The 1,043,339-nt window shown below is 37.6% G+C and overlaps 6 protein-coding genes and 4 non-coding genes across 10 annotated transcripts; 5 read left to right on the plus strand and 5 right to left on the minus strand.

The window, feature by feature from the left end:
• Nucleotides 1-2,764: 2,764 nt before the first annotated feature.
• On the plus strand, nt 2,765-2,836 carry Trnat-ggu (transfer RNA threonine (anticodon GGU)). Its single transcript has one exon. It is a non-coding gene; the product is annotated as a tRNA-Thr (tRNA).
• Nucleotides 2,837-165,680: 162,844 nt separating this feature from the next.
• LOC134746521 (uncharacterized) lies at nt 165,681-865,435 on the minus strand. The gene is made up of 10 exons (XM_063680935.1): nt 864,963-865,435; nt 801,142-801,581; nt 605,686-605,731; nt 176,441-176,643; nt 174,694-174,866; nt 168,810-168,970; nt 167,973-168,568; nt 166,361-167,888; nt 166,102-166,210; nt 165,681-165,842 (listed from the first exon to the last, which is right to left on the minus strand). Exons 2-10 carry the CDS (start codon nt 801,556-801,558, stop codon nt 165,716-165,718), a joined length of 3,360 nt encoding a protein of 1,119 aa, XP_063537005.1. The 5' UTR covers nt 801,559-801,581; nt 864,963-865,435; the 3' UTR covers nt 165,681-165,715.
• Nucleotides 231,936-232,007, plus strand: Trnas-cga (transfer RNA serine (anticodon CGA)). The gene has a single exon. It is a non-coding gene; the product is annotated as a tRNA-Ser (tRNA).
• Nucleotides 351,109-351,181, minus strand: Trnas-cga (transfer RNA serine (anticodon CGA)). The gene has a single exon. It is a non-coding gene; the product is annotated as a tRNA-Ser (tRNA).
• On the minus strand, nt 399,462-399,534 carry Trnad-auc (transfer RNA aspartic acid (anticodon AUC)). Its single transcript has one exon. It is a non-coding gene; the product is annotated as a tRNA-Asp (tRNA).
• A 31,500-nt stretch (nt 865,436-896,935) lies between the features above and the next one.
• On the minus strand, nt 896,936-897,630 carry LOC134746418 (calexcitin-2-like). The gene has a single exon (XM_063680784.1). It carries the CDS (start codon nt 897,597-897,599, stop codon nt 897,048-897,050), a length of 552 nt encoding a protein of 183 aa, XP_063536854.1. The 5' UTR covers nt 897,600-897,630; the 3' UTR covers nt 896,936-897,047.
• A 14,720-nt stretch (nt 897,631-912,350) lies between these two features.
• On the plus strand, nt 912,351-921,718 carry LOC134746878 (uncharacterized). The gene is made up of 11 exons (XM_063681453.1): nt 912,351-912,750; nt 913,545-913,578; nt 914,618-914,832; nt 916,160-916,264; nt 917,055-917,159; nt 918,096-918,233; nt 918,836-918,993; nt 919,661-919,739; nt 919,886-919,937; nt 920,512-920,711; nt 921,539-921,718. The coding sequence occupies exons 1-11, from the start codon at nt 912,643-912,645 to the stop codon at nt 921,701-921,703; spliced, it is 1,359 nt and encodes a 452-aa protein (XP_063537523.1). The 5' UTR covers nt 912,351-912,642; the 3' UTR covers nt 921,704-921,718.
• Nucleotides 921,719-922,564: 846 nt separating this feature from the next.
• Nucleotides 922,565-926,993, plus strand: LOC134746419 (zinc finger protein 660-like). The gene is made up of 3 exons (XM_063680786.1): nt 922,565-922,839; nt 924,551-925,178; nt 925,536-926,993. The coding sequence occupies exons 2-3, from the start codon at nt 924,572-924,574 to the stop codon at nt 926,579-926,581; spliced, it is 1,653 nt and encodes a 550-aa protein (XP_063536856.1). The 5' UTR covers nt 922,565-922,839; nt 924,551-924,571; the 3' UTR covers nt 926,582-926,993.
• Nucleotides 926,994-927,264: 271 nt separating this feature from the next.
• On the minus strand, nt 927,265-934,215 carry LOC134746469 (zinc finger protein 502-like). The gene is made up of 4 exons (XM_063680867.1): nt 933,936-934,215; nt 933,536-933,676; nt 932,344-932,517; nt 927,265-930,161 (listed from the first exon to the last, which is right to left on the minus strand). The coding sequence occupies exons 1-4, from the start codon at nt 934,057-934,059 to the stop codon at nt 928,312-928,314; spliced, it is 2,289 nt and encodes a 762-aa protein (XP_063536937.1). The 5' UTR covers nt 934,060-934,215; the 3' UTR covers nt 927,265-928,311.
• Nucleotides 934,216-934,995: 780 nt separating this feature from the next.
• LOC134746945 (protein phosphatase inhibitor 2-like) lies at nt 934,996-937,978 on the plus strand. Its single transcript, XM_063681517.1, has 2 exons — nt 934,996-935,528; nt 936,055-937,978. Exons 1-2 carry the CDS (start codon nt 935,124-935,126, stop codon nt 936,121-936,123), a joined length of 474 nt encoding a protein of 157 aa, XP_063537587.1. The 5' UTR covers nt 934,996-935,123; the 3' UTR covers nt 936,124-937,978.
• Nucleotides 937,979-1,043,339: the final 105,361 nt, after the last annotated feature.

The following is a 1,043,339-nucleotide window of genomic DNA, read 5'->3' on the forward strand; positions in this document are numbered from 1 at the left end:
AATGAATGAGATTTGGATCAGACTATTGATCTGATCTGTCAGTGTCAAAAGTGACATTTCTTTAACCAAAAACGTAACTTTTGACACTGACAGATCAGATCCATATTTAATCCAGCTGTAATTCTAAACCTATTAGCTGTCACATACAATATATACAAGTCAGATTGAAATGATCGCGCGATTAACAGCTAACTGTAATATAAACTGTCAACTGTATAACATGTAGGTAAAGTAATTGTGTGTAAGCAAGTACATTATTCAGATAATTACTCATCATGACATTGCTTCTAAAAATGCAGACGCAATACAAGCTTCGTATTTAAATGGCATTTGTAATAAATCAGCATCCCGGCAACGGCAACGAGGCGGATAATGTTCGAGTCAACTCGGAGGGGAACGCTGCTTTACAATGACGGGTTGTCGGGTGCCCACATATTTACGAGTAGGTGTCATAGAACCACATACATATACATACATACACATAAACGTATAGGTACATATTTACGGGTAGGTAGCGTAGAAAGCTTATGTACAAAACTGGCACATTTTGTATAGAAAGTTAATACAAACGTACCGCCTCTGGGGGCCACTCAAAATGACAATAGTTGATAAACGCCAATCGCAACAATACATGTATGAGAATAATCACGTGACTTTTCGCAGCAGCTGTCATCCCGATACATGTATTGGATGGTATGGTACTATGGATGGTATAGAAAGGATCGCAATCTCTTATGGCAGAATTGTTGCAAAAGTGAGCGCTTTCAGCTTTAAATAATAGTTCCTAATCTCTCCGGTGGCGCTAGTTAGGCTCTGGGACATGAGTATAACATGAACCATATAAGGCAACAAATAACCCGACCAAATTACGTAGGTTGGTTTTGGTAGTATTTCGGTGTATGGTGGCGCCGCCTAATTACTGTTTTTTGATGGACACTTTTCATACATAGAGATTTGGCTCCTTTATATAGTCTCCATGATGTATTCTATTCGTTTGGCGTTTGCCGATGTACTATTGTTATCTTGGTTCGGCACCTTAGTAGTCCTCCGCCTGTCCAAGTGACAATCCATTTAGGGAACAAATCAAATTATTTTGTGAATTATTTTTCATAAAATAATTTGATTTCATTCACACTCCGTGATTACTTAAAAAAAACAAATCAAAAAACCGGCCAAGTGCGAGTCGGACTCGCGCACCGAGGGTTCCGTACTTTTTAGTATTTGTTGTTATAGCGGCAACAGAAATACATCATCTGTGAAAATTTCAACTATCTAGCTATCACGGTTCATGAGATACAGCCTGGTGACTAGGAAATGCAAACCGGTTTTTATATGCACGAAATTTCGGTTAATAACCTGTTATTAACCGGTTTTCACGTACAATTAAAAACCGGTTTTCATTCCCTACTGGTGACAGACAGACGGACAAACGGACAGACGGACAGCGGAGTCTTGATATCTAATAGGGTCCCGTTTTTACCTTTTGGGTACGGAACCCTAAAAATAGCGTATAGGGAGTGGCGGATCTCCGTGAGGTCGGCGTCGGCGAAAGCTGGCGTGATATCGCTCTGGACCGGGCAAAGTGCTCTTGTGTTTGACGCCAAGACTCATTTTGGGTCATCGCGCCGGCCAAGTAAGTAGTAGTAAGTAAGTAGTAAGTAGTCACTATATATAAATTATAAACTGAAATAGATATCATACACTAAAGAAAAAGTGACCATGTCCACCGCAGGGACCGGACAACCCTTTCCGCGATAAAACCCTTTCAATGGGCGACACTTAAACACGGCTAACACATTGAAAGACTTTCCCTTTTGAACTGCAAGCCCATTCATACCCTTACCTTTGACTAACCCTTACCGAAAAGCTAACCAAAAATAAGGCTAGCTCTTAATAAGGGTTACCCTTATCTTTAAGCGCTTTTTATAAAGGTTTCCCTTTGCGTGAATGAGACAGGATTAGTATATATCTACGGTAGTGTATGAAAAGGAAAGAAAATACGTGCCTAGTCAAAGAACGCCGCCGTCGCCACCGACGATCGCTCGGGTTCGAAGTAATGTGTGCTTTATGAACAAGGTAGACGACTTAAATTAGCACGCTTATATGCTAAAAGGGAAGCCCTTTATAAGGCTAACCCTTATAAGCAATATGCAAGGTGTCGGTGAGCGGATGATAAGGGTTTTGTAAGGGTATTTGGGCTACCGATTACTCAAATGTGGTAGCTTTATATAAGGGTTTTTAAAACCAAAACAAAGGGTTTCGTCTGGCAAAGGGTATGGTGAGTTAAGCCTTATGCAATACCCTTATAAAACCCCGATAAGGGATAGCGGGCCGGTCCCTGGTCCACCGGTGACCGAGGCGGGAATCGGACCACTCGGCCACGGCGGTACCCATCCCAAATTCTCTGGCGTATGCTATCTTTGAAAGGCTAGGCGGCTTTGACCAACTCTAAGGACGAGCAGTGTGTGCTTTCACCTCTTATTAGAATCCTTTACTGGATTACGGTATAGCGAGAGAGATGATGCTGCCATCTATCCAACTACTTCTTTAGTGGATGATATCTATTTCACTCTAAGAACAAATTAAATTATTTTCTATGAAAATATTTTAATTTGTGTTTTTTTAAGTAGACACACTACTATTTAAACTATAAACTGAAATAAATGTCATATACGAAGGAAAAAAACCAACACAAGCCTTCAAGCCTATTCCTAAGCCTTCGGGAAATTGTCATATACTTGGAAATTTCGACCCATGCCACCGTGACCGGATAGCCGAGCGGTTCAGGCATCTGTCCGGTAAACAGGGGACGCTGGTTCGATTCCAGCTCTGGACACTGGAGGCTTTGGTCATTTTTTCCTTCGTATATGACATTTATTTCAGTTGATATCTATTTCAGTTTACAAGTGGCAATCATTAATAGAAAACGCCATTCGCAACTGAAATAATATGTGTAAATGATCTCGTGACTTCTCATCACGGCGTTTGTTGATAAACGTGTCCCTTTTGGCTACTTGGGTTAAAATTTGCATAACAATTAAATTTATATAAATCATTTCTTTTGATTCAGACATCAATCAAAAATTCACCATCACCACAAAAAATACTAAATCTATTCTCACCCCAAAAAATCTAAATTCAAGTGTTGTTCAAGTGCTACATTACAATTAGTCATACTCGGCTGTCGTTTAGTCACTGTCAGCGGTCTGTGGGGGTCGGAGGGGGGAGGTTAGCAAAAACCGTAAGTTTGCCGAGTGTCAGCGACGTCGTTTCATAAATCTCACGCAGATGCGTCGGCGGCATAAATTCGGCGCCGCGGCGCAAGGGGTCGAGCGGAAGCGTGAACTTTAAAAAGTCGGTTTATGTCATCAATCTCTACTTATATTATAAATGCGACAGTAACTCTGTCTTTCTGTCTGTCTGTGTGAGACCTCTTCACGTCTAAACCACTGACCCACCCGTTATTGGCCGAATTCAGCATGGAGATATGTAGAGGCCGAGAAAGGACATGAAAAAGATAAAATAAGGAATAGAAAAGAAAGGAAAGGAAAAGAAAAAGAAAGTTAAAGGAGAAAAAAAAGAATAAACGAAAAGAAAGGTCGCAGCGGTTGGGCTAGCAAATGTATATAAACGTACCAAGTTTGAATTGGAACGTACGTAAATAAAAAACAATATGGTCCAAAAAAAAATCTCCTTACTAGTTATTAAATTTGTCAAAAATTTTAAAATTACGTATCTGAAGATATATATGAAAAAGTAAAACAACATTTTCGTCAATCCCTTTTCCGTGCAAGTAAACATTATTTAAAAGACCACTTTTCCTTTTTCTCGATCCATATGTTACCATCATAAAAGTGTCGCTTGCGCCGCGTCGAGGGAGACGGCGAACGCCGAATAAAAGATAACGATTGAAAGATCCGGCACGTGCTCGGAACGTGTTCATTGGCTCGGATGTAAACTACACTTGGAATAGTTTTTGATAAGGACCGAGGTACGATTTGGGGATCTGGCGCCATGGATAAGCAAAGGGAGAAGAACTAGGATTCAATATTAGGGTTGTCCGTTGCCTTGTATTGGAAAGAGAAAATTCATTAAATTTAATCTTAAAAGGATTGTTTCTAGATACATTCCGTGTTACTTTCTTACTACAGTTGAGTAAACTTCACTTTGAATAGTTTTTGATAAGGATCAACTTATGGTGTAGGGGTCAGAGCCATGGATTAGGAAAGGTCGGACAACTGGTTGGATTAAATCTAATAAGGATAGTTTACAAGGGGCATTAGAAGGAGGGCCTCTTTTTACACGCCGTGGGCGTTTGTCGGAGAAGCGCCTTTATGACGAATCTTCACATTCTTAACTAAATACCTATAGTAGCATAATAACCTAAAACAGCGTGAAGTGCCAGACACTTCAGTAAGCAATAGTTTTTGCCACCTGGGAACGCAGATGGGTAAACCTCGACCCTCGGCGAGTAGTGGCATTAGTTATGAGCTGCGAGTGACAGGACTGTGAGGGCCGAGACAGATATCATGTTCCTTTATATTTAAGAAAGAAAACTAGCGAAATACATACGGATTCATAATATTGTCTCTTGGTTACCGCGATAGTTAGCCTTAAAGTTTATAGTTTATTATGGTTCATTATTTTTGTGTGGAGTACTTTTGCACATTGTAGTTTTCAGTCACCCGAACACTATTAAGGGGTCGAGACGTAGCGATGTATTATAAATCCGATTTCGTAGTTGTATTACATACGGATACTTAAATAAATACAGACGCCGGAAGATTTTTTTCACACAATATCAGAACCAGATGTTAAAGTACCTATCTATCAATATAGAAGTTAAATAAATAAAGCCATCAATTTCAATCTCAATTCAGAAACTGGCTCTATTGCCAGCCGCAGCATCTAAAATTAAATCACTAAACCGAAGGGCCAAGAAGGTTCGATCAATAGACGAGCCCTGTTATCAGATCGACAACGAGAGCCCTAATCTCGTGGGTCGTGGTACATCCGACCTACCTACGTCAATACTGTAGTACCTTGTAACTCAATCAAGCCAACCACAAAAATCCACTGCTGGTGCAAAAAGCAACCCAAACGGCATAACTATAAAGTTATGTTGATCGCATACAGATTTCAGAAAGTCCACTACCAGCAAACTTAAAATTTAAACTTTCAACCCGTATTGAACTTTATTACCAGTAATCTAAGGGTGGTGTTAAATGCATCGTGTGTCACAAAGGTGGTATCACACCTGCGACCGACCATTCGTCAGGCGATAAAACAAAGTGTCGGACGCGGTTTCCCGAATGGGACGCGGCTAAAGTCATCATTGAAAGCATTTTCGCGTCGCCTCTGAAATACGGGCTCGGGACAACTATGCAGCCTTTATGTAGGCTGTATCTGTTTTGGACTGAGAATTGTATATAATTCGATAAGTAGAAAGTACCTTAGGGAGATTAGGTTGAGGTATCTGAAATACGGACCCGAGACGCCTATTCATCGCCTATGTTCTTTATGTATCTTTGTTTTGTTAGAAAAATATTTGTTTATGATTTAGTAAAAGTAGAAGTACTCGTACCTAAGGGAGATTTAGTTGAGATACGTGTCCCATAGTTACTAGGGCTTACTGACAGATATGAGGCAAATAGTGCAGAACTTACTCGTATTTCTTATAATACGTTCTTTTTTCGTATTTCGTACGTACAGTAAATAAGCATTATTTTAGTTTCTGCGCTAGTATAATAAACACATGTTTAAGTATGTGGGTAGAAAAATGAATCAATGTGAAAATCCTGTTACGCAAATTGTCTTCTTTTAAATTTTTAATAGGTATGATGTATATTAATATAATAGAATATCTTACCCTAATCCGTAATCGAATCTTCAAAGTTCCTACTCCCATCACAAAATCCGCATTCGCGAGGCGTTTGCCTAACTCCCTGCATCCTTATATTTACAATACAGTAGTAAAGGCCTGCAACATATCTAAAAAGTCTCCTCTTGAAGCAAAATTCGTAATTAAGAACTGGTTGAAAGGTCTTAACTATAGTCAAACTGAAATGCTGCTGAAGGTCGTCACCTAATCACTTACGTATGCTAACAATCTCTGTAGCCTTAATACATGCGCAACCCAACACACACTCACACACATACACACACACACACACTTACACACACACACACACACACAGAGACAAAGTTTTTCTTTAATTTTCTTTCTTTAAATTACTTAATTTCTTTAATTATTACTTCTATTAATGTCACCTAGTTTTTTACTTAACCTTTGGTTGTTTAATGCGAACCCGGCTACCACGTGACAGGCATTGCCTAGTGTGGGGCCACTGGATATTGTCGAATATTATTAAGGTTTTTTCTTTTAAATAAATATATTCTTATTCTTATTCTTATTATATTTTGATTATGAACATTTACATCATATAACTGTCACAGTCTCATATATGTAATAATATATCAGAAGAGAAAGCTGTTTTGTCTAATGATTACGGTAGATATACTTATACAAGTATTTTGTGAATATGTATGAAACAGCCATTACAAACTGATTAAATTCCACAGCTCCTACTAAGCCACGGTTATTGAAATCCTTCACAACCAGCGTCTTATTAAGGATACCCTTAATTGGTGCAGACGATTCCATTACCTTCAAGATGAATGTAAAATTAGACCAGCATACGACAAATTAACAACCTATCTTCACGCGATATTGCACTCTCAACTATCCACTTAAAGACTACATTTACGAAACTATCTTTATAATAACCGTTATAGTATATCATACCGTTGCCAATGTAACAAGAACTGTACTCCTTTTGTTTTAAGGTTAGTTTTAGCGTAAAGTTTGTTTAGTGTGGGGACAAGGGTCCATAAGCCAGGGGTCTAACGGTCCCGTGACATAAATACACCTGCGACGACCAATTATTTCCGGACAGAATTTACTGAGGTTGAGTAATTGGCGGAGTCAGTTGTTTTATGAAAGATGCTGCAGCTGGCTTTGTGTAGAAAATATGGTTTGGTTTTCCACTGTACTTGTCTCATGAAAGCTAATGAACACGTACACTGTTAGAACTTTTTATTTTCAAGTGAAAATTATAACTTTTAGAAAAGATGAGTGTCCGTGAGTTAACCCCAAATTAGAATGCCATAAGACGCATTACTCGATAGGCACTGCCGTGATCAAATTTCAAAGCTGTCAGTCCGTTTAGTTATGTACCGATTTTGACGTGACAAAGATGTGGTGGCAATAAAAACGTCATATTTTCATAGAAAATTGATGTTAATAGGGAGACTTTTAAACACTATTGATATAGTGTTTAAAAGTCTTTGTTTTGCAATGATTTGCAAAATACAAATGTTTGTACAGATAGCTTAGTCCGACCACGGAACTGCATTGAATTTTGAGGTTGTAACACTTAAGACCAATAAAAACGGATCTTTTGGAAATGTATTGAATATTTTCGTTGCCTTTATTTAACTTGAAAAGGTATTATTTCAGTAAGGACCCGTGATGTTTTTTTGATGACTGTCTAAATGTTCTCCCTGAATTCTTTGAGCATTTCGCGCTTCGGCTGTCAGCGACAGTATACAACTCTAATTGGACGGCAAACTGTTTGATCAGGCCTTTACACAGAAAACTTACACAACAGTACACCCTAAACTCAATTCTAAATACACAGCTTAAGGTATATATTTTGGTGTGCTGATTTATTTAATGTGGTTCTAATCCTGTAGTATTTCAGCGCAGTATTCGATATGCTCTGCAAATAGTGAGGGATAATGTATATTGCTGGTTGCAGTAAACATTTGCTATTGTTTTGAATACAGTTGTTACTCGGTGCTTTGTTAAAGGCTGTTTGTTTAGTAGTTATTTAGTTATAAAATGATTGAAGAAGACTTGTATTTGGTTATTAAATAAATAAGAAAAAATAGGTTGTAATCAGAAAACTTATAGATATTAAAGGAGTAGAAATATGCATAATATAAAATACGGATATACATCAGAAATTGACAGTGGAATTGCGAGATTTTTGTTCTATGTAAAAAGAGCAATGGCGAACATCGATATTAAAGGATGGCCCAAAAATACATTCACAATTATTTCTGGTGCAGCACATTGTTGATAATGACATTTTGTAAAAGACGTGTAAGTTAGAAACATATTCTTAAAAATTCTTAGTCAGCGTATTTTTGGGCCATTCTAAAGAATCTACTTATTTTGAGTTAGTTGAGTGACAGATAGGCAGATAGACAATTATCATATTTTGATGTTTGCGGTAGCCAGACACTAGTGTCTCTGCCATGCCAATCATGAAATAGAATATGCATTCAATTATAAATGAGGCTCGTAGGTGGTAATATAAAAAAAAAACATTTTCCCCTCACTAGCTCGGAAAGCCGTCTATTATCCTTTAAAACAAGCGGGGGAAAACGCATTTTATCCATTAGTGGGGAAAGTAATTTGACCTTGGATGGAGCGTGTTTAAGTAGCTTGACAGATAACAAAACGTAAAACGCTCATGATAATGGTTCGTTCGATATTAATTATCATTAAATAAATGGTTTGAGAATCTAATAAAAAATACCAAATTTAGTTTTATTTAATAATTTTTAGTCATAAACCTTAAAATTCCATAAGAAACGTTAGATTTTTTGTAATGATGTTAAATATAATTCTGAACGCACAAGTTAAGTCGATGCAATTTCAAAACGCATCGTTGACATTTCATACGTCAGAACAGAAATGTCAACATTGTCAACAACATTTTTACTGTTCTTCTCACCGACTCACGTAAAAATCAGAATTTCTAGTGTTTTCTGTTATAATATCGTAAAAAAATGAGTGATTCCAGTGATGAAGATGATCTAACGCCTGTGGATGTTGCACTTTCCTCGCTATAGTGAGAGGAAAAGTTTTGTGTTACATACGGGTGCAAATATATTTTACTTCTCGTGTGTTGAAACACTTGCTACGCTCAGGATTCTATTTTAGAACCACTCGCTTCGCTCGTGGTTCAACTATAGAATCCTTTCGCTTGCTCGTGTTTCAATTCCACACTCGAGGGTAAAATACAACTTTGCACCCTTGTATAACAAATAACTATTATAATATATTCTTACAAAAATATTAAACACATTTTATTGTATGTTTAACTTTTTCGTGTCTTTTCTGTAAACATCACCAAGTTTCAAGAATCCAAATATTTTCTTTAAGTGACCTTTTTTTTAAATATGTTAGAAAGTTATAACATAAGATTCCTTTTCATACATTCTTGGATTTCAAGACAGTGAAAAAAAAACACTTATATTAGCGCACACAGTTATTAACATTATCAACAATAAGAAAGTTCCTTACATTAAAGACAGATGTATGCATACTGAGATATTTTAAAAGGCAAGTGTAAAGGGGCCCACTGACTATCAGTCCACCGGACGATATCGGCCTGTCAGTTGTTCGGAACTGTCCAATTTTTGTTCTAACTGACAGGCCGATATCGTCCGGCGAACTGATAGTCAGTGGGCCCCTTAAGGAATCTCTTTAAGGTATGTATTATTTGGATCTCATCCCACGCTTACAAGTCTTAGTATAGAGCAGGATGGTTGTGGTTCCGCTGTTATTACGTAGTTCGCGGAAATTAAAATTATTCCGCAATCTTCAGACGGCGGTCTGGCATGCGACTGATCACTTACGTACCTACTAGATGGATCATACAGCCCCATTTACGTCGGTAAATAAAGGTAAAGCCTGACCAGTAATATATGATCATTGGCAAGAGGGCGCTGTTATTCTCATGCAAAGATAGATATAACTCCGTAATATATGGATACAGTCTAAGGAAAAAACGTGCCTTGAAAATCCACGAAAATTTGATTCTCGATCAGATGGCGCCACTAGCTTTGGCCTAGTCTCGTATAGAGGGCGTTGACTGTTTCGTTTGTTATTTATAATTTTAACGCATACCAGTGAAAGAACATGGGTCAAAATCATATAAAAATAATTAATGCAAATAAAAAAATCATTTATCCATATTTAAATACATTTTAACGTAATATTGTCTTCGGTTACCGCGATAGTTACTCATGAAATAAAACTATGAAAACGGATTATATCGCGTATATTGAATTTATAATACATCCCGACGTTTCGAACTCTTTACAGCGTTCGTGGTCAACGGGTGACTGAGGAAAAATTACAAAATGCAAAAATACCCACATACTAAAATAATGAACAATCATAGACTACAAACTTTAAGGCTGGTTGTACATGCAAAATCGGTTCATAAGGCTAGTTATACACTATAATTATTTTTCAAGTAAAGATATATATATATACGCGATAAAAATAAACTATGCCGGCTCCAACCCTACACCACGGACCCGAGAAGATTTAATTCCCTCCTAAATTGTAGGAGGGTATCCCAATATGGGACCGGCAACAAACTCGGCGGGACACATCTTTGATATGTCCAGAGGATATGTGATGACCAGCATCTGGCCGCGGAGCTCCAGCATGCCAGGCGCGCGCTCCAGGCAAACGAGCTCAGGATACCGCGGGTCAACCAGAGGTCCCACATTAAGATCCCCACAGTCGAGCGCAGGCCTGCCATTCTGCCTTTTGTCAGGGGGGTCACGGACAGGATCAGCCACATCTTGAAGCGTGCTTCTATAAAAACATATTTCAAGCCAATGAAGAAGATGTCACAATTTCTGAGGCCTGTAAAATGCAATACCCCTCTACAGACTGCAGGAGTGTACAGGCTGGACTGTGAGTGTGGCCTATCATATGTCGGGCAGACGAAACGGAGCATTTCCACTCGGGTGAAGGAACACATAGCTGATGTCAAGCACCGTCGACCTAGGTCTGCTGTCTGTGAGCATGTCATGGATAAAGCCAATCACTCAATAAAGTTTGATAAGCCTCTGGTTCTTGCCAAGGAGAAGCGTTACATACCCAGAATGCTGCGCGAGGCCATTGAGATTAAGAAATATCCAAACTTTAATAGGGAAGATGGCTTTTCTCTACCACCAGCTTGGGATCCTGTAGTCCACCTGATAAAGGAGCAAGCGAGACATAGACTGTGAGACCGTAGTGTTGGATGATGCTGGACATTCTGATGTTTTGAAAAGATGTGTCCCGCCGAGTTTGTTGCCGGTCCCATATTGGGATACCCTCCTACAATTTAGGAGGGAATTAAATCTTCTCGGGTCCGTGGTGTAGGGTTGGAGCCGGCATAGTTTATTTTTATCGCGTATATATATATATCTTTACTTGAAAAATAATTATAGTGTATAACTAGCCTTATGAACCGATTTTGCATGTACAACCAGCCTTAAAGTTTGTAGTCTATGATTGTTCATTATTTTAGTATGTGGGTATTTTTGCATTTTGTAATTTTTCCTCAGTCACCCGTTGACCACGAACGCTGTAAAGAGTTCGAAACGTCGGGATGTATTATAAATTCAATATACGCGATATAATCCGTTTTCATAGTTTTATTTACATTTTAACGTATTTTTATAAATCTTCATTTTTAGTTTTAAAGTATGTCGATAGATGGCAGTGAATTTACAGTGGTTACAAAATTTACTATGACAGTACCGCTCTATCTTATTATATCCTCATTGTTCTCATGTATAGGGTGACAGTTTAGTATAGTATGAAAAAATTAGTTCCAGTGAAATTCCGCAACAGGGCGCGTGATCATATATTCCTGGTCAGGCTTTAACGTAATAAATTCGCGAAAGACCCGATTGTAAATGTGATTTAATACCCATTTATATGGTTAAAGAAGTTGTATGCAATAATCTATACATTACTAACTACAGTTACTACAGAGACGGTACAATGAATTCGACCAAATACCGCAAAATAACGAAAATCGCATGGAAGTTCTTGAACCGTCTAATTGAGGCTTACATGGGGATTCTCGGTCTTCATACAGTGCAATTGGGGCTCCAATACTAATTTACTACTGAGTTATAACAGCGACAAGAAAGCTACTATCATTCTGCTTAAAAATAATTTCTCTGATATAATTGTATAACATAAAATACAAGATATTTTGAAAGAAAAGAAAATACATTTACAGATATCGATGTAGGAGTGCTATTTTACCGCGTAGAAGTCCAAGTAGATATGTTATTTCAGTCGTTTATGCATTTACATGTTAATTACAAATATGACCATACAATTTGTTCCAAAGAGATGGACTATAGTATAAAATGGTGTAGAATACAACCAAGTGGAGCAGCATGCAATGTTATTATTATTATAATGGTTGGTGACTTTACGTTCTTTGTAAACATTTTATAAAACGGAGTCTATGAGCGAAAGTCTATGTGGACATTCCCGACTAGACCGCTCGTTAAAACTTGTTACATGCAGCTGAAATTTAGTGTCGGATGAACGTCGTTGTTATATTTTAAGTCTTCCAGTTTAGACTTTAAAGACGCTTTTTAATGTAGGTGTGTTTTGCTTGAGGTCAGCTATCTTTGAAAAATTGCTTAGGGCCTGTTTCACAATGTCCAAGTAAAGTCCTGAATAAGCTACTTGCCACTTATCTGACGAATAAAGTCATCGTTGGCGTTTCACAATCTCCAAATAAGCTTTATCTGCTGGATAAAGTGCTTTTTTTGTAGGAAATTTTATGTGACAGTTAATTTATTTGTTAATTAGCTATCCAATACTTTACTTGGACATTGTGAAACAGGCCCTTAGCAATCTTCTAAGAAATGACGTTTTGATCTTAAGCGCGTTTTCACATTGTGCGATCCGATATCGGATATCGGAAGGAAGTAATATGTAAGATATACGTGTTCCTCTGTATTTATTTATGAATTTTATAAATAATTATTACTAAAAAACGATAAATAACGCAAAAAAGGCGGACTTGCCAATAATGCCAATAGCATTCTCTTGCAGCTGTTTTTGTCATCGGCGCCTTCCGACATTCGATATCGGAAAGGCGCTTCCGATAAATTCAGCCATGTCGTAGCCCCCCGTCAGCTGTCGGACCGATAATAATAATTAGCTAAAGATAATATATATGTATAGTATGCGGTCTATCTACTGAGCTCGTTCACTTACCTGTACTGACAATGGCATTCTGTTAAACAAAAGCCATTATTTCTTTTGTGCCTGAGCGCGTGGCCTTTGTGCCTGATCGCGTGGCTATTGTGTGGGAGCCTCAGGCACAAAGGCCACGCGCTCAGGCACAAAAGACATAATGGCTTTTGTTTAACATAATGCCATTGTTAGTACGTAAGTGAACGAGCTCAGTGGAGATAGCGTTAACTATACATATTATTCACCATTCATAAGTGCTTGTTGGTAGGCCTATATGAATAAAGTATATTTGAACTTAAACTTAATTAAATTCAATACAAAACTACAATTTTGCTTTAACAGACAATCTATAGACCTTGTATCATAGCAATAAAGCTTTAAACAAGGCAGTTAACAAAGCGCATGACGCCGTCGGCTCCTCGCCAATTACAAACAAACATTTTTCAATCTCCAACTTCATACATTGAACATTATTCTTGTTTGAGTAGCAACATTGCAAAGCGATGCCGACGCAGTCCTCGAGGGGATTTAAGCGTTTCAAATCAGAACTGGGATATAAATAGTTATTGGTTAGTATTAACCAGAGACTAAGGAAATATTCACGACAAACAACCTTTTACCTTGATTATTATTTATTATCTTGAAGGCGTTTGCGGAGAGGTTTGACTGCCAGTACCTGAATCACTGGCATTTGATTACACTGTTTGTTGACATCTCTTCTCCACTCCGCTGGATTACAACCAATCCTATTGGTTGTTTTATCTCATCTCCGCTGCGCTTCTGCCAGCGGAGTAGAAAAGAGATATCAATGACATCCGGCTCGTCTCCGCCTTAGTGGAAAGGCAGCCTTACAATTGTAGCGCTAGTTTTAGGACATTAAAGTGTTCCCCGTCTTTTCTTTAAACCCCTCGACTAATAATGTTGCACACGCCTTCGTCACGAACTGAATAGAGGATAGAGGTCCATGTTTACAACCTCACTCATTATGCGAAGTGGCATCTCCCCCCCCCCTCCTACCCGGCGCGTAAAGATAAAGCCGTTTTAATTACCGGATCCGGTTTTATTCAGGAAATACATTTGTATGACAAACGCCGTTTAGCGTGCGTTTGGGGCCTGGTGGCGCGGTAAAGGGTAACTGTCGGTTAACTGACGGAAGGAACTACGAAAACCTTTGAAAAGGCTAACCTGACTACTATTACTTTCGTAAAATGACGTCACGATGATGAGTGTCGTCATGTGTTTCATTGTCGGTTAAGAATGTAGCTTCTGTCACCCGCGACATAAAAATCATATTTTTTTTTATAAAAAGCACAACAATATATGTTTTTAAATAATATAATCTATTTGAAAAAATCTGTAAAATCTTAAATCTATAAATGTAAAATCTTATTAGCGTACGTATGTGATCTTGATTAACGTCCTAAAATCCTTAGATTTTATTAGCTGTTTACTCCCATCGGCTAATAAAACGCGTAGGTACCCAAAGTCGATAATTCAAGATAATATTTGATGTGTTTTGACGTATGTACTAAATCTCTGGCATCATTACCATAAATAGGTGACGGGCTCTTAGCCTAAATGAGGTCACAATTCGATCGCAGTGCTCGTAAAGGCTCTTCGTAAAAATACACTCCTGTCGTAAAAAAACTCGTAAAAGTAGTAAGTAGGTGCCACGGATGCACTACTGAATGGATCACGCGAGAGTGCCAAGGATCGACGATCTGTTCAAATAGTGGGACATCTTTCGATGAGAGCGGTATAAGCCGCCAGTCCGCCGGACGATATCGGCCTGTCAGTTGTTCGGAACCGTCAATTTTTTGTTCTAACAGACAGGCTGATATCGTCCGGCGGACTGATAATCAGTGAGCCCCTGTGAAAGATTCAGGTCAGGTCTAAATCTGACAGTGAATTTTTCTTAGCTGATAATATGACGCTAATCACAAACGCACTTAATTTGAGTGTAAGATATCTGACTGTATTTCACACTGCGCACAATATCCGATTTAATGTAACTTAATATTTTTTATTAAAAAAAGTCTGGTTTGAGGAACTTGATTAATAAGAAAAACACCTTACTATTTGCGCATCTATTAGGTCCAAATTTCAGTCAATTCGAAAATGAATTAAAAATGTGTAAAGATGAAAATTATTTAAAGAAAACGCCCATGACTTCATTCTATCACTTAAGGACCTCTAATTTTACATGTATTTATATCTTAAATATTAGTATCTACTGATTGTACTTACAAATCGCAGGCATATGCGATGTCTATATAACATAGGTCTGTTTTCAGCTCTTATGGAGTATGTGTCAAGAAGTTAGACCTAAGTAAGTAATATCGTATCGAGAGTCAGAAAGTTTAGCCCGAACAGCGTTAGAAAGAAAACTAATAAATGTTTGAGGCTACTGAATCATAAGCGTGATGTTTATACATTAATACTTTTTGGAAATTGCAAGGTCAAGTTACGTTCCAAGTTATTAGGGTTCTTTTATTGGCGTTGTAAAGGTCAACTCTTCTAAATGTCAAATTTTGTCAGTAAATACTTACAATAAAATTGTCACTTTTAATCGGAATGACGAAACGAAAATAATGCCAATAAAAAGTGAACAATTTGACTTCTAAATTTCTATTTTATTTGCAATATTTTACCTGTAATAAAAATCCGTTATTATTTTTGTAGAAACTTCCTTAAAACCCTCCATCTCAAAACATTATTTTCATATATAAGCAAGGTATAATTAAATTACCCGCAGTTTAAAACCCCGGTGCAACCGGCCGCGCAGTCCTTACGCGGCGAATGAATTTTAATGCTTTTCGCTAATGGCTCCTCGACAAACGACACGACAGACGACAGACGACAGAACGACGGACGATAGACATACGGACTAGTGCTCTGCTAACAGCTTGAAGCTTGAGGCTTGAGACTGAGAGTAACTATTTTATAAGGAGAATTCCTACACCATTCCATCCATCCATCCATTGGGTCCATTTCGTGATCCACACTTGATGATTTCTTCTTTTCTTGCTGTTGTTGTCTGTACATGTTCGTACTTGTGTTGTCATCGTCACGAATAAAATATCTTTTATCTTATCTTATCTACTTAAGAATCTGGTATGAAAAACACGAGTATTGGGAAAAGGGACTGAATTGCAAAAAGGTACATAGCTAAGAATTGTAATGGGGTGTTAATTGAATGAATTTTACAAGTACTAGTAGTAGTTCAAGTATTGATTACATTATTACGGTTTATGGTTTAAGAACTTTATTCTCAAAAATATTTACAAAATTCGCTTTTATACTATTCCTATAAAAATCTTAGGACTAACCTGCATTATTCAGTTTTTATTTCAGTTATATACTTATACTCATTTATTATTAATATTGTTACATATTATACGTCAAAAATTTAATTTAATTACATTTAATTACATGAGATAGATTACATTATTTTAAAGTTTTGGGTTGTGTATATTATGCTATTTTTATTACTTCCTGCCTCGCACAGCTAAACTGTCAAATGAACTTCAATTAGAGAGTGTATTACCAACTTAAATGCAGGCCACGCACTTGTAACTCTTCTGTAGTATTGCCAGTCTCCATGGCCGACGGTATTGGCTTACTCGGCGACTCTTTTGCCTCTGATACCATTAAAAAATGTCAAATATACCTGTTTTACTTACCGGTGTTCCAAGTAAGCCCAACATTTATTCACCGCTCGTCATTTATTTCCAATTCACTCCTCAAAACCGTGAACGAAACAAAGAATAAAATTAAACAACTCAAGTAAACCGGCATACAAGAAGTATTGACTCCGTAAACGGGGAGGAGTGTACCTGAGTTTGTTTAGGCTGTTTGAGTGTAAGCTTCGCCGCGTTTCGTTTTTGCATTATGCTTTCGTTTGCTTACTTGCGATGATAGGCGAGTCAATAAGAAATGATATTACCTATATTTACGTGAGTATTCGCTTGAAACCGTAAGGCGTAGCAGGTATGAGGAAATGGTTTTTTGATATTTTGAAAGATATTTCGGTTTTAATATATTACATAATTTCATGACTACTAAGAATAGTAATGTATATGGTAATAGGACTTGGTCCTCATACGTGCCAAAAGCTCTAAACAGCTTTCCCAGAGATGTAATTGAAAATATAAATAAGAAACCTAGTAATATTAAGGCTATTGTTAAAAAGCGCTGATAGACATAAATGTATAAAGACTCACTAGCATGTAAAATATTTAATTAAAATTTAATAATGTAAGCAGGGGTTGCATCCCCATATCCCTTAGCCCATATATTCTTAAAAATATAAGATAGACCTAAGAATATTGTAATTCTTGTTCCTTATGAAAAATAAACAGTTTAAATTTTAATTTTTTTTTTACCTATACCCTTTACAAAGTTAATATTATTGTTCAAAAAAATTGTTTGATAACGTTTTTTTATGTTAATAAATTTAAAAGGTATGATTGAATGTGATTCGAGTGCATGATATTGAAGATGAAATAAAAGTAGCATATCATTCTCAGTCGTAACTTTTCACATAATAGGTAACCAGTTTAAGTAAAGTGTAATATAAACAAGTTTGGGAACAAATCAAATTATTTTATTAAATATTTTGATGTGTCTTTTAAAGACGCCTAGTCTTACTAAGATGGCATATAGTCGAGAAATTCGGACGGGCACCGCCGTGGCGGGGTGGCCTAGGGGTTCATGGCGTTAGCCGCGATAGCTAAAGACGCCGGTTCGAATCCGGCCTTCACCATTGGAGAGCTTCGTCACTTTTTATATATGACATCTATTACAGTTTTTTTAAAGTGTAATATATTAATTTATATTCCATTCTAATCATCCTATACCGGCACGATATACAAAATTTCTAAACTAAATTTGCTCTGAGAAATTAGTCAAATTACCAGCAAAGTAAACATAATATATATTCCCGTGCATAAAATATTAGTTCAACATCGTTACTAGCGCAGTGAATTCATTACTTAATAGTTTATGCTCCATTTGAATTTTACACTGGTCGCCATATCGAATTTTGCAAATCCGGGAAAAAATCGTGAATATTGATGTAAATCCTGCTGTGAGGCGTTTTTGAAGCGTAAATATTTCTGTAAAAATTTGCTAAACTAGAATTTTGCCTACCTAATCATCATCTCTAGTATGTGTGACATGTAGGTAGTCCTAATACCCAGGTAGCATTTATACGTCATTATGACGTCCGTTACGTCATTATGACCTGTAAATGACGTCACTTGTACGTCGCTGACGTCACTTTGCTACCTGGGTAGGTATATACCTCTTCTTATTTATATCAAGAGGATTTGGGCTAATATAAAAGACATTTGAACATTTTTCGTGTGGTTTTATCACATATGTTTGATCTTGAGTTACAGATGTTTTTTAAAATTGTTCCTTAAAATTTATTTATTTATATTTATACCCGACATCGACGAAGCCCAAAGGAAGGGTTATTATGGACTTTATAATATATATAGTCCCACATTTCCCAAACTAACGTCAAACTTATTAATAATTTAAACAAGGCTTTGCTTCGACGCTTCACTGATCCCAAATATGTTTATGTCAGTCCGTATACATATGTAAAATAAAGTCCGTACATGTACATACAAGCGCCAGACACAAAGCTCCCGAACAAGGTTAGCACGATCCAATCTTTGTCACCTGAGAGTCTCCGAGATTGCACCTTATTGGCCCGACTATCTTGCCACAGGATAACCACTCCTGTCACTTCGATATAAAGCTGAATATCGTATGGGTTGAGGAGATTGCTGTCCAGTGAAAGTACCGTATTAGATGGCCGTCTGTTAGGCCGAGGATTTAACAGTGCCATCAAAGTCGGCCATTTTATTATGTGTCCAGGACACAGGATGGTTCTCTACGAGATAGATGAAAGATTTTTGTGGGTTTTAAGACTTTTAAGACGAAAATGGACAACCACCCCGAAACTGCCTTTCTAATGTGGTCCCCATTTTCCTCTCTGGATCTTAACATTTTCAAAAATATTTGGATGCAATTTGATGACAATTTCGGGTGTCAGTTTTGTGACGGTCCATACAAAATGTATGTGAAAATGTTAATAATGCGAATTTAAAATTGCCTTTTCCATACACAGTCGCTGTGGATCGGTCAGGAGCATTATCAATTCAATCCAATTCAATTGAATTCAATTGAATTCAATTGATTTCAATTATTTATTTCGAATCATTTCCATCCATATAGTGTTAGTGTTATTATCATCATCATGTGAAAATGCGTCACAAAACTGACATTTTTTGCGGACATTTTTTTTTTAATCGATAGTCCTCGTGATTCTGACTAGAAATAATGCAAAAGTTTTTGGTTTTCCGAAAAAAAGTACGTTTAACTGAAAATGCCCAGTTATACCTATAATTCCACAGTGCACCTGTGTAGGTATCTGCGCATTGTTACCCTACACTTTTACCCTCGCCCTTACATTAGTAAAATTCTCGTAAAACATGACTGGGGTAAATTATTCATATCCATATCTGATGAATCACGGTGCATAATGTCACCCTTTGGGAATTTTAAAAAGGCATTCCGATGTTAAAGGGAACGGTTGCATGGAATGTGCGTAATGCGTATACATTTACGTAAATATCTGCCCTCTCGTAGGTGCAAGGGGGAAAATCAATTTGGTTCTATTAATTCAGTCTCAATTTACATTTCGTACGCGTATAAATATAAAAATATTTAGATCACAACGGTTATACTTACTAGTATCCGAAACATGTACATGTGTGTCCGAAACATAATTATAGCCAAAAGCGACTAAAAATACTACTGAGTGTAACCGTAGTGATCTAAATATTTTGAAATATGTCTCACGATAGTTTAATTTCGTATAAGTATCAATTATAATAAAATAGTACATTATTGTCGAGGCTCGGAAGTAGCTACTTGCTGGCTGAGGATTCGTTTTAAACGGACGACCTTGGGAGTCCGTTTAATTGAATCCGAAGCCAGCAAGTAGTCTTCCAGCCGAGTCATATATAGTGCTTTTCTCAAAAATGGCGCAATAAATACAAATATAATAGAAATATTTTACAGAAGCACCGTTCTTATGTATATAATTTCACAGAAAGATTTGCTTTGCCGCCGTTTTATTCTTTTAATTAAAAATAAAAGTGTATTTTTCTGCCGAAAATACGCCAACCTATTCAAGACACGCGACAACCTATGCGGTACCAACATTATAATAATAAGTACTGATCATCTGTTTGGCTGTTTAATGGACCTATGCCTGCATTTGATATAGCCACTTCAACTTTTAAAAAGTTTGGAACTCGACAAATAATGGAATTTGTATGCAACATTGCAGTCCCGAAATCGAGACTGCAATGTTTTTAACTTTTTAATTTTTTGACTGACCATAAACAACGCACTTCGCGACCTACTTTTTAACCGGCAACGTCGACTTTGCCGTCCATTTTTGAGAAAAAAACATTTTACAGTTCGCTTTGTAGTTCGTATCTGTTACAGACTAATTGTTTTACATATAGGTACATAGAAACATATCTATTTTTGTTATGTTAGGTTTTGTTTTGTTTTGATAAGAAAGAATGATTTTTTTCTAATTTACACAAAAAACTAGAACCCAAGAAGAATTTCTAAAAATACAACAGATTACAAATCCAAATTATATTTATAAATGTTATAAAGACATAGTCGAGGCCTTTAAATGTACACATTTTTCACCTTCATTAATTAAATTAAGGTAAAAATTCGCATACATATTTATGACATTTTACATCAACCAAGCGCCTACCGGATATTACTCCCGCAAGTCCCGCACTTACCCAACTAAAACAGCTACTACTTTCCTTTACACTTAGGACTCTACGTCTAACAGCTTAAAGTTTAAAATTCATTGGCACATTTAGATGCTTTTACTCTCTATACTTAGACTCTTAAATCTATAAGCTTAAGGTTACAAGTCGTCTAGCAGGTTGAGATGTGTAAATTAGTCTTTGTTTCGTGTCTAATGTGCCGGAGGTGCATTAAGACGATTGTTCTCTTGTGGGAGCCTAAGTTTGAATACAATGATGCAATGGGATATAGTGCCGTATGTATATTGTATTGTTTTTAGCTTTGAAGACTAGTTTTGCTGAGACTTAGCGGCCCAATGGGCTAACGAAAGGACAACACTTTGACCGTTTTTAGGCATTTCTGTATAATTTGTTTTTCTAATTACACAAAATTTTATTTCTTATTAAATTATTACACTGTTATCATTCGCTCGCGGTAATACATTCCATGTAAATTTTACGAATAAGTACGAATAAAACGCACGCGCGAATGATAACCAAATTAAGTCATCAATTGGATATCAAAATGTATGATCCAGGCCAATTAACCGTGACATTCAGTTATCGTTTTGATGTCAGGTATCAAAACGGTATCTGAATATCACTTTAGTTATCATTTGTGCGTTCAATTCGTAATTGTCCGTACATGAATTGTCGCGAGTGAGACGCACGGGCGAATGAAGACTAACTGGCATCATGCACATGCGATATCGTTATTGATTTCAAATATAGGTACATTTGAATTGGCCTCATACGGCCCGGTTCAAACTTTAAGGTACCTCAAATCTAATATTACGTCAAGATACGTTATGGATAAGATATTTCAGTGTGAAAAGTGACGTTTTAGTCACAAGGAATAATTTTTTGCTGCTCCGCGACAGCTACGCCAGCCTCGTAGACACGTTACGAGTGTTACGACTACTTTCACCCACGGACTTAGTGCTTACAAGTAATTGATTCAGAACGAGTTATTACTCCAGCATTAACCCTGATGTGCTGAATTTACTCAAATGCCACACAAGGCGAAATAAGCCTTGCTTTCTTAATTTAAAGCCGATTTTTGAATGGATAAGTCGTTCTAAAGTTAGATTGAAACATTTTACATTGCCCTAAAACAGTATTAACTTTCTAAATGCAAATAGAAAGCACATTTTACAGTCAGATTTTGGTTCAAGTTAATTTATTTGCTACAAAATTACTAGTGAGTGGTTGGAATAATGTGATTAAAGAACAATGTAAATATTGAATGTTTTTTATGAATTCAACAAAGATTAATTAAGAGCATAAGTCTTTTATGTTTTTTTTTTTAACTGTAAATAACTCTACGAACATCAGTTACAAGAACTCTCCAAGTATTCGAATTTAAACTGTTGTGAGATATCCATACTAAAATTATAAATGCGAAAGTCTGTCTGTCTTTCTGTCTGTGTGTTCCCTCTTTACGCTTAAACCGCTGAATCGATTTAGATGAAATTTGGCATAGAGATAGGTTGAGTCCCTGAGAAGGACATAGGATAGTTTTTATCCCGAAAATCATCCCTTAAGAAAGTAAAAAGCGGGGTGGAATTGGGATAATTAATGAAGTGCCTGCTAATTTGTGTGCATAATATGCTCAAATTGAATGATTGCTATGAGAATTTTTCCAGGCGCTATACTTACTTTAGCTGCTGTTACTAAGTCCACGCAGACGAAGTCGAGGGCAAAAGCTAGCACTAACATAGCACGAGTACCGCGAGTGACTAAAACATGTGAGTCTAAACCGTAAAATTACTTTTATCAAAAATGGACGGCAAAGTCGACGTTGCTTCTGTAAAATATTTCTATTATATTTGTATTTATTGCGCCATTTTTGAGAAAAGCACTACATATGACTCGGCTGGAAGGCTACTTGCTGGCTTCGGATTCAATTAAACGGACTCCCAAGGTCGTCCGTTTAAAACGAATCCTCAGCCAGCAAGTAGCTATTTCCGAGCCTCGACAATAATGTACTATAACGTGTTTATAGTTAGATTTATCACCCCTCACACAATCTCAATGGGGCTCCTCTCCACCAGTGCAACGGCGACAAATGCGTCAGTGAGTCAGTGAGTTGTGAGTGTATGGCACTTGACCGTGATGGCTCAAAATGCACTTGTTTTTGTGCGGCAGAATGTATGGTAAATAGTCGTAGTCGGCTAATATAAGTAGGGTAGACCGAGGCGCATCGGATAACAGGTCGAATCGAATCAACATAAGAGATCCGATTATATTCGTAATATTGCATTGATATGAGCACATTAAAATGATTTTTTAATTTAAAGGTCCCTTTTTATAGTTTTTCGTAAATAATTCTTAAACGGTGGCCCGTATTATTATTTTATTATTATTTTATTACAAGGAGATAAAACAGAAGCATACAAGTGAAGAACAATATAGACAGAATATACATAACTATTATAGATTATGTTGTTTTCTTAAGCATATCTCACCGAGAACATAAGTGGTATTAGAATGTAAACCTAGCAACATGCAACACTTAACTATTTTAACTACAACAACTACATTAAATTCATATTTATGATTTATGAATGTTATGATCTAAAACTACTTATCTATTTTTTATATAATTTTGTGACAGCAGCCTTGAATGAGGCACGGGAGCATGAGAATAAATCTACATTACAAAGTAGCTGGTTGTGGTGGTCGCAAATTCTATGTAAAGGAGCCCGTTTGCCTGCGTTAGAACGCGTAAGCGGTAAACTAAATAAGTGTTTGGACCTGGTCAACTTCTGCGGAGTGCGAAACTGTAGGGCCGCGAGAAGCTGCGGGCAGTCTATATCGGCTACGCAGATATTGCGCAGCATCACTGCGTCAGCAACGGCTCGTCGGTTCTCCAGAGACAGCATGTTAAACTTGATCAAAAGATCAGCGTATGAACAACGCGGACTCTTTATTTTAAAATTCAGAAAGCGAAGAAATTTCTTACCCGTAGCAAAAACTGTCCTTTTTCTAAAAAAAAGGTTCAGTAGGTACATCGCAACTACCCGTTCAAAGTTGTAAGTACTTTCCTGCTAACCAAAGTTAAGGTTGTCTGGAAGAGATCGCTTTTTAGCGATAACACCGTCTGGTTGTTACCTAGTCTTAAGCTTGTATTTCGCTTTCTGTGTATTTTTTAACTTTATGGTGCAGTATAAAAAAAATACTTTAAACTTTCAGAAAATGAAAATGGAATCGTATCAACGAGAATTCGAACCAATTTCTTTTGGTATCTTAGTTTCGATTGGATTATTATTTAAAAATCTCAGTAAAAACTACAAATTAATAATCTTAAATCAAAATCCGAGAAGTTAAATAAAGGCTGCTTCTTTTAATCCTTCTCTGAATAAAACATCGCATCTTAATTTATTTCGGTCCTGGGGCACTTATCGAGTTTTTGTGCCGGTCATAGTAACCCCTTGGCACAGTAGCGAAATGTTTTCTTCCTCGCGTTACTAAATATTAATAGTTGGAAATTGTATAAATTAGCAGGAGATTCCAAGTTCAAAACCAGAAGGTTCTGGAGCTCAGGCGAGTCAGGAGGCTAAACATCGCCATAAATTATTTGAATTCCACTCACTCTAAATGAGTACATGAAACAGGCTTTTTGAATTTACGAAAAGCGCATCTAACCCTTAACTGTAACCCTTTTATACAGCTCCCTAGAGAATAGTACCACTCTTGTACCACAACGGTAAAATGTATTTTATGGGGTATCTATTCTCTCCGTGTCACCCTTAGTGGTCACGTGAGCAGACATTTATCTAAGTAGAACACCCAAATGCGGACACTTTACGCTCAAACGATTTGTAGTCTAATTAAATTACAATGTTTAGTAAAGGCAACTTAATATGAACATTTAACAACATTAAAATGAGGACATGAACAATAAAAAAATATCTATCATATTTTTTGGCGCTTGTCTGCAAGATACAGGTGACAACTAATTCTGGTTTAAGTAGTATTTTCAGTGATTTATGAAGACCGGGTAGGTCTATGAGACGTCTATTTATTGCAAGTCTGTAGTCACGGCTTCCTGCACTGTTTCCCCACTGTTCCTCATTCAACTGCCTGTTTCCTGAAGTAATTAATAGAGCCCTTCGATAAAGGGTTGATCGGAAAAAGTTCCGACCCGAAATTAAAGGTTGCTCGGTTAGGTTGTTTATTGCTTATTTTTTGGGTCTTGCACAGCTGCCGGGGTACATTTTTAATTTTCAGGCTTGATAAGCCTATTTTTTAAATGAAGGTTTTGGTGGTCTATTTCGAAATTTGTGTTTTAATTTAAATTGCTTTTTTACAAACTTAGTTAAGTAAAATATTGAGTTTATCAGGCGGTCAACCGGATTGCTACAAACCGGTTGATTTGCAAATTGTTTATTAATCTTGTTAAAAAAAAAATAATTGTAAATGGCATGAAAGCGATTGTGTGACGAACTTTTTAATTATAATAATATTTTATTAAAATAATATTTTTTCAAAATAACGAATTTACTCGTAATAAGATATAGCTTCCCCAAAATCAAGTAATAAATTATATATTTATTTTTGTACCACTTGTCGCAGATTGTTGTATCTCTCCAGCTTTTAATTGCAAAACCTCAAAGCGTTTCGTTGTGTAATTAAATTCGAGGGAACTTTTAAATCTCTTTAAATACTAAAAAGCAAAAGAATCCAGCTAATCGGATTAAACTGCACCAGTTGAGTGTCATCGTCGTTTTACTACCCTCTTATTTATTCCTATTATATTATAATGTTCTTATTTCGTAGTTGAAGGGGATTTTATGAAGAATTTTATACCCGAACTTAATAAAATTCTTCTTAGTCGCCCTCAAACCCTGTTAACAATCTCGCAGTTTGTTGAAATCAGGGTTGGCAAAAATATTTAACCTAAATTCGCTTTTTGTACATAGCTTCGCCTAAATTAGCATTAAATCATAATTCCACTAAAATTTGTATCATGGGAGTTTAGTAATTCAACATTTAGGAATACGTTTTAGTATAACTATCGGTGATATTAGAATTTTTATTTTTCTCTGCCTGCGTGGGTTCCACGTTCCATTTATAAAGGTTATTCAAAGTATTTAAGTAATTAGAAATAGTGGCATCCCCGTCAAATAGACAATTTTTAATTTAACAACTACTACTTAGCACATTACCTTTTTTATTTACATAACCACCGTTTATCTGATCCCGCATGCCATGCATACATTTATTCCCAACATCATATCGTTTAACAGGAATTCCAATTAAATCACATCAACCATTGTAAGAGCCATCGCAACTTCACAATACAATTTTCCATAAACGACTTATTCTTTGTTACGTCATTGTCCTCCCTGATTCCAAAAGACTTATCTTAAGAAACTTATAAACTCGTATCTTAAACAAATTTTGCTTTCATATAAGCAACCTTCATCTCAAGGAATAAAGTTGATATTGGTTTGGAAGTTAATGATAGTGTGGAGCTTGGAATAGTGATTCGTTATCTGTCTTGCGGGGTCTTTGTGGGAATTTGACATGTCGAAGCGTTTTGAAGTCTTGCATCGAATAAAGGATTGTACGGTTCGGAGAGAGGGGTGTTATACGAAAGGCATGGGTAGTTTAAATTAGCAAATCTATTTGTCTTTATTATTCTTGAAGTGTGCCTTGTACATCACAAAAACTTACGTCTTCAGCTTTCGTATGCGCATGTGTTAGGTCTGTAATAATTGTAAAACATAGAAACAATGTAATATAATATTAAATAAGTAATTAGCTGAGATTGATATGGTTGATGTACTTATTCTTTGACGACTAGAATGAATAAAGGCTTATTTATTTATTTATTTATTTTTATTTAATTGTAAAACTATAACATAAAGAGAACGATAAATTTGTTTTTTCAACTTCAGCATTTTTATTTGTAGATTAAATGACTGCCAGTGAGATCGAAATCAACTTAATTCATAAGAAGTGTGGCGCGCGGGGCCCCGGCGCAGTGTTTTAGGAATATTCATACAATATTATGCAACTGTTGTTACTTTGATTTTATTTATAAATTTTGGTATTTGCTGCTATCCTAGTAAAAATACTGTTTACAAAACGAAAACAAAACGGAAATAATTAGGTCTTAAAATTCTAGGGCCTGTCTTTACAAAACTTAACTTCATTTCGTTTTGTATCTTTGGCCCTTGAATTTTAAGAACCCTTATTATGTACTTGTAGCACAAAATACTATTAAATAATCGTGAATTACAGAAGAAAACTGCTTTAAAATTTGGATTCATAATAATGACTCCAAATACTTACAAAAAGTGTTTGGTTTCCTATGAAGCTTTTTAATTTTTAAATCGAAATCATTGTTCATAGAAAAAAAGTTGACATGGGTACCTAGGTAGGTATCCTTATACGAGGCGCAATCTACAATAAGACTATAACTAAGTTAAATGGTAAACAATTTGTTAATTTAAAACAACCCGTGGCTCCATTATTGGAGGGTGCGGTCGGCAATGTGCTTACTTTTGTACTTCTGACGGCGAACTTCTTTGATAAATATGTGGGCAATAGGTATGATAAGTTTTGTGCGATTGTGGATTTACTTACTGTGCGCGACAGCCGTCATAGCCTCTTGTTCGTAGTGATAGGGACAGTTCCCTACTGAGACATTGGTCCTTTTTACATGTAAGTACGAATATAGTCCACCCAGAATATTAATAAAATTTTATACTTTTTTACTGTCAAGTTCTTTGGAAGAAATCAAAATAGTACTACTACTACTATTACTAACTCAACATTCTATAATGTTACGAAGACGAATTATAGTTTTACACTGTGCTTTTTAAATCAAAGCCACAAAATATGGCCCAACAACAATATGGCACAAAATATGGTTGACCGGTAGAGAATGACTTTAGGCATTAAGTTTTTTGTAGTTCGTGCAAAAAAGATTTAATTTTTTTATTTATTTAAACTGTTTATATAAAGATATTAAATAAATAATTAAAATATCTGGTTACTGATAACTGTTTATTAAATAAATAATTAAAATATCTTGAAACTAATCATTGTCTAGCATATTTGGGAATTATTTTCCGTTTCGTTCGTAACTCTGGTGGAAGGCTTCACACGAAAGCTCGCGGCGTCCAGCGACAGCAATCTCCGGTCGGAAATCTTTGTCTTTGAGCCGCAACGACGCTGGTGTAGTACCATGCCGATATGTCGGCGGTGTAGTAAATGCCGATATGACGAAGTAGACAAAAATGTTACTCTTACACTCGTAGTGCTTGATTTTTTTTATTGCATTTGCAGCACCTGACATGAACATTAATTAATTAATTGAGTTGTTGCATTCATTGTATTGAAACAATCTCAAACACGTTTAGAGGTATGCCCTCGATATGAGAAAACTAAAAAATTATAATTGTGCTACGCAAATAGAAAGCAAAGTGCAATATTACGCAGTAAGGACTGTTGAAATAATAACTGTTCTCGTAGTCGGGACCTATCTTGAATGATGAAAGTATTACTTTTGTTAAAATTATAATATGACTATGATTTCATAATTAGGTACAAGATTTAAGCACGTATATATGTACATTAGAGATGCATGGTACCTATTGCTTATTGATGTCTGTAACACCCATTAGAGAAACATTAGATTGAAATTCGTTACAAATTTTTATTATAAAGAGATACACCTTTACTAAACTATTCTGACAATACCAGACATGTGACATGTGTCTTTAATAATCATGTAATATGTACTGTCTTTCACCGAGTTTGTTACCGGTCCCATATTGGGATACGAATTAAATCTTCTCGGGTTCGAGGTGTAGGGTTGGTGCCGGCGTAGTTTTTTTATCGCGTATATATATATATATTTCTTTACTTGAAAATAATTGTAGTGTATAACTAGCCTTATGAACCGATTTATAGTCTATGATGGTTCATTATTTTTAGTATGTGGGTATTTTTGCACTTTGTAGTTTTTCCTCAGTCACCCTTGACCACGAACGCTGTAAAGAGTTCGAAACGTCGGGATGTATTATAAATTCAATATACGCGATATAATCCGTTTTCATAGTTTTATTTCATGAGTAACTATCGCGGTAACCGAAGACAATATTATGTACTGTCTTGTTCAAAAGAATATTAAGCTTTAAAATATTGTAATTGTAGAGAACCATCGACATGGCAGACCCCTGTTTGACATAGGTTAATAGTGGGCCATATTAATAACACCTACGTATATACGCGTTATACGTACATACGACGCTTAATATCGCGGTGGTGGTATTACGGACGGCGCCATATTGACAGACACTCAATAAGCACTGTGACCTTTTTTCTAATAAGTCTTTGTCGTTTCAAACTAAATATAGGGCGGATGGATTAACCTCTTGTCTGTGTATGATAAGGATCCTGGCCGAATTTTTAGTCATTTTAATCGAGAACGATTTTTTTTGCTAAATTCAGCACAACCGAGGTTTGAACCCACGAGTTTTGATCACCACACGCGTATGAAAGGTTAAAAAGGAAATGCTAATATAATAATAATTATTATTATTAGGAGCCTATAATGTCCCACTGCTGGGCAAAGACCTCCCCCCACTTTTTCCAGTCTTCCCGATCTTGTGCAGTCTCCGGCCATTCCTTTAAAAAGGAGTCTTAACTTGTCTTGCCTTCGCCGACGTGGTCTGCGTAATCCTCGTTTTGAGCTGGGCTGCCACTCTGTGGCGATTTTGGCCCACAGCTCGCTCGGCATTCGGCATTTAATTTAATGTTTCATGAAATTAAAAATAGCATGTACAATTGTACAAATGATAGAAAATAATTTTAACCGAATTTTAAAAGCCTAAGTATTTCAGGCCGTGAAATTCTGAAACAAAGTTATTACTGCGGCCTTACCAATGAGGACAATTTAATGGATAACAAATTGTATTGTCCTAGACTGGATTATAATTCAATTTGTCTCTTGGAACCTAATATCTAATGGCGTTATTTATAAACGCGTTACTAGCCTGAATAAGCCTTTTATGAATAAGAGGGTAAGTCTCCACAAATTACGTTTTGAATTAAATCTGTTTTTATTATAAATAAAATGTAAATAAATGTCGAAAATGGCCTGAATGGCTTCGAGAAAAGGATCGTACAGCCGTGCCTATTTGTTTTGCTCGACTCGGCGGGGGCACTGCCGTGCCTCCTGATTTTTAGCTCTGCTCTGAAATTGATCTTGTAGATATTGTAGTTATATATAAATAAAGGCTACTTTTTACACTATATATTTTTGACAATCGACACGTAATTCCATAGTTGCTGTTAAACTTTTTATCACTTGCCTCTTCAGTTAAAACTACCTTTGCCTCACTATCTGGCGCAGTCGTTAGCGTATCAAACTTAAATCTTTAAAACAATTTCTATTATATAGGGGCCCACCCATTACCAGTCCACCGGACGATATCGGCCTGTCAGTTAGAACAAAAATTTGACAGTTCCGAACAACATTCCTTTATATAATAAATAAGACCAACTCACTATTGTAAGATTATTGATTAGGTATACCCACTTAGTATAGTCATACGTACGTATATACCATGACGACAACTCAGTAAAGTAATTAGCGGTGCTATTTCCGACTTGCAAGTCAGAGTCCAAGTCCAAGACTCGCGTAATACATACGCGACTTGTCTTCGCGCTTCGTCCGTATTCTGCTAGATGCGTTGAAGCCTTTGTATTCATACCTATCCTGTTTGGTAGGAAGCCGGATCTAGCCTCTTAAAGTTTGGAACATAAGAGCGCTAACCAGTGCCAGTACAAGCTTTACCATGAGCGCGTTTTTAATGTCTGACCATTATATCCGTGCCTGTCTATGGTGCTCTGTAAATAGTGCCAAATCTGTTTAATACAGGTTGTCCAGTGATCTCTTCGATTTCAAATAATTTTTAAACGCAAAGTGCGAGGGAGACGCGGCGGAGGGAAATCATAAATCTGCCGCCTAATATCCTATATTTACAATTTAATATTGCTATTATGTAGCAGCCAAAAATTGCCGGTTGCTGATAAAGAAATGGCATTAAAAATTACAACCTTCACAGCTTTTTCATTTGGCTACTTACATTCGCTGGTTCTATCTTGATATTAAGCGAGTATGTAAGTGAATATTTTTCATCATATCATAGAGTAACTTATACTAGAGCGGTACTGTCATAGTAAATTTTGTAACCCCAGTAAATTCACTGCCATCTGTCGACACACTTTTAAACTAAAAATGAAGATTTATAAAAATACGATAGAATGTATTTAAATATAGATAAATAATTTTTTTTATTTGCATTAATTATTTTTATGATTTTGACCCATGTTCTTTCACTGATATGCGTTAAAATTGTTAAATAACAAACGAAACCGTCAACGCCATCTATACGACTGTAGGCCAAAACTAGTAGCGCCCTCTAAACGAGAATCAAATTTTCTTGATTTTCGAGGCACGTTTTTTCCTTAGACTGTATCTATCTATCTATCTTTGATCATATCCAGTAGTTTTGTTACGTGAATATAGACTATCTAAAAGATCGCTCTCTTTATCAATTCAATTTAACTCTATCTTAAAAATTAAGTATTAATAAAATATTATCTAAACACTTGATTGTACACGATAAGCCGACCTTGTATAAAGAGTAATTTGTAAAACAAGCAGATATTTAATTAATGTTCGTCCCTTTATTATTTAAGGGCACGCCAGCCTCCAAAAACGCTGCAACTATGTCACATTAACTCGCCGCTACATTCACTTAGTATCCTACGGTAGTGTTGGGAAAACTCAAGTTATGATTTTAAGTTTGAAGAATTGGAGGCCGAATCCAACTTATCAATTAACTAGCGACCCGTCCCGGCTTCGCACAGGTGCAATGCTGATGTATTATACATATAAACCTTCTACTTGAATCACTCTATCTATTAAAATCGACATCAAAATCCGTTGGGAAGTTTTAAAGATCTAAGCATACAAAGGGACAGACAGACAGCAGGAAGCGACTTTGTTTTATACTATGAAGTGATGTCAATTTCATATAATTTCGTCATCGTTCGACGTTGCGCTCGTATTGGTGCGAGTGCGATGCGCTGCTTTAACCTGATATTCTTATTAATAACAGTGTTTTGAGGTTCAAATGTCGGTCTTTAAATTGACTAAAATGCAATGGAGTGGAGTTAATTTATTGCAGAAATAATTTAAGTAGGTACCGACGTCAAGAGTACTTATAGTAAAATCGCAGTCATTAATTTTGATGATTTCATGTGAAGAGGGTAGAACGTTTTCACAGCTTAAAGATAAGCTTAAAATAGCTTAAAATAAACCGTATATTATTGTCATAAAATTTTGAGTATTCTTAATGAGGGTGTAGAATAAGTATTTTTTTCGAATCTTAAGTCACTGGCTAAGATCCAATCCAAACTAATGAGAGTCATAAAGCTGAGGACTCGAAACATGCCCGTTTTCGCAACACTATCGTAAACGGTATCAAAGCGACAAGGTGCTCGCAAACGTCTCAAGTCTGTTTTCGTTATGGTGAGCTTAATTGAGAGCCGCGGGCGGGCGGCTCGACCACCAACTTAACCGTAACTTTCTTTAAACTAAAATAAACTCTAAGTTCTATGGTAATAAGGAGACGAGACACGTAATGGTAAGTTGGGCATGTAGCTGGTTTTATTAAGCAACATCCTTGTAAGGAAGAGGCTGTTTATGTCGACGATGCAATAACTGTGGCCATACTTTGTAAGGCACGAGACATGTCGTGTTGGTTCGACAGCCGAGCGGAGGATTTGTATGTTGTATTTAGTACCGTAAAATGGGGTGAGTAGGGTTCGCGGGGAGAGTTGGGTTATGAATGGGGGAGAAGGGATGAAAGGGGGGTGAGATGGGTTTTTAAAGCTACTGCTACAGAAATAATGTATTCCAATTTAAAATGGAGCTACAGCAATACTCAAAAAAAAAACAAAACATCCAACAATCTTCCAAAATCACCTTTGTATGAAAACCCATCTCACCCCAATTACGAGGGACTACTGGGTGAGGTGGGGTTTCCTGTTTTACGTCAAAGTTATGAAATGGAACTACCCAAAATAAAATAAAAACTAAAATACAAACTTCCGGAACACTTATTATATACACCATTCAGTTTGCATATGTAAAAATAAAATGTCAGTTTTGCTCCTATTTACCCCATTTTACGGTACCTATTCGGTTTTAAGTATATTCCGTTTCAAAAATCATAAAGCATGTAGGGACATGTTTTACTTGTCTTTTATTTTACATCAAGTTAAAATAGATGAAGGAAATATTACTTTCGGTTTCAAAAACCAGAGGCTGAAAAAGAACTTAAATATTCTAAGTATAAACAGGATTAACGACTTTTACAATGTTTGGTATTTCATGGTCTCGAAATAACCTTGGTGTAAGAAGCCTTGTGCTAGAATAGATAAAATAGAAAATTATTAAAATTTTGGATTTTCTGATTTGCTTAATTTGACTAGTTACATATTTTCAAGTACTTTATGAATTTGTTCACCTTTCGTAAGCACAACTGAAAATAAAATATAGACGCAAGACGCCATCAACTTTTTGTTGGCAGTCATTCTATTTCAAATGATTTTAGTCAATATATTATTAACAAAGAAAATTCTAAAGAATGGAAAAAAATAATTTAAATTTCAACATCAACATTTTGTCCTTTTTCCATATGTAAGTAATTTTATAAAATAACTTATAATACTTATAATTCTGTATGGTAAAAATATAATAAGGCGGCCGTGTTGCATAATAAAATACAACTAATATTACAAGCGGAACTCCTTTTCTAATAAGTGGAATTAGAAAAGGAGTTCCGCTTATTATTATTTGTAGTTCTGATTGTAATAACAGGCTATGAATTTAATCTGAACTTGTTATGGATATGATCTGTCAGTGTCAAAAGTGTCGTTAATGGTTAATCAAAATTACATCCATAACAAATCCAGATCCAATCCATAACCTGTTATTACAATCTGAATATGCCTCCTAAATACTTAAGCACGTATCACAGAGTTCCTCGGCCGGGATTAGACGCGCCGCGACATCCTGAAACTACCCTGAGATGCGATAAATAATTCCCTGTGTGTCGACCTTCTGCATAATGCAGGCGATAGAAATAGAATACAGTTTATGCTTACAGTAATTGGTCTGTTAAGATCGCTATGTTTTAGAAAGAGAGGGGTAAAGTAATTAATTGGGATTCCCCCTTATATTGTCTGTTGGAGCAATCGCATTATTTAAGTGTATATGTTAACAGCCTTTACGTTGGTTAACCTGTCTTAGGCAAATTGAAATACGCATGCCTGTGAAGTTTTGCTTGAAGCTGTTGTGATCCAAGTTATTAAGTTAAGAAGATTATTATGCAATGCATTGGATTAATCGCTAACACATTTCTGAAAAAATAAAATAAAGATACTGCTACATCACATCCACAAAAGCACATGCAAGTACACAGCTACACACACAACATGAGCATCATTATACCTAAGTTAAGATTAGTTAAGATTTATAAGAATTGAGCGTTGTACAGTCTCTTCATTTTTGTAAGGTCCTGGCAGAATATCAGCGATGTGGCTTGCCGCATCATCATGCTGAGCCAGCGCCTATTCTCTGCCACGACACATGGTTTTGTATTTTGTATTGTTTTCTTTTACTTATTTCAAGAATTGTAAACTAGTTTTTAAGTGTAATTCTAAGCTGCACCATGCTATGTACCATGTATGTTGTGGAAATGAATAAAGTTTTTATCTATCTATCTATCTATCAAAATATAAATATATTATTGCATGGTATCATAAAATTGTATGTACAAATTATACTGATTAGGTACTTACTTAGACTACTTAGTCTTCTAATCTTATTTTAAAGTCTATTCATTAAAGTGTCTCCCACGATACACAAAATCATAGTAATTTTACAATTTGGTGCCCGTGATCAGGATGACTTACATAATATATTCTCAATGTCTTTTTTTCCTTCTGGGTAAAGTTATCGTGGGAACTTTATATCTTTTCGGTTAGGTTAAAACTGTATCTTTTCTAGTTAAAACGGGTGATAATAGTGGCGTAATTGCACTACCCGAAGCATTTTTAAGCTAATGATCTGTAAATTCAGCTCAATTCTGTTGCCGTTGTAGCTTGTCGCCCGTTGCTCGTCAGTCGCCGGCAGCATCGCAGTAATTGTTCTTCAAAAAAGGAGTGTACAGGTTTTTAAAGGGTCGGCAACGCGCATGTAATATCTCTGGTGTTGCAGGCGTCTATAGGCTACGGTGACTGCTTACCATCAGGCGGGCTATCCTTGTTTGCCACCGTCGTGGTATTAAAAAAAATGTGCTTAATGCTCAACGAGGACACGACAAGACAAATATGCAGCGATGTAGGTTAATGTTTTCTACGGTTTGTAGTAACGTTATTTTAATGGTTTTTTAATAGCTACCTAATATTCATAGCCTGATCTTTCGGAGACAAAAACGTACAAGTGCTAGTGATTAATTAAATATCGACTCAAATGTTATAAATTTCGATAGCAAATGTGACTTAAATCCCAGGGGTTCCTAATCTTTTCCAACCCGCCGCGCAATTGCAAGTTTAACATTTCGGCGGCGGCACCCTAGGCTATTCGAAATATATAGTGTTACATAGTGAGGAGGATTGTCTCACGGCGCCCCTCTATACTTTCTACGGCGAACTAGGGCACCGTGGCGCACAGTTTGGGAACCCCTGACTTATCCTAATATAGCAAATGTGAAAAGTTTATTTTAATTTATAAGTAATTTGTATGTTTGATTGTTACTCTAGTTTAAATTTTATATCATGTCCGAATTAAACAACTTCTATATTGCAGATGTGAATAAAATTCTAATAAGTTCCTTTATTATATATTTGCACCCCTTCTTCATTTATTCTTATTGCAATTGTAAGTATCTGACATCTGATACTGACTCTACTTTCTAACAATAATTAAAATTACATATTCAGTTAATTTTATTTTAAAGGCGCCTTCGATGAACTCTAAAAGGCGAACAGGCGAACGCGTGTCCACGCTTGCACCTCCCATACGAATCCCTTACGGCATTACGGTATAGCGAGAGATATGCTAAGAGTTGCAGTGCTAAAGCCAAATCCTCGATAAAACAAGTCGGATTCTATCTCTCCTTTCAAGACTTCTACCTCCACTTTGAAGGAAGACAATACTAGACAGAAAGAGTTTCGTCGCGTCGCCGTCGCTTTGTAAAGGGTACAGTCGCTAATTAGCGCAGTCGAAGGTTTGTTCAGTTCGGTAATTGCTGTCATCGCCGAGCGCTGCCAGCTTCCACAAATAGTAGCTTAGCTAGCAACAGAAATTTCACTAGAACACAGTTGTTATAATTGGGCCGATTTTTATTTTATTGTCGAATTTATTTTCATCACACTTCGATAAAATTTGGTGAATAGAATAGTTTCCTATTCTGTAAAATATAAGTTTAATATCAGCGTATGTCCTAAATAATCTTCATCTGAGTTACGATAACGTGTGGTATTTTTGTAACAATGGAAAATCACATACACTTGATTTCGTATTTTGCCCAGAATGAGAAGCTCTTTAAACCAGCAACATTTCAACAAAATCGAAATTGGAAAAATTGAAAGAAAACTAAAAATCAGCCCTAATTCATTTAAAAAAACATATTAAATTAAATAAAATTAAAAAAATAAATACCTACTTTTTTTTTTTTTGGATTTCATACAACATAAAAAAAAGAAATTGGTGAGGGGTGCTCACACACACAGGTGCAATTGTAGTTGAAATAAAGTTACAAAACTTGGTGTATTTTATCAGCATAATTCGTGTAACAATATCAGGGGGTTTAGGGGGTGCCCCGTAGGAAAATAATAAAAAAGGTTTTTGAACCACCCTAATACTAATTAGATTTTTTATTTATTTCACGTATTTGCTTTAAAAGAAAAATCAAAAGTAAAGCAATCTCATTTTGTTTCTGTTTTGCGATGAGTTTTCTTTGAGCTAATTTAATGTCAGACAAAAAAAAGTAGACCTTTTTAATTTTCAGCGCTATACCATGTTCAAGTGTCGAGTTGGCATTGCGACACACAACATGCTGTAGGCACAAGCTGCATTTAAAACTGCTTTTCACCATCCTTACTACCTTAACTTAAGGTTCAAATTCGCGCTCAATTTATCCCAAAATTTAGCTTAAACTTCGCCTTTACCACCTGCGAAATAAGGTTGATAATGGTGGTATGTAAAAGTGAATATAGTGTTTTATAGAGGCCTACGGCGCTCCAAAGAGCCTGTTTACTGGATCGAGGCTGTAGTGGAAAAGTGGAGTTTCCAGGCCGCCCGTTACTGGGATGGCTTTTAACTATGTCTTATGGAGATTTTGTGCATTTTGCCGGGGATTTTCAACAGATTTTCTACGTCGCAATTTGCGTAATGAATTAATGGTTTTAATTACTTACAGTTGTATAGTCAGTTAGATAAGTTTTGTGCCCCAGTTAACTGCTTTTGCTTGAGCGTAGTTAGTAATGACATTAGGACAGAACTGATGAGGTGGCACATTGGGGAATGTAATGAATAAACAAATTCAATTCGGATACCAGAATACAGTCGTAATTGGAAAAACTATACCTACTTTAAATTGACTGCTGTGGTCGGTGAATACTAACCCTATCAGCAAGAGATTGATGCTCAGTTGTTTGAGAAAAACGATGTTGTTTTGTTTAATTAAAATTGTTGCGACGGCGAAAATCGCGTGACGATATAGACGAACCCGAGCGGTTAAGTCTCCGAGATTCGATTCAGTTCACAAACATATATTATTTACAAGCCAACGTTGCAAAAATATATTAACAGCGACACCGACAATTAGTTCGTGTATACTTTTGGAACGTTGGTTTAAAAAGAGTGTGAACTCGACCGTACATAAGATAGAATATCGTATGCGTATATTTTTTTTTCTTTTTTCTTTATTCATTTATGTAAGGTAGCACTTTCCCCATCTATACCCGATTTATATATGAATGTATAGTTTGTCAAAGGACTCTCTCATTTCAAACATAGACAGAGAGAGTCATATTATCTTTGTCTTACACTAGTACTCGCACCCAAAAAAAAGATGTATAGTTTTTTTTGTTCTTATTTACTAATTTGGTTTGACCAACTATATTATAAAACACAACTTGGCGCCACTTTGACTTGTTCTCTGACCGTGTCAGTCATCTGTCAACACGTCGCCGCCTCATTAGAGGGTTAAACTCCCTTGTGGTTGGTTACGTGACAAAGCAATGGTGCGGGAAGGGTTAACGTTTAACGTAATTGTGTACTACAATCGATTATAACGCTGGCAAGGACTATATTCATATTGCTGATGCAATCTTGCTTAAAATTTTCATTAATGACAGGATTTAAGTTAATAACAGAACCAATAAGGAGTATAGCAAGATTCTCTTTGTTTTGTGCAATAAAGTGCTTTACTACCACCACTACTTATGTTCACTCATGCGTGCAATTATGCGATGGATAACACAAACGCGATTCTTCCTATTTGTAATTCCCATACAATATGGATTCCACACAACTGCAGTTTACTACATTCGTAATTCTACACAGTCTATATTTAGACGCAATCGGGATTCTTCCTATTCGCGATTCTACACAAAATTAGTTTATCGCAACTGCAGTTTACTCCATTCGTAATTCTACACAGTCGATATTTTAACGCTCGGGATTCTTCCTATTCGTAGTTCTGTACAGTATGGGTTCAACGCAACTGCAGTTTACAGTCGAAGCAGTACGGATTTTCTTAATCTAAAATTAACTCGACATGTGGACGTGCGACTGCGTGTCCGAAGTCCATTAGAAGCGAGTCTTGCCAAGCTCTGTCTTGAATGTGGTGAAGCTATTCTAAAATGTATGTTCGTGACCAACTTTACTTGCACACTTAAATGCAGGCTGACATTTTTGTGTCTGTTGATAATTAAGACAAAAATATTCTCTCTATACTCTGAATGATGAATCATACTTTTAAATACAAGGCCCGCTACAAAAATTTCTAAGCATGACCTACATGTTATAGTATGGTCAGACATTATCACAGTTGACCAAAAGCAACCTATTTTTTTGAAGTAAAAATCTTTAAAGATTAGTGCTCGTTAAAAGTTTCCTATCTAAAGCTTTAATTTGGTAATTATCTTTCGCAAACTCCCAAAATGGACGTTCCCAATTCGTCGCCATTTAGGGGCTGCCAGAGGCTAGTAAATAGAGAAAACATACAATCGTCATTGTTGTAGATAAATTAATTTTGTATTAAGCAGAAACGTCTGCAAATACAAATAAATAGAAATATTCGCTGTCCTCTAGTTTAGTCTTGGTAGCTCAGTTGGCAAAGCATAGGCTACGGATCCAGTGTCGCAAGTTCGAGTCGTATCTACCAACTGTCACATTTGTAACATCTAAATTTAATTTCCTGACCGCTGTCATAGGCACAAACGTTTATAGGTACAATGAAAACGTGATAAAAGCATTTTAGGCACATTCGGCGTTATTCTATATTCTATACGTTTGTAACCTAGTTTTTCTATGCTTAGTCATCACATAAATTTGCATTTCTCGTCACAAATTCCCTAACCCTTTTTCCAACCCCCCATTTCATATCTGTCCATCCATAGTCGATGACAGGTGACGTGGGTTGCTGTCGTGCTGTCAAACTGTTTGTCGTCACGATAAGCGATTATTTTTAGATGACTGTCACTCTTGTTACTAAGGCACAAGTATAATAAAACGGTCAACAGTATAAGCACGTAAAAAGGCGAGATGTTTTTTTTTTTAAACTGATCGGCGATTGGCCCTAGTCACACCTGATGGAAAGTCTAAGATGGAACTCACCGGTTCAGTAACAGCCTATTCACTCTTGTTTTAAAGAGACCGAGGTCATATTGATCAGGGAATACAGATGGCGGGAGCGCATTCCATTCCTTAGCCGTCCGTACTAAAAAGGAGGAGGCAAAACGTTTCGTCCGAACGTATGGAATGTGGACCACGAACGGGTGCATTCGCTCCCCGCGCCTGGATGTCCGATGATGGAAAGGAGAAGGTGGGATCAGGTCGTGTAGTTCCTGTGCGCACTCCCCGAAATGCTTAAAAATAACATACATACATGCACGTTGTCTTAGACTTACTTAGAGATAAGTTTATATTAAGGTCATTAACACAATGACAGTGCACTGTCAATATATTTATCAGAATATTCTGTATGTACATAAAAACATAGAGTAACTTATACTAGAGCGGTACTGTCATAGTAAATTTTGTAACCCCAGTACATTCACTGCCATCTGTCGACACACTTTAAAACTAAAATTGAAGATTTGTAAAAATACGATAAAATGTATTTAAATATAGATAAATGATTTTTTTTATTTGCATTAATTATTTTGATGATTTTGACCCATGTTCTTTCACTGATATGCGTTAAAATTGTTAAATAACAAACGAAACCGTCAACGCCATCTATACGACTGTAGGCCAAAACTAGTAGCGCCCTCTGAACGAGAATCAAATTTTCTTGATTTTCGAGGCACGTTTTTTCCTTAGACTGTATCCATCTATTACGGAGTTATATCTATCTTTGATAAAAACAATGGTACAATGCCTCTAGGGCATATTTTAGATTTAAACCAGTTATTAATTTAGTTTATTAGTACCACTGTAAGTTAATTAAAATAAATGAAGTATTTTTAACAAATATGATATTAATACCTACTAGAAATTAGCACAAACTCGCAGTGCCCTTCACTCAGCTCAATAAAATAAAAATAAAAAACATGATAGGGTAATTGTGTAAGATATTATCATAAACTTTCAAATAACATTACTGGCTGTTAATAATTTAAAAATAGGTATAGCCTGAAATCAATAATTTGAAATTTGAAAAATTATGTAAAGCAAAAACTTATTTTTAAAGCTTATTACACCACACAAAACTACATGAATGATAAAACACCGTGGGATTAAGTATTAACTTATTACTTGAAATGATTAATTATTTATTCATGAAATAAAACTATGAAAACGGATTATATCGCGTATATTGGATTTATAATACATCCCGACGTTTCGAACCCTTTACAGCGTTCGTGGTCAACGGGTGACTGAACCACCCGACCGACTCAGTCACCCGTTGACCACGAACGCTGTAAAGGGTTCGAAACGTTGGGATGTATTATAAATTCAATATACGCGATATAATCCGTTTTCATAGTTTTATTTCATGAGTAACTATCGCGGTAACCGAAGACAATATTAATTATTTATTATTATTTGAATAATGCTGAATTTGATATTCCAATGAATACCTTGTATGTACCTCTACCTACGTGTAATATGTAATTACTTCAACCCCCAAAGTAAAACAAAATGCTAAAATATAAAGAAACAATTTCCAAAATCGCCTCAAGGCTGTGTAGAATGCCAGGAGACAACGATCATCCTAAATAAACAACGGGAACGTTGAATGAACAAGAATCACCAAAGGGGTTGTTACGGTGAAAATAGCTGGCACAGTAGATGTTTAGTTAACAGTAAGTCATATTACAGCCATAATACGTCTGCTGCCAACAGGACCAATCCTAGCCTTTAAGGATCAAATAATAATAGGGTATTATTCGCACATTTCAAGCGTCTGAATTTTGTGCATATTTTTGACGAATCGACTGAATTTTTTTATAAAATTTCATGTTGTTTTGTACAAAAAGGAATTGTAAATAGCTGGCTATCATTATCAAGCGATAAAATAATGTCAATACGATAAAGTTGCCAATAAATATTAGATATAGTTGGTTATAGATATTTTTGGCTGCTTTTTATATTTCCTTGTTTTGATCACACATTGACAATAATGTTGTTTACTTTAACTCGGTGTAATTGTTTTGGTGATACAATACAAGATATATATAGGCGCCTTATACCTACTTATTTATAGGTAACTTTTGTTATGAGAGCAACCCTGAAATCGCAAAAAATCAGGTGTTCCATACGACAATAATTGTATGAAGACCAGAATTTTTTGTTGTGATTTTAAAGTTGCTTCTGTAGTAAAAGTTGATAAAAAAAAACTTTCTTTATAACACATTATTAATGAACTGTATACTGTGGCACGTAAGGTCTTTACGACCGGCTGTCTTGGCCTGTGTGACCATTAAAATTCATTTTTAGGCCCAAGGCGGTTAGGGAGCGTCAACGCCGTCAACCATACAGCCATATTACACCCACTGTTATACTTAAATACTTAAGGTTCAGATTGCTTTGACAAGGAGATGGAGACAGCTATGGGAGCATTTGTGTGTAATTACAGAATGTGAACTAGTGTATAATTAACTAGGGTTTCGTCTGGCAGTGATGAAACTGTTTGCTGGAGAGGGAGAGATAGTTTCCAATTCCCTTCTTCTAGCCCTTTGTCAGATATCGAACACTGAAAGTGTGGAGTAAAATGAATATGGCAATGTTGAAAGGCAAAGGGTTAAATAAAACAACACAACGTATTTTTTTCTCCATAATTCATTCTATTATAGACATTCGTTGACTGCTATTTCCAAGCAGCGAATTGCTGTTATTGCGGGAGCAAAAGACTGTTAACCCTCTTTGCATTTATTTCTTCAACAGAACCATTCAGACAATTAAGCGTCAGGAGGTCTTGAACTTATTACCATAGCAATTGTATACGCTTAAGGGTGCCTTTCTACTGAGAAAGAGATGAGCGGAAATCAGAGAAGACGTGCGGGAATCAACCAATAACATTGGTTGCCAGCGGAGCGAAGAAGAGATATGGATTACAACTAATGCTATGCTATGGTTGATTCCTGCACGTCTTCTCTGATTTCCGTTCATCTCTGCCTCAGTGCAAAAGCAGTCTTAGCCAATTGGCCGAGTGACTAACTTAATCTGTTGAGAGAGCTGCGAAAATTCTCATTTTTACTATGACGAACGGATACCAGAATCAGATGATATGACTATTAGATGGGTGTACAGTATTTAACCAACCATTAAAAAGAAAATGCAACAACAAAACATTGCACATTATTTACTCTACGCCTCAAGCTTCAATTCAAACGGACTCGACTTGCAAATTGAGCATAATTACTGCGCCAAAACGAGAATTGCAATCCTGAAGTTTAATGGATCCGAAAACGAGCGTAATTGTCTTAATTCCGAGCCCACTCTGTCCACTGCCCACGCCCAGATAATCAGACGTCGCCTGGGGCGGATATTTGCATCTACTACAGACTATTGCAGCCATCTCACTGTAGGAAGGTAAACAATCTTATTATTGGCTGTGCCCACTGTCTACAAGCCTTATTGAGCTTACTCTGGGACTAGGTCGATCTGTGTAAAACTGTCCTATAACATTTATTTATTAGTTATTTATTTACCCTTGGCACACAATCATATTGCTACAACAATTATTGACACATTCTAATCTCTAATGAACTTGTAGTAACTTTATTCAATATTAACTACTGGCCAAGTCGGCCAAGCTCACCCACATCATGGGGCCCGCCGTCTATAACAAGCTGCCCGACAGCATCACCAGCGCCCAGAGCTTGGGCAGTTTTAAGTGTCGCCTCAAACGCTGGCTTGTTGAGCATCCGTTTTATGACTATGACGAGTACCTAAATTTCCACAAAAGGGATGTTAACTAGCTAATTCTTTTATTTCTATATTATTACGAATAATGTGATTTATGTGATGTTATGTTTATTTCAAATTGATTTTGTGTATTTGTTAACGGCATATGTAAATATGTTCCATTTTTACAACGTGTAAAAATGACTAAATGACTTATGACTTATGACTTATGACTAACAATCCCTAATGCTAAACATACTTAAAGGTTTATCTAAAAGCTGGGCAACCAAGCAACCATCATGACCGCAAACGGGAAGACGTTGCAAATGTTACAGAATTTTAGACGATTTAGACGCAGGGAATTTGGAAGCCTAACGGGTTTGTATCCCGCCTCGTACCAATGAATGTTTTGGGACGTACGTATGAATATCATTTGGTACCAATCGCTTTTAGGAGAATAAAAATATCACGAGGAAACCGCCGGCCCAATCCCAATAAGTCTAGTTTCCTCTCTGTAGCTTTTAGTTAGTTATTAAACGTAAACGGTCGTACACCATGCAGTTTTAACAGGGATTTCCTCCCGCGGACGCTACGAATGTCGAATAAGCTGCCGAGTTTTTCTCGATGGACTAAATACAGTATATATAGGGTTCTTCAAAAAAGGAGTGTACGGGTAAAGAGTCGGCAACGCGCATGTAAAACCACCTCTGGAGTGGTGGTAAGGTGGTGGGGTCCATATACTACGGTGGCCGCTTGTCATCAGGCGAGCCGTATGCTTGTTTGCCAACGACGTGGTGTAAAAAAGAACGGATCACTATTATTTTTTTATACCTTATTTATATCAGTAGGTTCTAAAAAGACTCACATAAGCCAAGTTTTACAAATTGCCACGATCAACAATTTTCTTAAAGCATTTGAACGTTGTTATAATTTCCGTATTGTGGCTATAATTACGTGTGTTTAGTAGATTTGCGAAACGTATCTCGGGTAATCGCTCCGTCGATGTTGGTATGGCATTGTGTTGTAGGGTAAAGTAATTGTTTTAGCGCTAACTGCGTGTATTACACACAATTACTCGTATACATTTGTACGCCCATCTTATTGTGTAATTACTTTGATAATTATCAAAGCGAGTTTCACGCGAATTAAACGTTTATTGTGTTTATTAAATGATTACGTAAACATATTAACGAACGTTTATTTATCGTTACATTTTTAAAAGTATGTATACAATTATTTTAATAAGTAAACCCATTTTGACATTTTAATGTTCATTGTGTTACTAAAACGAGGTCAAACCTTTTTAGAAAAATAATTTTAGGTGGATATAAGAAAAGCTACAAAGAGAATTTATAATAATTATAATCAAAATATGTACCATAAACGGGTCCAAAACTCATACAATCTCTGTTCAAATCTTATCAAAGTGCACAAACTACAGAGCCTTAAAAACCAATCCATAGTCGATAGTTAAAAACCGATTTCATCATCATTTCATTACCACCGATAGCTTCAATGAGAGCTCGTTTGGCTCGACTTGGCCCGACTGGCCCGGCTTGGCTCGAGCTCAGGCACATTTTAAATCGAGATCCACAGACCACACATTGAACTAGACGCAGCAAATGCTAGTATTTTCAGTGTCATTTTTAATTTACAATGCACCGTACGTACCGGTTAGTCATATTCAATTCGTTCTAACCGTCAGATAATAATATTTGTTTTTACAATAAAAAATGCTCGGTTGTCTCATGATTGTACGAATTCAAAGTATTCAAGCGAATTAAATAAAACTATGTAAACGGACGTGGCAGGCCCAGACGGAGATGGCGGGACGACTTAGACACCTTCATCAGTAACTGGCCGGAAAAAGCACAACAGCGGGAGTTGTGGAGATCAAGGGGAGAGGCCTTTGCCCAGCAGTGGGACACTTTAACGGGCTAATATTAAAAACGGATTATATCGCGTTATGAATTTGAAATAGGTACTTACTGTACATCCCGATGTTTCGGACCCTTGACTGGATTCGTAGCTAACGGGAGACTCGCTGTAGAGTTCCAAACGTCGGGATGTATATATCAAAAGGTGTTTTTAGGGTTCCTTACGAAAGGGTAAAAACGGGACCCTATTACTAAGACTCTGCTGTCCGTTTGTACGTCTGTCCATCTGTCCGTCTGTCCGTCACCAGGCTGTATCTCATGAACCGTGATAGCTAGACAGTTGAACTTTCACAGATGATGTATTTCTGTTGCCGCTATAACAAAAAATAATAAAAACAGAATAATATAAATATTTAAATGGGGCTCCCATACAACAAACGTGATTTTTTTGCTGTTTTTTTCCGTATCAGTACGGAACCCTTCGTGCGCGTGTCCGACTCGAACTTGGCCGGTTTTTTAATTTAATTTTGAAGGTGCTTTCTATGTTGTACATCTAGTTCGATCATTGGTCTGTGCCTCGCACGCTCCAGTAGCAGTCGAGTTGACATTTATTTCTCGGACGCGGGACTCGGTTTGAATATCTGCTGAATCGCAGCAGTCGGTAATGACAGTTCGAGTTGATAAGTTTGTTACGGTGATGGTACTGATGGTAGTGAACTGAGTCACTTTTAATTTGAGCTTGTAGAAAGTTTTCAGCCGTATATCTGTGGCAATAACATTTGTATATTTTGTACTTGAAAATAAGAGTACATGTCATTTTATATCTTATTTGTATCTGCTTTTGAAAACAGACCGACCATAAAGGATGACTCACGTTAGACCGGGCCGTGTCCGGGCCGGAGCTTCCGGCGCTTACTTTTCTATGACATGACAGGTGATCACGTGATGCTTTCTATAGAAAACGAAGTGCCGGAAGCTCCGGCCCGGACACGGGCTAACGTGAGTCATGCTTAACAGTTTCAAAACAAAAAAGTTAAATAAGAAATGGGCTTCTGATAACGCAAACTTTTTTTTTTCAATAAAATGGTACAAGTTTTCCACTTAAACAAGTCTCTGGGACTCCCCCTACCGTTAATAGTTGTAAATTAATGTCAAGATCAAGTTTGAGAACAAATACAATTTTTTTTTATTTTTAATGTCATTACAGTTTTTAATGTCAAGATTTTATCCATTTAAACTTAAAAATTTTTTTTTACAAATGAGCAAAATTCAAGTTTCTGCAGTCCCTTCCTTCCAATAATTTGTCTAATGTATAGAACTAGTGTTACTGTTGTGAGCCGCTTGATAAAATCTCTCATTTTTACTTACGATAATGCTAAATTAAATACCTAGGTATGTATAAATATGGCCGATCATGCAAGACAGCTCGTTATGTTACCAGACGTCAGACCGTCAACATCTCCAACATCTCACCGTCTTGAATTTTTTACTTTTGGTGATAGTTTGTTATATTTATTACCGTATTTTTTTTTCGTGGTGGGAAGGTTTTTACATAAATTGCATGCAAAAAGTACGCAAATCTTATTGTACCTATTATTGTTTTTTTGTCACTGCGACAATAAATGACTTTTTATTTATTTATTTAAATCGGCAAGTTATATTTTTGGTTTAATTATAATATCATTCTGTATACCCTCATTACCATCCCTCGTTCATCGCCGTCGCAGGTGTAGCACCGCACCAACAAATCAATCTCGTGCGAAGATTACAAGACGCAGTTGTTACTCAATGAAATATCGTGGAATGATGACTTTCCTTCATTATTGCTGATTCACAGACAATTTAAGAGGAAAGGGGACGGCCGCTTCTCCATACAAACGTAGTCCTCATTTTCCTCTCTGGATATTGATATTATGTTTTCTTTTTTTATAAAATAGCTATTCCCCTACGTTTGACTTTTTTAGATTTTTTGTTTATTGTAAAAAATAGGAGCGAAAAACAGATTTTATACAATTTTTTAAATGCTACTAACTCTTATAATCATCATCATCATCATCATGTCAGCCGATAGATGTCCACTGCTGTGTCGCTCGCAACCACCGAATTCCCGCGACCTTCACCAGGTCGTCGCTCCATCTCGTTGGAGGCCTACCGGCAGTTCGTCTTCCGGTACGCGGACGCCACTCCAGAACCTTCCGGCCCCACTGGCCATCAGTTCTGCGAGCAATGTGCCCCGCCCACTGCCACTTAAGGTTTGCAATTCTGCGAGCTATGTCGGTGACCCTAGTTCTACTGCGGATATCATCATTTCTGACTCTATCACGCACTCCTATAATAATAATTAACATATTTTTAAACGCTGCCCACTCCACTCATACCCTGGGCCTGCTGAGGATCTGAGCACCGTGACACATGAGTTGGTTGCTTGGCTTGGCAACCTAAAGGCTACACTCTGATTGCCCTCCATGTATATATGCCATACGATTAAATAATAATAAATAATAATAAAAAATTAAGTAATTAATAAATAAAGCAAATGTAGGGGCATAGCTGTGGTTGATGTACAACCAATTGTGTCAAAATATTTTCAATAATGTTCATATTCAGAGAGGAAAATGAGGCCCATGTTTGTATGAAAAGGCGATTTCGCGCGGGTCCTCCACTTTCGTCGTAATTCAAGCACAACTTTCATTTATTGTGTTCATACCCAAACCACACCACCAAACCAAGCCAAACCATAACCAAAACACCAACCATAACCAAATTTCAAATTGAATGGTCTAGTCGTTTTGGAGAACATGGTCTGTGTCAGACGGACAGATAGACAGACACACGAAAGATCCTATAACGGTTCCGTTTTTTTCGCGACAGCGAAATACCGAAATTTATAAGAGTTAAAGAGAAAAAGGATTATGCTGCCATACATTAACCTGTCAATACATGAATATGTCTTTCTCTTACCCCTGGTTGCTCGGTTTCATGTCTATAACTACTATACTATGTCTATGGTTCTTATCAAAATTACACGCTGTATTCCTCCCTCGTCATCGTCGCAGGTGTAGGACCGACAACAAATCAATCCAAAAGACAGTTGTTACAATGGAATGTTGCGCAATGATTACTTTTCTTCATTATTTCTGAACGCTGATGAAAATGGCTCCTTTATTCTTGGGAGTTTGATATTGAAGGTTTCTGGGTCTATTGTTGTGGAGAAAGATTAAAAGATCGTTTTTGTAATAAAAGTAATCAGATTTCTGCGTTATAATAATATAATATAATATTTGCCGTAACTATCAAATATTAGACTTTCAATAAGAATATTGGACTTAGTTCTGAAATTTAGAACCAACCCACACTAAATGTTCATATAAACTTTTACTCCAATATTTTATTAATACTATTAATTTTATTTCAAAAACAGAAAATGTACTTCTGTTGTTTGTGTATTTTTTATTATTTTTTGTTGTGTAATTTGACATTTATATTTATGTAGGTGTTTTTTGTAAGTTTGGTTAATTTTATTGTTTGTAAAAATTGACATCTAAAAGTGCCCCTGTGGCCTATTTGCAGAAGAAATGTTTGATGTTTGAAAACTACGTCCTGGCAGATGTAATTTTTTTTTATTTTTTTTTGTTTTTTTAACGGAGCATTAAACAATATTAATAATAATGTGAAAATAATCCCCGAGAATATAAATATCGTATCGAGTTGCATGAGGTAGGATGTGAAAAATTTCGACTTCAGGAGAGCCAAAACAAAAGTTACATTTTTTTGTTAATGTCATCATAAACTATGTGAGCTAGTTAGATCATTCTTGTTTGAAAAGTAAGGTCTTCGTGCCTTTTATTGTGGATAAGCGAAATAGGTAATGATTGCGTAAGAGAACATGGTAATTTTACAAGCATGACAGTTGTGACATTTGTGGCAATCATTCAGAAGCACCGAAGGCTCCACTCTCTTTCAAATAGACTTTGTTTGACGAAAACGATGGTGATGGTGGTGGTGGTGGTGATGGTGGTGGTGGATGGTGGTATGGATGTGGATGGTTTGGTAAACATGTCGCCAAAAGCGACTATAAATAATAGTGAGTGAAACCGTATTGATCTAAATATTTTGAAATAATTATGTCTTAAATACGATAGATTTCGATTAAAACGATGATGATAATTAAAACACCGTTCAATATTACTATTCCCAGCTGGTACGCAATCCGTTATTATTCGTTATTTCACGTCACTTTTATAATTTATTATTACCATGAGTTTTCCTTAACCAGTCTTATTTGTTTTACCGAAGAAATGCTCGATTAAGCGCTGTTTAAGCAATCCTCGCCAAATCGTGGGCTTTCTAAACTACCATTTACTGCGGTTTAGAGTGTAGTTTGTGTGAATAAATTATTAGTTTTATTTATAAAATGTCTGAACTCGAGTTACTTGATACACTTACTACTTAATTAAACATGGACTGCGAGTGCGGGTCCCTGCCTCAAGACCATTATAGGTAGATAACGCAAAACTGACGTTGTTAAAACTCACCTCATGTTTTAGTTTACCTCGGTCTCCCCTACTTTCCTTTATATGTAACAATAATAATATCCTATATTCCTTACGCAATAAGGCCCAAGCATCAGAAAACTTTCCCGTCTTCGGCTATATTTTTGTGTCTCCGCTAAGGCTTCCCTTAATCCGGGCTCGGCATCTTAAGTGATTCCGGTTACCTGCTGGTCATTTAATTAATCTACTTTATTCAGAGTGTGTGGGTTATTGGCTAGGAAGGAAGACGGATTTAGTGATAGGAATTTTTTGTTAAGTAATTTTGTTATTTATCCTTCATAATGATAGTTATTACTGTACTGTTTTCTACCTTTTAAAGACATGTTCAGACTAAGAAATCAATGTATACAACCAACGTAACGTGCAAGGCGTTTTTCGAAGTGTTTTAAATAACTTAGTTTTTTTTAAGCTAATGCGTTCTTGCGAAGCGATGTATTTTATTTTATTCCCAGTGTATTTTATTTTATTAACATTTGTATTTTTGATTTTTTATTTTTTTTTATTTTTGACATTTGTATATATAACCATATTGTGTGTTGTGTATTTTTAATTTTATTTGTATTGCAATTTTTGACATGTGTTTTTGACATTAAAGATTGATTGATTGATTGATGCGTTCAGAAACTAAAGCACCTATATTCTCGAATTATCCAATAATAAATATTAAATGCAAAAACCATCTTATTTGTTTAAAATTATTAAAGAATTGTTTGTACGTTTGGTAGTTTCATTAATGTTTTACAAATTAATACGATATTTTAATAAAATTGGCATTTAGAACTAGATAAAAACTTTAAAAAAAGTTACGTTTGGAACGTGATTGTTTTGGACGATTTTGATGTAAAGTTTCGATTTGAGTGATGCTTGATGCTTAAATATTGATTATTTTACCTTATTTCCTCGCATGTTTGGAGAAAAGCACTATATATGCTTCGGCAGGAATAGCGATTCGTGGATTCGTCTTCTTTTTCGGACTCCGCTTCGCGTCGTCCGACAAAATCGAAACTCATCCACGAACTACCCTTTCCCGGCCTCTGCAATAATGTACTATTTATCATTTCTTTATTCGTTACTGTCACAAACAAAATTCTTAGTATAAGCGGTTTAACAAAGATTGCATTTAAGAAACGTTTCAGTCTTCATGTAGAATTGTAGGGTGCTGTCACCGAGACACGACAGGGCATAAATCAGCGTTTTGTCGCTCTTCGTCACCCTTAGACTCTATTCCAATGATAATAAGACTTAAAATACGACAACTCGTACGCTCTAGAAATCCTCCTCCTGAATCCATTGTAGTCATATGTCTGTGTAAGATTGGAACGAAATTTAAACTTTATTAGACGCACGATAAGATTGCTTTTACAACGCTATGTGCAATTATAATAGGAGGTTGTAAAAGTAATTAGATGATAATGTGTGCTTGTTTCGCGAATTCTGACAAAAATCCTTTATACATAAAGTCCAAGATGGCGAGGCTGGAAGAGCTATAACGGATTACGTCATAATTTCTTCGAGGCACACATTTTCTTCTGTGTTTCGACAAAACGGAAGCCAATTCTGTTTTAGCAAATAGATACAATTTTGAACTTATTTCGATACGACCGTGAGTCATACCATCAGGAGGCCTATTCAGATATTTTTCAACCAGAATTGTGATTATTGACAGCTAACAGATCATATCCATAATCGATAACAAGAAATTACCTCCAGTCATCTGATACGGACCAATAAGTGCGAGCAAGATGCCTTATAGACGACTCCTGATTGTATTTTAGTGAGTAATGCCTTGATCACGCTTACCGAGTACAGTGGCGAGAGAGTAACCTCGGCCGGGTGTTCGGTTGAAGTGTACTTTGTGGCTAGTACTCGGCCCATCAAAATTACGAGCGAGTCACTCGGACCTTGTTTTGTTTACTAGGCCGAGTGCCCACCCCTGCATTCCTCTGAGCATACTCGATAGGTATGAACGCGACCACTAGCCACTCGCCAGTAGCGAGAGGCGGCGTGTTCAAAATTGTCTTTTTGCTATTCATGTTGACGCACTGATGAATCTCTCGAAAGTAAACTGACTCGTCAGGAAAAGTAAAATGCGTCTAAACACCTGCTCACCCACCATACTCTCAAGGACGAGTAATTTTGCGACACCAATTTGCGGTGTTGCTGCTGCACTCGGCACGTGTAATCAAGGCAAAAGCGTTAGCGGCTCACAAGGTCGTATCAAAATTTGATTAAAAGCAAATCATCTTGTGAAACAGAATCGGCTTCACAGTTAGACTGCGAATATTTTATGAGCCAAGGGAGGTTAACTATTATATGAGGGAAAGTTTCTCGTTAAGTGGTTCCAAGTTTTGGCCCTCGGCAAGTTTCTTGGCGCTTTTTGGCTTTAAATCTCGTCCAATACATTAAACGTAAATGATTGACGTAAACGAGGGTTAACTTATGGCTGATAATAAATACACACAAGGTGCTGGTTTGGGATATGACGTGTGTAGACACACTAGCTCCGTCACGTCACCGAACCTCTGTAAGGGCAGCGGCAGTGGCAGAGGCAGCGGAAAACGCCGACGTAGGAAAATACAGAGGATTTGGCGCTAAGTACATATAATTTTATTCCATTCGGCGTTGAGACCCTTGGTCCATGGGGCCCTGACGCTCTGAGTCTCTTCAAAGACCCAGTGAAGAGGGAATAATAATAGGCACTTAAACATATAAATAAATATTATAAATAAATATTAAATAAATATTATAGGACATTCTTACACAGATTGACTAAGTCCCACGGTAAGCCCAAGGAGGCTTGTGTTGTGGGTACTCAGACAACGATATATATAATATATAAATACTTAAAAATTCACAGGCAGGGTCACTACACACTAGGCCAGACCGGTCGTCGAATAAATACGTACGTATAGATTTTTTTTTATGAAATAGGAGGCAAACGAGCAGACGGATCACCTGACGTATAGATATATATACTGGGCGTATAGATAGCTACTTTATTTATACACAGAAAACATCTATTACTCAGGAACTTTAATTGTACAATAAAATACGTAAAATATAGTGTTTTAATGAAATTTGAAACTTTTTTATTAATTATTTATTAAGAATTCATACTCGTGGTGTTTTGAAACGATGCGTTCTGACTTATTTTGGGGGTCTATTATAAATGGGCAATATACCGTTGAATGACGTTTGAACTTTTTTTTGTCTCTTTCTTTTTGCTAATGACGTGTAAGGGACAGAGGGAATAGAATCCAAGTACATATTTCAAACTTATGTTAGCGCTCCCCGAAATAACATTCGAATATAAAAATCAATTGAATGTCGTTTTGTCTGGCAATATGCGATTTTGCTCACGGTTTTTAAGTAGCAAAGTACCCTTGTTCGTGTTGCTGAGGTAAAAATGCTATTGCCGGGATTAGAGTTAAAACTACCAGCTAGATAGATAGACGCGAAAGAGTCACAATAATCCCAGTATTATACAGAGGGTAAACTGCCAACACCCTTTAGCAAACATTCATTAAACACACATCGTCGCAATCACGCACAATTTTATTCCACCAGCTGTAATAACCCTTTGATTGCAATATTTTTGTTTCCCACAGAAAACAAACAAAACAACGTGACGAAACACTCATAACTTGTCAAGCATTATATTATTCCCAACCCAACGCAAATACTGTTTAAAACCATCTTAAGCTTGACCTTGGGTTATGTAAGAACCTTGCACACTAGGAGATCATACTTGGTTCGATTTGAATTTTTGTCCAAATGTTTTTTCGTCAGTGTTTAATAAAATTTGGTTCCCTATTGTGTACAAGTCCTCTAAAAAAAATTACGCGCAATAAATACGAATTTCTTATTTCGTATTTATTGCGCCTAGAATGAAGAGCTATTCAAAGCAGCCTTTTTTAAATTATATAGGACTCTAGGATTGATCCAAATCTAAGAAAAAGTTGACAACAAAATAACACCAGTCCCACTTATATTAGTCTGGCAGAGGCAGCTACAAGCCTACTGACGAGCAGAACTCATGGCATCATAACCTGCCACTTACCACCCTCGATACACCAAATAAAGGGTTCTTTTGTGAGGGATTACGGGAACTATGTGTTTGCACTTACGTGCCTATCTCCATTTGTCACATAAAACTCTTTTACCGTGTTATTCAACGACGGTGAACAATGGTGTCGTTCTTTATGTGTACCTATATTTTGAACAACATTTTTTCCCCTGTACGTATGTATGATTAATTTGTTTCAATCTAATAATTGATGTGTATGACTGAATATTTCATAATCACTTGCGTATCTGCGTGAACCTCTTATTCACTCTACCACACTTTAGCACTCAAGATATATACAGTGGTACTACGTAAACGAAATTAATAACTAGCTTAAATCTAAAATAGGCCCTTGAGGCATTGTACCAAGGATGCTGGCGGCATTTCCCCGCTGTATCGCAATGCTCGACGACAACAACGTACAAGGTGCAAAGTGCTAAAAGGTTCGAACTACGTCAGCTGTAGCATAATGATCTAGAAGTCGAAACCTATCGCCTGGTATAAGAATTTTCTTAAAATGTCACTTAGTATAGATTTTTAAATGACGCATACAGTGCTATCTGAGTCGAAAATCTGTATACTAACACGAACACCATTCCAAGTGCCACATCGAATCGTACGCGATGAATGCCATCTCACTCACTCGCGCGTACGGAGCGCTATTTACCACATCGCACTCAGTTCGCGGCGGACCAGCTAGTCAACGGTTGTGAATGCTTCGATCGTTTTCTAGAGAATATTAACATGTTATTACGTTAATTTTGTCCTAATTTTGAGTTTTTGTAAGAATTTTGTTGAATTCATTCGATCGATCAATTTACTACAAATATAAAGTTTGTTAATCATGACGGAGAAACGTGCGAGATGGTTGGAATCATTAAAATCAGGAGCAAAAAGATCGGGTACGGATTACATCAAAACAGAACTAAATAAATCGACCACAATAAAATGGAGGTATGTAATATTTATTTACATTTTCTTTATATTTTTATGTTTATACGTTTAAAAATGTGTAAAGTGTTCGATGTGACATATAGAACTACATACGCGAAAAGTATTATTTAAGAGAACTACGCACGCAGGACTATCTGCCACTTAGAACTGTTTACGCCATTTAATCAGTCACTTAGAACTATTTACCTTTTTTTATTTGTTTTTGAACACACTCAAAATAGTCATATCTTTCATTGCAAGTGCTAATTTAAATAATAAAAAGCTTAAGCGTAATATTATGTTATAATGCTATGCTATGTGTAATAAAATAACTATCCTAGATGAAGATTTTATACGGGCAGTTTTGTTATACCTATAGCTAATCCTTATTTTGATCACTGTTTACATTGCACCACTAATATAGCTTTACGTAGGTATGAATATATGCACATAATGTTAAAGCTTAATCTATGTTGCTTTTAATATGCATGGTAGGTATTTGACTTTCAGAGTCACCACTAAGGATGGACGAAGCATCATGCGAGGAATTATATTTAAAAAAACAAAAAACATTGTCACCCCAGTTAGCAAATACAGTTCCAGACAGGCAAGACAACCAAAACTTTGATTGTATGAATAATTTCGAAAATATTAGAGATCCTTCTTTGAATGTCACGAATTATGTATTGTGGCTTGGCCGTTTCGCTACCGTCACATGGACGGAAGGTGAAAAATTTATTCATTATTTATTATTATACAATAGTTCTTGTAGTAACGAAACGAAAAATTTGACTAAGATGTAGAGCCCTAACTACAAGTAGGTCTACCCACAAGTAGTTAGAAGCTTGGCTCTACGAGAGATCTGATATTAAGTTTTTGACAGTGCGAGCCTAATGGTTTCTTTCATCTTGGCAACATTTTACATGAAAATTTTTGGTGGGATTTCACTTTGGATTTGTAAGTTGCGTATGACAATTTTCCATCCCCTAATTTAAAGGATTGGGAGTAATTTACTATTAAAAATCCTGAAATACGTATTTGAAGGCATATTTTCCACAATCTGCTTTTTAGTGATTCCCCATACAAACTTCAGCCCCCTTTTAACCCTTAACGCTCTTTTCCACCCCCTTACGGGGTGATTTGAGGGTTGAAAACTATTACTACAAAATGCTACCCCCCTTTTCACCCCCTTAGGGGCTCAAAATTTCGTTTTTGAATTTTTCTGTTGTTTGTGTACTAAGACTATGTTATATACCAAATTTCAGCTTCCTAGGATTTCGGGAAGGACCCTAAATGATTTGATGATCATCAGTGAGTGAGTGAGTGACGAAATTGTGTTTTTTTTTTTAGATATGAATAAAATCTATAGTAAATAAGTGTTATGTAATTGAAAGTGTTTATGCTTACTAAGTCTACTAATGACATCATATGCCGAGAATTTTGTTTATCTGGTATAATCTAAACCCAGTAATGAGGGTTCAAAAAAACGACAAAGCGCTTCGAGAAAAGGTAGGTAGTGCGCTTCGCTTTGCTCGTCTTGGCGGGGGCACCGTGCCCCCAGGTTCTTCGCGAAAATATCTTGATCCTGACGTTTGTTTTTATTTTTATTGTAAGACATTATTCATTTGATTGAATTATGTCTCACAATTGATTGATTCAAAGACTTGTTTGAATACGTAATTTTATCAGAAAGACTGATAACTCACGTGATATTAAAGAAGATTTATCAATGTGATAGTAAACCCTAAGGTAAATAAGTAAGAACAATGTTTAAAGGTGCTCCTTTTTTCCTGACTAATTCCGTGATGTAGACTGATATGTAAGGTGTTAGTAACAGGTTTACATTTTTATTACATAATATTGAATAAACAACACATCTAATAAATTTTAATAACAACTAATAAACTTTTACTTTTATTAAGTACTTTCTACATAATTATTAAGTTATAAAACTAATGTCGAATATGATTCTATCTGCAAAATGTGTCAAAATTATAATTATTCAGATTTATATAAAGTAATTATGCAACCAAAAATAAAATAAAAAATAGTGCGTTAAAACTATGTTATAAAATTTAAAAAAATAATCGAAACGACTTAAATTTGATGACTTACTTCACACATAGAATCTTTTACAGTGAGTCGGACACTTTTTTTACCAAGTATAATATTCTAAGTCCCAGATAGACCTACATACGAAGATTTGATAGAAAATTACAACCAAGTATAATGTTCTAAGTCCCAGATAGACCTGCTTACGTAGTTGTTAAAGAAAATTGAAACCAAGTATAATATTCTAAGTGGTAGATAGAACGGTATACACAACGGTGAGCAAATCGTTATAACTTAATCTAGTGGGCTATCTGCATTTTCTCGAAAAATACCATTAAATTGAGTTATATGAAAATAAAATAAGCAATACAATAAAATTATAATCATGTGTGCCAAATTTCAGTTTATTATCTTTAACACAAAAAAAATTATAAGGATTCTACTTCTGATTTGCTCTCCTGTAAAGTTGTCATTTTTCAATTAGAATCATATACGTTGTTGTCGTCGTGCTGATACGTTGTGCGAGGAAGCCGCCAGCTCTTCGGTCACCAGTTACGTCAACCAGACGCTTCGCGATTTCTGCAAACAACTTGTGCGCGCTGGGACCCCATGGACCTAGAGTTTCAACTCCAAATGGACCGAAATGATACTCTCTACCGAGGCTCTTATATTTATTACGTTTTAAAAAAGTTTTACGTTTTAGCACTTCAGTTCAAAATGTTATACCTACTCCATAATTTATCGAAAAATAATCCAATACATTTATTAATCCAGGCTACTCTTAAACCTTGAAATAAAGTTGTATTTTACTGGAACATGCAGAGGTGAGACCGTTTCGTGGCACTTTTTCTTTTTTATGTTTCTCTGTTTTGTATAATTTTCTATTTGTGTGTGCTAACGAATAAATTATTTCTATTCTATTCTATTCTACTATATCAGGTAATCAAACATTTTATACAAACGTTTTATACAACTTTCAATGTTACCACTAGGTACTTAAATTCAAATTAATTATTATATTATTCGTCAGTAATTGACCTTTCAATTTATTCCATCAAGCTTTCAAACTTCTCGTAATTCTCGTAAACCAACAGCGTTTACTCGCAAAAAGCCTAAAAGTATTTCATCAAGCAATTACTGCCATCGAAGATAACCACGTAATTAATAGTTCCCTCCTCCCCTTACCCCTTCACCTCTCCCACCGTGACGAGATTACCGGCTTTTCATTAACGCAAGAAAATTAAAGAGCACCCTTAAATATTACGGATACGCGGATATTAAAACGGTATTTTGTTAATTTTGGGCTAAATTGAAATTGTGGTGTGAGCTGCCTTTATTGCTGCGTCGTGCTGCTAAGATATTAGTTTTGGAAACTATCTTATCGTATTCATCATCGTCATCATAATTTTATTGTAGCCTCCTGTCATCCACTGCTAAGAATAGGCTTCTCTTCGTGTACCCCACTTATCATCATCAGAATAAACGAAGATAGCTATACAAAAAGTGCTCCTCGTGTAAGAAATAAATGTTTAGCCTTGCAAAGAGCCCGTTATGAAATAAATTATTGCAATTAGTTACCTACATAAAGCTTGTTTTCTCCCAGATATAATTATATATAATCTTTCATATTCGTCTCGTATGTCTAACTGAAACGCACGATATAACAAGCAAAACAAAAAAGACACGGTAATGATATATTATGGTAATGACGTGAGATAATCAGAAGAAAGAGTGTTGTGCCGGCGACACACACACCTGTCGCAGGTACGATTTGGGGATTTGGCCTTTACTCGGTTATCACTAGTGTTAGACTGAAGTTTCGGTTCTAATCCTTTTGGTTCACAACAACGCAGTTGCTCAATACGGGAATCAGTACTCGTATTTCAAATGGATGCATTATTAAATCGCAATCCATCAGTGCGGAACTGTGGAATCTTTTACGAAACTATTATAATATTGGAATGGCTTCCCCAGTTGTTCATTACATTAGACTGCGTGCGTTCCCGTTGCTGCCCGAGAGTGCGTTTAACAACTGCTACTTTAACGTAACCTTCAGATCGTCAACCAGGACCGAGAGACCGACTCAAACCCGATGCTGGTGCTTTGGAGTACAGTTCCATCGCTTGCCTGGGACGCTATTAGACACTCTGGCGCCATGCCATATTCCAAGCAACAAAGCTGGTGTTGGCGCGGCCGCATCCTCACCCGAAAGCCTCAAACGTCGCAATCCCGTATCACCCTCAGTAGTAGCTACATATTTGCGGCGTTTGGGGTTCCGGGGCCGTGGGGTCCTAGTGCGCGTCGCCTCTATAAGGAGCTTACCCCTTCTCTGCTCTACCCCTGCGAGTACCCCCAGCAGGCTTCAAGGAACCCCGCCGGGTGTGGTCCGCTCTTAACCGCCTAAGAACAGGAGTTAGCAACTGCGGTCACCACTGGTACAAATGGGGCTGGAGCTCCTCTCCTGCCTGTAACTACGGGCACCCGCAACCACAATCAACCACATCATTCTGGAATGCCCTCTTACTAGATACACAGGCCATGTAGACGATTTTAAGATCCTGTCAGATGAAGCAGTCGCGTACCTGGGAAGGGCGAAATAAATAAATAATAAATATTATAAATAAATATTATAGGACATTCTTATACAGATTGACTAAGTCCCACGATAAGCCCAAGGAGGCTTGTGTTATGGGTACTCAGACAACGATACATATAATATATAAATACTTAAATACATAGAAAACATCCATGACTCAGAAACAAATATCTGTGCTCATCACACAAATAAATGCCCTTACCGGGATTCGAACCCAGGACCATCGGCTTCACAGGCATGGTCACTACCCACTAGGCCAGACCGGTCGTCAAAATGTTAACTAACCATAAGTTTTTGTTTTTAAATACATTGTAATCCAGTGACATGTACATATGCCATACGGATGAAGGTAAAAACCGGCCATATCTTCCATCGCAAGTTTCACGCAGCGCGCCACCACTATTTTCTGTTTCCTTAATTTCCTGGCTTTGCGATCCCTCTTAAATTCGCCCACGCTCGGTAAATCAATTAGAATATCATCTCAGGGACAGAGCGACTCATATTCGCGCGAAATGCACCCGACTGAACTGAACACCCCGGAACGGCACGAAATATTAAATTATGGGGTTCAACAAGACGTCTTCCGAATTCCGATTCTAATTGCCTATGTAGTTTTATTTATATTAATTTAACGGAGTTGAGTTTCACCACTAATTTTTCAGTCAAATATTTTTAAACTGTAGAATAAATTACCAAGATTAAAGGTAAAGGTGAAAAGCTCTCAGGTTAGCTGGAAGAGATCCCTGATATGGACAAGTTCGAGCTTGTACGTTGGCTGTTATGAATCCTCGTTTAGTACAACAAAGTGTTTTTCATATAATTACGTAAAAATTCTTAATAAAACAGATTTCGTAGTTAGGTAATTTATACTCTTATTTATGTATGTAGATTTCGCTAATAATACTCTTACTCCTACCTAAAAAATAATACCTTGTCATTGCTTTGTTTTTAGGGTTCCGTACCCAAAGCGTAAAAACGGGACCCTATTACTAAAACTCCGCTGTCCGTCTGTCCGTCTGTCTGTCTGTCTGTCACCAGGCTGTATCTCATGAACCGTGATAGCTAGACAGTTAAAATTTTCACAGATGATGTATTTCTGTTGCCGCTATAACAACACTAAAAACAGAATAATATAAATATTTAAACGGGCTCCCATACAACAAACGTGATTTTTTTGCTGTTTTTTTTCCGTAATGGTACGGAACCCTTCGTGCGCGAGTCCGACTCGCACTTGGCCGGTTTTTTCTTACCATGATACTTTATTTCTTTTCCCCTCTCATTCACTTTATCTCCGCTATATTAACTTTCTCTCATCAAGGCTGTTATTTTCTCAATTAGTAGGTTATTTATTATGTACGCACACGTGTCAGGGACTCAGGGATGTGCTGTATGAGTATTTAATAGGGGTTCCTTAATGGCATAGCGATGGCAGGGACCGGTCTTACTTAGGTAAGATCCGTGAGTAATTTTCATAAAATTATTCATAATGAATTGCATAATATTGTGCCTTGCTAAAAGTAATAAAGGATAGTAATAATAAACAATAAACCCGAGGGAGCAGCTTGTTGTGGCGAGCTGACGGTGAGTGAGGACACCGCGGACCCCTATTTCAGTGGGCACTTTCAGCAGGTCTTCGCCTCTGTGCTTGCCATCACAGGCTGGCCAGAGTGGAGTCGTAAGAGCTGGACCTATGCTCCAAGTTGGAAGTGTAAAATGTCATAAGGCTGGCGGCCCGCGGCCTGCTGAACGGATTACCGGGATCTGGCTACCGCAGATTCACGGACTCGCTCTCAGTATTAGTCTCACTAGCCCTCAACACCTCACAGCCGCTCTGAAGTGTTGCCCTATTGTCGCACTGAGCGGGCGGTGTGGCCGTTGTGGGGCCCACTAAATGAGTTGGCGAGCACTACCTGTCTTACACAATTTTGAGACTGATTGTCACGGCAGGTGTCTGCTAGTCTCCTTCCATAGCCTATTATCCAGTCCATATAACAAATTAAATAGTCTTTGCACCTGGCGGGGACCATCTCCAAATGTATCATATTGAGCGCTCGGGGATGGGATCCGCCACGTGTATTTTCTTTATTTATTTTTCTTTATTTATTCTTAACAATAATTATTGTGTCGAACATAGTTTCTTAATAATTAAAATTATGTACATTGTACCTATTAAAAATTAAATATGTATCCCTTGCATTAAGATTAAATTGATTAAAAAGGGCCTCTGCTTCGGCCCTAGTACGCTCACCTTCCAAAGGTCCGGGACCCCATGGTCCCCAGATATGGAAAAGACATACAAATAATAATAATTCAGCCTATATACGTCCCACTGCTGGGCACAGGCCTCCTCTCATGCGCGAGAGGGCTTGGGCTATATTTAGTCCCCACGCTAGCCCAATGCGGATTGGGGTCTTCACATACAAAAATAAAAGAAGAAGTGTCATATGCATGTTGGAGTCCTTTAAAAATTACACTTCCTTCCTTTAGATTCTTGGTTATTTTACACTTAATAACAGCAAAGGCGGTAAATATTGTCATTATTTCAAGATACGCCATTGTCCTTGTTTTGTATTCTTGGTCTAAGTCATTTCAATTATAAATATAATAAATAAATCATTTATTTCAGACCGAGCTGATCCATAGTTTGTTAGTTACAGACAGAGTATCTTAATGTTATATGTTAGTGGCACAATACAAAAACAACAATAATTAAAATTGAACAATACAAATATAAAAACTACATATATTATTAAAACACCTTTTTATCTATGCTTCTTTTATTCTGATGTTTTTTTTACAAAAAAGTTGCTGTCCTAATTCCCTTTCATTTCTTCTTATTTAAAAAAGTAGTAGTTCAGTTACAAATCCTGGTGCTCACTTAACCGGCAAACTTTTAACCTAAAAATTTAAACAATCACGGTTTTCAGCCTACTCTTGTTTCCTCTTAATTGCGGCTGCATTTCAGGGATGAAAGAAACGCTTTACGTAACCAAAAACAAAAGAAACCGGGCCAGGCGCAATGCTGGGGGATTTTTTTACCTGATTGCAAAGGTAAAAGAAACGCGTATGATTTTAGCTGTATAATTGTAGTGTCATAACTACTACCAGGCTCTGTTTCACCACATATGAAATTTCTCAGTGCATGTGTAGGATATAGTCAGTAAAACTCCAAAAAATGCAGAACAAACTTATATTTATACTCAGATATAATAATAAACATTTAAAACAAACAATTAGGTATGTCCGCTCCACAATCTTCCGCTGATCCTCTTTTGTTTTTTCCTCGATAACCTTTTTTCTACTTAATTTTTTTTAATTTTCAAGTTTCCCGCCAGTGGGCAACGACCCGCCAATTTTCGAACCTACAGCCAACGCTGATATTAAATTTGTTCCTAATTGTCAAGTCGTTTAGACATTATTAAATAAATGAGTGTTTTGTATTTTAACCCTTTACCTACGGGTGTCAACCAGAGTTGCCAGTAAGGCAACACCGCTGCAGTACGGGTGTCAACAATAGTTGATCGAAGATATGTTCATGTTCAATATTTTTTTAAATCTAAACGAGACCTTGTGTCTTGGTAATAGCGGTCACATTATGCATTGGGATTAATATAGGTGCAAAGAAAAAAATATCATAATGTTTCGGTAGATGGCTCTGACATAAACATATTTTTAAAATTACCGCTTTTTTGCTGTCAACTGGGGTTGACACCCATACTGCAGAAGCGCAAATACTTGAACTCAATATGGCGGTCCTAGTGTTGTTTTATATTTCATCGACTTGTTGTAGGAGTGAGACGTGTGGGTGTTTTGAATGTTATTTTTAGTTTTTGGACTTTCCTTTATCCAAATAGTTACAATTTTCCCGTACTTACAGAAATATCGACAGTTGTATCGATATGAGCACATCACTATTTTTCGTCAGTAGCAGAGATTTGTTTCTATGCAACATTTTAAGTAATTGATTTTTTGCAATATTTCAATAATTATCATCATTTAAGTATTTAGTTGTGTTACAAAATAATAAACTAACACAAAGTGTTAGTCTTGAGAAATTCGCTAATAGTAACTTGAAATTCTTCAATTTCTTAGTGATTAATATTAAGCGTGAAATAAGAAATATTAGTGAATATAAATACACCAAGTGATTAGTTATTAACAAAACATATTATACTTAATGTGTGTGTGAAATTTCAAGCACGAAGCTGTAGTACATCAAAAGTTACAAGTAAGTGAAATTATGTCAAACCGCTGACTCTCGCCAATACATGCCCGTATTGAGCGAGACTGCGTGTTCAAAGTCCCCGTAGGTAAAGGGTTAAATAAATTACATATGAAACGTATATATGTAAATAAAGTGAACATACATGTGATAACAATTTTGGAACCTTACACATGTATAATGTAACATTTAACTTCGTCTGAATCAAATAAGTTATCAAATAAGGGAACTCATAATTATAAAATGGACGTCCTACTACATGTATGTATATCTATTTTTGTAAAATAATAAACTGGCTACTAATAGGTAACCGGCTGACGATAAATGGAGGCAAACTGCACATATCATCATATCATATCATATATTTTATCATCATTTCCGCCATTTTTGACAGAAGGCATATTTAACTCGAAAGAACATTTTGATCAATCATATCTTTAAGTATCATTGGTGCGTGTATTTCATTTGTACCTGACTAGACATGTACGAGTGTAAGCGTAAGCGAGACCCATGGACGAACAATAACAAAATTAAGTACAAATACAAAAATACAAAAAATACAAAAATCTTTATTTGTTTTAAACACAAATTGCCATGATTTAGGTGATGGAGCCGCCCGGTAAGCAAAAAATAGCCTGTACATCATTCTGATGTCAAAATGTCAATTTGAATATGCCTCTTATGGCATTTGAATGAGAACATACAAAACACACAACCTCTTGGGATTCAATGTGCGTATTAGCACATTTGTTGTATTAGTACAAATTACCTGCAATGAAATTTAATCGTTCGGTTTTGAAACAAAACAAATTCAGCCCTATTTTCTCATACTATTGATTCAAATTCAATTGCCAATTTTCTTTGTATGGTGGGCCACTAGAGGATAAACCTACCACCAATACCAAGATATTGCAGTTTTGTTTTGTTAGACTAGTTAGTACCTAACAAGTATTTGAAAATACCTTACCATCTCTATATTAAGTAGGTACTACCTACCTACCTACCTACCTACCTACCTACCTACTATTGCTACTAGGTAGCTACTTAACATTAAGGCCGTTCCATCGGTTTGACATAGGTTTGACGCTATCACTATCACATTTCCCAAGAAAGAACGGGAAAGACCAAACCCACAAGCGGTATTGAACCTTTAAGTCTAAGGAGAGACTTTGCCTCCTTGTGTGTATTCTACCGCCTGTACAATGGGCTGTGCTCTGAAGAATTGTTTGGCATGATGCCAACGGCCGCTTTCTACCACCGCACCGCTCGCCATCGGCAGTTCGTTCATCCTCACACCCTAGCACCTAAATGGTCGCGTACTGTGCGGTTTAAGAGGAATTTCCTCCCGCGTACGCTTCGGCTGTGGAATGAGCTCCCTGCCGAGGTTTTCCCGAGGGGCTACAGTATGGGGTTCTTCAAAAAAGGAGTGTACAGGTTTTTAAAGGCTCGGCAACGCGCATGTAATATCTCTGGTGTTGCAGGCGTCCATAGGCTACGGTGACTGCTTACCATCAGGCGGGCCGTATGCTTGTTTGCCACCGTCGTTGTATAAAAAAAAAAGAAAAATATGATCATATAAGGAGATTTTTCGCCTTCTGGCTCAGGGAACCGCCTTAACAGCCGCCGGGTCGTATTAAGTATGATATTTGGTTAAAACTTTAACATTGACAATCACAGCCGCGAACGAAGCCAAAGCTAACTCACACCAAACAAATTTTGTCAAGCATCACAACATGCAATTATGCACCCTACTCCCCAGACATACGGTTTAATCGCAAAACAGCGTCTTAGCTCGGGAGTTAGCAAGTCAAATAATAAGGCTGTGCACATACGCTAAGCCTCCGAGGGATTGTGAACGCGAGTTTAGGAGTATGCGGTAAGGCTCTTAAACCTACTCACGGTGCTTGCAGACCTGTAAGAAAAGGAGGCAGCTTTATGCTAGAGTAAGAAAGTAATATAAACTTAGTAAAATTACAGTTAGATTGCCTTATATACGTATATCTTGCTTCGTTCGGCCCTAATTTCACCACGGTGACAGGTGCGACAATTGTAAAACATCAATGTTGCTGACGTCACAGGCATCCATGGGCTACGGTTACCGCTTACCATTGGGCGGGCTGTATTCCTGTTTGCCACCATCATTGTAATATTTAAAAAAACTTTATTATATCGGCAAAAAACAGGTACGTTTATGACGATGATGATGACAATTGTCACAAGATTTATAAGAATTTTCGGTAATTCCTGACAGGAAATAAGTTCTGTGTCGGAATTTTGCGACAATTGTAGTGTTTTTTGTGACAATTATCATTAGCATCGCAAAATAAGTACTTATTTATTGGCGTTATAATGGAGTTTTTTTTTATTAAAATGTTGGTGGCAAACAAGCACACATTACGTTCAATGGTAAGCGGTTACCGTAGCCTATGGAGGCATGTGACGTCAGTAATAGTGATTTCGACAATTGTCGCACCTGCCACCGTGGTGAAATTGGGGCCTGAATTTATATAATATTATAGGTTAACACAATAATTATTTATAAACCCTCTTTTCGGCCATTAGCACCATATTTTACTCTAAGCAGATACGTCACTTTTGGCGCTGATAGGTACAGTCGAACGCAACAATATCGATCCAGACAAATAGTTCAAAAATATGTGAACACGACTTTATTGTCTAAGGTGTAAGAGCGTACACATATTTTTGAAACTTTGGGAATGTATATATATTTATGCCATTGACTGTACATCATAAAAAATCAAGATCAAATTCATAACGCGCTATTACAATCAGAATTCGTCTCCTTGTCCCACAGTAGCTCAATGAGGCATGTGTTGTGATTTGTGCAGCAATATCCAATGTAATCATAGGTAGTTGCATTCCTCATTAAAAAAATTGAAATTACGAGCTATAAATGTCACAGCTGTACAATTCCGACTGAATACTCCAGCGCGCCGTCAGAGCATTCAGCGCTCGATGAGAAACAAATTACTTCCATTATTCCGGCAATGCTCGGCAATTTTAATTGAAACTCTTTAATCAATGGTCTTGGCCGGAGGATGGGGCGGGGCGGAAGCGGACAGCGGGAGCGAGTAGCGGGAGCGGTTTAAAGAAACAAAAGGTCACATATTAACCATATTACCCCGGGGTTTTGGTTGCGAAAATGATCGTGTATTTATAAGTTTGTTTATTGGAAATTAGTAAGCAAACTATAAATTAAAAATAGATGATAGGTATAGTAAGATTCAAATGTGCTTAGAAATGTTAAAACAGTTTCTGTTTTTTACAGTATTTACTCTTACCTATTTATTTGGCTAGTGTAAAAAACCCACGTACCTAAAACCCCGGGCTATGCATATAACCACTCTCTAAAATCATCATCATCAGAGTTGAAGAGTATTTCGAAAAAAGTGTGTACACTAATGAGGTATTATTAAAATTGTCAACAACTTCCTATTTGCTATCATTTTATTGTCATTTCTAATATAATTATAAGGTTATTTGCAGTAATGAGAACATTTAAAACGATTAACAAAACATAAATTATCAAAATTATTAATAAAACGTTGCCTTTCTAATTTGGCAAACAAGAAAAAAAAACATGCTAGGAATATTTAAAAAAATTAAAAATACTCAAAAACAAAGTTAAATCAACATAATTGAAATTAAGTTTTTGTATGAAATGCCATTCGCCATTTTGATACGAAAAAGACGTTTAAATCGCATAATAAGTAAAATAGGGGAAGCATTAGGGGAGAGAGGCGGCCGAAGTAATTGATTTTTATTTTTTTTTCAATAAGATAAGTTTTGCGCGAAGACTTTTGTATGCTCATATAGCTCATGTCGTGCGACTGAATAGTCTCGAAAGTTGAAAGCGCACTTAACAAATGAAACGAGTAACTAAATGCCCTGACCATTAAAACAAATCACACCTTAAAGTACCGTTCGGATTCAGGGTACACCAGCATTACTGTTGCAAAATTGCAGTTTGACTGGCGACTGCATTGCTGCTGCAACTTTCAGTACCTAATGTCACGCTGCATTACTGCTAGTATAATGCTGATGTAGTCTGAATCCGATCTTCTTCTTCTTCCCTTGTCCCAACTTCATTTGGGGTCGGGCCTTCTTGTGCGTCTGCGCCAGGTCGTTCTGTCCTGGGTTGTCAACGATGAGATATCTTGGTTTCGCAAGTCTCTATTGATAGTGGACCACCAAGAGGCTGGCGGTCTGCCCCCTGTTTTTGTAGTCTGAATCCGATCGGTACCTTTATCGTGCTCTCAACTTCAACTTTATCTAAGTTTCTTTGTTATCGCGGCATTCAAGAAGTGCCCTTATCCAGAGGTTGCGATTTGTTCATAAAGAATAATTTGACTTAGATTAATTGCTAGGTGGCTACAACAATCAGCACCAACTTTTCCTATAAAGTCTTGCGGAAATTCGACTTTGTATTCGTCTCTTTCAATCTAAATGTTTCGTTGAGTTCAGAAATCTGAGTCTCGTTAAGATAACGATTTTGCATGAATTGACAGTTTGACTTGATTTTGCTCCAGGCCCCAAAAATGTTGGTAAATATCTACAAATACTATGACCGATGATTACATTTTGTTTATAAGCACACAGCCAACACAGTGAAGTCCGCGAGTGGAATTTATGGCGTTCAAAACGTCGCAGGTAATTTTGAAGTTTGTTTTTAATAATAAATAAATTATTACGACGACAACAAAATAGTAACAGCGTCACAGTAAGCTCAATAAGATTTGTGTCGTGGGTATTAGACGGCGATATTTAAAATGGATAGAAAACTCAGGAAGAAATCTTTATGATAAACACACAAACATTTGTTTCCTAGTACCTAAGTCCTCATGAATTAGCGTTCCATAATCCATCGGGGACCGTCACTCTCCGCTTTTTCCTTTGATGCGTCTACTAAGGCGAGGGGCCTTAATAGCCTTGAAATGAAGGGTCCCTAATGAGACTGGGTGGACTCAGTTGGTAAGTAGTTTATCGATTAACAAAATTGGAAATGATACGTTTTAGAAGTAGAACCAAATATCTATAGTGTTAATAATAAGAATGAACGAAAATGAAGTATAAGAACTTAGTTACTGAATAGCTATAGTTGAAAACTTTTGAGGTGTTTTTTTTCGACACAAACCCTAATCTGTTAAACCAAAGTCAATTGCCTCACGAGTAAAAAAGCGAGCCCGTTTGAAAAACAATTTTATACAGTTCTACTTATATGGTTCAAATTCATGTAAAATTAAAATTTCTCGAAAAATTAGCCTTCACCACCATTTAACGTCGGTTTCCTTTTTGCGATCTGCTCTCAAGAAACCTTTCTTCCACAACGCCATTGCTTCTAGAAAGCAATGGGCTCCGCTCCTTGTCGCTCTTTCCCTGTGTGGCGACCTTGGTTCTCTTTCAAATATTCTCCATTCTTCTTCAATCTTCCAGAGAATTGTTTAACATTAAGAACACCGGTAACCGTTTAAGAAGTGCTCTTACGTTAGATGACTCTATGCGCCTCCCTTAGGCGCATATAAGTGAGGCGCAGAATGATGGGCTAGTGATCCAGCTTCGCGAATTTGAGTCTCACCCGGGACAGTGGATTTTCCACTTTTCATTTACATATTTCTAAGCTTTCTTCTTGTTTTTTCTTTTAAGAATGTCATAATGATGGACAGACGTTTTTGAATAACGCCATTGACGATAGAAAACAATGCCAACAATGTTATTACTGTCTAACAATAGTGATGAAGTTATTTTTTCGTTACTAAATAAGTTTGTCGGTTCATCTATCTTCTCTTGGCAGTGCAGAACCCAAATGTCATCGAGTGTAAGAGCGTGTCGTGTTAAAAGTGACGGATCCTTTGTAGTCGTTAGTCGCCTTACGCGACAGACTCGCGTCATTAGTGATTGTCGCCACACAGTGGCGTCGCGCCTGACAAGCATCTCAAGATATCATGTAGCGCGTCATCTTGTCGTGCGATAAACGTCAGTCAAAGTGACGGATCCTTTGTAGGCATTAAGATATCTCCACCCCTCCCCCCCCGATCTCGTCTATATTTTTATTATGTGACCCTACAAATACAGATAAGCGCATTTTCATGCAGCCGTTAAGGACAACGTTTATATCAATTTAACTGAAAATATTTTTATAATTCTAAATTGATTGAAATATACATTTCCAAAATAAAATAAAAATGTTAGTAACTAGTAACTACGTTACCAGCCCCAATTTCAAGATCCAACGTAGAGAACTCTACGCTCTACCCAGCGATATTCATCGAATATCTTTACCCTATAGGTGGAGTTGAGTTGCTGCTAACTCATACATGATTGCATACAATTACTTACTTACTTCTGCGACGTGAGAACCTAAAGTGGATCTTGGCCTACGACATCAAAGACCGCCAATACCGCCATGCTTCTCTGTCCAATCGACGCTACAAGTTGGCTAAGGTCTAAGGCCAATCTTTTAGTACAAATTTGAACCAACACAAAAAGGAACCGAAAGATCTACCGTAAAATACTGGGACTCACACGTAGAGAGGATGGAACCTGGTGACTCTGGCAATAGGAAATTGAAGATGATTCTATATTATGCTAAAACTAGTCTCCGTTGCTTTGCTACCCAGGCTTCCCAGCTGTATGTCCACAAACCAGCTGACTCACTCATCGACAAGCGTGTCACTTCTTTCCTCGTAATTATCTGTGGCGTCATTGTGAGCCTTATCGGACGGGGCAGCCATCTTTTGTTTACGAGGGAGAGGGTGATTGGGCAGATTATTATAATCGATGGCGCTTAATGACTCTATTGGAAGCTTTTTAGGCATTCATGTCGGGCATGCATTGGAGACAAAGTGACAGTTAAGTAGACAGAGCAAATTACTTGTACTTAACTCAGACGATTGATGACGCTGAGATAGTTGGGCAGAAGTTTTTTTAGGAGAAGGTAATTTTCAATAACAAAAGCTTAAGGTAGCTTAGTTTAGAGATATCTATAATACTATAATATAAACTATTATATAATACTAATCACTCAAACGCAGCTAATTTTTCAATCAAACCATAATCAACCACAATAACTTCTTATCAATCATCGAAGTTAGGAAGAAATGTTTGGGTTCGACTCAGAAAAAAGGCATGGTTGGCTGGTATTCGTCTACGAAGTTCCAGGAAAATAGTTTCATTTAACAATGCTGGTCTTTAAAATACCTGCCTGATGTTTACGTTGGCCATAATTATTACGATAAAAGCGAAGCATCTGTCCACGCTAATCCTCAAATAATTGAATTGTCCTGTTTACATTCATTCAATTCAATTACTTCTGCAAGGGATTAGCGCATCGTACTTGCAGATACAATTACTAGTATGCAGTGCCGGGCGGGGCGTCCGTACTCGTAAATCTGGCACGCAACGAGCTACGCCTCCTACATGTAAGCGGAATCAAATTCAATGGAAAAGACGCAAAATCTTACCATCAGACATATTTTACTTTCCGGAAAATTTCTGTTCGAAATAAATGTCTTTCAAGGGGTTATAAGTCGTAAGGCTACCTTTTCTCTGAGGCGGAGATGAGTGGAGATGCGGGACGTGCTGGAATTAACCATTGGTTCTAATCCACATCTCGTCTCCGCTCCACTGAATAACAATGCTTCTGATTGATTCTCATATCCGCCCTATCGGAAAGACAGCACGCAGCTGAGATTCTGTTCGAATTCTGGTATTTGCATTTTTTTTGTGGTAAACGGTTGTATGTTTCTAGTTTACTGATGTTTTTGTATTTATTTATCTTCCAAAGAATTTTGATTAATCTCCTAATCATCCGCAAAATCTTCTTTACGATTCGCGGACAGATGACAAGGAATGTGTGTAATAACGTAAGTAGCATTAATAAATTATAAATAGTTAAAGGAAAACTCTCAAGGATTTGCCACAACTTCAAAGGTTGCTGTCAATGTTGTTCATACATAATGCGGGTTTGACCTGGCCGCCCGCAGAACGCATCCAGTGTGGCAAATCCTTCAAAGTCTCTTCTAGTACCCATAGAGCAAGACGTTGCCCGTACATAACGCCAGCGCTGTCTTCCCGCAACAACATAACAACTGGAATAAATTATCGACTTCCTCGTTGTCTGGCTGGAGGCCGAGAAAAACTGAGACCTCCAGCCGCTCTGCAAAAACATGGCTACAACTTAATAAATAATTGCAAGTTTTTAGGAACACAAGCGGAAACAGAGTCGAGTCGAGACGTATATACTCGTTCGTACTTACATACATTATACAGTACTTTGGTGTATTTTTAGCTACATAAGTAGAAACGTGTAACTAGTTGGAGCCCGACTTGTTACTGATACGTGTTAAAATTGTTAAATATCAAACGGTCAACGCCATCTAGCCGAGCATAGGATAAAGGTGTGACGCCATCTATCTGAGAACTACTTTTTCTTGATTTCCGAGGCACGTCCTTTCCTTAGCCTTTATTCATCTTATACGAAGTTACATATATATATATATATATATGTCTTTGTATAATAATAAGTGTTTACTTAAGAGTCAAACGTTGCATAAACACTTACGTAACGTAAGTATATAAATACCTCTATGAATTATGGTTTTAGCTTAAAATTGTTATACTTTACTACTACTACTGCTGCTACTACTAAACCTAGTTGAGTACATCTGGGACGAGCTACAAAGAAGAATCCGGGCCAGAAATCCCACCCTTGAAACCTTTTTGGAGCTTAGAAATGCGATCGAAGAAGAATGGGCGAATATCCCTCAAGATACTGTGAAAACATTAATAAGGTAGTCATCGACGGCCGGTCGATACTAAGAGAAGGCAATATACGATATTAAAGTGGTGAAAATTGTTTTAATTTTTTATTAATTTTCTTACAAACAGGTTGCCTAATAGGCATAAATTTTACTCCAGTAACTACGCATTTTTAGGGCGCTAACGTTTGAATGTTGCCTTCAATCTGAAAGTATATGCAGCAAATTTTTGATAAGTACACGAATAAAAAAAAAATAGCCTACCTTTCATAAGGTGTATAATATGTTACGGTCACGTTTACAGTTTTTACAGAAATTGATTTAAAAAAAATGCTTTGGTGGACCGATTTCTTTCGAACACACACAAAAGACCCTCGTCTGCCAACAAACCACTGTGTAGTTTGGCAGAAGAAAATATGTACTTAGTTGTAAGTAAGATTTTCTTGAATAAACGTTTTATTTTTTTGCACCCGAGTGTCAGTGTGAGACATATTATGTAGATATATTTACTTAGATATATTTCAGAGTACAATTCTATTGCATGGCATTGCATCTTCTTAAAATATTGAAGTCTATATAATAATGTTATAAATGAATAAAATAACTTCAGATATTTATTTAAAAAAAGACGTTTCCGTCGTCGACCTCTAGACAAATCTTGAGATCTAAATGAAAGCTTTTTCTGTAGGTAGATAATCAAATTAACAGACATCTTAGGACAAATTGATTTGTAAATCTTCTTGATGCATTTTGAAAGTTTCAATTTTTGTATCTTTATTTTGATTAAAGAAATGTCACTTACACGAGAACTTAATTAATAAGGTTACTTAAGAATCTTGAAATATTAAATAGTTTGCTTTTTTTATGTGATGCCGTCCTGTTGGTTATCCTGAATATCGTTGGGCGGATATAGTGGAGGCAGATTTTCGTGAGCTCGGCGTCGGCGAAAGCTGGTGTGATACCGCTCTGAGGGCCTACCGCGAACCACGTTCGACTTGTTGCCTCCCTGTCACACTTACGTACGAATTTACAAGTGCGGCAGAGAGGCAACACGTCGAACGTGGTTCGCGGTAGGCCCTCTGGACCGAGCAAAGTGGCGTGCTCTCGTGTTGGAGACCAAACTCATTCTGGGTCATCGCGCCAGCCAAGTACGTAAGTACTTACTTATGTGATAGTCAGCGAACAAGCAGACGAGCCGCCTGATGGGAAGCGGTCACCGTCGCTCATGGACATAAGGCAACATCGGAGGACAGTGTTGCCAACCCTTGAGAAACCCTCTTCTTGAAGGACTCTAAGTATGTCGTAACGCAAAGTATCCTTTGCTTTGAGGTATCCCTCAGGAGGTAACTCATTCCACATTCTGCAGTTCTGGGAAGAAACGAGTGAGGATATCTAAGAAGTGGGAAATGAGCATAAATAAATAAAAGCGAGACGATATGGCACAGATTAAAAAAGTTATTCAGAGCATTCCCTATTGTAATAGATACATTAATTGACATTCTTTATTTGCACGCGAGATGCACTGCAAGTCGTGTTAAGTTCGTATCATATCAATAACAAATCAAGTTGACATTTATAATCCCAATAGGCTTCCTTCTTTTCTTTAGTATTTTATAAAATGAACCCCTGAGTGGAACCTACCATGTTGAACTTCCTATAAGAAGATTACCTATCGGTCTCCAACCAAACTTTAAAGCACACGCGAATCGCAAACTTAGCTCCACTATTTTAAGGTCTATTTTCGCTTATCATTTATTTTCATGTTTCAAGTCATCTAAGGCAATCAATAAAGAACTTTATAAATTGAGGTGAAGGTCCAATTTACTTTGTGGTGGTAAATCGGGGTGCCGGAAAGTTCAGAAACAAATGACTACATTTTCATAATCCTGCAACTTAGCCTGTTTTATTATAATTTTTAGGAAGGAATTAATGATGCTTCTTATGCTGTGATTAAAATTTATCAACGGATTTTTTTGTACTTAGGCTTAGTATTTTAGGTCAATGTGGAAAAGGCCGGCCGGTGGGAAATATAAAATACTAGCTTTTGCCCGCGACTTCGTCTGCGTGGACTTAGTAACCCCAGCAAGAGTAAGAATAGCGCCTGGAGAAAGTCTTATAGCAATTATTCAATTTGAGCATATTATGCACACAAATTAGCAGACACTTCATTAATTATCTCAATTCCACCCCGCTTTTTACTTTCTTAAGGGATGATTTTCGGGATAAAAACTATCCTATGTCCTTCTCAGGGACTCAACCTATCTCTATGCCAAATTTCATCTAAATCGATTCAGCGGTTTAAGCGTGAAGAGGGAACACACAGACAGACAGACAGACAGACTTTCGCATTTATAATAATAGTATGGATATGGATATTGCTGGATTGTCTGCATCATTGGACAAGAGCTTTCGTAATTGTAGCTCGTACATCGCACAGACTTATTTAGAAAGAAAGAGCTTCATTCCTGCTCTACCGGCATCGCCATTTTGTACGTGGAGTATTGTACTTACTTACAAGTACAAACGCAAGAGTTGAAAGCGACGAAAGAGCTTGTAGACGGCCTTCTCTTATAGACGGTCTTATCCACATTGACCTAATTGATAGATGTTGTAGTGTTTTTTGCTAAATAAACACAAACGCTAAATATCTCATTTGCTTGAATTTGGAGGAGCGTAAATAAGGAATTACTTAAAAGAACATAGTTGCGACTTTCACTGTACTTAAATACCTTCAAGAAAACCTTCAAGAAAAGAGCGTATTCCCATCTTAAAGGCCGGCAACGCATTTACAACCCCTCTGGTGTTGCGGGTGTCCATGGGCGGCGGTAATCGCTTACCATCAGGTGATCCGTCTGCTCGTTTGCCTCCTATTTCATATTAAAAAAAAATAGTAGATATTGTTTTCTGTTGATTGTAAGTAAAGCTCTGAAACGTTGAGGTTGAAAGAGTTCATAAGATAATTTTCGCTCACCATTACCCGCTAGTTGTGGAATACCACCGTCAAGGTTAAAAATTAAGATTTCGACTAATAATCTCGCAATTTTAACACAATAATTTTTACAAGCTCTGACTAGCAACCTATTTCTTGCATACGCTGTACGACACAACAGAATAGCAAATAAGCACAGAATAACTAATAGTACTACCGTACAGAAAATTCACGCCTTCACAAAAGCCAGATTTAGGCATAAAATTATACCTACGCTCACCGCCTGCAAGCAAAATTGAAACTTATAACCGCGCACGAACCGTGAATCTTCTTTGCGCGCCGCAGTTTTATGACCGAGCTGCGAGTGTCGGCACGGGGTTGTCGCTTGACAAGTTTTTGTACCTATACCTACTAATTTATTATTTTTAAGATAAATATGTATGAATTACAAATGTTGATTCTGTAAACATAAAATTTTTAGCCGGAGATCGTAGTCTGATTCTCACGGAAGTAGGTATGCCACAGAAGTACTAATTCCTTTGAAAATATGTCGGTCAATATAGTCCGGAATTAAAAAAAAATGTTTTTTCTGCTTCCTTGTTCTTCCGTTTATTCAGACATCCGTAAACAGAACATTATCTTTTATACAGATTAGATCGCGATTTAGGTTTCGAAGCCATTGCGTATTTACAATTTTGCGCGAGCGCCACGTGACACGAGTATCGTGCGAGCCGAGCGGCAGCCCACTGCCATACACCTTCCCGGGCGGTGCGCCGGCCAAATATACCTAAACTGCGCAGTGACACCCCCTGAAATAAGCTTACAGCTGTTAATAGGTACTTTCCAATGAGTAGATGATAATAATAACCTCTTATCGTTAACATTGACCTGTAGGGCTAAGATGGTCGGCTCTTTATCATTTGTTACCATGCTGTCACGTTCTAACAAATATTTAAGTGCGAAAGTGACGCATGGCATGACAGGTGATAAAAATGCGACCATGATACCGCTGTTGATGCTAAAATTCGGAATGTCTTTGCAAGTGTCAGGGGCAAACGCGAATCTGTCTTGTCCGCTAAAAAACGGACAAGTCAAATAAAACTTTAGATTTGTCCGCTAACCGGCTTGCATATTTGAAAAAGGATTTTGTATCGAAACTGACAAGCGATGGATCTAGACTTGTCAACTTCGAATTAGCTTCGAATCCTTGGCAATGCGCGTGTCTACTGGAACTACTTCATGATGTGAAGAAACTTGGCGTGTGTGACTATAAGTACGTGTTGGATGGAGAGAAACTTTTATGTCTTGCTCACGAGCAGAAGGAGTGCAACAGACCAAGCGATGATGATGTGTTGCTGTCTGTGGAACTGGAAAACGATTATGTAACTTGAACGAAACCACGATCCAGTTTGCGCTTAAATGAGTCTTTAATTAAATTTACAATTGAATGTTCACCATTCCTTTCTTTTACAGTCTATTCAAACATATCTATTTCATAGGCACCAATAAATATAATAAATAATACAGTATTAACAACAGGACTTATCGCCAAGCAGTGATCTCTTCCTGATAAACTTTAGATAGAGAAACGGCGAACAGTGTAAAGTTAACGTTTGAGTATTTCTACTTTTTACGAAAGAAATCACGCGCGCACGATTTAGAAACTACTCTGTCCGCGACCTCGTCTGCATGTGTGTATGATGATTGATAAAATCTATTCTATGCCCTTTCCCGAGCTCAAACTATCTTCCATACCAAATTTCACTTAAAGCAAGTCTGCGGTTTAAGCGTAAAGAGGTAGCAGACAAACAGGTAGTCATGAGTTGCTTTCACATTTATAATATTAGAAGATACTTTATCAACAAAAACTACCGCGACACTGAGAAATCACCCCTAAGCACCGACTTATCGGCCGCAGACCGGGAGAAACTTTGAATCCTATTCGAGAGTACGGCTTATGGAGTTCGAGACTTTTACCCCAGTCAGTGTTCGTGTAGGCGTCGCCTGATAATATCAGTAAGATAGAAAACTTGCTGTAGGTAGATTATACAAGCTTTTATAACTTTTCAACAGGCAACTATACTCATCGAGATAATTCTAACAAACCCAAACACAATAAGGTTGCGTTGTTTTATCACAGAGTTCCTATGGCCACCTGAGTCCATCATCAGGTGATTGCGTCCCATACTCTCACTAGTGGCTCCAAGAAGCTGTTATGCATGCAGCGGCCACACCCCGGTAAACCGCGTCGGTTCGCGGGCTAAACTAGTGAGGGGACCCTGCCTCTGGTAGGTTAACAGTGGAACCCTCTCCCTTCTAATGCATAAAGTTTATCCCGGAGGGGAAGGCAACTCAACGCAGATATGTATTCGAGCTTGGCGGACCCGTCGGGATAACAATGGAATGCGGATGGCCTAGGGCGATGATAGAGGGCATATAGATATCATCGGCCAGACACATCATCTGATCTCATCTCTCGTCGTATCGGTTCTCCGTTCCACTGGGTCAAGATGGGTGAGGACTAGTAAGTGCACCTGAGTTTGCGCGTACGAATGTGCACTGGAATATCTCCTGCGCACCTGACTGCTTCCGAATTTGTCGTCAACGTGTCCGAATCGGCCGTGGGAGTTATTATTATTATTATTATTATGTACATATGTGAAGTTACAGCTCAATTAAATAATGGGAATTTAGCTTGCAAGATTTGATCCCAACACATACAAACGTTGTAAGTTAAACAAAATCTTGTAAAAAGACGAGAAAACTTACCAGTATCTCTGATGAATTTCGGACACGTGAACTCTCTAAAAGATATTACACTAGTAAGGTAAGGTAGTACTATTAGTTATTCTGTGGTGAAGCCAACTATATAGAAAAGATATGATAATTCACAAAAATCATCTCATACATCATCACAAAAAGATACAAGCCGTAATCCATAATCCGGGCCATTCCATCCTCTAGCCATTAATATCGTGTTTACTCCCATGAATGCGACGATATCAGCGCCATAAAACCTCTTGGCAAGCTCGCGGGCACACAGTTCAAGTAGGAAAGACAGTAAGAGGAATTATTTGGACAAATACACAAATATTATAAGGAGACCCGTTAGTGCTCCGGGGAAATATTGCGGATTAATCCCTGCCACTTCTTTCCACCATCGCTCTACACAACAACATTTACATCTTCCCCACTTAAATATTTGGCAATCTTTAACTGTGCTTTTCTACAGAAACTTCCTGCCTCGCACAGCTAAGCTGCGGAATGAAAAGAGCGTACTCCCATCTTTAAGCCCGCAACGCGCTTGTAACCCCTTGTTGCGGGTGTCTATGGGCGACGGTATCGCTTACCTGATCGTTTGCCTTCAATAATCTAAAACATAAAACAATCGCAAATAACCTTTATTATCTAATACCAGTGCGGCTAGCATGAGTGCGTGTCAGAAAAATCACGCGAGAGAGGAATTCTCTTACCATAATTATTTTCCTTCATATTTTTACGGAAACGTATGAACGTGTCTTGCTATTTCAGTCAGTCTCGGTACAAAAAGTACTGAGTTTGACTGAAGTAGCATGACAAATACGAACGTTTCCGAGATAATACGAAGGAAAACAATTATGCACTACACCTATACGTACAGTACCTACTAATAAGAAAGGGGCGAGTGGTCTATTTGCTCACCACTTGACAGGCGTATCGTCCTCTCTGTGATTCGAAAATCTTATTACAAAGACAAAGAGGCATATTCTGATTGTAATAAATATTATGAATTTGATCTGGATTTGTAATGGTTTTTAATCAAAAACGTCACTTTTCACACTGACAGATCATATCCATAACAAATCCAGATCAAATTCATAAATTTATAATAAAATCAGCGACGACATTAAATTGCAGACATCAGAAACGCTATTCAATAAGCAGTTAAAGGACTTTTTAATTAATAAGTGTTGTTATAGGCTTAAAGATTTTTTGGAAGATGAAATGTAATTCTTTTGTAGTTTAGTGTATTTATTGGACATGTCTCACTTTACAATTTTTAATTTAAGCTTGAAATTGACAATATATAGGTATCGATATTTTTGACATAAACTTACAATCGTTTTAATTTTTATTATTATTGTATATTTAATTTTATAAATTTTGGTAAAATAAAATCAGTTATTGACTAGAAATAACTATATATTATATAATACAACTATGAAATTATTAAAAGTTAAATAAGACACTGTCAAATATAAAGTACATATATGAATTAATCTTTAGATTTAAGATAATTGCCTTGCCCTACCAGGGCCCATGTGAAACTATTATACATGTAACACCTGTGTACCATGGATGCAATAAATAAATATGAAATATAACCTTTTATAACAATCAGAATACGCCGCAAAGTCCATCACCAAGTCCACCACCTACATAATCCAGCCACGTACACACTTATTGGCCGACGGTTAAAATACTGCTTAATCCCACTGTGCGCCGCGAGGCACATAAATTATGAGGTTCCACTCACTTGCGCGCGATTATTCGTCACTCGGATGTTTTCGACGAGTTGGGCAGTGACCGGATTAAATCCATGTGACCATGTTTTTTGACCTTATGAGGATTAGATATAAAGAAAATCTTAAAAAATAATAATATTTAGTTACATGTAAAAAATCCGCAACGCAGGCTTCGTCAGGTGGCTACAAATGCAAATCAGCAACATGCTTCGTCCCAAAAATACCAATGATGATATCCGCAACAGGCTTCGTCACTTTTTTTTTTGTTTTAATAAAATAACCGTCACGAATCGCACCTGGTTCAAATGTCCCCATTACGCTGGCGGCGTTACCGCGCTGAATGGCCAACGAGATCTGTTGGACCAGGTACGATCCGGACCGAGGGTCGCACCCCCTGTCCCTCAGCCGCCGACCCAAATCCCTCACAAAGATTAAGGATTAGATACAATTATACTGAAATCAATCTTATGACATATAAATGCGTGTCCTGACTGACTGGTTCATCACCGCAGAGCCGAAACGAAAGATTGAAAGTAGACATTTGCACACCAAGTTGCATTTATAAAGTGTACGAGAGATACGAAGCGGTTTTGAGAAATTCAATCTCAAAGAGGGTAAAAAGGGGATGAAGGTTTGTATGGAAATTAAACGTTTTTGTGAGTACGGGACTTGAATCTTTGTATAAAAGCATATTATTAGAATACAAGAAAAGTAATTTCAACGTATATATTCTTCCCCTAAAAGGGTTAAAAAGGGGTTGAAAGTTTGAATCCATTACAAATGCTTTAAAACTTCTTAGAAAGGCATAATATAAGATTACAAAAAAGATATTTCAGCGTTCTTGATAGTTCAACCCCTAAGGGGGTTAAACAGGGGATAGAAGTTAAAATAGACGAAAACTGATATCACCGTTTTAGAAAATTAATTCCAAAAGTTAGTGAAAAAAGGGTTCAAAATTTGCATCGGTGACGAAAATCTTTATAAATAGTGAACTTGAAATGTCGTAAAAAGACAAAATCCTTGTTTCCACAAGAAAAGTAATTGCAGCGGTGCGCGGCCCGGCCGGCAGTACGAGTATGACAGATGCAACACACAATACTAACTGTTTTAACTATTAAAATTTGATTAATATGAGTATCAACTGAAATAAATGTCATATACGAATGAAAAAATGACCAAAGCCTCCAGTGTCCAGAGCTGGAATCGAACCAGCGTACCCCGTTTACCGGACAGGTGCCTGAACCGCTCGGCTATCCGGTCACGGTGGCATGGGTCGAAATTTCCAAGTATATGACAATTCCCGAAGGCTTGTGGCGCCCCCTGGCCATCATCTGGTCATTTATTTCAGTTTATAGTTTAAATAGTAGTGTGTCTACTTGAAAAACCACAAATTAAAATATTTTCATAGAAAATAATTTAATTTGTTCTTAGAATATGAGTATCTTTTTTTTTTTCTCGCAAGTGTGTTGAAAAACGTCGTATGAAACGCGTGTGCATTGGTCATTACACACATCGGCTTTCTTATTGCGCGCTCGCTTACACATCGCGCGCACAATATCGCCTCGTGTGTAATGACCAACTTAGCACACTTGTATCATAAGTAAATAAATAAATAAATAAATATTATAGGACATTCTTACACAGATTGACTAAGTCCCACGGTAAGCCCAAGGAAGCTTGTGTTATGGGTACTCAGACAACGATATATATAATAAATGTATTTAAATGTACCGCTGTATGCGCGCAACCTGGACCTCATGTATACTCAATCTGCAAATTCCCATTTTTGTGTGCAAAATAAATATATTTTTCATTTTTTTTCATTTTCATTTTTCATATAAATACTTAAATACATAGAAAACAGCCATGACTCAGGAACTCACACACAAATAAAAGCCCTTACCGGGATTCGAACCCAGGACCATTGGCTTCACAGGCAGAGTCACTACCCACTAGACCAGACCGGTCGTCAAAATGTACTCATAATGTACTATTAAAAATATTATCTCATTGAGTATAATGGTTTTCGCAAAGTAACGTCTCTTTGAATTAGGTAATAACTTTGTGATGAGATGAAAACACTGAAATTCAATATTATAATGCCTATAAAATATAATTTGACGAGTTCCCTCAATTTTTTACGGATTATTAAAAATAGAACAGACTTAAAATGAGACTAACCTGAAAGAAAATTATTTCAAACAAAAAAAAAAATTGGAGAGCTTACAAACGAATACCAAATTTTGAGCCTCCTTTTTTGAAGTTTGCGTAGTACTAGAAATAGATTTACCTATGTACAATCTGTAAAAACATTACACCTTTCTTTCTCTTGGGTAGAAAGAGCAAATAGTCGGTGCAATCAAGTTCCCTAATAACAAAGAAAATCTCCAGTAGCCCTACACACCCTATAACGATATTAAGGAATCAAACCCTTTCCTTAATAACATGACGTGTATTGTACTATAAGCGAGCAATATCATCGCGGGTTGCTGATATTTTCTGTAATAACCACAACGTACCTACCTATATTTAATGGTAATCCATACTAATATTATGAATGTGAAAGTCTGTCTGTCTGTCTGTCTGTCTGTCTATCTGTGTGTTCCCTCTTCACGCTTAAACCGCTGAATCGATTTAGATGAAATTTGACATAGAGATAGGTTGATCGAGTCCCTGAGAAGGACATAGGATAGTTTTTATCCCGAAAATCATCCCTTAAGAAAGTAAAAAGCGGGGTGGAATTGAGATAACTAATGAAGTGCCTGCTAATTTGTGTGCATAATATGCTCAAATTGAATAATTGCTATGAGAATTTTTCCAGGCGCTATACTTACTTTGCTGCTGTTACTAAGTCCACGCAGACGAAGTCGCGGGCAAAAGCTAGTGTACAAATAAGATGAGATGTAAGTAGGGCGTAGGGACGAGAAGGTATGTTTAAGAAGGATTATAATTTTCGGTGACAAAGTCTTCAAAAGTGTATCTAGTGACAATCTTAATTTTTATTAAAAGTTCCGAATGAGTTGTTTCCCTCTAAAACTTAATTGTATCTTTGTGTGTGGTAAAATACGCGCTTGGTTTTCGGTAAAGAGAAACTTCGTGAGGAAACCTCTATACAGTTGCGAAGAAATATAAAGATGTATATATAAATTTAAAAAAATTGGGCTTGTATACTTTTTTACAAATTGCAATAAACTGGCCTCAGCACGTGACTTCGCCTGCCTAGAATTAGTACTTTCATTCCTTATTCCTCTTCCATAGTAATTTCCAAAACTACCTTCTTATGTAATGATTTCCGTAAGGAATCCCAATTTCGCTAAGTTTTTTAATCATCACTAAGCAGAAACCAGAGTACTGGACGTTTGGCCAAAATAGGTGTCACATGCGGATAGATCTTCGTCAAAATCATAAATCCGGATCGAAAGTACGTGTTAAGGTTATGCGATTTTCCTGTGGGCATCATAGAATAAATGTATTTTAAAGCCTAATGTTGGATCTTTATCCTGATCCAAAAATTTTAGCCAAATGGATAACTATTGTAATGCCCACAGAAAAGACGAAAAAGATGGCTTCATGTATCAAAATAAGTAAGTACATTTTGATATTCGTAGAAATTCTAAGCTACGACATTTTATCTTTAATTACATTGATGGCGGAATTCTCTTTTCACCTCAGCAGCTCGAACAAGTCTACTTGCGTCACTCCCTGGAGTGAGGAAAGTGCGACTTTCCTCACTCCAGGGAGTGAAACAATGTAACTTTTTAATTTAGTGAAGATTTAACTTAGTTTAAGTACGGTACGGTACGGTACGGTCCGGTCCGGTCCGGTCCGGTCCGGTCCGGTCCGGTCCGGTCCGGTCCGGTCCGGTCTCGTCTCGTATCGTATCGTATCGTATCTTATCGTATCGTACATATTATAATACTTTTTATTTCTGTTTATTCTGTGTAATTCGAAATACATTTTAACCTTTAATATGTTCTCACTACTGAGGTGAAAAATTATGTGTGCAACACGAGTGCAAAGTTATTTTACATCTCGTGTTTTTGAGTCCCTCGCTACGCTCAAGATTCTACCTTAGATTCACTCGCTTCGCTCGTGATTCAATTATAGCATCTTTCGCTTTCTCGGGACTCAAAATAAACACTCGCAAGAAAAACCAACTTTCCTCTCTTGTTGCACAAATAACTATAGGCCGTCGTTGTGCTAATGGCATTGCAAATTAAATGCCAGAGGAATAACTATTAAATTTGCATGTAATTTTGAGAAAAATTGTTCACTTCAAAATTTGCAGCATGTCAGTGTAGAATCTGATCCCCTAAAGGATGACTCACGTTAGACCGGGCCGTGTCCGGGCCGGAGCTTCCGGCGCTTACTTTTCTATGACATGACAGGTGATCACGTGATGCTTTCCATAGAAAACGAAGCGCCGGAAGCTCCGGCCCGGACACAGCCCGGTCTAACGTGAGTCATCCTTTATTCATAAAGTTTATAATGCTTAATTATTTCATTTATGTTCGTTCCCTTTTAAACTATACAGATATCAAAATGTCAAACTAAGACTTGATTCTTGTCACGCCAAATTTAAGGATATAAATATAGACAAATAAAAGTATCATGTTATTAAACGGTTTTGCTTATCCTTATTAGTCTTTTCACACTCAACAGGCAATCTCTATTTGTCGGCCTTTGTAGTAACGAACTATAGAATTTGTAGCATTTCGTGGGCCCGATAATCGAAAACGAACTTACTTAACCTACTACTAAGGATGACTCACGTTAGACCGGGCCGTGTCCGGGCCGGAGCTTTCCGGCGCTTCGTTTTCTATGGAAAGCACCACGTGATCACCTGTCATGTCATAGAAAAGTAAGCGCCGAAAGCTCCGGTCCGGATACGGCCCGGTCTAACGTGAGTCATCCTCTAACCTATTAGGTTAAGTTTTGTGTCTCTTGTCTCACTAGTAAATCACTGTAAATTTTCACTTCATAAAGGAAACTTTCTTAAGTGTGGGAAACAAGCCCGTAAGCGTAAAGCCACCGTATAAAATGTACACAAGCATAGCTTACTTTGAGTTTTAGCAAAAGTTATTTCCATCCCATCACTTCCCAAGTTAGCAAACACATCAGGCCTGTCTTTCGCCAACATGTTTTCTTGAACGCGTCTCCATGCATTCTCAAACAGCGTAACTGCATATGCGGCATGCACGCGTACACCTTTGTCGCATGTCGCATATGCATCCTTAAATTGAGAGAGCGTAAACAAAGTGGTGAAACGGCGGGATAGCAATATGCAATTTAAAGTGTATTTTACGTTATTACGAAATTCTTTGTGGGTTTTGTGGAAACGTAGTGTAAGTGCTGAAGCGACAGATATATTAAGCGCCTTCCAGACAATAGGTACATCTTCTCTTGCGGATTTATTTGGTAAATTTTTAGATTGTATAGAGATTTGTAGGCATGATAAAGCGTTAGGGACGTCACAAACATCTTGGAATTTCTTCGCAAATACAGGTTTTCATAGGCATTTCTTTTTTACTGAACTTGTAAGCATTAAATCCAGAAAAAGTGCCGAAAATTGCTGACGCAATAACAACGTTCGATTCATCGTTTATCTTATCAAATAAATATACAGGATAGCCGAAAAAGACGTGGACAATTTTTTTTAATGATGACATTGTTGATATTTTTTTAACAAACGTTTTTGTTTGTGTATCAAAGCCAAAGGAGTATTATTTCGAAGTAACTACGTTTTGTTTTAGTAAAATGACTGTAGTTATAATTTTTAAATGATATTTCATTAAATATGTAAAAGAAGAATATTCCTACAGGGGCCCACTGACTATCAGTCCGCCGGACGATATCGGCCTGTCAGTTAGAATAAAAATTTGACAGTTCCGAACAACTGACAGGCCGATATCGACCGGCGGACTGATAGTCAGTGGGCCCCTTAACGCTTTACCAATATAATTTCACTTTGTACTTTTAAAACCTATCGCATTGCAGCAGTAACTTTGCAACAGTATCGCTGCTGTGATCTCCATCCAAATTATAATCCATTTAAATCCAATTTGTATGTAATATTTGAAATATTTTATTTATTCGCTCAAAAACTTACATATTTCAAGTGACAGAAATAACAATTTCATTAGCACGTCGCGACGCGACGGCCCAAGAGACCGCGACACGACAGTCGACACGAGTAATTAAAGGCAAAATGTCGCTACATCTGGAATATTCAGGGGTACAGTCGACGCCAAAGATATTTTTACAGTTTTGTACCTTTCTACTTTGTAATACGGCGAAAAATGTAAATATATCTGACTGTGACTGAACAAATATAATGTTTTAAAATATAGGTACTTAGGTCGTAGTCAAAGTCGTCAAAGACAGTGGAGGATGGATTACAATATTTGCTTTGAAAAAATACCAAAAAACAACCAGAACACAGCTTCCTACCAACTTACAGAATTACTTAGGCACTTATTGTAGGTAATATAAATGTAATAAGTACAACGGAAACAAAATTTCTTTCCCAAATGATAATATTACTTCACCTTCAAAATATCACCATTGAGATATAAAAATTTCAACCAAATCCTAAAATCGCATTGAAGTGTAAGAGAGTAAGGGAATAAAAATATTCGTCTGTCTTATAATGATTTGGGTTGAAATATTCATGGCAAGGGGTGTTTCCCCGCCCCCTTACCCGCCTTCCCCGCGCCCCTCCGTCGCCCGTACAATGGTGCACTCTGATACGATTGAAAAGTAAAGTTTTTGTTACTGTCGAGATAGAGGGCTGAGTTCATTGTGTCACGGCCGATTCGTCAGTTTATATACGTTGGGTAAAACGTACCCATCCTGGTTTGTAATTATAATTCCCAAAATATAATTTTTAATTTTATAAGTAATACCTACCTAAAAACTGTAATAGATGTCATATATTTAAAAAAAAACATCAAAATATTTAATAAAATAATTTGATTTGTTCCCAAACTTGTTAATACCTACCTGTTAATTAACCAGTTTATAGTAATAGGTAATGATAATTTAAAACGATTATAGAAAGTTATTGTAAAGCCTATGATCCTAGGTTCGAATCCCGGTAAGGGCATTTATTTGTGTAAGAATGTCCTATAATATTTATTTCTATTTTTACTATAGTAAAGATATATAATATATACTCACTTACCTGCGCAACACGACATCTTTAAATAATTTTAGATTTTTAATAGGTATTGGTACTTTTTTCTTAATTGTTTTTTTATTTCGACATCTAGAGACTGTCTGTTAAAGGGCCCACTGACTATCAGTCCGCCGGACGATATCGGCCTGTCAGTTGTTCGGAACTGTCAAATTTTTGTTCTAACTGACAGGCCGATATCGTCCGGCGGACTGATAGTCAGTGGGCTCCTTAAGTAATTATCTAATCTTTCTTTGATTTGATATTTGTAATTGTCGTATAATTTTTGGTGGCTTATTTTTAATTCTTCTTTATATGTAAAAGTACATACCCCTATAACCTAATTCGCTAAATAATTAATGTCTGAATTTGACAGAACGACCAATCGGGATAATGTCCATCGGCAACCACCCTGTCTGCAGCCGCCGCAAAATTGAAAAATTACGACGCCCCGCGCAGATTATACCGATTCCCTCAATCGGCATCGACATTTATGGACCTTTTACTTATACCCCCTGTATAGGGGTGACGGACGCTTCATTTTAATAAACGTAAGTAAGATGTAGTATAATGGGGTACATTTTAGTTGATTTGCAGTTGCTACAATTTGCTCTTGTATGTTTCTTTTGTACATGGTTTGGGCGGAGGTTACCAAATTCGGAATAGGTTCAATCCTAACTTTTCCAGTTTCTTATTCGGTCAGCTTCTGGGTAGATCATGTTTTTATTAGGTTGTATTCGGAGTGAGTCAGTTTCTAAACATATCTCACTCTATATTCAGCAAATTTTTATTTAGTCTTTTTCTGGGGAGGTCGGATTCTGAGTAGGTTAGGGAGTTTTTTCGTAGTAGGTCAGATTAGAACAAGGACTAATTCAAATGAGAAACGTTTCTTTAGAAATCAAATTCTAACTAAGTATGTTTCCTTATTATGACTGAATCTAATTAGAGGGAATTCTTAATAAGTTTGTGTCTCAATTAGTTATTTTCTATATTAGATGGCTTCTGTGTAGGTCAAGTACAGTTGGCTAGAAAGTAAGATAACACTTGATATCAATACTATTTATTAATGACTTAATCGTAAGTGTTCTGGCCATTTGTAAACAAATCTATGATAAAACAATCTCTACCTCTGTCAATGTCAAATTTAGTTCCTAACTAATTTGCAATGGAAAAGAAAATAAAAGTAATAAATACGGCAAAAACCCAACCATGTATTCTCCTCGGAGACTTCAAATATTGCTTTCAATTACAGAACAAAAATGAAACGCTGTACTTTAGATGCAGCAACAGGAATAGTAAGTGCACAGCATCTATAACAACCAATTCTCAAATGACAAAGGTAATACGAGAAAGTGAGCATACATGTCTACCGGATCCTGACAAAAATAAAGTGGAATTAGTCATGTATTCCTGCAAACAAAAAGTTGCGGAATCATTCGAACCCATACAGCCGTTGTTTGAAGACTCGCTGCAAGAACTGAAAGGTATGCACCACTCGATTCTTCTGCCCACCTTTTCTTCAAAGAAAGATTCTCTTTACGCACATAGAAAACGCGTTTTAGGCACAGAAACACTCAAATTTGAAAGTCCAAAAGATGTGAAGATCCCAAAAATAATCAGCGATAATTTCTTAGTGTGTCAAAGTGGAGACGAGGACCGAATACTAATTTTCTGCTCCAATTTAGCAAAAAGGATAATAAAAAAAACACATATATTTCTCGCGGATGGCACATTTAAGATAGTGCCAAAACCATTCTTACAGCTTTACACCGTACATGCTGTTTTAAATAATGAGTCTGAAAGTAGCCGTACTATAGTACCAATAATATATGCACTTTTACCCAACAAGCTGGAATCCACTTACATACGGCTTTTTGAAGAATTGAAAACCACCTTAGCTGTGAATATGAGCCATTTTAAAGCAGACTTGGTGTTTGGGCGGAGGTTACCAAAATTAATTTATCAAATTTCCGGCAGGATTTGAACCCGCAACCTCCGCAATCCGTGCGTTGCTCTTAACCAATTGAGCTACGGAAGCCTACCAGAACCTTGCAAATCTTTCCATCCAAATCCTGCCAAATCCTGGAGGTGTAACTTTTTCCATTTTTTCCTTTAATATAAAATTTAAAGTTAATAGTTAAAATAAATAGAATACCTAATGGTAGTCAAAATAAATATGTAAGTTTATTTATTTATTTAACTCTTTGGGAAACAAACAGGCAAAAATAACGCACATAGTAAATCAGATAACGAATTCACAAGCCACAGTTTTCAATAATGAATGATAACAGTTATGTTGCTCAGAAACGAACATTAATACAATTTAAACTTAATTTCACATATTAATGTTAAATTAAGTTGAAATTGTATTAACAATAAAATTTATTAGATTATCTTAAACCGGGTCACTCACGTATTATTAAGTCGAATAGCTGTACAGTACACGCCGCGCCCTCGACCAGTGAAGACGTGTCGTGTCTCCGTGAAGACGGTCCTCGTAAATTGGACCGAAACATGTCGAGCTATTCGACTTAATAATACGTGAGTGACCCGGTTTAAAATAATCTAATATGTTTGAGTCTCACGGGAGTTTTATAGTTAAAACAATAAAATTTATAACATGCAAAACTCAGTACCTCACTCGAATTGTTGAAAACAGCTTTTAAACGTTGGCAAGTACGATGATTTATTTCTTTGTTTATTTGTTTATTAGGATCACCAACAGAAGATACAATTTACATACTAGTATTAACTTACAAAAAGGGCACATTTTTTATTGATCCCCCACTTACAGGCAATCACAGCATGCATTATTATATAAACTTAAACATTAAGTCAACAGTAACACCTAGAAAAAGACTTAGTATACATTACAATAATTTAGAATAAATATATAATACTAATTAACATGATCGATGATAATATAATTACTATTAATTATTATTATTTTTGACCGTGTCTGCACAGATGCAGTTGTTTTATTTTCAATAAATGTGACGTTTTCAACCAAAAGGTACGACATTGTCGCTTGTCGATAAGGTTGATTTCTAATTGAAGCCATATGGAAATAGCGCCTTACTGACAAACGACAATAAGTACCCATTAGGTTGAAAATGGCACAAATAATACCAACACCCTTAAATTACAATATTTTCATAACAGCCTGTAACGACAAATCATTTTCGATCCCCCACAACTAATCCCTTCTATAAAATATCGAGCTGTGTCACGATTGTCAACTATTTATTCACAGAGTAAATCTCACCCCCAGAGTAGCATCGACTCAAGTCAGTGAGAGTTATTGTGACTTGTCACGTTCCGTGCCTAAATAATGGGGGAGCACATTTATTTAATGTTTCATTACGTCGATCGAATCGCCCCAAATTTGATTATGAACCATTTGGGTTCAAATGGGATTATATTTATTTGTTCCGAATCGAAATCGTAGGATGCATTAGGATAATAAACTGTTAACGCAAATAATAACGTTTTATTTTGACGACCGGCCTGGCCTAGTCGAATCCCGCGCGGAATAGTTATTTTCGATACAAGTGCGGAAAAGAGGAAACTCGACACGAGTGGCGATAAATTAAAACACGACCGTAGGGAGTGTTTAAAATCGACACGAGTTGCGAATTACCTATTCGCACGTGTATCGAACAACGTTTTACAGTACATATGACCCTTTAAACTTTCGACATATGCACGAAAAGTGCACTTTACGCACTAGTGCGAGAAAGTAGCACCATATGTACTGTAAAGGGCATTTATTTGTAGTGATGAGCTCAGATATTTGTTCCTGAGCCATGGGTCTTTTATATGTAAATATTTAAGTATTTTTATATTATATATATAATCGATGTCTGAGTACCCAAATTACAATCCTTCTTGTGAGCTTATTGTGGGGCTTGTCAATTTGTGTAAAGATATTTTTTTTGTTATTATTTTACCTACATATGGTAAAATAAAGTTACAAAATAAATTACTCTTTATTTAAAATATACCGGTTACTCACACTATGTCATATTCCTCGGCAAAAGAACAGCCAGCCGGATGGCAAGCGGTTACCACAGCCTATGGACTGCAAACTCGAAAGGTATCTGCGCGTTGCCGACATTTCTCTACACATACTTTTATTTATTGTACACGCTGCGAAAGATGTTTAAAACTACAACGCGTGTTAAAAAAATAGAAATACACATTATATTTTTTTATAGGCGTATTATAATATTATATTTCATCTTTTTTAATAATAAATTACGTTTTCTTGTTGCTCCCACTAAGTTAACTGCATATTATATTTGTTCTTATTCTAGCAAAATACAATAAGTAACTATTTTCACGTTTTTTTTTAAATCACTAATTGTAATTATGTCCTTCTGGAAAAAAGTGGAATTGAGTTCACACTTTCTAACAATTCCTCCTCTTTGAAATGAAAACATGACACGCCATTTCACGCTGTGACCACCCGAGCCCCGCACCCCTCGCGTCACAATGACACTCGTACTGCCCGCAGGCTAACTAAAACCATATCATAGTACATTTTTACCACAGTAAGTAAAATGTTTGTTTTCCGCCTACCTTGTAATTAAAAAGCACATTCACATGCAGAATAAAAATCATTTTTCGGTTTAGCCATATTCTTCACGACCTTCTGGCACGACCTTCATAAAATAGTTCAAGATTTATAATTGTAACGTCTGTATACTTATAGTAAAGTTTAAATTTAAGTTTGCCTATTTTAATGCAATATACTTCTAGCTTTTCCTTACTTACTTACTGCTGTGGCGCGGCGACCCGAAGTGGATCTTGGCCTCCGACACCAAAGACCGCCATGCTACTCTGTCCAAAGCCGTTTCTGTCCAGTCGACGGCGCCGAGTTCGCTGAGGTCTTCCTTGCTTACATAAATCTCACGCTACAATGATTATCCAATCGTGTTACTTTTATGAAATTATATAACTTTTAAATCAATTTTTCTTTCAGTCCTTCACAATCAGCCTGCAAACCGTAATACAATCAAATAAAAACTGTGTTTGTAGCCCTTTCGATGTTCCCAGTTACAAAGGCAGCCGTTTCTTTGGAAATAAAATATAAATTGCGGGCGTAATGACGACGCTGATCACGCGCCGCGAATGCGAGATGAGTATGAAAATGGTGAAAATATTTGTGTGTTCAGTAGGCTTACCAGATTGTCGAGAATACGAGATGAGTATGAAATTGAGTGTTTAGTACCTATCTAATCTAACCTCTTTAAAAACCAAAAGCTATGTTAACTTTGGTCTCACAGTCTATGTCTTGCTTTTTCCTTTATTAGATGGACTGGTTCCCAAGCTCTAGTAGTAGAGAAAAGCCATCCTCCCTATTAAGTTTGGATATTACTTAATCTCAATGGCCTCGCGCAACATTTTGGGAATAAATCGCTTTCTTTCTTATTCTTTTTTTGCTCCTTGTTGGTATACATTTTAAATTCATTATACGCGATATAATCCATGCTTTATTATATAAAAAAAGATTTTTCATAATAAAAATGGAAACCGCCCTTAAACATCGCTGTCAAACCAATTTCAAATTGGTTGGGTCGCAACTGATTTTGAAGCACTTATCGATTCAAGTCTGGCTCGAGCCCTCTGGACGAGGGTTCCACGGCTTTGGAGGTTTAGATAGTGAGACGGATAAATACGGGCCTCATTTCAATTTACTGTAAATCAAAGTGGGATTCCACTTTAAAAATATTTACAAGGGGACGGTGGGTTTAGTTGAGGATTTATTCTTATCTAATGCAAACAATTCTACTTACAGTTATAGTAGTGTTTTTATTTGTGTATTGTATATATGATGTAGTTTATCATTTTTAAACCTAAAATTTAGTCAAAAAATCGCTAAAAGTTGTGCCAACTGGAAAAAGTAAAAAAAAAACTGTGTAGCGTTTCTTTTTTGTATTGTGTGTCAAGCTTGGACACTGGGACCACTTCGGTGCCTACCCGCTTGTCACAGATATTTTTCTGTTTCTATATCCTGACAATATTTTATTTGACCTTCGACATGTTGCGGATTTAGTACTAACTACTTAATTTTACTGACAAGGATATACATACTTTGACAATATTTGGTCAAAAAACTGTTTAGCGTTTCTCTTTTGTGTTGTGTGTCAAGCTTGTATAGTCGTTGCATGCTCGCCATGTTGCGGATTTTCAGTAGTACTACTTAATTTTACTGACAAGGATATACTTTGACAATAAATGTTCAAAATCATCAAATGTCACCGATGCAAAGAAGAAAGATTTCGAAATTATAAATTACTACAAAAATCATCTTGAATACAATAAAATATGTACATTACAAAAGGAAGAGAAGAGAAGAAAAAGGATTGCGAATTATTAAAATAACTAAGTTTTAAAATTAATGGTTGACATGACCGTTTTTATCGCCCACACTGTTGACTGTCCATCGGTAGATCTTATTACAAAAGGTCCATCCTATGGACAGTTTAGAGTGTTGCTGTTTGTACCTGACATACATACATATATACATTACTTATTACCATTTGTAAGCTGCTTGCTGCAACACCATCTCAAGGTCAAATAACAACAAAATAACTTTATTTCAAAACATTCAAAACAAGGGTTCCACGGAAGATCAGCGTCGAGATCCTTAACTGGTATCTTGACATTAAGCTGAGTGGAGACCCTTTCAGTGACGCTTATTAATAATAAATTGTTCTGTTGTCTATGTAATACCTAAAAGCGGTTTCTGAATAAATCTCTTCTATTCTATTCAAAATACCATACGATATTGTTAGTACCATCGCTATAGCTATGTGTTAGTAAATACATATAAAAAAACCGGCCAAGTGCGAGTCGGACTCGCGCACCTAGGGTTCCGTACTTTTTAGTATTTGTTATAGCGGCAACAGAAATACATCATCTGTGAAAATTTCAACTCTCTAGCTATCACGGTTAATGAGATATAGCCTGATGACAGACGGACAGACGGCAAGACGGACAGACGGACGGATAGGCGGACAGCGGAGTCTTAGTAATAGGGTCCCGTTTTTACCCTTTGGGTACGGAACCCTAAAAATAAAAAACCTTTCAACAATGAAATCGTGTAAGCTTTCGCACGGCCCTGCGTCGTTTTCCAATATGGCCACATCAAAAGATGTTTCATGAATTTTATAATTATTTCCGCACTCAAATCGAGCGATTTCGCAACCGTACAGCGGCACTCAAAACCGATAGCCCTTTCAAAAACAAACAAATTCAATTCTAAACTTCACCCGAAGCCTTCACCCTCTTGTCAAATAAATCCGGACCCGTTCACGCGTTATTCTTGTTGCTTTGCTGACCATTGCCAGCCACCAGCATGCGTTGTCGCCAGCAACATGCTGAGGTGAGACCATTTCGTGAGACCGTTTCTCTGTTTTGTATAATTTTCTATTTGTGTGTGCTAACGAATAAATTATTTCTATTCTATTCTATTCTATTCATTGTCTACAATATCAATAAACGAATGGCATTGAAACTTTGCAAATAGTTTTTTTCGATACAACAAACTAGGTTAACTACAGAAGTCTGACTAGAAGCGAGAGACACAACTCAAGTATTGTAATGCGACGAAAGAATCTATAAAGGGGTCCACTGATTATCAGTCCGCCGGACTATCAGTCTGTCAGCTAGACCAAAAATTTGACAGTTCCGAACAACTGACAGGCCGATATCGTCCAGCGGACTGGTAATCAGTGGGCCCCTTAAGTATACATTTTTATTTTAGCAAATCACAACGTTTAGTGATTGCTAACAACTTTTTTTAATAGCGGGTAATTGTTTATTGGGAAGATGGTTGGGCACCTGTTACGACACGACGAATTCATAAAAAATATTGTGGAAGGGAAAGTAGAAGGAAGGCGGAAGAGAGGGAGACCAAGAAGAACATACATGGACCAACTAAAGGAAAAGATAAACGTCGTGCGGTCAAACGAAAGGCTCAGGATAGAGATACATGGAAATTGCTCCACCGACAAGAGCTAGGCTCTTAAATTAAAAAAATAAATAAATTGTGTATTGGTTATATATAGGTAGTATTGGGTATAAAATTTTGTTAATGATACGAATAAAAATCTTTACATATAACTATTTTGACTTCCAGATTGTGTTTACATATTAATATTATGCTTTGAAACAGATATTCGTAGTCGATTGATATTGCAAAACCATTAAGGCTAAAAAAAAACAATAAAATAAATTTGGACAAAACATGTTTCCAACAAAAAAAGCCTCTTTTCCAATTCATTACAATCATATGAATTATTACTGTCCTAAAAGTTATTAGAGTTACTTGGGTTAGTTGAGTCATATGCTCTGTAGCCAATCAGAATACCAGTTTATCCCGGTTCGAACCGGATTTATGCAACTGTCCGGGATTATACGACAGCAACATACGGGCCAAAGGATTATAGCCTCTCGGCCCACGGGCATAAAGTCCTCGATGGATGCTTTATTGTTCTTACTTATAGTAACTCAAAGAAAACATGGCGATGAAATTGGATTGGGTTTTGTTTTTGGTATTCATGGTTTAGCCAGCTTTGAAAAATGGTGCTTTATTTTTTATTTCGTATGTTTTTGCTGATATTTTAATAGGTATACATATAATGCTAGTTAAAATCTTTGAAAACGATCAGTCAGCAACACTCATTATATTGTCAAAAGCGTATTGGTTCTTATGTTTAAACTTTTAACCGCCTTTCGTTTTATAAAAATAATATTACCTATACCTAAGGTTCTTTAAAATCCCTACTTAGTTGGTTATTGATATATAGGTAACGAACTTGACACGATTAGCAGTGCATAATTTAACTCACGATTAATAATGCATTACCATAAACGAAATAAATATCATATACAAAGGAAAAAATTACCAAGGCCTCCAGTGCCCGGGTTGCCGAGCGGTTGAGGCATCTGTCGAGTAAACGGAGGACGCTGGTTCGATTCCAGCCCCAGGCACTGAAGGCCTTGATCATTTTTTCCTTTGTATATGATATTTATTTCGTTTATAGTTTAAATAGTAGTGTGACTAATTGTAAAAATACAAATTTGTTCTTAGAATGCATTACCATCATTCAAATCAGAATGCCGTTCTTACTTTTAAAAATCTCTTTAAATAAATGCCAAGAAAATCTTAGAAAATTAGAATTAATACTATTTCTATCACCTCATAAAAATGAACACTGACAAGCAAACTCAACCCTATAAGTCCCATTGGCGGCCATACATCAGGCTCCCGCTGTAAGTGTTTATTCAAATGCGATGGGCGAGCGCAAATTGACCACGTTTTGTGTGCCATGCCACAGTATGCACAGTGGGTAAGGGAAATCAGTTGTAAATAAAACAGAATTGGTTTCTTTCATACACCTCATAAAAGGGAATTTTTAACCTTTTTAAATTAAAGGAAAAATGGGAAAATTCACCGCTTCGTAAAAAACAAAAAAAAGGAAGTTGATTAAGAGCGGTTGAACCGGTGTTCCAAAAGGTCGCAAGTTCAATTATTGCCCAAGCAGTGAATTTTCGCATTTTTCCTTTATTTTCAGACGTTTCTGCTCAATAAAAAAATAGTGAACTTTCACGTACTCACAGCCCTACATAATCGTAGCATTGGCGCGCCATACATATCAGGCTCGCGCTGTGTTTATTCAAATGCAATGGCCGCGCGCAAATTGACCACGTTATGCCATAGTGCACACTGGGTTAGGGAAATCAGTTTTTTCAGACGCAACGAAGTAGACGAATTGATTGATGGTAAGCAATAAACAACCATTTGTAATGAGTTAGTTGTAAAAAAAACAGAAAGTATTTATTAGAACTAGTCAATAAGGCTTCAGAAACCTCTATACCCGTACCATGAGTCACTGTGTCAAAACTGACGCTAACGTCTACGTAATTTACTTTCTATACATCTCGCTCGCACTAATGTGCGAGTACGAGCGAGATGCATAGAAAGTAAGTAACGTTCTCGATTGCGTTTATTTTCGTGCCAAACTAGTGGTACGACTCCGTACGCATAGGGTAAAAAATTGAGTCCTTTTACTAAGTGAGCACTGTTCATCTGTTAGTCTAGAGTGGAGGGCTAGTCAAGATGACAGTAATCGTTGATAGAAAAAGCTACTCAAAACTTTAATAACGTATGAAAATAGTGACGTGACTTTTCCTAGCATCTTTCATCCCAATACATTATTATTTTCGTTTGGAGTCCCTTTTCGCCTTTCGGTCAGCGAGTTGAACCCGACGTATCAACTAAGAGTATAGATAGTTAAAATGCTCTCAGTGTGTATTTCTAATACCCCTACATGTATGTGTACAGATATTTGAAATACATTAAGAAACTAAGTAAGAGAGGCTTGTACAAGTAAGTACATAAACAAAATTATACTATGGATGTAGGTCACCCTGAAAGTATATAACCTAGTCCTTCACAAAGGCACCTATTACCAAAAATACTCTTTTCATTCAGACCTTAAACTAATAAAATTCACAATATTTCAATAAAACATTATTACCCAAAAAAGTCCGTATTATATCAACACCCAATTGAGTCATAGCAATTTGTTCGACCATTTTTCTTTTTTACCGTTTTATTGCTTGTAATGCTGACGGCCGGTTTATGTGTATCATTAGTTATCATTACTTCATGATCGAAATTCGATATGGAGTTTTTACGTACATGATTCAATTTCTACATGAAATGAGTATGAATAGTGTTTTGTTGTTACATTATAGGGGTGGAACGAGACGCAACTTGTTTATTTACAGTTTAACTGATGATCATATAACAATTTTTTTTTTTAATAGGATATATTTATTTATAACATAATCAATATAAAATACAATACAAAAGGTATTAATAATAAATAACAATAATTACAGTTGAATGTGTTATGAAAATATTTTTATTGAAATAAATGTAAACAAAAATGAAGTAAACATTTTCTAAAATGGCGGACTATAGCATTATCTTACCAGTAACACCACCTAGGTAAATATGGTTATAATAAAATAGTAGTAATTCTTTTAAATTAACAAAATATTATGTGCCTTTTTACATAATACCTAATAATATACAGTTACATACACTGCTTTATCTACACGCATATTATTTAGCTCTCTATAATGTGCTCAGGAACCGCATGCTATGACCGTCATTACGGCAGTTGATGGCACCCTCAATAAAACATCATCTCGTCTGATACTAGAAATTAGGTTAAATCGAATTCCTTTGTTTTTCAGAGATGTTCGAAATTTGTTATTAACAAAACATTTTCACAGATAAGAAATTTGTGTTTAAAAAACAGTTTATCTTTATGCTGGCCGTAATTTGCGGTTTCCGAACGCATCATACGGGGTTTAGGGTGCGTTACGACCAGAGATGTGCTATGCTATGTTTTCATATATTTGAAACGTAGCTGTAGCTGAAGCTACGTTTAAAATGTATGATTAATATGTGTGTAGATATAAAGATTTAGGGAACCGAATGGATTAAGCAACCTGCCGATTCAGCATGTTTAGCGATGGAAAGCTCGATCTCAAATTAGAATATTTTATGCACGAAATTAAGATTGAAATCGTAAGCAATGGTTTTAATTCCAAAATTGACCTTTGGACCTTGGCCCATAAACGCAGACCCAAAAGGACTCTAAAACTAGATAACTCGATTCTTTAAAATGTAAAATTTTATAACAGTAGGGTGACTGCTATATTTATTGGCCACTATGTAGTAATATAGTTATTGGCCACTACGTAGTAATTTTAATAACAAAATATCCGTGAGACACAGACATACACCAAAGGCCAAAAGTATGGAAACAACGTTGAATAGAATAGAATAGAATAGACATAGACAATATCTATAGACATGTTAACAGCTGTTGGATCTCCGAATAATAATAAATAAATAAAATAAATAAATAAATAAAATAATATCTCATGTTTCTATCTTTGTTGTATATGTAAATAATAAAATAAAATAAAATTGGCTTAATTTGTTAGGAGTGGCCAATGACTATGAAGTGGCCAATAACTATAGCATCGAACACTTTGTAGCATAGCATTCAATGGATATCATTTAATTGCAAGAATACTTAATTATAGTTACAGGGATTTCTTGTAGCTCATAACATTGTCCAGAATTAGGTATATCGTATTTAAACGATGCGCAAATATTATAGAAAAAAAGCTCATATGTTAGACTGTAAATAATTTTATTGTTGATTTCATTTTTTAAAGTAGGTACAACATTAACACGTAACATGAACGCTAAGATTTTTTTTAAATATCACGCATTGGAGTTTGTTAGTAATTTTAATTGAGTTAAATAAATAAATCCTTTATAAAGACAATGGAATCAATAAATATAGGCGCTAAGGTTACTGTTCATAAATACTAACTGTGTCAGGGGTCAGCGTTGAAGGCGGCAGTAATGTGGATAATTTATCGGCACCAACGCCTGAACTAGCATCAACATACAAAATTGACCATTCATATTCCTTATCTCTTCGCTTATAAGGTTCACATTAGACCTGCTAACTTTGCTAATGCTTCTACTGACAGCAACATGCATAGCTGACCAGAAATACACTTTAAGTCGTTGCAGTAAGGGTCAAGATTGGACAATTAATGCCACACAGTTTAAAGGGCTCCCTCGCGAGTTATCGCGGTCATATTTTAAAGTCAAAGTCAAAGTCAAAGTGGTTATTTGCAGAACAGCTTATTTTATTATTATTTATCTCCACGGGACTTAATCGCGTAAAATAGTTTTAAAATGTACCTCCGACGTTTCGAGGACGGCGTTGTCCCCGTGGTCTCGGAGAAGACTGGCTAAAGTTGACATCAACATCTTCTAGGCGCGCGAGTTCATCGAACTACCCGCACTTGGTCTTGTTAATAACTTGAACGTTTTGCGCACTAGGGATGTTACCGGGTCGACACACAACACTCACAATATTCCATTTTTCAACTTTCGATATTTGGTTTCGCTTACACTTACTAATGACTGGGTTCCATGTGGATGAGATCTTAAAACCTTCGTCTCGATTGAAATTTCTATGTTTCTTGATTTCAATGGCTTCACGGATTTTTCTACTATAAAACCCACGATCTGTAATAGAAAGTATTCTAGGGTTGTGAAGCTCAATCCAGTGGTTTGGCCCTGACTCTAGTAAATGCTCAGCAACGGCAGACTTGTTCACCTGACGGTTCTTGACAGCTGCGATATGTTCCTTAACTCGCTCCGCAATGGTACGTTTCGTTTCCCCGATGTAGGAACTACCACAACTGCAATCGATCTTATAAACGCCAGGTGACTGGAACGGGATAACGTCCTTCGGTGACCTCAGGTTTCCTGCAATTTTGGATAAAGGAGTGTATACCGTCCTTATAGAGTACCTCTCAAGTACTGTGCCAACCTTATCCGTTACTCCTTTCACATAAGGTAAAAATGCCGGTTGCCTGGAGGAGATATCAGGACGCTTCACTCTTGCTTTTCGTCTGGGTTGCCACTTTCTCACCTTATACCCGTTCCACCTAAGTACCTCCTAATAATAATGAGTAAAAATCGTGAAAGTTTAAATCAGAGCTTATTTTATGTTCTAGAATTTAAGAAATTTCTTAGTTGTGAGTTGTTGCTGGTCATATTTTTAAGACAAAGTACCTACTTCAATAAAAAAAGAAACCGGCTTCACAAAATGCTGAACTGGTTTAGTTAAATTGTATAACCAAACAAAATCATCATAATCTAAATTTATTTATGATTGGAGGAGTAATCTCGTAGCAAACATACATAGTAAAATAATAGTATTTAGTTAAATTGATAACCGCCTGCTTTTTATTTTTTGCTTAAAACTGTGGAGCGGGAAGTAGTGCAGCACGTAAACAACACGAGTATTGCGTAAATACTGACATTTATTCAAAAAAGCGTTAGAAACTTGAACAAAATATAGCTCTTCATAAAATATTCCATACAAAGTCACTTGTTTTGATTTCTTTTGAGTGTAAAATATGTCAAAACTTTCATGATAAACTTCACAGTCACAAACATAATTGAAGCTGAGTCCTCCATTATTTTCAAAACAGCAGCACATTACTAAGCGTTTCATCTTAAAAACTCGAAATAAGTAATGTATGAGTAACACAAAAATAACTTGTATCTACAGTGACATAAAGACTCGAGTCAGGCTTTGTGAAATTCGATCTAATTAGATGACGAAGCACAAAGTCGTGCGCTTTCTTTGTAAGACGAGGCGACACACTCCGACTGTAGGCTGGGGTCCGATTGCGTAATTTGGAATGTTATTAGACGAAATAAATATATTTTATGGAATTTGACAGGCATACCTACACTAAAACGGAGAGAATGAGACAGGTCTAAAGGATCTAGCTATTCACTCTTCTATTTTATACTCTTTAGACCCGTCTACAATTTTATTGCACTACAAAAGTAATGTCAAATCGATATTAAACTAACATGACAATAATATAGGGACTGGCATAAGCCGTAACGAGTAGTGGTAAATAGGAAGTAGAGATGGGTTAATCCGGACTTCAAGATTTAAATCATTCGATTCCACCAGCGGATCCGATTTCTTTATTGATTCCATCCAAATCTTATCGAGTCCAAGCAGTTATTAACTATGACTCGACTATCGGTAGTATCGGTACAAACTGTATGGAGAACAGCGGCCCGAGTGAACCCGAAATGAATAATCGGTTTAGTTCGGTGTCGTTAAGAGCAATTTGTCTCAAGTCGTTAAAATTTTTCGATTTTCTCTTGAATTAACTAGTCCGGAGTGACTTGGTTTAAAGGATTCAAAGGAGTTAGGAGTCAAAGAGTCGATAAGCGGAGTCGTTACCGAACGCGGACCTGAATTTAGTGATTCGAATCCGTACGCGGAGTCGAGATTACCCATATCTAATGGAAAGGTATTTGACCTGTAGTAGCTGGAAACAATAATAAAAAAAACGCAATTGAAACTAACACTTGTTAGTCAAGTGAATACTGGGTAAAGAATATTTACATATCTCAACTTACTAGACTTTTGTAGGTAATGTTGTTTATTGCCCTAATTTTTGTATCTCGTTGACAAAGTCGCGCGACAAGGTCGCGGGAATTCGGTGGATGCGAGCGGCACAGGATCGGTCGGAGTGGAGGCCTATGTCCAGCAGTGGACGTCTATCGGCTGACATGATGATGATGATGATGACAAAGTCTAGTCTAAAGTGATAGATTTTGGATATATGTTCTTGAAACATTTGTATCTTATGTTGATAGGAGTCAGGATATTAGAACACCTAATACGGCAAGACAGATTTTTTTTAAACATTCTGGAAGGCAGGGTTAAAGAGACGAGAAGCAGAGGAAAGCCTTACTTACTTACTTACTTCACTGGCTCAGTGACCCAAAAAGGATCTTGGCCTCCGACACAAGAGAGCGCCACTCTGCCCTATTCTGCGCCACATCACGCCAGTTGGGTATTCCGAGGGCGGACAGGTCTTTTAGGGCTTCGTCACTCCAGCGGTATCTGGGACGCCCAGACGGACGCATTCCGCCCGGGCGCTCCACATACGCTCTTCTCACAGCACGATCCTCTCCCATCCTCTCCAGGTGACCAAGCCAGCGGAGTCGTGTGGCTTTGATTTCGCCAATTATATTAGGCACCGCAACCAGCTCCTCTAGCTCCCTATTATTCCTGCGCCTCCAAGTTCCATCTTCTCTGAAAGCCTAGAATTACATATCTCGGCCAAGTGAAAAATAATGCGTCGTATGATGAAATCAAAAGACTGGCTCATGAAAGAGATGATTGGCGGTTACTCCACCAACAAGACCATACATCTCAAGTTATGTTGACCATTAATATGTTGATAAGTAGTAATTTTTTTCAAAATACGCATTTGGACTCAGGCCTATAATTCATAATGCCATTGTTCCGAAGTGGCGTGCCGTCAGTCATGTTCATCGACTGTTTGCTTGAAATCCAGAATAAGTGTAACCTGCATTACAGGCAGTTGTTATAGATGTCAAGGTTAAAATAAGCTAGTTAGTTCTAGTCATGTAAAAGTTAGTAATACAGAAACAGACGTATTGTGTTTCTTGTTTGTTTTAATGTCGCCTTTTAGGTAATGTAACTCAGCAGCCAGCAATGATACTTAGCGTCTTTTAAGAATACCATTGCTGGAGTTTTAGTGTTTTTGACGTGTTTTTATTATCACTTTACTCGACATAACGGCCTTAGTCATCGTTTCAGGGGGCCTAGCCAAAAGCATACGGCCCGCCTGATGTTAAGCAGTCTCCGTAGCCTATGTACGCCTGCAACTCCAGAGGAGTTACATGCGCGTTGCCGACCCTAACACTCCTCTCCCTCGAGCTCTGGTAACCTTACTCACCGGCAGGACCACAACACTATTAGTAGGGTCTAGTGTTATTTGACTGCCGTTTTCTGTAAGGTGGAGGTACCTCCCCAGTTGGGCTCTGCTCTAGATCTAGAATGACATCCGCTGTCCTGTGCCCTACCACACAAAGCGAGATGTCATTCACAGTGCCCATACCTCTCTTTTGGACGTAGTTTAAGGACATACCCGGGTAAATAATGTATGGAAATAGTCACGTGACTTTTCGGAGCATCTGTCATCCATTTATTTTATTCGTCTGGCTACTGACGATGTATGATTGGCATCTTGGCTAGGTCCATTGCTATCTCAATATATGTAGGTAAGCAAACTCCAACCACCAACTTGACAAAGTGTGACAACGACACTATAAACATCATACTTTCATAGGAATTTTACATCTTTGGTAGCGCTAAATTACACACTCTGTTGATGTACCCAAAAATCGTAAGTTTCTATTATTTAAGTGATCCAATTCTTCTATGATTGATGCTATATTGATAACACTTCCTGGAACACCAATCAACATGTATAAAACACATAAAACTATGATTTTAATGCCAGTACATTATTGTGAATGTGATACTGACCGTTCAATTCGAACAACGTAATAATTACTGGTTACGAGAACAATACGAGATCTAATAGATACGTTATAGTTTAGTTCTCAAGTAGTTATCTTGCAGTTCGATTCGAGAAACCAATTGTCATTTCACGCTACAATTATTGTGCTGTTTTGAGATATCCATTAAATATCCATTGGATATCTAAGTAATATCTTAAGTAAATCTTAAAGAGATCGTTCAATAGGACATTCGGAATCGCGGAAATGTCAAATTTGACATGACTTTCTGAACTATCTCGTTATCATTTCTGTTTCATATCTAGTGGATATCTAGATCATTGTTCGAATTGGCCCGTGAGACTCGTATAGGACAGGACATAAACGGTCAATACATTTTCAATTTAGCTTTACGCATTTGTTGTCAAGCCTGCGCGAAAATATCGGAATAAATATAAATCGCGTTCTGTCCCCGATTTTCGCCGAGTGCCGCCCATCATACGTGGCCGGAATACTTAGATTGCTACATCACAACCACAGTAGGCCAGACACTGATTTAAACTTTCACGATTTTTACACATTTACGAAAACCGAGTGACATCCCTAATGTGCAAAACATTCAAGTTGATAAACAAGACCAACTGCGGGTCGTTCGTAAAACGTGTTGATGTCAACTTTAGCCAGTCTTTCTTCGAGACGGGGATAATGCCATCCCCAATACGTCGAAGGTATTTTGGAAACTTAATTATAGATATAGGCGTTTAAGTCCCATTTCCGTAAATAATAATACAGTGGGCCAGGGTTGTGTACCTAATAACCAAAACCCAAATTAACAATTACAACCCCCACTAATTTACAACACCCTATCGTACTACTTAACCTTTATTAGGTACATCAAATCCAAAAAAATGTGCAAATAATGTACCTAAAAGTGCCCTGTTTTAGTTTTAGATTATTAGCGTGCTAAAAGAGCCTACTTTAGAACTTTTTAAATAAAAGGAGAAAATAACAAATAAACGCCGGCTGTGACTATGTCCACCATGTCAACGCCTCCCAAACAAGACAAACAAACACCCGTACATTCCACGACTTATTTCGAACACGGAAACAACCGCCGAGTCTTAAGTAGCACATACACAGTGCTTCTTCTGGTTTCCTAGGAGAGCGGTGTCGAATGGCGGCCGTCTCCATAAAAAATACTACTCCATCAATATTTAGCCGTAATATACACATACATACGTATGGAGACAATTATGACGGCACCGCTATCTTAGGAAAACAGAGCTTAACCGAAATGTTGACATTTTCATTCTGTTTATCGCTATCTTATTATTAGGAAAACAGAGCTTAACCGAAATGTTGACATTTTCATTCTGTTTATCGCTATCTTATTATTAGGAAAACAGAGCTTAACCGAAATGTTGACATTTTCATTCTGTTTATCGCTATCTTATTATTAGGAAAACAGAGCTTAACCGAAATGTTGACATTTTCATTCTGTTTATCGCTATCTTAGGAAAATAGAGCTTAACCGAAATGTTGACATTTTCATTCTGTTTATCGCTATCTTAGGAAAACAGAGCTTAACAGAAATGTTGACATTTTCATTCTGTTTATCGCTATCTTAGGAAACAGAGCTTAACCGAAATGTTGACATTTTCATTCTGTTTATCGCTATCTTAGGAAAACAGAGCTTAACCGAAATGTTGACATTTTCATTCTGTTTATTGCTATCTTAGGAAAACAGAGCTTAACCGAAATGTTGACATTTTCATTCTGTTTATCGCTATCTTAGGAAAACAGAGCTTAACCGAAATGTTGACATTTTCATTCTGTTTATCGCTATCTTGGGAAAACAGAGCTTAACCGAAATGTTGACATTTTCATTCTGTTTATCGCTATCTTAGGAAAACAGAGCTTAACCGAAATGTTGACTTTTTCATTCTGTTTATCGCTATCTTAGGAAAACAGAGCTTAACCGAAATGTTGACATTTTCATTCTGTTTATTATTTTTCATCACAACAGCTGGTAAAGGCTCTCAAAAACTGTCAAAATAAGAAAGTTGCATTTTATTCACAAGTGAGGCAAAGTAATCAAATGCATGAGTTGTTTTTTTAGTAACATTAATTTTGAATCGATTTACTATGATTTTGTTTTATATTTTACAGTTAACACTAGTACACTGTATACATAGATAATTCAGTTAGGTAACTAGATCTGTTTCGTGGAATGCTACATTCCTAGGATTCCGAACACTACATGTAAATCAAGTGTATGTACAGTCTTGATGTTCACAACGAGATAGCGATTCACAACACGAATGATATCATTTAAATCCTCTTCATTGCACAACCTCGAAATAAATGGACAAAGAAACACATAGTACATTAAAGACAGAGGTAACCACAGGCAACTTTATCGCTCTTTAGCGATCGATCGATCGAGAGAGAGATCGATCTTTATTGATCTCTTCTTGACAACTTTTAGGTAGTGAAGAAATTTAAATCTTATACCTTTAAAAGATCAATTCTTGTTTATATATATATTTATATATTTCGGGGATTTCGATGAAATTTGCTGTATCGGGGGTTATCGGCGGCGAAAAAAAGATCTAGCTAGGTATTATCTCTGGGAAAACGCGGATTTTTGAGTTTCTGTTTTCCGAGCAAGGCTCGGTCTCCCAGATATTATTAATTAAACTAAGTAGGAGGTTGAAAAAGTTTTAATTGGAAACTAAATAGTAGTAAAGAAAATGCCTTAAAAATTAAATTACCAACAATACGACAATACATAGAATACATACTACTAACATTATTATATAACATACATATTACGCATATATAAACATATACACAATACTAGATAAGTATAATTGTTGCCAAAAGTGATAACCACTAGGTAACACGAGCAGAGACACAAATGAAGGACACGAATATTGTGTTATGACCATACTTCGGGGTTTTTGGTTCGGGAATGTTTACACTAGCGAAAAGATAGGTACCTAAAAACAGTTTTTACTTAGTAACCGAAACTATTTTAACATTTCTAAGCACATTCGGAGATCACTACCTATTTTTAATTCATAGTTTGGTAATTATTTTACAAAAAACAAAGTTATACGAAATCATTCCCGCACCGAAAACCCCAATGTAATGGTTATGACGATCTACTTGGAGTAGTCGGTGACCCTGTCTGTGAAGCTGATGGTCCTGAGTTCGAATCCCGGTAAGGGTAACCGGGATTCGAACATATATATCGATATCCTGCTAGTTCCATATTCTAAACGGGTATACTCACGTACCTAAGTTTATAATTTATCGCTCCACACATATCATGAATTACGTGAGTAACTCGTTTAAAAACTTAATAAATAAGCACTTTCAACTAAACCTATTGGAAATCATAGTGCGAAATATTCTAGTGAGGTATTCAGTCATGTATAAAGTATTTGTGAATTACACAAGTACCTATTTGGGCTAGTGTTGCGCTGTCTTTGATTTGATACTGGATATTGCGTTCAGTACCGGTTCATATTCTATTCCCACAGGCCAATTCGAATGTGCACCTGACATCAAACCGATATTTTTGATTCGTATTAGAATCATTATCAGTTAGCTGTTATTCGCGCGTTCATTTCGCTCTGACTTGTCCGTACCTATATTCGCTCGCACTTATACATGTGTATTAGTGCGAGCGATTAAATCTGCTTGTATTTTTTAAATACACATCTAGGCAACTTATTATAGGAAGTGTAAGCCAGTGACGCCAATCTTTCCGTAAAAAAACACAACGGGTTTTTTTATAAATTCATACGATGCCGCATTTTCTAGAACTAATCATGGATAGCTTTTCTAGCAATAAATTTCCCATTTTACGGACATTTTTTGGCCTAACTAAGCCATAGATTAATCGGAAAATTTACCGTCCAGGGGCAAAGGCGGCTCATTCCGTCGATAATATTACAGAAAAAGTAAATAACGGTAAACAACGGTAATTTACGATCGTTTTTATAACGCCCGTAAAGTCAGTGGGCCACTGTCGGCAAATAGCGAGCGAAGCGATATGGCGATTATTTATTTTATTTGAAATTAATTTGTAGTCAAGCTTATAATGTGTGTTGTAGGAAGTATTTGCAGCATTATCCCAAAGCGACATACAAACTTTTTTTTTTGATATACACGGTGGCTAAAAAATAAGTGCATTCCCGTTGCCAGAGTGGTTTTGGGATTATACTGAGCAACTTTTACTATGGGACCAACCCCGAAATCGAGAAAAAATATTTGGCTGTTTCATACATTTTGACTGGTCCATTTTCTATGGGAGGGTACTTTTTTCGCGATTTTTATTTTTTTATTTTATTTTATGTTAAGGTTCACCAACAGTTATTACATTGAGGATTACATCTATACAAACATTAATAACATGCTAAATGTATAACTAATTACTGGTAAACACCACATGCGAGTAATTAAAAAGGCAAAGTTAACAACAAAGCCGACACATTTGAACACCTTATTATTGTAGAATAAGGAGCAAAGCACAACTATGATGTCGACTGGTTAAGTATATAACTAAATATGGAATTAAAACTAAATATACTAACTACTTACTAGTGAATAAATTTCTAATTTTGGACAAAGAGTCAAAGTGAATATCGAACTTGTCACTACATTAATTTATTAAAATGCTCAAGCGTGGATTTCGTGGTTGTCCCATAGTAATAGTTGCTCAGTATAATCCCAAACCTCCCTGGCAACGGGAATGCACTTATTTTTTAGCCGTCCTGTAGATGAATAACGAGTAGACGTATCGCCTGATGGTAAGAGATTACCATTGTCCATGGACACCCGTAACACCAGAGGGGTTGCAAAAACATTACGAGTACGCTCTTTTCTTAAAGGTTTGAAGGTCATATCAGTCCGGAAATATCGCGGGCTAGTTCATTCCACAGTTTAGCTATGCAAGACAGGAAGATTCTGGAGAAACGCACAGTTAAGGACTGCCATTGCCAACCATCTAAGTAAAGGTACCTAAGTAGGTAGGTAAGGATATCGCTCGCTCAATAATTATTATCGTCTATCTAGCACTGTACTAATACCTAACACGGAAATTTATCGTAGCGTTTTTGCGCAAAATATGGCGCTAACTCGGCAAATAGGCCTTTGAAGGGAGTTGGTAGTTTTAATCACGACTGCAATTCACTAACTCGACCCCCACTTTGCCTACTAAAGCTTAATGTAAGCATGAACTCCTTTTACTAACAATTGTTAGGAAATACGAGGTCAAATTATAATAGATTATAGAGAATAGAAGAAGGAAAAGTGTTGTGAATAAATGCAGCGCACCTTTGAGGTGCAAAATGCGTTATTGCCAAATTAAAACGCCTTTATCCGAAGAAACTTGCGATAATAACGTTGGGAAATTATGATAGCGGCAAAATTTCGGTTCAATTTTGTAAATAGATTGAGTTTTGTCTAGTTATGTTGTAATTAGACTGCAAAGTGGACTGTTTCATAATTTCGTTCCATTTTATAAAATAACTGTATAAAAGCTGAATATTTTAATATGTTATGCATATTAAATATATTAATAACGGGGTCACTCATGTATCATATATGGGTCATGTATGTAAGTATGTATGTAGTCGAAAAACGCTCGACACGTTTAACTCCGTACCGAGGAGTATAATCAGGAGCTTGCGTTGACGGTGACGGACCGGCGCAGCGGGACGCAGCCCTCCGCGCCCGATGACTCGGGGAGGCGGGGGAGGGCGCGGGAGCTCCTGATGACACTCCTCGGTACGGAGTGAAACATGTCGAGCGTTTTCGACTTAAAATACATGAGTGACTCGCGGAAGTTTTGGTTTTAAAATGTTATGCACGTATAGCAACTGCAGATATAACTGATTTTACTGTCAACTAACGGAACAAAAATAAAATCACATCAACCATTCACAAATCACATCATCATAAGGAAAAGGTGGATGGACTGTGTGAGAGGTGATATGAAACGAATGCGAGTGAATGATGAGATGACGGGCGAGAGAGAGGTATGGAAGAAAAAGACATGCTGCGCCGACCCCAAATGAATGGGATAAGGGCAAGCGAATGATGATGACGACATACCTACAAACCGGACAAGTAAATCTAACTTTCTCCCTAACCAATCACCACTGTAAGTCCAAGAAAACTTGTCTATTACCCTTTATTTCTCTAAGAGAAGTTAACTTTCAATAAAACAAGTCGCCTCAGGACACAAAGAATGGCTCTGTATTCTTAATGTCATCTCAAGCCGCGTGCGAGGCGCGTAAAAAAGTACCAGTTTACCGTGACCTTGAGATAGTTGAGATCGGTGAGCGAGGTTACCGATGAGACTAGTACAGCTACCACCAGTGTTTGACACTGACATTCGCTAGCGTGTGCGTAACTTAATTTCTATGCATCTCGCTCGTATTCGCATATTAGTGCGAGCGAGATGTATATCAGTTTGACGGTAAGGCAGGCAGGCAAGGCTACAGGAGGTTGATTCTGACTAGTACAGCTACCACCAGTGTGACACTGTCATTCGCTAACGTGTGCGTAACTTACTTTCTATGCATCTCGCTCGTACTCGCATATTAGTGCGAGCGAGATGTATATCAGTTTGACGGTAAGGCAGGCAGGCAAGGCTACAGGAGGTTGATTCTGACTAGTACAGCTACCACCAGTGTGACACTGACATTCGCTAGCGTGTGCGTAACTTACTTTTTATGCATCTCGCTCGTACTCGCATATTAGTGCGAGCGAGATGTATATCAGTTTGACGGTAAGGCAGGCAGGCAAGGCTACAGGAGGTTGATTCTGACTAGTACAGCTACCACCAGTGTGACACTGTCATTCGCTAGCGTGTGCGTAACTTACTTTCTATGCATCTCGCTCGTACTCGCATTTATTAGTGCGAGCGAGATGTATATCAGTTTGACGGTAAGGCAGGCAGGCAAGGCTACAGGAGGTTGATTCTGACTAGTACAGCTACCACCAGTGTATGACACTGACATTCGCTAGCGTGTGCGTAACTTACTTTCTATGCATCTCGCTCGTACTCGCATTTATTAGTGCGAGCGAGATGTATATCAGTTTGACGGTAAGGCAGGCAGGCAAGGCTACAGGAGGTTGATTCTGACTAGTACAGCTACCACCAGTGTATGACACTGACATATTCGCTAGCGTGTGCGTAACTTACTTTTTATGCATCTCGCTCGTACTCGCATATTAGTGCGAGCGAGATGTATATCAGTTTGACGGTAAGGCAGTCGTAGTAAGGCTACAGGAGGTTGATTCTAAATTAACAATTTGTTATGGTTTTGATAAAAACTTGACGATCGTCTAAATGATTGGCGCGCATCACACGCACGACTTACACTTCATTTTGCATGCACCAATCAGCGCGAGCTATCTTCAAAGTCGTATTAAAATCAGATCAAAACCGTGTTGTCTGAATCGGGTTCTAAGTCGCCAGCTCTCGAGACTCTTATGCATAATTATGTTCATTATTATTCATACCGACGGGACCTAATCGCGTGACATAAGTTTTAAAGTTTCGAGGACGGCGTTGTCCCTGTGGTGTCGAAGTGGTAGTGGTAGTGGTGGTGGTGGTCGTGGTCGTGGTCGTGGTCGTAATCGGAGGTAAATTTAAAACTTATGTTACGCGATTAAGTCCCGTCGGTGTGAATAATTATGTTATCGGAGAGCAAGACTTATAACTTATAATGGTCATTTTCATCCTTTGACTCGCCCCTGCAAGAAGTATTTCAACATATCTGTGTTCAAGCTAGACTGTTTAAAGTTAAGCGTGGTCAATCCGGCCCCTATGTTTTTAACTTGTTAACTTTCTGTTTGAGTTTTTTATCTTTAGACTTTACCCTATCCAGTCGTACTTTTGAAACGAACTTAAGATTTCTTTTGTACTTTATCAAGTGTGTAAAACTTACCGGTCAATTCGAACGTGATTACTAGATACGAGAACAATACGAGATCTAATAGATACTTTATAGTTTAGTTCTCAACTAGTTATCTTTTGCAGTTCGATTCGAGAAACCAATTGTCATTTCACGCTACAATTATTTTGACGTTTTGGGATATCCATTAGATATCCATTGGATGTCTAAGTAATATCCTTAAAGTGATCGTTCGATTCGATTCGGAATCGTGGAAATGTCAAATTTGACATGACTTTCTTAAATATCTCGTTATCGTTTCTGTTTCATATCTAGTGGATATCTAGTTGATATCTATATCATTGTTCGAATTGGCCCGTTATTTTTGACTTGATTTACAAATGAATTTCCGACTTAAGCCTTACTTTTCTAGTGCGCGTGACTTAGTGATTTTATATAGGACGAACAAATAATTTCTTTCGTGGATGTAATGTCAGACATTGATCCCTGTATAGTTCGACAATAACGACCATTTGCACCAACCACAATTGACATGGCATGTTTAGTGAAATAGGTCACTTTCTGTTAAAAGTTATTTCGTATTGGTAATTCTCAAATCAGTCACATAAAATCGTAAACCATAAACCGCGCGGATAAAAAAAAGACAAAGGGTCCAGTAAAACGTCATAGTAATGACGTTTTCCTCGCCAGGAATGACAAATTGTGCTCGGAAGTCACATTGATCGCTAATCCTGGATCGATATTGATCGACTACGTTACTTTCTAGTAAGATGAACACCTAGCAACGCAAATAGTCACTTAAAATGACGTCTCGTATATAAATTTAAAATAAAATATATCTGAAGATTATATCTTATGTCTCATGCTTTGAGGCTGCTAGACAAGTTATAGACAACGCATGAACCGCAGTATTACTTCGCGGAGACCGCAGCCCGGGCCACTTTGTTGCGCCGCTGGGGGCGCTGGGTGCCCGAGCCAACATGACATCTGTCAACTCGTGAAAATATTTATTTACATTTTGTATTAAAGATGTGCGTGATATACCTACCGATTATCATCAAACATTTCTTCTTTCCTGTTCGTCGACTGTAATAGTCTACCCATGAAATAGTGCCAGTAAAAGTGTGTGTTCACTGAAATTGTGATATACGTGACTATCCCCTATTTGTTTATATCTCATTAATTTCTCGTTTTATAAGTAGTTTTAGTTTATATAACTATATGTTATTTTGTAATCGTGCGTATGACCTAAGATCTTTGTTTTTTATACTTAGGTTTATTAAGTAATATATATGTCCTCTCAACCCTGCCTTAACCCACCGGAGCTGCTGTGTTGCCCCATTTGCGGAGACAATAAACAATACAAAGGTCGGCGGGGGCTTGCGATCCATACTGCTTATAAGCATGGCACCCGTATGGCTGTCAACCCCCCGCTGCCCAGCGCTTCTCAACCTGCGCCATCATCCCCCGCCAGGGGCTACACAGCTTCTTCACCACCACTAGCGGATAGGCTAGGCTCATTAAAAGCTAACGTTCCAGTTGTAAAGAGAATACCCCGTGGCGCGCGCTTCTGTGTTGCACGCTGCCTCGCCGAGTGCGTAGCCAAAGTTGTTGCCGAGAATTCCACTCAAGCATGGGAGCGTTTTCTCACCTTCCCTTTCATAGTCCTCCATGCCGATAAATCTAGTAAAGCTACACTTACGTCCCAAATTAAAAATAATACATCATTTTTCTCTAATCCCCTAGCTATTTACCCTGCTTACCCATCCCGAGAAAATTATACTCGTTTACCTCATAATTCACTCAGTACCAAGATAAGATCAGTTGAAAATAAATTTTCGGAAGGGGATGTAAGTGGAGCTGCCCGTCTTTTATTCTCCCACGACGACTTGGCTGCGCACTCTGCTGAGACCTACGCCGTCTTGATTGAAAAACACCCCGCCCCTGCCGCCTCCTTGACGCTGCCAGTTCTACCCGCCTCTGACGACCCTACGATACATGTATGCGAGGACGCAGTGTTGCAAGCCATATCATCGTTTCCCAACGGATCTGCTGGCGGATTAGATGGTTTGTCTCCACAGCACCTAAAGGACCTGACCACGAAGTCTCTAGGCGAAGCAAGAGCAGAGTTACTAAAGGAACTCACAGCGTTAATAAACCTAATGCTATCGGGCCGCGTACACCCCGAGATCGTCCCGCTGCTGTACGGTGCTAATCTCGTGGCCCTATCCAAAAAAGATGGCGGGATTCGCCCGATCGCCGTGGGTTGCACCATCAGACGATTGGCTTCAAAGCTCTGCTGCAGAAAGCTCAATAAAAAACTGACAAACGCCTTCAAACCTCGACAGCTGGGTTTTGGAATCAAGGGCGGCTGCGAGGCAGCGGTACACGCTGCGCGCACTTTTTTGAATCGTCCGGACTTTGAAGTTTTTCTAAAATTAGACGTTAAAAATGCCTTTAATTCGGTTGACCGCGGTGCTCTGCTAGCAGAAGTAAAAAAAGAACTGCCAGACATTTATAATTATGTATGGCAATGCTACGGAGCACCATTAAAATTATTATTTGGAGACAAAACTATTTTATCAAGCATGGGCTGTCAACAAGGAGACCCGCTTGGGCCCGCCATTTTTAGCTTAGTCATTCATCCAATCATCACTAAACTACATTCAAAATTCAACCTCTGGTATTTAGATGATGGATCCCTTGGTGGTGATGCCATAAATGTTCTACAAGACGTTCAATACATAATAAATCAATTTTCCAAAATCGGACTTGCGTTAAACTTTACCAAATGTGAGATTTTCCTACCAGATCACCTTTCACCGGAAAGAAAAATTGAAATTTTAACTAACTTTAACACGGTCCTGCCAAATATTTCTGTTCACTCTAAATCGTCCCTCACCCTTTTAGGCTCTCCAATTTTCGATGAATCAGTCACCCCTGTAATTAATTGCAAACTAAATTTATTCAATAGTACATCGGATATCTTGTTTAAAATAAATCCTCATATGGCGCTTTCTATCATTCGTTTCTGTTTGTTCACCCCAAAATTTATGTACTTACTCCGCAGCTGCCAAATTTGGAAATTCCCATCTATCCTTTCATCGATTGACTCCTCCCTTCAGACAACTTTATCCAAAATCCTCAACATTGATTTTGAAACTAGGCCCTGGACCCAAGCGGTTCTCCCAATAAGATTTGGGGGGCTGGGTGTTCGCACATCCGCGAGCATAGCTCTACCTGCTTTCCTGTCCTCTGTGTACGGCTCGCTTTCTCTCGTCGGTATTATTTTAAACCGTTCCTCGATACCAGACGATGAGATAGTGAACCTGAAGGAGGCCAGGGAGGCCTGGTGTGAGTCGTGCCCGAGTGCGGACATCCCAGTTGCCCGTCATTGTCAGCGGGATTGGGACTCCCCACTTCTAAAGATAGCCCATGCCTCACTCATGGAACACAGCCCGGACGATTTGGAACGTGCGCGCATTCTGGCAGTTTCCGCCCGCGAGTCGGGCCACTGGTTAAAAGCTCTCCCATCAAGACAGATCGGCACTATTCTGGACCCAAGTAGCTTAAGGATAGCAATATGCTTGAGGCTTGGGTCCAGAATATGTGTTCCTCATACTTGCGTCTGCGGCAAGGATGTGGACCAGTTGGGCCGCCATGGCCTCTCATGCTCAAGAAGCGCCGGCCGAATATTCCGCCACGGCACCATTAACGATTTGGTACGTCGCGCGCTTGCCACCGTGTCTGTGCCTGCGGTTTTAGAACCTGTGGGCATGGCAAGGGACGACGGCAAGCGTCCTGGCGGAGCCACGTTGGTGCCGTGGAAATTAGGAAGGGCCCTGGTGTGGGACGCAACTTGTGTCGACACCTTTGCACAGTCCCACATTCAGGGGACCCGCATTCGGGCCGGCGCTGCGGCAGACCAGGCCCAAGTACTCAAGCGCCGCAAATACTCAGCGTTGCTTAACGACTATGAGTTTGCGGCGCTCGCGGTTGAGACTTTGGGTCCCTGGTCAGCCGACATGAAAATATTCATGGGAGCACTGTCGGCGCGGCTGGTCGACACCTCAGGGGACCCCAGGGCTGGCGCGTACCTCTTTCAACGTATTTCCCTTGCAATACAGAGAGGTAACGCCGCCAGTGTCATGGGGTCCATGCCGCAGTCCGACTTATTAGAAGGGGTATTTTCTTTGTAATTGCGTTCGTTTTTTGTAGGTAAGTATATTTTATAGCTTGTGTGTTTTATTTTATTTCTAGGCTTAACTTTACCTAAATGTTGTTAGTGCTTGTTGCTAGGCCTATTTGACTTTCTAGTTAATATGGCTTCTAAGTGTGTCATGGATATTTATGGTACAAACTAATGTGAAACGACCAGTTAAGTCTAAATATTATTGTTAAGTTAAGCTGTAAGTGAGTTTTATTCTTAAAGTTCCCTAGGATGTAATTACCTTTTAATTATACGTGCAAATAACACCTTTAACGATCTCCTTAGTCGTACAAGATACAAGACATTTATTGGTAAAAGTTAATGTTTTACAGGTCGGTAAAATAGGTAGGTACATATTAGGTACAACATGTCTAGAGTAAGTATTTATGTCACTTAAACTTAATTATTATTAAATAAAACATATTTTAAGCAAAGCAGGTTCGTAAACAGTAGACAATAGGGTCGCATATGGCTTAACAAGTCGTCATTTTAATTTATAAGGTATAAATTTGCTTATACATATTAATTAGGAGATAAATTACTTAGGGTTAGTACACGTTTCAACAAATTCGTCGACGCTGTAGCATGCTAAGTCAGTTAACAGAGTGGTCGTGGTCATGTCACGGTCGGTTTCTGCGCCAAGGCAGCTCTTGTGATCCGTTGCCATGTGGCTCTGTTTTTGGTGGAGTGGGAGAAATCGTTGATTGTATTTCCTGTGATGGACTTAATGAATCTGAATCTGCCCATCGTGCTGAGGAGCTGTCACAAGATCTTTTGCCCTCGACTTTCCCTTGCACCACCAAGCGTTCCATGGAGTCCTCGTTGCGAGTTGCTTTAACGATAAAATGAGTGTCAACCTCCTTTTTTCGAGTCAGCAATCGGGCGGCACAGAAACTTATTCCTTAACTGTACGCAAGTCACATAAAATCTATCGGCATAAAACCCCAGATAAAAAAGGCCGGTAATGACAGCATGGTAATGACGTCTTCGCAGACGGGAATGACAAATGGTACGCGGAAGTGATATTGATCGCTCATTCTTGATTGATATTGATCACGGTTACGGATGTGACGTGATTTTGTAACGGATTTGTTTTTAAGGAAGATTTTGTAGACTTTTATTTTATTTAAAACGAATGAGTGTGTAAATAAGTAAATGTATTGGGACAATCTAATACGAATCAACGTACTTATTCAGTCCCAGTTGCTTTATTTTGTGTGACTTTCCATACTTCATAAAACAGTAATCAAATAGCGTTACACGAATAGTATCTAATAAATCAACTCCTTAAAGGGAATTCTGATGTTTTTGTTATTTCTCGCAACAACGGAGTAAAACACATCGGGCTGCTTTACATATCAAAGCGGAGCGGTACGAAGCACGTACCGAGTGGAAATAAACCAAGACTGTCTTCGAGTTGGACTATTTCTAGGCTGTTGATTATTTTAGTAGTTACGGAAACTTCGACATTATCCCTTTGTGGATCCCCGTGCGGAGTCCTTGTCAGCGACGCATCGTGGGATAAAGAGTAAGCTGAAAGTAATTTACTGAGTCAAGTGTTATTTTGTGGAAATCGAATAATCGAACGAAAAAGTGTATGTGAGACAAATCTAGTGCTCACAAACGTACTTGGTTACCCTACCTATGTTTTGACTTAGATTTAGGCGCTCCTATTCACGAAGCGTTTTCAATTTAAAAATTCACGCTAAACCGAGATATGATACCGAAGACGTGAGGTATGAGAAAACTTTTAAAATATAAAGTGTTTTCAAATTGAATATTAGAATACTTTTATTCTGAATAGGTAATTTAATCCATTAAAAATACACAAAATATGGCACTAAAACTATTATTAGCTTTACAAAGTGGTGTAATATGATGACATTATTATTTATTATTTATTTATGTGCATAAGCGACAGTGACTGCTTCCCATCAGGCGGCTCGTCTGCTCGTTTGCTCTCTTACTTTTATTCCGATCCGATCATATACTGCAGAAGATATAAATATTAAAACGCACTTACTAAATGTATCTTTTTTGAGAATTTGTTACGTACTAAAGTTCGTTTTTGTAAAGAAAATTCATTCCGTTCTTAATCTTTTTATAAATGGACGACCGTTTGTGTAGGTATGTTTTTTTTAACTACGAGTAGCTTGCTCATTACATTACCAAATCCTCCCTCATTACCACACCAAGAAACGGTAATGATAACTAAAACAAACATTCTGACATCGCACATTTGCATAAAAACTCCACACGAAAGTCACCGACCGTATCTTCATTGTTCTTGTAAGCGCCCGTCCTATGCCGACCCCCAGTTTCTATACCACACATAAAAAGAGAAGGTTCTCAATAATTTGGTTATGCATACGTGCAAAACGCATGAGCAAACGAAGTCTCAAGAGCCGGAAGATCAACAAAAAGCGTCTCATTAGACTGTGCGATTTTATTCAGTTTCACTACGAAATTGTGTTTAGCTAGTGTCTCGTCTGTTAGTGTGTAGTGTCTGTAGTTTGACTTTTAACTTCTATAACACTTGGGTAACAAGTACCTATAATAGGTTCTTAGGAAAGAAATAAACCCAATTAAAAAAAGTTGGCCCTTTGTTGTAATTGTAGATATAAGGTTATTCTGCCGTCTCAAGGAAAAAAACCATAACTGACAAAAAGTAAGTTTCGAGAAAAAGCCAAAAAACTTTGCGCTCCTGTTCAAATAGGTTAAATTCTAAGTACAAAGTTGAAACTTTTGTTAATGAACAAAGAAATAGTGTAGAATTTTTATGCATTATAAATTATTCGATTATCTATTTATTTAAATAAGTTATTTAGAAAAAATAGTTACTACCTCGTAAAACAAATAGAATAAAAATATCTTTACTAAGATTAAATGACATAATGCGTACTTATGTTTTTTGTGTTAGTTTTGCACTATGATGTCTAAGAAATAAAAGCACAAGTACACAGTTGTGCTTATGTTACTAATCGATCTAGAAGCTGAAAAAGCACAATTGGGTACTTTGTGGTTTTTTTGCTTAGTTAAAGTAATCAAATTATGATTTATCTCGTTAAAGGAATTCATAAAAATACGATGAGGAATCAAAATTATTTATTAAAAGAAAACAAATAAGATACTTTTAGAAATCTTTGAGTAATAATGTAACACAAAACTAAAATTAACCACAATTTGATTGCACTAAGTAATTACTAATTCTTTGAGATACCCTTAATAATAGCAATAATGTAATACAAAACTCAAATTTATTACAATTAGATTCCACTAAGTACATATGCTTTTAGAGATCTTTAGGTAATAATGTAATGAAAATGAGGTACAATCTAAAGATCGATAATGTCACTACTAGAGGAATTTAAAATAAAAATTGCAAGTGGTAATACAATAATTAAAAAAGGATACATTATCGCAACTCATAAAACAATTACGATCATCGCCAGGCTCAAATCAGAATATCGTCGACTTACGAAAATTGCTTCCAGAATAAGAAAAAAACAAAAACATTAAGATGTCTCACCAGTCATGCTCCGTATTACGAGTTTAGAAAAAAATTGTGGTGGAAATTGGAGGAGTTACGATGAACAACTGAATTGTTATAATTACAAGTTATTACATGACATTTCGGAAGAAAAAAAGGTCTCTCTCTTGATAACAAAATTAAATAGTAACATTTATGACACATTGCCATTAGGTGCTACAAATATACCCAACCCAAATTTCGTATTCTAGACAAGCTAAATATAATAGGCTTGAACAAATGTGCCAATTTTCATATGTGCAGGTTATATAAAGGTTTCAAGTTATGAAGGGGTCAAAAGTAGCTCGAAATGGTTTGTGTAATATTACACACGGTTGCTACTTTTTCTTTTAACTTGGCTGGACACGCTGCCGCATGTCTAGATGTTCCAACTAAACAGCTAGGCGTATCTAGAGAAAATAAAAAAGCGCTCTTTTTTATTTGAACCAAGCTGGGGTAGTTTTAAAAAGGCAAATATAACCCTGAAACTGAAACCAAATGCCAAGCCAAAATTTTTACCTGCAAAAATGTCCTTTTGTATTAAAATCTAAGGTTGAAACAGAATGCGGTACACCAATACACGTTAACACTTCTCATGTTTTTCAAAATAGGCAGGAGTATTACGTGCGTACTGCGTCGTACTCGCAACCTCTTCCAAAGGAAAAAAACCGATCAAGCCGCGCGCGCCAAGTGAACCGCCCGAAATCTGTCTTTGAGGAGACCGGAGGGGGACTACCTACTAGCCTGATAAAGCATAACTGACAACAATGTTTAAGAAATAAACCACAAGTTCACTGTTTTTGAAACCGACACTAAGCAGAAAAAGCATAAGGAAGAGTCATACGAGACAGAAAAAACATAATGTGCAACTTATGTTTTTTTAGGTTCCAAGAGTTATGACTAATAATATTTTTTTACTAACAAAAATGAACATTTTTGTCAACTAAAGGGTTTTTTACATAGAAATTTTATGTAATACTAAACTATGGTTTTTTTTCTTATGAAATAGATGTTGGGCTTAAATTCAACACAAAAGGGAAAAAAAACACAAGTCGTCACTTTAGTACTTTTCTGTCTATGAATATAAACTTATGCTTTTTCTTTCTCAAAAAGGAACTAACTTTACCAAAATGGCGTGTAGTTATGCTTGTCTAAATCTTGACCTGTTAGAGATAAAGAAATAACTGCTAGATAGAAAAATCACATTTTTCTTCCTGATTTCGAGGGTGTCAATAACTCAATTTCGCAAAAATTGTCACTTATGGTTTTTCTCCTTAAGGCGGCAGTATTCTTGTCTGTGTATGATAGGATCCTGACCGAATTTTTTTCTGTTCTACGCGTATACAGCACAATCAAGGTTTAAAGGTACTGAAGGCACTGAAGACTGAAGCTACTATTTTATATAAAGCTTTTCTATTACAAAATGAGAGAGAAAAATGAGAGAATGAGTTGGCAGAGCGCTGGAGTATCGATCCAGAGGCCGTGAGTTCAAGTCTCACCCAAGGCAGTAATTTTTCCACTTTTAAATTTATTCTAAGCTTAAAATGAGAGAGAATCGAAAACTCAAAAGCTGCTAAGCAATTGCATTTCTAGTACAATATTTATAGCTTGATGAGAAGTATAAAATAATAAAAAGTAATAAAAGTTGAACGAAGAAAAAAAAACCCACTTATTCTACCATCATTTTGTTTTCTTCTTCTTCTCCCATAAGATAAGACGTCGTTAGTATAAAATTTCATTTAATCCGGTTTATCTTTCCGAGACAATCTTTTATTGACTGCTCTGAAACACCTTGTCGAGTATTCCCATAGCTCAGCGAGCTCAAGACACACAGGCGTATTCTAATTTTAATTATGGGATATGGATTTGATGTGGATTAGATATGGATCGGATCGGAACATACATAGAGGTCGCGCAAATTAGTTAGCGTTAAACGAACTCGCACTTGATCGGTTTTTTTTATGACAGCAAGCAAACGAGCGGACGAATCACGTGATGGTAAGCAATCACCGTCGCCCATGGACACCCACAACACTAAAGGAATTGTAATAAAGTGCTTTGCCCGCATTCAACATGGGAGTACGGGAGTAGTTTTTTATGGTTCCGTACCCAAAGGGTAAAATCGGGACACTATTACCAAAGAGGATATAATATTATAGAGCGGTACTGTCATAGCAAATTTTGTAACCACAGTAAATTCACTGCCATCTATCGACACACTTTAAAACTAAAAATAAAGATTTATAAAAATACGATAAAAGGTATTTAAATATGGATATATGTTTTTTTTTGCATCAATTATTTTTATGATTTTGACCCATGTTCTTTCACTGATGTGAGTTAAAATTGTTAAATAACAAACGAAACCGTCAACGCCCTCTATACGAGAGTAGGCCAAAGGTACTGGCGCCCTCTGATCGAGTCAAATTTTCGTGATTTTCGAGGCCCGTTTTTTCCTTAGACTGTATCCATCTATTACGGAGTTATATCTATCTTTGCTATTACTAAGACTCCGCTGTCCGTCTGTCTGTCTGTCTGTCACCAGGCTGTATCTCATGAACCGTGATAGCTAGACAGTTGAAAATTTCACAGATGATGTATTTCTGTTGCCGCTATAACAACAAATACTAAAAAGTACGGAACCCTCGGTGCGCGAGTCCGACTCGCACTTGGCCGGTTTTTTTCTTAATGTTAATATTTAAATGCTTTGACTAAGCGTTTGATGAACTGCGGCTTGGTTAGCGATTGGAACTACACATCTTGTCCCTCAGCAGTCCTACGATAGGGGTCCATAGCCATTAGAACAAGATTACGGCACCGAGCTGCGGCTTCGACGCATAGATTCCTTCTAAATACGCTCTAAAGGGGCGAAACTGAGCGACTGTCATACACTTGGCTTGAGTTTATTAGTTGCATTCAACTTTCGTAATGTTCGCTTTTGCTGCACTATTCGTCATTTCTCTAACTCTCTTTGAAGAATGATTAAATTTAGTACCAAGAATAATTTACAGTTTTGAATGATTCACAGTTTCACTAGACTTATATTGACCGGGATATAGACCATGATTACTTTTTGTATTGTTTTTGAGCTCCCGATATTTCGACGCAATTACATGCATCTCATCATCATACAAAAGGTAATCACGGTCTAATATCCAGGTCAATATGTCTACGAATAATTTAGGTACTTACTTTATTCCTGATCTCGCGATCGTATTATATCCTATAAAACATCTACTAAAAATCTATTTGATTTGTTAATGTTTTTGTTATTATTTTAACATCCCTGAAAGCGCTAATCTTGAGATGATAAGTGATGTCAAAATAAAATTTCTTAATCCGCTGCAGTGTTCTCATTTTTCTATATCAAACCTGGCTTTGTTTTCTATGCAATCCACGTATTTTACCATTTTTAAAACTTATAAAACCTAATTGTGTGAGACATCGGCTTAGAGCCGTAAGCCGGGTCGTTGACCTGCGAATGGCGCAGATGAGACGGCCTGCAGTGATTCTGGTGTTGCTTACTGCTTATTTTCATAGGTATTTGCGTTATCATTGCGTCTTGGCCCGAAATTCTTAACCCCATTTTATGAATACGTAGTATCTTAACGATCTCCTAGCTTAAAGGTAATGAACCTGTCTACGAAGACAAGACCAAATTAAATCACGTGCCTAAAAATCTACTGCAATAAAATTTAGCTGCACTTTATTTTAAAATGTTGCAACATGTATATTTTTTTCTAAACACACGAAACGAATATTATACCAAAAAATAATTTCCAAAGCAGAGATTAAAGTTAACATCCAGCAACATAAGCACAAACAGTCTAATTCGAAAATTTTAATTGCAAAACTTTAAAACTGCCGCACGACTGTCGCCGACGAGTTTTTAAAATTGCAGCAAAACTAAAACAGAGTAGTTAAACAGTTGCCCATTGCAATTAGGGAATTGCACCCGGCTCGAAATACTAGTTCATTTGCAAACATAATTATGAAGGAAACATGTGGGTCAACGGTCAACATTTTATTTTACAGTAATATTTGATGCAGTTTTCAACCCCAACGGCAGACGAATGAACTCATAGTGGACTCTAACTTATTTAGTAAAAGCCGTGTTCCCTGGTAATTTTTGCATATTTTTGATAGCTCAAAAATAAAAACAAAAAACAATAAACGATCATTATCATAACGGAATCAGGAAAAAACCGTTGACTGCTTGACAAAAGTTCTATAAAGGATCTCGACAACCTCCATTTTGTATGCTGGGTTACATTCAATATTTACTGATTACGTTTTTCATTGTGATTTTACTAATTTAAGTTTGTGTGACAAAATAATGTGTTGAGAAGAAATCGTCAAAGAAAAAAATCGTATTTAGAATAAATTGTGTACCTATTTACAAAAGTGAATGACGACGACAATTTTTTTTAAATTACAATCTAGGAATTAGTTGTACTATGTACCTTCAAACCAACAAATTAAATAATATTTCTTTAGTTATTTCATCAAAATAAAAAATAGATAACTAAAACCAACTAGTTCAAATTTTGATTTTGTTATTTATTTATTTAAGAAACAAACAGTCGTTTACAAACAAGTTTACAAATATTTCTTAAATTAAGACCTGGAGTTTCATTATTGTATATAAATTGCAGTCTATAAAACAATAAAAACATAATGTAGGTAGGTACTAGGTAGTAATAGTTTGAAGGTATAGGTAAAACTCACGAGAGCCGGCGGAAGATTTATACTGAACTGTCAAAATTATATCAAAAAGAAAATCCTCGCCAATTTTCGTGAATCGACCCATAGGTAAAAACATTAGTACATGAGTAGGTAGGTAGGCATTTTGTAATAGATTTCAAATTGAATACGTATTTTTAAATAACAGGACATTTTTAAGTATTTTTTGTGTACCAGCTCTGTTATATACAATACAATTTATACACCAGCACCCCTTAATTGAAGGCAATAAACAATTTCCATGAAACACGCTCCTAAACTCATTCCAATAACAATTAACCTTTTACAGTTATAAATTATCCATTCTTTCCTAAGCGAAGTACCCGAATCAATCACCGATTTCAACTTCGATCACATCCAGCTCAAAATACATTTAAAGCTGGGTATCCGGCATCATCCGCCCGACACGGTTACTCAATTAGGCTGGGTATTTAGCGAGTAATGGAAAAACCAGCGTTGTTAAAAATGCAGGAGTTTTGGGTATTTATAGGTACGTGCGGTGAGACGAACGTGCGGACTAAACAGTAAAACTAGATACAAGACTTTAGATCCATCGTGGTATCTCATTCCATTAGTAGCTCGATCTACTCCCTAAGCTAGTTTGTTCCACGTGCAAAAGTCCCAATCGAATTTCTCCCGTTTACTTTCAGTGTATGTACACTGACAAAGCTGCTTAGTATGTACTAAGTTTTACATGTGTAATTATGTGGGAAGAAAGACGAAAGGCTAATCGCTCAGCAATTAGGAGTCTATCATTAGCAAACTAAAACCTGGATCAAAATTTTAGTCAATAGGGAATTAGGAGAAGAGCTTGCTCATAGAAAAGCACATTGTGAGCACTGCCCTCACATTCCTATTTTTTGATTCGCTCTCTCTCCCGACAAATTATTAAATCAGTTTTTATAGACTTTATTGCACAAGTAAAGAAAAAAGTACAAATGGCGGACTTAATGCCAAAAGGCATTCTCTACCAGTCAACCATTAGGTCAAACAGAGACATAAATGTTGGTGCAGGATAGATTTATAAATTATAACGAGAAATAGAACCAAAAAAAGTCAAATATTGCTAGTTATGTTGTGCTCATAAACGTCTCAAATATCGGAGTTGAAACTGATCTACCTAATTGTTCGACTCATTCCTCTTCGAGACGCGATTGGAATAAATGGACTGGTCTTACAGCGATTGCGGTATTGCGAAGTGCGAAGTTCGGTCGAGATCTATCCGATCGGTTAGGTGACCTGCGAACCGAGTTTTAATTTTTATTTAGGTTCTGTGAAACCGATTTTTGCCATAATCAAATTCAAACTGTCATATTAACATTACAGACGTAGTGTAATATTTGCCATCGTATTTTCGTGGAAACATTCGTATTTGTCATGCTACTTCTGTCAACCTCAGTACTGATTGTACTGAGTCTGACTGAAATAGTGACGTTTCTTCTATTTAGTTGGCAGAGAACCGGACGAGTTGGAGATTGCTCCACCGATAAGAACAGCTCTTAAATATAAAGACGAAGAAGAAAAATATCCGCTACCCACAACACAAGTCTTATTAGGTTTAATGTGGGATTTAGTCAATTTGTGTAATAATCTCCTATAATATTTATTTATTTATTTATATTAATTGATTATTATTTATTACATATGTAAATTAATACATCAAGCATTAAGGCGCATTTTCGCATGCTTTGTTGAGTGAAGTGCTTTATTTGCCGGTTGCTAATCGCAAAGCGCGGTGGTGCTCAAAAATTAATGGCTCGAAAGCTTTTTAGGACAACGCGTCTGTGACATGTCAGTTCCGATTCTTTTTCCTTTCGGCTGCGGAGTTTGAAAACAGGAGCAGGTGCTACCTGTTATAAAGGCACGGCTTTTGGTAAGAATTTTAAGGGGGAAATCTTTTTTACAAACAAGACCATCACTGCCTCAAGTGACTCTTTAGATAAGGCGTGTCAAACTATAAAGGGGCCCACTCATTACCAGTCCGCCAGATGATATCGGCCTGTCAGTTGTTCGGAAATGTCAAATTTTTGTTCTTACTGACAGGCTGATATCGTCCGCCGAACTAATAATCTGTGGGCCCCTTAAGGAATATGACGAACGGATAATCTTTGGTAGCTCAATCGTTGGACGATTTCGAACCTCGCCCGAGGCGTTACTTTTTCCATTGTTTCTAAAGAAACCCCAAAAAATTTAACTTAACTTTCAGACTCCTCAAAACTTGTACCTTTTTAAATTCACTCACGCTATGATCCAAAAATAAATTTATCTTTAAAAATTCCCCGACCAAGTTTGAATTTGTTTTGCAACTTTATAAGAGACACCTGCCAACGAACGGAGCCGAAGTTCCCGAAATAAGACAGATTTCCACCTCGAATATCAGTCCCTCGCCGACAAACCTATTTCCACAAAAACATCTCGGGGAAAATATCTGTATGAGGAGATTGAGGATTGACTATCTCCCATAGACTTTGCATGCCATGCTAAGGATATAATTATAAACAAACTAAAGTCAATGTGGAGAAGACCAGCATATACCTACATTTTTGGTGAAGAGGTGGTCTTCTTAATCAAAAAGGTCAAGAACTCTCGTAAATTTTTCATGTGTACTCCGCTCTGACACATTCAGAAAGGAAGAGCTTCGCTTTTTCTGATCTACCGACCTTCTGTAAGTCGAGTATGCAAGAGTATGTCCAAATGCAAGCGTTAGATGCGACGAAAGACCTTGAAGCCGGTCTTACCTTCCAATGTGGGAAAGGTAAGACCGGTTTTATGAGGGTTTAAAAAAAAATTGATGTTTAGGCAACAATTAGGTCACTGCCAGCCACACTACCTACTTGTTTCTTTTTAGAAGCATTTCCCACAAAAGTCAACTTTGTCACGTGATGCGTAGGTATCTTAAGGTATGGTAAGGTAGCTTAATAACCTACATTAATCCGTATTATACCGTTGAATTTAAAATTAATTTATCAAACGTTATCATGCCAAATATCGGCTTCTTAGCTCTTGTCAGAAATGTAAAAATTAGAATCACGTACACACCGACACCTTTTCTGGAGTGCCCCTTTAACCAGAGCGCCAATACGAACACGAATGGTCTAATGCTTTATCTAGTGATCGTGATCAGTGATGAAGATCGACTCGTTAAATCAGATTCGGGAATCCAGAGCACGCCATCTGGTGATGGAATTAAGTCCCGATATAATACCATTTGCTTAGGAAATAAATAGAAGTAGGATCTCATCGGCGTTAGGACGTGGGCCGAGTGGTATAGAGCATAAACGGTAGCGGGAGCAGAAGTGGTACAATCATAGTAGATTGTGTCACAAGGGAGCAAAATGACATATTTACGGCGAGGGCGTATAATTGAATCTTAAACGAAGCGAAGGATTATATAATAGAATCCTGAGCGTAGCGAGGGATTCTAACATAGAACCCTGAGCGTAGTGAGGGATTCAAGTGTTAACGCCCAAGGTGAAAATAATTTTGCTACCATGTGACACATACTGCTTTTCACATCACCTATGAGGAAATTACATACAATATATTAGGTTTCAAAACATTATTATTTTAAGCAAAGATCGATACGGACAAAATATGTATACACGACCTTAGGTATAGGTATAGGTATACATACTTCTGGCACTTTGTCCGTATCGATATTCTCAGACGTGACTGTACTGACAAATTAAAAGTACCTACAACTCATAATTATGTACCTAATATATTTTCAAAGACAGCAGCAAACACCTAAAATGATACAATGAAAATCAAGTACATTATTTTTGTAGATTTTTCTGGTAACAAATTAGCTCTTACCCCTTTGAACCAAATCTTCGGAAGAACACTATGAAGACTGATATAACTTATATTTATTATTATAAAGTTATTGATTTAAACTAAGTATTTACAAATTTATACACAATACAGAACCGCATAATTATGCTTTGTGAAATATTTGTACAAAACTTTTATGATATAAACTTTTTAAATTGCATAGACAAGTATGGCTGCGTTTAAGGAGACCTAAAATGTCAAAATAAAAATTAAATTATTAAACTAATTTTTTTTACGTTTCTTTTTAAATATTACGCTAATTAATTAATTTACCTAATTTAAATATGCTATTAATTAATTTAAAATACGCTAATTACATTTATTGTTTACAATTACAACAAAATATTATTAAAGTTAGAAAAATTGTATGCACGTAATCGAGTATAAAGAAATTGTAATCGATTATATGCATACTAATTTCATATGTCTTTGTGTCAATATTTCATACTGGCAACAAAATGTCCTTGAACAGAAAAGTGCCACTTTGATCCCTCCTAGCAGGGAAGAAAAATCCAGTTTCCGAATAGGTGATGTGAAAAGAAATTTTATCTGTCATGTTAATGTCACGACAGACACCTACTTTATTTCGTGTCATTCATACATACGGAGAAGAGAATAAGAAAAAGAAGAGTATATGTTATGTAGATTTAACTATTTGCTTAGGAAATAAATATAAATCTCATCGGTGTTGGGATGTAGGGCAAGTTTAGTAGCGCGGGCGGCGGGACAAAAGCGATAATGCAAGGATACACGAAATAACATCGCTTAGATCTTAATCTAAAAGAGATGAAATTGGTGAGGAGCCAGATTACCGAACAAACGAGATGCACTAATGGAACTTTCAGTAGGAGTAGCAGAGAAAGCGCTATTATCGCTTGTCCTTGTCATAGTCTCACTTTCTTTATTCCCTACCGTAAAAGAATGGTTTATGGTGGGTAACGAATAACCCGACCAAATTAAGTAGGTTGTTTTTGGTATGTTGTCAGAAATGTTAAAACGTGTTTTTAATTTGGTCGCATTGAGTATGTTCTGTCCCTCACGGGCGCACGCGTATAGCCCTATAGGATCCTACCATCTATGACGCACACGCGTCCGGTATACACCGAACTTGAAGGTAAGCCGAGCATTTCAATCGTTTAATAAAGGATTTTGACAATGGGCTTGTGACGTCGCTTGAGTTGCATACGTCCACGTTAGCTTGTTTACGATGTGGTCCTCGCTCTCATCTCATAACTTGCACCATCCTAGCGAGAAATATGAAGCAAGGGTAAAATAACGAGTTTCGAGAACAAAGATATTCGGACCTCACCGTGATGATCGAGGCGGGATGTAAAAAGATCCAGTTTCCGAGCGGTGTTTTCTAAAAAGGAATATTTAACATGAAAATATGAACGTTTTAAAGTGTACGTGAATTTTTTAATATTATAGGAATTGTTTTCTAATCTAAAAAATGTTCTTGCGTCGATCGGGCAGATGAAAATTTTGTAAAAAATCGGGCAAGAGATAACGATATTTTCTATCGAGGAGAAATAAACAATCGAGAAAAAAAGAAGAAATTGTAATAAAAAGAAGAAATAATTAAAGTAAGGTCACTTTAAAAATACAAGAAATAAGTCTAGCTGGAGCTGGAAGCTTTGGAATGGCTCTAGCTCTAGACTCACTTCTTGTATTTTTAGAGTAGGTAGGTGCATTTGCCCTGGCTAACCTTACCTAATTCTTATAAAAATGTAAAAATATATATTCGGGTAAAATAAAACAAGAATTAATCGCATTATTTATTTGTTTAAACTTTATTGCACAAAATACAAAAACAGCACAAATGGCGGACTTAATGCGTAAAGGCATTCTCTACCTGTCAACGATAGGGCTAAACAGAGATTTAATAAAAATGGATCAAGAAGAAAAGTAAGTGAATTAAATTTGGAACAATTGTAAACAACTTAAAAATATAATAAACTACATTATACAATACACAAATAAAAATAAAAATATTAAAATATATATAATTAATATACTACTACATACTTCACACATACATAATTAATAAATTAATAGCGGTTTAGCGGTTAGCACTATGAGCAGTTTCTTGTAGAAGACGAAATCTTTAATTAACCTGGAAATGGTCGGGCTACCCCTATACCCCCCCTTACCTACGTAAGTATTCAGATGTTTTAATTGAGTTTTTATTATTATTATGAGACTCTCTCTCTTGGACTGAGGAGAACATGGAACCAATCGTCTTCCTAAAAAAGACGTGACAAGAGCATGTGGTATAGCATACATGAACTTGATAAGTAACTATCACATATTTTGTAGTTTTTCTAAAATTAATAGTATCCAGTCTTTTGAGCCTTAACTTTTTATATATATATCATAACTCGCTTCCGAGAATTTTGCAAGAAATCCGTACAAATATTATAAACCAAATTTAAACTGTTGTGAGACATACTAACATTAAATCATTTTAAAAACAAGTGAGTCTAAACCGTAAAATGATTTAATGTTTAAATATTATAAATGCGAAAGTCTGTCTGTCTGTCTTTCTGTCTGTGTGTTCTCTCTTCACGCTTAAACCGCTGAATATATTTAGGTGAAATTTGGCATAGAGATAGGTTGAGTCCCTGAGAAGGACATAGGATAGTTTTTATCCCGAAAGTCATCCCTTAAGAAAGTAAAAAGCGGGGTGGAATTGAGATAATTAAAGAAGTGCCTGCTAATTTGTGTGCATAATATGCTCAAATTGATTGATTGCTAAGAGAATTTTTCCAGGCGCTATACTTACTTTAGCTGCTGTTACTAAGTCCATGCAAACGAAGTCGCGGGCAAAAGCTAGTACTAATATAATCCTTACATTTTATGAATACATAATTTTATTGAATACATAATAAACCTATGCATTTCAGTAATTTAGCACCCTCGTAACGGGATAACATGGTAACCACACCCTATACACGTTTCGTAATTCGATTTGGATCACCCTATCAAATGTAAATGCAGTAACCAACCCTCAGATAACACTCATCATTCTACCACAACTAGGTACTTATGCTGTACTCCCTATTTGGCGAAAATTGTATTGCCGAATTTCACTTGGCAACCAACTTTTCGCCAAAGTTTCATTTGTCAAAGCAATCGTTACCAAATAATTATTTCGCAACCATTTCATTTCCGAACCCCATAGTTGGGAAATGAAAATGACGTACTAGGTTGGGTTAGCTTAGGTTGGATTATGTAAAGTTGCGAAATGAAATTCGGCCAAATGAAAGTTTGGCGAAAAGTTGGTTGCCAAGTGAAATTCTGCAATACAATTTTCGGCGAAAAGGCAGAGAACCGGTACTAATACCTATGCCAGAAAATCGAAAAATCGCTATGAGTGAATGAGCGATTTAGATTAAACAACTTATTACGGTTTTATTCTTATTTTGATACGACCTTGAATACCTACAGTAGGTACAGGGCCAAAAAAACATGCTTGGATTTTAAAACGCCAATATTTTGAAAAATACACATTATTTCACAAAAAATTTTCAGTGAAAGTTGCGCCTGAAAGAGAAGATTCCGAAAACCCAAAAACATTTATTGAAAATTTTGGAGATACTTGGTTTCTGCTTAGGGCAGCCGTACTGCTCACGCTGATTGGTGCATGCAAAATGAAGTGAATGTCGTGCGTGAGATCCGCGCCAATCACCAAGACTATCGTCATTGTCGTATCAAAATCAGTTCAAAATCATAACAAATTGTTAAATTAGAATCGACATTGGTCTCCAGATTAAAAGTGCACATAAAAATTAAATCTGAGACAGAGCTCCATGACCGGTTACGACAAGACGAGCTAAGTAACGCTACGAACTACGAAACGCTACGGGCTACGAACGTCTACGCCTTGAGTAGTTCGTCGTGAGACAGATCCGGACTCCTAAATGAAATAACTTGCCCCTATCGTCCTCTTAGTTCAAGTGTGGTATAAGTCACAAGGGTGGCGCAAGACCGGTCATTGTGGCACTCTTTGAGGGAGGCCTATGTCCAGCAGTTGGACGTCCTCTGGCTGATATGATGATGATCATGATAAGTCACAAGATAATGCTTCGAGCAATGTAAATATCACCACTACTACAGAAGACGTCTGAAGAACAAGACTATTCCTTTAGCTGTTTGTTGCTGAAAGATAGAGAACCACAATTTAGTAAAACAGTGCTATGTAATATGAAAGATAGTTATAATGTACATATATTTTAAAAGCCTTATACTTATTTAGCATTTAATAAAAAAAATGTTTTTTTTTGTCGTCCTACGTGCCTAAAACAGTGCTAACACACACCTGTTGCTACCGCTACAGTTTATCTCTAGCCATATAGAAAATAGCCAAAATATAAAATAATCTAAATAACCGGAAATAACCGGTTTTATACCAGACTTATAGAGAAATGTCGAAAACATTTAATCATTTCAACAAATCGCTATCGCCTATGAATCCGCGCTCGCTCCCTCCTCTAACTTACACCACACTTAACGTAGTTAAGGAAATGGCCGGTTATACCCGACTGATAGAGAAATGCCTTAAAGGACGGCGCCCGAATTAATTTTATTAACAACTTCTTTGAACTCCAGAAATAAGAGTTTTCTCTCACGCCCGTTTTGTTTTGCCTTTGAACCTTTTTTGGGTAATTTTGTATATATTATAAACAGAACAGTTGGTCCAGGGATTTTTTATAAAGGGAATGGCTGCTCTCAATTTGTTTCAATGAAATTGGGTCACGCTTTAAAATGCTTTAATCAGCTTAGAAAATGTGAGTTATTTTGGTGATAACATGATCGATTTTATCAATTACCAGTAGGCGATACAAAGTATATAAAACATTAAAAAATATTATTATTATTTGTATGTCTTTTCCATATCACGGGACCGTGGGGTAACGGGTCTGATGATTATTTACAACGACGGGACTTAATCGCGTAAAATAAGTATTAAACCCACCTCCGACGTTTCGAGGACGGCGTTGTCCCCGTGGTCTCGGAGAAGACAACGCCGTCCTCGAAACGTCGGAGGTGGGTTTAATACTTATTTTACGCGATTAAGTCCCGTCGTTGTAAATAATAACGGGTCTGATGATTTGCGAATTTCTTCTTTTTGTGCATTGACGTGGTATAAAGAAATTCCAAGCGCATTTTACTACGAAACTCGTTTCTTTTCTTTGCTCCAGCTCACAGCAACACTCGACCCCGCAACCTGCACGCGTTCAACTTCCCAACTCGGATATTAAACGCTTCGGCTAAATCAAAATTAATCTTTAGCCTACTATCATACTCTGCCACGGAACATTAGTCTGTAATACAAGGGAATATAGTTTAAAATAAGTTTTTTGTTTAAACGCCTTAGGGCATATTATATGAGTTGTTTGATAAGACGTAGTTTTGGTACAATTAATTTGTGCGTTATTTTTGATGGAAATGTGATGTATATATTTAATGTCCTTGGAGACTAATTTAACTACATATCGCGTGTAAACATTTTTTGAAAGTTTAGTCCTACCTACTTTACATTATTTAGAAATGTACCTAAATAATAAAAATACGGTAAAAACAAGGGCCTCTGACACTCTTTGATAGAGAAAGATAGTCTTATTGCGATTCCTATAAGAGGAAAGAGAAAATAGTGCCATGCTTTGTCCTTATCACCGACCGGGTTTTTTTTCATGGTCGGGTTATGGCAGCATAGGTAGGAGGCAATGGCGAAATACCGAAATTTATAAGAGTGAAAGAGAAAAAGGACTATGCTGCCATACATTAACCTGTCAATACATGAATATGTCTTTCTCTTACCCCTGGTCGCTCGGTTTCATGTCTATAACTACTATACTATGTCTATAGGTAAAACATATTTCTTCCATATTTTTTTTAATTAAGCCCAATTAACCAAGGGAGGCTTGAGGGAACTGTCATAGGGAACATTCGAGATATAAAATAGATAACAATACACTTCTTTTCCTCAATTGTGGTTATATTTTGCTTACCATTCACCTAGATTTTGTAATGCAATTTATGCAGCCTCGGTGGACGCAATCAGCGCCGGCAACGATGCAACGGACTATAATACTGCAGTAAGCATTTTTTTAATCTTTCGTTTAGGTACTAAATATAATTATACCTAATTGCCATTAACTGACTTACTATAAATATTGAATTTAAAACTTTGAATTATTATAACTTTTATTAGGAAAGGTCGTGTAGCATATAATTTTAGTAACTATAGCTAGTCATGGTGCAATATTATATCACTAAAGTAAAATTCTATATAAATTAAAAACTGTTATAGATGTTCATATATTAAAGAAAAAGTGACGAAGCCCTCCAGTGGTGAAGGCTGGATTCGAACCGGCGTCTTTAGCTATCGCGGCTAACGCCATGAACCCCTAGGCCACCCCGCCCCAGGCCCGCAGGTGGCGGGTGGCCTAGGGGTTCATGGCGTTAGCCGCGATAGCTAAAGACGCCGGTTCGAATCCAGCCTTCACCACTGGAGGGCTTCGTCACTTTTTCTTTAATATATGAACATCTATTACAGTTTTTAATTTATATATAGTAGTTTGACACATAAAAAAAAAACAAATCAAAATATTTAATAAAATAATTTGATTTGTTCCCAAACTTGTTTAAAATTCTATAATTAAGTCAAACCTATTGCGCGGCGTTACAAAATTTAACGTAGTCAACATGTGCGCGTGCGCAGTACAATTTGGGCCGTTCGCGGCAAAATTCCAGTAGGGTAATTTTTTAGCTCTAACTACTTAGTCAGACTTCTGTAGCTATTCTTGTTAGTCAACTCCATATCTAGACATTCTAGACGGACATTTCGGCAAAGTAATAAATTATTTTAATTCATTTCGCTCGCCATTTCCAGTTCAATTTTCGTCCAAGTTCACATTCCAGCGATTTATCGCCTTTAGATGTAATAATTGTAAAGTTTTTACCATAAATCTGAAAATAACAAACGACCTATCACGCTGAGTGAATTCGAGTTTTATTAGACTTATGCAATCCCTACTAATATCATAAATGCGAGTGTCTGTCTGTTCTCTTCATCTATAAATCCCTGTATGAAAAAGAACCGATTTACGAGTAGATCATATTTGGTATGGAGATAGTTTGAGGCCCGGGAAAGCACATAGAGTTTTTATTAATTTATCATTATCTTCCTCGCGGTATCCCGGCATTTTGCCACGGCTCATGGGAGCCTGGGGTCCGCTTGACAATTAATCCTAAGAATTGACGTAGGCACTAGTTTTTACGAAAGCGACTGCCATCTGAACTTCCAACCCAGTGGGGAAACAGGGGGAGGGTTTTTATTATAAGCGTTTCGACGCATAGTACCAAATGCGCATTATGCCAACGTATGTGAAAGTTTGATGCACGCTTGCACTTATTTGTGCACGCAAGATGTAATGCGAATCGTGTAAAAGTTATAAACATAATATCACACAATTTTTTTAATTAGAACACTGTGCCTACATACTTGTTTACATATTCATCATTATCAAAAGAAAGGTACCTGTATAGATTTGATAAAGTGTTTTCACCTCAGCAGCTCGAACAAGCCTACTTTCGTCACTCCCTGAAGTGAGGAAGGTGCGACTTTCCTCACTCCAGGGAGTGAAACAAAGTATCTTTTTAATTTAGTGAAAGCCATGAACTGCCACTTCATACTTTTAGTACAATTTTTTTTCTCTGTATTTATTATGTGTAATTTGAATTACATTTTAACCTTTAACCTTCTCACTACTGAAGTGAAAAATTATGTGTGCAACACGAGAGCAAAGTTACTTTACATCTCGTGTTTTTATATAAACACTCGCAAGAAAAACCAACTTTCCACTCTTGTTGCACAAATAACTATTTCACTCTCACTGAATTTATATCTCAACTGAAATTAAAATAAATAAGTAGGAGGCTATGGAGCATGGAGACTGTATTAAGGAGCCAAATCTCTATGTATGAAAAGTGTCCATCAAAGAACAGTAATTAGGCGGCGCCACCATACACCGAAATACTACCAAAAACAACCTACGTAATTTGGTCGGGTTATTTGTTGCCTTATATGGTTCATGTTATACTCATGTCCCAGAGCCTAACTAGCGCCACCGGAGAGATTAGGAACTATTATTTAAAGCTTAACGCGGTCACTTTTACAACAATTCTGCCATAAGAGATTGCGATCCTTTTTATACCATCCATACTATGGAGTTTGTCTGAGTATTTCGGCGACTTAGAGAGAGGGGTTGCGATTCTCGCTACAGATCGCACTTAGTCCAACAGATTTTAAAACTCATGAGGCCGTTTGGGCTGGCCACGGTCCGGGGTGGCACCTCAACTTGACAAAGCTGGTTGCGTATTATTTGTTGGTGGGTGACGTAGCTTGATTTTTATTTGTGTCCACTTGACGAACCCGGTGTCACTGATCACAAACAATGCAATAATGATATTTAATAAAACTAAATCATAATTGTATCTCCGTTCACTCGGAAAATCCTATTATCATCATCCTTATTTAAATATGATTTAAATTGATGGAAAATACAGGTTTTGACAGAACATTTAAACTTTTCGCTGAACTAACATTTATCTGTCGGCACTTACATTTTATTTACTCAAATGAATATTACTAAAATATTTTTACATTCAGCTTACTCTGAAACTGTGTAGCATACATTTTTAACGAATTCACAATTAAGGCGAAATAGATTCAGAAAATCTACCCCTTGGAACCCTATACATGAATTCTAATGTTAACCCTATACATGAGTAATTTGCAATGAGCAAATGCATTTAGTTATTTGCAATGTGTGTCGTTGGCATACGTGAGATTCAAAGATTCAAAGATTTATTTGTTCAACATAGGTAAGTTACAAGATGTTAAATACATATTTCAGTATCACTATGTCGTGCCTATTGGCATACAAATTCAATAAAAATACACGCTAATCATAATATCACAGAGAAACAATAATAGTCAAAACAGGGTTATGTCATGCAGTAAATCTTAATTAGGTAATTCAGTCAAAAATTCTATAATAGAGTAATATGCTTTCTCGGTAAGAAAAGCTTTTAGGTTTTTTTTTTAAACATTATTCTTGTCTTTACGTGCAATTATATTCGCCGGTAACTTGTTATATATTTTGTGAGCCATTCCAAGTATGCTTTTTTGTAAAAGTGCCGTTTTATTTGGTACTTTTTGCATAGACTTTAGTTTGTTTTGAAGGCGAACGCTTTTAAACTTACTAAATAGGCTGTGGTTTGTATTTACAAAATTGGCCATTTCGTATATATACGAACATGGCAATGTAAGAATTTTGAGACTTGAAAAATGGTTTACATGGCTCACTTTCTTGGACACCGCAAATTGTTCGTATGCATTTCTTCTGAGCCTTAAATACAAATTCTTTATTGGTGGAGTTTCCCCAAAAAAGGATACCATATCTTAAATTAGATGTGACATAAGCATGATAGGCGGTTAAAAGTGTCGATTCGTTTGCGATTTTTTTCAAATTGTACAACGCGTATGAATATTTACTTAATTTATTACATATATTGTCAGTTTGTGTTTTCCATGTCAACTTATTATCTATACTTAATCCTAGAAATTTCGTTACGTTTTCGTACGTACGTAAATTTCGTACGTGTCACCATAATTTTTTTAGATTAAGCCAGGTCCCCACAGAAAACCAGCGCCACGGTTTGCCGCGGCACTATGCTGTGAGAGAGGGGATCCTTTTTGGTGTCCAAATGTTTTTTGTCTGCATGCTTTTCTTTTTTATGTACTATGTTGTGGCGTCAAATAAATGTATTTTCTTTCTTTCTTTCTTCAATAATTAAATGCAAGAATAATAAAATATTTATAACATTTTTTACTTGGTCTTTAAGCTACTACAACATTAAACGAAAAACGCGCGGTGAAAATGTCATTTAGAATTTCAATACTTAAATAAATAATCATTTACATAAAATGAACCGATTTCCAAAGAGTATGCCATTATTTTATTGTCTTCATCAGCTGCTTTCCAATTATAAAATACATACTATTATATAGCTATCGTAAAGACATTTGAATATGACTGTGCCTTTTTCTACATTTTTACGGTTCCGTACCCAAAGGGTAAAAACGGACCCTATTACTAAGACTCCGCTGTCCGTCTGTCCGTCTGTCTGTCTGTCACCAGGCTGTATCTCATGAACCGTGATAGCTAGACAGTTGAAATTTTCACAGGTGATGTATTTCTGTTGCCGCTATAACGACAAATACTAGAAAGTACGGAACCCTCGGTGCGCGAGTCCGACTTGCACTTGGCTGGTTTTTTTCCTTGATATCACCACTTCAGTCCTGTCTGTGAGAAAATGGACAAAAAACTGCCGACTAAAAATAGTTGAAGTGAATTTCGCCTTAAATGAGAACCCGTGAAAATGAAATGTGAACGAGGTTAGAGAGCAATTCGTCGGTTTTACAGAAATTATCATTTCATACAACTAAGGGCTTCATAATTACTTTATACGGTACCTATACATAAGAGTTATATAAAGCAAATATATACTGTCGTAACTTGTAGATGAAATAAATGCAATGTAATTTATATTTATTTAATCAGTGTGAAACAATCCCGTAAAAGGTTCATACTTGTATTTTCTTATTGTAAATTGCATTTATTTTGTGTTTTGTATAAAAATGAGTTTGTTACTACTAATACCGAGTAAATTCTGTTTTGTACCTTTTTTCAAAAAGAAAAACTATGTTTTGGAGTTTCATGCTTCTTTTGCAATATTCAAATGAAGCCTGTATCAGATTAAACAACTTGTTACTAGCTTAATTACGTAAATACATAAAATAAATAAACAGTTAAATAAATAAAAAAACATTATATGATAAACCCCGTCATGGTTTTTAATTTAAAACATTTTTATTTGACTACTGCTAGGCACTATAGTCACTTTACAAAACCTATCATTTCACATTTAGTTATCTTCACTGCAAGTTAAATTACGAATAAATAAATCCAATTGGAAATTAAAATCGCATTAAAAAACACTGAATGCTTGCAAAAATAAACGCATTCAGTTAACCGGATATAACTAGATATAACTGAATGTAACTGAATATTACTAAATACTAAGGGTGGTAACACACGGCGAGTTTTAGCTGCGATTTAGTAGCGATACAGTCGCAAAAAGACCACTATGACAGTAACGATTCTGTCGCTGCCTACTTGAATGAAGAATATATTGCATTTGACTTGATTTTGACTTTGCTGGCCATGTTATACGGTACACGTAAACACGATCCACGATTTTGCGTCGTTATTATCGAGATACCAAGTCGCCATAATCGTATAGCATCGATACAGCCGCAATTCAGTATCAATACAGTCACAATGTGGAATACATTCAGACGTGGTCCCAGTGGCAGATTTGCTGTCTTGGCCGCCCTAGTATAGTAACGTATTAGGCTTGGTAGTAACTACTAGCCGTCCCATTATCAGCACTCATCTTGGTTGCTGCCGCCCCTACTTGGCCTTAGGACAACCGCCACTGCGTGGTCCCCCCTTTCACTCTTTCTACAAACCGCCGCGCGTTAGTAGCAATGCTAAATCAATATAAACAAACCTTAAAATTGCCCTGAAAATAAGCGAGTGTATAGACCATTTTAAACATCTCACACGTTGAGTTACTTCTAGTGCTGAGTAGGTATGCCTACTGTGAGAATTTGGGGTTAGGCGGTCTTCACTGGCGCCGCACAGAATCACTTGCGCACTTTTGCACCGATGCAGAGCACAAGCGATTCTGAATTAAAACAGCGCAACTGGGTCGCGACAGTCGCGCATGTGTATCGCGATTCTGTCGCGGGTTGTAAGTGCGACAAAGGGCCGCATGTCGCGCGTTCACGAAACGCACAACTGAAACGCTACAAAATTCGCCGTGTGCTAGCTCCCTTATTAGATAAACTGGAGCGGGATAATTTCTGCATTCAAGCGGCGGAGCGCGGTAATGTCTCTTAAACTCAATTTAAATATCAACTGCTTACTTTTAAAACCTCACATAACTACTATAAACTTAACTGAAATTTAATATTTAGGGCTCTGTTGTTAAGGTTGATTTTGTAAGTCGTTGTTGGAATAGATAAGAGGAAAAGGGAATAGTTAACGTTACTGTGCTGCATTTGATGATTGCGTTTAGGTGAACTGTGTTGTATACTATTTGATTTAATAGTTCATTAGTTGGAAATTTAATTAAAGTATGTTTTAAAAGATAATGATCTTTTTTTTTCATACAGACATGTAGGTTATTAAATGAAACGTTACATTTAAGGTACAGTCAAGTGTAAAAATATGGATCTACGAGTATATAACTTACTCATAAATGTGACCCAATTCTTAATTCGCACATATAAGAGCTATGGGACATATTTTTGAGAATGATGAGTGCACCCATATTTTTACACTTAATCAAAATATTTAGTGTATTATGTGTTACTGATATTACATTCATAGTTCTGCTTTTGGGGCAGAATGTACGCATGTCGCATAATATTGGTAGCAAATAGAACCAGTGAATTAACAAGTAAAATATTGCAAACGAGAGTCTATAGACTATCCTATAGAATTAAAGAAAAAAATGAATTAAAGATGCAAGGCCGCATCTAGGTGCGAATCAGGAGCATGGCTTCATGCGTCGCCTTCCCCTCAGTTAGGCACGTTACTAGATAACGATTCTTTGAGGATTGCGGTTGCCTTACGATTGGGTTCGAAGGTGTGCGAGGTACATAGGTGTATATGTGGAGCCATGGTTCAGGAGGACGGTCACCATGGCTTTAGTTGTCAGAGGTGCGCTGGGCGTTTTTCGCGTCACCATGCGATAAATGAGGTAGTTCGCAGGGCTTTGGTCTCAGCCAATGTTCCCTGTGTCCTGGAGCCTCCGGGATTGTGCCGGGCTGATGGCAAAAGGCCAGATGGTCTTACATTGGTTCCTTGGCAGAAGGGTCGGTGCCTCTTATGGGACGCAACGTGTGTTAGCACCTTTGCCCCGTCCCATCTGAATCACACCATCGGTGCTGCTGGTTCAGCTGCGGAGTATGCGGCTAAACAGAAGCATACGAAGTACTCTGCCTTGGAACCAATGTATGATTTTATACCAGTTGCGGTGGAGACTGCAGGACCTTGGGGTGCGGAGGCTAAGGAGTTTGTGTGGGAATTGGGTCGGCGACTGAGAGATAGGGGTTGCGATCCTCGCTCCGGATTAAAGATTCGAGTTTGCAATATTCTTACCACCGGAGTTACACACAATGTTTTTTATTACAATTGCGAAGAAAAAACTAAATTTCAAGCGAAGTATGGCATTTTCATCTTTAACTCACTTTAAAGCGCGACTTCAGTCGTGTCTCAGTAAAGCGAGGTTTACATTGCTGACTACTAAGGTAAACTGCATTCAAAAGTTTGATCAGATACCGCAATGTAATGAAAATTGCATGCAAGTTCCTGTTAGTCGAAACCTCGCTTAACGACTGAACCGTCACATTCCTGACAAAATGCCCGTACATTTTGTCAGGAATGTGACGGTTCAGTCGTTTTACATTGAGCGTCAGTTTTGTGACTTTTGCTAACCGGCCGTTAATGGGACACAGTTAAGTGAAAATGCCCTTAAATACGGTGATATTTCATACATTCGTCCGCCATGTTGACATTTTTTGACATGTTAGGCATCGAAGGCACAGAGCCATCCAGCATTCAGATACTTTTTTTAATCAGTTTTTGAAGTTCAACCCCTGGTTAACATAGATTTAAAGTTCTTCTTTAAAGGTTTCTACGCAAACGTATTCACGAGTCCACAGACTGATTATAAAATAACTTTATTATAACCATAATGTTCACATGAAACTATGTTTAAATAATATTTTATTAAAGCAGTCATTGTAACACTCCCAAAAGACTCCATCAAACGCTCGGCTACGCAGTTAATTTAATTACAAATATTAATTAGCCCAAAACACTAACTTTTGGGTAATCCGATAAATTATAAAGCTTTGTGAAACCGCAACGAATAGGCACGCGATAACTTTCATATTGGTATAATATAAACTAATTAAATAATTGTTTGTGTAAGATATGATACATATTAAAATCATATTTGCTAGACAATTATATAACTAATTAAGTACCTACTTAGTTATTATTTTGTGTAACTACCCATAAGTAAGTGTTATTATTTAAACCAAAAACATACATTTCCAACACAGACTGTTAAATAATTAATAGAACTGTAGAAGATAGAACTGTAGAAGGACGATATATACCTCTATACTTATCTTGTTGTCTAAGTTTGTTGAAGCAAAGAGTCAACAAAAACTTCCAAAGGGCTGTTAATTTATCAGTAATCTCAGTGATACACTTTTAGTACACAGTCAAATATTGACATACGAGTTTCAAAGTAGGTTATATAGACATAGACATAGACATAATTTATTGGTAATAAGGTATTACAGGTCACAATTTATTAGTTAGTTAGGTTTAAATTTATTAGTATGTAAAATTCACTTACTTGTGCAAGAATTTGTATTCATCGTTAAAATCTAACTTGTTTTTAAATATTATTAGAAACTTCAATACTTCGCTAATTTAAACCACAACTATTTATTTACTTTCCTATTCTTTTAAATACGTTTTCTATTGTGAACGTACTTGAAACATCGGCAGCATAAAATAATCATCTAAAATATTACAGATTCACCAAGTAAATATTTGAATGTAGATATTTGTTGTTTGCTATTCGCTACAAATACTTATCTTACTATTTGCGCATAACTTCAAAAATCACACTTTTCCAAGACAAATGCTCATGTCATGAAGTAATAACAAATCGTTTCCAGCAAAACCCATAAGTCAAAACAAACACGAAACAAATTGTCACCTCTACAATAAAAATACCGCGCAAACAAAACCAACAAAAATGGATTGATTTATCGAGTTACTAGCTTGTCCCCCCTTAGGCCCCTAGGGGCCTAAAGGCCCCGCAATGCCAATCGGGCTTCTAAAGAATTTACATATCGTAGCGATCAATATGATCAGGTGAATTGGGGAAAAAGGAAATAGGGCTTATCGAGGGTTTGGCTTGTGCGCGGTTCGGTTTGGAGTATGGCTATGTATTGTGGGGCAAATGAGGTACATATTAAAGGCACTAAAGATTAGTTTATAAGTAGTTTTTGTAAGCCAACTCCACGGCAGTTAAATTATGAAGGTTCATTGTTAGTGTATTTCCTTTTCGTTTCTATATTTATATCTACGGATATAGTTTAATTTATTTGTTAATTTTAACTACATAATTAGGTAATTATGTGTAATACTAAGTTTATATTTTTAGTACTAGGCAAATTTAATGTTACAGGTCTATGGGTCTAGGTTGAGACAGATATTTAAATGTTAGCCATTACCTAGTATGAAAATAAAACTAAATTATTAAAAATTTATTTCATGTACAATTGTTAGCGCAAATCTAAAACGAAATAGACGATGATGTTCATTCATTCATTTATTCATTTATAAAACATAGTTTTACATGTTTCATGTACAAGTTTGGGAACAAATCAAATTATTTTATTAAATATTTCATAAAATCATCATGTAATTAAACAAAGAAAAGTTATTACCGAATTTGTAGAATATCTAAAAAGAAAGGATAATTTCAATTCTCGAAGCAAATCCAATCCAAGATAATTATTGAGTTAAACGAATAAAATAACAATTCTGTTACAGTCAGACTTTAAATCAAATAAATAGAAAAGGCTAAATATATCACTTAGTTCTAGTTCTGAAAAAGTGCTTTGCCAACTTTTCAGAGCAACGAACTCATGGCACAATATAAGTAGAATTCAATTAAGCAGTACAGTCGCCATCAGATATATCGGAGCGCCCGAGGTGCTCAAAATATCTGAACACGCACTCTAACGCCTTGACAATAGAAGCGTGTTCAGATATTTGTGAGCACCTCGGGCGCTCCGATATATCTGATGGCGACTGTACCATGCCCTAGCTAAAAATTACTCATAGCCTTTTAGCATTTACGTATGTATTTTTTTGAAAGCTTCAAGTTACCACCTTTATATATTTTATTATAATTAAAATAAATAATAATAGACTGAATGACGATATAATAATAAGTACCTAGGATATATGATTGTAATATTTGTAATCAACAATCAATATACATAATAATATGTACCTATAATACCCGTACCCGTAGTACCAATGGAATAAATAAATAAATATTATTTTTGGCTTTGCCGAACGCCTAGTTCATGTGCACTTTTGATTATATACCCGTGGTACCCGTGGTGCCCGTCTGGCAAATATTTATGCCACATTAATGACTAAATTTCCTTTTTTACCACTATGAGCGCTATCATCTAATACAGTTTCACTTTGCACATAGCCGTTACAGTCGATTTGAGTCTGTTGATCTTAATAATTAGGTATAATATTATAAAACTCCGGTCAAGGAATTTGATTGTCAATTTGAGTTCGTAGTTCGTACCCTGTAACTGTTACCTAACGACGGCACACATTTTTTTTACCGTACGTAGGTACATACAATGTACTGATTAGTTACACTGTGTGCGCTCGCGATGATTAATGGAGGTTTCTAGTAACTAATGAAAACTGAATACATTTCTGTTTGTAAATTAAGTGCTATTGTAATAAATTACACTTCTGTCGTACCAAGTTTTCTTAGAATTGTGTGAAACTTTATTGTCAGTCATGAGTATATGAGTAATTCAATAAATTATGTTTTCGTCTAAAATTATGAAAGTGTGCCTGTGGTAGGTGCAATTTTTTTTATTCAAAGGGTTTTTTTATTATAGTTGATGTTTAAATCCTCGTGCTAATAATATTGATATCCGAGCAAGCGACACATTCTAATATTGACCTACGAGCGTAACGAGTGGTTCCGAGGTTATCGAGGCACGAGGGTTAAGCTTACTTCGATGATTCAACGGTAGGTGTAACCAAAATTTTAACGAAATTAAAAAAAAAAAAAAAAAACTGTTTATTAAATAAGAGGTTAGGTACAAACATTCGTCTTAACCCATTCGTCATTTGTACCCTTCCGTACGCTTACATACAATCTACAGTCTGCAGTTAGACGTATGTCAGTCTGCAGTTAGATGTATGTTGACGTGGGCCAAGGGGACTAGAAAACGAAGCGAAACGCTACTGTCCATCTATTTCATATAGCGTTTCGTTTCATTTCTCCGCGAACGATTCTTAGCATGGCTAGGCCTCCAGCACCGGTATCATGGTCGTGTCATATCGTGCGTCACTTTTGCACTTACTTTCGCATTTACGTACTTGTTAGAGCGGGACAGGTATGGTGACAAATAATAGACAGCCGTCCATCTTAGCCCCGCAGGATAGTGTGAAAAATTATCTACCACATTTTTACGGTAAAATGGGTTCTGTCACCAGAATTTCTGAAAGATCGTTGCGCTTTTTAATTCAGATCATAATACGGTTTCATAAAAATATGGATAGCAATCTTGAGTCCTTTTTCTAATAATCGATTCGAGACCTGAGTAAACAAGTTTTGGTCTTTTTTTTCCATTTATTGATAAAATTGTACAAATTTTCCACGTCAATTCAGCCATACTATAATATACCATGTCAATGTTAATGTAATAAATTTATACTACATTACAATATACAATTTGTGTTCGTAGTTCTATTGATAAAGTTCATTATTACAGTTATTATATCTATATCTCAGTTTTTTATCTAATGTCAGGGCTTATTACACTTCCTTAAAATAAATTCATTCACACTGTAGCAACACAGGTCAAGCAACATACTCATACTCATACTCATAATCTTTATTGCATATCACATTGTATCTTAACCTATACTTAACATAGAATTGTGTACAACATGACACCGTGTAGGGCACAGCAAACAGTTTATTCAAGAGGACATTTTTTTAATGTTATTGTGAAATATTTTATCGCTCGCCGAGGTAATTATGTCACTAGGTAGGGTGTAGATCTTGACACCTAGGACAGCGAGTGACTTTTGTACCAGGATAGCTAACCTTAACATTAACTTCTTACAACCTAATTATAATTATAACAAGTTCTCACTTCAAGACCGAGTTTATTTCTGAGTCTTCAGGTTTACTGACGCCATTTTCTTTTATTTCTTTTCCGTTTAAGCAGTGTTAATAATAATCGCTTAAAGAGCTCTAGCGATGGAAAGCATTGTGAATTTTAATATTGTGCACAGTTTTAGTATTCAATTTTTACACGTATTGATAAGAAATAAATATTAGGGGACAGATCAACCTAGCCCCAAACTAAGCAAAGCTAACAACCACCGAGCTGGAGGCAAATCAAGCTCCTTTACAAGAACAACATCTCCAACCATTGGTTCAGGTACAACCACTTATATCTTTGCATGAAACGTGTAAGATATTCTTGCGACCAACGCCGCCAGAAGTCTTGTAACATTCGCTATGGGTGCTAGGCGACATATAGATACTTATATAGATAAATACATACATAGAAAATACCCACAAATATTTGTGTTCATCACACAAATAAATGCCCTTACCGGGATTCGAACATTGGTTCTATTGGTGGCTATGAAAAAAATCATACGAAAACTAGACTATATTTTTTATGTTTTCAGTTCTAGGTATATCATTATCCTGGATACCAAAGCAAAAAAATTTAGTGTAAAATAGCTAAGAGATATAGCCGAAGGATCTGACGAACAAAATTTTAAACAGGAGTATATTTTCAAAGTAATTGAGATAAAAGTTATAAACCCGCGCGATAGCTATATCTGCCGTCGCAAGTCTCACGAGGTATGCCTTATCGTTTGTGTACTTCTAATTTCCTGGCTTTTCGAATTTTCTAATGAAAACTCACCCACGGCTCGCGCGCTAATCGGGAATCTACAGGTTCCGTATCCTAAGGTGAACGGCCGGTCTCATTAATTTTGACTACAATGCCACTTTCGGCTTTAAAGATTATCTTAGCACCTATTGGATATGAGCAAAAATGTAGCTCCGATGTCTTTATTGCTTGTTTGTTTATTAAGTTGTGTTGATTCTATTTTATACTTAGCAGTTAGTGCATGCGTCAGCATAACGCTGGAGTGATTAAAATTAGGTGAGTTAAACCGTAAAATTTGTTTTATACTGGAGTTATATCTTTAGAATGCCACCCCTTCTATTTTTGTGAATTTACTCTAAATATATGTGTACTTAATGACAAGGGCGTACAAAATATACTAACATCTTCATAGATACTTAAGGGGCCCACTGACTATCAGTCCGCCGGACAATATCGGAATGTCAGTTGTTGGGAACTGTCAATTTTTTGTTCTAACTGACAGGCCGATATCGTCCGGCGGACTGATAGTCAGTGGGCCCCTTTAGCTTAATGTTTTTAAGCGTCGCATTATATGGACAGATTGACGGACGGGCTGGCGACACTAAAAACGACATTTTAGGGAGCAATGTACCCCTAAAACGTACCATTTTTTCCATGCTTCGGAAGAGGAAAAAATACTCGTCTCAGACCATTAGTGAGGAAAATCTTTATATCTGGCATTGTCGCGGTAAATAATACATTTCCGCTAAGTGCAGATAGAATCGAGGATCCATTAATCAGCGTCGCATGGTCGAGTCGTGGAGATACTGTACTGGAACAGTCAGTCAAGTAAAACTGTAACATGACTTCACGTATACCATGGCCACAGGGCGGACATGCCATACATCAAAAATCATTTGCGTTTCTATGTGTGAACGGCACGTCTGTATACGCGTCATGTGTCATTGTGTGAGTGAGTTGCTTAAAAACCGAACTGAACGTTCGTCAAAAGGTCGTCAATCTGCGGGCGCAGCACGGTTCCATTTTTGTCGTCTATCACTATGCCCGTCACTTTCGCACTTACATACTTGTTAGAACGTGACTGGCATGGGGAGAAGCGATAAAAATGCGACCGTGCTACACCCGCTGCTGTCGCGGGGCGAGGTAATTCGAATCGGGGCGGGGCGGTGCGTGGCCGTTCTGTATGATAATACTATTACTTATTCTGTGTCATGGCTCTGCCGTTAAAAAAATTAAAACCTATCATATAAATCTGTATATTTTGGTAGTCTTCAGCTATGTGTTTCTCCAAAAACTTCGTGCCACGTAGCTAAAGTGTGGAATTAACTGTCGTTTGCATTATACCGTGTCCCTCAATCCTTCACGAAAAGAGCATACTCTTATCTTAAAGGCCGGCAATGGCTTTGTAATCCCTCTGGTGTTTCAGAATTCCATCAGGCGATATGCTCGTTTACATCCTATAATATTATTATAAAAAAATACCACTTCTCACTTCTGTATGCCCGCGACAAAAACTCTGCGACCATAATTCTAAACCTAGTAACCGAAAGATTTGTGCGATCTCTTACAGTGTCATTACACAAGTATCACTATATTATGTTTGTGAGAGAATTATATGGATAATTCCGTCGTTCATCGCCGTTCGTCTATTAATAAAGATATAGCTGAAAAACTTGATTAGGTGAGATGTTTAAAATAATCTGATCATAACTTTATAGTGCTATTCAAAAAAAAATCAGATTCAAAATATATTTATTGCAAGAAATTAGCATTCCAAGAGAAGTAGTAGTGATCTTAGAGAATTATCGAAATTTATAATTATATATTATTAATTATAATTTATAATTAAATTATAATTATTATACTCTTTCTTAAAATAGTAAATATTTTTAAGAAAGATTGTCTAAAAAGTATTTGAACGAAATTTCCACGACAAGAATAGCATTCTATAATAAGGCGCATGGATACGAACAAAAAATGTAAGAATTAGGTTAAACCCTTCAAATTAAAACCAAAATCCACCCTTACCCATCCAATTTGTTCCACATACGAATATCACACTGAATCTTTCGGCCACAATACCCAATTTATCCTTAGCCAACGAAATTTCAAACAAAAATGCGTCCCTCCATCCCCAAGGAATTACCACGTAATGTGACATTTGGCAAAAATGAATTTTAATGCCTTCCACCACACAGGGATCTAATGCCCAGAAGGCGTTTACAAAAATTTCTAACCAGCTACCAACAATAATCCTCAAGCGCCATACATTGCTTCTCTACAACTACCACATCTAACTTGTACACCTACAAAATTCGCAATGGAACGATAAGTGTTAATTTTATCGTAAAATATGTAGTGAGATTGGTGGTTGTGGTAAGAGTAATAGGGTACGCTGCCCAATGTCCGACCCAGTCGTTTTGAATTGCTGATTGCCTTCAAATATGCCCCGAGAGCTACTTGTTGCTTAGTAAAATCGACTTTTTAATGGAAATTGTTGACTGTAGAGGGTTTAAATGAATAATGGAGATTTTATTTACCTTACTTTCGATGAGTTTATATTAAAGGTAATAGGTAAAGTTTAGTGTGACGAAGGTGTACTACAGTTTGAATTTAATAGTTATTCAAATTCTAGGATAGCTTTGTAGAATTTTTAGTACAAATTCAATCCTCCTTTTTTTCTATAATCGTATCGTTTAGCTGATTGTTCTTATTAACTATAAATAAATCACAAATCAGCATTCACCCGCATACGCAAGCATGAGAGAACTACAAAGCGAACTTATTTACTTCTTTTTCCTGGGTTTCTTTTCTATCCTCATTCCTTTTACAAGTTGCCAAGTAAATTCTAGTTTTATATAAACTTAACTTAGGTCTCCGTAGCTGCAATCTTTGTCCAAACTAAGTTTAATTTAAACGCGAACTGCTTGAGAAGCTTGGAGATCTCTTCTCGTCTATTTTATGCAGCCTATTGGAACTATAAATTAATCGTAATTTAATTTTAATAACAAAACTTCCGTGAGGCACTGACATATTAAATATATTAAACCGGGTCACTCACGTTTATAAAGTTGATGATTGCTCGACATGTTTCGCTCCATAACGAGGAGCATTTTCATAGAGCGCTCGCGTTACCTATGTAAATATGTTACTTGAATCTTCATGTCAAATTTCATGTTATTACAAAATGTCATTTAAAAAATGAGATCGTACCTTTGATTGTATCGATGTGGCTAGGTACGTGTGGCTCTTAACCATTTTTTCAACCGAACTGTACGAAGCAGCAGCTATCACATTTATTACATCTCGTAAATTACGTAATATTTCACTTATTTAAATTTTAAATACGTATTTCCCGGCCGGTGTAATTTCTGCTTGCTCGTTACTTCAACGGTTTACGACTTCATTTTCGGGAATTTACTCAATAATCAAAGACGAGTTTAAGGAAATAGACATCACATCACTAACATCATCACACATCACTAACATCACTAGAACTTTTGATCATTATTGAAAATGTTAGCACTTGGCGAGAACTTATTCTTAAACAAATACGCAAAAACGCCGCCGCCGCGGCATTATGTTGAGTGGCGTCCTATTTTAGCGTCGAATGTTTTTTTGTCTGTATGTTTCCTTTTTCATATATATAATCTGTTGTAGCGTTAAATAAAAGTATTTTCTTTCTTTCAAAAAAAGAAATGTTCTTACCATTTCTTCGAGCTCAGTCCAAAAGTAAAAATACATGGCGTTGGAAAATGCAAGCAGAAGTATTACAAAAATCTCGTTGAAATGACGCTATAATTTATAAAGCTTCCAAAAAGTTAGCACATAATTGTTCATCGCGTATATGTTCTCTGGCGATTTACATTATCTGAAATTGGCGAGCACTATTGATCGCTTCAGGAAAAATGTATTCTAATCTATATAATGTTTTGAACCTCTAATTGGGGCATTTTCTATGAAAAGGGACCTTATTGTCGATGGCGCTTACGCCGCACAGCGTCGCGCGGCATTGTATTTATAACGGAGCATCGTTTATAATGGCGTAAGCGCCATCGACAATAAGGTCCCTTTTTATAGAAAATAACACAATTAGGTTCGTTACTATATATAGAATGAGAAAGCAACGCACTTTTTTGGACATTTTACTAGTGAATGCTTACGAAAGACGCGGTCATGGAGACTATATAAAGGAGCCAAATCTCTATGTATGAAAAGTGTCCATCAAAAAACAGTAATTAGGCGGCGCCACCATACACCGAGATACTACCAAAAACAACCTACGTAATTTGGTCGGGTTATTTGTTGCCTTATATGGTTCATGTTATACTCATGTCCCAGAGCCTAACTAGCGCCACCGGAGAGATTAGGAACTATTATTTAAAGCTGAAAGCGCTCACTTTTGCAACAATTCTGCCATAAGAGATTGCGATCCTTTCTATACCATCCATAGACGCGGTTTTGTGGAAATTGACAGTCGTTATTCTGCATTTGTCTATGACTTAAACATAAAGGCTGATGGACCTGCAGAACCTAAACCTTTATGAGTTGGTTGCACAGCAATTGGTATTTTCATGTAAGTCTTTTAAGTATTCATAGAGGGTTTATTATTTTAGACAAACGGTAATGGTTACTAAACTCAGGACAAAATAAATTATATTTGCAGGTGTAAATTAAGTTACTAAAACACGGAGAGACTTGGATGCGCCATCGAGTTGCATAATATTATTAAATTATTTTACACATACAACCGTACATTTTTTTCCGTAGGAAATCACAAGCACACGTTGTAAATTGAGAACTTCGTGAAGTTAGTGATCTAATACCTTTAAACGTGCAATTCTTGTATATATCTATCTATATAATTATATTATCTGTTATTATTATAATTATAGATTTTAATTTATTAAAATTTAATAATTATCAAATAATAATTTGATTTATTTTTATTATAATACCTTTATCTAAATAAATGAAATAAATAATAAAAATATATTTCGGGGATCTCGGAAACGTCTCTAACGATTTTGACGAAATTTGCTATAATATAGCATATTATGGGGGTTTTCGGGGGCGAAAAATCGATCTAGCTAGGTATATGTCTTAGAAAACGCGCAATTTTGAGTTTTTATATGTTTTCCGAGCAAAGCTCAGTCTCCCAGAGATTATAAAAATAAATTAAGAACAAAATAATTAAAACTTCACCCATTGGCACATGTCAAAGAGTGAGAGAGTGAGAGTGAGAAATTTATTGATAACATTATTAAAATATTTTACACGTCACACAGCATACACATAATTATCACAATAATACATAATAGAGTAGATTATCGCAATATTAAATTATTCAGTTATTTTACATTGTTTTAATTTATTTTTGAAATTACATCAGTTTGGGACATCAGCAGTTCTGAATATAAATTCGTTTATTGTGTAACAAGCTAAACACATTAGCATTTTCTTAAGTTTGCTTACAAATATTGTCTCACTAGCTGAGTCAATGACCTCTTTGGGAAGGGTGTTACAAAGTCAACTTATTGACAAAAAAACTGTTATATGATTTATATTTGTTGCCTGCGGTTATTTAATGCATCTGCCTTGGTATCTCTGGTTTATATTACTGTGAATTTTCTCTAAAAACGTCAAGCATCAAGCACAAATATTACAAGATATAAACCAAAAAAATTTAAAGCACACAATAATTTTAATTTTAATTGCATTTCAGAACCCGCAATTTCAATTGCATCGCACAGCATAGCGTAATAAATCAAAGAATGCAAATCGCTGAAAGCTACCGGAGTAGAGCACAAAGGGTAGTCGGAAGTCGGTCGTATATTCTTGCCACCGAGTCAAACGCTTCGGTGGACCAGACTTATTACGACCACCCAGGAGCTAGGTCATACCACAGGTCTAGTCTTATTATGAGAATCAATGTTCATTACAATGCACATATTCGTTGCAATCTAATTCCAACCTTTCTTGAACCAAATAATGTAGCGTTTCTTTGGTTTCATAGCTTTTACAAACAAATGAAATTCAACATTGAAACTCGCGTTTTGAACACATATTAAATCACATTTACAATCGGGTAAACCCGATTGTAAATGTGATTTAATAAATGAAATTCATCCCAATTTACTTATACAAGGGTCAAATTAATTGTCAAATTTTTATTTATAACATAATCAATACAAAATACAATACAAAAGGTATTAATAATAAATAACAATAATTAAAACTAATAATAAACTAAACGTCTAATATGCGCCTCCACCCTGCATCGTACCCGGCTCAAAAGTTCCCATGATGCCTGCAGCATTCTCTCGCTGCACTGCAATTGAGATCTGTTGAACCAGGTACGATCCAGAGCGGGGGTCGCAGCCCCTCTCCCGTAGACGCCTCCCCAGTTCACCAATCAGACGCCGAGCCTCAGAGCCCCAGGGTCAAATTAAAAATAGGAAAAATCTTGTACGGTGGGCCTTACGAGGTTAGAATTTATAAGATTACCTGTAAAATATCAAAAGTGCGACCAAAATCGAAATGATGTCAAGTGTCATTGTAAGTATTGAACTCAGAAATAATTTGCGATTGCGTGTTTTTTTTTTGTAACAGTATATTCCAAAATAAAATCGCCCACCATATCTTCTCAATTCAGCTTTTCGTTATTCCAGGTTTTGATACACACAAGCGGCCGTTAGCGGCCGCTATAAAAAAAATCAAATTCGCTCAAATTTGGTTACGTTTCTCATTTTAATTATAATAATAATAATAATATATTCTTTATTGTGCATAATTAAAACAAATTTAGATACATTATAATTAACATAGCGAACTAAGCAACAACAGGCGGTCTTATCGCTAAAAAGCGATCTCTCATTTTAATTATATTTGTATTGTGCATCTTTTGCACTCATAAAATGTTCAAACATGTGATGGCTCCCGTTTTGTACTCTTCAATTATTACTAACCTTATAAATTTAATTTCATTTCATTAATTATAGACCAATGGACCCAGAGCAAGCCATATAATGTTAATATAAGTAGGGTAAACTCGCATTGGTGACACGCCTAATTCGGTGATACAAGTTATGAAGCATGACACCCAGGAAGGCTAGTGAATTAGGGCCTTTTAAATGGGACCTCACGGCTTTACGGCTTCGGTGGCTTCGCCGTGAGGCCCATTTAAAAGGCCCTAATTCGCTATAGCTTTCCTCGGTGTCATGCTTCAAACCTTGTATCACTGAATTAGGCGTGTCACCAAATAATCCGAGTTTACCCTACCTATATTTTTTGCTCGAGAGTGCTCGACTGCGCTCGCCAAACAATTGTAATATCAGCTCGAATTCATTAACATTACAATTCTTGTGGACAAAGCGGTTTTAAATTACGGATTTAAAGTTTATTTCAATGCATTTTTTGAATTAATTCATTTTTTATACAAAAAAATTGCAAAATTGGTAATGCGTTGGACCGGCAAACAAAGATGTGGGTTCGAGTCCCACGGTAGCCAGAGTTGATCATCGCTGATTTTTATTACTAAGACTCCGCTGTCCGTCCGTCTGTCCGTCTGCCCGTCTGTCACCAGGCTGTATCTCATGAACCGTGATAGATAGATAATTGAAATTTTCACAGATAATGTATTTCTATTGCCGCTATAACATTAAATACTAAAAACAGAATAAAATAAATATTTAAGTGGAGCTCCCATACAACAAACTTGATTTTTTTGCCGTTTTTTGCGTAATGGTACGGACCCCTTAGTGCGCGAGTCTGACAAGCACTTGGCCGGTTTTTTTCATTGTGATTGATGTCTGTGTATACAATTTATACATTTTTATACAATAGTTACTTGTGATAGTAAAGAAGAAAATGATTTCTTTTGTAGGCTTTCTTAATGCAATATGTACACTGTGCAGTCAGCATTCTGCAATATCTTTATGTAGAAGAAACTAGATCGTGAGAAATACTTTTAGGCTTAGAACGCACTGCGTTTTTTCTTGCGGTTTCAGTCTTTTAAGTGCGTGCGCTTATAAAGCATGCCGCACGTTACATTTTCTGCGGTTGCCGAATCGCTTATGAAAAAACCGCAGTGCGTTCTAAGCCTTAAACGGGAACTGTAGAGATAAATCTCTGTTTGGAGAAATATTCCAAAGTGGCAGTTACTTTTGGTACGTTGTTTCATCCGAGACTATAGCTGACTGTACCTAAGTAATACTTGCTTGTTTTGTTTATTTTAGTAAAGTAGGTGTGTCAGAAAGAAAGGGGGGGGGGGCGCTCCGAGTTCGTTACTGATGCTAAGGCTGTCCATGATAGTCCAGCGTGAAAATGCTGCACCTTCGCACCTTCGCACCAGGAACGGCAGGGAGGGTTTTGTTTTTATAAATTTATTATTTAAAATTTAATTTGTAATTTGTATCCTTTATTGTGTATATATGTAGAAATAGAAACTATATTATATATTTATAATAAAATAAAATGAAAACATTTAAAACCAGTAGGAAGACGAGGTAACAAAAACCGCCTTATCGTGTTAACACTTGGCACCGAGGGTGAAACCGACACGCAAACACCGAGATCGAATTACTATCGATTCCCGTAACAAGATTGTACGCGGTTTGCTAATTAATCGCATTGCCCGCGGGTTTGCTTGCGTGCTAGTAAGAGGGTGTCACTTTAACTCGGTATTGCACGCGTAGAGGCGTATTTTATTTTAAATGATATCATGTCTGCCTGTACACGGGATAATAGGGTTTCGGATATTTGGGACATCAAATTTTAGAATAGAATAGAATAGAAATAATTTATTCGTTATCACACACAAATAGGAAATTATACAAAACAGAGACATAAAAAAGACAAAGTGCCACGAAATGCTGAGGGGAGACCTTTTCAGTGACGTTTATGTAAATAAAAAAAGAAGAAAAAACAATCTTAACTTAAATAATAATTTCATAGCTTTCGAATTTCGATATTATAGGGTAACGTTTTTGAAATAAATAAAAATCAACAAAATTCGATCAAAATTGACACTTGGCACGTATGTTCTTTCCCGTTCTTTCTTGCGAAATGTGACAAAGACAGCGGCAAACCGATGGAACGGCCTTAATAAAAGTGTATTACATTTAAGCAATACTGTAAGCGTCCTGAATAAATTTATTTTCTTTCTTTCTTTCTTTCTTTCTAAATGGTCTCACCTCAGCATGTTGCTGGCGACTTCGAGCGCTGATCTTCCGGTAATACAATCACGACAGGTAACAAGAAAAAACAACAATATTAATATATAACATACAAAAGACAAAGACAGAAATAAGTCATGTCAAATCTTCTTGGTGTAGAGTTAGAGCCGGTGTAGCTTTATTTGAGGTTAGTATTATAGGCATTATAACACGCCTACTGGATTTTTTTTATTTATTTTTTATTTTTTATTTATTTAATAAATCTTACAGTTTCCTAATAGTGTAGACAGGATAAAAAATAAAAATAAAAATAAAAAAGCCCTTTATTCGATGTAAAAACGGTTACATATAAATTTGAAAAAATAAAACAAACTTAAAATTAGTGTTTAATTACATGAATCCCTAGTGGGTAAAGGCCTCCTCCAGTGCTGCCCATTTGTCCCTGTCCTGTGCTAATGACATCCAGTCTGTGCCGGCTGTTCCTTTTATGTCATCTTCCCAACGTGTAAGTGGTCTGCCTTGGCCCCTTCTGCCAAGTGGGCCTCTCCATTTAGTGACTTTCGATGTCCATCTCTTATCTGTTAGTCTTGCTGTATGGCCTGCCCACTTCCACTTAAGTTTCTTCCACTTAAGACAGGATATTAACATTAAAAAAAATATAAATTACTACTATAACTAAGAATAACACAACACGAACAATGCAACTTTTACAAATTCACTCTCGGGACAATAAAATACGTCAGTTCGATTGGCAACTTGGTTAAGGCCGTTCCATCGGTTTGCCGCTGTCTCTGTCACATTTCGCAAGAAAGAACGGGAAAGAACATGCGCGCCAAGTGTCATTTTTGATCGAATTTTGTTGATTTTTATTTATTTCAAAAACGTTACCCTACAATATCGAAATTCGAAAGCTATGAAATTATTATTTAAGTTAAGATTGTTTTTTCTTCTTTTTTTATTTATAGTATCACATAATAAATAACCGAGTAAAGTTTTATTAAAAGTCCGAGTTAGAGGTTACTTTGGGAATTAATTGTATCGAGCGAAGTGTCATAATTCGTGTATCGGAAGCTATAATATTAAAGATAATATAGTCAAGAACTACATATATTTTTTCCACGTCTACGAATATCAACGCCTCTTAGGAAAACAGGATCATATAAGGAGATTTTTCGCCTTCTGGCTCAGGGAACCGCCTTAAATGTGCGCAGGGCTCTCGTCCAAGGGGCCGTGCGCATCACTATCTTTATCTTTACATGAGAAAGTAACTGTATGTTTGTCTGTTACCTCTTGACGCGCTAAAATCGGTGAAGCAATTTTTTTTTTTTAATTTATTTATTCACTTTAAATATTCATACAACTTTTGCCAGCATGCCACTATTGTAAACCTCAATTGTTTATGTAATAGTTGGCGAGATCGCGCGGTCCGATCCGCGTTTGCTTAATACTATTAGGTATATAATTATTATACTATTATATCTATATAAAATTAATTCAAAGTCCAAGGGTCATTCCACGCAGACGAAGTCGCGGGCAGAAGCTAGTTCATATTATAATCGTACAATAGCGAGTGCAAGTGGAATTTTCTAAAAATGTGAAACTTCTTTGGTCTAAAACTTGTAGTCTTCCTTGAAAATAAGAAATTAGGCCAATTAAGCGCGACACACACACTGTCGGCAGGCGATAGCGCGAGCACGAGAAAGGCGGGGCGCATGCATTTGTACTAGATGAGGCCTTATATTCCCAAAGCTTTGGGAGAGAGTCTCAAGTCAGGCGGGTATAGTGATCGATTCACCACTTAGATATTTGAAAACCGTTAACTAGCGTTTTTTCAGAAAATTCCTTTCTTACACAGCTAAACCTGTGGAATGAACTGTCGTCTGTGATATTTCCGGACCAATACAACCTTCAAGAAAAAGAGTGTAAAGGCCGGCAACGCACTTGCGATGTTGCAGGTGTTCATGTACGACGGTAATAAATAAAAAACCGGACAAGTGCCAGTCGGACTCGCCCATCGATGGGTGGCTTTTTAGTATGTATTTGTTGTTATAGCGGCAACAGATACATCATCTGTGAAAATATCAAAATATCACGGTTCATGAGATACAGCCTGGTGACAGACAGACGGACAGACGGACAGACGGACAGACGGACAAGGGACAGACGGACAGTGGAGTCTTAGTAATAAGGTCCCTTTTTTAACCTTTGGGTACGGAATAGCGCTTTCACCGATCCAAAATAAATACGATCTCCAAATTCGCATAATTAGCTGTAAAGGACCTTAGGATCACGATGGAACTAGTTTTCTTGAGGCGAAAAGATCGGTATACATTGAGAAGCCTTACTGGATTCACAGCGAATAGAGACAGGTTTGTCACTGTAAAGGAAGAGCTTAGAATCCAATGCTCGCTATAAGTAGCGTCGGTTTCGCCGCTATACTTACTCAACCTCATATCTGCAACAATCATTTGATGGAAATGTCGCTTTTCTTTCATTCGGAATACGGGTGCTTTTGTCATCAAATAAGGTGTTGCAGATACGACGTTGAGTAAGTATAGCGGCGGTTTGCTTCGGACTCTCTTGTAGAATTTATGTCCTCCTAATTGAATCATGGAGCAACTAATAAACTCTTTGTTAGAAGTAAAATTACGAGGGATTCTGTAATTCTAAAGCTAGTGCGGCGCTTTCTTTCCAAAATTAAATAATGTGTCTTGATCACTGATGATTATTCCGTCAATTGAGATCCTTCCGATTTTGGCCGCTTTTGATATTTGACAGGATTTTTTTATTGTAGATTTTGAGTTTCCAAAATGTCCCACTTAGCGCTGTTCAAAATCCCATACAACAACATACACGGTCGCAGGTCAACCAGGCCACTTTGACTTTAACCATTAATAAACAAAAAAAAAATTACCCAATCGTTTTATTGTCTCCAGAGAGGCTCATATTTCCATTTTTGCTTATGAATAAAATATACAATATCATTAGCAGATGTTTCTACTGAAAATTTTGTAAATTGTGTCACTTGAGATCAAAAGTTTGTCTTCAAGGTGTCAGTTAGAAAATATAATAATGTTGACGAACTTGTTAAAGAAAATTATGCTTCTTAGCGATATTTTTTTAGTCAAAAATAAAATAGCTTTTTTACTTGCAATAATAATAGGTATCAAAACTTCCGTGAGACACAGACATATTTAACATATTAATAACGGGTCACTCACGCATTTAGGTCACTCACTCGGTACGGATTGAAACATGTCGAGCGTTTTCGACTTAAAATACGTAAGTGACCCGTTATTAATATGTTTAATAATAGGTATGTTTAAAGTGAAACAAAAATACTAATAATCCTTCAAACATATATTCAGCTTCTGGTTGGACAAAAGTAAGGTAAATTCAGTGACGAAAAAAAAGTGTTAAGTAAATTTATGTTTTATAATATTGACCTGTATTTCATTTTATTTTAATTTGACGATCATTATGTTACATGCTTAGCCGTATTGACATTCTTTTTTTATTTTATTTTATTTGACATTGTTGAAAATTTAGTTAATCAATCAATTGCTTATAATGATTTTAAAATGTGTATTGCTTGGTATTTGATTTGTATAATTATAATCAATTGTTATTTTCCTACTTGACGATCGTAAGACACTCATAATCTGGACCCGCTGCACGTGTTATTTTTATGTTCTTCTTTAATACCAAACCAAAAGATAACCAAAGATAGGTACTATCACAGCTATAAACTTGCCAAACCAGCTCATAAATCCACCTAAATGATCCTAAATCGGGTCAATTAATAAACTTCACTCGCAGATAACCAGCGGTCCTCACAGTAATCGACGATTCGAATTCCATAATCAAACGGCTGCTAATAAGCGTAATCGAGAACTATGAACAGTAAACTATTGACATAGTATAACGGAAAACAGTAACCTAAGAGAGGTATGGGCACAGGTATGGGCACCTTTTAAGAGAGGTATGGGCACTGTGAATGACATCTCGCTTTGTGTGGTAGGGCACAGGACAGCGGATGTCATTCCAGATCTAGAGCAGAGCCCAACTGGGGAGGACCTCCACCTTACAGAAAACCGCAGCCAAATAACACTAGACCCTACTAATAGTGTTGTGTTCCTGCCGGTGAGTAAGGTTGCCAGAGCTCGAGGGAGAGGAGTGTTAGGGTCGGCAACGCGCATGTAACTCCTCTGGAGTTGCAGGCGTACATAGGCTACGGAGACTGCTCAACATCAGGCGGGCCGTATGCTTGTTTGCCACCGACGTATTATAAAAAAAAAACCTAAGTCCAACCCGTCTTAGGCCGCGGACTGGACGCCTACGACCGGCGGCGAGGCGAGAGACAATCAAGGCCGTTCATACATATATGTTCGTATCCGTCGTCCTAGTTCCATTCTTATAGAGCGATGCTAAATGTCTGCTTACTGTGAGGCGCAACTGCTCATCTTAGGCCTAAACCATGTATGATGAGGTTGGTTAGTATGGAAAATGAAGCATTTCATTCTTGGGAGTCATACTTCTAGCGTCTATAGTTTGCGAGATATGGACGCTATGTTAACTTACCTTTGTGTTAACCTACCTCGGTCTCCTCTACTTACTTATTTTGCGCATCGACCCAAAGTGTGTGCCTCCAACACGACTGCTCGCCACCGATCCCCGTCTTCTGCAGTTTCTCGCCCGTCTTCAGATGGACTACTTTATATAAATGTAGCACAACTCTGTAACTGCGAGGAGAACGCTCGGAGAGAACCGAGAACATTAGAGAGCTCTCGAAGCTAATTGATACTTGGTTACAGCGAGGATTGGGGATGAATTGAATGAGCCCTTTGCTCTTTAAACTTATCTTGTTTTTGCTTAACATGAGGTAGTAGGTAGGTAATAAAAGATCAGTTGGTTGAATTGACTTAGAGAGTTTGGGTTAAGGGGATTTTAATAATAAAATAAAAGTCCAGTGAACAAAGAGGACAGTTTAGAGAAAAACCGGGTACTTTAGCCTATGGACGCCTGCAATTCCAGAAGTGTCGCGCGCGCGTTATTGACCATTTAGAAAGCTGTATTACACTTCTTTCACATACATGATCAACATATCTTTTATATTGGATTCGTTTATTATTGTAGAGGTCATCAAAATCGTCGCATCGCATCGCAACCCAGTTTTGTAATTTGCTGACTATACACATTAGTGAGGTAACTGTCGTTCACAGCACTATCCTTTGATCTGTGACATCATCCAATAATAAGAGGGATCAGTAAATAATAAAGACTATAAATACTTACTTACTTACTTATCAATACTAATAAATGTTGCGTTTACTGTTTTGTTGTGGACATCGTCACGCGCAACTTATCAACGTCGCAGATCCATGGTTCGACATTTTTTTAATCCGGTTTTAACAATTAGGTAACAAAATTATTTGGAAGTTTTGGAACTCAAAAGAAGGATGCAGTAAGTTTAATATAAATAACACTCATACTCCAACCGTTGCTACTAGCAGTTTGTGTACTAATCGGAAATAGTTATGCAAAATATTCCAATTCAGAAATGTCTGTCATTAATATAAACTCTTGTCCAAAATTACAATCTACTTCTTTCTCCTCTCACCCCACTTTTAGGTAAAGTAGTCTAATCATATCCTAGTGGAAAACTCGACACACAGACAAACATACACATACTTTATTCTGGTAAAAAAACATTGCATATTGTAGGCAAAAACTAAAATACCTACTAATTTTATTTGTGCCCTAGGTGAATGGAGACTGTCTGTAGATGTTTTTATTATAAAGTAGTAATAAATATGCTAATATTGTTACTATTAGTTAACCCCAGCTAACGTTAGATGTCTGTTAGCTCAACTCATTGTTTATTAGCCTGACTCGCATCCAATTAAGTCTAGATCCGACGTGTTCAGACTACCTAGATATGTCCCTAGGGTCCTTACATGGTTTGGGTGTAAGGTTAGGACTGATTAAGGTCTAACTTTGAATCTGAGTTTTTGACAAGCTCAATGACTGAATAATATAATTATCATCATCATCATCATTTTAGCCTTCAGTCGCCCACTGCTGAAGTTTGAGTTTGAGAAATATATTACGTATTATTTCTAGATAGTTCAAAAGAGGATTTCAGCTAAGTATAAAATTGGTTTCAGGATATTTTTAGACATAAAATAAGAAATAGAATTGTCGAGTTTACTTGTATTCTTTAAAATGACGTTATTTTATTTCCATATTCATAGAATAGAATAGAATAGAAAAGAATTTCTTTATTTGCCAGAATACGTGTATAAGATGACAACAGAAAAGGTTTACATGTATCAGTATTCAGTCGAGGACACGACATGCAAATAATTGACAATTTAATAATTTTAACATAAAATAAAAGTACTATGTAGAAAATATAGCTTTCAACTTATTGGAAGCGTTGGTAACAAAGCGGCTTTCAAATCGAATGTAGCGATTTCCAGTCCCGCCTGGAATCAATTTATCTTGGAACGTATGTAAGGACAATGTGGAGAAGACCGTATATAGGAAAATATCGTCTAAAAGCATTGAGTTATTATTACTAGAAACGACGTACAACCTGTCACAACCTGTACCACGCGACCAAAACGTCCTAAGCGCAGTAAAATTCATGGCGCTTACGCGTTTAGGTCGCGAGATTCACGCTCCGCTTCTATGGTTTGATGCCAAAATCGCAGCAACTCATGGAAAAATACTGGTTCTCTGTGCCGTTTGTATACGTTAGTAATAATAGTTCACTGTCTAAAAGCTTTTTTGTCACTTTTAATTCGTGCGTTTGTACACATATTCCACTAGCATTAAATGTGACATTTTCACCCATAAGGTACCACATTGTCGCTAGTCAATAAGGATGATTTCAAATTGAAGCTATATGGTAATAGCGCCTTATTGACAACCGACAATAAGTACCCTTTTGATTGAGAATGGCACAAATATGGTCGGTAGAAGAAATGAACTTCTGTGTGTGTGTGCGGCGTACACACATACTACGTAACCAAATACGAAAGTTCTTGCCCTAGGCTGTCTTTCTAGCTCACGCCAATCAGAAGACTGACGTGTAAAAATGTACTTGCATGGTATGGAGACCTTATTGACCTTACGAAATAACTATATTCAAGATGAATGTGCTCATGTTTGAGTAAATAAAATGCGGTTGTACAAATCTCTATAATAGTTTATTATGTATAGATAGGTATACATAGAGGATACAGTACCGGTAGGTATATGAACTAGCGAATGTACTACTGAAAGTAAATAGGTATAAAATGTAGGTACTATTACTATGTTTGATATTGCACTTATCGTCCCTTGCCTTTAAAATGCCATTGAGCAAAATTAGTCTGATTGATTATGTTGATTTATTCCATCAAAAGCATCCAGAAAAAAAAGCCCTTAATAAATTGCATATACTTGAGAATATTTGACCCATGCGCCGCCGTGGTCGAGTGGTCTAGGCATCTGCCTCGAATGCAGAGGACGCTTTTTTATTTCCAGCCGGGCACTGGAACTACTGAAAGCCACTCTTTTTCAGCAATTTGATTATTGTGCCATTTTGTACCTTGATGATGATGATGATGATGATGATGATAACTTTAGTTCCGTAGTGGCTTTTATATTGATTGTCACTGTGACAAGGTACGAAGTGGCATGGAAATCGAAAAGTGTAGTCACAGGAGCCGATGTAGAGTTAGACCAAGATAAGTCTGCAACGATTTTGATAGCGTACGCAGTGCAAGTGTCATTATACATAATAATTTCATAGAAGTTTGACATTTGAAATAACACTTGCAATGCGTGTGTTATCAAAATCGTTGCAGACATAACTATCTTGGTCCAACTCTAGCTAAGTGGACCAGATTTAAAAAAGAATCGGAATGAAATAAATCCAAAGTCAGCCAAGTAAATTTGTGAAATACCCAGAAGGAATTTACCTCCATAAATGGCAAATATTAAATAACTATTTTATCTCTCTGAATACTTTCGATGCTAGATGTGATAATGTTTTACAAAAAAGATCATAATAATTATTGAAACTAAGAGTTATGGGTAAATTTAGACTTACCATAATCATTTCATAAATCTCAAAACTTCTTTCGATGTCAATAATTATTACATACTTTTTCATAATAAAGGACACAAATAACTATAGGTATATCAGTAGGACTACGATGAGTACTATAATTTGCGAAGAATATATTTTACAAGGATAAATATTGTAAGAAAATTGTCGTATAAAATGTATTTTTACATCTACCACTACTCGTACTGCCGGTAATCGTTGTTTATAATAATACCCTATTTTTACATCTATACAACCATCTATTACTAAAATTAATATATCATACAATCTCTGACTAGATTCGTGTCTGAAATAAACTAACATAAATGTAAAAATGTTTAATAAAAATCAGTCTTCTGTGTTCAATAAATTGCAAACATAACATGAGCTATTTCTTAATCCAGATTTCTAATTCTTTGTTATTATTTCATGGTACAATAACATGGTCTGATAATTCGTCCGTTTCATAAAATAATACTAATAATACCGAATTGTTGTGAATGTAATCTAGCTTAGTGACTACGTTTACCTTTCCAATATATTTATTTATTTTATTAAATATATCTGTTTCTTTAATTTTTACATCTCTCTCGATCAAATTTAATCGTCTGACTAGACACTTTACTGGATGTTAATATAAAACTACAAATCAACAAAAACTACGGCACAAATAAACGAGATCCATCAAAACATGATCCTATTGCGTATTATAATAAATTAAAGATTTTCCGACAGTCACAGCAAAATAAATGTGTTGTTAATGTAAATATTGTTCGCCAGTGCTAACGTGAAAGTCATTGTACAACTAATCGCATGGAATCGAATCGTTGCACAATTCTCCGTCTGTCAGAAGATCTTTCTATTTAATTTATTAAACCTTGGTAACAATTCCACAAAAAATAAACAACGAAAATGAGCGTCAGTTTATAAAACTGATTTTTGCTTTCTAACTCCTGTTCAATTTCTTCTTTCTTATTCTAGGGTAAGTTAGTGTAGTTGGACAGTTCCTTGCCGCTCTTGTACATGGAGGTGATGATGGGGTCCAGGTTGTGGTATTCCTTGCCGGAGCGTGGTCGGAGTGTTGTTGTAGGCTGCCGAGCCAACCTGCGTAAACATAAAATTATGATTGGACATCGGTATTTACAAAAAAAATATGTAAACATTTTGGAATACGAGTAACATCAGCATTTTTATAAGGAGGGTTTTCGGGGAACACTATCGTCGAAGAAATATCACAAATCTTTCACGCTCATACTATCGAAACGAAATGAAATGCGAATATGTTGGCACCTACTTCACTTTTGTTCCGTACCTACTATTGACTATTAATGTAATTTTTTTTATGTATTCCTGGTATTCCTACCTCAAGTTTGGGTTATCTGAAGATGAATGCGACGACGTAAGTGAAAGTGTTTCGATATAATCTGACATGTCAGATGTTCCACTCGATGTGCTGTGTGTGTCCATAACTCCTGAAAATAATATAATATAATTAGCATGATATCGCCCAAGACTACCATCAAGTAATGGGGTTTGTTGCATACAAAAAGAAAACCTACCCGTATATCTAATAAATTCTTGCAAGAATATACACAAAACTCGTATATGGGAGTCAAACGTACCTTTAAATTGTTTCGGAGGAAGCACCGGCACTTCTGCTTCTGCCGAAGAAGATTTAGCCGGCACAATAGCTTTATGTATCTGCATTGTCATATCTCTTAGCGGATCTGATGACTTTGACTTCCTGGGCAAAGAGGAATGTATGCAGCCAGGAGCATTCCCTCTCATTCTCCTCTGCGCCATGTACTGATATCTAGAATGCCCTGACGTCAGTGGCATCTCAAATTCATTGAATTCAGGTCCATGTTTCATTGAGCAACTTGAGACTCCTGAATCATTTGAACTGGATGAGTCCCTGTTACCTCCGGACTTGCAGGGAACGCTTGAAGATCTTTTAATTTGGGCATTGTCCATATGTTTGTTCCTCAAATGAGGCACATCTTTAGAACTGCCCTCTGAGGTTTTGTTTTCAGAATCAGATGACTTGCAACAGTCATGATCACAGCAGTCTCTCTCGTTGTCGCAAGGAGATAATGTTCTTCTATTTTCAATTGCTAAGTTCCTTAAAGTTTCTAAAGAAGAAGATGTTGCGTGACTGCCGATACTACTATCGAATTCCTTAAGGTCTTCTAGTAGTCTCGCTGAGTCTACTGAACTAGATCGTTTTTGTATTGCTTCCTCATTGTTATTACTCAATGTTGTATCAAAACTCTGTGCCCTAATCGCACCACCGTTTAGCGTTGGTATACTCAAAGATTTTTCAATTTCAACTCTGTTCAGTTTCTGCAGTGGATATCTTAGGCTTTGAGACCAATTAGGATTTGGTGACATTGGGGTGTAACCTGGGTTTGGTCCTGTTGTTCGACATAAGTCTCGCTTGATATCTTTGGGAGGTTCCATTAGTAAATATTCGTCGCTTTTATTATTTTTCATAGTTTGGTGTTTTGCTGAGTGGCCACATTTTGCACAATGTTTTGGTTTAGGCGGAAGCGCGACTTCTGCAAAATCAACATTAGCACTTAACGCGTCTAATTCCTTTTGTGTCACACCAGCTTTCTTCAACAAATCTTTAGCATTTTCGTAATATTCTAATGATAACGCGAATTCAAGATTTTCATAGTTGGCGTACGGATCTTCAAATTCTTCTCCTTTTGGCCCTAAGTTTTCGTAGTTCATTAATGGTGTTTCGTAACAATCATGTACGCTATCTTTGTCGGCTATTGAACTTTGTCTATTAGTTTTACGTGACACATCAACAGTAGCATAAAGGGCCATTTCCTCTGATTTCTGTTTAGTGAGAATTTCTGTATTAACTTTATCATAAGTCTCACTTCTTTTACAATAAGGAAGACTTATTAAGTTATTTGCCCAGTTGGTGACTTTTTGACAGGGACATTCAACTGGCTGGATGTTTTCATCACATTCAACTATAACCGGTTTCTTTTTGGATCCGAATTTTAAAATGCATCCGCAATTTTTCTTTAGCACTAAATTTCCGGGCACAGAATTCTTGGTGACCTGAAAAAGATCATCAGCAAGAGCTTTCTTTATCCTTTTTGGTGTATCGTAATACTCATTTGTATGTTCCACCTGTAACAAATGATATGTAATGAGTATTACATTTTTTAAACTGATTTCAACTTCATTACTCGTATTTGGATACTCTATACTTACCTCAACATGAGTAGCTTTGGGAACGTCATAGTTTTCATAAGGTCCAACTTTTGGATTATTAACAATGGCTGTTGTAGTTCTGTCACTAGCACAGGTGCACGCTGTGACTGGCAAAGGAGCTGGTGCTTTTATTTCTTCCAGCCTCGCAGGCTTCGGTGGCCTTTGTGGAGCCCACTCTTTGTTCTGACTTGATTCTAGGCTCTTCCTTATTGCTCGTGGAGTCAAATATTCTGTGCTATTTGAAGAATTGTCAGAGCTGCTTCCTGGTACTGCTTCCATCGTCCACGCTGGATTGAATTGAGTGCCAGGTGTAAGTGCAACAGTTGAAGATCGAGTCATTGTGCCTAGCTTAGTCACACAATTGCTGCATCTTTCCAAGGTAACATGATCAGCTCCGCTCCACGGAGGCCTTGCATTTTCTTCGCATCCTTTGCAGTCATGGTCATCGGATCCTCGCCTTTCGTCCGAAGGCCAAAAGGGTGAAACTCCCCCGCAGTCCTCTCCGAAGAAATTTTCTTCATACAGACCCGTGTCTGGTAATGATTGGTCTGCGTTCATATCTGACAGTCGGGTGTCGGGACGATTCCTGTCAGCGCCTGAGAAAATAAATTTAGTCGTTAATGTTGTAATAGGAGCATCTCGTTTTACTACTTCATTTAACGCTGTTTCAAAATATTATTCGCTGGGTCATGACGAATGGAATTATGCAAATAGTGGTACGATTTTTTTTTTGTTGTCGTTTTTATTGCTATAAAGTTAAAAAAAAATAAGGTTGCTAATAATTCCCAAGTTTTTGATTTGCTAGCTTTTAGAAAATAAATGCTTTCTTGCCTCCACTTTTCCTAGACGCTGGTCCTTTCGGGTTACCATGGGCTGCAACATCAAAGCCGTCGGTTATGTCCTGAGCTTGGTCCGTGATGAGGACATGCAAGCCTTCACCTTTGCCGCAGTGAGAACCGCCTTCGAAACAAAACCGCCCCTCCACTACTCCGTAGCGTCTGGGAAATGAAAATTATGTTAAAATTAAATCTAATATCATTTATTTTGAGGCAACTAAGGCCTACAAACACGATAAGGTGCATATCTTATAAACTAACGTACATACAATAACAAAAATATTAAAAGCTAAAAATCATTTGGCGACACCGAGATAATGCTGCCAGTATCTTTGCCACTAAGCCCCAGATATAGATTTAGATATAGATTTTTAGTTTTTAATTAGGTTAAGTTTGTATTGAATTTTATTTACATTTATAAAATTTATTAAATAAAATACATAAACACAAAGTGCGTTCGCTTTTGGCGCAAATAAAACACTAATTCAAACAAAATTTCACCTTAAAAATCATTTACACCGCAACGTCGACCTAGGACCCAACTCTTTTATAATTGTTTATATTTTCCCCAGCTGTCCGATTAGATTGGATTTTCGACGGAAAATCTCGTTGTGTTCTCCACGTGTGATGACTTTGTGATGAGCTTAACTGACACGTTGGAATTAGGACCGGAAGTAGGTAAGTGGTTGAAAGATTTCTTGTTTTGGGTTAAACATTTAACCCAAAAACAGGGACCAACCTTCGAGTGAGTGATAATACACTGGAAACTAGTAAAATTATGCCACGCATGTCACAGAAAATATCAAATCTGGGGCGGAGGTTATTCCAGGTCAAATATCACAAACATGGTTTTTGTTTTTGCAAATACATATCTATGTAGGGTTTTATAGCTCCAATGATATTAACTGTGATATGAATTAACAGCTGTATATAACTGTGATTTCTAGATAAATATTTATTTACAATAACACATCTCACTATAACTTTCTTTTACAAATTGTTCGGATGGTTACCTACATATTTTTATTATGCGTGACGCACCGAAAACTCGATTAAGCAGACTTCTTTTCTTTTTCGATCCCTTTTCGTAATTATTTTCATTTCCATCGCTAGATTTCCTCTACAATCGCTGGCAGGATTTCCCATTATTTTGTTTTTTTTCTCTGCATGAACATGCTTAATTGACATGTTGCGATTTGGGCTGGTTGCGGCAAATAACGGTACAATTGATTGGTTGCAAAAATGTAGTGCAGTGTTTTTTTAGAATAAAATATGACATGCTAAAGGGACACATGTTTTATACTGGAAACTTACTAGACTAGTATACCGTAAAATGGGGTAAGTAGGGTTCGCGGGGAGAGTTGGGTTATCAATGGGGACAGAAGGTATGAAAGGGGGTGAGATGGGTTTTTAGGGCTACTGCTACAAAAATAATGTATTCCAGTTTAAAATGGAGCTATAGTAATACTCATAATAAAAAAAAACGATCCAACAATCTTCCAAATACACCTTTGTATGAAAACCCATCTCACCCCTATTACGAGGGACTACGGGGTGAGGTGGTTTTTCCTGTTTATCGTCAAAGTTATGACATGGAACTACCCAAAATAAAATAAAAACTAAAATACAAACCGGACGTTTGTATAGTAACACTTATTATATACACCATTCAGTTTGCATATGTAAAAATATAATGTTATCGAGGTTTGAATGTCAGTTTTGCTCCAACTCACCCCATTTTACGGTATTGATACTTTTTTTAGTGTCTGACAATTTTACAGTGAAATTCTTATTCTTAAATTTGGAATCTTTATAATAATTAAACTTATTGGTGAATAACAATAATTGCATCAATAAATCGCTCTGAGAATTAGAGTGAGATGATATTTGTAGGTATATGGCGATTTAAAAGTGCGTGTTGCGTAGGTACTAGAATAAAGAGTAAGTATTTTGACTTGAATATGGAAAACGCAGCTTGGAATACTTTATACTTTATGGTCAAATTCGCAATAACTATACCGTTATATGAGAGCAGCCGAGCGTACGTCGGTCGTTGTGGAGATCCCTTGGGGAGGCATTAGTCCATCGTTAAAAGCAGCTATTAAGGTAGGTTTGAATGATTATATTATTATAATGTAAAATACAAATGTTAAGCATATAGCATATTATTATAATGGGATGGACCAACGACCAAATGTACGTCGAAGAGAGAATGATGTAGGATGCGGGATCTATGGCGAGAGACTCAGAGCTAGTGTCAGCATGGGCACACATGCCTCAATTTTCCAGGCAGAAGTCTTCGCCATCAACAAAGTTGCGAAAAATAACCTGGATAGAAACCTAAGACACCAACATATCTACATCGGCTCAGACAGCCAAGCCGCTCTGCTGGCACTAGAATCCATTGAGGCAAACTCAAAACTAGTCCAGAACTGTAAAACAAACCTAAATGCATTGGCTAGCTCCAACAAAGTAACACTAAAGATGGGTACCAGGGCACTCCGACATTAACGGAAACGAAGAAGCAGACAATCTTGCTAGAAAGGGCGCAGACACACCCCTGGTCGGCCCAGAACCGTTCTGTCGAATCACAAAACTGGATGCATATTTTCTGATCAGCAACTTGGAAAATACGAGAGCAATCGATTGGTGGAAATTCGTCAAAGGACAAGAACACTCGAAAGCTCTAATCAAAGGATTCAACAGCAAAACTGCTAAGGAGGTTCTAGGGCTCAAAAGACACAAAACCTGCACGGTGACTAGAATATTATTTGGACACTGTAAGTTGAACATACACACGTTTCAAATTAGGAAGAAACAAGATGCGACATGCAGGTTCTGCCAAGAGTCAGAGGAGACTGAATGCACATTGCCTGTTCCTGTGGGCCACTAATGTCAAAAAGAAGTACCTACTTAGGGCGGCACGTATTGCAACCCTATGAGGTACTGAGCATTACGGTCCAAAGAATCTGGAATTTCCTGGATTCAACGGGCATTAGTAATTAACTTTAAAGGGCCGTCGCAATAAATCACTGTTTGGTCGACGTGGCACTCAAAGGTCGACAATATCCCCAATAATAATATAGCATATACATTATCTACCGTTACCTATTTGGTGAAACAGTAACTTAATTATTAAGTGATGTGTTGGTTCAGGTTTGTTTTCACATTCAGTTTTACAATTTGATCATACTAACTGCACGCATTATTGTGATTACTAACCACTGTTTTATGAGTACCTAAGCAGTGAGGAAGGGAATCAAGTTGACCGACAACTAAAAGCGTCCCGTGAATATACGAGAATAATAAAAGATCTTTGCGACTACAAACCCGTCCACCGTATAGTAATCTAATGGAAAATCGTGGTGGTGGTGGAGAACTTTTTACCGGACTACGGGAGACTTCAAAAATGTTTGACTATTTATTATTATTGACTATATTTAAAAAAAACCGGCCAAGTGAGAGTCGGACTCGCGCACCGAGGGTTCCGTACATTACACAATTTAAACAATGTATTTTTATGTGAAACGTGAGTGAAAGGTAAATTGCGGTTTACGATTTAAGACGTATTTAAAAAAATCTACTTACTAGATCTCGTTCAAACCAATCTTCGGTGGAAGTTTGCATGGTAATGTACATCATATATTTTTTTTAGTTTTATCATTCTCTTATTTTAGAAGTTAGAGGGCCGGGCACACATTTTACCATTTTGGAAGTGTCTCTCGCGCAAACTATTGAGTTTAGAAAAAAATGATATTAGAAACCTCAATATCATTTTTGAAGACCTATCCATAGATACCCCACACGTATGGGTTTGATGAAAAAAATTTTTTTGAGTTTCAGTTCTAAGTATGGGGAGCCCCCAAAATGTATTGTTTTTTTCTATTTTTGAGTAAAAATCTTAATGTGGTTCATAGAATACATCTACTTACCAAGTTTCAACATTACGGTTCTTATAGTTTCGGAAAAAAATGGCTGTGACATACGGACGGACAGACAGAGAGACAGACAGACAGACATGACGAATCCATAAGGGTTCCGTTTTTTGCCATTTGGCTACGGAACCTTAAAAATGGACGCATTGATGCATTCACACAATAAACAACACATATAAGATTGCATGTAAGTATTTCCCTAAATCCAAGTACCTATAAATCAGCGAGGGTTCATCGTGGACACAGTTTCCTGTAGGTTAAGTGTGTATTTTTGTAAATCTTTGCCAACCAGGTCGCGCCTAGTTTACAACCTCCTCTGGCGCATGGCGCATCGCTAATGGCCGCGCTTCCGGCGCCGCCGCCATCTTGTCGCGGCCGCCATCTTGAGCTTAATATTAATGCGATGTAGCCACAGTTTTATTGATTTAATCTTGGTCGTAAATTAGTTTACCCTAGTGCTGTGATTAAGAAAATATTTATTGCGGAAAACGCAGCATGTTGGATGAAACTTATTTAAGCATTTTACTCAAGTTAAATTAGGCGCTGGTGGCCTAGCAGTGAAGGAAAACATCGTGAGGAAACCGGACTAATCCCTACAAGGCCTAGTTTCCCCTCTGGGTTGGAAGGTGCCGTCGCTTTCGGCAAAACTAGTGCCTACGCCAATTCTTGGAATTAGTTGCCAAGCGGACCCCTGGCTCCCATGAGCCGTGGCAAAATGCCGGGACAACGCGAAGAAGATGATGACTTAAGTTAAATTAAATAAGTACCTAGATACAATTCCAAAATTTTCTCCCCTGTTTTTTTAAAAATATTTATTTCTAAACAAAAAAGCCAATTCGAACGTGCACCTGACATCAAACCGATATTTGAATAATATTGGATTCATAATCATTCGAAAGTATCAATCTACGAATACCTGTAAGTTATTTTCCTCTGGGATCTATATAATAGGAACATTACTTATTGTTTTAGCAGCAATGAAACGACGTCTGTAATCTCAAATTATTTACCGCGCAAGTACATCAAAGCTAATTTATTCGTACCACAAAATGGAAACCCAGCATTTTAAACCATCATAACTCTTTTTCTCATTTGAAAACCAAATTTACCCACAAACGCTATTGTAATGCATATGCTTGTATCACATGTCATAGAAAATAAAATTTCCATTTGAAAATGTTTATCTCGACGCATTTGCATAAAACAATTTATAATCCAAACGACCAAATGCTTTCACAGTTAGAGCGATGCATATGAGTTGAAAACCGCAAGAGTGAGGCAGATGGGGGATACAAGTTGCGGTGGGTGGGAGAGGGAGAGATGCAAAGTTGTAACCGCATAATAAAGTACGGTGGCAGAAGCTGCGAATTTTATTGGCGTAAATGTTACTTCGTGACAAATTTGGCTCTAAGTTGACTCGTATAGATTTAGTTCAGTTTGTAGTTTTTAAAATTTGTGGCGTGTAAAAATATTTGGTTTTGGTTTGAAATTCTCTTCACGTTTGAACAAGTTTTTTAAAGAGGGATAAAAATGTTTGTGGATGTTTTCACATTAAAAAGTTAGGTCTTAAAGAATATTGCCGATAAAAGTAGAACAGACAAGTTTCGTTGTCGGAGTTTTATTTTCCAACGTTGAATAAACTGTAATGAATCCTTAATGTAAATTTTTATTTAAAGAGAACCAATATCGAACAGAACGTGCAAAATAAAAAGAGTTTACGTTTTCTGTTTTAGTTAATAGAACCTAACTTACTAATAAACTAACGTATTGGTAACTATTAGCTTGCTGAATTTAATACAAAGCTTTATGTTTGCCAACCAGTGGTAATTTCTTAATGTTTATATAATTATGTGCATATAAAAATGCCTTAAGAATGAACTAACTTAACAACCCCATTGACACTTCTACCCGATTTCACCTTGCTAATCGGGTTTATATTGGTGTACTAACCTCAAATGCGCCAATTCCCAAAGACCCAGCAGACGTGGAGGAACCCCGCTAGCCAGGGCGAACCGTCTGCCCTGGAGATGCAACCTCGCCGGGCCTGCTGGGAGCTTACGAGAGCCTCCTCCAATCATCACGAGCCATTCTTTGGATGAGCCCAGCTGACTGCCCACTTTCACCTGGAAAGGGGGCAGGATAAATGATATATTACAAAGATTGTCTTGTTAATTTTTATGGATTTCATTTCATTGTTATATAATTTGAATTTTATTTAATTTAGTTTTTTTTTTTGACATTTGTATATATAACTATATTGTGTGTTATGTATTTTTAACATTAAATAATTTTTGTTTGACATTAAAGATTGATTGATTGATTGATATTTATTATACATGTAATTCAATTGTATATGGACATGGTCTGATTAAAGAATATTCATTCATTCATTCATTCATTCATTGTAGAGTACCTGAATAAATGGCTGTAAGTTGAAACTTGAGATGTTTATTTATTTATTTTAAAAAATGTTTTCTTTCTTTAAATTAAGAATGGATGTACTTGAAAAAATTGTGCATTTCTCCAAAAATAATTTGAAAGACATAGAAGAAAAACAAGCTCGTAATAAGCAATAACAAATCCGTTTTCAGGGTTCAAGAAAGTCTGTATTGCCAGATAGTACGAAATTAATGAATCCCGCATTGATATGCGGAATAATTTACTAGAGAAACCTTTCATGACTAATGCGCTAAAGGCGAAGAAAGATTAGGTTTCTCTAGTGAAAGTAATACTGATTAAATTTAGTAGTTTTATTGGTTTACTGGAGGGACGAAGTGCAGAAAGACCTCAGCGAACTCGGTGCCGTCGACTGGACAGAAACGGCTTTGGACAGAGTAGAATGGCGGTCTTTGGTGTCGCACGCCAAGATCCACTGCGGGTCGTCGTGCCACAGCAGTAAGTAAGTCTCTCTGTGGTCGCTCCCTCATGACTGAGGATCGTGGTCATCAGTGGATGTGGATGCTCCACACCTGGTTCTTGTAATCTGCCTCCATCGGTGCCTGTCCATCGCGTCTCTGACGACCGAGCAAAAGCTGGTTGAGGATGGGGCCCCTTTTACTTGATCGCTCCATCTAGTTGGAGACCGTCCCCGGCCTCGTCTGCCCTCCGTGTTTCCAACAATGATCAGCTTTTCAAGGCTTCCATCTCCCCTCCTCATTATGTGGCCGAAGTAGAACAATATGCTAGCTATATATATAATATAGGTTTTCGAGTGCCTCGTAGAACAGAACGTGGTTGTCGGAGCAAAATGCTGTTCAGTGTTGGGACATGTCGCACTAAATATTCACAGCAATCATATATTAAACGCGCATGCAGGTTGTATAATGAAAAGTGTATGAACGCGGATATATTTGGCAGTTCGTTATGGTTATTTAAGAAGAAAGTTTATTCTCTATTAAATTAGTATTAAAGCTAGGTTAAGTTATCTCATTATTTGTTAATTTCACTGTTGTCTCAGATAGCATTTCATAGTATTAAGTTTTATTAATAATTTACATACAGGAAACTATAGGTCTACATTGTAATAAATTCTAGCTGTCAGCTTATTCACCTACATGTTTTATAAGACTGTTTGTTTCTAAATAAATTAAAAAAAAAAAAAAAATATGCGCTGCTGGTAGACTGTGGATAGGCGAGTTTGGACACGAAGCTGTGAAAGGAAAGTAAGTACTGGTTTATACTGAATTTGAATAGTTACCTGCCAAGCAATAAGTCGTTCCCTGGTCTCAAACGCCAACACCACGATGACGTCCTGGCAGATAATGGCGATGGTGTTAGACTCCTTGTCGAGAGTGAAGCCCGACTCAAAGCCCAGGAACTGCTGCAGCGACAGCGAAGCCTTTGTTTGGCCTTTCTTGAATCGATCTTTTGGGTCGCGGTATAGTTGCAGGTGGAGACAGTCTGAAACAAAAAAACGTGAAATTAGGGACGTTTTCAAGAGGATTAACCCTTTTAGCGTACAAAATGGCAAAAATTACCATAGTATAAGACCATATTTTTGTATTTTTTTTATTAAAACGATTTTTTGGACTATGAAGTGGCAATCAGGTTTGAACTGTAGATTTTTAAGTCTGGCCCGTTAAAGAGTTATGGTAGCTTTTCAGAAATATGAAAAATTTCGTAATTGCGAATTTATGATCCTAGAAACGTAATAATCCCAAATGTTATCGTTATCGAGAACTTTACCAACTAGACAGAAACTGACACATGTGCACATTTAGTACAGTATATAAAATTATTGTAATAAATTGGTTTGACGTGTTCAAAACTATAAAATAATTAACAACGTCTTTTCATAAGTATTAAATATATTAATTACAGGTCACTCACGTATTTTAAGTCTGCGCTGGTCCTACACCGTCAACGCAAGCTCCCGATGATACTACTCGATACGGAGTGAAACATATCGAGCGTTTTTGGACTTAAAATACGTAAGTAAGCCGTTATTAATATATTTAATATGTCTATGTCTCACGGAAGTTTAAAGATAAAGATAAAAGATATTTATTCGTGACGATCACAACACAAGTACGAACATGTACAGACAACAACAGCAAGAAAAGAAGAAATCATCAAGTGTGCATCACGAAATGGACCCAACTCAACACATCAGTTTGTTATTAAAACGTCTTTTCAACTCGGTATTTCTTCCAAAATAAAACTTTGACCTTTTTGAGCACAATTGGCAGTGCTTGAAAGCAGGATTTATAAATTGTCGTGATGCATTATTAATTATTCTTTATATGGACCGTATTCGATCTTTGAATCAGAATTGTATAAGTTTGTCTAAATTAAAAAACCGGCCAAGTGCGAGTCGGACTCGCGCACTGAGGGTTCCGTACTTTTTAGTATTTGTTGTTATAGCGGCAACAGAAATACATCATCTGTGAAAATTTCAACTGTCTAGCTATCACGGTTCATGAGATGCCTGGTGACAGACAGACAGACGGACAGCGGAGTCTTAGTAATAGGGTCCTGTTTTTACCCTTTGGGTACGGAACCCTAAAAAGTATGACCTTTTAAGCAAGGCATGGCTGAATTTGTATAACAGTTACTTAAATCCCCCATCCGTTAACATAAAAAATGCGTCCACACAAGATTCGGGCAACCTGTTCCAATTTTGTTTTATTCAACGCCTCCCACTCACCCACCACCCAAAAAGCCAAATCTATACAAGAAATCCCAACAACTTACGTCGTTTAATCATTGCAGTTACTCGAATCACGCAAAAAGCGTAAAGAGCGTATGATAAAAGGTTGTTTCATGTTGTTAAGTCGTTTTCGAATTGGGGAATAAAGACGCTTGACCTCTGAAATATCGCCGATGTGGACGTGTGCAATGAAGGAAACCCAATTACTGTGGCTCTATTTGATTCGATTAGCTGGACAGGAAAACGAGGCGCCAATCGTGGCGGGAAACGATATGAAGAAATTTTCACGATTGTGATTAGAAACATCAGATACACGCTGTATAATGGAACACCTAAAATTGTATACACCGTGTAAGTGTATAGGGTAATTAAATTGCTTGTTAGGGCATTGTCAGACTCATATAACAGAAAATATGGATCCCTATTCAGATTTAACAATTTTAATAGAATATGTAGAATAGAAGATGTTTTAATGTTTTAAATATAATATGTAATATGTATGTATGTATATGTATGGATATTCAAAAAAACCGGCCAAGTGCGAGTCGGACTCGCGCACCGAGGGTTCCGTAATTTTTAGTATTTGTTGTTATAGCGGCAACAGAAATACATCATCTGTGAAAATTACAACTGTCTAGCTATCACGGTTCATGAGATACAGCCTGATGACAGACATACAGACGGACAGACGGACAGACGGACAGACGGACAGACGGACAGACAGACAGACGGACAGACGGACAGACGGACAGACGGACAGACGGACAGACGGACAGACGGACAGACGGATAGACGGACAGACGGACAGACTGACAGACGGACAGACGGACAGCGGAGTCTTAATATTATCCCCCTTTTACCCTTTGGGTACGCAACTGGTCTTCCGTGGAAACCCTTCCTTGAGAACGCACCTACACGCTTAAGTACAAATATACAAAAAGTAAATTTAATAAGCCTACATTATCCAATTTAGTTTTTAACTACGATAACAGTAATTGTGATGATTTACGGTTAGTACAACAATACAAAAGGTAATCACGGTCCATATCCCGGTCATTAAAAGTCTAGCTAAATTACCATACCTAAATAGTAATTAATGTATCACAAGGTGTAATAAATTATATGGGTGGCGTTCATTCAAGCAGGAATGGCACAGGAGTAAACACTGTAATACACCATTTTTATAATTTTTGTAAATTTAAAATGTTTTTTTTATACGGTTTTAATCTTATTTTGATACGACCGCGATTGATGCATGCGAATTGAAGTTTAGTGTAAGTCGTGCGTGAGATGCGCGCCAATCATCAAGACGATAGTCAAAGTCGTATCAAAACCAGTTCAAAACTTTTCCAAATTGTTAAATTAGAATCGCCACCCAGGTGCGTATTAGAATTATTTATTTACTTCAAAATGTTCCAGCATTTACTTATACTCAAATTTTCATGTTTGCTTTCACTCATAAAATGAAGTCCTAACCCTTTTTACCTAAATTACATCCAAAAGCCAAAGCTTGAATAACTAAAACCGAATCAGAGTTCGGAGTCGCACTAATGGAACTATTTTCAGCTGAAATCAAAAAGCTTTGGCCTCGGGCATTTGAACGAAGTTAGGGTTCGATTGGCAAACTAATGCCTACACCATTGTTCAGTTCAAGAAGGTGGTATGTGTAGTTGGTACTTCAAAACATACAGGTTGATATTAGGAAGGTATTCACAAATCTGTTTTTTTTTACCAAATAATCGATGGTACCCAAAGTGTAAAAACGGGACCCTATTACTGAGACCTCGCTGTCCGTCCGTCTGTCCGTCTGTCACCAGGATGTATCTCATGAACCGTGATAGCTAGACAGTTGAAATTTTGACAGATGATGTATTTCTGTTGACGCTATAATAACAAATACTAAAAATAGAATAAAATAAATATTTAACTAAATATCCCATACAACAAACGTGATTTTTTGCCGTTTTTTTGCGTAACGGCACGGAACCCTTCGTGCGCGAGTCCGACTCGCACTTGGCCGGTTTTTTTAACTTAGACCATTATAATTACGTACCTATCTAATATTGAAAATTATTGAGCCAAAATGTGTGCACCAACGAACATGTGCAAACGCCTTTTGTGCACCAACGAACTGGCCCACTTCATAGTGCCCGTAAGGCCAAAATTCCAAAATATTACTTCGCGAAGTATCTTCAATTTTTTAGCATTTATTTATCATAAATAAATCATAATATATACAACGTCAAGCCTTGCGGTTGCATCAGCAACTTTTTTAAAATAAATATTAAATAAAAATACCTACGTGTATTTAAAATACATAATCTTGTCATACATACTGCATGACCAGCGAAATAACGTCGCAGGGGGTAATAAAGTATTTTTTATTTGTATTGTTTTTAATATATATATTTAAAATATATATCCAAGATGACATACATTGACATACGCCAAACGAAACGGAAAAAATAATCGGGATGACAGGCACAGATTATTAACTAGTTATGATGACAGGTGCTGCATCAAGTCACGTGAGCATTAAATATTTCCTACATTAAGAATTAAGTTGACAATAAATAAATAAATAATCTTATTTTATTGATTGGTGTTTTAACTACCTACTATTTACGATTTATTTTTAATGTCTGTACAAGTCATTTTGCTTCTTGTAACAAATCTGTTCCACTCTGTAGTTCAAACTACATGCATAAGTGCGGATTAGTTGGACGAACTAAACGTGGGGTTAATGAGCTGGCTTTTAATTGGAACTAGTTTTAGTAGTTTAAGTGGTTTAGTTGAAAAGCATAGTGGTAAGAGTCTGTATGCTTTGAGTGAGTAGGTTTTTGAGTAAGTAGTTATATGTATTTAAATGTTATTAATATATGTTACAACAGTAAAATGCAACTGAATAATTATATTTTCATGTTCACTCGATGCAGCGTCTTAATCTTATCATACTGATCTTTTTCCAACAGGCATCTTTAGCTACTAAAAGAAGCCTGCAGTCAGGCTAAGAAGATTAGTTTTGAAGTGACTTTCTAAACGATTACAGCAGGCGGTATTAGTTTTTAAATTAATTAGATACTAAGTGAACATTATTATTCACAACGACCGGACTTAATCGCGTAAAATAAGTTTTAAATTTACCTCCGACGTTTCGAGGACGGCGTTGTCCCCGCGGTCTCGCAGAAGACTGGCTAAAGTTGACATCAACATCTTCTAGGCGCGCGAGTTTTTCTAACTCCGCACTTGGTCTTGTTTATCTCGCTACTCTCGGGATTCTATTATAGAATCCTTCGCTTCGTTTAGGGTTCAATTGTACCCCCTTGCCGTAAATATGTCATTTTTCTCCCTTGTGACACAATCTACTATTACGCGATTAAGTCCCGTCGTTGTGAATAATAATGAGTAAAAATCGTGAATGTTTAAAGGGGCCCACAGACTATCAGTTCGCCGGACGATATCGGCCTGTCATTTGTTCGGAACTGTCAAATTTTTGTTCTACGTGACAGGCCGATATCGTCCGGCGGACTGATAGTCAGTGGGCCCTTTAAATCTTCATGACGTTATGTATAGAGTAATCGAAGATTTTAAAAAACTGACGTCTTAGAATGTGCTATTATTAATTTATCATAGTTAAATGACTAAATATTTGTAAATCTTATTGCAACGACATACAGTCTTCAAATCGTCATTAGGTAAGTGTATTTCTATTTGTAAATATTTATATAGTACTAGAAGTGAGACGACGTAGCCAGGAACACATTTCTATTTAACCTACATCCTAGCTCTTTCACTGAGTAATTTTGCGACATTCGTAAAGGTCTTTTCACATGAGTTGACTACCGCGCAATTTGACGCAGTTATGTGCCGTCTGAAAGCACCTTTAGCTCGCTGGAGTATTACTCGATTAATTTTAAAGTCACGAATGTGGTTGGCTTTGATATTTCTTTGGATATCTTTCAATTCGAAAATGTAGTATGGTTTTGGTTATAATAACGAGTGTATTGATTTTATTGCTGTAGGCAAAGATAGATATAACTCGGTAATAGATGGATACAGTCTAAGGAAAAAACGTGCCTCGAAAATGACGAAAATTTGATTTTCGATCAGATGGCGCCACTAGTTTTGGCCTACACTCGTATAGAGGGCGTTGACTGTTTCGTTTGTTATTTATAATTTTAACGCATACCAGTGAAAGAACATGGGTCAAAATCATATAAAAATAATTAATGCAAATAAAAAAATCATTTATCCATATTTAAATACATTTTAACGTATTTTTATAAATCTTCATTTTTAGTTTTAAAGTATGTCGACAGATGGCAGTGAATTTACTATGACAGTACCGCTCTAGTATAAGTTACTCTATGCTGTAGGTATATTCGCTTAGTAAATTATAATTTATTATTTTATACTGTCTGCAGGCAAAACTATTTTTTCTTATTTTTTAATTAGCAGTATCTATCTAGTATACAATATGTATCAATAAACATACCATTTTCTATTTTCGCTGACAAATATCTAGGCCTCACAAGGCAAAAAATGTTATTATAGAACAAGAAAATGTATTTTTCTTTCTGGTGAATTCAAGAAAATTATTTAATTGTTTTTTAATAAAATTAATCAGTTATTTCGTGAAAACGGGTGCATAACTATAGGTATTATAATTGACATGATTTTACTTAGCTTCATTGCAGTGCATGATTTAATTTTTACAGGTTATTCCTTTGTGCAGTGTGATTTCAAGGTAAGCCCTATAATCCAAGAAGCACAAACAAAATTCTTAAACAACATCTATTACTCGACAATCCCCATTCATTCCAACCCATCTATATTCACCACACATTAATCTATTTACTAATCCACCCGAATAATTATCCCAAATCCCTCCCTAATCTGAAGACAAAACTTGTTTCTATTAGACCTTTTTCCTTTGAGACCTCAACCCGATGAGTTGACTCCAACTTTGAGAATACATTAGCCGAGCGGTGACAAATTCGAGGCGTGTTTTGTTAATTCCAACCAGCGACACAACGCTGGTTGTGTTGTTCATTAACTCTTTAACAAAGGCGTATGGCTCAGTTACGCTTGTTTTAGCGTCAGTGTGTGTTGAACGGCAGTTTGCGCCGCTAAGCCTTTGATATCGAGGTAAAGGTTCAGTTGCTTTGATACAAAACTCCTCGAAGGCCCGTAATTGTGGATCGCGACAAATTAAAGAGAAGGAATGTTTTATTGCTTTTTTGTCAGCGAAACAAAGGCTGATTAATAGTGGTTTCGCATAAAGTTTTTGATACGCGGTTTTGTGAAACTTTAGATTTTACAACACCATAAATAATGGTCTAGGATTTCGGTGCAAAAATGTAACTATAACTTATAGGTAGGTTGTACTACTTTTGTGCTGAGGTTCCTTTTAAGAAAGAAAGAAAGAAAGAAAGAAAGAAAGAAAGAAAGAAAGAAAGAAAGAAAGAAAGAAAATACATTTATTTGACGCCACAACATAGTACATAAAAAAGAAAAGCATGCAGACAAAAAAACATTTGGACGCCAAAAAGGATCCCCACTCAGCATAGTGCCGCGGCAAACCGTGGCGCTGGTTTTCTGTGGGGACCTGGCTTAATCTAAAAATAATGGCGACACGTACGCCAACGACACACAAATAAAATTTACATTTACATAAAAATACAAACATTGTTAAACGATGTTATTCAACATTTTTGTAGGTATTTAAACGTGTTCAAAGAGGTATTAACTGGCGCATATTTTATATGCGAATTTTTTACATTTCAGTACAAAATTCGCGTCAGCTCTTATTATTATTTTATTTTTTATTTAGGCAACAAACAGTCATATACAAAAATAAAATAATAAGCAACGTGTTAATAGACCTTGAGTGCCCGACCTTAATAAAATAATTTCTAATCTAAAGTAAGTGTAGGAGCAGTAAGCGGAAAACAAAGTTATCATTAAGTAACAAAGTTATCAGTAACTTGAGTGCATCTATATTCATTCATCCATGTACCTATATGTATGCACGGGCAGGTTGCTTACTCGTACATACATCTACACTGGGTACACAAATAATGTTATAAATGAAATAAAACTATGAAAACGGATTATATCGCGTATATTGAATTTATAATACATCCCGACGTTTCGAACCCTTTACAGCGTTCGTGGTCAACGGGTGGTGACGGGTGTCACCCGTTGACCACGAACGCTGTAAAGGGTTCGAAACGTCGGGATGTATTATAAATTCAATATACGCGATATAATCCGTTTTCATAGTTTTATTTCATGAGTAGCTATCGCGGTAACCGAAGACAATATAATGTTATAAATGATTTATACATAAGTTTATACCTACAAAATGTCAAATTATACTATTTTATACTCTTATGTATGAATTACCCTATACCTTCAAACTTCAACATAACTCCTTTCCTAAACAAACAATATATCAACTTAATGACTGTAATGAAGAACACTAAAGTGCAGTAAGTAGGTACAGTCGAAGGCAAAAATATCGATCCAGACAAATGGCTCAAAAATATGTGAACACGACTTTATTGTCTAAGGTGTAAGAGCGTACACGTATTTTTGAAACTTTGGGAATGTATATTTATTTCAGCGGGTCAGCGGGTGTCACCATGATGGACAAGATAAAAAACGTTTATATCCGGGGTAGTTTCAAAGTAGCGCCAATAACAGAAAAGCTGACGGAAAAACGTCTGAGGTGGTACGGTCATGTACAGAGGCGTCCAGTACACTACATGGTTAAGGTAGCGCTCGATATTCCAACGACGAAGCGAGGAAGTGGAAGACCACCTACCACCTGGCTGTCGTCGGTTCAGCGAGACCTGAAAGAGCTTAATATAGACGCAGACATTGCACTCAATCGTGCAGAATGGAGGAAAAGAACAGGGAAGGCCGACCCCAAGTAAATGGGAACAAGGCCTAGCAGGATGATGATGGGAATGTATATATATTTATGCCCTTGGCTGTACTAGCTGGAATTAGTCCGTACTCATATAAAAAGTTTACCTTTATACGCGATAACTGAAGCGATTAATGTCAATATCATCTACGTACATTAAAGAGTATTAGAACACACTATTACATTATACCCATACTCATACTCATAATCATACTCATACTCATACTCATACTCATACTCATACTCATACTCATACTCATACTCAAACTCATACTCATACTCATACTCATACTCATACTCATACTCATACTCATTTGTTAATACTATTATTACATATTACACGTCAAAAATGTAATTACAATAAGATATGTTGGCTTGAAGAGGATAATAAATAATTAAAATATAAATTACATCACTCCACATAATTATTAGCCACAATTTAATTTAACACCTCTCTGAAATCAAACCGGATAAACACCCATAATTTATTTATTTAAATATTTGACGAGCTCTGTTTGCCTTATTGTGTAAAATTTGAACAAGTCCGTACATTTGCATAGCAAATTAAATAATAAATGCGACCCATCCCCGCTGTGTGCCGGGCCGTGATGATACGGCTTTTTATTTTATTCGGCTTGAGACGCCTTTTCTGCGGAATGGGTAATCAGGATGATAAGATCGTAACGTATTATTGAAATATTCTGTTTCATTTGGAAATAGGATAAGAGATGTCGCTAAATGTACGCTAGACTATTGTTTAGGTTGTTATTTCCTGTGTTTTTAAGAATTCAAGAAGTACAGATAATCCTCGTTTTTACTCTATTATATATTAAGTATATTCTAAGAACAAATTAAATTACTTTCTATTTAAAAAAAATGTGTTTTTTCAAGTAGACACACTACTATTTAAACCAAAATAATGTCATATACGAAGGAAACAATGACCAAAGTGTCCAGAGCTGAAATCGAACCAGCGTCCCCAGTTTACCGGACAGGAGCCTAAACCACTCGGCTATCCGGTCACGGTGGCATGGGATGGGATGGTGGAGGCTTTGGTAATTTTTAGGGTTCCGTACCCAAAGGGTAAAAACGGGACCCTATTACTAAGACTCCGCTGTCCGTCTGTCTGTCACCAGACCTATCTCATGAACCGTGATAGCTAGACAGTTGAAATTTTCACAGATGATGTATTTCTGTTGCCGCTACGACAACAAATACTAAAAAGTACGGAACCCTCGGTGGGCGAGTCCGACTCGCACTTGTCCGGTTTTTTTTCCGTCGTATAAGACATTTATTTCGATTTATATTTAGTATAGGTATGTAAATAGTATATTTGATATTATTTATCCTCTCACATCTTTTAAAGTACATATCATCACACAGCAATGTTTACCAAGGGGCATCTTGCTTACTGTTGTTACAGTGGAATGTGTTTATAGTTTAGTAGATATTGCCAATATTGCCATTTTCAAAGTTACACCGCTTTTGGAGCAACCCCAATTTACCTACCTTATTTTGATTTCTGCTATTCTGCTTGAAAGATAAAAGAAAACGGCCAAGTGCGAGTCGGACTCGCCCACCGAGGGTTCCGTACTTTTTAGTATTTGTCGTTATAGCGGCAACAGAAATACATCATCTGTCAAATTTCAACTGTCTAGCTATCACGATTCATGAGCTACAGCCTGGTGACAGACAGACGGACAGCGGAGTCTTAGTAATAGGGTCCCGTTTTTACCCTTTGGGTACGGAACCCTAAAAATTAAGTCTTGTAAATAGGTAATCTTTAATGAACATTCAGATAAACCCTTTTTATGTGCAAATAAATGATTATGATTATGATTATGATGATAAGTTCTAATTTGCGCTACGATTCAAAACACGTACTATCCCTATACCATTGATCGTTCACAGCTCACACTCTAAAAAAGAAGGCAATAGACCCGTTTCAGTGACCGAATGAAAGCCAAAGCCGAACGAATGGATTGAATGGCAACAATAGCTTTCGACAACGGATAGATGAGAGGCTGGCGTTTGAGATAGGGTGTTAGGAAATGCGGGGTTTTGAGTCAGTTCATTCGTATATGTAGAAATCATTCTGATTCAGTGGTTCATTAGTCTAAAGATGATGTTTCAATAATGGCAGAAAGCATGAAATTTTGTAAGTAACTGGGTTATGTTATTTAAAGTTGTACTTTTTTGGTATTTCGATCCTAATGGAAGAAAAAACTGTCCCGATGTTTCAATTCTATTGCCGTCATAGAAATTCGTTTGAGTAAAAATAGCTAAATAAAAATAAAAGTGTAGTGTACGACTTTAAATAAAATAGCCTAATTAAATATGTGCTCGGACACCAGATCTTCAATCTCCTGGTTCTTGCGAAGTCTCCAGGTTCCATCCTCTCGACGTGTGGGTCCCAATATCTTGCGGTAGATCTTCCGCTCGGCTACCAGCAGCGCGCGCTCCTCTTTTTGCGTTAGACCGTCTGGACGCCCTAGGTACCGCTGGAGATACGAAGTGCAGAAAGACCTCAGCGAACTCGGCGCCGTCGACTGGACAGAAACGGCTTTGGACAGAGTAGCATGGCGGTCTTTGGTGTCGGAGGCCAAGATCCACTTCGGGTCGTCGCGCCACAGCAGTAAGTAAGTAAGTAATTAAATATGTGGCTTATGCTTATAAAACAGTGTTTCTTGTTAAACCATGTGCCAGTTGTGTTTTTAAGATGTTAGATGATAGTGGGTAAGTACTTAGGTATTCATTTAACATGGTCTATCTACCTAAAGGGATAGGTTCGATTTAATATTAGATAGTAATAATATTAATTTATATATTTATTGTATCTTACGAGTATCAAAGATAGATGTAACTCCGTAATAGATGGATACAGTCTAAGGAAAAAACGTGCCTCGAAAATCACGAAAATTTGACTCTCGATCAGATGGCGCCACTAGTTTTGGCCTACACTCGTATAGAGGGCGTTGACTGTTTCGTTTGTTATTTATAATTTTAACGCATACCAGTGAAAGAACATGGGTCAAAATCATATAAAAATTATTAATGCAAATAAAAAAAAAAATATCCATATTTAAATACATTTTAACGTATTTTTTTAAATCTTCATTTTTAGTTTTAAAGTATGTCGATAGATGGCAGTGAATTTACAGTGGTTACAAAATTTATTATGACAGTACCGCTCTATCTTATTATATCCTCATTGCGAGTATTAAAAACGACGGAATGGTATGTGGACTGTATTAATGAAAGGGGAGAATTATACCTTCGATATAACATTTAATTAAGTATTAATATTTACAATGAACTAGGAAAATCACAGCGTTGACATCCAATCAATATAAAAAACCTGAAGGAATGGAAATGAAAAATTAGAATTAGAATTTATTTATAAATAATAGACAAAAAAGAAAACTAAAACTGATGCTGCAAAGAGTCTGCAACAAGTATGTTTGTATTTAGGTATTTATATTTAATACAACATGCCAATACTTCAAATTCAACAATATAAATTGTTGTTACTAGTAATTAAATAATAATTATTAAACTATTAAACCAAGTCCGTTTCAAACCATTTTTTCTATTTACAATCAACAGTTTACAGAATAACATTACATTTCTCCACTACTAATAAAAAAGCGGCTAACTGCGAGTCGGACTCGTGCTCGAAGGGTTCCGTATCATTACGCAAAAAAACCGGCCAAGTGCGAGTCGGACTCGCCCACCGAGGGTTTCGTACTTTTTAGTATTTGTTGTTATAGCGGCAACAAAAATACATCATCTGTGAAAATTTCAACTGTCTAGCTATCACGGTTCATGAGATACAGCCTTGAGACAGACGGACAGACAGACGGACGGACGGACAGCGGAGTCTTAGTAATAGGGTCCCGTTTTGACCATTTGGGTACGGAACCCTAAAAACAAAACAAACGGCTTCTACATCGACCTTAAAACTAACCATCATTTTCCAGAGATCGTAAACCTAAACATGACTAGCGGGCTTAACAATGAAGTTATCCAGCAGGTTGGCAACACCTGCCGCTGACAGCTGACAGCCGGGATTATACAACATTACGCGAATTTAGGAATTGTAGCAACATGCTGACACGTACCTGTGGGGGAATGTTATTTATTAGTGGGCTAGGATTAGGTAATCCTAGCTTCTAATAAATAACATTCTCTATGTAGGTCATAGGTAGAGGTAACTAGTTATAAAAACCGGCCAAGTGCGAGTCGTGCGTGAAGGGTTCCGTACCATTACGGAAAAAAACAGCAAAAAAAATCACGTTTGTTGTATGGGAGCCCCATTTAAATATTTATATTATTCTGTTTTTAATGTTTGTTTTTATAGCGGCAACAGAAATACATCATCTGTGGAAATTTCAACTGTCTAGCTATCACGGTTCATGAGATACAGCCTGGTGACAGACAGACAGACGGACAGACGGACGGACAGACGGACAGACGGACAGCGGGGTCTTAGTAATAGGGTCCCGTTTTTACCCTTTGGGTACGGAACCCTAAAAAATACTAATTCATCTTTATTTCCTTAAACCAGGTGCAAAGTTACACATTTCCATTTATTTAATTGAACATTTAAAGTTGACGTCGATTAGAACTTGTGAACAATGTAAAGTTGTAAACAAACCGTTTTACTCCCATTACTTCGTAATCTCGCTCTTTAAAAGGAAAACTATGACCTTATCAACAGTATATATACTTAAATATTTTATTTATATAATTTTTTTGTTAAATTAAATGTTAATTATTAATATTTCAGCGAAAATAACCTTCGTAAATATGTTAGGTTATGTGTCAAACGCTAACAAAATCTGTCATATTTGTTTAAATTGTTTGCAAGTTCTATTGACGAAGACTTTAATTATTTTCATGTTTTGACTTGTAAATGAATTGCTTAAATACACACCATAAGTTACCAGAAACTGAATTATTAAACAAATAATCAAAGAAACAATAACAAATAGCTTTCAACTCAATCAACGAAATGTTCGTGACCAAAGGCAATTGGGCAATCCATTATTTTAAACCGAAATCAAAAGTCAAGCCAATTTAAAATCAAAATTACAACCCTATCGTTCTTAGTTTGTCTTTTATGTTCGTGCTGTATCGTGGAGATCGTGTTCTTTGTATCAGCGACAAGGTTGTAACAAATGATTAGGGTAACAATTAGTTATTTTGCAGGCGCGCCTCTGACAAGATGGATTGATGTCTGGTACAGGGTACAGGGTTAAATATTGACGAATAGTTTGCTGCTTTGATTAATCAAGAATGGGGTTTGGTGGTTCATTTGATTTTGGAAACAATAGGCAAATGGTATTAATATTATATGTACGCAGAGCGTGCTGTAATGTTCTATTAATCGTTTAGGTACATACCTGGGCGTGAAAACTGAAATGGTTATTTATCTTTTCAGTTTGTATCAGTATCGTCATTATTTAACAGGCCCTAGGTTGCCGCGGCAATATGCCTAAATAGAATTAGAAATCTTTCGTGTAACTTGCTTGTTTTTTTAGGGTTCCGTGCCCAAAAGGCAAAAACGGGACCCTATTACTACTCCGCCGTCCGTCCGTCTGCCTGTCCGTCTGTCACCAGGCTGTATCTCATGAACCGTGATAGCTAGACAGTTGATATTTTCACAGATGATGTATTTCCGTTGCCGCTATAACAAAATAAATATTTAAGTGATACAGCAAACGTGATTTTTTTGCCGTTTTTTGCGTAATGGTGTAATGGTACGATTGGTACGGAACCCTTCGTGCGGGAGTCCGACTCGCACGGCTGGTTTTTTAATATGTAATTGTAAAAGGTTATGTATATGTTCTTTATGTTAGACACTATTCTTAAGTCATACAAATTCGTAACATTAGATAGAAATCACTACGCTTGGCGCTTCGTTACAGCGAGTTCATATCTAACGCAGCGTCTTACGTAGGCGAACAACACGCGAACGCGAAGCGAAGCGATGCGGCGCGGGGTGAATCAATCCTTTGATACCTATAGAAGTGTCCTACGCGGGCGATCTCGTTGCGAACGCGAACGCCGTGGGGGCGCGCCGCGCGGCTTCGCTTCGCGTTCGCGAGTTGTTCGCTTACGTAAGACGCTGCGTGAGAAGAGTTTATAAGAAATATATCAAAACCACAGTTTATTACAGTTTTTAATTTTGGAACTAAGGAATATGTACATATATTTACCATATATTCAATAGGGTATTTGACTGTATTGAAATAGTTATTTGTGCAACAAGAGAGGAAAGTTGGTTTTTCTTGCGAGTGTTTATTTTGAGTCCCGAGAAAGCGAAAGATTCTAAGATAGAATCTTGAGCGTAGCGAGGGACTCAAAAACACGAGATGTAAAATAACTGCTCTCGTGTTGCACACATAATTTTTCACCTCAGTAGTGAGAACATATTAAAGGTTAAAATGTATTTCGAATTACACAGAATAAACAGAAAAAAAAAGTATTATAATATGTTCGATACGATAAGATACGATACGATACGATACGATACGATACGAGACGAGACGAGACGAGACGAGACGGGACGGGACGGGACGGGACGGTACCGTACCGTACCGTACCGTACCGTACCGTACCGTAGTATGTGTTCATGGCCTTCACTAAATTAAAAAGCTACATTGTTTCACTCCCTGGAAGAATAGTGTCTAACATAAAGAACATTACATAACCTTTTACAATTACATATTAAAAAACCAGCCGTGCGAGTCGGACTACCGCACGAAGGGTTCCGTACCATTACGCAAAAAACGGCAAAAAAATCACGTTTGCTGTAGGGAGCCCCACTTAAATATTTATTTTGTTATAGCGGCAACGGAAATACATCATCTGTGAAAATATCAACTGTCTAGCTATCACGGTTCATGAGATACAGCCTGGTGACAGACAGACAGACGGACATACGGTCAGCGAAGTCTTAATAATAGGGTCCCGTTTTTACCCTTTGGGTACGGAACCCTAAAAAGAAACTGATTTGACTAGTAGTCATGTATTATATTTTGTTACCCAACATTTTATCGTAATATTCGTAATCGAGAAAGTGGCAATAAAGGCCTCTCGACATGTAAACATCGCAGGGTAAGAGGCGTGATCGTGGAGAGCCTTTCTTGTAATGGCTGACCTTTTCCTCATAAGAAGATTGTTTTTTTGTGAAGAAATAATGCTGTTTTTGTTGTTTCTTTTCAGAGAAAGCCTGTGTAGGTTTCAACAACAAGTGTATTTCTCAGGAAAAGCTGAGATAACAGTAAAAAAAAAACTTCACCAAAAAGAATAAAATATTTCTTACAAAGCGTTACTTGGAAGAAATCGCACTTAATGATATGACTTCTTGGTATTATCGTTATATTAAAAATGTTTATTTTTGGCGCATTTTGTAGAATATTAATGATAGTAAACCAATTTTTTAACATGCAGATACGTCTGCGAGCGATACTCGAGGTTCTGGTGGGCTTCCGTAGCTCAATAAAATTGGTTAAGAGCAACGCACGGATTGCGGAGGTTGCGGGTTCAAATCCTGCCGGAAGCGAAACTTTTTCCATTTTTTCCTTTAAAAATATATGCATATAATTGACATAATGCAATATTTATAAAAGGAAATGAAAATCACTGATTTAAATTTTCACGATTTTTACTCATTATTATTCACAACGACGGGGCTTAATTGAGTAAAATAAGTTTTAAATTTACCTCCGACGTTTCGAGGACGGAGTTGTCCCCGTGATCTCGGAGTGGTCGTGGTCGGAGGTAAATTTAAAACTTATTTTACGCGATTAAGTCCCGTCGTTAGGAATAAAAATGGGGAAATGTTACGTACACATAACATATTCAAATGAAGAGAAAACATGTTCCGATATTGGATATTTATACATTATCAATTCATAAGAGACTTGTACGCGGAACAGGGTGCGACCATTAACCATTACACACTGCGAATTAGAAATAGGTTCCTCTTAAATAAAGCACATTATGTAAATTTTGATAAAAGCTTAAATAATACTGCCATAAGAGTATACAATTTATTGACTAACGAAATTAAAAGTATAGTAGATTTTAAAACTTTTGACAAAGCAGTTAAAGAATATTTCTTGAGCCGTCCTTTTTATTCCATAAATGAATACTATGATAAGTTTTTTGACCAATGTACCTGACATCTCTTTTATTACTAATCTAACGCATTTTGCTCTTCTATAATAATTTGATATTTGATTTGACATTATTTTATTTTACATAGTTTTTATTATTTGTGATCCTTGTATTAATGTTTTATTCTTTAAACTTACCTGTCTAATTTTAAGATGTGTGTGTGTATTATTATTTCTAATATGTATTGTTGTGATCTGTTTTTCTTTAAATTGTATTTGCATGCATTTTTATGTGTTTGACGCAAATAAATAAATGAAATGAAAATGAAATGAAATAACATTATCATAACAAACATAATAAATACATAATATATTAAATCACATTTACAAACGGGTCTATCGCGAATTTATTTTGTTAACTTTATTTACCGACGTTTCGACACAGTTTTCACTGGTCGTGGTCGCGGCTAACTGACGTCCCAGCAAAATGTCAAAACAGAGATTTGTGTGACTACCCCATGAAAAGTGCATTTAAAGTTTGAGGTAGACATCACATTTTCAAACCACCCACTACACATAAATGTTAATTACCCGATAGACCCGTTTGTAAATGTGATTTAATATGTGTTCAAACCGCGAAAGTTTAAAATGTTATAATAAATACAATATCATCTTCGATATTCAATAACAATAATTTGAAAGTACAGCAGTATATTGAATAAAATAAACATTAGGTTGAAATCACAAAACCAATATTACATCTACAAATAAATCGACAACTTAAGGCTGGCGTCGTGAGAAAACTACGTGAGAAATATTTCTTAAGAGAAATAAGAAAATTCTAGCTTCTGTTATTGGCTTGTAACTTTCATTTTACGGTTATTTCATTTTGTAATCCATTGACAATATTTAATTGCGAAGAAAATAGAAGCTTATAACTCAGTTCTGGCACAATTTATTATATAAAGTACATTCGGGTAACTTCGAAAGGTGAGTCATTTTGAAAATGGCAAATATCTAAAACAAAAAGCACTTTATACTTTAGCAACACTTACGCAGCGTACTACGTAGGCGAACAACACGCGGACGCGAAGCGAAGCGATGCGGCGCGGGGTGAATAAATACTTTGATACCTATAGAAGTGTCCTACGTGGGCAATAGCTGCGAACTATTTCACATCTAGTGAATCTCTAATTCATTTCCCGAATCGCGCCGTATGTCTTCTCAAATATGATCCGAGCTACCGCTACAATAATATGAGGTACTTAAGTTACTTTAAGTACTTAAGTAAAATTATTGCTTTAATTAACTTACTTTCACAACCGTTATCAGCGTGTGAACAATTAATTACACCACAAAATGGCGCTTAAACTTAAATACCTATTTCAACATCAACATATTTGAAAACATCAAACAGATAAAATCGAATCACTAGCCACAAACAATTTAAAACCTGCAAATTTGAACCCTTTTCACTTAGTCATAAGGCTTTTTATGGTATTAGTTTACGTTAAGTAACATCTACTTTAGGATCGCGCAAATTTGAACCTTTTTACTAAGTACGTAAGGTGTTTGTAAAGGTATAATATATGTTGGTTTGAAACGATATAAGCCCACATGTTCTGCTCGACAGCGCGTATGATTGCTTCGACTAATCAATTCAAACAAGCAACTTTCGGCAAATAGCCGCTGCGGTGATTTGCAGTTTCGGTGCTTGGATGGTATGACGGAGGAATGTATTATCATCATCATCATCATGTCAGCCGATAGACGTCCACTGCTGGACATAGGCCTCCCCCAAGGCTCGCCACTCCGACCGATCCTGTGCCGCTCGCAACCACCGAATTCCCGCGACCTTCACCAGGTCGTCGCTCCACCTCGTTGGAGGCCTACCGGCAGTTCGTTTTCCGGTACGCGGACGCCACTCCAGAACCTTCCGGCCCCACCGGCCATCAGTTCCGCGAGCAATGGGCCCCGCCCACTGCCACTTAAGGTTTGCAATTCTGCGAGCTATGTCGGTGACCCTAGTTCTACTGCGGATATCATCATTTCTGACTCTATCACGCAGAGAAACCCCGAGCATAGCTCTCTCCATTGCCCTTTGCGTGACCTTGAGCCTTCTTATGAGGCCCATTGTTAGCGCCCACGTCTCAGATCCGTATGTCATCACTGGCAACACACACTGGTCAAAGACTTTTGACTTAAGACTTAAGACACATTATACAGTTTATATATATTGTATTGTTGTTGTTGTTGTATTGTTGTTGTTGTAGTGTAATATGAACGAATAGTTATATCGGTGATTCTTTTTAAACATCCCAGTGTTTAACATTGTTGTTGAAATTAATGATATTATAGCAATGTTCCTTGATATCTGCACCAAACTAACTGTCTCTGTTTAGCCCAATGGTTGACTGGTAGAGAATGCCTCAAGGCGTTAAGTCCGCCGTTTGTACTCTTTTTGTGTAAATTTGTGCAATAAAGTTTAAATAAATAAATAAACAAATGAGTCTCCAAAATTACAAAAACAAAACAACTTATGAACAAAGTAACTTAACACTACATAATAAAACTAAACAAAAACACTAAAACTAACTAGAAAATACACATTATCTATACTAAACATAAACCCCATTCCGACCCCCACCCTGTCCAAACGTGCCAAATATACTTGCGGCATTGCCGCGCTGGATAGCAAGCGATATTTGTTGGACCAAGTAGGAGCCTGAACGGGGATCGCAACCTCTATCACGCAAACGCCGCCCCAAGTCCCTTACCAACTTTTTCGCTTCCAAACACCACGGCCCAGCCGTCTCCACCGCGACCGGAACAAAGTCGTACGCCGGTTCCAGATTGGCGTATTTGGAGTGCTTTAGCCTCGCGGCATTTTCAGCGGCCGCGCCTGCTAGCCTACTGGCGGGAGCTAGGTGAGTAGGTGCAAATGTACTCACGCACGTAGCGTCCCACAGCAGGCAGCGGCCTCTGGCCCATGGAACCAGCGTCAAGCCGTCTGGGCGCTTGCCGTCTGTACGACTTAAGCCTTGAGGCTCCAGAATGCAAGGCACGTTCGCCGAGACCATGTTACGACGTATTAACTCATTAATCGCATGGTGTCTCGGGAACCGCACCGCAGGTATAAATAAATAAATATCTCAAGTTTTTCTGCAACGTACTTATTTCCTAATAGGGAGCCATGCCTAATAGGGAGAAAAATGTATAGGTACAATTTAGTTTGTCAAAGGACTGTCTCATTTCAAACATAGACAGAGAGAATCATACTATCTTTGTCTTACACTAGTACTAGCACCCAAAAGAAAAGAATGAGTATAGTTTTTTCTTTGTTCTTATTTACTGGCAATTTGGTTTGACCAACTATAAAATGTAGTAGTAGTAGTAAATCACTTTATTGTACAAAAAAATTGTTAACATTAAATTCATATAAATTTAGATACAAAGACGAACTTATGCCTATAAGGGATCTCTTCCAGTTCTTTGGTGTCGACCGTACTTTGTCATTTGCGTATTATTACGCGCAGCAATGTCATAGCAAGTTACTATTGCCATTTTATTGGTAAGTATTTGTTCAAAGAAATACTTACCAATAAAAAAAATCTAAAAAACACACTCAAGTGTAGGGAAATTTTAGATTTACTTTTCATTATATTGTTTGTAAGTATCTTTATTAGAACACGTTACCATTATAGTATTTATTAATAAATGTATACATGATTCTAACTTTAGTAACGTAATAAGTAGTAAAAGTAAATAATTAATAGCCAATTGGAAGTAAATAGTTAATTAGGAATTAGTTTATCGATGGCGGTTTCATAATTAGATATTTATTGATCTTCTTATTCATAAAACTTCACTAGCCTCAATTAGTTAATTTATGTTTTATCCCTTTTGCTATTTTCACTTTTTCTTTGCTTAGATGGTCAGGTGGAGTTACAAGAATAGATAAGATACGAAACGAACTTATCAGAGGCAGCTTCAAAGTCACTCCCATCTCCGAAAAACTTACGGAAACGCGGCCATGTTATGCGGAGAGACGACGGCCATGTCGTGCAAAAAGCTCTAGCTCTGCCAGAAGGCAAAACAGATAGAGGAAGGCCCCCTCTGACGTGGTGGACGAGTATGGCCAAACTATTGGAAAAAGCCCAACTACCCAACCAGACAACTCAAGACAGATCGTCTTGGCGCCGAAGGATAAGGAGAGCCGATCCCACCTAATGTGGGATAAGGCAAAGGAAAATAAGAGACTTTTTCTTTGAGCGCTATTTGATTGTATAGCTATTAACAGCTAATGCAGGCTTGTAGTGCGTTTATGAATAACGCCATAAAACTTAAACAGTAGGTAAATACTATATCAACAAGTATTTGAATATGTAAATAATCTATGAAAATAAAACGCTACATCCAAAATAATCCACACCAACCCCATTGCGGCGCACCGTATGCAAATAGTTTATCGATAGCGGTTTAGTTTAGTTACATGCTGGCATCATACCGCTGGATAAAACGATGTTTTAATTGATTTGGTATGAACATAGGAGTTTTACTATTACCTTTATCACAAGGGGTCTCTTTGTTTGACATAATTATTGAAAGTCATAATGTAATGATTGTCATATTATCATTAGTCATAATTTGGTTTTTCTCAGAAACGCGTATCTTTTCAGGATTGCCATAAAACAAACCTCATCATCATCATCATCATCATCATGTCAGCCGATAGACGTCCACTGCTGGACATAGGCCTCCCCCAAGGCTCGCCACTCCGACCGATCCTGTGCCGCTCGCAACCACCGAATTCCCGCGACCTTCACCAGGTCGTCGCTCCATCTCGTTGGAGGCCTACCGGCAGTTCGTCTTCCGGTACGCGGACGCCACTCCAGAACCTTCCGGCCCCACCGGCCATCAGTTCTGCGAGCAATGTGCCCCGCCCACTGCCACTTAAGGTTTGCAATTCTGCGAGCTATGTCGGTGACCCTAGTTCTACTGCGGATATCATCATTTCTGACTCTATCACGCAGAGAAACCCCGAGCATAGCTCTCTCCATTGCCCTTTGCTCGAAAACAAACCTAACCTAACCTAACCTATCTATAGGATAACCCGAGGAAAATCCTGAAAAGTTAAAGGTTTCGGAATTATGACTAATGATAATATGACAAACATTACATTATGACTTTCAATAATTATGTCAAACAAAGGGACCCCTTATCACAAGGTATACTATGTCATTTTATGTCACAATTTTATAATTTGAAGCATACCTAAGGCTACGTGAGTCTTCGGGTGACCCTAGGCTGGCTCATTCCTAGGCCAAAGGATGAGCATCGCGGGAATGAAGCCAGCCTCATGGACACTCTTCCGCAGAGGACAGACCTGCGGGACTTTTCATAGTTGGGTATTTTTATATTTTCTTATATATAATTTAGTAAAATTTTAATTGTATTGAACTTTAAAATTGAAATTATTAATTTAAATTACGGTATAAGTACTGTTAAATAAACAGACAATTGCTGTACGGAGCTTTTTTTGTTAAATAGAAGCTGTCAATATAATATACAAAGTCAATAATTCGGAAAGAATGTTAAATATTAAAAACACTGTAAGACTTAATTTACCGACATTTCATGTCAATAATACTAAATATATCGCGTAGATCCAAGTTACTATACAAAGAGTTTGTCAATTACAAATCATGAAATAAAACTATGAAAATGTATTATATCGCGTATATTGAATTTAAAATACATCCCGACGTTTCGAACCCTTTACACATGCGCAAATAAACGCGATATAATCCGTTTTCATAGTTTTATTTCATGAGTAACTATCGCGGTAATCGAAGACAATATTATTTACAAATCAGTAAAAAATAACCTAATCCATTAACCTACAATAGATATGTTTTAACCCAACAAAATTGCCCAACTCAGTAATTCCCAAAATCACCAACGAAAAATTGTAACCTCTTTTTATTGACATATCAGCAGAGCGCTGTCACGGTACCATTACGCTGTTACCCTGATTGATGGATCGGCATTGTTCGGCGGTGCATGTGACGTGGCATTATCACGCCAAAAATATCTACACAACTTTGAACCTTACTCCCTAGACATACACCTTTGAAGACACAATTAATAATGTGATACGAAGCGAGCGAATGACAGCGATACGGGTAGTGTAAAAAACAAAAGAATTCGGCAAGTGAGCTATCATTATTCGGTGATAAAATAGGACAGAAATAGATAGTTGTTTAAAAACCAAAGTGGGAATACTGTTCCATCTTTGTTCAGTAAGATAGTGTAAATTCGATACGGGCGAATATTTAAACGCTGGTAAGCATAGAAAATTTTGCTTAGAAATTACAATGAAAATATTAACCCTTAAACAGGCCTGACGCATTTTTTACTTTTGATTACTTATTCGGTTAGATAATAAATAACGTTAAAATAAATTAATTCAATAAAAAAACTGTGGTTTTTATATGCCTACTGCCCGTTACCAATGGTGCTACGTGACCTGGTACATATATGGCCACTGCCTTGGTAGTATACAGAGTAGTTTTATGGGTAAGTCACGTAACGTCACATTTACACTTGCGTCATAGAATGCACTAACTGCCAGCACTTGCTTGGCTCGCGCGGATGTCGTGGTTCGTAAATGATTAACCGTTAAATATATATTTAATTTAAAAACCAAAGGAATTAGATACTTTTGTACTATGAGTGTTCATTCATAGTAATACATTTTACCCTTAAATGTTATGTAAACTCCCTGCAGGGCAGTCGCCACTTAGAAATCACTTGAACGTGCCCCAAACGGGCAAAGGGTTCATACGAACCACAAACTTTTAGAGCGAATATTTTATCGCGCAATCGGTTGCGTCGTTCAAGGAGAGGTTAAAGAGCTATGGTTATCTGATTGATTAATGTGCCTGTATTAGTATTGTATGTTGCTGTATATTTTTCTACTTCTTTCCAATTTTTTGTGTATTTTCCCCATTCCTTTTTGTGTAATATATTATATGTTTATCCTATAAATTTTGTATGTATCTATATACTTTGTCTTTCTGGTACCTTGTTGTACATTTGATTCTCGATCAGATGGCGCCACTACCTTTGGCCTACTCTCGTATAGAGGGCGTTGACGGTTTCGTTTGTTACTTAACAATTTTAACGCATGTCAGTGAAAGAACATGGGTCAAAATCATAAAAATAATTAATGCAAATAAAAATAAAAACATGTAACCATATTTAGATACAATTTATCGTATTTTTATAAATCTTAATTTTTAGTTTTAAAGTGTGTCGATAGATGGCAGTGAATTTACTGTGGTTACAAAATTTACTATGACAGTACCGCTCTATCATATTATATCCTCTTTGCCTAAACCCTAGACGTCGTTGTTTTAGCTAGTTGCAAGCCAAAAGTCCTATAAATACGTTACAGCTTTTGAACTACAAATCCAACGCGTCATCTCATCTCATCTAAAATTGAAAACGTTTTTTGGCGATTGTATTTTACGTATTTTACTTTATCTGCCACCCGGATTATTTGCTGCAGTTGTTTGGTTGGCTGGTAAAAAAACCTTTTTCGTTTTAAACCGATTTGCTCGCACTAACGCCATATTTTGTCCGCATTTAAAAGCTTGTCTAGGCGTCCGCCCCTTATTATTTACGTGCTTAGCAGGAAGATATATTGAGGATACGATGCGCAACACAATTATTAGAAAATAGTAAGAAAAGTTGGTTGGTTGGTTGGTAAGAAAAACAAGTTGAAAGTACATTGAGTTAGCAATAAGGATTTATTAAAAACGAGATCTTGGGTTGAAAAGTGAATTTTCTTATTGACCGGTTGGTTCGGGCAAGCGAAGATCTCAGTTTCATTTCAGTTTAGGCAAAAACGCTTTCGTAATTATGTTGGGTCGTCCGTCTGTCTGGGTGTTCGATTCGCGTAGGTTTTTTGAGCAGGTTCGATAATTATATTGCTTAGTTTGTCAATTCAGATTTTGTAAATTTTACAAAATGGCAGAGCCGGGATTTAGGTATTCAGCTCACGGAGCTAAAAGTAAATAAATATACTCATATAGGATTGACAAACGTTCTAAAGTACACACACTAAAGTAGATTACGATGTTTTCTCCTCTGGAATGACAAGCATAGGTACATAATGAACATAACGATATTCACTTTTATCTCGCGGAGCTAAAAGATAAGATAAGATAAAATATATTTATTCGTGACGATCACAACACAAGTACGAACATGTACAGACAACAACAGCAAGAAAAGATGAAATCATCAAGTGTGCATCACGAAATGGACCCAACTCAGCATAATGCTAGCTATAAAGCCAGCGCTGGTCTTCCGTAGGGCCCATTCGGTGATGCCACGACAGATAACACACAAATATACATATTAAAATATTACAAACATATTAACCAAACCAAAAAAAAATACATTAAAAAAACGCTTGTTCTGTTACGGATTTTAAGTATTTTAACCAAACATAGAATTATAATAAATTATTATTAATAATAATAGATAGAGAAGCTATTTTTGCTACTTTTGCTCGGATTAGAAGTGAAAATAAAAGGATTGAATTTGAGATATCCACTTTATCCTGTACTTTTATTGGATGAATCGCATAATATTTTATGGTCTGATTGTAGATTCTGTTGATCTTCTATTAATAGTCAGATAGTGATACTTGTTTAGTGAAAAATGTAAGCAAACAGCTAAGCTCTTCAATTACTCTCATCTCTCATGTAGGTAGTTCTGAATGTTCACGAATGCGAATACTTGAACAAAACATGGCATTGGCCGAGCACTAGAAACTTTACTATTGTTCGAGCAAGCTCTCCAGTACACGCCACGGATGTATTGTGAGTAGAAGGTGCAGTTTGCATCTATTTTTATAATCTTCTTCTTCTAAGTCGGTTCCTCACTGCTGAGGATCGTGACTCCGCTTGCTAATTTTTCCTATGGCAGCTCTCCACTTCTCCCTGTCGGTTGCTTTGTGGAAAGCGTTGCTTAGTGTGATGTCCATCTGGGAGGATATTTGGTCACACCATCTCGTTGGACTTGGTCCTCTAGGCCATCTGCCGTCCACCTTTCCTATCACCACAAGTCTCTCCAAGTTGTCGTTGAAGACAGATGGTGGATAATCTAGGTTCCTTTTCCAATTTTTATAATAAATTATTATATTTTTATCTGGGCGTTTATTTCAGTTGATCATTAAAGCTACTATTTTGGAGTGACCTCTTTCCAACTTTTTCTCCTTCACTCTTTAGTGAGACTATTGCATTTTTATAATTACATAGCGTACTTTGTACGTATAATAAATATCTAGGAGATGTCTTTGTGTTGTGTTGATTTTACTAGTCACTGCAAATTACATACCTACTTAAATGGTGCAATCGGTAGGGTAGGTACGACATATAAACAATTACTTAAGCACAAACAAAATAGGATTCATTAAAATTGATAAACAATACCAACTTGAAGAAGTTCGTAAGTGGCGCAGTCAGTAGGATGCAAAACTTTAACAATAATTACAAGAAAGTCTTTTATGCATTAACAAATTTTAAAAAGTGACAAATCTACAAATTGGTAGTCTAGTCAGGTTAAAGAGACTTCAGATGATCACGATTTTAAAACATAAAGAAATGACTAAGGTCGGGTTGCACCAAACCGTCTGTCACCGTTTTAGCGATCGCTAAATTTTATTGTATGGGAAGTTTCAGTTCTCTGCTGCATGACGTTGATCAGTCTGTTAACTGTGGTTGGTGCAACTGGCCCTAAATATACTAATAACTATCTACTTGCGTAGGTTTGTCGTTACAAGCGAGGCACCGTTTCATAAATAAATTTACTTTGTCATTACCATAACTTTAGGTTCAAGCGCCACATAACGACCGTCGTTACCATTAATCCGACATCCACGGCATGAACTCAGCCGTGAAGAAAACGAGCCAAGTTGCGGCTGGCGAGAAAATAGAAATAATCGACAATCATGATGTGTGTTCGCTGGGAGAGCGCCAAACTTGGATGGATGGGGGTGTCTGCCGTGCATAAACAATGTAGAATCAAAGTGTAAGAGAGATTATGGTGAAGCGAATGGTTTTGTAAGAATGGAAGTCGTTACGACTTTCAGCCAGGACAGTCGCAACTAATAGGCGCATTTAACTATTCTAAAAATTCAAGAAGTCTGAAGGAGACACTTGTATTCAATTTAAAGGCGAAACAGAAATGGCGAAAGTGATATTGTGTCCGATTGTGACCACTAAGAAGTTTAATTTTAATTTAATCTACGAGAACGTCCAGAACCTACGATATTGGAGTATCAATATCCATTATTAAGAGATTGTAACTTTAAGAACCCAATTATTTATACGGTTTGAAAATGTTTATAATATTGGGACCATAATATATTATGGCGATATATTCTACCGAGTCACGTGATTAAAATATTTCGCTTAATTCAAGCATCTTCCAGTATTCTACTACCGGCCATATTTTTAAGAACACGAGTCACACATGAAACGTCACCATAACTACCCTAAATAGATATTAACCCATCTAGAGGGTATCCTTATGAAAAAATAAACGTATCCTCCTCCCACATACCATCCCTCACAGATCACGATAATCGGCTCAGAATGGGATATTATTTGCCTAAGATAAACGATCCGGCATTATATACCCTAATCCCATTATATCCGCTGCTGGATTCAATAGTTTCGATATGGTAATTTCGAATCGATCATGGTGGGAGTGTGTATTGTCGATATAAATGGCTTGGCGTTTATGATTTAAGGTGCCACTGACTGTGCGCCGGACGATATCGGCCTGTCAGTTAGAACAAAAATTTGACAGTTCCGAACAACTGACAGGCCGATATCTTTCGACGGACTGATAGTCAGTGTGTCGCGAATATCGCGAATCGGCTAATAGCTGCCAACGTCATGGAGTAGATGGCGCTCGTAGTCACGTTTAAGTGAAATAACCGCTTCTAGGTTGTTGTGATTTTTAAGGGTAAAACAAGAGGGTATACGCGCGAACGACAGTAAGAAAAGGAGGTTGTGTGCGAACAAAGCTACGGCAAGAGTGATATTTGCTTTAGGATCTATTCAAGGAGTTTCTAATGGTGTTATTAGAATAATGAGGTGTCTATTGTAGATTGTGACTAACATTCATTGTGATATCAGTATTCAGAGTGTCAACAGTGATCCGAGGGAATTGTTCATGGCTAATGTAAGTGAAGTTCAATCATAATTATACGAAGGGTTTCGTCCCAAGATATTAGTAATTTAGAATTATAGAACACATTGTAGTTACGAGAAAGTGTAACCACTCATCATATGAACTTAAGGTAAACTTAGTGTGCGGAAAGGGGTCGCTATAAGGGGAGGTTGGAGGCGACTATGAAGCCCAAGTAACCAGATGGATAATCAGGTTTAACTCATGTTATACGTAGGTAACAAAGTCGGACACCAGCAATGAATTATCGTCATCTCACTAACGTCCAGGCCTCGTATAGGTATGCAGTATGTTTACATATCGTTTTTCCAGTATCAGTAAAGGCATCAGCTCATTCAGTAAAGGCATCAGCTCATTCGATAGGTTAATAAGTATAGTGAGCTTGACGACATGGTGGAGCATGCTGGGATTTTTTATGCACTCACTGTTATCATCATCAAATGTAACGTATGTTTCTCTCTAACAGATGAAAAGTCAATTTTCTTACGCATGCACAGTCAACAATACTATTAGCTTAGCACCTTTGCATACAAATTTCTATGCAGGGGGTAGTTTTTCTCTGCAGCTGACTGTAGAATTAAAGTGCTAAATTTTTTGGCTTGTTCAGTTCAATTTAATGTTTTATTTCAGGCATGAAGCCCATAATATTTATGTAATCCTTTTCTTGCAAAAAGGCGTTAAGCAGGCGATAATGTTAGTAGTTAACCGGAACACATAGGCAATTAAGTACCTACATTTTATTAAACATTCTTGCTCTTTGATCTTTGGTATACAAGAGATTGCAAATGTCAGTAGGTATAAAAAAATATAGTTTTTAAAAAGTAAGTACCTAACAAAATACAAACACTTTCTTGGTATATTATTTAAATGCAAAATACAGTGAAACCTGGAAAACTGAGATTTCAAGGGATCTGCGAATTAGTCTCACTTTAACAGGTATTCCACTTACACAGTTTTCTCAGATATCCAGGTTGAAGAAAAAAATGTGTCTCATTTAAAGATGGTCTCAAAAATACAGGTTGGTTCAGTAATACCTGGAGGTGAGATAATTAAATGAAACAACCGTTTTTTGTAAATATTAAACAAACAGATGTAATCTTTAGATATAGGTAATCACAAAAAGGTAACAAATCAACAAAAATAATCAAGTTTCCGTTTGTTGTACACAGAAGCGAATCACTCAAAGAAATCTGTCATTTTAGTTTGTCTTTGGGAACCATCAGCACTAAGATGTTTTCAATGCAATAAATTATATCAAATATATACTTATTTCATCGCGTGGCTAGCCACTCAAAATCGGATATTGACTGTTGTATTTCACGTATTGATGAAGGCTTAAGGCTTCGTTTCGGCATATTACAAATATGTACTCATCTCATTATGCACAATAAGCCAAAGTCCGAAATTTGCGAGTAGACTGAGAACGAAACGGAAATTTATTTTCGTCCTACATAAGTCTCAGTAAAAGAGGTTAAAACCACTCACTGTCTCAGTTATAGAGGTAATTTTGACGAAAAAATCGACAGGACCGCCCAGGTCCCACTTATTCCGGTTTCACGTAGTTTCAAAAATTCTATTTGAAATACAAAATACTAAAATGCTATCTTTAATCTTTGAAAACAATACTAATCAATCAGTTCTATAGAGTGCAAATTTGAAGTTGATTCCTCGTGGTAAGCAGTAGGATAGAATTTCAAGTTATGGTTTTGAAGTTATAAACTTTTAAAAGCATTAATTTATATTTTTAACGTTTTACAGCCAGTATTTGTTACTGGTTGATTTGATAAAAATGTTTGTTTCACCAGGGCAGCAGTTTGTTCTTAACTCACGTGCCTTGAAACCCTAGCAGCGCTCAGGATTCCACTTATTCAACCACTTGTTACGCTCGTGGTCATGTGCGACATTATTATGCAGATTCAACATTTCTATGTTATAAGAATGAGAGTGGCAAAGATTGTCACATCAGAAAAGATCATCTACATACCTACTAAAAGGTATCAGGAAGCATTCGTAATTAGACATGGTGAACGACCCTGTTATGGGCGTGGCATCAGGTTTGGTATGTTTACCATGAATCCTGTAAGACAGGTGTACATCATCAGTTTTTAAGCAATAACTTGGTAATATTTCACCTTCAACACGAGCCATGGAACAGCTCAAATCTCACATTTCATTATGTTGAAACCAGTTACTATTAAAGCAGTAGAAACTTTACACTTAATCAGCAATAATTCAATATAAACGGAAATATCAAAGAAAAAGTGAAGAAGCCCTCCAATGGCAATATTTGATAAAAACAACTTGATTTTTCCCAAAGTTGTGAATAATCAAATTTTTCTCATATGATTGGCACCGCGCGTTACCATACCTGCTAATATTACCTAACAAATTTAAGTTGAAAAGGAAGAAATTTAGGTGTTTATTATGGTCATGTTCACACGAACATGGTTTAATTTTCATATTTATGATTGATTATGTAATTGACAAGTTTCTTTGCTTGTTTAGATTTCTTTGACAAAATCCTGCACTAAATGTTTATTATTTACGACTTTTGAATTAAAATTTGCTGGTCGATTTGTGAACCAGCATGAATCCTTTCAAACAGCGACTTTATCACCTGAGCTACAAGATTCAAATTATGCAGTTGATCAACAATTTAACCTTACTAATTACATCTGTTTAGAAATAGGGTTCCTAGTGACAATTATGACTTCTATGACCTTGCAACTTTATTTGTGACGTTGCAGGAATTAAGATCTTCATATTAAAATAATAAGAATCACTATCTCACATTCATTGTTCTGTGTAGCCAAATAGTTAATAGTATCCAATTTAAAGTTTATTTATCATGCGGGTAGTTGATATTATGACTTGGCAACTGTTGTTGCTTAGCTGGCAAACCAGTTTAGGTCTGACCTCAGATCTGGTATATTTTCTATTACTTCGGGATCTAGTTAAATTGGTGATATACAATATTTTGTGAATTAGATCGCCTAATCATGATGTTCTGTGCCAAGTTCATTCTTACCGGATTGCATGCTTTTCTATAACATGCATTGCTTGCATAATACCCGCTTCATCCAAATTATCAGCTCAGCCCTGATTTAACTAGTCGTGCGCGCAAGTGTGGTGAATTCAAAAACAAAATAAATATATTGCGCGTCTTTATATGAGACGAACGTATCATGTTTAATGTGTTAGGTATAGGAACTAGATTCAACAATATATCGTTCCTTATACTTATATGATCCGTACCTACATATTCTTTTAGAAAGAAACAAAATTTGTTTTATGTACAAATATTTATGTTTAAAACAATACAGTACAAATAAACTTCATTAAACTATGGTACACAACAGGCGGTCTTATCGTTAAAGAGCGATATCTTCCAGACAAACAAACCGGGCTATTATAATTGTATCTTTTGCGCATCCATATTTTCACTGAGCTAAACTCAGAACCATTTAGTTTAATTCGAAATTCGAATTTTACCCTTTCACCTCGTTTGAAGGACTAGAACAACTCATATCATAAGAGATGTTAATATGGAATTTCATGCCTCGATGTTGTTTGTTGTTACAGTTGTAATTGTACCTAACGAGTTGGTTTCTTAGAAGTTGGTATCATTTAGTTGTAGTAACCTGTAATGTGCCTGAGTAAAAATGCAGAAGCCAATTGAAATCAGATTACAATTTGATGTCATATGTACAATGCACATGGCTACCCAAACTCAAAGGACCAGAACCATCACTGGGACTCAATCAGAATCGCGCAGCCATTCCGACTAATGGCACCAGCAAACTGCCAAAAATGGATTTAACAGTAGTAACATAGGTACTCAATTGGCATGCATGATATTTCTGCTCTGAAAGAATAAATGGTTAAAGCATGACGCACTAATTATTTTTAAATAATATTCACTTTATGGATTGCGTTTAATCAGCGTTACATTAAGGTTCCAAAAGGTTTTCTCTTGATGTAGCACAGCACAGTATCTCGATTTATTCCCAATTAACATTCCAATCTAGAGATTGTTATAAGAGAATCAGTAATATCAACTTGGATAAAACAGTAAATGACAAAGGCAAATCTGTGGTATAAATAAGCGACCGCTAATATGTTTGCAGCGAAGCAATACACTTTACCCTAAGGTATAATGACTTCCCATTATTATTGAACCATTGATTCTTGATTCTTAGTATGGAAAGTCCATAGATTAGCGATTAGATAAAGATTAACTAAACTTCTGAATTGTGTAAAATGGAAATGAAAATATTTATTGATAACAATTGTTACATGTTGTTGTTGTTGTTGTATGTACCTATGTACATGCGATGACCCAAACGTAAAGGGTTAAAAATGCTAAACTAAATAATTATTGAGAAGGTTTCAAATGGAAGGCATACTGATTGAATGGGCTAGTGATTTCTATATTATCTGCTAAATGATTTAGATACTTCTAAGTACACAATACATACTTTAATCTAATTTAAGGTGGTAGATATTTGTTAAATGAATTGCGAGTAATACATAAATGAATTAATGTCGCCTACCCAATCGAGTATACTTGTCGTAGATGTACATAGGAGTATACGAACCTATATAGGTATTCATAATAATTAAAGAGACGGTAGCAAGACCATGGTGGAAAAGTTTCTGAATTAGAGAGGAAATTCTCAAGTATTCGGTTATTTTAATAAACGGGATAACAGAAGGAATTCAGATAGTATTTATTTAATCGTATGGCATGTTATACATTGAGGCCAATCACAGTGTAGCCTTGAGGGTGCCAAGCCAAGCAACCAAGTCAGGTGTCAGGGTGTTCAGGTCCTCAGCAGGCTCAAGGCTCAGGCTGATTCTCAGCCTGTTCAGGCGGCGTCAGATTTTCCATGGAAGCTCAAACCCTTATGGTTTTTTAGTCGGGTCAGATATATGACTTTGCCGAAGCAGACCATTCCGCTTTCCACCTATCCGAAATGTTAAAGCTGCTCAGGCTCTCAGCTGCAGCACAGGTTCAGATAGTACCTATGTTGTATAATATTATGTTTGGAAACATTAAAAAGGACCTTTAGTGAAATTAATCTAACTAAGTAAATATTATACATTATTATTAATTATTTTACTATGCAAAAGTCTCAGACCATTAAACCTATAAAAGTATTATGATGGTACCTACCACATTGCAAACTAATTAATATGATAACGTATTTTTAACAATGATAGTAATTATTGTCTCAGTCCGTGCAAGTAGTTCTGAAATTAAATAATGGCCTAATGACAAAGATACAAGAGTAATGTTTCAGAGTATTTACCTATGTCTTACGAAAAGGAACACTAGGTATTCGATGCATGTAAAGCGAATGGTGGGGGAAGCCGAAACGATCGCAGCGCTTGATGTGGCCAAAAATGACAAGTTTGCAAGCAGTGTCAATTCCCATACTTTTCAGTTAATTTGTTCACGTTTTTTGCTTAAAAATCATATTTACGATAAAAATGGGTCACGATAGCTGTTGTGTAGTAAACTGCAATAATACTAGAGCTAGACGAAACAGTAACAGTATATTTTCAACACTGAGCTAGAAATTAGCATTTATTTATTTATATGCACTGATACAGTTTGGGGATGTTACAATACATTTGTTTTACAGTTCATGTATTTAGCTTGCATGCAAGCGTGCAAATTTAATATCAATAAAGTTACACACAATAAATCTAAATTAATATAAAATGTCAAATAGAAATACTTAATTGAAAAAGTTAACATAATGGGCATATCACAATACAATTGTATTACAATTATATAACTACTTATGACTAATTTGAATACTGCTGGTATTCGAGATACGACTGCCCATCCCAGCCATCTGCAGCTTTGGCCATCTGAGCTCTTCTGGCCATGCTTTGGTCGCAGGCGCCATCGTCGCTTATTTAAAATCCCAAGTAAACCAACCTCAATTATCCTCAAGCCTCAAGAATAAAATAAAATTCTGGATCGACATTCATCAACTTCGTCTTATTTCTATTGATCCTAGGGTATGGATCTGGTCTGAATCCTGAGTATGGACTAATTACTGACATGCTTAATTTTTGAAGCAGAACCGCAAGTTATTTTCCACAGACACTTAACCTAATATAGTCATGTCATCTGCAAAACGGAGGTTATTGGTTAGCTGACCACCAACTCAGACATAGACACCACCCTCACAGCCTTCCTACTCATTATGTACACACCGATGTTAGTGAACAGTTGATCAACTATAAAAAGATAACGTGAGGTGGTCTCCTCATTTCGCTCATAACCCTGAACATTTTACTCCAGTTAAGGAAATCAAAAGCCTTTGCGAAGTCAATAAAGCACATGTCCATAAAGAGTATACAGACGCTGCGCCAAAATTGCCACACGTTGAGTATTTGCTACCGAGTTGTGATGTGATCAGTTTGATAGACACAGCAGTTAAAATACCGTAGTACGGGAAGTTGGCGATTATTACACTTAATTTAAGATCTGATCGATTACATCAATTAAGGAATAGGCATGTAAAGTCGTAATTAATAGGCACCTCGGATGTACAGTATATGTATTACTATTGCTATGCTGTTTCTACGGTCCTTAGCATGACTGATTATGTACACGGGGATGTAACGCAGTAAAAAAGAGTTGTTTACAGGTTTTGTAATTAATTAAAAATAATGTAGGTACTTAGTTTAAATTATTTGAGTGTAGCTTAGGTTAAATGCATTGATGGCTTTTAGACCTAATAGAGGCTGACGATTTGACTGTACCAACTTATTTAAACCAGATTATCTCACACCAGGCGAAAAATAAAAGCACCAGAAAATGATTAGAGAAATGAAAACCGCAGTTATTTTGGCCACAATAAATCAGAATGAACTGACATCACATCACTTGTTTTGGATTTGACAGTCCGAAATAACAGCCTGATTTGGCAAGTCGGTTGATAATCCTTAGCTTAGCTTAATAAAAAAAAAAAAAAAAGAATGTGGCTCTTGTGAGTTGTAGATAGGTTCTATTTTACATTCTGATTTGTGATCATATGAGAATAGCGTGTTTCTTCCTTGGATTGGGAGGGCTACCGGATATTAAGTAGGTACACCCAGAGATGGATATGTCAATTACTTAGGTATAATAGATAAGCGAATAGATTAAAATACTTGACATAGTAGATTACTGCCAGTAGTATTCAGTAAAGAGAAGTGGGAACTTAGGTTACATACACTTCCCGGTCGGATAAGACGGTCGCATTTGTCTGTGTAATAACTATCAGTGCTTATAAAAACGTGGGTTCAGTTCGATCACGCGGTTGACGCGGTGTTTAATAAAGTTGCAGTTGTTTAATTATACACGCAAATTATGCTGGTCATTATGTTTACGTCTGCTGTAGTAAAAGTTGTGACACTTGAAGTAGTGAAATAAGATGTTAACGATATCATAAGAGCAAAGCAGCATATTACATCACAGATGGTAGTCATAGATAAAATATATCGCGAACGGAGTTCTCACAGTCTAACAACACCGATGATTGATATCAAATTGCGTGGCCACTCTCTGACATATTAGGTCGCATGACGCTGTATCTTTCTCGTGAACTAGATTGTAACTAAGGACTGCTCGAAGCAATCTGGAACAGAACGCGCTAGAGTGTGAGTAATACCATTGGTCATAGGTAGACCAGTAACGGATCAGAGATGACAAACCGCAGCCGTGATCCTACTCAGCTCAACTCAGACATCAATAAACGCTCACACCAATCTCAGAATTCTGCTTTCAATCAGTTTAACACTATTAATGAATGCTCAAACCAGTCCCAGGATCATATTATTAATCAGCTCAGCACAAAACATTGATGAATGCTCAGACCAGTCCCAGTATCCTGTTATTAATCAGCTCAGCACAAACATTGATGAATGCTCAGACCAGTCTCAGGGATTCTTTATCAGCTCAGCAAAAATACAGATGAACAATCAGATCAGTCTCAGAAACGGCGTGCCTCAGCGCATTTCTACAACGTCATCAGAAATTATACGAAATCTCAGGCCATACCAATTCACAGCGCAAAAGCCGAGAGAGGCAGTTCGAGATTGAACGGCTAAAATACATTATAATTCACATTAGTGTTCTTATCATCAACTCAATCTTATTGGTGTTTCAATTATCATCTAATTGTTGATTTATTTACATGTTTGCCTATTGGCATCTAACTTCAATTAAAAGAGTAGCTTTTTCCTGCGGGGCGCGAGTGTCGCGAATATCGCGAATCGGCTAATAGCTGCCAACGTCATGGAGTAGATGGCGCTCGTAGTCACGTTTAAGTGAAATAACCGCTTCTAGGTTGTTGTGATTTTTAAGGGTAAAACAAGAGGGTATACGCGCGAACGACAGTAAGAAAAGGAGGTTGTGTGCGAACAAAGCTACGGCAAGAGTGATATTTGCTTTAGGATCTATTCAAGGAGTTTCTAATGGTGTTATTAGAATAATGAGGTGTCTATTGTAGATTGTGACTAACATTCATTGTGATATCAGTATTCAGAGTGTCAACAGTGATCCGAGGGAATTGTTCATGGCTAATGTAAGTGAAGTTCAATCATAATTATACGAAGGGTTTCGTCCCAAGATATTAGTAATTTAGAATTATAGAACACATTGTAGTTACGAGAAAGTGTAACCACTCATCATATGAACTTAAGGTAAACTTAGTGTGCGGAAAGGGGTCGCTATAAGGGGAGGTTGGAGGCGACTATGAAGCCCAAGTAACCAGATGGATAATCAGGTTTAACTCATGTTATACGTAGGTAACAAAGTCGGACACCAGCAATGAATTATCGTCATCTCACTAACGTCCAGGCCTCGTATAGGTATGCAGTATGTTTACATATCGTTTTTCCAGTATCAGTAAAGGCATCAGCTCATTCAGTAAAGGCATCAGCTCATTCGATAGGTTAATAAGTATAGTGAGCTTGACGACACAGTGGGCCCCTTTGATATTTGAAGAACGTAACGCTACAAGAGTTGATTCGGATTAAGTTTAGGTATTAATGTTGAGATTAAAATTTTACACAGCGGATAAAATTTATTAACAGTATTGATACACTGTGACATGTTATTGATAATTTTTACAAACTTTTGCGTTGGTGTCTGAAAGCTATAGAATACTTTTATGAAAATAACACGTATAAAAAAAACACCCTTTTGTCAAACTAAGGCGCCATGCTCGTCCATTCGTATTACCAGGATCTGTATATTAATTGACCTACTGTCTCCCTAATTGCTAAACAAACATTATCACTACCGAGGCGCATAATCCGGTTGGTATCACTAACCTAATGCTCTAATTATGCACTATGATAATGATTGATGTATATCCTCTATTGAGCTGGAAATTTAAACCCCATCTCATTTTATAGTCGCATTACAGAAATGTGCTTTTTTAATTTAGATCCATTGCGGATTTTGTACATTATTTTATAGACCTTTTCATCCATCCGCTTTCGCTATTTAGTGAAGTTTCGTATTCCGAAAACTTCCATGAAGTATTGAAGTGTTTACTACTAAACTTAAGGTTTTCTACAGCTTCAAACTCATTTGTTTTACAATTTATAATATTTTCTATTTCAATATGACTGTCTCTATCGTCTAACATAACATTCCAAATAGCTTTGACATTCAGAACTGCAGTTCCGGAAGTACACGCCATCACCTGCATTCAACACAACGCTATCAATTCCCCGACAGACAGACAGACAAATAAACAAATAAACTTCCCTCAAGAAACCCAGACGACAACACCAATTTACATCATACCGTCCAACAACACTCTATGACAATGGAGTAAGGCGGAAATTCGTCCGAATCACCTGTAGGATGACTTTGCGAATTACACTCGCGGTCAAACAAGGAGACGGACAAATAAAAATAAAATCACTTCGTTAAAGCAAATTTACATTTCAATTGCTTTCGCTAGCGCTGAAACCCAATTCCTATTTATTGTAATTTAAACTTTAACTGAATGTAATAAATATTGAATTATAATTGATTAGTTGTGTTGGTTGAGACTTTTGGATAGTAATCAATTGTCTTTTATTTCATTGTTAGTAGCGTTTCGCGTTCGGAGTTCGTTAAACAAGCTTATATTTTGAGTGATCTAATATTGCGTTTTTACAAAGGCTCGAAACCATTAATAATTGACAAAATATTCTAATTAATTGGACCTTTTTCAAAGGCTATCCTAGTGTGAAAATTTAATGGGAATACTTTGAAAGTTTCTGCGTTCGCGAAGTTGCTAAAGTCTAATTGACAGACTTAAAACCCTTAGGTAAATTTAAGACAAAGCAGAAAAGTTTTCAGTTAGCATCGGCGTTTTTATCTTTTAATTTGCTAAGAAATTTATAAAACTTTTGGCCTTCTTTAAGACTTTGTTTTTGTGTACATTATCTGTAATTTTGTACTTAAAGAACTGTTGTTAAAAGCCGTGTTACAGATTTTGCTTGTATATTATTGATATCTCTAGATTTTGCCCAGTTCTGTTATTATTCGAGAATGAATTATGACTACTAAATCTCTAAAAATTTGATAAATATTTGATGTGTTTTTTTTTTTTTTTTTAATTTATTTATTCACTTTAAATATTCATACAACTTTTGCCAGTATGCCACTATTGTAAACCTCTTTGGTTTATGTAATAGTTGGCGAGTTCGCGCGGTCCGATCCGCGTTTGCTTAATACTATTAGGTATATAATTGTATTATACTATTATATATATATATAAAACTAATCTATACACATCAAATCTCTGCATCTATTTTATACATTACTCTAGACTTAGGTAGTATTTTTTTAGTCTTGGCATACATCTGCCGTGGTTTTCAACAATGTTAATGAGATCATAGTTTGACTACACAACCAATATATGTATACATTGACATCTCTTTTTTTGTGACATTTGTTTTATTTATTTATTTTATATTATATTATTTGATTTCTGTTCTAATGTTAAGTTGACGATCTTTTAAAGCCTTTGTTTTATCCATTTTTGTAAAATACTGTGCCTTTTTCTTTAATACATCTAATCTAATCTATAATAATATATGAAACAGAGCAATATTATGTATATTAGTTTTAGTTACAATCCATTACGGTTGTGTAATTACCTCATCGATGGACAACAAACATATTGCTCGCCCACATTTATTTTGTCCTAGCTTATGGACGCTTGTAACTCCAAAGGTACCCTTCAAAAAATATTCACTCTACGTCATATCCTGCTACTCGTAAATTACGAGTAGCAGGGGTCGGAAACCGGTATTTGCTCCATACAAAAATACCGGTATTATTACGTTCTTTTTCGTTCTTTTGTTTATAATTTCATTTTTAATGGGACGTTTTAATAATGCAAAATTGTTTCCTAAATACATGATTCAGTCCTACGTAATGAGCATAAAAAAATTCAAAATATTGGGCTATTTCGGGGTTTTTAAAAAATACCGGTTCCGAGCCCTGCTCGTAATTTCCAATTTGGCAACTCATTAACACTAAATTAATTTCACTGATCGTGAACAATCGTATATGTACGACAATCCGCGCTTAGCGTCCCAATGCGGGATTAGGAGCGTCAATTACTAAGCGCTGTATGCAAGCGAGCTGTCGCCGGCTGATTAACATATTATTACACATTACACATTATTACACATTACATAATATGCAAGCACATTATGTAATATGATATGTGAATTATTCTTCACGTTTTTCGCAAACGAAGTGCGAGTAGAAGCTAGTACTCGCACTGCATTTGCGGAGGACGTGAAAAATACGTTACATAGATAAATTTGAGAAGAATCTTCAGGAAATAACGAACCCGGTGAAATCTTCGCCAATCTGTGCTTTTCATCTGATCTAATGCGGTATTAATACCTACCGATTGAAACTAAAATGATGTCGGTTTCATTTTGACATCATTGGTGCAACAAATATTTTAATTGTAAAAGCTTGTATATATATAATATTTCGATATTTGGACGTTTGTATAACTTCATCATGCAAATATGCCAAAATATGTTGATAATGAGCTGAAATAAGATTCCTATTTTCATAATAATGTACACGTGATCAGAAATACTTAAAGCACGCATCAGGCCTTACAGACTACAACAGACCTCCAGTCACAGTCCTCACTTTCTAAAAACTTTTAGTGTGCCCCACGTATAATAGACAAGTTTAGTCTTGAAGTCATACCCTCAAATGGCAGGGTCCGTTAGACTACATCTACGCCCACAGGCTTGTATGTGTATAACATAATTGTTTTACAAATTGTCTATAAATTAAGGCAGGTATTCGTGTGCATCACTTCAGAGGGTCCCGTAACCCGAGTAATATTTTGGCCCCATTCTGCCCATTTCACTGCATAATCGTCTCTATTAACGTAGGGTTGATGAAGATATAACACTATTATTTTATATAAAGTAGCAGTTAAATAGGGATAGTAGGGATAGTAGTTACTTTTTTTTTATACCACGTCGGTGGCAATCAAGCATACAGCCCGCCTGATGGTAAGCAGTTACCAGCCTATGGACGCCTGCAACACAGGAGATATTACACGCGCGTTGCCGACCCTAACACTCCTCTCCCTCGTTGAGCTCTGGCAACCTTACTTACCGGCAGGAACACAACACTATGAGTAGGGTCTAGTGTTATTTGGCTGCGGTTTTCTGTAAGGTGGAGGTACTTCCCCAGTTGGGCTCTGCTCTAGATCTGGAATGACATCCGCTGTCCTGTGCCCTACCACACAAAGCGAGATGTCATTCACAGTGCCCATACCTCTCTTTTGGACGTAGTTTAGGGACATATCCGGGTCCGGACGCAGTTTAAGGACATACCCGGGCCCAAAACTACTGGTTATTGGTACTTAACTGCTTTTACTTAGTATAATATCCATTTAATTTTATATTAATATAACTTGGACGAGTATTCCAGGCTAAGATTCAAGCCTACAATTAATATTTTGGCGTAAAAACATTTGCAAAAATTTTCACGCTTATTTTCTTGTATCTAACCTCGATGGAATGGAAATAGTAAATACCTTAAGATTTTATGGCGAGAGCTGTTTGTTTGCGTGCTTGTGCATACAAGTCAAGGTTCTCATACTTAATATTCGCAACGGATTGGCTGATATATTTTTTTTAAAGGGATCAATGACAGTCCAGCGATCTATAAACCATAGCGCAGTTCTATTGTATCGAGGGTTTTAAAATTTTAAAATTTTAAAATTAGTATTATTGTTCTATAGAGAAACTGCCTGACAATGGACCGTAGTTATGCAGAAAACGACAAAAGCCACTGAGTTATGGTGTAAGTCACTTTGACAAAAATAAAAACTTGGTCGCTTTCTACATAACTACGGATTGACTGTTACACTAACGGTGGGAGTGAATCTTAGTTTGAAGATACTAGATTACATCCTTTTTAACTAAAAACTCCCGTGAGACTCAAACATATTAAAATTTTAATAACAAAACTTCCGTGAACAGACATATTAAACATATTAATAACGGGTCACTCACGTATTTAACATGTCGAGAGTTTTCGACTTAAAATACGTGAATGCCCCGTTCTTAATATGTTTAACATATTGAAATTATTATAAAACGGGTCACTCACGTATTATTACGAGCTATTCGACTTAATAACACGTGAGTGACTCGTTTTAAAATAATTTTAATTACCACTTTTTATTGGCGGTAACCCTGCTGAGGTCAGGTAAGCCAGGATAAGGCGGTATAGTGCGCCCCAGCAATTATGAAAGGAACTTTAATTGAGATCTTGAGCTACCGTTCGCTGGCGCAAGTCTTCGACGATGACGTACCTGGAACAAGTACAAGAAGTTTTAAGACAAAATGTAAAAACAATTTTATTTGAAACGATAAAATTGTAAACAACCGAAACCATAGCTTAGCTTACAATTATTCTTTGCCAATGAGTTTCTTAAAGCTCACAGTCGGACGTCAAATGAAGGGTACACGGAAAGAACATGTCTAGTCACTTTAGTAACATTTTGACTAATTGCGGTTTTAAAATTTCGAACCATGTCAAAATGGTAATTCCATGACCTGGTCTTTTTAACAAAAAAAAAAGTTGTGTTACATACATTTTAGTGGTAGCAAAAAATACAACTAATAGTTCATTAAGAGCTCTACATTTTGAAATGAAAATCTCATTTTCCGAAAAAAGTGACGACATATTCTTTCCGTGTACCCTTCAAATGCTGCTGCATTACTGTTGCAACAATGCTGCAAGAGTATTTTTTTAGGTGATTATTGCCTAGTCTCCTTCGCTCGCTAGCTCTTTCCACTGCGTCCATTCGCCTGTCTAGGTCTTTTGTACTTGTAGCGAAAACGCTCATTTAGGCAAACAGCCCCCAGCCAGCGGGCAAATAGCTCATACCGTGTACTCGTCACAGATTACTTGATCTAAGTAAAGCGTTTTTAGGGTTCCGTACTCAAAGGGTAAAAACGGGACCCTAGACCCTTTAGTAATCTAAGACTCTGCTGTCCGTCTGTCCATCCGTCTGTCTGTCGCCAGGCTGTATCTCATGAACCGCGATAGCTAGACAGTTGAAATTTTCACAGATGATGTATTTCTGTTGCCGCTATAACAACAAATACTAAAAAGTACAGAACACTCGGTGCGCGAGTCCGACTCGCACTTGGCCGGTTTTTTTATGGTATATCATCATCACTGGCCTTTCACATCAATTAAATGATGGTTTAAGAGGCTAGAATTTACAAGATTACCTGTAAAATATCAAAAGTGCGATTAAAATCGAAATGATGTCAAGTGTCATTGTAAGTATTGAATTCAGAAATTTGTGATTGCGTGGTTTTTAGGGTTGCGTACCCAAAGGGTAAAAACGGGACCCTATTACTAAGACTCCGCTGTCCGTCCGTCTGTCTGTCTGTCTGCCTGTCCGTCTGTCACCAGGCTATATCTCATGAACCGTGATAGCTAGACAGTTGAAATTTTCACATATTATGTATTTCTATTGCCGCTATATGAAAGAAATACTAAAAACTTAATAAAATAAAAATTTTAGTGGGGCAAACGTGATTTTTTGCCGTTTTTTGCGTAATGGTACGAAACCCTTCGTTCGCGAGTCCGACTCGCACTTGGCCGGTTTTTTATTTTGTTATTTTATTAAGCGCTCGTATACATTACCTATACTAGTGAAACATGTTGTGAACACAAGTGTTTATAAATGCTTTACAATGCGTAGTCTACGACAGGTAGTCTTTGACTCGTAGCTTTACGAGGAAACTTGAGTGTGATGAACAATATGAACATTATGTGAAAATTATGTTTATTTTATAAAATTGCGCTATAAAAGGGTTTAGGGGAACATACAGGTACTAAGCTTAACCAAATAATTGTTATATAGTTTATTTTACAATTATCATTAAGAGATAAGTTCGCCTCTTCAACTCAAAGTCTTGAGTTCAACGGAAAACTCTTAAAGGGCCCACTGACTATCAGTCCGCCGGACAATATAGGCCTGTCAGTTGTTCGGAACTGTCAAATTTTTATTCTAACTGACAGGCCGATATCGTCCGGCGGACTGATAGTCAGTGGGCCCCTTTACGTTACCTATACGGCCTGATTCGAACTACTGATACGTCAAAATTTGCTAAAGATGATACGACAACATGAATCAGATATGTCAGTGTCAAAAGTGATGTTTCTTAAAACAAAAACGTTAATTTTTGATGTATCTTAAAGTTAGAATCAGGCCGAAAGAACAAAAATAAAGTACCTAATAGTCGTGACAACAAAAACTCCTGAAACGATTTAAATTTGATTAGTGTTCAAAACACAAAAAAACACGTTATATAATAGCCGGTTTAACAAAAAATAAATCAGCATTAAAAAGACTAAAGTCGTAAAAGTAACTTGTCCCAAACTAAGAGCTTACAAGTCTCAGCCCCAAACCGGATTAAGTAGTCCGGAGCCGGACCGGGCCGTTCGTAAATCTCGCCGCGTTTATTACGGGGATTTTTATCATATGGACTGAGGAAAATCTGCTGCATATTTCGTCGATGCCTAGAAAATGCTACTATTGTGAAACCAGAAAAATAAATAAAAGTGTTGGTAAATCATCTCAATGTTGCGTCAGAAACTCTTTGGTACCTTATGATGAGGCTAGACTGTATTCCATTTGTGAAAACCTATAGTCTTGGTTCCATTGTCATTAATCAATCCGCAATATTCACGAAACTAAATCATCTCCCGCGTCTTTCTCGCACTTCACTTTCGAAAATTATTTGAATTTGGAAATCTGCCGCTGGACACACTGTATTTTACTGGGGACACCGTACCACCCAACAACATTAGAATGTAACACACATGGAACTCAAATGATCAATTTATTTAGAACGTACACTGACACCAGAATGACATCTAACTGATATCATTCAGTTATCCTTATCGTGCATTTCGATTGTACTTCTCCGTATATGATTATTAAATTAACTAAATGATATCATTGCAATACTACACATCATAATGATTACGTTCGAATTGGCCTGTCTGTACCTTGATAATTTCAGACGAAAACTTCGCCTCAACTTAAACACATCTTTTAATTAGATTTAAGTATATAGTAGAATATACTATTAATTTGTATAACTTTGTAATGAATATTTGAACAAACATAATGGGTAATCGGAATTGTCTGTTCAAAACATTTCCAAACGGTATTAATTATACACCGTGTGCCAAACTTAAATAAACCCAGATAACTGCGCTAACTACGTTATCGGCTGTTTGTCTAATAATTTGTGTGCCGGCTAAATGAGTAGTTTGAGCAATCATATTTTCTGTTTAACGTTGAGAAATACGTTTTAATAAATAGAAAATTATTGGCACTGGTGTTTCAAACCTGTGATAAAATTATAAAGTAAACGTATCGTCAGGTGATAACTAAAATTCACTAATTATTAAAAAATTATTAAACAAAAATCAACCTTATTTTGATAATAATACGGTCTACTATGGCTATAAGCTTGTGATGGTAATTAGTGAGTTTTGGTTGTCAGTTGACGGTATTTAAATCGTACTATAAATAAACATTGAAGATTGAAAAAAATGTAATAATATATATCACCAAAAAATTTATATAACGTAAAACTCGCTGTGCAAATTATACTGATGTTTGCTGAAACGAAATTAGTTGATTTTTTTTTATTTAATTTCAAATACCTATTATCTATATTAAATTATTTTAAACCGGGTCACTCACGTATTATTAAGTCGAATAGCTCGACATGTTTCGGTCCAATTTACGAGGAGGAGAAGGAGGAGGAGGAGGAGGAGGAAATAGTTTAATATGTTTGAGTCTTACGGGAGTTTTATACCTATTTATAGTAAGATTATATTATTTTAATACAAAGTTTCTCGTGGTTACGATACCCACGCAGGCCACGCATACCAAACCCTAATTATTTTATAATAAATAAGCGGTTATATTAATAATACAAAATATATATTTTTAATAGTCAAATTATAAAGATTACTCAAACGAAGAATAATAAACCTCTTTCAACGGTTAATAATACCAGTCAACCAACCAACAATAATCGTCGGTGAAACATTAATAATTGGAAACGACCGGGCGGAAAAATAAATTTAAACAGTATCGCAACGGTAATTAGGGCTTTTTAGAGACTTGAAGATGAAGTGAAAAAATGGTCAAGACAGAACCTTGCAAAAAATCTGTAAAAAGGTTCTGTGTAAGAACGAATTTTAAAAGTGTTCAGAACCTTAATCTATCCTGATTTTTTAAATATATTAATAACGGGTCACTCACGTGTTTTAAGTCGAAAACGCTCGACATGTTTCACTCCGTACCGAGGAGCGTCATCAGGAGCTTGCGTCGAGGGTGACGGACCGGCACAGACGCTATCCTGATTTTTACCATATTTATTTATAATTATATTGGAAATTTTGGGAGCAATTCAAATAAACTGTGGACAAATTAAACTCAATCAAAACCTTAAATAAATAAAAAATGGAATTGGGTAAATTTGAATTTAAATTAATAATTTCGAGGGCCCTTGAGTTAAGATATTTCTTGCATGACCTTAATACAATTTATAATGTAAAATATAAAATGCAATATGATTTTAACACCTCGAATCCTTACTAACTATGCCTACTAAATAATTTTCTTTTTAAGAATTTAAATTCCATATTATTGATATTATACGCTGATACCTAATACATTTGCCGTGTTTTAGCTAGGTACTTAATAATACCAAAGATAGATAACTCCGTAATAGATGGATACAGTCTAAGGAAAAAACGTGCCTCGAAAATCAAGAAAATTTGATTCTCGTTCAGAGGGCGCTACTAGCTTTGGCCTGCTGTCGTATAGATGGCGTTGACGGTTTCGTTTGTTATTTAACAATTTTAACGCATATCAGTGAAAGAACATGGGTCAAAATCATAAATTATTATTACATTTTATCGTATTTTTATAAATCTTCATTTTTAGTTTTAAAGTGTTTCTACAGATGGCAGTGAATTTACTGGGGTTACAAAATTTACTATAACAGTACCGCTCTTGTATAAGTTGTTCTATGATAATACATATATAGAAGCCAATTTAAATCTTCGATCCTTTGTAATTGTTGTAACATGTACAGTCCTACAACGGTTCAGTCATTTTGTATTTTAAGGAACCCTAAAAACCGTCGGGGAATTAATTACCGAGTTTATTAGAGTTTAGATAGATCGCTCTTGAGACTGTCGAGTAGTCTGAAGTGACACTTTTTACTATTCAAATTTTAGAAGACTAATATTAATTATGATGGTTATAACTGAAGAGCGGTTGTTACGCCAAAGAACGAGTTTCTCTTAATTGTTTAACTAGCGACCCGCTTATACCTAAACCTTCCTCAAGAATCACTCTATTGATCAGTGACAACCGCATGAAAATCCGTTCAGTAGTTTTTGAGTTTATCGCTAACACACATACATACAAACAGACAGATGCGGCGATGGACTTTGTTTTATAAGATGTAGTGATAAAGAACATTTGTGTATTGTCATAACAAAAAACTATGTGAGCTAATTAAATCTAGTACCACTGTATTGGGATGTATTTTAAATTAATTACAGCGTTCGTAGTCAACGGGAGTGTTATTTTATGGGTAACCATTGCGGTAAGCGAAGACAATAAAATAAAATATTTTATGAATCCGTATTCCCGATTACACACGGCTGTCCGTAAAACCAACCCTTCCCGATCTATTCCAAACACATTACCACCCCCGGCATAAAAAGAAAGAACCCTAACCAGCCACAATAAATCGCGACCAAACAATGTTTCTGAACGATATTAATGGCTCTGTGATATCATCTCCACTTCACCATCACAACAACTCATCTCCAACACAAAACCATATAAATATACATCTTATATCCCACAACATAAGCTTGCTTATTCAATGACTATAAAAGGAGATAGGACATTGGGTAATAAGCAGTCAATCTTTGTCACTCCTTGACGGAATCTTTCATGGTTTTTTGGATTAAAGGGTCAGGAATTTTCAAGATTTGCTTTTTGATTGCGAGAGATTTATGACGGATGCAGAAATAAAGGTCATTTGGTAATAAATAAAAAGGGCTCACGGATTTTTTCTTCCGGAGAAATTTGCTGAACTTGTTGTTGGTTAGTTTTCAAAGTTGCCTTTTTCTCGTAGGTGGATTTTGCTTCTTGTTACTGTAATGTTTTAAGCACTTTCAATCCGGTTGCGGGTTAAATCCTTTTCGAAACTTATGTACGGAATATCATTAAATATTGACCACTATTTTGTCGGTGAAGGAAAACATCGTGAGGAAGCTTGCATACATCTGCGAAGACCTTCAAAAGGTGTATGGGAAGTCCCCAATCCGCATTGGGCTAGCGTGCGGAGTATAGCCCAAGCCCTCTCACGCATAAGAAGGGGCTTGTGCCCAGCAGTGGGACGTATACTCATACTCATACTCATACTCATACTCATACTCATACTCATTTATTTATAATAATGTTTCGTATTACACGTCATAATTGGATTTACATAATATATAGGCTGAATAATTATTATTAAGAAGAAAAGTCAGGTTTGCAACGTCTAACACTGAATACCCCTTCAAAACACTCTTTACCAATCGGATTGCATCATAATATCGCCAGTCACCACAGATGATAAAAATAAATACTTAAAAAAAAAATCTTATTTATTTATTTCATTAAACTTCTTTGCACAATACATGAAGAGTACAAATGGCAGATTTAATGCCAGAAGGCATTCTCTACCAGTCAATGTCAATCAATCTTTTATTTTCTTTTGATTAAAATCTCTCCTTTTATAATCATCTGCAATAACTTTAGATTTTCAAGATTTGCAATGCATTTTTCTACCAACTTCTAAGCGCTACTTGCACCATCCCACTAACCCGGGGGATTAACCCAGTATCAAATTGTACTGGTAACCATGGTAGCTCCAGGTTTAACTGGTTAACCCCGGGTTAGTGAATGGTGCAAATATCCCTAAGTTGTATTATCCCTTTGTCCATTACTGAAAACCTCCAGCCTTATCCACAAACCAATCCCAGCCCAACGCTTAAAGATTCATCCCACATAAAAAGGTCATTTTAAATTAAGGGTCCATTAAAACGTCTGCGATCGGGCCCAGGAGGCTCGTTCGGATTCAGATGTGATTAGAATACATCTTGTACAAGTAGCCCGATTCTGGTTCAACAACTTGTAACGGTTTTGATCTTATTTTGATCACACTGAGCCCACTGAGCGCGCCAATTACCAGTACGATAGTCAAGGTCGTATCAAAACCTTAACCCCGTAACAATTTGGTAAATGTGAATCGGGCTCCCGGTCTGTTAATGAGAGTATTGTTTTGTTTGTTAAATATTTTTTTTACAGTCCTAAAATTATTTGTTAATTCGTTCACGAAACTGTTGAGCATGTTTAAAGGCTAAAAGCGTTTTGAAATAAGAACTCTAATTCGGTTAATGCCATTGAATTTTTGAAGTAAGATAATTTAAATCTCATTAGGATAAAGCACTGAAATAATACTCAACAATTTGCTGAATTACAAATTTAACTGTAAAGATTGCTTAAAACTGCCTAGGTTTAAAATATAAGTTCGGTTAGTACAGATTCAGAATTTATTATAGAAAAGTTTTGCTATTCGAAGTTATATACTCATGGACATATTTAGAGGAACACAAAAAAAAGGTTTAATTACTGGCCAGCACCTAAAGTAATTTCAAAATTAGTAATTAAACCATTTTTTTTTTGCGTTCCTCTGTCAATGAGTGTACTGTGTTAAGGTTAATTTAGACGTATTAAAAGCTTCGTAATTTAAAAAGTCGAATAATAAGTAGCTTAAGATAATTAGATAAGCATCTCACGCAAACTTATATATATAAATGCATTCCATACACACAGCACAAACCCGGTGCTAGTATGCAAAGTTATGCCAAATCAAGTTGATATCTTACAATTACCAACTTTTGAATATACCAAATTGTCCTTACTAAAGTTTTATTACTGCCCATAATAGTGCTTCCAGAAAATTAAACATGGTTTGCGGATCATTGCTTTGAATGAACAACCTTGAACTAAAACTTAGATAACGAAACTTCAATTCCAGCCAACTTCCAACTGAGTGATTAAGTAAAACGCTGACATCGCCAGAAATTGAGTTCACAAACATTATTATAATTGGAGATAATTTAGGACAGTATTTTAAATAAACTTCTTAAGATCTGAGTTATTGACCATGTTAAGTACTTCATCATCATCATCATCATCAGCCTACTCTCGTCCACTGCTGGACATAAGCCTCTCCTATTGCACGCCATTGAACACGATTTGCGGCAACTCTGATCCAGCTCTTACCAGCCACCTTGCGAAGGTCATCGCTCCATCTAGTTTGAAGGCGTCCTACGCTACGTTTGTCAATACTAAGTTCTTCATTTACACCAAATTGTGGTCAAAAAGATTTCCGACTCAGCACATACAACCTTGGCACATCGACGTGCCCTCGACAAGAACTGTGTTTCTCTTCGCTAGTAAAGTCATAATACGGTCACTTCTAGACAATAGCCTCTCTGGAGAATCCTCATGGTAAACGGTTTTGCGCTGCTCTCAACCAAAAGGGTCATTAAACTGTCTTTCACTATTGCTGAATGCTGCCGCCGCAGCCGCCGCTCTCGTCGCTCTCGTCGCTGACAGCGAACCCTGTCACGGGCATAATGGAACACCAGATAATGCGCCCACCAACAGCGAAGTGCAGATACAAACCAAGTAAAAACTACACACTGATCTTGGGCTCAAGGGACCCCAGACATGACGCAAAGAATGTAATCAAAGCCTACAGATATTACCAATTTCTGTGCCTCGCTTACAGGTATTAAGCCTGACAACAGAACTATCACTCAATCTATCAATGCAATCAAGTTAGGCAGCCTTAGAGGCGATCAAAATGTTAGCGTCTCCACCAAAATATCTGCGTAGAGCCTCAATATCTTGCAAAGCTAATTGTATCATTAAAAATTTTTGACAACAAACAAATAAACATGTTTCTCCAAACTTGTATTAGCACTTACTTCAAAGGGCTAACATAAATATCCGCCAAACAAAGTAATCCAATAAGGGAGCCTTAAGTGGGACACAGATGGGATTTACAGGAATATACAAACGTTTGATGAGGCCTTCAGGTGACATTGACTTTGATATTATGCTGAATTTTAACGTTTTTCATTTTCCTGGTAAAATAAATTAGGTAATTTTTATGTAAGGAAACATTACGAATAAACTTTCGGACCCGGGTATGTCCTTAAACTGCGTCCGGACCCGGATATGTCCTTAAACTACGTCCAAAAGAGAGGTATGGGCACTGTGAATGACATCTCGCTTGGTGTGGTAGGGCACAGGACAGCGGATGTCATTCCAGATCTAGAGCAGAGCCCAACTGGGGAAGTACCTCCACCTTACAGAAAACCGCAGCCAAATAACACTACCTATAGACCCTACTCATAGTGTTGTGTTTCTGCCGGTAAGTAAGGTTGCCAGAGCTCAACGAGGGTGTGTTAGGGTCGGCAACGCGCGTGTAATATCTCCGGTGCTGCAGGCGTCCATAGGCTACGGTAACTGCTTACCATCAGGCGGGCCGTATGCTTGATTGCCACCGACGTGGTATAAAAAAAAACTGGAGTTTTGATGATGTCTAGTGGAAAAAAAGACTGACCTTAAAATCGTTTGGATGCACTGTCAATGTCACTTATGTTACTCCATCTCAAATCCGGCTCGAAGGACAACTTTGTCAAGTTGTTACGTTACCAAACATTTATTCTCATACTTGATTATTTCCTTTATAGATTCTATGATGAACTAGCGTTACCTAGTTTGCGTCTGGAACAGCGCCATCTTTTAAGAAATTTGGACATCAAACTAAACAATTAGAATTGTCACGTAAGTTGTGTTAGATAAAAGTTAAGTAATTTAATAAGCAATAATGTGTCAACCCACATCAATTTTGCAATAAGATGTCAACTCAAAAAATTGACGTTTGACGGTTGACATTTTATTGAAAAATAAGTGCGGGTTGACACATTTTTGCTAAACAGCATCCACTGTTGTATTGTTAAAACTAAAGGTATGTATGAATGTATGTATGTAGTAAATTTCAGGCACGCGGCGCTCAATGAGCTGATCCGCAGAGCTCTCGGTACAGTTAACATACCGGCAACCCTCGAACCAGCTGGCTTGTCAGCGGCGGATGGGAAAAGACCCGACGGATGCTCGCTTGTGCCTTGGTTTTTGGGGCGATCCTTGGCGTGGGATGTGACCTGTGTGGATACTTTGGCTCCGTCCCACGTCCAGCGCTCGGCCCGGAAACCGGGGACGGCTGCAGAAGACGCCCAATTTAACAAGCGCCGCAAATATGCATTTTTAAAAGAGAATTACATATTTGCGGCGCTTGCAGTCGAAACCTTTGGGCCATGGTCATCAGACACCAGACAAGTTGTGAAAGAAATTTCAAATAAACTTGTCTGGGTGTCTGGCGATTTTCGAGCGGGCGAATATTTCGCTCAGCGGCTAAGTCTGGCAATACAGCGGGGAAACGCAGCAAGCGTCCTGGGGACGATGCCCCATGCAACTTTAGGTGTTTAATATCTGTATTATGAAATTTGTATTGTAAATGTTTGTTGTGAAATAAAGACTCAACACTGTATGTAAACACTTTATTGTACATAAGACAGACTAAAGGTATGTATGAATGTATGTATGTATGTAAACACTTTATTGTACATAAGACAGATTACAAACACAATAAAAGAACATAAATATATACAATGTACAAAGGCGGACTTATCCCTATGAGGGATCTCTTCCAGTCAACCTTTGAGCAATTAAGGTAACATTAAATATACCATAAAACTTAGGATTAGATATTCAATCTAAAATAGATAATAAGGGAAAAAATCTACTACTTCCACGAATGATCGTCAACTAACAAAAGATACAACAGAGATAAACATAAAATAAAAATAATAAACTTGAAAAAATGTAATAAAGTGGTTTTATAAAAACAAGCAGATATTCCGAAAAAAAGGCATTTCACAATTCCGTAACTTTTTGTACCCTCTGACTACAAATATACATCTGCATAATAAAACAGTAAGCAGAACGCTGTAGCAGAGTAAATATATATCCACGAGTAGTCTATCTTAAAAAAACCAATCGGCAGGTGCTGACAAAATACAATAAGGGAACATCCGTTGGATGAACCTAGATGATTAAGAAACGTGTAGTTGTTTCGTCTAGTTGAAAGTTGAATATAATGTTTTTATCATCAGCACTTTGTCAAAGTTAAAAAAACGTGGCCAGCTTCAGTCTCATTATTTTATTTGTCATTAAATTACAAAATGAATGATATTACAATGAAAAATATGACTGTTATAATAAATAACATAGTAAAAACATTGTTTTCCTCAAGTTTTCGATACATTATAATAAAACGATCTTAAATATCAATAAACAGTCACAATATAGGAGTATATCACGCAAACTTGAAATTTGGGGAATCGCTGCATTCTATAAAATAGATTACTGTATTATTTCTTCTACTATGGTTGTAGGACACCCGTCTCGTCCACTTATCTTGCAAAATATGTCAGCAGCAAGCTCAATTTGCAGCTCTTGAGGTAAAAAGTGACATTCGCAGCGAAAATAAGCAGGCTTGTATCTAATGTATATTTTTGTTGACGTGACACTGTCTTACAAATATAAGGAACGCACTCTGTAATCAACTAGGTTGATCCTACTTATTATGTTTCCTTTGTTGACCCAATTTTACGATGATTTGTATCATTTGTATGCTATATATTATTATACATATAGGTACCTATCACAGAAATAAATATACCATAGAAGACGCAAATGCATCTACTTCGCGTGTCCGAACCCCGACCAAGCGTCGAGGTTAACCGTCGCTCTTTACAGTCCACGCGCGTCAGTTGTTGCAGCCGGACGTCCGTGAAAACTTAAAAAATGCTTCATTTCATGATAATAAACTGCAACAGCCCAAAAATTGCAAGCACCCAAAGGCAAGAACATATTTCCTATCACAGATAAGTAATTTTAAAATTATATTATGCGTAAATTTTGTATGAAAAAGTCGGCACGCTTGGTTTCAATACAAATCGTGGTATTTGCGTCATCTAGCGTATATATTAAATCTGTGGTACCTATCTCTCTTATCAGGCCTGTGGTAGACCATGTCGGTCTCGCATCGGTCTATTCAGCCACCAAAAACGGTGTCTCTCCGGTGTTACACCATAAATCGTCTGCAATAGACGCAAAGGCCAATGATGATGATGATGATGGTACCTATAAATACTATACAGTCACGTTTTTAACTAAAAATTTTTGTTACCTACTTAGTGACATCGGATTGACGAAATCGAATTCCGTTACAATTAATTATAATTACCTATAATTTTACTTACGTACAGTTGAGGACTGCCAACCATCTAAGTGGTGAACTATTCGTTGATATTGAATTTCAATAGTGGAAACCAATCCACAGTTACCCTGATTAGGATAACGTGATTAACTATCATAGAAAACTATCAATTCTAAATATTCCAAGCGGTAAATCAACCAATTGGTATATAATTTCAGTATTTTGCGAGATCAAACATCTAAACCGGATTGAAACACAAAACACTTTGATCATCCGCAACCTTCATCCGAAAACTTAATTGAATCATTTAACTAAATACCGGTGGCGTCATGCGTGAATACGAGTCCGAAGCACAGCTAGAGAGGCATTCGAGCTATAAGTATAATATTGATTTATTGATGATATGTTATTACTCGCAGTGCATCTCGCTTGCACCAATATACAACCTGCTCAGACGGAAACAGAGGTGTTTATGTGTAAAAGTTGGTTTTTGATCACATTAAGAGACCAAAATATCGTAGGTTTTCTGGAATTGCTCTAGTTACAGAGATAATGCCATTTTTATCGTGATTCAGTGCAATAAGACATACCTATATATGTAATCTTAACAACTTTATGGAATATTAAACTAATAAGAAATACTGTGCAAAAGTAAATGTTAATACGTACTCTTTATAGAGCACACTTAGATTTTATATGGCAACAATGACCACACTTTTTTTATGCAGAATTTTTAGGAGTACAACCGCCGCGGACACTCGTGCCTGAGAAAGGATTCCCGACGAATCCGAAACATGTCGCCTAAAGCGACTAAAAATAATAGTGAGTGAAACCGTACTGATCTAAATACTTTAAATTTGTAGGACTTTTAAAATGAGATGAGGCTTGAATCATATATTTTTTTAATCTTGACCGCAACAGGGTAAAAGTAAAACCTTTTAAAAACTTTAAAAAATATGTTTATTATCTTGACAAAACCAACAACCAAACTTGCTTTTTTTGGCGTCAAATATGCGTGGTTAACATTCATTTGTTTCCTTACGAGCACTTTGTATCTATAAACACGGGGGATAACGCGTCTAAATTATAGCAAAATGAGATAAAACTGATATATCTAATGTAAATAAGTTCGAATGAGCCTCCTAGCGTGTGCTCAGGTGAGGTAAGCAGCGCTTCAACGTGATTGGTTAATCGGTTCCCAATACATGTTTACTTTACTGTGGCTTTCACCGAATAGGTCAAGCTTGAAAACTACGCAGTCCGATTTTGAATTCAAATTGCTACGATTTCAATAGAATGTATCTAATTAGGGTCAAAAACGTTTCGGAAAATGAGCTTGTTTTTCTTGGACAATATTTATCGATTGGGTACATTTTACGAATACTTTTATTATAATAGATACTTTTGGCAAGTAAAACGTTTAAATAATTTTGCTTTAGGGCTTCAGCAAGCAAATAAGGCTTTAAATAAACAAGTTTGGGAACAAATCAAATTATTTTATTAAATATTTTGATTTGTGTTTGATGACAGCATCAGTCTCTCTCGCTATAACGTAATTCCGTAAGGAATTCGTTTAGGAGGTGCAAGCGCGCACTGCTTGCCCTTAGAGCTGGTCAAAGACGCCTAGTCTTACTAAGATGGCATATAGTCGAGAAATTGAGACGGGTACCGCCGTGGCGAGGTGGCCTAGGGGTCATGGCGTTAGCCGCGATAGCTAAAGACGCCGGTTCGAATCCGGCCTTCACCACTGGAGGGCTTCGTCACTTTTTCTTTAATATATGACATCTATTACAGTTTTTAAGGCTTTAAATAGTTTAAATTTCTACTTATTGCAGCGTAACTGCTAAATTATCGACTACGTGAAACTTAATATGTCTGACATATAAAGACGAAAGTGGAAGACCGCGTGAAATCGCCTTTTCAACAAACGTAGTATCCTCATTTTCCATTTCATATCATTTAATTTTTCATTTTTTTCTTATTTTATTAACATAATTGAAAATATTTTAACACAGTTTGTTGTATATCCCAGGTATGCCCCTACGATTGTTTTTTTTCGAACTTTTAATTATTATAAGCGTTAGGAAAATTTTAAAATTTGTATAACATCTGTTTTCGCTCCTAATTTTTAACATAATCAAAAATTCTAAAAATGTCAAACGTCGGGCCTAGCCATGGTTAATATACATCCAATTATGTAAAAATATTTTCCATAATGTCAATATCCAGAGAGGAAAATGGGTACTACGTTTGTAAGGAGAAACGGCCGTCCCCTTTCCTCTTAATAAGAACGTATTCAAAATGATATTTTTACATACAATATTATACTAATTGTTAATTAATTATTTTTATACAAGATATATACAGTGGTACTACGTAAACGAAATTAATAACTACCTTAAATCCAAAATAGGCCCTTGAGGCATTGTACCAAGGATGCTGGCGGCATTTCCTCGCTGTATCGCAATGCTGATACGTTGTGCGAGGAAGCCGCCAGCTCTTCGGTCACCAGTTACGTCAACCAGACGCTTTGCGATTTCTGCAAACAACTTGTGCGCGCTGGGACCCCATGGACCTAGAGTTACAACTCCAAAATTAATTACTTTCAATGATTTTTGCATCTGTGTAAGTGATAATCTGTGTGTGTAAATGATAATAAAAATAAAAACATTAAATAACTTCGCACTAGAACTAAATAGATGAACGAACAGACACAGAAACAGAATAAATAATAATGTACTTTCTGCATTGTTAAAACAGACGCAAACAAGGAAAAGCGCTTTACGTTTTTATAACATTCTTAAGAAATGTTTTGTTCACTACAGTTTTAAGAATCTTTTGAACTACCGACCTTCGGACATTTTAAAGAACCAAGTTCCTTCTTTATGCTTCGGCTTCCGATAGCTATAAAAAAGTTAGTCGGCTCTCGTAACAGGGACCCGACTTTTTCAACATCCCAAAGCGGTTTATCTTAAGTTTTGGTGCTTAATCTTTAAAAAAAAATGCCATAATTTAGTTTTGTAAGTGGTTGGGAAGATCCGCTTACGTTTGGTGACCTATTTTTATAAGTTAAATAAAGTAAACTTGTCTTAGAATAAATTTTGTGTGTGCAAAATCTATGAATTATGAATAAATGTTTGCATCAACTATTGTTAAATAGTTAAGGGTAAAAATTATTTGGATACAAAAAATAGTTTGGATATTTTGACATTTTAATTATTTCTCCTTGACAATTATACACTTGCACGTGAAACTTATAAGACGTACGATTCGAATTATGAAATCTTATATTCTTATACTTCCCGACTTTCAATGAAGTTGAAAATTATATAATTAAATAAGTAAGTCGGATGACAATGCAATATTATGGTACCATTGAGCTTATCTGAAAATGGAGACAGGTGGTGGCCAGGGGAACCCTGTGACAAAACAACGCAAACTAATTGTGATTGGAGTTGTAAGAACTGAAACCGTGGAATGAACTGTCGCTTGCGGTATTTCCGGACCGATACGACCTTCAAACCTTCAAGAAAAGAGCGTAATCCCATCTTAAAGGCCGGAAACGCACTTAAATCCCCTCTAGTGTTGCGGGTATCCATGGGCGGCGGTGATCGCTTACCATCAGGTGATCCGTCTGCTCGTTTGCCTCCTATATCATTAAAAAAAAAGATTTGTCTCGATGAGTATTAGTTGCCTGTGGAAAGAAAAGTACATTCGGCGATGAAAGCTTGTATGTAAAATATTTTTTTTTGCCAAAAACTTATTAATATTTTTAATTACCTATATGTTTACCCACACTTTCTCAAGCATTGAATATGATCTTTCTTTGCCCATTCCATTGTGATTGTAAAAATAATCTTCGTCAAAAGATCACTTAAAATCACTTGTCTTAATATTTATGTATGTAAACACTTTATTGTACACAAGACAGATTACAAACACAATAAAAGAACATAAATATATACAATGTACAAAGGCGGACTTATCCCTATAAGGGATCTCTTCCAGTCAACCTTTATCTCGAAAATTTTAAAATTCCATGAAGGATATCCCCAACATTTGTAAACTTGCACTAAGCCATCGTCCGAAAGACGAAAACTTAGACAATGCTTAAAAGATGAATAATTTACACTCTTGAGTCGGACTTACCCCATTTATTATGAACTAGGACTTTTAGTTCTGAAAGGATCTCGAGATGTGACTCAGGGATGTTTGTTTGAAAAGATGAGAAGGCAGAATTGAAAAGTTTTGAGTCGTGATAAACTTTAAACTTTAAACTTCACATTACTTGATAAAAAAACCGATTCGAATTTACTGATAATATAAATTGTGTAATTTACTGGATAAAATTAAAGCGGGAATTGAAATGTTTGGTAAATTTTATTTTAAAATATCGATCATAACAGACACTATTAAGTATGAACCGTCTTTGTCCGAGGAGAAAACAAGGAAAATTTTATAAGATCAAAAACTTCTTGCGTATTAGTTTTGAATGATTCACGGTTAGTTTCACTAGACTTATATTGACCGGGATATAGACCGTGATAATACAAATGGTAATCACGGTATATATCCCGGTCAATATAAGGTCTTGCGTATTATTGTGAAATCAATTAATTTACCAAATGTTGCGACACCTACAAAGGATTCTTAAAATACCTATGTACTAGGATATGTTACAAATACGTAAGACATTATAACGCCATCTTACAACCTAGTTGAAATGCCAGTTCTCAAATCCAAGGTTCCTATAAACTTGATAATTATTAATTTACATACAAAATATATCGATTCTACAACTGGCAGGTGGCCATTAGCATGATGAACTAAATAAAATAAGGAACTAAAACAATTGTCAAAAATCGAATTTAAAGTATCGTGAGATATATTAACTTAACTAACTTAGCGGTTTCACTCACGTATTTTAGTCACTCGCGCGACATGTTTCGGAGAGCCTAGGTCTCCATCTTCAAGCACAGTGCCTGAGTGAGTAGCGGTCACGACGGGTGGGCGTCACATACTTGAAAATGGAGATCTAGGCTCTCCGAAACATGTCGCGCGAGTGACTAAAAATACGTGAGTGAAACCGCTAAGTTAGTTAAATTGTCAAAAAGCAACAAATATTACCTACACATATCAGCTGACATGAAGGGAGGTTACATATCTCATGAATTAAAACCTCCCTCTACCAAAGTTTCCTTGTAAACTCCACATGACTTCGCAGGTAATAGGCCGACAATAGCACGGAACTTGAATAGGCAACTAATTTAATCAAACAAACATTTTCGCTTAAGCCGAGTTACCATAACTTCGCGTAATTCGGCGCGGAATCTTCAAAGTGCACTTCCCACTACAAAGGGGCGAAATTAGGGGTTGCTTTGGGGGGGGGGGGAGCAATTAATCCTTTGGCCGCGCAGTTAGTGGGGTCAAAGGTTTTTGGTAGGCCCGGTAGTGCGGTAAATTGTAGGGGAAAAAGGCGACCTCCGACCCAGGGAATTGTAATAGTCATGGCACTTACTCATAGTAAAGGAATGTGAATGTGATGAAATTTCTTCCAGTATCTTAAAAAGTTTAATTGAAATTTTATAATTTGAAAATAGTTTTGGATACTTCGGAGTCAACTCATCGCTTTTGCAAAAATTTACACCTTCCTTTTTCGTCTCGTGCCACATGAACAGTTATGTCATTGGACTCATTAGTCACAGATTTATACCTAAAGGGTAAGTTCAACGGTTGTATGTAGCATAATTTCTAAAATCAAATATCCTATGTACAAAATTCCTAAAGACAGAACATCGAAAATCAAAATGTCTAATGTACGAAATTCCTAAAGATGCATGTCCAACGTTAATCAAAAAATTTTTTAATGTACTTAACCAATTTAACGTGCCTAATGTATCGATGGGCCCAACCATTATGGCATTGTAGATGCTTATCAGCCGATTGCAGCGGGAAGTTATAGAATAAGACTTATAAAGTACAGCTTTCCGGTATCATAGTTACCGGAGAACCCGTGTCCAAGTCAAAAGTTATAGTATTTTATACCTACACTGATATTCCTGACATAATAAAGCTAATTTATATAAAATTAAGCCAGTTTTGGCTTTGTCCGAAAAGCGGAACAAAGCCGGATCGGTTTTTAAATAAAATGTAATTTATCTATAATTTGTGTTTCAACATTTTTCTTTACGACATTTCTTTTCCTTGAAATTTAGTACCTATTTGAGGCCTCAAGATAATGAAGGGATCAACCCTCAATACCTTCACATGAAATATTACACTGCTAGTTACATTACAAAGCACAAATTGTACAGTTTTCATTTTATGATGGTAAATTAATTAGTTATGATTTTTGTGTATGCATAATATAATAATAATAAGTATAAAAGGGCAGCTTGTGGCGAGCTGTTGGGGAGTGGCGACCCCACGGACCCGAGTGCTCCAGAGAGTCGGTCAGGGTCTCCGTCTCCGGCGTGTCTTCGTCGGTCGGAGTGGACTCCAAGGGAACCCGCAGGACTCTCAGCTCTGGCTTGCCTTCATTGGCCGTCCAGAGGGGAGTCGTAAGAGCTATATGCTCCAGGGGTGGAAGTGAAAGATGCATAAGACGCGAGTTGGCACAGTGGCTGTTAACAGTCACTGGGTAGAAAGCGGCGCACACCTCTCGACACCCCTGAGCCGCTCACACCGGTGTTGCTCCTGGTCTTCTTCACGACGGCAGTTTCAGGGGCCCATCTAGTCAGCGGCAAGTCACCACCTGCCTCGATAACGTGTATTAACATTGTTATGGTAGGTGTCCGGAGTTCTTTACAATAGCCCAGTCTCATTGTCCACCCAAACTTCAATCCATAGACCGGTATACTGTTCACTTTTTCTGCAATAGTCCCAATGCCTGCTGCGACCGGTTCATGGGTGTCTAGTGTTGCGCCTGTGAACGGGTTCCAGCAGGCGTTCTACATGACATTAAAGCTCTCCAAGGGGCCTCTACGTGTTGGATTTATATCCCCACGCAAGCCTATCAAAAGACCGGGATGCATAGGCCCGTGATATCCGAGGAGATACAAATAAGTATGACTGTACTCGTAAAAAAAGGACAAGTACAAACTTTTATTTTATACATTGCATTTTTCTTTCCCCAACAAAAAATCTCATCTTCCCGCGAACCATTAAAGAGAAGTGTAAAAATAACTTTAAATCCCGTAGATTTTTCAAGAAACTATCCAGATACAACTATTTATTAAGAAAATGTTGTTACGAAAAGTTGGACGTCGAAAATGTTCCAGTTTCTCGGTTGTTGCTCTTTATTGAAATAAGTTGAATTTTAATAACAGTTCTAGTTTGGTGCGAGCCGGGAGTTTTTTTGGAAAGTGGGACGAGTCTGTAAGATGGTACTTTAAAAATTACTACTTCTACACTGTTCATTGTCCTTTTAATTTATGTTATTTGTTTATTAGGATCACCAACAGAAGATACAATTTACACACTAGTATTAATTTACAAAAAGGGCACATTTTTTATTGATCCCCCACTTACAGGCAATCACAGCATGCATTATTATATTAATTTAAACATTAAGTCAACAGTAACACCTAGAAAAAGACTTAGTATACATTACAAAAATCTAGAATAGATATATAATACCAATTAACAAGACACCTAATAGTTGATATTAACAATAACTAAGGTAAGTTAGCCGAGCTAGCTGAGGTTGTCAACAGACAATAATTTGTTTTTAAATAAGACTTCACTATCGTGAAACACATCCAAAGAAGGAACATTATTAGCATGCTTGTTGTATAGGCGAGCCAGACGAGGCAAAGGGAAATGAGCTAATAGGTTAGTTCGAATAATATCGTTCAATAAATAATTCATTTTATTTACTAAGTAACTGTATGCATGTAGTGTACATAGCCCGGTTTTTTGATGAGAAAACGTACCGACGGGGCAAATACCTTAACGAAATTTGAATGACTACCGTAACTAAGACAACAGGAAAATAATAATGAGTAATAAACTAGAATTTGCATAGTATTATCAATTAAAAAGTTATCTTATCAAATACAAATTTTGAGTTCTTTCTTCATGTTGGCTGGTGGAACGGACTTAGAAGTAATAATTTCGAATGATGAATATTTAATAGCGTAGTATAGTAGTTAATTTTTTCATCAAGTTTTTGTGGTAAAAAATTGTTCGTTGCACTCGGTAGCAAAATTTGCTAGACCCTCATGCCTTGAAACCCTCGCAACGCTAATGAACTTTAAGAACCACTCGCTAAGCTCGTGGTTAAATTTTGAAATCTTTTGCTTGTTCGGGTACCAATATTAGTACAAGCAGCTAAAAAACAACAAGGGGGTAACACCTTGTAAAAAAAATAACTATTTCTACCCTAATATTTGTCTTTAACAAACTCAGTTAGAAAAAGGTTAATTCCCAGCCAAAGGATCGAAACGTATCTCCTCACTCCAAATAGCAAAACAGGCTTAGAGAAATTGACTCCCGGATTACTTGGATAGACAATGTGTGTGGTGTTACAGCGGCCAGTAAATAGCGCATTGTTGGCCCATATTGGCACATACGTCTTGGGCGATAAGCCGATACACGTACCTAGTGTCGGAATCGAGTCTTTTAAGTATAAATTTGAAGAAATCTACTCGTTTTTAGGAGATTCTGCACTTACTCCGTGTCTTTTACGTGTCAAGTCGAGTCGTTTATTCTCTTTTTTAAGTACAACTCAAGGCCTCGCAATAAAGACTCGAAAGTTTTTTTAGGTTGTATCTAAATAACACTAAAGAAAATAGGCTACTTTGTATGATTTGTGTACCTAATAATCCATGATATTACGTAAAGACAAAGCATTTTGTAGTTTTTGTAAAAAAATGTGTTTTCTAAAGAAGTCTACAAAAGACTCGGGTCTCTAAACTCTCTAACAAGTTAAAGAAACTCGAGTTTCAACTTAAGAGTCTAAAAAACTGAGTCGAGTCTTACAGCAATGTACTCAAAGGACTCGATTTAACCAACACTAGACATGTAAGGTGCGGTGGAGACGTTGTTGCATCAACAGATGATAGTGATGATATATGCGGTCACGCTTGAATTATGCATTTTGGTGTTCCGGTATTAAATCAGGTCAGGTTTACTGTATTTAAATTTTAAACTTTGAGGAATGAAATGGCATGACTGGAATTGAAAAAAAAATGTTACCGAAGTTTACAATGCATGGCAAGCTATCCGTACTCGGCTAATCATTCGACCAATATAGAAGACACAGGCCAATTCGAGCTTTAGTTATTCGATCAGTCAGTTTCAAAAGTAACGTTTTTGGTTGAAGAAATGTCATTTTTGACCACAGATTTAATATATACGCTAGATGACGCCTATGTATTGAAACCAAGCGTGCCGACTTTTTCATACAAAATTTACGCATAATGCATATTTTAAAATTACTTATCTGTGATAGGAAATATGTTCTTGCCTTTGGGTGCTCGCAATTTTTGGGCTGTTGCAGTTAATTGTCATGCAACGAAGCATTTATTAAGTTTTCACGGACGTCCGGCTGCAACAACTGACGCGCGTGGACTGTCAAGAGCGACGGTCAACCTCGACGCTTGGTCGGGGTTGGGACACGCGAAGTAGATGCATTTGCGTCTTCTATGGTATATTTATTTCTGTGCTTTTGACACTGACAGATCAGTATCAGTATCAAATGTGGCTGCGGGTTAAGTGTGACTAACTTTACACTATGCGTTATATATTTGATAATAATTGCATAACAAGAAAAACAGTAAAACGTATCGTATATATAATTTCCGTCTCCTTCCTAAATGCTTATCCACTGCCTTTACACAATTCCCGATTTTGTGCTTCTTCCGGTCAGTTGAAAAGGTAGATGACGAAGCCGTCTGGACATTTTGGCCTGCCTTCCCCGCCCATGGTTGTAATATTTTATTTTATTAAAAAGACGTCATCATACCTACTTTAGAAATACCACCCGTTGACCACCGCCGTCGGGATGTATTATAAATTCAATATACGCGATATAATCCGTTTTCATAGTTTTATTTCATGAGTAACTATCGCGGTAACCGAAGACAATATTACTTTAGAAATATACACTAACATCTAACTTCATAATATTCTAATCCCGCCTCATTTCTAGTGTTTAAACAGCTACTTAGCCGTAAGAAGCAAGCTGAGAGCTTGGAATAACTAAAACTGCACTCAAGTAGCTCATTAACTTGCAAATGGCCTGTCTTGGACGGAACAATGTAGTTGCTTTAAAAAACATTTACATGGTGCGGTCTTATGTTGAACCCACGATTTCATTAGTGTAGTCTGTTCGGAAAGAAAAGAGTCGTGAAATGTATGGGGCCAAATACTCATACCCATACACATACTCATTTATTTGTATTACATATTACACGTCACAATTTGATTTACATAATACCTATATATTAATGTCATTACAATAATCATTATATTTCTCAAGCTTCATTCTTCAGATATAAAAACCAGGTAGTCCTTTAACCTACTAGGCAACTCATCGCATGTTTAAAGTAGGTAGCAAAAACTTTAACTCAAACAGGTCTATCCCTACTTTTCACCTAGTCTTGATGGGGCGCGCGGCTTGCCGCCATTGCTCATTCTTTATTCTTGCGAGGCAACGAACGCACGTAAAATCATAATTTTGTTTCAAAGTCGTTTAAAATGCCTATACGTAGTGCACTTAGTGCAGTCATTATACGATTTATACGAGATGTAAGCTGTGGGATTATTCGTTTCGTATTCGTTGTGCAATATAAAATATATTTGTTATTAAAATTGTTCATCATCCTGGAGGTTAGTCGAGAACTAACACGAAGGAATAAATCATGAATGTGATGAAGGAACACATGTCAAATATCAAATAAATACATTTCACGACTCTTTTTTCGAACAGACTCTAACATAAGGAAAAATAATATAATCACAGTAGTTTATATATGACTGATACATAATAAAAGGTAAGGTAAGGTAATAGTGTTGTGTTCCTGCCGGTGAGTAAGGTTGCCAGAGCTCGAGGGAGAGGAGTGTTAGGGTCGGCAACGCGCATGTAACTCCTCTGGAGTTGCAGGCGTACATAGGCTACGGAGACTGCTTAACATCAGGCGGGCCGTATGCTTGTTTGCCACCGACGTAGTATAAAAAAAAAGGTATTAAAGTTTATGAAACCAGCTAAAAGCGAGTTTCATAGAGACATCACAAGTAAAACACACACATGTGTACATACACTACTTTATCTAAACATTATTAGCTTTCTATAATGTGTACAGAAACTGCATGTTACGACCGCAATTGCGGCATTGAGTACATGATCAATAAAACATCTCGATCGATACTATAAGTAGAAATGAGGTTAAATTAAATTCCTTAATTTTTCAGAGAAATTCGAATTACGTATAAGAAGCTTCGTACCATATAAATGCACCTTTATTTCTGCTAGTACCGGACTAGTAGTGGGAAGGATCATCATCATCATCATCATGTCAGCCGATAGACGTCCACTGCTGGACATAAGCCTCCCCCAAGGCTCGCCACTCCGACCGATCCTGTGCCGCTCGCAACCACCGAATTCCCGCGACTTTCACCAGGTCGTCGCTCCATCTCGTTGGAGGCCTACCGGCAGTTCGTCTTCCGGTACGCGGACGCCACTCCAGAACCTTCCGGCCCCACCGGCCATCAGTTCTGCGAGCAATGTGCCCCGCCCACTGCCACTTAAGGTTTGCAATTCTGCGAGCTATATCGGTGACCCTAGTTCTACTGCGGATATCATCATTTCTGACTCTATCACGCAGAGAAACCCCGAGCATAGCTCTCTCCATTGCCCTTTGCGTGACCTTGAGCCTTCTTATGAGGCCCATCGTTAGCGCCCGTCGTTAGTGGGAAGGATATGGAACTAATTTTAAAACTGCCTTAAAATAGCCAACATCGCAAAACTACCCAACTAATAGTCCAGTAGGTACTACAAGTTTACTATGGTTCACAACTTGGTGTAACATTGGTAAGAAAACATTGCAAATATTTCCCATTTTGTTCTATAGGGCTTAAATTTCTAAGCGACAAAGGTAAGGTATTTTACAGTAACAGTAACAGGTAAATGAGAAGATTCTATTATGTAATCATAAGAAAAAGCTAACTGATGCGTACGAAAATACTGAACAAGAAATAATACTACTACTACTAGGAGCCAGGCAAAGGCCTCCCCCTTTTTTTTCCACTCGTCTTGAAATGCTAAACATCTAAAATCCTCTCAAGGCTCTTTCTTCTACTATTTCCATAAACAAGAACGCACCTGTTTCAAACAAAAACAGTTTATATTCATGAAAACTAAATATTTTATCATGCTAAAAATAAACGGTTAACAACACTCCAATAAAATAAAATGAGAGCCGCAAAATCTATTCCAATGTTAGTTGTTGGAATAAAAAATGAAACAAAAAGCTATCCCCGAACAACTGTGCCTGGCTAGAACTTGGTACGTGGACGTGATAAATTGTCGAACAGATTTTGTGTGCATGCAGTGTGGTTGTGGTCAAATTTTGAGTCAAAGAAGACAAAGTTTGAGAATTTGTTGAAAATTTATGGCTTACATTTATTTAGTCTACTTTGTGTAAACTTGTTTATGTGCAATAAAGTGACATACATACATAAATTTTTCGTAGAGTAAAATTGACAAAAAAAAATGATGAAAAAAACCATATTATTTTGGTACTCGTACTATTTAACTCTGCATCCAGGAAACAAGTCAAATTATTTTATTAAATATTTATTTTATTTTTGTTTTAAGTTTTTTTTATTTAATCGTATGGCATTATGTTAATATATACAGATACAGAGAAATCATAAATCTAACTCCAGAGAATTAATCCACTTGATTGCTTCGTCGTTCAGTTTTATCAGGTCTTCCGGGGGGCCTCCAGTATATCGAGTAAATGGGCACTTTTGGAAAATATGTCGGATACTCTGTTCGTCAGCACCACAGTGACATGCATGAGACTCCACCCACCCGCAACGATATTTATATAGGGCATAGCGACCGTGGCCGTTCCGCAATCTATTAAGGTTACACCATGTCCTCCTCGGCAGCTCGAATCCATCTATTTTCTTACCCGGAACAATCCCCGATCCAAACTTTCCAGCCATTGCAGTAGTCCATTGTTGCGTCCACTCCCTGTTAGCGTTGTAGTCTCCCTGTGAAAGAGTTGACGCAATACTGTAGGGAGGGTTCCTGGACTTCAGGCGACTATTTACAGAGTGCGTGAATTCGCTGTGTATTGGTAGGTTTGGGTTTTCCCTAATTTTGCGAGACTCTTTCACAAGCGCATCCTTCCTTCGCAAATCAGGCGGCAGGATCCCACAAAGAACCGGGAGCCAGTGGCATGGGGTAGATCGCAGTGTGCCAGATATGAGCCGCATAGTTTTGTTTAGCTCCGTATCGACTTTGTTAGTGTGAACACTGCCCAGCCAGACCGGCGCGCAATACTCAGCTGAGGAATACACCAGCGATAAGGCAGATGTATGCGTATGTACGCGTGTTGGCATTTGCTCCCCAGGATGTTCCAGTTAATTTGTGAATGATGTTGTTGCACGTTTGCAGTTTACGTCCAGTACAAGTGAGATGTTCTTTGAAGGTTAGAGAGCGGTCAAGGATGACGTATTTTGGAGTAGAATTGTGTCTCAGGGTCGAGCCGTTAAGAGAAACTTTGAGCTCGCGGTTTGCCAGTTGGTTGTGTAGGTGGAAACAGCATGTTTCGGTCTTACTTGTGCTAGGTGTGAGGCGCCAAGCTCTGAAATGCTTGCTTTGTTTTAAGTAGTCACACTATATATAAATTCTATGATTAAAATACATCAAATTGTGTAAAAATATTTTCCATAATGTCAGTATCCAGGGAGGAAAATGAGGACTATGTTTGCATGGAGAATCAATCGTCCCCGATCCTCTAAATTGTAACAATATTTTACAGGTCACACAGGTACATTTGAAATACGACAGTTATATACAATTAAATATGATAGATAAAATACATTGGTCAAAGTTTACAATTTCTTAAAAAATGATCGTGCTATAGTTGTCAATAAAATAATATTTTAAATAATCTCTTTCATAAAATCATCAACAGAGTAACATGCTTGGTCTAGGAGTAGACATTTAAGTTTTTTAGTAAATATCGAATCGCTTTCTGTAAATTTAATGTCATTAGGAATTTTGTTATATATTTTTGGCCCGATAATACTGAGAGACTTTCGGGCCTTCGCGAGTCGTTGAGTAGGAGCGATTAGCATGGGCATTCTGCGGCTGTCTGCGTCGCGGGTACAGGTTTTTTTGTATGCATCATTTACTTGGTTTTTGTACAATACAACCATGAAATTGCAGCAATCCGGTTGTAACCAATTTTCGTATTATTTTGAATGAAAAACAAGTGAGGGTTAGGCAATAAATCGGTGTGGAATCAATTTTAATACCGGACAATACGAGTAGTGGATGCAACGTAGGTATTCGTTTCGTATGCGAGTCTGGTTTAGTAGAATTTAGAAAATTTTAGAGCTGTGGTGTTCTTTTGTTGATTGTTGATTTTACTCTAACCTGTATTACTTACACACAAATGTGATTGGTAAAATTTAGCAAAATAAAAATTAAGGCCCTGTTTGTTGAAACTAGATTTTTCTTATTTAATTTATTTTTTAGGGTTCCGTACCTAAAGGGTAAAAACGGGACCCCTATTACTAAGACTCTGCTGTCCGTCCGTCCGTTTTTCTGTCTGTCTGTCCGTAATGTTCTCTGTACCGCATGGGGTTGCAATACGTGCCTCTCTATTTAGGGTACTCCTTTTGAAGTTAGTGGTCCGCAGGAACGGAGTATGTGCATTGCTGTCTTATCTGTTTCGTGACAGAACCTGCATGTCACGTTTTGGTTCTTTCCTGATTGAAACATGTGTTTGTTCGAATTATATCCTGTCAGTATTCTAGTCACCAAGCAGGTTTTGTGTTTTTTGCCCTAGAACCTCCTTAGCAATCAATCAATCAATCAATCAATCAATCAATCAATCAATCAATCAATCAATCAATCAATCAATCAATCAATCAATCAATCAATCAATCAATCAATCAATCAATCAATCAATCAATCAATCAAACTTTTGGTAAAATAGAAGTATTTTATATGTCAACACATTATTATTATCTTATATATAGAGCAATAGTCTTAAACCCGCTATAGCTTTTAACTTCGCACCTTGTGAAGCCCACGCAGTACAAATGGACATAAATTATGCCCGTTCATTACCGACGTAGGTACGAAAAAGTCGGCCTTTGACAACATAATGTGATTGCTAGCTAACTACCCCTCTTTGACACGAACATCGCCTCTACGCCCCTCGGGTTTTCGGTTATTTTCGCATGAAAAGGGAAAAGAGGGTTGCTTCAAATAGATGCTAATTGTTCTGACGTAGCAATTGGGATGCGTTGTTTTATCGTTTCTTTATAAAAATTTAATGTTACAAGTCGTATTAATGATGTCTTATTCTTGATTTTAAGTTGTTACTGATAAGATTTAAATTGGATTGAAAGAACTTGGGACTTGTGGCGTTTTGATGTTTGTATTGGGGTAAAAGGTTTTTCTTTCGTAATTTGTGATTGGAAGTTTTGTTGCAATTAGCGTGTTATGAATATTCATGCGATTGTTTTAGATGTATGGGGAGAATAAAAATTAAATGTTTAAAGATGAATGTTGATTAGTCAATAAGAAAGAATATAATCTTATACTCACCAGCAATTTACAAACCTTGTATTTAAATAATCCCTAATGAGGTAGTAAAAAAGTCGTAAATAAATATACTAGCAAGAAAGCTTTTTATTAGTCCCAAAAATGTCAAAATATCGTAAAATAATATTTAAAGGAATTCAAATAATTTTAATTCTGATAAATAAAAATATGAAGCTACTGATTAACATGTTCTTTTACAGCATATGTTCAGCACATTGGCTTTAGTGTCAATGCTGTTGAAAATGTAGTATTAAATAAATGATTACCACAAGTAACTTAAATTTTACTCCTATACACCTAGCTGCAAGAGTTCATGACCACTTTAAGAATGAATTCCATTCATAATGTGTCCATGCATATTAGCAGTCTGTACATACCGTTAAAGTCAGGTAACTACAAAACAAACTTAAATATAAAGCGAAAGTTTCTCCAAACATAAAGCTAGCAAGTACGGACTGTTTGCGTATCGGCTCCGGCCAGAACGCTGACGCCGAGTTTTATGAAGCAAACGATAGTTTCCGATTTGGGGTTACCTTTAATACAGCGGCAATTTACAGAGGAGTGCCTCGGGGTACTGTATTAGGTTCAACTTTCTACATTATTTACAAATTGATTTCACACTTTGTGAGTACATTTAGAATAAAGAGCCCCGTACATTTTTTATTTGCGGATGACTTACATCTTCCAGCCTAGCTGAAGCTGAGCTACCCGGGACAGTACATAGGATAGTTTTTTATCCTAAGCTGATGTGAAAAATTGTAGTGCTATGGAATTAATTGACTACCTGTATATCTAGCTTCAATTTTCGGAAAAAACTTATTGCAATTAATTTAGTCTAATATACCTAAAAGTATTTTCAGCCTAGGCTTAATAAATTGTGCGACTCTAATATTTGGGGCTCGACGGGGCAGACATCAGTATTCCGGGATCGCGGCGCTAAAGGTTAGGAGTTATTGGGATGCAAATTTTTCCGATATTTAAATGGCGTTACGCTTTAGTGTGGGTGTTGGATAAGGTAACAAGATCAAGCGGTTTTAGAACTACGATACGCAAGAAGAGAAAGAGAAAAGATCTTGTAGAGTTTAATAACATGAACTTAACAGGAACATTTCACAACTCATAAGTCCGTGACACACACATGATATTAGTATAGGTATGGGCTATCGATTTTAGGAAGTAAGAAATACTAGTTGTTTTAAGCACATAGAGCATTTTAATATAAAACATAAGTGCGAACACTGAATACCTTATAACTGTGTGCAAGTTGCGGAACGTTTACGAACAGTTGCAAAATTTTTAACGAATCGTAGGAATTTCATAAAAAAATTAAGGAAGTTCTTCAGATTTATGAGAACTTTTTCAAGTTATTGGAAATTTTCCTCAATTTCTACACCTGTAGTAATGATCGATTCCAAAAGATTTCAATTTTAACATTCGAGCTAACATAAGGTTAGATTAGGTTAGATTAGGTTAGGCGGGGTTCCCCCCCGCGGGTTGCTCACCTTGTCGTGGTGGAGGGGCTTAGTAACCGTGGCTTGGTCACCCACGGTGAAGCGAAGAGGCAACCAGGGCCGGCCTGTTTGGGTCGCGGGCTGGCCCGAGGAGGACGCTCCAAGTGGGCTGGTTAAGCCCGCTTGTGATGCGCCGAAGGTGGACCGTCGAGGAAGAGGAGTGTCGGCATTGCGGTAAGCCGTTCTCCCTATCTTCGGCGGCCGAGGTTGGATCGCAGGGGAAGAGGAGTGATGGTATTTCGATGCGCCACTCTCCCTATCCCCTGCGAACTTGGCGGGGCCGTTCCGCTGTAGCGGCGTTGGTGGGGCTGCAGAGGAAGAGGAGTGTCGGTGTTACGTTGTGCCGTTCTCCCTGTCCTCGGCAGCCGAGTTGTGATTTTGCGGCAGAACCATAGACCTGATCTGTCGCCGGGCGCCGGGGAAATTCCTGGCGCCCGTGGCTTCCTTGTGGCGGGCTCGGGGGGGTCCGCTACAATACAGAATGGAAGCCGAGGAGGAAGGCGCGTCTTACCATCTGGCGCGCCTAGCGTGAAGGGCCTTCGGGCATCCGCGAAGGAGCCGCGCTCGTGGGCGGCTGCCGCCGGTAAGGTCGCAGATGACAAGCGCAAGCGTTCCTGTAACCCCACCAATAGGGCGGCGAGGCGGCATATGGGGGGTTTTTTAGTGGGTACACCGTGGGCCTCATTAGCCTAGACGGGAGTCCCACATAACCACTCGGGTCACCCCCCGCACCCGGGTGGTATGCGTAATGCATTTTTCCCTCCTAACAAAAAAAAAAAAAAAAAGGTTAGGCGGGGTTGCGAACTGCATCGCAGCCATAATTGGGTGGTTTTAGTTTTTAGTTTTAAGATATATTTCATATTATTATGTATGCTAGTTTTAAGGTTTTAATTTATCTATGGGCCAATAGTTGCCTGAAAATAAAGAATTTCATTTCGTAACCCACCGAAATCCTGTCACCAAACTATCGAGTCACTTAAAAAAATTACATACGAAGTTCATCCCCACTGCCCTAAAGTAATTTATATTTACTTATATGACAAGGGTTTCACTAGTTTCCCTACAAAACATCGTGTTAGTAAGTATATTTGACAGATGAACTGCGATATTGTCGCAAAACTCTCAAACTACCTATGCCTTGGCACATAAAAAAAATACTTTTCCAATGCACGACGCCGTCCCTTGATAACAGACCTCGGGCAAATCCCCACAAACAAACATACCTCTCTGATTCCGTCACACAAAAATGGGAACTACGTGATTAGGATACTGAAGTTATGGGTGATGGGCGTAGCATAATAAGATAGGATAAGATAAGATACAATTTATTTAAGAGAAAAATATACAAAAATCAAAACAATCATAATACGCTTAAATACTATAAAACAAACATGGTTTAGAAAAGTAAACATACTCGTAAGATCTTGCAAGTCAAAAACATAATGATAATGATCATCGCTTGAAAGTTAAACCTAAGGAATAAACATGAAGTCTGCATACATGAATTAATGTTAAATAATAAATTAAAATATTTAAAATAATATGTGGAGGGACAAACTTCTGCCACTACAACATTCAAATATGTATCCAGCGACGAAAATTATTGGCTAGGCTATAGCTAATTACCTTGGTGCCTACTTGTTTGTTAGTAATTTCGATACGGGTTAAAAATCTGATTTGGGTAAAATCATTTTACCCGTCTGAGGAAACACTTTTGTTCTTCAGGAATTAAATATTTTTTTTTATTAAAAATCACGACTGACTTAAAATTGCTTCATTATACAATATACTATTACATTATACTATTATTTAATTCTAATTTTAATTTTAATTTTAATTTTAATTTTAATTTTAATTTTAATATTTGATATGTAAAATTGTATATGGATTCCGAATTGTCCGAAATAAATGTTTTTTTTTTTTTTTTGTTTTTTATACGACTCCAGAGTACAACTCATTTTATTATATCCCTATAAGAAACTAGCACTAAACGCACTAAAATCCAATCAATCTCAACAACTGACTTTACCGGACAATCCCACTTAGTGCGAGTCCGGATCACGGTCCGGACGCCGGACACCCGGATTAAAGTAGCCGAGTGCCGGCAATTGACTCCGGAATGAACAGGCTGATTGCTGAAATGACCAGGTTTCTCCGCTTATTGTGTTTATTGCGAAAAGGGTTGGAAGGAGCATATTACTTTATTCAGTTTATCTTTTTCTGTTCATTGAATTCATTAAAATTTAATTTATGTTTTAGTAAAACGATCATAAAATAAAACTATGAAAACGGATTATATCGCGTATATTGAATTTATAATACATCCCGACGTTTCGAACCCTTTACAGCGTTAAATTCAATATACGCGATATAATCCGTTTTCATAGTTTTATTTCATGAGTAACTATCGCAGTAACCGAAGACGATCATAATTTTAAAATTCTATGTAAATTCTAAGCCCTCTAAAAATCACTTATTTTCAAAATATTTATAGTTGTGTGATTATTAGCTGGGATAACTTGGACTTGAAGGTATAAATTTGAACAAGGGTCATTTATTTAGGTATTTCTTAAAATCTTGGCATCTTTAACTACAGTCATTCTTTCAGCAGTTACTAATATTAGTGGCCCGAAAATATGTTGACAAACAATTTTTAGAATTTTTTTTCTTACACATCTTTTGCAAAATGTCATTAACAATTACAACCCAAATCCACGCTTGATAGATATAATTTGCCATCAAGTAAGAAAACTAAAAAACCTGACAAGTGCGAGCCGGATTCGCCCACCGAGGATTCCATACAAAATCAATTTTTAGTATTTGTTATTATAGCGGCAACAGAAATATATCATCTGTGAAAATTTCAACTGTGATAGCTAGAGATTCATGAGATATAATTATGGTGACAGACAGATGGAAAGAGGAGTCTTAGTAATAGGGTCCCGTTTTTACTCTGAGTACGAAACCCTAAAAAGGTACGGATTTGTAAAACCTCCAGCTGTTAAAGTATTCAAAGGACTAAAAGCGGTGCTGGAATATTTAAACCGCGGAAACTGAATATTTCAGCACTAACAAACGATACCTTGTCTGCTTCTTACAGGTCGATTCGAACGTGAACTGACATCAAACCGATATTAGAATGATATTGGAATCAAATCAGTTAGATGTCTTTCGCACAGGCGTCTTATTCGCACTTCATACTTGTGCGGACAAGTCTGAGCTAAATGAACGTGAGAATGATAGCAGATTCTAATATAATCCATACTAATATTCTGTCTGTGTGTTCCCTCTTCACGCTTAAACCACTGAATCGATTTAGATGAAATTTGGCATAGAGATAGGTTGAGTCCCTAAGAAGGACGTAGGATAGTTTTTATCCCGAAAATCATCCCTTAAGAAAGTAAAAAGCGGGGTGGAATTGAGATAATTAATGAAGTGCCTGCTAATTTGTGTGCATTATATGCTCAAATTGAATGATTGCTATAAGAATTTTTCCAGGCGCTATACTTACTTTAGCTGCTGCTGTTACTAAGCCCACGCAGACGAAGTCGCGGGAAAAAGCTAGTTTTAATATAGATTGATGTCAGGTGCACGTTCGAATTGGCCTGCTCGTCTGCTTCTTACGCGATTTGAATATCCCGTCGCATCAAGTAATCGAATAGAGTTGCAATCGATATGACTGCAATCGAATCGAGACCATAAACGAATTGTTATTATCGAACTTGTAAAAGATACCTTATATCAGTTGGTTAAAGGCTAAAATTAAGTTTTCATGGTGGGTGTTTGTCAGGTCTAAGATTGATAAATGGTTTCGTTTTACATGTTCGATTTTTGGACAGAATAAATTCTTTCAACTCTTATTGTACAAGATGTATTGTTATCTTCTATCTTTTTATAATATTTACTAGGTTATGTTATGTACAAGATCGTCTTTATTACTTATTTAATAAATAAAGAAAATGTCCCGTCCATGATACACAAAACTGAATATAATTTAGTTTAGTATTGGTTACAAATTCGTTTACTAAAAGACACTGCACCTACTTAATATTTCTGGTTCCCATTGGTTGACTGGTAGTGAATGCCTTAAGGTATTAAGTCCGCCATTTGTACCTTAATGTATTGTGCAATAAAGATTAAATAAATAAAACTGACAGCAAGTTTTTTTGGAAAGAGAGGGAGAGAAACGGCCAAGCCACATATTTTGGCTAAGGTATAGAGCTTGTGAAGTTAGGGCCTGTAGAGTTAGAAGCTTGGTTCGTCTCGTCAGGTTTCGGCTTGGCAACATTTTACATGAAAATGTTTTGGTGGGATATTATATTATCAAACAGTTAGTATACTTGCAAGTTTTTTGACAAATCTACTGCACCATCCGAAAAGGATCAAAGATGGTCTTTCATGAGATAGAATGGATGAAGTTTCAGTATTACAAAGTGTATTTTTTAATAATTTTATGAGGTTATTCATGAAATAATTTACAGTTTAAATTGAATTAATTAAAAATATTAACACACAAAATACGCAAAAAGGTTAATCAAACTCATTATAAACACTCGTAATTTAACTTTAGAAAAGTTAATGTAATGAATGTAGATTAAAATAAACTCGAAACGCACTCAAACAGAAATGATCTTAAAAAGAAAAACTTTCCAAGTGATGAATAAGATAAAACGTTAGGTAATTCTGGGCCGCGATTAGATGCCCTTAATTTAATTAAAAAAAAGTTGGACGGGCGGATGGGGAATCAATTTGGAAGTTTGACGAGACTTTTAAGTATAAAAAATATATTGGCATGCTGACTAAATGCGAAGACCCACTTACATATTTATTTTATTCTGTTTTTAGTATTTGTTGTTATAGCGGCAACAGATCATTTGTGAAAATTTCAACTGTCTAGCTATCACGGTTCATGAGATACAGCCTGGTGACAGACGGACAGAGAGACAGACAGACAGCGGAGTCTTAGTAATAGGGTCCCATTTTTACCCTTTGGGTACGGAACCCTAAAAAAGCACTACACTACGCTCCAGAACAGGCATAGCTGACGTAGGGGAGAAGACCGCTAGGCTGAAGTGGGACTGGGCAGGTCACGTCTGCCGCATGCATCCGGATAGGTGGGCTAGTATAGCCACCAAGTGGATGCCGCAAAAGAAGCGCGGACGTGGCAGGCCCAGGCGGAGATGGCGGGACGACTTAGACACCTTCACTAATAACTGGCCGGAAACAGCTCAACAACGGGAGTCATGGAAATCAAAGGGAGAGACCTTTGCCCAGCAGTGGGACACTACAGGCTATTTAAAAAAAAAATTAGGAAGTCAGTTTAGCTGGGTCTTTCATGAAAAGTTTGCCCTTTCTACAGGATATGACTTCGCTTTAACTGAAGCCTGAACACGAGGCTCCAAAATTTTGAAAATTTTGCGACCTTCATTAGGTATCAATCCACCTAATTTTACGGAAAATCCTACGCAAATAGATTTGGTGCCGAACTAATTACTTTTAATTATTTCAGACAATTTTAACTCAACGATACGACCTATAAAGTCCTTAAAAAGTACTATTTTGTTTTTTTTTTTATTCAGCAAATAGGCCACAGGGGCACTTTTACATGTCAATTTTTACAAGCAAAATTTACAAAAAACAATTACAAACATTTAATCAATGAAATATTAGATACTTTGTTAGAGATGTATCCAGTCTAAATGTTGAATTACACAAAAAAAAACTAATAAAAAATATACAAACAACAGACAATTACTAAAATTGTTTAGAGATGTAAAAGTCTCTAGGTGTCAGAGATAAAATATATATAATAAAATAAAATAAATCATCAATCATCAAATTATCCTTAGAGGTGTAAAGGGTCTCCAAGACATTAAATCAGACAGACAAGAACCGAATGAAGTGTCTCACGTTAATGCCACTCAAAAGTAAAGTTACATAGGACGTAACATGAAGCCCGTGTAAACTTAAACAGACCATTAACTAGATTACTTCTACTCTTTTTAGTCATACAAAAGCATGCAAAGGAGCATTCCACAAAAAAGTCAATCAATCAATCTTTAGGTAGTATGGCTCCATCGATACTGTCGATGATTTCGCCAACGTCAAAGTGGGATCCACATGGGATCGAATTAATATTCCAGCCAGTGTACGGTAAATAATAAAATAATTTCGGTCCGATGTATTTAACCAGACACGGTTAGAGGTAGAAATACCAAATGCTCTTAGAGCACGACGTTGTTCGGTAGTTATTATTTGTAGTTGACTCGTAAAACCGATAGCTGGATTTTACGAGAAGCACGTGGACTACCGGCCGTTGACTCCAAAATGGTGGTTAAACACGCTTTGAGATTAATTCTCCATTCACTGCACACTACTACATTAGATTACTGTATAATAAAGCTATCGATATTACACTTTAAACAATATTAATGAGCAAAAAACAAAGTAATTAATCACGAGGCTACTATCAAGATGGCGTTCGAACCGGAAGTCCTCCACAAAAAAGTCTAGGAGTCTAAGTTTTTCGGGGACGTGACGTGTATGCCAGCTACCTTAGCTGTATAAGCTTCAGAAATCTGTATTATATACTTACCTTTGAATTCAAAATTATTAAACTTTATCACACCAAATATAAATTTCTTAATTTTATCAGAATTGTTAAAATAATAGCGTCACGTACCCCAAATCTTTTTAGAATGCCTTAAAATGAAGACGCATTTAAACCAGGAATCGTATCCATACGACCGCATCGCATCCCAAACAGTCGCGGTGATAAATGAAAGCGGTAAGCCGTAATCGATAGCACAATGACTTGGTCACAAATTCACAATCGACTCCAGAACTCGATATCGAGATCCCTTTGTCCGGACTCGTTAGGTGAGCCGATCCCGATCTCCCTTTTTTGTGAAAGTGAAGTTTTGATTGACAGTAAGTCCGCTACATATGTATGGGATCCGTATCATTCCTAATCCTATGTCACTTAGGCTTATTTGTGAACGTCAGCGTATTACTTGCATGTGCTTACGCAAAAAGGTCTTAAGTGGCGATGTTAATAAGGTAAAATTTGGTATGAGGGGATTTGGAAATCACACAGCGTGTCGTTATTCAGATTGGTTAGCGGTGAAATGGGTAAGGAGCGTGTAACATTTGACTGCTTAGACTTGCAAGTTGGGATGGTAAATGAAGGAAGGGATTTAGTGGATAAGGGCAATTTTTGAGCTACAAATATTAAGCATATAAATACCTACCAGAACTCACGATTGTGGTGCGTGGGTATTCTAAAACTGATCTATCTTCGATTTGATTTTTGAAAATATCCATGTTGTCATTACCTGTAACAAAAATTATTTTTTTTTTTACCTCCACTCACCAAAAAAATGTCCATGGGTGTCCAACAACAGAGGGAAGTTTTGTTTTAAGTGTATTTTCTTGAGATTCTTAAAATTAGCTAAATAATATATTTATGTACGAAATGGGTTGGGTTAGGTTAGCAGCAGTCAGAATATACCATCCGTTTCAGAAAATATGGAATTCCGAACTCTAATCAAATATAAACAACAATATGTAAAAGAACATTTTACCTTAATCTGACATTAACTGATAATAAATAAAAGAGAGAAAAGATTTTTCTATTTAAATGCATAATTAATACAGTAAATACACACTGTAATAATGTGAAGCGGAAAGGTAAAATGAATAACATATTAATTTGCATGCATCGTACGAGCAAATCAAAAGACTGGCTCAGGAAAGAAAGGATTGGCAATTACTCCACCGACAAGAGCAAAGCTCTTAAGTTATGATGATGATTAATTTGCATAATGTATGTAGTAGACAAATTATAGAAACTAATTATTTATCAACTCATGGCGTTATTCATAGACGCGATACTGGGCTGAATTAGCTTTGAATTTTTATCTTTATCTGACATTTTGAATTATGTATTTGTAAGAAAGGAATAAAACATAATTTAACTAAATCAAGCTCGTTAAGTTTTATAAATAAGGGGTAAATATATATGCACACGGGTTACTAGATAGTGGGTTTAACTAAGAACTTATACTTAGACTACGGAATGTCTAAAATTGTGTGTCATAATTTAAAACATTTACTTTAAATCTCTTGGGACACGAGATAATTGAAATTAACATTCAGTCACGTAAAAGGGCTTTAGAGAAAAATTACCGCCTGACCACTATTTGAAGATAATTTTGGCTGAAATTCCTCGGACCGTGGCTTAATCTGCTGGCTGAATGACCACCTGCGCTAAACGACTAAATACAAAAGCAAAGGGCTGTTAAGGAAGGGTGACACTGTGCGACAGTTTGTCAATGGCATAAGAACATGAATCATTTTATTAAATCACATTTAGAAACGGGTCTATCGCGAATTTATTTTGTTACCTTTATTTACCGACGTTTCGACACAGGTTTCACTGGTCGTGGTCGCGGCTAACTGACGTCCCAGCAAAATGTCAAAACAGAGATTTGTGTGACTACCCCTCGAAAAGTGCATTTCATGAATAATTTTACTGAAAATTTATAATTTCTTTGGTACATGTTCCCCGGTTTTTTGAAGATATTTGACATGGCGTGGACCGGTTTTCTTCGTGTTTTAATCTTTACTGTTGGTCACATATTTTGGAGAAATCCAGAGAATTCACTCTTTAACTAGTATAGTCGCTCTCTGCAATGATTTGTGTAATATCTTTTAAAGAAACATTTATGAAATGTAACTTGCTGATAAAGACAATTAAATTATGGCAAATTGTTTTCTGACGTCTGTATTTTTTTCTAAAAGTTATATTTTATATACATTATGGAAATAATAATGGCATTCTCTACCGACTGGTAGTTAACTAACCATCCTTTTAGTCGGACAAGAAATTGCAGAAATTAAAAAGTGGCAATACTGTCGCGTCGTCCGTTTTCGTTTTCTTAGATTGATTGGAAAGGGACGATACTACAACATTGCCACTTTTTAATTTCTACAATTTCTTGTCAGGCTGTATATCAATATCCCTACTTATTTTGGGATGCGGCTCTGTGGCACGTCATACCCGCGCCTTATTCAGACCTTTAGGTCCACATCGCCCTCGGGCCTCACCACAAAGGGTCCACATTAAAAAGGACCAGAAATGTTATCCCGACCCGAGCAGAATTATTAAATATTCTCCGAGTATTTTTAATATTACTTTACCCAGGAACCTCTTCTTTGATATAGCTTTTATAAATGGAAATTATATATTTCAAGTTAATAATATGTGATATAAAGGGTAGTTTTTATTGTCTGTAAAATGAGTTATGATTTTCAACAATATTTGCAATAGTAAATTTATACGTTGATGTCTGTAATTTGATATCAATTTTTCCAGAAAGTCAAAGATTGTCGAGTCGCAAATACTTATGACATAAAAGCGTGTTATTATTTATTATCGCATGTAGTTAATTATACGGTACAAGTAGGTTAGTAGGATAATATTGTAAGTCATAATGACGCGCACATTTTTGATACCCAGTGGTTTGGATATACTTATGATTTAAGTGGTTACCCTTTTCATTATCGCTTTAATAATTTAAAAAAAATGGCCCAGACGTCAAAAACTAAATTTAGTGCTAGACGCCCAGTGTAAAATACGATCAATCAATCAAATATTTATTTGCTTTAAGCACAGTTGCATGCATGCAAATACAGTTAAATTCACTTATAATAAATTATAAGATAACGCAGATTATAATACACATAATTACACTATACAATTTAAATATGGACGTAAACATGCTCATTCCGCACACAATAACGGCAGTTTTTAATTGTCTCATAGATTGCACATTAAAGCTGATCTCGCGTTTTTTTTTCTAAAGGGGCCCACTGACTATCAGTCTGGGACGATATCGGCCGGTCAGTTTGAACAAAAATTTGACAGTTCCGAACAACTGACAGGCCGATATCGTCCGGCGGACTGATAGTCAGTGGGCCCCTTAAGGCGGCACGAGGCTAAACATCCACATTATTGAAATAAAACTATTAAACCCTTCGTGCGCGAGTCAGATTCGCACTTGACCGGTTTTCTTAGCATAAGAAAGAAGGCAAGCGGTCTTAACGTGTCTTTATAAAAAAATACTTTTTTTAAATAAGACACAGCAAATATATGTAACAATTATAAATCAGATACGAGTATTTACATTCTTTTGCTTTCATAAATAATATAAACTAATTTTTAAAAAGCGTTTTTCCATTATTTACAATAAAAAAACACGTTAAGATTGTTTACCTTTTTTCTAATGAGAAAAAATACGAACTTTAAGACCTAAGAACTTTATCCACTTACTACGATAGCTAGAACTATTGAAAAGGTCATCACGAACTGTAATGATAGTCATGATTTTATTTATTCCACCTCATTGTCTCATTCTGAACGCACAAATTGAGGTACTTCTCGACCATTGTTGAACTAGGTTTTACTATTCCGATCACATTGCAATCAATTGACCATAAAACCAGTGTAATCAATTACATTAACTACATATTCTTAGAATGCTGTCATGGGTCAAGTTATGCTAGAAACTAGACATTGTGAATTAGGTAACAGTACGATAACGAGGGGCCTTGTCCTCCGCAATTTGCCGATGAAACCCGCGGTTCAAGCTTTTTGTTTGTCAGAGAATGTCAGGGGAGTTGTTTTACAGTTGCAGTTACGGATTGTTGAACTAAAGAACTACGCTTGGGAGTTGAAAGTTCACTTGTATTGTGATGTTGGTTGCAGTATTTTTAGAGTTCCTTACCTCAAAAGGAAAAAAACGGAACCCTTATAGGATCACTTTATTGTCCGTTCGTCCGTCTGTCTGTCAAGACCCTTTATCTCGTTAACGCGTGGACGTATCGAGTTGAAATTAAAACTATATACAGTATATCACTGATTTAAACTTTCACAATTTTTACTCATTATTATTTACAACCAGCCAGTCTTCTCCGAGACCACGGGGACAACGCCGTCCTCGAAACGTCGGAGGTAAATTTAAAACTTATTTTACGCGATTAAGTCCCGTCGTTGTAAATAATAATATATACAGTATATAGTTTTAATTTCAAGTATATAATATACTCAGGTCTACAGTCCCTTGAAGCTGTGAAAATATCAGACTTCTAAGTTAAAAAAAGATACGGCAGTCTATGACGCAAAAAACGTATATTTTGAGTCTCAAGGGAATCAAAATTCATAAGGAACTACGAAATTTGGCAAGTAATATTTTTTTAGGGAAAAATCTCAACACTACAAATTTATAAAAAAAATAAGTTAAATTTTTTCGGTACCCTCGGTTTGCGAGTCCGACTCGCACTTGTCCGGTTTTTTTTAAATTGCTTCATTTTGAAACAGTAAATAGGGAAATTAGATGAGAAGTCATGTTATTATACTAGACTTATATCGACCGTGATGACGTGAATACCTTTTGTATTATTTTCGAGCTTCCAATATTTCGACGCAGTTACATGCATCTTGTTCACGGGTAACTAAAGATAGCCGGTGGGTGTCAAAGTTGTGTTGACCGCATGCTATTATATGCGCTGTAGAGCTTTAGTTAATGATTTATTTTATTTTTATTTTATTTTATTTATTAAGGTCTACCAACAGTTATTACATCTGACATTTAATTTACGTTAAACCATAAGAAACATTCAGTGATGCATAACTAATTAGAGGTAAACACAGCATTTAAAAAAAAGGAAACAGTAAACTTAAAGTAACAGTTAATGGTTAAATATGAATAAACATACTATTTTTTATGTTAATATTTAATAATTTTCGGAACCTGGGCAATGAGTCAGAATGAACCTCACAGCAGTGGCCGTGCTTGTTTAACAATCTACACAGTCGTGGAATGGGTGAATTGGCGCCTAGGACGGTTTTCCTAAATACCGGAGAGAGAAGGTCTATTTTGTTTCTAGGATATCTATCTTATATGGCACTCTAAATCTTATTTTGCGCAAAAGTTGTGGACAATCTATGTAGTTATTTAAAAGTTTATATAGAAATTGGAGATCTCTTCTTTTATCAAGAGTATTGATTTGGAAGTGTCGTAGTCTCTCTGAATAAGATATGTATTTGCTAGCTAGTTGTGTGTGGCTAGATATATGCCAAAGAAATCTCTTCTGCACTGTCTCTATGATATAATATAATACTTATAATAGTAATCATGAAGAAAATAATAAAATACCAAAATTAATGAAAATAGTATACCTACACTAATCCTTATTAGCAAGGTGTCAAGTCGGTGGAGGGAGCTAGCTGGCGCTGATTGTCACAAACACGCGCAATCTTATGGAATGCCCTACACTGATGCCAGAGGCAAAAGTTTGAACTAATTTTTTTACTGTTTAAGATTTAACGTAGATGCACCGGTCGTGCATCTAGCGAATGGCAACAAAAATCGTTTCAAAAATTAAGTATAAGAAAATTGCTTAATCAACCAAACAAAAAGTGAAAAAAACTTGATCAAATTTTGTATCCGACATCAAAAATGAGCGACGCCTTTTCCTCTCTCATCAGAGATAAATTGTCGTGAAAATGAAAATTCCCCGTCCATTACAGAGGTCAGAACAGCTGGTAAATTTCGTAAAATAAAGTATCTCCAAATAAGGGGATATTCTTCAGAAATTCCCGGGTAAACCGAAAATCCCGCGATTATCGCGCAGGTATTAAGGTTTCAACGGAATCACGGATTTGGTAAATAGAGGCATTTACCGGACTTCCGCTGACGGCGGGTAGTTTCTGATTTTTCATGAGGAATACGGTTTGTTATTGACTTTTTACGTGACCTTTGCGTGTAATGAGGGAAGTTTTGGGACCATTTTTTGCCAGGAAACGTGGCAAATTGAATTAGAAATGAGGTTGCGGTCAGATTAATGTTTGTTTTGAAAACATATTGCGTGCCAGTGGGATAGTTTAAATGATTTTCATTTGTTTTAATATTACACAATGCCATTTAAGCTTCGTCAATCGGATGATACTTCCACATGCATGCTTTAACTTATTGGTCCAAGATTCATCAAGAATCTGTTGTCAGATCAGGTGGCAAGCGCTTTCATAAAAATTAGCACCAACCAGTTCATGATATGAGCCTCTTAGCTGTACTCATTTTTAGGGTTCCGTACCCAAAGGGTAAAAACGGGACCCTATTACTAAGACTGCGCTGTCCGTCTGTCTGTCTGTCACCAGGCTGTATCTCATGAACTGTGATAGCTAGACAGTTGAAATTTTCACAGATGATGTATTTCTGTTGCCGCTATAACAACAAATACTAAAAACAGAATAATATAAATATTTAAATGGGGCTCCCATACAACAAACGTGATTTTTTTCGCTGTTTTTTTTTTCGTAATGGTACGGAACCCTTCGTGCGCGAGTCCGGCTCGCACTTGGCCGGTTTTTAATAATATTAAAACTATACCTGTATTATAGTGATAGGAGAAAGCCCGGACAACGCATTTAAAGGATGACTCACGTTAGACCGGGCCGTGATCGGGCCGGAGCTTCCGGCGCTTACTTTTCTATGACATGACAGGTGATCACGTGATGCTTTCCATAGAAATCGGAGAGCCGGAAGCTCCGGGCCGGTCACGGCCCGGTCTAACGTGAGTCATCCTTAATACCAAATTATTCCCTAAATGAAACAGATTGGTAAAAGTGGTATAATATAAAATAAAAAATTGACCGTTGAAATGGGCGTCGCTGCACAGCCACGAGTATAGGTATAATGCAGAAGTCATGGTTCCTAAACCTCGATATTTGTCAATTACTACTAAACATAGCTCTGCTGTCAGAATCAGGAAAATAATACGTGTTTGACTTTTATTTTACATCTGTTCATACTACAATACTCTTTGTCTTTAACATAGTGTGACTACAACGCCTTTACGTGTGCATCGGAACTACCGCCAACTGAATAGCATAGAAGGCTACAAAGCTATTCTTCGTACAAATTGGCATGCTCGGATTGCTCGGTCCATCAACTGTTCTGCTACTGCGCCAGGCCGCGAGCGCCACACCATGCCATCCGAACACTAACCTCCTATTTTATTCACTGACTGCTATAGGCTTGAGGCACGTATAAGGCATAAGCGGTCACTTTCATTTATCATACAAGCTTTTATCGCTGACTGTTCTTTTCTTTCAACAGCCGGGCTAGCACATGATAAGTGTCTCGTCGCGACATAGAAAACCCATAATTAATTCATACAGTTAGTTAAAGACGGGTAGTCTATCTCGCGGCGAGATAATGTCGCGTCAATCATGTGCTCGGCATACAGGCAACTAATACTTATCGAGACAATTCTAATAAACCCGAAAGCAATTAGTTTGCGTTGTTATCTCCGACTTCCTATGGCCACATTGGCCACCTCCTGTGTACATCATCAGATCAGCTCGATGCTATCATAAGTACATATTGTATCTGAAAAGCTAATCTGGATAACTTTACTTGGCATTGTGCTGTGCCCAGTCACAAGATTTCCAAGAAAATATACTTGAGAATTTGGGGCCGCTGGAGCACTTGGAGGGCTTCGGTCACTTTTTCTTTAGTATAGGACATCTATTTGAGTATATTATAATTTATAAATTATTATAATTCTTCTACTTTGCATCCGCTATCACTCTTGACTTTACACCCTCTATAACGAAGCTCCAAAACGCAGCGTCAGCGTCGACATATTTTTGTTGTTCGCCGTGCAGTTTAGTCCCCGAACGATTTCATTTTTTCATATTTCCATGCCACGTTTTTAGGTTTCCGGGCCGTGTAATTTCAGAATTTCAGTGGCACACGATTTTTCAGAATCCTGACAAAGTTTCCGACCAAAGAGCTCGTTGGAAACAATCTGAACGCGAAGTGTAACGGTTCGCTTTATGACTTTTTCGGTTCATTTGATCCGTCTACAGTTTTTCCTGGATTGTCTTTCGGTAAATGATGTTCTATAATAAAAACTGTTAGAAAAAAAGAGAGTAAAAAAAAAGAAAAAGAAAAAGTTATATGAGTCAAGTAAAGGAGCAGGGGCCGCGTCGTACCAGGATACTAAAGGGCTGGCTTCGGATCGACCAAGGTGGAGACAATTTCATCACGCTGCACCGACAAGAGCCCACAACTCTTAAATTGAATGATGATGAATAAAAACTGACGAGAAAGTTGTATTGTATCCACCTGAGTGGAAAAGTAATGATGCAAATTACGATTTTTTCCTCATTTTGGCTGGTGTAATTGACTTAAGTGATTTTGAATGATAAATATTTTATAGCGTTCATTTGGATTTGATTTGTAATGTTTTAAATTATGTATATTCCTCGCGTTTGGTGTGTTAAAAAATATTGTATTCATCTCGGTGGCCAAGTTTATCTAACCCTCGTACTAATAATGATACCCGAGCAATCAAAAGATTGAAACAACAACCTTATAAAACAAATAACTATTTTATTTGTTAAGTTCCATATGCTCCTATAGCAATAAATAAATAAATAAAAATGTTATTTATTTAGGTATCAACCCATTATATTTATACATTCTAATCTATATTAAATTTTACTATTCTAAACTAAACTAATTATTACCTAATCTAACACTAATTAAATATTTGCAGCGGATATTATAATATTTATATTTTGAAGTAAAACTTCTTTAGGCGCGACTAGAGGGTAACTCGGTTTTTTTTTCTTACGGAAGTAACGCTCAGTAATAGTGACACACGCACAATATGACACACGTCAAAGTGCGAACATAGCGATAAACGTCATCGTCAAAGAAGTTTTACTTCAATCGCGCGTAAATATTACACGCACACACTTTTTATTTTATAAATACATTGATAAAACTTTTGTTACAAAGAAAATGTACTTACAAAAAGTGTCAGCTCTCCACATTAGTAACAAAACTGTCGAGTAATCGAACGGGAGATTAATGTGACAGCGTGGAAAGTGTTGAAAGTTACTCGATGTCCAAGCAGTTAATGGCATTTGTTGAAGTAAAAGTGGAAGTAAAACTTGATGTCTTACTATAGAGCCCGATTTCAGATACAATAACCTTCCAAGCTTTTGATCTTATTTTGATACGACCTGGCCCCTATTTCACCATGGTGACAGGTGCGACAATTGTCGACATCACTGTTACTGACGTCACAGACTCCATAGGCTACGGTAAACGCTAACCATCGGACGAGCGGTGAGCTTGTTTGCCACCAACATTTTAATTAGAAAAAACTCCATTAAATAAGCACTTATTTTGCGAAGCTAACGACAATTGTCACTAGAAATACGACAATTGTCACAAAATTTCGATACAGAACTCATTTCCTGAGAAAAATTACCGAAAATTCTTTTAAATCTTGTGACAATTGTCATTATCAATATCAATCAATATATCAATTTTTTTAACATGCAGATACGTCTGCGAGCGATACTCCAAATTTATATTAAAGGAAAAAATGGAAAAGTTACACTTCTCGGAGGTTGCGGGTTCAAATCCTGCCGGAAGTGTAACTTTTTCCATTTTTTCCTTTAATATAAATTTAGCGCACCATGGATAAAGTAATGAATTCAGTGTGCTCTTACTTTAATGGCAATAAAACTATTTAACAATTTAAAACACCAGCCGTCAATGGCCGTTAATGAAACAGTTACAAAACCACACTGTTAACATAACTGATCGTTACAGACTGCAATTCCACACTTCACGACCAAAACGTCACATGTCTCTTTAAAACTCCTAGACAGTACGATCTTTTGACTTCAGCAGGTTAGAACTGTTCACGAATTATGGTGACACTGCAATTTCGATCGTATCTGTTTAAGATAAAGTGCAAATTTCAGTGGCATGTGTATGCAGGTGAGCTTTGGTTGGGCTAATTTAAGAGAGGTGAGGTTTAGCGGTGACATTTAAACTGCGATATACTTTAACCCTTACACCTGAAATGTGTTTATAGTTAGTATATTTATTAAACTCGATTCCTATTAAGTAGATTGCAAATCTAAACAGATGGAAGGAAAGGTAAAAATTATGTTGAGGAAGGAAGTTGGTTTTAGATGCCATACAAACGATCAGAACAAAACTTTAACCAAATATTGCCGTGCAAAAACTCAAGTTAAATTTTTGAAGGCGGGAATATTGTGCTGGAACTGCTGGGGCCGGCAGACTAATATACCTTCATCAAGAAAATTCTTAAATTTTATTCGATATTTTGGTTGATCTTATAGTAATAAATGCTCGGTCCTATAAATTTACGAAATATGGCTAAGGCAAAACACACTGAGCAAATAATAGTACATTATTGTCGAGGCTTGGAAGTAGCTACTTGCTGGCTGAGGATTCGTTTCCGAATCCGAATCCAGCAAGTAGCCTTCCAGCTGAGTCATTATATAGTGCTTTTATCAAAAATGTCGAAATAAATGCAAATATCATAGAAATATTTTACAGAAGCAACATTCTTATGTATATATTTTCACAGAAAAAAGTAAAAAGAGGAAGTGTATTTTTCTGCTGAAAATACGCCAACCTATTTGAGACACTTAAATAGTCGCGGTACCAACATTATAATAATAAGTACTGATCATCTGTTTGGCTGTTTAATGGAACTATGCCTTCATTTGATATGGCCACTTCATCTTTTAAAAAGTTTGGAACTCGACAAATAATGGAATTTGTATGCAACATGGCAGTCCCGAAATCGAGACTGCAATGCTTTTAACTTTTTAATTTTTTGACTGACCATAAACTACGCACTTCGCGACCTACTTTTTAACCGGCAACGTCGACTTTGCCGTCCATTTTTGAGAAAAGATTGTTTCCGCCATATCTTTGGATGTAGACCACCAGTCTAGGCAAAGCTGGCGCTAAATTGCCGGCGCAGGATTAGGCCACCGTGCCGGCTCTTGTCCGATAGCGTCTGCTTTTTGAAGGCGGGAATATTGTGTTAGAACTGGAAGCGTATTCTGATATTGATGATGATGACGATATAACAAAACCAGATCAAACCTGTATAAATGTAAACCTGTGTTGTGTACAATAAACTGATTACTACTACCTGGTCAAATCATATGTTAAACTGCAGGGTTTAGTAATTATTAAAGGCTGTTTCCGCCATATCCTTGAATGCTTGAATCTAGACCCCAGTCCAGGCAAAGCTGGCATTAAATTGGCGGCGCACAGGATTAGGTCATCGTGCCTGCTGTTTGAAGGCGGGAATATTGATCTAGGACCGGCCGTCGAAGAGGAAAATAGAAGTTAAAACTATTTGGAGTGTCGGCCTTTTTTGTGTATTAGCATTGCGCAGCTGGTATGCCATTAAACACATATGCCTTATAATTATTGTCCCATTATTATTTGTCTGTATTATCGTAAAAATCTCTTTCATTTCAATTTCACACTTTTCGTTTCAGCCGCAAAACTAAACTGTGGAATGAACTGTCACCCACGGTATTTCTGGACCGATACGACCATCAAATCTTACAGAAAAGCTTACTCCCACCTTATAGGCCGGCATAGCACTTGCAACATCTCTGGTGTTGCAAGTGTCAATGGGCGACGGTAATTGCTTACTATAAGGCAATTCGTTACCTCTTTTGCTTCCTTTATCATGAATATACAGGGTGGAAAAATATAATAGTCCCTGGAGGGAAAGTACCTTAAAACCTTAAGTTAGCTCATTTTACTTAAAGGAAACATTCTTTTATTTAATAAAAAAATAAAAATAAACTGCATTCAGATTTAATTTTTTTTTCAATTTCGCTTGTCTAAAAATATAAAGTATATATTCGATTTTATGGATATTTTATACGACAGACGAGTGTAAGATGAGTTCTAATGTTTCTTGGATAAATGTTATTATTAACATTAACTGTATCGACTAGTAGAATAAAATAGCTAGTGTTTATTTTTTGGAATTTTTAGTAGCGAGTATTTATTCCCGGGCGAAACAAGTGAATTAAAAAAAATCTTTATGTTTCTTTTTAAATATAAAAGAATATTTCCTTCAAAGTAAAATGTTTTAAGGCACTTTCCCTCCAGGGCCCATTAATTTTCCCTCCAGGGCTCCAAAATATGGTGGTGTTTTGGAGTGATATTTCATCATTCCCAAATTTAATTTAGGCTATCCCGTCCTGAGTAGTGACTACCTCAATATCCTAAGCATATTCAGAGCCAAATATTTGCCTTCGAAAAATATTTTTCAAAATCATTTAGGCTATCCCTTCTTGCCAAGTCGCCAGACGGCCTAAAGCGGACGGGAAATTGCCGGCTAGGATTACACCGTGTATGCACTTTGCAGGCTTTAAGGGAAATATTGTTCAAAATTCGTGTTGCTAAAGTGCAGACAGTTTAGTTTTAATAAAAAATGTATCTATTTTTAAAGCTATAAACCCTGAAGGATGATTCAAATTTAACAACTTGTTATGAAGCTGTATTGTGATTTTAATAGCAGGTTATGTATTAAATCTGCATTAGTTATGTATACATATGATCAGTCAGTGTGAAAAGTGACATTTTTCAACTAAAAACGTATTTGTTTCGAACTGATTCTGATACGACCTTGACGACCGTCTTGGTAATTTTTTCGATTTTTTATTAATTATTACATAAGCTAGGAGCGAAAAAAATGCGGACAAATTTTTGGAAGCTTAACATCGCCTAATAAAAATAACAATCGTTTATTTCCGGTAAATATTCACTTGGATACAGATTTTGCTGACACACTAGGCAATATCTGTCCCGTGAAGGAGAGATTGAAAATATCAAGTAATTCTAAATTCTTGAATAGCTAAAAACGATTAACAAGTTTGAATGAAATATTATTACAGAAAGTAATATTAGAGAGGCGGTTCCCCGAGCCAGAAGGCGAAAAATCTCCTTATATGATCCTGTTTTTCTAAGAGGCGTTGATATTCGTAGACGTGGAAGAAATATATGTAGTTCTTGACTATATTATCTTTAATATCATAGCTTCCGATACACGAATTATGACACTTCGCTCGATACAATTAATTCCCAAAGTAACCTCTAACTCGGACTTTTAATCCAACTTTACTCGGTTATTTATTATGTGATACTATAAACAAAAAAAGAAGAAAAAACAATCTTAACTTAAGTAGTAATTTCATAGCTTTCGAATTTCGATATTGTAGGGTAACGTTTTTAAAATAAATAAAAATCGACAAAACTCGATCAAAATTAACACTTGGCGCGCATGATCTTTCCCGTTCTTTCTTGCGAAATGTGACAGAGACAGCGGCAAACCGATGGAACGGCCTTAACAAAAATAATCGAGATTAGACATAAAACTAGGTATAATTGAACTTTGGATTTATGTACTTAAAATTGAACATTCATATCAATTTATAGATATCTAACAAATCGTACAGTTCGACAAATCTGAAATCGCAATCACCCTTACCCGCCATTAGACCCGTGACAAATCCGGACCCCTGGGGTCCACAATGGGGCCCGTTTAGGGGTCTGTTGGACCGTTAATGAGACAAATGGAGCGTGAAGATAATTACGCGGGGTGACTGGAGACGGGTAATTATGATTTAGTGTTCATTATTGGTGCACACGGGTGGGTAATGGTTTTTGGGTGTAAGGAATGTTACTTAGCTGCTTAGATTTGATTTAAGTACCTAAAATTTAATGTTGTTAGAGTTGATGTGTTTGTTGAAAGCACAAGAAGGCCCGACCCCAAATAAAGTTGGGATTAAGGGCAGGAAGAAGAAGGAGGAGTTGATGTATTTATTTCTCTCTTACATTAAAATTAATTCGCGTATTTTTAGTCACCCGCGCGACATATTTCGGAGAGCCTAAGTGCCCCTGTCGTGACCGCTGCTTACGCATAGTAGATGGATACAGTCTAAGGAAAATACGTGCCTCAAAAATCACGAAAATTTGATTCTCGATCAGATGGCGCCACTAGTTTTGGCCTACTCTCGTATAGAGGGCGTTAACTGTTTCGTTTGTTATTTATAATTTTAACGCATACCAGAGAAAGAACATGGGTCAAAATCATATAAAAATAATTAATGCAAATAAAAAAATACATTTATCCATATTTAAATACATTTTAACGTATTTTTATAAATCTTCATTTTTAGTTTTAAAGTATGTCGATAGATGGCAGTGAATTTATCATCATATACTTAAGAGTAAGTCTCTTGTCGGTGGAGCAATTTCCATGTTTCGCGGTCCTCTGCCTTCTCTATGACAGTACCGCTCTATCTTATTATATCCTCATTGTGCATAGTTAGTGCTTAAAAATGGAACCTAGGCTTATTTTATATTCCTTATAACACAGTCAAGCTACACATGTTAAAAGGAGTGACATTATATTAAAAATGAGAAATTACTCAACATACATAGCTAAAATGCGAAGATGTATACGGCATGGTTAGACCACCTGCCGTCAGCTAAAGCTCCCGTCACTCTCCGATGTCTGGCGGTAAATCTCTGGGACTTAACAGCACCCACCGACCGCACTGAATTATGGAATATTATGGGTATAACTTAATAAGTTAAGGGTTGAAGCCTCCGTGACTGGAGGGCTTAGTCAGTTTTTCTTTAGTGACTGACATCTATCTCAGTTTATGATTTGGTAAGTTAATGTTTAAGTTGATGCTATGGTAGCCTTGGGGTCGGCGCAGCATGTCTTTTTCTTCCATACCTCTCTGTCACCCGTCATCTCATCATTCACTTGCGTTCGTTTCATATCATCTCTCACACAGTCCATCCACCTTTTCCTCGGTTTTCCTCTCCTTGTACCTCCCTCCACATTCATTCTTAATACCTTTCTCGTCACATGACTTTCATCCCTTCATGGTATAACACGGTAGCCTTAAATAGTCATAGTTATGCGACTACATTATATGTCTATAAGATAAGATAAGATAAGATAAGATAAGATAAGATAAGATAAGATAAGATAAGATAAGATAAGATAAGATAAGATAAGATACGATAAGATAAGATAAGATAAGATAAGATAAGATAAGATACGATAAGATAAGATACTACATTATATTTCTATGATAGTTTGACAAATAAGCTAATAAGCTGAGGGTGAGCGGTTACAATGGTGTCTATGGATGGACGCTTGCTAGCTGAGGAGCATCACAAACATGTTGACCTCAAGTTCCGGAAATTACGGAACCAGCGCCAAAGAATTTAAAATTTTATCATAATCTAAAATGTTGACTACAAGAGTGACGTGACTACACAAAGAAAAGAAAAAAAAAACTTTTATTCGAGACAAAGTCCATAGTAACATACATAAATTAAGATTAAAAGTTAAAATTACGATAAGGTACAAATAAAATAAAATAAAAATGTAATTATAAATGAAAATACAAATTATTTGTAGCTATTATTTAAAATTGATTATTTCTACAAAGTAAAAAAATGATAAAAAAATCGTCTTCACTCCCTAACTAACCCTAACTCCTTTGCTATATATTTAATCATCTTCAAAGATCAGGTCAATTTCATTTCGTAAGAAAATCGGCTTTACGCTTACGGCAGAAGTAATACTTACGTAATAACAGCTTTAACTGAAAAGTATTAGGGGTAGGCATCAGACACAGATGAATATTTAGACTCTTAATCTTCATACAAGTACATCGTCATGTGGCAACCAGAACTTTATTGTAAGTTTAGAATTAATTTTGTTATATTAAACTTTACTTATTATGTACTTAAGCTTAGAATAAATTTAAGAAGAAGTGTAACACTACGTTAGATGACGTTTAAGAAGTGTAACACTCTTACGGTAGATGTCGCTAGGGTCCCCTAGACCCATATAGTGGGAATATTTGCTGACTATGGATGAGGTCTTGGTGGCTCAGTTGGCAGAGCGCTGGAGTATCGATCCAGAGGCCGTGAGTTCAAGTCTCACCCAATACAGTAATTTATCGACTTTTAAATTTATTCTAAGCTTAATAGCATCGATCGCAGACGTTTCTGCTTGTTAAAAATTAATTTATTATGTACTTATCAAACTTTCAAAGATATAGTGAACCGTATGTGACCGTAGTATCATAACTTAGTGAGTTTTTGGTTATCAACTCTGATGACAAACAAAAAGCCCAAATTCAATAAAAAGTCTGATGAAGTGCTATGTGGGTGGCGACCTGAAACCTTGGGTTCCACCTTGGTCGTCGTATGGAGCCGAAAACTTTGCATTTTTTAGGGTTCCGTACCCAAAGGGTAAAAACGGGACCCTATTACTAAGACTCCGCTGTCCGTCTATCCGCCTGTCCGTCTGTCCGCCTGTCCGTCTGTCCGTCTGTCCGCCTGTCACCAGGCTGTATCTCATGAACTGTCATAGCTAGACAGTTGAAATTTTCACAGATGATGTATTTCTGTTGCCGCTATAACAACAAATACTAAAAAGCGGAACCCTCGGTGCGCGAGTCCGACTCGCACTTGGCCGGTTTTTTAAATCATGTGATACACTGCCAGTCTTTATCATTCATATGTCTCTGTTAGTATTGAGCTAGTGTAAATGTATTTGTAGGGATTTCTATGCTTCAATTAAGTATATTGTACTTCTGAGGATTTAGTATTGAAAGGTAGGATCGAAGAGGATTTATCCCACATATATCGAGAAGTTTTCCTTTTCTGGCCAAGTAAGCCTTATACAAGCAATTATAGAAGACGGAAATCCTACAAGATTCCTATATTCTTTGTAACATTAGGGTTTTGTCAGGTATTGAAAAAAAAAATGTAATGTAATGACCCTGCCTGTGAAGCCGATGGTCCCGGGTTCGTATCCCGGTAAGGGCATTTATTTGTGTGATGAACACAGTTATTTGTTCCTGAGTTATGGGTGTTTTCTATGTATATAAGTATGTATATCGTCGCCTAGTATCCATAGTATAAGCTTTTCTTAGTTTGGGGCTTGGTCGATCTGTGTAAGATTGTCCACAAATTTTTATTTACTTATTTTATTTATTTAATCGTAAGGATTTTTTTTATTCTGGTTAATTATTTAAAAAAGCATACTAATTTTATAAATTTATATAAACTGAAATAGTTACCTACCGTTACATAGGCTCTCCGAAACATGTCGCGCGAATGACTAAAATCACGTGAGAAACCGCAAAATTTTGTTATGTACTAAAAAAAACGAAAACCGGCTAAGTGCGCGTCAGACTCGCGTACCAAGGGTATGTATGTATGTATGTAAACACTTTATTCTACATAAGACAGATAAGAGGGTTCCGTACTTTTTAGTATTTGTTGTTATAGCGGCAACAGAAATACAGCATCTGTGAAAATTTAAACTAACTGTCACGGTTCATGAGATATAGTCTCGTGGCAGACGGACAGACAGACAGACGGACGGAAAGCGGAGTCTTAGTAATAGGGTCCCGTTTTACCCTTTGGGTACGGAACCCCAAAAAGGAACCCGGGAATGAACCAGCGACTTCAGCTTACGCGGCTAACGCCCTGGACCTCTATGCCACTCGGTCACGGAGCCGTCCCGTTTCTCAAGTAGGTACATTACATGTGTGCAAGCTTTGAAAGATTAGACGTCTTTGACCAACACTAGAGGCGAGCTGTACGTGCTTGCACCTCCTATACGAATCCCTTACCCGGATTACAGACTTACAGTATAGCGAGAGAGATAGAGATCTGATATGACAATTTTTTTACTTTATAAGTACCTAGTTAGTGTAGCTAATATCTACTTAAAAAACACAAACCAATATATTAATAAAACTTTGTTTTTATTTTCCCAGTTGTTCAAAGTGATTTACCAATATAACTTACCATTATTAAATGGAAAGAATAGGTAATAAGCTTATGATCACAAAAAAGCTAAACAGGCTTCATGATTTTATTTGTACATTTTACGAGCCAAATAAAAGTGATCGATGATATATTATGCCGTCCTTGGCGGATACGCAACAAAAAGACACAATAAAAAGACAATAACTTCCTCAAACGAAAGTACGAAACTAGTGATGTGACTGATGTGTCATAGAAATATTTTCCGGTGTGCTTTTCCCAAGAATGGTACCTACATACAGGTAAACAGCTAAGCCGGCGGTAAGGAAGACGAGCTGCCTGTTGGCCTCCAACAAGATGGAGCGACGACCTGGTGAAGGTCGCGGGAATTCGGTGGATGCGAGCGGCACAGGATCGGTCGGAGTAGCGAGCCTTGGGGGAGGCCTATGTCCAGCAGTGGACGTCTATCGGCTGACATGATGATGATGATGATGAAACAGCTAAGCGCGAAAAGACACACTGTATACCGTAGCTGAACTGTGGAATGAACAGTCGCCCGTAGTAGTTTCGGAGCGATAGACCTTCAGACCTTCAAGTAAAGAGCGTACTCCCATCTTGAAGGCTGGCAATGCACCTTCGACCCCTCTGGTGTTGCAGGTGTTCATGGGCTACAGTAATTTCTTACCATCGGGTGATTCGTTTGCTTATTTTCCTCCTATATAATAAGAAATTTCTAGTCGAAATTAAACTTTTGTGAGACATATTTTAAAATATTTAGACTACAACGATTACTCTTGAATTTTTTTGTCGCTATTGGCGACATGTTTTGTGCCCGTCGGTGGTCCTTCCTCAGGCACAAGTGCTCGCGGCGGCTGCACTCCGTGCACTGCGCGCGCCGCCCAAATTTCAATCGGGAAGGAGGCTCGATGTTGCCACCTGCATGTTAGCTTATAATACCTATGCCCTGTTTATCAAAAGCTTGTAGCTTGTAATACAAGCGGAACTCACTTTTTGACAGCTTTTGTTAGAAAGGGGCTTCCACTTGTATTACAAGCTACAAGCTTTTGATAAACAGGGCACTAGAGTCAAGCGGTAAATGCGGTGTGACGATTGCGGCGTCGTTGCCCCGCTGTATCTGTCAATTTTCTTGATGAGTGAGGTTATTATCATCATAATCGCGGCAGTAATGCGGCGGCGGATGTCACTCATTTTAACAAGACAGATACATCGACGGCAATAACGACACCGTGACAGTAATGCAGCTGCAGTTGACATTCAAGCGGCAAGCGTCACCTTTAGAAGTGACACAAATTGATACACTTAGGAATCTCGCACTCGACACAATCACAACACTACCGAAAACCTCGGATTTTTGCAACTGCTCCCATTATTTCTTTCCCTGGATTTATTTAGTTTCCGCGAACAAATCAAATATGGCCGGAGAAATCAAAGAGAAACGAAAACGTATTTATTGTGCTCTTGTTCGCCATTTTATTGGGATATAACGGGGTTTTATTAAAATGTGTTGTGTTTTGTGAGGATTTTGGAGACAGAAAAGAAATCGTGTAAGTAATTGTGTAGTGCGAAGTCGATAGAAGTAGATACAACACAAATTGGAAAGAATAATTTGGACATAGTTTTTCAATATAAACTGAGTGCACGGTATATAATTTACAGTTGTAAATAATAAAACCGGACAAGTGCGAGTCGGACTCGCCCACCGAGGGTTCCGTACTTTTTAGTATTTGTTGTTATAGCGGCAACAGAAATACATCATCTGTGAAAATTTCAGCTGTCTAGCTATCACGGTTGAGATACAGCCTGGTGACAGACAGGCGGACAGACGGACAGACGGACGGACAGACGGACAGAGGAGTCTTAGTAATAGGGCCCCGTTTTTACTCTTTGGGTACGGAACCCTAAAAACGGACTATGAAAAGCCACGTGACTATTTCCATACCTACATTACAATTAAGTTCCGAATGGCGTTTCTATCAGCGATTATCAAGTTGTAGAGCAATTAGGCAATTAGTTTAATTAAGTAGGCAAATTTTTGTACTTTTTATTCATTATTTTAAGCAGTTAAATGATAATTTAATAACGGAAATGCATTTGTAAAATGATATAACGGTAACAAACATCCGAATAAAAAATATTTCGTTCAAATATAAACTTCATGCATGAGGCTAATTATTAAAGACTAATTGCGACTTCGGGAATGGCTATACAGTAAAACGTTTTTAATATTAAATATAAATATTATTTAACTCTATAATATTATTGCGATCAAGGTTCTCTTACTGACAAATCCAAACAATATAAAAAATTTGAATGCCGGCAAGATGGCGACTACTCCACTAATGAAACAGGAATCACTTAAATCGTGGACGGGGTAATTTCAGGTCACAATTGCACCGCTGTGCGAACAACAGCCCTGAGCAGGCAGCAGCTTCAAAGTTAAATCTTTAACTAGTGGTTGTTTGAGTTGTAGTTCTCACGAACCCGCATGGTTCCGCCTTAGGTACAAATGTGCAAGCTGCGGAAAGTCTCCAAAGAGTTGAGAAAGTCGTCAAAAATTTCGGAAAAATTTTACAGAAACACAGGAAACTATGGATTACTGTTTACAGGCTGATAGATCATAACTATCCATAACAGTTTCATAACCAGAAATTAAAATCTAAATCCAGGTGCCGGTGTATTTGCGTTACGCAATCATAAGGGGACCCGAGGGGGATTGAGACCCGGGTATGTCCTTAAACTACGTTCAGGACCCGGTTATATAACTTACATCCAAAAAAGAGGTATGCATGGGCACCACTGTGAATGCCATCTCGCTTTGTGTGGTAGGGCACAGCACAGCGGATGTCACTCCAGATCTAGAGCAGAGCCCAACCTGGGGAAGTACCTCTTACAGAAAAAAAGCAGCCAAATAATAGTGTGTAGTGTTGTGTTCCTGCCGGTGAGTAAGGTTGCCAGAGTTCAACGAGGGTGCGGTGTTAGGGTCGGTAACGCGCATGTAACTCCTCTGGAGTTGCAGGCGTACATAGGCTACGGAGACTGCTTACCATCAGGAGGGACGTATGCTTGTTTGCCACCGACGTTTGTATGAAAAAATACAGTTTTGTGAATTTCGGGACCGATACGACCTTGCAAGCTCTTTGTTGTGTTGCAGATGTCCATTGGCGACGGTAATTGCTTACCATCAGGTGATCCATCTGCTCGTATGTCTTCTTTATCATAAAATAAAAGTTGTTCTACTCAAACATGCCAGCGGTGTGCGGATTTGTATCCAATGTGAAATCCGCCATGTTATAAAAGTGAATCATCTGCTATCATCGGCTGTCCAGGATCCTATCCAATTGAATCATGTCGCAAAGAATTCTCGAGGTAGGTATTAATGTATTCAGACGGCAGATCTGGCAGGGTTTTATTGAACGCTATTTGCCTATGGAAATGATGGATTGGAATACTTTAATAGTGGGAAGTATTAAAGAATTAGGTACTTGATAGGTATCAAATAGAAAAAGTTTTTTGTGGCGTACCAGTTCTGATCGCGTTTTTAATAACGTATGTATTAAATAAAATGTAATTTTAATTAGTCCAGTAGTTTATACATGATATTAGGTTTATTATATGTAGGCCTGTTAACCATAGAGACTAAATATCTGTTATATTGTATTTGTTTTAAGATTATTATAATGCACTTAATGTTTACCTAGGTAACTAGGTATTGGATGTTATATTTATAAAAGTTGCTATGTTTTATTTTTTCATGTCACTATATGATCTCACTATAAAAAATAAAATAAGGGAATAATACAAAGAAACTAAGTTTGTTTTGTATGTAAAAATTCTACTCGCTCTAATTTCTTTGTATTAACAACTATTACTGCAATGTTCTGCCACCAGAGTGCAGCACTAGGCGGTTTAGTAAACCATAGAGTAACTTATACATACTGTGCCTTTAACAGTTTTTTGACAAGTTTTCAGAGATAATATTTATAAAGTTTTAATAAATAAATAAATAAATTTAATAAATAAGTTTTAATAAATTAATATAAAGTTTTCAGAGAAATAAATATGACATTGATGCACCAAGGCGGTTTGTTTACAAAGAACCTACCGGGAAACGCGAATCGGAAATTTCGCTATCTGCCTCTTTATCGCTCGAAAATGCAAGAGTGACAGAGATGTTAGATAACGAAATTTCGATTTTCTTGTTTTGCGATAGACCCTCAGATTGTGGTAGTGGCGCCCCCTGCGCAGAGTTTCGCGTAATATTCCCTATTTAGGCAGACGCCCGAAAACGTCTGATTACTTTCTAATCCTAACCACAATCCTTAATTATAAATACTATAGATTATTAGATATCGTAGAGCTTCTCATCGGAAGATGTCCACAATAATACACCTGTAACCTAAATACAGATGTACATAATACCAGACTATTGTGCTCGCAACGAGCACCATTCATGGACAAAACATTTCATGTTCGTGCGACATCTCATTCCGTCTGGCCCAGTCACCTTTTCAAACCGACCTATAGACGTCGCGGCATCTCGGGAACGATACTCGTCCAGTCATAATATTCTTGACAGTATTTTGAGGTTTTTATAGGGTTCCGTACCTCAAAAGGAAAAAACGGAACCCTTATAGGATCACTCGTGCGTCTGTCTGTCCGTCTGTCACAGCCTATTTTCTTCGAAACTACTGGACCAATTATGTTGAAATTTGGTACACATATGTAAATTTGTGACCCAAAGACGGACATGAAACGTAAATAAATTAATTTTAAACATGGGGCCACTTTTAGGGGCTAAATGAGAAAATTAAAAAATAAAGTTTTTTAAACTATATCGTGTTACATATCAAATTAAAGAGCTCATTATGAGAATCTCAAATATATTTTTTCTGTAATTTTTAAATAAGTACTTAGTTTAGAAGTTATTTAAGAAAATAGCCAAAAAATGACCATTCCCCCTCCCATATATTATATGAACTGGCTGGCAGGGGTAACTGGGGGAAATAAAGAGGGTGTTGTTAAGTTTAAGGGTCTATTTAAAATTAAAACAAACACACCGTCTTGTTTGGATTTGGAATAAGCAAATTTTAAGGACTTCATTGGCCTGTTTAAGATAGCAGCCGTCGATGCGCTGTGGAGTTTCGTTTCACGACGTGTTTATTCGATATTCCGATTTATTTTCCTAGCAAAGTTATATCAATCGGAACAACATACCCCGGTAACTTCTAGCCCCGATCTCCCCTAAGTAGATAAGAGTAGAGTAGGTAAGTTTACAATAAAACATCATTTTAATTTTAATAATATATCTTATTTAAATTGTATTATTTTAGCGTTTTGCTTAACTCCGGGACTTGACAGCTTAAAGTCTGTAATTACTATTTTGACATCTATATATATATGTCGGGGATAATTGGGGGTGCGTGTATAGCGGTGGCGGTAGTGGGCGTAGTACATCGATGTATGCCTACACAGCTAAATAGTATGCTACCACTGCTACCAGTGTATGAAATAAACTAACGGACTCATCAACCTAGTGCCTACTATACTTTCGTACTAAATAATAAAAATAACTAGTCACGCTTGCAATGAGACAATTTAATTTGAAATAACAAAATCACTTGTAACGTTCAAATCTTTATTCAAGTAGGTAGGCATATTACAATGCGATTATGAACGTCAAACAAAGCTATTCCGGTTCTAACCGTACACCTCTTGACCCGAGAAGATTTAACCCTATATGGGACCGGCAACAAACTCGGCGGGACATATCTTTTCAAAACAACACTTATTTTCTAATTTTTACAATAGTAAACCTCTAATGACTCATAAGAAATCAGATTAACACTCGGGATAAAACACTTATTTAAATGATTAAATAATGTTGGAATCTATAAGCTTTCAAAATAATCCTTCAGGTATAAGCCTTCAGGAACGTAGTGAGTTTAGGCACGAGGTTGGTTAACGTCCGATATCTAGCACGGTCCGATCGAGAATCCTTGAAAGAATGTCGCGGAGCGGCAGAGCCTAATCGCTCCCACCAAAATGAATGTAGGCCAACTAGCTTGACCAGTTACCAACAAAACTGCCAACTCGTACCTAACTTCACGCAAGCTAAACCACTTGTCGTTCCGAAGCCTGTACCTAATCTTATTTCAACAAGAATGCCAATAGATGGCGTTACTCTCTACATAACTCGATAAATTACATTATCAACTAAGTAATACATAGCAAAACTTTGCTAATCGATTGTATACAGGCGTCTAAAAAGGAAATGTAACGCTGCAATGTGTCCTTCTGGAGTCACGCTCCGACACGGCCATCCTGCGGTACACACGTCCTCGTGTGTGGGTGTATGCATTTGATTCTGAAACAAAACACACAGCAGAGTATCTCAATCGCTCGGTCATTCCTGACCCATAATTTCGGTCTCATATCATCAAAAAAAATCAAGCTGTGACTCTACATATGACTCTACATATGACTCTACATATGACTCTACATATGACTCTACATATGACTCTACATATGACTCTACATATGACTACATATGACTCTACATATGACTCTACATATGACTCTACATATGACTCTACATATGACTCTACATATGACTCTACATATGACTCTACATATGACTCTACATATGACTCTACATATGACTACGGATGATGCGCCAGTCCATCGGCTTGCTACAATCTAACAACTCATCAGAAGTTAACCATCTCAGCCGCGTAAGTGCTACTCCTCGCAAAGAGTATACTGCACATAAAAAGCAGACCACTTGCACCTCTTACATGCTCCGGAACTTCTGATGCATTACTAGACAATGCCCAGTCCATCGAGCATGCCTTCAGTTCATCGAAAGCAAAACAGTAAGTGAGTACCCAGTCCATCGGGCTGCCTTCAGTCCATCGAAAGCAAAACAACAGTAGTGCCCAGTCCATCGGGCTGCCTTCAGTCCATCGAAAGCAAAACAGTAAGTGAGTACCCAGTCCATCGGGCTGCCTTCAGTCCATCGAAAGCAAAACAGTAAGTGAGTACCCAGTCCATCGGGCTGCCTTCAGTCCATCGAAAGCAAAACAACAGTAGTGCCCAGTCCATCGGGCTGCCTTCAGTCCATCGAAAGCAAAACAACAGTGCCCAGTCCATCGGGCGTACTCTCAGTCCTTCGAAAGTACAAGCTTTCAGTCCGTAGAAAGCAAAATAACATGTTAACAGTGAATCACAAAAAAAAAAGGAAATAATAAAAACAAGCGTTACAATAATGTTACTCAGAATCACTAGTACTATCAGCGTCATTAATATCCAACTCATAGCAACCTGTACCTGTTGCTCAGGCATTTTTCTATTTCGATAATGCGGGTATTTTAAATTCAAATCGGTGTCAGTATATTTTTGATCTACTAACCGACTTTAATTGAACATTATTGATTAAAATCACATGATCGCTTTTTACTTTAACTTTAACAAAAGGTGAACATGAGTTCTCAACAGAAGTAAAACTTCTCAAAATAAACCCAACGAAATGGGAACTGCTCACCAGCTTAATACAGTAGGTATGATGCACACGTCCAACTCAAAGGTCCAATCACGAAGGCAGATGCTCTCCGCCTTGCAGTTGCCGTTGCTGCGGCAGATGGCGAGATACACGATGTGGTTTTTCATAGCTGGCTGTTACTGAAATCATCATTAGCACGGTATCAGGTTTATCGTGTATGCAGGTTAAACTCCAAGGTTTGTGAAATGCTCTAGTAGCGGAAACAATAGACAAGTTACTAATGGATACGGGACTTTATATGTCAGATTAAAATTTAAACTTCAATGAATGTGTTTTATTAACAAACACGCATTCCAAAATGAGTAAAACGGCTTTAAAAAGAATACTAATTCGAACAGAGACAGCTAATTAGTCAAGGTCAACTGTTATGCTTAGCCATTAAACTCAAAATAAAATCCACCAATAAAGAATAGGAACGAAACCTGTCCTTTTATTTCCAATGCTCCAGCACAGAAGATACTGCACAGCAGCTTCAGCCATGTGTTACAGGCGTGATGGCGTCTGTAAGTTGTCTCTGCTCAGGCTGCACCACACTGTAACATTAATTTTCAAACGCGTAGCTCATGTTTTCATAATCTACACGATTTGTGTCTATCACGGCACTACGGGCAATAATTAGTTCCAATTTATTAACTACAAAACGTTACAGAACTAGAATGTCATAATTTTATGCATTGGCGAATCGGCCGGATTATTTTCTATCGACACAATTTTATTTTTATGAAAATTAAAATTAGAGGGTAGATTTACAATAATCACAATTGAGCGAAGAAATAATATCATGTCGTGATAGTTGATGCTTGATTGTAATTAAACGTAATGATATTACAACAAAATAACACGTGATCGCTCTAATTTTAACGGATTACAAATCAACAACAAAGAAACGTAGTGATATCAGAGATAGGGTCACGTTACGACGGCTCTGGTCGACTGCCTTAACCATAATTCACAATAATTCACACCAAATAACAATGAACTTCACTCACCTTTCAATGTAGGTCAGACACGTGAGCTTACCATTACCACGTGTCCAGATTAGGCATGTATGTCCCCGAATACAACCCGGACATACGAGTACACCACGATCCCACGTGGCTGTGCAAGCAATACATGATGCTCTTTTATCCCACGCTCTGATGTCGGGGATAATTGGGGGTGCGTGTATAGCGGTGGCGGTAGTGGGCGTAGTACATCGATGTATGCCTACACAGCTAAATAGTATGCTACCACTGCTACCAGTGTATGAAATAAACTAACGGACTCATCAACCTAGTGCCTACTATACTTTCGTACTAAATAATAAAAATAACTAGTCACGCTTGCAATGAGACAATTTAATTTGAAATAACAAAATCACTTGTAACGTTCAAATCTTTATTCAAGTAGGTAGGCATATTACAATGCGATTATGAACGTCAAACAAAGCTATTCCGGTTCTAACCGTACACCTCTTGACCCGAGAAGATTTAACCCTATATGGGACCGGCAACAAACTCGGCGGGACATATCTTTTCAAAACAACACTTATTTTCTAATTTTTACAATAGTAAACCTCTAATGACTCATAAGAAATCAGATTAACACTCGGGATAAAACACTTATTTAAATGATTAAATAATGTTGGAATCTATAAGCTTTCAAAATAATCCTTCAGGTATAAGCCTTCAGGAACGTAGTGAGTTTAGGCACGAGGTTGGTTAACGTCCGATATCTAGCACGGTCCGATCGAGAATCCTTGAAAGAATGTCGCGGAGCGGCAGAGCCTAATCGCTCCCACCAAAATGAATGTAGGCCAACTAGCTTGACCAGTTACCAACAAAACTGCCAACTCGTACCTAACTTCACGCAAGCTAAACCACTTGTCGTTCCGAAGCCTGTACCTAATCTTATTTCAACAAGAATGCCAATAGATGGCGTTACTCTCTACATAACTCGATAAATTACATTATCAACTAAGTAATACATAGCAAAACTTTGCTAATCGATTGTATACAGGCGTCTAAAAAGGAAATGTAACGCTGCAATGTGTCCTTCTGGAGTCACGCTCCGACATATATATATATATAGATATATAAGTACAATTAATTTAAGCAATCGAATTTATTTCTTAATTATTGGTAATGTATTATTTCTAAATCTCTTTTTGTTTGTTTTTGTTACTATTTTTTAGATTTCTATTGTTGACTTTGATGTGTAATTAGGTATTTATGTGATATTTTATTATTGTATTTGCTTGGCTTTTGTCTGTATTATTAGCAAATAAAGAACTGAATACTAAAGTGTACATGAAGCACGATTCAAAAACGACTTGTTACAGCCCGCCGCCGCTTTAAAAACAATAAAGCCCGATTCAGACTAAACAATTTGTTGTGCTTTTGACCTGGTTTTGATACGACTTTGATGATCGTCTTCGTCTAGTTGATTGACAAGTATGTCACGCACAACTTACTCTTAATTTTGCATGCTCTAATAAGCGTGAGCGATCTTTTAGGTCAAAATGAAGTCCCTGAGCGTTTATAATACTTAAGATACTGCCACTAAAACCCCAATTGCGATATCGATAGCAATTATTCAGAGCACAATGGGTGTGTACGGATTGGTAATCGAACTGCGGGGACGGGGATTGTGGTATTGTCAGGGTTTTAAGATGGTGGCTTTCAGATACTCTTTTTTTTATTTGGCGATTTCTATTGGTTATTTTACGGTGAGTGGAGGTGTTTGTTTTGATTTGGGTTGTTTATAAAGGCGGAGAGCTGCCAAAGGCAATGCTAAAATAAATTAGATTTTCAAGTCTTTGGTAGTATTATAAAGTAATTTTACTTTAGTAATGGTATTAGTTTTATTATTCCATGGTTTGATAGTTGTAGAACCTAGTAAGTACTTTCGGTTCCTTTAATTAATCATATGTTATAGATGAAACTAGCTATTTATGCAACAAGTGCGAAAATCATCTTTACGCACGTTTTACTATGCATTGTGCGAGTAAATAAAAAAACATATCATGGCAAATAAGTTTAATTATTAAATGGAGTGTTTTAAATCGACACGAGTTGCAAATTACCTATTCGCACGTGTATCGTACAACGTTTTACAGTACATATGGCCCTTTAAACTTTTGACATATGCACGAAAAGTGCTCTTTTCCGCACTAGTACTTTCCGCGTGATATGGCTCCGTAGGAAACGCACTTTTCGAGCACATGCATTGTAAAAGATATTAACATAATATTTAATACAAAAAATTAAATATATGGAATTATGAATGTTGTACAGAATGTAGGAATTGATTATATAAAATAAAAAATTCTTATAAGAACATGTTGACGATTGATACACATTAAAAATGTTTGGGTCACATTTTAGAAAAAGGTCACTTCTGTGAACAATACAATAAAAGTTATCAACTCGGATACATGTAGGATATCCGTTTCTTTTATTTGAGTCTCAGGGGGTTCCGCCGGACGATAGAACAAAAATTTGACAGTTCTGAACAACTGACAGGCCAATATCGTCCGGCAGACTGTTAGTCAGTGGGCCCCTTAAAGTACATACTGAAAAAATGTATCCCGCGTGCAACGTAAAAATAATCTTTATCGTAATTTGTAATGTCTAGGTAACTATAGGAAAAAAATGAATAAGTAAATATTAAAGTTTGTTGTTTGTTCAGTTTAAAAAAATGTTTATTAAAGGCGTGTACTAACACTGAAATTGTTGTTATTATTAACTCCGAGCAATTGTTACTTTGTTACTTCGGTCCCCCTTTAGGCTTAGAACAAAGCCTTTGTTACTTCGGTCCCCCTTTCACGAAACATTTAGCCCAATATTATATTAAGCGAATACCAAGACAAGAACAATATTTAAATTACTTTGACAAGAATCAGCTCGCGCACGACGAAGCCCGAGAGAGTTTGCTTCAAATTGGGAATTGATAAAATGAATCTAAAGGGGACCACTGACTATCAGTCCGCCGGACGATATCGACCTGTCAGTTAGAACAAAAATTGCCGCCGGGCAGGCCGATATCTTTCGGCGGACTGATAGACAAAAGCTAATCACATTGTTGCAATAAGCAACTTAAGTTTCTAAGCGGGCGAGGTGATGAAAAAAACCTGAAAACGAACTTTTCACTTCACCAGATCGCTAAGGCTTTTTGTTGAAAAACTGATGAGAACGTGTTGCAACTGTTGCATATTATCCACAAAAGTGGCCAAGTAAATCAAAATGCCAATGTTGAGTTATTTCCTCGTATTGGCTGATATAATTTACATATTTTGATCATTTCTTATGATTTTTTGAAAACATTTTTGGTACCTATTTGTCGCAAATTTTATGCTCTACAACTCTTTCTTACATGTAAGTAACATCGGAGCTATAGAAATTTTGATATCCGCGAAAAACCGATTTGTATGACATTTGACCTTGAATAACTTCTGACAGGACGAGTTTCCAGCTTATTATCTCTCATTCCGAGGTGAAACCCTTAATTTAACTGGGCCAATTTGGTATACCCGGTTTTGGACAAGGCATGGCATGAAACCGGACAAAAAGAGATTTAAAAGTTGATTGTTTTTTCCACGTGTGATACTGTGTAGCGATCTCACTGATTAAATATGTACTTAGTTAATTAATTCAGTTAAGCAGAGACTAGTAAATTTCGCAGATTTTTCTACAAATATGTTTTATATTCAACATTTCCCTTAGCGTTCCGGTTCTACCCCACTTTACCCTACCTACATGTAATTTGTCTCAAACTTATCTTAAGCCATCAAACTCTCTCAATGTCCTCTCTGGCGAGCAGTTTGTTATGAAACTTTAAATTCTGTCCAGAGATGAAATTCCGGGAATCCAATAAGAAAATTAGCAAAGTTTGTAAATTGTTTCCGGCTCGCCGCCACGTTTATCTTATTTGTGATGCTGCAGTGTAACACACAATACTCGTACAGTTATTTTCTATTATTTATAAATTATGTCCTTTACTTCGTTTATTTTAGCATTAGAAAAAAGGTCAACAATTTTGACTTGCCTTTTTATTGAAAAACGCTCAGAAAAAATATTACTTATGAAACCAAAAGAATGTAAATGATCATAATGTACGTACATATACTTATATGCTTTATAATTGTTGTATTGTATTGTATTGTATTTATTTATTGCATTTCACATGTATATTACAGGTTTTACAAGTACTTAAGAGTATAGGTAGGTACACAAATGACACATGAAACCCTGATGGGCGCAGCAATGTAAGTAGATAGCTAAACAATATTAAGGCTGTTCCATCGGTTTGCCGCTGTCTTTGTCACATTTCGCAAGAGAGAACGGGAAAGAACATACGCGCCAAGTGTCAATTTTGATCGAATTTTGTCGGTTTTTATTTATTTTAAAAACGTTACCTTACAATATCGAAATTCTAAAGCTATGAAATTACTATTTATGTTAAGATTGTTTTTTCTTCTTTTTTTGTTTATAGTATCACATAATAAATAACCCAGTAAAGTAGGATTAAAAGTCCGAGTTAGAGGTTACTTTGGGAATTAATTGTATCGAGCGAAGTGTCATAATTCGTGTTTCGGAAACTATGTTGATAAAGATAATATAGTCAAGAACTACATATATTTTTTCCACGTCTACGAATATCAAAGCCGCTTAGAAAAACATGATCATATAAGGAGATTTTTCGCCTTCTGGCTCAGGGAACCGCCTTAATCGTTTCATTATACAATTAGGTACATTGTTATTATCGCACCGATGTGCAAATGTTACATATTTAGTGTTTCTTATTTTTAAAAAGTGCTTTTTTTTATAAAATGACACGTGTATGACATGTATTTTTATAGTACAAAAATAAACGAAGTACAACTAATATTTTAAATCTAATGCGCTAATTGTAATTGAAGACCAGTAAATCGTATAGCTGACGGCCTGCTTCAGTAATACCAGAATAAGAATAAAGAATAAAGATCATTTATTTCAGCAAAAGGTTACAGACATTCCAGGGGTCTCCGCACTAGGCAGTGCCTGTATCGCGGGGAACCAATTATAATTTAAATATCAGACTTTGTTACAATTACAACTACAAACTAAGGCTTAATCTAGACACAATATTAAAACTAAATTTTGTTAAATATGGCTTCTGTCTCGGCATAATTTTGTGAGTGCAGCAGTTTGAAAAGCAGTTTTTTTCGCTTCCATTTGTGTGCAATCCCTGAGGTTACATAGTTTATTTATAGCATTGTATGTAGACGCCCTGCTGCGTTCCCCAAAACGTTTTCCAAAAGCTGAATTTACTCTTGGAACGGGTAAATTGAAGACGCGTTTTTGTGATAATATATTATACTCCTTTGATACTTTAGACGATTTATGTGTTTGTAAGCAAATTTTGTGTATAAACAGTTGACGAACAGATAGAACTTTAGCCTGAGCAAAGAGATCAGCAGTTGGAAAACGAAAAGGTTTTTTGAACATTACTTTCAAGACTGAACGCTGCGCTCTTTCAATTTCTAACATGGTAGTCTTTGCTGCACTGCCCCACACTGCAATGCAGTAACAGATTATTGACTGGCACAGTGCGACGTAGACCAGTTTCAGCAAAGATTCATCTGCAGAATGACGAAGTTTCTTAAATATATAAATAGATTTTCTAATTCTACCAGAGAGTTTGTGAATGTGATGTTTAAAATTTAAGTTTTCATCAACAAACAGGCCAAGGTATTTTATAATGTCAGCGCGCTGGATACTATCACAGTTACAGTTACCGAGATTATCCGGAAACTCAGTACATGAGTGAATCTTTATGGTGGGCTCGAAAAATGGTTTTGTCAAGGCAGTTTTATGAAAACATACAAATTTAGTTTTGTCACTGTTAATGGTCAGAAGGTTGGCACGAAACCAGTGCGATGCCATTTGCATACCTCTTTCAGTGACAGCAACTAAATTCTCCCAATTCGTATCGTTGAACAGTATGACAGTGTCATCAGCGTAACATATAATCTCAGAATTTGGGATTTTAAGATTAAGAATATCGTTAATATAGATTGTAAAAAGTGTCGGGCCGAGAATGCTACCCTGAGGAACCCCGAACCCAATGTGCTCATAGTCACTGTTAAAAGAACCCACTTTAACGAACTGCCTTCTCCCAGATAGGTAACTTGTGAACCAGGCCAGTGGCACTCCTCGTATGCCTATATTATGTAGTTTCCGGAGCAGAATCGTAGAGGACACCGTATCGAAGGCTTTAGCTAGGTCTAAAAAGACCCCAATACATTTTAATTTTTTATCCAAATACGACGATATGAGGTTTGTAAGAACTAAAGTGGCATCTTCCGTGGAACGGTTCCTCCTAAACCCGAATTGTCGGTCAGACAAGAGATCAAAGTTATCTAAGTATTTCACTAATCGCCTGTTAACAAGCTTTTCTAAAATTTTTGAAAAGGTGCTGAGCAAAGATATGGGCCTATAGTTGCCGGGAATATCTTTCGGTCCTGCTTTATGTATGGGAGTAACCGAAGCAATTTTCCACAGATCCGGAAAACAGCCCAAGCTGAGGCTAAGATTATAGATGTGGGTTAAAGGTTCAATGATAGCATTTCTAATACTCTTTAGGAGCTTGTTACTGATCCCGTCCGGCCCAGGTGCACTGTCATCTTTTAGTTGTAATATTATGCTTTCAATTTCCTTTTGATCCGTTGGCTGCATAAAGAAGCTATGACCCAGCTGCAGCTGGAGTTTACTGGCAAGCATTTCCTCCGACTCACCAGAGTTTGATATAATGCTGCCAGCCAACTCTTGGCCCACGGATGTAAAAAATCTGTTGCAATTGTTAAGAGAGTCTACAGGATTAGTCGTTGAAATAAGTTCTGTGGGTTGAGATTTTTTCTTACTTATATTACATATATTTTTAATGGCATTCCACAGTTTCTTTGTGTTATGGTTATTGGCAGCCAGTTCTTGTTTCTCATACTGTCCTTTGAGTTTTTTCAACAGATTATTACAGAAGTTTTTATATCGATTGTAGGTTAACTGCAGTACGGCGTCATTTGGAAACTGTTTCGACCTTAAATGCAATCTGTCACGATGTCTGGCACAACGCAGGAGTCCGGGTGTCATCCATGGCTTCAGAGTGAATCTGGACCGGGGGATCTTTGTTTGTTTCGAATTTGCAGCTATCGTACTCCTAATTATAGTCATAAAGGCTTCAGTTGCAGTGTTTACATCAGGTTCAGCTAGGATTCCATACCAGTTAGTTGATGACAACTGTAAAGCGACACCTTCGAAATTAATAGTAGTTTTGGTTCTATTACGCTTTGGATAAGACAGCGAGTGGTAAGCGATCTCAATGGCGGAGGCCTTGTGATCCGTCACACTGAACTCGCACACCAAGCCCGTCACCAGGCGATTACTTCTAATAAAAATGTGATCCAGGCAAGCCCCTTCCCGGGTAGGTAAGGTGATTGCTGGTGCAAGTCCATGTTCAGCAAGAAGTGATAGGTATTCAGACACATTGGCTCGATTTGTGTTAGCGAGGATGTCTATGTTAATGTCGCCTGCTATGATTAATTGCTTCGCTTGGCCGAGCATGTTCAGTGTGATATCAAGGTCATCGAGAAAGTTTGTGGTGTTTTTGAAAGACGGGGACCTGTAACAACCAAGAATTGTGACCTGATTCGGAATATCTACCATGAGGCAGCATGCTTCGTTGAAACGGGGTTCTGATACGTCCACATTCCAGTGATCTCTGACATATACCACAACCCCACCATTCTGATTTATATTATTTTTGGTGCAATAAGAAGAATATCCTGGTATTTGGTCTATCGATAAGGTATCCTGTAACCTACATTCTGTCAGAACCAACACATCAAACTCAACTTGGGTACGGAGTAAGTTTAGGAGAAATAAGTCAAAATTTTTATTTATACTGCGAATGTTGAAAGTTAAAAGTTTAAAATTCTTATTTTGTTTGAAAATGGAATTGCAGGCATCTGAGCAGGGAACCTCATGACAAGCTATTTTCAGAGTAGTATCAATGTCGTCCGATACCTCAACACTGTCCATTTAAGTAAAAGAAAAGAAAAATATGTCAGAGTTAAAAGCAAAGCGTTCAGTGTTTTTAATATGAAAAAATAGTAAGCGCCACAGATATAGCAGGTGCCTGACATATCTAGGGAAAGGCAGCTTGTCCGAGTTCCTGCCAACAGTGTAACTATGAGCATGAGCACCCAATTGCCATATAGGACTATACAATAAGTACAAATTAACTTTACCTTGGAATGTTGTTGCGCCATATACATAAGTTCTAGCGATGGCATTTAAGGTAACCACATAATTTAATATTAAATTTAGACTAATAGTCTTAATCAATGCTGCAGACAGAATGTGATAAGATATTGCACGAGACAGATTATAATACTTATAATGAGATCCATAGAGCGACAGGTTTACAGTTAAATAAACATCTAAAATAAAATATAATATGACAAGCCCAAACATTGGTAACACAAATAAAGTAATAATACAACCACATTTAATTGGAGATATCATGAAAGGACTTAGACTGACTTTTAGGTGCAGACTCTTTAAGAAGTTTGTCCAACACCATCTCCGAGGCAACCCGGACCACTGAACTGGTTTCTGACCGACGCATATAGATTGTGCCGTTTGACGCCCAGACGAATTTGAACTTCAGTTGTGCCCCAGCGGCTCGAGCTTTACTAAATAGAATCCGATTTGATTTGGTAAGGTGCTCATTTATGTACACCCTACGAGTGTTGCCCGGAATCTCCAGCTGGGCCGTAGTGAGTCCACGACGCACCCTCGCGGCGCGCAGGATATCGTCGCGCGGGGCGCGCCGCGTCAGCGTTAGTACCACAGGTCGCGGCCGGTCAACACCTCCCACGCCACCGCTGCGCTGGCCGACACGCCGCACGTCCTCCACATCCCGGGGGTCAAGTTGTACACCCAGCTTAGTACAGACTGTGTTAACCACCTGTTGCAGGTTTTCACCGTTGCTTTCCGTCAAACCCGTGATTTCGATATTTTTAAGTAGGTGCCGTTGTTCTTTAGTTTCGAGTTCTTGACGCAGCTCGGCGACCTCCGCACGTAGGGTCTTCACCTCAGATTTGTAGAAGTCGAGCTCTTTCAGCTGGGTTTTCATTTCTGTAATGTCGGCACGAAACTCCGAGACATCTGCTGATGTGTGGTTGAGCGACGTAGTGAACTCTTTCATCTCGAGTTTCAAGTTATTGAAAACGCGCTGCATTTGCTGAAGAGTGTTTGTGAACGAGGCAATCACTTCGTTTGGGATGGCCATCTTAGCCAGTTCTTTTGCTGAGTTCAGAAACTCGGCTGCGGCCGAGTCTTCATCCTTGGCCTCGACATGGTCCGGCTCAGTCCGCTTTGTTGAAGGGCCGGAGCGAACAGGTGTGACGTCGGTCCTTAAAGCTGATTTGGTTGCCTTGCAGCTTGGGCACACATAATAATTCTTCAATCTAATTGATTTGTTTTCTTCGCGAGTTAAATCTAAGCAACCAGAATGGTATTTTTTTGGGCACTTCGAGCATGTAATGAAATCACCACCTTCACTGTCCGTTTTGTGTTTTAGGGGTCGATCGCAACAGCCGCACAGCATTTTGACAGCTCGTAGTTATTGGCAGATGTCAAAACATATAAGTTAAGCACAACAGATGGCGCTGGTATTCGATCGGATCGATCGATGTCAAATTGCAGGGACAGGAATGGTTTGCTTAATTTATTTTAGGTTATGTTTGAGTACGAGTTTATGTTTAGTTATTATTGTTTTTCCAACACTGTCCGTGAGATTTATTCGCACTAGCACTTTACCGAAACGTTTTACAACAAATAAAGTTGAGGTAAACACTTAAGGACACCTTTGTCTTTGTTGAAGTCGTTGCCGGTTTTCTCAAGTTTTGTCAATAATTTTACGCAATAACAGTACAATAACACTTGTGCACAGTATTTGTGATCCGAAAAAGCACAGGAGACAAGCGTTTTTCACCAAGGCATCGTAAAACTTCACAAACATTAAATAAATATGGGACGTAACTTTAGTAGATGATGGCGCTAAGAGCGCCACCTGGCGAAAAAAAAGTGACCAATGAGGATATAATAAGATAGAGCGGTACTGTCATAGTAAATTTTGTAACCACTGTAAATTCACTGCCATCTATCGACATACTTTAAAACTAAAAATGAAGATTTAAAAAAATACGTTAAAATGTATTTAAATATGGATAAATTATTTTTTTATTTGCATTAATTATTTTTATATGATTTTGACCCATGTTCTTTCACTGGTATGCGTTAAAATTATAAATAACAAACGAAACAGTCAACGCCCTCTATACGAGTGTAGGCCAAAACTAGTGGCGCCATCTGATCGAGAGTCAAATTTTCGTGATTTTCGAGGCACGTTTTTTCCTTAGACTGTATCTGTAGTTATATCTATCTTTGGTAATACTATGTAGTCATAGGTTGGGTTTATCAAGAACGATAGGAAATAAGAAGAATTAACTTAATAGGTAGGTACCTTTTAAGTTAATTCTTCTAATTTCCTCTTTATTCTTGCGCCGAATGTAAGTTCTCAACTTTCTTGACATAATTTTAAAGTATAACTAAAATCGTAATTTCTCTAAGTGAAGTCTATAAACTCTCAATGTTCTAATTTCAAAAAAAGATACGATTGGATCAGTTCACGACAGTAGTAATGAAGCAGTTGTAAGTTTAACTGTAACAAAATGCAATTTTACAAAAAATACGGAAAAAAATATCTCTTTTATGCAAACTATAAGTACGCACTAGGGTTGGAAGAAAAACAGTTAGAATGTGTAATAGCCGTCACTTCCTAGTTCGCCGGAAAACGGTGATTACCACGACAGCGGCCGGTAATCATAATCACCCTTCGGATCATTTGCAGCCTGCAAACACTGCTGAAGTTCATGAAGATACTGAAAAAGTACAGGTTTTAATTACACTTCTTGTTTGCAGAAATCGCGAAGCGTCTGGTTGACGTAACTGGTGACCGAAGAGCTGGCGTCTTCCTCGCACAACGTATCAGCATCAAGGGCCTATTTTAGATTTAAGCTTTCGTTTACGTAGTACCACTGTATATATCTTGTATGTAAATACCAAACCAACCAACCAATGTATCCAACTGCCAAAAAAAAATACTTCTGCATAATAATTGTAGTATCTTAGTTTTTTTAGTATTTAGTATTAATGATTTTAATAATTTTAGTTTTAATTTTTAGTTAAGAACTTACTAATAATGCTATGGACCTATGAGTTGTCTGAAAATAAACGAATTTTATTTATTTATTATTATAATCATTGCGTAGCAGGTTTTAAAGAAAAGGTTCTTCATTCGTCCTAACTAGCTTTTTTCATAACGCGTTTAAACACGACATATCAAGATAAGTTGAGAGCCCCCCTCCCACCCTGATAACATTAATAAAATTCGCTAAGTATTATTTATATTTGAAAGTATGTAGTGCTTGTATTTAATATACACCAGTGCTTACAAATTCTAATATTAACTTGCTATGGAATACATATAAAAAGCGATTTGACAGGATTTGGATTTAGTTAATTAATTATTAAACAAATTTAATATACATATTAGATAAGAATCGAATTAATAACCTAACAGATAGAATGATTACCGAAACATAATAAACTAAAATCTACTTAACTATATACTATAAACCTACGATTAGTATTATAACACAGTGTAACTCAATTAATTACTAAGTACCTAACCCTTTTCTAATCCTCAAAGGGCTGTAATTATCTCTGGACAAAGATTATTCGGTTAGGTCCCGTTAAAGACTTCGCTTAATAGTTTACATTGAAAAGGCTTAGGCCGTAATTAAACTGTAATAGTTTGTAAAACTGAATGACAGATTGCGCTTAATATCGCTGCTTATCTAAAATAACGTAGTATTTCAAAAAACGTATTTTTTCAGGAGAGCGGTTTGAAAAATAAACAAAATGTATCAAGCCATAACTTTTATTGTAATAAACTAAAATCAAAAATTATTTCTGTTTCCTTTTTGTTTTTTAATAAAGTACAAGGTAAATCAATAATAATGTTAAAAAAAAACAAAAACTATAGTTCAAAATCAAAAATATTTGAACATACTTAGCATTGTGACGTGCAATTTTTAAGGTATGATCTAGCTTCTTTGAGCAATATGGACACAACACAAAATAGTTCTACAAAATGGTTTATTTTTATGTCGAATATCGGCATATTCGTCTTTACCAATAAAAGTAACTATAAGTTTATCTGTAATACCGTAGTATTACGTTTTATATAAAAAAAATGTTGTCGCCTTATCAACTATAATGACTTTTCAGTGCTTGCGTCATAAGAATGAATCTCCTTAATCACGAATCTAAATAGTATTTAAAGGAATATTTTGTTTTCTAAACATTATTACAAACATAACCGTAATATTTTTTATGTTATTTCTCTCTCTCTTCCTAGCTATCTATCCCACATGCATGGGGTCAGCTTTCCTGCTTAACCTTCTCCACTTCGCCCTGTCCACGATATCGTTCTCGGATAACTTGCACTCACTCATGTCCTTTAGCACTACTACTATCTTGTTCTGGTTGTCTTGTTATATGTGGGTGTTATATATCTTATAAATTAATGCAAAAAATAATCCCAAACAGTAAACAAAATTTAAAAACAATCGAAAAAAAAAACAGTAACTACTTAAACATAATTATATTGTATTCATCATCATCCACTGCTGGACATAGGCCTCCCCCAAGGCTCGCCACTCCGACCGATCCTGTGCCGCTCGCAACCACCGAATTGTATTGTATTGTGTTGTCTTAATTGTATTGTATTGTAATTCGGGCGATTTTCCGCATAGACGACTGGCGCCTATTTTGCGTGACAGGGGGGGGGGGGGGGGGGGGCTAGTCCTGCCAGCCCAGCTCGTCGAGGAATCCTATCAAACCCTTCATGTTGACCTCGGGGTAGTCTCTCGGGGATACGAGATATTTTGCCCTGTATGGGCCACTCCGCTGCATTCAAGCACCACGTGAGAGGCTGTCTCTTCTGTCTCCATGCATTCTCGGCATAGGGGACTGTCTGTAAAACCTGTTATAAGATGTTTGTTAAATAGTCCATGACTTGTTATGACACTGGTTAGTGGTTACCATATACTCAGTAAAACAATACCCAATATGGCCTTACCTAGTTGAAGGAGCGCCCTTGTGAGTTTTTCGTTAATGCCAGGCATGGCTTATTGTTTGGCCTGTCTGCATCCAGTCTGGTTTAGCCAGTGTTCTGTGTGTAGTTTCCCTGTACGTGCTAGCAGCATTGAGCGTACCTTGCTAAACGGTATCGGGAGAATCGGTGCCGGACCAATCGCCCCCGCACTCGACCCTTACCTGGAGAGCTCGTTCGCAGCATCGTTAGCCTGGGATCTACTGTGTTCCTTGATACATTGTAGGGTGATCTTGTTATTATGACATACCTCCGTTAGTCGTTCGGGGCATTCGTGTATAAGTTTTGATGTAACAATATGGCTTTTTAGAGCCTTTAAGACTGCTCTACTGTCGGAGAGTATGCGGATCGAGGATCCTACTACCTTCCTTGCAGTGATGGCAGCCGCCGCATTTATGATGCCCATTGCACTCAGCTTGGAATACTGAGTTATGGGCTCCTAGCGGAGTACTAACATGTTCAGGTCTTCCGAGAACATGAACATAATTATTATAGTACCTACTGTGTTCTTATGAGCCCTAATCATTAGTTACTTCTACTTAGTGCCCATATTAAACGAGAGCGAGACATACACTAGAAAGAGGGGTCGGTAAAATTTTCAAAGCTGTTTCTGTGGCATCTAATGCCATTCTGAGTGCCATCATGAACATGTTATTTTCGTTTTCAGTTTCCACTATAACTGTATTTGGGCTGTGCCTGTTTACAAATTCCATGACGTTTAATTTTGTGAAGGTGTAGGTTTGTCATCATGCGTGTTTACAAATTCCAAATTCTTTTATTACAAATATTCAGGTTGATATGAAGATTTTGAAACATCTTGCCTGTTTGCGTGTTCATGTCTGAAAAACAAACGACTTTAATGTTTTGTACACTGAAATAACGTATTGTACCTACACGTAATGCTCCAAACGTGTACCTATAATACGTTCAGAGCTGATCCTGCCCGCCATACATTTAGGCCGCGGACGGACGCAAGCGGCGCGCGGTCTCACACATTTGATAGTAGGATCGGCGTCAGCGTTTTTAAGCGCGCATGCTCAGAGAATACATCTTGTGGTCGAGTGACATAATTGGAACACAAACACTCCCGGTTACACCCACAAATAGGCACAAACAAAAAAAATTGAAGTTACAAACGTGCGAGACTAGATAAAAATACTGACACGCAGTGTACAAAGAAGAATACATAGGCATGAATACAAAATTATGTTATCAAAGCTTCCATTTAATGCAAAAAGACATAAACTAATAGAGACGTTTATGTTTCCGTCAACCTTCAGCTATGTGTAGATAATAAACAAGCCCCACAGCTAAGTTAAAAGTAGTATTATTCATGCATGCATCAGGCAACTGAATGTGATTTTATGAATAACAGTGAACTATTTCATATTAAATAACAATACTTAATTATATTTATCAAGTAAAGGGGATTATTTTGCTATGGCGACCGTGCCTATCTGTATGATTTTAGTAAATACAAGTTCATTTGTTTTTACTGCAAAATAGTTGTACTTACTTGTAATTGAATAGTGTCCTATCCACAAATGATACACTGTTGCACAAATTTTCTTTACTATTCCGCCAAACGATTTGTGAATACTACACTGTTGCACAAAAAAATTAATAACCACTCGTGTATTATTTCGTGTTGAGCCGTTATTCGCCAAACAAACGCAGGAACGACGCGGACAGCCGTGGCACAACCTGGTCAGAGGCCGGTCTCGCTCATAAGATGGCGTCACAATCAGACCAATGTCATAACGGCACAAAGCTGCCATCTGGTCATTTTATAACGTAACTCCACGGGAGTTTTATTCACGATAAACTTTGGCGTATTGCGCGTCTAGCTGTATGCTTAGTTGCAAAATGAACTATTTCGCGATAGAGCGTTCTTTTAGATAAGCAGCGATATGTAGCAGAAACAATTATGTTTCTTTATAAAGCTGGCTCTATTCATAATAACAAATAATAATATAATAAAAATAATTATGATCAAAACTAATAATAAAAGGCATGACTAAATTAATCTAAAATAATACTATAATAAATCCTGTGGAAGACGATGACAGCATTATGTGCAGCAGCTGCCAGCTCTTTGGTCTCATGTGGCCTCTCTGAATTAAATTGTATTACATGTGTTTCTGAACAGGTAACGCTATTGAGCATAGTATAGCTCCTGTGGAAGACGATGACAGCATTATGTGCAGCAGCTGCCAGCTCTTTGGTCTCACGTGGCCTCTCTGAATTAAATTGTATTACATGTGTTTCTGAACAGGTAACGCTATTGAGCATAGTATAGCTTCTGTGGAAGACGATGACAGCATTATGTGAAGCAGCTGCCAGCTCTTTGGTCTCATGTGGCCTCTCTGAATTAAATTGTATTACATGTGTTTCTGAACAGGTAACGCTATTGAGCATAGTATAGCTCCTGTGGAAGACGATGACAGCATTATGTGCAGCAGCTGCCAGCTCTTTGGTCTCACGTGGCCTCTCTGAATTAAATTGTATTACATGTGTTTCTGAACAGGTAACGCTATTGAGCATAGTATAGCTCCTGTGGAAGACGATGACAGCATTATGTGCAGCAGTTGCCAGCTCTTTGGTCTCATGTGGCCTCTCTGAATTAAATTGTATTACATGTGTTTCTGAACAGGTAACGCTATTGAGCATAGTATAGCTCCTGTGGAAGACGATGACAGCATTATGTGCAGCAGCTGCCAGCTCTTTAGTCTCATGTGGCCTCTCTGAATTAAATTGTATTACATGTGTTTCTGAACAGGTAACGCTATTGAGCATAGTATAGCTCCTGTGGAAGACGATGACAGCATTATGTGCAGCAGCTGCCAGCTCTTTAGTCTCATGTGGCCTCTCTGAATTAAATTGTATTACATGTGTTTCTGAACAGGTAACGCTATTGAGCATAGTATAGCTCCTGTGGAAGACGATGACAGCATTATGTGCAGCAGCTGCCAGCTCTTTAGTCTCATGTGGCCTCTCTGAATTAAATTGTATTACATGTGTTTCTGAACAGGTAACGCTATTGAGCATAGTATAGCTGCTGCTCCTGTGGAAGACGATGACAGCATTATGTGCAGCAGCTGCCAGCTCTTTGGTCTCATGTGGCCTCTCTGAATTAAATTGTATTACTGTGTTTCTGAACAGGTAACGCTATTGAGCATGGAAAAAAACTTAACAGCGAGTTAGTTTAGAAATAACTTTCTAGAGTTTTTGTACTGACATTTTTCACCAAATCTTGATTTTCAATAAATACTATAAACGAAATTATTTTAAGGTATACATAATTTATTTTATTTAATTCACAGCAGTCAGCTACAATCTCTGAATACATTGAATTTATTTATAATTAAAAACTCCCCATATTATATATCTACAGTCGAAGGCAAAAATATCGAACCAGACAAATGGCTCACAAATATGTGAACATGACTTCATTGCCTAAGGTGTAAGAGCGTACACATATTTTGGAAACTTTGGGAAGTATATATATTTATGCCCTTGACTGTACATTTCGCAGACTAATAAACCAAGTATCTATCGCATGCGCTCCACCATAAAAACCGGTGACGTAGACCGCCGGAAATGAGTTCCCCCCACCCCCCCACTTCCGCCTCCGCTAATATATTTGAAATAGCTATTTCTGTTTGTGTTGGCACACTTGGAACGGAAATTTGAAGGGCCCCAGATGGCTTAATTAGGTTTCATATTCATAATCATAGGTATATTGAAGGTTTGTATATTAAAAGATTACTAATATGAATAAATTACTGGAGGCAAGTTAGACTGGCCATGATGGTAATTGTCGAAGTGAGGTTATTTCAATCTGAAGTGACTGAATGGAATTTTAATGACGGATATCCGAAAGAATGGAAGAATGTAAATTTTACGTAGGTACATATTACACACACACATACACAACACACAAAATACACACACATACATACATACATGTAACAATACACATGAAACAATATTATACATGAAACAATATATTCCTAAACAATGTATTCAATGTATTAATAATGTTTACTTTAAAAAGTGACTGTATTTTGTTTACTTAAATCTTAACTAAGCTGTCGCCGGCGGTATTTTCGGACGGATACGACCTTTAAAACCCTCTAAGAAAAGAGCGAACTCGCATCTTAAAAGCCGGCAATGCACTTGCAACCACTCTGGTGTTGCAGGTGTCCATGGGCCACGGTGATTGCTTACCATCAGGCGATTAATCTGCTCGTTTACCTACTATATCATAAAACATTCTGAAAACGCTTCAATCTAAAACCTGACACAACAAAGTTTGTAAACGTTAATATTGTAGTTTTCCTTTTTAGGGTTCCGTACCCAAAGGGTAAAAACGGGACCCTATTACTAAGACTCCGATGTCCATCTGTCCGTCTGTCGGTCTGTCCGTCTGTCGGTCTGTCCGTCTGTCGGTCTGTCCGTCTGTCGGTCTGTCCGTCTGTCGGTCTGTCCGTCTGTCGGTCTGTCCGTCTGTCCGTCTGTCCGTCTGTCCGTCTGTCTGTCTGTCCGTCTGTCTGTCACCAGGCTGTATCTCATGAACCGTTATAGCTAGACAATTGGAATTTTCACAGATGATGTATTTCTGTTGCCGCTATAACAACAAATACTAAAAAGTACGGAACCCTCGGCGCGCGAGCCCGACTCGCACTTGGCCGGTTTTTAAATATTATTGTACGTTTCGTAAGTTTGTCTATCTAATTCGAATTTTCCACTCATTTACTCTAAGGTTAGCTGGAAGAGATCCCTTATAGGGATTAGCTCGCCCTTGTACCTAAATTTATATGAATTTCATGTTAACAATTTTTTTTTCGTACAATAAAGTGATTTATTACTGCTACTATTACAACGCTGGGCAACGACAAAGGTTGGTGTAATCTTTAGTTCTTCCATAAATTGAAATTGTAATTGTTTTTAATCCGGCAATGACGAACACTTGACAAATTACAATCGCAACAAATCCCTCGCCCGGTAAAGGATTAATCCAAGGATCCCGGCTCCGGGATTCCGGGCTCCGGGATTCTTTGATTTAATACCGCGAGGATTTATTAAAAGCTGGGACTTTGACGGTAATAGGAGAATCGAGTGGACGGCGGTATTTATGGCATACGTTAGGTTGGATAATATTGTATTTATATATATTATGTATTAATTCTTTATGTCGCAAACGAAAAAGACTTAAAACTATATGGGAAAAAGTCGTGTAACAATAGAGACCCACCTATTGATACACTACCAGCGGGCGCAGCATGTTTCCATTATTATCGCCTGTCACAATGCCCGTCACCATAGAGTAACTTATACTAGAGCGGTACTGTCATAGTAAATTTTGTAGCCCCAGTAAATTCACTGCCATCTGTCGACACACTTTAAAACTAAAAATAAATATTTATAAAAATACGATAAAATGTATTTAAATATGGATAAATGATTTTTTTATTTGCATTAATTATTTTTATATGATTTTGACCCATGTTCTTTCACTGGTATGCGTTAAAATTATAAATAACAAACGAAACAGTCAACGCCCTCTATACGAGTGTAGGCCAAAACTACTGGCGCCATCTGATCGAGAATCAAATTTTCGTGATTTTCGAGGCACGTTTTTTCCTTAGACTGTATCCATCTATTACGGAGATATATCTATCTTTGCCGTCACTTTCGCACTTACATATTTGTTAGAACGTGACAGGCATGGTGACAAGCGATAAAAATGCGACCGTGCTGCGCCCGCTGACCTGGTTAAGTTTAAAGAATAAAAAAACCGGCCAAGTGCGAGTCGGACTCGCGCACGAAGGGTTCCGTACCATTACACAAAAAGCGGCAAAAAATCACGTTTGTTGTATGGGAGCCCCCTAAACTATTTATTTTATTCTGTTTTTAGTATTTGTTGTTATAGCGGCAACAGAAATACATCATCTGTGAAAATTTCAACTGTCTAGCTATCACGGTTCATGAGATACAGCCTGGTGACAGACGGATAGACAGACAGCGAAGTCTTAGTAATAGGGTCCCGTTTTTACCCTTTGGGTACGGAACCCTAAAAAGGGCGTAGTAACAGGATATATTTTATTTTAACCCACTTAAAATCCATCCTGTAAAGTACAAACAAAAAAATATGAATTAATATTCTGCCGTCACGGATGACAAATAGAGTTGATTACTGTAGTAAATAAATTTACTAATTGAAAATTTTTTAAAACGTGCTAGTTCGTCCAACTGTTAATCAAATAAAAAAAACTCGTTCATTCAAGCATTTATTCGCAACTATAAAGCCCTGTTTTTGACTCCAATGGAACCAATTCTCAGTCAGCTTTCACAATCTCGTATCATGCTACTTCTTTTTTCAGTAAATTCGACTCTGCAGCTCTACGCTTATGGTTCAAATCTGATTGTGTTTTAAAGGAATGATAAGCTAGTGTGATGTTTTACTAGTGGATGTCGTGACGAGAGCTCTTGTCGACTGTTCCTGATCAATTAGCTGAAGCATTATTCCAAGCGCCGCTTCAAGCGCTTGGTCTAACCAATGTATCCTGATCTCGAGTCCTTCAGCAGTTATATATCTTCGGAAGACTTAGTTACATTGGTTGGTCGGATTTGTCCGGTTTGCTTGCGCTAGGAAAGCGTTTGGATTAGTGGAACAGAACGCAACGAGTTTCCATTGGCTCTTCAATGCGTTCCATTTTCAAACTTTTCAAAAATTCCATCGTTAGTTCGTTAAGTTCTGATTATACTCGGAGTTTGATTTTCAATTATTTAACGGTTTTGTGATGTTGTGCTTTTGTATTAACTTATTGCGGTAATACCTAGTAAAATAAATTGTAACTCGTAAATACAAAGTTTTTTTTAGTACAATGGTTTGAAAATTACAATGGTATTCATAAATCTAGTTATGTTTGCGTATTTGTACCTGTTGATTTGGCTAAAATAATGTTATCAAATAGAATACAGCTTACCAATGCACCTGGCAACACTTAATAACGGGTTTACGCGGAAGCGGGAATAACGCTAAAATAACGCGACGAATAACATGATAAATAACGTAACGCGTATCGGCTTAACGCTTCGTGCGGCTCGCTTGGTGTATTTCATTTTCGTTGCATTTTTTTGATGGATGTCTTTATGCTGTAATGAAAAAATAACATAAATTTTAAATACTGCAAAGGTTCGGGAGCCATTTTGCATAATTTTGGTTTTAATAACAAAGAGTGCATTGAACCGATTGCAGAAAAACATATTATAGGTATAGGTATTTTTATTTAATTTAATATATTGTGTGTATTTAACAATGTGTTTTACATATTGTGGAACTTGGGCGATAAGATTATAAGTACGAGTAAATTATAAAATTATTATAAAATTATACTCACTAAATGGCTGAAACAACTAAGTTATGATGATACAGAGTCATTATTGTACCGCATAAATTATTAACTATACATAAATATATTGGCTGAACACATACGCAAATCCACACACGCGTGCACTCGCACACACACACACACACACACACACACACACACACACACACACACACACACACACACACACACACACACACACACTTTTATTAGGCTTTATTTTTTCAATTTAATTAGGCTAGAACATTAATTAATACCATAAATACCTAAACTATAAGTTAAAATTATAAGTAGTTTATAAATAACATCATCATCATGTATACCAATAATATTTCCTAAATAAAAAAGACTGTTATATTTATAGAAGAGCGGGGCATCCTGATACAGGTACATTCACCTAAAAGGAAGTCCCAACCACTGATGGCAATTTGTAGACTAAGCTTACAAGGAAATAAAACAATTTTCATTTTCATTTTCATTTTCATTATAAACTTATTATTTTTGCGTACTTATGTGTCCTAATATCCCTAAATTACGTAAGATTTGCTTTAGACGAATCAATTTCAATATACCCCTACCTAAAAGCTTATCTACGAATGAAACCCAACCCTAAATAAACAAATCACTTAAACACCAAAACGTCTTATTACTAACAATACAACAATGCCAACATATCGGTCCATCACACCGACGAGCCAATGGCGTATGAAGATAATAGTAACGGTATATCGCGGACTCATCCGACGACTGATCGCGCAATTTACCTAATATTAATGCGGAGAGACGTAGAATGCGTAGATGCTGCAATGTTTTAACTATAAAACTCCCGTGAGACTCAAACATATTAGATTATGTCGATTATCTGTTTTATTATGTCGAGCTATTCGACTTAACAATACGTGAGTGACCCGGTTTAAAATAATCTAATATGCTGCAATGTGTCGAGAAAAAAGAATTACTACATAATTTTATTTTCCGAATGGTATTGAATAAATTGATCACGCAAATATCTTTTCGTTTCTTTTGCTCTTTTTTTTTATTGACAGGGAACATAACAATGGTACCTAAGAATGGCACAATTCATAAGCAAATGCGCGTGTTTTTGTCTAACGATACAACAAAGCATGAATAAAAAAATAACTCGCTGTACCAAAATGTGATACCTATACCTAATGGCGAACACCTAATCCAAAAATCAATAGTATGTTCAGTCGCTGAATTTAATTGTCAAGTCATTTACGACTAAGATTTTCTCTACACATAACGTTAAATATTTTTAAAGGTAAGGTTAGGCATGTACGCTTAATCCAAATTAGTTCAGCGGCGGTATCATGGTCGCATTTTTATCACACTTGTGCGTAACTTTCGCACTTACATATGTCAGAACGTGACAGGCATAATGACAGATGATAAAAAACCGACCACCTTAGCCCTACAGGTGATTTATTGTATCAGACATCCAAATATGAATACATAAAATCAAATGTTGCACGGTCATATTCGTATCTACAATTTCAAAGTCTGTGGATGGCATAGTGAACTCATCGCCCGACTGGGGTAGAAATCGGGCCGTTACGATAAGGGTGCGATTGATATTTAGCTGATGAGTCGAGCCGAATATTTCGAGTAATCGCAGGGGTGCCGATTTGTGGCATACTTTATTGGGATGAGAGGACATTTAATAAAATTGATTTTTTGCCTTATTCCCCATTCGTGAAACGTTAAAACTCTTTTTACGAAATGATACATGAACGTGACGTCACATTTATGTAGCAGCCGTCATTATGTATGGGAAAACAAGAAATACTCGTATGCTATACATACTGGCTAATGTTGCATGTATGAACATTAGTGCATGTATGAATCAGCGCTGACTTTCGGGTTAGCATTATGCTGAGGGACCTGTTCGTGGTAAACTATTTTTTTTATGTTTATATTTCTTTGTTGTTTTATACTTTTGTATGTTATACTTTATCACGAATAAATGCGATGATTTCTGATTTCTGTACATAGTTTACACTAGAACCGAATTTACATTTTAACGCAAACTTATATTGTTTTAATTTTTAAGCAAAAATCATGAGTCACGTTTTACTCTATTTTATAAGGATTTAATTCGGATATAACATTATAATATTAATATGACGATTTTAATGTATTAGTTATAACCTGATACTACCAATTTGGCACTGACATAAACGATATCGAGAACGTAACTTACTTTGTATGCATCTCGCTCGTACTCGTATATTAGTGCGAGCGAGATATATAGAAAGTAAAGTAGACGTTAGCTTATATGTCAGTTTTGACACTGTCAGTGAATCATGACATGGGTACTAATCATTAATGTAATGGGTCACTCACGTAATAATACTCGAATTACGTGAGTGACTCGATTAAAATATTGTAGTAAATTTGAGTCCCTGAAGTTTTATACTCTAGAACAAGTTTAAAGCTCAATTAGACAAATACTCTAAAGTGATTACCTAGTTAGCCCTATTTTAATAAAATAAAGTTTCCGGTCCTTATAATATTCAATTAAAAAGTGAAGTTTACAGAAAAGTTTGTATCCAACCCGAAATGTACCCGTAAACTTGACTGGGGATCAAATAAAGGGCCCGCCGGGGCAAAGCTGCGAGTGATTGAATTTGTGGAATACTCCGCAAATGTTTTCTTTGTCTTCGAGTTATTTCTAAATATACATTTCCTGGTCCATTTTCATATTGTGAATGTAAGACTGATATACGTAGTCTATCAATTTTATGTATGTCACTAGTAAATATTGTTATTACAAAACAACTATTTTACCTTATAAACGCCACAATAATACCTAAAGTGGTCGCTATACTTTGCCCACCGCGCCATGGACAACTTATATTACTTATATTTGTTTTATATGGATATGTATTGTATATATATATATGTTTATTTTATATTCTAGATTACAGGTTTTAATTATTTACGTTTGTAATAATTGAACCATAATTTACTTTCTTTTCATAGTGTTCGTTTGTCTATCTTTATCTGTTTATTGTTTCATTCTCAATTGCTCAAAGGTTGACTGGAAGAGATCCCTTATAGGGATAAGTCCGCCTTTGTACATTGTATATATTTTTGTTCTTTTATTGTGTTTGTAATCTGTCTTATGTACAATAAAGTGTTTACATACATACATACATACTACTACAGGTGACGTACGCTGTCAAAGTAACCTTCACACTTTCAAGTAAGGTTTACATTACAATTACAAAACTTCCGTGAGACACAGACATATTAAATATATTAATAACGGACGGACGGATTGGTACGGAGTTGAACATGTCGAGCGTTTTTTAGACTTAAAATACGTGAGTGACCCGTTATTAATATATTTAATAAGATTTACATTAGCTCGCTTGTGCCCGGGACCTTGGCGTGTGACGTTTTTATTTATAAAGTAAAGCATTCAAAGGGTTCAAAAGAGGTAAATTTATACTATTCACTATGTAAATATACTTGTTTTTGCGAGTTTCTGGATATTTTGCAAGTGACCTGGAAGCCAATTTGAACTTACGTTTTTATGTCAAAATGATATTTTAATGATGTCATCAATGTCGTTATAATATCATTCGTGCGTGCATTCCGCTTTTACTTGCTTATACATGTACCTATTAGTGCGGATTAAACTGACGGGCGATTGATAACAAAATGACGTCACTTAGATATCATTTTGACATCAAAATGTAAGTTCGAATTAGCCTCATTGAGTAACTTGTTTCTAATAGTTTTTATTGTGTGATTAACTGATTACCATGTTAACTTGAATTCTAATATTTTTTGTCATTTATACATTTCTAGGATATAAGTTTTTTAGCTGTAATTTTGAGAAACTTTTTATTAATAGCCTATCTTGTTTCATCCCGCCATCTCTTTACAACACAAACACACTTTTTGACAAACTTAAGGTTATTTAAATAATTTTAGGAAATCCGGAGGTTAATCTGCAAAATTCTACTTTCCAAGCCGACCCGTTGCAAAGGATGAATAAGTAGAACAGAGGGATGAATAAGGAGAAATTTAAACCGCAACCTATCTTCCGCGGTCACACGCACGCTGCGCTGAAACATGGCGCTATTGTCCCTCTTCTTTATCGCTATGCACGAGGAACAGTTTTAATATCGAGGACATTGTTGGCTCCAAATTGCTTTTAGAAAACTAAGGTAAGGTTTAGCGTAATTTCCTTGCAGATGTAATATATTATTTATTATGTCATTTATTTTAATCAGCAGGAGTCCATTTTTGTGGCTTAAATATGTTAAGTAATATACATTGTATCAACTTGGATTTTATTTAATTTAGAAAAACGATAATCATTCAATAAATGAAGATAGATAAAAATCTTGTTTGATTCAGTAAAAAGTATTTGAAATTTAAAATTTCCTTTAATTCATCAGTGGCTTTACTTTTTCCAAAGCCTATCTGATGTAAAATCTTGTTAAATTTTCTGATATAAAAATTCGATAATGTTAAATTGAATATTGAATTCACTTTTTGGTTTACTTTGGTGACCAAATGTAAAATCATTTTCGAGAATTTTCACGATCTTTCAGGCATAAAGGATTTATTATATTAAACTGCTCTGCACCATGGAATGCATATGTATTATATGAAACACGTTTATCCCACCCGCATGCACTTTACCCAAAGAGGAGAACAAACAATACGTAAACTGCATTATGTTATTATCACAATAGCGTTATGACAACAAAGTGGTTGTTTTGTGCAAGCAAATTAGGTTAATAGTCAATATCTAGCCATCTAATCCTTAGTATTCTGGTTATGTAATAAATATGATGAATTTAAATATTAATGACATAATTCTAAAAATCTATATAATTATATTCATATAATTATTTTTAAAAATGTTGGTACACTGTTACTAACGGTCACTCAACTGGTGTTAACTTACCTTTCAACATGTCGAGCTAAATTACGTGAGTGACTCTTTGATTGTTCTAATATGCCATTAATTTTTCGAATGGAATAAAATGGAATATAATGTTTTATTCGTAAACACACAGACAAAAATATTATATAAAATCACATTTAAAATCGGTTCTATCGCGAATTTATTTTCACTTTTCGTCGGGTAGTCACACAAATCTCTGTTTTGACATTTTGCTGGGACATCAGTTAGCCGCGACCACGACCAGTGAAACCTGTGTCGAAGCGTCGGTAAATAAAGGTAACAAAATAAATTCGCGATAGACCCGATTTTAAATGTGATTTAATATGTGTTCAAAACGCGAAAGTTTTAAGATACTATATTTCACAATTTAAAAAAATAAAATAACGGGCAAATTTTTTTTTATTTATTTAATAAATAAAAACTAAATAGGACGTTTGAACAAGCAATAAATTTCATATTTTCTCTACATAAAACCACGGTTATTAAAGAGTGATACAGGAGACGAAATGTTAACAAGTGACAAGAAATTTGATCAACCCAAATGTTATATTCACAGATAATATGTCTGTTCGTAAGCGAAATTACTGTCATCTCAAATGTGACGCGACGCTCGTGTATGTACAAAATGACAGTTATTACATTCTGCCAGCGCACGAATTTTGTAGCAATTCGATTTGCTTTGCCTCATGGACAATTTTGTGACATCTTGGTACTAAAGTGACTTATTTACCCAATACCGAGTTTGGAAGAACGATTATATTGTATATATAATAGAGATTTCTTCCAGCTAACCTTTGAGAAAATTAAAGAGGAACAAACATTAAACTATATGTTTTTGCTTTACCAATTGTTTCCTTTGGTTCACTGAAATTATATGTTAATGGAAGTCTATTCGCATAAAACAAATTATATTTTTTAATATTTTAGGGACAAACTAACAGCTTTTAGCTTTTTAGCTAAATAAATCACTCTCAAATATATATTTTTTGTTAGTCCCCTTGTATAATTATAATTATGCCATATGATATTGGATTTACCCACATTTAAGAGAAACAAACATGCAAGGAAGAAATTATTTTCATTTTCCATTAAAAAGTCTAATACATTTGTCGGTGGCATAATGTTCATTCCATGTTCACTGCAGTTAAGGCAGTTCCCTGAGCCAGAAGGTGAAAAATCTCCTTATATGATCATATTTTTCTAAGAGGCGTTGATATTCGTAGACGTGGAAAAAATATGTAGTTCTTGACTATATTATCTTTAATAACATAGCTCCGATACACGAATTATGACACTTCGCTCGATACAATTAATTCCCAAAGTATCCTCTAACTCGGACTTTTAATCAAACTTTACTCGGTTATTTATTATGTTATACTATAAACAAAAAAAGAATAAAAAACAATATTAACTTAAATAGTAATTTCATAGCTTTCGAATTTCGATATTGTAAGGTAACGTTTTTAAAATAAATAAAAATCGACAAAATTCGATCAAAATGGATACTTGGCGCGCATAATCTTTCCCGTTCTATCTTGCGAAATGTGACAGTGACAGCGGCAAACCGATGGAACCGGCCTTAAAGCAGAGCAGACAGATACCTTTAGGTATAGGAAAGTCTGTCAATATCCCGCAATGTCAAGGATAAAAACAGTAACGAAACGAATTTCATCGTAACTAAGTGCAGCTATCGACAGCCATTGTTGCGTGGTCTGAGCGCTCGCTGGGCCAATTAGCGGGCAATTAGGAGCGGGCAAACACGCGCGGCAGAACACTGCCGAACTGTGCAAGGGACACGTTGTAGCGGATTTTAAGCCTAATAAGAGGAATTAAGTATCTGTCTGACAAGTCGAAGAATATCTATATATAAGTATTATATGTATATATTATGAGTATATATATTATTTAATCTATATTTATGTATTAATGTCATATGTATTAAATAATTATATGATATAATTATGTAAATATGTGTGTACATTGTATGTTGTACGTTTTCTATTGGTTTTCAAATGCACCGCCTACAATCTTTTCTGCTTTGCCTTAAGGTTGACTGGTAGAGAATGCCTCACGGCATTAAGTTCGCCTTTCGTACATTTAGTTGTTCTTTTGTGCAATAAAGTTAAAAAAAAAGTTTTTTGTTAAGAAAAACATTTTTAATAATTGTCTTCGGTTACCACGATAGTTACTTATGAAATAAAACTATGAAAATGGATTATCGCGTATATTCAATTTCAATTTGAATTTGAATTTATTTATTTACATTTATAAGCATTACAGTTTAACCAAATCGCTTATAAACTAGCTATTACAAACTACGGTAGCATTACAAAAACAAATACACACATTGAAACACAATTAATTATTTACAAAAATAGTACATACATATAGGGTTATTAAATAAATTAAATTAATTACATTAAAATCATCATTATTATCATTAATTATTTACATATATCATCATTATAGCAAAATAGTAGTCAAACATTATTTCGTCAGGTATTGACTCAGGAATACTGAGAGCTCTCTACCAAAACTATAAACACTATCCGCGAATATGTCGATCTGTGGGGCACGGATGGACAAGACATTAAGAAGCTCCAGTGCCCGAGCCGTGGGCGAATTAGCGGCGCGGCGGGTGCGCGCGGGGCACCCCGCGAAGAGGCGCGCCGGGCGCCGCGCGGGCAGCGCGCTCAGGCCCGGGGGACAGGGACGCCACACCGGGACGAACAGGCCGAGTCTCTCCAGTACACTCGGATTATTTACTGTGTTGTTTATTACACCATAGTAGTGCATTAACAACAACAGTTTCCGCCTTAGCTCCAGTGTGTGAAGCCCCACCATACCCGAGACGAAAAGCGAGGGATACAGGAGAGGGTAATATCCATACTGCCTCTTGTACAGGTGTCGGGCGAATCGTCTTATCGGCGAATTTATAATACATCCCGACGTTTCGAACCCTTTACAGCGTTCATGGTCAACGGGTGTATGAGGAAAAGCTACAAAGTGCAAAAATACCCACATACGAAAATTATGACCCATCATAGACTATAAACTTTAAGGCTGGTTGTACATGCAAAATCGGTTCATAAGGCTAGTTATACAATACAACTATTTTTAAGTAAAGATATACGATGTAAAGGGTTCGAAACGTCGTGATGTAGTATAAATTCAATAATCGCGATATAATCCGTTTTCATAGTTTTATTTAATGAAAAATAAATTTTATACAAACTTTTATCGCTGACTGCACTTTTCTTTCAACGGGCAAACAACAATTCTAAAAAACCCAGATACAATTAAGTTGCCTAATTTTATCTCTCTTTTCGAAATTTCGGCAGCTGCACGTCCTTTTCTCACCGGGGGAAATATCCCATCTTTAACATTAATTAGAAAGTAAATGACCATTTGTAAGCTTTAATTTTTAATGTAATTATAAAAACGACATGTAATATGAATTATTATGAATATACGAATATAAATATGAATATAAAAATGTAAAAAATACCTATATATTGAAATATACAAATACAAATAGTTTATTTCCAGAAATATTAGAGCATTTACAATTTATACTGACCCCCACACTAGGCAAAGCCTGTCCCGTGACGGAAAAGTATAATAGTAAGTATATACTTACAACGAGTCACTCACGTATTTTAGAACGACTTAATTTTCGTGAGTGACTCGCAATCAATATAATTATTATTCTGAGTATTGTGGCAAAAAACCTATTGTTTTTGATTTAGTAATGCTTGAGATGATAAATTGATTTTGGACTATTTACTCTGATAGTCAGTCTAGCTGTTAGTAGTATAAAAACAAAAATCATTACAGTTATTAATCTCTTCTTACTTTGACCACTGCCTAGGTTTTGTTGACTACACCACTCGGCGCAGGATGCAATGCTATATTACAATACACATCACAACCTCGTATTTCACTCAACCACGCATTTCCAAACCTAACTTTATAGCAAACACACTAAGGTTCAAATTTGTTTGCGATATGAGTGAGAAATCGAGTTTTATAAGATAATTTCAGATTACATATCGTAAAAATGTTCGAGCTCTCTGCGCGAGTGTGGTGATTAATAAGGATTGTTTTATTTGCATGTGTGTGTTACACGTGCAGGTCTCGAGAGGGATGCGGGTGTGTGCGTGATTATTACGGAGAAAAACAAAAGAAACTCTTAACGCGCTGATTCCTAAGGGCATTGGGTTCGGTGACGCGTGAGCATTCGGTTTCAGATATTTGGGGTTGCGAGTCTTATTAAGAAAATAAGTGTATATACCAGTTTTTAGTGAAAATGTGTTTTCCAAGTTAAAACCAGTTTTCCGTAAGTTGAAAATTTGTTTTAAGTTTTCAGTCCAAACTAGTTTTCACAAAGTGCCTTGATATCGTTACAATTAAGTAAGTAAAGCCTAAAATCTTTGAAAATATTGTGAAGTAATTAAATAAAATATATTTTATTCATTCGTTCATTAAATAGAAAACAGGCTTAAGCTTAATGCGATTTGTATTTAAAGTACCTAAAACAATATTATGACTTAACTAACAGTTTCCAAACAACTATAAAAAAAATGTAGTAGGTATAAAATTAACGGCGCGATTCAGAAAATGAATTAGAGATTCACTAGATGTGAAATAGTAAAGATATGTGACGTTCCACGGCAAAAGGTACCCTATGCCATTTATTGCGGCGCTATGCGACGTAAGCGCCATCCAATATTAATTGGAGCGGCGATAATAATAGCGTAAGCACCAACCGCCATAAGGTACTTTTACCCTTGGGATGTCACATATCTTTTCTATTTCATATCTAGTGAATCTCTAATTCATTTCCCGAACCGCGCCGTATGACAGTTCCATAATTTGAAAAAAAAAACGTATACATATAAAATGAAGGGTACACGGAAAGAACATGTCCAGTCACTTTTTTCGGAAAATAAGATTTTCATTTCAAAATGTAGAGATGTTAATGAACTATTAGTTATATCTTTTGCTACCACTGTATAATATATGTGACACAACTTTTTTTAAGTTAAAAAATACCTGGTCACGGAATTACCATACATTTTGACATGGATCCAAATTTTAAAAGTACCCTTCAAATGTTGTTGCTTAAAAAAAAATTGACTTAAGATAAACAGGTTTGCTCGGTGTTCCAGCGACGTGAAGTTGACGCTGTTCAAAGCCTACTGCACGTCGCTGTACACGTGCAGCCTGTGGGCTAACTTCACGCAGAAAGCATACAATGCACTTCGCGTCCAATACAACAACGCGTTCCGGGCAGTGATGGGGCTGCCTCGCTACTGCAGCGCCTCGGGAATGTTCGCGGCAGCGCACACGGCGTGTTTTCATACCACTATGGGACTGCGCGCCGCGTCCTTGGTCCAGCGGGTGCGAGCCAGCCCCAACACAGTCCTAGCGATGATCGCGGACAGAGTGGACTGTCCTTACATCATGCACTGCTGTGACAGGCATGTTATTAAGACTGGCATAGGATAGGGACTTAGTGTGTGCTTTAAATTTATTTTATTGTTTTATTAATAAGTACCAATTGTTCGATTTCAATTTTAATTTTATATTTGTTTTTATTATTTTTATGACATGTGTAAAAACTGATTATGAGCCTTGCAGCTTGAAATAAATGAATTTTTTTTTTTATTTTTTTTTTTTTTTATAAACATCATTTGCAAAAAAGAAATATATTCCAAATCTGTGGTCAAAGCTGTGACAGCTGTTACCAAATAAACATCGTTTTATATATTTCAATCGCTATTAAATAACGTGGAAAGCATTATGAGTGCTAGTACCGCGGTCTGAGGTTTTCGGTTTTATGCGTCATCATTACTTCAACCGCGACTATAAACTAATTTAAATAATGTATGCTTTATTTTGAAATGAAGATTATCTTTTTTTCCTTGTTTATTCTGGTGTCCCAATGCTGGGCAAAAGCAATTGTTAATTACGAAAATATTTTGTTTTGTTTCCGTGCTGAAATTATGACTTTTATTTAAAGACATGCGTTCTGCAGCCGTCATTAAACATCCAATAATAAATAGAATAAAATAAAAAAATAAAATAAATTATTATTTTAAACATCCAATATTGATTTTAAAATAATTTTCTAGATTTTTTCGCCACTTAGTATTGTGAGACTTACATATCTCTGTCGCTCGCTTTCACTCGCCAAATGAAGACATAATTTTAGAGATACATTGGTAAACCTGATAACAAAATAATGATACCTAAACTGAAAGAGTCCAGTTTAGCTTAAAACATTAACGGCGCGATTCGGGAAATCCACCCTACACCCACCACCCGGGCATGATTCACCCTAGACTGCATCGGCACTTACCATCAGGTGAGATTGCGGTCAAATGCTTGCCTTTTTTTAATAAAAAAGAAAAAAAAAATTAGAGATTCACTAGATATGAAATGTAACGTCCCACGGGTAAATGTACCTTATGGCGGTTGGCGCTTACGCTATTATTAACGTCGGTCCAATTAATATTGGATAGCGCTTACGTCGCATAGCACCGCTATGCGGCGTAAGCGCCAGCCGCCATAAGGTACCTTTTGCCGTGGAACGTCACATACCTTTACTATTTCATATCTTGAATCTCTAATTCATTTCCCGAATCGCGCCGTAGGTGAGTGTTCCGAAAAACGTGCCTTCCTAGTTCCTACGCTCGGCTGCTACGTGCTGCACCTTGCTACGTAGCTATGTGCTACGCGTAGCTCCGTGCAGCTACGAGCTATGCAGCGAAGAGGCCGAGCGGCATTTCAAAAATTCAACGCCTCAATAGCTCGGCGCCGCGCGGATTACTCGCTAGGGTTGCCACGTGTGGTATTTTAATGTTGGGTGAATAAACGGTTGTACCTCTTAATTTCGTTTAGAATTTTGACTAAACATCTACCCTTTGATATTTGTTTTGATATTAGTGGTTGTTTAAAAGTGGTATCTGACTAATTTAAAATAACCACCAGAAATCTCACTAAAATGTCAAAATACTAATCCTAATCAATGAGTATAATTTTAAAAATATTTTTTTATATAGTCAAATTTATCTTATTTTAAAGATAGGAACATAAGCTTATAGCAAAAATATTCCAAAATAACATGTGACCAATACAATACCAAACTTGTACAGACAGTACTACAAGAAAAATTAATTAATAATCAGCTAGTAAACAGGCCATTTATTTTGATCAGAAGCGAGAATATATTAAACTATAATCTTGCAGTACAACAATTGCCTTTTATATTACCAGTATTTAAATTCGCACACTGGCTGAAATCCGACTTTATACACTTCGTCATATCCACTATGTTATAAAGGCGTCAAAACTTCCCTTCACACTTCACACTTCCCTGTCTAGTCTTAGAATGAAACTTAAACTTAAATTGTTTTCAATTGTTTGTTTTGTTCAAGTATTGAAAATAAATATAAATAACTAAATGTATACATGTAACTTTCCGGTTGTCCTACCTACCTAGGTAGGTATGACTCATATTTTTCTTTGATCTTCTTTTTATCTACTGTTAGTATGTATGTTAACATTATGTACTTAATAATAAACCTCCAGGTTGAATTGGATATTTGTATATGTGACTATTAGTGTTCTAAAAAAACAAAAAAAAAAACTTTAGCAAGCTTATTATCCATATAGTTTAAAGTGCCAACCCTGCCCGCACTATGTCCACTAGCCGCTTGCCTGCTGTCGATGCTTCCAATATTCAGGCCTACAATACACCTACAACCAACCTCCCGATACACTCACAAACAACATAACCTAACCAATCTAAACTCTATGGCTTAGACTATAAGGCTGCTTGATTAGTACACAACGGCAAAGTTAGATTGGTTGTTGTGTAGAAACAGAATTTACAGGCAATAAACATGTTGCATAGCTCAGGGCGGTGCGAATGATATCGAAGGCGTTTTTAGAAGCGTTTTGGGAGCAAGTTTGCGGTCGTTAATAATTTTCTACACGAACTTGGTTGCTTAACTCTTCATGTATTTGTCGAAAATTTATATTGAAACATTTTATGATTTACATTAATTAAAAAAAATGTGGGAGTGTCCTATCGGGTCTTTCCCACGGATAAGTTATTGCATTTTGTTTTTTGTTCGACTACCATAAGTAGATTTGTATTATTGGGATTATAAGAATGAAGAAACTATTTAAATAAATAAATCAAAAAATAAATAACTGGACAATCGTGCACAGCAAGCTCTAATAAGGTTTGTGTTGTGGGAACTACATCGAACTGACCGACGCCGATTTGAACTCAAAAAATGTTTTACCACTAACATAACTAAAACCACCAAAACTACTTTGCAAACCACTCGTCCCTTAAACGTCGCACGAGCCCTAATATTTTGCCCCAACTACTTATCGATATGCCCCAACTATGCCCCAACTACTAACTAACCCGGTGGCACGTCCGCGAGTGTTTGCAGTTCCCTTGAACGGCGCGCCGGGAAATAATAATGACCTCACCTTATGATATTTGACGCTTAGTAAGTGTTGGCCGATCTGAGGGGCGAGATTGGAAAAAGTATAGTGCGCCTAGTAATGTACAAATTTTGTGGTTTTTCTGCAATGTTGTTGCAGATTAGCTCGATATAATGTGATGATATCGAAAAAAACACCGGCCAAGTGCGAGTCGGACTCGCGCACCGAGGGTTCCGTACTTTTTAGTATTTGTTATTATAGCGGCAATAGAAATGCATCATCTGTGAAAATTTTAACTGTCTAGCTATCACGGTTCATGAGATACAGCCTGGTGATGTACAGACGGACAGACGGCCAGACGGACAGACGGACAGCGGAGTCTTAGTAATAGGGTGCCGTTTTTACCCTTTGGGTACGGAACCCTAAAAAGTATAGTGCGCCTAGTAATGTACACATTTTGTGGTTTTTCTGTAATGTTGTTGCAAATTAGCTCGATATGATGTGATGTGGATCCTGCCGTTTTCCCAAAAAGAATTTGGTCAAATTTCATTACCCAAACAAATTTTAGCAAATGTTTTATTTGTCAATGCTATCTTTGGCAAGTTTACAATACGCATATTTTCATTTGGTCAAATTTTCTTTAAGCAGAATATTACTACGAAAATTAACATTTAAGCATTTGGTCATTTGCTAAATGTTTTATTAAGGCAGAAAAAAATTACACAATAAACATTTAGTCAAATTACTTGTTATGACCCCACAGAAAACGAACAGCTTTTAAAGTAGGTTTAGGTTAGGTTAAAACTCCGACCCTACAAGAAACGAACGGCTTTTAAAGTAGGTTTAGGTTAGGTTAGAACTGCGACCCCACAGAAAACGAACGGCTTTTAAAGTAGGTTTAGGTTAGGTTAGAACTGCGACCCCACAGAAAACGAACGGCTTTTAAAGTAGGTTTAGGTTAGGTTAGAACTGTGACCCCACACAAAACGAACGGCTTTTAAAGTAGGTTTAGGTTAGGTTAGAACTGCGACCCCACACAAAACGAACTGCTTTTAAAGTAGGTTTAGGTTAGGTTAGAATATGAATGAATATGTTTTGCCAACTGAAACATTTTACTTAATGTAAATTGGTGAAAACATTACTTGGTAAGTGATTCATTGCCTTAACATTCTTAAACTAAATAAAACGTTTGCGTAACATTTTTTTGGGAAAAATAATATTGGCAAATCTTTATTTGGCAAATGAAATTTTGGGAAACATTTTTTGGGATCTGAAATTTTGGCAATTTCTTTTTGGTAAATCATTAGTAACCCGATGTGATGATATCGAAAAAAATGAATTATTTGACCTTAATATAGGTATGTAAGTTATGTGTATTTTCATACCTTGATTTTAGGTAAAGACAATCGTGGTATTTACATGTAATAATTTAAATTTCTACTAGAACATTTTAAGGGGTTCCGTACCCAAAGGGTAAAAACGGGACCCTATTACTAAGACTCCGCTGTCCGTCTGTCTATCACCAGGCTGTATCGCATGAACCGTGATAGCTAGACAGTTGTAATTTTCACAGATGATGTATTTCTGTTGCCGCTATAACAACAAATACTAAAAAGTACGGAACCCTCGGTGCGCTAGTCCGACTCGCACTTGGCCGGTTTTTTTTTTTTCATATTAGTATAGTGTTGTTTCTGGCAGTAATAATATATACTATGACTGTTCTTCCCGATGAACAAAATGTTATGTCTACTCGTAAAAAACAGACCCAGTTTCATCAAAAGGAAAAAAATCTGCATCGTTAATACGAGTAAGACCATCCATGAAAAAAAAAAAACTAAAATCCTTTCCCGTAGCTCCAAATAGGAGCCTCGCCAAACTCCTGAAGTGCCATCGTGTGGAGCGCCCTCGCATGCGTTATATATTTGTTCTAATCCTAAGCGAACTGTTTGCTAGCTGCAGATTTAAAAAGGCTTCTAGTACTATCTGTATTTGATTTTACTTTAGGACTCCACCTGTAACTTAAAGTGCTGATAAATATGAAAAATGGGAAGTAATTTTAGTTCTGCAACTGTTTTAATTAACTTCCTTGCGTTGCGACATTTTTAAAACACGGAGTGTAACGCTTTAAGTGATACAAGATAAACACATACACGACTGTATGTATTACTGTAGGCAACTTTTGTTATGAGAGCGAACCTGAAATCGCGAAAAAAAAATTAGGTATTTCGTACTAAACTTCAATTGTAATTGGAGACCAGGTCCCAATTTCACCACGGTGACAATTGTCGAAATCACTATTACTGACGTCACATGCCTCCATAGGCTACGGTAACCGCTTACCATCGAACGGGCTGTGTGCTTGTTTGCCACCAACATTTTAATAATAAAAAAAACTCCATTATATCGCCAATAAATAAGTACTTATTTTGCGATGCTAATGACAATTGTCACAAGAAACACGACAATTGTCGCAAAATTCCGACACAGAACTTATTTCCTGTCAAGAATTACCGAAAATTCTTATAAATCTTGTGACAATAAAATTGTCATCATCATCGTCATAAACGTACCTGTTTTTTGCCGATATAATAAAGTTTTTTTAAATATTACAATGATGGTGGCAAACAGGAATACAGCCCGCCCGATGGTAAGCGGTAACCATAGCCCATGGATGCCTGTGAGGTCAGCAACATTGATGTTTTACAATTGTCGCACCTGTCACCGTGGTGAAGTTGGGGCCTGAAAATTATTATTTTTAGAAGTATTAGAACAAATTAAATTATTTACACTTGGTCACTTTTTCTGTGTATATGACATTTACTTCAATTTAAGAATCATTTTATTTATTTATTTTTATTTTAGAGCTTTTACTAGAGTAAAAGTTTATCGTAGCAATTATTGTTTATTTATTAGTAAATTCGCGTATAAATATATATGATATTGATTTGTCTAAAATATTACAACCAGTATATTTTATTTATAACGAGTCATCAAATATAACGTTTCGCGAACATGTCCAGGCCGTGGTCAAGACTGCATACAAAAGACTAGGTTTCGTTATGCGCAATTCCGCGCCCCTGACTGTGGAAGCCACACGCGTGTTGTATGCGGCACTCGTGCGCAGCATTCTCGAAACGAATGCAGTGGTGTGGAGTCCGCATGAGAGTAAATATATACTTATGCTAGAGCAAGTCCAAAAGTCGTATCTTAGGGCTATATACAAAAAAATACACACTTATTATCCGTATATGTACCCTACTCTGTTTCTGCAGGGACATCTAGGGTACGACTCGCTCCAGTTGCGGAGGTTGCTCTCTTTGGCGAAATTCACGATCGGTGTTATTAGAAACACAATAGATAGCGTAGCCCTTGTCGAGGCCTTCATGCGATTATTTGTGCCTAACCAGTACATTCGCGCGCGGCGTCACCCGCTGCTGGCGGAGAGCACCGCGCGCACGCGGGCGCACGCGCAGGCGCCGGTCGCGCGCGCGCACGCTCTGCTCAACTCCGTGCTCGAGGCACACCCGGAGTGTGATTTATTTGTGAGTGCAATCGGACGACTGATGATTGAGTGTAAGAGAGTGATAGAGCGAGAGATGCCTGTAAGTAGTATTATACTTATATAAATTAATATTGTTTTGAAAATACTTTTGTACCCAATGTATAAATACTGTCTCCCAATTTGTGCCGCTGTGGCTCTAGCTGTTAAGGTACAATTGTCAACTTAAATAATAAATAATAAATAAATAATAATAATAATAATCACTTAATTTAGTTGAAAATTGTTCGACAATTGTGGTAAAACTCCCTGTAGTCGACTCTGTTCACCCAGCTCAAATTTTCGCCCGACATGTTCTACCAAACTTACAGCAGTAACCGGTTGCAAATAATTATGTCTACAATTGTTATTTAATAAATATTTTTATAAAAATGTATTAGTATAATTGCGAAACTTAATTCTTAATCAGTAGAATGTTCAATATGCGGAATGTTATGATAAAGTATTATCTGCGATACTTTAAATTTAAATATTTGTATGGCATGCTTTTGCAATTTGCTGGCATACTCGTTTGAGCGTAATTAAGTATTGTTCTCGGGTTAAAGCTTGGCTGTTATGAAAATTAAAAAGTGATAGCAATTTTTTTTCTTCGTAAAATCAAAATGGTATTAAAAAACCGGCCAAGTGCGAGTCGGACTCGCGCACGAAGGGTTCCGTACCATTACGGAAAAAAATAGAAAAAAAATCACGTTTGTTGTATGGGAGCCCCAGTAAAATATTTATATTATTCTGTTTTTAGTATTTGTTATTATAGCGGCAACAGAAATACATCATCTGTGACAATTTCAACTGTCTAGCTATCACGGTTCATGAGATACAGCCTGGTGACAGACAGACAGACAGACGGACAGACGGACAGCGGAGTCTTAGTAATAGGGTCCCGTTTTTACCCTTTGGGTACGAAACCCTAATAATAAACGATACACAGTCTAACAAACAGTCTGAAATAGATGAAGATGTACAGTTAGCATGAAACAGATAATGACAGCGGAAGTGGCCAAATATACACATAGAAATAAGATAATAATTATGTGGTATTTTCTATAAAAAGGGACCATATTGTCGATGGCGCTTACGCCATTATTAACGATGCTCCGATATAAAAAGGATATAATTATTATGTTAGTAGCTCTGATCATTTCAGCTTTTCTCGAATAATTATCGCCTCAACGGTCAGCTACAGATTTCCTCCAACTTAAAGTTTACTACATGGACGAGCTGGCACAATGTTAAGCTTGTTAAGGCGGTTCCCTGAGCCAGAAGGCGAAAAATCTCCTTATATGATCCTGTTTTTCTAAGAGGCGTTGATATTTGTAAACGTGGAAAAAATATATGTAGTTCTTGACTATATTATCTTTAACAACATAGCTTCCGATACACGAATTATGACACTTCGCTCGATACAATTAATTCCCAAAGTAACCTCTAACTCGGACTTTTAATCCTACTTTACTCGGTTATTTATTATGTGATATTATTAACAAAAAAAAAGAATAAAAAACAATCTTAACATAAATAGTAATTTCATAGCTTTAGAATTTCGATATTGTAAGGTAACGTTTTTAAAATAAATAACCGACAAAATTCAATCATAATTGACACTTGGCGCGTATGTTCTTTCCCGTTCTTTCTTGCGAAATGTGACAAAGACAGCGGCAAACCGATGGAACGGCCTTAAACTCAAATCTGGCTAGGTATTCATGTTGCGCATATTGTGTGGAGCTCTTCAGGCGTCCGTTGGATAGTAAATATTATGTAATAAGTATAAGCTTGAGTAAAATTGCATGCATCTCTAGAGAGCCTAAATATTATAAAGGAATTTAGAAGTGTGGCTGCTCACAAAAAACTTTTATACTGTTAATGAAATAATCATAATCATAATCATTTATTTAACTCCAGACAACAATGGTCCACAATAATACAAATTAAAAATTACAATTAAATTAAAATAGGTTATAAATTAAATTACAACAGGAATCAATAATGGAACTGCCAATGACTACAACGGGTGACCACGAACGCTGTAAAGAGTTCGAAACGTCGGGATGTATTATAAATTCAATATACGCGATATAATCCGTTTTCATAGTTTTATTTCATGAGTAACTATCGCGGTAACCGAAGACAATATTATATGTATAAACTTTTTTTGTAATTTATTATATTCTATTAATTATGAATTGATGACAATACAATGTTGTGTATATTTTCTGTCAAAATACTCTGTAATTCTATTAATTATGAATTGATGACATTACAATGTTGTGTATATTTTCTGTCAAAATACTCTGTAATTGTGTCATCTCTGTTTATTGTACAAAATTGTATTTGACGTGTACCTGTATTGTACCAATAAAGATTATCTTACCTTATCTTATCTTATCTTATCTTATCTTATCATATCTTATCTTATCTTATCTTATCTTATCTTATCTTATCTTATCTTATCTTATCTTATCTTATCTTATCTTATCTTATCTTATCTTATCTTATCTTATCTTATCTTATCTTATCTTATCTTATCTTATCTTATCTTATCTTATCTTATCTTATCTTATCTATTCTTTAAGCTTGAGTTAAATTTTGGCAAAACTAACAATTAACATGTACAGTTACATTGCCAGTGAGATATGGTGTTGCGTCGATAAAGTGTGAAACATATATGTTTTTACACATTATTTTGTAATGTTAATATTATTTTGTACACACACATTATAGAATCTCTTCACGAATAACAGGCCAATTCGAATTCGCTGACATTAAATTGATATTAGAATGATATTTGTGTCGAACTTGTTACACAATAAACGAATTTACACGAATTTTATTTTAACTGCTGATGTCCCAAACTGATGTAATTTCAAAAATAAATTAAAACAATGTAAAATAACTGAATAATTTAATATTGTGATAATTAACTTGTATAATTAACTATATTATGTATTATTGTGATAATGATGTGTATGCTGTGTGACGTGTAAAATTATTCATAATTTTATCAATAAATATCTCATTCTCATTCTCTCATTCATTTGAATCATATCAGTTAGCTGTCATTCGCGCGTTCATTTCGCTCAGACTTGTCCGCAATGACGTGTGCGAGCGAGACACCAGTGCGAATGATCGAATTGACCTGTATGTCCCTCAGTTTTTGAAGGTCTACTATCAGGTGTATTCTGATTTTAATAACATGCCACGAATAAGAGGTGGATCAGATACGGATTTGAACTGTCTGTGTCAAAAGTGACGTTTTTTGTTGAAGAAATTGTCACTTGTGACAGATCAGTATCATATCGGAAACAGATCGAATAACTAAAACTCGAATTGGCCTACATCTCTTTGTTCGTCATATTGCTCTACAAGTCGACATCTCCGCTCAGCTAAAGATTATTCATAATTTCACCCTCAAATCCCTTAACGATGGTAGTCAACCTTGAAGGGAAGTCCCGTATAAAAAGCTCGAAAACTATTCTATTACATCGCTAACGATGCCGGGGAGAAAAACAAACACATCAGCCAACATTAAAATCTCGTCAGGGTAATACCAGCTATCCTGATTCAAAGGTCTTAAGCGACGTGTTTTTACTAACATTTTATGACATTTTACCCAAGCAGGAGCTATCCTGATTCAAAGGTCTTAAGCGACGTGTTTTTACAAAGATTTTATGACGTTCTGCCCGAGCAGGTCGGATCGCGATGTATCGTTTACTTGAAAACGCGAACTGGGAGAAATCACTGGGAAAATTACAAGGATTACTTTGAGAACTCGAAGCGAATTTAAAGTTGTCGATTTGTCACTAAACTTCCCAGGTTGCAAAGAGACGTCAGCGACGTCATAATGACGTAATTATGACGTCACAATGACGTATAAATGCTACCTGGGTTGTTAATAGAAGTTTATCATACGAAAAACAAAGGAAGAACAGAACCCCAGTGTACCATTCGATAGCGTGAAGAGCGTTCGCGTTTACGTTATATCTAGTTTTGTATGGATTTTGAACAGCGCGCCAAGCGGGACGTATTGGAAACTCAAAATCCCATACAAAATGACACTTAACGCAAAATATTGTCTTCGGTTACCGCGATAGTTACTCATGAAATAAAACTATGAAAACGGATTATATCGCGTATATTGAATTTATAATACATCCCGACGTTTCGAACTCTTTACAGCGTTCGTGGTCAACGGGTGACCGAGGAAAAATTACAAAGTGCAAAAATACCCACATACTAAAATAATGAACAATCATAGACTACAAACTTTAAGGCTGGTTGTACATGCAAAATCGGTTCATAAGGCTAGTTATACACTATAATTATTTTTCAAGTAAAGATATATCACTCAATCAAGTTTGATAAGCCTCTGGTTCTTGCCAAGGAGAAGCGTTACATACCCAGAATGCTGCGCGAGGCCATTGAGATTAAGAAATATCCAAACTTTAATAGGGAAGATGGCTTTTCTATACCACCAGCTTGGGATCCTGTAGTCCATCTGATAAAGGAGCAAGCGAGACATAGACTGTGAGACCTTAGTGTTGGATGATGCTGGACATTCTGATGTTTTGAAAAGATGTGTCCCGCCGAGTTTGTTGCCGGTCCCATATTGGGATACCCTCCTACAATTTAGGAGGGAATTAAATCTTCTCGGGTCCGTGGTGTAGGGTTGGAGCCGGCATAGTTTTTATCGCGTATATATATATATCTTTACTTGAAAAATAATTATAGTGTATAACTAGCCTTATGAACCGATTTTGCATGTACAACCAGCCTTAAAATTTGTAGTCTATGATTGTTCATTATTTTAGTATGTGGGTATTTTTGCACTTTGTAATTTTTCCTCAGTCACCCGTTGACCACGAACGCTGTAAAGAGTTCGAAACGTCGGGATGTATTATAAATTCAATATACGCGATATAATCCGTTTTCATAGTTTTATTTCACTTAACGCAAACTTAGGTACGTCACGTCGCGGTATCGAATAAAATTTACACTAGGGATACAACAGTATTATAACATTCAAGTATTTATTTATTTATCGTATGGCTTCGTTATATGTCACTGGATACAAAAAAAATTAATAACAATAATGCCGTAAACGAGGGTAGTTTCTCGCCCCCCCTGCCGCCACCGGCGCCCGCGCCGAGTCATCGGGCGCAGAGGGCTGCGGCCCGCAGTCTGCGCCGGTCCGTCACCGTCGACGCAAGCTCCTGATGACGCTCCTCGGTACGGAGTGAAACATGTCGAGCGTTTTCGACTTAAAACACGTGAGTGACCCGTTATTAATATATTTAATATACTGGATACAAAACTTTAGAGAATACTTATATTATACTAACAACTTTCGCCCTACTCAGGTAAGCAGCCGCTTCTTCAGCCAGAATATTGAAGTCTTTCACATGGCCATGAACATTCAAATGATCATAGAAGAATAGGGAAAGCGGTTCGAAAGAGCATCTAATCCAATATTTTAATAACAAAACTTCCGTGAGACACAGACATATTAAACATATTAATAACGGGTCACTCACGTATTTTAAGTCGAAAAACGCTCGACAAGTTTCACTCCGTACCGAGAAGCGTCATCAGGAGCTTGCGTTGACGGTGACGGACCGGCGCAGACTGACAATCCAATCCAAGAACTATAACTACCAGTTGAAGCAGGAATCAAAACTCAATTTACGTACAAGCGCGCTTAGGATCGCGAGATAGGGTTTTCGGCACACATAATTATAATTGCATATTATAAGTTAGTGTTGTTAGATAGTTAGAATATGATAATGAGATGCATGCCATGCATGCCGCGAGCGTGAAATAAGCTGTAGCAAACGGCAACGGATTACTTCGACTGGGATATCTTAGTAAAGGCGTATTTATTAGTTAGTAGAAACTGGGTTAAGCAACATTGCATTTGGTATTTGGTAGAATTAATATTTTTTGATACATAATTAATTTAATTTGTTACAAATAACGTTGTGAGTTTGAGATACCAAATTTTGAATCTTAAAGCCACAGTTTTTGTTTATCATTTACAAGCTATTTGTAAAATAGTGAGAATTTGCCGAGTCTTCACTCCTCGAGCCTTTTTTTCATAAATCTATTTAATAAAAGGGTTTTATCATATTTGATGATGGCACCCCCATTGTTACAAATCAAAATCACAAATTTACCTTCGCTTAATTTCTAAATTAACTAATTTATATAAATCTTTATCTGTTTTAGACAAAGGGTGTGCTAAAATATCATGTACTCACATTCTTCGAGGCTTTGAGGCACCATATTAGCAGAGTTCTAGTTTACAAGTTCAGAAAAAAAATACCACGAAAAATATTAATTTAATTATCTTCTCTTCTTTATATTTAAGAGCTGTGCTCTTGTCGGTGGAGCAATCTCCAACTCGTCCGGTCCTCTGCGAACTCCTTAACCTTCTGTTATGACACGATCTGAACCTTTTCTTTTAATAAAAAAAAAAAATTATATGAAAAAAAAAAAATTCAACCTAAGGCATCACAACTACCAAACTTCAAAGTTTGTAAGTATGCGACTCGATTGAGGTGTGATTGAGCTACTGTCGTTAAAACTAAATAACAAAATAACAACCTATTTTCTATAGTTTCAGTTAGAAAAATAAGTTTTAAGTAATTTTAATAACAAAACTTCCGTGAGACACAGACATAATAAACATATTAATAACGGGTCACTCACGTATTTTAAGCCGAAAACGTACGTGAGTGACCCGTTATTAATATGTTTAATAAGTTTTAAGTATTACAATTGAAAGCGTTTCAAATATGGGAGGGTCCCTTGCTTTAAACAGCTAGGTACGGGTTGGCTGTCTTTGACAATATATATGACTTTGGCTATAAAATGCTCATTGTTAAATACTTGAGAAACAAATTGATATAGCAAAGATGTGGCATAGATGTGGCAAATATACATAGTAATTTGCCGTTCCTTTCTTCACAATCGCGCCCTTGGGCCGAGTTTTCCGTGAGCTTATACCATTAGTACCACGCCCTTAGTAATCGGCACGACAAATAGCAACTTTATTTAAATCAGCCTTATCCCGACCAGAGCCAGGCGCCAAACGAAGCGTCGAATCCATTAATTCCCGTTTCTTCCATTCTTTCTTTGTTTTGAGATATTTCTGGCTTCTAATTTATTTTGGTGCAATTTTGGCTTATTGCTGGGCGTGATCGTGTATAATTTTGCGCAGCAAATGTTGATGATTAGGCAGGGGAAACAAGCCTGCAAGCTGCCTGATGTTAATAGCAGGGATGCTTACATTATAGCTAAAATAATTCTACATTGTGATGTGAGCTTTTGCACAAAATTTCGCAATACATAAATATCATAGGACATTTTTAATTAAGTACACAAATTGATTAAGCACACAGTAAGCTCAATTAGGCTTGTGTTGTGGGTAGATATATATAATATACATTTATTAATACTTAAATACGTAGAAAACATCCATAACTCCGGAAAGGAATATCCGTGCTCATTACACAAACATTATGCCCTTAGCGAGATTTGAATCTAGGTCACTACTAACTAGACTAGACAGGTTCCCAAATACGTAAGACGCTAATGTCTATTTTTTTATGAGCTTTTGTCTATTTGTTTTAAGCTTGTGGGTACAGGACGGATCCTGTACCCACAAGCTTAAAAATCCCCACGCCCGAAAATCGCAAAATGTAAAACTAAATAAGTGGCTTTACAAGTTTAGAACTGTGCAAATGGTGTTGTTTATTGCAGTTTTTCATAGAATAACTTTACTATTACATGAAAATATAAAAAAAACCCTACGCTGTACAAAAACAATGCCCAAAAATGCCTTAAGTACATCATTTGGAAACGAGCTGATACTTTTCAAACTGCGGATCGATTTCAAACATAGCTAAGAACCACCGTGGCAAAATGGCGAGGAAGAAGAAGATAGCTAAAAACCACCGCAAGAAAACTCGCTTTCACGTAAAAACAACCGCATCGAAATCGGTATATCCGTTGCAGAGCTACGATGCCACAGACAGACATTGGCGTGAAACATATAACACCTCTCATTTTGCGTTGGGGTTTAAAAAAGATGACGTTAAAGACGTAGGACAGCGATATTTCACTTAAATAGTTATTAAATATATTAATAACGGGTCACTCACGTATTTTAAGTCGAAAAACGCTCGACATGTTTCACTCCGTATCGAGTAGTGTCATCAGAACCTTGCGTTGACGGTGACGGACCAGCGCAGTTATTTATTTTAAGCACCCACTTATTTTAAAATTAAGTATGGATATACGACGAGTCTGGAACAAATAACATCAACACTTTGTCACATTTTAAAATCAGACAAGTTGAGAAAATTACTACTATAAATATTCCTGCTGATAACAACAAAAATCAATAATGTTGTGTTTCCTTTTAGATTACTACCAAGTTATTTAGAAAGTAAACTAACTAAATAACATACTTGCTAAACAAACCTACTCTCTGACAAAAGGTGAGGGTTTATTCAAAACAAATAAACTTTTGACAGTTTCGTTATGCCATTACTATAATTTCAAACTAACTTTTCCACTAACTCAGTAGATAAAGGACAAATGTACAGAAGACATATCATTTTACAAATAAAGTGACACTGAAGCTTTTGAATAATTTATTGTTTAAGTTATAATTAGAGTTGACACTATGACTGTCAATTATTTTGTTTTGGTTTTAGATTTGAAATTCATGAGAAAAATAACGTGCAAAAACTTAATATAATCTTGCTACCATTTTATTACATTTATAGTAATGGCACTAATTGATCGGGGATTATTTTTACAAATTGTTATAATTAATAATAATAACCACTGAAAATTATTTGACGAAGCTTAATGATGGTGATATAAAATAAGTATAATATTCTTTTTGTATCTTAATACGATTTCAATTTGATGTTATGCATAATCAATCAATCAATCAATCAATCAATCAATCAAATATTTATATGCTATAAGCACAGTTGCATCATTGCATGCATGCAAATACAGTACAATTCACTTAAATTACAAAATAACACAGATAAAAACAAACAGAACACAAATTACAGTAGACATAAAATTTAAATATGGATGGGGACATGTCAAATTAATTTAATACATTAGCAAAGTATTCGTCGAAAAGAAAATTAAGAATTATTAAAAAAAAATAAAGTTTTATATAAACTGGATGAAAAATAAATTGAATATAGAAAAAAGAAATAGTTGCAGAATCTTGAAAACAGAATAAGTGACACAGTTCTTCAATATAAACACTAGCAACGCCCTCTCTTAGCACGAGACTTACAATAAAACTTAGTAACCGCACTCCCTCAGTTCCCTCACTGCCAAATAGCATCCGTCCGAAACTCCCGCACAAAGCAATTTTCACGAAACTACAGAGATGGCGCCCTTTGTCCGCGCGGTGAATTTGCAAACAACGCCATCTGTCGGTGTTTTCCAGGACTTCAGGCAAGGAGAGTATATTTTACGAAGTGTAGTGCTTATGTATTATAAGATACGCTACTTGTGAACAGGTGGCGCTGGTAAAATGTGAACAGCATATTTAGTAAGAAAGTAGTTCGTTTCAAAAAGAATTGAAACAGAATATGTTCGTTGTGCTACTAGGGCAAGCAACAAGTAGGTACAGAGGAGATATTTACCTATATTTGATGGTATCAAGCGATCAGGTTTATTTTTAGGATCAAATGTCTATATATGGGACCCATTCCATTAAAGCAATACAGGAGTCAGAAATGATAGTCAATGTCCGACAGTCGTACTTCACTCGCGAAATGCTCCTAACAAAACGATAAGTGAACGTGACGTCAAGGTCACCGAGAGCCCATCTTGAATGTATGGACAAAATAAGAAAATTGCGTTTTTGTCGCTGAAATATTGCGTTTATGTATATAGTTGCTGTACAATCTTTTTTTGGATAAAATGTAAGGAATCGAATGGTACCCGTACTTTTTTCCTTTTTGGAAATTGAAAAATTACTTAAATTTTGAAACTTTCATGTCCTATATTTTTGTATTATTTCCATATATTATTTTAATATCTACATCATTCCTGTCATCATCTCTATTGCCTTAAAACCGCTTCACTTTACAGCTTTAATAAATTGGCTCAAATACTTTGTTTGTTTTTCTTTTTGTATGAAGCCACAAATACGCAATGTCCAAAATCATTTTATTATGTGATGGTACTACTATTATTGTACATTCTCGTTTAGTTTATAAAATCACTAACTTTTGCCCGCGACTTCGTCTGCGTGGAATCAGTAATAGCGGCTAGTTGTTTAGCGCCTGGATAAAGTGTAATAGCAATCATTCAATTTGAGCATAGCTTAATTGATTGACATTAATTATCAGGCAAGTCATTAAATTTCTCTTTCTCTCTCTCACTCTCTTTAGGGATGATTTCCGACATAAAATCTATCCTATGTTCTTCCCCGGGACAAACTATTGCTATGTCAAATTTCAACTAAATCGGTTCAGCGGTTTAAGCGTGAAGAGGTAACACACAGACAGACAGACAAACAGGCAGACTTTCGAATTTATAATATCTGTTGTGGGTAGAACTACAAAATCAAATCAGTTGCCATCCAACTTGAAGTTGATATAATTTTTATTTGACGCAAAAACGGTATGCTACAACTTAAAGAAACGCCGTAGTAGGTAATTCTTCAGTTCACTTAATAAGCTTCGAATTCCGGTGAACAATTCCATGTGGACTTTAGTTCCGACAAAGTTTCCAAGAATATGCTGCTTAAGTCAAAAGTAATAATTACAACTGAACGGCAAAGTTCGCAAGTGGCCAGAGGACCGAGTTTCCATCCACTAAGTTTTCTCAATTGGTATCCACTAAGGAATAGCTCCAAGTCCAAGTTTCTTTCTGGAGATCAATTTAATTAAATTCACTGTTAAACTCGTAGAATAACTTTTGTACTGTAATTAAGTAACAGAATTGACCTTCGGGCACTTTTCGAACACTTCTTACTTAATTATTTTGTTAACGCTTTTACTTTACTGCCATCTGTTACAGAACAGTCTACAATGTTTGCACTTATTGTCGGGCACAGTTACTCCATCTAGATGGAAAACACTGAAGTTGACTATATTAAAGCTAGATGAGATGTGTTTGGAAGTGGTTCGGGAAACATTCACTAGATGGCGCTTCAACTTTGAGTTTTGCTTCCGGAAAAGTCCGAAAGATGGCGCTAGCATGACTGAAATAAACTTGTTTCGTATAAAGACAGGTTTATTGTTTCTGTAAATTCTGCTTTTTTGATAATATTACATAAGTTATATCATTTACATTTACACTGTTATAAATGAACGGGGTTTTACGAAAAGGATCTATCCTGTAAAATTTATCATTAAATGAAATGAACTTTTCTTTTTACCAGAAAACTTTTTTACACGACTGCCCAAAAAAAGGAGTGTATTGTTTTCAGCGTTCATGTTTGTATGTATGTGAGTTTCTTTATTCCACCATAACTTCTGAATGCCTTAACCGATTTAGATGTATGATATATCATTAGAATCCTTTGGCTTGTGCAAGTGTGCAAGTGTTAATTATACGTCATAAATTCATAGAAATTTCCCATTTAAAATAATACTTGCACAGTCTGGACAATCAAAATCGCTGCATACTTATCTTTGTCTAACTCTATCAACCTGCTATTTTGCCGAAGGCCATGCGTGGGCCGTACCAAAGTCGCGTCAAAGCGGTCAAAGATAATTTAATAAAAATCTTTTTTAAGTAAAAATTAAATTTATGAGACTATGAGTCTTTCCTGATCCTGAGCCTCTAACATTCAAAACTACTACTACTTCTTAAAAGCTGTACTTATGTAAAGATAAAGACGTGAAATGTCTCAAACCGTGAACATATTGCCCACAGAAAAGATGACCGTATATATTTCGATTCCGGAACATTGAGCTAATTAAAAGGTCACATTTAATATCCACATTTAAAAATTGCCTGGACCTTGATGTAGTGCATTTTCCCATTCAAAAGGTCCCCCGAGTGCAATCGAAATAAAATACACAGGGACAGTCACGTCATAAATGTGCATAAACCTTTGTATTAACTATAAATGACCGTAAGTGTACATTTATATTCCAATTTAAATTTATAAAGTTATGTAAGTAACATCAAAATTATTTTTAGCTTTTCAGTTCACTTAAAATTACGCAGTCGTGTTTTTAATTTTTTAATTAATTTTTCAGAAGTATTTAATTTCGTACGCCAAAAGGCACATCATAGTTTCTTAGAATACTAAGTTACCACGTATTTATGTACCTTTGATGAATGAATAAAGAATTGATTGATTGGTACCAGGCATAGATTTATGTTACTTTAAATGCATGCCAAGTTTAATGTAACGGCAGAATGTCGTTTTAAAATGAGATTAATTTCGATTGTATTGTAGCGGCTTTTTGGCGACAGCTTAGTGTGGCTCTTTGAAACTTCAAAAACGTATCAAAAAAATCTGAATTCAGCAACGATGATTGTTTGAAACATCTAAATAAAAACTTATTGCGCTATTTATTACATATATTGTTTTTCTAAAAAGAATTAAAATCAAAATTACAAACTAAATTAAAAACTAAAATTAAAAAAAAAATTAGTATGAGTATGAGTATGAGTAAAAACTAAAAACTAAACTATAAATAGAAAATTTATCTGACTAAATAAATTTGTTGCTAAATAAAAATCAATTATGCACCAACCAATCACATCTTTTTTCTAACCGGATGTTTGACATGACAAGTAGAGATCCGTATTCTGACTAATTTTCTAACAAAAAGAGAATAAATCATAATTTTTTTCGGTTACTTTAGTTACTGTGATTCGATTTGTTTGGACATTTTAATTCTAACAAAGCTGATTATAATTATATATTCTCAGTCTCTCGTTGATGACGAACAGGGTTCGAAGCATCATAATGTATTTGCTATACGCGATATAATCCGTTAACATATTTTAAATAATTCTGGTCATCTTATAACATCTTGTCAAAACTGAACTAGATATAATAAAATGTAAGAGTAGAACTGTGCTCAGCGTTATAACCAAGATTTCGAGCCGCAAATTACCTGAAACAAAGAAAAAAATTAAAATTATTATACGCATAAATCGCTTAATCCGTCACGTAATTTGGTTTGATGGAATTTATTCAATTACTTTGTAGGTTTTTGAATAAGTGTGGATTACTTTGAAAGATGTGTATGCTCTGAGGATTTTTATATTTTCTAATTTATAATACACACTTCGAAAATGTACATACTAGGGAAAGTGAGTATGTTGTTTTCTATAAAATAAGTGCGACATGAGCCCATATAGTGTAAGGCAAATATGGCTGTGATACAACGCTTCTGTTATATATATATATATATTTTTTAATTTTGCGTCTTAATATTGCGTCTTTGTCAATACAGTTTCCCAAACTACAAGTCCATATCGCAAGAGAGAATTTACGTAGCCATTATAAGCGAATAGCGCTGCTTGGGTCGAAACAGTTTGGCTAATTCGTCTTAGTGCAAAAATAAAACTATTGAGTTTGGATCGCACATTAGCAGCATGCTCCGTCCAAGTATTTACTTTTGGCCGAAACTAGAAACATATTTTTCTGTTACGGCATATTCACTTTACGGTTGCTGTGTCTGTATGAATTGATAGTTTACTGTAAATATTAATTCCTAGTCAAGCTTGAATACATCATCTAAGCACGGAACCTCCACAAACCTTCCACATTTGTCTTCCACACCTCAGCATTCATACAATTCTGAGTCTTATCGCAACTACATACGTTCTTAAATTCTATTGAATGTTAGATGTTAGGCCACGCTTTCCCTCCGGACGTTTTCATTAGGACTGCCATTGTCTGAGCGCACAGAAATGGCGACTGCCAGTTGGAAAGTTTCTATGCCTGAATCATGTGCAAAGTGTTACTTTGCTTACATACGAGACCTAACATTCAGGTTGGAACCCTCAAGTGTAGTTAATTTTTACCACTACCTACTACTAATACTACTAATAGGTATTAAGATCTATCCCACTGCAACATCCCATTTTTGCGGGTACGGTTTTCTGCAGGACCCTGTTTAATAGTATACGTGCTAATATAGTAACGTTCACACGTGCATTATGGTTGCAGTATCCGGCAAAAAATCGATCCGTTCGAATTTTTGCGGAATTCTGTAAAAAAACCGTTCTCGCAAAACTGGAACGCGGAGAAGAACCGTAAGGCCGACAGGATTTTCCATTACGAGTATTATTTCCTTATATTATAAAGAGCAATAACGTAAAAACATTAAACTGACCTCCCACGCCCACTCCCGATTGAAATTTAACAACTTGTTACAGTTTTGATATTATTTTGATACGATCTTGCACTTAGCAGCATGCGAAATGAAGTGTCATTTTTTTCTGGTAGGCCTCCGTGGCTTAGTTGGCAAAGCAATTGGACCGGTTTTCAAATGGTCGCAGGTTCGAGTCCTGCCGGAGGTGTAAATTTTTCCATTTTTCCTTTAATTTAGAAATTTGAAGTGGAAGTCGTGCGTGAAATGTGCGATCACCAAGAAGATCGTCAAGGTTGTATCAAAACCAGCTCCAAATCGTTACAAATGTTAAAATAGAATCAACCTCCAGCTCGTCTATTTTATATTTACCTCTACCTATATATTTAAAAGTAGGTAAATTTTATATTTTCGATCTGGATCTCTTGCTTCTCGAAGCGGCGATTTTTCCATTATCACATCAAAGTCATCTAATTCGCAGATATTGCTGTATGAATTCTTTTTCCAATCGTCTTGTAAAAAATGAGTGTACTTACTGAATATTAAAATATCGTAGTAACAATTAATGTACCATTTAATACTGTTATTGTTTGAGTTTCTAGAAAGGAACAAAAAATAAAGCTTAATTATTGAGGTGACTAAATTTAATAGTTTTTCTCATCTGATAGGTCAGCTTGTCTGTTTTACAATATAATTCAACATAAAAAACCGGCCAAGTGCGAGTCGGACTCGAGCACCGAGGGTTCCGTACTTTTTAGTATTTGTTGTTATAGCGGCATCAGAAATACATCATCAGCTGTGAAAATTTGATCTGTCTAGCTATCACGGTTCATGAGATACAGCCTGGTGACAGATAGACGGACAGACGGACAGCGGAGTCATAGTAATAGGGTCCCGTTTTTACCCTTTGGGTACGGAACCCTAAAAACGGTAGTACGTGACGCCCACCCGTCGTGACCGATACTCATTCAGGCACTGTTAGTGCTTGAAAATGGAGACCCAGGCTCTCCGAAACATGTCGCGCGAGTGGCTAAAAATACGTGAGTGAAACCGCTAAGTTAGTTAAGTTAATATGTCTAACGATAGTTTAAATTCGAATCAAAAAACGGGTTATATTTGTAACAAAGAATACTATGGCGTATAATACCCATATCAGTTTCCTAATCGTTCCCGTTTCAATTATCCACCGGGGCGGCGGGTCGTCGCTAGTGGTCTCCGGAGACCAGACACTGAAGTAGATGTAGTTATTCTACGTGATGGTGAGATGGTGGAGGAATAATTTTAAGACACTTAAGATTGGAATATAAAGGCTTTAAAGGTTTTGCTTCTGAAGGATTACCTTCAGAATATGTACATGTATGTATGTATATTTTAAATGTAAATGTAATTTTATATGGAATTTTTATTCTGAAATAAATTAATTGAATCGAATATGTATGTATGTATGTATGGTTGTTTGTAGGGATAGATATTAATCTATCCCTAGAGCGGCAGCAGGCATTTGATTTTAAAGATTATAAATTGATTTATTTTATTGTTATAATTCGAATTGAATACTACTCGCAGTGTGTCGCAGTTTACGTATAACACTAACCGAACGAGCTATTCTTTTTATCAGAAAATCATAATAAAGTGTATTTTAAATGACAGACTACATAAAGATTTTGTAACTTTTGACAAAATGCCACTTCTTATTCATTCCGTGACAAATACACCTACTGTAAATAAAGTTGTTAATAAATTAATCGCCTGTCATTTATCTCTGTATTTTTGTATTATTTGTGTTTCCATGTACGTACATTTTATTCTGAGGTTGTGCAATAAAGAGGATTGTATTGTAATAAGTTTATTAATTAAGTATAATGTCTACGAATCTATAAAAAAAACCCACTGATTCAAACCTTGCACCAAAATGTATAGTGAACCTGAATAAATTAATAATATTGTATTTCTCACCACAGTTTACAAGTTATCTTTTCCCTAAAGTACCTCTGAAGCTGCATAATATTTTCACCATAATACGGTTAAATATTCTTTTGGAGTGATCGTTACGTATATAATGTCCAACTCATTCATATTTCACGTTAAATCTTGTTAAACACGATTCTACCCGTAAAGAGGGGCGATATTTTAAACCATTGGCTCTACTGAGCGACTACCTGGATAATCGAACACAGCGTGTAAAAATTGAAAACTACATAAGCGAAAGCAGTAATGTGTCTTTTGGCGTCCCACAAGGTAGTGTCCTCGGACCTACCTTGTTTTTAATTTATATCAATGATTTAACTACTATGAATATTACAGATGGCAGAGTTTTTTCATATGCGGACGACACAGTTATTGTTTTTACCGGAAAGTCGTGGAGCAATGTATTTAAAAATGCTGAAAATGGTCTCCTAGGTGTTAATAAATGGCTCACGAGTAATCTACTTACGTTGAATACTGCAAAAACGAACTATATGTGTTTTACTAAAAATATCAGTAGTCAACCATCCAATAATTTCTGTCTAAAAATACACACCTGCATACCAAACAACTCCTCGCCTTGCCACTGTTCCCATATTGATAAAGTGTCATCCACTAAATATCTCGGCATCATGATAGACCAACGCCTCTCATGGTATTCACACATAGAGTATGTCAATAATAGAATCCGCAAACTTATCTGGATATTCAAACAATTACGCCACATCGCTTCTAAAACGTTATTAAAGCAGCTTTACACTTCTCTGGCTCAATCAGTCATGTGCTACTGCATTACTGCTTGGGGTGGAGCAGCGAAAACCAAATTCATAGAGGTAGAAAGGGGTCAAAGGAGCCTGATTAAGGTCATGTACTTTAAACCGTACTTATACCCAACAACCGAACTTTATAAAACTTCCGAACTTCTATCTATGCGAAAACTTTTTATCTTATTAACCACTCTTAAAGTACATAAGTCCCTACCATATAACACTCAATCATTAAACGGAAGGCGTAATTATAACGTTGCTCCTGTCACTCGCAGTCAATCTCGGTTTGCTATGTACCAATTCAGCAAACTATCACCACATTTGTATAATAGAATAAATAAAAAAATTAACATATATGCTTTACAACAATATAAGTGCAAGAAAGTAGTATCTGAATGGATAAGAACCTTAAATTACAATGACGTAGAAGGACTCCTTCATTCAATATAACTCCACACACACACGCACGCCCGCACGCACACGCACGCACACACACACACACACACACACACACACACACACACACACACAAACACACACACACACACACAAACACACACACACACACACACACACACACTTAAGTATGTACTTACACAAAATCATGCAATTTCCCTTTTGTTATTTTTAAGCTTCTAATCTTACTTAATATAAGTACTTTTTGTTCATTTATTTTTATTATATAGGTAACTACTCGTAACATAACGGATGAGCAGGATCTCCTGCCACAGGTATTGTATACCTACTAGGAGATCTTTACCATTGTAAAATAACCTGTATGTTTTAAAAGAAATAAACATTTTTCTATTTCTATTTCTATTTTCTATTTTGTAAGGAATTTTGCTTGTGAAAGTTAAAATTTAATACGTTTTATATCTCTTAGGAGAGCCTCGGGCCATACCTACTAATTACCCCAAAACTCGGAGTTATAAATTATTACTGGATGAGATGAAGAGGTTTTTTGCAGATCATTCAGTAAATATTGCTTATTATTTTTAATATTTCGTTCTTTACGAGATAAGTAATCGCTCCTCGGAAACTTTAATAATCCAGTTACTTTAGACATGCGTTTGCATCAAATCCGAAAGTTCTGATATTTATCAGACTTTTTTATGATGTTGGCTATTAAGCCAACAATAAGCAATTTGTTGGTTATTAATAATCCAAGTTTGTGACTTCGACACCAAACGCAACTTGCACCACGTTACAAAAGTTAACAAAGTTACTGGATTATAAGTATTTTTGCTTGTGACTGTGTTGCAACATAATAAAAGTAGGAATTTTAATTTAGCTGTGGAGACTTACAAAAACCCAGTTTTTCAGATTAAAAGTCGTTGTTTATATTTGACCATTAAAAAATAGGTAGGTTATTGTGCAACACAATTTGTCTTTTACTACAATAAATTATTTCACAGTATCACAGTATAACGCAACATATTTCGGAGCATTTTCTAGCACTAACAGTGCATGATCAACTAGTGATTAAATTTAGTGAGTTATACCGTAAAATGAGCTTAATGTTAGTATGTCTCACGACAGTTTAAATTTGATAAAAAATAAATTCTCTGACATTATTTTCGACCAGATCATTTTACCAGTCTGTCTGTCTGTCTGATTGACACATTTTCACTTTTACCCCTAGCTTTCCCTCGCGGTTACATCCAGCAGCTAACACGCACCATCGGGTAAACAATTCGCAAGAATGTTCGAGCACGAGTTTTATTGATAGCAGATGTTTGCCAGTTTTATTCCTTCCCCCTTCGAGTTGCGGAATTTGGAGCACTTAACTATGTCAGGACAGAATTAAATACAACTTCGATCCGAAAAATAGGTGTAGGTACATCAAATTTTAGGATAGTATAAAAGATAGTAACAACAATATGGGATTTTTCAGAAAAGTAGTGCACAGGTTTTCATAGGGGAGCAACACCCTTGGAGTTGCAGGTGTCCAAAGGCTACTGTAATCGCTTACCATCAGGCTGTATGCGTTTTTTCCACCGTCGTGGTATAAAAAAATATGTTTTTTCTTTATAAATTAAACATACCGGGCTATACCTATGTACCTATGTTGTAGAGGACAAAGTAATCATAACTTGAATTTTACACAGACATGCAAACAGAAAAATACCGGCCAAGTGCGAGTCGGACTCGCGTTCCAAGGGTTCCGTACATTACACAATTTAAACAATGTATTTTTTATGTGAAACGTGAGTGAAATGTCTTTAAAAACCCGTAGGGGTCGGATCAAAAACTAAATAATTAAGTCCGACTCACGCTTGACTGCACATTTCTAATAGGTTTTCCTGTGATCTATAGATAAAGAACTATTTTGTGTATTTTTTTCAAAATTTTAGACAGTAGTTTCGGAGATAAAGGGGGAATGGTAATTTTTTGTCTATTTTCTTGAATAACTTCTAAACTATTTATCCTAAAATTATAAAAAAATATATCAAATGATATTTGATTTCATAATGAGCTCTTTCATTTGATATGTAACACAATATAGTTTAAAAAACTTTATTTTGTAATTTTCTCATTTACCCCCCAAAAGTGGCCCCCATGTTTAAAATTCATTTGTTTACGTTACATGTCCGTCTTTAGGTTACAAACTTACATATGTATACCAAATTTCAACTTAATAGGTCCAGTAGTTTCGGAGAAAATAGGCAGTGACAGACGGACAGACAGACAGACAGACGCACGAGTGATCCTATAAGGGTTCCGTTTTTTCCTTTTGAGGTACGGAACCCTAAAAATAATTAGAATAACGCGGGTTAAATTCATTCTTTCATTATTACTATTCTACTATTTTGTTATTACAGTACCTTTGTTAAGGGGTAGGGTAGGTGTAGGTATGTCCTTTGCGTCTATCCATGAAAGGCGACAATATTAAAATTAAATTCCAACACCATTCGGAATTAGAATTATCACAGAAACTGCCCCAGAAGCATCCCATATCCCTTATCATTCTAAGTCATATAATTTAACCCGCCCCCTGCGTCACGATGAAATTAAAAACCCTGATAACGCTCGGGGCACGCGGACAGGCGAAGGGTTAATAGATAACCCGTGGAGGGTTAGAATAGCTTTGGGATTCTACGATTTCTCGGTTACGAGTATCCATAGCATATTACTAACTAATATAAATAGTTATACAAGTATGTATATACCTACGTTACTTTACAGAGCAATGAAGGATTAAATTATTTACTGATGGCTACTAGTAGGTTTTTCTGGTTCAAGTTACGATTTAATACACCATATTTGAGCAAAGATTTGGTATATATATTACGTTTAGTTTACAACATGGCAGTTGGAGAATCCGAAAAAATGCCGAAATAGAACATCTAATAGCCGAGCCGAATATAATAGGTGAGACCAAAGCGCATCGTCTCCGCTGGCTTGGCCACCTCGAAAGGATGGGTGAAGACCGGGCAGCCAAAAGGGCCTACTTGGGTCGACCAACTGGACGCCGTCCTGTTGGTCATCCTAAATATGGTTGAGCAGATAGATTGGAGGCAGATCTCCGTGAGCTCCGCGTCGGCGAAATGGCGTGATACCGCTCTGGACCGGGCAAAGTGGCGTGCTCTTGTATGACCAAGACTTATTTTGGGTCATCGCGCCAGCCAAGTAAGATGTAAGTAAGTATTCATAGTATACATATAAGGAATTTGATATATTTTTAGAGCAATATTTATAGCTGGTAGATTAGTGAAATTGTTATGACATCTGTAAGACAAAAGATAATCTGAATGGACACAACAAATAAAAATGTTAACATGCTAAGCCTAGAGTCAAAACATGGTATTAGTTTCTTCTTCGTCCTCTTTCGTCGTTACCTCTATGCTGAGGATCGTGATATCAAGTCCTTCTTTTGAAGACCAGTTTTCTCCATAGGCTCCTTCTTCGCCAAGCGCAAAGGTTTACTTTATATTATTATGTGTGTGATTTTCCCAAAACATGATGCCTTACTAAAGATCTAAATGAGCATAGCCATAATACATCTAAATCCATAACTCAATAAAGCCAATCAGAAAAACAATTATAAAATTCCATATACCCACTGTCAACGCGTCCATCAATCCGCAGTTTACCGCATTTCCCTAAAACGAGGAAAGTTTCGCCGACTTTTTCTGACGAAGGGTACAAGTGGAGGTGACGGCCTAGTTATAAGAGTTAAAGCGTGGACCGCTTTTATGTAGTAAAGAGCTGGATTTCTTTTTATAGCTGAGAAATTTCGTTTGAAAAGTGTATAAATACAGACTTGCTTACTCCTAACTGAAAGGATTAAGAATACATAGTTATGGATTAATTATTTTTACTAACACAGTTTTCCACAAGATAATTATATTATGTCGTGTAAAATTAAAAATATGTTTATAAGTGACTTTCCGGTCAATTCGAACGTGATAATTACTAGATACGAGAACAATACGAGATCTAATAGATACGTTATAGTTTAGTTCTCAACTAGTTATCTTTTGCAGTTCAATTCGAGAAACCAATTGTAATTTCACTCTACAATTATTGTGACGTTTTGGGATATCCATTAGATATCCATTGGATCTCTTAAAGAGATCGTTCAAGAGGATATTCGGAATTGCGTAAATGTCAAATTTGACATGACTTTCTTAAATATCTCGTTATCGTTTCTGGTTCATATCTAGTGGATATCTAGTTGATATCTAGATCATTGTTCGAATTGGGCCGTAATATATATATATTATGTCGTCTAAAATTCGAAATATATTTATGTGACTTTATTAAAAAACATTTATCGAAATACATAGTATGGCTACGAGTTCTGTTCGTAGCCTACGTCATCTACGACGTAGCACAGTAGCACATACGTTACGCGTTGCTACGATAGCAAGAAGGTTGTACGGCCCAATCCAAACAATGCTTATAAGATGTCACACCGATACGATACTGATCTTTCAATGTCAAAAGTGACATTTCACCAAACACGTCACTTTTGCCACTGACAGGTCGGTATCGTATCGATGTGATATCTTATAAACATTGTTCAAATTGGGCCGATAGTCCAATTTATACGAATATAATACCAAACTAGACCAGAGTGCCTCAGTTAGGTTAGACCGCCGTAGCCACCTTACCTTCCCTCCTTTTTTGAGAGGTAGCTAAGGGTTTATTTAATCAGCTTAGTATGATCCAAGGAACAATCGTGCGAAGCGTCATCGCGAAAAGTGTATCACTGCGCACTTCTGCATGTGTGTGTATATTGTTATATGTTTTGATGTGTGACACCATTAGTTTGTGGTATTTTCAGTCTTCCAGGTTTACATTCAGACTGCAAAATAAAGGGAATTTTATAAGTTCACTAGAAATAGCCTTGTCAAAGCTAAGAGAGTTTTTGGCATATATTAATCTCTTACAAGCCGGATGCTACCGCCATAAATCGTGGACCAATTCAACCGTTGAACCCCATGTAAAATGCATGCGACGATGTCCCAGCATCTCCACCACTTTACACTTGAATCAAACTACATTGAACCTTAAAACTATTACATTAAGGTCAAGGTTACTGCAATAAAAAGTTAAGTATTTCATGCGTTGCAATTGTCATCTGCGGCTGAGTTGAGGGAATTTGAGGCTTATTGTAATGGAGTAAAGTTTGTGATGAATGTACGGTTATTTTTGGATTTTCAAAGCATTTGGTAAGTTGGTCTAGACTTTTTGACGCTGTTTGTCATATTCTGAAGATGTTCATGCTGTTTTCATGCTATTTGATTATATTCTTTTTGAGTTTCAAAGCGATGATTTCTATAAAAGAATGACAATGAAGTTCTCTCGGTAGTCAAAATATATGACATATTGTTATGTTATTAATGGTCACAGTCTACGACGTAAAGCTTAAAATATTGATTATCCTTAAACCTATTACTAATAACGTGCTCTCTGTATCTATCAAAGTTTTATGAAACTACATCAAGATAACACGAGACGCGAAAAAAAAACAATAAATATTTCCATATCATGAAGGTCACGTCTCAGAATAGGTACAGTCGCCATCAGCGGCCAAGGCGCTCACAAATATCTGAACGCGCTAGAGTGCGTGTTCAGATATTTTTGAGCACCTCGGGCGTATATATATCTGATGGCGACTGTACTAAGAGCTTCAAACAATTCAATGCACGTTACCTATCCAACGGTGCTTCATACAGAAACAACTTAACGAAAGGCGCAAAAAGCTCAAAAATATTTGTCTATCCCTACTAAGTATATAAATAACATCATCATCATCCTCGCGTTATCCCGGCATTTTGCCACGGCTCATGGGAGCCTGGGGTCCGCTTGACAACTAATCCTAAGAATTGACGTAGGCACTAGTTTTTACGAAAGCGATTGCCATCTGACCTTCCAACCCAGAGGGGAAACTAGGCCTTGTTAGGATTAGTCCGGTTTCCTCACGATGTTTTCCTTCACCGAAAAGCGACTGGTATAAATATCAAATGATATTTCGTACATAAGTTCCGAAAAACTCATTGGTACGAGCCGGGGGTTTTGATCCCGCGACCTCCGGATTGAAAGTCGCACGCTCTTACCGCTAGGCCACCAGCGCTTCTTATATAAATAACATCATAAATGCGAAAGTTTCTCTGTCTGTAACCACTATACGCTAGACTTTTACATCTCTAAACAATGTTAGTACTTCTGTTGTTTGTATATTTTTTTATTAGCTTTTTTGTGTAATTTGACATTTATATTTATGTAATTGTTTTTTTTTTGTAATATTGGGTTAATTTTATTGCTTGTAAAAATTGACATGTAAAAGTGCCCCTGTGGCTTATTTGCTGAATAAATGTTTGATGTTGATGTTGATGTTGAAACAGAGATGACATTTTGTTAAGGAGATAGTTTAACCCGTGGGCATACGATAGTATTTATCATCCATCATCATTCAACTCATCACTATTCGACGCAGACGCAGATACTAGTGGGTTTTTATAAGTTTGTGTTCAAAATATTTAGATCAGTACGGTTTCATTCACTATTATTTTTAGTCGCTTTTGGTGACATGTTTCAAATCCAAACAAAATGTGTTTCATGTTTCAAATAATCCGAAACATGTCGCCAAAAGCGACTAAAAATAATAGTGAGTGAAACCGTACTGATCTAAATATTTTGAAATATGTCTCACGACAGTTTAATTACGATTATTTTGTGCTAGCTTGATCATCATCATTCGCTTGCCCTTATCCCATTCATTTGGGGTCGACGCAGCATGTCTTTATCTTCCATGCCTCTCTCTTGCCCGTCATCTCATTATTCACTAGCGTTCGTTTTTAACTTATTTTAGCTTGTTGTTAACCCTTAAGTTAAGTTAACCTTTCAGCAGCCAAACGTAATTTTTTAGGTTCTAAAATTACAATTCATGTTTCTTTTGTTGATTGATCTATAAGTACCACTAAGGAACAAAGCCTAACAGACGAAAGGTTAAAGAGCGTTAAATTGTAGAACATCAAGTTAACACGGAACACATTTATCCCATAAATATTCCCGCGTATCCCGTAGGTCGCGTTTCAGACTGGAAGAGCGTTACGGCCGATCCGCGCAGTCATCTCGGACGTGTTCCCCATGCCGATAGGGTAGCCAGGCTTTGGAAAAGCCTTTTCTAATATTTCACGAAGATTTTTTATACCAAAAAACTTACTTTTACACTGATCACTAAACTACTATTATTATTTACTATTGATTGTATATGTTCTTTTATTGTGTTTGCAATCTGTCTTATGTACAATAAAGTGTTTACATAGATACATACATACATACATCACTGATTTTTTATACTGGTCTTCTCCGAGACCACGGGGACAACGCCGTCCTCGAAACCCCGGAGGTAAATTTAAAACTTATTATACGCGATTAAGTCCCGTCGTTGTGAATAATAAAGAAAAAATATGTAAAGACTTCTTTTACTTTTGTAGAAAAAAGTTTATGCTTAAAGGAAATAATTTAAATCTTAGAACATACTGAATTATGCCATTCGAAAATAGCAAGACTATAAAACAAAAGCAACTCGCCTGAACTTTGCAACTAGTTTTTCACGATTTCTACTAAATAACTACGTTTATTAAGTCTTATCAGTGTCAAACTGCACTGGTATTCCCTATCGTCCTGTATAGAGTGGAAACTTTGACTATCGTGGCCAGAGAGAGAAAAAGGATTGATACATTTGAGTTGTGGTGCTGGAGACGAATGTTACGAATACCTTGGACTGCAAACTCATCTATCCACCATATGCCAACAACGTATACTCTCATATTACGGACACACATTAAAAGTATCAATGCGTTTACAATTGCACACAACTGTCCTTCATAATACAATTTTTTATCAACCCTACAGTATATGCATTGCACATATTGCATATAAACAGCGTTGAGACGGTGCAGCGCCCAGACGGCGCCGTCTTGAAAAATTACATCCAGTCAATTCCGAGCGCAGTTGAGTACCCGGTTTGAGATTACCGACTTTCGTTTGATGGCCTGCCTTTAATACTGAAAACTGCAGTCAAGTGGCATTTTTAAGTAGTGTCTATAGTACAAGTACAGATATAAATTTCATATAATAGTGGTCGTCTGTTATGCATACAGCGACGGAATATAATAATAAAATAATGTCCTCCTCGCCGTGTCCGACGACGGCGACTCCAACCGTTTTTAATGGGAATCATGGAACGCTCTAATGTGGCTTGCGAAGCCAAACTTGGTTTTGAAGATGCGATTGCATGGTACGCAATGGAGCTGGCCGGCTGTGTTGTAGGTGTAGGTGTACGAAGGCTTCGGGCGCGTCTTACGGAGATGGCGCTTAGCATCCAAGTCTTCTAAGCGCCGCTGCTCGTATTGCTCTACACTTTTATGAACAGTTGCGCGCCATGCCGTTCTACACATCGCGCTTTCCTCCCAGGAATCGCTCGGTATACCGCAAGTGGATAGGTGACGCTTGAGGACGTCTTTATGGCGCAAGTACTGACCCCCCTGTTTCCTTACGAATGACGGAATATACAGTGTTTTGCACATGGTTGGACAAATGAAAACAGCGAAGAGAGGATCATATGCTACTTGTTTAGCCCTATAAAACTGGCCTATCAATCAATCAATCAATCAATCAATCAATCAATCAATCAATCAATCAATCAATCAATCAATCAATCAATCAATCAATCAATCAATCAATCAATCAATCAATCAATCAATCAATCAATCAATCAATCAATCAATCAATCAATCAATCAATCAATCAATCAATCAATCAATCAATCGATCGATCGATCGATCAATCAATCAATCAATCTATCAATCAATCAATCATTTATTTGCACATAAAACATAGTATATAATGCATGCAAATACATTTATAAGACACATTACTCACCTGGGCCTAAAGGTGTAGGTTTTTTTTGTGTATTTAAAAATAATGCCAAAATTCATCACTTAAACTTAAATAACATATCAAAATACGGATAAAACCATAAGAATGTTTTATTGTTCTTATCTTGAGTGTTGTTTAGTTGTGCTAAAGTTAACATTTGGAGTACATGATTGTAAACAAAATAACTACGACCCTTTAAAGTTTGTGAAAGAGGTAAAAAAATAATCTTTTTTTTTTTTTTATTAAAAAAAGGCAAGCATTTGACCGCAATCTCACCTGATGGTAAGTGCCGATGCAGTCTAGGATGGATCATGCATACCTAAAAGATGTCTATTCACTCTTGATTTAAAAAGATCCAAGTTATAGTGGACTGGGAATATATTTGCAGGAAGTGAATTTCCACTCCTTAGCCGTTCGCATGATAAAGCTGGATGCATAGCGCTTAGTACGAATCAGTGGCAGAGTAACGACGTAAGGGTGAAACGCAAGTCCGCGTCTAGTCCCACGGTGGCAGAATGGAGATGGGGGGATTAAATTATGTAATCCCATCGCACACTCCCCGAAATGTATCCTGTATCTAACATTCAACTTTGAATTGTATTAGAAAAAACTGAAAGAGATCGAGAAGGAATTCCAGGAAAACATCCCCAGATTATGCCCTTGCCTTAATATGTTACATGCATACATTTTTATTCAATGAGTAGATTTATTTGCTAACTTTGTCTGTCCGAACACACGCAAAAACCCCAAAGTAACCTATTAAAGTAAATCAATTTTATTTTCCGTTGACCCAAAGCAGGTAAATTTTTTTTCACTCGGCCTGATTTATGTAGCTAAGTTAGTAAGTAAGTAGCATATGGCCCCACCTTTTCGCTAAGTCAATATAATCTTTATTCAAATAGGCCTAGCAACAAGCACTTTTAAATTGTCAAGTTTTAAATATTACCTTAATCTAAATATCAGAGCAATTTATTGATGCAGTTATTATTATTCTTAAAAACATTGAATTATTATAGATATGTCAAACTTAATAATAAGAATTCACAAAAGGATCGTCAAACACCTTTTTTTTGTTTTGCTATTTTCGTTTGTCCAACCATGTGGCAAACAACCTGTATACAGACGAAGCTCTTAGTACATTCTTCGTCATAAAATAGTTCACACGACTCCACTTATCTGATATGTATTACTGAAAGTTATTCCTTCTCCATAAATATATTCCGCTCGCAGCTTTGAATATTACCCAACACACAATTTCCCGCTATTAAAAAAATGAGATTGGTCACTAAAAGTTTTGATTGACTAAAATAAAATGTCAAACCTCTCGCACGTTAAGAGATAGATAGATAGATAGCGTTTATTCGTGGCAAAAAAGAGGAAAACACGTACATAGGGAACACAACATAATAATATAAGCCACGAAATGGTCCCGACTCAGCATGGTGCTAGCCTGGCTGGGCTAGCGCTGATCTTCCGAGCGCAGTACAGTAGTCGCTTGCGGCACAATACACGTGGGGACACTTTTAAGCTCTAGACAGACTTCTATTCTATAATTAGTGTAATTCGTACATGCATCACTCTCGCACTCATAGACATTACACTTTTTAGAAAGTGACGGTAAGAGACAATAAAACCTCGATCATGAAAAACTTTCCAAATTTTTTGTATTAACAATGTTCACCTTGTTTAACATCAAAAGTATCCCCATACCACCTGGGAAGGCATCTCATCTAACTCCACACAACCTAACAATTTCCATGAAAAAATACTTGAAAGTTCGCCCCGAAAAGTTTACAAATTTTTAACAGTCAGAAGTCTCTCCCGGCGACACAAGTTGTATTAGATGGCGGAGTTTATGCCAAGGGATTGTGGTCCTGACAGTTTTGGGTCACTCGTTCATTTGAAGGAATGAAATGAAAATATTGGGACTTGTTAGGCGTACAAATTTCACTCTGATTAGAGAATCCATGGCACGATCGTTCTTAAAATCGTGTTGGATTAGACAGATTTCAGTTCCGTAAAACCGAGTATAGTCCAAAATTTCACAACTATGACGCAGCGTCTTACGTAGGCGGTGGACCTTATGCTTTTTATAATAAGGTCCACCGCCTACGTAAGACGTTGCGTCATAGTTGTGAAATTTTGGGTCACTCGTTCATTCGAAGGAATGAAATGAAAATATTGGACTTGTTAGGCGTTAAAATCTTTTACTCTGATTAGTGAGTCCATGGCAGGATCGTTTTTAAAATCGTGTTGGATTAGACAGATTTCAGTTCCGTAAAACCACCCGACTACCGTCCAAAATTTCACAAATATGACGCAGCGTCTTACGTAGGCGGTGGACCTTATGCCTTTTGTAATAAGGTCCACCGCCTACGTAAGACGTTGCGTCATAGTTGTGAATTTTTGGGTCACTCGTTCATTCGAAGGAATGAAATGAAAATATTGGGACTTGTTAGGCGTACAAATCTTTCACTCTGATTATTGAATCCATGACACGATCGTTCTTAAAATCGTGTTGGATTAGATTTCAGTTCCGTAAAACCACCCGGCTAGTCCAAAATAAAGAATAAAAAGAACTACGAACAATAAATTAAGTTGGACTTTATATTAAGAGAGATTCAACGCAATCGTACCCGATTCCTTTTAAAATGAACAGAATTAAGCAACTACGCACAATCCCTAAAGTCAATTTCCCTCGTCAAATGGACATAATCCTTTCCGTAACGCTAGACAAATCACAGTATTTTAGATCCCAAATCCACGGGATAAAGTTCAAATTCGTATAAACATTAATGGGTGACCGTACGTGCCGTCTGGCGTGCGGTTACGACGCGTTTTTAATCGGACCAATTTGACGTGCGATTGGAGTCAGGGTTGCCAAATGTAAAGATGAATATTTCATAAAATTTTCGCGTACCACCGACATGTAAGAAACTAAAATAAAATACTTGTTATCGGTTAATAAATTTAAAAAATATGTAAAACGTAAGCTTATCTCTAAAGCCTATTATAGCACACAATACTACATGAATGATGACACACCGTGGGATTGTGATTGAAAATAATTAATTATTTATTATTATGTTAATAATGATGAAATTGATTATTCAATGAATACCTTATATTAGGTAATCCGTACTTTTTTACATTTAGATTTTTATTCTAGAAAGTTTCTAGACTAGTATTTTTTATACAATTTTGGTGTTTGACGATCCTTTTGTGAAATTATTATTATTAAGTTTGACATATCTATAATAATTCAATGTTTTTAAGAATAATAATAACTGCATCAATAAATTGCTCTGAAATTTAGATTAAGGCAATATTTGTAAAACTTGACAATTTAAAAGTGCTTTTTGCTAGGCCTATTTGAATAAACTCTTGATACCATTAATTATTAATGCGAAAGTAACTTCTGCCTGTCCATCTGTTACGTATAAAGCGATTTATACGAAATTTGATACGGAGGTAGTTTGAGTTCCTGAAACGTAGTTAATTCTCGTATACTAAAATGTCCACATCATTCAACACTTCTGTGACTGTGGCCTCACAGTCCTGTCTTAACTTGTTATTTAACATATAGACTAGGTACCTACTCGTACTCGACCCCAAGCTGATAGAGAAAAGCCAACTTTCTTATTAAAGTTTCGATAAATATTTTATCTGAATGGCATCACGCAACATTCTGGGAATACATCGCTTATCCTTGGGGAGAACCAGAGGCTAATCCAATTTTATTAAATGATTTGCTTTGGACATGCCTCCAAGACTGCAGACTAGTTAAAATAAAAATATATAAATATTTAGGGGCAATCTTACACAGATAGACTTAGCCCCAAACTAAGCAAAGCTTGTACTATGTAGACTCAGGAACAAATATCTATGTTCATCAGACAAATAAATGCTCTTACCGGGATACGATCCCTTCATAGGCAGAGTCACTAGGCCAAACCGGTGGTTGATAGCTCATCAGCTATGTGTTCTTTCTCCCCCCTGTTATATGTGTTGCTGTATTTATGTCAAGAATTCTAAACATCGGGATTTATATTAAATTCATTACACGCGATGTAATCCGTTAAGATAGTTTTATTTAGGTAATGAGCTAATGAGTCATTTTTATATCGCGATATTTGAATACAATATTTATTAAATGAGTATTAAAAAAAGTGTGTGCGTGTAATCTTTACGCGCGATTGAAGTAAAACTTTTTTGACGATGACGTTTATCGCTATATTGGCACTTTGACGTGAGTCTTATTGTGCGTGTGTCGCTAGTGTCACTACTGAGCGTTACTTCCGTCAGAAAAAAAGCTGAGTTACCCTCTAGTCGCGCCTAAAGAAGTTTTACTTCAAAAATATTCGCTCTTTTAAGGGGTTTATGAAGTAGACTTGTTTAAATAAAACAATTTTAAAGCATAATATTATATGTAATCCTGACGCCATAGCGTAAACTAAATAACAACAACAATACAATTATTTGACAAATTGTTTTTAACTCCACGCATGACTAACACAAACTTCAAATTAAACGAAGTGATTACAACTATACTACTTTATATTAGTTTATTCATATATTATAAAATAAAGGTATTTACCAATTAGCAGTCAGACTTACTACGCATTTATGAATAACGCCATTAACAGTTATTTATAAATGCGCTATAAACCTCAATTAGCTAGTAATCGCGTGTCTTAATCTATCATTTTGAATTAGGTACAAAGATGTGTTCATTTTCATTTCGAACGCATCTTCATTTCTGCCATGTGGTGTGTGTGAAAATAACTAATTAAAATTGCCATTCAGCGGGGGAATGTAGCCAGCATTATGGGCACCCTTCCGCAGGGATCAGATCTGGGGGACTTTTTTAGTTAGTTCTTGTAATGTACTGTATTTACCTCAGTATATCATACGATGTAATGTATTTCCAACGATTCGCCAACACAAACATCACGCGGTACGTCCGGCTTTGCTCACGGTATAATATCGACTGACCCTAACTGTCAGTGACGTCACCATGACGTAAGCGCTCGAAGCGTCAATACACTACAGTTCTAATTTAGTTGTAATTTATTTTATAAGGTTTTAGTTTTATTTTAATTTAAGATTAGTTTTGTGTTTTAAATGTAATTTGTATGTGATGTAATTGTTATTGTGGAAATTAAATCTTCTTATTAAAATTTAATTTCATTGTAGATAACTTAGATCCAGTTGCATAAATATTATACCTACAGACTAATGTTTATATCTATGTATAATAATACTAACCTACCATAATAGTAATAAGTCTATCTACATTTAGTCAAAATCAGCTAACAATTCAATGGATAGTGCTGAAGCAAATAGTGCAGTCGACTGTTATCTTAATAATAATGTCAAAGATGACGGTGAAAAGGAAGTTAAACTAAATGATGCCAAATATCTGAACGATGGTTATAAGATAGGTGGTGCAGAGGCCGACGAAAGCCAGTATGAAAAAGCCGTCGAGAGACCACACGTTGTACACGGTCACTCTGAAGGGGCGATGATCCAAATATTCAATAGCTAGCTGCATCTCCGATTGTAGTTCATTATCTGTGTATAAACATGAATACAATTCATCATATAATGTACATTAAGCATTGTTTACAATTTGGATGATCCATGTCAAAAAGATAATACCTATGTAGGGGAAAAAATTACACACGTCTCTCTCAATCCATCTAATATTCAATCCAGTCATTAAGAAGACATTTTAAAATATTTCCAAAATCATCACGTTAATGAAAAACCGTTAAAATAAGGCATGATACCTTCGCAAAGAAGTAGCAAGTCGACAAGGGCAGTTTTTAGTTTGTCGACTTCCCGGTGAGCTAGCTCGGAGAACACCGCTGGCAGACAAGAGGGTACGGCAGACATAACATACCAAATTATGGTGTATGCAGAATCAACTATCACATATTTTCTCTGTAGGAACAAATAAATTATTACTCGTAAATCCAGTAGCAACTAAAAAGCGGATCAAGTTTTAATGACATGACGCCGTTGTTATAATTTAATTTCTAAAATTGATATTGCTCTTAAAAACTGTAATAGATATTGTCATATATTAAAGAAAAAATGACGAAGCCCGTGAAGACGAAGAAGTGGTGAAGGCCGGATTCGAACCGGCGTCTTTAGCTATCGAGGCTAACGCCATGAACCCCTAGGCCACCTCGCCACGGCGGTACCCGTCCCAATTTCTCGACTATATGCCACCTTAGTAAGACTAGGCGTCTTTGACCAGCTCTAAGGGCAAGCAGTACGCGCTTGTTGATATTGCTCTTCTCAAAAAATTTACTTCCTTTCGTTATTATGATCACCGGCTTCGAAAATTACTACTTTTACTTTACGCTTTTTTCATTGATGTTACGTGTTACTCCAACTAAGATGGTTATCTATACTCACATCTTTAGAATATTTCATTCTTAAGGAAACATAATAACCGTTTATTATGAATGAAAAGAAACAGCAACACGTGCTAATAGTTATCTGAAAACATAATATAAATTAGTAATGCCATAATTTTATTTTAAATCTGATTTCAAAAGATATACATAAAAAACATTGTTTTTTTTTATAACGGATCCTTTCATCATAAACCCCATTATTTTCATCGTAAACTTCTCCTATATCAGCTAGTAAAAAAACTTTGTTTTTTTTTATAATGGATCCCTTCATCATCAACCTCATTATTTTCTTCGCAAACTCTTATCCTTCTCCAAAAAAAGAAATGAGAATTCTTTGCGTAATCAGTTCAGTCTTGATCGGCCTTAATGACACAAATAAAGAAAAAACAGTTCTCACCTGCAGTTTAGTCCAGTTGAATTCACTGTTAAAATAGTCTATCATCTTCTTGTATAATCTTAAGCTATCCCAGAGTATTTTTATTTTGTCCTCTGTATTATTTATCGATAGGCTTAAGTTACTTGTCAAGGTTTGGCGAAGCAACCGTATTCGGACACGTAGCAAACCGAGAGGCAAGGATGACATTAAGCAATTCAGAGCCGATGCTACCGTCATTATCGCCGTTGACGATGAAAAATAAATCCCATGTCCTTTAATAACAACAGTCACAAACCATACCAAAGTCTTTACTAATAGTATTATTGAAAATATATATCCCGTTGCTGGCATTATTAAAGGTAGGTGATCAAAGGCCATTTCGCTATCTATCAGTTGGACACCTTTTAGGAATTTAAAAAAATGTGTTTGTTCCGATAGTAACGATAGAAGAGCATTAGCACAGTATTCTATCATTAATGATAGTACAGGGAGAATTGGAGCCCCGTGGTCAGCCTGATATTTTGTGGTATAAATGCAAAGTAAGTGAGGGAGTAAAAGGCTGTAGAGCCAAGTGAAGAGACGCAGCGTGGCGCGGTCGCTGACGGGGCAGTAGAGGCCAAGGAGAGACCGAATGCGAAGTAAAGTTGCTAATGATAAACGCCCGCTGGAGATCTTAGCGTCCGATAGTTTGTACATTTTCACTGAAACATACAGATGCCATGCAGAATTAGGTTGGTCAGACTCTAGCAGGGCCAAAATAAATGATTTACTTAATTAGAAACAATCTAATGAACATCAATTCAAGTGTTGTAATTTAGCCGCCATGAGTATGATTCAAAAGAACTTATAAAGCGTGATGAAGTTCTGTTTTTTTGGTAAATTGTTAGGGCTAATTAGGACAATATAGTAAGTAAATAAGTAAATACTATTTTTTTTACAACGAATAGCAAGCATCTAAAACTTAACTGCCTACTTACGATACAAAAAAAAACTGCACTTGTCTTAATATCTGAAAACGTAGTAACAATTTAATTTTAATCAGCAGTCGGGAGACTTGTGTTAGCAAATAATCTTTGTTAAAGTGTATTTGCCTTACTAAACTTACACATATCAGAAAACCAGAACTAATTATATCATGCTATGCATTTACCATTGACTGCTTACCTAACTCTAAATACCGCCGCTCTGTACAGACAATTTTTTTATCACTGGTTAATAACTGTGATGTGACTCCTTCTGAATAATTATATAAATGAATTTTAATGTTAATATATTTCATTTTTTTTATTGTGGGACGTACCACATTATTACAATCTATAAATTGTATATACAGATGTCAATCACAATGAAAAAAATCAAACGAGTGGGATGTGGGTTCGAGTCCCACGTTGACCAGAGTTGATCATCGTTTGATTTTTTCATTGTGATTTGACATCTGTATATACAATTTATAAATGAATTTTAATTTAATGTGCACTGTACTCCTACTGTAGTCGGTGATGTGCGGCTAAATAATGATCACCTCACCTCTATGCAATTGACATTAGATTTCTATTTGAAGATTACATTAAAATAATGTCATGTTATGTTGATTAAACTTTAATTTAATGTTTACATAGCATAATGACTTTTGATGCCATGGTGATAGACTAAAAGTAACCAACGATCCAAATGATTATTGAAACAAATAGTGCAGTCAAATAAGGTTAGCTAAATAATGATGTCAATGATGACGGTGATAATGACGTTGAACTAAATGATGCCAAATATCTGAACGATGGTGATAAGATAGGTGGTGCAGAGGCCGACGAAAGCCAGTATGAAAGAGCCGTCGAGAGACCACACGTTGTAGGCGGTCACTCTGAAGGGACGATGATCCAAATATTCAATCGCTAGCTGCAGCTCCGATTGTAGCTCATCATCTGTGCATAAAAATCTTTTTTTTTTATTATATCATGTATGTTACGGGTAATGCTGTATATTTCTTGCACCTATTACTGCTTGTTCTCTATTTGGCACGAGGGTTAACTGGTATATAGTGAATGCCTTCTGGTATTAAATTCGCCTCTTATTCAATTTTTACTGTGCTATAAAGTTTAAATAAGTAAATACTAGAAGGTTAAGTAAACTACTTAATTAAACTATTCGGCGTTTACCCGTACACATCTAGGTTTACCTCACACTGGCTGGGAAATGCAAGGTGTTACATCATCACTTCTGACACTACCCAGGCAGTGTTGGTTAGACCTAGATATATATAGGTAAACGTCGAAGTTGATTGAATTTTAAGCCTTGACTCATTTTATTCGATCCAGTCGAGTGACTGGTCTACATTAAGAAATTTTATAATCCTTCCTAAATCATCACAATAACTGGGAAAGCGTTAAAATAAGGAATGATACCTTCGCAAAGAAGTAGCATGTCACCAACGGCAGTTTTAAGTTTGTCGACTTCCCGGCGAGCTAGCTCGCAGAACACCGCTGGCAGACAAGAGGGTACCGCAGACAAAACAAACCGAAATATGCTGAATGCAGACTCATTTATCGCATATTCTCTCTGTAGGAACAAATAAAAAATATTACAATTATTCGTATATCCAGCGATAACTGGAACAAAATTAAAGGAATAAATAAAGGCAATAGTTACAATTTATTTTCTGTAATTGATATTGCTCTTCACAAAAGAAATATCATTCTTTGGTATTATGTTGGTCAGCCTCGAATATCGCAGTATACTTTGAGCTATTTTCGTTGATATTACGCGTTAGTTCGATTATACTCTGTTACTTTGTATATTCGATTTTACTATTAATTTATACTCACATCTTCGGCATATTTCATTCTTAAAGAAGCCAAATAACCGTTTATAATGAACGAAAAGAAACAGCAGCAAGTGCTAATAGTTATCTGAAACCAAAATATAAATAAGGAAGACCATCATTTTATTTTAAATCTAATTGCAAAAGATGCATAACAAATATTTCTGTTAGTAAAAAACTTTGTTTTTCATGTTACTTTCTTTTAACGCCAATCTCATTATTTTCTTTGCAAAACTGTCGTCCTTCTCTGACACAAAAATGTTATTGTAATTCTTTGCGTAGTCTCAGTCTTGATAGGCCTAAATGATATAAATAAACAAAAAACTGTTCTTACCTGCAGTTCAGTCCAGTTGAATTCACTGGTAAAATTGTCTATCATCTTCTTGTACAATCTTAAGCTAACCCAGAGTATTTTTATTTTCTCCTCTGTATTATTTATCGATAGGCCCAAGTTACTTGCCAAGGTTTGGCGAAGCAATCGTATACGGTGACGTAGCAAATCGAGTGGCAAGGATGACAATAAGCAATTAAGAGCCGACGCGACCGTCATTATCGCCGTAGACGATAAAAAAATAATCCCAGTGCCAAAAATAAAAACAGATACAAACCATACCAATGTCTTTTCAAATAGTATTATTGAAAATATATATACCGTTGCTGGCGTTATTAAAGGTAGGTGATCAAAGCCCATTTCGCTATCTACTAGCTCGACTTTTTTGAGGAATTTGAAAAAATATTCTTGCTCCGATAGTAATGATAGAAGAGAATTAGCACAGTATTCCATCATTAATGTTACTACATAAAGGACTGTTAACCCGTGGCTAGTTACATATTCTGTAGTATAAATGCAAAGTAAGTGAGGTATTAAAAGGCAGTAAAGCCAAGAGAAGATGCGTAACGTAACGCGGGGGCTGACGGGGCAATAGTGGCCCAGGAGAACACGGATGCGAAGAAACGTTGCCAACGACACACGCCCGCTGGAGATCTTAGCGTAAGCAAGTTTATACATTTTTACTGAAACATAAAAACCTTTTAGCATTAACTTATGAGCTAATCGGTAACAATCTTTTTAATTTAGCCACCATAAGTATGATTGAAGCGTGGGTGCGCTATTCTAAAAATCAGCATAGAAAACATTAAAGGTTAAAATCGTCTTCCTCGCGTTGTCCCGCCTTTTGCCACGGCTTATGGGAGCCTGGGGTCCGCAACTAAAATAAAATTAACATACTAACATACATACTGACTTTATTATTAAATTAAAGGTACATAATATATTTTGCCAATTTCTTTCTTTTTAATCAATAAAATATATATTCAGCAGTGTTTTAGGTTGGTACTTTGCAGTTAGCTTAGGAGACTCGTTGTAAAATAGCCTTTACTACTTGCCTGACTATATCTAAAAAATAAAAAATAGAACTACATCTAATTGTGATTACCACAACTTATTTTCTGACTGCTTCCCGGGCAAAACTATTCACCACTTTTTGATTAAACTCTGAAATTAGTGCTTTTTCTGGATTATTCTACAATTGAATTTAAATGTTGACTACACCGTGCTCTGTTGCCGGTGCCGTATGACTGGTTATTGATCGATTTACGCAATTAACAATATATTTCTATTTGTAGCTTCATTACTAGATGCATTATAACGACCTAATGATTTAAAAAACCGGCCAAGTGCGCATTTGTTGTATGGGAGCCCCACTTTTATTCTGTTTTTAGAATTTGTTGTTATAGCGGCAACAGAAATACATTATCTATGAAAATTTCAACTGTCTAGCTACCACGGTTCATGAGATACAGCCTGGTGAGAGATGGATGGACGGCCGGACGGACAGCGGGGGCTTAGTAATAGGGTCCCGTTTTTACCCTTTGGGTACGGAACCCTAAAAAGACTATAAACCATGGTATCTTGTTATTTATTTCAGACAACATGGGGCAAATTTAACATTAAGTCTACATTTTCTTATTCACATTAAGAAAAATAAGTTTCTAGTATGTTTTTACGAGAAAAAATCAAATCAAATACCATTCATTTTGCGTTATAAAAAATAATCATATCAATTCATATAATTTATATTTTAAGCGACAACCCCTAAATACAGTCAGGCAAAAAAGAGTAGAAATTTAAAATTGAAAACACTGTAGTGTCATCCCTTTCAAACCAATCTAAGAAAAACGGGACGACACTGCCACTTTTTAATTTCTACTCTTTTTTGCCAGGCTGTACCTTACAGTTAATTTAATAGTTATTTGTTATACAGGGGTACAAAGTTGTGTTTTACCCGCGAGTGTTTCAGCACACGAGAAGTAAAATACATTTGCACCCGTGTGCAACACAAAACTTTTCCCCTCACTATAGCGAGGAAAGTGCAACATCCACAGGCGTTAGATCATCTTCATCACTGGAATCACTTATTTTTTACGATATTATAACAGAAAACACTGGAAATTCTGATTTTTACGAGAGTCGGTGAGAAGTGTTTATATATGGTTTATATAAGTAAAAATTTTGTTGACAATGTTGACATTTCTGTTCTGACGTATGAAATGTCAACGATGCGTTTTGAAATAAAACTATGAAAACGGATTATATCGCGTATATTGAATTTATAATACATCCCGACGTTTCGAACTCTTTACAGCGTTCGTGGTCAACGGGTGACTCCCCGTCACCCGGTCCGGGAGTCACCCGTTGACCACGAACGCTGTAAAGAGTTCGAAACGTCGGGATGTATTATAAATTCAATATACGCGATATAATCCGTTTTCATAGTATTATTTCATGAGTAACTATCGCGGTAACCGAAGACAATATTATGCGTTTTGAAATTGCATCGACTCAACTTGTGCGTTCATAATTATATTTAACATCATTATAAAAAATCTGACGTTTCTTATGGAATTTTAAGGTTTATGACTTAAAATGATTAAATAAAGCTAAATTTGGTATTTTTTATTAGATTCTCAAACCATTTATTTAATGATAATTAATATCGAACGAACCATTATTATGAGCGTTTAACGTTTTGTTATCTGTCAAGCTACTTAAACACGCTCCATCCAAGGTGAAATTCCTTCCCCACTAGTGGATAAAATGCGTTTTTCCCCGCTTGTTTTAAAGGATACAAGACGGCTTTCCGAGCTAGTGAGGGGAAAAATATATTATAAAATTAAATACACCACTCTAAGTACTCGTACCATGCCTTGCCTTGCCATATTCAATTCCATTTTATTCACGAAAAGTGCACATCAACCTAAATGGAATTTGTCTTTCAAATGTCTCTCACTTCAACCGTCGTGCGATATGTGCAATATTCAAATTTGGAAATTGAGGATAGGATAGGAGACAGAAAGTAATTAAAAACGTTGAGAAGCGCTGGACACATTTTGTGTCGAGTGATTGTTATTTCGAAACATATTTTTCAATTACCAATAATTTACCGAGCTCTTACATCTGTGACTTTTCTTATTTTGAGTATTTTTAAAACATCAATAAGCAGATCTTAAATTAGAGCAAGAAAAAATATTTAGTCAATATTTAATGAATAAGGTTTTGTTAAATTGTATGAAAATGTGTCAATAATTGTCCCAGTTTACATACACATACGATTATACATTCCTATTTAAGGGTCTCAAGATTAATATAAAAAAGTAGTATAATTCATGTTTTATTATAATCCGGAGCTACTAATAAAACTAATCCTACCTTGACTGCGCCAGTAAAATATTTTATCTACGCACGTAATCATTAGTGCTCTAAAATACGTTCAGAAGCCATAGGAAATTACCAGCATTTTTACAACCAATTTTGCTATGAGAACTTTCTTGTCTGTGGTAGTAGGTAAAATCTGTACTTTAATGTTTTTACAGTATCGATTTTTGTAAGGTTATGAGTTTAAATTTGGAATAGCTGTTAAAACTCAATTTGATCTCTATTCTACTATCCATAGATATTCAAATAGTTATCGATACGAAACGTCAATTCAGTATGTTTTTTTTAATATAAACCGCAATACATTAAATTTGATTTTGAGTGACATAATGAGAATATAGAAACACCATTCGTTTGTCTAAGAATAAAATAAACTACGGATGCGTAACATGCGTGAAAAAAGTTTTCATTTACCGCCATTTGACGTACAGTTTTTCTTTTAATTTGTTTTAAGTACAAAAATAATTTTGTTTTGTTGCTTTTAAACAAACTTAAAGCAAAAGTTTCGTGTAAAATGAACGATAAAGATATTTCGGAGATGCCGCCTCTCAAATCTGAGAGTTCCGCCAGAGAGCAACGATGCCCCATATTAGCTGAGATTAGTAAATATATCATAGAAAGTTTATAATATGTGTGTTGATAAAGCAGTGTATGTAACTGTACATAATTAGGCATTATGTAGCAGTCACATAAACTACCATATAGATAATTTTGTAAAACATATATATTGGGCCATTATGATTTTATTATACAAAATACATATAACTTGGTATAAGCATTGACAAATCAAATCAAAGGAAATCAAAATTTCCACTTAGTCCATCAAAACTCCGAAGGGCTCCAAAACTTTACTATTTTTCAACTTTGCTTTCAACAGACCGAACGATTTTCATTTAGTTAAGTGAAAATAGCCCTGGTTTACGTACTTACCCGAAAACTTTAATATAGACCTAATTTACAACACATTAAGTTCATAATTGCTTGTAATATGTTTTTGGTATTTATTACGAGTCTGGACGTAGAAAGTAATTAGCTTTTTATTGCGATGGAATTATTTTGAGGTTTAGGGAAGGATTTCTGTTTTTAGTGTTTTTCGTTGTTGTTACTACTTTACTCTTAATTAGTTTTCTTTAAACCTGTCAAGTCATAACATTTAAAGTTAATCATTTTTGAAGTATAAATGAGAACAATAGATTATTAACCAATTTGTCATCATTTCACCCGAGATGTTTTGACGATCGATCGAAATGAGAGCAGCAACAGTTCGAAGGAAAAATAAGTGCTCTCACCAGTTGAAAATATACTTTACAGTACATATGGTGCTACTTTCTCGCACTCGTGCGTAAAGAGCACTTTTCGTGCATTGTCGAAAGTTTAAAAGGTCACATGTACTGTAAAACGTTGTACGATACACGTGGGAATAGGTAATTCGCAACTCGTGTCGATTTCAAACACTCCCTGCGGTCGTGTTTTAATTTATCGCCACCCGTTTCGACTTCCTCTTTTCCGCACTTGTATAGTAAATAACTATTTCGCTGTGACTATGAGTGTGAGGTTATAAAGCATGAAATTAGTGAAGTATTTAAGTAATTAGTAAGTTACCCTTATAATTCTACCCGTCAAACAATTTAAGCGTAAAAACAAACACACCGGGAACAAAATCACCTTAACAACATCAAAGCAAATTTAACTGCAGACTTTGGTTTATATTTCACTAACAAACCCATTCTATTTTAAACACAGCCTCAGTCATTATCCTCCTTATTGCCTTTCACATAATATCGATTTTTGACCTAAAATTTATTTCACAGCTGCAAATTTAAGTGGTTCGCATCGATACGCTTATACGTTAAATTTTGCACATCAAAAACCATACACGCATGCTTACGCCTTTGAAAATAAAGGCGATTTTTGATTGATATTATATTATCCAAACGCAAAATATAGAGGATATTGCTAAGTGTCCATAACGGTTTGTGTTAAGGATGATATTGGTATGGCGTCACATAGCAGGGCTGCTTACCTGTCAAGGAGCGGCGAGGCTTGAAGATAGGCCCCTGTTTATACAAAAGGGCGGATCTGTAGGGGAAGTACTATTACTTAAACGTCGCGACTCCGGCTTTTTGGTTTAACCAGAGTAAAATGACTTCTAACATAATACGAACTACTCGTAATCCTAGACCAAATGTATATGAAATTAGATTCGCCAGTGTTTGGTGAGCATTTGGATAGAAGCCACTTGTAAGTTGAGCCCTTTTTGATGTATGTGCAATAGTATCAGTGCTAGTCATCGGAGCTGTTTACAATGTGTGACAAAAACTTGAGATATGGTGAGTTTGGGATTGTTTGGCATGAGAGAAGGATATTTGAGGTAGCTGAATGTTTGATAACTTTAGAGCGTGTCAAAAGTAGTATGAACTTTCGCTATCAGCATTCGCTTTCTGTTTGACATAAACTGTAGAAATAACATAATGATGGGTCTGTAATATCAGTGCAACTTGTGAATAAGCCTTGTTAAAGCCTAGCTCTTAAATCAAATATAATAAACTCGGACCCGGGTATGTCCTTAAACTGCGTTGGGATCCGGATATGTCATTAAACTACGTCCAAAAGAGAGGTATGGGCACTGTGAATGACATCTCGCTTTGTGTGGTAGGGCACAGGACAGCGGATGTCATTCCAGATCTAGAGCAGAGCCCAACTGGGGAAGTACCTCCACCTTACAGAAAACCGCAGCCAAATAACACTAGACCCTAATCATAGTGTTGTGTTCCTGCCGGTAAGTAAGGTTGCCAGAGGTCAACGAGGGAGAAGAGTGTTAGGGTCGGCAACGCGCGTGTAATATCTCCGGTGTTGCAGGCGTCCTTAGGCTACGGTAACTGCTTACCATCAGGCGGACCGTATGCTTGATTGCCACCGACGTGGTATTAAAAAAAAACTGAAATATATGTCATATAATAAAGAAAAAGTGACTAAGCCTGTCAGTGGTTGAGGCCGGAATCAAACCGGCGTCTGTAACATACGCTGGCATCAAAGATTGCATATAATATACTCGAGAATTTTAGACGGGTGCCGCCGTGTTCGGTGGCCTAGTGGTAGTAGTTAGATGCGTAAGCTGAAGACTACGCACATTTATTTAAATATAATTGAACAAGATTTTGTTTATACATTCTAAGTAGCTAAAGATTTCGCACCCTATATAACTGAAAATGTCGTACCGTTTCCGTGCCGTCCCATCAAAATCTTCCCAACGTCAAACCTCATTAATTTCATTAAGGAACTATATCCCCCGGCAGACGACAAGTCATTCATGTCAACTGAGACACACGTTATCTTTTCGTGAATTTGATTTTGAGTATTTGAAGAGGGGGACGCTGCTAATGGAGGTTTGAAGAGGTGGAAGTTGGCGAAGATGCGCAGATAATATTATGAAAGATGATGTGCATACCTTCTGGGTGAGTATAATTATTAATCTCTATATTTATTCATTTTCTTATGTTAGGTTTTTTGTAATATGGATATAAAAGTAAAATATAAAAACACTTACAAAACAATACAAAATACATATAAACAAATTATAAAAAACCTAACCTAGGGTGCCGCCAGCAGCGGGGCAGGGCCCAAGCTGCCGGTGGTCAGGGCCGCATATTAAATTATTAATATTATTATTTTTTGTATCTCCTTCTGGATTTCACGGGCCTATAAATCTCGGTCTTTTGATAGGCTTGCGTGGGGATATAGATCCAACACGTAGAGGCCCCTTGGAGAGCTTTAATGTTATGTAGAATTATTATTTTTATTATTATTTTATTATTTTTATTCATTACATTTCACAGCATAACAGTGATCCAAAGCACTGTGAAACCAATAGACATTTCATACACATAGTACACAAATCAAAATTAACATATAACAGAAGAAGGCCGTTCATTCCTCGTCTCGCAGAACCTCAAGCATTCATAACACACGTCCAATTATATAAAGTTTGTCAGTTTCCTACGATCTTCAGTGAGGAACCTCATTTTTTTTTCAAGCAAACGAATTAGGAATTAGTTGGTACGCGAAACTAATTCCACCGCAAACTTAATAAGGCTCTTGTTGTAAATACTGAACGACGAACGAAGTAAATAATATTTTTTTAAGAAATATAAGGTTTCAATATACCTGTTAGATTCAAGCGAAAAGAAAAATATGCATTAACATTAATTTATTTTATGATGCTCACAGGGACGACTTTGCTTCATACTAAAAAGTTTTTGATCAAAATACTTTATTTCATAAAACCATAATTTATTATAGACAAAGACCGCGTTTTATTATAGTACGAAAAACACATCGTTTGCAACTATAAATTAATTAATTTATGTGAGTTATATTAACTAAATAGACAAAACATTTTCATTTATTTCGCACACCTCGCAGTAGTGAAAAAGCAAACAACTGTTACAACTGAAAATCGTCACCTGAATGAACGCGCGCACTGATTGAACAAACTGTTTCAAAATCGAGCAATAACCAAACCTTTTTCTTCCCATTTAAAGTCTAAAATCAAAACAATGACTATAAAACTGAGTAACGAGAATGCTTCCATAAAAGGCAAGCAATTATAAACTCTATACTGTTGACTTTAAGGTTGATGATAGTGTTGTGCGTTGAACCATTGCGTTTAGTTAGCGCGCTTTGTCGCGCGTGTTTTGTTTAGGCTTTGACCGTTTGTGCAGTATTGTAAGGTTCAATCGTTACTCGCTCCATTTCGGAATATATGTTCACAATATCCCATTTGAAATCAGACTGTAAAACGGTACGTTTAAGGTTGATTTTCAAGGATAAAATAAAATAAAAGTAAAGGTTGGTTTGTAAAAGTCCTCATTGACTGTTTCATTGACTTCATTGCCTTTCAGGCGACAAATAATGGTTCCGTGTACTAGTTAAAAAGTGGAGTATTTTTCTTTTTTAATAGGTTACTGTTATGGAGTTCGAACTGCACGCAGAAAATCTAGGGATATAGATAGATAGATAAAAAGTTTATTGCAAAACATTATCGTGACAAAAAAATAATGAACTTATAATAAAACTAAAACATATGTCTAAGTACTATACTAAACTAATTACTCTGCAAAACATGTTTAACATGTTACTTTTATTTAAGTAGGGCGTAATATGAGAACGTGGAGGTACAGGGAAACAAAATCTCAAACAGGCGTTTTGTACACTGTAAAATTCTTGCGTTGATATGCAACAATAATTGAACTTCGAAAGAATCAGTGAGTCACAGAGGCGAATACGCAGGTTAATGTCCAGATATTGGCGGATCTTGCACAAAAGTTTCAACCTATAAAAGCTACGTGCAAGTTCTGCGACATGATTTTGTAACTACAAAGTATGGTCCATCAGAACGCCGAGATTTCGGGCCTCCTGTACCATTTCAACCTCATTCCCCTGTATGTCTATTTTCAGAGAATACCTATACTCTTCGATCTTTTCTACTTGTCGCCTTGACCCAAGGATCAAACCTTTTTCTTAAGTGGATTTAATACAAGGGAGTTCACAGATGACCAGCTAGCAACCATATCCAGATCTTCATTAAGATGCCTAACCGCTTCATTAGTATCGGCAGGTTTAAAAGAAATATACACCTGCAGGTTATACGTACAAATATGTCTGCCATGAATTTGGACATAGGCACTAGTTTTAAGAAAGTCACTGCCTTCCGACCATCCGACCGATATCCTTCACCGAAAAGCGATTGATAGATATTAAATGATATATTTTACATAACTTAGAATACTTAGTTAAGAGTAGGTATGAATAAAAAAACCGAAGCAAGATTAACGAAACAGATACTGTTATAAATGTTGTCCGCCATGAGGTTTTCAGGTACGAAACCCAGAAATTATAGGCCTTTTGAGAATAAATTTATCTACAAAAAACTCGTCAAACAAAAAGCAAACCCTAACACGTAGAGGCTCTAAACAGGCCCACTTGTTAGATATTATAGTCATAAATAAGGGGGGTTAGCATTCCGGTCACGTAGGGGGATCCGATCGGTTCTGTAAGTTTGGGGGTGGGTAGGTCGCACTTATTTACAGCTTTTTTGGGGTTGTTTTGATACTTGCTGGAAGTTTGGCCTTGAAACATAAAATATTAATATGAAAATGGAAGTAGCTGTTTACGAGATATATTTAAATTAGTCGTATCATAATTAGGTACATTATTACAAGTTTTAGTCTTGTTTGAAATTATCAGATGAGTAAAAAGGTAAAAAAAAAGTAAAAATCATTTATTGTACACAAAGATTTAGGCAGAAACAAAAATTAACTGGTCTTAAAACTAAGAGACAATTAGGTACATTTATGCATTTACAAATTAAGGCTGTTGTAGTCACTGATTACTTGTAAAATACGACACACTGCGACTGATTCGACTTTCATTCGTTGCAATACTATAAATTTGATAGTAACTTTGTTGATCTATCTATTTACCTCTTCACGTTCAAACCTCTAAATAGATTTGCACGAAATATGCATAGTACCTAGATAGTTTGAGTCTGGTTTGTTAGGACATAATTCAGCTTTTATCACGAATCTTTCTACGCAGATAATGTTGCGAGAAGGCTAGTTAATTTACAATATACCTAATGTCAATCGCTATTCTCATCTCATCTGGAAAAAACCTGCCATTCCTGTGAAACTTATGGTAACGTCAAATCTACAAATCAAACCTAGACACGAAGCATGTGCGTTAACTGCCGAAATTCGAGCATCAGGAAAAATCATCGTACATATGCGGAGCGCGTTCGAAAAAACGCGCATTTCAAATGGCGATGCCTGTGTTGAATGCCGACGGGTCGGATAGTAGTTTCAGTCTTAACGGGCATACTATAGCAAACTGTTTGTACAGACAGCATAAAAAGTAGTGGAAAAGTGGTGGACTACGAGTCAAAAGTATCTATCTATCTTATCTTATCTTATAGTTTCGGGGGCCCTTTCGGATACACTTCGACCCATAGGGATCTTTTGTGCAGTTACCCCCTAGAAAAGATCCGTCCGCTACTCAAGAGCCTTCCCCACCATCTCCATATGCCGGATGATGGACCTTATGGGTAGCTTTTTGAATTCCTTTGGTACCAGGTAGCCTGTTCCAAAGTCCTTCATTCTTTGTCTGGCGAGGGCGTGACATTCACACATAAGGTGTTCTATTGTCTCTTCCTCTTCGCCACACATACGACAATCGGTGTTGTCAGCGTGCCCCATCTTGGCCAGGATTCCCTTGACCCCGTAATGGCCAGTAAACACCCCCGTTATTATTTGGAGTTGCCGTTTGCTAAGTTTCCAAAGCTTTTTGCTCCAACCAGAGTCTACCCCTTGTATAAAGAGCTTTGAGTGCTTTAGACCCGTCAGACTGTCCCATTCTTCCTGGTGTTTGGTCTTAGTAAGGTCTTTGATAGCCGTTGTGATGGTTCCCTGTGAGAGCCCCACGAATGGTTCCGGACCTATAAGGTTGTTTGCAGATCCGGCTCTGGCAAGTTCATCTGCATTTTCATTGCCCATGAATCCCTCGTGCCCTGGGATCCACACCAGTTGCACTTTGTTTTGCCTTCCAAGCTTGTTCAGAGCTTGGATGCCATTGTATACCAGTCTAGAGTCCACTCTAGGCGCCTTAAGCGCTTTGAGTGCAGCTTGGCTGTCGCTGAGAATATAGATATTCTTCCCTTGGGTTTGCCTAACTATATTCTCATGTGCACAGGCAATTATAGCGTATGTCTCGGCTTGGAAGACAGTGGCGTAATTGCCCATGCTTATGCTACTACTAAAATCATTTGCATAAATGCCTGCCCCAGTACCAGAATCTGTCTTGGACCCGTCTGTGTACCATATGATGTCATTTTCATCAGACATTGGTGCTTCAAGACCTTCGGTCCATTCAGCCCTTGTTGGAACTTTAACATTAAAATTCTTACGGAACACAGTATCTATCTAAGTATCATTCTTAAAAACTTAACAAAGAGTCATAATATTAGGTGGACCAAAAAGTTGACGGATTTAGAATAGAATAGTTTTTATAAACACACAGACAATAGACATACATTAAAAGAACATAGTGAAAGTAAAGTGAGTGTGTATTTGTGGCCGCTTTCGGATGAAAGAAGCGCCTGGCGTCCGTTGGCTCGTTGGGTGGATGACATGCGAAAAATCGCAGGGCACTTTTGGATGAGACTAGCTCAGGACCGGGATAAGTGGCGTACACGAAGAGAACCCATGCTCAGCAGTGAGCGACTCTAATGAAGGCTGATGATAATGATATATATAACAATTTGACTGTTACAGATATCTTTTGGAAAAGTATTCCAAGTGGCAGATATATTTGGCGCAATATTTCATCTGCTACTGTTGATGCAGACTGTATCTATTATTATAGTTTGTACAGTTTGTGTAGATATAGGTTGTATTCAAAAATACATGTATCTGAGAACTTGTATACCCATAGATAGCAAATTTTAAACGGTTGTTAGCACTAGATATAGCACTAGCATTTTTTTCCCCTGGTTTAGTGTCGCACTGCTGGGCAAAGCCTCCCCCCGCTTCCTCCACTCGACCCTGTCGTTTAAAGTTTCCCGCCAGTCCGGATAAAATGCGTCCAAGTAGTCCCGCCATCTCCTTTTCGGCCTGCCTGTACCCCGGCCACCACCATCTATGGTGTTACGTGGGTCCCATTAGATAATATTTTATTTTTATTACGACGTATTCCTCTATTGTCATGCTGTCTTTTTTCATACCTCAAAGCCAATTACATACAATTGCCGAAAACCCGTACGCAAATAGCATTCTTCTGCAAGCCGGAAGGCAATCAAGTGGCTTAATGGGTGCCCGCTTCAGGCCACCTGTAACCGACTTTATAAGAACGTATATCATTGAGAACGTAGTGTAGTTACGCTCTTATTGTCTAGGCTACATTCAAACCCTATTCTGAAACTTAAGCTATCACATGACACCGATAGTAAAGCTAGAAACAGACTAGCAACAGTTACATACACTTACATAAATTAAAACCTTTAGTGAAACTTAACGAGGTTAGGTAATACCTATATTATGTAGGCCAGTCCTGAATGAGTTTTTCTTTGGGACTAGTATCGAAATGCTAAGAAAAACCTCTTAAAAACGTAGAGTTTTAATTGGTATTAATGCTTGGAGATATATTTTTTTAACCAGGCGCAGACTAACACAAAAAAACTGAAAACTTTTTTAGATACCACACCTTCTTTTTCCTTCAAGACAGCTGGCTTTTCTTGCAACTTATGTCATACTTTTTAATACTTTTATTTATAATCAGCATTTAAGCGTCCTATCGCTTACTAATGAGTACTGAGCATACGCCTTTCTTCGTGTATGCCACTTATCCCGGTACTGGGCTACTCTCCTGTGCCCCTCGATCTTCCGAATATCGTCCACCCAACGAGCTAACGGACGCCAGGTACTTCTGCCATCCGAGAGTGCCCAATTCGTTAACATTTTTGTCCACCTGCCACCACTCTGCCTGTGCCTGGCCACATGTCCCGCCCAATTCCATTTGAGCTTGGTAATGACGTCACCTATGTCACACACCATAGTGCAACGTCGGATCTCGACGTTTGTTACTTGCTCTTGAAGTTTAATGCCGAGCATCGCGTGTTCCATAACTCTATGATTGGCTAAGTTATAGAAACTTTAATGTATGTTATGGCATTAAGTTCTAAGTAAATAAATAAACAAATTAAATGTACATATTGCAACAGGCACAATGCATTGGTCGTACGAACGTGTATATCCAGCTTAATGCCCTAAATTGCATCGTTTGCAACCGTAGAATAATAGTCGGCACAAATGGAGATGCCCAGGATGCTGTGTTTGGTTCTTGCTAGGGTACCCATAATTTAGATCTAGCATACGATAAAATAGAAAACAATCAATCATTAATTTATTTTAATGTAAAGTATCCGGATTAATATACCTACTTAAAAATTGGACAAGAAAATTCCTGTGTATAAATAATAAATATCACAACAATGAAATATGATTTGGATAACTAATTAGATAATTGGTATTAAATAGTCAACTACGAGTGAGCAAATTTAATTTAAATTAATAGCATGTTTAGTGCGTTTTGTAAAAAAATGAAAACTCAATAAGTATTTTCCAGAAGTAACAGAAAAAAATGTCTTTACATTTACATTTTAAAATGTATTTTAAAATGTAGCTTTATCAATAAATTTATGAATTATTATGAATTATAAGTAAATCCTAACTATGCAGATTTTAAAATAAATTTTATTAGTCATTACTATAAAGCAAATGAGATGTAAAGTACATCTGGTATGATTGTTTAAATCTAATGGTTTTTAATCAATTTGGATTTAAATAATCTGCACGTAAACATATTTGTTATTTAATTTGTTTAACAATACTGACCTTATACTACTTAAGTATTTACTTATCCCGACTTTTTCTCAGAAATTAAGCTACTACATAGTTACTCTAGTGAGTGATTGGTTCAGGCCAATTCGGTGGTGTGACCTGTTTGGTCCGGGTGTCAAAGCGTTTGCGTCCAAAGCGTTTCCGTCTCTGTAGTCCTTTCCTATTTATATGTTGTTAGTGCCTTCAGACGTTGACCGATTTTTTACCTCGAATTATGCCTCGAGGTGTGAATTGATGATACTAGAATTTCTAAAATGAGGTGAAGATAAAATGTCTTCCTTAACTGTAGTTCTTGGGAGCCCGATTCTGATTACAAAAATTTAACGGTTTTGATCTTATTTCATACGAACTTGAAGATCACTCACGTTGATACCAATTAGCACGCAAAATTAAGTGAAAGTCGTGCGTAAGATGCACGCCAATCACCAAGATGATCAAAGTCGCAACAAAATCAATTGAAAACCATAACAAATCATAAAATCATAAATTTAAGTGTCCGATTAAAATAATATTACTTATATAATATACTTTATCAAGTTCCTAATCACAGAATAAGTAATAGTATTATCATACAGAACGGCCACGCACCGCCCCGCCCCGACTCGAATTACCTCGCCCCGCGGCAGCAGATTGACGGCCGTTTGCCGGCCGCTCAGTACTGTTTTTAAGCAAGTTACTCACACAATGACGCATAACGCGTGTACAGACGATCCGTTCACACATAAAAGCGCAAGTGATTATTGATGTATGGCGTGTCCGCCCTGTGGCACAATATCTTGCAACTACAAAATTAGACCAATCAAGCCAGGAAATCTCATTTACAAACTAACACAACAAATAACTAATTTAAATAAATACCCATGAAAATAAAAGAAATAAAGGCAGTGGATAACGAGCCAGACGAAAATGAAGGGAACGAGCATTAATATTTATAAGGAATTCAAATGCGATGCGAGGGTAACCCCTTAACCGGCGATTTGCGATAGAAATGGCAAGTGTGAGACATTTGCAGCAGATCGAGGTGGAGCTAAATTTAGAACCGGTAAGAACCACTAAACAATCACATTATCTAAGAGGTTTAATACATGAAAAACGTAGCCATCATATATAAATTATAAAAATCGATGTTTAATATTGATAATTTTTTCTTAGCCTTAGTAACAGACTTTTTAAAACAGATTAGGTAGACTGACATACACAAGTTGTACGCTAACGAACATTAGGTATGTATTTCACCATAGTCAATGTTTTATACGGAATGGCCAGCGGCAGATTTTCGATTCAAAATTTATTTTATGAAAATAATATGAATGCGGATATGCCGCTGGATACCCTGTATAAGTTTGTATCTAATATAATAATTCATGATTTTTTTGAAACATAAATATAAGAACTTTATATTACTTATTCTATGGGTTACCTAATGTTGTTATACTGTTATTGTTAATTATTACCAAAGATAGATATAACTCCGCAATAGATAGATACAGTCTAAGGAAAAAACGTGCCTCGAAAATCAAGAAAATTTGATTCTCATTCAGAGGGCATTTTGGCCTACAGTCGTATAGATGGCGTTGACGGTTTCGTTTGTTATTTGACAATTTTAACGCATATCAGTGAAAGAACATGGGTCAAAATCATAAAAATAATTAATGCAAATAAAAAAAAATATTTATCTATATTTAAATACATTCTGTCGTATTTTTATAAATCTTAATTTTTAGTTTTAAAGTGTGCCGACAGATGGCAGTGAATTTACTGGGGTTACAAAATTTACTATGACAGTAGTACCGCTCTAGTATAAGTTACTCTATGATATTACATTTAAAACTTACTTTTTTTCAAAATAGTCGATTCCAATTTTGGTGGACATTTAATTTTAATTGTCATACCTGAAACATAAACATATAAATTTAATCAATTATATAAATTAGATTTCACAAAAAAACATATGTATAAGTATGTAGAAACCTTTGGATTTTACTTTTCTCAACACTACCAAGAAACGTCGAGGTACTTTAAAATAATGTTCATATTCCTTTCTATTATAACAGAAGTCTATACGAAACTGGCATCAGTATTACACTTAAAGAGCGAGAAGCGGACGTTTAATATTTGCAATTATTTACATTATTCTAATAGGCGGTGAATATGATTTACAAAACAAAAGGCCCTTATTGGATAGGCACGCCAAATTATATGGTTAACATTAAACTGGAGCTTTTAGAATAGAATAGAATACTTAGAATAGAATACTTTATTCGTAAACACACACAGACAATAGACATACATTAAAAGAACATGAAAATAAAGTGTCACGAAATGGCCCCATCTCAGCATGCTGCTGGCGACTTCCAGCGCTGATCTTCCGATGAGACCATCAGGTGAGAATCACGGAAGGTAACAGACAAAAAGAAAGCAACATAAAAGAAAGAGACATAAAATATGGCGAAAAATAAAATTACACATCGTTTACACAAACTAATACAAAAAGAGATAAAATATGACGACATAAGAACATAACATAAGTACATAACATTAAGTTACACAGTTTTAGGAGTATACGTTCATTTGTATACTGTTAAAAACAGTTTGCCGTTCCAAATAAAGACAGTTTATTGCGAAAAATACTGTTATTTTCCTTCTCAAAGAACAAAAATATTGTGCTACAATCAGAGCTAGAAAAATTTCCGTTTTGTTTGTTTTTTTTTGACAATGTAAGTGGTAATAATTCATAATTCATAATTTATTCATTGCATCCATGGTTTACATTTGGTGGTACATACATAGTGGGTTTCACAACCCTGGTAGGGCACAGCAATAGTCTTAAATCTAAAGTATGCTAGGTATTAGTATTAATGTAATCATTATATAAACTCGGTCTTATGACAATGGTTAAGAGATTGTAATTTAAAATTATATTGCAACAAATTTATTAATGTCTTGGAGATATTATTAACAATTAAATTTAACATTGAAAATGTAGGGTATATGTATAATATTTGTTTATTTAATAGTTATGTCAAGAATGTCAAGATTAAGGATTTGTATGTCATGCAATGTTTAATAAGAATTGGTAAAAAATAAATCGAATAAAAATAATAATGTGAGTAATAATTAAAACTATTTATATTATTATTCTCTTTATTTATTATTTTTCTTACGTTAGGTTTTTTATAATATGCATATAAAAGTAAAATATAAAAACACTTACAAAACAATACAAAATACATATAAACAAATTATAAAAAACCTAACCTAGGGTGCCGCCAGCAGCGGGGCAGGGCCCAAGCTGCCGGTGGTCAGGGCCGCAGAGAGAGGAACCGGCGGACTATCCGCGCCGTGTCCAAGATCACCGCCTTCTGCATCTGACCCTTGATCCAACCACCTAGCGAGAGTCTCTCAAGGTGTTGGTCGAGACTCTTCGCTATGAGACCGTTCGCTGAAACGACTATCGGGACAATGATCGTCGAATCAACATCCCACATGGCGGTTATCTCGTGAGCCAAGTCTAGGTACTTACTGGACTTGTCCTTCTCGGCTTTCACGAGATTCTCATCATGGGGGATGGTGATGTCGACGAGCACGGCCCGGCGCTGCGATCGATCTATTATCACAATGTCAGGCTTATTGGCTACAATAGTCCTGTCAGTGATAATATTATTATTATTATTATTTTCTCTAGTAATATCTGCAATCAATCAGACTATAAGCAGATTGTTTGAAAGCTTTGTAACATGAAGAGCGAGTCCTCCAGCGTGGACTTCTACTCGTTTAGCATTGACAAGGGAATATGTCTTTTCTGTTTAGTCTTTTTTCATATCCCTTGTCTGTTAGTTTTGCTGCCAGATCATTTGGGTGGTGTCTTAATCTATGGTGGTATTATGATAATGAATGACTTTGTAGAAACATGCTACTAATCATTTTGTAGAAACTAACAAGCTGCGGAAAGTCATAATACTATTTAATACATAGGTTAAAAGGGTCATTATACTATTTATTACCTTCCTTCCTTATTAGACAAGGAATATAACCTAACCCAGTTAAAAGAAAACCTAAATTGTATTTGCTTTCATGTAAGAAAAAAAAAGATAAAATAACTACCCTAAGGTTGTCTGGAAGAGGTCGCTTACATAGATAAGACCGCCTGTTGCTACCTTTATTTACATTATAACTGTTTTAATTTTTTTGTTTGTGTGTGGTGCAATAAAGAATATTTATTATTATTATTAATAGCAGACAGAAAAATCTCAATATCGTTTGTCCTTTGACAATGTAAGTGGTACCTAAGTGACCGCCAAGGGTCTACAAAGCGGGTAACGAAGCGCGAGGGACGCCGCGGCGTCGCTTACGGCGCGCCGTAATGGTGCAGGTGTACTTGACTTTGATGTCGGATGACAAAATTATGCGGGTTTTAGGTGCATTTGAGTTTGACAAAGGTTTTCAGGAAGAAATCCAAGAAAAACAAGACCGCTAGTTGACCATTACGTTTCTCAATTTTTTTTGTTGGTTTTTATTTGTATTTCTGTTAACAATAAAAAATATTACATTGTAATATTGCAAGTGTTATAACAATGAATGTTTCTAAATACATTAATTTAAAAATAAATTATTCAAAGAAACATCCCCTATTCTTACTCAAACTAAGCGCACTTGAATGGTATTATGCGCAACAAGACAGGCTGGATAATGCGTCGAAATTTCCCCGCTTCACCCGTCATTCAGGCTAAATAAAATCTCGCGCATAACGCCCTCCGTCTGCACCGGATGAGAATCGTCCAGTGTGATACCTAGTATTTCAATACTAGATATTTACTGATTAAAATGTCAAATAATTTAAACTAATATAGTTACCTATAGTTTCATTTGTTTATGATATAGGAGACAAACGAGCAGACTAACAGCTCTATGATAAGAAAATATTATTTAAAAAAAAACCGGCCAAGTGCGAGTCGGGCTCGCGTTCCAAGGGTTCCGTACATTACACAATTTAAACAATGTATTTTTTATGCGAAACGTGAGTGAAATGTCTTTAAAAAACCCGTAGGGATCAAAAACTAAGTAATAAAGTCCGACTCACGCTTGACTGCAATTTCAAATAGGTTTTCCTGTAATCTATAGGTAAAGATCTATTTTGTGTATCACTAGACTTATATTGACCGGGATATAGACCAAAACAAAACAAAACAAAATAATACAAAAGGTAATCACGGTAAGGTTTTGTGTATAATACAAAAGGTAATCACGGTAAGGTTTTGTGTATAATACAAAAGGTAATCACGGTAAGGTTTTGTGTATAATATAAAAGGTAATCACGGTCTATATCCCGGTCAATATAAGTCTAGTGAAACTAACCGTAAATCATTCAAAACTCTATTTTGTGTATTTTTTTCAAAATTTTATACCTGTTAGTTTCAGAGATTAAGGGGGGGATGGTCATTTTTTGCCTTTTTTCTTGAATAACTTCCAAATTGTTTATCATAAAATTATAAAAAAAATATATTAGATATTCTCACAATGAGCTCTTTCATTTCATATATAACACGATATAGTTTGAAAAACTTTATTTTTAAATTTTCTCATTTACCCCCCAAAAGTGGACCCCATGTTTAAAATTCATATATGTTTACGTTACATTTCCGTCTTTGGGTCACAAACTTACATATGTATACCAAATTTCAACTTAATTGGTCCTGTAGTTTCGGTGAAGCTGTGACAGACGGACAGACAGACAGACAGACGCACGAGTGATCCTATAGGGGTTCCGTTTTTTCCTTTTGAGGTACGGAACCCTAAAAATATATAAAGACGTTAGGAGAATTAGAGAAAATAAAGACAAAATTAGCTTTAAACCTGAAACCTTAAAAAGTGAATATTTCGCTTGCTTGGGATCCAAACTCAGCACTCATTAAAAATATATTTTGCTCTATAGTTTGCGAACACAAGTAATTAAAAATTACTTATATTATAAATTATGTCAAAAAAATGAAAACATTAATTATTTTAGCGCGTTTTTTAAATATTGTGGCTTAATTTTAATGAAAATCATTAAAATAAACTGGTGTTTTCGCGAACAATAATTCTATAAAAACCAGTTATACGAATATTTCATAACAAGTATTCCACGCCCACAAGATACCCGTTCCGTAATCACGTGCGTCCGGAAGTGCACTCAGAGCGCATCCTCACCAAAGTGCATTCGGCAAGTCGAGTGCATTAGCCCTGCAAGCTGCATACTGCATAGTGCATACTCAAACAGTGCAAAATGCTTTGCGACTTTGTCATGAACACTTTTTGCTAAGGGTTTTTCGTCTAAGACAAGCCTTTAGTGCTTTGAACGGGTATTATACTTATAGTCGCATTTGTCACAACAAATTAAATAACCGGACAAGTACGAGTCGGACTCGCCCACCGAGGGTTCCGTACTTTTTAGTATTTGTTGTTAACAGAAATACATCATCTGCGAAAATGTCAACTGTCTAGCTATCACGGTTCATGAGATACAGCCTGGTGACAGACAGACGGACAGTGGAGTCTTAGTAATAGGGCCCCGTTTTTACCCTTTGGGTATGAAACCCTAAAAAAGAATCCTTCTTCTTCACGTGCCAGTAACGTACAGTACAGTGGAAATAGATTACATAAATAAAAAAAAACAAATAGAGTTAGACCAAGAAAAGTCTGCAGAGATTTTGACAGCACACGCAGTGCCAGTGTTATTTATACGTCATAATTTCATAGAAGTTTGACGTTTAAAATAACACCTGCACTGCGTGTGCTGCTGTCAAAATCTCTGCAGTTTTCTTCGTCTAACTCTACCTATAGAGTTTATGCGGAAAGGGAAGAGTCGCAGAATGTATTGGTTTCCATATTTAATATTTAATATTTTTTGAATTTTTAGTCGGTTCGATTCCCGGACGTGGGAAGCGAATTAAAAGAAATCTTTAAATGCAGTTTTGTTTCTTTTTAAAAATAAAAGAATGTTCTCTTTAAGTAAAATGAGTTAACTTAAGCTTTGAAGGTACTTTCCCTCCAGGGCCCATTTTTTCCACATTGTATATCTATGTCTAGTTTGACATGCAAAACTTCTACTCGCTCTATTTTCTTTGTATAACATTATTTATTTAATATTCATTTATATTATAATACTTATTTCCTTTCAGTAAATTATTTTGTATGTGTATACCAACAACCACATAATCCAAGACCTCCGATTTAAATTTACCATTTTCAAGACAATTTCCCAACACGATTCCCACAAAATCCCAGACACGCCGAAACAACTTCACAGTACGCACGTTTCAATTACATGTAACACTTTCCCTCGCAACTGTACTCTTCATGCACAAAACAGCCTAAGCGACATACCTTTCTACGCACATAAGACCTATCGTTAAACGAAAAACGTGTACGAAATTCTGCAGGTGCTATACTGAACATCAGCCCCAAGGGCTTACACTTTGTCATTCGAAAATAACTCTTACTACTTTAGGATAAGAACAAAGTTGCGCGTGGATTGGAAGGGATAACTTTTTAGTTAAGGATATTGTCAAAAAACTAAAAAGGATTGGAAGAACAGGCTTCTTAGCGTGTGGGGAGAAATGGAATTGGATGTAGGGCCAGTTTTGAGTAGTGCCGTGTGTACGACAATTTGTTCGATACAGCACCAGTAGCACATTTGTAATAAGAATTGCAAAAAATAAATATTTTTATAAATATTGGTATGCTAACTATAATAATAACAAATAATGACGTAACATAGGTATAAACAAATATAACTTATAAATATAAAGGGACAATCTTACACGAATCAACCTAGTCCCACAGTAAGCTCAATAAGGCATGTGTTGTGGGTACAAGTCGACGATATACATATACGACCTTAAAGACCAATTAGATATAGAAAGGGAGCGCAGGGCACTGGCAGTCCGATGCAACATGCTAATAAGGAGGTTTGCACGATGTAGCCAACAGGTAAAAGTAACGTTATTTAAAGCCTATTGTCAGGTGTTCTACACGTGCAGCCTCTGGACTATTTATACGCAGAAGACCATCAGTTCCCTGCGCGTCCAATATAATAATGGTTTCAGGATGTTGTTGGGGCTGTCCCGTTTCTGCAGCGCATCGGGCATGTTTGCGCAAGCTCACACGGATGACTACTATGCCATAATACTCAAGAGAATTGCCTTGTTGCTCTGCAGAGTGTGGGCCAGCTCCAACCCCATCCTGACCGATACGACTCACCTATAATGCGGCATTTTGAATGTGTCATAACCGCTATTAGGTGAGTTGTAAGAATTTTATTGCTGACTGTTTTTGTTTTGTCGTTTTCTGTTTTTTGTGTTCCACTAACACTTAGTTTTTAACCTTAATTGTTACTAACCGTTATGGGCCAGTGTTGTCTTAAATAAATAAATTGAATTAATTATACTCATACTCATACCCATACTCATACTTTATTGGTAATATAAATTACAGGTCAAGATTTATGTACATACATAGAAAACACCCCTAACTCAGGAACACATATTTGTGATAAACAAATAAATGCCCTTACCAGGATTAGAACCCAGGACCCCCTACTTGATGCAGGGTCACTACAGACTAAGGCTAGGAGGCCGTCAGTTTATATAAAAAAATAAATAAACGTTTATTCAAAGATCTTACTTACAACTAAATACATATTTTCTTCTGCCAAACCACACAGTGGTTTGTTGGCAGACGAGGCTCCTTTGCGTTTGTGTTAGCGGTTGATATGTAACTTAACTTTATCTTAAACCTAAACTTACCTACTTAACCCTTTACTGCATGCGCAGCCTTATATGGTTGTTATGTTTTTAGCTATTAAAGTTTACTTTTAACCAAATACTTATTTTATTTTTGACATGAAGTAAGGGGTTAACTTTCTAATCTGAGCGTACAGTTTACAAATGTAATGTATTATAAGGGTTATGTATTGTAATGTATTTGACCCTTTATTTTATTTAATAAAAAGTAACTTAATTTATTTTTAAATTAAAATTAATTAATTTATTAATTTTTTTATTTATAAATTGATACTTTCCATAACTTTCCTTTTTCGATCTAACAATATTAAACAACTTCGCAGATATATTTTTTAATTATAACATTTAAGACTTTCCCGTTTTGAACACATATTAAGTCACAATAAATATTAATATTATAATTTCGCGATAGACCCGATTGTAAATGTATTTTTTAATTGTCCACCGTAAAAACTGAATTGCTTCCAGCCTTTTAGGCATTAACTACTGAAGTGTGAAGTAAATTCTTCATTTTTAAACAGATTTGTCTCTTTCAGGACATTGTTGAAATTTTAAATGGAATTTAAGGCATGCGTCGTCACTAATGGCTTTTAAAAAGGATTGCAATTTTGAACGAAAAGACAGAAATATAATTGGAGACCATTTTATATCAATTTTAGTTAAGAAACTTTTTGTACACAATTTTTTGTACACAGTTGCCGCTTAAAAGCGTCTTACACGAAGAGTTGATAGCCCTGTAAACAACATTTCTTATTTTAAAAGAAGCACTACCGAACTTGGTGCTTTGAGATTGGTTGAGTGTCAAACAATAAAATGAAATTAAAAGTGTAGCATTATCGGACTCTTAAGGGGCCCACTGACTATCAGTTCTCCAAACGATATCGGCCTGTCAGTTGTTCGGAACTGTCAAATTTTTGTGTTAACTGACAGGCCGATATCGTCCGGTGGACTGATAGTCAGTGGGGCCCTGTAGTTCAAGTACGATTATACCATCTAATGTCACATTTCTGAGCAGCGGCGTGAAATACTTATTTGTGCAACAAGAGAGGAAAGTTGGTTTTTCTTGCGAGTGTTGATTTTGAGTCCCGAGTAAGCAAAAGACTCAAAAACACGAGATGCATAATAACTTTGCTCTCGTGTGACACATATAATTATTTACCTCAGTAGCGACAACATATTAAAGGTTAAAATGTATTTCGAATTTGTAATAGACCCCGAAGTATGAAGTGGCAGTTCATGGCCTTCACTAAATTAAAAAGCTACTTTGTTTCACTCCCTGGAGTGACGAAAGTAGGCTTATTCGAGCTGCTGAGGTGAAAAATCAATTTTTATACTCCGTAAACCGGAACAATGGTAACTTTTCTTCATATCCCGGTTACCTCACATCCTCATACACTAGTAGAGGCGCTAACTCATCGCGATCGCTCCCCAGACGGAGGTTATTCAGCGTAATTATGGAGGAACAACGGCGTCCCGTCGCAGGCTCATTTGTTTATGCTATAAATACGTTTCTTAGGTTATTTATTATTTTATCAGGCTACTAGAGCGGCGTTGAAGTTAAAATGTTTGATTTCTATTTGATATAGAATTAATGTAACATTCAGTGCAAATCGCTTACATACATACATATTGTATATGGCTTTCCATCAGAGAAGGGTATTTATGCTCCATTTAGGTATGGAACGCCACGTATTATGTACCACATGCACATGTAACCGGAATCAAAACAATAAATCAATATTTATTAGAAAGTTAGGTTTTTAAAGTTCCAATGTAAATCTAACAGATTTTGTATCTCTAATTTTCAGATAACCAGATAATCATCAATCATAAGCACATCATAAATTCATGGTGTCAGTCAAAGAAGTTCAACAAAATCAGTCTTGAATTAAGAGGGGGCTCAGTTTTTATATTGAATCTCAAGTCTTGGAGACCCTTTACATCTCTAAGGATAATTTGATGATTGTTCTCTTATTATACAATGTGTGGCCTGTAATAGGACCAAAAAATTAAATTGCTATACCAACTGACCAACATTTATTTGTTCAGCGACTTTTAAAAATAATGAAGACTTTAGACTTCGTATTTTTCATACAAAATAAATATTATCTTCAATGTACGCCATTATCATTGTGATTGACGTTGCCTGTCACACCTTAAACATAACAAAATTCGCAATACATTGCGTCTTGGAAAAAACTTTAAAGTGTGTTAAAAATCAAAACACAAGTTATTTTTAAAAGTCGCTGAACAAATGTTGGTCGGTATGAGGAGTACAGCCTACAGTTTATTGTTTTGCTCCTATTACAGGCCACACATTGTATATATATATATTTATATATTATCTCTGACACCTAGAGACTTTTATACCTCTAAACAATTTTAGTACATGTCTGTTGTTTGTTTATTTTTTATTATACTTAGATTTTTTTGTGTAATTCGACATTTAGAGACTAGATACATCTCTAACAAAGTCTAATTTTTGGTTATTTTTATTGATTGTAAAAAATTTACATGTCCCTGTGGCCTATTTGATGAATAAATATTTGATGTTTGAATTATTACACATTTTTATAAAGGCTATGAAAAACTCACACGGAAACTAGATTATATTTGAAAGGGCAGACTCCAACCACACAACAAGCACAACCAAAACCGAAGTTAAAATTAGCTCTATAGAAAAGAAACACGGAAATATGTCTAATTTTCATTTATAATCAGTTGTATATTGTTACTATAAGTACATGCCATAGCAGGATAATGTTAGTATAAAATAACTAGTGATATAACCGAGGAAGAGATGTTTGCAATCAAACACATTATCTCGCATAAAATTTTTCGCATTTTGCTAAGCTTATAATATAAAATAAAAAAGCACTGCACGAAAGCAAGCACTTATTTAATAAACAAGTAAAACATCTTGTTTAGCTGGAGCGCGGCACAAAACGCTTATTTTACGACTCCACGGGGACCTTTCTTTTTCAGACTTTAATGGAGTCACATTTAAATTGCGACATTTGGGAAAGGGAAGTGGTTTAGAATTGGTCGAGGAAATCCTAAAATGGTTAACTAAATTAGGTATTAGGCAATAGAGAATTACAAAATACTTTTTCGCCGCACCAGCTCGTAAAAGCTCTGTTTATTATTCAAAAACTGATGAGAAAGTTGCATAATATTGTCTTCGGTTACCGAGATAGTTACTCATGAGAAAGTTGCATTTTATCCACAGGAGTGGCAAAATATATTCGTATTCTTATCAGTATAAGTTGAAAAAAAGAGTCTTTACGAGCTGTTGTGGTGAAAGATGTATTTCAGTTTATCGTTTTATATAATAAATACGTAGTTTTCCAGATTCAATTTACCTAAATTAAAAAAAAATTATACATGTTTGCTTTATCACCTTTTACACTTAAACACAAACCTATTTTCAAAAAACACTCAACATCAATGAAAACGGGTCACCTACTAAGGAACATTCTACATGACTCGTTTCATTGCTTGTGAGTATAGTTTAGAACTCATGTGTAATATCCCGGAACGGACGCAGGTGGCTGTGCCATGCCTCTAAATGTATGTTGAAGTCCTGACTTCGTACTTGGCTAGTTCTGGACAAAACAAACGCCAGGAAGTGTTCTAAACTTAATGCCTCTTTATCCTATACAGACAAAACTGACCAATGAGATGCGCGCCAGTCACCAAGACGATGGAACAGGTCCAATCAAAGCCAATTAAAATTTATAACAAGTTGTAAAATCTGAATCAACATTCTCTTTCTATCATCATATGAGACGATCATTATCTTTGTATAGACATGACCCTGATATGATGATTATAAACTGGAAATAGATATCATATAGGTACTATAGAAAAAGTACGAAAGAGAGTGCGAAAGAAAAGATAAATTTTAGATATTATAAAAATCCGGAAATTACATAATTTTGGTCATGTACTGCGAAACGAGAAACAACACCTCCAGTTGATAATACAAGGAATAATTCAAGGCAACCAAAAACCTTGTTGCTCAAAAACCTCAGGTGCCCGTTCAAGGCGAGCACCAGATCGCGGTTTCGAGTTGCAGCGTCAAAAGTAAAAAAAGCCTTATGATAGCATTGATAGGCAACCTCTGGCAGGAGAAAAAGTGACCAAGCCCTATGATGATGATGAATCTTCTGTTGGATTATTGTAGACTTTAACAATTTGATCCAACCAAACAATTCGCCGTCACAATAAACTCGACTCGTTAACAGAACAAAGCTGGACCAGAAACATGTAGAAAATAAAGACACACGATCTGACAGTTAGTTTAATCGTCGAGAGTAGCTTAGTTGATTAAGAGCGATGCACGGATTGCAGAGGTCGCGGGTTTAAGTCATTCTGGAAGCGTATTTTTTTTTAATTTTTCCTTTATAAATTTGTAGTATCGCTTGCAGACGTATTTGGTTGATAAAAAATTGGTTTAGTTTAACAGTCCTGACGCGAACACTTATTTCATATTATTTCATAGGCTTGGAGAGCTGTTACGACTCCAAATCTTATTAGTTCCTATTAGTATTTTTTCTAATATCGGAGATCTTCTACATCCCCAAATAAAATGTATTAAGAGAGAGATTATAATACATCTCTGTTTTATCGTAGTAATTACTAATTTTAAAATTATTACAATGTAATGATTAATTTAAGGTATTGACAGTTGTATTTATAAATGTTGCTATGTATTTTTTAATATCACTATGATGTCGCTAGTATCATCGCCGTACATGTTGTATTGCCCTTAATTACAGAATATATTTTTTATTTCGAAATTTTTGTTCTTTATTTTTTTCAAAGGAGTATGATTTTATAGCTTGACCTTAAAATGTAAATCAAAATTAACAGAAACGAGTTATTTTTTTGATATAAAGAGTCTTGAAGAATGGCATGCGTATTTTACATTTTGATTACTTATTATACTCGTTCTTGTAATAAAATAAATAAATACATGATCTCGCACTGCGCCAATATGAGCGCTGTTGGCCTAGCGACTTTCAATCCGGAGGTCGCGGGTTCAGACCCCGGATCGTACCAATGAGTTTTTCGGAACTTAGGTACGAAATATCATTTGATATTTACCAGTCGCTTTTCGGTGAAGGAAAACATCGTGAGGAAACCGGACTAATCCTAATAAAGCCTAGTTTCCCCTCTGAGTTGGAAGGTCAAATGGGAGACGCTTTTGTAAAAAGTAGTGCCCACGTAAATTCTTGGGATTAGTTGTCAAGCGGACCCCAGGCTCCCATGAGCCGTGGCAAAATGCCGGGATAACGCGAGGAAGATGATGATGATGAGTGCGCCAATATAATAAATATAAATGAAATGTATCGCGAGCAACGTCAATATAAGGTTAATGAAGTTAGGTTCGGCTATATGATACAGATACCAATCGAGGATCTACACTTATAGTAAAATAAGTTAAATTTAGATTTGTATCATTAGAAAACCACGAAAACATTGCAGCGGATTTGTAAATGTTGGAGGATGGAGAGACTTGATATGGATGAGATAAAAACTTTAACTTCACTTTCTTACTGCATTTATTATTTTTAATTGAAAATTCTTACATTTTTGATGTGATCGCTAAGAATGGCGGCTAGGAAGAGAGAGAACAGTGTTGCCACACGCAGGAGGCGATTTAAGCTATAAAGTAGGTTCTACACCACTGGACACTTACTTAGGTGTGTTTCACACAGGATTCACTTAAAGTGACACTGGTTAGCGGTATTATTAACAATGATGTCTGACTTTGAAGGAAGATTGATAGTTTTTACTATTAGCTCGTCTTTCGCTGAACCAATATAATTTGGCCACGGTAGTTGCATTGCCGATTGAATGTTTGTGTGACAAATGGGTTGCAGTGTTTTAGGAACAATACTGATAATAACTAGGTTGGAATGTTGGCAATAAAATTGTAATTATATTCGCCTACAAAAAAAACGGGGGCCTATTCTAAATTGTCAATTTAATCCGATTTTGATCTTGTTATGATATGACTTTGACGCGAACTTATTGCTGCGAGTGAAATAGATGCACTGCGAGTCAAGGTCGTATTAAAAAGAATAATTACACGCTTTCTTGAAGAAAAAGCAACTTTAACTCATGTCATAAATTTTCCTTCGCAGACCATTAAAAAACCGTCAAAGTTAAAAATAAACCTTAATTTTACCTTCGGACCGTTAAAACAAAGCTGCTAACTGCTCAACAAAACATTAACAGCACCGCAGCGTCAAATAACTGGTAATGTTGCCAGTTATAACCAGTTGTATAATAGTCTAAGAGCTCGCTCCGGAAAAGGTGTACAATTTATAGATATTGGGGACTTTTTATTACATCTCTGTTGTATACACATATAACTACGATTTATTTTTAAAATTATTATAATGTAATATTTGCCCAAGTACCGGCTGTTATATTTGAACTGATGTCACTATAAACTTTGTATTAGCTTATGAAAGGGCGCTTAAAGCCGACTTACATGTTTTTTTTTGAGAACAGAAACATCTCTAGTGTCTAACCAAGCTACATTACATTACGTTATGACAGTGTGTGGGAGTCCCGTTAAGGTATAAATATCAAATTCCTGTGAAAATATAGCGTTTGAAGTGGCGCTCCATACTTTTTCTGTACAAAGTCGGCTTAGACTTAGCTTAGATGGGCTAGATAAGGAGCCACTTTTCTTAAATTACGTGATCGGACCGCTGACAGCTGTTCATCGGTGTAGGTCTAGATAGGGAGCCAGTAAAAAAATTGTAAAGTAAATTGAAGGTGTGTAATTTCTAACCGGATTCGGCAATAGCTAAAAGGCAGAGTTATGATTTTAGGAGTGTTCGTAGCGTAGTGCCAAAACTATTTAATACAGTCAGCGACATGACGTTATTGTTAAGAGAATAAGAGCGTGTCAAGATCATTTTGAATCACTCGCCCGCTTAGTAACTTCTGCTGCTGACTGAACCTTTGTTCCAAGGCAAGCTCTCGGCCTATACCCACTTACGGAAGGGAGATAAAGAAACATAAATAATGACGGCGTTTGACGGCCAAAGTTGGGTGTAATCGTTGAGGCCCGAAATGTGACTCCAGCAATCTTTTGCTGTCAGAAATGGGTTTGGATACGGAAGAAGAGTTAGCGGTTACAAAAATAGTGTGTTGATAGCTATTCTGATTCTGTCAAAAGAAACGAATTAGAAAGTGACGAAAAATAGTCAACGATTACCGAGTAGTTAACAAGAGATAACGTAGAAATATTGACATAATAAATAAGTAAGTAATGTGAAAATTTTAATAACAAAACTTCCGTGAGACACAGACATAATAAACATTTTATTAACGGGATTATAAGTATATTAAATATGTATATTTATATACGTGAGTGAACCGTTATTAATATGTTTAATGTTAAAATCATAAAAATGGCAGTCTCAAAACGGTTTGGCTATTTGGGACTATTTTATGACTTGATTATGGGCATGATAAAAATATTGGATTAGTGCAAATATAGGTCAATAGTTGCTGAATTTCATTTGAGTAGGTACCTATATAAATTTTCATGAACAATTTAAGCTTTAAAAGAAGATTTTTGGCTTTTAAATCCATACTAATATTATAAATGCGAAAGTCTGTCTGTCTGTCTTTCTGTCTGTGTGTTCCCTCTTCACGCTTAAACCGCTGAATCGATTTTGATGAAATTTGGCATAGAGATAGGTTGAATCATATGGACATAGGACAGTTTTTACCCCGAAAATCATACTTAAGAAAGTAAAAAGCGGGGTGGAATTGAGAAAATTAATGAAGTGCCTGCTAATTTGTGTGCTCATGCTCAAATTGAATGATTGCTATGAGAATTTTCCAGGCGCTATATTTACTTTAGCTGCTGTTACTAAGTCCACGCAGACGAAGTTGCGGGCAAAAGCTAGTAATCTATAAGCTGACGCACCACTATCCGCTCACTACCCTGTCCTCAACCTAACCAGCCATGAAACTGAAGCAAGGCAGGTGCCCAGAATTAACAAAGTTTAATTTGTAACGTCTGCGGTAGCCTTAAAGAATGGTTCTATGAAAGTATCGGGGAAATATTGAACGGTAATTTTCGAAGAAAGTTTGTAAGGGATTGTTCTTTAAAAAGTTTTTCTATTGCGGTGTCTTATGCTGGCTGCTATGATTTACATTTATATTGAGTTTGGCTCCTGTGCGACCAAAGATATTTAAAAGATACGTAGATGACACTTTTACTATACTTCCGAAAAGTAGTGTTTCAACTTTCTTAGATCACCTAAATTCCATCCATAGCAAAATAAAATTTACTATGGAGTTGGAAAATGACTGTTCTCTCCCCTTCTTGGATGTATTGGTAAAAATAAATCCTGATAACACCCTAGGTCGCACTGTGTATAGGAAACCTACTCATACTGATAGGTACTTAAATGGCAAATCGCATCACCATCCCAGTCAACTTGTTACAGTAGGCAAATCTTTGTTTCAGAGAGCCCAGAGGATATGTGATGACCAGCATCTGGCCGCGGAGCTCCAGCATGCCAGGCGCGCGCTCCAGGCAAACGAGCTCAGGATACCGCGGGTCAACCAGAGGTCCTACATTAAGATCCTCACAGTCGAGCGCAGGCCTGCCATTCTGCCTTTTGTCAGGGGGGTCACGGACAGGATCAGCCACATCTTGAAGCGTGCTTCTATAAAAACATATTTCAAGCCAATGAAGAAGATGTCACAATTCCTGAGGCCTGTAAAATGCAATACCCCTTTACAGATTGCAAGAGTGTACAGGCTGGACTGAGAGTGTGGCCTATCATATGTCGGGCAGACGAAACGGAGCATTTCCACTCGGGTGAAGGAACACATAGCTGATGTCAAGCACCGTCGACCTAGGTCTGCAGTCTGTGAGCATGTCATGGATAAAGCCAATCACTCAATCAAGTTTGATAAGCCTCTGGTTCTTGCCAAGGAGAAGCGTTACTTACCCAGAATGCTGCGCGTGGCCATTGAGATTAAGAAATATCCAAACTTTAATAGGGAAGATGGCTTTTCTCTACCACCAGCTTGGGATCCTGTAGTCCATCTGATAAAGGAGCAAGCGAGACATAGACTGTGAGACCTTAGTGTTGGATGATGTTGCACATTCTGAGCATAATATGTTTTGAAAACATGTGTTCCACCGAGTTTGTTGCCGGTCCCATATTGGGATACCCTCCTACAATTTAGGAATTAAATCTTCTCGGGTCCGTGGTGTAGGGTTGGAGCCGGCGTAGTTTTTATCGCGTATATATATATATATATATATCTTTACTTGAAAATAATTGTAGTGTATAACTAGCCTTATGAACCGATTTTGCATGTACAACCAGCCTTAAAGTTTATAGTCTATGATTGTTCATTATTTTAGTATGTGGGTATTTTTGCACTTTGTAATTTTTCCTTAGTCACCCGTTGACCACGAACGCTGTAAAGGGTTCGAAACGTCGGAATGTATTATAGATTCAATATACGCGATATAATCCGTTTTCATAGTTTTATTTCATGAGTAACTGTCGCGGTAACCGAAGACAATATTTTATATTGAGTTTGATGAAATGTTTTGTCCAGGTGTTAATTTTCATAATATTCCATGGGGTTTGATTGCTGAGCGGACTCTAGGCTACCCAAGTGATGGGGCAAATCGAACGTGCACTGACATCAAATCGATATTAGAATGATATTGTAATCATATCAGTTAGCTGTCATTCGCGCGAATCGCGCGGGCGCCTCGCTTACACAAAACTTGTGCGGACAAGTCTGAGCGAAATGAACGCGCGAATGGCAGATAACTGATATGATTCAAATATCATTCTAATATCGATTTGGTGTCAGTGTTCGTTCGAATTGGCCTGCAAGTGGCAAAATGCCAGGTTAATTTCAGAAAGATGATGATGAATTGCATGTGAAAACACACATAGTAAATGAAAGTCAAACAAACAACACATCCACCATTAATTTAAAACACTACAAAACAATTAAAACGGACGAAGTATTAAAATCTCCGGAATAACGCCCGAGCGGTGCCCACGAACATAGATGACGTCCCACTAGATTCCCAGAAACAAGCAACACCTTTATAGTAAAAATTGTACTCATAACATAAAACAGCCAATTGTAATGTGTAATCTTTGAAACTCATTTTCTCAGTTTTAATCAGTGTCGCTGAACGATTGCATAACGCAATAAAAATGTCAATAAAGGATTAGCTATTGTAGCCAACGTTCTCCATAAAATTTTTCCACGTGTGATAGCGCGTAAAAGAAAGTTTATTTAAGTTACTAAAAGAATAAACACTGGTTTCTTGGAGAATGTATATAAGTATTTATCGGAATGCATAGTGGTGAATTTTGAACTTTATGCGTTGGCATGTATGTAGTCCAGTATGTAGGTATATATAATTATGTAGACTAGTCTCTGCACCAAGTTTCGGACTTCGATTCTAATTTTACAATTTCACACGGTTTTGATTTTGTTTTGACACTACCTGAAGATCGGTCCTTGAAAACTTGTAAATTGAATTAAAAGATCTGGCCATCACTGTCATTGTTTCAATAACTAATTTTCGGCAGCTATAATCATGCCTACAGTATGGGGTTCTTCAAAAAAGGAGTGTACAGGTTTTTAAAGGGTCGGCAACGCGCATGTAATATCTCTGGTGTTGCAGGCGTCCATAGGCTACGGTAATTGCTTATCATCAGGCGGGCCGTATGCTTGTTTGCCACCGACGTGGTATAAAAAAATGCCTCATCTAGTAGTTAATAGTGATCTGTCCCGCGAATACACTCACGAAATCAATTTTCATCACAAAAGGTGTTAACTGTTCGCACCGATGAACAGGATACACTGAATTATTGAACTCGAATAAACAACGGAATATCTCGTATTTTTTAAACGATAACAAACGATGCTAGGCTTGTTAGATGTTGACTGTAGCCATAGAGTAACTTATACTAGAGCGGTACTGTCATAGTAAATTTTGTAACCCCAGTCAATTCACTGCCATCTGTCGACACACTTTAAAACTAAAAATAAATATTTATAAAAATACGATAAAAATATGTATTTAAATATGGATAAATGATTTTTTTATTTGCATTAATTATTTTTATGATTTTGACCCATGTTCTTTCACTGATATGCGTTAAAATTGTTAAATAACAAACGAAACCGTTAACGCCATCTATACGACAGTAGGCCAAAGCTAGTAGCGCCCTCTGAACGAGAGTCAAATTTTCTTGATTTTCGAGGCACGTTTTTTCCTTAGACTGTATCCATCTATTACGGAGTTATATCTATATTTGCTGTAGCCAATCGTTTGGTGAGATTTTTAATCGGTTGCTTATAATTGGTAGTTGAAAATCGACTAGCTGTGCATAATCTGGCCACTTTACAGAATTTCAAACGTTATTAGTATTAATAACTATCAAAGATAGATATAACTCCGTAATAGATGGATACAGTCTAAGGAAAAAACGTGCCTCGAAAATCAAGAAAATTTGATTCTCGTTCAGAGGGCGCTACTAGTTTTGGTCTACAGTCGTATAGATGGCGTTGACGGTTTCGTTTGTTATTTATCAATTTTAACGCATATCAGTGAAAGAACATGGGTCAAAATCATCAAGATAATTAATGCAAATAAAAAAAATCATTTATCTTTATTTAAATACATTTTATCGTATTTTTACAAATCTTCAATTTTAGTTTTAAAGTGTGTCGACAGATGGCAGCGAATTTACTGGGGTTACAAAATTTACTATGACAATACCGCTCTAGTATAAGTTACTCTATGTAACTATTAAATAAAAAAAATTAAAAGATTCCCTACGTCATCATTTTGGAAAAGACCTGATACTCTTCAAACTGCTGGATCGATTTCTATGAAACATAACTGTTATGTTTCATAGAAATTGATCCAGCAGTTTGAAGAATATCAGCTCTTTTCCAACACATAGCTGTTATGTTTCATAGAAATCGATCCAGCAGTTTGAAGAGTATCAGCTGTTTTCCAATACATAGCTATTATATTACATAGAAATCGATCCAGCAGTTTGAAGAGTATCAGCTCTTTTCCAAAATGATGAACGTAGGGGTTTTTTTTAAAGATCCATCGCAAGCAAACTCGCTTTCACGGTAAAAAAACCGCATTACAATCGGTCCATCCTTTTGAGAGCTACGATGCCACAGACAGACAGACATTGGCCTCAAACATTTAACACCCCTCGTTTTATAAAATACCTAATAAGTGTTCCGTGACCAAAGTTTCGTACGGAACACTAAAAATGAATTATAATTTTTACGTTTAGGACCATCGTAGCAGGGGCCCACTGACTATCAGTATCAGGCCTGTCAGTTAGAACAAAAATTTGACAGTTCCGAACAACAGAACTGACAGGCCGTTATCGTCCGGAGGACTGATAGTCAGTGGACCCCTTTACAAGTAATGCTGGCAATTTTATATATTTTTTAATAAAACATTTTTGATGCAATTGTTTAGTTCTTAAGCAATTAAACCATGGATACTATATAAAGGAGCCAAATCTCTATGTATGAAAAGTGTCCATCAAAAAACAGTAATTAGGCGGCGCCACCATACACCGAAATACTACCAAAAACAACCTACGTAATTTGGTCGGGTTATTTGTTGCCTTATATGGTTCATGTTATATGTACTCATGTCCCAGAGCCTAACTAGCGCCACCGGAGAGATTAGGAACTATTATTTAAAGCTGAAAGCGGTCACTTTTGCAACAATTCTGCCATAAGAGATTGGCATCCTTTCTATACCATCCATAAATTAAACTATCAATAAACTGATGAGATGAGGCCATATTTGAATCAATACTTAATGAAAAGTACGACAAACCAGGTGAAGGTTATTCCGATCTAAAAATTGTATGTAAAATACTAACATGTTTCGGTGACATTATAAATATTGTATGCAAGTAGAAAACGCTAAAAAGTAATAAATAAAATACCATTATTACATTTTTATTCAATAAAATGCAAGGCAATGCACGCCGTAATATTGCGAGGAAGCAGTGATATACAAGTGGACATTAAAAGGCAGGACAATGGTGCTATGGCGCGTGGTACATTTAACTCTGAATTTACGACGTCTTTAGACGTCACCAGGATAGGTAGACTTGGAAATTACTAAATTGTAGACTAGTTTAAAGATAGTGTGTTGTTATCTGAATAGTGAAATCTCAGGTTTAGAAAACAATATAGAGTTAAAACTGAGGTAACTACCATACATTAATTATCTGGGAGAGTTATATTTGCAATATATTCCAAAAATGGCACAAGCACTAGTTTTTACAAAAGCTGCCACCTCTTTCTTAAAAGAGCTTGATATTTAAAAATAACTTAAAATATTTTAATAACAACTGCCAGGCATAAAACTTATATTTTTAGTAAGTCCAAAGATAGATATAACTCCGTAATAGATGGATAGTCTAAGGAAAAAACTTGCCTCGAAAATCAAGAAAATTTGATTCTCGTTCAGAGGGCGCTACTAGTTTTGGCCTACAGTCGTGTAGATGGCGATGACGGTTTCGTTTACATTATTACATTTACATATTATTATTACATTTTTATTCAATAAAATGCAAGGCAATGCACGCCGTAATATTGCGAGGAAGCAGTGATATACAAGTGGACATTAAAAGGCAGGACAATGGTGCTATGGCGCGTGGTACATTTAACTCTGAATTTACGACGTCTTTAGACGTCACCAGGATAGGTAGACTTGGAAATTACTAAATTGTAGACTAGTTTAAAGATAGTGTGTTGTTATCTGAATAGTGAAATCTCAGGTTTAGAAAACAATATAGAGTTAAAACTGAGGTAACTACCATACATTAATTATCTAGGAGAGTTATATTTGCAATATATTCCAAAAATGGCACAAGCACTAGTTTTTACAAAAGCTGCCACCTCTTTCTTAAAAGAGCTCGATATTTAAAAATAACTTAAAATATTTTAATAACAACTGCCAGGCATAAAACTTATATTTTTAGTAAGTCCAAAGATAGATATAACTCCGTAATAGATGGATAGTCTAAGGAAAAAACTTGCCTCGAAAATCAAGAAAATTTGATTCTCGTTCAGAGGGCGCTACTAGTTTTGGCCTACAGTCGTGTAGATGGCGATGACGGTTTCGTTTGCTATTTAACAATTTTAACGCATATCAGTGAAAGAACATGGGTCAAAATCATAAAAATAATTAATGCAAATAAAAAAAATCATTTATCTATATTTAAATACATTCTATCGTATTTTTATAAATCTTCATTTTTAGTTTTAAAGTGTGTCGACAGATGGCAGTGAATTTACTGGGGTTACAAAATTTACTATGACAGTACCGCTCTAGTATCAGTTACTCTATGGTAAGTCTCTTAATTTTCATAATGTAATTTGTAACACATTTGAAATGGCGTCCCCACCCTATAATTACCGCGGCCGTTGTCAACGCAAAACCGGAATACATAAAAACACTTGAACATTAATTCAACAACTATTCGCATTATGCGCGTGTCACTGCCATTAAATTTATACAGTTTACTTATATAGCGGTAATTTATTTCGTCGTTATAGTATGGCAAAACAAGGCGCCACCACCACCAGTTAGCTGCGACCACGACCAGTGAAACCTATGTCACAGAATAAGTAATATTATCATACAGAACGGCCACGCACCGCCCCGCCCCGACTAATTTACCTCGCCCCGCGACAGAAATCTGGCGGACTTCTGGCGTACTACCACAGATTATATAATACTGCTGTACTACTCTCAGTACTATTTTTAAGCAACTTACTCACACTATGACGCATGACGCGTGTACAGACGTGCCGTTCATACATAGAAACGCAAGTCATTTTTGATGTATAGCGTGTCCGCCCTGTGCCTATGTCGAAACGTCGGTAACATGGAGACTATATAAAGGAGCCAAATCTCTATGTATGAAAAGTGTCCATCAAAAAACAGTAATTAGGCGGCGCCACCATACACCGAAATACTACCAAAAACAACCAACGTAATTTGGTCGGGTTATTTGTTGGTTCATTTCATGTTATACTCGTGTCCCAGAGCCTAACTAGCGCCACCGGAGAGATTAGAAACTATTATTTAAAGCTGAAAGCGGTCACTTTTGCCATAAGAGATTGGCATCCTTTCTATACCATCCATAGTCGGTAAATTAAAGGTGACAAAATAAATTCGCGATAGACCCGATTGTAAATGTGATTTAATATGAAAAAAGGCGAGTAACTCGAGTTTTAACTTACATAAATACAGGTATTATGTTTTTTTATTTATTTATGTACTGTATTTATCAAATAGGTATAAAAGCAAAAGTAAGATATATTTAGCTCTCTGTTTTATAAAAATATACCTATCTTTATCTTGTAATCAGCTTTTAATTCAATTACAATTGTCATTACAATCTTATATTTTTTAATTAGTACAAATTACGCACAAATAAACCGCTTAGGTTGTTAAAATAATCAAAAATTAATTGCATTTTGAAGTCATTATAAATACAAAATGATTACGTATTCGTTCAAAAATTTATTACCCGAATTATTAGTTATTATAATTACTTTGCCTTTTATTGTACCCAACCCAATGCCTAAAGCAGCAGTCCACATGTAAATTTACGATACAAGTGCGAAAGATAGGAATTACACGAATTACCTATTCGCAAGTGTATCGTACAACATCGTAAATTTTCGACGTAGTTACGTAATGTGTTTATTATAGCACCTGGTGTTGTAATGTAGCACCAGATGTAATGTAATAGATATAATATATTGGAACACATCCCTTTTTAGGGTTCCGTACCCAAAGGGTAAAAACGGGACCCTATTACTAAGACTCCGCTGTCCGTCTGTCCGTCTGTCACCAGGCTGTATCTCATGAACCGTGACAGCTAGACAGTTGAAATTTTCACAGATGATGTATTTCTGTTCCCGCTATAACAACAAATACTAAAAACAGAATAATATAAATATTTAAATGGGGCTCCCATACAATAAACGTGATTTTTTTGCTGTTTTTTTCCGTAATGGTACGGAACCCTTCGTGCGCGAGTCCGACTAGCACTTGGCCGGTTTTTCTATGGTAACGAAGGTGTGTTACAATATATTTGGCCACTTTGGCCGTTACTATCTATATAATTGAAGCTGACTGTACAAACAGCAACACTTAACTGTCCATCGATGGACTTTATTACTTTTGTAATAAGATCCACCAATGGACAATTGAACAGTTGGGCGATGGTACAGTCGCCATCAGATATATCGGAGCGGCCGAAGTGCTCAAAAATATCTGAACACGCACCTAGCGCCTTGACAATAGAGGCGTGTGTTATTTGTGAGCACATTGGCCGCTCCGATATATCTGATGGCGACTGTACTATGTTTTTAAATCACAGCTTTGAGCCGCGGCCCTTATGTCGTAGTATAAAGTATAATTACGGCCGCCGTAGGATGACAAATGGTAATTATACGTGCTGATTATACTATAATTACCGTGGGTTGTAATTGTTTGTTTTGTTTCACGATATTAACGAGTTGCCTGAACAGTGCAGATAAGTATAATATATAACATTTAAAACTTTCGCGGTTTAAACACATATTAAATCACATTTACAGTGAAACCTGTGTCGAAACGTCGGTAAATAAAGGTAACAAAATAAATTCGCGATAGACCCGTTTCTAAATGTGATTTAATAAGTATAATATAATTGTAAAACCACAGGACAGGATATGGTCTTAGGATATTAACTGGTTGTTTTTCGGTGAAATTACCTACACATTTACTCGTTCATCTGTGAAGAAAGTCAAAGGCCTGTTTACAATTGGTAAAAAGTAAGTAAGCAAAAATCTTGCGAAACTTTTTTTCATCGAAAGACCTCGTGAGTTGTAGGACCAACATAAAAATGCGCGAATATTTTTTTTTTTAATAAAATGGTGCTTAAGTGATATAGAGTAACCGTTTAATCTTTTTAATACGAAATGGATAAAGTATAAATATCTTTTACCGGCTAAACAAAATATAATTGTAAGTATTGGTATAGGTATTATTTTTTAAGTTGATTCAAATTAAGTTTGAATTTACTTCTGTTACTGACGTTGCTGTTTTCTTTCTGTATTTTTTATTGAAAGAAAGAAAGAAATACATCTATTTAACATCATAAACATTGGACAATACTTTGAAATAACACACACAACACAAACTAGATGCTAAACTCAGCATAATGCCGCGGCAAGCCATGACGCTAATTTTCAGTGGGTACTGACTAAAACTAAGCTACAACTAAACTAAACTATACGAGTGGTAACACACACGTCAAACACAGATAACAGAATACCGACACAATGAAGAGGGAAACTACAAAATAAAATAAACTGAAATTAGGCGGTAGATGTTGTTCAACGTTGCGGACCGTTAGCTTGCATACTAAAAAGCTGTGCAATAAAGAGTATTTGTATTGTATTGTATACTTGAACAATTAAAATGTTAGTCGAAATCCGACTTACAACCTTCCCAAATACCATTGGGTCGGTGGTCGGTGTAAGCGAAGCTGACTTGCAAAAACGACTAATGGAGCCTTCATCCAGTCTAGTAATGGCGACGCTTTTTGCGGGACTCCAAATGAAAGGATATCTCGCAAAAAATTAGCTTTTAGGATGAATGTCTTCGGAATTTACAAAGTAAAATTGGCATAGTTGAAAATTTTGGGCTTTGATGAGATATGTATGAATTTATAGCCCTTCTACCTAATTCAATTGGTTGGTAAGGTAGTTGTATGCTGATTGCTTAAGCTTAAATTTGGATTAAATAATAATACAATAATAAGCATAATATTAAATGGTTACTGAGTGGGACCCACGGAGCACCATAGACGGTGCAGGCCGGGGTTCAGGCAGACCAAAAAGGAGATGGCGGGACGACTTGGACGCATTCTACCCCAAATGGTGGGAAAATGCCGATGACAGGGTCGAGTGGAGAAAACGAGGGGAGGCCTTTGCCCAGCAGTGGGACACCAAAGCAGGCTAAAAAAAGCATAATATTTACATTCAGTCACGTAGCCAAATCATAAACGACCTATGTCAATAACTTCTCACCAATAGTTTAGGTTAATAGTAATCAGTATATAGTGTGGTTAAGACTCGAGGCCTTTGAGTCCACTGCTTTTATACTCAACTCAGTTTATCAGACTGAATCTCGAGTTGTTTACAATTTGTTAGAGACCTCTTATCCAGTTACTCTGTAAAATGTATGGGTAAGTTATACCATACAGTAACGCTTAAATGACTCGGAACTTTGATTTGGAAGTTTTTTGTAGCTCAGTCTCATAAAAACGAGTCGAGTCCTTAGAATTTATACTCAAAACACGAGCTCCTACCAACACTAGCAGTAGCATTCCACGGGCTGTGAGTTGTCTCGTACAAACCCATTATATTTCCTGTGTTGCGACTTTTTTATCGGCGTTGATTAATACGGAGCGGCGGAGGAGATGATTGTTTTTCTGTTCATATTTTTGACCATTTGTCACAGAAAAGAAAACTTTTATACCTGCAAATCCTGAGAAAATTCGCGTTCGTACGGGGCAACGGTAGACAATTTCGTGGAATGCTTCTAGAGCAGTAGGGTTTACTAACGAGCTATCGAATCTGAAAAAGCGCCATCTATATTTAATCAGACTTACTTACTTACTTACTGCTGTGGCGCAACGACCCGAAGTGGATCTTGGCCTCCGACACCAAAGACCGCCATGCTACTCTGTCCAAAGCTGTTTCTTTAATCAGCCTTGAATTTTATTAACTGCGGCAGAATGCTTACAACATATCAATTGCCTGTTAAAATAACAATACTTACATAAATTGTATTGGGGTTGAACTGGAAGATCCTGTGGTACCTATTTAAGTTAATTTCTTGTCCCTTAACGTGTCATAAGTCATAACTATAAATCCCGTCTCAAATTTTAACTATAAAAGCCTTCTGAAACACATTTTCAGCCGCAACGATAAAAATTAACGCCCAAACTTCAATGCCCAAAAGACCGGCGATCATCAGAAGGGCCGGAAGACCCGTTCGAGGATATTTACAATCTGCTCAGTGGCCCTTTAGGCCTGGCGCTTTATTATTACCTCTCGCCGAGCGCTTGTCTTACACAAACCAGGATAAGTTAAGTATTTTTAAACTTTACGAAGTCAAAGGGACTGGCATTAAATTTAAATATCACGAAAATTACAAAAAGGTAATTTTTATCAGCAAGTAGATATAGATAGACTTCACATTTCCTGCACTCATGCAGTCAGCACTCGGCAGCATCACTACAGCAATATCGCAGCGCTACAACATTACTGCCGACTGCATTGCTGCTGCAATAGTACATTGTGCAACGAGGGCGGTAAGTGAAATATTGCAAATGGAGTGAATTGTCTTTAATTCAGTAGTAGTATGCAATATTCTTACACCCTGAGTTACATACAATGTTTTTCATCACACTTGCAAAAAAGTGAAACAATTCTTAAATATGGTAACTTTTCAGACATTCACCCATACGGCATTCAGCCCCTATTTGTAAATTATGTAAAAATATTTTAAACCGCTATTTAATTTAATAAGTCAAATTGAAAACTGTAATAGATGTCATATATTAAAGAAAAAGTGACGAAGCCCTCCAGTGGTGAAGGCCGGATTCGAACCGGCGTTTTTAGCTATCACGGCTAACGCCATGAACCCCTAGGCCACCCCGCCACGGCGGTGCCCGTCCGAATTTCTCAAGTCAAATTGAACAAAAAAATATATAAACGTCAGCATTTTAATAATAAAACTCTTTATTCCTTGACTTGGTTCGTATGAATAATTGACATATAAATAATAAAAAGCTACAGCTTTTTTTCTCAAAATCCTTAACTCCCGCAGGAACAGTTAAAGGCCTTTATTGTCCTGCAGTACACCCGCATGAAATAAGATCTTTTTCGAGAGTAAGTGTGATGAAAAAGTCGAAATTTGCAGCAGCAATGCAGTCGACAGCAATGTCGCGTCGTAATGTTGTCGCAATCTGAATTCGAACGATTTCTTTATTCGCAAACGTCATGGAACCTATAGGAAACTTGAGTCGATAGCTCGAGAGCAATAGGAATCCATGGACAGGCGTTTTAGGCCTGATTTGCATACTTTTGCCTACAACATTGGAATAATGGCGTACGTTTTGCTCAACTTGGGAATGGTTTGCAAAATCGACGAATTTAGTGATGGAGATTCTGTGATTTACATTAAATAAAATACTATTCAAGGAAAGTCTAATCTTTATCTGTTTATGTAAGAAGTTAAGATATATATGTATTATACATACATACAGTCAGTTCCAAATATAAATATATGTCTACAGTTCGCATTCTAGGGTGTCTGTCACAGTCGAATTGTTCTACATACAGGGACTTAGATATTTTTAAAAGACTATTAGAGAATGAATCCAAACAAATAATAAGTACATAAATAAAGATGCACGTTTATTAAGTGTGCAATTATTAATTTACTAGATATCTTTTCATATACAAATTAAATGACAGACATAAAACATTACACATCAATTCTTTACTTAAAGTTGGACATAAGAGATTTAAAATTAATTATTGCTCAAACTAGTTTTTCCCAAAACTATTCTCAATTTTCTGTAGCCTATTAAACATATTAGTAACGGGTTACTCACGTATTTTAAGTCGAAAACGCTCGACATTCGATTCGACGTTTTCGACTTAAAATATGTGAGTGACCCGTTACTAATATGTTTAATATGTCTGTGTCTCACGGAAGTTTTGTTATTAAAATTTCTGTAGCCTATTCGAAAAGAAATTGTTCCCCTAAAATTACATTCACCGTCTCAGGTAGGTTATATATATACTTACTTACTTACTTCACTGGCTCAGTGACCCAAAAAGGATCTCATCAAGAGAGCGCCACTCTGCCCTAATCTGCGCCACTTCTCGCCAGTTGGGTATTCCGAGGGCAGACAGTTCTTTTAGGGCTTCGTCACTCCAGCGGTATCTGAGACGCCCAGACGGACGCTTTCCGCTCGGATGCCCCACAGCTCTTCTATATACTAAATACTAAATAATGGATATAAGCATATTCAACGTCATCCTGAACTTACTGTATTTTCTAAATTCACGCTATATCGAACCCTATTCGCTTAACATATGATCGACGCTCAAACACGTGTATATAAGCGAATTTATCCGACCGTATTCGGCTCAGTTTGTACCTATGTAGTACCTAGTACTAACACATGCCTAGTTCTTGGCTCCGTTTAAATATTTATTCTTTGATCAGTTCAAATGCCAGCTAGTTTTGTTAGTTTAAATGTGGTTTGTTCAATAAGTTTTAGGAGATTGCTTACTATTGAAAAGAAAAACGAACTAAAGTATTGATTTGAAATGAAATGAAAGCACTTATTTCGCACACAAATACATCCAAATTATGCTAGTAATAACATATCTATAGGTACATACATAGTTTCATTTTTAGGGTTCCGTATCCAAAGGGTAAAAACGGGACCCTATTACTAAGACTCCGCTGTCCGTCTGTCTGTCTGTCACCAGGCTGTATCTCATGAACCGTGATAGCTAGACAGTTGAAATTTTCACAGACGATGTATTTCTGTTGCCGCTATAACAACAAATACAAAAAGTACGGAACCCTCAGTGCGCGAGTCCGACTCGAACTTGGCCGGTTTTTTTTTTCGTTTGAGCAATTTAAGTAGATAAATTATTTTTTTAACAAGCAGAAACGTCTGAGCTCGATGCTATTAAGCTTAGAATAAATTTAAAAGTAGAAAAATTACTGCCTTGGGTGAGACTTGAACTCACGGCCTCTGGATCGATACTCCAGCGCTCTGCCAACTGAGCCACCAAGACCTCATCCATCTGGAGTATCGATCCAGAGGCCGTGAGTTCAAGTCTCACCCAAGGCAGTAATTTTTCTACTTTTAAATTTATTCTAAGCTTAATAGCATCGATCGCAGACGTTTCTGCTTGTTAAAAAATTAATTTAGAATGGGTAGCACATCGTAACTGGTGAATTTCCAATATGACTTGGAACTCCGGTGGCCGTTTAAGAAGTGTAACGCTCTTACGGTAGATGTCGCTAGGGTCCCCTAGACCCATATAGTGGGAAGATTTGCTGACTATGGATGAGGTCTTGGTGGCTCAGTTGGCAGAGCGCTGGAGTATCGATCCAGAGGCCGTGAGTTCAAGTCTCACCCAAGGCAGTAATTTTTCCACTTTTAAATTTATTCTAAGCTTAATTAGATAAATATCTGACATAAAGTTAAACATTACCATATATCCTACAATTTTTTTGTACAAACTTCAAGAACATATATCTTCCAGCTATTTATAAAAACATACGTTATATTTATTTTAGTAAAAAAAAATACTTCATAATCATAACCTTCTTCAATTCAGTTTTATATATTTTTTTCAAAACCAAACCATAACTTTTTCACAACCCCGTCCATCCACCATAATTAATAAGCCGATCGTGCTGAAATACAAAGACCTTCTTTGCTCATTGAAATTCGTCAAACAACTGGCCCTAGGGAGGAAAAAGATCGGAACAATGAAATAGTTTCCGACTTTGTCGCCCTTCTAGCTGCGTTCCACGCTGCACCAATGCATTTCACCCTTTTTTTAGTCGGCTTTTTATACTTAAGCCAAAATTTTGCTAATTTATATAGGTACTTAAAAAATACAAAAATCATGCTATATCTAGATATCAGACTCTGTCGATCATTAATTGTAGTGAAACAAGAAGTCTAAGAAGTCTTTTGAGTTTGCTGTCTTTCCTATCCATTTAAATTCGACTAACAAGATCGGAAAAAAAGATGATGAATAGATGGCCGTGGCTAAGCCCTTCGGTGGCCGAGGCTAGACTTGAACCGGCTTCTTCCGCTCACGCGGCTAACGTCCTGACCTATCCACTAGACCATCCGGCCACCCGCCGGTACCCGTCTCACCCGGTACCCATCCTCGTCGCCAATGAGGTATTTTGGATAATTTAAACCACGAGAGTACGTTAACACAGCTGATGCTTTATTCCGACTGGCGGTATGCATACATTATTATAGGTACCCACATATCTATACATAACAATCTTCTCGATATGCAAAAACCGGACGAAGTGCAAGTCGGACTCGCCCACCGAGGGTTCCGTACTTTTTAGTATTTTTTGTTGTAGCGGCAACAGAAATACATCATCTGTGAAAATTTCAACTGTCTAGCTATCACGGACATCACGGTTCATGAGATACAGCCTGGGGTCAGACAGACGGACAGACGGACAGACTTACAGCGGAGTCACTTAGTAATAGGGTCCCGTTTTCACCCTTTGGGTATGGAACCCTAAAAATCCAAAAATACACACAAATCAAATACTTACCTAATACCAATAAAATAATTGGATTTTTCCCTTGCTGTGAAGAAGATGAGGAAGAGGCTGCAAAGTTGGGGAACTTTTACAAAGCTTTGTTCTGCGCTACCCAGCTTTCGGGCCTACCTTCTTCGTGTCCTAAATGAAACTATAACTATCAGGTATTGGTTGGTATGATGTGCGGCATGAGAACTGTGCTAGCTGGCGCTGAATTCTTACCTGCAACAATAAAAAAATCCAATAAACACAGTGCCCTAAAAAAACATTTTAGCTGAACTCATAAAGTACCTAATTAAAAAAATAACTGAACATCAAACATCAAATATCAAACATTTATTCAGCAAATAAGGCCACAGGGGCACTTTTACATGTAAATTTTTACAAGCAATAAAATTAACCAAAAATTACAAAAAACAATTACAACTACATCTAATACTCGTTCATGATAACTATATATCTTTATGATTACTGGATACAGGCCATATCAGTTGCCATAACTGCCTGCCTGCTTATTAAATAATAAATATGGAATCAATAAAATATAAATAAAAGTCTTAATGTCACATAAGTAGTACAGAAATAACTCAGAGAGGGCAGACTCCGATGGTACGGTCATGTGATGAGACGGGACGACAACTATTCCGTAAAAACCGTGCTTAATATCACCACCAAGCAAAGAGCATCGGGTAGACCTCCGGCTTCCTGGTGGTCCACTGTCAAAAGAGACCTGAAGACGCAAAACATCCCACCACTGACAACACGGGACAGATTGTCCTGGCGCAGATGCACAAGAAGGCCCGACCCCAAATGAAGTTGGGAAAAGGGCAGGATGATGATGATGATGATGAAGTAGTACAGAAATAAATTTTGAACAATTGGCGTAACAAACCGACCTGTCGGCCTCAGTAACACATAGTTCGCGAGTCCCAACTTTTGTGTAAGCTGTAAAAAATGTCACTGTTGCAAACATTTCTTTCAGTGTGCGTTCAGGGGTGCGAAACTCCTCGCTTGGGGCAAACTCGGCTCCGTTCGGCTCAGCATTGCTCCAAGCAATTATAAAGGGGCCCACTAACTATCAGTCCGCCGGACGATATCGGCCTGTCAGTTAGAACAAATATTTGACAGTTCCGAACAACTGACAGGCCGATATCGTCCGGCGGACTGATAGTCAGTGGGCCCCTTTAGGGTTAGCACAACTTGACGTCCCTTTGCGTGCACGCCCACAGATAAGATAATGACTCGAATTTTGACAACCCTAAATAACCGAAAGGGAAAATGCCATATATTAGAAAGGGACAGCATGATTCGACCCTGAACCGCTGTCAAACTTCAGTTTTGTAGAAAGTTTCCTTTCTGTACGGTAGTACTATTTATTCTGTGGTTCAGTGTGGAACAAGCCAGCAAGAGACAGATTACCATAAATCAAAAAAGTTCCGTTTGCAGCAAAACTACACTTGGATCCGGAAGAGTTTGGGATTTATCAATTCATGCAAGTTTTGTATGACACGGCTTTCGCACCCTCGAGGGTACTCGCTCGGCACTTCTCAATATTGACTGTTGATAACTTGTTAGACATCAGGTTTTATATTGTTTAAAGAAAGGAAGGATTTAGGTCGAAACGGGTAAGTGTGGCTGCGTGATAAGTGTAACTGGGGCTGGGGGTAATTGAAACGCTATCATTTCCATACATTATGTACGTGTATCTTGGCATTTGCAAACGAATGTCATCAGCGTTTGGCTAGGTCCCATAACCTTGATACAACGGCTAAGTGTTAAGTTCGCAAATTGCGGGAATTTTTCTCTGTCACTCTAATTACGCCTTCATTGGAGTAAAAGAGGAAGATCCCCGCAATTTGCCAATTTCGGTTTTCTCGGTAGCCCCTCCTCTGGGCCTGTGAACTCGCAATGAACATTAATCAATGTGTAAACAGGCTCTTATGATTTCTAAAATATACCAACAAGCGGCATCTATAACTAGATGATTGTGGTGTCAAATGTTTGCTGTTAGGTACTAGTTATTCAAAATCTGATACAGATACTTTTCACTGAACTTCGGAAGAATGATACTGTTTAACCAATTAATGTTTTGTGTTTGAACTTTTTTAATAATAAATGATTAAATGGCTTAAATTTTTGCACGCCGAATAACTCTGTCAAACCGAATAACAAAACAAACTTTTTATCATCAAAATCTCGCTGTGATCGGCCTAATCCTACGCATTTCAAAGAGTTCAGAGCAGTTCAAACATTATCCACAAACACACAAACATGTTAAAATACAGTTACACAAACAACCGCCAAATAAATAACAACTCTAATAGCAAACACATACAGTCCAAAAGCAAATAAAGCTTAAAACGGTACGCGAGCGAAATCCGAATTCACAGTTTAAGAGATAGAATTCAAAATTCGAATTTCAATGTTTGACGTACAGCCTCAAAATTTAAATCAATTTAAACCTTGTAGTAGAGAAAATAAAGTACATAATTAGGTGTTGGGATATTTGTACATGCGAAAACATGCGAGATTAACTTTTCAACTGACAAACAAAAATATGCCATCGACAATTCGAAGGCAAAGTCGTTTCCATTTGTAAAACAAGCGGATGAATCGTGAATATTTAATGACGTGTCAAGCGATTTGTGACCTTATTGTGTGGGTGTTTGGATCGTTTTTGTGTTGTACAGGCTAGGGAAAAGCTAGGCCTGTTGCGGAGGTAATAAAGAAGTCTGTTTTGTGAAAATAATCGACTTTAAACCCATGCATAATGATGTTAAGCTACCATTTTTATGTTTTTATAAAACAACGAATATCAATGAAATTACTGACAAAGTTTCATATTAAAGGAAAAAATTAAAAATTCTACTCTTCAGGCAAGACTCGAACTTACAACCTTTCGAAACATCAGTCTGATGCCTCTTAACCAATTTCAAAAAACATTCTATATTGTGTTAGGTTTTTAAGTGAATAAAGAATAATAATTAATGTTGTATAAATATAAATATAATTATTATTAATTAGTTATTTTAGAAGATAATTGTTGTTTGCTATGCGCATCCCCCAGACGTGTAAAAGAAGAAAGGAATAATAATATTCAAATGCCCGTAGTGAGCGTCGGTAGCTCACTTGGTTAAGATTAAGAGCGATCGGACCCGTGTTCCGAAAGGTCGCTAGTTCGAATCTTGATCAGTTGAAGCAGTGAATTTTTTCCATTTTTCCTTAAACATATAAATTCTTAAAAACCCTCGCAGACGTAGGGTAAGTTTAAGAGCACGCATCCGATAAGAGTACGCTACACCAAAATCCACGAAGCTGGGATACGCACTTAACTTATGTCGTATTTTGAAGTGAACGGCGGTTAAAAGTTATATAAGTTTAAGAAGTATTTGTGAGACAAGACTGTAATTATTTTGTAAAAATAAAGTATACAGTTAAATCTCCAAGGACTTTGCCTACCGTGTTACACGAGAGCAGTTCTGGTCAGAGTTAATAGATGGTGTTGCCATCCGCACGTTTACGATATGGCAGCTGTGTGCAAGAGTACGCGCGTACTCTTAAACGCCAATGGCTGATTTATCGCAGAATCTACCGTTGGTAAAAGAATATCGAGAATGAGAGATAGCTCAAGCTACAAAATATGCCTTGGATTTAGTTTCCGATGACATACAAATTTTCCAATCAGCTAATGATGACCGACAAAATTTACCTACGGAAAGATCTCACGAACTACAAATTGCACAGTCGGCTGACAAACAGTACAGTAATTGAGGAACATATTTTCCAGGCAGCTGCTGACTTGGTACAAAATATAGACGTCACCGTCTCACGAACGACAGACACTTCGCAGACCTTTAATGTCTGATCAGTTGCTAGTGTTGACAAAGAGAGCGCGTATCACCTGCTTGTCTCCAAATTCAAAACGTTGAGTCACCTTTTAAACCGCTCGGAGATATTGTCCCTCTACCATGCGCTGGATTTATTTCTACGCACCTAGGTCGCGCGCCTTACATGCTGGCAAGGGGGCTTTTACCTCAGAAAAAGAGCTACATGCATGAAATGCCAAAAATAGTTTCCAAAGCCCCTCTTCAAAGGACCTAAGGCTTGCAAAAGCTGTGAGGGTCAAAGAGTGTTTTGTGACCTCTGCAAGTAAAATAATGTAGTTTTTGACCCACGGACATACTGACAGACGCACGAGTGATCCGATAAGGGTTCCGTTTTTTCCTTTTAAGGTACGGAACCCTAAAAATAACTTTATTCAACCACTTAACATCTTTATTTCAGTTTTATTACAATAACCCCCCAATCCTTTTCACAAACTATGAAAAGGAAATAAGGTTACTTCGTGCCCCATTTCACAGCATATTGTGTGACACTAGAAAGGGCACAATAAAAATGGTAACGGTCATCTGAGAGGCTTTTGAACTGTAAGAATGAATGATGACGAGTCGTAAAGGGTGCAGAATCTTTAGAGGGTACGGAAAATATCGTTACGGTGTCGTATCGTGACAATAGGCTTGGCCTTATGTTTTAGTTTCCGCTGAAAATTCTAACCTAATCGTAATAATATTGGATCCCATAACTATAACCATAATAGTTTTAGTTGAATGTATTTATTAAGCTTTTGTTTCACGATTTTTTTTCATATTTTTTGGACCCGTGGTTCAACACTTAGAGGGGGGGGGACATTTTTTTTTTCGGAGCGATTATTTACGAAAATAATTAACTATATCAAAAAATGGTTTGTGAAAACCCGTTTTAAGAGCTATCCAACGATACCCCACACTACTAGGACAAAGCAAAGAAATAAAATAAAAAAAACAACATTTTTGTATGGGAGTACCCTAAACATTTTTTTTATAGTTTTTATTTTTCTATTCTGTCGCAATGCATGATTATGTATCCATGCTAATTTGCAGCTTTCTAGGACTGACGATCACGGAGCAAAGCCTCGGACAGACAGGCAAAAAGACAGACATGGCGAAACTATTAGGGTTTCTAGGTGACTATGAAACTAAAAAGGAACTAAATAGTTTGCGTTTCGTATTGTAAAAGATAATTTTCGTAGTCGTAATCGTGACGTATGAAGGAACCTACTATGCTTTATAAAGTCATCTGGTGAGAGGGTTTCTGTGTTCCGAACACAGCAGAAAGATTGCCAGCTAATGTCTACTGATTTATAATCGGAGCCGGTTTATTCGGATTAAATATATAATTATGTTATTCAAAAATATCAAAAATGAAATAAAAAAGTCTCTGACTTACTATGGCCAATAGATATATTGAAAAGGACAAGGTCCGCAAACATATTTTAACATGAAATGGAAATAAAACTTTTTTAAATGTCATTCTGATAATCATATATGAAAAAGTATTTAAAAAAAACCTAGGATTGTGCCTAAAAAAACTCATCTTCCAATAGTTCCAATGTTCATCCTTCTCCACAGATATCATGAACTGGGAACGTAACCAAATGGCAATCATTTATCGAATGATACTGATCTATCCGGGATGTTAGTTACGACGAAAAGTCGCGTTATAATTTCAAAATTTTAAGTTTCAATTCATGTTTCCTATAAACGATAATTAAATTTATTTAAGATTTTCTTAAATTTCGAATTGACCTCCAAGTCTTGTACTGAATGGTTCCCGGTTTTCAGCGCGTAATGGCTCTAAATGAGCGTGATATTGTCATTTTCCAACAAATTCTTGAATTTTCTAGCTCAAGGCGGATAGATGGAGAGCTGGCCCTGGAAAAATACATCAAAAAGTTTTACATACAAAACTTTTACTCCTTTTCTTATTATAACGATTTTTGCAAAAAATACTCGTACCAGACATAGTTAATGTTCATGCCAAGTTAAAGCCTGACCAGGAATATATGATCACGCGCCAAACTATTTTTTTCATACTATACTGAACTGTCAGGTTTACTAATGTATTGCCAAAAATCGTTTCCCAAAGTATTACTTCCCAAACTATTTTACGCAAATTATCATTTGGCAAAATTTCATTTCGCAAATTTTCATAATCCAACATAACCTAACCCAACCTAGTACATCATTTTCATATCGAAATATGGGGTTGGGAAATGAAATGGTTGCGAATTAAAAAACTTGCTAAAATTTCACTTGGGAAATGAAAATGATGCCATAAGTTTGTTGGGAAGTGAAATTTGGCGAAAAATATTTTGGCTAAACGGCGGTATCCCGAACTGTCACCCTATACATGAGAATAACAGCGCCCTCTTGACAATGATCATATATTTCTGGTCAGGCTTTACATGTAGTTTAAGTTTTTTTTTTTTAAAGAGAGCGTAATTTCGATTGCTTGGGCGGCTTTTTGGCAGCAGGTTCGCGAGATTCTAAAGGCACAATTTTAAAAAGGGTGAAAAATAACATCATGCGGCCTATGTCACGATCATGTTTTGTTATAGATCTGAGGTGTCACACATGAAAGATTTAATAATGGACAGTCGCCATCAGATATATCGGAGCGGCCGAGGAGCTCACAAATATGTGAACACGCCTTTACTGTCAAGGCGTTAGAGTGCGTGTTCAGATATTTTGGAGCACATTGGCCGCTCCGATATATCTGATGGCGAATGTACAGGTATTATTTTTAAAAATTAAAATACCATAATCCCAATTGAGCGCGGAAAACATTTCAGCGGCAACAACATCATGCGGCTCATTCATGTCACGTTCATGTTTTGTTAGGCTAGCTCTTGGTCTACCAGCATTTTCCAGTTGAAGGCGAATAGTTGGAGTCTAGCCAAGACCACTGGATCAGGATTGATACGAATACCGCTTGTTTAATCTCGGTTTAAATTGCGCCAGTTAAGTTGACGTTAGGGCTTTCGTATTGGAAGGGATTTAATGCTAAATAAACTAGCACCAACGGCGAAGTTAGGGTTCCGTACAGTAGATACTTTTAGCAACCTTTGTTTTCAGTGAATGGCAATATTGATAACAGGGTTTGATATCTAAGCCGGTGGTCGATCTTAAAATCCGCCCGATCGTAAATTTCTTGCGTAACGTTTTGACGGTAGTAACATTAAACCAATAGATAGGTAGGATAGGTTCGTTAGGTTGCTTCAGATGCCCGAAGGGCAAACGGTCCAGATATAGGAGCCCCGCATAGCGGGGCTCCGTCGACTCAGGGAACGAGACAATGATTCACACGTTTCACGATATGCCTAGGAATTTTATGATCTGGCGGATATTACGATCGGCCGCTGACATCTACGCTGAGAACTAATGATGCATTACGCATTCGGGTATAAATGAAACTCAAAAACAGAAATCAAACGTAGTATTATTTCGGAACAAAAATAACTAAATTATTTTGGTGTCCTATTGACTCTTAAAGCTTCATGGTATCTCGTAACGCTGACCTGCATTTTGTTTAATAAAATTTACCTTCTTTACCAGCAAAAAAATGAATATTTCCAATGACTTGATTAAAATACAAACGCCCACGACCCTTGTTGGAAACTGAAAATATCATATCCGGAAGGTCGGAATAAACAAGAGTGGAAATTTATCCGGAATCCCTTGAGACTGCGCCAGTTTTCTTATAAAAATATCCCAAATCTATATTTTTTGAACATATTTATTTTAAAGTTTGCGATATCTTGGGGAGACATCAAAGGCATCGCTGGATTGATGTTTTTATTGACAATAAATTTTTGTAGATATTGTAAAATGTTGAGTGACGTTCATATCTTCTAACCCTTTGTTTTTTTTAATGTGATAGTCAGGAAACGAGCAGACGAGTAGCCTGATGGGAAGCGGTCACCGTCGCCCATGGATATAAGCACCATTAGATGAGCCAGAGTTGCCGACTTTGGGACCCCTAAATATATTATCTGCTTGTTGAAAAATCCCATGTCGTAGCACAAACGAAATATGGGGTGATTCATTCCAAAATTCTGCACTTTCTGAGGAAAAAGGTTTCAAAATGATCTTAACACAGCTTTACTGAAAAACGATCTTTAAGACATTTTGGTACGCTGCTTACTGTTATATGGGGTTTATAAAGCTAATTCCAATAATAATAGGGAGGGCCCCTGGTAACTATATTTTGTAAAACTGTTTGAGTAATAAACTATTCTATTCTATTCAAATTAGCTAATAATAAGTAATTTCTTACAAATAAGAAAGATTATACGAGTTTTTGTTGCTCATAATAACTATTAAGCACGGTATTAAGAATACGATAATATTATCAATAATTTTAAGAATATTTTTAAGTACGCATGTTTCTAAAGTTCAAGGAAGCATAATAACTAATTTCATTGACAGTAAGTCTCTATTAAATACCTTTGGTGCGTCCCTTTGAATAATTGATCGGCAAAAAGTATCTACCTTTATAAACGAACGCTAAAATTAATTACTTAAATAATTTAAGCGCTTCTTTAAAATGAACATGATGCCCTTACAGATCTAGATTATCACAACTCATAAGCCCACTTTTAAATAAAAATACACCTTACAAGCCAGTAATTAAAGTCTATATTTTAAGCACAAGATCTTTAAAGAACGAGTTTTTAAAAGTAACTTCTTAATTTTTCTTAAGCAAGCGCTACAGCACGGGCTATTAGTAATTTTTGAACCATCCTATCTCACATAACAAAATAGCCCCAAACGCAACCTTATTCCGTTATATTTAAAGTTTAATTTGCATTAACATATCTGATAGAAATAGAGTTGCCAAGAATGTTTTTCTTAAGCAACGTAGATACAAAACGGTACATTTTCATTAGCTAATTGAGTTGCGTCCCTTCCGGCGGATAAACAAGGTAGGGTTGACACTTATGTGTAGTTATTTTTTAATTTCACGCTGAAGGTGTTAGCGAGAAAGCTGTATTTAATGGAGTAAAATTGAGATTATATTCCATTATTACAGTTAATTTAATGAGCTTTTGTGTTTTTCGAAATAGGTACAACAAGATATTTCAATATTAACAATATTGAAAATATTTTGACACAATTTGTTGTACACCAACCACAGCTAGGGCCATTTTTTTCGATTTTTTAATTATAAATAGATGTTTGTGTAGATGCTAATTATTATAAGAGTTAGAAGCATTTAAAAATTTGTATAAATTTTTTTTTTAGCTTATAATTTTGATAATAACCAAAAATCGAAAAGAGTCAAACGTAGGGACAAATAATACCTAAACCAGAAGAAATACATTATAAGTTAACTATACGTAGGAAGTCAGGTAGATTTGCCCAGGGTTTACCCACTAGATTAAAAAAATTTACCACAATCAAAATATTATTTACTAATTTGCCTACATGTGTCATGCCCAAACCGTTACCTAAATGCGGCAATAAAAATATTGTGACACTTTTTTTTTAATTTTGCAATTAAAACCTAAAAAAATACAGTGACAACCCTGACCGTAAATACCGTTATGAAGGGAGTCTTTTATCGCCTTTACAGTGCTTTATGCTAATCCCTGATTTTCGGATGCTGTTGACGGCTCCAGAGCTTGACGCCTATTCTGAATTAACAACTTATTTGTTAAAAATTTAAAAAAATTCTCCGCTTCCGGCAAGACTCGAACTTGCGACCTTTTGGAACACCGGTTCGATCGCTCACTAACAGCCACAAAAGCTTACCAGAAGCGTGCGAATTTTTCAATTTATTCCTTTTCGTCCACACGTCTTATCATATAGATATGTCAGTGGCAAAGTGACGTTTTTGTTTGAAGAAACGTCACTTTTGACAATGACATATCTTATCTAGACGTAATGTTTGAAGTATCTAAAAGTTCGAATAGGACCGACTGATTGGACAAGAGTCGACATTATGTCATATCTTCTTCTTCTTTTTCCTCGCGTTATCCCGGCATTTTGCCATGGCTCATGGGAGCCTGGGGTCTGCTTGACAACTAATATCATATATTATATCATATCATATCATATCGTATCATATCATATCATATTATATCATATCAAATCACATCATATCATATCATATTATGTCATATCATCATCAATAAACCATTGACGACCGGCTTCTTACTCTTAGTAGGTACATAACCCCATTTAAATACCAATTAAGTTATGACTCATTGTTAATAAACAGAGCTTACTTTAAACTGGCAAATTTTGACACGTAGTCGTCAGGAGGATAACGTGATTACATCAGAATCGGCCTCCTTGTGCTGATTGCAAACTGCCGAAACGTACCGTTTTTTGTGTAACGCCTTTTAGTTTGCTAGGTACGTTAAATGTCGGCATTTTAAGAGTGCGCTTTGGAGCGGTTAATAAATAGAGGTAGCAGTATTTATGACTGTTGTAAATATTGTTTTCGTTATCCCCATTTTATACACGGTAGCTAAAAAATAAGTGCATTCCCTTTGCCAGGGAGGTTTTGGGATTATACTGAGCAACTTTTACTATAGGACCAAGCCCGAAATCGTAAAAAAAATTTGGCTGCTTCATATATTTTGGCTAGTCCATTTTCTATGGGAGGGTAATATTTTTTTCGAGATTTCGTGGTTGGTCCCATAGTAAAAGTTGTTCAGTATAATCCCAAAACCTCCCTGGGAACGGGAATGCACTTATTCTTTAGCCACCCTGCATACATATCGGCGGCCGAACGTAAAATCAAGCACTTCATGAAATTTCTAGGCATTTCGTGAATCGTCAAAATCATTGTCTAATTCCCTGAGTCGATGCGGGGCTCCTATTTCTGGACAACTTTCCTCTAAAGAAACCTAGCCAACCTATCGTAGATACCTATTTATTTATTTATTTTAAACTTTATTGCACAGTAAGAATATACAGTGACAAAAGGCGGACTTAATGCTACACGGCATTCTCTACCAGTCAACCTTTAGTCAATCTTCAATCTTCTTCTTTTCGTGTCGTGGCTCCACCCCTACTTCTATACGATGGAAGCCCAGTAGGCAGCGGTGTTGACAGCCCTGGCTGTCGCGTCCCTCAGATCCAGTTCCGAGCAGTGGTGTGGGCATGAGGGGCACACTAGTAGATGTGCCATTGTTTGCGTTGCTGTGTCGCAGGTACACTGAGTCGAGGGGCTACGGAGCAGTCCCCATCTGGCCATGTTTTGCTTACCGACGACCAACTTGGGACCTGAGATTGTTCAATGTTACACGGGACCTTTACGATCGGCCTGATTTTACGATCGGTCGCCGACATACACTAATGACTTGGCTTCATTTCAAAACAAACAATTAAGATGCTACGATAAAACAATCGCTTGTTGGTCAAAACTTTTGATCGGAAAAACAGAGTTTTTTTATCACTAAACAAACTTCATCTTAAGATTCTTAAGCTTTTACAAGTTTGTATTGTTGTCCGTCCAAATTTGTTTTTAAAACTTGAAACAGCGAAACTGTTAAACTGTAGCAATTTGTTAAACAAAGTGCTTGATGAGTTGAAAATGATTAAAGGGTTTAAAAGAAACAAAGTATATGAAGATAATGACTAAAAATTAAGGATTTAATTATGCGCTTATATATTTATTTTCTATTAAAACAATAAATAAAGCTATAACATAATAACCTTAACTAAAAAATTTACGCATAAAAAATCTGACCTAGGTCTCGGTCGTGTGGTAGGGTACCCAGAAGGCTGGCTGCATTTCCACGCTGTATAGCTATGCTGATGCGCTGCGCGAAATAGTGACCAGCCCTCTGGTCACCGAAAGCCTCAATAAGACGCGCTGGATGCTGATAACTAGAAATCTTAAATTTAAATACCTAAGTAAATTAGGTGTTAAAGCATGATACTAAATTTTTTTTTATATTTTTTTTAAAGCAGCTGAGAGCGGTTGTAAGTGCGTTGCGGGATTCAAGATGAGTAGTTAGTTTGTGCCGGTTCTAGCCCCTCCTCCTCCTCCCGTTCTAGACCAAAACTTTTCCGCTAGGGGGCGCCACTAGTTAGTTTGGCAAAGATCCGTCAGATGGCGCCACTAGTTAGTTTGGCAAAGATCCGCTAGATGGCGCCACTTGCTAGTTCCATAAAAGTCCGCCAGAGGCGCCACTAGTTAGTTCTAAAAATATCCGCTATGAAATGTATAGATGGCGCCACTTGTTAGTTCCGCAATGATCCCCGCTAGATGGCGCCACTGTGTATGTGTAAGAGCGCCTGTTGTTATTTTCATAGCAAATCCGTTAGATGGCACCACTTGTGAGTTCCATAAAAATCCGCCAGAGGCGCCACTAGTTAGTTTGGCAAAGATCCGTCAGATGGCGCCACTTGTTAGTTCCGCAATGATCACCGCTAGATGGCGCCACTTTGTATGCGAGTTATCGATTCGCTTAATGGTTCTCGATGAAATGTATAGATGTCGCTAGAGTCAGTGGACGTGGAAGTTTTAGTTCCAAAAACATCCGCTACAAAAAGGTATAGATGAGCTGCCGTCCGAGTAGTTCTATAAAAGTCCGCAGTTAGTTACGCAAAGATCCGTTAGAGGAACCTACGTTTCAAAAGTGCGCTAAGAAATGTATAGATGGCGCTAGCAGCACTGAGTACACTTTGTAAGCTAAGTTTATAAAGGAAAAAAAAAAACAAAAAAGTGTCGGGGTGACGCGCTAGTTCCATAAAAATCCGCCAGAGGCGCCACTTGTTAGTTCTAAAAATATCCGCTATGAAATGTATAGATGGCGCCACTGTGTATGTGTAAGAGCGCCTGTTGTTATTTTCATAGCAAATCCGTTAGATGGCGCCACTTGTGAGTTCCATAAAAATCCGCCGAGGCGCCACTAGTTAGTTTGGCAAAGATCCGTCAGATGGCGCCACTTGTTAGTTCCGCAATGATCACCGCTAGATGGCGCCACTTTGTATGCGAGTTATCGATTCGCTTAATGGTTCTCGATGAAATGTATAGATGTCGCTAGAGTCAGAGGACGTGGCTAGTTAGTTCCAAAAACATCCGCTACAAAAAGGTATAGATGAGCTGCCGTCCGAGTAGTTCTAAAAAAGTCCGCAGAATTAGAGAGGGGTCACGGTAAGTTAGTTATCGATTCGCTTAAAAGTTCTCTATTAAATATATAGATGCCGCCTCGTCAGTGGACGCTGCTAGTTAGCTCAAAAACATCCGCTATGAAATGTATAGTGTAGTATAGATACCGCTAATGCCTCGTCAGTGGATACGTGCATCTACAGCGTAGCCTATGAATGACGTCATATGGCCCAGAACTGTCACTACAAAGTACGGAATTCTCAGTGCGCGAGTCCGACTCGCACTTGTCCGTTTTTTTTATACCACGTCACTTGTTAGTTAGGCAAAGATCCGTTAGAGGGCGCTACGTTTAAAAATGTATAGATGGCGCTAGCAGCACCGAGTACACTTTGTAAGCTAAGTTTGTAATGAAAAAAAAAAAAAACAAAAAAGTGACGGGGTGGCACATCCATGCACAGCACAGTGGCTAAGGTCGGATTCGAACCGGCGCTATTCTTTAGCTAACCGGGCTGACGTCTCTGATGCATGATGATGATGATGAACCTCTAGGCCGCCTCGTCACTGTGTAACAGGTTCGAATTTCGAGACTATATGTGAGCAGCAGCAGAATCATAGTGAGACTAGGTGTTGTGTGAAATTCGCGGCGAGTCCGACTCGCACTTGTCCGGTTTTTTTTATACCACGTTAGTGGCAAACGAGCAGACGGCTCCCCGCCTGATGGTAAGAAGTTACCGTAGCCTATGAATGGTGTCATATGGTCCACAACTGTCACTAAAAAGTATGGAATCCTCGGTGGGCGAATCCGACTCGCACTTGTCCGGTTTTTTTTTTTAATACCACGTCAGTGGCAAACGAGCATACAGCCCGCCTGATGGTAAGCAGTCACCGTAGCGTATGAACGCCTTGTCCGGTTACTCCGGTTCCTCTAACAAAAAGTATGGAATTCTCGGTGCGCGAGTCCGACTCACGCTTGCCCGTTTTTTTTTATACCACGTTATTCTTTGCAGTTGGTTTTGTCGCTTTTGCTTATCAAATGTATGGAGTTTGTAGTTTACCAACCGCAAAAAGGTACAACAAGTTTGTTTTCTTATAGCACGTTAGTGGCAAACGAGCAGACGGCCCCCGCCTGAAGGTAAGCAGTCACCGTAGCCTATGAACACCTTGTACTTACGGTTTTTTAATACCACGTTAGTGGCAAACAAGCAGACGGCCCGCCTGATGGTGAGCAGTCACCGTAGCCTATGAACGCCTTGTCAGCTTTTTTTAATACCACGTTAGTGGCAAACAAGCATACGACCCCGCCTGATGGTAAACAGTCACCGTAACCTATGAACGCCTTGTCCGGTTCCTCTGACTAAAAAGTACGGAACTCTCGGTGGGCTAGTCCGACTCGAACTTGTCCAGTTTTTAAATATGCCGTTATTTCCGCCTCAGTTTAGGTATTTATCTGCCGCCGGCCGACCGTCGCGACATTGACGTGACCTAAGCGTGTAAGCGCCGAATTTCGCGGCGCTTTTGACCTTTAGTGTGGATATACGTACGAAGTCACCAGCGCATTGCCGAAAGTTATATGTATATATTTTTTTTAATTATTACCTGTACCACATCAGTGGCAATCAATCATACGCCCCGCCTGATGGTAAGCAGTGTCACCGTAGCCTATGGACGCCTGCAACTTCATAGTTGCTACATGCGCGTTGCCAGACCCTTTAAACACCTACTTACTCCTTTTGAATTGGGAATGGGGAATTGCGCAATAATTTGGGTGTGTTGATATAGTTGGTTAAACCAAATTGTCAGTAAATATGAACAATAAAAACTGTACTCGTCCTTTTCTTTTGGGTGCTAGTACTAGTATAAGACAAAGGTAGTATGATTCTTTCTATAAGTTTTGAATGATTCACGGAGTTTTGAACAATTCAAAAGGTAATCACGGTCTATATCCCGGTCAATATAAGTCTAATGATTCTTTCTGTCTATGCTTGAAATGAGACAGTCCTTTGGCAAACTATAGGTAGGTTTTACTGAAATAAAAAAAGTTTAAAAGTGAATGAGTAATTATTTATTTACCAATCATTTAGTTATTTTATAATGTCCTCATACAAGGGTTTTAAAATTAATCTCAGATTACCACAGAAAATTTTCTCTTTTAATTTGGGTGTACATATTGTGCTTATCACTAATCAAATTGGACATGTTATCATAGATAGTTTTACTCAAGTCTAAACAGGTAGGTAATAGTATTTATTAAAATTTGACTGACAACAGTTAGTAGCGGCGTTAACATCTTTCAACGTATTCTAAAAGTTAATAAATATGACGTCACCCAATTTCTAGTCGACTATATATGCTAAATTTGCGTCTATCGACGGGCAAACAAGCAGACAGGTCGCCTGCAAATACTATTGTATGATTGTACTGGCGCACTTTTCTTTGCAGTTGGACTTTTGTCGCTTGTGGTTATCAAATGTATGGAGTTTGTAGTTTGCCAACAAATAAACAAACAATCAGACAGCCCGCCTGATGGTAAGCTGTCATCGTAGCCTATGGACACCTGCAACTTCAGAGTTGTTACATGTGCATTGCCGACCATGTATTTAAGTACTTGAAGACCAACTATAAAACAAGTTACATATTTGAATTACTTATACTGTTCCAATTCTCATCTTTTTTTAAAGCATGCAAAATGTTGTGTAATTCGTGTATATCTGGATTCGGGGTTTATTTATTGAATCTTTACTGCTCCATGTGCTTGAAAGTGAATTTGGCCTGCGCTTGTCTGATAGAGTAATTGGGAGAACGTTCAAAAGTCTGATTGGATATTGGTCGGACAACACAAGCCTTCTTGAGCTTACCGTGGGACTTAGCCAATTTGTGTAAGAATGTCCCTATCAAATTTATTTATTTATTGGTCATGAAACCTATGCGATGCTAGTGGAGTTGTTAGCTCATTAATTTGCGTATATTGGAGTTGACCTACTCTTCAATTTTTAGGGTTCCGCACCCAAAGGGTAAAAACGGGGCGCTATTACTAAGACTCCGCTGTCTGACTGTCTGTCTGTCCTAATACAAGTTATATCAACTTAAACGGATGATTCGACACACCGGTAATCCGCTGCATGTTATACAAATAAATAATTTTGAATTTTTGAATTTCTGTTACCACTATAAAAACAATTACTGAAAACAGAATAAAATAAGTATTTAAGTTGGGCTCCCATACAACAAACGTGATCTTTTTGCCGTTTTTTGCTTAATGGTACGGGACCCTTCGTGCACGTGTCCGACTCGCACTTGGCCGGTTTTTAATATTGAACCTAGCATTTAATATAGATAGACGTGGCGTTCGCGTGCACCCGTGGTCATGCAATGTGGCGAAATTAAAAACACGTTTTAAGATTCATGACAACATACCAAACATAACTTTACATGATTTGGTCGGGTTCTTTGTTACCCACCATAAACCATACTAAATTAATTGTGGTGAATAAAAAAATGTGAGACTGTGACAAGGACAGGCAATAATAACGCTTTCTCTGCTACTCCTACTGAAAGATACATAAGACTATCCCGTTTGGTCATGTATAGGTTATGTTCCAATTAGGCTATCATAAATGAGACCACAATACCGGCAACCTGCAGCTGGCGCATACGCATTCTACAATTAATTTAAAAAATAAAAAAATAACAATGGAGTACGTCATTGAACTCGTTGTGAGGCTGTGGTTCAGTAACAAGGGGTTGGGGTACAATTATAAATGCGGAGATAACGACGAAACAAATATTGCATTCATCTCAGCAATCGAGGCGCTAGCACCTGACGTGGACATTTACAAGTGGGAAGCGGCCCGGAGCGATCTCAAGAAGCTAATCAAAGAACTTCTGGAGCAGAGGTCCATCCTCCAGTTACACTCGGGATACCATGCGGAGGGGCTTTTGCTGGAGGTGCTAAGAAAACACAACATTAGATCATTCCTCTCAGTGCCTCTTAAACAGAAAACTTTAATCTGGAAAGACGCGGGGGTGTGGTTCGTGGAGGTGATTAACCCGAAAATCATAAAAATAATGTATGTGTTTTTTGACTGCGAATAAGTCTGTGTACCGAAATAAAAAAAAAGTTTAAAGGCGAATGACTGTTTATTTATTTACCAATTATTTAGGTATTTTATAATATCCTCATGCAAGTATGGGGAGCGGGTTTGATATCGATTTGTTAACTGCATAAAAACGCAAAATTCGTTGTTAAGGGGCTCCCTGGCATCTAATACCTTTGATTAGTTTTCTAATGTTTTTGGATCTAATCATATTAACAGCAACGGCTTTAAGCAATATAGTATGCCATATTTATTTCAAAGTTCATTGTCGATGAGATATTTGGCATCAAAGTTGAAAAATTTTAGGCCAAAAGACAAGAACTGAGTTGATCATGACTTGTGCTCTCACCCTCCAATATTCGTGTTAGTTACCTATTATCGATCCACTTAATTTTATGTAAATCGATGACATCATTAAAAAAATGCTATGCCATGATTAGTAAAATCAAATTTATCAGTTCAACTGGAACAGGAAACGAGTAAATACCCGCTAAATTAGTTGTTCCTAATTATATCGGCAACGGCGACCCTAGCTCTGATATGGCTTGCAAAACCAAACTTACTCTTTAAAACTCTGTCGCTGGGTGTGGGGCAGTAAGCTAAAGTTGACCAGAATCATTGTAGGTAGGAGGGTTTCGGCCGCGATTTACGTATCTCACGTATCGCATCAAGGTCAATGAGATGAGCGTCTTCAAAATTTTAACACGAGAACGCCATTCTTACCGCAGAGAAGCATATATTATACATTTGTTGGAAGATTGAGGCCTGTCTGCCCATGCATTATTGCATTGCCTTTCTTGGAACTCTTCTACGTACATTTGTCTCTATTAGAAGGTATTTCTGGCCTGTGTACAGTTTGGTAAAATGACATTCGGTGTACGCGTCACGTCATGTGTTCAGTGGGCATGCTAAGGGCAAAAACCCAGGCCTTGAGTTTAGTTAATGCTTGCAGAGAGCGCCATGTGCATTTGGCGTTGCAGGCTGCTTAAAGTTTCTATTGCCGTCTTTTGGCTGGTTTTGTTACACCAAACTGCGGAGGCGTAGGTGATAATGGGCCTCGATTTTGGGCCTTATGTCTGGATCTTCGCGAAATGTAGCAGGAAATTATTTACGAGGTACGGGCGTGCCACGTGGCGGTCATGCCATGTGCGTGCATCTGCGGGGCGCGGCGGGTCGGGGGGGGGGGGGGGGGGGGGGGGGTCTCACCGTCTAGACAGCAGCCCACGCATTCCACAAGCATGACGTCGTGCGCAGGTGTTCAAGTCGGCTATTATGATTATTATTTTTAATTGTGATTATTGCATCATCAATCAAAGACAAGACTGCATATTTTTAAGTATACTTTGGAGGTGGTGACGATGGGGAATAGAGATAAGGGTTTATGTTAAAACAAAAAATTGGTTTATTTTCATCAAACTTATTCAATGAAAAATATAGGTATTACACAAAATATCGGCGGCATAACACTTGATTTCAGAGTCGATAATATCGCGCTTAAAATTACAAATATGCCGCATTGTTCTGTTTTGGAGTGCAAAAACTCCAGCCGGACAAGAAATATCACACATGGAGGGATTTCATATCATAGCTTACATAGCTTATTTCATTATGCAACGCTAGATGTGTCTATCTTCAAAAATAAAAATCGTAGATGCAATTTCGACATAATTTCCTCTACTGTAAAGTTTAAATTATTGTAATGGGCGTGCCGAGGAGAAGGCCCAGGGGTTCCTGTTAAACGAGCAGTGCGTTGCAGGCTTATATTGCCGTCTTTTGGTTGGTTGGTTTTGTTACACCAGACCAGACTGTGGAGGCGTAGGTGATAATGGGCTTCGATTTTGGGTCTTATGCCCCATCTTGCTCCTGCCATTCGATTATATAATATATAACAGCGACCCGCCCGGGCTTGCATAACGACATGCATACCTACTTATGTAGATATATACATACTTATATAGATATATACATACTTATATACATAGATATTTCACAGGTGAGGGTTCCAAGTTAACTTTTGGTAGAAAGTGACTCCCTAGGTACATTATCTAGTCTGAGAACGGTATTATTTATCCATCAAGTCTTGGTTCTGTAAGCTTTTCGAGCTTTCGTTTCTTTGTGAATGGTACCATCACAGATCACAGTCTTGCTCGGATTAAAGGACAAGTCGGTTTTCTGTACACTAATTGAATATTGTGTTTAGAGCTCCTTGTCTAAGGTTGGAATATCATGTGTCGGCAGGGGCCTTTGATAATAGAGTCTATTGTATTGAGGGCCAGACATAGGGCGGTTTGCTTGTCCTCTAAGGGTTTCTGCGCCTTGTTAACCAGGTCGAGTGCAGACAGAATAGAACAGGTCACAACACTCACAACAAAACAGGCCACAACAGATCACAACAGAACAGATCACAACCAAACAGGTTAGAACAGAACAATTAAAACCGACCATACGGGCGATTGAATATGCTACAATCACTCGACCTCGCCGAATGAGTATGGTATGTGTATCGTAGAGCACAAGTCTCAACAACAACGTCTATCTGTATGTCTGTATGTATGTTCGTGATAAACTCAAAAGTAATGAAAGGATTTACATGCGGTTTTCACCTATGAATAAAGTGATTCTTGAGGAAGGTTTAGTTGTCTAATGTGTGTGTGAATTGGTTCAACTACCCATGCGAAGCCCGGGCGGGTCGCTGTTATATATTATATAATCGAATGGCAGGAGCAAGATGGGGCATAAGACCCAAAATCGAAGCCCATTATCACCTACGCCTCCACAGTCTGGTCTGGTGTAACAAAACCAACCAACCAAAAGACGGCAATATAAGCCTGCAACGCACTGCTCGTTTAACAGGAACCCCTGGGCCTTCTCCTCGGCACGCCCATTACAATAATTTAAACTTTACAGTAGAGGAAATTATGTCGAAATTGCATCTACGATTTTTATTTTTGAAGATAGACACATCTAGCGTTGCATAATGAAATAAGCTATGTAAGCTATGATATGAAATCCCTCCATGTGTGATATTTCTTGTCCGGCTGGAGTTTTTGCACTCCAAAACAGAACAATGCGGCATATTTGTAATTTTAAGCGCGATATTATCGACTCTGAAATCAAGTGTTATGCCGCCGATATTTTGTGTAATACCTATATTTTTCATTGAATAAGTTTGATGAAAATAAACCAATTTTTTGTTTTAACATAAACCCTTATCTCTATTCCCCATCGTCACCACCTCCAAAGTATACTTAAAAATATGCAGTCTTGTCTTTGATTGATGATGCAATAATCACAATTAAAAATAATAATCATAATAGCCGACTTGAACACCTGCGCACGACGTCATGCTTGTGGAATGCGTGGGCTGCTGTCTAGACGGTGAGACCCCCCCCCCCCCCGACCCGCCGCGCCCCGCAGATGCACGCACATGGCATGACCGCCACGTGGCACGCCCGTACCTCGTAAATAATTTCCTGCTACATTTCGCGAAGATCCAGACATAAGGCCCAAAATCGAGGCCCATTATCACCTACGCCTCCGCAGTTTGGTGTAACAAAACCAGCCAAAAGACGGCAATAGAAACTTTAAGCAGCCTGCAACGCCAAATGCACATGGCGCTCTCTGCAAGCATTAACTAAACTCAAGGCCTGGGTTTTTGCCCTTAGCATGCCCACTGAACACATGACGTGACGCGTACACCGAATGTCATTTTACCAAACTGTACACAGGCCAGAAATACCTTCTAATAGAGACAAATGTACGTAGAAGAGTTCCAAGAAAGGCAATGCAATAATGCATGGGCAGACAGGCCTCAATCTTCCAACAAATGTATAATATATGCTTCTCTGCGGTAAGAATGGCGTTCTCGTGTTAAAATTTTGAAGACGCTCATCTCATTGACCTTGATGCGATACGTGAGATACGTAAATCGCGGCCGAAACCCTCCTACCTACAATGATTCTGGTCAACTTTAGCTTACTGCCCCACACCCAGCGACAGAGTTTTAAAGAGTAAGTTTGGTTTTGCAAGCCATATCAGAGCTAGGGTCGCCGTTGCCGATATAATTAGGAACAACTAATTTAGCGGGTATTTACTCGTTTCCTGTTCCAGTTGAACTGATAAATTTGATTTTACTAATCATGGCATAGCATTTTTTTAATGATGTCATCGATTTACATAAAATTAAGTGGATCGATAATAGGTAACTAACACGAATATTGGAGGGTGAGAGCACAAGTCATGATCAACTCAGTTCTTGTCTTTTGGCCTAAAATTTTTCAACTTTGATGCCAAATATCTCATCGACAATGAACTTTGAAATAAATATGGCATACTATATTGCTTAAAGCCGTTGCTGTTAATATGATTAGATCCAAAAACATTAGAAAACTAATCAAAGGTATTAGATGCCAGGGAGCCCCTTAACAACGAATTTTGCGTTTTTATGCAGTTAACAAATCGATATCAAACCCGCTCCCCATACTTGCATGAGGATATTATAAAATACCTAAATAATTGGTAAATAAATAAACAGTCATTCGCCTTTAAACTTTTTTTTTATTTCGGTACACAGACTTATTCGCAGTCAAAAAACACATACATTATTTTTATGATTTTCGGGTTAATCACCTCCACGAACCACACCCCCGCGTCTTTCCAGATTAAAGTTTTCTGTTTAAGAGGCACTGAGAGGAATGATCTAATGTTGTGTTTTCTTAGCACCTCCAGCAAAAGCCCCTCCGCATGGTATCCCGAGTGTAACTGGAGGATGGACCTCTGCTCCAGAAGTTCTTTGATTAGCTTCTTGAGATCGCTCCGGGCCGCTTCCCACTTGTAAATGTCCACGTCAGGTGCTAGCGCCTCGATTGCTGAGATGAATGCAATATTTGTTTCGTCGTTATCTCCGCATTTATAATTGTACCCCAACCCCTTGTTACTGAACCACAGCCTCACAACGAGTTCAATGACGTACTCCATTGTTATTTTTTTATTTTTTAAATTAATTGTAGAATGCGTATGCGCCAGCTGCAGGTTGCCGGTATTGTGGTCTCATTTATGATAGCCTAATTGGAACATAACCTATACATGACCAAACGGGATAGTCTTATGTATCTTTCAGTAGGAGTAGCAGAGAAAGCGTTATTATTGCCTGTCCTTGTCACAGTCTCACATTTTTTTATTCACCACAATTAATTTAGTATGGTTTATGGTGGGTAACAAAGAACCCGACCAAATCATGTAAAGTTATGTTTGGTATGTTGTCATGAATCTTAAAACGTGTTTTTAATTTCGCCACATTGCATGACCACGGGTGCACGCGAACGCCACGTCTATCTATATTAAATGCTAGGTTCAATATTAAAAACCGGCCAAGTGCGAGTCGGACACGTGCACGAAGGGTCCCGTACCATTAAGCAAAAAACGGCAAAAAGATCACGTTTGTTGTATGGGAGCCCAACTTAAATACTTATTTTATTCTGTTTTCAGTAATTGTTTTTATAGTGGTAACAGAAATTCAAAAATTCAAAATTATTTATTTGTATAACATGCAGCGGATTACCGGTGTGTCGAATCATCCGTTTAAGTTGATATAACTTGTATTAGGACAGACAGACAGTCAGACAGCGGAGTCTTAGTAATAGCGCCCCGTTTTTACCCTTTGGGTGCGGAACCCTAAAAATTGAAGAGTAGGTCAACTCCAATATACGCAAATTAATGAGCTAACAACTCCACTAGCATCGCATAGGTTTCATGACCAATAAATAAATAAATTTGATAGGGACATTCTTACACAAATTGGCTAAGTCCCACGGTAAGCTCAAGAAGGCTTGTGTTGTCCGACCAATATCCAATCAGACTTTTGAACGTTCTCCCAATTACTCTATCAGACAAGCGCAGGCCAAATTCACTTTCAAGCACATGGAGCAGTAAAGATTCAATAAATAAACCCCGAATCCAGATATACACGAATTACACAACATTTTGCATGCTTTAAAAAAAGATGAGAATTGGAACAGTATAAGTAATTCAAATATGTAACTTGTTTTATAGTTGGTCTTCAAGTACTTAAATACATGGTCGGCAATGCACATGTAACAACTCTGAAGTTGCAGGTGTCCATAGGCTACGATGACAGCTTACCATCAGGCGGGCTGTCTGATTGTTTGTTTATTTGTTGGCAAACTACAAACTCCATACATTTGATAACCACAAGCGACAAAAGTCCAACTGCAAAGAAAAGTGCGCCAGTACAATCATACAATAGTATTTGCAGGCGACCTGTCTGCTTGTTTGCCCGTCGATAGACGCAAATTTAGCATATATAGTCGACTAGAAATTGGGTGACGTCATATTTATTAACTTTTAGAATACGTTGAAAGATGTTAACGCCGCTACTAACTGTTGTCAGTCAAATTTTAATAAATACTATTACCTACCTGTTTAGACTTGAGTAAAACTATCTATGATAACATGTCCAATTTGATTAGTGATAAGCACAATATGTACACCCAAATTAAAAGAGAAAATTTTCTGTGGTAATCTGAGATTAATTTTAAAACCCTTGTATGAGGACATTATAAAATAACTAAATGATTGGTAAATAAATAATTACTCATTCACTTTTAAACTTTTTTTATTTCAGTAAAACCTACCTATAGTTTGCCAAAGGACTGTCTCATTTCAAGCATAGACAGAAAGAATCATTAGACTTATATTGACCGGGATATAGACCGTGATTACCTTTTGAATTGTTCAAAACTCCGTGAATCATTCAAAACTTATAGAAAGAATCATACTACCTTTGTCTTATACTAGTACTAGCACCCAAAAGAAAAGGACGAGTACAGTTTTTATTGTTCATATTTACTGACAATTTGGTTTAACCAACTATATCAACACACCCAAATTATTGCGCAATTCCCCATTCCCAATTCAAAAGGAGTAAGTAGGTGTTTAAAGGGTCTGGCAACGCGCATGTAGCAACTATGAAGTTGCAGGCGTCCATAGGCTACGGTGACACTGCTTACCATCAGGCGGGGCGTATGATTGATTGCCACTGATGTGGTACAGGTAATAATTAAAAAAAATATATACATATAACTTTCGGCAATGCGCTGGTGACTTCGTACGTATATCCACACTAAAGGTCAAAAGCGCCGCGAAATTCGGCGCTTACACGCTTAGGTCACGTCAATGTCGCGACGGTCGGCCGGCGGCAGATAAATACCTAAACTGAGGCGGAAATAACGGCATATTTAAAAACTGGACAAGTTCGAGTCGGACTAGCCCACCGAGAGTTCCGTACTTTTTAGTCAGAGGAACCGGACAAGGCGTTCATAGGTTACGGTGACTGTTTACCATCAGGCGGGGTCGTATGCTTGTTTGCCACTAACGTGGTATTAAAAAAAGCTGACAAGGCGTTCATAGGCTACGGTGACTGCTCACCATCAGGCGGGCCGTCTGCTTGTTTGCCACTAACGTGGTATTAAAAAACCGTAAGTACAAGGTGTTCATAGGCTACGGTGACTGCTTACCTTCAGGCGGGGGCCGTCTGCTCGTTTGCCACTAACGTGCTATAAGAAAACAAACTTGTTGTACCTTTTTGCGGTTGGTAAACTACAAACTCCATACATTTGATAAGCAAAAGCGACAAAACCAACTGCAAAGAATAACGTGGTATAAAAAAAAACGGGCAAGCGTGAGTCGGACTCGCGCACCGAGAATTCCATACTTTTTGTTAGAGGAACCGGAGTAACCGGACAAGGCGTTCATACGCTACGGTGACTGCTTACCATCAGGCGGGCTGTATGCTCGTTTGCCACTGACGTGGTATTAAAAAAAAAAACCGGACAAGTGCGAGTCGGATTCGCCCACCGAGGATTCCATACTTTTTAGTGACAGTTGTGGACCATATGACACCATTCATAGGCTACGGTAACTTCTTACCATCAGGCGGGGAGCCGTCTGCTCGTTTGCCACTAACGTGGTATAAAAAAAACCGGACAAGTGCGAGTCGGATTCGCCGCGAATTTCACACAACACCTAGTCTCACTATGATTCTGCTGCTGCTCACATATAGTCTCGAAATTCGAACCTGTTACACAGTGACGAGGCGGCCTAGAGGTTCATCATCATCATCATGCATCAGAGACGTCAGCCCGGTTAGCTAAAGAATAGCGCCGGTTCGAATCCGACCTTAGCCACTGTGCTGTGCATGGATGTGCCACCCCGTCACTTTTTTGTTTTTTTTTTTTTTCATTACAAACTTAGCTTACAAAGTGTACTCGGTGCTGCTAGCGCCATCTATACATTTTTAAACGTAGCGCCCTCTAACGGATCTTTGCCTAACTAACAAGTGACGTGGTATAAAAAAAACGGACAAGTGCGAGTCGGACTCGCGCACTGAGAATTCCGTACTTTGTAGTGACAGTTCTGGGCCATATGACGTCATTCATAGGCTACGCTGTAGATGCACGTATCCACTGACGAGGCATTAGCGGTATCTATACTACACTATACATTTCATAGCGGATGTTTTTGAGCTAACTAGCAGCGTCCACTGACGAGGCGGCATCTATATATTTAATAGAGAACTTTTAAGCGAATCGATAACTAACTTACCGTGACCCCTCTCTAATTCTGCGGACTTTTTTAGAACTACTCGGACGGCAGCTCATCTATACCTTTTTGTAGCGGATGTTTTTGGAACTAACTAGCCACGTCCTCTGACTCTAGCGACATCTATACATTTCATCGAGAACCATTAAGCGAATCGATAACTCGCATACAAAGTGGCGCCATCTAGCGGTGATCATTGCGGAACTAACAAGTGGCGCCATCTGACGGATCTTTGCCAAACTAACTAGTGGCGCCTCGGCGGATTTTTATGGAACTCACAAGTGGCGCCATCTAACGGATTTGTTATGAAAATAACAACAGGCGCTCTTACACATACACAGTGGCGCCATCTATACATTTCATAGCGGATATTTTTAGAACTAACAAGTGGCGCCTCTGGCGGATTTTTATGGAACTAGCGCGTCACCCCGTCACTTTTTTGTTTTTTTTTTTCCTTTATAAACTTAGCTTACAAAGTGTACTCAGTGCTGCTAGCGCCATCTATACATTTCTTAGCGCACTTTTGAAACGTAGGTTCCTCTAACGGATCTTTGCGTAACTAACTGCGGACTTTTATAGAACTACTCGGACGGCAGCTCATCTATACCTTTTTGTAGCGGATGTTTTTGGAACTAAAACTTCCACGTCCACTGACTCTAGCGACATCTATACATTTCATCGAGAACCATTAAGCGAATCGATAACTCGCATACAAAGTGGCGCCATCTAGCGGTGATCATTGCGGAACTAACAAGTGGCGCCATCTGACGGATCTTTGCCAAACTAACTAGTGGCGCCTCTGGCGGATTTTTATGGAACTCACAAGTGGTGCCATCTAACGGATTTGCTATGAAAATAACAACAGGCGCTCTTACACATACACAGTGGCGCCATCTAGCGGGGATCATTGCGGAACTAACAAGTGGCGCCATCTATACATTTCATAGCGGATATTTTTAGAACTAACTAGTGGCGCCTCTGGCGGACTTTTATGGAACTAGCAAGTGGCGCCATCTAGCGGATCTTTGCCAAACTAACTAGTGGCGCCATCTGACGGATCTTTGCCAAACTAACTAGTGGCGCCCCCTAGCGGAAAAGTTTTGGTCTAGAACGGGAGGAGGAGGAGGGGCTAGAACCGGCACAAACTAACTACTAAGATGGGAGTACGTTCTTTTCTCGTATGTGGAATAATTGAGATAAAGAAGTTCAACGCTGAGTATCAGACTATCCAAAACCATAATACTCGTAGTTACAATATTGACATCGACAATGAGATTTTTTAAAGATATTTACAAAGATTTTGAATTATTTTTTAGAAATATTGATATATTATTTTATGAATCTGTAGTATGTGTATTCTCCTATTTGCGTAATTTATTTGTGTGACGGTAAGGGGTGGTAAGGGCATTTATTTATGTGACGAACACAAATATTTGTTCCTGAGTCATGAGTGTTCTCTATGTATATAAGTGTGTATTTATCTATATAAGTAAATGTATATAGTCGCCTAGCACCCATAGTATGTACAAGCTTTGCTTAGTTTAAGGCTAGGTTGATCTGTGTTCGATGTCCCTAATATTTATTTATTTATTTTATCACACATCACCGATCAGACAGGTTAAAAACGGAACAACACGTTTATCAGATGAGTAGGGTGTCCACACCTGCAGTGCCGTAACAATAAAACACCCGGGACAGTCCCGATAACTCACGCGGAAGAGAAATATCTACCGGGGTGACCACACTATGTGTACTGGTTTACGGGCCAGGAAATATGCGATATTTGGTAAGTCAATTGAAAAATATTTAGGTACCTTCATTTGTAAGCGTACTTAAGTACCTAGTTTCGGTGACTACAATCATATCAGTTAGCTGTCATTCGCGATTCCTTTCTTTCTTAAAGAATAGAATAGAATAGAATAAGATTTCATTCGTAAGCACAAACAAACAAGACATTACATAATATAAAAGCGTATCTTGATTTGAATTTGATCTAGATTTGCTATAGACATGATGATGTTAGTATCTAAAAAAGATTCTGGTTGTAGAAATGTCAGTTTTGACACAGATCAAATCCATACCGAATCAGGATCAAATTCATAACCTATTATTACAATATCGATACGCCTCCTTGTTTTCGCGGAAAAGAAGACAAATGAAAAGAGAAATAACAAGCTGGAAACATAACTATTTTCCTATAAAAACATCGCTAATTTAGTGGCCCCACAGACCCAAATTCATAACCTATTATTAAAATATCGATACGTCTCCTTGTCTATGCGGAAAAGAATAGACAAATTAAAAGAGAAATAACAAGCTGGAAACATAACTATTTTCCTATAAAAACATCGCTAATTTAGTGGCCCTACAGACCGGTTGAGTCACCATATTTATCTCAGACACAGGCCCCGACGCCATTGCATGCGTCGTCTATCTTCAACAGAGTACCCTAAGGGAATATAAACCTTAACCTTTAGCGATAGGCATGAATTTTGTTTGCTCTCAATGTCTAGCCAATGCTTATAAGATAAAATACTCGTATATGAGAAATGAAATTAGAATTTTAAATTGAATTTTAGATCTGGTCGATATAAATAATATATTTAATAAATATATTCAATAAATATCTGATAGGACAGAAAGTTTTGAGTATCAGCTACAAGAAAATGCAAAAGTGGAAAGCTTTTCAACAGGAAGAAAGGTAAAATTCGTGTAGTACCGGGGGATGATATTTAATTGTTTATTTACATTATTTTAAGATGCTTAATATGCATAAGATCCATTATATTATGGGATATACTAAAGTAATAATAATAGTGATTAGTATGCGTTCCGCTTCAACGAATCTGCGTTCAAAAGATAGTCGGCATAAGTTTACGATACCACCCTAACACCGAATTAAAACCTTCCTCACTCTATTTGAATGTAAAAGGAAAATGTGTGTATTTTTAAATTCAAATTTCTATAGGCACGCATCTCGGTATTTTATTCAATACCAAAAGGGCATATTCCTTATTATATTTATAGGGTTTTTCTGCTCTTTTCAAAGGGTTTAAACATTGTAAGAGTGCCTCTTAAAGAGATTCCATACGGAAATGCTAACTTTGTACGAACATTCTAAAGAAGCTTTGTACAGGATGATGTAACTAACTTTTGTAATGTTATTGGGGTTATTATACGAGTATTTTTATGGGAGCAAGAATTTGGTTTCATTTAAATTCATAACTGCAATATTCATATAAATCTTTTTTTAGATATTAAGACGAAAGGGGACGACCGGCTTGAAACCGCCTTTCCATACAAACTTAGTCCCCATTTTCCTTTCTGGATATTAAAATTATTGAAAATATGTATACATTTTTAGTCATAGCTATGCCCGACCGTTTGATTTATTGGATTTTTTCATTAATATAAGAGTTAGGAAATTTGTATGAAACTTGTTTTCGCTACTAACTTTTATAATGATTTAAAAAAACGAAGAAATCAAACGGTTGGGCATAGCTATGACTAAATTACATAAAATTCTGAAAAAAATATTTTTCATAATTTCAATATCCAGGGAGGAAAATGAGGAGTACGATTGTACCTTCTTGTAATTTGGACCTTCCATTTCAGAGCAGTAGTTTTATATCGATGCTTCAATGTATTTCTCTATTTATGTTGCTTCTTACAAATACTTATAGTGCCCTGGCCTTTCTTCCATTATTCAACCAGAAATGTGACTTTTGAGACTGACAGATCATATCCACAACAAATCCAGATCGAATTCATAACTTGTTATTACAATCAGACTACGCCCCCAGAAAGACTGTTCACTGTGTCCATTAGAAGACTATACACCACTACAATGTGAGACTGGTGAATGAATGAATGGAGAGAAAGTTCTCCGATTGACACTGAATGATGTGTACTGAAGTAAAGCGTCAACCGAAGACCATAGCCTTTGAAAAGTCCTGATACTCGTTCATGTATGGAAAACTGAAGGAACAAAATGTGAACAAAACCCGTTTTGTTCACGTTTTGTATCCCGATGAATCGCAACAGCCTGTATGCATTGTGCCTCAATTCAGATGCAAATGTAGCTGCATGCAGCTTAACGCCGAGACGGCCCGTGTGCAAGTTATGCGGTTCCGTTTTTAGGGTTCCTTACAACTGATAGATTTTCGAACCAGAATCTTTTCTATGAGCTTTGTTTTAAGAAGCAGCTTAGCCTGCTCAACTTAGCGCTTTTCTAATAGCAGCCTTAAGATACCCCGGGATCTCAGTCGATGTAACGTTTTTGCTAATTTTGAGTCCTTCTGGTTAAAACTCTAAATCAAAGACTTCCGTATTTCCTGAATAGTCTAGTCGAGAACATTCAGCTTGAGCCAAATAAGAAGTTTAAAACACATTAAAACTGCAAGCACTTAAGTAGCAAATGAAGCATGTGTTTAGATTAAATATAAAAAACTTACTTAACATTTAAATAATAGATTAGATTAGATATATTTACTTCTTAAAGAAAAAGATCGTCAACTTAACATTAGAACAGAAATCAAATAATAGAATATATTAAAATAAATAAATAAATAAAACTAATGTCACAAAAAAATGTATGTTAAGACTTTTACCGCAAGCAAACTGTAAATATAGTTTTGCAGGGATCTGTTAAAAAACTTAACTTGTATTTTTTTCGTCAATTATCATGTAAAACTGTCGAATAACCTAAGATAACTTAAGGAAGTGCACCCTTTACAAAAACATTAGAACTCCAATAATCTATTCCTTTTATCCGAAGACTCCAGGACACCATAAACATGTCTGCATGGCTTATCGGCCATTTTTATTTAAATTACCTCCGAGGGTTGTCCAGTGAGGGAGCGTAATATATTCATGTCTTCTATTTCGGTGTGTTTAAAATGGTATCGTGTCTGACTGACAACGCATTGACAAAATTTACATATTTATATGATGATGGCTGGGCATGTAGTCCGGATGGGGGAAGATCGCGCAGTCTGGAAGGCGTTTTCTGTAGTACCAAGTGGCCGAAGACCGTCTGAACGCTCTAGAGGTACCGCTGGAGAGACGAAGTGCAGAAAGACCTCAGCAAACTTAGCGCCGTCGACTGGACAGAAACGGCTGTGGACAGAGTAGCATGATGGCGGTCTTTGGTGTCGGAGGCCAAGATCCACTTTGGGTCGTTGTTGCGCCACATCAGTAAGTAAGTAAGTATGATATTTTTATTAATCATCATGAAACAGATATTTTTCTACAAAGTAGTACCTAATTAATTTTACGATTGCTTGGATTATTGGCTTAGATCACACATGCCTTTTGTCTGCTTAAAGTAATTCTCAGTTTCGCTACACAACCGATAAATCTAAAGTCTAGACTACACCAGACGCTACACCGAACGTTTTCAATTTTTACAAAACCCCGAGAATCGCAAACAAGCTTTGTGCGAATCGAATTGCTTTTGGAGCTTTAGAAGAGACGGGGACGCACATACATCGATGCGGAGGCCGATTGTGTTTTAACGATTTGTTTTTTTTTTATTACTTTTGTACGGCCTTGAGTAGTGTTATCAGTGTTATCACAGACGCAACAATAAGTGCGAGCGAGATTTTTTGTGTATTTATTTACAGCATATGCCAATACATCCTTGTAATTAAACTAATTACAAGTCTATACGAATACAAATTATATAATATAATATAAAGTAAAATAAAAATGGTTACCAAAAATCAAATGCAAGTGCTGGAAAGCCTATTATCCATCATCTCCCAAAACCTCAGACACTCGCGGCATACATTCGCCCATCACCACGCAAACAAGTCACTCTGGTGCTGATGTCAAGAGTGCATTGAGTAGCGATAATGCGCGGGGGAGTGGCGAGGTCTTTGTGCGATACTGTGCGCGCCGCCGGCACGGCCAATATGGACGCGTTCGCGGCCTCAAGCAGACCCTTGGTCCGTAGACTCGAGGAATATCCTGGACGTAGGGGATGCGCTAGCGGCTCACGCTAATTGGTCCCCACGAAATGCAATCACGAGTTGTCTTAGGAAGTATATCGGTCACGTATTGGAGCGCGTGTGATGCCTGATGACAAGACCCAAGGTCGTACCAAAACAAATGAAAACCATTTCAAATTTATAAAACAGATTAGGCTTCACAAAGACTTACATACATAGATACGGATCAAATGAGATATTCACGTTTGAAAATTCGTGGGTGCGTTATTGGCATTGGCACTTATTGGGTTAGAATATATTGACATACATGCAAATACGGAAAGGTGCTTTATGGGGCAAATTGACTTAACTGTCGAATAAAAGTATTGTGTTGAACCTTATTTCAAGGCGATAGTGGTGAAAATTCTGCGAAAACTGAAGTTGCGTGATTTTTTTATTTTATTACGTATGCCAATCAACGGGTGTTTTATTTTATCTAACAGTACAATCAATAACTAAATATGTTTTTTTTTGTTATGACATAAGAGGCAAACGAATCGCCTGATGGTAAGCGATTACCGTCGCCAATGGACACCTGCGACACCTTACCGGCTATTTATTGAAGGTTGCATCGGTCCGGAAATACAGCGGGCGACAGTTCAATTCAATAAAAAAAAATATGCATAAATAAGCGTACAAACAGGTGGTATATAAAGTTTTCATTATCATTCCTTATTTTACCATAATATGGCGTACAAATATTTATAGCGCGTTATTCCATAGTATACCAGGTAAACTATGGAACTATGGAGCGTTATAGTCTACCAGGTAAACTATGGAATAACACGCTATAAATATTTTTTAACCTGCACCAGGCAGATTCTGGAGAAACGCACAGTTGAGGACTCTCAATTTATTGATAATGGAGGATTTAATACTCACTATTCTAAATTACCTTATATAGAATACGGCATTTATATATTGAGAATGTTCATGTACTAATTACGAGTATAATAAATAATCACCTCAAAGTGTTTTATCTTACTAATTACCTAGGTAATTTTAGAGTTCAGAGACATGTTATAAAACAAGTAAATTTTCTCTAGCATCAATCAAACACACAGATAGATAGATAGAAAAGATAGACAAATAATTTATTGCCACAACAAGGGTTTTTTACAATTATTTTTACACACTTATGCAATACTTAACCTAGACAGTATATACACAAACACAGTAGACATAGGTATACACAATAATTATGTATTTATATTTAAAAAAAAACTATTAAAGTATAGAACAAATGTCAGCCCAGGTAACTGCATATTTTATAAAAGTTCCTTCTTGCGAAAATGATTTATTCCTCGACACTGCTACAATATGCGAGGCTCATTTTACACCATAAAAATTAAAATTTCTAACTACTGTAATAAAATTGGGAAGTGAAATTTATTCGTGCAGTTTTTCATTTTTTTATTTACGTAGCACGTGCATTTTTTTGCAAGCTCCTTTGTCTACTTATTATGTTGAAATTATTTTGCCATACGAATTTTTACTGCGCATTTCACTTACTTAGATTTTTAGGATTTTTGTGGATTATTTTTTGGTAGGGTAAGGTGGTCTAGGAGTACGCACTTAAACTAAAAGCAAATTTTCAGTTTCATAGGAAACCGGGAAGTGGGTCAAATTTAACTATTTTGTATGTCTTATATATATTTCCACGGCGGTTAAAAGGATAAGTTAGTCAAGAAAAGTTTCGTTATAAAAGGTATTTAAATTATACATATGTCGCAACTGCCGAAAAACCAAGATAATATTTATTAAGCGCAAAAACCGGGAACCGGCTTCTTACTTTATTTTTGCGATCCCAGCCCAGAGGTTTAATTTTAAGGCAATTTACCTTTATTAATATTCGTGACGTCACGCCTTGCAAATAATTCGTCCCCCAAACCTTTTTCAAAATGGCGGCTAACAGTAGGAAATTCTACAGAGTTATGGCCATTTGTTATTTAGGTGCCCAGTGTGCACCCTTATGTAGAAACGTGGACAGTGGTCTAACGTATAGGCAATACGTGACGAGGAGGGACGTAATTTGGGTTTTTATGAATAGAGGTGCATCGTCCTCAGCGTGGTGGTCGTATATTAATATGCTAGTCACATGGCAATTATTATGTTCTGGATTATATAATATATATATAAGTACAGTCGAGTTCAGCCAATAACATCTCTCCAAGTCAACGTTGCAAAAATATGTTTCCACGCCTCTCATTGTCATGTTGGCTGTGTAAACAGAAAAAAATTCAAAATTATAAAGTAAAACCGGCGTCCGTTATTTTTCACTCAAAATTTACATGTCTAAATAATTCATCTTAAATTGCAACCGTGTGTTTTTGTATAAAATGAGTTATTGTGATTAATTTTTTTAATGTACTTATCGATAATCGTAACTTTTTTTATTAACCTACTTTGGTGTCTCACTGCTGAGCAAAGGCCTCCCCTCGTTTTCAGGGTTCCGTACCCAAAGGGTAAAAACGACTCCGCTACTCTACTATGACTCCGCTGTCCATCTGTCCGTCTGTCTGTCACCAGGCTGTATCTCATGATCCGTGATAGCTAGACAGTTGAAATTTTCACAGATGATCTGTTGCCGCTATAACAACAAATACTAAAAACAGAATAAAATAAATATTTAAGTGGCTCGTCGCATTTAGTAAGCATGCCAATTTATTTTTCATTGTTATAAGGCTCGTCAAACTTCCAAATTGATTCCCCATCCACCCGTCCAACTTTTTTTTAATTAAATTAAGGGCATCTAATCGCGAGCCAGAATTACCTAACGTTTTATCTTATTCATCACTAATTGGAAAGTTTTTCTTTTTAACTAGACAGTTGAAATTTTCACAGATGATGTATTTCTGTTGCCGCTATAACAACAAATACTAAAAAGTACGGAACCCTCGGTGGGCGAGTCCGACTCGCACTTGGCCGGTTTTTTTTTATTAGCCTAATACTTTGATGTCCCACTGCTGGCCTCCCCTCGTTATTTCCACTCGACCCTGTCATCGGCATTTTCCTACCATTATAAAAGTGTACTGACAATATTAATAAAAGGGATTTCAAAATTGGTCATCATTCCAATTCTCAGTAACTAGCTCAAGCATCTCATTCACACTTTACCAAACAGAGATCACAATCCAACTTCAAAAGAATAATGAATTCCTAGTATACGCCTAAACTGAATTAGCATAACCGGCGTTTTGCATAATCCGCGGCTGCAGGAAAATGCAGCTTCCTGCTTTACCCCCTTTTGCCGCTTGGGAACTGTCATTTGGCATTGAATTAATTAAAATTGTTAATGAATTTCATTATAGTACGTAGGGGTGCTTTTGTTATTTGTGATACATTTTAATTTTAATAACTATTGTCTTTTGAAGTGTAGAAAATGAAATAAAAACAATTATACTTATAAAATGTTTTTTAGAATTCTATACCCAAAGGGTAAAAACGGGACCATATTACTAAGACTCCGCTGTCCGTCTGTCCGTCTGTCTGTCACCAGGCTTTATCTCATGAACCGTGGTAGCTAGACAGTTGAAATTTTCACAGATGATGTATTTCTGTTGCCGCTATAACAACAAATACTAAAAAGTACGGCACCCTCGGTGGGCGAGTCCGACTTGCACTTGGTCGGTTTTTTATATTTAAAAACTATTATTATGGACAAAAAGTTATATGGGGTCTGTTTATTTTTAATTTGACCCGATTTTAAGATAGATTGCCCCGCTAGTACAGTCGCCATCAGATATATCGGAGCGGCCGAGGTGTTCAAAAATATCTGAACACGCACTTAACGCGCGCCTTGACAATAGAGGCGTGTTCAGATATTTGTGAGCAACTCGGCCGCTCCGATATATCTGATGGCGACTGTACACAAATGTTTTTGCACATTTATTTTCCTATCCATACAATACCAGAGTTGCAACTGTTGCAAGTGCGTTGCCAACCTTTAAGATGGGAGAATGCTCTTTTCTTAAAGGTTTGAGGGACGTATCCATTCTGAAATACTGTGAGTGACACTGACAGTTCATTGGACAGTTTTGCTTGGACTACTGGATCCCCATGTCTAATAAGACTCATTAATGTGAGTTTCGGGTTCCCCTCATCTGGCAGAATATCATTTGTCAGAAATACACTTCGCATAACACGTATCGCAGAAAACTTTTAGTCGAATGATACTTTCGCATAACTATATACTTGCCATAATTGTCATTTCGCATAATATTCTTTTGGCAGAATTTTCTAAGTGGGTTAGGTTAGGGTTTTCTGCCAAATAATATTATGCAAAAATAAATTCTGCAAAATAATATTATGCGAAAGGTAATTCTGCCAAACGACATTTCTGCCAAGTAACATTATGCAATACAAAAATATGTCAAAAAACTTTTTGCAACACAAATGAGTTTCACATGAGTGTCACATGGCATAGTTGTATGCGAGTGTCAGCCGCGATTTCTAGTCAGCGCGTAAAGTCAGACCTGCCTCTCTGTCGCACTTGTACATTTTTACGTAAGTGTGACAGGGAGGCAACACGTCTAACGGGGTTCGCGGTAGGCCCTCTGAACGTAACATAGTAATGTAATAAATTGAAAGAAAATTCTAGCGTAATGGTTTTCAGCCATTTATAAAGAGAATGGCAGCGGATAATATAAGCGCAGATAGTAATCGTGGACATAGACTGATCACTTGCACCCCTATTTTAAGTGCCGTATTAACCTTTTGGATGCCAAGAGCCACTAAATAGGTCGTGTGCTGTCGTGCCTGCTACGCCAGCGACCACTGAAGTGTTCATGGCGGACGCTGTCAAAGCAATTGTTATGCTGTCAGATAAGGTTTATATTCGTTATTTACATGGCAGTAGTAGTTATAGACATGAAACCGAGCGACCAGGGGTAAGAGAAAGACATATTCATGTAATGACAGGTTAATGTATGACAGCATAATCCTTTTTCTCTTTCACTCTTATAAATTTCGGTATTTCGCCATCGCCTCCTACCTATGCTGCCATAACCCGACCATGAAAAACACCCGGTCGGTGATAAGGACAAAGCATGGCACTGTTTTCTCTTTCCTCTTATAGGAATCGCAATAAGACTATCTTTCTCTATCAAAGAGTGTCAGGCCCTTGTTATTCACTAGTCGAGATATTGGCAAGTAGGCCACGTGTTGACGCTTGAGGAAAAGCTTTCAAAAGGTTAATGGCATTACTGGCTGGGTGTACCAAATAACGAAGTGCCGGATTATCGAGATACTGTATTATGTTATGAATTATTTATTATTGCGACAGTTTGTTAATGTGAGTGGAATATACCTCGCGTACGGAGACGCGTAGTTGACGGCGCCCTCTACCGCGAACACAGGAAATTAGATGACGCCGCACTCGATAGGGACGGGGCATTATCGATAAATTTAACATTTTACATTTACCTACCATTGACATTATTACTTCGTTATAGTTGTAGTGTCCTTAATCAACACATCGTCAGAAAAAAAATGGTGTTAGCACCGCATCGTTTCAATAAAAATATATGTTTCGACAAATTTTAATTACTGTTGAAATAAACTTGTTTGTAACAGACAAGGAAATAAAAATTTATTTTGGTTTAAAAGCCTAATCTTTAACAGGTTGACTTTCTTTAATATTTTTAAGTTAATCTATAAATACAATAATAAGACTTATAAACTATTATTAAAACTAATTATAAACTAAGTAAATTAAAAATAATAAAATAAATAAATAAATAAAACTTACCCACCTATCTTAAGTCCCCTAAATCTGCCCCCTGCGGAAGGGTGCCCATAAGGCTGGCTACATTCCCACGCTGAATAGCTATGCCTATTCTTTGGCCTAGGAATGAGCCAGCCCTAGGGCCACCCGTAGTTTCAATTAGTCTTTTAACTATTTTCTTAATTACACAAACCACTACTCATGTATAATTTCATTGGAAAGTATTCAACAAGCAACTAGTCGCAATAATTTGACTCATCTAACTGAAATGAAACTAAGATTTTAAAATAAATTGAAAAATCTAAACACTTTTCTAATAATACGATTTTAATAACAAAACTTTCGTGAGACACAGACGTATTAAACATATTAATAACGGCCGCCGCGCCATCACCATCAACCACCAACATCATCATCATCATCATCTGCGCCGGTCCGTCACCGTCAACGCAAGCTCCTGATGACGCTACTCGGTACGGAGTGAAACATGTCGAGCGGTTTTCGACTTAAAATACGTGAGTGACCCGTTATAATATGTTTAATAATACGATTATTATTTTATTTTAAAACCGTTACCTATCTGAAACTTATAAATACACTACTACATAATAGTTATACCTTGTCTATCCCTTTTCAAGTCCAAAAAAACCTTGACACAAATATAAATGAGTTTTATTGACATCCCATCCCTAGGGCCCGGCGGGGCAGAACACAAGTCAGCAATTTCCAACGAGCGGTGATTTATTCCATAACTCTTGCGTCACTGTGTCTCACCTGCCGGAGCCGCGACAAATCGATATTTTGATGAACAACACTAAAAAACCGGCCAAGTGCGAGTCGGACTCGCGTTCCAAGGGTTCCGTAAAACTAAGTAATTAAGTCCGACTCACGCTTGACTGCACATTTCTAATAGGTTTTCCGGTGATCTATAGGTAAAGATCTATTTTGTGTATTTTTTTCAAAATTTTTGACCCAGTAGTTTCAGAGATAAAGGGGGGAATGGTCATTTTCTGCCTATTTTCTTGAATAAATTCTAAACTATTTACTTTAAAATTATAAAAAAAATATATTTGAGATTCTCACAAAGAGCTCTTTCATTTGATATGTAACACGATATAGTTTGACAGACTTTATTTTTTAATTTTCCCATTTACCCCCCAAAAGTGGCCCCCATATTTAAAATTAATATGTTTACGTTACATGTCGATCTTTGGTTCACAAACTTACATATGTGTACCAAATTTCAACTTAATTGGTCTCGTAGTTTCGGAGAAAATAGGCTGTGACAGACGGACAGACAGACGGACAGACAGACAGACAGACGGACAGACAGACAGACAGACGGACAGACAGACAGACAGACAGACAGACGCATGAGTGATCCTATAAGGGTTCCGTTTTTCCTTTTGAGGTACGGAACTCTAAAAACAATACAGGGATTGCATTTTCTGTAAGGCGCTATTTCCATATAGCTTCAATTAGAAATCAACCTTATCGACAAGCGACAATGTGGTACCTTTTGGTTGAAAACGTCACATATTGCAACCGATTTTTTAGAGTAGAGATGTTTGTCGAGAATCCCTGGGCCTACTGTCCCTACTGATATTATAAACTATTGATATAATAACTGGTGGCCTTCAATCCGGAGGTCGCGGGTTCAAACCCCGGCTCGTACCAATGAGTTTTTCGGAACTTATGTACGAAATATCATTTGATATTTACCAGTCGCTTTTCGGTGAAGGAAAAACATCGTGAGGAAACCGGAGTAATCCAAACACGGCCTAGTTCCCCCTCTGGGTTGGAACGCCAGATGGAAGTCGCTTTCGTAAAAACTAGTGCCTACGTCAATTCTTAGGATTAGTTGTCAAGCGGACCCCAGGCTCCCATCAGGAGCCATGGCAAAATGCCGGGATAACGCGAGGAAGAAGTATTAGTTCTTCTGTCTGTCTGTCTATCTGTCTGTTACCTCTTCACGCTTATAACCGCTAAACCGATTTAGAAGAAATTTTGTATAGAGCTTTGAGGCCCGACGAAAGACAGAACTAATATTTTTATTAGTCATCATCATCATCACCGCGCCGTCTTAAAAGCTAGTTTAATGTACAGTCAAAGGCAAAAATATCTATCCAGACAAATGAAAACAAACAGAGAAACTTTGGGAATGTATATATATTTATGACCTTGACTGTAGGTAATAAAAAATCTCTCATATTATTTAGTTAAGTATTTTTTTCGTTGTTTAAAATTTATTGCACATTAAAGACTCTTTTTTGAACTAATGGCTCAGCCATTGGTTGATCTGAATACTCCATACACACACACACACATGAAGGGTTTTCGCTATATTTTTCACCTATACATACAACTTATTATTATTCACAACGGCGGGACTTAATCGCGTAAAAAAATAAATCGGATCGGTCGGAGGTAAATTTTAAAACTTATTTTACGCGATTAAGTCCCACCGTTGTGAATAATAATAAGTACGAATCGTGAAAGTTTAAATCATAAAACATAGATTAGATTAGATTAGATGATTTATTTCATGAAAGACAATTTACATAATAAGTTTGCATTAATGTCAAAAATATAACAATTTCTATCATGATCGTCAAATTAAAAATAAAGATGAAAATAATAACAACACTAATGAAAATAAAATTATAGCTCCAATAAGGATTGTCAACATAATTACAATAAGAGTAAGTAGATAAATACTTACAAATCCAAAATATAAGTAAATTTACAATGTCAAAACTTACACTAAACAATAAAAACACAACACACAAGAACAATAAAAGTAGAAACAATAAATAAATAAATAAATAAATAATACAACGGTTGACACGCTCTGTTATTCACTATTCTAAAATGTAGAAAATTATGAAATAAAACTATGAAAACGGATTATATCGCGTATATTGAATTTATAATACATCCCGACGTTTCGAACTCTTTACAGCGTTCGTGACGTCGGGATGTATTATAAATTCAATATACGCGATATAATCCGTTTTCATAGTTTTATTTTCATGAGTAACTATCGCGGTAACCGAAGACAATATTATGTAGAAAATTAATCTTATGCGGTAGGTAAGTATCGTTACAATAAATTTGCAATAACTTCAAAATTTGCATCTCCACCCGACTTTGGAAACGAATTTCGAGCAAATCCAGTCAATGTGCAAGTGATTTCGCCGTGAAATCCACTCGTAGTGTCACAAGTTCCACATTATTCAGGAAATTGGAGATGTATTCATTCATATGTGTACGTACGATTGCATTTGCATTATTGTTGAACTGGTAGATTGAAGCGTCATTTAGTTAGACTCAATTTTAAGCTGTGTACCTATAAGCTTTAGTACCTATAAGAATTCCTTAACAAAATGCACCATTATTTTTGTAACCAACTACCTTAATCAAACGTATCGTAATTTTTTTATGTATGTTATCTTTAAGTTTCTAGGTACAACTAAGCCATTAGCTTAGCACCTCTGCGTATATAATTATTTTGTATAAACAAAAGCTAAGTTAAGGTAATAATTTTGCTGACTGTACATTATATTTTTCTGACGAAAAAACGGGAATATAACATACATGGCTGGGTCCGTGGTTATCCATCAATGTATGTGATTCACTGGCTTTATGTAAGATAATGTTTCATATAAAACATATCATAATGTAGTGAAACTTGGTTAAGTAGGACCTGGATAAGTAGGACTCATGGTACGGTCCCGGCACTGAATTACTTCTGTTAGTGAGACAAAATAAACCTCTATAACTAGGTTAGTTTTTTCGATTGAATAGTCACATTTACCTCTATAATTCAGACAAAGTGTATAGTGTCTCTTTTACTGAGACTATATTTTGAGGATACTCTTGCTGAATTGTTTTTTTAGGAATTGACCTCTGTATCTGAGATAACGTCAATCTAACCTCTCTAACTCGGACTTTATTGCAGAAATTATTCAATTTTTTACTAATTCTTAATCTACCCACAATTTGCGCATTTGATTAATTGTGTATAAATATCTTCAAGTTTTATTTAGTTAGTTTAAGTAGTTTAAACTACCGAAATGAAAGTTAAAATCTTGATAAGTAACACGAAAACAAAAAAAAATAATTTCCTATTATGAAAGTGGTAAGACGCAATAAACTTTGTATCAAGAAATAAAACTATGAAAACGGATTATATCGCGTATATTGAATTTATAATACATCCCGACGTTTCGAACTCTTTACAGCGTTCGTGGTCAACGGGTGACTGAGGAAAAATTACAAAATGCAAAAATACCCACATACTAAAATAATGAACAATCATAGACTACAAACTTTAAGGCTGGTTGTACATGCAAAATCGGTTCATAAGGCTAGTTATACACTATAATTATTTTTCAAGTAAAGATATATATATATACGCGATAAAAATAAACTATGCCGGCTCCAACCCTACACCACGGACCCGAGAAGATTTAATTCCCTCCTAAATTGTAGGAGGGTATCCCAATATGGGACCGGCAACAAACTCGGCGGGACACATCTTTTCAAAACATCAGAATGTCCAGCATCATCCAACACTACGGTCTCACAGTCTATGTCTCGCTTGCTCCTTTATCAGGTGGACTACAGGATCCCAAGCTGGTGGTAGAGAAAAGCCATCTTCCCTATTAAAGTTTGGATATTTCTTAATCTCAATGGCCTCGCGCAGCATTCTGGGTATGTAACGCTTCTCCTTGGCAAGAACCAGAGGCTTATCAAACTTGATTGAGTGATTGGCTTTATCCATGACATGCTCACAGACAGCAGACCTAGGTCGACGGTGCTTGACATCAGCTATGTGTTCCTTCACCCGAGTGGAAATGCTCCGTTTCGTCTGCCCGACATATGATAGGCCACACTCACAGTCCAGCCTGTACACTCCTGCAGTCTGTAGAGGGGTATTGCATTTTACAGGCCTCAGGAATTGTGACATCTTCTTCATTGGCTTGAAATATGTTTTTATAGAAGCACGCTTCAAGATGTGGCTGATCCTGTCCGTGACCCCCCTGACAAAAGGCAGAATGGCAGGCCTGCGCTCGACTGTGGGGATCTTAATGTGGGACCTCTGGTTGACCCGCGGTATCCTGAGCTCGTTTGCCTGGAGCGCGCGCCTGGCATGCTGGAGCTCCGCGGCCAGATGCTGGTCATCACATATCCTCTGGGCTCTCTGAAACAAAGATTTGCCTACTGTAACAAGTTGACTGGGATGGTGATGCGATTTGCCATTTAAGTACCTATCAGTATGAGTAGGTTTCCTATACACAGTGCGACCTAGGGTGTTATCAGGATTTCTTTTTACCAATACATCTAAGAAGGGGAGAGAACAGTCTTTTTCCAACTCCATAGTAAATTTTATTTTGCTATGGATGGAATTTAGGTGATCCAAGAAAGTTGAAACACTACTTTTTGGAAGTATAGTAAAAGTGTCATCTACGTATCTTTTAAATATCTTCGGTCGCACAGGAGCCAATGAGAGTGCCCTCTCCTCGAAGTCCTCCATAAAGATGTCAGCGACTACTGGAGACACCGGAGACCCCATGGCCACGCCGTCGACTTGAAGATAGAATTCACCATTCCATAGCAAGTAGCCAGATGTAAGGCAATGTTCCAACAGCTTAGCATATTCCTCTGACATGTTCTGCTCACATAACCTCTTCTTTTTCTTTTTTTTTTTTTTTACTGCAGGAGTGTACAGGCTGGACTGTGAGTGTGGCCTATCATATGTCGGGCAGACGAAACGGAGCATTTCCACTCGGGTGAAGGAACACATAGCTGATGTCAAGCACCGTCGACCTAGGTCTGCTGTCTGTGAGCATGTCATGGATAAAGCCAATCACTCAATCAAGTTTGATAAGCCTCTGGTTCTTGCCAAGGAGAAGCGTTACATACCCAGAATGCTGCGCGAGGCCATTGAGATTAAGAAATATCCAAACTTTAATAGGGAAGATGGCTTTTCTCTACCACCAGCTTGGGATCCTGTAGTCCACCTGATAAAGGAGCAAGCGAGACATAGACTGTGAGACCGTAGTGTTGGATGATGCTGGACATTCTGATGTTTTGAAAAGATGTGTCCCGCCGAGTTTGTTGCCGGTCCCATATTGGGATACCCTCCTACAATTTAGGAGGGAATTAAATCTTCTCGGGTCCGTGGTGTAGGGTTGGAGCCGGCATAGTTTATTTTTATCGCGTATATATATATATCTTTACTTGAAAAATAATTATAGTGTATAACTAGCCTTATGAACCGATTTTGCATGTACAACCAGCCTTAAAGTTTGTAGTCTATGATTGTTCATTATTTTAGTATGTGGGTATTTTTGCATTTTGTAATTTTTCCTCAGTCACCCGTTGACCACGAACGCTGTAAAGAGTTCGAAACGTCGGGATGTATTATAAATTCAATATACGCGATATAATCCGTTTTCATAGTTTTATTTCATGAGTAACTATCGCGGTAACCGAAGACAATATTAAACTTTGTATCAAATTAAATGTACCAAAAACTATCCATTGTAGAATTATTCGAAATATAATAAAAAAAGAATATTATTAAACAAAATAAAAAAAAATACTCAATGTTATGAAGAAAGAAGAAAGTTTTTACATTTTTTTATTGTCAAAGATTACAACTCATTCTTAACTTTTGCAAAATACTTTATTAACCACCTCTATAACTGCAAGTGGAATACTTCTTTAAGTTAGACTTTGCTCCTCCCTCGATGTCCCACTTATCCAGGTTTCACTGTAGTTCTTATCAGTTTCCAGGAGAGCTAACACAACTGTCGGCGAGATTTCTTTTACACGATAAAATGTGTATTTGGAAAGTAAATTTTGGTTCAGTTTTTATCACCAAAATCATACCGTTCTCTTACAGTTTCTGATTTTTCCATACTGAAATTGAAAATTATATCAGTAAAATTCAGATATCGATATTGTAGTGTATAGTAGATATAGTTATGTATGTAGCTCATAGGATATATATAAGGACCATTTACTTATGTTTGGATGGCAGTAATAAAGCATCGTTTAAGCTGAACACTCGTTTCTACTCAACTCCGAATCCTCACCTTACATGGCGACCCTGCCATATACGGTGTCGCGCATGCAGTCAGTCACCGAGTGATATTGAGAGCTCGATTATTACAATGTAAAAACACAGCTCAAGTGGACAGTTATAGACTCCGAATCCTCACCTTACAATATGATCATAGGCATCAAGTAGGTATAAACAAGATATTAAATAAAAAATAGGTAGGTACCAACAAACGCTAAATGGTATTTAAAACCTTTCGTGGTTGTTTCTTGTAAGCATTAATACATCTGAATCAGGATACATTTTATGGCAAAGAGCAAGTTTTTAATTTAACGAGACTTGTATTTTCTTTGATAGCATTTAAGCGCATCGATTTATTGAAGTTCTCTAGTTCGGAACTCATAAAGAAACAATCCAGTGCCGCTAAGTTTCCTGGCTGTCAGAACTTGGACTTGTCCGCGTTTTATCTCTTGGGGAAGAGTGGATGTGGATAGTTATCTTAGTTTGACAGTTATTAAGTAAGTCTATTGAGCTTTTGTGACCGCGTTTTATAAAGCCTTATTTTTATAAGCATAATATACGGCTTTTATAAAATACGAATGTCGAATCCAACGCCGCACCATAGAGTAACTTATACTAGAGCGGTACTGTCATAGTAAATTTTGTAACCCCAGTAAATTCACTGCCATCTGTCGACACACTTTAAAACTAAAAATGAATATTTATAAAAATACGATAAAATGTATTTAAATATGGATAAATGATTTTTTTTATTTGCATTAATTATATTTATGATTTTGACCCATGTTCTTTCACTGATATGCGTTAAAATTATTAAATAACAAACGAAACCGTCAACGCCATCTATACGACTGTAGGCCAAAGCTAGTAGCGCGCTAGTAGTTTTTTCCTTAGACTGTATCCATCTATTACGGAGTTATATCTATCTTTGGTCTGAGTGTCTGTGGTTAATTTATTTCTAAGCCGCGTTTTTTTATGATACCATAGCTATAGGAGGCATACGATCGGATCGCCTGATGTAAGCGATTACCGCCGCCCATGGACACCCGCAACACCAGAGGGGTTGTAAGTGTGTTGCTGGCCTTTAAGATGGGGGTACGCTCTTTTCCTGAAGATTTGAGGGTCGTATCAGTCTCTGTAATTTCTGGCATCAGTCGGGCTTTCTTAAAAGTCAAAAGTCAAAAGTATTTATTTGTTTAACATAGGTATATGTACATAAGTACAGGTCTGACATACATTATCATTGTATCACTATGTTGTGCCGTAAGGCATACAATTTTCCATTTATGGACTGTAACTGCATGCTGCGCACAGTTACCATTACTTAACAAAAATTCATTTACAGTATAATAATAATAATTGGGCAGGGCAGCTTGTGGCGAGCTGTTGGGGAGTGACGACCCCACGGACCCGAGTGCTCCAGAGAGTCGGTCAGGGTCTCCGTCTCCGGTGTGTCTTCGTCGGTCGGAGTGGACCCCAAGGGGACCCGCAGGACTCTCAGCTCTGGCTTGCCTTCATTGGCCGTCCAGAGGGGAGTCGTAAGAGCTATATGCTCCAGGGGTGGAAGTGAAAGATGCATAAGACGCGAGTTGGCACAGTGGCTGTTAACAGTCACTGGGTAGAAAGCGGCGCACACCTCTCGACACCCCTGAGCCGCTCACACCGGTGTTGCTCCTGGTCGTCTTCACGACGGCAGTTTCAGGGGCCCATCTAGTCAGCGGCAAGTCACCACCTGCCTCGATAACGTGTTTTAACATTGTTATGGCAGGTGTCCGGAGTTCTTTACAATAGCCCAGTCTCATTGTCCACCCAAACTTCAATCCATAGACCGGTATACTGTTCACTTTTTCTGCAATAGTCCCAATGCCTGCTGCGACCGGTTCATGGGTGTCTATTGTTGCGCCTGTGAACGGGTTCCAGCAGGCGTTCTACATGACATTAAAGCTCTCCAAGGGGCCTCTACGTGTTGGATCTATATCCCCACGCAAGCCTATCAAAAGACCGGGATTTATAGGCCCGTGATGTCGTAGGAGATACAAATAATAATAATAATAATAATATTCTTTATTGTGCACAATGAAACATGATTAAATACAGCAAATTAACATAAAAAACTAAGCAGCAACAGGCGGTCTTATCGCTTAAAAGCGATCTCTTCCAGACAACCTTCAGGTAGTAGAAATTAGCGCAATATATATAATATATAGTATATTTAATATGCTTTGTCAATTAAAATTTTAAATAACATTACTTTTAAAACTAATCATGTCATCTGTATTGTATTGTAATTATGAAATAAAACTATGAAAACGGATTATATCGCGTATATTGAATTTATAATACATCCCGACGTTTCGAACTCTTTACAGCGTTCGTGGTCAACGGGTGACTGAGGAAAAATTACAAAATGCAAAAATACCCACATACTAAAATAATGAACAATCATAGACTACAAACTTTAAGGCTGGTTGTACATGCAAAATCGGTTCATAAGGCTAGTTATACACTATAATTATTTTTCAAGTAAAGATATATATATATACGCGATAAAAATAAACTATGCCGGCTCCAACCCTACACCACGGACCCGAGAAGATTTAATTCCCTCCTAAATTGTAGGAGGGTATCCCAATATGGGACCGGCAACAAACTCGGCGGGACACATCTTTTCAAAACATCAGAATGTCCAGCATCATCCAACACTACGGTCTCACAGTCTATGTCTCGCTTGCTCCTTTATCAGGTGGACTACAGCAGAATCAATCAGAATGGCAGGCCTCCAAACTTTAATAGGGAAGATGGCTTTTCTCTACCACCAGCTTGGGATCCTGTAGTCCACCTGATAAAGGAGCAAGCGAGACATAGACTGTGAGACCGTAGTGTTGGATGATGCTGGACATTCTGATGTTTTGAAAAGATGTGTCCCGCCGAGTTTGTTGCCGGTCCCATATTGGGATACCCTCCTACAATTTAGGAGGGAATTAAATCTTCTCGGGTCCGTGGTGTAGGGTTGGAGCCGGCATAGTTTATTTTTATCGCGTATATATATTATAAATTCAATATACGCGATATAATCCGTTTTCATAGTTTTATTTCATGAGTAACTATCGCGGTAACCGAAGACAATATTATGTATTGTAATTCTTAAAAATATTCCACAAAATGCTTACCATCTTAGCACGGGGCCCAGTTGTTTGGAACTGTCAAATTTCTGTTCTAACTGACAGGTCGATATCGTTCGGCGGACTGATAGTCAGTGAGCCCCTTTATTTTAGCGTAATCTGCTTTTATCGTTAAACACCTTATTTTATAAACAAGACATCCAACCAGCAGTGACCGCGAACATTATCCCAAGGTTCTACTCTTTTATTTTAAACCCCCGAGTTTCCGCAAGTCCGAAGTTCGCGGAAAACGCGTTTTTTATTACGGACAGCTAAACTGGGGAGTTTTTAATTACCTCGCTGGTTCCTGAGCGACGCCGTAACCGTAAAACGAGAGAGCCGCATATCATTATGGGAATAACGTTATGTCTTCTTTTTACGATAATTACCCACTGTTTTCATTTCTGTCGTAATATTTTCTATATTGTACTTTTATTTTATGTTAAAATTATTAAATCGTCAATTATTTGCATGTCGTGTCCTCGACTGAATACTGATACATGTAAACCTTTTCTGTTGTCATCTTATACACGTATTCTGGCAAATAACGAAATTCTATTCTATTCTATTCTATTCTATTCTATTCTATTCTATTCTATTCTATTCCATTCTATGCTATTCTATTCTATTCTATTCTATTCTATTCTATTCTATTCTATTCTATTCTATTCTATTCTATTCTATTCTATTCTATTCTATTCTATTCTATTCTATTCTATTCTATTCTATTCTATTCTATTCTATTCTATTCTATTCTATTCTATTCTATTCTATTCTATTCTATTCTATTCTATTCTATTCTATTCTATTCTATTCTATTCTATTCTATTCTATTCTATTCTATTCTATTCTATTCTATTCTATTCTATTCTATTCTATTCTATTCTATTCTATTCTATTCTATTCTATTCTATTCTATTCTATTCTATTCTATTCTATTCTATTCTATTCTATTCTATTCTATTCTATTCTATTCTATTCTATTCTATTCTATTCTATTCTATTCTATTCTATTCTATTCTATTCTATTCTATTCTATTCTATTCTATTCTATTCTATTCTATTCTATTCTATTCTATTCTATTCTATTCTATTCTATTCTATTCTATTCTATTCTATTCTATTCTATTCTATTCTATTCTATTCTATTCTATTCTATTCTATTATATTCTATTCTATTCTATTCTATTCTATTCTATTCTATTCTATTCTATTCTATTCTATTCTATTCTATTCTATTCTATTCTATTCTATTCTATTCTATTCTATTCTATTCTATTCTATTCTATTCTATTCTATTCTATTCTATTCTATTCTATTCTATTCTATTCTATTCTATTCTATTGTATTCTATTCTATTCTATTCTATTCTTCTATTCTATTCTATGACCGATTCGTTGTGTACTGACCATTTACTTATAGGTATATTGGCATGTTATGTTTTGAAAAATCAAAGTAAAAAAGTAACTTGACTTAACTTTGGCTTGTATATAATATGTGGGACGTGTATAGAACTCGTTTTCTATTTTTAGCGAATAAGACTTAAGATTTTAGAAAAAAAACAATTGGCGAGACGTAGCGCTGGACCAAGAAAAGTAGCGTTGTCTCATTTAGTCACTAAGTCAACAAAGTATTGTTTACTAATTAAGTCATCTTCCTTGCGTTGTTCCGGCATTTTGCCACGGCTCATGGGAGCATGGTGGGGTCCGCTTGACAACTAATCCCAAGAATTGGCGTAGAACTAGTTTTTACGAAAGCGACTGCCATCTTACCTTCCAACCCGTAAACTAATCCTTATTGGGTAATCCCAGGTAAGCGAGTATATTTTACTAAATGATGGAGCGCTTGACCTTGGCCACGCTTGATACCGTTCCCCATCGTGCAATCCCCTAATGGCCTGCACGTTCCGAAGCCTCAGGATCATGATGAAAGGAGCTTTGCTCCATTTCTGCTCCGCCAGTCACTCGATATTACACCGAGTCTTAAGCTGCCATTTGACATGTATTTATTGCCTGAAGAATCAACTTGCTGGGTGAGTGTGCGCTCAATGTAACATATATTTCTGCGCAAAAAAATGTACAAATTCACAGTCCGGTTTCACGATATTTTCTTTCACCGAAAAGCGACTGGTAAATATTAAATGATGAGGTTAGTAATTAATTAGCTAAGTAATAATGCCTCATGGTATTCCCACCTCCAGAAGCCTAATCGCACTAACGCTGATGTCGCTAAGCGCTAATTTTAACGTGATTAGCGATACCTCACACGTGTAACGTGTTATAAATGTATTTACTTTGGCTGCTGAATTTTAAGTTCACTGCTTTGTGTTATGTATATATGTATATACTTTATTGTACATAAAAAATAACAAAACGAAAAACACAGTCACAGAAAAAATGAAACACATCAAGGCGAACTTATCCCTGTATGGGATCTCTTCCAGTGTTAGTGATAAAATATGTAGATAACTGTTTTTTGTGTTCTGGTTTCTATACCTTAATAATTAAATGTTTATCTAACTCATGTCAAGAAATAATACTTATACGTAACTATATAGTGGTAATCTGCTTTTGGATAAAATAACATAATGCTTGTGATATTACATGAAATCTAAATTATATTTACATACCCCAATTTAAATCATTATTTTAAATTATGGACTAGTGCCGCTTACCTGGAACAAGAAAAAACCATAAATTATTTAGTATCATATTGTATATTAACACTAACCCTTACAAACACTTTCTGAGCAACCGAGTAGTAAGGGCTTGGAACAAACTCCCGGAAGACGTAGTTTCAGCACAAAATGTGAACCAGTTTAAAAATAAATTAGACAACACTACATCTAATACTCGTTCATGATATATATCTTTATGGTTACTGGATACAGGCCATATCAGTTGTCATAACTGCCTGCCTGCTTATTAAATATATTAGTTTAGTCGCTGGAGAGACGAAGTGCAGAAAGACCTCAGCGAACTCGGCGCCGTCGACTGGACAGAAACGGCTTTGGACAGAGTAGCATGGCGGTCTTTGGTGTCGGACGCCAAGATCCACTTCGGGTCGTCGCGCCACAGCAGTAAGTCAGTAAGTATCATATTCATTTACTAAACAAAATGTATACAGGTACTAGTATAAAATATACAGTCTTTGAGACAATTGAATCCTCAATCTGAAGTCTATAATTACCCATCCATGCTTCTCAGAGCATACTGCTGATCGATGTGCTGAACTGAGCCGATCTGGCTGCATCTACACGGGTTCGCACTCAAGATTACCGTCTGATTGAATGCTTGCTCGATAATCTCACGGCTTTGGGATGGCAAGAGGCGCATTATGTTACCGTTATGAGCGAAAAGGGGTATGAAAAGGCTGCATTTTTTATAGAATTTTTAGCGTGATTAATGGAGATTTACTATTTTATTTCCTTTTTTTTCAAGTCACAGTTTCAACGTATTTATTTATTTTAAACTTTATTGCACAGTAAAAATAAGTACAACTGCCAAACTAAATACTATTCTATAGTTAGATCATATGAACATAATATATTCTAAAGAAAAAACCTCCAGTTCCCGAGACCGGATTTAAATTGACGCTGTTAGCGTGTGCGGTTGACGCTATTTGATGCTTTTGTGTATTTCACTTTTGGGCAGGGGTCGGAAACCGGTATTTGCTCCATACAAAAATACTGATATTATTACGTTCTGTTTCGTTCTTTTGTTTATAATTTCATTTTTAATGGGACGTTTTAATAATGCAAAATTGTTTCCTAAATACATGATTCAGTCCTACGTAATGAGCATAAAAAAATTCAAAATATTGGGCTATTTCGGGGTTTTTAAAAATACCGGTTCCGAGCCCTGCTTTTGGGTATTTTATTTTACTATTTTTTATTTTTTTTAAGATTCAAAGAATTTATTTGCACAGAATACACATACATACTCAACTCATACTTAACTCTAGTTTATTCGATTAGTGGCCAGATTTCATCCACAATAAATATATCTAATAACCCATTTCTGAACCTTTTACACGGTGTTTCCTGTAACAGGAACATTAATTATACTTATTTTCTGTGATTATTTAATTAAATTAAGCTGTAGGCTATACGCCTAAAACTGACCAACATTTGTTCAGCAACTTTTTAAAATTATCAAATTTTTAGATTATATCTTTTTCATACTAATTAAATATTATTTTCAATGTACGCTGCCATCTGTGTGTTTGACGTTGCTTGTCACCCTTTAAACATAACAAATTTTGCAATAAATTGCGTCTTAAAATAAACTTTAAAGTGTAATGAAAATTACACAAGTTATTTTTAAAAGTTGCTGAACAAATGTTGGTCAGTTTGAGGAGTGCAGCCTACAGCTTAATTTAATGCTCCTGTTACAGGAAACACCCGGTAGATACCTTTCACGGCCCTAGGAAAATTAAATTTCGTTATTTGCATTCTCTCTATTGCTCAAACCTCAAATATGCAAGAGTAATAGAGAGGCAAATAATGAAATTTTGAATTCGTGTTGCAAGGCAGGCCCTCACACAATAGTGTCCGGTTATCCTAGTTGTCCATCGATCAATTACCGCGACGGGTCCACTTTGCCGGCCGTAATGAAAGTGGATGAGCCTCCGATCCCGAGAGAAATGTAAAATGACCGCGCAATGATTTATCTGGAGGGATGTATAGTGTGTCTCGTTGCGAATCATTTTAATGTATGTATATTAAATCATTTTACGGTTTAGACTCACTTGTTTTAGTCACTCGCGCGACATGTTTCGGAGAGCCTAGGTCTCCTTTCTCAAGCACTAATAGTGCGAGCAGCGTTCACGACGACCGTGTGTTGCGTACTGCTCGCACTATTAGTGCTTGAGAAAGGAGACCTAGGCTCTCCGAAACATGTCGCGCGAGTGACTAAAACAAGTGAGTCTAAACCGTAAAATGATTTAATATTAGTATGTCTCACAACAGTTTAAATTCAATGTATGTATAGTTACACTTTCTATACACTTTCACTTTTGCCTCTTACTTTTAAAATTTGAAGCTAAATTGATAGCAATCTAAATACTCAAATAAAAAAGATAGTAGAAAAGGAGACTGTCGATTTTGTTGCAATAACAAACAAACTTCGTATTTGAATCAAATTAACGTTTTATTAATCGTTATAATCTCTTGATTATTCATGGTAAAAACAGAATCACGAAATAAAACGGGAGTATTTAGAAATTTTAAACACACATGCATATACTATTCAAACTATTTCGTAAAATAAGCGCTGTTTTTTTTAAAATTTTTAGTGTTCCGTGCAAAACTTTGTTTTGACAAACCCTATGGTTACCCTATGGTTATGGTCTAGTATAAGTTACTCTATAGTAACTTATACTAGAGCGGTACTGTCATAGTAAATTTTGTAACCACAGTAAATTCACTGCCATCTATCGACACACTTTAAAACTAAAAATGAAGATTTATAAAAATACGATAAATGTATTTAAATATGGATAAATGATTTTTTTTATTTGCATTAATTATTTTTATGATTTTGACCCATGTTCTTTCACTGATATGGGTAAAAATTGTTAAATAACAAACGAAACCGTCAACGTCATCTATACGACAGTAGGCCAAAGCTAGTAGCGCCCTCTGATCGAGAGTCAAATTTTCTTGATTTTCGAGGCACGTTTTTCACGTGTATCCATCTATTACGGAGTTATATCTATCTTTGGACAAACGGAACACTTATGGGATCACTTCGGTCTTGCAAATCAGTTAAATGCGTTTTTTTATTTGATTTTCTTATATATTATGTTTCTTTGTTTCTAGTTTATTATTTTCTGAATCAGACTGTTCACTCTCATTGCCAACTGACTAGTAACACTTTTTTTTTAATGTAATTAGTGTAGTGTACAACTTTAAATAAAATAGCCCCATTAAATTAAGAAGCAGTTGCATTAAACGATCGGTAAGCGCTAAAACTTTCACTATATTTTATTGTATGGGAAGTTTCATAGCTCTCTGCTGACTGACGTCCGTCCGTCAACTCTCATGTGCTTGGCACAACACTGCAGCAGTGCACTGGCCTTTGAATTCATTGTAGCTGAATAATATATCATGCCAATGTGTTTATTTGTCCTAAATGCCAAACAATGTAGTCCCAAAATGCCTAAATTGTTTGCTTCTTAAAATGGCCGCATGTCATTATGACATATAGGTATATTCATATCGCCGATGTTCCAAAATATATAAAACGATGTTAATATGAATTATTTTGCACTCATCATTGTAAATAATTTGAGATTTAGGTTTTATGAAAATGTTGTAGTTTGAAAAAAAATAAGCATTCTGGGCTTCACGAATTTTGACTCAATTCCGTTTTGAAATCTAAAACTTTTGGTTAATGGGTAAAATTTAATCAAGGTGCATTGCCTTAAGTACTAACATAGAGTAACTTATACTAGAGCGGTACTGTCATAGTAAATTTTGTAACCCCAGTAAATTCACTGCCATCTGTCGACACACTTTAAAACTAAAAATAAATATTTATAAAAATACGATAAAATGTATTTAAATATAGATAAATGTTTTTTTTATTTTCATTAATTATTTTTATGATTTTGAGCCATGTTCTTTCACTGATATGCGTTAAAATTGTTAAATAACAAACGAAACCGCCAACTCCATCTATACGACAGTTGGCCAAAGCTAGTAGCGCCCTCTGAACGAGAATCAAATTTTCTTGATTTTCGAGGCACGTTTTTTCCTTAGACTGTATCCATCTATTACGGAGTTATCTTTGGTACTAAGTATGTAATCGTTGTATAAGACCGAGACTTTGATAGGTTAGATAGGTTAGAATATAATACAGGCACAATAAATTATTTCATTCCATTTCCATTTTCTTTTACCTTACTCGAGTTGCCGCAAAAGGAAGTCATGCACTGCACAGTGCACAGTCATGCAGTACATTTCTAAATTGCATCGCATAATGTATTCAAATACTAGAATGTCCGTTTCAAGTTAACTTATGCAGAAAAGTTACTATAGTACCTCTATAGTAATATCGTTATCGTTGTTATGGTTTATAAGATTATTTGCTTAAAATTTTCCACTTGAAAATACCAGCAGTTTGTTATGCGACAATTAAGAAACAAATAACGTTTTAAGTTTATAATTATCAAGACTGTAAAGCCGTGTTCACACGCAATTATGAGGTAATAAAAAAGGAAGATGAATACGAAGCCCGAAGTGAGATTGTGGGAGCGTAAGCGTTAGTTTGACGCACACAGTCACGGTGACGGTAAGGAAGCGGGGCATACTGGGGATCATATTTTTATCTCAATGAAAACACCGAATATATGACTTATAGTTTTTACGTTCATCGCAAAAATAAACCTTGTTTTGATAAGCAATTATTAAATAATATTGCATAAAATATATATCCCTGTCATCGGCATTTTCCCACCATATGGGGTAGAATGCGTCCAAGTCGTCCCGCCATCTCCTTTTTGGCCTGCCTGAACCCCGTCCTGCACCGTCGAGTGGAAAAACGAGGGGAGCCTTTGCCCAGCAGTGGGACAACAAAGTAGGCTAATAAAAAATATATATATATTAAATATTATCTACTTAATATAATATGCTATCCTACCGACTGCGCCAATTCAATTATTTAATAAATTACAGATTGAGTTGAAATCTATAGTAGACTGTCGTATTTTCAATGCAAGGCTTAAAGCGTTTCTTCTAAGGAAGTCTTATTATTCTGTCCAGGGCTTTATTAATGATAATAATCTTTATTAACTAAACCTATAATAAAATAAAACTACGAAAACGGATTATTAGGCAATTACCTACCGACGTATATGGAGACCTGCAACACTAGAGGGCAAACAAGTGCGTTGCCGGCGTTTAAGATGGAATGGTAATACGCTATTTTCTTGAAGTTTTGAACATCTTATCGGTCCTGAAATGTCATGGGCGATAGTTCATGCATCGCACAGACAAGAATCTTATTAAAACCTACTAATAGTAAATCTTCTTAACTGAATTAGTTGCCCTAATCTCTTTGCTATAAGGTACAAATTGCTAAGTAAACGATGGTAGGGCTGAAAGGATGCTCATGACTTTTTACAATGCATTACATTCTAAAATCACTCACTGAAAAGCCTGCCAACTTGTATTATTTGAGGAAACTTTAAAATTAAAATTTGCATTCTTTAAATTACAATTAAAATGAATTAAAATTAAATTAATTAGATTGTCAGTATAACAAAAAAAAATACAATAACAACTTAAGACTAAACTTAAGCCTAGTCAAAAAGTCCCTCCCGATATGTCCCTGGCGCAAAGGTGCCCATCACACTAGCGTTACCACGTTGAATTGCGATGGACAACCTTTGCACCAGGTACGAAACCGCGCGGGCGTCAGACCCCCTCTCCCTAATACGACGTCCCACTTCCCTAATGAAGGCAATAGCCTCTGACCCCCAGCACCCAGTAGTCTCAAACCCAGCAGCCAGTAGTCTCAAACCCAGCACTCAGTAGTCTCAAAGGAGGAATTTGAGAAAATATAATTTTCAAATCTCACGAATAGCGAATTAGTGCAAATTACATTTCGTCAACTATTCTTCCTACCCACCTCTACTATATCTCAGCCTGTTAACCTATTTCCCCGCGTCCGGTGCGCCGCTCGCCTTAGAGCTCGTTCCCACTATGTCGGATGTCGGCGCCGACTTTTAATCGGGTGTCGGCGCCTCTGTTCACACTAGTCGGCTGTCGGGACGATTTTTAATCGGGTGTCGGTGCCTTAGTTCACACTAGTCGGCTGTCGGCCACGACCGCAGCTGGTGTCATTTGAGGTTCTCATTTGACGCGTGGGAGGCACAGGGGGTGCGGCGCGGGCGGGGTCGGTCCGACATCCGACATCATGTGAACAGCGCCGCCGACACGATTTTTTTTGGACGGAGGGCTGACAAAACGCACGATAATTTATGTCGGATCCGACACAAAATAGTTGTCGTTCGTGTGTGAACAGCTTCATATAAAATGTTCTGCCGCTACGACACCCGATTAAAAATCGGACCGACATCCGACATAGTGGGAACGAGCTCTTAGCACAAAACACGCGAGCATTTCCTGAAGCCTCGAGCCGCTTCCGCTTCCGGTTGTAAAAAGACCCGCGGATACGATATTAGGGGCCCTGGATGTTTGATCGCTGAATGTGGCTGTCATTGGGTTTAGGTTGTAGATTTCCGGTTGGAAAGGTGACGGTTTAGGTACTTGTATCAAATAATAAAACCGCCCAAGTGCGAGTCGGACTCGGCCACCGAGGGTTCCGTACTTTTTAGTATTTGTTGTTGTAGCGGCAAAAGAAATACATCATCCGTGAAAATTTCAACTGTCTAGCTATCACGGTTCATGACTTTCATAAGATACAGCCTGGTGACAGACAGACGGACAGACAGAGAAACGGACAAACGGACAGACGGACAATGGAGTCTTAGTAATAGGGTCCCGTTTTTACCCTTTGGGTACGGGGCCTTAAAAAAAACTAACATGCCTCGTGTGTTTTTGAGCGACTGGCCAGATGTAGTTCAAAACCGGGAGGAGTGGAAGAAGAGGGGGGAGGCCTTTGCCCAGCAGTGGGACACAATAGGCTCGTAATAATAATAAAATATTAATGGGATCATAATATTCATTACAATAATTAACGCTTTGTTTACATTTAACTAACGCTTTTATCATAATAGAATTTAAACTCTCGTGAGTGATACTAACAATTAAACTAATTTTACGGTTCGATGCTTTATCATACATTTATTTTTATCTACTTCCATGTCATAACTTCCCTGTACTATTTTCATAAGCGATAAGCTAATGGACTATATTAATAACAAACCATCAACTGTGATTAAATCGTATTTTTTACTTTACGTTATCGATAACCGATATTTTAATTACATTCAAATTTAGAATATCTGAGTAACAAATAAATTTGACTTGGCCTCTATTCGAATATCAGTCGAGATGACGTTTTATTCCAAATAAAGTGTCAGTTGCCAAGGGCCTGACACTCTTTGACAGAGAAAGATAGTCTTATTGCGATTCCTATAAGAGGAAAGAGAAAATAGTGCCATGCTTTGTCCTTATCACCGACCGGGTTTTTTTTTTCATGGTCGGGTTATGACAGCATAGGTAGGAGGCGATGGCGAAATACCGAAATTTATAAGAGTGAAAGATAAAAAGGATTATGTTGCCATACATTAACTTGTCAATACATGAATATGTCTTTCTCTTACCCCTGGTCGCTCGGTTTCATGTCTATAACTACTATACTATGTCTATGGTCAGTTGCAAATAATTTTGACAAATCTCCCATGTTTTTTGATATCGAATGATTTGGCAGTCGGCCCCAACTCTGGTTTGTCTTTGAATAAAAAAAAACTTCGGATGCGTGCCATGCGTGAAAAAGTTTTCATTTGCCGCGATTTGACGTTTAGTAGATTTGTAAGTATAAAAATAGTTTGTGTTGTTGAAGCTTTTATGATATGGATGTAGATAAAGCAGTGTATGTAACTGTACATAATTAGGCATTAAAATACTCGCGTGATCCTTTTATGAAACTCACTTCATTCGTTTCATAAACCCACGCTCGTATTTTAATGCCTTTCATTCAGGGGTCGGAAACCGGTATTTGCTCCATACAAAAATACCGGTATTATTACGTTCTTTTTCGTTCTTTTGTTTATAATTTCATTTTTAATGGGACGTTTTAATAATGCAAAATTGTTTCCTAAATACATGATTCAGTCCTACGTAATGAGCATAAAATAATTCAAAATATTGGGCTATTTCGGGGTTTTTTTAAAATACCGGTTCCGAGCCCTGCTTTCATTATGTAGCAGTCACATAAACTACTATTAAGAAGTAAGGGGCCCATCCAATACTAGTCCGCCGGACGATATGGGCCTGTCAGTTACACGACAGGCCGATATCGTCCGGCGAACTCATAGTCAGTGGGCCCCTTAAGACCAAAGCCATCCACATTTTAACTAAACTTAATAAAACTCCTGCAAAGTTTATGACATTTCCAGTAACTTAAGGACCCCAAATACGTTAAGGGGAGGTACGATAGTCGACAATTTATATCCCATTAGCGCCTTTGTATTTCCCACATCCGATAACACGACTGACAAGTCGAAATCACCTTTATCCCAAAGACATAAAGTCCATATCTATTGACAACTTCGATAAATCAAACTTAAGCTGTCATTGCATTTTGGAGTGTATGACTTAGATGTTACAGCTGAATTTGGATGACAAAACGTGGGGCCAGTTGAAGGAAACCGTAATGATAGATTTAAAAAGAAATGTGTGGTGTTAAGAGCCTTTGAGTAACTTGCAAAGGTACGGATTGGTACAAATTGTGAGGTCGTTTCTTTAATCTTAAGGTAATTTGTGGGAAAAAAATGTGTGATTTTTTCGCATAATTTTTGATCCTAATATCGACGAGAAATAGTTTCCTTTTTATACCACTTGATGGTTAGCAGTAACTATAGCCTGTACACCCTATAGGTACTGCAGAATTTTTAAGAACCCTATAGGTAGTGTACCCTCGGGAAAACAGTCGCGGCAAGGAGCCCATTCCACAGCTGGACCGCCCGCGAGAGGAATAAACCATTTTGTCGAGCTGCGAAATATGACCTTGAATAACTTCTTTTTTTTGCAGTGTATAAATGGGGCATTTTCTATGAAAAGGGACCTTATTGTCGATGGCGCTTACGACGCACAGCGTCGCGCGGCATTGTATTTATTTCGGAGCATCGTTTATAATGACGTAAGCGCCATCGACAATAAGGTCCCTTTTTATAGAAAATACCACAAATATCCCGTGAAAGTAAATGCTACTTAGGTCTGCTGCTAATATCAAGAATCATCCTTAAAAAAGTTGCAAAACGAGTGGGAAGTCACTTAAACACAAACGTGCTCAAATGGAGAACAGCCAGCTAATAAAAAAAAAACTTTGGTTTTTGCTCCCACAAGTTAGGGGCAAACATGAATTATACGGCAAGACTTACTTAAGCTAAGCGACAACGCAGCCCATTGGGTGAAGAACCTAACTATTAATTTGTAAATCTGTAAAGCGACCATGAATTGTAATATGCCATACGACTAAATAAATAAACGGCAAGAGTCAAGAATTTGACCCACAAAAATTAAAAAAATTGTATATCAAAACCCCTCAACCACAATCTTTGACGCCTACAGATGTGCAAGTTGCGGAAAGTTTCCAAAGAGTTGGAAATGTTCTCGGAAATTTCGTGAAAATTTCACAGGAAACAAAGGAAACTATCATTTTGGAAATGAAAAAATTGGATTGCGAATTTTTCCATGTGGAAATTTCGTAAAAAGTAATTTTCCAATGGTACATCAGAAGCACGCCTATAAAATAGGACCAAGCTAAATAGACAAAATGTGGCAACATAAAGTATTTTTTCTATGATAATATGGCGTTTAACTAAAATGACACTTCCTCACTTTGCTCTATTCAAGTCCGTGCCAAGTTAGCTCAGGCGGACTCTAACTATCAGTCTGATGTAAACTTTAAGATACGTCAAGCTAAAGATACGTTAGATTCTTTAAAATAAAACGTCACTTAACACTGACTTAGTCAATCCATATCGTATCTTTCAAAATTTTAAACGTATCTTAAAGTTCGAATCAGTCCGTATACCCATAATTAGCTATCTTGTTAAAATAAATAATACACCCGCTCCCTACTTCAGACCCTGCATGTGTAATTGCTCTACAAAACTAACATATATTAAGCGCAAATAGTTGTGCGGCTGTATGCAGTGTTGGCCGTAATTGTTAATTTTAATTAACCATTGATCAATTTTATTAACCATTAGTTCCGCCATTAACCAATTGCATTAAAGTTAATTCGGATTAAAGTTAATTCGGATTAAATTTTTGAGACGTTAATGGCCATTGAAGTTAATTCGGATTAACTTTAATTCGGATTAACTTCAATGGCCATTAAAGTTTCAAAAAATTAATTAGAATTACTCTCAATTGCATTAACGTCTAATAAAATTACATTCGTGATATTTTAAAATGAGACAGCAAAATGACCCTGACTGAACCCTGGCAGTAGTAGCAGTACCTACCTACTACCTAGTAGAATTCTGGTTTGGTGCAACACAGACATACGCGGTTTTGGTCATTTAAATCGTCTTGATGAGCACTTCGGAGAGCCGTACCCATGATAGAGCTGATGCTGAACCCTGGCAGTACCTAATGGATCTAAGGTTTGGTGCAACATAGGCACACGCTGTTTTAGTCATCCGACTCGTCTTGATGAGCACTTCGGAGAGCCATACCCATGATAGAGCTGATGCTGAACCCTGGCAGTACCTAATGGATCTAAGGTTTGGTGCAACATAGGCACACGCTGTTTTAGTCATCCGACTCGTCTTGATGAGCACTTAGGAGAGCAGTACCCATGATAGAGCTGATGCTGAACCCTGGCAGTACCTAGTGGATCTAAGGTTTGGTGCAACATAGGCACACGCTGTTTTAGTCACCCGACTCGTCTTGATGAGCACTTAGGAGAGCAGTACCCATAATGGAGCTGATGCTGAACCCTGGCAGTACCTAGCGGATCTAAGGTTTGGTGCAACATAGGCACACGCTGTTTTAGTCACCCGACTCGTCTTGATGAGCACTTAGGAGCAGTACCCATAATGGAGCTGATGCTGAACCCTGGCAGTACCTAGTGGATCTAAGGTTTGGTGCAACATAGGCACACGCTGTTTTAGTCACCCGACTCGTCTTGATGAGCAACCAACCAAACCAGAATTCTACTAGGTAGTAGGTAGGTACTGCTACTACTGCCAGGGTTCAGTCAGGGTCATTTTGCTGTCTCATTTTAAAATATCACGAATGTAATTTTATTAGACGTTAATGCAATTGAGAGTAATTCTAATTAATTTTTTGAAACTTTAATGGCCATTGAAGTTAATCCGAATTAAAGTTAATCCGAATTAACTTCAATGGCCATTAACGTCTCAAAAATTTAATCCGAATTAACTTTAATCCGAATTAAATGGCTAATGGTTAATGGCCATTAACCTTTTTAATTGTTAATTTTTAATGGTTAATGGCATTAGCGTTCGGCCAACACTGGCTGTATGTCAGTCTGAAGCGCCCTCTGTCCGCCATTATTGTTATTACACGCGCAACTTTACTGTACTGTGTCCAGGAATCCGGCCGGAGTGAGACGATTCCTGTTTTGCTTCAAAACAAAGACGTAAGCACCCGAATTGTTAATGTATACACACCGGCCAATTAGAACGAACACTGATATCAGAATTATACTTAAAATAAATAAATATTAGGGGACATCTCACACTGATCAACCTAGCCCCAAACTAAGCAAAACTAGGGTGCTAGGCGACTATATACATACTTATATACATAGAAAACACCCATGATTCATAGTACTATTAGTTATTCTGTGACTCAGGAACAAATATTTGTGTTCATCACACAAATAAATGCCCTTAACGGGATTCGAACCCAGAACCATCGGCTTCACAGGCGGAATCACTAACCCACTAGGCCAGACCGGTCGTCGTCAGCTGAAAGATGTCATATCGTGCGTCTCGCTCGCACCAATACATTTTTTTATTCTACGCCCGAAATTGTCCGATTAAAACATTTACTACAGTCCGTCTAAGCTAAGTTAAGCATCATACTTTCATAGAAATTTGAGATGCAAGTCATTGCAAATGCCATAAAGAGTTATCTTGGTTCGACTCTATATCCCAAAGATTTCCCTGAACGTTGTCACCCCACACAACTAGTTGACTCCGTGATGCCAAGCAACCGGCAAGTTATTTAATTTCCTCGCAGTAACCGAGTACTTTGACAAGTTGACTGACGTGCCACCGTGCACCGGGCCCGTCTCTACAAGGCCCGATGTATGGAAAACTTGTATTTGAAATTGTATTTTAAGTAAAGTCTATCTGGGAAAGATAAGCCTATACAATTTTTGTTCCGGAAGACCGTCACAGGGCAGGAATTTGGGCATTTTCACTTAAAAGTGTACTATTTACTTTTTCAAAATATTTATCAGTACGGTTTTTACTCACTATTATTTTTAGTCGCTTTTTACTGATACTGATAAATATTTTGAAATATGTCTCACGATAGTTTAAGTGCGATTATTTACTTTTTTTCGAAAATCCATCAACTTTTGGGTTATTTACTCAAAATCACGAATACTATCGATTTAAAAAAAAATAGTAATGTGTCCCCAAAAAAAATACAGTTTATGCATTTTTACATTTTCATTTTATATGGACCGTTACAAAACTGACATCCAAAATTTGTATGAAAAAATAGTCGAGAAATTGGGACGGGTACCGCCGTGGCGAGGTGGCCTAGGGGTTCATGGCGTTAGCCGCGATAGCTAAAGACGCCGGTTCGAATCCGGCCTTCACCACTGGAGGGCTTTGTCACTTTTTTCTTTAATATCTACATCATCATCATCATCTACAGTTTATAATTTAACTAGCTTTAAACGTCCATTATATATCATTATAATCTGGCGAACACAAACGGTTAAAATGGTTTTGAAAATTACTCTTATCATCTCGTCTGTCGTATTTTTATGACTAATCCTTACAATAAATAAAAGCAAGTAATACCTTACATTTTCTCATGTCGGTATATACATTCTGCAGTCTTGTTATCCTGTGTCATCAGGTGGCAAATGACAGGTTACATCTTTTATAAGGTGATAGCATATGAGTACGTGAGGATATTACAACATAAACGGAAAATTTGCTTGCGAAATGTGTATGGTTTGTAATTGGGTTAGTAAAAATATTGTTATTATTTATTAAAAGCAGGTTTTTCTAAAATTAAGAAAGTAAAAATTAGCTTTTACTTTCTTACCTTTAGACGGATATTCATTTAGATATTGAGTACAGAACTTATGTTAAAAACCCCCAAAAACTTAGTGGATATGAGACAAATTGGACGTAGTAAATGATCAAATTCACAAAACTCTGAAATAAAACTATGAAAACGGATTATATCGCGTATATTTAATTTATAATACATCCCGACGTTTCGAACTCTTTACAGCGTTCGTGGTCAACGGGTGACTGAGGAAAACTTACAAAGTGCAAAAATAGCCACATACTAAAAGTTTAGTTTTATTTCATGAGTAACTATCGCGGTAACCGAAGACAATATCACAAAACTCTGTCAATAAAATAAGTTTTTTGTCAAAATTTACATTTTTGATACAATATTTTATCGGCTGACTTTACTTTTCTTTCAAAATGTTACTAATGCTCAGCGAGACAATTGTAACAAACCCAAACACAATTAGGTTACGTTGTTTTATCACAGTAATATAGGAATATTACATTGTAATCCAACTTACATTATGTATATGATGCCTACATGTGTACCTAAGTGATGTTTCAGCGAATATTAGAAACAAACATTGCAAGTTAAACAAAATATTGTATTTAATTAAAAATTTCTGTCGATCTTCTGAGGATAAATGCTTTTCGCTGAACAACGGCCAATTATTATTGAAACTGTGTGATCTACCTATATTTGTTGGTTTTCTTCTTCCTCCTCGTTTTCTCATGACTAAGGGTCGGTCGCGACCACATGAGGTCGTTTTTTGTGCACCAATTTGTTAGTCTTAGTAAATCATAAAATTGTGAAAAAAACACAACATGAAATAAAACTATGAAAACGGATTACATCTAGTTTTATTTCATGAGTATATAACTATCACGGTAACCGAAGACAATATTAAAAAAAAACGGCCAAGTGCGAGTCGGACTCGCCCACCGAGGGTTCCGTACTTTTTAGTATTTGTTGTTATAGCTGCAACAGAAATACATCGTCTGTGAAAATTTCAACTCTCTAGCTATCACGGTGCATGAGATACAGCCTGGTGACAGACAGACAGACGGACAGACGGACAGGCGGACAGACGGACAGCGGAGTCTTAGTAATAGGGTCCCGTTTTTACCTTTTGGGTACGGAACCCTAAAAAAATAACAGTTTTCAAATACATACTACGGAACGATGTGCCTAGTAGATAATCTGTAGCTATAAGTTACTGGTTCATTAGACCCAGATCGCTCCAGGATTCTAGAGGAGTTAAATTAGCATATTGACGAGTTTAACTGCCTCGTGGTCTTGAGTTAACACTTGGACAAGTTAAACCAGTTTTACTAAGCTATGATACTTGGCGTCAGTTATATTTATAGTGATTATCAGCAAACCCCGTTCTGAATGATATGATTTATTTATCTCACAATATACAACTGCACTCAAAATTACACATGGTAAATTCTTAGAAATGTTGAAATTCATTAAAAATTCATTTTACGTTTTGGCACGGCACTGTATTGTCAATATTATGTGTAATATTTTTCAATGTCACTTTTCTGTAATGACTGTTTGTGCCAAAATAAAGACAAAAAAAAATGGTTGACAAAAGTATCTACCGCTAACTTCGCCGATGGTGTCCATTTTCGCCCAATGAAAATATAAATTAATACCAACAAATGAAATATACATTGTATTTTAAATAAGTAGTGTTTAAATAATCAAATATACGAAAATACCCTTACTTCGCCTAAACTATATGAAAATCATAGGAAAACTTCATCCAAATCATAAAATTTAATGTTGAATCAATAAATAACAACGCCCATGTTACAAGTTGTTGTGGAATATTGGTTTAATGCTAGTTAAGGCGAAGTTATGCACTAAAGGCAAATTTGGGGTCTGAATTTTTGTCAACAGTAGGGTTCCGTACCCAAAGGGTAAAAACGGGACCCTATTACTAAGACTCCGCTGTCCGTCTGTCCGTCTGTTTTTAGGGTTCCGTACGCAAAGGGTAAAAACAGGACCCTATTACTAAGACTACGCTGTCCTTTTGTCCGTCTGTCTGTGTGTCTGTCAGCAGGCTGTATCTCATCAACCGTGATAGCTAGACAGTTGAAATTTTCACAGATGATGTATTTCTGTTGCCGCTATAACAACAAATACTAAGCAAATTATTATAATAAGCACCTACATGATATTGATCCTTTTCACACTTCCCTGTCTAGTCTTAGAATGAAACTTAGACCTAAATTGTTTAAATATTTCAAGTATTGAATTTAAATAAGTAAATGTATAAATGTAACTTTCCGGTTGTCCAACCTACCTAGGTAGGTATGGCTCATGTTTTTCTTTGTTTTTCTTTGCTCTTCTTTTTATCTCTGTTGTTTTAGTGTGTATGTTAACATTATGTACTTAATAATGAACCTCCAGGTCTGTTTCTTAAGTATGTTAAGTACATTTGTATTTCAAATCCATTTGTATATGTGACTGTTTGTGTTCTAAATAAACAAAAAAAAAATACTAAAAAGTACGGAACCCTTGGTGGGCGAGTCCGACTCGCACTTGGCCGGTTTTTTTACCAAAATATGTATATGTATGACCCATTATCGTCTGAATAAAGACGTTTAACAAAACCTACCACAGCGCGAGCCGACATTCCCATAACTTACGTTCCTCATTAAGAGCAGAGCTGAACTTAATGGCGTCAGATTAGCATATTGACTTGTGTAACTGCCTGCCCGATCCCACTTTACTGCCTGCTGAAACTTACCCGCCATTTTGTTCAGTGCATTCCAAAAGGAATCTTGAACGTTGTAAAGGTTTCAATGTACGAGGGTTTTTTAATATTTATTATTCAAAATCATCACTTAAAAATGTATTCTGCCTGCTAATATGATTAGATTTTAGATTTTAAATTTTTATTTGTACAAATAGTTTGCTTTAACCTAGGGAAGAGCGGTGCCTCCCGACACAGGCAATTTTTTGCTTACCGGGCGGCTCCATCACCTAAATCATGGCAATTTGTGTTTAAAACAAATAAAGATTTTTGTATTTGTATTTTTGTATTTTTGTATGAGTAAACACCTCAAAACTTGTATCAAATTACATTGCCAATCTTTGGGTTAAAATAGTGTTTTCACATCACCAATTTGAAAAAGAGCTTTTTCTTGCCTGCTAGGAGGGATCAGTGTCACTTTTCTTTCCTGCTAGTAGGGATCAAAGTAACACTTTTCTGTTCTAGGACACTATTTTTACATTTTTTTGCGCATTATTTTTTTAGTTAAAATAATATTTTTAAACATTATAATTACCTCATAGGTGATGTGAAAAGCAATATGTGTCACATGGTAGCAAAATTATTTCCATCTTGGGCGTAACACACTTCTATCTTCACACGATACCGATCGACCGATTTAAGAAAATGTCACTTTTGACACAGACATATCAGTATCGTATCTGTGTGACATTTATAAGCATTGTTCGAATTGGGCCGTGCGCTGACCACTGTTAATCACGCAGATAAAGTCAAACAGTCATTCTAATTCCCGGTGCATCCTACGCACATCGTTATCCCCCTAACGCATATCTCAATCAACACTGCACGATACACAGGGTGACTTGGAATATAGTTCAAAATATAGTTCTCTTGCCACCATCAATGTACCCGCTCTTCTTGAGCCGACTGGCATTATCAGAGATGATGGCAAGAGGCCCGATGGGATGTACTTGGTTCCTTGGAGCTTGGGACGGATGTTGGTGTGGGATGCTACCTGCGTAGACACACTGGCACCGTCCCACCTCCAACGGACTAATGTAAAAACGGGCGGCGCGGCGGAAAGCGCCGAAATTTTAAAACGTAATAAATATAAGAGCCTCGGTAGAGAGTATCATTTCATTCCATTTGGAGTTGAAACTCTAGGTCCATGGGGTCCCAGCGCGCATAAGTTGTTTGCAGAAATCGCGAAGCGTCTGGTTGACGTAACTGGTGACCGAAGAGCTGGCGGCTTTCTCGCACAACGTATCAGCATTGCGATACAGCGGGGAAATGCCACCAGCGTCCTTGGTACAATGCCTCAAGGGCCTATTTTAGATTTAAGCTAGTTATTAATTTCGTTTACGTAGTACCACTGTATATATCTTGTATGTAAATGAATAAAGTTCAAAATTATCTTATAGCAATAACTCGTTTTTGACAATTGGTATAATTTGATACTTATTTATAGTCGTAGACACATGTTTATTTGATTTGATAAATACATTATTTAATCTAAAAACAATGTAATTTTTATAAACTGAAATACATAACATACACTAAAGAAAAAGTGACCAAGTGGCCGGGTGGTCTAGTGGTCAGGACGTTAGCCGCGTAAGTTGAAGACGTGGGTTCGATTTCCGCCTCGGCCACCGGTGGACTTGGTCAATTTTTCTTTAGTGTATGTTAACTATTACAGTTTAAAATTAATATATAGTAGTGTGACTACTTAGAAAACACAAATCAAAAAAATATTTCATAAAATTATTTGATTTGTTCCCTATTTGAATGCGGATTTTTATTTTACCTGCTGCCAAGTTTTATTACAAATTTATGTAATATTTTTAAAAGGGCCCCCAATGCCTGTACATCCACTCATTACTAGTTTTATAAACAATTTTTAATATTTTTATATTTAATACTCTCCGAAACTAAATTTGCTCTTAATGAAATATTTAATTTCTCACTTTAAATCCAATATATATCGATCTCATTATTTTACTCATTTAAACGTATTTAATCACATCTCCTCGCTCAACCTGTATAGCAGTAGATCTCAACTAACCGTTTACTGCACGAGACTCACAATGCGTGAGTTGCATAATGTCGACCAAACTAATGAACTTCTAGCAATTTAGACTCTAACACTATTAAAATAAGGCTTAGAAGTCGTGATCTGCTAAATTCTGGAGTAGTTTATCCATATTCATTAATCTTTTTACCGTGATATACTAGATACACATAATTCTCGTGATAAAAGTGATATCCACTGTTTTATTTGTATATAATAATAGTTTACAGTACATAGAATAGAATAGAATAGTTTATTTCATATGGCGCTACATTACCGCACAAGTGCGATAATTTGAACATTACATGACTATGTCGAAGATTTAAAAGGTCATATGTACTGTAAAACGTTGTACGATACATGTGCGAATATTTAATTTCCTATTTTTCACACTTGTATCGTAATGTGAATACTTCATAAATAAAGGTATTAAAATAACAAGTGTTTTAATACCTTATATATAGTTAGATACACTGTTTTATTAACATACATATTATAGGCTTACTATGATGTATTCAGGGACCACATATTACGACCGAATTATATGAAGAATTGAATTTAAATATATTGATTTAGATACAATTTGCGCTTACACGTAATTTTTTTTTAATTAGATGTACAAATTGTACAAAATACAAATACAAAATACAAAAATCTTTATTTGTTTTAAACACAAATTGGCATGATTTAGGTGATGGAGCCGCCCGGTAAGCAAAAAATTGCCTGTGTCGGGAGGCACCGCTCTTCCCTAGGTTAAAGCAAACTATTTGTACAAACGTGACCATTTAACTTACACTAAATTTTAACAAACTTATGATATTGTAACTTAAATAATTTATTTTTTTAGTATTCTGATATTAGTAGTTTTTCCGTTTCTTCGTATGATTTTGTTTTTAGCCACGCAGTAAGGAGTGTTTTTCAATCACGGTGTGACTTTGAGTGAATGTCTAATTCTTTATTTACTTTATTATATAAATAGGCAGACTGAGTTAAATTGCGACCTTGCAAAGTGCGATCTTGTACGTACAAGACAGTGGAGAAAAGCAAGTAGGAAAGCGGACCCTGGCAAAGGCCGGGATAAAGCTGGCTAGAAGAAGGAGATGAAGATGTACGAGACAAATCCTGAACTAAATCCCATAATGTAAAAGCTTTATACTTTAGTGCGTGTTGAATAGAGGTTCCGGTTAATGTCAATGCTTTCAATTTGCCTACAAGCATGGCGGATACGATGAGCAGAATTAATGGCCAAGGGTGTCTGCGATCGGAACCCAAAGATTATGACGTGGACGAGGGCAGTTTTCCGGTTTGTACCTAACACCTTAGACATTGTTGGTTGGGTTGGACAGAGCAGTGTGACGGTTTGTACCTTGTGTGAATTTTTCTACTTTTCATTTCATTTGCACGCTTCTGGTAAGCTTAAGCTCAGTTGGTTACGAGCGATTGGACCGGTTCCTTATGCCATCTAGTCTTGGTCCAAATTTTCATCATTTCCACACTAAGACTTATTTGATCTCTATAGTGGAGCTTTTTGTATGGAGTTAAATTTAGTTATTTAATTTTTCTCTCAACTTTTTTTCATTTATTTGATAAAAGACAAAAATAGAAGCGTAGCGTTGCCGTAGATTTTAAGTACCTAGTATTAAGACAATAATGACATGTAAAAATATTTTTTATCAATAAATGGTCGTATCGTATCGTGACAGTAGTGGTCAGAAACAAGAAAACAAAAAAAAAATTGACCCATCTACGCTTGTCAAAAATTTATGTACACCATTCATAGTCTGCCATTTATTTGTATATATTTTTTAAATAATTAAGTTTATTAAGCCTTTCAAGTAGCATATGTCTTTCAGAGTTGAAGGAATTTTGATTTTATTTTCATTAATAAAATTCCAAATTTAAATGACTTAAATTGTCCGCGAGGCGGTTCCTGCTGCTTCAATGGCAACTTTCTGCTACTCCTACTACTTCAGTACGAGAGTGCAAAATTGTGCATATTCGAAAGCAAATAAGTCTAGTTTGTCAACAAAAATTAAACATGGAAATAGCTGACTATATAAATCAAAATATTCTTCTTAAAAAAAGGAGCAGCATAATCTTTGCCAAAACCAAATAAGTAGAGGACAGAAAGGGGTAAAAAAGAGTTATCACCTCGCCCGTCGGCGTTGTCGGCATTATGATGACTTATGCGCATAAGCCGGGCACACAGGATCAGCCGCTAATGATTTAATACCGAATTTATTGCCTTTTTACATTTCTATTGTTTGATATGTTAGCACCCTTGAATTTTAGTACCTACGTGTTGATGAACAGTGTATGCGTTCGTTAGTTTCTTATCATCTTTTAACTTACTGAATTCTTATGAGATATCAGAATGGAATAAGTAGGTACATTTTAGCCGGTGCTGATGTCTTTAATCGTCTAGAGCTGCCTGCCATCAACCATATGTGTGTAATAAAGAATATTTGTATTGCATTGTAAATGTAGGTCGCAAGTACAAACTTATCGAAGAAGCATAAAACAAAGTTAGTAGATATTCTATTGTAAATATATCAGATAGTATACCCTCGTGAGTCTAAATGTACATTAAAATGTACATATTCATTGCAATCTAATTTGAACCTTTTGATGAAACAAATAGAGTAGATTTCTTTTTTTTCATTGCGTTGTAAAACAAACGAAATTCGTTCCAATTTACTTATAGAAAAAGGTTCAAATTATAAATTGAAAAACTTTATATGGTGGGTCTTACGAGGATACAGTAAATTATTCAGTAAATTTTTCACATTTACAAGTAAATATGCACGTTAAACACATCACCCATGCAGATTTTCAAAATGAGTAGTAATTTGAATAGAACGCTCTCATAAATTTCTAAAAACGAAGTGCTCATTACGTAAATATACTTACGCCTTCCATTTCTACTTAAATTTTAACAACCCCGTCAAAATGTCCGTAATTTCCAACTTACGTACGAGCCCGGATTCTCAACTCCGAAACACAAATACCGACACTAATTAAGTTGGGAGATGTTCATTTTTAATCCAGACTTTCTTGAAGATATTTCGCTGAAACTCCAGGTGGTCTGAAGCGAGGCTGCGTGACTAAAAACAGGGCTTAGTTCACACCGAAACAAATAGAAAGGAAATTCCTCTTATGCAAATTTTTAATGTCTCATTATAATATAGGTACAGGCTTCTCATAAAAATAAAACATATGTATTAATAATAATTCGTATTACATGTCACAATATTATTTAAAAGAAATTAATTACAAAATATGATTTGTAAGATGTAATAATATAAAATTGAAATTGAAACAGTATTACAAAAATATTTGGTGTGAAGTAGTGTATACGGCTACATAAGGCTACCAAGGACTATATTTTACATCATAATACCTCTAATGCCTAACCAGCAATGACAAACCTTTAAGCTTTTGGACGCCAATGACCGACATGCACGCACCGTAGGTTCAACGCCAAAGACCGATTAATCGGCCATAGACCACAGAGCAACATAGACCTACATGCATATGCATAAAGTTCAATTTCAATTTTGACACTTCGGTGATGTGGCGTCTGGATGACAGCTTTTGTGTTTGACACGGCGTCGAAAAGGTTAACACGCGTGTGATGTGCGTCTTTCGAGCACGGCTCATCGCTTAGTGCATTACGGTGTCATTGGCTCAAACATTTCGAACACTTTTGAGTGAGAAGAGCCTTATCCGAGAAACACTAAACGCACGCTTCAAACGTGGCCGATGCTGTAGGTATGGATAGAAGCGTGTTTACGTTTGCGGGTATATAATATGTTGTATTTTCTATAAAAAAGGACGTCATGTCGATGGCGCTTAGATCATTATAAACGATGCTCCGATATAAATACAATGCCGCGCGACGCTGTGCGGCATAAGCGCCATCGGCAATAGAAAATAGAAAATGCCCCATATATGACCTGCGACAGCATCGCGATTGTATCGCAGCCATTTTGCGACTGCATCGCTACTGAACCGCTGCAAAAATCCTTCGCACGCACGCAACGGTGTGATGTGCAACTTCCGAGCACGGCTCGTCGCTAAGTGCATTACGGTGTCATTAGCCTCCCAAGGACCGTATTGAAGCCTCATAACTTGGCTCAAACAACGCCAAAACCTGTCCTTAACGTCAAACATTGAGAGCTTTTTTGTTTGAAGATATTAGGCGTAGGTTGTCTGAACTTTTGAGAAATGGTTTTTAGAAGCTCTATTCCAAGTTTTTTTATGATTGCTCGTGCAATGGTCTTAAAATAGCTAAGGTCTTATTTACCTACCTATAAAGCCAAGTGGGCAAGACATCATCTTCCTCCCGTTATACTTGTTTATCTAAGTGACTCGTATAAAGTGTTAAAAATTTGACGACCGGTCTGGCCTAGTGGGTAGTGACCCTGCCTGTGAAGCCGATGGTCCTGGGTTCGAATCCCGGTAAGGGCATTTATTTGTGTGATGAGCACAGATATTTGTTCCTGAGTCATGGGTGTTTTCTATGTATTTAAGTATTTATATATTATATATATCGTTGTCTGAGTACCCATAACACAAGCCTCCTTGGGTTTACCGTAGGACTTACTCAATCTGTGTAAGAATGTCATATAATATGTATTTATTTATTTTATTTATTATTTAAAAATAAAAGCAAAAATAAAATATTTGAATTTCACAACGAAGTTTCATGGTTAACGATTCAAAATCCTTTAAAAGTAAAAAAAAGGGTACGACTGAAGGAATCCTATGAACGTCATAGTTATATTTATTTTCTAATAAATTAATTCCCACACCATTTAACCGCTCACCATATTAAAAACAATATTATCAAGCAAATTCTTATCAAGCATACAAACGATTAAACAGAATAGCCACATACAAAGCCCCCTATCTTTAAAAAACCACCAAAACGGCGCGTGCCGGCGCCGTAAATAAAATTAGGGCTCCATCGAGGACCGTGGCCGATGCACTTAGCACCCTTGTACTTAATGTGCATCATGCACCCTCTGTTTTGTCTGTTATTGACGGCTTGTCTTTAAACTATGAGAAGTCAAAAATGTCATGGATGATGAGATGAAATATTTTGTGGAATTTTTTGGGAATACTCGGATGCATTTTGCTAAGATAATACAACTTATAAAATGTAAGTGGAGAGGTCAGTATGTAAAATAGTTGCAAGTTCCTTTTTCCATGAAACGGGGGCTATTAAAAATGACAATTATTGTTATAAAAAGCAAAACGAAACTTAAGAGCCCGTTATCGATTTTAGTCGCAAAAATGTAAAATTGATAGATTTAGTCGCTGAAATTGTACACCTCTTGATACGTTATAGAAATAACACATACTGGTTTCTATTAGCACGTCTTCTCATCTTGTCGTTTTATTGATCAATTTTGTTGAAAACAGACTCACTAAAATTAGTAATGATTTTTTTTCTGATGGACGTTTAGGTAAACTTGCGTAAAGCACAGATTTAGTCGCTCTTATTTGTAAATTTCGTAAAGTTTGGACGACTAAAAATGGTAATTTTGTACTACACATATCCTGTACTCGACCTAGACTACATTTTTATTATTATGACTGAAGTAGTGTAAATGAAAGTTAGACGAAATCAAATTTTCTCCAGGAATTACTTTAAAACAAGTGACAATTTCTCTGAGAATCGACTTAATTTCAACATAATTTTGATACTTAAACAATCTACAACATGTGCTGAACCTATTCTTATACCCCAATTTGTATAATTTAACACCATAATTTTTTGATGAATTTTTAGGATTTTTAGGATTACGACGAGCATGTACAAATAAAAGAACACTATATTTGAAGTATAGACAAGAAATATTCAATAAGTCTAAGAATAAACTTAAATACACCAGATATACTATACTTTTGAGAAAATGTATTAATAGAGTGAAACAGTTACATAATATGAGAGCGATCGCACAGGCCAAAAATAAATCGAGAGCTACTTGGCAAATCATTAATGGTCCAACTCACACACAACCTAACACCATAAATAGTATTACTACTGATCAAACCACATACTCTGATCCCACCACAATAGCTACACTTTTTAACGACTTCTACATAAACCTAACAAAACAAACTAATGATACTCAAATAGGCAACCATTCATTAGTACCCTTTAATCCAAAAACGATATTTCTTAATCCGTGTAATGAAAAAGAAATTTTTAAACTTGTTATGTCCTTAAAAAATAGTCATGCAGTGGGTGTGGACGGGATAAGTACTAAAGTCATAAAACTCTGTGCAAAATATATCAGCAAACCTTTGGCACATATAATAAATCTATCCTTTAAACAAGGCATTTTTCCTAAAGATCTTAAATTATCAATAGTTAAACCGATATACAAAAAAGATGATAAAACACAGATGAATAACTATCGGCCCATCACCTTAACGCCGATTCTCTCCAAAGTTATAGAGAAAGCCATGCATAGTCGCTTATCATCTTTTCTAAACTGCGTTTTAAACATAAATCAATATGGCTTTCGTAAGGGTAGCTCAACAACGCTAGCATGCTTTAACCTTATAAAACTAGTGACAGATTCAATAAATTGCAAAATGCCCGTAGCAGCTATATTCCTAGATTTAAGCAAGGCATTTGATTTTGTCCATCATTCGATCCTTTTAAAAAAATTAGAGAGCTATGGCATTAGAGGGAATGCCTACAGTTGGATTAATAGCTACCTTTCAGATCGCAAGCAATGTACAGAAATACAAACTATTGAAAATGGAGAACTTATAACTAAGCGATCACAGTACAGCCACAACAGCTGTGGCGTACCCCAGGGGAGTATTTTAGGGCCCTTATTCTTTATTTTGTATATTAACGACTTGCCACTGCATATAAAACAAAATTGCATAATGTATGCTGATGACACTACTCTAATAATAAAATCAGATAACATAAATAATTTTAACAATGACATTAATAAAACTCTTGAAGATATAATTGACTGGCTACATATCAATAAATTAAAAATAAACATTGACAAGACAAACGTTATGCAATTTAGGACATATAAAAATACTGACATTGATCTGAATGTAAATTATAATAATTACCAATTAGAAGAAGTAGAAACAACCAGATTTCTCGGTATAATTATTGACAAATTTTGCAGCTGGAAAGCTCATATTGCCTATGTATGTGAAAGGCTGGACAAGTTTGTTTTTGCACTAAGAAAATTAAGCAGAACCTCATCTAGAGACTTGGCACTAACTGCTTATCATGGTTATGTGTCATCTCTACTTAGCTACGGTTTGATTATTTGGGGGAACTCCGTAGATATCAATGACGCTTTTCTGGTACAAAAGAAATGTGTACGAGCCGTGTGCAACACTCACTACTTAGAACCATGTAGGCCCTTATTTAAGGAAATAAAAGTTTTGCCACTTCCATGCTTGTACATTAAACAAATGTGCATGTTTGTAAGAGAACACCCTGAATTTTTTGAAAAACAGAGTACCTTCTATCCAATATCCACTAGAAATAAAGACAAATTATTCTTGCCAAGATCTAGAGTCAGGTTTCACAAAAACAACTCGTTCTGTATGGCTATCCAAATTTATAACCAGCTGCCTAAATGTATCCTGGAATGTCCTACACATCGCTTCAAGAAAACACTTACGGAATGGCTACTAGACAGATGCTTTTACTCAGTTAAGGACTATTTAGCAAATAACCCTAATATCTAGTTGCTAAGATTCCAACTAACTTTAATTTCTGACATAAGTTACTCTGATTTAATACTATAAAAATGTTAGATACAGTTTTGACCATGTTTTGACTATGAAATTTATTTATTGTGTAATATTTTGACATTATATTTCTGTGATATTTTGGTGGTAGTGTATACATTATTAGTCTCTAATTGTATTTGTAAATAAATATTGTAAATATTGCATGCCTTCTGTTTGGTAGAACATAAGACACGCTTCTTTTAAATGTTTATCTACTTATGTAATACTATGTTCTTGCAATAAATAATTGATTGATTGATTGATTGATTGATATAAACTGCCCCTTCTCTTCATATATTACCGGTGACGCACGCTCACGTCCTCATTATTAAAAGGCAAGATGAGAAGACGTGCTAATAGAAACCAATTCTTGTCATTTAGATATTACGTAACAAAAGGTGTATATAATTTCAACGACTAAATCTATCAATTTTACATTTTTGCTCCAAAATCAAAATTACGTGACTATTCGTAGCATCTGTCATTCCGACACATTTTTTCTTCTCATTTGACGTTTGTCGACGACCCATTGTCTAGGCTCCCAGTACTTGTAACATTGTATTGAGTGTTATTGGCATGATCGTAGGCAGCTCTAAGCCGTAACGAGTTAACGATATAAACAGGAGAGGCCGTGTACATTTCCTATGAAAATTTCATTACGCGGTGCGCCCGTATTACAACGTTGATGCGTATTCGCGTTCATGCTATCGTATTTGGTGCTGCTACTGGGAGGCGTATATCGATTGCAATAACAGGTTATGAATTCGATCTGTATTTGTTATGGATATGATCTGTCAGTGCTACTCATTTGGTTTCGAGTTTTAACAAACGACCACCGCACGGGCAATGCCATGTGCCCTAACTTAAGTTCGCACGTCGCCATACTAATTGTATAGAAAAGTGGATACTTATGTTAGAGCACCAACTGTACAGTAAGCAAAAGCTTATTAGCTTAGCACAGGTTCTGGGAAACTCCTTTACCATGTGACCTTGCCTGTAATTTCGTTTAATCGTATCATTATTTGCGCGACATGGAAGGAAATATAGTACAAAGTTACACTGTTGTTGTTACACTGTTCTACTGTTCTACTGTTATACTGTTGTACTGCTCCATCTACCGCGCAAATAATGATACGATTAACTTACAGGCAAGGTGGCAGACAAAGAAAGGAAGGTGAAGGTACTAGTTCAAGAAGTTTGCCGGCATCTCTAGCAGAGATAAGTACTAATCTAAGCTAATAATAGCTTTTCTGTGTAAAATTGGCTACGTCTGCCAGCCGAAGAAATTCAAAAGCTACACTTAAATTTTTCAGTGACTATACAGGGCCAATTAGAATAGAATAGAATAGAAATCATTTATTCAGACAACACATCAATACAACACATATATAGCAAATACAAGACAAAGATAAACGAAACAGTAGAAATAGAGATGTGAAGCCGAAATGGTCTCCACTCAGCAATGCACTTACAATCAGCAATGCCACTTAAATTTTTCAAAACTTTGTTGAAACAAATTGACGAACAGTCTCGGTTCATGTAAAAAGAATCTTCCACTGCTTAATTCTCTTACATCTACACTATATTAGTGTGTACTTGAAAAAAAAAAACTTCTCACTTTACACATGAGATGTGCCATATTTTTATTTCAGGTGACCTTTAGAGATAAGATATATGTCCTTCTACGACCAAACGTAGCAAAGATAAACTAATGGCTACACTAAGCAAGGAATAAATGGTTTAACATGATGTCATTACCGTGAGTGCGCTTGCGTTCTTCAAACTAGTAGGTACAGTACAATACAAACACTCTTTTATTAAAGCGTTGAACTTGATGTCATCACCGCGAGTGTGTTTGCGTCGTCCAAATGTACACGGGGATAAATTAGTCTGCGCTCCGCGATTTGCATCCGATCTGCGCGTAATGCCCGGTCGAGGACAACGGTATTAGTACTTACAATGTACTAGTAGGTACAATGCAATACAAATTTTATTTATTAAAGTGTTGGACACAAAGTTGTCACCGCGAGTGTGCCTGCGTCGGCCAAATGTACACAGGGATAAATTAGTCTGTGCTACGCGATTTGCATCCAATCTGCGCGTAATGCCCGGTCGGGGACAACGGTATTAGTACTTACAATGTACTAGTAGGTACAATGCAATACAAATTCTATTTATTAAAGTGTTGAACACAAAGTCGTCACCGCGAGTGTGCCTGCGTCGTCCAAATGTACACGGGGATAAATTAGTCTGTGCTACGCGATTTGCATCCGATCTGCGCGTAATGCCCGGTCGAGGACAACGGTATTAGTACTTACATTGTACTATTTGAAACATTGTATGTACAAAGGTTAATACAATACAATGCTAGTTGCATCTCTCTCTCTTTAATAGCACACCTCAGTACAGAAAACGAGACAAAGAATTTAGAAACTCGAGGACAAACAGAAAGTTCAGGGATTTTACTAGGGGGGGGGGGGGGTTAACTACCTGTAACTAACATTTTTTTAATACACATGAGATGTAATGTTGAATAATATTATCGTTATCGGTAACCTTCAAGAAAAGAGCGTACTCCCATCTTAAAGGCCGGCAACGCACTTACAACCCCTCTGGTGTTGCAGGTGTCCGTGGGCGGCGGTAATCGCTTACCATCAGGTGATCCGTCTGCTCGTTTGCCTACTAATGTACCTATATATACATTTACATACTTATATAGATAGATACTTACTCATATACATAGAAAACACCCATGACTCAATAAATAGCGCAGACAATTATGATTTAATGCATAGATAATATTTAATTATTTTTATCATATCATAAATGTAACTAATTAAAATAGAGACGAATTCAATTTATCAAACCTCGAGCATTTCTTATCTTCCACGCAAAATAAAAACTATAAAAAACACCCCTTTATACGCAACAGTAATTAGTCCCCAACTAACCCGGGTCTCCCCTAATTGTTATAATATGTAAATGCCATCGCTATTACCTTCCGAATGGAATAAATTGTTTTGCTTTAATCGTTACAATACAAAACTTCTACAATTAAAAGAACTTAAGCGACAACCAATTTCATACAAAGATACGTCATTTTTAGTATAAGGGAAGTATATTTATCTTGGAACCAAAAAGACGTAAGTGCCAATGAGTTGCATACATTTATACGACTTTTTAATATTTATTGGTCAAAAAGGAGTGTTAGTTAGAGATGATTCCGGGGTCGTTGACATTTACAATTGTTTTTATGGTTTATTTTGTCACGTTAATTTACATAACAATTAACAATAAAGTTTTGTTTTTTGACATTCGGTATTCCGCTTTGTGTATTTCAAAAGGCTTTGTTTATTTTAAAGGTAAAGCTTGCTATATTGTGAAATTAAATGATTTACGGCATTAAGTAAATACATTTATAAATTAATAAATATTATAGGACATTCTTACACAGATTGACTAAAGTCCCACGGTAAGCACAAGGAGGCTTGTGTTATGGGTACTCAGACAACGATATATATAATATATAAATACTTAAATACATAGAAAACACCCATGACTCAGGAACAAATATCTGTGCTCATCACACAAATAAATGCCCTTACCGGGATTCGAACCCAGGACCATCGGCTTCACAGGCAGGGTCACTACCCACTAGGCCAGACCGGTCGTCAACATTTACCTCTAATATACCTTTTTAAAGTCTAATTATGTATATATTATCTGGTTCTGGTTCTGCTCCTGCCCAGTAGGGCTAAGATGGTCGGTTTTTTATCATCTGTCATCATGTTTGTCACGTTCTAACAAGTATGTAAGTGCGAAAGTGACGCATGACATGACAAGTGATAAAATTGCGACCATGATACCGTCCCTGCACACAATGCAATAGTCAAACTTTTTTTTGATTCACAGATGTATAAAATAAACACAAAAAAAACCGGCCAAGTGCGAGTCGGACTCGCGCACCGAGGGTTCCGTACTTTTTAGTGTTTGTTGTTACAGCGGCAACAAAAATACATCATCTGTAAAAAATTCAACTGCCTAGCTATCACGGTTCATGAGATACAGCCTGGTGACAGACAGACGGAAAGCGGAGTCTTAGTAATAGGGTCCCGATTTTACCCTTTGGGTACGGAACCCTAAACATCCCAGCGTCGTTCTCAATATAATCAATATCGAACTGTTAATTAAAACCCAATATGTCCATTCATGGCTTTTAAGCAAAAAGGCATAAATACTTTATCCACTAGAGGGGTGTCGCTTTTCGAATGCAAGCTACTCCAACGCAGTATTTCATACAGAATGGTCTTCTGCTTCGCACAGCTAAACTGTGGAATGAATTGTCGCCCGCGATATTTCCGGACCGTTACGACCATCAAACCACCAAGAAAAGAGCGTATTTTCATTTTAAATACTGGCAGCACACTTGCAAACCCTCTGGGGCCCGTTTATCAAAAGCTAATAGCTCATTTTAATAACAAAACTTCCGTGAGACACAGACATATTAAACATATTAACAACGGGTCACTCACGTACTTTAAGTCGAAAACGCTCGACATGTTTCACTCCGTACCGAGGAGCGTCATCAGGAGCTTGCGTCGACGGTGACGGATCGGCGGCAGACGTGAGTGACCCGTTATTAATATGTTTAATAAGCTAATAGCTCATCATCATCATCATCACTCATCATCTTATACTCGTCTGTCGTACAAAATATTTATTAAATCGCATATACCTATAGTATTTTTTGAATTTTTAGTCGGTTCGATTCCCGGACGCGGGAAGATAATTTAAAAAATCTTTGAATGCAGTTTTGTTTCTTAAAAAAAATAAAAGAATGTTCCCTTTAAGTAAAATGAGCTAACTAAAGGTTTTAAGGTACTTTCCCTCCAGAGCCCATAATTTTTTTCCACACTGTGTATTATGGGTTGTTCAGTCTCTGGTTCGACTCAAAAGCAATGGGAACCAGTGCCTATCGCAAAGGACAGACGGCCCAATGCTATTAGTGCCAAAAATCGCCAATACAAACAAAAATGCCCCAGCCTCCCCCCAAAAAGACCGACGGGACACAAATATCCATTAGTGCTTGAACTTGTTGGGCCAATGTTTGACCAAGAGTTGGTGGAGGTAGGGAATAGAAAACCATAATAAGAAAGATTATAAGTGATAAGATTGCCTGTTTCGTTTAAGTGTAGTTAGGTATTTTGTATAAATTCTCTTGTCTGATGTCTCCTAAATTTTTGATGTGTGCAATATGGAGTTTTTGTTTTGTTTTGCATGAGGTTCCTCTTTAACGATTTTAGTGATATTAGAATTAAAAAAATAACTAAAACGTATTTTTCTTGACACATCGAATTTTGAAACTAACTGATTTAATGAAAAAAAAACCGCCATTTTATTTCTCTCGAAACATACTCGATTTTATATTTTGCTAGAAACTGATTGATAAACCAATAATCACTTTCCAATTTTAATACCATCATCAATTTTACCAGCATTCTTTAAACGTCGAACATCTCAACATTGGCCCAATCGCCCAATATTGGCCAAACAATTGCCATCATTCCATCACGTCGATAACAGCCATTTCCTAGAGCCTTTTAAAAGAGTAAAGAGAAAGGATATTTCCAATTACTTGGACAAGGTCGTGTTTCTATCAGATTAGCTCATTCATGTAATTGAAACTTTGTCTTTAAAAGGGGTTTTTTTAATAGTTAAGGAGACAGTAGAACAGTTAACCCTCACCTCACATAACATTACTTTGGTTTTGGTAAGTTTTGACTGGTATGCTTAATGATTAAATATGTTCATGATCTTGTAGCAAAGTTTGTAAAAACACAGTTGACCATTGACCAAGTAACATTTGTCTACAAACCAAAGCCTACATTGTCCTTATTTACACGCAACAGTAAAAGAACTAATAGCCATTACCGTAAGCAGGCCCGCAAAGTTTTTATTACTTCCGCCGGTTGTAACCGGTTATATCCGGATTTTACCGGCCCCAACTAGTTGGTTGTAAGGACAATTCGCCGGAAGGAAGTGACAAATAAACAGAAAGGAGACGGAAGGTGCAAAGTTTGTTTGAGTTTTTGTTTTAAATTTTAGAACTTCTAATAATGTCCTTTAATATTTGAATATCCTAAGATGCTTTAAAGTATTTTTGTAATCTGAATAGTTTCATAAAAGGCCAACAACTAGGATATCAGAAGCACTTCATACATTTTTTTTTATACCACGTCGGTGGCAATCAAGCATACGGCCCGCCTGATGGTAAGCAGTTACCGTAGCCTATGGACGCCTGCAACACCGGAGATATTACACGCGCGTTGCCGACCCTAACACTCCTCTCCCTCGTTAAGCTCTGGCAACCTTTCTTACCGGCAGAAACACAACACTATGAGTAGGGTCTAGTATTATTTGGCTGCGGTTTTCCGTAAGGTGGAGGTACTTCCCCAGTTGGGCTCTGCTCTAGATCTGGAATGACATCCGCTGTCCTGTGCCCTACCACACAACGCGAGATGTCATTCACAGTGCCCATACCTCTCTTTTGGACGTAGTTTAAGGACATATCCGGGTCCGGACGCAGTTTAAGGACATACCCGGGTCCATACTTAAGCAACACTAACGTTACTTGCTGGCGGAAAATGCTAGGCATATTTTGGACCGAACACCGGACCAATGCCTCAATACTGAAGGAGCTCGGAGTAACCACCAGGCTTCCAACCACATGTCTCCGGAGAGTACTTGATTTCTTCGGTCACATAGCCAGGAAGACTGGAGAAAACCTGGAAAAGCTCATAATGGCTAGTTCGATGGAAGGAAAGAGTGTGAACGCGGTGGTCCGACCGGGTTAGCAAATCGCTATCCATCAAGGTCCATGATGCCTTAGAAGACGTAAGAGATCGGAATGCCCGGAAATCTGCTATCCGGAATCATATGCTCCACGTAGGAGGTCACGACCCTCAGCACTTAGGAGAAAGAAGCAAGGAGGACGTTACTGCAATGTTTACAAAGGCATCTCTTACCGTTGCTACGGTAGGAATTAATTCTAATTTTGTAGTAATTGGCAGTTACATTTAGATAAAATTGAATTAGCTTAAGTTTTCTTTCTGCTTTTGTTAAACTAAAAATTACTTGTTGCTACGGAGGAGCGGGGCTTCCTGATACAGGTATAATATACTTAAAAGGAAGTCCCAACCTACTACCTTGTAATGTAACATTTTATTAATGAAATAAAATATTTTCATTTTCATTTTCATTTTCATTTTCATTTTCATTTTCATTTTCACTTTCATGTTCACATTTGAATCGGTTAAAAATCGAACAAAACAAAACAAAAGTAACTCGAAAAGAGTTATAATTTGTCAAGTATGCCAGTATTAGGATCACGGGATGCTAGAAGTTAAAGGAAACTAATACAAAATCACGTCGAAAGTTATACGACAAAATATGACCACGCAAAAGTCACAAAACTACTGCCCCAGATTTATCCCTCCTAATTTGTTGGTTGGTACTCCAAGTGACCGAAAAACTTAGTTATGGTAGAACTTGCTAAAGCGATTTGCGGCTGTTTTGCTGTGTTGAACTACTTCATATAATTTGGCAAAAACTCTTAGTTTTGTCCGTAATGTTTTGTAACTCTCTTTCTACTTAATGTAGTGTATATTTTTATGGATAAATATTAAATAGTTAGCCGTATGTTATCGGGAAAGTAAACTGAGTCGCTAAGAAGACATATCAATACCTTAGCCTATTTTTATAAAGTTAAATTTTGCCCAATACTGTAATCTCAGATATTTTAATCAAAGTATAATTTTTGAGGGATGTCAATATTAGTCCTTATGTCTTTAATTATACTGTACTGTACTGAATAAGACGCATGTTTTGAAATGTAACAAAATAGCAACAACCCGTTAACATTATTACCGAATATTACCATTTGACTGTATATTATTACCCCATCTATACATATAATAAAGCGGAAGAGGGTCGAAAGTTTTTACATGGAAAATATTCGAAAAAAAATTGGCTGGGGCTACTTAGAATCGATAACAGAACACTTCCTAACAAACCTTTCTAACTAACAGAAAATTTCAAATTGGGTCAAACAATTCTCAACTGTTGACAAACGTGTATAAATAATGTCATTAGATTTTAATACCTTAAAGTTTTGATGCCGTTCTAATATGAATGCTGATTATTGATTTTTAATATCATTTTAACCCTTCGATTGAACAGATACAGCTCCACTCCATCATATCATTATCAAAAACATGAAATCTGTTTTACCCCAAACTATGAACCCATAAGTTAAGCGGGGGCGAACATATCCGAGATATCATAATAAAATTGAATATCTAGGGATGAAGTTGAAATTTATTAGTTGGGGGATGATAATGCTCGATCCATCATTTAACTTTGATGGTTTAGGGGAGGTTTGATTTCGAAAGTTGGTTTGAAAATGCAAGTAATATGGTGTCGATTTCCGAATAACAAATGCATAATTTTTACCGTCGTATTTTCACGGAAAGGTACGAACGTATCATGCTATTTTAGTCACTCTCAGTACAAAAAGTACTGAGGTTGACTGAAGTAGCATGACAAATACGAAGATCGGAACGTCGGAGGTAAACTTAAAACTTATTTTACGCGATTAAGTCCCGTCGTTGTGAATAATAATGAAATCGAACATTTCTATCTATCTCATGTAATTAAATGTAATTAAATTAAATTTTTGACGTGTAATATGTAACAATATTATTAATAAATGAGTATGAGTATGAGTAATATCAAAATACGATGGTAAACAATTATGTACTACATCTGTACATAAATCAAAAACTCTTAATGTTTATTAGATATTATATTTATTAGATAGTACAAAGTTTTAATTTTTAACTTTAATCATGAATTGTTTTTTTTGACTTTTCAGTGCAATAAAAAGCATTAATGAATATAGGACTCGTTAGAAAGAAAACGGCCACGCAAACAAAAATAGTAATTATGTCGTGTATAAACATGAAATATTATTTAAATAAACTATGTATAACAATATTTGTAAAAACGTTGATATTTGGCGAATATGTACATTCGTATTAGTTGCATCACTAATTTTAACTATAAAGTTATTTATAATCAATCAAATTAAAAAATAAACTTTGCAAATTTAGAAAATCTGATAATCTTGTTTCACCTAGTCCATTTTGTTTTATTTCTGTTAATGAGAACATTCAAAATTTGGAATACAATATCAGTTTTAATTTGTGGAGCTAACCCGCCCTGTTAAGTTAGTGTCGGTTAATTCTTGGAAACTACTTCCCCATTTCCGATTAAGCTAAAATTTTGCATACATATGTAAGGCAAATCTCGGGCAAACTACTCGTAAATGCTGATTGCTTAACTTACCAGTATTTCCTTAATATTAAATTTAGATTTTAGATAGATACCTAACCGGAATGTAAACGAGCGACAATGGCGGCAGATAAACCGTACGCGGTTTTCGTTCGCTGTTTCCAATATTTGTACATAGTATTTTAAGATTGTTTTGGATTAAAAAAAAAAAAAAAAAAAAAAAAAAAAAAAAAAAAAAAAAAAAAAAAAAAAAAAAAAAAAAAAAAGTCGGATGACAATGCCATATTATGATATGAAGCTGCGTGCTTATCTGATGATGGAGACAGGAGGTAGCCATGGGAACTCTGATAGAACAACGCAAACTAATTGTGTTTGGGATTGTTAGAATTGTCTTGATGAGTATTAGTTGCCTGTGGAAAGAAAAGTACAGTCATCGATAAAAGCTACTATCAAAAATATATTTTTTTACCAAAAACTTATTTACAAATAAGATAATAAAGTTATGAACATCAATTTTACTAACCGTCCTCCAATCTCATATAAGCACTAGCCAAAAAAATCCCAACGGCGAACAAAAACAACAAAAAAAACTGAACGAACGAAAACCATTCACCATTCATTCGTTCACTCAACTACGTGCCGCTCCCAAATGTCCAACTTTTGAGGTTCGGTTTTTAGTTTTATTCGATATTGGCTCATTTAAAACTTCATCTGTGCTATGCGGCTTGCTTTTTAACTGTAATTAATAGAAGCTATTAATGAATAAAAAACCGGACAAGTACGAGTCGGACTCGCCCACCGAGGGTTTCGTTCGTTTTAGTATATGTTCTGATAGCGGCAACAGAAATACATCATTATGTGAAAATTTTAACTGTGATAGCTAGCACGGTTCATGAGATACAGCCTGGTGACAGACAGACGGACAGACAGACAGACAGACGGACAGTGGAGTCCCAGGGTCCCGTTTTTACCCTTTGGGTGCTGAACCCTAAAAATCCGTCAGCCGGTTGTATCGCGGTGCCTTCGTACAAAGTTTCATGATTTTGATACCACTATCACAATGAGGTACGGCACGTATTTTTTACATGTTTATTTGACCAGCTGACCGTCTTTCCACCGCGATACAACCGGCTGACGATTTTTTAAATTCACAATAGCATCTAAACTAATCATCTGACAAAGTATCAAACGGGAGGCGATGAGTAATTTTTTTTACGTGTTTCGGTGGCTGCCATTCCTCAACCCATCAACGAAGCGGCAGCTGACGTCCAAGAGGGTCCATTATACATAGTCGTTAACCACTATATTTGGTCATTGGTCATGAAAATCTGTTCCTGGCTCGCGGCCTAAATTCTTCTAAAAGATCACTGCGGTACGATACCTCAATTTTTTTGTCTTTGATTGGGATTTTGTATTTATTTTATTCCACCCAGAATGAGCAGTTCTTTAAACCTGACGCACCTGACTAAATCCAAATCTAATCTTTCTCAGAGATGTAATTGAAAATATAAATAAAAAACCTAGTAATATTAAGGCTATTGTTAAAAAAGCGCTGATAGACATAAATGTATTAAGACTCACTAGCATGTAAAAATATTTAATTAAAATGTAATAATGTAAGCAGGGGTTGCATCCCCATATTCCTTAGCCCATATAATCTTAAAAATATAAGATTAGAGCTAAGAATATTGTAATTCTTGTTCCTTATGAAAAATAAACAGTTTAATCATTTATATTTTTTTTAATGAAAAATTTCAAAATAATAGACAATAATTTTACCTATCCAATTGATTGTAACAGTAGAAAATATTGTCAATTTAAATATACATTTTGCGGAATAATATATGTATACAGAACGGTATAAAAATATTATGAAGATGAGAATTCTAATTTTAAAATGAGAAGATTTTTTTACGGATCTTCACAAACCAAAATAAAGATAAAACAATTTTTGCTCAAGGCTAGACGGAATTCTAAAAAAGTTTAAAAACCCCGACACCACAGTTCGTATCTGGCACAACTTTACAAGTTGAGCCCCGACCAAACACGTGCTACGGGATTACGTAGCGTGCGCTACAAGCGCTACGACTACAGTGCTACATTGTAAACTTGTCCTCATTGAAAAGTGTAAAAACCGGCTAAGTGCGAATCGGACACGCGCACGAAGTGTTTCGTACCATAACGGCAAAAAAATGGTTTGTTTTATGGCCCCACTTAAATTTTTATTTTATATTTTTTTATTGTAAAATAAAAACAATTCTATTCTATTTTATTCCAAACAATTAGTCCATAACTCAACCGTTCGCCACTCGTGTTATACCCGGCTAAGCCGGTGAAAATCCGGGTATCCCGGTTATTACACCTGTTGGCGGTGGATTATACGGGTTAGGTTATTCGCATTCCGCTAAGCTCTGCAATCTAGTTTTTGTGTATGTTTCAACTAGTTTTGTGTGTGCCTTAGTTGTGTACTTTGTCCGCAAGCACTTTTGGCGCATTCCCATTTTATTAATAGTGGTATAATTTTTAGGGTTCCGTACCCAAAGGGTAAAAACGGGACCCTATTTCCGTCTGTCTGTCACCAGGCTGTATCTCATAAACCGTGATAGCTAGACAGTTGAAATTTTGATGATGTATTTCTGTTGCCACTACATCAACAAATACTAAAAAGTATGAAACCCTCGGTGGGCGAGTCCGACTCGCACTTGTCCGGTTTTTTATTTATATTTTAATTACAAGGACATCAAAATGATATCATTTTGTTATCATCCGCCCGTGCTTTTCATTCACTCCTATGCGAACTAGTACAAGCGAACTGCCCGCGCTTGATAACTAAATGTCATCATTTAGCTAGATTGTTGCGAACGCAACCTTTTATGTGTATAATGCAGTAGCAAAACGCAGCCGTCGGGCTCGCTTACTATGCGGAGGCTTATTTAAATGCACCAATAGGAGCGCTCCACATAACCTGTATCTCGGCCAATTAGAGGCACCTAAATTTAGACTACCATTTTTACATTCAAAATTAGCTTAATCACTTTCGCATCAGCCTCCATACTATTACCACCACTTCTACACTTTTAACCGTTTACGTCAACTGTACCTTGTAAAGCAACCAGCACCTATATGATTACACGTTTACTTCAAATCGAAGTCTTTTTATTTGTCGTCGAGACCTGCACGGCGGCTACAAGATACTTATCTAAATGACAGTCAAGTGTAAAAATACTTATCTAAATGTACAGTCAAGTGTAAAAATATGGCTGCGTACAACTTCTCAAAAATATGTCCCATAGTTCTGTTCCTATAGTTAGAGGAAGGAAGACCGAGAAGAGCGTACATGCATCAAATAAAGGAAAAATTTAACGTCGTGTCGTATCAGGCTGTCAAAGAGAAGGCAGGGGACCGCGAAACATGGAAATTGCTCCACCGGCAAGAGACTTACTAAATATATGATGATGATGTTCTTTATTCGCCGACATTAGTGAGTTACGAATACTAACATAGTTTTTAGGTTTTAATTTGTAGAATACTAACAAAATGGAACTTGTTATCTAAATAAATAAACGTTTTATTATTTTTATAAGAGCTACGAGACATATTTTTGAGTAAGATGTGTGCATCAATTTTTTACACTTGACTGTACATTCGAATTGGCCTTCCGTTATAATTTCTCTAAAATGTTTTAAGTTATGTGTGTGTTATGTTGTTAAATATTAATTAACGCCCACTTCCATATATCGTCAGAAACTGACGTTAACATTAAGGACTACAGTCGCATAATGTCGCTTGAGATAATATCTCATTATATAATCTAAAAAACAAAAAAAAATAATACTGATTTAAACTTTCACGATTTATACTCATTATTATTTACAACGACGGGACTCTATAAAGACGGTATACACTCCTTTATCCAAAATTGCAGGAAACCTGAGGTCACCGAAGGACGTTATCCCGTTCCAGTCACCTGGCGTTTATAAGATCGATTGCAGTTGTGGTAGTTCCTACATCGGGGAAACGAAACGTACCATTGCGGAGCGAGTTAAGGAACATATCGCAGCTGTCAAGAACCGTCAGGTGAACAAGTCTGCTGTTGCTGAGCATTTACTAGAGTCAGGGCCAAACCACTGGATTGAGCTTCACAACCCTAGAATACTTTCTACAGATCGTGGGTTTTATAGTAGAAAAATCCGTGAAGCCATTGAAATCAAGAAACATAGAAATTTCAATCGAGACGAAGGTTTTAAGATCTCATCCACATGGAACCCAGTCATTAGTAAGTGTAAGCGAAACCAAATATCGAAAGTTGAAAAATCGAATATTGTGAGTGTTGTGTCGACCCGGTAACATCCCTAGTGCGCAAAACGTTCAAGTTAATAAACAAGACCAAGTGCGGGTAGTTCGAAAAACTCGCGCGCCTAGAAGATGTTGATGTCAAATTTATCCAGTCTTCTCCGAGACCACGGGGACAACGCCGTCCTCGAAACGTCGGAGGTGGGTTTAATACTTATTTTACGCGATTAAGTCCCGTCGTTGTAAATAATAATAAAAAAAAAATAACAATATTATTAAAATTGTTTTCCTAATTATTTTTCACACTGCACCCACATTCGAGAATTTCTGTTTTGCCCTATGGTTGACAGGTAGACAATTTTGTAAGTATTTTAATTGTGCAATAAAGTTTCTAATAAATAAATATCTAGAAAATCCTTGAAATATTGTACCAGTTTTCATTGCATCTCATGCATAGACTATTTACATGAAGTATACCAAAACCAAGCTGTTGACGAAGTCGCTGAGACTGAAATCGTCGCTAACGAGAGAAGAGACTACACGAATAAAACAAAAATATTATTTATAACAAGGAAAATTATCTTACACAAGCAAAAATCACAGTTCGTTAACTTTCCTTTATAGACGCTCTATTGCACCAAAATGCAGCAACGAATCAAACAAAAGTATTATTTTATCTACAATTTCTACAATCTCACCCCTGTGCTGTTTGACCAACTTTGAAATGCACCTAGTTAGTATCAGAGTCTATATAATATAAAAGCAGACTTAACTTGGTAAACTCGCGACGTTAAACAAATCCTACTCGACGGTAATTGGCAAATATTTAAACAAAATAATTAGTCGCCAAGATAATCAAATTTTGACCTTCTGTATACGATATTAAGGCTCATTTCAGGTAGAATGGCGGGGCAACTCGTTAACTTGTACTAATATTGAATCGCTGCAGTGAGCCGAATTATTGACGGTTCGTGTTTGGACAAAAATCGACGTTTTTTTGTCCGTTTTATAGAATTGCCCAGTGGGCTAAAAAGTCGTAGATTGCAATACTTTTGTCATAAAAATTTAAACATTTTTAAGAATCACATATTATGGAAACAACTTTTACTTTAAAAAACCAGAAAATATATCGGTGTAAGAAATTAATTAAACGTAGTTATTTAAAATAGTAGTACATAAGCTCATAACTTGTAATCGTACAGTCAAGTGTAAAAATATGGGTGCACACATCTTACAAAAAAATATGTCCCGTAGCTCTTATGTCGGCGAATTAAGAACTATGGGACATATTTTTGAGAAGTTGTATGCAACCTTATTCTTACACTTGGCTGTAGCATTCAATAGGAAAAACGACGAATCCTCACCAAAATATTCAAAAAGATTTTATACTTCAAAAGCACTCGATAGGATCCCGGTTTTAATGATTCACTAATGAGGCTCTTCAATTGTAACGTCGTAATGATAAAAATAATGATAGAAATGTTGGTTAAGAGGAACAATGATAACGAAGAGACAATCTTTGATCGACATGTTCTAATGGGTGTAAAATTTTAAAGATGCCTATCAAGGATTTTATTTATGTCACAAAAAGTTTTGTCTATCAGACAAATCCAAAATATTTTCTTGTACGTTTTACAAAGCATTGAAGACAAATGTCAGTCGCTGAACACTGACAGTAAAAAAGATACAATTAAACCTAATAAAATTAACTTATATACTTACCCTAAAATAATCCCTACTCCATCGTACCTGGCTCAAACCTTTGAGCCAGGTACGATGAAAATGCTGAACTGCTAAGCGGCCCGATTCTAAGACTTTAACTTAAGATAACTTTAAGATACATACGTCAAATATTACTGCTAGTAATGATATGGATTACATATGTAAGTGTCAAACGAGACGTTTCTTCAAGCAAAACCGTCACTTTTGACACTGCCATATCCATAATCCATATCGTATCTAAAAGTAATATTTGACGTATCTTAAAGTTCGAATCCGGCAGAAACTATGCTATTTAAAAGTTTAATTTCAACTTAAGTATATTTTAGCGTCTCCTAAATTGCAAGGGTTTAAATTACTAGCCGGCAACTATATCAATTAAAGGACCCGGTTAAAAATTAACATAGTAGCCGGTTAATCCAATTTGGGTAGAATTAACTATTAACTACGGCGTAAATGCCGGGACCCTTTTAATCGGTGGTGTGACCGCGGCTTTATAACGAGAGCGTATTTGTTCCGGGAAAGGGTTTGATGTCAGTTGCGGCGAAATGGTTCGTTTCATTAAAGGATTTTCGTTACAAAATTATATTGGGCTCAGGCACTATTTGACACTTTTTAATCGACGACTAACAAGACTAGATTTAATTAGATTTATTTAATATATTTATTTCGGATAACAAGATTCATACATTGCAATAATTAACAATTAATTATTAAATTCCACTGTTATTGTTTAAGAAAGGGGCAAGTAGGTAATTTTGGAAAATATTTGTCAGATCGTCAAGACAGCACCACTAACCTTTCCGGGAGATGGGATCCGCAGACAGGACTCGGGCAGGGCACAATTCTTCAGGTAGGTATCCGAATTCACGAGGTTCACAAGGAGCACCACACCGGCGGCCAGGTGCATGTCTATTTTACGTCTGTCATAGGTCGTGTCAACTAATTAGATGGCCGCGCGGGCGGGGTGTGTAGCGAGGGGGGGGAGGGGACAAATCTGCATACATAGATAGTATTTTGAACATACCCCCGCCCTAAACATCACCATGTTTACGAGAGAAGAAAAGATATATACATATGGAATTTGTTGCATTCTGGAATGGATTAATTGACAGGTTTATCAACGGGTAAACGAATAATCCTATTGGTGGGCCTGGTCAGTACGCCGGTAGCCGTCCGGACTTGTACCACGCGCACAACGCCGTCCTTCCCAGGACGGATTGATATGATGCGACCGCGTCGCCATTCTAACGGAGGAACATTCTCTTCTCTAAGGAGTACTAAGTCCCCAACGACGGGGGGCTCTGTATGTGATGCCCATTTAGGTCTTGTCTGCAAGGTACATAGATATTCTGTTTGCCATCGTGACCAGAAATGTTGAAACATCTGTTGCACCAGCTGAAATCGGGTGAGCTTATTGGTTTTAATATCCTGTAGCGGATATTCAGGAATGGCAGTAAGGGGTTCTCCAATAATAAGGTGTCCTGGTGTCAGAATCTGAAGATCGTTAGGGTCCGGCGATAGGGGGCACAAAGGCCGAGAATTAAGGGCCCCTTCAATTTTTGTGAAAACCGTCGTAATTTCTTCATACGTGAGGGGGGTATCTCCGACTACTCGTTTTAAGTGGGCCTTTGCTGATTTTACGGCCGCTTCGAATAGGCCGCCCCAGTGAGGGGTGGTCGGGGGATCAAAAATCCAGGTAATGTTTCGTTTTGCCATCTCTGAGCCTATTGTATATTTGTTAAGGTTTAGGAAATTGTGAACTTCAATAAGATGATTGTCCGCGCCTACATAATTTCGTCCACAGTCTGAACGTATAAGGGAGGGTGAACCGCGTCGGGAGGCAAAACGTGTGAGTGCTGCGAGGAAGGCTTCGGTAGTCAGGTCCGAGACTACCTCGAGATGGACCGCTTTAGTCGCAAGACACACGAAGATACACAGATAGGTTTTTACGAGTCTCCGGTTACGTACAGCTTGTACTTTCGTATAAAACGGGCCAGCAAAATCTGTACCGACTCCCTTAAATGCACGTGCGACCGTTACACGGTCTTTTGGGAGATCACCCATGAAAGGTTGTTTCGCGATTGCATTTAAACGATAACAAGGCAAGCATTTAAATACTGTATTATTTATTAGTCGTCGAACTGACAGGATCCAAAATTCACGGGCTAATATACTATGTAACGCGCCAGGTGGGGCATGTGAGTTTTCTATGTGGTAGTGCAGGATTAGAATTTTCACGAAATTACCAGTTTTTGGGAGAAGCAAAGGATGACGTGCATCGAATGGTAAATCAGAGTGCCGTATGCGGCCACCTACTCTGATTAAACCAGTTGTATCAAGAAAGGGATTTAACTTTTGAATAGGGGAACGAACTGTTAGTCCACGTTTTAAAAGATCAATTTCTGTGGTGAAAGAGGTAGTTTGTACAAGCCTGATGAGGAAGACAAGGGCATTTTTTCTTTCAGTTGCAGTCAGGAAGGGGGAGGTATCCCGGTGGTTAGGTGATCGAGCATTTTTATTAAACCTAAGAATAAAACCGGTTACGCCAATTAGTTTCTGGAATGAGCTGAAGCGTTCTAGGAGAAAGTCAGGACTTGGAATGCAACTTGCACTGGTGACTAAGAGACAACGTAGTCCAGGAAGTTGTGCGATCGGGCACAATTTGTCAGATGGCCAACTAGATGGTGGCTCTAGCAACCACTTCGGACACCACCAGAGTGGGTGATTTAGGAGCGCACGAGGGGATAAACCCCGGGAGGCGCAGTCGGCAGGGTTAAGACTGCCGGGAACATGTCTCCATATTGATGGGATTTCAGCATTTTTAATCTGAGATACGCGATTAGCTTCGAAAGTTTGAAGTTCATGTGGTGAAGTATTAAGCCAGGCAAGAGTAATTTGACTATCCGTCCAAGTATAGATGGCGTCTAACACTATTGACTTCTGCAGACAGGAGACAACGTGTTGGACTAATTTTGAAAGGAGCGCAGCTCCCTGCAATTCCAATTTTGGAATTGTGAGACGGGTCCGAACTGGGGAGACCTTTGTCTTGGACATTAACAAATGAACGGAGGAATTATTTTGCTGATCTACAGCGCGAAGATAGATTACGGCAGCGAATCCGGCCTCTGAGGCGTCACTAAAACCATGTAAAGTATAAGTCTGAGGTTTCGGGGGGAAAATACATCTAGGTATTGAAATCTGTTGTATGGTACTCATCAGTTCCTCAGTAAATGTTAACCATTCGGTCGTTAGCTCTGGAGTAAGTGGGGCATCCCAATCAAGGCCCGAAAGCCATAGCCGCTGTATAAAAACCTTGGCTTTAAACACGATGGGTGAAATCCAACCGCTGGGGTCAAAGGTACGAGCTATCAGAGATAGCACCTTTCGTTTAGTAGGGCATTTATCACAGTCTACGCGCGTCGTATATGTGAATGCGTCAGTCACGGGATTGAACTGGACTCCAAGGACCGCTACTGTTTGGGGGTTTTCAACATCTTGGATTGTATGAAGGGGTTGGAGGTAATCAGGGGGGAGGTCATTTAACAATTCTGGCTTGTTTGAAAGCCATTTCCGCAGTTCATAACCGCCGGCACGCATTACAGATTGTAATTCAATTTTAAGGTCACGAGCTTCTTCAAGAGTTGAGGCTCCTGTCAGGCAATCGTCAACATACACGTCGGATTCAATTACCGCAGCTGCGCGAGGGTACTTGGAGCGTTCTTGTTCCGCCAGTTCAAGAAGTACGCGAATCGCAATATAGGGACTTGATCGCAAGCCATAGGTATTAGTATTAAGTTCATAGGTAAGGAGAGGTTCCGAAGGGGACTCGCGCCATAAAATTAACTGAAACCGCCTGTCCTCGGGATGTATCCACGACATTCGAAACATCATACGGATATCAGTAACAAATACAATTGCATGCCTACGAAAATTTAGAAGTATGTGGGTAATATCTCGCTGTAACTTGGGACCTGTGTGTAAACACTCATTAAGAGATATTCCGTTCGAGCTTTTACTGCTGCCATCAAAAACTACGCGGAGCTTTTCACTGTCAGAAGCTTTAAATACTCCGTGGTGGGGTACATAATAATGTTCTACTGAACGCAAATCTACGGAGGATACTGACATGTGATTTAAACTCTGATATTCGCGCATGAATTCAATATATTTTGATTTTAGCCGTGGGTTCATTTGTAACCGCTTCTCTAAGTTAAGGAATCTTTTTTCAGCTATGCCGCGGGTCTCACCGAGGGAGGGACGATCACTTAAGAAGGGCAATCTGGTTACGAAGGTACCGTCAGAGTTTCTAGTAGTGGTGGTCTTAAAAAGTGTCTCACATTCAATATCTAAAGGGTTGGGTTGAGGTGGTTCAGGGGGTTCCTCTATTTTCCAGAATCGCTCAACGACTTGAGTTAAAGAGAGGGCAGTCATAGGGGGCTTTGAGGTAGGGAAATTCGTAACTGGCCCAGATAGGATGTAACCAAAATTTGTTGATATAGCTGTTAGACCACAGGGTTGTAGTTGAATTACGTCGGATTGTAAAAGAGATCCAAAAACATCGGCTCCTAATAAAACATCTATTTGTCCGGGTTTATAAAATAAAGGATCGGCGAGGTGCAGTGATCGTGTTGCCGATCGGACAGATAGGGGCAGTTCCACATCCGGGTGGATACCGGCAATGGTATCTACAACCATAGTTGAGGTGACCGTAGTAAGTGGTGAGGAGGAGTGAACAGGCTTGAACGTGACAGGGATACAATCGCGTATTGACAAGGCGGGAATATTTCCAATGCCATAAAGTACCATTGGCGACGAGGGGGGAGGGGTTAAATGCACATTGAGCCGGGTTACGGCTAAGTTACAAGTAATCATACAACCTTGGGCACCATTATCAATCAGAGCCCGTGCTTCAACGTAATATCCGTTAGATGTTTTCATATGAATAACAGCAGTAGCGAGTACGACCAGATCCGGGTTTATAATTATTGAAGCACGAGAAGGGAGTGGGGGAGGGGGGCTGTCTAGTTAATGTTGACTCTCGCGGTGAGAGCCCTTATAAATTTCATGCCGAGAAGGGCGTGGAGACGCTGCACGCCTATCTCTACTAGTGGTAGGGGTAGGGGAACGCACATCACGACGAAAAGGTGGTGAAGAATACCGGGTAGGGGAGTGGTTTGGAGAGCGGTGCCATGTCCTAGAAGGAGATGGAGGGGGGGATGCACGGGGTGAGGTCGGTGAAGTAGGACGGGGTGAAGAACGGTTCATGACGTAATAGCGAGCACCCCCGCCCGTGCGAGGGTGGGGGGAGCTAGGTCTGGCTGGTTCAGGAGAGCGACGAAAGGCAACCGACCTATTCTGCGGGTTTCCACGAGGGTATACCGGGTTTCGCGGGTCATTAAAGCACAAAAGCGTGTGATGGGTAGGACGGCGGCAAGTACTGCAACGATAATCACGCGTACACGATGCGATTGAGTGTTTATCTAAACATCTATAACACAGGCCATTTGATTTTACGAAATTCGAGCGGTCGCGGGGATTCATATCCAGAAAGTCTCGGCACTCACGCAAGTAATGAGTTTGGCTCGAACACATAGGACACTTCGATGAACGCTCGTTAGATTCAACGACCAACGCATGACGTGAGTCACGTGACTCACGTGGGGCTCTCGGCACCGTACCGGTTTTGGAGTAGGAAGGCGCGGCATCCACCAGAGAGGTATTTCCGACGTTATCGTGGTGCCGGCATTCTTCTTCTAGAAAATCTATAAGCTTATCAAAGGTGGGTAGATCCCTTTGGCCGTCCCCGTGGCGGCGTTCAAAACGTGACCTCAAGTCCGCGGGAAGTTTTCCAAAACAAATGTGAACAAGAATATATGACCAATGTTTCACAGGTAATTCGAGTCGCTCTAAACAACGATAGGCAGTAAGTAAAGGATTGAGGAAACTGGCGCGTAGCCCAGTCAACCGAGGACTAATTTCGGGCAGGGATATTATTTGGGAAATGTAGGTATCGGCAAGGACGCGTGTATTATGGTATCTTCTTTTAAGAAGGTCACGGGCTACACAATAATTACCGGCTTCGACTTTCAAATGTTGTACCAAACGTTTTGGTTCGTCAGATAAGGCACTCATTAAATAATGCATTTTATGGGTAGGTAATAAATCACTTCGAGTGTCAACGACGCTGTCAAATTGATCAATAAAGCTAATCCAGGCGTCCGATCGCCCACTAAACCGTGGGATTGGGAGATCAGGTAGTTTTTGGGGACGCGGCGGGAGGTCATAATCAGCGGCGACAATAGTGGCCCTATCGGGCACCGAACGCATTGGAGTACTCGCGGAGATAGGGGCGACTATTTCGTTACGTTTCACTTTAATATCGACAACTTGCTCGCGCACTGTCCTAACGAGGCCTTCAACATAGGTATATTCCTCCACATCTATGGCCTGATCTAATCCGCCGAGGAGCTGGGCACTAGCTTCCCGAAACTCCTTATATTGTTCTTCAAGGTCATTTACATAAACTATAAGTCGAGCGCGGTCTGCGGTATTAAGTTGTGAGTGTGCATTCGAAATCCACTGACTAGTTAATCTTAAAGTCCCGATTGACTGTCTATAATCTGGAGTTTCCGTGAATAATGTTGATCTAATTGTATCGTTTTCTCCACCCATTTTAACTCAAGCGATAAACAGCAGTTAGCAACAGGGAAATTAAATATTAATCGTAGGACACTTTAAATTGAAACTTATTCACTTGCAGATAAGGTCGAATTGGGGAGCGCAGTGGTTTGCCTAACATAAATAATTATAATTACGTAAAAAGTGAACAATTCTATTTTGCAGTCAAAATACTAAGGGGTTTTAAAGAACACTAGTTAAACGAATTACTTTTAAGGAAAACGATCATATACCTATAGCATTGATTTAATTGAAGGTAAATTTCAATTCCACGTGGTAACTACTAAAACTTACAGGCAATATTGAGCCGTCGGCCCTTGAAATAAGGTACTAATTACCATACGGCGGTCGGGTTAATCTAAAGATGAATGGATTGCAGGATACCGTTATAACATTCCAGAATGCAATTTTACGATATAAAACTATGGATAATTATGGTTAAACGGGGGAATACAATTAAGAAAAGGGGGGTATAAATGACTTGATGAGGGGATAAAACCACGCTCTGCTACCAAAAATGTTTAAGAAAGGGGCAAGTAGGTAATTTTGGAAAATATTTGTCAGATCGTCAAGACAGCACCACTAACCTTTCCGGGAGATGGGATCCGCAGACAGGACTCGGGCAGGGCACAATTCTTCAGGTAGGTATCCGAATTCACGAGGTTCACAAGGAGCACCACACCGGCGGCCAGGTGCATGTCTATTTTACGTCTGTCATAGGTCGTGTCAACTAATTAGATGGCCGCGCGGGCGGGGTGTGTAGCGAGGGGGGGGAGGGGACAAATCTGCATACATAGATAGTATTTTGAACAGTTATTAATAGCTAATTAATTTAAAGCATTGTCAAATCATAACATAAAAATCATACATGACTAATAAGAACAAAATAAAAATGAAATAAAGCTAGATAAAATATGTGTGTGTGTAAAATGTGTGTTGTAAATTTTAGTCTTACCTGATCCTTTTTTTGTTTGGGAAATACCGTATTCTTCGTTTTTCGTTATGAATTTTATGTACGTACCTGATATAGAAAAATAAGTAAGTTAACTTAATGAAGAAAGAACGATGGTGTTTTGAATACGTGTAACAAGTTTTTACAGCTGATTCTGTAGATCAACATATGAAAAACTAATTATAACATCGGTAACATACATACAATTTTTAATTTGACTTGTTTATATTTAAAAAATAAAAAAAAATAAAAAAATAAAAAATCTTTATTGCCACACCTTAGGAAAAAATCTACAATTTATGAAAGGATAGCTTAAAAATACAATATAAATTAAACTTAAACTTAAATATCAACTTAACATAACATAATAACTATTAACTTAAATCTATGGTGAGGCAAAGGGTCCCAATCTCAGCATGTGCGGTGCCAGAGGGCTCCGCGCTGATTTTCAGACTGATCCTGGGACGGTTGGGGTCGGTCGCTACTATCATCATAATGTACCCTTTATTTATTACTCTTTCTAAAAATATATACAAAATTGGGGCATTTTCTATGAAAAGGAACCTTATTGTCGATGGCGCTTACGCCGCATAGCGTCGCGCGGCATTGTATTTATATCGAAGCATCGTTTATAATGGCGTAAGCACCATCGACAATAAGGTCCCTTTTATAGAAAATACTACAATTTAAAAGTAAAGTGAAACGTGAAAACAAAACACGTTCTTATTAGTAAAAGTTCTTCTTGTATTTTAATTATTCCATCAAAATAAAGAATAACTTTAAAAGAGGTAACAATTGCCATAATTTAATACGCCATTAGCCTATTACTTGCACCACACGTCACGCGACCAGAAAGGACATATAACACCGCCCTTATTAGACCAACTATTGATAAACGGATATCGCATGGTTACATGTGTACCCGGATAACCCGGGTAATCCATATCAAATAACCGTCTTTGATGCGATGAATACATAGAATAGTATACAATTTAATATAATAGAATAGAATAATTTATTCGCAAGAATATATATGTACAAAGGTGTCCTTATAAATAGTGAGTAACAATATTCATCAGCCATTTGGCATGAAAATTTTGGGAACATCAATCGCATAAGAATTAAAATTATTTACATGTAAGCATTTTTGTTAATGGTACGCGGCTATCGTAGCGTATGGACACTTGTAAGTGCTTGTAACGACCGGCCTGGCCTAGTGGGTAGTGACCCTGCCTGTGAAGCCGATGGTCCTGGGTTCGAATCCCGGTAAGGGCATTTATTTGTGTGATGAGCACAGATATTTGCTCCTGAGTCATGGGTGTTTTCTATGTATTTAAGTATTTATATATTATATATATCGTTGTCTGAGTGCCCATAACACAAGCCTCCTTGGGCTTACCGTGGGACTTAGTCAATCTGTGTAAGAATGTCCTATAATATTTAAAAAAAAAAAAAAAAACTGTAGTAGTAAATCATGCGCGTTGCTGAACTTTCAACCTGTATGCTAAACCTTACATTACATTTTTTTTACTTTCATGAGGTAAGAATGATGTAGAAATAAAATAATAAAAAAATATTATAGGACATTCTTACACAGATTGACTAAGTCCCACGGTAAGTTCAAGGAGGCTTATGTTGTGGGTACTCAGACAACGATATATATATCCATACTAATATTATAAATGCGAAAGTCTGTCTGTCTGTCTGTGTGTTCCCTCTTCACGCTTAAACCGCTGAACTGATTTAGATGAAATTTGGCATAGAGATAGGTTGAGTCCCTGAGAAGGACATAGGATAGTTTTTATCCTGAAAATCATCCCTTAAGAAAGTAAAAAGCGGGGTGGAATTGAGATAATTAATGAAGTGTCTGCTAATTTGTGTGCATAATATGCTCAAATTGAATAATTGCTATTAGACTTTCTCCAGGCGCTATTCTTACTCTAGCTGGGGTTACTAAGTCCACGCAGACGAAGTCGCGGGCAAAAGCTAGTAATATATAAATACTTAAATACATAGAAAACACCCATGACCCAAGAACAATTATCTGTGCTCATCATACAAATAAATGCCCTTACCGGGATTCGAAACCGGGACCATCGGCTTCACAGGCAGGGTCACTACCAACTAGGCCAAACCGATCGTCAAAAATAATTGTTTATCAAAGAATAGAAATGAATAACTATGTAGAAAATGAACAGTTTTAATGTATAGGTAGATTAAAATCGATCATTATTATTTACAACGACGGGACTTAATCGCGTAAAATAAGTTTTAAATTTACCTCTGACGTTTCGAGGACGCCGTTGTCCCCGTGGTCTCGGAGAAGACCGCGGGGACAACACCGTCCTCGAAACGTCGGAGATAAATTTAAAACTTATTTTACGCGATTAAGTCCCGTCGTTGTAAATAATAATGAGTAAAAATCATGAGTTTAAATCAGTGTTTTAAAATCGATCAGCCTCAAAGTACATCACTGACATAATTATGTGGTTTCCTTAGATTTTAAGGAGATGGCAGAACAAAGAGTAAAGTTTCCTTTTATTGAGCTGTGCAATAAAGAGTATTGCACTATGAACTTGACTTTAATTGATTTTGTAAAGCCATGTTATAAAAGATAGTGTTATATCACCACTATCTTCTCGCCACTAAATACACTTAACGACCCGGGCAATCCTCGGCATTATAACCGGCAGCATACCCGGATATGATGCAGGAGATTGCCATATTTACGCCGTCATTAAAGCGTACGTTGAGGGTGTCATTTTTGTAAGTGGATGAAAATATCACATAGTTTCAAAATTGAAAATTGTAAATTGTAAATGGTGTGTACGTTGTATACAAAAAAACCGATCAAGTGCGAGTCGGACTCGCCCACCGAGGGTTCCGTACTTTTTAGTATTTGTTGTTATAGCGGCAACAGAAATACATCATCTGTCTAGCTATCACGGTTCATGAGATACAGCCTGGTGACAGACAGACGCACAGACAGACAGACGGACAGTGGAGTCTTAGTAATAGGGTCCCGTTTTTACCCTTTGGGTGCGGAACTCTAAAAATGGAATAGAGCGCACAGAAGAATGGGACAAATGGGAATACACCTGTTCCAGTTGGACATCAATACTTTAAAGGGCTGAATTGTTATTATGCTTTAATTACAATCAAGTTCTATGTTTACAATTACAATAATACTATGCCAGCACCGCTGAATCATTGCAAACACAGAGCGTGTATAAAAATGTACTAGTTTTCATCTGTACCTGTATATAACCGAATATAACATCATCTGGCGGTCTAGCATAAGTTGCGTTCTCGCGCGCGACTCCATACATTTAGCATGACTTCAAGTATGGACTCGCGCGCGAGAACGCAACTTATGATAGACCGCCTGTACATAACTCGACACTCTTACATACTTTTGAAGAATCCCGTGAACAGACGTTCAGTTAAAATAGTCTTGTTATTATAAGAGATTCCATTATTCACCTGCACCGCACGGTTTTTAAACTTCCCTCTAACACCCTGCAACTTATGTCATTTTGAACCTACTACTATTACATAGCGGTTAAAGTGAAATATCTTCACTAAGTATAAAATGTATGTGACTTATGTCGTACCGGTTTTAAGGTGGTATTTATTTAGCATATAAGCATGCATGGTTCCGTACGTGTTCGCTCGCGAGGAAATGTCACGTATCGAAGGATGTTTAACTGAAGGTCTTGGAAATCGAACGGTAACGAGTTGTTATATCGGAGCAGTGTTTGATATAATACCTAAGTGTGGAAATATGTATATACCTAGATTACCTAGGTATCTAAATATTTGACGGCATAGCTCCTACCCTAATCGGTAGTATATATAGAAAAGAATAAAAATAAAAATCACTTATTTCGGACGACACAATCCATATTTTGTTAGTTACAAATATACCTAATGAAATTACTATGTTAGTAAAATTTTACTATTTTGTAAACTAAGATATTGGGAGGTCATTGCCTAATTAATGCACTGTCCCATCTCCATGCGACGACGGCCAGGAGACTGTGGCGGAGAATAATATTCTTTAATACAAAATTTAAAATTCTGAACCTAAATAAAATAAACCAAAGATTAAAGGGAGATGCTGGTGTAGTGCACCAATATACATACTTAAACAGATTTTCATTTGAATTAAACCTTAGAGGGTGAAAATTCTGTTGAGTTTTTATTTCTACGCGAATGCAGGCTAGTTTTTGTAGAACCGGGCAAAGGTAGGAAAAACCGGCCAAGTGCGAGTCGGACTCGCGCACCGAGGGTTCCTTACTTTTTACACGACTGCCCGAAAAAAGGAGTGTATTGTTTTTAGTATTTGTTGTTATAGCGGCAACAGAAATACATCATCTATGAAAATTTTAACTGACTAGCTATCACGGTTTATGAGATACAGCCTGGTGACAGACAGACAGACGGACAGACGGGCAGACGGACAGACGGACAGACGGACAGAAGGACAGAAGGACAGAAGGACAGAAGGACAGACGGACAGACGGACAGACGGACAACGGAGTCTTAGTAATAGGGTCCCGTTTTTACCCTTTGGGTACGGAACCCTAAAAATGATAAAATTATAATTAAAATATGTTACAGTGAGTTCAAGCCTCGCCTTGTGAGCTTAGTACAGAAAGCTCAAAGAAAAATAATACAAAAAGAGGGTGTACTGTTACTTGTAACGTTGAAAACGAGAAAGCAAATTTCACAGTGTCATATAATATACATATAATCACGCCTATTTCCCGGAGGGGTAGGCAGAGACCACGGATTTCCACTTGCTACGATCCTGACATACCTCTTTCGCTTCCTTCACATTCATAACATTCCTCATACACGCGCGCCGCTTTAGGGTGCTCTTGACCTGGCCTTTCTTCAGGATTTCCCCGATCTGATCAGAGAAAGTCCGTCGAGGTCTGCCCCTTCCAACTCCCGTCATCTAATATAATTCTCTATCTAATTGTTTATTATAAATTATGTATATTTTAACAATTACCAATTAACAATTTTAATATATAACCTAAAAAAATACATATTGTATAATATATACTATATACCTTATATCTGTAATAATGGGTCAGTATAAATTTAAGTCCTGATTTTATTATAAGGTTAAGTTTATCTTATTTTAGTTCTTCTAGTACGTCCTAAGTGTTTTGAGTAATTATTCTTTGTCATTGAGTCTACTATATACAAGAAATTACTTTCAGAGTACACTCTTTTATCTTACAAAAAATACTAGCTAACTTAATATAAAATTTATTTTTTAATTTACCCAAGAGCCCGTTTGAAAACATTAACATAAATGTACGTGAACCCGCTTATGCAAATTAATTTCGAATTTTATGAACTACGACATACCGGTATAATGAAAACCATAACATGATATTTTTAATAAAAGCAAAGGAAAACTTAATGGAAGCGGGAACGGAACGACGAAAAATAATTGAAAAACTGAGTGAATAAACTTCTTTGCATTTCCTATTAGGTTGTTGGCGTACCTGTTAAAGATAAAAAATGGGAATAGTTTTGTCGGGAAATAAGGTAGTAAGGGCTTCCGTACGGATTTGTCCGTCGGACATGTCTGATAGTTGTGCCCGGCGGACAGAGATCCGTCAATGTGTGGCAAGAAATTGAGACAGATTTGTCCGCCGGATGTCTGTCCGCTGTCCGTGCTGAAAACCAACGGATCGGACACGGAGCAGACAGATGTGTGTGTGCGTACTAACGGATGTGTCCGTCGGATCGCACCTCAGTTGCGCTCCGCTACGGCACGGCACGGCAGTACGCACGCGCTTATTTATAATGGTTTTTACTGACAGCACAGTGTTTTGGACAAATTTATAGAGCTTGATAGGTCTTTACCATATTTATAGAAGCTCAAGGACAAGAAATTGTACCTAAGCAAGGATCTTAAACAACAAGCTTACGATCAATTGGTCGAAAATTGATCGTAAGCATGTTTCCTTCTTCGAGACATATAAAACAGGCACATATCACAGCCAGTTTTTGTTGAGACAGGGACATTGTTGTAGACAACCGAGCTAAATCCGGATTACAACTGATGTCCGTCGCCGTGTGTGGCGAAGTCGCGGATCAGGTCCGAGACATGTCCGGCGGACAGATCCGTGCGTGTATACGGCTAGCTAATCCGTCGCACGCGTCCGCGCCAGCTAGCGTTGCTCATACTATTTTTCGTTAACCCTAACCCTGACACTGACAGATCAGAGGACAAACCGCGAAGCAAGTTAGACGTGTTGCCTCTCTGTCGCACTTGTAAATTCGTATGTAAGTGTGACAGGGAGGCAACACGTCAATCAATCAATCAATCATTTATTTACACATAAAACATACGAAACGTGGTTCGCGGTAGGCCCTCAGCCCTCATATCGGAAACAAATCGAATAACTAAAATTCGAATACGTCTGTAGAAAAATGTAATATTTTTAAACAAAAATAAATTTATTCCCAACAATTAACAAAACATATTTGTTTACAAACAAACTAGATAAACTAATCCCGTACCCCAAATCTTATTACACACCGCAAAAGGGCCTAACAAATAGGCCCGGGTGAAAACAAGTTAGTTAAACAAGCAAATTAATTATACCCTTTAACAATGTAGTAAATAGTTTCACTGATCCGACGTTTTCGTTGTTATGCTCTTTTAGGTGCGAGATTTGCTTAGCAACTTTGGTTTAATTTGACTTTTGTTTTTCATCGTAGAGCTTATTTTTTTAACTATTTCATGCCTCTTTGGTTAATTTGGAAGTCTTCTTATAGTTGCATATGCTTTATAAGCTCGATGGATTCCTAACGCAGCGTCTTACGTAAGCGAACAACTCGTGAACGCGAAGCGAAGCGGCGCGGCGGGCCCACGGCGTTCGCGTTCGCAACAAGATCGCCCACGTAGGACATTTCTATAGGTATCAAAGGATTGATTCACCCCGCGCCGAATCGCTTCGCTTCGCATTCGCGTGTTGTTTGCCTGCGTAGTACGCTGCGTTAGGATTATGTCGGTCCACCTAGCGTATTAATTTAAATAATATTCTTTAACACCTCAATACAGAGAACAACATGTAGAATACAGCAGGTCAATAAGAAACAAACAACAGGCGGTCTTATCCCTAAAAAGTGATCTCTTTCAGACAAGCTTTCGGTAGCGATAATTTACAAAATTATGTTTTATTTAATTTACTGTAAAATTTTATCCAAAAAAGTCGTACACCGTAGAAGCATGTACTAATGTCCTGTTTTAAACCACAGTTTAAATATGGGCTTGTACCTATTCCATTATACCGATCAATATATCGATCGCTCTGAGCATATTACACAATTATCTCACCAATAACGAACCTTATGGTAAAGTAATACGGCTTACCAATAGACAATCAAGTGCGTTGTTGTTGGTTCTAAATTAATTTTCAATGAAATAACAATGGCCGTTATGGCTCCTGGCTCATGCAGCCGTACTGAAACGCCTATTTCTTTATTCACAGATAGACCAATAAGACAGCAATGGTCATTTTTATTTTTTATTTTTATTTATTAAGTACATCCACATTGTATGTATTACATATGTTGCATTAAAATTGTGTCAAGGTACTTCACCTGATACAGTACGACAATTAAGGAGTACATAGCGTTGACTGTGTATAATAGGACTGGGAACGAGATCTTAAACTATACATAAAAAGAAACATTAAATTTTTAAAACAATTAACAATTAATTAATATATACATTATTTACAATTTTACGGCAATCCTTAAACAAATTAATAAATACTAATACTAATGGTTTACTTGTTTACTACTTGGTCATAAGGTAACATGAATGCGATAGGAATATTTGTTATTTAAATATTTATAAGTGGGTAACTATAATTAATCATTTTGTTTACTATCAATTCACAAAATGCGATGACTAAATATTACGTGTTTGAATGGTTGCCGTTTCTGCACTCACCAACGGAGCGACAGCTGACGTCCCGAGGGTTCATGACACATCACCCTTAACCACTTCATGAGTTTTCGCTGGGAATGCTATTGTGGTCAATGGAAATCTGGTCCTGGCCCGCGGTCTACAATGATTACTAGTATTTAGAGGTGGCTGACGTCTCATATTCCTGGTCTTTCTTGTATAGCCTCCTAAGTCCTGCGGTACCAAATTTTGTACATAATAAAAGTCATCCTTCAGTCCCAGCATTAAGTAAATTACGATAGTAATAAACACCGATAGAAAATATTTCGGTACAAAATGTTTAGATGCCCCCCGCTTTCAAATTTGAATGCTCGCGCGGAGTATTCTGACAGTCCATAGAGTTCAGGACTGACAGTAAATATTTATTATGTGCAAAAAAAAAACAAGAGGCCTCTAGGACTATGACGTTTAAAAAAACTGGGACAGAGATAATACTATTTCTATATCATCATACTGCCGCAAATATTGTCTGCGCCAACTGTCTTAGCCAGCGGACCACGGGGCTAAAATTGACGAGCGCAATCTCCGCGCGGCTCGGCTCGACCGCAACAGATGAGTCGGTTGTGTTAAGAGATAGTTCGGACGGTTGTTATACTCTCAAGAGCCATGAAAACGGGTCTATTTGTCATGTAACATTTTTCATAAACAGAGCAATTTTCTTCGGTCTTTTCCTGTTTGTCAAACAAACATTTCAAAGTTGAAGTGATATTTCTAATGTGCATAATTTGTTCTCCATTGTATTTTCTCGGAAACTTTCGTATTTTTCATGCTACTTCAGTTAACCTCAGTAGTTTTTGTACAGAGACTGACTGAAATATAACTATAACTTGGATCTTTTTAAATCAAGAGTGAATAGACATCTTTTAGGTAAGCATGATCCACCCTAGACTGCATCGGCACTTACCATCAGGTGAGATGTGAGATTGCGGTCAAATGCTTGCCTTTTTGTACTAAAAAAAATTATAAAAAAAAACGTTCGTACGTTTCCGTGAACATATTACGATGGAAAATAATTATGCACTACATCAGAGATAGAATTTATTCGTGTTTTAGCAATTTCATCTTGTGTCTTGTTTCGTCGTGCCTCTTTCTACTTTGACGAAGGTATTAGATATTAAGTAATGGTTAATGTGGCGCGCAAGCAAAATGTATTATTATTGTCTTTTTTATAGCCTATCTTGTTTCTCACTGCTCAGGCCTCCCCTTTCTCCCGCCAGTCGCTGCAAAAAGCCTCGAGGTCATCCCGCCATCTCTTTTTTGGTCTGCCTCTGCCCCTATTTTTAACGTGTCTATTTTTATGCTGTGCTTAAATTTATAGTACCGTGATTTCACATATTCCTAAATGAACTTATTATCAATGGCTACCAGATTACGGGACTACAGACTCAAGTAATCTCGTCGGCTCGACCGCAACTGATGAGACTGTGTTGTTAAGAGATAGTTTGGACGGTTCCATTATGAGCGGGTCCGTCTACGGATTGATGCTCGGTTTGAGTAAGGAAATTCAGTGTGGCAACCACCAGTTTGGTACTGACATAAACGCTATCAAGAACGTAACTTACTTTCTATGCATCTCACTCGTACTCGCATATTAGTGCGAGCAAGAGTTTTGACACTGTCAGTGACTGATGGTACGGATACTGATGGAACTGTGCACTGCCAAGTAAGCAGTTGTTAGCAAGCATTTAAAGCAATAATATGTAGTAGTCTACATACAGTAAAATAAAAAAACAATAAAAATCGAAATGTAACATAAAATAATTTAGTTTGTTCCCTAGATGAACCAATGCTTTAAAAGACGAGCGAAATCTCGTCGGTCCGACCGCAACTGATGAGTCTGGGTGTTAGAGATAGTTCGGACGGTTCCATTATGAGCGGGCCCGACTTCGGATTGATGCTGGCGGTTCGGGCAAGGAAATTCGGATGGCATCACTAGCTAGCACTGCACAGTAAGCAGTTGTCGGTCGGCCATTTTTGAAATATGTCTGCGTTAGGTGTGATTACAACGACTTAAAAACTGACAGGCCAATTGATTGATGAGCAGGTATTGGCGTGGGGGAGACGCACGATAGCTAAATAACATGATTCAAATATCAATCCCATGTCAGTACATGTTCGAAATGGCCTGTAGGTTTTAACCTTTTGGATGCCAATGACGGATATATCGGCACCGCAGGTCCAACGCCAAAGACCGATTAATCCGTCACAACGTGCATGCGCATAAAGTTCAATTTCAGTTTTGACACTTTGGTGACGTGTCGAAAAGGTTAATAGCGAACACCAGTATATGGTGCCTCCATGACATTCGTAATCTCACCTCATGTAGAACAGGGTGCCTAGCCAAGATGTCAATCTTTTGTTCTACGATCACGGAACGCTATCTGTCTCTCTCTCGCACTAACAAGAGTGAGAGCGACAGAAAGCATTTCGTTATCGTAGCGCAAACGATTAGCACATTGGCTAGGCACCAGGAAATTCCATTTGTCGCTCAACTTGCTGTCGCAGATAACTCCTCATTCCCATGCAAAACAAACGCATCGGAGGTTATTGCAAGAGTTCCTCGCTGACACCGGTCACGTTGTTTAAACGGCACAGGCACAGTAGGGTAGGTATTTTAGAAAAAAAAAGTTTGAATATAAAATTATAATTATATTTTCAATCTAGCTCAATCACTGCGACTTACAATCTAGAGCGCTGCAGCTGTTTTCTGTCTCAGCACGCATAAAAACTGTAGTAATCATTGGAGTACTCAATTAGCTACATGTATAATTGAATTTAAACTGTTGTGAGACATACTAATATTAAATCATTTTACGGTTTAGACTCACTTGTTTTAGTCACTCGCGCGACACGTTTCGGAGAGCCTAGGTCTCCTTTCTCAAGCACTAATAGTGCGAGCAGCGTTCACGACGACCGTGTGTTGCGTACTGCCGCTGCCGCGCACCGAAAAAACGGTCGTCGTGAACGCTGCTCGCACTATTAGTGCTTGAGAAAGGAGACCTAGGCTCTCCGAAACATGTCGCGCGAGTGACTAAAACAAGTGAGTCTAAACCGTAAAATGATTTAATAATACATGTATAATTTTTTGGAAGATGTAAATAAATAAAATGACGAAGCCTGTTGCGAGTATCAATATTGGTGTTTTAGGGACGAAGCATGTTGCGAGTATCAATATTGGTGTTTTAGGGACGAAGCATTTTGCTGATTTGCATTTGTAGCCACCAGACGAAGCCTTCGTTGCGGATTTCTTACATGTAAGTAGATTATCTTAAAAATGAAAATAGGTACTAAAAATAAATAAATATTAGGGTACATCTTACACAGATCAACTTAGCCCCAAACTAAGCAAAGCTTGTACTATGGGTGCTAAGCGACGACATACTTATATAGATAAATACATACTTATGTACATAGAAAACACCCATGACTCAGGAACAAATATCTGTGCTCATCACACAAATAAATGCCCTTACCGAGATTCGAACCCAGGACCATCGACTTCACAGGCAGGGTCACTACCCACTAGGTCTGATCGGTCGTCGAAATGATTTCTACTTCCCCTGATACTCAAATTTTTCTAATAAACCTGCTATCGATTATACCCTAGAAACTTATAAATTGCGAAAATATACTGCGAGTAAAACCGCCCCATAAAAAAAGCGAGCAGCGTTTGAAGTCACAGGTCACTGCATCGCTTACGTCATCATTTAAATGTAGGTGTTACCTCTGCATTTTTGATGTATTCTGTATGTTAGCAAGCCTACTGTACCTATCACCACTACGTACAAATGCGGATATTGAAAATATTTCCCGGATAATCCGGATTGCGAGCTGCCACAAGTTGCAACTTTGCAACGAAAAAAACTACTCCAATACTCCGCGAATAGAAAATGTGGAAGAATAAGAAATTGTTTATATGAAATTCAATAAAGTACGTCTAGGTCAGACTCAAATGCAAATGTGTTAAATATAGCCGCGTCACCAATTGTCCCTTAATTGTTTTTGATACGGTAAACAATGCCAAAAAATCTTAATTAGAATAGAATAATAGAATAGAATAGAATAGAATTCATTTATTCATGGTATACTACATTTCATACAAACGTATTAAAAAGAAAAAGTATTGTCTTAGGTTACTGCGATAGTTACTCATGAAATAAAACTATGAAAACGGATTATATCGCGTATATTGAATTTATAATACATCCCGACGTTTCGAACTCTTTACAGCGTTCGTGGTCAACGGGTGACTGAGGAAAAATTACAAAGTGCAAAAATACCCACATACTAAAATAATGAACAATCATAGACTACAAACTTTAAGGCTGGTTGTACATGCAAAATCGGTTCATAAGGCTAGTTATACACTACAATTATTTTCAAGTAAAGATACGCGATAAAAAACTATGCCGGCTCCAACCCTACACCACGGACCCGAGAAGATTTAATTCCCTCCTAAATTGTAGGAGGGTATCCCAATATGGGACCGGCAACAAACTCGGCGGGACACATCTTTTCAAAACATCAGAATGTCCAGCATCATCCAACACTAAGGTTTTTTTTTATCGCGTATATATATCTTTACTTGAAAATAATTGTAGTGTATAACTAGCCTTATGAACCGATTTTGCATGTACAACCAGCCTTAAAGTTTGTAGTCTATGATTGTTCATTATTTTAGTATGTGGGTATTTTTGCACTTTGTAATTTTTCCTCAGTCACCCGTTGACCACGAACGCTGTAAAGAGTTCGAAACGTCGGGATGTATTATAAATTCAATATACGCGATATAATCCGTTTTCATAGTTTTATTTCAAGAAAAAGTATATTTAAAACAAAAAAGTATATACCTAGTTTACCACAGAATGGTCCCACCTAGAGTTGTGCCGTTGCCGGTAACATTCCTCATACAAAATGGGGAATGTTACCGGGAACGGCACAACTGTAGTCCCACCCCAGCATAATGCTAACCCTAAAGACAGCGCTGGTCTTCCGGCGAGACCATTTGTGGGCCACGAACGCAACCGTACAACACGGCCCTATCTTTCACCGAACGCATCCACTATGCGGTGACGTCAGCGCCATCTAACATGCCTAGTGAAACTAAAACTAGTGGTTCCGTGAGCTGTAGACCTTGTGAAAAAGGGTAAAAATAAAAAATAGAGTGAACTCACGAGTCGCGCCATAAACACCTAATAAGGCCTTTAAAGCCGATACTCGCAATTTTGAATATTTTCCAAAAGACGAAACAGCAAAAATCCATGTATCTTTTAATAAACACATTTCATTACTAAAAGGTTGAAAAACATGAAAAAACCGGGTAAGTGCGAATCCGACTCGCGCACGAAGGGTTCCGTACAAATGAATACGCATTAATTTGGCAAAAAAATCACGTTTGTTGTATGGGAGCCCCACTTAAATATTTATTTTATTCTGTTTTTAGTATTTGTTGAAAAGCACGGGAGGATGATAACAAAATGATATCATTTTGATGTCCCTGTAATTTAAATATAAATAAAAAACCGGACAAGTGCGAGTCGGACTCGCCCACCGAGGGTTCCATACTTTTTAGTATTTGTTGATGTAGCGGCAACAGAAATACATCATCTGTGAAAATTTCAACTGTCTAGCTATCACGGTTCATGAGATACAGCCTTGTGACAGACAGACAGACGGACAGTGGAGTCTTAGTAATAGGATCCCGTTTTTACCCTTTGGCTACGGAACCCTAAAAAGCTGTGATTATTTAACTTAAACATGATCGTGAACCATTCGTCATAAAAATATCCGTTTTTAGAGCTCCGCACAAAATTGTTCGGAGCTCTTATGAGATCACTTCGGTCTTGCAAATCGTTTAAATGCGTTTTTCTAAAAGACCGTTTGATGTAGGTACAGTCAAGGGCATAAATATATATACATTGCCAAAGTTTCAAAACTACACCTTATGCTCATGCCTAATGCCTCATGCTTATGCTTATGTTGTATGCTCTTACACCTTAGACAATAAAGTCGTGCACATATTTTTGAGCCATTTGTCTGGATCGATATTTTTGCCTTCGACTGTACCTAAAATTTAGAACAGTTATAGGAAGTACCATCACTAACACTGTGAATAAGTCAAAACCTCCTTTTTAGGGTTGCGTACCCAAAGGGTAAAAACGGGACCCTATTACTAAGATTCCGCTGTCCGTCTGTCCGTCTGTCCGTCTGTCCGTCTGTCCGTCTGTCCGTCTGTCCGTCTGTCCGTCTGTCCGTCTGTCCGTCTGTCCGTCTGTCCGTCTGTCCGTCTGTCTGTCACCAGGCTGTATCTCATGAACCGTGATAGCTAGACATTAAATCATTTTACGGTTTAGACTCACTTGTTTTAGTCACTCGCGCGACATGTTTCGGAGAGCCTAGGTCTCCGCGAGTGACTAAAACAAGTGAGTTTCTCAAGCACTAATAGTGCGAGCAGCGTTCACGACGACCGTGTATTGCGTACTGCCGCTGCCGCGCGCCGAGAAAACCGGTTGGGGGAGGTCTTGCGCTATCGTTGTAGGCGGGCACAGTGGTGTGTTTGGGTTTGGGTCACCTAACACTTGTAGCGCCACACAGCACGAACTCACTATGTCCACTACACTGTCACAACACTCACCGGCATTCTGCTGAGGAATCACAGGCTTCCATGCTGGCGGCACAGCCCTGCCCAGCCGCTATCCCGATTCGTCGTTCGATCGTATCCCGATTGAAACATGTCGCGCGAGTGACTAAAACAAGTGAGTCTAAACCGTAAAATGATTTAATGTTAGTATGTCTCACAACAGTTTAAATTCGATGATAGTTGACACTACTAGACGACTAGACAGTTGAAATTTTCACAGATGATGTATTTCTGTTGCCGCTATAACAACAAATACTAAAAAGTACGGAACCCTCGGTGCGCGAGTTCGACTCGCACTTGGTCGGTTTTTCTGATTTTATTTTTATGATATTTTTTTTTTTTTTATTACAAAAAGGCAAGCACTTGACCACAATCTCACTTGATGGTAAGTGCCGATGCAGTCTAGGATGGATCATGCTTACCTAAAAGATGTCTATTCACTCTTGATTTAAAAAGATCCAAGTTATAGTGGACTGGGAATATATTTGCAGGAAGTGAATTCCACTCCTTAGCCGTTCGCATGATAAAGCTGGATGCATAGCGCTTAGTACGAATCAGTGGCAGAGTAACGACGTAAGGGTGAAACGCAAGTCCGCGTCTAGTCCCACGGTGACAGAATGGAGATATATACGATAAAATACGAACGATAAGATTAAATGAATTTAACTGTGTAGTGTTGGTAGGTCACATCTCGTAAATCGCCCTGTAGTTATTTTAAAGCAAACACCATCCTAGCGACAGTATGAAACACAGTTGCCAACGAGATAGCAGCGTGCCAACCGCCAACTGCTCCTGCCAACGCCACGAATTATTCCAATGGCCTTTGTAACCCTTTCACCGCCAAAGACGTCAACTGACGCGCGACTACAGCCCAATATCAACCTTCATGCATTACGATAAGGTTCACGATAGCTCACCGCGCACGGTAAATGGTTAATTGTGAACTGTTGTTTTACTTTATAACTCCCGTGAGATTAAAATATTTCAAAATATTTAAAACGGGTAATCTTGAATATAAACGCCGGCCGTTGGCGTTGGTGGCCGGGTGGTCCTAGTAGTCAGAACGTTAGCCGTGTAAGCTGAAAACGCGGGTTCGATTCCCGCCTCGGCCACCGGTGAACTTGGTCACTTTTTCTTTTAGTGATATCTATTTCAGTTTGGTTGATATTTGTTTCATGATGAATTTTACGTTGATATTTATCTAAACCGCTAGCCTTTTAAGGTTATTAGGTTAGCATCAATACCTATAGTCATACTCATACTCATTTATTCATAAAGGTAATTTACATGTCAAAATAAAAATAATAATACATGAGCGACCTGTTATAATTTGATTCTTAAAATTGTATTTTTATTTTGTCATCACATTTAAAACTTAGTTGTGAAGAATTTAACTATTTTTAAAACGTTTCCTCCTGTCTTTACAACCTTCGCAAAAATGCACAGTGCTTCTGACCTTTACAAAAACGCACAGTCACTGGTTCTGTACCCTGTGTAAAAATGCAGCGCGCAGTGGTCCCGCGCGCCAGCCGGACAACGTACGGCAATGCAAAGATTTACGTGTATTGGAACGGAATGTTGGTAACATGAAATATTTTCCACTAGATCTCGCATCAGTAAAGCATGGACCCGGGTATGTCCTTAAACTACGTCCAAAAGAGAGGTATGGGCACTGTGAATGACCTCTCGCTTTGTGTGGTAGGGCACAGGACAGCGGATGTCATTCCAGATCTAGAGCAGAGCCCAACTGGGGATGTACCTCCACCTTACAGAAAACCGCAGCCAAATAACACTAAACCCTACTCATAGCGTTGTGTTCCTGCCGGTGAGTATGGTTGCCAGAGCTCAACGAGGGAGAGGAGTGTTAGGGTCGGCAACGCGCATGTAACACCTCTGGAGTTGCAGGCGTACATAGGCTACGGAGACTGCTTGATATCAGGCGGGCCGTATGCTTGTTTGCCGCCGACGTGGTATAAAAAAAAGCATATCCCACCAAAAAGATTTTCATATAAAATGTTGCCAAGACGAGACCAAAAAGCATTGTCAAAAAGTTATCAGTACGGCTACCATCAGTTCGGCACTGACATAAATGCTAGAGTGAACTTAACTTACTTTCTATGTATCTCGCTCGTACTGACATATTAGTGCGAGCGAGATGTATAGAAAGTAAATTACGTAGACGTTAGAGTATATGTCAGTTTTAACACTGTCAGTGACTCGTGGTACGGGTATAGGTCTGTTGTAGAGCCAAGCTTCTCATTCTACACGCCCTAACTCTACTACTAACTTCACAAACTCTACACTTTAGTCAAAATATGTGGCGAGGCCGTTTCGCTACCGTCACATGGTGTGGACGTAAGGTAAATTTACTAGTCATTACTTTTATGTTACGCAATAGTCCTTTTAACAAAATTGATCCTGCCGAACATCCAATTTTTGGAAAAGTATAGGTATTTGTATTCCACAATTTACGGAATCCGCTTACCGTCAAATAGACCAATTACAACGCCCACACTATGCTCATCGTGCTGCAGTGCTCCTCGCCGGCCACATACCCGGCCCTACGCTCCATCCTGCTACTGTCATGGTACTTGAATTAGAATGACCGTAAGCGCGATACTCCATCTAGTCTACGGTATCTACGATCAGTAGACATGAAAAGATGTTAAATATGTCGCATTGGTCGAAACGCCGGCACTTTTGCCGTATTTGGGTATTTAAACGACGAATAAGTTGTGTGGGACGGTTTTATGGGACCTAGTTTAGTTTTATGTGTGCTTAAAGCACAGTACGCTTGTGTTTTACCAAGGTTTTTTGCTTGTCAAGTTTCGAGTTATCGAGGTTACACTGTATTCACGTTCTTACTTTGTAGCTGTAAAGGGCCCTCCACACTCGTGCGCGAATCGCGGCTTCGCGCCTCGTAGTCTGGAGCAGGCTTTCGGTGGCATCGATTTTCGAATAACAATAGGACGTAATAATTGTTCAATGAAAACGTAATCTCGGAATTAATTTTTATAACGCCGATTTCGTCCAATCGCTTATAATTTATCTTCGGGTTCGATAATAAAATAGGTTCATTTATTATGAATATAAAACAAATAGTATTTGTTTAAGAAATGTTTGAGTAACTTGTATTTGAAGGTCATTGACGTTCAATAATAACTCTCTCTGAGCATTTTTATTTACTCCTAAGAATGAACTAATCATAACACTAATTATTAACGGGGTTATTTACCGTATTCTCAAGAGATATTCCGTAAAAGTAACTACTAAATAATTACACCGATATTAAAACTAAACTCCCAAGCTTCACAAATAATTCAATTAGAATATTACTTCGAACAGATGTAGCTACAAAAAGCCTCGACTTAAAAGACTTCTTAAAAGCTGCTCAGAAATCACCCCCGCTTCAAGAACCTAGTTTATTAGAGTAACTAGCAAAAGCGGGCGAAAAAACTGTCAAAGAGAGCAAGAGAAAATCTGAAAACACTTTCTTGAACGAAATAATATGAAGGAGTTTCAACACGGAGTGATATTTTTATTTGTCGCTGAAGTTTGAAAATTTTTTTTTTTTGTCCGTCGCCGTGCGGATGGAGCACTGTGCAACTAGTTTTAAACTGAGATGAACTGTTTGTGTTTTGTTTGTTTGTTCAGATCGGCGCGTTGTGGTGTGTGTGGGATTATTGATTTGTTTTGACTGTGACGCTGACGTGTCAATAACGAGAAAATTCAAAGGAGAAAGAAATGGATTGGATTTTAAGATGGGAATACACTCTTTTCTAAAACTTAAAAAAAAACTTGCGTTTGCAGAAAGGGAATAGTATTAATAAATTAAAAAAAGCATCACATCGTCTTAATTTCATTACTCGCTTTGCGTTTCGGCTAAAATTTTGCGCGAAAGATCTATGTAATTGGTAGTCGTAAATAGTAACTTCATTATTTCAAAATCGGTAAATAGGATATTTGACGGGACTGGTTTCGGTACGGTGATAGCAGAGCTGTCATCACACATATAGAATATACTCTTTAACTGAAAATTTTATTAAGATGACAGCTATCACAGCCGGGCTAGCACATGATTGGCGCGAGAATATCTCGCCGCGACATAGACGACCCGTCCCTCTTTAATTCATACAATTAGTAAAAGACGGGTAGTCTATCTCGCGGCGAGATACTGTCGCGCCAATCATGTGCTCGGCGTCCTGTACATAAAAGCTATGTGAAAAATACCCTATATTATGTGATATAAGTAAACTTTTGTTTCGGTTCAACGTCCGACCAAAATAAGGTCACTTTCTTCCCTATTCTTTAAATAAATAAACACCAGGAACCAAACTAAAGTACGCACCATATCATTTTCATGTCTAACCACCCCAATTTAGAATAATTTATCGATACCGAGAAACTAGACGCATGAATTTATTAGGACATAACCAGTCGATCGAAAATGACACTAATGGTCATAGTAATAAAGTATAAAATGCATCGATCGTTATTTGATTTAATTTAAAGAAAATAATATTTAATTGTATAACTTTACGTTAGAAAAATCGTGTAACTGACAAATTGATCCCCATTTTAAATAATAAGCAGGTAATTATGACTGGTGCTTTCAATATAATTAGCAAGGAGACAATTTTCTATACAATTTAATTTAAACTACAGGTTTTCGACCTAAATTTGACTATACATGATTATATTTATGATCGATTTCCGTCTGACCGTTCGTTAATTTCCCTGCTTGTACAATAAGCCAATTAATTAGGGTAAAAAATATATATCAACCGGCATACTAAATAAACTCTTGCTGAAAACTAATTTAAGTATGAATGATAACGAGTCAATTTAATGAAAATATCAATACGAAGTGATTCGTTTTCGATGCTTTTGGGTATATAAGAATCAGACAAAAACCAGATCGAACGAATTAATTTCGTATGATGTAGAAATGTGGTGCTGGCGGCGGATGGAGAAGATTAGTTGGACCGAGAGAAAATCTAACGAGGAAGTTCCCAACGCAGGAGAGGTCCCTGTTGCAAATCATTAAGAGCAGAAGAGGGAAGATGGTTGGGCACCTGTTACGAATTCATAAAAAATATTGTGGAAGGGAAAGTAGGAGGAAGGCGGAAGAGAGGGAGACCAAGAAGAACATACATGGACCAACTTAAGGACAAGATAAACGTCGTGTCGTATCAGGCGGTCAAACGAAAGGCTCAGGAAAGTGATACATGGAAATTGCTCCACCGACAAGAGCCTAGGCTCTTAAGTTAATGATGATGATAATGAGAAACTTCTGCATTGTAGTGCAGACACAGTTACAGCGTTAGTTACAGAGTACAGCTTAGAAATAAATGAAAAATGGAAAAATTACTGCCTCGGGCGAGACTAGAACTGGCTCTGGTTCACTAGCCCCTTGTTCTGCCAACTGAGCTACTGAGACATTACTCGGTGACAGCGAATATTTTCACCATACCACTGATATGCGCCTTAGCAAAGATAGATATAACTCCGTAATAGATGGATACAGTCTAAGGAAAAAACGTGCCTCCAAAATCAAGAAAATTTGATTCTCGATCAGAGGGCGCTACTAGTACTACTTTTAATGCATATCAGTGAAAGAACATGGGTCAAAATTATAAAAATAATTAATGCAAATAAAAAAAATCATTTATCCATATTTAAATACATTTTATCGTATTTTTATAAATGTTCATTTTTAGTTTTAAAGTGTGTCGACAGATGGCAGTCAATTTACTGTGTTTACAAAATTAACTATGACAGTACTCTACCGCTCTAGTATAAGTTACTCTATGGCCAGGGAAGCGCCTAGTGACATCTGTCGTAAGAGCATTATACTTCTTAAATAGCTACTGGAGTGTAAAGTCCGCGGCCCGATTCGAACTTTGTCAAATATTACGATTAGAACGTTTCTTCTGTCACTTTTGGCACTGACATCTAATCCATATCGTATCTAGACCAAAAGGATGATTGTTGCAGCATCGGGTAAAATCAGGTGTTGCGGGGAGGTTGGCTGCAACGTCTGCGATAACTGAACAGACTAATACCAGAGCGGCATCTGTGTAAAATATGTGTACAGAAATACACTTTTTAGCAAAAAATACTCTTGATGAGTATTTTATGAAAAACAGATGTCTAAACGAAATTACAATTTAGCGATAATCACCATGTTGGTACCTTTAAACCGAGACAGCCTTCACTAATTACCGACACCGTGTTCCTCTAATTACAATACCTGCTTAGCACGTGCGTGTTCTCACGGTTCTGTATTCAAATACAACCTGTGAGCTATACAGGGTGTGGGTAGAAAAAGTAAATTATAAATAAATGTTATAAGGCACTTACACAGATCGATCTAATCTAGGGTTGCCACCCGTATCATATTTTAGTCAATTGTACTATATATTATACAAAAATAATATAATACGAAAAATACTACAGTTTCATCACTCAAGAAAGGGGTATAGAAATGTCACCGATATCGCATCGTATGCGACGGATTTTTAATTCGCCTCAAATCGACGTCCTATTTTTTTTGCAGTTAACTATATTTTTTTCAATATTTTGACAAAAATACTATGTTTGTATAGAAAAAAGGTGGCAACCCTAATCTAATCCCACAGTAAGCTCAATAAGACTTGTATTGTGGGTCCTAGGCGATGATGTAATTATATAATATAGTTATATATAATATTTGTGATAAACGAGAAATAAATGCCCTTATTGCTTAGGTAGGGTCACTACAGAAGCGACTAGGCTAAATGGACTAAAAGGCTAAAAATACCTATACTCTTACCCCCTTATTCATATTTTATATTTATATTCACAAGAACGGTTTACACCAATTAAACTTGCTACTATGCTAATTACTTTGCTACTATGCTAATCAATTGCTACATTAGCAAAATGTAATTAAGTATGTCTAGATAATTATATCACATTTTGTTAATACATTATCGGTTACCCCATTATCGGTTACATTCATAAAACTTTACGGGCCTGATTTAGTAAAATTAAGTTTTATCCCTTTCTTACAAATGCATAAGTCAAAATGACAGTTAAAAAACTTTATCAAACTATATCCGCATACAAACATTACTAATGAATACAGTTTTAAATTATTTAAGTCTAAAAACAAACTCATTCCCACCGCCCTTTAATTACATTTCCCACCGTAAGACATTATCATTAACGACAACAAGTCGCAATCTTACTTATAAAGGGTTAGCAAACAATTAAATTAGCATTTCTACATCTCAGCCTGTACTTGAGCAAAAAATAACTTTATTGCTTTGTTAGAAAGGTTCAAATTGCTGGGTTTGGGTAAAGTTTGTAAAAGAAATGTGATACTTATGCTAAGTACACATCTTAAGAAAAGGAAAATTAAAAAACAATAATAACATTATACAGATGTAGTGCATAATTGTTTGCCATTGTATTTTCACGGAAACACACGATCGTGTTATGCTATTTCAGTCAGTCTCAGTACAATAAGTACTGAGGTGACAATATAGCATAACACGTTCGTGTGTTTCCGTTAAAATACGATGGCAAACAATTATGCACGAATGTGTCATGCTACTTCTGTCAACCTCAGTACTTATTGTACTGAGACTGACTGAAATAGCATAACACGTTCGTGTGTTTCCGTTAAAATACGATGGCAAACAATTATGCACGAATGTGTCATGCTACTTCTGTCAACCTCAGTACTTATTGTACTGAGACTGACTGAAATAGCATAACATGTTCGTGTGTTTCCGTGAAAATACGATGGCAAACAATTATGCACGAATGTGTCATGCTACTTCTGTCAACCTCAGTACTTATTGTACTGAGACTGACTGAAATAGCATATCACGTTCGTGCGTTTCCGTGAAAATACGATGGCAAACAATTATGCACGAATGTGTCATGCTACTTCGGTCAACCTCAGTACTTATCGTACTGAGACTGACTGAAATAGCAGTTATGCTACGGAAACGCACGAACGTGTTGTTCGTGCGTTTCCATGAAAAAACGATGGCAAACAATTATGCACTCTATACCAGTACCAGTAGGTAAAATGCATTTTTTGACGATTATTTTGATACCTTCTTTGTGTTTACTGTTTACTAAAAAAGTTATCAGTGATATTATGAGTTAAATGCATGAATAAATAAAGGTCTTATCGTAAGAAAGCTATCTTCCAGACAACCGCGAAAAAAAAGAAGAAAGTTGCACTTACTAAATAAAATCACGGCTACAAATTTTCAGACTGCTTTTAATATGTGGCATTTTCTATAAAAAGGGACCTTATTGTCGATGGCGCTTACGCCATTATTAACGATGCTCCGTTATAAATACAATGCCGCGCGACGCTGTGCGGCGTAAGCGCCATCGACAATAAGGTCCCTTTTAAAAATGCCCCATATTATCAACCAGATCTAAATGAGTGAAGCCAGGGATACACTAGGCGACAAAATGTCCCGTGAAATTTGTCGTTGTGTTAGGTGTCGTGATGTTGCCGGACGTCGCACGACATGTCTGGCAACAGCGAATGACACATGTCGCCACTGTGGGTCATAAGTCGCTCGACGTCGCCAGTTATGTTAAGTGAAATCATTCGACTATCGCGAGATTTGTCGCCGACACATGTCGCGGGATATTTTGTCCCCTTTTTTTTTTTTTTTTTTTATTTATTTATCACAAAGTACAATACAACAATTTTCTTATAATTATATTCCTCGCCAAACTGCGATTGCAGTTTGTTAGCGAGATAGCGCTCATTTTTATATCCCTGGCTTTAAGAACACTTTAACACTAACACTAACTTTAGTTAGGTAATACTAAACTATCCGCTTTCCCCACTTTAAAGCCCTAACCACCGTTAAAACGTCTATTTATTACCCCTACCCTACCGCTTCCATTCCAGACTCACGTTTCCTAACAGCATTCCTAACCACTGGACAATGTCGTTGCATTTTTACACAGAGCACCAAACTTAGGTAACTATACATTAGGTAAGTATAGTATTAAATATATTAAGACTAGCTTTAACCCTCTAAGAACAAACTAAATTATTTTCTATGAAAATATTTTAATTTGTGTTTTTTCAAGTAGACACACTACTATCATAGAGTAACTTATACTAGAGCGGTACTGTCATAGTAAATTTTGTAACCCCAGTAAATTCACTGCCATCTGTCGACACACTTTAAAACTAAAAATAAATATTTATAAAAATACGATAAAATGTATTTAAATATGGATAAATGATTTTTTTATTTGCATTAATTATTTTTATATGATTTTGACACATGTTCTTTCACTGGTATGCGTTAAAATTATAAATAACAAACGAAACAGTCAACGCCCTCTATATGAGTGTAGGCCAAAACTAGTGGCGCCCTCTGAACGAGAATCAAATTTTCGTGATTTTCGAGGCACGTTTTTTCCTTAGACTGTATCCATCTATTACGGAGTTATATCTATCTTTGCTACTATTTAAACTATAAACTGAAATAAATGTCATATACGAAGGAAAAAAAAATTACCAAAGCCTCCAGTGTCCAGAGCTGGAATCGAACCAGTACCCCGTTTACCGGACAGATGGCGAGTTGATTCAGTTAGAAGGTCGAACCATACTGTTCTACCTTAGAGATGGCCAGGGGGCGCCACAAGCCTTCGGGAATTGTCATATACTTGGAAATTTCGACCCATGCCACCGTGACCGGATAGCCGAGCCGTTCAGGCACCTGTCCGGTAAACGGGGTACGCTGGTTCGATTCCAGCTCTGGACACTGGAGGCTTTGGTCATTTTTTCCTTCGTATATGAAATTTATTTCAGTTTATAGCTTTAACCCTTTTTGTAATTGTGGACTAATGATGATGATTAATAAAAAGTATCTGCTTCTTTGAGCCTTAAACAATCTCAATTTCCCGCAATTAAAAAAAATTATAATTCACTAAAAGTTTAGTTGAGCTAAAAAAAAATCTATACCTCTGTCAAACATCTTGCGCAGCATTACAATAATATTATTATTAATAATAATATTATTATAATAATATTATGTTGAAGCATATTAAGCAATTCATATATGGTAAACAATTAATTGTCAATATTATTTGTACATTGTCAAGCTTCGTGCACTACAGTTTTAGTCGCTCGCGGTACAATACACGTGAAGTGGACTACTAAAGGTAATCTAGTTCATTTTATAGAACAGATAAAACAGAATCTATCGATGGTAATCGTATTTTTTCCATCTTTCACCGTTTCGCAACCACTACAACTATTCAAGCGCCCGCGACCATAATTCTGCTAGTTCAAACCAGTCTTACTCAATCTACAATGACTATTAATTCTAACAAATTCAGAGATCATACTTTATACCGGTTTTCATTTATCGAGCTCTCACTGCGCTGTGCTCCTTACGTGCCAAGGGGATAATTCTTCATGCAAAAACAGCTTAAGTGCCATATATTTCTTATACTTTTAGTACGTTTTATCTCGACGTTAACGTAGAACGCTTGCAATGCGACGCCGCACTGCGTATCGTGTTTGCGGCCAGTATTTATAAAAGCTAGTTTAATTAAAATGAATTCTAAACCTATTAGCATAAAGTCCAATTTTCATTAAAGCTTAAGGGTCGAGTTTTAGTATCAGGATGGCCGAGTTTCATTTTATTCGAGGTGTCTTATGCACTTGCGATAAAGTTGAAAGTCGATTGGCATTTCCGTGATAGTTTTAAACTAATCTGTATACAAATGGACTTTATAGGTATGGATTTAAGGTGTATTTTCTTTTGTAGGACATGTGCGCCGATGCGGTGATTGCGTATTGTTATGCTTTGATTGTGTTTTGATTAAGCCGGTGTGTTGTAGTGCTTTCTTGGAATTATTGTTATGGAGGCAATTTCGTGATTCGTTGTGACACACATCCTCTGACCAGATCAGACGTTGAAGAAATGTCAAAAGTGACATTTCTTCAACCAAAACCGTCACTTTTGACACTGACAGATCAGTATCATGTTGGAAAGAGATCAAATAACTAAAATTCGAATTGGGCTTTAATTCTATAAATATAAGGTGTAGGTGTAAACGCAGCTTAAAGAGCTCACATAAAGCCTAAAATACACTTAGTGTATTTTAGGCTTTATGTGAGCTCTTTAACTTACAAGTCTTGTAAGTTTTACTTACGTCAGTAGGGACAAAAGCTATTTGTTAGAATGAGATAATAATATTCATCTCTTATTCTGTAGTATAGCTCTGTGTCCTTACTTAGGCCAGGATTACACTAGTAAGTTTTACTTATGTAAGTAGGGACAAAGCTATTTGCTAGAATGAGATAACGATATTCATATCTCATTCTGTAGTATAGCTGTGTCCCTACTTACGTAAGTAAAACTTACAAGTGTAATCCTGGCCTTACGTAAGTAGAATTTACAAGTGTATCTTAAAGGCCTTACAGCAATCTTTCGTAGCGTGCTACGAAACCGTACGCTACGCCGTAGCACTCCAAAGGTTGATTGGCTACGTAGCGCGCCCACGTAGTACTACTCGTAACGTGGATACGTGAAACCGTTTATACTGATTAAAAGGAGCCTTATTCGGGAACGAAACTTTGATACCACTATAATTTCAATTGAATGAGGCTAATTTAGATCTTTAAAACACTAAAGGGGCCCACTGACTATCAGTCTGCTGGACGATATCGGCCTGTCAGTTAGACCTAAAATTTGACAGTTTTGAACAACTGACAGGCCGATATCGTCCGGCGGACGGATGATCAGTGGGCCCCTTAAAGGTTCACTTTAACCAAAGAGGATATAATAGGATAGAGCGGTACTCTGTCATAGTAAATTTTGTAACCACAGTAAATTCACTGTCACCTATCGACACACTTTAAAACTAAAAATGAAAATTTATAAAAATACGATAAAATGTCGTTAAATATGGAAATTTTTTATTTATTTGCATTAATTATTTTTAAATGATTTAGACCCATGTTCCTTCACTGATATGCGTTAAAATTGTTAAATAACAAACGGAACCGTCAACGCCCTCTATAGGAGAGTAGGCCAAAGGTAGTGGCGCCATCTGATCGAGAATCAAATTTTCGTGATTTGGGCACTGTGATCGAGGCACGTTTTTTCCTTAGACTATATCCATCCATAACGGAGTTATATCTATCTTTGCTTTGACTTATAAATGTCAATCTAATTTCGATATCATCACTCACACGTGAGGCCAATTCGAACATCGATTCCGAGAATTTCGACATCAAAGTGAAGCGAATTGTTATCATTCTCGTGTACGTTTCGCTCGTACTTGTTCGTACCTACATGTATTGACGAGAGCGAGACGCACTGGTAAATGATAATAAAATGGCATCAGTTTGGTATCGGAATGTAAGTCCGAATTGGCCACAGTGCATCTCAATAAAATAAAAATATTTAAGTACCTATTAATAAAATAACAATGGACTCAAAGATCCTCCCGATTTCACCGTCAATATGACTCATTGAAATAAAATATAAAAATAATATCGACAAACAGTTTCCTCATCGTGCAAACACCATGTCATCACTCATGCGTAGACATCGGGCCAATTCGAACAATGATCTAGATATCAACTAGATATCCACTAGATATGAAACAGAAACGATAACGAGATTTTTAAGAAAGTCATGTCAAATTTGTCATTTCCCCGATTCTAAATGTCCTCTTGAACGATTTCTTTAGGATTTGCTTATGATACTTAGACATCCAATGGATATCTAATGGATATACCAAAACGTCACAATAATTGTAGCGTGAAATGACAATTGGTTTTTCGAATCGAACTGCAAAAGATAACTAGTTGAGAACTAAACTATAACGTATCTATTAGATCTCGTATTGTTCTCGTATCTAGTAATTATCACGTTGTTCGAATTGACCGTATTCACTCAGCATATGCGCAGATATGTTTACTAAGATCGCACCCACGTTGAGGCTCAAGTGAGCTGACGCAAGTCTCGACTCAAGCGGCGCCGCCACGGCGTGTGATGGTGGGCCATTAAACATTTACTTGAGATTGTCTTAAAATTTGGCCTTCACGCAAAATGTTTCCTTTTATATAATCTTCTTCTTCTTCCCAGACCTTATCCCATTTACTTGGGGTCGGCCCTCCCTGTCCTCTTCTTCCATTCTGCACGGTTTAGTGCCAGGTGTGCGTCCTTTATTCCTTGCTCTCTCAGGCTTTTCTCCACCGTCGTCAACCAAGGGGCTGGTGGTCTCCCGCGTCCTCGCGTCGTCGTAGGCATCGCTAAGGCTACATTGATCATATGTTCGGGAGGTCGTCTCTGAATATGCCCGTACCACCGTAGGCGTTACTCAACAAGTTTATCAGTTATCGGTGCGACTTTGAAACTGCCCCTGATGTACTGGTTTCTAATCTTCTAACAGAGTGACGCCAGCAGACCCGTTTCCTTTTATATAATGTTCTTTTATGTTCTTTCTTACTTTGGTATGTTAAGAAATATGTTTTCTGTGTCTCTTTTACAACAAAATTGTAACTTGGGCTTGTTTACTTCATAGCTCGTATTTAGCCGTACCCAAAGAGTAAAAACGCGACCCTATTACTAAGACTCCGTTGTCCGTCTATCCGTCTGTCCGTCCGTCTGTCTGTCACCAGGCTGTATCTCATGAACCGCGATAGCTAGACAGTTGAAATTTTCACAGATGATGTATTTCTGTTGCCGCTATAACAACAAAAAAACTAAAAAGTACGGAACCCTCGGTGCGCGAGTCCGACTCGCACTTGGCCGGTTCTTTTTCATAACACGACAATAACCTTCCGGTAGCTTAAGATATAATTTGATATTTTTCCGCTCATTTTATGGCCCCTGAGTGACACATAATAGTGTCGCTATAAATTATGAATAAACATTATTGTTACGAGCGCCATCATCGTGGGGGGATCTTACTCATCCTGGAAGCCAATCCGGATAATAAAAATCTTAACTTGAAAATATTTAGATCAGTACGGTTTTTGGTGGGCGGTCTTTGGTGTCGGAGGCCAAGATCCACTTCGGGTCGTCGCGCCACAGCAGTAAGTAAGTAAGTACGGTTTCACTCACTATTACTTTTAGTCGCTTTTGGCGACATGTTTCGGATTCTTTGGGAATCCTTCCTCAGGCACGAGTGTCCGCGCCGCCCGCCTCGTCGCTCGTGCGTCGCTCGTGGCTCGTATAAACCGTACTGATCTATATATTTTGAAATATGTCTCACGATAGTTTACTTAACTTGATTTGATTTTGATATATTATGATAAGTACTCAACTCGCATCTCGTACACACTGTATTTTTTTTTAAGTACTAAAATTACTTTAATTCACATTTATTATTTACAATTACAATTTCAATTATTAAATTACAAGACAAAAAAAAACAGAACATAAAAAAGCACAACACTGCAATGTTAATTGACAATTATTTCAAAGATAGGTATAAGATGTACCGGTGTTTAGTTTTGTTGTTAGTATCATAAGAAGGTAATTCCGAAAGTTTCTGGATTTAACAATATCAATATGCCGCTGTCTCTGTCACATTTCGCAAGAAAGAACGGGAAAAATCATGCGCGCCAAGTGTCAATTTTGATCGAATTTTGTCGATTTTAATTTATTTTAAAAACGTTACCCTACAATATCGAAATTCGAAAGCTATGAAATTATTATTTAAGTTAAGATTGTTTTTTCTTCTTTTTTTTATTTATAGTACCACATAATAAATAACCGAGTAAAGATGGATTAAAAGTCCGAGTTAGAGGTTACTTTGGGAATTAATTGTATCGAGCGAAGTGTCATAATTCGTGTATCGGAAGCTATGATATTAAAGATAATATAGTCAAGAACTACATATATTTTTTCCACGTCTACGAATATCAACGCCTCTTAGAAAAACAGGATCATATAAGGAGATTTTTCGCCTTCTGGCTCAGGGAACCGCCTTAAAACTATAACTCTTCGTTTATACAATTAATTTTATTGTCATTTTAGGAACGCTGATTCCATATATATATTTTATACATACCTTGATATTTTTTAACCTGAGAAATGTTTAGTGTTACGGTTTTAAGACTGCGAATGCTCAGTAAATGCTGAGTACAATTGGTAGTTTAAGAAATGATTTAAATTATAGTTTGACATGCGTGAAAGAATATAATGTAATTTAATAATATGATTTGTTTTTTGAGAGTGTATAAGGGAGAGGTAGAAACGGGAGTTGGAAGGGGCAGACCTCGGCGGACTTTCTGTGATCAGATCGGGGAAATCCTGAAGAAAGGCCAGGTCAAGAGCACCCTAAACCGGCGAGCGTGTATGAGGAATGTTATGAAAGTGAAGGAAGCAAGAGATATGTCAGGATCGTAGCAAGTGGAAATCCGTGGTCTCTGCCTACCCCTCCGGGAAATAGGCGTGATGATATGTTATATGTATGATTTGTTTTAGAGCCTCAAGGGCCTATTTTAGATTTAAATAATAAATAATAAATAAATAAAATCATTTATTTCGACCAACTTAGGATCATATCACATTACATTGGGACATTACATTAAATAATAAAATTTACATTAAAATTAAATTAATTAATAAAATCATAAATCATAAATTTAAGCTAGTTATTAATTTCGTTTACGTGGTACCACTGTATATATCTTGTATGTAATTAAAAAGCTGGATATATTTGTTTTAGAACTGTGCTTTGGTTTAAAACTGTAAACTTGCATATTTGGAAATAAAATAAAATAAATAAATCCAAATTCCAAGAGCTAAAGCTGCTTTCTTTATACCATAAGTATACTTCATCGAGTTACGATTTTCACTTCGAATAGGCCTACTCAAGTAGGCAGAGTTTTCTATTTCAGCTCTAATACAGCTTTTACACAGCTCGCTGGTTTTATGGCGGAACTTTAAGTGCACTTAGAGGGAGTAATTGAAATACAACTGTAATCGAAATTTTTATGGTTGGTAAGTTTGGATTGGATTTTAGAGTAGGTAATCATTTTCTTTTATGGCAGTCGAATACTTTTCTTTTAGACAATGTAAAAACAGCAACACTTAACTGTATTTAGTGGGCCTTATGCCTTGTGTAATAAGTTCCACCGATCGACAGTTAACAGTGTAGGCGATGGTACTGTCCACCCTTTTGTAAAGAAGTGTATATGTATGTAAAAAAATAAACGATATCGTTTACTTTTTTAATGTGGCCATACTTTGCTATGACCTGTCACTTTTGTCAGTGTCACACGTGATACGTCAAAATTGTGAAGTGGGGTTATGTACGTAGATTGCAATGCCGCTTTAAATTATCGCCGTTATAATTTTGTGATTTGTTATTGAGAAAGGAGTGACTGAAGCAGGAATAAACTTTAAATGTCGTTTCTTTGTTTACAGGTCGGTATTGTTAGTATTAGTACATACAGTGTGGGTTCAAATTTAACCGTGTATTATAAAATAATAAATATTTGTTTACAGAGCAACACATGAAGTTATTCTTTGTTCCAATCCATATCAACAAGTGAAATCATCTTATAAAACGACATTGTTACTAGATAAAGATAAAAAAAAGATAAAATATATTTATTCGTGACGATCACAACACAAGTACGAACATGTACAGACAACAACAGCGAGAAAAGAAGAAATCATCAAGTGTGCATAACGAAATGGAACCAACTCAGCATAATGCTAACTATAAAGCCAGCGCTGGTCTTCCGTAGGGCCCATTTACAAAAATACACACAAGGTATAATTACAAACATATTAACCAAACCAAAAAAAACATACATTATGAGCACAAACAAAAATAAAAACAAGTAAATCCATAGACAATCAATAACTACTCGTAGTTAACCCTAATATTTGTAATTACCCTTTACTTGAAGTAATCCTTGTTTCAACGTCTTAAGAGCTGTATTTCTATACCGAATCGACGTGGGCAATGTTGGCAAAAACTTGAGGTAACTTTACCTATCATCAAAATTACCAAATAATCTTAGGGAAGCTTGCAAATCAGAAAATAGGGTTTCTTTTGGATGCAACAGGGAAATTGAGAGTATGAGAAGGAGAATTACCGGTCAATTCGAACAACGTGATAATTACTGGATACGAGAATAATACGAGATCTAATAGATACGTTATAGTTAGTTCTCAATTAGTTATCTTTTGCAGTTCGATTCGAGAAACCAATTGTCATTTCACGCTACAATTATTGTGAGGTTTTGGGATATCCATTAGATATCCATTGGATGTCTAAAGGGGTCCACTGACTATCAATCCGCCGGACGATATCGGCCTGTCAGTTGTTCGGAACTGTCAAATTTTTGTTCTAACTGACAGGCCGATATCGTCCGGCGGACTGATAGTCAGTGGGCCCCTTTAGTAATATCTTAAGCCAATCTTAAAGAGATCGTTCAAGAGGACATTCGAAATCGCGGAAATGTCAAATTTGACATGATTTTCTTAAATATCTCCTTATCGTTTCTGTTTCATATCTTGTGGATATCTAGTTGACATCTATATCATTGTTCGAATTGGCCCGTTAGTCATGTAATTTGCGTATGTGCCGTACGGACGCTATACTGCGGAAATCGTTCGACAGGCCAATTCGAACGTACACTGACATCAGAATGATATTCAAATTATGTTATTTAATTACGCGGCATGATTTTCGAATCATATTATTTTCGCTCGTACTTGTCCGTGTGTATTGGAGCGGGCGAAAAGCACGACAACTAGATAACATGATTCAATTATCGTTCTGATATCAGTGTTATGTGCGAATTGATTTGTGTGTATCTGTGTGAGCACGTCATGTCTGCTGTATATGTATCAATGTATGTGTAAGCTCCTTAAAGCAGTCAGTTAATGAAAAACCGGTCAGTGCGAGTCGGACTCGCGCACAAAGGGTTCCGTCATGTTTGTTGTATGGGAGCCCCCCTTAAATATTTATTTTATTCTGTTTTTAGTATTTTTTGTTATAGCGGCAACAGAAATACATTATCTGTGAAAATTTCAACTGTCTACAGCCTGGTGACAGACGGACAGACAGACAGACAGACAGACAGACAGCGGAGTCTTAGTAATAGGGTCCCGTTTTTACCCTTTGAGTACGGAACCTGTGTTATGGAGTAACCATTTCAAAGTGGCAACAAGAAAAATGACAAAGACCCACATTCGCACAAAATACCTACTAATATCATACTCGTTGTCCTAAGGGAAAATTAAACGTTATAATTTTTACAGAAGCCCCAGCACGCGTGCTAAACGCATTATTTATGTAACCGCGGGGAGACCGGGGAGCGGGGTGACCGGGGTACGAGGGATATTAAATCGTAAATATTAAAATATAATTAAATGGTTAGCGTATGGGTTTCCGTTTTATTGTTTGTTCTTAGGATTTATGTGATTTCATAACAGACATAAGTTTTTATCATTAAGTGCATGAAAAGTTGTATTTAAATGCATTTGCTAATACATTTGAAGGTTAAATTGGTTTCATCGATATAAACACATGTTCAAATATAAAGGCTTAAAAAAACAAATACAAAAATTAAGAAAATTTTACAAAAAAAATACATTAAACGACAAATTTTGAATTCATCATCATCAATGACCCGGTTCTTTCGTCTAATGTGGACGATTTTTAGTGTAAAGGGGCCCACTGACTATCAGTCCGCCGGACGATATCGGCCTGTCAGTTAGAACAAAAATTTGACAGTTCCGAACAACTGACAGGCCGATATCGTCCGGCGGACTGTTAGTCAGTGGGCCCCTTAACACCAGACAAAACTTTTTTAGTCGCTGAAATAAAGCCCAAAGCCAAGTTAGATGACTAGAATACCTATTAAGTCATGTTACCTAAAAACTTAGTTGCCTATTATTATATATCGATAAAAACAAAAACCAACACGGATAAAAAAGAGAAATAAACCACACAAAATGTAACAAGCTTTACTCTAAAACTCGCAGTAAAGAGAAATAATCTAACATTCATTTTAAAACCAGCTCTGAACGAGTTTTTGCAACACACCCATAAAACTACGTTTTCAAAGTAACTCCGCCTGTATACCGATGCCGTAGATTACGTAAAATAGATTCCGTATTGGGAAGTTTAAAATAAACTCGCGCGCAACTGGATAATTTGCATTTTTACGGTACCTACACAGCAGGCCGCGCTATAGTTAATGCTAATTAAATTTAAATTTATTGTGTTGCAATAAAGTGTATTTACTTAACTTACTTATTATTTTATGCTAAAACAGGCATATAGCAAAATTATGAAATTTATTTTGGTAGATATTTACATAATAATAATATAATTTATAGTGTATTAAAAATTTATATTACCATAATATAATAGAGATATCCCAAGACTATGCGACATGAAGGTAAAGTACCTTAAATATCGTAGATAGAATATTTCGCTGAAAGAAAACTTTATGTTATTTTTAAAAGTTAGTAACACTAACATGATTTTCTAATAATTACTTGCTTCGTCTGGGAATCGAACCGACATAAATGTAAAAAAAAACACGCATATTTTTATGATGCCAATCGAGAGAAATGGGCCAAAAATAATACTTACTTAAGTAACATGGTATTTTAAAAGAAAGGAATAACGTAAAATGTTTGATTCAAATTTCAAGAATAATTGTACATTCGAAGGCAAAAATTGTCTAAGGTGTAAGAGCGTAAACATATTTTTGAAACTTTGGAAATGTATATATATTTATGCCCTTGACTGTACATGCTCAATCTATTATAGAGTAATCTGCGACCAATACGTATAAATCCCCGTTTAGCACCGCCAGTGTAAGGTGTATAAATTCTCATCTCGCCAGTGTAGTGAAGCGTCACACTCGTCCCGGGGGAACGGGACTTTGTTGACGGTTAAAAATTGATTCTATTTTTGAAAAATTGTTGGCGATTCGAAGTTTAGAAGAAGTATAGTTTTTTTAAACTTAGAATTAATTTAAAAGTGGTAAAATTACTGCCTTGGGTGAGACTTGAACACACGGCCTCTGGATCGATACTCCAGCGCTCTACCGAGCCACCAAGACCACATCCATAGTCAGGAAATCTTGCCACTATATAATGACGCGTAATAGGGGATATTACTGCAATGTTCTGCCACCAGAGTGTAGCACTGGCCTTTTTAGTAAACCATAGAGTAACTTATACATACTGTACCTTTAACAGGTTTTTGACAAGTTTTCAGAGATAACAAAATATGACATGATGCATCAAGGTGGTTTGTTTACAGAGGACCTACCGGGAAACGCGAATCCGAAATTTCTCTCGCTCTCTCTCTTTCTCTTTATCGCTCGAATATGCAAGTGACAGAGATGTTACATAACGAAATTTCGATTTTCTTGTTTCGCGATAGACCCTCAGATTGTGGTAGTGCCACCTACGCAGAGTTTCGCGTAATATTCCCTATTACCGATTCAGGATTTCTGATTCTGACTAACATTTTCCACATCTTCGCCACGGTATCAGGAATAACCGACATAACCGTAAATGTGGTGCAGGCGGTGCAGCACTAAAATTGTATAGGATTTGATGTCGATTTCTTCAAACACCGAAAAATGTGACGTTTTCAACCAAAAGGTACCACATTGTCGCTTGTTGATAAGGTTGATTTCTAATTGAAGCTATATGGAAATAGCGCCTTACTGACAAGCGACAATAAGTACCCTTTTGAATATATAAATAACGGGTCACTCACGTATTTTAAGTCGAGAACGCTCGACATGTTTCACTCCGTACCGAGGAGCGTCATCAGGAGCTTGCGTCGACGGTGACGGACCGGCGCAGACTGCGGGCCGCAGCCCTGACGTCGGGCGTCGACGCAAGCTCCTGATGACGCTCCTCGGTACGGAGTGAAACATGTCGAGCGTTTTCGACTTAAAATACGTGAGTGACCCGTTATTAATATATTTAATATGTCTGTGTCTGACGGAAGTTTTGTTATTAAAAGTACCCTTTTCGTTGAAAATGGCACAAATATAGTACGACAGTGCTACAAGAAAGTACAGTCAACATCAAATAGACGTACAGGCTAATTCGAACGTGTATCTGACATCAAAACGATATTAGAATGATGTTAGAATCATATCAGCTGTCGGTTTGATGTGACGGCGAAAGTGGCCTAATGTAATATTATCGTAACACACCTTTGTTACTTACCATAGAAATAATCATAATCATAATCATAATCATTTTATTGGTAAAGCTAATTTACATGTCAGTCTGGGTACAACTTAAAAAAATTACTGGAAATAAATAATCCTTACATAGTAAGCGCAATCACATTACATATCAGTTTAAACAAAAAGATACAAGGTAATAATTTAATTATATAAATCTTACTTAATTATAAAAGTCAACACTTAATAGAAAGGATATGTTCTGATATATTTGGCCACTTAAGCCGTCGCTATTTATTTGATGCTAACTTTAGGCTAACCTACAAACCAGAAAGCAAGAAAAAGTACCTGATGTTAGTAGGTATGAATCGCGACACTTTAAATTCAAGAAAGCATGGTTAGAGCATTTGCTCTAATGTAATGTTTGTCAACATCATATACTTAAGAGTAAGTCTCTTGTCGGTGGAGCAATTTCCATGTTTCGCGGTCCTCTGCCTTCTCTTTGACAGCCTGATACGACACGACGTTGAGTTTTGCATCAAATAAAGGAAAAACTCAACGTCGTGTCGTATCAGGCTGTAATGTTTGTAACCAGGTATATTGTAATTTATTACTTAAATATGTAAAATAAAGACTTATTGGTCAACAAGAAAAAAAAAACAATTTGTAAAAAAAATACGTACTTATTTACATACGTCACTTGAATTTGAAGTATTAATTTCTCGAAATACTTACTCCAAAAAAGGAATGTTAATGGTTTGATAACGACCCTATGACAGCCACGGTTTCACATGTCCATAAGATACGATAACCGCTTACTATTAGTCTTGCTGCTTATTTGTCACCGACGTAAAATAAAAAAACATTTTTGACGTATCATCAGACTAGCGGCACAATTGGAACAATGCTTATAATATGTCACAGTGATACGATATCTGTCAGTGTCAAGTGACGTTTTTGATTAAAGAATTGTCGGTTTACTAATGTATTGCCAAAAATCGTTTCCCAAAGTATTACTTCCCAAACTATTTTACGCAAATTATCATTTGGCAAAATTTCATTTCGCAAATTTTCATAATCCAACCTAACCTAACCCAACCTAGTACGTCATTTTCATTTCGCAAGTATGGGGTTGGGAAATGAAATGGTTGCGAAGTAAAAAATTTGCTAAAATTTCATTTGGGAAATGAAACTGATGCCATAAGTTTGTTGGGAAGTGAAAGGCGAAAAATATTTTGGCTAAACGGCGGTATCCCAGAATTGTCATGTTGTTCGAATTGGGCCATATCTATTCTGTATTTCATATTAGAATCATGTCATACACCGAAGAGTTTCATCTAGTCATCTCAACACATTTACAAGTACCATTGGCGCCTTAATTACGCTTCAATCAATCGACTTAATCGTCATTCTTAATATAAACCCTATGTATTTAAAAATACGATCCATTTCCAACTAACAATATGCAAATCGCATACACAATTATTACCCACGAATTACAACTTAAAAACTATCCTTTCACGGTTCAAAATCTATTGAAGCTTTCATTCACAACAGTCAAAGAGTTACTTTAAGACACAGTCAAAATTGAATTCTAAAACTTAAGAAATAAGGTTGGAAATAGCTTGTGTATTGTTATTGGATCAGTTGGCATAGCTGAAATGCCTCCTGACGGCCTTATTGTAGATCGGAACGCAACACTTGGAGCCTTGAGTTTTGATTTTACGTTATTGGGTTCAATCGAGCTGGAATGGTTAGGTTTTGAGTAGAGATGTTACAGTCATGTCCTCATGTCCGCCGTGAAATTGGAAAATTATTCGAAAAGGTATGAAGAAGATCTTAAGCAGTGGTGGCTGAGTAAAAGCACCCGCTAGGTGGCGCGAGTGCACGGAGCGGGTGAGCGGATTAACGAAAAATAGTATGACCAACGCTGACGCGGACGAGTGCGCGGTGGATTTTACGTATAATCTGCATCTTCTCAAATGATTTTTACGCCTAAGACGGTAATCTGTTAAACAAAAGTCATTGTCCTTTTTTGCTAGCGGTCAGCCATTGTTGGCCATTGTGTCTGATAATGGCACGCGACGTAGCACGCGCTTAGACTCAATGGCACACAATGGCCGACCGCTCGCAAAAAAGGGACAACGGCTTTTGTTTAACAGATTACCGTCTAGGCGTAAAAATTATTTGAGAAGATACGGACTATACAATGGCACCCGCGCGTGTGCGCTCGCTCCGTGCACCCGCGCCAGCTAGCGGACGCCCTAAATAGCGACGGACGTCAGACTTTCAATCTGGAGGTCGAGGGTTCAAATCCTGGCTCGTATGTATGAGTTTTTCGGAACTTATGTACGTAATATTTGTGTGCTGAATTTTAAAGTAAAAACTTAGTGGCAATTTTTCGGAAGGCAAACATCGTAAGGAAACCTGAATACATCCGCAAGGAAATCCAAAGTTGTATTCCCCAACCCGGATTGGGCCAGCATGGAGAAACGTTTTCATTCTAAACTGACACACCGTACTAACTTTTTACTGTCTTATGAAATGATTTTTAGGATAAAAAGTATCCACTAAACCTGTTCAGACGTTTTTGCGCACTATATACAAGCACCTACCATTCAATCTATAGACCAAACAAGCAGTTATTATAATGTCTAAGGGCCTGTTTCACAATGTCCAATTTGATAGCTAATTAACAAATAACTGCCAGATAAAACTACCTTCAGTTTTAAAGGTATTTATCTACCAGTTAAGCTTATTTGAAGTTTGTTAAACGCCAACGATGACTTTATTCGTCAGATAAGTGGCAAGTAGCTTATTCAGGACTTTACTTGGACATTGTGAAACAGGCCCTTAGTAGGCGAGACCCTCGATTGGTAGTAATCCATGATTTAGAGCAATTCCGAAACACTAAATCAGACACAGCCGTGAGCCATAACTTTAAGTGACGATAAACGCCGCTGGCTGTAATGTCATGCTTAAGCTAAATGACGGTGCTCATAGGTAAATATATGCCGGTTAGAATCTTTTGGCATGTGGAGGTCGTAATGTTAGACATTTGACAACAGATGGCGTGCTTTAATAGTGACTATCTATTATATATTGATGACAACTCTGACTTGAAGACAGGACCTTGAAATTTAAAGAAAATTTTCTTCAAATGTTACGAAAGAAAGGTAAGTAAGTAAGTAAGTAAATATTCTTTATTGCACCAAAATTATACATTTTACATACATGTAAAACTACAAAGAAATATTTAAAGAAAAAATAGAACCAGGTAACAACAGGCGGTCTTATCGCTAAAAAGCGATCTCTTCCAGACAACCTTTGGGTAGCAGGAAATGTAGAACTCATACAAAAGTCAACAGGTAGTGCAAAGAGCTAAATATGGAGACTTAAGGTTTGTTTTAATTTGACATATAAGGGGGTAAAAATGGGGTTAAAAAAATACGTAACTTCAGTTACATCCTTAGCATGGCCGGCCTATATTAAACGTGGAGTCAGCTCAAATAGGCCGCGATTACCTGCCAGAAATGTATCAATCTTTCAAGACTTATTTCTCTAATACAAGAATATAACAAAAGATTAGATATACTTCTATATGGCAGAATTCAATTTTGTTTTTAAATGTAAAATACTGCGTACTTAATTGGCACAGTCAATAGGATAGACATCTAAATTATGAAAGTGACTGCGATATGATATGACAAAAGAACCGGCCGGTCTGGCCTAGTGGGTAGTGACCCTGCCTGCGAAGGCGATGGTCCTGGGTTCGAATCCCGGTAAGGGCATTTATTTGTGTGATGAGCACAGATATTTGTTCCTGAGTCATGGGTGTTTTCTATGTATTTATTTATTTATATATTATATATATCGTTGTCTGAGTACCCAGTATAGCTTCCTTGGGCTTACCGTGGGACTTAGTCAATCTGTGTAAGAATGTCCTATAATATTTATTTATTTATTAAAGAAACGTTAAGAGCGCGTATCATACAGTAATTTCCCTATATAGGATTTTAAATTCATATATTATTACATACTTCTATAATCATAAGGCCTAATGCTTCCACAGAATCCAATACCTTACTCATGAAACAGAAGCCATAATCTCACGCACTAACTACCAATAAACGCTCAAATCCTCGCCAGCGGCTATCAACAAAATCCCATCAAAATTCGACCTTATTCTAAAGCCATAAGGTCCACAAATTATCACTTCGTTGATAGAAAACGATACAGATAATAGACCTTAACTCGTAACAGTAAGGTTTAGAATCCAAGTGTAATAATGTTGTCGCTAAACAACAGATGGCGTCCATCAATTAATGACATTAAACTGTGTTATGCGCTGCCCTCTCGTCGAGAGCGCGTGCGAGTCAAATTATCAAACAATCCAGAGTAACTTGACCTCGCTGTAAGTAACAACTATACGTGATTGGAGTTTTTTATACTGGTCTTAGATTTACCCGTGTTTGGTAGGCAATTGCAATTATATCACAATTGCCCACACTACCGCAGTATACAGTCATTAATATTCAATAAGTTAATAAACCTACTGCTTAGGTAAGACACGATTTCATACAGCTTTTTTTGTGAGCTCGTCATATTAAACATATGGTGAAATGGTTGGGTCCGCGGAATCGTCCCCCAACTTCGTAAAAACGAGTACTTTTGTAGACTACTTAGAAGAAAACAAATATTCTGAGTCATCTGTTTAACTAAGAAAGGTATACACGTTAGACGAAGAAACAGTTTTTTACGGCGATATAATAGATCCGTGTAAATATAACTGACAATACTGCATAAAAAAAGATAGATATTGAGCATAGTAACATTGCTGGCCCTGTCAGTCAAAAATAAAATTCTCTCTAATATTATTATTATTCAGCGCCCACTACGTTAAACGAAATGCCACTGCTGGGCAAATGCCTCCCCCCTTTTTTTCCACTCGTCTCTGTTTAATGCTATATCTGGCCAGCCTTAAAATTCTCTCAATTCTTTTAAAGATAATAAAAGGTAGACGACAGAAAATTTACAACGGGTATACGGGTACGGGTACGGGTATCGCTGCCATATCGCAAAATTAGCCATATAACGAGATTTATTAAAACATCCCTAATATTGCCCCAAACTGCCCGAGGCTCGGCCACAGAATATATCAATACCCAATAAGCTTATGTACTGCTTAAGCAACTGATTACTTATGCTTAATCCCGGTAAGGGCATTTTTTTGTGTGATGAGCACAGATATTTGTTCCTGAGTCATGGGTGTTTTCTATGTATTTAAATATTTATATATTATATATATCGTTGTCTGAGTACCCATAACACAAGCCTCCTTGGGCTTACCGTGGGACTTACTCAATCTGTGTAAGAATGTCATATAATATTTATTTATTTATTATTGTTTATTTATTTATTTAATCTGTGGTAATTCACTTACGCTGCGTCTTACGTAAGCGAACAACTCGCGAACGCGAAGCGAAGCGGCGCGGCGCGGTTCGCGTTCGCAACGAGATCGCCCACGTAGGACACTTCTATAGTTATCAAAGGATTGATTCACCCGGCGCCGCATCGCTTGGCATAATTGACATATATTTCCATATTATGTTATGATCATTAGTACTGTAATGAGTTGATATTTGATCATGTAATTAATTAGATGACATGATATTAAGCAAACAGTGCTGTATTTGTATTCATAAAAGTTAGCTGTTTGATGATTGTTTTGCTTTTGGGTTGTATTGTAGTTACTAAATGTTATTAAACTGATTAAAGAAATTTGAGGAAATATTTAAATAATTTATTCACATGAAAGATACCTATATTTAGGTACAGTGGTTCTATTAAACTAAATTAATCACTAGCTTAAATCTAAAATAGGCCCTTGAGGCATTACCGAGGTCGCTGGCGGCATTTCCTCGCTGTACCGCAATGCTGATACGTTGCGCGAGGAAGCCGCCAGCTCTTCGGTCACCAGTTACGTCAACCAGACGCTTCGCGATTTCTGCCCGCCCGTTAATATTATTTTAAATTGTAATATTTGTATAATATTGTATAGGTATAAACCATAATTATGCCAATCGCAAATTAGAGCAAGTTATCACGTTAGGTAATATTTACATAGGTTTCACTAATTGGCTAACCCCGTTGTTGACTAATGGGCTACCAATGTTATGATTTAGGTTGATCTGCTGGTTAACTAACTCGTAACGTACACAAATCAAGCGTGTGATCCTTAAAGTATAGTATAAAATTAAACACTTTATTCTATACTCATTATTATTCACGACTACGGGACTTAATCGAGTAAAATAAGTCTTCTCCGAGACCACGGGGACAACGCCGTCCTTGAAACGTCGGAGGTAAATTTAAAACTTATTTTACGCGATCAAGTCCCGTAGTTGTGAATAATAATGAGTAAAAATCGTGAAAGTTTAAATCAGTGTTTTATACTTCGTTTTTTTAGCATTAGAAAGAACTTCGCAGAAGTAATCTTGAAGTTCCGAATCGAGCCCTTTTTGTTGTAAAATTTTAAAGTAATTTATAGGTACCGAACTATATTAGATAATTCCATTATTATTAACAATTAAAGAGCCTGATAAAAACTGCAGGATTACTTCTGTGAAGTTATTTATTTTTAATGCTAAAAAAAGTATTTTTTACGAGTAGATAGATAAGACTATGAGTATAACAAGACAAAACAACATTTTATTAAGTATTTAGATATTCATGTTTTTTTTTACATGTACAAAATGCACCATACATTCAGTTACATACAGTGCTGATAATACTATTACTTATTCTGTAACAGTGCTATTTGTTCGGGCATTGTAATGTTTTTAATATGAGGGTATGCCGTTTCGGAGCAAATTCGAAGGTAGATTCAGCACCTCTGACTATCAATGACTTCGGCTCGGGCGCGGCCTTCAACGCATGCTCCTCTGTGTGTTTATATTTCCAAAATTCGGTATTAGTTAGTTAGTTAGTTAGTTTTTATTGTATATAAGAATCAGGTTACATTGCAGGTCGAATACAGGGACCGGCCCGCTATCCCTTATCGGGGTTTTATAAGGGTATTGCATAAGGCTTAACTCACCATACCCATTATCAGACGAAACCCTTTGTTTTGGTTTTAAAAACCCTTATATAAAGCTACCACATTTGAGTAATCTGTAGCCCAAATACCCTTACAAAACCCTTATCATCCGCTCACCAACACCTTGCATATTGCTTATAAGGGTTAGCCTTATAAAGGGCTTCCCTTTTAGCATATAAGCGTGCTAATTTAAGTCGTCTACCTTGTTCATAAAGCACACATTACTTCAAATCCGAGCGATCGTCGGCGGCGACGGCGGCGTTCTTTGACTAGGCACGTATTTTCTTTCCTTTTCATACACTACCGTAGATATATACTAATCCTGTCTCTTTCACGCAAAGGGAAACCTTTATAAAAAGCGCTTAAAGATAAGGGTAACCCTTATTAAGAGCTAGCCTTATTTTTGGTTAGCTTTTCGGTAAGGGTTAGTCAAAGGTAAGGGTATAAATGGGCTTGCAGTTCAAAAGGGAAAGTCTTTCAATGTGTTAGCCGTGTTTAAGTGTCGCCCATTGAAAGGGTTTTATCGCGGAAAGGGTTGTCCGGTCCCTGGTCGAATATACAATTACACGTTCAGTTACACTGAGAATTTACCTTTTCTCTTATTTCGGTGGTGTTTGCGAACAATCAGTTTACAAGGCGTGTGTGACGACCTCTCAAGGCCCTGGAAGTTCTAGCTAGCTGAAGAAGGACCAGGATCCCCGAAAATCATCGGCGTGTGCTCAAGGTTAGTGGCTATCCCATATTGGTTGACTGCAATGCCTGTCCAAAGTTTATAATACTCTAGGGAACCTAGGACCAGCTGAGTTATTGAAGGGTTCATAAATACATGAACACTATTGGAAACCTTGAAGGAGCACTGACTATCAGTCCGACGACAAAAATTTAACAGTTCCGAACAACTGACAGGCCGATATCGTCCGGTGGACTGATAGTTAGTGGGCCCCTTTAAAGGTCTGTTTCAAAACTAAACACTGCCAACTACCAGTATCTAACAGTTACAAAAGCGCCATGAAACAATACAGAGAGTTCAATCGATACGCATACAAATTTCATTAGAGCACACAAATCGGCCCGTATGCCGGCATTGTGGAGTGCGCCCTCTGTTTGCTTGCTCTGTTAGTTTGTGCCATATGGTTGCGAAATGTGGAGTTTGTGTACTATAATCAGGGGTAAGAGGAACTAACGGCAATACTCCTAAAGGCTTAGGGTTTATTTATGACACGCTTTTTAACCTTCGTGCAACACCGGCTTCCGACACGTCGGAAGAGAGCAGCCCAAGCGATATCTTAACGTACAAATCATTCTGCCATTTTTTGCGGGAGGGAAACGTGCACCGCGCACTTCTCACTCACGACATACAAAATCCAATGTGTAATGACGACACAAATACATAGAAAATACACGTCAAAGACATATCTTGCACACCTCGATATTTTCTGTGTACGGACGAGTTGTGCCTATGCTTCGGCAGAGGGGAAATAGTACGAATGTCGTCTCCCTTCCCGGTGTTTCTCGAAGTATTTAACCATTGAATGCCACACGTCATACTCAATAAGTTCACTTTAGTTCAATGTGGAAAATACCATCTACGTATGACCGTCTACAAGCTCTTTTTTCACTTCTGATTCTTGAGTTTGTACACATACTCCACTTCAGTGTCGATAGAGCGGAAGGAGCGAAGCTGCTCTTTCTGACTGTGTTTGAGGGAAGTACGTATTCAAATAACGAGAATTCTTGCCCTATGACGGTCTTTCCAACCAAACATATTATATGCTGGTCTTCTCCACATTAATCTTATACGCATGGATATTTATTATTTGTGTAAAGAGTGGAAATAAAAAAACATGCTAATGAGAAATGAAATTGTGTAGCACCAAAGTAAATTTATTAGAATAACTTAATAGGGGAATTAATTAGAAACAAATAGGTACCCATTGAAGGGACCGAAGCCATTTTCAAAAGATTGTGTATACAAAGTTGGTATATAAAAAGCTCACAAGACTTTTCACAAATTAAAACATTCTGTAAAAAGGTGCCATCGTAACGGCGAAAACCTCTTACGTAACAAATTCGATGCGACGAGGAAAAATGTTAAAAATAATCCAGTATTCATCGTAAAGGAGATAAATAGGCGGGGAGACGAATCTCGCGTCTAGGAATTATTTGGAGACGACAATTATGTAGTATATGCAAGAGATTCAGATGATCTTTCTTATCCTAAAATAATAATAAAAATTCAATCTGTTGGATACGTCCTGCTGCTGAGCACATGCATCCTCTCATGCGAAAGAGTTTGGAAGTTTTTTGCAATTGTAATAAAACTAGTGATGACTTATTTGATGGAATAATTGTTATTTGTCTTTATTTGAGTAGGAGAAAGTAGTAGACTTTGTATGCAGGTTATTCAAATATGCCAATCTTTCACGGAAAAATAGTGTGATGAAATTTCTACTTCCTAGGAAACATTGATAACACATAGGCACCTACTTTGTCAATCAAATAAAAATAAAATAAATAAATAAAAGTTTATTTAAAGATTTTACTTACAACTAAATACATATTTTCTTCTGCCAAACCACACAGTGGTTTGTTGGCAGACGAGGCTCCTTTGCGTTTGTGTTAGCGGTTGATATGTAACTTAACTTTATCTTAAACCTAAACTTACCTACTTAACCCTTTACTGCATGCGCAGCCTTATATGGTTGTTATGTTTTTAGCTATTAAAGTTTACTTTTAACCAAATACTTATTTTATTTTTGACATGAAGTAAGGGGTTAACTTTCTAATCTGAGCGTACAGTTTACAAATGTAATGTATTATAAGGGTTATGTATTGTAATGTATTTGACCCTTTATTTTATTTAATAAAAAGTAACTTAATTTCTTTTTAAATGAATAATATCTATGAATGAATAATAGAAATAAATCAACTTTGATACATCTAATACGCAACTCAAGCACATTCATGTAGTCTTTCTCAATATACTATTTCGTGTAGTATAATATATAATGATGCAGGGATGGCTTACAACTCGTAATACGCGGAATGATTATGACCCCGCATCTGGGGCGAGTAGCTATACGTACTATACTGCGTACGTGTACATACGCGTATGAGGAAAGGCACTTGGAAAAATAGACTTGAGTTTTCTTACAGATATTATTATAACATGCGTAGAGCCTTTTTAAGTAGCAAGCATAAAAAACGGGTCACTTCCTTTCCTACCAATCCATACTATAATATTATAAAATTTTGTTCTAATAAAAAAAATATCGTCTTCCGGTACGCGGACGCCACTCCAGAACCTTCCGGCCCCACCGGCCATCAGTTCTGCGAGCAATGTGCCCCGCCCACTGCCACTTAAGGTTTGCAATTCTGCGAGATATGTCGGTGACCCTAGTTCTACTGCGGATATCTGCGGTACCGGAAGACGAACTGCCGGTAGGCCTCCAACGAGATGGAGCGACGACCTGGTGAAGGTCGCGGGAATTCGGTGGTTGCGAGCGGCACAAGATCGGTCGGAGTGGCGAGCCTTGGGGGAGGCCTATGTCCAGCAGTGGACGTCTATCGGCTGACATGATGATGATGATGATGATGAAAAAAAATATTAACGTTAGAGCATAACTGAGAAGTAACCCTACGTGGGATTTCTGGGTTTGTCCAACACAACACAAGCCTTCTTGAGGTTACTTTCGGGCTAAGTCAATTTGTGTAAGAATGTATTTATTTATTTATTTTATTTGCATTAAGGGGCCCACTGACTATCAGTCCGCCGGACGATATTGGCCTGTCTGTTAGAACAAAAATTTGACAGTTCCGAACAACTGACAGGCCGATATCGGCGATTCGGCGGACTGATAGTCAGTGGGCCCCTTTAAACGTTAAACAACAGTATGTATCGATATTTTTTTTAAATGTTTTGGGCCATGACTGGAGAAAATTATCAGCCAGTTTTTGTGAATTCAATATTTTTAATAATTCCTCTTTTCTAAAATGAAGATGGCACGGTGCAATTAAGTGTTCTGCTGATAAGTGTCTTTCCTCAGAATATTACTTACCTGAAACAAGACAAAAAATATTTTTAGTAAAATTGTTTAATTAAAGAATTTAAAGTCAAATAATGGTAGGTATATTTTTACATATTTCTAGAAAAGCTTGTTTACTCTTAAAAAAAAACCGGACAAGTGCGAGTCGGACTCGCCCACCGAGGGTTCCGTACTTTTTAGTATTTGTTGTTATAGCGGCAACAGAAATACATCATCTGTGAAAATTTCAACGGTCTAGCTATAACGGTTCATGTGATATGTAGCCTGGTGACAGACAGACAGACAGACGGACAGACGGACAGACGGACAGCGGAGTCTTAGTAATAGGGTCCCGTTTTTACCCTTTGGGTACGGGCTCAAAAAACACACAAACTATTGAAAGCAGCACAAATCATCCCCTCGCCAGTGTACAGCTATACAGAAAAATGAGAGCAAACTCCTTATCAAAGTTAGTTTAAAATGCACTTTTTTATGCCCGCCAGTGTAACGCGTACGTTATGGCCCGTGAAACGAGCTAGCGGAAAACTTTCAGTGTACACTTCGGGCCAATAGAAGTGGTTTATTGTTTCGAGAAAGTTTAACCGGTGGAATGTTTTTTGTTTGTTTTTAAATTACATTGTTGAATAACGGTTCGGGGTGGGTGTGAAAATTTTCAGAACTGTGTTCGGGCATGCTGTGGGATTTTATGGTTGTGGAATAAATATTGTTCGTTCTGACATGTGAGTAAATTTGGGGTAAATGATGAAATATGATTTATTCTAACTCGTCATTCTGTTTAGCCGCACAAGTTTTGAGATTTTTTAATGTGTCAGCAATATCACAGTGTGTACTAAAAACTTAGTATTACTGTTAATTTATTTCGTAAATATTTAATTATATGATAAGTATTATATGCACATGTACCTTTGATTTCATTTACAGCGGTGAGGCGAGAACTCAAAATTATATCCTATATTTATTATTATTTATTTGTATATAATCCTGTATTCCGTGGTCTCTGCCTACCCCTCCGGGAAATAGGCGTGATTATATGTATGTGTATGTATGTATTTTGATTTTTTTTATAAAATAGGAGGCAAATGAACAGACGAATCGCCTGATGTTAAGTAATTACCGTCGCCCATGGACACCTGCAATACCTGGGGGGTTGCAAGCGGCCTTTAACCTCCTAAGGCCCAAGGTCCTACCTATAGTACCTCTACAGTTCGTTAAAATTTAAATCATATTCAATTGGAACACAGTCGCTTTTGCTTTGTTTCGTTCAATTTTCAAGCAACGCAAAATCAACTATTTCCTACACTATAGGTTCAAATTTCAGTGGCAAATTTTGGAATTTTTATTTCTGTGGCTGGGCCTTAGGAGGTTAAATGGATGTACGCTCTTTTCATAATATATTTTATTGTTTTATTTGCTTTTACTTATAAGAATTTTAAGTTTCTTAGAACGCTGATACCAAAGTTACAACAAATGACATAGATGTTTAATGATAACCCTAATTACTAATTATAACTTTACACTGATCCGGAAGAGGTGGTGCTTCCTGCCGTCATACAGTTCTTACTAGTACGGAGGAATCGTTTCCTGTTCTTATGAACAACATGATGTAATTAATTTTTAACAAGCAGAAACGTCCGCGATCGATGCTATTAAGCTTAGAATAAATTTAAAAGTGGAAAAAATTACTGCCTTGGGTGAGACTTGAACTCTTGATCCAGAGGCCGTGAGTTCAAGTCTCACCCAAGGCAGTAATTTTTCCACTTTTAAATTTATTCTAAGCTTAATAACATGATGTAATGTTAACAAACAAACAAACAAACAAATTATTTATTCGTCGATCATAGGTGTACACAACATGATATTGCATATGATGGTAAAAAAGAAAAATTGTTCCACTATGTCGTACCCAAGGGCATACGAAATTCAGTATTGTTTGCTAATAGCAATTAGCATGCACCATGCACTAAATTAATAATTTAATATTTACGATCAGTGTGTATGTCAAACAAGCAAGTTAAAATTAGCTTTGTAACTAGTATTATTGTTATTACCTACTGATTAGAACTTCTTTAAATTTAAGTATAGTGTCTTATTGGCATTTCGCACAAATCATGTCACTGATATTTCGTGTCTGGATTGGTTACCTACGTGACAGTGACAGGCCACGCCTAGTGTAGGAACCGGTACAACCGTCATTGTAAATGCATAAATGTACATAAATTGTCCCTTAGTTTTAAGACCAGTTAATTTTGTTTCTGCCTAATTCTTTGTGTACTATAAATGATTTTTACTTTACTTTACTTTATTTAAAGGAAATAAATAAACCTTAAACCAACCTTATCGACAAGCGACAATGTGGTTGAAATCGTCACAAATTGAAACTTTACAATGAACATTGTCCCGCAGTGCACGGCGCGCCGCGCTCGCGCCTTGATGCATTGTTATCGCTGCTGGAAATGGCAGTGGATGCATGGTAATAATATATTTAAATATAAAAGAATTTCACATAAATTCTCACTCCTATGTGTCTCTGGGGCCGGTCTTAGTAATTTATGAAAGATGATTTTCATTTGCTAAAATACTAATATTTATATTTTATATTTTTATGGAATTTTATGGTTAGGCGTATGATTTTAAACTGGGATTGTGGGATCGAAGAGTTCCGTAACCCAAAAGGTAAAAATGACAGCCTTTGTCCGTCTGTCTGTCTGTCTGTCACCAGGCTGTATCTCATGAACCGTGCTAGCTAGACTGTTGAAATTTTCACAGATGTTGTATTTCTGTTGCCGCTATAACAACAAATACTAAAACGATCTTTTTGTAAATGTGTGATATTTTTAAGTGAAAATAGCATGTAATTTCCAATTATAAATAAATATATCTATCTATCTAAAAGTACGGAACCGGTTTTTTTTCTTTTATGACGATAGACAGAGCTCCTCAGAAGTTGAAATAACATAAACGAAATATTCAAATTTAAATATTTTAATAGAAAGCAATTTAATTTTTTCTTCGAGTATAAAATTTCTCAAATTGGAAAAAAGTGTTGTCTGTTAACTTTAACACATTCACTGCCAGCGACCGAGCGAGCGAGCGAGGCGAGTTCTCTGTTCGTAGGCGCTTTTCTTTTTCTTCTCAGGTTTTTCTTCTCAAATAAAATGGCATAACCAATAATGCAAATCTAAATATTTAAAACTAAAATCCTACTACGCTCTGCTAATATCAACATAACCCATAAACGAATGTTCAATTTAATATCATAATCATCACAAAACATCAACATAGTAGCTATCTGTTACGCATTATGGCCCTTATTACCACCGCATAAGACACTAATTTATAATCTTATTATAGTAAAATCAAACACTCGCTGCACACGAATACGTAGTGTTCTCTCTGTCACACTTACCTATGGCCGGTAGGTGTGACAGAGAGCACACTACGTATTCGTGTTTGATTTTACTATAACTGCAATAATTTCAGACCTTTGTCATACGGTAGTTATAACACTATTTGGTGTTTGTTTGATTTTGAGCTCTATAGCTTGGTGATAAGGTTCAATTTGGAGTTGATAAAGTATGGATGGTATTTAAATTCGTGCATGGTTGTTGGTTAGTGAATTTGACACCGCGACCGCCGTTTGCAATGCGTTTATGGTGTAGGCTAGGAGCTAGATGCTAATTATTTCGCTAATTTTGGAATAACATTCAAATATTTTTGTCATTGTGCTCCCACACTGCCAGTAATATAATATAACATTATGTAACATCGTTTGACAGGGACAACATGATCGTATTGATGGTCCATATTTTATATTAAAGGAAAAAATGGAAAAAAGTTACACTTCCGTTATAAAGATGTAATCGTTTTTCGGTAGAGGTCGCTTTACGCCACCCCAAAGGCGTGTATCAATGAGGATATAATAAGATAGAGCGGTACTGTCATAGTAAATTTTGTAACCACTGTAAATTCACTGACATCTATCGACATACGTTAAAACTAAAAATGAAGATTTATAAAAATACGTTCAAATGTATTTAAATATGGATAAATGATTTTTTTATTTGCATTAATTATTTTTATATGATTTTGACCCATGTTCTTTCTCTGGTATGCGTTAAAATTATAAATAACAAACGAAACAGTCAACGCCCTCTATACGAGAGTAGGCCAAAACTAGTGGCGCCATCTGATCGAGAATCAAATTTTCGTGATTTTCGAGGCACGTTTTTTCCTTAGACTGTATCCATCTATTAGGGAGTTATATTTATCTTTGCGTGTATACATAAGGGAAGGAATGGAAAGATTTGCAAGGTTCTGGTAGGTTTCCGTAGCTCAATTGGTTAAGAGCAACGCACGGATTGCGGAGGTTGCGGGTTCAAATCTTGCCGGAAGTGTAACTTTTTCCATTTTTTCCTTTAATATAAAATTTGAAGTATCGCTCGCAGACGTATCTGCATGTTAAAATTTTTATTAAGTATTGATGGTGTTATATTATGTTGTCCATTTCACACAAATTAGTATGAACAGTATCAAAGCCAAGTAGGATCTTAGATATTTTTTTCGCAGAGAGAGATGTACTTGTCATGCTTAAGATAAAACTGAATTTTTTGACAAAAAAAACCTTCCAATAAAAACTGCTAGATTAGAGCATTCAAATATAATAAAGGAGCCCTTGGGGCATACTCGCAACATACATTTTTTTACTTTGTAATTATAATTTTAAGATTAATATAACATTTTTGATATTAAAATTATGATATAAATCATCCACGTACTGCGTAATAAATACTGCCAGTGCAAAATCTTCAAGCTATGAATCGAAATCTAATTTAATTCCTTTCGTGTCGCGTTTGGTTCTTGACAAGTGTGTCAAGGGGCCGCTAACGACGTCGACTGAGCAAAGAATTATACAAAATATGTATTTTATATTCGCATTGCGTAAATTTAAATCGAGCAGTGTAGGTGGCGATTATTACAACATTAACATTTAAGAAAATGATGAAAGCTTGGCTGTTTGGGAAATGTTTCTACAGTGTGGGCGAGTTCGGGTTAAAGATATTTGTCTCAAAAGAAATATTACATTTTACTTAATGAGATAGGTCGATTCAAGCAAAAAATATGTTGGCTACTGAGCGTTAACAGTAATGCAATAGTTATTTGTGCAACAAGAGAGGAAAGTTGGTTTTTCTTGCGAGTGTTTATTTTGAGTCCCGAGAAAGCGAAAGATTCTATAATTGAATCACGAGCGAAGCGAGTGATTCTAAGGTAGAATCTTGAGCGTAGCGAGGGACTCAAAAACACGAGATGTAAAATAACTTTGCTCTCGTGTTGCACACATAATTTTTCACCTCAGTAGTGAGAACATATTAAAGGTTAAAATGTATTTCGAATTACACAGAATAAACAGAAAAAAAAGTATTATAATATGTACGATACGATAAGATACGATACGATGACGAGATGAGACGAGACCGGACCGGACCGGACCGGACCGGACCGTACCGTACCGTACCGTACCGTACCGTACCGTAGTATGAAGTTCATGGCCTTCACTAAATTAAAAAGCTACATTGTTTCACTCCCTGGAGTGAGGAAAGTCGCACTTTCCTCACTCCAGGGAGTGACGAAAGTAAGCTTGTTCGAGCTGCTGAGGTGAAAAATACATATTATGTTGAAGAGGTCCTTAATAGATAAGTAAATAAATATAATATGCATGGACTTAGGCTAGTTTAATTAAATTTGTATGCCAGTTAGTAGGCACAATGTGGAGATCCTAAGTAATTACATATTGTAAATAGTTTTAAGGCCTCTTTGTAACCCATATTGACAAATAAATTATCAATCAATCAATTATTAAGGTCTTTGTATCTTACATTTTCGACGCCTAAACCCATAGTAAAAATAAAATGGATGGAAATTTTAACATCAAAATAAGATGAAGACTATCAATGTAAAATCTGGAAGTAAATTTTCCTATGTAGTGTGAATTGATTCTGCTTACGCGATCCGTAAATTTAGGATTTACGGACCGCATCGCCTACGTGTAAAAACAACTTTTACAAGCAAGTGTGATGATAAAAATAATAAGCCGTACTCATTGAGTAACTGATCATCATCATCATCATCATATCAGCCCTTTATCGCCCACTGCTGAGAATAGGCCTCTGAACATAAGTATAAGTATGAGAATAAGAAGTATAAGTATAAGAAATAAATATACCAACCGGCCTGTTGTCTGACTGAACACACAGTTTGCAATCCCAATTATTGTGTAAATAATAACAAAAGATTTCGTTACTGTTATGCAAACATTTCCTTCAATGTGATGAGGAATTTGAGTCGTAGCTCTTCTTCTTCTTGTCCTAAGCCTTATCCCATCATCTGGGGTCGGCTCTCCTTGTCTGCATTTTCCACTGTTCCCGATTTTGGGCTACGGTGGTGTGGATAGCTCTTGGGCTATGTTCCACGGAACGCCCGAAAACTGATGTTTAGCGCGATTATTACGTGCGGCGGCTAATTCCCAATTACCGTCCATTATGCCACCGGCCCGTGTCTACTGATAACGCGTAGGTATAGACCTATTACTGATGATAAAACCATCAAAATATAATGAAGCCATTATCAGTAGACATAAACACGCCGCGGGCTGCTATTTATCTTTTGGTAGAAACGTATCGAATTAAAAGAGGAAGGAAACAAAACTGCTTATATTAGATACGTTTTTCGTCAAAAATTACATTTTTAGGGTTCCGTACCCAAAGGGTAAAAACGGGACCCTATTACTAAGACTCCAATGTCCGTCTGTCCGTCTGTCTGTTTGTCACCAGGCTGTATCTCATGTGATAGCTAGACAGTTGAAATTTTCACAGATGATGTAACTGTTGCCGCTATAACAACAAATACTAAAAAGTACGGAACCCTCGGTGGGCGAGTCCGACTCGCACTTGGCCGGTTTTTTTTATACAAGCTTTTATCGCTGACTGTACTTTTCTTTCCACAGGCAACTAACTCATAGAGACAATTTTATAAACCGCAAACACAATTAGGTTGCGTTGTTTTATCACAGAGTTCCTATGGCCACCTGTCTCCATCATCAGATCAGCTCGATGGTACCATAATATTGCATTGTCACCCGACTTACACAAAGTATACAAATTTTTAGATTCATTGTAGAGAGATTAGAAGTCTGGAAGTAGGTCAAATTTAACAAGATTTGACCCGTACAAACATACATACATACACTGCAAGTGAATAAAAACCTCCCACCCACCGAGGGTTCCGAACTTTTAGTATTTGTTGTTGTAGCGGCAACAGAAATACATCATCTGTGAAAATTTCAACTGTCTAGCTATCACGGTTCATGAAATACAGCCTGGTGACAGACAGACAGACAGACGGACAAAGGCTGTCATTTTTACCTTTTGGGTTACGGAACTCTTCGATCCCATTTTTCTCCTTCACAATTATCAGAGGCACCACGTAAAACCTAACACTGCAAAGCGTTTTAAAACAAACTATTCCTTCTTTAAATATTTATGAACCGTGTCACCACACTCCCCTCAACCTACAACTAAGAAACTGTGAAACTGTCAGCTGCCATCCACAACCGCACAACTAAAACGACGTAACCGCAATATAAATACCAACCACTTCTGTCCTACCTCTTCTATGGAATAAACAACGCTTTAGAACCAAACAATCTTAAGTCATGTTTGAATGCAGAGCACTTTCGTCCAACTGGTACTGGGGAAGCAGAACTATGTAAATACAAATCTGCTTAGCGTTGTTTACGTTGCGTACTTTGCTGGTTTGTTTGTTAAGCTACTTTATAGGAAAAGAGCGTTTGCACGGTTAACGTAAAATATAAGTTGTGTCTTATTACAATGGAGTAAGATACAAATGTGTAGACATAATAATAATAATAATATCGGGTTCCAGCAGGCGTTCTACATGACATTAAAGCTCTCCAAGGGGCCTCTACGTGTTGGATCTATATCCCCACGCAAGCCTATCTAAAGACCGGGATGCATAGGCCCGTGATATCCAAGGAGATACAAATAATAATAATAATAATAATAACCTGCCTCGATAACGTGTACAGACATTGTTATGGCAGGTGTATTATATAACAGCAAACTTCTCCAAAGGGCCTCTACGTGTTGGATCTGTATCCCCACGCACGCCTATCAAATGACCGGGATGTATATACCCGTGAGTTTATACGAGATACAAATAATAATAAAATGCTTTATTGTGCACACTACATGAAAAAAGATACAGACATTGAGAAAATATATAAATTGGTAGGTAACAACAGGCGGACTTATCGCTAAACAGCGACCTCTTCCAGACAACCTAACATAATTAACCTGACATAATTGAAGACCTACTGATGATATTTTGCAACTTTGTTTGTTTCGTGTGTAACTGTTTTTGACGCGCTGTTTTAGAAGTGTTTGGTCAAATAACAAAAAGAGGAGCTGAAATACTTAGGTACATAGCAAAATAAATATATTGACCACTGATATGTTGTTTTGTATAGGCCCACAGGTATATATCATCATCATGTCAGCCGATAGACGTCCACTGCTGGACATAGGCCTCCCCCAAGGCTCGCCACTCCGACCGATCCTGTGCCGCTCGCATCGACCGAATTCCCGCGACCTTCACCAGGTCGTCGCTCCACCTCGTTGGAGGCCTATGTAGGCCTATATACAGGTACATCATCATCTTCCTCGCGTTATCCCGGCATTTTGCCACGGCTCATGGGAGCCTCGGGTCCGCTTGACAACTAATCCTAAGAATTGGCGTAGGCACTAGTTTTTACGAAAGCGATTGCCTTCTGACCTTCCAACCCAGAGGGGGAAACTAGGCCTTGTTAGGATTAGTCCGGTTTCCTCACGATGTTTTCCTTCACTGAAAAGCGACTGGTATAAATATCAATTGATATTCCGTACATAAGTTCCGAAAAACTCATTGGTACGAGCCGGGGGTTTGAGCCCGCGACCTCCGGATTGAAAGTCGCACGCTCTTACCGCTAGGCCACCAGCGCTTCCTATATATAGGTACTTTAAAATATCTCAGCAGAAGACCATCAAAATCGTGATTTCATATCACAAAGTTTTAATTTGCTTTAACATAGTTTACAGTACAAAATTATAACCAGCAAGCAAAACTACCCAACTTACATAATAAACTGAGTTGTCAAAAAGCTGTCTCTGAAAAAATCCTTGCATGTAAAATGTAAAAATCCTTCGTTCCATTGTGAGCGTAATCCGGGCATTAAAAGTTTTAACGCAGTCCTGAACACTCGATTATGCTTCTGTTTTAATGAAAAATGTGAACGTTCGCGGATTTTCGGACTAGCCTGATTCTGATTCAACAATTTGTTACGGTTTTAATCTCGTTTTGATACGACCTTGAAAATTGCCCACGCTGATTGATGTATGCGAAAGGAAGATAAAGTCGTGTACCTATAAGAAGCACGCTAATCACAGTAATCACCAAGACTATCATCAAGGTCATATCAAAACGAGGTCATAACTCATAATCATAACAAATTGTTAAATTTGAATTAAACTCTAGGACTGGATAAGGAAATTAGGGCAACAAAAATTCTTCAAAGCGCATCTTGATTTTTTGTAATGTAGCAACTTTTCTATAATTTCGTACTTGTTTTTTTGACTTCAAAAACAAAAATTGTTTAACATTCAATATGATTTCGCCTCGCTCAAGCCGCTTGTAGGCAGTCATATTATCTCGATACATATCAATGTTTTATTGCACAACAAGCACAAAAAATATTTCGCACAAACTTATTTAATATTATATAGAATAGAATAGAATAGAATAGAATAGAATAGAATAGAATAGAATAGAATAGAATAGAATAGAATAGAATAGAATAGAATAGAACATTTTTATTCAACATCACATGAAATGGCAGAGTAGATATACATGTTCCATTTAATAAAATTATGGGCGTTTTTCTCATAATGTGTGATGGTTATGGACACCATATCTGGTTTAGTTTTATTTGTTATTTTTTTTGAAAAATGTCATTCTATATATCCTAAAATGGAACACATTGATTAGCGACAGTAGGTGGTAGTTTTTCGAATATTTTTGACGTTTATAAAAAGCCAGTTGAAGGTAGATCGACTTGATGGCGTCTCATTGTCGTATGCGCAAGCTCCTTCGTCGTGATAAACCCAAAATGTGTTAAAACTCTCGATTTGTGTCCTCAAAACCCTCGCCGCAGACACTACAGCATCAGCTCGCCGTTGGAGTGTCGGTACCGACCAGCCGTTCGACATGCAGACACGGGGTGAGTTGGCTTTCGATTGATTCGCTTTCACTGGCAGTAGATAGTTAAATTTTTCTCGAAATACAATTGTCTTACTCGAGGGCGATTGTACAATGTGTGTGGTGGCTAAAAATTGTGAAATTTCAAACCTCGGTTGTGCTGTACCTATATATACAGAGCAGAAAAATACGTTCTCGTAAAACATGCAAAAAGATTACCAAAAATTTGGTCAGGTCAGGATCCATATCATATACAGAAAAGAGGTGAAAAGTATTTGATTTTAGGTAAAGAAATTTAATCCGTGGTACAGAATTTATGCCAACAAAATAATTAAAATATATTAATCATAAATTAATACCCGCAAAAACATTAACCCACAACTCCTTAATTACAATAGATCTGTTCCAAGGTCGACGGGGCTGTCGCCTAATTTCATTTTAATAACCCTCTCCAAATGAAGACGGATTGCGATTCGAGAAATACTAAACAAAGTAATTACCCGTCGGGATAATTCGATATACGTCAGCGGTTATCTGTGCTGATGAAAAACAGCCTAATACTGAAGCCCTTAAGGTGGAAAGTTCGATGAGATTGATCTGAAAGTTGTAAAAGAGAACGTGTATCGAATAAGGGTGGTTATGACACAGTTAAAACATACAAGTAAGTCACAGAAAGAAAATATGCTTCTAAATCTAATTTTGTTAGGGGAGTTTAAGAAACTACTTAATTTTGGTGACTAAACATAACATGCAGAAGAAAATACTAATCAATTCGTTACGTTTGAATTTACAAGTTAGCCCAAATTGGTCTGGTTCACTTTTCTTAGATTTTTTCGCGGATAGTTTGCAAGATTATTCAGATTTTTTTATTAAATTTTATTACTTTTATTACTGTGTTAACCAAATATCATACTAATTGATTTAATAATCTGTAATTATTGTAAAATGAACTGTTTACAACTAATTAATAAAAAAAATCATCTTTCCAATATCATACTTACATCCCTTTCCTTCCCTTAAGGTCCCTTTTCGTAAATAACTAGTAAAGGGTAGCCCATAGCAAAAAATAGTCTGTTACTTAAATAATATATATAACCTATCTACCGTCTGTCACGTAGTCTAACCCGTTAAGCGCGCGGTTGTTTTATGCGAAAAACGCATGCGATCAACGGAATGTAGGAAACATTTTACATTAGATAATCTAATGACACTATATTGTTTTACACTGATTTAAACTTTCACGATTTTTACTTATCATCACCAAGACCAAGACCAAGACCAAGACCAAGTGCGGGTAGTTCGAAAAACTCGCGCGCCTAGAAGATGTTGATGTCAACTTTAGCCAGTCTTCTCCGAGACCACGGGGACAACGCAACGCTCGAAACGTCGGAGGTAAATTTAAAACTTATTTTTCGCGATTAAGTCCCGTCGTTGTGAATAATAATGACTATATATTTTGTTTTATGCAGTAAACGCAACGATAAGCGCATCGTCATTTTTTATACATTTCGTTAACAATGCGTTCAACGCTGCGTTTGTCGCATAAAACAACCACTCACTTTATTTTTGATGCTTACAGGCCCCAATTTCACCACGGTGACAGGCGCGACAATTGTCGAAATCACTATTACTGACGTCACATGCCTCCATACGCTACGGCTACGGTAACCGCTTACCATCGAACGGGCTGTGTGCTTGTTCGCCACCAACATTTTAATTAAAAAAAACTCCATTATATCGCCAGTAAATAAGTACTTGTTTTGCGATGCTAATGACAATTGTCACAAGAAATACGACAATTGTCGCAAAATCCCGACACAGAACTTATTTCCTGTCAAGAATTACCGAAAATTCTTATAAATCTTGTGACAATTGTCATCCTCATCGTCATAAAAGTACCTGTTTTTTGCCGATATAATAAAGTTTTTTTAAATATTAAAATGATGGTGGCAAACAGGAATACAGCCAGCCCGATGGTAAGCGGTAACCGTAGCCCATGGATGCCTGTGACGTCAGCAACATTGATGTTTTACAATTGTCGCACCTGTCACCGTGGTGAAATTGGGGCCTGGACGTAGTTGCATTAGTACATATTTGTGTCATATCGGACTACTTTTCTGGTTTCACTGTGTCTACTCGTAATGTCAGGTAGAAAACGTATAAATTTGTGAGTGGGTTTTACTCGGCTGGTTTATATTTCAAACGGTATATTTGTCAGTATTTAATGTGTGCTTACTTTGTAAATAAACATTTTAGACGTTGTTTTTATTATTCCTGATTATTAGAAAGGAATTCGGATTTGTTATTTTTTACTCTATTTTCCTAAAATCTAGTCAAATTTAGTAACAACTTACATTAAATTAACTTAGCCGCTGATCGAAGTTACTCATCTTAAACTGACATTCCGAAATTATTAATGGATCTTATTCCTTTGTGTAATTTTCAGCAACGCTACCGATTTGACCCCCAAGTATACACGGCGAAATTAGTGGCTTGGACCCTTTATGAAAGTTTCAACTGCGGTTCCCTGAGCCAGAAGGCGAAAAATCTCCTTATATGATATAAATATATGTAGTTCTTGACTATATTATCTTTAATATCATAGCTTCCGATACACGAATTATGACACTTTGCTCGATACAATTAATTCCCAAAGTAACCTCTAACTGGGACTTTTAATCCAACTTTACTCGGTTATTTATTATGTGATACTATAAACAAAAAAGGAGGAAAAAACAATTATAACTTAAATAGTAATCTCATAGCTTTCGAATTTCGATATTGTAAGGTAACGTTTTTAAAATAAATAAAAATCGACAAAATTCGATCAAAATTGACACTTGGCGCGCATAATCTTTCCCGTTATTTCTTGCGAAATGTGACAGTGACAGCGGCAAACCGATGGAACGGCCTTAACGTGTCAGATTCTTGAGATATAGTCCATTTTGAGAGGCAAGACTGACAGACGAATATCGAAGGAATATTAATCACTATTTGGGTACGGATCCTGAACGGTCTGTCGTCTTCGTCTGCCTTATTCGGTTGTCTGTCGTGAACTTGTTTGATTTTTGTCATGTGATTGTCATGTCGAATTTTGAATTGAAATGTCGGTCGTTCTCGTTCCAAATATGTATGTCATACAGCCAGTCAGTCATTCGGTCCACGTCAGGTCCCCGAAGCCCCGACAGATCCCTAAAAATAACGCGTCAAACGCGAAACATTGCTTTTAAAAAGAGAAAACCTCAGATTTTCTGCTGTTCAAGCTGTCAACTGCAAAACTTTTTAAAAGTCCACTCTGGAATATTAATGAGATCTGATGTTTTGTGGCTAAGCAGTGAAGTAATCACTAAACAGCATTTGGTATTTTAGCCAAATAAAAAAAATAGAAAATAGATTAATTAATTAATTAATTAATTAAGTGCACGACGTACAACCGCCGCGGACACTCGTGCCTGAGGATGGATTCCCAAAGAATCCGAAACATGTCGCCAAAAGCGACTAAAAATAATAGTGAGTAAAAACCGTATTGATAAAGATTAATTCATGTTGAAGTATATTTTTATGAAAAAGAAGTTTTTTGTAATAAGTACAAATATATTATATGCTCTTACGGGAATTCGATCCCAGTGCTTGCAGTTTCGTAGGCAGAAAAGCTTATTCTGATTGTAATTATAGATTGATTATGGTTTTGTTATGAATTAATAATCTGTAAGCTACCAAAAGTGATATTTCGTCAGGTGACAATCAAAACTCACTAATTACTGAAAGATTATTAAACAAAAATCAACCTTATTTGGATAGTAATACGATTCACTATGGCTTTGAACTTGGGGTGTTACTTAATGACTTTTGCTTGTCACCCGACGATTTCTGGTTAAGGGGATCCCATGCCCCAAGTACCTTCGATTTGAATCCCTTAGTTTTCTAATGTTTTTTTGTAGCTTATCATATTAACAGCAACGGATTTTAGCAATATAGTATCCCATATTTACTTCAAAGTTCATTGTTTTCGAAATATTTGGCAACAAAGTTGAACAATTTTAGGCCAAAAAACTGGTCTTCTGTTCATAACTTTTGTGTTAATTAAAACCTTAGACAAATTTTTAGAGACGTCTAAGACGAACCTAAATATGTAGATTTCGTATAAGTAATATCTTTCACAGCAATCGAGATACGAAAAAAGTGTTTTTTTAGACAATGTTTAAAACAATCATAAATAAATAAGTATTCATTTTTTTCACAATCCGGTAGACAAAAATGGAGATAAAAGATTGAAGAACCGATAGCCGCTTGTCTTATAATTCTATATGTAGTGCAAAAGTAGGAGACACGATTCAAAACTTGTCAAAAATCGATGAAAATCTCAGGTAGCCCCTTAAAGAAAACGCCACTGTTACCAGCTAATAGATCATTTCCAGATCAAATTAAAAACCTGTTGTTACAATCAGCGAATCAAGCCAGTATTTATTTTAGACTAGGCCAGAAGGCCATTATAAGTAATGACCACCAACCTAATAGCCATCGCGAAACCGATTAAACTATTTAATGGAAATTAAAACTTGCTAATTTTTGTCGGGTCGGAGGATTAGCGCCGGATATTACAAGTTTAACTGTGGTAATTAACGATGTAGAAGTTTATTATGGTAGGTATTTATAACGACGGCCTCCTAGCCTAACCGGTAGTGACCTTGCCTCTTTCTACGAAACAGGAGGTCCCAGGTTCGAATCCAAGGGCATTTATGTGTGTGTTAACACAAGTAATTGTTCCTGAATCATGAATGTTTTGTTTGAATATAAGTATTAATCGGGTCAATTCAGATTACGGAGCCGCTAGCTGTAACTTATTGAATTATATAGTTTTGAAAATTAAACTTAGTGTTTTCACAGAAAAAATAATAGTATTATCATACAGAACGGCCACGCACCGCCCCGCCCCAACTCGAATTACCTCGCCCCGCGACAGCAGATTGACGGCCGTTTGCCGGCCGCTCAGTACTATTTTTAAGCAACACTCACACTAATGATGCATGATGCGTGTACAGACGTGCCGTTTACACAAAGGTGATTTTTGATGTATAGCGTGTTCGCCCTGTGGTGTTTTATCGGGATTTGTGAATTGTTAAAGCAAAAATTTAAATTAAGAAAATAATTCCATATGCTTGTACAGTGTTAAACGATTTATTCACTAAATAAGTATTTTATTAGAACATTAATCACTTTAATGTTTGGTTAAAATGTAGGGAGATACCTATATGATCAAATATTATAAATAACATGAAATGAACAAGTGCAAATGACCACATATATTTTAATAAAAATATTTCGAAATATTTAGTCAATACGGTTTCACTCATGATTATTTCTAGTCGCTTTTGCCGACATGTTTCGGATTCGTCGGGAATCCTTCCTCAGGCACGAGTGTCCGCGGAGGCTGTACTTCGTGCCGCCTGCCTCGTCGCTTGTTGCGCGCGCGAATAGTGAGTGAAACCGTGATCTAAATATTTTCAAATATGTCTCACGATAGTTTAATTTCGAAAAATATTTAGAAAAACACAAAAAATTACCTATTTAACATTTTAACCTGAATTGCATTTATATTTCCATCACCCTAGTAAAAAAATTACAATCTCCACAGCTGCGTTACAATTTGAAAGAACAAATCTCATAACACGGCATTTTTATAGTATTAGTTCCATAAAAAAACTTATGAATTTTAAATCATTTCCTCCCCTTCACAACATCTACATACGTAGATGTTTATGGACATTTAACCTATCCTGACAGCTGGGGTGACCAAGGATTATAGCTTATTGCTGGGTAACGGGCAGTTATGGAGATTTTTCTCAAAAGATGTTTTTACTGATGACATTTTGGGCCTCACCCTCGTGTTTTGATGTTAAAGGGGCATAAAATTGCAGTCAAGTTTGATGCGTTTTACTTTTTTGAAATACATTTACGCTCGTATATTTGCTTCAGACTAAGAATACCATAAAGTGTTTAATTTTGATGATAACCTGTTCTTATGTCTATAAATAGATGGCGCTGCTAGCTATTATTACCATTACAATTATGGATGGTATAGAAAGGATGCTAATCTCTTATGGCAGAATTGTTGCATAAGTGACCGCTTTCAGCTTTAAATAATAGTTCCTAATCTCTCCGGCGGCGCTAGTTAGGGCCTGGGACATGAGTATAACATGAACCATATAAGGCAACAAATAACCCGACCAAATTACGTAGGTTGTTTTTGGTAGTATTTCGGTGTATGGTGGCGCCGCCTAATTACTGTTTTTTGATGGACACTTTTCATACATAGAGATTTGGCTCCTTTATATAGTCTCCATGATTACAATAAACAACAATTAAGCTACTATCAATAGGGGATATTACTGCAATTTTCCGCCACTAGAGTGCATCACTAGCCTTTTTTAGTAAACCATAGAGTAACTTATACATACTGTACCTTTAACAGGTTTTTGACAAGTTTTCAGAGATAATAAAATATGACATTGATGGATCAAGGCGGTTTGTTTACAGAGGACTTACCGGGAAGCGCGAATCCGAAAATGAGGCAGATAGCGGAGTTTCACGTCTATTTTCCTGTCAGCGTTACATTTTAAAAATAACAAGAACTCAACATTTACCTGCCCCGTATATCCCTATTTTAAAAGAAACTCAAGCGATAAAAATCTACCCTTATTTACTGCTAACCCACCCCTGTTTGTCTTCGTAACCTAGGTTAGGTTCTAGGTTAGATCAGTGTGGTGCAACGTAATGCCCTAAGCTGTATGCACTAGATTGAGGCTTTAAAACTGTCCTTTATAACGTCGTGAGAAATTGTGAGTTGCTGGAGATAAGCCCTCCATAAGTTACATTGAAAGTCAACAGAGCTGGGAAGATGGTGGGCCACGAAACTAACTAGAATATTATATGTCTAATGGTCTATTTTTATTTTTATAGTTTTTATTTGTTTGGTCATAAATATTTTGATAACATTGGGCAATTTTGCAGAGCATAGGAAGATTTTGTAAGACACAGTAAACATGCGAGGGTAGGCATAGAAACACGAGTACACATCAGCTGATAAAACTTTTATTTAAATTATTAAAAAGTAAATATTTTGGCCTTAAATCAAAATTAAATTAATGTTTAGTTGATACTTTTTACCTACCAGCAGTTCTCTTTGCTAATTTCACTTTTAATAAGGTTGACACTGTTTACTGTGTTAAGTCACTTTCACTGCACTTTAAACTGACAATGAAGTCCATCAAGCAGTCCGTGGAGGAGATGTCTGTGAGCTTCAACACAAGGATGGCGGAGTTCCAGGCACAAATAGATATGGCTACTCCGGGGAGTCCCACCGTCTCTTCTGTTGCTGCGCAGTTTGAGGCTTTCCGATCATTTATAATTAAAGCCTTGGAGACACTTCAGCAACAAGTGGAGTTCCTCAGCCATCAAGTTGACAGCCTGGAGATGCGGTCGAGGCGCAAGATTCTCCTCTTTCATGGTGTTGCTGAGGAAGATGGTGAGGATACTTCGGCAAGAGTCGTGGGATTGCTGAGGACCCATTTGAAGAGCGAGCTCACAACTGATGACATATCCCGGAGTCACCGTATGGGGCGTCCTCGTAAAAACCAGACCAGATGCGTGTTAGTGAAGTTTCGCGACATTTCTCATCGCAACGATGTGTGGTATAGCAAAACCGCCTTGAAAGGAACGGGCGTGATTGTGTCAGAGTTTTTGACTAAACCCCGGCACGACGTCTTCATGGCTGCCCGTGAACGTCTCGGTGTTCGTAACTGTTTTACGCGGGACGGCAGTGTCTACGTTCAAGTTAAGGAAGGGGAACGCCGCTGCGTGTCGTCACTCGCTGATCTCGACTCCATCAAGCCGGCGCCGGAGTCCCAACCCGCCGTTAGTACAGCGGCGGTACCAGGCCCGGCTGCTAACAAGCCAGACAAAAGGGTGAAGCGTCAGGGAGCTATCAAGCCCCGTGTTTGAGGAATAGTGTTATTATTGTGTTGTTAGTTGTCGAGTAAGTTTCCTGTTTCTACATTTCAATTTGACTCTTGTTTTTGGCCGTGTAATATCTTGTGCGAATTTCTCTTTTACCCTCTTCTTACGTTATTATTTTTTACAACTTTACACTTCTGTCGGTTAATATTTCACCTATCGTTATAAATTTCTTGTTCGCTTGGCACTGACAGTAGTGATAAATGTCACAAGTGACACTTGACATGTATCAGTGTTGCCACTTACTAAATTGCGTTTTGTTGTTACTTTAAAATTTGTATCATATAATATTCAGTTACTGCTGGCGGGTCGTTGGAAATAATTTTAGTGCATTTGTTAGTCTTAGTTATTTTTTATATTTATTATTTTATAATACTTATTTATTTTTATATATATTTATCCATAAATGGCAAACTTTAACGATTCTAGCGAAAATAGTGACTTTGTTTCTGCTTCCTCTGATTGTGATGATAGCTTTCATAGCCTCCCTCCCTCTCTTCATGACTTACTTGACCAACAACTTTCTGACGTTCCCAAAAACTTTAATGTCGTGCATATAAATGCCCAAAGTATTCCCGCCCACTTTAATGATTTTTTATTAACTTTTGAACTAAGTCGTATTGACGCCATTTTGATCTCCGAGTCTTGGCTCAAGCCTTGCCTCTCGTCTACCTCTTATTCGCTGCCCGGTTTTTGTTTAATCCGTAATGATCGCTCTGGCAGAGGAGGTGGGGGTGTTGCTATTTATCTCCGATCCCATATCCCGTATTCCATTTTAAGTATGTCTGCTCAATCCCCTTCTGTCACCGCGGAGTATTTATTTCTAGAGTTGAGCCTATCTCACTCTAAAGTTCTTTTAGGTGTTTTTTATTCTCCCTCCCTTCAAGTTAATTACTTTGCGTCTTTTGAAAAGCTTCTTGAGGATTTAATGCCATCATATACCCATCATATTATTATGGGGGATTTTAATACATGTATTCTAAAAAATGACTCTCGCTCCAAGTCTCTTAAATCCCTTGCTGAAGCCTGCAATATGTTCATTCTGCCTTCCGGTCCCACACATTTTTTTCCTAACTGTTCTCCGTCGCTTCTCGACCTTACCTTTGTCTCTTCTGTAGATCATGTTGCAAGGTATGACCAATTCTCTGCGGACGCCTTTTCATATCATCATCTGCTCTTTTTGTCTTATAAAATCCGTCCCCCTAAGGCCAAACCTAAAATACTCTTTCAGCGCAATTTTAGTCGGATGTGTGTTGAAAAGCTTCGTGAGGATGCCTCGAAGTTCGACTGGAGTGGGGTGTTGGAGGCTGCTTCAGTAGATGAGAAGGTATCGCTCTTTAACTCTGCTCTAACTCATCTCTACGATGTTCACGCCCCTATACGCCCGGTAAAAATTAAGCACCTTCCTGCTCCCTGGCTTACTGAGGACATTAGGTTACTAATAGCAAAAAAGAATTTGGCTAAATCTAGATTCAGGGGATACCCTACAGACAAAAATAAGGCTAAGTACCATGCTTTACGGAATCGTTGCAGTACAATGTGCCGAGATGCTCAGAGGCGACACATTCACAATTCCGTAGAAAATGGGAACCCCGCCAAAGTTTGGAAGTTCTTAAAGTCACTTGGAGTTGGGAAGCAACCTCAAAACTCAATCAGTGATAGCGTTGACCTCGACCAGCTTAACCTGCATTTTTCTTCTTCTGCCACTTTTTCTGGGTCAGTTAAGTTGGACACCCTTAACTTTCTTTCAAATATCCCAACTCCTGACTATCCCCCTTTCTCTCTTGCTCAATTTACTGACAGTGACGTTAAGAAGAACGTAATAGCCATCTCGTCTAATGCCGTTGGAGTCGATAATCTGAGCCGAAACATGATCCTTCCCCTCATTGACCTCATAGCTCCTATTATCACCTGTATCCTCAATAGCTCCATTTCTTCTAATGTTTTCCCGTCGCTTTGGAAAGATGCCGACGTCATTCCTTTGCCTAAAAAATCCAGTCCTTCCGCCTTCTCAGACTACCGTCCTATTTCCATTCTTCCTTTCCTCTCTAAAGTTCTAGAGCGTCTAGTACATCAGCAACTTACTTCTTTTTTGAACAGACACGCGCTCATGAACCCATACCAATCCGGATTCCGTACAGGCCACAGCACAACTACTGCTCTTGTAAAAATTACTGACGATATCCGGGCCGGTATGGATAATCGTAAGATCACGGTATTATCGCTTCTGGATTTCAGTAATGCTTTCAACACGGTTGACTTCGACATCTTGTTAGGCATATTGCGTTCACTTAATGTATCTCCTGCGGTAGTTGACTGGTTTCACAGTTACTTAGTAGGGCGTCGGCAGCGTATAAAGGCGGATTCCTATCGATCTTCGTGGTGCAACACGCTTGCTGGTGTCCCACAGGGCGGCGTGTTGTCTCCTCTTCTTTTTTCTATCTTCATAAACTCTATCACTTCCAATATTTTGTCCTCCTACCACCTTTACGCTGACGACCTTCAAATCTACTCTCAGGGCTCTGTTACCGATCTATCACAGACTATCTGCGCCATGAACACTGACTTGGAGAGTATTTTAAATTGGAGTAAACGTTACGGTCTCAAGGTTAACCCTACTAAAACTCAGGTTATAGTCATAGGTAGCTCAAAGCTCACTGCCCGGATTGATTTAGGTTCTCTACCTGCCATTGTGTTTGACGGTATTCAGATTCCCTACTCTCTCCAGGTAAAGAATCTCGGTGTCATGATGGACCAGAGTCTCTCTTGGGTACCTCAGGTGAATGAGGTTAGCAGGAAAATGTTTGCTGCAACTGCATCACTCCGCAGACTCCGTAATTTCTTGCCTTACGCCACTAAGATTGCGCTAGCTCAATCCCTCTTATTGCCCATATTAGATTATGCCGACATTTGCTATCTGGACCTTACGGAGGACCAGCTGAATAAGCTCGAGCGCCTCCAGAATCTCGGTATAAGGTTTATATTTGGTCTGCGCAAATTTGACCATGTGTCACAGTTCCGTTCTCAGCTCAAGTGGCTTCCTATTCGTCTTCGCCGTGATTCTCATGTTCTCGCCCTTCTCTATGGCATTCTCTTTAACCCCGCTACACCACCTTATCTCAAAGAGCGTTTCAAGTATCTCTCTTCTATCAGATGTTCTCAGACTCATATTCTTGCTTCTCCCTCATCTACTTCTAAATTTTATAATAGCTCTTTTACCTTCCGGGCTGTTCGGCTGTGGAATGCTTTACCAGTAGAATTAAGATTAGCTAAATCTCTCCCCATATTCAAAAATCAGCTAAAACTATACTTTCTATCTCTGCCTTAAGTTGCCATTTTATATATTGTATATATGCTTGTATAAATATATATTATATATATATATATATTGTATTGTATATTTATTTGTGTGTTAGGTTTCGTTTTAATACTTATATGTATAAGTAGTAATTGTAGTATGTGTGTTTGTGTTTAATAGTCTCCATATTTAGCTCTTTGCACTACCTGTTGACTTTTGTATGAGTTCTACATTTCCTGCTACCCAAAGGTTGTCTGGAAGAGATCGCTTTTTAGCGATAAGACCGCCTGTTGTTACCTGGTTCTATTTTTTCTTTAAATATTTCTTTGTAGTTTTACATGTATGTAAAATGTATAATTTTGGTGCAATAAAGAATATTTACTTACTTACTTACTTACTTACTTACATGCGCTTATATTGCTCAGAATAGGGAAAAAATCAAAATAGGAATCGGCCCCTATGCTAATTTTGCACCGACAAACAAAATAAAGTTGCGCTCTTTATCGCCGATGTACGTTTTCAGTTCAATCGTTGATGGAACTATTACTACCCGTTACAAACGCCCATTCCGCGCGTTCAATGGCCCCATCGTATCTCTTGTCAAGTCTGTTGCGCTCTTTATCGCCGCGGTACTAAGTTCTCAGCTCAATCGTCGAAACTATTATCAGTATCCGCTACAAGCGCCCATTCCGCTCGTTTTGTGGCCCATCGTATCTCTGGCCAACGGCGCGATTCGGGAAGTAAATTAGAGATTTACTAGATATGAAATAGTAGATATATTATGTGACGTTTCACGGAAAAAGGTACCTTGTGGCAGCTGGCGCTATGCGACGTAAACGGCATGAAATATTAATTTGAGCGGCGTTAATAATAGCGTAAGCGCCAACCGCCATAAGGTACCTTTACCCGTGGGACGTCACATATCATTACTATTTCATAGCTAGTGAATCTCTAATTCATTTCCCGAATCGCGCCGCAAGTCTCAATAGACTTAGACGCAAGTGTCAATACACAGCCGTTTTTATCACCGCTGTACGTTTTCAGCTCAATCGTCGATGGAACTGTTATCATCCGCTACAAGCGCTCAGCCCGCTTGTTCCGTGGCCCGTCGTATCTCTAGCCAAGTCTGTTGACACAGTCGCTCTTTATCGCGGCGGTACAAATTCGTTTGCGCGGCGATTGTCATGGTAATATCTAAAACGTTGTATTAATACGGGGCGATAAAATGTTATCGAGAACGTAGTGTGAATAATGTAACTTAAATAATTTATATTCTGTTTGAAAAGTGAAATATGATGCAGAGAGCAGCGTAAAATTAATATTTTCCACGGTCAAGAAAATAAGTTTTTTTTCATTATTCCTATCTTCTTATTAAAGGATATCATAAAATTTATAATCGTACTTTTCACTTCGAAAACTTAACGATTAACGTTATTTATTTTATTTTATTTATAATAATATTATTATTTTGTAAGCGACTTTAGAATTTGTTGAAATTTTTATAAATTATGTAGATTTCAGATTATTTAAATTTAAATAAATAACAATGAGAAAAACAATAAAACAAGGATGAAAACCCTCGATTATAGACAACCGTTTACAAATAAAATTCACGCTAAGTTGATAATTTTTCTTATTTTGTGTATATTACTCATTAGCCTACCTCTTAGGAGGGTTCTGGAGTAATTTTTCAATATAGAACAATTAGGCTTAAATTTTAGATTAAGTTTTATTGCCCAGAAAAAAAAGGCTTTTTTATCTTTATTTATATTACTCATTTTTTACTTTTCATTTCATTTATTACTCATTTTATTTTAAACAACCTTTCCCCTTATATATATATATTTACCAGTTCTTTTTCAACAAACGCAATCTTCATAAACACCCCAACTATACAGGATAAACAAAAATAACCGAGTGCAGTATTACACATTTATGCGCCCGAGGGGCCGGTGCACAATGCTTTTTGAATTCGCCTATAGTATACTGTTTATACAGAGTGGCTAGGTGAACAAAACAAAATAATTTAAAAAAGCAAAATCCTAAAAAAAATTGGCGGTTAGATCATAACTCTATCTCTATGATCTAAATATCTAACGATTTTCTAAAGCTGGCACGTGAGAAGTATTTTAACACAGTCACTGCCAGCAACCTGCCAGGTGGGTTCTCTGTTTGTAGGCGCTTTTCGCTACATACGGTTTTCCCATGTTATCGGCTATCGCGCTGGCACTGAACTGAATGTATGAAAATACAGTATAAATAATAAAAAACTCACTCATAATCAAATATTTATGTATAATTTTTATTGCCGTAGTTTTTTACTTCTTGGTATTCAAAGATCAGAGTATGGCGTATATTTTATTAACTATGGTGTAGGTCTACAAAATTTACTACAGTTTATCTATACATCGCTAGCTTAAAACCTATATATATATATTTCTCCTTCTAAGATGGTTTGACCCATTCTACCTACCTAAAATATAAAGGGGCCCACTGATTATCAGTCCGCCGGACGATATCAGCCTGTCAGTTAGAACAAAAATTTGACAGTTCCGAACAAGTAACAGGGCAAAATCGTCCGGCGGACTGGTAATCAGTCGGCTCTTTAAAATTTGTGAAATCGTAAAAGAAACTCAAAATTTAATAGGCTAGCCTTCAACAATTTATAAAAATTAAAAAAGCTAAATATCCAGGTACAATCAAACAATATACTGAATGGCAAAATTACAGAATAGGGTGGTCACCCTGTATGAGTAACCCACGAGGAAGGTGTATCAATCACCGGCCCTCGCCTCACTTGCTCTGGGCTAAAAGCATGATTCCATTATTGCACCGTGTACCGTACTTGTACATGTACCTCAAAGTAAGTGTGTCTATTTTCACGTGGTCAATTTATATTTGAAAGTTTGGCTTGTAAGTAAATTAACAGGTTCTTATGAAAAGTTTTATAATTATAATATTTGTAATTTATAAGTATGTCCTCTGAAACTACCACGCCAAAAACGCGTCTTAAGCGAGAGAATCGTATTTTAACCGTAAATAAATGGATAAAATAAGTTCCAGGGACCAATTTAAATAAATACGGGAATCTAATTAAGCCGTTTTTGAAATGTATATTGTGATAAGTAACAAACGAAACAGTAAAATCCGCGATATCGACAACCTCCATTTTGAACCTGAATTACCAAATCCGCGCATCAGAACTAGTGTTAATTTCCTCAAAACACTTGTACCTCGAAACACACCAAAAGAATATTACATTTGAAACAACCAACAATCGACTCTCTGTCAACGGCATAAAAGCGTCAACAAATGTTTTATATTCTTTGTTATTTACTCATAAAATATCACATGTTAATCCAATCAAACGCCCCTTGATTGACAGTTTGCTAACGAATTCAATTAGCACGATTTGGTGTTTTAATTATTCAGTCGTAGGGTTCATATTTGTTTGCTTTTGGGGCGTTTTCATGTTCTGAGGTAGGGGTCATATAAAATTTATTAAATTCTGTTTGATTTTCCAAGGAAAGTAGGCAGGGTACATTAATATTTATTAATTCTCTAAAAGTAAAGAAGCCAAGGAATTTGCCAGAACTTGGGTCCAAACTAAGTGGATTAATTTCAGGACTGTTCTATAAATTTCGAAATTTGTCCTAGTTTGATTGTGCTAATTCACAAAAAAAGTGTTTGTTTCAACGGTTTCAAAGTATGCGATAAATGGTGAAAAATTAGCTTGACACCACAGCCACAGGCGCCGAACCCCACTCACGTCTGAGGCTGCTCAGATATTGATGAGACAACGCGTGCTGCATGTAACACGCGGGGCCGACAACCCGGCAGATTAATTGATACCCGATGCATTATTTAACGTATCGAATAGATTAAAAAGCGATGTAAGAAAAGTAGATGCAAGTTTTGTGGATTGAATGCTCTGGTGATGGTTATTTTATTATTAACAGATTTCAAACAAAGGAGGTTATCAATTCGACCTTATTTTTTTGGATGTATGTGACCAGAAAAGAAGCTCGTAAAGGCTCTATTTACTCTTTAAAAACCAAAGATAGATATATCCGTAATAGATGGATACAGTCTAAGGAAAAAACGTGCCTCGAAAATCAAGAAAATTTGATTCTCGTTCAGAGGGCGCTACTAGCTTTGGCCTACTGTCGTATAGATGGCGTTGACGGTTTCATTTGTTATTTAACAATTTAAACGCATATCAGTGAAAGAACATGGGTCAAAATCATAAAAATAATTAATGCAAATAAAAAAAATCATTTATCCATATTTAAATACATTTTATCGTATTTTTATAAATCTTAATTTTTAGTTTTAAAGTGTGTCGACAGATGGCAGTGAATTTACTGGGGTTACAACATTTACTATGACAGTACTGCTCTAGTATAAGTTACTCTATGTTAAAAACTAATGAGAAAGTTGCAATTTATCGATGTTGAATTGTTTCCTCGTGGTAATCCTACCAGCCAGGTAGGATTGACTTTTAAGTGATGATTTCAAATGATAACTATATATAGCTGGTATAGCTTTCATTTTGGATTTGATTTGTAATGATTTACAGTTAGCATTTTCCTTTTTTTTTATGTGATATTCAGCAAACGAGCAGACGAGCCGCCTGATGGGAAGCAGTCATCGTCGCCCATGGACGTAAGCAACATCACAGGAGCCACTTAAGCATTGCCGACCCTTGAGAACCCTAAATACCCACCAACCAAACCAAAGTTTGAGTTTAGTACCAGCAGTAGGTAATAAAACTTAAAGAAGCGCTGGTGGCCTAGCGGTAAGAGCGTGCGACTTGCAATCCGGAGGTCGCGGGTTCAAACCCCGGCTCGTACCAATGAGTTTTTCGGAACTTATGTACGAAATATCATTTGATATTTACCACTCGCTTTTCGGTGAAGGAAAACATCGTGAGGAAACCGTAATAATCCCAACAAGGCCTAGTTTCCCCTCTGGGTTGGAAGGTCAGATGGCAGTCGCTTTCGTAAAAAATAGTGCCTAGGCCAATTCTTGGGATTAGTTGCCAAGCGGATCCCAGGCTCCCATGAGCCGTGGCAAAAATGCCGGGACAACGCGAGGAAGATGATGAGTAGGTAATAAAACTTGTAGTCAAAGATTTAAGGGACATTTTTACTTTTAGTATTTTTACAAAATCATGCTTTCATTGCATCATAGTTCCTCTGCACTACGCCATCAAGAGCCTGCTCAAATCCTCTCACCGTACAAAGGGGGTAAGCTAGATATGGGAGCCTTATCTCACCTTTGAGCTGGTTTTCCGCTTGCAACACTTTCCGCTGGCAAGCTTTACTTTTAACGTTTTACTCTGTGCTAGTTCGCCGTTTTGTTACCAAAAGTGTTCAATAATTATAACAATGGGGTTGGCCGGTCGTACCGTAAAATGGGGTGAGTAGGGTTCGCGGGGACAGTAGGGTTACGAATGATGGGATTTTATGGCTACTGCTACAAAAATAATATATTCCAATTTAAAATGGAGCTATAGTAATACTCATAATAAAAAAACACGATCCAACAAACTTCCAAAATCACCTTTGTATGAAAACCCATCTCACCCCAATTATGAGGGACTATGGGGTGAGGTGGGATTTCCTGTTTATCGTCAAAGTTATAAAATGTAACTACCCAAAGTAAAATAAAAACTATAATACAAACGTCTGGAACACTTATAATGTACACCATTCAGTTTTCATATGTAAAAATAAAATGTTATCGAAGTTTGAATGTCAATTTTGTTCCTACTCACCCCATTTTACGGTACCAGCATAGAAGTCGATCCTTCAAATAATGTCAAATTAAATTTAGCCAAATCTCATAGACAAAAAAAACCGGACAAGTGCGAGTCGGACTCGCCTACCGAGGGTTCCATACTTTTTACTATTTGTTGTTGTAGCGGCAACAGAAATACATCATCTGTGAAAATTTCAACTGTCTAGCTATCACGGTTCATGAGATACAGCCTGACAGACAGACGGATAGACGGACAGCGGAGTCTTAGTAATAGGGTCCCGTTTTTACCCTTTGGGTACGGAACCCTAAAAACGAAAAACAGGCAAAATCTATGCTATAAAAACCTTTGATAGTTGCCATACCCTTTTTTGTAGATTTTGTGTTGATTATGCTACGGGCAAAAGTGCAGGCCTTCGAAGAGCAGAGACGAGTGGAACTCGACGCGAAGCGTGACGAGTTAAAGGCCCGACCACCTGCGGTCATCAGCTACAATTTTGTCGGAAGGTGGCTGATCTGCGGTGAGTGTGGCCGTACATTCACTGTAAAAATAGGCTACTTCAGCCACCTGAGAGCTCACGATCGTCGCTCTCACTAGCCAGTACAAACCCAGTCGACGTGGCCGAAACCGGCTAGAACAGGATGATGATGCTACGGGAAGTTTCCATATTGCGACTCTTTCCAGATGGAGAGATCTTAGATATTTATCAACCTTTTCTATCAAATCCTTAATAAAACTGTTTTTCATTATGACAGTTCCATTTTCTTAGCTGTATCCTCTAGGATATTGCATGGAAACTATCTATGAACCCCGTAATTAATTGACCTGTCAGCTCGAAACGGACCTAAATGGACTTGTCACGGAACAACGTTGCCAATATCAACCTTAACTTTATTAGCATAAGTTGCAACTGAAGTTTCATAATACCTATAGATGAGGTAAATGTCCCTGTTAGGTGGACGTCTTTAGTGGCATTTCGTGGACAATTAGCACGGAGAGTCGCCAAATAATTTGATTGATGCCCTTCCCCTAGCGCATACCCAATAAAGCCGTAAAGGTGTATTCGAATTGTAATAACAGGTTATGAATTTATAATAATATGAAGGCCTTAAAAAAACCTTCAAAACATATCGGGCAAAATGTGACCTCAATAAATAAATATAACCGTTTGTTATTTATTTTAAGACTCAATTTTATTTAATATATGAATAAATTGATAATAAAATAATCCAATAATTAACACAACAAATCTCCTTTGTAATCCGCCAAAATCCGTCACAAGAAATTTCGCACAAAGTACGATGATGTCCCCAAAATTTAAGATAATAAATTGCTTCCAAAATAACAGGATTGGCATCGAGATAATTCCAATTGTCGGGAGACTGCTTCATAAACCAATTTGCCAAGTTTTTCGCATTCCTATATCGGCGTGAATTTCTCCATCTTTACGAATACTGTAATTCAAAAGGAAATAAAAGCAAACCTTTATCAAATGACATACGTCTTTTTAAAATCTTTATAATATTGTGAATCTATAAGGAAATAAAAGCAAACTTTTGTCTATCCGTGTCATTTTGGCTGAAGAGCGGGAAAATAAGCTATCTATTTGAAAACGTAATATATATTATTTATAAGTGTTTGTCAATCTATAATTTGTTGTGGCTTTTTTATGTTTTGTAATGGTTTCTGGTTATCCACTTTTTTCCAATGTCCAATAAATAAAAATGTTGAACACTAAACTTATTTTGTGCAGATAAGTAAGATCTAAATAAAATAATATTTAATTTTAAGAAATATTGTTGTTTTCCAATAAAATACAATGATCAAATATCTAAAGCAATACCTGCAGTTTTAGGTACAATAAATTCAATAGATTTTAGCGAATACAATTCATTTGGATGTTTATATTTCGAGTCTTCTTAATTTTAATAAAAAAGACACGGTAAAATTGTACCTGAAAATACGTTTATTAAGTATTAACCAAAAACACACATTCCCAAGCAAATATTTAAACAAGAATATCATTGGCACTTAAAATTCCGCGCTGAACCTGTTCTAACCGGCGGAAAGCGGTTTAACCCGGTTAGTTATAGCGCAATATTCGCGTCTCGTCCGGATGGTTATCTAGATTTGTTGCTGCGTGTTTATAAATTTGGTGTTTTTTTACGCTTTGTTCATTTCTAAATAATGTTCACGACTTTGCACCTTATTTCCTTGGTGATAGGGCGATAAATGTATACATGTTTTTGAAAAGTGAAGTGCCTTTTGTGAAGAATTCTGGTCTGTAAGCTTTTGTTAAGTTTAACTAATCTTTTGTGGGATGGGGGCGTGTTTTTGTAGTTTCGTGAAATAGTGGTAATTGTTTGGTTGAATCAAACTGAGATCATCTTTATAACAATGTGCTAAACATAATTAAATACTGTAAAATAAGTCTTACCGAATTCCTCTTTTCGGGCCTAAGACCGGGATTTGGAGTTTAAAATGTGGAGGCTACTTACATTTTGACATCAAAATGATAATAAATGATGTCATTTTATCATTTACCTGTGCGTCCCGACAGCATCAATACATGTACGGACAAGTACGAGCGAAGTTTTAAAATTACCTCCGAATTGTGTCAAAGTCGTAAAAGTTTAAACCAGTGTTTCAAAACCTGGACCTATTAATAGCTAATATTTTTTTATTGTAAGAACTATTCTATGTATTAAAATAATCATTTGATAATTGCAAAAGCTTACAATTTTCTATGCAGTCTTGAAATATGTTAAAACTTCGCAGAAACCAATAATATTGTTTGCCTCAACTTGGTCCGTAATATAAAAGAAAAGCAGAACTTTCTCCAATGCATTTTGCATTGAATAAATTACTTTCCAAATATGTTTTAAATTGAATATCACAAATATACTTTCCCATCATTTTTTACTTGGTTGTTTGCTTATCTTAGGTGTTTACCTATTCAATTTGTGATCAGAGATTTAGTATATCAAGAACTTTTTCAAAAACGTTATTCTAACTTTACCTATTTATTGATTTATAATACCACACCATATTTAAAAAAAATATTCTTCAAACAGTACGTACACATTACACATAGTCCTACCAACTGAAGTAAGTTCTAAATACATATAATTAATCAGTGATCAAGGCCTTTTTTATTAATAAAATAAATTAGTTATGTTCTCTAATTCTATAATACTAATAATACCTGAGAAAAATCATTATATTATTAGCAAAACAATTTATTTTTTGTTTTAATTCATAAACAAAATTCCTTATCACGCATTCGAATCGGCAGAATAGTTCCCAAATCTACCATTTGAAATTTTCCTAAGGACTTGACGCTAAAAAGCAGTAAATTGCAAGTTGGATTATAAGTCGGGCCCGCGCCAAATGCATTTAGTGCAGAACCCAGGCTCAGGCTCAGGCTCAGGCTTCATTCCCGACGGTAGGGTTATTAGGTTAGTATTCGCATATGACCAGCGTTAGTTCGATCTGCGGATATGCAAAGTGGTTACATATACAAGGAGGCCAATTCGAACGTACATTTTGATATCTAAATGATGTAATTAACCTAAAACTACCTACAAAACTAAAAACTAACACCTAAAAAAACTAAAACCTATATCTAAACGTTAGTTTATTGCATAATGAGGTATCAATATTAAACTATAAACATCGTCAAGTAATGGGCTAAGAAAAAAAAATTCTCGAGACGGCTTCGCCATTTTGAAGTTCAATCGGAAATCCCCCCACTGACATGTGTGACTACTACGAGTACTCAATGCAATGCATCTTAGTATTTACATAAAAAATAATTGTATGTGCTCTTAACTGCTTAATTAAGGCCGTTCCATCGGTTTGCCGCTGTCACTGTCACATTTCGCAAGAAAAAACGGGAAAGATCATGCGCGCCAAGTGTCAATTTTGATCAAATTTTGTCGATTTTTATTTATTTTAAAAACGTTACCTTACAATAATGAAATTCGAAAGCTATGAAATTACTAATTAAGTTAAGATTGTTTTTTCTTCTTGTTGTGTTTATAGTATTACATAATAAATAACCAAGTAAAGTTGGATTAAAAGTCCGAGTTAGAGGTTACTTTGGAAATTAATTGTATCGAGTGAAGTGTACTATGATATTAAAGATAATATAGTCAAGAACTACATATATTTTTTCCACGTCTACGAATATCAGCGCCTCTTAGAAAAACATGATCATATAAGGAGATTTTTCGCCTTCTGGCTCAGGGAACCGCCAAACTATTTTTTTATGAACGTTCGCCTGCGCTATGGTAAGCGTGGGGAATACAGGGTGAGACAAAAATCGAGCCATAAAACGCAGGAGCCGTAATTTGCATGAACTAAACACGGCAGGATAGTTCTCGAGGGGAATCGGAGTTTTTATAAAACGAATGCTCAAATTGTATTTTGTGTAGGTTTATGTAGTGTATTATTGTTGCTTAAATAATATATGTAGTTTATTTTTCATTGTTTGTAGTTTATACTTAGGTATTTGATTTGTAAACTTTACACCTTTGTTTTTTTGCACTGCCCATTAACTTATTTCTAGCCACTGAATCGCTATCTGAAGGTTGTCTGGAAGAGATCGCTTTTTAGCGATAAGTCCGCCTGTTGTTACCTACTCACTTATGTCCTGTCTTTGTTTGTAACATGTATTTTTCATTGTAGTGCACAATAAAGTATTTTATTATTATTATTGTATTCGTAGTGGACGATTTTTTTATATTTTAAAGAAATTTTATCAATAAAATGAGCTTTCCTGAGAGCTCACTAACGCCGCTGTCATTAATCAGTACAACATTACAGTCGCCGTGGTCGAACTCGGCCAGGACAGTACCTGTTTTTTTTTAAATTAATATATCAGACATAGGGTTTGAGTAATGAGTTATAGCGTTCAATTTTTACGAGGCCGTGCCATACAGCTGCGATCGTGGCCCACAAATGGACTCGCCGGAAGATCAGCGCCGACACTTGGGTCGGCATTATGCTGAGGCGAGCCCATTTCGTGGTAAACACTGCAAATATATTTATTTAATTTTCCTTGTAATGCTAGTATGTAAGTTTATCACGAAATAAATGATTTATGATTTAGTACCCATGCTGGCCCAATGCGGATTAGGGACTTCACATACACCTTTGAATTTCTCCGCAAATGTATGCAAGTTTCCCCACGTTTTTGTTAATCGAAAAGCTAGTTTCGAGAAACTCATTTGTACGAGCCAGGATTTCAACCCGCGACCTCCGGATTGAAAATCAAACGTCAAATCCCCTCGGCCATCACCGTTTTGTCAATATCTAATGCCCCGAATAAAAATCAACCTCAAACTACACTTAAAATCCGCAGCAGCAAAATAAACCAACACTTACCAGTCTTTACACACTTAACTCTCAAGTTTCATATAACATTGTTACCTCGTTGTCGTCCCGTTTCGCCCCGACTTTAATATTGTTCGGTTAGCTTGAGGCTAATTCTGTTAAAACTGTTTCATGAAGTTTTATCTTATTTTGATACGCCCGCGCTGTTTGGTCGCAGTTAACCTAACACGCTCCTTTTCGCTTCGCTCGTCGTCGCACCTATCTTGACTCTGTCACATATCTATACGTATCATATTAACACATATTTAACCAATTGAATGATTAGGCGAAAGAAATGTATTCAAAAAGCATCATGTCATAATAATAAATTCTACCAAACAAAACGTTATCATAGTAAATATTTGCCGAATGCTGATTGCCAAAGTACTTAAATCATCTTTGAAAAGTCTGTTAGCAAGTGAAATTCGGACAATAAAACTTCGGCGAAAAGGCAGAGCAGCGTTTTTTTGCGCTAATTGGTGCGCGCGAAATGCAATAACAGTCGTTTTCTTAGGCACGGTACCTCACTCGCACATCGCACGCGCCACGGATTGTACGGTTTTGATAGGACCTTTACAATAGCTTACGATTAGTCCGAACACGAGCGCGTTTTTACTACGTTTCTCTCACACATTCTGGTGCGCATAAGTTACACTGCGAACAGAGACAAGGTCATATCATATCAAAATCAAGACTATAACAATTTTTTAATCAGAATTGGCTTCCTTAGGTTACGTAAGTACTCAATCTGAGCTAGTTACGGGGTGTATGCGGCGACGCTGTTTTAATATTGGTTTAAGTTTGCTGTTGATAGGTACAATAGAAGTTGCGTGTTTAAAGCTTTAGCACGATAGTTAAAGTTAGTGCTTGTAAACGATAGTAGAATAACTGGAATGCTTATGTTTTTTTTATAATAGTGCAAGCGAATAAGTTTACTATTAGCTTATACAAGCCTGTCGTGCAAAGACGTGAAACTGTTAGAGCGTTTTTATTTCTAGTCTCATACTTTTTTTACCTACAAATATTTTTAATTCAACTCATTCACAATTCGTTCTAATCGCCTTTGCAATAATCAAATATTTCAATTTCAAGAACTTTTAACAATTAGAATTGATAACAATAATAACCTATAATTATGAAAATTAAAAATATCGCCTTTATTTGAAAAAAAAAATCTATTATATATTTTTTTTTAATTTCACCCCGAAAATTACAAATTATTTTTACATCTCAAACAGGTATCTTTTATATCCTCTAGAAGTGTATACTTAAGGCTTGTACAGTATAATATGTGCCATTTTCAATCAAAAGGGTACTTATTGTCGGTTGTCAATGAGGCGCTATTTCCATACAGCTTCAATTTGAAATCATCCTTATTGACAAGCGACAATGGTACCTTTTGGTTGAAAATGTCACATATTGTCTTCGGTTACCGCGATAGTTACTCATGTAATAAAACTATGAAAACGGATTATATCGCGTTTATTGAATTTATAATACATCCCGACGTTTCGAACCCTTTACAGCGTTAGTGGTCAACGGGTGACAGGAAAAACTACAAAGTGCAAAAATACAGTATGTACAGTATGTTAGTTTTGTAAACAGTACCGCAAAAATAAACAACGCGTTAGAAACAGGCGTTGCTTGTCAGCGGTCTCGACGCCAACTAGTGTAAGAACCGATAAATACGTGCTCAGACTTGGCACAGTATGTGCTCCTTCAAGCTCGAGCTTTAAAAAACGAGTACAATATTGTAAACGTCGAGTCGACTACATTTTTTAACCGACTTAAAAAAAGGAAGCGGGTTAATTATCATGTCGACCGTATTTTTTTGTATGTTAAAAAACTCCGTGTTTTCGGAACCGATTTGAAAACCTTATTCACCGACTTTAAACATGTCAGTTGCTGAAATGAATAATATTTTATTTTATACCAATGTAACCTATGGCCATACACTCAAAAGGTACTTATTCGGCTCGGTAGTTTTACTGAACTGGGTAAAAAAGAAAAAAAATATCAAATTGTTTGAACACATGTAAAGAACAATAAATAAACCCTGTCTCAAAAAAAATCTTAAAATACTTTTCATAGAAATAGATAATATCATTTATTTCATCCGACTACGATTTTATACCCGGAACAAGAATTAGTTTCTATTAAAAGATATCCCCCCCCTCTCTTTCCGTGGGTGTCGTAAGAGGCGACTGAAGGAAATCCGGTGGATGGGCAGCAGCGTCCTCCGAGAACTACCTCTATCAAACTGCGGTCGCCAACCCGCCTGCCAAGCGTGGCGACTACGGCAATCCCCCCCAAGGGATAAAAACAAAAAACAAAATAATGCAGACACAAATAAAACCCAGACCCCTAGTCCCCGGCAGCCCCGCTATTCCTGGCTCCGGTAGCGGCCAGGGTAATGGCGGGGCAGGGGGTGCTACAGTGAATCACCGGCAGAGGCCCGGCTACCATAACCGACGACCCTTGGCCCTGGCAACATACAACTGCCGTACGCTGCGGTCCGACGAAAAGTTATTAGAACTGGAGGAAGAATTAAGCAGGTTACGTTGGGGAATCATAGGGTTATCGGAAGTCCGTAGAGAGGGGGAGGACATGATAACTCTGAATTCCGGCAACTTGCTTTATTTCCGGGAGGGCGAACAACGGTCCCAGGGAGGTGTCGGGTTTATCGTCCACAAGTCCCTCGTAAACAACGTGGTGAAGATCGAGAGTGTGTCGAACAGGGTAGCGTGCCTTGTACTCAGAATGACCCAACGTTATTCGTTGAAGGTCATACAAGTCTACGCACCGACCTCGACACACTCCGACGATGAGGTGGAGGCTATGTATGAGGATATCTCCAGAGCCATGCATAGCTCCAAAACTCACTTCACAGTTGTTATGGGGGACTTCAACGCTAAGCTGGGCAAACGAGACGGTGAAGAGCTGAGAGTGGGGCAATTTGGAGTGGGGCGTAGGAATCACCGGGGCCACCTACTGGCTGGTTTCATGGAGAAGGAAGGACTCTATATGATGAACTCCTTCTTCAGGAAACGTGAGCACAGGAAGTGGACCTGGGTGAGCCCTGACGGTGCAACAAGGAATGAGATCGACTTTATCATGTCGACGAAGAAGCAAATATTCAGTGATGTTTCTGTGATCAATTCGGTCAAAACCGGGAGCGATCACCGTATGGTAAGAGGCACACTGAATATTCAATTTAGGCTTGAGAGATCTCGACTGATAAAGTCTACGCTCCGCCCGGCACCGGCCCAGCTCCAAAACCCCGAGAGCTTTCAGCTCGAACTTCAAAACCGGTTCGAATGCCTAGCTAGCGACCTGGACGATTACAACGACGGGTTTGTGGAAGCTGTTCATACGGTCGGGTTCAAGTTCTTCAAGACTCGTCGTACAAGAACCAAGAAACTCTCGGACTCCACTCTCAAGCTCATGGAGGTGAGGCGTGAGATGATTCTGCAGTCGTCAGGTGACGTTTGTCGTTATAGGCAGCTCAACAGACGGATCTCGAAGTCTCTGAAGCGAGATATACGCCGATTCAATACTAACAGTATTGAAGAGGCTATCAAGCGCAACAGAGGCTCGAAGGTGTTTGCCAGAGATCTGTCTATTGGCCAAAGCCAACTGACAAAACTGAAGACCGACGACGGCAGGATCATCTCATCCAAACCTGAGCTCTTGGGAGAAGTCGAGAAGTTCTATGGACAGTTATACACAACAACCCGAGCACCCGTCGTGGATCTAGCTAGAGACCCTAGAGCTAGACTAACTCGACACTATACCGAAGATATCCCGGACGTCAGCCTGTACGAGATTAGTATGGCTCTCAAACAACTTAAGAATGGCAAAGCCCCAGGTGATGACGGAATTACGGCCGAACTCCTGAAGGCGGGTGGTAAACCAGTCCTTAAGGCCCTTCAGACGCTGTTTAGTTCCGTCATGCGCGAAGGAAAAACGCCGCAAGCGTGGAACAGAAGTGTGGTGGTGCTCTTCTTCAAAAAAGGTGATAACACCTTGCTGAAGAATTATAGACCCATCTCACTTCTGAGCCATGTCTACAAGCTGTTTTCGAGAGTCATCACGAACCGTCTCGCACGCAGGTTTGACGACTTCCAGCCTCCCGAACAAGCAGGTTTCCGTAAAGGCTATAGTACCGTAGACCACATACATGCGTTGCGGCAGGTTATACAGAAGACTGAGGAATATAACCTCCCCCTTTGCCTTGCATTTGTGGACTACGAGAAAGCCTTCGATTCGATCGAGACTTGGGCTGTGCTGCAGTCTCTCCAAAGGTGCCAAATTGACTACCGGTATATCGAAGTGCTGAAGTGTCTGTACGAAAACGCCACCATGTCCGTCCGACTACAGGGCCAGAGCTCGAAGCCTATTCCATTGCAGCGGGGAGTCAGACAAGGAGATGTAATCTCCCCAAAGCTGTTCACCGCTGCATTGGAGGATGCCTTTAAGGTTCTGGACTGGAAAGGACGAGGCATCAATGTAAATGGCGAGTACATCACTCACCTTCGGTTTGCCGATGATATCGTAGTCATGGCTGAGACCATGGAGGACCTCAGTGCGATGCTCGCTGATCTCAGCAGAGTATCTGAACGAGTTGGTCTGAAAATGAACATGGACAAGACGAAGATCATGTCTAACGTCCATGTTGTGCCAACTCCCGTATTAATCGGAGGCTCTGCGCTCGAAGTTGTTGACGATTATGTATACCTAGGACAAACAGTCCAGTTAGGTAGGTCCAACTTCGAGAAAGAGGTCACTCGTCGAATCCGACTCGGTTGGGCAGCGTTCGGGAAGCTCCACAGTATCTTTTCGTCCAAATTGCCGCAGTGTCTTAAGTCAAAAGTCTTTGACCAGTGTGTGTTGCCAGTGATGACATACGGATCTGAGACGTGGGCGCTAACGATGGGCCTCATAAGAAGGCTCAAGGTCACGCAAAGGGCAATGGAGAGAGCTATGCTCGGGGTTTCTCTGCGTGATAGAGTCAGAAATGATGATATCCGCAGTAGAACTAGGGTCACCGATATAGCTCGCAGAATTGCAAACCTTAAGTGGCAGTGGGCGGGGCACATTGCTCGCAGAACTGATGGCCGGTGGGGCCGGAAGGTTCTGGAGTGGCGTCCGCGTACCGGAAGACGAACTGCCGGTAGGCCTCCAACGAGATGGAGCGACGACCTGGTGAAGGTCGCGGGAATTCGGTGGTTGCGAGCGGCACAGGATCGGTCGGAGTGGCGAGCCTTGGGGGAGGCCTATGTCCAGCAGTGGACGTCTATCGGCTGACATGATGATGATGATGATGATGAAAAGATATCAAAATGTAGAAAGTAATAGAAATAAAACAATTGTTCATTTTTAAACAACAATTCCTACTGTTATTATCTATGTGCCAGCAATCCGCACCGGAGTCGTAACTCACCAACAGCTACCTAGATTAAACTTTTGTTCGCTTATTCTAGCTTATTCTGGTGAAATTTTAATTAGCCGGCCTTTGAGCGTGCTAAGAATACTAGGGACACTACAATATTGAGCTTACTGCGGGTGAAGATTAGTAGACAGTCAGTTTTAGATAGTAACTCGCTCGTGTAAATGCGCCGTGCAAGGAATGTAATTTTTTTAATGATACATACGAGTACAACGGCCTACGCGTGCAATATAATAACGCGTTATCCGAACGTCAATTAATTATGGCTAATTAAGGACTGTACATAAAAATACTTATTGTAATAACAGCTGTAAACCAACCCTTATTATAGCAAAATAAATTGATTGATTGATTGTCACCTCGTCGTCTGTTAAGCGTTTGCCTGTTACAACGCTTACATATTTGACTTGTCAAATCATAGCATGGTCATACATCTAATTAAATGTAAAACGAGAAAAACCATACAGATATCGCCAGACAGATTACGTCACAGTTGTCAGAGAACAATTTTAACACTTAGTAATGGAAACACTTCAATTTCAAAATATGTAAATCAATAAGAGTTTTGAATGATTCACGGTTAGTTTCACTAGACCTCTATTGACCGGGATATAAACCGTGATTACCTTTTATATTGTTTATGAGCTCCCGATATTTCGACGCAGTTACATGCATCTTACATTGCATTGCATTGCATTGCATGCATTTAGATCAGTACGGTTTCACTCACTATTATTTTTAATCGCTTTTGGGGACATGTTTTGGATTCGTGGGAATACAACCGCCGCAGACAGTCGTGCCTGAGGAAGGATTCCCTGCGAATGCGAAACACGTCGCCTAAAGCGATTAAAAATAATAGTGAGTGAAAAGGAACCGGACTGATCGAAATATTTTGAAATACATCTCACAATAATTTAATTTCGAATACTTATTTCAAGTTAAGTTGCTAAATTACTAAGTCGTTCTAAACGCGGCATGAGCTTAGTATAGTTGTAAGCCAGTACAGTGCGAGGAGTTAATTTGGTAACTTTTGGTTATTTAGACGCAAAATGGAAAGGAGCTATTAAAAAGTCTGTTGCAAAGTAATTTAAATATTATCTTTATGACAACGTACCTGCTTGATAGAGTCAAACCAAGATAAGTCTGCAGAGATTTTGACAGCACACGCGGTGCAGGTGTTATTTTAAACGTCAAACTTCTATGAAATTATGACGTATAAATAACACTGGCACTGCGTGTGCTGTCAAAATCTCTGCAGACATCTCTTGGTCTAGCTCTAAAAATAATAAACCAAACTATTTAATAGTAAACTGAAATAAATGTCATATACTAAGAAAAAGCTACCAAGGCCTCCAGTGTCCAAGGCTTTTTTTCTTTTTCTTTTTCAAGTTTTTTCTTTTTTTCTAGGTTTTTTTCTTAGTATGTGACATTTATTTAAGTTTATAATTTGTATAGTGTTTCTATTTGAAATAAAAGCAAATTAAAATATTTTTTTGTAAGTATAGGTACATTAATTTGTTCTAATACTTCTAATGGTAATTATTAATTAATAGTACCTAGTCTATTAAATTACTACATAGTCCAATAAGATTAGCTCGGCTGGCTTATTAAGGTAAAAAATCCGGCCAACTGCGAGTCGGATTCGCGCACCGAGGGTTCCGTACTTTTTAGTATTTGTTGTTATAGCGGCAACAGAAATACATCATCTGTGAAAATGTCAACTGTCTAGCTATCCACGGTTCATGAGATTCAGCCTGGTGACAGACAGACAGACGGACAGACGGACAGCGGAGTCTTAGTAATAGGGTCCCGTTTTTACCCTTTGGGTACGGAACCCTAAAAATGCTGCGCCGAATTGAGGTATCAGTGGAGTGACACTGACTAAAATGATTATGTTACACATACAGTTTGAATGCATTAAATATGTAAATGTAAAAACAGTGTTACTTAAGTAAACTCACTAAATGTTTAGCTACCATGTTCAAAATGTTTGTGGGTAAAACAACTATTTAAATTTGTTGTTCTTGTGGTTTGTTGTATATAATACAACTATGCTCTTGCAAAAAAATATTGATTGATTGATTTATTGATCGATTGATCGATCGATTGATCTATTGATTGATTGATTGATTGATTTATTGATCGATCGATTGATCTATTGATTGATTGATTGATTGATTGATTGATTGATTGATTGATTGATTGATTGATTGACTGATTGATTGATTGATCGATCGATCGATCGATCGATCGATTGATTGATTGATTGATTGATTGATTGTAATACAGACTGTCCCGTCAGCCAGGCGACAAAGTAGCAGTTTGTTAGAAGAACTCTTGTACCACGTCATAATTTATTATCGTTCTTCTAGACGGCCCATTGTGAAAAGGATTTATATAACTAACTACTTCAAAAATATCTGTTGATTCATTTAAATTCCATAAAACAAGGATTTTAGCAGTGAGTGGGCGTAATTATGGCAACGAGTGTCAAGAAAATGTTTATTTATTTATAAATAGAAACACATTGAATTGACTAGAGACAGACCTTATCTCTTGACAATAAGGTACACGATAGATCAATTAACAGTCAACTAATATCTACTTCAAGCTCGGGTCACCCAGCCGCAGCCAGGCCTAAGATAACGATGCTATCAAAGTCGGGAGGATGTCAGCCATAAATCCTCCCAATGAGATGTGGAAACTTTTAACCAGAGCAGGCGGGGTAGGGTGACCAAGCCATCTATTTATGGTTTTAAACTATAGTACATTGTGCAATATGGGGCGTAAGTTAAATATTGCAAACGAGAGTATAGTTAAATCGCGACGGCTTGCCGGAGCGGATTTATAGACTCGAGTTTGCTATATTACGCCCCGAGTTACACACAATGTTTTTCATCACACTTGCGACACAAAAATGAAGTATAAAGACAAAAAACTGTTAATTATAATAATGTTAATAATAACTCCCTAGGGAAAACGCTTTTTCTATAGTTCCCGCTAAGCCTGCGCGCAATTCCACATTTACTGAGAAAGTGTGATGAAAAGTAAATAGGATTGTAGTCGTAATTCGGATGACGTCAAAAAGTCACTATGCACAAATAAATGCAAGTGAGTTTTATTAATAACAATAATGTGGTTTTAGTCACACAAAGCCGTCTAATAAATTTGCATAAAATTTTGCACAGATCCCGTGCATTTTGGTTTACCCCAGTTAATATTTTGACATGATTACATTAATTACTGGCAGCTTCCTCGCCTAACGCTTGAGCATAGCAATCCAGCGAGGATATGCTGCCAGCATCCTCGGCACCATGCCACAGGGGCCCATTTTAGATTTAGATTTTTAGTTTTATAGTAGTTTTGGACCCGGGTATGTCCTTAAACTACGTCCAAAAGAGAGGTATGGGCACTGTGAATGACATCTTGCTTTGTGTGGTAGGGCACAGGACAGCGGATGTCATTCCAGATCTAGAACAGAGCCCAACTTGGGAGGTACCTCCACCTTACAGAAAACCGCAGCCAAATAACACTAGACGGGGTTTTTCGGCGGGTAGGCATACAAAGTAATACATGACACTTCTGTTTATAAAATAGAATTTATGTTATTTAAATAGTTAAAAAGTTATTTTTTGTTGAAATTATATACAATATTAGGATTAACATTGCATATTGTATGGGGAAATATTTTCCATGACAATAAGGTAAAATATCAGCACTGACCTGCCTGTCGACCTTTGCACCTTGGAACTGCACTGTCACTTGTCACTTTTTACAAACAAACACCAGAATCAGCTGATCATGGATGGGCTAAATGGCATCAGAGAGGCTCAGAAGGAGCTGGAGTCTACATTTTCAAAGCGGTTTATGGAGCTGGAGGCAGCACTGAAGACAGCGTCTCCGCTTACACATCCCACTATCGCTAGTCTGTCCAAAGAAGTGAGCACTTTTAAGACACAGATGTCATCCATGCTGCATCTTCTGAAGAAGCAAATTGAAGAAATCAGCAGTACAGTGGACTCTATTGAAATGCGGCATCGGAAGAAATTTTTACTTTTTAATGGCATCCCGGAGGTGGCCGGCGAGGACATTGTTAGCAGGGTAACCAATGTATGCCAAAATAACCTCTCCCTGCACTCTGTGTCTCAAGAATCCATCTTGGTCTGTTATAGGCTTGGTATACAATTAGCCTCGGCAAGCAGTAGCCACTCAAGGCCAGTTCTTGTCCGATTTAATGACCACAGATTGCGTAACTCTGTCTGGACAAACAAAAAAGCTCTGAAGGGCACATCAATTGTTCTCACTGAGTTCCTCACTAAGCAGCGTCAGTCATTATTCATAGATGCAAGGAAGCATTTTGGCACTCGCATGGTGTGGACAACAGATGGCAACATCTTTATAAAATTGCCTGATGGAAAGAAGCTGCGGCTGTCTAGTGAGAATCAACTTGAGGTATTGAAGTCCCAGCACGACCCCGTAGTCTTGCCAAGGCCTGCGCGGTCCAAAGCTTCGAAGGACGCATCAACTGCCGCAGCCTCTGCGGGTTCTGCCGATGCTGAGGCGCCGTCCGAGGGACCTGCGCCTGCGTCGCAGGCAAAGGAAACAGATTCAGATTCGACCACCGTTTCAAGCAAGAGGAGAAGATAAGTAACGTGAAATGTGTACAACGTAGCTCTTGGTTATATTTTGTTCTGGTTTTTTTTTCCGATACTGCATTAATTCTCTAGTGGACGTGACGAAAACTTAGTCATGAAATTTATATGAACTACTTAAGATTACCGTCACTTGTTTTTTTTTTTCTTTCGTATAGATTTTATATAATTTAAACGATCTACCGTCTTTAACATTTATATTTTTAATTTTAATTTGATCGATTGTTTTGTTTTGATAGATCTTTCACAAGTTTCACAACTGTCAAGTGTCAATGTCAACGGTTGCGTTTTGTAACTGCTCATATTAAGTTTTTGTTTTCTATTAATCTTTCTGTACATGCTTTATACATCCCTTATATTTTAGTTACTTTCTGTTCTTAAATATCGGTTAACTATGTGCATTTGTACTGAATTATTTCGTTTTAAGTATGTGTGTGTAAAAGGTCGACTGGCGGGGTAAACAGAACCAACTAGGTTTGGAATTGCTTTGCAATTTTTATCAGTGCTATTTTGCACTTCGTACGTTATATTTATGTGTATTTATTTTATTTATGTACCCACTAGTGTAAATTATTATTATGACCGACGATGACGATGACGATGAATCTTACCATTCAGCTTGCGACATGTCTTTATCTTTCCATTCTATCGATAGTACTTTATCGGAACCGGACACATTAGGCGACTGCATTAAACGAACTTTTCCTAGCCAACATAAATTGCTTAACATTTGTCACATAAATGCGCAGAGTATACCCAGTCATTATAGCGACCTACTAGACACTTTCACTTCTTGCAATGTTCATGCCATCCTCATTTCAGAATCCTGGCTCAAACCTAGTCTTCCCTCCACTTCTTACGGCCTTCCCGGATACGTGTTACTGCGGAATGACCGTACAGGCAAAGGTGGCGGTGGTGTTGCCATCTACCTCCGCAGTGACATTCCCTGTAAAATTATTTCGTCATCCCCGTCTCATTATTCAGGTTCCTTAGAACATCTGTTCTTGGAAGTAAATGTCGGGGGTACTAAGGCAGCTCTCGGAGTTGTCTATTGTCCCCCTACCATTGATTACTTTGATGCCCTAGATACTGTTTTCTCTTCACTCAGCACTGAGTATACACATCAAATAATTATGGGCGACTTTAACACCGACCTTTTGAAGGACAACCGTAGGACACGTAGATTAAACTTGGTTTTGGAGGCGGCTGATCTAAAAGTGCTTCCTCTCAAACCAACTCATCACAATGTTGACGCGTCAGACTCCTGGCTGGATCTTATCTGTACCTCATCTGTTGAACATGTCAAACAATGCGGTCAATTACTGGCTCCGGGTTTTTCACGTCACGATCTAATCTTTTTGGGCTACCAGATCAAGCCTCAGAAACCACCTTGCACTTTTTTAAAACTTCGCAGCTTTGCGAGGCTTGACATGGAAGCTTTACGGGAAAGTGCGCGTGGAGAAGATTGGTCGGCGGTGCTGTCGGCACAGTCAGTGGACGAGGCGGTACTGTCTTTAAATAATAGTATCCTTAAATTATACGATGCTCATGCGCCCGTTCGTTCAGTAAGACTGAAGCGCCCACCCGCACCTTGGATTACGAATGGGGTTCGCATGGCCATGACTAAGCGGGATAGGGCATTCCGAAAATATAAGCGGGATCGTTCTGAAGAAAATTGGCACCTGTTTAAGATTGCAAGGAATCGGTGTAATCAGATGGTGAGAGCAGCTAAACGCAAACATATTTTCAATAACATCGTTCCATCATCGCCTAAGGAAACTTGGAAATTTTTGAATTCAATCGGTATTGGTAAAAAACAGAGTCCGAGCATGTCCTTCTCCACTTTCTCTTTAAATGACCTGAACTCTCACTTTTCTAAATCGACCATTTTAGATACTGTCACTAAATCTCATAGTCTCTCTCTCATTTCCGCCCTGCCCTGCCCCTCTAGTACAACTTTCTCATTTACGTTGCCCACTGATGATGAGGTTGCTAAGGTTATTAGGTCTATTAAGTCTAATGCTGTTGGCCACGACGAGGTTAGTAGACTTATGTTAATATGCATCTTGGAATGCATACTCCCAATTATAACCCATGTTATAAACTTCTCACTTTCAACTGGGATTTTTCCGTCGTTGTGGCGTAAAGCACATGTCATTCCTTTACCAAAAGTTTCTAACCCCAGTACACTAAAAGATTTCCGTCCCATCTCTATTCTCCCTTTTTTGTCAAAAGTCTTGGAAGCTATTGTACACAAACAATTATCTGCTCATATCTACTCCAACCTTGTTCTCACTCCATTTCAATCAGGTTTTCGTCCAGGCCACAGCACTACCACGGCATTGCTTAAGATCGTTGAGGATGTGAGACTAGCTATGGAATCAACGCAGCTGACGGTTTTGGTGTTGATTGACTTTTCAAACGCATTCAATGCAGTCAATCATGAACTCTTGTTAGCTGCATTGAACCACTTAAATATAACGTCATCAACGGCTAAATGGTTCGCCTCATATCTTCAAGATCGACGTCAGATGGTTCGTGTGGACAGTTCCTCTTTTTCCGACTGGTGTGACCTCACTTCCGGTGTTCCGCAGGGCGGCATACTCTCTCCACTTCTTTTTTCCGTTTTTATTAACTTAATTGCTTCTCACTTAGCATGCTCTTTCCATCTTTACGCCGATGACCTGCAATTGTACACCCACAGTAGCATTAGTGATCTGGATTGTGCCATAGCGAAGATTAACGAGGACTTGAATCGCATCTCTGTTTGGTCGCGTTGCTTCGGCATTTCTGTTAATCCGTCCAAATGCCAGGCTATTGTACTGGGAAGCCCCCGTTTACTCTCCGTAGCTGACCTTACTCACTTGTCTCCTATCGTGTACGAAGATATACCTGTGCCGCTGGCATCGCAAGTGAGAAACCTTGGGTTGATTCTTGACAATGGCCTGACTTGGGAACCGCAGGTATCTGACGTATGTCGCCGGGTCACTAACACACTAAGAGCCCTATACCGGCTTAAACATTTCCTTCCGACTGGCACTAAAGTTCTCCTTGTTCAAGCTCTTGTATTACCTATTGTAGACTATGCTGATGTGTGTTACACGAATATCACAGAAGTCTCTCTGAGCAAACTAGATCGGCTTCTTAATAACAGCATCAGATTTATTTTCGGACTCCGTAAATATGACCACATATCTGCATATCGCCGCCGACTTAACGGGCTCCCTATTCGAGAACGGAGGTCCTTGCGTATTCTGTGCACACTATACTCTATTTTATTTGATCGGAAAGCGCCCGGCTATCTTAGTTCGAAATTTAATTTTATAACCGCCCGATCAGGTTGCACCCTCCGTGAGTCCCGTAGGCTCAAGCTTACTGTTCCTTCTCATCGCACCGGTTTTGTCTCTAACTCCTTCACCCTTCACGCGATCCGGCTTTGGAATGATCTCCCACTCAACATCAGACAGGCTCCAACCAAGCTCTCGTTTAAGCGCATGTTACGCAAGCATTTTTTCGACAAGCTCACTGGTTAGTTGTCCATCGTAGGCATAGTATTATTTGCACTGGGTACACAAAATGAAGTAATATATATGTAAGTTTATTTAATTATAGTATGTATAGTATGTATAGGTATATGTAAGTTTATTTTCGGTAGTGTGTATTATTTATCGCTATATTTTTTGTTTTAAGTTACCTATTCTGCTTTTTTTTTGTTCAATGCCTGCACCTATCACTGTTTCTGTTTAGCCTGGTGGTTGACTGGTAGAGAATGCCTTTAGGCATTAAGTCCGCCATTTGTACTTTATTTGTTATATTGTGCAATAAAGTTTAAAATAAAAATAAATAAAATAGACCCTACTAATAGTGTTGTGTTCCTGCCGGTGAGTATGGTTGCCAGAGCTCGAGGGAGAGGAGTGTTAGGGTCGGCAACGCGCATGTAACTCCTCTGGAGTTGCAGGCGTACATAGGCTACGGAGACTGCTTAACATCAGGCGGGCCGTATGCTTGTTTGCCACCGACGTAGTATAAAAAAAAGTTTTGTTTAGTTAATTGTACTTTATTTGTATAATTAGAATTATTGTAATTGTATATCCTATTAATTACTTGAATATGTCTTACTTAATTATAAGGCATAAGTTACAACAAAAATTTACTCATAAAAGGGTAGGGGTAACATAAACAGCACCAGCTGCTCCTGATACTAAAATACACAACACAATTATAACACAACACAAGTTATCAAAATACAGAAGTAAGTTTTAACATCCCAACTTATCAGACGTCATATTCCTAGTGCAGCGAAGCACATAAAACTGCAAGTGCAAATAAAACTAGTTTTCCTATTTGGTGGTCACCCCAGCTCGTAACAGAGAGGTCGATAGCGTCTCGTTTCACGGTAGATAAATCAGTTCGTCGCGTAAAAATGCACTCCTACTTGTACTTACCTCCCCTTCAACGTTACCGCAACCAATATCTTGCTATATATTGTTTCTTTTGTATATCTTGTAGTAGTGTTCATTAGCCATAATTTATTTATAGTCAATAGTCAATATATTCTTTATTCAAATAGTAGCTACAAGCACTTTTAAATTGTCAAGTTTTAAATATTACTTTAATTTAAATATCAGAGCAATTTATTGATGTAGTTATTATTATTCATAAAAACATTGAATTCATTTGTTATGATAAACCTATGCATGTGCTTATGTACTTTAGAAGTGTTAAATGTCATTATTGTTAACTTTAAGTGTAAGTATATAGTGTATGTCTGTGTATTTAGTTCCGATCACAATGCTATCCTAAAACTACTGTCGGACCTCCTAGTGGGAATTGTCTTAGGATGTAGGCTATTAAATTAAATTAAATAAATATTAATACTAATTACAAATTTATTTACATACAAGATATATACAGTGGTACTACGTAAACGAAATTAATAACTAGCTTAAATCTAAAATAGGCCCTTGAGGCATTGTACCAAGGATGCTGGCGGCATTTCCCCGCTGTATCGCAATGCTGATACGTTGTGCGAGAAAGCCGCCAGCTCTTCGGTCACCAGTTACGTCAACCAGACGCTTCGCGATTTCTGCAAACAACTTATGCGCGCTGGGACCCCATGGACCTAGAGTTTCAAATAATTATTTATTTCAGAAATTCAATTTCTATAATGGCTATATGTACTGTTATAACTTTGCTTCTAAATCTTATTGGCCTGTATCTGTTTTTTTCCCCAATAAAGAAAATAAAAATAAAATAAAATAAAATGGGTAAAGTATTTATAGTAGTTTCACAGGCATAGATAGTTTGAGAACACCCATGAGCGTACTTCGCCCGATACGAACTATATATAAGATACCTCAAATATAACGTCTATATACGATATGGACTAGATATGCCAGAGTCAAAAGTGACGTTTTTGTTTGAAGTAACGTCACTTGATAATATTAGACACCTTAAATCTCGAATCGGGCCGTATGGACGTAGAACGAATTCAAACAATCCACCAAAAACCTACTTGCATACTAGCCCAAAAGGTCCATCTCTTAACAAAGGTACATGCACGGACCGCGCAGATTAAAACAGAAATTACTCATACAAAACATACTTAGGGTCGTTAAACTTATATTGACCGGGATATAGACCGTTGAAAGTGAACGCAGCCGACGCGCAAGAATGAGGGTAGACAGAGCGCTGTCTACACAACTTTGACACCCACCCGCTATCTTCAGTCACCCGTGAACATGATGCATGTAACTGCGTCGAAATATCGGGAGCTCACAAATAATACAAAAGGTAATCACGGTCTATATCCCGGTCAATATAAGTCTAGTGAAACTAACCGTGAATCATTCAAACTCTAATACTTAGGGTCGGTTGCACCAAACCATAGACCAAACCATCTGTCACCGTTTTACCGTTCGCTAAATTTAATAGTATGGTAAGTTTCATAGTTCTTTGCTGCTTGACGTTAATCAGTCTGTTAATTGTGGTCTGCAACTGACCCTTAGTTTAGTAATTAACAAGCAGTCGGTATATTCGAAATTTAAACGTCGAATACGGACTAAAATATTTGGAAGCGGTCTTTAAACTTAATACTGCTTAAACTATTCGATACATTTTTCATAAAGTAGATCGATATGTTGATTTCTTATATTTAAGGAAGTGATCTTCAATCAAGTGGGCCTAGCTTCTAGCCTTACCTTAGAAAAACGATAATCGAAATTTAAATAATATATGAGAGCGATGACATGACTCTTAGTTGTATGTACAGTCAGCTGCAGAGAGAAGGCACCTACCCTGTATAGAAGTTTGTATGCAAAAGTGCTAAGCTAATATTATTGCAATAAGAGTTTCAAATGGTTTGAGTCTTGAGTATTGCAAGTCTGCAATAGACAATGAAATATACAGTCGTACAGTGAAAGATTTTAATTTCGGACCCATTTTGTACCTTGTCACAGTGACAATAGTATGAGGTCTCTAGCTACTTTCATATTAATTGTCACTGACAAGGTACGAAAACTACGAAATGGGTCATAAATTAAAATCCGTACATCCGGATACATTTTTACTTTTAGTTTCAGTTTTAAGTTGAGCAAAGCTCAGTTGAGTTGAGTTGTTGTGCTCGATATATACGCATCAGCTCCAAGAGCTGCTAGTGTATCAAATAAATATTAATAATAAAGAACCTTCGCGTAGTGCATGTCCGCCTTAATCGCTGGAACCGTTTTATTACAATAGGTAGGGAAAGTGTAGGTATTAGATTGGTAACATGTGAGGCCGAGCGAGGCCGAGCGAGGCCGAGGAACTATTGTTATCTTGTCCTCAGGAAACCAACATTTTCTAACCATCAAAACGGTACAATTTCTTAGCCTCGCAGCACCGACTCGCTCCATTCGACTGAATCGTTTGATGTCTCACGTGAATGGGAGCCTTAGCTCTAAAGCGCCGTCCGTTCATGCTTCGGTTGCAACGCGAATGGCATGCCTTTAAGCTACATTACAGATTTCACAACATCACAAAATGCTGAAAGGAATCTTTGAGCTTTCAAAATGAGAAACAAGCTTGACATTTTTACGGCATTAAAAATGGGGCAAATAATACAATTGATTTTGATAGTTTACTATTGTAAAATTAAGTTAAATTAATGCATGTCACGTTTGTGGTTTCAAATTCGCATTGTTTAGTTCTTTAGCACTAGATCTAGAGATAGTTTAATTTAATTGTACAAACAAGTCTTGTCTGAGCAACCATAATTATCTAATTTCAGTAGTGGAAACTGTTTTGGCTTATGTATGTATTTAAGTGTATATATCTATACGTGTCATTTTTCGCTGTTTGTTTCCCATTATCAATAAATAAAATAAAAAATATATATTTTTTAAAATTCACCAATAGAATAAATCTGATTTTTACACTAGAATTGTTTTGGTAAACGGATAGTTAGTTTTTACTGTGCAAAGCTAAAGAAAAACCTAGCGTTAGTTGTAATCTTGCGGAGCGGAGACTAGAACCAATTGATTCCCGAACATTTCCTCTCATCTCCGCTCATCTATGCCACGGTGGAAAGGCAGCCTAAATCGCTTTAGTGTGTGTGTGTGTGTGTGTGTGTGTGTGTGTGTGTGTGTGTGTGTGTGTGTGTGTGTGTGTGTGTGTGTGTGTGTGTGTGTGTGTGTGTGTGTGTGTGTGTGTGTGTGTGTGTGGTAGACCACAATCACTTAAGCCCGCAACACGTCAGTAAAGGTACTCTGCGAAGATGGCATGTGGATCAGCGCCGAAATGACGGGAACTCACCAAAACAACGAATATAGTTACGTGGTAAATACCCGTATTCATTAGCCTTTAGCTGTGCCATCTCGCAACTTTTCGTTGCAAACCCATTTAGAAATGAGAACAATTTTCACAATTTCTGAACGTCAAGTTATTCTTAATTGAATTTGAACGGCCGAATAGGTCATTAGGGGTTATTTTCAAATAATTATGTACCCTTTCCGAGCGAATGGCCCGCTAAGAGCCTTTAAATTCATTATCTCCCACCTTGCCTTCTTTCCGTTAAATTAAAAAAACGTTAAATTTTCGTTAACGAGGAAGTTTCTTTTTTTAATGTTAACTCTTTAATGGTCTTGTTTTTGGTAATATTTAATAATTTTATATATTTGATAGGTACTTTGTCAGATAGGGTTACATTGTCTGTATTTATTTAAAATCTATGTTAGTATTTAATTACATAATTTTTATAAACCCGTAATATTAAAATAAACAAACTTAAAGTTATCTACATAAATAGTTATTACTAAATTTTAAAAGAGCTAAGGTAGTGACAATTATTTTCAAAATATATTATTGTATGCGGTAACTTTCTGCAGCTAGGTATACCTACTTATAAATAACCAAAGAGGGTTTGAATTGAAATGTTACAGAAAATTATGCAAATTTTGCAACTAAGCATCAACAGCTACACAATTGCAAATTCAGAAAACGAAAAGAACGGAAGCAAAACAGATAAAAAACAACAAAAGTATCACCAAAACACAAAAATGCCATCAAATCTCAAGTCCCTTTTTAAGTCTCAAGAAAATAAAACATAAGTTCAGTTCACGAATGCAATCGGCAACAAAATAAAGCGCGACGCACACTGACATTAAACAGATTTCGCGCTCGTAAAATCTGTAATTTGAATTCCTTAAGACCGAGGGGTTGTCTCGTCTATTACTCATAACTAGGGCCGTTGCGTAGTGTGAGCGAGAATATGCGAAGCGGTAAAGTTTTGATAGTGTGGCACTGACAATTTCCTGTACCTACACTGCTGCGTCAGTAAGGAACGGCGGTACATGGCGTCAATATTGACTTGTTGGACCAGTAATGTACAGAAAGTGTCAATGTCAGTCGACATAATGTCAGCGTGGTGAAACAGGGGCCTGATAATGTTTCAGCATTTTAATTGTAAGTGTGGATATAATTGAATTAATTGGGCAAAAGATTTATCTTAGGCCGCGGCTGACGGAGCGTCGAGCAGCAAATCAAGGCACTTCATAAACTTGGTCGAGCGCAGTAAATAATTTCACGGTTTAGACTCACTTGTTTTAGTCACTCGCGCGACATGTTTCGGAGAGCCTAGGTCTCCCTTCTCAAGCACTAATAGTGCGAGCAGCGTTCACGACGACCGTGTATTGCGTACTGCCGCGCGCCGCGTCGCTAGCACAAGTGAGTCTAAACCGTGAAATTATTTAATATTAGTATGTCTCACAACAGTTTAAATTCGATTGGTCGAGCGCAATGTAAGAATGGCGTTGATTTGCCGCTCGCCGCTCCGCCAGCCGCGTGCATCTAGGCCACAGCTTTACGCTTAGTAGACAAATTATAGCTTCAACAGTGGACAGCCGCCCTCCTCGTAACCCTGCATAATCCCGGGGGCGATAGTAAGGATATGGCCAGGGAATTTTATTTATTACGACGTCAAAGGCGTCCGTTGGAAGTAATGCTCTACATAAAACTCGTTTACCCGCGCCGTTCTTGGTTCGATTCAATTATAGCATTTTTATATGATTTAATACATTTTTAAAAGATTTTAAAACTTTATCGCTTTTTGATATGGCGGATCGGTTGCAATCATAATCGACGAAAGTAACTTATAACAGTTAAGAAACACATTCAATTCGATACTAATGTTTTTGAGGCCAATTAACAATTAATAATTTTTTGTTTTGTTTTTTTTCTGTTTTTGTTTTTGCTATTATTTTTATATTCCCTTTTTTAAACATCTTTGTTCTTTCATTGTATTGTCCTGTGTATGTGTGCTTTATGGAATAAATGTCTTTCTTTCAATTCGAACGTACCGACATTTTGACATCAATTTGATATCTGAGGGCTGTCATTTAGTTATCAACTTATTCGTCTCTGCCGATTATAAGAAGTCCGGTGTTTAAGCGCTGGATTTCTGTTCAGATGGATCAGAACAAAAAAGGACTGCCTTCAACATATGCAATCCTAATAATATTATTGTTTAATTTTAACTTAAGTTTAATATCAGTGGCACCCCTTTACAGTGTTAATTCAGTTTTTAATTTACAAATACAAAATTCTTTATTTAATAAAAAAAATTAAAATAAAACTATGAAAACGGATTATATCGCGTATATTGAATTTATAATACATCCCGACGTTTCGAACTCTTTACAGCGTTCGTGGTCAACGGGTGACTGAGGAAAAATTACAAAATGCAAAAATACCCACATACTAAAATAATGAACAATCATAGACTATTTTAGTATGTGGGTATTTTTGCATTTTGTAATTTTTCCTCAGTCACCCGTTGACCACGAACGCTGTAAAGAGTTCGAAACGTCGGGATGTATTATAAATTCAATATACGCGATATAATCCGTTTTCATAGTTTTATTTCATGAGTAACTATCGCGGTAACCGAAGACAATATTAAAAAAAATTAAATTTAGTAGTAATTTACTTGCTTTTGTATGCACTAAACCTATTAGCGTGCTCAGATATTTGTGAGCACCTTGTTCACTCCGATATATCTGATGGCGACTATACATGCGCGTCCAAGACAATTTTTTAAAATCTGTTTCTGGCTCCTGATTTACGTGGCTTATAACTTAAATTCGTTTGATTTGATAGAAATGTTTTACTCTCTGTGTCAGACTGTAGTTACTTTAAGTTTATTGCTAAGTTAACAATTATTTACTAAAACAATGTATCCAGTAAAAATAAAAATAAAAGTATCAATATAACAAAACTTAAACGAACTAACAAGATCAGACAAATGCAACATTTGTTATTCGTTAAATCATTTTACGGTTTAGACTCACTTGTTTTAGTCACTCGCGCGACATGTTTCGGAGAGCCTAGGTCTCCTTTCTCAAGCAATAACAGTGCGAGCAGCGTTCACGACGACCGTGTATTGTGTATTGGGTACGCAATACACGGTCGTCGTGAACGCTGCTCGCACTATTAGTGCTTGAGAAAGGAAACCTAGGCTCTCCGAAACATGTCGCGCGAGTGACTAAAACAAGTGAGTCTAAACCGTAAAATGATTTAATGTTAGTATGTCTCACAGTTTAAATTCGATTATTTGTTATTCGTTTTTATATTTGGTTATAATTTCAAAAATTAAATTCGTCTACTTTGTGAAATTATACGCAGAGTCGCACTGCAGTCCCTATAAATTATAGTGATCACCCAGCCTTTAATTGTAACACAATATGTATAGATGTAATTGCAGCCAGACACATTTCTCAAGCATAACAAGGTAATGTTTAATTCAGGGGGAGCTCGGGCTATAAATAACGGGAACAAATTAAAAAGTCCGAGCGACGGGGGGGATCCCCGCGGCGTTCGTACGGGAATAGTTTTGATAATATTTAGAATCCTATTATAAAAGTTGTGTACATGATTTAATACTTATTATAATGTCGCCATAATAATGAAATACATTTTACACCTGAAACAATTTTTCTAAATTTTGCAAAACACAAGGAGTTTGACCGATTCTCGAAAGAAAGGTAGATTCAGACGTATATTTGATCCAATATTTAAAGAATCTTAAATAAAGTAAATAAATAAAATATCTACTATAAGTTAATTTTACACATAGCATCGACCTAGTCCCACAGTAAACTTAGTACAGTCGCCATCAGATATATCGGAGCGGCCGAGGGACTCAAAAATATCTGAACACGCACCTAGCGCCTTGACAGTAGAGGCGTGTTCAGATATTTGTGAGCACCTCGGCCGCTCCGATATATCTGATGGCGACTGTACCTAAGAGCTCTAAATTCTTGCCCACTGACGTCCAGTTTTTTGCGGCATACGGTTTTCTGCAGAATTCCGTTTTAGTATCATACGTGCTAATATAGTAACGTTCACACGAGCATTCTGTTTGCGGTATACTGCACTCATACTACAGAAAACTGGATCCTGCAGAAAACCGTACCCGCAAAAACTGGACGTTAGTGGGATAGCGGCCTAAGGCTTGTGTTTTGGATACTAGACAACGAATGAATATATATAATAATATACATAGTTATATTACTAGTATTGAAACCCGGGCCACAGGGCGGACACGCTATACATCAAAAATCACTTGCATTTCTATGTGTGTGAACGGCACGTCTGTACACGCGTCAGGCGTCATAGTGTGAGTAAGTTGCTTAAAAACAGTACTGAGCGGCCGGCAAACGGCCGTCAATCTGCTTTCGCGGGGCGAGGTAATTCGAGTCGGGGCGGGGCGGTGCGTGGCCGTTCTGTATGATACTATTACTTATTTTGTGCCCGGGCTCTTGTTCGTCGTAGGCAGGATCACTAGGCTACGAGGCCGTTAATAATCCGAATAAAAGGCGTATTAACATTTCCCTTTCCTTCAAAAATTAAACAGTCGTTAAAACACGATCTCAGTTAAACTGTCGACTCGATTAGCCAAGACCTTATCACTCCGGAAACTGTTAACAGACGTACAGAACTAACTCACGTTAACAAAACGTTAACAACGACATTCAAAAACTGGGATTGAAAATACACACAGGTTCTGTCTGAGTGACAAGATTAAGCGACAATAAAGATGAAAAATCGAATATCGTGAGTGTCGTGTGTCGATCCGGTGACATCCCTAGTGCGAAAAACGTTCAAGTTAATAAACAAGACCAAGTGCGGGTAGTTCGATAAACTCGCGCGCCTATATAGAAGATGTTGATGTCAACTTTAGCCAGTCTTCTCCGAGACCACGGGGACAACGCCGTCCTTGGAACGTCGGAGGTAAATTTAAAACTTATTTTACGCGATTATGTCCCGTCGTTGAATAATAATGACAATAAAGTTGTCCAAGAGCCCTTTCCTACGGCAATTTCCGTTTTTTTTACAGATACAGTTTTCTACAGGATCCTATTTAGCCTTATATGTGTATATATACTGCCGTTAACAAAAGCAGTATAACTTTGTTTGCAGTGTCCGGCATAAAACCGATCCGTTAGTTTGCTGTTCAGTTTTGCCACTACAAACTTAAACACATTGTACTGTAAAAATTAGCATCGAGTTTAATTACTTACATTTAATACAAGTATTCCCAGATTTCTGCTTCTAGCATTTGTCCACACTGCTCCTCTCATTCATTGCTCTACAAAAACAGGATGCATAAGTACACGCTGGCTACTTATTGTACGAAAGCATGCGTGATGTCTCAGATGGCGTTTCTTGGATAATTCGAACAATTCTAGGTGAGAAACCTGGGATGGCTTCATTATTTTAAAAAAAATACGCGAGAAGCCAAGGCGCATATACCTAATTGTATTAAAAATAATAAACCGCTTCAGCTCCTAGTATGTTCCACACCCCACAACATGGCATATCTACCCCCAATCTACGGCTGACACTTAATGCTAAATGCTGAACTGCGCACGGAAATTGGGCAAATATGGACGCAATCAAAAAGCTCGTTTAAGTCGTCATGTTTGTTAAAGCTTTGTTTTATAATCGGAACAGATTAGACTGATAAGGTTCTAACGTTTGTCAACCTTTTACATTGGTCAATTTAACCCTTTATAGGTATTGTACCTGTCAAAGTCAAAATATTCTTTATTCAAATAGGCCTAGCAACAAGCACTTTTAAATTGTCAAGTTTTAAATATTACCTTAATCAGAGCAATTTAATGATGCAGTTATGATGTAATGATGAGTTTTTAGTGATTCTTAAAGACATTGACATTGACAAGAGAGGTATGGGCACTGTGAATGACATCTCGCTTTGTGTGGTAGGGCACAGGACAGCGGATGTCATTCCAGATCTAGAGCAAAGCCCAACTGGGGAGGTACCTCCGCCTTACAGAAAACCGCAGCCAAATAACACTAGACCCTACTAATAGTGTTGTATTCGTAAGGTGTCGCTACTAGTAAGGTTGCCAGAGCTCGAGGGAGAGGAGTGTTAGGGTCGGCAACGCGCATGTAACTCCTCTGGAGTTGCAGGCGTACATAGGCTACGGAGACTGCTTAACATCAGGCGGGCCGTATGCTTGTTTGCCACCGACTAAGTATAAAAAAATTTGAATTATTATGGATATGTCAAACTTAATAATAAGACCAATCCTGTACCAAAGAAGCGTAGCTATTTTTATTATTATGTATTTAAAATTTTTGCATTTTGAACACATATTACATCACATTTACGATTGTAAATTGAGATCCGATTGGTCTATCGCGAATTTATTGTGTTACCTTTATTTACCGACGTTTTGACTAGGGATGAAAATTCCGGAAAAAATCAAATGTTTTTTTTCGGGAATTTTACAAAATTTCGTTCTTTTCGGTTTTTTTCCAGTTCAATTCAGAAAAATTTTATACGTCACACACAATGCCACTGATGAGTGATGACAGTGTCAATGCCATAAACAAACACATTAGACATGCAGACCTGTTTAAATTCCTAATTAAGTATATTGAAAAATACAGAAGTTTTGAAAAAAAACTTGGTTTTTTCAGCTTTATTCTTTTTTTCGGAAGTATTGTAACTGAAATTTGCATTGTGCTTTTCGAAAGAAACTTGAAATAATCGAGACGTTTTGAAATTTTCCCGGTTTTCTCCAACGCTAGTTTCGACACAGGTTTCACTGTGGTCGTGGCCGCGTATCCGTAATTGTATAACTTTTACAGAGCTACCTTAATAACTACTTAACCATCCATATCCATATCCATATTTGTAGTCCATCTGATAAAGGAGCAAGCGAGACATAGACTGTGAGACCTTAGTGTTGGATGATGCTGGACATTCTGATGTTTTGAAAAGATGTGTCCCGCCGAGTTTGTTGCCGGTCCCATATTGGGATACCCTCCTACAATTTAGGAGGGAATTAAATCTTCTCGGGTCCGTGGTGTAGGGTTGGAGCCGGCGTAGTTTTTATCGCGTATATATATATCTTTACTTGAAAATAATTGTAGTGTACTAGCCTTATGAACCGATTTTGCATGTACAACCAGCCTTAAAGTTTGTAGTCTATGATTGTTCATTATTTTAATATGTGGGTATTTTTGCACTTTGTAATTTTTCCTCAGTCACCCGTTGACCACGAACGCTGTAAAGGGTTCGAAACGTCGGGATGTATTATAAATTCAATATACGCGATATAATCCGTTTTCATAGTTTTATTTCATGAACTACTTAACAATTAGGCAAAATATAAGTAAATCCGACTGTGGTCGTGCGACATTATTTATATCCGATGTTATCGCTATAATTGCCTCGTGAATGACTCGCTTATTTTTACCTTTTTTGTACTGTTCACTGAAGTTTGAGGTTTTATTAATTTACAGTTAGGAAGTTGATCCATTAATTAACTGGCTTTTCATTTATGAGTTTTTGAAATGAAAATATTGCCTTGTTTATTTGCGACGAAAAATGAGGGCTTATTTTCGAGGGTTTATTGCCACGAATAATGAGTCCTTTTTGTAAATAGTTTGAAAGCAAAAAAATATCATTCAGCATAAGCTTTTACCTGTTACATTTGGAGATAATTAGTTTTAGCTTCTATAAAATTATTAACTAGCATTTTTCTACTATTTTAATTACAGCATTAAATAAGGTTTACTTCATTACTTTTTTACAACATTAATAATTACATGTATTTTAAAACTAAAACTTACCTGCGGCTGGTGAAAGTTTCGTCACAACGCCCCATCTTGATTTCCACTGCAACAAATGAACAATGAATTAATATAATATAACCATTCAAACAAATTTTATTGGTTGATTGTTTGTGTTTATTGGTAATAAGTAATATTTTACATGTCAACAGTTCATTTCAACTAGAAAAAAATATATTATTAGATGTACCTAGCCCCAAACTAAGCAAAGTTTGTACTATGGGTACTAGGCGACGATATATAGGTACATACGTATATAGATAAATACATACTTATATACATAGAAAACATCCAAAAACAGTGATTAAATTTATGACACAGACTTTAAAAACATCCATGACTCAGGAACAAATATCTGTGTTCATCACACAAATAAATGCCCTTACCGGGATTCGAACCCGGGACCACATAAAAATAGTATTATCATACAGAACGGCCACGCACCGCCCCGCGACAGAAATCTGGCGGACTTCTGGCGTGCTCTCAGTACTATTTTTAAGCAACTTACTCACACTATGACGCATGCCGCGTGTACAGATACAGACGTTTCGTTCATACATAGAAACGCGAGTGATTTTTGATGTATAGCGTGTCCGCCCTGTGCCCGGGACTATCGGCTTCATAGGCAGGGTCACTAGTAACTACCCACTAGGCTAGACCGGTTGATTCTTGATGCTGACTAAATAGTAGTAGTACCTAAGCACTTTTTTGAACACGATATAAGTATGTTTATATTACAACAGTCATAAAACATGTAGGTACAAAGGCAAACTCATTATTAAGGGACATCTTCCAGCAAAAATCGCACTTAAACTATCGTGAGACATATTTCAAAATATTTATCAATACGGTTTTTACTCACTATTATTTTTTAGCAACCGCCGCGGACACTCGTGCCTGAGGATGGATTCCCAAAGAATCCGAAACATGTCGCCAAAAGCGACTAAAATAATAGTGAGTAAAAACCGTATTGATAAATATCTTCCAGCAAACTTCAAAGTTAACCTTAGCTTAGGTACCATGTTCAATAAAGAATTAAGAACTTTGTTTCACCACAGATATATCTTAAAATAGAATACGTGTCTAAGTGTAGTGTCTAAAACAGAGAATGATCGTGTAAAGACACGATGTTATTAGATAACACTTGGTATTATTGAAACCACCTAGCAGGTACACCAGTATAAGTTTGTCTCTGGCTCAAGATCAAGAATATCAATTAGAAAATGTTTTTAGCAAACTTCTTACAATGTTTAAATGTTCGAGATGCAGGAATCAAACGGTATTAAAAATTAAATTTTTAGTTCGTAATTTAAATTTCGTTATCTGCCTCTATACCACTAGAGCAAGAGCGATAAAAAGGCAAATAACGAAATTTTGATTATCTGGTTTCAGTTGAGACTGGAGCTTCGAACATTTGTGATTAGCCAAGATGGCGGCGATAGCGGGCGCGTGTTCGGGAGCGGTAAAATGCACGGTTTTATTGCACTGCGCCTGTCGGCGATTTGTCTGTGCCGACTAGGTAACAAAGTACCTAAATAAATTTTTAAATTAACTAGCTTTCATAATTCATAATAAAGGCAGTTTAATTTATTAAACTTGTAAAACCAACTGTTTAATTTATCGAAACTTTTCATGTGACTGGACTGCATATTTGATCATTGTTTATTATTATTTAAGTTGACAATTGTACCTTAACAGCTAGAGCCACAGCAGCACAAATTGGGAGACAGTAATACTTATACATTGAGTACAAAAGTATTTTCATAACAATATTAATTATACTTATATAATACTACTTACAGGCATCTCTCGCTCTATCACTCTCTTACACTCAATCATCAGTCGTCCGATTGCACTCACAAACAAATCACACTCCGGGTGTGCCTCGAGCACGGAGTTGAGCAGAGCGTGCGCGCGCGCGACCGGCGCCTGCGCGTGCGCCCGCGTGCGCGCGGTGCCCTCCGCCAGCAGCGGGTCATATCATATAAGTACCTAGACCCCAGTACGAATATGCATTTGACATCAAAGTTATATCTAAATGATGTTTTTTAGTTATCATTCGCGCGTGCTTTCTCTCGTACTTGTACGGGCGAATGTACTCGTAATTAAATTGACCCATATTATTACAGGAAATTCTGTCTAGAGTTAGACCAAAAAAAGTCTACAACGATTTTGATAGCACACGCGGTGAAAGTGTTATTTATACGTCATAATTTCATAGAAGTTTGACGTTTAAAATAACACTTGCGCTGCGTGTGCTATCAAAATCGTTGCAGACGTTTCTTGGTCTAACTATAATTGTTATAACTCTGACAACAAAACAATCAGGAACCTTTTTAGTGAAGCGTGAACTTGGGTCGAGTGTCCCGATTAAAAAACCCCTCTGTCCAGGACAGCAGGGATCAAAGAACGTCGGTGCAACGATGTCTAAAGAAAAAAGAAGTAAAAAATACCCAGGAAATTATCTTTATAATAATGGTATTGACCATGATGTCGGTTCTAACTTAACAATTTGTTATGGGTTTGAATTGGTTTTGATATGACCATGACGATAGTCTTGGTGATTAGCGCGCATCTCACGCACGCCGCACGCTTTTCACTTCATTTCGCATGAACAATAACGTGAGCGATCTTCATTTCGCAGGCACAATAGTGTGAGCGATTTTCATTTCGCATGCACAATAGTGTGAGCAACTTTCATTTCGCATGCTCAATACCGTGAGCGATCTTCATTTCGCATGCACAATAACGTGAGCGATCTTCATTTCGCATGCACAATAACGTGAGCGATCTTCATTTCGCATGCACAATACCGTGAGCAATCTTCATTTCACATGCACAATAGCGTGATCGATCTTCGCATGCACCAATCAGCGTGAGCGATCTTCAAGGTCGTGTCAAAGTAAGAACAAAGCAATAACAAGTTGTTAAATCTGAATGTTAACAAAAATTCAGAAAAACCAAAACTAGAAATATCTTAACAGTTTTTTTTATGAACCTTTTAATCTTTTGATGGTCCCAAATTTTAAAATTCTATAATGCTATTGGCGCTTTATAGCCATAAAAATTGCATAAGACTATCAGGCGTATTAAAATTTTAGTTATTTAATCTGTTTCTGATACCTATAATACTGATCTGTGAGTGTCAAAAAATACAACCAATAACGTCACTTTTGAGACTGACAGATCAGTATCGGAAACAGATCAAATAACTAAAATTCGAATACGCCCGTATCTTAAGATGTAGATGGTGACCTATTTCAAGATTTGATTTTATTCGACATCACAAGAATAGTTTTATGCTAATTTCAATATTTATAAGTACATTAATCAGTATAGGCATAAAATTATCTCAAAATGATGACTAAGGGTTCCCCCACATAATTATGTCGACGCGGAATCGGCAAAATCCGATATGAAAAAGCTTTATGTGTGAAAAAGTCGTCGTTCGGCTCGGCTCGCATCGGCCGGCGTCTGCCGACGCGTCGACGGCTTTTTCACTCATATTTCACGGACATAAAGCTTTTTCCTATCGGCTTTTGCCGAATGCGCATCGCTATATCTGGGGAGACCCTTAATCACCCTTTTTAGGGTTCCGTACCCAAACGGTAAAAACGGGACCCTATTACTAAGACTTCGCTGTCCGTCTGTCCGTCCGTCTGTCCGTCTGTCTGTCTGTCACCAGGCTGTATCTCGTGAACCGTGATAGCTAGACAGTTGAAATTTTCACAGATGATGTATTTCTGTTGCCGCTATAACAACAAATACTAAAAAGTACGGAACCCTCGGTGCGCGAGTCCGACTCGCACTTGGCCGGTTTTTCATTGTTGTTAAAAGTATTTCTGCGATATCACTAACTTTATCATATACCGAGCTATCTACAAGCAAACCCACGCTTACTGCAATTTTGTACAAAGTACCATAGTTTCAAACCTGCGCCGTAACTTATCCCTGCAGCAAAACTTCTTAAAACACCACCAAGTAAAACCATTAAAATCACAGCCAAGTCTTACTTAATCTCAGTTGGCACAACAAACAGTCTCAAAAACATTACCCACCCTTCTGAGGCAGTCGGGTAATTAAAGGCAAACATGAGCTAAGTGGCTGAGATGTTATGTTGCCAACGGTTATACATACTATGTAGTTTTCGTAGTATACAGGGTAACATTTTTTATCGATTCTAAAGTTCAATTCCAGGTTTAGTCAAGATTTACAATACAATGCAATAATTGTAGTAATAGTAGTAAAACACTTTATTGTACAAAAATAAAAACAAAACAGGAAAAATAACATTTGTCATTAGTACAAAGTTCATTGTATTGTTTTTATGTGGTACGTTTCACAATAAAAAAAGAAAATGCAATATGTTTGTTAAAACGTATTGATATATTAACAATGCAATCCTTTTTATTTCACACTTCAATAAAAGAAAATCAATACAAAACACAAACTTAAAAGTTAAAACGTAACGCAAGCATAAATTTATCATGTCTCTTTGTTACTTGAACAAAACTATTTATTTAATTTGACTCGAGCAAAGTTAACATGTAGAATCCCTCGAATAAATAGATAGATTAGATAATTGGATGTGTGCCATTGAACTGCCACTGCATAAACTATTTATTGTTTACAAAAAAAAAGTGTACGTTTATGTTATTTGCTCTAATATGACATGCGTATTACACTGTCACAGTTTCATTTTTTTACAAACAAACAGCTTTACCTACCCAATATTTCGTTAGTTATACAAATTATTACTAAACCAATATTCAAAATTGTTCTAGTAATAAATTTATAGGTAGGTACAATTCGAAGTTTATTATCCTATTAAATGTATTATGCTCGAGTAAAAATTAAGATTAAGAGTCAATTTTAGAAAATGGGTTTATTTTACAAAAATAAAAAACTTATTAAGACTACTCTGATACCCACATCATCCTGTATTAATGTGTAAGTAATCTATTTATTGAGTCGTTGTGAACTAGTGACTTGTTGAAACGATACTACCCTATCGGTGTTTCTTAAAAGTTTTCTCAATGGCTGTTGCTCTTATGAAGAAAACATTTTACGATATTCCTTTCTTTTAAGATACTGTGTTACTTAAGAATTAAAAAATGGAGATATAAAAGTGGGGGGAGGGAGGGAAACAATAACTTCTGGGCGTGTTTTTACTTCTATTGGATGCCAAGTTTCGTGCTTTCTGCCGGATGGGACCATACCTCCATACTTAATCGAGCTAAGGAGCCACACTATTAGTCCCACTACAAGGGCTAGTTGGCAATCTAAGTAAATTACCTAAAATTACAAGATCGTGCTCAATGCACTTTTATCCCATAGTGCGAATACTATAGATTGACTATTTCCTCACAAACTATAAATAAACACGACAACATAATAAATTGATACCTTACTTCACACTTCACTGGAAGGGGTAACAAGCAGTCATTTCAATACAAACCTTATCTTGAATCAACAGGGTTCATTCTAGCTTGTTCCATTTTGTTTTGTTCATCGCGTCATGCTAGTACAATATATTGTATACAGTTCATTAGGTCTCTATATTGTGGTTTAGATGAAGGTTTAAAAATGGAGTTGGTAGGCAAATCTTTTGTAAATTCTGATTTTATAGGGGGCTATTTGTGTAATAAATCGTATGTGTAAAAAAAATTAGTAAGGGCATTTTGTGTTTGTGTAAAGATTTTTGATGCAGTTGTGGATTTCGGAAGTACCTGTATGACTAAATGTTTTGATGGGTATGGATAAATTTCCCTGGAACATCATAATGAATTATGGATCAAGGAGCTCGTTCCCACTATGTCGGATGTCGGCGCCGACTTTTAATCGGGTGTCGGCGCCTCTGTTCACACTAGTCGGCTGTCGGCCACGACCGCAGCTGGTGCCATTTGAGGTTCTCATTTGACGCGCGGGAGGCACAGGGGGTGCGGCGCGGGCGGGGTCGATCCGACATCCGATATCATGTGAACAGCGCCGCCGACAAAGCCCTACTTACTGTTACTGTTGGTTCTGCAATTGTGAACATGTAAATAAAAAATATGCAACACTTAAGTTATAAATTATATCAACTTAGTTATAAGATATTGACGTGTAAACTGTATTTAATGTATGTTTATAAATAAATAATCTGAATCTGAATCTGACACGATTTTTTTCCGGACGGACGGCGGACAAAACGCACGATAATTTATGTCGGATCCGACACAAAATCGTTGTCGTTCGTGTGTGAACAGCTTCATATAAAATGTTCTGCCGCTACGACACCCGATTAAAAATCGGACCGACATCCGACATAGTGGGAACGAGCTCTTAACGTAGGTTATTGTTTACGCAGCGGCAAACATGTCACACGCACGCTTAAGGTTTGGAGCAGTTAGTTCAGGTCCTTCTCTGAACTGAAGGCGGCTGGCTGAGCACTGAGCGGACGGCCGCGCGCGCCAGGGATCGCGAATATCATTTTTATTGATATCTTTCTTGTTACCATTTTTTTATCGTTATCTGCAGTTATTTTAAACAAAAAAAAGATAATGAGTTCGATCAAAAACAACATTAGGGATTTGTAGAACCAATTTTAGTGTTAATATATTTTGTGCAAAAATTGTTACACATTTTTAAGGATGCGTTTCACACGTACCAATATTCGTGTTTTTTTTAATCGAGCGAAATTTGGTTGAATCATTTTATATCGATAAATTGCTATTCATATTTTCGTCAATCGTAATATGATTTAAGCGTCATATTCATATGATTAATATGATGATTTTCCAGAAATTCAGCAGAGTTTTTGGAAAAGCAGCCAGTAGGCTGAACCTACTTGCACCTGAAATTCCTAAAACGTCTACAAAAATCATTAACTTTTCATTACAAACATATTATCCCATGTTAGTACAGAAAATACGTGGGAGTTTTAATAGCATACAATTTATGATCGCATAAATATAGCGACGTGAGAGCGGATATTGCATTTCCACGTCGAGGATAAATAAATGTGCCCATAAGTAAGAAAAAACATGCTTTTTATACCCCTTTTAATAAATATTTTTTGATTCCCTGAGAGTGTCGAAATATACGATTTTTGTGGCATAAACTTAGAAGTTTGATTTTTTCACAGTTTTAACCTTGTAATGCCTACCATACAAAGTTCCCTATTTTTAATTTGAACCTTATTGTATAGAAGATTAGGTTGACTTTCGTTTGTTTTAGAAAACAATGAAACACAAGAAATGCTTATTAATTCAGTTAGTGTGAGGTTCAAATTAGATTGAAACAGAGTGTACATTGTAATGCACATTGGGCCTTACGAGGTTAAGAGACTGTAGTAGATGCGAGTAGGGCTTTAATTTCAACTCGATACCGCCACGCGTTCCGAAGATAAAGAGTCTTGACAGACAAATAGACAGATGGATGGACGGACGGACAACAAAGTGATCCTATAATAAGGGTTCGGTGTTTTTCCTTTTGAGGTGCGGAAAACTCGATTATTCTGTTTTTTTATTCCGTAGACTAAAATGACATTTCATGTGGTACTAAGAAATGTCAATCACATACACATGAAACGTCATTTTAGTCTACGGAATAAAAAAACAGGCCCAAACTTTTTCATATGTACGTACAAGTAAATTAATTACAGTAACCTACCATTTCGTACCTTGTCCCAGTGATAATAATATGAGGCCCCTAGCGACTTTTATATTGATTGTCATTATGACAAGGTAGAAATCGTACTGAAATTAATTTAGTTCTGTACTTAATGATTTTTACTTGAACTTTTTTTCGTCGATAATGATGCATGTTGGAACCCTCGCGTCGAAAACAAATAAAAACAAAGAAAAAAACTTACTAAAACTTGAACAAACTATAAACTTGAACAATTTTGGGAACAAATCAAATTATTATTATTATTGGGTTAGAATCCGGCCTTCACCTGGAGGGCTTCGTCACTTTCTCTTTAATATATGACATCTATTACAGTTTTTAATTTATATATAGTAGTGTGACTACTTAAAAAAACACAAATCAAAATATTTAATAAAATAATTTGATTTGTTCCCAAACTTGTTCATAGATGGCAGCACCAGTCTCTCTCGCTATAACGTAATTCCGTATTAAAATATTACAATTTTTTAACTTACTTAAGTCATAAGACTATGAAAGTAGGAAACAAAAACATTTATCTACAAATTTAATATTTCTCAGTAAAAAGTATCAACACAGTGCTTGATAACCATTACAAAAATGCTCAAAACAACCACCCCACAACAAAGGAGTTCTCAAAGTTTCCAACAATGACCGCCATCATTATTCAGTGGCTGTCAAAAAAAGGCGACTGTCAAAAATCACAATAGGATGCTGTTGACACCGCAGATAGCGCAAACAACGAACCCGCATCGAAGATGCCGTGTTTGATCCATTTGAGAATCTGCGGCGCAGATTCTGCGCGGTATACATGGGATTATAAAGCTATCTAAGTTTAGAGGTTTATATCAAATATGAAATGTATGAATAGTTCAACATTACTATTTATAAAATAAAAACCGGCCAAGTGCGAGTCGGACTCGCGCACCGAGGGTTCCGTACTTTTTAGTATTTGTCGTTATGCGGCAACATAAATTTCAACTGTCTAGCTATCACGGTTCATGAGATACAGCCTGGTGACAGACAGACAGACAGACGGACAGACGGATAGCGGAGTCTTAGTAATAGGGTCCCGTTTTTATCCTTTAGGTACGGAACCCTAGAAAGTAGAATAGTGAGTGGAGGGATTTTTATTTTTTTGTCAAATTGTTTTTTTCTTTAGATTTGGATAAAAATTTGAAGTGTTTTTCATTCCGCGCGGAATAAATATTAATTCAAAACTTGTCCCGAAAAATAGGTATGTAGATATGAAATTTTCCTTTACCTAGTTTTCGAAAATGCGTTAATATATATTATGAAAATGTAACGAAAAAAAAATTAAACAACAAAATAAAAATCGCCAAAGTAATTGAAGGGTTTCCTCATATTTACAAACAGTATTCGTGGTTTATTTTATATTTTGGGGACGAGTCTTTTACTCTTAGGAGCGTTTAAGTTACCGATTTACCTGTAAGAATTACGTGCTATTCAAGCACTTTTGTTGCACGTCAGCAAGTTTAATCATATGACAGAAAAAAAACCGGCCAAGTGCGAGTCGGACTCGCCCACCGAGGGTTCCGTACTTTTTAGTATTTGTTGTTATAGCGGCAACAGAAATACATCATCTGTGAAAATTTCAACTGTCTAGCTATTACAGTTCGTGAGATACAGCCTGGTGACAGACAGACGGACAGCGGAGTCTTAGAAATAGGGTCCCGTTTTTACCCTTTGGGTACGGAACCCTAAAAATCAAGGACGATTGAAACGAAGTATTAGTTTAACAGTGCGCGAGCCGAAGCGAAGTTAAATAAAATATATTTATTAAGAACCTAAATTACTACATTTAACAGTTTTACAGCACTCTCACTGATGTTCCCGTAACAAAGTACCGACAATTCTGTTCATAAATCGTAGACCACCTTTACCTTCTGTTTTCATTCCCTCTTTTTTTTTTTTTTTTTATGATGAATAGGCAGGCGTTTGACCACGATCCCACCAGATGGTAAGTGATGATGTGGTCTACGGTGGAGCACGCTTACCTATGAGATACCTATTAACTCTTGCCTTGAAGAGCTCCAAATTGTACTCATGCGGAAACACAGACTCGGGCAGGGCGTTCCACTCCTTGGCAGTTCGCATAAGAAATGTGGAAGCAAAACGCTTGTTTGCTGCCGTTGCTGCAACGTTATTTTATCGTTAATTGTTTTTTACCAGTTGTTATAATTGAATGCTTAATAAGCTTAATTATTTTATGGTCGCGGTGTATTAGTTCTCTTCATTTGATTATTTGCGTGCATTGCAGCATAATGCTATCTATGAAAATTCATATATTTCTAACCAAGTTTGATTTGCTCATAAAATTACTTAATGCAATTTGATTCAATATTAAGTACATAGGTACATATGATGATAATTAAAGGTAGAAATATACATAATAAAGAACATAGAAAGTATAAGAGGAAGTACTAATTGGACATCTGCTACGACAGGACCTGTTCCTTAAGAACATTATAGAAGGAAAAATAGAGGGCAAGAGAAGAACAGGAAGACCGAGAAAAATATTTTATTTTAAAATTTAATTTCGGCAACATGCCCCATATTACATATACCTTTTTTTTTTTTTTTTTTTAATGAATTTATTCATATAATACAGTTACACAGTTACACACATACTATAAATGCGCCAAACTGGAGTAACCAGTTTGTTGGCGCGCCGCGCTCAATTCTTACTTAATTAAATGTTTACATTTGTGACTTATTCTATTGTTAGTAGAAGAGAAGGAAAAGAAAGCAGTTAGAATAATTTTACATTTTATGTACGTTTGTTGTTAATATATTTTAATACGCACATGTTAGGTTTGTACACTGATCTTATACATTTTTAGGTAAGTATGTTTCCAACATCTCGATTTTTAATACCTACCTTATAGACTAACCTTACATATAAATTACATAAACTTAAAAACAACAGCGCTGGTGGCCTAGCTGTAAGAGCGTGCGACTTTCAATCCGGAGGTCGCGGGTTCAAACCCCGGCTCGTACCAATGAGTTTTTCGGAACTTATGTACGAAATATCATTTGATATTTACCAGTCGCTTTTCGGTGAAGGAAAACATCGTGAGGAAACCGGACTAATCCTAACAGGGCCTAGTTCCCCCTCTGGGTTGGATTGGAAGGTCAGATGGCAGTCGCTTTCGTAAAAACTAGTGCCTACATCAATTCTTAGGATTAGTTGTCAAGCGGACCCTAGGCTCCCATGAGCCGTGGAAAAATGCCGGGATAACGCGGGGAAGAAGAAGAAGAAACTTAAAAATAAAACTATTTTGTTATTTTGATATGAGTAGGTACCTAAATACTTGGTCAGAAATTACAAAGTAAAATTTTCTTCATAGATTGCATTATGCCAAAAGAATAATCATAATGATACTGCAATCTGTTGCAGTGAATTATAAAAGTGATGATTAGTTGTAATACTTTAATTTAACAATGTTGACCTATTCTATGAAGCCCAACAATGTGTCGACAACTTTGGCCCTTTTTAATTCAAATTCACTCGGAACACTGTAACATCGCCTAAATTGAATACCCTCGTAGTCTCAAATGTCAAATATAACGTAGCAAACTTTTTGTTCCATCGTTAACACACTTAACCTTTTCAACTCAACGCTGACATGTCAACTGCATCCGTTCATCACGCAAACTTTTTGCGCAAAAACAGTCCTTATTCGCTTGAAACAAGGTCCTGGTTAATCCCGGGTAATTTGGGATGTACATGCAAAAAGAGCCTTTATTTTGTAGGCTACAAGGTTGTTGTATGCAGTGAGTAAAAGGTGCGGCGTCACGATGGTGTGATGAGTGTTGTTGAAAGTTGAAGCTGAAATGATGACAAGTCTTGGTTGATAATAATGAGTGTTCATATAGTAAAAAGTCAGTGAGGCTTTAGATATAAAATTAAACATTTGTTCTCCTACAGTAACTCGATTTTTAATGACTCGTTAACACTTCGAACTATTTGGCTGTCGAACGGTCTTTAGATATTAAAGTGCGTGCAAAAACTCTTCAAAGTTTTAAAAATCTGCTGAGCCCGTACCATGAGTCACTGACAGTGTCAAAATCAAAACTGAAATATTATACGCTAACGTCTACGAATTGACTTTCTAAACATCTCGCTCGTATGCGTCGCCTAATATGCGAGTACGAGCGAGATGTATAGAAAGTAAATTACGTTCTCGATAGCGTTTATGTCAGTGCCAAACTGGTGGTAGCCACACTTGACATCACAAAAGAAAACAGTTGAATGCTAGCAAATTGCTGACTGTTCTAAAAACCGCGTCAAACCGTTGCGGACTTTTTCAAGTAAAGGGTATCGGATAAAGGCTTTAAATTAAATAAACACGTCTGACCAACCATCTGCGGCAGTCGTACCCTCAGTCGCACCCTCAATCCCTCCCAAGGGTAAGGGCTCAGTTAATATTTTATCAGGGCCTTCTTACCGGCAACTGACGGAGGATCGTTTCGCGTAACGTGGAGATAGAGATGTAGACGGGGCGATGGTAACAGGAAATATTTTAGGTACTGAGGGGCTACCGCGAAAACCGAAATTCACAAATTGCGGGGATCTTTCTCTTTTAGTCCGATGAAGGCGTAATTAGAGTGACAGAGAAAAATTCCCGCAATTTGCGAACTTCGATTTTCGCGGTTATAGCCCTTCATAGACTTCAGAGAAAGAATGGGAACGAATTTTGAATGAATACCTATACACTTATACTTATCGATATGTTTAAGCGAAGTAATTAAATGACATTATGATATTTTGGTCAGCATAAAAATCAGATAATCAGCGAGGGTTAGGAGATTTGGATAGACTTTTGCTGACAAATAGATTTTTCTGCTGACCAAAACATTCAGTTTTAGGAGACCAATTAATTTATATCCCATGTTTAATAGGTACGACAAAATAAATGTTTTAAAAGTAATGCCACATCAATATTAATTCAAGAACAGGCTTTTGAAGCTCAAAACTCCGACTTTATTGAGGTTTTTAGGTTATTTTATGAAATGGGCATTTTCTTCGCATTTTATTTATTAAATTCATTAAAAACGTGATTTATTTCCTAGTAAAATACGCATTGTCTTAGTTATTTTTACTATGCTTGCCATCTAATCACTCGAAAGTTTTTTTGTCACTGAAGGTCACATACTTAAAAAATCTGATTAAATGCCAGTTCCATTTCCTCCCACAATAACGGCACGTACCTATACGATACGATTCCATCGACAATGCGTTAATCCTCGCAAGTGCCCGTTTAATTGAAGGCTGGGCAGATTAGGACCCTTAGTTATACTGTACATGTCAATTAAATGGACTTACGTTTGCCCGCTTTTGCATAATGGAGTTGTGCTAAGAAACCACGCATGATAAATTTTTGCTCCCAAAAATATATAATGAAATAAAATGGTTAAGAGGAGAAAATAAATATAGCATATTGGAAGCAAAGATAGATATAACTCCGTAATAGATGGATACAGTCTAAGGAAAAAACGTGCCTCGAAAATCACGAAAATTTGATTCTCGATCAGATGGCGCCACTAGTTTTGGCCTACACTCGTATAGAGGGCGTTGACTGTTTCGTTTGTTATTTATAATTTTAACGCATACCAGTAAAAGAACATGGGTCAAAATCATATAAAAATAATTAATGCAAATAAAAAAATCATTTATCCATATTTAAATACATTTTATCGTATTTTTATAAATATTTATTTTTAGTTTTAAAGTGTGTCGACAGATGGCAGTGAATTTACTGGGGTTACAAAATTTACTATGACAGTACCGCTCTAGTATAAGTTACTCTATGTTGGAAGTAAAGAACAAATTAAAAGAACACTTCTAGATAACTTATCTTGACCTAAGCAACCGTGTATTATTATTAATATTATATTTGTTATTTTAGCATAGTGTATTCTTTAGGTAGAAACATTAATTTATAAAAGGATACTTTATTATATAGGTATATTTTTTGTAAGACTAACTTTAATGTCAAACTTAGGGTAAGCTTAGTAAGATAGCAACTAAAGTAGGTGCATAAAATTGTAAAAAAGAGCGCTTTCTCGCCAACAAACTCTATAAGCTGTTTCGCGAGTTACTTTAAAATTGATCATGTATTTGCTTTGAAAAAAAAAATGAAAAAAAAATGAGTATGTTTGTGCAAATAGGATGCTAGGGAACTTGTCTTTTCAATATTTTTTTACAAAATGTCAGTTTACATTGTTGTCGATGGTAAATTATTTTAGTGCATTGTTCTAGATATTAGTTCTAGAGTTCCGTACCCAACGGGTAAAAACTGGACCCTATTACTAAGACTCCGCTGTCTGTCTGTCCGTCTGTCTGTTACCAGGTCTGCCTGGTGGTAAGCAATTACCGTTGCTCCAAGAACACCAAAGCGCGTGCGTTGCCGGCCTTTAATATATACGGTATTATTTATTGAAAGTTGTTAGTTTGTAAGTTTTTCTTTTTGAAGTTTATAGTCACTCTAAACACACGATAAATATACAATGATATGATTGTAAAGATACTATGATTCATACTAGCTAGACCATATCACAAAACAACCAGAAAAGGGTATTTTTATGCGATTATTCAGTCGCACCAATCGCTTCATTACTATTTCCACATTATTGACGAACTGCGTCTAAATGGTGAAGTCATATTCGGTTATCTTGTAGCACTGCCGTGCTTCTGCTATTCTTGTCACAATGATCCTGTTTGCTTTAAAACGGCCAATAATATGGGGATGGTAATGAATATTCAAAAAGCAGTACAAAATCGTATAGAAACACCCAAAAACAAACAGTCCCTAAATATCCTTACCTATAACCTAGCATAAATAGCCATTATATGCCCTCATTTTTCAGTCCACCAATAATTTTGCTTAACATCTTCAACAAACAAGAACTAGGCAAGTTTTCGACCCCCACAACCTTAATAAATCGGGAACGAAACCCTCGAGGCAGAATAAAACTTGTCACCTGTATGAACCCCGGGATTTATTACGGACCCCTAATACAACTTGTAGATGAAGAACTTTCGGAAATTCCATGTTTGAATTATGGATTTTGGGGTTTTTATGGAAGTTCTTGTCATTTGTTTTTCTAAATTTCTTCAAAATTGGATTTCCGAAGCTTATTTAAGTTGCACTAAGAACAAATTAAATTATTTTCTATGAAAATATTTTAATTTGTGGTTTTTCAAGTAGACACACTACTATTTAAACTATAAACTGAAATAAATATCATATACGAAGGAAAAAATGACCAAAGCCTCCAGTGTCCAGAGCTGGAATCGAACCAGCGTACCCCGTTTACCGGACAGGTGCCTGAACCTGAGCTTATTTAAGTTGTTTTTATTTGCAGACTAAATATTTATGCCTGGTGACAATGCAATGCTATTGGAGCATTCCATGAAATTGTATACCGTTGTCCCGTACAAACGCGAATTTTCTGAAGATTTGTAGGTTTGGGAGTTTCTGTTTCTGTGACAAATGTTCAGAAACATGCACATAAAAATAACCGTCGGCTTTAAACGCCGATTAAAAAGATGTAATGAAATAAAATGTGTTTGTACGGGACTACCCGTGGAATGATACTAAGATGCCATCGAGCTGATGACAAAGTATGATAGACATCGGTCCTGGACATAGAAACTTTATGAAAAACAATGCAACTTCATTCAGTTAGACCACAAGTTTTGGTATGAATATAGATTATATGAGGCTAGGGAAAGATAATATATGCCGACTGCCGAAACATCCAAAATATAAGGAATCTCAGCCACCGATACTAATAGGATTTGAAACAGCTTTCTAGCCTACAACCCCAAGGTCTACGTCAGTTATTATATTAGGCCATCTACCTCAACTCCACTATCCAAAGACACATGACTTACTCCGACCGATCCATTAGACAGGTGACAGTATCGTAGACTCGGAATTTGACTTTACACCTGACTATAGATGTGTAGGTGTGTCAAGTGCCTAAGGCGGGCGGACTGGGATTCACTGATCTTATTACGGCGCAGACTGCAGTGCTTCTAGCTTCACCTCTGAACATACCCTGTTTATGTATAGCATAATTTCTCAGGAAAAGTACCAATTTATCTTAAATGTTATTTGAACAACCTAAGGACTGGCCTGTCTTTGTGGACATACTTTATAGATAATGAAAAAAAGTGACATTTCCTGATCAAAGTTAAGGAAACATTCTCAAACGCTTCAAGTGGCAACGAAATCCAGAATTCTTTGCCCCAACAAATACGTAGAATTAAGATGGGGAGTGATTTGGTCGATAATAGCTTTATGTGCGTACACACGGAGATAAGAGGTGCGGGCGTAATCCTGCCACCGGGAATTGTATAGAGCAGACAAATAGAAAAACTATTTTCTAGATTTTGAACTACGCGACTGAGACTTGGACCTTGAAAAAGGCGGACCGAAAGCGCATAGATGCTTTCGAGATGTGGTGCTGGAGGAAGATGCTGCAGATACCCTGGACTGCTTTTCGCACAAATAGGTCAATCTTACGCGAACTCATTATCAAAACCAGACTCTCAACCATCTGTTTACGCAGGATACTGGAGTTTTTAGGTCACATACCCAGGAAAGAAGGTCATAAAGGTTACTGGCAAGGTTGATGGCAAACGACCTAGAGGCCGGAGCCCAACAAGGGGGTGAGATCAAGTCCGTTCTACCCTGGACACCCAACTGCACGTCGCGCTTCACGATGCCAAAAACAGACACAGATGGCGGAACACCGTCAAAGAGAAGCTTATTCCACGGGGATTTCACGACCCTCAGCAATGAGGAACACGACGTGATGAGGAAGAGAATTTGAAGGCAACCTTTCCATCTTCACTACATAGATAGTTGACAGTCCTCAAATGTGTGTTTCTTCAGAAACTTGTCTTGCACAGCTTTACTATAACAAATTGTTAAATCTAAATAGAGTTAATGTGTTCTTAAGTTGAGAATGTTGAGATTACCAAACGGGTGTGCATCTGTTTTCAAATTCATGCAGATATTAGGTTTTTGAAGATTTGGATGTACAGGAAGAACCGACGTGCCTTTTCAATGGATGAGGGATGAGCTGTCGACTGCGAAAAGAAATGTCGCCCGCGTCATTTCGGGAATATTCCGGACCGATACGACCTTCAAACCTTCAAGAAAATAGCATACCTACTCCCATCTTAAAGGCCAGCAACGCACTTCCAACCCCTCTAGTGTTGTAGGTGTCCACAGGCGATGTTAATCGCTTACCATCTGGTTACGTCTGGTCGTTAAACTAAAACATAAAAACAAAGATGTCAAAGTGAGAATATAAATTGTTTTTCAACACACTTGCTCAAAACGACGTTTTTATTCCACCGATTTTTTGGCTCATAATCCTAGATATTAAACACGCGTGCTCTTTCAGTGTATTTTTCCACTCGTGCTTTTTCATTATATTATCGGACTGAGTTAAGAAGCTAACTGATTGCTAATAATATGCATGGAAAGGGAGCCTTCTTTAATTGGTCGGACTGGCGGGCACGGGCGCGCCCGACCGCCTGCGCGGTGCGCGGCGCGCGGCCCGCCCGCCGCGCCGCCCGCGGCCGGGGCGAGCGAGGGCCGGCCGGCAGTACGAGTATGACAGATGAGATGAAACACACAATACTAACTGTTTTAACTATTAAAATTTGATTAATATGAAAGTTTCTTTTTTTTCTCGCAAGTGTGTTGAAAAACGTCGTATGAAACGCGTGTGCATTGGTCATTACACACATCGGCTTTCTTATTGCGCGCTCGCTTACAGCTCGCGCGCACAATATCGCCTCGTGTGTAATGACCAACTTAGCACACTTGTATCATAATGTACTATTAAACTTAAATATTGTTGTATCTACTCCATTTACATCTCCACTTCAGAAGGGCCGGTAAGATCTGAAGGAATCTTAAGACCCTTTTGGGGAATAAGACGGACGAGTCCAATAAATTGGAGGGCGAGTCCACTTTCGGGGAGGCCGGCGCTAAATTACTACATCGATGGGCTCACTTCGACATTTTACACGTGACATCACTTTATTATAGTCTTATAACAATGGTGATGTAATTTTGTTCAAATTGTAATGCTTAGGCTTCAAACTATGTGTGTACTTCAGGGAAACCTAATATTTCGTGTAGTAGGTATCTGTAAGCAACAAAGTCTTCTTCTTCTTCCTCGCGTTGTCCCGGCATTTTGCCACGGCTCCATGGGAGCCTGGGGTCCGCTTGGCAACTAATCCCAAGAATTGGCGTAGGCACTAGTTTTTACGAAAGCGACTGCCATCTGACCGTCCAACCCAGAGGGGAAACTAGGCCTTGTCGGGTGAGTCCGGTTTCCTCACGATGTTTTCCTTCACCGAAAAGCGACTGGTAAATATCAAATGATATTTCGTACATAAGTTCCGAAAAACTCATTGGTACGAGCCGGGGTTTGAACCCGCGACCTCCGGATTGCAAGTCGCACGCTCTTACCGCTAGGCCACCACCAGAGCAACAAAGTAATGAATAAAACTATTATTCTGGTCTGGACTTGCGTTTGTAGTTTGTATTTCATATTTACAAAAATCAGTTCTCTTTAAAAACTTAAATGACCATACACGCATATCAGTATAAGGTACTTTTTATAATAGTTATAAAAGCCACTTTAATAATTGGTAATACAACAAAAATGCAGATATCATAAATCAATACGTATATTGTATTAGTACAGTCGCCATCAGATATATCGGAGCGGCCGAGGTGCTCAAAATATCTGAACACGCACTCTAACGCCTTGACAATAGGGGCGTGTTCAGATATTTGTGAGCGCATTGGCCGCTCCGACATATCTGATGGCGACTGTACCAGCGCGGTAGAAAAATAGTGTATTTTTAACAAAACCAGCAAATTAAGTAAACTGCTTTGTATTAAATGGCTGAATCAACTATATTTCTGGTTAAAAATTTACCAAAGTCAAATAGTACAAGAAATTGATTCACTAATTGATAAAGGGTGGATTATTATTACTTTCTTACTCGTACGAGTAGATACTCGTAAAACAATTAATTTGACAGATCGCCCTCGTAATTGCTTTGCCATCAGCTTCTCATATGGCAAGGCGTCATTAAAACGACACGAATAACTCCCTTACAATTGCAGACCACGGATCTAGATGCACTTTATGACCAAGGTGTAAGGGTCATTATGGCATGATCTGGTCCTCAAGAGCCGTGTAATTTATTTTATGATACGCCGGGATTTCGTGTCTGGTCTTTATTGCTTGTGTGATTGTGCAGGTAACGTATACAATTGCATTTAGCGGCTGAAACTGGAATCTTGTATTCAAATTCAAAAATGTATTCTGTAAGTATACTTCAAGGGCTTTTGTACTAGAATGTTAATAAATATTTTGAGCTTTTGAAATTTGTAAATGAACGAGTATTAAAATCTGTTTAATGTTATATTTCACAGCTTTATATAATGAAGACTAAGTTTATATTAATTGTAGCAATACGTCGTAAAGCTAAATAAGTTAAATACGAATCCATTTATTCATAAAACATAGCATCCTTTGTTAAATTGTATATATTTCTAACAAACACGAATTTCTTAATAACGGACAGGGTTTGATATGGCATGATATAAACGTGTATTAAAAACAGCATTTCAGGCTAAAATTGTGGTAACTAATTATTTAAAAAAAAAGATTATTTTCGTAAGAAGACTAGATTCCGAGCAAACCAACTCTGAAAAGGCTTTGTAATAACAAAGTGTGGAAGTGTAACCCTAAACACATGGAGACTGTATAAAGGAGCCAAATCTCTATGTATGAAAAGTGTCCATCAAAAAACAGTAATTAGGCGGCGCCACCATACACCGAAATACTACCAAAAACAACCTACGTAATTTGGTCGGGTTATTTGTTGCCTTATATGGTTCATGTTATACTCATGTCCCAGAGCCTAACTAGCGCCACCGGAGAGATTAGGAACTATTATTTAAAGCTTAACGCGGTCACTTTTACAACAACTCTGCCATAAGAGATTGCGATCCTTTCTATACCATCCATACCTAAACATCAAATTTCTGTGAATATATGACATTTATTTGTCACGACAAAGTCAGTGAAACGAGACTTTATACTCTAAGAACAAATTAAATTATTTTCTATGAAAATATTTTAATTTGTGGTTTTTCAAGTAGTGGTATTTAAACTATAAACTGAAATAAATGTCATATACGAAGGAAAAAAATGACCAAAGCCTCCAGTGTCCAGAGCTGGAATCGAACCAGCGTACCCCGTTTACCGGACAGGTGCCTGAACCGCTCGGCTATCCGGTCACGATGGCATGGGTCGAAATTTCCAAGTATATGACAATTCCCGAAGGCTTTTTTCAGGAAGGTCATTTTTTTCCTTCGTATATGACATTTATTTCAGTTTTGAGACTTTATACCTCTTGCGATATTTTATTCAAGCACACTATAGTAATAAACTTTAAGCCACAAAGCTTATCTCTAGAGCAAACTTGTCGCAATATCTCTAAATCTAGCGTACAAGAGTTTTGAACAGCTTACCAATATTCTGCCGAAATTATGTCGGCATATTGCTACCGCTTATTTAGCTTCAACACATGTTTTGGCAACAAGTAAAAAGATCGCATTAAATTTAACATTAGTTAGACATTGAGTGCACTTTGAAGTAAGAAGATTAAGAGTTTTGTTTTTAGAGTTGTATTACATTGTATAAAAAGAATAACTTATGCTCCCTAACCCTCTGTACTCTATAAGTGACTTCATGGAATTGAATTTGTAAGATATATATAATTTTATTTATGATTCAAATGATTTATTGTATTTTAAAAATGACATTTACTTCTTTTGTGATATTTTATTTTGTTTGACATTTAATGATAATTCTAAATTGCTAAGATTGACATTTTTGACATGTTTTTGTTTATACATGCTTATATGACGATCCTAATTGGGAGAGAAAATTATTTTAATTTATTTTGTATTTTTTAGTATGTAATGTTTGACGATCATGATAAGAAGATAACCATAATTTTGACATTGATGCAAATTTATAGTGTAATTTTTATCCTGAAATAAATAAATCTAATCTATCTATCTAATCTTTAGAATTTCAGAAGTAAAATTTCGTGTACCCCAAAAAATCCACCCTACCTACATTAGGTGAGCTTTCTATGTCTAAAAATCACGGACGGCCTTCTAGCCTAGTCGGCAGTGACTTTGCCTACAAAGCAGGAGGCTTGGGTTCGAATCTTAGTAGGTACAGTCACGCTCCGTGATTATTAGGGTTCTAGCTAAATTGGACTTTCAATAGCGCAAGTATTAACAACCAGCTTAGCTAGAACCCTAGATGGCTCAACAATCGCGGAGCGTGGTGGTACCTAAAGGCATTTATTTGTGTGGTTATCACAAATATTTGTTTCTGAGTTACGGATGTTTTCTATTTTTATTAGTATTTACCTACACAACACAAGCCTTATTGATCTTACTGTGGGACTAGATCGATCGGTGTAAAATTGCCCTATAAGTAATATTTATTTATTTAACGTCACAATATGCGCCAAACGGCTGCCATTCCATTAACGGTCCACACATGGGCGGAGCGACTGTCGCCGCGCGTGAGGAATGTGCCCGCGACGCGCCCACGACATGTCCCGTCATGAATACTAAGACTGCCTATTGTGTCTGACTGATTGAAATGTTAAAACAGTGGTTGGTTTCTAGGTTAAGGGTCGGACCAGGGATTATTCAACCTCTTTTATTATTTATTTGTTTTATTATTTAACGTCACAATACGCGCCAAACGGCTGACTCCATTAACCGTCCACACATGGGCGGAGCGGCTGTCGCGCGTGAGGAATGTGCCCGCGACGCGCCCACGACATGTCCCGTCATGAATACTAAGACGGCCTATTGTGTCTGACTGATTGAAATGTTAAAACAGTGGTTGGTTTCTAGGTTAAGAGTCGGACCAGGGATTATTCAACATCGTTTATTATTTATTTGTTTTATTATTTAACGTCACAATACGCGCCAAACGGCTGACTCCATTAACCGTCCACACATGGGCGGAGCGGCTGTCGCGCGTGAGGAATGTGCCCGCGACGCGCCCACGACATGTCCCGTCATGAATATTAAGACGAGGTAATAACATCGTAAAATTACGTTACACTCAAAGCAATGTAGAATCAAACGATTTCAATAAAAATATCACAATTATTTAACAAAACATTATTTAAAACTATGAAAACGGATTATATCGCGTATATTGAATTTATAATTCATCCCGACGTTTCGAACTCTTTACAGCGTTCGTGGTCAACGTGTCACCCGTTGACCACGAACGCTGTAAAGAGTTCGAAACGTCGGGATGAATTATAAATTCAATATACGCGATATAATCCGTTTTCATAGTTTTATTTCATGAGTAACTATCGCGGTAACCGAAGACAATATTATAAAACATTATTTGTAAAATTATCCGCCCAAATTACGTACGTAGGTAGGAGTCTGAGGTCAGCCATTTTTAAACTTCTTCTTAATTTAGCTGCATAACAATCATGTTAGGGATACCAGATGAAAATATCATAATTTTATGGGTAATTTTGACCTCGAAGTTTTTTCGTACTTCTAATTCCAAAAAATAAATAAACAAATGTTGTGAAGATTAAATGTGGTGTACATTAATTGGTGTGATTGCGATTTGTGATTTCTTTAAATTAAAACCCATAATACATTTTATTTTACGTTTTATTTACTAAACATGTTTAGTTTTGTACCACCTGCGCGAATTATAGGAGGTATTTCATTGTTTATACGCCTAAAAAGAACGGCCCATTGACATTTTATTTAACAATTTTTTAATACCGTCAAACAAGCTAACTTTGCCTCCAGGGTAATCGCCCCAACGTGATATCAAATATTGGGGTAATTTTTACCAATATGGTATCCCCACGTTTATGACGTCATCTATGTCTATCCCTTACGGGCGCACGCGTATAGCTGGTCTATGTAATGCTAGGTCTATGTGTAAATATGACGATAACATTAGTAACATTATGAACTTTGAAATTCCAAAATATCACAAGAGAATTCCCGCGCAGCTAGAAGATGTTGATACAAGTGCTGCCTGGCACCACGAACATTCACACATTGGAAACATCAGACGAAATAATAAAAATAAGCACGCGATTAAGTCTCAAGCAAGTTAATTTAAATAATGTGTGAGTGAAAATCGTGTGTTAAATTCTACTAACTCCGAAAAACCTTTGCACAATTGCCGGTCCTAAATTTCTGCAGGAAATGTTGAGATATTCGTAGATTATGCAACGCCAGGCAAATATTATTGTTTGCTTCAGACATGAACGCACCCGAGTTATATCGGAGCGGCCAAAGTGCTCACAAATATCTGAACACGCCTCTATTGTCAAGGCGTTAGGGTGCGTGTTCAGATATTGTGGACACCTTTACCGCTCCGATATATCTGATGGCGACTGTACAGACAGCAACACTCTTAACTGTTCATCGTTGGACCTTATGTCTTTTGTAGTAAGGTTTAAATCTGTCAGTTAACAGTGAGTGTGGGCGATGGTACAGAGCTCTGCTCTGCGCTGAATTACTGCAAAATGAATTCGGGCTACTGTAGGCGCTTGAGGTTGTCTTTTCTTCTAAGGACTTTAAAAAAATTATTCAAGTTTGAAAACAAACAGGAGAAGTAGCAAAGTGGGTGAGATGTTCAATATTATATGTTTACACTTTTGTACCTTACTCCTTTAAAATAAGGCGCAAATTATAAACATAATTGACGTTGACTGTACATAAGCTCTTAAGTTGCGTTCAGATATTTTTGAATATCTTACTCTTTGAACTACTTTCGCTACTCACTGTTCAAAGCCAATACAAATTATATAAGCCTGACTGTACTTTTCTTTGCATAGGCAACTGATTAATATCAAGTCAATTCTAACAAACCCAAACACAATTAATTTGCGTTGTTTTATCACAGAGTTTCCATGGCCACCTCCTATTTCCATCATAAAATCAGCTCAATTTTATCATACTATTGCAATGTCATCCGATTTACATATGTATGCAAAATTTCAGCTCAATTGGAAATCAGGAAATGGGTCAAATTTAGCTTCAAAGATTTGACCCACACTAACATACTAACAAGGCAAGACCCCACACTACCATACTAAAAGCTTGTAAAAACGAGAAATATTTCAACAATGAACGCGTAAAAATGAAATCATACACACCGTACAATATAAAAAAGCAGATCAATGTATGAATGGAGGAAATTAGCTGCTGATTCCACGCTTATTACCGGTACAAAGAAGCCTCGGACAAGCCACAGTATACGGTAAGAACAGAAGGCAATGATCTTTTTTTTTTTTTTTCAATTTATTTTCAAAAAAGCATAACACATTTTAAACTTATACAAGTATCGCCAAACTTGCGTTTAACGGCGAAATGGTGCACTCATTTTCAATGTTAGTACCTTAATCTAAATTTAATGATTAACTTATATTACTAAGGTTAATACTTTTATATTACATTAACAAAGTGTAAGTTGTAGGTATATATGTTGCTATTCTTTAAGAATTTATTTGTAGTTTCTCAAAGTATTCAGGACAAAATGGAAAGATAAAATCCTGTTTGTTCGCTTAGAAGTTGTTAAAGACTTCCAACATTTTTACAAGTTCCTACTTATAACCGGGTCTATCGCGAAATTATTTTGTTTCCTTTAATCCGACATGGTTATACATAATATATGTTTTAATGTGTTCAAAACGTGTCTAATTTTTAATTCCAAAATCCTACGTTCAACGTTTTGGGTTGTGCATTATCTCTCAGTATAACAAACAAATTTGGCCACTTTTCTGAATAGCAAAATAACAAAAGCAAAAGCAAAAAAAAAATGACCAAAGCAGAAGCAAAAGTAATGACCAAATGTTCGGAAAAAATGTAGCCAATTAAAGTTAAACATTTTGAAAATATAAAAAATATCATGGTACTGCTCCCTTTGACAGCCATAACTCATTAAGGTATTTTGACGAATTATATTCATTCTTATAAAGTACATAAAGTAGCGTTTTATTACCGAGTTCCTGTAGCAACAACCATTCTCCATCCTACCGTCCATCCATCCGTTGTAGCCTTGTAGTAATATTATATTTGATTGTCGCGAAAGTTATGCAGGTAAGCTGAATTCCAAGATAAATATTGCTTCAAAAATTGACCCAATCAAAGTAGCAAATATTTTAGGTCCAATAAAAGTAGTAAAAATATCAGTTTTTAGGGTTCCGTACCCAAAGGGTAAAAACGGGACCCTATTACTGAGACTCCGCTGTCCGTTTGTCCTTCTATCCGTCTGCCTGTCCGTCTGTCTGTCAGCAGGCTGTATTTCATGAACCGTGATAGACAGTTGAAATTTTCACAGATGATGTATTTCTGTTGCCGCTATAACAACAAATACTAAAAAGTAAGGAACTCTCGGTGGGCGAGTCTGACTCGCACTTGGCCGATTTTATTTTTTTCATAGTTACACTACTGTTTTTCTCTACATTGCGCTTGTCATTCGCACGATATTTCTCTCCTATAATTCAGTGGGTCGTTTGCAGGATTGTTCCCTTATTAGCGTCCTACCCGACTGCGCCAGGGAGGGTGATGTTTTAACGGAGACGTCAGCAGAGCATACGCCGTTAGAAACAGACGTGTAATGTCGCGGAATAATGCGTTGAGAGGAAAAACATTAATAATCTGTTAACGCATAAAATGTAAATTTGATTATGGTTAAAGGCATTTTTTATATCGAGCGAGGCCTGCCTTGTAGTAGGAAAAAAATTACTCTCTTTAGAATATTTGCTTTTATTTAGGATGGCTTAATGTTTTTCTTTTTCGTTACGCGCCTACACGCGCTTCCAGAAACGAGCTTATACGCACATTTAAAATTTAACACGCAAATCATTTTTTGGGTTCCGTACCCTAAGGCGGGACCATTTCGTGGTAAACTAGGTATATACTTTTCTGTTTTAAATATACTTTTTCTTTGTAATACGTTTGTATAAAATGTAGTTTACCATAAATAAATTAATTTTATTCTATTCTATTCTATTCAAAGGGTCGCTACCCTAAAAACGGGACCCTATTAGTAAGACTTCGCTGTCCGTCCGTCTGTCTGTATGTCTGTCTGTCTGTCCGTCTGTCCATCTGTCACCAGGCTGTATCTCATGAACCGTGATTGACAGTTGAAATTTTTACAGATGATGTATTTCTGTTGCCGCTATAACAACAAATACTAAAAACAGAATAAAATAAATATTTAAGTGGGGCTCTCATACAACAAACGTGATTTTTCTGCCGCTTTTTGCGTAATAGCTCGACTCGCACTTGGCCGGTTTTTTTTTATTTTCTTAGTTTACATTAAATATAGGTCGTAAGCAGTAATTGTTTTAATAACCTCCGTGTAGTAGACAAGTACAAAAATAAAATGGTAATCATATCATCATAATGTCACAATTGCATTAATTTCTTACACAATTTTCGCATCTACTTATTTAAGTAGCCACCCGTATTTTAATCCTGAACTTTGCAGTTTAAAACACAAAAGTCCCAACAATAAACCAGTCAAAAGAACTCGAATCAAGCTTAACCCCAAATTCAAAGGAACAATCAATAATCTTAAACAAAACTCGATACAACCTTATTACAAACGCAATACGTCATTAAATCCCTTGACAGATTTACTTGGGGTAAAAACAAATGAAACACTCGACCACACATTCGAATCTCACGTAACTCTTTGTTACAAAAGTGACCTTAGGCAGTACACTATAAAGTTTACTTTTCAATGAGCGGATTTGTAATGCTAGGGTGATACAGGCGTTTCGATGTGGGAATAATCCGTAGGCTCCAGTGGCGCTTGGACTTCATAGATAAAGGTTTATTTGCCACTTAATGTCTGGATTTCCGAATCTTGGGGATTTCGATGTGGACAGGAATGTAATTTTGGAAATTATTTTGGTTTTATTGGTAGGTACATCTAGACAGGTGTAAGTGTATTGTACCTTCCGTGATTCTCACCTGATGGTCTCATCGGAAGATCAGCGCTGGAAGTCGCCAGCAGCATGCTGAGATGGGGCCATTTCGTGACACTTTATTTTCATTATGTTCTTTAAATGTATGTCTATTGTCTGTGTGTTTACGAATAAAAAATATTCTGTTCTGTTCTATTCTATTCTATTCTATTGTATTTTCCTCGTTGGAATTACGATCCTATTCCATCGCCTAAAGTCCACACAAGCAAACAATCTACGTACGTTCATTTATTTGCACGAAGGTTTATCTTGGATTTTTCTTCCGTCATCTACCTATATCTTATACCTTCAAACGAGCAATTCTTGTATATATGTATATATATTTATATATTTCAGGGATCTCGGAAACTATGGGCGTTTTTGGGGACGAAAAATCGATCTAGCTAGGTCTCATCTCTGGAAAAACGCGCATTTATATGAGTTTTTATGTTTTCCGGGCAAAGCTCGGTCTCCCAGATTAAGTATTATTATTTCTTTGATTTCCTTGATAAAGTGAGTAATATATTTTGGCCTTGTACGAGAATTTCGTATTAGCAAAGAGAATAGATGACGAGATGGAGCGACGACCTGGTGAAGGTCGCGGGAATTCGGTGATTGCGAGCGGCACAGGATCGGTCGGAGTGGCGAGCCTTGGGGGAGGCCTATGTCCAGCAGTGGACGTCTATCGGCTGACATGATGATGATGATGAAGAGAATAGAGTGTATAGAGGCTTATTATCATAGTAAATTTTGCAGTCACAGTAAATTTACTACCATGACACATAATTAATTTAAAGCTAAAGAAAGTTATATAAATGTTTTAATTTTTTATTATTTTTAGAACGCCATATGACTTTGACCCATGTTATTTCACTGATGTGTGTTAAAATTGTTAAATATCAAACGGTGTCGCCATCTACACGAGTATAGGCCAAAGGTATGGCACCATCTATTCGAGCATATTTTATTCTTGATTTTTCCGAGGTACTATTCTAAGTTTTTCATAGACTACTTATCTTATATGGAGTTACATATATCTTTGGTATTAGTAAGGTAAGATAAATATGTAGATAACTAGTTACTAAGTGATAGAAATAGACAAATTAGTCTTTCTTTACCCTCTACCCTCTCAGAAGCCTGGGTTTATTACCCATCTATTGCATTCAAACTTAAACTTTTTTCAACAAAACATCCCAAAATAAACCCGTCATCCCTAGTGCGCAAAACGTTCAAGTTAATAAACAAGACCAAGTGCAGGTAGTTCGAAAAACTCGCGCGCCTAGAAGATGTTGTTGTCAACTTGAGCCAGTCTTCTCCGAGACCACGGGGACAACGCCGTCCTCGAAACGTCGGGGGTAAATTTAAAACTTATTTTACGCGATTAAGTCCCGTCGTTTGTGAATAATAATGAGTAAAAATCGTGAAACTTTAAATCAGTGTGATACCAAAATAAAAGTGCTAAGATTTAGTTTGTGGGCAGAAGTTTTTACTATACTTTATACAAGCTATACCGGGTGTTTCCTGTAATAGGAGCATTAAATTAAATTGGAGGCTGTACGCCTAAAACTGAACAACATTTGTTCAGCAACTTTTTAAAATTGTGAAATTTTTAGATTATACCTTTTTCATACTAATTAAATATTATTTTCAATGTACGCTGCCATCTGTGTGTTTGACGTTGCTTGTCATCCTTTAAACTGTTATACATTGCGTATTAGAATAAACTTTAAAGTGTAATGAAAATCAAAACACAAGTTTTTTTTAAACTTGCCGATCAAAATGTTGGTCAGTTTGAAGAGAACAGCCTCCAGTTAAATTTAATGCTCCTGTTACAGGAAACACCCGGTATACGCGCTACAAATGACGACAATGTGTGGTTTTTTCTTTGTAAATCATTGCCCAATCACTACATAGTATAAAACAAAGTCGCTTTCCGCTGTCTGTATGTCTGTCCCTATGTATGCTTAGATCTTTAAAACTACGCAACGGTTTTTGATGCGGTTTTTTAGATAGAGTGTATCAAGAGGAAGGTTGATATGTATAATTTGTAAAGGTTTTGTGTAAATTAGTTGAACTACACGTGCGAAGTCGGGGCGGGTCACTATACATATAAATAAACGATCACGTATATAGTTAATCGCTTTGCATCCGTATTTACCCTTCAGCTAAGCTAAGTTAGTACTAAGTTGATAATTAATTAGTCCAAGTTGAACAGCAAGCTGTGGACAGCCGGCTTATAGCCGCTCAGGGGATTACTGCGAGTCATGTGAACTAACTTATGTATGGTATCATGGTATCAACATGGCAAAGAGATATAATAGGATAGAGCTGTACTGTTATAGTAAATTTTGTAACCACAGTCAATTCATTGCCATCTATCGACACACTTTAAAACTAAAAATGAAGATTTATAAAAATACGATAATAGTACATTTCGATGCTAGTGCGGAAAGTATGTCATTACTTCACGAGTACCGAGATATCTTGCCACGAGCGGAAATTAGACGGACGGATTTTTTTCAATCGGGACGGAGGCTGGATGTTGCCACCTGCATGGAAGCCTATAATACCTAGGGTCAAGCGGCAAGTGTGTTGTGACGATCGCGGGGACATAGTGAGTGCAGTGTGCTTGACTTCGTTCGATACAGCCGCCTGCCAGACCTTCACTTGACGACTCCATCTGCGGACTGCCCCGCGCCCCCCGCCCCCGCCCCATCAGCGCGTGCGCAACGAGCGACGAGGCGGGCGGCGCGGGCAGTGCACGACGTACAATCGCCCCGGACACTCGTGCCTGAGGATGGATTCCCAAAGAATCCGAAACATGTCGCCAAAAGCGACTAAAAATAATTGTGAGTAAAAACCGTACTGATAAATATTTTAAATAAGAATTATAGGATTTTTTCATAATTAAGTATAAATAGTTACTGATGGGGTCCAACATGTAAAAACATTATTTATTTCTTGTGCAATTTTGTACATCTGTACAAATATCTATAGCTATGTTGTATACAACTGTGCAACTAACCTTTTTAATTTGAAACTATTAATGCAAAATTGATCTAAATTCGAACTTAACAACTGAAATGTTAATACTTTTCCTTTTGTATTGTGGGATGTACCACATTACAATTACAATCATTGGCACAGGGCGGACACGCTATACATCAAAAATCACTCGCGTTTCTATGTGTGAACGGCACGTCTGTACACGCGTCATGCGTCAATGTGAGTAAGTTGCTTAAAAATAGTACTGAGCGGTCGGCAAACGGCCGTCAATCTGCTGTCGCGGGGCTAGGTAATTCGAGTCGAGGCGGGGCGGGGCGGTGCGTGGTGCGTGGCCGTTCTGTATGATAATATTGATAATACTATTACTTAGGCAATCCAAGGATGTGGGTTCGAGTCCCACGTTGGCTAGAGTTGATCATCTTTGATTTAAATCGTGATTGACATCTATTCTGTATATACAATTTAAGAACTTAAGTCGAATTTCATAATATTTTAGAATACTTACACAAATTTCCATCATAAAATCTCGTTTTTGCTTTAATATTCGACATCGTTCACGCAACTTTGAATTTTAGACTTAGAGCTTTTTAATCAGGGAATACAGATGATGGGAGCAATCTTTAACTCCAAAAGTAGACAAGCAGTTTTTATTATCATACCATAAAATATATATAGATACTAATACCTGAATAAGTTTCGTAAGTACGCCATATATTCATCCCTGACGTGCGAAAAAATCACCAAACTTGCTAAATGAGTTGGCGAAGTTTTCTCATATGCGGCTACTTCGCACGGGCACGGTCCCGAATCTGATGTTCGTGGAGTTCGGGCAAATTGACGGGATGCTTAAAAACCGGCCAAGTGCGAGTCGGACTCGCGCACGAAGGGTTCCGTACCATTACGAAAAAAAAAAACAGCAAAAAAATTACGTTTGTTGTATGGGAGCCCCATTGAAATATTTTTATTATTCTGTTTTTAGTATTTGTTGTTATAGCGGCAAGAGAAATACGTCATCTGCGAAAATTTCAACTGTCTAGGTTTCACGGTTCATGAGATACAGCCTGGTGAAAGACAGACAGACGGACGGACAGACAGACGGACGGACAGACGGACAGCGGAGTCTTAGTAATAGGTTCCCGTTTTTACCCTTTGGGTACGGAACCCTAAAAACTAGTGGTTTAGGTATTGAAAGAAGAACAATTCTGAAGAGTATTTTAGTTCATTCAACTAGTCAGGATAATGATAGTACTTTTTAGGGTTCTGTACCAAAAGGGTAAAAACGGGACCCTATTACTAAGACTCCGCTGTCCGTCTGTCCGTGTGTCCGTCTGTCCGTCTGTCCGTCTGTCCGTCTGTCCGTCTGTCCGTCTGTCAGTCTGTCACCAGGCTGTATCTCATGAACCGTGATAGCTAGACAGTTGAAATTTTCACAGATGATGTATATCTGTTGCCGCTATAACAACAAATACTAAAAAGTACGTAACCCTCGGTGTGCGAGTCCAACTCGCACTTGGTCGGTTTTTATTTAACTTGTTTTTTTTTTTATACTACGTCGGTGGCAAACAAGCATACGGCCCGCCTGATGTTAAGCAGTCTCCGTAGCCTATGTACGCCTGCAACTCCAGAGGAGTTACATGCGCGTTGCCGACCCTAACACTCCTCTTCCTCGAGCTCTGGCAACCTTACTCACCGGCAGGAACACAACACTAGTCTAGTGTTATTTGGCTGCGGTTTTCTGTAAGGTGTAAGGTTGTTAAACTTCATTATAAAATTTGAAACTGGTAAATGCCATCAGCTTGTACAGTAATCAACAAAACATTCATCCAAATGAGCAATGGCAAAATGTGACATAAAAAATAAAAAAGCTCATTGCGAAACTTCTCTCTAAACCAAACTGACCCGAAATAATATGTTTAGTACACTTGTACAGTAAGAAAGCTGAAACTCTTTATAGGGTTCCGTATCTATAGGGACTGAATCAGGCACGAATATTTTGTTTGCTTTCCAAAAGTTATACCAAAGATAGATATAACTCCGTAATAGATGGATACAGTCTAAGGAAAAAACGTGCCTCGAAAATCACGAAAATTTGATTCTCGATCAGATGGCGCCACTAGTTTTGGCCTACAGTCGTATAGAGGGAGTTGACTGTTTCGTTTGTTATTTATAATTTTAACGCATACCAGTGAAAGAACATGGGTCAAAATCATATAAAAATAATTAATGCAAATAAAAAATCATTTATCCATATTTAAATACATTTTATCGTATTTTTATAAATATTTATTTTTAGTTTTAAAGCATTTACTGGGGTTACAAAATTTACTATGACAGTACCGCTCTAGTATAAGTTACTCTATGGTTATACTATGTATGTACTGTCCGCGCGCCAATTCCGTGCATTCGGAGGTCGAGGAAGTCGGAGGGTGTGCGCTGCGCCCGTACGTACAAAATGATACTGCTCTGTCATGACGCCCAACATTCGTAACATTCCTCAGCCGTGCAGCATGTATGTCACTTTATTGCACATAAACAAGTTTACACAAAATAAAGACTACATAACATAACAGAGTAAAAGATATAAGTACAAAGATGAACTTATCAACTAGTTAGTGCGCTAAGTAGTCCTTCTTGTATAGTTTTGGCCAAGTTTGTGGTCCAATCGATCGACCGCAACCGAAGTCTAACCGCAGTCAGATTGAATAGTTGTTGTTATGCTAGTTCGTGCATCAGTTATGTAAATTAACCACATGAACAGTAGTGCAAATGAAGGGTACACGGAAAGAACATGTCATTTGACAACATTTTGAGTTATCGCGGTTTGAAAGGAACGATGTAAGTAATCAACCATATTATATTCGTGTATAGGTGTTTTTAAAGTGAGACAAAAAGGAGTTATATTTATAATTGCAGCGGTAATAGAAGTTGTAACTAATAGTTAAGGGCTCTACATTTTGAGATTAAATTCTCATTTTCCAAAAAAAAGTGACTAGACATGTTCTTTCCGTGTACCCTTCAAATGTTCATTTTAGGAGGTTGACTGACCGCACTAAAATAGTATTCCATGCGACAAATCCTCTTGCTTTTTATGAATCATATGGACGGGACTCGGCAGGACAGGTTCAGCCTTCTATCAGTCACAGCGAAAATTGTGAAAATGTTTTCTATTAATCAATAACTGTAATTTTATAAAAATAAAAAATAAAATTTCGCACGAAAAACATTTTTGGTACAAGCTTTTATCGCTGACTGTACTTTTCTTTCTACAGGCAACTCCAACAACACTAAACACAACCCCAAAGCAAACTGGACCAACGGAGCCGCCTTTACCCCACCCTTTTCGGGGGGTAGCCAAGAGTTAATCTCGTGGCTTGGGCATAAGCTCAGCTTATTACGCCGAGAAACAATCGTGCATCGCCTGAGACGAAATGCATACTGTTCCATACATTTCTACATTTACTTCCACAACTAATACATATTATAGCCATGAAAATCAGAAACCGCTTCAAATACCAGTAGTTAGTAACATGAAATTTTATATTAAAGGAAAAAATGGAAAAAGTTACAACTTCCGGCAGGATTTGAACCCGCAACCTCCGCAATCCGTGCGTTGCTCTTAACCAATTGAGCTACGGAAGCCTACCAGAACGTAGCAAATCTTTCCATTCCTTCCCTTATGTATGCCTTTGGGGTGGGTTCAAATCCTGCCGGAAGTGTAACTTTTTCCATTTTTTCCTTTAATATAATATTTCGAGTATCGCTCGCAGACGTATCTGCATGTTAAAAAAATTTAAGTTAGTAACATGAACTTGGATATGAAGTGAAATGACGTTATATCATGTATGTATAAACTTGGCTATTCACAGTGTAATAGTGCCCGCATCGTTCAATGTACGATCGTGAACTCATCGTACCGAAGTGAACCACGGAAATCAGGTATATTGTTCGAAATTACCGCCGAAGTTTGGAGAAGTTTGACGCTCTTGGTTATTTATTGCTTCATGTATTACGCTGTTCCTTCGTAAACAAAATGTTGGATGTGTTGGAAGGTTTTGTTAGATAAAGTAATTTTTCTATATTCTAACGGATTATCACAAAGCTAGGTTTATATTTTTGTGCTAAAATATGATACATACCTTCATTAGTTAGTTGACGGCGGGGCAGTAAATAGGGAATAGTTATTTGTTATACAAGGGTGCAAAGTTGTATTTTACCCGCGAGTGCACTTGAAGCATAAGGACCCCTTCTGTCAGATATCACAAATACCATAGTGTTCATTCACATGACCGTATTTGCCGATACCCTCGTTTGTGTTCACGAATAATAGTTATTTGTTACACACGTGTAGCGGAGTTTTACTCCAAGGGGGATGTAATGATAACCTCGCTACATGGATCTCTACGAATACAAAGCACAGTATAAAATAGCTATTGCACTGACCAGGAATCAACACTCGATGGGCGCACAATTCCATCTACTCTCAATCTCATATCTCTTATTCTCTTGTTATGAATGTAACCTCAACACTCTCAGGGAGATTAGAAGGGCCCCAAGTCCCATGGCTTGTATCAGTGGATGCACGGCACAACTGAATCTCGACAAGAGAACTCATCGTGCATCCCGCATTTCATAGGTATACTCTTCTCCACCTCATGCGATGAGTACTGAGGTGGGAACCATGTGGTCCCCGACGAGCCTCCACAACAACCCCTACAGCTCATCCATCAGCCTCCATAAGAAACCTCCAGTAACTCAAACCGATAACCTCCAGCCACCTCTCACTTGTTACATTCAAACTCGAGCTACACACAAAGAATAACAATTCTTTAACTCAGCTCTATCTCAAGCATATCTCAAGTCTCTCTCGTTAATTCAAGGTCACTACAATATCTATATATCACAAAATATAGATATGTTTCGCTTACCAAGAGTCTCCTGTACCTGAATGCACTCACGACACCACGTGTTACGTACCAGCATTCAGACGACCTTTCTCAACTTGTCTCCACTCGTTCCCGCCATCTTGCTCTCACCGTCACCTATAACACTGGCCGACCTCAATCGCCAGTGTTACCAGTGAAAAGTACGCTAAGAGTGACAGATAGGATACATACCACAATAACAGACTTCGCGATCTCCGCGACACTCCCGAGGGCGAAAAAATTACATAAGTAGCGTCATTAGCTGACGCGTCCATTCGGCTATTCGTTCTCTAGCCCAAATGGCAGCGTTCCGCCTTACTCTTGTCGCCTCCTCTGGCCGTTCTTCCATAACTCTTGGCTCTCTCACTTCTGCCTCGTATGTATCAGCAGCGGGAGCTTGCTCAGTTTGCGTAGGACTACTTTCAGAATCTAACACAGAAACTTCTTTCTCGGTTGCCGATTCAGTAGGAATTGTTAGCTCATCAATTTCCATCTCGGGCTCGGGTGACACTATCGTTTCTGATACTCTTATGGGTTCCATAGTTTCAACCATCTCCATGTGCTCATTTGGTGTCTCTGCCATCTCGTTTTCTTGTAATGGTAGTTGTGCATAATCTATTGGGCCGTATGTCTCAGACTCTAACGGATACAGATGGGCTATGGATCTCGTAAACTCTGTATTCCCAACTACCACTTTGGCTGCTCGGCATTCACCATCACGGCTTCGGATTAAACTTGAGATTCTACCAACCTTCCAATTGATTCTATTTTTGGAATCGTTCTTAATTTGTACAATGTCACCGACTTCAGGCGACTTCTTTGAAATCACTCGCTGTTGTTTATGAGAATGGCTGAATCTTTCCCGCAGACTCGGTAGGTACTGATTGGTGAACATCTCTTTATACTCGTTAAGAATCCTCTGACCTCTCTTCCAGCCTTCAACCAAGTCGACTTTGGTATTGGTGCCTTGTGAGGTGCCCTCACCAAGTTCTGGGTTTATTTCTAGACACTGACCTAGAGACAGAAAATCAGCTGGTCGTAGCACTCCCTCTGGGTCAGAACCCACTACAGTCAAAGGTCTTGTGTTCAATACAGCCTCAATCTCCTTTACTACTGTATGCATTTGACCGTCTGTTAATAAATGCTTATCAAGTGTGCGCTTTAAACAATGCTTTACCAGTGCAACTAATCTTTCGTAAAAGCCGCCTTGCCAGGGTGCAAGCTGCGTGATGAATTTCCACTTGATGTGTTTCTCCTGGCAGTATGAATGGATTAGTACTTCACTTGTTAGCTTGAACTGTAGTGCATTGTCAGATATCAATAATTTAGGTGATCCTCTAGCCGCCACGAACCGGCGTATCGCTAGCAAGCACTCCTCAGCCGTCAAAGCCTTGACCAATTCCAAATGTACAGCACGAACTGCTAGACATGTCATAAGACAAATCCATCGTTTTTCTCTGCCAGTATTTGTTTCCACTAATACTGGACCCAGGTAGTCTAATCCAGTAAAGGTAAATGGAGAGCTATAATTAACCCTTTCACTGGGTAGTGCAGGTGGTGGTGGCAGTTTGTAAGGACCTCCAGAATACTTCTCACACTGCGAACATCTCTTCAGAGCTTTCTGTACTTGGGCTCGCCCATGAGGGATCCAATACTTTTCGCGTAATATACTTAGCGTGTGTGGGACCCCAACATGGTAGTTGTCTCTATGCGTCTTAAGTATTATCTGGGTTGTGAAGGGTGATTTCTTCGGAATCAGAATGGGATATCTCTTATCATAGGATAAATTAGCATTTGCGAATCTTCCTTTACATCTTAAGATCCCATCTTCGTCTACAAAGATACCTAAGTTCCGTGACAAACTAGTCACCTTTCCTGAAACTTCTTCTGAAAAGAATTTTTCTTGCAACTTCTTTATCTCAGTCACTGTCTCTTCACACTTTTCTTCATCTGAGGGGTTTTGCATAGAATCCAAACTTTCATGAAGTGTAGTGGCTGCAGGAATAGCCTCCATTTCAGAAAGGTTAAGATCATTATCTTGGTCTTCATAGCCTTTAATTGTCATCTCTGGACCATCCACCGTATCCAGAGCCCTCCCGGCCAAGCACATTTCTTCTTTCCTCTGCTCCTTAGGCCAATCACTTTGCTCTTTTAGAAGAAAATCTGGACCATGGAGCCATAGATCCTGTTTATGATGCCACAATTCTGGTCTGGTAGCTATGTCTGCAGGGTTTTCTTTTGAGTTGACATAGCGCAACTCTGCACCTAAGCTGTCCTTAATTTGCTTGATCTCATTGACTCGTCTCGATACAAATGGTGGAAGTAGTCTACTTGATTTGATCCAAGCTATGACAACTTGACTATCCGTCCACAAATATATCTTGCATATATTTAGGTCTATGTGGCTTTTAACATACCTCAGAAGTCTACTTCCTATCAGATACCCTAGCAATTCAAGTCTAGGAATTTTGAGATCACTCTTGTCTTCTGCTGGGGTTACTCTACATTTTGACATGAGAAAAGAAGTTGATACTTGCTTTTCAGTTATGACTCGCAGATAAACGACTGCTGCATATGCATTCATAGATGCGTCAGTGAAGCAATGTAGTTCATACTTCGTGCATTCAGACCTTGATCCACTTGCGACATGTCTTAGCAGCTCTACATTCTTAACAGCTTTTAAATTCTCAATTATGCTCCTCCATGATGTCGACAAGTCTTCAGACAGAATCTCATCCCATTTAAACTTTCTAGTGCAAATCTCCTGGAACAAGAGTTTTCCTGGTAGCATGAGCGGTGATACAAAGCCGCATGGATCATACAGACGGGCCAGCACTCTCAAGACTCCTTTCTTTGTAATGCCTCTGTCTGTGATCTCGCTCTCAAAGGTTTCGTTATTCATTTTGAGCCGTAGAGTGTCATTTTCCAAATTCCATACCAAACCGAGGATCTTCATTTCACTTTCCTGTTTAGCTCTCTTTTGCTTGGGAATTTTGTCTACAAAATCTTTGTCATTAGACATCCAGTCTCGTATGTTCATTCCTAATTCTTTAAATGAGTTTGTTGTTTGAGCATACAAATTAAGAGCCTCTTCTCTCGATTGAACTGACGTCACTAAATTGTCTACATAACATTTATCTGCTATCACTGGAAGAAGACTTTTGTTAGTCCTTGAAATGTGATATCGAATTGTTGCCGCTAAGAGGAAAGGGCTTGATATTACTCCAAAAGGCACTCTGCAGAACCTATATTGCATGATATTGTCTTCAGTCAGTTCCTTATTCAAATCTTTGACCCAGAGAAACCTGGTTACATCCCTGTCCTCTTCTTGTAGACCAACTTGAAGAAAAGCCTTTTCAACATCGGCGGTGATAGCAATTTTCCCAATTCTAAATTTCAGTATCAATCCTGTAAGGTCTTCCAGCATGTTCGGACCTCTGTATAAGCACTCATTCAAGCTTTTCTCGTTTTTTAGCTTAGCTGAAGCATCATAGACTAGCCGACCCCTTTTACCCTTCTGTTGAACCATATGAAAGGGCAGATAGTGAACTGGATGGTCACCATGAATGGTAGGATCCACAACTTCTATTATGTTAGCTTCAAGCTGTTTCTTTAAAATTTTCTCATACTCCGTCATGACTTCCTTATTTGATCTTCGTAATACACCCTTTAATCTTCCAAAGGCAAGTCCAAAATTAGTAGGCAATTTTGGAGGATACTCTATCCACGGCCACTTGACCTGGTACCTTCCTTCACTGTATTTGACAGTCTCGTTAAAGTGCTGAACGGCTTCTTCCTCACATGTAGTTTTTGGAGAATCACATATCCCGATGCTCTCAAGTGACCATAAAAATTTGACATCTATGGTACGCAGAGGAAGATCTGGTTCTGTAAAATAGTCTTGATTAATTTCATGGCACTGGCAATATGTGGCCACTGATAGAGTGTCCCCTTCCTTGTTGTCAGTAGCACTTCCTGCGAGGAACAAACCAAAATCAGAATCAACTAGGAAAGTATCATTTCCCAAATCAACACTCTTCCTGATAAATGAGAAGTATAAATCATTTCCAATCAACAAATCGATGCCTGCGCCAGTAGAAGCATCGTCCGCCAAGATGTCTATCATTGGTGACTCTACCTTAGCCATGGGTACCTCTGCGGTGATGTATGGAACTATATTCGCTCTAATCAGTCTTTCAACATTACGTTTACTCACTACAGTTATTGTTGCATATGGGCAAAACATTTCTCTAGGCTTTTCTGATCCAAATGTATAAATCATCAAACAATCTTCTCCATCAGGTTTAATTCGTAATAATTTTGCTATTCTGTTTGTAATATAAGTTCGTTGACTTCCAGAATCAAGTAAAAGTCTAACGCTCAGACTTCTCCCCTCCGCTGTCCTTACTTGGGTTACTGCCGTCTGTAAGAAATTAGATGGCTTATTTAACTGTACATTGACTGAAGTCATGTTTGAAAGAACCATATCACCATCCTTACCCTTCTGCACCTTCTGTCGGCAAAGTGCTCTATTATGCATTCTAGAGCAATGTACACATTTCCTCCTTCTTGTGCACTTGGAGGCACGGTGTCCTATTTGGAAGCACACATAACACCTATCTTTCAGCTTGCCAATCCTCTCCTTATATGTGTTAAATTTGGTACAATCCTCGCTGTAATGTTCTTCATTGCAAAATATGCACATTCTCTTAGGGCGTTTCCTATTAGGTTGAGCTGAAATTGCCTCTCTCTTTTGTTGCCATTTCCTTTTCCTTACAGCTCCAATTTGCAGTGTTGCTGTTGAAGCAGGTGTACTCATCTCCGTTGTGTCATTGGATTTTACCGGAATCACAGAACTCTCCATGTTTGTAACAACTGAACTCTCCATGGCTGTTATTACGGCATCCAAAGCCTTTCGGACTGCATCAAAGGAATCATCGGTTGACATAAGCCACACTTGGTATACCACTCTTGATGGAAATTTATTAAGTACAATAACTCTAAGGTAACTAGCATCAACTTTCTCCCCTAGAGCTTCTAATACCCTCAGGTGCTTCTCTATAATGTTCAGAGTGCGCCTACAATCTTCAGGTGAATCCTTCGCTACAGCCAGATTTTGCAAAGCATCATTGTGAGCATCGATGACCTTTGTAGGTTTACCAAAGCGGCTATTGAGAATGTCTACCGCAATCGGATAGTTGATGTTAGTAGTTTCCAGACCCTCAACTGCTTGAAGGGCTGGTCCCTCCAATGACGCTAGCAAGTATGAAAGCTTCTCAACGTTGGCAATGTCCTTACTATCAACATTAGCCGCGAATTTATCCCAAAAACTGTTCCATTTTAGAATGTCACCATTATATTTCCCTAACTCTAATTTAGGTAGACGCGTTCTATGATTGTTTTCTCCCTCATGGCAGTATAGTTTTATCGCAATTTCTAATTCGGTAAGCGTGTCCTCCGCTTTTACTTGCATATCTCGACATTCATTGCAGAAATCTTCTTTTATGTTCGTTGCGCCAGACAAATATCTATTTAAAACTGTTGTGAGTGATAACAATCTACTATTAACATTAATTTTCACAGCAATTATCCTGTCCCTTGCTACACCAGTCTCAATGCTGTTAAGGGCCTCTGTGGCTCCCTTTAACGCTTCTGTTAGCCTTTCTAGGCGCAATTGTAACGTGGAAAGCAGAAAGTCCATTTTGTACGCAATGCAAGCTACCGATATACTTCATATGCTTCTAAATCTTATGTGAATCTTGCATTTTGCTTGATGCTAATCTGCAATGAAATGCGTTCACTTGAAGTAGTTTAAGTACCATAAAAGTTTGTTAGTTTTACATGAAATTGTAACTACCAAATTACTTCATAATGGAGTCGCCTTAAAACTATTACTTACAACGGCTTATTTAGCAGTCCACTTCAACACTTTGGCACTCTTTAATTAAGTAATTGCACTTCTATTCGATTGTATATTTCTAACACAAAAGTTTTTTCACAACCGGCGAAAGAAAAAAACGGGTAAGTTTGCAAAAGTAAAACCATAGACTAACTTGAAACTTCTAGAGTTTCTAGACTTCACTTAAACCTCCTCTACACGACGCGACCGCTCGATCTGTCATACCAAACGGTTCCGTTCCAAACACAATAAATATTCCGTAACGTAAATAATGACCGTAGGGAAAATAATACAACAAGTAAATGTTTCAATACTTCTTTTTGTCTTTTACACAATAAAAATAAAGTTGGTGTAATAAAGCTAACGAGGAAACGTGCGCAAGTACAAATTTAATAAATAAATTTGCAAATAATTTTGATCGAACGTAAACAGTGGCGTGTTTCTGAACGTGATCAGAGACTAAGTTCAGTGTTGCCAGAGTAAAAAGCGTAATTATAGTTTGTCAAAGGACTGTCTCATTTCAATTATAGACAGAGAGAATCATACTATCTTTGTCTCACACTAATACTAGCACCCAAAAGAAAAGGATGAGTATAGCTTTTTGTTCTTATTTACTGCCAATTTGGTTTGACCAACTATAATTACTTTTAAACACGGTATTACAACAAATAACAAAATCAGCGCAAAAAATGCTGATCTATCGAGAAGAAGGGGAAAAAAAACAAGGAATCGTCTGTCGGCCGGTCCACCGTGTAATAAAATTCTACAATCAGTCAGCACTGAGCTCGAGACATACATATTCTCTTCGCGGCTGGGAAATATGACTGTCCATGTGTACGCACCACAATGGGTCAAAACTATCCCATGTGTACGCACCACCATGGGCATACCCAAACCGAAAAAAAGTCGAGTTGAATAAATAAATAATTCAACATTAAGTACGACAACTCTTATTCTCATTCTAAAGTCCAAACACGTGAACCGCAGCCGATAGATTTTTTAAGCATCTCCACCAAAACATGTAGCGGAGTTTTACTCCAAGGGGGATGTAATGATAACCTCGCTACATGGATCTCTACGAATACAAAGCACAGTATAAAATAGCTATTGCACTGACCAGGAATCAACACTCGATGGGCGCACAATTCCATCTACTCTCAATCTCATATCTCTTATTCTCTTGTTATGAATGTAACCTCAACACTCTCAGGGAGATTAGAAGGGCCCCAAGTCCCATGGCTTGTATCAGTGGATGCACGGCACAACTGAATCTCGACAAGAGAACTCATCGTGCATCCCGCATTTCATAGGTATACTCTTCTCCACCTCATGCGATGAGTACTGAGGTGGGAACCATGTGGTCCCCGACGAGCCTCCACAACAACCCCTACAGCTCATCCATCAGCCTCCATAAGAAACCTCCAGTAACTCAAACCGATAACCTCCAGCCACCTCTCACTTGTTACATTCAAACTCGAGCTACACACAAAGAATAACAATTCTTTAACTCAGCTCTATCTCAAGCATATCTCAAGTCTCTCTCGTTAATTCAAGGTCACTACAATATCTATATATCACAAAATATAGATATGTTTCGCTTACCAAGAGTCTCCTGTACCTGAATGCACTCACGACACCACGTGTTACGTACCAGCATTCAGACGACCTTTCTCAACTTGTCTCCACTCGTTCCCGCCATCTTGCTCTCACCGTCACCTATAACACTGGCCGACCTCAATCGCCAGTGTTACCAGTGAAAAGTACGCTAAGAGTGACAGATAGGATACATACCACAATAACAGACTTCGCGATCTCCGCGACAACACGGGTGCAAAGTTGTATTTTACCCGCGAGTGTTTCAACACACAAGAAGTAAAATACATTTGCACCCGTGTGTAACACAAAACTTTTCCCCTCACTATAGCGAGGAAAGTCCAACATCCACAGGCGTTAGATCATTTTCATCACTGGAATCACTCATTTTTTACGATATTATAACAGAAAACTCTGGAAGTTGTGTATTTTTACGTGTCGGAGTCGGTGAGAAAATTTTTGTTGACAATGTTGACATTTCTGACGGTGAGTTTTGAAATTGCATCGACTCAACTTGTGCGTTCAGAATTACATTCAACATCATTTAAAAAAACAATTTTTTTATGGAATTTAAGGTTTATGACTTAAAATCATTAAATAAAGCTAAATTTGGTATTTTTTTATTAAATTCTCAAATCATTTATTTAATGATAATTAATATCGAACAAACCATTATTATGAGCGTTTTACGTTTTGTTATCTGTCAAAAGCTACTTAAACACGCTCCATCGTAGGTAAAAATTACTTTCCCCACTAGTGGATAAAATGCGTTTTTCCCCGCTTGTTTTAAAGGATAAAAGACGGCTTTCCGAGCTAGTGAGGGGAAAAGATATTGACGATTTTTTTAGTTAACCGATGATAACCAAAAGAAAATACAGGTGTAAAGTACTGTAAGTACTTCACTTTGAACAGATAAGACTACGGAAGACCAGCGCTAGTTCCATAGTTTTTAGGGTTCCGTACCCAAAGGGTAAAAACGGGACCCTATTACTAAGACTCCGCTTTCCGTCTGTCCGTCTGTCTGTCACCAGGCTGTATCTCAGGAACCGTGATAGCTAGACAGGTAAAATTTTCACAGATGATGTATTTCTGTTGCCGCTAAAACAACAAATACTAAAAACATAATAAAATTAATATTTAAGTGAACTCCCATACAACAAACGTGATTTTTAGGGTTCCGTACCCAAAGGGTAAAAACAGGACCCTATTACTAAGACTCCGCTGTCCGTCTGCCCGTCTGTCACCAATCTGTATCTCATCAACCGTGATAGCCAGACAGATGAAATTTTCACAGATGATGTATATCTGTTGCCGCTATAACAACAAAAACTAAAAAGTACGGAACCCTCGGTGCGCGAGTCCGACTCGCACTTGGCCTGTCTTTTGCTATTTTTTTGCGTAATGGTACGGAACCCTTCGTGCGCGAGTCCGACTCGCATTTGGCCGGTTTTTTACTTTTAATGTGAAGAATGATGAATTGAATATTAGTGAACCAATATTGTTAAATAAATAAAAATAAATTAACTAATTATAACTATAGTTATTCATAAGTGGTAATCCATGAACTTCGTCTGCTTCTCATAGAATTGTTTCATTTGTTTGTATGATTATTAATTTATTAATAAAATAAATGTGCTACCAATATACCTGTCATATTCCTTGCACGCATGTCGACTAAACGCCTAACCCCCCACTCACCGTGACGTGTTTTTCTGCACTCCGCTGATTGATTGCGTGCCCACGCACAGCAGACACGTCATGTCGTAATTAAACGCCATTATTGATATAACAGTGCATGGAGTGGGATTTAGTGTTAGGGATTCATGTTACATTAACTTCTAGCGACCCACTATACAAGAAAAATTAATAGTCTTTAATTTAATCAATGCATTTGATTTATTTCATTTTAAAATCGAACGTAACAAAAATACAAATACAAATAAAATCAATTTTTTAACATGCAGATACGTCTGCGAGCGATACTCCAAATTTTTATATTAAAGGAAAAAATTAGTTAAGGCCGTTCCATCGGTTTGCAACTGTCTTTGTCACATTTCGCAAGAAAGAACGGGAAAGAACATACGCGCCAAGTGTCATTTTTGATCGAATTTTGTCGGTTTTTATTTATTTTAAAAACGTTACCTTACAATATCGAAATTCTAAAGCTATGAAATTACTATTTATGTTAAGATTGTATTTTATTCTTTTTTTGTTTATAGTATCACATAATAAATAACCGAGTAAAGTAGGATTAAAAGTCCGAGTTAGAGGTTACTTTGGGAATTAATTGTATCGAGCGAAGTGTCATAATTCGTGTATCGGAAGCTATGTTGTTAAAGATAATATAGTCAAGAACTACATATATTTTTTCCACGTCTACGAATATCAACGCCTCTTAGAAAAACATGATCATATAAGGAGATTTTTCGCCTTCTGGCTCAGGGAACCGCCTTAAGAGCAACGCACGGATTGCGGAGGTTGCGGGTTCAAATCCTGCCGGAAGTGTAACTTTTTCCATTTTTTCCTTTAATATAAAAATTTACAAATACAAATAACTTTATTTTACATGAAATATGCAAGAAGCGGGTATTTAGGGTTCTCAAGGGTCGGCAATGCTTAAATGGCGCCTGTGATGTTGCTTATGTCCATGGGCGACGATGACCGCTTCCCATCAGGCGGCTCGTATGCTCGTTTTGCTCACATAAACAAAAAAAAAACAGAAAAAAACAAAAGCAACTGTTTAATTTCACCATGATTTAAATTTTATCATCGAAAAATTAACGAATCGAATGGTATCATTATTTTTATGCCCGCCAGGCCAGAGTATTATTATGTTATAACTATTAGAACAGTATAAAATAACCCCCTTATTCATAAAACTACGGGCCTGATTTAGGTAAATTATGTTTTATCCCTTTCTTACAAATACATAAGTCAAAATGACAGATAAAGACAAAAGATTCACAGCTAATTCAGGCCAGTAACGCGTTCATAAATAACGCCATAAGTCTTCTTATTCCCTCTGTCATTTTCATAACTCGTTCTAGATATATTCTCAACTAAATCCCTTTCACATTGCGATATTAAGTCTTTCCGTTCTCCTTTATTGTTTCTTTCATCCCTAATTTCAAACCTCGTTTTAATTACCAAAGTAGCTCATAAGTTTATAAATATGTCACATGCACAATAAGAAGTACAGTCGCCATCAGATATATCGGAACGGCCGAGGTGCTCAAAAATATCTGAACACGCACTCTAACGCCTTGACAATAGAGGCGTGTTCAGATATTTGTGAGCACCTTGGCCGCTCCGATATATCTGATGGCGACTGTACCTACGCAGCATCGTGGCTCAAAATTTCAGTGAAGCTTACAATGGCGCCTAAACAGAGAATTCATTAAATTTACGACCACCTTTAAACGAAGTCGAAACGAAGGAAATCATTAGCATTTTCTACAATGGGATGGGGACTCTAGAGCCCGCTAGTGGTGGGACGGTGTCGATAAAAAAATATGGCGTTAGGCCAAGCCCGCACTACGATTTTTTGTTATTCGATATTCGAAATTATATACGAAATCTTAGTGCGCGGCTGCGCGCTTGGCCGAATAGTCGATAGTTAAGGGAACTAGTAAAAGCCCTCAAGTAGATTGCACACTAGAGTTTCTGCCTAGGAATTTTATATGAAATATTTTTCAGGACTATGTTTAGTTTACTTTTCTTATTAATCTTGCAAATGTTTAAAATGACCATGTTTAATTTTACTGACATATTTCTAAATTTTTCCCATTTCAGTTTAAAAAAAAAACTAATATTAAATTTAAACCTCAACTACATACTTAGAATGGGAGACTCCGGTTGACCACGAACGCTGTATACCTAGTGTTCTAAACGTCGGAATATATTTTAAATTCATTATACGCGATATAATCCGTTTAAATAGTTTTATTTCATGCATGTAATAAGTTAAACGATTTTATGTCACAATTTTTTGTAAACCGTCATCAGCCATCGTACTAACATGTGTTCTTTAGAAAGATACTAAATTTAACTGAGTCCTGCTGATGCGTAGGAAAAGTCTTTTTTTAATTACTTATAATCCAAAATATTCGATATCCCACAGTATCCCTGCTTGTCCCCGCCCTGTCCCCGAACCCCATACAGTAATTGCGAGCGTTTGGGGGAACACATAAATTACACCTTTTATTCGTTCCCGATGCCAGCGTTATTGCTATCATTAACCTTTCTATTCCTACACGTTATATTAAATGAATTCATAAATGTCAATAGGAGCATGTGGTTGACTTTTCGAGCGCTCTAAAAGTCTTTGAAGTTGGCCAATGTGGGTAAATATTTTTCTTTTTGTTGTTTTTTTTCTTGTTCTTGACATTCGGCAATATCTAGGTTGGCCCTAGCTATGTATACATTGACATCTCTTTTTTGTGACATTTGTTTTATTTATTAATTTTATATTCTATTATTTGATTTCTGTTCTAATCTTAAGTTGACGATCTTTTAGTTAAAGCCTTTGTTTTATCCCTTTTTGTAAAATACTGTGCCTTTTTCTTTAAGAAATAAATATATCTAATCTAATCAATGAGAAACGTTCTCTGGATTTCGGCCAAATTCCTGTTGGATGGCACGGAAATTAGCTGCGCTCTTTAATCCATTATCCTTTAGACCTTTTTATAGGTCTCTGGGCGGCTAGTGGTTATATCTACTCTTCTTCTTCCTGCCCTTATCCCACGTTATGTGGGGTCGGCACAACATGTTTTTCTCTTCCATTCTCCTCCATCTTTCGTCACCTCAGCACACTCCTTTCTTTCTCATATCCTCTTTCACACAATCCATCCATCGTTTGTTCGTAGTGGTTATATCTACTAAGGTTTATAAACTTATCTGAACATTTGCGGGCCTTACTGCAATGAGATAAAGTCTACCGATTGTTAGTGCAATGTACCTATTGCTGTTTGAACGTAGCCGTAATTAATATTAATAACGGGTCACTCACGTATTTTAAGTCGAAAACGCTCGACATGTTTCACTCCGTACCGCCCGAGGAGTAATATGTTTAATATGTCTGTGTCTCACGGAAGTTTGGGTACATGAATATCTCCTGAAAATATTCTGATAATTACTTATTTTGATTTAACCTCTTGTCTGTGTATAATAATCGTTACCAATATTTACCTTTTTTTTTTCGAGAAAGTTTTTTTCTGCTCTATACAGCACAATCGAGTTTTCGACCACCACCACAGATAAGAAGCGAAATAATGCAGGTAAGAAACTGCACATTAACCCTTAAATGCATAATGATGTATATATGCATCGTATATTTGATGGTCCGTGGCTCAATATGCAGCTATCCAAAATCACATTTATTACTTTTATACAGCATGACACATCTATTTCAATTTATTAAAAAGTTATACAAAAAATCATGCATTTAAGGGTTAAAGAACAGACCTACACAGTATTGTGTTGTTTTTAGTTCCGTACCAAGGAACCCTTTTGGTGCAACTCAGTCTGTCTGTCAGTCACATCACTAAATAATTTCGAAACATTAGGATCTTTTGACAGGATAGGCAATGATCCCAATTTTCACTAGACTTATATTGACCGGGACATAGACCGTGATTACCTTTTGTATTATTTATGAGCTCCCGATATTTCGACGCAGTTACATGCATCATATTCACGGGTGACTGAAGATAGCGGGTGGATGTCAAAGTTGTGTAAACCGCGCTCGGTCTACCCTCATTCTTGTGCGTTGGATGCGTAATTTTGATTTTTCTATTCGTCGAGTATAATCTGTGTATAACAACTTCACATGCAAAACTACAACCTTACTCTTTTCAACGTTGGATAGTCTATGGCACTTCCGACTCAAGCATAAGAATTTTATCGATACGGTTTAGTCAATTATAAAAATTTTGAAAATGGAACTTTATACATTTCGATAAAATATTTAAGTCTTGTTTAAGGAGACTCGATTCAATGCAAAGTGATTGGTTGGCCAACAAAAATATTTTATTTTATGTTGTAGTAGAAACAATTGCTTCATAAGTCAGAAACGCGCATGTGACACCCTTCATATAGCAACATCCATACCCTACGAAAACCGCTTAGCGTTGCTTGTTAGTCTCCATAGGCTACGGTGGCCAAAATCGAGAAAAAAACTGTCTTAAAATTGAATTTAGCGCGGAGCAGGTACCAGTGCCTCATGAGTTACGAGGAGGTGTCGTTGACCAACCCGCCGGGGGCGCCGGGCCCGGCGGCCGGGGCGCGTACGAGTATGAAGGTATCGCGGGCTGCGGCAGCTCGCGTATCTTAGCTGTATACTTTTGGTTTCGTTTTTTTTTCGTGGTATGATTCTACTAGTTGAAAGTATAATTTTTTTGTCTCGTAGAAAAAGTATTGTATACAATAGTGATATAATCAAGCTTTTCAATCTCGTACCTTAGTTAAGCAACTCAGCAAGCTTCGTTGCTTAAACACGGTACTCGACTGAAAAGCTCTCTATTATATCACGATTGCATAAAATACTATTTTGATTCGATTACGATTCATAACCGCAAGCTTACACCAATTACGATACATAGCTAACTATAATATTTGCGACATCTCAGCTGACAATCGGTGCCCATCCAATGTTGATTATTACGCAAAGGGAATACAAAGAGTTGTCAATCTGACGTCAACGGCGCCTCGCTTCGTTACCTCATGTTTCGACTACGTCCACGATTCCCCTTTCCACGTGGAAAGGGGAATCCATAAGTACCTAAGTATTATGTTTTTTTTTTTCATAAAATACTTACTCTTTATTATTATGTATAAAGTTTAGAACTTAATCTTTGTGATTGCTAGTTTTATTTTGTTGTCACTCATCATCAAGGTTAAATTCTCCTGGCTCACTCTATAAACCTTGGTTTTATGTATGGCATTTAAAAGAATAAAAATGCATTTTTAGGGTTCCGTACCAAAAGGGTAAAAACGGGACCCTATTACTAAGACTCCTTTGTCCGTCTGTCACCAGGCTGTATCTCATGAACCGTGATAGCTAAACAGTTGAAATATTCATAGATGATGTATTTCTGTTGCCGCTATAACAACAAATACTAAAAAGTACGGAACCCTCGGTGGGCGAGTCCGACTTGCACTTGGCATACTAAAAACAGAATAAAATAAATATTTAAGTGGGGCTCCCATACAACAAACGCCTTTTTTGCGTAATGGTACGGCACCCTTCGTGCGCGAGTCTGACACGCACTTGGCCGGTTTTTATTGTGCTATTAAAACGGCCTGTTCGTAATGAGTCACCTACCTTTCATAATAGTGTACCGTGATATAAACAGTTCTTCTAACAAACTGTGTCACTATTGTCTCCTAGCTAAGGAGACAAAATACAAACAAGAAACTATTTATTCATCCACTACCAATTCGTATTTTTTTTTCTCCTTAAGCTGTCTTAATAAAGTAATTGTCTGATAGGAGACACATTCAAACCTCCATTTTGATTTAACAAGTATTACATAATACAAATTTTATAACGCAGAGCTATTCCACTCATAGAGGTTTCGGAGACGGCTGCTTCCAGTTACAGAGGTAAAAATAAGAAATCTTCGAAAAAATGGATTTCGCTTATAGAGGGTCCAAAATTTCACTTATATAGATAATTCGTTGCCAAGGGACTGGAACCGAGAACTTGGGTCCACTTAAAGAGGTTTGCCACTAACCCCGGTTCCACTTATCCAGTTTCCACTGTATTTACAAATCTCGATCGCACAGTTTAAGAAATAGATATGTACCTTAGCCACCACATACTTGCGTCTACAGCCAAGTTAACCCTTTAGTTAGTTTATTGGTCACAAGACAGCCACTATATTGCCCCGGGCCCCCGGCCGCTTGCCAAGCAATAAACCCTCATTTTCATAACTCTGCATCCAATCAACCAATAGATAGCCATCGTGATTAATCGAGCTCGGTTAGTGCGTGTAATTAGACCGGCAGGCCGATTCGAACCTACACTGATATCAAAATATTTTTTATTAGCCTTCAGTTCCCCACTGCTGGGTAAAGGCCTTCCCTCGTTTTCTCTATTCGACCCTGTCGATGGCATTTTCTTATTATTTTGAATAGAATATTACGTCCAAGTCGTCCCGCCATCTCCTTTTCGGTCTGCCTACACCCCGATTTGCACCGTCTATGGTGTTCCGTGGCACACAGCAACCAATTTCCGGCCTTTCCGGGGGAAGAAAAACAATGCACTATTTTTTCATTATTATTCACAACGACGGGACTTAATCGCGTAAAATAAGTTTTAAATTTACCACTATTTTTTGTTTATATTAAAGGAAATATGGCGGAAAGGTCGCGAGAATTCGGTGGATGCGAGCGGCACAGGATCGGTCGGAGTGGCGAGCCTTGGGGGAGGCCTATGTCCAGCAGTGGACGTCTATCGGCTGACATGATGATGATGATGATGATGAAAGGAAATATGGCAAGGCTCCGGTAGCTCAGTTGGTAGCAGCGATTGAACCGGCGGTGTTCCAAGTTGCAAATTGGAGCCTTGACGGGGGTGGTGAATTTTTCAATTTTTAGTATAATGTAAAATCGTTTACAGGCATTTCTGCTTTATAAAAATCTAACTGTACGGCTACCATCAGTTTGGCACTGACATAAACGCCATCGTGAACGTAATTTACTTTCTATGCATCCCGCTCGTACTCGCATATTAGTGCGAGCGAGATGCATAGAAAGTAAATTACTTTCTTGATGGCGTTTATGTCAGTGCCAAACTGATGGTAGCCGTATTGATGCCATTCAAATATAGTGTGTTTCGCTCATACTTGGCCGTACACGTATTGGCGCGGGGGAGATGCACGTTAACTAAATAATATGATTCAAATATCATTCGAACGTCAGTGTACGTTCGAATTGGCCTGCGGGTGCCGCAGGGTAGCGTACTAGGTCCATGAGTTTATCTCATGAATTAGGTTTGGTAGTGAATTAAATTCACCTGTGACAAAGCCTAGACTATGCTTAATTTAGCACTGTGCATTTTACATTAGCGAACCCGATTAATTTGTAGATAGGTTCGATGATAGTAATGATGATGTTATACTTTGGAGTCCCGCAAGGCAATGTAGTCGGACCTTAGATTAATGTAATTGCTGGTTAGTTTGGTTAATAAATTAAAGTCAAAGATTAGATAAGATACGAAGACAGGCCCATGCTCAACAATAGGCGACATGAGGCTAAAATGATGATGATGATAATTGCAAAGTAATATGATGGAGCTAAAATAACAAAAGGCTCTTAAGCAAATAAATTAATATAGTTATGTGAGTGATTTAAAATACTATAAAAAAAGTGTATAACTTAATAAATAAGGGCAAGGCTTTTTCTGCCGTTATGTTTTAAAAAAAGGTATATTTGTTATGTAGCATTTGGCTATAAACTTTTTAATTGCTTAAGCTGTTTTTCTTGTTTCGAATAACACAGTTACAATTTAACATGAATTTCTCCTTGAGGTCTGTTCGGATAGTAATTTCTTGTTATCAAAATTATACATCATGTTATGGATATGATCATTTCTGGTATAAGAAATGTCACTTTTGACAGCTGACACATCATATTCATAACTGTTTGATAACAAGAAATTACTATCGGAATAGTCCTCTTTGTCAGAAGACGGTAAACATTTGCAATAACAATCTAAATAAAAGCAATAACATCACCCCTCACAATAATACTTGTACCTTAGGGTAAGGATTCAGACATCGTCTAACGAAGCGTAACGCGCGTTTGATGGCGACAGACAAGTGTTTGGGCATTTGCATTCTGACGTCGAGCGCAGATTATCTTAATAAACTGCATTACGTGTAAGCGTGTAACCCTTTTACGGTTTGATGTCTGTAGCGTGAAGTGAATGCAAAATTGCCTTTGTTAAGTCTTGTCAGTCAAAGTAACCAACAATGTTCATCTAATCAGTACTTTTTGACAGATAGGTATCACTTTTTTTCAATTAAAGGTTGTTAGTCGTCAGTTTTTTATCGTTACTTAGTTTAAAAAAGCGTTTATTATAATCATTCAAATCGTAAGCATATTTGTTTCAATAGGAAACATTATGGTTTTCATTCTTTCAAACCAAAAAATGAGAAGTACTTTTGTACACACATTTTTCCCTATTTTGTATTACTCCAAATACTTGTTGGTATTTATTTAGTGACTTCGCAAGGAGGGAAATCAATCCTAGACATGGGTAACGAAGCAAGGCGCGCATTTGACAGAGGACTGACAACTATTTTCCGTTTTGATACTTCGGTATAATACTAAAGCTGTTTATATGTGACGTCATATAACAAACATAAAGTCAGTCGATGTAATAGAAACATGGAGTATCAAATTTTTATTTTAATACTGTAACTATTACATATAATTAGGTATGACCCTAGGAAGAGTTTCTGGCCAATAGGCGTATCCGGATTATAATAACAGGTTATGAATTTAATTTGGATTTGCTTGTTGCATAACTTGTCAGTGTACAAATTAATTTATTACCTAATATTACTTAGTTTACGTAGTTACACGAAACGATCGTTCAATAAGCTTCGAGTACAGTACAACAACGCGTTTCTTGCAATATTACGGCTACCGTGGCGGTGTAGTGCATCTGGCATGTTCGCCGTGAACAGAGTAGATGACTTTTACGCTATAATGCGTAAAAGGCACTGGTCGTTTGTCGGGAGAGTGAGCGAATCAACGAACAGCATTGTCAGCGTAGTGTACGCAACCTGCTACTGTATGAGCAAGGCCTCCGCTGCAACTATTTAATTAGTGTTAGATTAACAAGTTTGGGAACAAATCAAATTATTTTATTAAATATTTTGATGTTTTTTTTTAGGAGGTGCAAGCGCGCACTGCTTGCCCTTAGAGCTGGTCAAAGACGCCTAGTCTTACTAAGATGGCATATAGTCGAGAAATTCGGACGGGCACCGCCGTGGCGGGGTGGCCTAGGGGTTCATGGCGTTAGCCGCGATAGCTAAAGACGCCGGTTCGAATCCGGCCTTCACCACTGGAGGGCTTCGTCACTTTTTCTTTAATATATGACATCTATTACAGTTTTTAGTGTAAGATTATTTAATTTTAGTTTAGTTTCAGAATAGTTAAATTTAATATAAATTAGCATGTATAAATTTAATGTAATGGGTTGATACCTAAATAAATAACATTTTTATTTATTTATTAATTTTTATTTATTACAATCAGAATACGCTGCAAAGTATTAAGATATTGATATACTAACTGTAAACATGACAAAGGACATGTAATCTGTAACACTAGTTCCATATTTCAACGGTAACCTAATTGTCTGAAATCAGTAGCACTCGGCATAATCCAGCACATACTCAAACGTTTGACGCGATTACAGAACAATGCTCATCACAATGTCTTTTCACTTTCTCTCAAAGATCCTACATCCCAACCTCGTCATTCGAAAGTCAACTCAAAATCTAAGCAGCGATAGTTCAGTTTACTTCGACATTGAGAATGATTATAAGTCTTTATTGATCACATTTCTTCGTCATGCCTCTGTTTTAGAGCCCGATGAAGCCAAATCAAATTGATATGTAAGCCGTCGTTTTAAAGTTGATTTTGATTCAGTAGACAATGAGAGTTGATTTATTAGAGTCAGAAGAGACAATGAGTGACAATACGGCGTGAAATCTATTAACGAGGGCTTATAACGCGACGTCTGATTTCGGCGAGTAGCACGTAGCACGCGATTGCGTAATTACCTAAAGTTGTGTATGCTCTGGCATGTGTATCTAAAGTGCCAGTCGTTAGAAGTATTAATGTTGTATCAGTCACCTGTACTAACAGATTATGAATTTGGCCTGGATTTGTTATGGGTTATAGATATGATGTGTCAGTGTTCAAAGTGACGTCTCTCCTTGGAAAAATGTTAATTTAATAGTCATTCAATTCAGTACATAACTTGTTATTATAATCAAAATACGCCTCCTAGTTTGTTTATACTAAATATGAATTTCAGATTTCGAATTATGATTTAAGAGCAATATTTAAGAGATCTAAGAAAATGATGTTAAAACTTGTGTTGCAGCAAATCTCAGTAAAATTAAACATAATGGTGACGTTCCGAATAAAATTGTAGCTGCATTACTGTTGCGTCGTTACTGCTGCAGCCTTGATGCGGGCGCTGCATATATCAATTTCCCTTGAGAAATAGTATTACAGTTATAGTTACATTACAACCGAATTGTACTTACTACTTATTTACCTATTTTTCGTTAAAATCTTTTACTATTTCGATGTTACGTTATGTTATTCATTATTTTTTCTCGTAACAACCCACATAACAAAAATTCTAATAGGGTTTCGGCCGACAGTGTTAGATGCACAATGAGACGAATGTTTTCGTCCACAAACAGGTCGTTAGCTTAAAGACCTACGCCATTCCAAACGTGGACCAAATACAAGCTCAAGTTAACCAGTATCAAAATGATTAATGAAAATTGAAAAGATTCGTCCAAATAAGGTAAATTCTCTGTAATTTCGTCGCTAGCACACGATACGCTTAGATGGTAGGCAGCCCTCTGCAGAAATTTCCTGTCGCACAGTAAAACTGTCAACCGCGATTTCCGGAGCTCCAAGAAAAGAACGTACTCCCATCAAGCCGGCAACGCAATTTAAAACACTCTGCGAGTGACGGTAGTTGGTTACCTTCCGGCGATTCGTCTGCTCGTTTGAAACTAGAGGTCATAAAAAAACTAGAGATCACACTATGCTAGTTCTCCTAAACCGAAACGTTTGCAGTGACATTAGAACAAAGTGCTCAAGACCACAACCGAACTCAATTGGCCACAATCAACCTAAACCATAAAGCCCTATCTCCTTACAAACAGCAATCTAAACTAACCATTGATGCACCTTATATCGACGCAATACGGCTTATGATTGTATATTCTTTAGAACACTATTCGTCGTAGATTGCACGTAGCGTTGAAATATTGTTCCTCCGCCGCTGTGACGTTGATATCTGTACCTGTAAGCTTCGCTGTATTGGGTTTTAATTGAGTTTGGGCTAGATGTTATCCTTTTTACATGCAACGCTGCCTTTTTATATGCAGAAAAGTTATTATTACCTACTTTTATTTTTAAATTAGCAGTGAAACTGTTCGTGTTTACATTGAACAGAAACAATACTTACAAGAACATAAATTATGTTACTGATGTGCCGCCGAAAAGTTTCCGAAATAGCGAAATTTCCACTTGGAAATAATTCGCAGACCTATTATTATATTATGTACATCGTAGTTTTCAGTTAACAAAATAATAATGATTATTATGTTAAATATGTTATATATTTATCATGAATTCATCACAGTTTTCAGTATCAACACAGTGGAGCCAATCGATCAAACATCCAGACAAAAATCACAACAAACATTTTTAAAATACACAAATTGCATACCAAATCCATACTCCACCCCAAACGTCATACCATACCCAAATCACATTACTGCACAAAAGGGTTGCATATATTCTCTTTTACCCCTATTCATTTAATACAAACCGCAAAGAACACCGACTAATTTGATAATACTGATTGGGTTATGTGCTCTCTGACGTCACAATTGCAATTAGTCCCAGATTCTGCCGCTTGGCGGCGCTGCCGTAAGTGAATTACGTACGTTGTGATTTTAGTGTTTTATGACATGGGTTTGGTTTATGATATGAATGCTGTAGTGAAAGCAACGGGCGGTGTTGTGTGCTAATGTGTTTATTATGTATTTACCATAAGTATAGGTATAAAAGAGAGGAAAAGAATAGTTATACTTATTGATTTAAATTTTATTGCACGATACGAAACCGTACAAAATCGTAGCCAAGCTGCAGCAGCTGGGCAATCAACCTTTGAATCAGACTACTACTTTTAGGTTATAAGTTACATTAGATACCTAGGTATTATAGGTATATGTATTTGTGTCGGCTTGATAGAATGACCTATGCAGACCCAAGTAGCAAAGGGACGTCAGCGACGTCATTATGAGGCCATAAAGACGTCGCTGACGTCATAATGACGTATAAATGCTACCTGGGGAGTAACGTGAACTAGTGTAGGGTGTAGGATATAAAAATATCAAGTAAATTAAAATTTGATGCAACTCTCACAACAAAATACGAAACTTAAGCTTCTGTGACAAAAGTATTCTTTAAAACACAATAAAAAATAAAAAAGGCAAATAGGTACCTATTTATCCTAAGTCCTGGCGACAAAAAAAGTTGATCCGCACGAAAAATGGTCGTCGCCTGGAGGGTTCCCTTCTTTTTGTGCTCTGGCCGGCTGTGATCCGGTTAGGGATCCGACGCTTACCCGGACGATCCGGGTGTACTTGAATATATTGATAGAAAATGATGAAAAAAAATTGAGGATGAGTGACCATTTACGGAAATGTCTGTTTTGTTGTAAACTTGATGTGAGCGATATAATGTTAGTGATTCTTTTCAGATCCATTTTTCACTGCAGAGTTAGCTTGGTTCGAGTATCCCAAAAGTAGCTAAAATAACTATTTCTATAATATAGCAATATAAACGCCACGCCCAATAGTACTTAGATCATCAAATGTAGTCATACAATTTTCTCGTTGATATTTTGTAATAAGAATTTATTTAGGTACTATCATGTGCATGGCCATATTGAATAAATAATTAAGTTCGCATTAATAAAACTTAGAAATATTCACAACCCAAATCTTACAAAAGCTCAACCTCTATCCGTCTTAAGCATTCGTTTAAAGCAACCAAATTCCTCGAATGTTATAAATGTTATAATTGGTATTAATATAGTTAAAACTTGTCTGAAATCCACATTGTTACTTTGCCCGTCCATTCTTGGATAATTGGACTCTGCTCAAACTTAACCGGAATTTGAGCACGAAGTCTTTTGTTTCTGTAGTGAGTCGGAAATTATTTTGTGCTTGTGAAACCGTTTGGCTAGAACAGTAAATAAAAATAAGGGCATATTTGAGCGTAAAGCGCGCTAGTTAATACTTTCTTTTATTACTAAAGGAGCGAGTATATTAGGTAGGTACAGTCACCATCAGATATATCGGAGCGCCCAAGGTGCTCACAAATATCTGAACACGCCTCTATTGTCAAGGTGTTAGAGTGCGTGTTCAGATATTTTGAGCACCTCGGGCGCTCTGATATATCTGATGGCGACTGTACATAGTCATTGTTTACAAAAGAAGAACACTATTGTATTAGGATTTACCTGTAAAAATAGTTGCTCTATTTAATAAATAAAATAAATAAATAAAAATAGAGAAATTGGCAGAGGTGCTGAAAGTGTCACAAAGCAGATCTTTTACAATTATAGGTTTTTTGGATGGTTGATGAAATGTTTTTAAATAAAATGTGTTCATGCTTCTTTGTATTAAAAAGACGTGTGTGATTATAAATTTTATTAAAGATGCTTAACTACGGTCACATGGCGGACACGATAAACATCAAAAATCACTTGCATTTCCATGCAAACGGCCGTCAATCTGCTGGCGCGGGGCGAGGTCATTCGAGTCGGGGCGGGGCGGTGCGTGGCCGTTCTGTATGATAATACTATTACTTATGCTACAGTGTATTTTGAGGATTACTTATTAAAATTTTCTTTTATAAATCAGATATATATTTGACACATTATTTTATTACTAAAGGCACCTAAAGGTATGTTAGGTAGGTAAAATTAGTAATTGCTTATGTACGAAGAAATTTTCGGGGGTGCTTAAAACGTCATAGCGCACCACTTTATAGCACACAACTGAACAGCCTACAGCTTTCACACCAATGCCTCACACATGCTGATCTTATAAAAATATTATTTTTTCATTTATTAGGGTTCCGTACCCAAAGGGTAAAAACGGGACCCTATTACTAAGACTCCGCTGTCCGTCTATCCGTCTGTCTGTCTGTCTGTCACCAGGCTGTATCTGATGAACCTTGATAGCTAGACAGTTGAAATTTTCACAGATGATGTATTTCTGTTGACGCTATAACAACAAATACTATAAAAAGTACGGAACCCTCGGTGGGCTTGTCCGACTCCACCTCGTCGAGAACACCAAGCAAAAATAGCAAAATCTAAATTAACAATACGTTTTAAATTACCAAACCGCCAACGCACATGTTTCATGCACAGTGCGTTAAATATAATCACGTTGAAACCTTAAATTCCCGCTGACACGTGACAGCCGCCGCCGTCCGCACAGCGGTCCGCGCGGTTTTTCCGCGGACAAAACGCCGCACTAAATCATCGCGCCCAACAATAGGTAATTCCGGCCCAGTGTGCAATATTTCACAGTTTCAACCACATGAGTAATAATTTTTCAATTAAATTATTATTCTCGCTAGCGTGTCAAGTCGGGTTTGAAAAAATAATTTGAATGCGTCTATAAATTCCGCAGTAATGTTTTTATAGTACTATAGTGTTGTGAAATGCTTTTTTTTATGGTATTGAATTAATGAAAGCACCCTTTCTGTGTTATGCCTTGTTTAATTATAACTGACGTTGAACACGGTTATTAATGGGGATAATGTAGAATTATAGTATCTTTGACTGGTTGATGAAATATTTCCAAATGTGTGTATACGCTTCGTTATAGAAGGACAAGTGTGTTAATGTGTTATTGTTAATTTAAGTTGTTTAACTACAGTTTATTTGGACAAATAATTAAATCTTCTTTTATATATCAGACATCACACTTTTCTTTATTATGAAATCTCATTTGACTATCGTTTTTGCTTTAAACTTTTTTTAAACTTTACATGTAAGAGATCATACTTCAGCTGCAGCAATTATACTGCTGGTAAGTTTGAATTGTTTGTAATTGTGTTTTTATTTATTTATTGGTATTGTATTGCACTGCTGAGAAGATACTATGCCAATATTTAAATTATTTACACTAAACAAAATACGGAAATAATGATCGAGGGTTGCCTGGTGAAACCCAATAAATATGAGAAACCTAGTTTCGAGAAAAACGATGTTAAAGGTAACACTAATTTTGATGAATAAGTTCGTAGTTTTATAAGTTCTTCGTGTGAGGTAATTTCATCCACTTTAAGTTAATTTGTGTTTTAGTTATGTAACTAATTTAGTTTTCCTGTAAGAAAATGTTTTTTACCAAGGGGTCTTGACTTATTGGGTTTACGCAAAAATAAAAATGCCGTTAATGTCACTAAGAGGTTTTATTACTTCTAAAAAACTTAAAAAAAGAAGTTAATCTACAAGTGAGAACGGTGTTATTCTTCATCTGAATCATTTGGTCTTAGTATGCCATGCAGTTTAAATATAATAATTATATCGTCATTATAACCATGTAAGTGAATGTAATATAAAAAATCTCAATAGCAACACAATTAATTACTCCTATACAAACAAGACGCCAAACTTACAAACATATGTATAGGTATAGCACAAATAAATAGATTGCCACTCCGGCAATCTAATTAGCCCGTCGTACTAAAGATTAGTTCTGCAATATTACGGGGAATAATTTTACCTCGAGTAATTTTGTCACGGGATTTATGGGAATAATACGCACAATAGGGACGTTTTTGCGCTAACCCTTGTCCTTTAAATGCCCCTTAGAGGTTAAACTTTATTGAATTAAAGTGTCTTAAACGATTATGCTAAATTTAGTTTATTCATAGTTTCATGCTATCGAAATAAAAAATACGGCGTTTCGAAAGAAAATTCGCAGGGCAAAAAGTTTTATTTTACCTTGCTTAGTATAAATATCGTAAAATATATACTTATCAAATACGCTTTGGGTTTTCTACATACTTAAATAAAGAAAATTTTTAATTCATAAAAATATCAACAACCAGGTTTTTCATTATACATTTTAACTAAAAAATACCGCATGTAATCCGATCCGAGCGAGCATTTTAAGGTCGAGTTTACACTATAGGTACAACATACAAGATATTCCTCTAACCTATTACACAAAACCAAAAAAGACGTAACTTCGTATGAATCTCATAGTGACATACGACATTTGGGCAGTAATATTGACGTACGTTTATTGCAGTATTATGACGAGATGGTGCCGCCATTTATTGTAAATTTATCAAAGCGGTACAGAATTTGCTTTAGGGAGGCATCCAAACATCTTTTTTAGAATTTTTTAGGGTGATTATGAATTTTTTAGACATGAATTGATGTTTTATCATGTCTTGGTTTTTGTTAATATGCTTAGTTTCAGAATATTATCTGCATTGTTGTAATTTATGCTTTATAGCAGAAATAAAAAAATATAACCATTTTGAATTTCATTATAATAATTAATACAATTATGACACACACAACACAATTGTGACACAATTATTGTCATAAATCATAATAGTTTGATAAAATAAATATCAATTAAATATGAGCTGTTCGAAGTAGTTACGGCATTTTACAATTCAGTTTTTAGGTAGCACTCAAAATCCTTCTTCAGTACGACGTTTTGCAAACTCAAATCCATTTAATCGAATTTAAATCCATTTACTGTAACTGTCACAAAGACTGGCATAAATTATAGACCAAACTTACAATCTAAGTACCTTGAACAATTGTGTCCTTGCAGTTGTACCTCATGGCTGTTGAGAGTTTTAGATCTATCGCACACAAAGCATTTTACTGCGATTCAGCTGCAGATTTTGCGAATGCAGTGCACAGTGTCGCAGTTGCAACACGTATAAATGCTAGTCTCAGTTTGAGTATAGAGGTTTAGAGAGTAATTTTTGCGTTGTTTTTTACTTTGAAATAAATGTCAAGGGTAAAACTGTTGATACCCATAAAAAAATGTACCTAGCTATACTTCTTGTACCTACACAGTTTAAACAATAAATGTTTCTGATTTCTGATTTCATATACCTACGAAAGAAAAAGTGACCATGGACTCAGTGCTGGAATTGAACCAGCCTCTTCTGCGTTCTCAGCAGATGCCTAGACCACTTGGCCACCCGGCGGCATTTCGTTATTTATATTTTTATTGGCAGGGTGTTGAACAGCGAGGGCACTACTGTTATATTGCTAGTATATTGTGACTACAATGTAGCAAAATATGGCAAAGTGCAACGACACCTAACGTTTTTAGAAAAGAAAAAAAATATTTATTACACTAGTTACAGACTTAATTTCTTACGTAACCAACATAATAGAATCCATTCAATTAATTCCATTAACACCTTAACTTATGCTACAAAATTATTCATGATATAGATAATTGATTAAGAATATTAAATAAACTCATCACAAAAAATCAAAACAAAACGAAACAAATTACCGCGTAAATGAAACAAAACAATTGTAGTTTAAAGTCCTCGTCAATAATAGAACTAATAGTAATGTAAACAAATATGGCAGATTTTTTTTAGCGTTTGACACATAACCTAACTTCTTTACGAAGGTTATTGTCCCTAAAATATTAATAATTAACTAATTAAACAAGAAAATATATAAATAGAATATTTAAGTATAAAGACTGTTGATAAGGTCAACTTTTAAAGAGCAAGATTACGAAGTAATGAAGGTAAAATGGTTAGTTTACATTATTTTGCAAGTTCTATTGACGACGACTTTAGTCTCTAACCTGACTTACTGGTTACAGTTACATAAGCAAAATTTGTTCATATTTTTTTTTCATCAGACTTAGTGTATCACCATCCTATGTTTGAACAACTTACAATTTGTCAAGCTGGTTACCTGCCCGAGCTCGATGTTTCAGCTCAACTCTACAAGATTAGTCAACCAACGAGATTGCGGCCAGCTTCGTCTGGTATTCAGCCATCTGCTATTTCAGCCAAAGGATCTAATGCAGTTTGGACATTATGCAATTAGGTTGGAAATTTGATGGTTGAATTTGCGGTTGTTCATTTTAACTGTATTTTTTTTTACAAATAAATAGCAATAATGTAACATTATTTGATATGAATACAAAAAACACTTCATGCGCATTTAATGAAAAGCAATGGGTGAATAGCATTGTGTGATAATTGAAACTGATTGTGACTTGTAACCACCAACCTTGCGAACGCAAACTGCGTAACTATGGACTTTATATTCAGTGTCGCATAGATATTGACTAGCGAAGTGACCAAAAATATCGATACACATCCTTATAAATATTCTCTGATTCTGATATCCATAGCTAACAAATAGCTACTTCGAATGTCAATCTATTTGACGTTGATAGTTTAAAAATATTACAATACCTTTCTGTATTGCAAGTATTGCAACATGTAGCTGCACCAATAATATCGATCCAGACAAATGGCTCAAAAATATGTGAACACGACTTTATTGTCTAAGGTGTAAGAGCGTACACATATTTTTAAGACTTTGCGAATGTAAGTGAATGTAATATTTTGACTGTACATTAAAGTCCTTTTTTAACATAAGGTCTTAATTTTTTATTTAACTTTTCACAAAAATACAACGCTTGCAGATGAATTAAGGTGCTGGTGTTTGTATCATAATACAAACACAAGTATACCAAAGTGAAACATAATTATATTTAGTCCCATTAACAATACAGTCATATATTATAATCGGTAGTATTACGCAAAACCTCTTTATCCCATTAACAATACAGTCATATATTATAATCGGTAGTATTACGCAAAACCTCTTTATCCCATTAACAATACAGTCATATATTATAATCGGTAGTATTACGCAAAACCTCTTTATCCCATTAACAATACAGTCATATATTATAATCGGTAGTATTACGCAAAACCTCTTTATCCCATTAACAATACAGTCATATATTATAATCGGTAGTATTACGCAAAACCTCTTTAGCACTTTGTAATTAAACTCTCTACGTCAACATTTAATCTAATACACTGCAACTTTAAAATCAAAACTGCTGCAACAATGTTACAATGAGTCCATTTTCTATTTTAAATTTGTGTCGTACGTGTTAAAGTTTCACCCAGAGCCGGAATCGAGTTAGAAGTTGTCGCGTTGTGTCCCCGAGCCGCACCACTGTGCGCTTTAACAGTTTACAGATTCATTATTAGGGTTCCGTACCCAAAGGGCAAAAACGGGACCCTATTACTAAGACTCCACTGTCTGTCTGTCTGTCTGTCCGTCTGTCTGTATGTCGGTCTGTCCGTCTGTCCGCAGGCTGTATCTCATGAACCGTGATAGCTAGACAGTTGAAATTTTCACAGATGATGTATTTCTGTTGCCGCTATAACAGGAAATACTAAAAACAGAATAAAATAAATATTTAAGTTGGGCTCCCATACAACAAACGTGATTTTTTTTGCCGTTTCTTGCGTAATGGTACGGAACCCTTCGTGCGCGAGTCCGACTCGCACTTGGCCGATTTCTAAATTACTTGTGCTTATTTTGGATATAATTAAAAAAAAGAATAAAATCTCGTATTTATTTTGACAAAACAAGCTATTCAGCTAAAGTTAGCAGAATAAAATTTTTGATTTTTTTAAAAGTTTATTTAAGTTAATATTGTCTTCGGTTACCGCGATAGTTACTCATGAAATAAAACTATGAAAACGGATTATATCGCGTATATTGAAGTCACCCGTTGACCACGAACGCTGTAAAGAGTTCGAAACGTCGGGATGTATTATAAATTCAATATACGCGATATAATCCGTTTTCATAGTTTTATTTTATTTAAGTTCTTACTTTAACATATTCAATTAATCGGAATATAATTAAATAGTTGCGAACCGATTTCAAATTAATTAAATTTCAATCAAATCAATTAAATTAAATCAATTAAATCAATTTCAAATTAATTAAATTTAATTTAAGATTAGTTATTGTATTTTAAATGTAATTTGTATGTAATGTAATTTTTATTGTGAAATGAAAAGAAAAAAAATTAAATTTTATATTAATTGCGTAAACGAACCTTTTCAAGCAACAAAGGAACAAAATGACTATTATAAATAAAACTAATAAGAGTATGTTCTTTAATATATTATGTCAGAATGTAAAAATTGTTTTGGATACCCCACGGTAATTTCATGTTACACTTCCATGAGGTATCAAATAAAAAAAATATTATGTGCAAAACTGCTGTTAAATCTCTGCTGCTGTGTGTGTGTGTGTGTGTGTGTCTTAATTTAATTTAATCATATATTACTATGCAATACGTTTTAAATGTTTTAACCTTATATGGAAATATTTTCTGGATTAAATAATTTCATTCATTCATTCATTCATTCATTCAAATAATTGAATCAGCAATACATACTGTTGTTTTCTGAGTACCGCGGGCCGTGATACAGTTACAAAGAATTTTCTCTAATTGCTTCTTAAACGTACTTGATGAACCTTATTAAGTTTCAAACTTTCAAATTGGTTGGTGAGGTTCATATTTTTTTTCCTTCCCTTGTGCTACGCTGTTTAGTGGCCAATTATGTTTTAACCATTTAGTATGGTTTTGACACGACCTTGAGTTATGTCAAGGAAACCAATATGTGCGAATGATGAGACGATTCGATTCGATTAACCAGGCATTCTTTACGGTAAATAATATAGTGATTCTCATAATATTTTTGACATTTGTATTTTTGTTTTTTAATGTTTTTTTTGGACATTACTATTTTTAATGTGTTTTTTGTTTTTTAATTTAGTGTAAGTTGTATATTTTGAATTTTATTTAATTTTGTATTGTAATTTTGACATGTGTTTTCGGAATTGAATTGAATCGATCTCCATATCTCATTTCATTTCATTTATTCGTTGCAACCATGGTATTACAGATGTTCTTAAAATAAAGTGAGTACAATCATGGACCCTACTAGGGCGTAGCAACATTTTATATCTACTTATTTCTAAGGTAGTCTTATAAAATAAATCTATAAACAATAATAACAAATAGAATAGATAATTAAAATCAAATATTTATAGTATTACAATAATTAAAATCATACATTGTCTATATTATTATATCACTATTACATTTATCATGCTCCATTTTTATTAAGTACATTATTATTATTATTATTTGTCTAATTATTCATAAATTCTTGTAGGGTGTATGGGCATTCAGTTAGAAGGTAGCTCTTGAGCTTGTTTACAAAATTATAATATTTGGTTTCATTTCTTATAAACTGAGGGACGTGGTTATAAATTCGAATGGACATTGAGTAAGGGCCTTTACTGAACATTTGGAGGTTAGCTGGATTTGCTTGCACAAGTTTATTTCGATAACGTAAGTTATGTAGTCGTGGTTTGGGGTTTTGGATTTTAAATAAGTCTTCGTATTTTCGCACAAATTTACAAGTTTCCAAGATGTATAAGGATGTGAGGGTGAGTATTTTTAATTTCGCGAAATGTGGTCTGCAACTTTCTTCACTTGTTGTCTTGGCTAGAACTCGTATGCATCTTTTTTGTAGTAAAAATAGGTCACTAACGTTTACACTATTTCCCCACAAAATTATGCCATATTGGAGCCATGACTGGGCAAAAGCATGGTACGCAGATACAGCAGTTTTTAGATTGGTGCTTAATAATATTTGCTTGAGCGCATACGCAAAACTTGATACTTTGGCCGCGATTTTATCAATGTGGGCTTTCCAGTTAAGGTTTTCATCGATGCTCAAGCCGAGTAGTGGGCAGGTGCTGGTGAGTTCAAGATTTTGTGATTGGTATGAATAATTAATTTGTAACGCTAATCTTTGGTGGGGTCTAAATTGAACTAAGTTCGTTTTTTGCAGATTTATAATTAGGTTATGTTCTTCAAGCCAAGGTAAAACAGTATTAAATATGGTATCTAGGGTATTAATAACTTCAGTGGAATTCGTGCTAGGGAATATGATAGAGATGTCATCTGCATAGAGTAGGGATTTGATATTAATAGTGTCAAGTAATTTAGGTAAGACATTTATATATAGTATAAATAAGATGCAACCTAATACGCTACCTTGTGGGATAGAGCAACTTGTTTTTATAGTGGATGATCGTACTTTAGATAATGTTTTAGTATTGTCATTGTAGAACTCTATTTCGACTATTTGTTGGCGGTTCCTGAGGTAAGACTTGAACCATTCATACGCAGTACCACGAATACCTACTCCGTATAGTTTATTTATAAGTATATCATGTCGAACTCGATCATATGCTTTGCTCATATCTAGGAGCAACCCGAACGCATATTTTTTATTGTCAATTAATGTTAAGGCTTCTTGAACAAATTTATATACTGTTAGGGTAGTAGATCTTTGTTTCCTAAATCCGTATTGTCGTTCATCAAACACGTTGAATTTGTTGCAAAATGATGTGAGTCGATTCGCCATAATGGATTCAAAAATCTTTGAAAAAGTATTGAGCAAAGCAATGGGTCGATAATTTTGGGTGTCTGAGTGGACTCCTTTTTTGTGTATTGGTTTTATTAGTGAGGTTTTAAGGCTCTCTGGGAATATTCCTGAGGAAAATGACTGATTTATCAAGTCTGTAAGAGGATTTGTTAACTCGGTGGCACATAATTTGACAAGTGAAGGGGGAATTTCATCAATTCCATAGCTGTTCTTATTCTTTAAATGTTTAATACATTTAAATGTCTCGCAGGGATGTACCGGCGACAGGAAAAATGTGTTGGTGGTTTGGTTAATGACCGGGCGGCCGCGCGGTGTACTATTAGCAGTAGTTGATCCCACGGAAGCAAAAAAATTATTAAATGTTTTCGTCACTAGTTGCGGATCGTTTATAATACTATCTACTTCTTCTTCCTTCCCTTATCCCACCTACGTGGGGTCGGATCTCCTTGTCACTTTGTGCCAGAGTAGTCAGTTCTGGGTTATCTCTTCTGCTATATGTTCAGGTTCTCTAGGTCGGTTCTAATATTGGACCACCATGTGGATTTTGGTCTTCCTCTTCCTCTCGGTTGATCCGGAAGGTTCAATGCAATATTGACGACATGGTCCTTTCCTCTTCTTTGTATGTGGCCGTACCATCTTAGTCGGGTTTCAAGGAGTTTCTCTAGAATCAGCCTCTAGTTGTTTAAATTCACCAAGTTAGGTCGCGAGAGGGTTTAAAATTGGTTTAGTTTCCGATTATCTTTTGTACTGTATGTTGTTTGTTTTTAAAAGTTTTGTGGCCGTATATTTGGAAGTAATACAGAGCTATGTTTGCGAATGTGAAAGCACTTAGGACTATGTTGTTAGTTTGTTACAGTTTTTAACTTCACAATAGTGTCGTAACGGTTTATTCAAACTGTTTCTAGTTAAACTTTATGGTGATATAAAAAAACATTTGCAATTATGCGAACATTCCGTTTTGTTCGTTTTTAGGGTTCCGTACCCAACGGGTAGAAACGGGACCCTATTACTAAGACTCCGCTGTCCGTCTGTCCGTCCGTCTGTCCGTCTGTCTGTCTGTCACCAGGCTGTATCTCATGAACCGTGATAGCTAGACGGTTGAAATTTTCACAGATGATGTATTTATGTTGCCGCTATAACAACAAATACTAAAAACATAATAATATAAATATTTAAATGGGTCTCCCATACAACAAACGTGATTTTTTTGCTGTTTTTTTTCGTAATGTTACGGAACCCTTTGTGCGCGAGTCCGACTCGCACTTGGCCGGTTTTTTATGTAATTTTTTCGTCTGTACCATATGCTAAAATAAAAATATGAACTTAAAAAATGTGGAAAAAGGGAATAATTTTAACAATGTTCAATTCCTAAATATAAATTCTACCTGCTGCTTTCATTATTTTAATTATTTCGTTATATTTATTTCCGTTATTTCTCCCTAACGACGAATGCAATCAAACTCAGCTTTAAAGTAATTAAAAATCCGCAAGTCAGCGTTTGAAAATATCAATCGCTGTAATAACTTCTCCAATCCCTTTTCCTTAAAACCCCGATCATTACGCACCAAAATATGGCTTCTCCTGGCAAATACCCAGGATGATTCAATTTCTATTTCTGCTATATTTTGGGTAATTTCCAATTAAGTGGAAAGTTTTGTGCAGCCCCGAGGGGTTGCACGATAGACAATAGATCTGATATATAAGTAGATCTAACAAAAACTCGGCCGCCAGACTGTTTGTCTCGAGTCAGTTAAAATAAAGACGGTGAAGGAAAGACAGTTAACAAGAGAAGATTTAATAAGGAAAACAACAATTTAGTCTGGAACTGTGCCTACTTTGTTAATGTACACATTAAGTATTAAAATATAAAAACATCCGAACAAAACAAGTGATTTTCTTTTCAGCATAGTTGGATTCTAATTTTAACCTTTTCTTAGAACTGTATCGGACTTTGAGACAATTGAATTACGAAGATCTTTCTCTGTTCTCTGATTAACACTTGATGTGTTTAGCGCAGCTTCAAATGATGAATCAATTTGCACGCAATTTGCTCTTTCCACTGCTTCTTCTTATAAAAAAGTCTACTTCAGTTGTATTGTTTTCTTCGGGAAATAAAGTGGTTTCTTTAAACTGCTGTAGCATAAATGTAGCAGAGATTAAAATTGGTGCCCCAAATTTAAATTTATACGGTAAGTTCATCATTATTTTATCTTTTGTTTCAATAACGTTTTCTTACATATAATGTCATACGCTTAGGAAAACCTGAGTCGCTTACGACTTTCTTGACACGTAAATTGCCCAGCGATAAGGAATTCACGGCACGGCCGGTTGTGTACTTGAGTGGGAGATATTTTGTTTTACCCGCCGATAATTCTTATTGTAATTAGGTAATCTCATTTTTAACTTTATATAGTTTTTGTTTTTCCTATGTACCACAACAATGTTTAAATGTAAATCGTATCCACGAATGCAGTGTCGATACAAACCCGATAGGGTTTCACGGCACTTTTCTGTCTGATGTAATGTAAGATTTTAATATAGAATAAATAAAATAAAAAAATAAAATACAGCAAAACGTAAGCTTAGTTAATGTTAGGCTAGATTTTTACGCGATTAAATACATAACATAAAATTCGGTATCAATTACATAATACCAAGAGCAAAAACACACCTTTGGTTTTTCTGCGTGAGTGACGCCCCATTATGTATTTCTGTGTCTAACATTAGTAATAATATTTCGAAATTCATATTCGTCTATCTAATTTGTATATTGCGTCACTAACTGACTTTTAACTGACAGACAACGGACGTTTCATATCCTCAGGCGAGTAGAGCGTGGGTGAAAAATGCATGATAGACGTAGATCAACGAGAACGAGTTTGCGTTCCAAAAATAGTTTACTTGTAAAGTTTCCGTCTTTATATTATCAGGTAAGTAAAAAATAAATATAGCATAGGTCTTAACTCAACCTTAAAAAACCGACCAAGTGCGAGTCGGACTCGCGCACCGAGGGTTCCGTACTTTTTAGTATTTGTTGTTATAGCGGCAACAGAAATATATCATCTCTGAAAATTTCAACTGTCTAGCTATCACGGTTCATGAGATACAGCCTGGTGACAGACAGACGGACAGACAGACTGACAGCAGTCTTAGTAATAGGGTCCCGTTTTTACCCTTTGGGTACGGAACCCTAAAAACGAATAAGTTAGTTTTGTACCTACTTTATTATGATATAGGAGGTATACGAGCAGACAAATGGCCTTATAGTAAGCAAATATCGTCGACAAAGTCGGCAAGTGCGTTGCCGGTCTTTAAGATAGAAGTATGTGTTTTTCTTTAAGGTTGTTTCGGTCTAGAAATATAACTTGAATTTAGTTTTGTCAGTCCAATAAAAAAATCCCTGAATAACGAAACACAATCCATAAAAAAACACCTCTCAAGGAAAAGGAAAATCCTACTAATCTATAATTTCTATTTGTGCTAAGGAAAGCGGATTTTGTCCCCAATGTCGACCCACTGGGCACTCTAAACTCTAAGGGAATGCACACGTAAAACCAACACGTCGTAAAGACCTGTGATTTTCATAAGCACATACCGCATTTTAACTGTCAGAGAACTTGCCAAGCCCAGGCTTAAGCAATAGTAAATCCTTCGCCCATTTTGCTAAATTATTTTCTTCTAAACTGTTAAAATAACGGCTTTCCTAGTAGATTCCAATAATCTCCGGATTCTAAAAAGTATTAATTGCTTTTGTGGATTTTCCCTCATTGCTCCTTTACCATCCTAGCAGTCTGTAAAACTGAGGTAACACTCGAAATTGAAACTGCAAATAGCCTATCCATTATTAATTGGATTATCAAACCGCGTCTTAAAAGAAGCTTGTCAGCTGATATATTATTCAGGCGACAGGGAAATGCTCTCGCGTCGATGAATTGTCTATTAATGCAGGTACACGGGTTCCGTTCCCGTTGCTCTATTGATTTGAAGTTCTATTTGAAGGGATACACTACTATGTTAAACTCAATTTGCAGGTGTTTTGTATTCATCTATAATTTCAACGGCTTATAAGTTATTTTGGTCAGAATTTTTTTACAGCTTTTCTAAATTTAGATTCTTGATTTCAATAGTTTAGGCTTCGATTATGATTTATTTAGACACTATTTCACGTTCAAAAATGAATTAGAGAAAACAAAATAACTAAAATAATTTTTTGACGTTACCCCAGCGCTCCTTAATACAAGAATAATCACCAACATCACTTCAATCTTACTTAATCAAATCAAAGTGTATAGAAATCTACCGAAAATCGAAGCACCCAATCAAACTGTAAATACAAAAGCTCAGCAAAAGCTCAAAGAAATAACGAGGAGGAAGGACCGTCCGTCTGTCTGTAGCGAACTGTTAAACACTTTGAAAGTATTAAATTAGGCGAACGTTCGAACATCGTTTGAGTGCGTGGAGGGTGAAGGCTGTATTTTGTTAGGTGCTTTAGTGTTTCAACCCTCAAATTGGCAAATGCTGAAGTTTAGAAAGGGTAATGGCATTAAAAATGTGGAGGTTCTGGGGCATGGATCGGTAAAACATGGTTCGATAAGGGCATAACTAAGTTTGGGAAACCTTTGGATCAATTTAAATCACTTTCAACATTTTAAAAGCTAAATAACATTCCTACAGTTTTATAAAACTCACTACCTTTATCGTTTATTTGACAACTTTCAAGAAAAAATACCTACTAAGTATAATTAAATATAACGGACTGCCGTTATATTTAATTATACTTAGTAGGTAACAACTAATACTGACTAATTGAACCACACACAGTCACATTGAACCGTATTATTTAGTACAACAACAAGTTATATTTATTCACCTCAGCAGCTCGAACAAGCCTACTTTCGTCCCTCCATGGAGTTAGGAAAGTGCGACTTTCGTCACTAGGGAGTGAGGAAAGTGCCACTTTCCTCACTCCAGGGAGTGAAACAAAGTAGCTTGTTAATTTAGTGAAGGCCATGAACTGCCACTTCGGGGTCTATTACATATTCGAAATACTGAGGTGAAAAATTATATGTGTCAGACGAGAGGAAAGTTATTTTACAACATATAACTAAAATTGCACAAATAACTAAAATTGTTAATTTAATTTGTAATTAAGTAGTGAGTTTTTGTTGTCACCTGACATTAAAACCCGTATAAAAGATGGCAAAAATCTATAAAACTTATTTAACTCATAAAATGTCTTATTAAAACATTAGCGACATTAAAAAAGCTAGCACGCGTATTATAACTCTGCCACGTGGCGTTACTGGCTCGATTACGCCCGTTTGTCAAGTCTAACAGGAATTTGGAAGAATGAAGTGTAATAAGAGACTAGAGGGACGCCTAATTTATTTGAGATTGGAGTTTTAGGTGAAGTAATTCAGAATTTTGTTGAAATATATCAAGTAGATAGGTGGCCTAGCGGTAAGAGCGTGCGACTTTCAATCCGGAGGTCGCGGGTTCAAACCCCGGCTCGTACCAATGAGTTTTTCGGAACTTATGTACGAAATATCATTTGATATTTACCAGTCGCTTTTCGGTGAAGGAAAACATCGTGAGGAAACCGGACTGATCCTAACAAGGCCTAGTTCCCCCTCTGGGTTGGAAGGTCAGATGGCAGTCGCTTTCGTAAAAACTAGTGCCTACGTCAATTCTTAGGATTGGCTCCCAGGAGCCGTGACAAAATGCCGGGATAACGCGAGGAAGAAGATATCAAGTAGGTAGGTATATCAGATGCCAAAAAGGATCTATTTTGTAGTGTTTTGATGACCGAATTTAAACTGTTGTGAGACATACTAATATTAAATCATTTTACGGTTTAGACTCACTTGTTTTAGTCACTCGCGCGACATGTTTCGGAGAGCCTAGGTCTCCTTTCTCAAGCACTAATAGTGCGAGCAGCGTTCACGACGACCGTGTGTTGCGTACTACTAGCACTATTAGTGCTTGAGAAAGGAGACCTAGGCTCTCCGAAACATGTCGCGCGAGTGACTAAAACAAGTGAGTCTAAACCGTAAAATGATTTAATGTTTTGATGACATTTGACAACGTTGTATTTTTTGGTTATTATGTTATTTGAGTAGTCCAATACGAGTAAAGAGTTGTTATATTGTATTTAGATTAAAAACTATCGGCACTCCAATGCAGTTGTGCTACAGGTTCCACCCTTTCTACAACGGGAAAAGAACGGCATGTCGTTTAAATCAGTCGGGAGTCCGCAGTGCTTCAATTCATTTAGCGTTCGTTTTCGAAGAGTATGTACTTACTTCCTGTTGTTGCGTCACTGCATAAAGTTACCGTTCGCGATGATGTAAAGATTCAAAACTCTAAGATACAATATTGATCATTGTTTATTATACCTTTGTGTTTTGGCGCATAGAAATATACAAGTACTTCGTTCGAGTAATTATAAATAGTACCAAAATATTTACCCCAAAAATACCGATAATCAATTCCCCTAAACAATTCAATCACGCCAGTTCTAAGGGGCTTACGACTAAGCTGGAATCCACTTACTGTAAGTAGGTATTAGTGTACGTGTAGATAATGCGCTTTATTAAAATTAGGGCCGGCGCGCCATATGGCCCGTCTGCCGAATGTGGCGTGTGGCGTATGCAGTATGGGCGAGCGGTGAGAGATGGCATTATATTCATTTTGGTGAAGAAATATTGAAGAGAAAGCCTTGTGAACCTACTCATATAACGATTATGAGGATGATCTTTTAATTATTGTAATATTGGACAGCGATAAGAGGATACATTAGTGGTGGTCATTTTTCCATAAAAACATTCTATACATTTTCCTCTAAATTTAGGGTTCCGTACCCAAAGGGTAAAAACGGGACCCTATTACTAAGACTCCGCTGTCCGTCTGTCCGTCTGTCCATCCGTCTGTCAGTCACCAGGCTGTATCTCATGAACCGTGATAGCTAGACAGTTGAAATTTTCACAGATAATGTATTTCTGTTGCCGCTATAACAACAAATACTAAAAACAGAATAATATAAATATTTAAATGGGGCTCCCATACAACAAACGTGATTTTTTTGCTGTTTTTTCTGTAATGGTACGGAACCCTTCATGCGCGAGTCCGACTCGCACTTGGCCAGTTTTTTTATATGAGTTCAATATTTTCAGTCTGTACGTTTAGCTTTTTTTGATTTTCTTGTTTTTATAAGAACTAGGTTACTTCAAATAGCGCTAAAAACGGCGACCAGATAAACAGACGCCTAGCATACAAAATCGGCAACAATAAACGCAAAAATTCTAACGGTCAGACACAGATAATTCTCATTCCGTTCCCAAAATTTCATTACGATTGATTAAGTTTTAGAGGAGGAAAATGTCTAGAACGAAACCTCGATTTCTCATATTTTTACGTAGTAATTTTCGCCTAAACTGCAGTTGTCCTTATCGCACTAATTTTAAGAGCCGTCCCCGTCAGCGCACCGGAGATATCTACCTAAAATTCTCAAATCTGTGAATGGGCTCAGACAATATACATTTTACTTTAGGTCATAAAATAATAAATAATTACGTGTCCGATAAAAAATGGGTCTTCTAAAAGTGCTTATAATCCTGTAAAACAAAATATTTTTATTACCTAGTTTGTATTTTTAAAAGTTATGCAAATATTAAAGTAAAACAATGTTGATCTCATGCCTTGCACCAATCGGAATGGATTATTCAATTGCTAGTGCACTTTTTACGCGGCACGCTCTCTATGAGTTCAAATGCAGCTATTTCACTAGTGCATACATCTCTACCACTTTATACCACTACCACTCTACATAGTCCATATAGCGCAGCGGTAGCGTCCTGAATAGGACTCCATTTTTATTTCACGTTTAGTTCTAAAATACGAAGTTTAAAGGGGAGTGGGATCGACTGCGAATTCACGTTGATTTTTAAAATATATACAAGCGTAGATTTGTCTGTATTGGGATTGTGAGAGTTAGTAAATAGTTAGTAAATAGGGACTGATAGGGACTATTAGTGTAGAAGATTCAACGATTTGTGATGTGTTGTGTGGTGAGTAGGGTGATTTTCAATTACCGGTGTAAATACTAATTTCTATCCACTTCGGCTTCGTAATATACACTCAAACGCTTATGTACACCAATTGAGAAAAAATGTATTTTTCTGTGTAATGAATAAACGTTTTCTTGGGTATACACAAGATTAAGTAGACAATCGGTTTTGTGAGATTTAGTTACTTTTTGTAATTATACAAAAACACATACGTGCAGATAAAATTTAACTATTTAAACTTAACTAACTTAGCGGTTTCACTCACGTATTTTTAGTTCCGCTAAAACCGCTAAGTTAGTTAAGTTAATATGTCTCACGATAGTTTAAATTTGATTATTTAGACTTACTTTAAAATAATACTAATATTACCGGCAAGTAAAAGGCCCAAAAACAGTCAAAGAGAAACTAATAGTAACTATATGTCTACTAAATCACTAAAGCAAAAATGTGTTTTGTAAAATACTTACTCAAACACACATTATTAATATGTATAGGTACAGCTTGAACACAGTAGAAAACTTACCTGAAACAAATGAAATGTCGTTAGTTTTGGAGCGTTTAATCAACAAATAGTTTATTTCATGAATGATAAATTTTCTAATAAATTTGGCTTAACGTCAAACATGGGTAGACTAATACCATCATGACCTCCAAACAACATATAAGTAATGTAATTGTTATCAAACTATTAAATTAAAGTGTAACTGCCAATCATCATTCGCTTGCCCTTCTCCCATTCACTTGGGGTCGGCGCAGCATGTCTTTTTCTTCCATACCTCTCTGTCACCCGTCATCTCATCATTCATTTGCGTTAGTTTTATATCATCTTTCACACAGTCCATCCACCTTTTCCTCGGTTTTCCTCTCCTCGTCCCTCCCTCCACATTAATTCTTAATACCTTTCTCGTCACATGACTTTCATCCCTCCGCATCACATGCCCGTACCATTATGCGCCCGTACCATTATACTAGGCGATTTGCCCTTAGTTTTTCTGTTATGGGTGCAACTTTCAGGCTTTTCTACTATATATATACTCATTCCTTATCCTATCCATTCTCGTCACGCCACACATCCACCTTAACATTCTCATCTCCGCTACATGCAATCTCTGCCAATATGGAAAATATATCACAAAATATAATAATTATCTACAGTATTAAAATTTTCGGACTAGGTAATTTAAACTTAATTAAAACCACAATTCTCCTCTCTTCCCTACTTCTTTTTGGTATGTAAATAAGCACTTATAGTTTTATAAGTTATAAGGCTTGTTAGTTCTTGCAAAAGTTTGCAGACATGGGAAAAATACAGTGTAGACAGAAAACACACAACCTACTTTAGGAATAGGTACTATTTTTATCACTGAAAATGGCAGATTGTACACATCTTATATTTTATTTAGACAAAGACATTTTTAAAGTTTTTCAAATGAAAATATGATACAAATGGCTCAAGAATATTATATATCAATGTATTCTAGATTTAATTGTGGAAACCTTAAAAAAGTTAGTACCCAAAAAAAAGCATAGGTACCATCAAACCCACAGCGCAGGCAGTTACATAACAGAAAGCTCATCCACCTTAGGTTTCGTCAAAACAGAATGTTAGATAAAGATAAAAGTCAAAAGTCAAAAGCATTTACTTGTTCAACATAGGTAACATAGGTAGGATAAAAGATAAAAGATGTTTATTCGTGACGATCACAACACAAGTACGAACATGTACAGACAACAACAGCAAGAAAAGAAGAAATCATCAAGTGTGGATCACGAAATGGACCCAACTCAGCATAATGCTAGCTATAAAGCCAGCGCTGGTCTTCCGTAGGGCCCATTCGGTGATGCCACGACAGATAACACACAGATACATATTAAAACATTACAAAAATACACACCATGTTCATTTACACATATATCAAAAAAGTTAGTTGCGTAAGAATCCGTGAGAAAACAACTTTAAATCACAAGACAGACAACTCTTCGATAGTCGACAACAAACTACTTAAGTTAGTCGCTTGAAATAAACAAAAACTAACAATGTGACATCTGCAAAAGTAAATCGGATTACGTCTGTCTGCGGGGGACTTTAATGAACGGTGCAGGCGTAATTGATTGAATTTTGTCAAACAATAGTATAAGGAGCTATCGTGGTTATGCAGGCAATATGATGGTGTAGTTTAAGGGGAGGTTTGCTAAAGTAGTTATAAATACTAGACGTAGGTAAAGTTAAGTTGTTGTGACTGTGTTAATCTTAAGAAGTGTTTAAAAAAACCGGACAGGTGCGAGTCGGACTCGCCCACCGAGGGTTCCGTACAAATTTAATTTTTAGTATTTGTTGTTTTAGCGGGAACAGGAATACATGTGAAAATTTCAACTGTCTAGCTATCACGATTCATGAGATACAGCCTGGTGACAGACAGACGGACAGTGGAGTATTAGTAATAGGGTACCGTTTTTACCCTTTGGGTAAAACACAAAGACATCCAGATGTTAATATTATTAATACCAAACTACTTCTAGATTTCAGAATAAAGTTTCACGTAAGCGTTCACAAAATAAAAAAGACGGTATGTTTAAGTAATAATAAACGAGTGATGTGATGTACGTGATTACCACAGCGTGAAGTTTATTTATTACACATCAAAGATAGATATAACTCCGTAATAGATGGATACAGTCTAAGGAAAAAACGTGCCTCGAAAATAACGAAAATTTGATTCTCGATCAGATGTCGCCACTAGTTTTGGCCTACTCTCGTATAGAGGGCGTTGACGGTTTCGTTTGTTATTTAACAATTTTAACGCATATCAGTGAAAGAACATGGGTCAAAATCATAAAAATAATTAATACAAATAAAAAAAAACATTTATCCATATTTAAATACATTTTATCGCCTTTTTATAAATATTTATTTTTAGTTTTAAAGTGTGTCGACAGATGGCAGTGAATTTACTGGGGTTACAAAATTTACTATGACAGTACCGCTCTAGTATAAGTTACTCTATGTTACACATGTAGGTATGTTTGGACTCAATAGTGTCATATTATTGAAACAGTGTGAAATGGATTGGGTAGTAAACTAGTTATTCAAATCGTTTGTAAAAGTTTTCAATCACTATACTGTTAGTGATATGTGAGTATGTAATCCACAAGAGCAAAGTCCTTCTATAAAATATCAGTAAGTACCGCATTGCCACGTTTTTAATACATTTTGTGTCAAAATCAATATAATCTAAGAATTTCTGGTAAAAAAAATTAAATGATAAGTCTCAAAATGGACTCAAAGCGGCTTTAAAGTTGATCAAACTTATAAAGCCCAACAGGGGAAATCAATTACCGCCAAAGCGTTTTTATAATCGCCTTATAACAATCAGGCCAATTCGAACATACACTGACATCAGAATATTTGAATCATATTATTTAGTTGTCGTGCGTCTCGCCCGCGCCAATACACACACGGAAAAATACGAGCGAAATGCACGATAACTGAATGATATCAGATAAATGTTCTAATATCAGTGTACGTTCGAAGTGTCCTGTATCCCACCGTGACTCGAAAAATGCAAAATTTCGTCAAGGCCTCGTTAAATCGGCTAAAACCGATGGCTCAATAATTTGATGAAACAATCCCTCTTAAGTGAGGGGTGCAGTGAGAGGGAACACGAAAATATGATGTTTAATATTGCTGAATAAATTAGCATTTAGTATAGGTGCCTACTGTGATTATTTTCCAAAAATGTGTGTGACAATGAAATAAGAATTATCAATATTTTGCACATCATAAATTATCTATTTAAATATTTTATTGCTTTATTAAAATATCACGAATAAAACAACACAGCATTCATTCATTCGTTCGTTCATTGTTTTGCACGTATTAAGTACATTTAACTTTTCTACAAAAAAAGGGCTAACCATACTTTAAAGGGAATATTTACTTACTTAAAACATTACATTTTTAACAAATCTATTTACCGCCATATACATTTTAATGAAACCTTCAAGTAATATTTGTGTGACAAGAAGATTTGTTTGAGATATGTTTTTTCTTTATCTTAGTATTTTTATTTCTTGTAGAGCTTTTAAAGTACGGAGGGACAGAGCTTCAAGAGGCGATCTGGACGCTGTTCTCTAAAATGTAGGAAGAAGAGCGAGTAAGTTACTTTCGAGTATCTCGCATCTGCTCCCTATATAAGAACAAAGGAGACCGTTCGGATTGCAACTCCTATAGAGGCATATCCCTACTAACTTCTCCAGGGAAAGTCTTTGCCCGTATACTTCTAAACCTTCTACGCTACATATAAAAGCTATAAATGTTATTTTGCTAAGAAGATGTTATATAAACTACTAGCTTCTGCCCGCGAGCTCATCTGCGTGGAATGATGGATGATTGATAAACACTATCATATATAATGTCCCTCCCCGGGCCTCAAACTATCTCCATACCAAATTTTATCTAATTCAGTTCAACGGTTTAAGCGTGAAGATGTAACAGACAGACAGCATTTATAATATTGATAGAGAAAATAAAAGCCCTTGAAAACCCTCCCAGTACACAACAACCCCAACGTTTCTCATCAATGCTCGAAATCTTACTGTGGCAAAATCTCAGGCCCGTCTCGGCCCTACGAAGGGTCATTCAGATCCGTTATTAAATTTAAAGACAATCAGAGAAATGTCTCGCCCTAAATGCGCTTGGGCAGCATAAAATCGTATTTAGTTTCTTTCTCTTCCATTCTGGCATTTTAACGGAGCTATTTCGAAGAATCTCTGAAACGAAAAGCGATTGTAAGATTTTTATCATGTTTTGTTCCTCGTGTACATTTGCTTAGTGGCCTTAAATTATTTTCGCCTTTCGGGCTTTGTGTGTCAGTGAAGTATAAATTTGAAAGAAGAAAGAAAGAAAGAAAGAAAATACATTTATTTGACGCCACAACATAGTACATAAAAAAGAAAAGCATGCAGACAAAAAAAACATTTGGACGCCAAAAAGGATCCCCACTCAGCATAGTGCCGCGGCAAACCGTGGCGCTGGTTTTCTGTGGGGACCTGGCTTAATCTAAAAATAATGGCGACACGTACGCCAACGACACTAAAATAAATTTACATTGACATAAAAATACAAACATTACTAAACAGAAAATTAAGACAAACAAAATATTAATTACCGCCTTTTTTAAATATATTTATAACGAAGTTACAGAAAAAACCATCATTTTGAAACTCATGTATTTGTAGGGTTCAAGATATGGCACGATTTAATACACTTTAATAACTAGATGTGCAAGATTAATTAGAAGTTAAAACGTATTTATTTCATCTTGCTTCAATAGCAACAATTCATCTTTGTTTAGCAAATAATAAAACTTATCCACTTAGTTCGTATTGTCTTATTTTACATCAAACATCTGGGAAAACCCATCCATTCGTTCAGTTTTATTCTAGTTCCCAGTTTTATCATCCGTCTTAGATAAAAACCTAGTCTTTCCAACCTCAGAGTAGAAATATCTTTTTAAACATTACAATTACTATTCGAAAGGAAATAGAGTTCATATTCCTTTGCAGTCACGTATTCTAGAAGTCTATTTTCACCATCTATCTCAAGCAAGCAAACTGATCGCAGGCTAGTTTACCTCTTATAGGTGAACGCGCGCGCAGGCCATATAAGAACGACACTTTAGCAGTGTTGACCTTCGATTTTAACTAGAGCGTGACATGCCACATAGTTGTTCGCGCAAAGGTTGACAGTTGAAACAAGAAAAACTACATGCTATGTGAAATTGTAAAATAATACACATACATGCTCGATGCAGCGGACGGTTTTTTAGGGTTTCGTCCGTACCCAAAGGGTAAAAACGGGACCCTATTACTAAGACTCCGCTGTCCGTCTGTCCGTCTGTCCGCCTGTCCGTCTGTCCGTCTGTCTGTCTGTCACCAGGCTGTATCTCATGAACCGTGATAGCTAGACAGTTGAAATTTTCACAGATGATGTATTTCTGTTGCCGCTATAACAACAAATACTAATAAGTACGGAACCCTCGGTGCGCGAGTCCGACTCGCACTTGGCTTAGTTAAAACATGTCTGAGCGCTCGACTCGCCTACACTCGCTTAGCTACAGTAATACGGTCAGGTAAGCCAAAATGATGGATTGGGGCAAAGATGGATCGAGTGCATGTAATGCACTTGACGCCGTCGGGGGTCGAATGTAAGGTGATAGTGCATGTTTTATTTCAATTAGGCGATCGTGTCGGATAACGATGTCAAAAATATGGATTTACCGTGATATAGCAAAGTTAATATAGCTGGAGCAGAGGAATATATGACAAACTGTAGAATTTTGATTGGTCAAGAAAGAGTAGAACAAGTGAAAGAGTTTGTGTATCTGGGAACATTATTCACTAGGGACGGTAAGCATGATAAAGATATTGAAAGGAGAGTGAGTGCTGGAAATCGCGTGAATGGGGCACTTAACGCTTTTATGAGCAGCCAGAAGGTGTCGCAAAAGGCACGTTTGGCTGTGCATAGAGGGGTGCTGGTGCCTACACTTATGTATGGTAGCGAAAGTTGGGTATGGCAGAAGAGGCATCAGAGCCAAGTGAATGCAGTGGAAATGAGAGCGTTGAGAAGTGTGTGTGGTGTGAGATTACAAGATAGAATTAGGAACAGTGTGATAAGGGAAAAGTGTGGACTGAGCGAAGATGTAGTGACAAAAATTCAGAAAGGTATGTTGAGATGGTTTGGACACGTGGAAAGAATGAGTGAAAGAAGGCTAACAAAGAGAGTATATATGGGAGAGGTAGAAACGGGAGTTGGAAGGGGCAGACCTCGGCGGACTTTCTCTGATCAGATCGGGGAAATCCTGAAGAAAGGCCAGGTCAAGAGCACCCTAAACCGGCGAGCGTGTATGAGGAATGTTATGAAAGTGAAGGAAGCGAAAGAGGTATGTCAGGATCGTAGCAAGTGGAAATCCGTGGTCTCTGCCTACCCCTCCGGGAAATAGGCGTGATTATATGTATGTATGTATGTATGTAATATAGCTCGTGCAAATCAGACGGTGAACCGCAAAATAGTTATTATTCAGAGCCCACTGTGTCCTACTGCTGGGCAAAGGCCTCCCCCCTCTTCGTCCTCGATACGACGTTAAACTGTCGCACACTTTTTTGACAAAGTGTGTAATGCCAACTAGGGCATGCAAGGCCCTAGTTGGGCAGTCAATATTAAAGCAGGATATTGACTTAAGGCGGCGGCGGAGGAATGGATTTAGTCCATCAACGGCGGCGTCCACGAGCCGAGTTAGTAGGCTCACTGCTTACCTGCCAACACGCATTGGACAAGCGCGGTAGGTTAATTCTCTATTATTATGACGAGCAAAATAGTTACCTAATATAAAAAATAGAATTTTTTACGTTTCTGATTAATATTGTCTTCAGTTACCGCGATAGTTACTCATGAAATAAAACTATGAAAACGGATTATATCGCATGCATGTACAACCAGCCTTAAAGTTTATAGTTTATGGTTCATTATTCTTTGTATGTGAGTATTTTTGCACTTTGTAGTTTTTCCTCAGTCACCCGTTGACCACGAACGCTGTAAAGGGTTCGAAACGGTGGGATGTAGTATAATTCAATATACGCGATATAATCCGTTTTCATAATTTTATTTCATTTTGTGCATCTTTTGACGTTTTGGACAATTTATTTATATCAAAGATAGATATAACTCCGTAATAGATGGATACAGTCTAAGGAAAAAACGTGCCTCGAAAATCAAGAAAATTTGATTCTCGTTCAGAGGGCGCTACTAGCTTTGGCCTACTGTCGTATAGATGGCGTTGACGGTTTCGTTTGTTATTTACCAATTTTAACGCATATCAGTGAAAGAACATGGGTCAAAATCATAAAAATAATTAATGCAAATAAAAAAAAACATTTATCCATATTTAAATACATTTTAACGTATTTTTATAAATCTTCATTTTTAGTTTTAAAGTGTGTCGACAGATGGCAGTGAATTTACTGGGGTTACAAAATTTACTATGACAGTACCGCTCTAGTATAAGTTACTCTTTGTTTATATTGAACCATTGTACAGTCACCTGCAATAACATGTTCTTCGGAGGCCGCAAAAATATGTGACACGCTCTTATGACTACAAATAAGATCTTGTCAGATATTTTTGCGGCCTTTGTTGTGTAAAATAATTTTGCAGATAACTATTCGAGATATAACAGATGTTTAAAATTAATCTAAATCTGAACTTGTTTCATGCAATAACAAGATTGAGACGTTACTTTCTAACAGCGCACAAAGGCAAGAGACGATTCAATTTGACGTTTTTGTGCGATACATTGTGCGAACGTAATATTAGGTACGCCCGTTTTCGAGGTTAACAATTTCAAGACATTGTTAAGACAAACACCAGTCAGTCAATAACACTCAATATATTTTATATTAAAGGAAAAAATTGAAAAAGTTACACTTCCGTCAGGATTTGAACCCACAACCTCCTGAATCCGTGCGTTGCCCTTAACCAATTGAGCTACGGAAGCCTACCAGAACCTTGCAAATCTTTCCATTCCTTCCCTTATGTATACACGCCTTTGGGGTGGCGTTTTCGTTTAATATAAAATTTGGAGTATCGCTCGCAGACGTATCTCCATGTAAAAAAAATAATTGAACACTCAATATACTCGTACTCATTGAAAAACAAATACCCACTTTGAAAATAGGTAGGTTGGTAAAGCAATCACATCATCTTCCTCGCGTTGTCCCGGCAATTTTTGCCACGGCTCCATGGGAGCCTGGGGTCCGCTTGGCAACTAATCCCAAGAATTGGCGTAGGCACTAGTTTTTACGAAAGCGACTGCCATCTGACCGTCCAACCCAGAGGGGAAACTAGGCCTTGTCGGGATTAGTCCGGTTTCCTCACGATGTTTTCCTTCACCTCACGATGTTTTCCTTCAAAGGTAAAGCAATCTATTGTCTCTAATAAAAATACTTGATTTTATTTAAATCAATTAACCAATATTATCATTTTATTCCAAATTCTCCACAACAAAAAGAACGTTTTTATTTTAACACAAATTATTCACGACTAACATGACGTCTGGTTCTGCCCCATGTAAGCCGACATACATGATCGGTCCAATATGAATAACCCGATGCATATTCATAGCTGCTAAACCAACAAATGGACTAAGTACAATGGCTGATCATTCATAAGCTTTCTTGCAACGAGTTAAGGTGTATTATTAGTCAGTGTCGCTATTTGTGAGTACGACGCAACAATATGCACCATTACCTGGTCATAGACTTTATCACAACGATATAAGATCTAACAATGGTTATTTGTTGTTAGTGTGAGTATGACAGTACATGCGATGGCCGGCGGCCGTTACAAGGTATTTACAAGCGTTTGCGAGATAAATCAGGATGTGTGCGTGTTCGTTTTGTTTATTTGTGGTATTTGGTCTTAGGACTCAAGTCCATGTGTATTCAGACACGTAAAATATCTTACCAATATGATAATATCACTGCGTACAGTCAGGAATTTAATTTCCGTACCTTTTCACGTGACAATCAATATCGAAGTTCACTGAGACGACTTACGAAATGTGACAGAAATTTAATTCCTTGACTGTGCCTCATAACTGTAATATAATACCGTTAAAGGTGCATTCAAAATACGTAACCGCGTAATAAAATTATGTGAAGACCGAGAGAAACCATTCTTCGTACAATATCTTCTTTGTTAAAAAATACATACGTAGTTACCGTTTGATCTAGATATCTAGAGAATACAGCCATTTAAGTAGAGGTGAACAACATCAAGGATGTACGTTTATATCATCTGCTAATTTATAAAAGTTTTTATTATATAAAATTTAAGTCAAAAGCCTCTTACTTACATGTCATACAAAATAAAACATTACAAAAATCTTCCACCTAAACTAGAACCTGACAAACACAAAAACTATTCACAAAATGCGCCCCGCGCCCCTCCAGATGCAAAGGAGCCCATCACGCTCGCCGCGTTGCCACGTTGAACAGCGATGGACAACCTTTGCAAAAGGAACGACCCGAACAACCGTCTGCCCACTTCCCCAATAAAAATCTTGTCGTTTATTAATATTGATATTGATATCGTGAACAGTATTTAACATATTAACATGATCTAAATAAACATTTGTTTGCACACAAATTAAATAATGCTTCCCGTCCACGCATGGTTCAATCTCTAGATACTATACATTTCGAATACGTATACGTTAATACGAACAAAAAGTCCGATAATTTGAGCGGTTAAGCCTCATTATCCAATTCTCCATTATTCGCAAAAACAACGTCTAACTGTACTCCTGCACTTTGGCTGCAAAAGCAGCTTGAAGCTCAATCAGTAGCTTTATCAGCGCGTTCGCCAATTAGCGCGGTTTTCTGACTCAGGTCAGTGCTTTGGTAAAAAGTCAAAGGGCGGCGGTTGAGATTTAAAGTACGAGCGATGCACGATGGTACACTCGCCAGTTTGAAGAATTTTATAAAAGCATTCATATTTAAATAACTGTAACAATTCTCATAGACATCCGTATATTTTGTCCAATATACAGTTTATTGCTTACTACGTTAACGATTATGTAATGACGAAGAAAATTGGAGGCATAAGATACGATTAATTAATGGGATCCATTTTTTATCTTTACCAAACTACCTTGTTTTAAATTTTACTTCTCTAATTTTGCTCATATTTACCTTTTAGATACCTAAGTGGTACTACTAAATGAAATTAATAACTAGTTTAAATCTAAAATAGGCACTTGAGGCATTGCACCAAGGATGCTGGCGGTATTTCCTCGCTGTATCGCAATGCTGATACGTTGTGCGAGGAAGCCGCTAGCTATGCTTTATTTTATTTTCTCGGTACATTTATATTACCTGCCGGGCTAGCACATGATTGGCGCGAGAGTATCTCGCCGCGACATAGACTACCCGTCCCTCTTTAATTCATACAGTTAGTAAAAGAAGGTTAGTCTATCTCGCGGCGAGATACTGTCGCGCCAATCATGTGCTCGGCCTACTGATGTCATTAATTCAAAAATCTCAAAAATAAGTTTCATATAAGCAGAAAAGTCTGTGGATGCTTATAAATACCCGAAGGAAAATTGTCTCGGGCGGATAATACAAAGTTAATTTAGTATGGGATAGCACGTCATTACTGGTGAACTGATAATATGACTTGGAACAACGATAGCCGTTTAAAAAGTGTAATATCTTAAGACAGATGTCGCTAGGTGGATATGAAGGACATAGTGGAAATATTTGACAGGTAAAGCGAGGTTTAGAGTGTTTAGACTAGCAAGAACTTGCATGCGATTTTCATTACATTGCGGTATCTGATCAACCTTTTGAATACAGTTTACTTTAGTACTCGGCAATGTAACTTAAATTGCATGCAACTTCTTGCTAGTCTAACCCTCGCTTAAGTCTCGGTATCTCAGTTGGTGGCGCGGCGGACTAGTATAAGAGAGTCGCGAGTTCAGCGCTCGCCCTAGACAGTGAGTTTTACAACTTTTCTTTAATATCTAAGCATCTTAAAATAAGTCAATCGCTTCAGTTTATCCACTTACGACCCGTCGACCCTTTAATTTTTCTTGATTTTCTTCCGTGCGGGCGGAAAGCGAGTCCTTTGTGGATATTTATATCCATAAGTAAGCCTGTAATGTAATTGAGGCGAAATTTCCCGGCCGCCGCCTTATAATTATGTGTAATTACTTCCTGCACGTGGTCATTATTTATTCGTGTGGGTTAATATTTTAATTACTCCTTGATTCAGCTATAAAGTATGTTTACTGGTTCAACATAACAATATCGACAATACCTTCCTAGATAGGTATGTTTTTTAAACCTTACCGTCTAATTCAACAATTTCATATTGTAGAATGTTCTAATAGTAGTTTATGTGACTGCTACATAATGAAAGGCATTAGAAATCAATGTTATTATTTAGCAATAATAACATTTTCACAGATAAAAAAATTGTTGTAACAAAACAGTTTATCTTAATGTTGGCCATTATTTACGGATTTTGAAGGCATCATAGAGGGTTTATGATATGTGTGTAGATAAAATCTGTAACTTAATTGATTTATGTAAGATGGATTCAAATAATGAAAAAATGCCTTAGAGACTGGAAATAATAATAAAGCTACATTAGAGAAAGCATTATCTGTCTATCTGCGAGTGTTCGGCCCGATTTACACAATGATTGATTTGTGTTAAGTGTACCTGCGTTTCAGATATGTGATTCTAGGCTTTCCACTGCCTCTCGGCTTTTCAATTTTTTCTTCCAGTTTCCAGGTGGAAAGCCTAGAATCACATATCTGAGCCAAGTAAAAGAGAATGCATCGTACGAGCAAATCAAAAGACTGGCTCAGGAAAGAAAGGACTGGCAATTATTGCTCCACCGACAAGAGCAAAGCTCTTAAGTGATGATGATGATGATGTACCTGCGTTTAGTAGTAAATAATTATATGAACTTGTACTTAATACTAATCAATGTGTAAATCAAGCCTTACATAATGTAAGTCAAGCATTTTTTTTGGCTAGAAGTCGTATTAAGGAAACAGATGCGCAAATAAAATACTCAATTAATTTTTAGGGTTCCGTACCCAAGGGGTAAAAACGGGACCCTATTACTAAGACTCCGCTGTCCGTCTGTCCGTCTGTCACCAGGCTGTATCTCATGAACCGTGATAGCTAGACAGTTGAAATTTTCACAGATGATGTATTTCTGTTGCCGCTATAACAACAAATACTAAAAAAGTACGGAACCCTCGGTGCGCGAATCCGACTCGCACTTGGCCGGTTTTCCCTTTTTTTCAATGTTAGTCAACAAGAAATAGCACTTTCACAACAAGTGTAGCGAATATATATAAGTAAATACCAACGATCCAGAAACAAACAAACAAGTTAATATTTAAACACAACTCGACAAACACAAATTAATTGCCACGTACGATTAAACAATATCAAACTTTCCGCCCAAGGGACAGAATCAATAAAGGCAAAGTAAACCGAATGAATCTCACCTCGAAACTTCGCTTCTGATGTAGCTTCGGATTGGTTAAGTTGCAAATTAAAATTAATAACTTGTTCGACGGCGGCTTTGAAGAAATTAAGTAAACTGGGTTTCGGTGCTGGGTGTATCGGGAGCACTGCATATTATAATAATAGCTTAGTAGGCTGTTTTTTAGGGTTCCGTACCCAAAGGGTAAAAACGGAAACCTATTACTAAGACTCCGTTGTCCGTCTGTCCGTCTGTCACCAGGCTGTATCTCATGAACCTTGATGGCTAGACAGTTGAAATTTTCGCAGATGATGTATTTCTGTTGCCGCTACAACAACAAATACTAAAAAGTACGGAACCCTCGGTGGGCGAGTCCGTCTCGCACTTGTCCGGTTTTTTTTTCACGTTTTTTTTTGCTAGCTCTCGACAACATTTGGTGGATCGATTGCGTTCCCTAAGTCAACGGAATACTACATAAATTGTTTTCGGGATTCGTTGAGATTTAGTAATTATCTCGGCCAGAAAGCTCTTTGATGATACGAGTGAAAAAAAACTAAATCTAACTAAAAAAAATTGGCCTACAAAAAAAAATCGGCCCCAATAAAATAAACTAAACAAAACATCAACACATAGCATTGCATTTTCTAACTAGACAGAAAAAACTGTTGAGATCAATTACTTCAGGAAACATTCAATTTTCGCTTAAAATGTTAGTCTACTCAAAAAGTCCTTAAGTACCTACTAGTAAGTAGTAGTAAATAACTTACTATAAACTGAAATAGCTATCATACACTAAAGAAAAAGTGACCAAGTCCACTACTAACTAAGACTTACTACTCTTAATTAGTACTTGTCATTTGCGTAAAGTCCACAATTTAATGAACGCTGCCTCAGCCATCATATTAATGATAAAAGCCAATGATGATGTTTACCATATGAATATTACCTTAGAATTCTTCCACCACCAAATCCCTGTCACATCTATCAAAAAAACGGCTGGTCCAAATCGTCCTACGAAATATCCCAACAATCCAGCAGAACTGGCATTTTCATCTAGCACCGCATCGCAGCTGACTGTCCTTAACAAGAATTCACACGCTTTACTACAAAACGTAACATCTATATGTAAATTTTAAAAGACATAAGCTCTTTTAGAACTGGAGTAGCCGTCAATATTTCTAGTCGACGGTTTTATTCCATTTCGGGCAGATTGACGTGAAGAATTGGATGGTTACTGACACGATATTGCAATTGCTCGCAAAAAAGCTTCAAACCAACCTAAGCATGATCTCTTAATAGTATATCATCATCATCATAATATATTTAAGAGTAAGTCTCTTGTCGGTGGACCAATTTCCATGTTTCGCGGTCCTCTGCATTCTCTTTGACAGCCTGATACGACACGACGTTGAGTTTTTCCTTTATTTGATGCTTAATAGTATAGTGTTTTTAGGGTTCCGTACCCAAAGGGTAAAAACGGGACCCTATTATTAAGACTCTGCTGTCCGTCTGTCCGTCTGTCCGTCTGTCTGTCTGTCACCAGGCTGTATTTCATGAACCGTGATAGCTAGACAGTTGAAATTTTCACAGATAATGTATTTCTGTTGCCGCTATAACAACAAATACTAAAAAGTACGGAACCCTCAGAGCGCGAGTCCGACTCGCACTTGGCCGGGTTTTTTATAAATGGGCTAGCTAAGCACGGAACTACGGTCTTGGTAAATGGGACTCATATAACGGATGTAACTCATATCGGGATAGGTTGCAGATTGTTTGAGAAATACTATTTTAAGAATGTCATTTCGTGGCGTCGTCGTGTAAGTAATTCGTGGGAACAATGAAGACGAAAGAAATAAACTGCTAGTGACCGAAAATTGGAGAATGCTGAAAACCAGGAACTAGAAGACTGTGTCCGAGCAACATGAGTATCGGAGAGATCAAGTCACTAATGGTGCGCTGATTTAAACATTTTGAGAGGAATCCTGAGGATAGGGTTACTAAAACGGCCTACGTAAGGAAGAGAGTAGCGTCTCTGCTGAACAGAGTGCGCGGCAGCTCCAACACCATCCTCAGCATGTTCGCTGAACGCGCGGACTGCCCCATGACTAAACACTGGGTACAAATCATCACTGGCCAAACAAAGTGATGATTTTTACCTAGTGTCGATTCGTAATTTATTTAGTTAATAATTAATTAATGTACATACAAAATAATGTATATATAAAAAGCATGTTTGTAGGGTTAACAATAATAGGGTTCATGTTGTATATTTTTAATTTTTATCAATGTTATTTTATATTTTTCATTTTTTATTTTCTATTTTTGTTTTTGTAATTTTTTGTAATGTGGTAAAATATGGGTTTGTAAGACCTGAAATAAATGTTTTTTTTTATTATTTAAAACGATTTTACCCCAAGTATTACAGGTGAGAGGTTGATAGGAAACGCCAATTGAAACAATAATGTAAGTATGGACATAGTCATGTGACTTTTCGTAGTATCGCTCATTCGAATAAGTTTATTATACGTTAAGCGTTTGTCGATGCACGATTAGCATATTGGCTAGGCCCTCTGGGCAGAAATCGCAAGACAGGACTCGCTGGCGTCAAGTCATATTGGCCAAGACCCACTTAGCTAAGCTAGCGTAGTAAGATAAGTGCCTACCTGTGCCTATTCTGCATGTAAACTAATGTGCCACAAAAAATAGCACATATATATATTTTTTTAATAGCCCGTTTAAGTGTCACACTACTGGGCAAAGGCCTCTCCCCTTGATCTCCACAACTCCCGCTGTTGTGCTTTTTCCGGCCAGTTACCGATGAAGGTGTCTAAGTCGTCCCGCAATCTCCATCTGGGCCTGCCACGTCCGCGCTTCTTTTGCGGTATCCACTTGGTGGCTATACTAGCCCACCTGATCCTGATGCATGCATTAATTAAAGTAATAATTATTACACCTTGTGTAGCACCAACTTATTTTGTTAAATTTTCATCTTTAATTGTATCTGCGTAAACAGAGCACGGATTAATAAAAAACGAAACGCTGGCGCAGATGCTGCGGTTCGTTTCATTTGCGTCGGCTGTAAAAACTTCCAGGCGAAAATTATAATTAGAAATCCTTTTTAGGGCCTCAAATGTCTTGAAGTTGTATTTTGCTTAATATCAAAGTAAAGAGAATACTTTGCTGTTCATACGAGGTACCTAATAAAAGTATTATGTCCATGAACAAAATTCAGACTATAAACTGAAATATGTAGATGTCAAAAAAGACGAAGCCCTCCAGTGGTAAAGGCCGGATTCGAACCAGTGTCTTTAGCTATTGCGGCTTACGCCATGAACACCCATCTCGCCACCTCCGCCTCGCGTTATTTCAGTTTATAATTTAGTAATCAAAATATTTGATAATAAATCATTTGATTTATTCCCAAATTTGTGTAAAATTCAAAATTCTTTCGTAATATGTCGCCCCTAACCCATTTTTACCTAGTTCTAGTTGTTAAAAATTGGCACTGAAATGTATCATCGACACATATTTTGAAAAAATAAAATGATGTGTACGAAATGAAATCAATTGCGCTCAAAAATATTGAAATCACCGGTACCGCATTTCAAGTTTCTTTTTATACCTCTCAATAATCATCCTGTCATTGTCAATAACAATAAATTAAATATAAAAAGAAATGAACAAGTTTGGGAACCATTCAAATTATTTTATTAAATATTTTGATTTTGACGCCTAGTCTTACTAAGATGGCATATGGTCGAGAAATTCGGACGGGCACCGCCGTGGCGGGGTGGCCTAGGGGTTCATGGCGTTAGCCGCGATAGCTAAAGACGCCGGTTCGAATCCGGCCTTCACCACTGGAGGGCTTCGTCACTTTTTCTTTAATATATGACATCTATTACAGTTTTTAATAAAAAGAAATATTTGAAGAAATATTGAACACAAAAACGTGGAAAGTTCTATTTAAGTATATTAACATTACAGTCATGTGCAGTTTGTCTATTCTGTATTATTTGTTCTATCATCTATGCTGCAGTAAAGAGTATTTGCATTGTATTCCGTTACTATTTGCTGTATCTCCATCAGATACCATTAACTGTAACTAACCGAACGTATCACGGGGTTCAATGAACCGGTATCAATTGTGTGTAACACTACTCTCGCTACTCCCCTAATGCGCTGTCGTTACAGGAAAATCTAAATAAAATCAGCCGGGCTAGCACATGATTGGCGCAAGAGTATCTCGCCGCGACATAGACTCCCCGTCCTCCATTAATTCATACAGTTAGTAAAAGACGGGTACTCTATCTCGCGGCGAGATACTGTCGCGTCAATCATGTGCTCGGCCTACAGATAAGTAAGCTGAAAATCGGATGATATTTGAATATAGCAGTATGTGTGTATAAAGAATGTTCAATACGGATTAACAACCTCGTCGTCTTTTTAGCCTTTTTCAATCATATAGACGTAGGCTCTTATCTTTTCTGCGCTTTGTGTATTGTTAACGCTATCTCTACTGAGCTCGTTCACTTACGTACTAACAATGGCATTCTGTTAAACAAAAGCCATTATTTCTTTTGTGTGAGCGCGTGGCCTTCTTGTGCCTGAGGCTCACACACAATGGCCACGCGCTCAGGCACAAAGTCGCAAAAGAAATAATGGCTTTTGTTTAACAGAATGTCATTGTTAGTACAGGTAAGTGAACGAGCTCAGTAGAGATAGCGTTAACTATACATTCCTATATTGTTCCGTTTGTTTGAGTTATCATAGCTTTAAGTTACGAGCATTGTAAACTAACTGCTAAAATGGCTGACATGGATTTTAATGAGAGGTATCGTTATCTTGTTCCGCAAAAACGGATATTATTAGCAGTAAAAGATAGATGACGATGGCGGCTTACACTACTTAAGTTTTATGATGTATTCCGAAAAAATACTAAATTTTTTATAACTATTCAAAACACTGATTTAAACTTTCACGATTTTTACTCATTATTATTCACAACGACGGGACTTAAGAGGCCGGTGTCGATTTTAGTCGCAAAAATGTAAAATTGATAGATTTCGTCGATGAAATTGTACACCTTATGTTACCAAATTGAAATAACAAGTACTGGTTTCTATTAGCAGGTTTTCTCATCTTGCCTTTTATCAGATCAATTTTTTGAAAACAGACTCACTAAATTAGTAATGTTTTTTTTTCTGATGGACGTTTAGGTAAACGCGCGTAAAGCATGAAGCACCTTTATCAGATTACATTTTTGTTATATGACTTAGAGTTCGAGGAAATGAAAGTTAAACGAATTCAATTTTCTCCAGAAATTACTTCAAAACAAGTTACAATTTCTCTGAAAATCGACTTAATTTCAACGTAATTTGGATACTTGAACAATCTACAACATTTGCTGAAACTATTCTTATACATCAATTTGTATAATTTACCACCATAATTTTTTGATGAATTTTTAAAAACTGCCCCTTCTCTTCATATATTACCGGTGACGCACGCTCGCGACCTCATTATTAAAAGGCAAGATGAGAAAACGTGCTAATAGAAACCAATACTTTTATTTAGATATTACGTAACAAAACGTGTATAATTTCAAGGACTAAATCTATCAATTCGAAATATTTGCTCCAAAATCGACTACGGCCTCTTAATCGCGTAACATAAGTTTTAAATTTACCTCCGACGTTTCGAGTTTTCGTTCCTTATTTTACGCGATTAAGTCCCGTCGTTGTGAATAATAATAACTATTGAAGTTTGGAACGCGTAGGTAATCTGATGTTAACCATTAACAAAATCACTTGGTCATATTCTATTTAGGGATTTAAATTTACGCTTACTGTATAATAATTGTCATCAACATATTTTTGTATTTCACTACTCGATACACGCCATTTTTCATGGTAAAGCCATTGTGTTATGAGTTATGACAATAATTTGCTTCCGGTTTTACGATATCTTCAAGACATCATGAAGTCGGCGATATAATATTATTATGAGTTAACTTTAAAGCATCTTGAACACCCGTCTTCCAACTTTTTCAGGCACAGATAAGGAAAACGAAAGAAAATTAATGAATATCCCAGCCCATTTTCCAGCCGAGCGGCCAAACATTTTCACAAACTACGTATATTCCGTACCTTCTAATATAGTAACTACACAAAAACCTCCATTAAGGCAGCCGCGGCACGCGAACATCTCCCGAGCCTGATTAAGATCGATCACCGACCGTTCTGAATAAATCGCTTTCGGCAATAATCGGAGCTACAAATATATTTACCGAAATTGTGCGTTTTTAATGGCAAGTTCGCACATGTTTTTTTTTAAGAACAATGTTATCCTCCAACATGATCGGAGCCTATGCTTACAGTTTCGCATTCATACCAGTTCTCGCTGTTATTCCTCTCGCACTTTTATTCTGCATACTTTATCTTTCTTTCATACATCATCTTATGTGTCTTGTGTGTGTTGTGTGTGTGTCTTATGTGTGTGTTTTCTTTATGTCATTTGTCCACTACCTAAAGGTTGTCTGGAAGAGATCGCTCTTTAGCGATAAGGCCGCCTGTTGTCACCTCTGTCTTCATGTATTATTTGTGTTTCCATGTACATTTTTGTTTGTGCAATAAAGAGGATTTGTATTGTATTGTATTGTATTGCATCTTTTATACTGTTTGTGGGTGGGACTCAAACCTATCACTATTTACACTACTGTTTATTTCTATAAGACAGGGTAATGAGCTAATGAGTATACTTATACATTTTTATTATATTTCAAATGTACAAATTCTGTGTGGACACAAATTTCTTATATTTTACAAAATATACATTTGTGTTCCATTTCTTACTTATTTCTATTTATTACCTTTGAAACATGTTACGGGCGTACCTCGCGTTTGTCATTTGAAAGAGATATTGAAGGAAGGTACACTTCTGACACTGTGACTTATTTTGGCAATGTTGGCAGATGTGAATCATTTAATATCGTCTCATACTTAATAAATGCAAAATCTTAACTATAAAACTCCCGTGAGACTCAAATATAATAAATTATTTTAAAACGATTACGATTATTTTATTCGACTGTGAGTGAGTGATCCGTTTTAAAATAATTTAAAATACAAAATCGACAGGAGATAATCGCATGAAAACTTAACGTCTTGTTCGGATTCAGATTGCACAAGCATTACGTCAATATCGATGTTGCTACCCGGAATTTTGACATTTGCGGAAGCAATGCAGTCGGCAGTAATGTCATGCTGCATTACTGCAGCAGTACCTTCTGAGGTGCTGTATAAATCCGAACGTTACCTTTAGAGTATATAGAAATAGTCCACAGAAACTCAAAGCAAAAGGTTCAATCAAATAAATTGACCCAAAGATAAAAAAAAACTGTATACTTTACGTTATAAACAAAAAGTTGCAGCAATCAAACTGAACCAAAAAACTAGATCACAAGCCACCTCAAACTAGTTACTGGAGTCAAACAAAAACCATTTCGAGAAGACTTTATCAAACCCGGACTATCCGGGGTATCCGGCTAATCGCCCCGGGCTCGTTAGGGAGCCGAGAATCCCGATAATGGTGTCTTACCGGCTTCTACTTTTGCCGAATGTCAGATTACTAATTCACCAAACATTTAGCTTCCAATTAAACTGAACCTACTACTATAAATTGGCCTCGAAACGCTCGATAACTATTGATAAGCGCAGTTCACACATTTATCTGGTTTTACGCGGACAATATTATCGGTGAGTGGTTGTGAATTCTGCTCGCTTTATAAGACTACCAGTTGCATTGGGAGATGAAGAAAGTTCTTCAAAGTTTTTAACAGGAATCTTGAATATTAGCAGTTTCCTTACCTGGATTCAACAGATAAAATGACGCAAGTGATCTATTAACTTTTGAGTACCGTAAAATGGGGTGAGTAGGAAGAAAACTGACATTCAAACCTCGATAACATTTTATTTTTACATATTTATGCAAACTGAATGGTGTATATTATAAGTGTTCCGGACGTTTGTATTTTAGTTTTTATTTTATTTTGGGTAGTTCCATTTCACAACTTTGACGATAAACAGGAAAACCCACCTCACCCCGTAGTCCCTCGTAAATGGGGTGAGATGGGTTTTCATACAAAGGTGATTTTGGAAGATTGTTGGATCGATTTTTTTATATTATGAGTATTACTATAGCTCCATTTTAAATTGGAATACATTATTTTTGTAGCAGTAGCCTTAAAATCCCATCTCACCCCCCCCCCCCTTTCATACCTTCTCTCCCCATTCATAACCCAACTCTCCCCGCGAACCCTACTCACCCCATTTTACGGTACTTATTTAATATGTATAGGTGAAGTTACCAGACATTTTTATTACCAACTTTCTGGGGACAACCGTGTTCCACCGTGTCCTGTAAGAAAACCGACGATAAAGCAAACCATTTATATACATCGACACAAGACTTTAGGTCACAACGGTTACTTACTTACTTACTTCGCTGGCTCAGCGACCCGAAGTGGATCTTGGCCTCCGATACTAGGTTTCGCCATTCGTTCCTATCCTGTGCGATCCGACGCCATTCAGCCGCCTGGATGTCACATAGGTCCTTCTGGACCTCATCGATCCACCAGTACCTAGGCCTTCCGACCGGACGTCTCCCAGTTAGTCGCCCCAGATAAGCTCTCTTGGCCGCACGATCCTCTCCCATCCTCTCCACATGGCCGAGCCAGTGAAGCCGAGCAGCCTTGCTCTCGCCGATGATGTTGGGCTCGCCCACCAGTTCTTCCACCTCCAAGTTCTTCCTCACTCTCCAAGAGCCATTGTAGGGCCTAAGATAACCTAGAGGGCCTAGGGACAACGGTTACACTCACTTGTATTTTAATCGCTATTGCCGACATGTTTCGCAGTTGTTGTTTCTGTTGTCTGGTAGGGCGCCCTACCAGACCTTCACCTGACAACTCCGGCTGCGGACTAGAAAATTAGGGTCTTGTACTGTATTGCATGTGTGCGTCCGCGCGCACATAGACGCGGCTACTTGTCAAGGGCCCTCCACACTCGTGCACGAATCGCGGCGCGAAGCTGCGAACGCGAGTGTGGAGTCTAGTTCGCTAATCAGCGAAATCGATTCCACACTTGCGTTCGCGGCTTCGCGCCGAGCGTCTATCATAGCCGGTTGTTTCACTTAACTACTTGCATATACCTCAGAAGGGCTAAATTGGCCGGCTCTTTATCATTTGTCACCCTGTCTGTCACGTTCTAACAAATATGTAAGTGCGAAAGTGACGCATGACATGACAGGTGATAAAAACGCGACCATGATACCGCTGCAGGTCTCCACCGACTTGGCAGTGACAATGTAACAATGTAACTTGACGTACAACTCAGTGTCGACGGAACGTTGAAGGCGCGACATATCATATTTCTTCTTAATTATCTTCTTACGCCAATCTACTTCTGAATCTAACCTCTCTTTTACTTAGATTAGACAGGTCTCTTTTAGACCTGTGGGTGGGTATACTAAGGAGTATATAAGACTAAATTTTTCAGACGATCTCAACTACTTCAAGCCTAAAGCAACATTAAACTAGACATTACCGCGCAGACAATCGATCGCCGTCTCCGTATAACTCAATTAATTACGGCCACCATTAATCTGAGCTAACAGAGACGAATCAGCCACTTCATATATCTCGGAGAACGCATTAGTTTGTTGTTGACGAATGCTATTGATTGCGAGGACGTTTGTCACTAGTAAGTAACAAGCAATGTTTTATACTGGGTGATTTTGGGGCCGTGATCCTAGAAATCTCAGAAACGTGTTAAGATTGGTCATACTTAACAAATTTCCCAATTGGACCGATATGAACTTATGTAGGCAAAAGTCTCGACAGCCGTCACAGTTGTGATTTCTCCGAGACCACGGGGACAATGACGAACGACCCGAAGTGGATCTTTACCTCCAACAACGAAGATCACCATGCTTCTCTGGCCAAAGTCGTTTCTGCCAATCGACGGCGCGGGGTTTTTTTGCACTTCGCCAGCACTCCCAGTAGTACCATAAAGGACGTCCAGATGGTCTTCGACAATTTGGTAAGTACTCCAGGGTACGCCCTCCGGACAGCACGCATTCATTGCATATATTGTTGATGCCTCATCATCATTATTCTAGCCTTCAGTAGCCCGCTGCTGAGGATAGGCCTTTCGTGTACGCCACTTATCCCGGTCCTGGGCTAGTCTCATCCAAAAGTGCCCTGCGATTTTTTGAACGTCATCCCGACGAGCCAACGGACGCCAGGCGCTTCTTTCATCCGAAAGCGGCCACCAATACGTCATTTTGGTCCACCTGCCATCACTCTGCCTGGCAACATGTCCCGCCCAACTCAATTTAACAAGCTTACTTGCTTGCTTGTTGATGCTTACTTTCATAGAAGTAGAGTAATTTAGTTTGCGCTCTAAATTATATCAAAATGACATGAAAATTGTTAAAGTTGGTTGTGATCTACCAGTTTCAAATGAAAACACAGTTTTTGTTATCCAAATGTTTACCAAAATTAGAAGCGAGCGATGGTTTATCTTTCCACCTGCCGGCGCGGCGGCGCGTGAACGCAGATACGGAAAAATACGCATTATTTGTTTGCGGACAATAGGGGCTGAACGCTACAGTCAGCAACAAAATTAAGTAATAAAAACCTTTTTTGTCAAAAATTTCATTTTTGATACAAACTTTTATCGCTGACCGTACTTTTCTTTCAGGCAACTAGTACTTGTCAAGACAATTAAAAAACCGGCCAAGTGCGATTCGGACTTGCGCACCGAGGGTTCCGTACTTTTTAGTATTTGTTTTTATAACGGCAACAGAAATACATCATCTGTGAAAATTTTAACTGTCTAGCTATCACGGTTCATGAGATACAGCCTGGTTAAAGACAGCCAGACGGACAGACGGACAACGGAGTCTTAGTAATAGGGTCTTGTTTTAACCCTTTGGGTACGGAACCCTAAAAAACAAACACAATTAGGTTACTTCGCTTTATCACAGTTCCTATGGCTACCTCCTGTCTCCATTATCAGATCAGTTCGAAAGTACCATATTTATTACATTGTCATCCAATTTACATAATTATGTGTGTAAATTTTCAGCTTCATTGGAAACCGGTAAGTGGGTCAAATTTAACTTGCATGATTTGATTACAGACAGACAACGGGACAGGTGAAACTAAATAATAAATTTCCATTACCGGTAACCAGTAAGGGGCCCACTGACTATCAGTCCGCCGGACGACATCGGCCTGTCAGTTGTTCGGAGCTGTCAAATTTTTGTTCTAACTGACAGGCCGATATCGTCCGGCGGACTGATAGTCAGTGGGCCCCTGACTATCAGTCCGCCGGACGACATCGGCCTGTCAGTTGTTTGAAGCTGTCAAATTTTTGTTCTAACTGACAGGCCGATATCGTCCGGCGGACTGATAGTCAGTGGGCCCCTGACTATCAGTCCGCCGGACGACATCGGCCTGTCAGTTGTTTGAAGCTGTCAAATTTTTGTTCTAACTGACAGGCCGATATCGTCCGGCGGCTGATAGTCAGTGGGACTATAATAATATATATTGAGTAGACAAAATATGTGTGACGTATTTTATGGGGTTCCGTTATAAATTTTATATTGATTTATGACTATGAGTTTTGCAAAGAAAACTCACTAGGCATTTCTTAATCATAATATCCTCCTCCTCCTTGCTTCGTTCTCCTCAGTGTTGAGGGTCGTGACCTCCTACGTGAACCACATGATTCCGGATGGCAGATTTCCAGGCATTTCGATCTCTTGCGACTTCTAATCATAATATAAAACCATCAAAATAATTGCCGAAAACCTCTATATGGAAATTTGGATAATTCCACCATTTAAAATAACATAATCTACACAATCAATACGAAATTGCTAGGCACTCTTAGACCCAGGTACGACTAATGGTGCGTGGGCACGCGACGTCTCGTTTCTTATTAAACAACCATTTTGACCGCCATTCAAAGACAACCTCCGATAGATAGTTCATTAAGGGGGCCCTTTATTTATTCAGTTTTTGAATTATTATTCGTTAGATTTCGATAAAATTTGGCTGGTTTGAAGAGCTCCTAATTCAGGGCGGGATTACAAAATTACAACTTGTTCCGAAAAAAATGATTATAATTTTCCGTTAATTTGCGAAAATACCATTCGTTTTTGTAACTCAATAGGAAAATTTTAGGGTTCCGTACCCAAAGGGTAAAAACTAGACCCTATTACTAAGCCTCCACTGTTCGTTCCACCGTTCGTCATGTCTGTCTGTCAGTCTGTCACCAGGCTGTATCTCATGAACCGCGATAGTTAGTTGGATAGACAGTTGAAATTTTCACAGATGATGTATTTGCGCCTTGGTCCAACTTTAACAAGAAAGAAAGAAAAAAGAAGAAAGGAGTGAGTGCTGAGGTGATGAAAGGAGGAGATTAGAATGGAAGAGAAAAACATATTGTGCCGATCCCACATAACGTGGGATAAGGGCAGGAAGAAGAGAGAGAGAGGTCCAACTTTAACAAGTAGCAAGCATACACTATCTATAATACTATGTGATCCGTGCAGCCATTATATAACCTTTATGCAGCTAATACCCAAACACAGTTATAGGTGGACTTATATTGACCGGGATATAGACCGTGATTACCTTTTGTATTATTTGTGAGCTCCCGATATTTCGACGCAGTTACATGCATCATGTTCACGGGTGACTGAAGATAACGGGTGGGTGTCAAAGTTGTGTAGACAGCGCTCTGTCTACCCTCATTCTTGCGCGTCGGTTGTATATCCCGGTCAATATAAGTCTAGTGAAACTAACCGTGAATCATTCAAAACTCTAACAGTTATAGGTGGTAAACTTCTTATTACTCGCCTTTATTAAAAATAGCTTATTTTAGTGGCCGTTTCGGGGATTTGATGGTTATTAGATGTTAGGGAAATAATTACGTTTTTGTTATGTACGTCGTTAATATTCGTTATGGTTATTTGATACACTCTCACTAACTAACTTACTACAAATACTAATTTATGGAAAAATCTAAATTGACAGTCTCAACTGTAGTTGCTATTTATTTAGATTTATGCTGTAGCATGCTCCATAAAATTTCATTTAAAATTAAAGCGTTAATTTTTTTTGGTCCTTTAATATAAAAACTGTTTTTAATTGAATTCATTGTTTAAACTAATACTTTTAAGAGGTATAAAACAATCCACTTTTATTGTAGTTATTTTGATTTATTTAATCCAGTTTGTGATAAAAATAATTACGACTCACGATTATTCAATAGGTGCGGAAAGAACACAATTTTTTTTGTTCGAAGTTTGATAAAAAAATATTATAATTTTATCTATTGACTTTATAATTTGTCAACAAAAAACGTATCAAAATTTAAATTGAAATTTAAAAACCATACACCATCCACACTTATCAACTGTTTGTTTTTCTATGTATAAAGTGCTTACTCTACCCATACTCATAAGATAAATCCACCCAGCAGCGTAGTAAAATATTTGCTCAAATCACATATCCACTAAAACATTACTTTTCCTATTCTTAAAAGGTCGAAAACAAGCCTTGACAGACGGACAGATGGTCGGACGGGTAACAAAGTAATTCTATAAGAAATCCCCGCCCTTCTTTCTTTCCTTTTAAATTCCGAAAACCACAAATTTGAGCAATATTACCAACTCACCAACTTACATGCTAAATTAATTTATTCATTTACAATTTTATTGAACATAAGTACAACAGGCGGACTTAATGCCTGGCATCCTCTACTAGTCATCCATAGGGTAACAGAACTGCATAAGTAGGTGCAGTAAGAAAAAGTATACACAAATAATTAAGTAACATTAGCAACTTTTAAATCCAACTAGTACCCAAACTTAACAATTGGCAACTTTTATTTGCACATTCAACAACCAAAAAGATGGAAGCTACACATTTTAGCAACTTTATGGTACATAATATAATTGCTTAGCAACTTTTAAAACGCCGAGTTGGCAACACTGCTTCCCACAGTTAAATCTAAAGACTAGTAAACACAACCCCATTATTTATTTATCCCGATTACCTGCACCTGTCTGACGTGGGTAAATTACACCCCGTGATATATGGGTCTCGGTTAAAAGAACCCCTTATTAATTGAAGAATGCTTTTTAAGGTACAGCGGGTTTGGGTATGACTGGAAAATTACGTTGGCTATTCGGAAAGGATGGCTCCATCTGTCAGGGTAACTTTACCGAGATAGGGGTTTTAAGGAACGATGACTTTGGAATTTTTCGCACCGTAGGGTAGGGTAGGAAACAGTGGCTCGGAAAAAAATTGCCGGGTACAGTTGCTCACTTAACCTAATTCCAACATGATAGAGGCGATATTGGGGCGACTGAGCCACTGTTCGAGCTGAGCCACTGTTTCCTACCTAGTGCAACTTTCATTCGATAGCGTGACGTACGCGTTTGCGTTAAGTCACATTTTGTATTGATATTGAGTTTCCAAAACGTCCCGCTTGGCGCGCTGTTCAAAACTCCATACAAAATGAGACCTAACGCAAACGCGTCCGTCACGCTATCGAATAAAATTAACACTAGGGGTTTTGGGCTAGACAGCCTGGAGTGAAGTCGAAACATCGGAATTTCTATTTAACCCCTACATAGGTTAAACTATATATTTTCAACCCTTTTTCAACCCTTCTATATATAGCCAACCACGTTGCCCTTTCAAGGTCGCTCCCATTGCAGAAAAGATGGCTGAAAGACGTATGAGATGGTTCGGGCATGTGATGAGACGTAACGAAGAGTATGCGGTCAAAAAAGCCTTGGCCATCCCAGAGAAAACGAACGGCAAAGGGAGGCCGCTTACCACGTGGTGGACAACCGTTACCAAAGACATGGAGCGGGTGCAGACTAACATATCGACAACCCAGGACAGAAAAACCTGGCGCCTTCGAACGAGGAGGGCCGACCCCAAATAACGGGACATGGCAAAGAAGAAGCCGTTGCCCGTTGTAATATATATTTAATATGTCTGTGTCTCATGGAAGTTCTGTTCCTTAGCTATATTCTCGGGGGTGAATATCTTGGTCATACAATTTTTAGCACGGGAGCAATACAATCAATGTAATAGGGGTCCCTTTGTTTGACATAATTATTGAAAGTAATAATGTAATGATTGTCATATTATCATTAGTCATAATTCTGAAACCGTTAACTTTTCAGGATTTTCCTCGGGTTATCCTATAGATAGGTTAGGTTAGGTTTGTCTTATGGAAATCCTGAAAAGTGACGCGTTTCTGAGAAAAACCAAATTAAGACTAATGATAATATGACAATCGTTACATTATGACTTTCAATAATTATGTCAAACAATAGAGACCCAATGTAATAACATTCTATGTACGTCACACTACCGAGCAAAATCCTTTTTGTATTATCCAATACACCCAATTATTTAACGGTTTATATAAATTGAATGGGATTAAAAGTGTTCGTCACAGAACGGTATCGTGGGCGTCTCAACCAATCGACCATCGGAAATAGTGATCAAATGCAATTTCCTAAACGCTGGCAGCAAGCTTCGTTTGATAGTCTTTCGCTGTACAGGAATCTCTTTTATTGGGTTCCGTACCCAAAGGGTAAAAACGTGAACCTATTACTAAGACTCCGCTGTCCGTCTGTCCATCTGTCAGTCTGTCCGTCTGTCCGTCTGTCCGTCGGTCCGTCTGTCGGTCTGTCCGTCACCAGGCTGTATCTCATGAACTGTGATAGCTAGACAGTTGAAATTTTGACAGATGATGTATTTCTGTTGCCGCTATAACAACAAATACTGAAAATCACGGAACCCTCTGGCCGGTTTTTTTTAAAATAAGGAACGTACGTGACTAATATCAGATCAGTATAAGTACTTGTACTTAGTAAACATTTTTATGACACAAAAAATAAGGCGTTATTTATAATAGTGTGTCAATTCTAACATAATCCATTGATAATCTTTTGCCTCTAACCCTGTCTATAATTTTATATTTTTTATACAGAGATTTAACAGAGTTTTTCTAAGTTTTATTACAAAATAGCTGTACCTACATACTAAATTAATTTGTAACAAGCAGAAACGTCTGCGAACGATGTTAAGATTAGAATGAATTTTAAAGTGGAAAAATTACTGCCTTGGGCGAGACTTGAACTCACGGTCTGGATCACGTATCTGAAGCAAGGTTTTGATTGTTCACTTTTAATTCTAAGCTTAAAATACCTGTACGGCCGCTGTAGCACACCTTCCTAGAGCCAATACCTGTCGGTTTTGGCCGTCAATACCTGTCGAATCCTACATCCGCGGGATAGATGGTGCTATTGAGTTAGTTTTATGAAACTAATATTCATCCTAATTTGTGCATGCAATTCCTAAGAATTAATTTAATTTGATGTGTACAATAATTACTGACATTTCTTTTATCTATTTGAATTACACAAAACATATACTTGCAGGCGTCCATATGCTACAGTGACCGCTTACCACCAAGCGGTGTTCCTGTTTGCCACTGACTAGATATTAAAAAAAACCGGCCAAGTGCGAGTCGGATTCGCGCACCGAGGGTTTCGTACTGTTTAGTATTTGTTGTTATAGCGGCAACAGAAATACATCATCTGTGAAAATTTCAACTGTCTAGCTATCACGGTTCATGAGATACAGCCTGGTGACAGACAGACGGACAGACTGACAGATGGACAGTGGAGTCTTAGTAATAGGGTCCCGTCTTTACCCTTTGGGTACGGAACCCTAAAAAACACAGCCACTAAAAATATTGAAACTGGCAAATTTCCCGTGGTCTCTATACAAACTACCCTTTCGACTGTCCCATCTAAGCGCTTAACTCCGAAAAAACCCTCCCAAGTAAGTCAACAGTCATAAAACAAGTCTCACCCAATTTACGCCTACCATTTCCTTACCAAATGGCGTCGTGTTTATTGTGAAAATATCGTCGATTCGGGCTTCGGGCCGTTGGGCCAATTCTGTCGAGAGCAGAGTCAATATTGGCGCTCCTTGCGAGTGAGATAAGGAGTTGAGTGGTAACGTTGGGGGTTAGTTTAGATCATTTAAATTAGTTTGTGTTTTTGGGTCATTTTCGTTTTAATAACAAGTGTATATTTCCATCTTTGTACAATCCCCATCAGATATATCGAAGCGGCCGAGCTTACAAATAGATATTTACAAATAGAGAGCCAGATGACTAAACCCGCAAAATATGTCAAGATGCTAAAGTCAGCTATAATTGAGTACAGTCAACATTAAATGTAGTGGATCAGGCTACGCGTCAAGTGTGTACCATTCTCTAATAGCCTAATAACACATATTACATTATATTATATTAGATTGAGACATACTTTTGGTGCGTTTTTCATCCGCTACTATTGATCCTGACTTTATCTTTGGCACTGCAATATATTATATGACGATACTATAATATAATAGCATTATTTGGTGATACAAGTTTTGAAGCATGATACCCAGTAAAGCTAGTGAATTAGGGCCTTTTAAGTGGGCCTCATGACAAAGCCGCCGAAGCCGTGATGCCGTGAGGTCCCATTTAAAAGGCCCTAATTCACTAGCTTTCTTGGGTGTCATGCTTTAAAACTTGTATCATCGAATTAGGCGTGTCACCAAGTAATGCGAGTTCACCCTACTCGCAGATAAAATATACGTGGTATAATATGGAAAGAAAACCACAAAAACTAATACACGCTGTCAAATTAATAAAATAATCATTTAACTCCAAATTTTTCGATGACGGTCACGGCGGTGGAGATAACAATCAAGGTTAATTAACTGTCCTAGACATAGTTCGTAAATTGACATAACTAAGAAGAGTTTCAAAGGCATTTACGCGAATATCTCGTAAATTAGTTGCTAAGAAACGCTTACAAAATGCATTGTTTCAAGACTTTGTACCAGCAAAGATAGATATAACTCCGTAATAGATGGATACAGTCTAAGGAAAAAACGTGCCTCGAAAATCACGAAAATTTGATTCTCGATCAGATGGCGCCACTAGTTTTGGCCTAGTCTCGTATAGAGGGCGTTGACTGTTTCATTGATTATTTATAATTTTAACGAATACCAGTGAAAGAACATGGGTCAAAATCATATAAAAATAATTAATGCAAATAAAAAAATCATTTATCCATATTTAAATACATTTTAACGTATTTTTATAATTCTTCATTTTTAGTTTTAAAGTATGTCGATAGATGGCAGTGAATTTACAGTGGTTACAAAATTTACTATGACAGTACCGCTCTATCTTATTATATCCTCATTGGTACCAGGGTACATCTCAATAATCTCTCAAGGGACATAATCCAACACACACTGCAGTTATGTGTAACTTTGTAAGTTTCTAATGTATATTTAAGTTTATTTAGCCCCTCCATTATTATTCACAAAGCTACTCACTATTGTTTCAAAGCCGAACCACTACATTGTGTTTTCCAATTTATTCGTAGTTGTCTTGTCTGCGACATACTTCTATACTGTTAACCATGGAAAATCCAGGTTTAACCGGTTAACCCCGGGTTAGGGAATGGTGCAAGTGGCCCAGAGTATTTTTACTTTAGAAATGAGTAAATATGTACTTGGAGCGTAAGAGTGAAAATACACTGTAAACACAAACATACAAACCAGTATCTCTTCTTCCTCACGTGATCCCGGCATTATTGCCACGGCTCATGAGAACCTGGGGTCCGCTTGACAACTAATCCCAAGAATTGGCGTATTAGGCACTAGTTTTTACGAAAGCGACTGCCATCTGACCTTCCAACCCAGAGGGTAAACTATAGGCCTTATCGGGATTAATCCAGTTGCCTCACGATGTTTTCCTTCACCGAAAAGCGAATGGTAAATATCAAATTATATTTCGTACATAAGTTCCGAAAAACTTATTGGTAGAAGCTGGGGTTTGAATCCGCGACCTTGGGATTGAAAGTTGCACGCTCTTACCGGTAGACCGCCAGCGCTCATACAAACATACAAACCAGTTTTAGTTAATCAATACTTAATAACTACTAATGTTATAAAATGCGAAAGTAAGTAACTCTATCTGTCTGTTGCTTGTTGTCATGCAAACCTCTGAACAGATTTAGATGAAATTTGTAATGTAGATAGTGTGATGTCCAAGAAGGAACTAAAGCTAAAGCACACCAAATACTCCGCCCTGGAATCAAGCTATGACTTCGTGCCGGTGGCAATAGAAACCGCGGGGCCCTGGGGCTCTGTGGCTCGACGTCTGATTGGTGAACTGGGGAGGCGTCTACGGGAGAGGGGCTGCGACCCCCGCTCTGGATCGTACCTGGTTCAACAGATCTCAATTGCAGTGCAGCGAGGGAATGCTGCAGGCATCATGGGAACTATTGAGCCGGGTACGATGCAGGGTGGAGGCGCATATTAGACCTTTAGTTTATTAGTTTTAATTATTGTTATTTATTATTAATACCTTTTGTATTGTATTATGATGTTTAAAAATAGGAAGAACTTGAAGTTTTTATCAATCATGATGATCATCATCATCATCCCACGCACACGAAGTCGCGGGCTGAAGTTAGTTAAATCATAAATGCTAAAGAAACTACGTTATTCGTTTAGTCGACATTGAATGTTTAGTGAATAGCCAGGCTCTGTCAATAGGCTCAAAGGGCTTCATACAAATGTTGACTCAACGCCCCTTCAAGATTACGTTCCATCAGATAATACCTATTTATTTATTTGTCTTTAAACTTTGAGTTTATTGTCTAATGACTTGTGAATATTGGACTTGCAATTGAAACTTGATAGGGATGAGCCTCTTGTTTTAAGGAAAGTTTGGTATTTAGTACAACATCTTTTAGTCGTAATAAGTTAAGTAATGTTATGTGTTTTTGTACTTTACTTATTGTGTTTATAAAATGAATATCACATTTATTTTATTTTTTATTTTATTTATTGGAGAAACAACAGAGGTATGCGACAGGATAATAGGTTACATTGTTAGGTACATATATGATTGAGATGACACTTACTTCCTTAAACGCTCTCACTAAAACATACTTAAAATAAACGGACTTAACTTTTTTTGGTTCAAGAACTAAAGCTATGACTATTGTTGTGAAAATACTTCTTTGACCAAATTATTTTTAAATCATATAAAACTTAAAATAAGATATCGTTAATATTGTAATTGGTATTATCGGTATCAAGCTGAAAGAAATATCATAATTTTATTATTTAGGTGCTACACAGTTAAGATTCTTAACTATAATTTTGTTTTTTGCAGATTTTTTTATACTTGATAATTTTTTATGGTTATTTTGTCGTCAAAAAGTACAATAATGTCATATTACTTATTATATTTTTACTAGTGACCGACTGAAACCTGATCTTTTGCCAAAACAGAATCGAAAGGTAAGGTTTTGTTCTAGTTTCGGCCGAAGGTTTAGCCTTCGGGCGAAGCATGATTTTTATGCCGAAACCGGCGAAACCGAAACTTCGATCGGACACAAATTTTTACGCCTCAAAAATAATTTATGCACAGCAACGAAGCAAATAATGTCGCTATGCGTTTTTAACTAGTCTAACTGCATGTAAATCGAACACAAAACTAAACCAGCAACAGAACTGTAAGCACTAAACATAGAACTACGATCAATACACACAAAGGATTCTGTTCAGCTATAAATATGTTAGTGTATACTTCAATTTATCTTTAGAGGCACGTACATAATTAAAATTATAGTGAATTTGCTGACACCATATTAGTATAAATAAAAAAATTGGGGGCACTAGGCGACGATATATAAAAATACATAGAAAATAACTAACTCAGAAACAAATTTCTGTGATGAACACATAAATAATAATAATTTGGAAAATACTAATACTAATAAAAATTGGAGAGGGAATGGCTCTCCAAGCACCATTATTTATTTTCATATAGAGACTTATTTGTGTTTGCTATCTGAAAATAAGAGATATTTTAGAATTCCCGTATTTCGACATACGGGAAGTAGCTTTTATTGTTTAAAATTAGCAATTGTAGTGTGAAACATATATAATATTAAATTAACATTAGTTAACAACTATTTAATTGACCATTAGTAAATAAAATAAAAACTTAGATAATTAATATCTATAAGAAAACAATATGGTTTAAAACTACATCAGTGTGAAACAAATAATATTTTGAGAAGTTCATTTGTTTCATGTTCAGTTTATCTCATGGATAAATAAAAAAACCGGCCAAGTGCGAGTCGGACTTATTACAAAATTTAGATTTGTATTTTTTATATGAAACGTGACTTGAGTGAAATGTCTTTAAAAAACCCGTAGGGGTCGGATCAAAAACTAAGTAATTAAATCCGACTCACGCTTGACTGCACATTTCTAATAGGTTTTCCTGTGATCAGGTAAAGAACTATTCTGTGTATTTTTTTCAAAATTTTAGACTCAGTAGTTTCGGAGATTTTCGGTCATTTTCTGCCTATTTTCTTGAATAACTTCTAAACTGTTTATCCTAAAATTATAAAAAAAATATATATTTGAGATTTTCACAACGAGCTCTTTCATTTGATATGTAGCACTATATAGTTTGAAAAACTATATTTTTTAATTTACTCATTTACCCCCCAAAAGCGGCCCCCATGTTTAAAATTCATTTGTTTACGTTACATGTTCGTCTTTGGGTCACAAACTTACATATGAATACCAAATTTCAACATAATCGGTCCAGTAGTTTCGGAGAAAATTGGCTGTGACAGACGGACAGACGGACAGACAGACAGACAGACAGACGCACGAGTGATCCTTTAAGTGTTCCTTTTTTTGCTTTTGAGGTACGGAACCCTAAAAACATCATAAAATCTTGGTCAAAATAAACTATTTTACCCTTATCACTACATAGTATAAAAGAAAGTCGACGTTGTCTGTCTGTCTGTCTGTCCCTAAGATCTTTAAAACTACGCAACGGATTTTGATGCGGTTTTTTTAATAGATAGAGTGATGCAAGAGGAAGGTTTATATGTATAACTAGCTTTTGCCCGCGACTTCGTCTGCGTGGACTTAGTAACCCCATCTAGAGTAAGAATAGCGCCTGGAGAAAATCTTATAGCAATTATTCAATTTGAGCATATTATGCACACAAATTAGCAGACACTTCATTAATTATCTCAATTCCACCGCGCTTTTTACTTTCTTAAGGAATGATTTTCGGGATAAAAACTATCCTATGTCCTTCTCAGGGACTCAACCTATCTCTATGCCAAATTTCATCTAAATCGATTCAGCGGTTTAAGCGTGAAGAGGGAACACACAGACAGACAGACAGACAGACTTTCGCATTTATAATATTAGTATGGATTTGTAAAGGTTTTGTGTAAATTAGTTAAACTACCCGTGCGAAGCAAAATCCAAGACCTTATATTCAAAGCACTGGGTAAGAAGCCATTAATTCCAAAGGGCTATTAACATGACAATACGTTAAGCAGATCTTAACGGGATTAGGACCCTCTGAAATGCCTCCTTCACTCCTATTGTACAGTAATGCACACCAGTCATAAATATAACTTAACCCGCGCAGTTCTAGCAAAGTTTAAGTAAACAGTATTTTAACTTTAAGTAATGAGGGCTGCGTTTTATGACTAGACAAAAATTCATCATGCAAAATCACAGTTCATGGCTAGCAAAATTTAAAAACATATATCATAGAGTAACTTATACTAGAGCGGTACTGTCATAGTAAATTTTGTAACCCCAGTAAATTCACTGCCATCTGTCGACACACTTTAAAACTAATAATAAATATTTATAAAAATACGATAAAATGTATTTAAATATGGATAAATGATTTTTTTATTTGCATTAATTATTTTTATATGATTTTGACCCATGTTCTTTCACTGGTATGCGTTAAAATTATAAATAACAAACGAAACAGTCAACGCCCTCTATACGAGTGTAGGCCAAAACTAGTGGCGCCATCTGATCGAGAATCAAATTTTCGTGATTTGCGAGGCACGTTTTTTCCTTAGACTGTATCCATCTATTACGGAGTTATATCTATCTTTGCATATATATATTTTTTTTAAATATTAATATATTATTTTAAAGTTGTCGTCAATATATAAATAAATTAATGTAAACAAACGAACGCCGACAATTAGACTCAGCTTACTTTGATTCAAGAAAGGCGTTTGATCTTGTTGACAATGACAACCTTCTGCAAAAATTTGCTGCGATAGGTTTTACACTCAAACTCTTGAGATGTAATTAATGTAAGTGTTTTGGTTCAGCACTGTGTACTTGCATGTGGTTAAATAAATAAATGTAAATATAAATAAACCATTTTACCTTCATTAGTTAATCTCGCTCTTTAAAAGGACATCCACTTATCAACAGTTTATATACTTAAATATTTTATTTATATAACTTTTTAGTTAAATTAAATGTTGTTAACCTTCGTAAAAATGTTAGGTTATGTGTCAAACGCTAACGAAATCTGTCATATTTGTTTACATTATTTTGCAAGTTCTATTGACGACGACTAGGTAAGTAACAGTGTACAGAGTCGCTATTGCGCTATTATGATTAGGATTGAGAAAAACCTAAAAAGCAAGTATAACTGTAGGGTGTATACATAAGTCAATACTAAACAACTTTTGCACTTAGGAAATTTTGATTCCTACTCTTCCAAATAGGTCAACGTAATGTGTTAAATATTTAAAAACTTAAAATCCAACTTCAAGTAACACGCTACTAATGATAATAGAATAGGGTAGTCGATTAATCCAACTAAGTATTTGAACTACAACAATTGCTCAACAATTGAGTTGTGTTCTGTTCATTCCCTAACCAGTCACGAAATTCAGTTCAGATCGAAACGTACACGAGTTGTGACTCAGTTCACACACTTGCTTAGTCTGAGAACGTTTTCACATTGTCCAAAGAAGCAAAAAGTAAAAAAAAACGGCCAAGTGCATTGGGACTACGCATAGTGGAGGAGGATTCCGTACCTTTCCGGAAGGGGCCGTTCTTTTTAGGCGTATAAACAATGAAATACCTCCTATAATTCGCGCAGGTGGTACAAAACTAAACATGTTTAGTAAATAAAACGTAAAATAAAATGTATTATGGGTTTTAATTTAAAGAAATCAAAAATCGCAATCACACCAATTAATGTACACCACATTTAATCTTCACAACATTTGTTTATTTATTTTTTGGAATTAGAAGTACGAAAAAACTTCGAGGTCAAAATTACCCATAAAATTATGATATTTTCATCTGGTATCCCTAACATGATTGTTATGCAGCTAAATTAAGAAGAAGTTTAAAAATGGCTGACCTCAGACTCCTACCTACCTACGTAATTTGGGCGGATAATTTTACAAATAATGTTTTGTTAATTTGCGTAAATAATTGTGATATTTTTATTGAAATCGTTTGTATCTACATTACTTTGAGTGTAACGTAATTTTACGATGTTATTCTCACATATTGCGTTAAGAGGAAGGTGTAAAATACCGTACTTACGTGTGAAAGGTTATGATCTCATATTTTTGCTCAGAGCGGCTATTACAGCCGATTACAGAACAATTCACCAGTATTTTATTAAAGTTCAAGCATTCAAAACGCTAACCATCACTATATTTCATAAGAGAAAGCACAATTTCATACAAAACAACGATAATTAAACAAGCAACGAACAAACATGACATGTCACGTACTTATTTGTTTGCCACAACCTCGGTTGTGGCAGCGGTGGAAAAGTGAAACTATGACAAGGACAAACAATAACAGCGCTTTCTCTGCTACTCCTACTGAAAGATACATAAGACTATCCCGTTCGGTCATTTTCCCCCACCCCTCATGACCGATCCAGTTATACTAGATTCATGTATTCAAAATAAGTTCAGATTGCGCTTGAACTTAAATCGTTTTTTTTTTTTAATTAGCCGGCAGGACTTACGACCGACACTAAACTTCACAACATGAACTATTAAAAAGTTAGGTACATAACTGTATAATATCATAACCGCGCCAAGTCCGTTCACAAATCCACCACCGCCCCGCCATGAATATTAAACATAATAACCTTGATTATTGTCAGACCGTTTAAAACAAGGGAAATTGAGAGCGTGCAGCCAATACAAATGTGTTCTTATTACCAACTTGAATGAGATTTTTCCGTCGAGCAGTTGTTGGAATACTGATTAATGTAACTTTTTTACGGATTTGAGAGTTTTGGTACTGATAATAGAAGTAATAGGATGGAAGTCTAAGCACGATATTTTGTAGAAAGTATTTCGTCTTTTTATTTCAGCTCTGGATGGTATTAAAACAAACCGGCCAAGTGCGAGTCGGACTCGCGCACCGAGGGTTCCGTACTTTTTAGTATTTGTTGTTATAGCGGCAACAGAAATACATCATCTGTGAAAATTTCAACTGTCTAGCTATCACGGATCATAAGATACAGCCTGGTGACAGACAGATAGACGGACAGACGGACCGACGGACAGACGGACAGCGGAGTCTTAGTAATAGGGTCCCGTTTTTACCCTTTGGGTACGGAACCCTAAAAAGCACAAGAATAAATAGAAGAATAACAAATTAGTTTTTGATAAAAATTCTTTATTCATAATTGAGTTTCTTACAATATACAAAGAAAAACTTTCTAATAAGACCGCAATGTTAACGTACAAAAATCTTGATACCGTTTTTAAAAAAAAATGCAGCATTACTATTAGTGCCAAACTAATAGCTCTGCTGGCTATACAAGTATACATACATAACATTTTTTAAGATTTTTTTTTATACTACGTCGGTGGCAAACAAGCATACGTCCCGCCTGATTTTAAGCAGTCCCCGTAGCCTAGTACGCCTGCAACTCCAGAGGAGTTACATGCGCGTTGCCAACCCTAACACTGCGAACCCTCGTTGAGCTCTGAAGAATGGTAAAAATCGGATGTAGATTGATTTACAGAAATATAAAAAAATGTAACTTTTTTTAAATTAATTGATACTTGTTACGCTGCGTCTTACGTAAGCGAACAAAACGCGAACACGAAGTGAAGCGGCGCGGCGGGCCCACAGCGTTCGCGACGAGACACACGGCGCGATTCGGGAAATGAATTAGAGATTCAATAGATATGAAATGGTAAAGATATGTGACGTTCCACAGCAAAAGGTACCCTATGGCGGCAGGCGCTTACGTAGGTATAGCATAGCGTTTTTGTATTTTTAGCAGGACCACTTTCCTTACAACATATAACAACTTTAGCGGTAAGAATTCGAAAAGTAAAAGTGCAAAAGTTTTATAGATTAAAGTTTGTGAATTTATAGCAAAGAGATTGCGAATCAAATCTAACTTTTTCTGGATTTATTCATGGTTTTTCAACTTGGAAGTTCTATTTTAATATTTTCCTTCTTTTCTATACTTCCTTCAGGTTCAATGCGTTTGTGGATTCATACCAATCCGAATCAATAGGTATGATTTTATAACAGATCGCTATTGGAATTAGATACCTAAAGGTGGCCTGCTTAAAAGCTGATTCACGGATTTAAAGAAAAACATTTGTGTTTTATTTTTATGTTATCTCTATACCAATAACGCTTTCATAAAACTGTGTCCCTTCACCGATATTCGAGATTGGATACCCTAGCGGAAATTAAATTAAGGTATAAATACTATCTTTGATCAGATAAGTTAACTAAATAACATAAGAAATAAATAAGTTTGACAGTATTTAACACAAAATATTTTAGCTTTAAAAGATATTGTTATTTGTTATGTACAACATTGACAAACTCTTAAAATTGTTTAACTTGTTTTATCAACACTCTAAATCAGAATCGTTAAGTCCTTACCCTCCCCTCTATTCGTCACAATTTTTATTAAAAAACTCCAATTTCACAAAACCAATCATCGCCGCTGATTTAATTATAGAAACAAAAAGTCCGTTGCTCATTTCCCATTTCTAATTTCCACTCAAAACAGCACTCTTTTACATTCTCAATAAAGCCTAGTTTAACTTGTGCGTTGTAATAGAGTATGATGTGCGAGTAATGTGGAATTTCGGGACCGTCAAAAAGTGCAACAGTCAGCCCCTCTAACGGACGTTAACGAAGGGGCAGGCTGGGGACCGCGGGGCCCTGCAGCCTGCCCAGCGAGCTGCAATAAGAGGATTCTGCACCCTTCTTTATCTTTGGTGCAAGGTAAAAGCTTAAAGATTCCAGTCCTCAGATAAAGACTCCGTCAAAAATAATTCAGGTTTAAATAAATACTAAAGAAAATTGGTATAGTTAATTGAACAATGTCTACCTAAGTCATAAATTTCATATAGAGAAAAAATTTCTACAAAATTTGAGAGTTCTCTTTAAAGGACTCAAGTCCTTACAAAAGACTCAGGTCTCGATAAGAACTACAGTTTCGACTTAATGATCTGAAAACTGAGTCGAATCTTAAAGCAGAGGACTCAAGGGACATGAGTCTTAACGCGGAGGACTCAAGAGACATGAGTCTTAACGCAGAGGACTCAAGGGACATGAGTCTTAATGCAGAGGACTCAATGGACATGAGTCTTAACGCAGAGGACTCAAGAAACATGAGTCTTAACGCAGAGGACTCAAGGGACATGAGTCTTAACGCAGAGGACTCAAGGGATATGAATCTTAACGCAGAGGACTCAAGGGACATGAGTCTTAACCAACTAGTGTTGGTTATATATAATATTAGCAATACTTGCCTCTATTTTCGATGATCACTTTAGATCCTCTGTGGCAATCCCTCAAGGATGAGTATTGCTAATTCATATGATAATCTGCTTTTTATGAGCACTCCGATTCTATAAAAAAAAACAAATAAGCATATCAAATCTACACTGTCACATAACATAAGTATCTTACCTCCAATAAAAGCATAATGACTAATGAGTCATAAGACTCCACTTAGTTTTTTGTAACTTTGTATATTTTTACTTTGTATCTATGCAATAAAGAATTTTACTATTGGTACTTGGTGACATTACTTCCGCTACCTCTCCTCCCTCGACACCGCAATAAAAAGGAAATTGCATTAAATTATAAGTCGTATAGCAATCACGTTTTGTTTCCGGGGATTTAACGGCTCCAGATCCCGCTCTTAATTAGACTAATTTAAAAGCTTACTTCGACTTCCATGTCAGTCCTTAAGTTGCTGTGCACTTCATTTTGACGCTCATTATTTTGTTACATTTTGAATGTAATTTTGATTGTCACTGTTATTTTTCATATTCAATTATTTATAATGTACAAAACCGACAATCACAATATACATTCCTAAGAATTTACCATGTGTAATTTTAAGTGCAATTGTATATTGTGAGATAAATAAATCATATCATATCATATCATTTAACTAATCGAGATTTTTGTCTCGTTAAATTATAAAATGTTTATCTCAAGGATTTCATAAATTGCTAGATTAAGTTTGATTCTGAAAACGTTTTACTTTTATAAAGAATTAATTAGATAATATTTATCCATATTTAAATTAACAAACCGCTGGACGACAATGCAACAATTGTGTTGACCAAAAATCATACCAATATCGATAAATAAAAACAAATAAATGGTAACTAGCTAGAAAATACTCATTATTACTCCGTTATTTAAAGTCACAGATATATAATACAAAAGATAGACATACAGGAATATGACACAAAAGTTCACAAAACACGGTTGAATTGTGATCAAAACAAAACGTTTCACCTCACACCGTGGACACCTTTAAAGAGAAACGTGGCGAAGTCAATTAAACCCGTAAATTGGTGCCAAAACATGTTTTTATCTGGTTATCTGGCTGGCGGTTCCAGAGACCTAATTTGTGGCTGCCGACAGTTTTACAACTGAGACGCCACCGCGAGAAACAGTTGCAACAATCGATAAATTGTACGTGCAATTAGTTCAATAGCTATATCGATACTATTTGATAACGATAACTATTACCAAGACGTAATTAAAGACGAACTAAATATTTTTATACAACTAAGGAACAAATCAAATTATTTTATGAAATATTTTTTGATTTGTGTTTTTTAAGTATTCACACTACTATATATAAATTATAAACTTAAATAGATAACATACACAAAAAAAAACTATTTCAGTTTATATATTTTTATGCTCACACGCATTAAAAACCACAAAAAAATTACTGACTGACTGGCGCAGTCGGTAAAATCAAGAAGCTTGTAATTCGATATTTTCTATCTGTGAACGACTGTTCAGAACAGTATTTCATTCTCAACGTCAATTATTATTAAATATTTTCTTTAAATCTGTGTGCATGACAACACATTTGATAATGATGTGAAAACAAATACAGATTTTTTTTTAATCTGCCACCATTTTAGATTATACCTACAATTTCTACGTTCAACTTTAAGCCCATACAAAAGTGAACTAACCTAAACTATTCCGTTACAGTTGATAAACATTGTTTCCCGTACACCCATTAATCCAGCATGGCAGAAAATTTTAATGATATTTCCTAGACGTTTATTACGTGCAAAGCCGAAAAGATACCGTAACTTTGTTACTGAAACTTGGCAATATTGTAGCATTAAATTTATAGGGAAACTTGGCCTAGGCCGACTAAGACGGTGCGTTGCTGGTTAGGTACTTGTTAAGGAGCTGCATACAAAATTAACAAACTTCTCGTTTCTCCTACTATACGTAAAACCTCTTCGTTGGTTTTCTTTTCAGTCCAACTGATCTTTACCATTCGACGCCACCACCACATCTCAAAAGCCAAAAGAGATGTTTGTTAAGAACTATAGATAATAGAAGAGGAAAAATTTCCTCCCGCGGACGCTTCGGCTGTGGAATGAGCTCCCTGCCGAGGTTTTCCCGAGGGGCTACAGTATGGGGTTCTTCAAAAAAGGAGTGTACAGGTTTTTAAAGGGTCGGCAACGCGCGTGTAATATCTCTGGTGTTGCAGGCGTCCATAGGCTACGGTAACTGCTTACCATCAGGCGGGCCGTATGCTTGATTGCCACCGACGTGGTATAAAAAAAAATGCTTGGGCACCTGATACGACACGACGAATTTATCAAAATCATCATAGAAGGGAAAGTTGAAGCAAAGTTCCTGCCGGTAAGTAAGGTTGCCAGAGCTCAACGAGGGAGAGGAGTGTTAGGGTCGGCAACGCGCGTGTAATATCTCCGGTGTTGTAGGCGTCCATAGGCTACGGTAACTGCTTACCATCAGGCGGGCCGTATGCTTGATTGCCACCGACGTGGTATAAAAAAAGGAAGGAGGGAAGACCGAGGAGAGCGTACATGCATCAAATAAAGGAAAAACTCAACGTCGTGTCGTATCAGGCTGTCAAAGAGAAGGCAGATGACCACAAAACATGGAAATTGCTCCACCGACAAGAGACTTACTCTTAAGTATATGATGATGATACAAAATTAAACTATGTAAGTGCATTTATACAAACCTCTGATAACTACGTAATGTGGGAGGACCGAGGAGGTATTGAAGGCACCACTGACAGTGACTTGTCGAGTTTTTTGACATAGTTTCAAGTTTCAATAGATCTTGTTTTTCATTAGGATCAAATGTCTACGCAGGATACCTAATAAAGAAAAAGAATTGGTCAAATACAGATGATTTATAGAGCCTCCGATACTTCATGTTAAATGAGAACGTTCTGTTACGTTACCAATCTCATTAGCTTAACTTATTTTCGAGCTTTTGTAACAAAGTATCATAAAAAACCAAAGCATAAATTAATAGAAAATCCAATTACATGTAACCCCTTAACTACGAATAAACCATCTTTTCACTACCCATCTATCAATTGCGCGCTTTAAAATGATACAATCACTCAATTACAATAAAAGAAGCAATGTACACCGTACACTTTAAATTGTCGTAACGCTAGCCAGCAACACTCTTAGGTCACCGTGGACCTTATGTCGTTGCAATAAGGTTTACATTTGTCAGTCAACAGTATACCTATAGGATGGTCGGCAACCAATCACGGAGCGGAAACTTTACCGCACAAGTTTGATGAAAAACTTTAACGTGATAGTGCTTCAGTTGCCGAACCGTTACTTATGTTATGGAGTAATAGTGCAAGGAATACTGTAGTTTGCACTGTTTTGCATTTCTGATTGGAATAACTTAGTTTGGCCTTTTATTCAGGTTGATTTATTAAATGATTCAGAATTACATGATAATATTATGCTAGAAATCAAAAATCAGAAACATTTATTGTTCAAACTGTGCAGGTACAAGAAGTATAGCTAGGTACATTTTTATGGGTATCAACAGTTTTACCCTTTTCGGGCATACAATTAATTTTATCTTAAACTTAGTAATCTTAAACTAAATTTTAATATACATTTAGGTTTACAGAGTTATAAAATTATTTTAGGTTATAGAAGACTCTTTCTATTAAAAAGACATTACATTACATTTAATTATGATGTTTTAAAATATTCAATAAAATATCAAAATTTATAATAAAACTTTTGAGGGTAGGTACCTAATCGAAATGTCATTATTTACGTCTCTATCGCTCTTGCATATTCGAGCGACAGAAAGGCAGACTAAAGAAATTTCGATTATCGTTTTTCGTTCTTTTTATTTTGACTTAAAGTAATATTTTTAAACGACTTCGAAATTCAGGATATATCGAATATCAAAAATTGGCGAAATAAAACTGCTGACAAAAGCTATCAGTTCCTTTTTGTTAAATATAACGGATGTTACTTTCTGAAACAATTTATTGAGAACAATAAACATGTAAATTTGTATACATCACGATAATCACAATATAGTGGGGATGAGACTTTGGCGTCAAAAGGGTGTCTTATGGCGATACACAAAAGACGTTTATACCCCACTTGAAAACCTCTATCTAAACTAAACCTTTCCAAGGCGTCCGGACGCCTTGGATGCCTCGGGGCATAGAGTATTTAATAAATACAGACTGCTCACTATATATATGGCTACCCGTGTAAAGTGAAGGAATTTGATTTCTGTGCCATTTCGTAGCTTCACAATGTCATCATCATCATCATATCAGCCCTTTATCGCCCACTGCTGAGCATAGTCCTCTCTTCCAGTACGCCACTTGTCCCGGTCCTGAGCTAATCTCATCCAGAAGTGACCCGCAATCGTCCGGATGTCGTCCACCCAACGAACCGACGGACGCCAGGGGCTTCTTTCATTCGAAAGCGGCCACCATTCAATGTAATCAACGTAAAAGCGACTAGATATCTCATATTAATGTCACTGTGGTAAAGGAAGAAGAAATTGAATTACTTGACTGATTGAAAAACTTACTATCAAAAAAATGTGAAGCTCACTTAAGACTTCTTACTCATTTAGTTTAACCTTTATGTATGTGGTGGTCAAATATCGTGGCTTCACCTCGGTTGTACTGTATAGAGCAGAAAAAATCATTCTAGATAAAAAGTGCAAAAAGATGAGAATCTTTATAATAATAGATTTTCAATCAGAGGTTAAAGAGGTCAGAGCTTTTCTATAATAGATTTTAATAATGCTCGCTTACACTCCTCGTAATCACTCCGTGAAAATTGAATTTGCAACAGACCCGTATCGTCGACAACTCATTGTAATAAATAGGTATACATTTTTAATACCCCGTTTTTAATAGTAAATAGTTACATTAGTAAAACATCATATTATAAACTTGAAATTGCGTTTTAAGCTCGCTCAAAGCTTATTACATTTTGTTCTTCCTGTAAATCTTCCTGATTTCGACATAAATTTATAACCTCTAGCCGCCCACGAATCAAATCTTGCCAAGAGACAAATGCAATTTTGCTTTGTCAAATTGTAGATTAAAAATTCAAAGGAACCAGGCAGACCTTTTTATAGGCGTCTAGGCCGCTAGAGAATATGAACTAAGAACTACATATGAAATAAGCACTCACCCTATAGTACATAGGTACTTCAAGGCGTGGGTGAGGTAGGGCAAACCTTGGCTTATCGGTGATACTTGGTAATTCGGTGATCTTACACAGATCTCGCCATGAGGAAATGCTATAAAATCGATAGCAGCTGTCAGTTTTGATGCTTGCAATCGGGTTAGCTAATTAATTGCTTACTTTTCACCATTGTTAGCTCAGCGTAAGATAACAATGCAGTATCATCGAATTACCAAGTATCACCGATAAGCCAAGGTTTGCCCTATATTCCAACCCACTTTCCCAATTATAAGTTGTCGTCAATATTCAAGATATACCTATGGCGTGAGAGCTAATTATGAAGTGAGCACTCTATTCTCACTAGTGCCTATTGCTCTATGGCGTGGGTGAGATTTATTCCAACCCACTTTCCCCATTATAAGTTGGTTTCGGGACGAGTGGGTCCGATGCCTACTGATGGACAATTCCCATAAACTGATTATTTAGTTTTAGTTCCGGCTCAGTTGGCTAACGTCAATATTCAAGATATACCTATGGCGTGAGAGCTAATTATGAAGTGAGCACTCTATTCTCACTAGTGTCTATTGCTCTATGGCGTGGGTGAGATTTATTCCAACCCACTTTCCCCATTATAAGTTGGTTTCGGGACGAGTGGGTCCGATGCCCACGGATGGACAATTGCGATAAACTGAGTATTTAGGTTTTGTTCTGGCTCTGTTGGCTAACATCAATCAATTGCTATCTTGTAAACTTAGAATTCTTCAATCCCTTGACTAGGTTTTTTAAATCCATTACACTAGGTGATGTTTTTATGTCTAATTGTCCACGCATGTAGGGGTGGACGAGAAGATCTTGGGGTCGTGGATGAGGTGAGCTGAATGACACTCATAGTCCAATACATGCACGTATAATATAACTTGGTGATACAGAGGTGTTATAATATCACGGTAAGCGGACGGGCTCGACCGTCCGTCGCAAGATTGCTGAGGAATGGCCGTTGCCGGCCCCGCTGCCCCGCGCCCCGAACCATGCATTGCGTCGGCGACGGCTCCCGAAGATGCCCGAACAAAGACGAGGCGTTAACACTAATCAACTAATCATAAGCTGATTGGCGACTATGCTTAACATACTAACTTTTACTTTGGGATTGGGACCAACTTCAAAATCGCCAAATGTAATAAGGTAAATAAGGTAAGGTAGGTAAGGTAAGGTAAGGTAAGGTGTAAATGTAATGTGTAATTGTATACCGAGTGACGTATAAAATGTAAAATTTTATAAATAAATAATTGTAATTGGTGTTTCGTAGATTTTGGCGAATCATCATTATGTTGATGTTATTACTGAAAATGCCGATATTTTTTTCACTATTATCACATCTTATAAAACAAACTCCTCCACCGCATCTGTCTGTATGTTCACGAGAAATTCAAAAACTACGAAATGAATTTTCATGCGGCGAGATGAAATTTCACCTATCAATAGTGATCCTTGATTAGACGTTTAATTTGTTAAGGTTTACTTTTGCGAAACCAGGGCAGGTCACTAGTCCTGTATAAGATTCAAGAAATTTGATCATAAATTATTTTTATGAAACTTCATTTAGTTAATAGAAATCTCGTCATATAAATTATTCAAAAACAAGTGCAACGAAAAAAATAATGATTAATCTAAGTTTAATTGTTACGTAATGAGTATTCATATTAAACTCACAAGAGCTTTTGTTATATTCATAAAAGTAAAAAACACAAAAGTCGTATAAACCAGTATTAATAACAAAACAAACCCATAAGTTCAAACGCCAGCTGCTAAAACAACCCCAAAACGGCTGTTCCAATTATCTCCTATTAATATTTTAATAATCATAGTTCTAGGCACTGCTAACTACAGACCATATATTGGACTAGACGCCGCAAATGCAGGTATTTCTCGTGTCTTTATATAACTTTGGAAGGAAGAGCGGGGTCTCCTGTTACAGGTATATTATACTTACTAGGAGACTCCATTAACTGTATTGTTAAAACGAAATATTTTACCTAAATAAATCATTTTTCATTTTTTCAACTTTGTAAACTCAGGAATCGTGGGCATATCATACTAAAGAGAACACATTAGATCCTTTAAGAGGCCGTAGTCGATTTTTGAGCAAAAATTTTAAATTGATAGATTTAGTCGTTGAAATTATACACGTTTTGTTAAGTAATATCTAAATAACAAGTATTGGTTTCTATTAGCACGTTTTCACATCTTGCCTTTTAATAATGAGGTCGCGAGCGTCCGTCAACGGTAATATATGAAGAGAAGGGGCAGTTTTTAAAAATTCATCAAACAATTATGGTGGTAAATTATACAAATTGATGTATAAGAATAGTTTCAGCAAATGTTGTAGATTGTTCAAGTATCCAAATTACGTTGAAATTAAATCGATTTTCAGAGAAATTGTAACTTGTTTTGAAGTAATTTCTGGAGAAAATTGAATTCGTTTAACTTTCATTTTCTCGAACTCTAAGTCATATAACAAAAATGTAATCTGATAAAGGTCAAGTACAGAATATGTGTAATACAAATTTACCATTTTTAGCAGTCCAAACTTTACGAAATTTACAAATAAGAGCGACAAAATCAGTGCTTTACGCGCGTTTACCTAAACGTCCTTCAGAAAAAAAAACATTACTAATTTAGTGAGTTTGTTTTCAAAAAAATGATCTGATAAAAGGCAAGATAAGAAGACGTGCTAATAGAAAGCAGTACTTGTTATTTCAATTTGGTAACAAAAGGTGTACAATTTCATCGACGAAATCTATCAATTTTACATTTTTGCGACTAAAATCAACACCGGCCTCTTAATAATGGATGATGAGGGCATTCAATGAAATACGATATCTAACTCACAGTATTTAATGGACGAGACTGATTACAAACCATAGCACTCGTTATATTCCTCAAGCTGAGCCAGCCAGTAGATTAGATCCAGGTGCCACCGATCTCACCTTCTGAGATAAGCAAGAAGCGGGGCGTGCGGCATGGCATCCATGTTCAACAATGTATGTAAACGTATTTTGTTGACCCATGACGGGTTTTGTAACAATGTCAAAAATCATTTAAAAAATATATATTTGGGTGTCATAATTTTCAAGTTATAAATAATCTCAGTGTTAAGACCTATCTTAACAAGTAGGTAACAGATAAGTAGGTATTAGCATACCTAAATACCTACTTACCTAATCTAGACAGATTAAGTCTCTCAATCGTCTGTATGTGGCACCACAGTCCTATGATATGTAAAGGTGACATCTACCGAAACTATTGTGTACTAGTATAAGTGCTCAATAAGCTTGGTTAGCTATGTCAATGTAATAGTTCATAATCAATCCGTAGTGTCATAGTGTGGCGCTGTACTTAACTATATAAGCTTCTACATGTATGTAGATAAACTCACTTTTTCTAACCAGCCTTCTGTAAACATTAAATTTAGATATCAGTATTCCCTGCTTTCATTTGGTCGCCATTACCTCCAACGCTGAACACAGAGGTTGCCTGCGTCATCTATTCCAATCTATGGTCTGTGCCACTAATGGACCATCGACCTATAATTACTACGCCGATACAATTTCGTATAAACTGGCAGTCGTACAAGGTATTAGTGTAATAACATTCTGACTACAATGGCCATAGTCTCACGGATATTTGTAAATAATAGCGTTGTTCGAGTTTGCCAACGACGTTAAGCATATGAACTAAATATAAAATGTATATGCCATTACCTTGACATTCAGGATTGTCTTTCAATACATGAGTTATATTTTCATTACAAACTTATTAGCAGCGAATAACCTTTTGTTTAACTTTTACCTATGATCTGTTTTTTATTCCGTAGACTAAAATCACGTGTCATGTGTAAGACATGACATTTCTTAGTACCACATGAAATGTCATTTTAGTCTACGGAATAAAAAAACAGAATATAATGTACAGTAATTTCAAATAGTAAATGTTGTGTTTTTCATATGGAAGACAACATTTTTGCCATGCTCAGGATCACTGGTGAAGTTAAATCCTATTCTCTTAATTTGACCTGGGTCAAACACATCTCAAAGAAAGGTCACTTCTGTGAACAAAACATCAAAAGTTAACGACGACGATATTATCACATGCTTCTTATTTGAGTCTCAAGTACTAAAACTTAGCTTTAGATTCTTAACTTTGCGATGTCTACAGGAAAGACCCAAACTTAACTCATTTGGGTCTTTTTGGGTACAATTAAATGTATATGACCCAGAGTATCTTTAAAAATCGTTTGTTAAACCTGTCGCAATATTTACCAGTTTTATAGCGTAAACTTGAAACATCATGTTTTGCATATCAATGGCAGATAGTAATGTTTATGGTTTCTGTAAATCGCGTGCTGCATTTGCATGGTGATTTCCATTGGCTGCGTTACAGGAATGCAAATATTTATAACATACCTCCATGTATTTGTTAGCGAGCTTGTGTATAATGAAATTGGTATTTTGTGTAGCGAATGAAACATTTTAGCGTGTATTTTTGATACACAGGCCAATTCGAACGTACATACCTACACTGACATTAGAATGATATTTGAATCAAGTTATTTATAAACTGAAATAAATGTCATATAATAAGAAAACCGGCCAAGTGCGAGTCGGACTCGCGCACGGACACCATTACGGAAAAAACAGCAAAAAAGTCACGTTTGTTGTAAAACCCCACTTAAATATTTATATTATTCTGTTTTTAGTATTTGTTGTTATAGCGACAACGGAAATACATCATCTGTGAAAATTTCAACTGTCTAGCTATCACGGTTCATGAGATACAGCCTGGTGACAGACGGACAGACGGACAGACGGACAGACAGACAGAGAGACGGACAGCGGAGTCTTAGTAATAGGGTCCCGTTTTTACCCTTTGGGTACGGAACTCTGAAAAAGTGACCACGGCCTCCAGTTATTTAGTTATTGTGCGTGTCGCCCGTGCCAATACATGTACAAATGCACGATAACTGAATGACATCATCGCTTAGATACCATTCTGATACCTAACCGGTGTACTTTCGAATTGGCGTGACAGTGGAGTCAGGTGACCATTATCCAATCCTCGTGTTATTTAACAGACCTCGCCATCGTTTCGGCCGGTTACTTACGCTCCGGGCTGGAGAAGGTCGCTTACTATTGTAACGTACGTTTGATACCAAAAAGTACCTCCGTTTTCAGGGTTCCGTACCCAAAGGGTAAAAACGGGACCCTATTACTAAGACTCCGCTGTCCGTCTGTCCGTCTCTCTGTCTGTCACCAGGCTGTATCTCATGAACCGTGATAGCTAGACAGTTGAAATTTTCACAGATGATGTATTTCTGTTGCCGCTATAACAACAAATGCTAAAAAGTACGGAACCCTCGGTGCGCGAGTCCGACTCGCACTTGGCCGGTTTTTTATGTAAGTATTTAACTGTGAACTGCGCCTGTGTGCGAGCGAAGTAGGTGTCGGCCAGTAATCAGCGCGGCCCGAACAATGCCTGTCGACGCCGGATTAAAACTTTTATACTCTGGCGCAAGTTGCGAGAGCAGCAGTCTGTGATCCGGGAATTGTGGATAGGTAAATACCTATACAGCATCCTTACAGCAAAATAATAGATAATATTTAGTTAGGCATAGCTGACGTGGGGGTGAAGACCGCTAGGCTGAAGTGGGACTGGGCGGGTCACGTCTGCCGCATGCATCCGGATAGGTGGGCTAGTATAGCCACCGAGTGGATGCCGCAAAAGAAGCGCGGACGTGGCAGGCCCAGACGGAGATGGCGGGACGACTTCGACACCTTCATCGGTAACTGGCCGGAAAAAGCACAACAGCGGGAGTTGTGGAGGTCAAGGGGCCTTTGCCCAGCAGTGGGACACTTAAACGGGCAATAAATAATAAAATAAATAAAATAATGTTAAGTTAACTTCTTATGTAAATAAATAATTAATTTCTTTCTTTTGCCGTTGCCAATGTACCTACCTTTTTTTTCTACCACGTCGGTGGCAATCAAGCATACGGCCCGCCTGATGGTAAGCAGTTACCGTAGCCTATGGACGCCTGCAACACCGGAGATATTACACGCGCGTTGCCGACCCTAACACTCCTCTCCCTCGTTGAGCTCTGGCAACCTTACCGGCAGAAACACAACACTATGAGTAGGGTCTAGTGTTATTTGGCTGCGGTTTTCTGTAAGGTGGAGGTACTTCCCCAGTTGGGCTCTACTCTAGATTTGGAATGGCATCCGCTGTCCTCTGTGCCCTACCACACAAAGCGAGATGTCATTCACAGTGCCCATACCTCTCTTTTGGACGTAGTTTAAGGACATACCCGGGTCCGGACGTAGTTTAAGGACATACCCGGGTCCGAACAATAAGTAGTTAATCATAAGTAGACTACTTATGATGAAACTTGTTGTACATTGTCATTGTTCTTTTATTTGTGAAAATAAGAACAACGCGAGATTTCAATGCTCGAAGATACTAAGTTTTATATTAGTTCATACTTACTATCCGTAATCTGTACACCTACAAATTATTCCTACGGTTCCGTGGCAGAAAGACTGTTTGAAATACTTATTCCAATGGCACAACATATTAATAATGAAAATTCTACGAGGTTTAATAGAAATGGTGTCGCGTAGAGCGATGGCGGAAAAAAGCACGCAATACGTCATTTAATGTTGTATGAAGCGTAGTTCCATAATAGGGGATATTACTGCAATGTTCTGCCACCAGAGTGCAGGAATAGCCTTTTTAGTAAACCATAGAGTAACTTATACATACTGTACCTTTAACAGGTTTTTGAAAAGTTTTCAGAGATAATAAAATATGACATTGATGCACCAAGGCGATTTGTTTACAGAGGACCTACCGGGAAACGCGAATCCGAAATTTCGCTATCTGCCTCTTTATCGTTCGAATATGCAAGAGTGAAAGAGATGTTAGATAAAGAAATTTTCTTGTTTCACGATAGTTTCAGATTGTGGTAGTGGCGCCCTGGCGCCCCCTACGCAGTTTCGCGTAATATTCCCTATAAATTAAATGACCCCGTTGCTCGCTCGTCGCTTCTAACACAAAACAATGACAGTCTGATTTAAAATGGCGTCTCCAGCTCATGATTGAGACGGCCGCGAGAGGATTACAGTTGCAGCTTAGCTTCACATTAGCTGGCTTTGAACCAAAGTTTAACATGGCTGACCGGGTAGCTGACAGGTTTTATGCTGCGGAAATAATTATTTATATCGTGTTTGGACAGTCCTTAGGAACCATAAGATCGAAGATCTAGTGGCTAAACCTAACATCATGGGAGAGACTAAAGCTCACAGACTCCGTTGGTTGGGCCATCTTGAGAGAATGGATGAGGATCGGAACGTGAAAAGAGCATACCTGGGCCGCCCAGCAAGAATACGTCCTATTGGACGCCCCAGGTATCACTGGTGCGACAGGGTGGAGGAGGATCTTCGCGAACTTCGAGTCACCAATTGGCGAGAGGTCGCACAGGATCGAGAAAAGTGGCGCTGTCTTGTGTCGGAGGCTAAGTCTCATTTTGGGTCGCTGAGCCAACGGAGTAAGTGAGTAAGTAAGTGTGTTTTATAAAAAAGTTCTCGACAATTCGGTCGACTAAATAGCCGTTGTGCATTTAACTTGTAAGATAAATAATATATATTAAATATATGTGATGGGACAATCTTATACAAACACACAGATAACAGTAGTTAAATACGAGTCCATTATTTTGGCATAGAAAAGGGAAATACTTTAACAGCCATCAATCCACAAAATTTGTCGACATTTTGTATTTAATACAAAATGTCGACACTTTGTTCACTGCCACACTGCAAGACAATCATGTGAAAAGGAAACAAAACGCCAAAAACAATACGAATTCCGATCAGACTAAGTTTTCAATCAAGCTTTGACGGGCCCCAATAGTGCCGTTTTTAATTAAGAACATTGTCAAGGGGATTTCGCTTTGCTTTTGTTTCTCCTAATGGCTGCATTAAGAAATGAAAACGCTGAATAGCATTTTTAATCGTCATCTTAGCTGATTAAGGCCTTTGATAGTCTGATTGATTAAGTGCGAAGTTTTGTTTGTCAGCGTTTTTGCAGATAATAATCCTCATTCCTTTGTGCTGTTACTTTCGGTAATGATGGTCTGCAAAAGTTGTTGCACATTGCTTACCTACGCTCTTGTTAGCCCCTGACAACGAAAGATCGCTTGACTGCAACCCGTACATTTTGTGAAAACAAGTAGATACTTGAAGCCCGAATCAGATTAAACAACTTGTTGTAATCTTATTATGTATTTTGATACGAAATCGAAGATCAAGAGCATGAACTCTCGTGTTTATGTACGTACGTCACTTAGCCACAGTTAGAAAGAACAAGGGTCATCCTTTCTGCTCTACCAACCTTCTGCCAGTGGAGTACACATGTACCATCAGCCGTAAAAGTGCATGGCGACTTTATTAATGAATTAATTCATAATTTCTCCAAGCAATTTCGCAGCTCACTGTACAATCGCATAACAGGACGGACACGCTATACATCAAAAATCACTTGCGTTTCTATGTGTGAACGGCACGTCTGTACACGCGTCATGCGTAATAGTGTAAGTTGCTTAAAAATAGCTAGCTGAGCCGCCGGCAAACGGCCGTCAATCTGCTGTCGCGGGGCGAGGTAATTCAAGTCGGAGCGGGGCGGTGCGTGGCCGTTCTGTATGATAATACTATTACTTATTCTGTGCTTACATGCAAGTTTCATGCTATCTGACAGTTGAGAGCATTCGAAGCTGGTGAAATACTAAATTAAAAATCGTATAACAAAACTATTCCCAACAAGAAGGATTAGATATTAAAACAGCGTTCGAAATTAGAAAATTCCCAGAGTGTCCCATTGATTCTCGCACAATGGTGCCCGGCACTAATCTTTTCATTAAAAACCGATTATTCCCTGCACATTGCACTAAAAAGAATAAAACGTGACCGGCCTTATCGATCAACGAATAAAGTTCAAATTCCTTTGACAGCCGAAGGTGTGATAAAACTGATAAACTGCAATATGCTAGTCGCCATCTGACGCGATGACATTTCAATTTGAATTCTTGTTGTGAATCCTTGAGTTATTAAAGTTTTCAAGTGTGGGGCGTTTTGTTACATTGAAATGACATTTGACTGTTCGTGGCGTTGGGAAATTAAATTATAATATTTAAGATTTCAGATTTTCATCGGTAGCGAAGGAAAGGAATCTTCGCAGGAGTTGAACATTTTATTAGAAAATTGGCAAGTCGGGCGTCTTTTCTAAAAAATAAAATAAGGTGGAAATACTTTAATAGTATTAATAAATGTCTGGATTGGTTGTCTGGAAATCATCGCTCCTTAGCGATAGTGGCGCTTTATGTTTACCTGTCATTTGGTGAATAACAAGAGATATTTTTGTGTTTCGTTATGTTTAATTCTAGGAATTGATTATGTAAGTATTTACTATCAAGACTTAAGTATTTATTTATTCAAAATTTTAATTAGGCAACATTGGCATACAAGGCCCATATCACAAGTAATACTAACATACATTTTATAAACTTACAACTTAACATTATTAAATTTGTGGCATTTTCAATCAAAAGAGTACTTATTGACGGTTGTCAATAAGGCGCTATTTCCATACAGCTTCAATTTGAAATCAACCTTATTGACAAGCGACAATGTGGTACCTTTTGGTTGAACATGTCACATTTAGGCGACAGAACGGCGTAGCTCCGTTGAATCGTCTGCATATATAGGTATAATATGTACTTACGTCTATAAAGGAGTATTTCTCAGAACTCCCCAAACACTTCATCATTCCACCGTTTCCGCAACAATAGACATTAGAGACACTCAAACTTTAACAAAATGATAACACAGAATAACTCCCAAGAAACTCGACAAGCCAATACTTAACACTAAGGCGCAACCCTCAACACACGCCTGTATTGCAAATAAATCAAAACCAACCACCAATTTTCTTTGACCTCCCCTTAATCTCCTATTTTACCTCAGTGAAGGTTCCAAGTAAAATGGTTGTCATACAAGTTATTACTTGAAGTACGTTTGTCTGTCCAATCTCTTATTTTGTCCCCTTGGCCGAGAATGTGATGATAGGAGTGTTTGTTAACAGATGTTTGGCCGCTCATGCGGAAAGTTTTGCCGATTATGTGTTGTTATGCTGAGATGGCAAAAGTGCGTGAGCGCTGAGAAATATGACTTAAACGCTTTATTATTTATAGTCTTTTGAAAATAATAGTTACTTAGCTTTTTTCTTGAAGTTGTTTGGTTTCAGTTGTAGCTTAATTCATTGAGAAAGATTATTTTACCCTGAATTGTAAAAAATACGTTTTTAAATGAAATGACAGCAACTACTTTATCTCCAAAACTTAACAAGGGAAAAAAAATCACTTCTTAGTTCACGTTTTTGTACAAAATGTCACTAAAATGAAAACTACAATCATTGTGTCCCGCCGAGTTTGTTGCCGGTCCCATATTGGGATACCCTCCTACAATTTAGGAGGGAATTAAATCTTCTCGGGTCCGTGGTGTAGGGTTGGAGCCGGCGTAGTTTTTTATCGCGTATAAATATATATCTTTACTTGAAAATAATTGTAGTGTATAACTAGCCTTATGAACCGTTTTTGCATGTACAACCACCAGTTAAAGTTTGTAGTCTATGATTGTTCATTATTTTAGTATGTGGGTATTTTTGCACTTTGTAATTTTTCCTCAGTCACCCGTTGACCACGAACGCTGTAAAGGGTTCGAAACGTCGGGATGTATTATAAATTCAATATACGCGATATAATCCGTTTTCATAGTATTATTTCATGAGTAACTATCGCGGTAACCGAAGGCAATAAAATGTATTGTCTTCAAAATATTCTCCATTAGCTTTACGCAAACGTTTACTTTGTTAAAATTCTCAACAGTATGCCGCTGTTAACATTTTTATTATCTTATTTTTGGGCAAACCTGTAATAATTCCTTTAGTTTTTGCTGTGGTTGAGTAAAAAGAGACAATACGTATCTATTATTGTACGACTAAAACACTTCATTTCAAACCTATGTCAGCATTTTGACCCAAAATTTAACACCGCGACAAATTCCGCCATCTTCACCGCGATCTCAAGTTGACAATATCGCGCGTCAATCTCGCGACGCGATAAACCTGTCACGGAGAGACGCTTTGTGCCTGGCACAGTGACATAAACATGTATACATTTTCGTATTCATGGCAACATTTTGAATTAATTTTAGAAATGTATCGTGTTTCAAGGATGTCCTACATTCATAATATAAGTGTCATGTTTCAGGGATAGCTTCCTATGGAATCTATGAATACAAATCTTAATTAAAATATCGTTATCTATCAAATACATGGACTAAGAATAAGATGGGGGGCTCGTCTATTATGGACTAAGAATATGTTAGGAGAGCTTTTGGCCATCAATGTGATTCTATGTAACACAAAAACTATGATAAGAAAGATATGAAACTACATTATTAAAGTGTATACTCAGAAATAATAACTATAGATAAATAATTCAAATCCCAACTTTTTCTGTGATAATTTAGTATGTTTTACAAATGTAACTGTCTATTTAGACTGTAAAAAACTGTTTTAAAAGGAAACATACTTAAATGTTTCGTAGAAAACATATACTAACGCCCTGATTTTATTCTGACTCACGATTTTTACTCGTTATATTCACAACGACGGGACTTAATCGCGTAACATAAGCGTCGGAGGTAAATTTAAAACTTATGTTACGCGATTAAGTCCCGTCGTTGTGAATAATAATATACTAACGCCGTTGTTTATAAACATTCCTATACTATGTTATTAATAATTCGTTGAAATTTGTTTTTTAGAAAGATACCTACTCGTGTTTTAAAATTACAATAACTCCTTAGAGTTGGGCCAACCTAACTCTGCATGGCATTTGGAATGCTAAAGTGTGGCAAATGCATCATTAATGTCAAATTTATATGAAAACGTTACGTTTCTAATGACACTTCCACAACTTATTCTGCTTTAGTCAGTGCAAAGCTAGCTTAGACGGTTTCTATCCACGCTACCAAAACGCTACTTCCTATTAAAAATATGCATGTACTTTATACTTTGATGTACGTACGCACCTAGCCCACCACACACCATCTGCGACACCCTAGACACCCTCCAAGATGTGAATATACGACATTTTACCCGCGACAGCTGCCACAGATTTCAGAATGATTGCTACCACTAATGGTAAAGGTGCTATCGAGCGACGGGAATTACAACACATGGGACTGGGACCTCGTCTAGATCTCCCTCATTTGAGCTAGCCCCTCCTGTGGGATTATGAAGAGTACCCGCAATAAATAAGCACTTTTATGTACCGATTCTTAAAAAAACCTGGCACTAAACTTGTCCATTGTTAGCTCGGTACACATCAAAGTCGTCGGTCCACTGTATAGTTGGCCGGCGAATATAAAATAGGTGTGACGTCCAGGGACCGGACAACCCTTTCCGCGATAAAACCCTTTCAATGGGCGACACTTAAACACGGCTAACACATTGAAAGACTTTCCCTTTTGAACTGCAAGCCCATTCATACCCTTACCTTTGACTAACCCTTACCGAAAAGCTAACCAAAAATAAGGCTAGCTCTTAATAAGGGTTACCCTTATCTTTAAGCGCTTTTTATAAAGGTTTCCCTTTGCGTGAAAGAGACAGGATTAGTATATATCTACGGTAGTGTATGAAAAGGAAAGAAAATACGTGCCTAGTCAAAGAACGCCGCCGTCGCCGCCGACGATCGCTCGGATTCGAAGTAATGTGTGCTTTATGAACAAGGTAGACGACTTAAATTAGCACGCTTATATGCTAAAAGGGAAGCCCTTTATAAGGCTAACCCTTATAAGCAATATGCAAGGTGTTGGTGAGCGGGTGATAAGGGTTTTGTAAGGGTATTTGGGCTACCGATTACTCAAATGTGGTAGCTTTATATAAGGGTTTTTAAAAGCAAAACAAAGGGTTTCGTCTGGCAAAGGGTATGGTGAGTTAAGCCTTATGCAATACCCTTATAAAACCCCGATAAGGGATAGCGGGCCGGTCCCTGGTGACGTCAGTCATAAGACAGCTTAATTCATTGAGAAAGATTATTTTGCCCTGAATTGTAAAAAAATACGTTTTTAAATGAAATGACAGAAATTACTTTATCATCTTATCATCATCTTGTTAAATCCATTTTATGCCAATGACTAGTTCCCGGTCTGAGAGCCTAGCCAAGATGACGCCCTCCAAGATATGAATAAGCGACATTCCTCCCGCGACAGCTGACGCGGATTGCAGAATAATTGCCACCTGTAATGGTAACGGTGATATCGTGCGACGGGAAATTAAAGAAACAATTAATCTAACGCAACACATGGGACTAGGTGCATAATTTCATAATGCAATTTTAGTGGATAGGATGAGCATACTTTGGTAGACACTCTACTTACTACTACTTCTCAGTGAATCATCATCATCTATGATCCCAGGTAGCATTTATACGTCATTGTGACGTCCGTTACGTCATTATGACGTATAAATGACGTCATTATGACGTCGCTGACGTAACTTTGCTACCTGGGATGACTTTGTAAATATTTTGCATGTTGATGTTGTGTCGACTACTGTGTCTAACTGTATTCTAAGATCTGATTATTACGTATTCAAGAAATATAAATATTTCTTTCCTAGTCTATTATTTTCTACGTGAGCTGAAATTCCGAAAATCAGATGAAAATCACCCAAAATCCCGTTACAATGAGAGTCCCTTTCGGAATTGTATTATCAGACAGTTTTGGATATTCGGAATTACTTTAATACACCTTATATATTATTCTTATGTTGGGAAACGACCTATTTTCTTTGCTTGTGGCTAAATTATGCTGCCGTTTCAATCTTGAGCTTATTGTATACTAATGGATAGGAATTCGTTTTAAGTATTATTAACACAAACGTGATATATAGTCAGACGTCGAGCTGCTGTGGTTTTACTGTTAAATAGTTCCACAAGTAGTTACAAAGCTCACCGTACAGACAAAAGGAGCCTGTTAACTGTTGCAATATGACCAATTATCGTCTGTAACTGCCGCAAGTTTAAACGAGACTGCAACTAGTTATAGACTTTAACCAGTGGTTTAGTTACACCAACACTGTTAATACCGTTGGTAAGAAAATATTTATCAGTACGGTTTTTACTCACTATTATTTTTAGCCGCTTTTGGCGACATGTTTCGGATTCTTTGGGAATCCATCCTCAGGCACGAGTGTCCGCGGCGGTTGTACGTCGTGCACTACCGACCGACCGTACTGATAAATATTTTGAAATATGTCTCACGATAGTTTAAGTGCGACCGTTGGTAAGGTTCAAAGTTGCTTTACAACTTGTTTTTTTATTACTACAAGTGCGGTAAATTATATATTAACGGCTATTTTAACCTAAAGACCTGTTCCCGATTTGTAAATAAATAATAAATAAATAGGCACAAAGTGCCAGTTTGCGGGGTTGGTACTCGTACCTTAGTGTTCTTGCTTTCCGCTATACTGATACCTAGGTACGCTTTTCATTATACTATGCCAACCAGAAATGTCACGTGTACAGGGTGGATTTGAGATCCTATACACATTCATATTTTTACACGACTGCCCAAAAAAAGGAGTGTATTGTTTTCAGGGTTCATGTTTGTATGTATGTATGTGAGTTTCTTTATTCCACCATAACTTCTGAATGCCTTAACCGATTTAGATGTATGATATATCATTAGAATCCTTACGTCATCCCGGGTGACATAGGCTATGTGACGTCATTATAAAAACAACATGGCGGACGTAATACACAATAACGCGCGACATTTGGAAAAAAAAATCTTGCAAACTTATCGAGTGGGGTATCAAAATGAAGAGCGTTGAGAGACGATTCAAAATATATATGCAACATATGCGTTTGATTCTTACTTTAGTACAATAAGGATTTTTAAAATATGTTAAGAAATTAAATCCTTCTATCTTATTAATTTAACATCCGTGTGTGATAGCTAAAGCAATTTGCCATGAAATGTCTGACATATCGAAATAAAGAACCCTCACACGATAAAAAGTACTTATTAAAACAATTGCAACCGGAATTACTCTCCCCGTCGTTTGATTGGTCGTAGTCATTGACTTGGGAGTCGTAAGGTCGAATGTGCAATTAAACTGCAGCACATTATATCCCCTTTGATTGACGGTTTCCGGGCAGTGTCGCGTCAAATTACTGTCATTGGTTGAGGGATTAAAAGTGTAAAAACATAGCATATGTATACAATTTGACAGACGGGCGGGTGGAACGCTAAATGTGTGGCGGGTAACACGCCGTTTCATAAAAGTATAACTACATTTTTGTGGCTAAATTATAACTGTCCTACGAGTACAATATGTTGGTAAACGTGTGCAGGAGACATACCTGAAACAAACAAAATAAATTGTTAAATTAACTATTTATCCTTAAACTAAATGTACTTACTATAAATATTGCTAACAAAAATTTATAGCAGAAAAAAGACACGTATTGAATAAAAATGCTCTTTGTAACGTTTAACTTATTGTCCATTATTGCAGGTGGTCTTCCGATCTTTTTTAAATCATAAGTATAAATATTTATATATTAAATATTGACAATCTCAACCTTTTGGCGGTATGTTTCGCTATTTTATTTAGTAGTTTTATACGTAATATCAACATTTATTTCGTCGGCTAAAGTTGCAAAACTCATAACTCTTCCAAAGAAGTTAAGAATAAAATATATAAATATTCGTGATAAACCTAGTTGAAACGTCGGAAAAAAGGTAAAATAATGAAATTTTAATCGCGTTAGACCCGGTAATGACATTAATTATGTACACAAATAAGTGCCCTTACCGGGATACGAACCCGGGGCCTCCTGCCTCCTAGGCAGGGTCATTACTGACTAAGCTAGGAGGTCGTTAAATACAGGCTGAGGTTTACAACTGTTGGTATTGTTGGCTTAGGTATCAAATGACTAATGTGAAAATAAATGTCATATACGAAGGAAAAAATTACCAAAGCCTCCAGTGTCCAGAGCTAGAATCGAATCAAGCTATCCGGTCACGGTGGCATGGGTCGAAATTTCCAAGTATATCTTGCGGCGCCCCCTGGCCATCTCTAAGGTAGAACAGCATGGTTCGACCTTCTAACTGAATCAACTCGGGTGATTACGGGCTAGCGAAGAGAGATGGCGCTGCCATTAATACTCTAACAACAAATTAAATTATTTTCATAGAAAATATTTTAATTTGTTCTTAGAGTAATGACTAATGTCTTTGAAATGGAGTGATTTTATCCGACGATGTGAACTTGTACTCCTTGAATGTGAATGAAACATGTGCAACGTTTTAAAAACCGCCCGTCTACCCCGTCTATCTCTCCCCGTTCGGAAGCTCACTGGCTTCCCTCGTTTGTTTTAGTACTCGCAATTAAACAGGCTGAGTGACGGGATTGTCGCTTCGCGTCGACTAAAAAAAACTACGCTACAAAAGAGCACTTTTTTCCTCGGCATTACCTCGCGGGAGTGTTTCCACCGCGACTGTACCAAGTGTGTGCGAAGTAGGGGTGATTAGGATTCTGTTCTGTTTGCTTGTGGTTAGAATTTTTGTTGGTTTAGTGTTTGGTTTGAGACTTAAAAATAACAATGAGAGGTTTTTACACTAATCCCAATAAGAAAACTTCCGTGAGACACAGACATATGTATTAAACATATTAATAACGGGTCACTCGCGTATTTTAAGTCGAAAATGCTCGATATATTTCACTCCGTACCGAGGAGCGTCGACGCAAGCTCCTGATGACGCTCCTCGGTACGGCGTGAAACATGTCGAGCGTTTCGACTTAAAATACGTGAGTGACCCGTTATTAATATGTTTAATCCCAATAAGGTATAGTTTACCCTCTGGGTTGAAAGGTCAGATGGCAGTCGCTTTCTTAAAAACTAGTGCCTTCGCCAATTCGGGATTAGTTGCCAAGCGGACCCCAGACTCCCATGAGCCGTAAAAGCCGGGACAACGCAAGGAAGATGAAGAGGATTTTACATACAAAACATCTAATACTCGCTATATTTTCTTAGTATAACAATTATTAGCAACTAAAACATAGAACAAACTAGACATAGAATAGATATAATGTTACGTTCATATTCATGCCTAATTTCAAATTAAGTATGTCGTTTTAAAACTAGAGCTTTACTTCGATTGTATGAGGGTGCCATTTTGGTTCAATTAGAAATCAACCTTATCGACAATCGACAATGTGGTAAGTACCTTTTGGTTGAAAACGTCACAAATATGGGTGTAGATAAATTACTCAAAAATATGTCACAGTTCTTAATTCGCTGACATAAGAGCTATGGGACATACTTTTGAGATGATTTGTGCACCCATATTTTCACTCATGAATGTACATAAAACAGTCGCGTAATATCGATAATAGCTAGCCATACACGCACAGATTTGCCCGTCGGATCTGCCTGAAAGATGTGTCTGGCGGACAGATCCGTCAATGTGTGGCGAGAAATAGACACAGATGGGCAGCGGACGGGCATCCGGCGGACAAATCTGTGTCTATTTCTCGCCACACATTGACCAAAGATAGATATAACTCCGTAATAGATGGATACAGTCTAAGGAAAACACGTGCCTCGAAAATCAAGAAAATTTGATTCACGTTCAGAGGGCGCTACTAGCTTTGGCCTACTGTCGTATAGATGGCGTTGACGGTTTCGTTTGTTATTTAACAATTTTAACGCATATCAGTGAAAGAACATGGGTTAAAATCATACAAATAATTAATGCAAATAAAAAAAATCATTTGTCCATATTTAAATACATTTTATCGTATTTTTATAAATCTTCATTTTTAGTTTTAAAGTGTGTCGATAGATGGCAGTGAATTTACTGTGGTTACAAAATCTACTATGATAGTATCGCTCTATCTTATTATATCCTCTTTGCATTGACGGATGTGTCCGCCAGACACATCTTTCAGGCAGATCCGACGGGCAAATCCGTGCGTGTATGGCTAGCTATTGAAAGACGTACCGTCTAAACACTAAACCTTGGAATATGAAACATACATTGTCCAAATGTAATAAAGCTCCACAAAAAAAGAATTTTCGTAAGTTCAAACCGTAAGGGAGTGAAAAAGGCTAGTTATTTCATACATAGTAAGCTCTGCCCACGTCCGTATCCTATCTTACAGATCTGCCCACGCAGGCATATGTTGACTTTCTTTATTGTGATATAAAACGTTAGAAAGAAAACAGAGAAAATATGTTTTCTTTTAGTTTACGCGTACGTTATCTTATATAAATCTTTTACAGTTCTAGATAAAGGCCACACACGAAGTTTTGGCAGTTTTCATTATTTCATTTCATTTCATTATTTCATTTCATTTCATTATTTCATTTCATTTAAAAATGTCTCGGCCGAAGGAACATTGCCGAACTTTTCAGCCGCTTTAAACTGTAATTTCGGTTGTGTCAAACCGAAGTTTCGGTTTCAGTTTCGGTAAGTTTTGACATAAAAAACCGGACAAGGGCGAGTCGGACTCGCCCACCGAGGGTTCCTTACATTTTAGTATTTGTTGTTATAGCGGCAACAGAAATACGTCATCTGTGACAATATCAACTGTCTATTACGTTTCATGAGATACAGCCTGGTGACAGACAGACGAATAGACAGACGCACAGCGGAGTCTTAGTAATAGGGTCCCGTTTTTACCATTTGGAAACCCTAAAAATCATGTTCTGCCTAAGTTTAGGTTTCGTTTGAAACTAGATCATAACCTAATCTTCTGCTTCGGTAAAAATCCGGTTAATATGGTCGGATACCTACTACAGCTCCAATCTCCATTTATTTTAAACATGTATATATATTTCATTTTCTTAAAATTGAGTTCTGAAATAGTGCATACTAAAATTTAATTGAAACTAAACGGAATGACATAATAAAAGACCTTTAAAAGGTGTCGCGTCCTATACGACTGACATATTCGCTTACTCATAAAACTATAACTCAAAATTAAGTTGACCCTTTACTCTAGCAAACTACACGTAATCAGAGGTCAAATTATACTAGTCTAGGTAAGCTTGGTTCTGCTTTGACGCCTCTCGGCGGTTCGGTTTTGTTCTTCGGTAATACGATTAAGATGTCACAGGAACTTTCTTTTCCATTCATTAGAAAATACCGAGCGTAATTGGAAGCGATGAAGGTTGAAGGCGCTAGGTATCAATTTCAATTACCTGACGATAGTTTTTGATTTTGTTTCCTGAGTCGTTAACTCACTCTCTCAAGAAATGGAAGATTTCAAAAAATGAGTAATGTATCCTTGTTAATTTCATTTATTTGCGTTCATCATCATCATCATCATGTCAGCCGATAGACGTCCACTGCTGGACATAGGCCTCCCCCAAGGCTCGCCACTCCGACCGATCCTGTGCCGCTCGCAACCACCGAATTCCCGCGACCTTCACCAGGTCGTCGCTCCATCTCGTTGGAGGCCTACCGGCAGTTCGTCTTCCGGTACGCGGACGCCACTCCAGAACCTTCCGGCCCCACCGGCCATCAGTTCTGCGAGCAATGTGCTCCGCCCACGTTCATAGGCAACGGAAATAGCCTGATGTAACATCAGTAAAAAAAGTTGTCTCGGCGCACACTACGAGTTCGTAGCTATTGGCGTCGAGACACTAGGCCCGTGGGGTAGGGGGCACGGGGGCTCCACAAAGCGCGCAGCAAACGCCTAAGGGAGGCCACAGATGACCCTCACGCAGGCAGCTTTCTCGTGCAAAGATTGGCCTTAGCAATCCAACGCGGGAACGCCGCCTGCGTGATGGACACCCTACCAAGGGCACAAAACTTTGATAGGTATTTTTAATTGTTAGCTTTAGTTATATTAAATATATTAATAACGGGTCACTCACGTGTTTTAAGTCGAAAACGCTCGACATGTTTCACTCCGTACCGAGGAGCGTCATCAGGAGCTTGCGTCGACGGTGATTTTTCATATGCACAGCAGAATGCTGTATTGCTGTGCAATTCGTTTTTTTCTGTGCAGTTAGTTCTAAGGTACCCAAACAAAATATACTTAATGATTGTTGAATCTTATTTTTGAGCCGTAATTTCAACAGCAAATCAAACATATCAATTTGTTTGAAATGAACGTTTTACTTAGTGAATATTAGAAGTAATTTGTTTCCCTTTGAGGCTATTTAGGAGTGAGTCACTACAAAAAGCCATACACTATCACCCCAAATTGAAAATGACAGTTCCAGTCCAGCAGACCCCATTAACGACTATAATCCAATAATAGTCATTTTTATCTCATTATTTCTATTATGCAGTTGCATCCTTTATGCAATCTTCTGCAATTTATGACCATTCGGGACAGCTATTAAAATAATTGCATTAAATGTGCTGAAAACCCCCTCGCATACGCTAATCGGTTCTTCATTACTCATCAGGAACCATTGTCAATCACCAATTTAAAAATGGACTTAATATTTGTAATTTAATTTCTCTTGAAATGGAGGATTTTAAAATAGAATACCGTTTAGGGAATATTGTCATTCGTGAGAAGAGAACTTCTAAACTGTTTATCCTAAAATTATAAAAAAAAATATATTTGAGATTCTCACAATGAGCTCTTTCATTTTTTTATATGTATTATGTATCATAATAAATTTATTACGATAAAGGTAACAAAGATAATATTCAAAAAATTAAGTTTAGAATGAAGCTTGATTTAGATATAACAACTTGTTAGGTTTTAATCTTATTTTGATACGACCTTGACAATCGCTCGCACTGATTGATGCATGCAAAATGAAGTGAAAGCCGTGCGTCACCAACACGATCTCCAAGGTATCAAAACCAGTTGCAAACCATAACGAATTATTAAATTAGAATAACCCTCAATAATGTACAATTAAAAAAAACCGGCCAAGTGCGAGTCGGACTTGCCCACCGAAGGTTCCGTACTTTTCAGTATTTGTTGTTATAGCGGCAACAGAAATATTCCTTCGTGAAAATTTCAACTGTCTAGCTATCACGGTTCATGAGATACAGCCTGGTGACAGACAGACGGGCAGACGGACAGTGGAGTCTTAGTAATAGGGTCCAGTTTTTACCCTTTGGGTACGGAACACAAAAAATAGTTGTTTGAAAAAAAAAAATATTGAATCATTCAGTTCTCATATTTTTATAATATTGTACATTCTGTCAAGTTTTTCTAATAAGAGCTTTCCACTCATTTACTAAAAGGTTAACTGGAAGAGATCCCTAGGATAATTTCGCCTATGAAACTCAATTTGTGTAAATTTTATCTTAAGCTATATTAACGATAACGTACTATTAACTTCGAAATTAACTTTAATATTGAAGACAAATACCACAAATTACATGTCAATGATTCTGAGGAACGCATAAATTAGCATGAATCAACGACGATATTTCAACTCTCATGCTATAACTATAAGGTATATTTTCTGTTACACATCGATGTGTTTGTTAAAAACTAGTAATTTCAATCAAGCACCGCTTATTCCTAAGGGCGGTAAATTGTCTTTTCCCCTCACACGAGTAATGACAATTTAGCTAGGCAGTAGGGGGCTGTAATTTCTTTTCTTGTCGTGTCATAAATATGGCGCAGCAAGAAATTAAACGTAGGTGGATTAATGTAAGTATGATGATAGATAAACATAGTGTGTTAAGGCGGTTCCCTGAGCCAGAAGGCGAAAAATCTCCTTATATGATCATGTTTTTCTAAGAGGCGTTGATATTCGTAGACGTGGAAAAAATATATGTAGTTCTTGACTATATTATCTTTAACAACATAGCTTCCGATACACGAATTATGACACTTCGCTCGATACAATTAATTCCCAAAGTAACCTCTAACTCGGACTTTTAATCCTACTTTACTCGGTTATTTGTTATGTGATACTATAAACAAAAAAAGAAGGAAAAACAATCTTAACATAAATAGTAATTTCATAGCTTTAGAATTTCGATATTGTAAGGTAACGTTTTTAAAATAAATAAAAACCGACAAAATTCGATCAAAATTGACACTTGGCGCGTATGTTCTTTCCCGTTCTTTCTTGCGAAATGTGATAAAGACAGTGGCAAACCGATGGAACGGCCTTAAGTGTCTGTTTCTCACTTTTCTAGGTTTCAATCGATCCTGATTTGTGAGGATAAAATTGTCATCATCATCTTCCTCGCAGTGTCCCGGCATTTTGCCACGGCTCATGGGAGCCTGGGGTCCGCTTGGCAACTAATCCCAAGAATAGGCGTAGGCACTAGTTTTTACGAAAGCGACTGCCATCTGACCGGAAAGGAACCCAGAGGGGAAACTATCGCGTATTTAAGTTTTAAGATTTACCTTCGACGTTTCGAGTTGTCCCCGTGGTCTTGGGGAAGACTGGCTAAAGTTGACATCAACAACTTCTAGCCGCGCGAGTTTTCCGAACTACCCGCACTTGGTCTTGTTTATCAGCTTGAACGTTTTGCGCACTAGGGATGTTACTCTGTCGACACACAACACTAACGATATTCGATTTATCGACTGTCGATATTCGTTTCCGCTTACATTTACTAATGACTGGATTCCATGTGGATGAGATCTTAAAACTCTCGTCCCGATTGAAATTGCAGTGTTATAATGTTTAACAATAGTGAAAGTTTAAATAATTATTTTTAAATTTATCTTCTTCAGGTACGGCAAGAAACCATGTAACCATGCTGGAGTATTTAGGTCTTTTTAGGGTTCCGTACGCAAAGGGTAAAAACGGGACCCTATTACTAAGACTCCGCTGTCCGTCTGTCTGTCAGCAGGTTGTATCTCATGAACAGCTAGACAGTTGAAATTATCACAGATGATGTATTTCTGTTGCCGCTGTAACAACAAATATAAAAAAGTAAGGAACTCTCGGTGGGCGAGTCCGACTCGCACTTGGTCGGTTTTTTTACTCAATTGCCAAAGTTATACGTGAAAAGATTTATCAAGTCAACTTAATCCTTATTATCTTGTATTATCCGAACGATTTATTCATTAATGTAAATAAATCGATTTAATTCAATACATTTCCATTATCGACACTATTTTTCATCATTATCACCCTATCACTGAACCCCGTCAACCCTAAATGGTGACATTTAACAAAAATGCATCTAAACGTGAAATAGCTATACTAGCAGGACGTGTGTGAGTGAGATGGAGATTACAATAGGAGTCAATTGACATTTTCTTTTGTAACGACGGAAAATGTGTCAAGCGGGAGTCGTAGCAAAGCAAAGTTTTGATTCGGAAATAATAATAGGATTTAGTTTTGTAGATTTAGGCTGCTTGGAATTTAATGTTAATTTTATATTTATGCAAAATTAGTTAAGATAATTGTGGTTAAAATTTAGGATCTTAGCAGATAAATTACTTCTATAGAACACAAAAATTATAAATACTTGAAAGAACCATCATATTTTGTAAAATTTTTATATATCAAAACTCGAACCTATCAGTCATAAAATGTACAAGTTATTGGTACTCAAGTACAAAATGTTAAATATAATTTGAAATGTAAAATGAAAATAGGAAAAAAATGGTTGTCTGTAAAAGTTGGTTTACGGACGATAATTTTGCGTGATAACGTCATAAGAAAACATTGACGAAAAGGCCGTAACGTTACCATGGATATCTGTCCACAATGTTACCATGGAGATATGTCCACAACGTGACACTTTTTTATGCATGCTGCCGGTGTTCATCGATTTGTAAGACGTTATCACGTCAAAAATTGATATCGCCATTCCTTAAGCGCAGATATCATCTGCTGCCGACTTTCAAACTTTCATCTCTTTCAAAAACCAATTGCTCTCCCCAAACATTTTAAATAAAACGGAACCCAAAAAAGCGATAAAGAATTCCCTCTGGCGCAGAAATCAAACGCCATTGTGGCTCCCCACACGTATTTACATTTATATGAAGAAATCGGGAGCTGCGAGTAATGAACGTCTTTGGTTTGTTGGGTTTTGCACTTGCAAGCGGCTTAGTTGTTTCAACTATTTTGATATATTTGCATAGCAAAACTACACTTTGCAATGCGTACACAGACTGTGTTTATTTGAAGACAATAAAATCCGAAATGCGAAACCCCATAGCTCCGCTATTTATTAAATAGCAAAAAGTGAATCGATAATGTTGTATAATAAGTAATAGAGGTACGCGAAACTCTGCTAAGGTGGCGCCACTACCACAATCTGAGGGTCTATCGCGTAACAAGAAAATCGATATTTCGTTATTTAATATAGAGATATTAAATAACGAAATATCGATTTAATTAAAAACGGCACTATTGGGGCCCGTCAAAGCTTGATTGAAAACTTAGTCTGATCGGAATTCGTATTGTTTTTGGCGTTTTGTTTCCTTTTCACATGATTGTCTTGCAGTGTGGCAGTGAACAAAGTGTCGACATTTTGTATTAAATACAAAATGTCGACAAATTTTGTGGATTGATGACTGTTAAAGTATTTCCCTTTTCTATGCCAAAATAATGGACTAGTATTTAATTACTGTTATCTGTGTGTTTATAAAAGATTGTCCCATCATATATATTTATATTACATATTATTTATTTTACAAGTTAAATGCACAACGGCTATTTAGTCGACCGAATTGTCGAGAACTTTTTTATAAAACACGATATAATTAATTATTTCCGCAACATAAAACCTGTCAGCTACCCGGTCAGCCATGTTAAACTTTGGTCCAAAGCCAGCTAATGTGAAGTTAAGCTGCAACTGTAATCCTCTCGCGGCCGTCTCAATCATGAGCTGGAGACGCCATTTTAAATCAGACTGTCATTGTTTTGTGTTAGAAGCGACGAGCGAGCAACGGAGTCATTTAATTAATAGGGTATATTACGCGAAACTCTGCGTAGGGGGCGCCAGGGCGGCACTACCACAATCTGAAACTATCGTGAAACAAGAAAATTTCTTTATCTAAAATCTCTTTCACTTTTGCATATTCGAGCGATAAGAGGCAGATAGCGAAATTTCGGATTCAAGTTTCCCGGTAGATCCTCTGTAAACAAACTGCCTTGATGCAACAATGTGATATTTTATTATCTCTGAAAATTCGTCAAAAACCTGTTAAAGGTGCAGTATGTATAAGTTACTCTATGGTTTACTAAAAAGGCTAGTGCTGCACTCTGGTGGCAGAACATTGCAGTAATATCCCCTATTATTAAACCTACTCACAAAATTTCACGACAATCGGTTGAGAACTGCGACTTGTACATAGAGAACATCCGGACATACTAAAGTGTTTGCGACCAACCAACCATTTTATCAGAAACCAAATTTTCTGCACGAGTGACTACATTATTTTTTATTGGGAATTTGCCAAAACACGCTTTCTTTGTAAGCTTACAATAATAAAATTTCGGCCCACAAAATGAGTTTGTTGTTTTATCAGAAATCAAGGATTTACAACAAAATTACGGGGTAGGCAAACAGGCCCGACTGAAACTGTTTAATGTGAGCCAACAATGTTGCGATTCGTGATTCGCTTTTGGCCATGAGAAATGATACACTTGACAACTGACTCCAAGTTTACCGCCACTCTTTGAAGAATAGTCAAGGTGAATATTTTAATCGCCAACAGAGATCAAAGCTCACGCAATGAGCACGTGAGAGGATCTTTCAGAGTGGCCCCTATTATTGACAAAGTAAAGAAAGGAAAGCAGGCTTAGATGGTACGGCCACATAATGAGACGAGATGATCGTTTCCCAGTTAAATCCGTCCTAAATATCGAAGAGGAAGACCTCCTGACACATGGTGGTCCAATATCGAGCGGGAGATGAAAGCCCAGAACCTTACCCCTAAGACAACCCAGGATAGAGCGTCCTGACGCCGCCGTACAAGGAGGCCCGACCCCAGATAGAACTGGGACTAAAGAAGGTGGAAGAAGAAGAGATCAAAACTCACTAATATAAACTGAAATAGTCTGATATCATAATTATACTAAAGAAAACGTGACTAAGCCCTCCAGTGGCGGAAGTCAGATACAAACTGGCGTCTTCAGCTAACGCCATGGACCTCTAGGAGACGCGGCCACGGCGCTGCTACCTATACCAATTTCTCGAGTATATGCTATCTTTGAAATTACTAGGCGTCTTTGACCAACTCTAAAGGTAAGAAGGTTAAATTTTTTGTCATAATTATTTAGGTATTCATATGAGTATACCTTTTAAACGGCCTGACTTGTAAAACAAGAGCTTCCTACCATATTATAATACTACCACATGAAAGAAACAGTAGTTCGCCGATCCGAAAACACGTAAGAGGTAATATATTCAAATAGCCACCATTTGGGCCATTCGGTTACCTTGTAATTTACGCGATTTATTAGGAGGCGAGCAGCTCGAGATTCTTGAATAAGTAGAGGTTAACACAAATTAGAGGTATTTACTGACCTATTTTTACCTAAATTTGAATCGATATATTATTGTTTTGTTTTTGTTTTGTAATAATACAATACAATATTATGAAAAGGTCGTAATAATGCGTCATGTATTGGCAGTTGGCATGAATGAATAATTGAACCTGAATCTGAATCAGTTTAAAAACTGTAATATATGTGTAGAGTGTGTTCTGATTTGTGTTTAAAAAAACACAAATCAAAATATTTAATAAAATAATTTGATTTGTTCCCAAAACTTGTTCTGAATCAGTTTGCTTAGAAAAGTATCGAATATGAAACTTAAGTGTATCAATATGATATAGATACTAATTTAACAATTTGTTATGGTTATGAACTGGTTTTGATACGACCTTAATGATTTGGTGATTGGCGCGCATCTCACGCACGCTTTCACTTCATTTCGCATGCACCAATAAGGATAAGCGATTTCAAAATAAGACCAAAACCGTAACAAATTGTTATTTCAGAATAGGGCTCCAGATAAAGTTCTCAGTTCAAAAATAACAAAATACTAACAATTTTTCACCTTTCCCACAACAAAACTTCAACACCATTTAAAATACACCATACACGTACAAATACAATTTATTTTTATTATCAACCGTGTTCCTTGAGCACCAGAGTTCCAACACTCGAGGCTCAAGTCCCAGACTGGAGTCCCGTATTCAGCGTTAAGTCTAACCAATCCAGCATAGAACGAACTCTACTCGGGTAAGTTTGACATGGATCTTGAGTTCAAACTTAAGCTGGTGTTTAGTCATACGTGCGAGGATGAAAACCTTCATGCACTATTTATTGCAGTAGCGTGAGGACTCGGAGGATTTAAATTTGAAATGTTACTTTTTAACGCGAGTCTTGAGATGGCGTCTAATCGATAGGCGAAAATGGCATTTATGTTGGCAATTTATAATTTAGGGGATTCAGTAAATTTTCTTTAAAAATTAGAGAAAAGAAAATAATATTAAAAACTTAAATATGTACAGTAGGTAGTGTGCAATATAATAGCAGTTTATTTATACTAGAGTAACTTGAGGAAATAATTGTTTGTCGTGTTGCCACAATCACCAGAGTACAGCCTCAAGCAAGCAAACAAACCAAGTAGACGGTGAAAAGTCCACAACAAAATGTCAATGATGGACAATCAGTATACATTTTTTGCGAGGAAATTTTTCGTCGTATAGAAAAGTTTCATACTTTTTAGGGTTCCGTACCCATCTGTCTGTCCGTCTGTCTGTCTGTCACCAGGCTGTATCTCATGAACCGTGATAGCTAGACAGTTGAAATTTTCACAGATGATGTATTTCTGTTGCCGTTATAACAACAAATACTAAAAACAGAATATTATAAATATTTAAATGAGGCTCCCATACAACAAACGTGATTTCTTTGCTGTTTTTTTCCGTAATGGTACGGAACCCTTCGTGCGCGAGTCCGACTCGCACTTGGCCGGTTTTTTTGGTTTCAGATGACAGAAGATGTAACTAGAGCTTTCATTAAAATACATTGGGCAAGATACAAAATTGATACAACTGGACACAATTCTATGTTTTCATTGGGTTTCAAGTTTTATTAGAATTTCTTCTAAGAAGTAAATAAGTCGATTTTTTCATTCTTTATTTTTTATTTTCAATATTATTTAAGTAAAGTTAACAGTTAATTTTGTAATTAATATTAAGTAATGCAGAAAAATATTATAATAAATTATACGAGTCTGTACATTAAATACCGATATGATTGAGCTAAATTTAAGGTTTTCTCTTCATTTTTATTTTTTCGTTACTGATATTCTATATTGCACACAGCTATATCTAGAGCTCTCATATTTTCCATTCAAAATCCTCTCTAATGTTCGCTTATTTGTGCCATTTTCAACCAAAAGGGTACTTATTGTCGCTTGTCAGTAAGGCGCTATTTCCATATAGCTTCAATTAGAAATCAACCTTATCAACAAGCGACAATGTGGTACCTTTTGGTTGAAAAAGCCACATTTATCCTAATAACAACCCTTTAACTGAAAACCGCATCAAAAAGTCCTCCACATTAAAAAAAGGCTCCGTTAATCATCACAGATATTCATAAACATTACGCACCACCGATTTAAAACACCACACATTTTCAGCTCGGCTTTCTGTATTTTTCACAAAAACCTCATCAGCGGAACAATGCCCGGGTCATCCCGTAACCATTCCGTTATTGTGACGTCTGTCATTTCGCCCTTACTCTTTTGTCCTTCACTCACCATTGTTGAAATACCACTATATCTTTACTATCCTCTTATATTTTCCTACATTAAAATAAGGTCTAATTTTGCGAGGATAAAAGGAGTAGTAAGTTTGCTGAGCGAGTGACGTTTGACCGTTGTCAGAATGAGTAGAAAGCAATGGTTATCTAGACTACATCCGAAAGACTTTGCATTGGGGGTATTCCAGAAAAGTGGCGGGTCCGTGACGCTATTTTTTAACACTTCTGAAAAATATAACATTAAAAACCTTCGCTTTAAACACATATTAAATCACATTTATCGGGTCTATCGCGAATTTATTTTGTTAAAGGTAACACTTCTGAAAAATATAACATTTAAAACCTTCGCGCTTTAAACACATTAAATCACATTTATCGGGTCTATCGCGAATTTATTTTGTTTCCTTTGTTCTACTGAAAAAGCTAAGAAACCGATATTTGGCATGATAACGTTTGATAACTTAACTTTAAACTCAACGGTATATAATACAGATTTATGTAGGTTATTAGATGCCATGCGCGTCACGTCCCCGAAAAAGGAGACGTTTATGTGGTATAATCCATAATTAACCGGGAAACCCGTGGTCACCAATGTCACCATATAGCCATTTAATTTTGTGAAATATTTTGCTGAAAGTTGTAGGATCCAGCTGCGTTCTACGTCATCTTATCCTCGCACTACAAGCCCATTTATTTCTAAACCTCATAATTTAGTTTATATTTATAATTTATTTATATTGTGATACGAGTGATAATGGCCACCAGTCATGTCAAAATAAGAAAAATTTTAATGAAATAGTAAAGTAAATATGACCTTCTAGATACTGGTTTAAAAGGTGGACTATATATATATATATATATATATATATAAGCTCACAATTGTGGCCCAAAATTAACTCGAATATCTAGATAATAATCCAGAAAAAAACAAGCAAGCTTCTATACTAAATAGTATGGGGACGTCAATGCGCGGCAAACACGAGTAGAATTAGGTCATGCTCGATCTATAATAAGTGATCTGTGAATGGAAATAAGCGATTTGACTGACAATACTCGGATCGTGAAGGATTGTAGGGCGTTATATTAATTTCAGTGTGTGAAATATGAAAGCTTTGGGATGGACATGGGTTTGTTTAAGTTTAATTTAATAGTAGTAGAGGTTTTCAGGGGATGAAGGGATCAAGAACGTCAGTTTATTGTCTGTATGTCTTAAACATACGCGTTGGTTGATAGAGGATCTCAACGTTTTAAGGGCGTAGCATTTTAATGACTACCTACAGCAATTAAATCGGAGAAGATTGGCACAGTTGTAGTGATTTAGGTATTTTTCTGGTAGCCCCTTAAATTCGATTCTAATTTTTAGGGTTCCGTACCCAAAGGGTAAAACCCGGGACCCTATTACTAAGACTCCACTGTCCATCTGTCTGTCATCAGGCTGTATCTCATGAACCGCGATAGCTAGACAGTTGAAATTTTCACAGATGATGTATTTCTGTTGCCGCTATAACAACAAATACAGTAAAAATAGTAATATTTAAGTGGGGCTCCCAGACTCCAAAATTAAAATAGGTTTAACTATAATTAACGCGAGCGTTAATTTGCCGGACAGTCAAGTGGTTTATTTTGTTTGTCACGCTGTAATACAACCATTATATTCTGACCCCCTCGCTGATAACAATGGTTTTCTACTGCAGATTAAATAAAACTGATCCGTTGCAAGTATTTTTGAGATAATTGCTGATCAGGTTATTTTGACATTAAGTTGTTGTTAAATTAAATTATTAAATCACATTTACAAACGGTTATGTGTAGTGGGTGGTTTGAAAATGTGATATCTACCTCAAACTTTAAATGCACTCGTGGGGTAGTCACACAAATCTCTGTTTTGACATTTTGCTGGGACGTCAGTTAGCCGCGATCACGACCAGTGAAACCTGTGTCGAAACGTCGGTAAATAAAGGTAACAAAATAAATTCGCGATAGACCCGTTTCTAAATGTGATTTAATATGTGTTCAAAACGCGAAAGTTTTAAATGTTAAATTAACATATTATTTGGACATGCGTTTGAAACTTTACTTATATTAGTTAATACGTTTTTTAGCGCGCTGATTACTGGACAGACTAATAAAATTTTGTACAAATTTGAGAACAAGTAATTGGGGTACATTAATGATTTAGTATATGTTATAACGAATTTAGCTCAATTTTCACCGACGGAAGGCCAGAGTTCAATAGTGTATAATTACAAGCTGAGTCGTCTGGTATTAGAGGCCGCTCTGATCAGTTGCTTCAAGGAATCCAAGTTAGTTTAATCGGTTCAATTTTGAGGTTTGTGTGAGCAACGGTATAATAACGATATATCGAAACGAAACTTTGGGTGGTGCTGTTTTTACACAATTTTTAGGGTTCCGTACCCAAAGAGTAAAAACGGGACCCTATTACTAAGGCTCCGTTGTCCGTCTGTCCGTCTGTCTGTCTGTCACCAGGCTGTATCTCATGAACTTGAGCTACAGTTGTAATTTACACAGATGATGTATTTCTGTTGCCGCTATAACAACAAATACTAAAAAGTACTGAACCGAGTCCGACTCGCACTTGGCCGGTTTTTTTTATAATCACTAACGGACAATGAACATCCAAGTTTAACACAACACACAGTCAATATTACACAGTTTCAATGGTTAACACAAGCCTTACTGAGTTTATTGTGCGAATTAGTCAATTTGTGTAATAAAAAATATAAAAATAAAAATAAAGTTTGTATTTGTGAAATAAAATGGAAGATAAAATGTTCGATATCACGAAGACAATGCCGTTCTCGAAACGTCGAAGTTAATTTAAAACTTAATTATACACGTTTCAGTTCAGTTTGCATAAATGATTTGTAAAAATCGTTAAAATCAGTGTTTCACTTCAAAACGTCCATTATTGATAACGTAAAAATACTGTCAGGTATACACCAATAAGCGCGAGCCAGATAAACTGTGCGTATCAAGCTCGTGTCATATCAATAACAAATCAAATAGATATTTTAGACTTTAAAAAAAAAAAACATTTACTTCAGAAAACATAGGTTCCATAATATGGTTAGTAACTCTTTTGTTAGAAAGTTAGGAAAACTAAAATAAAATTAAATTAAAATTACATTAAATTAAATCAAATTAAATCAAATTAGTTCTAATTAAATTAATATATAAATAGGTACCAAAGCAAAAACATATAAGATGCGACCACCCCCTCCGCCGCTTCATGCATCCCGTGAACTCCTTCTCATAACATGCAGATCCATTAAAATGTTTCTTCGGTTCTATATCGTTAGATCTCAATAAGCGCTCATCTAACCAAGTTAGTAACTATCCAGATGCCGACTCGGGAACTAGTTCGCAACCAACTCTTGACATGTTCTCTGGCTGCCAGTGTTTACCAGAGCCAAAAATACCTACAACTTATATTATATATGTTTAAATAAAAGTATTACTTTGCTAACCCACGTAATAATAACGTGTAGTAAAGTGCTAACCCGCAATACTTACTTGCGTATTTTTGCGTATACACTCTCCCACCGCGAAAACAAAATACGCAATAGTAGATTGTTAACCAAGGGATAAAAGACACTCATTCCCGCAGAGGTATTTTGGCGCTCGAACGCAGTGAGAGCGCCAACAGTCCGAGGCAGAAATGATGCCTTTCACCCGAGTTAAACACACTGCTTTTCATTTCGAATACGAGGAAAGCAAAATGCATGTTTTTTTAAAACATGACTAAGTGTACATTTTGATAGTCTTTCTTGAGGGTACTTTCAATTAACAATTCAGACAAAAGGATCGTTATTTATGGAATGGAGTCAAATATCAGAATGGAAATTGTATAACAAATCAATTTAAATTAAAAATTCAATTGCTTATCGTAAAAAAAAAATCGTACTTCGAACGTAAAATTCTCTAGTACAGACATCACTATGGTTCTGTGACAGACACGTATCATTTTCTGCACACCTTTTAGAACAACAATGACGCTCTTTCAGAGCATGAGGTATGAAAATTAATATAACAAACCACCACTATAAGTACAAAACTTCGGCACTCTACGAGGCATCAGGAGATTCTGGGGATGTTGACGGTCTAACGTCAACCATAGAGTAACTTATACTAGAGCGGTACTGTCATAGTAAATTTTGTAACCCTAGTAAATTCACTGCCATCTGTCGACACACTTTAAAACTAAAAATGAAGATTTCTAAAAATACGATAAAATGTATTTAAATATGGATAAATTATTTTTTTATTTGCATTAATTATTTTTATATGATCTTGACCCATGTTCTTTCACTGACATGCGTTAAAATTGTTAAATAACAAACGAAACCGTCAACGCCATCTATACGACAGTAGGCCAAAGCTAGTAGCGCCCTCTGATCGAGAATCAAATTTTCTTGATTTTCGAGGCACGTTTTTTCCTTAGACTGTATCCATCTATTACGGAGTTATATCTATCTTTGCGTCAACAAATGCCTTGTAGAGAGGCACAACCTTTTGAATAAAATTCCAATTGACATAAGATATGCAGACAGTGGAACAATTCTCAACAATAAATTAGATTTTACTTATTAAATGTGCTTGTTACAACAAAAACGAATTTGAAATACCTAAGTGATATATAATTTGTATTTAATTGAATCGACGATACTGTAATTCTAAATCAATTTATAACATTATTATCTGATTATTTACTTGACAATATTAAACTGAAAATAAATATGTAACATGTGTACCTACATGTATTTACAAATAACTGACATATTGAAATTATATTTAATTATATCTACCGTGCATTTAAGTTCAATCTTAAATCATGCAGAAATATGACGTGTAAAAAATTGTATTATTTTACCAATAAAAATCTGAATCTGAATATCTATAAAGCTTTCCTTGCTCTTGCATTTTCCTTAACCGAAAAAAGGTACTTAATGCACAAATTTCAAAAACTCAAGGACTTCAAAACTTTACAACAATATAATGACGAAATAACAACATGAGTTAATTAAAAACTCATAATAACAAAAAGCTATTAACAAAAACGCAAAAAGCGCATTACGAACAGCTAATGGAAGTAAAATTTATTCCCCTTTGCCCAAATCATACGGAAAAAAAGTTTTGTTGTTCCCAAATTGGTGAAACACGACATACACGACTAAGATTTCATTCCTGTTTGAATTAGATATATACATACTAGTATATATATATATATTTTTTTTTTTACACTAGTAAATTAATACAAACTATAGTCAAAATTATTTATAAAGACATCAACAGGACCGATGGATTATGTTCAGTCGCTACAACCAAGATTAAATGCTCGTATTGGGTACCAAGACAGGACCACAAAATTTCTTCGTTATACCCAGTTCGTCGTTATACCCGGTTCGTCGTTATAGGTGAATTCATAATCAAATATAAATATCCTGACTGTAAAGGGGCCCACTGATTATCAGTCCGCCGGACGATATCAGCCTGTCAGAACGAAAAATTGACAGTTCCGAACAACTGACAGGCCGATATCGGCCGGCGGACTGCTAATCAGTGACCTTCTTTAAATCATAATATGTATAGATCATGTATTGATATAGTGTAGGTAATTTAAAAATATACCCTATAGTTTTTTGATGACTGGATCAAAAGCCAGCGCCACACTTTGAAGCTGTTACGTAAAGGGCTCCGTACAGTGCCATTTACTCCAGCTGTCAAAGCTTAAGCTACAATATTTTACACTACTTCACGCACTACTTTCCTACATGGTGGCTCAGAAATACGTTGACATCTTTTACAAAATAAATTAAGTTCAAAATATTCTCGTGAGACGTTGGTTAAAATGATCAGAAATAATTAATAATAATTATGCAATCAAAAATCTGTATTTAGTTATTAAGTAAATAAAAAGATGATAGTACTATGGTGGAGTTTCTTCGTTATTCACCACAAGAGCTTAATTAAGGAGTACATCGAACAATCATAAAACAAAATTTTAACTAATTGAGGCTCGTAAATTTTTGTAAATAAGGGGGTAAGAATACAGCAAGTTACAGGTACTAAACCTAAAATATTACGTGTCCAGGAGTAAAAAACCGGCCAAGTGCGAGTCAGACTCGCGCACCAAGGGTTCCGTACCAAAAAACGGCAAAAAAATTACATTTGTTGTATGGGAGCCCCACTTAAATATTTATTTTATTCTGTTTTTAGAATTTGATGTTATAGCGGCAACAGAAATACATCATCTGTGAAAATTTCAACTGTCTAGCTATCACGATTCATGAGATACAGCCTCGTGACAGACGGACGGACAGACAGACAGCGGAGTCTTAGTAATAGGGTCCCGTTTTTACCCTTTGGGTACAGAAGCCTAAAACAATGCAATATGTGTACCCCTATTTCACATTGCACCGTCAATAAGCACAATATCACAAAGGTACAGCTAATTACACACACCCCTAAATTATGACGTGCGTCGCAATATGGCGTTGACCCCTCTATCGCTCGAGCTGTAATGATCCTATCGGCTTATTTTTACGCGATATTGAAATTGCAAGTGTGTAATCGGCTTTACGCAGGTTATATATGGGTGGGGCAGATAAATTGGTGTGTTTGCTATTTAATACGATATTGCATGTTTGGATAAAGGGATTCGCTAGACTTATATTGACCGGGATATAGACCGTGATTACCTTTTGTATTATTTGTGAGCTCCCGATAATACAAAAGGTAATCACGGTCTATATCCCGGTCAATATAAGTCTAGTGAAACTAACCGTGAATCATTCAAAACTCTAAAGGGATTCGGTTAAGCTATTGCAAAGAATCGATTTATATGCGCGTTCTTTAAGGTGTTACCATGGCCAGGCATGTACAGGACAGGCGATCCTGGCACCTAAGGACGAGGAGAGCCGACCCCAAATGAAGGGATAAGGCTAGGAAGAAGAAGAGTTATTTAAGGTGTTACAACACCAATTGATCGATTTGTCTAGGTAGAAATTATAGATCGCTTTAAGTTTTTGAAATTGTCCAAACATGATAACCATCTAGTTAAGCAAAATAGGCGCAATAATATGACGCCGAGTTGCGGAAAATAAGCCCGCGAAAATCTATAACCTTCTAGTTCCGAACCCCGCAAGGTTTGAAGGTCCAATACGACTCGAGAAAAGAGCGTACTCCCATCTTAAAGGCCGGCAACGTACTTTCAAGTACTCTCGTGTTGCAAGTTTCCATGGACGACTATTATTGCTTCGTCTTCCTGGTTTACTCTTATATCATTGGTGATTGCGGAAAGATCTGCTGAAAGTTATAATAGAAGGAAAAATAGAGGGAAAACGGGGAAGGGGAAGAAGGAGGATGAACTGGCTCGATAACATCAAACAATGGACAAACATCAAGGACGCGGCCACGCTAACAAGACTGGCCAAGAGTAGAAACGACTTTGCAAAGGTGGCCACCGACGCCCGCTAGGACATGGTAGCAGAAGAAGAAGAAGATTGCGGAAAGGGATGATAGTGATAAGAGATCACTCATCGGATGTCAATGCATGTTATATCTAATGAGCTTTATAGTGCCCTCCTCCAATTGAGGGGGGATTTAAGTTACAGCCGGTGTAGCTTTATTTAACGTTCATAAGCGCATTGTTTTTTTTTTATGATACAGGAGGCAAACGAGCAGACGGATCACCTGATGGTAAGCGATTACCGCCGCCCATGGACACCCACAACACCAGAGGGGTTGTAAGTGCGTTGCCGGCCTTTAAGATGGGAGTACGCTCTTTTCTTGAAGGTTTGAAGGTCATATCGGTCCGGAAATACCGCAGGCGACAGTTCATTCCACAGTTTAGCTGTGCGAGGCAGGAAGTTTCTAGAGAAACGCACAGTTGAGGACTGCCAACCATCTAAGTGGTGAGGATGGTAATGTTGTCGCGTAGGGCGATGGCGAAATGAAGCGGCTTGTAATTTGCCTACTTGAATAATTGGTATCTGAAATAATTACTTTCATTAATTCATACCAATATATTCTTGAAGTTAACATGCCGCTTTCATTCTAATAAGGATTTTCCTAAACCAAACTTTGAATTTCTCAAGACGCTCCAAATTTTCCCGACTCTCCTAATAAACCGCCAGCATTGTTACAAATTTATTAGCCCCCGGATTAACAAAGAAAACAGAACCGCTTTCTATTGTTCATTCACGGCTCCACATTCAGACGCCTCTGAGGCTCTGAATATAACACGTCTAGGTCAAAAAGGGAGTAAGTTTCTATGCACCCTGTGAACTGTCTTGACTCTTGAAAGGACGGTATTTTAAATAATTTTATTGGCAGTACCATTTTGTTCCATTTGGAGTTGAAACTCTAGGTCCATATGGTCCCAGCGCGCACAAGTTGTTTGCAGAAACTGCGAAGCGTCTATTTGACGTAACTGGTGACCGAAGAGCTGGCGGCTTCCTCGCACAACGTATCAGTATTGCGATAGAGCGAGGAAATACCGCCAGCATCCTTGGTACAATGCCTCAAGGGCCTATTTTAGATTTAAGCTAGTTATTAATTTCGTTTACGTAGTACCACTGTATATATCTTGTATGTAAATAAATGGATCTTTCTTTAAATTACAAAAAAAAATATTGGCTATGTGCGAATTTGATGGTGTAGTAAATACAAGCGACACCAACGCATGACGTGGTGAAAATGAACTTTCATGGACGACATCTTCATGCTATTTGACAGCTGCCGACTGTTAAATAAGTTAAATAACCTACTAGGGCGGCGCCACAGTCATGCATGGAGCGAATAAAGGTTTCGAAAGTGTATTTGTATGCGTTACTATTGGCAAAAAAACACCACCACTATGCTTGTATGTTGAAAATTCGTTGCTGGCCTTTAATATTTATTGGGAATACGTTTTTTTCTTGAAGGTCGTATCGATCCACGACAGTTCATTTCACAGTTCAGCTGTACAAGGCAGTGAAATAACAAGATTGATCTTGTTATATTGTTTCGAGCAGGGAGTACCCTGCCACTAAGTATCCAAGGTACTGAAGGTTCAGTATTACCAGCACCTTCGGAGTGGAGCAGAGTGATGTCGCAGGAGCGTATAGGGTTAGGCGGAGAGTAATGCCACGAGTAATGTCCTTTATTTAGGAAAACCTATCCATTTATACATGTAGGTTGTCGCTGACACAAGCAATGTGTTTGGTACAGTAATTCTGTGTGTTACTGCTAAACACTGAAAGTGGCTAATTGCCATTACAGCAGGAAGTTTCTGTCAGTTTATGACTGCTAACCATCTTTCTGGATAAGTGGTGAAGTACATACTTTCTAGGCTTTGTTCCTTTTCACTTTCAGTCTTAAGTCAATAACATAACTGCTAACCATCTATTCTGGATGAGTGGTGAAGTAAACTTACTATCTAGGCTTTTTTCCTTTTCACTGTGGATGGTATAGAAAGGATGCCAATCTCTTATGGCAGAATTGTTGCAAAAGTGACCGCTTTCAGCTTTAAATAATAGTTCCTAATCTCTCCGGTGGCGCTAGTTAGGCTCTGGGACATGAGTATAACATGAACCAACAAATAACCCGACCAAATTACGTAGGTTGTTTTTGGTAGTATTTCGGTGTATGGTGGCGCCGCCTAATTACTGTTTTTTGATGGACACTTTTCATACATAGAGATTTGGCTCCTTTATATAGTCTCCATGCTTTTCACTTTCAGTCTTACGTCAATAACATTTTAGGCAACGCTACTATAAAACACAGATGCAAAAGGTACCAATTTTCTAAGGCCTCAGTAAAACTTGTGTCCTTTCTCTTCTGTGAGCCGTTATACGTTGTAGGACTGACAACAGCAAATTTCAATTTGTGGAAACCGCCGGTTTGGACGGATTAAGGCGCCGAGAGATGGATGCGGTATTGCGCCAGATTTGGCTTCGATCACAGAGCATAGCACAGAATAGACAGTATTTCGTACGGTCGATCTGAATCATGTCATTTTGTTATGTGCGTTTCGCTCGTATATTTTAGAATAGAATAGAATAGAATAGAATAGTTTTTATTCGTAAACACACATCAGACAATATACATACATTAAAAGAACACAGTGAAAATAAAGTGCACGAAATGGCCCCTTCCATGCTGCTGGCGACTTCCAGCGCTGACATTATCATGTTCGTGCATGTATTGGCGCGAGCGAGACGCACGATAACTAAATGGCGTCATCATCATCATCATGTCAGCCGATAGACGTCAATGGCATCATTCAGATATAATTCTGATTTAAGTATACGTTCGAATTGGCCAGTGTAATATGTTACGGGTAATGTTAGAAGGTTAGTTAAACTTTTTTTTTGATAAATTAAATGTTAATTATTAATATTTCAGGGAAAATAACCTTTGTAAAAATGTTAGGTTATGTGTGAAACGCTAATAAAATCTGTCATATTTATTTACATTATTTGCAAGTTCTATTGACGATGACTAGTATTACCCAAACCTTTTGAGTATAGCCCTAAAGTTTAAACAACATTATATAACATTTAAAACCTTCGCGCTTTGAATACATATTAAATCACATTTATCGCGAATTTATTTTGTTAGTTTTAGTTTTTTAGGGTACCTTACCCAAAGGGTAAAAACGGGACCCTATTACTAAGACTCCGCTGTCCGTCCGTCTGTCACCAGGCTGTATTTCATAAAGCGTAATAGCTAGACAGTTGAAATTTTCACAGATGATGTATTTCTTTTGCCGCTATAACAATAAATACTAAAAACAGAATAAAATAAATATTTAAGCGTGGCTCCCATACAACAAACGTGATTTTTATGCCGTTTTTTGCGTAATGGTACGGAACCCTTCGTGCGCGAGTCCGACTCGCACTTGGCCGGTTTTTCGAATCTGTATTCGGCGTTTACCCGTACACATCTAGGTCGACCCAACACTGGCTGGGTAATGTTAGGTGTTGCATCATCACTTCTGCTTCTGACATTACTCTCCCAATGTTGGGTATCCTAGATGTATACGGGTAAGTAAATAAGTAAGTAAATATTCTTTATTGCACCAAAATTATATATTTTACATACATGTAAAACTACAAAGAAACGCCGAATATAAATTAAAGTTGATTTAATTTGCGGGCTTTACCCAAAAGGCTTAAGTTTACTTAACCTTCTAGTATTGCCTATAACATTTAAGTACATTTAAGTTTATGTGGATATACTTAGTATTGCAGGATACCTCCAGGATACTCATTCCACATTCTGCAGATTCCGGAAAGAAACTAATGTAATTACATTAATTATAAAATACCTCATCCAAACGTTACTCTTCACACATCCACGCACATCTCTCTTGATAGATATGTTAATTCCTTCACTGAATAAATAATTCATTTGTTCAAGGCATCACTCTACTTTGTTACCAACGTTACCCAAAACGCACTCTACCCTTATGACATAAAGTCCATTTCACTTCGACTTAATTTTGAATGACTACGTATTGTATCGACAAAGGGTGTATCGTTGTATGGAATTGTATTGAGTTGTAACTTTGTCGTAGTGAGTGGGGCTGTGATTTACACATTTGACGGTTCCTTTTAAGCAGGAGCTGAGATTTTGCGGTGAATTTGGTTTGTATTAATTTTAAATGAGGATCAATTGTGGTGTTGTATTCTATAATACAGAATACATTCCTCCAAAAATAAATAAAGCTTGTATGATTTTAGGACCAATATATAATAATATTACATTTCTCTCTTGTATGTCAAAAATACACAATACTATTTGAATAGCAGCGAATATATTAATCCGAAAACAACACTGCTAATAATATGAAAATGGAAAGCAGGAACAAAACAAAGTGTGACTAAAATAGATTGTTTCTAGTATCAGTTCCATAATACATATAAATTATGTTTTAATCCTACAGAATGCAATAATCCGACGTGTTCGTTGTAGCGCGTGCTACGAGCTACGGCTGCTACGGCGTAGCGCGCTACGAGTTTCGTACAATTAAAGCAAGATACTGGCAGGCCCACAAGGCCCACCTGGTAAAGGCCGCGGGAGTCCGCTGGATGCGGGTGGTGCAATACCGGTCATTGTGGGGGAGGCTGTCCAGCAGTGGAGGTCCTCTGGCTGATATGATGATGATGACTGACAGGCCGATTCGACCGTGCAACTAACATCAAACCTATATTAGAATAATATTGGAATTATATCAATTAGCTGTCGTTCGGCCGGTCCAGTGAGTTTTTCGGCTCGTACCAATGAGTTTTTCGGAACTTATGTACGGAATATCATTTGATATTTATACCAGTCGCATTTCGGTGAAGGAAAACATCGTGAGGAAACCGGACTAATCCTAACAAGGCCTAGTTTCCCCCTCTGGGTTGGAAGGTCAGATGGCAATCGCTTTCGTAAAAACTAGTGCCTACGCCAATTCTTAGGATTAGTTGTCAAGCGGACCCGAGGCTCCCATGAGCCGTGGCAAAATGCCGGGATAACGCGAGGAAGATGATGAGCTGTCGTTCGGCCGTTCATTTCGCTCAGACTTATGTGCACATGTATTGTGCGAGCGAGACGCCCGCGCGAATGAGAGCTAACTGATACGATTCCAATAGTCTATTAGAACACAAACAATTATTGATAAGCACGTGTACCTATGTAAATAGTTGACATTTATTATTGTATTATTATGATAATGATAATTAATTTGAATATCATGAGCTTCACCGCCACTCACGTTAAATATTTGTATGCCTCTTATGGCCAAAAGTGGAGCACTTAATTATATGTATGTAACACCTGTTTGTAACACTACCAGCTTTTCGACAAATAAACGTATTGTATTGTATTGTATTGTATTGTATTGTATTGTATTGTATTGTATTGTATTGTATTGTATTGTATTGTATTGTATTGTATTGTATTGTATTGTATTGTATTGTATTGTATTGTATTATCGGTTGATATCAGGCGCACGTCCGAATTGGCCTGTATTGCAATGAATTTGGCGTAATGACTTAATTATTGGCACATACCTAACCTATATAACCTTTGCCATAACAAATTCGACTGTCCCAGCCTGAGCGGGGCTATTAGCTACCGCGTACCGACGCGGGCGCGGCAGCGCGCTGCGCGCAAGCACCAGCTGTTTGCGGACTCGCGCTGCCGCACCCACGCTGGAGAACGTGATCCCCTATACAGGCTGGTTAAATGTTACAACATGTATTTTAATGAAATTGACATTTTCGCGATGTCTGACAATGTGTATAAAAAGAATGTGATTCAGTTGCTTCAAACAAAACATAATTAAAAGTCGCTCCGGTGAGCCATGCTGTTTTTTATTACTGTTTTTACTCGCTCATTAAATTGTACGACTATGTATAAAAGTATGTACTTTTGCTGCCAGAAATATGAATTTGTTATTGTATCCACAAATTTATTTCGTAATCGTAGCTTTGTTAATTTTAGCTTTTTATCAGATATATTGTTACCTAGCGCTATATGTATACTGTAGATCTAATAATCTGTGGACGATGTGGTTGGTCTCACACTATAGTATTCTTTGTACTCTATTTCTGTGCCTAAACCCTGTGTGTTACTGTTTTTTGTCCCAAATAAATTGAAAAAAAAAAAAAAAAAAAAAATACCATAGTCTGCCTGCCTGTCTCTGATCATATTTCTGTTTCTAAGCATTTATTTGAGAACATTCGCGACTAGATGTCTACGTGATGTCTCACACTAGGTACATAATTATTAAATATATGTATGTTTATTTATATATATATATTAAATTTGTATATATGTAGGTATATTATTATTTTCTTTATGGATATTTGTGTAAATATAGTATCATAGTAGTCTGACTTGGATCTTTTTCATATTTACTCTTTACAATCCTGCACCAAACTAACTGTCTTTGTTTGGCCCAATGGTTGACTGGTAGAGAATGCCTCAAGACGTTAAGTCCGCCATTTGTACTCTTTTTGTGTAAATTTGTGCAATAAAGTATAAATAAATAAAAATAAATTTCTTGCATAAAGTCAGTTACATATTATTACCTACACACACACACACACACACACACACACACACACACACACACACACACACACACACACACACACACACACACACACACACACACACACACACACACACACACACACACACACACACACACACACACACACACACACACACACACACACACACACACACACACACACACACAGAGAGAGAGAGAGAGAGAGAGAGAGAGAGAGAGAGAGAGAGAGAGAGAGAGAGAGAGAGAGAGAGAGAGAGAGAGAGAGAGAGAGAGAGAGAGAGAGAGAGAGAGAGAGAGACATATCCGATCCATGTCGTATCTTTAGCAAATTTTTGACGTATCTTAAAGTTAAAATGAGGCCGAATATTATATGTATTTAACACAACTGAAACTGACTTTTGGCCACTTCGGAGATTTCACCATAACTTTTCATTAGGACCCATATTGGATTTAAGGTCAATTCATCATCATCATAAATAATTAAGAGCTATGCTCTTGTCAGTGGAGTAATCGCCACTCGTTGCTGGGCCAGCCTTTTGACTCCTCGTACGACACGACAGAAACTTTAAGGTTAATTAAGGGGACCTTAAATCTAATATACGCCAACAAAACAGAGCAAACGAAATCAAAATTACCTCAGTGGCAAACACACACCAGACTTAAAATTCAGCAGCACGCGCTACTAAATTGGCAACGTTTTTCACCGTTACATCACTGCCAATAGCAAGCACTGTTCGATATGTCAGCCGCCATCTTGAATGTCAAACCAGCCTTATCTGACCTCTCTTATCAGTACAGTGAGCATCAGTATCTGCCACCCTCTAATAGTTTAACAAATGGAGAAATATCTATACAGTTCGCATTCAAAAGTGTCTGACCCACTACAAACTTCAAAAGTCATATGTCTATTTTAATAATAAAACTTCCGTGAGACACAGACATATTAAACATATTAATAACAGGTCACTCACGTATTTTAAGTCGAAAAACGCTCGACATGTTTCACTCCGTACCGGGAGCGTCATTAGGAGCTTGCGTTGACGGTGCTCCTCGCTACGGAGTGAAACATGTCGAGCGTTTTTCGACTTAAAATACGTGAGTGACCCATTATTAATATGTTTAATATAGTCATATGTCTATTTTTCAAATTGGGCTTTAAATTTATTTTAAAATTATCTCTTGTTATAATACAATCAAAGCGATTTAAAAGTAGTCAATATAAAAATCGGTTAACCTTTTCAATATCCTCAATTTAAACGTATACAATAAAACAACCGCTCTTTAGAGTCAATTTAACCCTTTTAAGGGTCAGTAAAGTCCAAAGTAAACTAACGAGGTAAAGTAAACCCCACAGTGCCCACTCGACCCAGCAAACCACCGACCCATTGGTAGGTAAAACTGACCGGAAAACATGACCACTAAGAACAAATTAAATTTCTTTCTATGAAAATATTTTAATTTATGTTTTTTCATGTAGACACACTACTACTATTTATTTATTTCATTTATGTCGGTTTAAACATGACCTCTTAAGGGGCCCACTGACTATCAGTCCGCCGGACGATATCCGCCTGTCAGTTAGAACAAAAAAATTACCGTTTCGAACAATTAATGTACCTGTTTCTTACTCAAAACTTGTTTTTTAACTGTGCCTTCATTATATTATTTACAGTAAATTTTAGACATTTCAATTTTTAGGGTTCCGTACCCAAAGGGTAAAAATCGGGACCCTATTACTAAGACTTCACTGTCTGTCTCTCCGTCTGTCCGTCTGTCTGTCACCAGGCTGTATCTCATGAACCGTGAGAGCTAGACAGCTGAAATTTTGACAGATGATGTATTTCTGTTGCCGCTATAACAACAAATTAAAAACAGAATAAAATAAATGTTTAAGTGGGGCTCCCATACAGCAAACGCGTTTTTTTTGCCGTTTCTTGCGTAATGGTACGGAACCCTTCGTGCGCGAGTTGGACTCGCACTTGTTTTTTATTTTATTTCCCATTGATTATAGATTCTGGTGCTCACAGTAATCCTCCAGTCTTGTTATACAAGTGTTATTCCTGTGCAGGCGATTATGGTGCAAGTAAAAGATCTTGATGTATGTGAAATAGGGATTTAATATCCGAAACTGATACAAGGGTTAAATTCGCGTTTATGTATGTAAGACGCGTGCGGCGCTGTGGCGGCCGCTGGAGCTAATGGCTTGTGGTGGGGTCCGTCCCCCGCGCGCCCGCGCCCCGCGCGGTAACTTGTTGTCGTAGACATGCTGGGGGGCCGTTGGAGGAAGCTGAGGTGTCGGTAGCATTGGCTGACGCTGAAGCTTCTTCCAACATCTCATCATTGTCATCAGGGAGGGGGCACACCTTATTCAGTGCCCGTCGTTCGATCCCTCTGATCGTTCTAAAATCGCCTACCCTGGCGATTCCGTCCTTGCCATAGTATAGTCGATGGACACGTGCAAGTTTCCATCTCATGGGAGGTAGGTTATCCTCTTTAAACACTACCATAGCGCCTTCCTTAAGATCTCTGTAGGGATGTCTCCATTTTGTTCGTTTTTGTAGCTCGGAGAGGTACTCATTTTTCCACCTCTTGGCAAAACTGTCACGCAGCGACTCGAGCAGCTGATAGCGCGTCTTTATGCCCTTTCCGGATGCAGCAGGAGGGGACGCCAGCGAAGTCAGGGGACGCCCGATGAGGAAGTGCCCTGGTGAGAGGGGAGAAAGGTCGCTGGGGTTACATGTAAGAGGGGTAAGGGGTCGGGAGTTAAGAACTGCTTCAACTTCCGTGCAAAGGGTACTTAACTCCAGAAACGTTAAGCTAGAGTTACCTATTGATCTTTTTAAATGATATTTTAAGCATTTAACATTGGCCTCCCATAGCCCGCCGAATGTGGGGGAATAAGGGGGATTAAATATGAACTGAATGCGCTCTTCGGCTGTGTAATTATATATGGACCTCATGCCTGCTTGTAATGCTCGTCTCAGTTCATTGTTTGCACCAACAAAATTAGTACCGTTATCGCAATAAACTTTACTCGGTCTTCCTCTACGCGAAATGAATCTGCGAAGGCAGGCAATGAATGCTTTAGCACTAAGGTCACTAACGGTTTCTAAGTGGACTGCCTTAGTCCAAAAACAAATAAATATACAAATGTAGCATTTGCTAATTCGATTTCCGCGTCCTATTTTGCTTGAAATTGGAAATGGACCACAAAAATCTGTTCCCGTTATAGCAAAGGGGTAGCTAGGAGTAATTCGACTAGCTGGTAGGTGGCCCATCAGCGGCTCCATGGCTTTGGCTCTAAGACGAGTGCATATTACGCAGCAGTGATATATGCTTCGTGCCAACGTTCTACCTCCCAGGGGCCAAAACTGGTCTTTGAAGCTTGCCAGGAGTAGCTGAGGGCCAGCGTGCAGTAAGCGTAGATGCTCGGCTCGCATCAACAATTTTGTTAAATAATGTTTAGCGTGTAGTAACACTGGATGCTTTTTATCATAACTATATTCGCTATTATTAAGCCGACCACCTACTCTCAGCACGCCGACGTCATCAAGAAAAGGAGACAGCTGTAACATATGGGATGAGGTAAGTTTTTATTATTTTTTATTAGTTTAAGTTCATCTTTAAATGACTCTGACTGGGCTAGTTTTATAAGGTAAGTTAAGGCCGAACTAAGTTCATTTTCTTTAAGGGGTCCTACTGATCGATTATGTTTTTCTTTGATTTTACAATTACTTATAAATCTGTGTACATATGCAATTTTTCTTTTTAAGTGTAATGAACTTGAATAACTTTTTATGTCAATTAAGTTATTAGTTTCATTGTTTTGATTTATGTTTGATTGTAAGACTTTTATTTCAGGTAAAGCGGTCTCGGTGGTGGGGTTTTGCGGCCATTGAGATTCGTCATGTTTCAGGAAAACTGGACCTTCCCACCACAAAGATGACTCAACAAGAAGACTTGGAGCTACTCCTCTCGAGGCCAGGTCAGCGGGATTTTTATCAGTAGGTACATGTCGCCACGAGTCTCTAGAGGTAAGCTCACGAATCTCATTCACTCTGTTACACACGAATGTTTTAAGTATTTTAGGGCTTGTTTTTATCCAGCCAAGTGCTATAGTGGAGTCGGACCAAAAAACCTTTTCCTGTATGGAGCAACGGAGAGCTCCGCTGACTTTGGAAACGAGTCGAGCGCCCAACAAAGCTGCTGCTAATTCAAGTTTAGGTATGGTCTGAAGTTTAAGGGGACAAACTCGTGTTTTTGCGCAAAGCAATCTGACAGTTATGGAGTCTGAACTATCCGTGGTGCGTACGTATACGCAAGCCGCGTAAGCGTCTTTAGACGCGTCTACAAAACAATGGATCGCACAAGCGACAGGAGATGAGCATTGTACATGCCTAGGTACAGAAACTGAAAGTAAAGCATGCAAGTCGTTATGTAGTTTTAGCCACGTTTTCTTAATGTCCGCGGGTACCTCCTCATCCCAAGTCAACTTGAGAGACCACAGTTTTTGAAGTAAGATTTTAAGAGTTATAGTGCAAGCACTTAAGAGCCCAAGAGGGTCAAATATCTTACAAGTGTTAGATAAGATTGTTCTCTTTGTAGCTTTTTCATCTTTAGGAATTGGTTCTATTGCAAATGTAAGATTGTCAGTGTTTGGTGTCCACTGTACACCTAGAACACTGGACTGTTTACTTAGGTTTAGATTGTCAGATACTGGCGAATCCTTAAATATTTCAGGGCAGTTGCTACGGAATTTATGCACTGGAAAGCATGCCGAATTAAGTGTGCCTACTACTCCGTTGAGTACGTGGCACAAAGTTTCTTTACTGTCTGCACCTGTTAGGACATCATCCATATAGCAATCACTTTTTATGACTTCAGATACTAAAGGATCCGGGCATTCTAATGCGAGCTGTAAAAGGCACCGTGTGCTTAAGAACGGTGCCGAGGCCGTGCCGTATGAGACAGTATTTAATTGAAGCACTTCTAAAGGCTTTGTGTCATCTTCGCGCCATAATATTAACTGTAAGTTTCGTTGCGAATCATGAATTAGGATTTGGCGATAACATTTTTCTATATCTCCCGTAAAAACATACTTATGTTGACGGAACCTGATCAAAATATTAAAAAGATCGTCTTGCACCACAGGGCCTACATATTGTATGTCGTTTAGGCTCTTTAAAGAGGCGCTTTTCATACTTCCATCGAAAACTACTCTCAATTTGGTACTTTCACTATTTTCTCTTATAACGCAGAAATGTGCTAGGTAATAGCCGAACTTCGGCCTATCGATTCGTGTGAGATGACCTAAAGACTCGTATTCATGTATAAAATCACTATATTGTTTTTTTAAATTAGGATTTTTATTAAATTTTTTCTCTAAGGTATAAAATCGCTTGGCAGCACCTCGGTAAGAGTCGCCTAATGACTTTTCAGGGGTCTCTTTCAGTGGCATCTGAACTGAGAACCTGCCATCTGGTAAACGGTAAGTATGAGCTTTAAAGTGCTCTTCACAATACTCCTCGTCAGCTGACAAAGGAGCCTTGGCTTCTGGAAGTTCTTCAAGGTTCCAGAACCTGGTTAACTTTTCACTGATTTCTTTTGTGAAAAAACAATGAAGTTTTTGTGACGTTATAGAATTAGGAAAATTAGCTGGACTTAAAGGACCTGCTACGATCCAGCCGAATTCTGTACTTACAAGGAGGGGCATATTTTTTCCCAGACTTATTTTCTCCAAACATAATAGTTCGTAAAATATTTCGGCACCTATCAATATATCAATATCAGAAACTTTATGGAATTCAGGATCAGCGAGCTGAATATGTTTAGGTATGTTTAGTTGACTAAGGTCTACGGGCAAGTTAGGCAACTGATCTGTAATTTCATCAAGGACTCCGCAGTGTAGGGTCACTTGGAACTGATTGGACAGGGAGCTGACAGTCACGTCGCATTGATCGGATACTGAGAGTTTAATGTTTTTAATGCCCGATATATCTAAAGAATCGGGTTCAGGATTCCCTAATCCAAGTTTATTTTTTAGGTCTTCAGTAATAAAGCAAGTTTGGCTGCCTGCATCAAGGACAGCGCGTGCTACATAAGCTACATTTGTATTGGGGTTGGATACCTTAACTAAAGCGGTACCAAGCATAATCTGCTTACCTGATCGGACTGTTAAAGCCCTAGGCGGTTGGTTGACTACTTCAAGGTCATTTGATGTTCCAACCGTGGGTGTCGTCGCAGGCAAGGGTTTAGTTACGTTATTTTCTTTATGCAATAATGTATTATGCTTCTTATGACATAACCTACATCCTCCTAATCTACAATTACGTGTTTCATGTCCGCGTCGTAAACAGTTGGTGCAAAGATTTAACTTTAAGGCTTCGCTCCACTTGTTTTCGAGCGGTAAAGATTTGAATGATTCGCAGTCTATGATTCTATGACCTTGACTACACATTGGACACGATAAACCTACCGGTTTAGAAGTTTTAGACGTGAGGAAACTTTTTGAAAATTTGCTATGTGTGAATGAGCCTTTATGTTCATTTTGTGTGAATGAGCCCTTATGTTCATTTTTTGGTTGACTATCTTTAGGAATATGAGAGAAGCTTTTTTCATGTCTATTAGCTAATGTTGTTTCTAAAATGTCCGCTCGATTGCGAAGAAACTCGATAAATTCGTCCAAGAGTGGCAAGTCGGAGAGATTATTTCTATGCTCCTCCCACTTACCACTGGTGGTCGAGTCCAGTTTACTGGACACCATAAATATAATGAGCGTATCCCATTGGTCAACCGGCTGTCCAAGCGTGGTCAGTGCCCTCAAGTTTTTGGTCACAAGGTCAATTAAGTATCTTAAAGATTTATGTGATTCTCTGGTTAAAGGTTCTATTTTAAAGAGAGCCTTCAAGTGATTATTAATAAGAATTTTCTTATTATTGTACCTCTGACATAACAAATCCCATGCGACCTTGTAATTTTGTGACGAAAATTCGATAGACTTGATTACAAGTGCCGCGCTCCCTTGTAGGGACGATCTTAAATAGTGGAATTTGTTTATGTCTGGGATAGTGTCATTATTATGTATTAATGACTCGAACGTGTCGTGGAATTCCAACCACAAAAAATAATTGCCGTCAAATATCGGTAATTTGATAACGGGTAATTTTACGTTTACGTTATCCTGACGTGAGCAACTACTGTGCGAACTTTGTTTATCCTCATTATTTATGGGTCGCAATTTTAATAATGTTTGAGCACTGGCAATACTACTGTAAAACCGTCTTTCAGTTTTCTCTCTTTCTCGAATTTGTTCATCCGGGTCAGGAGAATATAGTTCTATTTGACTTTGACATTTTTCAAAATCACAGAATAAAGCTTCCATTTTTACACTTCGCAAATTCAATTCATTAAATCGCGCTTCGGAAATCTGGTCAGGTTGTATCCGTTTCAACTCTTCAATAAATTGTTCAAAATGTGTCAATCTACCTCTAATTGAACCGCGCTGTTTAATTAAATATTTAAGCTTTAATTCATTTTCAAGCGGATTTATGTCTACGCCGCCGTGAGGAGAAGTGGGTGTAGACATTGTGTAAATTTATATTAATATTTTTTATATGTGAGGTACTAAAGTTGAAATGGATAAATAATGACCCAACACAAAAAACGGTAATAAACAAGATCTAGCGAAGGGCAATCAATAAACAAGATAAGAAAACTGTGCATCAAACCAGGCAGGAGTTCCAGGTGCGCGGAGACGCCGCGCGAAACTAGGTCAAGTCTCGCTCGAACAGCTGACGCGAAGTAGGTCGGCACTGCGGAGAGTAGGCAGTAGGCACAGCCGACGCGAGCGCAGTCAGTCCGATGTATTTATCCTGGAAATGTCGGCCCGAAACGAAATGAGCAATGATGCAAGTATATAAGGTATATAATGGTTTGGACCTTTGAGGAATAAACACTATCTTTAATAATGTGAGAAAACAATTATTTACTTGTAACCACTTAATTTTACTAATTTAAAGTTACTTAAACTAATTGCTTTTATGAAGTAGCTCAGCGAAATAATATTTAAGGAATGCTTTGTATAAAGAAAGCGTGAACAAGGGCGTGTTCGGTGCACAAGCACTTATTATTAAGTATTTTACGTAAACAACAACTTAAGATAAATTATAATTTTAAGCAGTGCAAATTCAAGATGCAATGCAATTAGCACTTTATGACTTATATATTAAGGTTGATTAGCTCTAGCAGGCCAACGAATAAAATGCTTTTAATTTTAAATGTTTTACTTTTATAGTGATTTTAATGCTGTATTTATTGCTGTATTATGTATAGGCGCGTAGCAACATAGGCGAAGAATGCACTCAAGATAAGAAATATGATTACCGGAATCCTAAAATTTTAATAAAAGTCGTATTTATATATTTTTTGGAATAAAGTACACTAAGCACAAAAATCAAAACTAGGGTAGGTAAAAGGGTAAAGGATAAGAATTGGGCACTCCCCTGGAAGTAGTTCGCCGTGGAGACCCGCGTCGCCGGCGTGGCATCCAGTCCAAAGGTCGCGCTCGGTAGTTTCTTTGTTCTCGCTTCTCGAACGTTCTGGCTTCCCTGTTGCTAAGCCGCGTACGCGCAGATGTCTTGAGGTAACTAGTCCGTGTCACGGTCGCCAAAAACTTGCAGGCGACCGTGACACGGACTAGTTACCTAGCCGGTATCGTCAGCAAAACACGTTGCGCCGGTGTCGGAGCCCATCCCAGTTTATTTGGCCATAGCCAGAGAGCGGCCGACAGAAACACTTCACTACATATGGCTTGCTCAAAAAACGTATTGTGAAGAATGTGTCCTGTTTACTAAGCCAGTCTTCTTATACAAGTGTTATTTGTATGAAACGGTACCGTCAGCAAAACAAGTTACCCCGGTGTCGAAGCCCGTCCTTGTTTATTTAGCTATAGTCAGAGAGCGAGCGACAGAAATAAATAACTAAATAAAATAAAATAAAAAGCTTTTATTTCAGGCATTTACCCATATTGCGTACAAAATTAAATACTACTTATCATCTCAATTTCTCTACTCTTTGTACTTCTGTGACATCGGAAAGTTTCCAAAGTTGTAAATTTTGGAAACATATTTTTGTATGGAAATAAAAAAAATCTATTACTAAATTAGTATCCTTCATTTCCGAGAACTTGTTGGAAACTTTTCGCAACTTTCACATCTGTAAATCTTTGCATTGTCGCGGTCAACCTTTCGTTGTTAGTGAGCCATGTCCTCAGTTGTCTTAAAGACGATGGGAAAGTGGCCTTCTTACTACAACAGAAGGCTCGCTCGATAGGTACAATCCTAGATCCAATTACTAGTTTACTTAGCACGCGTTAGCGAAGGTTTTAACTTGGACCAAAAAGGTTCCGATTCTAAACCGATTCTCGTGAAATTTTGTGAGCAGGTTCGATGAATAAATTTTTTTTTTTTGTTCATTCAGTTTTTCAAAATGGCGGATTTATTTAACTCTGATATGCCCGCAAGGTCTACAGCTTACATAGCCACTAGTAAAATAGAAATTCAATCGAAAGTTGATAAAATAAAAATTGTGACAATATTTTCAGTAAATAATTCCTCTCGAATTTCTCTCTGACCGAACTATAACTCTCTGGAGGTTCATAAATATTTCATAGCAGAGACAAAACAATACCGTGGTCTCTCGAGGACATTCACTACACCCCTACAGGAAATGAAGCCACTTACATCCTTAACACAAGCGTGTACGAACCATTTTCCAATGATACAAGTGCACAAAAAAAAACACCTTTAAAATTTGATTGAAGTAAATATTAAGACTGATACCGCGAATTTGCAATAAAAACGCAAATTATGAATTTTTCAAGCGGCTTTTTGTAAGAAAGAAATGTTAATTTTGTAAAGAAATTGTCGGGATTTTGTAGATACATATGTATTTTACAGTGTTTTCGGACTTTACTCAAAAGGCTCCGGTAATACTAGTTATAACAGGGTAAACTTGAGTATAATTACAAATACAAACAAATACAAATAATTTATTGAAAAAAGTATTGTACAGAGGTTCATCTTAAAGACTAAGAGTTGTTATTTTTTTTTTTTTTATGAAATAGGAGGCAAACGAGCAGACGGATCACCTGATGGAAAGCGATTACCGCCGCCCATGTTAGTAGAGGAAAGTGGTTTACGAATGCCTGAACTAGGAGTTCCTGTGTTTCAGGCAGCGAAGGACAAAATTAATCAATTTTTAATTATTCACTTAATTATAAATTAATAGTAGTACTTACACAATAGAAGTCTTATCGCCTTAACAAAATGGGTCTTAAGTATTAAATTTCAAAGTACACAATCATGTTACGACTATTAGTAGGTTCTCTGTATCATCGTACGTCATATTTTGAAGGGCGCGTCGTAGCCTTTAACCTTCTTATTTAAAACCCCAGTAGCATTTATACGTCATTATGACGTCAGTGACGTCATTATGACGTAATAATGCCGTCATTATGACGTTGCTGACGTCATTTTGCTACCTGGGAACGAACCTAGTAAACCTAAACTGTATACACTTAGTATATAAAAACTTAATAATAACAAACTAGTCCCTTCAAAGATTTCCTTTTAAGTCCCGAACTGTTCCCTACCTTTTTTTTTTTTTTTAAGAGGGGAAAATGCTTTACGCATACCACCCGGCGCGGGGACGGGCCGGGATGGTTATGTGGGACTCCCTGTTGTGGGCTAATGAGGCCCCAGGTGTACCCACTAAAAACCCCTCTATTGGCCGCCTCGAGGCTATAAGGCGGGGCACGGGGAACGACCGAGATCACGCTTCCGAAATCCCGCCAGCCGCTGTCAATTGCGGACTCATCCTCGGAGGAAGTACTCCTCTTCAGCTTGGAGTACGCCCTTATTTGGCGTACTAACCATCCCCGGGACCCTCGTGTAGGCGGCAGACGTCCCCGAGCCTGCCGCCCACGGGTACCGTTAAGGGGGAAGTCGACGGACGCACGCCAAACGCCTCCGTCCTACGCGCTTGCGGCGCATCGGATGGTAGGCCGGGTCTTCTTCCCTTTCTCTTTCCGCGGTCTCTTTTCTTGCCATTACGGCTTCGCAGAAAGAAACCATCGCTTTCCATGATCTGTCGCTGTCTGCCATAGTTTTCACCACGGCAGGCAGGGAGAGATCGCGCCCCACTACTGCCACGAGTGTGGCCCGCTGTTCTGTCCAAGCTGGGCATACAGCCTGAGTATGTTGTGACGTGTCTTCGGCAGCACCACACTCGTGGCATATTGCCGTCGGTTCTCGGCCCAATCTGTTGCACAGATATCGACCGAAACACCCGTGTCCTGAGAGGACCTGCGTCACCCGGAAAGTCATGAAGCCATGTTTCCGGTCAAGCCAACAGTGTTATTACATTTACATTTACATTTACATTACATTTTACGTTTCTGTCAAATATATTATTTATGAAAAGTTTTTAGTGCTGACTTAAGGATGACCGGGCCGTGGCGTCCGACATGTTTTCTATGACGGCTGATCGGTTAACACGTGGTGCTTTCCATAAAAAAAGAAGCGCTAGAAGCTCCGGCCCGGCCCCGGCCCGGTCTACCGTGAGTCATCCTTAAATGTTTGGCGTCCGAAATCTGTAACCACAATCGAACAATGACAAAACTCGAAATCTTTAGAACAGCCCTGAAATTTGGTATGCATGTTAAATAAAGGCCCCTTTTCCATGACCACTTGATATTTGGAGACCTAGAGAAACCACTGCCATCTTAAAAATGTATATCATCCTGGAGAAATTCGCATTTTACTCTGAAACTACGCACTATGAGAATATAATTATATGTACCTATAACATCCCAATGACATGTAACCATAACAACTGTGTATGTTCAAGCGAAATAAATAAATTTTAATTGAAATAGTTTCCTGTAGTGATAGTTTCATTGGTTTATTGTAATGTCATGTAAACGTATTTATAAATAAATAAAATAAATGGTCTAGGGCAACATTAAAGCTTATTAAAATCTACGAGAAAAAAACCTACATTAAAAAAAAATACATACACATACACAATTTCAGAACTGTTCTAGAGATTTCGAGTTGTGTCCTAGTTCGATTGTGCTATTAAAGAACAAGCTAACTCTATAATGTTTTAATCATCAATTGATCATTGTCAAGTCTGACTAACGAGTTGACATTTCTTTCAATTGTACTTTTGATTTTCATCCGTAATGATTCTTTTGTGTATTTTGAACAAAGGTTGTGAGGGAAAGTCTGAATCACAAGATTACTCACTCACGAAAATCAACTGTCCTAAAAAGAATTGAGACCAATTTTTCCTAAACCTGAATAAATTTGAACAGTTTCCATTTAACTTGGACAAAAAACAACAATTATATTTTCTAAATTTACATTTAAACTTAAGGTGCGTTGGGGTAAGATTGAAAGGATTTTTCATGAGGGGTAAGACCGAAAAACCGGCCAAGTGCGAGTCGAACTCACGCACGCGTTTTAGTATTTGTTGTTATAGCGGCAACAGAAATACATCATTTGTGAAAATTTCAACTGTCTAGCTATCACGGTTCATGAGATACAGCCTGGTGAGAGACCGACAGACGGACAGACGGACGGACAGACGGACGGACAGACGGAAAGATGGACAGCGGAGTCTTAGTAATAGGGTCCCGTTTTTACCCTTTGGGTACGGAACCCTAAAAATCGTCCGCATGCCGAAGCATTACGGGCGTATAGGCAAACGAGCCGATGAGTCGCTTGATGGAAAGCAATCGCCAACGCCCATGGACACCTGAAATACCTGAAATGCAAGTGCCTTGCTGGTTGTAAGATGGGAGTAGGGTCAAGGCGGGAACAGTGGCTCAATGCATACAGTGGCTCAGTCGCCTAAATATCGCTATACACTGTAGCATCCTTATGTGTTAGAATAACCGTTGCTCGTCCAATTGAATTTGTTCGATAACTGAATGTTGCTGTATTAGTAGGGAAGCTAGCCTCTCTCATTGGAATTAGGTTGAGTGAGCCACTGTACCCGGCTATTTTTTTTTTTCGAGCCACTGTTCCCTCCTTGACCCTACACTTTTTTAGGATTCCGTACCCAAAGGGTAAAAACGGGACCCTATAACTAAGACTCCGCTGTCCGTCTGTCCGTCTGACCGTCTGTCCGTCTATCTGTCTGCCCGTCTGTCCGTCTGTCTGTCTGTCTGTCACCAGGCTGTATCTCATAGCTAGACAGTTGAAATTTTCACAGATGATGTATTTCTGTTGCCGCTATAACGACAAATACTAAAAAGAACGGAACCCTCGGTGCGCGAGCCCGACTTGCACTTGGCCGGTTTCTTGGTTTAAATGTCGTATCAGTCCTAAACTACCGCAGATGACAGTTCTAACACAGTTCAAACAGCCACACTAGGTAATATTAGTTTCATAAGTTAGAATGCGTGCGATTTTTTAAAAACTAACCACATTTGTACCACCACGGTCCACAGTAATTCGATCCCCAGGCATAAAACATTCTTAGTTAACTAGTTGCACGGGTCAAAACGTACACACACAATTTTAGCTCTTACACCCTTCAAGACAAGGTTCAAAATGTATAAAAATGACTGGGATATACAGACGGACGGACCGTTTACGACTCCCAGCAGGCTAAAATGTCTCGTTAATAATGTAAAAGGAACTTACTAAAACGCTTGTAAGAAACATCTTATGTTACCTGTATATCTTATCTTTATTTTGCACTCTTTTAACTAATACTATTGCATATAAGAAATAGCGTAAGTGTATTTAAATTTTAATGTTCGTAAGTTTCTTTTGTTACCAACCAGTTTTTGGTATGTAGAATAATTAAATTTTATATGACAGTTGTGTGACAGTTTGTTTTATTTATTTTGCAAAACACACTGCCGCCGCATCGTTCCGGCGTGCGGAGCGACGAATTCGTGTGCGGCGACGACGCACCACCGGCGGCTTGCTCCGTATCTCCGTCCGGAGCTGCGGTGCACGACAAACCACGTTTATGAACAAAATCTCTGTCACCGTCGTCGATTCACACCACCGCACGAAAAGTCGGAGCAAGTAGGTATGTTATACCATGCGACTTTTGCATACAAATCAAGATTCTACGGTGCAAAATTAAAAACCGCAGCACCGGACGCCGCTCCGAAGGGCGGAGCATGATAACTGCGTAAGTGTTAATTTATTTAAATTATTTCCATCGTAATATCATCGAAAGAGCCGTAATAAACATGAAAAAATTCGCTACAGAATTTATCATCAAAATGGAAAAACAGTTGAAAGTGTTGTCATTTCGCCGGCGGCAATCTACCGTCCAAATTTCAATCCCACAATTCGATGCTACAATAAAATAATACAAAATAAAACCTTCAACAAGCTCCTATCTTAATCTGAGTTGTAAATAAAATTGAACCTTAAAACACTACTCTTAAAGTTGCGATTAGTAAAAATACAGTCATGAGTTTGGTAAGATCTCACTGTGGTCTTAAATTGAACTTTAACACAACTTATTTAGGTTGAAATGGATACTAATATAGAGATAGATAGGAGTTTGCGAGGGTAAAGTGGAATATCACACGTTGCTCGGAAACCGTTTAGCTCTCGAGAAATACCTTCGGAGGCGGCCACATTCTGGGGCGAAAAATACGATTACACTGGCCCAATTTAGAGGTTACTGGAGGAATCAATCAGTTCCATACAGACATTTGATTCTAAAAACAAACCGAATCGACTGATACCATTAAAAAAACCTGCCAAGTGCGAGTCGGGCTCGCGCACGAAGGGTTCCGTACCATTACGCAAAAAACGGCAAAAAAATAACGTTTGTTGTATGGGAGCCCCACTTAAATATTTATTTTATTCTGTTTTTAGTTTTGGTTGTTACAGCGGCAACAGAAATACATCATCTGTGAAAATTTCAACTGTCTAGCTAACACGGTTCGTGAGATACAGCCTGGTGACAGACAGACAGACAGACAGCGGAGTCTTAGTAATAGGGTCCCATTTTTACCCTTTGGGTACGGAACTCTAAAAATTGTCAACTACCCAATTATAAACTGTAATAGATGTCATATATTAAAGAAAAAGTGACGAAGCCCTCCAGTGGTCGGTTCGAATCCGGCCTTCACCACTGGAGGGCTTCGTCACTTTTTCTTTAATATATGACATCTATTACAGTTTTTAATTTATATATAGTAGTGTGACTACTTAAAAAACACAAATCAAAATATTTAATAAAATAATTTGATTTGTTCCCAAACTTGTTTACCCAATTATAATCAGTTCACTAAGAATTTAAGTTTTATTTGAGTCGTCGAGATCCTAACCTTAAAGTTAATAGATAGCTGAGAAATTACTTGTCCTATTGCGTTCAGTATTATCAATCTTTTACAAAATATTGTAATGTTATTACTATGACGTGTAAAATTGTAATTGTATTAATAAATGATTGTATTGTATTGTATACTTATTTCACAAGAATACACAAACACAAAAGTCAATCTTTTAGATTAATTTCAAATCGCTTTTCTCTTTAAACTTGTCCACAATTTCCGTGGAATGAATTAGCGCTTTTTCCCGGAATCATTGAAATAATCCGTGTGAATGATGCCAGCTAATGACTTTTCATAAATACTGCAGAGTTCGTACCGGCTTAAATACCGGTTTATATCGGTTTATACCGGTTTCCCGCCATTAAGCTTCCCAATGGTTTTGCCTTCCATAAGTTTACTTGGTAATAAAATTTAGAATTCAGTTTTGTTTTATCTTATTTACGAGTTTTTACATGTTTTTTTTTGCCATCCTATTAACATTACAAATGTTACAGCAACTCTGCATGTCTGTTGTTGTTTAGTATCATTTAGTATTTGTTGTTATAGCGGCAACAAAAATCTGTGAAAATTTCAACTGTCTAGCTATCACGGTTCATGAGATAGAGCCTGTTGACAGACAGACGGACGGACAGACAGGCGGACAGTGGAGTCTTAGTAATAGGATTCCGTTTTTACCCTTTGGGTACGGAACCTTCAAAACGAACAAAATCAAACCAAAATCATGAAATCCAGAGAAGAAAATGGGGACTACGTTAGTATGGAGAAGCAGTCGCTTCCTTTCCTCTTAAGCCCCTTCGTAGGCTTATACAGTTTATAGCCCTCTATAAACCGGCAGTTATCTTTGGACGAAGCTAAATTCGAGTAAGCCAATAAACGCAATAAAAACATTTACAGCGTCGTATCTTCGAAGTTTTTTATATTGGGTAGATTAGGATCAGTATGATGGAATGTCACAGTAAATAATTAATAAATACTAGCTTTTGCCCGCGACTTCGTCTGCGTGGACTTAGTAACCGCAGCTAGAGTAAGAATAGCGCCTGGAGAAAATCTCATAGCAATCTAAATTTGAGCATATTATGCACACAAATTAGCAGGCACTTCGTTAATTATCTCAATTCCACCCCGCTTTTTACATTCTTAAGGGATGATTTTCGGGATAAAAACTATCCTATGTCCTTCTCAGGGACTCAACCTATCTATATGCCAAATTTCATCTAAATCGGTTCAGCGGTTTAAGCGTGAAGAGGGAACACACAGACAGACAGACAGACTTTCACATTTATAATATTAATATGGATAGTATGGATTAGGGGACATTTTACACAGATCAACCTAGCCCCAAACTAAGCAAAACTTGTACTATGGGTGCTAGGTGATGATATAAATAGTTATATCTTAGATAAATACATACTTACATACTTATATACAAATAGAAAACACCCATGACTCAGGAACAAATATCTGTGCTCATCACACAAATAAATGCCCTTAACGAGATTCGAACCCAGGACCATCGGTTTCACAGGCAGGGTCACTACCCACTAGGCCAGACCGATTGTCATAGTAAGTTATATATACTAGTGTTGTGTTAATCAGTAGGTAGTTACTTGTTGGCTAGGATAGAATTTCACTACACCTTATTAAACAAAGTCACCCGCCGCGTCTGTCTGATTGTGCGTATGTACGAATGTATTCACGATAAACTCACACTACTGAACGGATTTTAATGCAGTTTCCACCTATCAATAGAGTGATTCTAGAGGAAGGTTAATGTGTGTAATTTGGTAAGGTGTTTTGTAACCTTTGCGAGCCGGGGCGGGTCGCTAGTAATTTCTAATTTATAATACGAGACAAGAAAAGGGAAGGCAGTGATTAGAACATTTTTTACCGCACAATAGTCGCTGAATTCCAGCCTCCCTTTTTATTAAAAGATTATGACAAATACAAAGATGAGAAACGTTTTAGAGGCTGGTCTCTGCATGATAATACCTATTCAATAACACATGTTCTTTTCAGTACCTATCGAATATAATATAAAAACTTCAAAGAAAGCCCACGATCCTCACTCATAATGGAACGGCTGATACACCGTTCAGAAAGTTTCAATAATCGGAATATTTCACATGGAAATATCTCGGTAACTTTTCAATTTTTTCATATGGAAAGAAAATTTTATAGTCTTAAAACGTTTTCAAGAAACGTTTATTTTTTCTACAATTTGCATATCAGTAGCAACGACCAAATTTAATACCGCTAATTAGTCACTGTAGTACTGCTACAACTCTATGTACTGCGGACTCCTCAATCCTCATCAACGCGAGCCCAAGTGTCGCAAATTTAGTTTATATCGACTCGGGACTGCTGTCGCAGTTTCGTACCATAATCGGAAAATACATACATATAATCACGCCTATTTCCCGGAGGGGTAGGCAGAGACCACGGATTTTCACTTGCTACAATCCTGATATACCTCTTGCGCTTCCTTCACTTTCATAACATTCCTCATACACGCTCGCCGGTTTAGGGTGCTCTTGACCTGGCCTTTCTTCAGGATTTCCCCGATCTGATCAGAGAAAGTCCGCCGAGGTCTGCCCCTTCCAACTCCCGTTTCTACCTCTCCCTTATACACTCTCTTTGTTAGTATCGGAAAAACATTGCTAATTTATCTCTCTATTACTATTGCTATTCTGTGTACTGTGGACTCATTAACGCGAGCCCAAGTGTCGCAAACTTCATTAATATCGACTCGGATGCTGTTGCAGCTCTAATAAGAAAAACATAGCTAGAATAATTTGATATCACTACTTGGAGCAATCTTGTATTAAGTTAGGAAAAGTTCCTTGCTATCGCCTTGCTGAACATGGATTTTGTCCCGGGGAAGGATAAAAGATAGTTTTTATTACGGAAATTATCATTCCACGCAGACAAAGTCGCGCGCAGAAGCTAGTATATGGTGTTAAAATTAATTATTTTTAAATTTAATCTCATTTTTAAACTGAAAAAGGTTAGGAGAGAATCGGTTCTTAATACACCTTACATAAAATTTAATATCTGGGAGACATAGCTTTTCTCGAAAAACATATAAAGACTCAAAAATGCATGTTTTCCCAGAGATAATAAGAGATAAAGAGATCGATTTTTCGCCCCCGAAAACCCCCATATAGCAAATTTCATCGAAATCGTTAGAGCCGTTTCAGAGATCCACGAAATATATAAATATATATAGATAGATAGATAGATAGATAGATACAAGTATACGATTAAATTATACACATCATTTTCCAATAATACTAAACAATGAAAAAACATTTTTGAAATCTAATTCCCTTACGTTGATTTACTACACCAAAGATAGATATAACTCCGTAATAGATGGATACAGTCTAAGAAAAAAACGTGCCTCGAAAATCACGAAAATTTGATTCTCGATCAGATGGCGCCACTAGTTTTGGCCTACACTCGTATAGAGGGCGTTGACTGTTTCGTTTGTTATTTATAATTTTAACGCATACCAGTGAAAGAACATGGGTCAAAATCATATAAAAATAATTAATGCAAATAAAAAAATCATTTATCCATATTTAAATACATTTTATCGTATTTTTATAAATATTTATTTTTAGTTTTAAAGTGTGTCGACAGATGGCAGTGAATTTACTGGGGTTACAAAATTTACTATGACAGTACCGCTCTAGTATAAGTTACTCTATGACTACACTGAACTGCAATGACAACGGGTCGCTTTATAAGCTAACATCTATGTAAATATGTAGGTACAAAGTAAACAATATTTGTAACAAATGTTTGCTTTACGTTAACGCAAATAAAGTAACAAATTTTTGCTTTACGTTTGTATGTTTATATAGGAACCATGCGCGTTGGAGGATCTTCCATCTTGTGGCCTGAATCGCAACCATAAACATCATGTACATTGACACTTCACGCCAAAGCAAGTGCTGCCATCTTGTGGGCTACTTTGGAAGCATAAACTACACATTTACGCCTCGCGCCAAAAATCTGACGTCTCCTGTGCTGCCCCCTACAGTTTATGCACGCTCCCTATTGGCGCAGTCGGTAGATTCGGTAAGATCAATCGATCAAGGATTAACTGACGAATGATAGAGATTAACCGCTCGTTAGTGAAGTGTTAAGGTCACAAAGGATTACGTGACAAATCGACATACTAACAACATCCGTAGACCTTATTTATTTACTTTATAATACAGATGAATATACTATAGTTGATAATGTCATATTTCTATCATCCTTGCTAAACTTTAAAAATTGTATACGTAACAGCGATCTGACCAATCTGTATCGGTTTTTAACTTGTGTACACAACCAACCTTTGCTGCATTGCTAGAACTGGCGGTGGTTTATTCCCTGATCCCTATAAGACAGGTTTACCTAGTTTAGGGCTCAGGACACTATTCCTAGGCTGTCTAACAATAGAATACTCCTAAAAATGTATTTCTACTATGTAATAAGCTGCATTTTTGATACACAAATAAATCATTTTTCATTTTCATTTTATATATATATATATATATATATATATATATTTTATACTACGTCGGTAGCAAACAAGCATACGGCCCGCCTGATGTTAAGCAGTCTCCGTAGCCTATGTACGCCTGCAACTCCAGAGGAGTTACATGCGCGTTGCCGACCCTAACACTCCTCTCCCTCGAGCTCTGGCAACCTTACTCACCGGCAGGAACACAACACTATTAGTAGGGTCTAGTGTTATTTGGCTGCGGTTTTCTGTAAGGTGGAGGTACCTCCCCAGTTGTGCTCTGCTCTAGATCTGGAATGACATCCGCTGTCCTGTGCCCTACCACACAAAGCGAGATGTCATTCACAGTGCCCATACCTCTCTTTTGGACGTAGTTTAAGGATATACCCGGGTCCGGGTATTACTCAATTAAATGACACAGCATAACAGTAAAAACCAAGGCACTATGAAACTACAAAATAAGAATACAAGGAAACAAAAAAACTACAAATAGAAACCAAAGACAAATGAACACACACACATTAAACATTAGATTTGGGGCCCATTTCTCGAACGGTATTAGAGTAATATTATTAGTCCACGAACTGTCAAATCGTATGGGTTGCCATGACAACACACTAATAATATTAGACTAAAATCGTTCGAGAAATGGGCCCTTGGTCGACGACATAACAGCGTGGTTCCGTTGCGTCATCTGACTTGGTGTAGGATTCGCATTTATGTATGATGATTGCAAAAAGGTTTATGAATTATAAGTTTAAGCGCGAAGAGGTAACAGATAGACATACAAAGTAACATTCGCATTTATATTAGAAGGAATTAGCGTGGACAATATATGTGTCGACAATAGTTGAATGTCACGCACACAACAAGTCGAACAGTGGGATTTTGAAATGAGTGTTCGTAACGATAGCAATTTCAGTAGCCAACCTGTGTAAGAGTAACTGTGGAATGAGCTGTACGACCTTCAAACCTTCAAGAAAAGAGCTTACTCCCATCTTAGAGTCCGGCAACGTACCTGCAGCCCTCTTATTAATGTCACTCTTACTGATAGTGTCTTAGGCTATCTAGACCGCTCGAGATTCTATTGTCACGCCAGCATCGTAACCACGAGTAAAACACATGTCGATTTCTACCATTCATCATCTCACCAGCCCAATTCATATAAAACATAAGCATCCAAACAAATCGCACAACCAGTCGCCCTACTATTCCTGCGACACGCCATTAGCGTTCGATCACACAGACAGCCAATTTGCTGAGAAATGGCCCGCGTTTCTTTGTGCCCGGAAAAAACGTTCCGGATAGAAATGTGCAATACTTATACGGAACTGGAAATGGTTATTCATCTTTGTTTATACGTTATCTTTATTATACTAATCTTATCAATATTATCTTTATTATACTTTATTGTAACTAGTGTAAATTAGGTATTTATTTATGTACTTTAGACTTAACAATAAATTAATTATAGATTGTATGTTATAGAATGTTACTTTGAATTCTTCTTTCAATTGAAAATATAAAATTATATTTAAATTATTCTGTATAATTCAAATTCAGCGCTGGTGGCCTAGCGGTAAGAGCGTGCGACTTTCAATACGGAGGTCGCGGGTTCAAACCCCGGCTCGTACCAATGAGTTTTTCGGAACTTATGTACGAAATATCATTTGATATTTACCAGTCGCTTTTCGGTGAAAGAAAACATCGTGAGGAAACCGGACTGATCCTAACAAGGCCTAGTTCCCCCTCTGGGTTGAAAGGTCAGATGGCAGTCGCTTTCGTAAAAACTAGTGCCTACGTCGATTCTTAGGATTAGTTGTCAAGCAGACCCCAGGCTCCCAGGAGCCGTGGTAAAATGCTGGGATAACGCGAGGAAGAAGGATTCTGTATAATTTATAATTCAAATTCAAATATACTTAATAAAATAAATTTTGACCCAAAAATAATAATGTACCCTAGATAATTATGTAATATTTCATTCAAAATATAATTTTTTTTTATGAAATAGGAGGCAAACGAGCAGACGGGTCACCTGATGGTAAGCGATTACCGCCGCCCATGGACACCCGCAACACCAGGGGGGTTGTAAGTGCGTTGCCGGCCTTTAAGATGGGAATACGCTCTTTAAGTGTAATGGTAAACTTAAGAACTGACAATCGTATTCTGAAATGTTTCTATATATTTTTAGGCACTACATGATGTTACTGTAAATGTTTTGTAAGTAAGTACTATGGAGAATGGAGTGCTGAGATTTTGATTTATTCTTAGATTCTGTTTTATTTGGGATTTTGCAGCAGGCCTTTAATTTTACTAAATGAGTGTAATTTATCTCCGTAGCTCTAATATACATACAAAAATCTATTTCAAACAATGACATCTTTAAGATTAAATCTTGTAAGTAATTCAAATAGGCCTTCTTTTATATTAAAATTTTGCAACTGCAACGGTTTGTAATTAAACATTTGTAAATTTAGACAATCTACAACAGTAATCTTTTAAACTAAGATTATATATTTAAAAAAATATATAGCTATATTAATTATTTTGCCTAAGCAGCCAACTTGCCATTTTATCATAATGGACTAAAGCGCTTACTCATCACTCTGACAGCAACATTCTGTTAAATTAGCGACATCAAATATCATAATCGCTCTCAAATAAAACGCCGCATGTCATGTCCAGAATTGAGATAAATGGTCACCCTATTGCCTGCCTCTCCACCAATCACCGCCCGCACTCCGCCCGCGCGCGCTAGGGGCCGCATGATTTACGCTCTTCCAAGGACATCTGATAGCGCGAATTGTCTACGCATTTGTCCCGGTCGTCGCGAATGTGTGGCGATATGTCAGCATTGTTTATTTACAGGTGGGGGGAGATTCGTAATATTTCGCATGGGCTCTTGAGACGGCGCATACTTTTAAAAATTGCTTGATTTGAAAGTTTAAAGAGCTTGATGTTGTCGTATCTATATCGGGATTGTTGGTTCATTTGACTGAAAATAGTATAAGCCGTAATGATATTGTATAATTTTACTTTTAAAAGTAAAAATAAATAAAAATAAAAATAGCCTTTTAAAAGTAACTTCAACTAAAACTACCTAAAAGTTATTTGAGTAATAGATTGTATTTCCACTATTGTATCGCTAACCTAATGTTAATCTATGTTTAGTACAATAAAATTAGTGCTAAAAGTTTTGGTCAGTTTTATTTTCTGGCATTTTTGTAAGTATTAAAAGAGCACTGCAGCGTTACGTAAGCGACATTATAAGGGGATGCTCTTTTTGTTCGATGCTTAAAATTCCGGATACGTCATTACCAAACATAAATGGAGCTGGGCGGGACATGTTGCCAGACAGAGTGATGGCAGGTGGGCCAAAATGTTAAACGAATGGTGGCCGCTTTCAGATAAAAGGAATGCCTGGCGTCCTTTGGCTCGTTGGGTAGACGACATGTGGAAGACTGCGGGGTCTGCGGGTCACTTCTGGATGAGATTGGCACAGGACCAGGATAAGTGGCGTACTCGAAGAGAGGCCTATGCTCAGCAGTGGACGATAGAAGGCTGATATGATGATGATGATGATGATGCTTAAAATTCCGATAAATAGTCATTCTAAGAATGTAAAGAGTAGACTACAGTTTTTTTCTGTATTGAATCTTATCTTTGAAAATTGGCTTAATAATTATGTGGCATTTTATCAGTTAGGGGCTGAAAAGTTTTGACGCTTCGGAACACACAACCAAAACACACACACACTGTGCACAGTGTGCACTGAGCACTGTGTAAGTGGGTACACTGAAAAAAAAAACATTCTTCCTAAAGTTTTGCCGAATTTGGTCAAAAACGCCAAGTCTCAAGAAATAGTTTTACACAAGTCTTTGCATTAGTGCCGGTAGGGAGTAATGAGGCTGCATATAAGTGGCTTCCGGCTTTACGCGCCCAATGCTACCTATTACTTTGATGTTGTTAGGGGCGGGAAAAGTCGATAGTTTTAGTCGACATTGACTTGTACAGCTACCACAAGTTTGGCACTGACATAAACGCTAGCGTGAACGTAACGTACTTTCTATGCATCTCGCTCGTAGTGGCATATAAGGACGAGTGAGATGTATAGAAAGATATGTCAGTGTTGACACTGTCAGTGACTCGTGGTACGGGTACTGTTCGTCTGACATCGTCCGCATTTTGGTACGAGTAAGAAGATTGTACCATTTATGGTACAGTCTTCTTCCTACAAAACAACTTTACTGCTTTGTTTCACAAACATATTATTTATAATATGTTGGTGAAACAACACTTTACTGCTTTACTGCTTTGTTTCACAAACATATTATAAATAATATGTTTGTGAAACAATAAAGCAGTAAAGTTGTTTTGTCGCTATTTGTGCAATCTTGAGTTCCAGTCAAGAGAAAGATGCTAAAATATAATCAACATGACTCACCACTCACTGTCACTGTGTGCCACACAGTGTGTGGGTATCTCACTATGCTCTTGGTTCTATTTTAGAATCTCTCTCTTTTTACATCGTTACCCTCTGGGGGATCTGGGGGCCTAGCTAAAATGACAATCGCTTATACACTACGCAACGAAACGCTATCTGGAAGGAATCTTACTCTTGTGGAAGAGTGATAAAGAGACCGTCATCTTGGCTAATCCCCCTGGCCCTTCCACAGTCATTGTTAGCCCTTAGTACCGAGCTCAAATACTAAATTTGAGACTTCTTCAGTCTGCAGCAGAGGTTGCTAAGTGGGCGTAGTAATCAAAATTATCAGAGCTCAGCTTTATTATTAAGTGAATAAGAGCTTCTGACGATCTGTTAACTGCGTAGAAACAACGTATATTGACTGTAACCACACAGTGACAATGTAAACGTTACGTTCAATACATCGATACCTGTAACCCCTTAGCAGGTGGACAGCCCTTAGCTCAGCGGTGGCAGCATGGTTGCATTTTTTATGCCTGTCACTTTCGCACTTACATACTTATTAGAACGTGACAGGCATGGTGACAGGCGATAAGAATGCGACCGTGCTTAGCCCGCTGGTAAGGTAATGTGTGATTAGAAACCATCGGTGTTACATACGCGTCCCCAGTAGCATTTATACGTCATAATGACGGCATTATTACGTCATAATGACGTCGCTGACGTCATTATGACGTATAAATGCTACTGGGGACGCGTATGTAACACCCCTGACGTAAAAAGTCAGGAAACCGATGGTTTCTAATCACACATTACCTTACCAGCGGGCTAAGCACGGTCGCATTCTTATCGCCTGTCACCATGCCTGTCACGTTCTAATAAGTATGTAAGTGCGAAAGTGACAGGCATAAAAAATGCAACCATGCTGCCACCGCTGAGCTAAGGGCTGTCCACCTGCTAAGGGGTTACAGGTATCGATGTATTGAACGTAACGTTTACATTGTCACTGTGTGGTTACAGTCAATATACGTTGTTTCTACGCAGTTAACAGATCGTCAGAAGCTCTTATTCACTTAATAATAAAGCTGAGCTCTGATAATTTTGATTACTACGCCCACTTAGCAACCTCTGCTGCAGACTGAAGAAGTCTCAAATTTAGTATTTGAGCTCGGTACTAAGGGCTAACAATGACTGTGGAAGGGCCAGGGGGATTAGCCAAGATGACGGTCTCTTTATCACTCTTCCACAAGAGTAAGATTCCTTCCAGATAGCGTTTCGTTGCGTAGTGTATAAGCGATTGTCATTTTAGCTAGGCCCCCAGATCCCCCAGAGGGTAACGATGTAAAAAGAGAGAGATTCTAAAATAGAACCAAGAGCATAGTGAGATACCCACACACTGTGTGGCACACAGTGACAGTGAGTGGTGAGTTATGTTGATTATATTTTAGCATCTTTCTCTTGACTGGAACTCAAGATTGCACAAATAGCGACAAAACAACTTTACTGCTTTATTGTTTCACAAACATATTATTTATTAAACAAACATATTATAAATAATATGTTTGTGAAACAAAGCAGTAAAGCAGTAAAGTGTTGTTTCACCAACATATTATAAATAATATGTTTGTGAAACAAAGCAGTAAAGTTGTTTTGTAGGAAGAAGACTGTACCATAAATGGTACAATCTTCTTACTCGTACCAAAATGCGGACGATGTCAGACGAACAGTACCCGTACCACGAGTCACTGACAGTGTCAACACTGACATATCTTTCTATACATCTCACTCGTCCTTATATGCCACTACGAGCGAGATGCATAGAAAGTACGTTACGTTCACGCTAGCGTTTATGTCAGTGCCAAACTTGTGGTAGCTGTACAAGTCAATGTCGACTAAAACTATCGACTTTTCCCGCCCCTAACAACATCAAAGTAATAGGTAGCATTGGGCGCGTAAAACCGGAAGCCACTTATATGCAGCCTCATTACTCCCTACCGGCACTAATGCAAAGACTTGTGTAAAACTATTTCTTGAGACTTGGCGTTTTTGACCAAATTCGGCAATACTTTAGGAAGAATGTTTTTTTTTTCAGTGTACCCACTTACACAGTGCTCAGTTCACACTGTGCACAGTGTGTGTGTTTTGGTTGTGTGTTCCGAAGCGTCAAAACTTTTCAGCCCCTAACTGATAAAATGCCACATAATTATTAAGCCAATTTTCAAAGATAAGATTCAATACAGAAAAAAACTGTAGTCTACTCTTTACATTCTTAGAATGACTATTTATCGGAATTTTAAGCATCATCATCATCATCATCATATCAGCCTTCTATCGTCCACTGCTGAGCATAGGCCTCTCTTCGAGTACGCCACTTATCCTGGTCCTGTGCCAATCTCATCCAGAAGTGACCCGCAGACCCCGCAGTCTTCCGCATGTCGTCTACCCAACGAGCCAAAGGACGCCAGGCATTCCTTTTATCTGAAAGCGGCCACCATTCGTTTAACATTTTGGCCCACCTGCCATCACTCTGTCTGGCAACATGTCCCGCCCAGCTTCATTTATGTTTGGTAATGACGTATCCGGAATTTTAAGCATCGAACAAAAAGAGCATCCCCTTATAATGTCGCTTACGTAACGCTGCAGTGCTCTTTTAATACTTACAAAAATGCCAGAAAATAAAACTGACCAAAACTTTTAGCACTAATTTTATTGTACTAAACATAGATTAACATTAGGTTAGCGATACAATAGTGGAAATACAATCTATTACTCAAATAACTTTTAGGTAGTTTTAGTTGAAGTTACTTTTAAAAGGCTATTTTTATTTTTATTTATTTTTACTTTTAAAAGTAAAATTATACAATATCATTACGGCTTATACTATTTTCAGTCAAATGAACCAATAATCCCGATATAGATACGACAACATCAAGCTCTTTAAACTTTCAAATCAAGCAATTTTTATAAGTATGCGCCGTCTCAAGAGCCCATGCGAAATATTACGAATCTCCCCCCACCTGTAAATAAACAATGCTGACATATCGCCACACATTCGCGACGACGTTAGCCCTTAGTACCGAGCTCAAATACTAAATTTGAGACTTCTTCAGTCTGCAGCAGAGGTTGCTAAGTGGGCGTAGTAATCAAAATTATCAGAGCTCAGCTTTATTATTAAGTGAATAAGAGCTTCTGACGATCTGTTAACTGCGTAGAAACAACGTATATTGACTGTAACCACACAGTGACAATGTAAACGTTACGTTCAATACATCGATACCTGTAACCCCTTAGCAGGTGGACAGCCCTTAGCTCAGCGGTGGCAGCATGGTTGCATTTTTTATGCCTGTCACTTTCGCACTTACATACTTATTAGAACGTGACAGGCATGGTGACAGGCGATAAGAATGCGACCGTGCTTAGCCCGCTGGTAAGGTAATGTGTGATTAGAAACCATCGGTTTCCTGACTTTTTACGTCAGGGGTGTTACATACGCGTCCCCAGTAGCATTTATACGTCATAATGACGTCAGCGACGTCATTATGACGTAATAATGCCGTCATTAAGACGTCGCTGACGTCATTTTGCTACCTGGGGTTGCTGGACCCTTAAAAACCTGTTCACTCCTTGTCAACCACGTAAAATGGCAGACCTTTTTATCGATATTTTCTAACTCTTCCCTAGCAGGTAAAAAAAAAAAATTTAAAATTTAAACTGTTTATTTCAAGAAAGATTACAAAGACTATTTACAGACTTAGCCTAATCTACATTCTAATAGATTGTATGCTAAGTATGGTCTATGGTATAATATGCTATATATAACAATTATGAGGTTAACTTAAATATTCAGGCAGTGCTTTTTTATCATGATTTTAATTTTATGGGGCTTACCCTCTTCTAAATTATCTATTATATCTCTAGGAAGACTATTTAAGATGTGTGGCAAATAACTCGACCAGACTCTTTGCCCATAATAGTTGTTGCTACTTGGTATATTGAAATATTTTTTATTTAACAGTACTCTAAGGTTAGTTGGCCTGTCATACCTATTCAGACTTTCCAATTTATGTCTATATTCTAATACTATCGCTAGTTTCACTTTATCATACACATTCATTATTCTACAATGTTGGAATAAGTTATCATAATTATGTTTATGTTTATATTTGATTTTTAGTGGTACAATGGATTTTAAGATTCTTAACTGTAAACTATATATTCGCTGTAGGTGACTTTTGTGGGTTCTGCCATAGCTAGATATTCCATAGTTTATCACCGAGTCAGCCATGGCCATGTATATTAGACGGAGTGTATTATATGGCATTTTGTTTTTAAGTATTGTCAGGTTACTGAGTACAGCTCTTAGTCTCTTACATACATGGTCAATGTGCGGACTCCAATTAAATTTATTATCTATTATAAGTCCAAGGTATTTATGCTGTTCTACTAAGTCCAGGGGCTCACAGTCGCAGCTCGAACCTGACCCATGCAAACAAGGGTGTTTGTGTGCTGTAATCTTGGGTATTATGTTGGTTTTGATGTAAGGTGACCTTATATGCAATATTTTAGTTTTTTGGTAATTGATAGTTAATCCTGCATCGTGGGACCATTTGCATAACATATCAAATTCGCGCTGCAACCTGCGTTGTGCCTCTGAGATATCAGTATCAGCTGTTATTAGACAAGTATCATCTGCAAATTGGTATACGGAGGCCTCTCTGAATATGTTGCACATATCGTTGACATAAACTAAGTATTCGGTTGGCCCGAGCACAGAGCCTTGTGCTGTGCCTTGGTAAGACTGCAGCAGCTCACTTTGCTCTCCTGCAATGCTGACCGTATTGTATCTATTTGTGTGATAGTTCTTTATCAAGTTCAGAGCCGGCCCCTGTATACCGCTTTGTTGTAACTTATTATATAATTTATTAAGATTTAAGGTATCAAATGCTTTGCTGAAGTCAATCATTACCGCTAGGACATGTTTTTTCTCATTAAGGTGCATATTAATCTCAACAGTAAATTGTGCTAGTAATTGGGTAGTGTTTTTCCCCTTTTGGAAACCGAATTGTTTTTCATGTAATATTCCATTGCCCGACAGGAAATCATTTAATGTTTTACCTAGGTGTTTTTCTAGAATTTTGTCAATTACTGGCAATATAGTAATAGGCCTATAATTGTCTGTGTCAGTATAGCTCCCTTTTTTATGTATTGGCCTAATTAAAGGTAGAAAGCCCTTAGCCCAGGTAAGGTAATGTGTGATTAGAAACCATCGGTTTCCTGACTTTTTACCTCTGCAGCTCCAGGGATATTACATGTGCGTTAAAAAACCTGTCAACCACGTAAAATGGCAGACCTTTTTATCGATATTTCCTAGCTCTTCCTTAGCAGGTGGAAAGCCCTTAGCCCAGTTGCGGCGCTCTCGACTCAAGCGCCCTCCGCACCGCGAATACAACTCACTTGCACACTCTTTCACTACGCCTACAACACTGTGTAATTAGAAACCATCGGTTTCCTGATATTTTACGTCGTGCTAGATGCGCGTTGCTGACCCTTTAGTTCTTTTCTTGACACTGTATCTTACAAGATACATAATTTTACACCCTCTTTTTGTTTTTCTTCTAAAAGGATTTTTTTTGCTTTGCCAGGCATAATCGAGGCTTGACTGAACTCTTGGCTGAACTCTTTCACTACGCCTGCCTACAACACTGTGTAATTAAAAACCATCGGTTTCCTGATATTTTTTACGTCTGCAGCTCCAGGGGTGATACATGCGCGTTGCTGACCCTTTAGTTCTTTTCTTGGCAATGTATCTTACAGGATACATAATTTTACACCCTCTTTTTGTACTTTTTTGTATAAGGATTTTTTTGCTCTGCCAGGCATAATCGAGACTTGAACTCAAGTTTTTTTTTTTTTTGCCAAGATAATGGTTAAAAACCTGTACACTCCTTTCCAAGAACCCTATACTGTAATCCATTGTTTCCAAATTGGTACTTACTGGGCAAGACTTGATCTTCAATTCATACTTAGTTATATAAGACTACTTCTACCCACGACTATTTAAAGAGAAGCAATTATGCGAACTTTGGCGATTTTTTTGGGAACAATCGCGCCTTACAGACGTCTTCAAACAAAAACGTCACTTTTTAACACTGAGATCAGATCCATAACTAATCCAGATCTAATTCAAAACCTGTTATTAAAATCAAAATGCGTCTGTTATTTCAATAACAAAACTTCCGTGAGACACAGACATATAAATTATATTAAACACAGCAACATGAAACATGTCGAGCGTTTCTCGACTTAAAATACGTGAGTGACCCGTTATTAATATATTTAATGCGTTTGTTATTTCTTAATATTTATCGAGGAAGGCTGAGAATCCTTTTTTCATCAAAACAACCGTTGTCCCGTCTCACGGACATTGTTTAAAACTCCCATGTAGCCTTTTATGACACGGGCGATCGGCCGGCTTTGTGTCAATGGCACTTCGTGGGCTCTCCAGGCTGTACAACTGGTTGTCCTCACACTTAACTAAGCATTGTTGGGCCTTATGCCGTTGCAATAAGGTTGTCACATAGTCAGAATAATAACGTCGACGAGTAAGTTTGTGTTTATGTTGTAAACGTCCCAGAACGTTCCTTCTTATGGACATTTTGTTTGAATGGGGTAATAAGATTAAATAAGAATTGCAATGAAGTTTAACGTCGCTTGAAATTGTCACTAGTCTTGTGAGAATTCAACGAGAAGAGAATGTAGTAATTATAGTTTTTTTAAATCCATACTTTGCAGTTATTTCTCGCTAATACTGAAATAATATTATAGGTCGCACAAAATGTAATAACGTAAAATGGGGTGAGTAGGAGCAAAACTGACATTCAAACCAAAGTGTTCCGGACGTTTGTATTTTTTTTTGGGTAGTTCCATTTCATAACTTTGACGATAAACAGGAAAAAACCACCTCAGCCCGTAGTCCCTCGTAATTGGGGTGAGATGGGTTTTCATACAAAGGTAATTTTGGAAGATTGTTGGATCGAGTTTTTTTATTATGAGTATTACTATAGCTCCATTTTAAATTGGAATACATTATTTTTGTAGCTGTAGCCCTAAAAACCCATCTCACCCCCCTTTCAAACCTTCTCTCCCCATTCATAACCCAACTCTCCCCGCGAACCCTACTCACCCCATTTTACGGTACTTTTTAAACTCTCTTCTTTTAACCTCCAATGGTCTATGAATTTTACTACACAAGAAGATTTGGCTGTTGAATTTGTTATTAAAGTAGGAAAAAAAAATTGTTTTTTTTTTAGTTACTTTAAAATTAAATGAATGAAAGGGAAATGCAGCTTTATTTACATTGAAAATGGTTGAGTTTTTTTTTTAAGTTTAAATATGAAAGATAAGTTCACAGTGTGAACCTAGGTTAGATTTTGCTAGACTAAGTTTAAATCAAAATATATATTATGAATCACTTACCCGCTTGTTGTCCCGAAACTTCAGCCAGCCACTGATGACACTATTATCCACATCACTTTCCACCTCCTCCGCCCTCCTCGCCGGCAACGGCGACCCCCCAGGACTGTCCACCTCCCGTCTCCTCATAACCGGAGTACATTGCTGCGACAGCCTCCCTTCGTTCACGGCATCACTCCTCCGACCAAGCACCGGAGTCCCGTGAGCCGAAACCCCGCCTAAAACGCGGCGTGATAGAAAAGGGCTGCCTTCCCACATTGATCTTTTCGCCGGGCTTTTAAATTCAGAATGCATACATAAAGCATCAAAATTCGCCAGTTCCACTGACACTCTGGTCTGCAAGCCACTTGGGTGCGTGGTCAGAATCGTCTGCTTGGCTATACTGCACCCGTGCCTATGTACCTCTTCCCTTCTCTCCATGGCTCTTTAGCTCTCCATTCCATCTGAAACGAATAATTTTATTAAACAAAATGGCTCCTTTAATTGCACAATTAGAGCGCCTACATTGGTTTAGATTGCTCTTGTATAGAGGGCCAGCCTTTTGTGCGAACTAAATTGACTGTTTTAGAATTTAAGCAGATTCGTTGTTAAGGAGGTCGGACACTGTGCGACAAGTGACAAACTTTATATACAATTTAATTTCAAATATGTCAGTAAACAACTTCCGTTGGCAATGTGAAGACTAAAAGTGTAGTTTGCCGCATCGCATGTCGCACAGTATCGAATTTCCACAAAGCATACGTTAATAAGTATGTACCTAATCATTCTATGGGATTTATATTTTTTCCAAAATATTCCTTTTTATGGGTCAATTGTACAATATGCAAAATTACCCGATCAGAGCGTAATCATTTAAACTTGTGGCCAAATTTTTTAAAAAATTGGTTTATTACCCATATAAATAACTTAACTTTATTTTATTAGTTTTAATTACTTAGTTTATACTTAATTTTAATAATAGTTTATAAGTCTTATTATCCATTATAAATGTAAAAACATTTATTTTAGCTAGAGATCTTAGATCCCGTTTTCTAAGGGGACCTTGCATTTTTGAGACAAAGCAAACCGCTTGGAACAGGTGTTCCTGGGGGTGATCTGAGCTGATTTAGCCCGGTTGCCACGAGGTTCCCCCCAGCAGGTGGGCAGGGGAGGGGGGGAAAAGTGCCTCCGGCGCGCCCCACTCTTAAGCTTTATATCTGCATATATCTAGCAAATATATCAAGTTTGGTGTCTTTTTCGTATAATTCGAGGATGAAGAATTCATTTCTGTGATTAAATTTTCACTCACCCATACAAAAAATACGAGAAATTGAAAATTCAAAAATTTTCTTTACACTTTTTTTTTCGAAAATCCTCTACAAAATTAAAACTATGGCGATTTGCTCTAGAAAAAAAAATACCTGTAAATAGCCCAGTTATCCTTCTATATAAAATAGTAAACTTGTCAAACATTTTTCTTTTATAACTCTGTTAAAAAAAATGTTTTGTGTCGCGCGGCGTACCCGCGTTGTAAGAGCGGTATGCAGCTTTTAGGATTTTTAAGTATGTTTAGATGATTTCTAACAAGTTGTTATTTTTCTGGTTGTAGATTACATTAATAAATTACTTCTGGATGTGATATATAGTTGGTCAAGCAAATCATGTCAGCAGAAAAAGGCGCGAAATTCAAATTTTATATGGGACGATATCCCTTCGCGCCTACATTTTATAAATTTGCCAGTAGTTATTATAAATGTGATAAAATTAGCATAGTTAGATGTTTGACAAAAATGCGGGTTAAAATTAGATATCTATTGTTCGCAATTGCCACTACATGCACATAGGTCCGTACATTTTAGTTTTTTTAACGCAGTTGCACCTCCTTGCTCATTTGTTTTGCAGCGGCAACGAATAATCTCCAAACAAGCAGCAGCCGCCGCAGGTCGGCTTGTCCATATGGGCTCCCAATAACCATTTTGTTTGGACCAGCCCCAGTCAGCAGGGCATGGTAGCTGTTGCTGAGAGGATATAATCTGTCCCCAAACCTACTCCCCAAACTCCTCCTTGGTAAACTGCACGGAGAATATGTTTACGTAGGGCATCTTCTGTTGGAGGCAGATTCTCTAACTCAGGGTTTCTTAAACTTTTTGCTATCACGGACCATTTTCACAATTTAAACAATTCCACGGACCCCGGTTAAAATATATTTTAGAAAAATAATAAAAACCCTTATTTATATTTTAAAATTTATTTTTATAAGTTTCATTACACTTAGGTTTCGTCAAGTTTATTACAAAATTTCCTAATAAGTATGTTTACAGTAGGTATTTGACTTACTGCGGACCCCTGATAAACATGCTACGAACCCCTAAGGGGTCCGTGGACCCCACTTTAAGAAACCCTGCTCTAACTGGAGATTTCTTATTGTATAAAGTACTCTTCGACACTCATTTACCTGATCTGAAATCAGTAACAAAATGCATAGTGTTAAAATACTGTCTAGGGATCAGTGTTGGCAGAAACGTTAATGCAATTAACCATTAACCAGTACAAATTGAACCGTAAACTGTAACTGTCCGTTACGGTTTACGGTTCAATTTGTACTGGTTAATGGTTAATTGCAATTAACGTTCGGCCAACACTGCTAGGGATCAATTCACACCTCGTAATTCAAATCTGTCCAGACTTAAAAATGTAAGACTCTTACTTGTGATACAAGACCATAACAAATTTTTCCAATATTTGCAAATTTGGCAACGCCTGCTCAGTATTGCCTTGTTTGTCGTATTTAAATCCCTCTGTTACAGCAGGTCCAGCAGGATATGCCCTCCAAGCTTGAAATACGCTTTTTTTCACCTTTCCACACAAAAAAGAAACAGTGTCGCAACCTGAAAAAGCGTGGAAGAATGCTAAGACTACTGTACTTTCTGGTCCTGTGAAATAAATTATATATCTATGCGTTACAAATAAAATCATATGTTTAAAGAAAGTTTGCAGCACGTGACCAATTGCCCAGATGACCTGTCTCGTACTGCGGTGACATATTTATTTTATTTACAATTAATGGAGGAACTACAAAAGTTACCTAATGAAGATGCAATAGCATGGCACGAGAGGAACTGGTCATTCTTTCCTGTGCCAATATGTACCCATAACTCCTGGAGCTCCGGCAATTGTGATATACATGCAACTGCGAGAACAACAAAATCAGTATCCACTGTGCGTAGCATAATTTTTGTGTGACCTGGGGCTACAGCATCAGCCACATAATGGACCATCATGCGCGTGTCTGCTTCCTGTACGAGGGCAACTGGTCACGTGCTGCAAACTTCCTTTAAATATATGATTTTATTTGTAACGCATAGATGTATAATTTATTTCACAGGACCAGAAAGGACAGAAGTCTTGCCATTCTTCCACGCCTTTTCAGGTTGCGACACTATTTCTTTTTTGTGTGGAAAGGCGACAAAAAGCGTATTTCAAGCTTGGAGCGCATATCCTGCTGTAACGAAGGGATTTAAATTTGGCAAACAAGGCAATATTGAGCAGGCGTTGCCAATATTGGAAAAATTGTTATTGTCTTATATGACAAGTAAGTCTTACAATATTAAGTCTGAACAGATTTCAATTACGAGGTTGCAACCCTAGACTTATTTTAACACTATGCATTTTGTTATTGATTTCAGATCAGGTACAAGTACGAGTGTAAATGAGTGCCGAAGAAATCTCCAGTTAGAGAATCTGCCTCCAACGGAAGATGCGCTACGTAAACATTATTCTCCGTGCAGTTTACCAAGGAGGCTATGTTTGGGGACATATTATAGCCGCTCAGCAACAGGTTGGAACATTGGGAGCCCATATGGACAAGCCTACCTGCGGCGGCTGCTGCTTGTTTAGAGCTTATTCGTTGCCGCTGCAAAACAAAATGCGCAGGGAGGTGCAACTGCGTTAAAAAAAACTAAAATGCACTGACATATTTATGTGCATGTAGTGGCAATTGCGAACAATATATATCTTATTTTAACCCGCATTTTTTGTCAAACATCTAACTATGTTAATTTTATCACACCCATACTAATCCATACTAATATTTTAAATGCGAAAGTGTGTCTTTCTGTCTGTTTGTTACCTCTTCACGCTTAAACCGCTGAACCGATTTACTTGAAATTCAGTGTAGAGATAGTTTGAGTCTCGGGGAAGGTCATAGGATAGTTTTTATCTCAGAATTCACCCCTTAAGGGGGTGAAAAGGGGGGTGGAAGTTTATATGGGGAATCAATAAAAAGGAGATTGGATAAAAGTCGCGGGCAAAAGCTAGTATTATATATGCGAAAGTGTGTCTGTCTGTCTGTCTGTTACCTCTTCAGGCTTAAACCGCTGGACCGATTTAGTTGAAATTTGATATAGAGATAGTTTGAGTCCCGGGGAAGGACACAAGGTGGTTTTTATATCAGAAATTATCCTTTAAGGGGGTGAAAAGGGAGGTGGAAGTTTGTATGGGAAATCGATAAAAAGCATATTGGATAAAAAATAAGCTACCCAAATACTAACTCCACGCACACGAAGTCGCGGGCAAAAGCTAGTTAATAGTAAAGTTTTCCCAAAGTCTTTATTTATATATTTGTATATATATCACGTCCAGAAGTAATTTATTAATGTAGTCTACGAACAGAAGAATAAAAACTCATCAAAAATCATCTAAACATACTTAAAAATCCTAAAAGCTGCATACCGCTCTTACAACGCGGGTACGCCGTGCGACACAAAACATTTTTTTTAACAGAGTTATAAAAGAAAAATGTTTGACAAGTTTACTATTTTATATAGAAGGATAACTGGGCTATTCATAGGTATTTTTTTTCTAGAGCAAATCGCCATAGTTTTAATTTTGTAGAGGATTTTCGAAAAAAAAAAGTGTAAAGAAAATTTTTGAAATTTGATTTTCTCGTATTTTTTGTATGGGTGAGTGAAAATTTAGTCACAGAAATGAATTCTTCATCCTCGAATTATACGAAAAAGACACCAAACTTGATATATTTGCTAGATGTATGCAGATATAAAGCTTAGAGTGAGGCGCGCCGGAGCCACTTTCCCCCCCCTCCCCTGCCCACCTACTGGGGGGAACCTCGTGGCAACCGGGCTAAATCAGCTCAGATCACCCCCAGGAACACCTGTTCCAAGCGGTTTGCTTTGTCTCAAAAATGCAAGGTGGTGGACCTAAGATCTCCCACTATTTACATACAAGATATATACAGTGGTACTACGTAAACGAAATTAATAACTAGCTTAAATCTAAAATAGGCCCTTGAGGCATTGTACCAAGGATGCTGGCGGCATTTCCCCGCTGTATTGCAATGCTGATACGTTGTGCGAGAAAGCCGCCAGCTCTTCGGTCACCAGTTACGTCAACCAGACGCTTCGCAATTTCTGCAAACAACTTATGCGCGCTGGGACCCCATGGACCTAGAGTTTCAACTCCAAATGGAACGAAATGATACTCTCAAGTAGTGATAGTCTTATTATTGTATTTATACCTTAATCTAATAAATATATTTGAAAGAAAAAATAAGGTACTTAATAAAACAAACACTATCATGTGCTATCATACTGATAACATTGACATTATTCTTGCTAAACGCTTTCAAAAGACTTCCCCTTCAAGCACTTTAAAAGCACTGTACACATTAAATTGCCGCACTCTGCCGCACCGTGACGCACGGTGACGCACGGTGACGCACGGTGCAGAACCTGCACAAGAGTGCCCCAATAACTTCCAAGGGGTCACAGATCGCCCGCCATTTGTTATGGGGGCTCGCGCCTTAATCTTTGCCAATGTCGACTTTAATAGGAATTTTGGCCTACCATTTTGTTCTTTAATGAAGTTGTGAAGTCTTCATAATTCTTGGGGCCATATTTTAGGACTCGTTCTGACGTGTTGATATTAGATTGGAAGCGAATTTGTTGGTCTCGTTTACATTTATTCGAGACCAAACTTTGTATACTCATACTCACACTCATACTTTATTGGTAATATAAATTACATGTCAAGATTTGTTACATATGTACATTTCGGAAATATAAATGGATGAAATCAATTATTATTATTATATCATTATTACAGCATTATTACTTAATTATTATTATTAACGTCATTTAGTTTTGTTACATAATTAACTTATTTATACATATTTTGAGGTCAGATATTCTTCGACACTATAAAACGGCCGCTCAATAAGCCAATTTTTGAGTTTTGCCTTGAAACTCACCAGACTAGGCGCATCAGTTATGGATGCTGGTAACCCAGGTAACAAAGTGACGTCAGCGACGTCATAATGACGTAATTATGGCGTCATAATGACGTCGCTGACGTCATAATGACGTATAAATGCTGTTAGGGAAGTTATTGTAGACAGCGGGGCCCATATACCACTTAACTGAGGCAAGAAGTGATCAAGGTTAGTTATATGGGCATTATGGGCTGCTTGAACGCTTGGCTGCAAGTGTCTAATTAACATTAGGGTGAGTAAATACTTAAAATGATTTGTTCGAAGAACTAGGATAATTTATATTAATAAAGCCTAAGACAGGTGGTAGGTAACCCTATAAATATTAACGTGACAATAGTTATTTGTGCAACAAGAGAGGAAAGTTGGTTTTTCTTGCGAGTGTTTATTTTGAGTCCGGAGAAAGCGAAAGATTCTATAATTGAATCACGAGCGAAGCGAGTGATTCTAAGTTAGAATCTTGAGCGTAGCGAGGGACTCAAAAACACGAGATGTAAAATAACTTTGCTCTCGTGTTGCACATATAATTTTTCAGCTCAGTAGTGAGAACATATTAAGGCGGTTCCCTGAGCCAGAAGGTGAAAAATCTCCTTAAAAGATCCTGTTTTTCTAAGAGGCGTTGATATTCGTAGACGTGGAATAAATATATGTAGTTCTTGACTATATTATCTTTAATATCATAGCTTCCGATACACGAATTATGACACTTCGCTCGATACAATTAATTCCCAAAATAACCTCTACCTCGGACTTTTAATCCAACTTTACTCGGTTATTTATTATGTGATACTATAAACAAAAAAGAAGAAAAAACAATCTTAACTTAAATAGTCATTTCATAGCTTTCGAATTTCGATATTGTAGGGTAACGTTTATAAAATAAATAAAAATCGACAAAATTCGATCAAAATTGACACTTGGCGCGCATGATCTTTCCCGTTCTTTCTTGCGAAATGTGACAGAGACAGCGGCAAACCGATAGAACGGCCTTAAAGGTTAAAATGCATTATTTCGAATTACACAGAGTAATACAGAAAAAAGAATGTAATAGAAGTATGAAGTGGCAGTTCATGGCCTTCACTAAATTAAAAAGCTACTTTGTTTCACTCCCTGGAGTGAGGAAAGTCGCACTTTCCTCAGTCCAGGGAGTGACGAAAGTAGGCTTGTTCGAGCTGCTGAGGTGAAAATGTTTAATTCATAATTGATATAGCGGTAAATTTAAAGGTTCAATTCGTGCATGGAAATCTAACTGACAGGCATTCGATTGAATATTGATTCCCATGGATTGGAGCCAATTCGCGTTAAAAAAAAACTAAAACTGTTCCAACGCAACGCACTAGTAAAAGATGAACTTAGAATGAAATTGCAATTGAATTGCTTATTACTGAATGATGCCCAAGATATAGAAGATATAAAAGATAAACTTAGAATGAAATTGCAATTGAATTGATTATTACTGAATGATGCCCAAGATATAGGGTAGTATCTAAATGATGATCATTTATTAAGAGTTCTAACTGGCTTCATTTCCTGAATTATGCATAGGCTTAATGTCTGTATTCGGGTTTGATGTATTTTGGAGGTATTTTATTAAGATCGGTACTACAAAGAGAAATGCAAATTTGATTGCTGCATTCGGCGAAAATTTGATTTTAAATGAGTTGTAGGAATCCGTACTGTTATATAAAACCCCTTTATTATTTAGAATGAACTGGTAGTATCTGCTTTATGCTGTTGTTCAAAATGTTCTTTTAGTACATATATATTGAACGGTTTTAACGACGATTTATAATAGACTGGTTTCCCCGTAACTCATGTAGCTTAAGTTAACGGAGTTGCGCGTGACATGGCAGTGTAACTCCTAAGCTTATATCTATTTTTAATCATGTTTTGAATCACCTAAGGTCAGTGTGACCGGCATATTAAAGTTTTGGTGGGAAGACCCGTCATATGACGTCATACGTCGCTCAGACACAACTGAAAAGGAAGAGCTTCGCTCTTTCTGTTAAGTGGAGTATATATATATACCACTTACTGCACATATGTGCAGGTACAAACCCAAGTTAGAAACAATTTTATAAACTAACAGAGCTGCTTTTGTATTTATTTGACATTAATTTTCTTTTATTCAGCCCAACGTCAACTTTTCCCGGTATTAGGGCGTACATGTGAAATATTTGCTGAATAACGGGTAACTGGTGGTCTCTTACCCAGTTAAAATACAGCTCTTATAACTCCTGTTGCCCCTTATAACTCCTTTAAATTGCTGCCACAACGCTCCTAAGCAGTTATGTGAACTTAAAGCTGCCAAAATCTGTGCCCATTTAAGAGTTATAAGAGCTGAAAACTCGCTGATTCTGCTCTTATACAGCTTTTATATTCAGCTTCAAGCGTATTCGTACTCCATTATTCGGCTGCTATACAGCTATCTGTGCTACTTGGGAACCAAAGAGCTTGTAGAAGTCTTACCTGATCATAGACGGTTTTTTTCACATTGACTTTACCTGTATCGACTGCTTTTTCACAAAGAGACAAAATCCGTACTTTTCACACTACTAGTGGGAGATCTTAGGTCCACCACCTTGCATTTTTGAGACAAAGCAAACCGCTTGGAACAGGTGTTCCTGGGGGTGATCTGAGCTGATTTAGCCCGGTTGCCACGAGGTTCCCCCCAGTAGGTGGGCAGGGGAGGGGGGGGAAAGTGGCTCCGGCGCGCCTCACTCTAAGCTTTATATCTGCATACATCTAGCAAATATATCAAGTTTGGTGTCTTTTTCGTATAATTCGAGGATGAAGAATTCATTTCTGTGACTAAATTTTCACTCACCCATACAAAAAATACGAGAAAATCAAATTTCAAAAATTTTCTTTACACTTTTTTTTTTCGAAAATCCTCTACAAAATTAAAACTATGGCGATTTGCTCTAGAAAAAAAATACCTATGAATAGCCCAGTTATCCTTCTATATAAAATAGTAAACTTGTCAAACATTTTTCTTTTATAACTCTGTTAAAAAAAATGTTTTGTGTCGCACGGCGTACCCGCGTTGTAAGAGCGGTATGCAGCTTTTAGGATTTTTAAGTATGTTTAGATGATTTTTGATGAGTTTTTATTCTTCTGTTCGTAGACTACATTAATAAATTACTTCTGGACGTGATATATATACAAATATATAAATAAAGACTTTGGGAAAACTTTACTATTAACTAGCTTTTGCCCGCGACTTCGTGTGCGTGGAGTTAGTATTTGGGTAGCTTATTTTTTATCCAATATGCTTTTTATCGATTTCCCATACAAACTTCCACCTCCCTTTTCACCCCCTTAAAGGATAATTTCTGATATAAAAACCACCTTGTGTCCTTCCCCGGGACTCAAACTATCTCTATATCAAATTTCAACTAAATCGGTCCAGCGGTTTAAGCCTGAAGAGGTAACAGACAGACAGACAGACACACTTTCGCATATATAATACTAGCTTTTGCCCGCGACTTTTATCCAATCTCCTTTTTATTGATTCCCCATATAAACTTCCACCCCCCTTTTCACCCCCTTAAGGGGTGAATTCTGAGATAAAAACTATCCTATGACCTTCCCCGAGACTCAAACTATCTCTACACTGAATTTCAAGTAAATCGGTTCAGCGGTTTAAGCGTGAAGAGGTAACAAACAGACAGAAAGACACACTTTCGCATTTAAAATATTAGTATGGATTAGTATGGGTGTGATAAAATTAACATAGTTAGATGTTTGACAAAAAATGCGGGTTAAAATAAGATATATATTGTTCGCAATTGCCACTACATGCACATAAATATGTCAGTGCATTTTAGTTTTTTTTAACGCAGTTGCACCTCCCTGCGCATTTTGTTTTGCAGCGGCAACGAATAAGCTCTAAACAAGCAGCAGCCGCCGCAGGTAGGCTTGTCCATATGGGCTCCCAATGTTCCAACCTGTTGCTGAGCGGCTATAATATGTCCCCAAACATAGCCTCCTTGGTAAACTGCACGGAGAATAATGTTTACGTAGCGCATCTTCCGTTGGAGGCAGATTCTCTAACTGGAGATTTCTTCGGCACTCATTTACACTCGTACTTGTACCTGATCTGAAATCAATAACAAAATGCATAGTGTTAAAATAAGTCTAGGGTTGCAACCTCGTAATTGAAATCTGTTCAGACTTAATATTGTAAGACTTACTTGTCATATAAGACAATAACAATTTTTCCAATATTGGCAACGCCTGCTCAATATTGCCTTGTTTGCCAAATTTAAATCCCTTCGTTACAGCAGGATATGCGCTCCAAGCTTGAAATACGCTTTTTGTCGCCTTTCCACACAAAAAAGAAATAGTGTCGCAACCTGAAAAGGCGTGGAAGAATGGCAAGACTTCTGTCCTTTCTGGTCCTGTGAAATAAATTATACATCTATGCGTTACAAATAAAATCATATATTTAAAGGAAGTTTGCAGCACGTGACCAGTTGCCCTCGTACAGGAAGCAGACACGCGCATGATGGTCCATTATGTGGCTGATGCTGTAGCCCCAGGTCACACAAAAATTATGCTACGCACAGTGGATACTGATTTTGTTGTTCTCGCAGTTGCATGTATATCACAATTGCCGGAGCTCCAGGAGTTATGGGTACATATTGGCACAGGAAAGAATGACCAGTTCCTCTCGTGCCATGCTATTGCATCTTCATTAGGTAACTTTTGTAGTTCCTCCATTAATTGTAAATAAAATAAATATGTCACCGCAGTACGAGACAGGTCATCTGGGCAATTGGTCACGTGCTGCAAACTTTCTTTAAACATATGATTTTATTTGTAACGCATAGATATATAATTTATTTCACAGGACCAGAAAGTACAGTAGTCTTAGCATTCTTCCACGCTTTTTCAGGTTGCGACACTGTTTCTTTTTTGTGTGGAAAGGTGAAAAAAAGCGTATTTCAAGCTTGGAGGGCATATCCTGCTGGACCTGCTGTAACAGAGGGATTTAAATACGACAAACAAGGCAATACTGAGCAGGCGTTGCCAAATTTGCAAATATTGGAAAAATTTGTTATGGTCTTGTATCACAAGTAAGAGTCTTACATTTTTAAGTCTGGACAGATTTGAATTACGAGGTGTGAATTGATCCCTAGCAGTGTTGGCCGAACGTTAATTGCAATTAACCATTAACCAGTACAAATTGAACCGTAAACCGTAACGGACAGTTACAGTTTACGGTTCAATTTGTACTGGTTAATGGTTAATTGCATTAACGTTTCTGCCAACACTGATCCCTAGACAGTATTTTAACACTATGCATTTTGTTACTGATTTCAGATCAGGTAAATGAGTGTCGAAGAGTACTTTATACAATAAGAAATCTCCAGTTAGAGCAGGGTTTCTTAAAGTGGGGTCCACGGACCCCTTAGGGGTTCGTAGCATGTTTATCAGGGGTCCGCAGTAAGTCAAATACCTACTGTAAACATACTTATTAGGAAATTTTGTAATAAACTTGACGAAACCTAAGTGTAATGAAACTTATAAAAATAAATTTTAAAATATAAATAAGGGTTTTTATTATTTTTCTAAAATATATTTTAACCGGGGTCCGTGGAATTGTTTAAATTGTGAAAATGGTCCGTGATAGCAAAAAGTTTAAGAAACCCTGAGTTAGAGAATCTGCCTCCAACAGAAGATGCCCTACGTAAACATATTCTCCGTGCAGTTTACCAAGGAGGAGTTTGGGGAGTAGGTTTGGGGACAGATTATATCCTCTCAGCAACAGCTACCATGCCCTGCTGACTGGGGCTGGTCCAAACAAAATGGTTATTGGGAGCCCATATGGACAAGCCGACCTGCGGCGGCTGCTGCTTGTTTGGAGATTATTCGTTGCCGCTGCAAAACAAATGAGCAAGGAGGTGCAACTGCGTTAAAAAAACTAAAATGTACGGACCTATGTGCATGTAGTGGCAATTGCGAACAATAGATATCTAATTTTAACCCGCATTTTTGTCAAACATCTAACTATGCTAATTTTATCACATTTATAATAACTACTGGCAAATTTATAAAATGTAGGCGCGAAGGGATATCGTCCCATATAAAATTTGAATTTCGCGCCTTTTTCTGCTGACATGATTTGCTTGACCAACTATATATCACATCCAGAAGTAATTTATTAATGTAATCTACAACCAGAAAAATAACAACTTGTTAGAAATCATCTAAACATACTTAAAAATCCTAAAAGCTGCATACCGCTCTTACAACGCGGGTACGCCGCGCGACACAAAACATTTTTTTTAACAGAGTTATAAAAGAAAAATGTTTGACAAGTTTACTATTTTATATAGAAGGATAACTGGGCTATTTACAGGTATTTTTTTTTCTAGAGCAAATCGCCATAGTTTTAATTTTGTAGAGGATTTTCGAAAAAAAAAGTGTAAAGAAAATTTTTGAATTTTCAATTTCTCGTATTTTTTGTATGGGTGAGTGAAAATTTAATCACAGAAATGAATTCTTCATCCTCGAATTATACGAAAAAGACACCAAACTTGATATATTTGCTAGATATATGCAGATATAAAGCTTAAGAGTGGGGCGCGCCGGAGGCACTTTTCCCCCCCTCCCCTGCCCACCTGCTGGGGGGAACCTCGTGGCAACCGGGCTAAATCAGCTCAGATCACCCCCAGGAACACCTGTTCCAAGCGGTTTGCTTTGTCTCAAAAATGCAAGGTCCCCTTAGAAAACGGGATCTAAGATCTCTAGCTATACTGGCAAATGCTAGTGAAAATGCATGTCTGTTTATTTTTACCCAAATGTTGTGCAAAGGGAAACCACAGGGGAAACTTAGATTTTTATTGATATTAATTCTAGTTCTTATAACTTACTCAAAAATATGTCCCATGGTTCCTAATTCGCTGACATAAGGTAATTACTAACCCAATGATCCCCGATGGTCTTAAATAAAAAAATTATTATTATTATACCTTTATTTATTTTCAGTCTTAGGCTAGGCTTTTTACAACATGAGTATAAAAGTAAAATATAAAAACACTTACAAAACATTACAAAAATATATAAACAGATTATAAAAAACCTAACCTAGGGTGCCGCCGGCAGCGGGGCAGGGCCCAAGCTGCCGGTGGTCAGGGCCGCAGAGAGAGGAACCGGCGGACTATTCGCGCCGTGTCCAAGATCACCGCCTTCTGCATCTGACCCTTGATCCAACCACCTAGCGAGTCTCTCAAGGTGTTGGTCGAGACTCTTCGCTGTGAGACCGTTCGCTGAAACGTTCCTTATTATTATTATTATAATAAGAGCTTTAGGAGGTATTTTGGAGTATGATGTGTGCACACATATTTTTACACTTGGCGTAAATAAAGTAAATTCTATAGGTACAAAATGATCTGCGTTCTATACTGACAAGTTTGTATATTTCGGTAGGTATATAGAAATAGAAAATCAATGCGTATAAATAGAAAATGAAGGCGTAGTTTAGGATCCCATACATTATGTAAGCAATAATGTGGCAAGGTACCTATAACCTGTTTGTCAGTCACGGAATATCCTCTTTGATATGATGATTACATGAGAAAGATGTGGCAGATACGTTTACAATAAATGAAGAAAGTTTTCGTATAATAGGTGTTTTATACATATTATAGGTCTTTATTGTAATCATTAAATAGGCAGAGGTCAACAACGTTTGGTGTCAGGCAAGGGCCTGACACTCTTTGATAGAGAAGAATCTTATTGCTATTCCTATAGGAGGAAAGAGAAAATAGCGCCATGCTTTGTCCTTATCACCGACCGGGTGGCATCATAGGTAGGCGATGGCGAAATACCGAAATTTATAAGAGTGAAAGAGAAAAAATCCTATGCTGCCCAAATTTTATATGAATATTCTTTCTCTTACCCCCGGTCGCTCGGTGGCGCGTCTATAACTACTTGTATATACTATGTCTATGGTGTCAAGTGTTATACAGTCACTATTTACAATTTATTATGGATTCTCTTTGTATCCAAGTCAAACGGCGCGATTCGGGAAATGAATTAGATTCAATAGATATGAAATAGTAAAGATATGTGTTCCACGGCAAAAGGTATCTTATGGCGGCTGGCGCTTATGTCGCATCCCGCAATAATATTGGAGGGGCGTTAATAATATAGTTGTTTGTAGTACAAACTCACCCAAAAAGTTGAGAATATCTGATTTGATTTAAACTTTCACGATTTTTACTCATTATTATTCACAACGACGGGACTTAATCGCGTAAAATAAGAATTAAATTTACCTCCGACGTTTCGAGGACGGCGTTGTCCCCGTGGTTTCGGAGAAGACTGGCTAAAGTCTTCTCCGAATCTCTGATTTTCTACAGTCGAAGTGCAGTATCGTATCATCTGCTTCTAATCTGCTATTGGCTGTAGGTACGTACCTACTAAAATTAATTGCTGTAAGGCACAAACAGGTTTTAGAAGGATTTTTTGATATCATGTTCCATATCCTTGAACGTTCTTGAAACTTGGTACCTTAGCGGTAAAAACATGTACAAAATGTCCTAAAATTACCCATGTGATGATACCAAACAAATCAAAAAAACCGGCCAAGTGCGAGTCGGACTCACGCACGAAGGGTTCCGTACCATTACGCAAAAAACGACAAAAAAATCGCGTTTGTTGTATGGGAGCCCCCCTTAAATATTCATTTTATTCTGTTTTTAGTATTTGTTGTTATAGCGGCAACAGAAATACACCATCTGTGAAAATTTCAACTGTCTAGCTATCACGGTTCATGACATACAGCCTGGCGACAGACAGACAGACAGACGGACAGACGGACAGCGGAGTCTTAGTAATAGGGTCCCATTTTTACCCTTTGGGTACGGAACCCTAAAAAGGAATACATTTAACCGTTTCTTTCTAACAAAGAATTCATTGAAAACTAAACGTCTATAAGAAAATTACGTGTCTTAAGTCTTTCTTAAACGTAAGTAGGCCATATTTGTTCCAAAAGGTACTATGTTCAATAGAAAACAAGAATGTTAAAGTTGTTTTTAGTCGAAGAAAGGAGTTATTTATTCAAGGGACATTACTTTAACGAGAGTCGTTACGTTTTAACTCGACTCAACCCTTTAAACGCTTCGTACGTGTAATTTGATACTCAAAGACTCGCTATTTGTACGAGAAATTACACTTTTTACATTGCACGGACGCATTTTACAAGGTTTTACTTGTACCTACTATCTATTTGTGACGTTTTCAACCAAAAGGTACCACATCGTCGCTTGTCGATAAGGTTGATTTCTAATTGAAGCTATATGGAAATAGCGCCTTACTGACAAGCGACAATAGATTAGATTAGATTAGATATTCATTCTCATAATATGAAATTACATTATAAATTATGCTAGACTAATCTACATGTTAAAAATTAAATTTTATGCATTCATGTCAAAAACAAAATACGGGATTATTAACTATTAGTATCTGCTATTGATCGTCATGTTCTAAATAATAACTAGTTATATACACATTTCGTTAAGAATCAATAAACCGCCCCCCCCCTATAAGCACCCTTTTGGTTGAAAATGGCACATTTATTGTTTCTAACTTGGCAGTAAACTATATTATACGACATTCTGGTGTTATGTTACATAACATGTTATATAACTTATGTAAGTTATATAACATGTTATATAACTTATGTAAGTTCCATGTTAAGCAAGGCTTCTTGACCTAACCTTGGAGTTAAAATTAGGTAACTTACAATAGTTATTTGTGCAACAAGAGAGGAAAGTTGGTTTTTCTTGCGAGTGTTTATTTTGAGTCCCGAGAAAGCGAAAGATTCTAAGGTAGAATCTTGAGCGAAGCGAGGGACTCAAAAACACGAGATGTAAAATAACTTTGCTCTCGTGTTGCACACATAATTTTTCACCTCAGTAGTGAGAACATATTAAAGGTTAAAATGTATTTCGAATTACACAGAATAAACAGAAAAAAAAGTATTATAATATGTACGATTAACCGGACCGGAACGGACCGGACCGGACCGGGACGGTACGGTACCGTACCGTACCGTACCATAAAACAAATGTAATAAAAGTAAGAAGTTCATGGCCTTCACTAAATTAAAAAGCTACATTGTTTCACTCCCTGGAGTGACGAAAGTAGGCTTGTTCGAGCTGCTGAGGTGAAAAAATAGTTTTATTGAATATCGTGAGTTCAAAATAATATTACTAAATAAATTAATAAATCACCACCTGAATTTCATTTATGTACAAACAAAATTTTAGTTTTCAACCACAGACATCGTAGAATCTAATTATTTTGAAATATGTCTCACGATAGTTTAATTTGGACATCGTCAGTGTTTGTTTCATTTTAATTTTACTTGCACAATAAAAGGTGATTTGTTAAAAAACTGTAAATAAAAACCGGCCAAGTGCGAGTCGGACTCACGCACCGAGGGTTCCGTACTTTTTAGTATTTGTTGTTATAACAGCAACAGAAATACATCATCTGTGAAAATTTCAACTGTCTAGCTATCACGGCCGATGAGATACAGCCTGGTGACAGACTGACAGACAGACAGACAGAAGGACAGACGGACAGCGGAGTCTTAGTAATAGGGTCCCGTTTTTACCCTTTGGGTACGGAACCCTAAAAAACTTTGACGTAGATTACATAATGATTGTTGAATACATGAATGTAAATGTGTGTGAAGTATTTATCAAGGGAGCACAAATAATTATATTATTGTAGCAAATAACTCGATAACGGCGAAATATTCCAGTCGCGCGTTTAATGCTGTTTATCACGGTTTTAAAATAAGCCTCGTACCGTAAAGCTCCGGGTACACTTACGCTGCACGAAAGGAATACGTTTTGTTGCCTTATTATAGGCACACTGCCTAATCCTATCGTATATATAATTCATTGTGTATTTTATATTTCATTATTATTGTTTTTTTGTTTTTTTCTCTTTTGTTGTTTAGTATGATTTTTGTGGTAGTTACTTACTTTTTTCTGTTTTTTTTTTTGTGCATTTGGTGTATGTTTCACCACCAACTCATAGTTTTAAGTCAAGGTCCCCACTGAAAATCAGCGCCACGGATTACCGCGGCATTATGCTGAGTGGGGTCCTATTCTAGCGTCCAATGTTTTTTTGTCTGTATGTTTCCTTTTCCATATATGTAATCTGTTGTGGCGTTAAATAAATGTATTTTCTTTCTTTCTTTCTTTCTTTCTTTCTATAATAAGACATAGCAAACTGTAACTGTATGTGTCTTTAAAAGGACTTTAGAGGAACATACTCTTTATTATTACGTATTACGTTTTACAATGCATATATATAATAATATTTTCTTATAAAATATAACCTAGCTGTACGGGGTGCCTCTCGTACAGTCTTAAGATGATAGTAATTGATAATGCTATTGATAATCCGGAATAACTATTTATTGATAATGATACAGTTTAATACTCCGCGGCGGTCGGGCATGTACTGTCCAGGGACCGGACAACCCTTTCCGCGACAAAACCCTTTCAATGGGCAACACTTAAACACGGCTAACACATTGAAAGACTTTCCCTTTTGAACTGCAAGCCCATTCATACCCTTACCTTTGACTAACCCTTACCGAAAAGCTAACCAAAAATAAGGCTAGCCCTTAATAAGGGTTACCCTTATCTTTAAGCGCTTTTTATAAAGGTTTCCCTTTGCGTGAAAGAGACAGGATTAGTATATATCTACGGTAGTGTATGAAAAGGAAAGAAAATACGTGCCTAGTCAAAGAACGCCGCCGTCGCCGCCGACGATCGCTCGGATTCGAAGTAATGTGTGCTTTATGAACAAGGTAGACGACTTAAATTAGGACGCTTATATGCTAAAAGGGAAGCCCTTTATAAGGCTAACCCTTATAAGCAATATGCAAGGTGTTGGTGAGCGGATGATAAGGGTTTTGTAAGGGTATTTGGGCTACCGATTACTCAAATGTGGTAGCTTTATATAAGGGTTTTTAAAAGCAAAACAAAGGGTTTCGTGTGGCAAAGGGTATGGTGAGATAAGCCTTATGCAATACCCTTATAAAACCCCGATAAGGGATAGCGGGCCGGTCCCTGGTACTGTCTTACAATAGGTATATAATAAGGCTAAGTGACGGAAAGCGCTAACGCGCGAAATGTTGATCATTGTACGGACCGTACACTAACTAAAACAACTTAAACTAAAAAAGGCCATTAGGGGCTAGACATAGTGCCAAAGGTGTTGGTAACATTAAATTTCCTCGCTGAATTGCAATGCTTACGACAGCGTTACGACAACATAATTCTACTATTTGATGTGCGAATTGGAGCAAAGAGACTTTGCGAACGAATTCGCATCTCCCCTCTCGCATAAGTAGGTCCAGACCTTTAATATCTCATTCTACTCAATGCACTGATAGGATTAAGTCCATACACTGTCTGGCAATCGAAATGGTGACGAATTTATTTTATACCTTTTATTTACGTGCCTTAATTTAATTTATTTTAAAAGCACAAAATTGTAATGGCAGATCCCTCGGGATATTTTTGCAAGGCAATTTTAAATGGACATTTCAAATGTTTTATGAGGTTATTTTAAATGGAGGAGACAAATTGTTTCACTGGGTCCATTTATTACTCCTGCTGACATAATAAACTTACTTAGTATTAATAAGTTAATTGTGTAACAAAACTTAATAACGTTAATAATAATAATTAAGTAATTGTTCCTATAGTCGTGTCAGCGAACGGTCTCATTGCGAAGAGTCTCGACCAACACCTAGAGAGACTCTCGCTGGGTGGTTGGATCAAGGGTCAGATGCAGAAGGCGGTGATCTTGGACACGGCGCGGATAGTCCGCCGGTTCCTCTCTCTGCGGCCCTGACCACCGGCAGCTTGGGCGGTACCCTAGGTTAGGTTTTTTATAATGTGTTTATATATTTTTTGTAATATCATAAAAACCTAGCCTAAGATGAAAGATAAATAAAGAGAATAATTAAGTAATAATGCTGTAATAATGCTATAATAATAATAATTGATTTCATCCATTTATATTTCCGAAATGTACATATGTAAATCTTGACATGTAATTTATATTACCAAGAAAGTATGAGTATGAGTATGAGAATTGAAGCGTTTAGTGTCATTTTCAGTGTTTTGGGGACGAGTATAAAATTAAACTTCGATGTTCGTTGGTAGTAATCGTATTTCGTTTTTATTTGTCTAAGTTTTATAGTTAAGGATATATATTACCTACTTAACTTTTAATCAAATAAAGAACTACTTTTATTATTCTATAGGTATATTCAAACTAAAAAATGGCAAGAGGCCTGACGGTATGACGTTAGGAAGCTTGGAAGATGGGACGGCATCGGCAGTGACTTGGAGGACGTGTTTTATTTATAGGGCCTTTTGTATTATTATTATTAAGCTTATTGTTCTATGTTGTGTATTAATAATAAACTAAAAAAGAATTAAAAATTAAAAAAGAACACAAAATAACATGAAATAAAAATATGAAAACGAATTATAACGCGTATATTGAATTTATCCCGACATGTAAAGAGTTCGAAACGTCGGGATGTATTATAAATTCAATTATTATTTATCATTTATTGCAGACAACATTGGTCCATATACATAATAAGCATAACACAATAAGATAACAGTTGCAATTATAATAAGAATTAAAATAAAATTATAAAATTAAAATTATGTTAAAATTAATAATAAATAAATCTTGACATTTAAATTTAATAGATTGATCATAACAATGGATACTGGTACTAATAATAATAGATTTGTTAAATTCTGATTAAAAAATAATAATAATAATAATACTAAAATTAAGATTAAAAATTAATAGTAATTCATTATGCGCAGTCAAAAATAAATTTAAATGTCAACGCTAAAATTAAGTTTAAATATTAACATGCAGACTATGCCAGTGTCCAGCTATCGGACAATCTAGCCTGTCTGCCACCAGACTCAGGATGCTGTTGGAGCTCCCACGCACTCGGCGCATAATGGAAGCTGTTCGTTTCCGGATTATGGCTTGGAAGCCATCTATTTGTGAAACCGCAAACATCCCAGAAGCGCTACAGTACCTGGGAAGACCCAACAGCATCCTCAGTATGTTATTATACAGAACGCGCAAGGCGCTGATTGCCTTCTGAGTATGGTTGACCCACAGGCTGCACGTGTACAAGGACTGGCAATATGCCTTAAATAGGGTTATCTTAACGTCCCTTGAACAACGTGCAAACCTGCGCGCCACCATGTTACCCCTGACAGCCAACGCCCTGCGCTCCCTCTCAATGTCTGGATCGTCCGAGAGGCACTCCGTGACCCAATGACCCAGGTACTTGAATTTCTTGGTTCTGTTTAGAGGTATACCATACAGCAAGATTTCCGGTACCCTATCCACCTTATGCTCGCGCGGCTGGAAAACTAGAATCTCACTCTTAGCCACATTGTACCTGAGTCCGTGAGCCACGGCATACTCCTCACACATGCTCAGAAGTTTTCTGACTGCACAAACAGAGGGCCCCAGCAGCACCATATCGTCCGCGTAACTAATATTGTTTACCATATCCCCGGCAATAGCGCAACCAACCCTGGTACTACTGAGACTCTCTATGAGCGCATTAATGTACAGGTTGAAGAGACGCGGAGAGGTTAACCCACCCTGTCTCACCCCGCACCTCAACCTGTACTCATCAGAAAAAACGTTGCCCCACTTGACAACATTCGTTTGGTTGTTGTACCAATAATCAAAAATACCTATTACCTCCTCCGGGACGTCTGTCTCTGTACGCAGCTTATGCCAAAGTAGGTCGTAAGACACCATATCAAAGGCTTTAGATAGGTCAAGAAAACACCCGTAAACCGGTGTTTTCCTATCGGTGTAATATCGGACAGTGTGCTTGAGACTAAGAATTGCTGTTTCAGTCGATAACCCAGCTCGGAAACCAAACTGGGCATCATGCAGCTTGAGGTATTTACACAGCTGTCGATCAAGCAAACTGTCCAACACCTTGGCTACCGTGGTCGCTAGTGATATGGGTCTATAGTTGGCTTTATCCGTCGGATCACCAGTTTTGTTCTTGATTATTGGCACAACCACCGTTTTCATACATTCGCCAGGCAGATACGAGTGACGAACCGCCACTGTGTAAAACATCGCTAACACACGCGGCAGGTGCACTCCAGCGTACTTAAGGTGTTCAATACTAATTCCATCGTGACCAGGAGATTTGCCCCTGGTCATATTACGTACGACTGAAGCTACCCCTGCCGCGTCGAACTTAATAGGCGATCCAGACCCACCGGTGACACCACTATTCACCGCCCGACGAGTACTTGAATATACGCGATATAATCCGTTTTCATAGTTTTATTTCATGAGTAACTATCGCGGTAACCGAAGACAACATTACAAAATAACACAATTTTTTTTCATAATCAACCTAAAATCAAAATGTAAATTACGTAGCACATTATACTATTTGATCGTTTTTTTTTTTTTTTTACTAGCCTAATTTAGTGTCCCACTGCTGGGCAAAGGCCTCCCCTCGTTTCCTCCACTCGACCCTGTCGTTTGTAGTGTCCCGCCAATTTGGATAAAATGCGTCTAAGTCGTCCCGCCATCTCCTTTTCGGCCTGCCTGCACCCCGGCCAGCACCATCTATGGTGTTCCGTGGGTCCCACTCGGTAACCATTTTGGCCCACCTTTCAGGGTGCATGCGGCAGGCATGCCCAGCCCAGTCCCACTTAAGCTTAGCGGTCTGGACACCTACATCTACAACTCGAGTTCTGGAGCGCAGTTCCGTGTTTCTGATTCTATCAGTTCTGCGAACACCTAGTATACTGCGCTCCATCGCTCGCTGGCAAACCTTGAGTTTGGACTTTAACGCCTCAGTTAATGACCATGTTTGAGCACCGTAGGTTAGGATAGGCAGGATACACATGTCGATGAGTTTGCGCTTGAGACACAGGGGAAGGTCGCCCTTCAATAGCGCCTTCATGGACCAGAAGCTCTTCCAGGCGTTGTCAATACGTCTATTGACCTCTATGGTTTGCCTGTTTTCGAAGGAGGCTATCTGGCCCAAATAAATGTACTCATCAACATACTGTATATCCTGCCCATCTACCGTGACCCTGTGTTTTGCTCCATTGGTCATCAACTGAGTTTTCGCTCTGTTCATTGTGAGTCCAACCTCAAGGCTCGCTGTGCTGAGATCTTGTAGCATGTGTTGTAGTTGAGATGCCGTGTGGGAGAAAAGGACGATGTCGTCGGCAAAACGCAGGTTAGTTAACCGTTTATTACCGACGACAATGCCCAATCCTTCCCACGAGACCGCCAGCTTTTTGAATATCTCCTCTAGGCAACTGGTGAACAGTTTAGGAGACAGCGGGTCGCCCTGTTTAACGCCTTTCTCTATTTTAAATATAGGACCAGGTGCGTGTAATTTAATGTTGGCTGTGCTGTTATTATAAATTGTTCCAACGAGTCCAACGTTGTTTGACGGAATTTTATTATTGTCGCCTGGTCTAACCTAGTGGGTAATGAGTGTAATGACCGTGCCTGTGAAGCCGATGCTCCTGGGTTCGAATCCCGGTAAGGGCATTTATTTTATTTGTGTGATGAGACTGATGAGCACATATATTTGTTTCTAAGTCTTGGGTGTTTTCTATGTATTTATGTATTTGTATATTATATAATTTATATATATATCGTCGTCTGAGTACCCGCAACACAATCCTTCTTAAGCTTACAGTGGGACTTAGTCAATATATTTAAATAAGAATGTCCTATAATATTTATTATTTGACGGTTAACTAGCAATCGACTTTGGGGTTAAGGAACTGGATCTAATTCCGATATTTTAGATAAAAAATTATGCTCTTGGGCACCAGTACCATGTTGAGCCAATAGGCGTTGTTCAGTTTGGAATTTTGATCTATAACTTTTTGTATTCTTTGTACCCGTTTTATTGTTTCGCAATAAAGTTATATATATGTAATAACCTAATTAGTAAAACATGCCTTACGACTTAATAAACAAGGCGGTGCCAAAGTCACGCAAAGAGCGAATACATCTTCATAAAATAAGATGAATTTCCGCTATCCCAAATGTAGCTAGAATTCCAATGACCACTATCGCCTAATGAAATAAGAAGATAATTGGAAAGATAGCTCGGATTAAAGGCCCATCTTCCCATCTTAGTCGTTAGTGGTCGAAGAAATACACTAATTATCAGATAAAGGAAGAAAGATATACAGTGGATTTCATTTATTACGACCTTGGTTATAGCGACCATTCATAGCGACGAAAAATCCAAGTCCCATGAAATTTAAAGCATACTACAAGATACATGTGGTTATAGCGACTTCGGGTGTAGCGCCGAATTCGGGTGAAGTAACGGTCCCATCGTCCCATCTTAGTCGTTAGTGGTCGAAGAAATACACTAATTATCAGATAAAGGAAGAAAGATATACAGTGGATTTCATTTATTACGACCTTGGTTGTAGCGACCATTCATAGCGACGTAAAATCCAAGTCCCATGAAATTTAAAGCATACTACAAGATAAATGTGGTTATAGCGACTTCGGGTGTTGCGCCGAATTCGGGTGAAGTAACGGTGTTTAATGAACCATTTGTAACAAGTTCTTAGAAATCCCATGCAGATATCAATCCGCGCCCTTAGATGTCGATGTCGTTCTGATATCAGTAATATCAGCAGTAAACATCGAATTGGCGTGTACTTCAAATTGTAACCACAGCCTCGAGTTATACTCTGGGGAATCTTCACAGCTCGCCTCTCGGGTCACAGAGTAACATGACAAGAGTCACGTGACCTGACCCGTAACAAACTAGCCTACTGGGTGCATAGCCAAGATACCAATCGTTTGTGCCGTAGCGAACGAAACGCTGTCTCTCTGTCGTACTAATATAAAAAAATGATACCACTTTTAAGCTTTTATCTCTTCGCAACATTGATGAATAAAACTCTTAAAGCCCACGTTACAACGTCTACTTCTAATTGTAACTACAGCTACGCGTTATACTCTGGGGCTCCGTCTCTCGGGACACAGAGCAATATGACGCGAGTCACGTGACCCGACCAAACAAGCCTCTTAGACTAAGAGCTAACCCTAGAAAATGGTCGTCCTGTTCAAGGGCAACAAAACCTCCCCATTAATATAAAATCCGCGATGACTGAATAACGTTAAGCATTGTCTCATCTGGCACTTGTTTTTCCCCCAAAAGAAATTTTTCTCATGTTATATTTGAATTTACCCTCAAAACGTTTTTTTGTCGTATGGCACAGGTACATAATATATAGGCAAGCAATTAAAATAATAACAAAATAATACTAAAATCAGATGTTAACATTCAGTGTGTTCAGCCACTACATGGGTTGTGAGATGTAGCAGGTAACTAGGTACTCTACAACTTCTGGAATTGTCTAACCTCCACCGATGCACAGCTGCAAGACTTCTCTGACGTCTACCGATGAACAACTGCTAGATTTCGAGAACGACTGAAGGATATTATAGCAAACTAACTGTTTATTTACCAGTAGACCATTTTCCGGGCAAGCTCTCGTATACGTGCAGTTGTGTAAACTTGTTACATATATATCTGCTACGTAAGTTCACAGGAACGTGGACACAATTAACTGGCAATTCGTCAACTTTATTCCAAAGACATAAAGGCTATCAATGATCAGAATGTGGGTTGATGTTGGTTCAGGCTGAGGTTGAGAGCGCTTGAATTTGAAACGGGTTAGTTGTGCGGCTTGTGGGGTCATAGCTAAACGTTCACTATTAGAGGGAAACACCACAAATACACAAGAATCTGGAACTTGATCGGAACACAAGATGGAAACCGAAACAGTTATTTGACTAAATTAAGCCAAGGAATTTGGGTCAAAGACAAAACTGTGTTCGCGTATTTCCTGTAGACATACCACACCCAAAAGTTAAGGGCTAAATATAAAGGTTAATTTTCTTATGTAACCCTAATCTACATAAAAAGGTACTCCTTATATTTGAATAAATATGATAAAATCACCTTCATGCCTACAAGCTGTTAATTACAGTTCGGACGAACACACCAGTTATCTCTCCTGTGGGCAATAGTAGAGAGAAAGGCATAAAAGGATATTGTGGAGACAAACTACAACAGAAAAAAATTCAGTGTCATAATACCCTTTTGTATATTGACACCAAGTAGCATTGCCCTAATAAATTCACAGCTTCGTAAAAAGCTAAATGGACCCGTCAAGTCCAACTCGGCCATTGAATTGCTAATGAATAAATATTTAATCACAAAACGTCACAAGTCCAATACAATATGTATGAAACTTACGCCGTTTTTGACTAGCGACGGAAATATTTCCGCCATATTGCCAGCAACATGAAGCGTTGGGAATCAAATGAGCCGATACAATCCGATATTGGTTTAGGACTGCTAGTGCCGGGATCAATGTTACCGGGATGCACATATATTTACCTGTTATTTTTGTAGTTAATTGAAAATCAAGTTCCAGGTTTAGTAATTCTAGTAACTTAGTGAAAAAGCATAGACATTAGGTGTATTTATTAATGTAGCAATATTTATGTAAAGTTTCTAGCTGGTCGACAACGCGTGTGTAGTTGCTGGCATCCATAATTATGCATTACGCTAGTTTGTGTTATCGCCGTGGTATAAAAAATGCATGCTACAGGTATTTTTACAAAGTATAACCAGCACAAAAAGTCACTGACCTTTAGAATTGTAGGTTCTCATAAACAAGAAAAACTAAGGCCTGCCCAGTTGTCCGTGTAAGTATCCTTTTATTTTGCCGTATTGCAATTCCTTATTTACTTATTAAGCTATTTCATAAGATTGTGACAACTTTGGATTATTTCACATCCGTTTATTCTGAGAAAACTGGACAATCTTAAAATGAAACGTAAACACAAAGCTAAAAAATTGAAGCATTTTTGGCAATCTTCAATGTACTTAATAATAAATATTATTCCAGTAAATCAAGTTGTAATAAAATGAGAAAAAAATAACCTATAAAAATACCTCTCCAGTGGGGCTAAGATGGACGGCTGTCTATCATTTGTCACCATACCTGTCACGCTCTAACAAGAATGTAAGTGCGAAAATGACGCATGATATGACAAGTGACAAAAACGCGACCATGATACCGGTGCAGGCTCAGATTGAAGCCAAGTGGTCCGTGTGCTTCCACTAGGCCGTGGCATAATGCCTGATTATAAGCTGTTTGCTTAGGATCTGCTTAATATTGCCATTACTTATAAAGTCTACTTCTCGTACTAGCCAGTATAACGTGACCTATAAGTAGTATACCCAGGGGTTTTGGGTGCGGGATTTTACACTAGCCAAAAAATTGGTAATTTGGAAAAACATAGACTATTCTAACATTTCAAAGCATAGTTGGAGCTTACGCACCCAATAACCTGCAGCGGTGTCATGGTCGCATTTTTATCACCTGTCATGTCATGCGTCACTTTCACACTTACATACTTGTTAGAACGTGACAGGCATGGTGACAAATGATAAAGAGCCGACCATCTTAGGTAGGTATGTCATACGAGTGACAGTTGATTGACGCGAAACGCTTGTCTTTAAAAAAATCATTTTGACGCTTGAAAATCCTTTACACCTCCACCTGCTCCAAATTTTACTAGTATTTTTTCTGACTTTGAAGACCTTTTATATCTCTAATTTATAGTCCCTCATTGTTATATTGATTGTAGCAATTGATTTATCTTTATAGTAGTTTATGTGGTGCTGTATATTAAAAGGCATTAAAATACGAGTGTGTGTTTATGAAAACATCGCAGAAAACGGCAGTGGCGTTATTTTTGTGTCAGAGGCCAAGATCCTTTTTGGGCCACAGAGCCAGTGAAGTACCTAATTATTTAAGTAAATAACATCACAATTTCCCCCGCAAGTCAATAATGCACAGTCAAAATAAAAAATAAAGCATTTATATTAAAGTTAACACAAACGGTTTTCATCGATTAAACTTTAACACGTTCGTTGTGGTATCGGACCGATTCGGACCCCAGGCCGAATAGTCTTAGTAACGCGAAATATAAATATTTTGTACCCATTTTGAAAATAAATCTTCGACTACGTATGCTATGGCATTTGGAACGACATTGCAACCGGACGAAGGGCCAGCTGTGTTCTTGCCCTTGTTTGAGGATTTTGAACTGGTGAATTTTCATTAAGGACGTTTTGACTTAAGTTTGGGCATCAAAGTCACGACTATGCTATCTAAACTTCCATTTTGTTTCCAAGCTACCATTTTCAATTGATAGTAACTCGTGTAAGAGTGTTATAAATACTTCTGTGGGCCTAGCTAAGATGACAAGTTGGTAGAAAACAGCAATCGAAACTTAAATAATGTATGGAAATCGCAATACATTTTTATCGTTTGGCGTTTGTCGATGTACGATTGTCATCTCGGCTAGGCCCCCAGAAGGGCTAAGATGGCCGGCTTTTTATCATTTGTCACCATGCCTGTCGTGTTCTAACAAGTACGTAAGTGCGAAAGTGACGCATGACATGACAGGTGATAAAAACGCGATCATGATACCGCTGCAATACAGCGGCCGTAGCACGGTCGCATTTTTATCACCTGTCACCATGTCTGTCACGTTCTAACAAGTATGTAAGTGCGAAAGTGACAGGCATAGTGACAGGCGATAAAAATGAAACCATGCTGCCACCACTGATATTATTATGGTAACCGTTATCCACATGATAGCTTGATATTGATAATGACAGCGTCTGTAATATTCTATCAAACCGTGTTAAAAAGTGACAGTTGCTTTGCCAGGTGAATATTCCTACTGGTATAATATTTAACTAGCAACCCGTCCCGGCTTCTCACGGGTAAACCTTAACTAATCAAGAATCACTATATTGATAGGTGAAAACCGTATTAAAATCCGTTTAGTAGTTTTTGAGTTTATCGCGAACATACAGACAGACGCGGCGGGGGAGTTTGTTTTATAAGACGTAGTGATATTTGTTGTTACTATTCTCTCCACATCCTTTTTAATAAAATAAAAAAATATTACAGGACATTATCATAGTATAAACAGGGCAAAGTATGTTATCTTCATACAAACGCACCGCGCGCGACTTGTATGTGTGCGCCATACGTATCTATGCGTCGCCGCACGCACACTCAAACATATTTTTATATTATCTTTGCCATAGTATCTTTGCCCTGTTTATACTATGACATATATTAACGACCTACCAAAAATACTTAACACAGACACAACTTGCGTTATGTTTGCTGATGACGTCTCTCTATTGTTCAGTTGCAATAACAGCTCCGAATGTACGTCACAACTTCAGAACATTTTCAGTTCCGTACAGAAATGGCTCGGTGAACATAACTTAGAAATTAACTTGAAAAAGACCAAAATCATACAATTTAAACCCACACAAAAAAAACCATTAGAACTTATTTTAGACACAGCCACATGTAATATTGAAGAGGTCGCGGAATTCAATTTGTTAGGTATAACCATAGATGCCGGCATGAATTGGAAGGCCCACATACAAAACATAAAAACGAAAATGTCGAAATTTGTATATGCCCTAAGCATACTAAAAAAGAACACAAGCTTCGAATGTGCATTATCCGCATACTACGCATATGCGTGCGCATGGTTTCGGTACGCTGTAGTCCTTTGGGGTGATAGTGTCGAGGCCGAGCAACTTTTTATAATGCAAAAAAAGTGTATTCGAATTTTAGCGAATGTGCGTATACCGGATAGTTGCCGTCCGTACTTTGTTAGTTACAAACTATTAACACTTCCCTGCATCTATATATTGCAAGCTGCTCTTTTTGTTCGCGAAAACCCTCATTTATTTGAACTAAAACAGGATAAGCAAACAACTAGAGCACAGTACAGAAATAAATTGCAACTACCTGAAACGAACTTGCAAATATGTAGAAATGGTCCACATTACAAATGTATTCTAATAACTAATAAAATTCCAGACTTGATTAAGCAAGAACCTCAAAATGCGATCTTCAAAACTAAGTTAGAAAAATTATTAATAGATAAATGCTATTATTCAGTTAGTGACTTTTTTAATGATAATTTATAATTCTTACTTTATTTTTAATTATTATGTACTGACTATTTATTCGTTTAATTTCTAATGTGTAAAATTTGTAATTTAAGTGACATAATTTTTTTTTATAATAATTGTAACATATTTTAATGCATTACTAATTTAGGAGACTGTAGATTTGTTAGTTCGCATGATTATTAATTAATTTTATTTTATAATGTTTAGCCTAGATTACGGTCTAATATATTGTTGTATGTCCTCACAGGACGTCATGGACTGACTTTCAGAATTGATGTAACACCTAAATTATAAAATGTATGTACATGACTTTACAATCAATAAATGATATGATATTATTATATACACAAAATTACTATAAGCCGCACAGTAAGCTCAACAATAAAGTTTATGTTGTGAGTACTTAGACATAGACAGCGATATAATATAGATAAATTTCGATAAATACAGAGAAAACACCCACCCAGGAAAAAATATCCGTTCTTATCACACAAATAAATGCCTGTACCGAGATTTGAACCCAGCGGTGTCAGCATGGTTCCATTTTTATCACCTGTCACTATTTTGTTTGTTAATGTGAATTTAATTTATACTGTGAAAATAATAATGATTTGTTGAAATTTCGTTTGGATTAAATTGTACTGTAATATTTGTTAAAATAAAAAATAGTTAATAATGTGACATACATAATGATGATAATTTAGTATAATTTCATAATGACATAATAATATAAGTATGTACCTATTTAATGATATAATTCGTAATGAAACATTTGATAGAATTGTATAATAACAGAGAGATGAATATGTAGAATTATATTAGAGACAATTAGAGTTAGTGTATAATCACTTGAAATTATTACTAACAACACTATTAGCACGTAAGGTTTATCTGTAAGTGCTGATATGTATAATAATAAACAAATAATAATAATAAACTATGCCTGTCACTTTCGTACTTACGCACTTATTAGAACGTGAAGGCATGGTGACAGGTGATAAAAATGACACCTTTCTACGGCCACAGGACTTCATTCAGATATTCCAGGCTACATTTATAAAGTCAATCGGATTTAATGGTCGGGGTCACTACCGACTTGGCCAGACTAGTCGTCAAAATTATAGATTTTATCGCAATGCCACAACAGTAATTACCACTAGGCCAAAGTTAAATTAAACTTACCTATTTAGGTACAATTAGGATTGTTGAAGTTACCGTGAACTAAATGTAATTAAGCTAGGAGCCTAAAGAATCCTTGGGCCTATAAAGTCAACTCGGAGTTAACTGGAAGTTCATTTTAAACTCGCCTTATTTAACTTTCTGTTGAAATGGGATTGGATACGTATAATGTAGATAGTTGTTTGTGCAGCTTTAATTGCATTTGGAGATAGACAGTCTTGGCAGATGCTTGGGGGTTAGAAATCCTTCTTCAAAATCCTTCAACAAAAGTAGGGTCCATGTATCCAGTGGTTATTAATTATAACGATATAATTAACTGTAATTAATTAGATGGCGAAGTAAATTGCATGATATCTAGCGCATTTAATTATTTTAATTCTATTTATTTTGGTAAATTAATATTTTTCAATTTTTGATCACCGTGTAAATTTCACCATAAGTACAGTCAAGGGCATAAATATATATACATTCCCAAAGTTTTAAAAACATGTGTACGCTCTTACACCTTAGAGAATAAAGTCGTGTTCACATATTTTTGAGCCATTTGTCTGTATCGATATTTTTGCCTTCGACTGTACCATCATATGGTTTTTGAAATCGGCAGATACCGACAGATATCTGCGACTATCGCTAAGCACCACATACGCAATGATACCAAAATATATCTGTCTCTGTCTAGCACCTAGATTGTGAGAGAAACGAATTATACCGACCTACATCGCGAGGTATCTTAAGGCATCTGCAGATGCCGTGCGATCAGATATCGTAAGATACCAAAATCAAAATATACATTTCAGCTTCGTGTGTGGGCTTTGTCAAATAGTACGTAAAAGATATCGGCAGATGCCGTGTCCGTCGGTTTCTGTCACTATATTATCCGCCTGTGATGGGCTTAACACTATCTGACACGTATCACTGACAGTTATCTCTTCTCTTTGATGTGACGAACTCTGAAAGTGATAAACTCGACAGAATGTGACATGCTCAGAAAGTGACGTCCTCAGAACGTGACCTGACTGAAAACTGTCCTCCTGAGAATGTGACATACTCCGCCTAAACCGAATATTACCTAATACACAATTTCCCGCTATTAAAAAAAGTCGCCTTCATCTACACATATTGCACGGCATTACAATTTTTGACGTGGTCAAACCGTGCGCTGTACAGTCGCTATCAGATATATCGGAGCGGCCAAGGTGCTCAAAAATATCTGAACACGCCTCTATTGTCAAAGCGCTAGAGTGCGTGTTGAGATATTTTGGAGCACCTCGGCCGCTCCGATAAATCTGATGGCGACTGTACAGAACTCGTTGTATAGTTGAGTCGCTCGTGGCACAATACACGTGAGGTAATTAGGGTTCCGTACCCAAAGGGTAAAAACGGGACCCTATTACTAAGACTTCGCTATCCGTCTGTCTGTCACCAGGCTGTATCTCATGAACCGTGATAGCTAGACAGTTGAAATTTTCACAGATGATGTATTTCTGTTGCCGCTATAACAACAAATACTAAAAAGTACGGAACCCTCGGTGCGCGAGTCCGACTCGCACTTGGCCGGGTTTTTTTGAGCTCTAGTCACTTCTATAGTAATTCTAGTTCGTTGGTGGACTTAGATAAATGAGCTCGTGCTGTGCAAGTTCCGCGGCTAGTGTTAGCGTTGCGTGCTCCGTGCATTCACGGGCTAAGTTTTGAGGCCAACAGCGTATTTCAAACAGCAGTCACATAGTCTTTCCTATGTTGTTGTTATATTTTATTATTGTATTAAATCTACTGCGGATGGTGTACCGAGACAAACCTTACTGGTTTAACGGTACTTTTGTAATTAAGTTGCATATTATGTGTATTTACCTGATTAAAATAAATAAATAAATAAGAATATTTATTTATTTATTTATTTTAAACTTTATTGCACATAAAAAGTGTACAACAGGCGGACTTAATGCCATTATAGGCATTCTGGCAGTCAACCATAGGGCTAAACAGAAAAGCGTCTAGGTGGGTGCACTGAGAGAATATATATACCTCATAGGTCTCTAATGATTGTCATATTATCATTAGTCATAATTTGGTTTTTCTCAGAAACGCGTAACTTTTCAGGATTGCCATAAAACAAACCTAACCTAACCTATCTATAGGATAACCCGAGGAAAATCCTGAAAAGTTAACGGTTTCAGAATTATGACTAATGATAATATGACAATCATTACATTATGACTTTCAATATAGATGTCAAACAAAGGGACCCCATGACTCATATATTGTGATACCAATGAGGCTAAAGGGGCCCACTGACTATCAGTCCGTTGGACGATATCGGCCTGTCAGTTGTTCGGAACTGTCAAATTTTTGTTCTAACTGACAGGCCGATATCGTCCGGCGAACTGATAGTCAGTCGGCCCCTTAATACGACTACGAGTCGTTATTGTTAAGTTTTAGTATAAATAAGGATATCTGTTTAAGTTTCGATTACAATGCTGTCTGAACTCCTAGTGGGAATTGTGTTAGGATGCATGCTAAATTTATCATTTTATAATCTTGTCTGTGTATTGTTACTGGCCCGTATCTGTTTTTCCCCAATAAAGAAAAAGAAAAATAAAATAAAAACAGCAAAGAGGTGGATTCGCAAACATCATCATCATCATCATGTCAGCCGATACACGTCCACTGCTGGACATAGGCCTCCCCCAGGGCTCGCCACTCCGACAGATCCTGTGCCGCTCGCATCCACCGAATTCCCGCGACCTTCACCAGGTCGTCGCTCCATCTCGTTGGAGGCCTACCAGCAGTTCGTCTTCCGGTACGCGGACGCCACTCCAGAACCTTCCTGCCCCACCGGCCATCAGTTCTGCGAGCAATGTGCCCCGCCCACTGCCACTTAAGGTTTGCAATTCTGCGAGCTATGTCGGTGACCCTAGTTCTACTGCGGATATCATCATTTCTGACTCTATCACGCAGAGAAACCCCGAGCATCGCTCTCTCCATTGCCCTTTGCGTGACCTTGAGCCTTCTTGAGCCTTCTTCTTCTTATTCGCAAACAAATACGGCAGTATCTTGAAACCACTGGCGGTATAACAGCTCTGCACTATTGTAACGTGTATCCAAACTCAGTCGACGTGCCGATTGCTTCGTGAATGCTCTGGCTATACACACGACCTTCCAATTTACGAACTTAACTCTCAGACTTAAGGTTGAAAGTCCAGTGATGATACGGCCCAATAAGCAAGCTTGGAAGGGGTCTAGTGGCCGAAAGGACCCTAATAGGGGATTGTGCCCGATCTGCTGTGGGATCTGGATATACCTAACTGTTTTAGTGTTAAATACATTGTGAGTTAGCAACGCGAGACTAAATGTCAAGTTTAAATCACATTTAAAATCGGGTTATCGCGAATTTATTTTTCAACTCAGCAGCTCGAACAAGCCTACTTTCGTCACTCCCTGGAGTGAGGAAAGTGCGACTTTTCTCACTCTAGGGAGTGAAACAATGTAGCTTTTTAATTTACCATGAACATGCCATGATTAATTGGCCATGAACTTCATACTACGGTACGGTACGGTACGGTATGGTACGGTACCGGTCTCGTCTCGTCTCGTCCCGTATCGTATCGTATCTTATCGTATCGTACATATTATAATACTTTTTTTTCTTTTTATTCTGTGTAATTCGAAATACATTTTAACCTTTAATATGTTCTCACTACTGAGGTGAAAAATTATGTGTGCAACACGAGAGCAAAGTTATTTTACATCTCGTGTTTTTGAGTCCCTCGCTACGCTCAAGATTCTACCTTAGAATCTTTCGCTATCTCGGGACTCAAAATAAACACTCGCAAGGAAAACCAACTTTCCTTTCTTGTTGCACAAATAACTATTGTTACCTTTATTTACCGACGTTTCGACAGGTTTCACTGGTCGTGGTCGCGGCTAACTGATGTCCCAGCAAAATATCAAAACAGAGATTTTTGTGTGACTACGCGACGGAAATAAAATGTGATGATTAATAATGAATTAATGATGATGATGTGTGAGATGTGATGTGTGGTGTGTGTGTGTAATATGTATGATGTGTTATGTGGTTGTGTTTTAAATGTTTATTTTTATTTTTATTGATAATAACATGGAAAATACAATATGTGCACCATAATACAATGTGATTTAATATGTGTTCAAAACGCGAGTTTTAAATGTTATAAATGTCGAGTGACGAATATATCCACCTACCATGATAAGTTAGTATTGTGAACCAGACAGCGTAAGAAAAAAGAACAGTTTGCATGTCTGGTCCTAGTTTTCATTGCTAAAAATTGTTATTGAAAGAAAATTGAGGGAGTAGAATTTTTGTAAGTACGTGTAAAACTTCTACCTTCTCTTATTTTTTTTTATGTTACAACGAAAACTAGTAAGTACCTGATATAAATATATGTTACTTGAATGTTAATGTCTTAGATTGTATGGCGGCGTCAGTTCGTGTGACTCTTAAAGGTCACATTTCGGTAATATTTAAACTTTACAAACAACACCAGTAGTATTCTCAACATAGTTTCATAATCATTTCGTCACAAACAACAATTAAACCGTTCCATCCACTGTTTGTCACGGATCCTCGCTGTGAACAGGCCAAATTATTGTAGAAACTGCATTAAAAACATTCTGTTTTGAACCTTATTTCTTCAGTAATAGAACGAATAATATACACATATGTTTGACGTCTGCATTGCTTTACTTTTGAGTACTGGAGATGGTAACGTAATAATAGTGTCTATTGTAATAAGTATTTTTAACTTGTTTCTGTCTTTTGTATGTTATATTATATATTAATTTTGTTGTTTTTCTTGTTACCTGTCGTGATTGTTTCACCGTATGGTCTCACCGGAAGATCAGCGCTGGAAGTCGCCAGCAACATGCTGAGGTGAGACCATTTCGTGGCACTTTTTCTTTTATTTATGTTTCTCTGTTCTGTATAACTTTCTATTTGTGTGTGCTAACGAATAAATTATTTCTATTCTATTCTATTCTAATTCTAGGAAGTGCTAGAGTCTGATAAGTCTAAATTTAAAGAGCTCGTCTTAGTTTTAAGGTTCTCTTGAAAACAACTTTCAAGTCGTATCTTTATTAACTTTCTTTATGACTTTATAATTAAAGTCTTTTTTTGAAATTTTTTATACTGTGACTCGAAAAAACTCGACTCCTAAAGCAAAGAGGTCTTGGTGATCATTCCGAAGGTCTATATTACTCTTACACATTTAATCAACCTAGTCCCACAGTAAGCTCAATAAAGCTTGGATTACATTGTTGTGTTGTGACATGAATTTAATATACGGTATGTCTCTGACCATCATCTTCATCTTCCTCGCGTTATCCCGGCATTTTGCCACGGCTCATGGGTGCCTCGGGTCCGCTTGACAACTAATCCTAAGAATTGGCGTAGGCACTAGTTTTTACGAAAGCGATTGCCATCTGACCTTCCAACCCAGAGGGGGAAACTAGGCCTTGTTAGGATTAGTCCGGTTTCCTCACGATGTTTCCCTTCACCGAAAAGCGACTGGTATAAATATCAAATGATATTCCTTACATAAGTTCCGAAAAACTCATTGGTACGAGCCGGGGGTTTGAACCCGCGACCTCCGGATTGAAAGTCGCACGCTCTTACCGCTAGGCCACCAGCGCTTCTTCTACGGTATGTCTCTGACCATGGGGCTTTAAATTCAGGGCTCGATTCTACTCGCTAAACTGAGCTACTTTTATTATGGGACCAACCCTAATATCGCGAATTTTTTTTTAGCTTCCATAAAAAACGCCGACATCTGATCAGCCAACATGTATGAAAAAGTCATGATATGATATGATATGATATGATTTATTTATCTCACAATATACAATTGCACTTAAAATTACACATGGTAGATTCTTAGGAATTTATATTGTGATTGTCGGTTTTTTACATTATGAATAATTGAATATGAAAAATAACAGAGACAATCAAAATTACATTCAAAATTATTAAATTACAATAGTATGTCAGTAGTTTCGTTAAATTCTACATAATAGATTAAAAAACATTCAATAAATTAAACAATTATCTAGAAAATAAATTCGCCAGGAATGGTTCGTTATTAACTCTATAAAATAAATAAACAAAATTGAGCACTTATGTCACAGAAATTAAGGTCACCATTAAACTAACAAATAAGTAAATTACAATAAAACTTACAATTCCGATGTCAGCAAAGTACTATTTAAATAAATCTAATGTTTTTTGCGATTTCGGGGTTGGTACCATAATATTATAAAAGTAGCTCTGTTTAGCGAGTAGAATCGAGCCCTGAATTTAAAGCCAGTCAGAAACATCCTGTATATATAAATGCAGTCTTAAAATTTATTGTAAAATTTTCGAGTTTTCATTAGAAAGGTATCCTGTTTCAAACAAGTTTTAAAGTTCTTGGCCTTTTATTTCTGGATGCTAAAAAACTAAGTCATCCACAGATAATTTCACGGTTTAGACTCACTTGTTTTAGTCACTCGCGCGACATGTTTCGGAGAGCCTACAGAGCCTTATGTCGCGCGAGTGACTAAAACAAGTGTCTAAACCGTGAATATTTAATATTTTGTACAGTCTCGTCTTTACCCACACTATTTATACAGCTAGTTGATTAATCAGAACAGCTGCTGTAACACACATTGAAACTATTCACCGTAGCAGCAAAGTTGAGCAGTTTGTTGGTGAACTCAGCGTGTCTAGTTACATATGAGTTGGAAATAATATTCTCGTTTATTTTAAACTAAAAATTTCTCAGTTTCAGGATAAAAACATTATTTTTCTTTGTTTGTAGTTAGTTACCAAGGTATTTAGGACTACTCCTAGTTATCAGCAATAGAAATTGCAGAAATAGGCTCATTCTTGTACAAATTACATTAGACTTTAGAACTTTATGTAGTAAGCTGCAGAAATAACGGACCCCTCCAGCAAACAAGTTTCTATACAGGGGGAGGGTCAGTTATCTCTGCAGCTTACAAGCTATACAAGGCTGTTAATATAAACCGAAGTCATAAAAAATTTAACTTGTTAAAATGCAGACGTATTTAAAAATAACACTTAAATAATTACCGGTACCGGTTTCGAATCTGATCTCATTTTTAACCGACTTCATAAAAGGAGGAGGTTATCAATTCGACCGTATTTTTATTTTTATCCGCATGAAATAAAATGAAATGAAAATTCTTTATTTTTGGGCAAGTATTTAAATACACTAAAACTAGATTACGTAATGAAATATATTTAAAAACTAAAAACTCACATTATAGCTGCGATGCATCTCGCAACCCCGCTGTGTCAGGGAATATGATATAACATCGAACAAGCGACACAGCCCTTGGTTCTCAGCAGAATACCGGAACTTCTCAAAAAGAGCAACTTTCCCGTCATGTAAACGAGAAAGTTGGCAGCCGAAGTTTCCAGCTTAAAATAATAGAGTTCCGGTTATTGCCGACGAATGGAGAATGATTCCATCGGCGGCTGCACTGCATTTGTTCATTTATTGAACAGTTCGTTGTTAAGAATTGCACAAAAACATACTGTACCTATACTTTGTATAGAAGCTAGAATGAAAGCCTGAAAACATGTAACACTTGCACTGGCTACATAATGAAAGAAATTTGTGACATATTTTAATTAATTGTATAAGTTTAAGAGCGCGATGCATTCTTAATATCAAAGATAGATATAACTCCGTAATAGATGGATACAGTCTAAGGAAAAAACGTGCCTCGAAAATAAAGAAAATTTGATTCTCGTTCAGAGGGCGCTACTAGCTTTGGCCAACTGTCGTATAGATGGCGTTGACGGTTTCGTTTGTTATTTAACAATTTTAACGCATATCAGTCAATGAACATGGGTCAAAATCATTAAAATAATTAATGCAAATAAAAAAAATCATTTATCCATATCTAAATACATTATATCGTATTTTTTAAAATATTAATTTTTAGTTTTAAAGATGGCAGTGAATTTACTGGGGTTACAAAATTTACTATGACAGTACCGCTCTAGTATAAGTTACTCTATGTTAATATATATTTGTCAATAACAATATGCGCGAAGCGTTTAGTGCGCGATTCACGCTTAAGGCGGTTCCCTGAGCCAGAAGTCGAAAAATCTCCTTATATGATCACGTTTTTCTAAGAGGCGTTGATATTTGTAGACGTGGAAAAAATATATGTAGTTCTTGACTATATTATCTTTAACGACATAGCTTCCGATACACGAATTATGAAACTTCGCTCGATACAATTAATTCCCAAAGTAACCTCTAACTCGGACTTTTAATCCTACTTTACTCGGTTATTTATTATATGATGCTATAAATAAAAAAAAATAAAAAAAGATCTTAACTTAAATAGTAATTTCATAGCTTTCGAATTTCGATATTGTAAGGTAACGTTTTTAAAATAAATAAAAATCGGCAAAATTCGATCAAAATTGACACTTGGCGCGTATGATCTTTCCCGTTCTTTCTTGCGAAATGTGACAGTGACAGCGGAGAACCTAACCGAAGAAGAAAGCGTGACGTAGTGGCCTTATCAGCATGATTCTGGTGATTTCCATCCCTAATCTTCCGATTAGACTATAAGGTGAATGCATCACGACAGGGCCTTACCATACACAGACAAGAGGTTAAGCAATAGATTGTTAACACTACCTGCCTGAACAAACTTGTTAGTGTAAGGCCTGAGTGGACGCTCGTGTTGAGCGTGCAGCGGGGCGGGGCGTGCAGCGTGCATGTTAAACAAATGCAAACGTATAGGAGCGGCCTTACTGCACGCTGCTCACATCACTTGTGAGCCCGACGCTACGCTGCACGCCCCGCCGAACGCTCCGCTTCGAGCGTCCACTCAGGCCTTACACTTACACTTGTGTAAACTCATATCAACGCAGCGCGCGTTCACGTTCAATACGACGGGACGAGCTTTGGTTGTGTCTCGGATTCGTGCATACAGTAGTTTAATGTACATAGGTATATGTATGTTGCTAGCATAGTTAATATAGGTATTAAGTAGATGTAAGTAAACATTGCAGGCCCATGTCGGGTAACTGTTGGAACAATGTTCTTGTATAAATGTCATCTTCTGTACACAGTTTGTCATTAAAGTGTTTCTATTGTATATTCTAATTTTTACATGCAATGACAAACGTGAGATTACCTTTTGCAGTATCGTTTAGGGAACATTTTTTGAAGTAAAAGAAGAAACGAAGTAACTCAGATTTTTTTTCTGACGGAAGTAACGTTCAGTAGTGACACACGCACAATAGGACACACGTCAAAGTGCCAACATAGCGATAAACGTCATCGTCAAAGAAGTTTTACTTCAATTGCGCGTAAAGATTACACGTACACACTTTTTTTTTGTTTTGCTTTAAACATGGAGCACAATTTAGATAGTTATTTTGATACACACAAATCTCGCATACATTAAAAAATTAATTTTGTACCTATGTAGCTACTTATGCTTTGAAATTTGGGTAATTTGTGCGCAAATCCCACGCCATTGACATTTATCTCAATGCGATATTTACGAAATAACCCTTAGTAGATAACGTATATTACTAATAAAAAGTTCTTTATAGGGCGAATTCAAGATTTCATCACGTGAAATTAACATCACAGACACGTTTCATGGCAAAAGGCGAGAATTGGGCCAATATCCTTCGATTCGACGCACGTCAAAGCCATGTGCCGCCATATTGCCTCTTCGCCTTTAGATAATGCGTGAGGAAAGAACATAGCATGCAATAAAGGTGAATATTTTGCCTTCTGTAGGAATGATAATTATCTAAAGACTGATTTAAACGGTTTTTACGATTATCGTTCATTATTATTTAATTATTATTTACTAAAACGAAACATAACCGCGTAAAAAATAGGTTTAAATTTACCTCAGACGTTTCGAGGACGGCGTTGCCCCCGTGGTCTCGGAGTGGTGACTTCTCCGAGACCACGGGGACAAAGTCAATTAAAAAAGAAAATGTTTTGTACATTTTATACGGCAAAGTTGCTATAATCTTACTCTTCTGCATCTTACTGATGCAGCTATAATAACGAAATAGAGAGAACGTGCTGCCTGCTACGAAAACAGAAGAAGCTTTGCAACCCCTTTGGTGTTGAAGGTGTCCATGAGCTACGGTTTTTGCTTACCATTAGACAATATGTCAGTTATGAAATAAAACTATGAAAACGGATTATATCGCGTATATTGAATTTATAATACATCCCGACGTTTCGAACTCTTTACAGCGTTCGTGGTCAACGGGTGACTGAGGAAAAATTACAAAATGCAAAAATACCCACATACTAAAATAATGAACAATCATAGACTACAAACTTTAAGGCTGGTTGTACATGCAAAATCGGTTCATAAGGCTAGTTATACACTATAATTATTTTTCAAGTAAAGATATATATATATACGCGATAAAAAACTATGCCGGCTCCAACCCTACACCACGGACCCGAGAAGATTTAATTCCCTCCTAAATTGTAGGAGGGTATCCCAATATGGGACCGGCAACAAACTCGGCGGGACACATCTTTTCAAAACATCAGAATGTCCAGCATCATCCAACACTACGGTCTCACAGTCTATGTCTCGCTTGCTCCTTTATCAGGTGGACTATATAATATGTCAGTTCTTTTGCCTTCTGTATCATATAAAAAAACATCCGTAACACTCGCAGAAGATACTTGTATTTCCACTAGAATGTCGCATGAGTGCAATCTTTTAATAAAAACTTCTAAACATTGTAGAAGCGTGTTTTGAAGTGACTAATTATATTCCAGTAACTATATATCGAAGCTCCAATCATATACTAGATGAGTAATAAATACACATATGTATAAATAATGAGACAACATGATTGAACTAACGCAACTATCAAGTGGGGTACGCGTGCGTAGCGAGTGTTTCTAATTCTAAATAGTTTAACATCAAAGAACTTTAGGCAATCAGCCCTCGTCAGCACGCTTGTTAAGGTGGGGTGTTCACATTGCTATAGTTAGTCAAACGATAATTCGAACCATGATCCCGATTCCAATTTAACAACTTGTTATGATTTTGATCTCATTTTGATATGACCTTTAAGATCGCTCACGTTGATCGCATGCGAAATAATTCGTAAGATGCAAACCAGAGGACCTACCGCGAACCACGTTCGACGTGCTGCCTCTCTGTCGCACTTGTAAATTCGTACTTAAGTGTGACAGGGAGTCAACACGTCTAACGCGGTTCGCGATAAGCCCCCAGTCACCAAGACGATCATCACGGTCGTATCAAAACCCCTTTAACACCATAACAAATAGTCAAATTAGAACCGACCTGCGGAGTAATTTAGATCTTGAGATTGATACTTAACTAGGGGGCCTAGTCAAGATGACAATCATTGGCAAGAAACGATACGAAGCTCTACCTGTCTCTCTGTTGCACTAATATGGAAGAGTGATCAAGGCCCTCCAAACGAATTCGTTCGGCTTCGAGAGACCCTTCCACGAGTGTCACTTTAGACCTGTAATTTTTAAGACATGATAATTCTAGGACGCCGATTTTAGCCTGATATGACGATAACAATAGATATATAAATATTTAGCGACAATCTTGACAAGTCGACCTAGCTTCAAACTAAACAAAGCTTACACGTGTTTTTTTTTTATACCACGACGGTGGCAAACAGGCATACGGCCCGCCTGATGGTAAGCAGTCACCGTAGCCTATGGACGCCTGCAACACCAGAGATATTACATGCGCGTTGCCGACCCTTTAAAAACCTGTACACTCCTTTTTTGAAGAACCCCATACTGTAGCCCCTCGGGAAAACCTCGGCAGGGAGCTCATACGACAGCCGAAGCGTACGCGGGAGGAAATTCCTCTTAAACCGCACAGTACGCGACCATTTAGGTGCTATTATTAGTAAAGTAAGGACTAACTATTAGGTTTAAAGAAAATGTATATTTTTTATTCTAGATATGATTGTATGTTTTGAAATTGCTGACATTTTTAATTATTATTTTTAACTTATTTATATTTTAAATTTTATTAATCAATGATTTTACAATGAATTTTATTTTTTTAACAACATTAAGTTTTTATTTTAATGATTTTATAAATGTCATCAACGTCCAAATATTCTTTATAAATTGCTGTTCTGTTTTAATTTAATTTATTTAATTTTAATTATGATTTTTTACATTGTGATGTGTGGACCTATGTTGTCTTTTAAATAAACGGATTTATTATTATTTATTATTATTAAGTGAATTTTTCCACTTTTAATTTGTTTCTAAGCTTATTAGCATCGCTCGCAGACGTGTTCTTACTATAGCGACATTTTACCTCTTCCCAAAACCCCGAATCACCGATTACCATCAAATCTCACACATCAAACTCCTCCTTTTTTCATCACACACTAAGTGTCCCCGATTTCCGGCCGCCTATTACTTCCTGTTCCGGTCGAACGGCCGAGAATTCGCGTTAATTGAAAGTTCCCAATCAATTTTTCCGCAAGACTTGGTGGAGATTAATATTATTGTGGGTTGGATGGTTACTAACATTATTAACTATACATAAATATACCTTAATGTCTACGCAATAGGGTATATTATGTGTTAGTTAACAGTATGGACGATGGTGGTAACAGAAACATTAGTAACTATACATCACTGAACCTTATTTCTTGGTAATAAGGTCTAAGTTGAGTCAATGTGACGGTATATTGGTTACGTAGCTTCGGTAATTTGTTTTGGCGTTGATATGTGGGGAAGTCTGCTACATTCATTAGTGTCTTAGTCTTGTAGAAATTATGGTTGTCAAAATTCATACCAAACTTCGTAAGTTACTTAGTTGCCTTTCTTGGGAAAACAAGTAAAGAAGGGGTACTTACTCAACTGTTAGTTAAGTTAAGAATGGATGATTATACAAAGAGCGTTATTGGAGAACTAAAAATAATGCAAAAAAAAACGAAACTTTCATACTATTTAACGTCTATCAAATTGTCGAATATCTAAATGTACAATTAAAAGTGGAAAATAACTGTCTTGGGTGGGACTTGGACCCACGCCCACCGGATCGCTAGCCCGGTGCTCTGAGCTACCAAGACCTAACCCAATACAGCGAATATGAGCCTTAGGGAGGTGGTCGTAGGTTCAAGATCCACCCAAGACAGTGAATTTTTCCACTTTTAATTTGTTTCTAAGCTTAATAGCATCGTTCACTGACGTTTCTGCTTGATACTTAATTAATCTAAATGTAGGTACAGTCGCCATTAGATATATCGGGGCGGCCAAGGTGCTCACAAATATCTGAACACGCCTCTATTGTCAAGGCGCTAGGTGCGTGTTTAGATATTTTGAGCACCTCGGCCGCTCCGATATATCTGATTTCGATTGTACTCCAGACAGCGCCAACGGTTACTTAGGATCAAAACCATTTTTGGGCATACAAGTTATTAGTACCTAACCGCATACCGCATGTTTTAACTGATGAATAGCTTTACAACCCTTTAAAACAATTTGATTTAAACCTGACCATTCGACAAACACTGCCTAAACTGCTTAACCAACTGTGGCGAATGAGGTTAATGTTTCTGACCCATAACCTGCACTCCATTAAACTGATGTATCGTTGCCGCCTCATGTGATAGTTGCTGCGGAACAATGATAAAAGCCTTTTATCAATCTACACCCAGAACTAACATATTAAAATATGTTAATGTTAATTAAGTAATCATCACTTTTCTATTGCAAAGTGCAAATTGCTCTTATTCTCTTAATATTTTAATAATTGTTAAATAATTGTAAAATTTTATTTATTAATAGCTTAAGTCTAAATGTCCCACTGTACCTATATAGTATGTCCTAAGATACTGGTATAAGCTGTGGTTACCTATAATTGGACAAACATCTAACCTCAATGTTATGTAAGCTACAGATTGTTTTTTCATGATGTATTGTCTGTCTGTTGGTGATCCCAAATAAATAAAATAAAATAAAATAGAACAATTAAAGCGGTGAAATGTAAAGAAAATTTTGAAAGAATGAAAAGTTTTGAGTAATGTCATTTTTCAGTTAATTAAATTAGTATTTTTGTCTATTATCCGTTTCCCGGCATCTTGCCACACTAAGGGTTAGTGCAGTTGACCATAACAATATGACAGAAAATAACAGCTTTATGATATGTAGATACACTATTGTACACCCAGCTGCAAAAGTGCATTTTCACTATTATTTGTAACTGTACGGGTCTCTGTACATTCGCCATCAGATATATCAAGCGGCCGAGGTGCTAAAAATATCTGAACACGCACTATAACGCCTTGACAATAGACGCGTGTTCAGATGTTTGTGAGCCCTTCGGCCGCTATATATCTGATAGTGACTGCACAAAGCTATGTAAGAATAAGAGAAATGTATTTTAAAAAAAATCGTTTATTTCAGACTTCATAATGGTCCATACATGTTAAAAGAATAGTAAAAATAAAATTCGATGTTTAAAAGAGTTACCTACATAATATTTATGTGAGTGTGAGGTTTCGTAAACTAGCCGCGGCGGTTGTACGTTGTGCACGACGTACAACCGCCGCGGACACTCGTGCCTGAGGATGGATTCCCAAAGAATCCGAAACATGTCGTCAAAAGCGACTAAAAATAATAGTGAGTAAAAACCGTACTGATAAATATTTTGAAATATGTCTCACGATAGTTTAAGTGCGAAATAATACACCATACATATGAACAAAGATAGATATAACTCCGTAATAGATGGATACAGTCTAAGGAAAAAACGTGCCTCGAAAATCACGAAAATTTGACTCTCGATCAGATGGCGCCACTAGTTTTGGCCTACACTCGTATAGAGGGCGTTGACTGTTTCGTTTGTTATTTATAATTTTAACGCATACCAGTGAAATTATATAAAAATAATTTATCCATATTTAAATACATTTTAACGTATTTTTTTAAATCATCATTTTTAGTTTTAAAGTATGTCGATAGATGGCAGTGAATTTATATTAATTTATTTACAGTGGTTACAAAATTTATTATGACAGTACCGCTCTATCTTATTATATCCTCATTGATATGAAGATCAAATACTGTCGCTATTTACGAACCTAAACGTATACATAATTATAAAGTTAAAGCTCCTTAGCTACCCTTAACTCCTTGTCAAAACACTCATAACATAACATAACGTAATAATATATTACATTACAAGCGTTACAAACATGCCGCGAAGTGAAATTAATCGTATCAATTATACGCGAAACCCCATTGATGGCACTTTGCTACAACTTACAACCAACGGGTTATGCTTAGGGTTGGTACTTACCGGAAATTTAAAAACGTAGATTTGAAACAAACTAAGACTAATAAATCACAAACTAAAAGTGACAAAAACAGTGCGTAAAAACCGAAAAGCGCGAAAACAAAAAACAAGAACAAACATAACTATACGTATAACTAGTTATCATAACCTACGAACTGTCACATATCGAAACACGATATCCGGTGTTATGACACTTAAGCTGTCAAATACATAAGAAGTTGCCAGTACAAAAAGCTACCAAAGACAGAATTAGTGTTACCAAGTACTGCCCAGTGTTGCACGATATTAAAAATTCCTACCAATTAGTAGAATTTTCAACAACTATGGAAAAACTGATAAGACTAGTAGAAAAAATGGAGACCATGAACATAAATATAAATAAAATGAAGGAAGAATACAAAGACCAAATGAAGGCACAAACAGAAAAACTCACCACTGATTTGGCCTCCACAATCGATGACAAGCTGAAACCACTCTTTGAAGAAAATAAGGTACTGAAAGACAAAGTAGAAACTCTAAACAACAAAGTCCGAAGCCTGGAAAAAGAAACAAGAAGGAACAATATTATTCTTCATGGAATCGATGAAACAGAGGAAAATAATAACGAGCTCCAAAAACTGGTCATTGAGGCATTCAGCACGGTGAGCACAGCTGCGGGATCAGAACCGTTCGATAAGTGGGAACTGAGTGACGTCTACAGACTGGGCAGAAAGCAAGAAAAGAAACGTCGACCCATACTAGTAAAACTTACCCTCGCATGGAGAAGGACAGAACTGCTAAAAAACAACAAAAAGTTTCCCCTGGACACCTATGTCACAGAAGACTTCCCAAAAGACGTCTTAAACACAAGAAAATAACTCAAAGCAAAGATGCAAGAAGAGATCAAAAAAGGAAACAACGCAGTGATTCGCTATGACCGACTCATAATCAGAGAAAGATCAAACGCAACAGAAAAAAGAAAAAGGTCACCAACGATAACACCAACAAAAAAGACTCCGATGAAGAAGTGCCCCAGAAGGCACCAAATAAAATACCTAATAAGACAAATGCTTTCGATCTCATGAACCGCCCAAGGGCAAATTCATATCAGTCCACGAGCGAACGAAGCGAAGAATAGCAATGAACGACAGACCCCCGGAAACACACCACAGTAGATCAAGCAACCAACATAAACTATCATTCCCCAAGACGAATAGCGGTCATCGTGGGGAATTATGACAGCAACCCTCCAACGAAAGAACCACAAACAAATCATGCGCAACAAAACTCTAACCAGTAACTAAACAACAAAAAACTACACAACAGAAACTTGAACAAAAAAACAATTTCAAAACAAACGAAGAACCTGTACGCAGAAAAACACTACAAAATGACATGAAACTGCAGGGAAAGAAAAATGAAGAGAATTGGAGGAGGCCTCCACTCAAAGAGGGGTCCAAATTAAATTAGTAAATAACATACACAAACTTAACACTAACTACTAGCTATAAGAAAATTACTAACAACACGCAAAAACTTTTAATGTAAAATTGGAAATTTGGAAATAAAGGCTTTTTTATTTTTTTAAGACTAATACGATACGGCACAGGATCAGTCGGAGTGGCGAGCCTTGGGGGAGGCCTATGTCCAGCAGTGGACGCCTACCGGCTGACATGATGATGATGATGATAAAGACTAATACTAAGTACGAATAGAAAAAAAAATTGAATAAAGATTAATCTTTATTCAAAAAACTTTACAAGCCTCAATTAATTAATTTATGTTTTATCCCTTTCTTAGATAGACAGATCAAGACAAACGATTAGTAGATTGAGGTTTTTATCGCGTTTATAAAACGCTATAATAACCAAAAATGTTTTTTTTTTGTTATTAGGAATCTATTGACAGGTGAGCTATGATCTGACAAAATTGCTCAAACATTATAGCCGCATATTTTACTGATAAATATTTCCGATACCTATTTTGATATCATTGTATTAAGTTGCATTTTATAGGAGAAATAGGAATGAATCACCAGATAGCCTATATTTTTAATTTTTGTAGGGGTTGACTTGATAACCAGAAACATATACCTATAGATACACTTGTGCATAATGCTTTGTTTTAATAACTTCATTTCTTAAATTTACACATATCTTTTTAAATACAATTTAAATATAAACTAGCCTCTATTCTCTACGTCAGACCATTATGTGCATTTATCATAGGAAGACTAAATGGGAATCTCTAGCGAGAATCACGAGTACAGAAACACAGTTACGAGGTAGGTTACCGTTCACACTCAAAAACTTTCCATTTTTTTTATACCACATCGGTGGCAATCAAGCATACGGCCCGCCTGGTGGTAAGCAGTTACCGTAGCCTATGGACGCCTGCAACACCAGAGATATTACACGCGCGTTGCCGACCCTTTAAAAACCTGTTAAAAAGAAGATTTAAAAAGAAGCCTTGTGTGGAGCCCTATTCCATTTAAAAAGAAGACTTATTTTTAAATGGAATAGAAATGAAACTTAGTCTTATTTATACCCGTGTCTTATATTTACCCCACCTGACCCTATGCCACACACACACACACACACACATACAAAGTCCCATAGTGCGTGCATATTTTGGCAACCCTAGTTAGTTACTCGGAATTTGCGTGGATCGGAGCGTTATTAGTTTAATAAAGGGTCGCGTTGTTTAAGCAATAAAATTTCTCGTTAATTGCGTTTAGTTCAACCACAAGTAACTTCGGAACACTATTGAGTTTGTGATAACTCTAACTTCCGCAAGTTGGAAAATTTAGAGCGGTTTCAAGCGCGCGTACGCTTGTTTTTGCACACACATGAAACCCCAACATGCATGTAGCTTGCATGTGTTGACGTGAACTCGTTAGCGTGAGCAAGAGGCCGATTCGAACGAACATTTTAACGACAAAATGATATATTATCTAAATTATATCATTTAGTTATCAGCGCGCGCATTTTGCTCGTACTCATATCTATCGTACGCCCGTAGATACAAGTGTTGGCGCGAGCCAGACACACGGGCGACTGAGAACGAAATGACAGCATTAAAATATTCTCAACTTTGGGAACAAATCAAATTATTTTATTAAATATCCGTAGTCAGCAAATCTTCGCACTATATGGGTCTACGGAGGGTTCAAGTCTCACCCAAGGCAGTAATTTTTCCACTTTTAAATTTATTCTAAGCTTAATAGCATCGTTCGCAGCCGTTTCTGCTTGTTAAAAATTATATATAATATACAATTGTTTGTTTGATTGTTCTCGTTATTGGGAAGTTAGGTATTTTATAATTGCACCTATCCAACTGTTACACGTTTCTGGGTTTTATCCTATTTCTAAAATAGTTGTTGTACAGTTAAACTAAACAACACAACAAAATCACCTACAACATTCATAATTTAAACATTGTTGTCAAACAAAGCATTCTCGATAAAGCGATTCCCTAGCGTACCTTAAACACAGTCTGACCAATTGTCAACCTTAATGCAACGCCATATGGTCGACTATAGGTCAGTTAAGTACAAAGTTTAATTTAAACCTAAAATGCTCCATTTCCAGCGTCAAATCGTGTATAACTGAAACACCTAATTAAGCCACAGCAGCATAAATTGTGCGTAGTGATGTGATTAGGAATATTCCCGTTCCCGATCTTGTTCCATTGTCCCGTAAAGTAAATTAAATACATTACCAGCAAACAGAACCCGAACTTACATATATTTTATAAGCTTGTATTTAAGTTGTAATATTTGTACGTATATACGTATGTAGGTATGTATTTAGAATTGTCTCGATGGGTACTTATTAGTTGCCTGTTGAATGATAAGTAAAGTCATATATAAAAACTTGTATCAAAAATGACATTTTAGACTTACTTTTTTGTATGATATTACTCAAATTTTAATAACCATGATGTATGTGTTTTGCTCATTGGAATATGTTTATATGTTAGAAATTCTTAAGATTTTTTCCTGGAATATTCACTTCAGGTTTTGAGGAAACCTTTAAACATTTGTACTTATCGGACCTATTCGGAATTATCACAGATCGAAGGTAATAATGGGTTGGACTCCTGGAAATAACATCCTACATTGATGTGTAAAATAGTTTTTTTTTCTATATATCTCTATTGATTCAAGCCTTATTGAACTTACGTGTAATCTACCATATGGTAAATCTACCATATTTGATATTTTTTTATGTAATAGGAAGCAAACGAGCAGACGAACCGCCTGATGGGAAGCAGTCATCGCCGCCCATGGACATAAGCAACATCAGAGGAGCCACTTATGCGTTGCCAACCTTTGAAAACCCTAAATACCTGCTTCTTGAAGAACCCCATGTCATAGCGCAAGGGAAACACCTCAGAAGGTAGCTCATTCCACAACTATTTGTTTATATAATTATGTTAAATTCCCTTATATTCCCCCGAGCCGCGAACATTCCCAAACACAGTACATCACTAGTTGCGCGTTTAAAATGAAAAATGGCGCACATCACGCGGGTTGGCCGGTAAACGGTAAAAAACGTAAATGGTCGACGTGATTTCGCGAAATGACCAGTGGACGTTGTTTACCTGCCCGCCCATTTATATTGTAATAAATAACTCGGCTGGACACATTGGATTGTTTTGCTGTCGGTATGGTAATTACTAATTGGGATGATGAAATACTATTTTTTTTTATAACAAATTGTAGTTAAATAAATAGAAAATGAACAAATTAGCACAACATTAGATACTAATATATATGGAAATTATACTAAAATATGAACCCTCAAATTTTCAAATTTTTTAACTTTTAAAATGAAGTAAAGGTTCAATTTTATTAAAAAAAAAGAAATAAGACAAATGCGGGTATTACGAAGGAAGTTTAGTTACTTACTTACTTCCGTTCTATTTAAAGTTGATTTTGAAGTAGGTACCTTTAAATTGAATAACAAAACTACTTAGAATAATTATGGCACTAATGTAATTTACATACAGCGAAATCTTGATAATCCGGCACTTCAATGGTCCGATATACCTATTACCTACCCAGTAATCCGGCACTCTATATCCTAGAACATTCTATATCCTAGTTTACTAATGTGCGCTTACATTATCGCCCTTCAATCTCTTTATAAATGGCTACAGTTTGGCAAAAAAGAGTAGAAATTAAAAAGTGGCAACACTGTAGTGTCGTCCCGTTTTTCTTAGATTGATTTGAAAGGGACGACACAACAGTGTTGCCACTTTTTAATTTCTACTCTTTTTTGCCAGACTGTAAGTCCCAGATAACAGTAAAATTTTCTTTGAATTTTGTATTTTAGTATACTGTATTTCTCCAACATAATAACACATCAAAATAATACGCAGATTTGCTCTATCTTCCAGTAATCCGAATTTTCCAATAATCCGGCTCACTTGTGTCAGCATTAGTGCCGGAATAGTCAGATAGTACTGTATTACAATACGTAATTTTTAGGGTTCCGTACCCAAAGGGTGAAAACGGGACCCTATTACTAAGACTCCGCTGTCCGTCTGTCCGTCTGTCACCAGGCTGTATCTCATGAACCGTGATAGCTAGACAGTTGAAATTTTCACAGATGATGTATTTCTGTTGCCGCTATAACAACAAATACTAAAAAGTTCGGAACCCTCGGTGGGCGAGTCCGACTCGCACTTGGCCGGTTTTTTTACCCAATTATAGACGTGGATAATAACGCTAAAATTACACAATAGAAAATAATAAAAACGCTCACGAAAAACCAATAAGCCGTCTATTTGATGTTTTTACAGCTAAAACGCCTACCATAAAATTGTATTGGCTTTTTTTATAGACGATCGGCCGAGGAATGCGTTCCTAATACCGCCCCAAATATTACGTGATATTAATATTATCGATCAGACCAATTCCTACCGCTTTTGAGGAACCAGTATAAAAAGCCCTATACGGGATGTTTTCGGGTCTCTATTTGTTCGATGTACTCCTCAATTAAGCTCTTCTGATGAAGAATGAAGTAACTCCAGGTTAGTACTAATCTTCTTTTATAGAATAGAATAGAATAGAAATAATGTATTCGTTAGCACACACAAATAGAAAGTTATATAGAACAGAGAAACATAAATAAAAGAAAAAGTGCCACGAAATGGTCTCACCTCAGCATGTTGCTGGCGACTTCCAGCGCTGATCTTCCGGTGAGACCATCCGGTGAAACAATCACGACAGGTAACATGAAATACAACAAAATTAATATATAATATAACATACAAAAGACAGAGACAAGTTAAAAATACTTATTACAATAGACACTATTATTACGTACAGCTGTTATATCCGGCCGAACTCAGCTTAACTTAATAACTAATAGGTGCAAGTAACGTTTAGGTACTCAATATATATCTATATAAATAATTAATGTGTAGCCGCTTCGGCTGTACGGTGCAGTCTAAATGTAGGTACGCGGAACGGAGAGCCGTGACGTCCCATGTATGTGACGTCGCTGATGTCATTCTGACGTATAAATGCTACCGGGTATGTGTGTGACGTCATGTGTCGTCAATTGGTCTTCGCTGGTACTTATGTTGCGCCAACACTACCTATATTGTTTCCCATATAGTTTAAAGTCATAATGTATTGTTTGTCCACATTTTCGTTAGTCATAATTTGGTTTTTCTCAGAAACGCGTAACTTTTCAGGATTGCCATAAAACAAACCTAACCTAACTCTGTAGGATAACCTGAGGAAAATCCTGTAAAGTTAACGGTTTCAGAATTATGACTAATGATAATATGACAATCATTACATTATGACTCAATAATTACGTCAAACAAAGGGTACCCTATGTTTACACCCCTAGCCTTATTTTGCGAAATGTATGCACTGAGCAATTTTTGCATATCATGAAAAACTATTTTGGTCTGCATATTATATTGTTTTGGTCGACATGGGGGCCTAGCGAAAACGTCGATCGAAACGTCAATAATGTATGAAGAATAGTCAAGTGACTTCGTAGCAACTGATCCCGATACGTTTTTGCTTTCTGTTCGGCATTTATCGATGTAAGATTATTATCATCTCGACTAGGCCTCTTCCTTGATTGGTTTTTTCGCAATTTCGGTATTTATGATAGAATCAAAAAATGGGATAAAAGTTACTCAGTATGTATTAGTCTTCGATTACCGCGATAGTTACTTATGAAATAAAACTATGAAAACGGATTATATCGCGCATAATGAATAATACATCCCGACGTTTACAGCGTTCGTGGCCAACGGGTGACGGGTGACTGTCACCCGTCACCCGTTGGCCACGAACGCCTGTTCATTATACGCGATATAATCCGTTTTGCAGTTTTATTACTCAGTATAGCCTGTAATATTGGGTGTTTTTTTCCATTCTTAGCCATATTATCCAGCCAGTTTGTCTAGACTGGCACAAGATAGAACCAAGTTCCGTAAGATCGCCGACATCCGCTGAGGATATGGCACAACAAGAAGAAGAGCCATATTATTAGTAACAACTATGTGAAATAAGAGAACAAACTTACGTCGGTCAGAACAAGGTGGTAGGCAAGTGGATAGAATGGGCGGGAGAAGGCTTGACGTATTCCTGGCAATGCGGGGCTCACGGGTTGCCGTTTGGCCATTCATATTTATATAAGTATCTGCAGTGTTACAGGAATTCTAATGACTGATTTGAAGGAGTCGTGTTTTGACAAAACGAAAGTGAAAATACTGTTAGATAATATAAACGCTTCAGGGTGAAAACAATGAAAAAATATTTTTTATCGCACATGAGACTTTTTTCTCTAAAGGTACCTGTTACAGAAGTCACTAGTGTTTTATTAAGGCAGAGGTAATTTTGAGAATGGCTAATGGCTAAGATCTATTAAACTACGTGACGATTTTGGATGAAATGTCACTTTTGACACTGCCAGATCAGATCCACAACTGATCCAGATCTTATTCATAACTCGTTATTAAAATCCAAATACGCCTCCTAGTTTTACATACAAGATGTTTACTCGCTCTATTTGTATAACAATTTTAGCAAAGAAAACTAGAGTTAGACCAAGAAAAGTCGGCAACCATTTTGATAGCACACGCAGTGCAAGTATTATTTATGCGTCATAATTTCATAGAAGTTTGACGTTTAAAATAACACTTGCACAGCGTGTGCTACCAAAATCGTTGCATACTTGTTTTGGTCTAACTCTAGTACCAGACAGAGACACAGAGACACACAGAGTAGAGTAGGTAGTAGTAGAGTATATATGCTTCGTAAATGTTCATGGCTTCTCTCTGGCAAAGGGATCGTGTGAATCTTACAGGTATCATTTTTCTACTCTCTCTAAAATAAATGTGACTTAAATGTCTGTCAACTAACATAAATACACCCAACCAGTACCAACCAAACCTTATGTCTGCGCATATAGACATACGTAGGGGCTTGATGGCCAGGACTTGCGCTGATGTGGATGGCAGGTTGATGAAATGACGAAGGCAGCAGGTTCCTCGAATTAACTACATTTAATTCGGTATTTTTACATGTTTTTTACTTAATTAACTTTATATGATTATTTATTAAAATTAGCAAAATTAAAATAGGTATAGGCTAGGTGGTAGTTCGGTGAGAACCGGTGTCTGGTAAGACATAGATATATGCTTCGTAAATGTTCATGGCTTTCTGGCAACGGGATCGTGTGAATCTTACAGGTATCATTTTCCTACTCTCTATGAAATAAATATGACCATAGAGTAACTTATACTAGAGCGGTACTGTCATAGTAAATTTTGTAACCCCAGTAAATTCACTGCCATCTGTCGACACACTTTAAAACTAAAAATTAAGATTTATAAAAATACGATAAAATGTATTTAAATATAGATAAATGATTTTTTTTAAATGCATTAATTATTTTTATGATTTTGACCCATGTTCTTTCACTGATATGCGTTAAAATTGTTAAATAACAAACGAAACCGTCAACGCCATCTATACGACAGTGGGCCAAAACTAGTGGCGCCCTCTGAACGAGAATCAAATTTTCTTGATTTTCGAGGCACGTTTTTTCCTTAGACTGTAAACATCTATTACGGAGTTATATCTATCTTTGATATGACTTAAATGTCTGTCAACTAACGTAAATACACCCAACCATAAGGCTTACGAGCTTCATCTCGTTCACCCTTTCAAATCGCGGAATTGAATGATAGGGAAAATTCTTTGACAGATCGGTATCTAGGTTAAAATATACTTAGTACAGAATTGGGGCCCGAGCCCCCTTTTATCCTATTACGGAGAAAAGGGATTATGAATTTAACTGTATTGTATGCGGTGACATGGTTTCTTTTTGCGAAAAATAAAAAAAGGTTTGTTTTCATACAGGCAATAGATAGCCTGCTGAGACAGTTTTCCGATTTGAAATTCATATAATTTTCAAGTTTTATACGTAAGTTTATTAAAATTATCAACAGTGTGCTGCCGTGAAAAAATGACCACACATTTTTGGGCCAGCCTGTATTTTGTGTCGTTGCATTTTTGTTTTTAATACGCGGGCAAAGTTGCGTGGTTAATTAAAGGCTAAAAGGTTAAGTTCCATTGTATTGATGGTTTTCTTTTCAATGTAACCGTTTCAAACCCCATTGACTTTAAGAGCACCTACAAGATGGTCCACTTATTGATAAAAGCACCGTCACCCAGAATTGCAGAAGCGCCCCCGTCACAGTAAACCGCCCCGTATTAAAAGCACCGTAACCGTAAAATTTTACAATTCGGTTTATCAGAACACAAGGCTGTAAAATAATAAAGTTAATTTACATTGTTGCAATTAAATTAAGGAAGGATATTGTTGTAGTAAACTAAGAATGTTTAGTTTTTTTTCTTGTTTTCTGTTTGACTATAAAGTCCTTGCTTGCTTACAAAACATAATTTACAAACTACAGCAGCGGTATCACAGTATTACAATTCTACAGGTTTGTAATGCAACAATATCAATAACTAGCATTTGACACGTTATTTGTCAACTTAACTGGCCATTGGTAAACCTTATCTCGTTGCAGTAAGGTTTGCAAATGGTCTGTTAACAGTGTTTTCGATGGTAACTAGCAATTGTTTGATGTCACTAAAACGACGAAGCATCTTGTGTAGAATTACCAGTCGAATAGAATTGCTAAACAACTAATATATTTTTTTAATATTTATCGAATTAAAGAATAAATACTCAAGATGAGTTCAAAATAAAATAAAAACTGTTGGGGTGTCTCAGGTTTTCAGTGGCTCAAGTTACACCGTGTATATTGTCTAAACGAATACATCTTTCAAATATAATTTTGATGTCAATGTACATTCGAGTAATAATGTTTATATATTAGTTTTGTAATATCATTACCCATTTGACAGTTTTACCTGATAATAGGCTTTTATGTTCATTACTGTCAGCTATCATATGTGACGGACGGTCGATAGATGCGGGTTCGAGTCCGGGCCGATTAGCCGCACGCATGTTCTGTAATCGATACTTTATATCAAAGAGAATAGAGTGTATAGAGGGTTATTGTCAAAGTACATTTTGTAGTCACAGTAAATTTCCTGCCATCTTTCGACACAGGATTAATTTTGATTTTTTTATTATATGTTCTTTCACTGATATGTTTTAAAAGTAGGTCAAAGATCTCAAAAAAAACTAACAAGAGACAAAATAAAGTAAAAAAAACCGGACAAGTGCGAGTCGAACTCGCCCACCGAGGGTTTCCGTACTTTTTTGTGTTTGTTGTTATAGCGGCAACAGATATACATTATCTGTGAAAATTTCTACTGTCTAGTTATAGTAGTTATCACGGTTCATGAGATACAGCCTGGTGACAGACATACGGACAGACGGATAGTGGAGTCTTAGTAATAGGGTCCTGTTTTTATCCTCTGGGTATGTAAGCCTAAAAATAAAGTAAAGAAGGGAAGAAGAAGCTATATGGTCAATATACATCAAATTGCGTAAACATACTCTCTATTTTCTTTAACTCTTAAATGCATGCAAATGTATGTATGTACACAACAAAAAACATATAATTATATGCATAATTAGATAAAACCTATTTGGTCTTGTATAATTATTTTGATCGTAAATTAATACGTAATAGTATTTATGTTTAAAAATAAATTTCTTTTTCAACACACTTGCTCAAAACGACGTTTTTATTCCACCGATTTTTGGCTCATAATCCTAGATATTAAACACGCGTGCTCTTTCAGTGTATTATTCCACTCGTGCTTTTTCATTATATTATCCGACTGAGTTAAGAAGGTAACTGATTGCTAATAATATGCATGGAAAGGGAGCCTTCTTTAATTGGTCGGACTGGCGGGCACCGGCGCGCCCGACCGCCGGGGCGAGGGGCGGCCGGCAGTATGACCGATGCAACACACAATACTAACTGTTTTAACTATTAAAATTTGATTAATATGAGTATCTTTTTTTTCTCGCAAGTGTGTTGAAAAACGTCGTATGAAACGCGTGTGCATTGGTCATTACACACATCGGCTTTCTTATTGCGCGCTCGCTTACATCTCGCGCGCACAATATCGCCTCGTGTGTAATGACCAACTTAGCACACTTGTATGTACTATTAAGAAGAAATGGCGGAAAATTGGGAAAATTTGGAAAAGTTGATGATTTTTAATTTGTAATTTAGGCGGTATTTTTCGCGGTTTGCAATTATTTATATTTAAAATCTTTATTATAGGTATATTATAAATAGTATAAATTTCAGATGGTAGTAAGATTTTTTTATATATCTTTTACCAATAATAATTATTGTATAATTATGTAAATTCTAACACTGGTTTAGCAGTGAAAATCGAAGTTTTAATTTTTTTTTTCAGGATTAGTTAACAGTTATGTAAGACATATATTAATTTCAGGCAAAAAGAAAAAATATATTTAAAGGTTAATGTTAATACCAAGAGAGGGAAATAGGGACAACGTGTGTATAGAGAAGCGGTGGTATCCCTTCCTCTTAAGCTGTCCTTTATTGTCTATGTTTATATATTACATGTAAATAATACTGAGTGTTCATTAGCTACACTCGATCACATTTATCTTGATAGCAACAGTCGGGTCAATGTATTAGTGGGGCTTCCATATTAGATTTCTTCCGCGAGTACGTCGGATCGATTCTCGCCGATAACATATGCGTGGAATTAGAACTTATAGATGACGCAAGTGCTTTTAATTTAAACCTGGGAGACCGAGCTTTGCTCGGAAAACATATAAAAACTCAAAAATGCGCGTCTAAGACCTAGCTAGATCGATTTTCGCCCCCGAAAACCCCTATAAGTATAGCAAATTATATCGAAATTGTTAGAACCGTTTCCGAGATCCCCGAAATATATAAATATAACATATACCCCGGTTTAATATTTTTGTTTACTTGTAGGTATTATATAAGCTCTTATTTCCTTTTTACGGTTCCGTACCCAAAGGGTATAAACGGGACCCTATTACTAAGACTCCGCTGTCCGTCTGTCCGTCTGTCTGTCACCAGGCTGTATCTCATGAACCGTGATAGCTAGACAATTTAAATTTTCACAGATGATGTATTTCTGTTGCCGCTATAACAACAAATGCTAAAAACAGAATAAAATAAATATTTAAGTGGGTTTCCATACAACAAATATGATTTTTTTGGTACGTACGGATAGTAGGGAACCCTTCGTGTGCGAGTCCGAATCGCACTTGGCCGTATTTTTTTAATAATGTACGTAAAGTAAGTAGGTTTTACTCATAATTACTCATAATTTATTTTGTAGCTTTTTTAATTCGCTCGTAATACAGTCAGCTAAACCATTAGATTACTCCTGCAAATACTCGTATTTATACGCACAGAAGCTAAGCTATACTGTACCATGGTTGCAATAAAGAATTATGATTTAATAATTTTGCTGACTGTACATGACATGGATAAACTTAAATTGCATAAGTCTTGTTTTTTTTACTTCTTATAAATTCCTTTATGTATGCTGCATGTACTTAATATTATGTTTATTACGGTATATCTACACTCAAGGAAACATGTAGACAATTTTTCTAAATCTTGATTTGTTTGCATCATATAAATACCTACATAATAAATAGTTCATTATAAAATCTTTACTGTTTCAATCATCAATATAACTAGCGGCATCTATTGACTCTAAGTCTGTGTGACGCACGAAGCTATACTTAAGTATAGAACCTACACCCATAGGGGTAGGTGGACTGAAATTGCATTAGTCTCGATTTATTTAGATCTTGTGTGATAGACTGCTGTTCGCTGCAGTACTAAAGAAATCAGTTCAGTACCTAAAGTTTATTTGTCCAAAATGGTTGGTTTGCAAAATTTTGTTTGTTTCTAATAGCCCTAATTTTATTTTTTAGGGTTCCGTAACTCAAAAGGAAAAAACGGAACCCTTATAGGATCACTCGTGCGTCCGTCTATCTGTCTGTCTGTCTGTTACAGCCTATTTTTTCCGAAACTACTGGACCAATTAACTTGAAATTTGGTACACATATGTAAGTTTGTGAGCCAAAGATGGACATGTAACGTAAACAAATTAATTTAACCCACGGGGGCCACTTTAAATGAGAAAAATTAAAAAATAAAGTTTGTCAAACTATATCGTGTTACATATCAAATGAAAGAGCTCATTGTGAGAATCTCAAATATTTTTTTTTATAATTGTAAGATAAATAGTTTGGCAGTTATTCAAGAAAATAGGCAAAAAAATACCATTCCCCCCTTTACCTCCGAAACTACTGGGTCAAAAATTTTGAAAAAAATACTTAAAATAGATCTTTACTTATAGATCACCGGAAAACCTATTAGAAATGTGCAGTCAAGCGTGAGTCGGACTTAATTACTTATTAGTTTTTGATCCGAGCCCTACGGGTTTTTTAAAGACACTTCACATAAAAAATACATTGTTCTCTTTTCGTTCTGCTCTTTCATTTCATATAGTTTGACAAAATTATTTTTTTCCTTTTTAAGGGTTCCGTTTTTTCCTTTTGAGGTACGGAACCCTAACAAACCTGTACAAAAATTCGGTGTGTTCTGTAATTTGTCCCAGCCCCCCGTGACCGCGGCCATACACGAGGCGGAGACAAATGGGAATGATTCATGTGAATACACCTACTCCCGTCTGTGCCCGACGGGAACAAATAGGAATAAACCCAAAACTTCAGTTATTTCCATAAATATCTTTAGTCAAAAAAGTTTCATTAAGTCTCGTTACATAAAAATCCTACAATTTTTTTTTAACTTAAACAAACAGAATTTTCTCGTAGTTAGACAAATGGAAGCCGTTCTGTAAGAGTAAAGCGTAAGGAAGACTTGTTATGCGATCCATTTGACTAAGTACTGCCTACAAACATTTGCATACGGCGCCGCGTCATTCCTAGGTCTAACACAATGCACTTAGTGCTTCCGTCTCAGGATCTCACTTACCTCGTAGGTATGCTAAGATATCTTTATACTAGCCTCCGCTTGTGACTCCGTCCGCGTAGAAGAAGATGTTAAGATATTTTAAACCCATTTTCACCCTGTTAGGGGTCGAATTTCTAAAAATCCTCAACATTTAAAACATTACTCAACACACATATTGACATTAGTAAAACCCCACATTTGAAAAATATATATTTCTGAAGGTTCTAATATCTTGAATGGTTTAATTAAGCTCTGCGTTGTATGTCAAGATACTGACAGTTAAAAAAGACTATTTATCCTGTAGGGATATACAGGGTGTCCCTAGCCATTGGACAAAGCCAAATGTACATATACATTAGGGTATTTAGAACCAGTATACAAAGTATCATAACCGGTGTAGCGGTTACGAAGAAATTAACAAATTACGATTTTTTAAATTGGAGCAGCCTGTATGTGTAGCTCCTGAGGTCATAAATAGTGTGAAACCTTCTTCGACCTTTTTGATTATCTTTTTTGTTTAATGACACTAATAAGATTCTTACTTTGGACAAATGTCATCATTGCCGAATATTTACGAACCAATTATCAACAGCACTGCCAATGATTAAAACAGTGTCTTTTTTTTGTTGTCCATTATTGGAAATAACTTATGTTTGAAAAATTATTTTTTTTATATTTTGTTCTTATTAAAAAAATATTAACGTTAGAGTATTCCTGAGAAGTAACCCTACCTGGGATTTCGGGATTTGTCCAATGGCTAAGGTCACCCTGTATGTTTTTGCTATTATGATAGTTTGCGGCTTTCCTCGTGTAGATTTGTTTGTAATTTACATACAACGCAGAGTAATTCCTAGATTAGAACTGTCACTTGCACAACGCTCTTATAGTGCTTCCATCTCAAAGTCTCACTTATCTAGTCTGATATGGTTAGTTTTCATACACGTTACTGTACGAGTGTTTTATTTTGTTTCCGCGAATTCCCTTGAAGCAGTTTTTGTGGCTAATTTTGTGTGTAAAATAAGTAGTTTCCATTATCATTAGCAATTGATTTTTCAATTAGTAATTGTCAAAACTAGCACAAATTATTGCATATACAGAAAATATTCCATTTGAACTAATATTTTTAGAAAAGACAGGCGAGTAAACTTTTGAAATATAAATATCTTATAGTAATTTTACTTCGATGTAACTTTGAAGCTTTATTCGGCGTCTTATTTTCGTCTGCAAACTTTAATTCAGAAACTGTAATTTAGGAAATTTAATTTAGTGTCTTAGCAATAAAAGGACAAAGTTCGTGAACAATATTACATTTCTATAGGCCTACAATATTAATATTGTAGGCCTGGTTATTTTAGGAAAAGATTACTACTGAAATTATTAAAAATTGAACTTTGCTCGAGCATTCTGTGAAGTTTTAACGGTCTCTGCTACCTAATCGGTAGTGACCGTGTAAGCACATGTAAGGTGTAAGCACGGTTACTAGGACATGTTCTTGTCCTGGGTTTGAATCTCGGTAATGGCCGTTTATTAATGTGATGACCAATTGACACATTTGTCAGAAACAGATATAGATGTTTCCTATACATTTCACAAATCATTTATGTACACATAATACATACAACATGAGCTTTATTGAGCTTCAAAATATTTAGATCACTACGGTTTCACTCACTAGTAGTTTTAGTCGCACTCGTGCCTGAGGAAGGACTCCCGAAGAGTCCGAAACATGTCGCCAAAAGCGACTAAAAATACAAGTGAGTGAAACCGTAGTGGTCTAAATATTTTGAAATATGTCTCACGATAGTTTAATTCGTTTATTGAGCTTACAGTGAGACTAGGTCGATTTGCGGAAGATTATCCCTTATTATTTATTGTTTATTCTCTACTAATTTGCCATTAGGCTAAACAGGAAACGAAAAAAGATCATGTGAAGGGTACACGGAAAGAACATGTCTAGTCACTTTAGTAACATTTTGAGTAATCGCGATTCTAAAATTTGGAACAATGTGAAAATGTATGTTAATTCCGTCACAAGGTTTTTTTTTTAATAAAAAAAAGTTGTGTTACATATATCATACAGTAGTAGAAAAAGATATAACTAATAGTTCACGAAGAGCTTAGCTCTACATTATGACTATTATGAGATAAAAATCTTATTTTCCGAAAAAAGTGACTGCACATGTTCTTTCCGTGTACCCTTCATGTTTCATATTTATCAGTTACAAGACGTGTAAGTCACTAAAGGTTTAAAAAAAATCAGTTTATGTCATTTATTGATTCTGATCATGTGTAGTGATAGTACATTATACACTAAGGGCGGTAAAGAAGAATTTACGAACGAGTGTGAATTGAAGCCCGAAGCCGAAGACGAGGGCTTAATTAACACGATTTCGTAATTCCCGTACCGCTCCATGCACACACAATGTTTTTCATCACTTTTGTGAGGATAAAAAGGGAAATAAATAAAACTTCTGCCTAATTTCGTACGTATACTACAGCCCTACGTCGAAATTTAGGATTTACGGACCGCATCGACTATTAAAAGTGTGATGAAAATTAAGTTAAGCGATATTAAAATATTCCAAATACTCCCGACAAACATTTTATTAACTTTGTGCTAGTTTTAAAAATTAAATTAAAATTAAATAATCATTTATTGCAGATCATAACAATCCATAGATTTCAAGGTAGATTTAGGTTTTAAGTTGTATCTAGTTAAATAAGAAATAATCAGTATTCTAAAACTAATCGTCTTCAAGGTCGCTGGAGAACAAAATTATGTTGCTGAGAATAAAATAGGACGATAAATAGGAAGTTCTATAAAAAAATGGTCATACATATACATATATTTATATCTATACCTACACGAAAAACACAAAATGATTTCATCATAATATCAATTTAATTGGCTCATATTCATAAAAAACACGCTAATGACTATAATAATAATATATTCTTTGTTGTGCACCACATAATGAAAAAAGAATACAGAAAAAGAACACACATTACATTAGGTAACAACAGGCGGTCTTATCGCTCAGAAGCGATCTCTTCCAGATAACCTTTGGGAAGCAGGAAATCAATAACTTACAACAATTAACGGGTAGTGCTGATACGAGATTACGTACTATACCGAGTAGAGACCACTTTAACCTGAGATGACCCCACGTTGGGCGCCACTTTTATAATCGACAAAACAACACTATAGTGGTTAAGGGTTTATACAACTGAGAATATTACAGTGTCAATATATTTCTCTTACACATCAATATCCCTTTTACTTCGGGCTTTATTCATTTTATGCAATGACACGTTTTTCTTGCGTGCGTCTAAGACCTTAAACTCATGATGATAATTATTGTAAATGCCCTATAATAATATTAATATCACTAAAATACTTACAAAACAATGTCACTATTCACAACACTTCACTATGTCACTACACAAATCTAAGTGTAACCACTAACCGTCACTCACTACTAAAATTCACTTTAGCACTAAGCGAACCGTTTCATACAAAATTCACTGCGGTCCATCGGACGAGATCGGATCTAAAGTTGATCACACCGCGCCGGCAAAGTTAGTAAAGTTAAGCACACCATATGCAAATCTCGTTTACGTATCGTAAAATACAGGACAAAATCGCCGCCCCTCGACACGTCCGTTCGTCGCGAGTACGCAACGTCAACTGAGGAAACGAAGCATCCTGCCCTACAGTTTTTCACGGGACAGGGATGGGGATGGTCGGAAAATGGGGTCCGCGTGGGTGCGAAGGGGATGGAGGAAGGAAGTTTCACGCTGCACGTGGTGCGATGCGGTCAATGGTATGTTGCAATGCCGTCTACGGTCATTGCCATACGGTGATTGGATATGGTTATTTTAATCGGGAAAAAATATAAAAATAACATATTTATTTCATATCATTTATTCCTTGCCTATTTTAGGGTGTGTACAAAAGGTCTTATGTATAAATCATTTCATGTCTCAACACAACCATGTGAGGGTATTGCAATACATTTAAGAGCTAAGAACTAAAGTACCTATACATAATAACATTTGATTAATTTAAAAATATGATTAAATATAATTTAGATTGTAATAATGTAACATTACATTATGACTTTCAATAATTATGTCAAACAAAGAGACCCCCATCCAAATATGGCATACAATATAGGGCATATTAATTTATATAACACTTTTACTTGTGATATTTCATTACTTACAGGTACTTTGCCTTTGAAATCCCTACCGCAAGGTTGTGGAATGTCAAAACGTACATTTAAGTAGGCGTAGAGTTGAGTATAATACACCAGTTCAGAAGGCTCAAGCTGAGTTTCTAAGTATTTTCCGAAGTTTCTTCAGGGATTGCCGTGAAACTGAATACTTGAGTGAAATTTATAATGTGATATTGATTTGTTTCTGTACTGACAGATTTGTTTCAAAGAAAGGGGTTTTAAATATAAGTGTATTAGGGACGTTACCTTTTACGTTATATATATATACGTTCAGCGTTATTTTAGAGAATGTCTGTGATGAGTCAAAAACTTGTTAGTATGACTAGACTTATATTGACCGGGATATAGACCGTGATTACCTTATGTATTATTTATGAGCTCCCGATATTTCGACGCAGTTACATGCATCATGTTCACGGGTGACAAAACAAAACACAATATAAAAACAATCATATATATATATTTGGGTGATAATACAAAAGGTAATCACGGTCTATATCCCGGTCAATATAAGTCTAGTGAAACTAACCGTGACATATTAAATATATTAATAACGGGTCACTCACGTGTTTTAAGTCGAAAACCTCCTGATGACGCTCCTCGGTACGGAGTGAAACATGTCGAGCGTTTTCGACTTAAAACACGTGAGTGACCCGTTATTAATATATTTAATATGTCTATGTCTCACGGAAGTTTTGTTATTAAAACTAACCGTGAATCATTCAAAACTCTAATTGTTAGTATGAGTTAAGGTTAGGTCTTTTCTATGGACATTACACAAGTGCAAAAAAAAAGAAATTCGCAACGATGGCGATAAATCGAAACACAAACGAAGGGAGTGTTTTAAATCGTCACGAGTTGCGAATTACCTATTCGCACATGTATCGTACAACGTTTTACAGCAGGTACATATGGTGCTACCTTACCGCACTAGTGCGATAATTAGCACATTACGTAACTATTTCGAAAATTTAAATTGCCATATGTACTGTAAAACGTTGTACGATACATGTGCGAATTAGGTTATGTATACGCAACTCGTGTCGATTTAAAACACTCCCTTCGATCGTGTTTTAATTTATCGTCATCAATAAATCCACAAATAAACGTAAGTTTTTTATGCGATTAAGGTGAAAATCGTGCTAGGTTAAATCAATATAAAGTATTTTACCTCCCTAGCTAAGATCCCAGTGTTTATGCTAAAAATCGAATTTAAACTGTTGTGAGACATACTAACATTAAATCATCACACCACTGTGCCCGCCTACAACGATAGCGCAAGACCTCCCCCAACCGGTTTTCTCGGCGCGCGGCAGCGGCAGTACGCAATACACGGTCGTCGTGAACGCTGCTCGCACTATTAGTGCTTGAGAAAGGAGACCTAGGCTCTCCGAAACATGTCGCGCGAGTGACTAAAACAAGTGAGTCTAAACCGTAAAATTATTTTATGCTAAAAATGTTTTAAGGGGCCCACTGATTATCAGTCCGCCGGACGATATCAGCCTGTCAGTTAGTAGAACAAAAACTTGACAGTTCCGAACAACTGACAGGCCGATATCGTCCGGCGGACTGGTAATCAGTGGGCCCCTATAAACTGTAAAAACTCTCTCTCAGCCATTGTAACTAGGTTTTACAAACAGTAACAGATCCCTTGTAAGCCATCATTTATTTTTTAATACAGTTGCTCAAAAAGTGCTACTTTACGTAGCTGTTTAGCGTGCGGAAAGTTGGTTTTCGCGAACTAGTGCTTTTTACTTTTCCAATTTTTTTAAATTTATACTTGTTCCAATTCATGACTAGGTACTTATTGATGAGTGTTAATATTAGTTTCCTTTAAACGTCGTAATCAACATAGAACCCTAGTTAATGTAAGAATACGAAAAATATACATATTTCATAGTTTAATTACCTACCTCATCATCACTATAACACGTTTATGTTTTAATATTGAATATTGAAAAATCGTAACCGTAACAAGTTGCCTGAATGGAACGGAATAGCTATGGAAGGTAGAGGTAGGAATAGCTGCCGAAACGCCTGTCAAAGAAGAGGCGTTTTTTCTTACTTTTTCTATTAAGAGGCGTTTTAAGTTTCTAAAGTTTTTATTCCTTCCGTGTTTTTTTTTTCGCAACTGTAAGAAAGAAAGAAAGAAAATAACTTTATTTTGCATGAAATATGGTACAAAAGGTGGTCAGACAATATTATACATAAGTATCACATATTTCACCAGCATCTGGCATGCAAAAAACTAAACTTACAACTAAAGCTAAGTTTAAACAATCATAGTCAAGGCCTATATTATAATTATCATGCACCTACCTCACTCAAAAGATGTCATGTAGTCCTCAACGGAATAGAAGGCTTTTTGTACGAGCCATGCTTTTAGTTTTACTTTAAACATTTTCAAAGGCAACGTCAAGCAAGGTTTTAAAAAACGTCGTTCGATACACGTGCGGAAATGTCATTCTTCACTCATCCCAAATCTCGGTACTCGATCGTGAAGTAGTGACATACTTTCCGCACTAGCATCGAAATGTACTATTACAAATAAGTAGAGCAAAGACCTCAGCAATAGTAATTTTAAAAAGCCCAGGGTTGTCACAGCGTGTAATAGTGTTGCGGCAGCCCTAATGGTCTTTCCATGTATTCCCACAGCTTATCGAACCTCAGCGAGCATTCGTAATTCCAACTAGCTTGAGCTATCTTGAGGTATGTGACCTCAAGATTCGAAACAACTATACGATTTCGAAGGCAAAGCAGATCAGATAATTTATAGTATTCCTACTGCAAAATTTACATGTGTATTATGTAGTGTGGTTGATAGCTAACGGGGACTGTATGACGAGATGGGATAATGGAAACACGTATTATAAATTATACATTTAATTAAATAGTAAACCACAAAATACGGCACAATATTTATCGGTGACAAGGCAGACTTACATAAAATAGTATCTGACATACAAGAAGAAGCAAGAGTAAAAGGATTTTACAAAATAAAATGTTCGGAAGAGGTCGCATGCCAGCCAGTCGCCAACAGTGGTGCTGTACAAAGTGCAAAGTCTACTTTCACCCACATGGCACCCGCGTGCGGCGCTGATGCGCTCGCTCCGTGCACCCGCGCCAGCTAACGAACGCCCTTATTATATACGCAATATATCATATTCATATACATATATCTATAAAATAATACAATTTGTATTATGTTATATTGTCTTCGGTTACCGCGATAGTTACTCATGGAATAAAACAATGAAAACGGATTATATCAGCCGCTGACCACGAACACTGTAAAGGGTTCGAAACGTCGGGATATTATAAATTCAATATACGCGATATAATCCGTTTTCAAAGTTTTATTTTATGTAATGTTGTCTAATTTAATATTAGCAATTTGTAAACTGTCATGGCTAGTACAGTGGTTACTTTAATATTAGTACATATCTGTAAAACCAAAAGCTCTGCAAATTACGCAACTGCAACTTACCGAGGTATCATGCTAACTGACTGACTAGAAAGTTCTTCTATACACTCACACACACACATACACACACACACATAACACACACAATCACACACACAGAGTAAATCTTTAAAAATGTATAAAAAAAGAACCCTAAACTTAGTTTTATTTGATATTTAGTTTTAGTCATGTAAGATTGTGGATGAGCGGTTCTCTCTTAATACAGGAATCCTGAATACTTCAAAAGAGGCACCAGCACGGATATGGACATTGAAATATCACTTTACTGAATAAATTTTATTTTATTTATTTTATTCTAGTTTAGTATACCCGCTTTCGAAGTTACCCCAATGCACCTTATTCGTGTTTGTTTATAATCTGCATGTGGCTCCTGGTTAGCTGAGCGATCTACTCGCCAGCGCTCGATAATCGATGCAATTACAGGAGTATTATAACAATCGCCAACGTACCACAGGCAAGCCGTACACCCACGAACCAGTAAATATACGAACTAAAAGCCTAGGAAATTGAGAAACCTAGTGTTATTAAACCGACCTTAACCTGACATGACCTAACCTATAGTGAAGGACGGCTTCTCCATCCAAAAGGAGTCCAGTCCCAATTTTCCTCCCAGGGATGAAAGGCACTCATTTCTGCTGAGGTAATTTGACCAAAATTTGACGCCAATAGTCCGAGGCTAAAATTATGCCTTTCGCCCGACTTAAACACTACTTTTCTTTTACTTTTCTGTTACTTTTTGTGTTGTGCAAACTAAATACGGAGGGTATAGAGCCGTCCTCGCAACGGTGACGTCGCCGGCACCGCCGACGTCGCCTGTCGTGAGCGGCCGTGCGAGATTAGCAACCCTTGTCATCTTGGTTACGGCTTCTGGTAACAGCATACGCTTGACTCCCCAGATCCCGATGTATAGAATAGCAACTCTTGTCACCTTGGTTACGGCTCCTGAGGGCCTAGCCAAAATGACAATCGTTTAAAGAAAACAAAACGAAACGCTATAATTTCTATACATTATTTAAGCGTTTCCTTTCGCTTTCTGCAAGCAATCTTGGCTAGGCACCCTGGTCACTGCATACGCTCGACTCAGCTCCCGATGTACAGAATAGCAGCCCTTGTCCCGCCCCGGCGATCAAAGGCGATCGAGTTATACTTTCGAAGCGACTTTGTGCGCCATCCCTTTTTTAACGCTTAATGCAATTACAAGCCTGTCGTGTCTATGGTTTGGTAACTTGACTATGAAATTGATAATACGGATTCGAATCAATTTCAGATTTTTAGACTTATTTTGACCGGGATATAGACCGTGATTACCTTTTGTATCATTTATACAAAACCCGGGTCTATATCCCGGTTAAAATAAGCCTAGTGAAACTAACCGCGAATCATTCAAAACCCTTAATTTCAGATTACGTTTTATGGATCAAATAGAAATAAATAAGCTCGTTATTGTGAGTAAACCAGAAATTAGCGAAATAAGAAAGCCTTACATCACATGGTATTGTCGGCCGAGGCGAAGTCGAGCTCTCACTTTACTGCCTGTTAGGCTAAAATATCATTAATCGGGAAACAATCATGATTTGATCTTAAATTTGCTATGAAAGGACTGGTGAGCTGATTTCATTAAAAACATCGAAGCTGGCCCTATAAAAAACTCCTGAGCCCAACCTCATTAAGTTTGAGGTTTCTTAAATCATTTATATTAAAGTGTTGAGAGAAAAGTCCCGGTGGCTATTATATTTCCATTATTTCCCATGCCTACATATTATATTGTATGCCTAATAGCAAGTGGCGTACTGGAAGAGAGGCCTATGCTCAACAGTGGGCGATAAAGGGCTGATATGATGATGATGATGATGATGATGCCTAATAAGCTAGATGACATTTTTTGGGATCAAATATCTATATGGGACCTAAAGCATTAAATCCATACAAAAGTCAGAAATGATAGTCAAAGTCCGACAATCGTACTTCACTCGCGAAACGCTCCTAACAAAACGATAAGTGAACGTGACGTCAAAGTCACTGAGAGCCCATCTTGAATGTATGGAAAATAAGTAAAATTTCGATTTTGTCGGTGAAATGATGCGTTTATGCATATAGTTTGCTATACAATCTTTTTTGGGTAAAATGTAAGGAATCGAATGGTAGCCTTACTTTATGCCTTTTTTGAAGTTAAAAAAAACTTAAAAATTTTGAAACTTAGGTCCTGTATTTTTTTATCAATTCCATATATTATTTTAATATCCACATTATTGCGATAAATTGCTCATTTGCTATCTATTTTACTAGATTTTGTTATAAAATTCAACATCATCATCGTGTCATCAAGTCATCATCCCTATTCCGCTCCTCCACTCATCTGAATAACATTCGAAAACAATTAATCAAAGCAGCAAAAACACGAATTAGAAAATGCGGGCAGATCGATCAGACAAATGGTTCGATCAGCTTTAGCTCGTAGTTTTGAATTTACTGACTTAAGTATTGATTGATTATCTTCTGATTAACAGGTATGTTTTAGGGAGGACAATATCAAATGAATACAAAAACTGAAAGGTCATAAACACACCTCTATGATACCACAGTTCGAATCGTAACATCTAATCTAAAACGACTATCTAGCTTATCATCAATTTTGTCTCCTGAACTGCGGGCATTACTGAATTAGACTCTAATTCTAATACAATAGGATTCAATTCATATTTACCTAATTCATAATTCCGATGTTCGATTTTTCATGCTACGAAATGTCACAGACTAAAGAAAAACCATCCTATTTTCTTTCAGTTCTAACAAATCGGACAAATAAAGCATAGAAGATTTTTTTATCTATAAATGTTTACGTTATACTATTCTTATAATGGTGTGCCAAGTGAAATATTGGTGTAATTTATCATGATGCCTCGCCCTGGGGGGTAACGTTTCTTGCGGTTAACTTGAACCTTTTGTCTTCAGCATAAAGACTATTTTTCTATAATTCGAGTATTATTTTACATGGTCAAATAGCTAGATTTTACCGGTAAGTGATGGCTGGAAGTGGGGCATTCGAATTTGTGTTTTCATTACAAATGGTGGAATATGACACAGTTTTTTTGGGATTGTGTTATTGTGGATTGAGTGGCTCCGTGTATCGGGAATAGACAAATCTACAGCATCTATCTTTTGATTGTGTAACTACAGAAAATGCTTGTGAATCTGAACGAATAATCCGTCGCACGCATCCGCGCCAGTTAGCGTTGCTCATACTATGTTAGCCCACTCAGCCGCTTCATGCGACCGCGCCAGCTAGCGGACACCAGGGTCGGGGGGGGGGATTATATGCATACTGTCCGCGCGCCAATTCCGTGCATTCGGAGGTGGAGGAAGTGGGAGGGTGTGCGCCGCGCCCGTACGTACAAAATGACACCACTCTGTCATGACGCCCAACATTCCTAACATTCCTCAGCCGTGCACGGAATTCGCGCGCGGACAGTACGCTTGCTCGCTCTAAAATATATAAAGAAACTGATACTAAACTTATTCATACATATACAACTCTGAAAGTTCTTAGAAAACGACATAGAGCCACATATAGCCACATAGAGACCATTTAATAAAATAAGACACCGTTTCTGTCAGGGGTCTGATACCGGTATTTCCTTCATACAATTAACCGGTTAATAATTTCGGGTAATTTTAAACCGTGACTTTTTTGTTTATTAAATTAATTTAATATGAGAGGCTAATAAACATCCATTTTAAAATAAAAATAGAAAAAACCGGCCAAGTGCGAGTCGGACTCGCGAACGAAGGGTTCCGTACCATTACGGAAAAAACAGCAAAATAATCACGTTTATTGTATGGGAGCCCCATTTAAATATTTATATTATTCTGTTTTTAGTATTTGTTGTTATAGCGGCAACAGAAATACATCATCTGTGAAAAGTTCAACTGTCTAGCTATCACGGTTCATGAGATACAGCCTGGTGACAGACAGACAGATGGACAGCGGAGTCTAGTAATAGGGTCCCGTTTTTACCCATTGGGCACGGAACCCTAAAAATGAAAATTATTTAAGATAGGTATTCCAAAAAATATAAAGGCCGGTTACGACCCCGGGTTTTCTGTTTAGAAAGTTTACAAGTAAATTAACATTTCAGGTGTTCTTCCAATTTTTCCTACCCCTTTTTGGCGCAGGGATAAGTTTATGCAACATGCCTAAACGCGCATCAAACACCGATTCCCCTCGGCATTATCACAATCTGCGACACCCGCGGCGAATTGTGAGTGATATGACGTGTGCCGTGACGTCACACCGATGTTAAATTCCGGCTACCCTATTTTTACAGGTTTCATTTCAGTTAGAGAACAAATCAAATTGTTTTATTAAATATTTTGATTTGTTTGTTAAATATTCACACTCCTATATAAATTATAAACTGAAATAAGTGGAATATACTAAAGAAAAACAGGCCAAGTGCGAGTCGGACTCGCGTTCCAAGGGTTCCGTACATTACACAATTTAAACAATGTATTTTTTATGTGAAATGTCTTTAAAAAACCCTTAGGGGTCGGATCAAAAACTAAGTAATTAAGTCCGACTCACGCTTGACTGCAAATTTCTAATAGGTTTTCCGGTGATCTATAGGTAAAGATATATTTTGTGTATTTTTTCAAAATTTTTGACCCAGTGCTTTTGGAGATAAAGGGGGGAATATTCATTTTTTGCCTATTTTCTTGAATAACTTCTAAACTATTTATCTTAAAATTATAAAAAAAAATATATTTGAGATTGTCACAATGAGCTCTTTCATTTGATATGTAACACAATATAGTTTGACAAACTTTATTTTTTAATTTTCTCATTTACCCCCCAAAAGTGGCCCCCGTGGGTAAAATTAATTTGTTTACGTTACATGTCCATCTTTGGGTCACAAACTTACTTATGTGTACCAAATTTCAACTTAATTAGTCCAGTAGTTTCGGAGAAAATAGGCTGTGACAGACGGACAGACAGACAGACAGACGGACGCACGAGTGATCCTATAAGGGTTCCGTTTTTTCCTTTTGAGGTACGGAACCCTAAAATCTGACCAAGTCCTTCAGTGTCGGAGGCCGGATTCGAGCCAGCGCGGAGTCTTCAGCTTACTGTGGCTAACACCACATTTAATTCGTTTCATTTATTTAGGATATAAGCAAGGTGAAACGGAGACCATTCATGTTTCCTAGAAGTAGGAAGTAGAAAGTAGGTAGCTGTTTAACTCAGACCAGAACCCTCTATGATTTGTCAGCTACAGTTTGTCAAAGGACTGTCTCATTTCAAACATAGACAGAGACTCATACTATCTTTGTCTTACACTAGTACTAGCACCCAAAAGAAAAAGATGAATATATAGGTAGTTTTTATTGTTATTATTTACTGCCAATTTTGTAAAATAAAAGATATTACTGAATGCAATTCGATTCCCGGAAATAAACTATCCATACTGCGACAAAGCACTAACACTAAGTCCCGCCATCCTCACTACCAAGTACCAAGTTACGATCACGCTACAATCGATATATAATCGATTTACGGCGATAAGATTAACTCGATTCAATTCCGCGTGCGTCGCTGCTGCATTATGGACTTTATTAGTTCCGGTGTAGGTGCATTTTTGCTTTTTAGCGGCGAAAAGTGGCTGTGAATTGTCTGTGGGATAAAGCAGAAAAAACAGTGGCGTAAACTGTTTTTTCTGCTTGTGTGCTTGCTGCCACAGTGGCGTAAAAGCAAATACCTAGGTAATCCATGCACACTAAAAGAGGCAACTAGCAACCTGAAGACTTTGCTAGGCTTCGTGGAGGAGCTGGGGTGGTTAGAGTAGCGCTACCTCGTTTCACGCAAAATAGGCACATTGGATGTCGATTTGCGGAAAATGCCCAGCATAACTAACTAACTAACAGTGGCGTAAAACTTCCTATATTTTTCTGCCCCACTAATCATTAGAGCGTTTTCACATTGCCCAATCCGATATCAGAGAAGGTTAACTGGAAGCGATCCCTGGAAGGGATTAGTTCGCCTTTGTACAAATGATATGTGATATTCCATGTTTTATGTTTCTTTTTGTACAATAAAGTGTTCTTCTATTACTACTACTACTACAGATGGAAGTAAAATGTTAGACATACGAGTATGTTTTATTCTGTATTTAATTATTCATTTAATAAATCATTATTACTACAAAATGATAGGTAACGCAAAAAGGCGGACTTGATGCCATATGACACTCTCCTGCAGCTCTTTTTCTCATAGGCGCCTTCCGACATCCGATATCGGAAAGACGCTTCCGATAATCAAAGATAGATATAACTCCGTAATAGATGGATACAGTCTAAGGAAAAAACGTGCCTCGAAAATCACGAAAATTTGATTCTCGATCAGATGGCGCCACTAGTTTTGGCCTACTCTCGTATAGAGGGCGTTGACTGTTTCGTTTGTTATTTATGATTTTAACGCATACCAGTGAAAGAACATGGGTCAAAATCATATAAAAATAATTAATGCAAATAAAAAAATCATTTATCCATATTTAAATACATTTTACCGTATTTTTATAAATCTTCATTTTTAATTTTAAAGTATGTCGATAGATGGCAGTGAATTTACAGTGGTTACAAAATTTACTATGACAGTACCGCTCTATCTTATTATATCCTCATTGCGATAATTAAGCCATGTCGGAGGCCCCCGTCAACTGTCGGGCTGATATGTGTTGTGTGCAGTGTGCATAAATAAGTATGTGTCAGGGATAATGTTTGTTGTAGTGACCGCTAAAGACGGCGCCCCCGCGGCCTGACTACGCGTAATGTAGGATCCTACATCCGATATCGGACCGGGCAATGTGAAAACGCTCTAAACGTGCACGTGCACGCGTGCACGTTCGACACTGACGCCGCGCCGACCGCCACTTATAATCAAATGTATGGAACATGAGTTTCGTGGCCGAGGCAAAAGTGCGATAACTAATCATTACGTTAGTACATTATACTTCAATGTAACTAATTTGAAATCTGTTTTAACTGTAGGTACCGAAAATGGGGTGAGTAGGGTTCGCGGGGAGAGTTGGGTTACGAATGGGGAGAGAAGGTATGAAAGGGGGGTGAGATGGGATTTTAAGGCTACTGCTACAAAAATAATGTATTCCAATTTAAAATGGAGCTATAGTAATACTCATAATAATAAAAAAACGTTCCAACAAACTTCCAAAATCACCTTTGTATGAAAACCCATCTCACCCCAATTACCAGGGACTATGGGGTGAGGTGGGATTTCCTGTTTATCGTCAAAGTTATAAAATGGAACTACCCAAAATAAAATAAAAACTAAAATACAAACGTCCGGAACACTTATAATATACACCATTCAGTTTGCATATGTAAAAATAAAATGTCGAGGTTTGAATGTCACTTTTGTTCCTACTCACCCCATTTTACGGTATACGATAATATAGGATCACAGTTAAACAATTGAAGACATCGATATGACATTGATTTAATTTTTCACAAGTTTTACTCATTCATTGACTGAAATGGAACTTAATCGCGTAAAGATAAGCTTAAAATTTACCTCCGACTCAATCTCTTGACACAAGACCACGGGGACAGCATTCTTCGAAGCGTCGGAAGTAATTTTCAATCTTATCGATATGACATTGCAATACTGAATGTTCTCAACGCTGTGGTATTTAAGTATTAACGGCGTGCTGTAAGGATTTCAACGATGGTTGGCGTCTGGCCGCCGGCCAACACGGATTGAGATTCATCTGCGAATGTTTGGTTCGGACTTACTTTTACAGTCAGCGAGCCTAAAGCTCGCTCCAGACTACGTGGCGCGAAGCCGCGAACGCGAGTGTGGAGTCGATTTCGCTGATTAGCGAACTAGACTCTAGACTCGCGTTTGCGGCTTCGCGCCGAGATTCGCGCATGAGTGTGGAGGGCCCTTAATAGCTTGCGATATACGTAGATCTTCGAGCAACACCGGGAAGGGAGACGGCATTCGTACTATTTCCTCTCTGCTGTTGTCCGGAAGATATCGCTCTTTAGCCATACGACTGCTGATAGTGCTCTTCTTTAAAGATTGTGATTTGTACCGCTTTTTTTCATTGAGGTTTGCAATAAAGAGGTAGTGTATTGCGTTGTATTTAGCGGCTATATAGTCTGGCAAAAAAGAGAAAGTACTAGAAATTAAAAAGTGGCAACACTGTAGTGTCGTCCCGTTTTTCTTAGATTGATTTGAAAGGGACGACATTACAGTGTTGCCACTTTTTAATTTCTACTCTTTTTTGCCAGACTAAGGAATTCAACGTTCGTTATTGGCGTCTGGCCACCCGCCAACACAGATCGAGATTCATTTGGTTTTGAGGTTGGACTTCGAAAAGTAAAGTTTCCTTAAAGCTTTTATAGTCTGTCAGATCTGTCTGACAGAAATTTTCTGTCAAGGTATGGCGAGAATTACTGACTACATATCTGCAATCTGTTCCTAATCTCGTCCAACCGCCATTGACAGGTTTGTCCTGACAGATGTGCCAAACATATCTAACGAACACAAATGTATGTGTATCCCTAGCTACTATAGGTGCCTAATTAATCAATCAATCAATAATTAGGTAAATGATGTGATTTAATAAGTTACCACGTTACCACAAGAAAGATAGTCTTATTGCGATTCCTATATGAGGAAAGAGAAAATAGTGCCATGCTTTGTCCTTATCACCGACCGGGTGGCATCATAGGTAGGAGGCGATGGCGAAATACTGAAATTTATAAGAGTGAAAGAGAAAAAATCCTATGCTGCCCAAATTTTATATGAATATTCTTTCTCTTAACCCCGGTCGCTCGGTGGCGGCTCTATAACTACTTGTATATACTATGTCTATGACCTATACTGATTGGATTCAGCATCGACGATCCGACACATTGCTTGTACAAAGTAAAGAGGTAGGTAGTGAATTCTTCTCAAAGGAAAAATTTCGAAAAACTCATTAATACGAGTCAGGAAAGTTTGGAAGTCACCTTACCGCTAATATGAGGTATTAATCAAGTACTTAAGTGAAACAACCGGCTCTGATAGATGCTCGTTTGTTACTCGTATTTGTACATTGCAAGAAGCCGCGCCTATGTGCGTGCGGACGCACACATGCAAATACACCACATAATACCAATGCCACATTTGTTCGTAGTTTCACCAATAATAATTCCGGTTTAAATAAAATGCAATTTTGTGTCATTACATATGAAAGAAAAATGGCAATTAAAAATGAATTACTCAGGTCTGATAACTTTTATTTTGTTTGAAAGAACTGAGAAACTACCCGCACCTAGACTAGGCAAAGAGCCAGATTCAGATATATCAACTTGTTACGGTTTAGATCTCATTTTGAGAAGACCTTGAAGATTGGTGCATGCGAAATGAAGCGATTATTTACATTATTTATCACATCGGTGGCAAACAAGCATACAACTCACCTGATGGTAAGCTTAAGCGGTCACCGTAGCCTATGGATGCTTGCAAGTTGCAACCCTAGGAATGTTTGTTACATGCAGGTCACTAACCGTTTAAAGCCGTAGACACTCTTTAAACCTGTACACTCCTCGAGTAAGGTTTAGATTTAGATTTTTGACCTCATTATAATAGATTACAATATCAATAACTCAATGGACTGGACACAATAGAGCGCCGGGCTTATAGACATAGACTCTGGCGATGACCCATCTGTCAAGTCAAAGATATAGAGCCTAGATCGCCGCCGTCGCCGTCGCCGTCGCCGTCGCCGTCGCCGTCGCCGTCGAGTCGCTTGCCTATCGGTACCGTAAAATGGGGTGAGTAGGTGCAAAACTGACATTTAAACCTCGATAACATTTTATTTTTAGGGTTCCGTACCCAAAGGGTATTAACCCTGGGGTTAATACCCTTAAAAGGGGACCCTATTACTAAGACTCCGCTGTCCGTATGTCCGTCTGTCTGTCTGTCACCAGGCTGTATCTCATGAACCGTGATAGCTAGACAGTTGAAATTTTCACAGATGATGTATTTCTGTTGCCGCTGTAACAACAAATACTAAAAAGTACGGAACCCTCGGTGCGTGAGTCCGACTCGCACTTGGCCGGTTTTTTACATATGCAAACTGAATGGTGTATATAATAAGTGTTCCGGACGTTTGTATTTTAGTTTTTATTTTATTTTGGGTAGTTCCATTTCATAACTTTGACGATAAACAGGAAATTCCACCTCACCCCGTAGTCCCTCGTAATTGGGGTGAGATGTGATTTCATACAAAGGTGGTTTTGGAAAGGGGATTTTGGATTGTTGGATCGTTTTTTTTTATTATGAGTATTACTATAGCTCCATTTTAAATTGGAATACATGATTTTTGTAGCAGTATCCTTAAAATGCCATCTCACCCCCCTTTCACACCTTCTCTCCCCATTCATAACCCAACTCTCCCTAACCCTACTCCAACATTTTACGGTACCGAAATAGATACTTATAAGTAACGCGAGGCCGTGGGCGAGGGCCCACTTCACCCACGCCTAGCTAGGTCACTGTAGGTAAGCGAATTTCAAACTTACCCCGCTTTTGAATATATCCAAAAGCATCTTACCTACATAAAACTATCTCCTGGACTACGTAAGGGGGCGTGCACACAAGCATGACAAATGGCAGAGCTACATACAGGGTGCTCCGGAGTAATTCGTTTTTAACCGTCGCACGTCAGCGCGCCGCGCACATTATACAGGGTGAGCTTAAATGCAATCATATTTAAACTCGCCACACACATGTTTCCTCGTGGACTAAATGAAATGAATCATGGAGACTAAAATGAACTGTGGTTTATATCCCAGCTAGTAAAATGATACACTCTGATCATTGTAACTGACACAAACTTAGCAGTAAAAATGCATAAGTACATAGTATTACATATCCCTATTAAACATATTAATAACGGGTCACTCACGTATTTTAAGTCGAAACCGCTCGACATGTTTCACTCCGTACCGAGGAGCGTCATCAGGAGCTTGCGTCGACGGTGACGGACCGGCGCAGACTGCGGGCCGCAGCCCTCCGCGCCCGATGACTCGGCGCGGGCGCCGGTGGCGGAAAAAGTACGTCAGTGACCCGTTATTAATATGTTTAATATGTCTGTGTCTCACGGAAGTTTTGTTATTAAAATTACATATCCCTACTTATAAGCTTCATACCTACGTCTTGACGTAGCACCTGGCATGAAACTCCAACCTCCTGTTTCTGTACCAATTTTTACTAAAATAACAGATCGATGGACTTCAGAATTAATGATTTAAACTTTCACGATATCTTTATTAAATTGTAAAACTTAATCGCGTATCGCGTCCTCGAAACGTCGGAGTCCCGTTTTGCAATTTAATAATGTTCAGAATTAATTTCATAATCTAGGATTTAAAAACAAGTTTGCAAAATATAAGTCTTAAAAGATATGTGTATTTATTTGTTTTTATATAAGTTTAAATGGGACTGGGCTGGTCATGTCTGCCGAATGCCGGACGACTTGTGGGTCAAGTTAACCACGGAGTGGGAGCCCCACGAGTCTAACCGGGGATCCGGCAGATCGTCGGCGATGGCGGGATAACTTGGACTCCTTTTTGAGAGGCTGGCCAGATATGCACTAAACAGAGACGAGTGGAAAAAGAGGGGGGAGGAGGCCTTTGCCCAGCAGTGGGACACAGTGGGCTCTGAATAATTATTTGTTTCTAACAACATCATATATAAACCACCAAAACCATTTTTTACTGCCTAAATACTTACTAGGTACTAAATAAGAAAATTATTACCCTATACAGATCAAGTATATATATATGTATGTATATGTATGTATGTATGTGTATGTATTTTACGTAAGTATGTTTATTGATAATAGTAAGTAGTATTCAGTTAGTGACTTTTATCTCTCTGTACTGATTTTCTTTTCCGCACCAATTGTAAATTCCCTGTTTGGCCCAATGGTTCTGGTAGAGAATGCCTTATGGCATTAAGTCCGCCATTTGTACTTTCTTGTACTGTGCAATAAAGGTTAAATAAATAAAAATAAAATAAATAAGTATCAACCTGTGTATAAAGGCAGATATTGAGGAATGGAGCCGCATCACGCGATTGCTTCATTTGCTGGCCGGTACAAGTGCGAGAGAGACGGCGAATATTCCTGAAGCAAATGTACAGAGTGGATTACGGGTGCGAGGGAGAGGCATGATCCTTAAGTGAAAGTGATCGCGTTTTAGGGTAGCGTGGACTTAGAATTGTGACTTTCTTAATAGAAAACTTGTAGTGGATATCATTTTGTTGGTATAATTTGTAACATTGAATATTTGTTCGCGGCACTTTTAGTTGCGTCGTTCAAGTATCTACCTAGTCGGCTCATATGTTCTGTCACTGGCCTTTAAAATTTAAATTTGGAACTCCTAAAACAAAAACCGTTCTGCATTTGAATTTCGAATCTTTATTAAATATTTGAGTAGTATAATTTTGCAATTTTCTGTTTTCTTCAACATGGAGTGGACGCTTAAAGATAGCCGTACCGCAATAATTGCACTATATCGTTGTGGTCACTCGCCGACTAAAATTTTTAAGCTACTTGAAAATTTAAAATTCTCTCTAAGATTTGTGTATCGTACCATAGAAAGATACAGTGAGGTCTCTAGTTTATATGACAAGAAAAGAAGCGGTCGTCCGCGTACAGCTAGGACTCCAGCGGTTGTACAAGTAATTAGGGCACGCATTGCCAGAAATCCCGCTAGGAAACAAAAAGTTATGGCCCTCCAGATGGGTTTGAGCAAAAACACGGTGAAAAGAGTGCTTAATCAAGACCTGAGACTTCGTGCTTATAAACGAAAAACTGGCCATCTTCTCAATGGTCGGCTTAAAGCTTTAAGGCTTAAAAGATCTAAAGCTTTATTGAAGAAGTACGCTAAAAATAAGCACCGTTGTATACTGTTTTCGGACGAGAAAATTTTTGACATAGAAGAAAACTGTAATAAACAAAATGATAGAGTGTACGCTCGCAATAGTAAAGAAGCGTCTAATAGCATTCCCCGTATTCAAAGAGGTCATCACCCTTCATCTGTGATGGTTTGGCTGGGAGTTTCTTATGCGGGCGTCACTAGTATGCATTTTTGTGAGAAAGGAGTAAAAACTAGTGCCAAAGTGTACCAAGACACGGTGTTGACTAATATTGTGAAACCACTATCCCATACGATGTTTCTAAACCAGCATTGGGTTTTCCAGCAGGACTCTGCTCCAGCCCATAAGGCAAAGTCTACACAAGCCTGGCTCGCCTCCAATAAAATCGACTTTATACGGCATGAAGATTGGCCCTCCTCTAGCCCAGATCTTAATCCTTTAGACTATAAAATATGGCAGTATTTAGAGGAAAAGGTGTGCTCAAAACCTCATGCAAATCTAGACTCGCTGAAAAAATCTCTTGCTACGGCAGTGGCCAATATCGACATGAAAGTGGTGCGTGAATCCATTGACGACTGGCCACGAAGACTTCAAGCCTGTGTAGATAATTATGGCGGTCATTTTGAATAAATGTTATACATTTAGATTCTCTAGTTTATAAGCTTTCAAACGCTGTACAAATTATACGGAATAAACTTAAACTTTTGATTTTACTATGTATATGACAGAACTTATGAGCCGACTAGGTAGTCTTTATTATTTATTAACACATTCACTGCCAACGTTTCCGTAGCGCTACGCTCGTAGCCGATCCCAGCGTTTTCCCGCTTTGTAGAGGAAAGCGACTATGAATGGAAAACCCACCGAGCGGGTTCCCGGCACTCAATGTGTTTTAACCCTGAAATTATTGCCTAAAGGGGCCCACTGACTATCAGTCTGCCGGACGATATCGGCCTGTCAGTTAGAACAAAAATTTGACAGTTCCGAACAACTGACAGGCCGATATTGATAGTCAGTGGGCCCCTTCAGGCTGCCTGTCAGCTAACAGATATAATTCCAATATGATTCAAACATTAGTTTGAAGTCAGGTTCGGGTGTGTTAGGGTCGGCAACGCGCATGTAACTCCTCTGGAGTTGCAGGCGTACATAAGCTATGGAGACTGCTTAACATCAGGCGGGCCGTATGCTTGTTTGCCACCGACGTAGTATAAAAAAAAAGTTCACGTTCAAATTTGCCTGTGTGTGAATTTGCCTGTGCCATTTTGATTTCTGCTTACAATTCCGCTCCCATTCGTCCGGCTACGCTAATTGCGCGAGCAAAGTGACATAAGACAAAAATATTAATTTACATAAAATCAGGCATTTGCCGCACGCTCGCCTGACAAAAGTTAGCGAGATGAGATACGTGCCACGGTACACAGGTTACATGGGCATTTTTATTTTCTTGTAGTTTTTTTCGTCACATTTTGATAACATTTCATGACATTCTGATTCTGAGCGGAATAAATACGAAATCAAAACTCGTGCCAAAATAAATGTAAGTAATTTTCCGTTGAGCTACATATGCGTTTCCGTAACTCATTTCATTTTATGAACACACAATGAAATTGCGCTAATCAGGGCTCGGAACCGGTATTTTTTAAAAACCCCGAAATAGCCCAATATTCTGAATTTTTTTATGCTCATTACGTAGGACTGAATCATTTATTTAGAAAACAATTTTGCATTATTAAAACGTCCCATTAAAAATGAAATTATAAACAAAAGAACGAAAAAGAACGTAATAATACCGGTATTTTTGTATGGAGCAAATACCGGTTTCCGACCCCTGGCGCTAATATTGTATTAAGTAGGAAATATATAAATTAATTTAAATTTAAAAGTGGAAAAATTACTGCCCCGGGTGAGACTTGAACTCACGGCCTCTGGATCGATACTCCAGCGCTCTGCCAACTGAGCCACCAAGACCTCATCCATAGACAGCAAATCTTCCCACCATATGGGTCTAGGGGACAGTAATTTTTCCACTTTTAAATTTATTCTAAGCTTAATAGCATCGATCGCAGACGTTTCTGCTTGTTAAAAATTAATATATAAATTGTCCGTATAATACATGTAAGTAGTAAATTCTTGTATTTTAGGATCCCTAAAAATTTTAGTTTTTTTAATTTATTTATCACAAAGTACACAACAATTATCTTATAATTATATTCCTCGCCAAACTGCGATTGCAGTTTGTTGGCGAGGTAACGCTCATTTTTACATTTTAAACATTTATGCACTTAAAAAACTAAACTTAAACTTAAACTAAACTTAAACTTAGATACTATCCGAAAAGCGAACATGCATGGCGATAGTTTATGACTATTAAAAAAAAGATATATTATTTTATCTTTTTTTTAAATTGTCACTACACCTTTTAAACTATTTAACAACTTTAAAAAAAAAAATTGTAGGTTTACGTTATAGTTTATAAGAGAAAAAAACTGTCCCAAGTTTTCAAAATGTGAGCTTGGCTTTTGAGGCTGAGAACTAGTCCAAGTAGTCCACATCACGCCTCTTCCAAATCACGTCATCGTGTTTACGCGGGTGTCGTCGCCGGTCCAAAAGTTGCATCGAACTAGTGCCATTGTGGGTGAGGAGGACTTTACTATGGTGTCAAGAAAGAAGGCGCGCACGGCGCCTCGTAAGACTCAGTGTGGTACCGCCGAACCGGCTAATTCTGGCTTGCGGGTTGCTACACCGAGTAACGGCCCGGCTACGACATCGCGCGGCGGCAGCGGCGAACGGCGGCCATAGCTTGGAGCGAGACACAGCGATAGGACCTCTCGTTCCCACCTATGGCCGCCGCCGCGCGATATAGTGGCCGGGCCGTGCGCTGTACGTATCGCGCTTGCATTACACCGCCACGGCTACTGAAGTGGTGGAGTATGTACACCAGAAGACCGGTTACACGCTGAGGGTGTTCCAGCTTCGATCGCGCCACTACGTGCACGTCAACTCTTTTGTGGTTTTCCACGTGGAGATTTCGCAATGGAAACTTTCCGACGGCATATAAGTACGTGCACGTACTGGTATAAAATAAACACTGTAGTTTAGTCCCAAGCGCGCGCACTCGCCGTGGCCAAAACGCAAACGATGTTGTTAATAAAACGACGGCACAATACTAACGACTGACTTTGTGATGCTTTTGAGGTCCGGTTTGGATTCAGAGATTTTAAAGACACTGAAATAACCTTTATCAGATAAAAACCGACTTTACAAAATTGTTTTGAAAGCCATTCAATTTATTTACGATCATAGTATTCGTGGAGCATCACTGAACAATTACATCGACTAATCTGCTAACAATTGAACTAAACAGCGTGGGAATGCTGCAAGCATAATGGGAACTTTTGGGCCGGGATTGGTGCAGGGTGGGAATGGGCATTAGGTTATGGTTGTTTTTGACGAAGCTTGTTGCAGAAATTATGTTTTGCATTAGTGTTAATGTAGTAAAGGTCAGGACGATGCTTGTGCGGATTACGTTTGTGTTTTGACGAAGCATGTGGCGGATTACCTTTAAAAAAAATTGAACTAAATACCTACAATACTTGTTATCGATGCAAAACTTGGTTTCTTCGGGGTAGTTTGTTCAAAAATTAGATGGGTACTGAGATTTAAACTAATTGTTTATAACGTTAAACAAAATAGTTTGCGGCTTCGGCTCACATTGTAACCCACGCTACTCGCCATTTTTGACCCTTTTTATTATACAACAGTTGCATAAAATACTATTATTCATTACCTATTACCTAAATCTATAGCCTAAGCTAACAAGTTTAAATCCGACAGAACCCGCGGTTTAATCAGCTAATTGCACGAACTCCGATTCCTAGTCTTTAGGGTTCCGCGGCCGCCTGCAATTTGCAAATGGTCGAAGCGATTCGTGGTCACGAATTTTGTACTATGTTGTCGATTTTAAGAAAATACATACGTTTTTGTGGTAACATATAACCCGATCGTAATATTTATGCATCATTTCCAGCTAGTCTTGACGATAAACTGATAAAAAAATATTAAAACATTTTACTCTTTCGCAACGGATAAGCTCTTGCTGTTTGACTTTATACTTAAAGAAAGTTAAATATGCATTTAAAAACTCATCGTAACTCCGGCGTCTTAGATTTAATTCTAACGAGATAAACGTGTCACATTTTCTTGCAGAAATCAAGTCCCATCACCCATTCTTCCCGCGTAACACAACCAGCAACCCTCAAACTCGAAAATTGCACTGGGGTGCATAAACTTAATTGCACGTCGGTCTGTAGAACAAGTGACGCAAGTGACGTAAATGACGCGATGTGACGCGGTGTGACGCGATGCTTAAACCGGGGTTCAAGATTGGGGCATGCATAAATACCTAAATCTGTTTATTACTATTTATGTTTATGACAGGGAAGACAAGTTTTATGGCAAGCTGGATTGAAGAAAATGTTTTGATTGTACTTCTTTTGTATTTACGACTATTTATTTAGTTTGATTTTATTTTGATAATTTCTCTCTCATACCGTTTTTGTCTTATTTTGATCTTCTTCTTTCTGACTTTATTATTAAAAATAGTACATTTCGATGCTAGTGCGGAAAGTATGTCATTACTACACGAGTACCGAGATATCGAGATATGTGTACCGGGACGAGTGAAGAATGACATTTCCGCACGTGTATCGAACGACGTTTTTTTAATACAGTTGCGAAAAAATAAGAAAAGCAACATGTAAGGAATGGAATTTGAAAGTCGAAACTTTTATGTTATTAATTCTGTGACATCATTGACATTGACATTATGAAGAGGTGTTTTTCTAGCTTTTATTCGACTAGAATGAACCCACTTCAATGATAGTTTTTTTTTTCAAATTCATGTTCTATAAGACAGAAACAATTGTAAATATTAATACATAGTACTATTATTACCTAAATATCGTTATTTACGATTATTTGTGTATCGTATATTTATAAAAACAATATAGAATGTTGCCTTTGGAAACTTAAAACATTCTTGTAGTAAGAAAATACGCCTCTTCTTTGACAGGCGTTCCGTTCCATTCAGACAACTTATTAAGAACGGTTTTTCAACATTAAAAAATAAACGTGTTATAATACTTATAATGATGAAGAGGTAAGTAATAAAATATGAAATATGCATATTTTTCGTATTCTTACATTAACAGTAGGTTTTTATGTTGATTACGACGTTTAAAGGAAACTAATATTAACACTCATCAATAAGTAGTCATGAATTGGGACAAGTCAAAATTTAAAAAAATTGGAAAAGTAAAAAGCACTAGTTCGCGAAAACCAACTTTCCGCACGCTAAACAGCCACGAAAAGTAGCACTTTTTGAGCAACTGTATTAAAAAATAGTTTTTCGACACTCATTAGTGTTTTTCCTTTATAAGACATAATAAGGGTATCTGGAATTATGCAATATTGAACCCTATCACTAAGATAAAGTTCAAAATAAGGCGGGAAATATGTTCCCTCTGCCTTATAAAAAGGGCTTAACACATTATTACGTAAGTCATGAGTAACATTACATTGGTAGCCCTTTTTTACAAAATTAAATAATAGAATATTTAATAAAATAATTTGATTTGTTCCCAAAGTTCTTTTTAACGTTATTTTTTTCCAGTAAAACTGGCTTCATCTACCTGTCCTAGGCTATTTTGTGCGGTTTAAAGGTTTAAGTGTACTACGTACTGCTTGTCCTAATACCTGCGGTTATACATAAGGGTGTTAAATTATGTGCATAAGATGTGTGCCCATAATTATTCGACCGTAAAATGGACACTATTGAAAATAGACGCGGAAAAATTATTGGACATTTACGATACTATAATTTCTTTAAAACTATCCTAGAGGGGCTTATGGGACACAAGCGAGGTACAGGAAAACCAGACGTAGGTACTAGATTAAATGGAAGAACAAGTAGGGGTCGAGGTCTTGTCGTGTCGAATAGTCAAAAAGCTAGCGCATGGTAGGAAAAGCTGGAAGATACTCCATCGACAAGAGAGAAAAACACTTTAAACTCTCGCGTTTTGCACATAATTAATGTCATTACCTAGCTGAAACATCGGAAAAACCGGCCAAGTGCGAGTCGGACTCGCGCACCGAGGGTTCCGTACTTTTTAGTATTTGTTGTTATAGCGGCAACAGAAATACATCATCTGTGAAAATTTCAACTGTCTAGCTATCACGGTTCATGAGATACAGCCTGTAAGAGACAGACAGACAGACGGACAGACGCACAGACGGACAGGCGGACGTCTGGACAGCGGAGTCTTACCCTTTGCCCGTTTTTACCCTTTGGGTACGGAACCCTAAAAAGGTGAAATAATGAAATTTAATCACGGTAGACCCGGTAATGACATTAATTAAGAGAGAAAAACTCAAGTTCATGATGATTATGATTAAAATGAATGCCAATGCCATAATTGTTAAAAAAGCTTATAACATTGTCATATTTCAGACTTGTCCAAGCTTGTCCCATGAATGGCCTGCGACTGGTTTATGGACGCATGTGACGGACAGATTTATTATTAGAGAGTTGACAAATGACACTCGTGTATGGTATAGTGTGGTGAGAAATTCATTGGTTGGTTTGACAACAAATAAAAAAAGGTTTAATAAAAACAATTGCTTTTTATTATAAATACATAATACACATACAATGACGAAGGATAAGGGTAAAAACGACACTCTATTACTAAGACTCCTCTGTCCGTCTGTCTGTCCGTCTGTCTCATGGAGACTGTATAAAGGAGCCAAATCTCTATGTATGAAAAGTGTCCATCAAAAACAGTAATTAGGCGGCGCCACCATACACCGAAATACTACCAAAAACAACCTACGTAATTTGGTCGGGTTATTTGTTGCCTTATATGGTTTCTTGTTATATTCATGTCCCAGAGTCTAACTAGCGCCACCGGAGAGATTAGGAACTATTATTTAACGCTTAACGAGGTCACTTTTACAACAATTCTGCCATAAGAGATTGCGATCCTTTCTATACCATCCATAGTCTGTCTGTCCTTCTGTCTGTCTGTCTGTCACCAAGCTGTATCTTCATGTTCCCTGCCGTGATAGCTAGACAGTTGATATTTTCACAGATGACGTATTTCTGTTGCCGCTATAAAAACAAATACTAAAAACAGAATAAAATAAATATTTAAGTGGGGCTCCCATACAACAAACGTGATTTTTTTGTCACAAACGTAATGGTATTGCCGGTTTTTTTTTGTTTTTATACCGGGTTTCACTGCTCCGGAGGACCAACTTTCCTGAGGCGCACTAAATTATTAAAATACTATAAGTAAGTATTAGATTATTTTAAAACGGGTCACTCACGTATTATTAAGTCGAATAATACGTGAGTGACCCGTTCTAAAATAATCTAATATGTTTGAGTCTCACGGGATTTTTATAGTTAAAATACTATAAGTTCTTAAGATTATTCAAAATTATCGTCAACCTGTACTGTCATACCCTCTTATTCATAAAACTTTACGGGCTTGATTTTGTTAAATTTAGTTTTATCACTTTCTTACAAAAACATAAGTCAAAATGACAGATAAAGAAACGATTCATGCTAATTTAGGCCAGTTACGCGTTTATAACGCCAAAAAAAATAAATTTCCTACCCATTGTGTACTTTCTAACAGTAAAGAGGAAATAATAAGATAGAGCGGTACTGTCATAGTAAATTTTGTAACCACAGTAAATTCACTGCCATCTATCGACATGCTTTAAAACTAAAAATTAAGATTTATAAAAATACGATAAAATGTATTTAAACATGGATAAATGATTATTTTATTTGCATTAATTGTTTTTATATGATTCTTTCACTGATATGCGTTAAAATTATAAATAACAAACGAAACCATCAACGCCCTCTATACGAGAGTAGGCCAAAGGTAGTGGCGCCACAGATTTTCGTGATTTTCGAGGCACGTCTTTTCCTTAGACTAATTCCATCTATTAGGGAGTTATATCTATCTTTGCTAACAGTGACAACATTTAGCATGAGGTCTCTAGCGACTTTCATATTGATTGTCACTCTGACAAGGTACAAAATGGGTAAAAAATTAAATTTTTTGACTGTACGATCGTGAAATTACAAATAAAACTTTATAGAAAAACTCTTTGCCGCGTAGCGTGGCAAAAAGAGAATAGCAGCATAAAAAAATTGGCACAAAGTTGCAACGCTATTCTTATAAAACATTTTACTGAAGAACTAATTATATCAGCATTTAAAATGAAACAGAGAAATTTGCACCGGCGCTCGAGCCTCGTTAAAATTAAACAGGGGGTTGTAAATAAAAAAATAAATTTTACAGAACGCGAAATGAAAGGTCATTTTTGTCGGAACACAGCGAGTGCTAATTAGGGGTTAAATTATCGTTTTGAGTCGCGAGGTTAGTAGGAGCAAGTCATAAGAGTATAGCGATCAGCAAAAGATATAGGTAGTAGAGTTGGAAGCGCACATTGGCTGTGCTGTTTAACATCAGGCGGGCCGCACGCTTATTTGCCACCGTAGAGGTACAAAGGTAATTATTTTAACAATTTTCATATCATATGTTCTTATTAACAACCGATTATATTTTGAGGGATCTTTTGTGTAAAAGTAAAGCGATCAGCAAAAGATATAGGTAGTAGAGTTGGAAGCGCACATGGGCTGTGCTGTTTAACATCAGGCGGGCCGCACGCTTATTTGCCACCGTAGAGGTACAAAGGTAATTATTTTAACAATTTTCATATCATATGTTCTTATTAACAACCGATTATATTTTGAGGGATCTTTTGTGTAAAAGTAAAGCGATCAGCAAAAGATATAGGTAGTAGAGTTGGAAGCGCACATGGGCTGTGCTGTTTAACATCAGGCGGGCCGCACGCTTATTTGCCACCGTAGAGGTACAAAGGTAATTATTTTAACAATTTTCATATCATATGTTCTTATTAACAACCGATTACATTTTGAGGGATCTTTTGTGTAAAAGTAAAGCGATCAGCAAAAGATATAGGTAGTAGAGTTGCAAGCACACATAGGCTATGATGTTTAACATCAGGCGGGCCGCACGCTTATTTTCCACCGTAGAGGTAATTATTTTAACAATTTTCATATCATATGTTCTTATTAACAACAATTTTGAGGAATCGTTACGCCTTGGTTGAAATTTTTGTGTAACAAGTTTTTGAGAGATGACTGATGACACAGTATTTTCTCAATGCGCCCAATATAAAACACGTGTATGCCACAATTTCAATTACAAGAGCAGCTAAAGACACACACTTGGCCGTATTTCCGCAAATACCAAAGAAAATGATGTAACGAATACCAAGTGTGCAAATACGAGTACCTAACATTTGGAGGGCGAATACAGCTCGTCGGAAATAAACTTCTGCAGCGTTGCTGGTGCATTATATTGAGTGACACAGACTGACCGTTCTGATCTAGACAGCAATGCGGCAAAGACAGCAACCATTTTATCAAGGAAATTTACAGTGACATATCTGATTTCGATTCAATGGTATACTTGTAATTCAGATTTCCGCTGGTTATTAAGGTAGCTGCCATACGCCTCACATCCCCGACAACGTAGACCTATTTCTGGAATTCCCCATGATATCGCCTAAACGTCATAACTGGGACCACGGCAGAACCTAGGCGAGGGCACCTGAAGTGGCCCGCGATATTTATTACCGCGTTATTACGCGTAATCGCTGTCCAAATCTCTTTAATGCGAGTTTAAAACGCGCCTTCATTATGTACCGAGTACGAGGAAAGGACAATGTTTTCGGTTTTAAAAAGGTTTTAGTATCTCGGCCCTCGGTCTAATACTTGAATCCGGAATTAGAAAGATTAAAATGCCAATTGCGGGTGTGTGTTTATTGAGATTACGGAGTTTTAATAACAAAACGTACACATACGCATGGTCTAGAACACTTGGTAAACTTGTATGGAAACATACCTTTTAGCAGACTTGGGCGTTATCTAGATAATTTCTTATCTAGATAATTATTTCAAAAAAAATAATTTCAAACAAATTTATTCGAAGATAAATTCAATCACAAATAGTGCGTTGACAACTTTTTTATTTAGATAAATTATCTAGATGAAGATAACTGGCCTCGTTTGTTATTGAAGTAAGCTTATAATAATTAATTTATAGAATGTCACGTCGGGTCAAACCGTCACACTAACACTGTAACTACTGACATTCATCTTTTATTTAAAATCCCAACTAATTTATCTAGATAAAAATAAAACTGATCTAGATAAATTCAAATTAACAAATGACGGATTGTTTAGTTATTTCAAATAAAAGATGATTTAGTTATCTTCCCGGTTATTCGTAAATAGATAATTTTTGCCCAACTCTGCCTTTTAGTTAAGAGGCCGGTGTCGATTTTAGTCGCAAAAATGTAAAATTGCTAGATTTAGTCCGTGAAATTTTACACCTTTTGTTACCTAATTGAAATAACAAGTACTGGTTTCTATTAGCACGTCTTCTTATCTTACCTTTTATCAGATCAGTTTTTTTAAAACAGACTCACTAAATTAGTAATGTTTGCTTTTCTGATGGACGTTTAGGTAAAGGCGCGTAAAGCATTGATTTTGTCGCTCTTATTTGTAAATTTCGTAAAGTTTGGACTGCTAAACATGGTAATTTTGTATTACACATATCCTGTACTTGACGTTTATCAGACTACATTTTTATTATTAGGACTTTGAAGTAGTGTAAATGAAAGTTAGACGAAATCAATTTTCTCCAGAAATTACTTCAAAACAAGTGACAATTTCTCTGAAAATCGATTTAATTTCAACGTGGTTTTGATACTTAAACAATCAACAACGTTTGCTGAAACTATTCTTATACATCAATTTGTATAATTTACCACCATGATTTTTTGATGAATTTTTAAAAACTGCCGCTTCTCTTCATGCATTACCGGTGACGCACGCTTGCGACCTCATTATTAAAAGGCAAGATGAGAAGACGTGCTAATAGAAATCAATACTTGTTATTTAGATATTACGTAACAAAACGTGTATAATTTCAACGACTAAATCTATCAATTTTACATTTTTGCTCCAAAATCGACTACGGCCTCTTAAGTCCGTTTATTTTAAGAATGTTTTAGTGAGAGCGTTAAAGAAAGTAGTGTTCATCTCAATCATATATATAGTATATACCTACAATGTAACCTATTATCCTGTCGCATACTTCTGCTGTTTCTCCAATAAATAAAATAAAATAAAATAAAATAAAAAACTTCCGTGAGCCCGCAGTCTGCGTCGGGCCACCAACGCGAGCGCTCTATGAAAATGGTCCTCGTTATGGAGCGAAACATGTCGAGCAGTCATCGATTTTATAAACGTGAGTGACCCGGTTTAATATATTTAATAGATTACGGAGTTATCTATTGTTTAAATATCATACTGTCTTACGAATCACGAACTTTTGATATTCTTTGAGTAGTAGTAGAATATTAGAAACTGCAAAATTAAGTCGTAAAATCTTTCATCGGTAATTTCTGGTTCCTATTTGACCCTCGGTTATAATTGTGACCAAAATTACTTATTTACTGGACAATTTATTTTGTATTTTTCAATTAAATTCAATTTATTTATATATTACTCTAATAAGTGACACAGCATTACAGTAAAAACCAAGGCACTGTGAAACTGCAAAATAAGAATACAAGGAAAAAAATACAAATAAAAACCAAAGACAAACTAAACATTAGATTTGGCCGACGACATAACAGAATGGACAGGGATTGGACGTTTGGGGAATTGGACGTACAGGGAGTGGACATTCGGGGAAATGGACATTCGAGGCCTGAATGGCAGCGTGGCTCCGTTGCATCGTCTGACTTGGTGCAGGACAAAGTTATTAAATATATTAATAACGGGTCACTCACGTATTTTAAGTCGAAAATTGCTCGACATGTTTCTCTCCGTAAAATACGTGAGTGACCCGTTATTAATATTAATATATTTTATATGCCTGTGTCTCACGGAAGTTTTGACAATGTTATTATTCCATGATCCCGGCATCGACATTGTAACGTGTCGATAAAACATCGCAACGTAATAAATAGGTACAGTGAGCAGTAAATGTCGGTCGCCTGATTTAATGTGAGCGCCAGGTAAAATGGCCGCGAGCACTGCGGCAGTTTATGCGGACTGTACTGATCTATTACTGTAATGTACCTAACTATATTTTATGCCTTTTTTAAGGTTCCGTATCCAAAGGGTAAAAACGGGACACTATTACTAAGACTCCGCTGTCCGTCTGTCCGTCTATCTGTCACCAGGTTGTATCTCATGAACCGTGATAGCCAGACAGTTGAAATTTTCACAGATGATGTATTTCTGTTGCCGCTATAACAACAAATACAAAAAGTACGGAACCCTCGGTGCGCGAGTCCGACTCGCACTTGGCCGGTTTTTCTTTTTAGCCCGTTCACTTTACAGCGTGCGAATACCTACAAGTAACACAATTGTACCTAAGGTTAGGCGCGAAACACGGTAATAAACTATGTAGTAAAAAAACAGTTTTACAGTACATATGGTGCTACTTTCTCGCACTAGTGCGCAAAGAGCACTTTTCGTGCATATGTCCAAAGTTTAAAGGGCCATATGTACTGTAAAACGTTGTACGATACACGTGCGAATAGGTAATTCGCAACTCGTGTCGATTTAAAACACTCCCTACGGTCGTGTTTTAATTTAACGCCACTCGTTTCGAATTTCCTCTTTTCCGCACTTGTATCGTAAATAACTATTAAGTACGCTCCAGCACACGGCAAAAATACTTTGGTAGAAATGATAACCCGTTTTGTAAACGGCGTTAAAACTAATTTTTAGCCATTAACACTAAAGTTTAGCTGTCATTACAAGTGCTAGCTATATTTTACATCACTTCAGTAATATTAAAATGTAATTCCCATAAATTACTCTAAGAAGTCGATTTTAGTTATTTTATATAAAATCGACTTCTTGCGATTACAAAAAGTTTGTTGTCCTGGAAATTAAAAAAAAATAGTGATTATAACTATTTTTTGTTGGATTAAATGAACTTTTTTTCAGTGCCACATTTCAAATGATGACATTCTCTTTCTATGTAACTTAATTTCTTTACTTTTATTTAAATAACTACACTGACAGACAGCAAAGCCATATTATCATATACCAGCGACCCGTCGCGGCTTCGCACAGGTGCAATGCTGATGTATTATACATACAAACCTTCCTCTTGAATCACTCTAGCTATTAAACAAAACCGCATCAAAATCCGTTGCGTAGTTTTAAAGATCTTAGCATACATAAGGACAGACATCCCTCCAGACAGCAGGAAGAGGCTTTGTTTTATACTATGTAGTGAAGCCGCCGCGATCTCTTTCCTAGTTGCAATTAATTTAATTAAATAACCTAACGATTAACGTTTAAGGAGAGACTTAAGTCCTTCTTCCGTAGACGATTGTGAATTTTCATGGCATCAATTAAGATAATGAATTCTGCTAATGAATAATTTTTAGCGCTTGGTTTCTTTCAGATGCGGGATACCTGATGTAAATGGGGCGCTTGCATTGACTTGCTCTTACCAGGTATCGAATACCGGTTTTTTTTTCATACAAATTAACCGGTATCCAATTTCGGTATCTCGGTTGTTTGTGTATATTTCTCCATTTCATTTAAAGCCTGACCAGAAATATATGATCATTGTCAAGAGGGCGCTGTTATTCTCAATGTATAGGGTGACAGTTCAGTATAGTATGAAAAAATTCGTTCCAGTGAAATTCCGCAACATGGCGCGTGATCATATATTCCTGGTCAGGCTTTAGATAATCTAATAACTCATTGTCCTAAATACCATTCTACAATATCAAAGAAATATTTCGAATGCTACGTGATATTTTGATTTTAAGTTATACCGGTAAAGATCCGGGATCCGGCTCTTACTAAGATGTGGTTAAAACTTGGTGTATTTTAAAATTTCAATTAATAGCGCTAGACTCGCTAGAGAATTCACTTCAAGTGTACGGGAAGTAGGATTACCTCGTGGACATTTTGGTCTGTCCACTATCAATACTATCATGCATGACATGATTAAAATAAAGGTGACGTTCGGATGTTAACAGCAATTGCATTAATGTTGGGGCGTCGTGGTTTCACCACTGTATCTTTCAATTTCAATTTCGTTTCAATGAGTGACTTTCGCCGTCGCATTACCTACTGCCGTAATTATTCCATCGGTCATTTTATCAAGGAAATTGACAGATACAGCGGCGGTGGCGCTACAGTAATGCAGCTTTAGTTGACATATAAACGTCACCTGTGTCATGATGTATCAAAGGAGTTCTATTTGGTTAAAACCTCGTTGTGCTGTATAGTTAGAGCAAAAAAAATCGTTCTTGAATGCAAAATGCAATAAGACTCCTCCTTAGAGAGGATCCTTATCATACACGACAAGAGGTTAATATAGGTTACTGTCCGCGCGCGAATTCCGTGCACGGCTGAGGAATGTTAGGAATGTTGGGCGTCATGACAGAGTGGTGTCATTTTGTACGTACGGGCGCGGCGCACACCCTCCCACTTCCCCGACCTCCGAATGCACTGAAATGGCGCGCGGACAGTTAATAGCTCTTGTGCAAAATGAAATATTTAATACAGTAAAATTACATCAGTCAAGTTCTTAGTACAGCTCCTTACAAAATATCAAACAGATCACAATCCACCACTTTTCACACAAATAAATAAAATTGTCAGTTCAGAAGCTAGTTTTACCGAAGATAAAGTTACCAGCGGCGTTCTGGTCCTCGGAGGCAAAGTATTCCTTCCACAAGCCCTGGAACTCATCCCAGGATACGTTAGCTTTTCCCTTGGACATCTTCTTGAAGGCTTCCACTGACTCTGCCTTGTTCAAACCGAAGGAGACGTAAACTGAAGAGAACTCCTCACTGTCGATGGAGCCATCGTTGCTAGCATCTTCCAGTTGGAAAATGAATTTGGCGTAAAGATTCTGCCATTCAAGAGAGGATGCGGGATTTTTGGCGAAGTCATCCCACATGGACACCCACTCGTCGAACGAGACTTGTCCGTCGTTGTCAGCGTCGGCACGGCTCTGCAGACCGTCCCAGATCTTTAATAGAGTTTCCTGAGTCTCCTTATACTTGGCATCGCCTGCCTTCCAGCCGCGAAGCGTGGAAATCTTCTCAATTGCTATATCGAAATCCTTCTTATCGATATTGCCACTACCGTTGATATCAAAGAACGCATTGAAGACGTGAAGGAGCTTCTTCTTTCTGAAGTCTGACACCATTTTGATTAAATTCAAGTAAGCACAATGAGTAACAAGTCACAGCAGATCCTTTTATACGTTTTGAAAGACTGCAAAATGATATTGTTATCTGTTGTGTTTATGTTTACAAAGTGACGCACAATAGCGCCGATTTTCTATATCGCTATCTGACTGCATTGCAGGTACTGTTTGAGTTACTGATACTTGAAAGTGGAGTGCAAACAGTATACAATATGTACATAGTAACCATTATCTCCATTATCTGTTATTACTTATAACATAATTATTACATCACTTAAGAAAGTGATAGTTTCTTCTTGTAGAAATAACTAACATAAATATGTGAAATTCTTGAAATACCTTTTACAATAGTTATTAGTGCAACAAGAGAGGAAAGTTGGTTTTTCTTGCGAGTGTTTATTTTGAGTCCCGAGAAAGCGAAAGAATCTATAATTGAATCACGAGCGAAGCGAGTGATTCTAAGGTAGAATCTTGAGTGTAGCGAGGGACTCAAAAACACGAGATGTAAAATAACTTTGCTCTCGTGTGGCACACATAATTTTTCACCTCGGTAGTGAGAACAAATTAAAGGTTAAAATGTATTTCGAATTACACAGAATAAACAGAAAAAAGAGTATTATAATATGTACGATACGATAAGATACGATACGATACGATACGAGACGAGACGAGACCGGACCGGACCGTACCGTACCGGGCCGTACCGTACCGTACCGTACCATACCGTACCGTACCGTACCGCACCGTACCGTACCGTACCATAAAAAAAATGTAATAAAAATATGAAGTTCATGGCCTTCACTAAATTAAAAAGCTACATTATTTCACTCCCTGGAGTGAGGAAAGTCGCACTTTCCTCACTCCAGGGAGTGACGAAAGTAGGCTTGTTCGAGCTGCTGAGGTGAAAAAAGATTTTTCTTATAAAGTTGGATCAGGTACAAAAGCAGCTATAAGGTCGCGGTGTTCAAAACTATTTGAACACAACTTAATTGTTAATAGGATCATGTGCACATATTTTTAACCACCTCGCCCTATTAATCACTTTAGCTGCTGACTAAAAAAGGTTTGAACAGATAAATTTTTATTTCAGTCAAAACGCACATTTCAATTTCATTGTTAGCAATTTACAAATAAAGTTACTGAATTGTGAATACCACGAGTATTTTGATCCATTCACAGCATTCCACCGTCACAATAAACATTTAATTCATGTTAATTAACATTTTAATGAGTGAAAACACTCCAGTTTTATCAGATAATTAAATTCTTTTTAATTCCATGAGATGACGCGATTAAAGCTGGTATGACGTCAATGCGAAAAATTTGTGTTTTCGTAGATCGATTTTCGGTGTAATTTTTAACACACAGAGTTAGACCAAGATAAGTCTGCAGCAGCAGAATTTCATAGAAGTTTGACGTTTACTCTTTCACCTTATCTTGGTCTAACTGCAGTCTGCATTCAAAGATTTTTGTTTGCAGTTTTGTGACTAGGGTTGCCACCCATAGTATAATATATAGTATCGTACCATATATTAGTCACTTGTACTATATATTATACAAAAACAATATAGTACGAAAAATACTATATTTTCATCACTCAAGAATTGGGTATACAAATGTCACCGATATCGCATCGTATGTGACTTGGATTTTTAATTCGCCTCAAATCGGCCCTATTTTTTTTTCAAATTTACCAGTAAGTACTATATTTCTTATTATTATTTACAACGACGGGACTTAATCGCGTAAAATAGTTTTAAATTTACCTCCGACGTTTCGAGGACGGCGTTGTCCCCGTGGTCTCGGAGAAGACTGGCTAAAGTTGACATCAACATCTTCTAGGCGCGCGAGTTTTTCGAGCTACCCGCACTTGGTCTTGTTTATTAACTTGAACGTTTTGCGCACTAGGGATGCTACCGGGTAGACACACAACACTCACAATATTCGATTTTTCAACTTGCGATATTTGGTTTCGCATACACTTACTAATGACTGGGTTCCATGTGGATGAGATCTTAAAACCTTCGTCTCGATTGAAATTTCTATGTTTCTCCGAGACCACGGGGACAACGCCGTCCTCGAAACGTCGGAGGTAAATTTAAAACTATTTTACGCGATTAAGTCCCGTCGTTGTAAATAATAATGAGTAAAAATCGTGAAAGTTTAAATCAGTGTTGTGTAGTACTATATTTTTTTCAACATTTTGAGAAAAATACTAAATGTGTATAAAAAAAGGTGGCAACCCTATTTGTGACTGACAAATTGTTTTGTATACTTTGTAGTAGATCTAGATACCTAATAATATTATAGTATTAGTAATAGAACAGTTATAATTTAGCTGTTATTAGGAAATTCTTTAGCGCCTAAAAATAATATAATTGGCAATCTACTTAGAACAAGTAAAGTGCCATCCTGCGAGACAAGCATAGCCTAGGCTATGCTACTACAGACTAGACTACAGCCTAGTGCAGAAGTTACAGGAAACTAGAATATGTTTCTTTGACCATGTTTTGTTTATAAATTTCACTGTATCAATAAATTATTTTGTTTCTTTTTTTTTCACGCTTTGCAGAACATGCTTTATATCTATTACAGTACTATCGTCCATTTACCAAGTGTTCTGGACTAACACATTTTCCCATAAGCAGTGACTAAGCGGTCATATTTCCTCTTCCATTAACCCTCGATCGCCTTAGTCCCAAAAACAAGTAAAATTAACCTTATCACAACATAAGAAGAACTTCGCTAGTCTAGCGTAATCTCAAACAATTTGAAGCTGCTGCATCAAAAACAAAAGGAAAATGAACCTTAACACAACGGCCTAAGACTCGTGGTTATAAGCGTCTTCGTTTGTCCCAGGCACGAGACAGATTGCCTTAAGCCGCAAGAAAGACGAGTAAAGTGAACCTTAGGGCTCTGAGATAAGAACTGTGTGGAATATGTTCGTCTGTAGTGTCTCTGGTGAGACAGATAGCCGCATCCGTCATGTCGGTTGCACGCCGTGCGAGATCCACGATCGTATGGATGCGGCATTTCTTGACTACAAGACAGATTTAATATATATATATATACGCTAGATGACGCAAATACCACGATTTGTATTGAAACCAAGCGTGCCGACTTTTTCATACAAAATTTACGCATAATAATATATAATTCTGTGATAGGAAATATGTTCTTGCCTTTGGGTGCTCGCATTTTTTAAGTTTTCACGGACGTCCAGCTGCAACAACTGACGCGCGTGGACTGTAAAGAGTGACGGTTAACCTCGACGCTTGGTCGGGGTTCGGACACGCGAAGTAGATGCATTTGCGTCTTCTATGGTATATTTATTACTGTGTACGGGAGTATAAGAAATTGTTGTTATTGACCAAGCAAAAGCGAAATTTTCAGCTTTAGCAAAAATTATGTCATATGTCCGGATTTTTTCATCTATGGAAAAGCGTTTTTCAACCAATGAGGGCTATCGTTTTTTTGCTCACCAGTTGGCGCCTCTGTTGATGGTGGTCCAAAAGACTAAAGAACAGCTGTCAGTCATTGAAGTGACAAGTGACATTTGACATTTCGAACTATGGAAAAGACCACCATCTACACTAGCGCCCCTAGCGGCGAATTCATACGCGTTAGCCCTCATTTTCGTGAAATTTTATGAACAGGCTCGATAAAAAAAAATTGTCGATTCAGATATTTTTCAAAATGGCGGAGCCACGGGCGTTTGCGTAGTCTACGCCTCACGGAAATACTAGTTTTATTTATTTTAATTATTTATAATTACAATATAAAGTTACAATTACAAGTTATATCCAAAATCCATAAATAATATCCACCTTCAAATACTTTCCAAAATGAAATATATCTCTAGATTACAGTGTCTGTCGCGGTCTAATTGTTCTACATATACAGGGTGGCTAAAAAATAAGTGCATTCCCGTTGCTAGGGAGGTTTTGGGATTATACTGAACAACTTTTACTATGGGACCAACCACGAAATCGCGAAAAAAAATTTACCCTCCCATAGAAAATGGACCAGTCAAAATGTCAACATTTTTTTCGCGATTTCTGGGGTTGGTCCCATAGTAAAAGTTATTCAGTATAATCCCAATTATCCCAAAATCTCCCTGGCAACGGGAATGCACTTATTTTTTAACCACCGTGTAGAGACATATCTAAATAGATAGTAGATACGTTGGACGCAGTCTAATGGGCTATTTTTGGTGCTGACTGAACAATACATAGTGTAATGGTTTGTAATCATAAAATTTTATCATAATTACAGCTCTCTTATTAATCTTAAGCTTGTACTTCAGAAAATACAATGTTTGCACAAGATACCAACTATTATTGTCCTAATCTAAGTAATGAGGTGGTAATGAGGTTATGACTAATGTAACACATTCGATTAGATAGCTTAAATAGTCTTTAAGAGAATGGAAAGTATTTAACAAGTTGCGTTAAATACATTGATAAACCCAACTGCGGTTAGGTTTGCGGTTGTATCCATGCCAAATTACATCTAATTTGATTCAGAGGTGTTACATATAGGTACAACCTAGACAAAACCTTCTCACATCCGCGCGAACCGCGATAAAAGAACGCTATAATGGCCATAAGGTAGCTGACGCCGCTCATTTGGCAAATTGTGGGGAACTCCACGAATATAGAATTTTTATGGCGTGTGTCTGTAATGCGGACTACTGTTAATAAAAGTGTTGTTGCGAATGTTGCGATGTAAGGGAAGAGACAATTCGATTTTGGAGAGAAGATTTATTTTTCTTAGATTTATACAAGGTGCATAATAGAAGGAAGAATAGAAGAAAAGAGAGGCAGAGGAAGACCGAGACGTGCGTTTTTGGACCGAGCCAAAAAGAAAATCAACGTAGTGACGTATCAGGAGCTCAAAACAGTGGCAGAAAGAAAACGGAGTGGCGGCGGTTACTCCACCGACAAGAGCCAGGCTTTTTTGGACCAAGCCAAAGATAAAATAAACGTAGTGACGTATCAGGAGCTCAAAACAGCGGCAGAAAGAAAACGGAGTGGCGGCGGTTACTCCACCGACAAGAGCCAGGCTTTTTTGGACCAAGCCAAAGATAAAATAAACGTAGTGACGTATCAGGAGCTCAAAACAGTGGCAGAAAGAAAACGGAGTGGCGGCGGTTACTCCACCGACAAGAGCCAGGCTTTTTTGGACCAAGCCAAAGATAAAATCAACGTAGTGACGTATCAGGAGCTCAAAACAGCGGCAGAAAGAAAACGGAGTGGCGGCGGTTACTCCACCGACAAGAGCCAGGCTTTTTTGGACCAAGCCAAAGATAAAATCAACGTAGTGACGTATCTGGAGCTCAAAACAGTGGCAGAAAGAAAACGGAGTGGCGGCGGTTACTCCACCGACAAGAGCCAGGCTCCTAAGAGTTATGATGATGATGATGATGATGATATACAAGGAGTAGCGACCTATAAGTAGTAGTAAATAATGTATGAAGGAAATAATTCATAGAATTGTGTTACTTTGCAGTAATCCATGTGCGTATTTAAGGTATATACATTATTTGCATGCAAAAAAACGCAAGTAGGTATGTATAATAAACGGGTTCCTACGGGTACCTAAGCATGTATGTATGCCGTATGTAAGTAAGGGTCAAATCTTGTAAGTTAAATTTGACCCACTTCCCGACTTTCTGTTGCAAGCTGAAAATTTGCAGACGTATGTAAGTCGGGTGACAATGCAATATTATGATTTATGATACCATCGAGCTTATCCGATGATGGAGACAGGAGGTGGCCATAGGAACTCTGTGATAAAACAACTGAACCTAATTGTGTTTGGTGATTTTAGAGTTGTCTCGATGAGTATTAGTTGCCTGTGGAAAAAAGTACAGTCAGCGATAAAAGTTTGTATGTACCAAGAATGAAAATTGTGCCAAAAGCTTATTTCTTTTCGTTGAGCGTTTGGCGATGTACGAATGTCATCTTTGCTACGCTAGGCAAAGTTTTGTAAACGTAATAACGACAACGTTATTACGTTAAAAGTCAAAAGTCAAAAGCATTTATTTGTTCAACATAGGTAAGGTACATAAGTACAGGTCTCACATAATCATTGTATCACTATGTTGTGCCGTAAGGCAATTTTCCATTAATGGACTGTGGCTGCATGCTTTACAAAACTTTGTATACTTATAGCTAGGTAACAGAAAACCAGCGCAGTGGTATTTATTTATACCAGAGCATATGCTGAGTGGCGTCCTTTTGTAGCCACTATAGCGGCGTCAAAATTTGTTGTTATTCCTTATTCCTTAACTAAATTATAATGTTTTCAACATCCATTACCCCATTTGTGTCTGTTCTTTATAATAATAGTATTGTTTTCAGTGTACCAGCAGATAGAAATCTACAGTACAAACGAAAAATTACCAACAATAATACAAAACCTCAAAACACCACATAATTAAAACCTTTGTGCACATAGATAGCGGCCGATTTCTACACATGCATTTATTTTAAGCCTTACACGTATAATTTTACGTTTTAATTTTGAATATATAGTTGTTTTGTGTTGTTATATGTTGTTAGGGGTGTGTGGTGCTTGGCGAGACAAAGGTTTGTGCGATTGTCCTTTGTTTGCGGTGATGTATTACTGGGCCGCTGGACCGGCGTCTTGCAGAAGTTTTTTCAGTGAGTAATAAAAAACCGGCCAAGTGCGAGTCGGACTCGCCCAACGAGGGTTCCGTACTTTTTAGTATTTGTTGTTGTAGCGGCAACAGAAATACATCATCTGTGAAAATTTCAACTGTCTAGCTATCACGGTTCATGAGCTACAGCCTGGTGACAGACAGACAGACGGGCAGTGGAGTCTTAGTAATATTTAGGGTCCCGATTTTACCCTTTGGGTACGGAACCCTAAAAATGGTTGGTGAAAGTGTTCTGAGAAAACCATAAACCAAAAATATCTGATGGGGACCTAGTCAAGATGCTAATCAATCGGAATAATATATCTGCAGTTCGGATACCTACGGAAAGACGTCACCCTAGCTATCAGCATATTTCCTATTTCCGCAAAAAGTGACTTTTTTGAAAATCTTTGGACGCAATCTTTCTTATCTCCAAAATCGTTCCTTAAACCAAAGACAGATATAACTCCGTAATAGATGGATACAGTCTAAGGAAAAAACGTGCCTCGAAAATCAAGAAAATTTGATTCTCGTTCAGAGGGCGCTACTAGTTTTGGCCTACAGTCGTATAGATGGCGTTGACGGTTTCGTTTGTTATTTAACAATTTTAACGCATATCAGTGAAAGAACATGGGTCAAAATCATCAAAATAATTAATGCAAATAAAAAAAATCATTTATCTATATTTAAATACATTTTATCGTATTTTTACAAATCTTCAGTTTTAAAGTGTGTCGACAGATGGCAATGAATTTACTGGGGTTACAAAATTTACTATGACAGTACCATTCTAGTATAAGTTACTCTATGCTTAAACCAAAGAGGATATAATATTATAAAGCGGTACTGTCATAGTAAATTTTGTAACCACAGTAAATTCACTGCCATCTATCGACACACTTTAAAACTAAAAATTAAGATTTATAAAAATACGATAAAATGTATTTAAATATAGATAAATGATTTTTTTTATTGACATTAATTATTTTTATTATTTACCCATGTTCTTTCACTGATATGCGTTAAAATTGTTAAATAACAAACGAAACCGTCAACGCCCTCTATACGAGAGTAGGCCAAAACTAGTAGCGCCCTCTGAACGAGAATCAAATTTTCTTGATTTTCGAGGCACGTTTTTTCCTTAGACTGTATCCATCTATTACGGAGTTATATCTGTCTTTGGTTTAAGGAACGATTTTGGAGATAAGAAAGATTGCGTCCAAAGATTTTCAAAAAAGTCACTTTTTGCGGAAATAGGAAATATGCTGATAGCTACATCTGATCGAAAATCAAATTTTTGTGATTTTCGAGGCACGTTTTTTCCTTAGACTGTATCCATCTATTACAGAGTTATATATATCTTTGCTTAAACCTAATTCTAATTCATGCAAAATGAAGTGAAAGTCGTGCGTGAGATACGTGCTAATCCCCAAGATTCGACAAGGGGCCCGTTTATCAAAAGCTTGTAGCTTGTAACTTGTAATACAAGTAGAAGTCCCTTTTTGACGCTGTCAAAAAGGGACTTCCACTTGTATTACAAGCTACGAGCTTTTGATAAACGGGCCCGAGGTCGTATCAAAACCATACAAAATTCTGAATTAAATTATATAAAAAAATCTTTATTGCCACACCTTAGGAAAATAATTTACAATTTATAAAAAGATAGCTTAAAAATACAATAATAAACTAAACTACTCCAGGTCTACTTCCAGGTTTGCTTTCATTAACATACCCACATGGACATAATGCCATAAATATTGCTACTACCATAGATATTGCTACTACCATAGATATAATATCATATTATGATACTACGGTATACAATGGGATTGCGGAAGAACCTTGATTCATATTTAAAAAAAATTAACCATGAATTTATCCCATAAGTTGGAGAAATAGAAGGATGAGCGTGTTGGAATGCCAGTATCGTGTTCAAGTCAAATAAAGTCGCAGGCGTTTCTAGATGTGGATTTGTAGTATACATAACTAGTGGATTGTTTACTTGACTGCATGTTCTTTCCCATACACAGTAAAGTTCCTTCCATTTCAGTGCACACTATAAGTTCCACAACAGAACCGGTAACAATCTATCAAACTTCCAAAGAATGAAAGAAAAGCGAACGCCAACAAGGGACGCTGCACAAATATGTCTTTCTGGGGTGCGTATTCGCTTGCTAGACGAGTCAGGGCTTAGGCGATATAAAAAACAACAACACAATACACAACAACGACAATAAAGATTATGATTATGATTATGATTATGAAAAATACAATAAATAATATAGGACGTTCTTACACAAATTGACTAAACCCCGCAGTAAGCTCAAGAAGGCTTAGGCCTGTAGGTACTCAAACGATATACACGGTGTTACTTGAGCCACTGAAAACCTGAGACACCCCAACAGTTTTTTTTTTATTTTGAAGTCATCTTGAGTATTCTGTAATCCGATAAATATTTAAAAAAATATTAGTTGTTTAGTTTTCTTAACAATTCTATTCGACTGGTAATTCTACACAAGATGCTTCGTCGCTTTAGTGACATCAAACAATTGCTAGTTACCATCAAAAACACTGTTAACAGACCATTTGCATACCTTACTGCAACGAGATAAGGTTTACCAATGGCCAGTTAAGGATGTTGCTCATTGACAAATAACATGTCAAATGCTAGTTATTGATATTGTTGCATTACAAACCTGTAGAATGGGCATATAAAAATAATAATTTTAAATAAAAAATACCCCATTAAAACATTGCGCCTATGGATTCTGACAAACTGTTTTTAGGTTTTCAGTGGGTCATAAAACACCGTGTATAGGTACTTAAAATAAATACATAAAACACTTATGAATTAAAAACAAATATTTGTGCTCATCACACAAATAAAATGCGCTTACCGGGATTCGAACCCAAGACCATCGGCTTATTTAAAAAATCATCCCCTAAAAGGGTTAAAAGGGGTTGAAAAGTTGAATCCATTACATATGCTTTACAACTTCTTAGAAAGGCATAATATAAGATTTAAAAAATATATATTTCAACGCTCTTGATAATTCAACCCCTAAGGGGGTTAAAAACGGGGGGGGGTTTAAGAGGGTTATAGACGTTAAAACCACCAACCACCAACATACAAATCCACGAGTACGAAGTCGCAGGCTTTTTTAAGCTACCGAATATTTTTTTTTTTTTTTTTTTGTGATTTGATAAATTAACCATTTGAATTGTATTATTTGGCATTTTACATTGGCATTATTTGAGTCGGCCACGCTCGCATGAGCTATGGGAATGTACCTCTGCTCAGGCAGAACGGGCCTTCGACGTACAATGCAACAAAAGTGCATGCAGGTAAACTTCTTTCATTTGATATTTTGTGTTCAAGGATGTACGATCACTGGAAATCAAAAATAATATTAAACAATAGTCTCTGCCCGAGACTCCGCGGAGAATTCGGTCATAATAACTAAATAATATTTAAGTATTCAATCACTAATCAATCTCCGCGATAAGATGGTTGCTAATAATAATTTTTGTGACACGTCACGTCACTTTAGAATTTTTTTTTTTTTTTCTGAATAACAATACTCTCTAAGTCGCTGTTAATTTTTAATCCAGGGACCTGCATTGCGACCCCAAAAAGATCAACGTGAAGGAATCTACCTTCCTTCTGTAACGAGTACCTATACATACGAACGAAAGAGTTTAGATTTTAGAAGTCGCGAAAGAGCATGTAGAGGCTTACCTGCTAGAGAGTATTTAGTAGTACATAGTAGTAAACCACTTAATTGTACAAAAATTAGGACAAAAAAACATTCGTTATTAGTACAACGACGTTATCTCTTTTAGCCTTTGAGCAATCCCCAAATTGACCTTACAGCAAGTTTCCTAGTCGTATCTAGATCCAGGTTTAGCTTTTTATTTCTGAATAACAATACTCTACAGCGCTGTATATTTTTAATCTAGCGGCTGCGACCCCATTGCGCGCCGCTAATCCCGGGGCGTGGACGCGGCTCCGTGAACGCACGTCTTACGATAAGCTTTACCTGCGTTTTTAAATCCCAGATATTAAAATTACAGTTAGGTTTAGTGAAGGGGCGTCTATAGAACTGAGGGCCTAGCGAAAATGACAATCGGACATCGACAAACGCCAAACCATGGAGACTGTATAAAGGAGCCAAATCTCTATGTATGAAGTGTCCATCAAAAAACAGTAATTAGGCGGCGCCACCATACACCGAAATACTACCAAAAACAACCTACGTAATTTGGTCGGGTTATTTGTTGCCTTATATGGTTCATGTTATACAGAGCCTAACTAGCGCCACCGGAGAGATTAGGAACTATTATTTAAAGCTTAACGCGGTCACTTTTACAACAATTCTGCTATAAGAGATTGCGATCCTTTCTATACCATCCATACGCCAAACGATGAGAATAAATGTATCGGAATGACAGATGCTACGGAAACTACGGAAAGTCCAATGACTATACTGACCTCCTTTGACTTCGCCTTTGTACAAATGATGCGTTTTTCTCTTGTTTTATGTTTATTTTTGTACAATAAAGAGTTTTACTACTACTACTACTACTACTGACTATTTCCATATATTTTTTAAGTTTCGATGGCGTTTTCTGATTGTTATCTTGGCTAGGCATTGCATAATTTACAGACAGATGAGCACTTTTCCTAAAAGTCCTTTAGAAAAGGAAATCCAGCTAGCTCCGGCTTGCCTACGGCCATTTTTAACAGGCCCTACCAATAAATTAAAAACAAGCTGCGATGTGTTACGCAAATTCGCGGTGTATAAGGAACCGGCCGACGGAAGCCCCAGAACTTGACACTCATCGGCAAAACTTTTGCCGAAGTGTGTTTTTCCGCAAAACTCTCCTTGTTGAAGAAAAAAAGCTGCGATGTGTTACGCAAATTCGTGGTGTTGGAACCGGCCGACGGAAGCCCCAGAACTTGACACCCTTCGGCAAAACTTTTGCCGAAGGGTGTTTTTCCGCAAAACTCTCCTTGTTGAAGAAAAAAAGCTGCGATGTGTTACGTAAGTTCGTGGTGTTGGAACCGGCCGACGGAAGCGCTAGAACTTTACACCCCTCGGCAAAACTTTTGCCGAAGGGTGTTTTTCCGCAAAACTCTCCTTGTTGAAGAAAAAAAGCTGCGATGTGTTACGCAAATTCGTGGTGTTGGAACCGGCCGACGGAAGCGCTAGAACTTTACACCCCTCGGCAAAACTTTTGTCGAAGGGTGTTTTTCCGCAAAACTCTCCTTGTTGAAGAAAAAAAGCTGCGATGTGTTACGCAAATTCACGGTGTTGTAACCGGCCGACGGAAGCGCCAGAACTTGACACCCTTCGGCAAAACGCTCCTTGTTGAAGATGTTGATCTAGATGCAATGGAAACACACAGTGCCTCGATCGTGCAAGCTGCGTGTTATTTGCTATCCTACTTAGACTACTTACAGCGTAAAGGCAGCTCGCATTACAATACGTGTGCATGCGGGCCCGTCTTGCTTTGTTCGGTTTGCCTAATGGATAAGCTAGAGATAATTTACCTAACTTGTACGGATATAGCTAATGTGGTACATGCAACGATATGACAGAATTTTAACCATTGCAACACACAGAACATATCCATACCATCTTACCTACTACAATAAATTTTCCATACTATAATATAATAAAAGCAAAAGCACAAAAGTAACTGTCTTTCTGTTACCTCTTAACGTTTTAACGCTGATGGTTTAGATTGTATTGATATAGATTTTAATTGTGTAACTATTGAGAAACTGATTTACTTTATTATATTGAATTTGTTGTGTAATGTACCTAAATATTAAGTTTACTGTGGATATCTTGTCCGAAATAAAAGCTTTTTGATTTTAATTTTTAGATGAACGGTATGGAAATAATGAGTCCCGGGGAAGGACATAGGATAGTTTTTATCCCGGAAATAACCTTAAGGAGTTGAAAAGGGGCGGTGGAAAGTTGTATATGGAAATACTTATTCCATGGACAAATTTAGAAGAACGCAAAAAAAAGGTTTAATTACTGGATTAGAGCACCTAAAGTCATTTAAAATTAGTTAAATAACCTTTTTTTTTCGTTTCTTTAAATTTCTCCATGAGTGTAGTACCAAAGATCGATATAACTCCGTAATAAATGGATACAGTCTAAGGAAAAAACCGTGCCTCGAAAATCAAGAAAATTTGATTCTCGTTCAGAGGGCGCTACTAGCTTTGGCCTACTGTCGTATAGATGGCGTTGACGGTTTCGTTTGTTATTTAACAATTTTAACGCATATCAGTGAAAGAACATGGGTCAAAATCATACAAATAATTAATGCAAATAAAAAAAATCATTTATCTATATTTAAATACATTTATCGTATTTTTATAAATATTTATTTGTAGTTTTAAAGTGTGTCGACAGATGGCAGTGAATTTACTGGGGTTACAAAATTTACTATGACAGTACCGCTCTAGTATAAGTTACTCTATGGTAGTACGTAATATTAGAGTCGTCGATAGATGATCAAAATGAGACTGCAACAGCCCAAAAATTGCGAGCACCCAAAGGCAATAACATATTTCCTATCACAGGCAAATCATTTTAAAATTATTTTATGCGTTGCATAAAAAAGTTGGCATGCTTAGTTTCAATACAAATCGCGATATTTGCGTCATCTAGCGTATAATATATTAAATCTGTGGTTGTACTCGACCAGCTCTTGGTAAACAACAAGAATATCATTCCTCAGTTTAACCGCCGTCGTAAAAGTCGAGTAATTATCGAAATGGGCTCTGCTGCGAGTTAGGTTCCACTGTGGCCTGCGGTTTTAAAAATGTGTGCTATCTATTTTGCGATTTGAAAAATTAACAACACATACCTTCTAAAAAATATATTGATACTACCCAAAAACACACCCTTAAAAAGAGTGTGTGCGTAGTCCTGGGAAGCAAAGTGATGTCAGCGATGTCAAAATGACGTAATGACGTATAAATCCTGTTGGGTATGGATGGTATAGAAAGGATGCTAATCTCTTATGGCAGAATTGTTGCAAAAGTGACCGCTTTCAGCTTTAAATAATAGTTCCTAATCTCTCCGGTGGCGCTAGTTAGGCTCTGGGACATGAGTATAACATGAACCATATAAGGCAACAAATAACCCGACCAAATTACGTAGGTTGTTTTTGGTAGTTTTTCGGTTTATGGTGGCGCCGCCTAATTACTGTTTTTTGATGGACACTTTTCATACATAGAGATTTGGCTCCTTTATATAGTCTCCATGCTGTTGGGTGTAATCTTTACGCGCGATTGAAGTAAGACTTCTTTGACGATGAAGTTTATCGCTATGCTGGCACTTTGACGTGTGTTCTATTGTGCGTGTGTCACTACTGAGCGTTACTTCCGTCAGAAAAAAATTATTACCCTCTATAGTCGCGCCTAAAGAAGTTTTACTTCAATTACCGAAAAATTTGGCGAAAACGTATTATCAAAGCTAATCTTCGGCGATAAGTTGATCGCCAAGTAGAATACATACAAAAAACATCACTCTTGGTAGAGAGGCTGATAACTTAATATGGATATTCGATTTTCGCAGTAGAGGGGCTCAGAAAACCGTGTGTATTGACCGTGCGAGGAGAACGGTTTCCGTTTCTCATGAAATAATCTCCGGTATTGCAGGCGTCCATAGGCTACGGTAACTGCTTACCATCAGGCGGGCCGTATGCTTGATTGCCACCGACGTGGTATAAAAAAAAAAGCCGGTTTGATAATTAGATGTTTTTTTTGCTAAATCAATAACCAATAATAATACATCAATTAACCTAGTTTATAAGTAGCTGAGTAAGAAATATGGACTGTATTGTCTTAATAAAGAAATTATTTATTTATTTAATATTTGGAAATTTTAAAATGCGCGAGATCTACAGCTCATGCACAGAACCACTAGTAATATCGAGCCCAGTGTGGAGCGCGCCGCACTTCGCCCGCGAATGCACTCCGCACCGTAATCGCTCCAAATGACCCGCGACAAGTGCATGCTGTTTATGTACCTACAGATAAACAATACATACAGTGGCAAGAAAGAGTAGAAATTAAAAAGTGCCAACACTGTAGTGTCGTCCCGTTTTTCTTAGATTGATTTGAAAGGACGGCAAATTTAAAAAATGTAGGCGCGAAGAGTTGACTTCCGATAGAAAATTTCAACGTCGCGCCTTTTTCTACTGACAAGTCGGGTGTGTTGTTTTATAATGTAGAGAGGCCTTACCAATCAACAGTTGTAAAACTTGGGAGGCGCAAGGTGCACGTGTGAACAGTGTTCGTGTGTTTATGTGATACATTTCTCATTATCATAGTGTATGTGGCACTGTTAACTAATGATGGAGATAAAAGCAGAAAAACCGGTATCTAGTGCACGTTATGAAATCATCGTACGCAGCGCTCGTTCAGACGATGTATCTGACATCTACGACATTATTAAACTGGTAAATAATAGGTTAACTTTATCTTCTTTTTTTCTTTTTTTGCTCTACAACGCTCCCTAGATAGGTAATTGTAAATATATTGAAGTTACATGAAGTTTTACATACTTATATTCGCTCTATTTTTATTGTATGTAATACCCATTTTTAGCAACGAAAATTAGTAACAGTCGTAACAGACATTAAATGTGACGTTTTAACCAAGAGGTACCACATTGTCGCTTGTCGATAAGGTTGATTTCTAATTGAAGCTATGGAAATAGCGCCTTACTGACAAGCGACAATAAGTACCCTTTTGGTTGAAAATGGCACAAATATGTTACGTAAAATTTTCATGCCAAGTTTCATGTACAGTCGCCATCAGATATATCGGAGCGGCCAAGGTGCTCACAAATATCTGAACACGCCTCTATGAGGGCCTTGAGGGCTAACGCGTATGAATTCGCCGCTAGGGGCGCTAGTGTAGATGGTGGTCTTTTCCATAGTTCGAAATGTCAAATGTCACTTGTCCCTTCAATGACTGACAGCTGTTCTTTAGTCTTTTGGACCACCATCAACAGAGGCGCCAACTGGTGAGCAAAAAAACGATAGCCCTCATTGTCAAGACGTTAGAGGCGAGTTCAGATATTTTTGAACACCTCGGCCGCTCCGATATATTTAATGGCGACTGTTCTTACCTAATTGAAGTTATGTCATTTTAAAATGAGAGCGCGCGTTACTTCAATTGTTTTGCGGTAGCTAGGTGTAGTCTAGTCTTAAACTACATAATAACTTATTATTTTACTTGATTATTACAGGAAATTCCCGATGACAATTTTCCTCCTCTTAAACGTAAGTGTCTGTGATATGATAATGATTCATTGACATACAAAGTATACCTACTAAAGTAGTAACCTTATCTCGTAGTAACAGAGTTGGTTTAAGAATGAATGATCAGTGAATACCAATTTAAACGTACATTGGTATCTAAATGATGTCGTATTTGTATTAGCGCGAGTGAGACGAACGATAATTAAATCACATCATTCAGATATCTTTCTGATGCGTTCAAATTGGCCTGAAACATTCACTCAATCTAAAGCTATATATAAATAAAAGACATAGCGAAGAGATAAAGATAGTAATTAGGTGAAGTAGATAGTAACAAGGTAAAAAACAAACGACAAATATGACTGAACAAACATTCCATAGTATTTCGATGAATTAAAATGGCTTATTTTTCCTGTTAACCTTTTTGATAAAATCATTACAGTCGAGTTCATAAATATGTATAGGTACATTTCTTCATCTTAAAACATTGCAATAATGTGAAATAATTAAGGATATTTATAAACTCGACTGTACCTACTTAGAAGCTGAGAAGCTGTGAACTTTTTGTCCACAGGAACAACTAAAGGTAACAACTTTTGTTTTAAAATGTATGGCCTACGAGTAAGGTTCTAAATGGTTCTAATGAGGGCTACCGCGTTTAATTTCGCCGCTAGGGGCGCTAGTATAAATGGAGGTCTTTCAAAATGTCAAATGCATAGAAGTTTTGGGGGTTTCAAGCTTTTTTATCAGGAATTTTTACTCCTTATTCATAATTTGTGGTAAATCTTTGTCCATCTTTGATTAATCATAGTAAACAATAGATATAATAAATGTTAGCGGTTAAAAAAAAAGCAAACTAATATATATGCAAAATTAAACATGTTGAAAAAATGTCACATTTAGACGTTAAAATACTTTTGTGTATATTAGAACGTATTGATTTCATAAAAATACCCATAGAAGAATTTTGACATCTGTTTTTCTGGACCTACAGTAGCGCCACCTGGGGAGCACGAAAACGATAGCCCTCATTATTTGCAAATATTCTATTTTTTACCAGATTTCTCCAGAGACGGGTTCGAGACATCCCCGCCATGGTTTCACGTGTTAGTCGCAGAGAGAGACGGCAAGATCGTCGGTTGCGCACTGTACTACCGCATTTATTGGCCGCGGCCCTCACCGCCGGGGCGAGCGCTACTGCTGCGTATGTTGTGCGTGCGTAAGAGTGCGCGACGGTGCGGCGTGGGTACCAAACTCTTTCTAGGGCTTTGCCGGGTTAGTATTGTACCTGAGTTGTAATAGAGGGTAGGTTGTAGTGTGGAGCACTGTACTACCGCATTTATTGGCGGCAGCCCTCGCCGCCGGGGCGAGCGCTACTGCTGCGTATGTTGTGCGTGCGTAAGAGTGCGCGACGGTGCGGCGTGGGTACCAAACTCTTTCTAGGGCTTTGCCGGGTTAGTATTGTACCTGAGTTGTAATTGAGGGTAGGTTGTAGTGTGGAGCACTGTACTACCGCATTTATTGGCGGCAGCCCTCGCCGCCGGGGCGAGCGCTACTGCTGCGTATGTTGTGCGTGCGTAAGAGTGCGCGACGGTGCGGCGTGGGTACTAAACTCTTTCTAGGGCTTTGCCGGGTTAGTATTGTACCTGAGTTGTAATTGAGGGTAGGTTGTAGTGTGGAGCACTGTACTACCGCATTTATTGGCGGCAGCCCTCGCCGCCGGGGCGAGCGCTACTGCTGCGTATGTTGTGCGTGCGTAAGAGTGCGCGACGGTGCGGCGTGGGTACCAAACTCTTTCTAGGGCTTTGCCGGGTTAGTATTGTACCTGAGTTGTAATTGAGGGTAGGTTGTAGTGTGGAGCACTGTACTACCGCATTTATTGGCAGCGGCCCTCGCCGCCAGGGCGAGCGCTACTGCTGCGTATGTTGCGCGTGCGTAAGAGTGCGCGACGGTGCGGCGTGGGTACCAAACTCTTTCTAGGGCTTTGCCGGGTTAGTATTGTACCTGAGTTGTAATTGAGGGTAGGTTGTAGTGTGGAGCACTGTACTACCGCATTTATTGGCGGCAGCCCTCGCCGCCGGGGCGAGCGCTACTGCTGCGTATGTTGTGCGTGCGTAAGAGTGCGCGACGGTGCGGCGTGGGTACCAAACTCTTTCTAGGGCTTTGCCGGGTTAGTATTGTACCTGAGTTGTAATTGAGGGTAGGTTGTAGTGTGGAGCACTGTACTACCGCATTTATTGGCGGCAGCCCTCGCCGCCGGGGCGAGCGCTACTGCTGCGTATGTTGTGCGTGCGTAAGAGTGCGCGACGGTGCGGCGTGGGTACCAAACTCTTTCTAGGGCTTTGCCGGGTTAGTATTGTACCTGAGTTGTAATTGAGGGTAGGTTGTAGTGTGGAGCACTGTACTACCGCATTTATTGGCCGCGGCCCTCGCCGCCTGGGCGAGCGCTACTGCTGCGTATGTTGTGCGTGCGTAAGAGTGCGCGACGGTGCGGCGTGGGTACCAAAGTCTTTCTAGGGCTTTGCCGGGTTAGTATTGTACCTGAGTTGTAATAGAGGGTAGGTTGTAGTGTGGAGCACTGTACTACCGCATTTATTGGCAGCGGCCCTCGCCGCCGGGGCGAGCGCTACTGCTGCGTATGTTGTGCGTGCGTAAGAGTGCGCGACGGTGCGGCGTGGGTACCAAACTCTTTCTAGGGCTTTGCCGGGTTAGTATTGTACCTGAGTTTTAATTGAGGGTAGGTTGTAGTGTGGAGCACTGTACTACCGCATTTATTGGCGGCAGCCCTCGCCGCCGGGGCGAGCGCTACTGCTGCGTATGTTGTGCGTGCGTAAGAGTGCGCGACGGTGCGGCGTGGGTACCAAACTCTTTCTAGGGCTTTGCCGGGTTAGTATTGTACCTGAGTTGTAATTGAGGGTAGGTTGTAGTGTGGAGCACTGTACTACCGCATTTATTGGCGGCAGCCCTCGCCGCCGGGGCGAGCGCTACTGCTGCGTATGTTGTGCGTGCGTAAGAGTGCGCGACGGTGCGGCGTGGGTACCAAACTCTTTCTAGGGCTTTGCCGGGTTAGTATTGTACCTGAGTTGTAATTGAGGGTAGGTTGTAGTGTGGAGCACTGTACTACCGCATTTATTGGCGGCAGCCCTCGCCGCCGGGGCGAGCGCTACTGCTGCGTATGTTGTGCGTGCGTAAGAGTGCGCGACGGTGTGGCGTGGTTACTAAACTCTCTCTAGGGCTTTGCCGGGTTAGTATTGTACCTGAGTTGTAATAGAGGGTAGGTTGTAGTGTGGAGCACTGTACTACCGCATTTATTGGCAGCGGCCCTCGCCGCCAGGGCGAGCGCTACTGCTGCGTATGTTGTGCGTGCGTAAGAGTGCGCGACGGTGTGGCGTGGTTACTAAACTCTTTCTAGGGCTTTGCCGGGTTAGTATTGTACCTGAGTTGTAATAGAGGGTAGGTTGTAGTGTGGAGCACTGTACTACCGCATTTATTGGCAGCGGCCCTCGCCGCCGGGGCGAGCGCTACTGCTGCGTATGTTGTGCGTGCGTAAGAGTGCGCGACGGTGCGGCGTGGGTACCAAACTCTTTCTAGGGCTTTGCCGGGTTAGTATTGTACCTGAGTTGTAATTGAGGGTAGGTTGTAGTGTGGAGCACTGTACTACCGCATTTATTGGCGGCAGCCCTCGCCGCCGGGGCGAGCGCTACTGCTGCGTATGTTGTGCGTGCGTAAGAGTGCGCGACGGTACGGCGTGGGTACCAAACTCTTTCTAGGGCTTTGCCGGGTTAGTATTGTACCTGAGTTGTAATTGAGGGTAGGTTGTAGTGTGGAGCACTGTACTACCGCATTTATTGGCGGCAGCCCTCGCCGCCGGGGCGAGCGCTACTGCTGCGTATGTTGTGCGTGCGTAAGAGTGCGCGACGGTGTGGCGTGGTTACTAAACTCTTTCTAGGGCTTTGCCGGGTTAGTATTGTACCTGAGTTGTAAGAGAGGGTAGGTTGTAGTGTGGAGCACTGTACTACCGCATTTATTGGCAGCGGCCCTCGCCGCCAGGGCGAGCGCTACTGCTGCGTATGTTGCGCGTGCGTAAGAGTGCGCGACGGTGCGGCGTGGGTACCAAACTCTTTCTAGGGCTTTGCCGGGTTAGTATTGTACCTGAGTTGTAATTGAGGGTAGGTTGTAGTGTGGAGCACTGTACTACCGCATTTATTGGCGGCAGCCCTCGCCGCCGGGGCGAGCGCTACTGCTGCGTATGTTGTGCGTGCGTAAGAGTGCGCGACGGTGCGGCGTGGGTACCAAACTCTTTCTAGGGCTTTGCCGGGTTAGTATTGTACCTGAGTTGTAATTGAGGGTAGGTTGTAGTGTGGAGCACTGTACTACCGCATTTAGTGGCCGCAGCCCTCGCCGCCGGGGCGAGCGCTACTGCTGCGTATGTTGTGCGTGCGTAAGAGTGCGCGACGGTGCGGCGTGGGTACCAAACTCTTTCTAGGGCTTTGCCGGGTTAGTATTGTACCTGAGTTGTAATTGAGGGTAGGTTGTAGTGTGGAGCACTGTACTACCGCATTTATTGGCCGCGGCCCTCGCCGCCGGGGCGAGCGCTACTGCTGCGTATGTTGTGCGTGCGTAAGAGTGCGCGACGGTGCGGCGTGGGTACCAAACTCTTTCTAGGGCTTTGCCGGGTTAGTATTGTACCTGAGTTGTAATTGAGGGTAGGTTGTAGTGTGGAGCACTGTACTACCGCATTTATTGGCCGCGGCCCTCGCCGCCAGGGCGAGCGCTACTGCAGCGTTTCGAGAGCTTTGCCGGGTTAGAATCTACTCATCTACTCACTTTTTTGATATTTTTTCAGTCAACTCTATGTGCTATTGTCTAGCGGTAAGGTGACGGCTGGTGTAGCTAAGAGCTCCCAAAATAAAAGTGGGCTGACGTTATACATATAGGTTCCTCTACACCATTGGCCATGCCATGATAGGCAAATTCAGGTGATCCTGATCGTGTGGAGGGCTTAATGACCCATAATCGGCGATGATGGATCGTAATTGCCATGCATTCTGTCGGTTTTCGGGCAAATATCAAAGGACAGGCCATCATTGCCGATGGTGTAAAGGAGTCATTACCTAAGACCAGAGCACAACGGCTGCGTTAAAATTTTGGAGGTCGCACACGTGACACAAGCAGTGTGCCGTCTCTCATAAAGATATCTATCTTTATTACAACGCGGATGTGCGCGTCAACACACACGCACCCGGTGATAGGCCTTTGATCCTGATTTATTTTTAAGGTGGCACTCAAAGAAAACGCGCAGCTGAACTGGACGAAACCCGCAAGCGATCCTGCAGCTGCTTTCTTCGCGCAGTTCAAACCTGACATCAGTGATGACTTGAACGGGACCTACATCATGCGCATAAGTCCCAAGTCTGTTCGTGAAATTGCCGCAAGGTACACATTTTATTCCTAATTTATTTTATCTGCCCACATAAACCCTCTATGACGCGTTCAAAAAAGGGCAAATTACGGCCAGGGCCAGCGTAAAGACAAACAGTTTAGTTACATCAATTTTTAGGGTTCCGTACCCAAAGGGTAATAAAAACGGGACCCTATTACTAAGACTCCGCTGTCCGTCTGCTCGTCTATCCGTATGTCCGTCTGTCTGTCACCAGGTTGTATCTCATGAACCGTGATAGCTAGACAGTTGAAATTGTCCCAGATTATGTATTTCTGTTGCCGCTATAACAACAAATACTAAAAACAAAATTAAAAAATATTTAAGTAGGGCTCCCATACAACAAACGTAGGTAATTTTTTTGCCGTTTTTTGCGTGATGGTACGGAACCCTTCGTGCGCGAGTCCGACTCGCATTTGGCCGGTTTTTTTATATCTGTCAACGTATTATTATTGCGTAATAATAACGGTGCCGTAATCATGGAGAGCTTACAATTATGTGTGTAACTGTACAGTCAGCTACAGAGAAAAGGTAGCTCATAGAAATTTGTATGCAAAGGTGCTAAGCCAAAACAGCACACATAATTAGGCATTATTATTACATAAACTACCAATAATTGTTTATTTCGCTAGTATTACATATTAATATTTCGTTTATTTACAGCAAAATGCGCATGAGTAAAGATATTTCAATTCTTATGGCGCGGCAAGAGGATATGGCAGAGTTAAGCATGATGATACGAGTGAGTTTGATATTTATGAAACTTATGTTGGTATTTTCATGTTATAAATTGATATTTGCTAGCTTTGTTTTTCACGAGTTGTTTGCTATTTTTGTAGGTAGTTCCATTAATATCCACTGTGTACCTTTTAATTTTATATTTTTCAGGAAATATCAGAAATACGAGAAACTTTGTACGGTCGACATCTTAATGAAAAAGGTAGGTGTTTTAATCTAAATCGCACCAAACAACTTGTTTCTTTCTTTGGAATCCAGTGAAAACGATTTATTCTTGCCTCCCGAAGCAAAGTCCTGTATAATTATAATAATTAGATAATAATTTTAAAGATCTAAGCATACATAGGGACAAACGGACAGACAGACAGCGGAAAGCGACTATTTTTCATACTACCTAGTGATGGCATCACCGAATGGGCTTGACGAAAATCCAGCGCTGGCTTCAGCTATATATCATCTATCATTGTGCTGAATTGGGTCCGTTTCGTGATGCACACGTACTTAATGTTCTATTTTTTTTCTGCTATTGTTGTCTGTACATGATCATAGGTACATGTTTTGTAATTACCACGAATCATCATCATCATCATCATGTCAGCCGATAGACTTCCACTGCTGGACATATGCCTCCCCCAAAGCTCGCCACTCCGACCGATCCTGTGCCGCTCGCATCCACCGAATTCCCGCGACCTTCATCTCGTTGGAGGCCTACCGCCACGAATACTTTTTCTTAATCTACAACTTATATGTAAACACCTGTCCTGGTTTCTTTACAGATTTCATAGAAGACGGTTTCACCAGCTCCCCGCCATGGTTCTTTGCGCTCATAGCATGGCGAGCGGGTATTGCAGTGGGCACAGCCGTTGGCACCAGGTTGTACAACTGGGAGCGGAGCCTCGACATGCAGAGCTTGTACGTACGGCCTGAGGCACGGCGCTGTGGCTTGGCTAAGCAGCTTATTGTGGAATTTTGTCGTGTAAGTTTTTTTTTTTTTGACGACGCTGACGTGAATGCTACTGAGGAACGCCAAGTTCAGAGCCATTTTAAACCGTATAGTAGTAATAAAACAATTGATTTTTGTTGAATTAGTTTTTCAATTAATGAGTTTTGGTTGTACCAAATGATATTATACGCAATTGATAAACTATGCGAATCATTCCACTGTTAAACTGATATGGATGCGAAACTGACAGTTGTACGTCTCGAATCCCCTCATTTTCCTCCTTGGATATTGACATTACTTATGGGAAATATTTTTATACAATTTAGCGTATTTTTTGTTTATTTTTTATTTGATGCATGGATTTTATCATAGTGTTTGATTTTTACTTTATTATACGAGTTAGGGGCTATTAAAATTTTGTATGAAACCTGTTATTGCTCCTCACTCATAATAACTAGGAAATCGAAAAAAATGAAACGATAATAAAAATATTTTCAATCATGTTAATATCCAGAGAGGAAAATGGGGAAAATGTTTGTATGGAAAACTGGTTTAGAGGCGGTCGTCCCCTTTCGTCTTAAGGTGGTCTTAAGAGATACCTGCTAGCTGCTGAAAAGCGACTGGTAATATCAAATGATATTTCGTACATAAGTTCCGAAAAACTCATTGGTACGAGCTGGGGTTCGAACCCGCGACCTCCGGATTGAAAGTCGCAAGCTCTTACCGCTAGGCCACCAGCCCATTTTATAGGTACCGATTAAAAAAAAAATTGTTTCAAAATAATGCCCCGTAAAATGCGATGTCTGCTCATGAATGTTGTAATAGTATATAAATATTCACCAAAGTTTCCTCTATTCCAGAAAGCCGAGGAAGACGGCATCGATCACGTAGACTTCCACACACACCCTGTGAACACAGAAGCGTTGGCACTGTACGGCAGCTTTGGCGCTAAAAAGCTCTCTGACGACCACGGGTCTTTTCGTCTCGAAGTCGATAAGATTGAGAAAATTTTAGCAGAAAAATAAACTTCATCCGAATTTCATATGCATTTTCCTAAGTTCTAAAGCAAATAATACCTGTATTATTTGGACTTAATTCTGCAAACAGGAGTAATGGGACCCACCGCACTCTAAATCTCCATTTTCTAATTTACTTCATATTGTAAGCCCAAGGTTCGATTTTCACATATTTTTCGTGGGGTTGCTTTGCTTCCGTTAGCCAAACTACGACGGAACAACTATTATTATGTTTGTCCTTTCCATATCTCGGAACCATGGGGTCCCGGACTTTTGGGAGGCGTGCGTGGACCCGAAGCCAACAGCGCAGAGGCCTTTTAAGACAATTTAATCTTCAAGCAAGGGATACACCTGGCGAATACCATCCCCGAGCGCACGTCAATATGATCCCTTTCTCAGTCTCACTTTCACTTTAACTTGGCCGCTTTTCGAGCTACATCTACTATTCTCTTATTCTTTTTAGTCTATTGTTTGACGGAACAACTATGGACGCAAAACAATTACAATTTTTGACGCCAGTATGGGCATTTGCGGGCAATATTTTAATTGCAAGCGCTCGAATGTGGTTGACGCCAATTTAATTTCAGATATTACTGTCAACTTGATTGTCCCGTCTCCTTTAGAAAACAATATATAGTTTGTCAAAGGACTGTCTCATTTCAAACATAGACAGAGAGACTCATTCTATCTTTGTCTTACACTAGCACTAGCACCCAAAAGAAAAGGATGAGTATAGTTTTTTTTTTTGTTCTTATATACTGCCAATTTGGTTTGACCAGTCATTCTGAGGACCAACCATGGAGACTATACTTTTGTTGACGTGTACCATGTGTACGTTTTCAAACGTGCCACTTGACTGTCAAAACTGTCAAAGTTTTGAGGTTATATATAATTTGTATTTTGTGGACTTTGTGGTCAATAAATTCAATACATTGTTGTTAGATTTTATATCAGCGATTTACATAAAACTAACGAATAATGTAGCCTGTATGATCTGTGATACTCGTATTCTTGATTTTTGACCTAAAAATCCGTAAAGATGACGATACCAAGGCTCAAGGCTTATAATATAAATAATACTTGGTTGGTTCGGGTTTTTGTCAAATAAATAGCCGGGCTACTCAGTCTTGTTTTCGATATCAGAGGTACGTAATACGTATTTTAAGGTGTACAAGTACTTTTCTGATAGTCAGACCAGACCAAATGTGTAGCATAGAATTGTACCATATAAAAGTAAACTCAGCAACATCCCCAGGTAAAAAAGTGGATGTTGCTGACTTTGCTTCCTTATTATTTAAACTCCTCAAACTTTTTCCTCTTATACTTAAGCTGATAGTTTGTATACTTATGTTACTTTGGTGGGAAAGCAATGTTATAATTAATATTGGGCCGAATCCAGATTTTTTGCTGAAACCGAAACCATTCCGACGGTACGGTCTTATTAAGCTTATAAATAATAAACTTATTTGTTCGAAATAAATTATTATTGATTGATTGATTGATAAATAAGGATTAAATTAGGAGAACAGACTAAGTAATAAGAAAATGTATATTATCGCCAAATATTCTTTATTGATAACGTAAATTCAACCTACCAGTAGTTAAACTGAACCTTTTTTTTTTTTTTTTTTTATCTGGTTTTTTTGGAGGCTTTGGACACTCTAGGTGAACATGTCAGCCTCATGGGTGCTATCATAGTTCCCTACTCAAGGGAGAGGTCAATAAAGTGGTAAACACTGATTGCTTTGTCCGATATAGGCTCTGCCAACCAACAATTGATCTGTCCATTGTGCATGGAGCCCAGACTACCAAAAATTCTTTTTCTCAAGTCCGAATTCCGGACGCATTCCAACAACACGTGAGACAAGTCATCAGTCTTCTGACAGTTTGCACACAGTGGTGACGATTTAACACCCATCATGCACAGAAATTTGTTTGTAGGGATGTGTCCAGACCGGACTCGGAAAGCTGAGACTAACACTTTTCTAGAGAGGTTGGCAGAATCAAACCAGGGTATCCACAAGGGTCTATCTTGAATTGTTCGGTACCAGATTCCAACACCTCTTGATAAAGCTCACAAAAAAGGGAGATTTATTGCTCAAAAAAAGCTACCGTAACACCAATCAACTATATTCTGAGCACTCCTAACTATGCTCCTATGAGCCATGGGACGCAATGCTTGTAATTTAAGATCTTATATTACCATATGTTCATTGTGAATAAACGATTTCATTTCATTAGTTTCATAAGTTTTCTTAACTCGCTTGAAACTTATTTTAATGGGTTATCTATGTATGGAGTGAGCACTCTAAGCATACTCATTTTTCTGTGATAAAAGGTAGAGAAACTCAGGCAATACCATAAAGAGATTGGTAATGATACTTACCTGAACGGAGGAAAGGAACGGAAACAGCTGGGAGAGGCCTGTGTCACAAGACACGCTGACCACTAATCCGGACAATCCAATGTGTTAGTTTTTAAGTAAATTTGTTTATAAATATAATGTAATACCGTTTTAGTTTTGGCAATAAAGGCTATTATTATTATGATGATTATGATGAATGATACTTAATTATTGCATATTTGTAGTACTGGAATATAGCTGGACTGGAAAAGACTTGTGATGTACTTTAACTACATTTGGTTGGTAGCAAAATGACGTAAAATGACGTCAGCGACGTCATAATGACGATGGGATGTTCTTTCTCTGTTAATTTGGTCTGTTCTTATGGGCAACATATTTGTTTAATCGAAAAAGCCCCTTAATAAAAAAAAGTTGTGGTCAGATCATTTTGAACACCTGCCACTTTTGCTGATGACTACACGTTAGGCTACATTACTGTTTATTTATTGCAGGTGTACATTAACCACATTGACATGGAACTAGAAAATGCAACCATAAAGATGGAACCGGAAGAAACCTATGTGAAGACTGAGCCTGAAGAATTGTGTGAAAATATACATCCCAGCATAGCTACTGTGAAAGAGGAGCCTTGCGAGGACAGTACAGATGTTGATACGAGTCACACATATGCATGGAACAGTTCTTATGCAACACAAGAGACTAAAGAGACAGTGTGTGTAATAACCAAGCCCGGAACTGTGAAGGTGGAGCCCTTTAGCAAGGACAGTACTCCATCTACGAGCCAGACAATCACAGCCAACCCTTATACCCATGAAGTCATAGAAACAGTGTATGTTACAGAGCCCAGAGTGAAGGTTGAGCCATTGTGCCATGAGAGTACTCAGCCTTCTACAAGTCAGGCCACATGGACCAGTGCTTATGTCCATAAAGTCAAGGGAGAGGCAGAATTTGTAACAGAGCCTGGCCTACATATAAAAAAGGAGATAGAAGACAATGAAAATATGTGTGCGAGTGAAGCAACCGCATGGGATAAGCTTTATGAGAAACATGAGGTTAAGGAGGAGGTTGTGCTAAGTCTTGAATCAATTCACCGGCCTTATGCTGCCTCTAAACTAACAGGTCGGTTTTAGGGAATATACATCTTTCCACTAAGAAGGATGATTTTGTGTAAACTAAAATGTAATTTTCAAATTTCATAACATTTTTTATGTTGCATAACTTATGTGCCGTCGGAATGTTTCCATAATTACGAAATTTCCACATTAACAAATCTCGGAAACTTGTCATATATTTGTATGAGAATCAAAATTTTCCGTCTCCACAATTAAAGTTTCCTCAATTTTTCCTCAAATTTCCAAAAACTTTTCCAACTTTTTTTAAACATTCCGCAACTTGCACATCTATATGTATAAGAAACAACACACTTGATTTTATTGTTCTGTTTGCCACATTAATAGACCAAACATCATTTTGCAGAGATGCAGACCAAAGCAGAGGAAATGGCGCCGGATGGGAACTGCCCCGACAAGCCAGAATTACTTGAAATAGAGCATAGCCTTCAATATTACATGTGCCCTCAATGTGACTACACAACAAATGACAGGAAGAGTTTGAGGACACATTTAAACACTTTACACACTACAACATTAATCCACAACTGCAATCTCTGTAGTTACTCTACTCCTAATAAAATATATTTAAAACGGCATCAAATCGTACACACCGGTAAAAAAAAATTTAAGTGTAGTTATTGTGATTTTTCGTGTCAACGTAAATCAGATGTAAAAAAGCATGAGATGACTCACACTGGAGAGAAACCCTTCAGATGTAGAAATTGTGATTATCAGTGCAATCGGAAAGGAAGCTTACTCATCCATGAGAGGGCACACACAGGGGACAAGCCTTATCAGTGCAGCGAATGCGATTACAAATGTACACGAAAAGATAGCTTACAAAGACACCAGGTACTACACGCCAGTGAAAAACCGTTTGAATGCGACCTCTGCGATTTCAAGTCCTATCAAAAAGCAAGCCTGCGAATACACCGAATGATACACACTGGAGAGAAGAGTTTTGCATGTAGCTACTGCGATTTTATATCCAGGCATAAATACACTCTACAGACTCATGAGATGAGACACACTGGGGAGAAACCATTCGAGTGCAACAACTGCGACTACAAGTGCAGGCGGAAATCAGATTTACGAAAACACCAGACAACACATTCGGATGAAAAGCCTTTCAAATGCAGCGAATGTGATTACGCGTGCCGCCAAAAATCAGACTTACTCAAGCACCGGAAACGATACGCTGGCGATAAAATGTTCCAATGTAACCACTGCGACTACAAGTGTAGTCGTAATCGTGATTTACGAAAACACCAGACTTTACACACGGAGGCGCAGGTCACACAGATGTTAAAATGTGACCATTGCAATTATGAAACTCTGCATAAATACGCTTTGCAAACACACCTGAATACATTGCACGTTGATAAAAAGTCCACCTCCTTAGTTGAGTAAATTATTCGTGCACTGAAACAACGCTTCCAAAACTTGTAAAAAACATACATGTGTTAAAAGAGGGCGCAGCCATAGTTTTTACGAAGAGAGACGCCGATTTACGCCGAGTTACCACTGGTAAGAACTTGGTGGTAACTAGTGGAAATAACCCGTGTAGACAATATTTAAATGTTCAATAATATGATAACATTGAGCTGTCTACTGATGCAGTCGAAAGGAAATATATGTGAAAACGTAGCCAAAGTTGCGAGTTTGGGCTTATTAGTCTCGAAGAGGAATAGATAAACGTGCCAAGGATGGGAGGTGACACAATCAGTAATAAAAGGATATAATTATTATGTTGACAGTAACTGGTTTTAACATTATTTATTTATTGTTAGGGTTTAATATAAATACAATACCTGTCAACTTTTCTGAGCGTTTTACTTTCTCTTTTTCATACCTTTAACTTACAACAGCGTTAAACACTTTGCCCTATTTGCTTTCATATCTTTCGTGTTGAGTCTCTTTTCATGCAGCGCCGTTATTGGAGGTAGAAGAACATCCTTAACTTTTTAATTGATTGGGATTGGCGCGACCATTTAGATTCCAGAGGTTTGATCTGCTTATTACCTCGAAAGTTGCAAGGGGTGGGAGTAATCGTAGAGGGAATAAAAATGAAATAATACACACATACGAGTTGTTTATAAAATACTGACCATTAAGCTTGAGAGTAAGCAAAGCATTAAACCTTTTGGACGCCAATGCCCGATATATACGCACCGTAGGTTCAACGCCAAAGACCGATTAATCGGTCATAGACCACAGAGCAACATAGACCTACATGTATATGCATAAAGTTCAATATCAGTTTTGACACTTCGGTGACGTGGCGTCTGGATGACTGCTTTTGTGTTTGACACGGCGTCGAAAAGGTTAAATGTGTAGGGTCTGCGAAACCTGCATACAAATCAAATGTATCAAACATACAACAATCATTTTATTTTACTAAAAGCACTACTACAAGAATTGGAGTATAACTTTAAATAATGTTTAAAGACAAATCGTAAAATAACTTCTTGGATCCAGTAATATCCAAATAGTGTTTGAGATTGTAGGTTCTTTGGCGCAAGTCAATAGATCTTTGGTCGTCCGGCTAAAAGCACACACGCACGCACGCATACACACATACATACACATCTTTCTAATAAGGGGTCGTCCATTAATTACGTCACACGAATATCTAGGTTTTTTGACCCCTCCCCCCCTGGTGTGACGTCACATTTTTTCAACGAAATCTGAAAATCTAAGTGTTATTAATATTTTATCAAAATATTTTTGAAAAAAGAAATTTTGTAATTTTATAACCCAAAACTGATTAAGAAAGAAAATCAAACGAATAAAAACGAATATCGTTCCAAAAACTTGTTTATTTAACTGTACAGCGAATAAAATTAATTTAAAAAAAATTCAGTTACTGATGAAGTTAAAGTGACGTCACAAAGTTTGTGACTCCCCCCTCCCCTTTGTCACAACATGTCACGTTTTCTTGACCCCTCCCTCCCCCTAAACGTGTGATGTAATTAATGGACGACCCCTAATTGCTATTAGTGTAGACTATGAAAATGAGGACATTATTATTTATCAAAGGTTTTCGAATGGCGCCATCCACTGCGTAAGAACACAGGTTCCTTAGAAATTATTCTATTTTCTCATACAATATGACGACCACGGCCTTAAAGGATTACAGTTCATACGTTTTCCTGTTTCACAACTATCTCTTGCTGTTCTTGTGAGGGCGAAACCGGCCCTTGGAGGCTTAAAATTGTTTCATCACTTAAAGCTACACTAGCTACATTAACGGTTTCCTTTTTGTGCAATGCCTCGTGTCGTCGTAGCATATATGCATGCCTACAAGAATGATCACAATAACTACATTTAAAAGGCTTATAATCAGTATGTGTTATCAGGTGACGTTTCAAGCTGTATTTCCGAACAGCCTTGTAATTGCAGATGTTGCAGGCATATGACTTCTCCTCAATGTGTACTCTCTTGTGGTGTACTAGTAATGATGAGCTAGTACACGCATAATCACAAACGGTACATTTAAATCGCTTTTCACCAACGTGCACGACTTTATGACTTTGTAAGATTGTCCACGTATCACATGTGAAGTCACACAATTTGCATGTAAAAGGCTTTTTTCCATGTTTCATCAAATGTTTTCGCAGAGTTTTCTTCACACGGCATGAGTAGTCACAGTAGCTACATTTTAGAGGATTTTCATCCGTATGTGTCTTGGTCATGATGTGTACTTGCATATCTGCTTCCTTACTACACCTGTATTTACAATGCGTACATTTAAATGGCTTAAGTTTTGCAAGCTTATCCCTTGCGTGAACCAGCCGGTGTAGTTTTAGGTTATGGGGAAAATCAGTAGTGTACTCGCAATCGGTACATTTATATAACTTTTCAAGTGTCTCATTGTGGCACTTTCTTAGATGTCTTTTCAAGTTAAACTTCCGTTGGCAAGAGACATCACAGTGGCTGCATTTAAAGGGTTTATCCCCACTATCACTAGTATTATTGGTCTCATGAATTTTCAAGTCCAATTTAAGCACTACACTGTTTTCACCATTATGCATTGTTTTTTGATGTCTCAGTACACTGGAATGATACCGGGCTGTGTAGTCACATTGACTACATTTGTGAGGCTTTCCACCAGTGTGTTTCAACTGGTGTCTCATTAAGTTTGCTTTCTGATTGCACCGGTAATCGCATTGGCTGCATTTGAAAGGCTTAAAGTCAGTGTGCGTCGCCAGATGCCTTATTAACTTTGGTTTCTTACAACATTTGTAGTCACAATGGGCACATTTATAAGGCATGTTGCCGGTGTGTCGCATCAGATGATAACGTAAGCTCGTGTTCGAAGTGAATGAAAAATTACAGAGGTTACATTTAAACGGCCTCTCCCCCGTGTGTATTCTCTGATGAATTCGTAAATCTGATTTAGAACTACACGCGACATCACAATTGCTACACTTAAACGGTTTAATACCCATGTGCAACAACATGTGCCTTTCCAAGTTAGCTTTTTGGACGGAACTAAAATCACAGTGATCACATCTAAAATTCGGCTTTTCACCAGTGTGCGTCTTCTCGTGAAGTATTAAATAATTTTTATTACGAGATTTGAAGTCACAGTATCTGCACTTGAAAGATTCTACACTATGCGTTTTTCGATGACGGCGCACGGATGTTCTCAATAAGCTCGTGTAGCTACAGATACCACAACGGAACAGTCGGGTCGCGTTGTGTTTACGTATATGAGCCTTCATAATCGTCCTGTGGCCAGTCGTAAATTCACATTTGTTGCATATGAAACTTTGGGCACCGTGTTCTGTTGTTTCGTGGTCTACGAGGAGCTGTTTGGCTTGGAATGAGGAGCCACAGAAGTCGCAGAAGAAGGCTGGTTGGTGCAGCGCGTAGGTGCGGCGCCCTACGCGACAGGTGCGCCGCGCAGCGTCCACCTCCACGTGCTCCAGTTTAACCGAGCAGCTCCAACCTTGTGTTGGAAGATTCTCTGTTTTTATCTGTGCCCCTGTAAAATAATGTTTTTGGTTTCCAATGCTACAAGTGTTACATAGCCGACGCCATACATGGAACTTGCGTTCTCGTTTTAAAACAACATGTAACTTGGCATTACATTGGCTTAACATTAACCCTTAAATGCAGTGATGGATGCAACCTATAGGTATACAACAAAAAACATATAATTTTATGTATAAGTAATTAGATAAAATCGATTTAGTCCTGTATAATTATTTTGATCGTAAATTAATACATTTTCCGATGTTATATTCAAATTTGCGCAGTATTTTAGTTTTAAAAAGTTACATTTGTTTTAAGACGAAATGGCGGAAAATTTGATAAATTTGGAAAAGTTGAAGATTTTAGTATGTAATTTAGGCGGTTTTTTTCGGTTTGCAAATATTTAAAAGCTTTACTTTAATAGGTATATTATAAATAGGGTTAATTTCTAATGGTAGTAAGATTTTTCATATATTTTACGGTTTACCAATAATTGTATATTTACATAAATTATGATTTACCCTATGTAAATTCTAACACTGATTTAAAAGTGAAATCGATGTCTTAATTATTATTTTTTTGTCCAGAATCAGTAAACAATTATGTAACATATATATTAATTTCAGACAAAAAGAAAAATCATGCATTAAAGGGTTAAAGTATGCATTGTGCAAATACGAGCGTAAGTTCGATCGTATGGCGACGGTTGTGTTTTAATGTCTCTTAAAGCATTAGCAATAGGAAATATTTATTAAATAAAGAACTGAATGCACAACAAAACAGTTGATGACACTTTAGGGGCCAGCGTCTGGTGAGTAAAGTTTTCTTAGGAGGGTAGACTTAAAAAAACCCGGCGTTTCCCACTATGCCGTTTGGGGGGGGCCTCCTGGGATCGCAAACATTCTACCACGACCACGACGCCCCCCGAGGAAGGTAGACTTTAAATTCTCCTAAGTTGTTCAAAGGATAACTGGAAGAGATCCCTTAAAGGGATAAGTTCGCGTTTGTTCTAATAACGAATGTTATTTTTTAATACAGTTGCTCAAAAAGTGCTACTTTACGTAGCTGTTTAGCGTGCGGAAAGTTGGTTTTCGCGAACTAGTGCTTTTTACTTTTCCAATTTTTTTAAATTTATTCTTGTTCCAATTTATGACTACTTATTGATGAGTGTTAATATTAGTTTCCTTTAAACGTCGTAATCAACATAAAAACCTACTGTTAAAGTAAGAATACGAAAAATATACATATTTCATATTTTATTACTTACCTCTTCATCATTATAACACGTCTATTTTTTTTTATATTGAATATTGAAAAACCGTTCTTAATAAGTTGTCTGAATAGAACGGAACGTCTGTCAAAGAAGAGGCGTTTTTTCTTTCTGCTTTAAGTTTCCAAAGGCAACATTCGATATTGTTTTTATAAATGTACGATACACAAATAATCGTAATTAACGATATTTGGGTAATAATAGTACAATGTTTTATATTTACAATTGTTTCCGTCTTATAGAACATGCATTTAAAAAAAATCTTTCATTGAAGTGGGTTCAATAATAATAACACCCAGCTAAAAAAACACCATTTCATAATGTCAATGATGTCACAGAATTAATAATATAAAAGTTTCGAATTCCTTACTTGTTGTTTTTCTTATTTTTTCGCAACTGTATTAAAAAAAACGTCGTTCGATACACGTGCGGAAATGTCATTCTTCACTCGTCCCCATATCTCGGTACTCGTGAAATAATGACATACTTTCCGCACTAGCATCGAAATGCACTATTTCCTGTTTTGTTTTGATTTTTGTACAATAAAGTGACTTACTACTACTAGACTGAAGACTAATTTATTCCATTACTAGCGACCCGCCCTGGCTTCGCACGGGTGCAATGCTGATATATTATACATATAAACATTCCTCTTGAATCACTATCTATTAAAAAAACCGCATCAAAATCCGTTGCGTAGTTTTTAAGATCTAAGCATACATAGGGACGGACAGACAGCAGGAAGCGACTTTGTTTTACACTATGTAGTGATTAACTAGTGCTTATATTATACAGCTGTGCAATCATAATACAACATTCCTTATATACAGGGACACAACATATTTTAACTAGATCAGCGTGTGTCCTGTCTTATTATTGTCGAACGCTGATAATATTTTACTGGCGTTAAAAAAATACAGACCTTGAAACGCTGACCCATTAGGCCACTGCAGTAACTTTGGGCCCAGCACTACAACATCCTCAACGTTGTGGTTCATGTATAAGTCACACTCTTCACTCTCGGCTGCCGCATTGGGGTCGCTGCTGTGTGACTCCTCTTTGATAACTATCAGCCCTGGTTCCTCTTTAACATGTACTGAAAAAGGATTGAATGAAAATAATTATTATCTATTTTGTTGAAACATTGAAATTTCTCTTGATTTGGTAAATGCGCTAGTCATTCGCAATCTGCTTGCATACATTTTGTAACACACTGGTAATACATTCAGTAATAATAGTAGTAACAAACAACTTTATGTAATTTGTGGTAAAATAAAACTATGAAAACGGATTATATCGCGTATATTGAATTTATAATACATCCCGACGTTTCGAACTCTTTACAGCGTTCGTGGTCAACGGGTGACTCACCCGGGTGTCACCCGTTGACCACGAACGCTGTAAAGAGTTCGAAACGTCGGGATGTGTTATAAATTCAATATACGCGATATAATCCGTTTTCATAGTTTTATTTCATGAGTAACTATCGCGGTAACCGAAGACAATATTAATTTGTGGTAGTTAGTACAGAAAGTCTTACTGTGTGTTACCTGTTCACGCTTAAACCACTGAACCAATTTAGTTGAAATTTGGTATACATATATAGTTTGAGTCCCGGGAACGGACATAGGATACTTTTTATCCCAGAACTCACCCCTTAAGGGGGTGAAAAGAGGGGCGGAAATTTGTATGGGGAATCAATAACCGCTGAATCGATTTAGATGAAAATTTATATGGAGATAGTTTGAGCTGTGGGGAAGGATATACAATATTTTTTTTAAATGGGGTGGAAATTTATAGAGTGGACCAATTTGGGGGTGAAAAAAAAGGATGGATTTAAAAGCAAATTTGTTTAAAAATTAAGGTACCCAAATTACTAATTCCAAGCAGACGAAGTCGCGGGCAAAAACTAGTACATTAATAATAATATAACATATAACCATACTCCAAAACATTGCACTCTTTTATTTTGCAGTCAAATGCAGTCAGGATGACGTAGTAGACAAAAAGGATCCATCCTCAAAAAATTGACAGTTAAATGAAGACTTTTGATAGAAAGTTCATATTTTATTAAGTCCAGGTAAAAATGAAACAAGACTTATCATAATACGAACAGTCTGCATCACTGGGCCCAGGCACCTCGGGACTTAACTCCGTCTCTTTCTTCCCATTGCAGGTTTCCATGTTGGTGTCCCAGTCACACTCCACTTCTTGAGCCCCTTCATTTAGATATGATGGTTCCACCTTGACATGTACTGAAAGATAATTGTAAGCTTAAAATTCAGGTTTTACTTGAAATTCAGCCAATTCCTCGAATAATCACAAAATTTCCAAGATGATCTTCTTACATAAATCAATCCGGTATATTCCCACTTCTCCCCGCCCCATGTGACTGCCGCCATACATGAGGCGGGGACAGATGGGAATGTACCTATTCCCATCTGTGCCCATCGGGGGCAAATGGGATTACACCATCAATCCCTATCAACAGTAATGAATTTTATAAATGTTTACCATTTGAAAAGTCATGGTTAATGAGCTGGGGCTCCTCAGAACTCGACTTCGCCTCTTTTTTCACATTACATTCTTGCGTGTCCAACTCACACTCCACTTTCACATAAACCAGCTTCGTAGACATTCTGTCTTCGTGCTACTTCTGTCTGGAACGGCAACTATACGCGTAAATTAATTCGCGTTCAAGGAACGAAACAAAATATTCAGAAATAAATTAAATAATAATATTAAAATAAAAAAATATGTAAATGAAAGACACGATACAGTCCTGACATATGCAACAAGATGGCGACTTTGACATGACAATTTTGACATTTCTTTTTTTTGTATGTGGCAATGTTTTTGACTAACAAGGGTGCGTTCGGATTCGGATAGTGATACAGTATACATTTGCGAAACTGCAGTTTTATTTCTAGCATAATTATCTGGTCAATAACCGCGAAAATCGAAGTTCGCAAATTGCGGGCATTTTTCTCTGTCACTCTAATTACGCCTTCGTTGGAGTAAAAGAGAAAGATCCCAGCAATTTGCGAATTTCGGTTTTCGCGGTAGCCCAGCGGTACCCCCCTTAAAACAAAAACCAATAAAATGTATACTTTAGAAATTCTAATGCCGGAGCCACACGAAACGGCGGGAAACGCCGTTGATTATCACGATAATCCCAGTGTGGCCGTATGAAAAACGTTGAATTTTTCCCGGCGCGGCGTTTGCCGTTAGTGTAATATCCATAATACACCATGGCACCGCACCAAGGTCATTGTGCGTCGTACCAAGTCGTACCCATAAGTAAGAGCGAGAAAAAGATATCGCTTTACCAAAGCTTTTTTGCTTTAGTTTTTCAAAGAACTGTCTCATTTCAAGCATATACAGAGAGAATCATACTATCTTTGTCTTACACTAGTACTAGCACCCAAAAGAAAAGGATGAGTATAGTTTTTCTTGTTCTTATTACTGCCAATTTGGTTTGACCAACTATATATGACTTGTAGGTTGTAGGTATACCCCTTAAGTTTAATTTTAATTTAGATTTTAGAATGACAACACCAACTTCTGTCACGAATTGTCAAATTATGGTAGAACTAGAATTTAGAAAAACCATCGATGTACATGACTTATTTGGTAAAGTAAAAGCTGAAAATTACTTAATACCCACCCGTTTGCTTTGTACAATGCAACAGTATTAGCGGCATGTCTCAGAATTTGCAAAAGAAGCCCTCCAAGGGTATACTGAAGACGTCACGCAGCGTGGACGTGCATAGCAGCGATGGGGCTCCGTCGACGAGCAAGCGGGCGAAGGAGCAGCGATTCGACGAGATTAACATAATGGAGACGTTCCACCCGGCGAATAAGGATTACGGGCACATGAAAGTGGACGAGCCGAAGACACCGTTTTCTGAAACCGTTGACGGAGATATGGAGCCGGCAGATGAGCTGGACGCGAACATTTTGGCGGCGAAGCTGGCGGCTAGTATGAACAAACCACCTAAGTGCGTGGAGACCGACAGTGATGATGACATGGACGAATCGGACGAGGCGCGGGAGCGCCGGCTCGAGTTTGAGAAGAAGAGGAAAATGCATTATAATGAGTTCCAGGTGAGTTGCGGTTTTAGGAAAACTCAGTGAAAGGCTTTTTGAAAGACGCTTAATATTGCAGCAAATCAATCAATGGTAAGCACAAAATAAATGTAAGTAAATTATAAGCAAGTACAAACGAAGGTCACGGTTATGGAGATATAAATAGGGAGCAAGCAAGTGAAAACATGACAAACAACAGACATATGAAGGAGATAATAAGATATATCAACCTATGCTAATAGGAAAAGTAATGATCTTCTATATAAAAAAATCATGTGCATCATTGTGCAGTTTGTTTTGGTTCTTATAAAACCACTTTTTTCTTTTATCTCGGTTTGCTGCTATAGCACAAAACAATAAAAAAAAATTTTTTTTGGTGTACCAATACATGGTACACATGGTGGTTTTTTTGGTGTATGGTGTAATTTTGTAAAATTGACTGGTTTTCAGTCTTTTCTATCTAGGAGGGAAGAAACATTAAAAACCTACCTTTGGCTCCAGGCAGCAGATGCAAATTTAATGGTTAATATAAATTATTTTCCAGGCATTACAACTCGCTAGAAAGCTGCTAGCCCAAGAGGAAGAGGAAGATGAAGAGAAACAGACCACCTGACTGCTGTGCACACATCCCCATCTCCGCCTCCAAAGCTGCGTGTAACGGCTTGTAGAGTCCACTCTTAACTGACCATTCGACCTTGTGAGTCAGACGAACCTGCTGCGAGTATTATTATTATCAGTATCTTGGCCTGTGTTCTAGCATTATGGCTTGGCGATTACATTAAGGTAAATACGGGTAAGTGTGGCTGGCCATCACATTGGGCCTGTTTACATTCATTAGTGTTTATTGCGACTTCATACCATCGCCCACACTGTTAACTGACAGTTTGTATACCTTATTACAAAAGGCATTCGTTCCACCAATGTTAAGAGTGTTGCTCGCTATTTCACGATGGGACTTAATCGCGTAAAATAAGTTTTAAATTTACCTCCAACGTTTCGAGGATGGCGTTGTCCACATGGTATTGGAGAAGACTAAAGTTGACATCAACATCTAGGCGCGCGAGCTTTTTGAACTACGGTCTTGTTTATTAACTTGAACGTTTTCCGTTGTCGTTGTGAATAATAACGAGTAAAAATCGTAAAAGTTTAAATAAGAGCGTTGCTGTTTGTACATTTGCCACTAAGTGCAAGTAGCCAATGTGTAAACAGGCCCCAATGTGAAGGCTGACCACACTTACCCGTATTGACCTTATGTCATTCAAGAGCCAAATCATCACAATTATTACAGATGTAGTGCATAATTGATTTCCATCGTACTTATTCATTCGAATTTGTCATGCTACCTCAGTCAACCTCAGTACTTTTTGTACCAAGACTGACTGAAATAGCAAGACAGGTTCGTATGTTTCCGTGAAAATACGATGGAAAATAACTGCAGTACATCTGTATTCATGGTGTTAATATTTAAGCTTCAGGTTCATAATTGCTATGTAACCTGTCATCAATTCTTCCATCAGTCAATCTTGCTAATTTAGAATTTGTGACGTTTTCAAGTAAAAGGTACCACATTGTCGCTTACCATAAGGACAAAATTTGCTAGTAACTTTATATGAATAACCTGACAGAGCGTCCTTATGGCAAGCGACAATGTGGTACCTTTTGCTAAAACGACACGTTTAGTGACATTTTACAGTCTTTTAAGGTTAAACTTTAAAATGTGTGTAATTTTTATGAAAGACAATAATAATAAAATTTTGTGCTAAACAATGAAATTTATATTTCTAGATTGTTTCAATGTAAAGACACTATGTGCGGCTGATAGAGTTAGGAACAGGCAGAGTTGGGCAAAAATTATCTATTTACGAATAACCGGGAAGATCTAAATCATCTTTTATTTGAAATAACTGAATAACCCGTTGTTTGTTATTTTGAATTTATCTAGATCAGTTTCATTTTTATCTAGATAAATTAGTTGGGATTTTAAACAAAAGATGAATGTCAGTAGTACAGTCAAGTAGAACTAGAAGTGGTCGGGCATGAAATTACAACAATAATTTTCTGATTTTATGAGCAATGTCAGTGTGACTGTTTGACCCGACGTGACATTCTATATAAATTTATTATTATAAGCTTACTTCAATAACAAACGAGGCCAGTTATCTGATGCCTCTGATAGTGACTGTATGTTCAAAATTACCAGGGTTGACTGTACGGCAGACACCCATAACTTAAAAAGTCTACAAAATGTTTAGAATCAAATACAAATGAGGGCTATCTTTTTTTTGCTCACCAGTTGGCGCCTCTGTTGATGGTGGTCCAAAAGACTAAAGAACAGCTGTCAGTCATTGAAGTGACAAGTGACATTTGACATTTCGAACTATGGAAAAGACCACCATCTACACTAGCGCCCCTAGCGGCGAATTCATACGCGTTAGCCCTCATTGACTCAGATACGGCAGCAGCGAGCGGCGGCCATAGGTTGGAGCGAGACAGCGATCGGACCTTTCGTTCCCACCTATGGCCGCCGCTCGCCGCCGCCGCGCGATGTGGCCGGGCCGTAAGGCATGTAATTGGCATAGTAAATCTATAGCGAATTGGCTCTTAGAAAAGCGTACAGTCGCCATCAGATATATCGGAGCGGCCGAGGTGTTCACAATATCTGAACACGCACTCTAACGCCCTGACAATAGAGGCGTGTTCAGATATGGTGAGCGCCTGAACCGCTCCGATATATCTGATGGTGACTGTACAGACTATACAAGTCAATCTTTTTGATTATCTTATACTTAAAAAGTGCCACAAATACATCATAGTTCCCATAGAAGTTCCAAGTGGAATAAACTATCTTACCAACTATTTTTTGACTTAACCATGGCTGTGTTTCCACCATATTTATTTATTTATTTATTTATTTATGTTAAGGAGAACCAACAGCTATACACTTACAATAAACAACAAGATTAAAACAGGAAGCCAATTACAAGAACTCACAGGTAGTAACAAAATATTCAATTTTAAACTAATGCTAACACTTACGCACACACACATGCGTACAAAAAAGAGAGAAAAAATAACATAAAATAAAAAACATACCAAATTGAAAATTAATGGCGATGGAAGCCTTACAATAATCCTAAGTTTTGAACACTTAGTTCATTAGCCCCTCTAGGGGCTTCTACTTATAGGTATACTTATTCAATAACAACAGAGGTCACATAGTTCCAGATAAAAAACACTCTAAAGTAAAATTGATCAGATTCAAATGAAGAATACATATTTAGTGACAAGGCGCCAATACACTAAGTTGATAAATTCCATGCATTTCATCGCGTAATGAAAACGAAACAAAAAAAAAAGAAAAAAAGATTACATCTACGAGTAACATTACATTAATAGAAATGTCGCTCACATAAAACACCGCTCAACCAAACTATGCCTCACATTAGGAACTTTACAGTTGAATATATCGATATCAAGTTCTTTCGATAGCTCATTTAGCCTTCGACTCGCGCGAACCAGGAAGCTATTCTGTCTATATTTGGAGGATGCAGTCTTAACAGATATATGTGCCATTTTCAACCAAAAGGGTACTTATTGTAGCTTGTCAGTAAGGCGCTATTTCTATATAGCTTAAATTAGAAATCAACCTTATCAACAAGCAACAATGTGGTACCTTTTGGTTGAAAACGTCACATATAATAAATAAATAATAATATGTAAGTATGTGTAGCGAGGGGTGTGTTTGTTAAGAACCAATATAGAATCACTTGTGCTGAGCGAGGAAAGCAAATTAAGGGTTCTCAACGAACACATCCCTCGCTATGCATCCTTGCACATCTCTGGAAACGCAGCCTGACGGTGACAATTATTGAAAATAATAGTTGATAAAAACATTTTGTTTGGAAAAAGTGAAACTGTTAAAATTTATAACTTACAATTACTTAAATACCAGATTAATTTAATTATTAAAATACAAACTATTATTTATAGTTTGTGATAAATTATATCAAAATAATTCCATTCAGTATCAAAGATGCCATACGTGGTTCCTTCCAAGGCTGTTGAGTCGAACTAAAAGCATTAAATTAAATACAATGAGCATATGGTAATTTATACACAATTTCTAATCTATTATTGCATATTTGCATCGTTTATGTAAGTTTATATATTTTGTATTTTCATAATTTTTAACCTAAAGAGACTCACTGATTATCAGTCCGCCGGACGATATCAGCCTATCAGTTGTTCGGAACTGTCAACTTTTGATGACGCTCAACTGACAGGCTGATATCGTCCGGCGGACTGATAATCAGTGCGCCCCTTAAGCCATGAAAAGTTGACATGTCACATTTGAATATGATAGAAGTTTTGGAATGAATTCAAGATGCAAAAACAATTGTGCCATCTCAATCAAAAGGGTACTTATTGTCGGTTGTCAATAAGGCGCTATTTCCATATAGCTTTAATTTGAAATCAACCTTATCGACAAGCGACAATGTGGTACCTTTTGGTTGAAAACGTCACATACAGTAAATAGAAGAGATGCTTCTTATTACATGATCAAACGAACTTCAAAGTGAAGTTCGATCAGTATTATATGAGTAAGCTTCATTCGAAGATATAAAAACCAGGTAGTCCTTTAACCTACTAGGCAACTCATCGCATGTTTAAAGTGGGTAGCAAAAACTTTAACTCAAACAGGTCTATCCCTACTTTTCCCCCTAGTCTTCATGGGGCGCGCGGCTTGCCGCCATTGCTCATTATTTTTAGAGACTTTACTTTCTAAAGCAAAACTTTCTTTCCGGGTATAGGGGAGGGAGGGTAGTTATATCTTCGAATGAAGCTTACTCATATAATACTGATCGAACTTCACTTTGAAGTTCGTTTGATCATGTATTATATTTCTCAAGCTTCATTCTTCAGATATAAAAACCAGGTAGATGTTAAGAGTTGAAAGTTTTGCTGCATTCTTTCCCATTATCAATATTATCATAGCATATTTATTTCTGAAAACATATTTGTATGAATAATTATCTACCATGTACATATGTGTATGTTATACACAAGTTTACTGTTCCAATTGAGTTATAAGGCATTGTTAAGAAGCACGGGAAAGTTTAGCAATGCAGGTTCAAAAAGGTATACATATATTAGGTATAGCCAGGTTGTATATATATATATATACTTTTACGTATTAGGATATTTAAACAAAATCTAATTTGTTCTTCATAAAACCTAGTTGACTAAGATTCCATACAATTAGTGGTCAACTTTGCATTAAGTTTAATTCGATTTGAAAAAGTTTAATACGAGTAAACTCATAAGACATATGTCCTTTTGTGAAATGTATTAAAATTCACTGGCAGTGCTTGTCCGCGATACGGAATTTTTGAACGCTTAGAACAGTACACTATTGATGACAAGATTCAGGCTCGTCTAAGTGTAATTATCTACGAAGATAAGAAGTAATTTAGGCTAACGATACAACCCAGCGTTACCTCCAGACAGGGTGGGAACGCTGTGGCTGTGATGTCTTTCCCCGCGTCTTGACGCTTATGACGCGTAGGCCGTGTGATGTCTGTCTCACGCCGACTCATCCTGTTTACGATGATCTCTGAGCAGACGACGACAATGAGAAAATTCAGTTATTAGGCGCGTGCACGCGCAAATCGGCTTACAGCAGCTCCTGATCAACGAATAGTGACCCGGCGTGCAATGGACAAAGACTCACGCGGCCTAGCGCGTTTTCGAGAGCTTCAACTTAACAAAAAAACATGTATTTGCTCGAAACATGTCTAACGTCGTTTATATTTTGATTTTTATCAAATTAAAAAATCCACCACGTTCCTGAAATCTAAAAAATATATGAACGTGCATAAATTATGCTTTCTGTTCAGTTATTAAGCATAAAGCATGTCATATGTGTGGCATCACCAAAGGTATTCTAAACAAAAATAATTTATAAGACTAGCAGTCTACTCAGCTTTCGAAGTAATCTTTCAAATAAGATTGTAATTTACTCAAACTCAAATGTTTATTATTGCGCTCATATTACATATAATGAATGGTCCAAGGTCCATTAATGGTAACAGAATATTTATTTATCATTTAATTATATGTACGTACCTAATGTACATATATTCGAGCTATTAAAATGCATAATAATATCCAGTTAAACCTGAGTAGGTAAAATCAGCGTTTAACAAACATCATTAGGAATTAATTTAGCATATATTTATAAATAGCTGCATGTGACGAGTACCTTTAAATAGAATATATAAATGATATGAACCTTTTTTATTTTATTTAAATTACTATTATTGACCGCAAGGCGCGATTGACCATATATTCACAAATAATGGTGTAGCGGCTTCTATTCTCGCAACGCGAACGGGACAAGCACAGCAATCAACCACGCAATCAATGAAATGAAATGAATATCAATCCACAGAAATTCAGATATTAAGCATCAAATCTAAAAACGTATGCCCTCCATTCAAGTATTCGCTCTGCAAGGAACGAAAGACTGTGCGACGTAATGTTGTATATTTTTAAAATGTAAACATTAAAGCCGGAATAATAATAAAAATTGCCTTTGCTGTATTGCTACTATGGTTGTATTGTTGAGTTCAGAAAACAAATATTATATTAAGTGGATTCATCTTAATATTTTAATCCATGACTTATGTCATGAATGTGCTATATTAATGACATAGCGGTATTGCAAGTGGTGGGTCCCCACCAACTACAGTTACTAAACTTATAATATCAAGGCACATATATTTTAAACTTGGCAAAAACGTATTGCATGGTAACATCGTATTGATGATAGCTGAAAGAGTATCGCGACCGACACATGAGAGTTGAACCATAGGTGCATTAGTCATTTATTGATTTTTTACGGTTTCTATTAGCTTCTTAATTATGTATTTATATTTTTATGTGCATAATCTGAGGGTGATCAATACAATGCAATACAATCATTTATTAATAAAATTAAAATCCTTTAAAAGATAATCGGAAGGTAATCGTTTTGTAGTTTTGATACAGGTTAATAGGTATTTACCTAGTTACCCATTATTTACGACCATAAAAATAAATATTAAATATCTGTGAGAGATGCGAACAAATATATTCGTGTGTATTTAGCCAAATTGTACCGAAACCGCTTTATCATTAACTCAGTTAGATGGTACTCTAATGGTCACTTTGTCAGGCTTCGGCATGAACTTGTATTTATGAAGAAATAAGCGTAAAACGTGTTTGCGTTTGTTTCTTAGCTTTCGTTGTAAGTTTAGTTTTTTGCATGCCAGATGCTGGTGAAATATGTGTTACTTATGTATAATATTGTCTGACCACCTTTTGTACCATATTTCATGCAAAATAAAGTTATTTTCTTTCTTTCTTTCATATTCAGTACTCACAAATTGTTTCATTGGGTTTATTAGATAGATAATGATGAATAAACCCATTTTCCTGTAATTCAATTCAGTTAGGTGTCTTTGTTACAATTGGATGATTCAAATTATTTAATTATTCAATATCACTTAAAAAAGTAAAATCATATTTTTAAACAGACACAAGGTACTTAGATACTGACATCGCCTATGCCTTTAAGCGATCACGGTATTATAAATATATTTATATTTTTATATATCCCATAACAATATTAGCGTACGTATCCCAATAATTTGTATGGTTATATGCATATATAAACATTCGAAAATCGTCACCAAAATATATGCATTGTGCAGGGTATTACCACTTAGTTTATTCCATTTCATTTGTGGTAAAAGAGATTTTATCCAGCTTAAGTTTAGGAATTTCGATCAGATTCACATCACGTGACGTGATGTAGGTACACCTATTTAGCAATTCCCAATTTTAGAGACAAGTTATACTTATGTGGGTAATATAAAAACAATATAGGTACTATTGTATTGTTTCAATTATAAATTTACGAGGTAGTCTCGTGTTTATTCAAATTCAACCTCTGGGCGGATAAAAGTACCGTACTATGGGTTAGGTGTGAGTAAAATTTATTGTCACATATAATTGGATATTAAAAATCCAAATATATTTTATATGTAAGGATTTATTTTAAAAGGCAATGTAGTCTTGTGCCGAACGTTTCGGCAGCTAGACCGACGTGTCTCTGACACGCACAAATCAAAAATGAACCGCGGAGCGCTGGTGAAAAAATTTAAAAGAAATATTTTTAATTCGAGGGTAGACTTCGAATGTTTTTCAAAATAAAACCCGTAAGGTTTTAGATTACATAGATTACCTATACATGAATAAAGTATATTTGAACTTGAACTTAAAAGATAATTCTTTATTGCACATAGAAAAACTTGAACTTGGTGTTTCAAAATGTGCGTGGTTTTGATCGAGAACCGCTATAGATTTATTAAATTGTGTTATGCATTGCTATCGTGTTGACTCACGGCCAACCCCAAGCAAGTTCTATCTTCGTGACGACTCTAGGCCGCCCCCCAGGTTTATAGTTACCAGTCGTGGACTCACGGCCCGCGCGGTACTAAGTAAGTGCAAGGTATTTGATCACAAAGTGTAAGTTTTTTACAAAAATAGTTAAAATAGTTACACTTAAGTAAGTATCTGATTTTTCTTCAGAATCTGAAGAATCTATTATCACTCGGCAATTTTGCTTGAGTTTCTTCTGTTGGGCCATCTAAAACCAAATAAAAAGAAAGAGCAATGGCGGCAAGCCGCGCGCCCCATGAAGACTAGGGGGAAAAGTAGGGATAGACCTGTTTGAGTTAAAGTTTTTGCTACCCACTTTAAACATGCGATGAGTTGCCTAGTAGGTTAAAGGACTACCTGGTTTTTATATCTGAAGAATGAAGCTTGAGAAATATAATAACTATAGACTTCTCAATAAGTATGGTTTAGGAATTTAATTTCTGACCAATATCGTACCTTTTCACAGTGACAATAGTATGAGGTCCTAACGACTTTCATATTGATTGTTACTGTGACAAGGAACAGTTACAAAGATATCCTCAATTTAAAACTTCTATTCCGCTGTTTGCTTCCAATATTTGCCAACTTCAGTCATCTTCCTTTGAATTAAGGTTCCAAATTGAATAGCCTTAGTTGTATCTTGTGTTAATTTAATGGCACAGTTGGTAGGTGTTAGGTTCGTGTTTTATTAATCAAACCATGGCATACATCTAATGAACAAGGAATACCATAGAAAAGTATACTTTATATGCTTAAAAATAGAAGCGAAATTTGTTTGTACTAGCCACGTATATAAGTGCTCCATTCTGGATTAAGTATACGCTTCTAGCAATTAGCTAAACTATCGCTTATCGCTTACAATAAGTAGTTGTCCTAATTTCATGAACTGTATAGTATCAGACAACGGAGGTCAAGAAATTGACATTTGTGTTTTCGTTAGCAAAGCTATTATTAGGGTTCCGTACCCAAAGGGTAAAAACGGGACCCTATTACTAAGACTCCACTGTCTGTCTTTCTGTCTGTCACCAGCGGTAGCTGCACCAGCTGAAATTTTCACAGATGTATTTCTGTTGCCGATATAACAACAAATACTAAAAATTTAAAACTTTCGCGGTTTAAACACATATTAAATCACATTTACATTCGCGATAGACCCGTTTCTAAATGTGATTAAATACTAAAAAGTACGGAACCATAGGTGGGCGAGTACGACTCGCGCTTGTCCGGTTTAATTATATATCACTTTTTTGGACCGCAATGGTGCCTGTCGGCGCCGGCGTCACTGTCATGCACAATACGCACATATCAGCTAATACTAACTATGCAATACCAACAACTAGTACTATCAATAATTTATACAAACTTATTTTCATGACAGCAACATTATATTTGTGTATTTGTCCGTTTTCTGCTTCTGACTTACGATTCACACTGATACAGCGACATACAGGGTGATTTTGTTATGTCTGACCACACTGATTGGTGAATAACTGAATATGTATTGTCAGCAGCAGAAGTTGTTAAGCGAGCCAGGTGCTCAGTGATCTCGTCGCGACTTCATTGTAAAGAGAATAAGAGCGTGTCAAGGTAATTTTGACCACCTCGCCCGCTTAGCAACTTCTGCTGACCGTAGGTCATACTGAACAACTTTTACCTACTATGGGGTCAACCCGGAAAAAGCAAAAACAATGCTGTCACACATTTCGGCGAATCATATCAATCATAATGTCATTGTTTTCCATGGACCATCAGATTTTTTTGTCGATTTCGGGCTTGGCGTCATAGTAAAAGTTGTTTAGTAGGTATTTATGACCCACACTCAGATGTCAGTCTCAACAAAATCACCGTGCATAAGACGTCCCGCGGGGATTTGTCCTCAGTGAGATGCTGAGCTTACAGCTCATGCATTATTAACTAACTCACCTACTTTGTAAATCTGTTACTGCGCAGCTCGTGCTGTCAGTGTGAGAAAAGCCTTACCATTGTATGATAATATCAGGGGCGTAGCTAGAGGATATGGCGCCCGGGGCAGTCACCAAATTTGCGCACCCTGACGACTGACAAAAGTTTCCCTGCTGCTGCCTTTTGCCCATTTTGCCCCCCCCCCCATCCCCTCCTAGTTACGCCACTGGATAGTATGACGTCAAACATTGAGATTGTCGAGCTTGTCAAAGGTTACATAGGCGAATAGAGGTAGCGTAGTGACTGACAATATGTATTAATTGTGTTTACTTGACAATGCAATGTATTGCGATCTGTAGCTGAGCTAACGTGTTGTAACAGTTGTAACAAATTGATGTAAGGGCTATTAAGTATTAACCTTGGCATAGAGTAATTTATACTAGAGCGGTACTGTCATAGTAAATTTTGTAACCCCAGTAAATTCACTGCCATCTGTCGACACACTTTAAAACTAAAAATGAAGATTTATAAAAATACGATAGAATGTATTTAAATATGGATAAATGATTTTTTTTATTTGCATTAATTATTTTTATGATTTTGACCCATGTTCTTTAAAATTGCGTATTTGCGTTAAAATTGTTAAATAACAAACGAAACCGTCAACGCCATCTATACGACTGTAGGCCAAAACTAGTAGCGCCCTCTGAACGAGAATCAAATTTTCTTGATTTTCGAGGCACGTTTTTTCCTTAGACTGTATCCATCTATTACGGAGTTATATCTATCTTTGACCTTGGTGTCCTAGCTACTAATATTACAGTTTAAATTTAATACGGAGACCGTGCGTAAGACATTGTGAAATCAAGATTATACTGGTTCTTGACTTGAACTTTAATTTAAAAAAATCACACGCTGCTGGTAAGCTTTGGTAGCTTAGTTGGGTAAGAGCGATTGGACCGGTGTTCTAAAAGGTCGCAAGTTCCGAGTCTTGCCCGTAGCGGTGAATGTTAGAATTTTTCCTTTAATTGAAAAACTTTAATTCTATTTCAATTATGGGTGATAATGATAAGGTGTATTGTTTTGTTTCTTTTTGTATACAATTTGAAAAAAATGCTACATTTCATTAGAAAAGGTGCGAAATACTTGACGAAAAGCTACATTATGACGAGGGATAAGATCGTTACTGTTAAGGTGCATCCATACCGCAGTTACATCTTGAGGAGCAACAGTATTTTTCAATAATTAAAGAAGGTTACTCGTACCACAGATTATATAATAGTTCTTACGAACTCGTACCTAATATTGATTTGCACAGATTGCTCCACAAAAGTTAACTGCAATGTGGATGCAACTTAATCCTTTACAAGACATAAGGGTGTCAGAAGTTATGCAAAATTGAACCCTATCACTTTGAAACAAAGTTCAAAATCATGTGGGAAATATATTCCCTCTGCCTTATAATGGCTTTAAGAGCTAAAAAGCCAATACAATTGATTAATCGTAATATACCTATACCTACTTGTCTCTGGGGAACGCAATAAGCGATAATTGTGTATAATTTTCAGCTATGTATTGTCTATATACGAGAAGGTAGAAAGGTTATCGAAGGCGTTTAACATTTGTTGTGTTGTTTTTGTAGTTTCTGGTTATATTGTAAAGGAAATTATCGAAAACTTAGAGTTGACGTAAGTTACCGCAAATGTGGCACCATCGAAATCGGGTACGCCGTAATATGCTAATATGCACCTATTTTCCGAATATCACAAGCTTGTAGTCTAATAGCCCGGAAGGCAAGTATGGATGGTATAGAAAGGATGCCAATCTCTTATGGCAGAATTGTTGCAAAAGTGACCGCTTTTAGCTTTAAATAATAGTTCCTAATCTCTCCAGTGGCGCTAGTTAGGCTCTGGGACATGAGTATAACATGAACCATATAAGGTAACAAATAACCCGACCAAATTACGTAGGTTGTTTTTGATAGTATTTCGATGTATGGTGGCGCCTCCTAATTACTGTTTTTTGATGGAAACTTTTCATACATAGAGATTTGGCTCCTTTATATAATTTCCATAAAGGCAAGCTTCAATTAGCAACTTTCAAAAAAGTACCGTCAACCAGGGTGAATAGGTGTGGCTGGGGTGAATAGGGACAAAACTTTAAATGTGATTTAGCTGACATTTTTTTCTAAAATATCCACACAAATAGTATCATTCGATTAAAAATAATAGTAAATTTTGTATGATACTATTTGTGTGGGTATTTGTGACGAAATTGTCAGGTAAATCACATTTTATGTTTCGTCCCTATTCACCCCAGCCGCCCCTATTCACCCCAGTTGACGGTATTTAAAATTAAATGATTATGCCTTTCCAAGTTTCCGTGCCTAATTTGTAACTGCGAATGTCTGAAACACCTTTTAGACGTCAATGGCGGATATATCGGCACCGCAGGTCCAGCGCCAAAGACGGATTAGTCGGTCAAAGACCACAGATCAACATAGACTTACGTGCATGTGCATAAAGTTCAATTTCAGTTTTGACACTTCGGTGACGTGGCGTCCGAAGAAATGCCATCTAAACAAACTTCACACCACAGAGATGCGCATGCTGCGTTGGTCTGCTGGCGTCACTCTGTTAGATAAGATTAGAAACCAGTACATCAGGGGCAGTTTCAAAGTCGCACCGATAACAGAGAAACGCCTACGGTGGTACGGGCACATTCAGAGACGACCTCCTGAACATATGATCAATGTAGCCTTAGCGATGCCTACGACGACGCGAGGACGCGGGAGACCACCAGCCACTTGGTTGACGACGGTGGAGAAAAGCCTGATAGAGCAAGGAATAAAGGCCGCACACCTGGCACTAAACCGTGCAGAGTGGAAGAAGAGGACAGGGAGGGCCGACCCCAAGTAAATGGGATAAGGTCTGGGAAGAAGAAGGTGACGTGGCGTCCGAGTGACAGCTTTTGTGTTTGAGACGGCGTCGAAAAGGTTAACTAAAGTTCAAGCTAATTAACTTGTGGGTCTGAAGATCTCTAATAAATATATCTTATCTTATCTTATCTTAAAAAAAAACCGTTGTGTTCTCGATTTCTTTGGTGCGATGTCGCGTCGTAGGTGGTTTGGCTTTTAAAATACTTACGATCTCGATTCGTTTTTGTAATGCATTTATTTGTAAATAGCGCTTTCGATGTTAGAACTGCAATGATTATAAAAATGAATGGAGATCGAGTTTTCTTTATTTACATGCATTTAATAACATGAGGTACAGTTACTTGCACAACGAAGTGCATAAATTATAATACATTACGAATTACGATACAAGTGCGAAAAGTAGGAAATTCGCAACGAGCGGCGATAAATTAACACGACCGAAAGAAGTGTTTTAAATCACCTAATTCGCACGTGTATCGTACAACATTTTAAAGTACATATGGCCCTTTCGACATAGGCACGTAAAGCGCTAATTACTGCACTAGTGCGTTAAGTAACACCATATGTACTACACGCCCTTTTTTTATGGTTCTACAATCTACTACTACCTAAGATTGTGTCAGATATTTTTGCACGCTTTGCTGTGTAAGATATATTGCAGGTGATTAAAAAGCCTGACCAGGAATATATGATCACGCGCCATGTTGCGGAATTACACTGGAACTAATTTTTACATATACTGACCTGTCACCCTATACCTGAAAATAACAGCGCCCTCTTGACAATTGACCATATATTACTGGTCAGGCTTTACAGTGCTTTAGCTTCAACTAATATGCGTAATGTTTATTTAGGTACCTACTTTTATTTTATAATTAACCTATACTCACTGTAATTCTTCCTATAAAAATGTTACTTACAGTAGTCACAAGCCAACATCATGTGGGGTTAACTGATGTGCCGTCGGAAAGTTTTCAAAATTGAAAAATTCCGGTTTTTATCGCGTATATATATATATCTTTACTTGAAAAATAATTATAGTGTATAACTAGCCTTATGAACCGATTTTGCATGTACAACCAGCCTTAAAGTTTGTAGTCTATGATTGTTCATTATTTTAGTATGTGGGTATTTTTGCACTTTGTAATTTTTCCTCAGTCACCCGTTGACCACGAACGCTGTAAAGAGTTCGAAACGTCGGGATGTATTATAAATTCAATATACGCGATATAATCCGTTTTCATAGTTTTATTTCTTCCGGTAGGTAAGTTATGGAGATTGAAATTTCCAAAATGAAAGTCCGTTTTTTGAGTTTGTTTCGTATGAAATTTCCGAGAAACGTTTCCTACTTTTTTTTTACTTTCCGCAAGTCGCACTTCTGTGACTACTGGGTTACTTTGACAACTAAAGTCAGAGGTAGGTCATAAGTTATGCCATAACACGCATAGCTCGTATAGCTGTACTTGGCATTGAGAGGGTTAACAAGTAGTCAAAAGGTTAAGGTTTAACTGTCAAGTTTACTTGGAACTGGCAATAATATTGTAAAAGCTAAGGATTATTAACACAATGGATTGCAAAGCAATATTTGTGTGGATTGTAAAGGGTTTGTACGAATAAGTGAGACGAAGTGCTATAGCGCATAATTACGGCTTTAGACTTTAGATTTTTTTTTACACTGGTGACACTGGTGTGGACGCGGCTATATTACTAAAATTGTCTTCGCGGTTTTATATCGGCAGTGGGGGGAAAGTAAACTCCAGCGTTCAGGCGTTCTTGGCTCCGTTCGGCTCAGCGTTGCTACGAGCAATTAGGGTTGGCAAAACTCTTTGGCACAACCACAGATAAGAAAATGACTTGAATTTTGACAACCCTAAATAGCCGAAAGGGAAAGTGCCATTCATAAGAAAGGGACAGCATGATTCGACCTTAAATCGCTGTCAAACTTCGGTTTTGTAGGAAGTTTAATTACTTTCTGTACGGTAGTACTATTATTGTTGCAGGTGCTCTTTCCTCTCTTGTTGCACAAATAACTAATTCTGTGTTATCGGGATTCCGTTGTAGGATCTCCTCCCTCAATATATCAAACGAAAGTGACGTAGCCTGGGAAGACAATACCCAACCACGAAGTGATTTTCGCCTTTATAGTGTATTCAATCCCTTATCATCAACGAGCAGGGATTATAGTTCCCGATTCGCCGGATTCTTGTTTCGCTGGATTCCGGTTTCTCCGGATTTACTTTATATTAGGACGAGAGAATCCGACGATACAAGAATCCGGCGAATCGAGAACAAACCCGAGCAGCCTACTAATGAAGATAATGAATAGAATAAGTTAACGATTTTTCACGCCAGTGGGGATGCATCATAATTTTTCAAATTTTCAATCCACATACTAATTGTAGATTGGCCTTATTCGTAACGAAGTTGTTATTGTTGTAGGAAATGTACAGAATAAAATGGCTTTTTCTAAAATGTATGTGTAAATAGTAATAAAGTATATTGATATCCTATCGTGTTTCATTATTTGTCCAAAGTATAAAACCAAAAACAGTACCGTTAAAGCTGCTTTCCACAGTTTCCACTGAGGCGGTGATGGGAGGAGACTCAGGAGACGTGAGAGAATCAACCCATAACATTAGTCGTAATTCGTAATCCAACGGAGCGGACAAGAGAATGCTATTGTTTGATTCCAGCCCGTCTCCCCTCTTCTTCGTGCCAGTGGAAATAAGGCAGCCTTAACGGGGGACATACGGGATAACAGGTAACTACACAAGACCTTATCTACCTTACCCTACCCAATATGGAAAATAGTGCCAATGTTAGGATTTTTGGTAATAGCCAGTCTACAAAGGGCTAGTAAAAGCTGAAGCTGGTAGTCTGTTCGGGTTATGGGGCCCAATACATTCCACGACTCTTCTTTTTTCGCACAGACTAACATTGAATTGACCAAATATTTGAAAAATAGTTAAACATCAATAACACAAGAAGTAGAAGAATAGGCAATATCAGTTGTTGTTTATAACAACTGCCTGCCTGCTTACTGAAAAAAATAATCCCATACGTGTATAGTATAATCATATCAATTGAACTAATGCACTTACCTGTTTATTCAAAGAGTCTCAAGAATACAATTCCATTGAGTGGTAAACCACAAATTAGGATAGCTACCTCGTAGTAAAAGCAGATTATAACCGCCTTGAAATGTTAGTATAGATTAACTTGACGACTCTGTTTTTTAACAATAGGCTACAAAATACACTAACTAAATAATGGCTAACCTAACTTTATTTGCATTTTACAACCGTCGACACCCAAAACGAAAGCACTCTGTAGAAAACCAGTTGTTACAACATATTTTTAGACCATTTTAACCCCATTCAACAAGGAATAAGGTTAAAAATTAAATATACATGCACTGCACTTCTAACTTATTTTGTAAGTAACTAGTTGGCGGCTACGAGAACAAAAGCAGATAATAGTATTGTAATATTTGTAATAATACAATGCCATTGTTAGTACAGGTAAGTGCATTAGCTCAGTTGATATGATTCGATCTATACCATCTTTTACATTGTACACGTATGGGATAATTTTTTTTAATTCAAATTGCCGTTTAGGTGGAACTCTTGGCGCTCGTTGCGACAAGGTTGCGAGTATTGCGTCAATACTAGAATATCATGTGCATGATAGACTGAAACAAAGGAAAGTAGGTCACTAGTACTTATGTACTGCTAATTTAATAAAATGTGAACTCGTGCAAGTTATTTGATTTGTATTGTTAGTTCTAGTTTTCATCACTCGCTTAAGTGACTCGACAGTGGTTTCCTATAACTGTTATCCTATTAGTGATAAGCCCTAGTTTTAGTCACCTAAAGAAGCTGTAGTTTTTTCAAATATATTTTGTTATTTCATAATTATATTACGTTAATAAAACTGTAGGTAAACTCAAACTTGTAAAGAATTTGGTGGGAAAAGCGTTTTGTTAAATGCTTCAGCTAAGGATTGTCAGAATACGTTTTCAAAATCTAGATCAGGTAAGTTATCCTTAGAAACATCTTTAAGAATATTTAACAATAACAAGAGACGTAAATTTAATTTTTTCAAAGGTTTTCATGAAAGAAAGTAAATAACTAAAGGTAACATTCTTTGACGTTTAGTATGTTGTTAAAAGAGCAGAAACGAAACGCAGAAATTGTTTTTTTTTTTAATGGTTCATAGTTTGTATTTTATTTGAATGAAACGTCGTCTTGACAACCAATTTTACTGAATAAAATGAAATTTTCGATTGTTAAATAATATGAATATGTTAAATTATGGGTGATATTCACAAGATTCCACCGCTATCAGCAGAATCCAAGGTAAGGTTGCATGCAATAGATATAATTTTGCTCTCGATCGTACCCGTGAAAGCGTATCAAACTATCGCGTTGTGTAGGTTTATATTCGTCGATACGTTAAAAATAGTTCAGAAAATGCATCGCCGCGGTGCCCTACCTGTTCTAGGCCGACCTACTCTCCGTTATCGAGCCGCGAGCCCCAGAAAGCTGTTATTACGCAGGTTTCATTCAAGTTTTCACCACCGATGGTCATAAATCCACTCGCCCATTGATTTTATTTTTGATTTATTTTTAGAACGTTCTTCCGGATGTCGTACATTCTCAACAGATTCCCGCGGAAGGGACCGCGGTAACCGATACAGAAGCATCTCAAATAGATACGCCACACGATGAAACAGGAACTCCAGTCATTAAAGAAGATGACAGTCAAACGGAGTCTATATCGGAACACATTCCCTCCAAACTGGAGTATTCCATTACGGAGTCGGATAATGCTGGTGCGGCAGAGTCAGGGCTGCTCCAACCGGGACAGCATGACACAGATCCATCCCGCAATAGCTCTTTAAACATGCCTCTTCCCTCCCCTAGTGACAACCCTAGCACACAAGACCCCAGCAAAAGCACCTCATGGCCTGAGCCTAAGTCAACAGACATTCATCACATAAGTGAAGAAAGTCCAGTGAATTTAGCATCTGAATCAGTATCCAAAGACACTCATGAAACCATACAGGCCGAAGAGAAATCTCATCATGACAAATCACAAGAATCTCCACGAAGTGACAAATATCTTGACTCACTTAATGAGGTAACATATTCTAAGTCGAATGCGTCAGAGGATGAAATAGAGATTGAAAAGCGTAGTCATTCTGTATCACCGCCATTATCATTATCTGTAGAAGATTCACTAAAACAAGCAAGTTCAGGCTCAGAAGAGATTATAAAGCTGGATATCAGAGGTCACGGTGCTCCTAAATTTCCTCTCTCAGCTGCCAAGATTATCTTTGGGCCTCCTCCAGAAGGTAGTCACTTAGTTGACGATAACATTCAGCCCTTACCGGTATTCCAGACCCTTATGTCCCCTTTCCTTGTTGGTGCCGGGGAAATGAAGGTTGAAGAGCTATTTGATGAGAAAGAATCTCAAGTGGAAATGGAGAAAGACAGTTTGTCGAGTATAGACAAAATTGAACAAAGCGACTTATTAGTAGAGGAGGTTGTTGTTATAGATGATACGAAAGAAAAGTTGCAGGATGAGTCTATGCCCAGTATGCCGCAGCCAAAGTCGTTGGCTGACACCATGTCTTTTAGCACAATGACGACAGACTACAAGACAATATGCGAAGAGTTTCAAGCTAAGGTATGGGATTTGCAAGAACAGTTGGTTGTAATATTCTTGCACCTCGGTGTTTTTATATTTTGTGCTTTGCTCCTGCTTAAACAGTTGGCTTGCCATATGTACACTTTTTTGTTTGCGAAAAAATCACACCATGTTGATGTAGAATTGTCTTAATAAATGTGTGTGTGTTTAAATGTGTCTATGTTGTAGCTAGTTGGGATAACAGTATGGGTAGAGGGGCCCACTGACTATCAGTCCGCCTGTCAGTTAGAACAAAAATTTGGCAGTTCCAAACAACTGACAGGCGGATATTCAGTGGGCCCCTTTAAATAGTAATGTTTTATTTATTTATTTTATTATATTAATCTTAGGCACAGTAAGAACATACAAATTACAATAGAAAAAAAAACATTTACATAGTATATAGTTACACATAGTTTGGTTTGGGTTACTTATAAATGAATGGTTCTGGAAATAGATGTGACATGATCATGATGGAATTGCATCAATTTTGTTAAAATTCATGAAAAAGTGGACAATTTTAGTTACTGCAGTACCTATAAGATATATGTGACGTTTTCAACCAAAAGGTACCACATTGTCGCTTGTTGATAAAGTTGAATTGAAGCTATATGGAAATAGCGCCTTACTGACAACCGACAATAAGTACCCTTTTGGTTGAAAATGGCACATATTTTGTCTGTTTTGTAAAAAAGCCAATTTACATTATTCTGCATGTAACCATGGGACAACAAATTTGACTAACTATAGTAAGATCTACACAAAGGTTTGTAACTTTTATTATGATTTACCAACAGTTACAGATAAAAGGTACAAAAGGTATATTACCGCAAATTTACTTTCCACTTTTATACCATACAATAGTAGATCGTACAATAAGGGCATAAAGCGATCCATTTTCATCCGAGTCAATTTATTGGTCCGAGCGCAGCGAGGCCCCATATAGTCGAGGATAAAAATGGACATTTATGCCTGAGTTATTCACTCTGCTTTTCACTTTGATTGTGAGTAAAATATACATACAAAAATATCCAATATATTAGGTTATTTTACCGTATTTATTCAAGACTAAAGAAAATTGTACTCGGGTCGGTCGGGGGCGCGGGGCACGTCGGTCGGGAGCGCGCCAGTCGGGGGCGCCTCTGAGGGCTGGCAGTTTGTATGGCAGATTTTGGACTTTTTTACCATGTCAATAAGGGTCGTAATAGATGATTTTACTTTATGCTCTAGATTCTAGAACATAATAAATAACGTGTAAATAACTTTAGGTCGTCTACGCACGACTTAAAGTTGAACTTTACGAGCATGAGAAGTGAAAATAATTATGTACCTACAGTCACCGAATTTAAAGGTTTCTCACTTTAAAAAAAAATATTTAAAATTTTAACTGTATATATACACATTCGCAATATGGTTGGATGGTAGAGTTGAAAGATGTGAAGATAAAACTGGGATGGTAAAAAAATTAAAAATTGCTAGTGATTTTTGCAGTAAATGTGTGTCAGTGCATGCTTCAGTGTCAATGAACGCTTCTGTCCTTTCAGCTTGTGCATTTGGAGTCAGCTATCACGAAGCGCGACGCACTAATCGAGGAACTCACCGTTACCTTACAGCGCTTGATCCCCGAACGCGACGCACTGGCCCTCGAGAACCAACACCTTTGCCATGAAATGGCACAGCGGGCTGAAAACTCTGAACATGACACTATTAAACAACAATTATCAGACTATGCTAAATATGAAAGCATGCTTAAAGAAGACACTAAGTATTATTCAGCTTTAATGAGTAGCAGTTCATCAGCTAAAAGTTCAAACGGAGAAAAAGATAATGACAGAGAAGAAATTACGGTCAACTATTCTAAATCCGATTTGAAATCTGATTCCGATGATTTCCAAGGTTTTGAAAATAAGTTAAATGAAGTTATGAACAGATTTGATGAGAGTATTGAAGAGAATTTAAGGAATAAGATCAGAGAGAGCTTAATTCAAGTTTTATGTGATGAAATTTCTCGGATTAGGATAGAATCTGATACCGATGTCAAAGATTTAGAAACACAGTTACGACAAGATAAGCATGCGTTCAATGTGGAGACAAGGCGTTTGAGGGAGCTGCTAGCTTCAGTCAAAGCTGGTAATGCTGATATTGACGAGTTGAGAGAGGAGCTTGACCTCAAACATGAGAAGGAGATGGAGAATCTCAGGATGTATTTTGAGAAGAAATGCTCGGACATGGAGAGAAGGTATGTTTGTCCTTACATATACTACCTATATCGATAACTTTCATATAAATTTTGAGTTACATATTCTACCTCTCCTAAAATTGAAGCTCTGAAGAAAGATGTTTCTAATCCGTTTTTCATCCATTTTTTTTAACCTGAGATGCAAATTTTTGTCACTAAGTAGCCTGTCAAGTTTTTGCTTAAAAAAATATTAGTATTTGAAAATGTTGAATGCCAAAAGAGCAGGTTCATTATTATAATAAAAACTTCCTTAGTAAAAACGATAAGTACATAGAGATGTCTATAACAATTCACATGCAACCCTTTGCTTATTATAATGTTATCTGCTTAGTTACCAACGCCAATAGGACAAATATTGATCTAATATCACGCTTTTCTACAACTCGGTCATAAAATGTCTCACTTAAAATAATACATTTCTTATCATAACGGTACAAAGTTGAAAGTCGCGTGTAATTTTATACTTCAAGGACAGGTTATTTTTAAACCAAGGCTTAACCCCAGTTATGAGTTAGGTTTAATAAATAAAACCTATAGGTGTTCTAAATGACTTGCTTGAAATTTATAATAAATGTTAAATGTTTCTTTTTTTGCTGCCAAGGCCAAAGTTGGAAAGAAGGTGAGGAATTGTATCGATTACTCATTATTATTTAAATTAGTATACTGCTGATTTAAACAGTAAAACTGCCGCTTTGTATGGTTTAAAATGTAACTTAATTAGCTATTTATATGCGCTATGCGATCGTGACACGAAATGATGTGTACTGTTAAATTACCTCAATTTGGAAGGAACAAAAACTGACAAAGCATGTTATAACAATTTGATTCTTCATGCTTAAATATTAAGGTCGTTCAGTATCGAAAGTACAATTCTTGGAGCTTTACACCAGTTGTTTGCGAACGCAATTATTATAATAATGCTTGGCTATCAAACGAAAACCTACCAAGACAAAATTCAATTTTCACGATAGTAAAACTGCTTTCTTCTCAGAAATATAGTCATGTGGGGTAAGAGAAACATAAAATATTTTGCCTGGGGCAAGAGCAACGATATGACTATTTCCTACAAGTGATATCTTGACTTATATTGACCGGGATATAGACCGTGATTACCTTTTGTATTATTTGTGAAAGGTAATCACGGTCTATATCCCGGTCAATGTAAGTCTAGTGAAACTAACCGTGAATCATTCAAAACTCTAAGCGATATCTTGCCCCAGTGTTTATCATACCATTCATACCTCTTCTAACGTATTACGATTGTTTTTATTTTTGGATATTTTTCAATGAAATAAATTTTATCTTATCTTATCTTAACTTTGGTTGTAAAAGACCAGGCCCCTGTTTCACCATGGTGACAGGTGCGACAATTGTCAACATCACTGTTACTGAGGTCACAGGCCTCCATAGGCAACGGTAACCACTTACTATCGGGCGGGCGGTGTGCTTGTTTGCCACCAACATTTTAATAAATAAAAAAACTCCATCATATTGCCAATAAATAAGTACTTATTTTGCGAAGCTAATGACAATTTTCACAAGATTTAAAAGTATTCTCGCTAATTCTTGACAGGAAATGAGTTCTGTGTAGAAATTTCGTGACAATTGTCGTGTTTCTTGTGACAATTGTCATTAGCTCCGAAATATAAGTACTTATTTATTGGCAATATGATGGAGTTATTTTATTTATTAAAATGTTGGTGGCAAACAAGCACACCGCCCGTCCGATGGTAAGCGGTTACCGTAGCCTATGGAGGCCTGTGACGTCAGAAACAGTGACGTCGACAATTGTCGCACCTGTCACCATGGTGAAATAGGGGCCAGGGGACTTGTCAACTGATGATTTTTAGGGTTCCGTACCCAAAGGGTAAAAACGGGACCCTATTACTAAGACTCCGCTGTCCGTCTGTCCGTCCGTCTGTCCGTCTGTCTGTCTGTCACCAGGATGTTAATGATGATGATGATGATGATGATGATGTATTTCTGTTGCCGCTATAACAACAAATACTAAAAACAGAATAATATAAATATTTAAATGGGGCTCCCATACAACAAACGTGATTTTTTTGCTGTTTTTTTCCGTAATGGTACGGAACCCTTCGTGCGCGAGTCCGACTCGCACTTGGCCGGTTTTTTGATTAGTAATTCGTTAACTATGATGTACCCAGCTACTCGGAAGAAGTATACCGCGGCCGCGCCTGCGCGTCGCCGCTATCCGCGTCATCTCTGGAGGCGCCCAACGAGGCGGGGGACTATCTTCGCAGGAGGACGAGGAGTGCTGACCTGCCGTCGCTTACGAACGAGGTATACTTAACACTTTCTCAGAAAATGCATATCGTCAGTTATCTAATTTTAAACAGCCGCGTACCACCGTCATTGTCAATTGACATGGATTGAGGTTCATCGATGGTCAGCTAAGAGTAGGGTTCCAGACGTCAGGAATTTTCCTGACATGTCAGAAATTTTGGCCGTTTGTCAGGAATGCGGCCGGAATACGAAAATGTTAGGAATTTTAGTGAATTAACATTTTTTTTTAATAACCTGTAGTATCCCACTGCTGGGCAAAGGCTTAGATTTCCATGACTCCCGTTGTTGAGCTGTTTCCGGCCAGTTATTAATGAAGGTGTCTAAGTCATCCCGCCATCTCCGCCTGGGCCTGCCACGTCCGCGCTTCTTTTGCGGCATCCACTTGGTGGCTATACTAGCCCACCTATCCGGATGCATGCGGCAGACGTGACCTGCCCAGTCCCACTTCAGCCTAGCGGTCTTCTCCCCTACGTCAGCTATGCCTGTTCTGGAGCGCAGTGTAGTGTTTCGGATGCGATCCATCCTTGTGACACCTAGAATGCTGCGCTCCATTGCTCTCTGGCAAACCTTCAATTTGGACTTCTGACTCTCGGTGAGCGACCATGTTTGGGCACCGTAGGTTAGGACAGGCAGAATACACATGTCAACGAGTTTGCGCTTTAGTGACATTGGAAGGTCCCCCTTCATTAGCTCCTTCATGGACCAGTAGCTCTTCCAGGCGTTTTGAACACGGCGCTCAACTTCCTTGTCTTGCCTGTCGCTGAAAGAGACTAACTGGCCCAAATATATATACTCGTTGACATATTGTATAATTGTTTTTTTTATTATGAACCTAAAAAGGTGCATCATTCAAATTTACTGACATAAATTCAAAACAAATCAAATTTAAACAATGTATAATGCATACATAGATATCGCTTACAGCTAGCCAGTAGCCACCCCCACCTTCCCCCGTCGCCGATATGAGCGTCAGGAAAAATATTCGCAAATCAGGAATTTTGTCACGAAATTCCAAATTTGGATCTGGTGACCCTAGAGAGAGAAGGGCATTAAAAGGGTTTCCGTTAGAACTGCAGTCCCAACGACGAGGTTGATGACTGTCTTTGTAAGAGGACGAGATGTGCCTGCCGTCACTCACTAACGAAGGTATCATCATCTTCCTCGCGTTATCCCGGCATTTTGCCACGGCTCATGGGAGCCTGGGGTCCGCTTGACAATTAATCCTAAGAATTGACGTAGGCACTAGTTTTTACGAAAGCGATTGCCATCTGACCTTCCAACCCAGAGGGGGAAACTAGGCCTTGTTAGGATTAGTCCGGTTTCCTCACGATGTTTTCCTTCACCGAAAAGCGACTGGTATAAATATCAAATGATATTTCGTACATAAGTTCCGAAAAACTCATTGGTACGAGCCGGGGGTTTGAACCCGCGACCTCCGGATTGAAAGTGGCACGCTCTTACCGCTAGGCCACCAGCGCTTACGAATACTTACAATATACATCGTTGGCTTAACTCGCAAAGTCCCTTTGGAGGAAATATAAAGGAGACTGTAGCAGACGCTATGTAACCTACCACCACCGCTCACCATAAGGTAGATGGCTTAGACTTAGTAGACTTAGACTCAGTAGCAGTTAACGTTGTGGAATTAACGTTCTAATGCGAGGGTTAGACTAGCAAGAACTTGCATGCAATTTTCATTACATTGCGGTATCTGATAAACATTTTGAATGCAGTTTACCTTAGTAGTCAGCAATGTAAAGTAAATTGCATGCAGGTTCTTGCTAGTCTAAACCTATCACTTGTTTCCAGATGCCGCCACTAGAGTTCGCAGTGAAACAGGCAAACAGACGGGCAGATATACAACAACTAGAAGATCTGAAGGCAGAGCACGCGGCGCTAGTGAAAGAGATGCAAGATCAGCACCGATTGACAGTCACCGCTCTACAGGAACAGGTCAGTCCACCATCTACAATCTGGGCCAATTTTTTTTAACCTTTTTCTTAATGTTACCCTCTTGGTATGAAAAATTGTTCGCTACTCCCATTGGCATAAAACAATTCAAGCTTGAGAAAAGAGTTGCATTTAAAAACAGTCAGTGTTACCAAAGAGAATAGATAACCACATACTATAAAATGTGTATGACCCAAAAAGGGTAAATTGTGCCATTTTCAATCAAAAGGGTACTTATTGTCGGTTGTAAATAAGGCGCTATTTCCATACAGCTTCAATTTGAAATCAACCTTATTGACAAGCGACAATGTGGTACCTTTTGTTTGAAAATGACACTATTATTAGCATAAAAAAGTGCGTACCTCTCGCCATCAATCTTCACAGTTTGGCGAGTTTTTATGTAATTTATAAAATGTATTTTACTTTATCAAAAAAAAAGTTAATGTCATTAATTTCAATTTAATTATTTTTCAACAGATCAACCAATTAAAAGCGCACGTGCAAACCGCTGAAAACACAGAATTTAACGTCTCGCTCTATCAACAGGATATCGACTTGGAGCTAGAAAAGGTAGGCAATACTGTAACAATATTTGGGTATACCCAACTGGTTCTGTAAAACACAGTGTCCAGATTTTTATAATAATTAAATTCAACCACACGTTGTTGTCGTTTTCAACCAAAAGGTACCACATAGTCGGTTGTCGATAAGGTTGCTTTCAAATTGAAGCTATATGGAAATAGCGCCTTATTGACAACCGACAATAAATACCCTTTTTAGACCGCGGGCCAGGAACAGATTTCCATGACCAATCGCCTCCCGGGCGAAAAGTCGTATAGTGGTTAACAGCTATGTATGATGAACCCTTGTGAACGTCAGCTGCCGCTCCGTTGGTGGGTTGAGGAATGGCAGCAAATAAAGTCTATAAATTTTTTTGTCATCGCCTTCTGCTTGATACTTTGTCAGATGATAGTTTAGATGCTATTGTGAATAAACAAAATCGTCAGCCGATTGTATCGCTGTGGAAAGACCGTCAGCTGGTCACATGAACATGTAAAAAAGAAAATTCTTTTCAGTCATTGGCGTCATCGCCTCCCGTTTGATACTTTGTCAGATGGTAGTTTAGATGCTATTGTTAATTAAATAAAATTAAATTAAATTAAATTGTCATTTATTTCAGGCCTAATACACCCATATGTGTTAGTAACTTACATAGCTAATAAAAATAATGTTAGTGCTAAATAAAACAAATAGTCAGCCGGTTGTATCGCGGTGGAAAGACCGTGTTACGCCTTTCGGTGGCTGCCATTCCTCAACCCACCAACGGAGCGGCAGCTGACTATCACGAGGGTTCATCATACATAGCCTGTAACCGCTATACGAGTTTTCGCCCGGGAGGCGATGACTGACGAAATTTGCGCCTGGCTCGCGGTCCATTTGGTTGAAGATGGGACATTTATTTCTTAGTAGCGTTTAAAAATACTAATACGTAATATTGTCTTCGGTTACCGCGATAGTTACTCATGAAATAAAACTATGAAAACGGATTATATCGCGTATATATATATATCTTTACTTGAAAATAATTGTAGTGTATAACTAGCCTTATGAACCGATTTTGCATGTACAACCAGCCTTAAAGTTTATAGTCTATGATTGTTCATTATTTTAGTATGTGGGTATTTTTGCACTTTGTAATTTGTCCTCAATCACCCGTTGACCACGAACGCTGTAAAGGGTTCGAAACGTCGGGATGTATTATAAATTCAATATACGCGATATAATCCGTTTTCATAGTTTTATTTCAATACTAATACGTACTAAACGTGTTTTAGTGAACTCAGTTGGGTTATACCAAGTTATTTTGGTGTTGTAAATAATACATTAAAATGAGTGTAATAACATTCTAGCTCATAATGTATAAAGACGAGCAACGCAAACATATAATTTTGTATAAAAATTTAATACAATATATGTATTTTAATGCTCTTTATTACTTCATTGACAAAATATTTAAAAAAAATGCAAAGGCATATGAAAGTAACGCGCATAGCCTTGAAGAGAACGATTTACCCAGCATTTTTTTACCTAAACCAAAGATAGATATAACTCCGTAATAGATGGATACAGTCTAAGGAAAAAACGTGCCTCGAAAATCAAGAAAATTTGATTCTCATTCAGAGCGCGCTACTAGCATTGGCCTACTGTCGTATAGATGGCGTTTACGGTTTCGTTTGTTATTTAACAATTTTAACGCATATCAGTGAAAGAACATGCGTGAAAATCATAAAAATAATTAATGCAAATAAAAAAAAAAATTATACATATTTAAATACATTTTATCGTATTTTTATAAATCTTCATTTTTAGTTTTAAAGTGTGTCGATAGATGGCAGTGAATTAACTGTGGTTACGTTTTTTCCTTAGACTGTATCCATCTATTACGGAGTTATATCTATCTTTGCCTAAACTGTCTTATTTTCAATATTTTATTGCATGGGTGGAACATTTGGTGATTTGAAGATTGGTTTCTAAATTTCAACGTCATCAAAAGGTGTCTGTCATACGTCATTTTGGTATGGCAATTCATTTTCCATTCCAATGTTACTTTACCTTATCATGAAAAGTTATTATGGATCGAAAGAGATCAGAATATTTGCAGGAATGCTACTTTTTAAGGTATTAGGTACATTAGTAAAAACTCTAGGATCGCAATCTCTTATGGCAGAATTGTTGTAAAAGTGACCGCGTTAAGCTTTAAATAATAGTTCCTAATCTCTCCGGTGGCGCTAGTTAGGCTATGGGACATGAGTATAACATGAACCATATAAGGCAACAAATAACCCGACCAAATTACGTAGGTTGTTTTTGGTAGTATTTCGGTGTATGGTGGCGCCGCCTAATTACTGTTTTTTGATGGACACTTTTCATACACAGAGATTTGGCTCCTTTATACAGTCTCCATGGTAAAAACATTCTGCCTGTCTCCCACATCTTGTCGCAACTATAGCGACATATGTCAAACGCAACGACGTCACGACAAGACGCCCTAGACGTGATGAGGATCCTGTATACACGGTGGCTAAAAAATAAGTGTATTCCCGTTGCCAGGGAGGTTTTTGGATTATACTGAGCAACTTTTACTATGGGACCAAGCACGAAATCGCGAAAAAAAATTTTTGACTGTTTCATACATTTTTTTTTAATTTATTTATCTCAATGTACATCACAACAATTTTCTTACAATTATATTCCTCGCCAAACTGCGATTGCAGTTTGTTGGCGAGATAGCGCTCATTTTTACATTTTAAGCATTTATGCATTTAAAAAACTTAACTTAAACTAAACTTAAACTTAGATACTATCCGAAAAGCGAACATGCATGGCGATAGTTTATGATGACTATTAAAAAAAAGATATATTATTTTATCTTTTTGTTTAATTGTCACTACACCTTTTAGACTATTTTAACAACTAATACTATTACTATTATTACTATTTCTTTGGCTGGTCCATTTTCTATGGGCGTGTTTTTTTTGCGATTTCGGAGTTGGTCCCATAGTAAAAGTTGCTCAGTATAATCCCAAAACCTCCCTGGCAACGGGAACGCACTTATTTTTTAGCCTACCTGTATATAGCAGACTTATCTATTGGATTCTTGTATGTGACTTTCTCAGTCAAAATGTACCATTTATTTTGTTTGTTAAAAGGACATTACTGTAGTAAATATTACGGTTCGTCCTTCTTGAGCACAAACGCACTGGTACTCTTTGCTTGAAAACTGTAAAAACTATATATTTTAAGGCAATGTAAATGTAATGTGCACACCTCATATACCTGGTCTGTTCATAAGTTTTGAGACGAATGTAAACTCTAATAGTTCGATTACTGAAATGTTATACAATTACATTCATATTTTTATTCAACTACACTTTAATTAATTAGAAGAGATTGAGTTTATTTTAAATGGCATTCTGTGTTTTTAATTATAGTCATTTAATATGTAGGCATTTAAGGCCGTTCCATCGGTTTGCCGCTGTCTTTGTCACATTTCGCAAGAAAGAACGGGAAAGAACATACGCGCCAAGTGTCAATTTTGATCGAATTTTGTCGGTTTTTATTTATTTTAAAAACATTACCTTACAATATCGAAATTATAAAACTATGAAATTACTATTTATGTTAAGATTGTTTTTTCTTCTTTTTTTGTTTTTAGTATCACATAATAAATAACCGAGTAAAGTAGGATTAAAAGTCCGAGTTAGAGGTTACTTAGGGAATTAATTGTATCGAGCGAAGTGTCATAATTCGTGTATCGGAAGCTATGTTGTTAATGATAACATAGTCAAGAACTACATATATTTTTTGCACGTCTACGAATATCAACGCCTCTTAGAAATAAATGATCATATGAGGACATTTTTCGCCTTCTGGCTCAGGGAACCGCCTTGAGGGGTGCCGTCACGATCCCAAAAATGGTATGTTTACTAGCGTATCAGGAGTAAAAGACAACTGTAAAAGATGAAATATCAAGTTATACACCAAATAAAGAGGAAAATAGATAAAATCAACCACAACATAATCAGGAAAGCTACAAAGACCCAAGATGTGGTGCAAAAACTGAGAACACTTAAATGGAAATGGGCTGGCCATGTAATTAGAGGAGAAGACAAATGGAACAAATCAGCAACACTATGGTACCCAAGAGAAGGCAAGAGAAAGAGAGGAAAACCTTTCAGAAGATGGCAGGATGATCTGGTAAAGACAGCTGGCAAAACCTGGAACAGACTGGCACAGAAGAGAGATGAATGGAAAATGTTGGGGGAGGCCTTTGCCAAAGGGCACACAGAATTAGCAATGGAAGATAATTAAACAAACGATACCACATATTCTGATAAAAGGCTATAAAATAACATAAAAATAAACGCCAAAATATTGAGAAACGCTTCGACTATTAAGCTGAATAAGCAATATTTAATTACCTTGCCTGTATTGTAGTGGGGAAGATATCTTCATGAGAAGGTATTATTTTTCCTTATTTTTGAAGAAAAGGTTTCATAGTGTTGTTATGATTTAAATGCCAACATATTAAATGACTATAATTAAAAACTTAAAATAAACTCAATCTATTCTAATTAATTAAAGTGTAGTTGTGTAAAAATATGAATGTAATTGTATAACATTTCAGTAATCAAACTATTTGAGTGTAACATTCGTCTCAAAACTTATGAACAGACGAGGTACTTGTTACCGTTATGAATAACTTCCACAAAATGTAGCATCAAGCAAAGCACTGATCTTTTAATGTTTCTTAAACTTTCATGTCAACTACACACCTATGATGTATACGATTGGTTCCCAAAATTTTGCTTCAGTAAATAACTTTGCTAGCTTGCTTTATACTAATCTTTTAAGTCTATAAATATGAAATCGTGTTTAGTTTAGTACCTTGTCTATGTTTTTCTTAGACCTATTTTTTATGCAGCATCAAATTTGAAACAAATAAATTGTAAAGTACCGTTTAACCATTTATTGCGAATGAAAACACCACAAAGTTAACGCAAAAACAAGCATAAACTTTACGTACCGAAATGGAATAACAAGAAAATCTATCATTTCTTTGTAAAAAGTATTAAATTTCCGTCTAATTCTTCGTCAGTCCGTTGTAGGTATGAAAATTCCGGAAAAAATAAAAATTTTTTTTCGGGAATTTTACAAAATTTCCATTTCTTTACGGTATTTTTCTAGTTCTATTCAAATCGTCACACACAATGCCACTGATGAGTGATGACAGTGTCAATGCCATAAATAAACACATTAGACATGCAACCTTAACCTACCTGTTTAAATTCCTAATTAAATATATTGAAAAATACAGAAGTTTCGAAAAAAACTTGGTTTTTTTCAGCTTTATTCTTTTTTCGGAAGTATTGTAACTGAAATTTGCATTGTTTTTTGAAATTTTCTCGTAATTAACGAGCAGTTTTGAAAATTTCCCGTAATTTTCCCGGTTTTTTCAACACTGTTTAAAACAGACACACTTTGAAATATGCAAAAGTGCGTAAAATTTTCAAAAGATGGCGCGCTTAACAATACGCGGCATCATTAACATCTCGAAGAGTTCCCTAAAAGAGATATGTTTGCCTTTTATTAGATTTATATTTTTGCAAGACTTATTATTTATTTATTGCGAGCCTATTGTGTCCCATTGCTGAGCAAAGGCCTCCCCCCCTCTTCTTCCACTCCTCCCGGTTTTGAACTACATCCATACAAGTCCAAGTTGCAAGACTTATTTATTAAATCATTTTACGGTTTAGACTCACTTGTTTTAGTAACCGTAAAATGATTTAATGTTAGTATGTCTCACAACAGTTAAAATTAGACTTATTTATGTTAAAATGAAAACTCGACTTGATACTAAACTCTCACTCAAAATTTTGGGACTCACCCACTCCTCCCGGTTTTGAGCTACATCCAGAAGTCCAAGTTGCAGGACTTATTTATGTTAAAATTAAAACTGGACTTGGTACTAAACTCTCACTCAAAATTTTGGTACTCACCCACTCCTCCCGGTTTTGAGCTACATCCAGAAGTCCAAGTTGCAAGACTTACGCTAAAATCAAAACTCGACTTGGTACTAAACTCCCACTCAAAATTTTGGGAACGGACTCTCAACCTTTTTACCCACGCAACAAGGTTGTAAATACAATATCTGTCTTTTGCATGGATTGCACTAACCGTGTGCTAACTAACGGTCGTAAAGGACGCCGAGTTTGCGAAACGACTGGAGGAGGCCAAGCAAGAAGTTATACAGCATCTACAGGAGCAAATACAGGTATGTACATGTACAAAGTGTCATACAGTAATGTTACTATAGAGTTACCTCTTGTTTCTGAAAATTGTAACAGCCAAAATTTGATCCAACGTAGTTTCGGAATGTACCAAAATGTACCTTCGCACGGAGAGGCGGAGCCAATGTGTTATACCATGCGGTTTTTGCAAACAAATGTGACGTTTTCAATCAAAAGGTAAGGACGATATTTGCTTGTATCTTTATACGATAAACCTGTTAGAGCGTCTTTATGGCAAGCGACAATGTGGTACCTTTTGCTTGAAAACGACACAAATTAAGATTCTACGGTTCAAAGTTAAAAACCGCAGCACCGGACGCCGCTCCGAAGTGCGGAGCAGTGTAATAATCGCCTTATATGTGCCATCTTTAACCAAAAGGGTACTTATTGTCGCTTGTCAGTAAGGCGCTATTTCCATATAGCTTTAATTAGAAATCAACCTTAACGACAAGCGACAATGTGGTACCTTTTGGTTGAAAACGTCACATATGCTCTATCTAGTTAGTAATCTATGTTATCTGGTCACTAATCATTTACGTGGAAATGGTTAACCATGGTCTATACTTCCGTTATAACCATACATATTCGCACTTAAACTATCGTGAGACATATTTCAAAATATTTATAAGTACGGTTTTTACTCACTATTATTTTTAGTCGCTTTTTTCGACATGTTTCGGATTCTTTGGGAATCCATCCTCAGGCACGAGTGTCCGCAGCGGTTGTACGTCGTGCACTGCCCGCACCGCCCGCCTCGTCGCTCGGAATAGTGAGTAAAAACCGTACTGATAAATACCATACATATTGTAAATATTTATTCTTCCTGACGCAATAGAAGCAATCAATAACTTATAGATACTCTATAAAACTGCTATAAACTATAAACTCGTTTACACTCATAACCCATCTACTAAAATAAAGGGTTCGTCTCAAGTCATTTGAAAACGCACCGTTTTCCATATACTTTAGGTTTAAACTTGCTTAGCGTGAAATTTCAGATTGCGAAAGTTAATTTCGTTATTAGTATAAGACCAATATGAAAATGAACTATTATTGAAATAAGAAACTTATGTTTATGTGTTTAGAGATTATTTTCTAAACTCGAGTGAGTATAGCTTTAGTCGTATTAACTGCGTGAGTAAGCGTAAATATTAGTGATTTATCAGTTTAAAGCGCAAAATTGGAGATTTATTTTTGCCGTCAAAAATATGTTAACAATTTTGCACCCTAATACATTGTAATTAGGGTTAGAATGTATACATAGTTTTGTCGTCGATGTTACAGTAAATAAATTTATTGGGTGATGACGAGAGAAATAGCGTATTTCATTCATTTATTCAGTGTCTGCAGTTTTTTATTATTTTGTTATTCAGTCTGCGTTATTTTTAACTTCGTCCCAACGCGATGCTTGTAGCTTGAGAAAATTTTCATATTCCTTCTTTCAGTATTGCGGCTTTCTCGAAGAAAAACTTGAAGTATTTTAAGTGAAGAGTCGCATAAAAACGAGTCAATTTCTTCAAATTTAGACTCAAAAGACTCGATACAACTTTCTACGTTGCAAAAAGTTTCCTAGATTAGTTACGTTATGTCTTTGGCTACCTTATTTGGTGCAGGGTGCAGGTAATTTTACGAAACAAATGCTAATTCAAACTCTTAATTTTACGCCATCTACGTACAATTAAAGATAGATATAACTCCGTAATAGATGGATACAGTCTAAGGAAAAAACGTGCCTCGAAAATCAAGAAAATTTGATTCTCGTTCAGAGGGCGCTACTAGTTTTGGCCTACAGTCGTATAGATGGCGTTTGTTATTTAACAATTTTAACGCATATCAGTGAAAGAACATGGGTCAAAATCATCAAAATAATTAATGCAAATAAAAAAAATCATTTATCTATATTTAAATACATTTTATCGTATTTTTACAAATCTTCAATTTTAGTTTTAAAGTGTGTCGACAGATGGCAGTGAATTTACTGGGGTTACAAAATTTACTATCACAGTACCGCTCTAGTATAAGTTACTCTATGGTACAACCCAGGTGGTAAATTCGGTTTTGTTGGTAGCGGCTGGCGGGTCTCCTCACGACATTTTTTAGGGTTCCGTACCCAAAGGGTAAAAACGGGACCCTATTACTAAGACTCCGCTGTCCGTCTGTCTGTCTGTCACCAGGCTGTATCTCATGAACCGTGATAGCTAGACAGTTGAAATTTTCACAGATGATGTATTTCTGTTGCCGCTATAACAACAAATACTAAAAAGTACGGAACCCTCGGTGGGCGAGTGCGACTCGCACTTGGCCGGTCTTTATTTTTACTACATCGATCAGCTTTTTCTTGTCTCTCATCGTGGTCACGTTCCCCAGGGTCACACTTAAAACCCGGGTTTTTCGATATTTAAATTAACAAAATATGATTTTTTCCGGCAGTTAAAAACCATTCCATTTTGGGTCATTATGAGGCATGATAGTAGAACGTATTGTCTTCTGATTGCCGAGACAATATAACAACAAAAAGTTGATCCACTCAAAAGCCATATACTTCTGTATCAGTAGGCCGAGCACATGATTGGCGCGACAGTATCTCGCCGCGAGATAGACTACCCGTCTTTTACTAATTGTATGAATTAAAGAGGGACGGGTAGTCTATGTCGCGGCGAGATATTCTCGCGCCAATCATGTGCTAGCCCGGCTGGTCGGATGCGCGTTTACATAAATAACAACAACCGCATTGGCGTTTGCAATATGGGCCTTGTTGTCTGATTTAAAATTTTAAATAAATAGTTCGATCTGCATAAGAACGAAACTCGCACACAAACTAATAGACGTGTTAAAGCCTGACCAGAAATATATGATCACGCGCCATGTTGCGGAAATTCACTGGAACTATTTTTTTTATACTATACTGAACTGTCACCTTATACAATGAGAATAACAGCGCCCTCTTGACAATGATCATATATTACTGGTCGGGCTTTAAAAGCGAACCGACAAGTTCGCAAATAGACGATCTGTGAAGGTCGAAGCCGAACTTAGCGTAGAAGGTCAGTGCGAGGTCAAAAGCAGAGCTCTGACACTGAATCTATATCTTTCACATAGCTTGAGTACAGTGACAGCAGTCATCTACGTTTTATAACCTTAAAACACAAAATTGTATTAAAATTACGGCTATAACCCCAAGATATATGAAAAACTTTCACTTTCAGTCATTATCAAATAGATACGTAGTGTCGGCCAAAGTGGCTAAATGTATCGGGACACATGTTTATTCATAATGTAACTTATTATATATTTATCAACTATACATCGACCCGCCCCGGCTTCGAACGGGTAGTTCAACTAATTTACACAAAACCTTTACAAATTATACATATAAACCTTCCCCTTGAATCACTCTATCTATTAAAAAAAACCGCATCAAAATCCGTTGCGTAATTTTAATTATCTAAGCATACATAGGGACAGACGGACAGACAGCGGAAAGCGACTTTGTTTTATACTATGTAGTGATATTTATTAACTTTGGCCGCCACTATCTGATGCTGCCTGTACTCACGCGGCTGCATATCAGACACAACCTGCCTGTGGCTGTAGCCGAGGCAGGCGTGGCTCACTCCGCGGTTTTGTCTCGTCGCTACAAGTACATGCGGCTCACACCAATTTTGGTGTCTTGCCATAGTAGTTGCCGCTACGGAACGGACGCCTGCTCGCGCTTGCGCCACCTTGCTGTCATATCTGTAATAATGGACGCGTTTTGTTAAAGAGTGAACCTTCTGTACCTACTATTATTTATTCCGTGGCCGAGGTGACAATCTTTTAATGACAAACTCCAATCAAAATTTAAAGGATATCGGGATTCGGGATGACAGATGTGACGAAAAGTCACGTTATCATTTCCATACATTATTAAAGTTTCGATTCACGTTTTCTATAGACGATTGTCCCCCTGTCTCCTGTTCGCTTTATGACCGAGCGAAGCGACGTTCTCCGTTTCAGCTTATGCAAAAATTATGTCTGTCCGGATCTCCAGATGTTTTCTCTACTACAGACCGGCTAGCATGACTTGTGTTCTCGCGCGCGACTCCATCTAGTGCGACTTCGAGTATAAGGTCGCGCGCGAGAACACAACTCTGGTCTGGTGTGGTCGCAATTCTCAATCGATTTTGTGTAATTTTGTTAGCAGGTTAAATGATTCTAAAGATTTTTTGTTTCAAATCTGTTTTTAAATACTAACAGGCTCATAAGCTGTCAAATAAGCTGTTCTCCAAACGCGGAGGAGAAAAGTGGCTAATTTCCGCGTACCCTTCCTTGGCTGGCTGCCAGCGAGGAAAGTGCACCATTAATACACCGGCAAATAGAACAAGGCTTACGCTTAGTCCCCCACACACTGCCAAATTGACCGGTCTACTCTTCTTTAAAACTTTCACTATTGCATTCGCGACATTATTATCAATGAGTTACGGTTTAGATTACAATGAATCCGTTTTAGTTGTTAGTGCGTTTTGGTTTTGAAGAGTACGAGTTTTTATACGTTCATTGAAGACTTTATAGCAGTGTGTTACGGTTGAAATCGGAATGCAGTTGATTTTGTATGTAGAACGTTTTGGGTTTAAAGACGTTTTTTTAATTGAAATTGACTATGGAAATTAGGATTTTAAAATCAAGTGGGTTTAATATTTGCGTGTGACTTTTTAGTGATTTTTACTTATGATTATATAAATGAGGTGTACTTTATAGTGTTTAGAGACCTAGTGTTTGTGTAGTGTTAAAATTAATAGTTTTAATTTTGGACTTTTGGATAAATGAAGTGTTGTAGGCCTATAAATTCTAGTGGACATAATATGTGGAGTAATGCCTGATCGTAATCATTTATTCTTCTACAAGCGACGAGTAAGTACATTTTGGCTGGAACATAATATAGAAACTGAAAAATAATTTGAATGTATTTTGTTTAAAACAAAAAACTGCGATTTCATCTAATTTATCTTAATTTGTAACCATAATGTACATTCCATTGCACATCGGGCTTCCACAGTATACGTTGTGAAAACTTCTATTTACATTACATTATTTTATCAATGTCAATATTGATATGTATAAGATAAGATAAGATGTTTGATATTAGTCTTTACTCATTATTATTTCCAACGACGGGACTTAATCGCGTAAAATAAGTTTAGGGTTAAGTCCCGTCGTTGTAAATAATAATGAGTAAAAATCGTGAAAGTTTAAATCAGTGTTTAGCCTTTACCATAGAGTAACTTATACTAGAGCGGTACTGTCATAGTAAATTTTGTAACCACAGTAAATTCACTGCCATCTGTCGACACACTTTAAAACTAAAAATGAAGATTTATAAAAATACGATAGAATGTATTTAAATATAGATAAATGATTTTTTTTATTTGCATTAATTATTTTTATGATTTTGACCCATGTTCTTTCACTGATATGCGTTAAAATTGTTAAATAACAAACGCAACCGTCAACGCCATCTATACGACTGTAGGCCAAAACTAGTAGCGCCCTCTGAACGAGAATCAAATATTCTTGATTTTCGAGGCACGTTTTTTCCTTAGACTGTATCCATCTATTACGGAGTTATATCTATCTTTGCCTTTACTGATTAGTATTTGTAGTGTTGCTTCTTTTATAAAACGTCCAATATACACTCGTAGCCAAAACTCAAATCAAATAGTACCTAATGAGTTTTCGAACTCGTGAATGATAAACGAAAGATAAAACCACTTGCTGAAAGGAAAATATCGTAACGAAACCTTCATACATTTAAAAAAAAAAAAAATATTGGGCTACCCAGCTATAGCCCAAATTCTTTTAAAAGAGAAATATTAATCCAGACATTTATCGGTCATAAATAATAAAGGGGCCCACTGACTATCAGTTCGCCGGACGATATCGGCCTGTCAGTTGTTCGGAACTGTCAAATTTTTGTTCTGACAGGCCGATATCGTCCGGCGGACTGATAGTCAGTGGGCCCTTTTAGATTATATATATATATTTTTGCTAAAGATTCTATCCCAAAACGTGTTAAGAATTAAGACCATAGAGTAACTTATACTAGAGCGGTACTGTCATAGTAAATTTTGTAACCCCAGTAAATTCACTGCCATCTGTCGACACACTTTAAAACTAAAAATAAATATAAAAATACGATAAAATTTATTTAAATATGGATAAATGTTTTTTTTTTATTTGCATTATTTTTTTTTAATGATTTTGACCCATGTTCTTTCACTGATATGCGTTAAAATTGTTAAATAACAAACGAAACCGTCAACGCCATCTATACGACAGTAGGCCAAAGCTAGTAGCGCCCTCTGAACGAGAATCAAATTTTCTTGATTTTCGAGGCACGTTTTTTCCTTAGACTGTATCCATCTATTACGGAGTTATATATTTCTTTGTTAAGACGCTAATGTTCACGTGCTTCGTTAACATTAACTTAAACGTTAACATTTAGGAGCATAAGTTTCGACGCTTCAGATTATTTTATCAATGGACGTTCGATGGGTGCATTACAATGACCTGTTTCGAGGTCGAACCTGATAACAGACCAGTCAGCTTCAAAAAGGGTTAGGTATGCATTTAGAGAAATCGAATTGCAAATTGGGGGCATACCTTATTTCGAAGCATGGAGTCTTTTCTGACCGAAGGGGCCTTTCGGACCCCCGGGGTCCTCAGGAGCTCATTTCGAAAATATAGATTTAATTTTTTTTAAACAAAGAAATGCAAAATGAAATTACGAAAACTACTAAAATGATAACGTAAAGCCTGACAAAGAATATATGATCACGGCCATGTTGCGGAATTTTAATGGAACTAATTTTTTCATACTATACTGAACTGTCACCCTATACATGAGAATGAACAGCGCCTTCTTGACAATGATCATATATTACTGGTCAAGCTTTATATAGAAAGTTGTACAGAGCAATAATGTACAAGTTAAATACGAATCTCCCCTTTTTGAAAGTCTGTCAAAAATGTAGCCCATGTCACCTGATTTATAAAACAAATTAATATACACCTCTTTTATGCAAATCGACTTGTAGTAGTACTATTATTTATTATGTACAGTCGCCATCAGATATATCGGAGCGGCCGAGGTGTTCACAATATCTGAACACGCACTCTAACGCCTTGACAATAGAGCCGTTCAGATATTTGTGAGCACCTCAGTCGTTCCGATATATCTGATGGCGACTGTACTTGTAGTCAACTCGTAGTATGGTCGGCACAAACATACTCACCCATATGGTTGGGTTTTATAGGTATATTTATAGGATGGGTATGGGTGGGGCCGGTGGGGGTGAGCCATTCCCCGTAGCTGGCTAAAAATCAGTTCACAGTTTACATATCCTTTAACCAAATATCCTCGTATCTAAACTTCTAATAATACTCGTTACTCACCACTCGCCGTATCGACGCGATGGCGCGGCGCCAAAGCTTGGGGGACATTTTTCGCGCGTCTGACCGCGTTTTTGACACCGCGCTGTCTACCGCCGCGTTTTTTTTATTAGGTTCGGAGATGACATGTAAAATCTGAGATTTCGAGTAGGTTCTTTGATTGTGATCCGGCTTATAAACAAAATGACAGCGTTTTAGAGTTTTAACATCCTTCTTGAGTTAGCCACGTTTTATAATTTTGTACAACAGAATATTAATGACCGACGAAGATGGCAGATAAACCGTACGCGGTGTTTGCTCTCTGTTTTTAGGGTTCCGTACCCAAAGGGTAAAAACGGGACCCTATTACTAAGACTCTGCTGTCCGTCTGTCTGTCACCAGGCTATATCTCATGAACCGTGATAGCTAGACAGTTGAAATTTTCACAGATGATGTATTTCTGTTGCCACTATAACAACAAATACTAAAAACAGAATAATATAAATATTTAAATGGGGCTCCCATACAACAAACGTGATTTTATTGCTTTTTTTCCGTGATGGTACGGAACCCTTCGTGCGCGAGTCCGACTCGCACTTGGCCGGGTTTTTTTAAAATATGTAATATAGATTTAAGTGTTTTGGATAAAAAAAGATATTGCCCGAACCTCTAGAATTTCTATCATCTCATGTGCTGTGTATTATACCGCAAGCCCCAGTCCACACAAATTTGATGACAAAATGGTCCTAAAAATTAAGAGTATACGTACTCAGACTACTCATTATTTACACTGCAATAGGGAATATTACGCGAAACTCTGCGTAGGGGGCGCCACTACCACAATCCGAGGATCTATCGCGAAACAAGAAAATCTAAATTTCGTTATCTAACATCTCTGTCACTTGCATATTCGAGCGATAAAGAGGCAGATAGCGAAATTTCGGATTCGCGTTTTCCGGTTGGTCCTCTGTAAACAAACCGCCTTGATGTATCAATGTCATATTTTATTATCTCTGGAAACTTATCAAAAACCTGATAAAGGTACAGTATGTATAAGTTACTCTATGGTTCACTAAAAAGGCTACTGCTGCACTCTGGTGGCAGAACATTGCAGTAATATCCCCTCTTCTTCTTCTTCCTCGCGTTATCCCGGCATTTTGCCACGGCTCCTGGGAGCCTGGGGTCCGCTTGACAACTAATCCTAAGAATTGACGTAGGCACTAGTTTTTACGAAAGCGACTGCCATCTGACCTTCCAACCCAGAGGGGGAACTAGGCCTTGTTAGGATCAGTCCGGTTTCCTCACGATGTTTTCCTTCACCGAAAAGCGACTGGTAAATATCAAATGATATTTCGTACATAAGTTCCGAAAAACTCATTGGTACGAGCCGGGGTTTGAACCCGCGACCTCCGGATTGAAAGTCGCACGCTCTTACCGTTAGGCCACCAGCGCTTCCCCAGTAGCAGTTGCAGTAATATCCCCTATTGTGTTATAACTATTTATACATGAAAACATAATTATAACATTTTTATTTTCCATATCCTCATTGTGTTACTGGTAACTTATTAGTTATTTTCCTCAAGTCCTCAGACAAACACATTAACAAATGAGTTTGTTTTGCCGTCACCATATTGCCAGGACCCTATTGTGGCTATAACCAAGTGTCCACTGATAAGATAAGGGGGTCAAATAGGCCGTGTTTACCGCCAGTGCGGTGGTGATTCTTGTGATATCACGACGTGATTTTATGTGACAGTTTTATGTATTGTTGGTGGATAGTGTTTTTAAATTGGTGAAATAGTGTTCTTTTGGAATGGCAGATTTGTTGCTTGTAAGTTTTTATGAACTTTTATTTGACTTGCAACGTTCATATTTACCTAACATAACTTATGGTTTTTAAAGAACATTTTTTTCAAAAACCATTTGTTAGTCGATTGACATACTCTTGAAAGACCCTTTAAATACGATATGATGACACTTTAAAATTTAAATTTTAAAAGCTTTCTGAACTTGATATGCGTTTATGATTCTCTGACAATTTTTACTTAAGCTTATTATGGATAAATAGGGTATATTAATTATATGTAAATCCATACCATAGAGTAACTTATACTAGAGCGGTACTGTCATAGTAAATTTTGTAACCCCAATAAATTCACTGCCATCTGTCGACACACTTTGAAACTAAAAATGAAGATTTATAAAAATACGATAAAATGTTTTTAAATATAGATAAATGATTTTTTTTATTTGCATTAATTATTTTTATGATTTTGACCCATGTTCTTTCACTGATATGCGTTAAAATTGTTAAATAACAAACGAAACCGTCAACGCCATCTATACGACTGTAGGCCAAAACTAGTAGCGCCCTCTGAACGAGAATCAAATTTTCTTGATTTTCGAGGCACGTTTTTTCCTTAGACTGTATCCAGACTCTTAGACTGTAGTCTGTGTCTGGTTCTATTAATAACCTTTTCAAACTAATTTGAACCTTACCACCCTGTAAATAAAACATTGCAAGTGTACTTCAAAAAGCTCACTTCAGTGGTTAGAAAAACTGTCCGTGTAATTTAATGCCTTAGGTATTTAGTAATAAGGTGGGATAACCATTGGAGCCCGTTTCAAAAGGTACCATAACATCTCCAATGAAATCTCAACCTTAACCAGTATAATAATAAGGTGCATTACGCAGGTGCTGCTTTCGGACCCGGACGCGGAGCTTTCCAGTTGGCCGCTGGAACTGGTGGCGCTACGGGACAAAATACACGACGCGAGACCTGAGAAAGAGGTTAGTAGTAGCATAGAGTAACTTATACTAGAGCGGTACTGTCATAGTAAATTTTTTAACCCCAGTATATTCACTGCCATCTGTCGACACACTTTAAAACTAAAAATGAAGATTTATAAAAATACGATAAAATGTATTTAAATATGGATAAAACGAAACCGTCAACGCCCTCTATACGAGAGTAGGCCAAAACTAGTGGCGCCATCTGATCGAGAATCAAATTTTCGTGATTTTCGAGGCACGTTTTTTCCTTAGACTGTATCCATCTATTACGGAGTTATATCTATCTTTAGTAGTAGTAAACACTTTATTGCACAAAACAAGTACATAACACAGAGAGGATACAGTATATGTGAAGTGTGGGACGTCCAGGGGTATAATGACAACACTAGAGTTGAGTATAGAATGAATCTTTATTGCAAATGTTGGCCTTATATACTAGTGAAACGTACATATGTTTCTTTGTTCTGGTTAATTGTTGCGTAATAATCGAATTAAAATAGATTTTCTTTGTTTGTGTTCATTAGAGCATGAATGCTACATATGGGAGTGTGACGTATCAAATCAGATGGGAGATAGGTATTAGTTGTACAGGGTGATCTTCGGCTGTGGCCTACACCACAGCTTCCCCGTTTTTTTGAGACAAAAAATAGTTAATAACATAATAATATTTTTTGGCTTAAATAACCTTACTTTACTTATGGCTATGGTGTACATATGGTTTCTTAAAATTTTATTTTGGAATATAATAAAATGGTAATTAGTATTTTTTTTATGTTTTAGTAATTCTATTTTATTTAATTCTATGGGTTATATATGGTTTCTTATAATTCTATGTTGGAATATAATAAGAAGCAAAAATAGTCTAAGTATTATCTGTGTTTACAATTTGCTTATCCTACCTGTTCCTTATATGGCTATGGAATGCATTGTTGCACCAACATGTGTTTATTGGTATCTTAACGGTTCATATTATATCTGTTTTGTTTACTGTTATAAATACAACATATTAAGCAAGTATTTAGTATTATGGTTACTAAGTTACATTGTTAAGTTATCCATAATTGGTGAATAAAATGTATTTTTTTTTTTCTAGAAAAATTTGGTAATTTATAAAAATATAAACTTACTGGATGACAAATAAAAGAATAATTCCTAATCTAAATTATCTTCTGTCAGTGTCATTGTCATTGAATATACGCGTAATTGTTCTTTGTCTCTATCCTTCGTACAAATTATAAAAATCAACCTGTTCATTAATTCTCTCATTTGTATACACGGTATATTGTTATTTATTTCTTTATTGTGTATACATTATTTATACCATGAATTTTTTTAGCTTCTTTTAACACTTTCTTACGTGTTTAAGGACTTTCATGAATGGTAACTCGACCGTATCATGATGTATCAAGGATTCAGTGCCTGCATATATGTATTTAATACCCTCGCGTGGGAATTAAGCTCGTTCCGTACACTATCGAGCTGTAGGTAAGTAAGCTTCTTTGTGGTTCGCGTTACTTGTCTTTTAAATGAGTACATATATAGTACTTACACAGCGTATTTTAGCGCATGTGTATTCAGCATGTGGTCGGCCGACCTTATTATATTCCATATATTTTATTTTGGATACAAAATAATTATTTTTATAGCGCGCTGTTACATAATAATATGTAGACTTGTTAATTTCACAGTATAGTATTATATAATCTGTGATTTCACACATCGGAATAAAATAACTTTCCGTGTGGCTTAGGACCTTTTCAATTGAGAGCTCGCTCTAATTGTTTTAGTTTCAAGGGTTCCGTTTATGGTTTGTATCTTGGTGTACTACCCCGTAGTAGAATTAAAAGCATATAAGAGTCACAATAACTTTTAGGTGATCAGGCTAATCGTTTGATTGCGCTAATTATCTGATTTAGCTTTCCTATTTTTAGACAATTTTTTTTTATCGTATTTCTTCCGTTAATCTTTTTATTTTCGCCATTTTTATTTTTTGGGATATTTATGCCCTTTGTTCCGAAAGTACAAGACTTGCTCCGGTGCGGGCGTATATGATATGGACACCTCTTGGTCCTTTGCACCCTGTATGGCATCCTTTAGCGAGGAATATCCTCGCGATGCTACAATGGTACTTAGTTTGTCATTGCGCAGACCCTCTGCGAATTTATTTATCGCCATTTTTTCATTTAGAGGTTGCAAGATTTCATAGGCCTCTGGCTTCCCATTTGCCTGTATTACTGTGAGGTTTACGAATAATTCCTCTAACTCTTGGCCGTATCGCTCGATTGTCCTATTCCCCTGTTTTGTCGTTAATAGTTTTGTTTGTATCGCGGTTGCTGATTTCGTTGGTAATAGTCGGAGCTTCATTTCATCAATTAAATTGGTTACACTGGTATGCTTATCTGATATGGTAAGTTTTGCACTTTGAGTTAGACGAGTTTTAGTCACGAAGTTTATTAACATTTTTGCGTCTGATTCCTTGATTAGTGTAGAATACAATTCTATGGCGTCTATAAGCTGTTTAGTAACGGCCTCTGAACCGTCCATGGGTGGCAGCAGTGCTGCCGCCGTTTTTAGGTGAAAACTGTCATTAGACGTCATTGTGTCTTGTTCGTATGTGGTTATGATTTTAATTTGTCATGTAATTTTTGAATGTCAGTCATAATTGTCTGTACGTTATTTACATATAATGTTCACATTTATTGTGAAACTGAGATTTTACAACAGTCTTTACACCTTAATAAAAAATTTTTTCGCAAATTATCAAATTAACGCAGTTGTGTTGAATTTGTACCTGTAGTTGCTGTTGCGCACTGGCGGTGGGGTTAGTGGAGAAGGGCTGTGCAGGTGAGGCGGGTGCTAGACGCTCTGCTCTGCCTTGTTGGTGTTGCGCATCATCGTTGATACCGCTTGTCGCTCAATTTTTCTTGTGAGACATTTATGTATTTTTTCCATATGGCATACATAAAAATGGCGCATATTATTATCAGCACCGCTGTGGTTGTATATGTTGTGATTGTGTTGCTGCCCGCTTGTTTCGCGCTGGCGTCGTTGGCGGCTCCGTTCTGAGCGATGATGACCTCTTCTTTTCTGTCCTTTGTGCACTAACTTCCCATGACTTTGATGGTACTGGCTTTCGCTGGTGCAGTGGAGCTGGCTGGCTAGTGGCTTCTAAGCTGGGGCTGCCTCGAGCAGCCCGTCTGGCAGGCGCAGTGCCATGAAGTGGCTGGCTGGCTGACTGGCTGGCTGGCACGGCTGGCACGGTGGTTGGGCAGCCGGGCAGCGTCTAAGCTGGGGCTGCCTCGAGCAGCCCGACTGTCACGGTCGCCATGAAGTGTGGGACGTCCAGGGGTATAATGACAACACTAGAGTTGAGTATAGAATGAATCTTTATTGCAAATGTTGGCCTTATATACTAGTGAAACGTACATATGTTTCTTTGTTCTGGTTAATTGTTGCGTAATAATCGAATTAAAATAGATTTTCTTTGTTTGTGTTCATTAGAGCATGAATGCTACATATGGGAGTGTGACGTATCAAATCAGATGGGAGATAGGTATTAGTTGTACAGGGTGATCTTCGGCTGTGGCCTACACCACATATGTGTACAAAGGCGAGCTAATCCCCTTGAGGGATCTCTTCCAGCTAACCTTTAAGTAACTGAGAGAGATACATACGAGAATAATATGGACAATATGGAATATGGATGGTTAGTAATATGGACATTAAGATAAGATATAATAAAAAGTACATTCTCTACTTTATTTTTAAACATATACACAGATGTGAAAATTAAAAAAACCTTCCTTCCTTCCTCTTGAATCACTCTATCTATTTAAAGAAAATCGCATCAAAATCCGTTGCGTAGTTTTAAAGATCTAAGCATACATAGGGACAAACATACCTACAGACAGCGGAAAGCGACTTTGTTTTATACTATGTAGTGATTAAGTAAGGAAACTGATGTATGGAGTGAGCACTCAAAATCCTACTTTTCTCTATGACTAAACAGTACCCATGTAACAACAGATCAAACACATTTAAGTTACTGTAAGCAAACCTTATCTTTATTGCAATAAGATTTACTAATGGTATTTTTTTTTAGTATAGTATAGAATATATATATAAATTATGTTCTGAAATTATATTAAGTATTTATTTAAATTAAAACATACATCATTTACATTAAAATTAACTAAAAAGTAAACTAAACTAAAACCAAGTCACAACAATACATCGACATTGTACATAATAATAAATTACCCTAAAATTAACTTTAAACTAAACTAAATTAAAACGAAACTAAAAAAAGACACACCTAGAACCTAGCCAGTCCAGACGCAAAGGTGCCCACCACGCTCGCCGCGTTGCCACGCTGGACCGCGACAGACAGCCTCTGCATCAGGAATGACCCGGAACGAGGGTCATGACCTCTCTCCCTCAAACGCTGCCCCAATTCGCCCAAGAAAATTTTGGCCTCGGCACACCAACACCCAGACGTCTCCACTGCTAAAGGGACAAAAATATATGGTTGATTTGTTTATCTTTATTTGTACTTGAGTGAGTTCCCACGAAACAGTGTAACATGTGTTGTTTGATGTTCGATCTTTGAGCCGATAATGTTGTGTTGAGGGTTGCATTACAGCATTTACAGTTCGATTTAATATAACTTGGCAATGTGTTGCGAATTTAGAAGTGAAATGCGATAGTTTGTTTAGCAAGCATACAATTTAGGGCCAAAAAGACAGGTTGACAGTTAGTTTGTTTTATTTTTAAGGGGTATTATTAGATACATAGATTTATTTTTTAATTTAAAATTTCGGTTCGGTCAATGTAGAGAATACCGTATAATTTTTAGGGGAAAACCGTCTACAAGCTCTTTCGTAGCTTTTAACTCTTGCGTTTGTACACATACACTACCGCTCATAACTGTTTTGGCACTCGTAATTTTTTCCATACAATTGTATACAAAATCGACTTTCAGAATCATACCGCTAAGTCGCAGTCGGGTAACAGTTTTTTGTGCAGTTTACTTTTTTAATTTAACAGACAAATCGAGCTTCAAAATGATGTGCAGAATATTCGTGTACATTTACCTATTTACCAAATGGCAAGCGTAGAAAAATCCATAAATCGTTTTCCAGTACAAAATTGTTTTATTAGTACTTAGTACATAAGGGTTTTTTAAATCGTTGCATAGAGTAAACTCGAAATTTTAAAGGATGTCTTTGGCAACAATTTGAGGCTCAATATATTTACCTAAATAAAAATTCAATCCAACATGTAAGAGAGTCATTTGCCTGCGATAGAACAGTATGATTTAGAAAATATTTTTTGTATACAATTAGCCTCATGCATGAAGTTTATATTTGAACGAAATATGTTTTATTCGGATGTTTGTTACCGTTATATCATGTTACAAATGCATTTCCGTTTTTAAATTACCATTTAATCACTTAAAATTATAAATAAAAAGTACAAAAATTCGCCCGCGAAAAGCTAGTGAGCGAAACGCTCGAAACGCCACGTGACGTCACGCGTTCGACAGATTAGTGTCATTAGTAGCAAACGTCAGTTGGGCCGCCCAACGTGTGACGTCATCACGCTCTGTCGAATTCGCGCCAACAATTATGAGCGTTTCAACCGCTCAAAAATTTTCAACATTTTAAATATTTTTTAATAAAATAATGTTAAGGTTTACAAAAGTATTTTTATCATTTCCGGTGTTCCAACGATATATATTATAAATCCAAAAATAAAAATAAATTCATGGATGGAGCTAATTGTATGGTGAAAATTGCGGGTGCCTAAATATTTTTAAGCGGTAGTGTACTCCACTTACAGAAGGTCGGTAGAGCAGGAGTGAACGTTATGACGGTCTTTCCTGTAATAAATTATATATTGACCTTATGTTATGTGTTTGACCATTCGATTGCATTGTTTTTTAAAGTGGATTTTACTATACCACGCTACACCGTATGCGCGTGCGGCGCGGCGCCGGCGCGTAAATAAATGCTAAGTGGTAAAATTAGCCTGCGTTCACTCACCCGCGGACTCGCGACAAAAGGTCGACTATTTACTCTATTTAGGCCCTTTCTTTGAGCTTATTTTATATGTTTCCAATACTACTTTACGTACGATAATTAGCACATTACGTAACTACATCGAAAATTTAAAGGGCCATATGTACTGTAAAATGTTGTACGATACATGTGCGAATAGTCAATTCGCCACTCGTCGCGAATTTCCTATTTTTCACACTTGTATCGTAATGTACTATTACTTACTTCATTAGCGTTATACGAATATGTATCTTTTATCACCCGACCCGCTGCATCGTTCAGGAATGTGGCACGGAAAACGCGTAAAATGCGTTATGCGCCGACACGCATAATGAACGTTTATAAACACAAGAAATATCAGTTTACAGGAAACTATATAAAAGCTTTCCAAAACTCGACTTTATCTCTCACGGAGCAAGGTTGAAATGAGTTTTTGCTGTTTCAATATAGCGGAGCGGTTAATCAGATTTTGAACGAAAGTTATGGTCGTCGCCTTAACTTTACCGTCAATCTATCTTTTTAACACCACGATAGTGGCAAACAAGCATACAGCCCGCCTGATAGTAAGCGGTCAACGTAAACATAACGTTTTCTAAAATGCGCTCGGGCTTTACGTAGTCCTTCGACCCAACCCCAAGACCTTTCTAATGAATCACTAGATCCTGACATCTTAGGAAAAAAATTGAAAACTAGGCACTGTAGCGTTTATTATTCTTATGGTGCAGTGAGTTCAAGTTCCGTACCCAAAGGGTAAAAACGGGACCCTATTACTAAGACTCCTCTGTCCGTCTGGCCGTCTGTCCTTCTGTCACCAGGCTGTATCTCATGAGCCTGAACCGTGATAGCTAGACAGTTTTAATTTTCACAGATGATGTATTTCTGTTGCCGCTATAACAACAAATAATAAAAAGTACCGGAACCCTCGGTGCGCGAGTCCGACTCGCACTTGGCCGGTTTTTTCATAATTAATGTTAAAAGCACGAATGGTCAGATAAATGATGCTGTGACTATGAGTTGTATGCTATTTTAAAACTAGGCTAACAACAGTTACTGTTTTAATTTCATAACGATACAGATGTATGCGTAATACGGAAGGACTATTTTCTTTATCATACACTTTATGCTGACCTAAAAAGATACTTTAAATAATTTGCGCGGGCCAAATAGCCTAAAAACAAGCTAGTGAAAAGGCGACTTTAATTTCTAAGCTGTAAGACTCAATTTGCAGAAACAGTTTTATAAAAGTGGGCACCTCAAATTTACAGTACACTGACATATGTTACATGTCAGCTAATTGAATTAAAATGCGTATTTGAGTGCTGCTTGATTCAATTATGTGAGCATGGGCTTCTAATAGGTTACGAAAGGTGGATTCTCTATATAGATTTTAGGGTTCTTCCGAAAGTAGGCCTTTCCACTTCAAATGATAGAAATAGCTGGATGGATATGTACCATTTTCAACCAAATGGGTACTTATTGTCGCTTGTCAGTAAGGCGCTATTTCCATATAACTTCAATTAGAAATCAACCTTATCAACAAGCGACAATGTGATACCTTTTGGTTGAAAACGTCACATATAATGCTTGTAATATTGAGCCCGCGAATTAGGTTTAATTCTTGGCCTATCTCAGAGTCTCTCGACAAGTGTGTACAGTCGCCATCAGATATATCGGAGCGGCCGTGGTGCTCAAAAATATCTGAATACGCACCTAGCGCCTTGACAATAGAGGCAAGTGTTCAGATATTTGTGAGCACCTCGGCCGCTCCGTTATATCTGATGGCGACTGTACACTACTACCGCCATAACATTTTGAACACCCCAGTGATGTTAATAATACTTAAACATTTATTACTAATGAAATAAAACTATGAAAACGGATTATTATCGCGGTAACCGAAGACAATATCATTTATTACTAGTCAATTTTTTTTACTAGCTGATTTTAGTTTTCCGCTGCTGGACAAAGTCAATTATTATATTAATATGTACATTTATTTATTAAAATTATTTTCCTGTATATGTAATATACATATTTCCTCGTTCAACTACTTTGCCAATGACCCTTTGTACTTGATTTCGAGGAAGTACATTACTACATAATCAGCAGTAATTATTTTATCATCGAGAGAGTCGTTAGAAAGGGTCGTAGACCTTAATTGATAATGATGGGAACACATGGCCTGGTACACTTATGGGGATCAATGCTACATTTGAAGTTGATAAAATAATCCTGTTCAACATTTTGATGACTATTTTGATGTATTGCTGAGTAAGTACAAAATATGAAATAAACACCCAAACAAAATAAACATCGAATATTCGAGGGCTACATATTTGCGCCGTTCGGAGTCGAAACTCTGGGACCGTGGGGGCCCAGTGCCAAATCATTATTTAAGGACATTTCCGAGCGCCTTGTAGACGCCTCTGGTGACCAGAGGGCTGGCAGCTACTTCGGCCAGAGACTAAGTCTGGCCATCCAAAGAGGTAACGCTGCCAGTCTTCTGGGCACCATTACACATGATAGCGACCTTGGGAGCATTTTTTATTTAAGTTTTATAAGTTTAGTTTAGTTTTAGAGATTAGTAAGTTTATTTAATTTTAAATTTATTACATTATATATGTTACTTCTTCAAATAAACAATTACCTAAGGAATTAAATAATTTCACGGTTTAGACTCACTTGTTTTAGTCACTCGCGCGACATGTTTTGGAGAGCCTAAGTGTCCTTTCTCAAGCACTAATAGAAGTTTAAATTCGATTATTGAATAGGAAATTTGTTCTGATTGAATTGCGCTGTGTTTTGCGCAATTATAGTATCACTTATGCGATCATCGAGTATCAGTTTATTTCTTTCGAATAATAGTATAAAAACTATAAAAATATCACACATGGTTTTTTTTTAAGTAATTGTATAAGTAAGGATACATCCATTAATTACGTCACACGAATTTCGAGGTCTTTTGACCCCTCCCCCCCTCCTTGTCACTCTTGGTTACATTTGGGAGGCCCCCCTGGTGTGAAGTCAAATTTTTTCAACGAAATCGGCAAATCAAAATAAATATTAATATTTTATCAAAATATATTTGTCAAAAGAAATATTAGTAATGTTATAATATAACCCAAAGCAGATTAGGAAAGAAAAATAAATAATTAAAAACGATTATCGTTCCTAAAACTTGTTATTTAACTGTACAGCGAATAAAACAATTTAAATAAGTTAAAGTGACGTCTCAAAGTTTGTGACTCTCCCCTCCCCCTTGTCACAACATGTCACATTTTCGTGACCCCCTCCCCCCCCTAAACGTGTGATGTAATTAATGGATGATCCCTAATCGCGCTGTATTATTTTTGGTTAATTTCGTTTTACCAAAACTAATACGGACCGATTCAAAACGTTCCACGTCGATCACGTCAAAAGAATCACCGTATTCCCACCGTTCCCAAATCTTTATTTGGAACCATTCACCCGTCCCGTAAATATTACGACACCTCTGTTTACGTTGGACGTAAACTGCACATTAACGGACGTAACTGCACGTCGTGTAACGGGAAGATTTCCTTCTGCCGTGCAGTCGGTTATGGCGCTTCCGCGTACTAATTTGATTTTATGCATACGTTGATTAGTGTGTCACGTTTTTAGGAGCGATAAACGGTTATTTTTAAACTATGATTTTTTTTGACGAAGGTGTAAAGAGCGACCTACTAGGTGTTCACAAATATCACAAAACCTATATTATCCATACATTAAAGACAGTTTTTTGAGACGTTATGTATGTAGCCTTTTAAACTAATATTTTTGGGAGCGACACTTTCTGGGGTTGTTTGCCTGGGGCTGTGGGGTTCAGCCAAGGCAACAAATATACCGGTATTATTACGTTGTTTTTCGTTCTTTGGTTTATTATTTCATTTTTAATGGGACAATCTAATAATACGAAGTTGTTACCTAAATACATGATTCAGTCCTACGTAAAGAGCATAAAATAATTAAAAATATTGGGCTATTTTGGGATTTAAAAAACAAACCTGTTTCGAGCCCTGAATTTTCAGCAATATTGCTTGTATTGTTTTTTTTACCAATTTGTAATCTGTGCAACTTTGAACTTGTCTCAATAACGATCAATAAAATAGCTATGTTGGACCTACAGTAAGGATGCCTATATACAACCACCTACAACAACCTACTTATTCTTTGCAAATAAATACTTACTTGCCTATGTATTTGACTAGGTCCTGTTTAAATCTAGATTTATGCTACGCATTTTATCTATCAGTCTAATATCACAACAACCATTTATTGAGCAGTTAACAATTTAGCAATGTCATTCTACTCTAAGAACAAATTAAACTATTTTCTATGAAAATATTTTAATTTGTGGCCCATGCCACCGTGACCGGATAGCCGAGCGGTTCAGGCACCTGTCCGGTTAACGAGGTACGCTGGTTCGATTCCAGTTCTGGACACTGGAGGCTTTGGTCATTTTTTCCTTCGTATATGACATTTATTTCAGTTTATAATGTCATTCTAGTCACTATATCATTATATTTGTCCCTAAACTTTATTGAATTTAAGGATAATTGATATCACGGCCAAAACAAAGTATTTCAGCACTGGCTTCTCTCTTGTCCGAGACTTTTTTTACTTGCTACCTGTCACACCTTTACTTTCGTTCCACATCTCATCCTATTTCAAAAATTAACAATTACCAAGTCTGCACGAAACCACCCACAGAGAATCACAACTAGAGATGCAACGAATAGTGGCTTGGCCGAATACCGAATATTCGGCGGAGCCATCGGCCAAATAGCCGAATATTCGGATAGAATTTTTACCTAAAATGAAGTAAATTCCAACGCGCGCGTGCGTGCGCTGTGCAAGTTCCAACTTGTTTCTCGCTGTAGGCATGTCTTTCATAGAAATTGCGCTTATTCTGCACGCAGTGCGTATTGAATTGCGGACATTGCGGTGCGTTAGTTTTCGTCGTGTGTGTAAAAAATATGTATGTAGCGAGTTTTATCATTTTGACTTTTAAAACTGTTTGTGTATGGATGGTATAGAAAGGATCGCAATCTCTTATGGCAGAATTGTTGTAAAAGTGACCGCGTTAAGCTTTAAATAATAGTTCCTAATCTCTCCGGTGGCGCTAGTTAGGCTCTGGGACATGAGTATAACATGAACCATATAAGGCAACAAATAACCCGACCAAATTACGTAGGTTGTTTTTGGTAGTATTTCGGTGTATGGTGGCGCCGCCTAATTACTGTTTTTTGATGGACACTTTTCATACATAGAGATTTGGTTCCTTTATACAGTCTCCATGTGTTTGTGTTTAGTGTTTGTTTACTATAAGTGTATAGTATAGTAAGAATATAAAGACCTGCCAACCAAAAGTGTTACTTTTTTCCCCTCGTTTACCGTTATCTACGTGTTAACGTACTATTCGGTATTCGGCCGAATACTATGCCGGTATTCGGCCGAATAGTGAAATTGTGACTGAATAGGCCGGATACCGAATAGTGGCCGAATATTCGTTGCATCTCTAATCACAACCAACCCTCCCATACCTAAAAATCACATCTCACACTAGTAATACGAGAAACACTAAATGAGCATCACATAAATAGACCTTATCTCTGTGTATTTAGGTTCACAAAAGATCACTTAATTATATCGATGATATTATTCTTTGCTCCATCGTCTTCACTACTGTTAATTGGCAATACGTAAACCTTATTCCAAACACATAAAGCCTATCAATGGTCAGCTGTAGTTGCTGGTTACGTCTTTATGAACTTGATTCGTTGTTTAATCTTTTAATTAGTTACGGGGGGAAAGTGCGTGATTGTGAGGCAGGATGTCAGCGCTATATCGGGAGTAAGGGGAAGACAGGGGTGTGCGTTTTGGGAAGATTCATGACTGCTAAATGATGGCTGCTGATGAAACTTAAGAGTTTTAGTGATACTGTTGAATGCTTTGGTAAATCTTAATTTGATTGCATTTTCTGTCGCAACTTGGTTAAAAAGCAGTCCGTCTTATCTTGCAAAAAACTTGACAAAATTATGTCAGTAAACTAGTAAGGCATCTGTTACAAACTAAAGTCCTTGTCAAATTTTGTAATTCAATCAACTCCCTTCAGCTGGCATAGTTCATAAATAAATAACAACAGATGTGTCGTGACAGTGGGCTCTGTAACCACCTGTCATGTGTGCCATGTAAGACTGAAAGTGTGGTGGCTTAAAAAATAACATGGCTACTTAATACTGAACTGAAATATGTAAGCTTGGGCACAGTGGTTATAGTAACAGTAGGTACAGTATTTAATTTATACTTAGTCATTAGTCATACTGTAGGCATTAGGCAACCGTCGCGTTTCAAATGACGCATTTTTTTACTAGTGAAATAGGCGGTGCGTATTTTACAGTGCGTGTTTAACGTACAATATACTTTGGAAAATGGGACATCTTTTTATTACACCACACAAAATTCACATTCACAGATTCAATTTGTGTGGATGGGTTTTGTAGGGTGTTAATGAATGAATTAATGAATGTTTCTTTATTCAGGCAATAGACCCAATACATACAATACAATAAAACATAAAAAGAAATACGGTAAAAATAAAATATAATAAAAATAAAATAAAATAAAACTCACTAAAAACTAAACTACTTACGGTTCGGTTGCTGATGCGCGGACAACCAATGCAGGAAAAACGCATTTTGGTAAATGTTTTCATTTACTGTCACAATAAGCCTTTTTTTTTTTTTTTTTTTATAGAGGGGAAAATGCTTTTCGCATACCACCCAGGCGCGGGGACGGGCCTGGGATGGTTATGTGGGACTCCCGTATAGGCTCATGGGACCCACGGTTTACCCACTAAAAACCCCTCTTGACCGCCTCAGGGCTATAAGGCGAGGCCACAGGAACACTGGAGCACTCTTCCGCAGCCTCGCCAGCGGCTGTCCGGACTCCGGACCCAACTCTGGAGGGATTTTTTTATTTTTTATTCCCCCTACCTCCCTAGTAGCGCGCCTTTTCATCAGCGTGCTCGCCATCCCAGGGACCCTTGTGTAGGCGACAGACGTCCCCGAGCCTGTCGCCCACAGGGACCCTTAAGGGGGAAGTCGGCGGTCATATGCCAGCCGCCGCCGCCCCACGCGCTTTCGGCGCATTGGCTGGGAAGCTGGATCGTTTTCCCTGCCGCGCTCTGCCATCTCCTTCTGCACCATGACCGCCTCGCAGAAGTCCAGCACAGCCTGCCACGACCTCTCATATTCCACCATGTTTCGGACCACGGTGGGCAGCGAGAGGTACTGTCACAATAAGCCTATTATTAGAAATGCGTACCCTGTTCCAGAACGACGCTATTTGGTTTCTAATAATGGCAAAGAAGTCAGGTACCCTGGCTTCAACAAACATCGCGTTAAGTAAAGATTTCTTGGGCAAAAGGTTTTTGGGCATTATTATTATTTATTTTTCTTTCTTTCTATTGATTTAGAAAGCCTATCTTTCTCACGCGAATGTGCAATTAGTCAGTATAAAGTTTCCCCTAGTACGACTTTGCGCTCAATACATAAACTTCATCTTATTACAATCTCCCCTACTGTTCCCCTCTGCACTGTCAAACCCACAGGATACCAACAGAAAAAAAACATCTCCATAAACATCCCATGCTCAGTCTCTACGCGACCGGCTATCGTGACGCACGTCTGTTAACACGTCATACGAACTTGTGACGTATCAGGATACTAATAAGGTTTAAAATTGGACAGTGAGAAGTGACGGTTTTTAATTTAGCCGGTGATTGGTGTCTTTTTGGCTCTGTAATTGTCAGTTGTTTTTGAATTCGTTCGAAACGGTTTTCGTTAGATCGAAATTCGGTTTTTAAATATGTGGTGTTGTGTAGCTTTTGTTTTTCGTGTAGTTTAGACGAATGTGACAGTTTGGTTTCAGTTTATTTTTCATTTAATATGGTTTTGTTAATTTTGAAACGTGTTTTCAATTAATTATGTGTCAGTGTCGTTTTTGACACATAGTATGTATATTAAAATGACAGGTCTCAAAAATGGTTAACGGCTAATAAACACAACGAACACAGTTTTATAGATTTCTTTCCTTACTTTCGGCTTTTGTCGAATTTATGTAGCTGGTAGCTGTATCACTTGCGAATAAAGATACTTCCCTCTGTATACAAAATAACAAATTAGGTGTGTACTAATTTATTATATTTGGTGCTCTCTTTATAATCAATTAATATATTAAACGAATATTCTGGACTGTTTTAAACTCTGGTGTTGCAGGTGTCCATGGGCCACGGTAATCTCTTACCGTCAGACCATTCATCTGCTCGTTTGCCTCCCATATCATAAAATAGTCTACAACATGCAACCCCGCCAAAAACCTTACAATAATTCTAATAAGAATATCTCACAACTTACACAAAGCAGAAAGTTCCTTTCTCAACTCCCCTCGCACATAATAATTGATACAAAAGCTCACTCCATCAAATAAATCATTTATTATAGCATTATAAATTATAATAGCAGTGCTTTCTAAATCACAATAACCCTTATAGTTGATTTGCTGCACTGGCTACTTGACGATGGCGTTTAGTTTAGAGCACTTCAGTTTGGTGATTATAATTGATTTGAGCGCCACTTGATTTAGGTGGAGAGTTTATTACGCACAATCGCTTGATTATATAACTTTCGCGTTATGAACACTAATTAAATCACATTTACAATCGGGTCTAACGCGAATTTATTTTGTTACCTTTATTTACCGACGTTTCGACACAGGTTTCACTGGTCGTGGTCGCGGCTAACCCGATGCCGACTCGCCAACCCGAACGTTAGACCCGATTTTAAATGTGATTTAATTTACTTTTTTAAACGTTTTAGTAAAGTGCAATTAAAATAACAATGTGCCTACATATTTAATAGGTACCTATTTAAATTTATTAATGTTTAACACAAAAATGTTATGGTCTCGCAGATTTTTTTTGTAATAAAACTTTTTTTTCATAATGGGCGTAAAAACACACTGATTTGTTATCCACAACAATATTCATAATCGTTAATCACGTAATCAAGTAAATGAAAGTCATAAAGGAGTTATGAGTTTTTTAAACAATAATACTTTGTAGTATGAGCATACATTAGAAATTTGTGGTATTTTCTATAAAAAGGGACCTTATTGTCGATGGCGCTTACGCCATTATAAACTATGCTTCGAAATAAATAAGCGCGACGCTGTGCGGCGTAAGCGCCATCGACAATAAGGTCCCTTTTTATGGAAAATGCCCCATTTAGATTGTTTATTCATTCATCCGGCGCGGGTGATGACCTGTTGATAGTCCTTTTATCTCTTAGTCTAGGGGGGTTCTGGTGGAACTATACCCTAGGGAAATTAGCGGATATATTTTGTAGGAAATTCTTATTCTCATTCTAAATTGTATGCATGAAGCAATTTTACGAAGCGATCAGCGTCGCGACGTAATCATGAACTGTATGTGAAATGATTATTCTGAATATAGAGGCAAATGGATCCTAGAATCCATTTCCCTTGTCAATCTACAATTCCATGTCGACAGATTATGACAGTCAAGATGTGACCATCTTCTCAATAAAAAGTATTTCTTACTTAAGTAAATTTTGCTTTTAAAGAAATAAATAAGCCTGTTCAGGATTATTATACATATTAAAAACGGGCCACTCACGTATTACCCGTTTACCGTGACCCGTTTTTAATATGTTTAATATGTCTGTCTCACGGAAGTTTTGTTGTTTTTAAGGCCTGTTCAGGAATGAGTAGGTATATATATTAGGGGAAGTTTGAAAGTAGCACCAGTAACGGAGAAGATGAGAGTAGGTTAGCGTGGTATGGGCTTGTGATGAGGGATGAATGCCATATAGGCAAAATAATGTTAGGGATTAATGTTGATGGACGGAGAGCGAATGGTAGACCCAAAAAACGATGAATGAATTGTGTGAAAGAGGATATGAGAAAGAAAGGAGTGAGTGCTGAGGAAACGAAAGATAGAGGAGAATGGAAGAGAAAAACATGTTGTGCCGACCCCACATAACGTGGGATAAGGGCAGGAAGAAGAAGAAATAAGCCTGTTGAGGATTTTTTTAAAGTTTTTGTGTGTTTGAGTGAACTAATTTCAGTTCTTGTTCTTACATATGTCCTCGTTCTTATGCTCGTCGTTATACTTTTTGATATCAATTCAGTTTACAATCAGGCTGTAAAGTATCATTCATTAGCGTCTCAGATATTAGAACCAGCTTCAAAACAGTATTTATCGTATGACTATTTACGTCGTTTTCTCTCAGCAGCCGTAGCAAGTTCGTAGAAATGCATCTGCTGCGCCGGGACCAACTGAAAGCAAGTTGCAGGACACGTGCGAACACGATAATAAAAGTAAAGTGAGATTTTTAGAGTCGGGTCCTTGTCTCTGAACTAAACCTTGTTAGGGTTCCGTACCTAAAGGGTAAAAAAGGTCCGTTTTTACCCTTTGGGTACGGAACCCTAAAAACCCTAAGCCTATCACTACATAATAACTAACAATAAAAAGATTTAAATCTAAAAACTAAACTAAACAATGTAACAAAAAACCGGCCAAATGCGAGTCGGACTCGCGCAAGAAGGGTTCCGTACCATTACGCTCAAAAACGGCAAAAAAATCACGTTTGTTGGAGCCCCACTTAAATATTTGTTTTATTCTGTTTTTAATATATGTTGTTATAGCGGCAACAGAAATAATCGAATTTAAACTGTTGTGAGACATACTAACATTAAACACACACACACACACACACACACACACATTACACATAAGAACATAACATAACATGTCTCGCGAGTGACTAAAACGAGTGAGTCTAAACCGTAAAATAATTTAATAACAGAAATAATCTGTAATAATCTATGAAAATTTTAACTGTCTAGCTATCACGGTTCATGAGATACACCCTGGTGACAAACGGAAAGACAGACAGCGGAGTCTTAGTAATAGGGTCCCGTTTTTACATTTTGGGTACGGAACCCTAAAAACCGTCAAAAATTCGTATCGTGCTCTTCCAGACTCAAAGCTGCCCATCACGCATCACGCCGCGTTTCCGCGTTGAATCGCGATAGACAGCCTACAAAGCACAGTAGTACAAAATTGGTACCTAAGCGGAATGAATTGCTTCTAAAAATGCGTCATTTTCGCGTCAGTGTAGGTTCTAAACTCACGTCGCCTAAAAAAGGTTCAGAAGACGTATTTTACTGTACTTCAAAGCAATACCAAATTAGTCTTGAATGACCATACTAGCTTTATTTAACCTTTTTCCCACCAGGCATTGCCCCCTCTAGTACTACGTCATTGTGTTTAAAAACAATTGAGCGTCACCAAACACACACACTGAACCTTAACTCAAGTGACTAAAATTCAAAACTGTGTAGATATTTCTGGTCTAATAGTACACGTGCATCCGTTTGTGTGCGTAGTTTTTTTACTAATATCTATTTCTGTCTGTCTGTACAGCTGCCTTTGTTTTTGTACGCGCTGTATAGGATTAGTTTAGTGTTTCATACTAGTTAATTGGTTAGCTTTGATAGTTTTTTGTCTAAGTGGAAATAAAGCTGACATGGCGTCTTTTTAAAATAGCTTGACATATGTCAAGTTACGTTTTTTTTTTCTCATTGTTATGCCCTATGGTTGGCTGGTAGAGAATGCCTATAATGTCATTAAGTCTGTTGTACACATACTATGTGCAATAAAGTTTAAAATAAATAAATAAGTTATTAAAGTTAGTTTTTTGATAGTTATTCAAAAACCTATCAGTGAAGATGCGTCAATAATATTCGTACAGAGCCAATTTGGATTTCTTAATATTCATGAGCTTTAGGACAAGTGCTCAAATATCTACAAACAGGCAAGCCGGTGGGACTCGAGTTATAATGTGTCCCCCGCCATTGCTATCTAAGATATTTATTCAGAAGACAATGAACAACTAATATAAATAAAGACGCTAAAGAAAATCAAATCAAATTAAAATGTTGATTTATTTTTCTCGTTATTCTTTTTTTAGGGTTCCGTATCCAAAGGGTAAAAACGGGACCCTATCACTAAGACTCCGCTGTCCGTCTGTCTGTCACCAGGCTGTATCTCATGAACCGTGATAGCTAGACAGTTGAAATTTTCACAGATGATGTATTTCTGTTGCCGCTATAACAACAAATACTAAAAACAGAATAATATAAATATTTAAGTGGGGCTCCCATACAACAAACGTGATTTTTTTGCATTTTTTTGCGTAATGGTACGGAACCCTTTGTGCGCGAGTCCGACTCGCACTTGGCCGGTTTTTTAATAGTTAACAAAAATGATAAAAGTAGTCAGTTAATACTCATTGTTTACATACAATTTTTTCTCGACCCTCAATTTTCAGTGGTGGATAAAGATTTCCATTCTACCTCCATTTCTCCCCGATATCATTTACGTGGGTAGATGACTCACTCGATGTATCACCAAGCTTCGACATCAGTTTAATGTTGTGACCTAATTCCGTAAATCATCACACTTTTATGTCTAATGTGCTCTCTTCAAATCTGGCCCCAGTTTACAAGGTATAATTTATATTTTAAAATGTTTTGATAGCTTTGTATCGTCAGTGATTGATAGTTGATTTTCGCAATTCGTAGATTTTCGTGTCTATTTCACCATCTTAGATAAGTTTATGAGATTAGTCTATATTTTTGAGTTTTAATCTCAGTTGTTATTTCGGTCATGGTCGAAAGCGATTAGTACCTGTTGAATGGTTGATCTTGTTTTGATTGATTTAGATGATTTTAGATTCTATGTTGTTGTTACTTGTATTTTGTTTAGTGATAAAGCTGGCGGACAAGAAAATGCGTCAAAATTATCTGCCATTCTGTAACAGTTTTATAAATAGAGATATATTTCTACAGTTTGTGTTCAAAATTACCTGCAACACTAATTGAATAAAGCTTTTAGAGAATGTTGAATGTTGGATACAATTGACTCATCTCTTCTTTTCTTGCTGTAGTTGTCTGTACATGTTCGTACTTGTGTTGTGATCGTCACGAATAAATGTCTTTTATCTTTATCTTTTAATGTTGATTATAGGTGTAAAGTGAAGTAGTGAAATGTTAGTGAAATATAGTGTTTGTGAATATGCGTTGTGTTTCGGCACTTAGTGAGATGTGACGAGCACTATGGTGATGTTGCGGAGGTTCACGGTATGTTCATATTAAGTGTATATAAATGTGCCATTTTTAATCAAAAGGGTACTTATTGTCGGTTGTCAATAAGGCGCTATCCATACAGCTTCAATTTGAAATCAACCTTATTGACAAGCGACAATGTGGTACATTTTGGTTGAAAATGTCACAAATTACTGGATAGTTTTTTCCTAATCAAATAATTACTGTACAGTACGCCTTTACGATGCATGCGTTTGATTTTACACTTAAGTATTTTTTGTCATCTATTCGTTCCACGATACATTAAAACACCACTAGCTAACTACGAGCTAGTTTTAAAGCAATTGGAGTTGATTTTCGATCCAGCGGCGGCTAAAATCTATTACATACTAGGAGGATATAACCAAACGGAGTAGCCATTAACAGGCGTTCCCCGCTGTCGAAAATCATCGGCCAATGGTCATACACAATGTATGGACTGACGTTTATATGAAATGGCTATTTTTACGTTACGTGTACATTTGACGTTCCCCTCCCCCGCAAAAATCTGCAGACATTTTTGTACAGAAAATTACAGACGTGGCGTCTCAGTTTGGTTATATCCTCCTAGATTACATATTAATCCATACTTCCATACTAATATGTATTATAAATGCGAAAGTCTGTCTGTCTGTCTATCTGTCTGTCTGTCTGTCTGTGTGTTACGCAGACGCTTAAACCGCTCAACCGATTTAGTTGAAATTTGGTATACAGATAGTTTGAGTCCCGGGGAAGGACATAGGATATTTTTTATCCCAGAACTCACCCCTCAAGGGGGTGAAAAGGGGGGTGTAAATTTGTATGGGGAATCAATAACCGCTGAACCGATTTAGATGAAACTTGGTATGGGGATAGTTTGAGCTGTGGGAAAGGATATAGAATAACTTTTATCCCCGAAATCATCCCTTAAGGGTGTAAAAAATGGGGTGGAAATGTATAGTGTGGACCAATTTGGGTTAAAAAAGTATGGATTAAAAAGCAGATTTGTTTAAGAATTAACGTACCCAAATTACTAATTCCACGCAGACGAAGTCGCGAGCAAAAGCTAGTAAAAATAAGGGCTTTACAAGGGCTAAGGGGTATTGAGTGAAAATAAAATTACAGTCTACGTACGGGAAAATAGGAGTCAGTAGCTATTTTTATACACTCATTTCTTTCAGAATATCCTCCATCTCTAAAAGTACATGAATAGGTGTGTAATGGAGCACTTACAATACCCATTATATTTATTGCCGCACAACGACCTGGGTTTTATCAAACATAGATATAACTCCGTAATAGATGGATACAGTCTAAGGAAAAAACGTGCCTCGAAAATCAAGAAAATTTGATTCTCGTTCAGAGGGCGCTACTAGTTTTGGCCTACAGTCGTATAGATGGCGTTGACGGTTTCGTTTGTTATTTAACAATTTTAACGCATATTAGTGAAAGAACATGGGTCAAAATCATAAAATTAATTAATGCAAATAAAAAAAATCATTTATCTATATTTAAATACATTCTATCGTATTTTTATAAATCTTCATTTTTAGTTTTAAAGTGTGTCGACAGATGGCAGTGAATTTACTGGGGTTACAAAATTTACTATGACAGTACCGCTCTAGTATAAGTTACTCTATGGTTATATTTAGCCCACAGATGTAACCGGACCAGGTGCTCTTCCGATGTTATAGGCACTATCAATGTATATAGTTGATTTAATGTCGTAGTTAATCTTTATGATCGACGATGAATCTCATTTGTAAGCAAGTAGGAAGATTTGTTGATTGTGGAAGTTGTAGTAATTTTTTTTCGAATTTGACATCTCATGTAGATCGCCTTATAGGTATACATATATATCATATGTATAAAGCACTTACACTACCCATTATATTTATTACCCCACAACTACCTAAGTAGCCCACAGATGTAACCGGACCACGTGCTCCGATGTTGTGATGGCAGTATATTCCAGTACACAGTTGATTTTTATATCGTACTTAATATTTTAATCAATCCCATTTGTTTCATACGAGTATGAAGATTTGTTCATTGTGGAAGTTGTAGTCTTAAGATTTCTTTTAGAATTTGACATCTCATGTAGATCGCCTTATAGGTATATAATAGAGCACTTTCACAACCCATTATATTTATTACCCCACAACGACCTGAACTGGCCCACAGATGTAACCAGACCAGGTGCTCCGATGTTGTGGTGGCACTATGTTTCAGTATATACATAGTTGATTTCTAAGATATTTCTTTGTTAATCTTTATGATCGACTGTGAAATTCATTTGTTTCATACAAAGATTTATTTAAAAAAAATAGTGCCGCGAATTTGACAGCTAAGCTCGCTTAGATGGCGCTGTACTGCGTGTATTATGTCCACAAAACTTATGGCGCCGTATAGCGCTGTCAAACTGGCACAATTTTTTCTTATATTTTATATTTCAGTACTTAAATAACTCTTTGGTTTTCTAATATGCTGACACCATAGTAACAATGAATGACTAATGGAAATAATAGTAATTATTTTCTTAGAGGCAATATTTTGTTATATAGAATGAAATATATAGAAAACACAATCAGTATCAGCAAAGATAGATATAACTCCGTAATAGATGGATACAGTCTAAGGAAAAAACGTGCCTCGAAAATCACGAAAATTTGATTCTCGATCAGATGGCCCCACTAGTTTTGGCCTACACTCGTATAGAGGGCGTTAACTGTTTCGTTTGTTATTTATAATTTTAACGCATACCAGTGAAAGAACATGGGTCAAAATCATATAAAAATAATTAATGCAAATAAAAAAATCATTTATCCATATTTAAATACGTTTTATCGTATTTTTATAAATATTTATTTTTAGTTTTAAAGTGTGTCGACAGATGGCAGTGAATTTACTGGGGTTACAAAATTTACTATGACAGTACCGCTCTAGTATAAGTTACTCTATGGTATCAGTCAGTCTATTATACAGTCGTGTTTAGATAGTTTTGAGCACCGCTTGGATTTATCTGATGGCGAGTAAAACGCTCATCTACTATTCGTATTGGGCCTAGCCTACATACGTAAACTGTTTCATATTTTTGTTAGTAACGCCAAGACAAACATACTACAAATATAGTCTCACAATATTTATGTTTACTTTTCCACGCCGTGCTATGCCCTGTTTATTGCAAAACACTGACTCATGTAACATGTAAAATCATCATCCTGTCAGTGATACAAAGTAGAAAAAAAAAATTGGAAAAAGATATAGTGACCAACTAGGTGAACAAATCAAATTATTTTATGAAATATTTTGATGTTTTTTTAAGTAGTCACACTACTATATTAAACATATTAATAACGTATTAATAACGGGTCACTCACGTATTTTAAGTCGAAAAACGCTCGACATGTTTCACTACGTACCGAGGAGCATCATCAGGAGCTTGCGTTGACGGACCGGCGCAGACACCGTCAACGCAAGCTCCTGATGACGCTCCTCGGTACGGAGTGAAACATGTCGAGCGTTTTTCGACTTAAAATACGTGAGTGACCCGTTATTAATATGTTTAATATAGTAGTGTGACTACTTAAAAAAACATCAAAATATTTCATAAAATAATTTGATTTTTAGATAGATATAACTCCGTAATAGATGGATACAGTCTAAGGAAAAAACGTGCCTCGAATATCACGAAAATTTGAGTCTCGATCAGATGGCGCCACTACCTTTGGCCTACACTCGTATAGAGGGCGTTGACGGTTTCGTTTGTTATTTAACAATTTTAACGCATATCAGTGAAGGAACATGGGTCAAAATTATAAAAATAATTAATGCAAATAAAAAAACCATTTATCCATATTTTAATACATTTTATCGTATTTTTATAAATCTTCAGTAAATTTGCTGTGGTTACAAAATTTACTATGACAGTACCGCTCTATTCTATTATATCCTCTTTGGTATGACACATCTCGATTGTATAACGTATGCGTTGGACTCGGTTATCTTTGCAGGGGGTTCACAGGTCATGCGTGAACTAATAACACGTACTTAATATTGTGTATATTTATGTTTTTATTGATCTTGACAGTGATTTCCGTGATTTTTTATAAGGAATAGATAATCACTACATAGTATAAAACGAAGTCGCTTTCCGCTGTCTGTCCGTCCGTCTGTTCCTATGTGTGCTTAGATCTTTAAAACTACGCAACGGATTTTGATGCGGTTTTTAATAGATAGAGTGATTTAAGAGGAAGGTTTATATGTATAATTTGTAAAGCTTTTGTGTTAGTTGAACTACCCGTCCGAAGGCCGAGTCGCTAGTTTTGATAAGATAAATCATCTCGAATCTGTATGAGCTAACTACACTGACTTCTCAGTGATAAAGTGTGAAAGTGCCACAGTAAACGCCAAAATTACTACTGTTAAAGTCGGTGCAGAGTTAGCTAGATCAGGAGTCTTTAAACTTTCTGACCCGACTTTTTGGGCGCAGACAGGGTTTATCTTCTTTTTTCGCGGTCTGAATTGGCAGGATCGTGTTCCGTAGTTTGTAGACTACTGTTTCTTTTATACCACGTCGGTGGCAAACAAGCATACGGCCCGCCTGATGGTAAGCAGTCACCTGATTAGACGGACTGTAGTAAACTAGCCTATTGTTTCAGCGTAATTGTGCCTATAAACTGTCAAAAGATTGCACCCGAAACGCGTGTATACATAAGGGAAGGAATGGAAAGATTTGCGAAGTCCTGGTAGGCTTCCGTAGCTAAATTGGTCAAGAGCAACGCACGGATTGCGGAGGTTGCGGGTTCAAGTCCTGCCGGAAGCGTAACTTTTTCCATTTTTTCCTTTAATATAAAATCTGTCAAAAAATGTCGATGTGTAAAACTAGATTTATTGTCAACAGTTGTCGAGCCTGCGCGAGGAGGCCGGCGAGGCGGACAAATGGAAGCAGCGGCGCCACACAACATTCGATCAAAACAGGCACCTTGAGGAAATTACCAAGGAAAGGTCAGTTACAACTAATGTTTATTCGTTAACGTTATGTTTGAATTGAGACCTCTTAGACCAAACTATAATGGCACACTTTTCTGAGTCAACTATAATGAATCCATTATACAACACTTTAGTAAACTATAATGAATATGTATGACCAATCTAAACCCAAGTTAAACGCAATGGGGTTAATAAAAAAATTTAAAATGCTAAACCTAAAATAATTAGGTGTAAAATTAAGGGAACGAGTCCGAAACACCACGCTGCGCTCTAAGACTCAAATAATAGACGTAGCTCGGAAAGCGGCCAAGTTGAAATGGGACTGGGCTGGTCATGTCTGCCGAATGCCGGATGACTTGTGGGCCAAGTTAACCACGGAGTGGGAGCCCCACGAGTCTAACCGGGGATCCGGCAGACCTCGTCGGCGATGGCGGGATAACTTGGACTCCTTCTTGACAGGCTGGCCGGATATAGTATTAAACAGAGACGAGTGGAAAAAGAGGGGGGAGGCCTTTGCCCAGCAGTGGGGCACAGTGGGCTCTGAATAATAATAAGAAATAATTGTAACAGGGACAGCTTCAAGCGCGTAGCCTGCAGCCTGCAGCACATCGTCGGGCAGCTGGTCGCGTACTGCGCCGCCGCAGAAGATGAACTCAACCGCACCGTCCTCGCCGAGCTGCTCTCGCGTTTGCTGCCTGAGTAAGTCTATATTTTTTTCACCTCAGCAGCTCGAACGAGCCTACTTTCGTCACTCCCTGGAGTGAAGAAAGTGCGACTTTCCTCACTCCAGGGAGTGAAACAAAGTAGCTTTTTAATTTAGCGAAGGCCATCAACTGCCACTTCATACTTCGGGGTCTATTACAAATTCGAAATACAGTTTAACCTTTAATATGTTCTCACTACTGAGGTTATTTATTTATTTACTGAGGTGAATTATATGTGCAACACGAGAGCAAAGTTATCTTACATCTCGTGTTTTTGAGTCCCTCGCTACGCTCAAGATTCTAACTTAGAATCTTTCGCTTACTCGGCGCTCTGAATCTTTCGCTTACTCGGGACTCAAAATCAACACTCGCAAGAAAAACCAACTTTCCTCTCTTTTTGCTCAAATAACTAAGATATATGCAAATCTCGTCCTTATGGTAAGCGACAAAGTGGAACCTTTGACTCGACACAAATACACTTCTTAGTAATTTTACCGGTTCCTCGTATCAAGCAAGGGATTACTCTTGTATTTTCTATCGGTTTCGACATTAACCAAAAAAAAAACTGTAACTACTATGTTTATTGAAACTGTGATTGTAACCCAGTGACGTCGCATGTTGCAACTGCATTTTACTACCAAAATAACATACACACGTGAAGCCGAACACTGTTACGTTTCTAATAAAAATACATAAAAATTTACGTCTATTTTAACACAGATAAATAATTGCCAAGGAAACAAACGAAAAGGGCTTTTGTAAGAAGTTTTTCACTAAGATATCTATATAAATAAATATTATAGGACATTTTTACACAGATTGACTAAATCCCACGGTAAGTTCAAGGAGGCTTGTGTTATGGGTACTTAGACAACGATACCGATACCTATATTAGGTAATCCGTATTTTTTGACATTTAGATTTTTATTCTAGAAAGTTTCTAGACTAGTATTTTTTATACAATTTTGGTGTTTGACGATCCTTTTTCTGAATTCTTATTATTAAGTGTGACATATCTATAATAATTCAATGTTTTTAAGAATAATAATAACTGCATCAATAAATTGCTCTGATATTTAGATTAAGGTAATATTTAAAACTTGACAATTTAAAAATGCTTGTTGCTAGGCCTATTTGAATAAAGAATATATTGAATTGAATTGAATTGATATATTTATATAAATACTTAAATACATAGAAAACACCCATGACTCACAAAACAAATATCTGTACTCATCACACAAATAAATGCCCTTACCGGGTTTCGAACCCAGGACCATCGGCTTCACAGGCAGGGTGACTACCCACTAGGCCAGACCGGTCGTCAGCATCTTGCGTACTAAAAACCTACATTCAGATATGAGATTTTATACCTCTACGTATTTAGGTGAATCTAAGCATGTCCATATCCTATTTGTGAGTAAAAGGGGCTGCATTTAATACCCTGTTGGATCCCCGCCAATAGTAACCTTTTCATCTGACACAAAATAAAAAGGGAAAAACTACGAAAGTTTCAAAGAAATATCAACTCTGAATCACTTCACGTAAGATTGAAATCACAAGTACACCTCTACACATGTCATGCGTTATTTGAGATGACGTGAAAGTGTTAATGCAAATGCAACTTTAGGTCATAGTCTTTAAGGTTTATTGTATGAAAAAAATACAGTTATTATAACTGCAAGATTTGCTATGCAATTAGTAATGCTATTCCAAGAACGACACTTGCAGTTTGTTGCAGATTATATTCAGTTGGGTCCTTTTAACAGATAAATGTATTTATGTATGTATGTATGTATAAACTCTTTATTGTACAAAGACATAGAACACAAATATGGCACAGAAATAGGCAGTACAAAGGCGAACTTATCCCTTTAAGGGATTTCTTCCAGTTAACCTTTGAGTAGATGAGAATTGATGAAGAACGGTAGACAAATATAGCACTGCGTACAATAGACTAGAGGAAAGTCAATAAATTTATAAAAGAGGGCGAAAATAAATAAAATAAGATAAAAATTTGAAGTAACAGTATTATTTATGATATGAGCTTTCATTAAAAGATGAACTACCACAAATTACAACTATTCCAAGCCGTAGTGAATCGTACTAGTCGCCAAAACAAGATTTCGGGGTCGGTCCCATAGTAAAAGTTGCTCAGCATAATCCCAAAACCTCCCTGGCAACGGGTATGCACTTAGTTTTTTGCCAAACTGTATATTTATTAAAATGTTATTAGATTTATTTCCTGCTTGTAGATATAAGATTGATTTTTGTTATTACTGTATTTTTCGTGTGTCCAAAACACCGTGATGTCCGTGATTCAGTCGATTTACGGTTTCTATTTTGTGTTGATGGGACTTGTCATAGGCCTCCACTATTGGTCACTTAGCCAGTGATATTTTTTTTTTATCATAATAAAAAAAATGCTATCAAGTGTATAGATATTCAATAAATACATTTTCTTTCTTCAGGGCATCTCTAATCGAAGAACCCCGCCCGTCCACGCCCAACCTCGACATATCCGTCCGCAGCAAGCACGTCCACTTCGCACCAGATCTGTCCGTCCTCGCAGACCTCGGCTCAGAAGGCGTGGCTGGCTTTCTGCAGGGGCAGAGGGACGTTAGCATCGATATTAAGAGGGAATTGGAGCTTAGCTTGAGAAGATTGAGGGAGGAAGCACATGAATTGTTGGAAACTGCTGCAAGAGTCAAAGGAAGTGAGTATTGAGTGATCTCAGGTTATCTATGATCGAAGATGCGCTACAGACGTGTCTGTCTCTGCAAACCTAGACTCCGAAGGTGTTGCTTGTTTCCTTTAGGGATAGATGGGCTTGGCTTTCTGCAGGTGTAGAGGGACGTTAGCATCGATATCAAGAGGGAATTGGAGCTTAGCTTGAGAAGATTAAGGGAGGAAGCACATGAATTGTTGGAAACTGCTGCAAGAGTCAAAGGAAGTGAGTATTGAGTGATCTCAGGTTATCTATGATCGAATATGCGCTACAGACGTGTCTCTCTCTGCAAACCTAGACTCCGAAGATGTTGCTTATTTCCTGCAGGGATAATTAAGGGGGTTCATATTATGCCCTATATGTCACTGAATATTCAGGGCTCTAGCTTTAGCCAGCACAAAGTTACAGGAAGTCGAAAATGGCCTGAATGGCTTCGAGAAAAGGATGGTACGGCCGCGCCTCTTTGTTTTGATAAGGGAATAGGGAGGGGTTGGCTTTAGAAATTATATTAACCCAAGTTTTATTGAGCTTACTGTACTTAGGTCGATTTGATTTATTTATTTTTTTAGACTTTTTTAATTTTTTTTAACGAACAGTGAATACGCGTATGTCTATTTGCTCAAACGGACCCAAAGATTATTATTTCACGATTAAATGTGGCATTTAAATAGTTTATTTATTATATTTCTAAAGTAATGTCGTTTGTTTACAGAACCGGTTACAGAGTCGCCCATGCTGGAATCCACTCAGCTTCAGATCACGGAACTTGTAGAAAAGCTGGACTCGAGACACAACAGCTGCGAAAATTGCGAACTGCACAGAAAGGTAACTATCGTAGGCCAATAGTAAACCTTATTGTAACGGGGTAAGGTATAATATAGAAGGAACCGGTGTCATAGTCGCCCATGCTGGAATCCAGTCAGCTGCAGAACACGGAACTTTGTAGAAGAGTTGGACTCGAGACACAACAGCTGCGAAAATTGCGAACTACACAGGAAGGTAACTATCGTATTCCAATAGTAAACCTTATTGTAACGGGGTAAGGTATAATATAGAAGGAACCGGTGTCAGAGTCGCCCATGCTAGAATCCAGTCAGCTTCAGATCACGGAACTTGTAGATGAGCTGGACTCAAGGCATAATAGCTGCGGAAATTTCACAGGAAGGTGCGCTACTAATGCTAAAAGATGAAAATATGTTTTAGTGACTTTAAAAATCGTACGTCTAGGAGACTAGAAACGCCATTCCACTAAACAGGCATTTGTAATGTATTGAAAACCATCGTCTTCTCAAATAAGACAAAATATCTTGAAGGAGAAAAGACATCCGATCCGATGTTTCGTAGTTGCAATAATATAATACCAATTATATGAAAATTGTGGGTTCTGCACTATACACCGTGGGCTGGAATAACCCGACAAATTTTTAAGGTGTATTCTTGACCGCATTTAGAGACAAAATGTCATATAAAGTGTTCTGAAATCGGTCTTGTTTAAGAGTCTTGTCTTGTGAAAATTTGTTTTTGTAATAACTCGGTGAATAACGTCTTTTTGGCTGCGACGCTGCCATGCATATTTTTTTGGATGACTCACAAAAATTTTCTGGTAATAAAAAAAACTTTACTGGTCCGTTGTAATGTTTTTTTCGCTAAGATGTAAAAATAAATAACGTGTCTAAACAGAAAAATACATTTTTTGGCCGAATTTGACCAAAAATCATATAACAGCATGTTTTGCTTTTTATGACCTCAGGAATATTTTTTTATTTTAGCCTATTTTGGTGTCCAACTGCTGGGCAAAGGCCTCCCCTCGTTTTCTCCACTCGACCCTGTCATCGGCATTTTCCCACCATTTGGGGTAGAATGCGTCCAAGTCGTCCCGCCATCTCCTTTTTGGTCTGCCTGAACCCCGGCCTGCACCGTCTATGGTGCTCCGTGGGTCCCACTCAGTAACCATTTTGGCCCACCTTTCCGGGTGCATGCGACAGACATGTCCCGCCCAGTCCCACTTAAGCTTAGCGGTCTTGACGCCTACATCTGCAACTCTAGTTCTGGAGCGTAGTTCCGTGTTTCTGATTCGATCAGTTCTACGAACACCTAATATACTACGCTCCATAGCTCGCTGGCAAACCTTGAGTTTCGATTTTAGGGCCTCAGTTAATGACCAAGTTTGTGCACCGTAAGTTAGGATGGGCAGGATGCACATGTCAATGCGTGCGAAGGAATGCGTGGTTAAAATCTGTCGGGTTACTCGAGCCCACGGTGTATAGTTTTTTATCTCCATTACGACTTAACTACGGTTACGATTAACTTCTTGTCTGTGTTATGTGTATGATTCTTTTTACCATGTTTAACCTTAATATTATATTATTTCAGAACATGGAGGAGGCAATGATGGAATGCCTACAGCGCGAGAACCTGCTGCGTTCGGATTTGGAAGCCGCACTAATACAAGTCGCTCAGCTCATGCAGCCCGAGAGAGATTCGTGCGATCTCGTCGTAGAAGGGTAAGTTGGGATCGTTTTTATATTAAAATCCTACGAGAATTGGATATAACGTGTTATAGATCGTTAGGTTTTCGCTGAAAGTGCATTGATCGAAATTAAACTATAGTGAGACATATTTCAAAATATCATATTTCGAGGCGGGCGGCGCGGGCAGTGCACTACGTACAGCCGCCGCGGACACGAGCGCCTGAGGAAGGATTCCCGAAGAATCCGAAACAGGTCGCCAAAAGCGATTAAAAAATAATAGTGAGTGAAACCGTACTGATCTAAATATTTTGAAAGTGCATTGAATTACGTTCAGTGCATTTTTCTCCAAACTATGCGAGTGATCCATATTCCAGCTTTTTGTTAATTACTAGGTCCTTAGTTTCGTCTTCGTGTCGAATGAAGGGACAGAAATATGATATCGCCGTTCGATGTCGGTTACACGATTTAATCAAACTAATTTTTTTATTAATCGCCCTGGAATTTTTTATGGACAATGTTTTGAAATTTGCGGAGCAAATCATAGCTTTATACTTATTATAATTGAAAGTATTTCAATTAAAAATTTTATTAATTGAATTAATAACGTTTCTTCATTACAGTGTTAACAGTGTTACTGTTTGTGTTTGTGAGAAAAGGTACCCCACGTCCATACTAATTTACAGAACTTTGTATGCAAGGGGGGTTCCTTTTCTCTGCAGCTGACTGTAAAAACAGTAACACTGTTAACTGTCCATCGGGGGACCCTCCTTTTAAGAGCTCCTGCGCACTGACGTCCAGTTTTTTGCGGAATACGGTTTTCTGCAGGATTCCGTTTAAGTAGTATACGTGGTAATATAGTAACGTTCACACGAGCATTCTGTTTGCGGTATACTGCACGCATACTACAAAAAAAACTGGACGTCAGGGGGAAAGCGGCCTAATAAGGTCCACCGTTGGAGTTAACAGTGTGTGGTCCTGTATCAGGTACGGCACGGGACAGCACCACCAGACGCCGTCGTCGCTCCCGGTGCGAGCGCCGCCGCGTCGCGCACCCGACTCGGGCTCCGTGTCGCTCGACGGCTGCTCCTCGCCGAGGGCCCTCCGAGCCAGCTACGACGCGCTGCACAGGGAGAGGGAGGACTTGCATCAGCAGGTAACAACTGATTACATTAATTATTACTAAACGTCGGGGCTCTATTAATCCCTATAGGAATTTTCGGCTCCGGCAGACGATCAGCGAGAGCTTTGCTCCCCGTCCGGTGTGAAACGATGAGCCTGTCTAAAGAACACGCGGAATTTACAAGGGAAACCATTTCCCCTCCCGCGAGTCCCTGACGGTGTTAATAATGACGTATACACTAGCGTGGGCGTAACTTACTTTCTATGCATCTCGCTCGCCCTGGAATATTAGTTCGAGCGAGATATATAGAAGGTAAGTTACGTGGACGTTAAAAATTGTCAGCTTTGACACACTGTCAATGACTCATAGTAAGGCGACATACATATGACGACGTAAATTAAATGGTTGATTATTTTTTCCAAGAAATTCCCAGATTTTTTCGAAATCGCAGACTTATTATAACAATTTATGTACAGTCAGCAACAGAAGTTACTAAGCGGGCGAGGTTTTCAAAACTACTTCGACGCGCTCTTATTTTCTTAATACAGTCGCGTCAAGATCATTTTGAACACCTCGCCCGCTTAGCAACTATTGCTGCTGACTGAACAACTTTGTAATACTCTAAAAGTTTTTAATACTTATTAAAAGTAGGATTAATTAATTAACAACTTGTTTTTTTACAAAATATATTGTTCAAAAAATTAAAAAAAATTGCATTGCAATTGTTCTCGCTAATTTAAACCAATAGGGAATATTACGCGAAACTCTGCCTAGGGGGCGCCAGGGCACCACTAGCACAATCTGAGGGTCTATCGCGAAACAAGAAAATGGAAATTTCGTTATCTCTGTCACTCTTGCATATTCGAGCGATAAAGAGGCAGATAGCGAAATTTCGGTATTGCGTTTCCCGGTAGGTCCTCTGTAAACAAACCGCCTTGATGCATCAAATCAAATGTCACATTTTATTATCTCTAAAAACTTGTCAAAAACCTTTTAAAGGTACAGTATGTATAAGTTACTCTGTGGTTTACTAACAAGGCTAGTTCTGCACTCTGGTGGCAGAACATTGCAGTAATATCCCCTATTTAACATTAACAAATACTGATAACCTAATTTTACCTGCACATTGAATTAACCTTTCGTATGCTATGGCAAAAAATTGCCATATAAATAGCTATCATGACAACTTCATGTATATGTTGAATATATATGGAGCAGATCTGCTACTAAGCATACGAGGGGTTAACCATCCGCTTACCATTTAAAACTTTCGCGTTTTGAACACATATTAAATCACATTTACAAATCACACCAATCTCTGATTTGACATTTTGCTGGGACGTCAGTTAGCCGCGACCACGACCAGTGAAACCTGTGTCGAAACGGCGGTAAATGAACGTAACAAAATAAATTCGCGATAGACTAGATTGTAAATGTGATTTAATACATCCGCTTACTAACCCCACTAACTCACGATTGTCGCATTGTTTGTCACGACGCACCGACACGCAGGTGAGACGACTGACCGAGTCGCCTGTCCACAAAATGTGCTGCGAAAAGGTACTTACTATACCGTTACGGTACGGAACGTGGCATGATATGATACTATGTTAAGGTGGGTTCCCACGGCCCGTGTTATTACAGGTCAGGCACGCTTGTGCCTGTGCTGTGCTACAGGTCAGGCACGCCTGTGCCTGTGCTGTGCGGCTTCCGTCGGGAGTGGGTGACGACCGGCGACCACGGGCCTTATTGGTTGCGGCCGTTCCCACGATCTGAGGCGCGGTCAGATTTGTGAAACAACGCGTGGGAACCCACCTTTACTCTAACCTTTACTCTTTTGGCTTTTGTATTTTACATCGTAACTGAGCCATTTTATTTATAGTCGTATACACCACTTTTTAATGTTATTTCCCTAGGAAGATATAACCGAACGGAGTAGCCATTAACAGGCGTTCCCCTCTGTCGAAAATAGACGGCCAATGGTCATACACAATGTATGGACTGACGTTTATCTGACATGGCTATTTTGACGTTACGTATACATTTGACGTTCCCCTCCCCCGCAAAAATTGGCAAACTTTTTTGTACAGCAAATTACAGACATGGCGTCTCCGTTGGTTATATCCTTAGTTATTTCACTCAGAATCCGGTTCTCAATCGTTCCTAGGAGAAAACGTGGCCAATAATTTGTACACATTATTTCGTTCCATCCATTCCGTTCCCGTCATAAAAGTCTGTGAAAAATAGTAACGAAATGGGAAAAAACTTTTTTAGCTTGTGATTCTGAGTAGAAAACCAATAAATAATTTCTAATAAAAAGTCTTGTATACAACTTTGATGTCCAATTGATGATTATAACTTAGACCATCCATAATCTATTTTCGCTTGTACGGAACTAGATTTTTCTATGTAGGTACTAGCATAGAGTAACTTATACTAGAGCGGTACTGTCATAGTAAATTTTGTAACCCCAGTAAATTCACTGCCATCTGTCGACACACTTTAAAACTAAAAATGAAGATTTATAAAAATACGATAGAATGTATTTAAATATAGATAAATGATTTTTTTTATTTGCATTAATTATTTTTATGATTTTGACCCATGTTCTTTCACTGATATGCGTTAAAATTGTTAAATAACAAACGAAACCGTCAACGCCATCTATACGACTGTAGGCCAAAACTAGTCGCGCCCTCTGAACGAGAATCAAATTTTCTTGATTTTCGAGGCACGTTTTTTCCTTAGACTGTATCCATCTATTACGGAGTTATATCTATCTTTGGTACTAGCAAGGATAGATATAACTCCGTAATAGATGGATACAGTCTAAGGAAAAAACGGGCCTCGAAAATTTGATTCTGGATCAGAGGGCGCCACTAGTTTGGCCTACTCTCGTATAGAGGGCGTTGACGGTTTCGTTTGTTATTTATAATTTTAACGCATATCAGTGAAAGAACATGGGTCAAAATCATATAAAAATAAATAATGCTAATAAAAAAAATCATTTATCCATATTTAACTACATTTTAACGTATTTTTATAAATCTTCATTTTAAGTTTTAAAGTATGTCGATAGATGGCAGTGAATTTACAGCGGTTACAAAATTTACTATGACAGTACCGCTCTATCTTATTATATCCTCTTTGGTACTAGATAAAATTAGCTTAAGAGCGCTATTACATTTCGGCGTTGAGCGAGTTTAGGTATTTTACGCGCTGCGGCGGGCTGTGCGAGCTCAGTATGCCGATCCCTTCTACCACGTTTTTCCTCTCGCTCGCACTACAATGATGGATTAAATAATCTTGATCCTTCGTGAAGCATACTGAAAACAATTATAACGACACTGACTGTACTTAAATTTTAAAATCCTAATTATTGTTATTTGGTACGAAAATACTAAATCCAGTGCAAATGTACTTACTTTTGTATTATAAAAGAATTATTTTATACTAGAAAGAAATTATATTCGCTCGTTTACATGTTTCGTCATTACATTTGGTACAGGTACAGGGTACTTGGGTAGCGAAACTATTTTAGCTATATGTAGCAGTTGGCCGTAATTGTTAATTTTAATTAACCATTGATCAATTGCATTAACCATTAGTTCCGCCATTAACCAATTGCATTACGCACCAATTGCATTAAAGTAATTCGAATTAAATTTTTGAGACGTTAATGGCCATTGAAGTTAAAGTTTTGTTTAGTGTTGTTTGACATATCAGTCAAATTTGACAGATTGACAGTTTTTGTCTTTTTTAGTGAAAATGAACATGGCTTGTTTGCTAAATTATATCCCAAAAAGATAATTTTCACTGAAAATGACAAAAACTGTCAATCTGTCAAACTTGACTGATATGTCAAACATCACTAAACAACTATGTCAGTTAGTACCAAACTTTAACAAAACGTTAATTTTCACAAAAAATTACAAAAACTGCCAAACTGTCAATTTTGACAGTTTTGACAGATGTGTCAAACTACATTTTCCATCCCATGACTAATGATGAAGGTCCTATCAAAATCGGACAAGCCGTTTCGTTTTGGGATCCAAAACTGTCAAACTGTCACAAAATGTAAATTTTGACAGATTGTATAAATCTACACTTGACAATGTGACTTGGTGCTAAATTATATCCCAAAAAGATAATTTTCACTGAAAATGACAAAAACTGTCAATCTGTCAAATTTGACTGATATGTCAAACAACACTAAACTATGTCACTTAGTACCAAACTTTACCAAAACATGTTAATTTTCATTAAAAATGACAAAAACTGTCAAACTGTCAATTTTGACAGTTTTGACAGATGTGTCAAACTACATTTTCCATCCCATGACTAATGTTGAAGGTCCTATCAAAATCGGACAAACCGTTTCGATTTGGGATCCAAAAATGTCAAAATGTCGCAAAATGACAATTTTGACAGATTGTATAAATTTACACTTAACAATGTCACTTGGTGCTAAATTATATCCCAAAAAAGATAATTTTCACTGAAAATGACAAAAACTGTCAATCTGTCAAATTTGACTGATATGTCAAACAACACTAAACTATGTCACTTAGTACCAAACTTTAACAAAACATGTTAATTTTCACTAAAAATGACAAAAACTGTCAAACTGTCAATTTTGACAGTTTTGACAGATGTGTCAAACTACATTTTCCATCCCATGACTAATGTTGAAGGTCCTATCAAAATCGGACAAACCGTTTCGATTTGGGATCCAAAAATGTCAAAATGTCGCAAAATGACAATTTTGACAGATTGTATAAATTTACACTTAACAATGTCACTTGGTGCTAAATTATATCCCAAAAAAGATAATTTTCACTGAAAATGACAAAAACTGTCAATCTGTCAAATTGGACTGATATGTCAAACAACACTAAACTATGTCACTTAGTACCAAACTTTAACAAAACATGTTAATTTTCACTAAAAATGACAAAAACTGTCAAACTGTCAATTTTGACAGTTTTGACAGATGTGTCAAACTACATTTTTCATCCCATGACTAATGTTGAAGGTTCTATCAAAATTGGACAAGCCGTTTCGATCTGGGATCCAAAACTGTCAAAAATGTCAATTTTGACAGATAGTATAAATCTACACTTAACAATGTTACTTGGTGCTAAATTCTATCCCAAAAAGATAATTTTCCCTGAAAATTACAAAAAAACTGTCAATCTGTCAAATTTTACTGATATGTCAACCAAACCTTAGTTCCACTAGGTACTGCCAGGGTTCAGCATCAGCTCTATCATGGGTACTGCTCTCCTAAGTGCTCATCAAGACGAGTCGGATGACTAAAACAGCGTGTGCCTATATTGCACCAAACCTTAGATCCACTAGGTACTGCCAGGGTTCAGCATCAGCTCTATCATGGGTACTGCTCTCCTAAGTGCTCATCAAGACGAGTCGGATGACTAAAACAGCGTGTGCCTATGTTGCACCAATCCTAAGTTCCACTAGGTACTGCCACGGTTCAGCATCAGCTCTATCATGAGTACTGTACTGCTCTCCCAAGTTGCTCATCAAGACGAGTCGAATGATCAAAACAGTATGCGCCTATGTTGCACCAAACCTAAGTTACTGTACTGTACTGCCAGGGTTCATAAGGAGGATGAGTAATACATACTCAAAACTTATACAAGTTCAGTCTTAGTTATATCGGAGCATCGTTTATAATGGCGTAAACGCCATCGACAATAAGGTCCCTTTTTATAGGAAATACCACATTTTATTCTGTTTTTAGTATTTGTTGTTATAGCGGCAACAGAAATACATCTGTGAAATTTCCAACTGTCTAGCTATCACGGTTCATGAGATACAGCCTGGTGACAGACGGACAGACAGACAGACAGACACCCTTTGGGTACGGAACCCTAAAAACAGAATAAAATAGATATTTAAGTGGTGCTCCCATACAACAAACGTGATTTATTTACCGTTTTGTGCGTAGTACGGAACCCTTTGTGCGCGAGTCCGACTCGCACTTGGCTGTTTTTTTTTAATTTACTACCTATAAAGTTTCAGGTAATTTCAAATATTTTTATTGTTGTTCGGAAGTTTGTTATGTTAATATACTATATTATAATACTATAACAACAAATACAGTACTCGGATCAAAGTTTCTCAGTCGCAGTTTACACGCACACAGTATAGCGTTTTACACGGCGCCTGCCGCACACAACGATAAAAAACCTCATTGTCGCCGCCGAAAACGTGCGGAGCCGACCGACACAGGTCCGACCTCTTCAAGCTCTGCCGCGGTACTGAGATCGCCAGCGCGCGTCATCGGCAATATAGAGTAGTTTTCAAAAAATTGCCAAAAAATTAAAGTAGAATTTGATAAACTCAAATGTATACCAACAGTATAAGCAAACGTTGTAGATTGCTCGTGTATAAAAATGACTTCGATACTAAGTAGATTTTCGTAGGAATTTACACTTGTTTCGAAGAGAAAATTCAATTCGTTTAACATTGATTTTCTCTTTCTTAAAAGCATGTAGGAAGAATATCGTTCGATATTCCTAAAGTACAGGATATTAGTAATACAAAATATCCAACTTTAGCAGAGTAAACTTCTCAAAATTTACAAATAAGAGCTCACAATTCAGTGCTTCACGCGGTTTTTCGTAAACGACCATCAGAAAAAAAATCATTACTAATTTAATTAGTCCTTTTTCTAAAATGTACAACGATATTCCTAAAGATAAGAAGACGCTCTTACTAGAACAAGTACTCTTTATTTCTAATAATGAGCGTAAAATCTTAAATCTTGTCGGGAATATCATCAATTTTACATTATTTCGACTTTTCTTGTAAGAACGCTCTTAAACTGATATTGCATGATATCGTGATCTATGTATAAGTATGTATATGTATAAGTAAAATCTATATTCTGTCAAATATATTTGGATATAGAAAAATCGCCACAAACCGAGTAGTAAATTCCTTGTAAGTTAATTATGGATGTCGCATGAATTAAAGTTATATAACGCTTATAATAGGGTAGTTGACTATTAGTCAAATCAGTTTATTTTTTCGAACTGTCAAAACGATTTTGCTACTACGGAATTTATATGAAATACTAGCATGTGACGTCACAATCAAGTTAATTATGGATGTTGCATGAATTAAAGTTATATAACGCTTATAATAGGGTAGTTGACTATTAGTCAAATCAGTTTATTTTTTCGAACTGTCAAAACGATTTTGCTACTACGGAATTTATATGAAATACTAGCATGTGACGTCACAATCAAGTTAATTATGGATGTTGCATGAATTAAAGTTATATATCGCTTATAATAGGGTAGTTGACTATTAGTCAAATCAGTTTATTTTTTCGAACTGTCAAAACGATTTTGCTACTACGGAATTTATATGAAATACTAGCATGTGACGTCACAATCAAATTATCTACTCTTTATAGTTTTATACGGGTTTTAAAATAGAAATTGTGGCTAAAAATAACTACTGTCTACATTTCTCTATTAATGTTTTGGTGCTTTATTTCATGCATGGTGTAAAATAATTTATTTTAAATACAGTAAATTACCGTATTGATGTGTTTCTAGCCGTTAATAGAGTTAAATTAACTTCGCTACGCTCTTACGTTAAAATATAGGAAACCCTTATTTTATATTTGTTATAAAATTGTTATTTTCCTGTCAGCTGGAGGCAGCCAACCGCCAGCTCCGTTCCACTCGCTCTTTCGTGGAAGAACAAGCCGCAGAAAGAGAGGCGGAACGAGACGAGTTCGCGAGAAGATTAGACGCCATGCGCGACGAAAACAATAGACTCACTTCGCGCCTACAAACCAACGCTACTATACTGAACGAGGTAAGAAGATCTCTTAGTACCTAAGTGCCAGTTAGCCTCATGCATGAAGTTTATATTTGAACGCAATATGTTTTATTCGGATGTTTGTTACCGTTATATCATGTTACAAATGCATTTCCGTTTTTAAATTACCATTTAATCACTTAAAATTATAAATAAAAAGTACAAAAATTTGCCCGCGAAAATGTAGTGAGCGAAACGCTCGAAACGCCACGTGACGTCACGCGTTCGACAGATTAGTGTCATTAGTAGCAAACGTCAGTTGGGCCGCCCAACGTGTGACGTCATCACGCTCTGTCGAATTCGCGCCAAAAGTTATGAGCGTTTCAACCGCTCAAAAATTTTCAACATTTTAAATATTTTTTAATAAAATAATGTTAAGGTTTACAAAAGTATTTTTATCATTTCCGGTGTTCCAACGATGTAATTATGAATCCAAAAATAAAAATAAAATCATGCATGGAGCTAGTTGCGCCATCCGCACTTGACAGACTGATCAACCTCACCCGGCGCGCCGCGGTTGACTATGAAACTTTTCATACAATAACATTTAGCGAACTCTTTAACGATGACAAACAGTTTGGTGCAACCGACCCTAAGTATTTGTCGACTAAGGTTATTGCAAAAAGTCATTTCTAGTTTCTATAATAACTGGCCGCGTAGCCAACATGCCAATCGCTTAAGCTCCGTAGCGATCGAAACGCAACTGTCACTGTCGCACTGATATGGAACAGTGATAGAGAGACACAATTCGTAGTCGTAGCGATAGCGTTTGTCACCTTGGCTAGGCCGGCTGATAACATTCGAATACAATAATATTTGGCGTGTAACTTTCTTAATCGGTTAAAATCGTACCATTGAAATAAGAGTTTGGTACATAACTATACTATGCTATTTTCGATATTTATTTAAATTTATTGAATGTAGATTTAATTCTCGAGTTTTCCAATTCATGCCAAGTAATATTGAACCAACTAAATCTAGAGAATATAACTACAACTCTAATCGAAGTATACTTAGTATTTCGCACTAGCGTGTGTTTACTTGCACATATGCATATTGGTTTATTATTTAACCGCAATTATGTGAATGTCTTTAACTAAAACGATAAATTACGACAACACTTAGCATGTTCTCACTTTTTAATACTAATTTTCAACCCTTTTTACTGCCATATTTGATATTTTAGGGCACAATTTATTAATTTAAACTTTCACGATTTTTACTCATTATTATTCACAACGACGGGACTTAATCGCGTAAAATAAGTTGAATTAGTTATTTTACGCGATTAAGTCCCGACGTTGTGAATAATAATTTATTAATTTGATATTTATTACACTTAACTGATTCGAGATGATTTGAGAATGTTCTTCTAGGAGATGTCTCCTTGTCATGAGGATCACAATAATCAGTTAAGTGTCAACGATTGTACTAACAACAACACACTTAACTCATCATAAAATAAACCTTATCTCTTTACAATAAGGTTTAGAATGGTGAGTTCACTGTGTCGGCGATGGTACTAACATAGGCCTGGGTTGTGTGTGTCTACAGATGCTTAACCTGCGTATCACTTGTTGCAACTGTCACGAGCACTATGCACATGTAAGTGTGGCTTGTTTGTATATAACACTCTTTGTGAGAAACTTTGTATCTTAGTAGCACGGAATAAATTGAACTTCTAATCCCGGCCCAAAATGATCTCGAAGGTTTTTTACAATCCGATACAAAAACTCCGTTCGTGTGTATTCGTCGCTTAAAACTTTTAACACCATTTTCACCTCTTAGGGACTTTTATTGAAAATTACATTATAATATAGTGCCACAAGGATACAATTTTATACAGTAGTTATAGAATTAGTAGAATACCTATTAATATAATATATGTATAATATTAGTCTGGCTATTGAAAGTTGAACCTAAAGAAACGCGGCATTTTCAAAAAATCTGTAGCAGGCGGCCCTTTGATTACAAAGATTGGATAACTTGTATACTTTTTATGATTTCTAGAATATGAAAATTATAAAAAGTATAAAAATTGTGCAATCCTTGTAATCAAAGTGCCGCCTGCTACAGATTTTTTGAAAATGCCGCGTTTTTTCAGGTTCAACTTTCATTAGCCAGACTCTAGTACTTAGTAGTAGAATTTGTGTAGAATTTTACGGTAGCTTTTAGATTTATAGCTTGTGCTTGATATAATAAGACCTAACGTTTCTCTTATCTTAACCAACCTCTTGTCATACTTTTTCCTTATTTAACCCTGTGTGAACGCCACGAGTATCGTGTGCGGCGCGTAATTGTGAACCTTGTCCCAACGCACGAAGGTTGATATTGGTCTGTAGCCGCGCACGTCATTGCTTTCCTGAATTCTTTTTGACGTGATTACGTCTTATAAATAGATGAACACCGGTACCATGTACGAAAAAGTGTCACGTTGTGGACAGATCTCCATGGTAACGTTACGGCCTTTTCATCAATGTTTTCTTATGACATTATCACGCAAAATTATCGTCCGTAAACCGACTTTACAGAGAACCATATTTTTTTATTTTATTATTACCTTAATACTTATTAATATTTATTTTACATTACTTGGGTTTCTAGCCACGGAACATGTATTTAGTTTTCAAATCATTTAGCCCCCCTAAAAAAAATGCAAATTATAGTGAGACGGAAGGTATTTATTCACATTATCGCCAACAGAGACAGCCTGACTCATCTCCGCCTTCTCGCTTCGCAGCGATTCCAGCTCTCCCAGCAGTCCTCGCATCCTGTTGTCTCTATCGTCTATAGTCTTTCTCATTTCTTCCAACTGCGAAAAAAAAACAAATAAAACATAACACCCAGTCCAGCAATTCTGAATATACTAAAATGACTGATTTAAAGTTTCACGATTTTTACTCATTATCATTCACAACGACGGGACTTAATCGCGTAAAATAAGTTTTAAATTTTCCCGTCGTTGTGAATAATTGTGATTTCCTTATTTTAGTCAATCTGTTCCTTGTTTTGTGGGCGGATAGAGTATATACGACTCGGTACAAACAGCAACACTCTTAACTGTCCATCAGTGGACCTTATGCCTTTTGTAGTAAGGTTTACGAACTGTCAGTTAACAGTGTGGGCGATGGTACTGCTTTTCCTTCACCTATTTGCATCTACCAAGGGCCTGACACTCTTTGATAGAGAAAGATAGTCTTATTGCGATTCCGGTAAGAGGAAAGAGAAAATAGTGCCATGATTTGTCCTTATCACCGACCGGGTGACATCATAGGTAGGAGGCGATGGCGAAATACCGAAATTTATAAGAGTGAAAGAGAAATGCTGCCCAAATTTTATATGAATATTCTTTCTCTTACCCCCGGTCGCTCGGTGGCGCGTCTATAACTTGTATATACTATGTCTATGGTATCTACACTTGTTTGACTATTTAGGTGGAACAGCTAGAAGCCCAGACCCGCGAGATGAACACCCTGATCCATGACCTGGAGTCCCGTAAGGCTGCCGCCGATGAGGAGTTGAAAGCTACGAACGAAAAGATATTACTGCTGCGGGATATCATCGCCAATCTGGAGAACCAGTTAGAGCAGAAGACGGCGCATGAGGCTGTCATTCTAGAACAGGTATGCTATTATACATAAAATAATATGTGACGTTTTCAACCAAAAGGTACCACATTGTCGGTTGTCGGTAAGGTTGATTTCTAATTGAAGCTATATGGAAATAACGCCTTACTGACAAGCGACAATAAGTACCCTTTTGGTTGAAAATGACACATATATCGTCAGGTGAAAACCAAAACTTACTAATTACCACCACAAGTTCATAGCCAAAGTGAACCATATGGGGACTAAAATAAGGTTGATTTTTGTTTAATATTTTTTTAGTAATTAGTGAGTTTTGGTGTTCACGTGACGAGATATTTAAAGAGAATGGGGTTGGCAACTGTCAAAGGTTTGCAGAGATGGCGCTATCATAGCTTGCCCCTTTTTCTATGAGATTTGGCTTAGGGCTGGCATCCAGGGCATTAATAAAAACAAAAATTTGACACAATTCTAGGGATTGACAGGGCAAGCTATGCTGGCGCCATCTGCTAAGTATTTCGACCGGCCAACCCCATTTAACCCCGACCTAGACCCAAACTAAGCATAGCTTATACTATGAGTGTTAGTTTTAGTAAACACTTACATACACACTATATAGCATACGCCAGTCTTTGACGAAATATAGGTATCGAGACGATCTTAGCGAAACAGAATGGAAAATTGCAAGAATTCGATTTGGTAATGCACATCGGTTGAGCTTAATCTCTAAGAACGGAAGGTAAAGTTTATAGTAATTCTATGGACTCAATAATTCATCTTGCAAATCTGGCTCCTAAATCGTGCTCATTTACTGTATATTTTTGTTATCGCGAAATGTGACTTGTGTTTCATGATCATGAATTCATGAGTCTTTTTATTACTAGACGGTTTTTAGTATTATTATTATTATTCACAACGACGGGACTAAATCGCGTAAAATAAGTTTTAAGTCCCGTCGTTGTGAAAAATAATGAGTAAAATTCGTGAGTGATCAGTGATTTTTAGTATATTCAAAATTGCTGAACTGGGTGTTAAGTTTTATTTGTTTTTTTTTCGCAGTTGGAAGAAATGAGAAAGACTATAGACGATCGAGACGACAGGATGCGAGGACTGCTGGGAGAGCTGGAATCGCTGCGAAGCGAGAAGGCGGAGATGAGTCAGGCTGTCTCTGTTAGCGATAATGACGACAGGGCTGAGGAGCTCATGGAGAGAATTAAGGAGCAGGTACTATATTATACTTTATTTTTTTAAACTAGCTGACGTAGGGGAGAAGACCGCTAGGCTGAAGTGGGACTGGGCAGGTCACGTCTGCCGCATGCATCCGGATAGGTGGGCTAGTATAGCCACCAAGTGGATGCCGCAAAAGAAGCGCGGACGTGGCAGGCCCAGGCGGAGATGGCGGGACGACTTAGACACCTTCACTAATAACTGGCCGGAAACAGCTCAACAACGGGAGTCATGGAAATCTAAGGGAGAGGCCTTTGCCCAGCAGTGGGACACTACAGGCTATTAATAAAAAAAAAAGTTCCTCAGTACTATTTCATAAAATACAACTCAGTCAAAATAATCTTCAGTCAAGTAGGCCTCGCAACAAACACAAGTTTTACAACTCATGTCTTCATTGTTCGACAGCGAGTAGAGTAATGTGTTAATAATTGTGTGTTAATAAGTTTTGGTCGTTTATCCGCTAAAATAAATAAACATTATAGGGACATTCTTACACAAATAGACTAAGTCTCGCGGTAAAGAAGGCTTGTGGTATTGGTACTCAGACAACGATATATATAACATACAAATACATAGAAAACATCCATGACTCGGGAACTCGTCACACAAATAAATACCCTTACCGGGATTCGAACCCGGGACCATCGGCTTCACAGGCGGGGTCACCACCCACTAGGTCAGACCGGTCGTCAAACATGTCAGGCAACTGAGTTAACAATATTGTTACGTTCTGTTACAAGTATTTAATAATTGCAGAGCCGCTGGCTGGAAGAGAAGCTCCACCGGCGCACTCGGCGATTAGAACGCGTTCACGAGACGTGCTCCGCGCCGTGCAGCGAGCCCAGCGAGGACGTGTCGCTCCGGGACCGACAGGGACCAAGAGAGGTACTAGAGTTTTGAATGATTCACGGTTAGTTTCACTAGACTTATATTGACCGGGATATAGACCGTGATTACCTTTTGTATTATTTGTGACCTCCCGATATTTTATTTTTATTTTTTTATTGTGATTTGTTTGTGTAAAAAACCAGTGATATCCGAATCAAACACGCGTAGTGACACCGTGAGTGTAGTGTGTTTGGACAGACCAACGATTGTGAACGCGACCGGACCAACAAGTGTGAATGCGACCGTTGGTAACGTTGAAAGTGAACGCAGCACACTTTGACACCCACCCGCTATCTTCAGTCACCCGTGAACATGATGCATGTAACTGCGTCGAAATATCGGGAGCTCACAAATAATACAAAAGGTAATCACGGTCTATATCCCGGTCAATATAAGTCAAGAGAGGTACTAGATCGCGGGCCAGGAACAGATTTCCATGACCAATCGCCTCCCGGGCGAAAACTCGTATAGTGGTTAACGGCTATGTATGATGAACCCTCGTGAACGTCAGCTGCCGCTCCGTTGGTGGGTTGAGGAATGGCAGCAAATACAAATTACAAAAAATTATTTCGTTACCAGGCATAGATGAAATATAGGATAAAACAATCGGTTTCACTTACAAATATGACTATTTGGTTAGCAGTAGCCCTCGCACTAGGTCGAGCCTGTGTCGGGAGGACTAAGAAATTCAGTAGATTTATCAATAAAATTATGCGAAAATAATACAGATAAAATACAAGTCGCAAATATAAATCTAAATATATATCTTTTAAAAACTAATAAACAATCTATATCTATAAATAAAGTCTATAAAAAAACAGCTCAACAACGGGAGTCATGGAAATCAAAGGGAGAGGCCTTTGCCCAGCAGTGGGACACTACAGGTTATTTAAAAAAAAAAAAAAAAAAAAAAACTTCTAAACAAATTTAGTACTTGTCTGTTGTTTGTATATTTTTTATAAGTTTTTTTTGTGTATGTTTTTACTTAGGCCACATCCCCCGGCGCCGGCGACGCGAGCCCGCGCTGGCCCGGGCTGCCGGAGCTGCTGGGAGTGTTCGAGGCGGTGGCGGCGCTGACCAGAGCCGAGGATGCCGCGCTCAAACGTATCGCGGACTTGGACATGCAGCGAGCTCAGCTCACCGACGTGGCGCAGGTATGTTAGGCCACATCCCTCGGCGACGCGAGCCCGCGCTGGCCCGGGCTGCCGGAGCTGCTGGGAGTGTTCGAGGCGGTGGCGGCGCTGACCAGAGCCGAGGATGCCGCGCTCAAACGTATCGCGGACTTGGACATGCAGCGAGCTCAGCTCACCGACGTGGCGCAGGTATGTTAGGCCACATCCCTCGGCGACGCGAGCCCGCGCTGGCCCGGGCTGCCGGAGCTGCTGGGAGTGTTCGAGGCGGTGGCGGCGCTGACCAGAGCCGAGGATGCCGCGCTCAAACGTATCGCGGACTTGGACATGCAGCGAGCTCAGCTCACCGACGTGGCGCAGGTATGTTAGGCCACATCCCTCGGCGACGCGAGCCCGCGCTGGCCCGGGCTGCCGGAGCTGCTGGGAGTGTTCGAGGCGGTGGCGGCGCTGACCAGAGCCGAGGATGCCGCGCTCAAACGTATCGCGGACTTGGACATGCAGCGAGCTCAGCTCACCGACGTGGCGCAGGTATGTTAGGCCACATCCCTCGGCGACGCGAGCCCGCGCTGGCCCGGGCTGCCGGAGCTGCTGGGAGTGTTCGAGGCGGTGGCGGCGCTGACCAGAGCCGAGGATGCCGCGCTCAAACGTATCGCGGACTTGGACATGCAGCGAGCTCAGCTCACCGACGTGGCGCAGGTATGTTAGGCCACATCCCTCGGCGACGCGAGCCCGCGCTGGCCCGGGCTGCCGGAGCTGCTGGGAGTGTTCGAGGCGGTGGCGGCGCTGACCAGAGCCGAGGATGCCGCGCTCAAACGTATCGCGGACTTGGACATGCAGCGAGCTCAGCTCACCGACGTGGCGCAGGTATGTTAGGCCACATCCCTCGGCGACGCGAGCCCGCGCTGGCCCGGGCTGCCGGAGCTGCTGGGAGTGTTCGAGGCGGTGGCGGCGCTGACCAGAGCCGAGGATGCCGCGCTCAAACGTATCGCGGACTTGGACATGCAGCGAGCTCAGCTCACCGACGTGGCGCAGGTATGTTAGGCCACATCCCTCGGCGACGCGAGCCCGCGCTGGCCCGGGCTGCCGGAGCTGCTGGGAGTGTTCGAGGCGGTGGCGGCGCTGACCAGAGCCGAGGATGCCGCGCTCAAACGTATCGCGGACTTGGACATGCAGCGAGCTCAGCTCACCGACGTGGCGCAGGTATGTTAGGCCACATCCCTCGGCGACGCGAGCCCGCGCTGGCCCGGGCTGCCGGAGCTGCTGGGAGTGTTCGAGGCGGTGGCGGCGCTGACCAGAGCCGAGGATGCCGCGCTCAAACGTATCGCGGACTTGGACATGCAGCGAGCTCAGCTCACCGACGTGGCGCAGGTATGTTAGGCCACATCCCTCGGCGACGCGAGCCCGCGCTGGCCCGGGCTGCCGGAGCTGCTGGGAGTGTTCGAGGCGGTGGCGGCGCTGACCAGAGCCGAGGATGCCGCGCTCAAACGTATCGCGGACTTGGACATGCAGCGAGCTCAGCTCACCGACGTGGCGCAGGTATGTTAGGCCACATCCCTCGGCGACGCGAGCCCGCGCTGGCCCGGGCTGCCGGAGCTGCTGGGAGTGTTCGAGGCGGTGGCGGCGCTGACCAGAGCCGAGGATGCCGCGCTCAAACGTATCGCGGACTTGGACATGCAGCGAGCTCAGCTCACCGACGTGGCGCAGGTATGTTAGGCCACATCCCTCGGCGACGCGAGCCCGCGCTGGCCCGGGCTGCCGGAGCTGCTGGGAGTGTTCGAGGCGGTGGCGGCGCTGACCAGAGCCGAGGATGCCGCGCTCAAACGTATCGCGGACTTGGACATGCAGCGAGCTCAGCTCACCGACGTGGCGCAGGTATGTTAGGCCACATCCCTCGGCGACGCGAGCCCGCGCTGGCCCGGGCTGCCGGAGCTGCTGGGAGTGTTCGAGGCGGTGGCGGCGCTGACCAGAGCCGAGGATGCCGCGCTCAAACGTATCGCGGACTTGGACATGCAGCGAGCTCAGCTCACCGACGTGGCGCAGGTATGTTAGGCCACATCCCTCGGCGACGCGAGCCCGCGCTGGCCCGGGCTGCCGGAGCTGCTGGGAGTGTTCGAGGCGGTGGCGGCGCTGACCAGAGCCGAGGATGCCGCGCTCAAACGTATCGCGGACTTGGACATGCAGCGAGCTCAGCTCACCGACGTGGCGCAGGTATGTTAGGCCACATCCCTCGGCGACGCGAGCCCGCGCTGGCCCGGGCTGCCGGAGCTGCTGGGAGTGTTCGAGGCGGTGGCGGCGCTGACCAGAGCCGAGGATGCCGCGCTCAAACGTATCGCGGACTTGGACATGCAGCGAGCTCAGCTCACCGACGTGGCGCAGGTATGTTAGGCCACATCCCTCGGCGACGCGAGCCCGCGCTGGCCCGGGCTGCCGGAGCTGCTGGGAGTGTTCGAGGCGGTGGCGGCGCTGACCAGAGCCGAGGATGCCGCGCTCAAACGTATCGCGGACTTGGACATGCAGCGAGCTCAGCTCACCGACGTGGCGCAGGTATGTTAGGCCACATCCCTCGGCGACGCGAGCCCGCGCTGGCCCGGGCTGCCGGAGCTGCTGGGAGTGTTCGAGGCGGTGGCGGCGCTGACCAGAGCCGAGGATGCCGCGCTCAAACGTATCGCGGACTTGGACATGCAGCGAGCTCAGCTCACCGACGTGGCGCAGGTATGTTAGGCCACATCCCTCGGCGACGCGAGCCCGCGCTGGCCCGGGCTGCCGGAGCTGCTGGGAGTGTTCGAGGCGGTGGCGGCGCTGACCAGAGCCGAGGATGCCGCGCTCAAACGTATCGCGGACTTGGACATGCAGCGAGCTCAGCTCACCGACGTGGCGCAGGTATGTTAGGCCACATCCCTCGGCGACGCGAGCCCGCGCTGGCCCGGGCTGCCGGAGCTGCTGGGAGTGTTCGAGGCGGTGGCGGCGCTGACCAGAGCCGAGGATGCCGCGCTCAAACGTATCGCGGACTTGGACATGCAGCGAGCTCAGCTCACCGACGTGGCGCAGGTATGTTAGGCCACATCCCTCGGCGACGCGAGCCCGCGCTGGCCCGGGCTGCCGGAGCTGCTGGGAGTGTTCGAGGCGGTGGCGGCGCTGACCAGAGCCGAGGATGCCGCGCTCAAACGTATCGCGGACTTGGACATGCAGCGAGCTCAGCTCACCGACGTGGCGCAGGTATGTTAGGCCACATCCCTCGGCGACGCGAGCCCGCGCTGGCCCGGGCTGCCGGAGCTGCTGGGAGTGTTCGAGGCGGTGGCGGCGCTGACCAGAGCCGAGGATGCCGCGCTCAAACGTATCGCGGACTTGGACATGCAGCGAGCTCAGCTCACCGACGTGGCGCAGGTATGTTAGGCCACATCCCTCGGCGACGCGAGCCCGCGCTGGCCCGGGCTGCCGGAGCTGCTGGGAGTGTTCGAGGCGGTGGCGGCGCTGACCAGAGCCGAGGATGCCGCGCTCAAACGTATCGCGGACTTGGACATGCAGCGAGCTCAGCTCACCGACGTGGCGCAGGTATGTTAGGCCACATCCCTCGGCGACGCGAGCCCGCGCTGGCCCGGGCTGCCGGAGCTGCTGGGAGTGTTCGAGGCGGTGGCGGCGCTGACCAGAGCCGAGGATGCCGCGCTCAAACGTATCGCGGACTTGGACATGCAGCGAGCTCAGCTCACCGACGTGGCGCAGGTATGTTAGGCCACATCCCTCGGCGACGCGAGCCCGCGCTGGCCCGGGCTGCCGGAGCTGCTGGGAGTGTTCGAGGCGGTGGCGGCGCTGACCAGAGCCGAGGATGCCGCGCTCAAACGTATCGCGGACTTGGACATGCAGCGAGCTCAGCTCACCGACGTGGCGCAGGTATGTTAGGCCACATCCCTCGGCGACGCGAGCCCGCGCTGGCCCGGGCTGCCGGAGCTGCTGGGAGTGTTCGAGGCGGTGGCGGCGCTGACCAGAGCCGAGGATGCCGCGCTCAAACGTATCGCGGACTTGGACATGCAGCGAGCTCAGCTCACCGACGTGGCGCAGGTATGTTAGGCCACATCCCTCGGCGACGCGAGCCCGCGCTGGCCCGGGCTGCCGGAGCTGCTGGGAGTGTTCGAGGCGGTGGCGGCGCTGACCAGAGCCGAGGATGCCGCGCTCAAACGTATCGCGGACTTGGACATGCAGCGAGCTCAGCTCACCGACGTGGCGCAGGTATGTTAGGCCACATCCCTCGGCGACGCGAGCCCGCGCTGGCCCGGGCTGCCGGAGCTGCTGGGAGTGTTCGAGGCGGTGGCGGCGCTGACCAGAGCCGAGGATGCCGCGCTCAAACGTATCGCGGACTTGGACATGCAGCGAGCTCAGCTCACCGACGTGGCGCAGGTATGTTAGGCCACATCCCTCGGCGACGCGAGCCCGCGCTGGCCCGGGCTGCCGGAGCTGCTGGGAGTGTTCGAGGCGGTGGCGGCGCTGACCAGAGCCGAGGATGCCGCGCTCAAACGTATCGCGGACTTGGACATGCAGCGAGCTCAGCTCACCGACGTGGCGCAGGTATGTTAGGCCACATCCCTCGGCGACGCGAGCCCGCGCTGGCCCGGGCTGCCGGAGCTGCTGGGAGTGTTCGAGGCGGTGGCGGCGCTGACCAGAGCCGAGGATGCCGCGCTCAAACGTATCGCGGACTTGGACATGCAGCGAGCTCAGCTCACCGACGTGGCGCAGGTATGTTAGGCCACATCCCTCGGCGACGCGAGCCCGCGCTGGCCCGGGCTGCCGGAGCTGCTGGGAGTGTTCGAGGCGGTGGCGGCGCTGACCAGAGCCGAGGATGCCGCGCTCAAACGTATCGCGGACTTGGACATGCAGCGAGCTCAGCTCACCGACGTGGCGCAGGTATGTTAGGCCACATCCCTCGGCGACGCGAGCCCGCGCTGGCCCGGGCTGCCGGAGCTGCTGGGAGTGTTCGAGGCGGTGGCGGCGCTGACCAGAGCCGAGGATGCCGCGCTCAAACGTATCGCGGACTTGGACATGCAGCGAGCTCAGCTCACCGACGTGGCGCAGGTATGTTAGGCCACATCCCTCGGCGACGCGAGCCCGCGCTGGCCCGGGCTGCCGGAGCTGCTGGGAGTGTTCGAGGCGGTGGCGGCGCTGACCAGAGCCGAGGATGCCGCGCTCAAACGTATCGCGGACTTGGACATGCAGCGAGCTCAGCTCACCGACGTGGCGCAGGTATGTTAGGCCACATCCCTCGGCGACGCGAGCCCGCGCTGGCCCGGGCTGCCGGAGCTGCTGGGAGTGTTCGAGGCGGTGGCGGCGCTGACCAGAGCCGAGGATGCCGCGCTCAAACGTATCGCGGACTTGGACATGCAGCGAGCTCAGCTCACCGACGTGGCGCAGGTATGTTAGGCCACATCCCTCGGCGACGCGAGCCCGCGCTGGCCCGGGCTGCCGGAGCTGCTGGGAGTGTTCGAGGCGGTGGCGGCGCTGACCAGAGCCGAGGATGCCGCGCTCAAACGTATCGCGGACTTGGACATGCAGCGAGCTCAGCTCACCGACGTGGCGCAGGTATGTTAGGCCACATCCCTCGGCGACGCGAGCCCGCGCTGGCCCGGGCTGCCGGAGCTGCTGGGAGTGTTCGAGGCGGTGGCGGCGCTGACCAGAGCCGAGGATGCCGCGCTCAAACGTATCGCGGACTTGGACATGCAGCGAGCTCAGCTCACCGACGTGGCGCAGGTATGTTAGGCCACATCCCTCGGCGACGCGAGCCCGCGCTGGCCCGGGCTGCCGGAGCTGCTGGGAGTGTTCGAGGCGGTGGCGGCGCTGACCAGAGCCGAGGATGCCGCGCTCAAACGTATCGCGGACTTGGACATGCAGCGAGCTCAGCTCACCGACGTGGCGCAGGTATGTTAGGCCACATCCCTCGGCGACGCGAGCCCGCGCTGGCCCGGGCTGCCGGAGCTGCTGGGAGTGTTCGAGGCGGTGGCGGCGCTGACCAGAGCCGAGGATGCCGCGCTCAAACGTATCGCGGACTTGGACATGCAGCGAGCTCAGCTCACCGACGTGGCGCAGGTATGTTAGGCCACATCCCTCGGCGACGCGAGCCCGCGCTGGCCCGGGCTGCCGGAGCTGCTGGGAGTGTTCGAGGCGGTGGCGGCGCTGACCAGAGCCGAGGATGCCGCGCTCAAACGTATCGCGGACTTGGACATGCAGCGAGCTCAGCTCACCGACGTGGCGCAGGTATGTTAGGCCACATCCCTCGGCGACGCGAGCCCGCGCTGGCCCGGGCTGCCGGAGCTGCTGGGAGTGTTCGAGGCGGTGGCGGCGCTGACCAGAGCCGAGGATGCCGCGCTCAAACGTATCGCGGACTTGGACATGCAGCGAGCTCAGCTCACCGACGTGGCGCAGGTATGTTAGGCCACATCCCTCGGCGACGCGAGCCCGCGCTGGCCCGGGCTGCCGGAGCTGCTGGGAGTGTTCGAGGCGGTGGCGGCGCTGACCAGAGCCGAGGATGCCGCGCTCAAACGTATCGCGGACTTGGACATGCAGCGAGCTCAGCTCACCGACGTGGCGCAGGTATGTTAGGCCACATCCCTCGGCGACGCGAGCCCGCGCTGGCCCGGGCTGCCGGAGCTGCTGGGAGTGTTCGAGGCGGTGGCGGCGCTGACCAGAGCCGAGGATGCCGCGCTCAAACGTATCGCGGACTTGGACATGCAGCGAGCTCAGCTCACCGACGTGGCGCAGGTATGTTAGGCCACATCCCTCGGCGACGCGAGCCCGCGCTGGCCCGGGCTGCCGGAGCTGCTGGGAGTGTTCGAGGCGGTGGCGGCGCTGACCAGAGCCGAGGATGCCGCGCTCAAACGTATCGCGGACTTGGACATGCAGCGAGCTCAGCTCACCGACGTGGCGCAGGTATGTTAGGCCACATCCCTCGGCGACGCGAGCCCGCGCTGGCCCGGGCTGCCGGAGCTGCTGGGAGTGTTCGAGGCGGTGGCGGCGCTGACCAGAGCCGAGGATGCCGCGCTCAAACGTATCGCGGACTTGGACATGCAGCGAGCTCAGCTCACCGACGTGGCGCAGGTATGTTAGGCCACATCCCTCGGCGACGCGAGCCCGCGCTGGCCCGGGCTGCCGGAGCTGCTGGGAGTGTTCGAGGCGGTGGCGGCGCTGACCAGAGCCGAGGATGCCGCGCTCAAACGTATCGCGGACTTGGACATGCAGCGAGCTCAGCTCACCGACGTGGCGCAGGTATGTTAGGCCACATCCCTCGGCGACGCGAGCCCGCGCTGGCCCGGGCTGCCGGAGCTGCTGGGAGTGTTCGAGGCGGTGGCGGCGCTGACCAGAGCCGAGGATGCCGCGCTCAAACGTATCGCGGACTTGGACATGCAGCGAGCTCAGCTCACCGACGTGGCGCAGGTATGTTAGGCCACATCCCTCGGCGACGCGAGCCCGCGCTGGCCCGGGCTGCCGGAGCTGCTGGGAGTGTTCGAGGCGGTGGCGGCGCTGACCAGAGCCGAGGATGCCGCGCTCAAACGTATCGCGGACTTGGACATGCAGCGAGCTCAGCTCACCGACGTGGCGCAGGTATGTTAGGCCACATCCCTCGGCGACGCGAGCCCGCGCTGGCCCGGGCTGCCGGAGCTGCTGGGAGTGTTCGAGGCGGTGGCGGCGCTGACCAGAGCCGAGGATGCCGCGCTCAAACGTATCGCGGACTTGGACATGCAGCGAGCTCAGCTCACCGACGTGGCGCAGGTATGTTAGGCCACATCCCTCGGCGACGCGAGCCCGCGCTGGCCCGGGCTGCCGGAGCTGCTGGGAGTGTTCGAGGCGGTGGCGGCGCTGACCAGAGCCGAGGATGCCGCGCTCAAACGTATCGCGGACTTGGACATGCAGCGAGCTCAGCTCACCGACGTGGCGCAGGTATGTTAGGCCACATCCCTCGGCGACGCGAGCCCGCGCTGGCCCGGGCTGCCGGAGCTGCTGGGAGTGTTCGAGGCGGTGGCGGCGCTGACCAGAGCCGAGGATGCCGCGCTCAAACGTATCGCGGACTTGGACATGCAGCGAGCTCAGCTCACCGACGTGGCGCAGGTATGTTAGGCCACATCCCTCGGCGACGCGAGCCCGCGCTGGCCCGGGCTGCCGGAGCTGCTGGGAGTGTTCGAGGCGGTGGCGGCGCTGACCAGAGCCGAGGATGCCGCGCTCAAACGTATCGCGGACTTGGACATGCAGCGAGCTCAGCTCACCGACGTGGCGCAGGTATGTTAGGCCACATCCCCCGGCGCCGGCGACGCGAGCCCGCGCTGGCCCGGGCTGCCGGAGCTGCTGGGAGTGTTCGAGGCGGTGGCGGCGCTGACCAGAGCCGAGGATGCCGCGCTCAAACGTATCGCGGACTTGGACATGCAGCGAGCTCAGCTCACCGACGTGGCGCAGGTATGTTAGGCCACATCCCTCGGCGACGCGAGCCCGCGCTGGCCCGGGCTGCCGGAGCTGCTGGGAGTGTTCGAGGCGGTGGCGGCGCTGACCAGAGCCGAGGATGCCGCGCTCAAACGTATCGCGGACTTGGACATGCAGCGAGCTCAGCTCACCGACGTGGCGCAGGTATGTTAGGCCACATCCCTCGGCGACGCGAGCCCGCGCTGGCCCGGGCTGCCGGAGCTGCTGGGAGTGTTCGAGGCGGTGGCGGCGCTGACCAGAGCCGAGGATGCCGCGCTCAAACGTATCGCGGACTTGGACATGCAGCGAGCTCAGCTCACCGACGTGGCGCAGGTATGTTAGGCCACATCCCTCGGCGACGCGAGCCCGCGCTGGCCCGGGCTGCCGGAGCTGCTGGGAGTGTTCGAGGCGGTGGCGGCGCTGACCAGAGCCGAGGATGCCGCGCTCAAACGTATCGCGGACTTGGACATGCAGCGAGCTCAGCTCACCGACGTGGCGCAGGTATGTTAGGCCACATCCCTCGGCGACGCGAGCCCGCGCTGGCCCGGGCTGCCGGAGCTGCTGGGAGTGTTCGAGGCGGTGGCGGCGCTGACCAGAGCCGAGGATGCCGCGCTCAAACGTATCGCGGACTTGGACATGCAGCGAGCTCAGCTCACCGACGTGGCGCAGGTATGTTAGGCCACATCCCTCGGCGACGCGAGCCCGCGCTGGCCCGGGCTGCCGGAGCTGCTGGGAGTGTTCGAGGCGGTGGCGGCGCTGACCAGAGCCGAGGATGCCGCTCTCAAACGTATCGCGGACTTGGACATGCAGCGAGCTCAGCTCACCGACGTGGCGCAGGTATGTTAGGCCACATCCCTCGGCGACGCGAGCCCGCGCTGGCCCGGGCTGCCGGAGCTGCTGGGAGTGTTCGAGGCGGTGGCGGCGCTGACCAGAGCCGAGGATGCCGCGCTCAAACGTATCGCGGACTTGGACATGCAGCGAGCTCAGCTCACCGACGTGGCGCAGGTATGTTAGGCCACATCCCTCGGCGACGCGAGCCCGCGCTGGCCCGGGCTGCCGGAGCTGCTGGGAGTGTTCGAGGCGGTGGCGGCGCTGACCAGAGCCGAGGATGCCGCGCTCAAACGTATCGCGGACTTGGACATGCAGCGAGCTCAGCTCACCGACGTGGCGCAGGTATGTTAGGCCACATCCCTCGGCGACGCGAGCCCGCGCTGGCCCGGGCTGCCGGAGCTGCTGGGAGTGTTCGAGGCGGTGGCGGCGCTGACCAGAGCCGAGGATGCCGCGCTCAAACGTATCGCGGACTTGGACATGCAGCGAGCTCAGCTCACCGACGTGGCGCAGGTATGTTAGGCCACATCCCTCGGCGACGCGAGCCCGCGCTGGCCCGGGCTGCCGGAGCTGCTGGGAGTGTTCGAGGCGGTGGCGGCGCTGACCAGAGCCGAGGATGCCGCGCTCAAACGTATCGCGGACTTGGACATGCAGCGAGCTCAGCTCACCGACGTGGCGCAGGTATGTTAGGCCACATCCCTCGGCGACGCGAGCCCGCGCTGGCCCGGGCTGCCGGAGCTGCTGGGAGTGTTCGAGGCGGTGGCGGCGCTGACCAGAGCCGAGGATGCCGCGCTCAAACGTATCGCGGACTTGGACATGCAGCGAGCTCAGCTCACCGACGTGGCGCAGGTATGTTAGGCCACATCCCTCGGCGACGCGAGCCCGCGCTGGCCCGGGCTGCCGGAGCTGCTGGGAGTGTTCGAGGCGGTGGCGGCGCTGACCAGAGCCGAGGATGCCGCGCTCAAACGTATCGCGGACTTGGACATGCAGCGAGCTCAGCTCACCGACGTGGCGCAGGTATGTTAGGCCACATCCCTCGGCGACGCGAGCCCGCGCTGGCCCGGGCTGCCGGAGCTGCTGGGAGTGTTCGAGGCGGTGGCGGCGCTGACCAGAGCCGAGGATGCCGCGCTCAAACGTATCGCGGACTTGGACATGCAGCGAGCTCAGCTCACCGACGTGGCGCAGGTATGTTAGGCCACATCCCTCGGCGACGCGAGCCCGCGCTGGCCCGGGCTGCCGGAGCTGCTGGGAGTGTTCGAGGCGGTGGCGGCGCTGACCAGAGCCGAGGATGCCGCGCTCAAACGTATCGCGGACTTGGACATGCAGCGAGCTCAGCTCACCGACGTGGCGCAGGTATGTTAGGCCACATCCCTCGGCGACGCGAGCCCGCGCTGGCCCGGGCTGCCGGAGCTGCTGGGAGTGTTCGAGGCGGTGGCGGCGCTGACCAGAGCCGAGGATGCCGCGCTCAAACGTATCGCGGACTTGGACATGCAGCGAGCTCAGCTCACCGACGTAGCGCAGGTACGTACTTTTTACCTGATTGCGCGAAAAAAAGGTTCTATTTAGTGTTGAAGTATGATTGTAGATAGTGGTATTCCCTGTTTTGGTATGCCAGAACTTTTTAGTTGTAGCTCTATCCAGAGCTGAAGATGCGCCACGAGTTCAACTCACCGATACACACCAGGTAAGCTGCACTACCTTTATCCTAGTTGAGAATTCGGCTGCTGCTCCGGTCAGGTTTTTCAGTAACCGCTTTCAATGGCGGATTAGTCCCGTGACAAAAGTAGCAAATGCCACGGGCCTCGCGCGTTTGGGGGCCCCGCCCGCCTGTGCATTGTGGCTAAGTTTCACTTCGTCCGACAAAACTAAAACAATCCATGGGCCCCATGATAAAATATGCTACAGGCCCCGCGCTGACTTAATCTGGCACTGACCACTTTTGCAATACGGCAAGCCAGCATACGGGCGGCAGGTGGAGAAAACATAGCTCCACTACTGCCATCAAGTTTACAGTATCCTATTTGACTGCACCGATTAAATGGTCAGTTGATCGTTTGAAAATTAACTGTGATAGGATTTACAGCATACTGGGTGTTCGTATGACGGACCGTATTAGAAACACCGAACTGCCTTCCAAAAGTGGCATTGTGGATGTGGGCATGAAGCATGAAGGCCGCTAAGCTGAAATGGACACATCTGCCGAATGCACCCAGAACGCTGGGCCAAATTAACCATGGACTGGATTCCACAAGATGGATCTCGGGGCAGAGGAAGACCCAAACGGAGATGGCGGGACGACCTCATTCTGTGTGTAGTGGTGGGAGTGTGCATGTGACAGAGCCAAGTGGCCGGAGACGAGAGGCCTTTCTTCAGCAGTGGGACACACTAGCAGGCAAAAAAAAAGGATTTACAAATCGTCAATCATGTGTAGCGTCTTGTGCGGCTAATAATAAATCGGATCGGATTCTCCCAGTATCTGTGCTAAACTTTTCTTGTTATTTAAAGTAGAATATTGCGGATGTAATCCCATCCATGGAACACCCTTGGCTTTGCCATCTATTGATATTCTTACTGATTTTGCTTCGGAGACATTTCTTTGGCAGTTACAGGCTATATTGACAATTATATATTAAATATTAAAGTTTTCAATGATATGAAATCTCAAATCGCACAAAAATAGAAACTTATAATAAGACATCAAACCCACGGTTCAAATTCAACTGTCAACTACAAAACATCACAACTTTATAGTGTGAACCCATCAGTTACATCATTTAGGGAAATCCAGAATGAGTGTATTCATAATAGTGACTACCACTGTCCAGCGACCTTGTTCGAGGCCTGGCATCTCTCCAACGTGTTAGTGTTCTAGGTGGCATCACGCATGCATGCTGTCATTAGGTCGTGATTGGATAAGGGGTCATTCATTAATTACATTACACGTTTAGGGGGGGGTCAAGAAAATGTGACATATTGTGACAAGGGGGAGGGGGGGAGTCACAAACTTTGTGACGTGACACTAACTTTTTAAAATTATTTTATTCGCAGTTTAAATATCGAGTTTTTGGAACGATAATCGTTTTTAATCGTTTAATTTTCTTTCCTTATCTGTTTTGGGTTACAAAATTACTAATATTTCTTTTGTCAAAAATATTTTGATGAGAAAATGTGACGTCACACCAGGGGGGAGGGGTTTGCCAAATGTGACCAAGTGTGACAAGGAGGGGGGGAGGGAGAGAGAACCTCTAAATTCGTGTGACGTAATTAATTGACGAACCCTAATTGCGGATTTAGAGTTCAAGGAGTAATAGTATACTTTACAGAATAGCAAGCTTGAAGAACTTTAGGATAAAGGATATGCTAGAGAGGTATTAACAAAACACTTTGGGTCACATCGAGATGTTGCATGCGGGAAATATTAATACTTCTTTTTCTGTCTAAAATTAAATAGTAACAGATAGGGCATACCTCCTCTGCAGAGAGAGAGAGATAGTTATTGTTTTGTCATAATTTGAAACAAAAGCAATACGATGTATCAAACCTTCAAAAAAAGAGCGTACTTGAAACCCGCTCTGGTGTCTATGGACGACGGTGATTGCTTACTATTAGGTGATTCGTCTGCTCGTTTACCTCCCATATCACAAAAAACAATCAAAACGCGTTTCAAACACAGTTTAAAATTTTACCACAGGGTTAAAATAACCCAGACGACTCATAAACATATCCAGCGTTTGACATGTTTATTCAGCTTCGATATTTATTTCCCAATAGATATGTTCCGATGTGCGTCTGTCCTCACTCTTAATCATTGATTAAACAGTAACTAAATTGAACCTTCTTCGTAATAACTTAAGGTACAATTTGCAATTAATACCATTAGAATATAATATTTTTTACATGAAACCCATTTGCCAAGTGTTAGCGCCAGCTTTTCATTGTCACGGTTGTTTTTAAAAATAAGTTTCGATTTAAAATAAGCACACATTAACGTTAAGGTCACCTTCTAGAAATGACTATCTATAAAATACTTATTAACAATTAAATTCATTTACGAAACAAATGTCTTAAAAAGCTTTTGAAGACATTTTTTCCCTGTATTTTTACAAGATTTTTATAGTAACTACAAAGGCTATAATCATTTAAACTTAAAAGCATTCTTATTTATATTATCTTGACGTAAGCCACCTGGAGAAGATTTTAAGCGCATCATCTCATATGACCCCACTCTACCCCGATCTAAATTTAGATTATATATCACAAATATTTCGACACCACCATAATAACATGAGACTCGACGAAAGAAAGTCATATTTTATGGCAATTAAAAATTTGAATTATATCGTATATTTCAGTTCTCTCCAAAGAAAAAAAAAGATAGAAAGAAGAGAAGAGAGAAGAAGAAAGGTCTTGAAAAGTTCCACATTCTTTTAAATCTTTTGGAAAATAAATACTTATAATTTTTTCGTTTAAACATAGAAATAAAACTGTTATTACTAGTACGTGATGAACTGATGAATTAGTATTGTAGGTTTATGCTTTAGGCTTATTTAAATAGCGGCACAGCGCCTAAATACATAATACAAAAGAAATCAAAACAAATCCTCTAATCACCGTCTATTTTCAGCAAGTCCATTAAATCACATCTATAGTGTTATTCTCACTCTATTCGTAACGTTACTGTTTTCATTTCGCTCGATCCATCAAGTCGGCATCAAAGGCAGCTAAGCCCACAAAAACTTTTAAAAATAAACCTTAATCCCTCGTAACACGAGCCAAATCTTCAGTCAACATGAATATGCAGTTATGCACTTAATCCTAATGACAACATTCTATTTTTAACCTCAAACACAGAATAACTAATAGTACTACCGTACAGAAAATTCACTCCTTCACAAAAGCCAGATTTAGGTATAAAATTATACCTACACTCGCCGCCTGCAAGCAAAATAGAAACTTATAACCGCGCACGAACCGTGAATCTTCTTTGCGCGCCGCAGTTTTATGACCGAGCTGCGAGTGTCGGCACGGGGTTGTCACTTGACAAGTTTTTGTACCTATACCTACTGATTTATTATTTTTAAGATAAATATGTAGGAATTACAAACGTTGATTCTGTAAACATAAAATTTTTAGCCGGAGATAGTATGTCTGATTCTCACGGAAGTAGGTATGCCACAGAAGTATGTATGTATGTAAACACTTTATTGTACGTAAGACAGATTACAAACGCAATAAAAGAACAAAAATATATACAATGTACAAAGGCGGACTTATACCTATAAGGGATCCCTAAAAGTACTTATTCCTTTGAAAATATGTCGGTCAATATAGTCAGGAATTTTAAAAAAATATTTTTTCTGCTTCCTTGTTCTTCCGTTTATTCAGACATCCTTAAACAGAACATTATCTTTTATACAGATTAGATCGCGATTTAGGTTTCGAAGCCATTGCGTATTTACAATTTTGCGCGAGCGCCACGTGACACGACTATCGTGCGAGCCGAGCGGCAGCCCACTGCCATACACCGTCCCGGGCGGTGCGCCGGCCAAATATACCTAAACTGCGCAGTGACACCCCCCTGCCTCAAATCTACTCTATTAGGGTTTAAACTTAGTTAACTCGCTTCGAACAGCTTTTTGTTATATTAGCGATGTCAATTTGTTAGTACAAAAATGTACTTTATGTGGTTGATATAAGACGCATTGTAACAAATAATTAGTATCAATGAGCAATCATGCGAAATTGAACGTTATCAGGTTGCAATAAGATTGAGTTGTAGGTTAATTGGCATTGCGTCGGGTCTTTAGCTCGGAACGTCTGCTGATTCAGTTGGCAGGCTGACAAGTTTTCTTTAGGCTCAAACGGTGTAATGATGATAGGATTCTTGCACTAGGGACCTAATGAAGTTTTCTGTTTAGTCATGTTGGATAAAAAACCGGCCAAGTGCGAGTCGGACTCGCGCACCGAGGGTTCCGTACTTTTTAGTATTTGTTGTTGTAGCGGCAACAACTGTCTAGCTATCACGGTTAATGAGATACAGCCTGGTGACAGACAGACGGACACAGGAGTCTTAGTAATAGGGTCCCGTTTTTACCCTTTGGGTACAGAACCCTAAAAATACGACTTTCATTATTAGGAAAATCAGAGCGTGAGTTTTCATTTTGAACACCTCACCCGCTCAGCTACTACTGTTGTTGACTGTATTCCCTTTGTCTCGAGTTTGCCCAAATGTAGCATAGGTTTTATTTATTTATTTTCGAGATAACGAGGAACTGTATAGAAAATAAAACAATAGGTGTTGGGTGTACTAGTATTGTTTTAGCGATTTGATATTTAGGAACGTAGAATATCATAAGTTGAATCGGTTGTCTAGCCACAGAAAAATTCAAGTGGGTTGTTTTGTAGTTAGCATGGAAATTGACACAGATTCCTATGTCCGTTGGTTAACCGTGACATATGCGTTTGAAAGTGGCAGGAAACACCGTCTGTGAGTCACGAATGATGACCCTAATGCGGTGAACTCTCATTATTGCTATTATGCTTGATTAGCTTAGCTTACAGCTCAGGGTTGACACTTCACAGATTTGCCATGATATTTCCATTATCGGCCTACCGCGAAACTAGAAAATATAAATTTGGTTTAAACTTTCACGATTTTTACTCATTATTATTCACAATGGCGGGACTTAATCGTGTAAGGTGAGGATTCGGAGTTGAGTAGAAACGAATGTTCAGCTTAAATGATGCTTTATTACTGCACTGAATACACGAGTAAATGGTCCTTACATAACTATATCTAGTATACACTACAATCGCGTAAAATCTCCGAGACCACGGGGACAACGCCGTCCTTGAAACTTTGGAGGTAAATTTTAAATTTAATTTACACGATTAAGTCCCGCCGTTGTGAATAAATAAATTTGGTCATCTGCCTCACTCTTGAGGGGCAATTAGATGAACAACCGAAAGGCGTGGTTCGCGTAGTCATTAATAATTGGTCAATGCTTTGGCAATATTTTCAATATAAGATACCTCTTAAAATAGCCATCCTAAGTTTATGGAATCTAGGATCATCGAGCGTTCCACAGAAGACAGATTAAGTAACAGGGAAGAAAAATCCAGTAACAATAAACACATTAGCGTGTCATAATCGACAAATCGAATAAATATAAAACTTGATGATCTAAACATTCTTACTCGCTCCTAAACTACTGCACTAAAATATCCTTCCTATAAAAAATGTCACAAGCGACTAGAATCTCCTACTAAAAGGCGCCTATTACAAAGCAATAAATGTCGAGACCTAACTCCACAGTATTTGTCATACCAATATGACGTTTATCCCATTCACACGCAGCTCAAAATCGCATAGCAAAAGCAAAAGCAAGATTTTCAGGCGTCGTCACATCGTAAAGCATTTGCGATTGCCCAAGCAGGAAGGCAGCCCTAACGGCTAAAAATACGACTAGGTTAGGGAGGTCGCCGCTCGGATGCGGTAATAAGCGTTTGTGGTTTGTTTATTTGTTTAAAATAGTTGTACTGTTTTTGATTGAATTTACTTTATTCCAATACTAAATCCCAAGTGGCAAAATCTACGACGAGGTTAATGAGGTCGCCGCTCGGATGCGGTAATAGGCTCTTGTAATGTAAGGGTTCCGTACCCAAAGGGTAAAAACGGGACCCTATTACTAAGACTCCACTGTCCGTCTGTCTGTCCAGACGTCTGTCACCAGGCTGTATCTCATGAACCGTGATAGCTAGGCAGTTGAAATTTTCACAGATGATGTATTTCTGTTGCCGGTACAAATACTAAAAAGTACGGAACCCTCGGTGCGCGAGTCCGACTCGCACTTGTCCCGTTTTTTGTTTCTTTGTGTCTTGGTTTGTTCTACGGTTTTACAGTAGGGTTTGAGTTTGGGTGACAGATACCAGATTTGATAATGCATTGCATACGTTGCGTACGTGGGCTCAGTTTGTCCCTATCTTTTTTTTATTTTTATAAACTGATCGGCGATTGGCCCTAGTCACACCTGATGGAAAGTGAAGACAGGGCCAAAGATGGAGCTCACCGGTTCAGTAACAGCCTATTCACTCTTGTTTTAAAGAGACCTAGGTCATATTGATCAGGGAATACAGATGGCGGGAGCGCATTCCATTCCTTAGCCGTCCGTACCAAAAAGGAGGAGGCAAAACGTTTCGTCCGAACGAATGGAATGTGGACCACGAACGGGTGCATTCGCTCCCGCGCCTGGATGTCCGATGATGGAAAGGGGAAGGTGGGATCAGGTCGAGTACCTCTTCCTTTTATTGTGTTACGTTTTTATACAGTGGGAATGTGACTGGTTGAATATTGCTTCATACACAAACTGAGCGCTAACGTTAAAGAAACCTACTGCAAATTGCGATGCGTTTTGTTTCTTTGTGTAATCATTTACATATTGCAATATTTCCAATTGTCCCAGCTGAAAAACTTCTGAAATATTCCTTCTACCTATACCACACGAAAAAACTGCTGATGCAATATTTTCCTTAAAATAAAGCGACTGATCAAAGAAAGAAAAGAAATTGTACCGCTATGATTCGCTCAACAAGCGAAGAAAGTTTGCGTCACATCTAAAATTAAAACCGGCCAAGTGCGAGTCGGACTCGCGCACAAAGGCTTCCGTACCATTGCGCAAAAAAAGGCAAAAAAATCATCTTTTTTGTTTGTTGTTATAGCGGCAACAGAAATACATCATCTGTGAAATTTTCAACTGTCTAGCTATCACGGTTCTTGAGATACAGCCTTGTGACAGACAAACGGACAAACAGACAGACAGACGGACAGTAGAGTCTTAGTTAATACGGTCCCGTTTTTACCATTTGGGTACGGAACCCTAAAATAGCGAGTCCAAATAAATTTTCATAGGAATCTGCCATTATGGTAACACTTTGTCACTGCAAAATCTGTGCAGAGTTAGCTTATTATTATTCACAACGGCGGGACTTAATCGCGTAACCTAAGTTTTAAATTTACCTCCGACGTTTCGAGGACGGCGTTCGGAGGAGGGCGGCGGTTTTACCCTTTTTACCCTTTGGGTACAGAACGCTAAAAATCACCTATCCGTCTAATCTTTTGATCAACAAGTCATTGCAGTCACCGAACACGCGTCGCTCTGAAAATGTATTTCCCGCCGCGTTCCCTCCGCGCCCTCAGTCGGTCTCGATGCTCCAACGAGTGCTCTGCTGTCGCAAGGTGAACCGACGGTCGCCATCAGATTTATCGGGACTAGCTATATGTGACATATATCAACACTGTGATGTGAAACCTTTTCTTTCTTTGTGATACTGTGATGTGAAGATTGAGTTCGTTTTCGGATATTATCTAGCGGGAGTAACTTTTTTTAATTTTGGAATTCGTTGTAGATTGATTGTTGGCGGATTGAGTATGAGTTTATTTAGTGTTGTTTCTATTATCATCCACACTGAATTGAAAAAAAAAACCGCCAAGTGCGAGTCGGACTCGCGCACCTAGGGTTCCGTACTTTTTAGTATTTGTTGTTATAGCGGCAACAGAAATACATCATCTGTGAAAATTTCAACTGTCTAGCTATCACGGTTCATGAGATACAGCCTGGTGACAGACAGACAGACGGACAGCGGAGTCTAAGTAATAGGGTCCCGTTTTTACCCTTTGGGTACGGAACCCTAAAAATTGGTTAACCTTATAACAAATATATGTGACGTTTTCAACCAAAAGGTACCACATTGTTCCATAAGGACGAAAATTGCTTGTATCTTTATACGAAAACCCTGTCAGAGCGTCCTTATGGCAAGCGACAATGTGGTACCTTTTGCTTAAAAACGACACATATAAGGTTCGCTGATGATCAGTAAGGACCACCTCACACTAGCGTCTTTAGAGCGTCTAGTCGACAGCGCTATGGATAATGGCTTCGCTGCGCAGTTGCACCAACGCTGCGTCGAGCAGCAGGGACACTCTAGTGTGGGGTGGCCCTAAAGTGTTGATGTT

This window comes from Cydia strobilella, chromosome 13 (assembly GCF_947568885.1).
Source record: "Cydia strobilella chromosome 13, ilCydStro3.1, whole genome shotgun sequence".
In the NCBI taxonomy this organism is placed as follows: domain Eukaryota; kingdom Metazoa; phylum Arthropoda; class Insecta; order Lepidoptera; family Tortricidae; genus Cydia; species Cydia strobilella.

What these genes read in the sequence shown, in the direction of transcription:
- LOC134746521 (XM_063680935.1), bottom strand. Translation starts at nt 801,558, where the DNA reads ATGGAGAGAAGGGAAGAGGTACATAGGCACGGGTGCAGTATAGCCAAG. An exon ending in AGTTTCGGGACAACAAGCGG is followed by an intron (nt 605,732 to 801,141) that starts GTAAGTGATTCA and finishes CATTTGTTGCAG; the next exon opens with TGGAAATCAAGATGGGGCGT. An exon ending in AGGACCAGCGTCTAGGAAAA is followed by an intron (nt 168,569 to 168,809) that starts GTGGAGGCAAGA and finishes TTATTTTCTCAG; the next exon opens with GCGCTGACAGGAATCGTCCC.
- LOC134746418 (XM_063680784.1), bottom strand. Translation starts at nt 897,599, where the DNA reads ATGGTGTCAGACTTCAGAAAGAAGAAGCTCCTTCACGTCTTCAATGCG.
- LOC134746878 (XM_063681453.1), top strand. Translation starts at nt 912,643, where the DNA reads ATGATGGAGATAAAAGCAGAAAAACCGGTATCTAGTGCACGTTATGAA. An exon ending in AGTTAAGCATGATGATACGA is followed by an intron (nt 919,740 to 919,885) that starts GTGAGTTTGATA and finishes TATATTTTTCAG; the next exon opens with GAAATATCAGAAATACGAGA. An exon ending in TCGACATCTTAATGAAAAAG is followed by an intron (nt 919,938 to 920,511) that starts GTAGGTGTTTTA and finishes GTTTCTTTACAG; the next exon opens with ATTTCATAGAAGACGGTTTC.
- LOC134746419 (XM_063680786.1), top strand. Translation starts at nt 924,572, where the DNA reads ATGGAACTAGAAAATGCAACCATAAAGATGGAACCGGAAGAAACCTAT. An exon ending in TGCTGCCTCTAAACTAACAG is followed by an intron (nt 925,179 to 925,535) that starts GTCGGTTTTAGG and finishes ATCATTTTGCAG; the next exon opens with AGATGCAGACCAAAGCAGAG.
- LOC134746469 (XM_063680867.1), bottom strand. Translation starts at nt 934,059, where the DNA reads ATGTCTACGAAGCTGGTTTATGTGAAAGTGGAGTGTGAGTTGGACACG. An exon ending in TAACCATGACTTTTCAAATG is followed by an intron (nt 933,677 to 933,935) that starts GTAAACATTTAT and finishes ATTATCTTTCAG; the next exon opens with TACATGTCAAGGTGGAACCA. An exon ending in TGGGCCCAGTGATGCAGACT is followed by an intron (nt 932,518 to 933,535) that starts GTTCGTATTATG and finishes ATCCTTTTTCAG; the next exon opens with TACATGTTAAAGAGGAACCA.
- LOC134746945 (XM_063681517.1), top strand. Translation starts at nt 935,124, where the DNA reads ATGTCTCAGAATTTGCAAAAGAAGCCCTCCAAGGGTATACTGAAGACG. An exon ending in TGCATTATAATGAGTTCCAG is followed by an intron (nt 935,529 to 936,054) that starts GTGAGTTGCGGT and finishes ATTATTTTCCAG; the next exon opens with GCATTACAACTCGCTAGAAA.